Raw genomic sequence first — 969,068 nt, forward strand, 5'->3', positions numbered from 1 at the left:
GGCTGGGGAGGGTGGGATCTGACTGACTCTGCTCTCCAGGGGTGGAAAAAAAAAGGATGCTCGGAGTTTAAACTTCAGGAGAATGAGGCGAACTACGGACAGGCTTCCTAAGGAAACGAAATCACTTCTAAGTAATGCCTGTTGTGGGGCAGATCATTGTACTAAGCAGCGCTTGATAATCTTATATTGGCTTACGTTCAAAACAGCCCTGAAGGGAGGTTGTTATTTTTATATTATAAATGAGGGAACACAGACTTAGAATTTTGGTGCTGATCCAAAATAGCACATCTGGCAGATGGGCAGGGTCGGCACTGAAACAGGGTTGGCATGTACTAGTAGAATATGGCCAAGTTGATGATGTGTGACTTCCAGGGGTGGATCATAAAAGGTATTGCTAGTGTCTTGGGCTCTTGGACGGCTCCCTATGGGGAAAGCCAGCGGTCATGTCCTGCAGACACTCAAACAGCCCTGTGGAGAGGAACCAATTTTCCAGCTAGGAGTGAACCACCTAGGAAGGGGATCCTCCGGTCCCAGGCAACCTTTCAGATGATTGCAATTCATGAAAGACTTTGAGCCTGAACCACCCAGCTAAGGAACTCATGGGTTCCTGACCAGAAGAAACTGCCACAGAGAATAAACGATTACTCTCATTTTGAGTCACTAAACAGATACCTAATACACCTTAGGTGCAAATAAACCTAATCACCATGGATGTATCTTGGGCATTAATTCTGTTACTTCAAAAGTTTGTTTCCTTCTTTGTCAAATGGGTATTTGTAGAAATTCAGAAATAAAAACTTAAAAGTTTAGCTATTTCAAGACCCTCTTTTATTCAAGATCTGGCTACCCTAGCTTAAAAAGTCCAGGCAATGGTCAATTCCTGGTAACTACTTGGACTGTTCTCTAAAAATAAAAATTAGAAAACAAAGCACAGTCTCTAAATGTTTGCTTTGTTTTCTCATCTTAGCCTGGCTTCCCAGTTATTTGAGAATAGCCCTTTATTGAACAAGCATGTCTTGAGGTGGGCTGTATGCAAGAAGTTGGGAATAAAAAGACTTGCCTACTAGTGCCAGTGGCTAGCATTTCTTGTGCATATAGTATGCTATTATATGTGCTGAGTATTGTGGAAGCCCATCAGTCAGAGACCACCAGGGGCACACCCAAACTCAAACAAGGTTAAGTTTAATTAGCTTGCTGCAGCAAGAGAGAGTATACAGCTGAGGATGTCTCTATACAAACGAGTTATAAGATTTGAACTTATGCTGGGTGGCATCAGGAAAACAGGGACTTGTTTTGGAATGGATGCTATCAAGGACAATTCAGCATTTGGGCATCTCAATAATTTTGTTCTGGAGGAACGAAAGACAAAGTGAGACTAAGGATGATGATGGTGAGGGAGCAGAAATCACTCAGATGAAGGAACTGTTAGTCATTTTGTAGCTGGGTTGTGACCTTGGGTGTGTTCTGTTAGAAGTATTGTGTTGACATTCCATTATAAATTAAACACCGAAGTCTGATTCCTAACAGGATTCATGTTCACTCTTTCAGTGTATTTCCTCACTTGATCTTTATGATAACCCCATGTGATACTATAATTATCTCCATTTTACAATTGAGAAAATAAACACAGAGAGATTACACAACACAAGTTCACTTGACTAGTAAGGGCCAAAATTTAAATCTCAGCAGTGTGCCCACAGAGTATGTGCTCTCAGCCATTCTATTTCTTTGATTCTGTGAGACAAATGTGTTATTACTCTTGTGTTGGAATTCCTCTATCGTTAAGAAGAAAATTGGTAAGTGATCCTATCACACACTGTGGTCTGTGAGGCCTGAGGAGTCAGCCATTCAGTCTAACTTTGCCCCTAGTGCCAAAACTCTCCTAGTCCATAATGGCAACCTTGAGTCAATGAAATCCTTAGCAGACGCTACTGTTGAACCGAATCAAAGCAAAACATGCTTTGTCTGCTGTCACACAGCACACATCTCCTGATTGCCAGCTGGGTCTGGGAGGTATCATCTTACTTGATTTAGTCACTACGGAGTGCTGCTAATTCACGAGGACCAGTCCAGTTCTCAAGCAACCCAGCCAGGTCTCCTTTAGGGAGCTGAGCTCAAGCTTCCCAGCATTTCTAATGTCATCCTTCAGAGACCACCCTGGACCCTGGGACCCTGATATCAGCCTCTCTGGGACTTCCGTTTCTCACTGGAACAAAGATAGACCCATTATCTCCCTTTAATGCTACCATTCTGTAATCCTTGCTCCTCTAATTCAGACCAAAGCTGATGTAATAAATATTCTTCATATTAAATAAAACATGAGGAATAGTTTCACTTCTGAATTTCTAAAGCCATGGGCAACAAAAGAGAACCGTCTTAGAAGGAGTAGGTTTCAAACCAAGGATTTATTGGAAACTATCTTTTTCATGTGTTCCTGCCTTTAGGCCCTTCAGTTAGTTCTTACAGTGTTTGTGATATGTCCTGTTTGGTTGGCTGCTTGCAGAATGATACATTTTTCATTGCTGATTAGTTTATATTTTACATTCCTTTATGCTATCTCTTAGCTTATAACATGACTTATATTTGAAATTAAAAGTTGTTTTGAGTTTAAACTTCTAATTAAATTATCCTTGGCTTTCTTCCATTTTTCTAAAGTTGTGAGAATTTAGCATATTTTAAAATTGGTAGAGATTTTATGAAAGTTCATTGAGTATTAGATGGGGAATAGATAAAATGAACTTTAGGAAATTTTGAACTTTGAGATCCCATTGCTAATTAGAATAGAAAACTTAAACAGCCATATTGCAGAATCTGTAAGAAGACGATTTCTGCCTCAATGTCCTCCAGTAAGACTAAATTACAATTTTCAATTTCAGTATAAAGCTTTTAAAAACATAGTTTTTTATTTATAAATCCTAATTCTCCCACAGATTTTAGGGTTCCAAGAGCTGATCAGCATGGAAACACATTTGTCTTGAAGCCTAAAAAAGAAGAAGAAGAAGAGGAGGAGGAGGAGGGGGAAGAAGAAGCAGCACCAGCAGCAGTGTGGCCATGTGGTGATGTGGGTTACAGTTTCCCAGCAGTCTGTCCTTATACTCAGAATGGTTCTGAAACTTAATGTAATTAAACCCATATACATTTCTTTACAGTTCTCTGATGGCTGAGTAAAAATGTTGGCGGCAGACAGTGGAGCATCACACACCCAAGGACCAGATGCTTTCAGTCAAGGGCGGCTCCTTCCCCCTGGTCTTCTCCAGATGCTGTGTAGTTCTGATGGCTGAAGTGTAGCTCTAGACCAGTGAATACTCTTGTTATCTGGAGCCATGGTCGTGGTCCTGTCTGAGCCCAGAAGATACAGAGTCTTGAGAAATTCTAGAGAATGAGTTCATTTGGGATTTTGATTATACTTGGAAAGGGTCCCAGAAGAATGAGACATAACCAACACTTAAATTGTGCTAAGTGGCAAGAACTGTTCTAAGTGCTTTCCAACTCACTCCTCACCTATGAAGTATGTACTATTATTTTCATCCTCATTTAAAGATATGGAAATTGAGGCACAGGGGAGATAAGCAGCTCATCCAAGGTCACAAACCATAAGTTTATCAAGTAAGTCATGGAGCCAGGAGTTGAACCCAGGCAGGCTGACTCCAGAGTCCAAGTGCTTCACTGCTCTGTTGCACTGCCTCTCACCCAAGAGAAGAAAAATGTGCATCTGAAGGGTAACAGTTGAATTATTCCTTGAGGGGAGAATAAGAGTCCCCAGGAGCAGAATAGAGAAAGGACAGCCTAGGAAGAAAATGTAGTTCCAGTTACTATTGCTGAGTAATAAATCACCGCAAACTTTTTGGCATAGAACAACCACTATTTAATTTTTTGTATGCCTCCCGTTGGTTGAGAATTCAGAAAGGGCACTGTGGGGACAGCTTGTTTCTGCTTCATGTTCCACTGAGATGACTCAAAGACCAGGGGTGATGTCAGCTGTGGGGCTAAAATCATTTGAAGGTGCCTTCACTTCATGTCTGGTGTTCGATGCTGCCTGTCAGTCAGGACCTCAACTAGGCTGTTCTCTGGAACACCTATATGTGGTCCCTCCATGTGGCTGTTTGGGGTTCCTCACAACATGAGGGTTGGATCCCAAGAGCAAGCATCCCAAGAGAACCAGATATAAGCTGTGTTACCTTTTATGACCTAACCTCAGAAATCACATGTCATTCCTTCGCTTCAGACACAGCCGGCCCAGGTTCAAGGAATAGAGACCCATGCCTCAATGTGAGCATTGAGTCACATTGTCACATGGGATGGGAGACATGGTCACCACTATCTTTAGAAAGTATAGTCTGCCACAAACACCATGAGTGTGTCCATGTGAAAGGATAGAATTGCATCTAGGCAGTTGCAGGGATTGATCAATTGCTCATTGACCAATACTGTGACAGGTCTCCTCTGTGAAAATGTTTCAGACTATGTCTGGCTGGAAAGAAAATAAGATTTATTCCAGATTTTATTCTGCTTCCTAGTGCAACTTTTTGGTAAATATCTAGTATTTCCTCTATTTGGAGAGACAAAGGCGAGGCTTGAAGGATTGTGGGTGTCCAGGAAGACTTGAATATGACCCAGCATGAACAGCACATTCTGGGACAGAAGAGGAGATTGACCATCAAACAAGTTGAGCCACTGACCCTAAATGCACTTCCAGTGGTGCCTGTGCCCCCTAGGTGCAAGGACTGGGCAGCTGAGGTGGGTCCAGGAGGGGTGGCCGGCTGCAGGGGCAGGGAGGGCACTGCCAAGCTGCTCAGGGGTCAGATAGTGACAGCGGTTCCTCCCTCTGTGGTATTTAGACTCCAACCAGGCCTAGCAGGATTGTCATGGCAACTCGCCTGTCTGCACCGCTGAGCTGAGACAGGATTCCCTTAGTAACCAAGGAGCCCAGAAGATGATGCTTAAAATAATCTTTTATGCCCAGGCAGAAATGCCTTTGCAGTTTTATTAACCATGAAGCATCATGGGGCATGACTTTCACTCCCACTTTATTTCAAAATGGAACAAAATGGCTTTTAAATGCAGGAATTTCCACCATGGGCCAAATGCTGTCTTTGCTCCGCAAAGCATGCATCCCGCTGAAACCAATGAGCATCACACCCAAGTTACTGAGAGGAGCCACTGGTCACTATTATATAAATTACCTTCAAATAGAGCAGGCCATCTCTGGCTGAAATCACTGGGCTTCATCTAATCTCTTTTGTATTTCCTATTGAAGTCCCAGCAAGTCTCTCAGTAGGGCAAATAGTTATGCTTGGCAAGAATTTAACACTTGGGCCATTTAGCCTGACAGCTTCTTGCATCTGATGCCCTCCCCACTCACACCACCTCTCCAATTTTTCCTCATCTCCAAGGCCTACCTCCCCACTGAGGACTCCCTCATCATCACTAGACCTGCCTGTTAATTCCTCTCTCTTAGCACTTACTGCATATATTACGTTCTTGTACGGTATTATTCTCTTTTATTGTAAGTAGTGAGGAGCCTTAAGTTTATAAGCCATGCGTTCTTGACAAGATTGCAAACTCTTTCAAGGCAGAGTAATATTAATGTATTTCCTCAGTTCTCCCAGAAATCCTACATTTATAATAAGAGCTCCAGGGGAATTCCCTGGTGGTCCAGTGGTTAGGACTCCGCACTTTCACTGCCAAGGGCATGGGTTCAATCCCTGGTCAGGGAACTAAGGATCCTGCAAGCCATGTGGTACCCACCCCCAGGAAAAAAAAAATATATTATATATATATGTTATATATATATATATATAATAAGAGCTCCAGAAACACTTGAAAATTTTAGTGGTGATGGTGGCACAACTTTGTGAATATACTAAAAACCACTGAGATATACACTTTGAAAGGGAGGATTTGAGGTATGTGAATTATACCTCAGTAAAAAATATATGAATCTGATGTGAAATATCAAGAGTAGTCAGAATTATCACACCGACAGGAGTCGAGGCAACCCCAGAACCATAGCTTGGGTGAAAGGGTCTGAACTTGGGTTACCAAATGACTAACAAGAGCAAAAGACTCTGTTTTGCTCACCAACATGCTCCTTTTGCCTCATCCACCAACATCAGAAGCAAAGGACTTGATCTACTCATATAATAGCTAGGAGCAGACTTTTTTTAGAAGTGGGAAAGTCTAGGTTCAGATCCTGTGTCTGCTACTATTTCCATGCACCTGGGGGGAATCACTTAGTTTCCCTGAGCTTCCTCATCTAGAAAAGTCATTAAAAAAAAAAAAACCCTCTTAAGGCAACAGTACAGAGGAAATGAAATGATGCATGCAAAGTGCTTAACACAGTAGTTGGCACATAGTAAGAACTAAAAAAAATGTCGACTACTATTACTATTAATATTTACATTCACTTTCTGTTAGATATTGCAATAATTGTGAAAAATCTTGACTTATCCTTTTCTAACTTTCTCATTGGTATTTTGTACATGAACAAATTCATCTTGATGCAGTCGTGCAAGATTCCTAACAGGTGTTAGGACATCTCTTTGTCATTGTTTTGCCTCTAGTGTCCTTTATCTCCATGTTTTCTCATCTCCTTCCAATACTACAGAAATACAGCATATGAAAGAGTAGTGTTTTCATTGTTTAAAAACATCACCATTATCATCACCATCATCATCATCATTGTCACCATCATCTTATCATCACCATCACCACCACCTTCATCATCAGCTTTATCATCACCATCGCCATCATCACCATCATCATCTTTATCATCATCATCATCATCACACTACCATCAAGGAGACTGGGATCCTTTCTGGACAAGGTATAATATGCTAAGCCTACTCTTCTCTCTTCCTTCTGTTTCTTTCTTTACCCTTGGAATCCACACTCTCCAGTCCAGGAGGAGTGCAGAGAATGCCAGGTGTGGGTAGGCAAACTTTGCCTTAAAGTTTCCTGCAAGTGAATAGTCATTATGGGAACAGTAATTTGTCTGAGAGAACATGAGTTTTCTGGAAAAAGAACTGCTGCTATATCATAGCAGTAGTAATAGTAGTAATGAAAAGACTCATAATAATTTTTTGAGCCACTTATATAGTGTTGGGTGTAATGGTAAATGTTTTGCAAATATTATTATTTAATCCCCACAGCAATCTATGAGGAAAGTATTGTGGCTGGAAAGTTTAGATAAATTTTGCAAGATGGATATTTAGTAAACATCCGTAGGAAAGCCATGTACCTAGTCCAGCCTGCTTTAGAACCCAGGTCTCCTAATTCCCGTTCTATTTTTCCACTTTACATGATGCTGAGCCCTTGGGTTTGCTGTTTTGGGTGACTGAAAGCAGAAGTTATTTATAAAACATCTCCTTGCTTAAGTTATGACCAGTAGAAAAGGGGGGAAATGATCTTTAAAGTGAAATATCAGCTAGATTGGAACTGTCTAAATGTAAAATGTCATTCTGAGGCAAAGCCTTCTGCGAAAGGGAGTTTGGGACTTGGTCAGACAACAAAATAAAATATATAAGAAATTGATCCTTGGGGAAATTGACTTTGCCACTGAAATCTGGCTCTTCCTCCCATGAGCACAGGGAAGCATCCCAGGACTGGAAATTTGGAGGTCTCAGGCAGCAGAAAGATGCTGGTCCTGATGGATGCTTTCTTGGACTCTAAAGCAGAGTGGATTTTCTTCAGGAGGAAAAAGACGCTACCCATGGACAAGGAGCCATTCTCCCTGAAACTTCTCTCAGTTTTTCCCCTTAAACTTCTAGCAAATTTAGAAAACACCTTAATTAAAATGTCCTTCCTGCTTCCAAGAATGTGAGAAAGATTTGATTTTAATCTCTCCTTTGTTTTTGAATTATTCCAAATCCTGAAATGAAAAATGTAATGGGTCATCACATAGGAAACAGTAAGAAGTGGTAGATATAGAATATTAAGAAGGAACAGGGTGGGTTTCCCTCAGGCAGAAGAGAGGAGGACTTTCCTTTTGCCCTTTCCCTGCAATGGCAACTCAGATGATTTGATCCATTCCAGAAACAAATTGTCTGTATCTCCTCTGTCTCTTTTCCATCTCACACAAGGAAAAATTGGTGACTGGGCAACATGTTTGTTTCATTCAATGAATATGCAAGGACTTTCTACGTTCCAAATCCCACCTGCTATCTCTACCCTAAATCCTACAGGGAAATCAAAGACGAGCCTGTCCTCCAAAGTCCTGAGGCGGAAGACTTACAACCAAATATTAATAGATGAGTAATTTATATTAATTTAGATAGTTCTCAGCCCCACAAGTGTTCAGTGACCAGAAAGAAGTGAGGGGAACGGGTTCCCTTCATAGCTGGTGAGGGAAGGAACAGCACGCAGCACCACCTCCCTCCACCCCTGGCCTGCCATCTTTCCTCTCTGCCCAAGGTCAAGTCAAAAATCTCTGGCTGTGAGCAACAGAAGTCCAACTTCAACTGGATTAGGTGAAAGGACAACTACAGGCTTTGGTGGTGGTGAATTCCAGGGGCGAGCCTGGATCCAGAGCCTGGCTGAGGTCATCAGGATGCTGCCTTCCCTTTTCCCTTTTTACCTCTTCGTTCTGCACTGACCTCATTCCCATGAGGCGCCAGCGAAGTCTTCCCCCACCTGCAGGTTCATGTCCTCACAGGGCAGCAATGTCAGGGCACAGTTACTCTCTCCTGGGAGCTCCAGCAAAAGTCCTGGGTTTGGATTTTCTGGCCTGGCTCAGGTCACATGTTTATCCGTGAGCCAGCCACTGTGACAAGGGTCATCAAATGCTACAGTTTTGTGCATTTTTAATCGTACTTATTATTTTTTTAGCCATCTTTTTGTCTTCCAGGCTATACACCTTGCCCATTATGCTACAAATGATGACTTAGAGACTGCTTATTATATGCCATGCAATTGAGCGCAACATTTTAAAGATATTATCTCCTGAAGTCCTCAAAAGGACTCTCAGAGGCAGATAGTATCATTTCCATTTTGCAGATGAGAAATCTGAGGGTCAGAGAAGGCAACAAAATTTATATTGTCCAGGAAACATATTTGTGCCTGACACCAAAACTCTTGCTCATAACCATCTTGAGTCAGCCTTCTTCAAGAGTGTAGGACCACCTTGTTAACTACTCTCGCTAGAATGGATAAATGCACATTCTAGAATGAACTGAGACCTGCAGGATGGCAGCTCAGCTAAGTTCATTCTGATCCTGAGGCTATTAAATAAAGAGACATAAACAGAACATGATGGTAATTTCTCGACTGTAGCTGTATTTAATGATATTTTTAATCACTTTCAATTCATTTGATTCATATTTAACTCTAAATGAATTAGTTTAGATTATGAAATTATTTTCTTAGCCTAATCCAGTCCCTGTGGGTGTACATATTTTTCATATCCCACACTCCAGTCCACCTGGGTTTGACATTTGGTGCTCTGATTGCTTTCCATAAGGCAGGGATTTTGGTCCCAGTGGATCCCAGCTGGTTGCCAAGGATTTACCTGTGGATTGTTAATGAATGCAGGAGGTACTCTTTAGCATTTTATGTCATTTAGAAAAATCATTCAATATGCAAAAGGGAAGAAAAGGGAAGAAAAGATCTTTCTTTTGAAATACACCATGCCTTTTAATCACCTGCGAAAGAAATTCCTTTCTTAGAAATCTCACCTGGCCATCAGGATGGGGCAATAATGAGGGAAATACTGTCTGTTCATCTTATAGGGAACCCTGCCAACCTTCAGCTCTGCTTTCAACTTTACAAAGTGAAAGCTAATGAATATATGTGCATGTATGTACATAGATGTATAAAAGAACAGGGCACTCCATATACTATAAGAAACCAATGTATGTTTGAATCTATTTTATTTTTCTTTCAGAAGTTTCTGGGCAAGACTAGAGAAATGATTCATAATGCCCGAACTTGAAGCTGTATTTACGTTCTGGAGAAAAGTATTCTTTGTTCCATAAGCAAGGCTGCAAGGTTCCATTAGCAAGGCTCCCTTTTATGTTCTCAGGAGCCACAGAAACAGTCAGGAATGGAATGGCCTACTGGTGTTCCTTTGTGAATCCACACTGGGCTTTTAAAATTAGAAACCACTGTAAGTTTCAACAAATTGGAAACACATACAAAACCTCAGTGTTCTTGGGTAAACGTCAGAATTATATTATCTGCCCTAAAAATCCCAAAAGGTCAAGGTCCCAAGCAGTTACAAATCCCAACATTTATTTGTAATGCTCTGCTTATGTGTAAATGGTAGAAGCACGTTTAAAGTCACAACATGAAGAAGGCTTAGATGCATTTTGACTCTAAAGAAGAAAGAAGAATGGGATTTTGGGGATAAATGTGTGCTTTATTGGCAAATGTGAAATTCCTGTAAATACTTTATGGTGTTTCTTTTTCTCTTAGGAGTTATGATATGAATGGTGCATCTTATAATCCACAAGTTCTTAGAGCAAATACGGCATCCCCTTTTAAATGCATCTCCATCACATTAAAAATGTTCTTTATTCAGTTCAAACATTCAGGAAAGCTTTGTTGAGCGCTACTGTCTGTTCTTGGCTGTACTTTGGGGAATTAAGCATGGGGACTGTGCCCATGGTGGTGGGGTGGGGGGAGGTAGGGGTGGAGTATGATTGAGAGAAGATGCAGCAGCCCAGAAATGTGCTAATGTGGAAGGAGGGTGATTAGCAGTAGAACCTGGAGCCACATCCAAGGTGAGAAGTGAGGGTGGGTCCAGGAGGAAACCTGGTGAATGACTGGGCTGTCTGCTCATCAAATAAGCTGGGGTATTTACTGTTTTCGTTTTTCTAAAATTGAGGTGAAATTCATGTAGGATAACATACATAAGATAAAATTAGTCATTTTGAAGTGAGCAATTCAATGACAGTTTGGACATTCACAATGTTGTGAACCTCTGTTTCTAGTTCCCAAACATTTTTTTTTTTTAACATCTTTATTGGAGTATAATTGCTTTACAATGGCGTGTCAGCTTCCGCTTTATAACAAAGTGAATCAGTTATATGTATACATATGATCCTATATCTCTTCCCTCTTCCATCTCCCTCCCTTCCACCCTCCCTATCCCACCCCTCTAGGTGGTCACAAAGCACCAAGCTGATCTCCCTGTGCTATGCGGCTGCTTCCCACTAGCTATCTATTTTACATTTGGTACTGTATATAAGTCCATGCCACTCTCTCACTTTGTCACAGCTTACCCTTCCCCCTCCCCATATCCTCAAGTCCATTCTCTAGTAGGTCTGTGTCTTTATTCCCAAACATTTTCATCCCTCTATTCTGTTGATGTTTTTAATGAAAGGCAGGAGAAGTTTTGGAAACATCTGGATTATGTAATTGTATCACATCAACCTTAAGATACTGGTCACATTCTCTTATAAGTTTGTTGTACTTCATCCTGTTGGTCTGGAAATCTGTGTTAAACTGTGACTTTTGGTGGAATGGAAGTTAATGCACCAGAATCTGATTTGTGTGTGGCAGCTACATTTCTCAGAAGACTGTGGGGAGGTCTGTCATTGACCAGAAGGGCACCTCCTCTTACTGGTTTAGCCCTGCATGCTCTGATATTGTATCTGTGCTGATTGTACAATAGGACCTGAGGACTCCACTCTCTAGGAGTAACTCAGGTCCTAGTTGAAGGGACTTCTGACATAAGTATGCGCAGATGAAAAGGGAACTGGTAAGAGGAATACCAATACTTGACCATGTCTTGGTTCGGGGGGGCTTCTGAGAGCAGTTGTCACCTGAGCTGAGACCTCAAAGATAAGCAGAAACCAACAGAGTGAAGAGGTGGATTGGGGGAAGCTTCAACAAATGCAGTGTGAAGAGGTTGTCAAATAGCAGTGGGGTGGTCGAGGGGGGCGGTGAAAGTGGGCAAGGATCAGAAGGGAAAGTCAGGTATATGTTATGTTCAAGGTCACTTTAAAGTGACCTTTTTTTATCCTGAAGTTTGTGGGGAGCCACTGGAGGATTTTAAGCAGGGCAGTGAGAGGCTTAGATTATAACCATCACCCTGGCAACAGTATGGAGAACAGATCTGAGGAAGACAATGTAGATTAGGAAAACCAGTTAGGAGGCTCTTTCATATCCCAGACAAGAGATGATGAAGACTTAAACTAAGTCAGGGCAATGGCTATAAAAAGAAGGATAAAAATGATGCTGATAATTATAATAGAAAGTGTTACAATGTGTTAAGTACTTGCCATATGCCAGGGGTCATGGGTGTTGTGCTGTGAAACTCAGATCTCCCCTTCAGGACTGAAGGACTTATTCACTCCAAACCACCCTTCTTCTTGAGGCAGCTTACATCACTGGCTGGTTGGTCTATGAGGGGGTATAAAGGCGTGGTCACCTTACCCCAACTCGGGGTAACTTGGAAGGACTATGTTGCAACCCATCATCTCCTCTGCCCAGTAGTACCTCCTTCCCTTTCCTTCCACAGCTCATAATCCCAAGAATATTTCCTTAATAATGTTCTCTTAATAATCTACCTGCACAATAATCTCAGTCTCAGAGTTTGCTTCTTGGGAAACCCAACCTGCAACCCTAGACAGGGTTACACACATTATCTCACATCCTCAAGGAAACCTGTCAAAGTAGAAATTATTCTCCCCATTCCATAGATGGGAAAGTTGAGGATCAGGGATATCATACAACTCTGAAGTAGCAAAGATTGGATTTGGATCCAGGTTGTTCTGGCTGGAAAATACTAGGTATTTCCACTGAACTGTGCTCAGTAGGAGGGCAGAGTGTCTAGAGGTATTGAGAAAGTAGAATTTTTTCTGGACTGATTTGAAGGTCAGTCTCATGTAGGGGGCAGGGAGGAGGAGGAGGATGAGAATGGTAGGCAGGCTTGCTGTTTCTTCTCACGTGTCCCCACCTCTTTCCCTGCAACACTCTTTTCCTTTCAATATTTAAGAGCATCTTCATGAGAAAGTCCTTAAATCTTGTGTGTCTTAATGTTAAGGCATGCATGGTATGTCTAACAGGATTCCAAAGTCCTAGAATCAGAGAGCAGCTCTGGGCTGGGAGCTCCTCTGGATGCAGAGACCATGTATCCTCTGCTTCCTTCACTCCTAACTCCCCCCTACATCCTCATCCCCACCCCCAAGCTTAGTGCAGGTGGGTATTTAGCAAGTGCTGGAAAGACTGAAGAAACAAGGTATTCAAACAGATTTAGAGGATGCTCTCCTGGGCAGCAATTTGGAATCAGCAGGTATTTTTACCATCACTCCTTGGCCTTGTCTGTATTCTCCTTCTGTCTCCATGGGCAACCTTTTTACACTTCTTGAACACTCCATGTTTCCTTTTAGAATCATCTGGCAATATCCTGCATTCCCTCTGGGGTAGGCAGAATGGCCACTCAAACATGTCCAAGCCCTAATCCCTGGAAGCTATAAACATGTTATATTCCATGACATCAGGGATGTTGCAGATGTCATTAAGGTTACAGATCTTTGTATAGTAAGTCCTGGATCACCTGGGTGGTTCAATGTGGTCACATGAACCTTGAAGGCAGAGAACTTTCTGTTGCTGGAGTCTGAGAGATGCTGCAGAAGAAGGAAGGGAGAGTCAATGTCTGAGAGGTGCTTGACCCACCAGTACTGGAGGGGCCATATGGAAAGCAGGGAAGGGAGGCTGGAGGCCTCTAGGAGTAAAGACCACTCCCCCCCCACCCCCCGACCTCCCAGCTGACAGCCAATGAGGAAACAGGACCTCAACCTGAAGGAGCTGGGAAGCAGATTCTTTCCCAGGGCATTCCTCAGGAATGCAGTCCCGCTGACATCTTGATTTCAGCCTTATGAGGTTGAGAGAACCCAGCTGAGTCTCCCTAGACTTCTGACTTCAGGGAACTGTGCAGTACTGAATGTGTGCTGTTTTTTGTTTTTTGTTTTTTGTTTTTTAAACATCTTTATTGAAGTATAATTGCCTTACAATGGTGTGTTAGCTTCTGTTTTATAACAAAGTGAATCAGTTATACATATACAATATGTTCCCATTTCTCTTCCCTCTTGCATCTCCCTCCCTCCCACCCTCCCCATCCCACCCCTCTAGGTGGTCACAAAGCACCGAGCTGATCTCCCTGTGCTATGCGGCTGCTTCCCACTAGCGATCTATTTTACATTTGGTAGTGTATATATGTCCATGACACTCTCTTACCCTGTCACATCTCACCCCACCCCCTCCCCATATCCTCAAGTCCATTCTCTAGTAGGTCTGTGTCTTTATTCCCGTCTTGCCACTAGGTTCTTCATGGCCTTTTTTTTTTTTTTTTTTCCCTTAGATTCCGTATATATGTGTTAGCATACTGTATTTGTTTTTCTCTTTCTGACTTACTTCACTCTGTATGACAGACTCTAACTCCATCCACCTCATTACAAATACCTCCATTTCATTTCTTTTTATGGCTGAGTAATATTCCATTGTATATATGTGCCACATCTTCTTTATCCATTCATCTGTCGATGGACATTTAGGTTGCTTCCATGTCCTGGCTATTGTAAAAAAAGCTGCAACGAACATTTTGGTACATGACTCTTTGAACTATGGTTTTCTCAGGGTATATGCCCAGTATTGGGATTGCTGGGTCGTATGGTAGTTCTATTTGTAGTTTTTTAAGGAACCTCCATACTGTTCTACAAAGTGGCTGTATCAATTTACATTCCCACCAACAGTGCAAGAGTGTTCCCTTTCCTCCACACCCTCTCCAGCATTTATTGTTTCTAGATTTTTTGATGATGGCCATTCTGACCGGTGTGAGATGATATCTCATTGTAGTTTTTAATTTTCATTTCTCTAATGATTAATGATGTTGAGCATTCTTTCATGTGTCTGTAGGCCACCTGTATATCTTCTTTGGAGAAATGTCTATTTAGGTCTTCTGCCCATTTTTGGATTGGGTTTTTCGTTTTTTTGTTATTGAGCTGCATGAGCTGCTTGTAAATCCTGGAGATTAATCCTTTGTCAGTTGTTTCCTTTGCAAATATTTTCTCCCATTCTGAGGGTTGTCTTTTGGTCTGGTTTATGGTTTCCTTTGCTGTGCAAAAGCTTTTAAGTTTCATTAGGTCCCATTTGTTTATTTGTGTTCTTATTTCCATTTCTCTGGGAGCTGGGTCAAAAAGAATCTTGCTGTGATGTATGTCATAGAGTGTTCTGCCTATGTTTTCCTCTAAGAGTTTGATAGTGTCTGCCCTTACACTTAGGTCTTTAATCCATTTTGAGTTTATTTTTGTGCATGGTGTCAGGGAGTGTTCTAATTTCATACTTTTACATGTACCTGTCCAATTTTCCCAGCACCACTTATTGAAGAGGCTGTCTTTTCTCCACTGTATATGCTTGCCTCCTTTATCAAAGATAAGGTGACCATATGTGTGTGGGTTTATCTCTGGGCTTTCTATCCTGTTCCATTGATCTATATTTCTGTTTTTGTGCCAGTACCAAACTGTCTTGATTACTGAAGCTTTGTAATATAGTCTGAAGTCAGGAAGCCTGATTCCCCCAGCTCCATTTTTCGTTCTCAAGATTGCTTTGGCTATTCGGGGTCTTTGTGTTTCCATACAAATTGTGAAATTTTTTGTTCTAGTTCTGTGAAAAATGCCAGTGGTAGTTTGATAGGGATTGCATTGAATCTGTAGATTGCTTTGGGTAGTAGAGTCATTTTCACAATGTTGATTCTTCCAATCCAAGAACATGGTATATCTCTCCATCTATTTGTATCATCTTTAATTTCTTTCATCAGTGTCTTATAATTTTCTGCATACAGGTCTTTTGTCTCCTTAGGTAGGTTTATTCCTAGATATTTTATTCTTTTTGTTGCAATGGTAAATGGGAGTGTTTTCTTAATTTCACTTTCAGATTTTTCGTCATTAGTGTATAGAAATGCAAGAGATTTCTGTGCATTAATTTTGTATCCTGCTACTTTACCAAATTCATTGATTAGCTCTAGGAGTTTTCTGGTAGCATCTTTAGGATTCTCTATGTATAGTATCATGTCATCTGCAAATAGTGACAGCTTTACTTCTTCTTTTCCAATTTGGATTCCTTTTATTTCTTTGTCTTCTCTGATTGCTGTGGCTAACACTTCCAAAACTATGTTGAATAATAGTGGTGAGAGTGGGCAACCTTGTCTTGTTCCTGATCTTAGTGGAAATGGTTTCAGTTTTTCACCATTGAGGACAATGTTGGCTGTGGGTTTGTCATATATGGCCTTTATTATGTTGAGGAAAGTTCCCTCTATGCCTACTTTCTGCAGGGCTTTTATCATAAATGGGTGTTGAATTTTGTCGAAAGCTTTCTCTGCATCTATTGAGATGATCATATGGTTTTTCTCCTTCCATTTGTTAATATGGTGTATCACATTGATTGATTTGCATATGTTGAAGAATCCTTGCATTCCTGGGATAAACCCCACTTGATCATGGTGTATGATCCTTTTAATGTGCTGTTGGATTCTGTTTGCTAGTATTTTGTTGAGGATTTTTGCATCTATGTCCATCAGTGATATTGGCCTGTAGTTTTCTTTCTTTGTGACATCTTTGTCTGGTTTTGGTATCAGGGTTATGGTGGCCTCGTAGAATGAGTTGGGGAGTGTTCCTCCCTCTGCTGCATTTTGGAAGAGTTTGAGAAGGATAGGTGTTAGCTCTTCTCTAAATGTTTGATAGAAATCGCCTGTGAAGCCATCTGGTCCTGGGCTTTTGTTTGTTGGAAGGTTTTTAATCACAGTTTCAATTTCAGTGCTTGTTATTGGTCTGTTCATATTTTGTATTTCTTCCTGGTTCAGTGTCGGAAGCTTGTGCATTTCTAAGAATCTGTCCATTTCTTCCAGGTTGTCCATTTTATTGGCATAGAGTTACTTGTAGTAATCTCTCATGATCTTTTGTATTCCTGCAGTGTCAGTGGTTACTTCTCCTTTTTCATTTCTAATTCTATTGATTTGAGTCTTCTCCCTTTTTCTCTTGATGAGTCTGGCTAATGGTTTATCAATTTTGTTTATCTTCTCAAAGAACCAGCTTTTAGTTTCATTGATTTTTGCTATTGTTTCCTTCATTTCTTTTTCATTTATTTCTGACCTAATCTTTATGATTTCTTTCCTTCTGCTGGCTTTGGGGTTTTTTTTGTTCTTCTTTCTCTAATTGCTTTAGGTGCAAGGTTAGGTTGTTTATTCGAGATGTTTCCTGTTTCTTGAGGTAGGCTTGTATTGCTATAAACTTCCCTCCTAGCACTGCTTTTGCTGCGTCCCATAGGTTTTGGGTCGTCATATCTCCATTGTCATTTGTTTCTAGGTATTTTTTGATTTCCCCTTTGATTTCTTCAGTGATCACTTCGTTATTAAGTAGTGTATTGTGTAGCCTCCATGTGTTTGTATTTTTTACAGATCTTTTCCTGTAATTGATATCTAGTCTCATAGCGTTGTGGTCGGAAAAGATACTTGATACGATTTCAATTTTCTTAAATTGACCAAGGCTTGATTTGTGACCCAAGATATGATCTATCCTGGAGGATGTTCCATGAGCAGTTGAGAAAAATGTGTATTCTGTTGTTTTTGGGTGGAATGTCCTATAAATATCAATTAAGTCCATCTTGTTTAATGTATCATTTAAAGCTTGTGTTTCCTTATTTATTTTCATTTTGGATGATCTGTCCATTGGTGAAAGTGGGGTGTTAAAGTCCCCTACTATGATCGTGTTGCTGTCGATTTCCCCCTTTATGGCTGTTAGTATTTGCCTTATGTATTGAGGTGCTCCTATGTTGGGTGCATAAATATTTACAATTGTTATACCTTCCTCTTGGATCGATCCCTTGATCATTATATAGTGTCCTTCTTTGTCTCTTGTAATAGTCTTTATTTTAAAGTCTATTTTGTCTGATATGAGAATTGCTACTCCAGCTTTCTTTTGATTTCCATTTGCATGGAATATCTTTTTCCATCCCCTCACTTTCAGTCTGTATGTGTCTCTAGGTCTGAAGTGGGTCTCTTGTAGACAGCATATATATGGGTCTTGTTTTTGTATCCATTCAGCCAGCCTGTGTCTTTTGGTGGGAGCATTTAATCCATTTACATTCAAGGTAATTATCGATATGTATGTTCCTATTCCCATTTTCTTAAATGTTTTGGGTTTGTTATTGTAGGTGTTTTCCTTCTCTTGTGTTTCTTGCCTAGAGAAGTTCCTTTAGCATTTGTTGTAAAGCTGGTTTGGTGGTGCTGAACTCTCTCAGCTTTTGCTTGTCTGTAAAGGTTTTAATTTCTCCCTCACGTCTGAATGAGATCCTTGCTGGGTAGAGTAATCTTGGTTGTAGGTTTTTCTCCTTCATCACTTTAAGTATATCCTGCCACTCCCTTCTGGCTTGCAGAGTTTCTGCTGAAAGATCAGATGTTAACCTTATGGGGATTTCCTTGTGTGTTATTTGTTGTTTTTCCCTTGCTGCTTTTAATATGTTTTCCTTATATTTAATTTTTGACAGTTTGATTAATATGTGTCTTGGCGTGTTTCTCCTTGGGTTTATCATGTATGGGACTCTCTGTGCTTCCAGGACTTGATTAACTATTTCCTTTCCCATATTAGGGAAGTTTTCAATTATAATCTCTTCAAATATTTTCTCAGTCCCTTTCTTTTTCTCTTCTTCTTCTGGGACCCCTATAATTCGAATGTTGGTGATTTTAATGTTGTCCCAGAGGTCTCTGAGACTGTCCTCAGTTCTTTTCATTCTTTTTTCTTTATCCTGCTCTGCAGTAGTTATTTCCACCATTTTATCTTCCAGGTCACTTATCCTTTCTTCTGCCTCAGTTATTCTGCTATTGATCCCATCTAGAGTATTTTTAATTTCATTTATTGTGTTTTTCATTGTTGCTTGGTTCCTCTTTAGTTCTTCTACGTCATTGTTAAATGTTTCTTGCATTTTGTCTATTCTATTTCCCAGATTTTGGATCATCCTTACTATCATTATTCTGAATTCTTTTTCAGGTAGACTACCTATTTCCTCTTCATTTGTTAAGTCTGGTGTGTTTTGACCCTGCTCCTTCATCTGCTGTGTGTTTTTCTGTCGTCTCATTTTGCTTATCTTACTGTGTTTGGGGTCTCCTTTTCACAGGCTGCAGGTTCGTAGTTTCCGTTGTTTTTGGTATCTGTTCCTAGTGGCTAAGGTTGGTTCAGTGGGTAGTGTAGGCTTCCTGGTGGAGGAGACTAGTGCCTGTGTTCTGGTGGATGAGGCTGGATCTTGTCTTTCTGGTGGGCACGTCCACGTCTGGTGGTGTATTTTGGGGTGTCTGTGGCCTTATGATTTTAGGCAGCCTCTCTGCTAATGGATGGGGCTGTGTTCCTGTCTTGCTAGTTGTTTGGCATAGGGTGTTTAGCACTGTAGCTTGCTTGTCATTGAGTGATGCTGGGTCTTGATGTTGAGATGGAGATCTCTGTGAGATTTTTGCCATTTGGTATTACGTGGAGCTGGGAGGTCTCTTGTGGACCAGTGTACTGAAGTTGGCTCTCCCACCTCAGAGGTACGGCCCTGATGCCTGGCTGGAGCACCAAGAGCCTTTCGTCCACACGGCTCTTGCCTTTATCTGTTGTGTCTATTAGAGTTCCATGTAGGATGGGATAACCATGCATATTTCTCCCTAGCCCTTCTTTCTTCTCCAAGTCTCGTTTTCCCTTCTTCTCAGGAACCAGTTGTGTCAACTTATGCTCGAATGGACCCCCAAGTCCCAAGATGGCAGTCGGTCAGCGCCGCCCGTCCCTTCACCGAGGGCCTCCACCCTCCCTTTCGCAGCCGGAGCCGGAACCGGAGCCATGTGTGCTGTTTTAAGCCACGGAGCTTGTGGTAATTTATTACAGAGAAATAGCGAACCAACAGCCCTCTTGTCAGGAGGTCTAGAGAAAGCAGTTCTCAAAGTGTGGTTCCCGAAGGTCCCTGAGACCCTTTCAGGAAGCCTGTGAGGTGAAAACTTTTTTTTACAATGCCACTAAGATGTTATTTGCCTTTTTCACGTTGTCGACATTTGCACCAATAGTGCAAAAGCATCAGTGGGGAAAACTGCTCGTGTCTTGGCTCACGTCAAGGTGGCATCACTTTACCAGTGGTCATTCTATTTTCACCAGCACAACCTTGCAGGAAAGAACATGCAGTTTCACTTAAGGATGGTCTTAAGGAGCAGATAAATGATTAGTTTTATTAAATCTCGACCCTTGAGCCCATGTCTTTTTCATATGGTGGGTGATCAAATCAAAGCACCAGAAAGCCCCTCTACCTCGAAGAAAAGCACGTGGGCCTTTTTGCTTCATGGAACACCATTTTAACTCAACAAAAGGCTGATACAGAAATTGGAATTATTCAGACATGGGTATTCGGGAGATATTTTCTTGTAAATGAATGAAGTGAGCCTGCCACTTCAATAAAAACAACTGACAGTACATGTTTCCAATGATAGCATTTGAGCTTTCTAGCAAAGAATAGAATTTTGGAAAACCTGAGTCTGCCACTGGAATTTGACAGATTCTCAATACTTAGACTGTCTGTTGAGATCAGCTGTGATATTATACAGCAGAAGAATGTGATTTTATTTATGCTATAAACTGTGGAAGTATTTGGAACATGTGAATTACTGAGTGGGTCATCATTTTCTGAATGACCAATGCATGATGTTGCAGAATCATGCATGGGTAAAGGAACCATGGAAAATGCCAGGAAGCATTTATTGATATGCTTCCATATTCAAAATTGCAACTAACCTTCAAGAAACGACCATTGGTTGAATTTTGTCGTGGTAAAAAGAAGAACTAGCACAATTATCTTAAAAATATTCCTCCCCTTACCAACTACATAGCCACGTAAGACTAGAGTTTCTTCATTGTACTTCAACCAAGACATCGTTTCACAACAGGTTGAATGCAGAAGCAGATGTAAGAATCCAGCTGGCTTTTGTTAAGCAAGACACAATGCAGCTTGTCTCACTGTTTTTTGGTTTTGAAAATACAGGTTTTTCTAAAAACATTCTTATGTTAATATATAATTTGATATAAATGAATTAATAAATATATTATAGTTTCAGTTTCAATTTAAAATACAGCAAATATCAATAGATGTAAACCACATAAATAAAATCTCTTTGGGGTCCTCAGGAGTTATCTACTGAGGCCTGTTGGAGGGCAGGCCACACATGCATATAACTCAGTAGTTCCGAATTTGCACTCCAGAACCAACGGGAACCCAGAGGTATTTTTCATTTGACGCAGACACTTTAGCCCTTTTAGTATTTAAAACGATTGCTGAATTTTGAATGAGGTTTTTCTATTTACAAATTGGCAGGTTTTATGTGAAATATCACATTTTTCAATGGTCTTGAAAAACTGAACGGCCTGGCTGCACTGGGTCCATGGTCCTGCCTGGCCCCTGGAGCTGGGTGGAGCAGCCCTCCTCTGCACACTTGCCTTCCAGTTTTCCTCCATCCTCACCACACCCCTTACTTTACATCCCTCCCTTTAAACCTGTTCCTCCTCAGTTGTTCACATGGTGTCTTGGCTCCTGGAAGCATCTGTGTTTGAAATGTCTCATCTACATGGTCTCCTTGGTAGCAAGAAGCTGGGAAGACCTGGGTGTGTCTCGAGACTCTTCCACTGCTCCCAGTGGGATGTTATACATCATGAGATGCCAAAAGCCCACGAAAAGAAGATGAGATCACCAGATGAGACAGAGATTTCTGAAATGGAGGCAAAGGTCATATTTTAAGGCTCATTCTTTCAAATATCTTAATAATCTGCTGCTGAATATGGCAAGTAGATGGGTAAGGTGCCAGGAGGGTAGCTGAAATGGGGATTATAAAATGAGTTTGTGCTCAAGAGCTAGAGTATCTGGTTCGAATCCTGGCTATGCCTTTTGATAGCTGTATGACCTTGGGTTAGTCACCCAAACTCTGTGTATTCAAGTTCCTTATCTGCAAAATGAGACTCATAATACTATCTACCTTCTGGGGCTGTTGGGAGAATTAAATGAGGTAGCCTGTGACAAGCACTTAGAACAGTGGCTGGTACAATGACTGTTAGTTATTATTTTTATTATTCTTTTGAGCTGGGCTTGAGTGGCCATGAAAAGGGAAGTTGACTGCCTTAAGGTTCTGCCAGAAAACCTGGACTCTATCCTTAGCACCCTATCTCCCAGACCCCAGGCATCCTGACATGAATGTAGTGGATCCCAAGAGATATTTGAGAATGACATGGTGTCTCATTTTGATTGACAGCCACATCCACTCAGTCTACACCTGTTAAATCTACAGTGGATTTGGCAGGAGACCTAAATAGACATTTCTACAAGGAAGACATGCAGATGGCCAACAGGCACATGAAAAAATGCACAACATCACTAATCATTAGAGAAATGCAAATCAAAACTACAATGAGGTATCACCTCACTCCGGTCAGAATGGCCATCATCAAAAAGTCTACAAACAATAAATGCTGGAGAGGGTGTGGAGAAAAGATGAACCCTCCTACACTGTTGGTGGGAATGGAAATTGGTGCAGCCACTATGGAGAACAGTGTGGAGGTTCCTCAATAAACTAAAAATAGAGCTACCATATGATCCAGCAATCCCACTCCTGGGCATATATCCAGAGAAAACCATTAAAACCATTAAAAGATACATACACACCAATTTCATTGCAGCACTATTTATGATAGCCAAGTCACAGAAGCAACCTAAGTGTCCATTAACAGACGAATGGATAAAGAAGATGTGGTACATATATACACAATGGAATATTACTCAGCCATAGAAAGGAATGAAATAATGCCATTTGCAGCAACACGGATGGACCTAGGGATTATCATATTAAGTAAAGTAAGCCAGACAAAGAGAAATATCATATGATATCACTTATATGTGGAATCTAAAATATGATACAAATGAACTTATTTAAAAAACACAAATAGACTCACAGACATAGAAAGCAAACTTCTGGTCACCAAAGGGGAAAGGGGGGCATGGAGGGATAAATTAGGAGGTTGGGATTAACAGATACACACTATTATATATAAAATAGATAACCAACAAGTACCTACTGTACAGCACAGGTGACTATATTCAATTTCCTGTAATAAACCATAATGGAAAAGAACATGAAAAAGGATATGTGTATATATATATATATATATATATATATATATATATATATATATATCTCAAACACTTTGCTGTACACCTAAAGCTAACACAACATTGTAAATCAACTATACTTCAATAAAAATTTTAAAAAATGAAAAAAAATCTACAGTGGATTTGATGTTGATCATGAGGCACATTAACAAGTCCATTCATTCGTTCTTTCATGCATTCACTCATTTGAGTAGTATTCCATTTATTCATTAAGCATCTATCTATTGAATAGTTATCTATTCATTAAACATATTGCTTACTATGTTCCTGGCACATAGGCATTGAAGCTCATGTCCTTGTTTTGGGTTAGAAACAACCACCAGATATTTCTGGTGAACAGGGTCTAAGTATTTTAATTCCTTGCCTGTTAAAAACCATGATCCACATGTTTCTATGGGACTGTGAAAGAGCTATTCCTAACCTGAGGCCAAGTCACTTACATGAACACTGTTCAGAAATTGCCTTGAAAAGAGAAACAAGACTATAAGTCTTAGAAAAAATTCCGTAAGTACCCAATTTATTCATAAAATAATACAGTTTAAATATTTATGATTTTTTTTCAGTCATACATTTTACCATCATTCCCAAATGTGCTTTTGGCCAACATGTATTTGCAAGGTTAAGATCTATAGTTATACCATTGGAAATCGTACAAGGCATTTAGTTTGCTTGTTAAATACTTCCCCCATCACGGAACAACAAACAGATCTATTTTGCCTTGTGATTTACTTTCCCATATCTCTGACCAAAAGTGGGCTCCACCTAGGGCCTTTTATGCTTGCAGAACACTTGTCCATTTCTCTTCAAGAAGACTATACAAGTGAAACATTCTTTTGGTTCAAGACTGGCTTGTTTATATCAAAACAAAACACCTCCACCCAAAACAATGATTCCAGGCATTTGTGTTGATGACTGAGTTCGCTCTCAGGAGCAATAAAAAGAGGCACAAAGAAGCCCTAGACTAAGCTTAAACATCAACCTGGCAGGCCACCTCTCTGGAAAGCCATACCACATGGCTATTTGCTGTGGACAAGTTTCCACTGTCAGGGGTCTATTGAAGACTCTTTGAGGTCATTCCTAGGGAGTGACATAAACATGGAGCCTGAATTGGCATCATCTGGGACTCAGAGCTGTAGGATCTTGGGCCCATGCAGACCTATTGCATCACAGTCAAAATTTAAACAAGATCCTCTGGTGATTTGTATACATGGGGAGGTCTGAGAGGTGCTGGATTGGGTACCCCAGACCCACTTCAGGAAGACCACCTCTAGGTGGATAAGCCCCTTTTTCAGTGGAGAGACCATTCTCAGCAGGGAGGAATTATGGACGACAACTGCAAAAACAGCATGTTTTTTTTTTTTTTATTTTAAACATGCAAAATACAGTCCATGCATCTGCCATTTTAAAAAGTCTCTCATCCTGTAGCAGATAAAACCAAATATGTTTTGGCTATCAACATTCAAGAAATGTTTCAAAATGCTTTACAGTGTAAAGATAATAAGAAATTTAGCAAAATTTCAACAAACCTGTATAAAAAACAGATACAGATAACATTTTATATCAAGGCGACATGCTGTAATGTAAAGAGTAAGTTATAATTATCCGTGTTTCTTTGTAAAAAGTCTTTAACAATACAAGGGCTTAGCAGATCCAGGCCTCAGGGCTACACATGCAAAAAAAATTGTTAGTTAGTTAAAAATCACCAAAACGTGCTATTTTTAAATGTGTACCTGTGTGTCTTTTTAAGTACAGGATAATAGAAGTATTAAGTATCAGCAGGAATAGTATTTGAGGACTCTGTAAAAGTGTGTAGACTTCATGGAGCCAGTGTCCGGGAAGAGTCATACATTTCTGATGAACATTTTGGCTTAATCCCTTTGCCATTGTAATAGTCCACGACTTGGTTTGGGACTTCAGCCAACACGCTCTTTGCCAGGGCAGCTGGAGATGCCTGCAGGGAAGAAGAAATCACAGTGACTTTGGCACCGGGCCAAGAGAATCTGACCCAAATCAGCCTAAAAGACTTGAGTCCTGCTCTAAGCAGCTGGTCCCATTCATTCATTCATTCATTCATTCATTCACCATTCATTCTGTACTTGTCAGCATCTACTCCAAGCAAGAGTTGTCAGACTGTTGGAAAATGAACCTTTAATTTCATAATTATATTTTTTCATGTCTGTCTCAAAATATAAAACTATTCACATCTGAGGATGGGTGAACACTGGATGGCAGAAAGAATTGCCTTGCAGTTTTGTATCTGATTTACATTCAAATCCAGACACCTATTTATGTTCCAGGCACGATGCAAGGGTTTATAGGGTCTATGATTCTTGCCATTAGGAAGTTACAGTCATGTGAGGGGAACCTGGTGGGGCAGAAATTAACCCTCCTATGAGGCAGAACATGATACATCCCACAGACCAGCAGATCACATCAATGGGAGCTTGTTAGAAATGTAAAATCTTAGACCCATCCCAGAGCTAATGAATCAGAATCTGCATTTTAACTTGATGCCTAGGTGATTCCTGTGCATATTGAAATTTGAGAAGCACTGCTCTAGGGAGTCACAGACACTGTGTGACCAGAGCACAAAAAAAACAAGACTAAGGCATCTTGGAGGAAATCACAGCAGGCTTCCAAGAAGAGATGGCATTTACATTGGGTATATTTTAAAACAGGGAGAAGGAGAGGATTGGCATTTGATCATTCTAGGGACAGTGAGTCATCTGATGGGGCTCTAAAGGAAGTGCATGCATGTGTGTGTGTGTGTGTGTGTGTGTGTGTGTGTGTGTGTGTGTGTGTGTTGGGGATGCAGGATTGGTGGGGCATTCAGTTGGAAAATGAGCTTGTGGCCCGGTAATGGAGAGTCTTGAATACTGTGCTAATTTATGTAGCTTTTCTTATATCAGCATTATGGACTCACTGCAGGCCTTGGGGCAGAGGAAGGTAGAGGTTGATATTCTGCATGGACTCTGGACTCATGCAGAGCTGGGCCGGACCTCTGACCCTGGCACTCACTACTAACTCCCCAGCCGCTGGGCAAGTAAGATTGCCTGAACCTCATTGTTAGCAATTACTGAAGAGGCTGAAAATTTGAAGCAGAGAGAAATGTTTGAGGTCCCTCTGGAAAAGTCCTGAAGGAAAGGGGGCTGGCCTAAATGCCAGATGACCAGGTTTCTAGCTCTTTCCTTCCTATGTGGCTTGTCACTCAGCCATTCAACCTTGCTATGCCCCGATATTCTGAGACAAGAAAGGAAAGAACAGGAATTCATTCTATCTCAGAGTATTTAGGAGGCTCAAAATGTAAAAGACACATACCTTAAAAACAATCTGAAAACACTGTGAGGAGTGTTTCTAAAGCGACTGCTCACATTTTGAAGATTCCATAGTATGTTGGACATTGGTATCCATGAACGCTCTTTTATTTTATAAATAACTGCTCAGGGTCGTGTGTTAGATCATGGCCCACTTTTACTCTGGGGAAGACACAATAGTCCTTTCCTCCCTTTTCTCTCTGATCATTGCTCACACAAAGTTTAGAAAGATAAAGACTTGACTTCCCAGTCTCCCTGGCATCCAGGGACAGCCATGTGACCCAATTTCATTGTTTGAGACCCAAGTGGGAGTTTCCTGGGGGGTGTTTCTTGGAGCTCTTTAACAGACATCACTGGCTCTATTTCTCTTTCTTCTTCCTTTTTTCCTTGAACTAGAATATGATTCCTAGAGCTATGGCAACCATTTTATTATTGTGAGAGAATAACAAAAAGAATCTCTAAGTGCTGGTCCTGACACTATTGAATCATTGAAAAAACTAATGTCAGCAGCCACCAGCCCCTAACATCTAGCTACACGAGAAAAGTATATTTGTACTTATATAATCCAGGATTTCTCAATTTTGGCACTATTGCTATTTTGATATATTGGATATATTTTATAATTCTTTGTGTGGGGACTGTCCTCTGCATCGTAGGATGCTTACCAGCATCCCTGGCCTTTACCCACTGGATGCAAGTAACCATCAAAAATGTCTCCAGACATTGCCAAATGTCCCCTGGGGAGAAAAATCATCCTTGGTTAAGAACTACTCATGTAATCCACTGTGAGATGGATTTGCTGTTATTTGAAGACAAAAATATTCCTGAACAGTATGTCAAGCAGAACTTGCTCGGATGATAAAAGTATTCTGTATTTACACTGTCCAACGTGGTAGTCACCAGACACGTGCTGTCACTGAGCCCTTGCAATGTGGTTAGTGTGACTAAAAACTGATTTTTAAATTTAATTTTAATGAATTTAAATTTAAATAACAACATGTGGCTCTTTGCTACTGTGTTGGACAGCACAGTTCCCAATGATTCTCCTGCCCTTTGCATATCTGTGCTGGTGGTTCTGGGGAGCAAGGAGGGCCTGGAGGTCCATTAACTTGGGATAAAGCAAGAAAATATGAAAGTAGCTGGCAAGAACAGTAATAAAAGCCACATTTATTAACCACCTACATGCACCAGGCGCTGTGCTGAGCGTTATATAAGCCCCACCTCTAATCTTCCAATGTGTGTGTTATTTGCCCCGTTTTACAGATGAAAGTCTGTGACACAGAGAGGTTAAGTAACTTGCCCCAAGCCACACAGCTCAGAGCCTCTGCCCTATCCAAAGCTCTGAGTTACCATGCAGAGCAGAAAGAGGCGATTCATGGGTTCCTGGCTGTATGAAATATCAGTGCCTCACTCTGTGTTTTATTTATGGTTTATTGAATTCAGAATAGATTAGTTTGGATAATGAAACGGTTCTCAGAATCTAATTTGAAATTCAGGAAGCTAAGGCGGGTGCTAAACTCCTGGTGCTCTGCTCTAGTGGACCACAGGGAGCTGGGACCCTGGAGCAGAGGGACAGTGAGCGCGCCCCCTTCCTCGCGCCGATCAGGCACTTCCTTGTTGCGGGTGCCCCTCACCTCCCTGCCCCCCCCCCCGCCAAGGTCTGTCCTCCTCATGTCCCAGCTCCAGCTGCTTCTCTGAAGTTTTGTAGCGACAGGGTGGCCCATCTCCACGATCTATCTATCGCCCATAGATCTCTTAGTGTGAGAGTTTTCTGCGGACACCTGTGTTCCAACTGGGCAGTTCTCCAGTAAATTCCTGGAGGCTGGGCCCCATGGCTCCTCATCTCACCGTGGTGCCAGTGCTAGCACACAGCAGGCATTCTGCGAGTGTGTGAGGGAGAGCAGGGGCTGGGTGGAGGCTGCAACAGTGCACGGCCCTGTGGCGCGTGTGTGTGTGTGTGTGTGTGTGTGTGTGTGTGTGTCTGTAGGGGGCGGGGAGAGGGTGGTTTGGAGAAGCTCTTGGACCCCTCTTCACTCAGGCAATGCTGTGGGTGGTGGTCATTCCTGTGGTACTTCTGTCCAGCTGACAAGACAGGGCGGGACATCACAGTCTGGAAGAACACACCTCGGGCACCATGCAAGCAAGTGGTTTCACTGATGAACACAACTGTGGGCGATTCAGCTCCAGAGCACCCCAACTTGAAGAGGAAGCCTCACCTTGCTGTCCTGTGCAGACAGCTTGGGGGCTTGGAAACCTCCCCTTGGGCAAGTGGAAGATGGGCTACGGTAGCAGAGTTGCCCGCTGTGAGTCACCCAGGCTCACTGCCCACACACTTGTGGGAGCTTTCACTGGGGCACGGAACGGAACAACACAGGGGGCTGTCTGTGACACAGTGGGGGAGGCTCTGCAGGGCTCTTCAGGGCCACCGCCATCCCAGAGGGAAACTTTGTATGAATCAGAAAAGTTTTTTTTTTTTTTTTAAAACCCTGTCAGTCATGAACCAGTTTTGCTTCTGCCTTAGCAAACTTTTTCCAGCATTTTCCCCTATTGACCACAAACAACTGTTTAATATCATCCTTTAAACTAACTTTGTTATCTTGCTGGTTCCGTCATTAATGAATTAAATAAATCTTTGATGCTGCTTACTATATATTTATACAGGATTTAAGTTTCTATCATTTTGAAAACATACTTTGCCAAGGCAAACACAGACCTCTGCCTGGGCACGTGGCTTGACAAGGAGAACCAAGGCCGAATTTCAGCTCCTCTTTGCTACTTCAGCCAGGCAACTTTGAGCAGGGAACAACCTGCCCAACTGTATATGGCAGTCCTGGGTACACTGGAGACCCTAAATTCTGTGGATGAGGCCAAGCTCCAATGAAATGTTGGCTACATAGTTAGCATGACTCCTCATCAATGACTCAGGTTACACTTCTTTCTCCAGCAAGCCAAGCTCTACATGTCCTGGGTGGGAGTCAGCCTGGCCCAAGCAGGGACAGCTGGCATTGCTTCACTACGAACACTGGTGGAAAAATGGGGAGGGGGGCTTCTGCTCTCCTAGGGGAAGCTCCCGAGATATGCGTACGTGTTTGAAGTTCCTGAAGGGCACGAACTGGACGATGTCGCGAAGGACGGGCTCTCCCTTGGGCGACCTCAGAATCCCATCGTCGCCATCCAGCATCTGCATGTCACTGAAGTCTGCGTTGCCCACTCCCACGATGATGACCGACATGGGGAGGTGGGAGGCATGGACGATGGCCTCCCTCGTGTCGGCCATGTCTGTGATGACCCCGTCAGTCAGGATCAGCAGGATGAAGTATTGCTGCCATCAGTGGGACACCAGGAGATGATGGGGATGGAGAGGTGGGAGACACAAGGACAAAGCCAGTTACACACTCCAGCGGCTCCAGTGCATACTGACCACAGCAAGTGACAACTGACTTTTCCTGAGTGCCCGTGTTGACAACCTTAAACAATGAAGACTTAGGATGAATGGAGCTTAAAGGCAGGCACAGTAATTGCAGGTTAATTCTAATAATCACCTTAGTGATGGTTACAAAGCACAGGGTGTAGACAGAGTAGCAGAAGAGTCAGGGAGCTGGCTTCAAAGCCTCTTGCTCTGAGATGCTGGGAATTTTCCCTTAACTCCTCTGGGTCTCAGCCTCTTCATCTCTCAAATGAGGGGTGGGACTAGATCATTCATATGGTCCTCTTCATCTTGGAGATTTGCAAGAGTCTAAAGTCAAGCTGCCTAATATTTACAATAGCCACCAGCTCCATGTAACTATTGTGCCCTTGAAATGTGGCGAAAGCAATGGAGAAACAGAATTTTTAATTTTATTTCATTTGAATGAATTTAAATTTAACTTTAAAAAGTGGATACCCAATTGAGTTATTGGAAATCTTTTAAGTACGTTTGGAACAACTATAAATATGTGAATCCACTTTCTCAGTTATCAATTTATAAAATCTATATAATCTATATAATCTATAAAATACACACTGGATTTTGAAGACTTAGTACAAAAAAAAGAATGTATATTATTTTATTAATAATTTTTTATATGGAATACCTCTTAAGATGATAATGTTTTAGTTATACTGGGTTAAATAAAATATATTGTTAAAATTAATTTCCCTGCTTCTATTCACTTTTTTAAATGTGGCTACTGGAGAATTTAAAATCGCTGCACGCCTCCCACTGTATTTCTAGTGGATGGCGCTGCACTAAAGCCCTGCTAGAAGAGGCAAGGGTCACAGTCTCTGCCTCTGAAGGCTGTGTGCCCTGGGCTAGTGTGTGGCCTGCAGGTGGCTGCCCTTCTCCAAGGATGTGGGCAGAAGACTCTTCCTGCTCTAAGTCCTGGTTGGACAGGCTGGTGGGTGACTCATCTGAGACGGAGATCGGAGAGAAGGCTCCATGCTCATCAGCACAGGAAGGGCTTGGGAAGGGCTATGGGGTCTGGAGAGGTAAGGCCCAGTGGAGGACATCACTGTCCTTAGTCGTTAGAGGCATCATGACAGCCTCTCAAGTGAGAGGGGAGGGAAGGAGGTCACTGAGATGTTGCTCATGCCAAACCCAAAATAATTTCTAATGTAATCTTTGCAATATGTTCAACATCTACAGGGAGTAAATGTGGGATGATGAAACCATTCCAAGTTGTCACATTTCAAAGGAGAAAGGCTAGGTAGAATAATCACATGTTGAAAACATCTGGTTTTGAGAATCACACTTAGAAAGCTGCATATAGGCTGGCAGTGCTAAAGAGTTCCCATTTTTCTCTGCGAGTCTGAAAAAAATGTTTTTAAACAAAACAACTCAGTCAAAACTACAATTGGAGAGAAGAGAAATTCACACTATGATGAAGATAGTCACATGTCCTGAATGCTTTCCATACAGTTTAATATAAAGACTAATTCTGGGGCTTCCCTGGTGGTGCAGTGGTTAAGAATTTGCCTGCCAATGCAGGGGACACAGGTTCGAGCCCTGACCGGGGAAGATCCCACATGCCGCAGAGAAACTAAGCCCGTGCACCACAACTACTGAGCCTGAGCTCTAGAGTCTGCAAGCCACAGCTATGGAGCCCACATGCCACAACTACTGAAACCTATGCGCCTAGAGCCTGTGCTCTGCAACAAGAGAAGCCACGACAATGAGAAGCCTGTGGACCTCAACGAAGAGTAGCCCCCGCTCACCGCAACTAGAGAAAGCCCGCACACAGCAACGAAGACCCAATGCAGCCAAAAATAAATAAATAAATAAATAAATAAATACATAAATAAATAAATAAATATATATATATATATATAGAGAGAGAGAGAGAGAGAGAGAGAGAGAGAGAGAGAGACTAATTCTGTTCCATGTCCACTAACTACCCACCCCTAGTTCTAGTTGATCAATTTTCAAATTCATTCGAGTTGTCAATTTTCATCCATACCTATGCTTTTTAAGTCTTATACATTCACAGAGAAGGTGGCCTGGGAGTTTGGAGGAAGGTTTCAGTTGGGTGAAGTGATGAAGGAGCTAGGGAGTTGCAAGGAGAAGGCACAGAAGAAGGCAGCTTGGTGGCCTGGGGATGGAGGGAAGCAGTGTAGGAAATACCAGAACCAGAAATGACTCCTCCTAGTGTGTGCCTTGGAGGCCATGGCAGGTGCCACACCTGGATGGAGACTCATCCTGATTCCCGAGCAGGTGGGCTCGTGAGTGAATCGCACTTCTGTGCCCTCATCGTCCACTCCCCACCCTCCCGTAACTCCTGTCTGATCCGGTCTTCATGGTCCAGGGCACGGATCTCCCCTACCTGCCCCCTACAATACCCCCCAGGAGCAAACAACCTGACAGTCACACGACCACATCAAGAAAGTTTAGAGTTGTTGTGGTCTAGAGCGGGCGTTGGCAAAATATTTTCTGTAAAGGGGCTATAATAAATACTTTAGGCTCTGCGGGCCATAATGATGTCTGTGGCAATGACATAACTCTGCCTGTTAGAATGAAAACAGCCATAGACAGTGCTTGATAGGAATGTGCATGGCTGTGTTCCGATAAAACTTTATTGATGGACACAAGTTTGAATGTCATATAACTTTTGTGTGCCATGAAATATTATTCTCCTTTTGATTTTTTTCAACCATTTAAAAATGTAAAAGCCATTCTTAGCTAGCAAGCCACTGAAAAACAGGTTGCAGAATGTGGCTGTCTTTTCATTTAGAGCAGGGGTTCTTAACCTAGGCTTGCGGACTGTTGAGTTGAAAGGATTCAGGCAGTCTGTGCAGCTGGGGTAAATTAAAGTTTTATTTTCACTGACCTCTAACTAAAGCTTATCATTTTTTTCAATTCTAAATATAATCAACAAATAAAATTAGTTTTAACTGTACTTGTGACTGAGTCACTAATAGAAATCACAGAATACGTTCCTGTTATCTTACAGTGTCTGCAAATATCTCAACGTGTCATTTACATTCAACACTACTTAGAAATTACAGTATTAGGCCAGCCACAAATTCTCATAATTTAATTTTATTACTATATTTATGATGCTTCTATGTCACATTTAAAGATATTTGTTAACTGCATTTCAATATAATTGGTTTATTTTATAACATATTTTATTTTGTGCATTTAAAGGCCCTTCTGAGGAGGGGTCCATGGGCTTCACCAGCTGCTAATGGTATCCATGGAACAAAAATGGTTAAGAAGCTCTGGTCTGAAGAGACTGTCAAGATTCTAGAACCTGATCCTTCCAGGTTTAATCTAGCTAAAGGTAATAGGCTGCAGACTGTTGGATCAAAACCCTGATGGAAATTTCCAATAAAGGTCGCAGTAACAGTTGCTTCCAAAGTCAGGCTAGGAAAGTGCTCACGGATGAAATATTATAGTCTTTGAATGTACTTGAGGTCCTGCTTACATAAGGAGAGGACTTTTTTTCTTTCTAGAAGAGTTCCACAAAACTGAGGAGAAAATCCTACAGCCACAGACTTCCTGGCAGCACTTGCCTACAAGGTTCAAGGTTAGGACCCTTAGCAGTCAGTGATAACAAGGGGCCCTGGACCATACACTGTTCAAAAGGTAATGGAAACCTCTGGGGGAAAGCATCAGTGTTCCTGGCCTATAGGAGTGAGTTATTTGGGGACATGTGGATTAGATGCTTTCAGTACTGTTTCCTGACCTGTCCTTTCAGAGCAGACCCATCGGTCCCTGAAGGAGTGAGTAATAGCCAGAGCCTCATGCTGGTTTGTGTTAGTCCAGAACTCAGACCTATGTCAGATTCTCTTTACTCCTGTGAGTCCTGGTACCCCAGGGAGGCTGAGATGATTCAAACTGGGCTCCGGGGAGCCCTAGGGATGCCTTGGATGCTCTTGGGGATAAAGGAGAATAGACAAGTTTGGACCTCATCCTTCAGCCCAGATTTAGCAAAAATAGTCTGTTTTCTTAAAATCTATTTTATGTGTTTGGTTTCTGAGCAAGGTATTATTTGAAGTATTTGAATTTGAAGTCCTGATGATTAAAAAAAAAGGTTAAAAATAAAATGAAATACTGATCCTGTCCAACCCTATGCCTAAATCTTGCATCTGAGAGGATTCAGATTTGCTTCAAGGCCTCTGTGGGTTTGGCAAGATGGAGATGCTACTGACTTTAACAAATGTGGTCTTCACAGGGGTGTCGGGGAGCAAAGTTTGGGTGGTATAGGTGGAAGAGCCAATGGGAGGAGAGATGAAGGCAGTGAATATGGACAGTTCTTTCAATGAATTTTGCTGTAAAAGAGAGTAAAATAAGGGACAGTTAAGTGGTGTTGAGAGAGAGTTTTGAACCTAAACAAGAGATATTGTAACATGCTTTATTTGCTAATAGGAATGAGTCTTCAGTAGAAAGGGAAAAATATGTGATGAGGAGAGAAAGGGAATATAAGTATGAGGTCAGTGTCCCTAATGGTTGGGAGGTGTGTGCTGCAGTGCACAGAGCAGAGGTCGCCATGAGATGGGAGTGTGGTCCAGCCCATCCTAACACAAGGGAAGCTGAGAACACAGGCACAGGGCAAGGGGGTCAGATGAGCTCACATAAGAAGGTGAGGGAGCAGCATATCATGTTCTTCATGCAAATTCAGTGTCTTGGAACCCAGGATAAAACCCAGAGAAAATCTCAGACATTAACAATATTCTGCTAAATCTGAGAAAAAGTCATAAAGCTAAAAAAGGACATAGGACATAATGACAGTATTGAAAAATGATGCATAGAAAAGCTATTACGGCAATATATTTAAGTCTAATATATTAGGGGAAAAAAACAAACTCTATTTGGCCTTGTAACCTTGGTTTGCATTTTTCTTAAGAAAACCACTAATAGGACCTGAAATAAACCTTCAGTGTGATATTGTGTGTTACTTCACTTGACTACCAGGCGGAAGAATAACCCATTGTTTAACTTCACTTCCATCTGTAGTCTGGGTACACTGGAAAGCAAGCTTAGTTTTGGACAGTTGTTTTTTTTCCTTCCCAGGAACTGAAGGTGAGTATGAGTATTATGAGGATGACCTACACTCCAGTGAATATAGTGGCTTCCCCTGTTGAAGGCCTCCTGTGTTCAGGTAACATTGCAGACATTTGAGTTGTGTCATCTTTAAACCTCATGTTAATCCAGCAGAGATAGACATGATTATCCCCATTTTTCAGGTGAGGAGACTGAGGACAGGGGGAAGGTTAAGTCACTTCTTCAAACTCACACAGGTAGAAATGCAAATTTATTGTCAGATTGGGATGGGTGCTATGGCCAGTATCCAGGTGAGGATGGGTAAATGCCCATTAGCAGGCAGACCACCCCTCTCCTTACCGATGCCTCCTTGGTGTTGGTCTCCTCTGATGCTGACTTGGCGACCTTCTGGATGATGGGAGCGATGTTGGTGGGCCCATAGAGCTGGAGTTTGGGAAGGCAGCTCTGGTAGGCTTCCACAACTCCTTGAATCCCTGAGGTGGAATTGGCAAAGATCAATAGCTAAATAGTCTCCCTAAATATATTTATAATCAAACACACACACACACACAAACACACACACACACACACACACACACACACAAATGAAGCATTAACTTCCCCCAAATAGTCCTTATCAATAGCACATTTATATTCTTAAGATAAAAAAGAAAATACCACATCTGGGCTGGTATTTCTGCCTCCACTCCCACTAAAATCATTTTCTTTATTCATTTTACTTACTTATTTATTTATTTATTTTTGGAAATTGACTTGGGAAGAATTTATTAATGAATGATTGTGTTTGCTACAGAATACAAACAAGCTTTTTATGACAAAGAGAATATTCTAGACCCATTAAAAAAATGTCAGTTACAAACCAATGTATTCCCAAATCTTTTTCTACACTTTCAAAAATAAGGGATTCATATTGGGAATATTTTGCAACCCTACAACTTAAAACTCAGAGAGAAATCACTTTGGTCTGAAATCATTCTCTTTAAAGGTTCAAGTCAAAAGCGATCATTTCCACCAATGTCTCCCTTCTGTCTCACCTTACACAATAGATTTCATTAGATCCTTCTATTGTAATGAAGCCAACATTGTACCCATTTTACAGGTAAGAAACTGAGGCTCAGAGAGGTTTGCTGCAGACTCAGGATTCACACCCAGGTGTGTCTGGCTCTAAGGGCTATGCTCACAGCTTTAACATCCCTCTCATTTTCACACCGTCCTGTTGACTCTAGTATAACCACCCTGGGCCACCTATGTGAGTGATGCGTACCCACAACCGTTTCTCCAGATGTTAAGGTTCTTGTGGTTAGGAATTGTGACTTTCTTTCTCATGAGCTCAAGGCAGGTCGGGCACATGGTAGCTGCTCCCCAAATGTGTGATGAATGAGCAAAATGACGGTCACAGTAGTCTGCCGGGGACTGTAGTACAGGTGAGTGACGTCCATCACCATGGGCACCCCTCATTTAAGGGGGGATTCCACCCAAGAGATCATGACGGGTGGGCTCTGCTGGAAGAGGCAGCCCTGCTAGTGTAGCTCCTCCCAGCATAAGTCTTGGCTGCACACTGAATGTTCTAACCGTGATCCCACAGAGACAGTCCCATTACCAATGATTTTTGTTCAAAGGGTCCTCTCCATGTCTGTGCCTGTGTTACCTCTCTCTTCCCCTGTTTCCTCTCATCCTCCTACACCCCTTTCTACCCTGAAACGGCACACTGGTCCTGTTTGAAGCCAGAGAGACCCACAAAGCCCCTGCTGTGATTGTTTTCCCTCCACATCCTGCCAACCAGATTTTGGGCATCTTGGATGAGCAAGTTGTATTCTGTTCTGCCTTTATACACATGCATGTAACAAAATGTGTATGAAAATGACTGAAAATGCTGCATTCTCTTTGTCCTGCCCCAAAGTCTGCCATTCTAAAGACAGGTGCCAAATCATTACATAGCCTGGTTTTGAAGTTAAGTGATGCTGAACAGAATCTCTTTTTCTGTTTTGGTTTTTGAGGTTTTGCCTAAGATAAGCAAGTCTGAGTTCTCTTCCAAAAATACCAGGCAGGTGAATTCTAAGATGTGAAATGGGTTAACACTGGATATGTCCTTCATTCTGCTTTGATGGAAAACCATTCTTACAGTTGAAGAGAGGGCATGGTTTGAGATGAGGGAAGCCTAAACTGTAATAAACTTGGCATGAGGGATGGTGAGAGGGAATAAGGGCAGAATGGAGATCTGGCCTCAGAGGTTGTCACGTGCAGACCCGGGGATATTGATGTCATGTTCTTGTACAGTTAGTGCCAAATTTGTGAAAGAAACTATGGGATGTTCTACATCCCCCACAGGATCTGAATTAACCCTGTTCAGCCCCTTCCTCCTCTACAGGAAGGAGGAGAGACATGGACATTTCCACCAGCCCACTGCAAAAATGTCTTACCATTTTCATAGCAACAGGTGTACTTGGCTCTATTTATTATTTAGAAATCAGGAAAAATGATTCTAGGATACAATTTATCATCATAGTCATCATCATTATTTTGTGGAATGGCTTGGGGAATTTCTAGCTGGAAATAACGTAATACAGACCAAAGTCTTTGAGAAGGCTCTTTCTGGCACAAAACCATGAAGTGACTTGCTTGAAGTTGCTGAGGGCATATCCTTTGCCAACATGCTGAAAGTGTCACATGATCTCCACGCTTCCCCTTTTCCTTATTACTTCACCGAGAGGACGTTGTGCAAAATAAATACTTGATGACAACTTGGAAAGCAGAAAGAGGGGTACCTCATCACTGCCCATCAGGTGACCCTTCCCTCAAATTTTTTGTTTTTTTGTTTTTTTGGCCAGAAGAATCCAGAATTGGAATCAATATTCTTGCTCTAAGCTCAAGACCTCTTCTGCATTCTGTCTTTTCCAGCTCTTACGTCTCTGCTCTGTTGTGGCCTTCAGAGTAGCGTGTTTATTTGGGTCCAGCGAGCCTACTTCTCTGCTGTGGACAATCATCACTGACATACTGCATCAGGAGTGAGAAACTAAAATGGGAAAAGTATGAAAAGGGCTGTGAAACACTGACTTCCTTTCACGTTGTGATTTACCTGCACATTCTGGGTTGTCTTCATTAAAGTTGATTGCGAAGTCGTGAGATACCTGGACACCAATTAAAATTTACAAAAGGAAGAAAGGAGAATGACAGCATTAATCCAGTAAGGAGGCACTGGGGCTTGGAGTTTGCCAACAGATGCTCATTACATTCATTATGTGTCAAGCAGCGGGAACCATTTTAAGCCTTTACACAATCACTCTGAGATGGAGGGTGGATTCTAAGCTCCCTGTGGAGTTGAGGTGACAGGGAGATTTTCTAGAATCAGATAAATGCTGGCGGGAGGGGGAGAATAGGCATATGAAAAAAAATCTAAGAAAATATTTCATAAAAATGTAACTCCAAATAGCTTCCGGATAGAAGTGGCCGCAGACCAGAGGCTTAGATCTGGTTGAGTTCTATTTGGACCCAGTGATTAAAAAATGATAACTCAATAACCTAAGCTGTCTGCTTGACATGGCCATGGTTACAAAGGCTCCAGCAAAGCTGTTGACATTTAAGGCTCATTCTAACATAATATACAGAGCTGCCAGGCAGGAGGATTTTCACATACATACAGGTAAAAATAGACTCTTGCTTTTGGAAAAGTAATACTTCCAACACAAATTCCTCTACCTGGCAGGACATATGTACAAGGTCAAATAATATGTGGTTTACTTTTTTTCTTTCTAAAACCTGATAAAATAAGAAGGGTGTCCTGGCATCTAGACATTTTTATTGGGTCACTTGGAATTTTACTGAGACTTCCATTTCAAAGGCTATTTCCCACAGGACTGACTCTCTGGGGCCTAGAAAATAGGTCATTGTGCTAAAAGACCCCTCTTTTCTCAGTGGGGGTCAGAGCTGATGCTGTTGGTGCCTCGCTCACATTCCCTTGCCCTTGGCTTTTCCAGGCAACTCAGCCGACTGCCAACCATCCTGCCTGCTTTATTTACCTTAAGTTTTTCTTGGGCTTCCAGAGCCTGCTTTGCCTGCCCAAGTGACAGGCTAAAAACGGTGGGGAATTAATGTCCCCTGGGAGTAATGTGCCCATGGAGTAGCTCTTCATCATGGGCTGATGGGAGGTGGTGTGTCAATATCCCAGCTCTCTTATCCCTTGGGGTCTGTGTGTGCTCTGCATTGTCTCCTGGGATTCAGCTCTGGCTGTCCATGCTGGTAATGGCTTGTTAGTAAACCCTATGTTGACTTCTCCCCATTTCCTCACTCTCTACTGAGGTTTCCTCCAACTCTCAAATAAACTGCTTGCCTCCAAATCCCTGTTGCAAGGTCCCAGGAGAGCACAAACTAAGGCGGAGGTGCATGTGGCTCAGTTTCAATGCAAACTGAGATTTTATCCTCAAGAAGTAAGCCATGGTAACTTTATAAACACTCTGGGGGTCACCTGAGTTGCTGAGACCATCAGGGCCTGTTTGGGGCAGAGGGGAGATGAGGCATGGAAAAGGGTATCTGAATGGCTTTAGGGGAGCTGACTGAGAATATGTAAGGGGTGCCAGTTAGGGCAGCAGGAATAAGTTAGCTGCCAGTCAGAGTGGAGCCAGGGGATCAGGACTTTAGCAAATAGCAAGAAGAAGAAGTTGCTTCAGGAGGGTGACCAGACAGATGTCAGGGATGAGGACAGGAAGGCCTAGAGACAGGTATGCTGTACACCTTTGTCCTCAGCCCTGCTGGGCCAAGCTGAGACTGGAAGGCTGTCTGGGGGGATGTGAGGAGGACACTCAAGCATCTCAGGGCAGCTGGACTGGTGGTTGTCCAGGTGCATTCCAGGCTCAAGGCTCAGCACCTCTGTGAGGAAGGTGGGCACCCACCTGCCCACATTCTGGAACTGATACTCCATCTGAAGAGGACTGCATCTCCTGAGCTCTGGCTAATACTTTTAGGTGTAATCTTTTAAATTTTAGTGTTATGAGGCCTTTCAGTTTTTCCAGAGAAGCCAGAAATCTGACATTTTATATGAAATTGTCTAATTCTTAAAAAAAACTGTGTGTCAAATAGAATATGGCCTGACTAATGTCTACAGGCCACCAGTTGACAGCTCTTGTTCTATATTCTTCCCCCACCATGTACTCATTTCCAACAAATGCTTCTAGAATTCTGTAGCATGGTCAGCAGGAAGGCCAGTGTGGGCTACAAAGCAAACAAGGAGGAGGACAGGTCAGGGAGACAGGCTACTCCATCATCTCTCACTCCAGCAGGAAAAGGGAGGTGGACTCCCTCTTTCACTGAAGGCCCTTGGTCTGACAGCTCTGGGGTGGAAGCAAAAGTTGGCATCTGCCTCCTGCTGTGCAGCTCAGACAAGGTCAGTAAAAGAGAAATTGATGACTGGGCGGTATTGCTTGCACTTAGCTGGGACCTCAGAGGCTTCCTGAGGCTGCAGCAGGAGCCCTGCTCCTCTCCAAGGTTCTCCCACCTGGGAAGGTGAGTCCCCTGTGGAAAGTGTCCCACATGGTCATCTGGTATACCATGGGAGAGTGCCTCAGCCCCACTGTAGCACAAATCTCTCCACGTACAGTCTCTGCCTTCTTTGTGAGAAATTGGCATCGAGACCAAATAGGATTCCAGTGTCTTTACATGATCCTTTCAGCTCCAGATTCTCTGAGCCTGAGCAGCGCTTTCTTCAGGATTTTTCTGTGTCTCCCACACAAGACTGGTGCTTAGGGACTTGGGATGAGGGAGTCTGTAGATCTCCCTGTCACGGACTTTCACTGTCAACATAGTCAATAGGGTCTTTCTCCAGGGGAGATCTGAATACATGGTTTCTGAGCCACTGGAGATCAACTTCTGAGTGTTTCCACAGTCTCTGACTATGTCTATAACAAGCTAAACAATGGAATACTTCATTTGGAAATGGCTCTGAGAAGGCCAATCCAGAATACCAGGAGATTGGCTGTCATCAAAACAGAGGCTCCGAGGAGCTAATCTCACTGGTTCTGAAGACCACTTCTGCCTCTTTGGGCCCTTACATAATTATATCAAAGGTCGAAAGAGTGAGACTCCAGTGAGGGAAACCCAAGTCATCCTTTGTTTATAGCAAAACACTCACTCACCGTGTACTCTGGGGGTATCCTGGCACCGAACCCAAAGGCTGGGAACATTTTGTCACTGAAATTAAAAAAAAGAAGTTGCTACATTTGTCCATCTAATGAGGAAGAAAAACACGAACTTGCATTACCTTGCTAGAATAGGTCACTATGCCAAATGCTGACTCATGCTTCTTGATTACCTGTGGTAACAGGGGATAGCAATAGTGTGAGCAACTAAAATCAAGAAATTATCCCCAAAGTTCATCACTTTACTGCTTTCCTATACTATAGGTGAGACAATGGGCAGGAGAAGAATAAACATTGATTGGCACTACAACATGCCAGATATGATGCTAGGCCATGTACATACTTAGTTAATTTTCACACAATGTTTGAAGGTCCACCTACTTATTATTCTTGTTTTACTGATGAATAAGCTGAGTCTCAGAAAGGCTAAGAAAGTGACCCAAGGTGTTTACCAGCGAGCACTGTGCGATTCCAAAGCCCATGCCTTTTCTATTATACCATCATAACTTACTGATTATGTACAGCATTAAATGTGATTTCCTCTTGCACTTCCCATAACTGGGCCTCCTGACCAGATCACAAATAAGACTCTTCTTAAGCAAAATTTGTGCTGTCAGGGGATTGTTGCAGTTGGGCTCTGGAGTATTGCTCTTGGAAGAAGGCATGCCCCCCTCAGGCTATCTACCTTTTACTTTCTCTCCCATTAAAAACACAACTGAGATTTTTTCTTGGAACAGTTCCTCCATTTCGCAGTTCTTGCAGAGCCAGTCAAGGAGAAAAGGAAATTCAGATAAGGGCTCACTGTCCCAGAATGTCTCTGGATGCAAAAGGGGAGCCCCAAGCTGAGAAGTCAAAGGATCAAAGCCAGACCATCACCCATCACTACCTAACTGATTTAGAGGTCATCAGTAGCCAATGATGGCTTTGATAGAACTTCACCAAAATACAGCCCATTTGATCAAATTTGGGGCAGGGGTTGGGAGGTACAGGGAAACCAGAATTCTCTGAAATCAACGTCTAAATTTGCCAGAAAATCACCAGTTCCCTCTTTCCCTTTCTGTTGTGTAGATATGGGCTTCGTGGGGCATTGCATCTAGCAGGTATTAGAAAAGGTATTAATGATGATAAATAGAAAATCATAAAATCTTATAAAGGATTAGCCACAGCTCTGAGAAAAAAATACTTCTGGTCCTTGGAAATATTGAAATACTTTGACTCAGAAATTCCTTCTTAACTAAGACAAGGGTGAGCAGATGTGGGGAGGAATCAGCAAAGGAGATTTTAGAGGTATTTTCTAGTTAAGTCTGGAAGAAAACTGTTCTGGGTGGAGGATGGGTCCTGCTTCTTCCAACTCGGATGGCTCAGAAGTCAAAACAGAGAAACCTAGAAGGCTCCACACTTTTTAATTTCTTTGATAAGTTTAGGAGGGGTGAGATTTAATATTCCACCCATTTCTAATCACAAAACCAGTGTTCCAGACATAATTATATTCCTTTTAACCCTCAAGACACCCTTGTGGATTTGAAGTTTGCTGTGCATGATGCACTGTTATACAACCGAGTTTCAAGAGTAGGGAGGTAGGGAAAATGCCTCACCTACAAGGGGAATAATTAATGAGTCAGGAGGGCGTCAGTTCTCTGAAGTCACAAAGACTCTAATAAACATACTAAAGAAAAAAATTCAAGCCTAAGCACAATAGATTTAAGCATTCATTTCCCTGATTAGAAATAAAACTAGGCAAAGAGGAGTCTTATTATGCAAGAGGCAAGGGAAGGCAAGCTGAGCACACAAGCAAGCATCGGCATGCCAACCCATCAGGGAACTTAAGATAGGATCCACCAGCACTGAGTAAAGGGGTCATTTAGCAATTATTGAGGACTTGATTGGTAGAAACTTCCAACCTGGAAAATTCAGGGCAGATCACCACATTGCTGAAGGCAGTATTTCTTACTATTGGAATAAAACACTATAAAATACTATCTAAGAGCCCAGGGTCTTCAGTGGCAATGAGCTTGCTGTCTTGAACTTCTTAGGGAAAGACCTTGATCAGATGACCTGCAGTTGGAAGATGCATTTTTACCCTCCCTGGTAAGGAAAAGTGGGCTAAAGCAAGAGATTAATAAAAGAAAAGACAAATGACTGCGTCCATAAGGAAATGGAGATGAACTGAGAGCAAAATAGCATTTCAGAACAACTAGATATTTAATAAAGGCTGTTCTCTAAAGCAGTGGTCTTAAAGCTAGGGTACATGGAAATGCAAAGTCCTTCTAGGGATATGAGAGCATGGCTTCTTTGTTTTAAACGAAATCAGTATTCAGTTCCTCTACCTCCCCACGTATTCTTTACTGAAATTCATCTTCTGGGAACATCTCTGATGGAAATACCTGCTCCTCATTCACACCTCCCCTCTCCCAATTAACCTCCGCTCATGCACTAGGAATCTCAGCCACCGTGGTGCATTGCTACTGAGCGTAAAAGCTTCACAGCAGAAAATAAAGAGACACTTCCTGATGTGAATGACTCACTGGCAAACAAATCCTTTTGTAAGTCAGGTAGTTGCTCATTTTTGCTTTAAAAAAATTGTAGGAAGTGCTGATGTCAGGTGGTAGATGATTAAAAATACCTTTTGATGATAGATATGTAATTTTTTGATATAAAACTTAGAATTGAAAGAATTACATAATACTCGTAGGCAAACTCTTTCCATTACCATGGACTTATAAAAACAAGCTTTCTTAGTATTTACATTGATAAAAACAAAAAATTGGATTAGAATTGATGCTAGATTTTCCCATTCTGGTCATAGGTAGCAGTCATCCACAGATATGTAAACTAATTGGGAAAATAACCTACTATCTGTTTCATTAAGATTTTTTCATTTCTATTTTTTATAGGTAATAATCAGGTGTTGAAATTTCACAAATATTTATGATCAATTACACACTAATAAGGATTATAATAAAAACTAAACCAGAAGATATTTTTTAAATACTTTGAATCTTTTCATTACAGTAAATTTTAGAGATTGGAAACAAAAATTTATATTCATATTTTAGTTAAAGACATGAATGATACAGTGATCAATAAAGGAATTTCAAACCAAATTTTTAAAGATACATTGGAATGAAGTTCTATGGGGGAAGGGAATGTAAATATGAGTTCATGAAAAAGAAGAAACAAAATTCTCAGCTCAAACTGATGAAACTGTTCGTGCATTTTTTAAATGGACGATGGTGGGTATCAAATAGCTATGACATTTAGATTCTGCTGGATGCATTTGCAAGAGTTAGGTAAGAGTTTTATTTTTAAATGTCCATATTTACATTACACTAGAATTTTCATTCTTTGTCACTATTTAAACTCTTGATGGAAAATGTTAGATTTCAATGCAAAAGTGTGTGAGGGCTATATGTTTTAACACTCTTTTTAGGGGTATGTGAGCCAAAAAATTTTAAAGGTCATTGGTCCAAAATGACTTTTAAGTCTGACACTATAGTCCTTTTCCCTTTTGTGTAAGAGTGTTAAAGAAAATAGCCTCTATCATTTATCAAGTATGTACAAAAGGCAAAACTTTTGTATCTAATCCTTACAACCACCCTGCAGGGGAAGTTAGATAAATCTTTCATTTGCAGTCAAGGAAACCAAGGCCCAGTACAACCTCAGGAGAATAAAGGGAGCTGAGCTGGGATCTGAACCCAGGACCCCTGACACCAGGACCCTGTTGACTCTGCCCTTCATAGGAGTTTGGTCTGGTCTAATGATTCAGAATAATGTGCTAATAACAACAAAGAACAGAATTAGCAGAACTCACCACCTCCAGGAGGCCCTCCTCAACTGTCAATCTCTCTTCCACAAAGGATAGAGTTAATCCTTCCTTCCTCATGCATCCCCATCCTTACATAGGCCATGTAGGGCTGTGATTCATTTATGTGCCTTTCTCCCCCATGAGACTGTGACCCACTTGAGGGGAAACTGTGCTTATTAATCTCTCTGTGTCTTTACAGCACTGTGTGAGGGGCCTGGCACCCAGTAGGTCCTCAGCTGCTTCATCTCACCTATCTCTCCCAATTTAACTCTGGGTCTCAACCCTGGATGCCCATTGGAATTAAAAACCCTGATCCTCAGGATGTGCACCAGACTAATTAAATCAGGGTGTCTGGGGGTAGGGCCCAGGTACCGCTTGTTTTAAGGCTTCCTGAGTGGTTCCAATGTGGAGCCAAGGTTGAGAACAATGGATTGGTATCGGCAGAGTGGAAAAGGTAGCACTGTGATGTAACCCTGCCTTCTGACTTCTAACCCAACCCTCTGCACTCGAACATGCCTGTGTCAGTTCTAACCTTGCCTCCGCACTGCTCTGAGCACACCTCAGAGGAGACGCCTGCCTCTGGTTTCCAGTACCCCTGCCTTATTCTGGGGTGGCCAAGCCTATCAAACATCAGTCTGTATTTGCGAGCAATGTACCGTATTTATACTCTCTTGGTAGCAGCTAGACCAACCTTTCTATGAGGGACATGGCAGGTGGTCAGAGACTCACATCTCTGCTGAGCCCAAGGAATGGATACCATTTTTGCCTTGAGCAGCCTAAAGAGACCAGGTTGTTCGTAGGAGCTGGGGAAGGGCTACAACCAACCGGGAACAGATGAGTTCGTTTGTGAGCGCACGTTCTTGGGGAGCTGGAGGGGAGAGAGGGCAGGGGTCTCCCTCTCAGAGGTGCAGAGAAAATGGGCTGGCTGGGCTGCCTTCCGGGCTCAGGACCTGAGTCTGGGGGGAGCCTCCCCTCAAGGCCACCCTGAGAACTCCGAACTTCACGCATCTCTCAAGCTGTTCAGCTTCACGGATCAGCTCATCATGACCCGTGAACAGTGACTGTACTAGGCAGGAAGAAAACCCTTGGCTGTCAGAGGCTGGGAGGAATTTCCAAGCCTCCTGGGGATTAAAAACCTCCGTGTCGCTGCAGGAGGGGGAACGGTGCCTTCTGTCAGTTTTTACTGAAGTGTTTCTTTCTGAGCAACAACCTCACTGACTTTGATGCAAGAATAAATTAATTCCAAAACCCCGACTTGAAATGTCCTGACTTCCTGTCTATTGTCTTTCCACCCACACAGAGGAGAAGCAGTGGAACCTTGTCAGTTTTCAAGAAGCGATTAGTGTGCCCATTTCAATGCTGAGGTGCCTTCTTTATATGAAAAATAAAAAAGCTCCACTGAGCTGAAGGAACCTGATTTTCTTGGCCAGTTGGGGCCGACAACTTTGGTATTTTATTTTTAAATTTTTAGAAGAATCATTTGCGATGATTCTTCATGTAACCCCGAAAGTGTCATCTCTTACTTTTAGAATGAATCTTTATTTTTGAGGGAATACAAAATCCTCCCCAGGCTTTGTCTGGCTCACGTTATAAAGGGATAACAGCTCTAAAAGATGTGCGGGTCCCTCTGACTGTTGTATCTGCATCTTTCATGCAAGGTAATCAGGAAACAGAAGTTCTGCAACTTGTCCGGTAAATCTGCTGCACAACCGCAGCAAGGGCTCAGGGTGTCAGCATCTTAATTTCTGGCCAGCCCACCAAATCTCCTCTTTGGAATTCATTATTACACTGCCTTGTGCCTTGCAGAGTCAGTTAGAGTCAACTTTATTACTAAGCAGCTATTGTGTTGTATTAAGTGCTTTTACCTATTTTATCTCTTTTATGAGAATTTCAACATTTAAAAGTTATTAAGAATCCAGAAGATGTTCCCTCTCTTCCTTCTTCTCTCATATGGGCACACTTGTGTGTGTATGTGTGTGTGTGTGTGTGTGTGAGTGTATGTGAGAGTGAGAGAGAGAGAAAGGAGAGAATTACTGTGTTGTTGTTTTGGGGATGTTTGGAGAAGTTTCTGACAGTGAGGATGCAATATGTTCCATCTTTTTCTCTCCTTGGTAGAAATCTCCATATGACACGAGCCCCTCTAAGAACCTCCCCGAATTGGGGTCTAAAGAAATTAGAGCTGAGATTCAAGTTGTCTTCACAGACAATATTTCAAGGTTAAGTACAAGTATCATTTCAACAAGGTAATTAAAAATGTTATTATTGCCCTCTGTTCCAAATGTGGAAAAGAGGAAATGTTAGCAGGGGCCTTGTGTTTAGAGCTGTCTGATTTGACTGTACCTGTTCATTCATCCCCAACTGACCTCACACCCATCTGAGTTATTGGTGATGAACAATATGAATCCAGAGACTCGCCAGTGGGAAGTCCACTGCTGGAAGCTTTCCTATTACCTGTCCTTTTGGTTTCTCTGCACTTTCTGGTCACTAGGTTGTGTCACTCCCTGTGGTGCTTGGGTATCAGGTTATCATGGTTTATAACCAATTATGAGACTAGAAAGAACAGAAATCAGGCTATTCCATGAAATCTCCCTGAAACCAGAGGACAGAGTCACTTTCTTTATTTTCCTGGTTTAATAGGTCAATTAGTTGCTGCTCATTACTGACTAGCCCTATATTACAATCAGACCAGGCTGTCAACTGAGATTTACCCATATTTATATTTATACTCATTCTACTTCAAAGAGCCTTCTTGATCAAACATGTGAACAACTTCACCTCAATCTGGAAATACTGGAAAGGCAGAATAAATTCAGTTCAGTGTAATTTATGTAAATCGCTTCTTACAGGGAATTCTCTTGGTGGGCAAGGTCAATATTTATTATCAAGTAAAAATAAATGTAATACTGATCTGGTCTCAAAATTGTGTTTTCTATACAGACTTACAAACACATACACACACTGTCGTGGGCACACACACACCTTCTGTTAAAGTTACCAGCAGCTTTTGAGGTCCATGAAACCCCACTATTATGAGCTTACACTGTGGAATGAGCTGAATCTGGGTTTAAATCCTGCCCCTGGGTGTGGAGCAGAGCACAGATCACTTCACCTCCCTGCACAGTTTTCCTCTTCTGTTAAACAACACCCATGACAGAACGTTTAATGTGAGGATCAGATAGAATAGTGCCCAATAAATCAGTGCTTCTCAAACTCCAAAGTGCACACGAATCATCTGGGAATCTTGTTACAATGCAGATGTTGATTCAGATTCTCAAGTGGGACTTGATGAAGTTCTTAGGTGAAGTTATGCTGCTGGTCCATGCACCAAACTTTGAGTAGCAAGGCACATAATGAAACTACAAAAGGGAAACCAAAATCGCTATCCAGTGGTCCTGCCAGCCAAGTAAGAGAAGAAAAGCTAAGAAAGGATTGTTTTGGTGGTCAATGTGAGCTTGGCATGAACTCAGTTTCTCTAGGTGTGGAGAGGATAACACATTTGGGACAAAGCTTTAGTCTGTCCCCTCATGAGCCTCAGCATAACTTCATTTCCATTCTTTGGCCCAGGGTCAGGCAAGGGCCGAAGGAACCCACAGAGATGGGGAGTCTCATACCTGTCATAGTCTTGGCAAATCTCCCCCACGGCCACCAAGGCCTTCAGGTACTCATTGGGCTGGTAGGGGTGGATGTAGTGCAGGGAACAGCTGTTCCTGGGGTCCCCATTCGAGGCTGTGAAATCTATAGCTACCTGGAAGAGAAGATAGGCAAATGGGTGGATTTAAAATGAATGCATTTTGTAGGAATTGTGATTAGCCCTGAGAGAGACACAGCCAGAGGAGGGGGGAAAGCAGTATGTTACACACCTGCCAATAGGCAGAGTTAGAGAAGAAATTCATCAGCTTTAAAAACTAGTTATTCAAATAATGGAGAGGATGTGGAGAAAAGGGAACACTCCTGCACTGTTGGTGAGAATGTAAATTGGTGCAGCCAGTATGGAAAACAGTATGGAGGTTCCTCAAAAAACTAAAAATGGAATTACCATATGACCTAGCAGTCCCACTCCTGGACATATATCCAGACAAACTCTATTCTAAAAAGATACATGCACCCCTATGTTCATAGCAGCACTATTCACAATAGCCAAGACGTGGAAACAACCTAAATGTCCATCCACAGATGAATGGATAAAGAAGATGTGGTACATATATACAATGGAATACTATTCAGCGATAAAAAAGAATGAAATAATGCCATTTGCAGCAACATGGATGCAACTAGAGATGATCATACTAAGTGAAGTAAGTCAGAAAGAGAAAGACAAATACCATAGGATATCACTTACATGTGGAATCTAAAATATGACACAAATGAACTTATCTATGAAACAGACTCACAGACATAGAGAACAGACCTGTGGTTGCCAAGAGTGAGGGGGTGTCGGGGAGGGATGGAGTGGGAGTTTGGGATTAGCAGATGCAAACTATTATATATAGGATGGATCAACAACAAGGTCCTACCGTATAGCACAGGGAACTATATTCAATATCTTGTGATAAATCACAATGGAAAAGAATATAAAAAAAGAATGTATATATATGTATAACTGAGTCACTTTGCTGTACAGCAGAAATTAACACAACATTGTGAATCAACTATACTTCAATAAAAAAACTAGTTATTAATTTGGTTGAGGACATTTCTATAGTCTTCAACCTCCCTCTCCCCCATGCCCTCTCTTCTCCTTGTCCAAAACAGAACTTGAGATTGACGTCCAGGGCAGAAAACCCAGCATCTGACCCATGACGTCACCAGGCAACAAGGGGAAGGGTGGAATGTTGTAATTCACTAAGAAGTGTCCTTAGTGCTCTCCGGGCAGGACGATTCCATCTCTGAGGCCTAGCTAAACTCCCTCAAAACTAAATTCTGTGTTAAAGATGCAGTCTGTATAACAAAGCCACTGTTATTTTCATGAGTGAACAGTTGTAGAGAGAGGTGTTGAAGTGGTTATAATAAAATTTCTGCAGAAGCAGCTCTGTGTAAGGCTCATTCATGTAAAAACTCCCACCCACAACAGAGAAGATGCCTGAAGTCTACAGCATTGTCAGTGGCAAGAGGAGAAGAGAAACCTCTGTCTGGCCACCTAGTCGGCATTATCTTTGAACTTAAGTTTTTTCTGACCCCCTACATCATCATCATCTAAATAAAAGTTGACTCACAGGACACTTTTTTTTTTTTTTTAATTTTGGCTCTGTTGTGTCTTCGTTGCAGTGCACGGACTTCTCTCTAGTTGTGGCGTGTGGGCTCCAGAGCGCATGAGCTAGTAGTTGTGGTGCACAGACTTGGTTGCCCCGAGGCATGTGGGATCTTAGTTCCCCATCAGGGATCGAACCTGTATCCCTTGCATTGGAAGGTGGATTCTTAACCACTTGACTACCAGGGAAGTCCCACACAGGACACTTCTTAACAATAACAACGACAAAATTCTTTAGCCTGGGGGTGGTGCTAAAACGGGAAGGTGTATTTCTTCTGATTTCTAATATCATCACCAATTCAATGAAAGTTAACCTAGCAAACACCTCTCCAAAGAAATGCTTTATCTTGGAGGTGGAGAGTGGGGAGAGAGGGATTAAAATGAAAGGAGTTGTAGGGAAAGAAAGGAATGTTCATGGTGCATCCAGCTCAACAGAATCCATTCACTGGCTGACTGATGATAGAAAGGCTCTATTTTCTCTTATGATCTTGTGAATGACAAATGCTATTTGCATAACATTTGGCAAAATTCCATTATAACAAACCACTGGAATATCTCATTGGATTTAAGGTGGGATGCTAGTTCTGGAAGGACAGAGAAAAGGGGCTATGTGCTCTGTGTCTGCTTCTGAAAGACCAGACTCAGAGTAACGTTGATGGAAAAAAATGTCACCTCCTCTTATACTGTAAGCCTGCAATCAAACCAAAGTAACTAGAAGAGAAAAAGCATTGACTAACAGTAATTCACTAACAACCTCTCTTTTTTTCCTTCGTAAAGTTATTCTTTCATCACTGAATTTCCCCTTTTCTTCCTCACCTCTCCACAGGACTATGTTGAAAATAACTTTAAGCAGGATTCAAATTCTATTTTCAGAACCTCCAGATGTTTTCAATAAGGGAGTACAAACTGATAAAACGCTAATATAATACTAAGTGTTTCAAAAGAAAAGGTCATATGAGTATTCCTCCAACCCTTAGATGCCCTTACTTTGGACACAAAGGGAAGAAGGGAGGGGTAACCTCTGTTGAAACCCTACTATGTGTCAGACACCTGCACTGGCAGCTTTACAGGCATTGTGTTATTTCATTCTCATAAAAACTCTGGGAGGTAGAGATTATTATTCCTTTTTATTAATGAATCTGATGCCCAAATGTGATGAAGGTCACAAAGTCATAGGGGATGGAGCTGGGTTTAAACCCAAGTCTATATGGTTCCAAAGACTCTGCTCCTTCATCATATCATTATATACCCAAGAGAATGAGTAAGTCTGTGACCGGCATGTCCAGACATCTCGTGGGCATGTTTTATTCTTATGAAGGATTAGGAGATTTGGCCTGGAGGTAGGGATATTAACCAGGAGGCAACTACAGTAATTTAGGAGAGAAGAAATACCTTGAATGAACAACACTTTATGACCAAAGCAACTGTAAAAGGTAGGAAAACGGCAACTAAGTTGTGTGTATGTGTGTGTGTGTGTGTGTGTGTGTGTTTGTGTATAAAGAACAGTGGGAGTTAATTTCTTCTGTACAGCAAAGTGACTCAGTTATACATATATATATATATTTTCCATTATGGTTTGTCACAGGATATTGAAAATATAGTTCTCTGTGCTATACAGTAGGACCTTGTTGTTTATCCATTCTATATATAATAATAGTTTGCCTCTGCTAATCCCAGACTCCCATTCCTCCCTTCCCTTACCCCCCAACCTATGTCTGTGAGTGTTTTTGTTTTGCAGATATGTTGATTTGTATCGTATTTTAGATTCCACATATAACTGATATCATACAGTATAATTAAGTATATTTCAATAAAATAAAAAAATAGAATGGATAAACAACAAAGTCCTATAGAACACAGGGAACTATATTCAATATCCTGTGATAAACCGTAATGGAAAAAAATACAAAAAAGAAAGTATGTATATGTATAACTGAATCACTTTGCTATACAGCAAAAATTAATACAACATTGCAAATCAACTACACTTCACTAAAAACATTAAAATTAAAAAAAAAAATTAATGAATAAAAACCAAAACAGCGGGAGAATGGGTTACTGAAGATGACTGGGGGTGACCTAAAAGGACCAGTGAAATCCAGTATCTTCTGAGATAGATTTCATCCTGAAGGTGAAAGCCAAGCCACTGAAGAAAAGAGAGGAAGACAACATGAACTGTGGTGAAAAGCTAGTTGAGGCGGCAGGGGTGGTGTTGGGGAGCCTACATGCAATGGGGCCCCAACCAGACAGAGGTCCAGATGCATGCAGACAATCCCTGGAAAACTTCTCCAAGGAGGACACTTGAGAGGTACCTGAGAGACAGTGTTTGGAGAAATCAAACATCTCAGGGACTCTTGGAGGTACTAAGCTTCAACACACACGCACCATTCTCTGCCTTTTTGTCCTGACGAGACACGCTTAAGAGATCATGGCACCTCACATGTGTACATAGTGTTTAGAAGGTAAAAATAGCGCTGGGAAGGCTAGAAGTAAAGCCACCTCTTTCTCTTCTACTGAGAAAAGCACTTTAGAGCTGTAGAAAATTCTAGAGGATGCAAGGATGTTATTATGGAGACAACCTTGATTCTGCTCTGATTTATTAATATCATTGCAAGTATTACAAATCACTGGCAGGTTTGATATTTTATTATTAATAACGAGTACCTGTGGCTCCCCTCACTTGTGTTTATGATGCCCCTCTTCGTGGAGCATCCCAATCTACCTGTGTTTCTTAACACTGCAACTGACAACCTGTACCATGTGTTGATTACCTGATTGTCAAGGGTATCCTGTGATGACAAAAAATACGCTGGTGTCTTGATGTAAAACCAGAGAATGAAATCAGATAATATAAAGAACAGAGGGAAAAACCTCCATAAAGGAAAATGGCAACTAAAGAAACATAATTGAACATCTTATCTTCCCAGGCATAGGCAAGATCCTCCAAGCATGCAGGCACGAAGTAGCAGCATCTGAGCCCAGGTGTATCACCTGGATGAGTACCTGTGGTATGGGGAGAAGTGGATGTAACATCTGGATGAGCTTAACAGATTTTGGCAACAATCTATACTAAAATTTTAAAAAAATCATAGGGCTGGGATTAGGGTAAAATAAGAGAGGTGACTAGGGCATAAGCTCAGGAAGGCACTCATCTGAGCTGACTCTACACTTGCCTGATCTGAGAGTGATGCCTCCTTAAATTTTGCATCCTAGATGCCTCTCTTTCTTCACTCTGGTCCCAGTGCTGCTATATCTTTTCATTTCTATCAACTCTTCCTCCTCAGGCTTGGAATAATTCCCTTACGCTTAACAAACTAGGGTGGGGCAGAGATGGTGGTGAGAAGAGGATTGTGATTGAAGATATTAAGCATAGAAAACAAATAGGATTCGGTGACTGATTGTGAAGTTGGATGCCAGTTAGGGAAAGGGAGCGGCCAGATCTCCTTGGGGATGGAGGAGATTATGTAGTGGGACAACCTGAAGTTCAAGGTTAGAAGGCGGTATTGTGCTGCCTGTTCCTGGTGGTCCTGTAGGGACATACAAACATGCCCAACGGAAACTGCTTTTTTTCTGCAGGCAGGCCTCTGGGGTTTCCACTCTTCCCATGGGGATGGTCCCCATGTTTGTGACAACCACAGAGGCTATTCCAGCTCAGGAGATGCTGATGTAACTTTGGGGAAGGGTGTGAACTTAAAAATTACCTGATGAAAAAGGAAATAAACCAATGACCTTTATCACCTACTACTTTCTGTAATTCCCACCGCTCATAAAAATATTTTATCATTTGACTAGACAGTAAATGGACAGTCTCAGGTACAAGGCAGCTAAAAGATATTTTTTCTTTCCTGGCAACTGATGGTTTCTGAAGTCTCCTTTATGAGGCTGGAGATAAAATCTCTGTCTTCAGGAGGTGGCCTTCTACCAAGAATTCTCTGCGCTCTTTAAGTTAGCATGAGTGCAAAGAGAACAGAGAGAAAGGTTAGGTTTATTTTAAAAAGCAACAGGGAGGCTGTGAAAGATGGGATTAAGTTGAGAAATAAAAGCAAGAAAATGACCGAAAAATGCCAGTTTGTGGAGAAGGCTCCCGACTCCTGGCTTCCTTAATGTGGCGGGCTTGCAGAGCTGCCGTTTTCATCTTCTGCTATGAAGCATTCAGGAAAGCCTGCGGTTCCGATGTGCGCTCCCATCTTCCCAGCGGGCAGCCCAGGAACAGGCCTCCTTTGTTTCCCCTTCTGCCCAGGAGGTCTCGCTCTTCATTAAGCAGAGCCATGGAGCAGTTTTGCAAAACCTTGTAAAGTAAGAAAGCAAAATGCTTGCTTCCTCCATGCTGCCAAGTCCCCAGTGTGGGGAACTGCTTCCAGAAAAGGCTGGACGCTAACGATGAGTATCCTTCCTTGGACATTTTTAGCTTCTTACCTGAAACGAGCCCAGGCCTCATATCCCTTCCCTGCCGGTGAAAAAATACGCTGTTTGAGAACCTCCCAGATGTTGTCTGGGGAAAGCTGCTGTGAACCTATCTCTGGTTAGCTGCCTGATCTCTCTGCAACCTTTGTGATATCACCTGCTATAGGGCAGCTTTTATTGTTTGTTTGTTTTTTAGATTTGTATACAATTTGGACCTATAAAACAAGACTTGTAGGTGGAGATACTCTTTAGTCTGGACTATTTCTTAAATAATAGGTTTAATTATTGTGCTTTTCTGTTTCCTCAAAACCCTATAGCAGGCAAAGGAATAGGAACCTAGGCCAGATGGGAGAAACCCCAGAGGTCGCCTGGTTCATTTCCTGGAAAGTGCAAAGCATTCTCCTCTTCATCCCAGGACTCATTCTTATTTCTTAGGGTTCTACACCAGAATCCGTCAGTGTTTAGTCTGGGATATAAAATCAGGATTTAAAACTTAAACTGAGACACAGCTTGGGCATAGGATGTCTCAAGTGTGTTAGGGTCAGAAAAGATGACGTGAGAGGACCTTTAAGAGGTGATCTTTTCCTAGGTTTCAAGGTTAATCTGGGAGAAGCCACATTCAGCTTATTATATCATATTATATTATTAAAATGTAGACTATAAAATCAGAGATAAAGGAAAGCAATACCCTCTTTAATTTTTTTAAAATTTATTTTATTTATTTATTTATTTTTGGCTGTGTTTGGTCTTTGTTGCTGCACGCGGGCTTTCTCTAGTTGCCGCGAGCAGGGGCTACTCTTCCTTGCGGTGCGCAGGCTTTTCATTGTGGTGGCCTCTCTTATTGCAGAGCATGGGCTCCAGGTGTGCGGGCTTCAGCAGTTGTGGCATGTGGGCTCAGGAGCTGTGGCTTGAGGGCTCTAGAGTGCAGGCTCAGTAGTTGTGGCGCATGGGCCCAGTTGCTCCGCGGTCTGTGGGATCTTCCCGGACCAGGGCTCAAACCCATGTCCCCTGCATTGGCAGGCGGATTCCCAACCACTGCGCCACCAGGGAACCCTCTTTAATTTAAAAAAATTACAAATAATAAAAAGGGCCATCTGAATATAATAAGAAAAAAAATCACTCAGGATTCTACTAGTCTGGTAAGTCATATTTTTTCTTTTTAGTTATATACAATATATATATCCAAAATATTTTTAAAATTTATATATAAAACATACAATATAATTATGTATAAACATTTAACATAGTTGTAATCATAGGGTAGCTTTGCTTTATGTTCTTTTTTTCTTCACTTAACACTATGACATAAACATATCCTCATGTTATTACGAATCATTATAATTATCACTTAAAATGGCTTTATCATAGTCCACCTAAATGAGGACCTGCAATTTATATAGCTATTACCTTATTGCTGGACATTTGTGTTGCTTACAGCCTGTCTTTGTGAAAATCCGTTTTACAATGAACATTTTTTTGCATCTGGAAAGGCAATAACTTTCAAAAGAAACATTGAGTTCTTCTACCATTTTCTCTTCAAATATCTTATGGAGTCGGCCTCGTCTATGTTGTCTGTAGTTGTGTATTTTGTATATGAAATTCTAGTATCTGGTTTTCCTTTTAGCTGCTGTGCCATGTGCCAAACACAAGGAACCCAATCTCTCTCCCTCAAGTCTCTGCTTCACCTCTGCCCAGCTCCTCCAAGACCACAACACGACTGTTGCCCCGGAGTCCTTACGACTCAAAGATTCACACGAGGAACAAAGGTTGTCCTCAGGGGTGCCCTTGACATCCTGAAATGGTGTGCAGAATTGGGTGTGTGCACTTTCCAGTGAGAGGATATAGATCTTGTATCAGATTTCAAATGGTCCATGTGACCAAAAAAGAGGAAGAATCATAGACTGGGGCTTTTTTTTAGCATCCTTTATGTCCTTCCCTCCCCGGGGCCTTCTCTGCTTATTTTATAGCCTAAAACTCCCCTCTTCTCATCCTCAGGTTGCCACCCTCCTTTCCACCTCTTGCCTTCTCTTCATTGTCGGCCTTCTTGAACGAGTAGTTACACCCACTGTGTTCACTTCCTCACTGTCTGTTACACCCCACCTCCTGGGTCTCCAGTCTCATTCTGCTGAAGTTGATCTTCTGAAGATGATTTGGGCCTACTCATCACATGGCCCAGTCACCGTTTTTCATTATTCACCTTCTATCTTCCGTTTAGCATATGAGATTATTGCCCCTGATCCTGTAACATTTCCTCCTGATCATCTGAGTTACTGACTCCTCTGGGACCTCCCCCTCTGGCATCTCTTTATTGTTTGCCCCTCTTTCCCCTGCTGACAAATGCAGATCTTCCACAATATTCTGTCACCAGGTCCCCTGTCTTTCTGTATTTTTCTCTTTAGCCATCTCCTCCAGACCCATGTATGTGCAGTTTCCACCTCTCTCCTGAAACTGAGGTCCATACTTATAAATGTTATCTCCACTGGGATACCTGAAAATACTTCCACCACATCCATGAGGAAGTTCATCTTGTTGTCTGGCAGCTCCTCTTGATTTCCATATTTCTGTGAGTGGGACTGCCATGCTTTGTCTTCAGGCACAAAAGATTTGAGTCATCCTGGACTCATCATTCTCCCGTGCCTTCCGTCTCCTCCTGTATCATAAGTCAAGGCTAGTAGACTCTCTTTCCACAGTGCCCTTTCCTACTGCTGCCCCTCTAGTTACCTCTTACTACCCATCACCAGGATGGCTACAGTGGGTTTTAATGTCTTCTTTCAGAGTCCCTTTCATGAAGCCCTCCCAGATTTACTTCCCTAAAGCATGTGCCTGATTGCTCCGGAGTCCTGCCCAAGAGTCTTCTGAACATTCCCACATCCACCTAATTACCTCAAAATTCAAAACCCTTCAAATTCTCAATCCAAACCATTTCCCCAACAATCTCCTAAATATATCCTGTATATTCACATTAACCCAAGTAAGGTTTCAGCATTTATCATTAGAATATATGGATGCATAAATATTTAAGTTCACAGGGGTGCTTTTTAAAGCAAAAACATAGTATCACATTTATTTATCCAATTTCTTCTTTTCCCTAAACCTTATCTCTTCTTGAAGATTTAGGCTTTGATCCACCACCATTCAACAGAAGTATTCTGAGCAACTTATACGAGCCTACTACCTGAAGGGAAAGATGCTCTACTCTTGATATTCTTAAGGTGGAACCAGGAGCTCCAGGCATCAGTGGAAGATGCAAAAGCTTTCTTCTCACCCCTGTTTGTAGTGTGTATTGGTCAGAGTCTTGACAGGAAGCAAATGGTCCACTCAAAAGGGATGATTGAGAAGAATTTAATAAAAGGACAATTCTAAAATGTTAAGGGAGGCTGAGTAGAAAGGGTCAAGAGGGGCAGTTAGTAGAACCGAGTAAGAGTAGTGTTTGCAAGGCAGGACACCTGAAGGGAACTGTGTCCTTCTGTAGAGGAATGTGGTCACTGCCAAACAGCAGCCTGGTGGGTAGAGAGTGGGGAAGAAGTGCCCCAACTTCATTCTCCTCCTATTGTTTGACCTCTGGCTGCTGCCTACCATTGGTCAAATCCAACCAAAATCCATGAGCAGGAGAGCCTAGCTGATGCACCCGAAGAGGAAGGCCTCCTGGGAACAGGGGAAGGGCCGAGAAGGGTGAGGAGGGGAGGAAACATGCAGAACTGTATTCCACTGCTGGTTCCTGAAGGTCTGTCTCCAGGGAGACGGAGGCTTATCCTGGCTGAAGCTCCGGGGCCTGCTTAGGAATCTCGGGCCATCCTCTGCGCCAGTGGGAGATTTCAACTCTGGAGAGCTCAGGGGTGGGGTGACTGCAACGGAACCTCGTTCCTCCCTCCCTCTGCTCTGCCTGTCTCTAAGCCAGGAAGCCCTCATCTCATTTCTCATCCCTCTGCCACATTCCCTTCATTTTTCCAGATGGCCTCAATAAAATGATTGGGCATATAATAAATACCAAATTTATTAAGACATGTTAATTTGTTATTAATAGTTTGTATTACAGCTTATCATTTACATTAGATGGCACTGCTTGAGTAATAAGAAATTAATAATGGGAAAGCTGACTTAATTTTGGAGGAAAATGACAATGAGGTGACTGGTATGTTTTCTTTAATAGAAAGCTCAAAATAGAACACCTAGCAACCTTCTCCTGCGTCCTCGGCCCGGAGTCCTCCAGGAGGAAGAGCTTTGTTGCAGGTACTGCTGATGGTCTGGTCTCCTCGGCATTTATTTGCACATGCTCCCCCTGTTCACATGCCTTGCTCCAGACTCACTCCAGACCTCCCGCAGGTCGATCCATGGACCCTGGATGGCTGAGAAGCCGGGGCTGGGAAGGTGGTAGTGAGAACCACCTGAGGTGGTCCCTTCCAGCTGGGGAGCATCAGCAAAAGTGAGAAGGAGGGGATAACAAAGCCAGGAGAGCAATCCTCCTGTCAGGTGGGCCACACGATCTCCCTTCCCCTCCCCTTCATGAGTCAGGGTGTAGAGCTGGAAACATTCTGGGGTCAAACTTCAGTTTTCCCTGGGGCCAATTCTTTGTAGCCCAACTCCAAGGGCAAAGCAAGCCCCTGAAGGTTGAATAAAGAGTTGTTCAAAAGCATGGGATCTATAGAATCTAAATCAGACCCAAACCGATAGAGCTTTCCCTTGAAAAATCTATAAATAGTTTTCTGCATCAATCCTTTGCCTAAGAGCATGGGACACTATCTCCTCTGTGACACTGCTGGCTCCTCCACCTCCATTTGCCCAGGACACCTGGAGGTAGGGGTGTGTTCCCACAATGCACATGTTTGCTACCTTCTAAACATGCCAGTGTGTATATGGTGGGGGAGTGGGGGTGGGTGGGTGCTGCGTGGGTGTGTCTTTAGAGAAACTTAGACTTCAAAGAAATGACCAAAATCTATAATTAACTCCTGTAAGTATTCAGGGGCAAATGAACAATGGCCTGAGCTTAGGCAGGACATAGGTGGACCCCTCTGAGGTTATAGCAGAGGACAAGCCTCTATCTAGGGAGATGCCTTATCTCAACCCCTCGGGGAACCCCCTTCTAGTCCTTTAGGTACCACTATCCCTAGTCTCAGGAATACATTGCTCCTGTCTACTTTCTTGAGCTCAAACCAATTTCCTTGCCTTCCTCACATGACTGAGCCTGTCTAGGGAGCTAAACAGGGCTGAGTTTCACGAGTACACTTTTGTAAGATGAGGAACAAATGCTGCACAGATTGGATTCCTCTTGTTTACATCCACGTTGATTTCCCATAGGTTTTAGCAGATCTATTCCTTGTCATCTGGGTATTCTCTTTCTGCAGGTCATGTCTGCCTAAACCTAGTAGGATTTTGAATATGAAGCCACTGAAAGTAAATTGTTCCAGGGCAGATGGACTCACAACCCTGGCCCACCTGAGCACTTAAAAAAGACCCAGTCCACCCCAACCCTCCAATATGTATTAGGAGTGTGCAAATCCCATGGGCTCACAGATTCCATGTAGGCGATGATCCTCAATCCACTCACTCATTCTATTTTTCAACCTTGCAAGACTGGTTCTCCAGTCTTTTGGAATTCGCTTTCTCATTGACTGATGAACCATTTGGATGGCTTACTCTTGGCACTGACCATTGGGCATGACATGGATGCTCGTGGTTTGGCCACACGAACACAACCAAGACGTCTGCAGTTGTCCAGTGGGATGCGCAAGTGCGGCTCACTTCCTTCCCACCCTTTTCACGCAGTGATGGGACCTGGCAACCCACCCACTGCCTCCTGCCTCACGTAGTCATGGAAAGAATGGAAAGCATTAGGCTGGTTACCCGAACCACTTGAGGCTGAATGGCAGGAATTTCCTGACATGACACTGAAAACCATACTCACTGAGGAAAACAGAAGTATGGCCTCCTTGTAAAAACATGTTACTGTATGATATTTCAGCGGTGAGATGTGAGCAAAGCTGACCCAGGGTCTTAACAGACTTGTCTCCTCGTGCCCCACACCCAGCACCACTCCCCAACCTTACTCCTGAATAAGGACAAATATGGAAACAACTCACTGTAAACTGGATTTGGCAGCCACCCATGATGTAGTCCAAGAAAGAATGCATCTTGTGGATCTGCACGGGAGGAGGAGAGGAAACTGTATTAGGAACAGTATGATCTGTGTACCTATAGATTAGAGGCCTAGACTTTGGGGTTATGCTGACGTAGAGAAAAAAGCAGAGAAAGATCTGTGGGAAAAAGATGGGTCAGCTGATTTTGTTCCATGAAAGGGGAAAAAGAAAGCAATGCTGAATTTAGATGGGCCTGTGAGGGCTGCAGCATCCATCCCCTGCTACCCTCTCTTTTGGTTTACACATGATTTTAATCAGCCTCTGCCTCTGGGGTGAGACTAATACTGTATTTTCAAGGGTCACCACTGGTTTGAAATGAATGAAGTCTCACACTTGGCTTCAGTCTTGCTGCCCGTGTCTAAGTCCCAGTTCTGGTAACATTCTTAACACCACAGTAATCAAGATGGGCAGCTTCAAGATCACAATTACCTGAGAAGATCTTTGCTGTCAGCTGCCAGCTAGTGAGATTTCTCCCATGCCATGAGCAACAAGGATTAACATTTATTGAGCACTTACTGTACGCCAAGCACTTAACATACATTACCTCATTTAATTCTTAGAACAAACCTGTGAAGGTGATGCTATTGTTATTATTGTGCCCATTTTATAGATGAGGAAACTGAGGCTAAGATGATGGAGGTGGAACTCAAATGATGGCAGTCTTGACTGCACAGTCCATCCTTTCAACCTCTAGGCTGGAAGTCAGCAGGGTCCCTTCTTTCTTCCCAACCCCTGGCATCTGTGTTCTCACACACCTTACTGATTTCTAGTCTTAATTTCTGCTTCATTATGATTCTGATGCTTGAGTCTTGGTGACATTCATCTACTTATTTATTCAACAAGGATTTATTAAGCCCCCACCATGCACTGGATGCTAGGGATACAGGGATGAGAGAAACAGGCATGGTACATGCAGCCACTGAGCTCACAATTTGGATCCTTTTACCAGGACAACTACTAGCTGATTTTTGACCCTCACTTCTCAGACTCCATCTGACACTCAGGGCAGCTTCTCAGAGACTGACCCATAAAACCCTATGGTAGAGTTTCCAGGCACCACCTCCAGGTGGCACACATCTATTGGCAGACTTGTCTCAGGGCTGATATTTACTGGGCTCCCTGAATAGTGCCTGCTCCTGGCTTCCTTATGGCAATGTTTCACCTGATAGTTGGGATACCCTACTACTGTCTGTACACCAAAAAAATGAGTTCGATCACCATGGCCTCTGAGTGCCGAACTCTTAGATCAAAACAGATATGTGCACAATCACCTTACAGAGATGGACAGTTGAACTGGCTCATCTGGATCTTCTTTTCTCCTGCTGCTATGGGCACAGGGATGGTCACAGGTCTATTCTGAATGTACTAGGATTTGGTCTGTACAAGGAGGTAAGATGACCAGAGACAACTGCCTTTGAAAGAAGAGTTTATTACTCACAGCTCCCCAAGGGACAGGAGGCATGTCCTGCCACACAAGGGGGCCACACAGGGAAGCACTAGGGTCAGTCAGGAGGCAAGAGGAATGAGGGGAAAGCACAGGCAAAAATCTTTATCATGGTTTTTGTGGGAAGGAATGCATGAAGCAAGGTAAGCAGTTAAACAGGTTTAGAATTCAATAGTTTGAGTAACTTACAAGGCTCTGGGCGATAGGGATGGTCTCTAATTGTCTGAAACTTGGCTCTGGGGTGATACAGGGCAGGCGGAATATTGGCTTGGTGTGTGAGAGTTCAGGAAAGGGGGTGGCTGGGGGTATAGGCTCTGGATGGATTGGTCTGCATGTCAAAGACAGGCTCACAGGCAAGTTGATTGCTACCTTTAGGAATTAGGTAACCCTGGGAGGGGCAGTTCCTCCCCAGTATGCAAGGCCCCAAGATGTCAAAGCATCATAAAATACAGAAAAAAAGCCATTATTAAAACAGTGATCCCGGTGGCCAATCATAAACATTATCTCCTAGTTCCAGTGATTGGTTCAAGGGGTGGGCATGTGACCTAAGCCAGACCCCTCAGTCTTTTCCTTTACTCTCTTGTTATGTAAGGATGAGCTCCTGTAACTCCTGGCAGCCAGGAAAGGCCAACTCTGAGTGAAGGAACCTGATATATATAGAGAGAAACTGGATGGCACGTAAGTCTTATGTCGTGGAGTCAGACAGACGGAGACTAAAATCTCAGCTCTTAAACTTACCATGTGTGTGATGAACTGGTTACACAATCTCATTTGAAAGTAGAAATCTCAGGGTTGTGATAAGAGTAAACAGAACGTATTATAGTTATTTTCACATAGTAAGTACTCAATCAGTGGCAAAATTATTCCCAGATGGGATTTTCTGCGAAGTTAGAGCCCCCTCTGGGAGGAATTTTTAGGCCCTTTAATTTTCCCCCACTGTCTTATTTTCATGGTACCCTCTTGGCATGGGGGAGGTGCCGCGTATAAAGCACCGAACCCTGGGATAAGCACAGAGTAGGTGCTTTAGAAATGTTGATGACCCCCTCTGGGGACCTCCCTCTGGTGCTGCCCTGGGCAGACCAGGACTCTCCTATCTTTGGGGGCAGGACTGTCCTTGTGGAGGGGATGGTGGCATTGGCCTACCACAGCTCCAAGACCACCCATGCTTACAGTGTATGTCCATTAATACCTTGACTTTCTGATTTTTGTTTAAAATAGATCATATCTCTTTGACACTCTCTCCTTCTGTCCACATAACCTGTAGAATTCCTCCCAGACAGCCCTAGCTTCATACCCCTGGAAGACAGGGGCTATGTATATACCTTGCACTGGTTCAAAATCACAATGCCTGAGTTCTTATAATTCTTCTTCTTGGCTTTGTACTTGGGGTTGATGCACTCCCACTGCACCTGAAACAAGAAAGGTTATAGCATGATTGCCAGCTCAGGAAGAAGTAGAGTCATTCGTGATGAGGCCCCTGGGCACTGTTGCAGATGGACCTGAGGGCTGACCCATGGTCTCTAGCTGATCCCCTCACATCTGGAGGGGCAGTAAGGAGGAGTGGTGGAGAGGGAGACTCTGACATTACTCTGCTTGGTTTAAATCCCAGCTCCTCCATTTTCCAGCTGTGTGACCTTTGGCAAATTACTTGATTCCTCTATGCCATGCATGTCTCCTCTGTAAAATGGAGCTTATAATTGTAGCTATCTCATAGGGTTACTGTGAGGATTGAATGATTAACCCCTGTAATACATTTAGAACAGTGCCTGACACTTATAAATGTTTGCTATTAATGGGATCAAATTAAGCAGCAGAGGGAAGGAGAGATTTGGGGAAACACAGCTGAGTAACCCAAATGCTGAGTCTTAGTGTCTGGGAATTGACTTAAGAGGTAGAAAAACTGAGGGACATTGAATACTGGCTACAGGAAGCTGGTGGGGATGATGGTAAGTTTGCTTAACTTCACAGAAAACTAAAATAATGGATTGACACAGTCACAATGGTGGCACATTAGATCGCCAGAGAGCCTTCTGTGAAGGGTAGAATCAGAACTGAGGAGGTAGCTGGGAGCGAAAGGGTGAACAGATCTCAACCCTTCCAGCCTACAGAAGGCTTCAGGGGACAAAGCCAACTGCACCTTGACCACTGACAAAGTCAAACATCCAAGAGTCATTGAATGCTCCTGCCCACTATCCTATGGAAGTAGATCCTTGGATTTCTACTCAGAAGACAAATTTTCACTCTCTGACAATTGGAAGTATCTGAAAATGAAGCAATTTCTGAGGCAGATGTGAGTGGGTAGACTGATACAGCATTGGCGCCAATGACCCATTCCTCCCAGCGCACAATGACTCTGAGCTTAGTCAGGTGACTTGTTTTGACCGATGGGACGTTAGCAAAAGTGATATGAGCAGAGGCTTGACAAGCCTCTGTGCACTGGGGCTTGCCCTCCTCTTGCTGCTGGGACATTTTCACCATGTATTAACTTAAGCTGGTGTCCTGGAGGATGAAAGAGCACATGGAGAAACATCTCAGCTACCCCAGATGTGTAGGCACAAGTGCAGGAGTGAGTCCCATTTGGAACAGAGAGGAGTTTCCCAGGGGAACTCAGCCCAGATTGCCGACCTCCTGTCCTGCCCATGGTAGTTGCCTCCTGACAGATCTCCCTGCCTCACTCTCTTGTCTCTCTCTGTAACTGATTATCTACACACTAGTCAGAGTAATCTTTAAAAAATCAACATCATTCTCCAGCCTAGACCCCTTTGCAGCATTGCCCAATAGAACTTTCTACAATGATGGGAATATTCCAAGTCTGCACCAATCAATGTGGAAGACACTAGTCACATGAGCACTTGGTGTGTGTGTGTGTGTGTGTGAGAGAGAGAGAGAGAGAGAGAGAGAGAGAGAGAAAGAGAGAGAAAGAGGTGGAGGAATTGAAATTTTAACTTAATTTAACTTAAACTTACTAAAGTTGAAATTGAAATAGGTGTATGTAGCCAGTGGCTACTAAATTGGAGACTGTGGCTTGAGTGTGCTCTCAACATATTTATAGGAAAATCTAAACTCTTTTCTCCGAGCTATCAGAATCTGCTTTTCCTGGCCTCGGCCTCTGTCCTTGACCACATCTCATGCATGGCTCCCTCACCTTCTCTGATCCGGATACACTGGTCTCTTTCCAGATCCTTAATCACACCAAGCTCTTTCCTGACTCAGTACTTTGCAATGTTGTTCCCTCGGGCTGAAATACTGTTCCCTTGCTTGTTACATGGTTGGCTTCACTTCATCTTTAAGGGCCCTCAAGTTAAATGTCACCTTTTCAGGTGATCTCTTCTATGTTATATCTTTATAAAACTGGCTCAGGTTTTTATAGCATTTGTTACAATGTATAATTACATATTTTGTTTACTTGATTCATATTTATATTTTACTCTGATGCACAGTCATGTCACACCTAGAGCCTGACACTTAGCAGGTGCTCCTCAGTAAATATTAGTGGAGTCAATAAATAATAGAACAGTTCCCTGGGTGCAAAGGTGCCAGAATAGGGACTGAGGGGTTGCACCAAAACCTTTCTGGTGTCTCAGTGATACAGAAAGGTACAGTAGCATCACATCCATTTCCTCAGAAGGACTTCAAGATTCACTTCTGTTTGTTTGAAAGCATCAGACTTCAGTGTGATTCAGTTGTGATGTATGCTATAATATCCTCCTAGGATTCTAAAGATGAAGTGTTTCCCATGTTTATTGGTTTGGCTATTTCTACTTGTAAAGCAGAACAAGGCAAAACTTCGTAAAACTCTTTAGAACTCTAGTGGGTGGTATGGATAACTGCCATTGATTTATTAGCTCAACAGAGCCTGGTCTTGTACATTCAAACAAGCAACAACGTCTCTGGATAAATTCCTAGTTATTTGGGTAGTGACTTTATTTATAGTTTAGTGTTGGCTTTCATTGTACCCCTGAAACTCTGCAAGCCTGCTCGTGGGTGAAGGTCTCTGTGTGTCTGACAAGTTTCCTGCAGTGCTGGGTATGTAACAGCATATATAGCAGGTTGTGGGAGCTATGCAGAAAGCTGCCCTTGACTTTTCAGGCCAAAGGGAGGTAGTCAACAAATGGCCTGATTCAGATTAAGCCTCTCATTCTAAAGAACGTTAGTTTATTTCCATCCAGTCTGGTTACATCTTGACTTACATCTGAAAGGGGAAACTTGAACAGTGAATTGGGACAATCTTCCCCAAGCAGCATTTCTGAGCAGGCCAGGCACAGGGTCTTTAGGGGAAAAAGTCTCTCTCTGCTGTCACTCCTTTTTGTTCTATGGGGACAGTGGCTCCCAGAGTAAGGATGGCAGGTAGACTGGTTTGACTTCCTCCAGAAGCTAACGCTGAGGCAAGGATTTAAGTCCAAGTAATTCATCTGGGAGGTAATAACAGGAAGGAACAATAGAAGAGTGGGGAATTGAAATAGGAAAGCAGCCAAAAAGGGGTATGTGATCCATTCAGGTACCCCTATGGGCAACCAGGGCTGCTTCCTGCTGGGGAACTCTGGGCAACTTCACAGAGCATGCCTCAGAGTCTTGCCACTTGAAGGGCAAGAAAGCTGGGGTATTTATATTCCATCTCCCACTAGCAATTTGTTGAGGGCTGCTCCCTGAAATGTGTACGACTCCCCCAACATGTCCAGCCTGCGGTAGACATGGGCAGGGCAGGCTCCAGCAGCCACAGAAAGCCCTCAGGCAAAGAGATTCAGGTTCTGCAGCTGACGCTGGGCAGGTGAATCCTGAACAGATCAGAGAAGAAGTTATATGGTCAGGGTCCAGATGACAGCAACTGACCAATAGATGTATGTATGTATCCATCAAAGTATGGGTGTCTGAGAGATACACAGAGGAGGTGTAGGTTTCTGTGTGATGCAATGAAATCCCTATGTGCCCCTGTGGTATGTGGTAGTGTTTGGGTTTATGTCTTGGTATCAAGAGTGTAAGAGTGAAATGGTGAAACTAGATGAAAATCTGGTGCCCAAAATAAAAATTTGGAGTAATGAAATAATTTGCCCAAAGCATTAAATGTGTAATTAATGCCACCAGGTCATGGAAATGTAGATCTAGAAAGAATACTGCAACATGATAATAACACCAGCACATATTTTGTAAGTTCCAGACACCCTGCCAAGTGCGTATCATGAATTATCTCATTTAATCTTCACTGAATGCTACCGGGTAAGTACCATTATCACCTTCATTTTTTTTTAGGTGAGAAAGCTGAGGCGCACAGAGATTAAGTCACTTGTCCAAGGCTACACAGCTAAAGGAAATTAGGAACTTTCTCATCTGACTTCTCCATTTTGCCAGTGGAGAAACTGTACCACCTTGGAGCAGGGTCCTGTCCAAGGTCACAACCAATTGCTATGAGCTGGGTTGGCACTAGAACCCAGATTTCAGTTCCCACCATGCTCCCTCCTGGCCATGTTTAATCATGTATTAATGTCTCACCTCTAGCTGCTCTGTGTATAGCTGGGTGCTAAGGAGGCATTGTGAGAGGCGAGTCTGGGGGAAATGCCATGAGGGGCTTACCACGTACCTGTTTTCCTTCCATTACTCCTCTCATCTCCTTGAATGTTGAGGTGAATTCTCCAATGAAGTCATGTTTGCCATTGGAGTCCCAGTCCCATACTATGCACTGCAAGAGAAAATAAGTATTTTTTTTTAACTTAAGAATTTTTTTTTAAACTTAAGAATTCATCCACAGCAGCTGAAGGCAATGCAAACTTTATGAGGAAGACTTGATGAAGTACAGTTGGTCTGGATCAAAAGTCTAGGATGACAGCATGTGGGAAGAGGTATCCCTTTGGTTTCCATTGGTTTTACTTAGCCTTTTTGTCATGATCTTCAAGCAGCCCTGTGATGCAGCAGTGACTAATAATTTGCCCATTTTTCAGATAAGGCCAGTAAGACCAAAAGGAGATAAGTCACTTGCCAAAGGGACCATCCAGTGAATGAAAAACCTGGGATTTGAAGGCAGGTATCCTGACTAATTCCAGTGCTGTTTTTCCCACAGCAGAGAGCCTCTGTGGTTTACAGCTGGAATCAGGTGCCTGAGTCCATGCCTGTAGCTTCCACAGTGGCAGCTTATGTTTAATGATTTGATCATATGAGTCACATTTTCTTTTTTTTTTCTGAAGGCAAAATAGCGATGCTAACAAAAACAAGTAAGAGGGCAAAAAGTGAGATCTTTAATTGTACCCACACGAAAAATGGGTGAAAAACAGTGAGAGGTGAGTTACACTGGTAAAAAGCAGGCATCCATCACACCTAGGATGCAACCTTCCAACAAGAGAGCTCCATCTAACAGCACTAAGGCTAACTTCTGGACTTGCAAGTAACACTTTGCAGAGTGATGCAGATTAAATCAGTAGCCATCCCTCTGCTTGGTCTCACATCTTTAGATGAAGAGGGAGTCCCCATTTTTTCTAGGGTGGAGGTTGGACTAGGGTTTCAAGCACATCAGATATCACTTCTACATCTTAAACCAGGGATCTGCAGCCAGGAACCCCAGAACTCAGATAAGATCGAGGCAGCAAGGAGACATTTACTCAGAGGTTTTCCCTGGAATATTGGGGTTCAAGGGGCAGCCTTGTTCTTTCTTGGGATGAAGACCCCACTGGCCAGTCCCTCCTGGAAAACCTGGTTTATAAATCTATTTTCTGACCTGTGGGATACTGCACAGGCCTAAAATGAAATATGCCCCAAATGAAACATAATCCCCCCCCCCAAACTTATTCCTACTCATTTATATTCTGTCACAGTGGATTGTATCAACATCCACCCAGTGGGAAACATCACTCAGGATGTGCACTGTGAACATCACACTGTCAAACACTTGTCTACTGATCTCAGTTACTCACAACAGGGGTTTTTCTCTCTATTTGCCAGCCCCTCCTTACTGACCCTGACACTCACACAGTCATTACCTGGAGCCAGAAGCAAAAGAAAGCTTGCCCAGCCTGGGCACAGAAAGAGAAGGAAGTGTGTTTCTGGGACCTTGCCTCTCAGGCTCTTAACTGTGCCCAGTAGTGAACACAGCCCTGGGACACCTGAGTCTGACACTTAGATACTCAGTCTTCTATCTTGGGGGGAAGCAGATAAAAAGGCAAAGGGGCCAAAGCAGTCTTTTCAACACTCCCTTGTGTTTTACTGTGTTTCTTTTAATCTCTTCGTTAGAATATAGGAAAAGCAAGAGGGAATGTATGTAGTACTTTGGTTTGTCACCAAACCTCAAGCAAAACCACCTATCTGCCATCTCTGGCTTCTCTTAGATTTCCCATCACACTTCAGTTAGTTACTGCCCTCCTACCACCTGCCACCATAACACTCAGGACGTTTGCTCTCTCTGGGACAGAAACCCCCTGGGCTGGATGATGAGTCAGGCCCAACAGGGCTCCAGGCCTGGCCTCCTGGGGGGTGGGCACCGCTGTTTACATGGGCCCTGCTTCTTCAATCAGTGGCATTTCTCATCATGGCAGTTGCAGAATTCTGTTTCGACCTTTCTCAGAGGGGTCCCAGAGGAAAGAAGACACAGTGAGGCAGAAAAATAAAACCACAGTCTTTCTCTCCCTGCCATGAAGCTGGCTTATGACAGCTCTGATACAGCTGACAGAGGAACATGTTATGGTGAAAAGTAAACAGATCAACTGCCCTGCAGAAAAGCTGAGACAGAGGCAGGTTCTTGGTGTGAATCAATAAGGAAACTTTGACAGATTGGTGACAGAGCGGCAGCTCAAAACCATCTACAAGTCAGGAGGCCTTCCTCATTCCTACAGCTCACAGTGTAGTTTAGGTATATCATCTTAAAATGTCTGAGCTCGACAGATGGTCTTGTCAACTCCCTCATTTTACAGAGAAGGAAATTAATGGAAGAGAAAGGAAGTGACTCCTGCAAGTTCACCCAGTGCAGGGCTGAGACGAAAGTCCAGGCTTCCTGCCTACCTAATTCCCCCCGCCAACCACAAAACAGCAAATTATAATAATTACAACATATATAGTACTTACTATGTACCAGAAACTGTTCTGAACACTTTACATATGTAAATTCACTTAATACCCAGAACAATTTTTCATTATGCTCATTTTACAGATGAGGAAACTGAGACACAGAGAGGTAAAGTAAGTTTTCCAACACCACACAGTTAACAATAGGTAATCTTTGAACTAAAAGAAGTTAAACTTTGGAGCTTGTCCTAAATGATCATCTCTTATGAACCCAGGCCATTTGTGTTTATGGTCTCTAATCCTGTATGATAACCCTGAAATGACAATATTATTATCACCATTCACAGGTATCAGTCACAGGCTTAGAGAGGTCAAGTGACTTGACTAGACATCTAGAAAGTGACAAAGATGGATTTTATTTCTTTTCCTTGTCTAATTGCTCTGACTAGGACTTTCAGCACTATGTTGAAAAGAAGTGGCAAGAGAGGGCATTCTTGTCTATTCCTAATCTTAGAGAAAAAGCTTTAACATTTTCACCATTGAGTAATATATTAGCTGTGGACTTGTCATATATGGCCTTTATTATGTTGAGGTAATTCCTAGTTTGTTGAGCATTTTTATCATGAAAAAGTGTTGAATTTTGTCAACACAGAATTGCTAAAGCAATCTTGAGAAAAAGAACAAAGCTGAAGACATCACTTCAAAATATATTACAAAGCCACAGGAATTAAAACATCATGGTACTCCCATAAAGACAGATCTATAGGTCAATGGAACAGAATAGATAGCCCAGAAATAACCATACATATATGGTCAATTGATATTTGACAAGGGTGCCAAGAATACACAATGGGGAAAAGGGAGTCTCTTCAACAAATGATGTTGGGAAAATTGAATACCCACACGCAAAAAAATGAAATTGGATCCCTACCTTACACCATACACAAAAATCTACTCAAAATGGATAGAAGACTTAAACATAAGACTTGAAACTGTAAAACTGTTAGAAAAAAAACACAGGGGAAAATATTCTTGACATTCATCTTGGCGATGATTTCTTGGATATGATACTAAAAACACAAGCAACAAAAGCAAAAATAGACAGGTGGGACTATATCAAACTCCTACAGGAGCTATAAAAATCTGCTGCACAGCAAAGGAAACCATCAATAAAGTGAAAAGGCATCCTACAGAATGGGAGAAAATATTTGCAAACTGTATATCTGATAAGGGATTAATTTTCAAAATGTATAAGGAACTCTTACAACTCAATAGCAAAAAACCCCCCAATAACCTGATTAAAAAATGGTCAAAGGACTTGAACAGATGTTTCTCCAAAAAAGATATACAAATGGCCAACAGGTATATGAAAAGATGCTCAACATCATTAATTATCAGGAAATGCAAATCAGAATGACAATGAGATATCACCTCATATCTATTAGGATGACAATTATTAAAAAAACACAAAAGATAACAATTGTTGGCAAAGATATGGAGAAATTGGAGCCCTTGTAACTGTTGGTGGGAATATAAAACAGTGCAGCAGCTATGGAAAACAGTATAGTGGTTTCTCAAAAAATTAAAAATAGAACTACTATATGATCCAGCAATCTCATTTTTGGGTATACATCCAAAGAACTGAAGTCAGGATATTGAAGAGATATCTTCATTCCCATGCTAACCTCAGCAGCATTATTCACGGTAGCCAAGATATGAAAATAACCCAAGTGTATGACTAAAGAAAATGTGGTATATACATACAATAGAATATTATTCAGCCTTAAAGAAGAAAATCTTGCCATTTGTGACTTGGATGGACATTATGCTAACTGAAATAAGCCAGTCACTGATGGACAACTAGTGCCTGATTCCACTTTTATGAGGCATGTATAACAGTCAAACTCATAGAGGCAGAGAATACAATAGAGGTTTGCTGAGGGGTGGGGGCATTGGGGTCTTATTGTTCAATGGGTGTAAGGTTTCAGTCACGCAAGATGAGTAAGTTCTAGAGACCTGGTGTACAACATTGTGCCTATAGTTTGTAATATGGTGTTGTGCACTTCAAAACTTGTTAAGAGTGTAGATCTCATGTTATGTGTTTTTATCGCAAAACAAGTCAAAAGGACATAAGGAAATGTTGGGACGTGTGGGATCTGTCTGTTACCTTGATTCTGGTGATGGTTTCACAGGTTCAAACTCATATGCATATGAGTCTGCATATGTTTGCATATGTCCAAACTCATCAAATTATATGCATTAAATATGTACAATTCTTTATGTATCAATTAAATAAAGCTGTTAAGGAATCTCAAAGTAAAGGAGATTTCCTTAATAATCTGGGTAGGTCTGACACAATCCTTTGAAAGCCTTAAGAGCAGAATGAGGCTTCCCTGAGGAAGGAGAAATTTTGCCTTTGTGCCATAACTTAACTTCAGTTAGCCTGAGAGTTCCAGCCTGCCTTTCCTGAGTGTATGCTCTAGGGATTTCAGACTTGTCCAGCCAGCCCGCACAACAGCATAAGCCAATTCCTTGCAATAAATCTCTTAATGTCTATCTTCCACTGGTTCTGTTTCTCTGGTTAACCCTGGCTGACGCACCTTCCCTCATCTTCTCCCTTGGCATTCATACCTTCATATTAAGAAGTGAGTTTTCAGTGACAATCGGTCTTCTCATACTGATATGCCAAAGTTTATTGAACACTTACTTTGTCCCGGGCATTGTTCTAAGCCCTTGACATGCTCTGATAGTTAATCTTCACAGCAACCCCATCAGTGGGACACTATTATTGTCATCTCCACTTTACAGATGAGGAAACTGAGACACAGAGAGGTGAATGATCTCCTGCTATTATGGAATATTTGGGGTTTTAAAGTACAATTGGCTTTAACATCAGAGTTCTTGGGATCTGAATGTGATCCAGGTCCTGGAAGGCCACGGTGAGCTACCCAAACTGTGGTTATAAAATTACATAACTGCGGCTCATCACTGCAGAATTCTCATATTTAAAGGAAATCTGTTCTTCCCTTGCCTTTTAAATTTTTATATATGTTTTAACATTGTAACCTGTCATTTGTCCAGGTGAAGTAGGGTTCACTGTCCACTTTCTCTTGGCTCCTTGGTTACACCATCCCCAAAGCTTCCATTGCAATCTGTTTACATCTGCTTTAATGTGTCTCCAGCTACATGGTCACCACTGGTCTTTATCCACTACTTGAAGGAAACTTCTGAGTACTCAGCTTTCTATCAGGGTTTAGCACAGTTCTTGGGCACAAGTAAGAACACAGATAAATCTGTGATGAGTCTTTCTCTTATCTGTGAAAAAGGTCTTTCTCCTTAAGTTGAGTGGATGGTAGTCCTCAGATTGGACCTGTTTCCACAGTGCAAAGGGAAGGTACTGCAATCAACTGGTTAATTTTTATTAAAGGAGATGATCAAACTGGGTAATATGTTTTGGTGGTGGTAGACATAGGCACAGGCAAAGGATTGTATGCATGGGATTATGGACACGGTTTAATGGTTGTAGACACAGGGGCCAGGGCCTGGGAAGCAGCAGGTTGAGTTCTGTCCTCGCTCTGTGGATAGCACTGTGAGACCTTAGGGTGTCTTCTCAGTATCTCTGTGCCTCAGTTTCCTTCTCTATGAAATGGGTGTCTGGGGAATGGGAGCTGGAGTGAGTGCTCTCTGAGGTCCTTTCAGATCCAGAATTCCCTAGTTACATGGCATTGCGTCTTTATTCCTTTTTCAACTTTCTGTTCCAAAGTCTGAGATAATTATATTAAAGCCATAAAATTCTTAATTATTTATCAATACCTGATTAATGTAACACTACTCCCTTTATTTTCTTTTTCTTTTTTTAAATTAATTTTCATTGGAGTATAGTTGCTTTAAAATGTTGTGTTAGTTTCTACTGTACAGCAAAGTGAATCAGCTATACATATACATATATCTCCTCTTTTTTTGGATTTCCTTCCCATTTAGGTCATCACAGAGCATTGAGTAGAGTTCCCTGAGTTATACATAGGTTCTAATTAGTTATCTATTTTATACACAGTATCAATAATGCATATATGTCAATCCCAATATCCCAATTCATCCCACCCACCCCTTCCCTCCTTGGTGTCCATACATTTGTTTTCTGTGTCTGTGTCTCTATTTCTGCTTTGCCAATAAGATCACCTATACCATTTTTCTAGATTCCACATATATGTGTTAATAAATGATATTTGGTTTTCTCTTTCTGACTTACTTCACTCCCCTGTATGACAGTCTCTAGGTCCATCCATGTCTCTACAAATGACCCAGTTTCATCCCTTTTTATGGCTGAGTAATATTCCATTGTATATATGTACCATATCCTCTTTATCCATTCCTCTGTTGATGGACATTTAGGTTGCTTCTGTGTCCTGGCTATTGTAAATAGTGCTGCAATGAACATTGGGATGCATGTGTCTTTTTGAACTATGGTTTTCTCAGGGTATATGCCCAGTAGTGCAATTGCTGGGTCATATGGTAGTTGTATTTTTAGTTTTTTAAGGAACCTCCATACTGTTCTCCATAGTGGCTGTATCAGTTTACATTCCCACCAACAGTGCAAGAGGGTTCCCTTTTCTTTACACCCTCTCCAGCATTTATTGTTCGTAGATTTTTTTAATGATGGCCATTTTGACTGGTGTGAGGTGATACCTCATTGTAGTTTTGATTTGCATTTCTCTAATAATTAATGATGTTGCATTTCTATTCACTACTCTCCCTATTAAAGGAGATAATAATAGTGATTTGCATTTCTCTAACAAGTAGTGATGTTGTTTAATCTTTTCATGTGTTTGTTGGCCATCTGTATGTCTTCTTTGGAGAAATGTCTATTTAGGTCTTCTGCCCATTTTTTGATTAGATTGTTTGTTTTTTGATATGGAGCTACATGAGCTGTTTGTATATTTTGGAGATTAATCCTTTGTCAGTTGTTTCATTTGCAAATATTTTCTCCCATTCTGAGGGTTGTCTTTTCTATGGTCACCTAATCTATGACAAAGGAGGCAAGACTATACAATGGAGACAAGACAGCCTCTTCAATAAGTGATGCTGGGAAACCTGTTCAGCTACATGTAAAAGAATGGAATTAGAACACTCCCTAACACCATACACGAAAAATAAACTCAAAATGGATTAAAGACCTGAATGTCAGGCCAGACACTATAAAACTCTTAGAAGAAAATATAGACAAAACACTCTTTGACATAAAATGCTGTGAGATCTTTTTTGACCCACCTCCTAGAGTAACGAAAATAAAAGCAAAAATAAACAAATGGGACCTAATTAAGCTTAAAGGCTTTTGCACAGCAAAGGAAACCATAAGCAAGACAAAAAGACAATTTCCTTTGTTTTCTTTCACTAGGTATATTTATACCCTTTGGACAACTGAAAGTCAATTGTTCATCTTCTCATGGTGATTCTCACAAGAGCACCATGAGATGGCAGGTCCATTTTCACAGATGGTGATCCTAAAATTCAATAGAGCAACTGAAGGTGGCTTATTCCCAAGCACAGAGCTATAAAGAGTTGAATTAGGCTGTGGACCTGGATTTATTTCTCCATACTCAGGACCCTTTTCATTATACCACATAGCTTCATAACATACTCATGCCATGTGCCTTTTCAATGGCAGACCTTTTTTCTTTTTCTTTTTTTTTAACTAACCAACTAAATCATGGATATCTGACCTCTCTCAGGGAAGAATATACTTATATACATCTTTAATGTTCTTTTTGATAATAAGCACTGTAAGATTGCCCAGAATGATTAATCTAGGTGGGGCCTTACTGGGCTCATTTAAAGGTAGAATTTTAAATTGAGACCATCAAAATTAAATGCTAACAGAATCAGTAATGTAGGAACCAAACTGTGTTCTCACGTCACTTAGTCTAGACCAGTCTCCTAACTGCAGCTTTTGGGAAATCAGGCAATGTTCTATCATTTTAAGGAGTTTTAGGCAAATACATAAAATTATATTTCAGGATAGCTATGATTAGGGATTTGGGACAATTTCATTCATAATTTAGTACTTGGAATGGCTTCTTTTTTGTTAAAATTTAATGACAACCCTTAACACAAAATCGGTTTAATGGTTTACACAGGACTGTAAACATCTAAAAAAGAGGATTAAATGTATATTTGCTTATCTGGTGGTTGTGACTTGAGCACAGGCAGACCTTGGTAGGGTGTGTCCATGGGAAGAGGGTCCACGCCCCTTTGATTATTTTCTCATCACTTGATTGCTTTTACTCACTGCAGACTTGGCAATAACCTTTGGACATCAACGCAGCTACTTGGATGGGAATTAAAAGTAGCTCCCCCATTTGTAACATGAACACTCTGATTTGGACCCCTGAGGTTTGGCAGAGCAGGATGTCACAGGGAGTGAAGACAGAAATCTTCACAGTAGAGCAGGGACGAAGCTGGACCCTGAGAGATGGGCATATGCAGCATCCAGATGGAGGGGAGAGTTTCTCAAATAAACAAAATGTAGGTACAGCTCCAGAAATGGTGGGCAGGGCTGGGGCCTCAGCCATGTGCATCTCTGGCAGTCATCTTTGCTGGGCTGGTGGGCAGGACTAGCGGACGTCTTTCTGTATGACAGTCTGAGTATCTTCTGGGGACTCAACCTAAGGTGAGGAGAGAGTGGGACAACAAGATGGGCCCAAGAACAAAGAACTGCATCTTAGAGGAGTGGGGCAAGGCTGAGTAGAGTCTGGTGACAATCGCTCAGAATTTTCTACAGGTCTGACCCCTATGGATTCATGTCTGAGTTCTGAGGAGTGAGCTGTAAGTAGAAAAGTAGCTTGAAAGAGAAGTTTTCACAAAATAGCAGGGTCTTATGTAGGTCAGGAGAACAGAGGGGTTAGATGCACTAAGAGGCCCAGATTTGAGCATCCCGAGGGCTCAGTGTTTCTCCATGCAGGGAGGTGTTGCTGGGGGCTGAGGGCAGAAGGATGGCAGCGGTGGCAGCAGCAGCAGCAGCAGACATGTCTGGAAGCTTAGAGGGCACAGCCTTGACATCCATACACTCAGGCGCCCATTCACCAAGGCAGCAGCAGCAGTGGAGAGAAAATGGTGCTGAAATCTTTTGTATCTGTGGAAGGTGACTCCCCTTGGCCTGGGGGTTAATACTTCACATGAGCTTCTGATACAATGAGAGTGGGGAAGGGTCTTCAGTGGACTTCAGGGGAGGCAGAAGCAGGAGGCGATGCACAGGAAGAGGATGGGGGCATGGCCCACGCCAGAGGTATAGCTGAAATGACATGTGGGTGAGCATGTGCAAGAACCTGCTTGATATTTTCAAAGAAATAATTGAAAAGTGAACTTTAAAGTGGAGGGGAGGTCAGAGGTCCTGCTTTAGTTGATGGAGCAAGACCAAGTGAAATGTAGGCTCTACCACCAGTCTTTATTTTCAAATCCATACTAAACATTGGGTGCACCAGTTTGCCTTAACTCCAGGTGCAGACCCCTACCTGAGTCTGTGCATAGTCCTCCACCACCTGTTTTCCCTGCCCGTCCTGCCCTCACTCGCTGACTCCACCTCAAGAGGAAACATTGAGCGTCTGGGACATGCAGTCCAGCAGCAGTGAGGGGTGGGTGCTCTGTGCTCATCCTGGTGGTGCACCACCTTCATCATCAGCGCCCTATGTCCAGACTGATGGGGCTCCTTCTAATCCTGAAACTCAGACCAGGTGCTCAGTGGGAGAAGCATCCCAAAGCACGAGTTCCCCTTGCAGACTTGGGTCAGCGCCATTTACCTCAATCTGCTCCTTACATCTTTTTTTTTTCTAAATCATGGGGACTTTTTATTGTAAAAGGCAAACTGAAGTTTATTGAACATTTGTTCCTATATGCCTAATAATATGTTTTTTTTCATTTAATCAACTTTATTGAAGTATAAATCATATACACAATAAAATTTCATGATATTACCCACAAGCTTCTGGCTTGGGTGATGCAGTGTACCATTCACCTGGGTAGGAATCACAGGAAGAATAGGCTTGAGGCCCAAGGGATAGTTTAGTATTTGGTCATGTCGAATGTTGAATCCCACATTCTTGACCTCTAATAAACACCATGAATCTCCGGACTCATGACAGGTAATCATTGTTTCTTCTAGAAGAATGCCTGTGTCTTTATTCCTAAATGAGCCATGCTGCTCGTGGTTTATTGATTGCTGTAATTTGATGCCTGGAGGCAACCTCCATTGGTCCCTGAGGAGGAAAAGGCGCTTGAAGACCGGAAAAGAACAGATGACTTGATTCGTATGGCTTAATCAGTCTGAAAACCACAAACTGGCAACGTGGGGCTCGCAGCAGCCAGGAGGGAGCCCTGGTGCAGCCAGGCAGCTTGATTACAGTGTGTTTCTGACATAAGCTCATTTACTTGCTTCTCTTGTTTAATTATTGCCTATGGAACCATCATAGGTGTTCAAGACTTGGAGATTTTAAAACAAGGGAACAAAACAGATCCCAAAAGCATGGAGAAACGAGCCATTCCTAACCAATCGAATGAAATGATTTATGGAAAACAGATTTGTTGCTGCCACGCCCAAGCCAATTCTGGGAGTTTAAACTGGACTAACCCTCTATCCACAGACAGTATAAAATAACTGAGGCATCCCAGTCAGAGTCACAAACATTGTTCTGTATCCTCCTGCCTCATCACCACCACTGACTGGTCCCTGCTCCGTTCCCGCATTTACAATGTTTCTTTGGCTGGCTGGGGCATCCAGCTTATCCTTTGGGCACCAGGGGACCTTGCATGCTCATGCTCTTCAGGGCCTGGCTACTCCTTGGGACCCTCTCACCCATGTCTCTTGTGGGCAGACATCACCTCTGACCCTGGTCTGGATCCTGAGTCTTCATCCAGGAACCGGCTTCTGACTGAAGTCTTGTGTGGATTTACCCCAGCCACCCTTGAAACCAAGCTTCTGGTAGTCCAATACTTTTTATTAATTTCATTTAGTTCCTTGTGATGGGGTCCTTCTGTCACTCAGCTTTTCTACATAGAACCAGCCCTTCCTGGTCAATCTATATCTCCTTGAGCTATGCTGCCTACTTAGCGAGTGTGAGGAAGAGTCTGCAGTTCCTACATGAAACAAGAAAACTGAACAATGGTACTAAGTTGTTAGCCTAAAATTGCTACTGGCGAAACTCTCCTTGTCAGAGAGAATCATTTCTCCTCTTCTAAACAATAATTATTATAGACAGACTTTTGAGTCGAACACTTTCCTGCGAGATAGGAGGGCTTGGTTCTGAGTCATCCAGGAAGATATCCTATTCTTTTCATCCAGATGGAGTCAGACACACTTTTGCAAGATGGACAAGCAGAGAGCTGAGATTTTGACAGTATAAAGCAGGGGCACTGACCTAGCTTATCAGGCTTATTACCCAAGTAATTGAACCGTTCTTCTCATTCCATTTCTATCACTGTACAGAGCAATAGCTTGATTTGTCTCTGGGGAGATGACACAGACCTTCTTTACCCATGGATGGTGTAAACCCATCCATTCACTGATAGGAAGGCCCTCCTAGTAACAGGTTCATCAATAACTATTTTAAAAGCCAGCAAAAGTAGTGGAAAATAATTAGAATTTTTTTTCTGGCTTTCATAATAGTCAATGTATTTTCAATGGTGGTTTATGACAAATGGACCCAAGTTTCCATCTAAATTGCATTCTCCACATCAAGGTTATCGTTTTAAAGAGCAGAAATAAAAATCCATATGGTAGCAAAGCATTTTAAAAGTTCATTTCATAGAGCACCAGGTTTATCGGAGGTTAATAGAGTATTAATAAAAAATAAAAAAGGGCTGAATTCTCACATAAGCTTGGGTTACCCTGAGATAACAGAAGTTAAACGGTTTTCTCTATTGCAGACTTTGAAATGTCAACGTGAGGCCAACCAGCCATCAAGGGCACAAAATTTAAAGAGGCACTTTTTCTTAGGGCACCACAAGCACAGGGTTGCCACTTGCGTAAAGCTGAGAGTGACAGCTTCCTTAAATTTTGCGCCAATACTCCTTTTGCCTTCCCCTACTCCAGGTCCTGCTAATGTGTATTGTGAATAATTTCCAAGATTAGGGCATAATACACAGTATATAATACACAGCTTACTTGGGCAAGGAATTTGGCTGTATATTTGTAGAGTGAGTGGAAAAGAAGGATGTCCTAGGCAGGTGGACAGTACATTCTGGAGAAGCTGTGCTTGGATGCAAATTCTTTCGCCTGAATCCATCTTATTTTTCTGTTTTGGCAAGTTTTATGGTGAGCTCACATTTTCCTTAAGCTCTGTGTCAGCGATACAAAAATCCCTGTTTCCTTATGATCAGCATTTATCAGGGGAGTTTTTTAAAAACTACAAAACAAAATATGTTTGTTCCTCCTTTATTGATGGATTCATTGCCTGTATCAGTATGAATGATGCCTTGGCAAAAATGGGAGCAGAATGGCCCATTATGCTAAGGGATATAAATTATCTTTGATGGAGAAGATCCCTGTTCATCAATACTGATGTAGCTGTGTCATCAATTTAATAGCTGAACACTAAGGACCATTAAACCTAGCACTGTTTGCCATACCATTATTTATAATAGTGCCCAAGAGTAACATGTAATTAACTCCATGACTGACTGACAAAGCAAACTGCAGGGTGATCAATCATATTGTACAAACACTTGTCACCAGGCTACATGTGGGATGAGAAGGTTGACTTGTGATGTTTCAGTGCTACTCTTTCTAGACTGTTGCTCTGGGCTGGTGTGAGGTCCACCACTGATGGGGACTTTATTCTCAGATCCAGATTTAAAGTTGGTGGCTGTACCTTGATATTCAGTCTCATCTTGCCATCTAGCTTGATCTTTGGGAGGGTGACCAGTATGAAGAATCTGTCAGTTCCTCTTTATCTAGAATGGCTTCCTCTTTTTAGTTCCCCCCAGACTCATGATTTTTTCCTTTGCCTAGTCCCTGCTTTCACTAAGTTTTCCTACTGCCACTTGCCTTTAAAGCAATCAATTTCCCCTCTTCTTCAGGTTTCCCCTCACTGCAGCTATTTTGTAACTTGTCCTCCTCTTTGAGCTGATCAGGAATGACTTCACCACAAGCAAGGGGAGATGAGGCACGGTCAGATTTTCCCTCTCATGCAGGGACTGTTTTGTAAAGTTTACGGTCACCCCACAGGGTTAGCCTTCTGCCTGTGACAGCTACTTGTAACTTCAGAAACTCCAGGTCCCGTGTGGCCAAAAGGAAGACTGAGACTGTTATGGAGATTCATTCCAGAGAGAAAAATGGCTGATGGAAAGATATGTCTCCCCCATCAGCATGAGTTTCTTCTGTGTGAATACTGAGACAAATATGCAAGAGTCTAACATGGCTGCCTGTAGAAATTGGACCCTGTTCTTAGGTGGGGTCTTCCCTGAAATGGGGAGGCATTATTTCAAGTATTAATCATAGAGGAAGAGTAAGGTCCTTAGGGTGGAGAAAGAGAGAATTGTGTACCTCTGTCTTGGTATCTCTTTCTTAGGTCTAGACCAGGATGCCAAATACCTGGCACATGCATAATCATTCCCCCACTACTTCTAAAATTAGAAATGAAAAAGGAGAAGTTACAACAGACACCACAGAAATACAAAGCGTCCTAAAAGACTATTACAAGCAACTCTATGCCAATAAAATGGACAACCCGGAAGAAATGTTCAAATTCTTAGAAACGTATAACCTCCCAAGACTGAACCAGGAAGAAACAGAAAATATGAACAGACTAATCACAATTAATGAAATTGAAACTGTGATTAAAAATCTTCCAACAAACAGAAGTCCAGGACCAGATGGTGTCCAGGTGAATTATATCAAACTCTTAGAGAAGAGCTAACATCCAACCTTCTGAAACTCTTACAAAAACTTGCAGATGAAGGAACACTCCCAAACACATTCTATGAGGCCACCATCACCCTGATGCCAAAACCAGACAAAGATACTACAAAAAAAGAAAATTACAGACCAATATCACTGATGAATATAGATGCATAAATCCTCAACAAAATACTAGCAAACAGAATCCAACAACACATTAAAAGGATCATACACCATGATCAAGTGGGATTTATCCCAGGGATGCAAGGATTCTTCAATATATGGAAATCAAACAATGTGATACACCATTTTAAAACATTGAAGAATAAAAACCATATGATCATCTCAATAGATGCCGAGAAAGCTTTTGACAAAATTCAACACTCATTTATGATAAAAGCCCTGCAGAAAGTAGGCATAGAGGGAAATTTACTCAACATAATAAAGGCCATATATGACAAACCCACAGCCAACATTGTCCTCAATGGTGAAAAAGTGAAACCATTTCCACTAAGATCAGGAACAAAACAAGGTTGCCCACTCTCACCACTATTATTCAACATAGTTTTGGAAGTGTTAGCCACAGCAATCAGAGAAGAAAAAGAAATAAAAGGAATCCAAATCGGAAAAGAAGAAGTAAAGCTGTCACTGTTTTCAGATGACATGATACTATACATAGATAATCCTAAAGATGCTGCCAGAAAACTACTAGAGGTAATCAGTGAATTTGGTAAAGTTGAAGGATACAAAATTAATGCACAGAAATCTCTTGCATTCCTGTACATTAATCATGAAAATTCTGAAAGAGAAATGAAGGAAACACTCCCATTTACCACTGAAACAAAAAGAATAAAATACCTAGGAATAAACCTACCTAGGGAGACAAAAGACCTGTATGCAAAAAAGTATAAGACACTGATGAAAGGAACTAAAGATGATACCAACAGATGGAGAGATATACCATGTTCTTGGATTGGAAGAATCAATATTGTGAAAATGACAATACTACCCAAAGCAATCTACAGATTCAATGCAATCCCTATCAAATTACCAATGGCATTTTTTACAGAACTAGAACAAAAAATCATAAAATTTGTATGGAGACACAAAAGACCCCAAATAGCCAAAGCAGTCTTGAGGGAAAAAAACGGAGCTGGAGGAATCAGACTCCCTGACTTCAGACTATACTACAAAGCTACAGTAATCAAGACAGTATGATAGTGGCACAAGAACAGATATATACATCAATGGATCAGGATAGAAAGCCCAGAGATAAACAGATGCACCTGTGGTCAACTAATCTATGACAAAGGAGACAAGGATATACAATGGAGAAAAGACAGTCTCTTCAATAAGAGGTGCTGGGAAAACTGGATAGCTACATGTAAAAGAATGAATTTAGAACACTCACTAACACCATACACAAAAATAAACTCAAAATGGATTAAAGACCTAAATGTAAGACCAGACACTATAAAACTCTTAGAGGAAAACATAGGAAGAACTCTCTTTGACACAAATCACAGCATAATTTTTTTTGATCCATGTCCTAGAGTAAATGGAAATGAAAACAAAAATAAACAAATGAGACATAATGAAAGTTAAAAGCTTTTGTGAAGCAAAGAAAACTACAAACATGACGAGAAGACAACCCTCAGAATGGGAGAGAATATTTGCAAATGAATCAATGGACAAAGGATTAATCTCCAAAATATATAAACAGTTCATGCAGCTCAATATTAAAAAAACAAACAACCCAATCCAAAAATGGGCAGAAGACCTAAATAGACATTTCTCCAAATAAGACATAGAGATGGCCAAGAAGCACATGAAAAGCTGCTCAACATCACTACTTATTAGAGAAATGCAAGTCAAAACTACAATGAGGTATCACCTCACACCGGTTAGAATGGGCATCATCAGAAAATCTACAAACAACAAATGCTGGAGGGGGTGTGGAGAAAAGGGAACCCTCTTGCACTGTTGGTGAGAATGTAAATTGATACAGCCACTATGGAGAACAGTATAGAGGTTCCTTAAAAAACTAAAAATAGAAATACCATATCACCTAGCAATCCCACTACTGGGCATACACCCAGAGAAAACCATAATTCAAAAAGACACATGCAGGGAGGAGCTTCAAGATGTCGGAGGAGAAGTCGTGGAAATCACCTTTTCCCCCCAAAATACATCAGAAATACATCTACATGTGGAACAACTCCTACAAAACACCTACTGAATGCTGGCAGAAGACCTCATACTTCCCAAAAGGCAAGAAACTCCCCACGTACCTGGGTAGGGCAAAAGAAAAAACAAAAAACAGACACAAAAGAATAGGGACAGGACCTGCACCAGTGGGAGGGAGCTGTGAAGGAGGAAAGGTTTCCACACACTAGGAATGCCCTTCATGGGCGGAGACTGCGGGTGGCAGAGGGGGGAAGCTTTGGAGCCACAGAGGAGATCGCAGCAACAGGGGTATAGAAGGCAAAGCAGAGAGATTCCTGCACAGAGGATTAGTGCCTACCAGCACTCACCAGCCCAAGAGGCTTCTCTGCTCACCCACCGGGATGGTTGGGGGCTGGGGGTGAGGCTCGGGCTTCGGTTGGATCGCAGGGAGAGGACTGGTGTTGGCTGTGTGAACACAGCCTGAAGGGACTAGTGCACCACAGCTAACCGGGAGGGAGTCCAGGAAAGTCTGGAGCTGCCGAAGAGGCAAGAGACTTTTTCTTGCCTCTTTGTTTCCGGGTGCGCGAGAGGAGGGCATTAAGAGCACCACTTAAAGGAGCTCCAGAGACGGGTGCGAACCGCAGCTATCAGCACGGACCCCAGAGACGAGCATGAGATGCTAAGGGTGCTGCTGCAGCCACCAAGAAACCTGTGTGCAATCACAGGTCACTATCCACACCTCTCCTCCCGGGAGCCTGTGCAGCCCACTACTGCCAGGGTCCCGAAGTGCAGGGACAACTTCCCTGGGAGAATGTACAGTGCGCCTCACGCTGGTGCAATGTCACGCAGGCCTCTGCCGCTGCAGGCTCGCCCCGCATCGGTACCCCTTCCTTCCCCCGGCCTGAAAGAGCCAGAGCCCCTGAATAAGCTGCTCCTTTAACACCATCCTGTCTGAGCAAAGAACTGACGCCCTCAGGCAACCTACACGCAGAGGTGGATCCAAATCGAAAGCTGAACCCCGGGAGCTGTGCGAACAAAGAAGAGAAAGAGAAATTTCTCCCAGCAGCCTCAGGAGCAGCGGATTAAATCTCTACAAGCAACGTGATGTACCATGCATCTGTGGAATACCTGAATAGACAACAAATCATCTCAAGCAGAGGAGGTGGATTTTGGGAGCAACGATATATATATATATATTTTTTCCCTTTTTCTCTTTTTGTGAGTGTGTATGTGTATGCTTCTGTGTGTGATTTTGCCAGTATAGCTTTGTTTTTACCATTTGCCCTAGGGTTCTGTCTGTCCATTGTTTGTTTGTTTTTTTTTTTTTACTTAAAATTTTTTTTACCTTAATAATTACTTTTTATTTTTATAACTATATTTTATTTTATTTTACTTTATTTTATTTCATCTTCTTCTTTCTTTCTTTCTTTCTTTCCTCTCTTTTATTCTGAGCCCTGTGGAGGACAGGCTCTTGGTGCTATGGCCAGGCATCAGGGCTGTGCCACTGAGGTGGAAGAGCCAGTTTCAGGACACTGGTCCACAAGTGACCCCCCCAACTCCATGTAGTATCAAATGGTGAAAATCTCCAAGAGATCTCCACCTCAACACCAAAACCCAGCTCCTCTCAATGACCAGCAAGCTACAGTGCAGAACATCCTATGCCAAACAACTAGCAAGACAGGAACACAACACCATCCATTAGCACAGAGTCTGCTTAAAATCATAATAAGGCCACAGACACCTCAAAACACACCACCAGACGTGGACCTGCCCACCAGAAAGACAAGATCCAGCCTTATCCACCAGAACACAGGCACTAGTCCCCTTCTCCAGGAAGCCTACACAACCCAGTGAACCAACCTTAGCCACTGGGGACAGACACCAAAAACAATGGAAAGTATGAACCTGCAGCCTGCAAAAATGAGAACCCAAACACAGTAAGTTAAGCAAAATGAGAAGACAGAGAAACACACAGCAGATGAAGGAGCAAGGCAAAAACCCACCACACCTAAAAAATGAAGAGGAAATAGGCAGTCGACCTGAAAAAGAATTCAGAATAATGATAGTACAGATGATCCAAAATCTTGGAAGTAAAATGGAGAAAATACAAGAAACGTTTAAAAAGGACCTAGAAGAACTAAAGAGCAAACAAACAGTGATGAACAACACAATAAATGCAATTAAAAATTCTCTAGAAGGGAGCAATAGCAGAATAACTGAGGGAGAAGAATGGATAAGTGACCTGGAAGATAAAATAGTGGAAATAACTATTGCACAGCAGAATAAAGAAAAAAGAATGAAAATAATTGAGGACAGTCTCAGAGACCTCTGGGAAAACATTAAAAGCACCAACATTTGAATTTTAGGGGTCCCAGTAGAAGAGAAAAAGAAAGGGACTGAGAAACTATTTGAAGAGATTATAGTTGAAAATTTCCCTAATATGGGAAAGGAAATAGTTAATCAAGTCCAGGAAGCACAGAGAGTCCCATACAAGATAAACGCAGGGAGAAACACGCCAAGACACATATTAATCAAACTATCAAAAATTAAATACAAAGAACAAATATTAAAAGCAGCAAGAGAAAAACAACAAATAACACATAAAGGAATCTCCATAAGGTTAACAGCTGAACTTTCAGCAGAAACTCTGCAAGCCAGAAGGGAGTGGCAGGACATATTTAAAGTGATGAAGGAGAAAAACCTACAACCAAGATTACTCTACCCAGCAAGGATCTCATTCAGATGTGAGGGAGAAATTAAAAGCTTTACAGACAAGCAAAAGCTAAGAGAATTCAACACCAGCAAACCAGCTTTACAGCAAATGTTAAAGGAACTTCTCTAGGCAGGAAACACAAGAGAAGGAAAAGACCTACAATAACAAACCCAAAACAATTAAGAAAATGGGAATAGGAACATACATATCGATAATTACCTTAAACGTGAATGGATTAAATGCTCCAACCAAAAGACACAGACTGGCTGAATGGATACAAAAACAAGATCTGTATATATGTTGTCTACAAGATACCTACTTCAGACCTAGGGACACATACAGACTGAAAGTGAGGGGATACTAAAAGATATTCCATGCAAATGGAAATCAAAAGAAAGCTGGAGTAGCAATTCTCACATCAGACAAAATAAACTTTAAAACAAAGACTATTACAAGAGACAAAGAAGGACACTACATAACGATCAAGGGATCAATCTAAGAAGAAGATATAACAATTGTAAATATTTAGGCACCCAACAGAAGAGCACCTCAATACATAAGGCAAATACTAACAGCCATAAAAGGGGAAATCAACAGTAACACAATCATAGTAGGTGACTGTAACACCCCACTTTCACCAATGGACAGATCATCCAAAATGAAAATAAATAAGGAAACACAAGCTTTAAATGATACATTAAACAAGATGGACTTAATTGATATTTATAGGACATTCCATCCAAAAACAACAGAATACACATTTGTCTCAAGTGCCCATGGAATGTTCTCCAGGATAGATCATATCTTGGGTCACAAATCAAGCCTTGGTCAATTTAAGAAAATTGAAATCGTATCAAGTATCTTTTCCGACCACAATGCTATGAGAATAGATATCAATTACAGGAAAAAATCTGTAAGAAATACAAACACATGGAGGCTAAACAACACACTACTTAATAACAAAGAGATCACTGAAGAAATCAAAGAGGAAATCAAAAAATACCTAGAAACAAATGACAATAAAAACACAATGACCAAAAACCTATGGGATGCAGGAAAAGCACTTCTAACAAGGAAGTTTATGGCTATACAAGCCTACATTAAGAAACAAGAAACATCTCAAATAAACAACCAAACCTTACACCTAAAGCAATTAGAGAAAGAAGAACAAAAAACCCCCCAAAGTTAGCAGAAGGAAAGAAATCATAAAGATCAGATCAAAAGTAAATGAAAAAGAAATGAGGGAAATGATAGCAAAGATTAATAAAACGAAAAGCTGGTTCTTTGAGGAGATAAACAAAATTGATAAACCATTGGCCAGACTTATCAAGAAAAAAAGGGAGAAGACTCAAATCAATAGAATTAGAAATGAAAAAGGAGAAGTACCAACTGACACTTCAGAAATACAAGGGATCATGAGAGATTACTACAAGCAACTCTATGCCAATAAAATGGACAACCTGGAAGAAATGGACAAATTCTTAGAACGCACAACCTTCCGACACTGAACCAGGAAGAAATAGAAAATATGAACAGACCAATCACAAACCCTGAAATTGAAAGTGTGATTTAAAATCTTCCAACAAACAAAAGCCCAGGACCAGATGGCTTCACAGGCGAATTCTATCCGACATTTAGAGAAGAGCTAACACCTATCCTTCTCAAACTCTTCCAAAATATACCAGAGGAAGAAACACTCCCAAACACATTCTCTGAGGCCACCATCACTCTGATACCAAAACCAGAGAAAGATGTCGCAAAGAAAGAGAACTACAGGCCAATATCACTGATGAACATAGATGCAAAAATCCTCAACAAAATACTAGCACACAGAATCCAACAGAACATTGAAAGGATCATCCACTATGATCAAGTGGGGTTTATCTCAGGAATGCAAGGATTCTTCAATATATGCAAATTAATCAACGTGATACACCATATTAACAAATTGAAGGAGAAAAAACATATGATCATCTCAATAGATGCAGAGAAAGCTTTTGACAGTATTCAACACTCACTTATGATAAAAATCCTCCAGAAAGTAGTCATAGAGGGAACGTTCCTCAACATAGTGAAGGCCATATATGACAAACCCACACCCAACATCATCCTCAATGGTGAAAAACTGAAACCATTTCCACTAAGATCAGGAACAAGACAAGGTTGCCCACTCTCACCACTATTATTCAACATAGTTTTGGAAGTTTTAGCCATAGCAAACAGAGAAGAAAAAGAAATAAAAGGAATCCACATTGGAAAAGAAGAAGCAGAGCTGTCACTGCTTGCAGATGACATGATACTATACATAGAGAATCCTGAAGATGCCACCAGAAAACTACTAGAGCTAATCAATGAATTTGGTAAAGTAGCAGGATACAAAATTAATACACAGAAATCTCTTGCATTCCTATACACTAATGATGAAAAATATGAAAGTGAAATTAAGAAAACACTCCCATTTACCATTGAAACAAAAAGAATAAAATATCGAGGAATAAACCTACCTAAGGAGACAAAAGACCTGTATGCAGAAAATTATGACACTGATGAAAGAAATTAAAGATGATACAATTAGATGGAGAGATATACCATGTTCTTGGATAGGAAGAATCAACATTGTGAAAATGATTCTACTTCCCAAAGCAATCTACAGAGTCAATGCAATCCCTATCAAACTACCACTGGCATTTTTCACAGAACTAGAACAAAAAATTTCACATTTTGTATGGAAACACAAAAGACCCTGAATAGCTGAAGAATCTTGAGAAAGACAAACGGAGCTGGAGGAATCAGGCTCCCTGACTTCAGAATATACTAAAAAGCCACAGGAATCAAGACAGTATGGTACCAGCACAAACACAGAAATATAGATCAATGGAACAGGATAGAAAGCCCAGAGATAAACCCACACACATATGGTCACCTTATCTTTGATAAAGGTGGCAAGAATACACAGTGGAGAAAAGACAGCCTCTTCAATAAGTGGTGCTGGGAAAACTGGACAGATACATGTAAAAGAATGAAATTAGAACACTCCTTAACATCATACACAAAAATAAACTCAAAATGGACTAAAGACCTAAATGTAAGGCCAGACACCATCAAATTCTTAGAGGAAAACATAGGCAGAACAGTGTATGACATACATCACAGCAAGATCCTTTTTGACCCAACTCCTAGAGAAATAGAGATAAAAACACAAATAAACAAATGGGGCCTAATGAAACTTAAAAGCTTCTGCACAGCAAAGGAAACCATAAACAAGACCAAAAGACAACGCTCAGAATGGGAGAAAATATTTGCAAATGAAGCAGCTGACAAAGGATGAATCTCCTTACAAGCAGCACATGCAGCTCAATAACAAAAAAACAAACAACCCAATCCAAAAATGGGCAGAAGACCTAAATAGACATTTCTCCGAAGAAGGTATACAGATTGCCAACAGACACATGAAAGAATGCTCAACATCATTAATCATTAGAGAAATGCAAATCAAAACTACAATGAGATATCATCTCGCACCAGTCAGAATGGCCATCATCAAAAAATCTAGAAACAATAAATGCTGGAGAGGGTGTGGAGAAAAGGGAACCCTCTTGCACTGTTGGTGGGAATGTAAATTGATACAATCACTATGGAGAACAGTATGGAGGTTCCTTAAAAAACTACAAATAGAACTACCATACGACCCAGCAATCCCACTACTGGGCATATACCCTGAGAAAACCATAATTCAAGAAGAGTCAGGTACCAAAATGTTCATTGCAGCTCTATTTACAATATCCAGGACATGGAAGCAACCTAAGTGTCCATCAACATATGAATGGATTAAGAAGATGTGGCACATATATACAATGGAATATTACTCAGCCATAAAAAGGATCGAAACTGAGTTATTTGTGGTGAGGTGGATGGACCTAGAGTCTGTCATACAGAGTGAAGTAAGTCAGAAAGAGAAAAACAAATACAGTATGCTAACACGTATATATGGAATCTAAAAAAAGAAAAAAAAATGGTCAGAAGAACCTAGGGGCAAGACGGGAATAAAGATGCAGACCTACTAGAGAATGGACTTGAGGATATGGGGAGGGGGAAGGGTAAGCTGCAACACAGTGAGAGAGTGGCATGGACATATATACACTAGCAAATATAAAATAGATAGCTATTGGGAAGCATCCACATAGCACAGGGAGATTAGCTCGGTGCTTTGTGACCACCTAGAGGTGTGGGATAGGGAGGGTGGGAGGGAGGGAGATGCAAGAGGGAAGAGATATGGGGACATATATATATATATATATATATATATATATATATATATATATATATGTATGTATAACTGATTCACTTTGTTATAAAGCAGAAACTAACACACCATTGTAAAGCATTATACTCTAATAAAGATGTTAAAAAAAAAGCCACATGCACTGCAATGTTCATTGCAGCACTATTTACAATAGTCAAGTCATGGAAGCAACTTAAATCCCATCAATAGACCCATGGATAAAGAAGATGTGGTACATATAGACAATGGAATATTACTCAGCCATAAAAAGGAATGAAATTGGGTCATTTGGAGAGATGTGGATGGATCTAGAGATTGTCATACAGAGTGAGGTAAGTCGGAAAGAGAAACACAAATATCGTATGTTAACGCATATATATAAAACCTAGAAAAATGGTACAGATGAACTGGTTTGCAGGGCAGAAATAGACATAGATGTAGAGAACAAACGTATGGACACCAAGGGGGGAAAGTGGAGGGGTGGTGGTGGTGGTGTGATGAATTGGGAGGTTGGGATTGACATATATACACTAATGTGTATAAAATGGATAACTAATAAGACCCTGCAGTATAAAAAATAAATAAAATAAAATTCTAATATTCAAAAAAAAAAAGATGGCTTCAGATGGCAGAGAATGCTCCTTTCTCTTTCTATATTCTGCTATCCCAAATGAGTGGAACTTCTATGGCAAAAGGGAAATATCAAGAAGGAATAATAATGAAACCTTGCTGATATCTAAGCCTAAAGTTATATTAAGCTAGGGCACAGACTTTCTTTTTTTTTTTTTTTTTAACATCTTTATTGGAGTATAATTGCTTTACAATGGTGTGTTAGTTTCTGCTTTATAACAAAGTTAATCAGTTATACATATACATATGTTCCCATATCTCTTCCCTCTTGGATCTCCCTCCCTCCCACCCTCCTTATCCCACACCTCTAGATGGTCACAAAGCACCGAGCTGATCTCTCTGTGCTATGTGACTGCTTCCCACTAGCTATCTATTTTACATTTAGTAGTGTATATATGTCCATGTCACTCTCTCACCCTGTCACATCTCACCCCTCCCCCTCCCCATATCCTCAAGTCCATTCTCTAGTAGGTCTGTGTCCTTATTCCCATCTTGCCACTAGGTTCTTCATGACCTTTTTTTTTTTCCTTAGATTCCATATATATGTGTTAGCATACTGTATTTGTTTTTCTCTTTCTGACTTACTTCACTCTGTATGAAAGACTCTAACTCCATCCACCTCACCACAAATAACTGCATTTCGTTTCTTTTTATGGCTGAGTAATATTCCATTGTATATATGTGCCATATCTTCTTTATCCATTCATCTGATGATGGACACTTACGTTGCTTCCATGTCCTGGCTACTGTAAATAGAGCTGCAATGAACATCTTGGTACCTGACTCTTTTTGAATTATGGTTTTCTCAGGGTATATGCCCAGTAGTGGGATTGCTGGGTTGTATGGTAGTTCTATTTGTAGTTTTTTAAGGAACCTCCATACTGTTCTCCACAGTGGCTGTATCAATTTACATTCCCACCAACAGTGCAAGAGTGCTCCCTTTTCTCTACACCCTCTCCAGCATTTATAGTTTCAAGATTTTTTGATGATGGCCATTCTGACTGGTGTGAGATGAGATCTCATTGTAGTTTTGATTTGCATTTCTCTAATGATTAATGATGTTGAGCATTCTTTCATGTGTCTGTTGGCAATCTGTATACCTTCTTTGGAGAAATGTCTATTTAGGTCTTCTGCCCATTTTTGGATTGGGTTGTTTGTTTTTTTGTTATTGAGCTGCATGTGCTGCTTGTAAGGAGATTCATCCTTTGTCAGCTGCTTCATTTGCAAATATTTTCTCCCATTCTGAGCGTTGTCTTTTGGTCTTGTTTATGGTTTCCTTTGCTGTGCAGAAGCTTTTAAGTTTCATTAGGCCCCATTTGTTTATTTGTGTTTTTATTTCCATTTCTCTAGGAGGGAGGTCAAAAAGGATCTTGCTGTGATGTATGTCATAGAGTGTTCTGCCTATGTTTTCCTCTAAGAGTTTGATAGTGTCTGGCCTTATATTTAGGTCTTTAATCCATTTTGAGTTTATTTTTGTGTATGGTGTTAGGGAGTGTTCTAATTTCATACTTTTACATGTACCTGTCCCGTTTTTCCAGCACCACTTATTGAAGAGACTGTCTTTTCTCCACTGTATATGCTTGCCTCCTTTATCAAAGATAAGGTGACCATATGTGTGTGGGTTTATCTCTGGGCTTTCTATCCTGTTCCATTGATCTATGTTTCTGTTTTTGTGCCAGTACCAAACTGTCTTGATTACTGTAGCTTTTTAATGTAGTCTGAAGTCAGGGAGCCTGATTCCTCCAGCTCCATTTTTCGTTCTCAAGACTGCTTTGACTATTCGGGGCCTTTTGTGTTTCCATACAAATTGTGAAATATTTTGTTCTAGTTCTGTGAAAAATGCCAGTGGTAGTTTGATAGGGATTGCATTGAATCTGTAGATTGCTTTGGGTAGTAGAGTCATTTTCACAATGTTGATTCTTCCAATCCAAGAACATGGTATATCTCTCCATCTATTTGTATCATCTTTAATTTCTTTCATCAGTGTCCTATAATTTTCTGCATACAGGTCTTTTGTTTCCTTAGGTAGGTTTATTCCTAGATATTTTATTCTTTTTGTTGTAATGGTAAATGGGAGTGTTTTCTTAATTTCACTTTCAGTATTTTCATCATTAGTATATAGGAATGCAAGCGATTTCTGTGCATTAATTTTGTATCCTGCTACTGTACCAAATTCATTGATTGGCTCTAGCAGTTTTCTGGTAGCATCTTTAGGATTCTCTATGTATAGTATCATGTCATCTGCAAACAGTGACAGCTTTACTTATTCTTTTCCAATTTGGATGCCTTTTATTTCTTTTTCTTCTTTGATTGCTGTGGCTAACACTTCCAAAACTATGTTGAATAATAGTGGTGAGAGTGGGCAACCTTGTCTTGTTCCTGATCTTAGTGGAAATGGTTTCACTTTTTCACCATTGAGGACAATGTTGACTGTGGGTTTGTCATATATGGCCTTTATTATGTTGAGTAAATTTCCCTCTATGCCTACTTTCTGCAGGGCTTTTATCATAAATGGGTGTTGAATTTTGTCAAAAGCTTTCTCGGCATCTATTGAGATGATCATATGGTTTTTCTCCTTCAATTTGTTAATATGATGTATCATGTTGTTTGATGTGCGTATATTGAAGAATCCTTGCATTCCTGGAATAAACCCCACTTGATCATGGTGTATGATCCTTTTAATGTGCTGTTGGATTCTGTTTGCTAGTATTTTGTTGAGGATTTTTGCATCTATGTTCATGAGTGATATTGGCCTGTAGTTTTCTTTCTTTGCGACATCTTTCTCTGGTTTTGGTATCAGGGTGATGGTGGCCTCGTAGAATGAGTTGGGGAGTGTTCCTCCTTCTGTAATATTTTGGAAGATTTTGAGAAGGATAGGTGTTAGCTCTTCTCTAAATGTTTGATAGAATTCGCCTGTGAAGCCATCTGGTCCTGGGCTTTTGTTTGTTGGAAGATTTTTAATCACAGTTTCAGTTTCAGTGCTTGTGATTGGTCTGTTCATATTTTCTATTTCTTCCTGGTTCAGTCTCGGCAGTTTGTGCATTTCTAAGAATCTGTCCATTTCTTCCAGGTTGTCCATTTTATTGGCATACTATTGCTTGTAGTAATCTCTCATGATCGTTTGTATTTCTGCAGTGTCAGTGGTTACTTCTCCTTTTTCATTTCTAGTTCTATTGATTTGAGTCTTCTCCCTTTTCCTCTTGATGAGTCTGGCTGATGGTTTATCAATTTTCTTTATCTTCTCAAAGAACCAGCTTTTAGTTTTATTGATCTTTGCTATGTCTCCTTCATTTCTTTTTCATTTATTTTTGATCTGATCTTTATGATTTCTTTCCTTCTGCTAGCTTTGGGGTTTTTTTGTTCTTCTTTCTCTAATTGCTTTAAGTGCAAGGTTAGGTTGTTTATTCGAGATGTTTCCTGTTTCTTGATGTAGGCTTGTATTGCTATAAACTTCCCTCTTAGAACTGCTTTTGCTGCATACCATAGGTTTTGGGTCGTCGTGTCTCCATTGTCATTTGTTTCTAGGTATTTTTTGATTTCCCCTTTGATTTCTCCAGTGATCACTTCGTTATTAAGTAGTGTATTGTGTAGCCTCCATGTGTTTGTATTTTTTACAGATCTTTTCCTGTAATTGATATCTAGTCTCATAGCATTGTGGTCGGAAAAGATACCTGATACGATTTCAATTTTCTTAAATTTACCAAGGCTTGATTTGTGACCCAAGATATGATCTATCCTGGAGAATGTTCTATGAGCACTTGAGAAAAATGTGTATTCTGTTGTTTTTGGATGGAATGTCCTATAAATATCAATTAAGTCCATCTTGTTTAATGTATCATTTAAAGCTTGTGTTTCCTTATTTATTTTCATTTTGGATGATCTGTCCATTGGTGAAAGTGGGGTGTTAAAATCCCCTACTATGATTGTGTTACTGTCGATTTCTCCTTTTATGGCTGTTAGTATTTGCCTTATGTACTGAGGTCCTCCTATGTTGGGTGCATACATATTTACAATTGTTATACCTGATTCTTGGATCGATCCCTTGATCATTATATAGTGTCCTTCTTTGCCTCTTATAATAGTTTTTATTTTAAAGTCTATTTTGTCTGATATGAGAATTGCTACTCCAGCTTTCTTTTGATTTCCATTTGCATGGAATATCCTTTTCCATCCCCTCAGTTTCAGTCTGTATGTTTCCCTAGGTCTGATGTGGGTCTCTTGTAGACAGCATATATATGCATCTTGTTTTTGTATCCATTCAGCCAGTCTGTGTCTTTTGGTTGGAGCATTTAATACATTTATATGTAAGGTAATTATCGATATGTATATTCCTATTCCCATTTTCTTAAATGTTTTGGGTTTGTTATTGTAGGCCTTTTCCTTCTCTTGTGTTTCTTGCCTTTAGAAGTTCCTTTAGCATTTGTTGTAAAGCTGGTTTGGTGGTGCAGAACTCTCTCAGCTTTTGCTTGTCTGTAAAGGTTTTAATTTCTCCATCAAATCTGAATGAGATCCTTGCTGGGTAGAGTAAGCTTGGTTGTAGGTTTTTCTCCTTCATCACTTTAAGTATATCCTGCCACTCCCTTCTGGCTTGCAGAGTTTCTGCTGAACGATCAGCTGTTAACCTTATGGGGATTCCCTTGTGTGTTATTTGTTATATTTCCCTTGTTGCTTTTAATATGTTTTCTTTATATTTAATTTTTGATAGTTTGATTAATGTGTCTTGTCATGTTTCTCCTTGGATTTATCCTGTTTGGGACTCTCTGTGCTTCCAGTACTTGATTAACTATTTCCTTTCCCATATTAGGGAAGTTTTCAACTATAATCTCTTCAAATATTTTCTCAGTCCCTTTCTTTTTCTCTTCTTCTTCTGGGACCCCTATAATTCGAATGTTGGTGTGTTTAATGTTGTCCCAGAGGTCTCTGAGACTGTCCTCAATTGTTTTCATTCTTTTTTCTTTATTCTGCTCTGCAGTAGTTATTTCCAGTATTTTATCTTCCAGGTCACTTATCTGTTCTTCTGCCTTAGTTATTCTGCTATTGATCCCATCTAGAGTATTTTTAATTTCATTTATTGTGTTTTTATTGTTGCTTGGTTCCTCTTTAGTTCTTCTACGTCCTTGTTAAATGTTTCTTGCATTTTGTCTATTCTATTTCCAAGATTTTGGATCATCCTTACTATCATTATTCTGAATTCTTTTTCAGGTAGACTACCTATTTCCTCTTCATTTGTTAGGTCTGGTGTGTTTTGGCCCTGCTCCTTCATCTACTGTGTGTTTTTCTGTCATCTCCTTTTGCTTATCTTACTGTGTTTGGGGTCTCCTTTTCACAGGCTGCAGGTTTGTAGTTCCCGTTGTTTTTGGTATCTGTCCCCAGTGGCTAAGGTTGGTTCAGTGGGTTGTGTAGGCTTCCTGGTGGAGGGGAGTAGTGCCTGTGTTCTGGTGGATGAGGCTGGATCTTGTCTTTCTCGTGGGCACATCCATGTCTGGTGGTGTGTTTTGGGCTGTCTGTGGCCTTATTATCATTTTAAGCAGCCTCTCTGCTACTGGATCAGGCTGTGTTCTTGTCTTGCCAGTTGTTTGGCATAGGGTGTCCAGCACTGTAGCTTGCTGGTCGTTGAGTGAAGCTGGGTCTTGATGTTGAGATGGAGATGTCTGAGAGATTTTTGCCGTTTGGTATTACGTGGAGCTGGGAGGTCTCTTGTGGACCAGTGTCCTGAAGTTGGCTCTCCCACCTCAGAGGCACAGCCCTGATGCCTGGCTGGAGCACCAAGAGCCTTTCATCCACACGGCTCAGAATAAAAGGGAGAAAAAATAGAAAGAAAGAGGATAAAATAAAATAAAATAAAATAAAATAAATTAAAGCTATTATAATAAAAAATAAGAAAAAAAGTATTAAGAAAAAATTTATTAAGAAAAATTTTTTTAATTTTTAAAAATAAATTTATTAATTTTTTATAATAAAAATAAGAAAAAAGTTATTGAGAAAAAAATTTAAGAAAAATTTTTTTTAAATTTTTTTAAAATAAAAAATAAAAATCTTATTAAGAAAAATTTTTTTAATTTTTTAAAATAAAAATAAGGGAAAATTATTAAGAAAAAATGTATTAAGAAAAAAAATTTTTTAAGTAAAAAAAAAACCCAAAAAACGGACGGACTGAACCCTAGGACAAATGGTGAAAGCAAAGCTATACAGACAAAATCTCACCCAGAAGCATATACATATACACTCACAAAAAAAGGAAAAGGGGAAAAATTAATATTTCCTGCTCCCAAAGTCCACCTCCTGAATTTGGGATGATTCGTTGTCTATTCAGGTATTCAACAGATGCAGGTACATCAAGTTGTTTGTGGAGCTTTAATCCTCTGCTTCTGAGGCTGCTGGGAGATATTTCCCTTTCTATTCTTTTTTCGTACAGCTCCTGGTTTTCAGCTTTGGATTTGGACCCGCCTCTGCTTGTAGGTCGCCTGAGGGTGTCTGTTCTTCGCTCACACAGGACGGGGTTAAAGGAGCAGCTGCTTCGGGGGCTCTGGCTCACTCAGGCGGGGGAGATGGAAGGGTACTGATGCGGGGCGAGGCTGTGGCGGCAGAGGCCGGCATGACGTTGCACCAGCCCGAGGCGCGCCGTGCGTTCTCTCGGGGAATTTGGCCCTGGATCACGGGAGCCTAACAGTGGCGGGCTGCACAGGCTCCCGGGAGGGGCAGTGTGGATACTGACCTGTGCTTGCACACAGGCTTCTTGATGGCGGCAGCAGCAGTCTTAGTGTCTCATGCCCATCTCTGGGGTCCGCGCTGATAGCCGCGGCTCGTGCCCATCTCCAGAGCTCATTTAGGCGGCGCTCTGAATCCCCTCTCCTTGCGCACCACGAAAGAAAGAGTCAAGAAAAAGTCTCTTGCCTCTTCGGCAGCTGCAGACTTTTTCCCGGACTCCCTCCCGCCTAGCTGTGGTGCGCTAACCCCTTCAGGCTGTGTTCACGCAGCCAACCCCAGTCCTCTCCCTGCGATTCGACTGAAGCCCGAGCCTCAGCTCCCAGCCCCCGCCTGCCCCGGCGGGTGAGCAGACAAGCCTCTCAGGCTCGTGAGTGCTGCTGGGCACCAAGCCTCTGTGCGGCAATCTCTCCGCTTTGCCCTCTGCACCCCTGTGGCTGAGCTCTCCTCCATGGCTCCGAGGCTTCCCCCCTCTGCCACCTGCAGTGTCCGCCCGCGAAGGGGCTTCCTAGTATGCGGAAATCTTTCCTCCTTCACAGCTCCCTCCCACTGGTGCAGGTCCCATCCCTAATCTTTTGTCTCTGTTATTTCTTTTTTCTTTTGCCCTACCCAGGTACGTGGGGAGTTTCTTGCCTTTTGGGAGGTCTGACGTCTTCTGCCAGCGTTCAGTGGGTGTTCTGTAGGAGCAGTTCCACGTGTAGATGTATTTCTAATGTATCTGTGGCAAGGAAGGTGATCTCCGCGTCTTACTCTTCTGCCATCTTGCCCAGACCCCCCTCGGGCACAGACTTTCTTAAAAGTGTCTTATCCAAGGATCCACTTTACAAATAAGCAGAGACAGTGAAATTAAGTGAGTATTCCAAAGACAAGCAGTCATTGCCTGGGATAACTGAAACCCAAGTCTCCTGAGCACAGCTGCCCCCTCCTTCAATATGTTTCCCTTTAAATTAGAAATAGGCTCTTTTTTCTTTGTTTTCTGTGTGCACTGACAGGTCAAAAGGAATAAGGCTGGGCTTTGTACAGTCCTGAGCTGTTTAGTTGCACAGTAATTTGAGAGGATAAGGATATTTATTGTCTTACATAAATATAGAGAAGGCCTGTCTAATAGGATTTGAAGGAGCATGCCCCAAAGATCCCCCTGCCCCTAAAATATTTATCTCTCAGGGGCCAGAGTGTCCATCATAAGTGGGGCAAAGCTGGATGGCAGAGACTTCTGGGAAGAAAGCACAGTCTATCATCGCAACCTTAGAGTTCATTACTTTATCAACTATGAGCAGCTTTGTCACCACCAAAACTGTGAGGGAACTGAGACATCACTTTGGAGTTGGGTATAGTCCCAAGTGCCTGCAATGGAAAACAGGACCCTACACAACGTGTCCCACCATCAGTCCTTAGTGACATCTCCCAGCACCTTCCCCCTGGCTCATTCTGCCCCATATATGGTGTCCTCCTATCCCTCCCCAAATTTCTCTTGTATGTGCTTGTCTCATGGACTTTGTGCTCGTGTTTGCTCGCCTTAACACACTTTTCTCACAGATTGTGACATGGTGTGCTCCCTTCCCTCCTGGTTTGTGCTAACCTGTCACCTCCTTTGAGGCCTTCTCTGACCATCCTAATGACAACTGTTTTCTTCTCTGCTCCTCATATTTCTCTTGCTTATTTAATTTTTCTCCGTAAGACTTATCACCGTCTGACATGCCATATATTCTGTCATTTATTATTTGTTTTCTGTCTATCTTCCTTACTAGAATTCAAGGACTATGAGGGCAGGATTTTTTGGGTCTGTTAACTGCTGTATCCTCAGAGCTTATAAAAATGCCTGGATTTAGTATGCACCCAGCAAAAATAAGTTGATGGAAGGAAGCAAAAAGGAGAGAAAGAAGGAAAGAAAAAGGAAGAAAGGCATGTTCACTTTCACGTGGTAAGAGAGATTGATGAGGGAGACCTGCAGCATATTTTATGGAGCCATTGGTTTTCACCTGCCTCTCTCCAAGACTCCTCAGTAAAAAGGAGCTCAGTTTGTTGATTTACCCCCCCCCTCCCATTTCCTTTACTCGTTTGTGGTAGTCATGTTAATGATGAGCAGAAAGTCTACAAGGGTGATGGAGAGTCAAGAGAAGGAGAAATGGAGAAAAGGCGGGAGAGCAAAGGGAAAGAACATGAGTCTTGTGAGAAGAGTATTGAATATAATTTATGGTTTCAAGAAGCATCTCCACCACTCACTAGCTGTGTGACTTTACACAAGTCACTTCCTTTCCCCAGGCCTCATGGTAAAACTTGTGCAGGGCACTTTGCTGCTACTTCCCATTTCAGCACCTGTCAGCTTTTACTCATTGAACTTGGACATGACCTCAGAATACCACTCAACATGACAGTCCAGGTCTCACAACTGAGATAACACCACTACCACATTTGGCTTAGACTATCTCTCAGGTGATTTCCAGTTTAGCTTATTATGCTTTAAATTTTGGAAAGGGGGGGTGTGGAGAATGAGATAGTGGCTCCATGTTCATGGAGTGGGGGAAGGAAATCTGAGGGAAAAGAGAATTAAAATGAGGTCAGTTGGGATGGTGGGGAGGACTTCTAAGCATTCTATGGACAGGTTGGTGGTATTCCAAGCTACTAACAATTAGATGTATTGTGAGTGTGTTTTCAGGAGATGGCTGATAGACAGGAAGTCGCTATAGCATGATGAACCTCAAACTAGAGTACATCTGAATCACCTAAGGCTTTTAAAGCACAGATCTCTGGACCTCATTCTCAGAATTGCTGACTCAGCAGATCTGGGGTGGAGCCCAAGAATTTCCATTTCTTACAAGTGCTCAGGTGATGCTGCTGGTCTAGAAGCCACACTTTGACACTTTGCTATAGTGTCAGGAGTGGGAAGTATAGAGAGAAAGAGATGTAAATGGTTTGGGCAAGAATTCCTCAAAAAGCTAAAAACAGAACTACCATATGACCCAGCAATTCCACTCCTGGGTATATATTGAGAAAAAACAAAAACACTATTTCAAAAACATACATGCACCTCAATGTACAATAGCCAAGGTATGGAAGCAACCTAAGTGTCCATCAGCAGATGAATGGATAAAGAACATATGGTATATATATACAATGGAATCCTACTCAGCCATAAAAAAAAATTAAATTTTACCATTTGTAACAACATGGATGGACTTGGAGGGTATTATGCTAACTGAAATAAGTCAGACAGAGAAAGACAAATACTGTATGATATCACTTATATGTGGAATCTAAAAAAATACAACAAACTAGTGAATATAACAAAAAAGAAGCAGACTCACAGTTACGGAGAACAAACTAGTGGTTACCAGTCGGGAGAAGGGAGGGGCAACATAGGGGTAGGGGATTAAGAGGTATAAACTACTATAAGAGCATGATCATCACTCTGCACCCACTGCCATCACCTTAAGAAGAAAAAGAGGATTGAGAATTGAGACAAGTGGTAAAGAGAGAGAATAAAATAGGGCATCAGTCATAATATACTCCCAAGATTCTTTGGAAGGCTAAAATATCAAGCCTAAAATTGCCAAAAATAAAATGGGGATGGTACTTAAAATCAAGCTGATTCCACAGCACGTGTTAAACGTATATATCGCAATAGCATGTAGCCTGTGGTACGTGGCATGCATTCCTGCTGCAGGGAGACATGAGACTTTGAGACTGGTGAAGAAACTCTCTAGCCAGCAGGGGGCCCTGTCTAGGGTAGTAAAACTGCCATGATTCTTTCTCTTGTAGAATAAAAGTCAAGCACTTCCTGGAGGCACTTCCTAGAACTATGAAGTTGGTTGACACAGCTGTGGGGGAACATTAGCTTTCTTTGGGTGCTGTGAAGAAAGGAGAACCTTTGTGGACATTTCCTTGTGGACGAGAGGAAGCTGTGTGGCAGGGAGGCCTCTGAAAGCCCATGTAATTACACAATAAAGTTGATGACTGGGTAGGTAGGGAAGGTCCTGGCAGAAAGATTAACCAAGTGCTGCTGGTTGTCATTTTATGGCATGTGCAGTCAGTCAACACCCGCCAGGTATGAAAACCACAATATGGCAGGTACTATGGGGAGAGGCATGAAGGGCAGGGAGAGAAGATAATTCATGATCTGTGTACAGTGAAAAGTGCAGACAATCCTATTAAATTCTCCAAACAACCTATGAACTCTTCATTGTACAGGTTCCGGGAAGCTAAATAACTTGTTCAAGTTCACCAGCTTGAAAAATATTGAAAAAGTGTGAAAAAGTGTGCATTATTTCTCGGCCCAGCTTGGAAATGTGTCTTGCTCATCCTTGCCAGATAACAGAATTGCTTGGCCCCTTCAAATTCCAAGGTCCCTGCAAGGCTTAGAATCAGAATTTCTAAGTGGGGTGCCTGGGATGTTTTATACACATCCTAGGTGGTTCGTAGGATCAGGTCATTTTGGGGAAGTCTTGCAATGTAAATATCACACTGTCTTGACGAGTAGCATGAGATTGGAGAGGAAGGGGGTGGCATAGAGAGAGAGTAAGGAGGTAGAATTGTCCGACTTGACAGTGACTGTAGGAAAATAAAGTCTCCAGTCCCTGATCAGCACTTTCTGTCCAGAGTTCTGTGGGCTTTAAACCCCTGCCTCACAATCACATCCTCCTCTAACCAGGACAAAAGCAGCGATTGGCCCTGCTGCCACATTCCCTTGGGTGTGAGCCCCCCAAGAGAGCTTCAGCCAGAGCATACCAGCATGCAGCTCTACTCATCTGGAGATGATTTTCATAATACTCATATGTGGAAAGAAATGTAAAAGGTTTTCTGGGAGAGCAGCCAACTATCATGTCTCTGTTTTCAGAACACAAAAATTACTGTAATTGGTTGATTTAAAAAATAATGATGATGATGTATTGTAATGAGATGACTTAAAGAGAGAGTTTCTTGGAGCAAGAAATTATGTTAGTTTTAAAAGGTTTTAAATTGACCAAATTGTACCAGGATAAATCCTTTTCCTTTTAGCACAGCAGGCCATTTTCCCTGAGCCCTTGGGTCCAGAGTTACCGGCTACCTGAAGGTCAGATTAACATTTGCTAATTTTTTGGCCTTCAGTGAAGATACCACCTATGATAGACAAAATAATGGTTCTTCAAAGATGTCCACATCCTAATCTCTAGAACCTGTGAATATGTTACTTTATAAGGCAATAGGGACTTTGCAGATGTGATTAAATTAAGAATCTTGAGATAGGAAGATCACCCTGGATTATCCAGGTAGGACCAATGTAACCTAAAGGGTCCTTATAAAAGGTAGGCAAGAAGGTCAGAACCAAAGAAGAAGTGGTGATGGAAGCAGAGGTTAGAGTGATTGATTGCTGGAAAGAGGTCATGAGCCAAGGAATGCAGGCAGCCTCCAGAAGCTTGAAAACGCAAGGAAGTTGATTGTCCCCTTGAGCATCCGTAAGGAATGCAGCTCTCCTGACACTTATTGTAGCCTAGAGAGAGACTCATTTTGGATTTCAGATTCCCAGAACTGTAAGATAATAAATTTGTGTTGTGTTAAGCCACCAAGTTGGTAGGAATTTGTTACAGAAGAAATAGGAAATTAATACACCATCATTGAGTAACTTTTGTCTGTTATTTCCATGTTGACTAGGAAGGATCTTGGAGCCAAGAGGGACCCTTAGGAAAAGCCAGCATAGGGGTCAAATTAAGACCTAAGTTCAAAGTCTATGGTGTTGACTCCGACTTGGAACCACCATTGGGCAAAAAATCCTAATTTCCTCCCTTGACTACAAGATCCATGGAGTATTTATTCATTATGAATACCAGTAACAGTGCCCCATCTCAATGTTTTTCCTATGGCCATCTGCTATTACTTCTCCTGATGCTGCCACTTCAGGTGTCCCCTAGGCCATTATCCCTTATAATTGTAGTGCTCATGGCCAGCTTCAGAGAATCTTCCCCTTTGACCATTTCAGCCTGCAAATCTCATTCTGAGGAAATTAAAATAAGTATTTGCTAGAAAAGAGGCCATTTGTGTCTGGGTATCTCATTCCAATGTGTCCTTTCCTAATTATAATCAACTGGCTCCCTTGGCTGAGACCTATGCTTCATGACTCTCTGTAACTCAGAGAAAGTTTCTTATATGTAGTCATCAGCCCTGATTTTGGTTTTTGTCTTCTGCCTGGTTTCACCCCTCTCAGGAACCTTCTTTAACTTTATTTCCTTACTACAATTTTGGTCTTAGGGTGTGCAGTTAATCCCCTACTGCAAAGGGGATGTCACATGCTATACTATACTAGGAAGAGTGGCAGCTTGATTTTGTTCAGCTTGTCAATAACTTAGAATATCTGAGTACCCCACACATGACCTTAAGATTGTTGTGCTATGACATGTATCGTTGATTCTTGTCATAAAGTGTGCCTCATGTAAAAGTTTTGAAGATCACCTCCTACTCCAGTGTGCATGAGGAGATGTCATCTGACAGCCAATAGCTGAGAGAGACACACCAAAGCAGAGTAGACAATCAGTATGAAACAGTCTAGGAGCTAACAATGCTTCCTGGAGAACTTGTTTGATATATGGGTGCCTAGTTCCAGTAATGAAAATGGCAGAGCCTTCCCATGGGAAAAGGAGTATGTTGTCCTGTATGCATAAGCACAGCAGGAAACAGTCCTGTAATATAAAGGATGGGGGCATAATTGGCAGGAAAGGTGGGCACGTCACAAGTGACTGTCCTGTGCACAGTGGTGAGAGGGGGGGAGATGCCCGGCAAGGCTCATATTGAAACCAGAGTTGTGTGTCCACAGGGATTTGCCTCTGTCCCCGGTGCTGAAGTTGCTGATCTCAGAACACAGAATGTCATCATGGTAAAGGTGGGGTTGATTCTGCATCACTGCTTGAGACTGTTGCTTGGTAGCCATATCTAGGGTCATCTATAAGAGATGAAGGCATTTTCCAAGTTCTCTTTAAACCCAGACCACATGCTATAGTTCATAGAGGACAATAGGTACAAGGTGAAGGAGGGGTCAGTAAATGGGAGACTACAAAGGGTTCATGTGATAATTCTCTGTCTGCAATGTCTACAGTTTCCTATTTCTACCCTTTTGTGACACATAACTCTATTTTTATATCAGCTTTCTATGTCACTAAGCTCCACTGTAGTGATACACTCAAAGTAAAAAAATAAACCTGAAGTTTTATTTTTATGCAATAAGATAGATGGGGCATGCTGAAATGAAGTCCATCATTGGATGATGAGTTTTGTTCAAGATATGAAAAATTGTAACGGCTCCGGTGGATAAACCATTTTACAAATGTTGCTCTCCCCCAGTTCTGCATGTATAATTCTGGGCCACCGTGGTCTCCTCTTTCTGGGCACAGGGCTGTTGGCAGCCACTGTCCCAGGAAAGTTCCCCAAATCATTCTTCCCAAGAACTGTCATTCTTGCCCAAGCTTGACTTCCTTACTCCTGAAAGATACTTTCCTTATTTCCACTCGCAGTCCTTCTTCTAATAGATTTCTGCCTTAACAAAAAGCTAATACAAGCTGCTGAGTTGAGTCAAGGCCCTTATTACTCAAATTATGGGGTGAATCAGTGTATCTGTGGTAGTCACAGGCACGTTAGAAATGCATACTCTCAGGTCCCATCCCAGACCTACTGAACTAAAACCTGCATTTAAACAAGATCCCCGCGTGATTTGTATGCACATTAAAGTTTGAGAAGGATTGGTTTAGGGTATCAGTTGGCTGAATTAGAAGAGTCAGTTTTCAATATCCTAAATCTGTTTGCTGGGTTTATGTATTCATTAAATAGTTACTCTATATTAGTCATGTCCCTAGGTTCTGTGGATAAAAGGTAAAGAGGATACAGTTCCTTTTCTTTCTATTTGCCATGACATTTGTCCACCACGTTGCCATGCCATTTAGCTCTGACAGGTCTTCCCCTTTCTCACCATTCTTCTTAATTTTGAGTGCCTGACTTGGCTCTATTCTCTGCTACATGTGTTTTTCTAAACTTTTCCTGATAATGTGGCTGTTTTCTTTTGTGCTGCCATGAATCCATCTGGATTTTCTGATTATAATTTGAGACATCTTTCTGACCATCAATTTCTGGCTTATTTACCAAGTTTCCTGAGACTCTCTCCCCTGTGGCCATGTCCCCTTGTTACATCTGCCTTTGGAACATAGCTTTCTCATTTTAACTATGGAAAACATACTATCCTAGCTGCTGCTGAGATCTGTGTACAGGTTCTAGGAATTTTGGCTGTCCCTAGAGACTTCCAGCAACATACCATAGGGAGAAGTAACCTGCCCTTGACAGGAAAAAAAAAAGGCCTTATTTTCCAACTACACAAGGTAGATCCTTCCTCTAGAAGCTTCCTTTTGTCTCTTCCTCAATTTAAGTGTTTATTTTCAATATCAGAGTAATGAGCCACAGTTGGAATAGCAAATGGGTCTAGGTTTTAGACAGCCTGTTAACTTTCCGTATTCTTTTCATTCCCTTTTATCACTGACAGAACTTACTATACATTCAATTCAACCCCAAATACAAGTAGATTCAATTAAGTTGAGAGAGCTGGACTGGTACCTACAGATCTTAATTTGGAGTAATTTTTTTAGGTGAGCATCATTTGTGCTTTTTACTCTCTTCAACGGAATAACATTTCACTGTAGATTGGCCCTATTTAAACATGCTCTTTCCCCCTACATTCATATAGCACTTTCCTGGGCTTCTATTATCTCATTTGATGATACAAAAACTCTGTGAGGTCTCATGGGGGTGTATCATATCTTATTTTCAGATAAAGATCTCATAGTTGGCAAGTTAAGTGAATTCACTGTACCTTTGGCAGAATTGACTCAAACACAAGTTAACCCAAGGCTGGTGCTCTCTGTCTACAGTGCCTGATGCACCCCTAGTGGGGAGAGAGGATGGCCATTTTGATGCCCAACAACCCAGAGGCCAAAAGTGGACTCTGCACAAATCCCAGCCTTATGTCTTGGGCCCAATATGCTTATGACTTTCCAGAAATCCTCAAACGGGTTTCCCAGTTTTTGCATCTTCTGGATAAAATCTGAATGGATCAGACAAAAAGGAATATAAAAAATGTTTCATCTGCAATTTCACTTTCAGCCTCGGGAATAACTAACTACACTTCTTCCTTTATTTTTCTTCTTCTCTCATGATCTGACTATCCCAGTTCTCACCCTGTCCTCAACTGAAGTAAGGTTCCAGAAATGTTATTAATTAAAATCTTTCTAGCAATGAGCCACATGTGTTCAAGCAGAAATGATGGTCATTTGCAGAGTTTCATAGTCACCCTCTTACCCCAAGTACCTTAGGGAATCTCCAGTTAGACCCAGAAACCAACCTGTCTAGCTGCATCCCCATGGGGCATGGTCATGTTTCTTCCTTTTCTGCTCAGCCTCTTCCTTAGCCTCTTAATGTTGCCTTATTACTGCAGGTGCCATTGGCATCCAGAATGATGCCTCCATTAAGGAAAGTGGCCCTCAAAGTTCTCAAAGCTCTAAGATGTGGGAGGCCCAGCACCCAGAGGGCTGGGTTTTGCAGAAGTGAAGAGAGGGACCCTCTGCTTGCACCCTGCATCATTACCTGGACCCTAAAACTGCACTTCTTGTACACAGAAGCTCATAAAGATGCTCATGAAACAGTGTCTTTAGCTTTCAGTCTCCCCCTGTGCAAACAGAGTTACATCCTAGCAATAAAAAGAAACGAAATTGAGTTATTTGTAGTGAGGTGGATGGATCTAGAGTCTGTCATACAGAGTGAAGTAAGTCAGAAAGAGAAAAACAAATACCGTATGCTAACACATATATATGGAATCTAAAAAAAAAAAAAAAGGTTCTGAAGAACCTAGGGGCAAGACAGGAATAAAGACACAGATGTAGAGAATGGACTTGAGGACACAGGGAGGGGGAAGGGTAAGCTGGGACGAAGTGAGAGAGTGGCATGGCCTTATATATACTACCAAATGTAAAATAGATAGCTAGTGGGAAGCAACCGCATAGCACAGGGAGATCAGCTCAGTGCTTTGTGACTACCTAGAGGGGCGGGATAGGGAGGGTGGGAGGGAGGGAGATGCAAGAGGGAAGAGATATGGGGACATGTATATATATGTATAACTGATTCACTTTGTTATAAAGCAGAAACTAACACACCATTGTAAAGCAATTATACTCCAATAAAGATGTTAAAAAAAAAAAAAAAAAAAAAGCCAGACCAGGGTTATGCTGTCCCATCCATTTTAGTTATTACTGGTTGAAGGAAGCATCATTATTTTTGGTTTCAATATGAAACTAAAAAACATCCATGACGAGGAGTTTAATAGGAAATTATTTCTGCATGTTGGAACTCAAGGGCCACCCTCTGAGAGTAAGAGAAGGTGAGGAAAAAAAAAATGTCTACCATGCAGGAAGGGATGGCAGGAAATTTTACATATCTCAATATTGACACTGGTTAAAGGGAGGAAAAGAAAAATCTCTTCTGAGAATTTGAGCCAAAGCTGGTATTCATTCAGGGCCATGATCTGAAATCACACTACCGGGGCAGTGCAAAAAAGCCTCAAACAGAGAATTTAATTTAAAGGAGTCTCAAGTTGATCATTCCTCAAGTGTGTGGAAGGAACAAATGAAAATACTTTCTGAAAGCATTCAACTTGTACTTGTGTTGTCCAATATGGTGGCCACTAGCCACATGTGGCTATTTAAATTTAAAACAGTGAAAATTAAATGAAATTTAAAATTCACTTATTCGATTGCATGAGCTGCATTTCAAGTGTTCAAAAGCCACAGGTGGCTAATGGAGACCATATTGGACAGAACAGACCAACAGCATTTCAACATTTCCAACATAACACAGTGTTCTTTTGAACGACACTGACCAACAGCAACAGTAACAAGCCATTGATTGTATGATGTGGTCTGATTTCTGAGACAAGAATTTGAGAAAAATGTGTGTGTTAAGACTCAGTGAAATACAGTAGATGCAGAAGTAGAGAGATGAATGAAAGCTTCGCTTTAAGGAATTGGCAGATGTGAAAATCAGGTTGCCTCAGAATCACTTGGAACTGAGTCACGACATGAAGTTCCAAATCATGCAGAATTCCTCTTCAGCCTTCTGAGTTTCTAGAGCAGTCAGGAGCCACTTGGGCTGAGAGCTCATAGTGTGTGACTGACGGGAATTAGCACAAAATCTCATTACTTGGATGACCTTCCAGGGCCCTTAGTTCTGTGAAAATTAGAGTTGAATGCCTAATGACATATTTTCAGGTAGCTTTTCCCCACAATATAGCTACCTTTGACCTTTTGAAACTCAATTAATTTTATAAGGTTACTGTGCAATCATTAGAGTAATATAATCATTTTCTGAGTCCCAAGAGAAAACATCAGTGGGAGACTCCAGAGTAAAAGGTTTTAAGAAGTGAATGTCCACCTCTCTAGATTTTTCCCAATCTCCATCCTTTGACATCTCTTTGAAGATTTTTGATTTTGATTGAGAGGTTGAAATAGAGGAGTTTTATGTGAAGAAAATATGTGGAGCAACAATAGATCTAGTACATGGGACCATTGTTTCAGGCTTGCACAATTCCAAAACTGTAGAAAGACTTCATACATAATGCAGCTTAATAAGAGAATGCTTAAATTAATGAGAAATTACTTTGTGATTCTGTATATTTTTAAATTGCTACCTGGTTCTCTCCCAGTACACTTTATCACCTCATACAGAAAAACTCAAGTTATTAACACATTTCTTTTTCTTCAGTTCATAATAAGGGATAATTGAAATATGGTTCCCATCTTAAAGTGTGTTTAAATGAAAGAACTGCCTCATCTGATACTAAAGAGTACCTAGAGTGTGGTAAGGCACTGAAGCAGCAGGTTTGTATATGAATGTAGGGTGGGCAGGAGGAGAGAAGTTGGAAATGATGGAAAAGTTGTGGAGGGAGATCTTACATTTATTGAGTGCCTAATATGTGCCAGTTCTGAGCTGGTGCTCTACATACCTTGTTTACATTATCTCATGCAACTCTATGATATAGGTAATTATCTTCATCTTATGAGTGAGGAAACTAAAACTCAGAGAGGCTAAGCAGCTTGCCCAAGGTCATTCAATGACCTTTTGCCAACACCACTCTTCTAAAACTGCTCTTGTCAAAGTGGGGGTCTTTTCAGTGACCCCACGATGAAAAATCCAATGGTCAATTTTCACTCCTCATCTTTCTTGACCTATCATCAGTATTTGACATAGCTGATCACTTCTGCTACTTAACAGACTTTCTAGACTTGGCTTCTAGTGTATGATACTCTCTTGGTTTCCTTTCAGTGTCACTGGACATACACCCTACAATTCCTTTCATTGTTTCTCATCTCCTTGAACTCCTAGGAAGGAGTGCCCAGAGCTGAGTCTCTGAGTAGCTTCTCTTCTCCAGCTACACTCATGCCCTCAGGCCACAGGGTCAGGTTTTATCAACCTTGGCACTGTTGACATCTGGGCCAGATAATTCCTTGTTAGGATGGGATGATCCTGTGCATTACAGGATGTTTAGCAGCATCCCTGACCTCTAATCATTACATGCCAGTAGCAACCACCCCAGTCACTCCCAGTTGAGAACCATTAACCTAGGTATTCTCGTCTACTTTTATGGCTTTAAAAACCACCAGCAAGCCAAAAATACCCAAGTTTATATCCCAAGTTTGTATCTTCAGTTCAGACTTTTCCTCTGCCTCCTTGACCTCTGCATTTGGGTGTCTAACACAAACTCTCCATTTGAGTCTTTGCTCCCAAGCCTGCTCCACCTATAGTCCCACCCATCTCAGCTGCTTAGGCAAGACTTCTCTCTCTCCCACATTCAATCCTTTAGGAAATCCTGTTGGCTTTACTTTGAAAATACATCCATAATCCAATTGTATCTCATCACTTCCACTACTACCTTCCTGGTCCCAGCCACCATCTCTTGCCTAAATCGTCACAATAGCCTCCTAACTGGTCTCTTTGTCCCCACTCTTGCCCCTTTCTAACTCCATTCACCTCCCCACCCTCATTCCCACCCTGTCACAGGAATCCCTTCCATGTAGAGGAAACATACTCTTCTCAAGCGTACATGAAATCTTTATGAAATTGACCTCAGGCTCAAAAAAGTCAAAGAATCAGTATAAGACAGACCATGTTCTGTGATTACTACTAAGTTAAAAATCGATTTTAAAACACAACTACATCTCCATATATCTAGTTTTTAAAAAAACACAATGGAATATTACTCAGCCATAAAAAGGGATGAAATTAGGTCATTTGTAGAGACATGGAGAGAACTAGAGACTGTCAAAAAGAGTGAAGTAAGTCACAAATATCGTATATTAACGAATATATGTGGAATCTGAAAAAGTTGGTAGAGACGATCTCAATTACAAAGCAGAAACAGAGACACAGACGTAGAGAACAAACGTATGGATACTAAGGGGGAAAGGGGGGTGGTGGGATGAATTGGGAGATTGGGATTGACATATATACACTATTGATGCTATGTATAAAATAGGTAACTAATGAGAACCTACTGTATAGCACAGGGAACTCTACTCAGTGCTCTGTGGTGACCTAAATGAGAAGGAAATTTAAAAAAAGAAGGGATATATGTATACTTATAGCTGATTCACTTTGCTGTACAGTATAAACTAACACAATATTGTAAAGCAACTATACTCCAATAAAAAAATAACTAATGAGAAAAGAAATAATAATGGAAACTGAAAATAACTTGAAACTAGATAACAGTGAAGATACTAAATATCAGGATTTGTATAATGTGGTTAAAGTGATACTTCAATTAAAATTTAAAACCTTAAATATTTATATTAGTGATGAAGAAAGGTTAAAAATTGATAAGCCAAATGTTCAACTTAAATAAATTTTAAAAAGAACAGAATAAACCAAAAGAAAGTAGAAAGAAGGAAAAAAATTTGCAGATGATTTTGGCTACTCCACCACATGTCATATTTTTTTGGTAACATTATTTGTAAAGGATGCAGAAAATTCTGTTATGCAGATTGTTCTATTGTAAATACTACCATTCATCTTATGCTGACCATTTCATTTTTAAATATAAAATCCATAATGATTTCCATAGAATAAGCTTTTAAAAATAGAACTGTGAGGCTAAAAAATATGTACATGCTTAAAATCTTAGATATATTTGGGGATTGTTATGGTTAGCCATATTCATCTCAATTAATGTTGGAGATTATACCACAACTCTTGGTACATTTAATAACAACCTACTTCCCCTGTTCTTAATCTTGCACTTTGTGTGATGTAACAATGCATCTCCAGAGGGCAGACAGCAGAAGCAAGAAGAACTACAATCCTGCAGCCTGTGGAACAAAAACCACATTCATAGAAAGATAGACAAGATGAAAAGGCAGAGGGCTATGTACCAGATGAAGGAACAAGATAAAACCCCAGAAAAACAACGAAATGAAGTGGAGACAGGCAACCTTCCAGAAAAAGAATTCAGAATAATGTTAGTGAAGATGATCCAAGACCTCGGAAAAAGAATGAAGGCAAAGATCGAGAAGATGCAAGAAATGTTTAACAAAGATCTAGAAGAATTAAAGAACAAACAAACAGAGATGAAGAATACAATAACTGAAATGAAAAATACACTAGAAGGAAACAATAGCAGAATAACTGAGGCAGAAGAACAGATAAATGACCTGGAAGACAGAATGGTGGAATTCACTGCTGTGGAACACAATAAAGACAAAGAATAATAAGAAATGAAGACAGCCTAAGAGACCTCTGGGACAACATTAAATGCAACAACATTTGCATTATAGGGGTCCCAGAAGGAGAAGAGAGAGAGAAAGGACTCAAGAAAATATTTGAAGAGATTATAGTTGAAAATTTCCCTAACATGGGAAAGGAAATAGCCACCCAAGTCTAGGAAGTGCAGAGAGTCCCATAAAGGATAAACCCAAGGAGAAACACGCTGAGACACATAGTATTCGAATTGGCAAAAATTAAAGACTAAGAAAAATTATTGAAAGCAGCAAGGGAAAAACAACAAATAACATACAAGGGAACGCCAATAAGGTTAACAGCTGATTTCTTAGCAGAAACTCTACAAGCCAGAAGGGAGAGGCATGATATACTTAAAGTGATGAAAGGGAAGAACCTACAACCAAGATTACTCTACCTGGCAAGGATCTCATTCATATTCGATGGAGAAATTCATAGCTTTACAGGCAAGCAAAAGCTAAGAGACTTCAGCACCACCAAACCAGCTAAACAACAAATGCTAAAGGAATTTCCCTAAGTGGGAAACACAAGAGAAGAAAAGGGCCTACAAAAACAAACACAAAACAATTAAGAAAATGGTAATAGGAACATACATATCGATAATTACCTTAAACGTGAATGGACTAAATGCTCTAACCAAAAGACACAGGCTTGCTGAATGGATACAAAAACAAGACCCATATATACACTCTCCTCAAGAGACCCACGTCAGACCTAGGGACAGACACAGACTGAAAGTGAGGGGATGGAAAAAGATATTCCATGCAAATGGAAATCCAAAGAAAGCTGGAGCACCAATACTGATATCACATAAAATGGACGTTAAAATAAAGACTGTTACAAGAGACAAGGAAGGACACTACATAATGATCAAGGGATCAATCCAAGAAGAAGATATAACAATTATAAATATATATGCACCCAGCATAGGAGCACCTCAATAGATAAGGCAACTGCTAACAGTTATAAAAGGGGAAATCGACAGCAACACAATAATACTGGGGGACTTTAACACCTCACTTACACCAATGGACAGATCATTGAAACAGAAACTTAATAAGGAAACACAAGCTTTAAAAGACACAATAGACCAGGTAGATTTAAATGATATATATAGGACATTCCATCCAAAAACAGCAGATTACAGTTTCTCCTCACGTGCGCACAGAACTTTCTCCAGGATAGATCACATCTTGGGTCACAAATCAAGCCTCAGTAAATTTAAGAAAATTGAAATCATATCAAGCATCTTTTCTGACCACAACGCTATGAGATTAGAAATCAATTACAGGGGAAAAAACGTAAAAAACACAAACAGATGGAGGCTAAACAATACGTAATAAATAACCAAGAGGTCACTGAAGAAATCAAAGAGGAAATCAAAACATACCTAGAGACAAATGACAATGAAAACACGACGATCCAAAACTTATGGGGTATGGCAAAAGCAGTTTTAAGAGGGAAGTTTATAGCTATACAAGCCTACCTCAAGAAACAAGAAAAATCTCAGATAAACAATATCACCTTACACCTAAAGTAATTAGGGACAGAAGAACAAACAAACAAAACCCAAAGTTAGCAGAAGGAAAGAAATCATAAAGATCAGAGCAGAAATAAATGAAATAGAAACAAAGAAAACAATAGCAGAGATCAATAAAACTAAAAGCTGGTTCTTTGAGAAGATAAACAAAATTGATAAACCATTAGCCAGACTCATCAAGAAAAAGAGGGCAAGGACTCAAATCAATAAAATTAGAAATGAAAAAGGAGAACTTACAATGGACACCACAGAAATACAAAGCATCCTAAGAGACTACTACAAGCAACTGTATGCCAAAAAAATGGACAACCTGGAAGAAATGGCCAAATTCTTAGAAAGGTATAACTTCCAAGACTGAACCAGGAAGAAATAGAAAATATGAACAGACTAATCACAAGTAATGAAATTGAAACTGTGATTAAAATTCTTCCAACAAACAGAAGTCCAGGACCAGATGGATTCACAGGTGAGTTGTATCAAACATTTAAAGAAGAGCTAACACCAATGCTTCTCAAACTCTTCCAAAAAATTGCAGAAGAAGGAACACTCCCAAACTCATTCTATGAGGCCACCATCACCCTGATACCAAAACCAGACAAAGACACTACAAAAAAAGAAAATTACAGACCAATATCACTGATGAATATAGATGCAAAAATCCTCAACAAAATACTAGCAAACAGAATCCAACAACACATTAAAAGGATCATACACCATGATCAAGTGGGATTTATCCCAGGGATGCTAGGATTCTTCAATATATGGAAATCAAACAATGTGAGACACCATTTTAACACATTGAAGAATAAAAACCATATGATCATCTCAATAGATGCAGAAAAAGCTTTTGACAAAATTCAACACCCATTTATGATAAAAACTCTCCAGAAAGTGGGCATAGAGGGAAACTACCTCAACATAATAAAGGCCATATATGACAAAACCACAGCAAACATCATTCTCATTGGTGAAAAACTGAAAGCATTTCCTCTAAGATGAGGAACAAGACAAGGATATTCACTCTCGCCACTATTATTCAACGTAGTTTTGGAAGTCCTAGCCATGGCAGTCAGAGAAGAAAAAGAAATAAAAGGAATACAATTGGAAAAGAAGAAGTAAAACTGTCACTCTTTGCAGATGACATGATACTCTACATAGATAATCCTAAAGATGCTGCCAGAAACCTATTAGAGGTAATCAGTGAATTTGGTAAAGTTGAAGGATACAAAATTAATGCACAGAAATCTCTTGCATTCCTATAGACTAATCATGAAAAATCTGAAAGAGAAATTAAGGAAACACTCCCATTTACGATTGCAACAAAAAGAATAAAATACCTAGGAATAAACCTACGTAAGGAGACAAAAGACCTGTATGCAGAAAACTATAAGACACTGATGAAAGAAATTAAAGATGATACCAAGAGATGGAGAGATGTACCATGTTCTTGGATTGGAAGAATCAATATTGTGAAAATGTCTATACTACCCAAAGCAATCTACAGATTCAATGCAATCCCTATCAAATTACCAACAGCATTTTGTACAAAACTAGAACAAAAATTCTTAAAATTTGTATGGAAACACAAAAGATCCCGAATAGCCAAAGCTGTCTTGAGGGAAAAAAACTGGAGTTGGAGGAATCAGACTCACTGACTTCAGACTATACTACAAAGCCATGGTAATCAAGGCAATATGGTACTGGCACAAAAACAGAAATATAGATCAATGGAACAAGATAGAAAGCCCAGAGATAAAGCTGCACACCTATGGTCAACTAATATATGACAAAGGAGGCAAAGATATACAATGGAGAAAAGACAGTCTCTTCAATACGTGGTGCTGGGAAAACTGCAGTTACATGTAAAAGAATGAAATTAGAACACTCCCTAACACCATACACAAAAATAAACTCAAAATGGATTAAAGACCTAAATATAAGACTGGACACTATAAAGCTTTTAGAGGAAAACATAGGAAGAACACACTTTGACATAAATCACAGCAACATCTTTTTTGATCCACCTCCTAGAGTAATGGAAATAAAAACAAAAATAAAGAAGTGGAACCTAATGCAAGTTTAAAGCTTTTGCACAGCAAAGGAGATGAGACGAAAAGACAACCTTCAAAATGGGAGAAAATATTTGCAAACAAATCAACGGACAAAGGATTAATCTCCAAAATATATAAACAGCTCATGCAGCTCAATATTAAAAAAACAAACAACCCAATCCAAAAATGGGAAGAAGACCTAAATAGACATTTCTCCAAAGAAGATATACAGATTGCCAACAAACACATGAAAGGATGCTCAACATCACTAATCATTAGAGAAATGCAGATCAAAACTACAATGAGGTATAACCGCACACCAGTTAGAATGGGCATCATCAGAAAATCTACAAACAACAAATGCTGGAGGGGGTGTGGAGGAAAGGGAACCCTCTTGCACTGTTGGTGGGAATGTAAATTGATACAGTCACTATGGAGAACAGTATGGAGGTTCCTTAAAAAACTAAAAATAGAATTATCATATGACCCAGCAGTCCCACTACTGGGCATATACCCAGAGAAAACTATAATTCAAAAAGACACATGCACCCCAATGTTCATTGCAGCACTATTTACAACAGCCAGATCATGGAAGCAACCGAAATGTCCATCGACAGATGAATGGACAAAGAAGATGTGATACATATATACAGTGGAATATTACTTAGCCATAAAAAGGAACAAAATTGGGTCATTTGTAAAGACGTGGATGGCTCTAGAGACTGTTATACAGAGTGAAGTAAGTTAGAAAGAGAAAAAAAATATCGTATATTAATGCATATATGTGGAACCTAGAAAAATGGTGCAGATGAACCTGTTTGCAGGGCAGAAATTGAGACACAGTTGTAGAGATCAAACATATGGACACCAAGGGGGGAAAGTGGTGGGGGTGGGGAGTGGTAATGCAGAAGAAAAAAAAAAAAAACAAATAAAGAAAAATACCAGCAATGCATCCTCCCTACCAACAGGCATGTTTATCCCTCAGATACTGAAAACACATCCGATAGTCTCCTGAACTTCCCATACTCCGAACACCCATTAACTCAATAAGTTTAGAAGACACGAATGCCAAGGTTAGCAAATGTTTTGCCAAAGCCTTATCCATAGGAAATGTAGATGAGAAAGAGTGATTCACTTTGGATCATTTCCCCAGGTAGAGCTGTCAGAAACAATGAAGAAAGTAAATAATCAAACTCACCTATTATCACAATGCAATTTGGCTGAACTTCAGCCAGCAAAGCAATTCTAGGGACAATTAAACCTGGGTCTCCAATGAAGGGGCCAGGTCAATAATTATAGTCAATTTCATAGTCAGTCTTTTTTTGCTCATCTCCATTCTTGAGGTGAATGTTTCAGATTGGGTAAATATGATTACTTCTACCTGAAACCTACTCTGACCTTCAGGATTGTTGTTCTTGAGCCTGACAGTATCTTATAACTGGAAGGGAGATGGGAGGATAGGAAGACAACATGGAAGCAATGTCCTTTCTGAACAGATGTGAGAAACTCAAGTTTAAAGAATCTCTAGCTATGTTTTAAGAGAGACTATTCCTTGGTTTTTTTAATCATTATTTCATAAACTGAAATCGTCCTAAGTGTAAAATGAAGGGAGTGGGCATTGTTCCTCTTGGCCAAGAAAATTACTGGACACTTAAAAACATCTGGCAACATCAGCTTGACAATACATCAAATATTACTCAGATGCAGTCACATATGAACTTCTAAACTTCAAATTCTTTTATTGAGAGCTTATTCTTTTGCAAAACCTGATAATCACAACTTTTTAATGGTTGACATCACTCAGGATCAAAAGTGAATTCAGATTTTTGGAACAATTTTTGTATGGTTTCTGTTGAAGAACTGTTATTGCACATTCTATGATTTCTTTCAAAGTTGGATCCAGCAACCTTTTGCCATTTAAAATATACATCAAAGAACTGAAGTTATAAAAAGTCTCAGAAAACCCGCTGGTCCTAGAATTATTCAACCCCATCATGAATGGAAGGCTCCTAACTTTGTCTAACTATACTAATAAATGATTAGACATAATCACTTTTGGATTGACCCTAAAAGCTGTCCACTTATTTAAGAAAAGACTGTCTTAGATTATCAATTTGTCAGTTTTCTAAATAATCTAATTATACATGTCTACTCGCTACCTTACTGGACAACACTGATACTGAACACAGAATAGAACAGCCCAGAAAGTCCTACTGGACAGTGTTAGCTGAGACACATTTATCTGATATCCTGCATAAAGAGTAAATAGGAAAACCATAATTCGAAAAGATACATGTATTCCAATGTTCATTGCAGCACTATTTACGAAAGCCAAGATATGGAAGCAACCTAAGTGTCCATTGACAGATGAACGGATAAAGAAGATATAATATAATGGAATATTACTCAGCCATAAAAAGAATGAAACAATGCCATTTGCAGCAACATGGATGGACCTAGAGATTATCATAATAAGTGAAGTAAGCCAGATAGAGAAAGATAAATATCATATGATATTGCTTATATATGGAATCTAAAAAAAATGATACAATGAACTTATTTCCAAAACAGAAAAAGATGCACAGACATGAAAACAAACTTATCATTACCAAGGGGAAAAGGGGGTGGTGGGAGGGAAAAATTAGGAGGTTGAGATTAACATATACACACTACTATATATAAAATAGACAACCAACAAGGACCTACAGTGTAGTACAGGGAACTATACTCGATATTTTGTAATAACCTATAAGGGAAAGGAATCTGAAGAATATATACATGTGTGTATGTAAAACTGAATCGCTGTGCTGTATATCTGAAACTAACAAGATATTTTAAATCAACTATACTTCAATTTAAAAAAAAAAAGAGTAAATAGCGCTTAGACTGAGTAGTAAACTCAAATGTCTTCAGAGACCAGGAAGGTAAAATATGTGGGTAGAGCAACATAGTGTAAGACTAGAGAGAGATTTAATATCTCTGTTGAATTGGACAGTGCAGAGTATATGCTCTATTCAGAGAAATAACTGCTTGCATCTAGCAGTGTTTACCCTGGATCCTGATTTTTTTCAGCCACGTCTGTGATCCCACAGCGCCCTGAAAACACTTCCGCTAATTTCAGTAAAACTTTGGACCTTGAAATGTATTAGTTTATCTTGTCTTTCAGGTAAAATAACAGACTTGAAATTCAAACATACCTCTGAAATCCAAACACAATTTCATGCATCAGTGGCCATTTAATGGCCTTATGTAATCAAGGTATACGAGTTTTACATAGCCTGTACCATAGGTTCTCAAACTTCAGCATGCATCAGAATCACCTGCAGGGCCTGAATTTCTGCTTCTGTAGGTCTTGGGTGGAGCCTGAGATTCTGAATTTCTAACAAGTTCCCCCAGTGATGCTGGTGCTACTGGTTATAGGATCACACTTTGAGAAATACTAGTTTAAGTATTTGCTAATCATTCTTTTCAGCTTAGGCCATTTTCCACGTCCAGTTTGTAGTTCTGAGTCACATTTATGTTTATGGGAGAAGATCTCATCCGTAGAGAAAGTAAAACGATTCTAGAATGAAGAGTTAGGAGACCTTGCCTCTTGTCTCAGCCTGTGGATTGAATCTGCAACTTCAAGCAAGTCATACAACCCTCTGGGTCTTAGGAGAATGGGAAAGGTCTAAGGATGATATGGACTACAGATAAAATTAGCAGGAATATAAGAGGGGCATAATCAAGGAAAGTCAAGAAAAGTTGGGCACAATTTAAAGTTTAAATGGCTTTCTAGTAGTGGACAGAAGCAAAGAAACAGCAAACAATTTATTCTAGTTTTAGATAATCCAACAGCAACTCAATAAAAAAAACAGTTTTCAGATAAGGAGGGAAGAGATGGAGAGTGATATTGCACTAAGAATTTGCCTCTGATGAACCAGGCCTGGGAATCTATTGCCAAGAGAGATGCTCGAGATACCAAACCATCATCACCACCCAGAAGAGGAAACAAGTAAAAGCTGGAAGGCTGAAATCACCTTGGGGAAAAGTTCTCCAAACCGAAAGAACAAAGATGTCTTAAATCACACTGCTGTGTTGCTATCCATCCACTGTTCATCTGTGATGTCCAAACCAATACTGCACATACCTTGAGATGAAACGAGGCCTTACCACTAATAGCTGCAGTTATCTACGCAAACACCCTCTTGGTTACCAATTACAGATAGTATCTCCACATCTTTCAGGTTTAGCCATTTTTTCCTGGAAATCCTGACACTGTATATCACGGTGGCTGGTGCCTCAGGGAACATATGTACATTTGATTTCATTTGGTCCCTGGCCAATAAAACATCTTAATGAATGATCTATTATAACCTCTAATACAGATAACGTAGCCCATGCTTTCTGAGCACTTATTATATGCTGAACGTGTTGTTTGCACTTCTTCCTTTAATCCTGACAACAGCTCTATAAAGCAGGTACTATTTATGCCCATGATGGAGGTCGAACGAGGTATCTCACCTAGTCATAAATTGAAACAAGTCCAAAGTTTCAAGTATAGAGTCAGGATAAAGTGAACTATGATCTGGGTTTTCATTCTTTGAAGTCTCAGCATTCAGAGCCTTTGTGGCATCTGTCTGGCTGCCCTGACTGCTAAGAAGGCATTTCTAAAATAACAGGTCCCATAGAGCAATCCAAGTGCTTTTCAGACACTCTCATTGACTCAAAAATTGTCACTGGGAAGTCGGTGGGGGCAGACATTACCATCTTTGTTTTGTAGGTGATGCAATTTAAGAACAAGAAGGTTATTTATCTGAAGTCAGTAAGGAGAGTTTCAGAATCGTGAGAGGAACTCAGACCTTGACTTTGGAGAGGACTCAGGAAGCTGAAGAACCTGCCCATAAAAGACCTCTCTTCAACAGCTGCAGAATATCCAATTTCTAATGTAGGAGGTTGCTTTGTGCAGAAAGCAGTCAGAATCTCACTCTTTGTGATTGACTAAGAACACAAACTCTGCTGCAAAAAGGTGACAAAGTATATACAGATAGAAGGAAAATAACAGAAAATCGTTCATTGCATATCAGGCTAAGATACTGAAGAGTTCTGGTTATATTCCTCTTAAAACATACAATGCCCCAAGAATTGAGTCAGGCCAAAGTGTTTTTCCCCCACCCACAGCAACATATTTCTTATTATAAAATGTAATGAAATTATCTAAATGCTTTAGATAATTTTATTTATAACTTTCACTGAAACCACCTATTCTGTGAAACAAGGAAAATTCTTCCCCTACATATTATGATAGCGGAACTCACGAGGCAGAATTCTGTATTCAGGAAATCTCATAAAACCTCTCCCAGGTCTCCAAGGCCCAACAAATGTCACAGGGTAAATTCGGAGGGTGAGTCCTGCTGAGGACAGCTACAGTGTATAGTATTAGGAAACCATCTCAACTCTGGGCTATTAGCATTCTTTGACATTCTCTTTGGCAATCTGGAGCAGCAGTAAATAGTCAAGTTGAAGAAGAAGAGAAATGCAAGCATGTCAGGATGAGGAAAAGGGCTGGGCAGCCAGTGATGCAGCTAGGTATCATCTCTGGGCTCCGCTGCTGCTAGGTAACATCTTTGCTCCCTTGGAGATCATTGATGATGCAGAACTTTGGTCCACAGATGGCACCATTCTGTCATTGGAACCACTAGCCTCCAGTCTTTGGGAGCAGAGCCTCAAGGAAAAGATGGGGGAAGAGGGGCTTTCTACTCCACCCCCAGCTGTCTTAAGACTGCTGTGCAGATCCAGAGGAAACTCTGAATGGTAAAGTAGCTCCCACCCACTGTCAAGTTACTGCTTTGGCCAGAAGGAAAGTTCTGCCTTGCAAACGACAGCTGGAGTGAGGATGCAGCCTGAGAATGCTGGTAGGCAAACAGCAAGTCAAATTGTCCTGATTCTCATCTCTTAAACGATTCCCTTTGGAGCACATTAGATATATCCCCAAACCTGGAGATGTTGTGAGAAATCCCAGCAAATCTGACTGCCATGAGCCACTGCAGAGACTGCCTGTGCTAATTCCTATAGACAGGACCAGGTTATGAGGAGGGCCCTGAGCCCCCAGAACCATGCACCTGCTGGTGGAGAAGAGAGGTGGGGAAGGGATGCAGATGATGGAAGAGAGAGAAGACTGGTTAGCACACTCACCCTTTTCCTGCCCTCCATCATCTCCAATCCTGCCATACCCTTTCTTTTCCCTCGTCCCATCTGATGGTCCAGGAAGCAGATTTTTGAATCTAAGAAGAGGAGTTTAGGACTTCCCTGGTGGCACAGTGGTTAAGAATCCGCCTGCCAATTCAGGGGACATGGGTTCGATCCCTGGTCCAGGAGGATCCCACATGCCGCGGAGCAACTAAGCCCGTGCACCACAACTACTGAGCCTGCACTGTAGAGGCCGTGTGCCACAACTACTGAGCCCGTGTGCCACAACCACGGAAGCCCGTGTGCCCTAGAGCCTGTGCACCACAACTACTAAGCCCATGGGCCACAACTATTGAAGTCTGCATGGTCTAGGGCCCGTGTTATGCAACTATTGAACCCCGTGCACCTAGAGCCCATGCTCTGCAACAAGAGAAGCCACCACAGTGAGAAGCCTGTGTACTGCAACGAAGAGTAGTCCCCACTCACAGCAACTAGAGAAAGCCCATGCTCAGCAACAAAGACCCAATGCAGCCAAAAAGAAAAACAAAAAAGAAGAGGGGTTCATAGAAAGACTAATATGAAGATCCTGGAGGGGGCTGTGTTTGTAGTAGAAAAGCATGGGCTTTGGAATCAGGCTGTGGGTGTGAATCTTGGCCTTGACCTTACTAGCTACTTGATCTTGAGGCTCTGAGTAAAATGTCAATAACAATACCTACCCTGCAGGGCTGACGAGGGGAATTAAGATTACTCAAGCGAGAAATTGGAGAGGAATATTAATCCCCCGTTCCTTTCTCCTCTTCTCCATCTTCTCACTATGTCCTGTAAAACGTACTGCCTAAATAGTCTCCAAACGACTCCTTTGCTCTCTTACACTCAACGTCACTGCACTTCAGGACGTCATTATCTCTTGTCTGGACCACAGAAGCACCTTAACTGCTTTTATTCTTGTTCAAGTTCAGAGAGTCAGATTAACTATCAGAAATACAAGTCTGACCATAGCTTTCTTGTCTCATAGCCCAGGATGGGTGTCCTATAGATTTTTCTTTCCCTGGTATTTCTGCACTTTAAAAAATATCTGTCTGCTTATACATTGAGATCAGGTTTCGTCATCACACTTTGAATGCCCTGATGGTGGAGACATTCATCTCTGTACCTCCAGAAACTAACATGATGCTTCACAGAGAGTAGGCCTTTTTTTTTTTTTAATTGAAGTATAATTAATTTGCAATGTTGTGTTAGTTTCAGGTTTACAGCAAAGTGATTCAGTTATAGTACATATATATATATATATATATATTCTTTTTCAGATTATTTTCCTTTATAGGTTATTACAAAATATTGAGTATAGTTCCCTGTGCTATACAGTAGGTCCTTGTTGGTTATCTATTTTATATATAGTAGCATGTATATGTTAATCCCAAACCCCTAATTTATCCCTCCCTCCACCCTTTCCCTTTGGTAACCATAAGTTTGTTTTCTGTGTCTCTGGGTCTATTTCTGTTTTGTATATAAGTTCATTTGTATAATGTTCTTTTAGATTCCACATATAAATAATATAATATGATATTTGTCTTTATTTGGTTTACTTCACTTATGATAATCTGTAGGTCCATCCATGTTGCTGAAAATGGCAACATTTCATTCTTTTTATGGCTGAGTAATATTCCATTGTGTGTGTGTGTGTGTGTGTGTGTGTGGTGTATATATACACCACATCTTCTTTATAGGTCTTGAATGGAGATTTATATATAATTGAATGAATGATTACATATTTAATGTAATAAGGAAGCTGGCACTTAAAAGATATTCAGCAAATGATTATCAGTTCAAGGAATAAATGGTTTAAATATTTGAAATTGAGATGGTTCTGAAAATTCTGGTTTTGCTCCTTGATGACATGTTTTTTGGTGTGGATTGTTAAGGCTGTCTTGGTATATAGTAGGTGATCCAAGATTTGTTGACCAAATGAATGAATAGATGAATGAATGAATCCTATAGAATAAGGGCTGGTACTATTATCTGCATTTGACTAAGGAAGAAAATAAGGCTTAGAGAAGTTGCTACTAAGCTCTGGGATATGCCCAAGGAGGTCCAATCACCTGGAAGTAGGTGGCAGGGTCAGAAGTAAGTGCTGGTGGTTTGCCTGCCATATCAGTTCTGCAAAAGTCCTTCCTCGCCAGAACACAGTGCAACCAGCTGGGCAAGTGTGGAAACCAAGAATTTTTCCTACTTTGCTCTATTTTCTTGGGGTTGATTAGTGATGGATTTGCAAGGCCGGGAACATGGAAATGCAGGAACAGCAGCTGCTAGAATAGCTGTTGCCAGGTGAAAAACTGATTTGCAAAAAGCAGCAGTTGGGGGCACATTGTTCTACTTTATTAGCACATCACAGTAGAATGAAAGGAAGGTCATATCAAATTGCTTCCAAGAGCTCCAAGCTCCACTGATACTGAATCATTCAACTATTTGAACTCTCCAGCCCAATACACAATATATTTTTTGGTCCTGTTAGATGCTTCTCACATAGACTACTTCTCATGTGTAACTACAGAACCCACTGTTGTCACTTAAGAGATACAGGCCATAAGATGCATCAGCGCTATTCTGACCGGTGTGAGATGATATCTCATTGTAGTTTTGATTTGCATTTCTCTAATGATTAATGATGTTGAGCATTCTTTCATGTGTCTGTAGGCCATCTGTATATCTTCTTTGGAGAAATGTCTATTTAGGTCTTCTGCCCATTTTTGGATTGGGTTGTTCGTTTTTTTGTTATTGAGCTGCATGAGCTGCTTGTAAATCTTGGAGATTAATCCTTTGTCAGTTGCTTCATTTGCAAATATTTTCTCCCATTCTGATGGTTGTCTTTTGGTCTTGTTTATGGTTTCCTTTGCTGTGCAAAAGCTTTTAAGTTTCATTAGGTCCCATTTGTTTATTTGTGTTCTTATTTCCATTTCTCTGGGAGCAGCGCTAAAGTAAATGCATTCAGGACAGTGTGAATAGCATAAATGGAAACCCAGTGGAAAGGCTAGTTAAGGGCTGACTTCCTTCCTATTATAGGAAACACCAGCAGGAGAGGGGAGTATCAGGGTATCTACCTCTGCTCCCTCCCTGCCATGCTGAGGTTCTGGCAGTACCTGTGTTCCTTTGTCACCACAGCTCCTGGGGGAAAGAGATGGGTTCTACAGCTTTACTCTCTGGTAACATAATTCCTTGTCTTGTCCCTTTCGACCTGGGTGGTAAAAGCTTCCTGCTATTGTTATTCCTGGGCACTTAACCATCTCTCATTTTACATCTGTAAAACACTCCTTCATTAAATGTCCTGCCAGGATCCTGACTGGTATAGAGGAGAAAATAATTTCTCAGCTTTCTCCTTAAGACAGCAGGTTGTTAGCTGTCCTAGAAAAATGTGGGAAGAAAACACACTGCCAGAGACTTAGTATTAAAACATGGTGTGGACTAGATTCCCTTAAACAAAGGATATTTGCTGTCATTCTCTTAGCCAAATTGTTTGCAAGAGTAGGGCAGCCTGATATGTGTTACTTTTTAAGACTTATCAGAATACATTGTACATAGTCAGTAAGCATTTCATGAGTAGACAAAGGCATGGGGAATGTTTCCTGTTGTCTTCTGTAAGGTCATCTGGATCCAACAGAGGAAGTGAAGAGAGTAACTGGCTTTATTCTCAGCTCCAAGCTGAGGGTCAAGACCCTTGCCTTTCATTTCTGACTGTGGGGACTGCGGAAAGTTGCTTAATCTTGCTGATCTCAGTTTTATTACCACCAAATAGGTACAAAAATACCAACTCCATAAGGTAGGGATGATTAAATGACATATTACAGGTAAAGTGCTGAGCAGAGTGCCTAGAGCTTGGTGCTCAGATTTTTGACTAGAAAATGAGGTCTGCAAAACCCAGGGGGTGCAGAGACCACCCTCTGGTATATTCATTTTATTTAATTTAATTAATTAATTTATTTATTTATAAATTTATTTATTTATTTTTGGCTGCATTGGGTCTTCGTTGTTCAATGAGGGCTTTCTCTAGTTGCTGTGAGTGGGGGCTACTCTTCATTGTGGTGGGCAGGCTTATTGTGGTGGCTTCTCTTGTGGCAGAGCACGGGCTCTAGGCATGCACGCTTCAATAGTTGTGGCACGTGGGCTCAGTAGTTGTGGCTCGTGGGCTCTTGAGCACAGGCTCAGTAGTTGTGGCATACGGGTTTAGTTGCTCCAAAGCCTGTGGGATCTTCCAGGACCAGGGTTTAAACCCGTGTCCCCTGCATTGGCAGGTGGGTTCTTAACCACTGTGCCACCAAGGAAGTCCCTGGTGTATTCATTTTATGTTGTTGTGTAACAAGTTACTACAACACAGTGGCTTAGAAGAACACACACTTGTTATCTCACAGTTTCCATGGGTCAGGAATCCAGACACACCTTAGCTATGTCCTTGCTCAGGCTCTCACAGGCTGAGATCTAGGTGTGGGCTGGGCTGCATTATCATCTGGATGCTGGATTAAGGAAGGATCTGCTTCCAACCTCCCTCTGGTTGTTGGCAGAATTTGTGGCTGTAGAATTCATGGCAGCTTTTTTCTTGAAAGCCAGAAACAGAGAGACAGTGTCTCTGCTCCTTGAAGTCTCTGACTTCAGGGAAAGCATAGGTCCTCTCTTAAAGGGTCTATAGTTAGGTCAGGTCCACCAGGATAATCTCCCTTTGAGCAATTACATATCAACTGATTAGGGCTCTTAATGACATCTTCACCTTTGTCATATAATGTAACATAACCACAAGAATATGTGCCACCACTTTTCATGTATCTACTGGTTAAAAGGTCACAGGTCCTGCCCACACTAAAGGGGAGGAAAATACAGAAAGACATGGATACTAGGGGGTGGGAATCACCATACCCTGGGTGTGTGAACAACTGGAGTGAAAGGGGAATATTAGCACTTGCATTTATATTCATTTTTATCACAGTCTTTAAATTTTTATTATTGTATAAAATTTAAAATATACATACTATATTAGTACAAGATTAAAGGTGTATAATTAATAAAATATGTATATATTGAAAGTGCTTTTATTGATAGAAATGCATCATAAAAATTGTGATTTCAAGCAACAGCTCTTTCCCCTACTTTCTCTTCTCACTTTTGCTAATTATCTGTGATATCCTGTGCAAATTATTTAATCTATGACTCAGCTTTTTTATCTGCAAAAATGGGAATAATAATTCCTGCCCTGTCTACCTCCTACATGAGGTTCTAAAGAGAAAATGTTGGGAAGCATTTGGAAATAGACACAATACATACAAAGTAGGCAGAAAAGCAAAGGAGAGTTTATCATCTCTTATTTTACACTAAGAAAAGTGAGAAAGAATTGTTCAAGGTGCCATCTCCTTTCTGCCTATACTTGATTTCTCCAACATATATGCAAGATCCTCCCAAGAGATTTAAAATACTATAGGGCTCTCTGAGATTTTACAAGCTTACAATAACCCTTGAGGTTCTTATTTCCTGGCTGTTCACTGCAAGGGCACTTCACCTGAAATGTGATGGGTGATATTAAGTTTCAGGAAAGTCCTTGGTATTTCTCCTCTTCCCTCATCCTTCAATCATTGACAATGATGGATAAACAAACCTGCTATTTTGTTTTTTCTCCTACCTTGGAGACAGCAATTGAACCCATTCCCCCATTTCCCCCAGGCATCAGAATTTGAGACATAAAGAAGGGCCTCCAGAAACCTTCAGGAGGTATCAGATGGACTTTGGAGTCAACCAGACCTGGACTCAGGTTCTGTCCTTAAGAGGTCTGTGAATTTTTAGGGGTTTAGTCAAATCTCTAAGCTTCAGTTTCCTTCTTTGTTAGCCTTGCAATTTTGTTGTGTGGATTAGAGGGGACGGAAGATGGGAAAGTACCTGGCATACAGTAGGTGAACAGTAGGGGCTTAATGCTCTTTTCCTGTCTGTAAGTCCAGGTTCAAGTCATGATTTGGTTTCTAATGAGCCATGTTGTCCAGGGCCAGTCTTTTCTCCTCTCTGGGCCTCTATTCCACGATTCTAAGGACCCCTAGGTTCAAACCCCAGCACTGCTGCACAAGATCCCATGTGACCTGGGACAAGTCACAGAAGTGTCCTCCATGTTGTCCTCCTCATTCCAGTGTCGTCATTCTCAGCCCACTGATTTATAAGAACAGTTGATGAAACCTGTGGTCACATGTTTTGTAAAGAAGTTAGATGCTGCAGCTACAGTCTCAAATATACACTCAGCTCTGTGTATAATAGGTTGTGATCAAGAATGAACAATGCAGAAATGGGGTAAAAGACAAACCCATTTCAGAAAACTAACACAAGTATAGAAGGACAGTACTTCTACTTGTGTAAGTTTGTTATCACCAGATAGTCACTCTATTGCCAGGTTACTTTAAACCTAAAGTTACTTTAAGCCTTTAAGACATTGGAATTTAAGAGGAGGCAAGCCAAATTGATCTATAGTCTATTTCCTAATTTTGTATAAGGTATACAAAATTATACCAAAATAAGGTATGTATCCAAAAATAATTTTTGTGTACAAAAATAAGGTATATTTGCCTATCACCAGGAAAACCCACAGGGACTTTTAAAAATAATTACTTCAATTTTTACTTTTTCAATAGGAACTAAAAAGGACTAAGCAAATAGAGAATGTTGGCATGGATACTACAAATTGTTTGTGTATTTTAAACTGGTCTTTTCTTTTTTCTTGTTGCAAAAGTAACACATTCTTAAGGTAGAACATTTTTTTTAAATTCTTAAAAAATAGTTTTATTGCTTAGCCACTGAGAAATGTGTACTGATAACATCATTTTGGTGTGTTTCCTTCTAATCTCATGCACATGTGCACTTGCACACATGTTCAAACACACACACACACACTCACACCATCTATTCATTGACAACACTTACATTCATGCTCCAGCCCAGCTCTCTCTTCTGAGAGCCAGACTAGTGTACTGGTTTGCCCAAGACTGATGGTTTCCTGGGATGCAGTACTTTCTGTGCTAAAACTGAGACAACCCTGGGCCAACTGTCACTGAATGACCCACACACCTTCAACTTAGCAGGTACAAAACTGAACTCATCATTCTTGCCCCAAAACTCCTGTTCCTTTGATGGTCTGATCTTAAGGAATTGTACCATTTTCCACCCATGTGACCAAGTCAGGAGTTAGGGACTGATGCTTGAGGCATTCCTCTTCCTGTCTCTCCGTGCAACAGCCAATCTGGTAAAAAGTCTAATCATCCCTGTCTGGTAAGTAACCCTTACCTGGATGATGACCCTGACTTCTAACCAGATCTCCCGCTTCAAGCCTTGCCCTCCTTCAATCCAAATTCCACAAATAGGCAGAGTATCGATCCCAAGAATTCAAGTATGACCATGTCACTCTCCTACATAGAAACTCCAGTGCCTCCCATTGTTCTCAGGATCAAAATCAAAATTCCTTAACGTGGCCCAAGGGTTCTCTTTACCCACCTCTAATCCACCGCTGGGGCCTCTTCCCCAGCACATTAAAAGCCTGCAGCACTGGGCCTATTAATCATGAACTTCTGGGCTTTTTACATATCTCCAAAGTCCTGACTTAGATGCTGTATTTTCACAGGAAGGCTGCTCCAAAGGCTGAAAATATTTTATGTTCTTTATAATAAATTTAAGTTACATGTCAGCCGAATTTTGAAGATAGTTGACTGAAAAAGACTTACAAAACTTCCTGAGAGATCTTGTATAAGACTGTTGTCTCCTCAGTACCTTTAAGAAATATCCAACCAGGGACTAAATTTCCTTTGACTATTTGGTTAAAGTAGAGGTTCTCCACCTTGGGTGCACATTAGAATCACTTCAGCAGCTTTTCAAAATTTCTGATGTTTTGGACTCATACCCAGAAATTATTTAATTGGTCTGAAGTGGGATCAATACTTTTTAAAGGTCTCCAGGTGATTCCAGTATGTATCCAAAGTTGAGAACCACTGCCTTAGTCATGCCACTGCAGTGCCCCCTGGTGTTGCCACACAATTATTTTCTGCTCATCCTGAGTTTAACTATGGGCTTCCTCGCCTATTGTTACTTACAAACTTCTCTAGCAGGAGTCAGTTTTAGCAGCAATGAAGTGATATTTTGATCTCCATGTTTCTGAAATCTGTCTTAATTTCTCAATTGGAACAAACTCAGGAAGGGATGCAATGCATTTTCACCCTTAAACCCCAACAGAGAGGAAGATAGTAAAGAAACAATTGACTAGAGAAGTGGTTCTCAACCGGGATAATTTTGTTCATCAGGGGACATTTAGCAATGTCTGGAGATGGTTTTGGTTGTCACAATGGCAAGTATATTATTGACATCTAGTTGATACAGGCTAGGGATGCTGCTAAATATACAATGCACAGGTCAGCCCCCTACAGTGAAGATTTATTTGGCCCCAAATGTCAGTAGTGTTAAAGTTGAGAATCCCTGATTGATAGATGAGATGACTCCAAAGCTTCTTTCTAGCTTTAAAATATCTGTATCAAATTGGTGAAGCCACTATGGAAAACCGTATGGAGGTCCCTCAAAAAACTGAAAATAGAGTTGCCATATGATCCAGTAATCCCATTACTGGGCATATATCTAGAAAAAATTATAATTCAGAAAGATCAGCTCTGTGCTTTGTGACCACATAGAGGGGTGGGATGGGGAGGGTGGAAGGGAGACGTAAGAGGGAGGAGATATAGGGATATATGTATATGTATAATTGAATCACTTTGTTATAAAGCAGAAACTAACACACCATTGTAAAGCTATTATACTCCAATAAAGATGTTAAAAAAAAATACACGCACCCCTATATTCATAGCAGAACTATTTAAAATAGCCAAGACATGGAATCAACCTAAATGTCCATCAACAGATGAAAGGATAAAGAAGATGTGATATATATAGATAGATAGATAGATAGATAGATAGATAGATAGACAGATGGTAGAATATTACTCAGCCATAAAAAAGAATGAAATAATGCCATTTGCAGCAACATGAATGGACCTAGAGATTTTCATACTAAGTGAAGTCAGACAGAGAAAGACCATATGATATCATTTATATGTGAATCTAAAATATGACACAAATGGACTTATCTACGAAACAGAAACAGACTCACAGACATAGAGAACAGACTTGTGGTGGCCAAAGGGGAGGGGGGTGGGGGAGGGGTGGATTGGGAGCTTGGGGTTAGCAGATACAAACTACTATATAGAATGGATAAACAACAAGGTCCTACTGTAGAGCACAGGGAACTATATTCAATAGCCTGTGATAAACCATAATGGAAAAGAATATGAAAAATAATGTATATATTTGTATAACTGAATCACTTCACTGTACAGCAGAAATTAACAGAATATTGTAAATCAACTGTACTTCAGTAAAATAAATTTAAAAAGTACTTGTGGAGGAGCTTCAAGATGGCAGAAGACTAAGAAGTGGAGATCAACTTCCCCCCCACAAATACATCAGAAATACATCTACTTGTGGAACAACCCCTACAGAACACCTACTGAAGACTTGCAGAAGACGTCAGACCTCCCAAAAGGCAAGAAACTCCCTACGTACCTGGACGCCCTCAGGCTACCTACACGCAGAGGTGGGGCCAAATCCAAAGCTGAACCCCAGGAGCTGTGTGAACAAAGAAGAAAAAGGGAAATCTCTCCCAGCAGCCTCAGGAGCAGCGGATTAAATCTCCACAATCAACTTGATGTACCCTGCATCTGTGGAATACCTGAATAGACAACGAATCATCCAAAATTGAGGCAGTGGACTTTGGTAGCAACAATATATATATATTTTTCCCTTTTTATCTTTTTGTGAGTGTGTATGTGTATGCTTCTGTGTGTGATTTTGTCTGTATAATTTTGCTTTTACCATTTGTTCTAGGGTTCTGTCTGTCCGTATTTTTTTTTTTTTTTTAGGATAGTTTTTAGTGCTTGTTATCATTGGTGGATTTGTTTTTTGGCTTGGTTGCTCTCTTCTTTCTTTGTTTCTTTTTTTCTTTATTACTTTTTAAATGTTTTATTTTACTTTTAATAATTATTTTTTATTTTAATAGCTTTATTATATTTTACTTTATTTATTTATTTTTCTTTCTTTCTTTCTTTTTATCTCCTTTTTATTCTGAGCCGTGTGGATGACAGACTCTTGGTGCTCCAGCTGGGCGTCAGGGCTGTGCCTCTGAGGTGGGAGAGTCAAGTTCAGGATATTGGTCCACCAGAGACCTCCCAGAACCATGCAATATCAAAGGGCAAAAATCTCCCAGAGATCTCCATCTCAATGCCAAGATGCAGCTGCACTGAACGACCAGCAAGGTACAGTGCTGGACACCCTATGCCAAACAATTAGCAAGACAGGAACACAACACCATCCATTAGCAGAGAAGCTTCCTAAAATCATAATAAAGTCACAGACACCCCAAAACACAACACCAGATGCAGACCTGCCCATCAGAAAGACAAGATCCAACCTTATCTACCAGAACACAGGCACTAGTCCCCTCCACCAGGAAGCCTACAAAACCCACTAAACCAACCTTAGCCACTGGGGGCAGACACCAAAAACAAGAGAAACTGCGAACCTGCAGCCTGCGAAAAGGAGACCCGAAACACAGTAAGTTAAGCAAAATGAGAAGACAGAGAAACATTCAACAGGTGAAGGAGCAAGGTAAAAACCCACCAGACCTAAATAATGAAGAGGAAATAGGCAGTTTACCTAAAAAGAATTCAGAATATTGATAGTAAAGATGATCCAAAATCGTGGAAATAGAATGGAGAAAATACAAGAAACATTTAACAACGACCTAGAAGAACTAAACAGCAAACAAACAATGATGGACAACAAAATAAATGAAAGTAAAAATTCTCTAGAAGGAATCAATAGCAGAATAACTGAGGCAGAAGAACGGATAAGTGACCTAGAAGATACAATAGTGGAAATAACTACTGCAGAGCAGAATAAAGAAAAAAAGAATGAAAACAATTGAGGACAGTCTCAGAGACCTCTGGGAGACAATTAAATGAACCAATATTTGAATTATAGGGATCGCAGAAGAAGAAGAGAAAAAGAAAGGGACAGAGAAAATATTTGAAGAGATTATAGGTGAAAATTTCCCAAAGGAGTTAATCAAGTCCAGGGAGCGCAGAAAGTCCCATACAGGATAAATCCAAGGAGAAACACGCCAAGACACATATTAATCAAACCATCAAAAATTAAATACAAAGAAAAAATATAAAAAGCAGCAAGGGAAAAACAAAAGAATAACATACAGGGGAATCCCCATAAGGTTAACAGCTGATTTTTAAGCAGAAACTCTGCAAACCAGAAGGGAGTGGCAGGACATATTTAAAGTGATGAAAGGGAAAAACTTACAACCAAGATTACTCTACACAGCAAGGATCTCATTCAGATTTGATGAATAAATTAAAACCTTTACAGACAAGCAAAAGCTAAAAGAATTCAGCACCACTGAACCAGTTTTACAACAAAAGCTAAAGGAACTTCTCTAGGCAGGAAACACAAGAGAAAGAAAAGACCTACAATAATAAACCCAAAACAATTAAGAAAATGGTAATAGGAACATACATATTGATAATTACTTTAAACGTAAATGGATAAATGCTCCAATCAAAAGACACAGATTGGCTGAAGGGATACAAAAACAAGACCCATATATATGCTATCTACAAGAGACTCACTTCAGACATAGGGACACATACAGACTGAAAGTGAAGGGATGGAAAAAGATATTCCATGCAAATGGAAATCAAAAGAAAGCTGGAGTAGCAATTCTCATATCAGACAAAATAGACTTTAAAACAAAGACTATTACAAGAGACAAAGAAGGACACTATATAATGATCAAGGGATCAATCCAAGAAGAAGATATAACAATTGTAAATATTTATGCACCCAACATAGGAGCACCTCAATACATAAGCCAAATGCTAACAGCCGTAAAAGGGGAAATCAACAGTAACACAATCATAGTAGGGGACTTTAACACCCCACTTTCACCAAAGGACAGATCAACCAAAATGAAAATAAATAAGGAAACACAAGCTTTAAATGATACATCAAATAAGACTTAACTGATATTTATAGGACATTCCATCCAAAAACAACAGAATACAATTTCATCTCAAGTACCCATGGAACATTCTCCAGGATAGATCATATCTTAGGTCACAAATCAAGCCTTGGTAAATTTAAGAAAATTGAAATTGTATCACGTATCTTTTCCGACCACAACACTATGAGACTAGATATCAATTACAGGAAAAAAATCTGTAAAAAATACAAACACATGGAGGCTAAACAATACACCACTTAATACTCAGGAGATCACTGAGGAAATCAAAGAGGAGATCAAAAATACCTAGACACAAATGACAATGAAAACACGATTACCCAAAACCTATGGGATGCAGCAAAAGCAGTTCTAAGAGGGAACTTTATAGCGATACAATCCTACCTTAAGAAACAAGAAACATCTCAAATAAACAACCTAACCTTACACCTAAAGCAATTAGAGAAAGAAAAACAAAAAACCCCTCAACATTAGCAGAAAAAGAAAGAAATGATAAAGATCAGATCAGAAATAAATGAAAAAGAAATGAAGGAGACAATAGCAAAGATCAATAAAACTAAAAGCTGGTTCTTTGAGAAGGTAAACAAAATTGATAAACCATTAGGCAGACTCATCATGATAAAAAGGAAGAAGACCCAAATCAATAGAATTAGAAATGAAAAAGGAGAAATAACAACTGACACTGCAGAAATACAAAGGATCATGAGAGATTACTACAAGCAACTATATGCCAATAAAATGGACAACCTGGAAGAAATGGACAAATTCTTAGAAATGCACAATCTGCCGAGACTGAACCAGGAAGAAATAGAAAATATGAACAGACTAATCACAAGCACTGAAATTGAAACTGTGATTAAAAATCTTCCAACAAACAAAAGCTCAGGACCAGATGCCTTCACAGGCAAATTCTATCAAATATTTAGAGAAAAGCTAACATCTATCTTTCTAAAACTCTTCCAACATATAGCAGAGGGAGGAACACTCCCAAACTCATTCTACGAAGTCACCATCACCGTGATTCTAAAACAGACAAAGATGTCACAAAGAAAGAAAACTACAGGCCAATATCACTGATGAACATTGATGCAAAAATCCTCAACAAAATACTAGCAAACAGAATCCAACAGCACATTAAAAGGATCATACACCATGATGAAGTGGGGTTTATCCCAGCAATGCAAGGATTCTTCAATATATGCAAATCAATCAATGTGATACATCATACTAGCAAACTGAACAATAAAAACCATATGATCATCTTAATAGATGCAGAAAAAGCTTTTGACAAAATTCAACACCTATTTACGATAAAAACCCTCCAGAAACTAGGCATAGAGGGAACTTACCTCAACATAATACAGGCAATATATGACAAACCCTCAGCCAACATCGTCCTCAATGGTGAAAAACTGAAACCATTTCCACTAAGATCAGGAATAAGACAAGGTTGCCCACTCTCACCACTATTATTCAACATTGTTTTGGAAGTTTTAGCCACAGCGATCAGAGAAGAAAAAGAAAGAAAAGCAATGCAAATCATAAAGAAGAACTAAAGCTGTCACTGTTTGCAGATGACATGATACTAGACATAGAGAATCCTAAAGATGCTACCAGAAAACTACTAGAGCTAATCAATGAATTTGGTAAAGTAGCAGGATACAAAATTAATGCACAGAAATCTCCTGCATTCCTATACACTAATGATGAAAAATCTGAAAGTGAAATTAAGGAAACACTCCCATTTACCATTGCAATAAAAAGAATTAAATACCTAGGAATTAACCTACCTAAGGAGACAAAAAGCCTGTATGCAGAAAACTATATGACACTGATGAAAGAAATTAAAGATGATACAAATAGATGGAGAGATATACCATGTTTTTGGATTGGAAGAGTCAACATTGTGCAAATGACTCTACTACCAAAAGCAATTTACAAAGTCAATGCAATCCCTATCAAATTACCAATGGCATTTTTCACAGAACTAGAACAAAAAATTTCACAAGTTGTATGGAAACACAAAAGACCCCGAATAGCCAAAGCAATCTTGAGAAAGAAAAACGGAGCTGGAGGAATCAGGCTCCCTGTCTGCAGACTATACTACAAAGCTACAGTAATCAAGACAGTATGGTACTGGCACAAAAACAGAAATAGAGATCAATGGAACAGGATAGAAAGCCCAGAGATAAACCCACGCACATATGGTCACCGTATCTTTGATAAAGGAGGCAAAAATATACAATGGAGAAAAGACAGCCTGTTAAGTAAGCGGTGCTGGGAAAACTGGACAGCTACCTGTAAAAGAATGAAATTATAACACTCTCTAACACCATACACAAAAATAAACTTAAAATGGATTACAGACCTAAATGTAAGGCCAGATAATATAAAACTCTTCAAGGAAAACATAGGCAGAAAACTCTATGACATAAGTCACAACAAGATCCTTTTTGACCCACCTCCTAGAGAAATGGAAATGAAAACAAAAATAAACAAATGGGACCTAATGAAACTTAAAAGCTTTTGCACAGCAAAGGAAACCATAAACAAGACGAAAAGACAACCCTCAGAATAGGAGAAATTACTTGCAAATGAAGCAACTGACAAAGGATTAATCTTCAAAATTTACAAGCAGCTCATGCAGCTCAACATCAAAAAAACGAACAACCCAATGCAAAAATGTGCAGAAGACCTAAATAGACATTTCTCCAAAGAAGATATACAGATTGCCAACAGACACATGAAAGAATGCTCAACATCATTAATCATTAGAGAAATGCAAATCAAAACTACCATGATATCATCTCACACCGGTCAGAATGGCCATCATTAAAAAATCTACAAACAGTAAATGCTGGAGAGGGTGTGGAGAAAAGGGAACCCTCTTGCACTGTTGGTGGGAATGTAAATTGATAGAGCCACTATGGAGAACAGTATGGAGGTTCTTTAAAAAACTAAAAATAGAACTACCATACAACCCAGCAATCCCACCACTGGGCATATACCCTGAGAAAACCATAATTCAAAAAGAATCATGAACCACAATGTTCATTGCAGCTCTATTGACAATAGCCAGGACATGGAAGCAACCTAAGTGTCCATCAACAGATGAATGGATAAAGAAGATGTGGCACATATATACAATGGAATATTACTCAGCCATAAAAAGAAATGAAATTGAGTTATCTGTAGTGAGGTGGATGGACCTAGAGTCTGTCATACAGAGTGCTGTAAGTCAGAAAGAGAAAAACAAATACCGTATGCTAACACATATGTTGGAATCTAAATTTAAAAAAAAATGATCATGAAGAACCTAGTGGCAAGACGGGAATAAAGACGCAGACCTGTTAGAGAATGGACTTGAGGAGACAGTGACGGGGAAGGGTAAGCTGGGGCAAAGTGAGAGAGTTGCATGGACATATATACACTACCAAATGTAAAGTAGATAGCTAGTGTTAAGAAGCCGCATAGCACAGGGAGATCAGCTTGGTGCTTTGTTACCACCTAGAGGGGTGGGATAGGGAGGGTGGGAGGGTGAGAGCCACCAGAGGGAAGAGTTATAGGGATATATATACATGTATATGTATAGCTGATTCAGTTTTTTATAAAGCAGAAACTAACACACCATTGTAAAGCAATTATACTCCAATAAAGATGTTAAAAAAAAAAAGTACTTGTATCAGTGACTAGCCATGGAAGAGTCTGAGTATTATGAGGAACTGGAGTGAATGAATAAATAAGTTAGTTTTGGCAAGAAGGAAACAATGGATTCCGATACTGAGAAATTTTAAGGTGGAGATGGGTGAATTGAAGGTTAAGATGTCTTTGAGGTCGTCTCTTGACTGCTTCTTCGGTATCAGTGATTCTCTGCCTGTGAACTCTGGACCAGCAGCATCAGCATCCCGTGGCAACTGTGAGAAATGGAAATTCTCCGGCTGTGCCCCATACCGACTGAATCAGAAACTCTGGGGTTAGAGCCCATATATGTGTGTTTTAACAAGCCCTCCAGGAGATTCTGATGCATGCTCAAGTTTGACAACATTGTTCTAGATATGTTCACCTGTGAAAAGGTCTGTTGAGGTTTGGTACATTGTACACCTCCAAGAGTTGGTTTCATTATTGGGAGCAGCAGGGATGAGTGAATTTTAAGAGAGCGTATGAAAAGGGCTAGCTGGTCTCCAGGGGAGATGAGCTGAAGGTAATACTTCCTGACAAGTCCATTTAGTGATTTTACTCTTTCGTGAGATAGCTGTCATAACATATTTTAAATGAGAGTGCAACCAGGCATGCTGGATGGTCAACAACAATAAAATTTGGGTAGATGTTTAATTGCCAAGGGAAAGACAAGAAAAAAAAAGAAAGGAAGTTATAGAAAACGTTCTGAGGATCAGAATATAGAAGATGGTCCTTCTTTTTCTCACCCACTCTGGGACTTAATTGAATCCTACTTGTCTTACTCACCCTACCTCCATCTCCTGATTTTTTCCATTGAAAATCTCACAGCTTACAGGTGAGCTAGAATTTATCATTCTTAGTCCTAGACTTGGTCCTAGCTATTTCAGAGATTGTCTGAAGGAAGTAAATACCTGACCAGGAAATATGCTGTGAAATGAGATCCTTGACATTTGGAAAATCCTCAAGGCTGCTTTCCTTCCCTTTCCTTTTCTGAGAGGAATTTAGGTCCCTTTGGCCTCCAAAAGCTATGCTGTGACAGCCAGGTGAGGCCAAGATCTTGTTTATCATCTTTGTGGCTTTCATTCCAGGCCCTCATCCTGAAGAAGTGTCTTTCTCTATTGGTTTCTCCCTCATCCAGACTCCTCCCTTCCTTTTTTTCCTTCTTGCAACACTACAGGACTGTTAGAATGTGCTTAAATTCAAGGGAGAAAACTATTAGGAGAGAGTATGATTGTAAATGGGCTGTAGTGGGGTGTTCTCCAAGACACTGACAATGAGGAAGGGACATTTCTATAATGCATTTACCCTTGCCTTACATAAAGGTAGTACCCTAGGTCAAAAGTGATGAGATGGCAATAATAAGTTAATCAGCAGTGTCAATATATATGAGGGTAAGAATAAGTAGATGAGAGGAGTGTTTTTCTTGGAGACTTTAAAAGGGCAGACCAAATAGCAAAAACTTGGCAGGAAGTCTTCCAAAAGATGTCGCTAATGTAACTAAGCATGCATACATACCATGCATCCATGCATCCATGCAGGCATTCATCCAACCATCCATGCACCCATCCATGCATGCATGCATCCATCTATCAATTAGGTAGATATTTATCAAGCATTCACTATACGCCCAGCACTGTTTTAGGAGCTGAGGATATAGAGGTGAATTATATAGGCCAGTTCCTTTCCCTAGGACCTTGGTACTTGCATTTCAGTATAGCAGACAGACAATAAACATGTAAACAAATAAACATGATGATGACAGATGAGGGTAAGTGCCATCAGAGAGATTAATGGGATGATGAGATAGAGAGTACTTGGAGGAAGGTATGTATGAACGACGAGCTCTGGGAAGGCATCTCTGAGCAGTTGGGTTCCGAGCTGACATCTGAAAGTTAACAATGTGCCAGCCATTCAGAGATGGAGAGGGAACAAAGGAGGACAGATAGGAATTTCAGGCATGTATCACTTTATAGAAATGTGAACTAGGGGACCAATGAGTTTAAGAAAAATTATCCATAACCTGGAAACAAGTCAAGCGTGTGACTGCAATTTCTTTCAATGGCATACTGAAGCATTGTTTAACAGGCCCAAGGATGATTGATTTTCCTACAAGAATGTACCATTGCATGATTTTGCTCTTTATTATTTATTAATTAAGAGCTCAGACTCTGTGAAGTTATATATGTTAAACTTACATATGATGCAATGATTTCTATCTAGTAGCAAAGATAACCCTGAAGTTTATGATTTATTGCTGTGAAGGACACTGATCAATTTTGTGTTTAGAAATCTTAGTCATGTTTAAAGAAAAAGACTGTGTAAACCCTATTCCTCTTGGAAAATAGTTTATCATCGTATTGGTTTCCTCATTCATGAATGAGTTGATTAAAATCTTTGACACATGATCATTGACAGTTGGATGGGTTATGCTTTTAACTTTTTGGAAATTATACTTCGACAAGACTCACCATGGCTCATCCCAGGGCTCTGGAGTCCAGAGATCAGCCTTAATGAGTTCATGTATTCTGCCTTTTAAAAGGCAAATATCCTATTTGCCTAACTTAATCAGACTCTCCAAAGGGTCTTTGTGTCCAATTGCTGACCACAGTAGAATCTCTCAAGACTCCTCATATGCCCTGGCCTTGATTTTTCCATGCTCACCAAGCAATGTTCTGATGGCTAACTCTGCTTCACAAAGGTTTAGACATCAGGGAAGGAGTATGGTGGAGCATGCTTATAATTTTTATTAAATAAATAATAAATTATATTAAAATTTTTATAAATTCATATATTGGCCTCCTGATGTATGCATCTGACTCTTACATGAGTCACTTTTTCCAGGACCCATCAAGTGTGAGTGGCTGTCTAAGCAAAGAAGCTGGAGACCACAGCTGGTGGACAGGGCCTGACCTGGAGCTGTCTAGCTGAGCAGCCACACTAGGCAACACGAAGAGGCATCTCACTTGTTTCTAACTCATTGGGTAGAGGCCGGGGTAATGATCATTCTAGCTTTCTTCTCCTTATTGGGATGGTTCAAAGGCATCTGCATCCTCTGTCGTGAGTTTAAGGTCACAGGAAGGAAGGTCCTCACATGCTCCCAGGGGACAAATACTTTATTTCTTATAATGTCAGTCAGTATGTTCTCCCCTGACAATGGTTTCATGTGGTCCCCAGAGAAAAAATCTTGGCCTTTCCCAACCCTTTTTGGAAGTCTGAGCACCTTATAGCAGATGGGATTTCATGAGCACCGTGGCCATGAAAAGATGCTGACACCTCCTCCAGCTCCTGAGGAGGAGGGCCTGTGGGACTGTTTTACCCAGCACCTAAGAAAGGGTCATTTCTCTTGGCCTCAAGAACTCTATAAAAGCTATCCTTCTTCCTAAGAGAGAGCTCTCTTAATGTTTTATTTGAAAATTCTATTGAAAAGACTTTCCACAATAAATGCCCAGGTGGTTGCAGATTACAATACTTTTTTCAAAAAACCTACATTCCTCTTTAATGTTTAAAATGTGGGAGAGTAACTGAATGCCCTACAGAAACGGACTCAGTACAATGGCCTCTCGGGATGTCAACCCAATTTGTGAAAACCTTCCTATTGACAAGGCTACATTTCAAAACATTTCCAAAAGCGCAAAAATGAAAATTGAGATCTTGAGGCAACATTTTCAGCTTCAACGTTAACAAAGTGGTGCAATGAACGATGAAAAGTGGCCTAAATAAACACAAACACACAAGCAAACAAGAGCAACCGGCATAAGAGAATGTCCATGTTGCCCACACACAGCATTATTCAGACAGGACAGGGAGCCCCATCAGGTTGAATTACACCTCAAGGATGCACAGAGCATCCTCATACTTTCCTTAGAACATTCCCTCCCCATCATCATTCAGCAACTCGGTCCAGCTGCCTAGTTCTCCCCAAGCATCTTCCCAGGAGCTGGTTAGCTATCTTAATTTTCAGTGCAGATGTAGGCATAGAAGGGTTAAATAATGTGAGGAAATTGCTTCTCCTCACAGCAATAAATCACGATTTATTGGAATAGATGTTCTCTCTAGCAGGAAAATGTCCACCTTGGAAGACAACACGGCTCCCTCTTCACTTTACATGAGAGATCTCACCAGGGCACTGATTAGTGTTTATTTGGTTCTCTTAGTTCAGAATTTCAAAGTATTTTCCAAAGGTAATTTCCTCAAAAATCTTTTTTGAGTTAATCAGACATAGCTTGACCAGACAGAGATTGACCATTTTCCCCACAAAACAGTTGTACCAGGTCATGCCAACCCTTCTATACTTTTCACTCATAACGGTGCAATGAAGGACCACCCCTGTACCCCACAAGGGTTTCTGAGAGGGAGGGGGAGGAGTCTGGGCATCTGCAGAGCTGCCAGACCCTCATCCCAGGCTGCAGTGAGAGCAAGAGCCATCCTAGGTGAGGTTTGCCAGGTATGGGCAGGACTCAAACGCTCCTTAGTACAGTAACGCCAAGCAGGTGTTCCATGAGGAGCAAGTTCAAAGTCACATCAACAGGAAGAAGATTCTTTTATCACACACATTTTTTTTTTTTTGTGGAAAACGATACATAACATAAAATCTACTTTTAACCGTTTTAAGTGCACAGCTCTGTGGCATTAAGTACATTGACATTGCTGTGCACCCATCACCACCATCCACATCTGGAACTTTCCCATCTTCCCCACTGAAAATGTGTACCCATCAAACACTAACTTGCAAAGTTCTTTTTTTATGTAAGACCAGATTATATAGTTTCCTGGGGAGAAAAAACATAGCACTTGCTTTGACAAGGTGTTCTCTCTTCTTAGATACTGAGGAAATCAGACTTGATTCTCACTGATGAAAAGATTATCTTTGCATGGCAGTACCTACTTTTGGCCTCATTTTCAGGACACCCATTCCCCCCCCCCTTTGGAACTTGGCAGGGGAGCACTCCCATGAGCAGTGGAGGCTTGACACATGAAGGGGTGAAATTTTCTCCTGGGATGGTGTTTATTGGAGAAGAAAGAATGTGTTCCCAGCCTGGGATGAGTGAAAATAGGAAGGCTTCCTGAAGAGAAAGAGGAGAGTGTGGGCAAGGATGACTTTGGCCACATATGTGCAGTGGGTTACTCTCTTGAACATCACAGGTACAGAATATTCCATCATCACAGAGAGTTTTACTGGACAGAGTCAGACAGACCTGAATCTGGTTATGTCACTTGCAAGTTCCATGAATTTATTCAAGTGATTTCAGTTTTCGCAGTTTTCTCATCTGCAAAATGGGATATTACCAGTGTCTCCCCATGGAAGAGCCAGCTCGATAGTCACCAAAAACCACCCAAAATTCAACTAGACCACATTTCTCAGCTGCTCTTGCAGTTCAGTGTGGCTGTATGACTGAGTTCTAGTCATTAGAATATAGGCAGCAATGTCAAGTGCTGCTTTCAGCAGAAACCTCTAGAGAGAGCACTCTCCACATTTTTTTTAAACGTCTTTATTGGAGTATAATTGCTTTACATTGTTGTGTTAGTTGCCGCTGTATAACAGAGTGAATCAGCTATACGTATACATATATCCCCATATCCCCTCCCTCTTGTGTCTCCCTCCCACTCTCCCTATCCCACCCCTCTAGGTGGTCACAAAGCACTGAGCTGACCTACCTGTGCTATGCAGCTGCTTCCCACTAGCTACCTATTTTACATTTGGTAGTGTATATAGGTCAATGCCACTCTCTCACTTCGTCTCAGCTTACCCTTTCCCCTCCCCATGTCCTCAAGTCCATTCTCTACGTCTGCGTCTTTATTCTTGCCCTGCCCCTAGATTCTTCAGAACCATTTTTTTTTAGATCGCATATACATGTGTTAGCATACGGTATTTATTTTTCTCTTTATGACTTACTTCACTCTGTATGACACATTCTAGGTCCATCCACCTCACTACAAAAAACTCAATTTTGTTTCTTTTTATGGCTGAGTAATATTCTATTGTATATATGTGTCACAACTTCTTTACCCATTCACCTCTTGATGGACACTTAGGTTGGTTCCATGTCCTAGCTATTGTAAATAGTGCTGCAAAGAACATTGTGGTACATGACTCTTTTTGAATTATGGTTTTCTCAGGGTATATGCCCAGTGGTGGGATTGCTGGGTTGTATGGTAGCTCTATTTTTAGTGTTTTAAGGAACGTCCATACTGCTCTACAGAGGGGCTGTATCAATTTACATTCCCACCAACAGTGCAAGAGGGTTCCCTTTTCTCCACACCCTCTCCAGCATTTATTGTTTCTAGATTTTTGGATGATGGACATTCTGACCAGGGTGAGGTGATACCACATTGCAGTTTTGATTTGCATTTCTCTAATGATTAGTGATGTTGAGCATTCTTTCATGTGTTTGTTGGCAATCTGTATATCTTCTTTGGAGAAATGTCTATTTAGGTTTTCTGCCCATTTTTGGATTGGGTTGTTTGTTTTTTTTGATATGGAGATGCATGAGCTCCTTGTATATTCTGGAGATTAATCCTTTGTCCGTTGCTTCATTGGCAAATATTTTCTCCCATTCTGAGGGTTGTCTTTTCGTCGTGTTTATGGTTTCCTTTGCTGTGCAAAAGCTTTTAAGTTTCATTAGGTCCCGTTTGTTTATTCTTGTTTTTATTTCCATTTCTCTAGGAGGTAGGTCAAAAAGGATCTTGCTGTGATTTATGTCACAGAGTGTTCTGCCTATGTTTTCCTCTAAGAGTTTTATAGTGTCTGACCTTACATTTAAGTCTTTAATCAATTTTGAGTTTATTTTTGTGTATGGTGTTAGGGAGTGTTCTAATTTCATTCTTTTACATGTAGCTGTCCAGTTTTCCCAGCACCACTTATTGAAGAGGCTGTCTTTTCTCCATTGTATATTCATGCCTCCTTTATCAAAGATAAGGTGACCATATGTGCGTGGGTTTATCTCTGGGCTTTCTATCCTGCTCCATTGATCTATATTTCTGTTTTTGTGCCAGTACCATACTGTCCTGATTACTGTAGCTTTGTAGTATAGACTGAAGTCCAGGAGCCTGATTCCTCCAGCTCCATTTTTCTTTCTCAAGATTGCTTTGGCTCTTCGGGGTCTTTTGTGTTTCCATACAAATTATGAAATTTTTTGTTCTAGTTCTGTGAAAAATGCCATTGGTAATTTGATAGGGATTGCATTGAATCTGTAGATTGCTTTGGGTAGTAGAGTCATTTGCACAATATTGATTCTTCCAATCCAAGAACATGGTATATCTCTCCATCTGTTTGTATCATCTTTAATTTCTTTCATCAGTGTCTTATACTTTTCTGCATACAGGTGTTTTGTCTTCTTAGGTAGGTTTATTCCTAGGTATTTAATTCTTTTTGTTGCAATGGTAAATGGGAGTGCTTCCTTAATTTCTCTTTCAGGATTTTCATCATTAGTGTATAGGAATGCAAGAGATTTCTGTGCATTAATTTTGTATCCTGCTACTTTACCAGATTCATTGAATAGCTCTAGTAGTTTCCTGGTAGCATGCTTAGGATTCTCTATGTATAGTATCATGTCATCTGCAAACAGTGACAGTTTTACTTCTCCTTTTCCAATTTGGATTCCTTTTATTTCTTTTTTTTCTCTGATTGCTGTGGCTAAAACTTTCAAAACTGTGTTGAATAATAGTAGTGAGAGTGACTTTGTCTTGTTTCTGATCTTAGCGGAAATGGTTTGTTTTTCACCATTGAGAGCGATGTTGGCTGTGGGTCTGTCATATATGGCCATTTTTATGTTGAGGTAAGGTCCCTCTATTCCTAATTTCTGGAGAGTTGTTATCAGAAATTGGTGTTGAATTTTGTCGAAAGCTTTTTCTGCATCTATTGAGATGATCACATGATTTTCACACTTCAATTTGTTAATATGGTGTATCACATTGATTGATTTCCGTATATTGAAGAATCCTTGCATTCCTGGGATAAATCCCACTTGATCATAGTGTATGAACCTTTTAATGTGCTTTTGGATTCTGTTTGCCAGTATTTTGTTGAGGATTTTTGCACCTATGTTCATCAGTGATATTGGCCTGTAGTTTTCCTTTTTTGTAACATCTTTGTCTGATTTTGGTATCACGATGATGGTGGCATCATAGAATGTGTTTGGGAGTGTTCCTCCGTCTGCTGTATTTTGGAAGAGTTTGAAAAGGATAGGTGTTAGCTCTTCTTTAAATGGTTGATAGAATTCACCTGTGAAGCCATCTTGTCCTGAGATTTTGTTTGTTGGAAGATTTTTAATCACAGTCTCAATTTTAGTGCTTGTGATTGGTCTGTTTATATTTTCTATTTCTTCCTGGTTCAGTCTTATAAGGTTGTGCTTTTCTAAGAATATGTCCACTTCCTCCAGGTTGTCCATTTTATTGGCATATGGTTGCTTGTAGTAATCTCTCGTGATCCTTTGTATTTCTGCAGTGTCAGGTGTTATTTCTCCTTTTTCATTTCTAATTCTATTGATTTGAGTCTTCTCCCTTTTTTCTTGATGAGTCTGGCTAATGGTTTATCAATTTTGTTTATCTTCTCAAAAAATCAGCTTTTAGTTTTTTTGTCTTTGTTATTGTTTACTTCATTTCTTTTTCATTTATTTCTGATCTGATCTTTATGATTTCTTTCCTTCTGCTAATTTTGGGATTTTTTTGTTTTGCATTCTCTAATTGCTTTAGGTGTAAGGTTAGGTTGTTTATTTGAGATTTTTCTTGTTTCTTGAGGTAGGATTGTATTGCTATAAAGTTCCCTCTTAGAACTGCTTTTGCTGCACCCCACAGGTTTTGAGCCATCGTGTTTTCATTGTAATTTGTTTCTAGGTATTTTTTGATTTTCTCTCTGATTTCTGCAGTGATCTCTTGGTTATTTACTAGCATATGTTTTAGCCTCCATGTGTTTTGATTTTTTACATTTTTTCCCTGTAATTAATATCTAGTCTCAATGCATTGTTGTTGGAAAAGATACTTGATACGATTTCAATTTTCTTAAATTTGCCAAGGATTGAGTTGTGACCCAAGATATGATCTATCCTGGAGAATGTTCCATGAGCACTTGAGAAGACAGTGCATTCTGTTGTTTTTGGATGGAATGTCCTATAAGTATCAACTAAGTCCATCTTGTTTAATGTATCATTTAAAGCTTGTGTTTCCTTATTTATTTTCATTTTGGTTGATCTGTCCTTTGGTGAAAGTGGGGTGTTAAAGTCCCTACTATGATTTTGTTACTGTTGATTTCTCCTTTTATGGCTGTTAGTATTTGCCTTATGTATTGAGGTCCTCCTATGTTGGGTGCATAAATATTTACAATTGTTAGATTTTCTTCTTGGATTGACAGCTTGATCATTATGTAGTGTCCTTCTTTGTCTCTTGTAATAGTTTTATTTTAAAGTCTATTTTGTGTGATATGAGAATTGCTACTCCAGCTTTCTTTTGATTTCCATTTGCATGGAATATCTTTTTCCATCCCCTCACTTTAAGTCTGTATGTGTCCCTAGGTCTGAAGTGGGTCTCTTGTAGACAGCATATATACAGGGCTTGTGTTTGTATCCATTCAGCCAGTGTATCGCTTTTGGTTGGAGCATTTAATCCATTTATATTTAAGGTAATTATCGATATGTATGTTCCTATTACCATTTTCTTAATTGTTTTGGGTTTGTTGTCTTAGGGCTTTTTCTTCTCTTGTGTTTCCTGCCTAGAGTAATCTTTTAGCATTTGTTGTAAAGCTGGTTTGGTGGTTCTGAATTCTCTTAGCTTTTGCTTGTCTGTAAAGTTTTTAATTTCTCCGTCGAATCTGAATGAGATCCTTGCTGGATAGAGTATTCCTGGTTGTAGGTTTTTCCCTTTCATCAGTTTAAATATGTCCTGCCACTCCCTTCTGGCTTGCAGAGTTTCTGCTGAAAGATAATCTCTTAACCTTATCGGGATTCCCTTGTATGTCATTTGTTGCTTTTCCTTTGCTGCTTTCAATATTTTTTCTTTGTATTTAATTTTTTGTTTTTTTGTTTGTTTTTTTATACTGTAGGTTTTTAATAGTCATCAATTTAATACACATCAGTGTATACATGTCAATCCCAATCACCGAATTCAGCACACCACCATCTCCACCCCACCGTGGTTTTCCCCCCTTGGTGTTCATACGTTTGTTCTCTACATCTGTGTCTCAACTTCTGCCCTGCAAACTGGTTAATCCGTACCATTTTACTATGTTCCACATACATGCGTTAATATATGATATTTGTTTTTTTCTTTCTGACTTACCTCACTCTGTATGAGAGTCTCTAGATCCATCCACGTCTCTACAAATGACTCAGTTTCGTTCCTTTTTATGGCTGAGTAATGTTCCATTGTATATATGAACCACACCTTCTTTATCCATTCAGCTGTCGATGGGCATTTAGGTTGCTTCCATGACCTGGTTATTGTAAATAGTGCTGCAATGAACATTGGGGTGCATGTGTCTTTTTGAATTATGGTTTTCTCTGGGTATATGCCCAGTAGTGGGATTGCTGGATAATATGGTAATTCTATTTTTACTTTTTTAAGGAATGTCCATACTGTTCTCCATAGTGGCTGTATCAATTTACATTCCCACCAACAGTGCAAGAGGGTTCCCTTTTCTCCACACCCTCTCCAGAATTTATTGTTTCTAGATTTTCTGATGATGCCTATTCTAACTGGTGTGAGGTGATACCTCATTGTAGTTTTGATTTGCATTTCTCTAATAATTAGTGATGTTGGCAGCTTTTCATGTGCTTCCTGGCCATCTGTATGTCTTCATTGGAGAAATGTCTATTTAGGTCTTCTGCCCATTTTTGGATTGGGTTTTTTCTTTAATATTGAGCTGCATGAGCTGTTTATATATTTTGGAGATTAATCCTTTGTCCGTTGATTCATTTGCAAATATTTTCTCCCATTTTGAGGGTTGTCTTTTCGTCTTCTTTATGGTTTCCTTTGCTGTGCAAAAGCTTTGAACTTTCATTAGGTCCCATTTGTTTATTTTTCTTTCTATTTCCATTACTCTAGGAGCTGGATCAAAAAAGATCTTGCTGTGATTTATGCCAACGTGTGTTCTTCCTATGTTTTCCTCAAAGAGTTTTATAGTGTGTGGTCTTACATTTAGGTATTGAATCCATTTTGAGTTTATTTTTGTGTATGGTGTTAGGGAGTGTTCTAATTTCATTCTTTTACATGTAGCTGTCCAGTTTTCTCAGCACCACTTATTGAAGAGACTGTCTTTTCTCCATTTGCCACCTTTGTCATAGATTAGTTGACCATAGGTGCGTGGCTTTATCTCTGGGCTTTCTATCTTGTTCCATTGATCCATGTTTCTATTTTTGTGCAAGTACCATATTGTCTTGATTACTGTAGCTTTGTAGTATAGTCTGAAGTCAGGGAGTCTGATTCCTCCAGCTCTGTTTTTTTCCCTCAAGACTGCTTTGGCTAGAGAGATTAACCAAGATGGCGGAGTAAAAGGACGTGCACTCACTCCCTCTTGCGAGAGCTCCAGAATCACAACTGGCTGCTGGACAATCATTGACAGGAAGACCCTGGACTTCACCAAGGGGGATACCCCATGTCCAAGGACAGAGGAGAAGCCACAGTGAGACGGTAGGAGGGGCGCAATCAGAGTAAAATCAAATCCCATAACTGCTGGGTGGGTGACTCACAGACTGGCGAACACTTATACCACAGAAGTCCACCCACTGGAGTGAAGGTTCTGAGCCCCACGTCAGGCTTCCCAACCTGGGGGTCTGGCAACGGGAGGAGGAATTACTAGAGAATCAGACTTTGAAGTCTAGTGGGAATTGATTGCAGGACTGTGACAGGACTGGGGGAAACAGAGACCCCACTCTTGGAGGGCACACACAAAGTAATGTGTGCATCAGGACCCAGGGGAAGGAGCAGTGACCCTGGGGGAGACTGAACCAGACGTACCTGCTGGTGTTGGGGGGGTCTCCTGCCGAGGCAAGTGGTGGCCCTGTTTCACCGTGGGGATAAGGACACTGGCAGCAGAGGTCCTGGGAAGTACTCCTTGGTGTGAGCCCTCCCAGAGTCTGCCATTAACCCCACCAAAGAGCACGGGTAGGCTCCAGTGTTGGGTTGCCTCAGGCAAAACTACCAACAGGGAGGGAAGCCAGCCCCACCCATCAACAGTCAAGTGGATTAAGGTTTTACTGAGCTCTGACCGCCACAGTAACAGGGAGGGAACCCAGCCCCACCCATCAACAGTCAAGTGGATTAAGGTTTTACTGAGCTCTGACCGCCACAGCAACAGTCAGCTCTACCCACCACCAGAGCCTCCCATCAAGCCTCTTAGATAGCCTCAACCACCAGAGGGCAGACAACAGAAGTAAGAAAAACTACAATCCTGCAGCCTGTGGACCAAAAACCACAGTTACAGAAAGACAGAGAAGATGAAAAGGCAGAGGGCTATGTACCAGATGAAGGAACAAGAAAAAACCCCAGAAAAACAACTAAATGAAGTGGAGATAGGCAACCTTCCAGAAAAAGAATTCAGAATAATGATAGTGAAGATGATCCAGGACCTCGGAATAAGAATGGAGGCAAAGATTGAGAAGATGCAAGAAATGATTAACAAAGACCTAGAAGAATTAACGAACAAACAAACAGAGATGACCAATACAATAACTGAAATGAAAACTACACTAGAAGGAATCAATAGCAGAATAACTGAGGCAGAAGAACAGATAAATGACCTGGAAGACAGAATGGTGGAATTCACTGCTGCAGAACAGACTAAAGAAAAAAGAATGAAAAGAAATGAAGACAGCCTAAGAGACCTCTGGGACAACATTAAACGCAAAAACATTCGCATTATAGGGGTCCCAGAAGGAGAAGAGAGAGAGAAAGGACCAGAGAAAATATTTGAAGAGATTATAGTCGAAAACTTCCCTAACATGGGAAAGGAAATAGCCACCCAAGTCCAGGAAGCGCAGAGAGTCACATACAGAATAAACCCAAGGAGAAACACGCCGAGACACATAGTAATCAAAGTGGCAAAAATTAAAGACAAAGAAAAATTACTGAAAGCAGCAAGGGAAAAACGACAAATAACATACAAGGGAACTCCCATAAGGTTAACAGCTGATTTCTCAGCAGAAACTCTGCAAGCCAGAAGGGAGTGGCATGATATACTTAAAGTGATGAAAGGGAAGAACCTACAACCAAGATTACTCTACCTGGCAAGGATCTCATTCAGATTCGATGGAGAAATCAAAAGCTTTACAGACAAGCAAAAGCTAAGAGAATTCAGCACCACCAAACCAGCTCTACAACAAATGCTAAAGGAACTTCTCTAAGTGGGAAACACAAGAGAAGAAAAGGACCTACAAAAACAAACCCAAAACAATTAAGAAAATGGTCATAGGAACATACATATCGATAATTACCTTAAACGTGAATGGATTAAATGCCCCAACCAAAAGACATAGACTGGCTGAATGGATACAAAAACAAGACCCATATATATGCTGTCTACAAGAGACCCACTTCAGACCTAGGGACACATACAGACTGAAAGTGAGGGGATGGAAAAAGATATTCCATGCAAATGGAAATCAAAAGAAAGCTGGAGTAGCTATACTCATATCAGATAAAATAGACTTTAAAATAAAGAATGTTACAAGAGACAAGGAAGGACACTACATAATGATCCAGGGATCAATCCAAGAAGAAGATATAACAATTATAAATATATATGCACCCAACATAGGAGCACCTCAATACATAAGGCAACTGCTAACAGCTCTAAAAGAGGAAATCGACAGTAACACAATAATAGTGCGGGACTTTAACACCTCACTTACACCAATGGACAGATCATCCAAAATGAAAATAAATAAGGAAACAGAAGCTTTAAATGACACAATAGACCAGATAGATTTAATTGATATATATAGGACATTCCATCCAAAAACGGCAGATTACACGTTCTTCTCAAGTGCGCACGGAACATTCTCCAGGATAGATCACATCTTGGGTCACAAATCAAGCCTCAGTAAATTTAAGAAAATTGAAATCATATCAAGCATCTTTTCTGACCACAACGCTATGAGATTAGAAATGAATTACAGGGAAAAAAACGTAAAAAAGACAAACACATGGAGGCTAAACAATACGTTACTAAATAACTAAGAGATCACTGAAGAAATCAAACAGGAAATAAAAAAATACCTAGAGACAAATGACAATGAAAACACGACGACCCTAAACCTATGGGATGCAGCAAAAGCGGTTCTAAGAAGGAAGTTTATAGCTATACAAGCCTACCTAAAGAAACAAGAAAAATCTCAAGTAAACAATCTAACCTTACACCTAAAGAAACTAGAGAAAGAAGAACAAACAAAACCCAAAGTTAGCAGAAGGAAAGAAATCATAAAGATCAGAGCAGAAATAAATGAAATAGAAACAAAGAAAACAATAGCAAAGATCAATAAAACTAAAACTTGGTTCTTTGAGAAGATAAACAAAATTGATAAGCCATTAGCCAGACTCATCAAGAAAAAGAGGGAGAGGACTCAAATCAATAAAATCAGAAACGAAAAAGCAGAAGTTACAACAGACACCGCAGAAATACAAAACATCCTAAGAGACTACTACAAGCAACTTTATGCCAATAAAATGGACAACCTGGAAGAAATGGACAAATTCTTAGAAAGGTATAACCTTCCAAGACTGAATCAGGAAGAAACAGAAAATATGAACAGACCAATCACAAGTAATGAAATTGAAACTGTGATTAAAAATCTTCCAACAAACAAAAGTCCAGGACCAGATGGTTTCACAGGTGAATTCTATCAAACATTTAGAGAAGAGCTAACACCCATCCTTCTCAAACTCTTCCAAAAAATTGCAGAAGAAGGAACACTCCCAAACTCATTCTATGTGGCCACCATCGCCCTGATACCAAAACCAGACAAAGACACTACAAAAAAAGAAAATTACAGACCAATATCACTGATGAATATAGATGCAAAAATCCTCAACAAAATACTAGCAAACAGAATCCAACAACACATTAAAAGGATCATACGCCACGATCAAGTGGGATTTATCCCAGGGATGCAAGGATTCTTCAATATACGCAAATCAATCAATGTGATACACCATATTAACAAATTGAAGAATAAAAACCATATGATCATCTCAATAGATGCAGAAAAAGCTTTTGACAAAATTCAACACCCATTTCTGATAAAAACTCTCCAGAAAGTGGGCATAGAGGGAACCTACCTCAACATAATAAAGGCCATATATGACAAACCCACAGCAAACATCATTCTCAATGGTGAAAAACTGAAAGCATTTCCTCTAAGATCAGGAACGAGACAAGGATGTCCACTCTCACCACTATTATTCAACATAGTTCTGGAAGTCCTAGCCACGGCAATCAGAGAAGAAAAAGAAATAAAAGGAATACAAATTGGAAAAGAAAAAGTAAAACTGTCACTGTTTGCGGATGACATGATACTATACATAGAGAATCCTAAAACTGCCACCAGGAAACTGCTAGAGCTAATTAATGAATATGGTAAAGTTGCAGGTTACAAAATTAATGCACAGAAATCTCTTGCATTCCTATACACTAATGATGAAAAATCTGAAAGAGAAATTATGGAAACACTCCCATTTACCATTGCAACAAAAAAAATAAAATACCTAGGAATAAACCTACCTAGGGAGACAAAAGACCTGTATGCAGAAAACTATAAGACACTGATGAAAGAAATTAAAGATGATACAAATAGATGGAGAGATATACCATGTTCTTGGATTGGAAGAATCAACATTGTGAAAATGAGTATACTACCCAAAGCAATCTACAGATTCAATGCAATCCCTATCAAATTACCAATGGCATTTTTTACGGAGCTAGAATCTTAAAATTTGTATGGAGACACAAAAGACCCCGAATAGACAAAGCAGTCTTGAGGCAAAAAAATGGAGCTGGAGGAATCAGACTCCCTGACTTCAGACTATACTACAAAGCTACAGTAATCAAGACAATATGGTACTGGCACAAAAACAGAAACATAGATCAATGGAACAAGATAGAAAGCCCAGAGATTAACCCACGCACCTATGGTCAACTAATCTATGACAAAGGAGGCAAAGATATACAATGGAGAAAAGACAGTCTTTTCAATAAGTGGTGCTGGGAAAACTGGACAGCTACATGTAAAAGAATGAAATTAGAATACTCCCTAACACCATACACAAAAATAAACTCAAAATGGATTAGAGACCTAAATATAAGACTGGACACTATAAAACTCTTAGAGGAAAACATAGGAAGAACACTCTTTGACATAAATCACAGCAAGATCTTTTTTGATCCACCTCCTAGAGTAATGGAAATAAAAACAAAAATAAACAAGTGGGACCTAATGAAACTTCAAAGCTTTTGCACAGCAAAGGAAACCATAAACAAGACAAAAAGACAACCCTCAGAATGGGAGAAAATATTTGCAAATAAATCAACTGACAAAGGATTAATCTCCAAAATATATAAACAGCTCATTCAGCTCAATATCAAAGAAACAAATACCCCAATCCAAAAATGGGCAGAAGACCTAAATAGACATTTCTCCAAAGAAGACATACAGACGGCCACGAAGCACATGAAAAGATGCTCAACATCACTAAGTATTAGAGAAATGCAAATCAAAACTACAATGAGGTATCACCTCACTCCTGTTAGAATGGGCATCATCAGAAAATCTACAAACAACAAATGCTGGAGAGGGTGTCGAGAAAAGGGAACCCTCTTGCACTGTTGGTGGGAATGTAAATTGATACAGCCACTATGGAGAACAATATGGAGGTTCCTTAAAAAACTAAAAATAGAATTACCATATGACCCAGCAATCCCACTACTGGGCATATACCCAGAGAAAACCGTAATTCAAAAGGACACATGCACCCGAATGTTCATTGCAGCACTATTTACAATAGCCAGGTCATGGAAGCAACCTAAATGCCCATCGACAGACGAATGGATAAAGAAGTTGTGGTACATATATACAATGGAATATTACTCAGCCATAAAAAGGAACGAAATTGAGTCATTTGTTGAGACGTGGATGGATCTAGAGACTGTCATACAGAGTGAAGTAAGTCAGAAAGAGAAAAACAAATATCGTATATTAATGCATGTATGTGGAACCTAGAAAAATGGTACAGATGAGCCAGTTTGCAGGGCAGAAGTTGAGACACAGATGTAGAGAATGGACATATGGACACCAAGGGGGGAAAACTGCAGTGAGGTGGGGATGGTGGTGTGCTGAATTGGGCGATTGGGATTGACATGTATACACTGATGTGTATAAAACTGATGCCTAATAAGAACCTGCAGTATAAAAAAACAAACAAAACAACTAATACTAAACTTTCATTGGGTTATTTGTATGGAAATATGTTAATATAAATGTTTCAGACATTACATGAAATTTCTAAAAATCTTATATTTGTATTTGTATGGAAATATGTATGGAAATATGTTAATATAAGTGTTTCAGACATTACATGAAATTTCTAAAAATCTTATATTTGTATTTGTATGGAAATATGTATGGAAATATGTTAATATAAACGTTTCAGACATTACATGAAATTTCTAAAAATCTTATATTTGTATTTGTATGGAAATATGTTAATATAAATGTTTCAGACATTACAGGAAACTTCTAAAAATCTTATATGTTCTGGTATAAGGTTATAAGTAATAATCCTAGTTATTACTTTAAAATGTATATCTCAGAAATAACTAATTTGCTTGTCAACTGCATTATTATGAACTTTCATCAAATCTTTAACCATGGTCATTTTTAAGTCTTCTGTCATTTACAGACAGTTCTGGGTGTACTCTGATGATTTTGCAAATATGTTCCTATAAAAGGGTTTCATCTTCAAGAAATTCATGGAAAAGACTCTGACAAGTACAGGTTTCTGGTAACTGACTGTACTGCTGAACTGAATGAATAAGCATTTTCAGAACTCTAATGAAAAACTGATGAACTCATAAAAGTGCTAACAAAAGATCAAGATGAAAAAAAAAATTAATTACATGGGACTGAGTGAACTGATGAGGATGAGTATAATTTTTGTGACTTTCTGTCTGAATTAAAAAAAAAAAATCCCACAAGGACTCAGAGGCAAAGAATATACAAATCAATTTTCACTGCAAAGTAAAGGAGCTGTTACAGTGGAGGATTACTGGACTGAATGTCAATATTATGACATAGTATGAGTGTGTTTCATGTTTGGTAATTGCAATCATTGTTGCTTTTGTTGTGGTCATCCATGTACAATGCTTGGTGTCAGTCTATTTATCTCTTGTAAAAATAAAATACAGTGTGTGTGTGTGGAAAAAAAAAAAAAGACTGCTTTGGCTATTCGGGGTCTCTTGTGTCTCCATACAAATTTTAAGATGATTTGTTCTAGTTCTGTAAAAAATACCATTGGTACTTGGATAGGGATTGCATTGAATCTGTAGATTGCTTTGTGCAGTATAGTCATTTTCACAATATTGATTCTTCCAATCCAAGAACATGGTATATCTCTCCATCTGTTGGTATCATATTTAATTTCTTTCATTAGTGTCTTATACTTTTCTGCATACAGGTCTTTTGTCTCCTTAGGTAGGTTTATTCCTAGGTATTTTATTCTTTTTGTTGCAATGGTAGATGGGAGTGTTTCCATAATTTCTCTTTCAGATTTTTCATCATTAGTGTATAGGAATGCAAGAGATTTCTGTGCATTAATTTTGTATCCTGCAACTTTACCAGATTCATTCATTAGCTCTAGTAGTTTTCTGGTGACATTTTAGGATTCTCTCTATATAGTATCATGTCATCTGCAAACAGTGACAGTTTAACTGCTTCTTTTCCAATTTGTATTCTTTTATTTCTTTTTCTTCTCTGATTGCTGTGGCTAGGACTTCCAAAACTATGTTGAATAATAGTGGTGAGAGTGGACATCCTTTTCTCATTCCTGATCTTTGAGGAAATGCTTTCAGTTTTTCACCATTGAGAATGATGTTTGCTGTGGGTTTTTGTTTTCTTTTCTTTTTTTAATTTTATAGCTACTTTATTTATTTATTTATTTATTTTTGGCTGTGTTGGGTCTTCGGTTCGTGCGAGGGCTTTCTCTAGTTGCGGCAAGTGGGGGCCCGTCTTCATCGCGGTGCAGGGACCGCTCTTCATCGCGGTGCGCGGGCCTTTCACTATCGCGGCCCCTCCCGTTGCGGGGCACAGGCTCCAGACGTGCAGGCTCAGTAGTTGTGGCTCACGGGCCCAGCCGCTCCGTGGCATGTGGGATCTTCCCAGACCAGGGCTCAAACCCGTGTCCCCTGCATTGGCAGGCAGATTCTCAACCACTGCGCCACCAGGGAAGCCCGGGTTTTTCTTATATGGCCTTTATTATGTTGAGGTAGGTTCCCTCTGTGCCCACTTTCTGGAGAGTTTTTATCATAAATTGGTGTTGAATTTTGTCAAAAGCTTTTTCTGCATCTATTGAGATGATCATATGGCTTTTATTCTTCAATTTGTTAATATGGTGTATCACATTGATTGATTTGCGTATATTGAAGAATCCTTGCATCCCTGGGATAAATCCCACTTGATCGTGGTGTATGATCCTTTTAATGTGTTGTTGGATTCTGTTTGCTAGTATTTTGTTGAGGATTTTTGCATCATATTCATCAGTGATATTGGTCTGTAATTTTCTTTTTTTGTAGTATCTTTGTCTGGTTTTGGTATCAGGGTGATAGTGGCGTCATAGATTTACTTTGGGAGTGTTCCTTGCTCTGCAACTTTTTGGAAGAGTTTGAGAAGGATGGGTGTTAGCTCTTCTCTAAATGTTTGATACAACTCACCTGTGAATCCATCTGGTTCTAGACTTTTGTTTGTTGGAAGATTTTAATCACAGTTTCAATTTCATTACTTGTGATTGGTCTGTTCATATTCTCTGTTTTTTCCTGGTTCAGTCTTGGAAGGTTATACCTTTCTAAGAATTTGTCCATTTCTTCCAGGTTGTCCATTTTATTGGCCTAGAGTTGCTTGTCGCAGTCCCTTAGGTTGCTTTGTATTTCTGCGGTGTCTGTTGTAACTTCTCCTTTTTCATTTCTAATTTTATGGATTTGAGTCCTCTCCCTCTTTTTCTTGATGAGTCTGGCTAATGGTTTATCAATTTTGTTTATCTTCTCAAAGAACCAGCTTTTAGCTTTATTGATCTTTGCTATTGTTTTCTTTGTTTCTATTTCATTTTTTTCTGCTCTGATCTTTATGATTTCTTTCCTTCTGCTAACTTTGGGTTTTGTTTGTTCTTCTTTCTCTAGCTCCTTTAGGCGTCAGATTAGAATGTTTACTTGAGCTTTTTCTTATTTCTTGAGGTAGGCTTGTATAGCTATAAACTTCTCTCTTAGGACTCCTTTTGCTGTATCCCGTAGGTTTTGGATCGTCATGTTTTCATTGTCATTTGTCTCTAGGTATTTTTTGATTTCCTCTTTGATTTCTTCAGTGATCTCTTGGTTATTTAGTAACGTATTGTTTAGACTCCATGTGTTTGTGTTTTTTACGTTTTTTTCCCCTGTAATTCATTTCTAATCTCATAGCATTGTGGTCAGAAAAGATGCTTGATATGATTTCAATTTTCTTAAATTTACTGAGGCTTGATTTGTGACCCAAGATGTGATCTATCCTGGAGAATGTTCCATGCGCACTTGAGAAGAAATTGTAATCTGCAGTTTTTGGATGGAATGTCCTATAAATATCAATTAAATCTATCTGGTCTATTGTGTCATTTAAAGCTTCTGTTTCCTTCTTTATTTTCATTTTGGCTGATCTGTCCATTGGTGTAAGTGAGGTGTTAAAATCCCTCACTCTTATTGTGTTACTGTCGATTTCCTCTTTATAGCTGTTAGCAGTTGCCTTATATATTGAGGTGCTCCTATGTTGGGTGCATATATATTTATAATTGTTATATCTTCTTCTTGGATTGATCCCTTGATCATTATGTAGTGTCCTTCCTTGTGTCTTGTAACATTCTTTATTTTAAAGTCTAATTTTTCTGTTATGAGTATAGCTACTCCAGCTTTCTTTTGATTTCCATTTGCATGGAATATCTTTCTCCATCCCCTCACTTTCAGTCTGTATGTGTCCCTAGGTCTGAAGTGGTCTCTTCTAGACAGCATATACATGGGTCTTTTTTTTGTATCCATTCAGCAAGCCTGTGTCTTTTGGTTGGAGTTTTTAATCCATTTACGTTTAAGGTAATTATCAATATGTTTGTTCCTATGACCATTTTCTTAATTGTTTTGGGTATGTTTTTGTAGGCCCTTTTCTTCTCTTGTGTTTCTCACTTAGAGAAGTTCCTTTAGCATTTGTTGTACAGCTGGTTGGTGGTGCTGAATTCTCTTAGCTTTTGCTTGTCTGTAAAGCTTTTGATTTCTCCATCGAATCTGAATGAGATCCTTGCTGGGTAGAGTAATCTTGGTTGTAGGTTCTTCCCTTTCATCACTTTAAGTATATCATGCCACTCCGTTCTGGCTTGTAGAGTTTCTGCTGAAAAATCAGCTGTTAACCTTATGGGGGTTCCCTTGTAATTTATTTGTCATTTTTCCCTTGCTGCTTTCAACAATTTTTCTTTGTCTTCAATTTTTGCCACTTTGATTACTATGTGTCTCGGCATGTTTCTCCTTGGGTTTATCCTGTATGGGACTCACTGCACTTCCTGGACTTGGGTGGCTATTTCCTTTCCCATGTTAGGGAAGTTTTCGGCTATAATCTCTTCAAATATTTTCTCAGTCCCGTTGTTTTTCTCTTCTTCTTCTGGGACCCCTATAATTTGTATGTTGGTGCGTTTAATGTTGTCCCAGAGGTCTCTGAGACTCTCCTCAATTTTTTTTCATTCCTTTTTCTTTATTCTGCTCTGTGTTAGTTATTTCCAGTGTTTTATCTTCCAGGTCTCTTATCCTTTCCTCTACCTCAGTTATTCTGCTACTGATTCCTTCTAGAGAAATTTTAATTTCATTTTTTTTCATCATTGCTTGTTTGCTCTTTAGTTCTTCTAGGTCCTTGCTAAACGTTTCTTGTATTTTCTCCATTCTATTTCCAAAGTTTTGGATCATCTTTACTATCATTACTGTGAATTCTTTTCCAGGTAGACTGCCTATTTCCTCTTCATTTGTTTGGGCTGGTGGTTTTTTACTGTGCTCTATCATCTGCTGCATATTTCTGTCTTCTCACTTTGCTTAACTTACTGTGTTTGGGGTCTTCTTTTTGCAGGCTGCAGGTTCATAGTTCCTGTTGTTTATTGTGTCTACCCCCAGTGGGTAAGGTTAGTTCAGTGGGTTGTGTAGGCTTCCTAGTGGAGGGAACTAATGCCTGTGTTCTGGTGGCTGAGGCTGGATTTTGTCTTTCTGGTGGGCTGGACCACATGTGGTGGTGTGTTTTGGGGTGTCTGTGAACTTAGTATGATTTTAGGCAGCTTCTCTGCTAATGGGTGGGGTTGCTTTCCTCTCTTGCTAGTTATTTGGCATGGGGTGTCTATCACTGGAGCTTGCTGGTTGTTGAGTGGATCTGGGTCTTAGTGTTGAGATGGAGATATGTGGGAGAGCTCTCGCCAATTGATATTATGTGGGGCCAGGAGGTCTCTGGTGAACCAATGTCCTGAACTTGGCTCTCCCACTTTAGAGGCTCAGGTCTGACACCCAGCTGGAGCACAAAGACCCTGTCAGCCACACGGCTGCTAGTGTTGGAGTGTCCTGCAGAAGTGGGTGGGGGCGCTGTGACTTACCACAGGGACAAGGACACTGGCAGTGGAAGTCTGGGAAGTACTCCTTGGCATGAGCCCTCCCAGAGTCTGCCATTAGCCTCACTCAAACTTCTATGTAATATTGGATGTCAGACAACATTGAAGAAAAGCCTACAGTTAAATCCATTGCCTTTTACCTGTAGAGCCTTCAGTAGATATTCTTTGATTATACAGGGCCTCAGCAAACACACCTCCAATGTACCCTAAGTCGAGGCATCAAATGAGCCTTCTTAGGGTGGTAAGAACAGGTGGAATCTTGAAGGACAAGCCATGATTGGCCATGGTGCATCAAGCCAGACCCTGTGATGCCAAAGTTTGCATCAGAGAAAGGCTTTATTCATGAGGCAGCCAGGTGAGGAGATGGGTGAACGAATCTCAAATCCGTGTTGGCAAAGTTGAAGGTCTCGGGATGTTTATGGGATAAAGCTTGGGTGTGGGGAAAGTGGGGAAAGGTGATTGGAGATAAGAAAAAGCTGAGACACTCTTAGTTCTGCACAGGTGCAACTAAGCAACCGGGTTCTTCATGGGCAGCTCATCCCTCTCCACATTTTTTACCCTTCTTTGTGTGGATACAAATAACAGTGAGGCTCTAAGGTATGGAGGAGCCACAAGATAGAAGCAACTTGGGTTCTGAATCACTGTACGCAGGAGAGGCAGACACTGGTTAGAAAGCTTTAGTTCTGATTGTTATGTGAGTGAGAAACATATTTCATGGGGGCACTTTGTTACCACAGCATTGTATAACCTAGGATAATTATAGGGTTAAATGAAGTCACTTAAGCAGTGTCCAGCGAAGCAACTGGGAGCTGGTGGGTGAATGCTTGGTGAATGTTAGCTGTCCTTCAATAGTTAAGAACAAGAACGATGGAGCAAGAGAGAGCTGGGTTTAAACTAAGGCTGCACTACTTCACTGTATAATCTTCAACAATTTCCTTAAACAAAGAGTTTTGAATTCCTCATCTGTAAAAAGGGAGATAATATTAATGAAAAGGAAAAATATTATTAAAATTAAGAGACTATGTAGTTTTTGTCTCATTCAGAAGTTTCTTTATTCCTGCACGATTTAACACTATTTAAGCTGGCTGTTGCTTTTCCTTGCTGCAGTACTGTATAGATTACAGATCTCAGTAGAGACAGCCTGCTGGGCTCATGTGCCATTTACTTAAGTGGCATTGAGAATTCCTGTGCCAGGGCTGATCCAACACAGAGACACCTTGGTGAGTCTGCAGTCCTCTGGTAATTGCAGGGCATCTAGGCTGAGTGGGCTATAGACAGGCATAAAACCAGCAACCCTTGAGTCCAGAGGCCATCAAGAAAGCACTTAAATTTTAACAGATCTCAAGAAAGCTTCATAGGACCATGAGCCACCTTCAAATTTTTCCCTTTCCATTATAAGGTAGGTAGAGAAGGAAGTAAACTTGCTTCCACCCACCTGGGAATGTCAGGTTCTTTACTACAGGTTTTTCCAACCACACTGAACATAGCAATGAACCCCTCAATTCCAAATTCCCATGTTTTGTAGCAAGAATCAGGAAATGCTGGTGTAAGCCATGGGCTATCTAATGATTGAAGCCCCTTCCATGAACTTGGTGGAACTATGGGGCTGAATTGGGGCCACTGTCAAGGATTGAGATCTGGGGGTTGGAACTGGGGTGGGGTTTCTTCCTTCCTAAGCAGTAAGAGCCAGAGGTTTGTTAGAGAAAATCAGGATGAAACAAGTATGGAACTAAGTCCAAAGGACCAGAGGCCAAATAAGAGGTATTTAGGGGTCCAGGAGTTAGGAGTCATATGGGGTTGGGAATAAAGGGGGAATGTCCAGGGCAAACTCCAAGAACACACTCCAGGAGTCCAATCCATTTGGCAGTTGTGAACCAGTCTGGCTCAGAGCCTAAGCAAAGACAGTGAATTTGTGGAGAAGGTGGCTTGGTCACACCTGAGAAGGGAGGATGGGAATAGCTGGATAGAAGCCAAGGACAAATGTTAGGATTTCATACAGGAGGAAGAGCAAATATATACACACATTAGCTTTGCAGTGAGGTGGCAGGAAAAACACTGAGCTAACTAAGAGAGGTGTCAGGAAGTCAGCTAGGTTTGGAGAATCAGTAGGAAGACACTGTTTCTCCATGTGCGCTTGGCAAATGGCGGGCACAAGCATTGTTTAGGAAAACCATTAAACTGAAGATTCCAGGACCACTGGGATTCTGATTCAACAGAACACTTTTCTGACTGGCCAGGAATCCAACTTTGGGGTGTCAGGAGGGAGCTTGTTAACATGCTGTTTTAAATCACCCAGGCACTGCTGCAGAGGAAGGGAGGGCATGAAGAATGAGCAAGATATTAGGTGGGTTAAAATGCCATTTATGGTTGCTTTAGACTTGTGTCCGGGCCTCCTCTCAACCCTCATGGCCTTCTGAGTTTCATCACCTCTGCTTTTATTTTGGGGACTTGCTTCTCCTTCTTTTCTGCTACTTCCTTCTCCTGGTTCTGTCTTGCTTGTGTCCACCCCACTAAGACCTCAGTTAATAACCTGGACCTCTCTCCAGAATAAGGCCTGGGGGCAAGTTGATATAGAAACAACTGGTCCTCATCACCCTAGATCCCTCTTCAAGGCAAGTGGCTTCTATCCTCAGAGAATGTCCGATAAACTCTAGGGGAAAGTTTCCAAGTTACCTGTGCAGTTTGAGCACCAGAAAAAGGGACAGGAAATGACCAGGGTGCTTACATGGTATTTGTCTGGATTGTTCTGGCATGACCTTTCCCCCAATACTAGGCACAGTTAGGGTGTTAATAATACTTGCTGGTGGTCCCTTCTCCTTCTCTTTCTCTCTAAGACCCCCATCTGGAAGAATCTATTCTGAATACCAGCACTGTCTCCTAACAAATACGTACTGGGTATTAATAATGTGTTGATAAAATCAAAGGAAATGATTAATATCATATTTCATAGAATCAAAGAGGCACATATTTATTTTCTTAACAACCACAAATTGATAGAAAAGCACTGTGTTATAGTTTCATTGAGAGTGTTTTTTCCCTTTTAGTAATATGGTGAATAGTTGATAGTTTCTCAGACTTTATGAAATATGTTACATAGAGACAAGTCTTCTTTCTGTTAAATGTTTGAATGATGATAAGCATTTTGGTTGAGTGAGAGTAATGGGATAAATCATCCTTTATCAGGATGATTTATTTTCTAAGAATACAACAAAATAGAGGCAGCACGATTCAACAAAAAGCATGAAATTTGGCATTTGACTGCATGGGGTTTTGAGCCTCAGTTTCTTCATCTGTAAAATGAACACAATGGAATCTACCTCACAGTATGGTTAGAAGTAAATGAAGTTGTGATTTTGATAAGGACTCTAATATATCATAGAAATCATGGATAATTTCATTCAATAGCTAAATATTAAATATATTTCATTAAGTAGCTAGTATTAAATATTAAATATATGTTTCATTAAATAGCTAATATTAAATATATATGTCATTAAACAGCTAATATTAAATATTAAATATATATGTCATTAAACAGCTAGTATTAAATATTAAATACATATATTTCTTTAAATAGTTAATATTAAATGTAACCCTACATCTACTCAGTAAGTAGTGCAATGTCTTTTACATCGTTCAGAAGACATTTCAGCTTGTTGCAGGGTTGTCTCTTGAGTTACCAAGAGAGAATCCTCTCTGAATCATACCGTAGGTATTTAAGGCTGAGTAGACGTGGTTGAGAAAACTCTAAGCCTCTGACACCTTCATAATTTCTTTAAAAAATTAACCTCTGTCAGAATTGATGGGGAAACACCAGAGCATTTTCCACCATACTGGTGAATAAGACCAGAGGATGGCCTCCATCTCTACTACTATTTAACACTGTGTTGGGAGCACTGGTACACACAAATAAAGAAAAGAAATAAGGAGAACGACTAGTTAAGTAAGTATGGGCAAAACTATCTCTATTTCCATATTATCTATATTTTAAAAACTCCAAAAAATTAACAGAAAATTAGTATAAACAACAATAAAACTTAATAAAATAGTTATTTAAGAAAACAATTCAATAGCTTTTATGTATACAAACAATATTCAGTTAGAAGGTGTAATGGAAGAGAAAGAAAGAAACAAACAAACTAGGCATAAACTTAAAAACTAACATTCCAAACCTCTAAGAGGAACAGTAAGTGCTCCTGCAAACACAAAAGGAGACTTGAATGAACTGAAAACGAGTCATGTTCTGGGCTGGGAAGACAACATTAAAAGAGATTTCCTTTGCAATCTCAATAAAAATACTATCACTTTTAAAAAAAAATTCTGGTACTAGTTGCTTATAAAGCTTAATGGAAAGAACAACAAGCAAAATATCCAAGCAGACCTGAAGACCCTTAAAAAGACAAAGAATACAGAAGTGAGAGAGGCTGGCTCTATCAGGTATTAAAATGTGCTACAAAATGATTACCCATAAGGGAAGAGAGTAAAAACTAGAGAAACAGGAATGAGAGCTAAACTTTTCTGAATATACTTTGTTTTGTAGTTTTGACTTTAGAATCATGTAAACATTTTATATAATTATAAAACAAAATTAAACTTGAAAAAATATATTCTAAAAGCTGAAAGCAACATGAAACAAAGGAACCCAACCATTTTATGGGTTAGAGCTTCAACTATAGAGAGGAATTGTCTCTAGACTTTAAAGTATGAGTTAGCATCTATAGAGGGATATATATCTTACAGAAGAAAAGAATTTCAAAATTTCAAAATTCATGAATTAAAAAAATTCATACCAGAAAGCAAGGAAACTATTAAGAACTCAAGAGCCAACTTGAAGGGGTTTTAACTGGTTAAACAAGGGACGATACAAGATTTCAAAGGAATAATTATAACTGAAATAGATTGAAACACTGGAGTATATTTTAAAACTCCATGAATTCTTAATAATAGTGAGGGAGCCCATTAGTCACCTATGAAGAATGCTAGAGAAGTAACTTGTTATTCTGAAAATTGTTTGAAAAAAAGAAAGAATAAAGCATTTTCCGGCCTTTCTTGTACAAATCACACCTCAGGGAACTAAACAGCTGTTGAAGGGAGCTCTTCTTTACAGAAGAACTCTAAATAATAGATAAAGAAGGAATAATAGAATTAGAAAATTACCATTTTGGAAATTCTAATGGAATAATGAATCTAAGCAATGCTCCTCAATGACTGTTAAGACCATAAAAGAGCACCATCCCTTGTAAAACATTCTTTCTACAAAACAGCCCCTGAACCTGATCAAGTCCCAACTAGCTGTTTACAGGGAACACAGAGTGGGGGAAATGTGACAGAACAAACCAGCCTGGTTTCTTCAAGTAAAAGAAGAAAGTTTCTTCAAGTTTCTTTAAGTAAATTGCAAGAAAAAAAAAAAAAAAAGAGGGAGACAGAACTAACAGATTGAAAGAGACTTCAGAGACATTTCAGTCAAATGCAATGCTTGGACCTTGTTTAGATTCCAATTAAAAAAAAAAACTATTAAATAAATTAGACGGTCACGTATGAATAGTGGCAGAACATTTGCTGGCATTAAGGAAGATTAGATAATCTAGGTATAAAAAAAGGTTTGTGGTTATGTTTATAGAAAGATTCCTTGTCCTTTAGAGATACATATTGCAGTATTTTCAGATGGAATGGCATGGTGTTTGGGAGAGGACCCCATAGTGACTTACATTGGCCCCAGGCCCTTTTGCCTTCATGGACCCCCTTTCACCATAATAGATTTTGGGGATCCTAAAAATGTTATTGTTTTCTGATGTGAGAAAAAAATGGAAACACTTTATTCAACCTTACAAGTTCATTTTTCCTTCTGACTTTAAAAGAAATTAAAACGTTCTTGTAGGTTCTTAAAAGTATCATGGGTTCTGGCACTACGCTTGCTTTACCTAATGAATGAGTGACCCCTGGTCTGGGATTGGCTTCAAAACGATCTAGTGGTGGTTGGGGGGGGGTGGGGTGATAGAAAATGGGTATTGGGAGTATGGATGAAATAAAATTGACCACAAGTTAATAATGGTTGAGGATGTGGGGGGGGGTGTGGGTTATCATAACCCACTACTTTTATGGGTGTTTAAAATTTTTCATAATAAATAAATTATAGCATCAATTTCTGAAAAATACTTATTTGAATGCTTTTTAAAATTTTTCCCATAGAAGAGGAATAGGAAAAAAATAAATAAAACCAAAAGAAAAACCTGTTTTGATTTAAACTTGGTGTTAGTGTAAACCCTGAATAAATGAGATTTAAAGATATCAAGTCTCATTTGGGACAAAGACCTCATTATTAGAGTTTTGCTAAGACTGAGAATCTAAATGGACAGAGGGTTTTAAATTTTTTTCTTTTTTGGTCTTTTTTTTAGATTTCTTTTTTCTTTTCTTTTTTTTTTTTTGATGTGGACCATTTTTAAAGTCTTTATTGAATTTGTTACAATATTGCTTTTGTTTTATGTTTTGGTTTTTTGGCCGCGAGGCATGTGGGATCTTAGCTCCCTGACCAGGGATTGAACCCGCACCCCCTGCATTGGAAGGCAGATTCTTAACCACTGGACCACCAGGGAAGTCCGCAAATTTTTAATTTGAAAGTTCACTTTCTGGTTTTTTTTTTTTTGGTGGTGAGGAGATGCTGCCTGCCAATATGGTACCATTTTATTTCAGAGAAAGCTGAATGGGAACAACATTATGAGCATTTCTCAGTGGCTTTTGTGATGAAATAATCAATACAATTAAGGGCAATACGGGAAGTCTCTCAAGCTTTTCAGAAAAGCTGCATTTGGTGATTATGAACAGGTGAGTGATGATATTGGATTTGTCACCTAGTGAGCTCAGCACACCTGTGTGGGCGGATTCCCTCCCCCCAAGCCCCCCGCCAGTGAGGTGCTGCTGACCTCTTAGCACCTCCCTGCTCCTCTGTCCATTCACTCCAGGAACAGTTACTGAGTATCTGCTCCGTGTCGAGCGCTGGGCTGGATGCCTGGATGCCTGGATACACAGGGAAAAAAACATGGTTCTCACCCTGAAGGGGCAAACTGGGAAGAAAGAGTCACCTGCTGGGGAAAGAGATGGAAACGGAAATGTTCCAAACAAGTGGAGAAGTATCTCCATGAGTTGGGTGCAGAGGGCTAGAGGGCACCCATAGAAGCTAAAGAGATCAGGGAAGGTTTCTGGAAGTGGAGGGATATTGGAGAGACCCGAAGGAAAGTAGCAGATGACGATAATCCAAGAAAAGCAGAAGAATGAAGAAGGCATCAGGCAGAGAGAGGCATGTGCCAAGCCCTGAAGGCTTGGAGAGGGCAGGGTGGGTACGAGTGCTGGGCAGAGAAAAGGTGGTGGAGGGGAGGCTGGGTGGTGGAAAGTGGTGGGGGGCACTGAGCCGCGGAAGGACTGTAATGAAGGAGCAAATGTCTGTACCAGGGGTTCTCAGTGTGGGCTGGGACCAGCAGCATTAGCATCACTCAGGAATTGTAGAATGCAAATTCTCAGGCTCACTCCAGACCTACCTAATCAGAAACCCTGATAACACCTAACAATCTGTGTTTTAACAGCCTTCTAGGTGATTCTGATGCATTGGTCTAAATGATTTTACCCTCCAGGGAACATTTAGTAATGTCTGAATACACTTTTGGCTGTAAGACTGATGGGGGTGAAGTATTACTACGAGTGTTTAGTAGCCTGGGATGCTGCTAAACATCTTACAATGCACAGGACAGGCCCCACAACAAAGTCCAAATGTCAATGGTGCAGCTGTTGAGAAATCCTGATCCTCCCTTTCTCTGTCTATCTCTCTTTCCTTCCTTCATTCCTTTCCTTTTCCTTCCTCCCTCTCTCCCTCCCTCTCTTTCTCTCGCTCTCCTTTATTCCTACTTGTCCTCTACAGACAGCAGAGCACTTGAAAGGCCACAAAATGCTCCTTTTCTGCATCTTTATTTATTCAATTATAGATAACCCTCCCCTTTTATCTAATAACTCACCATGACTAAGTTGACCTATGGCTAATGTAGGCATTATCTTATTTCTGCCCCAAAGGGTCCATTTATCTCCCTGGGAATGGGATGGGGTGGCTCAGAGTATAGGTGACAATCTCCAACCCAGGCCTGAAGCTGTAGGTCTTGGCCACTGTGCATATGAGCTTATACATGAGGCCCAAACAGCCAGGAGAGCTGATTTTGGCATGAAAGACAATTCCAGTGGAAGTGGAGGCTCCCACAGGAGATATTAGGGACAACTCTGAGCTGCTCCTCCAGACCACAGAAGTAAGCATGTCCACAGATAGTACAAAGTCCGAACAGAATGGTTTTAAACAAAGATGTAAAGTCACATTAAGAGTTTGGGACTAACCAATGGATAGGATTCTAAACTGATGGATGACATTGACAAATGCAAATAATTATATCCATTAGAAGAAGGATTACAGGGCAAAAAGAGTGAGTAAAGTGTAAAGTTACAAAGACAAACATTAGCAGTGCCCATCTAACACTTTCCAGGGGAGTCAGTGCCCCCAACATGAATGTTTAGTCTGCCTAACAGACCTATAATCCCATTGGGGTGGTAGGTGCCCCAGGCTTTTAAAGTCTGAAGCCATTAACCACCTCCATTATCCAGCTTCCCTGGCTCTGCTTTTAGGCTGTCACACAACCTTATGAAAACTGTCTTCCCCATGGTTTGCCCACATGGAGAAAATGCCCTGGTAAAGCTGATATGAATGTTGAGTCTGCTTGAGGGTCATGTTTCTCACTGAACATGAACCTGTCGGCCTTTTGATTTATAGCTCTGGCCTCTATTGAATTTACTCAGTCATCCTGAGTTGGTAGAGTCACCTCTGGGACACTGACAACATGGAGCTTCTGGACTTCCAAGGTAGAGAGAGGGCCAGACCAGGGACCATAAGGAATGACTCTGGGAGTCTGGTTCAGGCACTTAGCCTATTGTCCTCCTTTGGTCATCCTGACTCTTATAATGAGTCTTTTCTTCCAACTTCTACATTCCCATGATACTCAAAAAGCATGTGTGGTAGACTGAAGAAAGTGGCCACCATACTCTGCAGCTCCTCCCGCCAAGAGGTGGAGTCCATGTCCTATTTCCTCATCCCTGAATCTGGGATGACTGTGTGACTGGCCAATAGCACGCAGAGGAAGTGACCTCATGTGAGTCTGAGACTGGGCCTCGAGACGTGCATCTTTTGTCCTGGCTCTTTTGGACCCTAAGGTTGCTGAGTGTACAAGTCAAGCTAGCCTGCTGATCGATGAGAGACAAATGGCTCCACCACCCTGATCATTCCAGATGACAGCCAGACAAACCCCAGAAGCAAGGGTGTCCTGCTCAGGTACAGCTGACTGCAAATACATAAGGAAGTCCATGCAAGACCAAGAAAAGAGCCTCCTAGATGAACTCAACTTGACAATGTACAGAATCATAAGCTAAATAAATGGCTATTGTTTTAAGTATTAAATTTTGGAGTAGTCTGTCATGCAGCGGTAGATAACTGATAACAACAGTATTTGTGTTTTTAATAACTCCCAATTATACCCTGAACTTATTGCCACAGTTTCTCTCCTAGAGGCCATGGGATTTGCCACTTAACATAACATGATTGAGATTTATCTCATGTTATCTCAGGAGCCTCAATGGCTCCAGCAGAAAGGAGAGCCCTTGTTTCTTCCATCAAGATGCTAAGAGATTTGGGTAAATGCTACAGAAAATTTTGGGTTTGCCAACATTCACTTGAAGAGAAAGAGGAGGGGTAAATATGTAAAATTACATTTCTCAGATATAGACAGATTTCTGACCTTCAGCTGGCGGTCGGGATCTCCACTGCATAGAGAATTTACTGATACTTTGAATGATTTCCAGGCTGGGCTTAAGTTATTCATCACAACCTGAGGAAAAAAAGAGAGGAGTGGTGGGTTGGAGAGGTAGTGCTTGACATTTTCACATTTCAACATAAAAACTGCTTGAGAAACACTGCGGTGCTTATGAAAAGGACAATTGTCTGGAACAGGTGCCTTAATGAAAACGTGGAGTAGTAAACCTTTAAAGGGTGCCCACTAGGTGGATCGTATTGGGCAGAACTCTTGCGGTCACTGGCCTGGCTGTTATTTCATGAATAATGACAATAATATTGTCCAGTATGTGGATGCTGGAGATGACCCCTTCTATATCAAAAGAGGTTGGGATTAAGGAGATGGGCTTCCTCTGCCTCTGATAAAGGATCTCCAGTTCTGTAGGACTATCAGTCCTATGGCATAAATTCTCTTCTACTGAGGTCAGCATACGTAAAGCCTATTGGTGTGTGGGGGAGTGTGGCAGAACAATTCTGCTGCTGAAGAACTGAGCGGTCTTTGGTGACCTGTGACCTTGGTTAGATCAGATTGCAAGTCAGAAGAAAAGTTTCTGGAAGAAAAATCCCAGGAGTACATTTATACTATGTATGCTTGGGAGGCATAACAGGGCAGATCTTCAGAACTTCAGGATCACAAACTAAGACTGTAATGTCGTGAAACCCTTTTAAAAGCAGTTTACTAATCATGAACTTGGCTAAATCCTGCCTGAGAGTCTATTCGAGTCAAGTCTTATTCTGCCATCAGATGATTCAGTAATTCAATTTGGTTTAGTGTATTAGTATTTGCTCTGTGCCTAAGATTATAATGTGTACTCTAGGTCAGGGGCTCCCAAAGTGTGGTTCCTGGACCAGCAGGAACTTGTTAAAAATACAAATGTCTAGATTCCACCCAGACCTACTGACAGAAACTCTCGAGGTGGGCCACTAGGTGATTCTGATGCATGATATTTGAGAACCACTGCTCTAGGGTACATACAAATGAAGTTAAATGGAGTTCTGTCATATTGACTTTTCTTCCTATGAAGTTTTTAGTTAGCAGAGTCTTAGAATTGTAAAAATATTAATTCTCTATCTACATAACATTATTTTATAAGTGATTCCCTCTTCTCCTGAATTCCTTAATATAATGATGAATTATTGATTATACTGTAGGCTCATTATTAAATTTCCTTTAATGCATTAAAAAGTAGAAAAATAATGTTCCTGTGTGACTGCTTTTTGCTCTCATTCCCTGAATGAGCAAAGTGATAGTGAGAAGAAAAGTTAGATACAATTGTTTTGGTTAATTTAAATTTCTCACCTTTGTATAGATATACTAAAAAGTGAAGATGTTTCATTACAACAGCTTCGTAAAACTCAATAGCAGATCAAAATTTCAACTAGAAATGTCCTCTGAAATTAAAATCTGTGTGTGTGTGTGTATGCACACACACACACACACACATGTGCTTACCCAGAGAGAACGGTATTGCCTGGTATTTATTTTGTATCTATTGAGTAATAAAGAGGAAAAATCAATGTATGTTGATTGACTCATTGGAAAACTTTACAATCACATTTCTTATGAGATTCCAGGAGCCCCTTGCAATGGGGTATGGGGAAGAGTTAGAGGTTCTGGGAACAGGGGAATTTACCAAGAAGAGGGATGCCATCAGGAGTGAAGAAGTCTAACAATATGCCACCCCTCTTCTTTCTCCCTGCACATTCAAGTCCCCATGCATTGGCTGGAGCAAAGGCATGAACGGGTACTACTTCTGATTCTCCCCAACATTTAGTTACTTCTCCTGAAAGAACTTTGTTCCACCAAAGGAATCCTTATGTGGGAAAAAGTTCTATTTGGTGATGGTGATGGGGTGCCACTCAGGGAAACCATCCCAGTTGCATTTGAAACTATTCCCCAGTGAATAGTTTGTGACTGTCCAAAGAATCACATTGTACTATCACAGGGAGTGGACATACTATCAATATTCAACTCCATTCATATATTCATTCTTTTAGTAAACACACTTTATTAAATGCTAACCATGCACCAGATGACATACACAGAACTAGCCCGTCCAAGACTATTCGATTCTTGTTTACCTTAAATATGACATGAAAATTTCCCCTAATGCTACCTGCAACTCTGCTACTTCAGGAAAAAGGAAATGGATTTCCAGTGTGTGGTATGGGAACACAGCACCCCACTATCATCCTGAGAGAGTCATGAGAGTTCCTTCTTCCTTTACCCAACACTAGAAGCACCTTTCTCTCTCAGCTCCAAGCCATTCCTCCTTATCAATGCACTTCTCACCCCCACACAGTCTCTCTTGAACTGGCTTGTATATAAAATAAAATAAAAAGTGGAGACTAGGGTTGGTTGTTAAGTGGGTGTGTGGTGGTGGGTAGCGGGGGGTAAGATAGTGAAGGATAAGGCTCGGAGTCACGTGGAGAGAAGGTAGGAGGGTGAGAGGGAGATGCAGCCAGACCAAGTGACTGCTGATACAGGACAGCCGTTTGTACGACAGATCTGACATCAGTCCTGTGTATGGACTTTCCCTGGGGAGGCAGATTGGCTTCTCAAATCACAGCAAAGCTCAGGGTCAAACTCAATTCAAACCTCAGCTCTATCCCTTGCTCACTGGGAAGGTGACTTGACCTCCTCAAAGTTCAGTTTCTTCAACTGTAAAATAGGGTAATAATAATCATGTCAATGCATAGTTGTGAGAAGTAAATAAAATGATGCATATGAGGTCACTCAGTCAAATGCTTGGTACCTAGTCACATTTATTAAATATTAGCTAGTATTCATCTTTTTATTATTAATAAGTTGCTGGCTTTCTGCATTAAAGGTCAATAATGGAAAATCTGGGTGAGAAAGTGTCTCCTCTTATAACACCCACATTGAGAATAAAGAGCCCTCTTAAGGACTGGGAAGACTTCAGGTCTTGGGGGATAGCTACAGACATTAAGAAAGGGAAGGGGTTTCTCAAAACAGGTCAGTGTATCATCTTAAAGAGACGAGATGGCACAGCTGAAGACGGCTCTTCTCACCTCAGTTCGGTGCACAAGCTGCTGAGTTGCATCATCATTCATTCGAAAAATTTCCAGAAATGGGTCAGACTTACTGAAGAAATCCTACAATAGATAAGCAGAAATGAGTTGTTTCCCTACTCCCTGCACAAACACATTTGATCCAGCCCTGGATAAAATACCCATGAATTTGACCCTTCCTTGCTTTATTCTTCATCCCTGAGACCCACCTTTGGCTAGAATGAGCTGTATCTTAACCCCGAGTCCTTTGAGAAGTAAGGATTGGTTGACTGAAATCCCAAGTAGTCTTCAAAGATCCATCCAAATGCTGGTTCTCTAAGAAGCAGTGTATCTGCTGTCTTAAACATGTTAATTCTAGTTATTGTAAAGCCTATGTCTGATGACTACAGTATCTGGATCACTGTGGATCTGTTTTTATTATCTGTTTCTTCATTCTGCCTCGTGTTACGCTTGTTAATTTTTGATTAAATACTAGACACTGTGTAAAAAAAATTATAAAGGCTATAGATGAGTCTTCAGCTTCTGGCAAGCAATTAGAATGGAGGCAGTCACCTGAATCCAAATAGGACTGAGCGCTTTAGAAGCTGGTTTCTTCAAAAGTCTTTAAAGGCCCGACCTATTTCTGATTCCTTTATTCCTTGGGTATAATACTTAAAGGGCTCTCACTCAAAGACTCACTGTTTATGAGGGCTGTTCCTTCTTGACAAGCCCTCAAGGCTCATTTCTGTTTGTGAGACTCTGAAAGACTCTGTTTACTTCTATAATCTCTTGGCTCTATAGTTATTGGTTCAGTTTCTCTCTATGCTGCTATTTGCTAATTAGTGAATGCCTTGAAGGGATAAGTCACTCCAACCGTTGGGCTGCTTCCCTTCTCTGAAGCCTCTACAAATAACCCAAGCTCTCCCTGAAGTCCTGAACTCCAGTTTTACTTCCCCAATTCCATAAGACTATTAAAAGCACTGCTCAGTTTCTCTGTTTCTTAGTAGCTATTTTCTGCTAGGCTTCCCAGCTTCTCTATCCCTGGGTTTTATGAATCAGCCTTATGGAATTGTCTTGAGTGGAAAATCTGCATAGAATGTCTGAATCACCTCAATGGATTTCTCTTCTCTTCAGCTTCTCTGACCCTGAATCTTGACTGCCTTAAGACCCTCAAACAGATGTCTCTTGTATCTTGTCCAGTGTTTATAGTTGTTTTCAGCGGTAGAGTAATGTAAAACAAACAGGCACTTTAATACTGGAAGCAGACCTGTCCATATCTTTCTTTTAAACTTGGCTTTTTACCCTGATAGATTATAAACTCTCAGATGGGAGGAATTACGTCTTATTTTCCTTTATATTTCTACCATAGCATCTTCCATAGCATCTAGCTTTCAGTGGTACACAGTGTTTACTGAATGTATGAATGAATACATAAACGAATGAGCGAGGGACAAGAAAACCAGGTACAGAATAGGAGGCTATCTGAGCAACAGCTTTAATCATCACATTCTTACTATGTATTTCACTAGGTAATTCCCCGCCCCAGAAATCTAGACAGCAGCAAAGCAGAATAAAGCCTACAGCCATCCTAGTCTTTAGCTCGACAAAATACTCTCAGGGGATATACTGATCATGGAGCCCTTGTGCTTGATATTAAGATACAAGGAAGGATAAAACCTTTTCTCATCCCTCCAAAGGGCCATCTAGTTTTGTGCTAAGTACACACATAAACATAACCAAGGGCTAAGTATTAATGAATGAATGAATGAATGAATAACAGAAGAGGGAAAGTCAATGGATTTTGACTGCAAAATATGGTTGTGAGGAGGATGTTTCTAGGGAGGGAATGGAGTGAGTGAAGGTGTAAAAGAGTAAACATAGAAAGGACACACCAAGTAGCTGAATTACCCTGAAGCCTCAGGATGTGTAGGGGAGGAATCGGAGGCAGTACTGGTGGAGGTGGCTGCATGAGGTGAAGGGCCTTAAATGTGCATCCAGTGTTTGCACTTACCTGAGAGGCAGTGGGGAGCCACTGAAGGATTTTGAGCAGGAAAAAATAACATGGTTGGCTCTGTAGTGAAAACTTTGTAGAATACCTTAGAAGGAGGAGGGAGATGGGGATATCTGTCTTCCCTTTGGCTGTCCTCCCTACCCAACCAGGATCAAACACCCAGAGTCTGGAAAATACCGTTCCGCCCTATTTCTGAAGGTGCCTGATTGACAACACAGAGTTCATCAGTAAGTCTGCCCTGCAAAACTTGTCTCTCCACAAAAATGGCCCCTGCTTTCCTCCCAGACACACTTCTATCTGATTGTTACCACTATGTGTAACTGAACAGGACCCTATGGGGCCTTCCCGGGACAGGCACTTCCCCCATATCCTCTGCTTTAGCTTCTCTCTGAAGTACCCGGATAACAGTATTTGATGCACATTTCCTGAGTTGTTTTACAGGTGTGAAAACCTCCCACTAAATGGAAGATGTTAACTACTTGATGACCTGGAGCCTCCTGGAGCCTAAGGACTCATAATGTTAACCCCTGTGACACCATCCTGTTACCTCTCCATCAGCCAGTCAGAGAATTGTGCATGAGCTGATCACATACCCTGCGACCCCCTTCCCTCCCCGGGCATTTTAAAAATGCTTTGCCAAGAGAATTCCCTGGCGGTGCAGTGGTTAGGGTTCTGAACTTTCACTGCCTTTCACTGGAGGGGGTGTGGGTTCAATCCCTGGTCAGGGAACTAAGATCCTGAAAGCCAAGTGGTGTGGCCAAAAGAAAAAAAAAAAAGCTTTGCTGAATTTTAGAGCATAAGCCACCCATCTCCTTGTATGACGCTGCAATAAATCTTTCTCTGCTCCAAACTCTGATGTTTTAGTTTGTTTGGCCTCACTGTGCATCGGGCACACATACTTGCACTAACATACATATCTGCTCAAGACATTCGCCCTCGAGCCTATTTCTGTTTCAACACTCATGTTAGAGAACCAGAGCTTCCCTCCCCAATTCCTAGTGTGGGCACTTTAGCTTGTTCTGCGTGCCCTTGGGGCCCTTCTCCAGGAGCCGCAGGCTTCGACCCCTGAGATAGATTGTTGGTCCCTCAGGGAATGTGTATGTCAATTGTACTTAAGAATTGCTCAACACACTGGAGGAACGCTATCAGTTATTTTTCTTTTTCCTTTTATTCATAATTTTAAATGTTTGCTATCGTTTTTTTAAAAAATAGAAAATATAGAAAAAATAGAAAGAAGGAAAAAATAGCCCATAATCTCACCCATAATACCACAACTATCAATAACATTTGGATAAATTTTTTTCTAGAATCTAGACATAATTTTCTTTCTTTCTTTTAAAAAATATTTGTAATCATACACTATATACACTTTGGTACCCTATTTTTTTCTCTTGGAAGTATATTGCAATGTTTTTTTCTGCTTTTTTTCACATGCTTTTAAGCTACTATTAAGGATAGGCATGGAGTTGTTGTCAGGAGGACGTACTGTAACAGGGAAGAGCAAAATCTGACTCCATGTTGGATCTGTTTCTTTGACTTTAACCTTTGCTTTTCATTGCTTTTGTTACTATAATCATACATAATGGTCTGCCTCAGGGGACCCTGCCTCTCTGCCTGAATGTTAAACTAAAGGGCCTTTGTTCAGCTCACAGGGAGACAATCTGACCCTGCCCACCTATGAATGGCTGTAGAAAGGAAGAAATTCTCACATACCCTCCCCGATGCTGGCCAAGCCAGGCAAAAATAACGGCCCTTTTACTTTATTTCCTCACCTCCTCCCACTCTCTGTTCTATAAAAGAAACTGGCATCCAGACCCTGGTAAGATGGTTTTGGGGACACTAGTCTGCCATCTTCTTGGTCTTCCAGCTTTCCGAATAAAGTCACTGTTCCTTGCCTCAACATCTCATCTCCTGATTTATTGGTCTGTTGTGTGGTGAGCAGAGTGAGCTTGGACTTGGTAACAGTACTACAAATCAAGAAAAGAAAGATCAGGATATAATCTTCATCTTCAAGTAAATAAAAAGTCTTACATGTAGCACACTGGCTTTCAAATACTGATTCCACCATATACAGTCTGGGTGATGTAGGACAGGATATTTAATTTTTCCACATCTCAGTTTCTTTATCCATAATGGAGAAGGTATCAGCTTTTCCTCAAAGCAATGCAGAAAGATTATAGTTGCTGATGCACCTAAGTGTTGAGTCCAGTGCCTGGCACATGGTCAGCACTCAGAAAGCACTACTGCTATTTATTATTACCAATAAAAGAGAGAATGCTTGAGGACACTTATTAAAGCACTATACAAATATCAGGGATGATTACTTTTTTTTTTTTAGTTTTTTTTTTTTAAACATCTTTATTGGAATATAATTGCTTTACAATGGTGTGTTAGTTTCTGCTTTATAACAAAGTGAATCAGTTATACATATACATATGTTCCCATATCTCTTCCCTCTTGCATCTCCCTCCCACCCTCCCTATCCCACCCCTCTAGGTGGTCACAAAGCACAGAGTTGATCTCCCTGTGCTATGTGGTTACTTCCCACTAGCTATCTATTTTACGTTTGGTGGTGTATATATGTCCATGCCACTCTCTCACTTTGTCACATCTTACCCTTCCCCTTCCCCATATCCTCAAGTCCATTCTCTAGTAGGTCTGTGTCTTTATTCTCGTCTTGCCACTAGGTTCTTAAAGATATTTTTTTCCCCTTAGATTCCATATATATGTGTTAGCATACTGTATTTGTTTTTCTCTTTCTGACTTACTTCACTCTGTATGACAGACTCTAATTCCATCCACCTCACTACAAATAACTCCATTTCGTTTCTTTTGATGGCTGAGTAATATTCCATTGTATATATGTGCCACATCATCTTTATCCACTCATCCGATGATGGACATTTAGGTTGCTTCCATGTCCTGGCTATTGTCAATACAGCTGCAATGAATATTGTGGTACATGACTCTTTTTGAATTATGGTTTTCTCAGGTCATATGCTCAGAAGTGGGATTGCTGGGTCGTATGATAGTTCTATTTTTAGTTTTCAAAGGAACCTCCAAACTGCTCTCCATAGTGGCTGTATCAATTTACATTCCCACCAACAGTGCAGGAGTGTTCCCTTTTCTCCACACCCTCTCCAGCATTTATTGTTTCTAGAGTTTTTGATGATGGCCATTCTGACTGGTGTGAGATGATATCTCATTGTAGTTTTGATTTGCATTTCTCTAATGATTAATGATGTTGAGCATTCTTTCATGTGTTTGTTGGCAATCTGTATATCTTCATTGGAAAAATGTCTATTTAGGTCTTCTGCCCATTTTTGGATTGGGTTGTTTGTTTTTTTGTTATTGAGCTGCATGTGTTGCTTGTAAATTTTGGAGATTAATCCTTTGTCAGTTGCTTCATTTGCAAATATTTTCTCCCATTCTGAGGGTTGTCTTTTGATCTTGTTTATGGTTTCCTTCGCTGTGCAAAAGCTTTTACGTTTATTTTTGTTTTTTTAATTTGTTTATTTTTGTTTTTGTTTATTTTTGTTTTCTTTTTCCATTTCCCTAGGAGCTGGGTCAAAAAGGATCTTGCTGTGATTTATGTCATAGAGTGTTCTGCCTATGTTTCCCTCTAAGAGTTTGATAGTTTCTGGCCTTACATTTAGGTCTTTAATCCATTTTGAGTTTATTTTTGTGTATGGTGTTAGGGAGTGAACTAATTTCATACTTTTACATGTACCTGTCCAGTTTTCCCACCACCACTTATTGAAGAGGCTGTCTTTTCTCCACTGTATATGCTTCCCTCCTTTATCAAAGATAAGGTGACCATATGTGCGTGGGTCTATCTCTGGGCTTTCTATCCTGTTCCATTGATCTGTTTCTGTTTTTGTGCCAGTACCATACTGTCTTGATTACTGTAGCTTTGTAGTATAGTCTGAAGTCAGAGAGCATGATTCCTCCAGCTCCGTTTTTCATTCTCAAGATTCCTTTGGCTATTTGGGGTCTTTTGTGTTTCCATACAAATTGTGAAATTTTTTGTTCTACTTCTGTGAAAAATGCCAGTGGTAGTTTGATAGGGATTGCATTGAATCTGTAGATTGCTTTGGGTAGTAGAGTCATTTTCACAAAGTTGATTCTTCCAATCCGAGAACATGGTATATCTCTCCATCTATTTGTATCATCTTTAATTTCTTTCATCAGTGTCTTATAATTTTCTGCATACAGGTTTTTTGTCTCCTTAGGTAGGTTTATTCCTAGATATTTTACTCTTTTTGTTGCAATGGTAAATCGGAGGGTTTTCTTAATTTCACTTTCAGATTTTTCATCATTAGTGTATAGAAATGCAAGAGATTTCTGTGCATTAATTTTGTATCCTGCTACTTTACCAAATTCATTGATTAGCTCTAGTATTTTCCTGGTAGCATCTTTAGGATTCTCTATGTATAGTATCATGTCATCTGCAAAGAGTGACAGCTTTAATTCTTCTTTTCCAATTTGGATTCCTTTTATTTCTTTTTCTTCTCTGATTGCTGTGGCTAACACTTCCAAAACTATGTTGAATAATAGTGGTGAGAGTGGGCAACCTTGTCTTGATCCTGATCTTAGTGGAAATGGTTTCAGTTTTTCACCATTGAGAACGATGTTGGCTGTGGGTTTGTCATATATGGCTTTTATTATGTTGAGGAAATTTCTCTCTATGCCTACTTTCTGCAGGGCTCTTACCATAAATGGGTGTTGAATTTTGTTGAAAGATTTCTCTGCATCTATTGAGATGATCATATGTTTTTTTCTCCTTCAATTTGTTAATATGATGTATCACGTTGATTGATGTGCGTATATTGAAGAATCCTTGCATTCCTGGGATAAACCCCACTTCATCATGGTGTATGATCCTTTTAGTGTGCTGTTGGATTCTGTTTGCTAGTATTTTGTTGAGGATTTTTGCATCTATGTTCATCAGTGATATTGGCCTGTAGTTTTCTTTCTTTGTGACATCTTTATCTGGTTTTGGTATCAGGGCGATGGTGGCCTCCTAGAGGAGTTGGGGAGTGTTCCTCCCTCTGCAATATTTTGGAAGAGTTTGAGAAGGATAGGTGTTAGCTCTTCTCTAAATGTTTGATAGAATTCACCTGTGAAGCCATCTGGTCCTGGGCTTTTGTTTGTTGGAAGATTTTTAATCACAGTTTCAATTTCAGTGCTTGTGATTGGTCTGTTCATATTTTCTATTTCTTCCTGGTCCAGTCTCGGCAGGTTGTGCATTTCTAAGAATTTGTCCATTTCTTCCAGGTTGTCCATTTTATTGGCATAGAGTTGCTTGTAGTAATCTCTCATGATCCTTTGTATTTCTGCAGTGTCAGTTGTTACTTCTCCTTTTTCATTTCTAATTCTATTGATTTGAGTCGTCTCCCTTTTTTTCTTGATGAGTCTGGCTAATGGTTTATCAATTTTGTTTATCTTCTCAAGAACCAGCTTTTAGTTTTATTGATCTTTGCTATTGTTTCCTTCATTTCTTTTTCATTTATTTCTGATCTGATCTTTATGATTTCTTTCCTTCTGCTAACTTTGGAGTTTCTTTGTTCTTCTTTCTGTAATTGCTTTAGGTGCAAGGTTAGGTTGTTTATTCGAGATGTCTCCTGTTTCTTGAGGTAGGCTTGTATTGCTATAACCTTCCCTCTTAGAACTGCTTTTGCTGCATCCCATAGGTTTTGGGTTGTTGTGTCTCCATTGTCATTTGTTTTTAGGTATTTTTAGATTTCCCCTTTGATTTCTTCAGTGATCACTTCGTTATTAAGTAGTGTATTGTGTAGCCTCCATGTGTTTGTATTTTTTACAGATCTTTTCCTGTAAATGATATCTAGTCTCATAGCGTTGTGGTCGGAAAAGATACTTGATATGATTTCAATTTTCTTAAATTTACCAAGGCTTGATTTGTGACCCAAGATATGATCTATCCTGGAGAATGTTCCATGAGCACTTGAGAAAAAGTGTATTCTGTTGTTTTTGGATGGAATGTTCTATAAATATCAATTAAGTCCATCTTGTTTAATGTATCATTTAAAGCTTGTGTTTCCTTATTTATTTTCATTTTGGATGATCTGTCCATTGCTGAAAGTGGGGTGTTAAAATCCCCTACTGTGATTGTGTTACTGTCGATTTCCCTTTTTATGGCTGTTAGTATTTGCCTTATGTATTGAGGTGCTCCTATGTTGGGTGCATAAATATTTACAATTGTTATACCTTATTCTTGAATCGATCCGTTGATCATTATATAGTGTCCTTCTTTGTCTCTTATAATAGTCTTTATTTTAAAGTCTATTTTGTCTGATATGAGAATTGCTACTCCAGCTTTCTTTTGATTTCCATTTGCATGGAATATCTTTTTCCATCCCCTCAATTTTAGTCTGTATGTGTCCCTAGGTCTGAAGTGAGTCTCTTGTAGACAGCATATATACAGGTCTTATTTTTGTACCCATTCAGCCAGTCTGTGACTTTTTGTGGGAGCATTTAATCCATTTACATTTAAGGTAATTATCAATATGTATGTTCCTATTCCCATTTTCTTAAATGTTTTGGGTTTGTTATTGTAGGTGTTTTCCTTCTCTTGTGTTTCTTGCCTAGAGAAGTTCCTTTAGCATTTGTTGTAAAGCTGGTTTGGTGGTGCTGAACTCTCTCAGCTTTTGCTTGTCTGTAAAAGATTTTAATTTCTCCATCAAATCTGAATGAGATCCTTGCTGGGTAGAGTAATCTTGGTTGCAGGATTTTTCTCCTTCATCACTTTAAATATGTCCTGCCACTTCCTTGTGGCTTGCAGAGTTTCTCCTGAAAGATCAGCTGTTAACCTTATGGGGATTCCCTTGTGTGTTATTTGGTTTTTTTCCCTTGCTGCTTTTAATATGTTTTCTTTATATTTAATTTTTGATAGCTTGATTAATATGTGTCTTGGCGTATTTGTCCTTGGATTTATCCTGTATGGGACTCTCTGTGATTCCAGGAGTTGATTAACTTTTCCTTTCCAATATAAGGGAGGTTTTTAACTATAATGTCTTCAAATATTTTCTCAGTCCCTTTCTTTTTCTCTTCTTCTTCTGGGACCCCTAGAATTCGAATGTTGGTGCATTTAATGTTGTCCCAGAGGTCTCTGAGACTGTCCTCAGTTCTTTTCATTCTTTTTTCTTTATTCTGCTCTGCAGTACTTATTTCCACTATTTTATCTTCCAGGTCACTTACCCGTTCTTCTGCCTCAGTTATTCTGCTATTGATCCTGTCTAGAGTATTTTGAACTTCATTTATTGTTTTTCATCATTGCTTGTTTACTCTTTAGTTGTTCTAAGTCCTTGTTAAATGTTTCTTGCATTTTGTCTATTCTATTTCCAAGATTTTGGATCATCTTTACTATCAGTATTCTGAATTCTTTTTCAGGTAGACTGCCTACTTCCTCTTCATTTGTTAGGTCTGGTGTGTTTTTGCCTTGCTCCTTCATCTGCTGTGTGTTTTTCTTTCTTCTCATTTTGTTTATCTTACTGTGTTTGGGGTCTCCTTTTCGCAGGCTGCAGGTTCGTAATTCCCGTTGTTTTTGGTATCTGTTCCCAGTGGCTAAGGTTGTTTCAGTTCGTTGTGTAGGCTTCCTGGTGGAGGGGACTAGTGCCTGTGTTCTGCTGGATGATGCTGGATCTTGTCTTTTTGGTGAGCAGGTTCACGTCTGGTGGCGTGTTTTGGGGTGTCTGTGGCCTTATTATGATGTTAAGCAGCCTCTCTGTTAATGGATGGGGCTGTGTTCCTGTCTTGCTAGTTGTTTGGCATAGGGTGTCCAGCACTAAACTTGCTGGTCGTTGAGTGAAGCTGGGTCTTCGTGTTGAGATGGAGATCCCTGGGAGATTTTCGTCATTTGGTATTACGTGTAGTTGGGAGGTGTCTTGTGGTCCAGTGTCCTGAAGTTGGCTCTCCCACCTCTGAGGCACAGCCCTGATGCCTGGCTGGAGCACCAAGAATCTTTCTTCCACACAGCTCAGAATAAAAGGGAGAAAAAATAGAAAGAAAAAAAAGAAAGAGGATAAAATAAAATAAAGATAAAATAAAGTTATTAAAATAAAAAATAATTATTAAGAAAAAAAGAAAAAAAAATTTTAAGTAAAAAAAAAAATAAAAAACAATGCACGGACAGAACCCTAGGACAAATGGTGAAAGCAAAGCTATACAGACACAATCTCACCCAGAAGCATACACATACACACTCACAAAAAGAGGAAAAGGTGAAAAAATAATATATCTTGCTCCCAAAGTCCACCTCCTCAATTTGGGATGGTTCAATGTCTATTCAGGTATTCCTCAGATACAGGTACATCAAGTTGTTTGTGGAGCTTTAATCCGCTGCTTCTGAGGCTGCTGGGAGAAATTTCCCTTTCTCTTGTTTGTTCGCACAGCTCCCGGGTTTCAGCTTTGGATTTGGACCCGCCTCTGCTTGTAGGTCGCCTGAGGGTGTCTGTTCTTCGCTCACACAGGACGGGGTTAAAGGAGCAGCTGCTTCGGGGGCTCTGGCTCACTCAGGCCAGGGTGAGGGAAGGGTATGGATATGGGGCGAGCCTGCGGCAGCAAGAGGCCAGCGTGACATTGCAGCAGCCTGAGGAGCACCGTGCATTCTCCCGGGGAAGTTGTCCCTGGATCACGGGACCCTGGCAGTGGTGGGCTGCACAGGCTCCCAGGAGGGGTGGTGTGGATAGTGACCTGTGCTTGCATACAGGCTTCTTGGTGGCTGCAGCAGCAGCCTTAGCATTTCATGCCCATCTCTGGGGTCCGCACTGATAGCCGCGGCTCGCGCCCATCTCTGGAGCTCGTTTAGGCGGTGCTCTGAGTCCCCTCTCCTCGCGCACCAGGAAACAAAGAGGCACGAAAAAATCTCTTGCCTGTTCGGCAGCTCCAGACCTTTTCCTGGACTCCCTCCTGGCTAGCTGTGGTGCACTAACCCCTTCAGGCTGTGTTCACGCGGCCAACCTCAGTCCTCTCCCTGCGATCCGACCGAAGCCGGAGCCTCAGCTCCCAGCCCCGTCCGCCCTGGCGGGTGAGCAGACAAGCCTCTTGGGCTGGTGAGTGCTGGTCGGCACCGCTCCTCTGTGCGGGTATCTCTCCGCTTTGCTCTCCGCCCCCTTGTTGCTGCCGCTCTCCTCCGTGGCTCTGAAGCTTCCCCCTCTGCCACTTGCAGTCTCCACCCGCAAAGGGGCTTCCTAGTGTGTGGAAACGTTTCCTCCTTCACAGCTCCCTCCCACTGGTGCAGGTACCATCCCTATTCTTTTGTCTCTGTTGTTTCTTTTTTCTTTTGCCCTACCCAGGTACGTGGGGAGTTTCTTGCCTTTTGGGAGGTCTGACGTCTTCTGCCAGCGTTCAGTGGGTGTTCTGTAGGAGCAGTTCCACGTGTAGATGTATTTCTGATGTATCTGTGTTGAGGAAGGTGATCTCCGCGTCTTACTCTTCCACCATCTTCTCCTCCTATTTTTTTTTTTAATGTTAGTAAGAGCTCTTTTTTTAAAAAAATAAATTTATTTATTTATTTATTTTTGGCTGAGTTGGGTCTTCGTTGCTGTGTGTGGGCTTTCTCTGGTTGCAGCGAGCAGGGGCTACTCTTCATTATGGTGCACAGGCTTCTCATTGTGGTGGATTCTCTTGTTGTGGAGTACAGGCTCTAGGCACGTGGGTTTCAGTAGTTGTGGCATGTGGGCTCAGTAGTTGTGGCTTGTGGGCTCTAGAGCACAGGCTCAGGAGTTGTAGTGCAAGGGCTTATTTGGTCCACGTCATGTGGGATCTTCCTGGACCAGGGCTTGAACCTGTGTCCCCTGCATTGGCAGGTGGATTCTTAACCACTGCACCACCAGGAAAGCCTCAGGGGTGATTACTATTAAGAAGACATCTGATTTCTGAAAATAAAACAACTCATAAGCAGCTCAAATGCATCTAAAATGTACACTCAGAGATTCATAGTTAAAAACAACAAATCTGTGTCTAATTGTGTAGTTACTTGACCTCAATCTGGAATTTTCAGTTTCCTTTGCTTGACCATCAACATTAAGATGGCCCTTGGGGGCTTCCCTGGTGGCGCAGTGGTTGAGAATCTGCCTGCTAATGCAGGGGACACGGGTTCGAGCCCTGGTCTGGGAAGATCCCACATGCCACGGAGCAGCTGGGCCCGTGAGCCACAATTGCTGAGCCTGCGCGTCTGGAGCCTGTGCCCCGCGACGGGAGGGGCCGCGATAGAGAAAGGCCCGCGCACCGCGATGAAGAGCGGTCCCCGCACCGCGATGAAGAGTGGCCCCCGCTTGCCGCAACTGGAGAAAGCCCTCGCACGAACCGAAGACCCAACACAGCCAAAAATAAAATAAATAAATAAATAAAAAATCAAGTAAAAAAAAAAAAAAAAAGATGGCCCTTGGGACAGTTCAGTACAATGAAAATTAATGATATAGGCATTTTACTGAAGTTTTGCTATGGTAAAATGTTTTAATAACTTGGAGGCTATGCCCCTGCTCTTTTAGTCCAATATGAAAGAAATTTAGTCAAGTGAGAGGTCAGTAAGCAATCAGCTGAGGTTTGAAAGAGAAAAGGAAGCAGTGCATAGCCATGACAATGATCATGAGAACAGAATGTTGGAACTAGAAGAGATTGTTTGAATGATATGGGGTCATATCCCGACTCTATAGCTTCCTCGCCTTGTGACTTTGGGCAAATTCTTTGACCTCACTATGCATCATCTGTAGACTGGAAATAATAAGACCCATTTTTAAGAATATGGTGAGCTTTGGGGGTAATGTAGTTAGACACCTGACACCTGGTACATTGTAGATACTCCTGAATGATAATTTGCTTTCATTAATGCAGGCTGGATTAGTTTTCAGGCAGGCATACTTGAACATAGTAAAATCACAGCGCAACATGAGAGAGTTAATGTTGCTATAGAACAGCGGTCGGTAAAGTATGGTGGGTGGCCCAAATTCAGCCCACTGCCTGTTCATTAGGGTTTTTTTTTTAGTTTTTTCTTTTTTTTTAATTTATTTATTTACTTTTTGGCTGCGTTGTGTCTTTGTTGCTGCATGTGGGCTTTCTCTAGTTGCAGGGAGTGGGGGTTACTCTTTATTGCAGTGCATGGGCTCCTCATTGTGGTGGCTCCTCTTGTTGCAAAGTGTGGGCCCTAGAGCATGCAGAGTTCAGTAGTTGCGGTGTGTGGGCTCAGTAGTTGTGGCTTGCAGGCTCTAGAGCACATGCTCGGTAGTTGTAGTGCATGGGCTTAGTTGCTCTGTGGCATGTGGTATCTTCCTGAACCAGGGCTTGAACCTGTGTCCCCTGTATTAGCAGGCAGATTCTTAACCACTGTTCCAGCAGGGAAGTCCCCCACTGCCTGTTTTTGTGAATAAAGTTTTATTGGAACATTGCCATGCTCATTCATTTACGTATTGTCTATGGCTGTTTTCATGCTGCAAAGGCAAATGTGCATAGTTGGGACAGAGACCATACAACATGCAAGTCTAAACTATTCACCATCTGACCTTTATAGGAAATGTTTACCAACCTCTCCTTCAGAGAGAGATTCAACTGCTTATACAGCACCCCATCAAACTAGCATCATGGCAATATTAAAAAATACAGCTTATAATGATCATGATTACATATATGAAGAGCACCAGTGTGAGAATCAGTTCCAACACACCGTCATGAATACTTTCTCAGGAAAGGGAGGAGAAAGAACACTTTGTCAGTTTGAAAGTTCCAAAGTGATTACATTCATATCTCTACTTGTTAGATTAATCACCAACTAGCTGCTAATGTAATAAATGTGATTTAGGAGTTAAAAAGCCTATCTCTCCACAAAGTGAATTGCATTAACAGTAGACAAATAAGTTATTTCTTGCAAACCTCATCTATTTTATATGCGGCTCTCATGAAGCCTACTTCTCAGATTTCAAGGACTCTGGATTTCCGTCCTGAATAGATAGCTGCTGGTTTCCTGGACAGCATTGGAAAGGGGAGTTAAAAATGACAGAAAATGACAGAAAAGGGACATTATCTGTCATTGTGGTTTGCAAAAGTACTATTATATTCCACAGTAGCAGTTCTCAAACTTTTTGGTCTCAGGACCCTTTTACACTCTTAAAAATTATTGAGGACACCAAGGAGCTTTTGTTTATGTGGATTATATCTGTCAATATTTTACCATATTATAAATTAAAACTGAGAATTTTAAAAAATATTCATTTGTTATATCATTTTAAAAGTAATAAAGATAAACCTATGACATCATAATAAAAAATAACATCTTAATGGGATATAATTATATTTTCCAAATGTATAAAATTGTCAGGAGAATGATATTATTTTACATCTTTGTAAATCAATTTAATGACTAGATCAATAGAAAGCAGCAGGATTCTCATATCTGCTGTTGCATTCAATCTGTTGTGATACTAGGCATCATGTAGCTTCTGGAAAACCACCGTACACATGTGACAGAATGAGAGTGAAGGAAGAAAATAATGTCCTAGTATTACCATGAAAATGGTTTTGACCTCATGCATTCTTCCGAAAGGGTCTTGGGAACTGGGACCACACCTTGAGGACTGCTGCCTTGTAGCATACGTACCCTCACCTTCCTCTTCTCTGGCTCCCCACTTCCCCGAAATACACGGGAACATAACCAAGTTCTCCACAGCCCAAGACCAATCCAACTTGTATTCATTAACCCTCTGCCCTGAAGAAGATTTAGATTGTAGTTAGGCAAACTGATTGAGTCCCTCTCTGTTACTGATTATCTGTGAGTGTGTGTGTGTGTGTCCTTTGGTAAGTCATTTCACATCTCTGAACCTCGATGTCCTCATACGTAAAAGAGGGCAATTGTATTAGGCAGAGCTTTCTACCAGAGGTATGTGGATACCTGGAGGTTACCAGAGTTACTGCAAGGGCACTGGGGTTCCAGATCTCCATAACTATTGTCTGAATTGGATATAGTGTATATTCCCCACATATTCATACTGCAATTTTTCAAATGTATATAGAAATTAGTTGCTCTCATGATACTAATTAGCAAAATGTTTTAAATTGAAAGATTTGTTTATTTCAGTGGCTTTTAGTCATGGTCTATTTTCTCAATTAATATAAGATTAACTGTTAACATGCAGGTAGCTACACCCTCATTTAGTGCTAAAGGCTAGAAGGAGGTCGTCCTTGAGAACCTCTGGGAACGCTTTTACCAGCTATGACGTGAAATAATTGTCCTCTATTATTCTGATTCTATCACAAAAATACTGTGGCGGGTTGCATTTTCCACTACAATGTCCACTGTCCACACGCTTTTCTACATTATGACTCCCCAATCAAGGCATGGAGTCGCTCTCCTCCCCTCGACTCTGGGCTGCCTTATGACTCACTTGCATGACTTTGAAGCCTAGGTCAGAAAAGGTCACACAGCTTTTGCCTGCTTCTCTTGGGGTGTTCTCTTGGGAAAAGCCAGCCACAATGTAGAAAGTGTGACAAACCTAAGACCACCATGAAGGCAGTCTAGCTGACTGAGCTGGTGGAGCCCAGCCTTCCAGCCGTCCCATGTGCCAGGCATGTGAGTAAAGCTCCTCCACCAGCTGAGTATAACTGAAGAATTGCCCAGTTGAAACCTGCCTGAATTTCTAACCTCAAAATTATGACATATAATAAAGTAGTTGTTAGTATAAGTTGTCCAGTTTTGAGGTGGTTTGTGATGCAGAAATAGATAACCGGGCAGCAGTGTCTTTGTGTAAGTCATCCGGCCTTGCTGAGCCTCTGTTTCCTGAAGAGGTTGTGTGAGATGATCTTCATGGTACCATCTTGCTCCTCAACTCTACAACTTTACTGTCTCTCCACTTGAGACCATTCACTCCCCAGTCCACTGGAGCAATGGCCTCTGCTTTTGTCTGAACAGGGCCTGCTCCCCTCTGGGTGACTGAGTCTGGGAAAGATACCACCATATTATGGAGGACCTGGCATCTCCAGCTCTGTGGTATTGGGGTCTCAGCAATGAGCAATTGAGGGCCCTGGACAATCAGCACAGCTGAGGGTGGGAACGGCCATCAAGAACCACGGTAAGTGCTGCATGGGGCTCTTTCAGTTCTGTTAGCAAGCAAGCGCTCATTTGAATGAAGGGAAACTGCTCAAACACCTTAGAGCCAATGGACCCACTAACAAACCCCCATGGCCCCTTGCATTATAACATAAGTCAGCTAGAGGACATGACTAAGTGGAAAGAAGCCATTATAAGCCATTAAGTGAGTAACTTAAAACTGCAACACACTGACCCAATGGCTTATAATTGTCACCAGGAAAGATGCTACAAAGCAGTCTGGTGAGTTATTCTGAAACTTGAAGATGACGGGAGAGAAAGAGCACGATGATCACAGGAAGTGAGGGATAAGAGCTTACACCCCACAGACATCAACGCACTCTACAGTTCCCAGCACCTCGCTCATCTAATGTCAAAAGGTAGCAGTTTGTGAAAGTGTTACACAATCTACTCAGGACAAAAAAATCCAAATATAATTCCTTCTTAAGAACAAAGTCTTTCCTAATGTCCCCAGGCAGAATGGATTACCCTTTTCAGGATTTTCTGATTGTGTATCATCCTCTTATGGCTCTAGTATCATTATAGCACTTGTGATTTAAATTGATGTGTCACTTAGATGGTGAATTCCAGGTTGTGGGTGTAAGGGTAGTTCAGAGTGTGCCCTTTTCCCGCCAACTGATGCATAACAAGCATACAACAAAGGTTTGGTAAATGAATGATGAACGAGTGGATAAATGAACAAATAAGAGAGTGAATTAATGAATGCATAGATGGACTGAGTACTTTTTGTAGGTGAAAATGAACTATGCCAGGATATAAACTGCTGCTTAAGACTATGGGGAATTGCTTGAGTGCTTTACCCTTTCCAGCCTAATGCCTGTAAGCGATTGTTTGAAAAAGCAGTCCCACATCCCCGTATCGCCTCTTCCTTAGTTGTACCCTTGGAAAATGGAGTCCTTTGTGAATACATTTATGGATATGATGTGCTTTTTGACTCAAGGATATGGTTGGAGGGAAATAATAAATATATGGTGAAGTTGGAGAGGAAACTTTTTTTTAAAGGGATGGTGACTGTAGAACTTTTTCTGTATACACAAGACTAATACGGCCTGTGATGGGGAGGAAGTTGTGAGATATAACAGAAAGAGTACAGATGGGAGTCAGACTGACATGGGACTGAGTCCTCAGTTTTACCACCAACTAGCAGGGTATGGTGGCTATGAGCATGTGCTTTGCAGACCTCCTACTCCAGGGAGTGTAACCTACCATGGGCCCCAGCTGCTGTGCTCGGAAATCCAACCCTGCCCTCACTCTGAGGCCAGGCTGCCTGTGGGCTGCTCCCAGCCAGTGCTGTGTGTGTAGGGGCTATAAAGGCACTCATGGGAGACACAGGACTCTCTTGCTGGCCAATTTTGGCTCTAGGACTCCTTGATGGCTTTGTGGAACCTTCCTTAGACTACATGGCATTGCAGGAGCTGCCACTTCTCTCCTGCTCTCCTTTACTTATATTCAGACTTACTTTGTGGTCTGTCAGCTCTCCCAGTTTTCCTACCAATGTTCCCTACACAGGCATTTCTTCTAATAAAATTCTTGCATTGTTAACCCTGTCTTGTTGTCTGTTTCTTGGACTATCTGGATAACACATGGACTGACCTTAGACAATTACTTCATCTTTGAATCTGTTTCTTCATCAAGGTCCAAACAGGGTTAGTAATACCTGTTACAAGGGTGCTATACGAATGATTAACTGTGATCATACTTGAAAGGTTCTTAACCACGTACCTGGCAAATATAGATGCTTAATAAATGTAACTTTTCTTCCCTTTCACATCTCTTTTCCTTTGAAAAGTTCCCAGAACTGGGGTTAAATTGCATTTACTTATGCACATATGACCTGTGGCATTTGGGAAGAAATGAAGTCTTAGTGTAATAAAATGGTGGTCCTGTTTTAATTATAGTCCCTCCCACTTCTCATTAACTGCTTCTCAATTTGGGGGAAGCCTAACTTTGCAGACCTCTCTGAAATCTTTGATGTGTTTAATAATGTGAGTTGAAAGGGAAAAAATAGCTGTGAGGGAGAATCTTATTAAGCTTTGTGTGCTAGTTTTATTACTACCTTCAATAAAGCGGATGCCAAACACTTTACCTTGTCATCCAGTTTCCGTGCGTTGAAGGCAAGTTCAACGTAGTCATCATTGCCAGATAATTCCTCAGCAATCACCTAAAGGAAAAAGGAGACATCAGGTGCAGTGGCAGTTCGACAACTAAGCCCAGGAATTCATGAACAATTTAGCTCATGTCTGATCCAAAAAATCAACAAAGACTGACATTTGGCATGGAGTTTCCCACAACCCAGTGAAGATGGCACAGCATCTCCAGGTGTACAGGGAACTCCCTAGAACAGACCACAGAAGATAACTAGATCTCATCTGTGCTGAGCATGAAAACATGAGATATGGGGTGTAAGCTAAGGGAAGAGGTTTTGGGGGAGCAATTAGGAAGAGCTTCTTCCTTCAAAGGTCACACAGCACTGAATGGCACGTCTATAAATAATTATATACATTTTCTTCTTTGGGAACTGACAAAAAAGGAGGAGCAGGCAGCAATATTTCTTCACTGTTTTGAATTACACCAACAAGGGGTGGGGAATAAACTGGTCTCTACATCCCTTCCAGACCAATGGTTAAAAGGTCACCAAAGAAATGTTTTAATTCCAATGTTTCAAAAAAGACTGTCCCTGGGCTTTGAGAGAGAGTGAGCGAGAGAGAGAGAGACAGAGAGAGAATAAGGAAATAAACCCTTAAATCGCAAGAAGACAGAATTCCTGACAAAGACTTTGACATAAGTGAAGAGATAATAACCTAACACCCTTTTTCATAAAAGATCACTTCCCAATATTGAATAGTGACTCTCAAAACTTTGAAACAAAAACTGGTGGAAAAAGAAGCAAGGAGACCGGCCTGAGGAGCAGGGGTGGGAGCTTCGAGACTAAGGCAGCGTGAAAGCCGTGTGGAGGACAGGCTCTTGGTGCTCCAGCCAGGCGTCAGGGCTGTGCCACTGAGGTGGGAGAGCCAAGTTCAGGACACTGGTCCACAAGAGACCTCCCAGCTCCACGAAATATCAAACGGTGAAAATCTCCCAGAGATCTCCATCTCAGTGCCAAGACCAGCTCCACTCAATAACCAGCAAACTACAGTGCAGGACACCCTATGCCAAACAACTAGCAAGACAGGAACACAACCCCATCCATTAGCACAGACGCTGCCTAAAATCATAATAAGGCCACAGACACCCCAAACACCCTACCACACGTGAACTTGCCCACCAGAAAGACAAGATCCAGCCTCATCCAGCAGAACACAGGCACTAGTCCCCTCCACCAGGAAGCATACACAACCCAAAGAACCAAACTTAGCCACTGGGTACAGACACCAAAAACAACGGAAACTACGAACATGCAGCCTGCAAATAGGAGACCCACAAAACAGTAAGTTAAGAAAAATGAGAAGACAGAGAAACAAACAGCAGATGAAGGAGCAAGGCAAAAACCCACCAGACCTAACAAATGAAGAGGAAATAGGCAGTCTACCTGAAGAAAAATACAGAATAATGATAATAAAGATGATCCAAAATCTTGAAAATAGAATGGAGAAAATAAAAGAAATGTTTAACAAGGACCTAGAAGAACTAAAGAGCAAACAAAAAGTGATGAACAACACAATAAATGAAATTAAAATTCTCTAGAAGGGATCAATAAAAGAATAACTGAGGCAGAAGAACGGAAAACTGACCTGGAAGATAGAATAGTGGAAATAACTACTGCAGAACAGAATAAAGAAAAAAGAATGAAAAGAATTGAGGACAGTCTCACAGACCACTGGGACAACATTAAATGCACCAGCATTCGAATTATAGGGGTCACAGAAGAAGAAGAGAAAAACAAAGGGACTGAGAAAATATTTGAAGATATTATAGTTGAAAACTTCCTTAATATGGGAAAGGAAATAGTTAATCAAGTCCTAGAAGCACAGAGAGTCCCATACAGGATAAATCCAAGGAGAAACACACGAACACACATATTAATCAAACTATCAAAAATTAAATACAAAGAACAAATATTAAAAGCAGCAAGGGAAAAACAAGTAACACATAAGGGAATCCCCATAAGGTTAACAGCTGATCTTTCAGCAGCAACTCTGCAAGCCAGAAGGGAGTGGCAGGACATATTTAAAGTGATGAAAGGGAAAAAACTACAACCAAGATTACTCTACCCAGCAAGGATCTCATTCAGATTCAATGGAGAAATTAAAAGATTTACAGACAAGCAAAAGCTAAGAGAATTCATCACCACTAAACTAGCTTTACAACAAACTCTAAAGGAACTTCTCTAGGCAGGAAACACAAGCGAAGGAAAAGACCTATAATTACCTTAAATATAAATGGATTAAATGCTCCAACCAAAGGAGATAGACTGCCTGAATGGATACAAAAAGAAGACCCTTATATATGCTGTCTACAAGAGACCCACTTCAGACCTAGGGACATATACAGACTGAAAGTGAGGGGATGGAAAAAGATATTCAATGCAAATGGAAATCAAAAGAAAGCTGGAGCAGCAATTCTCATATCAGAAAAATAGACGTTAAAACAGAGACTATTACAAGAGACAAAGAAGGACACTACAGAATGACCAAGGGATAATACAAGAAGAAGATATAACAATTGTAAATATTTATGCACACAACATGGGAACACCTCAATACATAAGGCAAATACTAACAGCCATAAAAGAGGAAATCGACAGTAACACAATCATATTAGGGGACTTTAACACCCCACTTTCACCAATGGACAGATCATCCAAAATGAAAAGAAATAAGGAAACACAAGCTTTAAATGATACATTAAAGAAGATGGACTTAACTGATATTTAAAGGACATTCCACCCAAAAACAACAGAATACACATTTTTCTCAAGTTCTCATGGAACATTCTCCAGGATAGATCATATCTTGGGTAACAAATCAAGCCTTGGTAAATTTAAGAAAATTGAAATCATATCAAGTATCTTTTCCGACCACAACGCTATGAGAATAGATATCAATTACAGGAAAAAATCTGTAAGAAATACAAACACATGGAGGCTAAACAACACACTACTTAATAACAAAGAGATCACTGAGAAATCAAAGAGGAAATCAAAAAATACCTAGAAACAAATGACAAGGAAAACACAACGACCGAAAACCTATGGGATACAGCAAGCAGTTCTAAGAGGGAAGTTTACAGCAATACAATCCTACCTTAAGAAACAAGAAACATCTCAAATAAACAATCTAACCTTACAGCTAAAGCAATTAGGAGAGAAGAACAAAAAATCCCCAGGGTAACAGAAGGAAAGAAATCATAAAGATCAGACCAGAAATAAATGAAAAAGCAATGAAGGGAATGATAGCAAAGATCAATAAAACTAAAAGCTGGTTCTTTGAGAAGATAAAAAAAATTGATAAACCATTAGCCAGACTTATCAAGAAAAAAAGGGAGAAGACTCAAATCAATAGAATTAGGAATGAAAAAGGAGAAGTAACAACTGACACTGCAGAAATACAAAGGATCATGAGAGATTACTACAAGCAACTCTATGCCAATAAAATGGACAACCTGGAAGAAATGGACAAATTCTTAGAAATGCACAACCTGCCGAGACTGAACCAGGAAGAAATAGAAAATATGAACAGACCAATCACAAGCACTGAAATTGAAACTGTGATTAAAAATCTTCCAACAAACAAAAGCCCAGGACCAGATGGCTTTATAGGTGAATTTTATCAAACATTTAGAGAAGAACTATCATCTATCCTTCTCAAACTCTTCCAAAATATTGCAGAGGGAGGAACACTCCCCCACTCATTTTACGTGGCCACCATCACCCTGATACCAAAACCAGATAAAGATGTCACAAAGAAAGAAAACTACAGGCCAATATCACTGATGAACATACATGAAAAATCCTCCACAAAATACTAGCAAACAGAATCCAACAGCAAATTAAAAAGATCATACACTATGATCAAATGGGGTTTATCCCAGAAATGCAAGGATTCTTCAATATATGCAAATCAATCAACATGATACACCATATTAACAAATTGAAGGAGAAAAACCATATGATCATCTCAATAGATGCAGAGAAAGCTTTCGACAAAATTCAACACCCATTTATGATAAAAACCCTGCAGAAAGTAGGCATAGAGGGAACTTTCCTCAACATAATAAAGGCCATATATGACAAACCCACAGCCAATATCGTTCTCAATGGTGAAAAACTGAAACCATTTCCACTAAGATCAGGAACAAGACAAGGTTGTGCATTCTCACCACTATTATTCAACATAGTTTTCAAAGTTTTAGCCACAGCAATCAGAGAGGATAAAGAAATAAAAGGAATCCAAATTGGAAAAGAAGAAGTAAAGCTGTCACTGTTTGCAGATGACATGATACTATACATAGAGAATCCTAAAGATGCTACCAGAAAACTACTAGAGCTAATCAATGAATTTGGTAAAGTAGAAGGATACAAAATTGATGCACAGAAATCTCCTGCATTCCTATACACTAATGATGAAAAATCTGAAAGTGAAATTAAGAAAACCCTCCGATTTACCATTGCAACAAAAAGAATAAAATATCTAGGAATAAACCTACCTAAGGAGACAAAAGACCTGTATGCAGAAAATTATAAGACACTGATGAAAGAAATTAAAGATGATACAAATAGATGGAGAGATGTACCATGTTCTTGGATTGGAAGAATCAACATTGTGAAAATGACGCTATTACACAAGGCAATCCACAGATTCAGTGCAATCCCTATCAAACTACCACTGCCATTTTTCACAGAACTAGAACAAAAAATGTCAAATTTGTATGGAAACACAAAAGACCCTGAATAGCCAGAGCAATCTTGAGAAAGAAAAACGGAGCTGGAGGAATCATGCTCCCTGACTTCAGACTATATTACAAAGCTACAGTTATCAAGACAGTATGGTACTGGCACAAAAACAGAAATATAGATCAATGGAACAGGATAGAAAGCCCAGAGGTAAACCCCCGCACATATGGTAACCTTATCTTTGATAAAGGAGGCCAGAATATACAGTGAAGAAAAGACAACCTCTTCAATAAGTGGTGCTGAGAAAACTGGACAGCTACATGTAAAAGAATGAATGCAGAGCTCTCCCTAACACCATACACAAAAATAAACTCAAAATGGATTAAAGAGTTAAATGTAAGGTCAGACACTATAAAACTCTTAGGAAAACATAGGCAGAACACTCTATGACATAAATCACAGCAAGATCCTTTTTGACCCACCTCCTAGAGAAATGGAAATAAAAACAAAAATAAACAAATGGGACCTAATGAAACTTAAAAGCTTTTGCACAGCAAAGGAAACCATAAACAAGACCAAAAGACAACCCTCAGAATGGGAGAAAATATTTGCAAATGAATCAATGGACAAAGGATTAATCTCCAAGATTTACAAGCAGCTCATGCAGCTCAATAACAAAAAAACAAACAACCCAATACAAAAATGGGCAGAAGACCTAAATAGATATTTCTCCAAAGAAGATATAGAGATGGCCAACAGACACATGAAAGAATGCTCAACATCATTAATCATTAGAGAAATGCAAATCAAAACTATAATGAGATATCATCTCACACCGGTCAGAATGGCCATCATCAAAAAATCTACAAACAATAAATGCTGGAGAGGATGTGGAGAAAAGGGAACCCTGTTGCACTGTTAGTGGGAATGTAAATTGATACAGCCACTATGGATAACATTATGGAGGTTCCTTAAAAAACTAAAAATAGAACTACCATATGACCCAGCAATCCCACTACTGGGCATATACCCTGAGAAAACCATAATTCAAAAAGAGTCATGTACCACAATATTCATTACAGCTGTATTGACAATAGCCAGGACATGGAAGCAACCTAAGTGTCCATCAACAGATGAATGGGTAAAGAAGATGTGGCACATATATAGAATGGAATATTACTCATACATTAAAAGGAATGAAACTGAGTTATTTGTAGTGAGGTGGATGGACCTAGAGACTGTCATACAGAGTGAAGTAAGTCAGAAAGAGAAAAGCAAATACTATATGCTAACACATATATATGGAATCTAAAAAAAAAAAAAAAGAAAAAAAATGGTCAGAAGAAACTAGGGGCAAGACAGTAATAGAGATGCAGACCTACTAGAGGATGGACTTGAGGATACGGGGAGCGGGAGTGGTAAGCTGGGATGGAGTGGGAGAGTGGCATGGACATATGTACACTACCAAGCATAAGATGGATGGCTGGTGGGAAGCAGCTGCATAGCACAGGGAGATCAGCTCGGTGCTTTGTGACTACCTAGAGGAGTGGGATAGGGAGGGTGGGAGGGACAGAGATGCAAGAGGGAGCAGATATGGGGACGTATGTGTATGTATAGCTGATTCACTTTGTTATAGAGCGGAAACTGGCACACCATCGTAAAGCAGTTATACTCCAATAAAGATGTTAAAAAAAAAAAAAGTCGGGAGAAAAACAATAATAACAACAACAAAAATATAGGGACCAATGTAGCTGCATATAGGTTAAACCACTTCTAAATCAAGTTAGGACTTCACCATGCATTCAGAGGCCATAATGTGTGGACACCCTTATCACATTTGTTATGTGGAGATACTGAGCTTTAATTCAATTTTATCTCCATTCTATCTGAGCTCAACTTTTCCATTATGAGTTGGGTTCATCTGTTCTGAGTACACATTGGTAGCCTCTGGAAATTTTTATTTTACACATAATATTAAAGCTAAAAGAGTTGTCTAAAGAGGGAAGGATCCCTCCAAACGTGTGAGCACCTGAAGAGTAGGGAACATGGGTCCAGATACATAGTGAAAACTGAAGAACTGCTTGATAAACCAGAAATCATCATATTTAGATTTTTCATGCAATTATCTTTTGTCCCGTATCATCTTAATGCCTCTTACACTCCACTTGAGCCTCTTACACTCCACTTTAACTATTTTTTGGTTACAGACACCTTTGGAAAGATGATGAAAGTTATGACCTCCATTTGCAAAGCCTAGAAAATTTTGCACATATTTTCAAGTGTTTTCCGGATGCTATGGAAGCCATTGTTCTGATCCAAGGACACAGGATTAAGAGGAGTATTTAAATATTTAAAATTAGGAAGGAGATTAAGTTTTTCTGGGCTGTGTAGAGAAAGGAAATTCCCAAGATGCCTTAGAGAAAAGTGACAAGATGAGCTTTTGTTCACCTGGGAAAGAACCGTGGCAGATCTCACAACTGGGTTCACCATCCCAAGTCTTATCTAGGATTGTGGGCTTTGGCAGTGAGCCCGTGGGTCCACGGATTTTTAGAGTACAAATGGCGTCTTTAAAGACCGTTTGAACCATTTGTTCATGATTGAACGTGGCAGTGAAGAATAAGCTCTGACATGACCGTGTCATTTTAATATTTAATATTCAAGCCAACAAACTCAGCTAAGCACTTGTGAGAATGGTCCTAACTTTCACCAGTGGAAATAAAATATTTTTGGATTTTTCCTTTAAAAAATGGCTTAACATTTTTAAAATGAATCAGTCACTTTCAAGTTAAAAAGGAATGTTGAGAGGAACTTAGGAGGTTTTCCTCCCGAGACAATCTGCCTTGCAATCAATTCAGATTCTCCTGGTACTTTTTTCTACCTATTATTATTATTATTTGTCCACACAGCTAAATGGTTAGACTATCTTTCTCAAGGGCGTTAATACAAGATGCCAAAGTTTCAAATACTGGAGTTCTACTTGAACATTTAATATTTTATTTAGAAATACTTCCAGTATTGCCTTATAGAACATTCTGCAATGACAGAAATGTTCTGTAATATGCACCGTTCAATATAGCATCGGCCAGCCGCTTGGAACTACTGAGCACTTGATACGTGGATAGCGGAAGGAATGACTATTTGCTTTTATTTAATTTTAAATAATTTTAAGCTCAAATAATCACATGGCTGCCAAATAGAACAGTACGGTTCCAGACTATTATATTAAAGAGGAGAGTTAAATGCTGGGCTCTCTCGTCCTTAGGCAACAGACCAAACCTTGGACTAAATGCTATTAGAGCATTTTTTTTTTTTTTTCCTCAAGAAACTGAGAAACAGGGACAGGTAGCTTTTTTTCACCGGGGGTGGGGGCGGGGGGGTGATAGGTAGCTCTGATGATTTGAAAACTCCAGACAATTCTGTATTCTTACTGTGCTCAATAACTCCATCTTTGTCCCCTGCTAAAACCTACATTTAATTACAGAAGTGGTTAGTTGAAGTGAACGGCCTTACTTTCAAATCCTTTTTCCTACAATGGAAAGGTCAAAATTGTATTTTCAGGAAGGATAAAGATGGAAAAAAGAAAGGGCAACTGGGACAGTTGAGCAGTTGTGGGTTCAACTCCCAACATCCAGAGGGTCAGCTTCCCACGTGGCTGGGTCGGACCAGCCAGCTCCATCTGGGATCCTGGGCAGGTGGCTGCTTAGGGAGGGCTCACCGTGATGGAGGATTTCCCTGCCGTGTTCCCGTGCTTCAGCAAGGATTTGGACAGCTTTCTCTGGGAAACAATCTGTACAAAAGGAAACACAAGGTGGAGATACTAGTCATATACTTGCAGATATACTCTTTAGTATTTCCCTTACAAAATTTTGCACTTACAACTCTCCTTGAAATTATGACATCAATGTTCATTTATTTTCCAATGTTCTTCCACAAACCTCTCCTAAATACATATCATTCCCTTCTTTCCTCTTATGGCTTGTGCTGTAAGTGTGAGTGTGTAAAGGATTACAGATAATTCAGTAATAATGGAGGTGGCTTAATCATTGTTGAGACATTTATATTAAAAGTAGACAAAACATGTTGGATATGTACATTAGCATAAAGGAGATGAAGTTTCAGAATGATCTCAAATTAACACTAAAACCTCTGTGCCGAGTGGAGGATGGGGTGAAGGGAGGAAAGAAACTCAAGGTCTAAATATACACCTCCTGTATCGATAAGCTCAAGGGTTCTATTTTTAATATATTCAATAGGAAGCAATAAAGTAAGTCATGAGGAGACTGATGCTCAGACAAGCCAAAAGGAGTAACTGAAGTCCTCTCCACTGGGAGCTATTCTCAGCAGAACCTGCCCCATCCCCTCTTGTTTTCTTTTCTGAAAGGGAAAGGTGGCAAGGCAGTGTGGCCCTGATGGGCCTGAACCCCAGGATTCCCCAGGATTCCCAGAGGAGACAAGGCTTAAAAGCCTCGAGTGAAAGCCATGCTCTGCTCTCGGCAGAGGGAGAGCCTAGTCCCCTGCTGTGGGCGGCAGCTTCTATCTGGATGGCCCCAGTGATCCCCACTTCCTGGTGTTCTTGCCATTGTGTAATTCCCTCCCCTTGAGTGTTGGGTGGATCCAGTGATTTGCTTCCAATGAACAGAATACTACAAAAGTGATGGGATATCACTTCAGGGATTAGGTTCCAAAATCACTGACTTCCTTCTTGCTCATCATCTCTCATTCTCTCTCTTAGAGCCTTTGCTCTGGGGAAAGCAGGCTGCTAGGTTGTGAACAGCCCTGTAGGAGCAGCCCACATGGCCAGGAATTGATGTCCCCACTCAACAGCCAGTGAGAACCAGAGGCCAGCCAGCAGCCACACAACAGCCTGGAGCAGGTCCTCCCACAAGGTGAGCCTTGAGATAACTGCACCTCGACAGCAGCCTTGTGAGAGACCCTGGTCCAGAGGACCCAGCCACGCTTCCCCAACTCCTGACACACAGAAGTTGTGAGACAATAAGTGTTTGTTTTCAAGCTTTCAACTTTTGCAGTAACTTTTAATGCAGCGATCGGTAAAAGTACACGTAAGAAGGGGAAGGAGATCACTGTGAAAAGTGGGGACATAAACCCATTCTATGAAATCCTTATATATTTTGTCTCTGTGTTAGAGCAATAAAAATATTAGGAGTGTGTTAATATCAAATGCAAAAAGTTCAGAGACCTTCCTTAGGCCAAGCAGATTTAAAGATCCTAATGTTCAGTCTGCAGTCATCTGAAGAAGGAGTGTTTCTATAAAGAATCACCAGGTGATGATGATGATGTTGATGATATCAATGAGAGCAATGGGAACTCCCATGTAAGTATACAGATTATGTGGGAGATGCCTTATTCATTCCAAAAATCATTATCTAGTCCCCAAAATACGACAAACTTGGTGCTAGGCACTAAGAATAGAGTGGTAAGCAAAGTCAGATGCAATAGCTGACCTCATGGAGCTTACATTTTAGTGGGGGAGATAGTAATAAACCAAATGGTCAAACAAATATAACTCATCACAAAGGAGAGATGCACTGGCCATGGTGGAGATGATGAATGGGGTGAATGAGGTGGACCACTTATGAATCTCTGGCAGCAGTACAGGTGAGAGGTAATAGTGGCTATGGAGATGGAGAGAAAAGACCGGATTTATAAGATAGTTAGGTGTAAAATAGTCAGAATTTGGAAATGGATTGAATACGGAAAGAGTGGGAGGCATCCTAAATGTATCACTGGATCAGAGAGTTATGCCCTTCAGTGAGTTAAGAGTCACAAGAAGGGGACATTAAATTGGAAGGCAAAGAACAAAGTTTGGGGCAGAAAACAGACTGGAGTAGGTTGAAGAGGAGAGAAAGAGGAAGAAAATGGACAAGAAGAAAATTCTTTCAATAAGTTTGGCTATATAGTGGGGAAGAGAGAATAGACCCTGAGGGGAAGGAGAAATTCAGTAAGGTTTTTGTCTTAGTGGTCATTTTGCTGCTAACTTTACAGCCCCACAAATTTGGTATTATTAATTTCCTTTTATAGCAGAGCAAAGTTGGACACAGAGAGTTTAAGTAACTTTCCTAAGGCCATAGAGCTAGGAGGGAATGTGGCTGGGATTTGAACATAGGTCTGACTCCAGAAACTGATCTCCAGTTACATTATGACTGGTAAGCGAACTCCTAAAACAGGTTCAGAAAATGTTCACAGCTGGATTTGTACTACATGTGTTTGCTTTTAAGCCCTAGATCTCATGTTAGTGCTTAAGCCTCAATGTGTAAGCATGGAGAAGATGGTAAAGAAATAATCAAGTTAAACCTTAAGAATGAAGTAATCTGGAGACACTGGCTTTGGTTAAGTGCAGTGTAGCATAATGATTAAGAACATAGGTTTTTTATTTATAGTTGACTATCAATAAAATGACATGAAAAAATTCAGGTGATAAAGGAATTGGCTTTCCTTTCCATAGTTAATTCTGAATCCAAACTCACCTTTCCCACCCTACTCATTAAGAATGTTCCAGTGTTTTTAGTACGATCGGCAAAATCATTATTTCCCCCACCCCAATTCTCAGATTGTCACTTGTTCTAGAAAAGCTACCATTTCCTAGAATAATGTAGACATTATTTTTTAAGTTGAGATAAACCAAAACACAGAGGAAACACAGAAGACAAACAGCAAAAGGACATTAGAAGACTTTGTGGTTTCTCTCTAGGGGTTTTTCAGTGGAGAGTGGAAGGGAAGACACATGAATAGATGACAAAACAAGGGTCACTGATAAGCAGTAGCCAGGTCAGTATCTCTCTAAAGAAAGGTAACAGATTTATTTGGGAACATTATACCCTGTTCCCAAATAAATCTGGTCTCAGAAATACTTTGGTCCACTGTCACTGCGTTTCATCCACATTGGTTACCTACCCCAATAACTCCAAGTGACCCCAACAACCTTGTCAGCCCTGAGATGATCCATGCATTGGGTTACCAGGTATTGGTAGACTGTCTTTACAGACTGTGTCTTCCAAGATCCACATTCTCTTTCTTCAAGGAAGACCAAGGATGGTACCAGGTCTCTCTTCTCACTCTTCTTTAGAAATGCCAACATTTCCATTTGTAGGGTCTGAAGAGAATGCTACCACATATCACCTCCTGCCTTTTACAAATGCTAGGAAGACAAGCAATTTCCCAGGAAATATTCCTTCTTAAGAAATGGTCATATGGGTAAACAAGTGGCTAATCAAGCAGGCATTCAAACAAACATTCTACAGCCCCAGGCCTCCAACTCAGCTCCAAAGAATGAGTAATAACTAAGGTTTCAAACCTTTCATTGTAATAATGATTGACAGTGAGTTGCCATTGGCATTGCCATTCTTAGAACTTCGGGCAAAAATAGTAGGATGCCCAGCTGAAGCAGCGATCTATAGAGAAAAGTCTATTTGTTGCCAATTCCCTTCTCACGCAGGCTTTGTTGCAGCTGAAGCAACTGCATCATACTCAAAAACAGCCTTAGGTCTTGTCAGAGGATGAGGGGTTTAGAGTGACAAGGACTTACACTTGTCCCAGCTGATACTGAGGCCAACAAATAGGCAGCATTTAGCACTGGGCTAAAGGGGATGCACTTGTCAGAAGTCCTCTAATTTGATTCTTCTCACCCTATAGTGGGGTCACAGTTGCAATCCTTAGACTTCAATAGAAGGATGAAATATTGGGGGAGGAAACACTCTTATTAGCAAAGTTGAATCAGAGGGACATTAGCACCATCAAGTCCCTGATCTGCATTCACACATGGATCTGGGGAGGAAGTGCTTCTCTCCCTGTGAAGTGGGTGGTATTCTAACAGCAGGGATCCTCATTTTCAGGGAAGTCCACTGTTTCATTTAGATAAATGGGAACAAAACCAGGAGAATAAAAAACATTTTGGTCAATATTTCAACAAGTGTATGTTCATCTGGATTTGCTTACAAAGACTTTCAAAGCAGTCATTTTGGGGACTAGACAGTCGTCTTTCATGAGATCTCTTTTACTGAGAATATCTTCAGATTATTTCTGGAAATTGCTTTAAGACTCTATTGCAAAAACAAACATTTATTGAACACCTTTTCTGTGCCAGGCACTGTTCTGAGGTAACAGTGGTGGACAGGTGAAAACATATTTACAATACTTGACATTCGCACCTCTGTTAGCCAGAATTCATAATGCCCAAAGCAAGTGTCAGAGAACTTTCATTTCTTAAAAAGTAAGTAAATATTGTATGAAAAAGTCTTTGTGTAGATAAGTCTGGAAATCGCACGATTAGAAAAAGTTTGACATCTTTAACTGCAGGATATTAACAGAGCTTTAGTTGTGAATCACCCTGAGCACAGCCATGGAAGGAGCATTCTTTACACTTTTTTGACCCCAGAACCTTTTGTCAAGGAGCATCCCTGGTGTTCTGCAAACTAGCAATTACTACTCCCGTCACTACAGGGTACAACCAAGGGTTCCTGATGGCTCCTGTAGCAACAGAGGGGGACTGGTCCAGATCCTCTCAGGCCTGGCTCTTGCAGAGCTGGCTGGGCTCCCAACAGCCAGCATTGGCATCTCTTTGCCTACAGGTTCTTCTGGAGTCTGTGCCTACTGTCCACAGGAACAGTAAGCTGAAAGTGGGGGGGATTAACACCCTTGAGAGCAGAGTCAACCAACTGATGGGCTTTGGCACAGAAACCCCGCAGCTCCTTTGGCCCAGGGATGGGGGTAACTCTGCAGTGTTTGTTCTGCACAGAAGCTGAGTTTTCCCAGTGGATGGAGTTCCAGTTACTCCCAGTGGTGATTCCTTAGACATCACAGCCTTTGCTTTATTGACCACTCCCCCTTTCCTGCCACTTCTCCACTCGCTTTCTAGTGTTTCCTTCACTTTCCAAATAATCTACTTTCCAATCCTTGTCTGCTTCTGGGAGACACTACCAAAATTCAACTCTGTGTCAGATAATGTATTGAGCATTTCACATACATTATCTCATTTACTGTCATTTAATGAGCAAAACTCTCTTGCCCCAAGCAACTGGGATGAGAGAAGCAAGGCTTTGAGAAATTGAGTTTATCTAAGGTCACATAGCATTATGGACTGAATTGTGAACCTTCCCACCCCTCCTCCCCTTCATATCTTGAAGCTCTGACCCACAATGTGACTGTATTTGGAGACAGGGTCTATAATGGAGATAACTGAGGTTAAATGAAGTCGTAAGGGTGGGACCCTAATCCAACAGGACTAGTGTTCTTATAAAAAAAGGAAGATCCATCAGAAGTCTCTCTCTCTCTTTCTGCATATGTACACCGAGGAAAGAGTATGTGAGGACACCATGAGAAGGTAGCTGTCTGCAAGCCAGCAGGAGAGATCTCACCACAAACTAACCATGCTGTCACCTTGATCTTGGAATTCCAGCTTCCAGAACTATGATAAAATTGCCATTGTTTAAGCCACTAGTGTGTGATATTTTGTTATGGCAGCCCTAACAGGTTAATACACATAGCTTATAAGAGTTGAAGCCAGGATTCATTCCTTCACTGAGTATCATATTTATTGAGCATCTATTATGTGCTGGGTATTGAGAATAAAATGATGTCACAAGACAGGCACACAATTGCCCTTCCAGCGGTAGCCACACAAAACCCATGTCAATTCCAACTCTGCAAGGAGAAGTAATGTCATGCCATGAGAGGGGGACTCATCAGATCCAGGAGGTCAGGTAAGGCATTTCTGAAGAAACTGCTCCTGACCTGAAGGCTCAGGGATGATAAGTGAGTAGTGAAAAGGAGAGGGATTAGTAGGTACCAAGGGTATATATGAGTATGAGGAGCAGGCTGAATATGAGGGACAGAAAAGAAGACTTTTAATTTATCCCCAGAGACCAGGTTCTTGGCCATGTTGTCCTCTGATTGACACTAGGTACTTTAGCAACATTGGCTATGGTAGGTAAAAAATGACTCCCTAAAGATATCCATACCCTAAATTGATGAAACCTGTGTGTATTACCTTAAATGGCAAAAAAAAGTGTTTACAGTATAATTAAGTTAAGGATCTTAAAATAGGGAATTTATCCTGGGTTATTTGGGTAGACCCTAAATGTAATCTCGTGTCCTTATAAGAGGGAATCAGAGGGAGATATAATGACATACACTCAGAAAGGATGAAAATATGAAGACAGAGCAGAGAAATACTTGAAGATGTTGGACATGGCAAGGAATGGATTCTCCCCTAGAGCCTCCAGAGGCAGCACGGCCCTGCTGACACCTTGGTTTCAGACTTCTGCCCCCAGGACTATGAGAGAATAAATCTGTGTTATTTCAAGCCACTAAGTTTGTGATAATTTGTAACAGTAAACACAGGAAACTAATAGACTGACTTAGCCCATGACCAGGTTTAAAGTTCCAGGAAAAGATGCCATGATGGCTTCAGTGATGACTGATTTTAAGGAAATCCCTACCTTCCCATTTCCCTCCCAAGACTGCTGGCCAATATTACTTCACCTGATAGAAGTCAGACCCTCTCAAGATAAATATGCCTGAAGACCCTGGCCTTGACACTCTTCCTCCCTCTCCTGGTCATCTTGCTCCCACCACTGACCCAAAGAAGCCAAAAATCCTATCTGAGCACATAATAACCGCTGAGAACCTCGGCATCTTGTGTGTACTACCAATAAAGGGAAGCCTTAAAACGGTTTTAAAGATCATTAAAAAATAGCCTTTAAGAGCTATGCTTTTTCTTATGCTGTTCCCTCTGCCTAGGATGACTCATACCTTCTCCCCTCAATTGGCAAATTTATTCATTTTTAAGATCTTCATTAGAAGTTTGGGATGGTTGCTGTGGTAGGAGGGATGTGAAGTCACCCGTGGGATGGAGAGCTATTCATTCTCCCCTCACGCGTGTCCTCCCCTCCTCATCCTAGCTGGTTCCCTGCAGCAGCAGCAGCAGCAGCATGGCCTGGGTTGCTAGAAACTCAGACTTTCAGGGCCCACCGCAGACCTGCTGAATCAGAATCTGCATTTTGCTGAGGTCCCCAGGTGACCTGCATGTACATTAAAACTGAGAAGCACTGAGCTACAAAGTAAGAATTGCACATTGACAATTTCAGTACAATATGATCAGATTTAAAGGATTTCTAGAAAAGGGCTTTAAAATGAATCTGTTCTGCTGATTTTGACTTTCACTAAAGGTAAAGCTGTAGGAGCTAAGAAGCTTTCTCAGCCATTCGGGAGAGAGAACGGTGACACGCGTGTGTACGTATGTTTTATGTAAACTCAGTCTGGTCCTCAGCTCCCCAGTGGAGACCTACAGAAGGACCAGCCTAGAGAGAATGATTCCAAGTGACAGGAGTGATAGGTAATCTGTTTGCTTGGGCTTCCTGTCTTGAGATTTCTATTAAGCAGGGTTCTAATTACCTCAAGTGTAATTACAGGCTTTTACCCTTTCTCTGACTTCATTAGTAAGGGACGGAAAGAGTTTTGGAGAGGGATTTAAGGACTGCCTGTGTATTAATTATGCACCTTTGCCTCCTCATCACAAATGACCTGGTCCAAAGGCCACCTCCCCACCCCAAGCTAAGCTGTACCACATGGCGATCAGGAGAAAGAGAAAGAGCTGTGTCTCCAAGCAGCTGCTGCCTAGGGTAGGGCACTGTGTCAGGTCAAGGGCACAAGGCAGCTTTTCAACCATTGCCTTGGCAGGCGGTGACTTGTCTTCAGTGAGGCTGGCAACCAAACACTAGTAGTCCACAGGACAGAAGAGGATGGGAGAAAGCCCTTGACCATTTTTACGTGAAGGATGCAAATTCCAGCTTTCAGGTTGTTAGACTAGGTTAACTAGGTTGTCAACAGGTGAAGAGACCAGAAGCTCAAAGATAACTAAGGTAATAAAGCTATTGAAGAGTCATGATACTACTGCAGGAAGAGCACTTACTGTGTGCCAGCCACTCCTCTGAAGTGCCTTATGTGTACTGATTTATTTAATTCTCATGACAGCCCTGTGGAGTAAGTATTATGCCCATTTACAGATAAGAAAATGAAGTATAGAGAGTGTATTGGTTTACTAGGGCTGCCATAACAAATTACCACAAATTTACATAAAAGAACAGAACCATATTCTTTCATGGCTGCAGAGGGCAGAGTTTGAAATTAAGGCATCTGTGGGGGTCGTGCTCCCTCTGGAGGCTCTAAGGGCGATTTCCATATCTAGTCTCTTCAGTGTCTGGTGCCTGCCACTGTCCCCTGGCCTGTGGCTGTATCACTCCACCTCCTTCATGAGGCCCTCTTCTGTATGCGTCCCTGCTCTGTGGTTCCTTTATAAGGACAGTTGTCGCTGGATTTATCCCACCTGGATAATCCAGGATGAGATCTTCATCTTGAGATCCTTAATTAGATCTGCAGAGACTTTTTGTCCAAATAAGGTCACATTCACAGATTGTGGGGCTGAGGATGTAGACATATTTTGGGCGGCCACCATTAGGTCCACTACAGAGAGGCTAGGTGACTTGCTCAAGGTTCCACAGCCAGGAAGTAGCAGAGTTGAGATTTGAACCCAGTCAGTCCAGCCCAGAATCCATCCCCTCTCTGCTGCCTCCCATAAATGACAGAGGCTGGACTTGATCTTGCGCTAAACCCTGCCAGATGTGTGCAGTGATTCACACTCTCCTTGCCCTGGGGGAGCTGACCTCAGAGGGGCATTCCCTCTCCCTCAGACCACTGCAGGGGCCACTTAACTGGTCCCCTAGATTCACTCTTGTTACATAATGTAGAGTAAGAGCCACACATGATGATAAAGAAGACGTGGTGTGTGTGTGTGTGTGTGTGTGTGTGTGTGTGTGTGTGTGTGTGTATGTATATATATATATAATGGATTATCACTCAGCCATGAAAAAAAAAATGAAATAGTGTAATTTGCAGCAACATGGAGGGACCTAGAGATTATCATACTAACTGAAGCAAGTCAGACAGAGAAAGGCAAATACCATATGATATCACTCATATGTGGAATCTAAAAAAATGATACAAAGGAACTTATTTACAAAACAGAAATAGACTTACAGACATAGAAAACAAACTTATGGGAGACTTCCCTGGTGGTCCAGTGGTTAAGAATCTGCCTTCCAATGCAGGGGATGCAGATTTGATCCCTGGTTGGGGAACTAAGATCCCACGTGCCATGGGGCAACTAAGCCCATGTGCTCTGGAGCCCGCATGCTACAACTAGAGAGAAGCCCATGCACCGCAACGAAGAGCCCACTCGCCTCAATAAAAGATCCCACATGCCGCAATGAAGATCCCGTGTGCCGCAACTAAGACCTGACACAGCCAATTTAAAAACACTTACGTTACCAAAGGGGAAAGGGAGGGGAGGGATAAATTAGGAGTTTGAGATTAACATATACACACTACTATATATAAAATAGATAATCAACAAGGTCCTACTGTATAGCACAGGGAACTATATTCAATATCCTGCAATAATCTATAAGGGAAAAGAATCTGAAAAAGAATAGATATATAATGAATCACTTTGCTGTATAACTGAAGCTAACACAACAGTCTTAATCAACTATATTTCAATAAAAAAATTAAAATAAATAAATTAGTAAAAAGAAAAAGGTCACGCATGAGGGTCCAAATGCTGAGCGTGATGTGGGACCAGGCAGGGTAACCTCTCCAAGCCTCAGTTTTGTCTTCTGTGAAATGGTGATGATACTATCCACCCCACTGGTTTATCATGTGCATAATGAGTAGCAACAAAATCCCAGCATCAGGCCCATAGAGATGCTTAGGAAATGCTCCTTCCTCTTCTTTTCTTTCCTGTCTAATCAATTCCCACAAAGAGATGATTATAGTCATTGATTTGCTTGGACTGGGGTTCTGGCAGTGGAGTGTAAAGAGAGGTAGAGAGTAAAGATATTTAAGACACTGAGTTGATGGGGCTTTGGGAAAGGCTGATGGGTGGGCTGTGGGGCAGAGGGAGTGAGTGAGTGGTGCAAGGGAAGACTCCTCGGTTTTGGGTCTCTGTATCTGGGAGGACAGAGGTGTCATTCCCTGAATGGGGCAGATGGAGGCTGTGGGCAGGGAGAGCAAGAGGACATGGTGAGCTTGATGTGGGGTTGTTGAGTCTGAGGTACCTGTGGTCATCCGAGTGGAGTCAGTATCTAGATACTGTTGGATACATAAATCTGGGGCATATAGGAGAGGCCTGAGCTGGGAGTCTCCAACATGGGGATGATGAATGGAAGGGCAGGAGCTGAGGAGGAAATATATGAAGGAAAGAAAGGAGCGGTCTGAGAATGAGGCAACTTTCCCAGACTGAGAACAACAGCAATGTCTTCTCACTACCTGCAGCCTCTGAACACACCCTGTGGGGGCCCAGCCTCCTCCCTCCCATGGGTGAGGGCCTGAGAGATCACAGGCTGTGTCCTCCCTGCTCAGGCTGGGGCTATGCTCCGTGGGGGACAGCCAATTCAGGGCAGGGGCTGTCTTCTTTTCTGTGTGTTGATGGAGGCTTCAAAAGGAAGAATATTAAAAGTGCAAGGCATACACTAGCAATGAAATATCAGAAAGAGAAATTAAGGAAACAACCCCATTTACCATTGCATAAAAAGAATAAAATGTCTAGGAATAAACTTACCTAAGGGGGCAAAAGACCTGTACTCTGAAAACTATAAGACGCTGATGAAAGAAATTGAACATGACACAGTTGGAAAGATATGCCATGTTCTTGGATTGGAAGAATCAATATTGTTAAAATGACTATACCACCCAAGGCAATCTACAGATTCAATGCACTCCCTATCAAATTACCAATCACATTTTTTTCACAGAAGTGGAAAAAAAAATTTAATTTGTATGGGAATACAAAAAACACTGAATAGCCAAAACAATCTTGAGAAAAAAGAATGGAGCTTGAGGAATCACTCTCCTTGACTTCAGACTATACTACAAAGTTACAGTAATCAAAATACTATGGTATTGTCATGAAAACACGGAGATCAATGGAACAGGATAGAAAGCCCAGAGATAAACCCATGCACTTATGGTCAATTAATCTACAATAAGGGAGGCGAAAATATACAGTGGAGAAAAAATAGCCTCTTCAATAAGTGGTGCTGGGAAAACTGGACAGCTACATGTAAAAGAATGAAATTAGAACATTCTCTAACACCATATACAAAAATAAGCTCAAAATGGACTAAAGATCTAAATGTAAGACAGGATACAATAAAACTCCTAGAGGAAAACATAGGCAGGACACTTGTTGACATAACTCGCAGCAATACTTTTTTGAATCCGTCTCCCAGAGTAATGGAAACAAAAGTAAAAATAAACAAATGGGACCTAAATAAACTTAAAAGCTTTTGCACAGCAGAAGAAACTATAAACAAGTGAAGTAAGTCAGAAAGAGAAAAAGAAATACCATATGCTAACACATATATATGGAATCTAAAAAAAAAAAACAGGTTCTGAAGAACCTAGGGGCAGGACAGGAATACAGACACAGACGTAGAGAATAGACTTGAGGACATGGGGAGGGGAAAGGTAAGCTGGGACGAAGTGAGAGAGTGACGTGGACATATATACATTAACAAATGTAAAATAGATACCTAGTGGGAAGCAGCCGCATAGCACAGGGAGGTCAGCTCCATGCTTTGTGACCACCTAAAGGGATGGGATAGGTAGGATGGGAGGGAGACGCAAGAGGAAGGGGATATGGGGATATATGTATATGTATAGCTGATTCACCTTGTTATAAAGCAGAAACTAACACACCGTTGTAAAGCAATTATGCTCCAATCAAGAAGTTAAAAAAAAAAAAAAAAGAAACCATAAACAAAATGAAAAGACAACCTATGGAATGGAAGAGAATATTTACAAATGATGCAAGCAACAAGGGATTAATTTCCAAAATATACAAACAGCTCATAACGCTCAATATCAAAAAACAAAACAAAACACTAAGCAACCCAATAGAATAAATGGGCAGAAGACCTAAACAAATAGATATTTCTCCAAAGAAGACATACAGATGGCTAACAGGCACATGAAAAGATGCTCAACATTGCTAATCACTAGAGAAATGCAAATCAAAACTACCATGAGGTATCACCTCACACCAGTCAGAATGGCCATCATTAAAAAGTCTACAAATAAATGTTGGAGAGGGTTGCATTAACATGGGAAGATATATTTTTTATGTGAAAAAAGCAAGTTACAAAAAGCATGTATAAGTCACCAGATGGTTGTTTTTTAAAAAGGAACTGTATGTATATGCATACATCAAAAAAAAATCTAGAATAACATGCACCAGAATATTTAAAAGCTATCTGTCAATGTTGGATGTGGGCCTCACGGTCCTCCAGCAGAACAGAGGGAGGGTCTGGGGGTCAAAGACCTCCAGCAGTTGTCAGAGCCCAATATCCGCTGAGTGGTCCCATTTCCACGGGGCTGTTGTCTTGTTCTCCACGTGTGCTGTCTCAGAACCCACTCACCCGATTGTGGTGTGCTCCTTCCTATCCCACTTACTCCAGGCCTGGGCCCAGATCAAGGATCCCTGCTTGCCTGTGGCATGATTGGTGAACTCTGGGACACAGAGATTTAAACTTCCCATCCTCATGGGCCCGTGAGGGTTCTTAACTTATTCATTAGTAGCGCTCCAAGCCCTCTCAGGTCTCTTCTGTAATCAAAAATAATGTTACAAGATGTCAGAACCAGATGCAGAATAGGATGGGTGATGCAGGCTTTATAGAGGTCGTTTCCTAGTCATCCTCTAAATCTTGTGTTGAAAGTGCTGGTTCGTGTTACCCACAGGCCAAGGCACAGAAGTGCCCAGGAGCTGCAGTGGGGACATCATCTGGGAGTCGGGAGGCCTGGGTTTTACTCCCCGACTTGCAAATGGCTTGCACTTAGGCAAGTCACTTCAAGGTTCAGGTGCTTAGCAGGAAATGTGGAAATATGGTACGTTCCCCTCAGGGGTTCTGTGAGAATGAAATGAGATGTTTGGTGCAGTTTTCAGCATAAGGTCTGGCAGTATATAAGAGCAGTCACTCTGCCCTCTGCCTAGGCTGCTTTCCTGGATTTCTCTGCGTGGCTCATGCCCACACTTTTTTCTGGTCTCTGCTCAGAAAGGGCCTCCCAGACACTCCTATCTAAATGAGCACCTACCCCCTTCCCATCACTCTCTATCCCTTACCCCATTGGAATTTTCCTTCATAGGACTATCACTGTCATTATTTTATGTAGGAACAGGTAAGCTCCACGACAACAGGGGTTTGTCCCCTTTTATCACAGCTGACGTCCCAGGGACTAGAAGAGTGTCTGGCATACAGTAAGTGCTCAATAAATGAATGAATACATACATATTTATTTGAATGAGTGAATAAATGTATATTAGCTTTTTATTATCATTGTTGGCATTGATGTGTTATTCACTGAATGAATGAATAAATGAATGAGTACATGTCAGTTATTTTTATCTGATTGTTATCCTTAACTGGTACATAAGCAATAGGTCTGTGCCCATGGAAGGGTGAGGCCTGAATACTGTAAGTTTCTCAGACTCTGTGGTCCAGGAGTATTGCAGATAAACACTCATAAATGAGGTGTCCATTTGCAGATGTCTGTCACAGGTCTTCCTGAGCTGGGAGAAAGATACAGGAGTCAATTTATCAACGTGTGGAGAAGGTCACTTCCTTCTTGACCTCATTGAGCAGTTTACAGTGATAGCTTTTAGGGAGAATTACTCTCCAATTTTTCCAATCTGCAAAGGGTTGTAGAAGTGGGGGTGATACTGGCCTCAGGTAACTCAGCACCTGGGATACAACAAGGCCCCCAAATATCAGTCTCCTCCCTTCAACTGAGCACTTATAAGAAAGTCAGTGAGGGGAGATTTGTAAAGGGATATGGATCTTTTTCTTATTAGGTATATGAAACAGAAGCCCAGAGATAGTGCAGCTTGGGGGTGAGGGAGGAAGAGCTTAGTGCTCTGACTCTGAATCCAAATGCCTGTTGTTGCATCTTGGCTCTGCCACTTAGGAGGCGTGGATCTTGGTCTGGTGTTGATGATGATGATAATTGTCATGATGATGTTGATAGCACCAAGCTCACAAATGTCTGGCATATGATCAGCACTTGGTAAATGTCAGCTATGAAAATGATTTATTATCATGAAGGGACTGTAAAAAATATTGTCCTAATTGGGACACTTGAAAATGAAAGGGAACAGTGTTAATAATTAAACCATGACAACATGTGTGAAGTGGGGCAAGTGGAGTCTAGGTTATGGTATCTTTATGAGGGTACCTCACATGCAAGGATGAATTCCCCCTGCTTGGAAGTATTTAAGCAGAGGCCAGGAGCACCAAAGGCTGACGCCTACGCTGTGCTGGCTGAACTCAACTGGATTTTTTTTTTTTTTAATTGTGTTCCGCATTCCTCCCACCTTTTAAAGGGAACGCTATTTATTTATTTATTTATTTATTTATTTTTGGCTGTGTTGGGTCTTCGTTTCTGTGTGAGGGCTTTCTCTAGTTGCAGCGAGCGGGGGCCACTCTTCATCACGATGCGCGGGCCTCTCACTGTTGCGGCCTCTCTTGTTGCGGAGCACGGGCTCCAGACAGGCAGGCTCAGTAGTTGTGGCTCATGGGCCTAGTTGCTCTGCGGCATGTGGGATCTTCCCAGACCAGGGCTCGAACCCGTGTCCCCTGCATTGGCAGGCAGATTCTCAACCACTGCGCCACCAGGGAAGCCCCCATCAGCTGGACTTTTGTCTTCCTCTCTGTTTCAAGCTCTTCTGATTCCACTGGAACCCTGTCTGCAGGTTCTCTGTAATATTAATTTTCCTGGTTCAAGTCTTATTGTGGGGAGAGAGGTCTGGAGGACTTCCTTTCCTTTGTTGCTGATAACTGCGTTGGGGAGTGTGTGCTGACCTCAGCCCCCTGGTGGGCAGATGTCAGGGAAGAGTGGGTGAGCACTATAATCAGCTCACTCGGGGCCTTGACCGACCTGCCCAGGTGGACAGAGGAGCCTCAAAGGCTCACCTTCCATCCAAAACAAAGTTAATGAATTCACACTCGGCCTCATTTTGCCCTTGAATCTGAAACCAAGACTCTTGGGAATGATTTTGTAACCCAAGCAGTTATTGTTTTTTCTCCTTTTAAACTTCATTAGTTTAATTCAAAATAAAAATATTTTCTTTCTCAAATTAAGCTTGAACTGGAGATTCTGGACTTTGGGGGAATGTCAGAACCTCTTTGCAGTTCCAGTGAAGTTTCCTTAACTTATTCGTTATTAGTGCTCCAAGCTCTCCAGGGTATCTTCTGTAATCAAAAGCAGTATAACAAAACATCAGAATCAGATTACCCAAGGAAAACCTCCTTCCTGTGGGCAGTGAGGTGGGAATCAAGGCTTTACCTGCAGCATCTACAAAGTTCTTTCTCAAAAACCTAACAGAAAGCACAGCCTCATCATCAAAAAGTTGACAAATAATAAATGCTGGGGGGCGGGTGTGGAGAAAAAGGAACCCTCTTATACTGTTTGTGGGAGTCTAAATTGGTGCAGTCACTATGGAGAACTGTATGGAGGTCCCCCTAAAAACTAAAAATAGAATTACCATATGATCCTGCAATTGCACTCCTGGGTATATATCTGGAGAAAACTCTAATTTGAAAAGATACATGCACCTAAATGTTCATAGCAGCACTATTTACAATAACCAAGACATGGAAGCAACCTAAATGTCCATTGAGAGGTGGATGGATAAAGAAGATGTGGTACATATATACAAATGGAATACTACTCAGCCATAAAAAAGAATGAAATAATGCCATTTACAGCAACATGGATGGACCTAAAGATTATCATACTAAGTGAAGTAAACCAGAGAAAGACAAATATCATATGATATTGTTTATATGTGGAATCTAAATAAAAAAGGCACAAATGAACTTATTTGCAAAACAGAAATAGAGGGCTTCCCTGGTGGCGCAGTGGTTAAGAATCCGCCTGCCAATGCAGGGGACACAGGTTAGAGCCCGGGTCTGGGAAGATCCCACATGCCGCGGAGCAACTAAGGCCATGCGCCACAACTATTGAGCCTGCGCTCTAGAGCCCGTGAGCCACAACTACTGAAGGCTGTGCACCTAGAGCCTGTGCTCTACAAGAAGAGAAGCCACCACGATAAGAAGCCCGTGCACCACAACAAAAAGTAGCCCCCACTCACTGCAACTAGAGAAAGCCCACGGGCAGCAATGAAGACCCAACACAGCCAAAAATAAAAATAAACAAACAAACAAACAAACAAAAAAATATATATATATAAACAGAAATGGACCCTCAGACATAGAAAACAACTTATGGTTACCAAAGGGGAAAGGGGTGAGGGAAGGATAAATTAGGAGATTGGGATTAACATATACACACTACTATATATAAAATAGATAACTAACAAGGACCTAGTATAGCACAGGGCACTATACTCAATATTTTATAATAACTTATAAGGGAAAAGAATCTGAAAAAGATTATATATATATGTGTGTGTGTGTGTGTGTGTGTATACACTGAATCGTGCTATATACCTGAAGTTAATGCAACATTGTAAACCAACTATACTTCAATAAAAAATATATATCTGATATATATCTATATATCTATATATAGATATATATATAAAAAGAAAGCACAGCCACAGCAGATACCTCACTCAAAAGCATTTCTCACTAATTCCCAAATTAGACATCTTTACATGTTTTAAAGTTTTTCAAAAGTTTAAGACCTGTACAATACTAGGTATCATATTCTTCTATGTGAATATGAGTTCTTCTAAGTCAGGATACAGGCTTGATTCTTTTAAAAAATTATGATGTTTTTACTAACATTCATACTAACTTTTTCCTGATTATAGAGGTGATATATGTTCCTTTTAGAAAATATAGAAAAACATGGAGGTGACATGAAAAATCACCTATAACCCCACACTCTACATGCCTTCATTCTTGTCATTTAAAAATATTTCCTCCTAGTCCTTTGGCCTACTAAGAAATGAGTACTTGAAGAGCTAGTAATATTTTTTCCCCACCTTCAGGAGAGAAGACCAAGAAGAGGTTAGTCTTCTGATGGCTACATGTGATGTTCAGAAAATTGTATGGTAATTGGTAACTAAATTTCATAAGTTGCCAAGCTAAAAAAATGCAGTAATCTTCTCAGGTTTTAAAATAATGGCAGTAAAACATAAATATATTTTAAAAAATTATTTTTGGTAAATAAAAATATTTGGTAGAGAATTAATTTGGGGCTACTATATTATTTGGTGAATTGACTTTCTGGTTATTTGACTTCAGCAAATTGGCCATTTGGCATATTGAGTATTTGGTTCACAGTGTTGTAGTGTCTCATGCTTAAGGGCTGAGACAAGCCTAGGACATTTTTATTTAAGGCACTCAGAATGCTGATAATTGAGAAGGTATAACCAGATGAGGCTGGGAATAGACCAGGACCAGATGGTGGAGACAGCCTGTGTGAACCCCAAGAAGACAGGATTAGGGTGGGTTTTTACAGCCAGTAGTTCTTTGTTGGGTGGAAGAGCGATTGGAATGAAGGCTGGCTGGCAACAAGCAAAAGTGGTAGGTCTGGTAGAGGTACCAGTAGCTGCCTTCAAACCCAGGTGGCACATGTGTCTCTCCGTATGGGTAGACAGGTCTAGGGTGCCCTGGCCGGGTAAGCTGAAGGCTGAGTGCCTGCACCAGCCTGCCTTAAAGAGTTGACCAGGTCAAACACCTAGAGCTGCTTTTCAGTAGTAACATGTCAGTGCTTGCAAATTCTCACCCAGTTTCAGGTCACTTGCCCTCCTCCCTTGTACACATATGGAGCTAAGAGAGGTACCATATTCCTGTGAATGTATGTGGAACAGGGCCTGTAAACACATGCCCATTTTAATTGCCACTAAATATATCTTTTGAAAACTATCTTTGAAATTAAGTAGACACAAGGAGCTGCTTTTCCAGGGGGCACCTCAGGCGGGAGGTACAATCTGTGGCTGAATGACATCTATGATTGGCAGGCTCAGTCCTGGATGAGAAGAGAAGCGGTGGGGTGGGGGAGTTGAGGGGAGGTGGGCAGAGAACATCCTGCAAAGGGGTGAGGATGCAGGGAGGGATGCTTTACTTTCAGAGACAAGGGGAAGGAAAGAGATGAGTGAGAATCATTGACTATTAGAATTGGAAGGAACTTGGAGATTTATCAATACAAAACCTTCCCTCTACAGATGAGGTTACTACATCACCAAGATCCCACAGGGACTTGGTGGCAGATCCAGGCCCCAGGGCTCTTGACACCAGTCTAGGACACCATAGAGGAGATTTAAAGGTACAAAAGGAGACACTAGAGGAAGCAGAGGGGTTTCCCTAGTACCCAAATGTAAGAAGATTACTTGCTGGACAAAGATAGCAAAGAAAAAGGGAAGAATTAATTTTCTTCTCATTGGAGAGCTAGGTGTGCTCACCCACAATTGCCCTGTGTGAATCCCACCTTCCTATGAGCAGAACAGTCAACATGGAAGCAGCACTGCTTCCCAGGATTTCTCAGCTGGTCCATGACAGCTGAGATAACACTTATTGATGACATCATTCATCAGTCATGTGGCTTCTGCCTGCAGTAATTCTGCAAAGTTAGGGAAAGCTTTTCATGTGAGCAGCAGAAGGAAAATGAGTTGCCTGCTATAATGTGTAAATTTGACTCCCCTGGGCCATCAATTTTATGCCATGAGGATACTGGATGTTATGCAACAAAAAACCAACCTTGGGAATCTCACTGTGGGCTTTATATTGAGTTTGGATAGCACCCTTTGCACCATCAAAACCCCAGTCCCCACTGATTGGGTCCATCCCAGCCTGAGACCAAATGCACGTAGATCACTGAAAGCTTGTGGTCAGCAATCCTTTCAGGGGTCACTGTGGCTTATCTAATGCTAACATTCACCTGTGTCAGGAGAAGAACCAACATTCTAGGTAATAGGTCCATTCAACTATATTGAGTGGATAGGAGAAACAAACTTTGGAAATCAAGATCCTCACCGAGAATATAAACTCAAAGCCATGTGCATGGTCCTTTGTGGGACTGTAAACTTTATGAAGCAATTTTTTTTTCCTGTCTCCAGATATTTTCGTTGTCCTCCTTAATTTCTCTAGATAATTACCCCAAACATTAGTTCTTTTGTTATTAAAACTAGTGATACACTGTCCAAGATTCATTGGCATTCCTCCCCCAAGACTCTGTGACAGTGGTTCTCAAAGTGTGGCCAGCAGCATCTCCATCACCTGGGAACTTAGGAAGGCAAATTATCTGTGTTCTCACTAAATCTTCTGAATCAGAAACTCTGGGGGTGGGGTCTGTACTACATGTTTTAATGAGCCTCCACCTGGCTTTGTTAAGTTCAAGTTTGAGAACCTCTGCTCTGTGGGAAGATGGCACATGATTCTTCTCTCATGAATGAGAGTCAGAGCCCCCCAGAGAGCCTTGAAATCCTTTGAGGTGTTAAAGATTTCCCTGCTCACTTATGATGACAGGAAGCAGGAGGTTCTTGGTTATAATAGATATCTTCTGACCTTTGGGGGAAGAAATACACTGAAGAGCAGCCACATGACAGAGAGAGGAAGACTTCACACAGTGTAACTGTCCTCCAAGCCAAGGAGGAGAGAAAATGCCTGCAAGGGAAGCAATGATGAAACCCAGGGCAACCATGAATTTGGATAATGGGTTTATGCAGCATGGTTTAGGGTGAAAAGACCAGGAGGGAACACCTTCTGGATGGTGAATTTGTAAGGTTCTTTTTTGGGAGGTTAACCACTATTTAAGAAGCTGTGTTATATTTAAAGCGGATTCAGTGTGCAAACCTTGAGGAGAGATAATCAAAGCTATTTTTTTTTCCCCAAGAGAATTCCTATGTTGCCTCTATCAGCTTTGTATAAGACAAACTTAAAAAAAACAAACTAGCAAGGTAAACTCCAACCCAGATTTGCATTAATAGCTGCTACATCATAATTTACACTAGTTAGTGATAAACTATTAGAGCAAGTGGAAAAGAGTATGATTGTGTTCAATTAAGTTGAGGTCTAGTGGGTGCCCAGCCCAGTGGCTGGTAAATAAAAGTGCCTAGAGAAAGGTAGCTGCTATATTTATTATTTTTATTATTTCAGACTCACTGTCCACTGGATTGGTGCATGATGGAGTGGAAAAATATGGGGATGAATGAATGAGTTAATAAGCAGTGACAGAAAATGAAGGCATCACATTAAAGAAGGTCTGCTTGCTGTTTGAGATAGTAAGGGGTCGCATTTCTCCCTGGCATGCCCTCTGTTGGGTGCAGCAGGAACGGGGTTTAGTTCCTGGTCTTCTTTCAGCCAACAGAAACCCAAGGATGGTCTCCACGGTCATCCAGAAGGCATACACAGCTTTTCGAGCACCTGCATCTCTGTGATTCGCCCCCCTCATCCATCTGCCCAGAACACACAGTTCTGCCTTGAGTGCTCTTGGAGGATGTGAACCTTCATCTGGCATCACCATTCAGTGGTAAGTCACTTGCTGTGCTGGTACCCAACGTCAAGGTCAATGTCAGTTTCTAGCTTGCTGAGGGCTGCTATTTTCCCTTCCGAAAGGCCATGAGTCCTGCTGGTTCACATGGCAGAATGAGAATGTGACAAACTCAGACGGGTAGAGCAAGTACCTGTACACAGCCTTGAGGAGAGAGGCTCTGAATGTGTGACTTTCTGGATGGGTTTTGGGAAGTCTTTTATCTTTCCCTTTGGGCTTCAGTTGTGGAAGATAAGAATGGGAACATCTGTCCCAAATTACTTCAGAGATCTTACTTGAAACCATTTTTACTAAAAATAGCCCTATAAGAGTAAATATTATACACAAACTGAATCTTTGACTGTATAAAGCATGCAAAAAAACCTAAGGCAAAATTATAAGTTCAGTTTCACTAATTGCCCAGGACATGGGTTCTATCATAAGGTTTTCACCTGTTTTCCTTCCACATTCACTTCTGAAACAATGTTGGTCCCTACAAGTGTCTGTAGTGGTATCTCCTTAATAACAGGTTCTAGACCCTGAGTGCTCTTTCTGTGCCAGGGACCTGCTAAGCACCTTGTAAGTATTTCCTCACTTGATCGTCACACTATTTCTTTCTTTCTTTCTTTTTTTTTTAACATCTTTATTGGAGTATAATTGCTTTAAAATGGTGTGTTAGTTTCTGCTTTATAACAAAGTGAATCAGTTATTCATATACATATGTCCCCGTATCTCTTCCATCTTGCGTCTCCCTCCCTCCCACCATCCCTATCCTACCCCTCTAGGAGGTCACAAAGCACCGAGCTAATCTCCCTGGGCTATGCGGCTGCTTCCCACTAGCTGTCTATTTTACATTTGGTAGTGTATATATGTCCATGCCACTCTCTCACTTTGTCCCAGCTTATCCTTCCCCCTACCCGTATCCTCAAGTCCATTCCATAGTAGGTCTGCCTCTTTATTCCCGTCTTGCCCCTGGGTTCTTCTGACCAATTTTTTTTTCTTTTTTCTTTTTTTTAGATTCCATATATATGTGTTAGCATACGGTATTTGTTTTTCACTTTCTGACTTACTTCACTCTGTATGACAGTCTCTAGGTCCAGCCACCTCACTACAAATAATTCAGTTGCATTCCTATTTATGGCTGAGTAATATTCCGTTGTATATATGTGCCACACCTTCTTTGTCCATTCAACTGTTGATGGACACTTAGGTTGCTTCCATGTCCTGGCTTTTGTAAATAGAGCTGCAATGGACATTGTGGTACATGACTCTTTTTGAATGATGGTTTTCTCAGGGTATATGCCCAGTAGTGGGATTGCTGGATCGTATGGTAGTTCTATTTTTAGTTGTTTAAGGAACCTCCATACTGTTCTCCATAGTGATTATATCAATTTGCATTCCCACCAACAGTGCAAGAGGGTTCCCTTTTCTCCACACCCTCTCCAGCATTTATTGTTTGTAGATTTTTTGATGATGGCCATTCAAACCGGTGTGAGATGATATCTCATTGTAGTTCTGATTTGCATTTCTCTAATGATTAATGATGTTGAGCATTCTTTCATGTGTCTGTTGGCAATCTGTATATCTTCTTTGGAGAGATGTCTATTTAGGTCTTCTGCCCATTTTGGGATTGGGTTTTTTTTGATTTTTGATATTGAGCTGCATGAGTTGCTTGTATGTTTTGGAGATTAATCCTTTGCCAGTTGCTTCATTTGCAAATAATTTCTCCCATTCTGAGAGTTGTCTTTTCGTCTTGTTTATGGTTTCCTTTGCTGTGCAAAAGCTTATAAGTTTCATTAGGTACCATTTGTTTATTTTTGTTTTTCTTTCCATTTCTCTAGGAGTTGGGTCAAAAAGGATTTGTTGTGATTTATGTCATAGAGTGTTCTGCCTATGTTTTCCTCTAACAGTTTGATGGTGTCTGGCCTTACATTTAGGTCTTTAATCCATTTTGAGTTTATTTTTATGTATGTTGTTAGGGAGTGTTCTACATTCATTCTTTTACATGTAGCTGTCCAGTTTTCTCAGCACCACTTATTGAAGAGGCTGTCTTTTCTCCACTGTATATTCTTTCCTCCTTTATCAAAAATAAGGTGACCATATGTGCATGGGTTTATCTCTGGACTTTCTATCCTATTCCATTGATCTATATTTCTGTTTTTGTGCCAGTACTGTACTGTCTTGATTACTGTACCTTTGTAGTATAGTCTGAAGTCAGGGAGCCTGATTCGTCCAGCTCCATTTTTCTTTCTCAAGATTGCTTTGGCTATTCAGGGTCTTTTGTGTTTCCATACAAATTGTGAAATTTTTTGTTCTAGTTCTGTGAAAAATGCCAGTGGTAGTTTGATAGGGATTGCATTGAATCTGTAGATTGCTTTGGGTAGTAGAGTCATTTTCACAATGTTGATTCTTCCAATCTAAGAACATGGTATATCTCTCCATCCATTTGTATCATCTTTAATTTCTTTCATCAGTGTCTTATAATTTTCTGCATACAGGTCTTTTGTCTCCTTAGGTAGGTTTATTCCTAGATATTTTATTCTTTTTGTTGCAATGGTAAATAGGAGTGTTTTCTTAATTTCACTTTCAGATTTTTCATCATTAGTGTATAGGCATGTAAGAGATTTCTGGGCATTAATTTTGTATCCTGCTACTATACCAAATTCATTGATTAGCTCTAATAGTTTTCTGGTAACATCTTCAAGATTCTCTATGTATAGTATCATGTCATCTGCAAACAGTGACAGCTTTACTTCTTCTTTTCCAATTTGGATTTCTTTTATTTCTTTTTCTTCTCTGATTGCTGTGGCTAAAACTTTGAAAACTATGTTGAATAATAGTGGTGAGAATGGGCAACCTTGTCTTGTTCCTGATCTTAGTGGAAATGGTTTCAGTTTTTCACCATTGAGAACGATATTGGCTGTGGGTTTGTCATATATGGCCTTTATTATGTTGAGGAAAGTTCCCTCTATACCTACGTTCTGGAGGGTTTTTACCCTAAGAAGTGGGTGTTGAATTTTGTCAAAAGCTTTCTCTGCATCTATTGAGATGATCATATGGCTTTTCTCCTTCAATTTATTAATATGGTGTATCACGTTGATTGATTTGCATATATTGAAGAATCCTTGCATTCCTGGGATAAACCCCACTTGATCATAGTGCATGATCCTTTTAATGTGCTGTTGGATTCTGTTTGCTAGTAATTTGTTGAGGAATTTTGCATCTATGTTCATCAGTGATATTGGCCTGTAGTTTTCTTTCTTTGTGACATCTTTGTCTGGTTTTGGTATCAGGGTGATGGTGGCCTCGTAGAATGAGTTTGGGAGTGTTCCTCCCTCTGCTATATTTTGGAAGAGTTTGAGAAAGACAGGTGTTAGCTCTTCTCTAAATGTTTGATAGAATTCGCCTGTGAAGCCATCTGATCCTGGGCTTTTGTTTCTTGGAAGATTTTTTAATCACAGTTTCAATTTCAGTGCTTGTGATTGGTCTGTTCATTTTTTCTATTTCTTCCTGGTTCAGTCTCGGCAGGTTGTGCGTTTCTAAGATTTTGTCCATTTCTTCCAGGTTGTCCATTTTATTGACATAGACTTGCTTGTAGTAATCTCTCATGATCCTTTGTATTTCTGCAGGGTCAGTGGTTACTTCTCCTTTTTCATTTCTAATTCTATTGATTTGAGTCTTCTCCCTTTTTTTCTTGATGAGCCTGGCTAATGGTTTATTAATTTTGTTTATCTTCTCAAGAACCAGCTTTTAGTTTTATTGATCTGTGCTATCGTTTCCTTCATTTCTTTTTCATTTATTTCTGATCTGATCTTTATGATTTCTTTCCTTCTGCTAACTTTGGGGTTTTTTTGTGTTCTTCTTTCTCTAATTGCTCTAGGTGTAAGGTTAGGTTGTTTATTTGAGATGTTTCTTGTTTCTTGAGGTAAGATTGTGTTGCTATAAACTTCCTTCTTAGAAATGCTTTTGCTGCATCCCATAGGTTTTGGGTGGTTGAGTTTTCATTGTCATTTGTTTTTAGGTATTTTTTGATTTCCTCTTTGATTTCTTCAGTGATCTCTTGGTTATTAAGTAGTGTGTTGTTTAGCCTACATGTGTTTGTATTTCTTACAGATTTTTTCCTGTAATTGATATCTAGTCTCATAGCATTGTGGTCGGAAAAGATACTTGACACGATTTCAATTTTCCTAAATTTACCAAGGCTTGATTTGTTACCCAAGATATGATCTATCCTGGAGAATGTCCCATGAACACTTGAGAAGAATGTGTATTCTGATGTTTTTAGATGGAATGTCCTATAAATATCAATTAAGTCCATCTTGTTTAATGTATCATTTAAAGCTTGTGTTTCCTTATTTATTTTCATTTTGGATGATCTGTCCATTGGTGATAGTAGGGTGTTAAAGTCCCCTACTTTGATTGTGTTACTGTCGATTTCCCCTTTTATGGCTTTTAGTATTTGCCTTATGTATTGAGGTGTTCCTGTGTTGGGTGCATAAATATTTACAATTGTTAGATCTTCTTCTTGGATTGATCCCTTGATCATTCTGTAGTGTCCTTCTTTGTCTCTTGTAATAGTCTTTGTTTTAACATCTATTTTGTCTGATATGAGAATTGCTGCTCCAGCTTTCTTTTGATTTCCATTTGCATGGAATATCTTTTTCCATCCTTTCACTTTCAATCTGTATGTGTCCCTAGGTCTGAAGTGAGTCTCTTGTAGACAGCATATATATTGGTCTTGTTTTTGTATCCATTCAGCCCGTCTATGTCTTTTGGTTGGAGCATTTAATCCATTTACATTTAAGGCAATTATCTATATGTATATTCCTATTACCATTTTCTTAATTGTTTTGCGTTTATTATTGTAGGTCTTTTCCTTCTCTTGTGTTTCCTGCCTAGAGAAGTTCCTTAAGAATTTGTTGTAAAGCTGGTTTGGTGGTACTGAATTTTCTTAGCTTTTGTTCTTCTGTAAAGCTTTTAATTTCTCCATGAAATCTGAACGAGATCCTTGCTGGGTAGAGTAATCTTGGTTGTAGGTTTTTCTCCTTCATCACTTTAAGTATATCCTGCCACTCCCTTCTGGCTTGCAGAGTTGCTGCTGAAAGATCAGCTGTTAACCTTATGGGGATTCCCTTATGTGTTATTTGTTGTTTTTCCCTTGCTGCTTTTAACATTTGTTCTTTGTATTTAATTTTTGGTAGTTTAATTAATATGTGTTTTGGCATGTTTGTCCTTGGATTTATCCTGTATGGGACTCTCTGTGCTTCCTGGACTTGATTAACCATTTTCTTTCCCATATTAGGGAAATTTTCAACTATAATCTCTTCAAATAGTTTCTCAGTCCCTTTGTTTTTCTCTTCTTCTTCTGGGAACCCTATAATTCGAATGTTGGTGTGTTTAATGTTGTCCCAGAGGTCTCTGAGAATGTCCTCAATTCTTTACATTCTTTTTTCTTTATTCTGCTCTGCAGTACTTATTTCCACTATTTTATCTTCCAGGTCACTTATCCATTCTTCTGCCTCAGTTATTCTTTTATTGATCCCTTCTAGAGAATTTTAAGTTTCATTTATTGTGTTGTTCATCACTGTTTACTTGCTCTTTAGTTCTTCTAGGTCCTTGTTAAACGTTTCTTTATTTTCTCCATTCTATATCCAAGATTTTGGGTCATCTTTACTGTCATTATTCTGAATTCATTTTCAGGGAGACTGTCTATTTCCTCTTCATTTTTTAGGTCTGGTGGGTTTTTGCCTTGCTCCTTCATATGTTGTGTTTCTCTGTCTTCTCATTTTGCTTAACTTACTGTGTTTGGGGTCTCCTTTATGCAGGCTGCAGGTTCATAGTTTCCATTGTTTTTGTTGTCTGTCCCCAGTGGCTAAGGTTGGTTCAGTGGGTTGTGTAGGCTTCCTGGTGGAGGAGACTAGTGCCTGTGTTCTGGTGGGTGAGGCTGGATCTTGTGTTTCTGGTGGGCAGGTCCACGTCTGCTCATGTGTTTTGTGGTGTCTGTGGCATTATTATAATTTTAGGCACCCTCTGTGCTAATGGATGGGATTGTGTTCCTGTCTTGCTAATTGTTTGCAATAGGGTGTCCTGCACTGTAGCTTGCTGTTCATTGAGTGGAGCTGGGTCTTGGGGTTGAGATGGAGATCTCTGGGACATTTTCACCGTTTGATATTTCGTGGAGCTGGGAGGTCTGTTGTGGACCAGTGTCCTGAACTTGGCTCTCCCACCTCAGTGGCACCACCCTGATACCTGGCAGGAGCACCAGGAGCCTGTCCTCCACACAGCTCATAATAAAAGGGAGAAAATAAAGAAAGAAAGAAAGAAAGAAAGAAAGAAAGAAAGAAAGAAAGAAAGAAAGAAGAAGATAAAATAAAATAAAATAAAGTTATTAAAATAAAGATAATTATTAAGAAAAAAAAATGTTTTAAGTAATAATAATAAAAAAAAAACGGACAGAGAGAACCCTGGGACAAATGCCAAAAGCAAAGCTATACAGAGAAAATCACATACAGAAGCATACGCATACACACTCACAAAAAGAGAAAAAGGGAAAAAATTTATATATATCATTGCTCCCAAAGTCCACCTCCTCAGTTTGGGATGATTCTTTGTCTATTCAGGTATTCCACAGATGCAGGGTACATGAAGTTGATTGTGGAGATTTAATCCGCTGCTCCGGAGGCTGCTGGGAGAAATTTCCCTTTCTCTTCTTTGTTCACACAGCTCCTGGCGTTCAGCTTTGGATTTGGACTCGCTCTGCATATAGGTCGCCTGAGGGCCTCTGTTCTTCGCTCAGACAGGACGGGGTTAAAGGAGCAGCTGATTAGGGGGCTCTGGCTCACTCAGGCCGGGGGGATGGAGGAGTACAGAGTGCGCGGCGAGCCTGCGGTGGCAGAGGCCGGCGTGACGTTGCACCAACCTGATGTATGCTGTGCGTTCTCCCGGGGAAGTTGTCCCTGGATCACGGGACCCTGGCAGTGGTGGGCTGCACAGGCTCCCGGGAGAGCAGGTGTGGACATTGACCTGTGCTTGCTCACAAGCTTCTTGGTGGCTGCAGCAGCAGCCTCAGCGTCCCATGCCCGTCTCTGGGGTCCGTACTGATAGCCACGGCTCACGCCCGTCTCTGGAGCTCCTTTAAGCATCACTCTTAATCCCCTCCTCTCGTGCACCAGGAAACAAAGAGGCAAGAAAAAGTCTCTTGTCTGTTCGGCAGCTCCAGACTTTTTTTTTTTCTTTTTTCTTCATGCATTTTTTTCCTGATCCAGTGTGTTTATTTTGTATTGTAAGTGTATTGTGTGATACATACTACAAATGGAAAAAAAGTCAATAGATTTAATTATATTTATCTGAATATTTGATTAAATGAAGCAAAACAAAAAACCTTCAAGATTATCTTTTAAGAAATTTCAAAATTGATTGGAACTATACCTTATTAATATTTTCCCTCATGTGAGAGTTATACAATTTATACAGTTTTGCCACTTTGAAATGTATATTTCAATATCTGATTTTTATTTATTTTATTTATTTATTTATTTATTTTTTAAACATCTTTATTGGAGTATAATTGCTTTACGATGGTGTGTTAGTTTCTGCTTTATAACAAAGTGAATCAGTTATACATATACATATGTTCCCATATCTCTTCCCTCTTGCATCTCCCTCCCTCCCACCCTCCCTATCCCACCCCTCTAGGTGGTTACAAATCACCAAGCTGATCTCCCTGTGCTATGCGGCTGCTTCCCATTAGCTATCTATTTTACGTTTGGTAGTGTATATATGTCCATGCCACTCTCTCACCCTGTCACATCTCACCCCTCCCCCTCCCCATATCCTCAAGTCCATTCTCTAGTAGGTATGTGTCTTTATTCCCGTCTTGCCACTAGGTTCTTCATGACCTTTTTTTTTTCCTTAGATTCCATATATATGTGTTAGCATACTGTATTTGTTTTTCTCTTTCTGACTTACTTCACTCTGTATGACAGACTCTAACTCCATCCACCTCACTACAAATACCTCCATTTCATTTCTTTTTATGGCTGAGTAATATTCCATTGTATATATGTGCCACATCTTCTTTATCCATTCATCTGATGATGGACACTTAGGTTGCTTCCATTTCCTGGCTATTGTAAATAGAGCTGCAATGAACGTTTTGGTACATGACTCTTTTTGAATTATGGTTTTCTCAGGGTATATGCCCAGTAGTGGGATTGCTGGATTGTATTGTAGTTCTATTTTTAGTTTTTTAAGGAACCTTCCTACTGTTCTCCATAGTGGCTGTATCAATTTACATTCCCACCAACAGTGCAAGAGTGTTCCCTTTTCTCCACACCCTCTCCAGCATTTATTGTTTCTAGATTTTTTTTGATGATGGCCATTCTGACCGGTGTGAGATGATATCTCATTGTAGTTCTGATTTGCATTTCTCTAATGATTAATGATGTTGAGCATTCTTTCATGTGTCTGTTGGCAATCTGTATATCTTCTTTGGAGAAATGTCTATTTAGGTCTTCCGCCCATTTTTGGATTGGGTTGTTTGTTTTCTTGTTATTGAGCTGCATGAGCTGCTTGTAAATCTTGGAGATTAATCCTTTGTCCGTTGATTCATTTGCAAATGTTTTCTCCATTTCTGAGGGTTGTCTTTTGGTCTTGTTTATGGTTTCCTTTGCTGTGCAAAAGCTTTTAAGTTTCATTAGGTCCCATTTGTTTATTTGTGTTTTTATTTCCATTTCTCTTGGTAAAGTAGCAGGATACAAAATTAATGCACAGAAATCTCTTGCATTCCTATATGCTAATGTTGAAAAATGTGATAGGAAATTAAGAAAACACTCCCGTTTACCATTGCAACAAAAAGAATGAAATATCTAGGAATAAACCTACCTAAGGAGACAAAAGACATGTATGCAGAAAATTATAGGACACTGATGAAAGAAATTAAAGATGATACAAATAGATGGAGAGATATACCATATTCTTAGATTGGAAGAATCAACATTGTGAAAATGACTCTACTACCCAAAGCAATCTACAGATTCAATGCAATCCCTATCAAACTACCACTGGCATTTTTCACAGAACTAGAACAAAAAATTTCACAATTTGTATGGAAACACAAAAGACACCGAATAGCCAAAGCAATCTTGAGAACAAAAAATGGAGCTGGAGGAATCAGGCTCCCTGACGTCAGACTATATTACAAAGCTACATTAATCAAGACAGTTTGGTATTGGCACAAAAACAGAAACATAGATCAATGGAACAGGATAGAAAGCCCAGAGATAAACCCACACACATATGGTCACCTTATCTTTGATAAAGGAGGCAAGCATATACAGTGGAGAAAAGACAGCCTCTTCAATAAGTGGTGCTGGGAAAATTGGACAGGTACATGTAAAAGTATGAAATTAGAACACTCCCTGACACCATACACAAAAATAAACTCAAAATGGATTAAAGACCTAAGTGTAAGGGCAGACACTATCAAACTCTTAGAGGAAAACATAAGCAGAACACTCTATGACATAAATCACAGCTCCAGACTTTTTCCTGGACTCCCTCCTGGCTAGCCGTGGTGCACTAGCCCCCTTCAGGCTGTGTTCATGCCGCCAACCCCAGTCCTCTCCCTGGGATCCGACGTCCGAAGCCAGAGCCTTAGCTCCCAGCCCCGACCCCTCCCAGAGGGTGAGCAGACAAGCTTCTCGGGCTGGCGAGTGCTGGTCGGCAGCGATCCTCTGTGCGGGAATTTCTCCGCTTTGCCCTCCGCACCCCTGTGGCTGCGCTGTCCTCCATGGCTCCAAAGCTTCCCCCCTCTGCCACCCACAGTCTCGGCCCACGAAGGGGCTTCCTAGTGTGTGGAAACCTTTCCTCCTTCACAGCTCCCTCCCACTGGTGCAGGTCCCGTCCCTATTCTTTTGTCTCTGTTTTTTTTTTTTTTTTTTTCCCTACCCAGGTACGTCGGGAAGTTTCTTGCCTTTTGGGAAGTCTGAGGTCTGGTGCCAGTGTTCAGTAGGTGTTTTGTAGGAGTTGTTCCACATGTAGATGTATTTCTGATGTATTTGTGGGGAGGAAGGTGATCTCCACATCTTACTCTTCCGCCATCCTGAAGCTCCTCCCCCGTCACACTATTTTTTGAGGCCAGCATTATTATATCCATTTTACAAATGAAGAGACTGAGGTTTAAGTAGCTGCAGGAATTTGCCTCTGGACATACACCTGAGCACGGCTGAGCTAGGATATGACCCTAGTCCACCCAGCTTCATGGTGTAGCATCATGAAACAGCGCCTCAGACCTGACCATGCCATTCCTACAGCTCCCATGTCCACCAACCCCTGCCCAACTGAACAGTGCAAGGAAAAGGGATCTTCTCTCATTGCTGAAGTTATGAAGAAGAAAAATGATTTTTTTTTGCTTGATCATAGTAGAGAGAAAAATTTGAAAAAAACTAGAAAAACTTCCATCGTCACCAAAGGTTCACAACTTGTCAAACTATGAAGAGTGAAGAAGTCTGCCCCCCTTCACAGAGCTCTCATGACAACCGCATTTGTCTGTGTGTTACTCTACACATAGAAAAGGATTTTGATTTCAAGACATCAAGCTCACACTTTCACCTAAGAAAATGAAATGTTCTTACATACTCAATGATTTTTTTAAAAACCCTTTATGAGTTGTTCATATGTGGCATGTTCAATGAATTTTCTTCCAAAAGTAAAAATAAAGCAGCCTCTTTGAGAAATCTCATCACTTTCCTGCTACCAACTACCATCTATAGGGGGCCAGCTTCCAAATCTGTGTCATCTTCAGATCCACATGGTCAAGCCACCAAGTGGCAATCTCCTCTGGGCTCTTCACAGACATCCTGAGCTTAAGGCATCAGCATTACATCCTACTCCCCATCCCACTCCTCCATCCAATTCCCCTCAAAGACAGCCAAGTCACTCCTCCAGTAACCTAAGCCAGATGCCAGTGGACCACTCATCCCGCACCCAGTCTCTAAGACTTGCTGGTTGTGCTCTTGAACAAACTCCCCTCTGCGTCTCCTCTTCTCAACTTTCATCACCACTGCTCTCCTCAGCTCTTTTCTATTATTATAACAACTTCCTAACTGGTTTCCCTGCCTCCACATCCATCCTCACCCATCCACCATTTACAGGAATACCCAAGTGACCTTTTTAATACACACATCCAGTCTTGGCCCTGCCCTTCTTAAAGCCCCTCAGGGCCTTCAGTGCATCAAGTCCGAGCTCTCCAAACTTTAGTGAAGGCCTCATAAAATCACATGGTCAGCTCCTCCTCTCCTGTCTAGCCTCGTTTATCCCTTTCCCAACTCACTTGCCCATCCCTCCATGCTGGGTTACTTAGAGTTCTCTAAGGTTCTCATGCTGCTGTGCCTTGGTGTGTACCAGTCATTTTGCCTGGAGAGTCATTTCTTTTCTCTGCTGTTGAATCCCTACCCACTCTTTGAGATTCCGGTCTAGAGTGAGACACTTTTCGTATGAGACCTCCTCAGTGCTTAACTCTAGGCAGAGGCAAGTCTTTCCACCATAGACTTTGGAACACAACTCATTATAGCACTTAGTAATATGCATTTTGATGATTTATTTACTGGTCTGTGTCTCTCAGCTAATTATAAGCTCTTCTGGTGCAGGGCCCCTTTCTTTTTCATCTTTGTGCCTCTAGCACCTAGCACAGTATTTGGTGTACCCAGGGCACTCTCTAAATGCTTGTTGAAAAAAATGAATAAATGAAAGAATGAAACTTATCCTGTCAAAATAAAAGTTCATACTGATCTGAAACTTTCAAAATTAACTAATCAATAAATTTGACTTGAGCACGTGTGATATATAAAGCATGACGTTGCCTTAGGCACAAATAAGTGCTGAATGTGGCCTCTGGTTTCAGAAACTTGTAATCTGGGGACCAGATAAATATAAAAATAAGTGCTAATTATAGAGAGAAATTATTTTAATGAGCTGATAAAAAGAACCTTCTCAAGGCAATGTAGAATGAGCTGCATGAATGAAATGGAGATGGGTTACAGGAGCTTGGAATTTAAAGAGGTCTCTATGGTTTGGGAAAGGGGTTCTATGGAGTATGGTTCAATCAGTTAGACTTCACATTATAAGTAGCAAAAAGAATTAGCCTATAGCAAAGGGAAGTTATTTTTTTTAAATTAATTAATTTGTTTATTTTTGGCTGTGTCATGTCTTAGTTGTGACATGCGGACTCAGTAGTTGCGGCACACAGGCTTAGTTGCCCCAAGGCATGTGGGATCTTAGTTCCCTGACCAGGGATCAAACTGGCATCCCCTGCATTGCAAGACAGATTCTTAACCATTGGACCACCAAGGAAGTCCAAAGGGAAGCTATTGGCTGAAATTCCCGGGGCAGGCTGGCTTCAGACAAGACTCTATCTAGAGTGTAAAGAACATTACTCAGTTTCTCTCTTTTTCCCCAGTAGCTCCACATTCTTCTCTTGCAGGGTCCATTTCCACCTCACAGCCCTACCTTTTCTTTCCCAGAAGGCTCCAGGAAATATACATTTACATCTCGTTACACCCGATTAGTTACATACCTTCCTTGAATCAATCACTGTTGCCACAAAATTAAGACATCCTTATTGATTTAAGCCAATGAGTGGCTCCCCAAAGTGTGGGAAAGGTCAATGGCACCAGTCACGTGGCCTATACTATGAGAGGGTGCGTTGTTTAAGTATATGCAGGATACCCAGTAAGGCCAGCAAGTCACCCTGGGGTGAAGTAGTGTGACTCAGGAAGCATTGCTGACTTTCTGCTCATGTCCTTTTCCCCCCTTAAGCCACAATGTCAAAAAAATTTCTCACAACAGGGGGCCTCCCCACATTATCTTTTCCTAAATAATGGCAGAAGAAAGAGCTCTGAATTAAAGATCAAGAACTCTTGATTTCTGTCTTGGCTCTGTCAAGGCATTGAATCTTTCTGTTTCTCAGTTTGTTTACTATGAAATGTGGATGATGACACCTGTCCTCCCAGTGTCGTCGGGAAAGTCAAGTGAAATGGGAGTTTGAAATTAACAGATGCAAACTAACATATGTGAGATGGATAAACAACAAGGTCCTACTGTATATCACAGGGAACTATACTCAATATCCTGTGATAAACTGTAATGGAATATGAAAAAAATGTATATATGTATAACTGAGTCACTTTGCTGTACAGCAGAAATTAACACAACATTATAAATCAACTATACTTCAAAAAAATAAATTAAAAATAAAAGCCAGGTGAAATGATCAGTTTGAAAGCCCTTTCAAAAGCATCAAAATATACTTAGGAAGGACTATTGGTAATTCACCCTCAGTGCTCATGTCTACATATTCCTCATCTTGAGAGATTAAGACGATTATGCCAATGCACCCCTCAGTTTCTCTGTTCCCTCCACTCCAGGCCGTCTGGCCATCTCTCAGTTCCTCATTACTCCGTATCAACCCTGATGCTTTACACTCAAGTAATGGGAAACCTCACCCCAAAGGGCTTTGACGGCAGGACAGCTTACTCCCTCCTAATGAGGAGTCCACAGGTAGGTGGGCTCCAGGTACGGGGTGTCAGGCCTGTCCTGCCATATCTCTTGGCTCTGACCTCCCCAAGGGCTGCTCTTATCCACAGTCTCCTGCAAGACGACTGCAGTGGTTCCAGGACTCTTCATGTGTATCTCTTTTGCTAAGGCTAGGAAACCTTTCCAAGAAAAATTCTTATGTCTTATTGGTTAGAACTGCTCACAAGCCCACCCCTAAACCAATGTCTGGAAAAGGGGGATGGGATTCATATGATTGGTGGAGATTCCTCAGGATTCACTTTTTGAGCTAGGGATAGAGCCATTTTCTGCATGGCCGCATGGTGGAAAATCGTCTGAAAATGATCAGGGTCTGACAGCTGAAAGAGGGAGGAGATTGGCTACTGGGTGGGGGACAACCAGAGTCGATATAGCAGATGCTGTCAGGGACCTGCTCTTATCCCCAGGTCCTATGACCTGAGTGCACAGCACTGACTTCTGACCACTAGCACTTGTGTTTCTTTGCTTGAAAACTTCTTCTGGTCTTTCCCACCCATGCAATAAGCCATAAATGCTAGGGGATTACTATTTCCACGCTGGGAACAGCCCTCAATGACTGTTGAGAGTATATACACCCCCACATGTATAAAAGCTCCAGTTCCCTCATCCTGAGGGTGAGATCACTCTTTGGTGTTTGCTCTGCACTGGCCTCTAGAATGTCGTAGCCCCATTACATTCCAGCTACCCATGTCCAGTAGCTGGCTGGACAACACACCCTCCCAGGCTGCCCTCCTCTTCCTGCCTCACTTCTCCACTCCACCATGGTGCTTCCTACACCTCCTTTGACTTCCTATCTCAGAGTCGGCTTCTTGGGAAGTCCAAATGAAGATACCATATGCCAAACTCCTTCCTGAATCCAGAGACTCTGTACACAGTGTTCCCATCTGCTCAGAATGTGTTTCCTCTCCCTGCTCCCGCTCCCACTCCCTTCCAGTTTCAGTGGAAATGTCACTTCCCTCTGGAAGCCTTGTTTGAGCCCTTGTCCACCTGAGGCCATCCTTTCATTGTTTGTTCTCCTCTTCTGTACTTCTCCTTAAGAATGGTTGTGATATAATTAATTGTGTGTGTAATTAATTTTTTTACATCTTTATCCCCAACTAGATTGTGAGCTGCTTGAGGGCAAGGACAATGCTTCTGGCCTCCCACTCTATTGTTGGCTCCTGGCACACTGCCTGGCACAAAGTAGAGGGTCAAGGACTGGCTGGATATGGGAAAATGAACCTTATGAAAGATGTAAGTTTGAGGGTCATTCACACAGAAAAAATTATGAAAGCTTTAGATAAAATATATTTTATTTACATGATTCTTAATGGATCTACATTTATTTCTTGGGACAGAATATAACTTATTTTTTAATATAACTTTTATACATAGAAGGGATGCCCATTGTCTAAGGGAGAATCTTAGAATGGTTCCTTTATATCTATAAAACTGCCATTTTAGTCACCTTTTAATTTTATTTATACATTGCAGAATTCCATCTCAAATCCACTATTCTTTCATTCATTCATTCATTCAATGCCTACTTATAGGACACTGTACCTGGCAAGACTCTAGAACTATCTGCTCTCGACTCTTTCCAAAAGCCATGAGAGAGACATATAATGACCATCATATAATATATGAGGGAGAACATCCCAGGTTCCCTGTGTGCCTCCCCTCAGCTCTACTTCCACAGTAGGCTTTTGGCTTTTACTGAAGAAGCAAGGAACAATCTTATGAAATCAATCACTATATTTGCCAGAAAAGGGTAACTGAGGGCTTGTCTATTTTGTCAGTGCTCACATGGGAGAAATTTCCTTTAGTGACAAGTGGCATGAGGCAGGGTGAAAACAGCAAACAAACATGCATGCTTGCCATCTCTCTGCCAGGCAGACTCTTTCTTACTAATCCCTAAACAAGACCCTTACCTCTGCATGGGATTAATTCAGATTTTGTGAGGTTTATATAATTTGGAATCCTTCTTTGTGAAAAAAGTACAAAACTACAAATAAAAACGTGACACAGAGCTTTGGAAGGGTCCACACAAGTGAGGGGCTCTGAATTTTAAGCTGCACTGGTTTCCTAGTGAATCAGCATCTGACCCTGATTAAGACTGGCTGGTCCTCCCGCCCCTTAGCCCTGCATGGTTACTCTGACCTCTATGCTTTATGCTTTGCCTGAAAGGCTTCCCTCCTCTTTCTTCTTCAATCCCCGGACCATATTTCTTCAAAGTTTGGCTCCGCAATGCTTTCTCTGATTCTCCCCAGCAGAAAGCTCTCCCTTCCCTGCAGGCCCACAATCCTATGTACAGAGCCCAGGATATGTTGTCTCATGATGGCTTAGAGGGCATCATGAATGGCTCTATTTGAGGGGCATATACTGTGCCTTCTCCAATTAGTCTTGGGCACAGGGACTATTTCTTCATTTAGGTTTCTCCTCAGCACCTACTCAAGTTCTGGGTACAGCAGTAAGGGAAGGGGAAAAGGAAAGGCGTAAGAAAGGCAAGATGATGGGGTGTGGAGTGAGGCTCACCTGGTTGTAACTCTGCCCTCGTTAGTGCAGGACCTCAGGCAAGTCACTTACCTCTCTAAGTCTTCATTTCTCACTGACAAATGGATATAATAATGATGTTTATTTCCCATCATTGTTGTGAGGATTAAGTAAAGCATTTATTCATTCACCAAATATCTATTTAGCCCTCTCTTGGGCTATTTTTGGCACCAGAGGCTTGGAATACACGTGACTCAGGGATACTCCCTGTGTGGCGGTTCCCATAGTTGAGTTGGGAGATAGAAGATTATGATGTATCAGGATAAGGCTATAGCAGACACTCAACTGGAGCAGAGCAGGTGCTCCATAAATAGTCGTTAAATAAATGACTGACAGAATGAAGGAATTCAGAAAGCAAAAATGATTATCTTTGCAAGATAACACTTGATATATTTGCAGCATCATCCAGATGTAAGTATAATGTTGAATATAATGGACATGGCAGTGCATGGAACATCATGAAATGCTGCATGTTAAAGGAAATAAAATCAGCAGAAAGAAAACAAGGGTTGAATGAGAGGAGAGAAGACAAAAGGAAGGAGAAAGGCCCTCAGAAGGCAAAAAGGGAGGAAGGGCACCGTGGACTCACCTGGCCAAGTGTGCACTCCATGCCGCCCAAGAAGTCAGCCTCCTTAAGCTCATCGTGGTTGCTGCTGATGTCGTGGACCTCAAACCGCAAGCGCTGCACCTCCTCAAAATAAAAGTCCACGGTAAACAGTTTTGAATACACTGGGTTGATGCAGGTGCGAATCACCTCTGTTCTGTCAACCTGCAGAAGAGAGAAAGAGAAAACTCATCAGGGATCAGGGCTTTGTATCATTATCCTTCATGAGGATTCATCTTACGGTGCTCTGTCTCATTCCAAACTGTCAATGCCCTCCACCAAGTCACCAGGGTGAGCAATTTGGATGTCTTCAAGGATGCATCTTCAGAGAATAAGCCATGTTTCAAGGAGGAAAATCATAGAATAATCTGAGCTTTGTATTTAAGGGTTTAGAGCACCTTGTATTGTTAAATAACAGGGCAACGAGATGGATTGATTATTAGGGGCTGCCTGGAGCCTCAGGATGAGAAAGAGTCTGAGGGCACGTTTGGGTTCAGGAGAAAAGAAATCTATATTCAATTCCTGAAGTCTGAGGGGCACAGTCAGGGCAAAAGACCATGTAGAAGCCCCATTTTAGCCAACTCTACTCTAGTATGAGTGTCATAGTTCATGAATCCCAGCATACTGAAGGGGAAGGACATGAAAAGGGATATGAAGATAACTGCCTGTGGTCTCAAGTGTACCTTTTGTTGGGTTTACACATGTTGAATCGGTCATTTCAGTCCCCGGGACCTCAGTTTCCTCATCAACCAGTGAGGGTTAGAGGATTAGAGGATGAAAAGTCTCTTTGTGCTCTAATGTTCCAGGAGAGAAGACTTCCCAGGCCTTCTCTGGTAATAACTTTCCATTTCTCTCTCACTTTCTGCTATACTCTGTGCCCCTGGAGGCTGACTTCTATGGACTGACTTTCCTGGGCTCCCTTGACCTCTGGGTTCTGGGTGGAGGCAGCCAGAGGGGAGACTTGGCAGGAGATCAGAAGGACATAGGCAGTGTCTCCGTCCCTCTACACACAAGTCTGCTAGGGACTCCCATCCAAGAGGGAGCTGCCGCCAGGATCTGGTGACACAGTCCTGACCCTCAGACAGAGGGGTGGTAATGGCTTTCGCTGCTGCCACGCTGTCCTTTTTCAGCTCCCTTACGCCTGCCCAGGCACATGCAAAGAGTCTCTGTGTGAAGAGTTTAGCCCTTTGAGTGAAACTCTGGGTATGCCACCTGCTTTCTGCTAGTACCCCCACCACTAAAGTTCTTCTCTTCCACGTCTGTCCCAAGTAAGAATACTCAACACCATTTATATTCTGTGAAGCCTTACAGGACCAAGTTACAGATAACCCAAGATCCTACAGTATCTCTCAAAGGGAGATATCCATCACTCATATTTTATGGGTCAGTTGGAGCCTACATGAACTGTCAGCTTTCAAATAGAAACATCGTTTTGTGAATGAAAAATATTGCCTGCCATATCAGTAAACAAAGGATGTTGCAGCCACCAAGCCATCACATTATAGCCACACTGATGGTGAGCCCTGAGGGAACTCAGGATGGAGAGCCGGCTGCCAAGCCCTCAGCCACTGCAGCCACCACCACGGGGCACCATGAGGGGATCAGGATGGAGAGAAGAAGGATACTGGCCCCAGGTATCTGAGATGCATATGAAAGGAATGATTTCAGTGAGCCCAGACTCTTGCATCTTCCCATACATAGAAAAGCACTAAATTTCATTAACTTGAGATATATGGTTTTCTTTAATTAAGAGTAATCTTTTGATGTTCCCACTACCTGGTCTTTGTTGCAAAAACTCCTATATATCCTGGCTCCCCACCTTGTTTCTTGGGAGAAGTCTCTCAGGGTTATTTGAGATGCTGTCTCCCAGGCTTGAAGTGCTCAGAATGTCCTCTGAATAAAACATAATTCTCAACTTTTAGTCTGTGCAATTTTTTTCAGTCGACAGTTTATTGGATACGTCCCAAGAGTCATTCATTAGCACAAACTGTAAAAAACATCTCCCCACTTTCATTAGAGTACAAGGAAAGTTTCTCAATAAAATCAGGGAAACCATTTTTGATCATATCATGTGTGTACACGATATCCAGCAAAGAAAATTGGATACACTCTTGAGTTTAGGGCTTGGTCCCTGTCCCTGTCCCTTCCTATGCAGGGCCCTGTGTGAGAGAGGGTTACCCTGTAAGGAACACCATCTGCTATTCCTGGTGGGATGAATGATCCAGGTTATGAGGAGGAGAATATGGTCCTTTTATGTCCCTGTGCAAGAGACAGAAAAACCAAACCCCAACCCACTGCTGATTAGCAGTTGAAAACAAGCTATTGTACAGACCAATGGTTATTTGACTCTTCCCGTGAAGACTCAGCTTCTATTTGAGCTGAATTTTATATCTTTTAAAATGTTCATTCTGGGGCGGGGGGGGGGGCAGGATTGCATATGTTATTGGTTAACTGTGTGGGTACAAGGATTTACTGTATTGGCATAGTTCTTTTCAGTTTATTAAGAGATTATGGTTTTGAGTAATAGTAAAATTCAGAGATCACAAACTGGTAGTCTGCAAGTTCACACTTACCTTGAGGTGTTTTATTCATCCTACTTAAACGTAGTTTTCTCTTAATTTGTCAACAGAAAACAGCCTCTATTTCTTTTTTTTTTTAATTTTTATTTATTTATTTATTTATGTATTTATTTATGTATTTATTTATGGCTGTGTTGGGTCTTCGTTTCTGTGCGAGGGCTTTCTCTAGTTGCGGTAAGCGGGGGCCACTCTTCATCGCGGTGCGGGGGCCACTCTTCATCGCGGTGCGCGGGCCACTCACTATCACGGCCTCTCCTGTTGCGGAGCACAGGCTCCAGACGCGCAGGCTCAGTAGTTGTGTCTCACGGGCCTAGTTGCTCCGCGGCATGTGGGATCTTCCCAGACCAGGGTTCGAACCCGTGTCCCCTGCATTGGCAGGCAGACTCTCAACCACTGCGCCACCAGGGAAGCCCCAGCCTCTATTTCTATTGCCCTCCCTTTGGAAAAAAATCATATTATCTGGCAACCTGGGACTACATTCATACATGGCAACCACTGCGGGCTGCCCCATTCAGATGGGCATTTATTCTCCATTCTCCAAGCTCTTCACCCTCAATGAATTGCCCCGCCTGACTTCTAGAGGCATTTTTGCAACACTTGGTCCAAATTCATAGCATCATGAGCCATATGATAAGAGATTTAATTATATTCATGTGGTGCCTTTTGGTAGAAGATTTTGAAATAATCTCCAAGAAGTAACTTATAGGTGGATTCTCAAGACACAGAAAAGGTTCTTTCCTCAGGGCTAGAAGAACAGAGTCCTAGCCAGGTTTAGATGATAAGAGACAGAAGATGGAAACTCTAGTCTTTGTTTCTCTGCTTTAACCACCCCAAAGGGCGCAAATGGCTGATGTGCACCAATCCTGCTGATTTTCTTCTCACTTCTTGATTTTCAAATGCTCATCCCACATAGACATCACACCACACCTCAGATGGACCATCCAAGGCAACACTGAATGGCTTGGTTTTGTGAGGGAGAGGATTGGCTTGGAAAGAAGTTAAGTAACAAACATTTGTATTACCAAGATAGATAATTCCAAGGATAATCTCAGGGCCATTGAGACCCTTGAGTATGGATGCTCAGGACTAGGAGGAGAATGGTGATGGGGAAATGCTCGTAACACTCACAGATGTTTCAAAACATTCTGCATTTCCAGTCAGTATGGGAGATGCATTCTTTTCTGGAGACTGAAGACAGGTTTAACCTGAGCAATAGAGCCTAGGATGGCTGATGTTTCTCATTGAAAGGTGTCAAGGTCAAGGCAGTTGTTTCCAAAGGACCAGCCATTGACTGGTGCTGCTGGTTGCATCAGAATCATGGGGCAATAGTAATATTCCACTGTATATATGTACCACATCTTCTTTATCCATTCATCTGTTGATGGACATTTAGGTTGCATCCATGACTTGGCTACTGTAAATAGTGCTGCTATGAAGATTAGGGTGCATGTGTTTTTTTGAACTATGGTTTTCTCTGGGTATATGCCCAGTAGTGGGATTGCTGGCTCACAGCCATAAAAAGGAATGAAATCGGGTCATTTGTAGAGACGTGGATGGACCTAAAGAGTGTCATACAGAGAGAAGTAAGTCAGAAAGAGGAAAGCAAATATCGTATAATAACGCATATATGTGGAATCTAGAAAATGGTATAGGTGATCTTATTTGCAAAGCAGAAATAGAGACACAGATGTAGACAGCAAATGTATGGATACCAAGGCGGAAAGGGGTGGGGTGTGAAGAATTGGGAGACTAGGATTGACACATGTACAATATTTCTTTCTTTATTTATTTGTGTAGCCATGTTTTTTCATTCTTTTTTTTTTTGCATTTTTTAAAAACATCTTTATTGGAGTATAATTGCTTTACAATGGTGTGTTAGTTTCTGCTTTATAACAAAGTGAATCAACTATACATATACATATATCCCCATATCTCCTCCCTCTTGGGTCTCCCTCCCACCTTCCCTATCCCACCCTTCTAGATGGTCACAAAGCACTGAGCTGATCTCCCTGTGCTATGCGGCTGCTTCCCACTAGCTATCTATTTTACATTTGGTAGTATATATAAGTCCATGCCACTCTCTCACTTCGTCCCAGCTTACCCTTCCCTCTCCCCATGTCCTCAAGCCCATTCTCTACGTCTGCATCTTTATTCCTGTCCTGCCCCTAGGTTCTTCAGAACCTTTTTTTTTTTTTTTGATTCCATATATATGTGTTAGCATATGGTATTTGTTTTTCTCTTTCTGACTTACTTCACTCTGTATGACAGACTGTAGGTCCATCCACCTCACTACAAATAACTCAATTTCATTTCTTTTTATGGCTGAGTAATATTCCATTGACACATATACATTATTGATACTATGTATAAAATAGACAACTAATGGGAACATACTGTATAGCACAGGGAACTCTATTTAATGCACTGTGGTAACCTAAATGGGAGGGAAGTCTAAAAGGGAGGGGATTATCTGTATGTGTATGGCTGATTCATTTTGTTGTGCAGTGGAAGCTAACACAACATTGTAAAGCAACCATACTCCAATAAAAATTAATAACAATAAAAAAAGAATCAATGGGGCAGCTTTCCTTAACACTGAGATTCCTGATCCCTATACTCCAGGTTCTGATTCAATAGGAGTAAGGGAATCCCCAAAATCTGTATTTTTAAAGGTGTTCTTAGGCAATTTGAATGTTGGAATATCAGAGTAAAGGAACTGAAGAGACAGAGGGTCTAGCTCTTGCTCTTGTGTGAGGTTTTTTTTTGTCAAGGTTTTAAAAAATCTTGCTTTCTTTCTGTTACCCAGTCTGCAAAACTGTCAACACTTCTCTCCTCTGCAGTTGTAATGACTGATACCCCAGTGTTGCTTATGGTTTGCAGAACATACTCACACACATTTTTTTTATTTGGTTCTTATAGCAATCATGTGATGTAGCTTTATGCTATTTTATATATGAGTAAAATCAAGGTCAGATGTCAGTACAAAGTACTGGATGACAGAATGGGCAGTGAGCTCAGGCTTTTTGACCTCAAAGTCTGGACTATTTTTCTTAATTCATGTTTCTTCATGAGCATCCCTAGACAGAAGGAAAAAATGCAGCTGGGTTATGATATGATGATGATAGAATCAATCATTAGATATTGCTTTGGATGAGATGCTCTTTTAAAGAATTTCATCTAAAACATTTTTCAGTAGAACAGTAAAGTTCATAATAGTTAATGCTTATGGAAGGCCTGGTGTGTCACAGGCACTCACTTTTAAAAATACATTATTGAAGTATAATTTACATAAAATAAACCACATCTATTTAAAGTGTACCATTCAGTAAGTTTTGGTATGTGTATAGACTTGTGAAACCATCCCCACAATCAGGTAAAGGCACCCATTAACCCCTACGGTTTCCTTATGCTTCCTTTTAATTCTTCCTCTTACCCCTTCCTGCCTTTGTTTCCAAGCAACTACTGGCCTGTTCTCTGTCACCATAATCAGTTTGTATCCTCTATAATGACATATAAATTAATTGTACACACTATGTAGTCTTTTTGTCTTTTTCTTTCATTCAGTGTAATTATTTTGAGATTTATTCATTGTGCATTAACAGTTCATCTTTTTTATTTCTGAGTAATATTTCATTGATGGACTGTTTCCAGTTTGACTGTTACACATAAAGCTGCCATGAATATTCATGTACAAGCATTTGTATGAACATATATTTCTTCTCTCCAGGAGTGAAATAGGTATATGTTTAACTTTTAAAATTCTAATAAGTGTGTAGTGGTATCTCATTGTGATTTTAATTTGTGTTTTCCTAATAACTAATGATGTGGAGCATCTTTGCACTTCCTTATTTGCCATCTGTCTTCTTTGGTAAAGTGTATGGTCAAATCTCCTGACAGGCACTCTCTTTTCATCCTTATGACAACACTGTGAGGTAGGTACTATTATTACCCCCTTTACTGGGAGGTAGAGAGACCCTATAACTTTCCCAGTATCATACCGCTTGCAAGAGGTAGGATTTTTCATCTTTATGCTATATAGTCATGCAAATTTGAAGCTTTTTCACCTAAATCCTCTTGCTCAAAGTAATGTACAAACCAGATAACAGGCATAAGATATGGAACTTTTGGGGAAAGTCAGTGAATGAGGCTGTAGTTGTGTCTCTGGAGATCTGGTTTGTCCACTGGGCATACTGGAGATACAATGGGGGCCTTGAACACTGCCCACGGAGATTGAACTGTGTAGGGGACAAGGTCAGTGTGTCATCAAAAAGAGTTCAAGACTATGCACAGAATGGCCATCTGTTCCCAGAGGCTCCCAAGGGCTGGGACTGACATAGGCAAAGGAGGTGAGGTGATTGGGAGGTGAGCGCTAAACAATGTGCTGGAGAAGTGGGGAGAAGGTAAAGTCAGGAGCCAAAACTGATGTCAGTCACTGAATGCTCTAAGGTTTCCTAGAGAAGTACAGGTCCCTATCCCAAGGATAACAGGGCTGGTGAAGAGTGACATCATGTGCCAGAGAGAGACATGAAGGCCCCCAGGGCAGGCGTATAATTAGATATTATTTCAAACTGATATTCTTTAAATATTTCTGCAATATTTATTTAGTGAGGGTGAGGAGAAACTAATTTTCTCTGAATAAATAATGGATAACGTTATGATCAAAAATAAAGGATGGATTACAGACAATTTTTCAAACCATGTAACTTCCAAAGGGACATATTAAACCACATAAAATTTAGATAATAAGTCACTGAGTCACCAGAATTAGCATTATTCAATTTCAGCTGCTTGTGGCTGCTGATTTCAAGTGCCTGGCCAAGGAGTTGGCAGGTTTGTCCTACCACTGCAACAAACAAGTCTCTGGTCTTAAAATCACTCAACAGGAGGAGAGAGGTTGGTGCTAGTGAAATATGGCTTTTATTTTCATTGTAAGTGGATTCTCTACTTGAATAGGACTAACACTGTAACATTTTGCTGGTTATGTAAAAAGAAGTCACCCGTGGGAACCTGAATTTCCTGATGCCATTTTTGTGCTATGTCTTCATGCTTGCATCATTTCTGGCTGCCTGACTGGTGTGCCTCACAGTCGGTTCCTGCTCACCAGGTCCTATGAGTGAAAATATGCCTGAGTATTCAGCAACCTTTGCTTCTCCTTCTCTTATCATAACATCCTGGGCTGAAGCTGATCTCTCACCTGGACACATGTGGTCCTCAATGGGGGCAATACTCACTTTCCCAGGGGACATGTGGAAATGTGTAGGGGTGTCTGGGGTTGTCACAATGATGGGGTGACATCCCTAGATGCTAAATATCCTACAATGTGGAGGTTAGTCTTAATCAACACAGAACTGAACACTCTTCAAAGCTAGTGGTGTCTCCTATTTGTCCAATCCACATTCAATCCCAGCTAAACAAATAAAGAAACTTCTCCAAGGGTCTTTTGGTCTCGGACCATGCATATGAGTGGACTTACTAGCCAAGATATGAATAGTGGGATCCTTAAGAGAGAAACTCCAGAAGACATCCCTACTTGAAGCAATCATAGTAGTTGTGTTATGAATAACACACTTCACAGAAGTCACCTCCTTAGGAATTTTTACCCTTGCTTAGTAAATTATTTAAATTTATCCTGGAAATGAATGGCAACTTGAGTGGTGACCAATGATGATGGTAACTTTTCTGCACAGGCAAAGAAAGGGGTGAGAGAAAAAATGATGTACCTTTATCATTCACCTTCTTACGTTCCTGTAGAAGGTGTTTTACATGTTATTTTCAGTCCTTATCTTCATTAACTTTAAAACAAACTTTCTTTCACAATGTAACGTTTTTAAAATTGGGATGCGTGTTATAATCGATGACATGCCATTGTTTAACTGAAAGTATATTTTTGTTAACTGGTGATACATAAAATAGTACTTCAGTGTACCAATGACTTATCATTTTACCAATAAGTCTATTAAATATATCATCCTTATTTTGCAAATGATAAAATAAAACTGCATCAGAAAAGCAGTGGCAAAAGAAAGGATCAAACTCAGTATCTCCAATTTCAAAATATATGCTCTTCCTACTTTATGATTTATTATGGGTTGAATTATGTCCCTCAAAGTTCATATGTTGAGTGTATCAGAATGTGATATTATTTGGAGATACAGCTGTTACAGAAGTTAGAAGTAAGGATGAAGTCATACTAGAGTGAGGTGGATCCCTGATCTGATATGACTGGTGTCTTATAAATAGGGGATATTGGACACAGACATTGGACACACAGGGAGATGCCATTTGGACATGAAGGAAGAGATTGGAGTGACACACTTACAACCCATGAGACACCAAAGATGACCAGCAAACCACCAGAAGCCAGAAGAGAGGTGTGGAACAGATTCTCCCTAGTGCCCTCAGAAGGAGCAATACCTGGCAACACCTTGATCTTGGACTTCTAGCCTCCAGAACTGTGAGACAATAAATTTCTGTCATCTAAGCCACCAGTCTGTGGTAGTTTCTTATGGCAGTCCTAGTAAACTACACATCACTCTACCTCTCTCAAGAAGCATCCAGATTCATCTCTGAAAAGGCACTCCTCACCCACCCCATGGCAAAATCTTCAAATGCTCTACAGATTAAATTGAACGAGTGATCCAGGGTTACAAAAGTCAATCCATTGACCACCCTCCACCCCCACCCCCACCCACCCCCGCCTTATCTTTCTGCTATGCCCTTCACCTGGCTCTCAAGGAACAGGGCCTCTTGTGCGAGCTGGGTTCTGTTTACAGAGCCCTGGGAATTAACCTGCTGGAGGACCTGGAATGAGACAGTCCTTTAACCACTGGACTCAGCCCAGGCTTGTGCTGTTGAGTAAACAGCAGAGCCACATCACCTCGCCCAAGAGTGGGGCTCAGAAGTGAATGAAATGAGCATCACCTAGAGGTACCTTCAGAGAGTTCTCAAGGGCCACAGGGATTGGTCCTGGGTCTTCTTCTTCCTTTGTTGCCCTCCTCAGTCCCTGTTGACAGGGGTCTCAAGTATGCACTGCTGCATCCTCCTCAGGTGTTCCTCTTCCCCAACATGAGTGTCCAGTGTGTGTGGCTTAGTTCCCATGGTCCAAAATTCCTATGTTGAAACCTAAGCCCCAGTGTGATAGTATTAGGAGGTGGGGCTTTGGGAAGGTGATTAAGTCATGAGGGTGGAGTGCTCATGAATGGGATTAGTGCCCTTATAAAAGAGACCCCGAGAGCTCTCTTGCCCCTTCTGCCATGTGAGGACACAGCAAGAAGACGGCTAAGTGTTTATTAACCAGGAAGCAGGCTCTCACTAGACACCGAATCGGTCGATGCCTTGATCTTGGACTTGCAGCTTCCAGAACTGTGAGGAATACATTTCTTCTGTTTATAAACCACCCAGTCTATAGTATTTTGTTATAGCAGCCTTAACAGACTAAGGTTTTTAAACTATGTGGTTTAGAAATCTTAATGAATACACAGTTCAATTTGAGGACCAGTAATATTATATTACCAGCTGCTGTGGCTCAGCCCCAAGGTGCATGGCGACCAGAAGGACCGTGTGATCTACTCTGAGCACCCCCACCTCCTGGTAAGACTGTGTGTTGGCAAGTTTCTTCTTCATTGGGAGCTGCCATTTTGACTGCTGCCCATCTTGTTACAGGATAAGAAGACTGAAGGAAATAACTAAGTTGTGAGCTGATTTACTTGATGGATTATCCAACTGAGCACTCCATTAACTGCCACATTCCCAATATGTGAAATGAGAGTTAGTGAATGTGGTGATTAGTCTCCTTTGCATCTGCAGATCTTTCTGTTCTGCTCTGTTCCCCAGGAGACTGGCTGCATGAATTGCTTTATTATGGTTACTTTGTCAACTTGCCTCTTCAGCCAATAGGAGACATCAGTAGGATATCAGAAAGTGGGAAGAAAGAGAGGTCAGTGTGTTTTGCTTGCCCCCTTCCTGCCCCATGCTTCAGTTTTAGGTAGTGACTATGTCCCCCCACCCCCACAGTCCCCTCCTAGTAACCCTTCCTGCAAGCCTCCAGCTCTCACTGGGTTCCAGTAACACTGCCATCTCCACCTACCCATCAAGCCCAGTGGTACCTTCCCACTGTTGCTACTCCCAGAGCATCTCATCATCCCTTGCTGATCCCTTGAACTTTGCCCATACATCTCTACGTGTGTCATTAACATTTCTTCTGGAAGAGACTTCAGAATCCCAAGGGCAGGCAAAATTGTGTCCGGCCTGGTGGCTCATGATGAATGAATTATATGGTCTTTTAAGAGTCTGAAAACTGTTGATCCATATATTATTCATGTGGTAACTTCCTCTTAGCCTCAACATCTATTCACCAACCGTGTTCAGTAATAGATCATAAGGAACATTTACTGAACACTTAAAATGCCCCAGGCATTATTCTAACCAATTCACATGTACTGTCCCACTCAATCATCCCAACAAACCATCCCATTATCACTATTTTATACATGAGAAAACGTAGGGTCAAAGGAGTTAATGTGCCCAAGGTCACTCAGCTGTAGTGATGGGGCCACTTGAGATTCCCCTTAAAACTCTTTCCTGGGACATGACCATATCTCTTGAAGAGGACATATCTCTTCAGGTACCCTCTCAATATAATGGTTTCAAGCAGAGCCCTTCCCAACGCTCAAGACTCCAAATGTTCTTTGACAGGAAAACAATCTTTAACGTCTTCAGCTGGGAGACAGACCCTGAAAAGGCTTTTTGATGTGACTGTGAGGGTCCAGCATGTCTCTCCCTGTCTTCACACCTTCTTTCCCCCTTCCTTTATATTTTTCTCTTCAAGTTTCTTCCAGTTAGCTCATTCCCTTTTGGGATAGATCAGGAGAAATATGGATGCTCTAAGCAGAGAGGACATAAGAAGAGTCTAAAACATAAATGGTGTTTTCAATCCTAAATCAACGTCCTTCTACCAGACTCCAGCTGTAAGCTGGCACATGAACATCAAATGATCAGAAACTGCCTGACAAAACTCATGCCTGTCTGCTGAAGGAAATCAGAGCCTGCCAAGGTGGGGGTGGGAAGGGACTGCATGACAGATCACTCCGAGTTGTAGCTCCTGTCAGATCCTCCTCATGAGGGAGCTTGGAGGCTAATCCCACACAAGTGTAAAGCAGTTTGCACTTCACTCAGATGCTGGTTATTAACAAGATGGTCCCACCGCCTCATCTCTCTGTCACAGCTGTAGAGTCCTCGGGAAAGGTCGTCCAAGACTGGAGAGCCTTGACAGTTTCACTCCCTCTCGTGAGAGCACTGGAATCACAACTAACTGCTGAATAATCATCGACAGGAAGACACTGGAACTCACCAAAAAAGATACCACACATTTAAAGACAAAGGAGAAGCTGCAAGCAGACAGTAGGATGGGCACAAACACAATAAAATCAAATCCCATAACCGCTGGGTGGGTGACTCACAAACTGGAGAGCACTTATACCACAGAAGACCACCCACTGGAGTGAAGGTTCTGAGCCCCACGTCAGTCTTCCCAACCAAGGGGTCTGGCAATGGGAGGAAGAATTCTTAAAGAATCAGACTTTTCAGGCTATCAGGATTTGATTGCAGGAATTCGACAGGACTGGGGGAAACAGAGACTCCACTCTTGGAGGGCACACACAAAGTAGTGTGTGCACAGGACTCAGGGGGAAGGAGCAGTGACCCCATAGGAGACTGAACCAGACCTACCAGCTAGTGTTGGAGGGTGTCCCGCAGAGGCAGGGGTGGCCGTGGCTCACTGCAGGGACAAGGTCACTGGCAGCAGAAGTTCTGGGAAGTACTCCTAGGCATGAGTCCTCCAGAAGTCCACCATTAGCCCCACCAAAGAGCCTGTAGCCTCCAGTGTTGGGTTTACTCAGGCCAAACAACCAACAGGGAGGGAACCCAGCCCCACCCATCAGCAGATAAGCAGATTAAAGATTAATTGGGTTCTGACCACCAGAGGAACACCCAGCTCTACCCACCACCAGTCCCTCCCATCAGGAAGCTTGCACAAGCCTCTTAGATAGCCTCATACACCAGAGGACAGAAAACAGAAGCAAGGAAAACTACAATCCTGCAGCCTGTGGAACAAAAACCACATTCAGAGAAAGATAGACAAAATGAAAAGGCAGAGGACTATGTACCAGATGAAGGAACAGGATAAAACCCCAGAGAAACAACTAAATGAAGTGGAGATAGGCAAGCTTCCAGAAAAATAATTTGGAATAATGATAGTGAAGATGATCCAGAACCATGGAAAAAGAATGGAGGCAAAGATCAAGAAGATGCAAGAAATGTTTAACAAAGACCTAGAAGAATTAAAGAACAAACATCTAGAAGAATTAAAGAACAAACAGAGATGAATACAATAATGGAAATGAAAAATACACTAGAAGGAATCAATACCAAAAAAACTGAGGCAGAAGAATGGATAAGTGACCTGGAAGACAGGATGGTGGAATTCACTGCCGCAGAACAGAATAAAGAGAAAAGAATGAAAAGAAATGAAGACAGCCTAAGAGACCTCTGGGACAATATCAAACACACCAACATTCGCATTATAGGGGTCCCAGAAGGAGAAGAGAGAGAGAAAGGACTCAAGAAAATATTTGAAGAGATTATAGTTGAAAACTTCCCTAATATGGGAAAGGAAATAGCTACCCAAGTCTAGGAAGCACAGAGAGTTCCAGGCAGGATAAACTGAAGGAGAAACACGCTGAGACACAGAGTAATCAAACTGAAAAAAATTAAAGACAAAGAAAATTTATTAAAGGCAACAAGGGAATAATGACAAATAGCATACAAGGGAATTTCCATAAGGTTAACAGCTGATTTCTCAACAGAAACTCTACAAGCCAGAAGGGAGTGGCACAATATATCTAAAGTGATGAAAGGGAAGAACCTACAACCAAGATTACTCTACCCGGCAAGGATCTCATTCAGAGTCGATTGAGAAGTCAAAAGTTTACAGACAAGCAAAAGCTAAGAGAATTCAGCACCATCAAACTAACTCTACAACAAATGCTAAAGGCACTTCTCTAAGTGGGAAATACAAGAGGACCTATAAAAACAAACAAAAAACAATTAAGAAAATGGTATTAGGAACATACATATCAATAATTACCTTAAACGTGAATGGATTAAATGCTCCAACCAAAAGACACAGGCTCGCTGAATGGATACAAAAACAAGAACCATAGATATGCTGTCTACAAGAGACCCACTTCAGACCTAGGGACACATACAGACTGAGAGTGATGGGATGGAGAAAGATATTTCATGCAAATGGAAATCAAAGCTGGAGCAGCAATACACATATAAGATACAATAGACTTTAAAATAAAGAATGTTACAAGAGACAAGGAAAGACACTACATAATGATCAAGGGATCAATCCAAGAAGACGATATAACAATTATAAATATATATGCACCCACATAGGAGCACCTCAATACATAAGGCAAATGCTAACAGCTATAAAAGAGGAAGATGACAGTAACACAATAATAGTGGGGGACTTTAACACCTAACTTATACCAATGGACAGATCATCCAGACAGAAAATTAATAAGGAAACACAAGCTTTAAATGACACAATACACCAGATAGATTTAATTGATATTTATAGGACATTCCATCCAAAAACAGCAGATTACACTTTCTTCTCAAGTGCACATGGAACATTCTCCAGGGTAGAGCACATCTTGGGTCACAAATCAAGCCATGGTAAATTTAAGAAAATTGAAATCATATCAAGCATCTTATCTGACCACAATGCTATGAGATTAGAAATCAATTATAGGGGAAAAAACGTAAAAAACACAAACACATGGAGGCTAAACAATACACTACTTAATAACCAAGAGATCACTGAAGAAACCAAAGAGGAAATCAAAAAATACCTAGAGACAACTGACAACGAAAACACCACAATCCAAAAACTATGGGATTCAGCAAAAGCAGTTCTAAGAGGGAAGTTTATAGCAATACAATCATACCTCAAGAAACAAGAAAAATCTCAATCTCAAATAAACAATTTAACCTTACACCTAAAAGAAATAGAGAAAGAAGAACAAACAAAACCCAAAGTTAGTAGAAGGAAAGACATCATAAAGATCAGAGCAGAAATAAATGAAATAGAAACAAAGAAAATAATAGCAGAGATCAATAAAACTAAAAGCTGGTTCTTTGAGAAGATAAACAAAATTGATAAACCATTAGCCAGACTCACCAAGAAAAAGAGGGAGAGGACTGAAATCAATAAAATTAGAAGTGAAAAAGGAGAAGTTACAACAGACACTGCAGAAATACAAAGCACCATAAGAGATGACTACAAGCAACTCTGTGCCAGTAAAATGGACAACCTGGAAGAAATGGACAAATTCTTAGAAAGGTGGAACTTTCCAAGACTGAACTAGGAAGAAATAGAAATTATGAACAGACCAATCACAAGTAATGAAATTGAAACTGTGATAAAAATCTTCCAACAAACAAAAGTCCAGGACCAGATGGCTTCACAGGTGAATTCTATCAAATATTATAGAAGAGCTAATACTCATCCTTCTCAAACTCTTCCAAAAAATTGCAGAGGAAGGGACACTCCCAAACTCATTCTACGAGGCCACCATAACCCTGCTACCAAAACCAGACAAAGATACTACAAAAAAGAAAATTACAGACCAACATCACTGATGAATATAGATGAAAAAATCCTCAAAAAAATACTAGCAATCTGAAACCAACAATACATTAAAAGGATCATGCACCATGATCAAGTGGGATTTATTCCAGGGATTCAAGGATTCTTCAATATACACAAATCAATCAATGTGATACACCTTATTAACAAATTGAAGAATAAAAACCATATGATCATCTCAATAGATGCAGAAAAAGCTTTTGACAAAATTCAACATTCATTGATGATAAAAACTCTCCAGAAAGTGGGCATAGAGGGAACCTACTTCAACGTAATAAAGGCCATATACGACAAACCCACAGCAAATATCATTCTCAATGGTGAAAAACTGAAAGGATTTCCTCTAAGATCAGGAACAAGACAATGTTGCCCACTCTCACCACTATTATTCAACATAGTTTTGGAAGTCCTAACCACGGCAATCAGAGAAGAAAAAGAAATAAAAGGAATCCAAATTGGAAAAGAAGAAGTAAAACTGTCACTGTTTGCAGATGACATAGATAATGCTAAAGATGCCACCAGAAAACTACTAGAGCTAATCAATGAATTTGGTAAAGTTGCAGGATCCAAAATTAATGCACAGAAATTTCTTGCATTCCCATACACTAACAACAAAAGATCAGAAAGAGAAATTAAGGAAACGATCCCATTCACCATTGCAACAAAAAGAATAAAATACCTAGGAATAAACCTACCTAAGGACATAAAAGACCTGTACTCAGAAAACTATGACACTGATGAAAGAAATCAAAGATGACAGAAACAGATGGAGAGATATACCATGTTCTAGGATTGGAAGAATCAATATTGTAAAATGAATATTCTACCCAAAGCAATCTACAGATTCAATGTAATCCCTATCAAATTACCAATGGCATTGTTTACAGTACTAGAACAAAAAATTTCACAATTTGTATGGAAACACAATAGACCCCAAACAGCCACAGCAATCTTGAGGGAAAAAAACGGAGATAGAGGAATCATACTCCCTGACTTCAGACTATACTACAAAGCTACAGTAATCAAGACAATATGGTACTGGTACAAAAACAGAAATAAAGATCAATGGAGCGGGATATAAAGCCAAGCACCTATTGTCAACTCATTTATGACAAAGGAGGCAAGGATATACAATGTAGAAAAGACAGTCTCTTCAATAAGTGGTGCTGCGAAAACTGGACAGCTCCATGTAAAAGAATGAAATTAGAACACTCCCTAACACCATACACAAAAATAAACTCAAAATGGATTAAAGACGTAAATGTAAGACCGGACACTATAAAAGTCGTAGAGGAAAGCATAGGAAGAAAACTCTTTGACATAAATCACAGCAAGATCTTTGACCCACCTCTTAGAGAAATGGATATAAAAACAAAAATGAACAAACGGGACTTAATGAAACTTAAAAGCTTTTGCACAGCAAAGGAAACTATAAAGACGAAAAGACAACCCTCAGAATGAGAGAAAATATTTGCAAATGAATCAATGGACAAAGGATTAATCTCCACAATATATAAACAGCTCTTGCAGCTCAATATTAAAAAAAAAAACCCAATCAAAAAATGGGCAGTAGGGGCTTCCCTGGTGGCACAGTGGTTGAGAATCTGCCTGCCAATGAAGGGGACACGGGTTCGAGCCCTGGTCTGGGAAGATCCCACATGCCGTGGAGCAACTAGGCCCATGAGCCACAACTACTGAGCCTGCGTGTCTGGAGCCTGTGCTCCGCAACAGGAGAGGCCGCGATAGTGAGAGGCCTGCACACCGCGATGAAGAGTGGCCCCCCCTTGCCACAACTAGAGAAAGCCCTTGCACAGAAACGAAAACCCAACACAGCCAAAAATAAAAATAAATAAATAAATAAAATAAAATTAAAAAAATGGGCAGAAGACCTAAATAGACATTTCTCCAAAGAAGACATACAGGTGGCCAACAGGCACATGAAAAACTGCTCAACATTACTAATAATTAGAGAACTGGAAATCAAAACTACAATGAGATATCACCTCACACTGGTTAGAATGAGCATCATCAGAAAATCTACAAACAACAAATGCTGGAGAGGGTGTGGAGAAAAGGGAACCCTCTTGCACTGTTGGTGGGAATGTAAATTGATACAGCTACTATGGAGAACAGTATGGATGTTCCTTAAAAGACTAAAAATACAACTACCATATGACCCAGCAATACCACTACTGGGCATATACTGAGAGAAAAGCATAATTCAAAAAGACACATGTACCCCAATGTCCATTGCAACACTATTTACAATAGCCAGGTCATGGAAGCAACCTAAATGCCCATCGACAGACCAATGGATAAAGATGTGGTACATATATATAATGGAATATTACTCAGCCATAAAAAGGAACGAAATTGGGTCATTTGTAGAGATGTGGATGGACCCAGAGACTGTCATACAGAGTGAAGTAAGCCAGAAAGAGAAAAACAAATATTGTACATTAACGCATATATGTGGAATCTAGAAAAATGGTACAGACGAACTGGTTTGCAAGGCAGAAAGAGAGAGACAGATGTAGAGAACAAAAGTATGGACACCAAGGGGGGAAAGTGGTGGGGGGGTTGGTGATGGTGGGATGAATTGGGAGATTGGGATTGACATATATACACTAATATGTATAAAACAGATAACTAATAATAACCTGCTGTATAAAAAAAATAAGTAAAATACAATTAAAAAAAAAAGACTGGAGAACCTAAGTTTTCTTATTAGTTGACGTTTGAAATAGTGAAAAGAAACTCATCTGCAGGATGCTCCATACACATCCCAAGTCCAACCCAGCGCACCAGCCAGCTGAGTATGAAGGTGGGCTCGCGAGGCTGCCTCACCCTCCTCACAACAGGAGCCCACGTGCATGGATGAAGCCATGGGGATGGTCCTGTAGCTTGGGGTCAACCTCTCAGCTTCCAGTTCCCCCTCCCCTGACTCCTTTAGAATAACCAACATCCAGTCTGCTTATAAATCAATTCGCAACTGCCCAGATTGTGAATTAGTCACACGATCCAAGTGGATCTTCTCCAAATGCCATTGGACAGGGAGGAGCACAGCAGCCTATGCCTGGGGCTCTTCCCCACAGTGCTCCCTCATTCAGTGGGGGGGCTCACCTCTCCTTGACACTTGGCTTTTCCCAGAAAGTAGATGTTGTTTATGGCAATAAGCTCAGATCTTAGCGTTCATTCAGTCTGGGAATGGCGGCAACCTCCATGTTGCCTCTCGGTTAAGAGTGGTTGGTGGGAACAGGGTATCGCAAAGGTGCCTGACGCCATCTCTGTATTTATGGGGAAAATGATCACTTAGCAATGTCTGCCCCGGGTGTAGGAGGGGCAGGACTGGCTCAGGTGTCACTTGTGTCATTCTTCTTCTCCTCTGGTGATTCAACTCGTAACATAGGAAACTGAGGCCCACAGATATTAAAATGACATTCTCAAACTCCTGAAGCTACAGACTGACAGTAGAGATGTGGATAAGCTAAGTTCTCTGCCTTCTGGTTTAGTGCTCGGACTCCCCATACCAAACTGCATATTCCACAACCACCAACACAGCTACACAGGTGCTTACAGGACCCAGGGCCCAGCATTTCAGCTTCAAAGTTCAAAACAAGCATCCACATAGTCAGCCTTTTTGTTGTGTGGTTTTGTTAATGCGGGCTAATCCCCCACAACACTGGAAACAAAATTCTAAAAACCAAGTTCCCTAAAGGGGGCAATACTATGGAATCAGGCCATGCCAGGAAATGGGATCTTAGGAAATGGGCTAGCCCAGGTGCCTCCCAACACAAGCATCAGTCAGAGGGGACCTCACAGCGGGGCAGATCCGGATGCTCGGCTAACAGAGCAGTGCAGTCAGACATCCTGCCTGTCCCCCGAAAGGGATGATCAGTGCTTTACAGCAGCATCCCTGAAGCATGCTCTGCAACATGCTAGCTCAACAAGCAGCTCCTGGAAATAAAGCATATGTAGTCAAAGGAGTTTTGGAAGCCCTGCCCACTCTACCCTTTTCTTAGAAAGCTGTCATGCATGGGATAGTACATTACAGACCCCTGAGGGGTTCTGCAGCAATAAGTGTGTTAGCTTGTCTAAAATTTTCCAAATGTATTTAAGTCTCCTTTTCCCCCCTCACAAAATACATATATTAATATCCAACAAAACACACTTGAAGGAGTTTGTACTAAAGTGTTAAAAAAATAGATATCTTTTATTTTCTCTAAGAGCAAAGAAGTTAAAACACAAGTGGGGTGCATTGATTTACATACTCCACACCTGGCACAGTGCCAAACACAAACTGCTTGTTCAGTGTTTATTTACTAAATGAATGACACATGATAAATCTCTGAGTGTGTTCAATATTTTGCACAATTTCCATGGGCCCTCCGTCTCATTTTCCCTGATTTTTCTCTTGACCAGCTTTTCTCCCAGATCTCCTCATTAAAATGTTGAGCTTCTACGTGAAGCCAAACCCAAGTTACCATAAATTCTTATCACCATGAAACTCTAGCTCAGATGCTAGAAGACAGTGAGAGAGAGAGAGAGAGAGCTGAGTTTCTTCTCAGCCTGGGGTGGATCCAGACATGTGCCACAGGCCCCCTGCCTTCTCACCACAGTCAATTTAGACCAAACAGCTTTGTTTAGCCACAGACCACAGGCCTAGCCCAGTGACAGGTCTGGGGGTTGCCCGTCTGTCAGTCCAGCCACACACCTGTGCTCTCCTTCCACTGGGGCCCAACAACCAGCACCCCTTACTTTTGCCCCATGTCCACATATTTCACTTTCCATTTTACCACTCCCTGAAAGACTTCCTTTAGAAACCAAGGAATTGAAAACTTTTCACTATATTTGCTAATTAAAAAGTTGAAGCTGCTTACACGGGGCTGAGAGAGAACACGGTGGATGGACACTCCAAGTGTAGGAAGCCCATTCTCCTCACTGGGCCCTGATTGTCTGGGCCCAAGTCTAGCCCGCAGCAGGCTGAGCTCTGGAATGTTTTAGGCTACTGTAGATGATGACCACTCTGGCATCACCCCAAAAGTTTCCAGCTACTCCACATACCAAAAAGCTCTCCAAATGTATATATATTTTTCCTCCTATTCCTCTTTATTTCCTTGTAAACAACAGAGACAGTTTCTGATAAGTGAAAAGGACTGGTAATCAGAAAAGTAATCTCAACGGATTTTTCAATTTATTTCCAACCACTTGGGAAGACGGATTCTTTATGGCAATTACCCTAAGACTGTCACAAGATAACGTCTTTATTAGAAGAGGTAAAAATCCTTCTCTGTCTTTCTTTTTATCTTTCCCATTCTCAAACTTCTACTTCCTCTGTCTTTTTTTTTTTTTTAGGGATTTTTTATTGGAGTATAATTGCTTTAAAAAGGTGTGTTAGTTTCTGCTTTATAACACAGTGAATCAGCTATACATATACATATGTCCTCATATCTCTTCCCTCTTGTGTCTCCCTCCCTCCCACCCTCCCTATCCCACCCCTCTAGGTGGTCACAAAGCACCGAGCTGATCTCCCTGTGCTATTCGGCTGCTTCCCACTAGCTATCTATTTTATGTTTGGTAGTGTATATATGTCCGTGCCACTCTCTCACTTTGTCCCAGCTTACCCTTCCCCCTCCCCGTATCCTCACTTCCTCTGTCTTTAAATAAGCATGTACATACAGCACACAAGGCTTCTTTACGAAGCATATGTCTCTTTTAGAGGCATCTCCCACTGATGCTGTGATGCTCCTCTTACTCATTTGTGAGTTAATTCTGTTGACACTGAAGAGCTTACATTGCTGGGTCCTTCATTAGGTACAAGCATTATTAGGACTGGGGCCAAATTTCTAAGTGGTGAAATTTCCCACCACACTCTTATCATCATCAGCATCATTCAAATGATCATCAGTGATTACAATTTATTGAAGGCCTACTTATAAGCATGGGGTTAGATACTCTCATGATTACAGTTGGCCCTTTTTGAACTGCATGGGTCCACTTATATGTGGAAATTTTCAACAAATATATTGGAAAATGTCTTGGAGATCTGTGACAATTTGAAAAACTTGCAAACTGTATAGCCTAGAAATATCGACAAATATACGTAAACGTTAGGTATGTCCTTAATGCATAAAATATATGTAGATTTTAGTCTATTTTATCATTTACCACCATAAAACATACACAAATCTAGTCTAAAAAGTTAAAGTTTATCAAAACAAGCACATAAACACTTACAGACCATACACGGTGCCATTTGCAGTTGAGAGAAATGTAAACAAATGTATTAAATCACACCTGCAGAAAATTAACTGTAGTACATTCTGTGCTACTGTAATAATTTGTAGTCGTCTCCTGTTGCTATTGTGATGAGCTTAAGTGTTGTGAGTATCCACTTAAGGTGCCATGTTATGCTAATCATCTCTAAGTGAGCAGTTTGTTTCAAGTAAACAGCATATGGCAGTAAAAAGTGATCTCTTGCAGTTCTTGAGTATTTTTCATCATGTTTAAGTTCAATGCCATAAACCTTGACACCTATGGGACCCACACGAAGTGCTACTGGTGATGCTTGCCGTGCTCCCAAGAAACAGAGAAAGTCATGACGTTACAAGAAAAAGTTCAGTTGCTTGATATGTACCCTAGATTGAGGTCTGTAGCTGTGGTTACCACCACTTCAAGATGAAAGAATCCAGCATAAGGACCATTGTAAAAAAAGAAAAGGAAATTTGTGAAGCCATTGCTTCAGCTATACCAGCAGCTGCAAAAACCTTGCACTTTTTGTGAAATGCCTTTTATTTTGACTTGGAAAAGCAGCTTTTGTGTTGGTGCAGGACTGCTGTAAGAAAGGCATATCTATAGACTCTGATATGATTCGAGATAAAGCAAAATCATTATATGACAACTTAAAGCAAAAGGAAGGTGGAGGATCTACAGCTGGAGAATTTAAAGCCAGCAAACGATGGTTTGATAATTTTAGAAAGAGGCTTGGCTTAAAAAATGTCAACATGACAGGAGGAGATTCTGCCGACCGAGAAGTAGCAGATAAGTTCCCAGATACCGTTAAGAAAATCACTGAGGAGAAAGATATCTGAAGATGCCATCATTGTTATTAAAAAGCCATGAAAGCCATCAGGCCCAAAACAGTAAATTCCTTCTGGAGAAAACCGTGTCCAGATGCTGTGCATGACTTCAGAAGATTTATGACAGAGCCAATCAAAGGAAATCATGAAAGAGAATGTGGATATGGCCAAAAAAGAGGGGTGGTGAAGGGTTTCAAGTTATGGATCTTCAAGGGCTAATGAACACCACACCAGAGGGATCAACAGAGGACAACTTGTTGGAGATGAGTGCTTCTGAGTCAGGGCCAGAGGATGAGGAAGACATAGAAGAAACAGTGCCAGGAAACAAACTGACATCAGACTATCCAGCAGAAGGGTTCCAATCATTCAAGACTGCTTTTGATTACTTTTACAACATGGGTCCTTCTATAATATGGGTGCTGAAACTAAAGCAAATGATGGAAAAATTACGGTATACAAACATTTTCAGAGAAATGAAAAAGTAGAAAAGTCAGAAACTATGATGTATTTCCATAAGTTTACACTCAGTGTGACTGCTTCTCCTGCCTTCCCTCCACCTCCTCCACCTCTGACACCCAAGACAGCAAGACCAATCCTCCTCCTCTTCCTCAGTTCACTCAGTGTGGAGACATGAGTTGAAGAACTTTATGATGATCCACTTCCACTTAATGAATACTAAATAATAATCATGCCATACGGTTAATAAACTTATCTGCTGGGAGTATGTATGTGTCTTCATGTGAAAATCTAATAACTGTACAGCAAGAACTGTGTAAACATTTTTGTATCATCATCATCATTGCCTAAGTGTTTACTGTGTAGAACATTGTGTGCAAGACTTGTATTGAAGTGGATAGCCTATCCTTACGTAGGCATAACATGAGTAATATGGAATATAAAGTTAATAATGTGTTAGTTTTCTTATTGTTTTATAACTTTGCTTTCAGAGAATTACATTACTGTGCAGTATGCTTGTCTCTCTCTCTCTTTCTCTCTCATAGTTGGAGAAACTGCATATCAGCCTATCATCACAGGTAGGCAATTTTTTAAAAAGTAATAATGTTGCCAGTGCTGTATTATGAATATGACTGCAATACTTTATGCCACAGACATTTTACAACAATTCATTCCTTAATGTATAGGCTAGGTTACCATGAACCAATCATACTGCTGCTTCTCTGTTATCAATGAATGATTCGTTATACCTGTAAAAAAATATGAATTTCTTTTTCACATTATCTTTTCATTTTTGATGTCTAGTGTTAGTAATACATACAACAGCTACAGTCTTTTATATTGTATAAGACAATATACATATAGGTACTAACAGATGATTCATCTTGCAAATAGATGACATAAGATTACAGTATTGATAAATACAGTACTTTAAATGTATTTTCTCTTCTTTATAATTTTCTTAATAACATTTTCTTTTCTCTAGCTTACTTTATTATAACAATACAGTATATAATACAATACAAACAGTGTTAATTGACTGTTTATGTTATTGGTAAGGCTTTTGGTCAACAGCAGGCTATTAACAGTTAAGTTTTGGTCAAAAGTTATATGTGAATTTTTGACGGCATGAGCGGGTCAGCACCCCTAACCCCCAAGTTGTTCAAGGGTCAACTGTATAAAGAAGCAGCAAATCAACAATAGCTGGAGTGCTTTGACTGCTCATCATGGGTTCTGTGCTAAGTTCCTAATGCTCATTTTCTCTTTAAAGCTACACAACACCCTTCTATGTCGGCCCCTTGCTCAACAGGTGAGAAAACCTAATTCAGAATATATTGCTTTCTTGTAACAGCATCAGTGATTTCTACTAGCAACCCAAACCTTCTTTTCTTGTGTCTCACTTATTTGCAGACGCTTCCAATTAGCACTTCATATTCATTTCCATGCATCCTCTCATTCACTCGGTGAAGATTTAATGAGTGCCTGTGATTTTTTCAGCACGGAGCTAGGCCCTAGGGATTCAGCATTAAACGAGTTACATACCATACCTCCCAAAGTCAAGACTTCAATTTATAATACAGATGTCCTACTCATAGTCCCATCCATTCTGTGGGAAGGACATTTTGTGTGGCAGTGGCTATTGGCAACACTCTGGGGTGCCCTGAAGTGGAGGCTTTCCTACCCCAGCTCAGAGAAAGAGATAGAAAACAAATTCTCATAAGTGACATCTTTAAGTGTGCAATAGGTGTGACAAATACAAGTGTCTCTTTGTCAGTTCTGTAGGCCCATTTTACATAGTTTATCTGATCTGGCAGCTATTCTGGGAGCTTGGCTGAGTGTTTTTTGTATTTGTACATCAAGACAGCAGGCTTTCAGGAATTAACAGGCCAAGGACAAAATGAAGCAGATCTTGGTTCCATAAAGAGAGGACCTTTACTTACAATCAGAAAAACCTGAAGGAGAAGTAAGACGCCACCTTAGCAGGAATAAGGAAGAGATTTAAGCAACAGATGTGAGGGGTTGGGGGGGAGGAATAGACTAATTCTTAAGGTTTCTTCCAGCTCTGGAATTCTTTTTTTTTTTTTTTTTTTAATAAATTTATTTATTTATTTATTTATGGCTGCATTGGGACTTTGTCTCTGTGCATGGGCTTTCTCTAGTTGTGGTGAGCGGGGGCTACTCTTCGTTGCAGTGCGTGGGCTACTCATTGCCGTGGTTTCTCTTGTTGCAGAGCACGGGCTCTAGGTGTGCGGGCTTCCGTAGTTGTGGCATGCAGGCACAGTAATTGTGGCTTGTGGGCTCTGGAGCGCAGGCTCAGTAGCTGTGGTGCATGGGCTTAGTTGCTCCGTGGCATGTGGGATCTTCCCAGACCAGGGCTCAAACCCGTGTCCCCTGCCTTGGCAGATGGATTCTCAACTACTGTGCCACCAGGGAAGCCCCCAGCTCTGGAATTCCAATTCTACCCCTGAATCCAAATATGGATTTTTAAAAAACTGGCTTTGATAGCCAGAGAATGGATAGTTTTTATTACCTAGTGGATAATTTAGTGATTATGGGTTCTCCATGGCTCATTTCCAGCTCCCTGATTTTGCTTGATCCAATGTGAGTCCTCTTTTTCTTGATCTAGCAAATATGCACAAACATAAAACAGAATATGTGTATTAATCATGACTTTTTGTTTTCTATATATTTTATGCTTTGACATCTTGGTCCTTGCTGACCCTGGAGGGACCGTCCTTCTCAGGGCTGGCCAAGTCTGAGAGAGTAAGAAACCTGGAGGGCGCCCTTTCATATGCAAACCAACCAAGCCAGAGGCACCCCCCTACCCCCATCACTTCCTGTATCCAGCTCTTTCACTCTCTGCCATGACTCTCCTGCCCTGATCATCCCAGAGCCAGGTATCAGACAACTAAGGACATCCCTTATTCACTGGAGCTCACTGAAATTATTCAAACCAACCAATCCTAAACCTGCTTGCCCTGCCTAGCCCATTCTTTCCCATGAAAACCACAATAAAGGCTGTTGCTCGTGTTTCCTTTGCTCCCTCTGCCTTCTGACTGACCCCTGTGCTGCCCCCTGTGCCCCTGTGTGTCACAAGGTGTCTCCTGTTTCTAGGGAAATGTGAGTACAGACTCTCTCCTTTATAGCAATCATTCTGTATCTGCGTGTCTTACCATGCATGATTGAAATAATTCCTTAAAGTACCATTCAGGTATCCTTAAAACAATGTAGCTATAGGAAGGTAGACAGTTTGATAAAGAAGGAACAACTAAAATGGAAATTTAGAGATTACTTCATGGGTTTAAGTAGCTTTTCTCTGGCCTCTGTGGTCAATAAAGGAAACAATCTGACATTTATTGAGCACCTACTGCATGTTACTGTACTTACATTATATTACTTAGGTCTCAGAACATGATAGCATTGCAAGGAAGAGAAGATGAATATTGGGGAAACTGACACCGGAGGAAGTTAAGTAACTTGCCCATGGTGGTCTCACCCTTAGTTTCTGGCCGTGATGAGTGTGAAACCAGGCTTTCTGCTCCAGATTTTACTTATTTATTTTTATCATATTCCAGTTACTTTTTTCTACACCAAATATGAATGTCACAGCAGCCTGCCTTGATTCTTTTCAAGGTCTCAGACACAGAATGGGAAAGGATTCTGCTCATCTCCTACCTGTAGAGCCAGTTGGATTCTTGAGACAACAGCATAAGCTAGACTTGGTGGATGGAAAAGCATGTTTATAACCAAGTGATACGGGTACAGGATGAGACATACAAGGTATGAAACTCAGTCTGTCTCCTGTGGTTTGAGATGGAGCTGGCCTGTGACTGATGGAACAAGTGTTTCCTGGCCCTGGTCTGAGGCAGAAACTCCTCATCTATTCATAGCTAAATGCTCAGCCCTACAAGTGGCTTAAGTCTTTGATTGCTTTTATTTTCTCTCTACATAGGTCTCTAGATCATCTAATCTAACCTCATGGTTTTAAATAAAATTAGTAAACTGATGACTCCCAAACTGGTATCTCAAGCCTAGATGTCCTTCTTCCCTGACCATCACACATCGAAATGCATTGTCCCCAGCCCACCTCAGCACAGTGGCACAGAGGTTCTGCCCAAGTGAGGAGGAGAACCTTAAGGAAGAGAGCTCTGCCTGAGGGGGCTGACTTTACTGGAAACAAAGCCTGGAGAAGTTGTGTCTAAATGCCTTGACGTCAAAAACCATGGAGATCTTGGTAGAGAGCAATTAAGAGAGGGCTAGTAGTCATACTAGTAGCAACAAGCTATCTGGCAGGACAGCCAGAAATTTAACAGTGAGAACCAGGGAAAAGGACAGACAAGAAAAATCCTTCTGGGGGTCAGGAAGGCTATGGGCATTCCCTAGGCTGCACCTACTCAGGAACAGTCAGAGCAGAACACGGGGCAGACTCTAAAGCATCTCCCCAGCCACACCTGATCCATCAGCAAAAGACAGGGGCCTTAGTAGCTCCAGGGGATTAAGCACAAATTTAGACCTACGCTAGCTGAATGTTAAGCTCCTCTGACCCAGGATGACTCTGAGGAAGCCAGGCTTTCAAAATAAAATCACATTTACCCCTGATGGTCTGAGAAACTGTGCATACCCAAGGCTGAGCCCTCTCAGGACACACTGGAGAGATGGCCTCAGAGCTACTGCCCTGTTGTTGAATAGGAGGCAAAACTGAAGCTTCTTGAACTCTATGGACAGTCTCCAAGCCCCACTTAACCTTTCACAGGCATCTCAAACTTTGCGTGTCAAAACTGAGTTCCTGATAACCACTCCTGATTTTTCTAAGAAAAATAAGGAAACAATTTTACCAAATTGATGAGGGGAAAAGAATAGCAACTTTATCATAAAATGTGAGCAAAAATAAGGAAAGTGAACAAAAGGAAATAAAAATGTAAAACAAATAATAAACAAAATAAGATGGAAGAAACAAAATACAGCACAATAGTCAATGAATAAATGTAAATAGACTGATTTCTCCCATTAAAATACAAAGACTATCTTACTGGCTTAAAAAGAAACCCAGTTGAATGCAGTTTACAAGAAGCACAGCTAGAGAAAATAATAAAGATTAAACATAAGGAATGAATTCAGTAAAATAAAAATCTAAAGAAAGCAGGATTTGTGCTGTTAATAGCAAATAAGATGGACAGGGTAAACAGGTGCCGTGTAATTATAAGTTGCACAATTTGTGAAAAATGTATGTGTCATAAACCTGAATGCACACACACACATAAAGATCATCTATATATGAAACAAAACCTATGCAAGAGAATGCTGAAAAGAATGCAATTACTATTGGACATTTCAATACACATATCTCAGAAAGGACTGATTTATTAGATAAACAATAAATAAGGCCATAGAGGTATTGGCTGGTACAAAAATACACACACTTGGTACTCATCTTAAGAAACTAGAAGAACAATAAAATAAATCAGAAGAAACTAGGAGAAGGAATTAATAAAGATAGTAGCTTATAACAACAAAATAAAAGATAAGGAAATACAAATATTAGAAAGGATAAACAAATTTGGGAGGTGGTTCTTTGAAAATTAGTGTAGAATAAAACAGACCAACATCTAGCAGTCTGATTATAGATAAAAAAGAAAGAACAATCACAGATGCAGGAAGGACTAAAAGAATATTTAATATTAAATATTTCCAGGGGGAAATTATTTTACAGCAAAATATAAATTACCCAAACCTATCCAAGAAGATATGGAAAACTTGAATAGACCAACAACTGTAGACAAGCTCATGAGGGTGATTAGAGATCTGACATTGAAAAGGGCACTACGACCAGATGGGTTCACAGCTGAGATTTAGCTAATTTTACAGAATAATTACGAAGTTACTTCAATTTTTCCAGGCCATAGAAAAAGCTAGACAGCTCCCCAATTAATTTCGTGGAACAAGCATAAATTTCATACCAAAACCTGGTAAGGAATAGTAGAAAAATAGAAAAGTATATACCAACCTCATTTGGAATATAGATATGAAAATTCTAAACAAAACATTGACAAAAGAATCCAGCAGTGTATACAAAACTACATTATGACCATATAGTTTATTCCTGTGATGCAAATGAAGTACTGGGAATTTTATCAACATAATTAATTATATCAATACATTAAAGGGGGGAAACCTTGTGATCAGATCTATAGACGCTGAAAACAATGCTACTAAGTGAAACAGGAATGGCTGGAAACTACTTAAAAAACCAGAAGCAAATCAAATCTAGATAGAATAAATAAATAATAAAAGCTATTTAGCAACACCTATTTTTTAAAAATTTAATTTGAATATGCCCTTCAGCACAGCAATTCTATACCTGAGAATGTAACCCTTAGAAATAAAACCACTGGGTATGTGAGAAAATATGAACAAAATTGTGGATTGTAGAGCTGTTTTGGGGCCAGATAAACTGGAAACATGATGAATGCTCATTAACAAGAGCATGGGTGGATAAACCACACCCATGGGTGTGGTTCATCCACACCATGGGATATCGTGCAGCCATTTGAAAGAATGAATTGTCAACTGACTTGGTACTTTTTATTTAAAAATGCAAGACACAAGAAACAATATATAATGTGTCTCCATCATGTAAATCGATGACTAGTATCCATATCAGTGTGTTTATCAATATGGCATTTAAGATTACATGAACAAAGAGAAAAATCTAAAAGGTTATATTCTAAGTTGTTTACATTAGCGTGAGAATATACATTGAAAGACTGAGGAAGATGATGGTGAAATCAAGCAAAAAAGTACAAGAAAAAGAGAGACTGCTCTTAAAAGGTGAAGATAGGCTCATGTATTTATATAAAATTATATATACATTTTTGTGTATGAGTATTCTGTATTTGAAAAAAGTTTAAAAATTTTAAAAATACCTAAATCACCTGCAAAATACAGACGTAATATCTTTCAGTATATCCAAAACAATTAACTTTTCTGCCTATGTTGGAATAGATTCTGATTCTTTGTATGAGGGTAAGTCGTATTAGTTGACTTACATTTGCAGGCATGTTACGTTAAAAATATGGAACTTTGGGACTTCCCTGGTGGTGCAGTGGTTGGGACTCCATGCTCCCAGTGCAGGGGGCCCGGGTTCAATCCCTGGTCAGGGTACTGGATCCCACATGCATGCCGTAACTGAGAGTATGCATGCCACAACTAAGGAGCTGGCAAGCTGCAACTGAGGAGCCTGCTGGCCACAGCTAAGACCCAGCACAACCAAATAAATAATAAAATAAATAAAATTTTAAAAATATGGAACTTTGAACACAAGAATAACTTTTAGCAGCAAAAGAGTGTGCAGTAGTCCCCTCTTACATGTGGCTTTGCTTTCCACAATTTCAGTTACCCACTGTCAGCTGTGGTCCAAAAATATTAAATGGAAAATTCCAGAAATGAACAATTCATCAGTTTTAAGTTGCATGCCTTATGCCATTCTGAGCAGGGTGATGAAATCTCATGCCATCCCGCTCCATCCCACTTGGGATCCCCAAACATTGACATCATCCGCTCCTGACATCCAGCCATCAACTCATGGCTCCATAATGTAGGATCACCCTAAGCTTGTGATCCTCCTTGGACATACTGGCAGAAATTCAATAGTAGTCTAAAGCTATGTCACAATGCCTATGCCATTCACCTTACTTCAGCTCATGAAGTAGGCATTTTATCATCTCACATCAACACAAGAGGAAGGGTGAGTACAGTACAGTAAGATATTTTGAGAAAGAGAAAGAGCACATTCACATAACTGATTACAGTATATTGTTATAACTTCTATTTTATTATCAGTTACTGTTGTTAATCTCTTAAATCTCTATAAATCTCTAATTTATAAATTAAATTTTATCATAGGTATGTATGTATAGGAAAAAGCATAGTATATATTGGGTTCAGTACTATCTGTGGTTTCAGGCATCCACTGGGGGTCCTGGAACATATGCCCCATGGATAAGAGGGGGCTACTATAGTTGAATTTGTATAAGCTAGACACTCCTGTGACATGAAGCTATGAGCTCTGGCTATAAACTGTGTACACCATGTCACCGAGGGCATTACAGTGAGCTCATGGGCAACACTGGATATCTTCCAGAGAAGTACAGGGATATTTGATATCTGTTGGATATCTTGCAAACTTGAAGTAGTTTACATTTACAACATTACATTGTGATATCCTTGTGAAACCAGGCTTTTGGCAGTTGCCAAAATGTGGAACAGGAAATGAGAATGGCGTGGTCCAATAGCATTTCAAGTTCTGAAAATATGTGCAGTGCGCAACAGGCACATATATTCCATTATCGAGTAACTATGATTACTAAAGGGTACAATTTTGAATATTTTTTCTTTCGATTCATGTGTATTATTTTTCAAATGCCTTGTTCTGTTGTTTGGACCTAACTACTTAATAAATGGAACTGGTAAATATTTCTTTCAGCCTAGATACACTGTAAGAAAATTACTGAGCCACTAAAAGAACTGTTGAGAGCATCACCTGCTACAGGATGATACAGATGAAGCTACGGCAACTCAAACCTCCACAGGGAGGGGATAATGGTTGCAACTACTACGGAAATCACTCTATGGGCCTGGGACGGATGACCATTACATGAATGCAATAAAGCCTTTCCTCCTTTTGTAAGTTTGCAAAAAAAAATTTTTAATGCTAAATGTGCTGCCACTGACTTTACTCATATTTACCCCAAAGAGTTAATTGCTATTCCATCCACTGCCTCCATTACAACCTGCAGGGAGGAAAGAATACAAAACAATTACAAATTGATTACTGTTACATTGGGTTTTCACAGTCATAAATCTGAGCACTGCCTTGCTAGGAGACAGAGTAAGTTTGACAAGTTTCTTAATATTCAGAAACCAGGTGTCAGATCTCTTCCAAGTTTGCACATTCTAGTGTTTGATTACTTCCTTTGTGTGTTTTGTAATGGGATTTGTTAAATACAAAGGCTGCATGTCTACCTTATTATATATCATTATTAAATAAATCATATTGGGATCATTTGTCCCCTTACATTAGGCATTCTTATTCTGGAGATTGTCAGGTTGTTAGTATTGTGAAGCGTTTTCTGAGGGACTCCGCAAACCAATTTCCAAAAGCAAAACTTCCCTGGCACGACCCAAAGGAATCTTGACAGTGTGCTTCCATAAATTCTCTATTCCCTCCTGAGAGAAGGTGAGTAAACTCATCTAAGTCCTCCTGATCCAATAATCATCCTACCACCAAGAACACATCCAAGGACCAAGTATGTGCCAAGTGTCATGCTAGGGCTTTCTGTCATGCTAAGGCTTTCTCTCTTTATAGAGACAGTGGGCAAAAAATGCCAAGAAGCTTTGGTGTCCAAAACATTTTGATATCTCTTTGGCCAAACACAAGAAGTGTTGACACATGTTGGTAATTAGACCCGCAAATATTCATTAGTGCTAAAGTAAAAACGACCTCATAAAATTAACAGCTGCATATTTCCCTTGCTCGGTCTTCCCTTATCAGATGCTGACAAAAAGCTAGGTTTTTCTCAAGGGTATTTATTCTTAGCTAAGGTTTCAATTTTCACCTCATAAATTCTAAACCCTCGTGTCCACCAGACCCACACAGGAACCCAGGACGAAGATTTCACTATCCAGAGCCAAACACTGGGAGTACCATTATAGGGCAGAGCTTATGCTACTGTGCTGCTACCCTGTTATCCCAAAGTGCCTTCACCTAGAAGGTTAAATTCCATTATCATCCATCCATGCTGTGCCTTGGGGTGGAAATGATGAGTGGAGGACGGCAGCTGGACAGCTCACCTTTGACCAGGAGATGGCAGGAGTGGGTCATCTCAGGGAAAAGGCAAATCCTTAAGGGGCCCTTTTTGGGACTGGGCCCTCAGTTACAGTTCTTGGGGATTTAGCAATTTAATAACAAGGGCTTGAGTTGGAGGCCCAGAATTGAGGGCTGAAGTGTGTCTAACTCAGAGAGAGAACCAAGCAGGTTGGGACACCAGTGAGATTGTAGTCAGATGACAGGAACAGCAGAAAGTGGACGGAGCCAAACAAGAAGGAAGGAACAAGTCAGGAAACAGAGTCAGCGCAGGTCACTGGGCGGTAAGCAACAGCTCAGATGGATGCTAAAAACCGCTGAGCTTGGCAGGGCATGGAGCAACAAGTTGGCTTGGAGCCACAGGCTGAGGCTCCCATTTCTAGATCAGGGAAGGTGTGACATCCCATGTTCCTCTGTCAGGGCTCTCACCAGAATCCTCACTAGAAAGACAGCTGACTTAAGGGAGTTGTCACCAAAAGCCAAGAAATCTGAGTTCTTGAAAACTTCTTCCATTATCTTATTTGCTGTGGCCAAGCCAAGGTTTACCAATTCCTTCTCTTTTTCAAAAGCTCAACCTCTAATTTATAAAGTGAGGGTCCTAATATTTATCTAATGGTAGCACCAACCTGCCATTCAAACTAGTGATTGGAAAGAGAGCTACTGGCCCAAGTGAGAAAGAAACTGGATTCGAATGCAAAGAAGTCATCTTACAAGAAAAAAATAAGAGAGGTGGGGGAGAAAAATACAGAGCTACGATCAGGTACAGACAAGCTATGTTAGCTGCTTTATCATTGCTAAAATAATGGATTGAAGATTGCATAAGGGTTTAAGGAATGTTTGTAGGTTTTTAAAGACATCTGCAGGGCTTTTCTTTAAGGAATGATTAGCATTAATGAGAAATGAGAAAACTTCAGCACCATCCCTCCTACAAATGGGAATAAATCTATAAGGCACCTTGCTAGCTATTCTGAAGGCTGCACTCTAATGTACCTTAGGTGCTGTGGCTTGCAGATTGTTGTCAATATTATGGCTTTGTCAGGTGTCCATTTTACAGGAACGACCTCAAGCAGCTTTGCCACTTCTGAAATAGTACTTCCTTCATTACAAAGAACACGCCCTGGTCACTGTGACCTGCTACAATATCCATGAATGAAATGTATGACAATGAAGCCCATCTAAGTTATGACTGTAGGATTTTGTCTGACTTAAGGGAGGAAATTATGAGCCTGACATTTTTTCAGACCTTCTTGTGTGTTTCTAGAACTTATTCCTCATAACTTCCCTGTAAAGTGGGAATCCTCTCCACTATTGTACAAATGAGGGAAAAGAGGCTCAAGGAGGGTTTATAACTGGCTCAAGGATGCCTAGCTGTTAAGTTGCAGATTTGAATCTAACCCTTTTCTTAAAGTGAATTGTTTGTTAAAAAACACAAATAAAACCCAAAAAACTGTTGTCTGTTCCCTTTCACTAATCAAACCCAGGTTCCCATGTGATATGTGTCTAAATTCCACGTTAGGTGGCCTAAATCTTAGCCCCAAATGTAGCAGAAAGCCTGCACTTTTCCCCATTTCCATCCCCCAAATCACTGAGTCACCCTCGAGGGGCAGGGTGCATGCCCATTTGCATATTTCGTGGGAAGGGACAAATCCTTTTGCCCTTGAGGATGATTTACCAACCAAAGCTTTGGAAGTTCACATTTTTACTCCATGAGCAACCAGATACTTCATTCCCAGGGAACTTGAACTCTGTGAGAATTTTTATTTTAAAAAGGGCAATTTGGAAACGTGGTTAACAGCAGCCCTTCTTCATCAAATGAGGCTACCAGTCCTGTCCATTCTTATGTTTTTGGGTGGTGACTGGGCCAAAGGGACAGGAAATCATATGGGGATACGAGCTTGGTCAAAGTAAAAGAAGGAGATTCAGGGTGACTACTTCATTTTCTTGGAAGTTAGTCCAAGAACTCCCTGTGGGAAGAGACACACTTCCCTTGTGGAGTAGGTGCTCAGGTAAGTCCATTTTGGGGTAGAATCTGAGCCTTCAGGACCAGAATGAGGATAAAACTGTTTAGCTTGAGACTTGGAGTAGGATTTGCTTTTTCCTCCAAAGAGGGAGGAGCCAGTAAGGGAGACGGAAACAGGGAAATGGGTGTAGGGCCGAGAAAATGAGGCAAGGGCTCATTTTCCACATCATTTCCCAGCCGCATTTCTAATCATGTTACCAAAGTAACCAAACACTTGAAAAAAGGACAAAAAATCATGAAATGCCTGGGCATATTGTCTCTAGTGACAGATTGGTGCTACAGGAAAAAACTGGTGGTAATGGAGGCAGAGTCCACAAGGAAGTAGGCTTCTGAGAGGATTATCCACTGGTGGGGGCAGCGGGTGGCTTCCACAGGCCATGAAAATCTCGGGTCAAGTTCACCCAGATGCCCAAGGCAGCTAACAGCTGCATTAGCACCTGTACAACTCTGTGTTCTTGCTTTCTCATTCCATTTGCCTCTCTGAGGACCCTGGGACTCTCACCACCCCACAATAATATCTTGAGTTAACTTTCATCACTTTGAAGAAGAGGAAGCAAAAAGAGATGTAGAAATGGAAGCAGGTAGGATGTCTGGACACTTCTCAAAAAACAAAACAAAGCAAAAAAACAAATGAAAATAGCAAAAAAACAAAACCCACCAAACCATGATTCTCCAGCTGAGAGGAGATGAAACTCTGCATTAGCATTGCTTTAATGCTCAAATGAACAAATTAGGAGGTCTTTTCTGCGTGGAAATAAATGACTGAATTACTATTTATAGACAATTAGGGAGAAAATGATAGCACTCAAATGAGGTTTCCCTCCTCGGTGAAATATACATGGTGACCCATCCTGATGTCAATTTTATAAAGGGTCTTTCTAGCAACTTTGATGTTCACTTCAAAAGGAACCCCATTTTAAAAATAAATGACTCCTGTCCCTTCCATTAAATCCTCACTTTCCTTTTGTGGTTAAGCTCAATTATCAGAGCAAAGCTTTTAGTTGGCTTGAAGTTGCCTGTTTCTTCCATATGTCAGAAGATTATGTGGTGCCCAAGAAGACAGTGTCTAAATCTATTTTATGGTCTTTCTGAAATCCATTTAAGTGTACACAGTGGCCACTCAAATTAATATCTACTAATTATTCACCAGGCTCTCTACTAAATACTTTATATACCTGAACTCATTTAATCCTTAAAAGAGCTCTAGAATGAAGGTAGTGTTATTCCCATTTTGTAGATGAGGAAACTTAGGGTCACAGTAGTTAACTTACCTCAGGTTTATTCCCCTCCCTCCCCCCACCTCTTTCCTTCTTTCTTCCCTCATTCCTACCTTCCTTCCTTCCTTCCTTCCTTCCTCCCTTCCTCCCTCCCTCCCTCCCTTCCTTCCTTTCTATAACTATTTATAGAGTCCCTACTATGTGTCACACACTATTCTAGTTGATGAAGATACAACAGGGAGCACAACAGAAAAAGTCCCTGGACACATGGAATTTATACCCAAGTGGGGGTTACAGACAACAAGCTAAATACATAAGATATAAAATATATTAAGTGATTATGCTGTCATAGAGAGAAATAAAGCAAGAATGGGTGTAGAAAGCATTGGGGGATTGCAGTTTTAAATAAGATAGACTGAGAAGGACTTACTGAGATGTGGTGGTTAAAGAGGGCACGGATTCTTTGCTGCTCCTCTTATTAAAAGAAGGAAACTATGCTATTTACAACCTTCCTCTAGAATCTGGGCTGTTCAGTGTCTACTTTAACAGCATTTGGTAGAAGTTATGCTGTGCCTAGTTGCTGGATCAGCTTCAAGAGGACTGGCAGCCTCCACTTTGGTCCCTTTTTCGCTCTGAGCTGCTATGCAAGATCTTCTACTACTTTAAGGGTGCCATTCTGTGAGGAAGCCCAAGCTATGCACAGCAAGAAACATGTCGTGGGAGAGAGACAGTGAGAGAGAGGGAGAGCCAGCTATCCCCAAGCTGTTCCTATCTTCACCTGTACAAGTCATCCCACCTGAGGCCTCAGACTCTGGGGTTCAGAAACAAGTTTCCTCTCTGTGTTTTGTCTTGTTTCCTGACCCATAGAATCATATTATGTAACAGTAATTAATCATTGTTATTTAAACCACTAATTTGGGGGGCTGTTTCTTACATAGTGATTGATAACCAGAACAAAGGTGACTTTTGGATAATGACACAAAGAGGGTTAAGGAGCAAGCTCTTTTAGAAAGAGCATTCTAGGCAGAGGGAACAGACTTTCAAAGGCCCTGAATGGACCTGGAGGGCTCAACAAATGGCAAGGAGACCACTGTGGTTGCAGCAGACTGAGTGAAGGGGAGAGTAAAATTACATCAAGTTAGAGAGATGTATGACTCTGTAGGTCAGTCACTGTAAACACTTTGACTCTGAGTGAGATGGGCAAAGACATTGGAGGGTTGGAATGGGGTAAAGATATATATATACATGCTTAACTATTATTCCTTAATAGTCTGTAAGCCAAAAGTGGGTATACACTATTGAGCAAAACCAACATAGACACTGCCCTCGTTGACTTAAAAATCCCAGCAGTCAAGTGACAGAGCCAGATATGATCAGGGCTGCATGTCTCAACCAAAGGCTGTGTCTTTCATCACTGCACCATGTCTGGTCAAATCAAAGACTGATAGGCTTCTCCACAACATCTCATTCTCAGCTAAGGTTCAGTATCTTAGGATTTTTGCTTAGGACAAAGAAGGAATGACTTACTTTTGTTACTCAAGTTGATAATTAATATTGAATAATATTAATATGTAGGAAAAAAAGAAATCAGAGGAGAAACTATCAGCTAGAGTTCAACCAGTTTTTACCACCATGTGAGGCATCATTGTTAAAACTACGACTGCTCAGGGTTAAGATTTGCAATGGCTGGGGCTGAGTGCCAATTCTACTTCAAAATCTCTGTGTGAACTTGAGAGATTTGCTTAGCTACTCTGGGTCTCTCATATCTCACCAGTACAATGAAGAGTATTTTCCAAATGTGCTTTATGAAACATTAGCTGAAAAGATATTTTTTAAAAGAAATTATGCCTGTTTGTGTGTTATCTGCTTGTATGTGTGTGGGGGTTGGAGGGCATGCCAAGTCAGCTGGAAAATTCTGTATATTATATCCCCTTCTTGAAGATCCACAATACTAACCAGCAAATTGAAGACCCTGATAAGTTCTGCAGTATAGCTGGGGACTGACTGCAATTAACTAAATCACCTGTGGCCTTTATGGACCTCGATGATGCATTTCACATCTGCCAGGCTAGGATATGTACCTACCTTATCTCACTGCTGTGGGCTGAGGTTAAATCATTTGTGATGTATTAGCATGTCTAGTCTGTAATTGATGTTCGATGTATGTCAGTTACAGTCTTGCCTCATCCCTTCTCTTTCTGATCTTATTTAAAACACACAATTTTCTAGGTCTTTGCTTCTTGAATAACAAATAAGAGTGAATAATATACTCTCTGAACACTGTAAATGACAGGCACTCATTAACAGTCACTCTACCTCTGTGGTTTGGGGGAAGAAGTGTGTCAGGGATGGAGATTAGTCAATCACCTCATATGGCCCAAGAGCTTCAACCCCCCTCTTCAAACTTCTTTCCAGAGCAACTTAAGAAGGACAGTATGATGACATGCATGTTCTAACTTTTTTTCTCATGGATTAAGTTAATAGTCAGGCATGTGACCTGAAGCGGGTAACCAGCAATGAAGAGAGCTGACATCCAAACAATCTTAAACAAGAATTAGATAACCACTCCTTGGAATACAAAGATGTGATAAGCATAGTTTAATTCCTTTTGGTGGGAAAACTCAGGTAATAACATAAAAAATACCAACTGTTTTCCCCCTATTTTAGGTATACATTATTTTTTTCCTTGACAAAGTTACAGTGGGCAAAAGCTTATGGTCTTTTTGATATTACAATTCAACTTGTACATGTCAAGGCAGGAAGAAAAGTCACACACAGAAGTGACTGGACAAGTCTCATTGAAAATCCAATGGAGAAGGAGGTAAGGCAGGAAAGAATGTATATACCACAAAATGTTTTTTTGTTTTTTTTTTCAGAAAATAAAACTATCTTTTCTACCCAGGACATGGCCATCTAGAATCTCCTTAAATTCAATAATGTATGTTCCCTAAAGAAATTCTCAGCTGTGCATGTGTCCTTAATTAGGATAAAGCAGCCAATGTTTGATTCTCTTGCACAATGAGTTTTTCCTCTTTAATCTGGACAAGAAATAAAGTATCATGGTAAATCTGATTTAGCAACTGACTTAATACCTGAGATAACACAAACCACAGCTGCTATGTCAAGCAGGCTTTGTCGGACTCGGCTGATCTGAAGCCCACTCTCTGAAGTCCCCACTGTGATAAGCCTGCCCAGTGCTCACTGTGGGCGTACAGAGATGTAATAAATTGGGTTGTTATTCCTCCAATTCTTCCACTTATTTCTGGAGCTGTCTCTTTGTAATTTAGCTCAAGTTAATGATAACCGTAAATGCAATATTACCAGTTATCATTTCTCACTTTAAAATAGCACCTAAATGGTGAATGTTCCCTGCTTTAGATAGAGTCCTAGGCCAGCTAATGAGGAGATTATGATGGGCAGAACAGAGAGGCCACAGGAAACTGTGCCCTTGGCTCTCTGGTCAGCTCATGTTTACCTTCCAGATTTCACCTGTCTCAGGCAGGCAAAGAATCTAAAGGACATTGATTGCTAATATCAGGGAAGAAATCACACTCTCCTATACTGCTCATGGGATATACTTTTTGGAGGAAAAGTTAGCAATACATAACAAAAGTTAGCAATACATAACAAAAATACTTAACTAGGTAGGTGTTCTTCGATCAAGCAATGTAATATTCAGGAATTTATCTTAAGAAATGTTCATCACAGCATTTTCTGTATCAGAAGAAAAAAGAAAACAACTGAAATGTCCAATGATATAGTTTGGTGAATTAATTATGGCACACCCAACACTGTTTCCAGCAAACAAACACATAGTGTGCCAGACTCTTTAAGTATTACAAGTTTTAATGTATTTAATTTCTGAAACAACCCTATAAGGGTTGTTGTATCATGATCTCTTTTTCACAAGTGAGTAAACTGACTCACAAGGATGTAAATAACCTACTCAAGGTTACATGGATCCCAAATGGCTAACCTGGCACTTGAAACCAGCATCTGGGCACCATGGTCTGCATCCTTAATCTCCATTTGCACTGCCTCACAACAATGAGATAATGCTCCATCAGCACAATTGGTGTTAGGGAGACATTATTTCATGGAAAAGTGTAAGAATATGTGAGTGAGTGAAAAAAAAAAAGAACAGGTTACAAAATATGTTGAACAGTGTGACCCAGTTTTCACAGAAAAAAAGAAGAGTATATGTATAGAAAGAAAGAAACCTAAAGGTCTTTTATTGACAGCGGTTACTTTGGGGTGGCAATTTTAGATGCTTCTGAAATTTTCTTTTTGCCTATCTCTTAGTTCTAATCATTGTTACACAGACCATGTATTTAAATGTTAAGCCTCCTTAGAAATCAAAGAAATTGAAATTTAAGTACAAGAAATAATAGTATAATTAAACTATAGTATGCATATTTTGAATCATAAAACAATGTCAGCCATATTGTGGTGAAAACAGTACAATCATATTGCTGCTCGCAATATAAATTGTTACAACCCTCTATAGAAAGTAAGCTGGCAATGAAAATCAAGAGCCATGAAAATGTTCACTTCCTGTTAACCCTGTGGTCCCACTTGTGGAAATTACCTTATGATCACAATTCAGAAGAAGAAAACTGCTATATGCACATAATAAGAAATACAAAACTGAAATATTTGATTTATAAGTCCACTGATAGAACCCTGAAAGGCTGGCAGGCTACCAGGGCTCCTATTTGCACATCTTCCCAGGGGGCTTATGAGGGAGGACATTGCCCAGACATATTGAAGAGCTCTGTGTGGTTGAACAAAATCTCCTGTCAAAGTCCTGGTGTCACTAAAGCCAGGAAACCCACCTGGAAAAAGCACAGACTAGACTTAAATCCAGGAATGCCACTGGGTTGTGGGAGAGATGGCCTTTGGAGTATGGCGCCCTGTGCTATCACCAGTCTGGGCTTCAGGGACACGGTCAGGCTTCTGTCACGAGGGCCCATTTGGGATCCCAAAACCACTGATGCAGAAAGGGCCTCTTCTGCCTGAGAACTAAGATATCACACTTTTCTCTCTCTGATAAACAATACTGGGAGCAAGTGTTTTTCCTTTTTCTGTGCTAAACACAGTACTGGGAACCCACACAAGTGACTTGGTTAATTGCTCTGGGAAGTACTTGCATTGGGAAGATGACAACATGAACAATACGAGAGTTTGTTGATGAAGATTAGCAGCTGGCTTATTCGGAGTTGTTTTAGGTGATCCCCTGACTGTGCCCACCAACCAGAAGCCCATAAAGTCTCTCCAACCCTGACCAGTTCCCCGTCTTTCAGGACCTGCCTTGAATCAGGGAGATGAGACCCTAAAACCTTTTAAACATCCTCCCCTCACCTCCCCCCACCTGAGAAGCTCCTAAGATTATCCAGGTGGCCTTGTCCTTCACTGCAGGAAGTCTAACAAACTCCGCTTTCCTGACCAGCAGGTTTTCATGGATTTTTGCAGACTCCTGTCATGTCACTCCTCTCAGGTCCACTCAGGTCAAGGAACAGGAGGAGAAACTGGAAGAAAGAGGGATGGATGAGATGGAGGCAAGCCCTGGAGCCCTGAGAAGGATGAGCTACAACATCAGGAAGGAAGAAAAAGAAGAGGAACTATGAAGAAAAGCATTGAAGACCCTAGGATGGAGAAACTGCATCAATTCAGAGACTGCTGGAGCTAAATGGTGCAAGGAAGAGAGAAGAGAATGGAGCAGACCTGGCACCAGCAGCTCGGGGCAGCCACAGAAAGTGTGAACCCTTGTGTGGGCTTGTGACAGGGGAGGGAGGGACCTGGCAGGCTTGGGCTTCAGAGTTGGTTTGTTGGGGATCACAGTTAGACTCCCAGGAATGCTACTGACCTCACTGTGGTTTGGGGGTGACCTCTGGCTCCAGACTGCCTGCATCCAGACCCTGGCCCTGCCACTTGCCAGCTGTGTGATGTTGGGTTAGTTGCTTGACTGTCATCCAATTGTTCTAAGCCTCAATCTTCTCACCTGTAAAGTGAAATTACAAATAATACCTAACTTGATGGGGTTGCTTTGAGGATAAGTAAGGGGGCTGGCACAGTATCTTATTTGGTAAGCACTGAAGAAGTGTTAGCGTTTACTTATTAGTACTTCATTATCATTATCCCCTTAGTGGAATTCTTCCAAATTTGGAATAAGAAAAAAATTGGGACACTTAGTCAATCGTTAAGGTATTATATATAATAGGAACAATATTAGAAATAAGTAGTGGGGTGCTGGTAAATTGGTCATATCTGCCAGTTTTCATGGTGTAAAGATTCCCACCATGGCCAATTCCAAGCCACCAATTTGATGTCTCTGAAGCCAGGGTAGAGATGAGATATGCAGGATGGGCCCCCAAGGGCTGGCTCAAGCACACCTCACCACTGGAGAGAGGCTTAAATATCTGCCAAAGAAGAATGGTCAGAAGGATGTCCCTTAATAACATAATATAATGCTGTAAAAATTAGAATTATAATGCCTAGATACAGCCCTACAAAATGATTATTATAATAAAAAGTCTAGATTCAAAATTGTATCTGTAATGAAATGGTACCTCACAGGCTTCCTTGATTCAAAGATGCACAGTTTTCAGAGTTTTGCTGATTTTCTGTGCTCACGACACATCTTACAATCCCCATTTAATGTTGTTTCATTTATTTGGTGTTGTTCTGAAATGCAGTTAATACATCAATTGATGCACTTCATAAGCTATGTTGCTCTAGAATCAACAGTAAATGGCAGATAAATTGATGCCAACATTGGGATGGGGACAGGAAAAGAGTAAAGCAAAGTGAACACGGTTTGATTTGTTGTTGAAGCAATGCTCTAAGGGAATTTTTCCTTTCATTTTGATGACTGTTAATATTGTATACATAATAAATCATAACAAAACTTTAAAATAGAGTCTGAACCTGGGCATAAACACATGTGTGCAAGAAAGGGGAAAAGTCCATCCTCCTTCCCTCCCTCCCTCCCTCCCTCCCTCCCTTAATTCCTTCCTTCCTTCCTTCCTTCCTCCCTCCCTTCCTTCCTTCCATCTTTGGTCTGTAGCTTATCTAAGACATCTGATTATGGGATAATAAAGGCACAAAGTGTGGAAAGTGCTAGGTGTGTGTATGTGTGTGTGTGTGTGTGTGTGGTGTGCATGTGTATTGTATTTAGATATTTATTTAAAAACCTCCATCACTTCTCAGCATGGTTTACCCTCTACCCAGGAGTGATAAACCACATTGAGACATATATTTAGAGTTGGCTCTTTAAAGAAAGTTGAAGAAAACCGGTTCAGATTGTTTAAAAAAAAAAAAAAAAGCAGGGCTCAGTAATGAAGGGCTGGACCCATCTGAGTCCAGTGAGTGGCAATTTTTTTTTTTTTTTTTTTTTTTTTTTTTTTTACAAAGAACCCAGTTGGCTCCCTTCAGCTTGGCTGGGACACTAATGGGGGCTGGGGGGTAGCTGTGACCCCTTTCTCCTTTAGGCAAGAAGAGAACACTGTTCATACTCTGCCGGACTTGAGAGGAAAAAAAAAAATCACAGCTACAATTTCCCCCTCTGCTACCTCAGTGAATATTTCTTCAGAACAAGAGCTTCAGATCCAATCTGCCTATCAAAAGGATAACTTTGACCTAGAAGGATTTCTTTTCAATTCCCCAAATCCCCTCTCCCAAACACCCACACTCAGATTTCACAGGTTTTAGGAGAAACATGTTTTGAGTGTTTGTATCCAGAAAGTCACATACCCTTACCAAACCGAGCCTACACCCTATTATTTTATTTAGAAACCAAGTCTCCGGTTTGTGGATGTTTTGGGTCTTAGGCTTTTCTGTTCTTTTGCTTTATTTGTCCTACCAGGTCTGGTTAAGGGAAAGACAGGGAAAGAAAGGTATTTTACTGCAGCTACTGGTGAGGATATCTGGAATTCCAAAGCTCGGTGGAAGAGGAGGCTATGACTTGTGATTGTCATCAAGCTTAAGCCAGTTTGCATGTATTGGAAGTTTCAGTGTTTCTGCAGAAAACTAAAGGCTGGCTTTGAGGATGTTTGTATCCACTTATTCTAGAACCCAGTCCTGCCTTCTGGTGGCTTGTACAGGTCACTAAGGATGCCCAGAAAGAGAGATTCCATAAGAATCCAGGAGTTTCAATTCCTAGTTTTGCAAGGAGAGGTGGAAATGAAGACAGACCACTAGACAGGCTAAGCTGGATTCAGGAGAGACTTGAAAAAAAAAAAAAAAATACTACCACATATCCTGAGCCCAGAATGAGTCCATCCATCGGGATAGAAATTGAATCAGAAATCTTCCTTTGTGTAAATGCCCTTCATGGTGATCTGTACTTTCCACTCAGTGCTGTGGAATCTCTCATTAGAATCTCTCAATTTTAAGAAATTGAAACACTTTTAGGACCTTGAACTTGCTGAGACTCAGCTAACACTATGTGTAAAACCCACTTTAATCAGAAGGGTCCAGAGGGAAGTTAGCTGAACAACTTCGTCTTAAGCAGAGTGGGGAATAGCTCTCTCTGATCAGCTGTTGAAAGGCCTGGGAAAAACAGAATTGCTTTCCTTCTGCTGTCGAGGATGATTTTGCCTTGTTTTTTTATCCTCTGCATCATGAATTCAATGTCACACTTCCCTGTAGTGTAGCCAGATTGGACATGAATACTGAATAAATCTCCTGAAAAGCAACTAGAGCCCCAAACTAGACCAGTAAGAAAAAAAAGGCTACCTGTACCCCTCTCAAAGCAATTTGTTTATTCGAGGGAAATTCTAAGTTCCTTATAGCTTGAATATGCTACCAAAAGACGTTCTGAGTATTTCATAGCCCAGAGGACTGGCACAGCAAATCGTTATTATATTTAGGTATATGCTGGTGTGAGTGTGTGGATTTTCATCAAATATCTACAAAGCTTGACCTCACCCAATCTGTGTTCACCCATTGGTGTTGGAAGAGATTCCCACATTCTGTTGCCCATGGAATTTTCCAGCGCTCATGGAATCCCTAGAGTTAGATGAGGTGAAGTTTGGCTCAGTGGCCCTCTTCTGGAAGGTGGCAAACTGAGGGATAGGTTTCGGGGTGCTCTACAATCAATTTGCTACACAGTGAAAACAGAGAAACATGACTGGTGGGTATCTCCCTCAGGGTTGTGGGAAGATGTGAAGAAAACTTAAGCACCAGGTTCCTTTTGTCTGACAAACCACAAGACGTGGCTGTCTGTAAATGAGGATGCACACTTGTGTGAAGAATATATACATATTAAATCTAACATTTACTTTTGTAGATGATATAGCTGACGATTGGTCGGTGTTGAAAAAGAAACATTCAAGTTTTTCTTACAATAAATTAGTAAGAAGCCTAGATGTGAATTATGTCCAGAAAGGAATGGTTACCTGAGACAACTCCCCCCAAGCCACAATGATGATGACCCCTGTTTGGGAGCGGGGGATAATAGACTGTTGTCAACAAGTGGTTATGATACAGCTGGCAGGAAACACAGGGTAGACAAGTCTGTTTAAGAAGCCTTTTTCTTCATTCTTATCTGCTCCCTTCCTCCTGCTCTTCCTTCCTGAATGACCAGTCTGGCTTGTCTAGGATTTAGAGTCAGCAGGGGCCATCGATTGGCCACTAATAATGGGAGGAAGGGAGTTCTCCCTCTTCTTTAGTAACTAGACTATGAATAATGATTTTTGTTCCTTATCTTTTAAACAGACCTCTGTAAAAGTTGAATAATTAAAACTGCATTATGAGGTGAGCTTTGCTTATTTCCCCTTACCTACATTTTTTTTTTTCCCAAATAGGGCCAAAGATAACCTACAATTTATTCTCAGAGCTTAGTTATTCTTGGTCTGGGCCCCGAAACAATCAGTTTGCATAGTTCATGATGCATTTACTCCTAACAACAAAGCATGAACCTCGAGCCTTTGAATGATTTCAAGATACTCATTTCTAAAGATGTTTAAAAAAAAAAAGATACTCCATTTCTAAATGTATGTGGGGTTTTTTTTGTTTGTTTATTTTCATGGCACAAAACATGTTCTGAGCACTGACCCAGCTACCATGTGGATTCACAAGCTGTTGTTGGGTTTTAGGTTTGTGTTAGTGTATTACACATGTGAAGGGATTTTAAATGGGGCTTCTCCTGTTACCCTGGAATTACTTCCATCTAAGGACACAAATGTCAAATACCTCATATTTTAAAGTGAGGAATAAATTGAAGGCCAAACACCCCTCTGAGATGACCAAACCCATAACCATCAGTGCCTCCGATCGAAGCTTATGATTAGAGAGGAAAGAAGGGAGGGTCAAGAAGGGCTGGATTTGTTCTGATTGGCTGATGGAGTGTGTGATGACTGCCCTCTTCCCCCTCAAGAGGAGGTAAAGCTTCATTCTGCAAATTCAGGGGAGCAGAGTCCTTGCAGGAGAACTATCCTCAGAGACTGGTAGGGCTGGCAAGAAGGGGATCCTTGGTTGGGCACCTGTTTATGCAGTGGGCTTGCTAATATTTCCTTGGTGTCTACCTGAGCAGTAAAAGAAGTGTTGGCGAGGAAGGTAGGAGCATTAATGAATCTGCCATTTGGCGTGGCAAAGATGGGTGATCTTTCTGTTGGTCAAGTGACCATCCTGGAAGGCAGGCAGCATTGAGCTGTCTTGCATGTATCCCACTCTTGAGGGTCAACACCTGGAGGAGGCTCCAGGAGTCCCAGGAAACTATGGGATAACACCCTAGATGCAAGAGTGAAGAGAGATAGGGTCCTCTGCCCAGTGCTGTGACCACCTGCTGGTATTTAGGCCTAGAAGAGCAATTTATGAAGCTGATATCCTGAGATTTCTGCCACCTTGGAACCAACTTAGGCTGTGTCCCTTTTACCAAAGTTCTCACCTTGCAAAACCTCCCTGACCTACTTATCTGAATTATATGTCATGGTTGGACCCCTGAATCTAAACTGCTGAAGACTTCACACCACTCACAAGCCATTTACTGGAGTTGTATGCCCACAAAATATGGAGAAATCACATATTTTTTCAGAAATTAGATATTTCATTTTATTCACTAAATTGGAACACGTGAAAATCTATTTATGAAAGTAATGGTTAACCCACACACCTACGGTCAATTAATCTTCAACAAAAGAGGCAAGAATTTACAATGGGAAAAAGACAGTCTCTTCCGCAAGTGCTGCTGGGAAAGTTGGACAGCTTCATGTAAATCAGTGAAGTTAGAACATACCCTCACACCATGCACAAAAATAAACTCAAAATGGCTTAAAGGCTTAAACATCAGACATGACACCATGAAAGTCCTAGAAGAGAGCATAGGCAAAACATTCTCTGACATAAATCGTACCAATATTTTCTTAGGTGAGTCTCCTAAGGCAATAGAAATAAAAACAAAAATAAACAAATGGGACCTAATCAAACTTACAAGCTTTTGCACAGCAAAGGAAACCATTAAAAAAAATGAAAAATCCTACAGAATGGGAGAAAATATTTGCAAATGATGTGACAGACAAGGGTTTAATCTCCAAAATATACAAACAGCTCATTCAACTCAACAACAAAAAAACAAACAACCCAATCAAAAAATGGACAGAAAACCTTAATAGACATTTCTCCAAAGAAGGCATACAGATGGCCAGTAGGCACATGAAAAGGTGCTCAACATCACTAATTACTAGAGAAATGCAAATCAAAACTACAATGAGGTATCACTTCATACTGGTCAGAATGGCCGTCATTAAAAAGTCTACAAATAAAAATGCTGGAGAGGGTGTGGAGAAAAGGGAGCCCTCCTACACTGTTGGTAGGAATGTAAGTTAGTAGAGCCACTGTGCAAAACAGCATGGAGGCTCCTCAGAAAACTAAAAATAGAATTACCATATGATCCAGCAATCCCACTACTGGGCATATACCCTGAGAAAACCGTAATTCAAAAAGAGCCATGTACCAAAATGTTCATTGCAGCTCTATTTACAATAGCCAGGACATGGAAGCAACCTAAGTGTCCATCATTGGATGAATGGATAAAGAAGATGTGGCACATATATACAATGGAATATTACTCAGCCATAAAAAGAAACGAAATTGAGTTATTTGTAGTGAGGTGGATGGAGTTAGAGTCTGTCATACAGAGTGAAGTAAGTCAGAAAGAGAAAAACAAATACAGTATGCTAACACATATATATGGAATCTAAGGGGAAAAAAAAAGGTCATGAAGAACCTAGTGGCAAGACGGGAATAAAGATGCAGACCTACTAGAGAATGGACTTGGGGATATGGGGAGGGGGAAGGGTAAGATGTGACAAAGTGAGAGAGTGGCATGGACATATATACACTACCAAACGTAAAATAGATAGCTAGTGGGAAGCAACCGCATAGCACAGGGAGATCAGCTCTGTGCTTTGTGACCACCTAGAGGGGTGGGATAGGGAGGGTGGGAGGGAGGGAGATGCAAGAGGGAAAAGATATGGGAACATATGTATATGTATAACTGATTCACTTTGTTATAAAGCAGAAACTAACACACCATTGTAAAGCAATTATACTCCAATAAAGATGTTAAAAAGAAAAAAAAAAAAAAAAAAGATGCATGCACTCCTATGTTCAGAGCAGCACTGTTCAAAATAGCCAAAACTTGGAAACAACTGAAACGTCCAATGACAGATGAATGGATAAATAAGAAGTGGTATATATATACAATGGAATACTCCTCAGCCATAAAAAAAGAATGAAATAATGCTATTTGCAGCAACATGGATGCAACTAGAGATTATCATACTAATGAAGTCAGAAAGAGAAAGACAAATACCATATGATATCACTTACATGTGGAATCTAAAATATGGCACAAATGAACTATGTACAAAACAGAAATAGACATAGAGAACAGACTTGTGGTCATCACAGGAGAGGGATGGACTGGGAGTTTGGTGTTGGTAGATGCGAACTATTATGTTTAAAATGGATAAACAACAATGTCCTAATGTAGAGCACAGTGAACTATACTCAATATCCTGTGATAAACCATAACAAAAGAATATAAAAAAAGAATGTCTGTCTGTGTATAACTGAGTCACTTTGCTGTACAGCAGAGATTGGCACAACACTGTAAATCAATTCAAAAGAAAAAAAAAAGGTGAAAGTAATGCCTAAATGTAATGTCTGGTGACCATCATAGTCTTCATCTTGACTATAATTCCTTATTTCTATATGTTTATTTGTTAAAGTTTTGCCCCTACCAAGTTGTAAGCCCCATGAAAACAAGAAACATTTCTGATCCTTTAATGCTATGTCCTCAGTGTCTAGTGCAGAATCTGCCACATAATAGATGTTCAATAAATATTTGTTGAAGAAACAATAGACTTTTAAAATGCCACAAATGAACATATCCAAATTATAAGGCATTTATTTATTTATTTATTTATACCATAAAGACATCTGGGTTTGGAATCCTTATTGATTTTTCAAAATTCCCATTCTGAAGAGGTTGATGCTATCTGAAAATGGTTTCATGTGCTCCTGACTCCCTCTTAGATGCCTGCTGCACAGTTCGGGGTTAGCGTCAGGTTTAACTTTTTTTCCAGCACACACATTTCCAGATACAATCATTCCTGCCCCTGAGTCTACATTTAGTTCAACTAGTTTTAAGGGTGTTATGATCCTTTCCTGAACTGTCACCAGCATCCCTCACAATCAGTAAGCAAATGACCGAAAAACAGATGGAGCGAGACCACAAGGAAGCTCCTGAAAGGAGGTGTCCCAGGAGTTTATCACATTTCTTGTCCCAGAGCAGGCTCCTCATTCTACCACAGGAGTTGGACCACGAGGGGTGGCAACATCACAGGATTGGTGGAACCATCTTCACTGTAATGTAGAGGAAGGGATTGATGGAGCAAACAAGGCTGAGTGGCCCGTACCTACATCACACTAAGAACAGTGCCCGGTGCAGAGCAGGTGCCCAACAAAGGTATGCTACATGAACAGATGGGATACATGTTATTATATGTGCTAATTGGCATTTGCAAGGAACTACAGAGTGAGACCTCAAGAGTTTTACCACACTCTCACTACGAGGTATATATCCTGACAAAAAACTCTACATGCACCCCTATGTTCATAGCAGCACTATTCACAATAGCCAAGACATGGAAGCACTCTAAATGCCCATCGATAGATGCATGGATAAAGAAGATGTGGTACATATATATAATGGAATACTATGCAGCCATAAAAAGATTGATATAATGCCATTTGCAGCAACATGGATGGACCTAGAGATGATCATACTAAGTGTATTAAGTCAGAAAGAGAAAGACAAATATCATATAATATCACTTATATGTAGAATCTAAAATATGACACAAATGAACTTATTTACAAAACAGAAACAGACTCACAGTCATAGAAAACAGACTTATGGTTACCAACGGGGAAAGGGGAGGAGGAATAAATTAGGAGTTTGGGATTAGCAGATATAAATTATTATATATAGAATGGGTAAACAACAAAGTCCTATTGTATAGCACAGGGAACTATATTCAACATCTTGTAATAACCTATAATAGAAAAGAATCTGAAAAATAATATATATATGTATAACTGAATCACTTTGTTGTACAGCAGAAACTAACATAACTTTGTAAATCAACTATACTTCAATTAAAACAAAATTTCTTAAAAGAAAAAAAGAGTCTTGCCACTAAGTGTGGTTACAGAAGCTCTGTTGGAGAGTGTCCACTGGGTGTGTGAGCTATGAGGTGGCATCACCATGCTAGTCATGTGCATAGGAATTCCCTGACAGCATCAGAATCACTACATGAATCTCCTCCCCTAGCAGGCTTATCAGACAGTCGCAGATGCAAGAAGCCATAATTTTCCCCTTGAAACAAATTATTGATGTGAAGTCACCTAGTCTTTCTATTCAGATTTGTGAAACAGATGGCTTGGTAACACCCTGTCAGTGGAAAGGAATGAGCGCAGTGGGAAGGGACGCTGAACAACCCTAGACCTTACTACATGTGATTCAATATCAGCACAGTTCTTCCACTGTATTCCTGTGGAATTTTGCTTCTTTTGAGAACATGTGATTTGTAGGCTCATTGTGAATATGTTTGGGGGCACCAGTGAGCTCTGTTTACTGAAGGCCGGCCGCCCCTCGTGTGTGCTATCTTATACACCACTAACAGACACACCTGGGAGACAGACGGCCACCCTGAGGTGGAACATAATTGGTCAAAACCCCAAATGGTAACCTCATTTTCTTTGATCAGTGATTAATCTAGAGGGGAGTCTCTATCTAGTTTCAGCCAAAAATACAGCAAGAGAAGTCTGCTGAGTAGCCTCTGCTCTATGCTTTTACCCTTAAAAAAAGAGAAAGAAGCAGAGAGAAAGAACCTCTTTTCTTCTTGTGGACACAGAAGAGTGAGGGCATAATGTCTGAGCTATGGCCACCATCTTACCATCATGCAGAACCAGCCTGAATGTTCTGGATGGAGCAGAAAAAGAAGGAAAGATCCTGGGTTTGTAGGACATTAATTATTAATAATAATTAATAAATAGCTGAGTATTCTGTTGTAGTCAAAGAGTATTCTAGCTGGAAGAGTGACAGAGATGAGATTTAAACTCAGGCCGGACTGAGCACAAAGCTCAAAATCACTGAGGAGTGGGATCTGGAGACCCCTGGGAAGGCTTCTCTTTGTGCCTCAGGGGCTGCTGGCAAGAACAAGGGGGGCTACACTAGAGAGACCACCCCCCGCTGCCACTCCTCCCACCTCACCCTTTAACACCTAGAGGTTCAGAGTTAGACATTGTTCTTAAAAGTTTCTCCTGATTAAAAATCATGGAAAACCATGGCACCACCCTATGCGGCCTCTTTGAAGACAGATGTTTTCCTTCAAGCCAACTCTAAACTGGTGGTTTTCTTTTGCTTAAGAGGACTGCTCTTAAAATCACAGTCTAAAGTTTGCTTCAGTGATTTTGGCTGAGAAGGGATGGGGCAGAAAGGAAGGAAAGATGAAATCCGAAGGCAATTCAGAAATCATCCCTTAACTGACTTGGTCTAACTTCTTTCTTATCTAGATCTCTCTTCCTCTGGGCTATTTCATAGCTAAAGTTAGCTTGTTTTCTATTCTAGCTGTCCCCCCTTTTTCTTTTCCCATTTTTATTTTTCACCTGTTAGGGAATGTCGTGATGAGGAGTGAAAAGGCCATGGGTCCTACAGGAGAGAGAAGAGAGAAGGGAAGATACTCAGGGTCGTGAAGCAGTAAATTCTTTCTGTACTGTGGAAACAGCTCAGAGCACAAGTTCTTTAAAACCTCTGATTGATCCTGAGACAGATTTTAGTGATCATTTTCTTTTGTTCCAGAAGGTCAACCATCTTTGGTGGGGGAGAATTTTAATTCATACACAATAAATATCTAAAGAATGCTAGAGAAAGAGATGGGTGGGGGGGGAGGGGCAAAGTGAGGCAGTGTTCCAATCACCTCTTCCATCAGTTTAAATGCCACTGGATACACACTTCTTTGGAAGGCTCGAACCTGAATTCTCTAGGTTCGGACCTAGATGCAGGTAAAAGTGAGAGATTGGCATGATGCCTAAAGCCCTGACTCTCCAGGTTCTGTCTTCTCTGGATCAGGGTTCCTGATGGCAACTTGAACAGGGCCAGAGAGCAATTTGGAAAAAAAATCTAAAAATGTTCCACGTGGAAAACAATGAGAGTTCAGGGCTCTCCATTTTCTTTTTCTTCTTTATTTGTCTCAAACCATAATCTCAGATTTCAGAACTATAAGGTAAGGGAAACAGTGCAAATGCCATGGCTTCACTGTGCTTGGGAGAAGGTCAGAATGTGCTGATGAGGGGCCTTTGTGGGCAACCTGCATCATGAAAGTAAGTGTGTAATAAACGCACCAGCCCAGACCAGCTGCGGGGCTCCCTCGGCCTCCATGCACAATGTGACCCAGAAATAGATAACCGTGAGGCAGCAGACAAATGCTGGCCACACTTCTCAGCTCTGGTCCCAGCAGCCTCCTACAGGGTGGAGTATCCTTCTTCCTGCTTGACTTTTCTCTCCTCCTTAGCTTACTCTGGAGCACCTTTCTGACCTGGTCACTGCCTCAGTCCCAACCCAACTTCTCACTAGCTCTCCAATAAGCTTCCCAAACCAACCAAGCATCTTAGGTGATCAGATGGCAGCCTCTTCATGTATTTGTCATGGCCTGATACCAACGTAGGTGATTCCACCTCCTCCAATAAAACTGTTTCCCTTCTCATAAGTCAGGAAGGCAAGGCTCAGAGATTTTAAGACATTTTCCTATGTTCACTTATAGCTGGTTGGCAGGCCAGTATTCCAACTGGGGGACTCTGTTCTTTTCACTGCCTCAGGACCTTCCAAAGCCCTGGTCAGAGGATTCCAGAAACCAGAGCCTGCAAAAGGAGAGGGAGGAGGCTGATAGCTCATGGCCGAACATTTTTCAACTCAACATCCTGCTGCCTCCCACCAGAGATGAGGAGAGAGTGTAATGCTGGGAACTTTATTTCAGACAAAACCATTCCAGTCAGCTTCAAATTGAGGCACTGAAGCCAAGCAAGGGAGATAGCCCCAGAGATAAAGCAGATGCCAATTTAGGGAAAGCGCTGCACAAAAGCACTCAGACTGGAAGCAATCAGCATCTCCAAAAGCCAACTCAGTTTACACAAAACACTGAAAATGGGGCCACTGCTTTATCGCATCTTGCTGGACAATGGCCTTTCATTTATCAGGAGCTGACAGCTGATTAAAGGAACTATCTTTAGGGAGAAAGCAACTCCCCTCCTCATCCTCCACCTGCTACACACAGATTTAAGGAGAAGTACATTGTACTTAATAGAAGTACATTGAAGTAAGTGCATAGATTGAATTAAAGAGTGACAGGGTAATTCTTTGAGTTTTATATCAGTTACTGATACACCTGTCCCCTGGTACACAGGAAGGTTGGTCAGAGGCTGCTGAGTTTTTATACTTTCTAGCTGGAAAGGCCATGTTCCCCCATCCTCAGAGCACAGCCATTGGACCACACCTCACCTGCAGACTTGCCTCGTCCAACATGCGTTCTAAAATATATACATTAATCTTCCTGAAAGAGGGGCTCATCTTACAGTAAATGTGTCTCTTTAATGAGGAAGTGCTTCTTTTTATCCCCTGGGAGGTTGTGTGGTGAGGTGCTTTCCCCTGCAAGAACTTGAGCCCGACCTCTCTCAGTACTCACAAAGCAGGAGGAGCTTTCAGCATACCCTGCTCTTGGGTACATCCAAAACTGTAGAAATGAAGACAGAAAAAAATATGAGGTGTGTTCACCTTTGAGTTTTTAACCACAGTTTGGACCAGAGATGACAGCACTTCAAGATTTTTTTTTTTTTTTTTTTTTTTTAGTTTCAAGAGCCCAATAATTTCAAATAACAAAAGCAAATCTCATTATAAATAGTAGAATTGGAAGAAACAGCTGAAGAGCAGGAAGACCTCCCCAGAGGGTAGATGAGGACTGTTTCATGGGAGGATGGATCACACTGGAGACAGAGGTTGAGAGGGATGCAGGAGTAGACTCCTGGGCTCACTGCTCATGAGGAGGCATGGGGACTGCCCTCCCTGGCTGTCTTACTGATAGCAGCCATCGAGACTCAATATGCACCCCAGGACTTTATGCAATCCCATTGGTCCCACCCTTTATGGGCCACACTCTTCCACATTCCTGGAGAATCTTAAGCTCCCCCAAGACCAAGAGTGGTGAATGGGCATGTGGAGAGGAGGTGAGGGTATAGAATGGAAAGCACCTGGCATCCATCCTTGGGCAAGATTGAAGGAACCATGCAGAAACCTTCTCCTGAGCAGGCCTGGAGGCAAAATGCACCCCTTTATTGAGGCTGCAATGTAATGATGATGTGTTGGGGGAATTTCATAGCTCTGCCTTCAGGAAGGGGATTCACACTGGTTCTGTATGACTCTGGCCCAGTGTCAAAACCAAGTCTCCCAGCAGGACTGGGTTTTGCTCTCCAGTGACTGCGTTCCTTCATGCACAGGGTCCTGCCTTGCCCTCTGGATTAGAGTGTGGCTGACCTCCAATATCAGGCTTATCCTGGGGACCAAAGACAGATCTCACAAGTCTCCCTCTGCTCCTACACCCTTCCTTTAGGGAATATGCACTGCTTTGTGCTAGAGCTCCCTGGGGACAGCTGCTTGCCTGATGCACTGCCTGAACACCCACTGACCCACTCCCCATCACACACCCCTCTCAGAGGCGTATGTCTAGTTCAGATCTTGTGAGATGCAGCCTGTTCTATATAGAGTATGGGTTTGGAGTAAGGCTCAAATCCTGTCACTTACAGCGATGTGACATTGGCAAGTCATATAACCGCCTTGAAACTCAGTTTCCTTACCTGGAAAGTGGGGATTATAATCACTGCCACCAGGAAGTACATGTAAAGTGCTGTTTGCATGCATAATAGAGAACACAGAATAGAGGATACATAAGTGGCAGATATACCTTCTCCCTCCACAGTCAGCCTCCCTGTTCCAATTCTAAGTGTGATGGATCAGAAGGCACCTGTGACACAGCATGCTGGGAAAATCTTCAGCATGGCCAGACCCTATGGATAGCAACTACAGATAGTTTCCCTACCTGTCTTATCTCCCCTCTTGGGAGCTGGGGAGGATGGGCTGGCAGCTTATTGAGCTGGAGGGGCATACAAAACCAGGGCCCAGAGATGAGCACCAAGGAGAGAAGATAAGTCTGCCATCAGGTCCGAGGGGGGTGTGTGAACCAGGACTGAGAGGCACAACCTGAGGTCAAACAGATGAACGGAGGCTGGGAGAGTGGGAGAGGAGAGGCCATGACTTTTGCCGTGGTGAGAACCAGTTTGATCAGCGACCCCCTGACAGTTGCATGAGTGAGACCAACTGAATGTTTCTCTGAGGTAGGGGACAGGAGGGAACAAATTTCCCTCTGAATCAATCTGTCCCTCCCTGTTGGTAAACTCAGGTGGGGATAAAATGAAATTGGGTCTAACTTTGGCCCCACTCCTACCAAGAAGTCAAACAAAGTTCCTGAGTAAGCAGCAAAGACAAGGAACATTTCCCCCAGTTGTTACATCAATTGCCTGGATAAGGCTGGACACAGACAATTTTCAGGAACAAATAGGCTAAAAGAGCAGAAAACCTGTTGGAAGAGACATTTCTGTCCTACCTTCCATAAAGATGAGGACATCATAAATCTGGACCCCCTCTTTTGTTTATTGGAGTTAAAGCTTCCAGCTGTAGCCTAGTCATTTGAATATCTCAAATGAAGAAAGCAATGCATAATAAATATGCAGGGCCCATTCAGAGTCTTAATGGCAGAGCAAAGTACAGTGTCCTTCTAAATAAAAGACTGAAAAATTAAATTTAAAATGTATGTAGCTAAGATATGCAGAGGAGTCCAAAGTCAAGTTGAAGTCAAAGAAGAACACTTCCTGAAGTGAGGACACACAAGTGGAAATTCATGCATGTTCTCTTCTAATATTTCCCTACTGGGTCACAGCTGGCTAAAAAATCAACATTCTAGGTCTATATGCCAAGTGAAACTGTTATTAAATGCACCATCTTAAAAACATGTCCAGGCTACCTACTTAAGCCAGGAGACCTGGTTAAAAATTTAGCCCTTTCAAACGTTAACAACCTGTTCCATTGGGTAAATGGCTTCATCTTTTTAGTCTCATTCTCTCATCACAAAGAAGGATCTGACCATGCATGCCGGAACACAGCTCCCAGAGTTTCGTGAAGCAGAGATAGGTTTTTCTGTTTTTTTAAATTAATTTTTATTGGAGTATAGTTGCTTTACAACGTTGTGTTAGTTTCTACTGTACAGCAAAATGAATCAGCTATACATATATTCCAACATTTTTGGATTTCCTTCCCATTTAGGTTACCACAGAGCACTGAGTAGAGTTCCCTGTGCTATACAGTATGTTCTAATTTGTTTTCTATTTTATACATAGTGTCAATAGTGTATGTGTCAATCCCACTATCCCAATTCCCCCATCCCCCAGCTTAGTATCCATATGTTTGTTCTCTACATCTGTGTCTCTATTTCTGCTTTGCAAAGAAGATCATCTATACCATTTTCTAGATTCCACATATATGCGTTAATATACGATATTTGTTTTTCTCTTTCTGACTTACTTAACTCTGTATGACAGACTCTAGGTTCATCCATCTCACTAAAAATAACTCAATTTCCTTTCTTTTTATGGCTGAGTTTTTTTTTTGTGGATTATTTTCTGAGTTTATTTTCTTTTTACGTCTGAGTTTTGAGTTTATTTTTGTGTATGGTGTTAGGGAGTGTTCTTAGTTTCATTCTTTTACAGGTAGCTGTCCAGTTTTCCCAGCACCACGTATTGAAGAGACTCTTTTTTCTCCATTGTATTGATATATTCTTGCCTCCTTTGTCAAAGATTAGGTGACCATAGGCATATGGGTTTATCTCTGGGCTTTCCATCCTATTCCATTGATCTATATTCCTATTTTTGAGCCAGGGCCATACTGTCAATTACTGTGCTTTGTAGTATAGTGTGAAGTTAGGGAGCCTGATTCCTCCAGCTCCGTTTTTCTTTCTCAAGATTGCTTTGGCTATATGGGGTCTTTTGTGTTTCCATACAAATTGTAATTTTTTTGGTTCTAATTCTGTGAAAAAATGCCATTGGTAATTTGATAGGGATTGCACTGAATCTGTAGATTGCTTTGGGTAGTATAGTCATTTTCACAATATTGATTCTTCCAATCCAAGGACATGGTACATCTTTCCATCTGTTTGTATCGTCTTTGATGTCTTTCATCAGTATCTTATAGATTTCTTCATACAGGTCTTTTGCCTCCTTAGGTAGGTTTATTCCTAGACATTTTATGTTTTTTCTTGCAATGATAAATAGGATTGTTTCTTTAATTTCTCTTTCTGATCTTTCGTTGTTAGTGTATAGGAATGCAAGAGATTTCTGTGTATTAATTTTGTATCCTGCAACTTTCCTAAATTCACTGATTTGCTCTAGTAGTTTTCTGGTAACATCTTTATGGCCTTCTATGTATAGTATCATGTCATCTGCAAACAGTGACAGTTTTACTTCTTCTTTTCCAATTTGGATTCCTTTTATTTCTTTTTCTTCTCTGACTGCTGTGGCTAGGACTTCCAAAACTATGTTTAATAGTAGTGGCGAGAGTGGGCAACCTTGTCTTGTTCCTGATCTTAGAGGAAATGCTTTCAGTTTTTCAGCATTGAGAATAATGTTTGCTGTGGATTTGTCACATATGGCCTTTATTATATTGAAGTAGGTTCTCTCTATGCCCACTTTCTGGAGAGTGTTGAATAAATGGGTGTTGAATTTTGTTGAAAGCTTTTTCTGCATCTATTTTGTTGAAAGCATTTTCTGCACCTATTGAGATGATCATATGATTTTTATTCTTCAATTTGTTAATATGGTGTATCATACTGATTTGTGGATATTGAAGAATCCTTGCATCCCTGGGATAAATCCCACTTAATCATGGTGTATGATCCTTTTAATGTGTTGTTGGATTCAGTTTGTTAGTATTTTGTTGAGGATTTTTGTGTCTATGTTCATCAGTGATATTGGCCTGTAATTTTCTTTTCTGTGATATCTTTGTCTGGTTTTGGTATCAGGGTGATGGTGGCCTCATAGAATGAGTTTGGAAGTTTTCCACACTCTGCATTTTTTTGGAAGGGTTTGAGAAGGATAGGTGTTAGCGCTTCTCTAAATGTTTGATAGAATTTGCCTGTGAAGCCATCTGGTCCTGGACTTTTCTTGGTTGGAAGATTTTTAATCACAGTTTCAATTTCATTATTTGTGTTTTAAATTCATTATTTCATTCATTATTTTCATCATTCATTATTTCATTATTTCACAGTTTCAAATTCATTATTATTTCAATTTCATTATTATTCATATATAAAATCACAAATAATTTTCCATTTCTTCCTGGTTCAGTCTTGGAAGGTTGTACTTTTCTAAGATATTGTCCATTTCTTCGTGGTTGTCCATTTTATTGGCATACAGTTGCTTGTAGTAGTCTCTTATGATCCTTTGTATTTCTGTGGTGTCAGTTGTAACTTCTCCTCTTTCATTTCTAATTTTATTGAGTCCTCTCCCTTTTTTTCTTGATGAGTCTGGCTAAAGGTTTATCAATTTTATTTACCTTCTCAGAGAACCAGATTTTAGTTTCATTGATCTTTGCTATTGTTTTCTTCATTTCTATTTCATTTATTCCTGCTCTGATCTTTATGATTTCTTTCCTTCTACTAAATTTGAGTTTTGTTTGTTCTTCTTTCTCTAGTTACTTTAGGTGTAAGGTTAGGTTGTTTATTTGAGATTTTTCTTGTTTCTTGAGGTCAGATTGTATTGCTATAAACTTCCATCTCAGAACTGCTTTTGCTGAATCCCAAAGGTTTGGGTCATCATGTTTTTGTTGTCATTTGTTTGTAGGTATTTTTTTATTTCCTCTTTAATTTCTTCAGTGATCTCATGGTTTTTGAGTAACATATTGTTTAGCCTTCATGTGTTTGTATTTTTTACAGTTTTCTTTCCTGTAATTGATTTCTAATCTCATAACGTTGTGGTTGGAAAAAATGTGTGATACGATTTTAATTTTCTTAAATTTACCCAGGCTTGATTTGTGATACAAGATGTGATCCATCCTGGAGAATGTTCCGTGAGCACTGGAGAAAAATGTATTCTGCTGCTTTTGGGTGGAATGTCCTATAAATATCAAATAAGTCTATTTGGTCTATGGTGTCATTTTAAGCTTGTGTTTCCTTATTTATTTTCTGTCTGGATGATCTGTTCATTGGTGAAAGAGAGTTGTTAAAAGTCCCCCACTATTATAATGTCACTGTCGATTTCCCCTTTTATGGCTGTTAGCATTTGCCTTATGTATTGAGGTGCTCCTATGTTGGGTGCATAAATATTTACAATTGTTATATCTTCTTCTTGGATTGATCCCTTGATCATTATGTAGTGTCCTTCCTTTCTCTTGTAATAGTCTTTATTTTAAACTCTATCTTGTCTGATATGAGTATTGCTACTCCAGCTTTCTTTGGATTTCCATTTGCATGGAATATCTTTTTCCATCCCCTCAATTTCAGTCTGTATGTTTCTCTAGGTCTGAAGCGGGTCTCTTGTAGACAGCATATATATGGGTCTTCTTTTTGTATCCATTCAGCTAGTCTGTGTCTTTTGGTTGGAGCATTTAATCCATTTATATTTAAGGTAATTATTGATATGTATGTTCCTATTACCATTTTCTTAGTTGTTTTGGGTTTGTTCTTGTAGGTCTTTTCCTTCTCTTGTGTTTCATGCCTAGAAAATTTCCTTTAGCGTTTGTTGTAAAGCTGTTTAGGTGGTGCTGAATTCTCTTAGCTTTTGCTTGTCTGTAAAGCTTTCGATTTCTGCATTGAATCTGAATGAGATCCTTGCTGGGTAGAGTAATCTTGTTTGTACGGTTTTCCCTTTAATCACCTTAAATATGTCCTGCCACTCTCTTCTGGCCTCAGAGTTTCTGCTGAAGAATCAGCTGATAACCTTATGAGAGTTCCCTTGTACATTATTTGTTGCTTTTCCCTTGCTGCTTTTAATATGTTTTCTATGTATTTACGTTTTGTTAGTTTGATTAATATGTGTCTTGGCATGTTTCTCCTTGGGTTTATTCTGTATGGGACTCTCTGTGCTTCCTGGACTTGGTTGACTATTTCTTTTCCCTTGTTAGGGAAGCTTTCAACTATAATCTCTTCAAATATTTTCTCAAGCCCTTTCCCTTTCTCTTCTTCTTCTGGGACCCCTATAATTTGAATGTTGGTGCATTTAATGTTGTCCCAGAGGTCGCTGAGACCGTCCTCATTTCTTTTCATTCTTTTATCTTTATGTCCAACAGCCTATCTTCCAGGTCGCTTATCCATTCTTCTGCCTCAGTTTTTCTGCTATTGATTCCTTCTAGTGTATTTTTCATTTTGGTTATTGTGTTGGTCCTTACTGATTGTTTGTTCTTTAGCTCTTCTAGGTCCTTATTAAATATTTCTTGTATCTTCTCAATCCCTGCCTTCATTCTATTTCTGAGATCTTGGATCATCTTTATTATCATTATTCTGAATTCTTTGTGAGGTAGCTTGTCTATTTCCTCTTCATGTATTTGCTCTTGTGGGATTTTACCTTTTTCTGCAACATATTTCTCTGTTGTCTCATTTTTTCTATCCTACTGTGTTTATGCTCTCCTTTCTGCAGGCTGCAGGGTCGTAGTTCCTCTTGCTTCCGTTGTCTGCCCCCTGGTGAATGAGGTTGGTCCAGGGGCTTGTGCAGGCTTCCTAGTGGGAGGGACTGGTGCCTGCACTCTGGTGGGTGAAGTTGAGTCTTTTCCCTCTGAAGGGCGGGGCCATGTCAGGTGGTGTGTTTTGGGGTGTCTGTGAGTTTAGTATGATTCCAGGCAGCCTGTCGGCTGATGGGTGGGGCTGTGTTCCTGTCTTGCTGCTAGTTTGGCATGAGGTGCCCAGCACTGGGGCCTGCAGGCAGTTGTGTGGGGCCTGGTCTTGGTGATATGGATGCCTCCAGGAGCACGCATGCCAATTAATATTCCCTGGGCCAGGGAATTCTCTGGTGAACCAGCATCCTGGACTTGGCACACCCACCCTGGAGGCCCAGGCCTGACCCTGGCCAGGGAACCAAGTGCTCACAAGTCACACAGTGTACCAGAGAATAAAGAAAGAAAAGAAACAAACAAAACCCAAGACAAATAGTAAAAACCATAGCAAACAAACAGCAGCAACAACACAACACACACACACACAGAAAAAAGAAAAAAAAAAAACAAGAGAACAAATAAACAAAAGAATTTAAAAAATAAGAACAGTCAATAAGGACCAAACTAACAGAAACAAAAAAATGAAAAATAAAACAAAAACAGAAAGCAAACAACAAAAATGCAAAGAAAACAAAATATACACAAAAAACCACAAAAAAGAACATAAAAAACAAAGAACAAAAACAGAAAAAACCACAAAACAACAAAAATGTAAAGTAAAAATAGAAAGATAAAAAAATATTTTAAAAAAATTAAAAAATTAAAATTAAACTTAAAAATAAAAGATAAAAAAATAAAAGCAACAACACCAACAACTGAACAAAATGAAACAAACAAAGAAAGACCAACAGTAATAAGAATATTTTCCTGTGGTCTCCTCTGTCAGTGTCCTTGCCCCCACAGTGAGCCAGAGCCAATCCCTGACTCCTCAGAGGCCCTCCAATACCTCTAGATAGGTCTCTGGACCTGCTGTGGGCACTGTGGGAGCAGCTCAGACTCTGACCTGGCCCAACTCCTGTACACACTTGCCCCCAAAGTCCACTGCTGCAAAGGCTAGACTGGTCTCAATTATGGGAACATTTATTGCCTATTCAGGTATTCCACAGATGCAGGGTTTACCAAGCTGATCTTGGGGATTTAATCCACAGCTTATGCAGCTGCAAGGAAAGATTTCCATTCCTCTTCCATAGTCGCACTGTCCCTGGGGCTCAGCTTTGGTTTTGACCCCATCTGTGTGTGCGCATCACCCTCAGGCGTCTGTTCCTTGCCCAGGCAAGAGAGGGTGAAAGCAGCAGCTGCTTGGGGCACACTTACTCATACAGGCCGAGGGGTGGTAGGGTGGCCACAACTGTGGTGTGTGCAAGTTGCCTGTGGTGGCGGGACCAGCGCACAGTTGGAACGGACTGTGATGCACTTGCTCTGGTGGTCATCCCTCCCAGTGCCCACAGAGGCAGGAGTTGGCATGTGGGGACAGTGGCGGCCCCACCACCTGCATGCCTCTCAACAATGGTGCCTCGCTTTCCAGGCAGACCACACTTCCTCTAGGGGTATTCCCGGCCATGCATCTCCTCACTCCCATCCCCTCTGCTGTATCTGCACAGCCAACAGTGCTGTCTCCCCTGATCCGTTCTCCCAACCTCACGTTTTAGCACTCAGCCCCTGCCAGTATCAGTGGGCTCTTGTCCCAGTCAGGGGCACCCAGGGGTGATTCTCAAGGAGGCTTTTGGATGGGCGGTACCCCGGAGCTCACGTGGGCAGAGGAGACCCCAGCCCAAGGGGCAGGTGGGCCCACTCAGATGGGAGCCCCTCCCAGTGCCTGCAGAGGCTGAAGAAGCTGGCGGTAGGGGAAAGGGGTTCTAATGGCGGCTCCACCCCTTGCACACCACTCAACAATGACACCTTGCTTCTTATGGTTTTTTCTGTAGACCTTCCTGATTGTGGAGCTCCTTACTCCTGTCCCTTCAGGCTGTCTTTTCACAGCCAACAGTTGTCCTCTCCCTAGGTCCGTGCTTCAAACCCCACTTTCCAGCACCCAACCCTCCTTTGCAACAGGCGACTCACAACTCAGGCTGGAATGCACAGGGCTGTGATTTTGACCATACAAACAGCTCTTACACTGTCTTGTCTTCCACAGACCATCTGCTGCATTCTCCTTTGATTCCCCAAAGGTCCTTTTCTGTCCCAGTTGATTTCCCTCTTGTGAGGGAGTTTCTCTGAGTGCAGGGGCCTCCGCTCACCTTCAGCTTCCTGCCAGCATTGCTGGTCCATTTTTTGATTCCTCTTTACTTTTTTTCTTCTTTCTGTTGTCCTAACCGGTTGTGAGAGGATTTTTATTGTCCTTTTAGGTGTCTGAAGTCTTCTGCTAATGTTCAGCAGGTGCTCTAGGAGAACTATTCCATTTGTAGATGTATTCTTTTTTTGTTTGTTTGTTTATACTGCAGGTTCTTATTAGTCATCACTTTTATACACATCAGTGTATACATGTCAATCCCAATCACCCAATTCAGCACACCACCATCCCCACCCCACCGCAGTTTTCCCCCCTTGGTGTCCATATGTTTCTTCTCTACATCTGTGTCTCAACTTCTGCCCTGCAAACCGGCCTATCTGTACCATTTTTCTAGGTTCCACATACATGCGTTAATATATGATATTTGTTTTTCTCTTTCTGACTTACTTCACGCTGTATGACAATCTCTAGATCCATCCACATCTCTACAAATGACCCAGTTTCGTTCCTTTTTATGGCTGAGTAATACTCCACTGTATATATGTACCACATCTTCTTTATCCATTCGTCTTTCGATGGGCATTTAGGTTGCTTCCATGACCTGGCTATTGTAAATAGTGCTGCAATGAACACTGGGGTGCATGTGTCTTTTTGAATTATGGTTTTCTCTGGGTATACGCCCAGTAGTGGGATTGCTGGATCACATGGTAAATCTATTTTTAGTTTTTTAAGGAACCTCCATACTGTTCTCCATAGTGGCTGTATCAATTTACATTCCCACCAACAGTGCAAGAGGGTTCCCTTTTCTCCACACCCTCTCCAGCATTTGTTGTTGGTAGATTTTCTGATAATGCCCATTCTAACTGGTGTGAGGTGATACCTCATTGTAGTTTTGATTTGCATTTCTCTAATAATTAGTGATATTGAGCATCTTTCCATGTGCTTCTTCGCCATCTGTATGTCTTCTTTGGAGAAATGTCTATTTAGGTTTTCTGTGCTTTTTTTTTAAATTTATTTTATTTATTTATTTATTTTTGGCTGAGTTGGATCTTTGTTGCTGCCTGTGGGCTTTCTCTAGTTGCGGTGAGCGGGGGCTACTCTCCGTTGCGGTGCACAGGCTTCTCACTGCAGTGGCTTCTCTTGTTGTGGAGCATGGGCTCTAGGCGTTTGGGCTTCAGTAGTTGTGGCACTTGGGCTCAGTAGTTATGGCTCATGGGCTCCAGAAGGTAGGCTCATTAGTTGTGGTGCACGGGCTTAGTTGCTCTGCAGCACGTGGGATCTTCCCAAACCAGGGAGCGAACCTGTGTCCCCTGCATTGGCAGGTGGATTATTAACCACAGTGCCACCAGGGAAGCCCCCTTTCTGCCCATTTTTGGATTGGATTGTATGTTTCTTTAATATTGAGCTGAATGAGCTGTTTATATATTTTGGATATTAAACCTTTTTCCGTTGATTCATTTGCAAATATTTTCTCCCATTCTGAGTGTTGTCTTTTCATCTTGTTAATGGTTTCCTTTGCTGTGCAAAAGCTTTGAAGTTTCATTAGGTCCCATTTGTTTATTTTTGTTTTTATTTCCATTACTCTAGGAGGTGGATGAAAAAGATCTTGCTGTGATTTATGTTGAAGAGTGTTCTTCCTATGTTTTCCTCTAAGAGTTTTATAGTGTCTGGTCTTATATTTAGGTCTTGAATCCATTTTGAGTTTATTTTTGTGTATGGTGTTAGGGAGTGTTCTAATTTCATTCTTTTACATGTAGCTGTCCAGTTTTCCCAGCACCACTTATTGAAGAGACTGTCTTTTCTCCTTTGAATATCTTTGCCTCCTTTGTCATAGATTAGTTGACCATAGGTGCGTGGGTTTATCTCTGGGCTTTCTATCTTGTTCCATTGATCTATGTTTCTGTTTTTGTGCCAGTACCATATTGTCTTGATTACTGTAGCTTTGTAGTATAGTCTGAAGTCAGGGAGTATGATTCCTACAGCTCCGTTTGTTTCCATCAAGACTGCTTTGGCTATTCGGGGTCTTTTGTGTCTCCATACAAATTTTAAGATGATTTGTTCTAGTTCTGTAAAAAATGCCATTGGTAATTGGATAGGGATTGCATTGAAACTGTAGATTACTTTGGGTAGTATAGTCATTTTCACAATATTGATTCTTCCAATCCAAGAACATGGTATATCTCTCCATCTGTTGGTATCACCTTTAATTTCTTTCATCAGTGTCTTATAGTTTTCTGCATACAGGTCTTTTGTCTCCCTAGGTAGGTTTATTCCTAGGTATTTTATTCTTTTTGTTGCTATGGTAAACGGGAGTGTTCCCATAATTTCTCTTTCAGATTTTTCATCATTAGTGTATAGGAATGTAAGAGATTTCTGTGCATTAATTTTGTATCCTGCAACTTTACCAAATTCATTGATTAGCTCTAGTAGTTTTCTGCTGGCATCTTTAGGATTCTCTATGTATAGTATCATGTCATCTGCAAACAGTGATAGTTTTACTTCTTCTTTTCCAATTTGTATTCCTTCTATTTCTTTTTCTCCTCTGATTGCTGTGGCTAACACTTCCAAAACTATGTTGAATAATAGTGGTGAGAGTGGACATCCTTGTCTCGTTCCTGATCTTAGAGGAAATCCTTTCAGTTTTTCACCATTGAGAATTATGTTTGCTGTGGGTTTGTCGTATATGGCCTTTATTATGTTGAGGTAAGTTCCCTCTATGCCCACTTTCTGGAGAGTTTTTATCATAAATGGGTGTTGAATTTTGTCAAAAGCTTTTTCTGCATCTATTGAGATGATCATATGGTTTTTATTCTTCAATTTGTTAATATGGTGTATCACATTGATTGATTTTCGTATATTGAAGAATCTTTGCATCCCTGGGATAAATCCCACTTGATCGTGGTGTATGATCCTTTTAATGTGTTGTTGGATTCTGTTTGCTAGTATTTTGTTGAAGATTTTTGCATCAATATTCATCAGTGATATTGGTCTGTAATTTTCTTTTTTTGTAGTATATTTGTCTGGTTTTGGTATCAGGGTGATGGTAGCCTCATAGAATTAGTTTGGGAGTGTTCCTTCCTCTGCAATTTTTTGGAAGAGTTTGAGAAGGATAGGTGTTAGCTCTTCTCTATATGTTTGATAGAATTCACCTGTGAAGCTATCTGGTCCTGGACTTTTGTTTGTTGGAAGATTTTTAATCACAGTTTCAATTTCATTACTTGTGATTGGTCTGTTCATATTTTCTGTTTCTTCCTGATTCAGTCTTGGAAGGTTATACCTTTCTAAGAATTTGTCCATTTCTTCCAGGTTGTCCATTTTATTGGCATAGAGTTGCCTGTAGTAGTCTCTTAGGATGCTTTGTATTTCTGCAGTGTCTGTTGTAACTTCTCCTTTTTCATTTCTAATTTTATTGATTTGAGTTCTCTCCCTCTTTTTCTTGATGAGTCTGGCTAACGGTTTATCAATTTTGTTTATCTTCCCAAAGAACCAGCTTTTAGTTTTATTGATCTTTGCTATCATTTTCTTTGTTTCTATTTCATTTATTTCCGCTCTGATCTTTATGATTTCTTTCCTTCTGCTAACTCTGGGTTTTGTTTGTTCTTCTTTCTCTAGTTCCTTTAGGTGTAAGGTTATATTGTTTACTTGAGATTTTTCTTGTTTCTTTAGGTAGGTTTGTATAGCTATAAGCCTCCCTCTTAGAACTGCTTTTGCTGCATCCCATAGGTTTTGGATCGTTGTGTTTTCATTGTCATTTGTCTCTAGGTATTTTTTGATTTCCTCTTTGATTTCTTCAGTGATCTCTTGGTTATTTAGTAACGTATTGTTTAGCCTCCATGTGTTTGTGTTTTTTACGTTTTTTTTCCCTGTAATTCATTTCTAATCTCATAGCATTGTGGTCAGAAAAGATGCTTGATATGATTTCAATTTTCTTAAATTTCCTGAGGCTTGATTTGTGACCCAAGATGTGATCTATCCTGGAGAATGTTCCGTGCGCACTTGAGAAGAAAGTGTAATCTGCAGTTTTTGGATGGAATGTCCTATAAATATCAATTAAATCTATCTGGTCTACTGTGTCATTTAAAGCTTCTGTTTCATTATTTATTTTCATTTTGGATGATCTGTCCATTGGTGTAAGTGAGGTGTTAAAGTCCCCCATTATTATTGTGTTACTGTTGATATCCTCTTTTATAACTGTTAGCAGTTGCCTTATGTATTGAGGTGCTCCTATGTTGGGTGCATATATATTTATAATTGTTATATCTTCCTCTTGGATTGATCCCTTGATCATTATGTAGGGTCCTTCCTTGTCTCTTGTAACATTCTTTATTTTAAAGTCTATTTTATCTGATATGAGTATAGCTACTCCAGCTTTCTTTTGATTTCCATTTGCATGGAATATCTTTTTCCATCCCCTCGCTTTCAGTCATATGTTTCCCTAGGTTTGAAGTGGGTCTCTTGTAGACAGCATATATATGGGTCTTGTTTTTGTATCCATTCAGCAAGCCTGTGTCTTTTGGTTGGAGCGTTTAATCCATTCACGTTTAAGGTAATTATCGATATGTATGTTCCTATGACCATTTTCTTAATTGTTTTGGGTTTGTTTTTGTAGGTCATTTTCTTCTCTTGTGTTTCTCCATTAGAGAAGTTCCTTTAGCATTTGTTGTAGAGCTGGTTTGGTGGTGCTGAATTCTCTTAGCTTTTGCTTGTCTGTAAAGCTTTTGATTTCTCCATCAAATCTAAATGAGATCCTTGCTGGGTAGAGTAATCTTGGTTGTAGGTTTTTCCCTTTCATCACTTTAAGTATGTCATGCCACTCCCTTCTGGCTTGTAGAGTTTCTGCTGAGAAATCAGCTGTTAACCTTATGGGAGTTCCCTTGTATGTTATTTGTCATTTTTCCCTTGCTGCTTTCAATAATTTTTCTTTGCCTTTAATTTTTGCCAATTTGATTACTATGTGTCTCGGTGTGTTTCTCCTTGGGTTTATCCTGTATGGGACTAGCCACACTTCCTGGAGTTGGGTGGCTATTTCTTTTCCCATGTTATGGATGTTTTTGGCTATAATCTCTTCAAATATTTTCTCTTGTCATTTCTCTCTCTCTTCTCCTTCTGGGACCCCTATAATGCGAATGTTGTTGCCTTTAATGTTGTCCCAGAGGTCTCTTAGGCTGTCTTCATTTCTTTTCATTCTTTTTTCTTTAGTCTGTTCCGCAGCAGTGAATTCCACCATTCTGTCTTCCAGGTCACTTATCCGTTCTTCTGCCTCAGTTATTCTGCTATTGATTCCTTCTAGTGTAGTTTTCATTTCAGTTATTCTATTGTTCATCTCTGTTTGTTTGTTCTTTAATTCTTCTAGGTTTTTGTTAAACATTTCTTGCATCTTCTCAATCTTTGCCTCCATTCTTATTCCGAGGTCCTGGATCATCTTCACTATCATTATTCTGAATTCTTTTTCTGGAAGGTTGCCTATCTCCACTTCATTTAGTTGTTTTTCTGGGTTTTTTTCTTGTTCGTTCATCTGGTATATAGCCCTCTGCCTTTTCATCTTGTCTATCTTTCTGTGAATGTGGTTTTTGTTCCACAGGCTGCAGGATTATAGTTTTTCTTGCTTCTGCTGTTTGCTCTCTGGTTGCTGAGGCTATCTAAGAGGCTTGATGTGAGGCTCTGGTGGTGGGTAGAGCTGGCTGTTGCTGTGATGGTCAGAGCTCAGTAAAACTTTAATCCACTTGACTGTTGATGGGTGGGGCTGGGTTCCCTCCCTGTTGGCTGTTTTGCCTGAGGCAACCCAACCCTGGAGCCTACCTGGGCTCTTTGGTGGGGCTAATGACAGACTCTGGGAGGGCTCATGCCAAGGAGTACTTCCCAGAACTTCTGCTGCCAGTGTCCTTGTCCCCATGGTGAAACAGAGCCACCCCTTGCCTCTGCAGGAGACCTTCCAACACTAGCAGGTAGGTCTGGTTCAGTCTCCTCCGGGGTCACTGCTCCTTCCCTTGGGTCCTGATGCGCACACTATTTTGTGTGCACCCTCCAAGAGTGGGGTCTCTGTTTCCCCCAGTCCTGTGAAGTCCTGCAATCAATTCCCACTAGGCTTCAAAGTCTGATTCTCTATGAATTCCTCCTCCCGTTACCAGACCCCCAGGTTGGGAAGCCTGACGTGGGGCTCAGAACCTTCACTCCAGTGGGTGGACTTCTGTGGTATAAGTGTTCTCCAGTCTGTGAGTCACCCACCCACCAGTTATGGGATTTGATTTTACTCTGATTGCGCCCCTCCTACTGTCTCATTGTGGCTTCTCCTTTGTCTTTGGATGTGGGGTATCATTTTTTGGTGAATTCCAGTGTATTCCTGTCGATGATTCTGTAGATGTATTCTTGATGTACTTGTGAGGAGTGACGAATTCCACGTCCTCCTATTCCGCCATCTTGACTCCTCCCACAAGCAATTTCAGAGATTTTTTTCGAATCTTTACCTCCAAGTGCCTGCCACTGATCCTGGCACAGAGTGGGTGTCAGTAGTTACTGTCTGTTAAATGACTGAGTAAATGAATAAATGAGGATATGAGATAATTGACATGGAAGTACTTTGAAATAGTTAAATGACTTAAAAATACCCTGTTTCTCTCCGGGATAAAGACAGTGGGAGGGAGATGCAAGAGGGAGGGGATATGAGGATATAAGTATGCATATAGCTGATTCACTTTGTTATGCAGCAGAAACTAACACATCATTTTAAAGCAATTATAGTTCAATAAAGATGTTAAAAAAAGACACTGTTTCTGCAATTCTTCATTTCTCCCTTTCAGTAATCAGGCCTCCTCTGATTACCCTATTTATTATGCTCTTAAGCATCTTCAAAATCGTAAGTAGATTAGTACATCAAACCAAGGAGATCAAACTTTGTAGTACGCAAAGGGAAGTATCAATTTGGTCAATTCTGAAGATAACAGTTTCTAAAATTCAAAATAAAAATATAATATCTTAGTGAAAAGAGACATCCATCACAAAAGATTTTCATACACTATTACTGTCTCATCTCTTTTCAAACAGATTTAATGTTCCCTAACATGTCATATTTTGCAAATACTTTATAATTATATTGAAACATTTAATAATTTAATCTACACCCTACCAATATTTGATGCACTTTGAACACATCTGAATAATTTCAGTTTGGTTTATCTCATTTAGTTAAAATACACACATACATGCACACACACAGTTCATGGTTCCTAGTTATTTTGAAAAGATTAATTTTACTCCAAAAAGGCCATACATGGTTTTTGAAATTGGGCAACTAGATTTAAGATATTTCAAAAGAGCATATGATATATTGTGAAAGAGCTGGCAGCTTGGGAACCAGAGATTCTAGGTCTCCTTGGTAGGGAATAAAGAATGGAAATGTAGATCTCTTAGTATTTCATGCACTGCTGACATTTTCTCTAGAAAGAAAGAGTAAAGCCTCTGGATTTTATCTGAAGCTGTGCGGGCCCACCTGAAGGAAGTCTGGAGATGTGGTGAGTTATCACTCCCCAGGGTGACCTTAACCAGCCTCCCACCCTTTGGAGGGACAATTCTGAGATGCATGCTACACAATTCCTCATAAAATCATTAGTATGAGTGGGCCCCAGCTGCCCATCCTAGAAGCGCCTTTATTGTCTTTTCTTTCTTCCCTGTCTCCTTCTCCCCATTCCTTCATGCCTGCTTCCTGGCATCTCTTCCCAAATAAAATACCTATGTTCGAATCTCTGTCTTAGGTTTTATTTTGTGGGGGAACCCAAACTACGACGAAATTAATTACTGATGTATCTGGTCCTGGGTAATAAAAACATGAAACTATAATTACTAACCACCTACTCTATACCCATCACTGCATTTGGCCATTCCATATGAAGATAATGTAAAGAGCTTGGGCTTTGGAGACAAAAGGACCTGTGTTTAAATCCTGGTTTTATCTCTCACATCTTTGTGCTTTCTTGCAGTCTGAGTGCTTGCATGTGTAAAATGGAGATAATAAGAGGCTTCTTTGAGGATTAAATAGCGGATATAAAGGATCTAAAGTGGCCTTGTTCCATAAACCCGGATCCTTTGCTTAAGTTATTTAAACTTTCCAACTCTGGGAAGTAGATATTCCTCATTTTACAGTAGAGTAAACTGAGGCTCAGGTAGATTAACTAACTTAACTCTCCCCCTCAGACACTCCCTTCCAGGTCTACCCACCTCTTTGCTGGCCTTAGACATACCAGCTGCAGTTCTGTCTCCAAGGCTTTCTTTGTTCTCACAACCTAGAACTTCTTCTCTCTGATACTGCTTGGCTAACTCCCTCACCTCCTTCATGTCTCTGATTACTTTTCACCATCCCCACCCCCAGGCCTCCTTAGTTACTCTATTTATCACAGTCCTCCTGCCCATAGCTCCTTCAGTCTCCAGGGCTTTTGTTTCCACTCTTATTTTTGCCTTATTGCTTCTCTCCTTTTAGCTCCCTGCATATTTTTAAACTACTTCTTTTAAAGTTTCTTTCAGACTGCGCTATTATCTCCAGTTCTTTGAGTACAGAATTGACAGTTTGTTACATCTGCCAACTCTCTCTCATGGTGGTTTATTTCCTTGCATGTGATTTGTAATTTTTACTGTGAGCTCATCTTCCCAGGAGCTGTGTTCCTTGAGAGTCTGGGTTCTCTGGGTTTAGAGTTGTCCTTAAGGGTTGGATTTTATGCTTGCATCTGCCAAGACCCTAAGAGAGCCACAAGGTATAGAATCCTTGTGCACTGATGGGTTTTTACATATTCAGGACTGTGGTAATACTCCCAGGTGACTCTATTACTATCTGTGACTTAAGGTAAAGGACCAGCTTTCTTGATGCTTCTCCAGGTTTCTTTTATCCATTCTCCAATCTGAGTAATTCCCATGTCTGTACAGGGGCTTAGGTGCAAGGCCCCAGGGCACATATGGGAGATTAAACACCAGCTTTCCAGGACTTAGGGCTGATGGTCAGGTCCTACAGCTTTATGAGCAGGTCATCAGCAATTGTGCCAAACGCTCTGGTTTTGTTTCCCTTCATTTCTGCCACCAGGGATTGCCTTGTCTTACTTTCAAGCTTAGCTGTGTTTATTTTAAACTTCTGTAATTTCGCCTAGCATTTCTTTGTGTTTCTATGTCAGGTCAGTTTGCCAGGGTGACCAGAAGTCTTCCCATATGTAGTCCCTTATCAAAAATAAAACATCCTTCAGACAATGTGGAAATTCATGTCAGAAACCTAGAAGATAACAACACTGATAGTAACAACTGACATGTGTAAAGTTTTTACTTTGTGACATACAATGCCTGGGACTTTATACTGCATTACCTCATTGAGTCACCCAAACAACTCTATGAGATAAACACCATTATGCCCATTTTAGAGGAGAAACTGAGGTTAGAGTAACTTTCCAAGAAGATCACACAGCTCATTAGTGGCTGACATGCCTACAACAAAGTAGTGCTTAGGCTGCTCAGGTTCCTGCACTGAGTCCACCGCTTAAAATGTGCATGACTTTGGGCAGGTACTTACACTTTCTAAGGAAAATGAGGGTGATAATAATGTTCGATGTGAAGATTACGTGAGACTATCCTTAGAAATTGCCTAGTGCACTGCCTGGCACATGGGATACTCTGTAAATGTTAGTGCTATCACACAGTGCCCATTTAGAAATCGTATTTGCATTGTGCAGGGAAAGTGAATATCCTCTCTGTGGACATGAGGTGATGATGCTATGCTTCTTTCATCAGATACTAAGAACTTAGCACCAGCACACGCTTCTGATTGGCAGGTGGTTCCCTGTACACCTTCTGTGAACACATCAGTTATTACCAGCTCGAACTTCTACCTCTCTCTTTGTATCTTCACACATTTTAAGTTTATATTACTTGCTAACTGATGCACTCATTTCCTGGCACACTGAATTCATTTGTAAGGTTTCTCCTGCATCTCCAGAACTAAGTTTCTGTGGGTGCCTTGGAAGTGTTGTTTAGCCCTCCTTGGTCCAGGGCAATACTCGAGGGAAGGAGGGGACATCTCAGGTTAGGTTCTCCAGAAGCAGATGTTGAAGTGGGTTTGGGGGTACAAGAGGTTTATTAGGGATTAATACCTGTGAGAGGAAAGGGAGGAAGCAGGATTTGGCAGAGGGAGAAGATGAACAGCAATGCAGGGCTGATAAAGTCTTGACCAACGCGTGGGGAGCCTTGGAGCAAATACTCCTTGTCAGGATCTCCCTGCATTAGGCCCACATAGTGAGGCATTTACACCCGGCCTCACTTAGGCACCAGATGCCTTGGAAAGGGCATGTCCTTGGATGAGGTGTTCTTCTGCACCCAGGCGACCCTGAAGGCTTTGACAGTTGGAGGTTCTCTGATGACCATCCTTCCCCACCACTGGGCATGAAGCTTCCTTGAAGGAGGTGTGGGTGGTGAATCTCTGCATCTTCCACAGGGGATATTGAAACTAGACCCGAGATTTCACCAATATCCTAAAGAAAACCTTGAGGCCTTGACCAAAATGATCACCCATATTCTTCCTTCTGTCTTGTGCAGGAGTTAATTTAACAGCTTGAACTTCCCCACTTAGTTACAAGTTCTTGGAGGGCAGAAGCTGGGAATTATGCATCTGAAGACCCCACAACACATAGCCTCCCCCTTTTATATAATGAGAGGGGAGTGGATGTTGTTAAATAAAAAACTAGGGGAGGATTGTACCAAGGACCACCAGAGAAAGGACTGCTCAGTAGATCACTTTTGAACAATTCTTTAATTGAGAAAAAGAAAAGATTAATTAACACCTACATCATACCATGTACCAAAATGAATGGCAAATGTATTAAAGTCTTAACTATAAAAACTGAAACCATAAGTGTAAGAAAACATAGGTAAATATGATTCTGATTTTGAGGTATTCAAATTTTAGAAGCAAAGACACCACAAAGTAAATTCAGAGTTTGTTTATATAATTTTTAAACTTCCATATGTAAAAAAAAAGAAAAACATTTTAAAGACAAATTAACAGGACTTCCCTGGTGGTGCAGTGGTTAAGAATCCGCCTGCCAATGCAGGGGACACGGATTCGAGCCCTGGTCTGGGAAGATCCCACATGCCACAGAGCAACTAAGTCCGTGTGCCACAACTACTGAGCCCGCACACCACAACTACTGAAGCCCGCACGCCTAGAGCCTGTGCTCGGTAACAAGAGAAGCCACCGCAATGAGAAACCCACGCACCACAACGAAGAGTAGCGCCCGCTCTCTGCAACTAGAGAAAGCCCACACACAGCATCGAAGACCCAACACAGACAAAAATTAATTAATTAATTAATTAATTAATTAATTAAAAAGACAAATTAACAATTTGGAAAATATCTGTAACAGATGAAGTCTTCTTTTTAATAATAGTTCAGACAAGTTGATTAGAATATTAAAAATATCCTAATGGATAAAGCAAATGATATGAAAGTACTTTTCCAAAAAGAAGAAAAACAAATGACCAAGAATATATAGAAAACATCTAGCCACACTTTAATAATCAAACGATTGTAATTTTAAACCTGAAGAGAAAGTTTTTCATCTATCCAACTGACAAATTTTGAAAAGATAATACTGTAGACAAAGATTGGGGAGATGAGATTTACATATAGATTTGGAGGAAAAATAAATTTATACCACCTTTGTTGAGGACATTTTCTCCATGTGCATAAAAAGTCTGTGATCCAACCACTCTATTTTTAAGAATTTTCTGTAAAATTATCTAAGATGTAAACACTGATAAATATCCAACAATAGAGGAATCAGGATTAAATAAATTATGGTTTATCCACTTACTGTGAAGTTATTAAAAAGCACATAATTGAAGAATATTTAATGAAATTAGAAAGTGCTTAGGTTATAATGTTAAGCTGAAAAAAGTCACAGACAACAATGTGAGTCTAAATTCACTTATAAATATATTTATTTATACACATACACATACATACTAGATGCACAGAAATTAGCGATGATTATGCCAGGAAGGTAGAATGATAATGATGATTTCTTATTCATTTTTTCCTCTGTTTTCAAAATTTTTACACTGTGCACATTTCAGAGAACTCAACCAAATGCACACATGCACACACATACACTTTTAAATAAGAAGCTAATAACAGAGGATGTTCGGTCTGCTTCTGCTCTTTCACCAGCCACCCATCTTCAGCTACTCACCCTACATTCTTGAAGAAATGATACCTTAAGTCTCTCAGCGTCCTCAGTCAAAACACTTGAGATGATTGTCCAGTTCTGAGAGTGTGCAAATTGCTGTGGAGTGTAATAGACATGAGCTTTGGAGTTGCACATGTTTGAATCTGAATCTCAGGCCAGCCAATTACCAGCTGTGTGTCTTGGGCAACTCCCTTATACTCTCTGAGACTTAATTACCTTCTTTGCAAAACTGGGTTACATGGTTATAAATATCCACCCAATATTAATGTGGCAAGAACAGGATGGGAATAATGGTTCAAAGTGCAAACTCAGGAGTCAGACTGCCTTGGTTCAAATCCCAGCTCTGTTACCTGCTAGCTGTGGGACCAGGCCAAGTTATTTAACCTTTATGAGATGTGGTAACTGCCTATATAATGGGAGATAATGAGTGTCCACTTTACAAGGTTTTAGGAGAAGAATATGGGTTAGAGCCTTCCTGTTACACAGCCCACACTAAGCCAGTGCTTTCTGCAATTATTCAATGAGGCATCGAACATAAAACGCCATTAAAGAGATGCAATTCACTTAATTCAGAAACTGAGTATCTACTATGTGCCAAATCCTTCTAAGGAATCTATGATATCAGAATATATAACCTTTGCTTTGGGGAAAATCATGATTTTGAGAAGGAGGCATGTACAGAAAGAAAAAAAAATTCCCCAATAGAATAAAGTAAATTGGTCTGTCATACAGAGTGAAGTAAGTCAGAAAGAGAAAAACAAATACAGTATGCTAACACATATATATGGAATCTAAGGGAAAAAAAAAAAAAAAAAGGCCATGAAGAACCTAGTGGCAAGACAGGAATAAAGACACAGACCTACTGGAGAATGGACTTGGGGATGTGGGGAGGGGGTGGGGTGGGATGTGACGGGGTAGGAGAGTGTCATGGACATGTATACACTGCCAAATGTGGAATGGATGGCTGGTGGGAGGCGGCCGCATGGCACGGGGAGATCAGCTCGGTGCTTTGTGACCACCTGGAGGGGTGGGATGGGGAGGGTGGGAGGGAGGGAGATGCAAGAGGGAAGAGAAATGGGAACATATTTTATATGTATAACTGATTCACTTTGTTATAAAGCAGATGCTAACACACACACACACACACACAAAAAAAAAAAAAAAAAAAAGAACCAGCCCTTTCTTTGGAACGTGCAGGGTTTCAGCACGCCTAGCCTGCTAAGCTAACCCTTTATTGCAGACTTCACTTTGGAGATACCCAAGCTGAAATGCTGTTTTATGGTTGCATTTTATTTAAGAAAGACAGTGTGGTCCACCAATCAGAATAGGTGTCGTTAAAGAAAAGGCTTTGTTTCAGCCTCAGAAGATTGGCACATACGTATGTATGTCTGTATTTTCAGTTAAAATAAAATGTTTAAAGCAAAAAAAACAAAAACAAAAACAAAAAAAAAAAGAAAGAGAAAAACAAATACTGTATATTAAAACATATATATGGAATCTAGAAAAATGGTACTGATGAACCTAGTGGCAGGGCAGGAATAGAGACGCAGATGTAGAGAATGGACTTGTGGACATGGGGGGAAGGGGAGGCTGGGATAAACTGAGGGAGTAGCACTGACATATATACACTACCACGTGTACAATAGATAGCTAGTGGGAAGCTGCTGTATAGCACAGGGAGAACAGCTCGGTGCTTTGTGATGACCTGGGTTGGGGAGGGTGGGAGGGAGGCTCAAGAGGGAGGGAATATGGGGATATATGTATACTTATAGCTGATTCACTTTGTTGTACAGCAGAAACTAACACAACATTGTAAAACAATTATAATCCAACAGAAATGTAAAAAAAAAACCCAAAGTAAATCAGGTTGGAGTTCTGAATAGGGCACCCTAGGAGCACAAAAAGGGGCCTTTCATCTTTCTAGTCCAGGAGTTCAGAGAAGGAGTTGATACTGAGCTGAAGCTTGATGCACACAGTAGACACCCAACCCATGTCCATTTCTTCCTCTATTCCATTCTCCTTCTAATCACCTCCCCTTGTCAAATCCTTAAGGGGAGACTGGGTGACAAGAAACAGGAGAGGGAATAAGGGAGAGCCATGCTTGCTTTTCTTCCAGCTTAGTTTCCTATGCCCACGCCCACTGCAGGCAGCCAGCAGTACACTATGAACTTGCACTCATGTCTGACATGCTTTTGCCATTTCCAGGTCCTTTCTCCTACTCTTGCCAGATGTGGGAGTTCTGTACTTCCCCTCCATGGGTTGGTTTGACCTTCAGTGAAAGGCTATGCTAACCCCTCTGCTCACAAAACAATAAATGCCCATGTCTTGCTGTCACAGAGTTTTAAGAACACAGGACATCTGAAAATTAACTAAGCCACTTAGCCAACACCCACCCTCCCCAGGGGTACTTCTTTGTTCTGCAGGCCAAGTGGTACCTGTCTAGATACCCCCTACCCCAACACAGCCGATTTTGTTTGCCAGTCACTCCATGCTTTCTTCTAATTGGCACCTTTCTTAGGAATCTAATTTAGAATTTCAAATCTCTCCAATGCAGGTCAAGAATGGGCCGAGTCTGGGGAAAGCTAGTTGGGAAGACCAGCTGCTACGTCTGGCTAGAAATTCTGTCCTTCTTCTCTCCACCTTGCTGATTCCTGCTTGTCTTCTGAGGCTCAGCTATGGCATCATCCCTTCTGAAACCCATTCTCTGACTCTGCTTCCTGGCTCAGTTAGGTGTCACCAGCAACAGCGCCAACCCCACTGGTAACATTTAGAATAATTCTCTTTCCCACTTTAAACCATGTATTGTTCTGAGGGTGGTTATTATACATTTTACCTCTAGCCCAGTGCCAGCATGGTGGTGACCTGGCATATAATAGGTGTCCAATCAATGTCTGATGAGTGAATATGAATGAGTGAATGAAAAAATGAACTTCCCAGACAAATCAGATATATAACTTAATGTAAAGATAACAGAGCAAATCCTGGTTAGAAATACATCCTTTCAGACCCCCTCTTGGACTGTGTCTCCCAGGGCTTCACAGAGGACCACATTAGTCATGTAGAGCTGAGCATACAGCTCACTGCCCTCAGTAAAAGACCTCCAAACTCTCTTCTTGTTTCATATTTCTACCACATAAGGAATACATAATTGTCACAGGTTTTTAAATGCAGATAAATAAAGAGCCCAGCCACTGACAATATTTTTAAAATGAAATTCTTTCCAAGACCTGAATGCTAGGAGGTATTTCTCATGGGACTTATATGGCAGCACAGAGGAAACAAAATTCTCAATCAGAATTATACAGAAAATAAGGTACAATGTTTCACATGCCTAGTTCTCTCTCAGCAAACACCAATAAAATACAACTCACTGATGGTAAATATTTGAGGTGCTAGAGGTTTTTTAAAATACATATTTTCATGGTGGTGATGGGCACACAAGTGTGAATGTACTTAATGTCACAGAATCATACACTTGAAGACAGTTGAAATGGTAAATTTTACGTTATGTACATCTATCTATCTATCTATCTATCTATCTATCTACCTACCTACCTACCTACCTATCTATATCCTCCCAATGGTCACTTTGAAATTATCCTGAACTAAAACTGCAACACCCCAGGGCTCAATGGCCCAAGAGTGGCCATTTAGAATGAGGATTTTTGTCCTTGGCCTACGAGGAACCTAAAGAGCCCATAAGAAGATCCATCACACGCTCTAAAAGTCATCTTCTAGCTTTGTGCTTAGATGCCCCCTGAAAGAATTTTGAAAAGCTGTGAATCCATTTAAACACTTCTAAGCTGGCATCTGAAATATTTCATCCCCAGCTTTAATAGCATATAACATTCAGCATATTTTAATTCTGCCATCTTAAAACTGCTTGAACTCTAAAGAGTGGAAATTTGATGCCATAGTGATTTAATGCTATTATCTATTGAAAAAATACTTAGACAAACTCTTCATTAATAAATTTTATAAACTTCCTTTTCTCCCTTCAAACTGGATTTCCATTTTATTTTCCTCATAGAATTTTATCCCAAAGAAATATAATTTTATACTTTAAAATGTTTTATTCATTGGTCTCTCATACCTCTTTGTGACAAAAATATGTCTATAAATGTAAATCGTTTTTAAAAGTTTTCTGTAATGCTGTTAAAGATTTTAATTTGGATTGAGTTATCATTACAGTTATGAGTATAGGATTGATCAAAACAATGAAATATTCTCTAAATTTTGATAATTATTAGAGTTAAAGTTATAATTCAAAATGCATCTCTTAATGAGATGAATGGCTATTTCTCCTATAATTACTACATGTATTAAAGAATAAATATAACAAATCTCAAGAATAAATCAGATTCAGCCTCCATTGCATTCCTGTTTTTCATTTTTATAAATGCTTAGAACTGAGAAACTTTTTCTTGTAAATAAATAGACATGAACGGAAGTTTTGTAATAGAGGTGCCATTCAATTTTTGTACCCCTTCCAAGTTGTATGTCAAAATCGTAGTGATTTATCATCAAAGTTATTTTTAATGATCTAGCAACTGACATGTCAATTAGTCCACCTTCAATTTTGTAGAAAGCAAAGAATCGGAAAACCTGACTTGCAGAAAGATTTGTTGATTACCCAGTCAGGACGGTCATCTGTTTTCTCAATACCTACACTAATATTCAAATTGCCCCTTGTTTAGAACTTAGGAGGCTTTTGTAAACCACAGGGCAATGCACCATAGACAGAGCCCAGCAACAGTTTCTTTATTTGATAGAGTAGGAGAAGGGTGAGTTCCTAGGCAGTTCAATTCTTAAGAAACAGTACAGATGGAACTGGAAGATCTGTAATTAAGCCCTTATACTCTTTGGAAAATCTTCATGTTTCCCTAGGGGGTGTGCCTCTCCAGGTATGAAGAATGTTGCTCTAAGTCAAAATATCAACAGACCATACAAGATCGGGAAAGGAAGCGAGTTACTGATGTGCTTGTGGAATGGAGAAATTCATAAAGAGTGTCTGGGAAGGTACCATGCCCCATCCCCCATGGCCACTGGGTGCTCTGAAACCATGCTGGAGGCAGGTTTCGCCCCTCCAGGCTGCCTGCCATCACCAAGCCAAGTTTCCCCAGTGATTTCAGTTGTTTTCTCTAACAAAAGGACTGATTGTCACCATTAAGTGAACCACTTCACTGGTGTTAAGGTTGTCAGAAGGCATCATTAAGTTATTAAAGATATTGCACTATAGTCACAAAACTGGCAGCTTTCTCCTTGAATCAGAATTAAAGGGAACTAGGAACTGAAAGTACCCCCCTCTCTCTTGGCAGGAGAACCAGCCTGGGATGAGGGGCAGGATAGGAACAGGACACAGTGATTCATCTTCAGAGTTGCCTCTGGGCCAAGGTTGTTGTCACTGAAAAGTTTATTCCTGCCCTCACCCGCATACCATCTCATATGAGATGAGAAACACCATCGACATACCATACAAACTCAATTTTCTATGCACATCCTGTATCTCACCCCTAAATTCCTATTGTGAATAAACGGCTGCTAACCAGACATCTACACTTGGAAATCAACATGTAGCCTCAACACAACTCGCCAGGATGGAAGTTTTTATTCCGCTCCCTCATCCTCAAAAAAAAAATGCTTCTCCTCAGGGTGTCCTATTTCTGTAAATGACACCACAATACACTGAATTCCTCAAATAAAAAATCTGTTGGTCATTCATCTTTTCCTATACCCCCAAATCCAATCCATCAGAAAATAAATACTGTAGGAAATGTGCAGGACTACACCTCCACACTTCCCCTCTCCATCCACTTTTCCCTCCAGTAGACCAAGGCTCCACGGATATTGGTCATGGACTTCCAAGAGTTTCCCTCATACTTACCCCTTTTAATTCATTCTCTACACAGGAGCAAGAATGACATTTAGACATGGAAATCATATCATGTCATTTCCCTGCTTAAAATCGTTTGTGGTTTTTTACTCTTCTTAAAATAAAATCCAAATTTCTAGAAGACCCTATAAGGCTCCACATCAGAGCCTTTTCACCTCTGACTGGAACCACCTGGAGACCTAAAATAACCACAGGAGCAACAACAGTCACAACAACGACAACAAAAATCAAACACTAATGCTCCACCCTAGACTAACTGAATACGAATTGCTGCTGGTAGAGCGCCTGCATTTTTGATACGCGGTGGGAGTTGACAACAATTGCCCAACATGATATGACTTCTGTCTACTGCTCTGACCATTTCTTCCATTGTGATCTCCCTCACTCACTAAAATCCAAATTGATCCAGTTCTCTTTCTGAACACACCAAATTTATGCCTGCCCCAGGATCTTTGCACTTGCTATTTTCTCTCTCTGGAAGGCTTTACTCCAAGATTTTCACATTGGCTGGCTCCCTCTCACCATTCAGAAATCTGCTCAAATATCACCTCTTCAAAAGGAGTCACAGAGAACTGGGCAACAGACTTGTAAACCTCCGTGTCTGTGTACCTGAGATCAAAGTCCTCATATCAGGAGTTACCACCGTGCATTTCCCCCATCACTCCCATATCGTGTGCCCTGTTTCTATGAGCTCATTGCCACTGGCTGCCCTCCTGTTTCCTTGCCTGTGGTGCACAACCACCCTGAGATGGCTGTCAACATGCCAAGGATTATCAGGCTCTCAACATACCAAGCAATCAGGGGCCACCTCTGAGGAATGACACTTCTCACCAGGGACGTATCCTGACACACAGACCCTTATAATCATCCTTTAGTGACATTTCCCAAGAAAATACTTATGGAAAATCCAGTTCAATTTCGGAAACTACTTTTTCAGAGATGCAGCTGACTTGGATGTAAAGCTCTCAGGAGTAGAATGAGTTTCAACTTAGATGCCCAAGCACAATTTGGCTATAAAGGGATCTCCCTGTAGTCCACCAATTTCAGTATCTTAATAGGACTTACACCAATAAAGAGCACGACATCTTTCAAAGAACTTGTACAGATGTTCTTTTTATGGTATCACAAAAACCTGAAAGTAAGTCTGGTAGCAGAGTTCCTGCATCCAAATGTGTAGTCTGCATCCTGCTAAGGCATGCCTGGTCAAGGGGGTGAATAGGGAATGAAATCCAGCCCCTCTCCAAGCCCATCCTGGAAAGTCAGTGCAGGGGAAAGGGTGTTTTTCTCAAATTCAACCACCGGGGGCAGGGGGCATCTTTCTCATATCTGCAAAGGTGCCATACGTGGCAGAAGTAGACATGGCAGTACTACTATTTTTGCTTGCTGCTTATTGTTTTATTTTGCATATGGCAACTCTATTATTCAGCAGTGAAGTACCCTGTCCCAGTGGAAATTCTCTCAGTGAATCAAAAATCTGCTAGTGAGTTGCCAAAAAGTCTAGAGCTCTTTCCAGGATCACTTGGAAATGTGTTTACTATTACTTTGGGATGGTCCCTGGTTTGTAGCCAATGCCTAAAGGGAAGCATCAGGGTCCAAGATTCCAGAGTGAGAGGCATAATCATCAAAGCTCAGAGCAGTACACTGATGATAGCCTCCAATTCCACGGGAATCATTTAAATTCTCATGGTTCCTCCTCCTCCCTAGGAGATTGAGGGGGTGAACTCAGTACCAAATTAAGTTCCTTTGGACTCTAACAACTTTGGCTTGAGGAAGCAGCAGAGCTTTTTCTGTCTAGAGAACTTTCTTTATTCTTGCACCACAGTTGTCCAAGGTTACTTGAATCAAAACCATTTTGTGAGAAAAATTCTGCCACATTAAGCCATTTTGGAATCATCTTCAACCTCATTAACTATTTAAGGGGGTTAGTTTGGTCACTACCAATCTCCCTGTTTATCAAACTTGTTGAATTGAATCCCTAACTCGGATGAAGTCAGGTGTCCCATCCCTGACTATTCAGACACATTCATCTATTCTGGATCTGCTCCCTCAGGTCAAGAGCACAAACCACCCCACAGCTTTCTACTGAGACACATGTTTCCCAAGCTTCGTCCCTGCAGTCTTTGAAGGAATGATGCAAGATACATTTTCTCTAAGTCAGTTCAAACTAGAGTAACCCATTGCCACACATCTATCCGCCCCTTCCTCCCCCGCTCCCCCACCCTTCTCTCCAGACACTCCATCAGTACATGGATTTAACCTCATTTGCTGCTCTCTAGGGAGAATGCATTCACCCACAAGCTTCCCAAGGTGCTTCCTGGCACAAAAAGCTGAAAATGTCATCGCATTTGCAAATGAACATAAACCTCCCACTCAAAGAGCATCAGTGCCACTGCAGTTCACAGAAGCAGACCGCGGGAGCCTTCCTCTCCATGCCACTGCTTTGTTGTTAGAATAATACACATATACTCTTTTCCTCTAATGGTGTTGGGCAAGTTTCACTTTCTTTGCGAATGTAACAGCTCTGTTCTTCCAACCAGAAGACTGACCAGTCTTTCTTTGGAACGGGGCCGAATGGTTCCTATTCACTCCAGATGGCATTGGTCAGCCCTAGACTCTGACAGGTATTTACTTAAACTTCATTCACTCCACACTGTATGATTACACTCTGCAGGTCACAGTGGCTCTGGTTTTCTTAAGCTGCAGAAATCTGAATTCTGGATTGAAACGCTGACAACATCAACGCCATCTTCTCGTCATTCTCATTTGTCAAGGAGAGTTGGGCTGAAAGCAGGATACTTTATAGCCCTCATCATTTGCAATGACCTGTTTTCTTGGATTTAGTATTTCCTGAGCAAGTAGCCCAAAACTGGCAAGGGGAGGGTTCTGAGGAAGGCAGCACAGAACACATCCAACTCACTGGAGATCTATCTGCCCGTGATTTCACGAGCATGAATGAATCATGATGTGGCTGGCTTCATGCCGGTGGCTAATCAAGACTACTGGTTTATTCCATCACAGAGATTCCTCCCAAAGTTCAGCTAAAGGTTAGACTGTATTACAAACTTACCAAACGATCACCCTAGAAGGGTCCAACTCTCAGGACAACTATTATATGTTTTTGTTCTATTCTGTAGGAACCAGGAACATGGAAACGAGTGGGCTCTATTACAAACCTTATTAATACCTCAGAGTCAATGGCTATAGAAAGTGGGGTAAGTATTTTACTTGCATTAGGAATGGCAATATTTGTGTCAGTGATGTTCTGAGATAGATTGACTGCCCTGTTCAGATACAGCACATCAATGCCTCTTACATCAAAACTCCCTGAATGAGCCATGTCAAGGCTTACCCAGAAGTGCACTGGTTGAGCAAAACTGCCCAGTGAATGGACATGAGACCTCAGATGTTCTGCCATTGAACCAATGACATAATTATGAGAAGAGCACTCCTCAAAGGCCTCAGTCACAGGCTTCTGCCAACTAAGATGGATCTATGGACATGTACACAATAATGCACTGAATCACCACCAAAGACCTACTCTGTTCCATGACTTGTGTAAGATAATGGGACGATAACTAGGGTACAGTTTCCACCCTCAGGAACATCACAATGTAAGAGAGTTAGACACATAAACAGATACTTAGTAAATACAGTAAACAGATACAGATTAAATAGTCTAAGTGTGAAGTTAAGGATATCCACAGAGTGATATAAATTCACACCTAATAGCATCATCTAACCTGACCTATGAAGGGTGGTAGGAAGATCCCTCCTAGAAGAGATGACCCTTCAGCTGAGTGTGAGGTGGGAGTTTTGTGAGGTAGTTGGGAGTCCAAGGAAGAAGTTTTTCAACCTTCCAATTTTCTTTCAACTAGGCAAGAGTTTGGAAGAAAGAAAGCAGTTACCTCTTACTCTCTTCTCAGCCTACCAAATAATTAGCTGAATTGGGACATTTATTTACTTTTTATTTTTTTAAAGATTTATTTATTTATTTATTTAGGCTGTGCTGGGTCTTAGTTGTGGCATGCGGGATCTTCGTTGCAGCTTGCAAGATCTTTTAGTTGCGGCCTGTGGACCTCTTAGTTGTTGCATGCGGGCTCCCTGGTTGCGGCATGCAAAGTCATAGTTGCAGTGTGCATGTGGGATCTAGTTCCCTGACCAGGGATCAAACCTGGCTCCCCTGCGTTGGGAGCATGTAGTCCTACCCACTGGACCACCAGGGAAGTCCCAGAATTCGGACATGTAAATAGGCATTAGGTGGTAGAAAATTGGTAATACTTTCTTTTTTGGTTTTTGGTTTTTGTTTTTTTAAACATCTTTATTGGAGTATAATTGCTTTACAATTGTGTGTTAGTGTCTGCTTTATAACAAAGTGAATCAGTTATACATATACATATGTTCCCATATCTCTTCCCTCTTGCGTCTCCCTCCCTCCCATCCTCCCTGTCCTACCCCTCTAGGTGGTCACAAACCACCTAGCTGATCTCCCTGTGCTATGCGGCTGCTTCCCACTAGCTATCTATTTTACATTTGGTAGTGTATATATGTCCATGCCACTCTCTCACCCTGTCACATCTTACCCTTCCCCCTCCCCATATCCTCAAGTCCATTCTCTAGTAGGTCTGTGTCTTTATTCCCATCTTGCCACTAGGTTCTTCATGACCTTTTTTTTTTATTCCTTAGATTCCATATATATGTGTTAGCATACTGTATTTGTTTTTGTCTTTCTGACTTACTTCACTCTGTATGACAGACTCTAACTCCATCCACCTCACTACAAATACCTCCATTTCATATCTTTTTATGGCTGAGTAATATTCAATTGTATATATGTGCCACATCTTCTTTATCCATTCATCCGATGATGGACACTTAGGTTGCTTCCATGTCCTGGCTATTGTAAATAGAGCTGCAATGAACATTTTGGTACATGACTCTTTTGGAATTATGGTTTTCTCAGGGTAATATGCCCAGTAGTGGGATTGCTGGGTCGTATGATAGTTCTATTTTTAGTGTTTTAAGGAACCGCCATACTGTTCTCTATAGTGGCTGTATCAATTTACATTCCCACCAACAGTGCAAGAGGGTTCCCTTTTCTCCACACCCTCTCCAGCATTTATTGTTTCTAGATTTTTTGATGATGGCCATTCCGACTGGTGTGAGATGATATCTCATTGTAGTTTTGATTTGCATTTCTCTAATGATTAATGATGTTGACCATTCTTTCATGTGTCTGTTGGTAATCTGTATATCTTCTTTGGAGAAATGTCTATTTAGGTCTTCTGCCATTTTTGGATTGGGTTGTTTGTTTTTTTGTTATCGAGCTTCATGAGCGGCTTGTAAATCTTGGAGATTAATCCTTTGTCCATTGATTCATTTGCAAATATTTTCTCTCATTCTGAGCATTGTCTTTTGGTCTTGTTTATGGTTTCCTTTGCTGTGCAAAAGCTTTTAAGTTTCATTAGGTCCCATTTGTTTATTTGTGTTCTTATTTCCATTTCTCTAGGAGCTAGATCAAAAAGGATCTTGCTGTGATTTATGTCATAGAGTGTTCTGCCTATGTTTTCCTCTAAGAGTTTGATAGTGTCTGGCCTTACACTTAGGTCTTTAATCCATTTTGAGTTTATTTTTGTGTATGGTGTCAGAGAGTGTTCTAATTTCATGCTTTTACATGTACCTGTCCAGTTTTCCCAGCACCACTTATTGAAGAGGCTGTCTTTTCTCCACTGTATATGCTTGCCTCCTTTATCAAAGATAAGGTGACCATATGTGCATGGGTTTATCTCTGGGCTTTCTATCCTGTTCCATTGATCTATGTTTCTGTTTTTGTGCCAGTACAATACATTTTTAATATGGCATTAATACTACTGACAACATAGCTTGACTTTCACAAAAGAAAAGTGATTGCTTGGAAGTTTTTATTTCTTTTTTAACCAAAAACACAGAAGAAAATCAATAAGATAAAATTGTGCAAAGTTTAACTCCATCACACTTTGGAATATATTTATTTTTATCTTTATTTTATAAACTTTTTATTTATTTATTTATTTATTTATTTATGGCTGTGTTGGGTCTTCATTGCTGCATGTGGGTTTTCTCTAGTTGCAGCGAGCAAGAGCTACTCTTCGTTGAGGTGCACAGGCTCCTCATTGCAGTGGCTTTTCTTGTTGTGGAGCACGGGCTCTAGGTATGACGGCTTCAGTAGTTGTGGCACATGGGCTCAGTAGTTGTGACTTGTGGGCTCTAGAGCACAGGCTTAGTAGTTGTGGCACACGGACTTAGTTGCTCCACAGCATGTGGGATCTTCCCGGACCAGGGTTCGAACCCATGTCCCCTGCATTGGCAGGCAGATTCTTAACCATTGCGCCACCAGGGAAGCCCACACTTTGGAATTTAAATTGAACTTGTATGCCCCATATTCAATTAAAGACTCTTTTCTCCAAACTCTCCTGACAAGACATTTCCAAAGAGCTTAAGATATATTTATTCACTTTGTGGAGTTTTGAAAACTGGCTCTGAAAGAGAAAAAATATTATGAACGCTACTGTGGATATGTTTCTAACTTTTAGAGTTATCCCATGACAGACTGGGCATAATTGAATTAGAAAAGACACAGACAGCTGGGCCAGGACTTGTTCCTGAAGTAAACATAAACTCATTAAAGGTTAAACTCTGTGCAATGTGTTTAAGACCAAGGCATGAAGCGGAGCTGCAATACCGAATGGGACCATCATAATAATCTCATCTGAGGTCCTGAGCTGGGCTCAAAATTCTCCCACAAGAGCCTTCAGGGGTATATTCAGACCCCGCATCTCACTGAATCCACTCTACGGGCAAGAGTGAGTCACAGAATTGTTATGTATCCTGAAAGTAGATCATTATTTTCTACCTGCTCTTGGGGTTTTTTTTGTTTTTGTTTTTATTTTCTGATATTTTGCTGCTACTCCTCAGTCTCCAAATTGAGTTATGAAAAAAACTGGAATAATCTTCTTCCACAATCCCCTCCCTTTCTCCCATCTCTTAGCTCCCACGAATGATTCTCCAGCACTGACACAAGGGCCACATACAATCACCATTTTCAGTGGCAGCCTATACCCCCTTTCCCTAATGTAACCACTGGTGAAACACACCAGAATAATAATTCAGTGGCCTCCAAATCATCCTAGGGTTAGTGAAAAAGTGGTCAGTGCTAGCAGCTGGGGTTACTGCCTTCTTTCTATTCTTGAAGAACAAATGTAAAGTCTAGGAATGGAGCAGGCTTTGGTCTCCAAGAGCCTTAGACATCAGGTCTCAGTCTTCATATGGATTGTTCATTTTGTGTGTGTGTGTTTGTGTGTGTGTATGTATTTCAAACATCTCCTTCCAGAAGCCTTTCCTAACCTCTCCAGGAGTTTGTGCTCCCTCTGTAACCATTAAGAGTGCTTTTGCAGCTCTCATAACACCTAATAATACAGCTCTGCTTACAGGTCTCTACCACTATTACATGGCAAGCTGCTTGAAGACAGGGTCCATTTATCTTAAAAATTTATATATTCTCATCTCCTGGCAAGTGCCAAGCACCTAATGGTTACTATATGGGTAGATAAATGGTGGAATGGCTTTGGGGTTGTCGCCTCATGATAAAAATGACAGAAGAAATGGTTTTGCACAAATCTTGCTAGTTTTGTCACATTCCATCAATCCATTACTGGCAAAAAAGGAAAAAAAATATTTAGGATTTTGATCCTAAACGTACCAATATTTTAATTTTATGGACGCTTAAAATGTCAGGGTTAGAATGGATGAGACGTTATTTGCTGAAATATTTGATGGGTAAGAAAAGGAGGGCCTCTTTCAATTCTGTTGAGGCCCTCCCACCATGTGCCTCTCACTAGTGTGGCCCATGTGTGAGTTGGGAAGGGCTGGGTGAAGAAAATCCAAAAAAGAAATACTGGCATTACAGTTGGCAAGGGTTTGATTGTTAGCCTAAGGGTGTGGTCTTAATTTCATGATAAAAGTTCTGAAGAAATGAGAGGCATGATTGGATGTATATTTGGAATAAATGACACAATTGATATATATTAGGGAAACCACTCTGGCAACAGGAGAAGACCAAGCACAAAGATGAACATGCCTAACAGGCAGCTAGTCCATCTTCTATGAGAGAAGTGAAAAAGCCCTCCGTGAGGGTGGAAGAAAAGGAGTGTGGGATTGAGAGCTACTTTAGGGGTGAACTCACAATATCACCACAGAAAGGGATCATCTAGAAAGATTTCCAAGGGGTTCACACTGATTATAAAGAAGGAAGTAGAGATAAGAAAAAGGACAGAGAGGTTTATATATCAAGTGGAGTCAGTATCCAGACATCACAGCATGGTGCATGGACATGTGTTTCCCCAGTGGCACCTGCAGGCAGCCTCCATCATTTGTCCTGGGGGCCTGAGAGGAGTGACCTGCTTCTATCAGCAATGCCCACAGCAGGCCAATCAGTCAGTATGTAGGTGGTGCCTGGAGTTTTCTAAAGAGCTCATGCTGCTTTCCTGATTGAAATGGGGTCAGGTTTATTTTTGTACTTTACTGTATTTCACAATAACTTCCTGTCCAATCACTCCAAACCATGTATACCACTGCAAAAGAGATAAAGCTATACAATTCAGGCAAAAAAAGTTGCCTTGTGACCCTAAACAGAGACAGAAGTGGAATAAAACCCAGATGCTCCATCTGCTCAGGTGTCTGCCAAAGTTATATGTCAACAGAGGAGAAACGAGGGAGACTCTGGGCTATTAGCTCTTACCAAAGACAGGACTCAACCATGGGCTCTGTCTTCAAAGAGAGGGCATCACTGTGCAAAAAAATTCTGGGATATAAAATGTAGTATACTTCATGAGTGTTTTCTCAGGCTTGGGAGGGCTGATAGGTGCTTAGTAAATACTCAGTGTCAGGACCTAGTCTGGGTACATTGACTAGTGGCCCCGAGCTCAAGCCATGCTAGGATTCAAAAGAAACCAAGCCAGAAGCCAACAGGACTGGAGAGAAAGTGAGAGAGCCCCATTGCTAGGATCCCCAGATGAGACAGCAATAGTCAGATGGGCCTACCCACCAGGTTGAGGAAATAGGGAGGGGAAGTTCCAGGAAAACATAGAAGGAGGGTCACTTTCACGCCAAATCAGACTATGCATCCAAAGTGAGAAAGGAAAAGAGTAACATAGAAAACGTCCCAGAAGGACTTGGGTGAGAATCAGATTCCACCCATCCAGTCTAAGTAGAGTGCAAGTCTTCCTTTCTAACAGGTAACAGAGACTCAGGACCATGGAAACATCAAGTCCCAGGGCACAGAACAACCAAGAATATTAAGGAATATTATTCAAGTGCCTCAGACCTCTAGTCTCAGGTGTAGAACAGGAGACTATTACAAACTCTTCTGGTGTGCACAGCAAAAAATGTTGACAAATTGCCCAGCTGTTCCTTCTGGGTTCCAGAATTGAAGTTGGGTGAGGCAGTGAGCAGATGCACTGAATGTAGCTGGGATGTGGCCAGAACAGTGCTGGCAGCACTAGTAAACAGAGACACCTAAGTCACACTGCACTGATCTCACAGCAAGCCTGCGAATGATGTCAAAGGACAGACATTTAAGCAGAGCCTCATAGCAGGGTCTCCAAAGATCAATGTTCACAGAGGGAAACCCTAGAATCTCCCCCAAACCTGCTAACGTATCTGAAAGCTCAGAACTAAACCAACCGTTAAGACAGAATATTTGGCTTTATAGACACTGAAAAAGATGTCCCTGCTTTGCCCCTGATGATCTGCAAAGAGACCAGGTTATGATAACACAGACCCACAGCAGAACAAGTCAGCAACCCACAGAGAAAACCATCTCTGAAAGAGTACTTCAAGCCTTGGGTCTTAGCATCCTGGCCTCAGTCTGAAAACTTCAATGAACACAGGACTGGAATTAGAAGTTTCTGAGATTGACTTGGAGCATTTTCTACTTTATATATCAAACTTGGTTTCCAGAGGGGTAGTGAAAGGTAAAATTCGACAGTACTTTTAAGTCAGACAAATCTGAATTCAAATCCTGGTTCTGCTGTTAGCCAACTGGGTGGCCTTGGAATTGAGCAAGTTGCATGATCTCCTGGAGGTTTGGATACGGGTATGACTTTACCCATGTCTTGGGTGTCATGAAGATAACATGAGCTGATGCAGCACCATGCTTAGGACAGTGCCTGGCATGTGGCAGGTGACAGGAAACACGAATTCTCTCCCCCTGTCTCTGTACACTCAGCCCCACTCAAATTTAGTCCCTTTTTTCCAGAAAACAAAAGTACAAGGAGGTTTGGCTGATAATTGCTTCTATAAAGATTTTCAATGAAAGAAAAACTGTGCATGTGATTTGTTCTTCTCCTTAAAGGAAATATTTGGATAAGAACACTTTGAAAGCATAGGCATCTGATAATCTTTCCCAAATAAAGAATTTAAAATGTGAGGAAACATATTAAAAAATATATCGTTAGGTACCTACTTTGTGCCAGGCACTGTTCTAGCCACTGGAGACACAAAGATGAACACCTTTTAGCCCTCCTGACACATACACAAGTTGGGGAGAACATACTCTGCTCAGAAATGTTTATTGCAGCACTATTTGTAATGATAAGAAACTAAACACAATATAAATGTTTAACAACAGGGAAATGGCTAAGTAAATTATGTACTTCTAATTGCTGGAGCATTATGCAGTGATCAAATGATAGTTGTGAAAAGAATGGACAACTATGAATAAGAACCAGCTTCTTACTGAATAAGAAATTCAGGTTCTTCAAACGTATGGACACCAAGGGGGAAAGTGGCGGCAGGGGTGGTGGTGGGATGAACTGGGAGATTGAGATTGACATGTATACACTAATATGTATAAAACGGATAACTAATAAGAACCTGCTGTATAAAAAATAAAATAAAATAAAATTCAAAACTTCAAAACAAAACAAAAAAAAAGAAATTCAGGTTCTGATTAAGGTTGGACTCCATCTCTGAGCATCTGAGTTTGTAAGATAGACTTCGTGACACAATACGCGTTAGTTCTTTTTTCTTACCTTGTTTTATCTTTTGCAGTACCTAGAGTCAACGTCTATCTCTGTCTCTCTCTCTGTCTCTCTCTGTCTCTCTCTCTCACACACACACACACACACACACACCATTATTAATTAATCTACCCCAACAGGGTTGAAGAGGTTGGTTGAAATTTCCTCCTAGCACTGACAGTTTGAGACTCTTGTGATTCAACCATCGGGTAGAAGTTCTGAGAGTTGTTATTACTTCTGCTTTCCCTATCCATTCACATTTTATCATCATCAGTATTTACACCTCTGTGGAACCCAGTTGCTGGCCCTAAGAAGAATCCACATGATTTAACCAAATGCAATCAGGCAAATGTTAATGTCAGGGAGTGGGCAAGTATTACCAAAACACAAATTGTAAATATCTGTTGAATATGTGATTTGAAAACTCCTTTCAAACAGGGAGGTATATCTTTCCTGAGTATGACTGCAGCCTTGGGAATAAATGGCTAGCAACTGGTCCTTTTGAATCTTTAGATTGCCCTCCATAGCCTGATCCATAGAACTAGCACAAAGGTTTGTACTACTGGTCAACCAAGGCCAGGACTAAGTGATTGTGAAATGGATTTTTTTTTTTTTTACCCCTCCCCGTGTCCCACATCCTTTACAATGTGACTTTTCAACTCATCTTTCAAAATATACAGTGTATTTCCCCACCCGCTGCATCTGGCCTGGCCTTGTGACTTGCTTTAGAAATGTGGCAGAAGTGGCTGTGTGCCAATTCTAAGCCAAGGCTGTAAGAAGCTTGCATGTTTCTGCTCTTTCTCTTAGAGCTATACCACTGCCATGTGACTGATCCCAGCCTGTGCTGCAGAAGAGCAAGGGAACATGTGGCCCATTATCCTTGCCATTAGCCAGGTTTTACTGCAGTTGAAGACAGACATATGAGAAAGTTCATCTGAGACCAGAAGAATGCTCAGCTAAGCACAGCACAAACTGCTGCCCACAAACTGAGTTAAATAAATGGTGGTTGTTTTAAGCCACTATATTTTGGATGCTTTATTACTTAAGGAAAATAGAAGCAAACTAGATTCCAAAATGAGCAGAATTCTGAGCACTTCCCATATTCATGTGCCTTGAGTCCAGCCAGAATTTTAGTTGCCCATTTGTGGGCAACTCTCTCCTCATTCCCATCTCATCAGCCCATGAATGAATCACACAGTACCTGCTGCAAAACTGAGAGATATGCATTCTCTTACTTTCCTTGTGCCTTGGGGAGATATATTATTCTGGATACATGATCTGAAGAATAATTTTTCAGAGATGTATATGACAGGGCACGCTCATGCTTTCCAAGTATTTATGGTAAGATAAAGAGCTGAATGGAAGATTAGCATCTAGAGCTACAGTGAAACCACAAGCGGGTGATTCCAGCAACTTTGACACCTTTCGTTCAGGCTGTTTTTGTCCCTGGGCCAGTGTGCTGTTCTAGTTTCCTGTGACTATCTGAAAAAAACAAAACAAAACCTAAATTTAATAGTATAGGGGAAAAAATCACCATTTATTATTGTTATCTCTCACAGTTCTGGGTTCAACTATGTGATTCTTACTCAGGATCTCTCATGAAGCTGCAGCCCAATTATGAGTGGAGATGAAGTCACCTTGAAGATTCTTTACTTGCCTGGCTGGTGGTTGGTCCCAGCTGCCAGCTGGACCACTTACAACTGGTCTCTTTACATGGCTTGGAATTCTTCACAGCAAGATGACTGGGTACCAAGAACAAGTGTCCTGAGAGAGAGTTAGGCAGGAGTTGCAGTTCCTTTAATGCCTAAGGAGTCACAGAGAGTAACTTCCACTGTGAGATTGACTCTAAGATCTGTTCCACTGTACTCAGTCAAAAAAGGTATGCTGGAGGAGACCTTCAAGCTGGCGGAGGAGTAAGACGTGGAGATCACCTTCCTCCCCACAAATACATCAGAAATACATCTACATGTGGAACAACTCCTACAGAACACCTAGAACGCTGGCAGAAGACCTCAGACTTCCTTCCCAAAAGGCAAGAAACTCCCCAAGTACCTGCGTAGGGCAACAGAAAAAAAAAAAAAGACAGAGACAAAAGAATAGGGATGGGACCTGCTCCTTGGGGAGGGAGCGTGACGGAGGAAAAGTTTCAAAATAGTAGAAAGCCGCTTCACTGGCAGAGATGGGGGTAGGTGGGGGGGGGGAAGCTTCAGAGCCACGGAGGAGAGCACAGCAACAGGGGTGCAGAGGGCAAAGCGGAGGGATTCCCACACAGAGGATTGGTTCTGACCAGCACTCACCAGCCAGAGAGGTTTGTCTGCTCACCCACTGGGGTAGGTGGGCACTGGGAGCTGAGGCTCGGGCTCTGGAGGTCAGATTCCAGGGAGAGGATGGGGGTTGTCAGGCTGAACACAGCCTGAAGGGGACTAGTATGCCAGAAATAGCAGGAGGGAGTCCAGGAAATAGTCTGGACCTGCCTAAGAGTCAAGAGACCACTGTTTCAGGTGCACGAGGAGAGGGGGTTCATAGCACCACCTAAATGAACTCCAGAGACGAACGTGAGCCACGGCTATCAGGGCAGACCCCAGAGATGGACATGAAATGCTAAGGCTGCTTCTGCAGCCACCAAGAAACCTGTGTGCCAGCACAGGTCACTATCCACACCTCCCCTCTGGGGAGGCTGTGCAGCCCGCCACTGCCAGGGTCCCGTGATCCAGGGACAACTTCCCCGGGAGAACACACAGCACACCTCAGGCTGGTGCAACATCACGCTGGCCTCTGTAGCTGCAGGCTCACCCCACATTCCGTACCCCTCCCTCCCCCCAGCCTGAATGAGCCAGAGACCCCTAATCAGATGCTACTTTAACCCCATCCTGTCTGAGCAAAGAACAGACACCCTCAGGTGACCTATACACAAAGGCAAGGCCAAATCCAAAGCTGAACCCCAGGAGCGGTGTGAACAAAGAAGAGAAAGGGAAATCTCTCCCACCAGCCTCAGGAGCAGCGGATTAAATCTCCACAATCAACTTGATGCACCCTGAATCTGTGGAAAACCTGAAAAGACAATGAATCATCCCAAATTGAGGTGGTGGATTTTGGGAGCAATGGTATATATATATATATATATATATATATTTTTTTTTTTTTTTTTTTTCATTTTTTCTCTTTTTGTGAGTGCGTATGTGTATGCTTCTGTGTGTGATTTTGTCTCTACAGCTTTGCTTTTAACATTTATCCTAGGGTTCTTTCTGTCTTTTTTTTTTTTTTTTTTTTTTAGTATAGTTTTTAGCACTTGTTGTCATTGGTAGATTTGTTTTTTGGTTTGGCTGCTCTCGTCTTTCTTTCTTTTTTTTATTACTTTTTAAGTTTTTAAAATTATTAATAATGATTTTTTTATTTTAATAACTTTATTTTATTTTATTTATTTTTTTCTTTCTATCTCTTTTTCTCCTTTTTCTTCTGAGCCGTGTGGCTAACAGGGTCTTGGTGCTCTGACCAGGTGTCAGGCCTGTGCCTCTGAGATGGGAGAGCTGAGTTCAGGACATTGGTCCACCAGAGACCTCCCAGCTCCATGTAATATGAAACAGCAAAAGCACTGTCAGAGATCTCCATCTCAATGCTAAGACCCAGCTCCACTCAACGACCAGCAAGCTACAGTGCTAGACACCTTATGCAAAACAACTAGCAAGACAGGAACACAACCACACCCATTAGCAGAGAGGCTGCCTAAAATCATACTAAGGTCACAGACAACCCAAAACACACCACCAGACGTGGTCCTGCCCACCAGAAAGACAAGATCCTGCCTCATCCACCAGAACACAGGCACTAGTCCCCTCCACCAGGAAGCCTACACAACCCACTGAAACAACCTTAGCCACTGGGGACAGACACCAAAAACAATGGGAACTACGAAATTGCAACCCATGAAAAGGAGACCCCAAACACAGTAAGTCAAGAAAAATGAGAAGACAGAGAAACACACAGCAGATGAAGGAGCAAGTTAAAAACCCACCAGACCAAAAGAAAGAAGAGGAAATAGGCAGTCTACCTGAAAAAGAATTGAGAGTAATGATAGTAAAGATGATCCAAAATCTTGGAAATAGAATGGAGAAAATACAAGAAACATTTAACAAGAACCCAGAAGAACTAAAGAGCAAACACACAACGATGAACAACACAATAAATGAAATTAAAAATTCTCTAGAAGGAATCAATAGCTGAATAACTCAGGCAGAAGAACAGATAAGTGACCTGGAAGATAAAATAGCAGAAATAACTACTGCAGAGCAGAATAAAGAAAAAGGAATGAAAAGAATTGAGGACAGTCTCAGAGACCTCTGGGACAACATTAAATGAATCAACATTTCAATTATAGATATCCCAGATGAAGAAGAGAAATAGAAAGGGACTGAGAAAATATTTTAAGAGATTATAGTTGAAAACTTCCCAAATATGGGAAATGAAATAGTTAAGTCCAGGAATCATGCAGAGAGTCCCATACAGGATAAATCCAAGGAGAAACATGCCAAAACACATATTAATTAAACTACCAAAAATTCAATACAAAGAAAAAATATTAAAAGCAGCAGGGGGAAAACAACAAATAACATACAAGGGAATCCCTATAAGGTTAACAGTTGATCTTTCAGTATAAACTCTGCAAGCCAGAAGGGAGAGGCAGGACTTATTTAAAGTGATGAAAGGGAAAAAGCTACAACCAAGATTACTCTATCCAGCAAGGATCTCATTCAGATTCGACACAGAAATTAAAAACTTTACAGACAAGCAAAAACTAAGAGAATTCAACACCACCAAACCAGCTTTACAACAAATGTTAAAGGAACTTCTCTAGGCAGGAAACACAAGAGAAGGAAAAGACCAACAATAACAATCCCAAAACAATTAAGAAAATGGTAATAGAAATATATGTATTGATAATTACCTTAACTGTAAATGGATTAAATGCTCCAACCAAAAAACACAGACTGGTTGAATGGATACAAAAACAAGACCTGTATATACGCTGTCTACAAGAGACCCATTTCAGTCATAGGGACACATACAGACTGAAAGTGAGGGGATGGAAAAAGATATTCCATGCAAATGGAAATCAAAAGAAAGCTGGAGTAGCAATTCTCATATCACACAAAATAGACTTTAAAATAAAGACTATTACAAGAGACAAAGAAGGACACTGTATAATGGTCAAGGGATCAATCCAAGAAGGAGATACAACAATTGTAAATATTTATGCACCCAACAGAGGAGCACCTCAATACATAAGGCAAATACTAACAGCCATAAAAAGGGAAATTGACAGTAACACAATCATAGTGGAGGACTTTAACACCCCACTTTCACCAATGGACAGATCATCAAAAATGAAAATAAAAAAAGAAACACAAGCTTTAAATGATACATTAATCAAGATGGACTTAATTGATATTTATAGGACATTCCATCCAAAAACAACAGAATATACTTTCTTCTCAAGTGCTCATGGAACATCCTTCAGGTTAGATCATATCTTGGGTCACAAATCAAGCCTTGGTTAACTTAAGACACTTGAAATTGTATCAAGTATCTTTTCTGACCACAGCACTATGACACTAGATATCAATTACAGGAAAAAATCTGTAAAATATACCAACACATTGAGGCTAAACAATACACTACTTAATAACCAAGAGATCACTGAAGAAATCAAAGAAGAAATAAAAAAATACCTAGAAACAAATGACAATGAAAACATGATGACCCAAAACCTATGGGATGCAGCAAAAGCAGTTCTAAGAGGGAAGTTTATAGCAATACAATTCTACCACAAGAAACAAGAAACATCTCAAATAAACAACCTAACCTTACACCTAAAGCAGTTAGAGAAAGAAGAACAAAAAAACCCCAAAGTTAGCAGAAGGAAAGAAATCATAAAGGTCAGATCAGAAATAAATGAAAAAGAAGTGAAGGAAACAGTAGCAAAGATTAGTAAAACTAAAAGCTGGTTCTTTGAGAAGATAAACAAAATTTATAAATCATTAGCCAGACTCATCAAGAAAAAAAGGGAGAAGACTCAAATCAATAAATTAGAAATGAAAAAGGGGAAGAAACAACTGACACCACAGAAATACAAAGGCTCATGAGAGATTAATACAAGCAACTCTATGCCAATAAAATAGACAACCTGGAAGAAATGGACAAATTCTTAGAAAAGCACAACCTTCCAAGACTGAAACAGGAAGAAATAGAAAATATAACCAGGCGAATCACAAGCACTGAAATTGAGACTGTGATTAAAAATCTTCCAACAAACAAAAGCTCAGGCCCAGATGTCTTCTCAGGCAAATTCTATCAAACATTTACAGAAGAGCTAACACCTAACTGTCTCAAACTCTTCCAAAATATAGCAGAGGGAGGAACACTCCCAAACTCATTCTTTGAGACCACCATCACTCTGATACCAAAAGCAGACAAAGATGTCACAAAGAAAGAGAACTACAGGCCAATATCACTGATGCACATAGATGCAAAAATCCTCAACAAAATACTAGCAAGCAGAATCCAACAGCACATTAAAAGGATCATACACCATGATGAAGTGGGGTTTATCCCAGGAATGCAAGGATTCTTCAATATATGCAAATCAATAAATGTGATACATCATATTAGCAAATTGAAGGATAAAAACAATATGATCATCTTAATAGATGCAGAAAAAGCATTCAACAAAAATCGACAGCCATTTAAGATAAATAAACCTCCAGAAAGTAAGCATAGAGGGAATTTACCTCAACATAATAAAGGCCATATATGACAAACCCACAGCCAACATCATCCTCAATGGTGAAAAACTGAAACCATTTCCACTAAGATCAGGAACAAGACAAGGTTGTCCACTGTCACCACTATTATTCAACATAGTTTTGGAAGTTTTAGCCACAGCAATCAGAGAAGAAAAAGAAATAAAAGGAATCCAAATCGGAAAAGAAGAAGTAAAACTGTCACTGTTTGCAGATGACATGATACTATACATAGAGAATCCTAAAGATGCTACCAGAAAACTCCTAGAGCTAATCAATGAATTTGGTAAAGTAGCAGGATACAAAACTAATGCACAGAAATCTCTTGCATTCCTATAAACTAATGATGAAAAATCTGAAAGAGACATTAAGGAAACACTCCCATTTACTGCTGCAACAAAAAGAATAAAATACCTAGGAATAAACCTATCTAATGAGACAAAAGACCTGTATGCCGAAAACTATAAGATACTGATGAAAGTAATTAAAGGGGATACAAACAGATGGAGAGATATACCATGTTCTTGGATTGAAAGAATCAAAATTGTGCAAATGACTATACCACCCAATGCAATCTACAGAGTCAATGCAATCCCTATCAAACTACCAATGGCATTTTTCACAGAATTAGAACCAAAAAATTCACAATTTGTATGGAAACACAAAAGACCCCGAATAGCCAAGGCAATCTTGAGAAAGAAAAACGGAGCTGGAGGATTCAGGCTATCTGACTTCAAACTATACTACAAAGCTACAGTAATCAAGATAGTATGGTACTGGCACAAAAACAGAAATATAGATCAATGGAACAGGATAGAAAGCCCAGAGGTAAACCCACAAACATATGGTCACCTTATTTTTGATAATGGAAGCAAGAATATACAATGGGGAAAAGACAGCCTCTTCAGTAAGTGGTGCTGGGAAAACTGGACAGCTCCATGTAAAACAATGAAATTAGAACACTCCCTCACACCATGCAGAAAAATAAACTCAAAATGGATTAAAGGCCTAAATGTAAGGCCAGACACTATAAAACTCTTACAGGAAAAGATAGGCAGAACACTCTATGGTATAAATTACAGCAAGATCCTTTTGACCCACCTCCTAGAGTAATGGAAGTAAAAACAAAAATAAACAAATGGGACCTAATGAAACTTAAAAGTTTTTGCACAGCAAAGGAAACCATAAACAAGTCGAAAAGACAACCCTCAGAATGGGGGGAAATATTTGCAAATGAAGAAACTGACAAAGGATTAAGTTCCAAAATTTACAAGTAGCTCATGCAGCTCAATATCAAAAAAGCAAACAACCCAATCCAAAAATGGGCAGAAGACCTGAATAGACATTTCTCCAAAGAAGATATACAGATTGCCAACAAACACATGAAAGAATGCCCAACATCACTAATCATTAGAGAAATCCAAATCAAAACTACAGTGAGGTATCACATCACACCAGTCAGAATGGCCATCATCAAAAAATCTACAAACAATAAATGCTGGAGAGGGTGTGGAGAAAAGGGAACCCTCTTGCACTGTTGGTGGGAATGCAAATTGATACAGCCATTATGGAGAACAGTATGGAAGTTCCTTAGAAAACTAAAAATAGTACTACCATACAACACAGCAATCCCACTACTGGATATATACCCTGAAAAATGGTATGCTTAGGTGCAAGAAAAAGCGACATAGATTCTACCTCTAATACCCATGGATTTGGAAAGGTCACATTTAAAGAAAAGCATGTAGGGTGGAAGATACTATTACATCCTTTGATGGAAAATAAAACTTTCCAGATGTGTGGATAAATAATAGGAAATCAGGAAATTCCTGAGTCACTTTTCTTTGCCCTAAGCCAGACATTTTATTAACAGGCAGTTAGAATCGTACTAACTAATGACTTAGACATTAAATACTATGTGGCCATATTCAGCCAGGTCTTGATTAGAACATGAAACTTTCCCTATCTGAGTCTTCCTAAAAGTATCTTGAAAGTTAATGAGAACGTTTCTGTTGGCTGGGTACTATCCTTCCACGTACAACTAAATGATATTTAATTTAAAATATGAACTTCGCTTTAAAGTATTAATTTCAGAACACAGTAATTTTACAGTTGTCAGCCTCTGCCTGGAGCAAAAAACAAACAAAAAACACCCTAAAAACCAAACCACAGCCAAATTGGTCAGCTGATGTTAAGTCCCAGGTGCTGGGAAAACGTGAAAATTCAAAAAAATCTCTTAGACACTTTATGAGGCTACAAACTACAACAGTTATTCCTGCGTTTTCTTGCTCTGGTTTCTTGTAGGTGGTCTACTCCAGGTCCCCTACCTCTGAAGGAGGATGTGGTCAGGGTAAAGGAGAGTGAATGATTTTTCAAGTCTTCCTGGATTTGTTTTCAAAAACCTAATGTCCATCCAGGGGAATGGATAAGGAAGGGGGAAGTTTGCAATTTTCACAAAAAATTCTTAAGTGAAGCAGGAGGTGAAGGGGCTCTCCTTACAATCACAGATTTCTCAAGGTTAGGAGGAAGAGAGAAGAGAAAAAGAAACGTATGCATAACAGGAGAGCATAGGGACATGCATCCTGGCAAGACCATGGACTGTCAGCACATTCAGAGAGGTGTGGGGAAGCTTAGAGATCAGGAACAGGTCATCTAAGCTGCCAGTGCTTTTGGGGTGCTGGAGGGAGAGGGGCACACAAATCCATAGAGGAGAAATGGCTGTGGTAGGCATAGGTAGGGGGAGGTGCCATTTGAACAAAAGTCCCCTTTCCCCACACCAGACATGGAAGCCTCATACAATCACAAGACCTCAAGGCCATGAGGCAAAGGAGATCTCAGGGACCTTTGTGGGTCACATGGTCCCTGTTCTTTGCCCAACTCTGACACCATATAGAAAGGGAATAAGGAGGGTTCAGGAGCCACAGAAAAGATAGATGTTAAAGCTTCCTATTAGCTTCCTATGGTAATAAATATTAACTAGTATTACAGAAAATAAAGCAAGTTATATTTCTTACTCAGCAATTTGTAGACTGAGCTTCATAACCATTGCATTGTTTTCAGAGAAATAAATATTTTTGAGTCATTATTTTCTTAAGTTCAAGAAAATTAATTTCATATTAGTAGATCGAAAATTAGAGAAATAAGGAGAAAATACTTTTCATCCCAGTTTAGTGGAAAGAACACCTGGAGACAGGTAGTCTGGGGTTCAAATCCCGATGATACTACTGACTGGGTGTGTAATTATGAGCATTTCATTTATCCTCAATTTTGTCATCCATGATATGAAACAAATTATACTTATGTACAGGATTCTTGAATAGCTTAAAAATGACAAACTTGTGCAAAGCCTGCTGTGAAGTAGCAGACATGACTCCAGATGTGTTAGTCTTCACCTCCTATCTGCATATTATAGGCAATCATGAAATAGTTGACGATTTGAATATAATTAACTTGAAGTAAAAATAATGGAAAAAATCCCATTCTTATTTACTGAACATGTCATTAAAAAGTGATGGAATTAGAAATTATTTTCATTGTCTGGACTAGTCTGCCCATCACTTGCTTTAGAAATGTGGTTAAAAAGCACTGGGTTGGAACATAACCCTGTGACAGTAGACATCCAAGATAGTTTCCAGTGATTCCCAGCTCCTATACAGCTCCCTCCCACACTGAATAGGGCCAACCTGCACAATCAATAGGAGGTGTGGCTTCTGAGGCTAGGTCATAAAGGATGTTCCAGATTCCACCTTCCTCTCTCTTGGGTCACTTGCTCTAGAGGAAACCACCTGCTAAGCATGAGGCAACCAGATATTCCTATGGGAAGGTCCCTGTGGTGAGAAACTGAGACCTCCTGCCTACAATCAGCACCGACTCACCATCCACATAAATGGACCATCTTAGAAGCAATTGCTTCAAACCTGGTCAAGCTTCCAGAAGGTTGCAGCTCTGGCCAATATCTGACTGTAATCTCATGAGAGACCTTGAGCCAGAACCACCTAGCAACACCGCTCTCAAATTCCTGACCTACTGAAACAGTACGAGACCAAAAACCCTTATTCTTTTATGCCACTAAGTTTGGGGATAAGCTGCTAAAATAAAGCTCCATGAAACCGTTTGTCCACCTCACAGCCCATATTATATTTTTCTCAGTCATTTCCCTTCAGCCATAACATTTCCTGCTAGAGCTTAAGTTGTACTCATGTATCGGGGCTCCATGGCACATTTGCTTACTTGAGTATTAAGGTTAGAAATACAAGTTCAAGTTTGCTTTCACTTTTGTCTTTTAATAGGCTTGTATAACTCCAGATTTGGAAAAGAACTTCAAGTTATATGGTATAATTATCTATCTGCTCAATTTAGGAATTCATGTGGACATCCAGTTTCTTAGTGAATATCTGAATAGTGGGTTTATGAGGAACTCCTCCTCCTCCTCCTCCTCCCAGCATTATTAAAATTTATCTGTTATGTCTCTAAGTAGTTATTTCAACTATTCATCACTCAACATCATTTAACAAGCTTGGGTTTTTAAAAATTGTTTCTTAAAAGGTATATTACATATATCATTTCATACCTTTTAAAAAATATTTTGGCCGGGCGCGGTGGCACGCGCCTGTAGTCCCAGCTACTCGGGAGGCTGAGGCAGGAGGATCGCTTGAGCCCAGGAGTTCTGGGCTGTAGTGCGCTATGCCGATCGGGTGTCCGCACTAAGTTCGGCATCAATATGGTGACCTCCCGGGAGCGGGGGACCACCAGGTTGCCTAAGGAGGGGTGAACCGGCCCAGGTCGGAAACGGAGCAGGTTAAAAAATATTTTGTCTGGGAGATACTTAGGTCACTACCTATAGATCTACCCTATTGTATCTGTTTGCATATTATTTCATAGTATGGACACAAAATAGAATACATTCTCCTATTGACAGATATTTATTTTCTTCCCCAATTTTTCTCTAAAACAATGTGGCAGTGAAAGCCCTTATGACAATGTCTTTGTGAACAAGTTCATGTATATCCCTAGGGTAGATAAAAAGAAATCCTTGGGTCATAGAGGATGCATTTTTTTTTTAAGGTATATAATTTAAGTCTTGACTACTTATCTTCTGAAGTGGGTATGGTAATTTATATCTTAATCTGCAAAATATGAAATGACTTGTTTCCCCACATTTTCACATATCTATATATTATTTTACAAATATTTTAAAATTTATGATGAATTTTAACAACAAAAGAAATAGTAGAAAATGTCCAAATGTATCCTCCATGAAAGCAAGAACACTGCCTGTCTTTAATTTTATATATGTAGAAATTAGAACATGATAGAAGACATGGGGATTTCTGCCTACAATGTTGAAAGCTAGAAAGATCATTACTTCTATTCTAACAACCAGAAAAAGCCAAATACTCTAAATATTCACAAGTTTTCTTAAACCAATCAGAGAATTGAGGTCACAGGGTACAAGCCAGCCTGAAATCTAAGGAAAGTGTCTGTGAGGGGAAATGGTGTACAGAGCATGGGAGGAAGACAAGGGCACCATAAATGTGGGTAAGAAGAATTCAGTTAGCATGGTATGGGTGTAAAAAACAGACACATAGATCAATGGAACAGAATCACGAGCACAGAAATAAATTGACACATATATGGCTAATTGATTTACGACAAAGAAGCCAAGAACGTACAATGGGGAAAGGACCATCTCATCAATAAATGGTTCTGGAAAATTGGACAGCCACATGCTAAAGAATGAGATTAGACCACTATCTTATACTATACACAAAAATTAACTCAAAATGAATTAAAGACTTAAACGTAAGACCTGAAACCATAAAATTCTTAGAAGAAAACGTAGTTGATAAGTTCCTTGACATCAGTCTTGGCAATAATTTGTTGGATCTGACTCCAAAAGCAAAGGCAGCAAAGGCAAAAATAAACAAATGGGACTAAATCAAACTAAAAAGTTTCTGCACAGCTAAGGAAATCAGCAAAAAAATGAAAAGGCAACCTACCGAACGGAAGAAAATATTTTCAAATCGTATATCTGAAAAGGGGTTAATATCCAAAATATATAAAGAACCCATGCAATGGATAGCAAAAAACCAAACAGGCCAATTAAGAAATAGGCAGAGAATCTGAATAGCCATTTTTCCAAAAGAAGGCACATACATGGCCAACAGGTACATGAAAAGTTGCTCAAAATCATTAATCATCAGGAAAATTCAAATTAAAACAATGAGATATCACCTCATACATGTTAGAAAGGCTGTTAACAAAATAAAAACAAAAAATAACAAGTGTTGGTGAGTATGTGGAGACAAAAATAGGCAGATTACCCGGGAGTATTCTGGTGGGCCCAATGTAATCACAATGGTCTTTAAAAGCAGAAGAGGGAGGCCAAACAGCAGGTCAGAGTGATGCAATATGAGAATGATTCAACCTGTCATTACCGGTTTGAAGATGGAGGAAGGGGCCACAAGTCATGAAATGTAGGTGGCCTCTAGAAGCTGAAGAAGAAAGGAAATGGAATCTCCTTTAAAGTCTCCAGAAGGGAACACAGCTCTCCCCTCATCTTAGTTTTAATCATTAAGACTCATGTCAGACGTATATAGACTGTAAGATAATATATTTGTGTTGTTTCAAGCCACAACGTTTGTGGTAATTTGTTACAATAGCAAATGAATATGCACACTCCCCTCATCCACAAAGCTTCAATAAATACCTAGGAAAATGTGCAGGGTCAGCCCACAACTGTGTGGTAGTAAAAGTCGGATAAGATTGACAATAAATATGCCAAGGTTAATGAGAAACCAGTGGAACATGTGCAAACAAGTAACCAAATGTGGACAAACACATCATAAGCTACAACATTCACTTATAAGAGTGTGAATAGGTCATAATTATCTGATAGATTTTTGTAGAAATTTGCAAATTTAATACAAAGAGGGAGTAAATATCTTCAAGTAGACTATAAAAGGTAAACAGTGCTTCTTAAGAGTCATCGAATATCTTTGGCTGGTTCAAGTAAGCAGGTGACATCCCTGCATGGGGATAAATGAGAGGAAAAAATTGAAAAGGAGTCAAAGGAAGAGGAGGAAAAGGGGAAGGAGGAGAAGAAAGAAGTAGAAGAGATATAAAAGTATAAAGATGTTAATCCTAGAAATAACCTAAATATGATGTGCTGGAACTGGGGCCTGGAGAGAGAAATGATGGAAAGACAGTTCGGTGACTGGCTTTCACATCCAGGAGGACAGTTGCCTGGTATGAAGTGGAGTCTCTGCTGTACATTCAAAGCTCCCTCATGAGAGTCCACCCCTCCATGTTTCTTTTCTGCCCCAACCTTGCCTCTAATTCTTTCTCTGAGAATGTTATTCAAATTAACCCTTATATAAAAGTTCTTAGTCTGCTGAGTGTCCCAGTCTGTAACATGCTGCTTGGTGTGTATATGTGGAGCACCTCAGGGCATCTATTAGAGTTGTATTAGTCAGCAGAGACTAGGTCATTCTACAGTGACAAATAGCCCTCCCACCTCAGAGACTTAAAACAACAAAAGTGTACTCTTTGTTCTTGTTGCATGGACAGCGTAGCTTGGCAGGAGGGTCTCAGCTCATTGTAGTAACTCAAGGGATCAGGCTAGCAGAGCAGCCGCTATTTTTTTTTTTAATCCAAGCATAGTTGATTTACAGTGTTGTGTTAATTGCTGCTGTACAGCAAATTGATTCATTTATACACAATATACATTCTTTTTCATATTCTTTTCCATTATGGTTTATCACAGGATATTGAATATAGTTTGCTGTGCTACACAGTAGGACCTTATTGTTTATCCAGTCTATATATAATGGTTTGCATTGAGCAGCCACTATCCTGAACATTGGCAGCCACTGTTCCTGAAAGAAAAAAGCACTCGAGGGTCTCACTGGTCTGGAAGTGTTTCATTACTCATAATTCACTTGCAGAATTGGTCACAAGTTTCTACCAATGACAAGGGCCCAGGAATTGCAATCCTACTGTGTGTTCAGAAGGCAGAGAACTGGACAAAAGTTGATAATGGCTGCCACAAGAATCCTCCTGTCTCCTCTGTTTTTTTAAAAAATTATTATTATTATTATTATTATTATTATTTTTTTTTTTAGTGAAAGAAGTATTTATTACTTGCAGCAAGTAAGGAGAACACTTGCTTTCCCAAAGCAGTATCTCCACTGTTTATTTTTCACAGAGGCGGGAGACGCTGAGATGTGCCTTCACTCGCCGTGTCTGAGAGAAAGTCTGTGGGGTCACAGGGCAGCTACAATCAGGAGGCGGTCTTAAAATGAACAAAACAATTTTAAGAGACTGGTGGGTCTGGTGGATAAAGGAAGATTAGAAGAATTAAATATGTATAGTTTGGCTGAACAGCCTCAGTGGGGAGCAACAGTGGGTGGTGGAGGTGGACGGATAACAATCTAAAAATATCCACCACATATAAAGGACCAGAGGGAGAATTACTGAGCATGGAAATCAGAAAGTATCACTAGACATTCTAGAGAGAGATATAAGGAAATAGGCTCTGGGATCATGAAAGTGGACAATGCTAACAGTATAAATAAAGTGAAAGAGACAGAAGCATCTTGAATACTTTTTCCTTGAGAAGACAGGAAAAAGAAAATCAAATGGATAAGAACTGAAGAGGGCTAGAGCCATCCAGGATGAAGATGGAGGGCCCCTGGGGTAAGCTGCCCTCCCCAATTCATGTGAGAGGTTCCTGACTGCTAGCCAGATTCCAGCTTGAGGGGGCGGGAGGGAAGCAGATACATCCTCTTGGTAACACTTCTGAGAGTTCAACTGAGGTTTAAGTAAACTACGATGCACTTTACAAAGAGCCCTCCCTCTACTCCAGTATGGGAAGATTCCAGAACCTGCCTGTATATAATACTTGGAGCATGTTTGGAAAAAAGTCCTAATATCCACTTTAATTATAGTTACTTAAGATGCATCTATAAGTATTTTAATACTTTTCAAAGTCTAGAAGCATAGTTTTTAATATGTCCAGGACTAACATTGATACTCAGGTTCTGATAGTTTTTTTCAAACCTTCCATTCTGTAATGGCAGGTGTTTCAGAAGTGGCAGAATTTAGATTTATATCTTCCCTTTACTTCCTTGCATCCTCACATCAGAGATTTGTCTGATTCTTTTTGAAAAGTTGAAAACTGAAATTGGGCTGAGAAGGAGGAGTGGACACTTCTAGATATCTGAGTGTGTACATTCTAGGAGTTTGCTAGCTGTTTTCCTGTTAGTTGTTTCCTGTATTAACATGAGAAGAGTTCAAGGAAAGATGAGAGGTTTTGTTTGTTTCTGGTTTTGTTTATCCAAATGAAAACTATGTTTTCAGAGTGAAGAGATTCTAATCCACACTCCTTTATAGGATTGAAATAGGGATCAACTCACTTTAGAAAACCATAAAACTAAACCAACCCGAAATTTTCTAATCTTTGGGTTTCTGAGAGTCACTCTGCAAATGAAAGAAGAGCCAGCAGGGACAATGTGAATCATTAACACCGAATATTTGCTCTCATCGTTCAAAGCCAGAGGGAGTGACTCCCAGGATACCAATTTGTACTGATTTCTTTATCCACATTATTTCCGAGGAAGAAATTTTTCTTCCTAAATGTCAACTACTACCTCACCCTATAATATCAGCCCATCTCACACCCACCCCATGCACCCAGAGGAACAGTTATATCCTCTTTTATTTAAATCAACTTTATTGAGGTATGATTCAGTTTCAGTAAACTATATCCATTTAAACTGTACAGTTGGATGAGCTTTGACAAATTTGTACACTTGTGTAGCCACCACCAAAATCAAGATACATAACAGTCTGAACTTTTCCTTAGGAAAAATTATTTCTGCTGTTTCTGAAGATTTAGATTTGCCTTCTGTGGGAGGAAAGGAATTTTCAATCCAAATCAATAATGTTGGGAAGAGGAAAGGCAGTGAGGAATGCTCTCTACTGGAACTGTAGTTCACTGCATAGGAACAGAAGGTTATAAGCGCTATGGAAAAAGGAAAAAGTAGGGCAGGGTGAGGGGGATCAGGAATGGTGGAGTGGGGGTGGCCTGGATTTGCAGTTTGTAATTTAAAGGAGTAGGGGGCAAGGCTTCATTGAGAAGGTAAGCCTTGAAGGAAGGGAGAGAGTTAATTGGGCTACTCTCAGGGGAAAAAGAATTCCGGGCAAAGGGGGCAGCTATGGCACAGGGCCTAATGTTGGAATATACCTCGTACTTTCAGGGAACACGAAGGAGGCCGACGTGGCTGGAGTGTGAGAAATGAGGAGTGATTAGGAGGATAGATGGTCAGAGAGGTTATGGAGGAATCAAAACACGTTGGCTCCAGGTGGTCACTGGAGGACTCTGGTTATTACTGTCATTTTACCATGTGGTATGGTGGTGTGGAAGGGCAGCCTGAGGCCAGCAGGGTCATCAGCCAAGGGAATAGTGGTACATATGTTTTAGTCCTGGTCCAAGATCCAAAAGGATGGAGCAACAAAGGCCAGCAAGGTATACGTGATTCAAAAGGGCAGGCCAGAAAGACACAGAAGTTCTAGGAAGTAAGTCAGGAAGCACGCAGAAAAGTCCTTTCCCAATCTTCTCAAAGAAGAAGCATTTTACCACCTCCCCTAAATGAAGAGTATAAATAAAAGAAATGCCGCCTACCCACATCTGAAAGGTTGCCAACTCCTGTTTTGTAAGAATCCAAGGATCTTTTCAGCAAGGGTCTGCCTTCAAATCTTAATATGCTCAGTGCTGTGTTGCACAATCTCAACCACTTAGGTCCCCTAAGCCTTTGAGCCACAATCCCATTTTCAAATGAACACCCCAAATCCAATTTTAAAAACTAGTTATTTGATGAGCCAATTGAAAGGCGTAAATTTCTAAACATCTTACTGTCAGTGTCAAGAAACCGGTTTCTTTTCATCAAAATACAAAATTGCTTTATTAGCTGAGTACATAAAAACACCACAGGATTTATGTTCTTTCCTCCACACATGCCTGGGTAACTCCCATTAGTAGCAGTAGGAGTTGCAACAGCCCGCACAAGGTAAAAATAGAAGCTTTGCAGGGGAAGGCAACACGTGGCAGAGACACCCCATGGCGTCCTCTTGGTGACAGTGCATGATCTGCTTGCCCGTGCCTCTGTTTCTCCACCTGGCCAGTGGGTGTGAATTTTGTGCTTTTCTATCCAAAATGTGTAGGGTAACAAATTAAGGGTTTGTACTAATAGCTACAAATGCACTGACTTCATGTACGTTCTTACTACTCACAGTGTGGTCCATGGACCAGCAGCATCGGCATCAAATGGGAGCCAGTTAGAAATGTATAAGCTCGGTCCCCAAGCCTAACCAGCTGAATCGGAATCTACATTTTAACAAGAGCTCCATCTTGCACATTAAAGTTTGAGAAGTATGGTGTTAAGTTTGTTTAAAACTTAATTTATCTTTGCAACAGCTCCAAGTGGTAGATAAAATCATTTCCATTAAGGAGTTGAAGTTCAGTCCTGACATGACTTGGCTCCAAGTTAATTAAGTTACAAAACCAGGATTCAGACTCAGTTATATCTGATCCTAACAGATAACATGCTGTCTCCAGTAATACTTCACCACCTCATGATACATGTGTCCAAGAGAACAAGACGGGGGGAGGAAATGAAAGGAAATCTTCATGCTTTACCTCACCATGATGTTTAAAATAAAATAAAAAGCCCACCATTTGCATGTAGGAAAATCCATCCAGGTGTGTAAGGAGAAATATGATCTCAATATAGGTCAGATCTAGTAGGAAAAACTGTAATTAAGAAGGAAAGAGAAGTCTTCTAGAAGACCACAAACCAAGACCCTTCCCCCATGTATCTTGTAGGGTAAAAGGACACACACACACACACCCCACACCACACCACAGTTTCCTTAAGAAAACCAAATCTTGCTTGGCATGAATATGTATAATTAGATGTTCCCTGCGAGTGAGAAGTAGTAATTAATTCAGTGTTAAACATCACAATCTTTTACTTGAACTCCATAGCAACTGTGGTTGCCAACAGAGAGAAAACAAAATTTCAGAGTCTATTTTTAAATGATGATGTTGAAATTTTTGAAAATGTGTAGAAGCTGACACTTGTTATTTTTAGGCTAAAACAATAGCCATTAACTCAGGGAATAAAGAAGGATGCAAATGGATCAAGGCAAAAGGAAAGGGAATCTCATTGGAACCAACCTAGACAGTTATGTGGACAGAATGATTCTGACCAAGCACTGAGCCTAGCTGCTCACTCCGGGAGAGAAAGTTGTTCTTTCAGTCCAAGAAAAGATACGTTTATAATTTCTCAAAACAGTTCTTGGAATCAAACTGAACTAGATTTGAATACCAGCTTTGTCACATAACGTGTTTCCTGAGACAAGCTGCTGAGTTCACTGAGCTTCAATTCCTTCATCTGTTACAGTAGGAAAATTAGAGATGTTTCATAAGGTTTCTTGCAAAAATTCAGTGTAAAATGCCCAACACAGGATGTTGTACATTGAGTTCCTTCAGAAGCAGGTTCTGAGTTTAGCTTCCAGTCTGTGTGTTAGGGAATGCCCTTGGGGCCAAAACGTCTGTGGAAGGAAAGGGAAGGGAGCAGAATGGGCAGAAGGAGATGCTGCAATGAACCCCAATAACAGACTTGGCTCATGAGAACTCTGGAGCTTACATGACCTGACAGAGCTGTCTGACAGTGGGCTGAAATGGCCAGACATTTTTCCCACACCCATCAGTCAGTCAATAGAGCTGGGCAGCTCAGGGAAGGACATGACCTTGGGTGAGGGGGTTCTTTGCAGCTGAGTCAGTCCCTGAAGGGACAGACAGCATTTTTGGCAGCTGGCAACAAATCCTTTAATGGGGGATCTGGGTGCTACATCTCTGCATCCAACACATACTATGCAAGTCATGTTTGCTTCACTTCCTTTGCTTATGTAATCCTTATAAACATCTCTTACTAATAGATATTCTGGTGTCCAGAAAGACCCAGTTATGATTAACATCTTATCAATTTCTGTTTTCTGTTTTAAAAATAGCTTTTAGTACTTTGTTAGGTCCTGGGATTTGGAGCTCTGAAGCCCACACTCATCTCATTTAAACTTCTCAATAACTCTATGAGATAATGTTTATCTCCATCTTACAGTTGAAGAAACAAGTGCAGACAGTGAGTAGAAATAATTCTGACGAGCGGTTCAGAGTGAAAGGACGTGATATTGGACAGGTTTTTAATGGCACTTCTTGCTACACCACTGATGTGCCTGCCAACATCAACTCAACCCATCAACAACTGAACAACAGAGATGTCAAGGGAGCTGTGTTCCCTTTCTTCCCATTTGTTGAGAAATGTGACTCACGTATCTTGCGAACTCACTTAACCTTTATGCCATAATGTTCCCACATTGTAAAGGGTAATCAGCCTATGTCTCAGCTCCCTACCGCCCCCAAGAAATGCAGAAGGTGGTTGGATTACAGGACCTCTAGAGCCCCTTTCAGCTTGAGAATTCTCCACTGATAATCCAGCATATTAATTGGTGGAGTGCAATGTACTTTGAGACAAGCTTAGAATACAGGTCTAGATCAGTTATGGTTCCTTGGTTGCATGCTATAAAAACTAGATTTGGCTAATTTATCCAAAAGAACATTTTTTGGAGAATACTAGGAGTTTAGGGAGTCAGTGGAACTGGCAGGGCTACACAGCCCCTGGGGGGCTAACAACTTGGAAGCCAGCTGTCTCCTCATTGCAAGAAGACTGGACAGCTGTCCAGCTGTCTGGCCAGCTGTCCATGGTGCTGGTGTAGCCACTGTGATGAATGACTCCCAAGCACTCCTTCCACCCTTTATCACTCACCCAGGATGGAAGGTCTGGAGAGAAACCATCTGCTTGGCTGCACCATGGCTATATCAGGAGACGACAGAGAGGGCGTGAGCCCTTTGGTTTCCATTATAGGTGAGGACACATGGAATTTTTCTCCCACCAAGGCTTTATGAACTGGGGGAGATTTCACTTCACAAAAGGAAACCGGGGTATATTTGGAAGGGGGAATGTAGCCGTGCACTGAATCCCCACACTTAGTGCAAGTTTGCTCACTCAGCCTTATGTCCAAGAAGCAAATCAACTTTTTCTTTGTATTCTGATGCTGTCCAAATCCTTTCAGGATCCTGCTCCCCAGGCCCCTAGGTCTCTCCAGGGATTCTTATGCCTTGCATTTATATCTGATAGACTCCTTTGGAAAATAGGAAAACTTGACAAATCAACCCTGAGTAGTTCTTCAAGGGATTGCTTATTCCCTCATTACCAAGGTAAGTGTAATGTTAAATAACATTTCCAGAAGTAAGAAGGACTTGGTAAACATACCAATTATCTGGGGAAATTGCTATTTTATATATACTCTGGATAACTGAGGTAGAATGAAGCCATTTAATTCCAAAATTCTGTAAATTCAGTGAAATTGGATTTACAAAAAAAAAGTAAAAGCCAATGGAGCTCATGAACCAGCTAATTACGTGAATAGAACTTTTTTTTTTTTTTTCCAGGTTGTAAGTGAACTACTTAAAATTTTAACCTCCAGTCAGGCTACAACAAAACATATTTGGTCATACCTCTGTAGGAAGATGTGGAATTTTGTTCTTTGTCATGAAATCCTAAAGAGGGATTTTTATGTGTTCCATATACTGGCTGCCCTGATCCTTATACCAGCACAGACCAATGACCGTAATTCCAACCTTAGCACAAATGGATCATTTTCTGAAAGAATGAACTAACAAGGGTTAGAAAATAATCAATGTATTCTTTTTCTCCTAAAATATCCACCCTACTCCTACATCCCTATGTAATTCAGGATTCACTAATTTAACAGGTGGCGAGAATTTGGCCATGAGTTTGTCGTTCAGCCATCAAATTGATGTCCTTGTCTGCCTTGGGGAGTGAACTGGCTTTTCTATCTGTACAGGGAACCAAACGCCTGACCAGACATAGTCTTACAGAGTCAGGAAGTACCTTGTTCACATAAATATAACACATATCCAGGTCATCGCCTCACTCCTGCAGCCCCAGAACAATCTATCTACCTAAACGATCATTTGGGAAGTACTCCTGTTTCATATACTTCAACTTGTTATTTTCATCCAGTATTGGATCTCTAAAATAATTTCCCCACTTCTCAGCAAGGAGGCAGAAATAAGTGGCAGCTCACACATCATGGCGAGTCTTGTGTGTATGTGTGTGTGTTTGTGCACACAGGTGAAAATAGTAAAAGCACACGCGCATGTGCACACAGGTAAAAAGGAAAGGAAACTAACATTTATTGAAAGCTTTCTACATGCCAGGTATTGTTAGATGCCTCTCCTATCACTCCGTCCTCACCACAACCCTGCAGAATTCTGGGTTACATTCACCGAATGGACATTTGGAAATGTTAGCAACTTGTTCGAGATCCCACAGCCCGTAACTGGCAGGTCTGCATTTGACTCTAACACCAGCGCTTGTGAGCTTTCCACTATGGCACTGCCAGCAAGACATAAGTGTGATGGTGCCACAGTTCAGAAACCAGCCTCTTGGAGACTGTCACATCAATACAGACACCACCACGGTGAGTTGTTGGAATTGAAATGTACCACGTGCTCTGAATATAGGGTCAAGACTTTCATTTTCACTGAGCGCATGGTAATTAAATACCTTCCTGAAAGCAAATGGAAGGTGAGCTTTGGAGCACCACTGAAGCACTTTCTAGTGAATGCAAAAATAACCAGAGTTGCAAAATCATGTTGCAATCACACCCTCCTTAAAGGTTGGGCATGAAGGCCAAGTTACTTTCATCAGCCACATTGCATATTATGTAAAGATAAGCACATGTTGTGGGATTTACATAAAACCATACATCAAATCTATATTTTGTTTCCAGTCTGATATCAAAGGTAGCAAGCCAGATATTTCTTCTCTTCAATAATTTAAATGAAAAAAGAAATAGAGGCACTGGTGTACATACTGGAACTTAGAACGAGATTGTAAGATATATAGGAACTGTTTCATGATTCTTAGGAACCCTTTCATCACCTAGCACAGAGAGGATCTACAACAAAGTCTTGTTGAATGAATGAATGAATAAATGAATGAGAGTCTGGTTCCTTATTCTTAAGACTAAGAATCTTTAATATGCTGAACTCTCTGAGAATTAAAAACACTAGTCTGGAAGACAGAAAACCTGACTTCTACAGCTAACTACTTGGGTAAGTCATTTAAACTCTCTTTAGTACTTTGTCAAATGAGACATTTGAAAGGCCCCAGCTAACACTGTGACTCTATGATTCTATAAGTCAAAACCCAGTTATTCAGATCATACGTACTCTGATATCTTTCTGGTTATCCAGTAACATAGGAATTTGACATAAATGTGGCTTAGAAAGAAATGTAGAACTCAGAGTTTAGAAAAAGAACTACCCATCTCTCAGGAGGCAGCTTACTCTGAGGGTTTCTGAGTATGCTGTCAAAAGATGCTGGATGCCAGCGACCTTTGTAAATGTGATGTGACTTAGTGCCCAGCCTTATCCTTTAGTTGGGTTGGTGGCGAAGAGGGCAGAACTGCTGAAGTTAATAATACCAGTCAGGGGTCTGCTTAGGTCTTTCAATGTCCCTGGGTCCGAGTTTTATCAGTACTTAAATAGGTAAGCCTGTGTAAACTTCTCCCACTGGAAAAAACAACAGCTTGTTTGAGTGAAAGCAGACTAAGCATAGGGACCTACTCAGGAGGAAAACATTCCCCAGTTTTTTGGTGTGTCTGCCTCTTTCTCCTCTGGAGCAGAACAAGAGAAGAGATAACTAGAGATGGAGACAACGTGTCCTTGCTCTCATTTCTAAGGCACCTTGGATTTGAAGAGCATCTTTGGCGAGGGGCCTGGAGAGGACAGTACATTAGGGAGTAGGAAGTAAGACAGGCTGATATTACTGAAAATTCTTCATAGCAGCACAGAAACTTGAAGTCTTAGAGGGACCACACAAGTGGACCTTTAGTCTTCTTCTCATGGGATGTGACCTGAACTTCCACCATCAATGGAATAGTTGAAGCAGCACCCTGTGAGGGTCCCAAGAGTTTCAGGAACCACAGGGATCTGTCATGAGATTCCTTGGCAGCTTTTGGTGTCATAGTAATGATTTATTTCAAATGTAATTTCTACTGAGAAATAGGAACCACGTGAGTGGTTCTTGTAACATATACTTAAAAGTAATCCTCAGAAATGGCAGTTAAAATTTGGCAAAACCATTTTCACTGTTTGAGGCCCAATCAACAAATAAAAATGTGGTAATTTTTGTGAGTAGTCATTTCTAAGATAGAGCTGTGTCCTAAGAAGGATGTCAGAATGAAGAAACATACAAGAAGTCATTCTTTTCCTACCAGTGTCAGCTTCTTCTTGATCATGTCCTGATGGGCCCTGAATATAGTAGATTGGGTATTCGCACAAAGTTCAGGTAGGCAAGAATACATCTACTCTGTGCAGGTTTAGATTGAGAGTGGTCATAAAATCCTTCCCCAGGCTGATGACTGTGATTGAGGTCACTAGAAAGAGGTCCAACCAAGGTGCCTAGGCTTCATAAAGCCTAGAACACATGATGAACTCTCGGTCATCTCATTCAGCATTGCTGTCTCCAATGGCAGACCCAATGGCACAGGCCATCTGTTCCTAGCATGTCAGTTAATAACCAAAGCATGACCCAGAGCCCAGACCCTATGCCCCGGTCTTAGATGGTCATTGTGTGAAGCCAGAGATAAACAAAATGAAAAAGAAAAGGGCACAGAAAAGCTTGTGATAAAAACAGAGAACTCTAGAAAAGTTTTGGTGGAATCTATGTTGGACTATTTTCACTCCTGAAGGAAAAAAAATTCCTGAATTAATATTTTTGTAGACACTAGCGGCATCTCAAATCCCAGTATAGAGACAAGCATAGATTAAGCGTTCAATAAAGTTCTGGATTTGCATGAATAAGTTAGTGAAATTAGTGAGTATTTTCAGGAGTTGGAGCAATATAGAGGGGAGATTATGTGTCCTGGAGTCCAGTCCTGACTTACATAAGCTAAATCTTGGGTAAATTGCTTAATTGCTGTACATCTCCATTCCCTCACCCACCCGAAAATGGGGTAAATAATGACTATTTAACAGGGTTGTGTGTGAGGAAAAGGTAAAATTGTGTGTATGTGTGTGTGTGCATGTGTGTGTGTACATGTGGGTGCACGCACATGTGCCTGGTAGAGTGGTCTATAGTAAGTACACAGTCAAAAAGTATGTTCGGGCTCTTCATGGTCTAAGGGTATTCTCGTGGATCTGGGGATCTTCTGGTTAAGAGTAACACAAATGGTTAAAGAATACAAACTAAACCACATGAGGACAGTTGGGTGGATTGGAAAAGAGAAGGTTTAAGGATCATTTCATACCTGAGAAAGGTTTGAACCAGAGTCACAGAAAGTCAGAGTGGACTAAAAGGAAATTTAGAGAATCCTTATTTTTTCTATTACAGATAAGGGCTTGGGGACTATGACGTACCTGCCTAAGACCCTGTGGGACTGAGCTCAGTTCTTCTGACTCTGTTCTGTGACTTTTACCACCCTAAGTGGCCTCCCCACTGCAGAGTTTTACAAAGGCCACTCTTCATTCAATCTCTTACACCATAAAGGTCAGACAAAAGGAAAACAGCAAGATGGACCTGAGAGGAGAAAAATAATTTCTCAGGGAAAATTCCCATCCAGGTTTTGGGTTCAATGTATCTTGGTTCTTCTAGCTCCCCTGTGGGATGGTCTCCCTTGTACCCGGTCACTCAGACTGAGGGAGACAAAGTACATGAAAAAATTTACGTCACTCAGTCTTTAAGCTAACATCCTTCCCTAAACCTCATCCTAAACACTGCTTTTATTCAACAGGGCCATCCGCTGAGGTCTTCACAGCCACCCTACCCTGTGAATGTAAACACAGAGATGTACTATACACTCTATCACATCAGGTGTCTTTTTCTTAGTCACCAAAATCCAATGAGCTCTGTGTCTCCATAGAGACATTTGAAGTTACAAAGTACATTATATCTCACTTTCAAAAGGAAGAATTTGAATTATCTTGAGGAATTCTTATGGGATTCAAAAAAGATGTATCTAAAACTTTAGCATCAAAGATATATATTTGGGAGGAAAAGGAAAACGTCTCAGGATGACCACTTAAATAAAAAATACCATCAAGCCTGGTCAACCCAGTTCCCAATTGCTTCTATGCCCAACCACAGATACTGAATTGCTTAAAATGTGTTCTAGAAAGAAATCAGACTTTGCATTGTGAAAATGATCTATTTATTCCAAGGTGTCTTAGCTTTGCCAGTAATGGAAACCTGATTTACTACACACATGACTTTAATGTGCATATACTCAAGGGTGAAGCAAGACACAGTAATTTGTGACTGCTGTGACAGTCTTATGGGCTCATCACAGCAGCAGTCTCTAACCTTATTATATTTGTAGGAAACAGCAGCAATGGACAAATAGGATACAACTGATAGCATAGCAAGACATAAAACATTTTATGATTTAAACAAAATAGCCATAAATTTAAAAATGCAAAATAAAGAAGAGTGAATCAAATCTACTAGTGTATTCCTACATTTCCGCCACAATAAATGTCATGTTTTAGAGTATTTAATTTCAGTTTTTACCCTTATTTCATTATATCATAAGGAAGAGTGTTGAGTTGGGACTGAAGTGTAAGAAAGTGGTAGCTCTTTAGGTTGTATTTGTAGTAGAAACAAACAAGAAGTTAATGAGATAAAACGAGAAGATTAAACATGGAGCTGATCTGGATGAGGCAAAGCACAAGTACATAGTAGTTTTACCAGAACAAACCCTGGTATCTTGTATGGTTTTCCTTGGCTGAGGATATGACAGATTCCAAGGAAATACTTTGTGACATGCATCATGCTTTCTATCACAATAAATTAGAGACTAATGAGCTCATATTTCAATGAGGGAGAAAGAAGTAGAAGCCACAGTTAAAAATAGCCCAGTATAGTAAGTCATACGTATGGTGACAGTATCCCTGTAAGTCTAGGACAAGCCAATATAACACTGTATTGCTCAGATTTTAAATTTGCTTGATATAATTTTTTAATTGTTTCATGCTCAAATTTTATCCCCCTCCAGTCTTTTTTTTTTATTGAGGTATAATTTGCCAGCATTAAAACGCACAGATTTTAAGAGCACAGTTCAATGAGTTTTGGCATCTGTGTATACTAATGTAACAAGTACCATAATCAAGATATTTCCATAATACAAGCAAGTTTCTTCCTGTACTGATTTCTATCATCCTAGCTAATATTTCCTTATTTTGGGTTCATATATATGGAATCATACAGTATGTACTCTTTGGTTGCCTTCAGTATAAAAAAAAATGTGAGATTTATCCATGTTATCATAGGCATTGCAATTTTTTTCTTTTTTATTGCTGAGTAGTGTTCCATTGTATGGTTATATCACAGTTTATTTATTCATTCTCAGATTGAAGGAAATTTGACTATTATAAATAAAGCTGTTATGAACATTCTTATATAAGTCTTTGTATGTATATACCTTTCTTCTTGGGTGAATGCGAAGGTGGTAGTGGGGATCACTGAGTTCACACATTTTATTCTTGAACTTTTGTTTTGATTAATCCCTTTGTAATCTGGATCACATATTTGAATGCTTTTTGCTTAAAAGTTTGGTAAGCATTATGTTTCTTAAGAAACGGTGTATTTCTTGAGAACTTATATAAAATATCCTTGTTTTTTATGTACATAGATGACACACTTTTGAAATCCATCTCCTCTCTCATCTACTATCAATGTCATTGCTCTAAACCAGGCCTTATCATCATCCACCTGAGGTAGGGACAGTACTTTTCATCATTATGATCCCAGTGCCTGGCACATGGCCAGAAGTTAGTATTTTTCAAATGAAATGCATGTTTCTTTTGAGTCACTCAAACTTAATTTCACTGGTGCAGTTTAGTTATGCCCTCTTCTCCACAACCCCACCTCATCAGCACAATGTGAAAAGTTACAAGAGCAAGAAATTAACATTCAAATCCCAGGTGGAGCTGATGAGGCAGTATATACAAAAAGGGTGTCCAGAACATTAACCAAATGATCCTATAAAACAATACTGTAACTACACTATAAAAAAACAACAAATTAAGGAGTAAAGAGCCCAAATGAAACATTGCTTGACAAATGTTGAAGATGCTAAGATTGACTAAATCAGAAGTGACACCCCTTCACAAGAGGATAGGGAGAAATTGGTTGGATTTATATGTCATCTGTTGCTGAAATAAATATACACATTACTGCCACCAGGACTGTTCACCAGTAGAACTTGATGTTCATTTCAATCAAGCCACTAGGTGATAGGTTTTAGGTGGGAATTAGCAAGATCCTATGTGCATGCAAACACATCTCTAAAAGTCAACACTGGAAGATTCTGGCAAGAAGTGGTAGTCATCATTTAGATTTACATAGCTATACAGGCAAAAACCAAGTATTTTATGGATCTCTTCTCTTAAATTAACTAAAGGTTTGGAGCTTATAAAATTCCATTACAATCTGGCTGCTCAAAGACCATATTCTCCTCCAAATATATGCCTTTGCTACAGAGATTCCTTCCCAGATATTCCACCCCTTGCTGCCCTGTTGTTGACAAGTTCTTTCACACTCTACATCTAACTCCATCTACCTTCAACATATATCCAGAATATGACTAGTTTTCTCCACCTCTTCCCTGGTCCAAGTTACCATAATCTCTCACCTGCATGACTACAATACTCTTCTGTCTGAGTCCCTGATTTCATTCTTGTTCTTCAATAGATTATTCTCAACCCAGCTGACAGCATGATTCTTCTAAAAGATAAACTAGATCATTGTTACTCTGTTTCCCTCCATACTGTTCACCTCCTTCCATTCCACTTCTTTACATCCCCTACTATTGTTACTCAGGCATCCTTAATATTCCTTAAACATTCCTGGGGTGTACTTGTTCTGTATAACTGTGATGGTATTTCCTCCTCCTTACTCTTATTTACCACCTTCAAGTCTTTGCTCAAATGTCCAATAAAGCCTGCTCAGACCCCTCTAAACAAATTCCAACACCCTGCTGCCTTCCCAATCCTTACACCGTAGCACTTACCACATTCTTTTTATATACTCACTTATTATATATGTTATCTATTGTCTCTCTTCCTTTTCTTCACAAAGGCAGGATCCACAAATTCTTACCTATTTTGTTCACTGAGATATCCCAAGTGTATGCTTAGTGTATAGTAGGTATTCAATAAACATTTGTTGAACAAATGAAAAACTTTGCATTAGATGCCTCTAGTAATGAAGGTCTCCCTTGAAGTTGACTTCACTATGGAAAATTTAGAAAATATATTGAAAGATACTGTTAGAATCATTGTTGTAGGTCAAATTTTTATTTTTTTAATAAATTTACTTATTTATTTATTTTTGGCTGTGTAGGGTCTTCATTGCTGCATGCGGGCTTTCTCTAGTTGCGGCTAGCAGGGGCTACTCTTCGTTGCAGTGCATGGGCTTCTCATTGTCGTGGCTTCTCTTGTTGCAGAGCATGGGCTCTAGGCACACAGGCTTCAGTAATTGTGGCACATGGGCTCAGTAGTTGTGGTTTGCAGGCTCTAGAGCTCACACTCAGTAGTTGTGGCACACGGGCTTAGTTACTCCGTGGCATGTAGGATCTTCCCAGACCAGGGCTCGAACCCGTGTCTCTTGCATTGGCAGGCGGATTCTTAACCACTGTGCCACCAGGGAAGCCCTGTTGTAGGTCAAATTTTAAATTATATGTAGAATCTTAGGTAAAAGTTATTCTACCCAGAAGTAGAGGGTAGAATCTTTAGGAAGAAAAATCTATAGTTTTCTATGCAGTTCGTCTAGTATATAACATTGTTAGAAATCTCTCAAAGTTGAGAATAAGTTCTTCTTTACCCTGCAAGAAAAATGCTATCATGTTCTGGTACTGATATATCTCATATCCAGTGGCCCATGGCACATGGGATAACTGTGGCCCCTAGAGGAAGGGAGCATGCATCATATTGTTCAAGCATTGATATTGTTCTAAGAATTTATAGCATCATATCTAAAACAAAATATGTGCTTCTCACATATATCTTTCGTATATTACTAATACCTGCATTTAGATACTAATTTTTCTTTAAATCGACACATTAAAAAATTAAGTATATCTAGCTAAACAACTGAAACTTTACATCACTACCATAAATGGAAAATTAGTATAACTTGCCATAAATAAGAGATATAAAAATATACATAATGAAAACAAATAAATAAATAAATTCTAGGTAGATACTTTTGCTGGCCCAATACTTTGAGTCTGAGATCTTTGTCCTCTTTATTGAAAATGGAGGACATAAAATGTTAAAAAGACATGAAAGTATACAACACCAAAACAAAACTTTCTTTTTGCTATCATCAGAAGAATAGAAAGAGAATTTAGAAGGTCTAACTGCCTCACTGTGTGATTCAGGATTACTTAACTCTGTGTCCAGATTTCCCCTAAAATCATCTCTGTGTCCCTAGAGCCTTAGAGTGACTAGCATGGACTCTGGAGTCCAAAATCCAGATTTAAATGCCAACTCCATCACTTACCAAGTCTGAAACCTTGAGCTAGAGACAATCTCACCAAGTTTCATTTTCCCTCATCTGTGAAATGGGGCCATTAGTGCCTGTTTTGCAGACTGAGGTGACAATGAGATGGGAGAATATGTGAAACCACCGAGCAGGTGCTTTTACTTTTTTTTTCCATTCATATCGGTTACTATTTATTTACAGTCACTGTTTCAGGCACAGCACTTCACTTATATCTCCCTTAATCCACCAACAATCTTGAGGGGGAGGTATTATTAGCCCCATTTATAAATGAGGAAACTGAGGCTTATTGAAATTAAACTATTTAAAATAATTAGGAAGTAACAGATCAGGGCTCAAACTCAAGCCTGTTTTCAAACCTATACTCTCTTAACCACTGGATTTGCTGCCTCAGTATCAAGTGTGAAAACAGTTACAGGGAAACCAGACTATACCCAAAATATGAGCAGGTGCTTTTAAATATTAGTTCTTTTCTGGTCAAAAAAAGATTCTGGGCCTTTAATTTCAATGACTAAAATCCTTTCTGTTCAGGCCACCCTGAGTCCTCACTGCCAAGGGCTCAAGGTTCTATTTGATCGGTATATTTTATATTGTATAATTGACATTTATATCAATATGTTGGTGGTTTGAGTGGAGAGTGACAGTAAATTCTAGGTCAAGTGAGCCTGCTTTGGGAACAAAGATGATCTCTCAGCCTCTAGAGTTAAAAATTCTATCTGTGCCAGAAGAGTATCAAGATATAAAACTTGGCTAGGCTGACTTGCTCAAGAATAATTCATTGAAATTGGGAAAATTTGCAAAGGTTACCACTGACTCATCAAGAACATCCACCATTTCCTCTCCTTTACCCTACATTTCATCATGATTCCTTCCTCTACTGAGTCACGTACATACCAGCAAGAGGAAACTGGCATTTGGGGTATATTTTCCCCATCTGTATAAAAGTGATGGCAATTGAGGTCTGTGGTATATCTTTAAATTCATATAGTTATTAAAATGGCCAATTAAAATTATTTGAATAATTCAAAGAATTAAACATTAAGCAGGAAAAGCATAAATGTCTGTGAACTAAGATACAATTATTTTACTTCTCTATGAAACACTAATTTTAATTCCACATTTTGAAAAGATAAGATGACAATAAATATTCATATGTTTTTCATTTTTTAAAAGACAAAAGCTAGGGAGAAAAATGCAGACTACAGTGAAAGCCTGTGGCTTAAATTCCCTTTTTAGATTTTATAATAACCTTTATCTTCTGCATTTTCTCCCTTTATTAGTTTCATAGGACAGCCAAATTTAATTATCTCCTTTTAAATTTCTCTTATTTCTTTGTTTGGCTCATTTACTTGTTTATCCCTTTAGATGTGGACTGACGAGTGGGGAGTAGAAAAGTGAAGACAAGGAGATTTTTTTGTCACCTTTTATGATAGAAGTTAGATTTTATTTTCTTATTTTGATTCAAAGAGAGGGTTTGTTGGGCTTGAAGGTGTGGGTGGCAAAGAAATTCTTCTTTGAAGGAAAAAAGGCTTATTCATTCAATAATTATATCTGTTAGTAGAGAAAGAAAGGATCGCTAAATAAACAAAGATGCTGAGACAATTAACTATTTGGAAGAAAAAAGATCAAGTTACATCACTTCTCACAAAAGAATAAAAATAAATTCGTTGGTGATCAAGATGGTGGAGTAGCAACACGTGAAGCTCATCTCCTCCCACAAATACATCAAAAATACATCTACATGTGGAACAATTCTCAAAGAATATCTATGGAACACTGGCAGAAGACCTCAGACTTCTGAAAAGGCAAGAAAATCTCCATGTAACTGGTAGGACAAAAGAAAAAAAGGAAGGAAGTGGGAAGGTAATCAGGACTAGACCTGTGCCCCTGGGAAGAAGCTGTGAAAGAGGAAAGGTTCCCAATCTCTGGGAAGTCCCCTCACCAGGAGGGAGAACAGCCGGGACAGAGAGGAGCTTCAGAACCTCAGAGGAGAACACAGCAACTGGTTTGTGGCAGCCAGAATGGAAAGTGGCCTGCACAGATGGTTAGTACCACCACCCCACACTCTCCAGCCTGAGATGTGCATCCACTGGTGCAGGTAGGGGCGGGGGCACTCAGGCTTCGGAGATCAGACCTGGAGGAGAGGACTGGGGTTGGCTGTGCAGAAAGAGACTGAAGGGGCTGGAGTGTGGTGTGATAGCAACTGAGGGTGTACGTGGAGGAAGCCTGGGCCTCCTTAGAGGCCAGGCGCCATTGTCTGGCAGGTGTGTCAGGGGAGATCTGGGACCTGCCACTGCAGCCTTTTTCCCGATGTGTGCTCTCAGGTGGCAGGACACCACCTATAGAAGTTCCAGGAGCGGTCACAAGCTGCTGCTGCCATCCTCCTGGAATTCAGAAGTGGTCAAGAGCTGCTTCTGCTCCCATTGTGTGCTTCAGGGGTGCATGTGACCTGCCACCACCACTGAGAACTCCAGGAACAGGCACCAGACACCACATCTGCACATCCCCTATCAAGGGGATAATGGCCAGCACAAGCTGAGGAAAGAGGCAACAGACATCCATACTAAAAACAGCCCTTCCACTAAAAATATTAAAACCAAAGAAGCTACACAGGGATACTCTCACATATAAATAGCCCTCCAAGACCACAGTAGATAATTATTTCTCCTAAACTCTCAGAGTAAGGAAAATATAAGTAAAATGAAGAAGCAGAGGAACTACTCCCAGTTAAAAGACCAAAAGAATTCCCCTGAAAGAATAAACAATGAAACAGATCTCTTCAGTCTAATGACACTGAATTGAAAAAGGAGATAATGAAAATACTGAAGGAATTAAGAAAGGCTATTGACAGATATGCAGAGTACTGTAAAAAGGAACTAGAAACTATAAAGGGGAACCAAGAAAAATGAGAAAACTCATTTGCTGAGACAAAAGCTGAGCTAAAGACAATGAATAGCAGAATGAATAATTCAGAAGAACGAATAAGTGACCTGGTAGATAGAATAATGAAATCACCCAATCAGAACAGCAGACAGAAAACCAAATTAAAAAATTGAAAGCAATATAAGAGACCTATGAGATAATATAAAGTGTGCCAATCTACACATAATACGGATTCTAGAAGGGGAAGAAAGAGAAAAGGGGATTCAAAATGTATTTGAAGAAATTATGCAGAAAACTTCCCAAACCCAATGAAGAAAACAGATATCCAGGTACAGGAAGCATAGAGGGTCCCAAAGAAGATAAACACAAACAGACCTACACCAAGACATATTATAGTAAAAATAGCAAAACTTAAAGATAAAGAGCGGATACTAAAGGCAGCAAGAGAAAAACAAAGAGTTAATTACAAGGGAACCCCCATAAGGCTATCAGCTGATTTCTCTACCTAAGCACTGTAGGCCAGAAGGGAGTGGCAAAATAAATTCAAAGTCCTGAAAGGGAAAAATCTGCAACCTAGGATACTCTACCCAACAAGAGTATCCTTTAGATGCCATATGACACAGAAATCCCAGTACTGGGCATATATCCTGAGAAAACCATAATTCAAAACGAGTCATGTACCACAATGATCATTGCAGCTCATTTACAATAGCCAGGACATGGAAGCAACCTAAGTGTCTTTCGAAAGATGAATGGATAAACAAGATGTGGCACATATATACAATGGAATATTACTTAGCCATAAAAAGAAACAAAATCGAGTTATTTGTCGTGATGTGGATGGACCTAGAGTCTGTCATACAGAGTGAAGTAAGTCAGAAAGAGAAAAACAAATACAGTATGCTAACACATACATATGGAATCTAAAAAAAAAAAAAAGGTTCTGAAGAACCTAGGGGCAGGATAGGGATAAAGATGCAGACATAGAGAATGGACTTGAGGACACGGGGAGGCAGAAGGGTAAGCTGGGACGAAGTGAGAGAGTGGCATGTACTTATAAATACTACCAAATGTAAAATAGGTAGCTTGTGGGAAGCAGCCACATAGCACAGGGAGATCAGCTCAGTGCTTTGTGACCACCTAGAGGGGTGAGATAGGGAAGGTGGGAGGGAGACACAAGAGGGAGGAGATATGGGGATATATTTATATATATAGCTGCTTCACTTTGTTATAAAGCAGAAACTCACACACCATTGTAAAGCAATTATACTCCAATAAAGATGTTAGAAAAAAAAAAGTGATGTTTTAAGATGTTAATGTTGTAGTAATGTGTAAAACAAACAAATGAACAAACAAAAGATTATCCTTTAGAATAGAAAATGAAAGAATTTCTGAAACAAGGAAAAACTAAAAGAATACAGCAATACTAAACTTATCTTAAAGGAAGTATTGAAAGGTCTTCTCTAAATAGAAAAAAAAATAAGAATCTGTAGGAAAGAGAAAATCACAGTTGGAAAGTAAATCACTTAAATAAGCCAGTACACAGATTAAAAAAAAAAAAAATCAAAGAATATCTGTGAAAGTGATGATAATCGGAATGAACAGCAAAAGGATGAACATGAAGACATAAAAGAGGACATCAAAATCATGAAATGTGGGGGAGGAGAGTAGTAAGAAAATGTAGATTTTTTTTTTTCCCTAGAATGTGTTTGGGCCTATATAATTACCTGTCTAAGGCAATTAGATATAAGTAGGGGTTAACATACTTGAAAAACAGGGTAAGCGGAAATCAAAAACATACAATAGAACCACAAAAGCCAAAAAAGAAGAGAACATAAGTATAATACAAAAGAAAATAATCAAACCACAAAAAGAAAAACAAAGAGAAAAAGAAAGGGACAAAGAAGTAATATAAAATCAATGGGAAAACAAGGTTTAAAAAGTCAATAAATACATATCTATCAATAATTACCTTACATGTCAATGGGAGAAATGCTCCAATCAAAAGACACAGAGTGGCAGATTGGATAAAAAAAAAAACAAGAGCCTACAATATGCTGCCTACAAGAGACCCACGTTGGGGCAAAGGACACACATAGATTGAAAATGAGGGGATGGAAAAAGATATCTCATTCAAACAGAAATGACACAAAAGCGGGGGTCAAAATACTCATATCACAGTATGACTTCAAAACAGAGACCATAAAGAAAGATAAAAGAAGACAGTATATAATGATAATAGGATCAATACAAGAAGAGGATTTTATACTCATCAACATATATGCACCTAATATAGGAGCACCCAAATACATAAAACAAATACTAACAGACATAGGAGATTTTAAAACACTCCACTCACATCAATGGACAGATCTTTGAGACAAAAAATCAATAAGCAACAGAGATCCTAAATGATACAATAGAGCAGTTAGACCTAATTGATATTTTCAGTCTCCTACACACAAACCTTCAAGTTGTGAACTTTCAAAGATGCGAATGTGCGTTCACATGTCCAATTATGTAAGTTAGTTCACATGTCTGGTGTACATTGTCATGTGTGTGCATCCTTTACAAGTGGTTGTGCTTTTGTTTACTTTACTGTACAGTACTGTATAGAGTACAGTAGTACAGTATCTTTATTTCAAGCCCAGGATTTCCAGAAACAAGAGAAAGGACAAAGAGAGACAAGAGGTTGAAGAAGAAACTGAAGAACCAAAGAGATTCACGATGCAGGAAATGGCAAGGGGATTTTCTTTATTTGAGGAGACACTATTAGTTTTTGACGCACAGGACCCAAATGTAGAATGGTACTTGAAGGTTGCAGCAGCCATTCAGAATGCGATACAGTGCTACCGTGTCATCTATGATGAGAAAAAAAGAGCTATTACCCAGACATCACTGGATTGTTTTTTCAAGAGGGTAGATGGAATTGAATCCAGCAAGGAACCAGAACCTGTACCATCAACGTCAGGCATGAGTGAAATTGCAGCTTGCCCTCCATCTCCTATTGCTGATGATCCTTCAGCCCTACCATCTCCCACCTCCTCTCCCTCCTCCAGTCAGTAACTCTTCTTGCCTGTTCACTCGATGCCAGCCCCTGTATGCCAGCTGTTTTACTGTACTACTGTACTTTTCAAGGTACTGTACTGTAAGATTAAAAATGTTTTATTTTTTGTGTTTGTTTATATGTATTATTTGTGTGAAAAGTATTATAAACCTATTACAGTACAGTACTATATAATTGATTGTGTTAGTTGTGTACCTAGGCTAACTTTGCTGGACTTATGAACAAACTGGACTTACAAATGCACTCTTGGAACAGAACTCATTTGTATGTAGGGGACTTACTGTACATCCAAAAAAAACCCCAGAATACACATTCTTTTCAAGTGCACATCACGGAACATTCTCTAGGCTTGACCACATACTAGGGCACAAAACAAGCCTCAACAAATTTAAAAGTATAGAAATTATCTCAAGCATCTTTTCTGACCACAATGGCATGAAACTAGAAATCAACCACAGAAAAAGAAATGAGAAAAAAACAATTACATGGAGACTAAACAACATGCTACTAAAAAACAAATTGGTCAACAATGAAATCAAAGAGAAAATTTAAAAAATACCTGGAGGCAAATGACAATGAAAACACAACCATACTAAAGCTATGGGATGCAGCAAAAGCAGTTCTTAGAGGGGAGTTCATAGTGATACAGGCCTTTCTCAAAAAACAAGAAAAATCTCAAATAAACAACCTAACCTACCACCTAAAAGAATTAGAAAAAGAAGAACAAACAAAACCTAAAATCAGCATAAGGAAGGAAATAATAAAGATCAGAGAGGAAATAAATAAAATAGAGATTTAAAAAACAATAGGAAAAATCAATGAAACCAAGAGCTGGTTCTTTGACAAACCTCTGGCCTGGTTCCCCAAGAAGAAAAGAGAGAGAACCCAAATAAACAAAATAAGAAATGAAAAAGGAGACATAACAACCGATACCACAGAAATACAAAAAAAAAATCATAAGGGAATACTATGAACAACTGTATGCCAACAAATTCAAGTACCTAGAAGAAACGGACAAGATTCTAGAAACATACAGCCCAGCAAAATTCAATCAAGAAGAAATAGATAATTTGAACAGATCAATCACTTGAAGTGAAATAGAATCTTTGATTTAATAACTCCCTACACAAAAAAGTCCAGGACCAGCTGGCTTCACAGGTGAATTCTACCAAATATACAAAGAAGAAGTTAAACTGATCCTTCTCAAACTCTTCCAAAAAATTGAAGAGAAGGGTACAGTCCCAAAGAGATTCTATGAAGCCAACATCACCCTGATACCAAAAGCAGACAAAGATACTACCAAAAAAGAAAATTATAGGCCAATATCTTTGATGAATACTGATGCAAAAATTATCAACAAAATATTAGCAAACCAAGTCCAACAACCCATAAAAAAGATCATACACCAGGACCAAGTGGGATTCATCCCAAATTCACAGGGATGGTTCAACATATGCAAATCAATCCATGCGATATACCACATAAACAAAAGAAGAGACAAAACTACATGCAGAAAAAGCATTTGACAAAGTTCAACATCCATTCATGATAAAAACTCTTACCAAAATGGGTATAGAGGGAACATATCTGAACATGATAAAAGCTATTTATGACAAACCCACAGCCAATATAATACTCAATGGTGAAAAGTTGGAAGACATCCTGCTAAAATCTGGAACAAGACAAGGATGCCCACTCTCAACTCTTCTATTCAACATAGTATTGGAAGTCCAAGCCACAGCAATCAGACCAAATTGGAAAGGAAGAGGTAAAATTGTCATTATATGCAGATGACATAATGCTATATATAGAAAACCCTAAAGACTCCACACAAAAACTACTAGAACTGATAAACAAATTCAGCAAGGTAGCAGGATATAAGACTAACATACAGAAATAAGTTGCATTTCTTTACACTAACAATGAAATATCAGAAGGGAATGTAAAAAACAAAAAAACAAACAAACAAAAAAAACGCCTTTTAAAACCAAAACCCCAAAATAAAATACTTAGGAATAAACCTGACCAAAGAGGTGAAAGGCTTTTACACTGAGAACTATAAAACATTAATAAAGGAAATTGAAGATGATTCGAAGAAATGGAAACATATCCCATGGTCTTGGGTTGGAAGAATTAATATTGTTAAAATGGCCATACTACCCAAAGCAATCTACAGATTGTGATCCCTATCAAATTATCTATGGCATTTTTCACAGAACTAGAACAAATAGTCCTAAAATTTATATGAAACCATAAAAGACCCAGAATTGCCAAAGCAATCCTGAAGAAAAAGAACAAAGTAGGAGGCATAACCCTCCCAGACTTCAGTCAATACTACAAAGCAACAGTAATCAAAACAGTGTGGTATTGGCACAAAAACTGACATACGGGTCAATGGAACAGAATAGAGGACCCAGAGATAAACCCATACACCTACTGTCAGTTTATTTTCAACAAAGGAGGCAAGCATATACAATGGGAAAAAGACAGTTTTTCAACAAGTGGTGTTGGGAAAGTTGGACAGCCTCATATAAATCAATGAAGTTAGAACACATCCTCTCACCATACACACACATAAAAACCTCAAAATGGCTTAAAGACTTAAACATAAGACATGACACCATAAAACTCCTAGAAGAGGTCATAGGAAAAACATTCTTTGACATAAATCATACCAATATTTTCTTAGATCAGTCTCCCAAGGCAAGAGAAATAAAAACAAAAATAAACAAATGGGATCTAATCAAACTTACAAGTTTTTGCACAGCAAAAGAAACCATATACAAAACAAAAAGACAACCCAAAGACTGAGAGAAAATATTTGCAAATGATGTGATGAACAAGGGTTTAACTTCCAAAATATACAAACAGCTCATAAAACTCAACAACAGAAAAACAAATAACCCATACTACACAGCCATGAAAAGAATGGAATAAGGTTATTTGCAGCAACATGGATGCAACTAGAGATTATCATACTAAGTGAAGTCAGAAAGAAAAAGACAAATATCATATGATATCACATATGTAGAATCTAAAATATAAGTTCACAAATGAACCTATCTATGAAACAGAAACAGACTCAGGGACATAGAGAATAGACTTATGGTTGCCAAAGGGGAGGGGGTTGGAGACGGGATGGAGTGGGAGTTTGGGGTTAGCAGATGTAAGCTATTATATAGAATGGATAAACAACAAGGTCCTACTATATAGCACAGAGAACTATATTCAATATCATATGATAAACCATGATGGAAAAGAATATTAAAAAAGAATGTATATATGTATAACTGAATCACTTTGCTGTACAGCAGAAATTAACACAACATTGTAAATCAACTATACTTTAAAAAAAATTTTTAAATAAGAAAGAGAAAAACAAATACAGTATGCTAACACATATATATGGAATCTAAGGAAAAAAAAAAAAAAAGGCCATGAAGAACCTAGTGGCAAGACGGGAATAAAGACACTGAACTACTAGAGAATGGACTTGAGGATATGGGGAGGGGGTGGGGTGAGATGTGACAGGGTGAGAGAGTGGCATGGACATATATACACTACCAAATGTAAAATAGATAGCTAGTGGGAAGCAGCCGCATAGCACAGGGAGATCAGCTGGGTGCTTCGTGACCACCTAGAGGGGTGGGATGGGGAGGGTGGGAGGGAGGGAGGTGCAAGAGGGAAGAGATATGGGAACATATGTATATGTATAACTGATTCACTTTGTTATAAAGCAGAAACTAACACACCATTGTAAAGCAATTATACTTCAATAAAGATGTTTAAAAAAAAAAAAGGTATGGATAAAAGAAAAAAAAAAGAAAATATTACTGCCATTTATCTGATCTTAGAATGTAAAAAGAAGAAATCACAATGGAAAAAAACTATAGATTTGTCAAAAATAATACATATAAAAAGAAAAAATTTGGAGAAATTATATAGCAAATAAAAATATTATAAACAAGTAATACATATAAAGTATTCATATTAAATAATTAGAAAAACATTTAAATCTCATTTGAAATTGGCCAAGAAATGAACAAGTAATTCAAAGAAGAATAAATAAAAATTAATAATAAATTTAATTAATTAATTAATTATTTTTGGCTGTGTTGGGTCTTCGTTTCTGTGCGAGGGCTTTCTCTAGTTGCGGCAAGTGGGGGCCACTCTTCATCATGGTGTGTGGGCCTCTCACTATCGCGGCCTCTCTTGTTGCGGAGCACAGGCTCCAGACGCGCAGGCTCAGTAATTGTGGCTCACGGGCCTAGTTGCTCTGCGGCATGTGTGATCTTCCCAGACCATGGCTTGAACCCGTGTCCCCTGCATTGGCAGGCAGATTCTCAACCACTGCGCCACTAGGGAAGCCCAATAATAAATTTAGAAAAATTCAATGTCACTACTAATGAAAATAAAATGATAGCTTCTGGTTCTGGTCAAGATGGAATAAATACATTTCACCCTACTACTGTTAATTATAACTAAAACCCTGGACCTGCACAAAGTAAGTATCAGAAGATTTTAAAGGGTGTAATTAAGAGGATGGTCAGGCTAAGAAAGAAGGAAGACTTCGCAGTGAGTTCCCTGGGCTTTATTTATTTATTTCTCATATATATCTTAGTCTGGGTGCTAGAGCTGCCTGCAACTCAGAACCACCACAGCGCACAATAAAAATAAATTATTCCCAGGAAAAGCCTGCTCCTTATATCCAGAGGTTTGAAAGGAGGAAGCCCTTTAGACTGATTCCCTGTTACCCCACCCTGCCCTACTAACACCACAGAAGTGGCAGCTCTGGGCAGAGCCAATTTCTTGGCCTCTCCTTAAAAAGTCTTGGAGTGGAGGTCTGGGCAAGATGGCGGAAGAGTAAGACGGGGAGATCACCTTCCTTCCCACAGATACATTAGAAATACATCTACACGTGGAACTGCTCCTACAGAACACCCACTGAATGCTGGCAGAAGACGTCAGACCTCCCAAAAGGCAAGAAACTCCCCACGTACTTGGGTAGGGCAAAAGAAAAAAGAAATAGCAGACACAAAAGAATAGGGACGGGACCTGCACTAGTGGGAGGGAGCTGTGAAGGAGGAAAGGTTTCCACACACTAGGAAGCCCCTTCAAGGGCAGAGACTGTGGGTGGCAGAGGGGGGAAGCTTCGGAGCCACAGAGGAGAGCGCAGCCTCAGGGGTGCGGAGGGGAAAGCGGAGAGATTCCTGCACAGAGGAGCGGTGCCAACCAGCACTCACCATCCCGAGAGGCTTGTCGGCTCACCCGCGGGGGCGGGTGGGGGCTGGGAGCTGAGGCTCGGGTTTCCGGAGGTCGGATCCCAAGGAAAGAACTGGGGTTGGCGACGTGAACACAGCCTGAAGGGGGCTAGTGCGCCACAGCTAGCCGGGAGGGAGTCCGGGAAAAAGTCTGCAGCTGCCGAAGAGGCAAGAGACTTTTTCTTGCCTCTTAGTTTCACGGTGCGCAAGTAGAGGGGATTCAGAGCACTGCCTAAACGAGCTCCAGAAACAGGTGTGAGCCGCAGCTATCAGCGAGGACCTCAGAGACGGGCATGAGACGCTAAGGCTGCTGCTGCCATCACCAAGAAGTCTGTGTGCAAGCACAGCTCACTATCCACACCGCCCCTCCCGGGAGCCTGTGCAGCCCGCCACTGCAAGGCTCCCGTGATCCAGGGACAACTTCCCCAGGAGAAAACACAGCGCGCCTCAGGCTGCTGCAATGTCACGCCGGCCTCTGCCGCCGCAGGCTCGCCCCACATCCATACCCTTCCCTCCCCACTGCCTGAGTGAGCCAGAGCCCCCGAAACAGCTGCTCCTTTAACCCCATCCTGTGTGAGCGAAGAACAGACGCCCTCAGGCGACCTACATACAGAGGTGGGTCCAAATCCAAAGCTGAACCCCGGGAGCTGTACGAACAAAGAAGAGAAAGGGAAATTTCTCCCAGCAGCCTCAGAAGAAGCAGATTAAAGCTCCACAAACAACTTGATGTACCTGCATCTGTTGAATACCTGAATAGACAAAGAATCATCCCAAATTCAAGAGGTGGACTTTGGGAGCAGGATATATTAGTTTTTCCCCTTTTCCTTTTTTTGTGAGTGTATGTGTGTATGTTTCTGGGTGAGATTTTGTCTGTATAGCTTTGCTTTCACCGTTTATCCTAGGGTTCGGTCCATGCGTTTTTTTTTTACTTAAAAAATTTTTTTACTTAATAATTTTTCCTTATTTTTTATTTCAAAAATAAAAAACATTTTCTTTCTTAATATATATTTTTATTTTTTATTTTAAAAAATTTTAAAAAATTTTCTTAATAAATTTTTTCTTACATTTTATTTTAAAAAATTAAAAAAAATTTTCTTAATAAATTTTCTTAATAATTTTTTAATTTTTATTATAAAAAATTAATACATTTATTTTAAAAAATTAAAAAAAAATTCTTAATAAATTTTTCTTATTTTATTCTATGCTTTTTCTTTCTTTCTTTCTTTCTATTTTTTCTCCCTTTTATTCTGAGCCATGTGGGTGAAAGGCTCTTCGTGCTCCAGCCAGGCATCAGGGCTGTGCCTCTGGGGTGGGAAAGCCAACTTCAGGACACTGGTCCACAACAGACCTCCCAGCTCCATGTAATACCAAATGGCAAAAATCCCTCAGAGATCTTCATCTCAACATCAAGATCCAACTTCACTCAACGACCAGCAAGCTACAGTGCTGGACACCCTACCCAAAAAATAGCAAGACAGGAACACAGCCCCATTCATTAGCAGAGAGGCTGCCTAAAATCATAATAAGGCCACAGACACCCCAAAATACACCACCAGACGTGGACGTGCCACATAGAAAGACAAGATCGAGCCTCATCCACCAGAACACAGGCACTAGTTCCCTCCACCAGGAAGCCTACACAACCCACTGAACCAACCTAAGCCACTGGGGGCAGACACCAAAAACAATGGGAACTACGAACCTGCAGCCTGTGAAAAGGAGACCCCAAACACAGTAAGTTAAGCAAAATGAGAAGACAAAAGAACACACAGCAGGTGAAGGAGCAGGGTCAAAACACACCAGACCTAACAAATGAAGAGGAAATAGGTAGTCTACCTGAAAAAGAATTCATAATAATGATAGTAAAGATGATCCAAAATCTTGGAAATAGAATAGACAAAATGCAAGAAACGTTTAACAAGGATGTAGAAGAACTAAAGAGGAACCAAGCAATGATGAAAAACACAATAAATGAAATTAAAAATACTCTAGAAGGGATTAATAGCAGAATAACTGAGGCAGAAAAACGGGTAAGTGACCTGGAAGATAAAATAGTGGAAATAACTACTGAAGAGCAGAATAAAGAAAAAAAGAATGAAAAGAAATGAGGACAGTCTCAGAGACCTCTGGGACAAAATTAAATGCACCAACATTCGAATTATAGGGGTCCCAGAAGAAGAAGAGAAAAAGAAAGGGACTGAGAAAATATTTGAAGAGATTATAGTTGAAAACTTCCCAAATATGGGAAAGGAAATAGTTAATCAAGTCCTGGAAGCACAGAGAAACCCATACAGGATAAATCCAAGGAGAAACATGCCAAGACACATATTAATCAAACTATCCAAAATTAAATATAAAGAAAACATATTAAAAGCAGAAAGGGAAAACAACAAATAACACACAAGGGAATCCCCATAAGGTTAACAGCTGATCTTTCAGCAGAAACTCTGCAAGCCAGAAGGGAGTGGCAGGATATACTTAAAGTGAAGAAGGAGAAAAACCTACAACAAAGATTACTCTACCCCGCAAGGATCTCATTCAGATTTGATGGAGAAATTAAAATCTTTACAAACAAGCAAAAGCTGAGAGAGTTCACCACCACCAAACCAGCTTTACAACAAATTCTAAAGGAACTTCTCTAGGCAAGAAACACAAGAGAAGGAGAACACCTACAATAACAAACCCAAAACATTTAAGAAAATGGGAATAGGAACATACATATCAATAATTTCCTTAAATGTAAATGGATTAAATGCTCCCACCAAAAGACACAGACTGGCTGAATGGATACAAAAACAAGACCCGTATATATGCTGTCTACAAGAGACCCACTTCAGACCTAGGGAAACATACTAATTGAAAGTGAGGGGATGGAAAAAGATATTCCATGCAAATGGAAATCAAAAGAAAGCTGGAGTAGCAATTCTCATATCAGACAAAATAGACTTTAAAGACTATTACAAGAGACAAAGAAGGACACTATATAATGATCAAGGGATCGATCCAAGAACAAGGTATAACAATTGTAAATATTTATGCACCCAACATAGGAGCACCTCAATACATAAGGCAAATACTAACAGCCATAAAAGGGGAAATCGACAGTAACACAATCATAGTAAGGGACTTTAACACCCCACTTTCACCAATGGACAGATCATCCAAAATGAAAAGAAATAAGGAAACACAAGCTTTAAATGACACATTAACCAAGATGGACTTAATTGATATTTATAGGACATTCTACCCAAAAACAAGAGAATACACATTTTTCTCAAGTGCTCATGGAACATTCTCCAAGATAGATCATATCTTGGGTCACAAATCAAGCCTTGGTAAATTTAAGAAAATTGAAATCTTGTCAGGTATCTTTTCTGACTACAACGCTATGAGACAAGATATCAATTACAGGAAAAGATCTGTAAAAAATACAAACATATGGAGGCTACACAATACACTACTTAATAACGAAGTGATCACTGAAGAAATCAAAGGGGAAATCAAAAAATACCTAGAAACAAATGGCAATGGAGATACGACAACCCAAAACCTATGGGATGCAGCAAAAGCAGTTCTAAGAGGGACGTTTATAGCAATACAAGCCTACATCAAGAAACAGGAAACATCTCGAATAAACAACCTAACCTTGCACCTAAAGCAATTAGAGAAAGAAGAACAAAAAAAACCCCAAAGCCAGCAGAAGGAAAGAAATCATAAAGATTAGGTCAGAAATAAATGAAAAAGAAATGAAGGAAACAATAGCAAAAATCAATGAAACTAAAAGCTGGTTCTTTGAGAATATAAACAAAATTGATAAACCATTAGCCAGACTCATCAAGAGAAAAAGGGAGAAGACTCAAATCAATAGAATTAGAAATGAAAAAGGTGAAGTAACAACTGACACTGCAGAAATACAAACGGTCATGAGAGATTACTACAAGCAACTCTATGCCAATAAAATGGACAACCTGGAAGAAATGGACAAATTCTTAGAAATGCACAACGTGCCGATACTGAACCAGGAAGAAATAGAAAATATGATCAGACCAATCACAAGCACTGAAATTGAAAATGCGATTAAAAATCTTCCAACAAACAAAAGCCCAGGACCAGATGGCTTCACAGGCGAATTCTATCAAACATTTAGAGAAGAGCTAACACATATCCTTCTCAAACTCTTCCAAAATATTGCAGAGGGAGGAACACTCCCCAACTCATTCTACGAGGCCAGCATCACCCTGATACCAAAACCAGAAAAAGATGTCACAAAGAAAGAAAACTACAGGCCAATATCACTGATGAACATAGATGCAAAACTCCTCAACAAAATACTAGCAAACAGAATCCAACAGCACATTAAAAGGATCATACACCATGATCAAGTGGGGTTTATTCCAGGACTGCAAGGATTCTTCAATATACACAAATCAGTCAACGTGATACATCATATTAACAAAATGAAGGAGAAAAACCATATGATCATCTCAATAGATGCAGAGAAAGCTTTCGACAAAATTCAACACCCATTTATGATAATAGCCCTGCAGAAATTAGGCATAGAGGGAACTTTCCTAAACATAATAAAGGCCATATATGACAAACCCACAGCCAACATTGTCCTCAATGGTGAAAAAGTGAAAACATTTCCACTAAGATCAGGAACAAGACAAGGTTGCCCACTCTCACCACTATTATTCAACATAGTTTTGGAAGTGTTAGCCACAGCAATCAGAGAAGAAAAAGAAATAAATGGAATCCAAATCGGAAAAGAAGAAGTAAAGCTGTCACTGTTTGCAGATGACATGATACTATACATAGAGAATCCTAAAGATGCTATTAGAAAACTACTAGAGTAAATCAATGAATTAGGTAAAGTAGCAGGATACAAAGTTAACACACAGAAATCTCTTTCATTCCTATACAGTAATGATGAAAAATCTAAAAGTGAAATTAAGTAAACACTCCCGTTTACCATTGCAACAAAAAGAATAAAATATCTAGGAATAAACCTACCTAAGGAGACAAAAGACCTGTATGCAGAAAATTATAAGACTGATGAAAGAAATTAAAGATGATACAAGTAGATGGAGAGATATACCATGTTCTTGGATTGGAAGAATCAACATTGTGAAAATGACTCTACTACCCAAAGCAATCTACAGATTCAATGCAATCCCTATCAAACTACCACTGGCATTTTTCACAGAACTAGAACAAAAAATTTCACAATTTGTATGGAAACACAAAAGACCCCGAATAGCCAAAGCAATCTTGAGAACAAAAAATGGAACTGGGGGAATCAGGCTCCCTGACTTCAGACTATATTACAAAGCTACATTAATCAAAACAGTTTGGTATTGGCACAAAAACAGAAACATAGATCAATGGAACAGGATAGAAAGCTCAGAGATAAACCCACGCACATATGGTCACCTTATCTTTGATAAAGGAGGCAAGCATATACAGTGGAGAAAAGACAGTCTCTTCAATAAGTGTTGCTGGGAAAACTGGACAGGTACATGTAAAAGCATGAAATTAGAACACTCCCTAACACCATACACAAAAATAAACTCAAAATGGATTAAAGACCTAAGTGTAAGGCCAGACACTATCAAACTCTTAGAGGAAAACATAGGCAGAACACTCTATGACATAAATCACAGCAAGATCCTTTTTGACCCAACTCGTAGAGAAATGGAAATAAAAACACAAATGGGACCTAATGAAACTTAAAAGCTTTTGCACAGCAAAGGAAACCATAAACAAGATCAAAAGACAACCCTCAGAATGGGAGAAAATATTTGCAAATGAAGCAACTGACAAAGGATTAATCTCCAACATTTACAAGGGACTCATGCAGCTCAATAACCAAAAAACAAACAACCCAATCCAAAAATGGGCAGACGATCTAAATAGACATTTCTCCACAGAAGATATACAGATTGCCAACAGACACATGAAAGAATGCTCAGCATCATTAATCATTAGAGAAATGCAAATCAAAACTACAATGAGATATCATCTCACACCGGTCAGAATGGCCATCATCAAAAAATCTAGAAACAATAAATGCTGGAGAGGGTGTGGAGAAAAGGGAACCCTCTTGCACTGTTGGTGGGAATGTAAATTGATACAGCCACTGTGGAGAACAGTATGGAGGTTCCTTTAAAAACTAAAAATAGAAGTATCATACGACCCAGCAATCCCACTACTGGGCATATACCCTGCGAAAACTATAATTCAAAAAGAGTCATGTACCAAAATGTTCATTGCAGCTCTATTTACAATAGCCAGGACATGGAAGCAACCTAAGTGTCCATCATCGGATGAATGGATAAAGAAGATGTGGCACATATGTACAATGGAATATTACTCAGCCATAAAAAGAAACGAAATGGAGGTATTTGTAATGAGGTGGATGGAGTTAGAGTCTGTCATACAGAGTGAAGTACGTCAGAAAGAGAAAAACAAATACCGTATGCTAACACATATGTATGGAATCTGAGGGGGAAAAAAAAAGGTCATGTAGAACCTAGTGGCAAGACGGGAATAAAGACACAGACCTACTCGAGAATGGACTTGAGGATATGGGGCGGGGGAGGGGTAAGGTGTGACAGGGTGAGAGAGTGGCATGGATATATATACACTACCAAATGTAAAATAGATAGCTAGTAGGAAGCAGCCTCATAGCACAGGGAGATCAGCTCGGTGCTTTGTGACCACCTAGAGTGGTGGGATAGGGAGGGTGGGAGGGAGGGAGGTGCAAGAGGGAAGAGATATGGGAACATATGTATATGTATAACTGATTCACTTTGTTACAAAGCAGAAACTAACACACCATTGTAAAGCAAATATACTCCAATAAATATGTTTAAAAAAAAAAAAGTCTTGGAGTGGAGCCCCATCAACTCACTCCTTCATACACTGAGCAAATGACAGCAAAGAGGTGGTGACATGCACCCCTCCCCGCTCCCTGCCCCCTCCTGGCATTACTGCTGCATATACAGTGGAGTGGAGCTCTAAAGGGCTACCCACACCTTTCACTAAGCAAATGCAGGAGAGACAGCATTCCCCGTAACTAGAGAGTGGGGATCACTGAGAAGACAAGTCAGAGAAAGGGACCCTTTACATCTGTGTCTGCAGTCCCAGGCTCACCCTGAAGAGGCCCATGCATAAAACTAACCAAGAGTGAACACAGCAAATGCTTTGAGAACTGAATTATGATATAAAATATCACCCAGGTTTCAGGTTGGCCTCTGGGTAGTACACAACAAGCGGGGCAGACCAGAATAGCACTTCAAAGGGTTTAAAATATAATTGGCATTTGAACCACAGGTCTCCTGTTCATAGATATAAAAAATTTTAACAAAATATTAGGAAATATGTAAAAGGAATAATACATCATGACCAAGTGGATACAAAGTTGGTTCAAAACTCAAAAATGAATTAATGCAACCTTCCATGTTTACAGTCTAAAGGAGAAAACCCACATGATCATATTGATTGTGGCATAAAAGTCTTTTGATAAAATTTAACAACCACTCATGCTAAAAACTCTCAGCAAAGTAGGAATAGAAGGAAACTTCAACATGATAAAAAGCATCTACAAAACAACCAATAGCTCACATTCAATAGCTCATATTCAATGTAGCAGACTGAATGCTTCTCCATAAGATTAAGGCAAGTGTGTCTACTTTCACCAGTCTTATCCAACACAAGGTGTTCCAGTTTGTACAATTGGGCAAGCAAAAGAAATAGAGTTTGGAAAAGAAAATACATAATTTCCCTTCATGACCAAGAGTTAGGCAAAGAGTTCTTAGATATGACGTCAAAAGCATAATCCATTATAGAGCTGATCAATTAGAGTTTATAAAAACAAACCATAAAAAACAAAACAAAACAAAACCACTCTTGCTAGGCTAAATGCACTGTTAAGAGAATAAAAAGACGTGCTATAAACTGGAAGAAAACTTTGTATATCACTTGTCTAACAAAGGACTGGTATCTGGAATATATAAAGAACTCTCTAAACTCAACAGTAAGAAATTAAGCAATCCAGTTTAAAAATGGATAATATATTTGAATATACAACTTCACCACAGATATACTGATGGCAAGCAAGTAAATGAAAAGATGTTCAACATCACTAGGCATTAGGAATATGCAAATTAAAGCCATAATGAGATACCACTACACACCTACTAGAATGGCTAAAATAACAAAATGCTGGAAGTAACAGGCGTTCACTGGAGGACAGAGCAACTGGATCACTCACACATTGCTGGTGGGAATGTAAAATGGTGCCACCATTCTAGGAAACAGTTTGGTAGTTTCCTGAGTGTTTACCCTACAGAATGAAAACTTAAATTTACACAAACACTTGTACATAAATGTTCATAGCCTAAAATTGGAAACAACCCAAATGTCCTGCATGAGGTGAATGGATAAACAAACTGTTGGTTATTTATACCATGAAATACTACACAGCACTAAAGAAGGACACACTATATGTACACACAACAACTTGAATGGCTTTCAAGAGCATTATCCTGAGGGAAAAAGGTAAATCTCAAATGATTACATAGTGTGTGATTTTACTTTATATAAAATTGCCAAATGACAAGATCATAGTGATGGCGAACAGATTAGTGATTGCCATTGGGGTTATGGATGGGGAGGGAGTGACTTGAAGGGACAGCACAATGCAGTGTTTGTGGGAGGTGATGGAACAGCTCTGTATTGTAACTGCAGCAGTGGTGACACAAATCTACACATGTAATAAAATTAATAGAACTCTCCGCACCCCCCCCTAAAATAACAAAGGGAAAGTGCATTAAAAAAAAACTGATGAAACCCACATAATACCTGTCATTTAGGTAATACTGTTGTATCAATGTAAAACTGCTGGTCTTGACAATTGCACTAAGGTTATTTATACATTATGTTATCTTTGAAGGAAGTTGGGTAAAAGGTACATGGGAACCCTGTACTATATTTTTAATAGGGTCTTTTAAAAGAAATGTAATTATATATATTTTTTTTATTGAGTTATAATTGATATATAACATTATCTTAGTTTCAGGTGTACAATGTGATGATTTGTTATTTAAGAGTTTTTTGAGGTATCATATACACACCATAAAATTCACTCATTTTAAGTATACAATTGAATGGTTTTTAGTAAATCTATGGAGTTGTAAAACCATCACCACTAACTATTTTTAGAACATTTTCATCACCCTAAAATAAACCTCACACTTATCTCCACTCACTCCCTGCCCCGGCTCCAGGCTACTTTCTGTCTCCATGGACATGACTTTTCTGGTATACATGCTAGTTTTGCAACACATGTGTTAGTCTAAAATTATTTCAAAATAAAATGTTAAAAATAATTTGAAAACCCTATGACCTTCAGATTTGTTTTCCTATAATTCTGGCAAAATTATCAGATTTTCATATTAATTCTCTCTAGGCACATGGATTTTTAATGATTTCATATATACTAAGTCCCCTACATATGAACGAGTTCCATTCTGAGAGTGTGTTCGTAAGTCCAATTTGTTCGTAAGTCCAACAAAGTGAGCCTAGGTACCCAACTAACACAATCGGCCATATAGTATTGTACTGCAATAGGTTTATAATACTTTTCACACAAATAATACATTAAAAACAAACACAAAAAATAAAGAAAACATTTTTAATCTTACAGTACAGTACCTTGAAAAGTACCGTAGTACAGTACAACAGCTGGCATACAGGGGCTGGCATAAAGTGAACAGGCAAGAAGAGCTACTGGCTGGAGGAGGGAGTGGAAGTGGGAGATGATAGAGCTGAAGGATCATCAGCAATAGGAGATATCAGCTACATCAGCACTGCTACATCTTAAGCAGTACCAGCTATATCTTTGCTGCTTTTATGTTTGCTTCCAGACATCTGGTCTTCAAATAAAGATACTGTACTACCGTACCTCTATACAGTACTGTACAGTAAAGTACACAAAAGCACAACCACTTGTAAAGGATGCACACACATGACAATGTACGCCAGACACATGAACCTACATGATTGGACATGCGGATGCACGTTCGCAGCTTTAAAAGTTTGCAACTCGAAGTTTCGTATGTAGGGGACTTACATATAATGTAAGTCAGAAAAAATACAAATGACAACATTATGGTGTAGTTCTGTTATCCATGTTTAGAAGCAGTAGTCTCATTAGAATACCCAAGATAATTCCACATAGGACAGAGAAAATTCAGCTATTATTGGTGACAAACTCATTCCACGGGGACCAGTAAAAAGTAAACAAGGCTTGTAAGGCATTTAACAAACTTATTTCTGTAGGTGATATAATATGACATTTAAAAATAGCTCCTATGAGTTTTGAAAAGTCAATGGTGAATTAAAGAAACATTATAATTTTAGATTAAAATTATAAGAATAAGCATGTTGATGAACATTAAAGTATTTCTTAAAGTCTTTTACCAAAATAACATTTTCATCAGAGAAAAAAAAATGTAAGAATTTCATAGAACAGAAAAAATAATCTCAAGTGAAATGATATTATTATGAAAGTATACTTCAAATTTTTCTGTAAATTCTAAAATTACTATATATATGTTTAAATGCATGCATATGTGTACATATAAGTATAATATACATACACATATGTCTGTATATATTTAGTAAATATATATGATTTGCAGTGACAATGAATGTGATTCAAAATATAAAAATTCTGAGCTATTATTTTACTCAGACCAAAAAAATACAATATATTCTTAGTTTTCAGGTAATAAAAAATAATGCCTTTTAAAATAAAGCAATTTTGACTTAACACCTTAATCAAGAAAGTCAAATAATGATACACCAGTATGTACTGGTACAAATTTTTTAGAAAACAGTCTTGTAATATTTATCATACGCCTTGAAATAGTTCATTACTTGGTTTCAGAAATTACCCTTGTGAAGAAATGTGAGGTGTGGACAAGAATAATGTGCAGAGATGACCTCCATATCTTTCCATTTTAACGGTGAAAGATTTTTTGAAAGAAAATATTTGCATTGTAATGGTGAAAATTTTGAAAAATTTCTAAATCTACATTATAAAGATGAGTTAAATAATAATGGGATTTTCAAGGTAGTCTTGAAAGAACATATTTATGGAGACAATATAATACCATGGGAAGATGCTTATAATATAATGTAAAATTAATTTAAAAATCAGGGTAACATAATAAAGGCCATATATGACAAACCCACAGCCAACATCGTCCTCAATGGTGAAAATCTGAAGCCATTTCCACTAAGATCAGGAACAAGACAAGGTTGCCCACTCTCACCACTATTATTCAACATAGTATTGGAAGTTTTGCCACAGCAATCAGAGAAGAAAAAGGAATAAAAGGAATCCAGATCGGAAAAGAAGAAATAAAGCTGTCACTGTTTGCAGATGACATGATATTATACATAGAGAATCCTAAAGATGCTACCAGAAAACTACTAGAGCTAATCAATGAATTTGGTAAAGTAGCAGGATACAAAATTAATGCACAGAAATCTCTTGCATTCCTATATACTAATGATGAAAAATCTGAAAGAGACATTAAGAAAACACTCCCATTTACCATTGCAAGAAAAAGAATAAAATATCTAGGAATAAACCTACCTAAGGAGACAAAAGACCTGTATGCAGAAAATCATAAGACACTGATAAAACAAATTAAAGATGATACAAATAGATGGAGAGATATACCATGTTCTTGGATTGGAAGAATCAACATTGTGAAAATGACTATACTACCCAAAGCAATCTACAGATTCAATGCAATCCCTATCAAACTACCAATGGCATTTTTCACAGAATTAGAACAAAAAATTTCACAATTTGTGTGGAAACACAAAAGACCCCGAATAGCCAAAGCAATCTTGAGAAAGAAAAACGGAGCTGGAGGAATCAGGCTATCTGACTTCAAACTATACTACAAAGCTACAGTAATCAAGACAGTATGGTACTGGCACAAAAACAGAAATATAGATCAATGGAACAGGATAGAAAGCCCAGAGATAAGCCCACACACATATAGTCACCTCATCTTTGATAAAGGAGGCATGAATATACAATGGAGAAAAGACAGCCTCTTCAATAAGTTGTGCTGGGAAAACTGAACAGCTACATGTAAAAGAATGAAATTAGAACACTCCCTAACACCATACACAAAAATAAACTCAAAATGCATTAAAGATCTAAATGTAAGGCCAGACACCATCAAACTCTTAGAGGAAAACATAGGCAGAACACTCTGTGACATAAATCACAGCAAGATCCTTTTGACCCACCTCCTAGAGAAATGGAAATAAAAACACAAATAAACAAATGGGACCTAATGAAACTTAAAAGTTTTTGCACAGCAAAGGAAACCATAAACAAGATGAAAAGACAACCCTCAGAATGGGAGAAAATGTTTGCAAATGAAGCAACTGACAAAGGATTTATCTCCAAAACATACAAGCAACTCATGCAGCTCAATATCAAAAAGCAAACAACCCAATCCAAAAATGGGCAGAAGACCTAAATAGACATATCTCCAAAGAAGATATACAGATTGAAAACAAACACATGAAAGAATGCTCAACATCATTAATCATTAGAGAAATGCAAATCAAAAGTACAATGGAAAAAAAAAAAAAAGTACAATGAGATATCATCTCACACCGGTCAGAATGGCCATCATCAAAAAATCTAGAAACAATAAATGCTGGAGAGGGTGTGGAGAAAAGGGAACCCTCTTGCACTGTTGGTGGGAATGTAAATTGATACAGCCACTATGGAGGACATCATGGAGGTTCCTTAAAGAACTAAAAATAGAACTACCATATGACCCAGCAATCCCAGTACTTGGCATATACCCTGAGAAAACCATAATTCAAAAAGAGTCATGTACCAAAATGTTCATTGCAGCTCTGTTTACAATAGCCAGGACATGGAAGCAACCTAAGTGTCCATTGACAGATGAATGGATAAAGAAGATGTGCACATATATACAGTGGAATATTACTCAGCCATAAAAAGAAACGAAATTGAGTTATTTGTAGTGAGGTGGAAGGACCTAGAGTCTGTCATGCAGAGTGAAGTAAGTCAGAAAGAGAATAACAAATACCGTATGCTAACACATATATATGGAATCTAAAAAAAAAAAAAAAAAAAAGGTCATGAAGAACCTAGGGGCAAGATGGGAATAAAGACACAGGCCTACTAGAGAATGGACTTGAGGACACGGGGAAGGGGAAGGGGAAGCTGGGATGAAGTGAGAGAATGGCATGGACATGTATACACTACCAAACGTAAAGTAGATAGCTAGTGGGAAGCAGCCGCATAGCACAGGGAGACAGCTCAGTGCTTTGTGACCAGCTAGCAGGGTGGGATAGGGAGGGTGGGAGGGTGGGAGACGCAAGAGGGAAGAGATATGGAGACATATGTATATGTATAACTGATTCACTTTGTTATAAAGCAGAAACTAACACACCATTGTAAAGCAATTATACTCCAATGAAGGTGTTAAAATTTTTTTTTTTTAAATAAAATAAAAATCAGGGTATAAAATTATATATATATAGATGCATAGATATATTCATACTTTAATTTGCTATTTAATATATATTTAATAAAATGTTGATAAACATACATTTATTCAATTTACATAGATTATATATTATTTTATACATTTTATTTTGTCAATGTATTTTGTATTTTATACATTTATATATTTATTTATGCATATATTTAATATGATATTGATAGTGATTATTCTGAGTGGTGGAGTTTATTTTGTACTTTATATTTTTCTCACATATGGAAATGGAAGCATGCTTATGTGCAACATATGTAAACATGTAATAATATTATAATCAGAAAAATACATGCCTTGAAGGTGAGGAGACCTGGTGTCTAGTTGCTGTGTTGCCACTAACCAAGTAACCACAGGCAGGTTGTTAAAACATCCCAATCCTGTTAAAGGAGGAATGAGTATGTCATCTCAGAGTTCCTGGTAGCTCTATTATTTTACAGCTCAATTACCTAGAATATATGAGGCACTACACAAGGCAATGCAAGCTGGAAAAGGTGAACGGAACCTCAAAGACCTTAATATCTAGTTAGGGGAAACAATCATGTACACGTATAAATCCATCCATCACGAGGGAGAATTTGCTGGGAGCCATGAGGGGTTAGCAGAGGAGAAGCCACATCTGGCAGGGTGACCAGAAATATTTTCACGAAGGAGTTCGCAAAATCAGCCTTATCCATTCCTCTCCCAGATCAGCTGATGTTCACCTCTATAATTTTCTCAATTGGCTTCCAATTTTATTCCATTAGTTTTTATTTCAATTTCCTCTGCAGTGAACCCCAAAGAGCCAAAGAGTGACACAGAACTGGAATCCAAAAGAACAAATCAAAGCTCAGTTAACAAATATGTTGGCCAAATGCCGGGCTCACTAGGAAACAGTCAGCCAAAATAGTTATCAACAGGATTTTAATTCTAGAGTTTGATTTAAATTTCTGCTCAGCTGAGTGTGTGGTATATCTAGCTGGTTCACTCTAGAATTCTAATCAAAGGACTTTCAAAGCAGCAAGACAAATATTTGTGTGAGCATTTCGTTGCCAACCTCAGATGGTATGGCTTTTAACACATTCAGACACCACTCTGAGTCCTCGGCAGCCTTTTAAGAAGTCCTTTAGGGTGTTCATTATCTGGCTTTTTACGTCATGTCAGTTGAAGGTCCCCGCATCACCAGAGTGGGCTTGTAGAACACAGATTCTGGCTTGTCAAGGACCTGACCTTGGTAGGAAATGCTCTTGGAGTAGTTTTTCCAATAGTAATAATACAAACAGGCATTCACACCATAGGGGGTGAGAGCCTGGGTATGACCATTCATCTGGGTGAGGCCACCTACTGTGTTATACCCTTGGGGGAACTTCTCCAGGAGTGAGGTAGCTTCCTTTCAATCTTTCTGCTGTCTCCCTCCTGCCTGCACTCACACTCTGTTTCTGAACAGAGTTCTTTCCCAACCCATTACCACCTCCAAAGGAGGAGAAATGCCGTCCTTTCAGTTCCCGAAACGAGTGCAGCACCTCCAACGCAGTAAGCCTGGAATGGCTAAAAAGGAACCATTGAGCTTCTGCAGCCAGAGGAGAAATTAAATGGTGTTACATAAGGAAGTACAAGGGGAGAAGAGAGTACAGGAAATCAATTTTTGGTTCATATTCCCATTAGAAAGTGACTAGGCCTCCCAAAGGAGCATAAACTGCTCCTCCTTTCACTGCCATGAGGCAAAGATATTCCTACATGAGAAAAGAACTTAAGGTATTCAGATGAGCACAGAAAGAAAGACAACATTACATCACTTAGCAAGCAGAGAAGTCACCATCAGTGTGATGGACGTGGAGATGCACCACCCAGATCCTCCTCCATGGGAGGAGCTGCTGCCCCAGCCTCAGTACCAGCTTCCTTGGGGATCACCTCAGCTGCGCAGCCAGCTATCATGGAGTACAGGACATCATGATATAAACTTGAAGGTGGTTTCCTGCTACACTGGGAGGAAATAAAAACTCTCCCTGTGTTAGAGAAACCTAGAGGGAGATTGAGAGATAGAGATAGAGACAGAGACAGAGATGTGGGTAGTAAGCAATGGAGATTGAGAGGGTGTGGGGGAAGAGAGAGAGAGGAGGCTGCCCCCTGCCCCTCCCTTCAGGAATAGATAGGATGAAAACCTAGATGGTCTTGGGGCCTTCTTAGCATGCCCCTGGCCAACTTAGGGCTACCACAATAGAATAAAAACGGTGGAATAGCATTTTGAAGAAAAGGAGAAGGTTGAGAAAGTATGTTTCAGTTTTCTAGTACCTATATGTAGTTTGCAGAAATTTCTGCAGAAAATGGGAATGGGCCAAAAGGCTCAATAGGGTGAAAGAAACCTATAATTGGGATGGAGAGGGCACAGAGAGGAAGTCAACAGGGACCCTAGACATGAGCAGGTGCTGGAGCTCCATCAATGTCCAAGTGAATCCATTTCCAAAAGCACTCAGTACACCCACTTCACAGGTGGCCAGCAGAAGCCCGATGACTCAGCAAGAACCATACACCCATCCCCTGATGCCATGTAGCTACTTATGTAGGCCCCTCTGAAGCTGGGCTCCATACTGGAAAGAGGAGACTCCATGAGAGGGGAATACTACCCAGATAGGAGGTTTGAATTTGGGAGTGACGATTTAAATTCTCATTTGACTATTTACATGAAAATGATTGTGTTAACCTGAATGAGACTACTGTAAATGAGAGATGACAAAACTGCCTCCAGCAGGCAGGTTTAGGGTCAATCCCACCACCATCAAGTAGAAATGAGGGTTCCACTATAGAGAAATAGTCATATCATTTCACACATGATTTGTCCCTGAAAATTTTAAGCCACTGACATATTTTTCAAAGTAACATGAAACATGATTCCATCAGCTGCACATCTGAAAAGTGCTCCATGATGAAAAGAACCAGAGACAATGCACAATATTTGCCCAGTGGGCAAATTAGGCATGTAAGAACAAAGTACACACTCAGATCTTAGTCCCAATCTTACCCCTTCCTCCAATATGCAATGGTACCTTGGGCTGCCTTTAACCATCTCTGCATCTCAATTTGCCTGTTAGTAAAAATAAGTAAAATCCAATAATATTAATTATAAAACATATTGAAAAAAGTGAAATAATAATTACATTCAGAGAAAAATCTTATTTCTACCAACCCCATCTCCCTATACCATGCCCGATATGACTCAGAGATTTATGGAATGGGGGTGGGCAGTGGAGAGTTGCTGGCAGAAGTCCAGAATATCTGCAAATTATTTATGCAGAAACTGAGTGGGACAGGGCTTGCTATTTGAATTACCCATGCTTCTGTTTCCTCAAATCCAATCCTCCCTCACACACATGTAGGAGCTGTCATTTCTTATTTACACACCAGGGTACATTGCTCAAATAAAGAGGGCAAAGAGATATGGTGCATACAGAACCGAGTGTTTGCATAAAGAGTAATGTAATTCAACACATCTTAGATACAATTTTTAAAGATGGAGTAATGTGTGTTGACAATGTCCAGGATGAAAGAAGTTATTTCCTCGCCTGCTCTTCAGCAGGCTATTTGGACAAGCAGACCATTTCTAAACCGTAGTTTGAAATTTTGCACCAGTTCCAGCTTTTTGATCACTCTGAGCCTCAGTCTCCTCCTGTGCAAAATGGGGGTGAGGCCTCCCTTCCAAGGTTGCAGATGAAATGTACATGCAGCACTTGGTATGCTAGCACATTGCAAAGACCTTTCCTCTCCATCCTTGGGTCACCAATGGTGACCCTCTGTCCTGGTTTCCCCAGCCTTGTATTGTTCAGTAAGACTGGGAGGAAGTTTTGCCATGGAGCCTTTACAATAGCATGGGCTCTTTTTCCCTGACCTGGTCTGAGTATGGCCTTAACACACACACAGATAAATATCCCTTGAATAGAGCAGTGGGAAGACATGCAAAGCAAGGAGAAGGGAGCAGCAAGGATGCAATATAGAAATGTAGGCAGAAAATTAATTAAAATTAAGTTTATCTCTGGTTACCACCTCTGCACATGTACACCCATCTTCATCCCCTATCTTGGCTCCAGGCTGTGTTCTAGTTACAACATATACAAATGTCTGCTCGCACCCTAAGATCTCTGTTTTTAACTTGAGTCTCTTAGATAAAAACAACCCTTTCATCAATAAATGATCCCAAGAATTTCTGTATGTTCCGTATATGCTATGTTTTCATTACTTATTTTAAATCCATTGTAGCCACCAAACTGTTGCTCCTTGAAGTTGTTATTGTAACAAAAATAATTATTAACATGCTATTATTGTTTATTCTATGCCAGGCAAATAATTTTAATAGATATGATCTCATGAAATATTCACAACAGTCATTGGTTTAGGTACTAACAATTATTATCCTCTTTTTACCAATAACTCAGTAGAGGCTCAAGGAGGATAGTGGATTGAAGGTCAGAGATCCATGAAACAACATAATAGGTATTTACATCCAGGCTGTCAGCTTGGGAGGCAAGCTCTTGGGAACTAAGCTGTGATGTCCATACCTCACGGCTCTTCCACACCAGAATCCCTCATGAGGCCTGGCATAGAGGAGATACTCAATTCATGATTGTGGTCTGATTCCAACCTTGGGATTGTGGAACAAGATAGAATGTGGAAAATACATCACTTCCTCTCCCATTTTTAAGTTTTTGATTGAAGAACTTATATAAATAACCATGTTGAATTTTCTCTAGCCACAAACTTGCTCTTTCTCTTTTAAATTTCTTCAGAATGGCTCCCACATGACAATAATGCATATTCTGTACACTGTACAAGTCACCACACTTGGCAAAGTGAAATTACTATGAGCTATAAGTTTTATTGCATCTGCTACTCCTGGTTTATACCTTCATTATTTACGAAAAATCACTTTCCCTATTAGTTCTTTCATACTACATTTCAACATAAAGTGAGATAAAAAGATGATTTGGGGTAACAGCTAACAGAAAAAGAGACTCATTCAATGTTTGATTCCATTTATGTATTTTTACTGGATTTGAGACTTGCTGCTGGGACTTCCCTGGTGGCACAGTGGTTAAGAATCCGCCTGCCAATGCAGGGGACACGGGTTGGATCCCTGGTCTGGGAAGATCCCACATGCCGCGGAGCAACTAAGCCTATGCGCCACAACCACTGAGCCTGCACTCTAGAGTCCATGAGGCACAAGTACTGAGCCCGTGTGCCACAACTACTGAAGCCTGTGCGCTTAGAGCCCGTGCTCCGCCACAAGAGAAGACACCTCAGTGGGAAACCCACGCAATGCAATGAAGAGTAGCCCCTGCTTGAAGCAACTAGAGAAAGCCCGTGTGCAGCAACGAAGACCCAATGCAGCCAAAAGTAAATAAATAAATAAAATTGGGGGAAAATGCTGCCTATTTACAATAGCTAAGGCATGGAAGCAACCGAAGTGTCCATTGACAGATAAATGGATAAAGAAGATGTGGTATGTATGTATGTGTGTGTGTGTGTGTGTGTGTGTGTATACACACACACACACACACACACACACACACACATACACACACACATATACACACACAATGGAATACTACTCAGCCATAAAAAAGAGTGAAATAATGCCATCTGCAGCAACATGGATGGACCTAAAGATTATCATACTAAGTGAAGTAAGTCAGAAAAAGAAAGACAGATATCATATGATATTGCTTATATGTGGAATCTAAAAAAATGATACAAATGAACTTATATACAAAACAGACATAAAGTCACATAGAAAACAAACTTATGGTTACCAAAGGGGAAAAGGGGAGAGGGATAAATTACGAATTTGGAATTAATGGATACACGCTACTACATATAAAATAGATAACCAACAAGGACCTACTGTATAGCACAGGGAACTATATTCAGTATCTTGTAATTACCTATAAGAGAAAAGAATCTGAAAAAGAATATATATATATATATATATATATATATATATGCATCACTTTGCTGTATACCTGAAACTAATACAACATTGTAAATCAACTATATTTCAATTTTAAAAAAATCTCAAAAAAAGACTTGTTGAAAAGCTTTAGCAGATTAACTTAAATACTGACTCCTCACTGTATACAAATATGACATTCTCATAATCATCACCATCATCATTAACTTATATTGAATATTAATTCTATGCCAGGTACCAGGCTCAACCATTTAAATATATTACCCAACTTAATTTTCACAACAACCCTATGACATATTAACTCCATTTCACAATGAGGAAACTGAGGTTTAAAAGAGATAATTATCTTACTTGAGGTCACATCCAAGTAGCAGACACAGCACTCAAACCCAGCATTCTCTGACATCAAAGTTTTTGCTCTTTACCATGCAATCTGCCTTCCAAGGTTATACTGCCTACCCACTTAACTGTAGTTAAATCTTCTGAAAGCTAAAGTTAACTGTAACACGATTCCATTAATCTACTTAACTTTGTCATAAGAAACATGCTATACCTTTAAGAATCCATGCAACAAGAGGTACAAAGATGGAACATAGGTCATGTGTAGTTAAAATATGTCTAAGAATATTTTTCTGCTACTTTCATGTAATCCCTTTAATATAATAGATGCTGAATAAGTATGTTGATTGAATGAATAAATGAATGAAGAGTGATTGATGAAATAGTAACTAGGCATGAAATTATTGGTCCATATCTTTCCTGCTCAATGACTGTGTAGATATTATTGGGTTTTTCTTCTGGTATTTAATGCAGCAGAAATTGGAAACTAGCTTGATTTGGGTTCCCTTTGGGATATTTAAAAAATTCCTGGATGTTTATAGGCTTTGTATTTTTGCTTTGTGAGAAAAATTTAGCCACAGTGAGTTGAGGGCTGAGTCTTATTTTTTAATTTTTATTTTATATTGGGCTATAGTTGATTTACAATGTTGTATTAGTTTCAGGTGTACAGCAAAGTGATTCAGTTATATATATATATATATATATATATATATATATATATATATATATATATATATATATTCTTTTTCAAATTATTTTCCCATTTAGGTTATTACAGAATATTGAGCACAGGACTGAGTCTTCCTTCATTATTTTTTATTGAAACGGGATAAACCTTTTCAGTTTGCCTCCTTGATTCTATTCTCAGTTCTGGAAAGTTAACTGGGATTAAATCAAACATTTGAAGCCTGATAGCACAGAGGTCAACAGCACAGGGATTAGAGCCAGACTGCCTAAATTTTCATTTTCACAAGCCATGCAATTTTGGGCAAGGCACTTAACCTTTTTGTGCCCATTTCCTACATGTAAAATGGGGTAAATAATATACTTAACTAATGGAGTTATTATGAGTTAACACATGTAAATCACTCTGAAGTGCTTGACATTAAGTAATTATATATTCTTCAAGAACATCTAGTATAATTTCCAGGATCCAAGGGGCATTTGTTTAGCACAGATCCTCTGGAATGAGCTGATGTCTTCCCTCCTTACTGCCTAGACTTTCAACTCTCTTGATGGAATAAAATAACAAAAATCCACTACTCATGTCCAGCTACCTGAGTTCTTCTTTCACCTTCTAGTTACTATGTTTTATTGTCAGAACTCTACCTCTAAAAGTCCTCTGTGTCACTCTCTAGTTTCCCCAACACAGCCCGCTTCCCCTTAGCTGCATTCTTTGTTGACAGGGAAAATCTGTCTAAGAATAGATGTAGTAAAAGAGGTCTAAGGGCTTGGCCTTATTCAGGAGGTGGGTAAAAGTAATGAATCAGATTGGAATTTACTAGGTACATTTATAGAAGGTGTGGCAAGGATAGAATAAACTGGCTTCTTCCTGAACTCACGCACACAGTAAAAAGTTGTTCAGTTTTCTGCGTGGTTCACTCTGGTAAGGAAGTGAGAAAGTATTATATTTCCTTGCTTCTTTCACACAGGGGAATGGCTTCAGAAGGTAGGCTGCCTATTGCGATTCTCAATTCAGCTCCAAGAGATTTGAAGTGTGTGAAAACTCTAGCAGCAATAGTCCTTCTCCATATTTGGAGGTGCTGTAGATTTTCTTGTGTGTTTTTAGTGATACTGCAGCATAGAGTTACTACAAGCTAAATGTCTTTTTATTTTAGATGACTTACTTTGTTTTTATCCTTCTTTAGCAACTTGCTTCTAGCCTTTGTGGTCCAGCCTTACCTCTGTACCAAATCCCAAGATTGTGACCCATTTATGTTCACATCTCCCCTATTCCAGTTACTATGCTGTGTAACAAACATCCCAAACCCAGTGGTGTAGAGCAACAATTTCAACATACTCATGGATTGTGTGAGTTCTTCACAGCATGGCAGCTGGGTTTCAAGAGCAAGTGTTGCCCCAAACCAGGCAGAAGTTGTATTTCCTCCTATGATCCAGCCTCAGAGTTACACCAAATCTGCAGTAGTCACAAGTCTACCCAGATCTCACACTTTGAAGGGAGGATGCCAAAGTCTTATTAGGAAGAGCATGAGGAAGGGTCCTATTTTTGTGGCCACCTTTGGAAGACACAATCTGCTAACCAGTCCTCCCTCCCCGCCCGCCAAGACTCTAGCCAATTTGGTATAGTGTTCTCTCTCAGGCATGATGTCATCTCATCACTGGCCCCTCACAGGTGTGTTCCTGCCACTCCTCTTCTGGACACTGATACTTCCCCTCATGGCTGTGCCCTAGGTCCAGGCTTGGTTTTGCTCATCACCACTACATCCACTCAGGGTCAGTTTTGTCTGATGTAAACTTTATGCATATGCCCTTCACCTCTCTGTCTCTCTTCTAACAAAGAAGCAAATTCCATTTATTTCATCATTAGTCATAACTAGTATTACTAGTTCCAGAAAACAATGTTCTTAATGATTAATTTTCTCACAATCCTGAGTGTATAGGATTAAGTACAACTGAATGCATTGCTGACCTTGTATATTCAGAGAGAATATCTGGCTATTTTCTGACTTGGGGCAGAACTGGAATAGAATCATAGATGAGCAGAGATTGAATTAAAGCCCACTGTTAATTGTGTTAAAATGCCAAAGCAATAGGATTTCACTCAAATCCCACATACTGGAGTTTGTCCAGGGGAGTACAATGAGTGTTAAGAGCCAGCACAGAAATATGGAGATTACACATCCACTTTCAGGACCCAATTGTTTAAAAAATCCACTATTTCAATTGTGTACCAAAATTTCAAATGGAGAAAACAGAAGTTAACTGCAGCAGATGGCCTATTAAATAAGTGGTAAGGGAGAAAATGATAACTATGATTTTAAATGTTTTTACTTGATTATTGAAGACTATTTGGAATAGAGAATAGAGAAAAAAAATTAAAACCTCCTATTTGTTCATAACTCAGAGATAAAAGTATGTACATTTTGGTGAATTTTTTTCCTGGTCATTTTGTGTATATGATAACACAAATTCTTTCATAATTTTAACAGATATGGGATCATATTACCCATACATATAATTATCCTTCTTTTTAAAGTGTTATTTCATTATCTACATCATTAGATATTGCTTCAAAATCTCATTGTTAATAGCGGAACACTACTGACTTGTATTAACATAATATATGTAATCACTTTCCTATTGTTGCACATATAAGCTGTTTTCATGTTTCCACTATTATAACCACCACTGTGAGGAGAAACCTTCTCTATACATAAGGTTTACATATTTATTAGATTCTATTTCCACCGGCAATCATAGGGGGTTTAGAATATCTCCCCCTGTACCCTCAACAATGCTGGATATTATCATTTTTTAAAACCTAAGGAATTATAATAATTGAAAAATTGTATCTTATTTTATATTCACACTTATTTGATTATTAACAGAGTAGAATATTTTTATGTGTTTATTAGCCATTTAAGAGTCTGCTTTAGGAATTCTGCCCATAGTCTGTGCACGTGTCTATTGGGAGAGAGAGAGAGAGAGAAGAAGGAGGAGGAGGAAGGAAAGAAAGAACGAAAGCCGGCAGGTAAGAAGGAAAGAAGAAAAAGGCTATGTTAAAAGGATTTGAGGTAGTTCATGGTGTCTTTAGGAAGGCTTGAAAACTAACCTTAAGGCTAAGCAACCAGGAAATATGACTAACACCTCCTTTTTCAACTGATTCTGGAGAAGAAACTACTGCCCCTATGCAAAGGCCACCAGAGAGAGAGAACTCCTTGTCCCTTGTGTCTCATTTCACTAGCTTTTGAGTCGAAGTCTGGCAATGGGCATGGCCAATTTACTGAGCCTGAGACTCCACAGGAGGGAGAAGGTTTGCATGCCCTACCCACACTTCTGAGATGGAGATTTCCCAAATGTAGAAAGAGGTGGTAGGTGGGCAGCTGAAAGAAATGTGAAGCATCTGTTATACTTTATAGTGGGGGCCTCTTCTCTCTTTGCCCTTGGCCTGACATGCAGTGTTAAGACGAAGCAGAAAACAGTTATGACATGAGCACACCCGGGGAACACCCTAAGATAAAATCACTTCTCAATGACATCTGCAAGGAGGATGTCAGTTATGCCTCCTTATAGCTCATTAAATGATGAGAAGCTCCTTGTGGACAGCCCTCCCTGTCTGTATTCCCCACAGTGTGCAGGATGGTGTCTTGTATGCACTCCTTGCACCATGTGTGAAGACTCCCAAGTCCAAAGGAAGACACGATATCTGAACACTTTCTTTAGAAAGGGTATTAACTTTTTTGGCCATGCAGCCGGCAGGTCTGGCTAAGTGAGTCAGCAGGAGGGCAGATGTGCAAGGCTGGGAGCGTCTAGTGAGGCAGGAGACCCACTGGAAACAAAAGCCTATAGCGTGATCAATCAACCACATGGTTTTCTTGCCCTCTCCTTCCCACACAGTTGCCTCTACCACCCAAAAGCCTTTCTGCTACTATACTGATGGGTTTTCCAGGATTTCATCACCTTAAATTAAGCTTTTCACAACTCTGATATTAATTTAACTGATATTTCCTGGACACCTACCATGTATGTATCCACTTGAGCTACACCAAGGATTTCAAAATCCAGGTTATTGCTGAACGTGCTATGTTCTACCTAGAATTTATGTCACTTAGATAGTCCTCTCCGGATCCACTCTCTACCTTTCTCCACCGTGCTCTCTGCTCCGAAGGCTAAACTTGCCCTCTGGCTTCTGGCTGGGTTTGGGTAATGGGAGCACCAGCAGGAGGCTAAAGGGAGAGAGGAGGGTGGCTATTCTCCCAGGCCTCCACCCCCTGCATTTCTCCTGTTAAGCAGCCCCCTCCACACAGCTCTGTCCCTAGTTCTAGTGAGTTCCCTCTTTACCTTCCCCTCCAGGCCCCAGGGTGGCATTGGTGCCCCACTGCCCCAGGATGGCACCATTCCCATTTTTGTGAACAGTCCTCAAATTGCCCAATTTGACATACCATCTCTTTCCTGCCATGAACCCCAGATATGTCAACTAATAATACTAAAACTATTACACTGCTCAAAGAGATTTAAACTTTTTTTTTTTCATTTTAAAATCCTATCATTATGTCTGCAATGTACTTTGGAGTTCATTAAAAAAAAGATGCAGTGATGGACAGAAATGTGATAAAGCAAATATAGTAAAATGTTAGCGGTAGAATCTTGTTGGTGAGTCTATGGGTGCTCATTGCATACTCTTTCCAACATTTCTGAATGTTTGAAAGGTTTCACAATAAAATGTTGGGGGAAATCCTATCACCACAGACATGGAGAAGACAAGAAACTATAAAGGAACGTGATAAGTTTGATGAAATGGACTATTGGTGAGAAAATCTGAACTACCAAGATCGACACAAGAAAAAACAATTGGAATTGTCTAATAACTATAAAAGAAATTGGAAAAGTTCTTGAAGTATTTCCGCCTAAAGCATGCTAGGTCATTATGGTCTTACAGGTAAGTTCTATAAAGTATTCAATGAATTAATAAATCCCATACTATCTAATCAGTGCAGTTTTTGTCTGCATTTTTCATTACTTCTTTAGGAAAGATTCCCAAAAATGGAATGACTAGTTCAAAAAGCATGAAAATGTTTATGCATCTTGGCTCTCTTGACTGATTTATAGTGAGGATAACTAGCTCTGTATTTTCATTTGCACAGCTCATCCCTGTCCTGTGGCCAATCTGTTTTTATGTCTTACATAGCCTCTCGGTTCACAGGCAGTGCCATGCCATCCCCTCTCAATGTCCTTTTGCAAAGCAAGACAATCACATATATTTTGACATCTGTTGTGACATCCATTGCTAATCTGAGAGAAAAGTGGACAGTAAAAAAGGATAACTCATGAAGAATCAGAATGCAGGTAGCAGTATGACCTTACAAAACAGTGGTACAGGACTGCTTTGTAGACCAGCTTCCTAAAATAAAGAGATTATTAGAGAAACAACAACAAATCTGCCTCTTGATTTGTCTGTTCTTCTTTAAAACTTCTGATTTTACAGCCTGAATAAGCAGCATTTTCAAATTATCCCAGGTCTCATCACTCTAGGGGGGCTTCATAATAACTGTACACAATATTTTACTGAATCCATGAATCCTTAGATTTTAATTCTGTGTGAAATTCTGGGAAAGAAGTGGGGCAGGGGAAGGTATGTTCAGGGATTAAGTGACCCAGTGAGAGGGGAAGTTCTACAGCTTTCATGTAATAGAAGAACCTGCCAGACCACTGCTGTCATAAAGAAGAGCAACAAGAGTCCAGCAGGGATTTGGAGCTCCTGGCACTTAGAGAAAACATGCCCTACCAAAGTTAATATCAGCTAACACGAGGGTGGCTCCCTGGCTGAGGCACCATGGCCATTTTCCAGAATGTAAATGGAAGGCCCTGGTGCTGGAACCATGACAGATGTTGGGCCACACTGTGTGTCTCCAGGGTGATCTGCATGGACACTGGGATACATGCGTCTCTCCTCTTCATGGCTGAGGACCACTAAGAAAGGTCCAGGCAGACCACAGGACTCAGCCCAGGGGAGTACATGTGACAGCAAATGCTAGTTCTCGTGCTAATGCCCAGAGAGAAATAGTCACCATGCGACTACAAAAGGAGCAAGCAAAGGGAGGGAAAATACAGATGCAGAACCTAGAAGGAGGGTGGAATAGGGAAGGGTCTTATGATGCAAGCAGACATTTGGGAGAGTATCAAATATAGAATGTGAGCTCACATAAACTCTGGATTTAAGTCTGGGGTGGGGTCCCAATGTGGTCACTTATTGGCCATGTTACATTGGGCAAGTTACCTATAAGCCAGCCTTTCTGAGCCTCTGGTTTCCCATCTGTAAACTGTAACACCACCACCTAAATCACAGGCTTTTCTGTAAACGTTATTTTAAATAACATATTAAGTATCAAGACAATACCTGGCACATAAAAGATGCTCGTATACTTGACACTTACTGTCACTCGGATATCAGCTGGGGTCTCAGTGCCCATGAAGATTGAAGGTTCCAACTTCATATACTGTGGAACAATTAAAGACCCCTCCATATCTTTTTAAAAAACTCTCAGGAACGTGCATGCCACACCTGTGTGTGCGTTTTTGTATGTGTGTTTGTGTATCTGTGTTTTGGGGTAAATGGGCAGGGAGGAGATTTAACATGTCAGATTACAAAAATGTAGCTTCCTCTATTTTCTATTAATTCATCTCATCTTTTTCTCAGTTTTGGAAGAAAACATGCACATATGAATTAAAAGTAACACTCTTCACATTAAAATATATTTCTAGTTATTTCCACTTCTTTGGGTAAGTACTCTGTCAATTTAAATGTCAAATTCCCCATCATCAAGGGTGTTCCTCTCTTTTCTTAAAGGATCTCCCCACCCCTCCCACCTTTCTATAAGTCTATCTGGGAGCAGGGGGGGAAGCTCATATCTTCCTGGCAGCAGGGGAGGGGGTGTCTGGTCTTGTGTTGTCCTTCCTTGTAGCCCCTGATAAACTCAAGGTTGAGGACAGCTCACCTCACCCAGGATTTAGGCAGCGGCCTCTATCCTCAGTGTAACCATTGCTCTCTATAGCTGGGTTCTCCTCCCACCCTCAGCAGCTCTTGTAGGCTCAGCAAATCTTCTGAGCTCTGACCATGACTCCAATTTAATTGCCAGCTTGGCCAGCCCTCCTTGAAGCCCTTGGCCACAGTGTCACTTTGTCCAGAGCTTGCCAGAGTGCCCTTCAGATATATACCATATTTTCACTGGGCATGGAGGTACAGTCTGGTCCTTTCCCTGTTATCCACAGTCTATGAGAACAGTGTGGTGGGTGTTAGGGAGAAATAGTGTCGAGTCCTCACTCTATGTTTTACAATGCCATGTCAGTCCTGCTGTGGTTACCATATGTCACCATGAGGCATTGTAGCCACGTCTCTTCCCAGAGTCATAAAGAGGAAGAAGGCAGAAGCCCTCTCACTTTTGGCTTTTTCTTCAACCTAACTAGAGTTTCTTCATTCTCAGCTCCCTCAAGCAATGCCAATGCAATGGAGAAACTGTATTCCTGCGGAGGCCAGAGTCCCCACCTGAGATGCATTTCCTAAACCCTTTCCTTCCTCGCCCTGCAGAAGACCTTCCGTGTCCACTTCTTGTCACATGTTCCCTTCAGGAACATAGTCTGGATCTTCTCTACAACAGAGTTTAGAATAAAATGCTATGATTAGAGTCAGATAAGTCTGAGTCTTGATATATAATGGGGAGCATCTGTAATTTAGGAAATTCTTGGAACCTTTAAGACACCCAGAAGTTGCACACTGACCATCTCTGATTGCCCTGCAGCTTTAATAATCCCAACATTCCTTGAGGCAAAGGTTTCCTTTAGTTGAATGTGGGGGTCACAAGCAAATGCAAAAGGGGAAAATAGATTAAATTCTAAAACATTCTCATCATATCAACATCACCTTCGTGGTCTCTTATCCCAGACTCCCAATTCCAATAGATCCGCTCAGGTCCTGAGTCACTCTGCCTCATTGAACCTGCTGGCTCTAGTCCTTCCCACCTAGACTCAGGTAGAAACTCAGATAGTCCTGGGATTTATATACACACAGAAGCAGAAAGCAGACACCGCCACAAGCTGTTAGGATACATAGAACAGATTTATTAAAGGATAGGAAGGATACAGATGAAGGATTTATATTTCAGAAAGGCAAACTACTAAAATTGGACAATTTTGTTCTTAAAAGTCCATTGGCCTGCCCACCACTGGTGATTTTTCACTGGCAGCTTGTTACTCCTTAGCCCAAACCATCGCCTTCCTACCTCCCTTTTCTCTTTTTGTCTTTCCTCTTAACCTGTTCCACCCTTGCTGTTCTAAGGCAGTTCTTCTCCAGCTCCAATACAAAACACCGGGGGAGCTTGGTGCAATGTAGATTCTGATCCAATAGGTTGGTTGGGCCCAAGATTCTCCATTTCTAACAAGCTCCTGGGTGTGGTCCATGCTGGTCCCAGGACAATACTTTGAGTAGAAGGCTTTGTGGAATTCCACCTTTTTCTTTTTTACAAATCAGTTCTGCTCTTCCAGGCTCCTATTGCCAAGCTACATTTCCACACCCACCTTTTTGCCTTTCCAAACCCAATGTTTTGCACAACAAATGGAACTAGTATTTGGTACAACCCACCCTCTTTGGAAGACAGCTTCATTTTAAAATCTCAGATGTTGTTGTTTCCTCTGCATCATAGCCATAATCTCTAGGTTATCTGTCTATCGTTAAGCAGATATCACCAGTGGCTAATCTTGTTTGTGGCTCCCACCTCATTCACACCCCCACTCTTCTTCTCTGCCTACTTCATCTCACCTCACTAGTCCCTATCCCAGAATAATCTCATTTAAGAGAGCAATACTTTTAAGCTGACTTCCTTCAAGACTGCACCATGTGGGCAAAAATAATAAACACAGAGAGAGGCAAGGACTTCTTGTTGATAAAAATAAAAAAGGAAAGGGGAGAAAATACCAAGCCAATGAGGTAGAGTTTGCCAGGAAGGCTTCTAAATTTGTTCTGCTGTGAATTCAAACTGGAACACCAGGAACTTCATATCTTCACTACTTTATTAGGTGATTAGTAATTAAAAGTGTCTCAAAAAAATAGCACTGAAGAAGATTTGCATCCAACCTGTATTTGGCTCATCTGAACACAGAAGCACTTGAGAAATGTAAAATTCTTTAATCGCTCTAAATTGCCCAAGCATAAGCCAGGCCAAGAGCGTCAATTGCTTCTAAAATAAGATACAGGTGTTCTGAAAAATCTAAAGCAGCCTGTTCATTTTAAATTACTCTTCACTCCATGTGCCCACAGGGGAGGGAGGATTGAAGAAGGCATTTTCCATCACTAGTGGAATGACAGTGGTGATTCAAAAAAAAGCAAAGAAAAGAAACAAACCTCTTCTTTCTGTTTTAGCTGCCCAACCAAGGCAGGAGCAAATACATAGCCTCAAGGGGACTTTCTGACTAATCCTCATGGTAAATTGCATCACCGGTCTCAATTTTTCACTCTGCCTGAACCCATGCCCTTTGCCAAGTGATTTTGAAGTTCCTCCCCCTAAAGGTACAGAGTATGTTCCTCCACACCTCGACTTTGGTTTGTCCATGTTACTTTCTTTGGCCATAGAATGAAGCGGCAGGAACAGTGTGTTAGCTCTGAGCCCAGGACTTAAGAGGCCTTGTGTGATGCTTCTTGCTCTTTGGGACTTTTGCCATCACCACAATAGAACATCCCCGTCTAACCCTCTGGTCCCAGGAGGAGGATGAAAAATTCATAGAACAGAGGTGTCCCAACCAAAAAGAATGTGAAGGAGCCTAGCCCAAACCATATGGCTCTCAGCCAACCCACAGACACACCTAAGTCATTTCTGTGCCACTGAATTTCTGTTTATTTGTTCCACGGAATGATCATAGCAATAGCAAACTGGTGTAGTACTATCAGTTAACATTGAGAGCTAGGAGTACCCTATTTTTGGTCTGGTGCTGTAAATCTATCTTTCAGTGTGAGTACAATATTCATGACTGGCATCTCCTTAATATTGAGAGTATCTCTTTTGGTTGCAGCAGTCTGCACAATTCATCACTTCCATTTTTCTGAATTTTAAAACACTTTTTAGTTTTTGGCTAAGGTCCAGAACTCCTCTGGAGCTTAATGTTAACTATATCTTAAAACAGGGTCTGCTTTTGAAAAAAAATGCTTTCTAAGGGTTCTTGGTATAGGCTTATAACACCTCCAGGAAAAGTGTACCTTCCCTCAATGGGACTGTGCCTGTAGGAATTGAAGGCATCCCACTGTTTGTCCTGGAAGGATACTCATTAGATAAGGAAGCAGACAACACTGAATTTGAATTCAAAATTGTTGGCTGTGTGGCCTTGAACAAGTTACTTAATCTCTCTGAGCCTCAATTATTTGATCTATAAAATGAAACCTCATGGGACATTAAATTAGGTAAGAAATGTAGAACACCCAGCCTGACACCTGACATATGCCAGTAGCAGAATAAGTATTCACTTCTTTCTCACTCTGACTCCCCTCTCATCTTATGCAAGGAGCTACTATGGCTACGTGAAAAAAAAATAGCCATTTTGGGGTTGAACTACGATTGTTCAATAGGATTTCCTGAGTTCCTAATATGTGCCAAATACAGTGCTTTACTGAGGATACCACATGAGTAAGACATGGTCCCCAGCTTTAGTGAACTAGAGTGTAGCTGACGACACTCTGGGGTAGGTACTATTTTCTCTATTATCTCATTTAATCGCCTTAACAATCCTGTGAGATCTTATCCCCATTTTGCAGAGCAGCCCCAAATCATACAGCTAGGAAGCAACAGAGCAGGGATTCAAACCTGGGTAGTCTGGGTCCAGGGTCCATGCTCTTAACCCCTCTGCTATGATGGTATCTATTAAAGTTAAATATGCACAAGCTCCATGACACAGAAATCCTTCTTCCTGCCAGCTCTCCCTGCAACTGTGTGCAAGACAACGTATATAAGAACCTTCACTGCTGAACCATTTACAATATTGATAAACTGAAACAACACAATGAGGGAAGGTACTGGAAAATGGGCGTTGCATGATGCCATTTATGTTACAATTTTAGATTTTTTTAGGTACATGTATGTATGCATGTAAATATATGAGAAAAGTCACCACATGGATAACCTCTTGGGAAGTGACCAGTAAAGAAGGTGGGTGGTTTTAAAGTGAGACTGTATTTGTATATTACTCATTCAATTAAAAATTAATATTTCTAATCCCTCCTTAACAAAACACTCACTGAGAAACTCCAAAGGCTGACTGGAAGAGTATTCTATGAGCTTAACACCAGCTGTGTAACAGTTGGATGGAGGAAATATAACAAGCTGAAAAAATTAGAACTAGAAAATCATAAAACGTAGATAGGACCATTACTCCCCAAATGAATCATACATACAGAAAGGCTCCAAGGTACTAAGGGATTAATATGGCAGTAAGTAAGTGTTTGAGGACTCTTTAAATATCTTATAATTTTATTTGCCAATTATACCTCTATAAAGCTGAAAAAAAATAAGGGTTTGACTACTGCCCTCATATTAATAGAGAGTGGGCATAAAAAAATTTTACACAGTCATTTCCTGGGAATTGGTGACGGAAGAGAGAAGGGTACCCATTCCCTGCACTGAAAATTTTTAGTATAAGCCTTCAAACAAACAGCATGAAACAGTAAGCATTAGAAGAGGAAGATAGAACATTCCAGGGGAGAAGACAGCTGACTCGGCCTGAGGAGACCTGGATCCTAATCCTGGTCTTCTTGTAATTCACTTGCCATCTCCAGACACAGAACATTTCATACCCAGAGGAGGTCTTAGAGACCTTAGATCCTTCTCACTTTACAGATGAGGAACTGAAGACAAAGGCAGGAGGTGGGTTGCTCAACTCTCCTGGTAGCAGTGGAGCCAAGGCTGGAACCCAGCAGAACCCTCCCCGATCACCATACACTCATGGCTGAGCCTCCATTCGCAGGTGAGAACGGAGCCAGTGCGATGCCTGTCCGCACCATGGACAGCTACAGCGTTCAAATATGTATGAGGCACTCGGACCTGTGCAAAGGGGAAGGTGTTGAGCATGAGATTTCTTTTTTCCTTCCCATTTTATTGAGATATAATTGATGTACAGCACTGTGTAAGCTTAATGTGTACAGCATAATGATTTGACTGACATACATCAAGAAATGATGACCACAGTGCATTTAGTGAACAACTTACATAGGTATAACATGAAAGAAATAGAAAAAAAAAATTTTCCTTTTGATGAGAACGCTTAGCATTTACTCTCATATACAACAGTGTTAATTATATTTATCATGTTGCACATTACAGGGACGTTATATGTCTCAAGTTTTTTATTAAGTAAAGCCTACTCTTGAAAGAGACATGGGAGAACCAAGGCATATACATTTATTTGTTTATTCATGAATTCATTTATTTCTAAAATAAAACATATTCTATGCACTTATTGGGCATTATGAGTATGATACAGTAAGGGACAGTTTCACAGATTAGAAATAAATTCCCTTCTCAAGAATTAAATCTAGTAGGAGAGTATGATGACTGTGTGCCCCCTGTAATATTAGCAATATATAAACAATATATAAAATCCAGCAATGTATAAGAAGGGTAATAGATCATGTGGGATTCATCCCAGGAATATAAGGTTGGTTTAACATTTGAAAGTGAATCGTTATAATTCACCACATTAACAGAATAAAAGAGAAAAAAACATATCATAACAAGAGATGCAGAAAAAGTATTTGACAAAATTCAAAAGCCTATTGATGTTAAAACCTCTCAGAAAACTAGAAATAGAATGGAGTTTTCCTGAGTGTGATAACGGGCACCTACGAAAAACCTAGAGCTAACATATTTAATGGCAAAATACTAAACATTTTTACCCAAGATTAGGAATAAGGTAAAGATTTCCACTTTCCCTACATGTATTCAACAGTGTACTAGAAGTTCTAGACAGTTCTAGACAAGAAGAAAAAAGATTAAAAAGGAGAATGATCATTACTCACAGACAATATTATTGTATACTCAGAAAGTCTTATGGAATCTAAACAATAAACTAATAAAACTAATAAACAAATTAGGAAAGTCATAGGATACAAAGTCATGTACAAAAATCAACTGTATTTCCATTTACTAACAATAAGTAATTAGAAAATAAGATAATATAGTTTAAAATAGCATGAAAACAAAGTACATAGAAATAAAATGAGCAAAACATGTACAGACTTATACAGTAAAAATTATTAAACTTTTTTGAGAAATTTTTTAAAAAAATTAAAGAGAGACATATCATGTTAAGATAGACATGTTGAGATGTCAATTATCCCCAAATTGATGTAAAATTCAAAGCAATCTCAACCAAATACAAGCAAAATCTTTTGAAGAAATTGTCAAGCTGATATTAAATTTTTCTGAAAATGCACATGATCTAGAATAGCCAAAACAATCTTGAAAACTAAGAATGTTAGAGGACTCCCAGCATCTGAATTCAAGATATACTATAAAGATATACTAACCAAGAAAGTCTAATACTGTTGTAAGGATAGAAAAGTGGTAAACAGAAGAGAGTCTAGAAATGAACCTACACAAACACATTCAACTGATTTTCTTTCTTTTTTTTTTTTCAACAAAGTTAATTCAGTGTGGAACAAAAAAAGTTTAAAAACTCTTAACAAGTGGCACCGAAACAACTGGATATCTGTATAAAAAAATAGTTTCAAATCCTCTGTCAGTCTATAAACAAAAATTAATCTGAGATGGGTGCATAAATATTTACAATTGCTATATCTTCTTCTTGGATTGATCCCTTGAACATTATGTAGTGTCCTTCCTTTCTCTTGTAATAGTCTTTATTTTAAAGTCTATCTTGTCTGATATGAGAATTGCTACTCCAGCTTTCTTTTGATTCCCATTTGCATGGAATATCTTTTTCCATCCCCTCACTTTCAGTCTGTATGTGTCCCTAGGTCTGAGGTGGGTCTCTTGTAGACAGCATATATACAGGTCTTGTTTTTGTATCCATTCAGCCAGTCTGTGTCTTTTGGTTGGAGCATTTAATCCATTACATTTAAGGTAGTTATCGATATGTATGATCCTATTACCATATTCTTAATTGTTTGGGGTTTGTTTTTGTAGGTCTTTTCCTTCTCTTGTGTTTCCTGCCTAGAGAAGTTCCTTTAGCATTTGTTATAAAGCTCGTTTTGTGATGCTGAATTCTCTTAACTTTTGCTTGTCTGTAAAGGGGATCTCAAAAGCCGTGACTATAAAGCTTCTAGAAGAAAATACAGCAGGATATTTCTGTGACTTTGAAAAAGCCAAATATTACTTAGTTAAGACACAAAATGCAATAACTATAAAAGAAAAAAGGACTGGATTTTATTAAAAAATTTTTTAAAAACTTAAAAAATACACTAGAAGAAAATGAAAAGGCAGGCCATAGAGGATGATATTTGCAATATGACTATTCAGAGTATACAAAGAAGTCCTACAAATCAACAATAAAAATATAAACAACCAATTTATAAAAATATGGGCAAAGATATGCACAGACACTTCACAAAAGAAAATACACAATGGCCAATATGCACATGAAAAGAGGCCCCACATAATTTAGTCATTAGGAAGTACAACTTAAACCACAGTAAGATAATATTTCATGCTCACTGGAATGGTTAAAATAACAAAGACCTACAATGTCAAATGTTGCCATGGATGTGGAGTGATTGAAACTTTCATCAGTCCCCTCTAGGAGTGCAAAATGGTGTGACCACTTTGAAGGACAGTTCAGAGCTTCGTATAAATTTAAACAAAAATATATGCTCACTAAAACACTGTATAAGAATCTTCATAGAAGTTTTATTCATAATAGCTGAAAACTGAAACTAGTCCAAATGCCCATAAAAAGGGGAATGAATAAAAAAAAATTTTGGTATATTTAAATAATGGATAAACTACTGATACATAAAACAACACAGATGAATCTCCAAACCATTATGTTGAAACAGAAAAGCCAGACACAAAAGAGTACATTTATACAGACTAAAACAAATCTATGAGAATAGAAATCTGAATAGTGGCTGTCTTCTTGGGAGGCAAGAGCTTGGGAGGGGAGGGGCATGAGATGACTTTCTACATTCTACACATTGTGTGGAATATGGGTGGTTGTTACATAAGTGTACTTGATTGTCAAAATGATATGCACTTAAATGGAACTGAATAGACCTGGGAATTTTATATGCAATTTTATACTTCAATTTTAAGAAAAAGGGCAAAAAAATGGTTCCCCAAATCCCACTGGGGAAAGATATTTGTGTATTCCATTTCAGGATGAAGAACTAACCTGTACACTCCAATCCAAGCTAAAACATCAATATTTTCCATTCCAATACCAAAATAAGAAACATTCAACCCCATTAAAGAGAGACTCTGTGTGTTTCTTTCTTTTATTCTTCTCTCTCTATTCCTCTCTCCCTCCTACCCTCCCTCTGTTGCTCCTTCTGGCTCTCCTCCTCCCCCTCTTGGTTTTCTTCTTCTTCTTTTGAGGGTCCCTAGAAAACTGGAAAAAGATTTATACACAGAATATAATTTCACTCAACCCAAGAATTTAAATTTTGTGAGCCCAAAGCCTGACCAACATACACAAATGCTGTCTCTCAAGCTTTCTCCACAGGTCTGGACAAGCCAACAACAAGGGCCAGGTATTCCTACTGTTCCCTTAGATCAGGAATCCAAGGAAAGGGCAGGTTCAAGAGATTTTGTTTTAGGTCAGTGTATTTCTTATAAATCTCTTTCTGAGTTTGAATTTCCAATGTTAAAGAGGGGCCTTCTGTGGGCCTGACCTCACCTTGATTTTTTTGCAGTGATGTCTTTTTCTTCCCTCGTCCCTAAGATACAAACTCCTGTGTTTTTGGACAAGGTCTCACGGTTTCCTAGTTGGGCAGAGATTGGCCTGTGTGAAGACAAGGAGACATGGTCCTGGAACTGGTCCTTTATCTCCACAGCAGTAATGGGTTTGTGTCCACTGAGGCTGGACCCAATGAGCTGACATAAAGAGGAGAAACACCTAAGACTCCCCATCTGCAGCTTCTAGGCACAAGCAGATATTTTTGGCTCTTGACTTGCCAGTAATTGCATCATCTTTGATAGCTCTCTGATTGTAAAGTTGATTCTGCCTCCATTTCAGGAAGGTTTCTTCAAGTCTGTGAAAAGGATCTTCTCCCCTGCAGCTCTATGTCCTTTTTCAAGACTTAGATTGGTTTCAAAATCATCAGTTTCACTGTCCATCTTACACTTGTTAGTAGCACAGTTAGGTAAAGCATTAGTTCCTGAGCATCTGTTTTGATCTGAGTAGTCATTTGCTTTCCCATTTGTGCCGAGAGAGAGAGAGAGAGAAAGAGAGAGAAAGACGGAGAGAATGTGTGTGACAAATATTGCAACCATTTAGTTTTGAAGAATTTCTTTGGGCCTCTGTTTATAAAGCCCTCCACTTCCAGACTCTGCTTAGTTGAATCTATCATCATATATCTAGCAATATTTGTCATCATTATCCCTGCAGCCAAGCCTGATCCTTTCTAATACACAGATATTGAGTTCATATAAAATAAAATTTATCATATGTTTCTTCCTGCACTTGATCTCATATATCTGTCCTTCTCTGAGTCTTACTCTGGTTGAAAAGCCACTGAAACCAGTAATATGTTCGCGATTCAAGCCAAGAGATATTTTGTTGAGACTAGTCCTTCTAGTTGCCAACACAATGTGCTTTCCTCCAACAGGCCAGGGAACTTGGATAACATAATCTGACATAGAGAAAAGGAAAATGACCAACCATGTGGTTCTATCTATAAAGTGTATTCAAGTCAGTAAATATCTCTGGGGCACTCACTTATATGCAGAATCTTGGAAGACATAAATAGTATCCTTTACATGGTTTCTATATAATTTTCTCTCTCATGATGATCATGCACTCATTCTAACCAGGTCAAGATGTTTTACAAAAGGCAAACTATTCCAAAATGCTATTAAAATGAGCCAGGAGATCAAAGGCTTTATACATTCTAAACATTCCACAGAGTTTTAACAGCTCTAACACTCTATAGTTGTAGAGGATATGACAAATCCAGGCAATAGCAAGATGGGATGTTCACATGTAGTTTCTGCACTAAGGTATTGGAAGAGGAAAATAACACAGATGTGAATGAGAAACATGGGGGGTGGAAAGGAGAACCTACTGAGAAATTATGGAACCTTAGAGAAGTTCACAAATACCACAAAAGAATTTCCTGGTATTATTTTTCTTGGCTAATAACAACATTGTTAATATTAATTTTTAATAATTAATAACAACAATGCTTATATGTGCCAGGTACTGTTCTAAAGCTTTACATGCCTTAAAATATTTCACCTTCCCATGAGGTAGATGTTATTGTCCCCATTTTAGAGATGAGCAAAATAAAGTACAGAAAACTTCCACAATTTCACATAGTTAATAAATGGTAAAGTTGGGATTTAAACACAGTCAGGTTCCAGAGCCCATGCTCTCCCTCACGATGGTATCTGATTTCATTCACTCAGTGGAATAAGAGAGTATGCCTTTTGTCAATTATTTCTGTTTACAAGACATGGTGGCTTCCCCTGACTTAGGTCATGTGTACATTCTACCTGGAAGCATATGTCAAACCTTTGCATCAAGGATTATGCAATGAAAGAAACAAAGTTCACAAGTCATTTTCTTTCATTTTTGTGTTCCTTACATACTCTTTATTTTGTTTTTTTGTTTGTTTTTACTTTTTTAAAAAAATGAAGTATAGTTGATTTACAATGTTGTGATAGTTTCAAATATACTGAAAAGTGATTCAGTTATACATACATATATAAAATATTCTTTTTCAAATTCTTTTCCATTATAGGTTATTACAAGATGTTGAATATAGTTCCCTGCACTATACAGTCAGACCTTGCTGTTTATCTATTTTATATATAGTAGTTTGAATCTGCTAATCCCAAACTTCTAAGTTATCCCTCCCCACCCTTTCCCCTTTGGTAACCATAAATTTGTTTTCTATGTCTCCGAGTCTATTTCTGCTTTGTAAATAAATTCATTTGTATCATATTTTAGATTCCACACATAAGTGATATCATATAGTATTTGTCTTTCTCTGTCTGACTTACTTCACTTAATATGATCATCCCTAGGTCCATTCATGTTGCTGCAAATGGCATTATTTCATTCTTTTTTTGGATTAGTAATATTCCATTGTGTGTATATATATATATATATATATATATATATATATATATATATATATATATATATATATCTTTTTGTCCATTCTGTCGATGGACATTTAGGTTGCTTCCATGTCCTGGCTATTGTAAATAGTGCTGTTATGAACACTAGGGTGAATATATCTTTTCAAGTTACAGTATTCTCCATATATATGCCCTGGAATGGAATTGCTGCATCGTATGGTAGTTCTATTTTTAGTTTTTTAAAGGAAACTCCATACTGTTAATCCATAGCGGTTGCACCAGTTTACATTCCCACCAATAGTGTAGGAGGGTTCCCTTTTCTCCACAGCCTCTCAGCACTTATCATTTGTAGACTTTTTTATGATGGCCATTCTGACCTGTGTGAAATGACACCTCATTGTATTGTAGTTTCAATTTGCATTTCTCTAATAATTAGTGATGTTGAACATCTTTTCATGTGTCTGTTGGTCATCTGTATATCTTCTTCCTTCCATACTCTTTCAACAAGAAGTTACTGAGAAATATTTTGTTTCAATCTCAGTGCCAGATTATAGTGTTTCAAAACTGTATCCAAAGAACCTACCCTTTAGGCACATGGGTATTTTATATCTATATTAGCAAAACTGACTGGTTTCTTTTCCTCCCCTAAAAATCTGACATAGAACTTGCAACACAAATCAGGTAAAAGTGAGGAGCGGGTCTTCCAGCTGCAGTCAATCACTGCCTGTTTGACAGGAAATGTTCCCTTGTTTACAGAGTTCCCAAAACAAGCAGGGAAGCTCTAGGGTTGGTGAACATCTGGCTGGACTTTTCACTGGATGCAGTGAAAAGTACAGTGAACTAGGAACTAGAAAAGTAAATTAGCTTGACTTTTGGAACATTTCTGTTTCCCTGAACCTTACTTTCTTCATTTTACAGAAAAGAGTTGGGTGACTAGAAATTCTCTAAGGCCTTTAGATACAACATTCTACAGTTGTACAGATTTGGGGCTGTTTGGCTTCAGGACAGAATGTTCTTTTTGGTCCCTACTTTCTGGGGAAAAGGTAAGTGGAAAAAATCCTCTCTGGGCTGGCAGAGGGAAACCCTGTTACAGCCCTCGTTGCCTCTCCATCTCCCAACCTCTCTGTTGCTCAATCAGTTACACTCTTGCACTAATTATGTTACAGAATCCACTGAGGAATCTAATACAGCCTTCATTTCTCCTAACAACAGAGCAATTTCAAGCAGGTTCTAGGTGGTTAAGAAAAGGGAAGAGTGAAAAAACTCACACCAGATGTAGTCCATATAAATACTACCACGCAGGTGTTTGGAGGGGAATAAGTTCTTCCACATAAATACTACCACGCAGGTGTTTAGAGGGGAATAAGTTCTCCAAATTATGCAAATAAGTCTCTTTTCTTGACAACTCAACTTTTCAAAACAGCTATACACATTTCTTCAGGGATTTTAAAATTAATTGTAAAATATCAATTGTTCACATTTGTGAGTTAATTCACACAATTATTGATATATCTTCAAACTTAATTTCTTAAAGCCAAGAGAATTAAAGGTTTGACCATGATTTTTCCTCCGAGAACAAAAGGAGTGAAAAAGGATGAATTAATTTCATCACACAGACAGTGTAAGAGCATCATTTCAACCCCAGCTTCAGACTCTTCTCATTCAATCCTATCACCAGATCCATTAATGAAAATAGCAGGTGAGTTTGGTTTCTCCTTCTTTATGATGTTCTCACCTTTGATGGACTCTAATGAGCTACTGATCAAAAAATGAGCAGCCCAAGGGTAAGAGATAAGAGAAGAGAGAAGCACTGATTGTCTACACAGAGCCTTGGATAGAAGAGTTGGCTATGTTCACAAAGAGGCAGTGTTTGATATTTGCTGAAACCACAATGAGAGATGGTTTTACTCCCTTTACTTGTCATCCACGGAGACCTTTTTACAAGTGGGCATCCTAGGGTAATATGATGATATTCTAAAAGTTTTATGAAAGGAATTTTAAACATATTCTCCTTTGAATGTCATCACAACAGTGAAACATTTGGGAAAAAATCACTGCCAAAGTCTTCACAAGCCCACAGCAACTTGAAGACCATGAGTCCAAAAACCATCACATAATGGTCTCATAATTTCAAGAGGAAATGAGACAAAGCACATCTAGGAGGTGTAGCTATAGAGCAACAAGACTCATTACACAAACCACCACAATCAAGCTTTGTAACAGTGCCAGTTGTCTTCAGCCAGCCCTCCACAAAGGAATGCAAATGCTTTGAGGTTGAGAAACCCCTTCCTTCTTAAGCAGTGCTTCTCAACCACGGCAACAAATTGAATCACTTAGAAAGCTTTAAAAGAATAATAGTAATGTCTGGACTCTACCCACCAAAATATGAGTTCCTTAAGGATGGGGAACAGGTATTAGCATTTGTTTTCTGAAGTCCTAGGTGACTCTAATGTGCAGCTCAGGTTGAAAACCACTGTCTAGAGAAGCTGATGGAGCTGTGGGATGATATTATCAAAGATCAAAAGCATTAACTACTTTCAACTGTACTTATAAAGGAGAAGTTTATACTGCTCACATGATCTTAACATCAGAAGTCACGAATGAGATGCACGCTAGGTGTGACCATACCTCCCAATTTGCCCAAGATAATCTTGTTGGTTTATTCCTGTTGTTTCAGTATAATAATTAATGTCACTCCTTTTCATTTTCAAAAATGTGTGGTTTGGATGATAATTTATCTGTTAACCTATCCCAGAAGAACCCCAAGAAAGCCAGTCACAAATCTCAGCTTGGCTCCTTACCTTGCCTGCCCCTCACTGGCTGGCACCTCAGTGGTCTTCAAGACGCTCTTCTTTACCTAACACCCATAACTGGAAACCACCTGCAGTTGACCTCTTTTTGGCTAATTTTGCAACTCAAGCCAATCTTTGCTTTTGACCCTCTTCCATACTATTTTCCCCCAAATTTAGCATTGATCTTAGTGATTCTCAACCTCTATCTGAGTGGTTCTCAAGCTGCATGTTAGATTAAATTTTCAAACACCCAGGCCATATCCCAGGCATATAAAAGTAGAATCTCTGAGGGTTAAACTCAGGCATCAGTACTTTTTAAAGGTGATTTGAATGTGTAGCCAAGATTGAGACCCAGTACTGTCCAAGAGATTACAATAAGAAGGTGGTGTTGCCAACTAGTGAACTCTGTGCAATTCAGATTACTCTCTGTGATTCTGCTGATGCCCAAACTTCTTTTGTTTCTAAGGAGCCTTGCATAGAATGGCAAAACTTGTGTCAGATGGGAAAAGATGCACAGAGAAGCACTGGTACTGCTAAAAGAAATTATAATGATTCTGATCCAACAGAACCTAGGCTATAAACTAACTAAAATAGAAAACATCAATGCAAATCCATCCACAGAATGACCCGCCATTTCATACTTTCTCACTCAGCAATTATTTCCTCATTCCTTTCCTTTATCTCAAACAAATCACCTTCTCCTGGGTTCCAATTCTCACATACACAAAATTATAACAACCCCAAAGTCATTATTTAGACAAGCTAAGGCACTTGGGTCTTTAACTGTTTGTTATCAGTCATCCCTTTGTCTATATAGTTATGTTGTCACATCACCCAAAAAAGCATGACAACAAATGCCTCAGAAGTTAAGTTTGGGAGATAAAGATGGCCATAATAAAGACTCAGTCCACCAGAGTTAGATGTTTCTAAGGCTAAAGACTTACAAAAGTAAAAATGTTACTAAGTTACCATGATAACATTTGAAAGCAGATTAGATATTAACTGAGGATTACTGGTCGTACAGAACATAAGGAGAGGAGGGCTAACATATAAAAAAGTCAAAGATGGACTGAGTTCATTTAAATGACTGCTATAAAACACTAAAAGAAATGGCAGAATCTATAATGGGAAACAGTCGAGACAAAGTCTGCACATTCCCCAGCAGTTCCTGTCCCTGGGATGGATGATACACTAAGGTAATAAAGACATCTGAAAATTGTGTTTACTTCCCTTTATTGAGGCTCTGCATACATTTTTAATGAAGGATTTAATGGAAACAGTGTGGACATGTTTTAAAGAGTATAGGAATTTGAGTCAGAGATCTAGATTGTAATGACTAATTCAGTCAAACTCAAAGAGTCTTGGTTCCCTCATTTGTAAATGGAGATTATATTGTTTATGTCACAGAAGATGTTGAAAGGATAAAATAAGGTAACTTGTATATTCTGTGTGCTAAGCAATGCAAAACAACAATAACAACAAAAATAAACCACAGTGCTTAGCACACAGTATATACTCACAAGTGACAGGTGAGTCTGTCTTTGAATGAATAACACCTGTTTCATGAGTATGTCTTTAATAACTGAGGAAAAAGAACCCTGTATGATTTCTGGACATCAGTGCAAATGCTACTTTCCTAAGCAGTTTCAGTATATGAATCCCATGTCCAGTATGTCCGGCTGCCTCTGTCATCACTGACTTTGAGAATTTCTACTTATCTGCTATTAACTGAATGTTTGTGTCCCCCCCAACCCAAATTCTTATATTGAAACCTAATCCCCAGTGTGATGGTATTAGGAGGTAAGGGCTTTCAGACGTGATTAGGTCATGAGGGTGGAGGCCTCATGAATGGGATTAGTGCCTTTGTCAAGGAGACCTCAAAGAACTACTATGTCCCTTCTGCCATGTAAGGATACAGAGAGAAGACAGCTGTCTATGAACTGGGAAAAGAACCTTCACCAGACACCAAATCTGCTGGTGCCTTAACCTTGGACTTCCCAGCCTCCAGGACTGTGAAAAACACATTTATGCTGTTTGTAACGCATCCAGTCTATGATATTGTTATGGCAGCCTGAAGAGACTCAGGCACCATCTCTATAAAAGTGTGTTTGGGTGTCATTGTTGAGTACAATCATAAATATATTGACATTGGTGTGGCCAAGATGGTAGAGTAGGAAAACACTGAGCTTATCTCCTCTCACAGACACAGCAAAACTACAACTATTTACAGAGCAACTATCTATGGGAATGACCTGGAGACCAGCAGAAAATATTTTCTACAACTAAAGATATAAGGAAGGAGCAGCAGTGAGATGATTAGGAAGGGCAGAGACACAGTACAGTCAGACCTCACAATTCTGGGTGGGCAACCAACAAACAGAAAGATAATCAGAGAGGTTCTCCCCAAGCAGTGAGGGGTCTGAGCCCCACATCAGACTCTGCAGCCCAAGGGTCCTTCACCAGGAAGATGAGCCCCCAGAATATTTAGCTTTGAAGGGCAGCAGGACACCCCTATGGGAGAGCCAGAGGGCTGAAGGAGACAGAGACTCTGCTCTTAGAGGACACACAAAAAATCTTACATACTCCCAGTCCCAGCATAGAGGCAGTAGTTTGAAAGGACCCTGGGTCAGACCACCTGCTGATCTTGAAGAGCCTCCCGGAAAGGCAAGAGACAACTGGGACTCCCCCAGGGACATACACACTGGTGGTGGACATTTGGGGGAGTTCATTCTACCACGAAGACACTTTGCTGGCATGCACCATTTTGGAGTCCTTCCCCCAGCCTATTAGAGCCAGGGGCTTATCTGCCCACCAGCTGGCAAGCATCAGCACCAGGCTCCAGGGCTGCACAGCCAGCAGTTCAGTGACCCAGCCCCACCCAACAGTGGGCTGGCACCAACCTGGGACTCCAGAGCTAAGCAGCCAGCCATGTGGAGACCAGCCATACCCAAAAGCAGGCTGACAGCTACCACATGAGGCAGGCCTGGCAACCAACCAGGCTAGGGGCCAGCCCTGCTTACCAACACACCCACAGTAATCAGTCCCATCACAAGAGAAGGGCCTGGGCAGCCTACATAGGGGGCACCCCTAGAGCTTATAGCTCATGTGACCAGAGGTGAGTGTGTTGCTGGGCCCCAGAGGACGTCTCCTACATAATACCACTTCTCCAGATTGGGAAACATAATAGACCTATCTAATACATAGGAGAAAAAAAAAAAAAAAACACAGAGAAATTAGGTAAAATAAGGAGACAGAGGAATATGTTCCAAATGAAGAAACAAGCAAAACCCCAGGAGAAGAACTTAGCGAAGGGGAGATAAGCACTCTACTCAATAAAGAGTTCAAGGAAATGATCATAAAGATGCTCAACAAACTCAGGAGAAGAATAGATAAACACAGTGAGGAGCTTAAAAAAGAGTTAAGAAAATATAAAGAAGAAACAGAGCAAAATAATACAATAATGGAAATAAAAAATACACTACAAGGAATCAATACTAGATTAGATGATACAGATGAATGATTCAATGAAGTGGAAGACAAAGGAGTGGAAATCACCACAGCTGAAAAGAAAAAAAGAATTTTTAAGAATAAGGATAGTTTTCTTAAACTATTGACCTCTGGGACAATGTCAAGCATACTAGCATCTGCATTAGAGGGATCCAAGAAGAAGAATAAAGAAAGGGGCAGAGAATTTATCTGAAAAAATAATAGCTGAAAAGTTCCCTAAACTGGGGAAGAAAACAGAAATCTAGGTCCAGGAATCACAGAGAGTCCCAAACAAGATGAACCCAAAGAGGTCCACACCAAGACATATTGCAATTAAAATAGCAAAAATTTAAGATAGAAGATCTTAAAAGCAGCAAGAAAAAAGCAAGCAGTTACATACAAGGAAACTCCCATAAGGTTATCACCTGAATTTTCAGCAGACACTTTGCAGGCCAGAAGACAACGGCATGATATATTCAAAGTGATGAAATGAAAAAAGCCTACAACTGAGAATGCTCTACCTAGCAAGGTTATTATTCAAATCTGAAGGAGAGATCAAGAGTTTTACAGACAAGTAAAAGATAAAAGAATTTAGCACCATTAAATAGGTCTTGCAAGAAATGTTAAAGGAATTTCTCTAAGCAGAAAGGTCACAAGTAGAAATATGAAAATTATGAAAGAAAAAATCTCACTGGTAAAGGCAAGCAAGGAGTAAAGGTGGTGGATCAATCACTTATAAAGCTAGTAAGGAAGACTAAAAGATAACAGTAGTAAAATCATCTATATCCACAGTAAGTAGTTAAGGGATACACAAAACAAAAAGTTATATAATACAACATCAAAAACATTAAACGTGGGTGAGGGGAGTAAAAATATAGGGTTCTTAGAATGCATTTGAACTAAAGAGATTATCAATTTAAAATAATCATATATACATGCAAACAAACAGTGTTATATATAAACCCCATGGTAACTACAAACCAAAAACCCATAATAGATACACACACAAAAAGAGAAAGAAATCCAAACATAGCACTAAAGGCAGGCATCAAATCACAAGGGAAGAGAGGAAAACAATGAGAAAGGAACAAAAAAGAACCACAAAAACAACCAGAAAACAATAAAAATGGAAATAAGTATATATGCATCAATAATTACTTTAAATGTAAATGGACTAAATGCTCCAATCAAAAAACATAGAATGGTGAATGCATTTAAAAAAAATAAGACCCATATATATGCTGTCAACAAGAGACACACTTCAGATCTAGAGACACATAAAGACTGAAAATGAGGGGTTGGAGAAGGTATTCAATTCAAATGGAAATGAAAAGAAAGCTGGGGTAATAATACTTATATCAGACAGAAAGCTGGGGCAGCAATACTTATATCAGACAAAATAGACTTTAAAAGAAAAACAAAGAAGGACATTACATAATGAGATCAATCCAATAAGAAAATATAGCAATTATAAATATATATGCAGCCTAAATATGATTGGGTGTATAAATACATGAAGGAAATATTAAGAAACATAAAAGAAAAATTGACAGTAACACAATAATACTAGATGACTTTAACACCCCACTTATATCAATGGACAGAAAATAAAATAAAATAAAAATAAAACACTTGCCTTAAAAGACACTTTTTTATTAAGTACATTTATTAAGATGTACTTAATAAATATATAGAGAACAGCCATCCAAAAACAGCAGAATACACATTCTTTTCAAGTGCAAATGGAACATTCTCCAGGATAGATCACATGCTGGGCCACAAAACAAGTCTCAGTAAAATTAAGAAGACTGAAATCATATCAAGCATCTTTTCTGACTGCAATGTTAAGATACTGGAAGTAAACTATAAGAAAAAAAAACAGCAAAAAATACAAATACATGGAGGCTAAACAATATACTACTAAATAACCAATGGTCACTGAAGATATAAAGGGCAAATCAAAAAATACCATGAAACAAATGAAAATGGAAATACAATGATCCAAAATCTCTGGGGTGCAGTAAAACAAGTTCTAAGAGGAAAGTGTATAGTGACACAAGCCTACACCAGGAAATAAGTAAAATCTCAATCTAACCTTACACCTACAGAAAGAAGAAAAAAGAAAAACAAAGAAAACCCAAAGTTAGTAGAAAAAAAAGAAATCATAAATATCAGACCAGAAATAAATGAAATAGAGACTAAAATGTAAATCAATAAAAAGATCAATGAAACTAAGCTGGTTCTTTGAAAAGATAAACAAAATTGATAAACCTTTAGCCAGACTTATCAGGAAAAAGGGAAAAGAGCCCAAATAAATAGAATCAGAAATGAAAGAGAAGTTACATCTGACACCAAAGAAATACAAAGGATCATAAGAGATTACTATGAACAATTATACACCAATAAAATGTATAACCTAGAAGAAATGAATAAATTCCTAGAAATATACAATCTGCCAAGACTGAATCAGAAGGAAATAGAAAGTATGAACAGACTGATTACCAGTACGAAATTGAATCAGTAATTAAACAAAACAACAGCAACAACAAAAAACTCCACCAAACAAAAGTCCAGGACCAGGCAGCTTCACAGGTGAATTCTACCAAACAATTAAGGAAGAGTTAATACCTATCCTTCTCAAACTATTCCAAAAAATTTAAGAGGAAGGGGTACTTCTGAACTCATTCTACAAGGCCAGCATCACCCTGACACCACAAAACCAAAGACACTATAAAAAAAGAAAGTTACAGGCCAATATTACTGATGAACATAGATACAAAAATCATCAACAAAATATTAGCAAACTGAATTCAACAATACACTAAAAGGATAATACAGCATGATTTATCCCAGGGATGAAAGAATGGTTCAATATTTGCAAATTAATCAATGTGATGGACCACATTAACAACTGAAAATTCAAAATTATATAATCATCTCAACAGATGCAGAAAAAGCTTTTGACAAATTTCAGCATCCATTTATGATAAAAAACCTCTTCAGAAAGTGGGTATAGAAGAAACATAAATCAACAAAGTAAAGGCCACATATGACAAACCTGGAGCCAACATCATAGTCAACAGTGAAAAGCTGAAAGCATTTCTTCTAAGATCAGAAACAAGACATGGGTGCCCAGGAGAGGACCTTCAAGATGGCGGAGGAGTAAGATGTGCAGATCACCTTCCTCCCCACAAATACATCAAAATTACATCTACATGTGGAACAACTCCTACAGAACACCTATTGAAAGCTGGCAGAAGACCTCAAACTTCCCAAAAGGCAAGAAACTCCCCACGTACCTGGGTAGGGCAAAAGAAAAAAGAAAAAAGAGACAAAAGAATAGGGACGGGACCTGCACCCCTGAGAGATAGCTGTGAAGGAGGAAAAGTTTCCACACACTAGGAAACCCCTTCACTGGTGGAGACGGGGGTGGGGTGTGGGGGTGGGGGAAGCTTCAGAGGCATGGAGGAGAGTGCAGCAACAGGGGTGCAGAGGGCAAAGAGGAGAGATTCCTGCACAGAGGCTCATTGCCAACCAGCACTCACCAGCCTGAGAGGCTCATCTGCTCACCCGCTGGGGTGGGTAGGGGCTGGGAGCTGAGGCTTAGGCTTTGGAGGTCAAATCCCAGGGAGAGGACTGGGGTTGGCTCCGTGAAGACAGCCTAAAGGGGGCTAGTGTCCCACAGCTAGCTGGGAGGGAACCCGGGAAAAAGTCTGGACATGCCTAAGAGTCAAGAGACCATTTTTGGGGGGTGCACGAGGAGAGGAGATTCAGAGCACTGCCTAAACGAGCTCCAGAGATGGGCACAAGCCACAGCTATCAGCGTGGACCCCAGAGACGGGCATGAAACATTAAGGCTGCTACTGCAGCCAACAAGAATCCTCTGTGCAAGCACAGGTCACTATCCACACCTTCCCTCCCGGGAGCTTGTACAGCCTGCCACTGCAAGGGTCCCGTGATCCAGGGACAACTTCCCCGGGAGAACACACGGCATGCCTCAGGCCGTTGCAATGTCACGCCGGTCTCTGCCGCCGCAGGCTCACCCGCATTCTGTACCCCTCCCTCCCCCCAGCCTGAGTGAGCCAGAGCCACCTAATCAGCCACTTCTTTTTTTTTTTTTTAACATCTTTATTGGAGTATAATTGCTTTACAATGGTGTGTTAATTTCTGCTTTATAACAAAGTGAATCAGTTATACATATACATATGTTCCCATATCTCTTCCCTCTTGCGTCTCCCGCCCTCCCACCCTCCCTATCTCACCCCTCTAGGTGGTCACAAACCACCTAGCTGATTTCCCTGTGCTATGCGGCTACTTCCCACTAGCTATCTATTTTACGTTTGGTAGTGTATATATGTCCATGCCACTCTCTCACTTTGTCACAGCTTACCCTTCCCACTCCCCATATCCTCAAGTCCATTCTCTAGTAGGTCTGTGTCTTTATTCCAGTCTTGCCACTAGGTTCTTCATGACCTTTTTCTTTATTTTTTTATTTTTTTCTTAGATTCCATATATATGTGTTAGCATACGGTATTTGTTTTTCTCTTTCTGACCTACTTTGCTCTGTATGACAGACTCTAGGTCCATCCACCTCATTACAAATAACTCAATTTCGTTTCCTTTTATGGCTGAGTAATATTCCATTGTATATATGTGCCACATCTTCTTTATTCATTCGTCTGTTGATGGACACTTAGGTTGCTTCCATGTCCTGTCTATTATAAATAGAGTTGCAATGAATATTTTGGTACATGACTCTTTTTGAATTACGGTTTTCTCAGGGTATATGCCCAGTAGTGGGATTGCTGGGTCGTATGATAGTTCTATTTGTAGTTTATTAAGGAACCTCCATACTGTTCTCCATAGTGGCTGTACCAATTTACATTCCCACCAACAGTACAAGAGTGTTCCCTTTTCTCCACACCCTCTCCAGCATTTACTGTTTGTAGATTTTTTGATGATGGCCATTCTGACGGGTGTGAGATGATATCTCATTGTAGTTTGATTTGCATTTCTCTAATGATTAATGATGTTGAGCATTCTTTCATGTGTTTGTTGGCAATCTGTATATCTTCTTTGGAGAAATGTCTATTTAGGTCTTCTGCCCATTTTTGGATTGGGTTGTTTGTTTACTTGTTATTGAGCTGCATGAGCTACTTGTAAATTTTGGAGATTAATCCTTTGTCAGTTGCTTCATTTGCAAATATTTTCTCCCATTCTGAGGGTTGTTTTTTGGTCTTGTTTATGGTTTCCTTTGCTGTGCAAAAGCTTTTAAGTTTCATTAGGTCCCGTTTGTTTATTTTTGTTTTTGTTTCCATTTCTCTAGGAGGTAGGTCAAAAAGGATCTTGCTGTACTTTATGTCATAGAGTGTTCTGCCTATGTTTTCCTCTAAGAGTTTGATAGTGTCTGGCCTTACATTTAGGTCTTTAATCCATTTTGAGTTTATTTTTTTGTATGGTGTTAGGGAGTGTTCTAATTTCATACTTTTACATGTAGCTGCCCAGTTTTCCCAGCACAACTTATTGAAGAGGCTGTCTTTTCTCCACTGTATATTCTTGCCTCCTTTATCAAAGATAAGGTGACCATATGTGCGTGGGTTTAACCCTGGGCTTTCTATCCTGTTCCATTGATCTTTATTTCTGTTTTTGTGCCAATACCATACTGCCTTGATTACTGTAGCTTGGTAGTATAGTCTGAAGTCAGGGAGCCTGATTCCTCCAGCTCCATTTTTCGTTCTCAAGATTGCTTTGGCTATTCAGGGTCTTTTGTGTTTCCATACAAATTGTGAAATTTTTTGTTGCAGTTCTGTGTAAAATGGCAGTGGTAGTTTGATAGGGATTGCATTGAATCTGTAGATTGCTATGGGTAGTAGAGTCATTTTCACAATGTTGATTCTTCCAATCCAAGAACATGGTATATCTCTCCACCTATTTGTATCATCTTTAATTTCTTTCATCAGTGTCTTATAATTTTCTGCATACAGGTCTTTTATTTCCTTAGGTAGATTTATTCCTAGATATTTTATTCTTTTTGTTGCAATGGTAAATGGGAGTATTTTCTTAATTTCACTTTCAGATTTTTCATCACTAGTGTATAAGAATGCCACAGGTTTCTGAACATTAATTTTACATCCTGCTCCTTTACCAAATTCATTGATTAGCTCTAGTAGTTTTCTCGTAGCACCTTTAGGATTCTCTATGTATAGTATCATGTCACCTGAAAACAGTGACAGCTTTACTTCTTCTTTTCTGATTTGGACTCCTTTTATTTCTTTTTCTTCTCTGATTGTTGTGGCTAAAACTTCCAAAACTATGTTGAATAATAGTGGTGAGAGTGGGCAACCTTGTCTTGTTCCTGATCTTAGTGGAAATGGTTTCAGTTTTTCACCATTCAGGACAATGTTGGCTGTGAGTTTGTCATATATGGCCTTTATTATGGTGAGGAAAGTTACCTCTATGCCTACTTTCTGCAGGGTTTTTATTATAAATGGGTGTTGAATTTTGTCAAAAGCTTTCTCTGCATCTATTGAGATGATCATATGGTTTTTCTCCTTCAATTTGTTAATATGGTGTATCACGTTGATTGATTTGTGTATATTGAAGAATCCTTGCATTCCTGGGATAAATCCCACTTGATCATGGTGTTTGATCTTTTTAATGTGCTGTTGGATTCTGTTTGCCAGTATTTTGTTGAGGATTTTTGTATCTATGTTCATCAGTGATATTGGCCTGTAGTTTTCTTTCTTTGTGACATTTTTGTCTGGTTTTGGTATCAGGGTGATGGTGTCAGCCGCTTTTTTAATCCCTTCCTGTCTGAGTGAAGAACAATGCCAGGGGCGACCTACATGTAGAGGCGGTGACAAAACCAAAGCTGAACTCCAGAAGCTGTGTGGACAAAGAAGAGAAAGGGAAATTTCTCCATACAGCCTCAGAAGCAGCGGATTAAATCTCCATAATCAACTTGATGTACCCTGCATCCATGGAATACCTGAATAGACAACGAATCATCCAAAAATTGAGGTGTTGGAATTTGGGAGCGATTGAAGATTCAGATTTATATGTTTGTCTTAGTTTAGTTTATAGCACTTGCTATCATTGGTGGATTTGGTTACTGGTTTCGTTGCTCTTTTCTTTTTTTATTACTTTTTTTTTTTATATTAATAATATTTTTTAAATTTTTTTGTTTTAATAACTTTATATATTTTTTTCTTTCTTTTCTCCCTTTTCTTGTCAGCCGTGTGGCTGACAAGGCTCTCAGTGCTCCGGCCGGATGTCAGGTCTGAGCCTCTGAGGTGGGAGAGCTGAGTTTAGGATATTGGACTACCAGAGACCTCCCAGCCACATGTAATATCAATCGACAAGAGCTCTCCCAGAGATCTCCATCTCAATGTTAAGATCCAGCTCCACTCAAGGACCAGCAAGATACAGTGCTGGACACCCCATCCCAAACACTAGCAAGACAGGAACACACCACACCCATTAGCAGAGAGGCTGCCTAAATTCACAATAAGTTCACAGACACCCTGAAACACATGAGTGGACATGGTCCTTCTCACCAGGAAGACAAGATCCAGCCTCATCCACCAGAACACAGGCACCAGTCCCCTCCACTGGGAAGTCTACCCAACTCACTGAGCCAAGCTTACGCACTGGGAGCAGACACCAAAATCAATGGGAACTATGAACTTGCAGCCTGCAAAAAGGAGACCCCAAACACAGTATGTCAAGCAAAATAAGAAGACAGAGCAATACTCAGCAGTTGAAGGAGCAAGGTGAAAACCCACCAGACCAAACAAATGAAGAGGAAATAGGCAGCCTACCTGAAAAAGAATTCAATGATAGTAAAGATGATCCAAAATCTTGGAAATAGAATGGAGAAAATACAAGAAACGTTTAACAAGGACCTAGAAGAACTAAAATTAAAGATGATACAAACAGATGGAAAGATATACCATGTTCTTGGATTGGAAGAATCAACATTGTGAAAATGAATATACTACTGAAAGCAATCTACAGATTCAATGCAATCCCAATCAAACTATCAATGGCATTTTTCACAGAACTAGAACAAAAAATTTAACAATTTGTGTGGAAGCACAAAAGATCCCGAATAGCCAAAGCAATCTTAAGAAAGAAAAATGGAGCTAGAGGAATCAGGCTCTCTGACTTCAGACTATATTACACAGCTACAGTAAACAAGACAGTATGGTGCTGGCATGAAAACAGAGATATAGATCAATGGAACAGGATAGAAAGCCCAGAGATAAACCCACGCACAGATGGTCACCTTATTTTTGATAAAGGAGGCAAGAATATACAATGGAGAAAAGAGAGCCTCTTCAATAAGTGGTGCTGGGAAAACTGGACAGTACATGTAAAAGAATGAAATTAGAACACTCCCTAACACCATACACAAAAGTAAACTCAGATAGATTAAAGACCTAAATGTAATGCCAGACCCTATAAAACTCTTAGAGGAAAACATAGGCAGAACACTCTATGACATCCATCACAGCAAGATCCTTTTTGACCCACCACCTAGAGAAATGGAAATACAAGCAAAAATAAACAAATGGGACCTAATGAAATTTAAAAGCTTTTGCACAGCAAAGGAAACCATAAACAAGATGAAACGACAACCCTCAGAATGGGAGAAAATATTTGCAAATGAAGCAACTGACAAAGGATTAATCTCCAAAATTTAGAAGCAACTCAGGCAGCTCAATATCAAAAAAACAAAAAACCCAATCCAAAAATGGGCAGAAGACCTAAATAGACATTTCTCCAAAGAAGATATACAGATTGCCAACAAACACATGGAAGGATGCTCAACATCACTAATCATTAGAGAAATGCAAATGAAAACTACAATGAGGTATCACCTCACATCAGTCAGATTGGCCATCATCAAAAAATCTACAAACAATAAATGCTGGAGTAGGTGTGGAGAAAAGGTAACCCTCTTGAACTGTTGGTGGGAATGTAAATTGATACAGCCCCTATGGAAAACAGTATGGAGGTTCTTTAAAAAAATAAAAATAGAAGTACCATACTTCCCAGCCATCCCACTACTGGGCATATACCCTGAGAAAACCATAATTCAAAAAGAGTCATGTACCACAATGTTCATTGCAGCTCTATTGACAATAGCCAGGACATGGAAGCAACCTAAGTGTCCATTAACAGACGAATGGATAAAGAAGATGTGGCACATGTATACAATGGAATATTACTCAGCCATAAAAAGAAACGAAATGTAGTTATTTGTAGTGAGGTGGATGGACCTAAAGTCTGTCATACAGAGTGAAGTAAGTCAGAAAGAGTAGAACAAATACCGTATGCTAACACATATATATGGAATCTAAAAAAAAAAAAAAAAGTTTCTGAAGAACCTAGGAGCAGGAGAGGAATAAAGATGCAGACATAGAGAATGGACTTGAAGACACGGGGAGGAGAAAGTGTAAGCTGGGACGAAGTGAGAGAGTGGCATTGACATATATATGCTACCAAATGTAAAATAGGTAGGTAGTGGGAAGCAGCCACATAGCATAGGGAAATCAGCTTGGTGCTTTGTGACCACCTTGAGGGGTGGGATAGGGAGGGTAGGAGGGAGATGCAAGAGGGAGTGGATATGGGGATATATGTATACGTATAGCTGATTCACCTTGTTATACGGCAGCAACTAACATAACAATGTAAAGCAATTATCCTCCAATAATACTACATATGGAAAATCCTAAGGACACTATGAAAAAATTGTTAGAACTAATAAATGAATTCAGTAAGTTGCAGGATACAAAATTTACATACAGAAATCTGTTGTGTTTCTATACACTAACAATAAACTATCAGAAAAGAAATCAAGAAAACAACCCATTTACAACTGTATCAAAAAGAATAAAATACCTAGGAATAAATCTAAGTAAGGAGGGGCTTCCCTGGTGGCGCAGTGGTTGAGAATCTGCCTGCCAATGCAGGGGACACAGGTTCGAGCCCTGGTCTGGGAGGATCCCACATGCCGTGGAGCAACTGGGCCTGTGAGCCACAATTACTGAGCCTGCGCGTCTGGAGCCTGTGCTCCGCAACAAGAGAGGCCGTGATAGTTAGAGGCCCGCACACCGCAATGAAGAGTAGTCCACACTTGCCACAACTAGAGAAAGCCTTCACACAGAAACGAAGACCCAACACAGCCATAAATAAATAAATAATAATTTTTTTAAAAAGTTTTTAAAATCTAAGTAAGGAGATAAAAGCTGTGTTCTAGGAAAGCTATAAGACACAGATGAAAGAAACTGAAGACAACACAAACAAATGGAAAGACATATGATGCTCATGGATTGCAAGAATTAATATTGTTAAAATGACTGTATTCCCCAAGGTAATCTATAGAAATTCAGTGCAATCCCTATGAAATTACCAGTGGCATTTTAAACACAACTAGAACAAATAAATCAAAATTTGTATGGAAACACAAAAGATTCCACATAGCCAACACAGTCTAGAGAAAGAATAACAAAGAGTGAAGTATCATGCTCCCTGATTTCAAACTATACTACAAAACTATAATAATCAAACCAGATTGGTTCTAACACAAAAACCGACACATAAATCCATGGAATGGAATAGAGAGCCCAGGAATAAATCCATGTTTATATGGTCAATTAATCTACGACAAGGATACAAGACATACAATGGAGAAAAGACAGTCTCTTCAATAAGTAGTGCTGGGAAAACTGGACAGCTACACACAAAGGAATCAAACTGGACTACTTTCTCACACTGTATATGAAAATAAGCTCCAAATGTATTTAGGACTTAAATATAAGACCTGAAACCATAAAACTTCTAGAAGAAAACATAGACAATATGCTCTTTCACATAGTCTTAGCAAATTTTTTTTTGGATATGTCTCCTTAGGGAGGAGAAACAATAGCAAAGACAAACTGGTAGTACTACATCAAACTTAAAAGTGTTTGCACAGCAAAGGAAACTATCAACAAAATGAAAAGGCAGCCTATTGAATGGGAGAAGATATTTGCAAATGATATATCTGATAAGGGGTTACTAGACAAAATATACAAAGAACTCATAAAACTCAACATCAAAGAAACAACTCAAAAGATAGGCAGGGGACCTGAATAGACCTTTTTTCAAAGAAGACATACAGATGGCCAACAGACATATGAACAGGTGCTTAACATCACTAATCATCAGGGAAATGCAAGTCAAAACCACAATGAGACGTTACCTCAGACCTGTCAGAATGGCTATTATCAAAAAGACACCAAATAACAAGGGTTGATGAGGATGTGGAGAAAAGAATCCTTACGCACTATTGGTGGGAATATAAATTGGTGCAGCCACTATGGGAAATAGTATGAAGGTTCTCCCCAAAATTAGACAGAACTACCATAGGATCCAGACATTCCACTTCTGGGTATTTTTCCAAAGAAAACAAAAACACTAATTTGGAAAGATATAAGCACCCCTGCATTCACTGTAGCATTATTCACAGTAGCCAAGATATTACTCAGCTATAAAAAAAGAGTGAAATCTTGTCATTTGTGACAACATAGATGAACCTCGAGGTATTATGCTAAGTGAAATAAGTCATAGAAGGACAAATACCCTATGATTTCACTTAAATGTGATCTCTAAAACTCAAAACAAATGAACAAACAGAACAAAACAGAAAGGCTCATAGGTACAAGGAAAAAAACTGGTGGTTGCCAGAGGAAGGGTGGGGAGGGGTGTAAGTGTAAAAAGGTGAGGGAGATTAAATGGTACAAACTTCCAGTTATAAAACAAGCCATGAGGATGTAATGTATAGCATAGGGAACATAGTCTATAATAATGTAATATCAATAATTTTGTATGGTTTTAGATGGGAACTAGACTCATCATGGTGATCACTTTGTACATTTACCTGTATTTTAGTCTTTCTGAAACCCGACATATATTTCCATCTTTGCAGAAAACTTTTCATTTGGAGTCAGGTAATGACTGTAAAATATCACTTATTGGAAAGATTCTGAAAGGCTTGGCTCAGTTCCATTTGAACTCAGTTCAACACAGAGCTAATGTTTAGTCCCCACCAAGCCTTTCAAAGACCAACAAGACCATTCTTGTTTTCAAAGACTTTAGAATAAGTGCTCAGGACTGAGTTTGATTTCACTGCAGAAAACTCTCCTAATTGAATGATGCAATATTTCACACTGCAAGATGCTCCCTGCTTTCTGTGAAAGCCAGTCAACTTATAATTCTGAGTTTGGGATATCCCATCTTGTTAAAAGGGATGTAAGAAGATGTTAGAACTGAGAAGAATGATACTTTCCCTTCAGAATGATAAAGAGGGACTTCCCTGGTGGTCCAGTTGTTAAGACTCTGTGCTTCCAATACAGGGGGCATGGGTTCGATCCCTGGTCAGGGAACTAAGATCCTACATGCCATATGGTGTGACCAAAAAATTAAAAAGGAATAGTATGTCAACAGAATGATAAAGAGAGTTCAAGGGCATTGAAAATGGGCAAGATTTGGCCAATGAGTACACAAAGGGATAGAAAGCCTTAGGAGTAACCTAGAGTTTTCTAGAACAGTGAAAGGAGTTATACTGCACGTTAATGAGGGGAAGTGGGGACACAAATGTTTAGTCATCATCACTCTGCTCAGGATTCAGCAGTACTTATTCGGGTCCTACTAGACATAATGGCTGTTTCCCAGGGACTCTGTTCTTTGCCATTTTTTCTTTTATTCTACATCCTCTTTTTGAACAATATCACTCAAATGTATGGCTTCAAGTAACACAAATATTTCAGTGTATGAGAAACCTATATTTGCTGCCCAGGGAAGGTTCTGTGTGCTAGAAATCTATTTCAAGTTGTTTTTCTAGATATCTTCGAGACCTCAAGTCTCTTATAATCTCTCTTCTGGCTCTTGAGAGTACCATGACTACATCTCATTAGCCAAAATTCTCAGTCATCTTTGACTTCCTTACTGCCTACATCAATTTAGACTCCAAGCCCTCTTAATTCCTCCACCAAAATTTCCTAAATCTATCACACCCTCTCTGTACCCACAGTCCCTGTCTTAGTTCAGTCTCCCATCATCTGTTGCCTGGATACCCTACCAAAGAGCACTTACTGGTTTGCTTACTTCTCATTTCTTCCTACTTAATCTACCTTTCACATGGCCAATACTTGGTCTTTCGTTAACCCTCAAATTTTCATATAACTTTGACTCTGATACAAACAAATACCAGTGAATTCCCAAAGACTTATATAATGTCTTCCACTGTCTGGCTTCAATTCACCTGTCTCCCCACCTGCCAGAAAATCATTTTTCTTTTTCAATCACATCAAGAGCCCTTTCAAGCTCTTGCATTTTTAATGGATACTCTTCCTTTTTTGATGCCCTTTACCTCCACTTTATATGGTAACACCTCCATATCCTTCAAGTCTCCTCTCAAACCTCACATTCTCTGTGAGGTCTTCTCTGGCCTTCAGGTAGTTGTTCAATCTGTCCCATATATTCCCAGGGGAAGTGGGGACACAAATGTTTAGTCATCATCACTCTACTCAGGATTCAGCAGTACTTATTCAGGTCCTACTAGACACAACGGCTGTTTCCCAGGGGCTCTGTTCTTTGCCATTTTTTCTTTTATTCTACATCCTCTTTTTGAACAATATCACTCAAATGTATGAGTGATATAATCATACTATAATTGGACTCATTGCCCCAAATGAAAAGCATTTGTTTACCTATCTGACTCCTTTACTAGACTAGGGCTACTTTTGAATAAGGACTGTATCTTACTCATCTTTGTGTTCCTGACCCACCACCCCCACCCCTCACCACCAAGTAAGGCATAGCACAGAGCGTGGTACTGGGTAGGATGTCAATAAACATCTGTGGACTGAAAATCAATTGTAGGTATCACAGGTTGGGTCCTTCCAGCAGTCCCCAGCCTTTTTGGCACCAGGGACCAGTTTCATGGAAGACAATTTTTCCACAGACGGTGGGGTGTGGGTGATGGTTCAGGTGGTAATGCGAGTGATGGGGAGCGGCAGATGAAGCTTCACTTGCTCGCCCACCACTCACCTCCTGCTCTGCAGCCCGGTTCCTAACAGACCACTACTGGTCCACGGCCTGGGAGTTGGGGACCCTCACTCTAAGCAACAGACCCGGAGACAGAGCCTAGTACAGAGGAGCACTCTTGGGACCAGTACCCGTGAAAGGAAGGGAAGGAAAGCAGGGGTGAACAGAGGGAGAAGTCAAACTCATGTGGACTCAATGACAGCTACTGACACCCCTATAGGAGCTCTAAATGACCCTGTGGAATTGTCCCAAGTTGGATCAAATGGCCAGGACTTTATGTGCCCAACTGATCATTTATTGAATGTGAGCCACTCCAGAAAGGGAGTAACCTTGGATGAAGAGGTTGCCTGAAACTGAATAATCCCCCAAAAGGGCTGACAGTACTGACAGTGACCAGGCGACAGGTTCTTCCTTGCATGGGATCTGGGTGGCACATCACAGTGTTCACCAGAGACTCAATCTATTGGTTATAAATGGATCACTTAGAAACTGCATTTAGCGGAGAGTAAAAGAGTCCCCCACAACAGTGATATCAACCCACCAGAGGCTTTATTTTTCTTTTAACAAGAACTCTGGAGGTAGGAACTACTGACTTTTGTTTAGTGGTGCAGAGTACTAGAGCTGAGGTCGCCTCAACCCTCTGGGCCTGCCTCTCACAGTCGAGGGAATGGCTGTGGCAGCCACGTACATGCAAGAAGCAGGAATGAAAACGGACAAAGAAGAAAGAGGTGGCATCGATGGGGAGCCAAGCTTTCTCAGAATCCCCAGCTAGACTTCTATTAATATTTTATTTGTGGGAACACTATCATATGGCTCCTCTTGGATGAAAGGGAGGCTGGAAATTGTGTTTTTTTCATCATACTTATATTTATTAATCTTTTCCAATTTTTATTACCATATTGGTCACTACACAATGGACACTGCATTTAAGACATTACACTTAAGAGTATAATGAGATTTATAAGTAAGGGACATACTTCCTGGGTTTAGAGTCTTGGTGAGGAAGCAAAACACAGACACATAAAAATAATTTCAGAACAAAAGAAATGTGAGCTAATGTAAGTTGAAACTTTTACTGAGGTAAAAAATGTGTAACACGGAAATCATAATTTTTATGCTTGGGAGCAATTGCCCCTTTCTCACACACCCCTAAAGCAGAGTTCTTTGAGTGAAAAAGGAATCATGGATATTAGGCAAATAAGAATTTCTGCCATATAGACTCAGGTTTAAAAACCCAGGTTCAAAGGAGAAACAAGTGACATGTAATAAGATTGGATAACATAGAGACAGGGTAGATTCATAAGGTAATTGTTGTTTTGTAAAGTGACTGTTCCCCACTTAGCATACAAAATTATATGAATTAATTAAGCCTGCCAGAGGAAATTAGGGGAAGAGTGGCATCCAGCTCCTGACACAGCAGAAAACAGATTGCTGGGACAGAGAATCAAAGTCATCTTCAATGAGAGAGGGCAAAGAAGAGAATACAAAGAAAAGGGCAAAACAGGAAAAAGACACCACCAAGCATTAAAACAAAACAGCAAGCATAAAACACAAAGCACAGACATCTCAGCAACTAGTCAGCAATACTCCTTAGAAATTCAGGTGAGAATTCAGAGAGGCAGCTGGTGCTGCTGGGGGAGTGGTAAGAGTTTGTTGCCAGTGTTCATACAAGAAGCTAAAGGTCACCCTTTGAGAGAGAAATAGGTTTCCCCGATGCGAGGGAAGAGATGGAAAAAGGGCTGTGACGCTCAGGGGGAACTGACACCCTCCGCCCCCCACAGCCCTTGGGGAATGGCTGCTGGAGAACTGGGTAAGAAAAGCTGTAAGGACAAAAAGCATCAGGACCTGATAAACTGAGAGTCCTTGAATTCAGAATGTAAAAACTAAAGGACAAACAAAACATTAAACAAATTTCAAGAAGGAGAAAAGAATGGACCCCATAGTGTAGCCATAGGGGGGCCAAAATCAACTCTGCAACTAAGAAACAAAAGGACACAGAGACAATGTTGAATGAGCCACTCTGAATTTTAACTCCAATTACAAGGAAAGCCTGGGGCTGAGGTCACCTGAAGAGGTCCCCTCAGCCAGCCTCTGTGCAAATGCAGGTCCCTGCCAGTCTCAGAAAATTTTAGCAACTCCTCACAACTTCCCTTGACAGCTTAATCAACCCTCATTTTACAGTTGATTGTCAATTTGGGAAGGTAGGAATGTCCAGTGGATAAGATATTAAATATTCTTCCAGGGATCTTGGGTTTTAATTCTGGCTCTACCACTAACTTCTAGCTTTGTAACCTTAGAAAAATAACATCTCCTCTCTGGACGTCGTTTCTTTATCTGTAAAATGAAAGAGATACACCATCTAGCTTCCAGTTCCCTCTATCATCTATGTAGCTGGGTAATGAATGATAAGTGCTTTCCTTATAATAATCCTTCAAAAACAGATCTCAATAATCACTGTCCAGAATAAAATTTTACCTAGCAATTGCCCGTTTAAGAACTTCCTTTAACTTCTCTTTAGTTTTCTGAATTCCTACCCATAAAAATAGCACTAATAATATCTTAAAAATAAAATCTGTCAAGGATACAGTATTTAACAATTTATGAAATGCATTTGTATTACTTGATCCTCACAATATTCAGGTGAGGAGGAGGTGGCAAAGGCTTGTAATTGTCCCCCCATATCCATCCTTCTTATCCTCAGAGGAATCAGCTCCTCGTTTTTGTTGTAACCCATGACCACATGGAATAAAGAATGCCTTTCCCAGCCTTCCCCCAAAGCTAGGCATGATACCCTTCTAAGTTCTGGCAGAAGCAGCGTTATAATTTCCAGAAAACATCCTTAAAAAGAGGTGCCCATGTTCTTCTTTCCCCCTGTCTCCTTCTAGTCGGCTGAGATGCAGACTGATGGGTAGAATTCAAGCAACATCTTGGACCACAAGGTAGAAGCTCCAGGTGGAGGATGGCAAAGCAACAGGATAAAATGCCTTGATTCCTAATGACCCCATGAATTTGCTTTAGCAGGCTCTGTATGTCTTTGATGCGTGAGCAAAATAAACTTGTGTTTTGTGTAAATAACTATTCCGCTATTTGCTTCACTTGCAGCCCAAATAATTCCTAACTGATACAAGTACAGGAATTATTAGTTTTATTTTACAGATTTAATAAGTTACTGAAAATTTCAATAGGGCTAACATTGGGATACAGGACAATTTTGACACCTAAGCCCAGTGAACTTCCTACTTCTCTCTAAATAGATACAAGCAACCATTAGTAGATGTAAGCTGAAATACACTCTTTAAAATGGAATTCATCGAAGACCAGAACATCTTAGAAGAAACTCATGTTGCCCTCGATGTGGAAAACTTTCCCATGAGAAGTTAACGGGGGCAATCACCTCTCTAAAGTTGAGGGGACGTTGGATACCCCCTCTATGAAGGACTCTTACTCTTGTCAAAGTATCAAAGTGAGGAATAGGATATCATTCCAGAGCAGATTATATTATGACCACTAATTTTTGTCATTTTTTAGATAAAATCCACAATGTTTCTTGCAGTAATCATATTCTCCTCTAAGAAGTAGATGGATGGTACCTCTGATGCTCACAGCAGCTGGAGCATCCTGTTCACAAGGAGCAGAAGAGATGCCAAAGCTCACTGTGAGCTCAGCTTTTCAATTTAAGGAAAACTTGTGGGCCATGTATCCTCCACTTCTGCATATTTTACAATAATGGAATATGTTTAGACAAAAGCATAAATAAAAGACGTTACTGTTTTTTTGTACAAGACGTTGTATATATCTTATTGTGGTTTTATTTTTTCCATAGCACAATTTTAGCTATATAGATGGTACAGTTCTATGTTGGGAGAAGGAAAGGGGAGAGAACATTATTCCAAGACCCCCAAAAGGGTCCTGATTTTATTAATCATTCCTACATACTTGTATTCTTATTTATCAAGAGCCTGCACTATGCCAGACACTCTCTTTGGTGTCGGGAATATGATGAATAAAAGATATATATGGACCTTTGTCTTGTGGGGCACACAGTTTGAAGCTGAATGTAGATAATTAATAGGTAAACAGTAAAATATGCATTTCCTATAACATGAAAAGTATAAGGAAGAATATACAGGAGTCCCTCACTTGGTAAGGAAGGAAGGGAGAGTGAAGTTTGGCAGGAGGGTGTTAGGGAAGGTTTCGCAAAGAAATGACAACTAAGCTAAGATCTACCCATGATGAGTAGGAGATGACCTGGACGATGAGAAGAGTGTCCTCAGCAGAATGAACAGCATGGGCAACTGTCCAGGATCATCTCAGTGGGATCAGGACAAGATACTATCCTAGGTCCCATTTGGCTGTCTTACCCAAAGTGGGCAAAATAACACTTCTTATTAGTAATTTGTTCATTTAGTCATTAAATATTCAACTACGTGTCACACATTGTGCTATAATTACAGAGTTTAGAGGGACACATAAGACATGGTCACTACCTTTGGGGAGAAACCAACTTTGTCAACAGAGGCAGTCTGGGCTTAAATTGATGGTATGAGGGTTGCAGCTGCTAATAATCAATCAGGTATGAACAGGACACAGTGTGATCTTTAAAAGACAAGTAGTCATAATTCTGAAGGGAGAGGACAAGAAGGCAGTGGGTGAGAGGATCAAGGGACAAAAATGGGAAGGCAAGAAGAGGGACGTTTGATAAACTCTGCATACGCAGTTAACCAGCAAGGGCTGCACTTACTTATTTATTTTTTAATGTAACCAATTTCCAAGTTTCATTAGTTTTGTTGGGAGCACATTGTTCTCCCAACTAATTTCTTTTAAATGTTCTGAGAATGGATGCTAATTAATGATGGTGCCAGAAACCAGAAGGTTTCTATTTAGAAATCATTTGACTCAGCAGCAGACATCACACTAAGCCATGTTAGAGATGCACAGGAGGGGGCACCTCTGGGGACATGGAGTCATCCAGCCTGGAGGAGAGAAGGTGGAGGGGCAATTCAATTAATGCCGCCCAGGAAAATCCAACCAAGCTTAACGACCTCTGTGAAGAGGTCCTAGTGATGCTAAGTGTGGTTGGGAGTGGGAAAAGACAAAAGGTTGGGAGACCAATTATTAAACCACTTTAATAGTCCAGGAAGAAAATTCTAAATCTCTAGAGTAAGGGCAAAAGAGATGTAAAGGAACAAAAGAATAAAGAAATATTGCAGAGATTGAAACTGGTCCCTGGATAAAGTAGGGAGGATAAGGGGGAAAGAACCAGCAACAAGAAGATATTTGTAAGGGGCACTTTCAAGCTGATGGTGGCTAACTGCTGTACAACTTTGCCGAGTTAAGACAGAACAGGAGGGCGTGCTCCCAGGAGGTGATCTTGGTTAGAAAATAAGGATAAGTTGGGATATTTCCTAATCAGAAGAGTTGAGGGGATTGCAATAAGATATACTAATAAGGACTGAAGAGATCTTCAGAAGAGGACTGTATTCGTGGTTGTCAGCATCGAGAACATTCTTCAGAATGCTGCAAAGGGCCAGGTGAACAGGTCTGGAGCAGGGCTGCTGATATACTGACATTTCCTTCCCTACCATTTCACTCTCAGACCCTGGAAACATGTACGGTCCTGTGACAATAGGAAACTGACTACCCAGAGCATCTTAACAATTTCTGTGGGTCCAGACAGAGAAAAAGTGAGGAGGAGAGTTGGGAGACTAACCTCACAATGCCAGACTCCATTCCTCTCAGGAGTAACATCATCAGCCTGACAGTTGAAACCACGTCTCTCTTCTGAGAGAGAAAGACTTGGTAAGCTCAGTCCCTACCATTCAAAGAAAACTAAACACAATGAACTACAGGAAATTTTCTAGACATAAATCTACCTCATACCTCTGGGATTTTGACTTTACCTTTTATCTGAAATAACCATCCTCTCTTCTTCATTGGAAAAATCCTTCTGGGCATTCAGAATCCAGCAGGAATGCCATCACCTCTAAGAATGTTTTCTGGCTACCTTGTACCCTAACCATGGGCTGAGTTAGATCTTGTGGGAGATGACATTTTCCAAAATGACTGCACTGATATATATCCTGCCCCACATGCCCTTCCTTATATCATGACATTGACATTTCTCCATAGAGAGGTGAGAAATTGGTTCCCCTACCTTGACCTGGGTAGATCTTTGTAATATTTCAGAAAAAAACATTGTGATGGAAGTGCATGACATGTGAGACTAGGTCATAAAAGGCAATGTAGCGTCTGCCCGGCTCTCTCTTGGGATAATTACCTTGGGAACCCAGACACGATGTTTCGAGGAAGCTCAGACCATATGAAGAGTCCACATGTAGGTGTTCTGAGCAACAGCCCTAGATAGGCTCCCAACCAACACATGTGAGTGAAAGAGGTTTCAAATGATTTCAGCCCTTAGCCTTCAAATTTTCTAGCAAAGACTCCAGATATTGTGGAGTAGGGACAAACTACCTCTGAGGTGCCCTGCCTTAATCCTTTACCCACAGAAAATGTGAGATAATAAATGATTTTTGTTGCTTTAAGCCACTAAGGCTTAGGGTAAAGTCCTGCACAGCAATAAAAAATGAATAGAGATGCCATCTTTCATGACTCTACAGCACTCATTTTAATGAAATCATTGCTCTTATCACACTATGGTATAATTCGTTTACTTTATCTATCACAAGATTGGGAACTCTCAGATGTCTGGAACCACGTCTTTTCACTTGTATGTCTCCAAGACCTAGAGCAGGGCAATAAATAAACATTTGTTGGGCAGATGAATTTTCAGAAGACCCATCTCATTTTGCTCTATCCACCCCTGAAAACTACCTAGGACCACTAGGATGAAACTTGATTAGGTATTAGCAGTGGCCAATGTAGGAACTTAGCTGTCTTGTGGAATAATTGCAGACACTCATACTCTGTGGCTGACAGCTTGGGGAAGGTAGGTGGGTTTGCCGATTATTAAACTCTTGCCTCTCACTTTCAAACCCACCCTTCTACATGACTTTGTGATGTCGAATCTGGGAACTCTGAAAACCACTGTCTGCTTTGGCAGCTGGATCCCTGTTAATCTCTGCCAAGCAGGGTCCCTAGAGGTAATGAGGAGTCTGGAGGTGGAAGAGGAAGGGACTGGCTCCCACAACCCAGGAGCATCAGCAATCTTCCCCCACCAACACTTCTCACTCCAACAAAGACACTTCTTCCCTTGGGAGCTGCTGAATCTGCTTTGCAGTTTTTCCAACACACACAGAACCAGCTTGTCACACCCTTCAGGGACATGACAGCATCTCCTCAGAGATCTGGGTTTTAGTCCATTTTTCCTCTCCATTCTCCCAACCCTAAGAGCATAGTCTGCTTATTTCAGTTGCTATCGTTTTGATGCCGTAGTGTCTCCTATTTGCCCTTTCATATCTTCAATTCCTACTAAACCATTCCTTATATTAAATTCTATCTCTTAAAATAACATGTAGTTTATTTCTTCTGACTGGACCCTGATTGACACAATGGAGGATGAAAATAATGACTCTGGCAAAGCTGAGTTCTGAGATTTGGCCAGAGGAACCTGCCTTTACAACACGCTACTATTTCTACCCCTCTTCTTGATATCCTGATCTTTTAGATCAAGCTCTACTTCCCTGACTATGTAACTAGACCTTTAGACCACTCTGAGGTACCTGGTAGTCATGGAACTTCACTTACACAGGATAAAATTTTTTGCATGAAAAACGTTTCTTTTAGTACATTGGTGTGCCTCATTTGTGTTCACAAATATCTATGAAAAACTGACTTTTAAAACATCATGTTGTAAAACCTAAATATATACAATTCTTATTTGTTAATCAGACCTTAATAAAGCTGGGGGCGAAAAGCAACACTGACTTTTGCAGCAGTGCTGGGAATTCAGTAATGGCAAATGCCCAATCTCTGTCCCTGAGGAGCTCACACTCTAGAAGAGGGACTACCCCTAAATGGACCTCTCAATTCAGCAAGTGAGAGTTATGGGTAAGGTATGTATTGGACACTGGGGGCAGGTGGAAGGTACAGGGAGAGCTCTGTACCTTCTCTCTGACTCCTCAGCTTCCTTGTTTGCTGCTTGTCTCTCGCTTCCCCCTCCTCTCCCTCACCAAGGCCACCTTGAGGAAATAGCTGGCCCATAAGACTATGGAAAGAGTGGGGGATGATGCCCATCCCCACAATCTCTGTCTGGCTAGTCCTCGACCTCCATAGGACAGTAGCTGTCCAGTGTAGAATGCACCATTTGACCACTTCACCTTAATTTTAAAACTACTTTAGTTTTAAAACCATTTATTCATTCCATTGTTTATTTGATGAATGTTTGTTGAGCACCTACAGCATTCCAGGCACTGGCCCAAACACTGGGAATAAGACAGGGAATGGACAGAGTCCCAGGCCTCAAGATATTATGGTACATTTTAAATGGATTATTTTGAGAAATTCCACTTCCTTTCCTCTCCTAAATTCTTAAAGTGCTCAGAGGCTGCTGCAGAGTTGGACGTAAGAAGACCCCTTTTGTTGGCTGTGTGACCTTGGCAAAATCATAAGGTCTCTGAGCTCTGATTTCTTCAGTTATAAATTAAGATAACACCACTGACTTGGCAGAGTTGCTGTAGAAATTAAATGGACTGATATATATGAAAGTACTATGTACATATTGGATTTAATCTAAAAGAAAATGATACTACTTCATTTTTTTGTTATATTTAATATGCTCATTTCATTTGCAAAGATGTTTCATTGAAAACAGTTAACTACAACTTTATGGTATAGAATTAAACTTAAAAATTCACATCTGGGGCTTCCCTGGTGGCGCAGTGGTTGGGAATCTGCCTGCCAATGCAGGGGACACGGGTTCGAGCCCTGGTCTGGGAGGATCCCACGTGCCACGGAGCAACTAGGCCCGTGAGCCACAATTGCTGAGCCTGCGCGTCTGGAGCCTGTGCTCCGCAGCAGGAGAGGCCGTGGTAGTGAGAGGCCCGCGCACCGCGATGAAGAGTGGCCCCCACTTGCCATAACTAGAGAAAGCCCTCGCACAGAAACGAAGACCCAACACAACCATAAATAAATAAATAAATAAATAAAATTTAAAAAAAAATTCACATCTGTAGTTCCTTGTAACAATGGGAAAAGTTGGAAAGATTCTGGCTTAAAACAAATCAAGCAAAAAAGGGAAATTACATATATACTATTGATGAATATTTCCCACATACCTATCTCTACTGTCAGACCCAAACTCTCTACAGAATATAAGATCTTGTATTTCTACATACTAACAACAAACTATTCAAAAAGGAAATTAAGAAAAAAAATCCCATTTACAATAGCATCAAAATGAAAAGAATATTTAGGAAAAATTTAACCCAGGAGGTGAAAGACCAGTAAACTAAAAACTATAAGACCTTTAAGAAAGAAATTGAGGAAGACACAAATAAATAGAAAAAGATCTCATGTTAATGGATTGGAAGAATTAATATTGTTAAAATGCCTGTACTATCCAAAGCAATCTACAGATTCAATGTAATGCCTAATAAAATCCCAATGGCATTTTTCACAAAAACAGAAAACAATCCTAAATTTTGCATGGAACCACAGAAGACACCAAAAAGCTAAAGCAATCTTGAGGAGGAAGAACAAAGCTGGAGACATACTTCCTGATTTCAAATTGATACAAAGCTATAATAGTGAAGACAGTACAGTACTGCCATAAAAACAGACACATAACTCAATGGAACAGAATAGAGATCCCAGATTAAAAAAAAAAACACGTGTATAAAGTTAACTATTTTCTGACAAGGGTGCCAAGAATACTCAATGGAAAAAGGATAGTCTCTTCAATAAGTGATGATGAGAAAACTGCACACCTACATGCAAGAAAATGATATTGGACCTTTGTCTCCCACCATACACAAAAATTAACTTGGAATGGATTAAAGACTTAAATATAAGACCTGAAACCATAAAGCTTCTAGAAGAAAACATAGGGGGTGAGCTCCTTGACACTGGTCTTGACAATGATTTTTTTGGATTTGACACCACAAGCAAAGGCAACAAAAGTAAAAACTAAACAAGTGAGACTATATCAAACTAAAAAGCTCTGTACAACAAAGAAAGTAATCCACAAAATGAAAAGTCAACTGATGGAATGGGATAAAATATTTGTAAACCATATATCTGATAAGAGGTTAATATCCAAAATACATAAGTAATTCATACAACTCAATAGCAAACAAAACAAGTAACCTAATTTAAAAAATGAGCAAAGGACATGAACAGACATTTTTTCAAAGAAGACATACAAATGGCCAGCAGGTTTATAAAAAACTTCTCAACATAATTAATCATCAGAAAAATGCAAATCAAAACCACAGTGAGATATCACCTCACACCTGTTAGAATGGCTATTATCAAAAAGACAGGAAATAGTAAGTGTTGGCAAGGATGTGGAGAAAAAGGAACCCTGATGCTTATTGGTGGGAATTTAAATTGGTACAGCCACTATGGAAAACAGTATGGAGGTTTCTCAAAAAATTAAAAATAGAACTACTATATACGGTCGTGCGAGCCCACTTCTGGGTATACATCCAGAAGAAATGAAATCAGTATCTTGAAGAGATATCTGCACTCCTATGTTTACTGCAGCATTATTCACAGTATCCAAGATATGGAAGCAACCTGAGTCTCTATAAATGAATGAATGAATAAAGAAAATTGATATATATATGTCACTGTGTATATGTATGTATGTGTATATATACATATATATGAACATATCTATATATATGAACATTTATATATACATATATATGTGGACTCACACACACGAGTCATAGAAAAGAAGGAAATCTTGCTATTATGACAACATGGATAAACCCGGAGGACATTATGCTAAGTGAAATAAGCCAGACACAGAAAAATAAATACTTTATGATCTCACTTATATGTGGCATCTAAAAGAGTCAAACTCATAGAACCAGAGAGTAGACCAACAGTGGACATGTTGGTCAATGGGTGCAAACTTTCAGTTATAAGATGAATAATTTCTGGGGATCTAATGTACAGCATGGTGATCATAGTTAATAATACTTTATTGTATACTTGAAATTTTCTAAAAGAGCATATCTTAAGTGTTCTCACCAAACACACGAATTAAAGTAACTACATGAGGTGATGGATGTGTTAATTGACTTGATTGTGGTATCACTTCACAATGTATACATGTATTAAATCATCACATCATACACCTTAAAAAATTACATTGTACTATATATATATATAACTTTTATTTGTCAATCATACCTCAATAAAGGTGGAAAACAATTTTAAAATAATAACCATTTTGCCTCATCATGAGAAATTTCACCGTGCTTTAAAAAACTTTAAACAGCCTGTTGGATTTTTGTTGATTGGTATTTTCATTTTATTTTCTCACTAGTACAGTTTTAAAAAAAGTTCTACTTTTCCACAGACAAACCGGGTCCCATATTTACCAGTAAAAGGCAAAAGCAAATAATATTTATCTAATTTATACAAAATTCCAACTACAACCAAATGGAAGGCAAGACTTTCATTTTTTGTGAGAATTGTTTATTGCAATGAGGTGTTCTTTCCCCCCTTTTCATAGAAAGTGTGTGTCTGTGTGTGTTTTATCATCAATTTTATTAACGGTTAATCTGTGTGGTAACTGACAGAAGGTGGCAGAGTCTAATGAACCATGTGTGGGACATCACTAATCAGAAGGAACAGCTAGGGACAACATGGCAAGTGCTCCCTAAATCAAGCTCTGAGCACCAGGTATAAAGTGCACGAGCATCAGGAAAGAACATTATCTACCTTGTTAAAAGCCATTCTAGTTATATTTTCTTCAAGGCTAAAGAGGAGTTGATTGTATCAACTCCTCTTTAGCCTCTGTTTGTGCCTTCCTTTTTCTAACAGTCTACAGCAGACACTGTATTTTGTTTCCTTGACACCAAACCAACACCCTTCTCTCTTGTCTTCTGCTTTACGGGCTACAAAGCCAACCACTAATCTCCCAGCTTCCCTTGCATCTAGTAGTAACCAGTGACATTGTTACCATCAAGTGATCCCTAAAATGTATGCAGATCAGGATTCTGGGGACAAAACTATGCCCACTAGAAAAGGGTTTTAGACATGGATGGCATAGCCTTCCGTCCACCCCCATTTTTCCTGTCTAGAATGTAGGCATCATATTTGGCAATTCAACAACTGTCTTGTGTGCAGGAGGCAACAACTACAGGAAAGAAAACCCAATAAACTTACTAAGAGTGGCAGAAAGAAAATGCAGAAAAATCTCAACCCCTGACAGTGATGTGGAGTAGCTGACCCAACACCAAAAACTTCTTATTATATGAGAAAAATGAACCCCTATTTGTTCAAAACCCTCTAGCCTCCTTTTCTCACAGCTGAAAGCATTCGTAGCTGGTACAGAGATGTAATGTGGTTTACTATAAAGCCTAATGATGTAATGTGGATGATGATTACAACAATTATGAATCAGGAATAGCACTCTGAATAGAATGATATATCAATAATATAAATAGTAATCAATAATATAAGCAATAATTTTAAGAGTGTGAAGTTCCACAATAAGAGTGATGGCAAAAATGACTGTGATAGCTAAGAATTACCCTGTTTATTATTGTAACAACTACTGTGGGAGTGAATTAAAAATAGGTTGAAAAGAGAGTGACTGTTGGGTCTGGGAATGTATTTGCACAATAGAGATACAACTAAAAAAAAACAAACCTTTGAGATTGGAGAAGATGGCGGAAGAGTAAGACGCGGAGATCACATTCCTTCCCACAGATACAGTAGAAATACATCTACACGTGGAACTGCTCCTACAGAACACCCACTGAACGCTGGCAGAAAACGTCCGACCTCCAAAAAGGCAAGAAACTCCCCCCGTACTTGGGTAGGGCAAAAGAAAAAAGAAATAACAGAGACAAAAGAATACGGACGGCACCTGCACCAGTGGGAGGGAGCTGTGAAGGAGGAAAGGTTTCCACGCACTAGGAGCCCCTTCACGGGCAGAGACTGCGGGTGGCGGAGGGGGAAGCTTTGGAGCCACGGAGGAGAGCGCAGCCACAAGGGTGTGGAGGGCAAAGCGGAGAGACTCCAGCACGGAGGAGCAGTGCCAACCAGCACTCACCAGCCCGAGAGGCTTGTCTGCTCCCCCGCCGGGGCGGGCGGGGCTGGGAGCTGAGGCTCGGCTTCGGTCGGATCGCAGGGAGAGGACTGGGGTTGGCGGCGTGAACACAGCCTGAAGGGGTTAGCGCACCACAGCTAGCCGGGAGGGAGTCCGGGGAAACAGTCTGCAGCTGCCGAAGAGGCAAGAGACTTTTTCTTGCCTCTGTTTCGCTGCGCGCAAGGAGAGGGGATTCAGAGCGCCGCCTAAACGAACTCCAGAGAAGGGCGCGAGCCGCGGCGATCAGCGCGGACCCCAGAGACGGGCGTGAGACGCTGGGGCTGCTGCTGCCGCCTCCAAAAAGCCTGTGTGTGAGCACAGGTCACTCTCCACACCGCCCCTCCCGGTAGCCTGTGCAGCCCGCCACTGCCAGGGTCCCGGGATCCGGGGACAACATCCCCGAGAGAACGCACTGCGCGCCTCAGGCTGGTGCAACGTCACGCCGGCCTCTGACTCTGCAGGCTCGCCCCGCCTCCTCTGTACCCCTCCCTCCCCGCGGCCTGGGTGAGCCAGAGCCCCCGAAGCAGCTGCTCCTTTAACCCTGTCCTGTCTGGGCAGAGAACAGACGCCCTCAGGCGACCTACACGCAGAGGCGGGTCCAAATCCAAAGCTGAACCCCAGGAGCTGTGCGAACAGGGAAGAGAAGGGGAAATCGCTCCCAGCAGCCTCAGAAGCAGCGGATTAAAACTCCACAAACAACTTGATGTGCCTGCATCTGTTGAACACCTGAATAGACAACGAATCATCCCAAATTCAGGAGGGGGACTCTGGGAGCAGGAGATATTAATTTTTTCCCCTTTTCCTTTTTTTGTGAGTGTATATGTATATGCTTCTGGGTGAGATTTTGTCTGTATAGCTTTGCTTTACAATAGCTTTATTTTACTTCACTATATTATAGCCTCTTTCTTTCTTTCTATTTTTTCTCCCTTTTACTCTGAGCCGTGTGGACGAAAGGCTCTTGGTGCTCCAGCCAGGCATCAGGGCTGTGCCTCTGAGGTGGGAGAGCCAACTTCAGAACACTGGTCCACAAGAGACCTCCCAGCTCCACGTAATACCAAATGGCAAAAATCTCTCAGAGATCTCCATCTCAACATCAAGACCCAGCTTCACTCAACGACCAGCAAGCTACAGTGCTGGACACCCTATGCCAAACAACTAGCTAGACAGGAACACAACCCCATCCATTAGCAGAGAGGCTGCCTAAAATCATAATAAGGCCACAGACACCCCAAAATATACCACCAGACGTGGACGTGCCCACCAGAAAGACAAGATCTAGCCTCATCCACCAGAACTCAGGCACTAGTTCCCTCCACCAGGAAGCCTACACAACCCACTGAACCAACCTTAGCCACTGGGGACAGATACCAAAAACAACGGGAACTACGAACCTGCAGCCTGTGAAAAGGAGACCCCAAACACAGTAAGATAGGCAAAATGAGACGACAGAAAAACACACAGCAGATGAAGGAGCAGGGTCAAAACACACTGGACTTAACAAATGAAGAGGAAATAGGTAGTCTACCTGAAAAAGAATTCAGAATAATGATAGTAAGGATGATCCAAAATCTTGGAAATAGAATAGACAAAATGCAAGAAACATTTAACAAGGATGTAGAAGAACTAAAGAGGAACCAAGCAATGATGAAAAACACAATAAATGAAATTAAAAATACTCTAGATGGGATCAATAGTAGAATAACTGAGGCAGAAGAAAGGATAAGTGACCTGGAAGATAAAATGGTGAAAATAACTACTACAGAGCAGGATAAAGAAAAAAGAATGAAAAGAACTGAGGACAGTCTCAGGGACCTCTGGGACAACATTAAACGTGCCAACATTCGAATTATATGGGGTCCCAGAGGAAGAAGAGAAAAAGAAAGGGACTGAGAAAATATTTGAAGAGATTATAATTGAAAACTTCCCTTATATAGGAAAGGAAATAGTTAATCAAGTCCTGGAAGCACAGAGAGTCCCATACAGGATAAACCCAAGGAGGAACACGCCAAGACACATATTAATCAAACTGTCAAAAATTAAATATAAGGAAAACATATTAAAGGCAGCAAGGGAAAAAAAAAACAAATAACACACAAGGGAATTCCCATAAGGTTAACATCTGATCTATCAGCAGAAACTCTGCAAGCCAGAAGGGAGTGGCAGGATATACTTAAAGTGATGAAGGAGAAAAACCTACAACCAAGATTATTCTACCCAGCAAGGATCTCATTCAGATTCGATGGAGAAATTAAAACCTTTACAGACAAGCAAAAGCTGAGAGAGTTCAGCACCACCAAACCAGCTTTACAACAAATGCTAAAGGAAATTCTCTAGGCAAGAAACACAAGAGAAGGAAAACACCTACAATAACAAACCCAATACATTTAAGAAAATGGGAATAGGAACATACATATCGATAATTACCTTGAATGTAAATGGATTAAATGCTCCCACCAAAAGACACAGGCTGGCTGAATGGATACAAAAACAAGACCCATATATATGCTGTCTACAAGAGACCCACTTCAGACCTAGAGACACATACAGACTGAAAGTGAGGGGATGGAAAAAGATATTCCATGCAAATGGAAATCAAAAGAAAGCTGGAGTAGCAATTCTCATATCAGAAAAAATAGACTTTAAAATAAAGACTATTACAAGAGACAAAGAAGGACACTATATAATGATCAAGGGATCGATCCAAGAGGAAGGTATAACAATTGTAAATATTTATGCACCCAACATAGGAGCACCTCAATACATAAGGCAAATACTAACAGCCATAAAAGGGGAAATTGACAGCAACACAATCATAGTAGGGGACTTTAACACCCCACTTTCACCAATGGACAGATCATCCAAAATGAAAATAAATAAGGAAACACAAGCTTTAAATGATACATTAAACAAGATGGACTTAATTGATATTTATAGGACATTCCACCCAAAAACAACAGAATACACATTTTTCTCAAGTGCTCATGGAACATTCTCCAGGATAGATCATATCTTGGGTCACAATCAAGCCTTGGTAAATTTAAGAAAATTGAAATCGTATCAAGTATCTTTTCCGACCACAACGGTATGAAACTAGATATCAATTACAGGAAAAGATCTGTAAAAAATACAAACACATGGAGGCTACACAATACATTACTTAATAACGAAGTGATTACTGAAGAAATCAAAGGGGAAATCAAAAAATACCTAGAAACAAATGACAATGGAGACACGACGACCCAAAACCTATGGGACGCAGCAAAAGCAGTGCTAAGAGGGAAGTTTATAGCAATACAAGCCTACCTCAAGAAACAGGAAACATCTCAAATAAACAACCTAACCTTGCACCTAAAGCAATTAGAGAAAGAAGAACAAAAAAACCCCAAAGCCAGCAGAAGGAAAGAAATTATAAAGATCAGGTCAGAAATAAATGAGAAAGAAATGAAGGAAACAATAGCAAAAATCAATGAAACTAAAAGCTGGTTCTTTGAGAAGATAAACAAAATTGATAAACCATTAGCCAGACTCATCAAGAGAAAAAGGGAGAAGACTCAGATCAATAGAATTAGAAATGAAAAAGGAGCAGTAACGACTGACACTGCAGAAATACAAAAGATCATGAGAGATTACTACAAGCAACTGTATGCCAATAAAATGGACAACCTGGAAGAAATGGACAGATTCTTAGAAATGCACAAACTGCCGAGACTGAACCAGGAAGAAATAGAAAATATGAACAGACCAATCACAAGCACTGAAATTGAAACTGTGATTAAAAACCTTCCAACAAACAAAAGCCCAGGACCAGATGGCTTCACAGGTGAATTCTATCAAACATTTAGAGAAGAGCTAACACCTATCCTTCTCAAACTCTTCCAAAATATTGCAGAGGGAGGAACACTCCCAAACTCATTCTACGAGGCCACCATCACCCTGATACCAAAACCAGACAAAGATGTCACAAAGAAAGAAAACTACAGGCCAATATCACTGATGAACATAGATGCAAAAATCCTCAACAAAATACTAGCAAACAGAATCCAACAGCACATTAAAAGGATCATACACCATGATCAAGTGGGGTTTATCCCAGGAATGCAAGGATTCTTCAATATACGCAAATCAATCAATGTGATACACCATATTAACAAATTGAAGGAGAAAAACCATATGATCATCTCAATAGATGCAGAGAAAGCTTTCGACAAAATTCAACACCCATTTATGATAAAAGCCCTGCAGAAAGTAGGCATAGAGGGAACTTTCCTCAACATAATAAAGGCCATATATGACAAACCCAGAGCCAACATTGTCCTCAATGGTGAAAAACTGAAACCATTTCCACTAAGATCAGGAACAAGACAACTATTATTCAACATAGTTTTGGAAGTGTTAGCCACAGCAATCAGAGAAGACAAAGAAATAAAAGAATCCAAATCGGAAAAGAAGAAGTAAAGCTGTCACTATTTGCAGATGACATGATACTATACATAGAGAATCCTAAAGATGCTACCAGAAAACTCCTAGAGCTAATCAATGAATTTGGTAAAGTAGCAGGATACAAAATTAATGCACAGAAATCTCTTGCATTTCTATACACTAATGATGAAAAATCTGAAAGTGAAATTAAGAAAACACTCCCATTTACCATTGCAACAAAAAGAATAAAATATCTAGGAATAAACCTACCTAAGGAGACAAAAGACCTGTATGCAGAAAATTATAAGACACTGATGAAAGAAATTAAAGAGGATACAAATAGATGGAGAGATATACCATGTTCCTGGATTGGAAGAATCAACATTGTGAAAATGACTCTACTACCCAAAGCAATCTACAGATTCAATGCAATCCCTATCAAACTACCACTGGCATTTTTCACAGAACTAGAACAAAAAATTTCACAATTTGTATGGAAACACAAAAGACCCCGAATAGCCAAAGCAATCTTGAGAACGAAAAATGGAGCTGGGGGAATCAGGCTCCCTGACTTCAGACTATATTACAAAGCTTCAGTAATCAAGACAGTTTGGTACTGGCACAAAAACAGAAATATAGATCAATGGAACAGGATAGAAAGCCCAGAGATAAACCCACACACATATGGTCACCTTATCTTTGATAAAGGAGGCAAGCATATACAGTGGAGAAAAGACAGCCTCTTCAATAAGTGGTGCTGGGAAAATTGGACAGGAACATGTAAAAGTATGAAATTAGAACACTCCCTGACACCATGCACAAAAATAAACTCAAAATGGATTAAAGACCTAAGTGTAAGGCCAGACACTATCAAACTCTTAGAGGAAAACATAGGCAGAACACTCTATGACATACATCACAGCAAGATTGTTTTTGACCCAGCTCCCAGAGAAATGGAAATAAGAACACAAATAAACAAATGGGACCTAATGAAACTTAAAAGCTTTTGCACAGCAAAGGAAACCATAAACAAGACCAAAAGACAACCCTCAGAATGGGAGAAAATATTTGCAAATGAAGCAACTGACAAAGGATTAATCTCCAAGATTTACAAGCAGCTCACGCAGCTCAATAACAAAAAAACGAACAACCCAATCCAAAAATGGGCAGAAGATCTAAATAGACATTTCTCCAAAGGAGATATACAGATGGCCTACAGACACATGAAAGAATGCTCAACATCATTAATCATTAGAGAAATGCAAATCAAAACTACAATGAGATATCATCTCACACCGGTCAGAATGGCCATCATCAAAAAATCTAGAAACAATAAATGCTGGAGAGGGTGTGGAGGAAAGGGAACACTCTTGTACTGCTGGTGGGAATGTAAATTGATACAGCCACTATGGAGAACAGTATGGAGGTTCCTTAAAAAACTACAAATAGAACTACCATACGACCCAGCAATCCCACTACTGGGCATATACCCTGAGAAAACCATAGGTCAAAAAGAGTCATGTACCAAAATGTTCATTGCAGCTCTATTTACAATAGCCAGGACATGGAAGCAACCTAAATGTCCATCGACAGATGAATGGATAAAGAAGATGTGGCACATATATACAATGGAATATTACTCAGCCATAAAAAGAAATGAAATGGAGGTATTTGTAATGAGGTGGATGGAGTTAGAGTCTGTCATACAGAGTGAAGTAAGTCAGAAAGAGAAAAACAAATACAGTATGCTAACACATATATACGGAATCTAAGGGGAAAAAAAAAAAAAGGCCATGAAGAACCTAGTGGCAAGACGGGAAGAAAGACACAGACCTACTAGAGAATGGACTTGAGGATATGGGGAGGGGCTAGGGTGAGATGTGACTGGGTAAGAGAGTGTCATGGACATATATACACTACCAAATGTAAAATAGATAACTAGTGGGAAGCAGCCGCATAGCACAGGGAGATCAACTCGGTGCTTTGTGACCACCTAGAGGGGTGGGATGGGGAGGGTGGGAGGGAGGGAGATGCAAGAGGGAAGAGAAATGGGAACATATTGTATATGTATAACTGATTCACTTTGTTATAAAGCAGAAGCTAACACAGTATTGTAAGGCAATTATACTTCAATAAAGATGTTTAAAAAAAAAAGCAATTTCACATTGATTTAAGAATAGTAGAAAATATAGAAAGTAGAAGAAGGATAGAAAGTCCTCATTGTTTACACCCTAAACAAAACTACTATCAACATTTAATTTATTTACTTGCAGGGTTTTTACTACATGCATTGTTTGGGTCTGTGTACTTAGATTGGACCATGTATAGGGCATTCATTTTGTAAGCTTCATATCAGGCCATGTCTAAAAGCTGACCTCAAATAGCAGGACAGTTAAATTGTTCGTCATGGTACACTATAAGGAGGCCATTTAGTCTATCTGGAGAGAAGTTATAATCTTTGGAAATCTACATCTTATGTTAGATTGGGCCAGGGATAGATGGTACAGAGACAAGAATTTGAAATATCATCAGTGGGAGAGAAAATGGTACAAACATTGAAAAACTAATATGGTATCATATATCAAGAGCCTCAGAAGCAGACAAAGACTTATAAATAAATCAATTGCAACATCCTCTATAAAAGTGAAAACTGAGAGTCTACCTAAATTTTCAGTAAAGGTATAATATAGTTAAGTAAATTGTGGTGTAATTAGATGATAAAATATTATTCAACTAGAAAAAATCATGAAGAGTTTTGATGACATAGAAAAATGAGTAAGATACTAAAATATGTAATGTGTGGAAAATATAAAAACCTGGAATGAGATTCACCCCAACTTTTTTTTTTTAATATTAATTTATTTATTTTATTTATTTTGGTTGTGTTGGGTCTTCATTTCTGTGCGAGGGCTTTCTCTAGTTGCGGCAAGTGGGGGCCACTCTTCATCGCGGTGCGCGGGCCTCTCACCACCGCGGCCTCTCTCGCTGCGGAGCACAGGCTCCAGATGCGCAGGCTCAGCCGTTGTGGCTCACGGGCCCAGCCGCTCCGCGGCACGTGGGATCTTCCCAGACGGGGGCACGAACCCGTGTCCCCTGCATTGGCAGGCAGACTCTCAACCACTGCGCCACCAGGGAAGCCCTCACCCCAATTTTGACAGTGATAATGACATTGATTACTTCTAGGTAGTAGAGAGAATTTTCTATAATAAATACGTTTTATTTTTACCAGAAAAAAAAAAAAACCTTTAAATAAAATGTTTATGCCCAACAAATATATGAAAGTGCTCATCTTCTTATTCATTTAATCTTATTCAATTAAAATCCCAGTGATCTAGGACTACACATTACCTGAATAGCTAAGATGAAAAAGAGAGGAAATAATATCAAATGCTGAAGAAGATGTGGAGCAATTAGAACTCTCATACACTAATGATGGGAGTGTACTTTTGTACAACCATTTTGCAAAACTGTTTGGAAATATCTACTAAAGCTAATCCTTTACTCACCTTATGACCCAGTAATCATACTCCTAGGTATTTATCCAAAAGCAACACATCAATATACTCATCAAAAATCATCCCTAAGAATGTTCATAGCAGCATTATTCGTAAGAGCCCTAAACTGTATATAACCCAAATGTCTATCAGCAGCTGAATGGATAAATCGATTGGGGTATATCCATACAACAGAATGGTATACAGCAATGAGAATGAACCAGACTACATGCAATATCAAGAATCTCACAAATATAATGCTCAATGGGAGAAGCTCGACACTAAAAAGTACACACTGCACGCTCTATTTGTGTAAAAGTTGAAGATCGGCAAAAGCTATCAGTGCTGTTAGAAGTCAGCATAGTGGTTACTCATGACACAGGTGGAGGGGTAGTAAATAGAAGAAGGCACAAGAGGGGCTCTGTGGTTCTGCTGATGTTCTGTTTATTAATCTAAGTGCTGGTTCTACAGTTGGATTCATTTTCTGAAAATATCTTGATCTGTACACTTATGACTTGTAAAATTAAAAGTTTACCTAAAATAATTATCAGAGGCTGTTTCCCCAAAGACAGACTGAAACAAAATTTCACACCAGCTAGATGATTCAAACAATTCAACCCATATGCTATCAAGAAATAAGATATTCCCATTAAGAACAAACATGCCACAACTAGATAGGGTACACTGATCTCTACAGAAGAACTTCTAAATGATCAAATTCAGCAGTGATGAAACACCAACAATCTCTACAAGCAAGAGGAAACCCCATTCAACTATACATTCAAACATCCGTTTAGTGCCTACTAAGTACCAGACATTATTTTAGGAGCTGGAAATTCAGTGATGAGTAAGATAGATCAAAGTCTCGCCCTTATGGATCTTACCTTGCCTCACCCTAGGTTCCAGAATAAAGAACACCTAGAAAAGTCATTTTTTTATTCTGGAAGATTCCATGAAAAGTATGACTGAGACTGTCTCCTACTGTTTGACTTTTTGGCTCAGTTTCATTTGGTAATAAGCTCACTAACAAGAGTTAACTATGAATTGGATCTAAAAGTGTGTAAGTGTATGTGTGTGTGTTTGTAGAAAACACAGACAGACTCAGAGTTTGAGTTTGTCAGTGAGTGCAAACCATACAAAGCATGTGAGATTGTCTGAGAGACAAAAATATGATTAAGTGAAGTGAAGAAAGGGAGTGTGGAACACTATAGGAGAATACATGAATAAGAGTGCGTGTAACTCAGGCTGAAATCTTGTGACTAACAGAAATCTACTTCCACTAATGAGTTTTTTTCTTAAGCTCCCCCATTGTTCCCCAGGATCTCATGAGGTAAAAGAAGTTAGCTGTTTCATCTGACATTACCATATCCAGTCTCCTGTTTTATATTCATGGGAAAATCCTGGCACATAAGCAATTTAAACTCCAGCTCACGGCTGCATCAGGGTTATTTCCTGTTCAAAGTATTAAACCCTCAAAACTAGCCCCTGATCCCTCCTGGAACATCCCTTCCTCCTCCCACTGAGAGCTGTTGAACACCATCTGTGCTAATAAGGTTCTGTGACTCAAAGCCATTGACCTCCCAGGATGACTGTGGACTCCCTTCTCAAAAGGTCTTTAAAAATAGAAGAGATATTCTCTTCTTGGAGTATGGCTTAGGAAGAGCTCTAGCCAAGAAGATGATGGTCCTTTCATAAAGTCCTATCAAGAACAATTTATCAGAATTATCCAGGCTTGGTGATTGGTAGGGGTTGCCTGATCCTATTGAAGTCAGTCTTTTGCACATAGCATAATTTTTCCCTTTTTAAGCAATGTTATTCCTTATTTTATCTACCTGGCAGACTCATCACCTAAGATCTAGTTAAGTCACATCTCCTTTATAAAACCCTCCCTGGCTCCTTTTCCCAATCTAGAGTCAAATATACTTTCCTCTGACTCCTCTAAGCTTTGAAAGAATATTTTGGTTCACACATTTTCCTGTCCTTTGAGAAATATGAGTTTTATGAAGACAGGGACCATAATTGTCAATTCTGCTATCCAGTGGCAAGGAGGGCACATGGAAAATGGCAGATATTCATTAGTCATTTGTTGAATGAATGTCAGTGACCAGGTGATGTTTATAAAATGGAGCTTTTGGAAAATAACTTTCCCCCTAGAGCTGGCTTAATAAATGGGATAGAAATTAAGCCATCTATCTCATCTTCAAAAAAAAAAAGAATTCTCCTGCCCAGATCTCTTGTGAAAATGCATGCTTTGTCTGATGGACTTAGGATATTTCTTAAAGAGATTTCTATAGAAAGGATGAGCAGAAACTTGAATGTTTTCAAAAGAGCTCCTGGGAATTTTACATCTAATAAGGGAGCTAGAGAAAAAATATATATAAGGGAGATTTGAGGTTAAATTGAAGAAGTAAAATTAACTTATAGAATCTACATACATTGGACATCATTCTTTGGATAATAATCATTATCATTCTTAATTATCATTTAAGAATGATAAATATCCTAATTATCATTCTTTGGATAATAAGGACAGCTGAGAAATAAAAGGTCGTTTTGTTTGGATTCAAGACATGTTATGATTGATACTTTGCTTAGTCAATAAGTTGGTCCATTGTTAAGAATATGTTTTTTAAATAGAACAGCTTAACTCCTGGTTTTCACTCTGAGCCAGAGGAAAGCATCCCCTGACATCTGGGAGCTGGCTTGGTGAGCAGACTTGGTGCTATCAGCTTGACCTTGGTGTTGCTAGGAGCTGGCGTGGCACTCACAGATAGCTTTTAGTGTCCTGTGGAACAAAACACTTTCACAGAACATCAATATAACACAAGGCCATGATGGAGCAAGACAAAAAATAGACTGCTCCATAATCATGCTGGAGCCAGAGAAAAACATAAACACTGTCCAAACCACAAAAATGACCAAACATCTCCCACCCTGGTTAAATGATCGACTGATGTTTCTTTATTGATTATAGCTTCAACCTTGGTCTATTCTTCCCTCCTAGATAAGGTCTATTAGGGTACTCAATTACAGAATTGTCCTGGCTTCCATCCAATCCAGAGTAAAGTTGTCCTTCCTTAAATTCTCCCCAAATCACCTAAAGATAGCCCAAATTCAATTAAGTCCTTTCTTAAACTCTCTTACTAAGATGCCTCGGAGTTCCCCAAGGAGAGTGTTCTTACTTGTGACAAAGAGCAACAAACCCAACTTATTCAACAATAGGTGTCTTCCTGGTGGCTGGAAGGTATTATTCCCTCACATATATCTGTTCACTAACATACAAACTGACTTCTCCCAAATGCCAGCATTTACACTAAGATATTAAATTCTCTTGATTAAATTTTACAATTTTATCATATTGTTATCATAATTTGTTGTTATTCTGTCCCACCTCAGTTAAATAGAATATTTCAGAAACCCCAGAGGAAATGATGATGGAATAAATTATTTTAAGGAATTAGAAAAAGAGAAGGAACAATCGAAGTTTCTATTTTCTTACTCCCCTTACATAAGAGAGGGAAATAGTCTTCTATAATGTAAAGCTCTGTGGTGTAGTGGTCACATTTATTCCATGGAAGCAGTATATTTTCCTAAGATCCTCAACTCACCACCATAATTTCTACCAGTTTTCTCTGCACAAAGATTCCTCCATGGAGCTGTCACAATATTTTTCTTCCCACTAAGAATACCAGAGTGCTTTTTCTTCCCTAGTATTCTTCTTGTGTTGTATAATGTGACAGGTTATTAAATCAATTTCTCTCTCTCTCTTTAAATAAAACACAGCATCAAGCACAGTGATCGTTCAGAATTAGAGATGACAACCTAGAGATGTTTGGATTCAGTCTCCAGTCCTAACACACACACACAACCCACATCTCCCTTGTTCAAGCTCTCACTCTTACAAACCCACACACACACACACACACACACTGTATACTAGTAAAAACGTATTAACAGTTATGTTTTAATTTATTAGTATTTTATTATTATATCAGGCATATTATATTATATTAATAATTAATACACATATTAATATAAAGATAATTTTGGGAGAAGAAGGACAGAAATATGATTAGAATCCCTTAAGTGACTTCGAGTCACGCCAAACCAAAGAAAGCCTCCCTCTGTGACTAGGGCAGTTGGCGACAACAAAGGTCTGGGGAGTCTATATATTAAATGCTAAATATCTAAAACATTTTTGTTAAATAATGTTTAACAAAACATTACCCAGGAGTTAACCTGGGTAAACCCAGGAGTTAAGCTGTTCTATTTAAAAAACATATTCTTAACAATGGACCTCCTTTTCATTTCACAGTTTGCTGGTAGGAGCATATGGGTATGATCACTCCAGATAGGGAATTAGGTAATTTTAAAAGCTTAACATGTGTGTATATCATTTGATCCAACACTTCCCCTAAGACAACAATCTAAATGTTAACAGAATTATGTTTATAATGATACTGATGGCTGGCAGTTAAGTGCTAGGTACTGTTGTGTATTAAATCCTCCAAACAACCCTACAATGTAGGTAATTTTATCATCTCCATTATACAGGTAAGAAAATGGAAGTAACTGACTTGGGTAAGACCTTACAGCTGATAAATAATAGAGCTGGGATTCAAACAGAGATGGTCTTTAGCCACACTGTCCCTGCCTCTCACTGCTAGAAGCACGTTCACTGTAGAATTATTATCACACCCGCTCTTCCCCAAGCATTGTCATCGTTGACTTAGGTGCTTAGACCTCTGGAATCGGGCTTGATTCCTCCCTTTTTCTCATACCCTATATCCTATCCATCAGCAAATTTTATAGTCTATTTTTTAAATACAGCTCATTTCCAACCACTTCTCCTCTTCTCCATGGTTACCACCTGCTCCAAACTATCATATCTCTCCCTTGGACAAACGTAGTCTCTGTACACTGTCTGGCCCAACAACAAAGAGCGTTATCTCTTAAAATGCCAATCACTTCCCTGCTCCAAGAATTCCATTGCCCTCCACGTTTGGAATAAAATCTAGAAGCCCCCCAGGATCTCTACTGTGGCCTGTAAGTCCCTACACAACCTGGCCCCTAGCTGCCTCCTCACACCATTTCCTCTCAACCATACATTTTTAACCCCATTGTTTTATTTATTTATTTATTTATTAACATCTTTATTGGAGTATAATTGCTTTACAATGGTGTGTTAGTTTCTGCTTTATAACAAAGTGAATCAGTTATACATATACATATGTTCCCATATCTCTTCCCTCTTGCATCTCCCTTCCTCCCACCCTCCCTATCCCACCCCTCTAGGTGGTCACAAAGCACAGAGCTGATCTCCCTGTGCTATGCGGTTGCTTCCCACTAGCTATCTATTTTACGTTTGGTAGTGTATATATGTCCATGCCACTTTCTCACTTTGTCACATCTTACCCTTCCCCCTCCCCATATCCTCAAGTCCATTCTCTAGTAGGTCTGTGTCTTTATTCCCATCTTGCCACTAGGTTCTTCATGACCTTTTTTCTTTTTTCCTTAGATTCCATATATATGTGTTAGCATACTGTATTTATTTTTCTCTTTCTGACTTACTTCACTCTATATGACAGACTCTAACTCCAACCACCTCACTACAAATAACTCAATTTCTTTTCTTTTATTCTATCCATCCTGCTTCCCTGCTATTCCTTAAATAGGTCAGCAAACCTGTGTCATTGTGTCATGGCCTCTGCTCATCCTTCTTTAGAACACTCTTTCCCTGTAACCAGATGGCTCACTCCATTACTGGCTCAATTTCCTGTGCAAATGTTGATACCTCAGAGAAGCCTTCCCTAACCATAATTTTTAAACTGGTGCCCTCAGCATTCTCCACCCTCTTCCCTGCTTCATTCTTCTCCAAAGCACTCACCACTACCTGACAACAGATTATACATTCATTGTTTATTTTCTATTCTGTTCACTTGCACAAAAGCACAAAAGTAACCATGTGTTACTCCCTGCTATTCTCCCAGCCCATGGAAGGCAGAGTGCCTTGCACATAGTAGGAACTCAATAAGTGTTTGCTAAATGAATCAAAAAATGAACCACTTACATGTGCACCATTAGTGGGCTGGTAGGTGAATCATGGCTCACCCATAGAATAAACTCACCTATGGATCTCTTGCCAGCAAATTATTGTGGAAAATACTTATTAGGATTGGAAAATGTGGTTGGGCAAATTTCAAGGCAGCAGGTAGGGAGTGGGCAAGAAAGGGATCAAGTAGCAAAGGGATGGAGAGAGTTGTGTGTGGGCTCAACTGGTTCCCACAGCCATAGGTGTACTGGTTTCTCAGAAAGGGGCAGGGTTAGAATCACGAACATCAGTGGGAGAGGATTCATGATGCAACCAAAGGATCCCAAACTTGGAAGTCAGAGGATTTTAGAGAGCAGGTACCACATATATTGACCAAATGACCTTGGAAATGTTATTATGACATCTCTGAATCTCAGGTTCTCATCTGCAGATTGGCAGTAAAAATAATAGTACTGACTTTCATAAGTTGTTGTGAGGAAGCTATGAAAAGAATTGTGGAAGGGCTATGCAGATACAAGTTGCTCTTATTTATTCCTTTTCTTCTTCTTCTTATCTAGTCATGGTAGCATTTATGCATTATTCTTTTTTTTTAATAAATTTATTTATTTATTTATTTTTGGCTGTGTTGGGTCTTCGTTTCTGTGCGAAGGCTTTCTCTAGTTGCGGCGAGCGGGGGCCACTCTTCATCGCGGTGCGCGGACCTCTCGCTATCGCGGCCTCTCTTGTTGCGGAGCACAGGCTCCAGACACGCAGGCTCAGTAGTTGTGGCTCACGGGCCTAGTTGCTCCGCGGCATGTGGGATCCTCCCAGACCTGGGCTCGAACCCGTGTCCCCTGCATTGGCAGGCAGATTTTCAACCACTGCACCACCAGGGAAGCCCCTATGCATTATTCTTAAAACGGTGTCTAGAACCAGAAGAGAGACTTCAACTTTTATCGCCCATGGCTTAACTGGATGGCAAACATTCGACACTCTTCTTATTGCCCTGAGACCACCATGCATGGAAGGCCACATGCAGATGCTCTAGTCGGAAGTCCCAGCCTGACATGAGAGTGAAGGACCTTCAGATGATTTGAACCCAAGCCTCAAATCCTGCCAGCCCTCTAGTCTTCCCAGCTGAGGCCCTGGACGCTGTGAATCAGGGGTAAGCCAGACCCACTGTGCCCTGTCTGAAGTCACAGAATCCATGAGATTAATAAAATGGTTGTTTTAAGCTGCTAAATTTTAGGGTGATTGTTATGCAATGGTAGTAATTGGAGCTGGAAAAGCAAATCTTCAAGATGGACAGGCTTACATAGGCTATCCTACCAAAAACCCCAGTTCCTCAGAAGTTGTTCTGAAAAGGTTGGAATTCAAAGGGGGTGTTTAAAAGGTACCAAATTTTCTTGCTTCCACACACAGTTCCCAAACTGTAATCTTTTAACAAGAAGAACTAGTCTTCACACTCAAGAAGAAAATATCTAAGACTGAATTCTCAGGTGGGAAGAGGTTCTTGAAATATCAAGTATTTGAAAACAGACTAACCAAGATAGGCAGTTGAACTTTTCTGAGCTTGAATCAAGATAAAATATTTAATTAGCCTATAAACTGACCCCAAGAACATCTGGAGCTTCCAGAAGGAGGGATTTTCTTGTCACTTCTCTTCTAAGACTGCCAAACAGTGCTGGCTGATGTTGGTACAGAAGCAAAGATGGAAAGGCAAGGTTATCAGCACGGCCTCTCTTATTCCCATCCACAGATTAGAGAACATGGACAAGTGAAATGAAATTGCTCCAAGCCTATTTGTCTTCTTCAAAATTCAGGGAGTGCAGGGGAGGAAGAGGCTTGGATAATTCCCTACCAGGAGAGCCAAAACAGATCAATCAAAGTGGCTAGTCAGAGGCTTGGGGGAAACTTAGAGACCTTCCAAAATTTTTGACTGAAAGTTCTCTTATTTTAACACAGACAAATGGGACCAAGAATACTTGGGCTGGGCAGCAGACCAAAAGCTTGTTGCTGGCATTAAACACACATCATGTAAGTGTTACCTGATAACATCTTCTGCATACGAGGTCCTAGGTAATGTGCTAACCACATTAGTTTTGCACACATTATATGCTTTAAGCATAATAACATTTAATGTCTATTAAGCACTCACTATGCCCCAGGTACTCTGTTAAGGAATTCTTAGGTATCATCTCATTTTACCCTTATAGTAAATCCATGGAGCAGGTTTCATTGATACCTCCATGTAGCAGATGGAGAGAATGCAGGGCCAGGGAAGGTGAGGCTTCTGTGTAAGGTCATAGATGACCCAAGTGGTCCAATTCCAGAGTCTATAGCATCAGCATGCTCACTATCCTGCCAGCCAATCATTCAATCCTAACGACAACCGTTTAGAAAGGAGGTGGTGTGAGAGGCTTGGAGGGGTTAGGAGGCTTTCCAAGGTCACGCCATTGACGTGTGGTGCACCTCATGACTGTCCTAACCACTCTACCTGAGCTGATTCATTTAATCTCATAATCATCTCCATATGAAAGGTACCAATATGATACCCATCTTATAGATGAGGAAACTGAGGCACAGAAAGGGCTGGGTAATTTGCCTATTAGCACAGCTAATAATGACTGTGTTAGGACTTAAATCTGGGCAGCCTGGCTCCACAGTCTGAGCTCTGAACCACTCTGCCACGCACCATCATGAACCACTAGGAGGTCAGGCTGAAACCATATAAACTGGGGTTGAGGTGGATGTTTTAAATATCAGCCCCCAAACAAATTTAATTTCTATTAAAAATAAATGCAATCAGTTTTAAATGAATTCTTGCCTTTTCTAAGGAGGAAAAACATGTTCATTTTAAAGGCTAGTGGCCTTATGGGTGTTACTCTACCTCCACGGGCACTGGAGACATGAAGATCTGAGTTCAAATCCCAAGACCACTTCTCACTAGTCTTGTGAGCTTCGACATGTACATTTCCTATGTGAGTGTCAGTTTTCTCACCTATAAAATGGGTAATCACAGTTCCTATCTGCTAACACTGTCATGAGAATTCTATGAATATGCATGTAAAAACTCGGCACACGGCACACAGCACTCAGGGACTGGGACACATTATTCTTAGAGATGGGCAGTGATGGATTCTGGCAGCACCGTCTGCAGTCAGACAGACTGGGTTCAATTTGTCACAGCTCCTTCACTTATGACTGACTTGTGTGACCCTTGAGTAAGTTGCTTAATTCTTCTGTGCCTCTTTATAAAATATCTACATAGGACAATTTGTAGGGCTGTTTTGATAATTACATATGATGACACATGTAAAGTGCTTAAGAGAGTGCCTGATACACTGCATGCCTACTCTCAATATATTTAAGGTATCATTATTAATAAACCACAACTACACTTAATAAAAAAAGATAAAATTGATTGAAATTACAAAGGAAAGGTAATTTTAAGATGATGATTATCAATAGTGACTAGAAAAACATTAAAAAGTGGGGCCCAGATAAGGTGTTGAAAATATCTCCTTTGTAATGTTGCAGGTGGTTTGAGCTAGAGGCAGAGAGCTCTAAATCACAGATGCCTCCTCACATTCTATCCCTGGCCTGTATTCCATCTTCCAAACACTCAACATGGGACTCAAGACACATTACAAAAACCCATGGCAACCACTGTTGAGTCTGAGTGTCCAGAGTGTGTCTTGCCAGTTCTTCAAGCTAAGGAGGCAGTGAAGCCCACATCACAGTGCTCTCTTCTTTGTAGGAGACCTGACATTATCCTTCCAGCTGATAAATCATCTTCTGGGCCCCCAAGAGAATAAGCAGTGAAAACAGGATTTCAGTTCAAATTGTTTCTTTTTCTCATTTGTAGCCCCAAATTTCCCATCTTGTGTGATTCTGCTCTCAGACATTATAACATTGACAACTTGGAGATTTCAATGATAAGAAAGCTACTTAGTCACATATTACACAATCCAGTAATCTTTCCTTTCATCCAAGTGCATCATTTTTGGAGTGAGCATCATAGCACCACAGTCTCTGGTCACAGGGATGTAACTTCCAGCAGCAGGAAGGAAACATTTTCTGGTTTTAATATTTCATTTTGTTTTCTTTTCTATTCAGTGCTCAGGATAAGATTTCTAATATCACCAAAATCAACTTCTTTTTTTTTTTTTTTTTTTTTAAGAAAAGAAATTATTCTCATTAGGGCGTGTTAAGGGGGAGGTGGAAAGCAACATCAAAGTTTTCCCAAATGGGAGTTTGATGTGAAACCACAGTGGAAACTTTGTGAACAACTGAAGAAAACTGTTGTTTTTTATCATCCGTCATGCTTGGTGTTAGCCACTCAAACACTGCCAGTCAGCAAAGTGTGAACAGAAAATCTTTCGAGAAAGGAACTTGTTTGTGATACCCAGAGGGAATGCTTTAATTGACTTAATTTTCATTTTTCAGCTCTTGTCTGAGTCCACAGCTGGGCGGTTAGCTATGTTTCAGAGGCCCAGCCCAGGGACTGCAGGAGCGTGGTCTGAACTCAAACACCTCCAGGGGCCATTGGAGCCATCCCAGTGAGTGAAGGAGGCTGGCTAGGAGTGAGCACAAGGATACACTTGGATTCTGGGTAGGGGCAGATGCTGACCATCACTGTACAAGAACTAAAGGCTCCATGTTGCCAGATTTCCTGGCAAAAGAAAAAATCTGGAGTTTTATGAAAAATCCCCTGATCTTTAAGTTTTGTTAACCAGTACAAAACTTGTTTAAACACATGACGGCCAGATAAACTATATCTGGAGATTAGATAGAGGCCTTTAGCTTTAAATTTGTGACCCCTGGTAAAATAGAGATAATATGGGTTTTAGAATCAACCAGATTCCAGCTTTACTATTGACTAGTTGTACGACCTGGTGACTTATTAATTCTGCCCAAGCCTCAGTTTCCTTACCTGGTTAATAAAGTCTGCATTGCAGGGTAGTTGTGAGGATTAGAAGGAAAATGTGTAAAATGACGAATACATAGCTGGTATCAACAATTAGAGATGGCTACTTTATTTTGTTATCACCTAAATGTTCATATTGTCTGACCCATTTTCATAAAATTCTAGCATTTTGGAGCAATAGGAAATTGAAAATCTCAGGTATAGGTGAAACTGCTATTTTGGACTCTATCCTCCTGGCTCCATACACAAAAGGATGCTGCCTCACTATTTACCCAAGCATGAAAGAAACTTGTTCCACAGAACTCCTCCATGAGCCCTCTAGCCAACAAAGAATTGCTGAAAAAAGTTCATAGCCCACTTATTTGGGAGTGGGCAAGGCCACCACCGTGGACCCATATTTCTCCTCTGTACTGCCAGTAGGGATGTTGGGTCAGATGGTATCCAGACCCTACATCTGGGTAGATGGGGAGTGGGGAGAGAACATGGGGAATAGTGGAGGGATGAAGGAATGATTGATTTTTAGTTCCACCCCATATAAAGGTAACCAAGGCACACTTGAAATGGTCTATCCACCACACATTGAAGGAAAGGAAAAGGTTTAAGTTAGGACCTTGTCTTGAGCCCCCTTTCTCAAGTTCACATGACCATCTAAGGCTCCAGGCCTCTGGCTCTGAGATGGGCTGCATTCTACTAGACTCTGAGGTCTTTGAGGACACAAAAGATGTCTTTTTCATAGTACTCAGTACGTGCTAGGGTTAATTTCAATGTCTGTGCCACCTTTTTACAGGGCTATTATGAGAAGTAAATGAAATAATTTAAGTAGATGGGCTTTGTGAATGTAAAGTATTATATGGATATATTATTATTATAAACAATAATAATCTTGCATTAACATCCACTGATAATTAATGTGTTAGATATAACCACACTAATTATTACTAACAATTATTATTACCAACAATCCACCAAAGCATATGATTCATCATAACATGCTTTCATATGGAATTGATCCAAGGGTAATTCATCCTGAGAATTACTTAGAGCTTCCTATGGAGGAACTCAATAACTATGTATTAAGATTAAATGGAAAACTGGAATTAAAGGTGATTGGCAACATCCTAGCAGTGTGGGCAATCATTTGGCTTTTTCCAATGAGAACAATTACTCTGCCATCTACAAGATCTCTGCCAAGGGCCACAGTATCAGGAGTGTAGCTCTGCTTCATGGAGAGCATCCAGGTGCCCAGGGAACTAAATAAAAGCCTCCAGTTCATAAGGGCTCTTGCCTTGTGAATCCCTGAGAAGTGTTAATTTATTCCATTTGCATATGAAGTTTAGTGCCTGGGAGTTAGTGAATATCAGCACTCACTAGAAGCCAGGAGGAAATATTTCCACCCTTCACTGGAAGACAAAATGTGTTTTAAATTATCAGCACACTGAGCTGTACCACATACTCTCACCATTAAATGGCCAGGAGCAGGTACAGGGGGATTTAAAAAATGAGTATGAATTAAATTAGGGAAATTAAATGATAGGTCTGAAACTCTCCACTGGGAATGTATTTCCAAGCTACAAGTTTTCCTTTCCTTGCTTTTGACAGTTACAATCATGGTCATTAAAGATTTACCAGAAGGTTTACCATCTCATCTTTATACTCTGAGAGGAAACAAAAATAGCATCCTCTCCATCTCCTCAGCCCTCAAACATACACTTCAAACCCTGCTGGTATGCAAAGAGCAACAATCTGTTCTACATTTCAGAACAATTGATTCCCAGTATTTCAGAGACACAGATTTATCCTCATCGACTCTTTTTTTGAAGTACAGTTGATTTACAATATTAGATTAGTTTCAGGGTTACAGCAAAGAGATTGAGTATTTTGATAGGTTATACTCCATTTAAAGTTACTAAAAAATAATAATTATAATTCCCTGTGCTATACATATATCCTTAATGGATAAAAAAGATGTGGTGTATATATATACAAAGAAATACTACTCTACCATAAAAAAGAATGAAATTCTGCCATTTACAATAACATGGATGGACCTAGTGAGAATTATGCTTAGTGAAATAAGTCAGAGAAAGATAAATACTGTATGTTATCACTTACATGTGGCATCTAAAAAATAAAACAAAGGAATGTATATAGCAAGACAAAAACAGACTCACAGATACAGAGAACAAGCTAGTGGTTACCAGTGGGGAGATGGAAGGGGGGAGGGGAAACATCGGGGAAGGGGAATAAGAGACACAAACTACTATGTATTCTTACTGACTCTTAATACCATTGACAGCACAGAAGGTCGGATTGTAGGTCCTTTTGAGTCTAACTATCAGGCTTACATTTTTATGATACACTTTAGGAATCAAATGTTCTCTTCCACTGCAAACATGCTACAGCCAATTTAAAAAGCAAGCAGTTCCCCTGCATATGAGCTGGGCATCAGAAGGTAGTTATAATTATTGCAGTAGTAACCTGAGCTGTAAACTAGAGCATAACAGGGTCTTTTCCCAGCTGGAATGCTATTACAAAAAGCACAGGGGGACCTTCAAGATGGCAGAAGTAAGACGTGGAGATCACCTTCCCCTCCAAAGATACATCAGAAATACATCTACATGTGGAACAACTCCTACAGAACACATACTGAATGCTGGCAGAAGACCTCAGACTTCCCAAAAGGGCTGTGCTGGAACTTCTCTGCTGGACTCCTGGACTTCCACAAAGACTGCTTTGGCAGGGACCTTCAAGGTGGTGGAGGAGTAAGATGTGGAAATCACCGTCTATCCCACAAATACGTCAAAAATACATCTACAGGTGTAACAGCTCCTACAGAACACCTACTGAATGCTACCAGAAGGCCTCAGACTTCCCAAAAGAGGCTTGGTGCTCCAGCCGGGTGTCAGGCCTGAGCCTCTGAAATGGGAGAGTCGAGTTCAGGACATTGGTCCATGAGAGACCCCTGGCCCCACGTAATATCAAAAAGCGAAAGCTCTCACAGAGATCTCCATCTCAACACTAAGACCTAGCTCCACTCAACAACCAGCAAGTACAGTGCTGGACACCCTTTGCCAACAACTACCAAGACAGGAACACAAACCCACCCATTAGCAGAGAGGCTGCCAAAAATCATAATAAGTTCAAAGACACCCCAAAACACACCACCAAATGCAGTCCTGCCCACCAGAAAGACAAGATCCAGTTTCAACCACCAGAACACAGGCACCAGTCCCCTCCAACAGGAAGCATACAAACACACTAAATCAACCTTAGCCACTCGGGGCAGACACCAAAACCAATGGGAACTATGAACCTGCAGCCTGCGAAAAGCAGACCCCAAACACAGTAAGTTAAGCAAAATGAGGAGACAGAGAAATACAGAGCAGATGAAGGAGCAAGGTAAAAACACACCAGAGCAAACAAATGAAGAGGAAATTCAGAGCAATGATAGTAAAGATGATCAAAAATCTTGGAAACAGAATGGGGAAAATACAAGATATGTTTAACAAGGACCTAGAAGAACTAAAGAGCAAACAAGCAATGATGACCAAAACAATATATGAAATTAAAAATTCCCTAGAAGGAGTCAATAGCAGAATAACTGAGGCAGAAAAACGGATAAGTGACCTGGAAGATAAAATAGTAGAAATAACTACCACAGAGCAGAATAAAGAAAAAAAAATGAAAAGAATTGAGGACAGTCTCAGGGACCTCTGGGACAACATTAAACATACCAACTTTCGAATTATAAGGGTCCCAGAAGAAGAAGAGAAAAAAAAAGGGACTGAGAAAATATTTGAAGAGATTTTAGTTGAAAACTTCCCTAACATGAGAAAGGAAATAGCCACCCAAGTCCAGGAAGTATAGAGAGTCCCATACAGGATAAATCCAAAGAAACACGCCAAGACACATATTATAAAACTATCAAAAATTAAATACAAAGGAAAAATATTAAAAGCAGCAAGGGAAACACAACAAATAACATACAAGGGAATCCCTATAAGGTTAACAGCTGATCTTTCAGCAGAAACTCTGCAAGCCAGAAGGGAGTGGCAGGACATATTTAAAGTGATGAAAAGGAAAAACCTACAACCAAGATTACTCTACCCAGCAAGGATCTCATTCAGATTCGATGGAGAAATTAAAACCTTTACAGACAAGCAAAAGTTAAGAGAATTCAGCACCAACAAACCAGCTCTACAACAAATGCTAAAGGAACTTCTCTAGGCAAGAAACACAAGAGAAGGAAAACACCTACAATAACAAACCCAAAACATTTAAGAAAATGGGAATAGGAACATACATATCGATAATTACCTTGAATGTAAATGGATTAAATGCTCCCACCAAAAGACACAGGCTGGCTGAATGGATACAAAAACAAGACCCATATATATGCTGTCTACAAGAGACCCACTTCAAACCTAGGGACACATACAGAGTGAAAGTGAGGGGATGGAAAAAGATATTCCATGCAAATGGAAATCAAAAGAAAGCTGGAGTAGCAATTCTCATATCAGATAAAATAGACTTTAAAATAAAGACCATTACAACAGACAAAGAAGGACACTATATAATGATCAAGGGATCAATCCAAGAAGAAGATATAATAATTGTAAATATTTATGCAACCAACATAGGAGCACCTCAATACATAAGACAAATGCTAACAACCATAAAAGGGGAAATCGACAGTAACACAAGAGTAGGGGACTTTAACACCTCACTTTCACCAATGGACAGATCATCCAAAATGAAAATAAACAAGGAAACACAAGCCTTAAATGATACATTAAAAAAGATGGACTTAATTGATATTTATAGAACATTGCATCCAAAAACAACAGAATATACTTTTTTCACAAATGCTCATGGAACATTCTCCAGGATAGATCATATCTTGGGTCACAAATCAAGCCATGGTAAATTTAAGAAAATTGAAATCATATCAAGTATCTCTTCTGACCACAACGTTATCAGACTAGATATCTATTATGGGGAAAAAATCTGTAAAAAATACAAACACATGGAGGCTAAACAATCCACTACTAAATAACAAAGAGATCACTGAAGAAATCAAAGAGGAAATCAAAAAATATCTAGAAACAAATGACAATGAAAACACTATGACCCAAAACGTATGGGATGCAGCAAAGCAGTTCTAAGAGGGAAGTTTATAGCAATACATTCCTACCTCAAGAAACAGCAAACATCTCAAATAAACAACCTAACTTTGAACCTAAAACAATTAGAGGAAAAAGAACAAAAAAACACCTCAACGTTAGCAGAACCAAAGAAATCATAAAGATCAGATCAGAAATAAATGAAAAAGCAATGAAGGAAATGATAACAAAGATCACTAAAACTAAAACCTGGTTCTTTGAGTTGATAAGCAAAATTGATAAAACATTAGCCCAATCCATCAAGAAAAAAAGGGAGAGGACTCACATCAATAGAATTAGAAACAAAAAAGGAGAAGTAACAACTAACACTGCAGAAATACAAAGGATCATGAGAGATTACTACAAGCAACTATATGCCAATAAAATGGACAACCTGGAAGAAATGCACAAATTCTTAGAAAAGCACAACCTTCCAAAACTGCACCAGGAAGAAATAGAAAATATAAACAGACAAATCACAAGCAATGAAATTGAAACTGTGATTAAAATCTTCCAACAAACAAAAGTCCAGGACCAGATGGCTTCACAGGCGAATTCTATCAAACGTTTAGAGAAGAGCTAACACCTATCTTTCTCAAACTCTTCCAAAATATAGCAGAGGGAGGAACACCCCCAAACTCATTCTACGAGGCCACAATCACCCTGATACCAAAACCAGACCAAAATGTCACAAGAAAAGAAACTATAGGCCTATATCACTGATGAACATAGATGCAAAAATCCTCAACTAAATACTAGCAAACAGAATCCAACAGCATATTAAAGGGATCATACACCAGTATTAAGTGGGGTTTATCCCAGGAATGCAAGTATTCTTCAATATACGCAAACCAATCAATGTGATACACCATATTAACAACCTGAAGGATAAAAACCATATGATCACCTCAATAGATGCAGAAAAAGATTTGACAAAATTCAACACCCATTTATGATAAAAACCCTGCAGAAAGTAGGCATAGAGGGAACTTACCTCAACATAATAAAGGTCAGATATGACAACCCCACAGCCAACATCATCCTCAATGGTGAAAAACTGAAACCATTTCCACTAAGATCAGGAACAAGACAAGCTTGCCCACTCTCACCACTATTATTCAACATAGTTTTGACAGTTTTAGCCACAGTAACCAGAGAAGGAAAAGAAATAAAAGGAATCCAAATCGGAAAAGAAGATGTAAAACTGCATCACTGCTTGCAGACAACATGATACAATGCATAGAGAATCCTAAAGATGCTACTAGAAACGACTAGAGCTAACCAATGAATTTGGTAAAGCAGCAGGATACAAAATTAATTCACAGAAATCTCTTGCCTTCCTATACACTAATGATGAAAAATCTAAAGGAGAAATTAAGGGAACACTCCCATTTACCATTGCGACAAAAAGAATAAAATACCTAGGAACAAACCTACCTAAGGAGACAAAAGACCTGTATGCAGAACACTATAAGACACTGATGAAAGAAATTAAAGATGATACAAACAGATGGAGAGATATATCATGTTCGTGCATTAGAAGAATCAACAATGTGCAAATGACTATACTATCCAAAGCAATCTACAGATTCAGTGCAATCCCTATCATACTACCAATGGCATTTTCCACAGAACTAGAACAAAAAATTTCACAATTTGTATGGAAACACAAAAGACCTCAAATAGCCAAAGCAATCTTGAGAAAGAAAAACAAAGCTGGAGGAAGCAGGCTCCCAGACTTCAGACTATACTACAAAGTTACAGAAATCAAGACAGTATGGTACTGGCACAAAAACAGAAATATAGATCAATGGAACAGGATAGAAAGCCCAGAGATAAGCCCATGCACATATGGTCACCTTATCTTTGATGAAGGAGGGAGGAATATACAATGGAGAAAATGACAGACTCTTCAATAAGTGGTGCTGGGAAAACTGGACAGGTACATGTAAAAGAAAGAAATTAGAACACTCCCTAACACCATACAGAAAAATAAACTCAAAATCGATTAAAGACCTAAGTGTAAGGCCAGACACTATCAAACTCTTAGAGGGAAACATAGGCAGAACACTCCATGACATAAATCACAGCAAGATCCTTTTTGACCCAGCTCCTAGAGAAATGGAAATAAGAACACAAATAAACAAATGGGACCTAATGAAACTTAAGAGCTTTTGCACAGCAAAGGAAACCATAAACAAGATGAAAAGACAACCCTCAGAATGGGAGAAAATATTTGCCAATGAAGCAACTGACAGAGGATTAATCGCCAAAATATACAAGCAGCTCATGAAGCTCAATATCAAAAAAGCAAACAACCCAATCCGAAAATGGGCAGAAGACCTAAAGAGACATTTCTCCAAAGAAGATATACAGATTGCCAACAAACACATGAAAGGATGCTCAGTATCACTAATCATTAGAGAAATGCAAATCAAAACTACAACAAGGTATCACTTCACACCAGTCAGATTGGCCATCATGAAAAAATCTACAAACAATAAATGCTGGAGAAGGTGTGGAGAAAAGGGGACCCTCTTTAACTGTTGGTGGGAATGTAAATTGATACAGCACCTATGGAGAACAGTATGGAGGTTCTATAAAAAACTAAAAATAGAACTAACATATGACCCAGTAATCCCACTACTGGGCATATACCCTGAGAAAACCATAATTCAAAAATTGTCATGTACCACAATGTTCATTGCAGCTGTATTTACAATAGCCAGGACATGGAAGCAACCTAAGTGTCCATCAACAGACAAATGGATAAAGAAGAGGTGGCACATATATACAATGGAATAGTACTTGGCCATAAAAGAAAATGAAATTGAGTTATTTGCAGTGAGGTGGATGGACCTAGAGACTGTCATACAGAGTGAAGTTAATCAGAGAGAGTAAACCAAATACCGTATGCTAACACAAGTATATGGAATCTAAAAAAAAAAAAAAAGTTTCTGAAGAACCTAGGGCCAGGACAGGAATAAAAACTCCAACGTAGAGAATGGACTTGAGGACATGGGGAGGGGGAAGTGTAAGCTGGGATGAAGTGAGAGAGTAGCATTGACATATATACACTACCAAATGTAAAATAGCTAGCTAGTGGGAAGTAACTGCATAGCACGGGGAGATTAGCTCAATGCTTTGTGACCACTTAGAGGGGTGGGATAGAGAAGGTGGGAGGGAGATGCAAGAGGGAGGGGATATGGGGACATAGGTATACATATAGCTGATTCACTTTGTTATACAGCAGAAACTAACACACCATTGTAAAGCTATTATATGCCAATAAAGATGTTAAAAAAAAGATGAAACAGATAAAAACAAACAAAAAAACAAACAACAAGAACAACAACAAAAACAAAATGTACAGGGCAGAAATCACAAGTAATAACAAGGAAATATCAATCTCTAGGTATGTCTTCCCCAAAAGAGGTTCAGCTGTAAAAACAACAGCCTATGGTAGTAACGTGTTAACAAACTCCCTTTCCTCTTCTCCCTACCCAGCCAAATTCTCTACCACCCAAGGAGACTCCAAAATCACACCAGCTACTTATTTACCCTCTAATTAATTAAAATTAAATAATTAACCTTTTCCATTCCTCAGTTATACAGTCTACCTTTCAACTGCTCAGGGGCCACCTGTGGCCGGCGACTACCTACTGGCCAGCACAGGCAGAGAACATGCCCATCACTGTAGGGAGTTCTAGTGGACAGTGCTGATCTCCAGAGAGGCTCTTTTGCCAAACTTCAAAACTCTGAAAAAGAAGCTCACCTTGTTTTTCTCTCTCTCATCCTTACACCCTCAACAATCTCTTTATTATGCAAATCAGTTTAGCCTCTCAGGTTTTTCTTTTTTCTTCACTTAGTCATTTACCAGATTTCACATAACAAAGACACTCAGGAACTGACACAGCTGGCATGAATCCTCTTCTGCATTGCTTTCTCTGAATTCTGTAATTCTGCACATAGAAATCTCTCTGTAATTCCAGACATGTTCTAAGGGACAGATACAGGAAAATGTGCATCAGTCATGTACCAGGGCAATGGCCATGCTTGCCAGCTTTCACTAAACATAGAAGGTAGTAGGTGTGTGGTTTAAATAGACTGTCAGGTGCTTCTCACTTTGAGCACATGACCACACACTGAACTTGCACCAAAAAGTAGGTGTTAGCACTAAATAAATATGCACTACTTCATGACTGAGTGCCTGATTCTCCCAGTTACTGTGAGTTGTCAGAAGGTCTATGTGCTAGTCAGTTACCTCTGTGCTTTCAAGTGTTTTCTGGACTCTTCCCTGGAAACTTGTCAACTGGCTTCCACCAGGGGTGTGGTCACTGGAAGGCATGGATGGGAGACCTGAGATGACATCCCTTCCTCATCTCCCTTTCAGGTAACATTTTCAGCATTACCTGCATCTCCTCTACCTTGCTGGCTACCATTAGGTAGGCCCTCCTTCCACAGATCCAGCTTCTGCTCGATGGTCCAGCTGGTACTAACACCTCCTTTTGTCCCTCTCTCCCAGTGGTGTGCTGGTAAATGTTTAGCAACCGGTTCTCTTGGTGGGGAGAAAGTTCTGATTTGAAATGTTTGTCAATGTCTGTGGTGTAAATACTTATACCAGGCTAGCAAAATTCCTGAAGATTTAACAATTGTCTCTCTCAAGCCTCTACAAGATAGCTTCAGTACATCACTGTTCTACCCTAAGTCAAGTAGCAGCTTCCCGTTGTTAATCTCTGGGTTTCCTCACAGTTCCTACTTAGTTTCTCAAGATTCCCAACTCCTTTGTTATTTGTTATTGAATTAAATCTTTTCTATTAGCTACCTGGTGTGGGCTCTGTTTTCTCAACTATATCCTAAATGTATATTCTTAAGATTAAAATCTATTAGAGAAGTGCTTCTCAAAGTTCCAAAGTATAAATCAGTCATATCACTAAGCATGCTGGAAGTTCAGCTGACACTACTTTTAAAGAGTAAGACTTTCTAGATGAAGGAAGCAGTGAATCAGTTTACAATGTGGCACAAGCTTCTTATCTCATTGTGCACTGGTAACAAAATGTTTGCAGGCTGGTAGCTGTGGGCAAACACACTTTAAGTGACTCTGTAGAAAAGCACTTTGGAAAAGCAATTTGGCAAATGTATCAAAAGCCCCCAATGTGTCCTATCCTTTGTTCCACTTTGACAGACTATCTCCTAGGAACTCATCCAAAAAGAAGGGAAAAGCCTTATGCTCAAAGATGTTTACTGCAGCATTATTTAAAATAGGGTAGTTTTGAAAGCAACTTCAAAGTGAAAAAAATAGGAAAATGATTAAATAAATCTACTTGATGGGATATTATGCAGTCTTAAAAATTATAATTATGAATATTATAACAATATGGACAAAAACATATACTATTAAGTAATAAAATCAGGAAAGAAAATTTTATGTGCATGATAAGTATCATGTAAGAATATGAATGCCAGAAGGAAAAGACTGAAAAGAAATATATACAAATAATAAATAAATTATGTAAGGGGGTGGGGTCTCAGGAGACGAAGTCTTTTCCTCTAATTATCCGAGAGAGTCCTAATATCCTAATGTAGATATTCCATTTAGTTTTGTTAAACAAAAAATAAAAGACAGTAAAGCCCACCAACAAAGTCATGGAGAATATTTAGACGGGATAAAAAAGACATTACACATTAAGATGCCTGTGAATGCTGTTTTATATGTATAATATAAGACCTGGATGAGCTGGAAGTTAAATGAAGATCCCCTATCTTCCATCTGTCATTCATCCCCTCATGTGTGTTATGTTGCCTTCTCACCTGAATTTCATCAGCTTACCAAATTCTATCAAACCACCCTTTCAGAGAAGTGGCTTTTATCGCATACGTACAGGTAAGTAAACATGCTACCTGTGAGGTTTTCTGAGCCTTCTTCCTGCTGTGGAGTGAAGACCTTGGCCCCTAGAGGAGCACCTGTCAGCTCCTTGCAAGCAGATTGGAAGAAGGACTGAAGTCTGTCCTCAGGGATCCAAACAAGGTATTTGTCTACACTTGATCTACTCAGTATGGATTCAAACCCCTCACCCAAATTCCACTGGGCATCTGGTTCCCTTAGAGACAATAACAACTGCTTCCTTGGCTGCACCCCCTGTTCCTCCCTCTCCTGCCTTCCACCTGAGACCAGATATTTAAAAACATTGCAAACTTAGACCAGGTACCAAGAACAAAAATTAAAAAGAAAACAACAACAACACAACAACACAAAAAACCCCAAACTTAAAAACAGTCCTCATCCAATTTGTTTCAACTTTTAAATAAACAAACAAAACCCAACTGCAGAATTCAACATGCAATATTGCCACACAAACCACCAAAGACCACACCAATGGCCACCATAAGTATAAAATAGCAATAAAGAGCTCAGGCCCTGGAGCTTGACTGGTAAATATTAGATTTTCCACTTACCTAATCTTTCTGTTTCCTCACCTGTCTGTTTCCTCATAGGATTGTTGTATGGACAAAATTAGTTATTTTACATAAAGCACTTAGAACAGCACCTGACACTTGATAAGCACCCAATAAAGTTTAGCTAATATTAAGTTCTCACTCCAAAAAATAAATGTGTGATGTGGCCCCTGTAAGGCAGTCCCTGTTGCCCATCCCCAGGGGCTACTATGTCTAAAATGAGCACACAAATTAAGGGTAAATGTCAAAATATCCACAGTATTAAAACATCACAATATGGATGTTGATTTCCATCGACAGATGAATGGATAAAGATGTGGTACATACATACAATGGAATATTACTCAGCCATTAAAAAGAATTAATTAATGCCATTTGCAGCAATATGGATGGACCTGGAGATTATTATACTAAGTGAAGTAAGTCAGACAGAGAAAGAGAAATATCACGTGATATCACTCATATGTGGAATCAAAAAAAATTATATAAATGAACTTATTTACAAACAGAAACAGACTCACAGATTTAGAGAATAAACTTATGATTACCATGGGAGAAGGGTATGGGGGCAGGATAGACTGGTAGTTTGAGATTGATATGTACACACTGCTATATTTGAAACAGATAACCAACAAGGACCTACTGTATAGCACAGGGACCTCTGCTCAATATTCTGTAATAACATAAATGGGAAAAGAATTTGGAAAAGAATAGATACGTGTATATGTATAACTGAATCACTTTGCTGTACACCTGAAACTATCACATTGTTAATCAATTATACTCCAATATAAAATAAAAACTTTTTTAAATAAATAAAAATCATGATATAAACAGAAATGTGATCATATTCATTTCTAGAATTTTCCATCTCACCAAAATAAACCACCTGAAGACAGGAAATGCCAAAACATTTTCAAATCACTCCTCCCGCCATGCTTCTGTCCATTTCACTGGACATGCCTACCTCGAACCACTGCCCGTGGGACTGCATCTTGAGGATGACACAGGGGTCTGGTTTGGAAAGAGCATCTCTGTCGGAAATGCCTTTGCATGCCACACGCAGCTCAACTTTGGTCAGGCAGGGGCTGTTAAAGATTCCCAGTGTATTGGCAGCTGACTCATAAATGTTGCTCATCTTCTTCATTCTGTTTTAGGCAAGAAAAAGAGGAAAAAAATACATGCCAATCACCACAGTATTTGTCAAAGGAGAAAGCCTCCCAGTCACCCTTCAGGAAAATGTTCAACACACACTATCGAGTACTGAATATATTAATTATCTAGCTTTCCACAGCAGGGTCAGAGTTCCAGTGAAACAAACAAACAAACAAAACCAAAAGAAAAAACAACCAAAATACCCAATAGGTGCTAATGCACTTGGCTAAGAACACTATTTTCTTATATGATTTGCACACATTTGCATAGTAAAATTTTTAGTCTGTGAAATAATATTAACGAATTAGTGCAACAGACTGCAAACTGTAATCCAGTTCTATACTAAGTGCATGGCTTGTGTGAAATTTTACAGAGTTGTTGGTTAATCAGTTTAGTCACATTCCAAGTTGTTCAGATTCCTCCCAAATCCAGCTCTTCTTTTCCTTCTGTGTGATGGCACAGAGAAGGACAATGTCTGACCTGAAGAAACAGTCCAAATTTCCCTTCCCCAAACCCTGGCTCCCTTTCTCAAGATGCTTTCAGCAAACCAAGTCCAAGAGAGACCCAGCATCTGATCTCCTGCCTCAAGTGCATTAGTCCATTCTCTCCTTTCCCTTCTCTGCTCCTGCTACCATGTCAGAAATGTGACTGTGACCATTTGAAGGAGAGCACAAAGCCTAACCCATGGAAACAGTAGACACAAGTAAGTACTGCAGGCCTCCTTCCTGTCCTCACATGGTCACCTTTCAATGACACTTTGCATCACCAAGGCCCAGGGCTACAGGGAACCCCCAGAACCCTCCAACACTCTCCTTCTCAGAGGAGGGCTGGGCCTGTAAGGACATCGACAGAGCCTCTCAGGGGCAAAATCAATATCCTTCTCATGAAATTCTGTTTCCCTGTAGATTCCCTATGAGAAACGGCATTGGTGTCCCACAGTGGAATTTCTTCATCTGTAAAATGAAGATAATCCATCCTTCTTCCTTCCCTTCTTCCACAAATATTCAGTGAGTCCCCTTGGTACCTGGCACCATGCTAGGTTTGCGTACACCATAACCTCTTACACACACACACACACACACACAAACACACACACACACACACACACACACACACACCAGCTGGTCTCTCCAAACTTAGCAGCTAGCTCCATGCCAAAGCCAACCTTTTCCAACCTGACAATGCCCCTCTCTCATGGCAGATGTCACTGGAATTTTCTCTCCCAATGCTCCATCACAAGGCTCTCTGCCCTGCCTCCCTTCCACATTCCAACTCTCTAGTTCCCTATTTATCTAATTATTATGAACACATGTTTTTCCCTATATATGCTGAAGGGAAGTTGCACTGAATGCCAGAAAGTTATGTCCTAGAACAGAAGTGGACAAACTATGACCTGTGTGCCCAATCTGGCTTGCCACTTGCTTTGATACATAAAGTTTTGTTGGAACACAGGCCTGGTCATGCATTTACATATTTTGTGTGGTTGCCTTAATAGACTGCAGCTCAGAGTATTTGTAACAGAGGCTGCATGGCCTGCAAAGCCTGAAATACCTACTCTCTGGCCTCTTCAGAAAATGTTTCCCAGTCTCTGCTCTAAAATATCAGGTAAGGGGAGTTTGCAGTTGGAAGGAGTTGGGATTCTGTTTCAATATGTGCTGTGGGATTAGTTTGAGGGTGAGAGTTGCTCTGTCCTCTATCATACTGAATATTAATAGGGATTTTGGGACATTTGTTTTTTACATACAAGAAAATCCAAGCTCAGAGGAGATTGGAACCTTGCCTGTGTTACACAGTTATTCTAATGGAAGAGCTAATACTGAAATGCCAGTTTTCTATCTTTTAGCCCATGCTATTTTTTACCATATGTAGAATCTACAAAGTAACAGTGGATATGACAATATCCTTGATTTATTTCAACCTCCACACAGAATCATTCTTTCTATTTTTAAACAAATTTTATTCATATATAGAAAATGCACAAATCATAAGTGCACAGCTTAATAAATGATGGTTCCTCTATTTTTACAGACTGTGAGCAGACCAATTATTAGAGCAACATAGAAGGCAGAGCATATGTGAACTTCAGTTTATAAAAAAGTGCACAGAGAAGGAATAGACTAGTAGGAGGATGGTTTTGTATCAGGCAGTGTTGGAAAAAATGTTGTGAACTCTCTGTCAACTTTTTGATAAGAACAGCTTATCCTTCCTGAGTTCTGCTTTCCCAAAGCATTAGCTGGCTCCTTGGATCCACACTGCTCTTCTGAGTTCTGAGTGGCCTCTCCTATCTCTGGGAGGCATTGCTACCCCTTCCAACTGGCCCTCTCCTTACAGGCTCATGGCCAGGTCCATCCCCTTTCTCTCTCTCTCTCTCTCTTTTTCTTAAGGACTATTTTCTATTTTAGGTTCATAGCAAAATTCAGAGGAATGTTCAGAGATATCCCATATGCCACCTTCCTCTTCCATTACCTTTGTTACAATAGTGAACCTCCACTGACTCATCATAATCACCCAAAGTCCATAGTTCACATCAGGGTTCGCTCCTGGGGATGCACATTCCATGTGTTTGAACAAATGTATAATAACATGTACCCCCCATTACAGTACCATACAGAGTAGTTTCACCATCCTAACAATCCTCTGTGCTCCACTTATTCATCCCTACCTAACTCCTGGCAACCACTGATCTTTTTACTGTCAGCATAGCCTTTTCCAGAATGTCACAGAGATGGGAGCCTTTTCAGGCTGGCTCCTTTCATCCAGGACCCACTGACTCCTTTCTGTATAACACAAGCTTTCCTATAGAATGGAACACCTGCTCTAATGCCAAGTATTAATTGTGGGATGTGATGGAAAAAAGACTGTCAAGGAGACACACAGTTCCTTCCAAGGTCAAATCCTGGCTCCTTCACTCACTATGTAACCTTGAGCAGGGTTCTTAACCTCTCCTGTAGTAATACCTACCTTGAAGAGTTGCTATGAAGGGCAGATGAAATAATACATGTAAAGTAATTAGCACAATGCCAGGTATACAGTAGATGCTTCAAAAGTAGAGCTATTATTATTGTAATCTGACTGCTCTCAAGATTAAATCACTCATTCTCCCATTGCCAACTGGAACTCTCTTAGATTTTCTTGCTATTACTCCAGGATTAAGGTTCTACTTGACCCCTTAAATACATTCTGTCATTGCAGCCCACACAGTCTGGGCATAACACTCTCCACCTAAGAGCACACAACCACCTCTCAAATCAGTAGTTTGTCTGAGGATTCATACACATTAGCCGATCAGAAGGCAAATAGTAAAATATAAGTGACAATCTGATCACATAGGCCAAAAGCTGTCTAAAATAATTTAAAACTATTAGGAAAGCTTCTTGAAATATGGATTTATGCCATACCATGAATAATATATCCTAAACTGTAAGTGTACATAGTACTCTGAGATATTAGTTGGTAGTAAATTTAAATCGTTTATAAATGAATAAACAAATGAAATTGGGGCACATGTTCAGAGACTTCTTTTTTTAACCAGTGGGGTATATGATCTAAAAATATTTATGAATCATTCTTTTAGGCAAACACTTGGAGGATTTAGAGCTGGGAAAATAGACATGATGAAATAATCATTTGATAAAAATTAATCTAGTGCCAATATGATGGTTGAACTAGAGGAGAGAAGAAAGTTTATGACTGTCAAAGGGTGGTCATTATTTACTCCTCCTTTTTTCATTGATTTCACCCCCCCCTTCTTCTTCTGCTCAAGGACCTAAGAGGCTGACCTCCACTGAATGACAGCTCACTGTTGGCTAGCCTCCTGTTGCTGTGGTCTGAATGTCTGTGTCCCCCCACAAAATTCATATGTTGAAATCCTAACCCCTGAAGGTGGTGAGATTAGGAGGTGGAGACTTAGGGAAACGATTAGGTCTGAGGGTGGAACCCTCATGAATGTCATTAGTGTTCTTACAAAAGAGACCACAGAGCTCCCCGGGCCCTTCTGCCATGTGAGAACACAGTGAGAAGAGAGCCCTCACCCAACCATGCTGTCACTCTGATTGGGATGTCCAGCCTCCAGAACTGTGAGCCAAACCCCTATATGACCCAGGTCCTGAAAGGCAACTCCATCTCCAAGGTTCTCACTGCACTTTGGGAGTACTGTTTCTTCCCTTGGCTCCTTCAGGCTTACATTCATTCTAGGGTTGGGCAGGCATAAGTCCTCAGGTTTGGCCCCTGCCACCCACTGGCTGAGAACAATCAGCCAAGTCTCCAGAAAAAGGGCAGCTGTGAAACATTCACAGCCAACACTCACATCCACTGGGCACTGGGGGATGGATACACTAACCTGATAAAGGGGAACTGGGCAGAGCATCAACAGGGTCTATTTCACCACAGTGGTTAGTCTCCTTTAGGTCAGGGACTACTTCTTATACTTTACCCCAGTAGTGTTCGCCTTGATAATATTTGTAGACTGGTGATGAAACCACTACAAATACTCACTTTTGGGGGGACAGGATATAGGCCATGTCCGTGCACAAATGAAAGCCACACTTAGATGGGCATTTTGGAGATCATGAGTTCCTCTGGCTGTCCCGAGGTAGCAGCAGTCCTGACCTTGACTTTGGAGGTGGTATATAGGTCAGTGAATTCAGACTGTTTGGCCTTGGCCCAGCTGAAGCTCACTGCTGAAAGGTGATCACAAACTATGGCTCTGTCAACCAGTGATCAGCTACCTCCAGCCCCAGATAAGTGGAGTAAACAAGTAATTTCACACTCTGTTAGAGGACAGGATTAATATGGCCAGATTATCAATACATTTTCCATGGCCTATTTAAATCCTTTTGTTGCCTTTCATACAATAGCCTGGTTTTACAGAGACTAATGTCTGCTGAGAATTATTTTGGTGCAAGCTGACTTTTGGCCAATTTTAGAAGCAAATTATAATTGTCCTTTCACTTGGATAATTTAAGTTATAAAAAACCACTCCTTTAGCATATCCGCAGTCTCTAACAGGACAAACTGATCCTGAAACTTAATTAGTTTCTGAATGAGCTGAAAACAACGCCAAGACAATAGAGAGCTCAAGAGGAAAGAGAATCAGTTCGGTTTCACAGGGGACCAGCTTGTCTTAAAGCTATGTTAAGAATAAGTGCATACTGTATTTGTTTTTCTCTTTCTGACTTACTTCACTCTGTATGACAGACTCTAACTAACACATATATATGGAATCTAAGAGAAAAAAAGAAAAGGTCATGAAGAACCTAGTGGCAAGACGGGAATAAAGACACAGACCTACTAGAGAATGGACTTGAGGATATGGGGAGGGGGAGGGGTGAGATGTGACAGGGTGAGAGAGTGGCATGGACATATATACACGACCAAATGTAAAATAGATAGCTAGTGGGAAGCAGCCACACAGCACAGGCAGATCAGCTCGGTGCTTTGTGACCACCTAGAGGGGTGGGATAGGGAGGGTGGGAGGGAGGGAGATGCAAGAGGGAAGAGATATGGGGACATACGTATATGTATAACTGATTCACTTTGTTATAAAGCAGAAACTAACACACCATTGTAAAGCAATTATACCCCAATAAAGATGTTTAAAAAAAAAAAAGAAGAAGTGCATACAGGGAGATCAGCTCCTCGGTGCCTTGTGACCACCTAGAAGGGTGGGAGACGGACGGGATGTGGGGATATGTGTGTGCGTAAGGCTGATTTGCTTTGTTGTGCAGCGGAAGCTGGCGTGACAGTGTGAAGCAATTGTACTTCAATAAACATGTAAAAAAAAAAAAAGAATAACTGCATAATCTCTGTTCTGCTTGCTCTGGCATTATTTGGTCTTTTTAAACGTCACTGCACATCCGGGAAGGCTGCTATGCTGGATGTCTCTATCACACAACATTTCCATATCAATGCAAGAAATATGACAGGGTGTCTGCTATGTGCCTGGTGCTGCAGTGGACCCAGAGGCCCCGAGCATCATTCACTCAGCTGAGGAGAAACCAGGTATTGTTCCCTCGACTTCTGAATTTATTTCCTATTTAAAGTTTCCTGATCTACTGTTAGATCAAAAGTAAATTTATTCTTAGGCGGCAAGCGCGCGTGCTGGACACTAATGAGACAGCCCATCTCCTACATGTTCACATCCTGGAGCAGCTTCTCAGGCTGTACACGATCACGGATCATGCGGGGAGCTTGTTAAGACATAGTTCCTGTTACAAGAGTCTGGAGTGGAGCCTGAGACTCTGCTCCCAGGTGTCACTGATCCTGCTGCCTATGGCCCACATGTTGAGAGGCAAGGTTGTTGAATACAAACCAAGCATTTATAAAACAAGGCAAACTGCCCTAGAAGTTGTTCATCTGAAGACCAGATGCTCACGTATGAGATGTAGATGGTATAGAAGAAAAGAGTAGGGATCCAGCGTCAGAATATTTGATGCTAACCCGAACTCTGCTACTCCCTGTGTATGAGTTGGGGCGAGTTACTTGACTCCTCTGAGCCTCAGTTTTATCACGTGTGAAATGGTAATAATAATAGCTCCTGCCTTGTAGAGTTTTCCTGAGAATTAAATGAATTAAGCCTCATAATGTCTTCAGAAGAATAATGAAAACGATTATTGTCCTTCTTAAAAAGGATACCACTGAGTTCATGTAACATTTATCAAGCTCTTATATATCTGCCAAGCACTCAACATTAAGTCATGAGATCCCAGGAGAATCGTTTCACAGGCAGGAAACTGCAGCTTAGAGAAGTAAAACAACTATTCAGCCAAGTGTGATGAATAAGGATTTGAACCTAGAACTCCAGGTCCAGAATTTAGGCTCTTAACCACTCTGCTCCACTCTCCTCCCTGTGGGATAACTACTTAAGAAGACTCTCAATAGAAAAGGGAACCCTTCTGCACTGTTGGTGGGAATGTAAATTGGTGCAGCCACTATGGAGAACAGTATGGAGGTTCCTCAAAAAACTAAAAATAAAGCTGCTATATGATCCAGCAGTCCCACTCCTGGGCATATATCTGGACAAACCGATAATTCAAAATTATACATGCACCCCAATGTTCATAGCAGCACTATTCACAATAGCCAAGATGTGGAAATCCATCAGTAGATGAATGGATAAAGAAGATGTGATGTGTGTGTGTGTGTGTGTTCACACACACACAATGGAATACTACTCAGCCATAAAAAAGAATGAAATAATGTCATTTGCAGCAACATGGACGGATCTAGAGATTATCATACTAAATGAAGTAAGTCAGAATGTGAAAGACAAATACCATATGATATCACTTATATGTAGAATCTAAAGTATGACACAAATGAACTTACCTACAAAAGAGAAACAGACTCACAGACACAGAGAACCGACTTGTGGTTGCCAAGGGGGAGGGGGTGGGGGAGGGATGGATTGGGAGTTTGGGATTAGCAGATGCAAACTCATATATAGGATGGATAGACAACAAGGTCCTACTATATATAGCACAAGGAACTGTATTCAATATCCTGTGATAAACCATTATGGAAAAGGATATAAAAAAGTATACATGTATAACTGAATCACTCTGCTGTATAGTAGAAATTAAGACAACATTGTAAACCAACTATACTTCAATTATTAAAAATTTTTTAAAAAGAAGACTCTCAATAAAAGGGGCAACTGGGGACTTACACCACACAACACTTGCCCAAATGTTCCTGACTTACCTGGTTCCCCTGAGTGTCACATTGTACTGCCCCTCCCTCTTTCGGTCTATCCCCCAAAACTTCTGGCGCCCTTCTCTCTCAGTCCTTGAAACTTTTAAATTCCTTATTATTTTTTCCTTCATAGAGAGCTCCTTTTTTTTATAAATTAACCTGTCCTCTAGGTTCCCTTCCTCTCACAGCTTTAATCATAATGCATCCTGCTCAGGCTCCCTCGGCTCCTGGTTTGCCAGCACAAACACTGAATCTTCCCATGAGGGCTGAAAAGGGAGAAAAGCCTATAGTGCTCTATAAATCTCTTTTAAAAATAGCTTATTTTCCTAGCCACTAATACTAACGGCACCAGTAACAAACTGCACAGACAGTGTTTCACTGAATTCTTGAGACAGTCTCTTGAGATAAGTATTGCCAGCCCCACTTCACAGATGTAAAAGTAAGACTCATGGTGGTTAAATCACAGCTGCCAAGTGACAGAGTCAGGAATCAAGCCTGGGTCTAATGGACTCCACAATCTGTGTTTTTGACCATTTCTTATAAAATGATTTACACTCTTAATTAGATTAACAATTATTTTCCTTCTAGATCATGCAAAGGCAAACTTAAAACCCGCTCCAATCTTAATAAAATCTCTAAGGTGTACTATGTACATTAATGAGATTGTGCTCTAGCAGCCTTTAAAAATTCACTTTTCTTTCTTCCCCTTACTCTCAAAGCAGCCCAAGTCACTTTTGGAACTGTTTGTAACGGTAGCCTCACCAACAAGTTGAGGGGTCTGGGAACTCAGTGCCCCTACCCGGATGATTTCATCAGTGAGCATCAGTGAGTTATCATTGGTGGGGCTACACCACCAGAAAACCCAGAAATAAAACCACATGAACCACAAAAGGCCATGGTGCTAATGAATAAGATTCAACATTGACAATATGTAGACATGAATGTTTTTCTTGAAACATTCAAGAAACATATGTCAAATCACTCAAGTGCAGTAAATTATTATTTCAGTCATTTCCTGACTTTCTAATTTGAGACAACCGAGAGACCAAAAGAAAAAAATCCAGCAGAGATCCTATTTACTGAAAAAGAGCTTTCTTGGGAAAATGTACATAAGGAATCAGATATATCGATGTTCTAGGAACTTCCGGGCTCACATTTGTGTCTCTGACAATGAGTCATAAACATGAGATTTTTCTAGAAAGCAATTATGTCCATTGCATCACATTCCTATTAATTTTATAGCACTCAAATGTCACCCATTTTTAGGAGAAGAACTGGATATACAAATTTAACTGGACGATTACAAAGGCTGACAAAATTTTAAAAGTGAAACATGAACAAAATGTCAAAGGAAATCGTATGAATAACTGTCTCCTCCCTGTAACAGCCACTCCTTTTCTTACCACACCAAAGGCAACTATAGATCCTGAATGAGAGAGAAAAAGCAAGTTCAGATGATGTTTTATTATTTTGGCACTGAAATAATTTCCTCCTGTTTCTCAGGCAACTAAATTTACCCAGTAAAAAGATCAAATCCCAGTCTTCTTTTGTTCAGTTATTTTCCCTTTTTAATATAATCACAGGGTGGATTCTTCCATTAATGTCATGCTAAAAGGAAGCTGGGGGCTCACAAAGTGGATTTTGTGCTTCTGGTCTCATATATGTGGCTAAATTTAAAAGCAAACAGGAGCAACATTATTTTTATGTTCAACAGGAGAAACTATAGACAGTATATGAAGCCAGAAGCCAATTTCCTTGAAAAAGCATGGTAATGGATCTACTGATGGGTCTTGTTCTGCTCCTACATCTCGTTTAAGACTTGCTTCTGCTTTGAACGACATCCTAGCATTAACAGGCTTTTGTTTAATTGGCATAGGACAGCATCGTGTGTTTTGGGAAAGAAGAGGGGGGTTAAGTAGATGACAAAGTGAAAAGGAACTACCTCTTAGGATACAGAACACAACGTCTAGTTCAGTGCTGCCAAGTAGAAATACGTGTGTTGATGGACATTTTCTTTACCTACGTTGTCCAATATAGTGGCCAAAAGCACTTGAGCTGGGGCTAGTGCAATTGAGGAAATGAATGTTTAACTTTATTTAGTTTTAACTTAAATTTAAATAGCCACCTGTGGCTGGTGGCTACCATAACTGACATGTGCTGGACATATTGTATTAAACTACTGTTCATAGCATTCTTTCTTTTTTCCCTTTGTTTCTCCTGAAGACTAAAACTGAATGTTATTGCTCAAAAGAACCTTCCAACATGAATGTGATGTCAAGGACCTCAACTCAAAGCAAGTCATGGAAACAGGGCTCTTTTATTTTTATTTTTAAAATAAATTTATTTATTTATTTATTTTTGGCTCTGTTAGGTCTTTGTTGCTGTGCGCGGGCTTTCTCTAGTTGCGGTGAGTGGGGGCTATTCTTCGTTGCAGTGAGCGGGCTCCTCATTGTCATGGCTTCTCTTGTTGCAGAGCACAGGCTCTAGGCGTGCGGGCCTCAGTAGCTGTGGCACGTGGGCTCAACAGTTGTGGCTTGTGGGCTCTAGAGCTCAGGCTCAGTAGTTGTGGAGCACGAGCTCAGTTGCTCCGCAGCATGTGGGATCTTCCCCGGCCAGGGCTCGAACCTGTGTCCCCTGCATTGGCAGGCAGATTCCTAACCATTGCGCCACCAGGGAAGCCCAGGACTCTTTTATAAGAGAAATCTATTTCCCACTCTTTAGTGGAGACTGGACACAGAGGTGCTAAAAGGACTTAGCAAGTCCAGGTTTGGCCCATAGGCTTTTCCTCATTTGCCAGGGCCAGTTGCTCAGTGGTGAATGCTTGCAGTACTGCACAGAGACAGACTGCATGAGAAAGAGTGTGGTTAATTAACAATGTCTGCCATCCACACTCTTGGGGTGGGGGAACGTGGCAGCCTAAGGAAGATATTGGAGTGAGGTTCTCCTTAGAACATTTTTTTAAAACTTTTAATTTTGTATTGGAGTATAGTTGATTAACAATGTGTTAGTTTCAGGTGTACAACAAAGTGATTCAGTTATACGTATACATGTATTTATTCTTTTTCAAATCCTTTTCCCAGTTAGGTTGTCACAAAATGTTAAGAAGAGTTCCCTGTGCTATACAGTAGGTCCTTGTTGGTTATTTTAAATATAGCAGTGCATACATGTCAATCCTAAACTCCCTAATGATCCCTCCCCCCTCTCCAAAATTTACAAATAGCTCATGTGGCTTAATATCATCAAAACAAACAACCCATCAAAAAATGGGCAGGAGACCTAAATAGACATTTCTCCAAAGAAGACATACAGATGGCAAAGAGGCACATGAAAAGATGTTCAAAATCACTAATTATTAGAGAAATGCAAGTCAAAACTACAATGAGATATCACCTCACACCAGTCAGAATGGCTGTCATCAAAAAATCCACAAACAATAAATGCTGGAGTGTGGAGAGAAGGGAACCCTCCTACAGTGTTGGTGGTAATGTAAATTGGTGCAGCCACTGTGGAGAACAGTATGGATGTTCTTTAAGAAACTAGAACTTCTTTCTAATGTGGCATTGCCTTTATGTCTGATGTGTAATAATGTTTCTACAGAAAGTTTCAAAATGGCAAAACATAAGCTTTGTGGCAATGGCCTTGCTGAAGTAGCAATGGATGAAAACAAATGAGAGATGAGAATTGAGGTAGAAGTACTATGTAAAGTGGGTGTGATTTGGGGAGTGGAGAGAGGACTGCTGAAAAGGGAGGCTGTTCTAGAGGATAACAACATATCCATCTCAGATATCAGTCGTCAGGATACTTCAGTGAAGAGGAAAGCCGCAGCCAATGTGGAAGTTATGGTATCTGCATGTCAGTATTCACACATGGACACAAACACACATTCATTCTCTCCCTCTCTCTCTTCCTTCCTCTCCTGTTGAATTTCCATAGTACCAGAGTACAGGGTGGGACTGCTGTTGTGTAACAATGTGAGAAATTTATATTCAGTGGAGGAGTCTGGAAAGGAAAGAAACAGTCTCCCCATGAGCACTGAGAAACTTCAGGGGTCCTCTGACAGCATGAAGACATACTGACTGAATGGCTCAAGTTTAGGCACCTGGGCAAGGTATGTGTAAGACATGATTAGATGATGAGGAAACCTGACAGATGCCATGCATGTGGGGGCTGGGAGTTCTATAGATGTCCATCCGCACTGCCTGTGAAGAGAATATGAACACAGGAAAACCTGCAGGTTCCAGTGTAGGCAGAGACCAGAGAAATAAGTGCCACAGGAAAACCATAACAGCAACAATGAAACCAACCACAACAACTGTTTTTGCATACTTGGGTGACCAGCACTGTGCTCAGTGCTGCCAGCTACACCATCACATTCAATCCTTTCAATACTTATTAAGGGTAACTCAGTATTATTTCAGTTCTACAGATGAGAAAACTGAGATTCAGAAAATCTAAGTAAATTCCTAGATCACATAATCAAAAAAAACGAAGGGGGCAGGATTCAATTGTATTCTTTTTAACTCCAAAGTTACAGGATTCTGTCTGTAATATTATTCAGCCTCCTTTGCATACCTTAACATCTCAGTTCAGTTTCTAGTTCTATTTGTGTCCCTTCACACTAACAGTCCCAGAGTGTTATATCTCTTTCATTCATTTATTCATTCATAAAATATTTATTTAACATTTCAGATGTGTGCTGGGAACCATGCTGGGTACTGGGAATTACAAAGAGGAAAAGACAGGGCCACTAACTCCAAGGAGCTTGCAGGCAAATGGGAAATAAACAGATTAAGTTTTTTTTTAAATTTTTACTGGAGTATAGTTGATTTACAATGTTGTGTTAGTTTCTTGAGTTACAGAAAGGTGAATCAGTTATACATATAAATCCACTCTTTTTTAAGTTCTTTTCTCATATAAGTCATTACAAAGTATTGAGTAGAGTTCCCTGTGCTACATGTTAGGTCCTTACTAGTTATTTAATTTATATATAGTAGTGTGTATATGTCAATCCCAATCTCCCATTTTATCCCTCCCCCCCTTTCCCCCTTGGTAACCATAAGTTTGTTTTCTACATCTGTGACTCTTTTTCTGTTTTGTAAATAAGTTCATTTGTACCATTTTTTTTAAGATTCCACATATAAATGATATCAAATGATATTTGTCTATCTCTTACTTACTTAACTCAGTATGACAATCTCTAGGTCCATCCATGTTGCTGCAAATAGCATTATTTTTTATTCTTTTTTATGGCTGAGTAATATTCCATTGTGTGTGTGTGTGTGTGTGTGTGTGTGTGTGTGTGTGTGTGTGTGTGTATATATATACACCACATCTTCTTTATCCATTCCTCTGTCATGGTCATTTAGGTTGCTTCATGTCCTGGCTATTGTAAATAATGCTGCAATGAACACTGGGGTACATGTATCATTTCAAATTAAGGTTTTCTCCAGATATAAGCCCAGGAGTGGGATTGCTGGATCATATGGTAGTTCTACTCTTAGTTTTTAAAGGAACCTCCATACTCTTTCCAGAGTGGCTGTACCAATTTACATTCCCACCAACAGTGTAGGAGGGTTTCCTTTTCTCCACACCTGCTCTAGCATTTATTGTTTGTAGATTTTTTGATGATGGCCATTCTGACTGGTGTTGAGGTGATATTGCATTGTAGTTTTGATTTGCATAATAATTAGTGATGTTGAGCATATTTCCATGTACTTTTTAGCTATCTGTGTGTCTTCTTTGGAGAAATGTCTATTTAGGTCTTCTGCCCATTTTTCGATTGGGTTGTTTGGTTTTTTGATATTGAGCTGCATGAGCTGTTCGTATATTTTGGAGATTAATCCCTTGTCTGTCACTTCATTTGCAAATATTTTCTCCATACTGTGGGTAGTCTTTTTGTTTGGTTTATGGTTTCCTTTGCTATGCAAATGCTTTAAAGTTTAATTAGGTCCCATTTCTTTCTTTTTGCTTTTATTTTCATTACTGTAGGAGGTGGGGGTCAAAAAAGATCTTGCTGTGATTTATGACAGAGAGTATTCTGCCACTGTTTTCCTCTAAGAATTTTACAGTATCCAGTCTTACATTTAGGTCTTTAATCCAGTTTGAGTTTATTTTTGTGTATGGTGTTAGGGAGTGTTCTAATTTCATTCTTTTACATGTAGCCTCCAGTTTTCCCAGCACCGCTTATTGAAGAGGCTGCCTTTTCTCCATTGTATATTCTTGCCTCCCTTGTCATAGATTAGGTGACCATAGGTGCGTGGCACTATGGACTTCCTATCCTGTTCCATTGATCTATTTCTGTTTTTGTGCCAGTACCATACTGTTTTGATTACTGTAGCTTTGTAGTATAATCTGAAGCCATGGAGCCTGATTCCTCCAGACCATTTGTCTTTCTCAAGATTGCTTTGGCTATTTGGGGTCTTTTGTGTTTCCATACAAATTGTAAAATTTTTTGTTCTAATTCTGTGAAAAATGCTATTGGTAATTTGATAAAGGATTGCATTGAATCTGTAGATTGTTTTGGGTTGTATAGTCATTTTGACAATATTTATTCTTCCAAACCAAGAACATGGTATATGTCTCCATCTGTTTGTGTCACCTTTGATTTGTTTCATCAGTATCTTATAGTTTTCTGAGTAGAGGTCTTCTGCCTTCTTAGGTAGGTTTATTCCTAGGTATTTTACTCTTTTTGATGTGATGGTAAATGGAATTGTTTCCTTAATTTATCTTTCTGATCTTTCATTCTTTCTTATCATCACTGTGATAAAGCCCACTTGATCATGGTGTATGATCCTTTTAATGTGATGTTGGATTTTCTTTGCTAGTAACTTGTTAAGGACTTTTGTGTCTGTGGTCATCAGTATTATTGGCCTGTAATTTTCATTTTTTGTGGTATCTTTGTCTGGTTTTGGTATCAAGGTGATGGTAGCCTTATAGAATGAGCTTGGCAGTATTCCTTCCTCTGCAATTTTTTGGAATAGTTTGAGAAGCATAAGTGTTAACTCTTCCCTAAATGTTTGATAGAATTCACCCGTGAAGCCATCTGGTCAGACTTTTGTTTGTTTTGGAAGTTTTAAAATCAGTTTCAATTTTAGTACTTGTGATTGGTCTGTTCATATTTTCTATTTCTTCCTGGTTCAGTCTTGGAAGGTTGTAACTTTAGAAGAATTTGTCCATTTCTTCTAGGTCGTCCATTTTATTGGCATATAGTTGCTTTTAGTAGTCTCTTATGATCTGTGGTGTCAGCTGTAACTTCTCCTTTTTCATTTCTAATTTTATTGATTTGAGTAATCGCCCTCTTTTTCTTGATGAGTCTGGCTAAAGGTTTATCAATTTTGTTATGTTCTCAAAGAAGCAGCTTTTAGTTTCATTGATCCTTGCTATTTTCTTCATTTTTATTTCATTTATCATCTCTGCTCTGATTTTTATGATTTCTTTCCTTCTACTAACTTTGGTTTTTTTTTGGTTCTTCTTTCTCTAGTTGCTTTAGGTGTAAGGTTAGACGGTTTATTTGAGGTTTTTCTTGTTTCCTGAGTTAGGATTGAATTGCTATAAACTTCCCTCTTAGAACTGCTTTTGCTGCATCCCATAGGTTTTAGATTGTCGTGTTTTTGTTGTCATTTGTCTCCGGGTATTTTTTGATTTCTTCAGTGATCCATTGGTTGTTTAGTAACATATTGTTTAGCCTCCATGTGTTTGTGTTTTATACAGTTTTTTTTTTTCCTGTAATTGATTTCTAATCTTATAGCATTGTGGTTGGAAAAGATGCTTGATATGATTTCAATTTTCCTAGATTTACTGAGGCTTGATTTGTGGCCCAAGATGTGATCTGTCCTGGAGAATGTTCCATGTGCACTTGAGAAGAAAGTGTATTCCGCTGCTTTTGGATAGACTGTCCTATAGATATCATTTAAGTCTATCTGGTCTAATATTTCATTTATTAATTTTCTGTCTGGATGATCTGTCCATTGTTGTAATTGGGGTGTTAAAGTCTTCCACTATTATTGTGTTACTGTCACTTTCCCCTTTTATGGCTATGAGTATTCACCTTACATATTGAGGTGCTCCTATGTTGGGTGCACATATATTTACAATTGTTATATCTTTTTCTTGGATTGATCCCTTGATTATTATGTAGTGTCCTTCTTTGTACCTTGTAACAGTCTTTATTTTAAAGTCTATTTTGTCTGATATGAGTATTGCTACTTCAGCTTTCTTTTGATTTCCATTTGCATGGAATATCTTTTTCCATCCCCTCACTTTCAGTCTCTATGTTTCCCTAGGTCCGAAGTGAGTCTCTTGTAGACAGCATGTATACAGGTCTTGCTTTTGTATCCATTCAGCCACTCTATGTCTTTTGGTTGCAGCATTTAATACATTTGCATTTAAGGTAATTAACAATATGTATGTTCCTATTGCCATTTTCTCAATTGTTTTGGGTTTGTTTTTGTAGGTATTTTTTTTTCCCTTACTCTTTTCTTCTCTTCTCTTGTGGTTTGATGACCATCTTTAGGGTTGTTTTTGGTTGCTTTTTCTTTTTTGTGTGTGTATGTATTGTAGATTTTTGGTTTGTGGTTACCATTAGGTTTCAATATAGCAGGTTTTATATGTACAAGTTTGTTTTAAGTTGCTGGTCTGTTTCCCACCTACAGAAGCTCCATTTGTTGTAAAGCTGGTTTGGTGGTGATGAATTTTCTTAGCTTTTGCTTGTCTATAAAGCTTTTGATTTCTCTTTTGAATCTGAATGAGAGCTTTGCTGGGTAGAGTATTCTTGGTTGTAGGTTTTTCCTTTCATCACTTTAAACATGTCATGCCACTCCCTTCTGGCCTGCAGAGTTTCTGCTGAAAAATCGGCTGATAACCTCATGGGGATTCTCTTGTATGTTATTTGTTGCTTTACCATTGTTGCTTTTAATGTTTTTTCTTTGTCTTCAATTTTTGTCAGTTTGATTAATATGTGTCTTGGCATGTTCCTCCTTGGTACATGGGACTCTGCACTTCCTGGACTTGAGTAAGTGTTTCCTTTCTTATGTTAGCAAGTTTTTTGCTATAATACCTTCAAATATTTTCTCAGGCCCTTTCTCTTTCTCTTCTCCTTCTGGGACCAATATAATGTGAATGTGGGTATGTTTAATATTGTCCAAGAGGTCCCTGAGACTGTCCTAATTTCTTTTCATTCTTTTTTCTTTATGCTGTTCTGTGGCAGTAATATCCATCACTCTGTCTTCTAGCTCACGTATTCGTTCTTCTTCCTCAGTTATTCTGCTCTTGAGTCTTCTTAGTGTTTTTTTCATTTCAGATATTGTATTGTTCACCTCTATTTGTTCTTTAAATCATCTAGTTCCTTATTAAACATTTCTTGTATCTTCTCAATCTGTGCCTCAATTCTTTTTCAAGATTTTGGATCATCTTTACTATCATTACTCTGGATTCTTTTTTCAAAAGATTACCTATCTCTTCTTCATTTAGTTGTTCTTGTAACTTTTTATCTCATTGCCTCATCTCTAACATATTTCTCTGTTGTCTCATTTTGTTCTGGTGTTGTGGTCTCCTTTCTGCAGCCTGTGGGACTGTAGTTCCTCTTGCTTCTGGTGTCTGCCCCCTGGTGGGTGAGGTTGGTCTAGTGGCTTGTGTAGGAGGGACTGGCAGGAGGGACTGGTGCCTGCCCTCTGGTGGGTGGAGCTAGGTCTTGTCCCTCTGATGGGCAGGGCCATGTCAAGGGGTATGTTTTGAGGTGGCTGTGAGCTTAGTACAACTTTAGACAGCCTGCCTTCTGATGGGTGAAGGCAGTGTTCCTATCTTGTTGGTTGTTTCACCTGAGACTTTCTAGCACTGGAGCCTGCAGGTTGTTGTGTGAGGTCAGGTCTTGGTACCAAAGTGTGGAACTCTGGGAGATCTCACTCTGATCAATATTCCCTGATGCTTCTGCTACCAGTGTCCTTGCCCCCACAGTGAGCTACAGTCAACCTTTGCCTCTTCAGGACACCCTCCAAGATCCCTAGGTAGGTCCAGCCCAGGTTCCTATGGAGGTACTTCTTTGTGCTGGGTTCTAGTGCATGTGAGACCTTGTGTGCACCCTCCAAGAGTGGAGTCTCTGTTTCCCCCAGCCCTGTGGAGCTCCTGCACTCAAGCCCCACTGGCCTTCAAGGCTAAATGCTCTGGGGGTTCTTCCTCCAGATACCAGACCCTCAGACTGTCTTGGAGGGCTATTTTTACATGGGAACATCCCTGTGTAACCTGCATGGGTTTAATAATTTTTGTTGTGAGGGCTGTTTTTAATATAGATGTCTGCCACCTCTTTCTTCAGTGCATGCTGCTCATTATCCCCTTGATAAGAGGTGTGACTGAAGTTGTGGTGACCAGAGTCTGCCCTGGATACTGAATGGGGCTTCCCCTTTGCTCTGTGGTTGTCACTGCCCCGTCAGAGTTGGGGTCTCCTCCCTAGTTGTTGGAGTAGAGGTCCCCAGAGCTGTTTCTTAGCTGTGTTTCTGATTTGTGGTGCAAGGTAGGTGGGATTGGAGCACTCCCACTGGGAGAGAAGCCACTGAGTATTCCTCCTCTGGAGCTGTTCACCTGTGGGTGTGCTCTGTTGTGTCACCTTTCACCTGTTGTGCGAGCTCTCAGATTACACTGTTTTTGGCACTGCTCTTGGCCCCACCTTAACCATAGGTATGCTGGCAATTGGCCCTGGTGTCTCTCTGAAATTGTTTTCACCAGGCCACCAGCATAGATCCACTGAAGTCAGGTCCCAAGATTGCAGTAATTATGGATCTGGACCCACTGTGGGCACTATGGGGGCAGCTCAGACTCTGGCCTGGTCCAACACCCACATGTATGTGCCCACAGAGTCTACAGCTGCTAAAGATAGACCCATCTTGGCTGCAGGAGGACTTGTTGTCTGTTTAGATGTTCTGCAGGAGCTGAGTTTACAAAGCTGGTCATAGGGGTGTCAATCCACAGTCTGTGCAGCTGGAAGGAGAGATTTCAGCTTTTCTTCCTTAGTTGCATGGCCCCTGGGGTTCAGCTGTGGTTTCAGCCCCACTTCTGAGTGTGGGCCACCCACAGGTGTCTGCTCCTGAGATTCCTCTGGAGCACACAAGAGTGCCTCAGCAAAGAGGGGGCATGGAGGTAGCAGTGGTCAGGGTCACAAGAGTGCCCGTCACAGTAGGGATGAGGTGCAGAGGAAGAGGTGGCAGCCACTGGGGTTGCAGGAGTCCTGGCCCTGGTGGGAGCCCTTCCTACTTTCCAGGGAGGCAGGAGCCAGCGTGTGAGGAGAGAGGCCACAATGGTGGCCCCACCCCTTATGCATCACTCAACAATGCCACTTCACTTCAATGGCAGTCCAGGTTTTTGCCACAAGCATTACGGTTGCGGATTTCCTCATTCCCATCCCCTCAGGCTGTCTCCTCGCAGCAACAGCAGTCCTCTCCCCAGATCTGTTCTCTAAACCCCACGTTCCAGCACCCAGCCCCTGTCCACACTGGCAGACACAAATCTCAGGCTGGGGCACACAGCGTTGTGGCATGGACCATCTGTGTAGGTCTCACCCTGTCCTGCCTGACACACCGGTTGCTGCACTCTCCTCCGATAAGCTGCACTCTCCTCCGATAACCCCTAAAGACCCCTTTCTCTACCAACTGATCTTCTCACTGGTGAGGGGGCTTCCCCGGATGCAGGAACCCCTCCTGTCCTTCAGCTCCCCTCCAGGGGCACAGGTCTCTCCCGCTTCCTTTCCTCTTCCTTTTCCCTTCTTCTTTCTTTCATCCTGCTTGGTTATGCAAGGATATTTCTTGTCATTTTAGGTGTCCAAGGTCCTCTGCTAGTGTTCAGCAGGTGCTCTGTGAGAATCGTTCCATTTGTAGATTTGTGGGGAGAGATGAACTCCACATCCTTGTACTCCTCCACCATCTTGACTCTCACAGGTAAGTATTTATAATAGATTAATTTTGCCTGTTATTCCTTCTGCCACATTTCTATTAAAATAGCCATGGAGAACCTCAGAAACTAGCAATAGCACTAAAAGGAAAAAACATCCAAGTGGAAATCCCGCTGACTGTTTTCTACATAACAATGTGCTATGGAACCATTGTTCTATTTTGTGAGGTACTAACAGATACTCTCAAAAGTAGAAAATGGTAGGTTTTATAACATAAAGCAGGTTCTTTTACAGTAGAGAGTTTCTGCTGTATGTGAATATTCTCTGTAACCAAAAAGGAGATATGGTATATAATGTTTTCTAAACTTATTTACTCACAGAAAAATTTCATGGCTGCACCAACTTACATTCCCACCAACAGTGTAGGAGGGTTCCCTTTTCTTCACACCCTCTCCAGAATTTATTATTTGTAGATTTTTTGATGATAGCCATTCTGACTGGTGTGAGGTGATACCTCATTGTAGTTCTGATTTGCATTTCTCTAACAATTAGCGATGTTGAATATCTTTCAATATGCATGTTGGCCATCTGTATGTTGGTGCAGCCACTATGGAAAACAGTATGGTTATTCCTTTAAAAACTAAAAATATAGGTACCGTATGACCCAGGAATCCACTCCTGGGCATATATCTGGAAAAGATTAAAACTCTAATTTGAAAAAATACATGCACTCCTATGTTCAATGCAGCACTATTTATAATAGCCAAGACATGGAAACAACCCAAGTGCCCATCAACAGACATTTGGTTTAAGAAGATGTGAAAAAAGTCAGACATAGTAAGATAAATATTATATGATATCACTTATATGTGGAATCTAAAAAATAATAGAAATGAATCTATATGTAAAACAGAAACAGATTTATAGACATAGAAAACAAACTTGTGGTTACCAAAGAAGAAAGTGTGTGTGTGTGGGGGGGGGGGGAACAGGCGTATGGGATTAACAGATACAAACTACTATACATAAAATAAATAAACAACAAGGATTTACTATATAGCACAAAAAACTATATTCAATACCTTATAATAACCTATACTGGAAAAGAATCTGAAGAAATATATATGTATATAACTTTGCTGTACACCTGAAATTATCACAGTATCGTAAATCCACTATACTTCAATAAAAAAAATGTCATGGGACACAACAGAAGATAAATGATTAGCAAAAAGGAAAAGCAAAAACAAACTCTGGAAAAATGGCAGAGTTTGGGCACCAAGCAGAAGCATACTGTAGTTGGGAATATTTTGTTTCCCATTGAAAATACTGTAATTGGGGGCTGAGACATGACTACACCAGGAAGCAGGGCGGTGTGGGAAGCACTGTCTCTCAGGTACCACACGGCATAGAGGAATGTGTTCAGAGCTTCTGAGTCGGAGCTCCAGTCACAGTTTGGCCAAACTACTCTAGATGAATACCTGTGGGCCTTACCAGTTTGGGCCAGGTACTAGATGTCATGGTGACCCTCAAATACTCAGTTTAGAGGCAGGAGAAGCTAGCATCCAGCGGATAGTGGGGAAGATTAATGACACTCCACTTAGCCTGTACACTGGTAAATGCCAGGCTGAACAGAGTGTTCCCATCCTTGAATGAGTAAATAGAAAATAACAAGAGCTGTAACACATGACCTAAGAAATGGACGGGGATAACGACAGTGTTACCTAGTCACATGATAGATGCCATACAGCAATGAGCATAAAGGGCCTCCTGATGCACACACAAGCATGAATGAACCTCCTAGACATGGAGGTTCTTTTATATCTGAACCATGTCAGATATAAAAGAGTACTTACCATGTGATCCCAATTATATCAAGTTCAAAAACAAGTCAAAATTAATTATAATGATGGAAGTCAGAATAATGATAACCTTTTGTGGAGGCAATGATGGGAGGGATACAAAAGAGGCTTTGAAGTGCAGGACTATTCTATATCTTGATTTGGAGTGTTTGTTTCATAAAAATTTGTGAAGCTATACACTTATGATGTAAACTCTTCTGTATGTTTGTTGCACTTGGATAAAATTTTACTTAAAAAATAAATAATAGATGGCATAAATAAGACCAACATATCTAATATATTAGTAATCATAAAAATGTTAAAATTCCCTCCCAAAGGACCAAGAACCTTAGGTCTTTAAAATCTAACTATGGGATACTTACAAAGCAAACGGTAATAAGTAAGTAAATGGATGAGCCAATGAATGAGTGAATATCTGGATAAATAAAAAGAGACTCCAATTAAAAGAAAGTAGAGATGATAATAGTAATATGAGGCAAAGTAGAATCTCAGGAAACAAACCTTAAATGAGACAAAGAGAATCATTTCTCTCATTTCCCCCAACTTGGATCCATCATAAATTATTCCTCATTGCAATCAGTAGGTACAAGGTTCTCAAGGGGTGTCTGCCAAATTTTTCAACTCAAATTTTATCAGGTCACTCCCTGCCCCACATCCTTCTGTAGTACCTAAATTCTACAGGCCAAAGTCCACACTTCCCAGGCTAGAATCACTAGCTGACTTTTCCGACCTTTGTCCACTGGGCATACTAGTCTCCAGCCAATTATTTTATTTATTTCTTATTTATTTATTTAGCTAGTTAGTTACTTAGTTAAATTGAAGTATAATTGATTCACAATGTTGTGTTAGTTTTAGGTGTACAGCAACGTGATTCAATTATACATACATATCTATCTTTTTTTTCAGATGCTTTTCCCTCATTGGTTATTACAAACTATTGAGCATATTTCTCTCTGCTATACGGTACGTCCAGCCACATTAAACTGCTTCATTCGTATGACTCTTTTTCTCACTTTCAAGTCTTTCTTGTCCCTCCACTGGAATTCCCATGGAATTATATTACTTTTTTTCACATGAAAAATTCCTCCTCATTTATGCCTCCTTCATGGCCCCATTTTAATACTGAACAAGTTTCCACGACCACCCCATACCCACTAGTCACTCCTTAGTTTGTGTTCCTATGGTCCCCTGATGTCAACGATCACACACATGTTATAACTATCAGCTTCCATGTCTACAAAATCCTGGTGGGTAGGGACCAGGGACTGTTCAACAAAGGTTCAAAGCAGGACAGACTGGGCATGGAGCCTCCTAAACTGCAGGATGACAGGTCAGAACCCCATGGTGTGGGGTCCTGGAAAAATCTGTGACTCTAGCTGCTGATACAAAATAGATCTCCAGACCAGAAACAGGGACTGGAGTGGCCAGACAGACCTTCAAAATGCCAGGTGACCTAGAAATATGACGATTATGATCTATGCCATCACCTTAGAACCAAACATTACATCAGTGTGAGACTCCAAGCATTCTATCCCAGAGAGCATTTCTCTCCAATCTTCTTCCTTCCCTCTCCCTGCATTAATCTTCTCAATGATACTGCATCAAACACAGATTACTTCCATGGTAAATGGCTAAAGGAAAAGAACAGGGTCTGGAATTCTCACTGTGGGGATGGATAACCAGGAGTTAACACAACAGTCAGAACACAGGCTTCCTGCTCACTCCTGATGTGCTGACAGCACTGTTCCCACCCACTTGGCACTGACTGGCTGCAACAAAGGGCAATGATTTGCCTCTGTGTCTCAGAAATCCAATTCTCCCAGAAGAAATGATGTCACTTATGGGTATAGAGCACCAATTCATTCCTATCTCTGCCACCAGCTGGTCTAGAACATTTAGACATATTCCTTAACCCTCAAGTCCCTCTGACTCTGTGTTTGTCTATTTCACTGGAGGCTAAAAGTCTAGGAAGCAAACATGGCTAATTCTCATAATCACAGACCACTGGCAAGAGATGCTCATGGTCAAGGATACTCTCCTTTCACACTTAAGATCCCTAAAATTCAACTTGATAAATGATTATTGAGCAACTATCCAGTGCCTAATATTCTATCACATGCTAGGAGGGGCACCAAAATATTAAGTTGTGGTCACTGCCTTTCAAGGACTTTCAGTGGGATGAAGTAGATGAAATATTTTATTCATAGAAGGCAATATAGCATTATATTTAAATGTATAAGCCTTTGAGTCAGATAGTCAGGTTCACACCCTGGATCCATAATTTACTGTTATAACTGTAGGCAAGATGTACTTTGGTTTCCTCACCTGCAAAAGGGAACTAACAGTAGGATCTAACTTAGCATTGTTGTGAGGATTCAGGGAGTAACAAGGCAGATATACAGCATAGAGTGCTAAATAATTGTTATGTTAACCAGTGCTCATGTGAAAAAGATTTCTGCAAGAAGGTATATGATGAATTGCTAAAGTAATTAGCAAAGACAAGCTAAGTAATGATAAAGCCCAGAAAAGATAAAGATACTTTGGTCCAAAGTGAAGGGAAAAGATGAATTGGAAGAATTAATATTGCTAAAATGTCCATACTCCCCAAAGCGGATTCAATGCAATGCCTTTCAAGATACTAGTGACATTCTTCACAGACTAGAAAAACAATGCTAAAATTTGTATGGAAACCCAAAAGACCCCACATAGCAAAAGCAATCTTGATAAAAAGAACAAAGCTGGAGGGATCATGCATCCTGATTTCAAACTATACTACAAAGCTACAGTAATCAAAACAGTATGGTACAAAAACCAAAGAGATCAATGGAACAGAATAGAGAGCCAAGAAATAAACCTACACTCTAAGATCAACTAATCTATGACAAAGGAGTAAAGAATACACAATGGGGAAAAGACAGCCTCTTCAATAAATGGTGTTGGAAAAACTGGACAGATACATGAAAAGAATCAAACTGAACCACTTTCTCACACCATATACAAAAATAAACTCCAAATGGATTTACCTAAATGTAAAACCTGAAACCATAAAAGTCCTAGGAGAAAACATAGGCAGTACATTCTTTAACATCAGTCTTAGCAGTATCATTTTGGGTATGTCTCCTCAGGTAAGGGCAACTAAAGCAAAAATAAACAAATGGAACTACATCAAATTAAAAAGCTTTTTCACAGTGAAAACAAAATCCCAACATGAAAAGGCAACCTATTGAGTGGGAAAATATATTTGCAAATGATATATCTGATAAGGGGTTGATATCCAAAATATACAAAGAACTCCTACAACCCCATATCCAAAAAATAAGCAATCCAATTTAAAAATGGACAGAGACATTTTTCCAAAGAAGACATACAGATGACAACAGACACATGAAAAGATGCTCAACATCACTAATTATTAAAGAAATGCAAATCAAAACCACATAGAGATACCATCTCACACACATCAGAATGGCTGTTATCAAAAAGATAACCAATAACAAATGTTGGTGAGGTTGTGGAGGAAAAGGAACACTTGTGCACTGTTTGTACGAGTGTAAATTGGTGCAGTCACTATGGAAAACATAAAATTAATAATAAAACTACCATATGCTCCAGCAATTCCACTTCTGGATATCTATCTGAAGAAAACTAAAACACTAATTCAAAGAAATATGTGCACCCCTATGTTCACTGCAGCACTATTTACAATAGCTAAGATGTGGAAGCAAGCTAAGTGTCCATTAATAGATTAATGGAATATATATATATATATATATATATATATATATATATATATATGTATGTATGTATGTATATATATATGTTAGAATATTAGCCATAAAAAAGAATACAATCTTCCCAGTTGTGACAGCATGGATGAACCTAGAGCAAATTATGCTAAGTGAAGTAAGTCAGACAGAGAAAGACAAATACTATATGATTTCATTTATATGTGTAATTTAAGAAAAAAACAAATGAACAAACAAAACAGAAACAGACTCATAGATACAGAGAACAAACTGGTGGCTGCCAGAGGGGAGGGGAGTGGGGAAATGGATGAAATAGGTGAAGGGGATTAAGAGATACAAACTTCCAGTCATAAAATAAGTAGGTCATGGGGATGTAATGTACAGCATAGGGAATACTAGACTTATCATGGTGATCATTTTGTAATATTACATAACTTTCAAACCACTATGTTGTACAACTGAAACTAATATAATATTGTGTGTCAACTATACTTCAATATAAAATAAATAAATTTTTAAAAGAAATTTCGAAATTAGTATCATGAATTTTAAAAATGAAAGCAATGGTAATTTTTGGAGAAAAAACTGAAGTGTAGTGAAGAGAGAAGAAAGGCAGTATTTGTCACAAAGACTTCTTTATGCTAGAATTGGTATTAGGTGCTTTAAAATGAACCATTACTATGTTATTTGTAAAATGGAAGAGAAAGGTTTTAAGCTAAGCTCACAACACTGGTCTGAATGGAAGAGACTAGGAAAAGAAGAAAGGATATGCCAATCTGTATGTCCCATCATCAAAAAAAGGCAAAAACACAGAGGCAGCATTCTGTTTCTGGAGGTCATGAGATGCTTGGATGGATGAGAGTATCACCCAAGTGGTGCATAACAGAGTCAAAAGTGTGTTGGAGACACAAGGACTTGAATTTGTGTCCTGGCTCTGACATTTCCTAGTTGTGACATAACTTAGAGAAGTTAGAGAACACAGAGAGCCTTAGTGGTCTCATTCTGAAGAAAAAAAAAAAAAAGCTTTCTCCCAGGGCTATTGTGAGGATTAGCGAGATCACAGACATAAAAGAACCAAACATAATAATTAATACAATAGAGTCTCTGGAAAATGTTATTTCTATTTCTCCTGTCCTATGGTCTATAATATAGCAAATGCCCAAATGTTCCCACACTCAAATTTCAGATCATTTGAGAGAGCTCTGATTTAAAGATAAATCATTATTAAATAACAAGACTCCAAATTAAAAATCAATTCATGTTAGGTTATTCATATATTTTGGTTTGGGTCAACAATTTTAGAACAAATATGTTCAATTATAATTTAGACTGGTTCATTGGACACATGGAATTTTGGGGCTAGTTCTGTAAAGAAATTAGCTTTTGGGTGGGTTTAAAAACTTAGTTAACTTCATTCTTACTGGAAAATCAGAGTTTAGTTCAATTAAAAAGCTTGCTATAAATAACTTTTGCTTTATCATTTTCCTCTTCCATGCCAATAGTAGGACCAAAGAAGCAGAGGTAAAATTGTGTGTGTGTGTGTGTGTGTGTGTGTGTGTGTGTGTGTGTGTGTGTCAAATCTTCTCAGCAAACATTGTCTGTTCCCCTAGCACTCCTGCAGTTAGGCAGTATTTCTTTGGTTTCTTCAGTGATCTATTCATTGTTTAGTAGCATATTGTTTAGCCTCCACATGTTTCTGTGTTTGTTTTTTTTTTTTTTTTTTTCTTGTAGTTGATTTCTAATCTCATAGGGTTGCGGTCTAAAATAACGCTTGGTATGATTTCAATTTTCTTAAGTTTACTGAGTTTTGCTTTGTGGCTCAGCATGTGGTCAATCCTGGAGAATGTTCCATGTGCACTTGAGAAGGATGTTTATCCTGCTGCTTTTGGATGGAATGCTCCATAAATATCAAGTAAGTCCATCTGGTCTAATGTGTCATTTAAGACCTGTGTTTCCTTATTGAATTTCTGTCTGGATATCTTTCAGTTGATTAAAATGGAGTGTTAAAGTCCCCCACTATTATTGTGTTACTGTTGATTTCTCCTTTTACGGCTGTTAGTATTTGCCTTATATATTGAGGTGCTCCTATGTTGGATACATATATATTTACAATTGTTATATCTTCTTCTTGGATTGAGCCCTTGATCATTGTGTAGTGTCTTCTTTGTCTCTTGCAACAGTCTTTATTTTAAAGTCTATTTTCTCTGATATGAGTATTGCTACTCCAGCTTCCTTTTGACTTCCATTTGCATGGAATACCTTTTTCCATCCCCTCACTTTCAATCTGTATGTGTCTGTAGATCTGAAATGGGTCTCTTGTAGACAACATATATAAGGGTCTTGTTTTTGTATCCATTCAGCCAGTCTATGTCTTTTGGTTGGAGCATTTAATCTGTTTCCATTTAAGGTAATTGTCGATATGCATGTTCTAACTGCCATTTTGTTAATTGTGTTGGATTTGTTTTTGTAGGTGTTTTTTTCTTCCCTTCCTCTTTTGTTGTCTCCTCTTGTGATTTGATGACTAACCTTAGTGTTGTGTTTAGATTCCTTTTTGTGTGTGTGTGTATCTTTTGTAGATTTTCAGTTTATGGTTAATATGAGGTTTTGATATAGTAGTCTATACATAAACAATACTGTTGTAAGTTGCTGGTCTTTTAATTTCAGATGTATTCCCAATATGCTGCATTTGTACTCTCCTCTTCTCATGATTGCTGGTTTTGATATCATATTTGTGTACAGATGATTTCCTACCTTTTCTGTATGTTTACCTTTACCAGTGAGCTTTCCATTTGTAATTTTCTTCTTTCTAGTTTAGGCTTTTCTTTTTTGCCTAGAGAAGTTCCTTTAGCATTTGTTGCAAAGCTCGTCTGGTGGTGCTGAATTCTCTTAGCTTTTGCTTGTCTGTAAAGCTTTTGATTCCTCTGTCAAACCTGAATAAGAGCCTTGCTGTGTAGAGTATTCTTGTTTGTAGGTTCTTCCCTTTCATCACTTTAAATATATTGTGCCACTCCATTGTGGCTTGCAGAGTTTTTGCTGAGAAATCAGCTGATATACTTATGGGAGTTCCCTTGTACGTTATATGTTGCTTTTCCCTTGTTGTTTTAAATATTTTTTTTTCTTTAATTTTTGTCAATTTGATTACTATGTATCTCAGTGTGTTCCTCATTGGGTTATCCTGCCTGGGACTCTCTGCACTTCCTGGACTTAGGTGGCTGTTTCCTTTCCCATGGTAGGACATCTTTCAGCTATTATCTCTTCAAATATTTTCCCAGGTCCTTTCTCTTTCTCTTCTCCTTCTGGGACCCCTATAATGTGAATGTTGGTGTGTTTAATGTTGTCCCAGAGGTCTCTTAGACTGTCCTCATTTCTTTTCATCCTTTTCTTTTTTTTATTCTGTTCTGTTGCATGATAGCTATCATTCTGTCTTCCAGCTCACTTATCCGTTCTTCTGCCTCAGTTATTCTGCTATTGCTTCCTTCGAGTGTGTTTTTCATTTCAGTTACTGTATAGTTCATCTCTGTTTGTTTGTTCTTTAGTTCTCCTAGGTCTTTTTAAACATTTCTTGTATCTTTATCTGTGCCTCCATTCTTTTTCTGAGATCTTTAAAATCAACTTTACTATCATTACTCTGAATTCTTTTTCAGGTAGATTGTCTATCTCCACTTCACTTAGTTGTTCTTCTGGGGTTTTATCTTGTTCCTTCATCTGGGACATATTCCTCTGCTGTCTCATTTGTCTAACCTTTTGTGATTGCGGTTTCTGTTCTGCCGGCTGCAGTGTTGAATTTCTTCTTGCTTCTGCTCTCTGCCCTCTTTTGGGTGAGACTGTCTAAGAACTTGTGCAGGCTTCCTGGTGGGAGGGACTGATGCCTGCACACTGGTGGGTGTACATGTGTCTTGTTCCTCTGGTGGGCAGGGCCGTGTCAGGGGGTGTGTTTATCAACCAGCTGTGTGCTGAGGAAGACTTTAAGCAGCCTGTCTGCTGATGGGTGAGGCTGTGTTCCTGCCACATTTGTTGTTTGGTCTGAGGAGACCCAGCACTGGAGCCTACTGGCTGTTGGGTTGGGCCAGGTCTCGGTGAGAAAATGGGGGCCTCCAGGAGAGCTCACGCAGATGAGTTCTCCACAGAATTACTGCCACCAGTGTCCTTGTCCCCACAGTGAGCCACAGCCTCCCCCCGCCTCCACAGGAGACCCTCCAATACCAGCAGGTAGGTCTGGCCCAACCTCTTATGAGGTCACCACTTTTTTCTCTGTGTCCTGGTGCACACGAGACCCGTGTGCCCCCTCCAAGAGTGGAGTTTCTGTTTCCCCCAGTCCTGTGGGATTCTTCAGATCAAACCCCGCTGGTCTTCAAAGCCAGATTCTCTAGGGGCTCCTCCTCCCATTGCCAGGCCCCCATGCTGGAGAGTCTGACATGGGGCTCAGAACTTTCACTCCTGTGGGTCAACTTCTGTGGTAAAATTATTTTCCAGTTTGTGGGTCACCCATCCAGTGTGTACGGAATTTGATTTTATCATGATTGTGTCCCTCTTACTGTCTGGTTGTGGCTTCTTCTTTGTCTTTGGATATAGGGTATCTTTTTGGTAGGTTCCAGAGGGTTTTTGTCAATGGTTGTTCAGCAGTTAGTTGTAATTTTGGTGTTTCCATAAGAAGAGGTGAGGTCACATCCTTCTACTATGCCATATTGTCTCCTGTCTCACAACAACCTTACAGGCAGTTATTATTCCCATTTTACAGATGGGCAGACTGACTCTTGGAGAATCTTGTTTGTTTATTTTCTTGTGTTTCAGTTGTTTTGTTTTGTTTGCTTTTCAGAGAATCATAGAGCTGTCTGATGTCAAAATTTTGTTTGTTTCCCAATGTGCTGGCCAAAATACAAAAGTGATAATTTAACTCTCCTCTCTACAGTCCTTCAGTGGACTCCAGGTGCTTTCACAATTAAGAACAAACTACCCAGTATGTACACAGAGCTCTTCTCCCACCCCATCTCCTCAAGTACCTTTCCCAATCCACTGCAAATGGCTTGTTATTTTCTAGACATTCAAAACGCAACCATTTCATTGTCATTGCTGAATTATTCATCTGGACCCACCCCAGCCTGGGTGCTCTCAGAGGTCAAGGCTGGGTCTTATTTGTATTTTTACTCTATTGCCAAGTACAATGCCTGGTTCAAAATGAGGGCTCAATCAAAGTTGAATGGATGAATGAATGAGTCAGTCAATCAAATCATTTTTGGTTCCCATGTAAAACAATCCTCCAAATACATTCTGCAGGATAGTTTACCCTCTGCTTTGGATATTAACCAGAGTTTCATTTTTCTCTGCCTGTCCCCACACTCCACCTCCCCACCATAGTTTTCTGCCTTTGTCTTTGTAGCAGGAGGTACAGGTGGCTGGGTTATGTTTGAAAGAACACTCATTCAAGGACAATCTTGCAAAGAGGCAAGAAAAGCAATTCTGCTTTCTTTTCTGCCTGCATTCTTGATGCAAGCATTATGCGTAAAAATCATTCAAAAACATATTAGATGCATGTGTAGGATAAAAGCCCAGAAGAAAATACACTACAATGTTAATATTAATTTATTTCAGAGTCATGGGATTATAGGTGATTTTAATTTTCAGTGTTGTGCATTTTGGTATTTTCTAAATTATAGGTAATAAACATGCATATATTACTTTTGTAACAGAAATACAATAAGAATTATGTTTTAAAGCATTAAGCAAACTCTGTAGATGTATTAATTATACATACCATATCAGTGAATTAAAGTATAAATAATTCAAAATTTAAAACAGTCTGCTTTTCTTAAAAAAATAGTTTGCACATAAAATCGGGATTGTATTTAACACAAAAGCTTTGTAATTCATGCTTTAAATCTACCCTGCTATGAAATCCTAAGGGAATTTCATTGTGAAAACAACCCAAGCCTATCCAAAGGAATAAGCCTTTTGAGCCGGTGGCCACCACTGACCCTTCTCCTTTGCCACTCAGCAACACAAGGTGCCCATCTGTTACAGAGAGGGGTCCAAGAGGGCAACAGTGCCCTGGCAGTGATTGCTTACAGCCTGTCCCAAAGCCCACCTCAAGACTTGAAGCTGTGTCCAACTGGTCATGCCTGAGGTGTGATTACCACAAGGAAACAGAGCCTGTGTCCTTTCACACCTGCACCTGGCCACGCTTGTTAAGGCAACATCCTGGAGGGACCACCTGCTGTCCACACTCCCTCCAGGCCTGATCGGAATGGATGGAAGTGTCAGGCCTCCCAGACCTAAGCCAGAGGAGGCTGTCCTGTGAGAAGTTGTGTTTCTTGACACCTTTGTCAAGATACAGAAAAATTGAAGGGAACTTGCAGCAGCTGGCTGCTACTGCATCGAAGCCCAACTTCTGGTATTGACAGTGAGTGATGAGGCTCTGGACACAGTCCAGTGGAGAGGATGGAGAGGACACAGTCCCAGGATCAGCTGAGGTGAAGCAGAGCTGAAGCATCTTCCAAACAATGGCTGCAATGATGATCACTCAGCTTTCTAGTGTCCATCAAATAAGCCTTTGCCTCTGGATGGTTAAGATTTTTCAGTTCAGCCAGATTTATATGTCACACATTCTGCCATCTTCTTCTTTCTTCACCAATCACCAGTCCCCAACTTGTCCCCAACAAGGAAAGACATGCTGTGTTTGGATGATACCATTGAGTTGAAAGGCTGCATTTACTTGCTGTGCATTCATTTGTGCGAGAAAAGAAGCCCAGATATCACCTTATTATAAACACCAAGCCCACAGGAACCAGAGACCCCCAGGAAGGACCAAGATTCAAATGATCCTTGGTACCATCTGGGTCTCTTGAATTTCTCAGTCCACGGACACTGACTGAGAAGTGAGTAAAAGAGATAAATTTTCTGCCTTCATGGAGTTTTAAAGCACCTTGTTCAGTGGCTGCCAGGGAGGTGTGTTCAATAAACACTTATTGAATTAATCAGTAAAGTAACTTGGACCACAAGAATGTTGTTCAGTGCACAATACAGGCAGACCTCAGAGATATTTCGGGTTTGATCCAGACCACCACAATAAAATGGGTATCATAATACAGTGAGTCACATGAAGTTTTTGGTTTCCCAGTACATATAAAAGTTATGTTTACACTATACTGTAGTTCATTAAGCATGCAATAGCATTATGTATAAAAAAAAAGTACATACTTTAACTTAAAAGTACTTTATTGCTAAAAAAAGCTAATCATCATCTGAGTCTTCAGCAAATCATAATCTTTTTGCTGGTGGAGGGTCTGACCTTGATGTTGATGGCTGCTGGCTGACTAGGGTGGAGTCTGCTGCAGGCTGAGGTTGCTGTGGCAATTTTGAAAGCTAAGACAATGAAGTTTGCTACCTCAATTGCCTCTTCCTTTCAGGAATGATTTATCTGTAACATGAAATGCTGTTTGATAGCATTTTACCCACAGCAGAACTTCCTTCAAAAGAGAGTCAATCCTCTCAAACCCTGTGACTGCTTTATCAACTAAGTTTAATATTCTAAACCCTTTGTCATTTCAACAATCTTCACAGCACCTTCATCAGGAGAAAGAAACCACTTTGCCTCATCCATAAGAAGCAATTCTTCATCCATTAAAGTTCTATCATGAAAGTACAACAATTCAGTCCCATCTTCAGGCTCCACTTCTAATTCTAGTTTTCTTGCTATTTCCGCATCTGCAGTTATTTCCTCCACTGAAATCTTGAACCCCTCAAAGTCAAACATGAGGGTGGAATCAACTTCTTCCAAATTCCTGATAATGTTGATATTTTGACCTCTTCTCATGAATCACATTTGTGAATACTTCCCAGAAGGTTTTCAATTTATTCTTCCAAGATCCATCAGAGGAATCATCATCTATGACAGCTATGGCCTTATGAAATGTATTTCTTAAGTAATAAGACTTGAAAGTCAAAATGATTCCTGGAACCATGGTCTGCAGAACCCATGGATGTTGTGTTAGCAGGCATGAAAACAACATAAATCTTATTGTACATCTCCACCAGACCTCTTGGGTGCCAGGTGCATTGTCAATGAGCAGTCATATTTCAAAAGGTATCTTTTTTTTTTTTTTTTTTGAGCAATATGTCTCAACAGTGGGCTTAAAATATTCAGTAAACCATGTTGTAAATACATGTGCTGTCATCCGGGCATTGTTTTTCCACTTACAGAGCACAGGCAGAGGAGATTTAGCATAATTCTTATGGGCCCTAGGATTTTAGAAATGATAAATGAGCACTGGCTTCAACTTAGTCACCAGATGCGTTAGCCCCTAACAAGAGAGTCAGCCTGTACTCTGAAGCTTGGAAGACAGGCACTGACTTCTCCTCTCCAGCTATGAAAGTCCTAGATGGCATCTTCTTCCAATAGAAGGCTGTTTCTTCTACATTGAAAATCTGTTGTTTAATGTGGCCACCTTCATTAATGACTTTAGCTAGAGCTTCTGGATAACTTTCTGCAGCTTCTTCATCAGCACTTGCTGCTTCACCTTGCACTTTTATGTATGGAGACGGCTTCTTTCCTTAAACCTCATGAATCAACCTCTGCTAGGCTTCAAACGTTTCTTCTGGAGCTTCCTCATCTCTCTCAGTCTTCATAGACTTGAAGAGAGATAGGTCCTTACTCTAGATCAGGCTTTAGCTTAAGGGAATGTGATGGCTGGTTGGATATTCTATCCAGACCACTCAGACTTTCTCCATATCTGCAGTAAGCCTCTTTCACTTTCTTATCATTGGTGTATTCACTGGGGCAGCACTTTTAATTTCCTTCAAGAACTTTTCCTTTGCATTCACAACTTGGTTAACTGTTTAGAGCAAGAGGTCTAGCTTTCAGCCTATCTGGGCTTTCAACATGACTTGCTCACTAAGCTTAATCATTTCTAGCTTTTGATTTAAAGTGGAAGACATGCAACTCTTCCTTTCACTTGAATACTTAGAGGCCATTTTAGAATTGTTAATTGGTCTACTTGCAATATTCTTGTGTCTCAGGGAAGAAGGAGGCCCGAGGAAAGGGAGAAAGAGTGATCAGAACACACAACATTTATTAAGTTCACCATTTATATGGGCACAATTTGTGATGCCGCCGAACAATTACAATAGTAACATCAAATATCCTAATCGCAGATCACCATAACAAGTATAATAATAATGTAAAAGTTTGAAATATTGTGAGAATTACCAAAATGTGACACAGAGACACCAAGTAAACAAATGCTGTTGGAAAAATGATGCCAATAGACTTGCTTGCCATGGGGTTGCCACAAACCTTCAGTTTGTAAAAAATGCACCATCTGTGGAGCCTAATAAAACAAGGTCTGCCTGTATCTGTTTTCTTCAACTAAGGGTTTAGTCAGCATCAGTGAGAAGCCAACCTGGACACAATTCCAAGCCAACTTAAATTGCCCACCTCCTTCTCCTGTCTTCCTTCTCCATATACACTTAACATGCTACCTCTATCCCTAACACAGCACATGCCCTCCTGTATGTAATAATCTCCTCTCCAAGCTCTCCTTCACTCTCAGGTGAGCTGTATGAGAGACTACGAACGTTCCCCATTGTGGAGCCAATCCCTCATTCAGTGTCTGGCATGTTGTAGACACTCAAGAAATATTTGTTGAATGGGTGAATGAATCGCAAATGGGATCCAAAAGGTGGTTCTGAGTTACACAACATGGACTAGTTCCAGCCAAACTCAAGTTGGGAAGGTTTTTCTGGCAACCTCTCACCAACTGTTAATAGTCCTCCTTCCTTCCCTTTATGCATAACAGTAACAGTAACTATGATGGCTAACATAGCATGAGCCCTTAGTGTGTGCCAGGAATTGTGCTAAGCACTTTATTTCTTTAATTCTCACAGCAAACCTGAGAGGTATATAGTAGTAATAGCAGCAGCAGTAGCAGTAGCAGTACTAGTAATACTAGTAGTAATAGTAGTAGTAGTACTAGTAGTACAGTAGCAGTACTAGCAGTAATAGCAGTAGTGATATCAGAGTCTGCTATCAGAGCCTGTGCCTAGTCACTGCCTTCCTTCCATGGCCCTTCCCCCCCACTGCACATCACCTCTCTCCTTCCATTCCATCCATGGTCTCCCTATCAAAACCATGGCTGCAGGAGTTGGGACAGAGATAGCACTTATATAGGCTCCATGGTTTCTGGGTAGCTCCTTACCACAACTCTGGACCTAATTTAAGGGATAAACAACTAAAGAACAGATGCACTCCCTCTAAAAGTGCACCAGTCTCTCCTGTTCTTGGGATCTCTTTCGTGGAGATGCCCTCCAGTCTGTTGACTCACTCATGATAAACTGTCTGCTTTGAACTCCACTTCTGCTGGAAGGAAATAGGAAATCAGAGTAACTTTCATGATGAGGTGGAAGGACTAAACTCTAAGCCAGGAAGATATTTTGCCAGAGATCTATACTGACATCATCTGGGGCCTGCAAAAGAAGAACCTGTAAGGGAGGTGGAGATTCCACTTTGTCCCATGTCTCTTTTCTACCTCATGTCTTCACGTCCCCTCCATCAGGTGTGCCCTTGGCCTCCCAGTACCCCCTTACCATTGCATACAACTGCACAGACCTGCCACCCTGACAGAGCTGTTCTGCACATTCTCTCCCCCTTATCGAAGTCGACCCTCTCTGCATCCCATTCTCTCCACCTACCTATCTTGTTGGAAAGCTTGCCAACAAATTAGCCATTCTGTCACAAGTGTGTACTCCTCCTGACAGGGCTTTTAAAATCTTTAACTGAACACTCCTAGAGATGCAAACCTTAGAGCTGTTGAATGAGTCTGCATTAACAGCACTGGCTGCCTAACAAGCTGCTGGGAGCAGGGGATCCTTTCCACAGGAAGGACTATTGCAGTGTACCTTAATGGGCAATCACTTGAGCACCATCTATGACATGTACATGCAGAGCAGGTCTTTTTGGCTGTAAGTGCTACTGTAAGTGAGCCGTGGAGATTTTGCAAGTAAGCACCTAACATGCAACACCCTGGAGGTCCTTGCCAGAGACTCCACTTAACTCAGACAGTCCCATGAAAATACTGGCACTTTTCAATGGGTGTTACCAAGAGGTAGTGGTAAGGACATTAACTTTCTAGTGAGATAGATTCATCTTGATATCTAGCCTGTATTAGTCAGGGTCCTTACAGGGAAAAGAAGGGCACACTCAAATTAGGGTAAGTGTGATGCAGGGGAAATTCAAGGGATAATGCAATATGGAGACAAGAGTAGGATCTAAAACCCAGGGGGAGAAAGTTAGGTAGGAAAAAACTGTCTTGAGAAGATCAGGGACACAGCCAGCACACAGTGACCCTGCAACGAAGGAGCAAGGGGAATACATGCCCTGACCTCATCCTTTCTTCTGATCTCATACTAGGGTTCCCAATTAAAAAAACAAATGGAAGCCAAAGGACTTTTTTTGGGTGTGATTATATATGAGCAGTTGTAGTAACTGATAATAGATGTAAAGATACCTCATTGCACAACTTTCGGTGGTCTACTTCACATGGACTACAATGTGAATGCTGCTCCCTGAGTCATGCAATGTGGCAGTCCTACTAAGCCCCTGGTACAGTGCCTGGCAGATAATAGGTGCTTAGTGAATATTAACTCCCTTACCTCCTTCAGTTGGGGCAGAGCAAGTTAAAAGCTTCCCGTTGTATGTAGGTCTCTTTGGGTCCTCACATACAGAAACCTAAGGGGCAAAGCTGCCACTCTTCCAATGACTTCTTTCCCTCAGGTAGTAAAGAACTTACTGAACGGTGAGGAGCTCTCAAGCCTGACTCCTCTAATCACAGAATGTTCAGAAACAGATGTTTTCAAAATTCCTGCTTCCCATCTTGTGCCTCTGCCTCTCTCACAAGGTTAGGTGAGGCAGATGAACGGTTGGGAGGTGAGAAAGAATGAGCTCACACACAGGAAACTAAAAGTGTTGATTAGAAATATTTCCAATGAACGCACAGGCCAATACTTCATACAGGAAATATCATTACCTGATACTTTAACAAAGGTAACTTACCCTTACTCATTTCCCATAAATTTCAGGGCAGTTTCAATCATGGTAGGAAGTACAGCCAATGAAAACACTCTACCAGTTGGACTGGTGACAGCTTTTGCAATATGCTCCTGAAATGCAACTACCACTGAACAAAATCCAACCTTCAGCATGTGAATAGTCAAAAATGTTTCAGGAAAGTAAATGAAGAGCATTTCAGTGAAGAAGAAATTGGTGAACCCGTTTAATAAAAAGGTTAGGGAGAAACTGATGTCTCCTTAAGTAGGAGAAGAGAACCTTACCTTGACCAACAACAGTCTTTTGCAAAGGGAACTATCATTCATCAGAGAGTAAGCTATCCCTAATTGTCTCAATATTGAGCTTCATACCTATGGGTTTGTAGGACCTGCCTCACTACTTTGGTTTATATGACTTCTGAGGTCCCCTTCAACACTGAGAGATGAAGAACTCGAGTCTTTCCCTCTAAGCACAAAGATTGTTTATGTCCCCATCCCCATTTCATCCCCATCTTCATTTTGCTCTAAGCTTTTTACAACTGAAAAAAAAATTCTATGAAAAATTGATCTAAAGCTGGCATGCACATTTTTGGTTACTAAGATAAATGAAGGGTATAGTGGACAAAGGGGTCACATAACTGTGTGACCTTGGTGAAATCACTTTACTTCTCTGGGCTTCAAATTTCTTATCTGTACAATTGGGGGTTAGGTTAGAGCTGTAAGGTACTTCCCAATTCTGGCATTCTATGAAACTAGGAGAGCGGAAACAGTCCCTTTTGTTCTTATGTGTCATAGTTAATTGTCTTTCAAAATACTACTTCTCTTCTCTGCCTCTAGTTTGACATCATGATACAAGTGAGTTCTATTCAGGTAAGGTTACAGCTACCACAGTGAAAAGGCAATGTTCCCAATGCCCACAGCAGTCAGAGGACTGGAAGGTTCAAGAAACTTCCTGAAGAATGTGGCTATGGATATCAGAGAGATCTCACATGTCTGCTAATGGATTTGGACAAGAGGACAGAAAGTCTTGTAACCAAAGGTCAACAATTTAAACAGAAGTATACATGTGCTGACATTTTGAAAGGCCTTATTACCATAAAATTGCTGGTTCAGTTACCAGGTCACTGTATAGAACCCTGACAGAAACCTGGCTATCTGATATATGACAGATCAGACCGTCAAATACCTCTGTCTCAAAGCAAAGCCTAGCCTAGATTCCCTTTCAATCATTGGGTAAACAAATATCTATTGAGCTCCTGCTTTGTGTCATGTTCTGTGCTGGGTGCTAGTGATTAAATGGAGAATGAGATTGATGTAGACCCCACCCTCATGGAAAAGACAAACATTAAACAAATAAGTGTACAAATATATACATACACAATTGGATAAAGGCCATGAAGAAAGACCAAACAGTGTGATGAGATATGAAAGGGGTACCTTTTGGGGTCAGAGAAGGATTTTCTGAGGAAGGGACATGTAATTTGTGCCTGGTGGATGAGTAAGACTCGGCCAAGTAAAGAGTTGATGGAAGAACATTCCAGCATATGCAAGGTCTCCAAGTTTGCCCAAATTTAAAGTCAGCCCTGTGGCTCAGACATTGAGGGTAGGAGGAAACTGAGGGTTGAGAGACAGTTAAGGGTTAACTCATGCTTTGTAGATGACACTGAAGATTTCAGATTTTAAATGCAGTGGTGAGTGACATGACACTTGTAAGTTCCTTAAGGACCACTCTGGAACAATGTGAAGAATGGACTGGGGAAGATCAAGAACGAAAGGGAGTAGAGTAGTGAGATGGTCATTACGGCCATGAAGTCAGGAAAGGATGGAGGCTCGGACTGAAGCAGTAGTAGAGGAGACGGAAAGAAACAGACAGATTTGAGGAGAATCTTGGGAGAAAAATGACAGGTCCTATGCAAAGTGGATATGTAAATGGAAGATGAAGGGAATGACAAAATGATGGCTGCCCACATTCATGGTGTGACCAACTGATATATAGAGGTCATACCATTTCCTGAGAAGAGAGACACCAGAAAGGAAGAAATATAGGGGCCAGAGATGGAAATTGAGTCATGTTTTCATAGCACTATGTTAAATGCTGTTTTAAATGTGAAGTCACTGAAGATAAGAACTTAAAGTGATCCTTTGGATTTAGGAAGACCATTGTTGGCTTTAACAGGTGGAGAATCCAGATTGGGATGAACCGAAAAATGAATGACAGAAAAGGAAGAGAAAGCAGCATGTGTACAAAGGTTTCTCAAGAAGTTTGTTGTAAAATGTCATAGAGAGAGATGCAATATCCAGGGAAAGTGTTTTAAAGATGAACTATGTACCATGATATAGATGCAGGCTGCTGGGGAAAATCCAGTTAGAGAGCAGAGAGTAAGGTTATAGCCACTAGAGGGGATACCCAGTAATGTAAGTCCTGTGAGAAAGTGAGAAGGGATGCGGTCTGGAATATCTGTGCTTCTTCTATTGAACAGAAAGGAAGGAAATGCAGTAAGTCTGTGGGGATGGTGGGGGGGACAAGAAAGAGTTCCCATTTCATGGCTTCTATATTTTTTCTGTGAATAGAAATATGTCATTTGATTACGGTTGTGGGAAAGGACTTTAGAGTTACAAGAGGTATGGAGGAGATGTAAAATGAGTTTAATGATGAAGAAAAAACTCAATAAGGAAATGTAAATAAGCTATTTTGACATTACTGAGGGCTCAGTTGGAGGTTGATGGTCATGGATTTCCAATGATACCAGCCTTTCCCAAAGTGTGGTATTCTCAAGAGACCTTGACCTAGCTCTTTGGGTGTTGGCACATAGTTTGGTTTACCTGGGCTGAGATCAAGCAGTTATAATGATGGAGAGGTCAAGGAAGTTGAGAGTATTTGCAAAAGAGACATTAAAATGAAAGCCAATAAAATATAATCTGGATAGGACGGAAATGAAACAGGAAGAGGTCAACAGAAAAATTGGAGACATCAATAGACTGGACATCTTGATGAGGTCATAAAATCATTGTGCAGAGATAATTGAACAAATAAGCTGGAAAGTGGGATGGTTGAATTAACAATATTGGAGGTGGGACATTGTGAATTAATGACCAAAGTCAACAGTATAAAGGACAGATGGGATAAATGGAGTAGAGGAGAGCAAAGAATCATTGGAGATAGAAATAAATCAAGGAAATGAGAGGTCTGAGTCCTTTGGGGAATGTTCAAGCAGATGTCAATTTTCTAGGATGATAGCAGAAGGCAGGCAGCTCAGGAAGATTGAGCTAAGCCTTCAGTGATAGAAAGGGCATGACAAGGTAGGAGGAGATGACAGCATGGCTTTGAAAAATAGACTTTGCTTGAAAAGGCCACAGAAAAAGTGGTGTCCTAGGGTTCAAACATATATGAACCTAGGCAAAGTAGAGGATGGGGGGTCTGCATTAAAAGTATAAAATTTAGAGAACTTCATTATTTGGAGAATTCTAGGAAACACCAACTAGAAGTGGGGTTGGGAGAGGAGGGGTAGTGTTTGGGGTCTGTATGGATTGGTGGAGGGGTATGAATTTCCTTTTATACATTAAGAAAACCAAGGATAAAATAAAGACTGGGACAACCAACATACAGTCCAGGATTATGGGCCTCCTACTGTGTTTTATATTTCTTTTGTTTTGGCAGAAACATTATTCAGGAATTCTGGTATGATAATAACTATTAAGTCAACACTTACTCTTTTCCTCATGAAAATCATATAAAAGTGATAAACAGAGTAAAAATAAAACTTTCAAACTCCATTTTTAGTGAGATCAAGAGATAGATTTAATCCACAGAGACCCAAAACACATTAAAGGGCTGCAAAAAGCATCTGAGAAGAAGCAGAAACATTCTGGGAGGTGAGAAATGAATAAACAGAAGAGAGAACTCGGCTTTGAAAGGATAAGCAACATTCACTTGAAGATGAGGGCTTTGAAGTGTACAAGGTGTGTCTCAGTTCTTCAATAATCAATGTGGGTTGGGTGAATAGGGCTGGTAGTAGAAGCCCTGGTGTACTAAGTCTGGTTCAGAGAAAATAAGAGGGTATTACACAAGAAACACTAGGATGGGTCTGTGTAGCAGCGGAAAAAGAGAGAATCTTTGGGCTGGGATGCTTATAAATTTACCCTGGACCCTTACTACCTCAAAGAGAAACTTCCTACATATAAATAGTTAATAAAAATCCAACCTGCTCACTGAAGAGCAATGAAAGGTTAACTGGGCCAAAGCACTCTTGAGAAAAAAGAACAAAGCTGGAGGCATCATGCTCTCTGACTTCAGATTATACTACAAACCTACAGTAATCAAAACAGCATGGTACTGGCACAAAAACAGACACATAGATCAATGTAACAGAGTAGAGAGCCCAGAAATAAATCCACTCATTTATGGTCAAATAATCTATGACAAAGGAGGCAAGAATATACAAATGGAGAAACGACAGTCCCTTCAGTAAGTAGTGCTGGGAAAACTGGACAGCTACATGTAAAAGAATGAAATTAGAACAGTTCCTCACACCATATACAAAAATAAACTCAAAATGGATTAAAGACTTAATGTAAGACTAGAAGCCATAAAACTCCTAGAAGAGAACACAGGCAGAACACTCTTTGACATAAATCACAGCAATATTTTTTTTGGATCTGTCTCCTAAGACAAAAGAAGCAAAAGCAAAAATAGACCAATGGGACCTAATTAAATTTAAAAGCTTTTACACAGCAAAAGAAACCATAAACAAAATGAAAAGACAACCTACAGAATGGGAGAAAATATTTGCAAATGTGACTAACAAGGAATTAATATCCAAAATATATAAATAGCTCATACAATTCAATATCAAAAAAAAAAAACAAACACATTTTTAAAATGGGCAGAAGACCTAAATACATATTTTTCCAAAGAAGATATACAGATGGCCAACAGGCATATGAAAAAAAATGTTTATCACTAATTATCAGAGAAAAACAAATCAAAAACACAATGAGATATCACCTTATACCTCTCAAAATGGCTATCATCAAAAAGACCACAACAAACAAATGTTGGTAAAGATGTGGAGAAAAGGGAACCCTAGTACACTGTTGGTGGGAATGTAAATTGGTGCAGCCACCATGGAGAACAGTATGGAGGTTCCTCAAAAAAATTAAAAATAGAACTACCATATGATCCAGTAATTCCACTGCTGGGTATATATCCAGAGAAAATGAAAACAAAAATGTGAAAAGATTACATGTACTCCAATGTTCATAGGAGCATTTTTTATAATAGCCAAGAAAGGGAAGCAACCTAAGTGTCCATCAACAGATGAATGGATAAAGATTGCATAAATATACAATGGAATACTACTCAGCCATAAAAAGAATGAAATTTTGTCATTTGCAACAACATGGATGAACCTAGAGCTTAATGAAATAAGTCACACAGAGAAACAAATACTGTATGTTATTACTTATATGTGGAATCTAAAAAGTAAAACAAAATAATGTATATAGCAAAACAGAAACAGACTCCAAAGATATAGAGAATAAACTAGTGGGTACCAGAGGGGGAAAGTAAGGAGGGAGGGGCAAGATAGGGGTAGAGGATTAAGAGACACCAACTACTATGTATAAAATAAATGAAAAATGAGGATATATTGTAGAGCACAGGGAAATATAGTCATCATTTTGCAATAACTTTAAATGGAGTATAATCTATAAAAATACTGAATCACTATGTTGTACATCCGAAACTAACAAAATATTGTAAATCAACTATACTTCAATTTTTTAAAAGTGAATTGGCGCAGACAAGATGCAAAGAAAATATAAGAAAATGTGGAGAAGAGCAGAAAAAAACTTACTATTAGAGAATAGATATTAGAAAATGTCAAGAGCACATGAAAATTGTGATAAAAATATTTTACAACAAATTATAAAAATTTAATGAAATAATCCCCTCTATGAAGGAATAGCACAGAATAGAAATATAAGAACTCATAAAAGAGATGGAAAAACAAGAAGAGAAGAAATGAGTTGGCAGAACCTAGGAAATAAGCAGAAGAAAAAATAATCACAGACATAAAGATGAAATCTGAAAGGACATGAGCAAAGCAGACATCGCAGATAACACATTAAGGGAACAGATACCAGAAACAAGAAAACAAGGATCAAAAAAGAAAAAAAAAAAAAAAAAAGGCACAGAAATGAGTTAGGGATTAGACAGACAATGAAAGTTATGTGAAAAGCAAAGAACCAACTGTGAATATTCAGTTCCCCATTTATAAAACTAAATGAAAACTAAACAAAACAATGAAACAGAAAAACTAATTAAAATATGATCAAGAAAACTTACCTGAAGTAAAAGGTTTGAACATATTATTAAAAGGGTATTACATGCACCAGGAAATTTATACAAAAATAGATAATACTAAGACATATCCCAGTAAATTTATCACACTTTGAATAACTATTTGGACAACTATGCAAAACCATGGAGGATAAATCAAACTGGCATAAGATTTCTCTGCAGAGAAATTCTACACCAAACACAATGCAGTAGCACTTACAAGTTTTTCAAAGAATGAAATATTAAGCCAAGGATTTCAAATACAGACAAACTATACTTCAGATATAAAGGCCATTGACTAGCATTTTTGAACTTATAGGTTTTAAGGGTATGCTGTACTTATGAGACTTTCTTGGGAAAATACTAGAAGACAAACTTAAACCAGTTACAAAATGCCTAAGGAAACTATGACAAAGAAATAGTGCATTGAATATATTTAACTCTCCAACTAAGACAAAAGCAAAGTGAAAATTAAGATGCCAACACAAAATGTATATATTAACATCTTGACCACATAGATGTAGGCAAATAACAGAAATATGGGGGAGAAAAGAGGAAAGAAATTGTGAGATAAAGAAAAAGTGGTGTCCACTCTATGGAGCATCTGACAGAAATAAACATATCATTTAAAACCAATATAACAAATAACAAAAATAAGTGCATATTTAATAGTAAAAAGTTAATCAATAAGAAAGACAATATTATTGATTAAAATTAAGGGATAAAAGAGAGAAGCCAGAAAGAGGGGAAAGAGTCAATATATTTACTCATCACTACTAATTGCGTCTGGTAAAGGAAATGAAGGACTGACCAAGATGGTGACCTAGGAGCCTCCTGACTTACCCTCCTCCCACAGATGCACTAAACATACAGCTGTGCATGGATCAATTCCCTCTGAGAAAAATCCAGAAATTAGTTGAGTGACTCCTGTGCATCAGGCAACTGAGAAAATGCCCATATCAAAATGAATAGGAAAGGCTGAGACACATTCTCACCATGATCCCTGCCCTAAGCACAGCACCTTACACTTGAGAGGGAACCCCTAGCTGCCAGCTTCTCCCTGAGGAGCAAAGGGTTTGGGCCACACATGTAGTGTCCTAACTTTTAAAGCTGTCACTTGAGGGATGGACCACCAAACCACCTAGTTCTGAGAGCCAGTGAGGTTTGAATTCAAAAGTCTCACAGGACTATAGTGAACAAAGAAGCAGCTCTTAAATGGGTTCACAAGCACTCCCTGTGGACATCCCCTCCAGGCTCAGTGCAGAAGGAGCAAACAAAAACACATATCTCCCAGTTTTTTTCTTGGAAGGGATTTCATTGCAATACTCTCCCAGCTGCTGTCTGAAGGTTCAGCTTCTAATCAGCCTGAATTTTAGGGCTGACTTGGATTCTCCTGGGAGCCTGAAAGAGTTGGTGAGCACTTCCTCCACCTTCTACCCCCACCTAGCTTCAACAGCAAAACCAAATCTCCAAGGAGCTTGTCTATACTTTGCAGCTGCCATACAAGAGATGGACCTTCAAATCATCTGGCTCTGATAACCAATGAGCTCAGCATTCATGCGTCCCATAGAAACATATTAAACAGAGAAAACAGCCACCTAGTTTTCAAACAGCTGCACAAGCACTTCCTGAAGCTACCCCCTCCAGGTTCACTGCAGAGGGAGACAGCAAAAATACCCATCTCCCAGTCTCTCCCTGGAATGGATTTGCTGCATGCTCTCCCAACTGCTGCCAGAGGTTCTGGCTTCTAATCAGCCTGAATGTGGGAACAGACTGGATCCTCCCAGGAGTCTGAAAGAGCTCTTGGGCACATCCCCCACTAACTCTCCTGGTTCATGGCAACTAAAATCATCTTGAGCTTCTCCCTGGAAGGAGCCTGTCCATATTTCTAGCACCCCAACTGTTATGGTTGCCTCTGAGGGACTGGCTCCCAAATCACCTAGCTCTGGGAGCTGATAGGCCTCAGAATTCATGAGCTACCCACCACATAAAACAAGGAGGGAATTCTGTTGGGGTACACAAGCACTCTCAGTGACTGTTTTCCCTGGCTCAACAATAGAGAGAGTAGGCAAAACACTCAGCTTTCAGTTTCTCCCTGAAAGGGGCTAGACTGCATATATAACATCCTGGCTTTCCCAGCTGCTGCCTGAAGGTCAGGCTTTCAATTAACCTGAATCAGGGGCTCAAGAGGCAGGTAATTAATAGTTCTCCAGGAGCCTGAAGAGGGGTATGGACATTTCCTACACCTTTAGGACACTGATAGGTCTTGCCACACCATCATTTATTGGGAGCCACTAAAAAAAAAAAAAGTCCACAGCTTAAACAATCACAAAGGTTTAAGAGGAAGCCAGGAGCTCAGACTGAGCTGATTGACAAAGTTCATCTCCTGCACAAGGGCAGGTTGTCAAAATTGGAAAAGGTAGCTGTTTTATCTAATAAACAGAAACCAACTCAGAGTGTTAAGAAAAACGAAGAAAGAGGGAATATGTCCCAAACAAAAGAACAAGATAAATCTCCAGAAACCAATCTTAATGAAGTGGAAATAAGTGATTTACCTGATAGAGAGGTCAAATTAACTGTCATAAAGATGCTCACCAAGTTTAAGAGAGCAATTCATGAACAAAGTAAAAACTTCAGCAAAGAGGTAGAAAATATTTAAAAGTACCAAACAGAAATCACAGAGCTGAAGAATACAATAACTGAACTGAAAATCCAATGGAGGGTTTCAACATCAGCTGAAATCAAGCAGAAGAAAGGATCAGTGAACTTGAAAACAGGGCAGTGGAAATCATCCAATCAGAGGAGCAAAAAGAAAAAAAGGAATGAAAAAGAGTGAAGATAGCTTAAGGGATTTATGGGACATCATCAGAAGAACCAGTACATGCATTATAGAAGTCCCAGAAGGAGAAGAGAGAAAGAGAGAGAAAGGGGCAGGAAGTTTACTTGAAATCATAGCTGAAAACTTCCCTAACCTGGGGAAAGAAACAGACGTACAGATCCAGAAAGTGTAAAGAAAATATCAAATAATATGAATCCAGAAAGACCCCCAGGGAAACACACCATAATCAAATTATCAAAAGTTAAGGACAAAGAGTGACTCTTAAAAGCAACAAGAGAAAAGCAACTTGTTACATACAAGGGAACCCCTGTAAACCTGTAAGCAGATTTTTCAGCAGAAATCTTGCATGACAGAAGGGAGTGGGGTGATACATTCAAAGGGCTGAAAGGAAAAAAACTACTATCAACAAAGAATACTGTATGCAGCAAAGCTGTCCTTCAGAATGGAAGGAGAAATAGAGTTTCCAAGACAAAAAAAAAGCCAAAGAAGTTAATCATTACTACTAGACTGGCCTTACAAGAAATAAAATGGGAGTTCTTCAAGCTGAAATAAAAGTACATAATTAGTAACAGAAAAACATATGAAAGTATAAAGTTGCTGGCAAAATACTCAATATTGTAATAGTGGTGGGTAAATCACTTATAACTCTAGTATTGAGGTTAAAAGGTAAACATAATAAAAATAATGGTAACTACAATAATTTTTCAATGGCTACACAATATAAAAAGATGTAAATTGTGACATCAAAAATATAAAAGGAGGGAGTGTAAAAATGTAGAGCTTTTGTATGTATCTGAAGTTGTTATCAGCTTAAAATAGATTGTTATTACTAAAAGATGTTAATGTAAGTTTCATGGTAACTAAAGAACAAAAACCTATAGTATACACAAAAGGTAAAGAGAAAGGAATCAAAGTATACAACTACAGAAAATCATCAAGAAACTAAAAGAGGAAGAAAGGAACAAAGGAACTACAAAACAGCCAGAAAACAATGAACAAAATGGCAATAGTAAGGCCATACCTATCAATAATTACTTTAAATGTAAATGGACTAAATTCTCCAATCAAAGGACACAGAGTGGCTGAATGGATGAAGAAACAACTGAACTCTATGTTGTCTACAAGAGACTTCCTTCAGCTTTAATGATACATATGGACTGAATGTAAAGAGATGGAAAAAGATATTCCATGCAAGTGGAAACCAAAAGAAAGCTGGGATAGATATACTTATTTCAGACGAAATAGACTTTAAGCCAAAAACTCTAATAAGAGACAAAGATGGCTATTATATAATGATAAAGAGGTCAATTCATCAAGAGAATCTAACTCTAAATATCTATGCACCCAACACTGGAGTACTTAAGTATATAAAGCAAATACTAACAGATCTGAAGAGAGAAATAGACAGCAATACAATAACAGTAAGGGACTTCAATACCCTACTTTGAACAACAGGTAAATTATCCAGACAGAAACCAGTAAAGAAACATTGGATTTAACTACATGTTATAACAAATGGACCTAACAGATATTTATAGACCATTCCATCTAACAGCAGAAGAATACACATTCTTCTCAAAAGCACATATTCTCAAGGATAGATCATATGTCAGACCACAAGTCTTAACTAAATTTAGAAGGATAAAATAATGACAAGTATCTTTTCAGACCACAGTGATATGAAACTAGAAATCAATTACAAGAAGAAAACTCAAAAAGTTCACAAATATGTGGAATTTAAATAGCATGCTTGTGAACAAGCAATGGATCAAAGAAGAAATCAAAAAGGAAATGAAAAACTCTTCAGACAATGAAAATGGAAACACAATATACCAAAACTTATGTGATGCAACAAAAGCAGTACTAAGACGGAAGTTTACAATGATAAATGCCTACATTATGAAAAAAGAAAGATCTCAAATAAACAACCTAATTTTACACTCAAGAAACTAGAGAAAGAAGAAAACACTAAGCTTAAACTTACTAAAAGAAAGAAAATAACAGAAATCAGAACGAAAATAAATGAAACAGATTAGAAAGACAGAAGAAAAGGTCAATAAAACTAAGAACTGGTTTTTGAAAAGATAAACAAAATTGACAAACCTTTAGCTAAACTAAGAAAAGTAGAAGACTCAAAGATTCAGATAAATATAATCAGAAATGAAAGAGAAGACATTACCATTGATAACACAGAAATACTAAGGAACACAAGAAACCACTATGAAAAACTAAACACCAATAAATTAGATAACCTAGAAGAAATGGATTTCCAGAAACATACAACTTACCAAGACTGAATCACGAAATAGAAAATATCAATATATTAATTACTAGTAAGGAGATTTCATCAGTAGTAACAAAATTCCCAATAAAGAAAAGTCTAGGACCAAATGGCTTCATTGTTGAATTCTACCAAACATTTAAAGAAGAATTAATACAAATCCTTCTCCAAATCTTCCCCAAAAGTGAAGAGGAAACACTTCCAAACTCATTTTACAAGGCCATTATCCTACTACCAAAGCCAAACCAGGGTACTACAAGAAAAGGAAAAAAAAAAATAAAGGCCAATATCCCTGAGGAACATAGAGGCAAAAATCCTCAACAAACTATTAGCAACGTGAGTTCAACAGTACATTAAAAGAATCATACATCATGATCAAACGGGATCTATTCCTGGGATGTAAGGATGGTTCAACAACAGCAAATCAATGTGATACACCGAATTAACAACGTGAAGGATAGACTCATATGATCATCTCACATTTGATGAAATCTGACATCCTTTTATAAAAAAAAAAAAAACCTCTCAACAATAGAAATACGAGGAATGTACCACAACATAATAAAGGCCATATATGAAAAGCCCACAGCTAGCATCATCCTCAACAATGAAAAGCTGAACGCTTTTCCTCTAGGACCAGGAATAAGACAAGGCTGTCTACTCTCAGAACTTCTATACCACATACTACTAGAATTCCTCGCCAGAGCAATTAGTCCAGAAAAACAAATAAAAGCCATCTAAGTCAGAAAGGAACAAGGAAAACTGTCTATTTGCAGATGACATAATCTTATATATAAAAGTCCCTAAAAACTCCACCAAAAAAACTGTTAGAACTAATAAACAAATTCAGTAAAGTTGCAAAATAAAAAATCAATATACAAAACTCAGTTGTGTTTCTAGACACTAACAATGAACTGTAAGAAAGAAATTAAGAAAACAATCCATCTACAATAGGATCAAAAAAGAAATAAAATAAATTATTAGGAATTTATAAATAAATAAATTTTAGGAATAAATTTAACCAAGGAGGTGAAAGACCTGTATACTGAAAAACTGTAAGACACTGATGAAAGAAATTGAAGAATACAGAAATGAAAGGAAAGATATTCAGTGTTCATTGAATGGAAAAATCATTATTGTTTATATGACCACACTACCCAACACACTCTAGAGATTCAATGCAATCCCTATCAAAATTCCAATGATATTTTTTCACAGAAATAGAAAAAACAATCCTGAAATTAGCATGGAACTGCAAAAGACCCCAGAGAGAAAAAGTAATCTTGAGAAAGAAGAGCAAAGCTAGAAGCATCACACTTACTGATTTCAAACTATTTTACAAAGCTATGGTAATCAAAACAGTATGGTATTGTCATAAAGACACACATAAATCAATGGACAAAAATAGAGATCCCAGCTATAAACCCATGCATTTATGGTCAATTAATTTTCGACAAAGGTGCCAAGAATACAAGGATAGTCTCTTCAATAAATTATATTGAGAACACTGGATTTCCACATGTGAAGATTAAAAGTGGACTATCTTACACCATACATAAAAATCAACTCAAAATGGATTAAACACTTGAACACCATAAACTCCTAAAAGAAAACACAGGAGGTAAGCTCTTTGACATTGGTCTTTGCAATGTTTTTTCAGAATTAACACCAAAAGTACAGGCAACGAAAGCAAAAATAAACATGTGGAACTACATCAAACTGAAAAACTTCTGCACAGCAAGGAAACAATCAACAAAATTAAAAGGCAACCTATGGGGCAGGAGAAAATATTTGCAAGCCACACATCTGATGAGGGGTTAATATTAAAAAAATATATAAGAAACTCATACAATAGAAGAAAAAATAATCCAGTTTTAAAATGGGCAAAGGACCTGGATAGACAGTTTTCCAAAGAAGACATACAAATGGCCTACAGGTACATGAAAGGGTGTTCAACATCAGGGAAATGCAAATCAAAACCACAGGGAGATATCACCTCATACCTGCTAGGATATCTATTATCAAAAAGACAAGAGATAACAAATGCTGGTAAGGATGTGAAGAAAAGGGAACCCTTTTACACTGTTGGTGGGAATGGAAGCTGGAAAACCACTATGGAAAATAATTTGGAGGTTCCGCCACACTAAAAATTGAAAATAGAACTAATATATGATCCAGCAATCCTACTTCTTGTTATATATCCAAGGGAAATAAAATAACTATCTTGAAGAGATATCTGTACTCCCATGTTCATTGCAGAATAATTCACAAGAGCCAAGGTATGGAAACAACCTAAGAGTGTGTTGACAGATGAGTGTTGATGGAATGATATATTTATATCACCATATCCCATATATATAGATAGATAGATAGATAGATAGATAGATAGATAGATAGATAGATAGATCATGGATCATTATTCAACTTTTAAACAGACGGAAATCCTGCCATTTGCAACAGCATGAATAAACCTGGAAGGTGTTATGCTAAGTGGAGAAAACCGTATAGAAAAAGATAAACACTGCATGATTTCACTTATACGTGGAATCCAAAAAAAAAAGGAACGGAAAAGAAGAACTGAAGGACTGAGCATACTACATAAGTTTATAATTACCAAGGTAATATTAGAATAGAAACACAGATCTTCCGAAATACCAAACTATAAGAAAAGAAAGGAAAATGTGACATTGTAAAAGATTTTTAAAACCTTGATAAAGCCTGGTACAAGTATGTGGATACTTAACATTAAAAAAAATCAACTCAGGGCTTCCCTGGTGGCGCAGTGGTTGAGAATCTGCCTGCTAATGCAGGGGACACGGGTTCAAGCCCTGGTCTGGGAAGATCCCACATGCCGCAGAGCATCTGGGCCCATGAGCCACAACTACTGAGCCTGCGCGTCTGGAGCCTGTGCTCCACAACAAGAGAGGCCACGATAGTGAGAGGCCCGTGCACCGTGATGAAGAGTGGCCCCTGCTTGCCGCAGCTGGAGGAAGCCATCGCACAGAAACGAAGATCCAACACAGCCCAAAAAATAATTAATTAATTAATTAATTAATTAAAGGTGCTAAAAAATAAAAAAATAAATGTATTAATCTTAAATGAATTAAAAAAAATATTCAACTCAAAAGACAGAATTAGGTTTAATGGGCAAGCTCAAAAGGCATCTCACTAAAGTCTGGAATAAGACAGGGATATTCACTATCATGACTACTGCTCAGCATATTACTAAATTCAAACTACACTAAAATACCTATCAAATTGACAAAGGCAAAAATAAAAGGTTACCACTATACTCTGCAGTCAACACCTTGGGGAAATGTGTGCTTTCATACACCAGTAATGCAAATTGGTACACAGCTTATCCTGGGAGACTTAACAATACTGTTCAAAATTATAAAGTCATACGCCCTTTGACCCAGCCACCCCACTTTTCCATACTTATATACACAGTTATTTATTGCAGCATTATTTGAAATAGCTAAATATTGTAAACAACCTAAAAGTTCAACAATAGAGAATTGGTTAAATAAGCTGTTGGTATATCCAAACAATTGAATACCATATAGCTGTTTAAAAAATAAAAGGAATGGCTGTTTTTGTGGATACAGAGTGATCTCAGGATATAGTATTGTTAGGTGAAAAATGAAGCTGCAAACAGTGTGTAGAAAATGCTCTCTTTTGTGTGAAAAGGAGGAAAATAAGAAAAATTATATACGTACATTTGCTTGTATATTATAAAGAAACTCTGGAAGAATTTTAGAGAAATTATTAACAGTGTATAAGTTTGGGTAAGGATTTGGGAGAGCTGGGTGGATATGTCTTGGTTTGTCTAGGATTGTCCCAATTTGCCTCAGGCAGTCCTGGTTTACACCTATTGTTCCAGTCTAATTATTACTAATGCACCCTTTCACTCTCAAAACTGTCTCAACCTAGATGGTAAGTTATAGGTTAATCATTAATGCACACTGGCACCAAACATTCATGTGGCACTTCCTGTGTCAGGCACAGGTCTAAACACTTTATATATACTTAATCCCACAGCCTATCCTCTGCCCACTGCTAACATAGTCAGTGGCTCATTCTATCCTGGTCTCAAGCTGGCAGGGCTGGGCCACTCAGTAATGACAGTAACAGTAGCTGTCTTTCATAGGGACTTACTGCATCCTAAGTAAGCACTTTATATGTACCACCTCATCATCAAATCTGGTTAACAGCCCTTCCAGGTAGGTATTAACATTACTCCCATTTTACATGGGAAGAAACTGAGTAATCTGCCCAAAGTCACACAGCAAGACAGTAACACAGCTGGAGTTTGCACCCAGGTTTGCCTGTTCCCTAAGACATGTATGTATGTGTTATATTTGTATGCCTGTGTGTGTGTGTTTGTGGCTATGTGTTCTAACCCCATCCTTGAAGTTTAACATAAGTAATCATATTGTTTTGATTGGCAAGCTTAATTCCTCATAACTAAATCATGAAATTAAGGCATTATGATGGTTTACAGATAAAAGGAAAACAGGTAAGTTTATGTTTTTAATGAAACTGTTTCCAACAATGCTCATACATAATGTATGAATCTTCTAGAGTCATACATCAAAAAGTATCCATGCTAAATACTAAACTTCATATACTGTATGATCCCAATTATGTAACTTACACAAACAAAAATAATAAGGAAAAAATAAGAAATCCACTAAAAGATAATAGTGGCTCTCTCTGAGTTGTAGAATTATGAGTAATGTTGTTTTCATCTTTTTATATTTCTCAGTATTATTTCATGGTTTTTACACTGAGCATGGTTAACCTTTATATTTTGAAAGCACAATAAAATTTATATTTCCTTTATAAGGAAAATATACGGGCTCAGATACACATGGATTTCTAATCATGTGTCTTAGTTGAAAATAAATAAAACAAAAAAATGACTATATCAGAATCAGTGGGGTGTATATTTTTCCAATATACAGTGGAAACATCTCCCAGAACTCTCATCTGAAGTTGAATAAAGCCACAGATTTGATTCTCTAATGAGATCATGCTTTCTTCTTGGTCAGCTCTAGGATAAGAAAGCATGAGGAACTACTGATCCAGGGAAAAGGGGCAGTGAATTCCAGGCGTGCAGAACAAGTGTTTGCAAAGAGAGATGAAGACACCAAGGCCCTTTTTCTTCATATTCAAGCTGACCCTTCTCACAAGACTGAGAGCAAGTGAATCGTGCTCACCAAGTTTTCCTGAATATTCTGAATAATTCATCAAGCTAATTTGTCTTTGGAGATGGTATTAAAACTAGAGATGTTGTCATGGACTCTGAGGAGGAGGATGGGGCTTAATAAAACACAAGAGAAAAGAGAAGAAAATGGAGATTTATAGAGGAACTATTAGGCAGTTTTAAAATTTATGATTTCCTTTTAATCTTCATAACACCTAGTGAGTGGTATGCTGGAGCTGGCATGCACTGGCTTCAAGAGTCAACTGTTAAATTTTCAGGAATTTTTGCAAACTGGCTGTCAAACATAGCCATTTTAGACACTAAATTATATAAACTTTATATTTAAAACAAAGGTAATAAATACTCAAACCTCATTACTTCCTAATTATTTTTACCACATTTTACTATTTCCTATGCTCTTAAGGTGGTTTACACCTATTTTCTATGTAGTAGTAAGGAAGGAAATAATGTATAATGGTGCTTTGATGTTACCATGGTGGCCTGAAATCAGATGTGATGGGAATATTTACACCACAGAAATTAGGAAACACGACAAATCAGAGATTTATCCCCCTTTTCTTTCTTCTTTTTGAAGGCTGTTTGTTAAACATTTATCAGCACACCACTAGCCACATCTCTATGAAACAGATCTTGTTTATCCCCAGTGACAGATGAGAAAACTAAGGCCCAAAGAGACGCTATTTTTGAAAAGAATCATGCAATATATCTGATGCTATTTACTGTCCTTTATGGCAAAATATTATAAAGGCAATTTGACGAAAGGTTAAAGAAAGTTAAAACTCCTGGTTCAGAAGATACACATTTTAAAACACAAGATGGGGACTACCTTTCTTAGACTCTCCTGATCATCTTGGCACAAATCAGGTGCTCAATAAAAAATGGGCTCCTGTGGTTTACCAACATTTTATTGTTTATTCCTAATATGTATAAAATGTCATAATAATACCTTGTGTGACAAGGAAAGACTGTCCTCTTATTACAACTTAATATTAGTAAAATTAGGTTTTATTAAGCTTCAAAAGACTGACTAATTTCTCTAATGTTACTGGAATGTTTATCACATTAGGTATTGTTTTATTTTTTTACCAAACAATTCATTATGACTTCAAAATCTTTTTATTCCTTTAAAAAATTTTTATTGTAATTAAGTGGACTTGGATAGCTTTTTTAAAAAAAATTGAGAAACATCACTTATATGTGGACTCTAAAAAATACAACAAGCTAGTGAATATAACAAAAAAGAAGTAGATTCATAGATATAGAGAACAAACTAGTGGTTACCAGTGGGGAGAGGGGAGGGGGGAGGGGCAATATAGGGGCAGGGGATAAAGAGGTACAAAATATTAGGTATAAAATAAGCTACAAGGTTATATTGTACAACACGCGGAATATAGCTAATATTTTATAACAACTGTAAATGGAGAATAACCTTTAAAAATTGTGAATCACTATATCGTACACCTGTAACATATAATATTGTACAGCAATACATTAGTTCAATTTAAGAGAAAGAAAAACATTTTGTAAAACATGAATAATAATTAACAAAATTTCTACTTTAAACTTTTCAGTATTCGAGGGCAGTTAGCAAGTGGGATAAGAAAGTAATATGTTGAGTGAACATATCAACAAATAGTTACTGAATGCCTCTTATTTATAAGGCACTTATTGCTTTAACTCTCCCCAAAATAAGTCATTTGTCACAAAGAAATTAAAAGCCAATTTTCTAACTATAAAAGTAAATTGTGACAGTTGTGAAAAACCTGGAAAGCTTTAAGAATCAAAACCAAAATCATCTATAATCTTGCCAAAGATTCACCACTTTTTTCCTTCAATCTGGAGCCCATGACATTAGGCAGCTATTATCTTTCACTTCCATCTGATGAATCTTCCCAAACTGGCAACCAGTCCCCATCCCCCGAAACCTCCTTCATCACCCTGGAGTCCTTTTTTCTGTCCAAAAGATTCATTTGAGTAACCTTGGTAAGGAAATGCTTCCATTCTTCTAAAACCTAGAAAGCAAGATATTACCATTCACAGAAGCTAGTTGAAAAGAAATGTAGGTTGCCTCATCTGTAAAATAATCTTTTCCTGCCAACCTAAGCAGACAGTGCAGCAACAGGTTTCAGAGTGCAGGCTCTGGAGTCCAGAGAAGCTGGGTTCCCATCCCAGCTCTGCCACCACCTAGTTGCATACTTCTGGGCAAATTACTTAACCTCCCTGTGCCTCTGTTTCCACAGCTAAAATATAGGTAGGCCCACAGTCCCTTATCTGAAACCCTTGGGGAAAGGTTAAAAGGTACAAAGTGGATGTGAAATATAATTTGTAACACAGGCAGAGGGCATTACACCATCTATAGTCTATTTGGTAATGTCTCCAGAAGGGTCTGGGGCCCATGCTCCATAATCAAACACATTTATATTCCTGCAGCAAAACGTGTGGGTGTCCACACTAAATAAATAAAACCTGTAAGTAGCCTTCCATCATTTCCAGTCAAATTTTTCCACCAAGCGAGTTCAAAAGTCTACTGAAGTTTTACTGCAAATGAATCTGGAAAAACTTTTTGTTTGAAGGATTTTAGGAATTTTAGAATCCTGGATAGGCGATGATAGCCTTTTAATATCTCATAGGGTTGCTGTAAATGAAGAGAGTGCTTATCTATCATAGGGCCTGGTGCAGAGATGAATATTTAATAAGTGTTATTACAGCAACAACTAATTGTTATTACTACTATTGTTACTGCTTTTACCTTTATTATTTCTTATTCAGAAGTTCTCTCACGTCCACCCCCTTCTCTCCATTGCCTCTGCCATTTGCATAAATTCTGATCTTCACCCTTTCTCACCTGGACTCCTCTATCAGCCTCCTAACTGATCTCCCAGCCTCCAGTCTCTCCCAGTACATCCATCGTCCCCTGTACACACCAATGTGACCTCGTATCTCCCCGACTTAACTCTCCTCGCTGGCTTCCTGTCACTGACTCCGTTAGGTCTAATCGTTTAGTAGGATCTATAAGACCTAGTCTTGTTCTGACCCACACCCCTGGTTCCTGCTTCACCTCTCACCACACCCCCGGTTTCTGCTTTGACTATCTTTTTCAACTCCAAATTTCTAGTACCTAACCATGGTGAGCACTAAAAATGTCCACAGAACTGAATCCTGGATCTGACACTGTATTATAAGGTTAACCGGGCACCAAATATTTATCTCCTAAACAGCAAAGCCAAACTTCTTTCTCTCTTTTTGCCAGCAAATAATCTGTGCAGGGAAAGCCCAGAAGAGACCATTTGGTGTCATCCCTTCTGCAATGAAAGCTGACAAATGACTTTACGATGGAGCAATTTGAGATGGGGAGGGGCTGCTATGCTCTTGAATAATATCTATAAAAGTATGTGAAGTGAGAGACGGCAGGGCTGCGTGTGTCTGCCCTGCCCACAGGCTGCTTCTGGCTGTTAGTGTTGTCAATATTCCACTTTCCACAGCAGCAGTAGCAACAGGGGAAATGCAATGGCTGGGGCTCACCTCAGTCCCTCAGCTGGCCACCTCCCATGACTCCAGAGCCCCAGAGGAGGAGCCGCTGCTATCGTCCACTTCTCAACAGATGACAGGAGAAGGCACAGCCATGCCAGTCTGACTATGTCAACTTGGTGTTGTGTGGTGGAAGTGGTGAGATTTAAATGAAACCAATTTACATCTTAATTTTTTCTCCTATGATAGTGTTTATCAAAGATGAATATTTCAGTGTTGGATGTTATCATCTTTCCAAAAGTTCCAAATGTCAATACACAACTAATGATAAGAGAAGAAGATGCTTGGCACTTCTCTGTGATGTGCCAATGGAAAATAAGGCACAAGGAAATTAAGTAAAAGTACATATTGCACACGCAGAGCTGGCAGATGTGTCTCCACAGACAACTTTACAGAACACGGAGAGTGTTCATGCAGTCCCCAGTTCCAGATACTGGGAAGAAAATCTCAGATAAGTATGTGATTAAATGGAATACGTGTAGGACATGAAGTTAGGCTGGGTTTTAATCTTGCATCTGCTACTTGCTAGCTATGTGGCCTTCAGAAATGTCGTTTTCTCTCTCTGAGCCACAGTTTGCTCACATGTATGCTGGGAAAAAGAATAATGGTCAATCACTTATATTCATTCCAGATACCTTGCCTGGTACTTTTACTTATCTAATTTTGTCTTCCTATAACTGCTTGATGGAGATGACATGAACTGCATTTTGCAAATAAGGTTCAGACAGATTACAGGACTTGTCCAATATCACACTGTTGGTGGCGGTTGAGATGTTGTGCTCAGATCTTTCAAGAGAACCTGCTGCAAGAAGGCTGGTTGGTGGACATCCTCCAGGTGCCATATACTCAAATCCTCAGCAGCATCCATCCCTGAGGCCACACCCTTCCAGGGCTGTTCCTGGCCAATGAGAGGGAATGATTCAGGTACAAGAGGTAGGCCATTCCAGCCCAAAGGAGGACTCCTCTGATGGGCAATCTGCTCTGGGGATCTCATTCCCTGGATAAGCTTTTCTCAGGGCTGCACTGAAGTCTGAGGCTTTTCTTCCCCAAGCCTCCTTCCTTCTCGTTCCCCTTTCACAGATATCAGACTTGCATCACACTCTGAAAGCCTTTCCCACCAAATGTTTTATCCCCCTTTATTCTTTGCAGTTATTTCCCACAAATAAGTCTCTTCCATATCTAATTCCATCTTGGCGTCTTCTTATTAGAGGACCAAAACTGACACACATATAGTGAATATGACCCACAGAGTCAGGACCTAAGAGGGTTAAATGAGGACAGGAATGGGATAATGAGATAATGTTGTGAAAGTTCCCAGGACACTGATGGCATGGAGGCCAACAGTTCACAACCCTTGGTACACATCTGAACCACTAGTGTTATCTTTTCAAAACAGACAGAGTTGGTACTCATCTGAGACCTACTGGAATCTCCAAGATTGGTCATAATATTTTTTAAGTACTTTATTGGGGTGAAATTCACATTCAATGAAATTAACCATTTTAAAGAGAATAATTCAGTGTCATTTAGTATCTTCAGAGTGTTATTGAAATCACCTTCTCTATCTAGTTCCAAAATATTTCCATCACTTATAAGTAAAACCTCTTACCCATTAAATGGTTTCTCCCTACCCCCAACTCTCCCCAGCCCCTGGCAACCACCAGTGTGCATTCTATCTCTATGGATTTCTCAATTCTAAATATTTCATATTAATGGAATCATACAGTATTTGTCATTTTGTATCTGCTTTCTTGCACTCAGCTTGATGTTTTGGAGGTTCATCCATTTTGTAGCATGTTTCAGTACTTCATTCCTCTTTTTGACTGAATAATATTCCACTGCATGAATATACCATAATTTGGTTATCCATTCATCTGTTGATAGACATTTGAGCTGTTTCCACCTTTTGACTATTGTAAATAGTGCAGCTGTGAACATGTGTGTACACATACTTGTTTGAGTGACTGTTTTCAATTATTCTGGATATATACCTAGAAATAGAATTGAAGGGTCATATGGTAATTGAATGTTTAACTCTTTGAGGAACTGCCAAACTTCTTCCATGGTGGCTGAACCATTTTACATTCCCACCAGCAACGTACAAACTCTCTAATTTCTCCATAGCCTCATCAAAACCTATTTTCCATTTTTTTAATTATAGCCATCCTACTGGGTGTGAAGTGGTACCTCATTGTGGCTTTGATTTGCATTTTCTTAATGACTAATGATGTTGAGCACCTTTTTGTGTGCTTGTTGACTCTTTGCATATAATCTTTGGAGAAATACATATTCAAGTCCTTTGTACATTTTAAAATTTGGTGATTTATCTTTTTGTTGTTGAGTTGTAAGTGTTCTTTACATATTCTGACCTTTACCAGATAAATGATTTACAAATACTTTCTTCCATTCTGTAGGTTCTTTTTCACTTTCTTGATAATGTCCTATGATAAACAAAAGTTTTTAATTTTGATAAAGCCTAATTTTTTTTAAGTTGGTCAGCTTTTGGTATCATGTCTAAGAATCCATGGCCAAAGTCATGAAGACTTACCCTTACGTTCTCTCTTAAGAGTTTTAAGGCTTTAGCTCTTGTAATTAGGTCTTTGATCCATTTTGAGTTAATGTTTCTATATGATGTGAGGTAGGGGTCCAACTTCACTGTTTTGCATATAGATATCCAGTTGTCTCAGTACCATTTGTTGAAGAGACTATTCTTTCCCCTGTTGAAAGGTCTTGGCATCCTTATCAAAAATCAACTGGCCATAGATGTATATATGTATATATCTGAACTCTCAATTCTATTCCACTGGTCTACAAGTTTATCTTTGTGCCAGTACCACACCATTTTAATTACTGAAGCTTTGTAGTAAATTTTGAAATCAAGAAGTTGTTCATCTTTTTCAAGGTTTTGGGGTCTATTCGAGGGACATTACAATTCCATGTGAATTTGAGGATCAGCTTTTCCATTTCTGCAAAAAATGACCATTGGAGTTTTGATAGGGACCACACTGAATCTGTAGATTACTGTGAATAGTATTGACATCTTAATGAGTCTTCCAATCCATAAACGTAGGATGTCTTTACATTTATATAGATTTTCTTTAATTACATTCAGCAGTGTTTTGTAGTGCACAAGTCCTTAACATTTTTGGTTAAATTTATTCCTGGGTATTTTACTCTTTTGGGTGATATTTAAATGAAATTGTTTTCTTAATTTCCTTTTCAGATTGTTCATTGTTAGTATTTAAAAATGCCACTGATTTTTCTGTGTTGATCTTATATACTGCAACTTTGCTGAATTTGTTTATTAGCTATAATAGCTTTTTTATAGATTCTTTGAGATTTTCCATATACAGGATCATGGCATCTGCAAATGGAGATAATTTTACTTCTTCCTTTCCAGTTTCAATGCCTTTTATTTTTATTTTTCTTGCCTAATTTTCCTGGCTATAACTTCCAGTACAATGTTGGATATCAGTGGTAAAAGTAAACATACTTGTCTTTTCCTGACCTTAAGGGGAAAACTTTCTAGCTGTGGGTTTTTTATAAATGCCTTTTATCATGTTGAGAAGGTCATATTTTCTATAAAGTATTGAAAATAACCAATGTAGGAACTCAATAAGTTTTTATTAAATTGAAAACCAGAAGTGATTTTTCCCTATGTGCTGATATGCTTTGGCATGATTATGTTGAGTATAAAATGCAATGGAGGAAAAAGCAAACAAAAATACATAGACTGAACACACTGATTATGATTCTGGGAACTAGCATCAGTATGTGAAGAAAAGAGCACAGGTTTTGGTGTCAGATCAACTAGGCTGGAATGCCAGCTGTGCTATGATTCAGGATGTATGATGTTGAGAAATTTGCATAACCTCTTTGAAACTATTTTCTTTTCTGTAAAGTAGAGATAATATCAGCCTTGCTGGGTTTTGTAATGATTACATGCAAAGGAATGAACTCTGCACTCTGTACCTAGAACATAATCGTTGCTGAACAAACACTAGTTCCCTTGGCTAAGCCCACCCCTACCATTTGCAGGGCCAATGGCAAAAGAAGAAAAAGAAGCCTACTTACCAAATACATGATTATTTGAAAATTACAAATCAAGGTAAACATTGTATTTCCTTCCCCCTCTCAGTTTCTTCATTAATTCACTTAAAAAACATTGATTCAATGATAATTCATGCCAGGCTCAGTGCTTCACCTATATTAAAATGTCAATCATGGAACTCCAGGTCACAGTGGAGGAAAGCCAGGAAAATCTAAAACACTTCTTTCAATCTTCCAAATGAAATAATAAAACACACAAAAAATATGCAAAGTTCCTAGAGCACTGAAATGTGGATGTATTGGACATTAGCCAAAATCATATTTAAAGGTGAAACATCAGAGGCATTCATTATGTAAACATTTATTCATCCCCCACTATTTGCTAGATTCTGAGTCAGGAATTTAAAAAAATCTCCTATTACTATTATTATTTAATAAATTCTAGAAGTTCTACCTTATGAAATAAGAAGAGAATATCAAATTTTAATTATTTACACCTTTGCAGGGAGGCATTCCTTGGCCACATTATTTAAAATTTCAAAGCACCCTACAGGGCAGAGTCAAGATGACGGAGTAGGAAGATGCAGAGTTCGCATCTCCTCACAACTAGGGCACCTACCAGGCGCTGATGGGGGACATCAGACACCTAAAGGGATGGGAGGAATCCCCAAGCGACTGTGTAGGACGAGGGTGGGAAAGACATTGGGGGGGAAGGATGAGGGGAGGAAAAGAGGAGGTGGGATGGGACTGGCACCACTGATGGGTGGCTGGGGGAGGAAAGGGGTTCGCATGATCGGAGGGGCCCACCCACTGAGCAGGGATCAGCAACGATGGGGAGAGACCTTGGAGGGATTGGGGGGATCAGAGGGGAATGTGGCTAGCATCTCCCCCAACAACTCGAGCCCCAGGGAGCCTGCTGGGGTCCTGGGTCTAAAGCTCAGCCCTTCAGGGACCCCTTTGGCCAAGCAGGAACGGGAGCATGGGAAAGAGGGAGGGGGAAGGAAAAGGGGAGGTGGGAGGGCACTGGCACCCATCAGGGGCAGGGTGGGTAGGAAAGAGGTTCCCACACTTGGAGGGGCCCACCCACAGAGCAGGGATCAGCAGCAATGGGGAGAGGCTTCCGGGTATCATGGGATTGGAGGGAAACAAGGCTAGTGTCTTCCCCGCCCCCTCAAGCTCCAGTGAGTCTGCAGGGGTCCCGGGCCTCCAGGGCCCCAAACATCTGTGCTGAGCCTAAGCCCCACCCCCCATGGCCCTACAATGCCTCCCCCAGGGCCTTTTCTGGCCAAGTGGGTCCTAATACTAGGTCCAGCCCCTAACTAATCCCCACCCCACATAAGCCCACACCCCCAAGGCCTTTCCCCCTCTTTTTTTTTGCTGTTGTGTTTCTGTTTTACCTTGTTGTTGTTTCATTTATATTTTTATTTTTTCTAATATATTTTTTTATTTTTCTAATTTTATTTTATTTTTTGTTCTTTGTTATTGTTCTGCTTTTTTTTTAACCACACTGCTCAGCTTGCAGGATCTTGATTCCCAGGTCGCGGGCTGGGTCTGAGCTCCTGTGGTGGGAGCACCGAGTACAAACCACTGGACTAACAGAAAACCTTAGACCCCAGAGAATATTAATTGGTGTGAGGTCTACTGGAGGTCCTCTTCTCGGCACCAAGATAGCTCTGCCCAACTGCCTGCAAACTCCAGTACTTGATACCTCAGGCCAAACGACCAGTAAGACAGGAACACAGCCCCATCCATCAACAATAAAAAGGAGATGACAAAAAAAAATATGGTACAAACGAAGGAGCAAGGTAAAAACATACAAGACCAAAAAAATGGAGAGGAAATAGGCAACCTACCTGAAAAAGAATTCAGAATAATGAGAGTAAAGATGACCCAAAATTGCAGAAATAGAATGGAGGTATGGATCAAGAAAATAAAAGAAATGTTTAACAAGGAACTAGAAGAACTAAAGAACAAACAAACAGTGATGGATAACACAATAAATGAAATGAAAAATACACTAGGAGGAATCATCAATAGCAGAATAATTGAATGAAAAGAACGAATAATTGAACTGGAAGACAGAATGGTGGAAATAACTGCCAAGGGGCAGAATAAAGAAAAAAGAAGGAAAAGAAATGAGGACAGTCTCAGAGACCTCTGGGACAACATTAAATGCACCAACATTCGAATTATAGGGGTCCCAGAAGAAGAAGAGAAAGAGAAAGTGTCTGACAACATATTTGAAGAAATCATAGTTGAAAACTTGGGAAAGGAAATAGCCACCTACGTCCAAGAAATGCAGAGAGTCCCATACAGGATAAACTTAAGGAGAAACACGCCAAGACACATATTAATCAAACTAACAAAAATTAAATACAAAGACAAAATATTAAAAGCAGCCAGGGAAAAGCAACAAATAACATACAAGTGAATCCCCAAAAGGTTATCAGCTGATTTTTCAGAAACTCTGCAGGCCAGAAGGGAATGGCAGGATATATTTAAAGTGATGAAAGGGAAAAACCTACAACCAAGATTACTCTACCCAGCAAGGATATCATTCAGATTCAATGGAGAAATCAAAAGCTTTACAGACAAGCAAAAGCTAAGAGAATTCAGCACCAGGAGACCAGCTTTACAGCAAATTGTAAAGCAATTTCTCTAGGAGGGAAACACAGGAGAAGAAAAAGTCCCACAAAAACAAAGCCAAAGCAATTAAGAAAATGGTAATAGCAACATACATATCAATAATTACCTTGAATGTAAATGGATTAAACACTCCACCCAAAATACACAGACTGGCTGAATGGAAACAGAAACAAGATCCATATATATGCTGTCTACAAGAGACCCACTTGAGACCTAGGGACACATACAGACTGAAAGTGAAGGGATGGGAAAAGATATTCCATGCAAACGGAAATCAAAAGAAAGCTAGGGTAGCAATACTCATATCAGATAAAATAGACTTTAAAATAAAGACTGTTACAAGAGATAAGGAATGATCAAGTGATCAATCCAAGAAGAAGATATAACAATTTATAAATATTTATGCACCCAACATAGGAGCACCTCAATACATAAGACAAATGCTAACAGCCATAAAAGGGGAAATCGACATCACACAATTATAGTGGGGGACTTTAACACCTCACTTACACCGATGGACAGATCATCCAGGCAGAAAATAAAAAGGAAACACAAGCTTTAAATGACACAACAGAACAGATAGATTTAATTCATATTTATAGGACATTCCATCTGAAAGCAGCAGAATACACTTTCTTCTCAAGTGCACATAGAACATTCTCCAAGATAGATCACATCTTGGGTCACAAATCAAGCCTTGAAAAATTTAAGAAAATTGAAATTGCATCAAGCATCTTTTCCGACAACAATGCTATGAGATTAGAAATCAATTACAAGAAAAAACGTGTAAAAAACACAAACACATGGAAACTAAACATACAATACTAAATAACCAAGAAATCACTGAAGAAATCAAAGAGGAAATAAAAAAATACATAGAAACAAATGACAATGAAAACATGACAACCCAAAACCTATGGGATGCAGCAAAAGCAATTCCAAGAGGAAGTTTAGAGCAATTCAATCTCACCTCAGGAAACAAGAAAAAATCTCAAATAAACAATGTAACCTTACACCTAAAGCAACTGGAGAAAGAAGAAAAAGAACAACAACAAAAAAAAAACCCCAAAGTTACTAGAAAGAAATCATAAAGATCAGAGCATAAATAAATGAAATAGAAATGAAGAAAACAATAGCAAAGATCAATAAAACTAAAAGTTGGTTCTTCATGAAGACAAAAAAAATTGATAATCCTTTAGCCAGACTCAAGAAAAATGAGGAAGAGGATTAAAATCAATAAAATTAGAAATGAAAAAGATGAAGTTACAAGTGACATCGCAGAAGTACAAAGGATCATAAGAACTACTTAACTACTACTATAGTTACTATGGTTACTATAACTACTAAAAGAAACTATATGCCAATAAAATGGACAACCTGGAAGAAATGGACAAATTCTTGGAAAGGTACAACTTCCCAAGACTGAAACAGGAAGAATTAGAAAATATAAACAGACCAATCAGAAGTAACGAAATTGAAACTGTAATTAAAACTCTTCCAACAAGTAAAAGTCCATAATCAGATGGCGTCACAGGCGAATTCTCTCAAACATTTAGAAAAGAGCTAACACCTATCCTTCTCAAACTCTATCAAAAAATTGCAGATGGAGGAACACTCCCAAACTCGTTCTACGGGGTCACCATTACCCTGTTACCAAAATCAGACAAAGACATCACAAGAAAAAAATTACAGGGCAATATCACTTATGAATACAGATGCAAAAATCCTCAACAAAATTCTAGCAAACAGAATCCAACAACACATTAAAAGGATGATACACCATAATCAAGTAGGATTTATCCCAGGGATGCAAAGATTCTTCAACATATGCAAATCAATCAATGTGAAACGCCCTGAACCAAGATGGCAGAGCAGAAGGACATGCTCTCACTCCCTCCTGTGAGAACACCAAAATCACAACTAGCTGCTGGACAATCATTGACAGGAAGACACTGGAACTCACCAAAAAAGATACCCCACATCCAAAGACAAAGGAGAAGCCACAATGAGACGGTAGGAGGGGCGCAATGACAGTAAAATCGAATCCCATAACTGTTGGTGGGTGACTCACAGACTGGAGAACACTTATACCACAGAAGTCCACCCACTGGAGTGAAGGTTCTGAGCCCCACATCAGGCTTCGAACCTGGGGGTCTGGCAACGGGAGGAGGAATTCATAGACAATCAGATTTTGAAGGCCAGTGGGATTTGATGGCAGGACTGGGGAAAACCGAGACTCCACCCTTGGAGGGCACACACAAAGTAGTGTGTGCATAGGGATCCAGGGGAAGGAGCAGTGACTCCAGGGGAGACTGAACCAGACCTACCTGCTAGTGTTGGAGGGTTTCCTGCAGAGGCAGGGGGGTGGCTGTGGCTCACCATGGGGACAACACTGGCAGCAGAAGTTCTGGGAAGTACTCCTTGAGATGAGCCCTCCCAGAGTCTGCCATTAGCCCCACCAAAGAGCCCAGGTAGGCTTCAGTGTTGGGTTGCCTCAGGCCAAACAACCAACAGGGAGGGAACCCAGCCTCACCCATCAGCAGTCAAGTGGATTAAAGTTTCACTGAGCTCTGCCCAACAGAGCAACAGTCAGCTCTACCCTCCACCAGTCCCTCCCATCAGGAAACTTGCACAAGCCTCGTAGATAGCCTCATCCACCAGAGGACAAACAGCAGAAGCAAGAAGAACTACAATCCTACAACCTGTGAAACAAAAACCACATTCACAGAAAGATAGACAAGATGAAAAGACAGAGTGCTATGTACCAGATGAAGGAACAAGATAAAACCCTAGAAAAGCAACTAAATGAAGGGGAGATAGACAACCTTCCAGAAAAAGAATTCAGAATAATGATAGTGAAGATGATCCAGGACCTCGGAAAATGAAAGGAGGCAAAGATCGAGAAGATGCAAGAAATGTTTAACAAAGACCTAGAAGAATTAAAGAACAAAAAAACCAGAGATGAACAATACAATAACTGAAATGAAAAATACCCTAGAAGGAATCAATAGCATAATAACTGAGGCAGAAGAACGGATAAGTGACCTGGAAGACAGAATGGTGGAATTCACTGCTATGGAACAGAATAAAGAAAAAAGAATGAAAAGAAATGAAAACAGCCTAAGGGACCTCTGGGACAACATTACATGAAACAACATTCGCATTATAGGGGTCCAAGAAGGAGGAGAGAGAGAGAAAGGACAGGAGAAAACATTTGAAGAGATTATAGTGGAAAACCCCCCTAACATGGGAAAGGAAATAGCCACCCAAGTCCAGGAAGCGAAGAGAGTCCCATACAGGATAAACCCAAGGAGAAACACGCCAAGACACATAGTAATCAAATTGGCAAAAATTAAAGACAAAGAAAAATTATTGAAAGTAGCAAGGGAAAAATGACAAATAACATACAAGGGAACTCCCATAAGGTTAACAGCTGATTTCTCAGCAGAAACTCTACAAGCCAGAAGGGAGTGGCATGACACACTTAAAGTGATGAAACGGAAGAATGGACAACCAAGATTCCTCTACCCGGCAAGGATCTCATTCAGAGTCAATGGAGAAATCAAAAACTTTACAGACAAGCAAAAGCTAAGAGAATTCAGCACCACCAAACCAGCTCTACAACAAATGCTAAAGGAACTTCTCTAAGTGGGAAACACAAGAGAAGAAAAGGGCCTACAAAAACAAACCCAAAACCCTTAAGAAAATGGTCATAGGAACATATTTATCAATAATTACCTTAAACGTGAATGGATTAAATGCTCCAACCAAAAGACACAGGCTTGCTGAATGGATACAAAAACAAGACCCATATATATGCTGTCTACAATAGACCTACTTCAGACCTAGGGAAACATACAGACTGAAAGTGAGGGGATGGAAAAAGATATTCCATACCAATGGAAATCGAAAGAAAGCTGTAGTAGCAATACTCATATCAGTTAAAATAGACTTTAAAATAAAGAATGTTACAAGAGACAAGGAAGGGCACTACCTAATGATCAAGGGATCAATCCAAGAAGATATAACAATTATAAATATATATGCACCCGACATAGGAGCACCTCAATACGTAAGGCAACTAACAGCTATAAAAGAGGAAATCAACAGTAACACAATAATAGTGGGGGACTTTAACACCTCACTTACACCAATGGACAGATCATCAAATATGAAAATAAATAAGGAAACACAAGCTTTAAATGACACAATAGACCAGATAGATTTAATTGATATTTATAGGACATTCCATCCAAAAACAGCAGATTACACTTTCTTCTCAAGTGCGCAAGGAACATTCGGCAGGATAGATCACATCTTGGGTCACAAATCAAGCCTCAGCAAATTTAAGAAAATTGAAATCATATCAAGCATCTTTTCTGACCACAATGCTATGAGATTAGAAATGAATTACAGGGGAAAAAAAGTAAACAATACAAACACATGGAGGCTAAACAATATGTTACTAAATAACCAAGAGATCACTGAAGAAATCAAAGAGGAAATCAAAAACTACCTAGAGACAAATGACAATGAAAACACGACGATCCAAAACCTATGGGATGCAGCAAAAGGAGTTCTAAGAGGGAAGTTTATCGCTATACAAGCCTACCTTAAGAAACAAGAAAAATCTCAAATAAACAATCTAACCTTACACCTAAAGGAACTAGAGAAAGAAGAACAAACAAAACCCAGAGTTAGCAGAAGGAAAGAAATCATAAAGATCACAGCAGAAATAAATGAAATAGAAACAAAGAAAACAATAGCAAAGATCAATAAAACTAAAAGCTGGTTCTTTGAGAAGATAAACAAAATTGATAAACCATCAGGCAGACTCATCAAGAAAATGAGGGAGAGGACTCAAATCAATAAAATTAGAAATGAAAAAGGAGAAGGTACAACAGACACCACAGAAATACAAAGCATCCTAGGAGACTACTACAAGCAACTCTATGCCAATAAAATGGACAACCTGGAAGAAATGGACAAATTCGTAGAAAGGTATAAACTTCCAAGACTGAACCAGGGAGAAATAGAAAATATGAACAGACCAATCACAAGTAATGAAATTGAAACTGTGATTAAAAATCTTCCAACAAACAAAAGTCCAGGACCAGATGGCTTCACAGGTGAATTCTCTCAAACATTTAGAGAAGACATAACACCCATCCTTCTCAAACTCTTCCAAAAAATTCTGGAGGAAGGAACTCTCCCAAACTCATTCTCTGAGGCCACCATCACCCTGACACCAAAAGCAGACAAAGACACTACAAAAAAAGAAAATTACAGACCAATATCACTGATGAATATAGATGCAAAAATACTCAACAAAATACTAGCAAACAGAATCCAGAAAACACATTAAAAGGATCATACAACATGATCAAGTGGGATTTATCCCAGGGATGCAAGGATTCTTCAATATATGCAAATCAATGAATGTGATACACCATATAAACAAATTGAAGAATAAAGACCATATTATCATCTCAATAGATGCAGAAAAAGCTTTTGAGAAAATTCAACACCGATTTATGATAAAAGCTCTACAGAAAGTGGGCATAGAGGGAACCTACCTCAACATAATAAAGGCCATATATGACAAACCCACAGCAAACATCATTCTCAATGGTGAAAACCTGAAAGCATTTCCTCTAAGATTAGGAAGAAGAAAAGGATGTCCACTCTCAACACTATTATTCAACATAATTTTGGATGTCCTAGCCATGGCAATCAGAGAAGAAAAAGAAATAAAAGGAATACAAATTGGAAAAGAAGTAAAACTGTCACTGTTTGCAGATGACATGATACTATACATAGAGAATTCTAAAGATGCCACCAGGAAACTATTAGAGCTAATCAATGAATTTGGTAAAGTTGCAGGATACAAAATTAATGCACAGAAATCTCTTGCATTCCTATACACTAATGATGAAAAATCTCAAAGAGAATTTAAGGAAACATTCCCATTTACCATTGCGACACAAAGAATAAAATACCTAGGAATAAACCTACCTAGGGTGACAAAAGACCTGTATGCAGAAAACTATAAGACACTGATGAAAGAAATTAAAGATGATACCAACAGATGGAGAGATATACAATGTTCTTGGATTGGAAGAATCAATATTGTGAAAATGACTATACTACCCAAAGCAATCTACTGATTCAATGCAATCCCTATCAAATTACCAATGGCATTTTTTACAGAACTACAACAAAAAATCTTAAAATTTATATGGAGACACAAAAGACCCCGAATAGCCAAAGCAGTCTTGAGGGAAAAAAACGGAGCTGGAGGAATCAGACTCCCTGACTTCAAACTATACTACAAAGCTACAGAAATCAAGACAATATGGTACTGGTACAAAAACAGAAACATAGATCAATGGAACAAGATAGAAAGCCCAGAGATAAACCCACACACCTCTGGTCAACTAATCTATGACAATGGAGGCAAGGATATACAATGAAGGAAAGACAGCCTCTTCAATAAGTGGTTCTGGGAAAACTGAACAGCTACATGTAAAAGAATGAAATTAGAACACTCCCTAACACCATACACAAAAATAAACTCAAAATGGATTTGATACCTAAATGTAAGACTGGACACTATAAAACTCTTAGAGGAAAACATAGGAAGAACACTCTATGACATAAATCACAGCAAGATCTTTTTTGACCCACCTCCTAGAGTTATGGAAATAAAAATGAAAATAAACAAATGGGACCTAATGAAACTTCAAAGCTTTTGCACAGCAAAGGAAACCATAAACAAGACGAAAAGACAACCCTCCGAATGGGAGAAAATATTTGCAAACAAATCAACAGACAAAGGATTAATCTCCAAAATATATAAACAGCTCATGCAGCTCAGTATGAAAAAAAAACAAACAACCCAATCCAAAAATGGGCAGAACACCTAAATAGACATTTCTCCAAAGAAGACATACAGATGGCCAAGAAGCACATGAAAAGCTGCTCAACATCACAAATTATTAGAGAAATGCAAATCAAAACTACAATGAGGTATCACCTCACACCAGTCAGAATGGGCATCATCAGAAAATCTACAAACAACAAATGCTGGAGAGGGTGTGGAGAAAAGGGAATCCTCTTGCACTGTTGGTGGGAATGTAAATTGATACAGCCACTATGGAGAACAGTATGGAGGTTCCTTAAAAACTAAAAATAGAATTACCATATGACCCAGCAATCCCACTACTGGGCATATACCCAGAGAAAACCATAATTCAAAAAGACACATGCACCCCAATGTTCATTGCAGCACTATTTACAATAGCCAGGTCATGGAAGCAACCTAAATGCCCATCAACAGACGAATGGATAAAGAAGATGTGGTACATGTATACAATGGAATATTACTCAGCCATTAAAAGGAACGAAACTGGGTCATTTGTTGAGATGTGGAAGGATCTAGAGACTGTCATACAAAGTGAAGTAAGTCAGAAAGAGAAAAACAAATATCATATATTAACGCATATATGTGGAACCTAGAAAAATGGTACAGATGAACCAGTTTGCAGGGTAGAAATTGAGACACAGATGTAGAGAACAAACGTATGGACACCAAGGGGGAAAGCCGTGGTGGGTGGGGGTGGTGGTGTGATGAATTGGGCGATTGGGGTTGACACGTATACACTGATGTGTATAAAATTGATGACTAATAAGAACTTGCTGTTTAAAAAAATAAATTAAATTAAATTAAAAAATTTTAAAAAAACAAAATTAATGTGATACACCATATTAACAAATTAAAGAATAAAGACCATATGATCATCTCAATTCATGCAGAAAAAGCTTTTGACAAAATTCAACACCCATTTATGATAAAAACTCTCCAGAAAGTGAGCATAGAGGGAACCGACCTCAATATAATAAAGGCCATATATGACAAACCCACAGCAAACATCATTCTCAATGGTGAAAAACTGAAAGTATTTCCTCTAAGATCAGGAACAAAACAAGGATGTCCACTCTTGCCACTATTATTCAACATAGTTTTGGAAGTTCCAGCCATGGTAATCAGGGAAGAAAAGAAATAAAAGTCATCCAAATTGGAAAAGAAGAAGTAAAATTGTCACTGTTTAGATGACATGATACTATACATAGAGAATCCTAAAGAGGCCACCAGAAAACTACTAGATCTAATCAATGAATTTGGTAAAGTTGCAGGATATAAAATTAATGAACAGAAATCATTTGCATTTACATATGCTAACAACAAAAGCTAAGAAAGACAAATTAAGGAAACAATCCCATTTACCATTGCCACATAAAGAATAAAATACCTAGGAATAAACCTACCTGAGGATGCAAAAACCTGTACTCAGAAAACTACAAAACACTGATGAAAGAAATCAAAGGTGATACAAACAGATGGAGAGATATACCACGTTCTTGGACTGGAAGAATCAATATTCTGAAAATGACCATACTCCCCAAAGCAATCTACAGATTCAATGCAATCCCTATCAAATTACCAGTGGCACTCTTCACAGAATTAGAGCAAAAAATTTTACAATTTGTATGGAAACACAAAAGACCCTGAATAGCCAAAGCAATCTTGAGAAAGAAAAACAGAGCTGGAGGAATCAGGGTCCCCAACTTCAGACTATACTACAAAGCTACAGCAATCAAGACAGTATGGTACTGGCACAAAAACTGAAATATAGATCAATGGTACAGCATAGAAAGCCTAGAGATAAACCCACACAGCTATGGTCACTTAGTCTATGATGAAGGAGGCAAGAATATACAATGGAGAAAAGACAGACTCTTCAATAAGTGGTGCTGGGAAAACTGGACAGCTACATGTAAAAGAATGAAATTAGAACACTCCCTAACACCATACACAAAAGTAAACTCAAAATGAATCAAAGACCTAAATGTAGGACCGGACACTATAAAACTCCTAGAGGAAAGATTAGGAAAAACACTTTTGACATAAATCACAGCAAGATCTTCTCTGACCCACCTCCTAGAGTAATGAAAATAAGAACAATAATAAACAAATGGGACTTAATGAAACTTAAAAGCATTTGCACAGGAAAGGAAACCCTACACAAGATGAAAAGAGAACTCTCAGAATGGTAGAAAATATTTGCAAATGAAGCAATGGACAAATCATTAATCTCCAAAATATACATGAGCTCATGCCGTTCAGTATCAAAAAAAAAAAAAAAAATCAAAAAATGGGCAGAAAACCTAAATAGACATTTCTCCAAAGAAGATATACACTTGGCCAAGAGGCATAAGAAAAGCTGCTCAACAGCAGCTAATTATTAGAGAAATGCAAATCAAATCCACAATGAGGTATCACCTCACACTAGTCAGCATGACCATCATCAAAAAATCTAGAAACAATAAATGCTGGAGAGGGTGTAGAGAAAAGCGAACCCTCTTGCATTGTTGGTGGGTATGTAAATTGATACAGCCACTATGGAGAACAGTATGGACGTTCACTAAAAAACTAAAAATAAAACTACCATACGACCCAGCAATCCCACTACTAGGCATATACCCAGAGAAAACCATAATTCAAAAAGACACCTGCACCCAAATGTTCATTGCCGCACTATTTACAATAGCTAGGACATGGAAACAACCTAAATGTCCATCAACAGATGAATGGATAAAGACAATGTGGTACATATATACAATGGAATATTACTCAGCTATAAAAAGGAACGAAATTGGGTAATTTGTAGAGATTTGGATGGACCTAGAGTCTGTCATACAGAGTGAAGTAAGTCAGAAAGAGAAAAACAAATATATTATATTAACGCATATATGTGGAATCTAGAAAAATGGTACAGATGAACCTATTTGCAGGGCAGGAATAGAGACACAGGCATAGAGAATGGATATGTGGACACGGGGTGGGGAAGGGGAGGGTGGGACGAAATGGGAGATTAGGATTGACATATATACACTACCATGTGTAAAACAGCTAGTGGAAACCTGCCATATAGCACAGGGAGCTCAGCTTGGTGCTCTGTGATGACCTAGACAGGTGGGATGGTGGGTGGGAGTGGAAGGGAGGCCCAGGAGGAAGGGGATATATGCATACATATAGCTGATTCACTTCTTTGTGCAGCAGAAAATAACACAACATTGTAAAGCAGCTGTACTCCAATAAAAAAAAAAAAAAAACAAACACCCCACACTCCAGGACTTGATATTACCCTTCTCTACTTAATTTTCCTCCACAGCACTCACTACCTTTTAACAGATTATATACTTTATGTAGTTATTTTGCTTATTGTATGAGTCTCAACCAAAATGCTAGCACTATGAAAGTGTTCCATTGTATGTATATAACACAATGTATTCATCCATTCTCTGCATGAAATACATTAGGGTTGTATCTACATTTTCACCATTACAAACAATGACCACTCTTTATGTCTTTTTGTGAACATGTGCAAGTTTCTCTGTGGTTTATAGTTGATTTCTGTTATTTGCAGTAGTTGTGTTTTATAAAGTCACTGTGAACACTGAATTAGCAGATACTGTACAATTGTTCCTAGAGGAAACACAGGGTTAAGGTCCCTGCAAGCCTCTGGTCACAATATTTTTGTCAACCAATCAATTAATAACCTTGTTTTATGTGTGTTTCTGCTTAAAGGCACCTTATTTAATATATATGTTGTTGATTCACTAACACTGAACTCACAGTCAACAGTACTATGACTCATGCCTGAACAAAGTGTATCTAACATACGCTTTCTCCATAAGGCACATCATAGCCTTCTTGAATTTAGGAACAGGAGACAGCACTTCAGCATATACTTGGGGGCCATTTTAAACAATGAAATCAGCAACAAAAAGCACAAAACGCAAATTGAAAAAAATGGCACTAAATCGACCATGCAAAGGACACTTGTTTGCAAACAAAACAAGAAGGCAGAGTGTCGCCTTGTTTGACCTCAGCTGTGACTGTGCACATCAAGGGATGCAAACTTTTGCCACTCTCTGTCTACAAGTGACTGTGAAAGCACTGTGGATACTGATTTGAGGATTACAAATAAATTTTAGCAAGTAGGCAAATTTGCAAATATGGGATCTGTGAGTAATGAGGATCAACTACACTTAAAAGTAGTATTCCTAGATATTAACATAGCCATCTTCAGATTTATTAGGTGTTGGCATATTATTGCTCAAAATGGTTGTACCTATTTCACTTCATTCCTAAATTTCACTCCATCAAATGTCCCCACATCATTTCCAACCCTTGATATTGTTACTATTTTTAACTTCTGTCAATCCAAGGCACATAAAAGGGCAATTTGTGGTTGGTTACTTCAATTTGGATTTATCACATTACTAGTGAGACTGAGAACCCCTTTATATGTTTTGTCCTTTATGAACTGCCCAGATGCTCTTTTCCCATTTTCCTATTGTTTGCCAATTAGTTGGTTTTGGCTATCCTCGGGTACCTATCTCAACATATAAATTTTAGAATAAGTTTGCCCAGCTTTATAAAAAATTCTGTTGGAAAATTTATTAGAATTGCATCAGTTTTTTAGGTCAATCTGAGGAGAATTAACATGGTTAAAAGATTTATTACTATCTTCTTTTATGTGTTTCAGAGATGTTTTGTGATTTTTCTCTTTTAGAATATTGTACATTTGGGGATTAAATTTATTTCTACTCATTAGGTAGTTTTTGTTATTATAATTTATATATCTATCCATACCATTTTCTAATTGATTACTGTTGCTATAGGGCTCATTACTGAAAAATTTTCCAGTTTTATTGAGAAGTAATTGACATATTGTATTCATTTAAAGTGTACAACATAATGATTCGATATATGTATATACTGCCAAATGATTACCACAATAAGTTTAGTTAATATCCATCACTTCACATAGTTATAATTTTTTTTTTGTGATGAAAACATTTAAGATCTACTCTCTTAGCAACTTTCAAATATACTATTAGTACTGTTAACTATAGTCACCATGCTGTACATTACATCCCAGAATTTATTTATCTTATAACTGGAAGTTTGTAACTTTTGACCACTTTCACTGATTCCCCCACCCCACCCCCAACACCCACCTCTGGCAATCTGTCCTCTGTTTCTAGGAGTTTGTTTTTTTAAGACTCCACATATAACTGAGATTATACAGTATCTTTCTCTGTTCACTTGGCATAATGCCCTCAGGGTACATCCATATTATCATACATGCAGGATTTCCTTCTTTTTTGTGGCTGAATAATAGTCCATTTTATATATATATATATATATATATATTATATATATATATATATATAATATATAATATATATATATAATATATATATATATATATAATATATAATATATATATATAATATATATATATATATATCATATTTTCTTTATCCAATCATCTGCTGATGGACACAGACCATGGTTTGTTTTCCATGTCTTATCTACTGTAAATAATTCTACAATGAACATGGGGGTGCAGCTATCTCAAGATAATGATTTTGTTTCCTTTGGATATGTAATGTACTCTGAAGTGGAATTGCTGGACTATATAGTAGCTTTAACTATAATTCATTGAGGAACCTCCATACTGTTTTTCATGACTGCACCAATTTACATTCCCATACTACTAAAGTTTTTATGTTAATGTTTTATCTGGAAACACTGAGCTCTCTTTTTTATTTTTGATTATTGTCTGTAGATACTGTTGGGTTTTTCCCCACATAGATGTGGCAGAAATGACTAATTATGGTCCCAGCACCCATTCACCATATTTTCATTATGGTAAAAGACCTTTCCCCAGTACACACACCTGTTTTAGCTAAGCACATGGCCGGCAGCTAGAAATTACATATTTTAGTCTCCCTTGCAAGTATGTGATTAAGTTCTGGGTTTTCTGTTTTTGTTTTTGATTTTGGTTTTTTAAGTGGTAAGGCTAGAATATCCAGTAAAAAGTGGAATAGTAGCAGAAAAGTGGGCATCCTTGTTTTGTATCTGACTTAATGGAACTATCTCTGAACTTTTAAAATATGAAATTTACCAGAGCTTTTGGATAGATATATTGACCATGTTGATTATGAGATTTTCCTTTTGTTTTATTTATTTTTATCATAAGTGTTATGTCACATCCAGTGCTTTTTCTGAATTGTATTGCATCTAAATTTTTTGTGTGCCTCCTGTTTCCCTCAGCTACCTCCTTCTTTTCTCTCTTGGTTGGTGCTCCAACCAACTGAATCTCCTCTCTGCTTCTGGACTTGGATGAAATGCCACATGACAGGGCTTAGAATTGGCTTCTTTAGCAGTCACAATCTTACCAGGTGTACAAAAGTATCAGGTCTCTGTGGGATAGACCATGACCAATGCAAAACAAAAGTGAAGAGGGAAACAGGCAGATAAACTTACCCTCCCTTTGCCCCTCTATAGAACTGCTCAACGGGGCACTTTCCTTTTGTAAACTTTTTGTGTAAATCCCCATAAGCTGAGGTAACATGCTTGAATGTCTTTGCAATGTATTTGGAAGTTGTGGCTAATACAGCAACACAACTGCTTCACATCTTTCCTTGCCTGATATTACCTATTTTCCTCACTCTCCCTGCTGATATCTGTACCCCTCAAAGTGTCAACTTTGTAATCTGCACCCCAGGCTCTGCTTTCTAGCAGATCCAGCCTAGGGTACTCAGGCTAAAAGCTATCACATTTACTAAGACAATGGTAACATTTTTCTCTTTTAATCTCTGATATTAATATAGTGATATATACTGATATACAGACTGATGCCGACCCATCCTTCACCCTCAGGATAAATTCTTCTTGGACGTGATATATTTTTAAAATACTGGATTTCATATGTTAGTATTTCATTTAGGAATTATTTATTTATGATTCTAAGTGAGATTAGTCTATAGTAGCCTTTTCTTTAAACTCTGAGTATTGGTTGTGGTATCAAGGTAATATAGCTAAAAAAAGTCTATAGCTTTTCTTTCTTTTTATGTTCTCTGAAATATGCATAAGACAGGGATTACCAGTTCATTGATGTTTGATGAAACTTGTGTTCAAATTTTACTGGCCTGATGTATTTCTTATACTTGAGAGGTACAGAATTGATGGAGGCATCTTTTTAACTACCAAGTCTATTTCTTTAATGGATATTGGCTCACTGTAGTTTACTATGTCACCTTCAGCCAATAAAATCTTAAGTATTAAAATGGCTTGCATAAAAAATGCAGTTTGAAATCTATGGAACAGCAAAGCAGATTCATGCCCTATGATCCAGTAAAATTCCACTTCAGTGTAGTTTTTTGACTGAAATTATCATAAATATACACAAAATTTATACATAGGGATGGAAGTTCAATAGAGCATTTATTGTAATACCAATAATTTTGGAAACAATATAAATATTAAAAAACTGAGATTGTTTTTAGCAAGGTATTTATATACATTCAGTTGAATACCATATAGCCAAGAAAATTTATATTCTTGAAGAATATTTAGAGAGTGTAAGAAAATACTGTGGGTTGGAAGGTGAGAAAAAATTATATATTCTGTCACTTAATTTTGTTTGCAAATGGTAAGAGAGAGGGAGGGAGGAAGGAAGCAGGGGGAGAGAGAGAGAGAGAGAGAGAGAAAGAGAATAAAAGACTCATAGTATGTATACCAAAGTTTTAACCTTGCTATATTTTTCATTAAAATTTTACATATATATTTTATCATGAACATGATGATACTTTTGTCATCAGGAAGAAAACATGTTATAACATATTTTTAAAAGTTCATTCCTGTTTTCTATAGCCACACTGATCTAGCATGGGGTGTTAGCTCATCCTGCATGAAAGGCATTCTCTCCTAGTTCAATGCCATGTCCTACTTACTGAGTAGGGATACAAAATAATCCAACACTGGAACTCGGTGAGAAAACTGTTGACACTTATAACTGTTAGCAGAGCACATCCTCACTAGAGCCTTAATCTTGTCGGAATACATCTAGGGCATCCTCTAAACTGAAACAAAACAAACCTTACCAAAGGAAAATGATGTCCCCATGCCTGTCAGCTTGATCCTGGGACAAATATAATAGCTTCTTGAATTGAATCATGGGGATTTTGAAAAAGAAAAGTCACCACAGTGGTCACTAGCGTGTCCTGCCTTCCATTCAGCACCAGGTACACAAGAAGAAGACTCTTATAGTAAAATAAGCTAAGAGGAGCATGCACAGAGCCTTTGGTTATCAGCATTATTATTAAACTACTGAACAGAAAATCATTTGACCTGGTAAGTATGCAGCTGTAATAGAAAAGGCATGTATTTAAATTTTTTAAAATTCTAATTCAAGCCTTTCATTGAGGAAAGCAAAACCTATAATGGGAAAATAATCCACCCCAGGTAGCAAAGCTCTTTTTGACCTCATGCCTTCCAACTCCTTCACTTAGTTATTCACTCACCAGATATTTGTTAGGGTCCTGCTAATGGTGGGAGACATTGCAGAGGATGAAACATTTGTTGCACACAACCCCTCTTCTCCAGGAGCTTATTCTAGCAGAAGAGTTCTGAAATCAAGTGATTCTACTGCATATTCGGTGTCCCCTCCCCAGACCCGCTGATTAAGAACTGGGACTATGGTCCAGGACGCTATTTTTAGCAAGCCCTTCAGGGATTCTGACACATGTGATGCTTAAGAACCACTGCTCTATCCTAAACTCTTTGAAGTCAGATATTTGGAATGAAATTCTAGCTCTCCTATGTGCCAGCTATGTGACCTTTGACAATCTACGTACCTTCCTAAGCTTCAATTCTTCTGTATAAAAAAATAGAGTTAATAATAGGTATTCCTGCATTCCCCAATCCTGGTGGGTTTTATAATGAATGAAATGAGATAAATGCAAGTATCTAGAGCAGTGAGGCTCCATAAATGATATCTGGATGCAAACTGGCCATAAGCTGTGAATCAGGCAACAGTTCTCTGACCAAAACCAATGAGTTAGCAAAGAAGACTGGAGAGACTGGGGTTAACACATCCAGAGGTCCATAGGAGCCAGTCATCCCTGGGCACCAAAGATCAAAAACATCAAACAATAGGGAAATGACTCAGTGCAATATTTCAACATCTAGGCAGCAGGGGGACCTGAAGGGTGAGAGAGAAAAGGCAGGCTGTTTCTAATCAAAACCCATGAAAGAAAAATCACAAACTCAAACACTGCCCTTTCAGAACAGACTACCAGTCACAGCCACCAGCTTCCTAAACATTTCCAACTACAAACTGGCACTTGCCATCTACCTCATCTGCAGCTCATTATTTCAACACCCCCTGAAAGGAGTTCAAGGTGGAGATCAGGAATGAGGCACTCTGTGCTGTAGGAAAAACTGGCAGAACAGGTCTTCAGATAGTTAGATATTTTCAGGAGAAGATTTTATGAGCCCAATTCTTGCATCTCCTCGTATCTAGAAAAGCACTGAAATAATTAACAGTGACACCTGCTCTTCGTGACTAGCAGCCAGCCTCTGCCAACATGTGTGGTCCACTGCACATCCTCCTTTCACTAAAATCATATGTAACACTGATCTTCCCCCCACCTCTCTGGAGCAGTTTCTCAGAGATATCTGAAATGCTGTCTCCCACGCTATAGTCCTCATTTTGCCCCAGATAAAACTTAACTCACAATTCTCATGTTGTGCCTTTTTTTTTCGGTCGACAACATTCTCATCCAAAGACCACTATGATATGGGGAAAGTGAAATTCCCGATTAAAAAAAGTCTCTCCTCCACCCAGTCTAACTTGCTTGTGTAACTGCCTGTAACACCAAAGTGTGATGGCGCCTCTCAAAAACAGTGGAAGGCGCAAAGAATGTTTTCCACTCTCAGATGCAATTTAGGGCAAAATCCTTTTGCTCCCCTTCACCGCCCCACCTACTCTAGTATAAAACCACCTAAATTAAAATGTCATACATTGCCCTGAATTACAGTGACAGTGAGCTATGAATATAAATGCCTAAAAGAAACTTCTTCTTTTGAATGACTAACCCCATTATTTTAAGAAATATATCTTCTGAATACTAAAACCCAACAGCAAATTCAAGTAATATGTCATACTTTGTGGTGCTTCTAAAGATTCAGGTCATTCAAATGATTCAGCATTGAAAAGAAAAGAATTGTGAGTCTGACAATATACTGTGTGAGGAGAGGGAGAGAGAGAGAGAGATAGAGATGGAGAGAGAGAACACACTATTGTTAGGGGAAACACTGACTGAAACCGCCCACCCTGGCCAGGAAAGATAGTAGCCACTTGCACGGGTTATCTTACAACAGGAGGTCCTGGTAATGAACTCGGAACTAATAAGCTACCACCAACTGGAAGAATCCGGGAAAGGTCAAACGGAGAGAGGAGACTCCAGTCCATATGTCCTACCAACCTCCCAGAATCTTTTTGCTGGAATCCATCTCGGCTGAGTGATGCTCGCGCCATCAGGAATGACCCTGAGTCAGAATGATTGACCAGAGACAACCCGGAAACTAACCCCACTACCATAAAACCCAAGACTGTGAGCCACATGGCAGAGCAGTTCTCCTGGGTTCCCTTACCCTGCTGCTCTCCACCCACGTCCCCTTCCCAATAATGTCTCTTGCTTTGTTTGCACGTGTGTCTCCTCAGACAATTCATTTCCGAGTGTTAGACAAGGGCCTACTCTCGGGCCCTGGAAGGGGTCCCCCTTACTGTAACACTCACTGTCAATGCTGAATAGCACAATATATAATCATATTAGTTTAGAAAACATTATTGCTTTGAAAAAATGCTGATAATATCTTCTGACAATGTTTTCATGTGATATTGGGTTTACCTTGAAATCAACTCTGTGGATTGGAAATATCCATTACCATAATTTTTATCAGAACAAGAAATGTTGATTATAGCTAGTCAAAACTTTAGAGATGAACAAGACAAACTCAGAGATCTCACAAGACACAAAAGCCCAGAAATGTTCAATGGCTGCTCTAAGGCCACAGGGGTGGGTGGTTAGAAGCAGAGCTAGGACTAATATCTTGATCACCTGGATCTTCATCAGGGACATTTTGTTCCATGTGAACATGCTTTTGCAGAGAGAGAGAACTACAAAAAAACTCTTTAGAGTAATTATGACTTGTAGAATGATTTTTTTCCTTAAAGAATCATTTCACAGTACTGTATTAGAATCTGAACATACTTATATCCTAAAGGATTGAATTTCAGTAGCTCCTCTGTGACTCTAGGCAGGCAACTTCATCACTCTGAGCCTTAGTTTCATCACTGGTGAATAATCAGTAATTCTGGTTAACTCCCAGTTTTGCTGTGAGGAACAAACATGTGTGATATTGCCTGACCCAGGAATCCATCCAAAGTAGCACTCAGCCAATATGAATTATCATAAGGCCAAAAGAAATGGAGTTGAGCCACTTACACACTGAGTGGGCTAAGTTATAGCCTTTCCAATGACCTGAGTGGTCAGCTAGGACCTCTGGCTGAAAGGAAACAGTCATTAGAATATGCATTCACGGCATTACCCCATTACAAGCAAGCAGGTCATGCTTCTCCAAAAGTATCCTCCTCTCCCTTCTCTGTTGTCTATTCCTGACTCTCAAGATCCAAACCTAGTAGACTGAAGGCAGATAATGTAGGATTGAAGGGAGCTTATGGTCCCTAATCACAATCCACAAAACATGGCCTTAAAGAAAGATCAAAAAAAAAAAGAAAAAGAATATGTATGTGTGTATAACTGAATCACTTTGCTGTACACCAGAAACTATAACTGAGCAGGACCCTATGGAGCCTTCCTGGGATGGACCTCTCCCTCATATCCTCTGCTTTAACTCCTCTCTGAAGTACCTAGATAATGGTATCTGATGTATATTTCCTGAGTTTTTCAGATGCTGAAAACTACCACCAAATTGAAGAAATGAACTACTAGATGATCATGAGCACATAGCCCCCAGACATTCTGGTGTCTTAAGGATTGATCACCATCAACCAATCCGAGAATTGTGCACGAGCTGATCCCATATCCTTGGACACCCCTCCCTCACCTGGCTCTTAAAGATGTTTTGCAGAAACCATTTGGGGAGCTCAGTTTGGGGGACATGAGCCTCCTATCTACTTGCTAGCCCCTGCAATAAACCTTTCTCTGCTCCAAACTCCGACATTTTGGTAGTGTTTGGCCTCACTGTGCTTCCAGCATACGAACTTGCGTTAAGTAGCAAAGCTAACACAACATTGTAAATCAACTATACTTCAATTTAAAAAAAAAAAGAAAGAAAGAAAAACCAGGAGGTGAAGGAGTAGCATCACCAAGAGTCACACAAACTAAATATCTCAAAACAATTTTCCATTTCTCTCTCTCCCTTCTCCCTTTTCCCTTCCCAAACCCAGGTCTGCCATGGCACACACCTCTCCAAGCACATACCTCACCAAGTCCTGCTACACATTCTACTTCCAAATGTTTCTTATTCCATTAACCTATCTCATCCAACTGGCCAAATCTAGATTCTCATTCATTAGTTATTCATTCATTTGCCCAGCAAATACACCTCTTATATGCTAAGCATGGTAGGGAGTATTAACCTGGGGGAAGATAGTTCATTAAAGAATGTCCTCGACCTCTGGAGACAACCTCAGTTTGATCACCACCACCTAACAGGTCTCCTGGCTTCCCTTCTCACCACTGTAAACCATCTTCTATGAAAGATTATTATCTTCCTACTCAAATAATAATACAAAAAAGCACTAGACTTCTTGAAGTTCTCAGAATTCCATGCATATGCAAATATCCATGCCTTTGCTGTTCTCTCTTGATTAGACTCCCCTTCTAACCTGGAAAACTTGAGATTTAAAAAAAATAGATAGATAGATAGATAGATAGATAGATAGATAGATAGATACATAGATAGATAGATAGATAGATAGATAGATAGATAGATAGATAGATAGATAGATAGATAGATTGATTGATTTGGTCATTCAGATGACTAAAGTATATTTCTCATACATGTTTGGTCTTCCTCCAAGTTTTCTGTGTCACAGCTCCCCAAACCCTTGGAACACCCTCAGTGTTAGGAGTGATAAAGGTATCGTTTTTTTTATGTTAATGAGGTGAATTTTGGAAAGCACATAAGGGTGGGGGCTGGTTGCCAGTAGAGCCAACCCTGTGATTAGAGGTTTGGAACTCTCAGTTCCACCTGGGATTACCAGGGAGGGGAGAGGGGCTGGAGTGGAGTTTAGTCACCAACAGTCAATGGTTTAATCAATCATGCCTATGTAATGAAGTCTCCATAAAACCCCAAAAGGACAGGGTTTGGACAGTTTCTGGGCTGGTGAACATGGAGATATCTATGGGAGAGTGGCCTTGAGTGCTTTCGCTATACCTTGCCCAATGCATCTCTTCCATGTGGCTGTTCCTGAGTTATATCCTTTCATAATAAACTGGTGATCCAGTAAGTAACATTTTTCTCTGAGTTCTGTGAGCTGCTCTAGCAAATTAATGAAACTCAAGGAAGGAGGCGGTCATGGAAACCTCTGATTTACAGCCAGGCAGTTAAAAGTACAGGTAAACAACCTGGACTTGTGTCTGGCATCTGAAGTCCAAGGAGGGGGTTGTTGGAACCTCCAGTCTATAGCTAGTTGGTGAGAAGCACAGGTGATAACCTGGGCTTGCGAGTGGTATCTGAAGTGGGGAAAGGGGGCAGTCTTGTGGAATTGAGCCCTCAACCTCTGGAATTTGATGCCACCTCCAGGCAGAGAGTGTCAAAATTGAGTTGAATTATCAGACACCAGCCAGGTGTCCTTGTTGATATGGGGAAGGCCCCTGCCCCGCCCCCCACACCCCCACCGCCACACACACACATGGGAACTGGACCCAGGAACACCATTTACTTCAAGTCACTCTTCAAGGCCCTGCCTTAGTCTTAGCTCCCATAGCAAGTTGTTCACGCTTCCATTATGACTGTTCTCACAATGCATTGTGGGTAGTTGTTTCCTTCTGTTTCATCCATTAGACTAAGGGCCTCTCAAGATCAGAATTTTACCTTTAATTTTATTTCCCAGTGCCCACCCAACAAGTGCTTGGTGCTTAGCAGATGCTCAGTCAAGGGTAGATGATGAGATATATTACCCTTTCCCTCAGAATTTGTTACATGTTTCAACAACTACTCTAACAGCCAACTCTCTGAGGGTTACAATCAATCCATTGCTTTATTTTCCATTCAGTATTTGATCTTCGCTCAGTTCCTCAGGGCCCAATTCTCATGCTATGAACAACAACAACAAAAATGTGCTAAGATGCCCCAGAGCAAAGTACATACCATCCTTCTGAGTGACAGCCACATAAGGATGAACATATATTAGAAGTACATCCCAAATAGTCCCTCCTTCTCTTTCCATTCATTCACTTTGCTGTACACCTGAAACACTGTAAATCAATTATACTTCAATTTAAAGAAACAATATTTATTGAGCACGTAATATAGGGAAGGTACAGTTCTAGTGTGTAAATACACTTTCCTAAGAGAGAGAATAGCTTTCAGTAGATTCAAAAATTTTAAGAACCACTGTTCTAAAATCTGCTTGGAACAATATATATTTATACCTGAACAAATTCCAAGACTTTGCTGTTTGTATGTAAAAGGAACCCTTATTCTTTTAAAGATGTTTCCTTTTACTAGAGTATAATAAACTCTACAAGGATACTGTGTTCTCATTTTTTTCTTTCTCTCACAGACCAAGAACAGTGCCCTGAACACGGTGAGGCCTCCATAACTTACCATTCATATCAGTGAACTTCAGAGCACAAGTCAAAAGAGAAGCAAAGTACCTTATTAAGATGAAAGTTGCTACAAAATACAAATAGTTATCAAATTCTCCTCACTTCCTTTTGTCTGTTCTTGTTCCTCAATGATATGAATATGCTTGGTAAGCACCATGTCAAAAAGAGTCTGCCCTTTGGAATCTGACCCAAGGACCTGGGTCCCAGGCCCTCCTCTACAAGTATCGGCTGTGACCATGGGCAACTTGCTTTACCTCCATAGGCCTGTTTTCAACCTATAAAATGGATTTTTGTTAGATTTCAGTGAAACATGCCTGGCAGAGTGCCTGCCCCAAAACACATGCTTGTGGTCATAACCAGTGCTCCTCAGCAAGGGTTACCCATTCTTCCTTCTCCCAGGAGAACTCCCTGCCCTCTTCAAACTGGGTGCAGCCACATAACTTGCTTTGGCTAATGAAGTGGGAATGGAAGGCCTCTCTTTCACACTGAATGAAGTTTTAAGAACCAGATGTGAGCTGCCATTTCTCTTTCCTGAAGCTCTGGAGATGGTGGGAGCACAAGCTGTGTAAAGCTCCAGCTATTGTGTGTCTCTGAGTAACTTCAGTGAGTGGAGACACCCCACACACACATAGAATAGCAGGAAAAAAAGCTTTTGCTATGTGAAGTCACTGAGATTTGGGGTTTGCTACAGCAGCATAATCCAGTGTATTCTGACCAGTACTATGTTTACTAATATTTGTTCCTTTTCTGATTGTCTCATTACCTGTACATCTCCTTGCTGCATTTTTTTCCTTAGAAATTAGTGTAATCACTCTGACATGAATAAAATGTTTATGTTTGTTTTCTAATGGAACATCTGGGCAAGGAGCATATAATTTATTATAGTTTCTTAAAATTAAACTTTTATTTAAAAACAACTTGAGGTGATGAAGATGATCATGTTTCCCCAGGCTGAACCTTCCCCAGGCTGCATCTTTCCCCAGACTGTATCTTTCCAGGCTGTACAGTCCTCAGGCTGTACCTTCTCCAGGCTGCATCTTTCCCCAGGCTGCACCTTTCCCCAGACTGCATCTTTCCCCAGGCTGCACAGGTTAACTGGTGATGCTGCTCTTTACTGCTTTCTCCATTTCCAGAATTCAAAATTCATCCAGAATCAACAGTTTCACATTAGACTCAATTATCTGGCTAGATCACTTACAACAGAACTGTAAAGTTAAAGTGGTATGTGTTAGTATATGTGTGTATGGGGTTTGATGGAGGGTTGTTGTTACCTCCCGTTATTAATGTGGACATAGAGGGTAAGGGCGTTTCCTAAATATCTATTCCAGCTTAACAAACTGCCTCAAAACTCAGTGGGTTAAAACAATAACCATTCATTGTATACCACTGGTTTTGTGAGTTGGAAATTTGGGAAGGGCTCTGCTCAGTGATTCTTCTGTTCCATGTGGCATAGATGAGGCCACTCACTGGTGTTTATCTGGTGAAGAGGCTGGTCTAGAGAGTCCAAGGTGACTTCCCTTACATGTCTGGCACCTTGGTGGGGATGGCTGGAAGAGGGAGGCTCATCTGGATATGTTAAATGCAGGGCCTAGTCCAATATGGTCATAACAAGGTAGCTGGACTTCTTAGGTGGTGAATCAAAGTTCTCAGAGCATTCCAAGGCAGAATCTGCAAGGCTTCTTAGGACCTAGCCTTAGAAGTCCCAGAGCTTCACTTCTGCTGAGATTTACTGGTGAAAAAAGACCATGTCCAGCTGATATGGAATTAGATTCTGTGACTCAGTGGAAGGACAAACAAAGAATTTGTAATTATACTTATTATACCATGAAACAGCAACCTCTTGACTGTTTCTCTGATTCCCTAAGATTTCATTAGATTCAAAACCCCAGTAATGACATTAAGCTTTGATGAGCAAATAGTAATTTCCTTATATGAATTTAAATGCTTTCCTTTTGGCCCCAGAGGGTCATCTGGATTCACTTACAAAAGTCGTACTATGCTAGATTTGTCCTTGCCCCTGAAGATGCATCTCCATGCTTTACACGCTGCCATTTTTCCTGGGAGTCTGACCTGTGTGGGCTACATGAGCAGCTCCCTGGCCCTCTGGTTTCACATCAGATGCAGTCAACAGGAGACACTGGCAGGGGAGGGGGAGCAAGGGTGTTATTCCCAGCTTCCTCCCTTCTGGAGCACTGTGGTTGGTCCTGTTCTCTAGCTGAGCTAAAGTCATAGCTCCTATAAGCATCCCCTCTAGAATGACAGGTGGTTTCTCTAGTCCCAATACCCACTTCCCCCATTCCTCATCCCTTCAGGCCTCAGAGTGACAACAGCTTCAAGATCAATAAAAATAAATGCAACTCAAAACTAAGTCTATTTGAGGTCTCTTTGGGGTAGTATTGAGTAAAAAGTATATTCTTAGATTAATCTTTTTAATTGAACGTTAAAATATTTCTAATGAAATATCAATGAGAAAATTACTGTTGAATTTGCTTCTTGAATTGACCCTACGTCCCAAAGCAATGGCAACAAAAAGTTGAACAACAGACTAGAAGACTGGAAATATTTTCTCACTTGGACTAGATGATATGAAATATTCCCTCAGACGACAGACCTGAAATATCTTGCCAAGTAATCCCAAATTTCAGTTTTGACTGTTGGAATCAATTTAACTTACCAAATATTTATGAAGCAGTATTTGCTGAGCACACAATGGAATCACTTACTTGCCTGTCTCCCTCTAGCCTGTGGACTCCTCATGGCCCAGGATGGGCTCTTGTTTGCCTTAGTGCCCCCTTCATTCAGCTCCATGCCTGCCACTCTGTAGATGTTTAATGAATATTGTGGATTGAATGGACAGATGTTTGTGGAGTGAAAGGGATGAGAGGCCAGCAAAGCACATTTACTTAAGAGAAGAAAATGCACATGACAACCAAAGTCAGAATTGGGAGTAATGAAATTTCTTATTTTTCTATCCTAGGGAGATAAAAAATGAAAGTACAAAAAGAAATGCCTATCCTACCAGAGGACAGTAAACACTGTTCTCAGAGACTCTGAAGTCAATAAAAAGACTAAGGGCCATACATCAAACCTCCCTTGGCAAACAAATGTCTTGCTGCCACTAACAAGTACACACTCCAGTAGGACAGAAAAGTCTACAGCTCTCTGCCTAGTGAATCCCCCAGGTTCAGCTAGTCCACTCAGAACCTCATCAGAGCATTCAGAACCACAGTTTCTTTGTCTGAGGTCAAGTAAGTGCACATAGCTAGAATAGATGTCAGTCCCCAGTGACATCTGGTTCCCTTTTAAATAAAGAGATGGCATTACTGGGAACAAAGAAGACTAGCCTTCCCTGTGAGAATGCCATGAGAGAAGCACTTCACCCCACAGGAGGCTGCTGCTGTCATGGAACAAAGGATGTCCCAGGCCTCTGAGAAGAATCCTCTAACAGTGTCAAAGGACCAGGACGTAGAAGAGGTGACCGTGGGGAGGAGTCCAGATGGTACTGAAGACTCAAACCATAAACAGTCCTACTTCTGAAGGTAGCTCTGGATTCAGCCAGTGGTGCTCTGGGTTCTCGCCCTGCCTTTGTCCCTCCCTGCCCAGGCCATCATTTCTAGGGTTCCACTTCCTCCTCCATAAAGGGGAGTGTGGAAGCAAATATTCCCAATGGACTCTTTCCAGCTCTGCCATTACTAGATCACAGGTTCCAAAGAAAGCCTGGCAAAAAGCACTAATACAATGAATTTTACTCTTAATCTTTCCCTTAACTCAGCTTTCTAATATACTTTATTTTTTTTCCTCATATACTTTTTTTAGAAAGGGAGTTAGAAAATAACAAACGTCCACAACTCAACTCAGGTTTGGTCCCATCTTCTCCCTCTCACATGTACATACCCTCCCTGACTCATCTCCTGGCTCCAAAACTCCAGCTGGTTGTAGTAGCAGAGTGTGACTGAGCACAAACTCTCAGCACATCCAGTGGCTTGGAGAAAAGCCACTTCATGTAACTGATTAGTGGTATGATGGCCACTTCAAAAGCTACCAAAACCTGAATTTAGGAGAAGGAAGAAAGGCTGGAAGTTCTCAAATGTGTTCAGGAAGATTTTCAGGTTATCTCAAAGAATTCCTGTGACTTCAAGCTTCCACTCAGACTCTGTTCTATGGACTTTATTATCTTTTTTCTTCTCCCCAGAGCCCATCTAAATGTAGGATGGAAAAAAATGTCAATTCTTCCCAATAAAAATTAAAGGTAATAACAGAAATATGATGATGATGATGATGATGATGATGATGATGATGATGATGGTGGTGGCGGTGGCGGTGGTGATGATGGTGGCGAAGACATCTGACATTTATGTAGCCCTTAGTGTGGACCAGGCACAATTCTAAGTGCTGTACATATATCAATAAATTTCTTCTTCAGTACAACCCTAAATGGTAGAGACTATTATCATCCCCAATGGCAGATAAGAAAGCTGAGGATCAAAATGTTTAAGCAATTTTCTCAAGGTCTCCCAGCCAGTAAGTGGCAGAGCTGGGATTCAAACCCAGGTAATTGGACACCAGAGTCAATGCCTGCAACCCAAAGAACTACTTCTCCCCACATGGGAATCTAGTCCAGAGAAATCTGGAAGGTGTATTTTGAACAGTTATCACCATGGAGGAATGAGTGTGACTGTTTATTTCTAAGGTCAATTTAATCTGCAGATCTATTTAACAATTACCTGAGAAGAGCAGACATGTCACAAGCACTTATCTTGTCAAAAGAAATTGGTTCACAGAGCACAGCATTGATTTTTTTTTTTTACCCTAAGAATTCAGCACAGATTAGCAAGGTGCCAGGCCACAAATGTGCATTCTCTGGGCTCTTTACCCTGCCTATTCGAAATATATTATCTTAAACTACAGGGCCAGACCAGTTGCTTTGAATTACCATGGCAACCAGTGTCAGTGGAGATGCCCCCATGTAAACAGACAGAAGAAGGATAAATACTGCTTGTGATAGAAAATGGGTATTTGGAGATAATCTGTCCTGTGGGAGATCTTTCACTTTAGGAAGAAAAACATCCTTGCTTTTGTCAGAACTTTCTGTTCTCAAATCTTCTTAATATAGTTGTTTCTTTTTTTCCTGCATGGAAGAGGTTTGAGAGAGTCCTTATCTTCTGCTTCCCTTCACAGCCATACATTGTAAAATCTATGAGTGTGCATATATAGGTGTGTATATGCTCCCATTTGTACACACATATACATATATGTACATGGTGTGCATATACATATACAGTAAATGCATATGTATATACATTCATAACATGCCCATTCAAGTGCAGACGCATATATCATGACTTCCCACTTTCCTTTCACCACAGCACTCTCAGCTCATGATTCTGACAGATGTCTGTCCACCTGGAGGCAGACTCAGCTGAGAAAGGACACCAAGCAGCATTTTCTCTTCCCTGACCACCATGAGAGAAGGGCCACATGGATGTGATCTGATTCATTAAGGTCACCGCTGGCTCTTCCCCTCCCCCACACTATGTCAATAGGACCAGGCCTGGCTGCCCACTATTCCTCTATCACGTAAGCATCTTCAAAAGCAATACAGGAGAGAGAAAGACAGAGAACCATCGTTTTTCCCCCAAAGTTATATCATTATTTTTTAGTAATGATTTTGAAATCATCATCAAATTGAGATGGGGGCCTCAGCGAAGTTGGCAAAAATCTCTCCTGCAAGACAGAACTGCCTGTCAAATTTTAACTAGGCTCCAGAGGTTGAGTGGGATGGTGTCTAAATGCCCCTTTCAACTGGGTCAAGAGAACCCAGTCAAGGTCATGAGGAGAAATAATAAACAATAGGAGAGTCAGCCTACAAGAAACAGAGAGACAAACATGGGAGTTTCCATGGGGTAGTAGAAAAAGCCCTTGGTGGTGAGCTGGGAGGTTCTGCCCCTCACTGGATAAGTGACACAGGCATGAGACTGACTTTGCCTGGATGTCCAGTCCCTCCACACAGAGAATGAGGGCTTGGGCTCCACTGCCCCTTCGTCTATCCCACGGCCAAAAGCCCAGGCTTCTGAACTATAACAAGCCTGCCTGCCACTGGCTCCAACCTCTTCAGCCCATTTGTCTCACATCCAGGGGCATCTACTCACACTATTTCTGTGGGCCCTGAATGTCTTCACTGTAGAAATAACACCCTGACATCTACATCTATGAAGGGAAAGGCAAGGAAACCTGAAGAATGAGGTGGCTCTGTACCTGTCGCCATCCCAAAGTACTTTGTAAAGTGAGGAAACCAGGGTGGTGGAGAACTGTATTTCTTAATGATTCTGTTTGAGTATACAAATAGTTACACACATATCTGCATGCGAAGACATTTATGTCTAGTATGCATAGAATTTTATCTGACAAGTATATACATGGTTATGAGGCATACAAATAGGGACAATCACTACAGCATGACTTTAACCGTCAAAATGAATGAATAAATGAAATAACTGAAATGACCACTGACAAAGGACAGGCAAAATAGATTACAGGGACTTCCCTAGTGGTCCAGTGGCTAAGACTCTGTGCTCCCAATGCAGGGGGCCCAGGTTCGATCCCTGGTCAGGGAACTAGATCCCACATGCCACAACCAAAAGATCCCGCAGGTGACAACAAAGATCCTGCATGCCGAAACTAAGATCCGACGCAGACAAGTTAATTAATTAATTAATTAATTAATTAATTAAAAAAATAAAAAATAGATTATAACTTATCCATACTATGCATCTCTGACAAAGGATAAAGTAGACTTATGGATGTTGATATAGAAAGACCTCTAAAATATATTGTTGGGTGAAAAAAAACTTAATAAGCTGTCACTATTAGTCTTTTTAAAAAAGAGAATGCTAAAAAAAAAAAGAGAATGCTCTCTCTTCCTTTCACTCTTCCCTTTCCCTTTCCTATGTAACATTCAATCCTTGAAGTATTTGTAGAAGGATCACAAGTAATCCTAATTTGGGAGTGGGGGGGGAAGCTCTTAAAAGTTCAAAATATGCAGTAAATTCTTGCTAAGTCTACCACCTAAATATTTACCTAGTTACAATTTGTTCAGTAAGTGAAAAACAATACCTTGTATACGTGTAGAATTTAATTCATAAAGTGGTGGACATGTTGAGGGCAAAGAAGCTTCCATCCAAATCCAACATGATCATTCCTCGGATTTGAAAACAAGGAAGAAAAAAGTTATTTAAGTATTTGCCCTGGATTCTTCTCCTTCATGTCTGATGAGACAAGGAAATATTCCAGTATGTCCGAGAGACTGATATCAATACTGTCTTCCAGGAGGAAACTGAACAAGGTAGTTGCAGCCACACTCTCCACTGAAGCCAAGAGCTGCACAGAATCCTCGGAACCAGCTGATTTACATCAACGTGTCTTACATGTCGCTCGAGAGTCACTATGTATTCAGGACACAAATCACTGAATTTGGAAAATCACTGATTTGGAGGATAAAACCAATGAGGCAGTTAAAGATATTACAAAATAACTGTCTCATCTTTCTGTCCTTGTTTGTTGAAATCAGCATATCTATCACTTCAACAGAAGCATCTGGGGTCAGTAGTCTGGGTTGGAAGGGAGATTTACTGTTATAGGGTTTAATTTTTTTATATTATGACTATGGTTTACTTTTCCAATTAAAAAATGGTTCATATAAAAACAATCAAACAAATGAAAACCCAACATTGACAACAAAAACTTTGATAAAGTTCACCTAAGCTATTTTCGCTTTTAGAGATCAGCCTATGTGTGGCCATTGGGGTCTGAGACACTCTAAGAAAAATAAGTTTTTTGGTTCTTTGTTTTTTGTTTTGTTTTGGTTTTTTTTTTTAAGAAAGTGCAGGAGGAGAGTAGGAGAAGAAAAAAGAAAAAAGAAATCTGTCCCCCTGAAATAGTCTCCTGAAATGAACGTCACAATTGTATCCAGCATCCCAGGCTGCACAATATCCAAGAGGAAGAGTAATTAAGGGAAGCTCAAGGGGGGAAAAAATCATATAAATGATCAAGGAAATTACTTCTGAGTTAGAGCCAAAGGAAATGACCTGGTTGTGTAATGGCTGTTGAAGGATTTGGCAATTGGCTTTAAATGTCTGAAAGGAATAAACATCCAACACTAAAAAATTAATAGGTAATAAAGGAAAAACATTATCATTTCTGATAAACCTACTTTAGGTGAAACTTACTTCATTCTTTCCCACAAAAGTCTTTGTAAAGTTAAAAATCAGCTATGAACTAATTCTATCCAGTATTCAAGGATCCTGGACTTCAAGCGAAGGAACCACAGTGAGAGGAGTATAGAGACAACAGTCTCCTGTTACTTACAAGAGCAAGACAGCAGCAGAGACTGGATGATAAGCTCTACTGTCCCCAGAATTTCAGTTTAATTGTTTAATAAGTTGATAAGTCCTGGGAAGTAATCTTCACCACATGGGCTGATGATTAATTCAAGCAAGATACCATTTTGTTGTAACAGCAATAACTAGACAGAGTAATAATTAGCCACCACAACACCCTCTCCTTTCAGGGCTGTGAAAAGTAGCACAAGTTAAGAGAAGCTCACACCTCAGTGAGGACCTGCAATTAAGGTGACATCCTGTGCTGAATAGCCAGTCAATCCATATTTGACAATAAATCACCCAAGGAAGAAAACACCTCCTCCCTGATCTGCCACACGGAAACCACAGCGATGCCATTTAGTTTCAGGCATCTCCTCTAGACGGTTCTTTAAAATGTCCATCGTTTGATCACTGAAAGCTCTAGAAACTTTCTACATAAACATCCCTATGCTTCATTTACCAATGGAACCTATGAGATAAATTCTCTTATCACTAAGACTCATCCATTCAGATCTCTTAACAATTAGCCATTTTAAACGAGTGAAAAGTCTTACATGTATAATGTGATTTAATAAAAACACTTGCAAAGATATAAATAAAGTGTCACAGAGATAAGTGAGTGAAAATACCAGAATTCAAAAGGGTCCATTCAGAAAAGGGAACTTTCCTACATTGTTGGTGGGAATGTAAATTGGTGCAGCCACAATGGAAAACAGTATGGAGGTTCCTTAAAAAACTAAAAATAGAGTTGCCATATGGTCCAACAATCCCACTCCTGGGCATATACCCAGAGAAAACTCTAACTCAAAAAGATACATGCACTTCATGTTCATAGCAGCACTATTTACAATAGCCAAGACACGGAAGCAACCTAAACGTCCATATATAAAGAAGATGTACATATTTTCATATATATATACGCACACACACACACCCACACCCTGGAGTATTACTCAGCCATAAAAAAGAATGAAATAATGTCATTTGCAGCAACATGGATGGACCTAGAGATTATCATACTAACTGAAGTCAAACAGTAAGACAAATATCATATGATATTACTTGTAACTGGAATCTGAAAAAAATGATACAAATGAACTTATATATAAAACAGAAACAGACTGACAGACATAGAAAACAAATTTATAGTTACCAAAGGGGAAAGCAGAGGTAGGGATAAGTTAGAAGTTGAGGATTAGCAAATACAAATTACTATACATAAAACAGATAAACAACAAGGTCCTACTGTATAGCACAAGGAACTATATTTAATATCTTATAATAACATAATGGAAAATTATCTGAAAAAGAATATATATATGTAAAGCAATTATACTCCAATATAGATGTTTTAAAAAAAAAGAATATATATATGTCTAAATCACTGTGCTGTACACCAAAACCTAACACAACAATGTAAAAACAATGCATTGTTTTTACATTGTAAAATACAATACATTGTAAAAACAATGTACTTCAATATTTTAAAAATGCTAAAAAGTCAAAGGAGTCCAATCAATCTGCAGTTATTCATTGCACATATTCTATGTACTGGATGCAAACATATGCAGGTCCTTCTACTCACAAAGTGAAGTGTCAGCTTTAGAAAGTGAAGTCACATAAAAGGAGTAATTGGTTTATCAAATATAATTATTACAAACAATTATTATAAATAACTTTTTATCCCCTTTGCCATGATTGAAGTTTATGGTTAAAGGAAGATTGTAACTTCCACTTTGTGTACTTTGTTGCCAGGATCATTGGTGGTCTATTATTAGTATTTGCTCATGTGAGTTGTTTGTTTGTTTTGTTTATGTATAAAAAATTCTATTGATAGAAAAAAGAGGAAAGACCCAGATTTATTTTCATATATATATGCAATATTCAATAAACTTCAAATTGGCTTATAATAAAACTATTATATATGTACTATATATGAAACTATCTAGAAATATTCTGCATACATTATCTTTATGGATACGCTGAAATTTATGCTTATGCTGAAGTTATAGATATGCTGATTTGAGCAAACCGTCTTAAAGAAGAAAAAGATGATATAATTATTTCCTAGTATCTTTAATTTGTGTCATCATTTTTGCTTTCTAAAGAATCTCTCCAAATTTTTTTTTTATTGAAACTAAAAATATTGTAACCACATTAATATTGAATAATATTTTTGGTGAGCATTAGATTTTCTAATTAAAAACCACTAACCTATAAATATCTAAATTTTAAGGTACTTAAGTTTAGAGTCTTGGGAATTAACTCTAGTTAACTCTAGATTACTCCATATTTGTCTAAATTTATTTTTTAAAAAATAAAGAGATATAGTATTTTTTTCTCTAACAGTAAGTCCATCCTTAAAATGTATATAGTTTTGCACTGCAATTCAAAACACAGAATCTGATGTGATTACATTTACATCATACTGAGATTGTTTAATTGCTAGAATGCCACACTGCATCTTTAAAATATATACATATTATAAGTTCCTTGCTCCCATGTGGAGCTGCAAGAAAAAACTTACATTGGACAAGCCAATTTATAGAAAAGGAGCTCTTTAAAGTTCAAAGCATGTAGTAAATTCTTGCAATTCCAAAGTCTTCCACCTAAATATTTACCTGGTTAAAATTTGTTCAGTAATTGAAAACCATCACCTTATATACCTGTAGAACTTAATTCATAAAGTGATGGACATGTTGAGGGCAAAGAAGCTTCCATCCAAATCCAACATGATCATTCCTTGGATTTGAGAACAAGGGGGAATAAAGTTATATAAACATTTGCCCTGGTTTCTTCTCCTTCATGTTTGAGGAGCCAAGGAAATATTCCAGGATGTCAGAGAGACTGATATCAACACTGTTTTCTAGGAGAAACTGAACAAAGCAGTTGCAGCCACACTTTTCACTGAAGACAAGAACTGCACAGAATCCTTGGAACCAGCTGATTTACATCAATGTGTCTAACGTGCCTCCAGAGAGTCACTATGTCTTCAGGTCACAAACTACTGCAATGCTGTGGATACAGGAAAAATACAAGGTAACTCCGAAGCCCTACAGGGAATTCAGGAATCCTGCCAAAAGAAACCAGAAGCACCTTGCTCTGGTGGCTAATGGAGACTTGGTCCCTCCAATACAGACCTCAGCATCCGAGACAACCCCTTTTCAAAGCACTATTCCCTGTGCTCCTCACCACAAGGAATTAACTAGGCAGGTAATTCTTCCCCTTCAGCAGAGATTCAGGGAAATTTTGCTCCTTTCAAGGCTACAAAAATAGTTTAAGTGACTGAGTCAAGACTCCACAAAAGTCTCCTAACTCCTCATCCTATGGTCTTTCTACTGAGCCATGCTGCCCCTAGACGAATCTATGCTTCAGCATATTAGAGCTGAATGGCTATATAGTACTGTTTCCCATCACTACAGGATGAAAAGTAAAACTGTACAAGGGTTTTCTTTGTGTGTGTGTATGTGAGTGTGATTTTAATTCACACCAGCAGTAATGTTTGTGCCTACAAAAAGAAATTAAGCCATGAGACTATTTGTGACTAATACAGCTAAAACAAACCTTAGGAGATGAATCAATGCATCTCTGACTATACTATCCTGCCTTTCTCAGAGTAATGGATCAGAAAAACAACATTCTGCTATAGGAAGCTTTCCCATACACGGCTACTACTATTGGGTTGATGGATTAATACCACAGCTTCCTCTACCTTCTAATGGGACAAACCTGAGTTATACCTTCTACATTGTTTCTCAGATTCCCCAGTAAAATTAAGTTCCAATTGCTAACATGTAAATTTGCTTCACAATTGCACCTTTATTGGTTTCCAGCTCTTCCCTGTCTCCCTTTCCCACTCCTCACCCACCAATATTTCCTAAGATCACCTCTCAAACTACTTCCACCCAAATCCTTGTCTCAGGGTCTGTTCCTGGGGATCCAGCCCATGAGAATGAGTAAAGTTTGACTATGTGTCAGGTTTGAAGCCTAGTGCATTGCCTGTTTTTCCTTAATTAATCCTCACAACAATTCCACAAAGGATTTTTCATTCATTTTACAGATGAGGAACACAAAACTTAGAGATGTTATAATTGGCCCACAGTCACCCAGTTAGGAGTAGAAGAGCCAAGATTAAAGCACAGATCTATCTGACTTAAAAAGTCTTGTTTTTAACCACTAAGAATCATAAATCCTTTATCAGTGTTACCCCACAGGTTTACTTACAAAATATCTGCAAAATATCTTGAATCACTTTGTAATCAGTGGCATTCAATGATCAATAGAAACCAGATAAGTCAAATGTTGGACAACCCCAAGAGAATACTAGATGCAACGAAAGACCTTAAGTGAGGTACAGTAATGAATGTTCTCACTGACTTCTGCTCTGTTATTCATGTACTGATGGCCTAAATAAGACCAGACAGTAGTGACCCTGGAAGCAGGCATCTAAGGATTTCCAATTAAGCTGGATGGAAGAAACACGATAATCATGCCCATCTTTTTATACTCCCAAAGCAGTGGATGCGCTGCCAATATTTCTTAAACATATGATTAATTGCCAAATGGTAAGTTAGGTGTTGGCAGAAGTGAAAGCTTGAGTGGATGACGGGAACCACTTCCTAACTACTTTGCCTATATTAAGGGAATATGTGATGCAAACCAACTCTCCAGGAGGAGACTGGGGAGGAAACAGAACCTGACTGGTAGTGTTTGCCCATTTCTGTGGTATAAAGACTCCCATCATGGCCAATTTCAAATTACCAACATGTCGTCCTTGAATGCATAGTTGGAAAGAGAAGCACAAAGTCTGCCTTCACAAGCCACTATGAGCCAGCTCCAGCATACCACTGCTCCCGTGGGATGATGAAAACACAAGCCAAAGGCTTAAGTGTGTCTTCTCTAGGTTCTAGAGAAGGTGGGACATGAGAAAAGCAGTTAACTGAGAAAGCAGACAAAATCTGCTCTGGGTGATATCTGCTTCATTCTGAGAGGTAATGACTGTTCTTTCCCAGCATGGATTAAAGAGGCAGGGAGCTCTGGTTGATATAGGATTTAAGGACATACAGAGCGGTGTTCAATTTTGGCTGCAAGTTAGAATCCCTTGAGGGTTTTTTTTAAAAATTCTGCTGCCTAGGCCTCATCCAAGGCCAATTACATCAGCATCCATGGGGGTGGTACCCAGGCACCAGTGGTCATCAATGTGCCATCAGGGGTGAGAACAAAGGCTCCCTAGAAATGCTTCTCAAACTTGAACATGCAAGTTTTGTGGGTGGGTGTTTTGTGAAAATGCAGATTCTGAAAATGTTAAGTGAAAAAGAGTGGTACTTTATAAGTCCAAGAATGTGAAAAGCTAATAAGCTAATTAATAGAAAGAAGTAAGACTAGTGGTTACTTCTGAGAGAGTACTGACTGAAAACAGGAAGAAAGAAACGCTCTTGGGTGCTGGGAATGTTCTACCTCTGATCAGAAGTGGTAACACAGTTAATACATTAGGTTGTGCAGTTAAGTTTAGTACACTTTACATATTTTACTGTATATATGCTATACCTCAAAAATTAAACAGTGGGCCTGGTGGGTAAATGCAGAATCTGATTTAGTAAGTCTGGGTGAAGTCTTGAGATTCTGGATCTAATAAGCTCCCAAGCAATGTTGATGCTACTTGTCTGATTCTCAAGGCTCTCAGCTAGAGTCAGAGTGACTTAAAGTCAATGTGCTACAAATGTTTACCCAGTGCCCATGTGTGCCAGGCACAGGGCTGGGCCGAGTTGGTATGAACGACAGGCCCATGGATGTGTCTCTGGCATATGCTGTCCTTGAAGACGTCACAGTCTACTGAGGTCCAACAACTCATACAAAAAAATCACTCACTGAAAAAAATATCTCAGTGAGTCTCTGCCATGTGCTATAAGCAAGCACCTGTTCCCCCTCCCCAGAGTTTATAGATATTAGACCAGAAAATGCTCATCCTAAATATTTACTCATCCTAACTGGCAAAAGTGTTATAAGACCAGGGTGAAACTGAGCTGCAGAAAGAAGGCCAGTATGGTTGTAGAGTGAGGAGTGATGGTCAGCAGTAAGCAGTGGGTTTGCTGACGCATGCAGAGGCCAGAGAAAACAGGGCTTGTGAGCCACAAGGATTCTGGTCTTTATCTGAGGAGCAATGGGAAGCCTTTGAAAGGTTCTAAGCTGGGGGATGGCATAATCAGATTTGCATTTTTAAAAAGATCACTCTAACCAGTGTGGAGAACTGTTAGAGGGCAGCCAGAGAGAAGGCTAGTCTAGTAGACCAAAGGAGAGGTGATTTTAGCTTGGACAGTGGTGACAACTGTTGAAACAGAGATGGTTTACAGATATTTATGTTGGAACATGAGCAGGTCTTCATGACAGATTGACTATGAGGGTGTCAAAGATGAGTCTGAGTCTTCTCATTTGCACAACTCTAAAAATTGGGGTGTCATTTGCAAAGGTGGGGAACACTCTCCCTTTTATTTTCATATTTTCAAGGCTTTCCAGGATAATCCCAATTTCAGGCAAATTTACTCTTTTCCAGTAAACATAGTTTACCAATATAAGACTTTTCCTAGAAATAAGTCCACAAAATTAAAAAAGAGCTTGACAACAATGGCATCTCTTTTCCATTGGTCACCATAGTTCTTTCCCTATGTGACTGGCTTCACACAATCATGGATCACTCTAATGCCAGGTCCACTTATGTTTCATTGTGAATATAAAGTCCCCAAAACTCAAAAACTGGATCCAAATACTCCTTCTCTTTGTGTCTCCCTTCCTTCTTCCCTTTAGCACTCATAAACCAATAGCTGACTACTGTATATGGAGACACATGCTTAGGAAATTGTTTATAATTGTGTGCTCTGCTGGCTTGCAATGTGTTGAATTTACTTGCCAGAGTAATGTATTTTTTTACATGTAAAACAGTGCAGTTTTTCTCCAGCTTCATTGAGGTACACTTGACAAATAAAAATTGTACATATTTAAAGCACACAGCATGCATTTTTAAAGTACATTCGGAGCCCACTTCCTGGATGAAAACAGGTACCTTGCAAAGGTGATAATGACCATGACTTCTAGGAGACAAGCTGCAGACCGGAGTACATTACTGTGCATCCACTTTTGGTGGCTATTGAGATCAGATTCAACACAAAAACATGGGAGTTTAGAGTTGACTGGGGTCGCTATAGGTCAACTAAATGGCCCTAAAAGCACACAGGCTTGTTTCAGTCACAAAATGCTGCTCTGGAATATAAAATGTTGTTTCCATCAATCATTGTGGGTGCAGCACCAGAGGCTTTGGTTACAAATACACTTACTTTAAAAATACTTCTTGAGCACCAACAATGGCTAAAACACAGCACAAATTTGGGGACCCATAAACCAAGAGTCCTATCCTCATTAGAAATGTAATTTGCCAGGTAGACAGACACGGCAAGAAGAACAGATAATCCAAACAGAATGAAAGTAGTGCTAAGAAGAGAGGGAGGCAATTTTTGTGAAAGGCAGAGGAATGATACATTTTCTCTTACAGGAAAAGTATTATAAAGACAATGAAATTTGACATAGTGGTGGCTGAGAAATAAAACTTCAACAGGCAGAGAAAGCCTGTCCAGCCTAAGATAATACCATGTCAAAAGCATCGAGAAGCAAAACTGCACTTAGATTTTGGGAAACAGGTGGTAGTCTGTTGTGAAGTTCGGTTGCCCTGGAGTGGGTAGGATTAGACTAAGCATGGAAGGTGCAGAATCCTGGGCAAAAGAGGCTGACATGAAATGCATGGGGCTCTAGGAAGACACTGAATGTTCTGGAGCACAAGGGCTGTTGGATAATGGGAACAACACAAATATTGAATTATTGTGAATTTTTAGTCAAAGTCCATATTCTCTCCAGTTGAACTGTGATGCTCATGGTTTCACTGATAACTTTGTATACAAAAGAGACATTTAAAAATCACACATCTTCATTTATCATTTTCTGCTTATCATACAAGCCTCTAGAGACATATGACTAAATCTCCAAGAGAAAAAATTTATCTATATTCACGTTTCTTAAAGAAAAGACAAGCATCCATAGGACTTTTTTGTAAAAGAAGAATTTCAATATCTAAATTGTGATTGTACATGCCATAGAAAGGTTTTGTTTTTTGTTTTTCCCTAAATACTTCTCAGTTTGAGGGCTGAGGTGAGTTTTGAGTTTTACCCAATTTTTTAGTGGCTAAGTCCAAATCGTCATTATTGAACAGAGGGAGAATAAATGTTATACATGTGGAGCAAATGTAGTTTTAAGTTTTTTCCCTTTAAAATCCCCCAGCAAATACAATAACAATTATTCAAAGCTTTTCAAGGACATATCCAATGAAATATGTAACAGAAATGTTACTTGACGTTATAACATGATGCCAATACAGAATGAAATATGAAAAGAGTTGAGCTTATTTTCTTTGATCTCATAATAAATATCTGATTTGGAAACTTATATTTCAAAAATGGATTCAAAAAATCACTAGTGACCCTTTCTCTTTTGCCCCCAGTGTAATTTATTTGTCTGGGATATTCATTGATAAAGATAGAAAAGAAGTATATGGGAGGCTGACAAGCTGATGGAGGATAAAGCACATGGCAGGGCTGGAAGAAGTTCCTGACAATGGCTCTGCAGAGCTGTAAGGGACTGCATGGCCGTGTATTAAGAGGTGGTGGGTCCACACAAAAATGTCTGCTCTCTTCCACCTCAGTGATGTGAAAGTATCACAGGTGGTGCTACAGTTCTGAAGGGAGAATACATTTGCTCTTTCCTTTGCTATGTGAAGCTAAGTAGATTGCCACACGACACCCAGGTTCAGGACCATTTTAAAACTAGAGCCCAGGAAACCTGTGATTTTTATTTCATGTTCAGCAACCTTTTGAAAAGGCAAAAGACAGTCACAAGAAATGCTGTTAATTAGAGCTATTCAAGCGTGGGTTGCCTGGGCAGAAGACACCCCTGTTTTGTGGCAGGAGTGGTAAGAGATGGCATAGTTCAGAGAGTGGTGAGCCAGAGGTCTGGCTGTCACTGGCATGACTTTATCTGAAGTGGGGGTGTCTGGGTAAATGCTGACATCTCAAGTGCCTCAGAAGTAGAAACAAAACCCTTGGGTAGAGGATGAGCCCTAGAAAGTTTCTAATCCACAGAGGAGAGTCTCTTTTTTTCAGTAACTGAAAAAAATCACTTGAAGATATGTTAATAGGGCGCTCAATTTAAGACACCACTCTTAGATCTGCTTTAATTATTGCTTGAAATAACATTCCTAGCTTTAAAAGAACCAGTAAGGCACTCTTATTCAACAATCATACTAGCGATCTTTGCTAGTGCAAAAATTCCAGAAAGGAGAAATAAAATGCATACAGATTAGAAAGAAAGAAATAATGCTGTCTCTATCCTTGGACAAAATGACTGACTATGTAGGAAATCCCAAATGTCTACAAAAAAGCTATTGGTACTAATAGTGAGCTTAGCAAATTGCCGATACAAAGACAATATACAAAAAACAATAGCATGTCTATGTACTAGCCATGGAATGGAAAATTAACATTTTTTAAAAAGTACTATTTACAGTGGCACCAAAAACATGAAATTTAAATCTAGCTCCTTGCTTCTCAAAGTGTGGTTTCAGACCAGCAGCAGTGGCACTATCTGGTAGCCCTGTCCAACCAGAATCTGCATTAACAAGATGCGCTAGCAATTCAATCCACGTACACACTAAAGTTTAAGAAGCACTGCGTTCGTGTGACTTTCACCTTCAGCACTTCCCCAAACAAATCACCCTTATCCAAAGTCTTTCCCCTTATTTAGCAGCAAAGTGCATGCAAAGGAAACAATTAAATTATTTCAAAGGTGTGTTTATTTCTTTGGGAGAGCCCTGTGTAATGGGCCCTAAAGCCATCTCTAAGGTCTGAATAAACTAAAGGAAGTAATTAGCTTAATTAACACCTACTCCTCCCAAAGGACCTAAACTTTGAGAGAGTAGCATATGGGGACAGGGAGATAAACAGATGAAAACATTTTTTTCTATAATGAAACTCATTTTAGAGAAAAGCAGCTAATCAATGTTAAAAGAGAAGAAGGGATTTAACCAAAAGCACATGCTGCCAAATGATTTTTTAATAAAAAGGTAAGTCTACTGCCCTCCTTACTGTTCAGCTTTTAAGATGCCACTCACTCTTCCCTCCTACCTCACTGAGTAATTTCCTCTAAGGTAGTTTTTAATTTATTTTATCTGTTCCCAAAGCAGAATTTACACACACACACACAGCTGTTCTTTTGAGGGAGTTCCAACACATGACTATTTCCCGGGTTGAGCCAGGTCTGAGATATTTCTGTAAAATTACCAATAGTTTCCTTAGGTTTGTGTGTGTGTTTTATTTCTAAATCCAGTACCCAGGCCTTTTCTCCTCATGGATCTCTGAATGATACCTCCCCCTTCAAGGTTCTGTAGAGGCCCTTGGCCTCCCATAAAAGGCTCTGTAGACTTCATCCAGGTTGAAAATCCTCCTTGACTTTCCTTCAGAAAGTCTATTTACAAAGCAACAGAGCAGGGTGTGGCATAATGGATCCTAATGCCCGCGCTTTCTTGACGACATCAGCAAGATGTTTCAGGGTAAGAGAAGATACCATAAAATTAGACCATTCTGGAAGGAACCCAGTCTCTGGAAAGCTGAAGAAGAACTTGTACAATGAGGGGAGCCAGTGAGAACCATTCAGCTCAGCGACTGCCAACCTCCTTTGTGGACCCATTCCTGAGACATCACCTGAGCTTTCTGAGCACTTACTATTAAATAGTCCCATAAGCCGTCACCTCAACAATATCTCTAAGAGAATTGCAATTCCCCACTTCACCATATTTAATAAGCAAGGACTCAAAATTTGTGATATTTGATAATGTAAATGAAATATTACAGAGAAACATTCTACAAACCACTGGTCAGTAAACTCTGTCACTTCCACATGTGTTACAGTTGGAACTCCAGGGCTCATGTCGCAGAATGTGGGAGAAGTGTCGTTCCCGTCCAACATCTGACATTCATTAGCATGCTCCATTTTTTAATACACTGCTGACCAAATCAAACAGCTTTCTCCCCTCTGAAAGAAATTGACTGTGACTCATCCATTTGTACAGGACACCACAAAATGCTCTCTGTGTTTTGAAGGAATTAAGTGCCTGATTTAATCCACGTGTCTTCCTCTGGAGTTTTAATTATTCATTTCTCCATGAGAGCAAAAGGTTGGACGCCTCAGGTTATTTATAGCTGGGCGACTGTGGAAGAACACAGAGTAGGAGGAGAGAGAAGAGAACCAGAGGAGGAATTCCATTAAAAATAAAGTGAACTCAGGCAGGAAGGCAGGAGGGCTCGAGACGAGAAAGTCAACAAGCAGGAGGGAAAGGAATCGGTGCACGAGGTGAAGGCAGAAGAAGATGAACTAGAAGGAGAAGCCCAATGACATCATTGTGAAATGGGGAGGGTAATAAGGAGAGGAGGGGAGCAAGCCCCACAAAAGGCACACAAGCAAACCTCATACCAACACGGGGAGTGTTTAATGCTCCCTACAATTCAGTCATCACCTCTCAGCTCAGCCAGCACCTGCCTGCAGAGCCCAGGTGTGATCTGATCAGATCTGTCAGGTGGGTTATGTATGAAAGAAGATCTCATCAGTTCATAATGACTGGAGCATCCCCAGCCTCCTGGGAGTGCACTCTTACAGCTGTACAAGGCATGATCTGGTTTCTGAGTTAGGAGGTGGGATAATGAAGCCAAGGCCACATCTCTTTGGAAAAGTGTCTTCCTGTCCAGAAATGGAACAGCCTGAATTTCAGGAGACCTGGAGAGTTTGCACTAGCATTCTTGAAATATTCTAAAATGTACAAAGCACCTGCTTCAAGAATGATGGGGATCTACATGCTGGTGATGAGAATGACTGGGTTACACCAAGAACCCTTAAATGGAAATAATATACAGGGAGAACTCTGGGGTGAGGGGGGTCATCATCAGTGCAGACACTGGCATTATGACCAGAAACACCTCCAACTCAAGTATGGTTAAGAGTCCCACTCTCCACCGTGGTTCCAATGTAACCTATTTTCACATCAAGGTCTCTGGATTCTAGCATGCCTCCAACTATCTAATTTGCCTGCCTGAAAAAAATTTCCCTGGACATTAAGTCTGTTTTTAACCAACAGTGGAAAGGGCAGGCCACTCATGAATAAAATTTTCAGACATTCTAACAGCTACTGTTAGCCTAAAGACTGAAACAAATTTTACAGATCAGATTCTGCCCAAAGAGTTCCCCTCCCCCACCCAGTCCCCAATGCACAGAGGGGTCTTCACATCTGAATATGCTTAAGGCTACAAGCAGGAGACCGCAGGGGACTCCTGAGAAACAATCCACTTGAGGATGTAGCATCTCATATTCATTTAGTTTTCCTTTATCTGGAAGTGATCTGACCTTGATAAAGTCCCTAAAATTCTCTGTGCCTTATTTTTCTTTATTTATATGAATAAAAATGAAAGATCTGGCCTAGAAGAGAGAAAATGTGCATATTTATAGATAAAAATAACCAAAGCTTCAAGGACCCATAGCCAGGATTAGTGGAACTAACATACAGCCCAGTATCTTTGATTTTAAGCACAGAGCCAGAGCTTATTTTTTTAATTGAAGTATAGTTGCTGTACAACATTAGCCAGAGCTTCTTTTATTACATGCAATATGGAGAACATTTCTACAGGTAGGGAAATCCTTTTTAGGTGGAATGTCCAGTATGGTCACAGGTATGAATATAAAAAAGTTAGGTTATGTGGCTGCTTCCCACTAGTTATCTATTTTACATTTGGTAGTGTATATATGTCCATGACACTCTCTTACCCTGTCACATAGCACAGGGAGATCAGCTCGGTGCTTTGTGACCACCTAGAGGGGTGGGATGGGGAGGGTGGGAGGGAGGGAGATGCAAGAGGGAAGAGAAATGGGAACATATTGTATATGTATAACTGATTCACTTTGTTATAAAGCAGAAGCTAACACACTATTGTAAGGCAATTATACTTCAATAAAGATGTTTGAAAAAAAAAAAAAGTTAGGTTAATGACAATAAAGTGGAGAGATTTGACAGGACCTTGAATGCTAAGCCAAGGTGTTAACATACATGATCTTGCAAGCAGCAGAGAAGGGCAGAAGTTTCTGAGGAAGAGAGTGACTTAATGAGAATGTGTTTCATGAAAAGCGATTTAAATTTCTCGAGTAACGGTGATATCAGTGACAGAAGTAGGAACATTAAGAAAACAGCCATTTTTGAAATGACATTTTGAGTTTCATTCGTTGCCTGTTGAATCTGAAAAATGAGTAAGCTCTACAGAGGGAAACTTCGGAAATTTGAGATATTGAAAACAGAGGAAAAGGTCATGCCTAGAAATATCAATTTAGTAATCACATGAGTATATGTCATTATTGAAACTGAGAGAATAGCTAGACTTTTCATCAGTTCGGGACCTTCAGTTGCAAGCAACAGGAACCCATTCAAGGCTATTTAAGAAAGAAATGTATTAGAAGGATATGAAATAGATCACAGAAGTAAAGGACTTCCTCTCCTCAACTAAATTGGAAGGATGATTAGACTGGAAAGCAGACCTGTGTTCTTGTCCTGACTTTTGCACTCATTCCCTATGAAGCCTTGGTTAACTTTCTTGATACTCCTTAGTTTCCTGGTCTCTGTAAAGTAGTAGGTAGGACCGGATGATACAGAAGAGCCATTTTCAGTATGGAATTCTCAAATATTTCTATTTACAAGAATTGTCTTCAGTGATACTGGGAAAGAATTTCCCAGGAAGGAATGGTAAGGTTTGGGAGAAAATGCAATCAAAAGACTTTTTCTATAGTGAGAATATCAGTGGGAGTGCCCACTAGTCTTTTAAGTTCTGACTCAGTAGATCAGTTAGCATTTCTATATCATGTAGTCTCAAGCTAGGAATAATCTCTTTTCAGAGAGTTCAACATCAGATATAAAAATCCAGATTGTCCATAGATGTTATTTCTACCATGTTCTAGATTCTAGAGTTGCAGATGACAAGTCTGATGCTAGTCTTGCTGTTTGGAATGTTTTGATTTTAGAAATCCAGATATATATTTTTTTTAATTAATCCTGCTCAGAACTCAGTGAGGACCTTCAATTTATAGACTCAAGTTTTTTTTCAAAATAAGGAAATTTTCTTTTATCATTTTTGAAAATAACTGCCTCTCTACCACCTGTTCTTTTGTGGACCTTCTGGAATGCCTAGTGAGGATCTCAGACTGTCTTCTGGGTCTTTTGGCATCCCTCCTTATTTTCATATTTGTATATCCTTACCCTCTACTTTGAAATATTTCTTCTCAATCAGCTTCCAAGCCACTCTTTTAGTTCTTAACAGTAATTATTCGCTCTTTCAGTTGAACTACTACATTTTTAATTAAAACAAATAATTTTAAACCCAATAACTTTTCTATGCAGTAAGAAAATCTTCCTAAATACTCTTATTATTATCATTGTCATTGGTCAGCTTGTATCTCTAGTGGCTCAGTTTCACTACGCAACATCTGCTGTCCTCCTCCCTATGGTTGCACTACTATTTCCTCTGGCAAATCATGACTTACAATCTTTCCACACTCATTCCACCTTCCAGCAATCAAGTAAGCATCACCCTAGATGGTAGGAAACTTGCAAATAGTGGGAAGTGCAGCAGTCACTGGGGGCCAGTGAAGCACTGGTCCGTTTTCTATTCCTTCTCCCTGAGGAAGCCTCTGCATACAGACCTCCTGAGTTGCAAGACTTGGTTGTCTCCTAGACTTGAGGATTTGAGGATTTCATCCCATCCAATTAACTCCCTGGCAGTTACTCAGGGTCCAGGAAGATCCATCAGGCCCATCATCAAAGACCACACTTGGACTCCCTCCTTAAGGAGATCCTTTCATCTCTCCTATGCCCATCCCTAACCACTCTTTTCCCCTGGCCTCTCAGCCTCTGTATTTCCTAGAACCTATCGGGCCCAAAGGGGAATAAATAAGTCCAGAGCTTGCTCTCTTACCCAGAAATCCCAGGAAAAGTGGCCTCAATAATACCTCCAGTGTCAATCCCATCTGCAACTTGGCGCAGTAGAAGTAGATGATTTGGAGTCAAGAGGGATTGACATGAAGGATACACCTTCAGGCTGCATCTTCCCAGAATCCCTTACCTCAAAGTGTCTCTTGAACTCAAATGCTATTTAAGTACAACTAAAAAGATCAAAGTCCAAGTTTCTAAAGCATATAACATAGGGTGATTATTCATATTACAGAAAAACTCTGTTTTGCAAAATATTACATTACAGAGTAGCTAGCACCTCCTTAGAATTACAATAGCCTGATGTTTTAAAAAAAATAACGTGATGAATGCTTGGTCTTTCGTGGTTATGCCTAGTGCAGAAAGAGAAGCCCACATATGATTCCCCTCATCCTTCATCAAGCTGCTCTAGATTGTCTTGATGCTATCATTTTCCTTTCCCTCAAACCAAGGAATTTACCAGACATGGTTAGGTTCAACTTGGTCACTGAGCAAGGCCTTAATACATGGATACCGTTCTTTCTGAGAGAGGAGTAAACAGTGAAAGGCACAGTGGAAGTTGGCTGCTTGAGTTTGGTCTCCAAATAAGCAGATTCTTTGCTGGGCACTGTGATAGGGCCAGGGCTGAGGGGGTAGCATTGTTGTGTGGGCTATACACAACTTCAACCATAACTTCCACCTCGCCTCTTTTCATGCCTCTGCCTATACTACTCAGGACACAAGCACACCAGTGGCCAAGGCAGAGAGAAGCCGATCCTGGGAAGATTCTCCTCCAATGTCCACACTGGTTGTCCATTTCTTTTGTGGAGTATTGGAAGATATGAGGACCCCTTCTCAACTCACAGGATGGGCAGGTCCAGTTCTTTGTTCCCAGATAGTACAAGGTCAGCTGGACTGAGAAAGGAAGAATCTGGAGGTAGATGTCACCAGGAATTCTTCCTTTCTTGTCCCTCTCTATCACTCCAGGACTCTAAGAGCATAAAATGCTGACTTTTCCTTCCCTTGAACTTCAGAGATCTCCTATTTCTGTGGCTGCAGGTGTCCAAGATGACAATTCCTGAGCAAGACAAGAAATCCATGTCCAGTTGCCAACCCCACCCAACTAACTGCCCTGTAAGGTAAGTGCTTCCTCTTTCACCCTTACCCCCGAATCAGGATAAGTACTAGTAACTAAATTTGGAGAAATACATTTTAGCACCATTAAACATCAGGTTAATGAGCCAATCTGTTCACAACAGCTTACAAGTGTGTTTTCCACTTTGCCACCAGCAACTTCCCACTGGATATCAAGGCAGAGGGGAGATGCCTCACATCTGCAGCTGTGACACACTTTTACCCAGGTTTTGAACATGTTTAAGGAATTGAATTAACTGCCTTCATATGACAAGGCAGGAAAGAAGACATTTTCCAGAGTGGCATTTTCTTAAGAGTTTCTGATCTACCAAGGAACTGTTATCATCTGCTCATCCCTCAAATAGATAGTGTGCACTTGTTATATGTTGAGTACTGAGGATACAACAATGAATAAGGTGGATGGGCCTAGCAATTAGGAATTTAATGTATTCATTCCTGTATTCACTTCTTCATCAAATGTTTATTGACTATCTACTACATACAATGTCATTTTTGACTGCAGAATTATCTAAAACTATTAAAGCTTAAACTGTCATTGAGCACTTTATAGAATGAGAAAAGTAAAGCAAAGAGACCCTATCCCTAGCTTACATTAGGCAAAAACAAAATTATCAGAGGACGAGAACTTCTATGCAGAAAATTATGAAAGAGTCATGTGCTGAAGAAGGACTAGGTGATTACTTTAGAACAGGCGGTCGGGCAAGGCTATGATTTGAGTGATACAAAAGAGGCAGTTACATATAATAAGGGGCAAAAGTATTTCATACACAGAGAACAGCATTCCAAACACAGGAAAGAGCTGGTGCCAGGCTATAAGGCAGGGAAAAGCTTGGTATGTCTGAGGACAAAAAAGGATTTCTATGACCCAGAAATCTCATCCGAGGTGTTTGTCCAAGGGGAAGAAGATAGCTTTGTACACAAACATAGGTGGATAGCAGCCACATATGTCACAACATCCAGCAGCTAGGGCAAGACAAAGTGTGGAATTCTACTCAGCAATGAAAAGGAATGAGTTTGTAAGAGCATGGATAAATCTTAGGAACACTGTGTTTAGTGAGCAAGCCTTATGCAAAGGACAGTACATGCAGCATTCCATTTATATGGTGAACTCTAGTTCAATATATGTTGAGTAATTAGGGGGAAATGTACTGATGTCTTCATTTTACTTTTTTTTTTTTTTTTTTTTTTGGCTGCCACGCAGCTTGTGGGATCTTAGTTCCCCGGGCCCTTGGCAGCGAAAGCATGGAGTTCTAACCATTGGACCACCACAGAGTTCCTTATCACTGTTTTATTTATTTACTTACTTATTTATTTAGCTATGCTGCGTGGCATGCAGGATCTTAGTTCCCCAACCAGAGATCAAACCTATGCCCCTGCAGTGGAAGCACGGAGTCTTAACCACTGGACCACCAGAGAAGTCCCTTCATTTACTTTTAAATGCACCAAAATATAAGATGGATTAATAGACAGATAGAAGAGTGAACAAATGAATAGATTATGTGATAATGCAATTAAACTAAAATTTTTAACAGTAGAACCAAATTGGTGGGTACACAGGTATTTACTGTAAAATTCTTTCAATGTTGCTGATATTTAAAATTTTTCATAATAAAAGCTTGGGAAAGAAAAGAAGGCCAGTGCAGCTAGAGTACCCTAATGTGATGGAGACAAGTATTGATCAAATAATTCACACAAATAAATGTATTTCACTAATGTGATTTTTGCTTGAAAATGATACTTCTCTCCCTCCATTCAATTGGTTTCATGGTTTCTAGTTAGTAAACAATAAATTCTGTAGTCACATATCATTTGCTCAATGCAGATTGATACAGAAACAATATTCAGTGAACACTCACTACATCTTGGGCACTATGCTGAAGGAAATAGGGCAGAAGTATGAGTTATTTATTCCCAACAAGAAATTTGCAAAGATAGTTGGGATGGTTGGACCAACTCATATGAAATAATCAGAGAACAAGATAGGGCAGATAAAAAGATAATGCTATCATTAAAAAAAAATGGGATTTAAAGAAGAAGGCAGCTGGCAAGAGGGGTTAGCTGAGTGGACCCAGAAAGAAAGATGATGAAATTTGGTTCAGCTGTAGAATCTAGATAAGCAGTGGAGAGAAGGCAGTGTGAGGTGTCCTGGTCACAATGTGATGTTTATTAAGTACCCACTATGCTGTAAGCATAGTACATTACATTAATTTAACAAATATTTACTTTATCCTCAAGTGCTAGAAGTAAAACAGGGCACAATTTTTTCTTTACTTAATAGATCTTACATTCTAATGGGTTGGGAAAGAGGGAGTAACAGTCAATAAACAAGATAAATAAATGTCCAGTTTAATGGCAGTGATAAGAGCTAAGACAAAGAATAAACAGGGAAGAAGGATGCAGTGTTAAGGGGAGCAGTAACATTTTAGATATGGTAAACTCACTGAGGAGGGAATTCTTGAGTAAAAACATAAAAGAATTAGAGAGCTGATGATTAGGGTTTTGGGAGGAAAACAAGTCCAGGCAGACAGAACACACAAGGGCAAAAGTCCTAAGGCAGTAGCATTTCAAATATCTTATACAAATGTCAGAAAAAGGAGAAGACACTATTATCTCACTTAATCCCACAGCCATCAACCCTATGAGCTAGTTGTGTTCTATAATCATCCACATTTGACAGATGAGAAAACTAAGGTACAGAAATGTTAAGATAGCCTCAATCCACTCAGAACAAACCCTCAGTAGAATTAGTCATGACCATGTCAGAACAAAGTTGCTTTACACAACTAACTGGTGAACAACCATTGATAGGAAGATGCTGGAACCCACCAAAAAATAATCCACATCCAAAGACAAAGGAGAAGTCACAGTGAAATGGTAACAGGGATACAATCACAATAAAATCAAATCCCATACCCATCGGGTGGGTGACCCACAAACTGGAGAACAATTATACCACAGAAGTTCTCTCACTGTAGTAAAGGTTCTGAGCCCCACGTCAGGCTTCCCAGCCTGGGGGTCTGGCAATGGGACTAGGAATCCCAAGGGAATCTGAATTTGAAGGCCAGTGGGATTTGATTGCAGGACTTCCACAGGACTGGGGGACACAGAGATTCCATTCTTGGAGGGCACACACAAAGTCTTGTCTGCACCAGGACCCAGGGAAAGGAGCAGTGACCTCATAGAAGACTGAACCAAACCTACTTGCTAGTGTAGAGGGTCTCCTGCAGAGGTGGGGTGTGGCTGTGGCTCACTGCAGGGACAAGGGCACTGGCAGCAGCAGTTCTGGGAAGTACCCATTGGAGTGAGCCCTACTGGAGGCCACCACTAACCCCCACCCATATAGACTGTAGACTCCAGTGCTGGGTCACCTCAGGCCAAACAACTAACAGGGAGGGAACACAACATCACCCATCAGCAGACAGGCAGATTAAACTTTTACTGAGCACAGCCCAGCAATCAGAGCAATATCTAGTTCTACCCATCACCAGTCCCTCCCATCAGGAAGCTTGCACAAGCCTCTTGGATAGTTTCATCCACCAGAGGATGGACAGCAGAAGGAAGAAGAACTACAATCATGCAGCCTGAAGAAAGAAAACCACAATCACAGAAAGTTAGATAAAATGAAAAGGTAAAGGATTATGTCCCAGATGAAGGAACAAGATAAAACCCCAGGAAAACAACTAAATGAAGTGGAGATAGTCAACCTTCCAGAAAAAGAAGTCAGAATAATAATAATGAACATGATCCAGGACCTCAGAAAAAGAATGGAGGCAAAGATTGAGAAGATGTAAGAAATGTTTAACAAAGACCCAGAAGAACTAAAGAACAAACAAACAGAGATGAATGATACAATAACTGAAATGAAAAATACACTAGAAGGAATCAATAGCAGAATAATGAGGCAGAAGAATGGATAAGTGACCTGTAAGACAGAATGGTGGAAATCACTGCCATGGAACAGAATAAAGAAAAAAGAATGAAGAGAAATGAAGACAACCTAAGAGACCTTTGGGACAACATTAAATGAACCAACATTCGCATTATAGGGGTCCCAGAAAGAGAGGAGAAAGTGAAAGGACCCGAGAAAATATTTGAAGTGATAATAGCTGAAAAATTCCCTAACATGGGAAAGGAAACAGTCAACTGAGTCCAGGAAGCAAAGAGAGTCCCAGGCAGGATAAACCCAAGGAGGAACACACCAAGACACATAGTAATCAAATTGACAAAAATTAAAGACAAAGAAAAAATATTAAAAGCAACAAGAGAAAAATGACAAATAACATACAAGGGAACTCCAATAAGGTTATCAGCTGATTTCTTAGCAGAAACTCTGCAAGCCAGAAGGGAGTGGCACTATATATTTAAAGTGAAGAAAGGGAAGAACCTACAAACAAGAATACTCTAACCAGCAAGGATCTCATTCAGATTTGATGGAGAAATCAAAAGCTTTATAGACAAGCAAAAGCTAAGAGAATTCAGCACCACCAGAGCAGCTTTGCACCAAATGCTAAAGGAACTTCTCTAGGCAGGAAAGAGACTAGCAACTTAAACACACACACACACACACACACACACACACACACACACAAACAAACAGAACTTGTACATATATAGACTGTTATATCAAAACCTCATGGGAACAGCAAACCCAAAAAGTACAATAGATACACACACAAAAAGAAAAAGCAACCCAAACACAAAACTAAATATGTTCATCAAACCACAAGAGAAGAAAACAAAAGAGGAAGGGAAGAAGGAAGACCTACAAAACAAACCCAAAACAATTAAGAAAATGGTAATAGGAATACACATATTAATAATTACCTTAAATGTAAATGGATTAAATGTGCCAACCAAAACACACAGACTGGCTGAGTGGATACAAAAACAAGACTGGTATATATGCTGTCTGCAAGAGACCCACCAGAGACCTAGGGACACATACAGACTGAAAGTGAGGGGAAGGAAGAAGGTATTCCATGGAAATGGGAATCAAAAGAAAGCTGGAGTAGCAATATACACATCAGAGAAAATAGACTTTAAAATAAAGACTGTTGCAAGAGACAAAGAAGGACACTACACAATGATCAAGGGATCAATCCAAGAAGAAGATATAACAATTGTAAATATATATGCACCAACAGAGGATCACCTCAATATATAAGGCAAGTACTATCAGCCATAAAGGGAGAAATTGACAGTAACGCAATAATACCAGCGAATTTTAACACCCCACTTTCATCAATGGACAGATCATCCAGACAGAAAATCAATAAGGAAACACAGGCCTTAAATGACACATTCGATCAGATAGAATTAATTGATATTTATAGAACATTCCATCCAAAAGCAGGAGAATATACATTCTTCTCAGGGGCACTCGGAACATTCTCCAGGATTGATACATGCTGGGACACAAGGCAAGTCTCAGTAAATTTAAGAAAACTAAAATCATATCAAGCAACTTTCCAATCATAACACTATGATACTGGAAGTAAACTAGAAGAAAAAATCTATAAAAAACACAAACACATGGAGGTTAAATGATAGGCTACTAAACAACCAATGGATCACTGAAGAAATTAAAGAGGAAATCAAAAAATACCTAGAGACAAATGAAAATGAAAGCACAATGACCCAAAACCTATGGGAAGCAGCAAAACCAGTTCTAAGAGAGAAGTTTATAGCAATACAATCTTACCTCAGGAAAAAAGAAAAATCTCAAATAAACAACCTAACCTTACACCTAAAGCAACTAGAGAAAGAAGAACAAACAAAACCTAAAGTTAGTAGAAAGAAAGAAATCATAAAGATTGGAGCAGAAATAAATTAAATAGAGACAAAGAAAACAATAGCAAAGGTCAATGAAACTAAAAGCTGGTTCTTTGAAGAGGTAAACAAAATTGATAAACTTTTATCCAGAATCATCAAGAAAAAGAGGGAAGGTCTCATATCACTAAAATTAGAAATGAAAAAGGAGAAGTTACAACTGACACCACAGAAATACAAAGGATCATAAGAGACTACTACAAGCAACCCTATGCCAATAAAATGGACAACCTGGAAGAAATGGACAAATTCTTAGAAAGGTACAATCTCCCAAGACTGAACCAGGAAGAAATAGAAAATATGAACAGACCAATCACAAGCACTGAAATTGAAAGTGTAATTTAAAAACTCCCAACAAACAAAAGTCCAGGACCTGATGGATTCACACATTGATTGTGATTCACACAGTTGATCGACTCACATCAAACATTTGAAGAAGAGCTAACACCTGTCCTTCTGAAACTGTTCCTAAAAATTGCAGAGGAAGGAAAACTCCCAAACTCATTTTATGAGGTCACTATCACCCTGATACAAAAACCAGACAAAGATACCACACAAAAAAAGAAAATTATAGGTCAATATCACTGATGAATATAGATGCAAAAAATCCTCAACAAAATACTAGCAATCTGAACCAGCCGAGGTGACTGGGTCATGGGGGAGAGTCCCTAAGGCCTTTCCCCGCCAGTGTCCTAGCTTTTTTGCTCCCAAAGTCATCAGGGTCATTTGTCATTGCCGAGGCCACGTCTGTGAAAGGAGGGACTCGCTCCGTGCCTGCTGGTTCCTCTACGTTATCCGTTGGTGTGGCCCTGATGCTGTGGCAGGCTCCGGATTCCTAGAACGCTGGAGCGAATTTAGAAGATTTTGTTCATGTGTATGGCATAGAAGATGAATTCGTCCTCCTCCACCATGAATGAAGAACCTGATGCTCTCTCAGTAGTTAACCAGCTCCGGGATCTAGCAGCAGATCCATTAAACCATAGAGCCATTGTCCAGGATCAGGGATGTCTGCCCGGCCTTATTTTATTTATGGAACATCCCAACCCCCCTGTCGTCCACTAGGCTTTGCTCGACTACAACTCCAGGAGAAACAAAACTGCTGGCCTCTGAAATCTATGAAATTCTTCAGTCTTCCAATATGGCAGATGGTGATAGTTTCAATGAAATGAATTCACGTTGAAGGAAAGCTCAGTTTTTTTTCTGGGAACCACAAACAAACGTGCCAAAACAGTGGTTTTGCATATAGATGGTCTTGATGATACGTCTCGGAGAAACGTGTGTGAAGAGGCTTTGTTAAAAATTAAAGGCGTTATTAGCTTTACTTTTCAAATGGCTGTTCAAAGATGTGTGGTGCGAATCCATTCAGATCTGAAAGCAGAGGCTTTGGCATCAGCAATAGCATCAACCAAGGTTATGAAGGCTCAGCAAGTTGTGAAAAGCGGAAATGGAGAAGAGATGCTGGTCCCGTCCAAGACACGCCTGTGGAAGTAGAACAGAACACAGAGCTGCCCGACTACCTGCCTGAGGACGAGAGTCCCACAAAGGAGCAGGACAAAGCAGTGTCCCAGGTGGGCTCACACCCAGAGGGTGGAGCTAGCTGGCTGAGCACAGCTGCAAACTTTTTATCCAGATCATTTAACTGGTGACTTCAGTTTGGGGCTCAAGGACTGTGTAAACGAACAAGGGGCCAGTTTTCCATTGTTGTGGTGAACTGTCAAGTGCAATTTGCAATAAGTTATCATGAAAAGTTTCTAGATTACATGATTTAGAATGCTGCATTTTACATTTTACTGGACATTTTACCCCACTAAGTGGTAAAAAGGACAGAGGCTACAGGTGGAATTGCTTTGTTTATGAAGGTGTTTTGGTTTTGTTTTCCTTTGTTTAAATTGCCTCACTTTTTAAAAAACATGGGTCCACTGTTAAACCAAACATGTATTTGTGCAGCTTTACATTTTATTTTACACAAAGCACGTGATTAGGAAAACTTGTTTTCTCAAGCCTCAGGACCCATTTGAAGAGAATTTTTTTGGTTTTTTTTAGCTCAAGTTGTGCATGAATTACTGAACACTTTTCTCTGCCTTTTCTAGTGAAAGATACTTGCTTTGGTACTCTTTCTTTCTCGTGAAATATACTTGCTTTGAAAGCATTTCTCATAATTCCCCTTTTGTGCCTTTTTTATTTTGCCAACCATGTTTATAGAAAGGACGTTACTAGTGACATTTTGTGAACTAAAACATATTCCTTGCAATGTAACAAACCCCTAAAAATACAACATCTACAAAAACTTGGCAGTCTTATTTGTTATAATTTTTAAAAGATTAACACAAAATCAGTCGAGAAGGAAACATGTATATCAGCAAAATGTTATTGGAGACTATTTGAATGTGACCAAATGTGGTCCTAGTTGACTACTGTTCAGTTTGGTTTATATCAGCTCTTGAGAATTATGTCCACCCTAATATTGGGAGTGACTGTAAATGGTCTCTAGGCCTTACTCTGTGATTACACACTATCCCCTGCTAAGAAAACAACAAAAAAAAAATAGTAAAGAACTGACAAACTTGAAAAAAGTAAACAAAAATGGAATGCCTATAATGCCGTAGTGCTATTTGATAGAGTCTAACCTTAAAACATGAATTGCTTGGCAGATGCCTATTCAGTAGTTGTTTTCTTGTATTGCCTTTTGTGAATTTATTATGAACATGCAGTCATATTGAATGAAAAAAAAAAAGACTCAAGTTATTGCTTCTAAAGAAATAAAGCCAGCATTTGTCCGTCCACTTAAACTTTTTGCCAGAAAAAAACAGGACTTCAGCAAAGGTAAGATAAATAAATATAAATATATATATATATAAATTTTTTGGTATAGATTTAAGAGCTAATTACATATATGTAATGTTTTATTAAATTTCTGAAATATTTGGCACCAAAAATTTTCTTTTGGAAATCCAACTAACTCCAGATAAAGTTTAATGCTAATATGATTAAAAACTAATAGGAGGAAATCAAAAACTTTTTTCATCAACATGTAGAGCTGCTATTTTACTCCTTGGAGAATGTGAAGTGAAAATTGGACCCTGGAGGGTTTCCTTGCATTTTCATTGCTTCTCTTTTAGAGAAAACTAAAAGCATCCAGTGTCACTGGAGAAGAATTATTGTAAAATATTTCACCAACAAGAATCTTGAGTTCAAGAACATTGTGACCTTATGGAGGGAGGGGTGTTGAGGGTATGGAGAGTAATATTTTTTCACCTGGGCTCTGATTCAGGTGATGCACACAACTGAAAATATAAGCTTTCAGGGCATGTATTGCTTTAAATGCATAGTACAACTTGCTGCCAGACCAGATGTGTTGAAAAACAAAAAACAAAAAACAAAACCACCTCCTTTCTATAGCCATTGAAACAAAGTTTACTGTTCTGTTTTAACAGGTTTGTATTTTATTTTGCATTGCCACACATCTGCTTATTTAAAAAATGACATCCTTTTGATAGTAATTGTTCAGCACAAGTAGGTATTACAGCTTGATGTTTGTGTGTTCTAATTCTCAGTGTTCTTTGATTCCAGGTCTTATATATAGAGCAGTTAAGGCAACTGTAACAGCATTTTTTGAAATATATTGTAAAATAATAAAAGGTAACATAATTTAAAAAAATAAAAAATACTAGCAATCTGAATCCAACAAAACATTAAAAGGATCATACACCATGATCAAGTGGGATTTATTCCAGGGATGCAAGGATTTTTCAGTATCTGCAAATCAATCAGTGTGATACACCACACCAACAAATTGAAGGATAAAACCAATATGATCATCCAATAGATGCCAAAAATTTTTTTTGACAAAATTCAGCACCCATTTGTGGTAAAAACTCTCCAGAAAGTGGGCATAGAGGGAACATACCTCAACATAATAAATGCCATATACAACAAACCTACGGCTAACATCATACTCAATGATGAAAAGCTGCAAGCATTTCTTCTACGATCAGGAACAAGACAGGGATGTCCACTCTCACCAGTTTTATTCAACATAGTTTTGGAAGTCCTAGCTATGGCAATCAGAGAAGAAAAAGAAATAAAAGGAATACAAATTGGAAAAGAAGAAGTTAAACTGTCACTGTTTGTATAGAAGATCCTAAAGATGTTACCAGAAAACTACTAGAGCTCATCAATGAATTTGGTAATGTCACATGTTACAAAATTAATACACAGAAATCTGTTGCATTTCTATACACTAACAATGAAAGATCAGAAAGAGAAATTTGAGAAAAAAATTCCATTTACCATTGCATCAAAAAGAATAAAATACCTAGGAATAAACCTACCTAAGGAGACAGAAGACCTGTACTCTGAAAACTATAAGACACTGATGAAAGAAAGCAAAGAAGACACTAACAGATGGACAGATATACCATGTTCATGGATTGGAAGAATCAATATTTTCAAAATGACTATACTATCCAAGGCAATCTACAGATTGAATGCAATCCCTGTCAAATTAACAATGGCATTTTTCACAGAACTAGAACAAAAAAATCTTAAAATTTGTATGGAGACACAAAAGACCCCAAATAGCCAAAGCAATCTTGAGAAAGAAATATGGTGCTGGAGGAATCAGATTCCCTGACTTCAGACTATACTACAAAGCTATAGTCATCAAAACAGTATGGTACTGGCACAAAAAATAAATATAGATCAGTGCAACAGGACAGAAAGCCCAGAAATAAACCCAGGCATCTATGTTCGATTAATCTACAACAAAAGAGGCAAGACTACACAATGGTGGAGGTAGTCTCTTCAACAAATGGTGCTGGGAAAACTGGACAGCTACATGTAAGAAAATGAAATTAGATCATTCTTTAGCACCATATACAAAAATAAGCTCAAAATGGATTAGAGACCTAAATGTGAGACTGGACACTATAAAACTCCTAGAGGAAAACATAGACAGAACGCTCTCTGATATAAATCACAGCAATATCTTTTTCAATGCATCTCCGAGAATAATGGAAATAAAAACAAAAATAAACAAATGGGACCTAATTAAGCTCAAAAGCTTTTGTGCAGCAAAGGAAACCATAAACAAAACAAAAAGACAACCCACAGATTGGGAGAAAATATTTGCAAATGATGTGATCAACAAGGGATTAGTCTCCAAAATTTACAAACAGCTCATGAGGTTTAATATCATCAAAACAAACAATCCAATCAAAAAAGGGCAGAAGACCAAAGTAGACATTCCTCAAAGAAGACTTACAGATGGCCAAGAGGCACCTGAAATGATGTTCAACATCGCTAATTATTAGATAAATGCAAATCAAAACTACAATGAGATATTACCTCCAGTCAGAATGGCCATCATCAAAAAATCCACAAACAATAAATGCTGGAGTGGGTGTGGAGAGAAGGGAACCCTCCAACACTGTTGGTGGGAATGTAAATTGGTGCAGCCACTATGAAGAACAGTATGGAGGTCCCTTAAAAAACTACAAATAGAGCTACTGTAGGACCCTGCAATCTCACTCCTGGGCATATATCTGGAGGAAAACATGATCCGAAATGATACATGCACCCCAATGTTCATTGCAGTACTGTTTACAATAGCCAAGACATAGAAGCAACCTAAATGTCCATTGACAGAGGAACGGATAAAGAAGATGTGGTTTATATACACAATTGAATATTACTCAGCCATTTAAAAGAATGAAATAATGTCATTTGCAGCAACATGGATGGACCTAGAGATTGTCATACTGAGTGAAGTCAGTCAGGCAGAGAAAGAGAAATTTCGTATGATATCCCTTATATGCGGATTCTAAAAAGAAATGATACAAATGATCTTATTTACAAAACAGAAACAGACTCACAGACTTAGAGAAGGAACTTATGGTTACCAGGGGAGGAAGGATGGGGGGAAAGGAGCGTTTGGGATCGACATGTACACACTGGTATATGTTAAATGGATAACCAAAAAGGACCTACTATATAGCACAGAAAACTCTGCTCAATGTTATGTAGCAGGCTGGATGGGATGGGAGTTTTGGGGGAGAATTGATATATGTATACGTAGGGCTGAGTCCCTTTGCTGTGCACCTGAAACTAGCACAACATTGTTAATCAGCTATACTCCAACATAAAATTAGAAGTTAAAAAAAAAAAAGAACAAAGTTGCTTTCATGTACAATTATAGTACCTGTTCTTCACTTTGTAGATGCAAGTGTTATAGGGAGAAAAAAGTCTAAGCTTCCAAATAGTATAACCTGATCAAGAAAGCAAAGCAAATTCAACTAAATACTGATACCAAATGATTTATTTTGCTGGCTAGAGAACAAGACAGTTAACTAAGTCGACCAAAAGATTACTCAATTTGACCAGATGAAGATTTTGATTGATCTTGATTCAGAAAAAGCAGCATAAGACACTTCCATGAAGGGGCAGAGGGGGAATCGCACCCAAGTACGGTGAGTAGATAATATCAGCAATGTGGTTGGTTGCTTTAATCAACAGACCACAGATGATATGACAAAGGCAACATGTCTGCAAATAAAAACTATAAATACATAACAAATACAATGGAGCAACTGTTAACAAACAGAAATTCCAAGCCTGCTGGCCCGGACCATATAATACCTGGTGCCCTGTAGTTCTCAGCATTTAGAAAAAATTCCATCCATACTGAGTATGGACACAAAGCAACAATTCCTAAAAACAGTTCCACACCTGGATGAAGTGGATGGAAGACCAGTTCACACCTTCCTCCTTCCATGAACTCCACAAATAAGGAGGACATCCAGAGACTTGGGGGCTACATCAAGGCTAAAACCCATATCCATCAGTCACATCACCGCCCTCCAAGTCACAGACATTATTTAAGGCTTGCCCAGTGCAAGAAATTATTGTATGTTAACTCTGGTAACCCATGTGCAACTGAATTCATTTTTCTAACTTCCCTAGGTCAGCCTCTGCTGAATAGTTTTTCCCATGTGTGATCCTTTCCAAACAATTTTATTTTCCTTAAACAGGTTATGTTTTTCCCAGTGAGTCCTGGGCTCTGACATCACTGCAGACACGGCAGCACCAGCTAATAAAACCCAATCTCGTCATCACCTCTGCCACACCCCCGTGGCAACAGCCTCCCAGAGCTTTCTCAACTTCCCTTATTTGTCCCATTCGTCATCTCAATAACACACCATGGTGTTCAGAACAGAATCTGGACGGGCCAAAGACCAATTGCTGTAGAGATGGGGATATTAAATTAAACCCATACCTCAGCAGAAAACCTCAGAGGGACCCAGGAAGAAGAGGTTAGAGACAGGGACCAAAGCTCTCATTAATGTGTAGCTGACTTGTCACTTTCATGGGAGTCTTGCAAGGAGTTGGACTCTGATTTAAGCAGGAAGATAAGGCATGACATTCCAGAGAAACTGCTTCAATTTTTCTTGTCACATTTAACTCAAATGCCTAAGCCTTTTTTATTCTTTTTATTTTTTGCCAAGTTAGATCACATCATAAACTGTACGTAGACTATGACAAGAAAATCTTTATTAAGCACCAGTCTACATGAAGTATTGGCCTTTGTCCTGCAGAAGCTTACAACTTAGGAAATTAGGGCTGCAGCATTTAGGTGAGGATGTGTGTTTCTGATAAGCCTGCAGAAAATGAGCCCACAGTGCCCATTTGGGCACTTCTGTTCCCGACTTAAACAAAAAAACAGAAAGAAACTCAACGATGAATCAATCCCTTTGTTATTGTACATCAAAGGCTATATTAAAAAAAAAATCCTTTGCAATAAAAATCTAAATATCAATAGAAGAATGTATCAAGAAGCCAAGTTTTGTCAATATCCTTCTTTTTTTTTCCCCAATATCCTTTTGATAGCCTGATGACCCCAGTGAAGACAACTCAAAAGTGAGGTCCTGCAATCAGCAGTCTCAGCATCTACTGAAAACTTGCTGAAATGCAGACTCTCAGGCCCCACTCCAGACCTACCAAGACAGAATCTGCATTTTTTCAAGATTCCCAGGTGATCTGTATGCACTTTGGGGCTCAAGAAGCTCTGAGTTCAATGAGAGAGCTCTTGGGTTTTGAATGGAATTCATCATCACCAACTCACCCTGCTGGTCTGCCCAGCACTGGCACCTGTACTTGGTAAACACACACACTTCGCTGTAAGCCACACAGCCACACAGGTTGTGCAGATGACATCACAGGTGCCCCTTGAGGGACTCCATGCAGTTAAGGAGATAAGTAAAGGAGGACAGGGGAGGGGGGCATCTGTCACAGAGAGCAACTCCTCAGTCTACTGTGATGACTGTCTCTGGTTGGAAGGCTTTGAGCTGTCAGTCTGATCAGCCTCTTCAGGAAGCCCTCATCAGTCAGCTCATCCTCTGCTGACCCCATACCTTGCCTAGGTCATTTGTTCCTGGGGATTAAGCAAGTGGAGCCCAGATCCCCTTCCTCTCATGACTCAGACAGCTGGGATTATGATGACCTTGACAGACATGGGCTCCCTTTCCCTCCTGCTTCCAAGGGAAGCCATCCTCACCTCCTGCTCCCAGGTGGCAGGCCTTCTGCTCACCCTCAGTGCTCTGTACCCAGGTGATGAGTCAGTAGGAATCAGACCCCAGCAGGTGCGTTATCCTGTCCTTGTGTGAACCATCCTTTTTTAGCACATTTCCCGAGAGGCAAGTGATTAAATTAAAATTCAACTAATGTCTCTCTTCTCCATCCAGATTCATTGGGATCTGGGAAAGTAAAAAGTTACTTGAATAAAAAGAGCCATAGAGGTCCTGATTAAAAAGACAAGGCTGCTGACAGCTAGGGGACATGGCAGCTGAGATGCTGAAACTCGCCAGCACCAGCATTTTAACTGCAAGATGACATTCATCAGAAGATATCAAATTAACTATCCAGGAAGAGCAGACGGGGACAGTGATACAGGGACTGGCTGACCCTAATTAAACTGGATTTCATGATGGAAATGATGGTTCCCTCATCTCTGGATGGCATCTCTCTCCCTTCCTGCTCTCCATACCCTTTTCTCAACATTGCCTCCAAGTTCTAAATGACTTGAAAAAGGAAACAGAGGGAATAATCTATAATAAGCACCATTTAATTCTGTGCTGTGAGACGGAAATACAAGAAACACATAAGCACTTTTAAATATCCATCCTATATTTATAACTATATCTAAGATGTATTTTTCTGATTATAACATATCTGAGCAAAAAATTATGTTAATCTTTAAAAAGATATTTTGGTATAAAATTATTTGTAAAATTCAAAAAAGTATAGAGAAGAAAATCAAAATAATCATTAGGCTCAGAGACTATGGCTGTCAAGATTTTGATGTATTGATTTGCAATATGGAGTGTGTGTCTGTGTATGTGTGTGTGTGTGTGTGTGTGTGTGTAGAACAGAGACAGAGTGACACAGACAGCAATTATCAGAGAGACAGAGAAATTTGGAATCATAATATATATAGTTTTATATTTTGTTAGGTTCACTTAGCATTGTTTTATGAAGGATTTTAACAATCTGTTGGAAAATATTTTTACACTGACGTTTAAAAAAATTGCGAACTCCAGTTAAGGCATCCTTTGAGACAGTATCAAGAAAATAGAACAATTTCCTGAGCTAAAACATCCTTGATGGTTTAGAAGAAATACCTTATCCTTTAAAAAAACTGCAGTTACTGGTATAGCCAACATATAGAAACTTAAAATAGCCAGAGTTGGACATGAGTCACTGTGGTTAAACATATGGAATTGAAATTAGTATAATTTGCCAAATGGAACTGCAAGTCCATGAAAGTGTTCTGAAGAAATATCATAGTATTGTAACTGTTACCTTTAACCTTTTCTGTAATTCAGTAGACGAAATAAAACAAAGGACCACCAGTGGACTAGAGTCTTCGAGATCAATTACATCTAAATTTCCTCTTCTGTGCACAGGGCAGAATTCCTCTTCTCCACCTTCTTTGCTGTCTGGGAGCATATGACTAATTCCAGCTGGTAGGGTGTGACCAGTATGATGTGTGTCTCTTCAATGACCAGGGCAGGACAGTCCCAGCACCCAGCTGCCCCCACTGTGGTGACTATTAAAGGACCTTGTATTGAAATGGCAGAGCCAAAGGTCAAGGCATTTCTTGCACCACTGGTGATGGGGGGCAGCAGCCCTAGAGAGCTGCTTGGAGGTTCAAAGCCTTTGGGTTATTTGTCAAGTTAGCACAACCTGTATTACCCGGACTAATACAGTCACCAAAACAAAACAAAACAATAAAATGAATGAATGTTCCATTCCTATCATACGTACATAAGAGCTTTAGGCCTCTATGCTTCACAGAAGGAAGGAAACACTCTGCTAACACACCCTTTCCCCCATCTGCCCACTTGATAAAACAGTCAGAATGTGTGATGAGATCAGAGAGGACAGACTCCAGGATCAGTTACATTCTCTGACATTCGAATATCTAGTAGGCACTTGCTATGGGAAACCACTTTGCAAGGGCTTCTAGGAATAAAGAAATTGATTAGGGACAGTCCCTGCCTTCTAGAAGTTTAAAGCCTAACAGAGAAGAAAGCCATGAGTACAAAGATAGAGCACTTCTAACAGCTGTGTGACTCTGGAGAGTCATTTGCCTCTAAGCCTCAGCTCCATCATCTGTCAAATGGGCAGAAGACAGTGCCTTCCTCACCAGAGCGCTAAGAGAACAGAACACCTGGCACAGCGCCTAACACAGTAATCACTCATTAAATACTTATTATTGTTGTTTTTATTTACCTGTAGGGGATATTATTTAACACAGAATTGTTCCTCCTTCTATTTAAGAAAAGTAGCCCCTCCCTGAGTGTCAAAATATATGTTATTATACAAAGAGTGTGGGCTACACAGCAGACAGTCCAGAGATGAAAAGATTGAACACATACCCTGGGTTCTGGGACTTCTAAAGACCTCAGTTTCATCAACAATAAAATTGAGATAATAATATCTCATTTTCAGGACCCTTGGAAGGAATTAAGGAAATCAAGCACATAACTCAGAAATATAATTCTCTTCCTCACCCCTCCCCTTCTTTCTTTAAGATAACCAAAACAAAAGATGTAAAGCCTGTTTACAACTGTAAGTAGATAATCTCTAAGACTCCTACAGGCTCTGGAATTCAGAAAGAAGTACAGCATAAGAAGCGGGATGTTTCCAAAGCAGGAAGACTGCATTCCCCTTCCAAAGCCATACAACTCGTAATCCTTCCAAAGCCATACAATTCATAATCCTCTGTTTCCTGAAACTTTAAAATTGTATTCACTGTTAGCCACAATTCTTTTTAACCTGACATAAAGTTTTCTTTCACCTTTTGTAGTTCTCTAGATTGAACTGTTATATTAAAAACTTGATTGAGAAATAAACTGTCTTTAAGAGCAACCAGCAATCAGGAGCAGTCAGTCGACCCCCTCTCCTGCTGATTTCCTGGATCACACAGGAGTGTGAAGTGCCAAGACTTCAGGGGGCAGTGTGGGGAAGGCCCTGTTAGTTCACAGTCTTGACATGACACCAACATGGCATTGCATTATCCAGCTAATTGCTGGGTCAGGAATGGAGAGAGATTAAACTTAGTTATAAAAGAAACAGCACATCTGAGCTGGATGTCATCTCCCGGCCAAGAGGCTGACTGTCTGCTGCAATAACAGCTCCTCACTCCAATGCTGTTATCTTTTCTCGTTATTAATTTTGTAAATAATACATATGGTGTATTCACCACTTGTACCAGATGGGTTTTTCTGGTATCTTGGATCCAAGCTTCTCTTGAAGAGAGGAGAATGGAGAGCTAAGAGTGTGATGTGAGACAGGGCAAGGGTCTCACCGAGCATGTGACTTGAAGCTCAAAATCTGGAAAAGCAATCATTTCAGCGTCTCCACTTCTCCTTTTGACCCCAGAGACCTAAGCATTTGGTTCAAAGAAAAGACAAGACCTAAACCATCAAGTTTCATTTCAAGCTACTCTTTTCTTCTATTCTCCAAGCAGGAACTCTGTGGAGTCAGAGGGGTCTGCATTCCAATTGCGAGTCCCCTCCACTTCCACTGACTCCTTCTGTGAACCTGGGCAGGTAACAACCACATTGAGTCCCCAAGTCCATGTCTGCATAACGGAGAAAACACCACTTAAATGGTGGAGTGTTGGGAGGATTGAATGAGGTTACATGTGAAATTCTTGGCACATGAGCACAGAGGCTGAACATCACTGCCACAGTTTGAATGGCATGCCTTGGAGTGCAGTACGAAACCTGCACAACTGTACATGGCAGGCCTTCCGTTCATGCAACAATTCATCCATTCAAACATTCATATACTATGTTCCAGGCACTATGCTCTCAACTTCCCTTAATAAGCCTTAATGAATTATTCATCCATAAATTTATTCTAAATCAATTCTTGGATTTCCATGACACTTGTCATGGTTTTGTATTTTCTGTCTCAGTCAGTTGCTCATGTGTCAGTTACCCAACAAACCCATCACGTTGCCATATTTCACTGTTTCTTTTCATCACTACATGCTGCTCCCCTAATCACCCAACACAGAGCGTGACACGAAGTCAGTTCACAGTGGGTATCTCTGCCACAGGATGGCACATCTTTCCCGGAGGCAAGGCTGCAGCAGACTTGGCATGTAGACAATCAGCAAGCAGCTTCGTCTGTTTTCATTGCTGGATCCCCAGCCCTTGGATCTGTGTCTGGCACACAGTACATGCTTCATAAATGTTTATAGGAATGAATGGAAAACAGGAGCCCTTATGTGAAAATAATTAGATTCCTGAAAGATCACGTATTATTCCTTATTGAATGAGGATTAAGAGAGAGTATTTCGAAATGGAAAACATCCACATCCAGTCCCAAGAGTGAAATGGAGGAAGTATGAGGTATAACAACTTAATTATTGAAGAGTAATCTAAGAAAATCAGCTCTATCCCAGATTTGGTATCTTTTTTGTAACTATTCACAAGAGAACATTGTGATAATAACAACAACATCACTTATCAAGTGTCTTCTATTCTTTGTAACTTCAAACACATTATCTCTGACCTTCACAACAATGCCATGGATGTCAGTGTGATTATTCCTATTTTAAGGATAAGGAAACAGGCTCAGAGATCATAAGTAAGTCATCCATGCCGTACATGCAGGAAGTGACTTGACCTGGAATTTGAAACAGGCTCATCTGGCTTAAAGCCCCTCATCCTTCACGTGGAGACAAGAGTATGCTTGCATGTGTACACATGCGCATAACGGTATAGGCACATCTACACACTACACCGTCAGCCATGGTTCAGGATATACCCATAAACCCTGTGGACTAAACTTCTAAAGATTTTTCCTAATGATTTTATTTAGCTCCAAAAATTTATGCTCTGAAAAAAGGAGACTATTTTAAAACCCACTGTCAGATCCCATAGTGACATCACCCAGGAGGCAGGATGATGAAAACTCACAGGCATCATCTTCCAGCACACTAAGCCCCTGACCTCGTTAAGCTTTTACACCTGGTGCTATTAAACTGGGTGACTGAGCAGCTCAGACCCCCTGCTCTGAGACCAATACTCCAGGCTGTTTATTGGCCTAGAAGTCTCCAAGTGATGTCCTGCCCTTGGGAGGCTGTGTGGGCAGAAAGCAGCGGGTCCCTGCTGAGATGCCTAGACCCCTCACCTAATAGACGCCTGCCTGGAACCAGAAGTGAGGACTGGCGCTGGGCCACTGGGCTGCTCTAGGCCTTTCTCTGTGGCAGATGTCAAGGTCTGCAGGGTGTTTAATTAAAGGAGCAAAATGCAATGGCTTCAAGGCCTGCAAACCTTGGCCTGTGTGGAGTTTCAAGATCCCCGAGGAACCCCAGCCCAGCTGCTCCTGGGGGAGGGGAGGTCCCGTCCAAAAACTTCTGGAGCTCATACAGCCTGTCCCCTTCCCTCCACGCTTGTTGGATGCCCTGCATGGTTTTTAGAGGTCCTGTTGATGCCATATGCTAACACCACTGAAGCATTTTACCGCCAGAGCAGAGGCGCTTAGCACAAGGAAGAACACATTGTTTTCATAGCTGGTTGGTTCTTAATACTTCCCCCAGGAGGCTCCAGGCTCAAAGAGAGAGTGTCTGGGACGTGTGGGAAGATGCCAGCAAGGTAAAGCGTTCCCAGTGACACAGTTCAGGATGTCAGCCAGGCAGGAAGAAGGGCTCAAGCCTTTAATAGCAGAATTTTGGTGCAAAGGAAAGAAAAGTAGACAATAAAGAAATTACATGTGCAGAGATTTTTTTTCCTTTATTGGTAAATTAACACTAGTTCATGTCAGTGATTCTCACTCGACCAAAGTCAATTTTGTCTCCCAGGGGATATTTAGCAAAGTCTGGAGATATTTTGGGTTGTCACAACTGGGCAGAGATAAAGAACTTACTGGCAACGAGTGGGTAGAGACCAGGGATGCTGCTAAACATCCTACAATGCACAGGAAGTTCCCCCCAACAAGGAATTCTCTGGCTCCAATGTCAGTAGTGCCAAGGCTGAGAAACCCTGAGTTGTGTTGTCTGCACAGGTAAGAAAGCTCCCCCTGCCCCTGCAACCTCATTGCACTAGCAACACCATTAGCCACGTTTGAGGCAGCGTGGACAGGCCCTGGGACATAGCATTTAAAGGCAGTATCATCTGGGTGTAGGGTCTGGGTTAGAATTTTAGCTGAAGAACTTTCTAGCTCTGTGTCTTTGGGCAGGTGATCTAACTCCAGCGAGCCTCGGTTTATCTCTTCTGCCAAATGTAGAGAGAACTGGTCACAGCTAGCCTTGTAACGTTTAAATTACATGAGATGATACGAAAGCATTTAGCACCATGTTCACACCCAGCATTATCAAGGCCCAACAAAGTGGGGGCAAAACAGAACAAAACAAGGTTTTTAAGAGAAATACACCAAAAAATTTAGTAACCTGAGGGAACTGGAGTGTGGGTTTGACAAGATCTCAAGGAAGCTCACAAGGTGCCTCTTCCCTAGAGGGTCCATGGCCCCAGCGAGCCTCACCTCTGTGTACTCACACCCACAGTGTTCCTCATTGTCCTCCCTATTACTATCCCTTGGCTCAGCCCAGGCATCTGGTCACTCTGGTGTCCAGGTCTGTACTGTAAGAGGCCAAGCGATGGTCTGGTCAGGGAGAGAAGATACATGGGTGCACGCCGCTGTTCTCCCTTTGCATGGAGCCAGAGGGGCTCCGGCTTCTCTCCCCTGCTCTGATGCTGAGAAAATCAGGCCAGACTTGGCGACACCTGCCTTTGGTCTGACACCCCGCCCCCCCCCCCCACCATGGTCTCTCAGAACCGATACTTGCCTCGACACTGTCAAGTCCAGTCTTCAGAGCCCTGTCCTCAGAGCAACCCAGGAGCCCTTCTCTTCTCAAGCCCTTGGATTTCCTGGCACACAGCTTTCCCCGCTGGCTTCAAAGGCACTCCAGGCAGGGAAGCAGCACAGAGCATGAATGGGACTTAGCCAGCCAAGCAGATTGCCTCAAAAGGTCTTCAAATCAAAGAGCTAAGAGATGCTTTGGAAACCATCTAGCTCAGTTTCCCCGAGCAGGCAAGACTGAAGCTCAGAGAGAGGAAGGGACAGGACTGCTGCCAGCCCACAGGGCACCTTTGTGCAAGTTAGAAATGATGTCCTTCTGGATGGAGGCAGTGCTGGGCCAGGGTGAACAGCCAGCAAGCAACCAGCTCTCAGGCCAGCAGACAGCCCTGTGCAGAAGCTCTGGGAAGGGGTTGTCACAAAGTGGAGATCAGACTGACGACCTCTTAGAGATGGAGTCAGTTATACATGGAAAATACTGGCTCCTAAGCTCTTTGCTGTCCTTGAAAAGCAAGATATGTTGGGCAACAAGCCGAGATTTCACACTCTGTCTTACTTGTGTCCCCTTTAATGACAGAAAGGGGAAAGGCAGACACTTGGAGTGGTGTGGGTACCTTGGGGATACTTCACACATAGCTAGTGGCCCAGAAAAACTCAATAATTTCAAAGGAGTGAGGGGGCTATGGTAGCTGAAAAATGGGAACCTCATTACCCAGCTCAGAGTCAACACAGAAATGTAAGGTCAAACCTCAAAGGACAGTTTTGTTAGGAAATTGTAACAAGCCATCACGGCAGAGCTGTGGGAGGACAGGGTATCATTTCACAGAATCCATGATATTTTCCATCACTGGAGGATTTCACATGACTCCTGTGATGAGGAAAACACGGCATATGATTAGGGGTAACTTCCATTGGAATTAGACAAGTTGTTATACACTACAGCCTAGGCAACAGCAGGAGCCTGTATGCAAACAGTTCAGCTACTACTTCATCCCCTTGGTTCTACAGGCAACTTTCTTACTCTCATCTTATCCTTTCTTGTCCTGAATTTCCCTACCTGTAGAACAGTTGTGATCTCTGGCTCCCTATGTGGCCTTGGGAGGACTCCCTCTCTCTACGTCTAATCTTTAGGTCAAGGATCAGCAGACTTTTTCTATTATGGGCTGGACAGGACATTTTCTAGGTTTTGTGGACCATATGGTCTCTCACAAATACTACTCAACTCTGCATCTGCAGCACAAAAGCAGCCATAGGCAATATGTCAATTCATGGGTGTGGCTGCATCCCAATAAAGTTTTATTTATAAAGACTGGTGGCAGGCTAGATTGGACTTCTTGTCTGCAGTTTGCTGACCTCTGCTTGAGGTGGTGCTGGGCATGAAGTGGGCAGAACCTGAGCCCCAGTTCATTGACATAAGCCATGAAAGCCACCAAGAGTTGACCCTCCTAGACAAATAGAAGTTAGTAGCCAAGATGGCAATGGTGCAAAATCCTTCCTTCCATCCTACCCTTGAGTGCCATCAGGTTGGGGAGAGGGTTAAACTGAGAAGACTGGCATCACACAGTAAGAGGAGGAACTTACTCAGAGCATGGAGGCTTCATTTTAAGAGATGCATCTTTTTGGGCATGATGAGATTGATAAATTCATATAAGATTCCGAAAATCAGACTGGTCTCTCCTCTGCATTTTCCCAGGATACCAAAGGGACACAACCAAAAAGTTAGCCTCGAGAGTAGCTGCATATATAAGAATTCACGTGTATTCTATTTCTTTATGCAATTACATGTAGTTATGCCTATGTAACCAGGAGCTTTTTTTTTTTTTTTTTAAAGAGTGACTGAAACCCAGACAGGACTTCTCAGAAGCCTAAGATCTGGAAAAACTAACATTACTAGAGGGCTTAGCTCTTCTTGGTAAACAAGGAGGCTCTGCTCCATCCATGCTAGAGGGAGGGGGAGGGATGGTGATCCATCTTCAGACATAACAACTGATCCTTTGCTAGATGCACAAGATCACAAGACCAACTTCCAACGCACCAATATTCGAATTATAGGGGTCCCAGAAGAAGAAGAGAAAGAGAAAGCATCTGAGAAAATATTTGAAGAGATTATAGTCCAAAACTTCCCTAACATGGGAAAGGAAATAATCACCCACATCCAGGAAGAGCAAAGCGTCCCATACAGGATACACCCAAGGAGAAACACACTGAGACACTTATTAACCAAACTAACAAAAACTAAATGCAAAGAAAAAATATTAAAAGCAGCAAGGGAAAATCAACAAATACCCTACAAGGGAATCCCCATAAGGTTATCAGCTGATTTTTCAGCAGAAACTCTGCAGGCCAGAAGGGAGTGTCAATATATTTAAAGTGGTGAAAGGGAAAAACCTACAACCAAGAACACTCTACCCAGATTCTGAATCTACTCATTCAGATCCAATGGAGAAATCAAAAGCTTTACAGTCAAGCAAAAGCTCAGAGAATTCAGCATCACCAAACCAGCTTTACAAAACCAACTTCCTTCTTCATGACTGAAAAACGTTCAGCTTCCCAGATTACAGCATAATCCCTCTGGGGCAGGTACGGTAATTTTACACCCTTACCCAGTGTCCCTACAGGTTAAAGTAATAATCATTGCTAACATTTGAGGAGTCATTATTCTGTGCCAGGCACTATCAAAGTGTTTTAAGGCCCTTCTCATGTAACAACCTCACAACCCATGCCTTGGGACCCACTATCATTATTATTCCATTGACAGACAATGGAATTGGGGCACAAAGAGATTGAATAACTTGCCCAAAATCATGCAGCTACAAGTGTGGAGTCCTGAATTGGACCCAGGGATCCCAGCTCCAGAGCCAGTGCTCTTCACTTCTATTTATACCATAGCTTCTAATAATGCAACCAATACAGGTGATCAGTAAATGTTTGGGGTGGATGACAGTAGTGACTCTGAGAGGTGGATGGCAAAGGAGGAGATCTGGGTTGAAGCTAAGCCAAACTGTGTATGACTGCCAGTGAGCTCACTCTGCACATTCTCCTGAGTGGGGAACACAGGACCTTCTTGAGGGCTCTGCACTGGAGCTCGGCTCTAAGTGGGCGGCTGCTACTGGAGGAGCTGCAAGAAGGCATGTCTGCAGCTTGTAAAGAAGGTCCTTCTTCAACCGCCTCCCTGCTCTAGAAATGTGCCTACAGCTGGGAACAGTGCTCTCTCTGATCCTCCGAGAGCCTTCCCTAAGGGGACAGGGTAGAAAAAATAGCCCCAAGGCAGCCCCTAACCCCTCTCCACATCTCCCCAAGATCCTGACTCTGGGGAGTGTAGGGGCCAGGCATTCCAAATTTCTCAGTGACTGAGGTAAGGACGAGCGGCATCTGAGAAGGAGGAGGAAGAGGAGGCACTATCAAGCTGGGGCTAGAAATGGTAACTTTGTTCATTAGACCACTTGGTTTTTCCTTCCTCGATGACATCCAGATTATTTTGATTTTTCTTTCTTTTTTCCTTCTTTTTTTTCTTAAAATGTTTTTGATTCAGAAACTATTTTAATCTCTTTTTTTTCTTGTCTAACACTGGCATTTGGGAGTAGGAAATGTAGTCTAATTACAGTTTTGATTGCATTCCATGGTATATGGAGAAGACTGCACTTCCATTGTCTTTTAATATATTGTGTACTTGGCTTCTGTCTTTCACAAAACAGTTATTTAATCGTTTTCAAGCAACTGAGTAGCTTTTAATTACCTTAGTATTCTACACCTCCAAAGTCATTATACTGTGTTATGAGAATGTTGTGGGCAATAAGTCTGATTGCTTTTTTTACTGAGAATATTTTTCGAACAGACCTTATATATCTTTGTAAAAGATCTCTGTATTCTTGAAATATATTTTATCCCCCATTTTAAAATTTTTTCTTATAAATTCTGTCAAACCACTCCTAATGAAACGTGGAACAAAGCTGTTTCCTTTATTCTGCTGATCAAATATTTATTTATCATTGCTTTCTTTGTCTAACATATTTTGATAACAGGGTGCAAAGATTCTGTACATGTAATTATTTCCCAGAGTCAGAGAACCTGTACTCAGATCCTGGTTTATCTTTAATCTATTGCATCACTTCGGCCCAAATCACTTCACATCTCTGGACCTAGGTTTCCCTTTTTTATAACATGGGAAGCTGAATTAAAACTTTCAAAATTGTCCTTTGACAATATCATTCTAGGGCAGCTTTCAGTGAGGCTTACATTTACCGCCAGGGCCATCATCCCCCTTCCTTTCTGCTCCAAGGTAACCCTTTTAACCAGATTTCATCTGATGAAAGAAGGGAAGAAGATCAACTAGATCCTGAGAATCATCACAATGTCCTTGGAAGGAAAAGGAATTATTTTTACACACATACACACACACACACCCACACATACACACACACACACATGACATATACAATGCCTGAATGTGAACTTTTCAATAATCAAGTGTAATGTACCAGTGAGAAAATTTCTATTCTGAGCAACCAGCAAGTATTCGGTAAAGAGATTATTTCTTTTACTTAAGGGCAAATATCAAAAGTCCACAAGCCTAGGGGGACCCCAGCAACCCTGTATCTCCCTAGCAATGTTGCCGAAGAGGCTAAGCCTTGGAAAGGATCCAATGGAACAATCGCAGAGAAATGCCAGCCTCAGAGGGAAAAAACATGGACTGAGAATGTTGAAACCAAATAATATGGATTGGCTTCAGCTGATAACACCCATCTACTACGAAAACATCCAAGAACAACAGCTAAATGTACATACAATGTGCAAGAAAAGTGGGAGTGTTTCCTGAATTGGACTCAGTCACACTGGACAAGCCACACCAGGAATTCCAGCCCAAAACCTTGACTTCAGGCACTCTGAGACCTCCAGCATGTCAGACCATGAGCCCTAAAAGCAATGCTCTGGCTCACCCAAGGGCTGACAAAAATTACTGTTGGAATTTCAACCATGAAGCTGGAAATGATATTTCAAAGCCCTCTCTTCAGTTTAAACGTCCCCTCTGAGGAGCTCTTTATGTGCAACAGGAAGTGACTAGTCTGCTGATCGTGGCAGGGGCTGAGAGAAACTGGGTGTTTCCCTTGAGCCCATCAACAGTTGAATTTAAAATGTGGGGAAAGATAAAGAACTGGAGACGAGATGGCCATGACCAGGAGAGGAAGAGAGGTTCCCTGGACTGGAACTTTCCCTTGGAAAATGTAGGCAACAAAAGAAAAAGACCAACACTATTGAGCTTTTACCCACATCATTCCCCTTTCCTGGACTGAAATTTTCTCTCTTTTCCAAATATGAAAATTCTATTTGGAACACCAGCTTATGTTCCTTCTCTATAAGACTCTCCCAAACCCATCCACCCCACAAAAACTGCTCCATTCTCTAAACTCAAACATGTCTCAATCCACTCATCTAACAATAATGTTCAGGCTGTCTTCCGGCATCTCACCTTCTTGTTTCAAGACATCATGTAATTATTCCACTATTATTTGGCTTTTCACATACTTGTACCTTGATTCCTAAATTTGATTTTCATCTTCCTTCCTGAAACTGAAGTCCATAATCATTTTAGCTTTTTTCTCTAAGGCAGCTGTTTGATATATGCTAGCTGATGAAGGAAGGAAGGAGCAGGGGAAGTTAACAAAGTACAAAAATGTTCCCTGGTAGCACGAGGGTGGACCCGTCATGACAGAAAGGGCACCAAAATTCCACACCAGCTAAGAACCAACAGCACCCGGCAGACACCTGAACATGTCTGTTGAATGGAAGGAAGGAGGTAAGGAAAGGAAGAAAAGATTAAAGGAAATGATAAAGGGAAGAAAGTGAGGAGTGGAGAGAAAAATAGGGAAGGATGAAGGAAAAAGGAAGGGAAGGAGGAGAGAAGAATGGAAGAAAGGAAAGAAAGAAAGATGGATGGAAAGATGGAGGAAGAGGCAGGAGGAAGGGGAGGGAGGGTGAAAAAAGGGGGAAAGAAAGGGATGAAGGACAAGTCTTACCCTTGACCTTCTGGGTCTTCCATGTTTATTCTTGTTACCTCTCTATTTCCAAAATATCTCTTGGGACCTTACAGAGCACCAAGCACTGAGTTCCAGGCTGCCTGATGCACCTGCATAAAGGTGTGTGTGAACCACTTCCAAGGCCAATTTGCTTTACTGGTCAGCACCCACCATCTCCTGTGAGCACAGCACCCCTAGTCCAGAGAAGCCAGCCCCAGAAAGGCTGTGTCTCACGGCCCAGGGCTTGGAGCTCTGGAGGACTTCTGGGGAAAAGCCTGGGCACTACTGGCCCTCCACCAGGAGTGCGACAGGAGGCCTTCTCCTCTTATTTGTGCCAAGGCATCACATGACACACCCCGCCCACCAGCTTCCTGGGCAGCCCATCAGGGAATCGGGGCTCCTGGGCTCCACAGGGTGGGGGTGGGGAGTGCCCCTGAGGACACTCACTGGCATGCAGCCATGCCTCCCTCACAGCCAACCCCCAGGCACTGCCCTCGCCCCTCTTGCACTCCCTTCCTCCAAGCACCCCCAAGGAGCCAGACACTCAATTTAGAGCGTCCCCCAGACAGTACAATGCACAGCTCTTTATGGTAACAAAGTATCCCCAGCTCTACTGCTCCCTTTCCCTCTAACAGAAATGCTACCATGTCATGAGTTTAATGTAGGTATTTTTTAAAAGAAATTTACCATAGAGAACACATCCATTGAAGAAACAATGAAGGGGTTCTTGATGGGAAAAGGAAAAGGTCTCTGCTTCAGGGAGGTCCATAAACCCCTGAAGTTGGTTGCAGACTTCTGTGTACAAATAGGTGTGTTCACTTTTCAGGTGAAAGAATCCATAGCTTTCAGTACATTCTCCAAGGGAACTGTGATCCAAACAAGAGGAAAACTACCACCTATACAAGGCAAGTGATCAGGGGTTTCTCAATCAGAGAAAATGGGCTTGGTTATTTGCCAAAGACAACTGAATTCCATGAAGATGCATGTCCTAGAATTAACCGATCTCGCTAAGATGACAACTCAATTTTGAAACAGGAGCTTTCTTTCCCTTCCACCCCCCCATCTCAGAGGCAATCGGTCTTTGGGCCTGTCTGTCTGTCCCCACCACGCCCGCAGCGGATCTGCTGGGGATGGCAGGGGAAGACCATCGAAACGTGTGATACTTCATTAAGCGCATGTCCACTCTCATCATTGCTCTAAATTAAACCAATTTGAAACGAGCAAGCCTCGGAAATATTCTGCCCTCTGTCCATCCAATTGCACTCTCCAGAAATAAGAAGTGTAGGTTATGGTTTTAATACACCATATCATTGTCTTGAAACTTAAAATATCACTGGAAGAATAACCAGGGAGCTATGTGAAATAGTTAAGTAAGCCCTAACACAGCACTGCTGGGGCATGAACAGTGATTCGATTTCTACAGAATAAAATGAAGCTTAGAAAAATCAGGGCATGCACTTGAGCAAGCAACAAAACACAAAATATCAATAATAGGAAAATCTGCTTTATCACTTTGCTTTTAAAAAGCCGTTAGCAGACTCTGCAGCTGTTAATCACTGCTCACATATGGCATAGCTGTCACCTTTATGAATCATGTTTTATCTTGAAAATATTGTCCTTTATTACCTTTCCTTTTGCACATGCCTTAGGAGTTGTGAAATAAGAAAATAGGAAAAGCTCTGAGATTCTCAGTGCCAGGATCAACATTTACAAATAAAGCAAGCAGAAAAGTGTGTTACAGTTTTAAATTATGTCCAATTCCGTGAAGCCAAGTACTAGCATCTTCATTTCTAAGATTGCAGAAAGGGTGTCTTCTCTTACTGAAAGGACCTTCTACTGTGAGACTTTGCCTTGATTGCACATGAAATCTTCTAAGCCCTAGGTAGTGGGTAGCAGAAATACTCAGATAGCTGCTGTTTTAGATGAAGGACTTAATTAAATACTTGATTCAAAGTAATAGGCATGGCATTGCATCAGTCTGTAATACAATACATCTGAAAAATAAGTTTGATGAATAAAGGTAAATATACATTCAATGGGACATATGAAGATACACATATAAAGGAATAAGGAAAGTTTGTGATCAGATGCATATGATTTGTCCACTTATTTTTAAAAATGAACAATAGAGGCAACCAATATAAGATGTCCAGGAAAATGTGTTTTATGTTCTCACTTGACATAATGATGCACTTTACTGAACTGCAACATTAGCCATGCTTCAGCAGATCAAAAAGCATCCCTCTACCTCCAGTCCTAAGACTAAGGCCTTCAGAAGTTCTAAGAACTAGGAGCTCTCAGAAACAAAATGTCTAGAAAGGAACAAATTCTGCTTCTCCAGCAGGACCAGTCAGTCTGTCCCTGCAACATGCCTTCTAGCCATGGAGCTTAAAGGTACAAGAGTCAGAACACGGCACAAACTGCATCATGTCACTCGGCCCTGTCCTGGTCCTGTCCTTTCTACCCTTCTCTTCCCAAAGGGGAGAGGGTGGTCTGGATCCTGCACATAGAAGCCAAGGGTTAGTGAGCAGGCCTCCCCTTCCTTAGCCCCGGGCTGCTCACATCCTGCTTGTCCTTAGCCTTCCGACCTGCCATGGTCAGTCACTTACCAGGATGTGAGGAGGCAGGGCTGCTCAGCAGAACCCCAGCACTCTGGGGGCTGGAATTCCTGAAAGGAAAACCTGGGTGCAGCCTGGGATGCAAATGCAGAGGCTGAGGCTCTGCTTACATCTCAGCAGAGGCAGTGTGTCACCCTCCCAAATTAATGAATAAATGATAACCCTATGTCAAATCTGTGGAGCTGAGCAGATGGAAACCCTGGCTATCTCCTCGGGAAAGGTGACCATGGGAACTCCGGGTCCTAAAGGGAGGTACAGCATAAGCTTTGAATCAGTAGTCGGCTACCAAATCACACCACAGAGCATGAGCCTTCCTTCACAATGGCACAGCTCATATTTCTCCCTGGGTGGAAGACAGTAATGCCATCACCTCTCCTTCCCTCAGTCCCCCACCACATCATCCATCTACTGCTCACCACCCCCTGCACTGTGACTTGGGACCTCAGGCACATCCAGCCTTGGTGTGTCCAAGATCACACCACGAACAACAAATGTCCCACAAAGCAACTCAGAACAGGCATTAAGCATTATTTAGATGCTCTCAACTCTTAACCCTCCTTGTTTCTCTCCATGTGGATAGTCATGCTTTTTGACCCTGCCTAATAACTCCAGCTGATGCTAAATGAATATGAATGATGGGAACTCAAGAGGCTTGGCAGACTGGGGTACAAGGCATGAACGTTCAGTCGTGCAAGAAGGATTCTTAGAGATCACACCAGATACTTTGATTTTATACATGGGGGAATGTAACCCAGGCCATAAATCACTCATCTAGGAATACACAATGATTCATCCCACAAGCACCTACTATGTACAAGATCCTCACAAGGCATAGCAACAAAATTCTATCATTTAGGGCTCAGAGTCCATATTTAAGAATAATATTCCCTTGGATTTTTCTGAAATCTATGTATGTTTCCTATCAGGAGATGGTCAAAGAGAAATATGTCCCCAAGTGTAGGAGTTGGCAAACTTCTTCCACAAAGAGCAAGACAGCAGACTTTGAGGGCCACAGCTACCCATCCCTGCCATTGTCATGTGAGAACAGCAAAAGTAACAACAGGTGTGACTGGGTTCCAACTAAGCTTCATTTACAAAAAATCTGCATGCTGGATTTGGCCCATGGGCTCTATTTGGCTGACCCCTGCCTTAGCGGATCTCAATTTGACACTGAACTTTTTGACCTGCAGATCTCAAGCTGGCCTTAATTATGTCTTATTTCACCTCAAACCTCCCTTAAATATTAAAATACATACCTATAAAAGGAAAATCACAGAACAAGATGCTTAGAGAGTAAACTTATATAATCACTCATAAAACACAGGGAAGGAATGGGAATCTTAAATAGAACATTTCCTGGCCACCCAAGCAAAGAGGGACAGGGTTTCCACCTAAGTAACCACATTGCACCTCCCCAACTGAATGTTGTCTTTTCTCCCCTGTTTAGGGAAGACGATGTCCCCATGACGTCAGGCAGATTCCCATCATCCCATCCCTGCGGAAAATAACTCCCATCCCTTTCTTCCAGAGGTCTAAGCTGGGCTAAAGTCTAAGCTGGGATAAAGCTGAGGTTGACTGTTGGCAAGGCAGACACAGGGCAGACACAAAGGGTCGGTGAGCAGGTCTGGTCTTCCCCGAGCCCCATCCCTGGGCAGGGAGGGTGGGTGAGGAGCAGGGGCCTAGCTACCTTCCATGTTTGTGCTTGCTTTATTTTTATTTTTTTATATTTTTTTTGGCCGCATGTCTTGCAGGATCTTAGTTCTCCAACCAGGGATCGAACCCGCGCCCTCAGCAATGAAAGTGCAGAGTCCTAACCACTGGACTGCCAGGGCATTCCCTGTGCCTGCTTTAGAAAAACAGGTTCTTGAAAGCAGCTGTAGCAATCTGCAAAACCAACAGGGTTCATCACTGAGAGTTGCTCATATGAGCCCATGGAATCAGAAAATGAGAATTCTGGGCAAGAAGCTCACGACTTACACACAGCACAAGAAACTTGGCTAAAAGGATTCCCAGGAGATGGCCCCCCAGGGTATGTATCACCGTTTCCCATTTGATGTGACGGTGAAAAGGAGATTCAAGTTGCCAGTATAATTCCTTATGCCTTAGACCTTCATACAAGTGCTTATTTCCAGAAAAAAACATTTCCTCTAAAATGTTACAATCACCTGGCAAAATGTGCCCTGTGCAGAGATGCTGTGTGAAGGACTCCGTGCTGCCTCAGGTCAACCAACAGAGATGCTTGGTGTCAAAATTCAGCTTTTAAGGAAGATGACAAATGATCATCTCTCATCACACATTTCTGATTTGTTTGTTTTGGCTATGGGATATGCATATGTGAATGAAACATCTGGATAAACATTTTAAAAGTTTCCCCATGGAGATCGGCTCAGTGCTTTGTGACCACCTAGAGGAGTGGGATGAGGAGGGTGGGAGGGAGACGTAAGAGGGAGGGGATATGGGAATATAAGTATACGTATAGCTGATTCACTTTGTTATAGAGCAGAAACTAACACAACACTGTAAAGCAATTATACTCCAATAAAGATGTTAAAAAAAAAAAGTTTCCCCATGAACCAGTGACCCAGATGTTTGGTGTCAAGAAGACCACACAGTCAGATGACTGGAGGCTTCTCTCTTTCCTACTTCTCATCCAAGGGTCTGCTACATCTAAATAACTGCTCAAACCTTGCTGCAGCACCCACCCCCCTCTCTCCAGTTCACTGGTCTCTATAAAAATAAAAGGAGATCTGATCTCATTGATCATCCACTGAGAATCACATTGAGTTATGGCAACTCTCATTTGGTGACTTTACTCAGTAAAACTAAACGAGGTCATAAAGCGTTCAGAGTCAGCCAGAGCGTCCGTGTCTGAACAACCACAGACCATTACACACCAGGAAAGTATCTACTAGGCTGTCTCATGCTCACTAGGTAATGAATACAAATGATAGGAAAGGGCAGTATATTGGTCGTTAGCCCACAATTAAGCATGATTCAGCTGCCAACGTTACATAAAAACCGCCTGACCTGAGTCCAGTCATTCTTCTACTTCTCTTACTGTTAACGAGACAGCAAGAGGGATCCCTCGGCTTCCCTGGCCATGGCGTTTGCCCTGAGGAGCCCTGAAGACAACGCACATCACTGACTTTTGTGAACTGTAACTTTTTAAATGCCCTCCTCTGGGATAGAGACCCTTCAGTGAATAATAAAGTTACCACATCTTAGTTTGTTCTGCAATTGGCCGTTTAATTGGCTTTTCCTTATCATAAACACACACACACACACACACACACACACACACACACACACACACACATATTTAAAAGGGCTATTCCAAAGCAGGTCAGCCTTGTCTTTAGGAAGCCATCAGCACTAGAAGTATAGGCTGAGGCTCAAAAGAGGCCCTCATGTTTAAAATAAAAAATAGTTTAGGAGAAGTTTCTCATCTTTGATGGCTTACAGAAGTCATTAAAACAAGTCAGGGGGGCTTCCCTGGTGGTGCAGTGGTTAAGAATCTGCCTGCCAATGAAGGGGACACAGGTTCGAGCCCTGGTCCGGGAAGATCCCATATGCCGTGGGGCAACCAAGCCCGTGTGCCACAACTACTGAGCCTGTGCTCTAAAGCCCGCGTGCTACAACTACTGAGCCTACGTGCCACAACTACTGAAGCCCGTGTGCCTAGAGCCTGTGCTCTGCAAGAAGAGAAGCCACCACAATGAGAAGCCTAAGCACTGCAACTAAGAGTAGACCACGCTCGCCGCAACTAGAGAAAACCTGTTCACAGCAACGAAGACCCAACACAGCCAAAAATAAAATAAATAAAAAATTAATTAATTAAAAAAAAAAAAACAAGTCAGGGTTCAGAACCTAAGAAAGATGGTACTATTTGCAGCCTGGTTTAGTGCAGCGGTTCTCAAACTGTGAACCACTTTGTTTTATTTTCTAATACAGTAAATGTTGATAGATTTAACCCAAATAAACAAAAAATCTTTGAGGTCTTTAATAATTTTTGAGAGTGTAAAGACACCCTGAGACCAAAAATCTAAGAACCTCCGCTTTAGTGGAAGGACGGTACATTTTGGAGTAAAATGGTTTTTAAGTTTGTTTTGTCCCCTTTGTCTCCCACTAGCTGTGTAACCTTAGCCCAGTTACTTAACCTCTCTGGTCTTCTATTTTCTATGGATCACACTAATCGCCCTTATAATTATCTGCTCAAGCATGTTTCCCTGATTATGTCTGTGGCGTTGGTTCCACACCCCCAGAACCTAGCACAGCACATGGCATGATACACGACAGGGTCTCATAAATAATTATGAATTGATTGGTGGGGCAGTTGTGAGGATTAAATAGGATAATACGTGTAAAGTGTTGCTGAGGTACCTGGCACATGGCAAATGTCACAGGTGCTCAGTAAATGTCAGGTCCCTTTCCTCACCACCAATGCTGTTCTCAGTCATACCCCACAGGAGAGAAAATGCAGTTTGTCTAAATAAAGGGAGTATCTAAGGCATTGGTTCTCAAAGTGTGGTTCCCAAGCCAGCAGCATCAACATCACCTGGGAAACCGTCAGAGATACAAATTATTTGACTCTAACACTAGATCCACCAAATCAGAAACTCTGGTTGTGAGGCCCATTGATCTGTGTAGTAACAAAAGACCTCCAGGAGATTTCTGATTCGTGCTCCAGTGTGAGAACCATGGCTTTACAATATGAATGGGGGTCTCCCTGAAAAAAAAGAATATTTTGTGCTAGTAGCATTTTGGACTTTGACAGTAGAATGTACCCAATATGTTGTCTATTGCTGGCTACCCAGAATCTTTTTCAGACAAAGATAGGAGATATATAAATACAATAAATGTCTGTTGCTCCACTTGCAGAGCAGAGTGATTGATTTTGTATTCTGACTGTGTATCTGGGGGCCAGTGCTAAACATACTTTGCATCTGAAATAAATCTGGAATCAGCAGGAACAGAGGAAATTTTATCTTAGAAAAATCCCAGAATAACCCTTGAGTCATCTTTGCAACTAGGCATAAAACTTGTGGGTGGGAACAGGGGAGAGGGGGAAGGACGGTAAATGATTTATTGCTAGTCTTTATCATACCTTCATAAACACACTCCTTCTAGTTTTCACAACTCCCTTGCAACACAGCAAACTACTACCATTAGGGGAATTACTCCTAAGCACTAAACCTTGAGGCATGCCACCAGCCAACAACAGTGACAACCTGAGGACTTTCCATGTGCCCACAATACGATGGGCACTTAGGGTGCATGTATCTTCTGAGGCTCACAGCCATCCCCGGGCACAGGCTCTCAAGTTATTCTCATTTTACATCTGTGGAAATTGAGCTTCAAGAGATTAAGTAGAGCTGGAATTCAGACCCAGGAATGCCTGACTCAAAATGTATGCCTCTCACTAATAATTCTACCTAACCACACACAACACAAAGCATGGCCTTACAATTATAATGGAGCACATTGTAGGTAAGGAATATGATTCAAAGTTAATGCATAAAGTAAAACTCACACATAGTCAAAATGATCTTTGAAAAAAATCCCATAAATTGTTCGCCAAGTGCAATACATATTACATTACATATACAACATCATACTGTAATATATCTGTAAACGTCACACATTAATTTAGATTATATAATAGAAAGCAAACCATCCAAATGTAATATGAGTATTTTTAACAAGTGATCAAGGGTGCAGAGTTGATTTTGAGGAAGTTAAATGTACACTGTAGTCACCCACAAACCTGACTCAGGTGCAGGATGTAAGATAAGGGGATGGGTACACACACGGGGGACAGAGGGAGCACCCTATGTACCAGAAAGTTCTAATCACTCTGGGGTTACAGCAAGCAGTGTATGATACAGCCACTACCTGGCAAAACTTGTGATCCACCAGGGAATCAGAAACACCCATGCACGTCAATGTTACACAGCAGGAGCTAAAGCACAGTCAGCCAGGAGGGTGTGAAAACGGAGGATCTGAGCCTTCTTGAGAGAGGCAGACATGGAAGGATGGATGAGAAACAAAGGCCATATGAAACACGGATTTGAACAAAGTGCCCAAGCTGAACCCTCCTACACTGTTGGTGGGAATATAAATTGGTGAAGCCACTATGGAGAGCAGTATGGAGGTTCCTTAAAAAACTAAAAATAGAGTTGACATATGATCCAGCGATCCCACTCCTGGGTATATATCCAGAGAAAACTCTAATTTGAAAAGTTACATGCACCCCAATGTTCATAGCAGCACTATTCACAATAGTCAAGATATGGAAACAACCTAAATGTCCATTGACAGATGAATGGATAAAGAAGATGTGAAAAAGATGGAAATAATGCCATTTGCAGCAACATGAATGGACCTAGGAATTATCATATCAAGTGAAGTAAGAAAAAGAAAGACAAATATCATATGATATCACTTATATGTGGAATCTGAAATACGATACAAGTGAACTTATCTATGAGACAGAAACAGACTCACAAACATAGAGAACAGACTTGTGGTTGCCAAGGGGGAGGGTGTGTGGAGGGATAGATTGAGAGTTTGGGATTAGCAGATGGAAACGATTATATATAGGATGGATAGACAACAAGGTCCTACTGTATAGCACAGGGAAATATATTCAATATCTTACGATAAACCATAATGAAAAGGAATATAAAAAAAAAAGAAAAACATCCCGTGGTCTTGAAACTGGGGTGGGGGCACCCTAGGTTTGAGTCCTCTTCCTATCCAGTTGCCAGTACTTTGGCATGCTCAATTATTTATAAAGTGGAACTAATAATATCTAACCCATAAAATATGTATTTGTAGTGATTTCATGTGTTTACATTTCTATAGAGGAATAATCTTTTCTGCAGGAAGTGTATTATCTGAAATAAATTAAACCCCCTATTTAAAAAGTACTATACCCCCTTTAACATCTTCTCTAGGAAGAACGGAGAGCAGAAGTGGAAGAGTGAGAAAGACCAACACTTAATGCAGGTCCTCTGCTGTCTTAAACAGTTTTTTTTTCAAAATCTTTACTGGAGTATAATTGCTTTACAATGGTGTGTTAGTTTCTGCTTTAAACAAAATGAATCAGCTATACATACACATATATCCCCATATCTCCTCTCTCTTGCCTCTCCCTCCCAACTTCCTTATCCCATCCCTCTAGGTAGTCACAAAGCACCGAGCTGATCTCCCTGTGCTATGTGGCTGCTTCCCACTAGCTATCTATTTTAAATTTGGTAGTGTATATACGTAGATGTCACTCTCTCACTTCGTCCCATCTTACCCTTCCTCCTCCCCGTGTCCTCAAGTCCATTCTCTACGTCTGCGTCTTTATTCATGTCCTGCCCTTAGGTTGTTCAGAATTTTTTTTTTTTTTAGATTCCATACATATGTGTTAGCATATGGTATTTGTTTTTCTCTTTCTGACTTACTTCACTCTGTATGACAGATTCTAGGCCCATCCACCTAACTACAAATAATTCAATTTCGTTTCTTCTTATAGCGGAGTAATATTCCATTGTATATATGTGCCACATCTTCTTTATCCATTCATCTGTTGATGGACACTTAGGTTGCTTCCATGTCCTCACTATTGTAAATAGAGCTGCAATGAACATTGTGGTACATGACTCTTTTTGAATTATGGTTTTCTCCAGGTATATGTCAAGCAGTGGGATGGTGGGGTCGTATGGTAGTTCTATTTTTAGTTTTTTAAGGAACTTCCATACTATTCTCCAGAGTGACTGTCCCAATTTACATTCCCACCAACAGTGCAAGAGGGTTCCCTTTTCTCCACACCCATTCCAACATCTATTGTTTGCAGATTTTTTGATGTTGGCCATTCTGATTGGTGTGAGGTGATACCTCATTGTAGATTTGATTTGCATTGCTCTAATGATTAATGATGTTGAGCATTCTTTCAAGTGTTTGTTGGCTACCTGTATATCTTTTTTGGACAACTGTCTCTTTAGTTCTTCGGCCCATTTTGGGATTGGGTTGTTTTTCTGATATTGAGCTGCTTATAAATTTTGGAGATTAATCCTTTGTCAGTTGCTTCATTTGCAAATATTTTATCCCATACTGAGGGTTGTCTTTTTGTCTTGTTTATGTTTTCCTTTGCTGTGCAAACTTTTAAGTTTCCTTAAGTCCCATTTGTTTATTTTTGTTTTTATTTCCATTTCCCTAGGAAGTGGGTCAAAAAGGATCTTGCTGTAATTTATGTCATAGAGTGTTCTGTCTATGTTTTCCTCTAAGAGTTTTATAGTGCCTGGCCTTACATTTAGGTCTTTAATCCATTTTGAATTTATTTTTGTGTATGGTGTTAGAGAGTGTTCTAACTTCATTCTTTTACATGTAGCTGTCCAGTTTTCCCAGCACCACTTATTGAAGAGGCTGTCACTTCTCCATTGTATATTTTTGCCTCCTTTATCAAAAATAAGGTGACCATACATGCATGGGTTTATCTCTGGGCTTTCTATCCTGTTCCATTGATCTATATTGCTGTTTTTGTACCAGTACTATACTGTCTTGATTACTGTAGCTTTATAGTATAGTCTTAAGTCTGGGAGCCTGATTCCTCCAGATCCGTTTTTCTTTCTAAGATTGCTTTGGCTATTTGGGGTCTTTTGTGTTTCCATACAAATTGTGAATTTTTTTGTTCTAGTTCTATGGAGAATGCCAGTGGTAGTTTGCTAGGGATTGCATTGAATCTGTAGATTGCTTTGGGTAATATAGTCATTTTCACAATGTTGATTCTTCCAATCCAAGAACATGGTATATCTCTCCATCTGTTTGCATCATCTTCAATTTCTTTCATCAGTGTCTTATAATTTTCTGCATACAGGTCTTTTGTCTACTTAGGTAGTTTATTTCTAGGTATTTTATTCTTTTTGTTGCAATGGTAAATGGGAGTGTTTCCTTAATTTCTCTTTCAGATTTTTCATAATTAGTGTATAAGAATGTAAGACATTTCTGTGCATTAAATTTTTATCCTGCTACTTTACCAAGTTCATTGATTAGCTCTAGTAGTTTTCTGGTAGCATCTTTAGGATTCTCTATGCATAGTATCATGTCATCTGCAAACAGTGACGGCTTTACTTCTTCTTTTCCGATTTGGATTCCTTTTATTTCTTTTTCTTCTCTGATTGCTGTGGCTAAAGCTTCCAAAACTATGTTGAATAATAGTGGTGAGATTAAGCAAACTTGTCTTCTTCCTGAAATGATTTCAGTTTTTCACCACTGATAATGATGTTGGCCATTGAGAATGATGTTGGCTGTGGGCTTCTTCCAGGAAATGATTTCACTTTTTTACCATTGAGAATGATGTTGGCTGTGGGCTTGTCATATATGGCCTTTATTATGTTGAGGTAAGTATCCTCTATGTCTACTTTCTGGAGGGTTTTTATCAAAAATCTGTGTTGAATTTTGTTGAAAGCTTTTTCTGCATCTATTCATCTACTGAGATGATCATATGTTTTTTCTCCTTCAATTTGTTAATGTCATTTCTCACATTAATTGATTTGTGTATATTGAAGAATCCTTGCATTCCTGGGATAAACCTCACTTGATCATGGTGTATGATCGTTTTAATGTGCTGTGGGATTCTGTTTGCTAGTATTCTGTTGAGGATTTTTGCATCTATGTTCATCAGTGATATTGGCCGGTAGTTTTTTTCTTTGTGACATTTTTGTCTGGTTTTGGTATCAGGGTGATTGTGGCCTCATAGAATGAGTTTGGGAGTGTGCCTCCCTCTGCTATATTTTGGAAGAGTTTGAGAAGGACAGATGTTAGCTCTTCTCTAAATGTTGGATAGAATTCACCTGTGAAACCATCTGGTCCTGGGCTTTTCAGTGCTTGTGATTGGTCTGCTTATATTTTCTATTTCTTCCTTGTTCAGTCTCAGAAGGTTGTGCTTTTCTAAGAATTTGTCCATTTCTTCGAGGTTGTTCATTTTATTGGCATAGAATTTCTTGTAGTAATCTCTCATGATCCTTTGGAGTTCTGCAGTGTCAGGTGTTACTTCTCCTTTTTCATTTCTAATTCTACTGATTTGAGTCTTCTCCCTTTTTTTGTTGATGACTCTGGCTAATGGTTTATCAATTTTGTTTATCTGCTCAGAGAACCAGCTTTTAGTTTTATTGATCTTTGCTATCATTTCCTTCATTTCTTTTTCATTTACTTCTGGTCTGATCTTTATGATTTCTTTCCTTCTGCTAACTTTGGGGGTTTTTTTGTTCTTCTTTCTCTAACTGTTTTAAGTGTAAGGTTAGGTTGTTTATTTGAAATGTTTCTTGTTTCTTGAGGTAGGATTGCATTGCTATAAACGTACCCTTAGAACTGCTTTTGATGCATCCCATGGGATTTGGGTTGTCATGTTTTCATTGTCATTTCTTTCTAGGTATTTTTTGATTTCCTCTTTGATTTCTTCAGTGATCTCTTGGTTATTTAGTAGTGTATTGTTGAGCCTCCATGTGTTTGTACTTTTTACAGATTTTTTCCTGTAATTGATATCTAGTCTCATAGCACTGTGCTCGGAAAAGATGCTTGATATGATTTCAATTTTCTTAAATTTACCAAGGCTTGATTTGTGACCCAAGATAGGATCTATCCTGGAGAATGTTCCATGACCACGTGAGAAGAAAGTGTATTCTGTTGTTTCTGGGTGGAATGTCCCATAAATATCAATTAAGTCTATCTTGTTTAATGTATCATTTAAAGCTTGTGTTTCCTTATTTCTTTTCATTTTGGATTATCTGTCCATTGGTGAAAGTGAGGTGTTAAAGTCCCCTACTATGATTGTGTTACTGTCGATTTCCCCTTTTATGGTTGTTAGCATTTGCCTTATGTATTGAGGTGCTCCTATGTTGGGTGCATAAATATTTACAATTGTTATATCTTCTTCTTGTATGATCCCTTGATCATTATGTACTGTCCTTCCTTGTCTCTTGAAATAGTCTTCATTTTAAAGTCTATTTTGTCTGATATGAGAATTGCTACTCCAGCTTTCTTTTGATTTCCATTTGCATAGAATATCTTTTTCTGTCCCCTCACTTTCAGTCTGTATGTGTCCCTAGGTCTGAAGTGGGTCTCTTGTAGACAGCATATATACGGGGCTTGTTTTTGTATCCATTCAGCCAGTCTATGTCTTTTGGTTGGAGCATTTAATCCATTTACATTCAAGGTAGTTATTGATATGTATGTTCCTATTACCATTTTCTTGATTTTGGGGGGTTTGTTATTGTAGGTCTTTTCCTTCTCTTGTGTTTCCTGCCTAGAGAAGTTCCTTTAGCATTTGTTGTAAACCTGGTTTGGTGGTGCTGAATTCTTTTGGCTTTTGCTTGTCTGTAAAGGTTTTAATTTCTCCATTGAATCTGAATAAGATCCTTGCTGGGTAGAGTAATCTTGGTTGTAGGTTTTTGCCTTTCATCACTTTAAATATAACCTGCTACTCCCTTCTGGCTTGCAGAGTTTCTGCTGAAAGGTCAGATGTTAACCTTATGGGAATTCCCTTTTATGTTATTTGTCGTTTTGCCCTTGCTGCTTTTAATATTTTTGTTTGTATTTAATTTTTGATAGTTTGATTAATATGTGTCTTGGTGAGTTTCTCCTTGGATTTATCCTGTATGGGACTCTCTGCACTTCCTGGACTTGATTGACTATTTCCTTTCCCATATTAAGCAAGTTTTCAACTATAGTTTTCAACTATAATCTCTTCAAATATTTTCTCAGTCTCTTTCTTTTACTCTTCTTCTTCTGGGACCCCTATAATTTGAATATTGCTGCATTTGATGTTGCCCCAGTGGTCTCTGAGACTGTCCTCAATTCTTTTCATTCTCTTTTATTTATTCTGCTCTGCAGTAGTTATTTGTACTATTTTATCTTCCATGTCACTTATCCGTTCTTCTGCCTCAGTTATTCTGCTATTGATTCCTTCTAGAGAATTTTTAACTTCATTTATTGTGTTGTTCATCATTGTTTGTTTACTCTTTAGTTCTTCTAGGTCCTTGTTAAGTGTTTCTTGTATTTTCTCTGTTCTATTTCCAAGATTTTGGATCATGTTTACTCTCATTACTCTGAATTGTTTTTCAGGTAGACTGCCTATGTCCTCTTCATTTCTTTGGTCTGGTGGGTTTTCGCCTTGCTCTGTCACCAGCTGTGTGTTTCTCTGTCTTCTCAGTTTGCTTAACTTACTGTGTTTGGGGTCTCCTTTTTGCAGGCCACAGGTTCATAGTACCAGTTGTTTTTGGTGTCTGCCCACAGGCTAAGGTTGAGTAGGCTTCCTGGTGGAGGAGACTGGTGCCTGTGCTCTGGTGGATGAGGCTGGATCTACTCTTTCTGGTGGGCAGGACCGTGTCCAGTGGTGTGTATTGGGGTGTCTTTGAACTCAGTATGATTTTAGGCAGCCTCTCTGGTAATGGGTGGGGTTGTGCTCCTGTCTTGCTAGTTGTTTGGCATAGGGTGCCCAGCACTCCACCTGGCTGGTCATTGAATGGAGCTGGGTTTTCACGTTGAGATGGAGATCTCTGGGAGAGCTTTCCCTGTTTGATATTACATGGAGCTGGGAGGTCTCTGGTAGACCAATGTCCTGAACTCGGCTCTCGCACCTCAGAGGCACAGGCCTGACACTCACCCGGAGCACCAAAACCCTGTCAACCACACAGCTCAGAAGAAAAGGGAGGGAATGGGGGTCTGTGCAAGATGGCGGAAAAGTAAGACACGGAGATCACCTTCCTTCCCACAGATACTTTAGAAATACATCTACAAGTGGAACAGCTCCTACAGAACACCCACTGAACACTGGCAGAAGACGTCACACCTCCCAAAAAGCAAGAAACTCCCCATGTACTTGGGTAGGGCAAAATAAAAAAGAAATAATAGAGACAAAAGAATAGGGACGGGACCTGCACCAGTGGGAGGGAGCTGTGAAGGAGTAAAGGTTTCCACACACGAGGAAGCCCCTTCGTGGGCGGAGACTGTGGGTGGTGGAGGGGGGAAGCTTCGGAGCCACAGAGGAGAGCGCAGCACAGGGTTGCGGAGGGCAAAACGGAGAGATTCCCGCACAGAGGAGCAGTGCCAACCAGCACTCACCAGCCCGAGAGGCTTGTCTGCTCACCCGCCGGGGCGGGTGGGGGCTGGGAGCTGAGGCTTGGGCTTCAGTCGGATCGCGGGGAGAGGACTGGGATTGGCTACGTGAACACAGCCTGAAGGGGTTAGCGCACCACAGCTAGCCGGGAGGGAGTCCAGGAAAAAGTCTGCAGCTGCTGAAGAGGCAAGAGACTTTTTCTTCCCTGTTTGTTTCCCAGTGCGCAAGGAGAGGGGATTCAGAGCGCCGCCTAAACGAGCTCCAGAGACGGGCGCAAGCCACGGCTATCAGCACAGACCCCAGAGATGGGCATGAGACACTAAGGCTGCTTCTGCCACCACCAAGAAGCCTGTGTGCGAACACAGGTCACTATCCACACCACACCTCCTGGGAGCCTGTGCAGTCCGCCACTGCCAGGGTCCCATGACCCAGGGACAACTTCCCCGGGAGAACGCACTGTGCACCTCAGGCTGCTGCAACATCACAGCGGCCTCTGCCGCCACAGGCTCATACCACATCTGTACCCCTCCCTCCCTCTGGCCTGAGTAAGCCAGAGCCCCCGAAGCAGCTGCTCCTTTAACCCCATCCTGTGTGAGCGAAGAACAGACGCCCTCAGGCAACCAACACGCAGAGGCGGGTCCAAATCCAAAGCTGAACCCTGGGAGCTGTACGAACAAGGAAGAGAAAAGGAAATCTCTCCCAGCAGCCTCAGAAGCAGTGGATTAAAGCTCAACAAACAACTTGATGTACGTGCATCTGTGGAATACCTGAATAGACAACGAATCATCCAAAATTGAGGAGGTGGACTTTGGGAGCAGGATATATTAATTTTTCCCCTTTTCCATTTTTTGTGAGTGTATATGTGTATGCTTCTGGGTGAGATTTTGTCTGTATAGCTTTGCTTTCACCATTTGTCCTAGGGTTCGGTCCTTCCTTTTCTTTTTTTTTTTTTATTTAAAAAATTTTTTTTCTTAATAATTTTTTTCCTTATTTTTTATATAAAAAATTAAACATTGTTTTTCTCAATAATTTATTTTTTATTTTAAAAAATTTAAAAAATTTTTTCTTAATAAACTTTTTCTTAATTTTTTTCTTATTTTTTATTTTTAAAAATTAAAAAAAATTTAATAAATTTTTTTCAACATATTTTTTTCTTATTATAACAGCTTTATTTTATTTTATTTTATTTTATTTTATCCTCTTTCTTTCTTTCTTTCTATTTTTTCTCCCATTTATTCTGAGCCGTGTGGATGAAAGACTCTTGGTGCTCCAGCGAGGCATCAGGGCTGTGCCTCTGAGGTGGGAGAGCCAACTTCAGGACACTGGTCCACAAGAGACCTCCCAGCTCCATGTAATACCAAATGGCGAAAATCTCTCAGAGATCTCCATCTCAGCATCAAGACCCAGCTTCATTCAACGACCAGCAAGCTACAGTGCTGGACACCCTATGCCAAACAACTAGCAAGACAGGAACACAGCCCCATCCATTAGCAGAGAGGCTGCCTAAAATCATAATAAGGCCACAGACACCACAAAACACACCACCAGACATGGACGTGCCACCCAGAAAGACAACATCCAGCCTCATCCACCAGAACACAGGCACTAGTCCCCTCCACCAGGAAGCCTACACAACCCACTGAACCAACCTTAACCACCGGGAACAGATACCAAAAACAAGGGGAACTACGAACCTGCAGCCTGTGAAAAGGAAACCCCAAACACAGTAAGATAAGCAAAATGAGAAGACAGAAAAACACACAGCAGATGAAGCAGGGTCAAAACACAGCAGACCTAAAAAATGAAGAGGAAATAGGCAGTCCACCTGAAACAGAATTCAGAATAATGATAGTAAGGATGATCCAAAATCTTGGAAATAGACTAGACCAAATGCATTTAACATTTGCAAGAAACAAATGCAAGAAACATTTAACAAGGATGTAGAAGAATTAAAGAGGAACCAAGCAATGATGAAAAACACAATGAATGAAATTAAAAATACTCTAGAAGGGATCAATAGCAGAATAACTGAGGCAGAAGAACGGGTAAGTGACCTGGAAGATAAAATAGTGGAAATAATTACTGCAGAGTAGAATAAAGAAAAAAGAATGAAAAGAACTGAGGACACTCTCTGAGACCTCTGGGACAACATTAAATGCACCAACATTCGAATTACCGGGGTCCCAGAAGAAGAGGAGAAAAAGAAAGGGACTGAGAAAATTTTTGAAGAGATTATAGTTGAAAACTTCCCTAGTATGGGAAAGGAAATAGGTAATCAAGTCCTGGAAGCACAGAGAGTCCCATACAGGATAAATCCAAGGAGAAACACGCCAAGACACATATTAATCAAACTATCAAAAATTAAATATAAAGAAAACATATTAAAAGCAGCAAGGGAAAAATAACAAATAACACACAAGGGAATCCCCATAATGTTAACAGCTGATCTTTCAGGAGAAACTCTGCAAGCCAGAAGGGAGTGGAAGGATATACTTAAAGTGATAAAGGAGAAAAAGCTACAACCAAGATTACTCTACCCAGCAAGGATCTCATTCAGATTTGATGGAGAAATTAAAACCTTTACAGACAAGCAAAAGCTGAGAGAGTTCAGCACGACCAAACCAGCTTTACAACAAATACAAAAGGAAGTTCTCTAGGCAAGAAACACAAGAGAAGGAAAACACCTACAATAACAAACCCAAAACATTTAAGAAAATGGGAATAGGAACATACATATCAATAATTTCCTTAAATGTAAATGGATTAAATGCTCCCACCAAAAGACAAAGACTGGCTGAATGGATATAAAAACAAGACCCATATATATGCTGTCTACAAGAGACCCACTTCAGACCTAGAGACACATACAGACTGAAAGTGAGGGGATGGAAAAAGATATTCCATGCAAATGGAAATCAAAAGAAAGCTGGAGTAGCAATTCTCATATCAGAAAAAATAGACTTTAAAATAAAGACTATTACAAGAGACAAAGAAGGACACTATATAATGATCAAGGGATCGATCCAAGAAGAAGGTATAACAATTGTAAATATTTATGCACCCAACATAGGAGCACCTCAATACATAAGGCAAATACTAACAGCCATAAAAGGGGAAATCGACAGCAACACAATCATAGTAGGGAACTTTAACACCCCACTTTCACCAATGGACAGATCATCCAAAATGAAAAGAAATAAGGAAACACAAGCTTTAAATGATACATTAAACAAGATGGACTTAATTCATATTTATAGGACATTCCACCCAAAAACAACAGAATACACATTTTTCTCAAGTGCTCATGGAACATTCTCCAGGATAGATCATATCTTAGGTCACAAATCAAGCCTTGGTAAATTGAAGAAAATTGAAATTCTATCAAGTATCTTTTCCAACCACAACGCTATGAGACTAGATATCAATTACAAGAAAAGATCTGTAAAAAATACAAACACATGGAGGCTACACAATACACTACTTAATAACGAAGTGATCACCGAAGAAATCAAAGGGGAACTCACAAAATACCTAAAAACAAATGACAATGGAGACACGATGACCCAAAACCTATGGGATGCAGCAAAAGCAGTTCTAAGAGGGAAGTTTATAGCAATACAAGTCTACCTCAAGAAACAGGAAACATCTCGACTGAACAATCTAAACTTGCACCTAAAGCAATTAGAGAAAGAAGAACAAAAAAACCCCACGGCTAGCAAAAGGAAAGAAATCATAAAGATCAGATCAGAAATAAATGAAAAAGAAATGTAGGAGACAATAGCAAAGATCAGTAAAACTAAAAGCTGGTTCTTTGAGAAGATAAACAAAATTAATAAACCATTAGCCAGACTCATCAAGAGAAAAACGGAGAAGACTCAAATCAATAGAACTAGAAATGAAAAAGGAGAAGTAACAACTGACACTGCAGAAACACAAATGATCATGAGAGATTACTACAAGCAACCCTATGCCAATAAAATGGACAACCTGGAAGAAATGGACAAATTCTTAGAGATGCACAACCTTCTGAGACTGAACAAGGAAGAAATAGAAAATATGAACAGACCAATCACAAGCACTGGAATTGAGACTGTGATTAAAAATTTTCCAACAAACAAAAGCCCAGGACCAGATGGCTTTACAGGCGAATTCTATCAAAAATTTAGAGAAGAGCTAATACCTATCCTTCTCAAGCTCTTCCAAAATATACCAGAGGGAGGAACACTCCCCAACTCATTCTATGAGGCCACCATCACCCTGATACCAAAACCAGACAAAGATGTCACAAAGAAAGAACACTACAGGCCAATATCACTGACCATTGATGCAAAAATACTCAACAAAATACTAGCAAACAGGATCCAACTGCACATTGAAAGGATCATACACCATGATCAAGTGGGGTTTATTCCAGGAATGCAAGGATTCTTCAATATATGCAAGTCAATCAACGTGATACATCATATTAACAAATTGAAGGAGAAAAACCATATGATCATCTCAATAAGTGCAGAAAAACTTTCGACAAAATTCAACACCCATTTATGATAAAAGCCCTGCAGAAAGTAGGCATAGAGGGAACTTTCCTCAACATAATAAACGCCATATATGACAAACCCACAGCCAACATCATACTCAATGGTGAAAAACTGAAACCATTTCCACTGAGATCAGGAACAAGACAAGGTTGCCCACTCTCACCACTATTATTCAACATAGTTTTGGACGTGTTAGCCACAGCAATCAGAGAAGAAAAAGAAATAAACGGAATCCAAAGCAGAAAAGAAGAAGTAAAGCTGTCACTGTTTGCAGATGACATGATACTATACATAGAGAATCCTAAAGATGCTACCAGAAAACTCCTAGAGCTAATCAATGAATTTGGTAAAGTAGCAGGATACAAAATTAATGCACAGAAATCTCTTGCATTCCTATACACTAATGATGAAAAATCTGAAAGTGAAATTAAGAAAACACTCCCGTTTACCATTGCAACAAAAAGAATAAAATATCTAGGAATAAACCTACCTAAGGAGACAAAAGACCTGTATGCAGAAAATTATAAGACACTGATGAAAGAAATTAAAGATGATACAAATAGATGGAGAGATATACCATGTTCTTGGATTGGAAGAATTAATATTGTGAAAATGACTCTACTACCCAAAGCAATCTACAGATTCAATGCAATCCCTAGCAAAATACCACTGGCATTTTTCACAGAATTAGAATAAAAAATTTCACAATTTGTATGGAAATAAAAAAGACCCCAAATAGCCAAAGCAATCTTGAGAATGAAAAATGGAGCTGGAGGAATCAGGCTCCCTGACTTCAGACTATATTACAAAGCTACAGTAATCAAGACAGTTTGGTACTGGCACAAAAACAGAAACATAGATCAATGGAACAGGATAGAAAGCCCAGAGATAAACCCACACACATATGGTCACCTTATCTTTGATAAAGGAGGCAAGCATATACAGTGGAGAAAAGACAGCCTCTTCAATAAGTGGTGCTGGGAAAACTGGACTGGTATATGTAAAAGAATGAAATTAGAACACTCCCTAACCCCATACACAAAAGTAAACTCAAAATGGATTAACGACCTAAATGTAAGGCCAGACACTATCAAACTCTTAGAGGAAAACAGACAGAACACTCTATGACATAAATCACAGCAAGATCCTTTTTGACCCAACTCCTAGAGAAATGGAAATAAAAACACAAATAAACAGAAAGTACCTAATGAAACTTAAAAGCTTTTGCACAGCAAAGGAAACCATAAACAAGACCAAAAGACAACCCTCAGAATGGCAGAAAATATTTGCAAATGAAGCAACTGACAAAGGATTAATCTCCAAGATTTACAAGCAACTCCTGCAGCTCAATAACAAAAAAACAAACAACCCAATCCAAAATGGGCAGAAGACCTAAATAGACATTTCTCCAAAGAAGATATACAGATGGCCAACAGACACATGAAAGAATCCTCAACATCATTAATCATTAGAGAAATGCAAATCAAAACTACAATGAGATATCATCTCACACCAGTCAGAATGGCCATCATCAAAAAATCTAGAAACAATAAATGCTGGAGAGGGTGTGGAGAAAAGGGAACACTCCTGCACTGTTGGTGGGAATGTAAATTGATACAGCCACTATGGAGAACAGTTCCTTAAAAAACTAAAAATAGAACTACCATACAACCCAGCAATCCCACTACTGGGCATATATACTGAGAAAACCATAATTCAAAAAGAGTCATGTACTAAAATGTTCATTGCATCTCTATTTACAATAGCCAGGACATGGAAGCAACCTAAGTGTCCATCACTGGATGAATGGATAAAGAAGATGTGGCACATATATACAATGGAATATTACCCAGCCATAAAAAGAAACGAAATGGAGGTGTTTGTAGTGAGGTGGATGGAGTTAGAGTCTGTCATACAGAGTGAAGTAAGTCAGAAAGAGAGAAACAAATACAGTATGCTAACACATATATATGGAATCTAAGGGGAAAAAAAAAAAAAAGGTCATGAAGAACCTAGTGGCAAGACGGGAGTAAAGACACAGACCTACTAGTGAATGGACTTGAGGATATGGGGAGGGGGAGGGGTAAGATGTGACAGGGTGAGAGAGTGGCATGGACATATATACACTACCAAATGTAAAATAGATAGCTAGTGGGAAGCAGCCGCATAGCACAGGAAGATCAGCTCCGTGCTTTGTGACCACTTAGAGGGGTGGGATAGGGAGGGTGGGAGGGAGAGAGACACAAGAGGGAAGAGGTATGGGAATATATGTATATGTATAACTGATTCACTTTGTTATAAAGCAGAAACTAACACACCATTGTAAAGCAATTATACTCCAATAAAGATGTTAAAAAAAAATCAACGAAAAAAAAAAAAAAAGAAATTGGAGAATTACTACAATTCAATTTCTATTCCGAGGCATCATTTTACCAGACTGGCAAAAATTTTGTCTTGGTCAATTCAGTATCTTCCCCTCTTTTCCCCTAATATTTGCATAAAGCCAAGATATTGAGATGAAGCTCATTTCTCTTCAATGTCATCTGGACCCTCGATCACTTGAGATATCAATTCCCCACCTGGACCTTTCGGATTAGACCAAGCAGGTTCCCCTGGAGACTGCCTTTTTCCTATCCCACGACTCTTTTGAGTTAGGATTGCTCTTCTCTGCCTCCGTCCTTGGGTCTCATTCCCAAGGATGAGTGGGACTCATTCCGCTGCTTGGTGCTCCAGGCAGCTGCTCCCTCTGAGTCCCGCTAATGCCCAGCGGTCTGCCCCAGAGCTGAAGCTTGGAGCTGCTGGCTCTGGGAAATCCACCCCACCTGGGATGTGCTGACTCTTCACTCGGCAGGGAGAGTGCTCTCCTCTGGGACCCTCCCAGGGTCCTCTCATCTGGACACTCAGGACCCCTCTCAGCCTTGGGGATTCTTGTTTGAGGCTGTCAAGAGACTGTGGAAGGAGGAGGGGAAGCTGTAATCGTTTTGATGCTCCCTCCCCAGCCTTTTGTCTATTAATTCATTAGTTTTTATCCTTAAAACTCAAAGGCCAGCACGCCCCACGCCCCCACCCCGCCCCATAGCTACATTCCTTCCCTGAGTACAAGCAGAAGTGCCTAGGTGCTGCTTTAAAATGGATAAAGGACCAAGAAGACAAAAGGTAATGTTGAGACTGGACAATTTATAACAAGGGTCGACTTGGGAGTATTAACCTTTCTGAAATCATGACATCTGATTCCAGATGTTAAAGCCTTCTTGAAATTCTTCTTGAATTCTGCTTCTTTACCCCTACAACGGCTTCCCTCAAATGAAAACAGTTCTTTTTAATTGTTCAAATAAAGGCCTCAATGATAAAAAAAAAAGGAAGGGAAAAAAAAAGAAAGAATAAAATAAAATTATTAAAATAAAAAATATTAAAAATAAAAAAGAATTAAAAAGTAATAAAAAAGAAAGAAAGAGGGGATTGGAGAAGATGGCGGAAGAGTAAGACGCGGAGATCACCTTCCTTCCCACAGATACAGTAGAAATACATCTACACGTGGAACTGCTCCTACAGAACACCCACTGAACGCTGGCAGAAAACGCCCGACCTCCAAAAAGGCAAGAAACTCCCCCCGTACTTGGGTAGGGCAAAAGAAAAAAGAAATAACAGAGACAAAAGAATAGGGACGGCACCTGCACCAGTGGGAGGGAGCCGTGAAGGAGGAAAGGTTTCCACGCACTAGGAAGCCCCTTCGCGGGCGGAGACTGCGGGGGGCGGAGGGGGGAAGCTTCAGAGCCACGGAGGAGAGCGCAGCCACAGAGGTGCGGAGGGCAAAGCGGAGAGGTTCCCTCACAGAGGCTCGGCGCCGAGCAGCACTCACCAGCCCGAGAGGCTTGTCTGCTTAGCCGCCGGGGCGGGCGGGGCTGGGAGCTGAGGCTCGGGCTTTGGTCGGATCGCAGGGAGAGGACTGGGGCTGGCAGCGTGAACACAGCCTGAAGGGGTTAGCGCACCACAGCTAGCCGGGAGGGAGTCCGGGGGAAAAAGTCTGCAGCTGCCGAAGAGGCAAGAGACTTTTTCTTCCCTCTGTGTTTCCTGGTGCGCAAGGAGAGGGGATTCAGAGCGCCGCCTAAACGAACTTCAGAGACTGGCGCGAGCCGCAGCTATCAGCGCGGACCCCACAGCAACAGGGGCGCAGAGGAAAAAAAGGAGAGATTCCTGCACAGAGGCTCGGCGCCGAGTAGCACTCAGCAGCCCGAGAGGCTTGTCTGCTCACCCGCCTGGGCGGGCGGGGCTGGGAGCTGAGGCTCGGCTTCGGTCGGATCGCAGGGAGAGGACTGGGGTTGGCGGCGTGAACACAGCCTGAAGGGGTTAGCGCACCACAGCTAGCCCGGAGGGAGTCCGGAAAAAGTCTGCAGCTGCCGAAGAGGCAAGAGACTTTTTCTTGCCTCTTTGTTTCGCGGCGGGCGAGGAGAGGGGATTCAGAGCGCCGCCTAAACGAACTCCAGAGAAGGGCGCGAGCCGCGGCGATCAGCACGGACCCCAGAGACGGGCGTGAGACGCTGGGGCTGCTGCTGCCGCCTCCAAAAAGCCTGTGTGTGAGCACAGGTCACTCTCCACACCTCCCCTCCCGGGAGCCTGTGCAGCCCGCCACTGCCAGGGTCCCGGGATCCGGGGACAACATCCCCGGGAGAACACACTGCGCGCCTCGAGCTGGTGCAACGTCACGCCGGCCTCGGCCGCCGCAGGCTCACCCCGCCTCCTCTGTACCCCTCCCTCCCCGCGGCCTGGGTGAGCCAGAGCCCCCGAAGCAGCTGCTCCTTTAACCCCGTCCGGTCTGGGCGGGGAACAGACGCCCTCAGGCGACCTACACGCAGAGGCGGGTCCAAATCCAAAGCTGAACCCCAGGAGCTGTGCGAACAGGGAAAAGAAGGAGAAATCTCTCCCAGCAGCCTCAGAAGCAGCGGATTAAAGCTCCACAAACAACTTGATGTGCCTGCATCTGTTGAATACCTGAATAGACAACGAATCATCCCAAATGCAGGAGGTGGACTCTGGGAGCAGGAGATATTAATTTTTCCCCTTTTCCTTTTTTTTGTGAGTGTATATGTATATGCTTCTGGGTGAGATTTTGTCTGTATAGCTTTGCTTTACAATAGCTTTATTTTACTTCACTATATTATAGCCTCTTTCTTTCTTTCTTTCTATTTTTTCTCCCTTTTACTCTGAGCCGTGTGGATGAAAGGCTCTTGGTGCTCCAGCCAGGCATCAGGGCCGTGCCTCTGAGGTGGGAGAGCCAACTTCAGAACACTGGTCCACAAGAGACCTCCCAGCTCCACGTAATACCAAATGGCAAAAATCTCCCAGAGATCTCCATCTCAACATCAAGACCCAGCTTCACTCAACGACCAGCAAGCTACAGTGCTGGACACCCTATGCCAAACAACTAGCTAGACAGGAACACAACCCCATCCATTAGCAGAGAGGCTACCTAAAATCATAATAAGGCCACAGACACCCCAAAATACACCACCAGACGTGGACGTGCCCACCAGAAAGACAAGATCTAGCCTCATCCACCAGAACTCAGGCATTAGTTCCCTCCACCAGGAAGCCTACACAACCCACTGAACCAACCTTAGCCACTGGGGACAGATACCAAAAACAACGGGAACTACGAACCTGCAGCCTGTGAAAAGGAGACCCCAAACACAGTAAGATAGGCAAAATGAGACGACAGAAAAACACACAGCAGATGAAGGAGCAGGGTCAAAACACACTGGACTTAACAAATGAAGAGGAAATAGGTAGTCTACCTGAAAAAGAATTCAGAATAATGATAGTAAGGATGATCCAAAATCTTGGAAACAGAATAGACAAAATGCAAGAAACATTTAACAAGGATGTAGAGGAACTAAAGAGGAACCAAGCAATGATGAAAAACACAATAAATGAAATTAAAAATACTCTAGATGGGATCAATAGTAGAATACCTGAGGCAGAAGAAAGGATAAGTGACCTGGAAGATAAAATGGTGGAAATAACTACTACAGAGCAGGATAAAGAAAAAAGAATGAAAAGAACTGAGGACAGTCTCAGGGACCTCTGGGACAACAGTAAACGTGCCAACATTCGAATTATAGGGGTACCAGAAGAAGAAGAGAAAAAGAAAGGGACTGAGAAAATTTTTGAAGAGATTATAGTTGAAAACTTCCCTAATATGGGAAAGGAAATAGTTAATCAAGTCCTGGAAGCACAGAGAGTCCCATACAGGATAAACCCAAGGAGGAACACGCCAAGAAACATATTAATCAAACTGTCAAAAATTAAATATAAGGAAAACATATTAAAGGCAGCAAGGGAAAAAAAACAAATAACACACAAGGGAATCCCCATAAGGTTAACATCTGATCTCTCAGCAGAAACTCTGCAAGCCACAAGGGAGTGGCAGGATATACTTAAAGTGATGAAGGAGAAAAACCTACAACCAAGATTACTCTACCCAGCAAGGATCTCATTCAGATTCGATGGAGAAATTAAAACCTTTACAGACAAGCAAAAGCTGAGAGAGTTCAGCACCACCAAACCAGCTTTACAACAAATGTTAAAGGAAATTCTCTAGGCAAGAAACACAAGAGAAGGAAAACACCTACAATAACAAACCCAATACATTTAAGAAAATGGGAATAGGAACATACATATCGATAATTACCATGAATGTAAATGGATTAAATGCTCCCACCAAAAGACACAGGCTGGCTGAATGGATACAAAAACAAGACCCATATATATGCTGTCTACAAGAGACCCACTTCAGACCTAGGGACACATACAGACTGAAAGTGAGGGGATGGAAAAAGATATTCCATGCAAATGGAAATCAAAAGAAAGCTGGAGTAGCAATTCTCATATCAGAAAAAATAGACTTTAAAATAAAGACTATTACAAGAGACAAAGAAGGACACTATATAATGATCAAGGGATCGATCCAAGAAGAAGGTATAACAATTGTAAATATTTATGTACCCAACATAGGAGCACCTCAATACATAAGGCAAATACTAACAGCCATAAAAGGGGAAATTGACAGCAACACAATCATAGTAGGGGACTTTAACACCCCACTTTCACCAATGGACAGATCATCCAAAATGAAAATAAATAAGGAAACACAAGCTTTAAATGATACATTAAACAAGATGGACTTAATTGATATTTATAGGACATTCCACCCAAAAACAACAGAATACACATTTTTCTCAAGTGCTCATGGAACATTCTCCAGGATAGATCATATCTTGGGTCACAAATCAAGCCTTGGTCAATTGAAGAAAATTGAAATCGTATCAAGTATCTTTTCCGACCACAACGCTATGATACTAGATATCAATTACAGGAAAAGATCTGTAAAAAATACAAACACATGGAGGCTACACAATACATTACTTAATAACGAAGTGATTACTGAAGAAATCAAAGGGGAAATCAAAAAATACCTAGAAACCAATGACAATGGAGACACGATGACCCAAAACCTATGGGACGCAGCAAAAGCAGTGCTAAGAGGGAAGTTTATAGCAATACAAGCCTACCTCAAGAAACAGGAACATCTCGAATAAACAACCTAACCTTGCACCTAAAGCAATTAGAGAAAGAAGAACAAAAAAACCCCAAAGCCAGCAGAAGGAAAGAAATTATAAAGATCAGGTCAGAAATAAATGAAAAAGAAATGAAGGAAACAATAGCAAAAATCAATGAAACTAAAAGCTGGTTCTTTGAGAAGATAAACAAAATTGATAAACCATTAGCCAGACTCATCAAGAGAAAAAGGGAGAAGACTCAGATCAATAGAATTAGAAATGAAAAAGGAGAAGTAACGACTGACACTGCAGAAATACAAAAGATCATGAGAGATTACTACAAGCAACTATATGCCAATAAAATGGACAACCTGGAAGAAATGGACAGATTCTTAGAAATGCACAAACTGCCGAGACTGAACCAGGAAGAAATAGAAAATATGAACAGACCAATCACAAGCACTGAAATTGAAACTGTGATTAAAAACCTTCCAACAAACAAAAGCCCAGGACCAGATGGCTTCACAGGTGAATTCTATCAAACATTTAGAGAAGAGCTAACACCTATCCTTCTCAAACTCTTCCAAAATATTGCAGAGGGAGGAACACTCCCCAACTCATTCTATGAGGCCACCATCACCCTGATACCAAAACCAGACAAAGATGTTACAAAGAAAGAAAACTACAGGCCAATATCACTGATGAACATAGATGCAAAAATCCTCAACAAAATACTAGCAAACAGAATCCAACAGCACATTAAAAGGATCATACACCATGATCAAGTGGGGTTTATCCCAGGAATGCAAGGACTCTTCAATATACGCAAATCAATCAACGTGATACACCATATTAACAAATTGAAGGAGAAAAACCATATGATCATCTCAATAGATGCAGAGAAAGCTTTCGACAAAATTCAACACCCATTTATGATAAAAGCCCTGCAGAAAGTAGGCATAGAGGGAACTTTCCTCAACATAATAAAGGCCATATATGACAAACCCACAGCCAACATTGTCCTCAATGGTGAAAAACTGAAACCATTTCCACTAAGATCAGGAACAAGACAAGGTTGCCCACTCTCACCACTATTATTCAACATAGTTTTGGAAGTGTTAGCCACAGCAATCAGAGAAGACAAAGAAATAAAAGGAATCCAAATCGGAAAAGAAGAAGTAAAGCTGTCACTATTTGCAGATGACATGATACTATACATAGAGAATCCTAAAGATGCTACCAGAAAACTCCTAGAGCTAATCAATGAATTTGGTAAAGTAGCAGGATACAAAATTAATGCACAGAAATCTCTTGCATTTCTATACACTAATGACGAAAAATCTGAAAGTGAAATTAAGAAAACACTCCCATTTACCATTGCAACAAAAAGAATAAAATATCTAGGAATAAACCTACCTAAGGAGGCAAAAGACCTGTATGCAGAAAATTATAAGACACTGATGAAAGAAATTAAAGATGATACAAATAGATGGAGCGATATACCATGTTCCTGGATTGGAAGAATCAACATTGTGAAAATGACTCTACTACCCAAAGCAATCTACAGATTCAATGCAATCCCTAGCAAAATACCACTGGCATTTTTCACAGAATTAGAATAAAAAATTTCACAATTTGTATGGAAACACAAAAGACCCCGAATAGCCAAAGCAATCTTGAGAACGAAAAATGGAGCTGGGGGAATCAGGCTCCCTGACTTCAGACTATATTACAAAGCTTCAGTAATCAAGACAGTTTGGTACTGGCACAAAAACAGAAATATAGATCAATGGAACAGGATAGAAAGCCCAGAGATAAACCCACACACATATGGTCAACTTATCTTTGATAAAGGAGGCAAGCATATACAGTGGAGAAAAGACAGCCTCTTCAATAAGTGGTGCTGGGAAAATTGGACAGGAACATGTAAAAGTATGAAATTAGAACACTCCCTGACACCATGCACAAAAATAAACTCAAAATGGATTAAAGACCTAAGTGTAAGGGCAGACACTATCAAACTCTTAGAGGAAAACATAGGCAGAACACTCTATGACATACATCACAGCAAGATTGTTTTTGACCCAGCTCCCAGAGAAATGGAAATAAGAACACAAATAAACAAATGGGACCTAATGAAACTTAAAAGCTTTTGCACAGCAAAGGAAACCATAAACAAGACCAAAAGACAACCCTCAGAATGGGAGAAAATATTTGCAAATGAAGCAACTGACAAAGGATTAATCTCCAAGATTTACAAGCAGCTCATGCAGCTCAATAACAAAAAACCGAACAACCCAATCCAAAAATGGGCAGAAGATCTAAATAGACATTTCTCCAAAGAAGATATACAGATGGCCTACAGACACATGAAAGAATGCTCAACATCATTAATCATTAGAGAAATGCAAATCAAAACTACAATGAGATATTATCTCACACCGGTCAGAATGGCCATCATCAAAAAATCTAGAAACAATAAATGCTGGAGAGGGTGTGGAGGAAAGGGAACACTCTTGCACTGTTGGTGGGAATGTAAATTGATACAGCCACTATGGAGAACAGTATGGAGGTTCCTTAAAAAACTACAAATAGAACTACCATACGACCCAGCAATCCCACTACTGGGCATATACCCTGAGAAAACCATAGGTCAAAAAGAGTCATGTACCAAAATGTTCATTGCAGCTCTATTTACAATAGCCAGGACATGGAAGCAACCTAAATGTCCATCGACAGATGAATGGATAAAGAAGATGTGGCACATATATACAATGGAATATTACTCAGCCATAAAAAGAAATGAAATGGAGGTATTTGTAATGAGGTGGATGGAGTTAGAGTCTGTCATACAGAGTGAAGTAAGTCAGAAAGAGAAAAACAAATACAGTATGCTAACACATATATACGGAATCTAAGGGAAAAAAAAAAAAAGGCCATGAAGAACCTAGTGGCAAGACGGGAATAAAGACACAGACCTACTAGAGAATGGACTTGAAGATATGGGGAGGGGGTGGGGTGAGATGTGACAGGGTAAGAGAGGGTCATGGACATATATACACTACCAAATGTAAAATAGATAACTAGTGGGAAGCAGCCGCATAGCACAGGGAGATCAGCTCGGTGCTTTGTGACCACCTAGAGGGGTGGGATGGGGAGGGTGGGAGGGAGGGAGATGCAAGAGGGAAGAGAAATGGGAACATATTGTATATGTATAACTGATTCACTTTGTTATAAAGCAGAAGCTAACACACTATTGTAAGGCAATTATACTTCAATAAAGATGTTTGAAAAAAAAAAAAAAAAAGAAAGAAAGAAGAGAGCAACCAAACCAAAAAACAAATCCACCAATGATAACAAGCGCTAAAAACTATACTAAAAACAAACCAAAAAAAAAGGACAGACTGAACCATAGGACAAATGGTGAAAGCAAAGCTATACAGACAAAATCACACAAAGAAGCATACACATACAGACTCACAAAAAGTGAAAAAGGAAAAAATATATATCTATATATATAAAAAAAGGAAGAGAATAATCAAATCAATAAACAAATCTACCAATGATAATAAACTCTAAATACTAAACTAAGATAAACACAGAACTAGAAACAAATCAGATGCAGAAAGTAAACCCCAAGTCTACAGTTGCTCCCAAAGTCCACTGCCTCAACTTTGGGATGATTCATTGTCTATTCAGGTATTCCAAAGATGCAGGGTACATCAAGTTGATTGTGGAGATTTAATCCACTGCTCCTGAGGCTGCTGGGAGAAATTTCCCTTTCTCTTCTTTGTTCACACAGCTCCTAGGGTTCAGCTTTGGATTTGGCCTTGCCTCTGCGTGTAGGTCACCTGAGGGCATCTCTTCTTTGTTCAGACAGGACGGGGTTAAAGAAGCAGCTGATTAGGGGGCTCTGGCTCACTCAGGCAGGGGGTACAGAGGTGTACGGAATGTGAGGCGAGTCTTCAGTGGCAGAGGCCAGCATGACGTTGCAACAGCCTGAGGCATGCCGTGTGTTCTCCCGGGGAAGTTGTCCCTGGATCACGGGACCCTGGCAGTGGTGGGCTGCATAGGCTCCTGGGAGGGGATAGTGACCTGTGCTTAACAACAGGCTTCTTGGTGGCTGCTGCAGCAGCCTTAGCATTTCATGCCCATCTCTGGTGTCTGTGCTGATAGCCGCGGCTCACACCCATCTCTGTAGCTCGTTTAGGCAGTGCTCTGAATCCCTTCTCCTCCTGCACCCCAAAACAATGGTCTCTTGCCTCTTAGGCCATTCCAGGCTTTTTTGCAGACTCCCTCCTGTTTAGCTGTGGTGTAGTAGCCCCCTTCAGGCTGTGTTCATGCAGCCAACCCGTCTTCTCCCTGGGATCTGACCTCCGAAGCCAGAGCCCCAGCTCACAGCCCCCACCCACTCCAGTGGGTGGGCAGACAAGCCTCGGGCTGGTGAGTGCTGGTCGGCACTGATCCTCTGTGTGGGAATCTCTCCACTTTGCCCTCTGCACCCCTGTTGCTGCGCTATCCTCTGTGTCTCCGAAGCTTCCCCCCCGTCCACCCCCCGTCTCCACTAGTGAAGGGGTTTCCTAGTGTGTGGCAACTTTTCCTCCTTCACAGCTCCCTCCCAGAGGTGAAGGTTCTGTCCCTATTCTTTTGTCTCTGTTTTTTCTTTTTTCTTTTGTCCTACCCAAGTACGTGGGGAGTTTCTTGCCTTTTGGGAAGTCTGAGGTCTTCTGCCAGTGCTCAGTAGGTGTTCTGTAGGAGTTGTTCCACATGTAGATGTATTTCTGATGTATTTGGGGGGAGGACGGTGATCTCCACATCTTACTCCTCCACCATCTTGAAGGTCTCTGCCTTCTACAGTTTTACCCCCATTTTTACAAACAAGGAAATAAAACTCAGAGAGTTTCAGTAATTTTCCCAAAGCCAAACAGCTATTGAGTGGCAGAACCAATATGTAAACCTAGTCTGTTTACCTTCAAAGGCTAAGCCCTTATCATAACAAAACTCAATAAATACTTACCTTTATCAAATTATATTGCAGCCTAGTGGTTTATTGGCACAATCCCGACTAAGAGTGAGAAAGAAAGAAATAGCATTTTTCATGGAGTCAACCAAAATTTTTGGAGCAGCTGCCAGATGCCTGGCCCTATTTGGGGTTCAGCAGTGAACAAGACAGGAAGAGTCCTGCTCTTGTAAAGCACGTAGTGGGGACTAGAGATGGGTGCAGCTTGGGTGAGGGATTTCAGCTTGCTGGGCCTCTGTTTCCTCATCCGGAAAATGGGAAGGGGTGTTCCTAATTTTATGGGATTGTTCAGCCCTCACATTCTCTGATTCCATAGGAAGTATCTGTTTTCCTGTCTCTTTAAAATTCAATCAGGCCATGAGCTGTGATGAATGTTGTTAGCTCCTCCCCAAATCAACTGTTTCCACCCTTTTCCTCTGTTCAGGCCTTTCCCCCAACATGATTCACAATCAATCAAGTCACAGAACCTAAGGGGGTACCCAGCAGAAGAATTACAACACTGGCTTCTCAGGAGGTCTGCGATCTACCTGGCCAGGTAAACTTAACTCACCTGGCCCAGAGTGGCCATCTCAGGCACAAACTTCCTTGTTTTTCCACTTTGTCTTTAAGTTACTTGTTGAAACAACTGCACAAATATAACAAAGACATAAAATTAGGCATCCTCTGTCCCCAGTGCCTACAAATAAATTAAGCACTTTCCTGCCACTTTAATGATAAAGATAAAGCATTTCTTTTAACCATTCTGCTGCCCTTATTATTTTTCATTTTTGTTGATATCTGTATTGACTACATCTTTCAATATTTTAAAAACAGACTCTCGATTTAGGTTCTTCCAGACCCAACCTTTAGAGGTAAGGGTTTTGTTGTTATATTTCTATTATGTTTCCTTTAAAAATCATTTTCCCGTTAAAATGGAATTAAGTCAATTATATAGGCATTTATCTTATGATATTGATGAAATTAACACATAGAGGGAAGTAGTACAAGTTGATTTGACTTGAGAACCTCTAATAGCACAGTTAAATATACATATAAACCAAAGTACATGCTGAGTGAGACCCCTCCCCTTTTTCCTCCCTCCATAGACCCGATTCCTTGAAATACAGGGAGATGAAAGAACATGAGTGTAAAGAACTTGAGAGACCATTTCCCAGGGTCTCTGAGACAGTATCTCTGTATCTCTCAGCCCACATGGTTTGTTCATCTCTCTCTCATATTCTCCATCTGCCCCTCAAGCTGCAACTTCGAAACATGGGAACTCCACATTGATTGATCCCAGTGCCTAACTCAGCTTTGGGCATAAAGACTGTGATCAGTGATTGCTCAACAAATGAATAAGTGAGGCCCTTCTGCTGAGGGGAGGGGTGTGGGGCCAGGAGGAAGAGGCTCAAATGGAAAGGGAAGAAGGAAGTTTAGGTAGAACTCTTGAGAGAAAGGGCACAGGGATGAGCACAGCCTGCCCACCAAAATACCACTTTTACACTTCCCCCATTCACCACCACAAGCCTCATCTTCCAGAGGCCAACACTCACACAGGCCTGCACCTTTCAAACTTCAAGCCCAAGATTCAAGCCAGGTATTTCTGGGTCCAGAGTCCTGCCTCCGGAGAAACAAAGGGCTGTGAGACTGCAGACAGCATGTCAGGTGTCCAGTCACGGGGCCACCCGACCAGGTTGGAAGTGCCCCATCCGATGCTGAAGGCGGATCTCTGTCCCCTCTCTGAAGCAAGGCAATTTGAGTCAGAGGCGTTCGGTAACCAACCCCTCCTCTCTGGGCACCTCCTTGGGGTTCTGCCAATCCCATCTACAAGCCTGGAGGTCTGGCCTGGGAGCTGCACGAGGGGTCCGCTGGTGCTCCGGCGCCCTCTAGCGGCAGTCCTCTCTAACGCCAACTCTCAGCCCTTCCTGCCTCCCTACCCAGTTCGGGGAGGGGGAGCGAGGGGCTGCACTTGCCTTGGGCACCCGCCAGCCTGATTTCGTTCCTCCTTTAAGTGCCCTACAGAGGTTTAGGATCTCCTGCATAAGGAACGTCTTTTAGTCAGTACACCTTAAACCTGATAAGGTTGCTTCTAGAATTAACCTGAAATACTGTATTTCTCTCCTGATGTTTCTAAGGAGAAGCAGTTCTAGTTTTCAAAGTCAGAAGAAAGTTATCAATATGATATTCTGAGCCAGAGATGGAAAAGAAACATTTTAGAAAGTTTGTGCTTTTTGAATGGACCTTTAATTTAAGACAGAATAAAGGAATTCCCCTGTGGATTCCTTAACTGGATACACATAAAATCTGTTTCCTTTATTGACTCAATTGTGACATTTAAAATAGAAAGCTAGGACTGTGCATGAGAAATTCTTCTCACAAAACATGCACATTAACAGGGATGGCTGCAGACAATGACTTTGTACAAATTTAATCACATCTATCGGGTAAATATTGCACTGGCTCCGAGAAAGCAAAATAATAAGACTCAAGCCTGCTCCTCCCAGGGAAAGTAGGAGCTCCCCTCCCCACCATCATCCCCAACTCAGTCAAGATCATCAGTGCCCATGGTGCCACCATAGTAATTATCTCCAGGGAACCTGAGTTTCTTAGTGACAGGAGTAATCAGGAGGGCTGTGGTTCTGAGCGTCTAAGAGTCAAAGTGATAAAACTGTTGTTCACAGTTTAGAGATGAGCCCACCACAGGCCAGCTTAGATGGGTTCCCCCACACCTAGGAGTGCACCAAAATCATAGGACAAGGATAAACCTTCCCAAATAAGTCATCCTTATCACCTTCCACTTTCCAAGACTTGTCTTCAGGCCTTAAATGTTTACTGAGTTAAAAGCTAGTGGTTCTCAAGATGCTTTCCCAAGAATACAGCAGCCAAAGAAAGGACTTCCCAGCATTTGCTAACTTAGGGAAAATATATACTATATGTCATATATATTGAATATTTAGTAGTTCATAGACTAAACAGAAAGCTCCCACATAAATGAGATTTCTAGTACAGAAAAGACTGAAAGTATACGTAGGCATTACTATGTTTTTACCCTGCAGTCACAAGTTTTAGTAGACTGGCTGAATTTAATGCTGATTGAGGTTCTACTCTATATTGTCCATTTCAAATAGCATAGAAAAGACAGCACATCTTGCCTGACTCATTGATTGAGCTTGATTTTGGACTTATCACCAACCTCCACAAGAACACCTCACTCAAAGAAAGGATGTGTCACTCCAACCCCCTTAATTTTAATAACATGCTTCCCTCAAAAGAAAAACCATTCTAGAATTTTTAGGACATCCTAAAACTAATTAAAGTTCTGTAATCTGTCTTTACCATCTACATTCAATCAAGAGAAAGGCAAAGTTAAAGGGAACTTTATTATCATATGCTGGCAGGTCAGTTCTAATGCACTATAGGATGGTCTTGAACCATTTGACATTTTATTTTAAGTGCATTTAAAATTTTCTGGCTTGATATTTTGTGATTCCAGTGTACTAGCTCCTGTTGCCAAGGAAATACGACTTTGAGTTACTGCAGGGATCCAAAGGGGCTTTTGTTTGTTTGTTTTTTTAAATATTAACATGACCAAAAAAAGTAAATATAGAGAACAAATTCAGCCCCTTTCTTCTTCAAAATGCATGAAATACAGATCCTCTGGTCACATCTCTGATGAAAAACTACAAAGATTCATGAAGTGACTTTCCCAACTGGTATAGAGACTTTCTCCCAATCAATGGGTCTGGTACCATCAGAGTCCTCTTCTCCTTCTTTGTTCTGGGTTGAGACCCCTCTGACAGTGTGGGACGTTGATTATGCACAATACTAACTACTCATCTCCAACGTGTTTACCTCCATGGAAAAATCCTTTCTTCACGTGAATAAAGGTGGCAATAAAGGTCCAGGCCTTTATTATATTTCAGAAATTTTGTAACGAGAAGACAGATAAATGCATGGTACAAACTATATAAATACATTCAGCTGGGTTCCAAAAGATTCAAATGCAGATGAGAATAAAGATTCCACCATTAACTCATTTTTTCCCTCTGTGATTATTCCTTCTGGTTAGTATAATCTAAAGGTTTTCAGTCATGATGGTGGACTCAAATCATCTGATGATGGGAAGAATCAAAGCCTCTATTTTTTGGAATACTACATAAAACTTCTCTGGAAACAGATAACATCTTTGCTTCCTACTTACTGAAATGCAGTATTTTAAAATCAGAAGTCCACGTGCAGATCAAGAAACCCTGTAGTACAAGGCACTTTTTAATCAAAAACAGGGTCTCCTTAAGACAAACCATGGATTCAAGCAAAATGCCATGCTGCTACCAGAGACCTGAAGATAAACAGAAGTCTTTTAAGTACAATTAAAAAAACAACTCACAAATCTCAGAGCAACTATTTTTAAAGAAATATTCAGAAGCTGTAGCAAAGTGCTTGTCTCATGCTGGGAAGGTCACTGCTCCCAATAAATTATGCTGGGATGAGCACTCACAGGAATGGTATAGGTTTGATGTCCATGAGCATTTTCACACGGTAACACATTAGGAGACCTTTGGTTCTATCATAGGCAAGCTCTCTCATTGAACCATTAAAAACAACCCAGAATTCAACAGCCACTCCTACTATGGAGGGATACTTCCTTTCATGTAACACTCAGGGGAAATCACCTAGTTTTGATGTGGTTTGAGTTTGATCCTGTGAAACCATCAGAACTTCCCACCAGAGATAAATGAGAAGATTCTGGCCTTTATTAGTATACAGGATTAACACAGGTGTCCTGGCTGTATCGCCAACCCTCCTTCTATTTTTATCTACCTCCCTACATGTGAGTACTTATGACCTACTCTGAGCTCAGACCCCTGATCTATTAGAGTGACTTTGTCAGTCTTTCTTTAAAAATGGACCGGCAATAAAATGAATTTAACCTAGAAGCAGGAGCTCAGTAAGGGAAATGAAAACATCAGAAGTTATCTAATCACAGCCACAGCCATCCAGAGCTCTGTCTTATCTGCTGGGTAATAAAAATGGGACCTTCCTAAACTTGAAGGGCATCAAATGAAGTAAGTGAAGTTGTTGCTTGTCTCTGGCTTTTGGGGGGATTGCTATGCAGCTTAACCAGCGTATACTAACTACAAAACATTGGCATGGATTTGAAACACCTGTGTACTAGGAAAGTTTATTGGGGGAGGGGGGAGTGCGTTTTGACATAAAGCAAAAAATAAAAACAAACGTCTTTGAGAACAGGGATTGTTAAGAGGGCAGTAGCAGGAAGGAATGGGGAAAAAAGAATATCTCCTCTGAAGTGAAAGCAGCTTTCCAAAAGAGTAGCGTTTAGTATCAGTTTAAGGAGAGCACTTCTAAATACTTGGACAGCTCAAAACTGCTGTTTAGGAAACCTAAAACCAAGTGAGCCAAGAACAACCACAGCAGTGCTTTAAAACTCCTGGCAAAGCAGCCAGAGGATGAAGAGTTGGTTTTGCATAGTTTTGAACACAGGAGTAAAGAAGCAGAGGCAGCTCCTCCCAAAGGCACTGAAATCCTATGGCATCAGTGGGTCAGTTGCAGGGGGCAGGGGGTGGGGATGCAGGGTGTTTCTCTCTCAAAATCTCCCTACCCCACCCCACTACTCCGTTCACCCTTCCTCCCTCCACCTCCGGAACCCCAGGGGCAGCACTTCTTAAGCTCGAGCCCCCAGGGACCATCTCTGCAGCCAGGATTCTTCCCAGAGCCTGGCAAGTTCTGGGACTGGAAGCCAGGACTGCAAGGCCGCCGGAGGCGCGGTGGGACCTGCAGTGGGGGGCAGGGGGGACCGGAGCCTTAAAGCCCACCCACGTCCTTCAAGGCGAAGGATAAACGGATCTTCCTAACTGTACCTCTCAGGGCTCAGCTTGCTCCCCACCCGACGGTGGTCAATACTCACTTGACTCCGCAAGGACCACCTCCTAACTGTCCCCCTCAATTCCACCCTAAGGGTCCTTGGGCATCTGTGATAGCGGGGTCCTGACCACTTTAGTCGGCTGTGGCCAGCGATTCAGGGGTCCCTCCAGTCCCATCCCCGTCCCCTCCCCTACTTTATCTAATAGAGGAAGGAGCGCAGAGGGACTTCGCTGAATCAAGGAACCTGCGAGCCTATGGATGAGTTTTAAGCTAGAGAGCCCGAGATGCAGTTAAATAGTATTGGAACCTACGTGGGGAGGGGGGGAGGAGGGGAGGTTAGTAGGCTGAGAGGTTGAGTCTCACCGCGGCGGTCCAGCCCCGGGACCCCGCACAGCACCCCCCTTCCCTCCTCGCTTCCCCGCCGTCAGGAGGAGGGATGCTGCGACCCCGGCCGGGACTCTGGGCCTCCCCCTCCCCATTCAGCTCAGGACTGGCAGGTCGGCCCCCTCTCCATCCCCGCCAGGCCGAGCTAGCTGGGCGGAGGGCAGGGGCGAGAGGAGGGACCAAAGTTCCCCTGGACTAAGACGCTGCGCGCAGCTCTTCCTAAACAGCAGCGCCGGGTCGAAGCGAGCCCCTGCACCTCAAAAGTTGGTCTTCGGCCGCAGCCCGGGTACGCGGTGCAGGGTCCGGACCAACTTACCTGGCGCGGGGACCCGAGGGCGGACTGGGCTTCGGCCGTCGGGGTCCAACCAGAGCGCAGCGGCGGTGCGGCCGTGGGCGGGGCCGCGGACGGCCTAGGGGGTCGTGCCGCCCTCCGCTCGGGCTCCGGGGCAGCTCAGTGACCGTGGAGGGAAGAGACGCCGAGCGGGGAGTGAGGGCTGAGCGGGGACCCGGACTCCATGCCGGGTGGCGAGGGCGGGGCCGCTCGTCTCTCAGTCACTCGGGGAGAGAAGTGGGGGCGCCGGAGAGAGGGTCGGAGCGGGAGGGAGGAAACGGGGCGCGACCGGGCAGCTGGGGACCGCGGCTCCGCCGAGAGCCTCCACCTTCTGACGAAACCCGCGCGCCCCGCCGCCCGCGCGCTGCCGGTTCCGAGGTCTGGGCGCGAGCGCCCCCTGGGGGCCCCGGCGGAGGAGGCGGCGGGGAGCGGAGCGCGCCGCCCCGCCCCGCCGGGAGGGGGTCCTAGACAGGGGTGAGTCCCGGATGCGGGGTCCCGCCGGCGGCGGCCGCAGCCCAGGCTCCCCGCCCGGCCCGGTCGCTCACCCCAGGCTCCTGGGGATACGTCACCTGGGGACCTCCTCTTCAGGGGAAAGCGAGAATATCTGAAAAGGGGTGGGAGTGATGCTACTTTTTGCGCACATTTCAGGAAACTTATTGGATCTATGCTCAAAAACGGCGACGAGATTGCTCATCTCTGCATCCTCTGTGTCTACAAGAGAGCCTGGCATAAGGAGCCTGGTAATTATTTTTTAGTAAATAAGTGCATGAATAAATAAATGGACATTGTGGCTTTTTTCATCCCACAATGTCTTCCCGAATACCTCCACTTCACAAATAAATGTAAGATAAAGAAATGCTTGGGGAGCACCAATGTTTAAAAATAAATACAAACACACTGTCTTATGTAAGGAGTAACCACGGCCCCATGTTATGAAGCACTTTAGAAAGGAAGTGTGACTTTACTCTTCCAAACTTATTAAAAGTCGAATTCAAACAAATGAGTGCTGTAGGTGTATACTGTGAATTGCTCCTGATTGTTTCTGCAACAGTAGATAAACTAGACAGCTGCATTCTCTCAGCATAGAACCACACATTTGTCAGAACCACAAATTGGACTTCAGAATCCATAAGGTTCAGAAAAGGCAGTCTCTGACATTGGAATGACATGGAGGATATTACCTACAGTGTGGACAGGGAGACAGGGACATAGGCGGGTCTTCCTCCCCATCTTCTTAAGGCACATCTAACAAGACCTCTCTTCATGTAAAGAGGTTATCAGCCAAGGGCTTTTCTCCAACCAGAGTTCTCAATTTCAAAGGCCAGAGAAGAAGTAATAGGATGAGGAACAGGTACACCACTAATGGTTCTGTAGAGGCAATTAGGAAGATCTTTGAGAGGCAGAGGAAGAGCCTTCAGAAAGAAAAAAAAATACTAACACTTTTCTTCCCCCAGCTTTCCTCTCAAGACCTTCTGAAGTAGGATAACATGAAATGTGGACCCTAGAAAGAATCTTAGGCAGCTTAGGCAGTGAAGCTCCTTTGATTCACTTTGATTGGAGAAATTTGGGTCACGTGGTTAAGCACAAGCCAATCGTTGTGGCCTTAGGATACAGGATTCCCCTAATGCTCCAGGCCTTCCACAGAGTTTGGGAGCGTTCACTGTGCTCTGCAGCACTTGTGGAGCCCAGGTGGAGCCCCACCTGATCCAGAGCAACTGAGCATGAGACACAGGATGTTCCCCCAAAGGAAATTCAGTGTCTTCCTACAAGAAAAGAGGAGATAGATGCTGGGCAGGCAAAGTTAGCATATGTTTACTGAATATGGACATATTAAGTCAGAGAATGTTCCTTTCCAGTTTAATTAAGAAGTAGCCTTGGAGATGAACTTGAAGTTTGAGCTGGATTGAACTTGCAAAGATGAAGAGAAGAAAAAGGAAAGTGATCGTGTATTTCTTTGCATGTTGATTGTGTCCTCTGAAATGTAGGTCCCATGAAGGCAGGTGGTAGTCTGTTTTGTTGTCTTGTGATTTTAACCCTTATGCCATTGCAATGTCACTTAGCAGGTAGTCAATAAACATTTATTAAATTTTCAAAAATGCCTTAGAGCTTATTGAACGCACGCCTCTTATTTTATGGGTGAGAGAAAAAGAATTAAGGTGTGCTGATCATGTACTATTTCCAGACAATCTGTAAGCTACTCTATTGACCACCAACAACTGCCAACATAGGTTTTATTATCTCTACAAAAAGCCCAGGGTTTGGGTCATCAGAATACCCAGACCAGGGAACATAGTTAGTTAATGGGAGGACAGGAGTGTTGATGGAAGCAGGCTCTGAAAGCACAATTAAAATGACATAACCAGGAACCACAGAGCAGATAATGGAGTCAGAACCACAGGGAGAGTCCAATACAACCATCGTTAGCTCCCTGTGTTAAAGACACAGACACACAAACTGAAGACAGCACCACAACTTGTGTCAAATATGGTTTCCTCTGCCAGCAGGCTTCCGCTCCCTAATTAGAAACAAACAGTCGCCTGCAAGCCAGTGTGCAGAACACAGATGCAGCCTTATGCCAGAAACTTGGGATTTTTTCCTCAAGGTATGACACTGAAGGTAAATTCAAAGATGCTCTCTGCCAGGCACAGAAAGCAGAATTTCCTCCCACCTCTCCCATGGAACCAACAGCCCATATCTACAAAAGAAGATCTATAACCAGCTCATGAACTCGGGTAGCAGACGCTGCCCCCACAGCAAGTTGCTCACCAGCCAGACTCCCTTTAACACCTGTGACCTCAGAACCCCCTGATCTGTATCACTTACCTCCTTCCAACTCTGCTCTTCATGGATTCTGAGCCGCTGGGCTCTACAGCCATGGTCAAAATGATCCAAAGTCAAGCTACAGGGTCACGGCGCCACTGGCATTCCCAAGCCGCAAAGGAGCCTCCAGCTCTGGGCAGATCCACTTGCCGGGTGTCTGTTTGATAACATAAGGGGAGGCATCCGCTCACTGTCCTATGCCAATATGAAAGACACCCCTCCCATCAGTGTGACAAGTGCAATACTGGAATGGAGCCAGGGAACGAACGGGAAGAAATGTGGATTCTTACCAATGCAGTTGCTACCGTTTTTTAAGGGTGACAGATGATGAAGGGGAAAAACAAGCAGAGAATCAGTGCCCTGTATTGAAAACCTTGGATCCTTCCCTGAATGAGTCAGGGTGAGCATTTTGTTTTGAAATTGAATTTCTGTTTTCCTTTTTTTTTTTTTTTTCCTTTTGGGCTGTAGGATGGTTACATCCTCAACTACTCGAGGGGACTGCTGTAAATAACAGAACTTATTTTTGAGGCTTCGGATGTAAAAAGAAACTTGCATTTCCCTCCCCCCCAGCACACTTATTTATAGATTAAAATGTGTTTTTTTTTTTTTCTGTTTCATGTGATTTTGAGAATTGACTGATACGTCTCTGCTGTTTCTATATATGCCTGAGATGAGTTGTATTACTGGAAAGCAGAGGAATTCTCTGAGAAAGCCCTTCTAAGATGCTAAGAGTCAAGAGAGAACTGATACACACATTCCAACCTGATGTAGGGATATCATCTTCTACTGTCTGTCATTCTTCTATTTGAAGACCCTGTGTGACCTCTGGCACCTCTAACATCACAAGCCAGCCATGAAGGGGTGCCCTATTCTTTTGTCTGCCAATAGGTGGCATCAAAATCTCTTTAGCTCTTCATCGCATTTTAAAAACCATTGGCAGAGAGCATTTTCTTTCTGAGATTTTATATTTTACCATGGGTGATGCTTTAAAAAACACTAAATCATCTCTCTATTATTTCAGAGCAGATTATCCCATTTACCTCTTTTTAAAACTTTTATTTTATTGAAGTTTAGTTGATTTACAATGTTGTGTTAGTTTCTGATGTACAGCAAAGTGATTCATATATATACGTTCTTTTTCATATTCTTTTCCATTATGGTTTATCACAGGATATTGACTTTAGTTCCCTGTGCTATACAGTAGGAACTTGTTGTTTATCCATTCTATATATAATACTTTGCATTTGCCATTTACCTCTTAATTAGGCCTCTCAGTCACCCCTCAGTTTCCTCATTGTGAAAAGAAGATATTTGAATTGAACTTCAGTTCTGGGATTCTGCTTTTCGGGTACATCATGTCTGCTGTGCTACACCATTCCTCATGTTTGTGATGAACCAATCAAGATTCCATTCCTTTGGGTTTAAGGAGTGTCAGCATGCAACTATCACTCTGTTGTAGAGACAGCTATTTGCCTAGCCTGTAATTGTTTTTATTTGTTTGTTTTTCCTTATTAAGAAAAGCACAATTTGAGGGAGGTGGCCATGTGTCAGCCCCAAACCCACATGTCCCAGCCTTTCTTACAGACGGGATAGTCATGTGCCAAAGGTCTAGCCCTGCACTGTCAAATATGATAGCCACTAGCACATGTAGCTGCTTAAATTCAAATTTATTAAAATTAAGTAAAATTAAAAATTAATTTCCTCAGTTACACGAGCCACATTTTAGATGCTAATAGTCACAAGTAGCTAGTAGCTACCATCTTGGGCAGTTCAGATACAGAACATTTCCATCATTGCAGATAGTTCTGTTTTGCAACGCTGGTCTAGCTGTTGAGATGTCAGTGGAAGTTACAGAGCAGTTTCTGTGATAGTCTTAAAAAGGAGGGAGATACCTTTGGGTACTGGCCTGTACCTTTGTCTCCTAACCCCTATAGCCCTCCCTTTTTTCTACCTGAAGTTGAAGGTGGATCAGCCATCATGTGACTAGAAAGAAGCAAGCATTTGCCAAGGCAGGCTAAGCAGAAAGATAAAAGGAACCTGGGTCTTTGATATCATGAAGGCAACCACATTGTCACCAATTTTATTATGAGAAAAATAAAACCACTAGTTGATACAAGCCACTATTTTCAGCTTTTTATTACTAACAACCAAATAGTATTTCTAACTGATATACCCTCAGAAAGTTACCTGGACAATTTTCTATTAATAGCTTTGGATAAGTAAGCTTCTTTCCAGTTTTCTTTACTTCAGACAGAGTTGAGAACAAGATCCTGGCTAAAAGAAACAAAACAATGTATATACCCACAAAGAGATAATTATTAATCATTCCTTTCAATATGCCAAATGGGCCAAAATGGGGGAGATGGGGCATCAATGGTGCCCCAAATAATTATCCCTTATTTTATAGTTTGGCTGAAGAGCACATTTGCATTATCGTAGAGGAAACGTTGGTGTGTAGGGAGAGAAAAGGACAATAATATTTGAGCCTATTCTATCCGCTAGAAACTTGGCTGAATGATTTTACAACATAATCATAATTAAGTCTCATGACAATCCAATAAGGTAATATGTATAGCTCTCCATTTTGTGTAGATAACAAATTGAGGCTGAGAGATATTAAGTATCTTGTCAAAATCTACATAGCTAGTTAATTATAGAGATGAGTTTTGAATCCAGGTCTGCTTGGCTTGACACAACTGCATAATGAAATTCCCCTAGTGAGTGAGTACCATCAGATTCTTCTCCATACATGCTTACTTCAAGACTCTGGACCACTCTGGACCATTCCATCCTCTGGACCACTTTTTTGATGGCCTTGATTCTTTCCTACCATAGAAAAGACCGATAACACTTATCTTCATCTTCATAAGCTGTAGAAATTGACCAGGCGGTTTAGAACAAAAGGCTTTCCAAACAAGAAAACAACATAAACAAAAGCTCCAAGTCAAGAGCAGGCATGGCCAAAAAGGCCTCTCTAGGGAAGAAGCTTATGAGATGAGGACTGAAGGTCAGAAGGAGCTGGCATGCAGCCACCAGGGGGAAGAGCATGCCAGGCATGGGAAACAGCAAGTATGAAGGCCCAGAGGTGGGAAAATTTCTTTGAGTTCCTAATGGTCAGTTTTAAGAGTTTGGAGAAGAGAGGATGAGGCAGTTAGATCACACTAAACTTCCTAAAGGGGAAAAGAGGAAAGAAGGTGAAAAAGATGTGAGGAGCCTTCAACATTACAGAAGACTTGTCTTGCTAGTTTTATTAATTAAACACATTTTGAGCATCTAGTCTGTACCAAACACCATCTTAGGCACTGAGGTTGACAAAACATTGCCCTTGTTCTTCAGAACTGTATAATAAAGTGCAAAGCATAGAACAGAAAAGAAACCCCAGAAGGGTCATCCACAGGACCCCCTGGTTGGGAATTTACTTCCACCTCCTGGACTAATGACACCATCAGCCCCCATTGACACCAGTGGAAAGGAAGGCTTCTGGGCTGTGGGCTCAGGCAACCAACATGCAGAGGGTTATTTCTGAAAAAATGAGTCCATGTGTCCACAAAAGAGATTTAAAGGAAGAACAGGAATTGCCTTGGCAGAATTCCCTCCCCCATACGACCCACTCTTCCCATGGCCACAATCCATAATTACCTTTTGGGTCAAATACTTTCATACATGTTACCTTGTTTACTCTTTGCAATAAATCTAGGAGACATCATTAGCCCCATCATGTAGCTCATACCGTTGAAAAACACCTACTCCTTCTGGTGGAGGTGTCTTTCTGCTTCCCAGGTCACAGTATCAACCTCCATGTGGCCATGGACACTGGCTCCTGGGGAGGAAAGTACACTGCTATTATAGTCATGGGCAGACCTCAGGGCCCTCAAGGGCAGATTCTGGTTTGACAGTGTCTTCCTTGTAGGGTTGTTGTGAGGCAGTGTGCAGAGTTTTTAAAACACATATACATAAAGATATTTTTTAATTACTAAATGAAATCTTACTGTATCTCCTGCTTTGCAACCTGCTTTTTATGTCTAAAAATATTAACCTACATCATAATTTATAAGGACTATGAGATATCCTTATATATGGACATGACAAAAGATAATAAATGAATTCCCTGTTTTGAGCATTTTTTTTCCAGTTCCTCACTATTGTACACAATGCTTCCACAGCATGCTTTTATATCACGTACTCCTGAGATGATGTGACAGGAATACCAAGATGGTCACTTCTGTGGTATTCTTTCCAAAAATTCATGACGTCAGTCTAATCATGAGAAAAACATTAAACCAACACAATGGAGGGAAGTTCTATAAAATAGTTCACCAGTACAGCTCAAAACTATCAACATCATAAAAAAAGGGGGAAAAAAAGGAAAGACTGAGAAACTGTCACAGACCAGAAGATATTGAGACAACAATAAGTGCAATGTGGCATCCTAGACTGGATCCTGGGACAGAAAGAGGACACTAATGGAAAAGCTGGTGAAATCCAAATAAACCTGGAGTCTACTTAATAGTAATACACCAATGTTGATTGTTTAGTTATGACAAATATCCCTGGGAATATACATAATCTCTTTACATTAGGGGAAAATGGATGAGAAGTATATGGAAATTCTCTGAACTGTCTTTATAAATTTTCCATAAATCTAAAATTAACCCCAATTAAAGGCTATTTTTAAAAAACACACAACTCAGGATCCAACAGCACATTAAAAGGATCATACACCATGATCAAGTGGGGTTTATCCCAGGAATGCAAGGATTCTTCAATATATGCAAATCAATAAATGTGATACACCATATTAACAGCTGAAGGAGAAACACCATATAATCATCTCAATAGATGCAGAAAAAGCTTTTGACACAATTCAGCACCCATTTATGATAAAAACCCTCCACAGAGTAGGCATAGAGGGAACTTACCTCAACATAATAAAGACCATATATGACAAACCCACAGCCAACATCATCCTCAATGGTGAAAAACTGAAACCATTTCCACTAAGACCAAGAACAAGACAAGGTTGCCCACTCTCATCAATATTATTCAACATAGCTTTGGAAGTTCTAACCACAGCAATCAGAGAAGAAAAAGAAATAAAAGGAATCCAAATCGGAAAAGAAGAAGTAAAGCTGTCACTGTTTTCACATGACATGATACTATACATAGAGAATCCTAAAAATGCTACCAGAAAACTACTAGAGCTAATCAATGAATTTGGTAAAGTAGCAGGATACAAAATTAATGCGCAGAAATCTCTTGCATTCCTATACACTAATGATGAAAAATCTGAAAGTAAAATTAAGAAAACACTCCCATTTACCACTGCAACAAAAAGAATAAAATATCTAGGAATAAACCTACCTAAGGAGACAACAGACCTGTATGCAGAAAATTATAAGACATTGATTAAAGAAATTAAAGATGAACAAACAGATGAAGAGATATACCATGTTCTTGGATTGGAAGACTCAATATTGTGAAAATGCCTCTACTACCCAAAGCAATCTACAGATTCAATGCAATCCCTAGCAAACTACCACTGGCATTCTCCACAGAACTAGAACAAAAAATTTCACAATTTGTATGGAAACACAAAAGACCCCAAATAGCCAAAGCAATCTTAGAAAGAAAAACGGAGCTGGAGGAATCAGGCTCCCAGACTTCAAACTATACTACAAAACTACAGTAATCAAGACAGTATGGTACTGGCACAAAAACAGAAACATAGATCAATGGAACAGGATAGAAAGCCCAGAGATAAACCCACACACATATGGTCACCTTATCTTTGATAAAGGAGGCAAGAATTTACAGTGGAGAAAAGACAGCCTCTTCAGTAAGTGGTGCTGGGAAAACTGGACAGCTCCATGTAAAAGAATGAAATTAGAACACTCCCTAACACCATACACAAAAATAAACTCAAAATGGATTAAAGACCTAAATGTAAGGCCAGACACTATCAAACTCTTAGAGGAAAACATAGGCAGAACACTCTATGACATAAATCACAGCAAGATCCTTTTTGACCCACCTCCTATAGAAATGGAAATAAAAACAAAAATAAACAAATCGGACCTAATGAAGCTTAAAAGCTTTTGCACAGCAAAGGAAACCAAAAACAAGACAAAAAGACAACCCTCAGAATGGGAGAAAATATTTGCAAATGAAGCAACTGACAAAGGATAAATCTCCAAGATTTACAAGCAGCTCATGAAACTCAATATCATAAAAACAAACAACTGAATCCCCAAATGGGCAGAAGACCTAAATAGACATTTCTCCAAAGAAGATATACAGATTGCCAACAAACACATGAAAAGATGCTCAACATCACTCACTAATCATTAGAGAAATGCAAATCAAAACCACAATGAGGTATCACCTCATATCACCTCGGTCAGAATGGCCATCATCAAAAAATCTAGAAACAATAAATGCTGGAGAGGGTGTGGAGAAAAGGGAACCCTCTTGCACTGTTGGTGGGAATGTAAATTGATACAGCCACTATGGAGAACAGTATGGAGGTTCCTTAAAAAACTAAAAATAGAACTACCATACAACCCAGCAATCCCAGTAGTGGGCATATACTCTGAGAAAATCATAATTCCAAAAGAGTCATGTACCACAATGTTCATTGTAGTTCTATTTACAATAGCCAGGACATGGAAGCAACCTAAGTGTCCATCGACAGATGAATGGATAAAGATGTGGCACATATATACAAGGGAATGTTACTCAGCCATAAAAAGAAACGAAATTGAGTTATTTGTAGTGAGGTAGATGGACCTAGAGTCTGTCATACAGAGTGAAGTAAGTCAGAAAGAGAAAAACAAATACCATATGCTGACACATATATATGGAATCTAAAACCAAACAAAAGAAATTGGTCATGAAGAACCTAGTGGCAAGATGGGAATAAAGACACAGACCTACTAGAGAATGGACTTGAGGATACGGGGAGGGGGAGGGTAAGCTGGCACAAAGTGAGAGAGTGGCATGGACATATATACACTACCAAATGTAAAATAGCTAGTGGGAAGCAGCCGCATAGCACAGGGAGATCAGCTCGGTGTTTTGTGACCACCTAGAGGGGTGGAATAGGGAGGGTGGGAGGGAGGCAGATGCAAGAGGGAAGAGATATGGGGATATATGTATATGTATAACTGATTCACTTTGTTATAAAGCAGAAGCTAACACACCATTGTAAAGTAATTATACTCCAATAAAGATGTTAAAAATAATAATAATAAAATAAATAAATAAATAACACACAACTTTTCCACTTGTTTCCTTAGGATAAAGTTATACTAGTTGAAGTGAAGCCTCTACAAAATTTTCAGGCTCTTGGTACATTTTGTGAAATTAATGGTAATCTAACTTAGCGCATCATTTTTGCCTACTTTGTCAGCAAAAGCCTCATTTAATCTGCTTGGCATCTTTAAGTCAAATGTCTCCTTGGCAAATTCCACAGGAAGACATTTCCCAGTTAACTCCACAGAACTCAGATGTGAACAGCCAAAGAATTAGGACCCAGCCCTCATTTCCCAGCCTGGTTGGTTCTCATAGAGCAAAGGGATTAAGAAAAAAACAAAATATTCCTGGGAAACAAGGACAGAAAGTCAGAGGATGCCATTTGTACATAGTCATTTTTCTGATTGCAACTCTGCTTTCTGCATTTTTCCAGCAGGGCTGCCTTTAAAGTGAATCACCGGTGATCAAAGGCAGACCAAAATAACACATTGTTCCTCCAGAGAAGAGAAGGTAAAGTCCTATCATTCTGAGGGTATTCTTGGGGGGAAAAGGAAAGATGAGCCAGAGAAAGACAACATTACCTCCTTTTTCTAAAAGTAAGGCCTGTAATTTTGCTCTTTTGAAAATCTTTTTTAAAAACACTTGCCTATTGGCAAAGGCATAAGTAATGCTGAGGCATGTATAAAAAGTTTATCTGTTTTGCTTCTGTCACCTCCTCCTGCAGCAGCGTGCAGGGGGTGATCTCCATTGTGTCTGATCTTGCTGTTGGTATTTATAGGAAGGGAGACGTTAACAGGTACTGAGCATCTGTGTACCAGGCACTGTACTAGGCCTCTTCAGGAGTGTTCTCATTGATTTTTCCCAACAGTGCAGGGTAAGAGTGTGGGAGATTCCAAAAAATTGATCACTATTCTTCTCCTTCATATATATATGAAAAAATATATATGGAAATATATACATATGGATATATGTGGATGTATCCCTTGCCGTGTGCCTCTACAACTCCTCCCATCGAGTAGAGGAATCTGTTTGTCCACCCTCTTAAATCTAGGCCAGCCTTGGGGCTTGCTTTGGCCAATAGAAAGCAGCAAAAGTTTGGTGCCAGCTCTAAACCTAGATTTCTAAGAGGACTGGCACATTTTCACCCAGTCACCAGGAGAAGTCCAGGCCATCCTGTTGGAAGGTGAGTAAGAGATGAGTGGAGATGAGCTGCTGCAGTTGAAACCCAGATATGTGAGACAACCTGGGCAAGATTAGCATACCAGCCCCCAGCCAGCCCTCGATTGGCCATAGACACGTGAATGAGCTCTGCCCAAAACAGCCAAGCCTGCACAAAAGTATGAGCTCATAAATGCTTCACATTTTAAGCCGCTGAGTTTTGGAAGTGGTTCGTTATATATCAAAAGTGAATTGATACAAGTAGATAGTCATATTTCTTTTTAAGATATAAGAAAACTGAGGCATAGAGAGAATGAATAAGGTCCCAAGGTCACACATTTAGTAAGTGGAGAGAGTCAGGAGTCAACCCAAAGACTAAATAAATCCAAGGCCTCTACTGCTTCCACTGAACCCCTGCCCATAGAATGAAAACAAGAATAAAACCAACACAACTGAGTGTCACAGTTACTTAAATGTGGTAAAACTAGAGTTCCTTTCCTAGCTGTCTCCCAGGTAGTGAGCAGCGTGGGTGCATGTATGTGCCTTTGTAGAAAATGATCTAGTCAATGGAGAGAATAGTGAGAGACAGCTATTTTTTAACTTCAATAACATAGTCTAAAACAAATGCATTCACCTTGGTGTAAATGTGTAATCACCTCATGATGACAAATGACTTGCTTTTGACAAACTGACTTGTTTCTCCCTTAAAAGCAAGGCCACTCTGGGCATAACCATTCAGCACTCCTTTTCTCCTCCTTGTGGGGCTCTGCCCGCTCTTCCATCCCTCCTTGTGCTGAAACCATGTACAAGCCCCTGTGTCCTTGTGTTTTGAAGTAAAATGCTGACTCAAGAATTAATGATGGGGAAACGTGAAGATGGAGAAACAGAATAGCTGTTTGGTTGGGAAACTAGTAACAATTTAGGCTGTAATTCTGCCACATCACAGGATCACTGAACTCTCAGTTTCCTGAAAGATACAGATAAATGCCCGACACATATTTCTAAGTTGTTTTTTCAAGAAGCAGACCCCCACCAGATGAAAACTGCTGACCACAGGAACATAGACCCTAGACTGATTGAAACCAGAAGGTTAATTATGCTTAAAACTTCACCTTAATGCCAACCAATCCAAGAATTGTCCACGAGCTGATCATGCCCTGCTCCTTGAGCACTATAAAACTCCTCACTACACCCTCAAGGGTGGGCACAGTTTCTGAGGCACTAGCCTGCTGAGTTCCCTCTTTGCCTGGCAAAGAAATAAAGTTACTCTTTCTCTTTCCTCCAAAACTCTGTCTCCGTATTTCTTTTTGACATCAGTACACAGAGGGCCAATACTGTGGCAACAGTGCCATGTCTCTCTCCAAAGCTTTCCCCTTTTGTCTCCTGTGCATATCCTCTAACTTTCTCTGTCACAACCTGTATAAAAGTGGTTTAATTAATCCTTAATAGCCCCATTCCCCTAACTCCTGCATTTTTGACAACTTCCTTGTCTGGCCTTGAATTTGTCACTCCTCTAGTTCATTATTTCTTTCTTTGGATCCACAAGACAGTGAATTAGATCATGACATTCCTCTGTTTAACACCCTGCAGCCCTTTTCTATTGCTCTCAGGAGAGTCTGAACTCCTTAACATGGCCAAGTAGTTCCTGCATGGCCCAGTTTTTTCTACTTTTCTGGCTTGTCTCACACTATGACCCTGTCCATCTCCTGACATCTGTGCTTTAGCCAGACTGAATTTCTTTCACTTTTCGCTCCTATTTCTGAGCCCTCCCACATGCTATTTTCTCTGCTGGGAATTCCCTTGAAGTGCATGAGCACATGTGCATGCGCGCATGCACAAGCACACACACACACACACACACACACACACACACACACACACAAGTCTTAGAAAAAATTTCCCTCCTCCTGAGAATCCTGCCCTGAATGTCCTAAACCAGATAACATGGTCTTATTATGTGCCCACAAGTAACCTGTACTTACCCTACTATAACATTTACCACTCAATACTGTATTTGCTGGTTTAACTATCTGTATCCCTTAACATACTGTCTATTTCATCTGCCATTGTATACCCAAGACTGTCATGGAGCTATTTACATAGTAGACTCTCAGTAAATATTTATTGAATACACGAATCATATGTTGTTATTCTTTCTTATGTATGGTTTAGCCTCAAAAGAATTCTCATAGTTTTTAAGACTCAGTATACAAGGAAACAAAGTTGGAATATTTTTGGTAATAAGTAACAAAAAAATGAACATAAACTAGGGTAAATAATCATGAATTGATTGGCTCATGTATATGGAGGACTCCAGAAGCAGGATAATAATCAGGTGGGTTTTATCCAGAAATTCTGGCTGTGTCTTACTGCTGTAAGACAGAGTAAGGTAGTTGTAACTGCTCAGACTACACATTCACAGATCCGGAGGATGGGAGAAAACACTTTTGTCCAGAAACCCTAAGCAAAATTTACAAGGTTTGTTCTGATTGGATCACTTAGGCCATATGGCCATCAAAGAGTCAATACTGGGGCCAGGATAATGTGACATGATGATGGCTTAAGCTTCCCACTCCCCAAATAAGTAGGTTGTGTGGAGAAGTAGTGGCCAATTAAATGAACATCGGGGTACCATTGAGAAGAGAGTCATGTGCTCATAGACATAGAGAACAGACTTGTGGTAGCCAAGGGGGAGGGGTGTAGGGGACAGATGGATTGGGAATTGGAGATCTGCAGATGCAAACTATTATACATAGAATGGATAAACAACAAGGTCCTACTGTATAGTGCAGGGAAGTGTATTCAATATCCTGTGATAAACCATGGTGGAAAAGAATATGAAAATAAATTTATATACATGTATAACTGAAGCACTTTGCTGTACAGCAGAAATTAACACAACACTGTAAAAGCAGAAATTAACACAACACTGTAAATCAAGTATACTCAATAAAATAATTTTTTTTAAAAAAGAAAGTCTTTCCTCATAACAAGTCTTAAAAAAGAGAGAGAGTCATGGGTACCAGCTACAGCTAACAATGACTCTGCATTTGTCACCACATCATTTTCCATGACTGAATTCATGATGATTCACAGGAGGACATACGTTCTGTGTGTGGTCTGCTCTCAATATGTAGTCTTCTCACATTATACAGATTCTGATGAGCCTCTTCTCAACATCATTCTGTGATGGAACAGCCCTCAGAGTAGGGCTACTTTAACATAACTGGCAGAAACTTTGCAGCCTTTTGATGAATAATCACTCAAAGTTAACATTTTAAATGCAGAGCCTTCATCAACTATTTCTAAAGAGCAGTTCTTCAAACGTGTTCTACCAGCTCCAGCTGCTGGTTGCTCCTGGCCTTGGGAATGGCTTCTCTCTCTTTGGTCTTGTTTTTTGTTTCTGTATTATTCTCACTGGAAGCCTCTGTATTTCACTTATTCTGCATCAGTGGTAAAGCATTTGACATTCTGCTCTTTGGGGACAAAAAGAGTAGCTTTCAGATGAGGCCCAAACTGAAAACCTCAAGCAGAAACATCATTCTTTGTGTACTGAAACAAAACATTCTTTTTGGATTTAGCATGTCAGAGATTTTACTATTCAGCTCCGTCCTGCCAATATTAACCAGTTTTACAATGAAAATCAGCACAAGTAGGATAAAGAAAGATGTCAATCAGATCATTTAAGGGGGTGATTCAGGCCATCAAATTTGTAGAAAGTGATTCAACACATCATAATATCTCTGCTTTTTATAGATATCAAGTCAACTAGACTTCAAACCCACCTTTATTTTGTAAATATTTTTCCATCCATCAGAAATGAGAACAAGGATGACACAGACACTACGTTTCACAGCCTCTTATTAGAGTCGCCACAAGAACATGGCAATCTATTCATGATTCATTTTTTTTTTTTCCTGAATCCTTCCTTCAGGGAATACAGAAGCACAGAATCAAAGGCAAGTGTTAATCATCATTCATTCATTCAATATTTGCTGAGCACTTGCTATATGCCAGGTACTCTTCCTGTCACTGTAGAGATAAGGGGGGAAGAAAATAGACTTGATATTGTAAGGGCGTGATGGTCATGATCAGATTGCTCTAATAAAGCATGGTGAGATTATGATAGACAATTTGCAGGGTTGTATGGAAACATCAGGCTGGGAGAGTTAACATGGTCTAAAGAAAAAGAAATGGAAAAGTTTCTTGAAGAGGTAATATTTAGGCTCAGACTCGAAGGGTCAGTACACGTTGGCCAGGAAAATGGAAGTGAGGGAGGAGGAAAAGGCAGAGAAATGGTTGTATCAGGAGATAAAAGTGGCTGGGGAGAGAGTTGGAAGAGAGAGACAGTGGGCAGGGTGAGGGAGGGGCAGGAGACGGAAAAGGGTTCAATGAGAATCAAGAGGGGGAAGGGGCTGATAATTGAAGATCTTATAAGGCCATTGAAGAGTGGACTTTAAGGAATCATTGAAAAAATTTTAAAAGGGGACTAGCATGATTTTATTTCTATCTTAGAAAGCTCCTTCTAGAAGTTGGGTCGAGAACTGATTAAAGGTGAGGAGACAGGATGTAGGGAGACTATTTACTTACGATGGTGGCAGTGATCTCGGTGAAAGATGATGGTGGCCTAAACACAGGTGGTGACAGTGAGGATGGAAGGGCTGTGGGATTCCAGAGATATCCATAAGACAAAAATTCATGTGACTTGGGTCCATTTAGTGTGGATCCACAATACCTCTGCTCACATCTGAGATCACCTGCAGACAGTTCATACACACAGAGGGCTGCCTGCATTTGTGTCTGGCTTACTCCGGCCACTGGCATGGGGTGGCAAGAATATAAGTAAGTCAATGCTCCAAGAGTGACCCTTTACCAAAGAGGGATGGAAATTTGTAGATAAATATCCCAGTTTCCTTGTCTTTGTGTGAGATGATTCTTGGTATCTTCTCCATAGTCTCTTAGGGGCCCTCACTGAAACCGAGCCCCAGTGACCCACAGTGGTGACCCTTCATAAATGCATCTTTATCGGCTTTCTGACACTCTAAGTCTACTGTCTTCTGCTTCCTAGGAAGCTTCTGCTTCCTAGGATCACCTCCCAAAAAACCTACCTGCACCAAAATCCTTGTCTCAGGGCTAGCTTTTGGAGAAACTCAAATTAAGCATTACACTGATGTTAGATTTATTAACTAAAAGATACTTTTAAAAAGCTCATCTATACCTCTTTGAGCCTTTCAAATTATCCTTCTCACTCAACAGAGGAAAATGGCCAGATCCCACTCAGGACTACTCCTCTGGAGGGCAGATAAGTAGAATATTAGATTCTAATCAAGTCACATCCCTGCCTTCCTTGCCAGGGCCTCTATCAGCCAGTTCTCTGCCTGAGGTTTCCTTTTCTAAACCAGTGACTGGGGGCAAGCAGAGAGGATTATGCCCACTGCAAATCATCTAAAATCAAATACCTCAGCCTTTTACACCTATGTTATATTAATATGTATTCAACATTGCTGGAGCCTTGTCAAGAGCTGGGAGAACAAGTAGTTTAGTATATAATCACTTTTTAATGACTTTCTGGATTTTACACAAATTGAATTTTAAAGGAAAATATACACACTATCTAGGGATAGATCAGAAAGCAAATACCTTCCCACCTGCCCACAACTTGATCTCACCTCATACTCTTTATGTTAAACGAGATCATGATATAAGGCAAGAAATCATCTCCCTGTCAGGCTCCCTGTCTTCCCTCCTCATTTCCTGTTGGCCGGGTCTGCAGATCAGAAAGAATAGAGGAGGGCAACAGGGACAGGGGAGAAGTAGGAACCACATTTCCCAGAACCAGGGTTGTGTCAGGTGCAGACCCAATGCTTTGAAAGTGCCGTCCCATTGAATCCTCCCCATAAGTCTACACAACAAGGAACATTATTCCCATTTAAAAATGAGGAATCTGAAGTTAAGTTAGTTAAATGCCACATACGTGTGTATGGTAAAGGCTGGGTTTAACCTAAGCCTGTTTGGCTTCAGAGCTCATATTTCTTCACTACACCATTTGATTTCAAGCCATTTTTACTGTTTCATGTGGATATTCCCCAAAGGTAGAGAAAGTTTTCCTGGTGGAACCTTCAGTAAGAGTATTTTCTAGCATCTGGGCAATGCCACATGGGACTATTTCAAGTGCACTAGTGTTAATCCCTCGACTTTCTCCAACCTCAGACTTATGCAATGTATCAATAAATGATCACTGTTGCTGTAAACAGCCAGCTCGGGGCACCTCTAAGTTTAATAAAAACCTAATAATCCATAATAAAAAGTGCTCTGGCAGATAAAGACAGCAGGTAATAGAATATCCTTCCCCCCAATACATAACAATAATTATAACAACAATGACACATTATTTAAAAAGTAAAAAGAACCACCACAACCAACATTATGATATGAACTTATAAAAATGGCAGCTGAGCCAGGGGTGTCGGGGAGGAGATTCTGGTGCAGCTTGGCAGAACCAGAGCTGGATAAAGAAAATGAATCAGTGGATCTGGGAATAATCACTAACAAATTGGTACAGTCAGAAGTTGGGGGAGGTTGTAAAAACTCTCCCAACCCCTATGCTTATCACCACAGGAATTGCCAGGGATGGAGGAATTCCTAGCAATCCATTTGGCATCCCCTGGCTGAGAGAAATAAGAAGGAAGGGAAAATGGTAAGGACTACCCAGATCTAACCATCTTCAACAATAACAGAGACTTAGCAGAACAAGACAAAAAGTGTGCTCTTAGGATGCAGAAAGGGTGCTCTGAGAGCCCCTGATGAAGACTCAATTCTCTGCTCAGAACTATAAAGGAGGACCCAAATCTCAAGAAGATTTGTTTTTTATTTTATTGATGTATAGTTGATTTACAATGTTGTGTTAATTTCTGCTGTACAGCAAAGTGATTCAGTTACATATATACATACATTCTTTTTCAAATTCTTTTCCATTATGGTTTATCATAGGATATTGAATATAGTTCCCTGTGCTATATATGCAGTAAGACCTTGTTGTTTATCCATCCTATATATACTAGTTTCCATCTGCCAATCTCAAACTCCCAATCCTTTCCTCCCCCACCCCTCCTGCCCCTTGGGAACCACAGGTCTGTTCTCTATGTCTGTTAGTCTCTTGCTGCTTTGTAGATAAGTTCACTTGTATCATATTTCAGATTCCACATAGAAGTGATATCATATGGTATTCATCAAGAGACTTGACATTTTGTATTTCTTCTTCTATTGGCAGGAATGGAAATAAATATTGAGAAAAGAAGGTGAGTGGAAATAGAGATATGAAACAACCAGGATGATCTCTCTGATGTAAGCAGTGGTCCAAATTGACTTGGAGGAAAGACCAAAGAAAGATGCCATCCCTGTCCTCTCTCCCCTCTGCATGAATAGACACTAGCCCCAACCAGGTGCAAAGAGTCCTGAAACAGGACAATTGACAAAGTTTTGGAAGGAAGAAAGGTCCCAGATTCTCTGAAGGCTGCACACAAGCTTCTGTTTCCAATATCCCTCCCATGGCTCCAGGTTATTTTGGAAAATGGGGAGCACTCACAAGGTGCAAACTTCAAAGTAGCTCAGGAGAGGAAGACAAACAAGTCACTGATAGAGTGAGAAAAGGGTCAAGGAGAATATATCCACATTGTTAGAACGAATAGAAACTCTAGGTAAGGTTGCACACATCAAGAACTGAAGGTGAAAAGAAATGGTGTGGCCTTAAGAGACTGCACTACAGGCAAATGAGGGAGCAAGGCAGGGTAGGGGGGAGGGAGAAGGAGAGAGACAGAGAAAGAGAGAGAGAGAGAGAGAGAGAGAGAGAGGAGACAGAATATACCAAAACTGTTCCCAAAGCTAACATGGGAGAAATTCTCTAGAAGTACTTCATGCTACTACACTCTTTCTATGGGTTCTATAGAAAATAAAATCAATAAAATAAGACCACAAACCAAAGATAATAAAACAACAGGATGAGATGAAAATTGAGACTGTAAAGACAAGGAGACAAGACAAAACCAAAACAACACATTATGGAACAAGGAATATAATAGACACACCTGAAAACAATTACTAAGATATAAGGAAGACAATCACAGGGAACATAGAGAGGAAACAACAATAACAAACAAAACAAAACAAAACAAAGTGACAAGCCTCATCCACCAGAGGGCAGACAGCAGAAGCTAGAAGAAATAATATCCTGCAGCCTGTGGAACAAAAACCACATTCACAGAAAGATACACAAGATGAAAAGGCAGAGGGCTATGTACCAGATGAAAGAACAAGATAAAACCCCAGTAAAACAACTAAATGAAGTGGAGATAGACAACCTTCCAGAAAAAGAATTCAGAATAATGATAGTGAAGAGGATCCAGGACCTCGGAATAAGAATGGAGGGAAAGATCGAGAAGATGCAAGAAATTTTTAACAAAGACCTAGAAGAATTAAAGAACAAACAAACAGAGATGAACAATACAATAACTGAAATAACTGAAATGAAAACTACACTAGAAGGAATCAATAGCAGAATAACTGAGGCAGAAGAACTGATAAGTGACCTGGAAGACAGAATGGTGGAATTCACTGCTGCAGAACAGAATAAAGACAAAAGAATGAAAAGAAATGAAGACAGCCTGGGACAACATTAATCGCAACAACATTCGCATTATAGGGGTCCCAGAAGGAGAAGAGAGAGAGAAAGGGCCCAAGAAAATATTTGAAGAGATTATAGTCAAAAACTTCCCTAACATGGGAAAGGAAATAGCCACCCAAGTCCAGGAAGCACAGAGAGTCCCATACAGGATAAACCCAAGGAGAAACAAGCCAAGACACATAGTAATCAAACTGGCAAAAATTAAAGACAAAGAAAAATTATTGAAAGAAGCAAAGGAAAAATGACAAATAACATACAAGGGAACTCCCATAAGGATAACAGCTGATTTCTCAGCAGAAACTCTACAAGCCAGAAGGGAGTGGCATGATATACCTAAAGTAATGAGAGGGAAGAACCTACAAGCAAGATTACTCTACCTGGCAAGGATCTCATTCAGATTCGATGGAGAAATTAAAAGCTTTACAAACAAGCAACAGCTAAGAGAATTCAGCACCACCAAACCAGCTCTACAACAAATGCTAAAGGAACTTCTCTAAGTGGGAAACACAAGAGAAGAAAACGACCTAAAAAAACAAACCCAAAACAATTAAGAAAATGGTCATAGGAATATAAGTATTGATAATTACCTTAAACGTGAATGGATTAAATACTCCAACCAAAAGACACAGACTTGCTGAATGGATACAAAAACTAGACCCATCTATATGCTGTCTATAAGAGACACACGTCAGACCTAGGGACACATACAGACTGAAAGTGAGGGATGGAAAAAGATATTCCATGCCAATGGAAATCAAAAGAAAGCTGGAATAGCAATACTCATATCAGATAAAATAGACATTCAAATAAAGAATGTTACAAGGGACAAGGAAAGACACTACATAATGATCCAGGGATCAATACAAGAAGAAGATATAACAATTATAAATATATATGCACCCAACATAGGAGCACCACAATACATAAGGCAACTGCTGACAGCTATAAAAGAGGAAATCGAAAGTAACACAATAATTGTGGGGAACTTTAACACCTCACTTACACCAATGGACAGATCATCCAAACAGAAAATAAATAAGGAAACAGAAGCTTTAAATGACCCAATAGACCAGACAGATTTAACTGATATTTATAGGACATTCCATCCAGAAAGAGCAGATTACACTTTCTTCTCAAGTGTGCACGGAACATTCTCCAGGATAGATCATATCTTGGGTCACAAATCAAGCTTTGATAAATTTAAGAAAATTGAAATCATTTCAAGCGTCTTTTCTGACCACAACGCTATGAGATTACAAATGAATTACAGGGGAAAAAACGTAAAAAACACAAACACATGAAGGCTAAACAATACGCTACTAAATAACCAAGAGATCACTGAAGAAATCAAAGAGCAAATTAAACAATACCGAGAGAAAAGTGACAATGAAAACACGACAATCCAAAACCTATGGGATGCAACAAAAGCAGTTCTAAGAGGGAAGTTTATAGCTATACAAGCCTACCTAAAGAAACAAGAAACGTCTCAAATAAACAATCTAACCTTACACCTAAAGGAACTAGAGAAATAAGAACAAACAAACCCTGAAGTTAGCAGAAGGAAAGAAATCATAAAGATCACAGCAGAAATAAATGAACTAGAAACAAAGAAAACAATAGCAAGGATCAATAAAACTAAAAGCTGGTTCTTTGAGAAGATAAACAAAATTGATAAACCATTAGCCAGACTCATCAAGAAAAAGAGGGAGAGGACTCAAATCAATAAAACTAGAAATGAAAAAGAAGTTACAGCAGACACCACAGAAATGCAAAGCATCCTAGGAGACGACTACAAGTAACCCTATGCCAATAAAATGGACAACCTGGAAGAAATGGACAAATTCTTACAATGGTATAACCTTCTAAGACTGAACCAGGAAGAAATAAAAAGTATGAACAGACCAATCACAAGTAATGAAATTGAAACTGTCATTAAAAATCTTCCAACAAACAAAAGTCCAGGACCAGATGCCTTCACAGGTGAATTCTATCAAACATTTACAGAAGAGCTAACACCCATCCTTCTCAAACTCTTCCAAAAAATTGCAGAGGAAGGAACACTCACAAACTCATTCTATGAGGCCACGATCACCCTGATAACAAAACCAGACAAAGATACTACAAAAAAAGAAAATTGCAGACCAATATCACTGATGAATATAGATGCAAATATCCTCAACAAAATACTAGCAAACGGAATCCAACAACATGTTAAAAGGCTCATACACAATGATCAAGTGGGATTTATCCCAGGGAGGCAAGGATTCTTCAATATACGCAAATCAATCAATGTGATACACCATATTAACAAATTGAAGAATAAAAACCATATGATCATCTCAATAGATGCAGAAAAAGCTTTTGACAAACTTCAACACCCATTTATGATAAAAAACTCTCCAGAAAGTGGCCATAGTGGGAACCTAACGCAAAATAATAAAGGCCATATACGACAAACCCACAGCAAACATCATTCTCAATGGTGAAAATCTGTAAGCATTTCCTCTAAATCAGGAACGAGACAAGGATGTCCACTCTCACCACTATCATTCAACATAGTTTTGGAAGTCCTAACCACGGCAATCAGAGAAGAAAAAGAAATAAAAGGAATACAAATTGGAAAAGAAGAAGTAAAACTGTTACTGTTTGCAGATGACATGATACTATAAATAGAGAATCCTAAAGATGCCACCAGAAAACTACTAGAGCTAATCAATGAATTTGGTAAAGTTGCAGGATACAAAATTAATGCAGAGACATCTCTTGCATTCCTATACACTAATGATGAAAAATCTGAAAGAGAAATTAAGGAAACACTCCCATTTACCACTGCAACATAAAGAACAAAATACCTAGGAATAAACCTACCTAAGGAGCTAAAAGGCCTGTATGCACAAAAGTATAAGACACTAATGACAGAAATTAAATATGATACCAAAGGATGGAGAGACATACCATGTTCTTGGATTGGAAAAATCAATATAGTGAAAATGACTATACTACCCAAAGCAATCTACAGATTCAATGCAATCCCTATCAAATTACCAATGTCATTTTTACAGAACTAGCACAAAAATTCTTAAAATTTGTATGGAGACACAAAAGACCCCGAATAACAAAAGCAGTCTTGAGGGAAAAAACCGGAGCTGGAGGAATCAGACTCCCTGACTTCAGACTATACTAAAAAGCTACAGTAATCGAGATAATATGGTACTGGCACAAAAACAGAAACATAGATCAATGGAACAGGGTAGAAAGCCCAGAGATAAACCCACGCACCTATGGTCAACTAATCAATGACAGAGGAGGCAAGGATATGCAATGGAGAATAGACAGTCTCTTCAATAAGTGGTGCTGGGAAAAATGGACAGCTATGTGTACAAGAATGAAATTAGAACACTCCCTAACACCATACACAAAAATAAACTCAAAATGGATTAGAGACCTAAATGTAAGACTGGACACTATAAAACTCTTACAGGAAAACATAGGAAGAGCACACTTTGACATAAATCACAGCAAGATCTTTTTTGATCCACCTCCTAGAGTAATGGAAATAAAAATGAAAATAAACACATGGGACCTAATGAAACTTAAAGCTTTTGCACAGCAAAGGAAACCATAAACAACACGAAAAGACAACCCTCAGAATGGGAGAAAATATTTGCAAATGAATCAACGGACAAAGGATTAATCTCCAAAGTATATAAACAGCTCATGCAGCTCAATATTCAAAAAACATACAACCCAATCCAAAAATGGGCAGAAGACCTAAATAGACATTGCTCCAAAGAAGACATACAGATGACCAAGCAGCACATGAAAAGCTGCTCAACATCACTAATTATTAGAGAAATGCAAATCAAAACTACAATGAGAAATGCTCAACATCACTAATTGAGAAACTGCTCAACATCACTAATTATTAGAGAAATGCAAATCAAAACTACTCTAACCTCACAGCAGTTAGAGTGAGCATCACCAGAAAATCTACAAACAACAAATGCTGGAGAGAGTGTAGAGAAAAGGGAACACTTTTGCACTACTTGTGGGAATGTAAATTGATACAGCCACTATGGAGAACAGTATGGAGGTTCCTTAAAAACTAAAAATTGAATTACCATATGATCCAGCAATCCCACTACTGGGCATATACCCAGAGAAAAACATAGTTCAAAAAGACACATGTACCCCAATGTTCATTGCAGCACTATTTACAATAGCCAGGTCATGGAAGCAACCTACATGCCCATCGACAGACGAATGGATAAAGAAGGTGTGGTACATATATATAATGGAGTATTACTCAACCATAAAAAGGAACGAAATTTGGTCATTTGTTGAGACGTGGATGGATCTAGTCACTGTCATACAGAGTGAAGTCAGAAAGAGAAAAACAAATATCATATATTAACGTATATATGTGGAACCTAGAAAAATGGTACAGATGAACTGGTTTGCAGGGCGAAAATTGAGACACATATGTAGAGAACAAATGTATGGACACCAAGGGGGGAAAGCGGTGGGGTGTGGGGGGTCAGGGTGGTGGTGTGATGTATTGGGCGATTGGGATTGACATGTATACACTGATGTGTATAAAATTGATGACTAATTAGGAACTGCTGTATAAAAAAATAAATAAAAGAAAAGAAAAGAAAACAAAGCAGAAAACCCCAAGAACCTAAGACAATAAGAAAAAAGATAATAGATGCAGAAAATAGAAAGAAAGAAAAAAAAACCCGTCACCTCCCAAAAGACATATTACTGTTCCAGAATAGAAAATTCAAATAAATGGGACAAAAATGTATTCAAAAGTTTTTGAAGAGATTTTCCTTGAAATTAGGAAAAGTAATATACAGACTGAAAGGACACAAAATGTTCCAGGAAAACTTAATGTTTGTGAGAGGATTACTGAATTCATCATTAAATTATTGAACTCTAAGTCTAAAAGAAAATTCTTCATGTATTTAGTAGACAAAAAAAAGCAAGTCACAAGGAGAAAATGTAGTCTGGCATTAGAATCTCCACAGCAAAATTTAATGACAGAAGTCAATGACCAATGGCTACAAAGTTCTGAATTCAAGAAATTCTGAACCAAGACTATCTTGCAAAATCAAGATGTCGTTCTAATATGGAGGAAACAAAAAATTGCTTTCACCATGAAAGAGTTAAGGGATTAAAATGCCTGAGAAACCTTGGGGAAAAAAAGAAAACTCCCAGATGGTTAAATCAAACCAACAAAGAGTTAAATTGAAATGCAAAATCCAAGAATACAGAAACCATGTAAAAGGGACTAATTTTTTTCAATAAAACAGGATTAAACAATTATGGGAATTGTACAAAGTAGAAGTAAAGGTTATAGATCTTGACAACTTAAAAGTAAAATATAGCTAAAGGAAATTAGGTTGTAAGGGAAAGGAAAATGGGAGAAAATGCAAATGTGAAAGTTTTTCATTTTTCATAATAGAGAAACAATCAGTATTGCACAAACATGGAACATAGTTAAAAACCATATGGCAAGGGGAGACCTTCAAGATGGCAGAAGAGTAAGACATGGAGATCACTTTCCTCCCCACAGATACATCAGAAATACATCTACATGGGGAACAACTCCTACAGAACACTTGCTGAACGATGGCAAAAACCTCAGACTTCCCCAAAGGGTCTTGGTGCTCTGGCCAGGTGTCAGGCCTGTGCCTCTGAGGTGGGAGAGCCGAGTTCAGGATATTGGTCCACCAGAGACCTCCAAGCTCCACATAATATCACATGGCGAAAATCTCCCAGAGATCTCCATCTCAACACCAAGACACAGCTCAACTCAACAACCAGCAAGCTACAGTTCTGGACACCCCAAACAAAACAGCTAGCAAGACAGGAACACAAGCCCACCCACTGGTGAAAAGGCTGCCTGAAATCATTATAAGGTCACAGACACCCCAAAACACACCACCGGACGTGGACCTGCCCACCACAAAGACAAGATCCAGCCTCATCCACCAGAACACAGGCACTACTCCCCTCCACCAGGAAGCCTACACAACCAAATAAACCAACTTTAGCCAGGGGGCATACAAAAAAACCAAAGGAACTGCGAACCTGCAGCCTGCAAAACGGAGACCACAAACACAGGGAGTTAAGCAAAATGAAAAGAAAGAGAAACGCACAGCAGATGAAGGAGGAAGGTAAAAACCCACCAGTCCAAAGAAATGAAGAGGAAATAGGTAGTCTACTGAGAAAGAATTCAGAGTAATGATAGTAAAGATGATCCAAAATCTTGGAAATAGAATGGAGAAAATACAAGAAACGTTTAACAAGGACCTAGAATAACAAAAGAGCAAAGAAACAATGATGAACAACAGAATAAATGAAATTAAAAATTCTCTAGAAGGAATCAATAACAGAATAACTGAGATAGAAAAACGGATAAGTGACCTGGAAAAGAAAATAGTGGAAATAACGACTGCAGAGCAGAATAAAGATAAAGAATGAAGAGAATTGAGGACATCCTCAGAGACATCTGAGACAACATTAAATGCACCAACATTTGAATTATAGGGGTCCCAGAAGAAGAAGAGAAAAAGAAAGGGACTGAGAAAATATTTGAAGAGATTATAGTTGAAAACTTCCTTAATGTGGGAAAGAAAATAGTCAATCAAGTCCAGGAAGTGCAGAGAGTCCCATACAGGATAAATCCAAGGAGAAACACACCAAGACACATAATCAAACTATCAAAATTAAATACAAAGAAAAAATATTAAAAGCAGCAAGGGAAAAACAACAAATAAAATACAAGCAAATCCCCATAAGGATAACAGCTGATCTTTCAGCAGAAACTCTGCAAACCAGAAGGGACTGGCAGGACATATTTAAAGTGATGAAAGGGAAAAACCTACAACCAAGATTACTCTACCCACCAAGGATCTCATTCAGATTCAACAGAGAAGTTAAAACCTTTACAGACAAGCAAAAGCTAAGAGAATTCAGCATCACCAAACCAGCTTTACAACAAATGCTAAAGGAACTTATCTAGGCATGAAACACAAGAAAAGGAAAAGACCTACCATAACAAACCCAGAACAATTAAGAAAATGGTAATAGGAACATACATATCAATAATTACCTTAAAGGTAAATGGATTAAATGCTCCAACCAAAAGACATAGACAGGCTGAATGGATACAGAAACAAGACCCATGTATACACTGTCTACAAGAGACGCACTTCAGACCTAGGGACACATACAGACTGAAAGTGAGGGGATGGAAAAAGATAGTCCATGCAATTGGAAATCAAAAGAAAGTTGGAATAGCAATTCCCATATCAGACAAAATAGACTTTAAAATAAACTATTACAAGTGATAAAGAAGGACACTACATAATGATCAGGGGATCAATCCAAGAAGAAGATATAGCAACTGTAAATATTTATGCACCCAACATAGGAGCACCACAATACATAAGGCAAATGCTAACAACCATAAAAGGGGAAATCGACAGTAACACAATCATAGTAGTGGACTTTAACACTCCACTTTCACCAATGGACAGATCATCCAAAATGAAAATAAATAAGAAAACACAAGATTCAAATGATACATTAGTTAAGATGGTCTTAATTGACATTTATAGGACATTCCATCCAAAAACAAAAGAATACACTTTCTTCTCAAATGCTCATGGAACATTCTCCAGGATAGATCATATCTTAGGTCACAAATCAAGCCTTGGTAAATTTAAGAAAATTGAAATCGTATCAAGTATCCTTTCTGACCACAATGCTGTGAGACTAGATATAAATTACAGGCAAAAATCTGTAAAAAATACAGGACATGGAAGCTAAACAATACACGACTTCATAACCAAGAGATCACTGAAGAAATCAAAGAGGAAATCAAAAAATACCTAGAAACAAATGACAATGAAAACACGATGACCCAAAACCTATGGGATGCAGCAAAAACAGTTCTAAGAGGGAAGTTTATAGCAATACAATCCTACCTTAAGAAAAAAGAAACATCTGAAATAAATAACCTAATCTTACACCTAAAGCAATTAGAGAAAGAAGAACAAAAAACCCCAAAGTTCACTGAAGGAAAGAAATCATATAGATCAGATCAGAAATAAATGAAAAACAAATGAAGGCAACAATAGCGAAGGTCAATAAAACTAAAAGCTGGTTCTCTGAGCAGATAAACAAAACTGATGAACTGTTAGCCAGACTCATAAAGAAAAAATGGAGAAGACTCAAAACAATAGAATTAGAAATGAAAAAGGAGAAGTAACAACTGACACTACAGAAAAACAAGGATCATGAGAGATTACTACAAGCAACCCTATGCCAATAAAATGGACAACCTGGAAGAAATGGACAAATTCTTAGAAAAGCCCAACCTTGTCAAAGTGAACAAGGAAGAAATAGAAAATATAAACAGACAAATCACAAGCACTGAAATTGAAACTGTGATTAAAAATCTTCAAACAAACAAAGCCCAGGACCAGATGGCTTCACAGGCGAATTCTATCAAACATTTAGAGAAGAGCTAACACCTATCCTTCTCAAACTCTTCCAAAATATAACAGAGGGAGGAACACTCCCAATCTCATTCTAAGAGACCCCCATCACCCTGATACCAAAACCATACAAAGATGTTCACAAAAAAAGAACTACAGGCCAATATCACTGATGAACATAGATGCAAAAATCCTCAACAAAATACTAGCAAACAGAATCCAACAGCACATTAAAACGATCATACACCATGATTAAGTGGCGTTTATCCAAGGAATGCAAGGATTCTTCAATATAAGGAAATCAATCAATGTGATACACCATATTAACAATCTGAAGGAGAAAAAGCATATGATCATCTCAATAGATGCAGAAAAAAAAAAAGTTTTCAACAAAATTCAACACCCATTTATGATAAAAACCCTCCAGAAAATAGGCATAGAGGGAACTTACCTCAACATAATAAAGGCCATAAATGACAAATCCACAGCCAACATCATACTCAATGGTGAAAAACTGAAACCATTTCCACTAAAATCAGGAAGAAGACAAGGTTGCCCAGTCTCACCATTATTATTCAATATAGTTTTGGAAGTTTAGCCACATCAATTAGAGAAGAAAAAGAAATAAAAGGAATCCAAATGGGAAAGGAGAATTAAAGCTGTCAGTGTTTGCAGATGATATGATACTATACATAGAGAGTCCTAAAGATGTTACCAGAAAACTACTAGAGCTAATCAATGAATGTGCTAAAGTAGTAGGATACAAAATTAATGCACAGAAATCTCTTACATTCCCCTACACTAATGATGAAAAATCTGAAAGAGAAGTTAAGGAAACAGTCCCATTTACCATTGCAGCAAAAAGAATAAAATACCTAGGAATAAACTTACCTAAGGAGACAAAGACCAATATGCAGAAAACTCTAAGACACTGATGCAAGAAATTAACGATGATACAAATAGATGGAGAGATATACCATGTTCTTGAATTGGAAGAATCAATATTGTGAAAATGACTATAGTACCCAAAGCAATCTACAGATTCAATGTAATCTCTATCAAACTACCACGGGCATTTTTCACAGAACTACAACAAAAAATTTCACACTTTGTATGGAAACACAAAGGACCCCGAATAGCCAAAGCAATCTTGAGAAAGAAAAACGGAGCTGGAGGAATCAGGTTCCCTGACTTCAGACTATACTACAAAGTTACAATAATCAAGAGAGTATGGTACTGGCACAAAAACAGGAATATAGATCAATGGAAGAGGATAGAAAGCCCAGAGATAAACCCATGTACTTATGGTCAACTTATTTTTGATAAAGGAGGCAAGAATATACAATGGAGAAATGACAGCCTCATCAATAAGTGGTGCTGGGATAACTGGACAGCTACATGTAAAAGCAATGAAATTAGAACACTCCCTAAAACCATACAAGAGACCCACTTCAGATCTAGGGACACATAGAGACTGAAAGTGAGGGGATGGAAAAAGATATTCCATGCAAATGGAAATCAAAAGAAAGCTGGACTAGCAATACTCATATCAGATATATTAGACTTTAAAATCAAGACTCTTACAAGATATAAAGAAGGACACTACATAATGATCAAGGGATCAATCCAAGAAGAAGATATAACAATTGTAAATATTTATGCACCAAACATAGGAGCAGCTCAGTATATAAGGCAAATGTTAACAGCCATAAAAGGGGAAATTGACAGTAACACAAAAATAGTAGGGGCTTTAACACCCCACTTTCACCAATGGAAAAATCATCCAAAATGAAAATAAATGAGGAACCACAAGCTTCAAATGACATATCAGACAAGATGGACTTAATTGATATATATAGGTCATTCCATCCAAAAACAACAGAATACACTTTCTTCTCAAATGCTCATGGAACATTATCACAGATAGATCATATCTTGGGTCACAAATCAAGCATTGGTAAAGTTAAGAAAATTGAAATAGTAACAAGTATCTTTTCCGACCACAACACTATGAGACTAGATATCAACTAGAGGAAAAAATATGTAAAAGATACAAGCACATGGAGGCTAAACAATACACTACTAAATAACCAAGAGATCACTGAATACATCAAAGAGGAAATTAAAAAATAGTTAGAAAAAAAGGCAATGAAAACACAATGACCCAAAACCTATGGGATGCAACAAAAGGAGTTCTAAGAGGGAAGTTTATAGCAATACAATATTACCTCAAGAAACAGGAAAAATCTCAAATAAACAACCTAATCTTACACCTAAAGCAATTAGAGAAAGAAGGACAAAAATCCCCAGAGTTAGCAGAAGGAAAGAAATAATAAAGATCACAGCAGAAATAATGAAATAGAAACAAAGAAAACAACAGCAAAGATCAATAAAACTAAATGCTGGTTCTTTGAGAAGATAAACAAAATTGATAAACCATTAGCCAGCCTCACCATCAAGAAAAAAAGGGTGAAGACTCAAATCAACAGAGTTAGAAATGAAAAAGAAGTAACAACTGACACTGCAGAAATAGAAAGGATCATGAGAGATTACTACAAGCTATTACATGCCACTAAAATGGACAACCTGGAAGAAATGGACAAATTCTTAGAAAAGCACAACCTCCCAAGACTGAACCAGGAAGAAATAGGAAATATAAACAGACCAATCACAAGCACTGAAATTGAAACTGTGATTAAAAATCTTCCAACACACAAAAGCCCAGGACCAGATGGCTTCACAGGCGAATTCTATCCAACATTTAGAGAAGAGTTAACACCTATCCTTCTCAAACTCTTCCAAAATATAGCAGAGGGAGGCAAACTCCCAAACTCATTCTATGAGGCCACCATCACCCTGATACCAAAACCAGACAAAGATGTTAGAAAAAAAGAAAACTACCGGCCAATATCACTGATGAGCATAGATACAAAAATCCTCAACAACATACTAGCAAACAGAATCCAACAGCACATTAAAAGGACCATACACCATGATCAAGTGGGGTTTATCCCAGGAATGCAAAGATTCTTCAATTAATGCAAATCAATCCATGTGATACACCATATTAACAAACTGAAAGATAAAAACCATATGATCATCTCAGTAGATACAGAAAAAGCTTTCAACAAAATTCAACACTGATTTATGATAAAATCTCTCCAGAAAGTAGGCATAGAGGGAACCTACCTCAACATAATAAAGGCCATGTTGGCTGTGGGTTTGTGGGACCAACCCACAGCCAACATCATTCTCAATGGTGAAAAACTGAAAGCATATCCTCTAAGATAAGGAACAAGACAAGGTTGCCCACTCTCACCAATTTTATTCAACATAGTTTTGGAAGTTTTAGCCACAGCAATCAGAGAAGAAGAAGAAGAAAGAAAAGGAATCCAAATTGGAAAAGAAGAAGTAAAACTGTCACTGTTTGCAGATGACATGGTACAATACATAGAGAATCCTAAAGATGTTACCAAAACCTCCTAGAGCTAATCAATGAATTTCGTAAAGTAGCAGGATACAAAATTAATGCACAGAAATCTCTTGCATTCCTATACACTAATGATGAAAAATCTGAAAGAGAAACTTAGGAACATTCCCATTTACCATTGCAACAAAAAGAATAAAATACCTAGGAATAAACCTACCTAAGGACACAAAAGACCTGTATGCAGAAAACTATAAGACACTGATGAAAGAAATTAAAGATGATACAAACAGATGGAGAGATATACCATGTTCGTTAATTGGAAGAATCAATATTGTGAAAATGACTATACTACCCAAAGCAATCTACAGATTCAATGCAATCTCTATCAAACTACCAATTGCATTTTTCACAGAACTAGAACAAAAAATTTCACAATTTGTATGGAAACACAAAAGACCCAAATAGCCAAAGCAATCTTGAGAAAGAAAAATGGAGCTGGAGGAATCAGGCTCCCAGACTTCAAACTATGCTACAAAGCTACAGTAATCAAGACAGTATGGTACTGGCACAAAAACAGAAATATAGATCAATGGAACAGGGTAGAAAGTCCAGAGATAAGCCCATGCACATATGGTCACCTTATCTTTGATAAAGAAGGCAAGAATATACAATGGAGAAAAGACAGCCTCTTCAATAAGTAGTACTGGGAAAACTGGACAGCTCCATGTAAAAGAATGAAATTAGAACACTCCCTAACACCATACACAAAAATAAACTCAAAATGGATTAAAGACCTAAATGTAAGGCCAGACACTATAAAACTGTTACAGAAAAACATAAGCAGAACAGTCTATGACATAAATCACCGCAAGATACTTTTTGACCCACCTTCTAGAGAAATGGAAATAAAAACAAAAATAAACAAATGGAACCTAATGAAACTTAAAAGCTTTTGCACAGCAAAGGAAACCATAAACAAGACCAAAAGACAACTCTCAGAATGGGAGAACATATTTGCAAATGAAGCAACTGACAAAGGATTAATCTCCAAAATATACAAGCAGCCCATGCAGGTCAATATCAAAAAAAATCAAACAACCCAATCCCAAAATGGCAGAAGACCTAAATAGACATTTCTCCAAAGAAGGTATACAGATTGCCAACAAACACATGAGAAGATGCTCAACATCACTAATCATTGGAGAAATGCAAAACAAAACTACTATGAGGTATCACCTCACAGCGGTCAGAATGGCCATCATCAAAAAAATCTACAGGTCTTCCCTGGTGGCGCAGTGCTTAAGAATCCTCCTGCCAGTGCAGGGGACACGGGTTCAGGCCCTGGTTCAGGAGGATCCCAACTAAGCCTGTGCACCACAACTACTGAGCCTGTGCTCTAGAGCTCACGAGCCACAACTACTGAAGCCCTCTTGCCTAGAGCCCATGCTCTGCACAAGAGAAGCCACCACAATGAGAGACCCACACACTGCAATGAAGAGTAGCTCCTGCTCGCTGTAACTAGAGAAAACCTGCACACAGCAACAAAGACCCAATGCAGCCACAAAAAAAAAAAAAAAAAGAAGAGTGAAATAATAAATAAATCAACAAACAGTAAATGCTGCAGAGGGTGTGGAGAAAAGGGAACCCTCTTGCACTGTTGGTGAATGGAAATTGATACAGCCACTATGGAGAACATTATGGTGGTTCATTAAAAAAATAAAAATAGAACTACCATATGACCCAACAATCCCACTACTGGGCATATACTCTGAGAAAACCATAATTCCAAAAAAGTCATGGGCCATAATGTTAATTGCAGCACTATTTACAATAGCCAGGACATGGAAGCAACCTAAGTGTCCATCAACAGATGAATGGGTAAAGAAGAAGTAGCACATATATGCAGTGGACTATTAGCCATAAAAAGAAACGAAACTGAGTCATTTGTAGTGAGGTGGATGGACCTAGAGTCTGTCTTACAGAGGGAAGTAAGTCAGAAAGATAAAAACAAATACTGTATGCTAACACATATATATGGAATCTAAAAATAAAAAATAAAAAAATGGTTCTGAAGAACCTTAGGGCAGGACAGGAATAAAGATGCAGATGTAGAGAATGGACTTGAGGACACGGGGAGGGGGAAGGGTAAGCTGGGACGAAGTGAGAGCGTGGCATGGACTAATACACACTACCAAATGTAAAATAGATAGCTAGTGGGAAGCAGCTGCACAGGGAGATCAGCTCAGTGCTTTGTGTCCACCTAGAGGGGTGGGATAGGGAGGGTGGGAGTGAGATGCATGAGGGAGGAGATATGGGGATATATGTATATGTATAGCTGGTTCACTTTGTTATAAAGCAGAAACTAACACACCATTGTAAAGCAATTATACTTCAATAAAGATGTTGAAAAAATAAAAAATAAAAAAAATTTTATAAAGAGTGTACCCATTTGAATAATGAATCATATGGTTTTGGGTATACACCTTCTTGTCTTATACAGAGAGAAGTTGGGTAGTGTGAGAATTCCAGCATTCCTTTTGTAGTAATACTTTTTGTTTTAATGTATGAAACAAAGCAAGGTTTTATCCAGTACCTATTCTGTCCAATGTTATAAAAAGGACATAGAACCCCACTCTTTCATATCCACAGCAGTCACCACTAATGGCTTGTAGCTGTCCCATCCTGAACCAGCTTGAATAAAGCCCCATCATCTTTTCAACACACTGATCAAGGCAGTTACTACCAATCATACCAAAATGCAATCTCCTTGTTATTCCAACCTTAGATTGCAAGCATGGCTTCTTTCCACCAAAACTCATACCCCAGCTGGGAAGGTCAAGTTGCAATATATACAATTCTAACGTCTGACTATGATAAGCCATGCAAGCCATAGATATGATGAGTCCTTATTGGAAATTTTCATTTTCCAAGTCTCCCATGAAATAATGGTTTTATTTCTCTTAAGAAAACACAAGAATTTGCCAAGTGGATATATTGTGTAATATTTCATTGTCTCTTTTTTTAGAAGTTGAGAAGATTGAAACATGTCACCTCAGAGAGGACAAAATGATTGAGTTTAAAGGTTTGGCCCATCAATAAGAATATTCTTAAGACACATTGTACAAAGAACCATTGAACTAAGAATTACAAAAAGACACAAAAGACGTAAAATAAAAAGAATGATGACAATGAGCTCATGTTTTTACCTTCAAGTCTCTGGGCCCCACTAGCTGATAGACACACAACTCAAGATGAGTGAAGGCTGGTGTTAGCTCCCCACTCCCACTTAGGCCAGGTGCCTTTTTGTCATACACAAAAAGCACCTGTGTACACAGCAGCCCTGCCAAGGAAGATATAGCACAGTTGTAGGATGAAAAAGCATGATGTAATTTACCCTCTTTTATAAAAGGATACTAAGTTTATATATAAAATGAGTTTACCCCTGACCTGACCTATCTGTGTAGCTCACCTAGATTGCCTGCCGTGTGCCAAGGTGGGATAGTTTGCTGCCAAGAACAAGAACCACATATCAAGGCTTTCAGGCTCCTTTTTTTAGCCCCATGATTTACACAAAGTAGCTTTCTCAGGTACAAAGTGATGTCTGTAAAAGGTATCAGCATTTGTTAATTGCCTCACCCAAGGATTTCCCCACCCCCACCACATACACACAAATCAGCTGCCTCTGGGGGACACCCATCTTCAAGTTTTCAGGGAATCACCTGCCCTTTAATTTTCCAAGAGGACTGCTAGAGTGTCTCTGCTACCTTTAGAAAGTCCAGCACCCACACTCTTCCCTTCTCACCGCCCCCACCCCCTGCAATGTTTCTGTGGATTCCCATAGGGCTTAACCTGTCCCTTGGTCATCTCATCTTATAGCCAGTGTCTTGCTTCTGCATCCCTCCTCCTGCAAGTTCTCTGTCCTTCCTGTACATCATAAGCCTCTTGGGAATCCATGCTGGTCCTTCCTTCCACACAAAACACTGAAGACCTAGTGTAGGTCGGTATAACCAAGCATCACTCAAGATCTAAAGCAACGGAATGGGGACCACAATAATTTAAGACATTGTCTTAAAATTGAAAAGTACGGCATTTTACTCCAAAATGCATCCTTCCCTCTCACAATCTCTTCCTGGCTGTGTTTCTTCCTTTAGGCTTCCTGCCAACTTAGGGACATCTGGTTGCCTGAACCTCCTTTTGCCTGTCCCCCCTCTCCTAGTTCCCTTGCCTCTCACATACCTTATCCCTTCCTGGGTGGCCCTTCCAAATCCAAAATCCCCCACTCCAGATTTATTAGGTTTGTTGTGAAGAGCAATCCTGCTATCCCCCTCTCCCTTAAGTTGATGCCTTGAGAGGAAGTGCTCTCAAGTGTCACCCTCAAAGAAACAGTCAAGGTAGATTCTTAATTCCCCATCTTAATTCTCCACCTCTTTTTTTTTTTTAACATCTTTATTGGAGTATAATTGCTTTACAATGGTGTGTTAGTTTCTGCTTTATAACAAAGTGAATCAGTTATACATATACATATGTTCCCATATCTCTTCCCTCTTGCATCTCCCTCCCTCCCACCCTCCCTATCCCACCTCTCTAGGCAGTCACAAAGCACCGAGCTGATCTCCCTGTGTTATGCGGTTGCTTCCCACTAGCTATCTATTTTACGTTTGGTAGTGTATATATGTCCATGCCACTCTCTCACTTTGTCACAGCTCCACCTCTTTTGATGTAAAATAAAACCCTCCTCAGCAGAAGTAGCTACTTTCAATTTTTCTGCTCTTTAAAATGGTAATTTTTCTTTTTTTTTCATGGTTAATAGGGTACCTGCCATTCTCTACACATTGAGATTTAGAGAAGCATTTTTTTTTTAAATCCTGTAGTCCAATGGACCAGTTCTATACATACCTGAAAATAGCTGCACGTTTCTGATGCCACAAATATGCATTTCTAGGTAGGAATCTTTTTATACCTTTCTTTATCAGTGTTATTATGTATTCTATTAAGATTAGAAAAAACTGAGTCCCAATAATGTCAGTATCGAAAGAAAGCAGGGTTTTTGAGAAATTGGCACCCAGAAGTTATAATTTGGAACTAGGTGCCATCCCTAGATTGTTGTAGGTACGTTGGGGGAGGTGGATTTGGCTTTGCATGGTGATCTGAAGCTAGAACCAGAAAAGGATAAAATTAAGAAGTGTTTCCTCCCTTGTAAAATGGAGGATTTCCAGACCCTCCCATCTCACCCTCACTCCGCAAGCCTGGCAAAACAGAAAAATGCCCTGCACAGAATTTTGGGGAACATTTCATTGTCCACTCTTTGGGAATGGTCTCAACAACTCCAATTGCAATAACCAAACAATGAAGGTGTACAGGAAAAATAGAACAGAGACAAGGCTCTAGTTAATTTGAGAATTTTCTTTAGTGTCAGGTCACTGGGAATAGGTACAATATTTTGAGGACTTCCTGATTCAAACTCAGGATTACTGACTTGTGGAGATGTCGCTAAGGGAACAATTAAAGATGGGGTTGACTGGGGGCTCAAGGACTGTCTTTTCCCCTCTTCCTCCCTCATCAGAAGGATAATACATTTTGCTAATCTGTATCCACCTACTATTTGCCAAGCTCAGTGCTTTTATTTGTAATATATCATTTATCCTTTAAACAGACCTATGAGATAGGTACTCTTAGGTCCTTTTATTATCTCTATTAGCTTGAAAACAATTGGACAAATAACCAAATGAGTTTTAAACAATCTAAATCTAAAGAGCTGTTGTGGGTGGAGGGAGTTGTCCAAGGGAAACCCAACAAGGGGTCCTGAAGTAGGAAGGGGGTCCTGGAGGAGGACTAACATTTAGTAAGTATCTACTCCAAATCCGGCAACAGTTGTGTGATTTTATTATTATCCACATTTTACAAAACTGCCTGCAGAGAGCTTAACCTTCTTGCCCATGGTCTCAAAACTAGTTAGTGGGATTTGAACCCAAGTCTGTTTAATTCCATTGTACCAAGTAACTAGGAAAAGCTGAAGGGCAACCATAATTCAACAGCTAGTTTTTCTAAGTCCTATTTTGGACAAAGAACGAAGATTTGCCTGATGAAAATTGAAAGAATTATGCAGCTACTCCAGATGCACATACCTGGTTTAAACCACAAAGATCTAAGATAACGAATAAATATCCTGGTCATGACCTTGTAAATCAGAGTAACCTGACTCCAATGTCCTTGATCACCAGAGGTCATGCTGAGCCTGTCCTGCTCTCTGGTTCCATCATAAGAGCTCAGTGGATGGGGCAGGCCTCACTTTCTTCCCAGCCATCCCCATGAGAATAACAGCAGGAGGTCCCAGAGGTGGGGATGGAGCTAAGGGCCAAGTCCCCAGAATGTCTATGCCAGGATGACAACAGAGCCTTGGCATTTTGAGTTCTAACCCTGGTTTCTGATCCCAAGGTGACCCTTCCTGTGGGGGTGTCCTGTTTCTCCCCCACTTCAGACCTCACAGTCACCATGAATTCCCAACCCGGCATGGAGGCTCCAGCTCAAAAGGCGCTGATGCTGCTTTCCCTGATGGCATTATAAATAGCTGTGGGAGAAACAATCAGATTTTTTTTTCATCACATGATTTAAAGAAATTATAGCTCTGAGATTCGGGGGGAAGTGGTGTCTGTGTGTATGTGTGTGTGGGTGTGTGTGTGGGTGTGCGTGCTCATCTGTGTGTATGTGTACTTTAGTCCCTTGAATTTCTGCTCCCTTTTGAACAGATCTCTGGATTCATTTAGCAGATGGTCTGCCAAGAGGCTGATAGAGCCTAACCTCCCACGTTAAATGTTTATGGAACTGCCGATCAGGGGTGGGAGGAGGGGTAATAAAGATAACTCAGGAAGCCCCAGAAAACAATCAAGCCCTTTTATTTAAAATACCAAATCAGAATATTTCTTTGTAGTTTACAAAATGCCTTCACACTCACCATCACATTTGACCGTCTCAACCACCATTTGATGTATATGTTGATTTCAATTTTATACATAAGGAAAATGAGACTCAGAAAGGAGAAAGGATGGGTCCGAGGCCACACAGGTTCACTCCACAACCTGGTGGCTTTATGCTTCCTGTCCTTTTACCATCTCACTACACTGCCTAGCCCCATCCTCTAAGAGGCACAAGGAGAATGATGAAAAGGACACAGAGTCATCCCAGATAGGACTCCTCATCCTCCAAAGCTTTCAATACGTGCTTTAAAAAATCAGAATCAGATGGTATTCTTCCCATGTAGCAACATTTTTTTCCCCTCTCAAACTGATTTTTAAATACAAAGGACTCCTAGTCTAATAGGACGAATCCATAGAGGCAGGAAAGTACAGAACATGCTCATTTGTCAAAGGTTCTAGGAAAGCCATCTCTCCCCAATCAGGGTACAGCAGGAAGTTAATTATTTGTGGATGAGAAGCTCTAAGGCAGTTCTTCTACCAATGTATGAAACTTTATTCTTTTTCTTTTTAACATTTTTATTGGAATATAATTGCTTTACAATGCTGTGTTACTTTCTACTGTATAACAAAGTGAATCAGCTATACATATACATATATCCCCATATCTACTCCCTCTTGCTTCTCCCTCCTACCCTCCATATCCCACCCCTCTATGTGGACACAAAACACCAAGCTGATCTCCCTGTACTATGCAGCTGCTTCCCACTAGCTATCTATTTTACATTAGGTAGTGTATATATGTCCATGCCACTCTCTCACTTCGTGCCAGCTTACCCTTCCCCCTCCCATGTCCTCAAGTCCATTCTCTACATCTGCGTCTTTATTCCTGTCCTTCCCCTAAGTTCCTCAGAACCATTTTTTCTTTTTTTTAGATTCCATATATATGTGCTACATACGGTATTTATTTTTCTCTTTCTGCCTTACTTCACTCTGTATGACAGTCTCTAGGTCCATCCACCTCACTACAAATAACTCAATTTAGTTTCTTTTTATGGCTGAGTAATATTCCACTGTATATTGTGCCACATCTTCTTTCTCCATTCATCTGTCGATGGACACTTAGGCTGCTTCCATGTCCTGGCTATTGTAAATAGAGCTGCAATGAACATTGTGATACATGACTCTTTTTGAATTACACTTTTTCTCAGGGTATATGCCCAGCAGTGGGGTTGTGGGGTCATAAGGTAGTTCTATTTTTAGTTTCTTAAGGAACCTCCATACTGTTCTCCATAGTGGCTGTACCAATTTACATTACCACCAACAGTGCAAGAGGGTTCCCTTTTCTACTCACCCTCTCCAGCGTTTATTGTTTGTAGATTTTTTGATGATGGCTATTCTGACTAGTGTGAGGTGATACCTCCTTGTAGTTTTGATTTGCATTTCTCTAATGATTAGTGATGTTGAGCATTCTTTCATGTGTTTGCTGGTTATCTGTATATCTTCTTTGGAAAAATGTCTCTTTAGATCTTCTGCCCATTTTTGGATTGGATTGTTTGTTTGTTTGATATTGAGCTTCATGAGCTGCTTATAAATTTTGAAGATTAATCCTTTGTCAGTTGCTTCATTTGCAAATATTTTCTCCCCTTCTGAGGGTTGTCTTTTCGTCTTGTTTATGGTTTCCTTTGTTGTGCAAAAGCTTTTAAGTTTTCTTAAGTCCCATTTGTTTATTTTTGTTTTTATTTCCATTTCATTAGGAAGTGGGTCAAAAAGGATCTTGCTGTGATTTATGTTATAGAGTGTTCTGCCTATGTTCTCCTCTAAGAGTTTTATGGTGTCTGGCTTTACATTTAGGCCTTTAATCCATTTTGAGTTTACTTCTATGTATGGTGTTAGGGAGTGTTCTAATTTCATTCTTTTACATGGAGCTGTCCAGTTTTCCCAGAACCACTTATTGAAGAAGCTGTGTTTTCTCCATTGTATATTCTTGCCTTCTTTGTCAAAGATAAGGTGAACATATGTGCATGGGTTTATCTCTGGACTTTCTATCCTGTTCCATTGATCTATATTTTTGTTTTTGTGCCAGTACCATGCTGTCTTGATTACTGTAGCTTTGTAAGATAGTCTGAACTCAGGGAGTCTGATTCCTCCAGCTCCGTTTTTCTTTCTCAAGATTGCTTTGGCTATTTGGGGTCTTTTGTGTTTCCATACAAATTCTGAATTTTTTTGTTCTAGTTCTGTGAAAAATGCCAGTGGTAGTTTCATAGGGATTGCATTGAATCTGTAGATTGCTTTGGGTAGTATAATCATTTTCACAATATTGATTCTTCCAATTCAAGAACATGGTATATCTCTCCATCTGTTTGTATCCTTTATTTTCTTTTATCAGTGTCTTATAGTTTTCTGCATACAGGTTTTTTCTACTTAGGTAGGGTTATCCCTGGGTATTTATTTTTTTGTTGTTGCAATGGTAAATGGGAGTGTTTCCTTAATTTCTCTTTCAGATTTTTCATCATTAGTGTATAGGAATGCAAAAGATTTCTGTGCATTAATTTTGTATCCTGCTATTTTACCAAATTCATTGATTAGCTCTAGTAGTTTTCCGGCAGCATCTTTAGGAACTCTATGCATAGTATCATGTCATCAGCAAACAGTGGCAGTTTTACTTCTTTTCCAATTTGGATTCCTTTTATCTCCTTTTCTTCTTGGATTGCTCTGGCTAAAACTTCCAAAACTATGTTGAATAATAGTGGTGAGAGTGGGCAACCTTGTCTTCTTCCTGATCTTAGAGGAAATGGTTTCAGTTTTTCACCATTGAGAATGATGTTGGCTGTGGGTATGCCATATATGACCTTTATTATGTTGAGGTAGGTTTCCTCTATGCCTACTTTCTGGAGAGTTTTTATCATAAATCAGTGTTGAATTTGTCAAAAGCTTTTTCTGCGACTATTGAGATGATCATATGGTTTTTGTCCTTCAATTTGCTAATATGGTGTATCACATGGATTGATTTGCATATATTGAAGAATCTTTGCATTCCTGGGATAAACCCCACTTGATCATGGTGTATGGTCCTTTTCATGTGCTATTGGATTCTGTTTGTTAGTATTTTGTTGAGGATTTTTGCATCTATGTTCATCAGTGATATTGGCCTGTTGTTTTCTTTTTTTGTGACATCTTTGTCTGGTTTTGGTGTCAGGGTGATGGTGGCCTCATAGAATGAATTTGGAAGTTTGCCTCCCTCTGCTATGTTTTGGAAGAGTTTGAGAAGGATAGGTGTTAGTTCTTCTGTAAATGTTTGTTAGAATTCACCTGTGAAGCCATCTGGTCCTGGACTTTTGTTTTTTGGAAGATTTTTAATCACAGTATTAATTTCAGTGCTTGTCATTGGTCAGCTTATATTTTCTGTTTCTTCCTGGTTCAGTCTCGGAAGGTTGTGCTTTTCTAAGAATTTGTCCATTTCTTCCAGGTTGTCCATTTTATTGGTATATAATTGCTTGTAGTAATCACTAATGATCCTTTGTATTTCTGCAGTGTCAGTTCTTACTTCTCCTCTTTCATTTCTAATTCTGTTGATTTGAGTCTTCTCCCTTTTTTTCTTGATGAGTCTGGCTAATGATTTATCAATTTTGTTTATCTTCTCAGAGAAAAAGCTTTTAGTTTTATTGATCTTGCTATTGTTTCCTTCATTTCTTTTTCATTTATTTCGTATCTTATCTTTATGATTTCCTTCCTTCTGCTAACTTTGGGATTTTTTTGTTCTTTCTCTAATTGCTTTAGGTGCAAGATTAGGTTGTTTATTTGAGATTTTTCTTGTTTCTTGAGGGAGTATTATAGTGCTGTAAACTTCCCTCTTTGAACTGCTTTTGCTGCATCCCATAGGTTTTGGGTCATTGTGTTTTCATTGTCATTTGTTTCTAGGTATTTTTTTGATTTCTTCTTTGATTTCTTCAGTGATCTCTTTATTTAGTAGTGTGTTGTTTAGCCTCCATGTGTTTGTATTTTCTACAGATTTTTTACTGTAATTGATATCTAGTCTCATAGTGTTGTGGTTGGAGAAGATACTTGATATGCTTTCAATTTTCTTAAATTTACCAAGGCTTGATTTGTGACCCATGATAGGATCTATCCTGGAGGATGTTCCATGAGCACTTGAGAAGAAAGTGTATTCTGTTGTTTTTGAATGGAATGTCCTATAAATATCAATTAAGTCCATTTTGTTTTATGTATCATTTAATGCTTGTGTTTCCTTATTTATTTTCTTTTTGGATGATCTGTCCATTGGTGAAAGTGAGGTGTTAAAGTCCCCTACTATTATTTTATTACTGTTGATTTCCCCTTTTTTAGCTGTTAGCATTTCCCTTATGATTGAGTTGCTAATCTATTGGGTGCATAAATATTTACAATTGTTGTATCTTCGTCTTGGATTGATCCCTTGATCATTATGTAGTGTCATTCTTTGTCTCTGGTGATAGTCTTTATTTTAAAGTCTATTTTCTCTGATAAGAGAATTGCTACTCCAGCTTTCTTTTGATTTCCGTTTGCATGGAATATCTTTTTCTGTCCCCTCACTTTCAGGTGTAAAGTGGGTCTCTTGTAGACAACATATATATGGGTCTTGTTTTTGTATCCATTCCGCCAGTCTATATCTTTTGATTGGAGCATTTAATCCATTTATATTTAAGGTAGTTATCGATATGTATGTTCCTATTACCATTTCTAAATTGCTTTGTGTTTGTTATTGTAAGTCTTTTCTTTCTCTTGTGTTTCCTGCCTAGAGGCGTTCATTTAGCATTTGTTGTAATGCCGGTGTGGTGGTGCTCTTAGCTTTTGCTTGTCTGTAAAGGTTTTAAGCTCTCCGTTGAATCTGAATTATATCCTTGCTGGGTAGAGTAATGTTTGTTGTAGGTTTTTCCTTTTCATCACTTTAAATATGTCCTGCCACTCCCTTCTGGTTTGCAGAGTTTCTGCTGAAAGATCAGCCGTTAACCTTATGGGGATTCCTTTGTATATTATTTGTTGTTTTTCCCTTGCTGCTTTTAATATTTTTTCTTTGTATTTAATTTTTTGATAGTTTGATTAATATGTGCCTTGGCGTGTTTCTCCTTGGATTTTTCCTGTATGGGACTCTCTGTTCTCCCTGGACTTGCTTGACTATTTCCTTTCCCATATTAAGGAAATTTTCAAGTATAATCTCTTCAAATATTTTCTCAGCCCCCTTTTTTTTTTTCTCTTCTTCTTCTTGGACCCTTATAATTTGAATTTTGGTGCATTTAATGTTGTCCCAGAGGTCTCTGAGAATGTCTTCAATTCTTTTCATCTTTTTTCTTTATTCTGTTCTGCAGTAGTCATTTCCTCTATTTTATCTTCCAGGTCACTTATCTGTTCTTCTGCCTCAGTTATTCTGTTATTGATTCCTTCTAGAGAATTTTTAATTTCATTTATTGTTCTGTTCATCATTGTTTGTTTGCTCTTTAGTTCTTTTATGTCCTTGTTAAACATTTCTTGTATTTTCCCCATTCTATTTCCCAGATTTTGGATCATCTTTACTATCATTACTCTGAATTCTTTTTCAGGTAGACTGCCTATGTCATCTTCATTTGTTTGGTCTGGTGGATTTTTACCTTGCTCCTTCATCGGCTGTGTATTTCTCTGTCTTGTCATTTTGGTTAACTTACTGTGTTTGGGGTCCCCTTTTCACAGGCTGCAGGTTCCTAGTTCCCGTAGTTCCAGTGGGTAAGGTTGGTTCAGTGGGTTGTGTAGGCTTCCTGGTGGAGGGGACTGGTGCCTGTGTTGTGGTGGATGAGCTTGGATCTTTTCCTTCTGGCTGCAGGATCACGTCCAGTGATGTGTTTTAGTGTGTCTTTGACCTTAGTATGATTTTAGGCAGCATCTCTGCTAATGGGTCAGGTTGTGTTCCTGTCTTGCTAGTCGTTTGGCCTAGGGTGTCCAGCACTGTAGCTTGCTGGTCGTTGAGTGGAGCTGGGTCTTAGCGTTGGGATGGAGATCTCTTGGAGACCTTTCACCATTTGATATTATGTGGAGACGGGAGGTCTCTGGTGGACCAATGTCCTGAACTTGGCTCTCCCTCTGAGATGTTCAGGTCTGACACCTGGCCAGATCACCAAGACCCTGTCAGCCACACAGTAGTTCTCTGATCTTGGACCAGGTAGTTAACTTCTCTGTGCCTCAGATTTACTTTTGTGCAGCACCTCCTCACCCCAGAGGCCTAGTCAGGTGCAAGGGAAGTGCTGTTGCTCACAGGTTGTGCAGGGAGGAGGCCTGTGGGGCTAGCGCAGGATGCTGGCCAAAACTTTATTCTGACGCTTGCATGTGATCAGTGAAGTTCGGGAAATAGTATGGATGTGCAGAGAGTATTATTGGGTCTATAGTGTCTGTGAGTGAACTTCAGCTGTACGGTTCTCAACCCATGTAGTGAAAGGAGGGAGAGACAGGAACCTCAGAATTCCTGTGGCCTTTGAGCAGCCATTCCCGGAAGAGGACGAAGAATCTACATGAAGGTCACATATTCAATAGACCCAGATGGAAACTCCAATATGGTTGATTAGACAGTGTCTAAGAGACAGTGTCTCTCTCGGGATAGCTAGAGGACCCTAATAATCTCTATGCTAATGAGGCCCATAGAAGTGATAGTAAACTGAGACAGATCAGGACCTGATATTTGTGGTTCTGGGAGGGAGATGTCAGGGAGGAGACAAAGGCAGAGAAAGGACAAGGGAAAAAAGAATCAGCATGACCAAATTGATCAATATCAGTTTTGTTGGACACAAAATTCCCTACTGGGTCACTGAGTCATGAACAGGTTACACCTGTCTTTGTGTCCATGAAAACAAACACTCTGAATGGAATAACAAGCAGGTAATTCCTGTTGGAGGGCTTCAGCTCATTTTTATGGAAGGTATCTGAGATAACACAAAAGATCAGATTGTCAACAAAAGCACCTGCAGTGTCATGCAGTGGATAGAGCATGAACTTAGGGGTCAAATAGACCTTAAATCACCAGTTATTAGTTGAAACTGATCATCAGTTTCCTCATTTATAAACCATTCTCTTCTTTGCCTGCCTTCTAGGATTTTTTGGCATTTCCGTGCAAAACAATCAAACTTTTCTAATAATTTCAAAGATACAGGTAACCACAAGGCACAGACAAAGCAAGGAGAGGCCTGAGAACTTCTAACACTCACCTCCCATCCACCTCACTCTAGGCCCAGACTAACCTATGAGTCTCTGAGCGAAGTGTACAATTTACATCACTTAGAACAGTGAGAAACACAGCTTACCTCCCATTTCCCCAGGAGCCATGACCTATAAACACATAGATTCAGGTTGGTTTAGGATAAGTTCCTCGAATCCCTCCAAAAGCATTCTATAGACAAAGACTGAGATTATTTTCTAAGCAGTCTGTCATTAGCTTGTTGACTGGGAAATTTGACTGAGTCTCTTGCCTTCTTTCTTTTCCAAGAATATCACCCCCAATAAAGAGAGAGTGGACAACAGGCCTCCTCCTGCTGGCCCTTCCCTTCCTGGCATAAGACTGTGTGTGGGATGCCCCTGTATGGTCCTCCAGGCTGACCTTAACTCTGCTGATTTGGAACCTGAAAGCACTGCCCTACTTGTCTCCAGGTTCTGGCCAGGGTTAGAATGGGAGGTGAAGAGACAACTTGGAGGACAGATGATTCATTATTTCAATTGTTCTTTTCACTTAGAAACTGTAATTTTTATTTGTATAGCACTTTTCACTATGCAGAGCGTTTCTTCCAACTGAAATGCAAAATAATCCTAGAAGGCAGACAAAGAGAATGGTTTATAAATGAGGAAACTGAGGATCAGTTTCAGCTAATAAGTGGTGCTTTAAGGTTTATTTGACCCCTAAGTTCATGCTCTATCCACCACATGACACTGCAGGTGCTTTGAAGAGTAGACAGATGGTTTGACTAAGGTGGGGAGAAAAATAACAGTATCCATGTTCCTCTTAAACTCAGAGCATTTTCCCCCAAATTCTGCTTGCACAAAACTTTTCTAACTTAGTCACGGTCGTGGTAAGGGCTGTGTCCTATGATGGAGGACTGCTCTGGCCCCACTATTGTAAGAACACTCCAATGAGAGAAGATGGATGTGCTGTCCCCGCAGCCCTCATCTACCTTCTGACAGGTGCAACATTGGCAAGGGGCATTTGATGCACTTTCTTCTCAGGCCTCTCTTTTCATCCTCTTCAACAGGACATTGATGATTGTCTTCTGGCAGATAAATGAGAAAAAGGAAGATAAGAGGGATGGATGTAAAATTGTCTTCATAATCCATGTATACATTCAAAAGAGAGGACACTGTGCAGATGCCAAACAGGGGTGTTTGGCATGAAATGCATTATCCGTGCTGTCTTCCTGGTCTAGAGTCAGGCCTGCCTGGCTCTCAATCCCAGCACAACTGCTTCACCCTGACAACAGGGCCCCCATAGCCCTCCATTGCCAGCCTGTACTAAGACCAAGCCAGTTTCAGGCTGAGAGGTTATCGAAAGCTTTTGCCCGAAAGCTCTTGCTTTGCACCTGGATTGTGAAGTAGCTCTGGCCTTAAACTCTGTTCAGGGTTTAGAACTCCTTTTTTCTAAATCAAGTTGATAACATTATGTCCTAGTCTGGTTACCTGGCCTTCTGCCTGGGGTCCCAATCTCTGCAGGTCCTTCAACCATCTTACTCTTCCTGGTAGATGGAAACTAGTGTCCAGGCCCTATATTCATAATGTCCAGACACAGACAATCTTCTGAAAGTCTTCCTGGAAATGCTGACCACAGTGGCTGAATCAACAGCCATCTATTTTCACACTGTGTTGCACCCATCTGTTGGGACATTCCCATTATTTCCTGTTGAAACCCACCTCTTGTATCACCCATTACCATATTATTTAGTGTTTGTTACCATATTATTTAGATACCATTTTATATACCTAGGCTACATTTTTTTTCCAGCTTCCACAGTTAGCTCTGTTCCCTAAACTGTTAGTTGATCCCAGTAAGCTGGTAATCCCAGCTCTGGTCTCATCCCAGTCAACCTTACCTCACTGTTTTCAGGAAAAAAAACAACAATGACAAAAAAAGAACCCCAAAACAAACAAAAAACACCACATGCCTGCCTGTGTAAAAATATCTCACACAGAAGAAGGTCCTTTGCTGTTAGGGAAATGTTTGCCAATCTTCAGGGAGCTGAGAAACCCTACGTTATTGGTTTGGTTTTACTATATTTTCTTTTCCTCCTAAAAAGTTTTTTTTTTTGAGTTAATTTTCAAATTAAATATATTTAATTACCTTTGGGAAAAAGAGATCTTGGGGCAATCCTGGGTAAAACTGAAAACATCTGGAGGTATTACAAAACCAAATCTAGGACTGTGTCCTTGAAGTAAAATTTTAAGTCAGGGTCAAAATGCTGAGTGGGTAAAAAGGTCTTAATAACCTTTCCATTCCCAGATCCCAATCAGCAGCTCCAAGTTATATCATATCCCAAGTACGTTCTGGCTTCTTTATCAGCCAGAATAAGAGGAGAGACATCATCATCATTCAGACAAGTGTTCTGAGGGGGAGGGGGTGAATAAGAACATGAATCGTTTACAATGTCTCTTGGCAGCAGGATGAAGGCACATCAGAGAATGCAGAAAGTAATGATGACTTTCTGGACACCTGTTCACTTTCTTCATCCTTCTCAGGGAAAGAGTCAGAAAAGGGTAATAAACACTGAATATAACAAGAGACCCTTTTTAGCCTTCAACAGATAATTCAACAACTAATTCAATCATAGAAGAATTTTTTAAATAATACACAATATTGGAGAGAGTGTAGTGTTTCAATCACTCATACATTGCTGATGGGATGTATATGGGGACTTTCAGTCTGAAGAAAAGAAAGCCTTACTTTTTGTAGTATGGCTCAAAAGCCTTTAGAAGTTAAAATCCCTAAACTCAGTACTTCTAAGAATCTATCTAAAAGAATAATCAGAGATGCAGACAAAAAACATTCATAAAAGCACTATTTATAATAAAGAAAAATCAATAATATGGTTAAATAAATTAAGACACACTCAAATAATGGATGTATGTAGCCATTATATCCTAATGTAAATTGTGGAGGCCACTATGGACAACAGTATGGAGGTTCCTTTAAAAACTAAAAATAGAACCACCATATGATCCTGCAATCCCACCCATAGGCATATACCTGGACAAAACCATAATTCAAAAAGATATGTGCATTTCAATGTTCACAGCATCACTATTTAATAGCCAGGACATGGAAGCAACCTAAATTTCCATAGACAGATGAATGGATAAAGAAAATGTGGTACATATAGACAATGGAATATTACTCAGGGAAGTGAGTATTACTCAGCCATAAAAAACAATGAAATAATGCCATTTGCAGCAAAATGGATGGACCTAGAAATTATCATACTAAGTGAAGTTAGTCAGAAAGAGAAAGACAAATACCATATGATATCACTTATATGTGGAATCTAAAATAGGACACAAGTGAACTTATCTACAAAAAAAAAACAGACTCACAGACATAGAGAACAGACTTGTGGTTGCCCAGGGGGAGGGGCTGAGGGAGGGGTGAATTGGGAGTTTGGGATTAGCAAATGCAAACCACTATGTATAGAATGGATAAACAACATGGTCCTTGTCCTGGATAAACAATGTATAGCACAGGGAACTATATTCAATATCCTGTAATAAACTATAATGAAAAAGAATATAAAGAAGAATGTATATATATATTTGTAATTGAAGCACTTTTTTGTACAGTAGAAATTAACACAACATTGTAAATGTTCAATACTTCAGTACTACAATACAACAATACTTCAATAAAATAAATTTAAAAAATTATATCCTAAAAATATTTAATGATATGGGAAATTTTTCAAGACATAATGTTAGTGGGAAAAGCCTAATATAAGCAGCATATATCTTGTAATCTTATTTGTACACAAAATTGTGTCTGGAAGGTTAAGGTTATAGACAATAAAAATTCTTATGTAGACTTTTCTGTGTTTTCTGTATCCAGAGAGCGACTCATGCACTGGCCAAGTCCAGGATTAGAGTCCATGCTCCATAACTGTCTTGTCCATTCAGCAGGGCATTCCTTCCACACAGACTCTACAGCAAAGGGTTTTTGCTCCTTTCATAGGAGCTCAGATTGCACCATGCAGCTAGCTGTTGTGAAAAGAAAGCAAGTGCAATTGTCCTGGTAATTTCCTAGTCACAGCACAGCTTGAAAATGGAGCCCTCCTGTTCACACCCTTGGTCTCACATCTGGCCAAGTTTACAATGCTTATTTTTGGAAATCCAGTGGCCAAAGTATTTCGTGGAAGCAGAAAAGATTTGTTGTTAAGCTGGGTTCCAGGTACATGGCAGATACTTAATAAATAAAGTGTGATAAACAAGAGAATGAATGGCCAAACCAAGCCATCAATCAATTTATCAACAATGCTGGATTCTTGCCATATATTTCAGTTATTCAGGGCACCAGGATAAACCTCACACTTGCCAGATTCCTCTCTGTATCCTGTTGAAGTCTCCAGTGACAGACAGGAATTCACCAGCCATCAAGAACCTCAGGATCCTGACTTCATCTCAATTCTGCCCCCTGCTTTCCATCCCAGCCCTTTCAGACATGGACTCACATACAGACTACTCAGTGGGTGACTAAATCCCACCAGAGCAGATGTTGAAAAATGTACTTTGGGAGGATGCCTGAATGCTCCCACTTTGTCTTGTGAGGGACAATGAATGGCCCAGATACTAGCCAGGGGCCGTCAGCCAGCATGATGAACAGTAGGGGTATTACAACAAATTCTGAAGGGGAAAGTCAAGGTTGAAACACTAGATAGCCCTGCTATGGAGCCCTAGATCTGAAGACCAGAAATGAGGACAAGTTCATGGTTGGAGATGAACTGGGAGATCAGAGGATGAGGATCAGAGATTAGACAAGACAAGGAATAGGCAAATGGTCAGGGAAAGGGGTGGGAAGAAGTTCCAGGTGGTGGCTACAAGCACACACAGTTGTTTTATTTTGCTTTTTAAGTATTTGGGGAAACTGGCCTGGTGTAAAGGGCAAGAGGCAGAGAGAACCATACACAATGTGGGAGGAGTTGATCAGGTCCTAATAACTCCCTGCTGTGGTCCTGGATAGAGTGTATAGTTCCATGTGATTAGGAACCCCGTTCATTCATTCATTCTCATTGGCCAGGAAAAGCCCTGAAGTGAAGAGCCAGCTGTGAAGAAGTGAGAAAATATGCAGATAGAAACTTTGAAGAAAAACCCAAGTTTATCTCTGTGGCCACGATTGCTTCCTTGGTCTGTATGCACAATGCCTGGCTCATAGGTAACACTCAGGAGAGGCTTGCTGGGGATTGTATGTGTTTTCATGATATTATGATGTTAACTAGGAACTCGGAGAACAGCCCAAATGATTCATCTTTGAATGAGGGTACACAAGGTTGAGGATTAGGTGAAGATACATTTGACTTGAAACTGCAGGATTGACAGAACCTTGGGCAGGTATGGAGACTGGGTAGTACCCTCCAATTCTCATGAACTGTATTCTCCCTCTCCCCTCCCTCTCCCCCTTTCACTTTCTCTCCCTCTCTCTCTGCTCCCTCCCTTTCTCTCCCTATTTCACTTTCCCTCTCCCTCTCTGTTTCCTGATTCCTAGGAACAAGGATGGGTCCAGCTCATCTTTGAAATCAAGGCCATATTACATACAGGTCTCTGGCAAGCCTATGGTTCAGTTGAAAAAGGAACAAACTAATATCTACTTTATAGGATAATTGTAAGGATTTAAACAAGGTGAAAATGAGTAAATGTACCTAGTGTGTACATACACACACACACACACACACACACATTGGGCATATAGACACTCAAAAAGATGCTTTATATTCCCTTTTCCTCTTTCTATAGTCAGCCAAATTAAATTTTAAGTCTTTGAATTTTCCTCAGAACATAATTCCTAGTCCCTAGCTATTTAGTGATGTTTATAATTGCCTGTTTCTCCCACACCACTTTTTAAAATTGCCCATCTAAAAGCCCATGACATCTCCCTCCCCATTTTCATAGCTGTTCAGAATATTAGTATCTGTTCCTTTTACAGATGAGGAAATTTAGACACAGAGAGGTTAGATGAATGTTTCCACGCAGTCAGTAAGTGGCAAAAGTGGGATCCAACTAAGCCAAGATCTTTGCTATTTTAATTGTACCATGAAAAATTGTCTCAAACTGTGGTGAAAGGCTAATATTAGAGAGAAATTTCATCTATGCTGGCACAAAAGAGCCAAACCAAAATAATCGGAATCCCTTGTTAGTAGTGTTTAAACTTTGTATACAGGGGTAGCTTCAGACAGGATGACTGCAGATCCTGAAGCACACAAGGAGAAAATATAAAATCATGGGTGTGATATCAGAAACTGGTTCAAACTGTTGGTGTGGCTTGTTAAATCACATCTAGTTCAGCTTGTGGAATTCCTAAGCTTACAAAGCATTAGTTTTTGAGGGGCAGAGTGGTTTAGTGAAGGGATGAAATAATTTATAAGAAAAGTATTTGACTTAATAAGGTTCAAATGTTCTATTTTACTTATTATTATGAAGGTAGATAAAACCTTAGAGAACAATCAAATTAATCATTGCCTCACAATTGTTCCATCAAATCAATATAGATAATTATCAATTCAGCTTCTTTCTTCCCTTTCTGAGGTTTTTCCTATAACAGGAAGAACACTGCCATGCTAATTTTGGATTATCTGTAATCTTCTGTAGTGAGTTTTTAAAAATTATTACAATTTAAGATTATCTTGATCTAATAATCTGATCATTGTGGCTAGAAAAAGCCAGCTACTGTGGCCCAATAGATCACAAAGATTATGTAAGTACATCCACGGACCCTCTGCCACTACTTACTGCCTGAGAAGTCAGACCTGCAATGATACAGACTGAATTTACAAGAATGAGGCTTCAACAAAAGAAAAGATGACCCTTGTCATTCAGAAGAAAAGACAGCTGTAGCATATGCCTAGTAAATCTGATGACTCTCAGGAGTGCAGAGTTTATTGCTAGCAAACAGGACATTATCCTAGCTAAGTGATGTAAGAGGAAATCCTGGCCATTCCATTATTTTCATCTATTTGGTGTTTATCCAATGTTTGACCTTGAAGGAATCAGAAGCCATGCATTGTTATCATATTGAAACAGTGATGTAATTGACAAGAAAGCTGTAAACAGATATAAGTAAAGAAAATAATTTGTGGTAGAGGAGGGGATGACCATTAATTGAGGCCTTCTGGATAATGCATATCACATGAGAGACTTTACAACAGAGTTTCTCAACCTCATTATTATTTTTTTAAAACATCTTTATTGTAGTATAATTGCTTTACAATGGTCTGTTAGTTTCTGCTGTATAACAAAGTGAATCAGCTATACGTATACATATATCCCCATATCTCCTCCCTCTTGTGTCTCCCTCCCACCCTCCCTATCCCACCCCTCTAGGTGGACACAAAGCACTGAGCTATGTGGCTACTTCCCACTAGCTATCTATTTTACATTTGGTGGTGTATATATGTCCATTCCACTCTCTCACTTGGTCCCAGCTTACCCTTCCCCCTCCCAGTGTCCTCAAGTCCATTCTCTACGTCTGTGTCTTTATTCCTGTCCTGCCCCTAGGTTCTTCAGAACCTTTTTTTTTTTTTTTTTTTTTTTAGATTCCATATATATATGTTAGCATACGGTATTTGTTTTTCTCTTTCTGCCTTACTTCACTCTGTATGACAGACTCTAGGTCCACCCACCTCACTACAAATAACTCAATTTCCTTTCTTTTTATGGAATCTCAGCATTATTTATTGACATTTTGGGCCAGATAATTCTTTGCTATAGGGAGTTGTCCTGTACACTGTAGGATGTTAACAGGATCCCTGGCCTTCACCCAATAGATGCAGTAGCACCATTCCTCTTTCCCAGCTGAAACAACCAAAAATGTCTCTAGACATTGCCAAATGTCCCCTGAGTAGGGAAGTTTCCACTAGTTGAAAACTGCTGATTTAACAGTAATACTAATGGCTAACATTTACTGAAGGTGTACTGCAGATTAAGTGTTGGTTTAAACTCTTATTTTCATACTTTTTATGGTCAAATATATTATCCACACATAGTAGTGCAGAAAAAAAAATGTATCGTTTAATAGCTTAACAAATAGGAAACATCCAGCCAGGTTAGGAAAAAAAGAAGAACATTACCATATTTAGAAACTTTCATTGGACCTCTTCTCAATCTCTACCACTGCTTTCCCCCCCAAGGTAACAGTTATCCTAAACTTTCTTGTTCTACTTTATAGTTTTACTACCTAAACATGTAACTCTAAAGCTATAGTTGAGTTTTTATGCAACATTTCTCAGTATTCTCTGGTGGATATGTGCCATTTTTTTTTAAAGTAAACCAAAAAGAAAAAGATTTGGGTTCAGGAAACAGGGAAAACGACACCAGAATCCCCAAGATGATGGGGAAGGGTAATCTCAGAATAGCAGCTGCTGCCCAGGATAGAAAGGAATTGGTCCGTATTGGAGCAAGTAGGACAGTTCCAGAATGAATTTCTTCAAGAAAATGAAATCAATACAATGCCTGATGTATATGAATATATATTGAGAGGTGAATTGGATAGCCTGTGAAACTGAACTGAACTTAGGGAAAGGTACATAGAAAGCAAGCAAGCAAAGACAACTTCACACTGGAAAACAAAAAGCAGTGCAAAATAGTTATTCTAGTACTCTACAATTATTCAGGTGTAAACACTTTATACTGCCGTAGTGTAAATCCTGAGTATTGATCTAATTTATATTATGATATAACTATAGTATGACAGGAGAATGGGAAGTGTAAGGGTGGGGTTTACAGCGATTGAGAGAGAGTTAAATCCTCGTTCAGAAGTCAATAGATAATGCCTAATAGAAAAATGTTATTTTAAAATATGGCGGTAAATATCAAAAGAATTCACTAAAGAAATGAAATGGCTCCCTCTTAAGAGGGAGAAATGGGGGTAGATAAGTGTTACTGTTTTTCATATCAAACCTTATAACCCAGTTTGACTCACTAAATCATGTGCATGTAAACCTTTGATGAAAATGAATACTTTAAAAACTGATCTAAAAAGAGTTACTTATGATGGAGATGAATCTGTAAGCAGTGCTTGAAGGAAAATGAATAGGAAATAGGTTGGCATGTTCATAAACCCAGATCTAATGCAACTTTTCCTGAATGACCACTTGCAAATAAGTAATGAGTGCTCTGAGATGCTCCAGGGATGAAATGAAATGACAATCAACTCATGTCATTCCAGTCAAGTAAATATTTTATAAGGGATGTGTCTTCAAGATCCAGAGCACCGAAGTACAGGGAAATTAAAGTGCTGGAGAAGAAAGTTCTTCCCAGTGAGATATTCACTCACTTTCTGTATTTTAATATAACCCTTGCTTTCTAGGTCAGGCCAGTCAGAAGGAGAATCATCAAGAACTTGGTAACTATTTCATTTATCTCAACCCTGAGAATCCCTGGCACTCCAAACCCGGAAATCCTTTATTTTCTAAAGGAGGGGTCTGAGATTTCCCAGTGGCCACTGAAAGTTTCCTAAGAAGGACACAGGTTGCAGCAGAGTGAGCACAGACTTTTGGATTAGCTCTACTTTGGTTTGAATCCCAGTTCTGCTCTTAATAAGTGTGTGTTCTTGGTACAATTACTTAATCTTTCTTAATCACAGCTTTGACATCTAAAAATATAAGGATAATAGTGCCTACCTTGCTCGATGGTTTTCAAGATCACAGAGATTATTTTTCTAAAACCCTTGGCACATAGATGGTTCTCTAGTAAATTTAGCTAATGGATAATTATTGTCACTGTTATAATTATAACAATAATAACCATTATTATTACTGCTGCTGTTGCCAATGGTGTTATATCCAATCCACTGCACAGTGGCTTTACACAGCAGCTGTTGCTTTCTTTGGCTCCTTCTCCATGGACTCTGACCTTGCTGAGGCCACCGGGGTTATGCATGTCATTTCTGCCAGCTGCGGTCAGGGTCTGTAACCACAGTCACCAGCAGCTTTATAATGCTTCTTGTAAAGTCACATGCTTCTTAGTTTTCTTGGTCCCCTCTCTTCATGAACTTGGAACAATTGTTCTTGAGGGTTGGGTCAGATGGAATTTAAATGACACCATTCTTTTATACAATAAACATTTATTGAGCAACTAATATGAATCCAACACTGTTCTCTGTGCAAAGCATCCAAAAACAGATAGCCATGGTCTATGATGTTCAGAGGCTCAGCTCTGGTGGAGGTTAGTCATGACCTACACCAGCATTCAGAAGCATCCCTTTCTAACATTGCCCATGGTTTTTAAGTTTCCCAGTGGGGCAGATTATGTTTGCCAAGATGACCACAAGAAGCTCTCTCATCCTACAAGCTCTTCTTACAACATGACATTGGCATTCCTGCCATAGGAGTTTGGGTCTGTGTTCCCTTCTCTCAAATCTGGGTGGGTCTGTAACTTTAGTGAAAGTGTTTCTTTATGACTTCCAAAGCCAGGTTGTAAAAGGTGACACGCCTTCTATATGTAAACACACACACACACACACCTCACTAATTTAAAACAAAAATAATCATTTTGCACATGCATCTACAATGTGAACAGGGTTCAACGGAACAACACACCTTGACTCCAAGAGGAATGGCATCAGATGGGGAGGCGAGGCTGGGCTGGAGGATCCACTTCCAAGCCGGCTCACTCACATGGCTGTCAGTTGGATACTGGCTGCCAGTTCCTCTCCACATTGGCCTCTTAATGGAGAAAATAGGGTTCCTCACAGCACGCTGGCCTCAGAGGTTTTACATGGCCATTCAAGACTCCAAAGGCAATCTCACAAGAGAACAAGGAAGAATATGCATGGTCTTTCCTTCTCAGCTAGCCTTCCCAGCATTATTCCTGCTGCATTTTACCTTCAGCGGCAGTAGCAGGGACCTGTGCATGTTCAAGGGAAAGAACTGCAGCCCCATCTCTCAATAGGAACAGTGTCACAGTTATATTGTGAGGAGAGCATGTGGAATGGAAGAGAGCATTGTGTCATTTCTGGAAAATTCAATCTGCCACACTCACAAGATCTCATACCTTCATCCATTTGTCAGAGGGCTCCCCTCAGGCTGCAGGAAACAATTTCACCTATGTTCCTGGAGAGACCTCCCAGTGCCTGGAAATTGACATTCCCCCATAGCCCTTAACCAGTTACTGACAGGTGCAGGGGCACATATATTCCACCTTGCTTGCCTCCCGATTGGGGGAACTTTGAACTCCACTGTCTCTGGATTTCCTCTGTGGGTAAAGTCAAAGATCTCTTTGGGGGACTTTCCTCAACACAAACCTCTTTCTTGGACACTTCCTACCTGATCCCAGTTCCCCACTACTCCAATGACTGTTCCTCAAAATACTTCCACGTAAATCCTCATCCCAGAATCTCCTTCTTGGAAGACCCTAGGAAAAGCCTACTTAAGACACATACCACTCCATCTTAAGATATTTTGGAGATTTTTCAAAAGAAGCCTTTAAGGAAATTTCACACCATAATAGTGGTCATTATTTTCTTCAAGTGTCAAGAGAAGTTACACATGCAGATGTTAACAAAAATACACATGGCACAATGATTGGCATATTATTTTACTTTTGTCTCTGAATTTTTACCTCCTCTCTTATTTCTATTTCAAGAAAGTAGCCAAGCTCTTTGTAATTCCTTGTAAATGGTGGGGGTGAGGGGGTTTATAGGGCAGAAAGCTGAAGTTTCTGGTGATGCATATTATGACCCATATTCCTGTCACTGTGAAAGCCCAAACTCCTTGAAGTTAAGTTATATGTCTCAGAGGAGAAGGAAGAAAGAAGAGAGAGGGTTCCCTTGAAGGCCCTAAAAGAAAGAGGTTGTCTCAGCTGAGAAGGGGATGGAGGTTGTCAAGACCCCAAAATGCGGGACACTAGAACTATTCTCAGGGAAGGCCTTGAGGGATCAGCTGTGCCAGGGGGAGGCAAACATCTGCCAGAGTAGGATCAGTAATGAGAGGTGGCTCTGCCAGAGAACCCCTAGAAAGATCTGATTCTCCTGTGTTTTTCCCTTGAACATTGCCAAAAGTCAAATTTAACCTACAGTTTAACATTCCCTCTTTGAAAAGGGAACCTTCCTACACTGTGGGTAGGAATGTAAATTGGTGCAGCCACTGTGGAAAATAGTATGAAGGTTCTTTAAAAAACAAAAATAGAGCTACCATATGATCCTGCAATTCTAATCCTGGGCGTGTATCTGGACAAAACTCTAATTCAAAAAGATACATGCACCCCAATGTTCATTGCAACACTATTTACAATAGCCAAGACATGGAGGCAACCTAAATGCCCATCTACAGATGAAAAAGATGTGGTGTATATATATACAATGGAATATTACTCAACTGTAAAAAAGAATGAAATAATGGCATTTGCAGCAACATGGATGGACCTAGAGATTATCACACTAAGTGAAGCAAGTCAGAAAGAGAAAGACAAATACCATATGACATCACTTATATGTAGAATATAAAATAGGACACAAATGAGCTTATCTACAAAACAAAAACAGACTCACAGACATAGAGGACAGACTTGTGGTTGCCCAGTGGGAGGGGCTGAGGGAGGGGTGGATTGGACGTTTAGGATTAGCAAATGCGAACTACTATATCAGAATGGATAAACAACAAGGTCCTACTGTATAGCACAGGGAACTATATTCAATATCCTGTGATAAACCATAATGGAAAAGAATATAAAAAAGAATGTATATATATATGTATAACTGAATCACTTTGCTGTACAGCAGAAATTAACACAACATTGTAAATCAACTATACTTCAATAAAATAAAATTTTTTAAATCTCCCTCTCTGAACTCTTCAGTAAAGAGCATCATCCCCATGCCACTTGGAGTAGAATATGTTGTGGGTAGCATAATTGGGGGTGGGCAGGAAGGATGTGTTGCCTGTTCCACATCCACCCTTCGGATGGATCCACAGTGAGGAAGCCTTGTCCCTCCAAGAGGACTGTCCCAGGGAGTTCCACAAGTGACCAACAGCAAAGCAAGAGAGGACCCACCAGTTAATCATGATGCTGTGTCAGATGGGTGGCTAGTATGTGGAGGAACCCAGACTTGAATTCAGTACAGATTCAACAGTGAACACAACCACAAGCCACTCTATGATTTGCTGGCAAATGGGATGATGATGCCATGGCATCATCTTTATTGTAGATATGATCTTAGCTCATTAAAATAAAAAATTATCTCCACTAGAAATACAAGTACTTCCCAGACAATATGGAGAAAAGTATGGAGGTTCCTTGAAAAACTAAAAGTAGAGCTACCATATGATCCAACAATCCCACTCCTGGGCATACATCTGGAGAAAATTCTAATTCAAAATATACATGCACCCCAATGTTCATAGCAGCAATATTCACAATAGTCAAGACATGGAAGCAACCTAAATGTCCATTGACAGATGAATGGATAAAGAAGATGTGGTAAATATATAACATGGAATACTACTCAGCCATAAAAAAGAATGAAATAATGCCATTTGCAGCAAAATGGATGGACCTAGAGATGATCCTACTAAGTGAAGTAAACCAGACAAAGAAAGACCAATATCATATATTGCTTACATGTGAAATCTAAAAAAAAAAAAAGATACAAATGAACTTATACACAAAACAGAAATAGACCCACAGACATAGAAAACAAACTTATGGTTACCAAGGGAGGGACCAATAAATTAAGATTTTGGGGATTAACATATACACACTACTATATATAAAATAGATAACCAACAAGGACCTACTATACTCAATATTCTGTAATAACCTATAAGGGAAAATAATCTGAAAAAGAATTATATATATTCTTATATAAGAATATATATATATAACTGAATCACTTTTCTGTACACCTGAAACTAACACAACATTGTAAATCAACTATACTTCAATTTAAAAAAATACATTGCGATTGAAATGTGGGGAAAAAAAGAAAGAAATGCAATTACTTCCTAATCAAACCTCTAAAATGCATTTCTAGTTAGAACCATGGATGTATCTTCAGTCAAACTTAACTATCCTGACCAACTTCAGGCCACTCAGTCATTGGAAGTATGTTAACACACTAACAGAAGAGGCAAGGCAGAGACCAACAGAATGAAAATTAGAGTCAAAATGATGTGCCGGGAAAGATTAAAAACAACCAAGCTCGTATTGTTGGAAATAACTTTCAGAATTTTGAGAAAGGAGAAAAGCTATTTAGAATGGAATGCCTAGCCATTCTGTTTTCCTGTGAAGGCTTTAACTTCCCACTTGAAATTCAAACAATCTATAAATACTATATTGTTCTGTCATAGGTCCCTATGAATAAAGACAATATCCAATCCCTTACAGGCTCCAAGCACCCATAAGATGTTGAGAAACCTGATGGTCCTTGAAAAAGAAATATTGACCAATAATCTTTAGCTGATTCAAATGATGGATTTCCTTGGCTTGGATATATTCTGAAAACACTACATTATAACAAAATGTTTTTCATCTGGCTCTGAGAAATAACCCAAATCAAATTTCTAGTCAACTGACTTATGAGAACAGCCTCCTTCAAAAATGAAATTTGAAAACCTGTGTGTGGAAGGGAGGCAAATTTAGTTTCACTGCTGGAGTTTGGATTTCCACTCTCTTGTAAAACTCAGCTGACATTTTGACTGCCCATTTCTAACCATCCATTGTTGCCTGCCAGGATCAGCTCTGAAGATTGTAGGATGGGTGGGCCTGACACCTGGCTATTTCATTTACGATACTGACTTGGAACAGGGCTGCCTCTACGTCTAGAATTCACTGAGAAAAATGTTTGTCCCTCCGCTTACAAATATCCAAAATATCCAGTGTTTGGTGTGTTAAAGACACAAAAGAGAAAGCTGGATTAAAGGAAGGAAGGAAACAAGGAAGGAAGGGAGGGAGGAAGGGGAGAAAGCAGGAAGGGGGAGAAAGGAGGGAAGGAGAAAGAGATTGTGCTCTACTTTTCTAGTCCATTCACTTCCTACTCTTTGAAAGGACTTTTTCACACCTCCTCTCCTCAAACCTCCAAGACCCGTCCCACATTCTTACTCTTAGCCAATTCTCACTTGCTTCTTCCTGGAGAAATCTGAAAAAATAGAATAGAAGTTGGGCAAACTCTGCCACCACTTCTACCCACCTACCATCTCCAAGGCCACATTACCCATCTTCTCATCTGCTAACATGTGAACTAACCACACTCCTGTCTAAAAACCCTCCTCAGGACTTCCCTGGTGGTGCAGTGGTTGGGAATCCACCTGCCAGTGCAGGGGACGCAGGTTCGATCCCTGGTCCGGGAAGATCACACATGACGCGGAGCAACTAAGCCTGTGCACCACAACTACTAAGCCTGTGCTCTAGAGCCCCCATGCCACAACTACTGAGCCTGCATGCCACAGCTACTGAAGCCCATGCGCCTAGAGCCCATGTTTCGCAACAAGAGAAGCCACCGCAATGAGAAGCCCACGCACCAAAACGAAGAGTAGCTCCCGCTCTCCACAACTAGAGAAATCCTGTAAGCAGCGACGAAGACCCAACACAGCCAAAAATAAATAAATAAAGTTATTTATTTATTTATTTATAAACAAAAATAAAAACCCTCCTCTCTGCACTTGGTCACATCCCCTCTTATACTGAAAGATATTTTCCTAGCAATTCTCCATCATCTCTCTTACATCAGCAAATTTTCACCTTCTATGAAATCATCTATGTCAGTTTACAAACATTTTATTTCTTCCATCTTACGAAATGATCTCTGGATAGACCTAGAGATTATCATAAGTGAAGTAAGTCAGAAAGAGAAAGATAAATACCATATGATATCACTTATATGTGGAATCTAAAATATGACACAAATGAACTTATCTACAAAGAGAAACAGACTCACAGACACAGAGATCAGACTTGTGGTTGCCAAAGGGGAGGGGATGGATTGGGAGTTTGGAATTAGCAGATGCAAACAATTATATATAGAATGGATAGACAACAAGGTCCTACTGTATAGCACTGGGAACTATATTCAATATCCTGTGATAAAACATGATGGAAAAGTATATGAAAAAGAATATATATATATGAATCACTTTGCTGTACAGCAGAAAGCAGAAATTAACACAACACTGTAAATCAACTATACTTCAATAAAAAAATCCTGTCCACTAGTTCCTACTTTCCCTCTAGCTGCCTTTCCTTGCAGCAAAACCCTTTGAACGTGTTGTTCATACACAGTATCCAAAATTCTTCTGTTTTCACCTAAATCCACTCCAACTTCACTTTTTCTATGGCTGCTCCACCAAGACTGCTCTCATGACGGTGTCCTCTGTGTCCAAGTCCAAATGGCAGTGTCCAGTCCTCATCTTTCTTGATCTATCAGCAGCATTTAACACGGTTCCTCGCTCCCTCCTTCTTAATTACATTTTCTTCACTAGGATCCCAGGACACCACATGCTCCTGGTTTTCCTTCTACCTCCCTGGCTGCACCTTCTTAGTCTCCTGGTTTCTCTTTTCTCTGACTTCTTTTTTTTTTTTTTTTTTTTTTAATGTCTTTTTTTTTTTTTTTTAAACATCTTTATTGAACTATAATTGCCTTACAATAGTGTGTTAGCTTCTGCTTTATAACAAAGTGAATCAGTTATACATATACAATATGTTCCCATTTCTCTTCCCTCTTGCATCTCCCTCCCTCCCACCCTCCCCATCCCACCCCTCTAGGTGGTCACAAAGCACCGAGCTGATCTCCCTGTGCTGTGCGGCTGCTTCCCACTAGTTATCTATTTTACATTTGGTAGTGTATATATGTCCATGACACTCTCTTACCCTGTCACATCTCACCCCACCCCCTCCCCATATCTTCAAGTCCATTCTCTAGTAGGTCTGTGTCTTTATTCCCATCTTGCCACTAGGTTCTTCATGGCCTTTTTTTTTTTTCCCCTTAGATTCCGTATATATGTGTTAGCATACTGTATTTGTTTTTCTCTTTCTGACTTACTTCACTCTGTATGACAGACTCTAACTCCATCCACCTCATTACAAACACCTCCATTTCATTTCTTTTTATGGCTGAGTAATATTCCATTGTATATATGTGCCACATCTTCTTCATCCATTCATCTGTCGATGGACATTTAGGTTGCTTCCATGTCCTGGCTATTGTAAATAGAGCTGCAATGAACATTTTGGTACATGACTCTTTTTGACCTATGGTTTTCTCAGGGTATATGCCCAGTAGTGGGATTGCTGGGTCATATGGTAGTTCTATTTGTAGTTTTTTAAGGAACCTCCATACTGTTCTCCATAGTGGCTGTATCAATTTACATTCCCACCAACAGTGCAAGAGGGTTCCCTTTCCTCCACACCCTCTCCAGCATTTATTGTTTCTAGATTTTTTGATGATGGCCATTCTGACCGGTGTGAGATGATATCTCATTGTAGTTTTGATTTGCATTTCTCTAATGATTAATGATGTTGAGCATTCTTTCATGTGTTTGTTGGCAACCTGTATATCTTCTTTGGAGAAATGTCTATTTAGATCTTCTGCCCATTTTTGGATTGGGTTGTTCGTTTTTTTATTATTGAGCTGCATGAGCTGCTTGTAAATCTTGGAGATTAATCCTTTGTCAGTTGCTTCATTTGCAAATATTTTCTCCCATTCTGAGGGTTGTCTTTTGGTCTTGTTTATGGTTTCCTTTGCTGTGCAAAAGCTTTTAAGTTTCATTAGGTCCCATTTGTTTATTTGTGTTCTTATTTCCATTTCTCTGGGAGCTGGGTCAAAAAGAATCTTGCTGTGATGTATGTCATAGAGTGTTCTGCCTATGTTTTCCTCTAAGAGTTTGATAGTGTCTGCCCTTACACTTAGGTCTTTAATCCATTTTGAGTTTATTTTTGAGCATGGTGTCAGGGAGTGTTCTAATTTCATACTTTTACATGTTCCTGTCCAATTTTCCCAGCACCACTTATTGAAGAGGCTGTCTTTTCTCCACTGTATATGCTTGCCTCCTTTATCAAAGATAAGTTGACCATATGTGAGTGGGTTTATCTCTGGGCTTTCTATCCTGTTCCATTGATCTATATTTCTGTTTTTGTGCCAGTACCAAACTGTCTTGATTACTGAAGCTTTGTAATATAGTCTGAAGTCAGGGAGCCTGATTCCCCCAGCTCCATTTTTCGTTCTCAAGATGGCTTTGGCTATTCGGGGTCTTTTGTGTTTCCATACAAATTGTGAAATTTTTTGTTCTAGTTCTGTGAAAATTGCCAGTGGTAGTTTGATAGGGATTGCATTGAATCTGTAGATTGCTTTGGGAAGTAGAGTCATTGTCACAATGTTGATTCTTCCAATCCAGGAACATGGAATATCTCTCCATCTATTTGTATCATCTTTAATTTCTTTCATCAGTGTCTTATAATTTTCTGCATACAGGTCTTTTGTCTCCTTAGGTAGGTTTATTCCTAGATATTTTATTCTTTTTGTTGCAATGGTAAATGGGAGTGTTTTCTTAATTTCACTTTCAGATTTTTCGTCATTAGTGTATAGAAATGCAAGAGATTTCTGTGCATTAATTTTGTATCCTGCTACTTTACCAAATTCATTGATTAGCTCTAGGAGTTTTCTGGTAGCATCTTTAGGATTCTCTATGTATAGTATCATGTCATCTGCAAATAGTGACAGCTTTACTTCTTCTTTTCCGATTTGGATTCCTTTTATTTCTTTGTCTTCTCTGATTGCTGTGGCTAGGACTTCCAGAACTATGTTGAATAATAGTGGTGAGAGTGGGCAACCTTGTCTTGTTCCTGATCTTAGTGGAAATGGTTTCAGTTTTTCACCATTGAGGACAATGTTGGCTGTGGGTTTGTCATATATGGCCTTTATTATGTTGAGGAAAGTTCCCTCTATGCCTACTTTCTGCAGGGCTTTTATCATAAATGGGTGTTGAATTTTGTCGAAAGCTTTCTCTGCATCTATTGAGATGATCATATGGTTTTTCTCCTTCAATTTGTTAATATGGTGTATCACATTGATTGATTTGCGTATATTGAAGAATCCTTGCATTCCTGGGATAAACCCCACTTGATCATGGTGTATGATCCTTTTAATGTGCTGTTGAATTCTGTTTGCTAGTATTTTGTTGAGGATTTTTGCATCTATGTTCATCAGTGATAGTGGCCTGTAGTTTTCTTTCTTTGTGAAATCTTTGTCTGGTTTTGGTATCAGGGTGATGGTGGCCTCGTAGAATGAGTTTGGGAGTGTTCCTGCCTCTGCAATATTTTGGAAGAGTTTGAGAAGGATAGGTGTTAGCTCTTCTCTAAATGTTTGATAGAATTCACCTGTGAAGCCATCTGGTCCTGGGCTATTGTTTGTTGGAAGGTTTTTAATCACAGTTTCAATTTCAGTGCTTGTGATTGGTCTGTTCATATTTTCTATTTCTTCCTGGTTCAGTCTCGGCAGTTTGTGCATTTCTAAGAATCTGTCCATTTCTTCCAGGTTGTCCATTTTATTGGCATAGAGTTGCTTGTAGTAATCTCTCATGATCTTTTGTATTTCTGCTGTGTCAGTGGTTACTTCTCCTTTTTCATTTCTAATTCTATTGATCTGAGTCTTCTCCCTTTTTCTCTTGATGAGTCTGGCTAATGGTTTATCAATTTTGTTTATCTTCTCAAAGAACCAGCTTTTAGTTTCATTGATTTTTGCTATTGTTTCCTTCATTTCTTTTTCATTTATTTCTGACCTGATCTTTATAATTTCTTTCCTTCTGCTGGCTTTGGGGTTTTTTTGTTCTTCTTTCTCTAATTGCTTTAGGTGCAAGGTTAGGTTGTTTATTCGAGATGTTTCCTGTTTCTTGAGGTAGGCTTGTATTGCTATAAACTTCCCTCTTAGAACTGCTTTTGCTGCGTCCCATAGGTTTTGGGTCGTCGTGTCTCCGTTGTCATTTGTTTCTAGGTATTTTTTGATTTCCCCTTTGATTTCTTCAGTAATCACTTCGTTGTTAAGTAATGTATTGTGTAGCCTCCATGTGTTTGTATTTTTTACAGATCTTTTCCTGTAATTGATATCTAGTGTCATAGCGTTGTGGTCAGAAAAGATACTTGATACGATTTCAATTTTCTTAAATTTACCAAGGCTTGATTTGTGACCCAAGATATGATCTATCCTGGAGAATGTTCCATGAGCACTTGAGAAAAATGTGTATTCTGTTGTTTTTGGGTGGAATGTCGTATAAATATCAATTAAGTCCATCTTGTTTAATGTATCATTTAAGGCTTGTGTTTCCTTATTTATTTTCATTTTGGATGATCTGTCCATTGGTGAAAGTGGGGTGTTAAAGTCCCCTACTATGATTGTGTTGCTGTCAATTTCCCCTTTTATGGCTGTTAGTATTTGCCTTATGTATTGAGGTGCTCCTATGTTGGGTGCATAAATATTTACAATTGTTATACCTTCCTCTTGGATCGATCCCTTGATCATTATATAGTGTCCTTCTTTGTCTCTTGTAATAGTCTTTATTTTAAAGTCTATTTTGTCTGATATGAGAATTGCTAAGCTTTCTTTTGATTTCCATTTGCATGGAATATCTTTTCCATCCCCTCACTTTCAATCTGTATGTGTCTGTAGGTCTGAAGTGGGTCTCTTGTAGACAGCATATATATGGGTCTTGTTTTTGTATCCATTCAGCCAGCCTGTGTCTTTTGGTGGGAGCATTTAATCCATTTACATTCAAGGTAATTATCGATATTTATGTTCCTATTCCCATTTTCTTAAATGTTTTGGGTTTGTTATTGTAGGTGTTTTCCTTCTCTTGTGTTTCTTGCCTAGAGAAGTTCCTTTAGCATTTGTTGTAAAGCTGGTTTGGTGGTGCTGAACTCTCTCAGCTTTTGCTTGTCTGTAAAGGTTTTAATTTCTCCATCGAATCTGAATGAGATCCTTGCTGGGTAGAGTAATCTTGGTTGTAGGTTTTTCTCCTTCATCACTTTAAGTATATCCTGCCACTCCCTTCTGGCTTGCAGAGTTTCTGCTGATAGATCAGATGTTAACCTTATGGGGATTCCCTTGTGTGTTATTTGTTTTTTTTCCCTTGCTGCCTTTAATATGTTTTCCTTATATTTAATTTTTGACAGTTTGATTAATATGTGTCTTGGCGTGTTCCTCCTTGGGTTTATCCTGTATGGGACTCTCTGTGCTTCCAGGACTTGATTAACTATTTCCTTTCCCATATTAGGGAAGTTTTCAACTATAATCTCTTCAAAAATTTTCTCAGTCCCTTTCTTTTTCTCTTCTTCTTCTGGTACCCCTATAGTTCGAATGTTGGAGCGTTTAATGTTGTCCCAGAGGTCCCTGAGACTGTCCTCAGTTCTTTTCATTCTTTTTTCTTTATCCTGCTCTCTAGTAGTTATTTCCACCATTTTATCTTCCAGGTCACTTATCCTTTCTTCTGCCTCAGTTATTCTACTATTGATCCCATCTAGAGTATTTTTAATTTCATTTATTGTGTTCTTCATCATTGCTTGGTTCCTCTTTAGTTCTTCTACATCCTTGTTAAATGTTTCTTGCACTTTGTCTATTCTATTTCCAAGATTTTGGATCATCCTTACTATCATTATTCTGAGTTCTTTTTCAGGTAGACTACCTATTTCCTCTTCATTTGTTAAGTCCAGTGTGTTTTGAGCCTGCTCCTTCATCTGCTGTGTGTTTTTCTGTCGTCTCATTTTGCCTATCTTACTGTGTTTGGGGTCTCCTTTTCACAGGCTGCAGGTTCGTAGTTCCCGTTCTTTTTGGTATCTGTCCCCAGTGGCTAAGGTTGGTTCAGTGGGTTGTGTAGGCTTCCTGGTGGAGGGAACTAGTGCCTGAGTTCTGGTGGATGAGGCTAGATCTTGTCTTTCTGGTGGGCACGTCCATGTCTGGTGGTGTATTTTGGGGTGTCTGTGGCCTTATTATGATTTTAGGCAGCCTCTCTGCTAATGGATGGGGTTGTGTTCCTGTCTAGCTAGTTGTTTGGCATAGGGTGTCCAGCACTGTAGCTTGCTGGTCGTTGGGTGAAGCTGGGTCTTGATGTTGAGATGGAGATCTCTGGGAGATTTTTGCCGTTTGGTATTACGTGGAGCTGGGAGGTCTCTTGTGGTCCAGTGTTCTGAAGTTGGCTCTCCCACCTCAGAGGCACGGCCCTGATGCCTGGCTGGAGCACCAAGAGCCTTTCGTCCACACAGCTCAGAGTAAAAGGGAGAAAAAATAGAAAGAAAGAAAGAAAGAAAGAAAGAGGCTATAATATAGTGAAGTAAAATAAAGCTATTGTAAAGCAAAGCTATACAGACAAAATCTCACCCAGAAGCATATACATATACACTCACAAAAAAAAGGAAAAGGGGAAAAAATTAATATCTCCTGCTCCCAGAGTCCACCTCCTGAATTTGGGATGATTCGTTGTCTATTCAGGTATTCAACAGATGCAGGCACATCAAGTTGTTTGTGGAGTTTTAATCCGCTGCTTCTGAGGCTGCTGGGAGAGATTTCCCCTTCTCTTCCCTGTTCGCACAGCTCCTGGGGTTCAGCTTTGGATTTGGACCCTCCTCTGCGTGTAGGTCACCTGAGGGCGTCTGTTCCCCTCCCAGACAGGACGGGGTTAAAGGAGCAGCTGCTTCGGGGGCTCTGGTTCACCCAGGCCGCGGGGAGGGAGGGGTACAGAGGAGGCAGGGCGAGCCTGCAGCGTCAGAGGCCGGCGTGACGTTGCACCAGCCTGAGGCGCGCAGTGCGTTCTCCCGGGGATGTTGTCCCCGGATCCCGGGACCCTGGCAGTGGCGGGCTGCACAGGCTACCGGGAGGGGCGGTGTGGAGAGTGACCTGTGCTCACACACAGGCTTTTTGGAGGCGGCAGCAGCAGCCCCAGCGTCTCATGCCCGTCTCTGGGGTCCGCGCTGATCGCCGCGGCTCGCGCCCTTCTCTGGAGTTCGTTTAGGCGGCGCTCTGAATCCCCTCTCCTTGCGCGCAGCGAAACTAAGAGGCAAGAAAAAGTCTCTTGCCTCTTCGGCAGCTGCAGACCTTTTCCCGGTCTCCCTCCCGGCTAGCTGTGGTGCGCCAACCCCTTCAGGCTGTGTTCACGCTGCCAGCCCCAGTCCTCTCCCTGCGATCCGACCGAAGCCGAGCCTCAGCTCCCAGCCCCGCCCGCCCCGGCGGGTGAGCAGACAAGCCTCTCGGGCTGGTGAGTGCTGCTCGGCGCCGAGCCTCTGTGCGGGAACCTCTCCGCTTTGCCCTCCGCACCTCTGTGGCTGCGCTCTCCTCCGTGGCTCTGAAGCTTCCCCCCTCCGCCCCCTGCAGTCTCCGCCCGCGAAGGGGCTCCTAGTGCGTGGAAACCTTTCCTCCTTCACGGCTCCCTCCCACTGGTGCAGGTGCCGTCCCTATTCTTTTGTCTCTGTTATTTCTTTTTTATTTTGCCCTACCCAAGTACGGGGGGAGTTTCTTGCCTTTTTGGAGGTCGGACGTTTTCTGCCAGCGTTCAGTGGGTGTTCTGTAGGAGCATTCCCACGTGTAGATGTATTTCTACTGTATCTGTGGGAAGGAAGGTGATCTCCGCGTCTTACTCTTCCGCCATCTTCTCCCTCCTCCCCCTTTTCTCTGACTTCTTAATGTTGAGGTGCCTCGAGGTTGAGTCCTTGTTCATCTCTTCTTCTCTATATATACACACTATCCTGACAATTTCATCTAATTATTTAATACCACATATACAATGGCTACTTCCATATGTTCATCTTCAGTCCAGAGCTTTCATCTAAATTCTTATGTCTAGCCACCATCTAACAACAATGCTTGGATTCTAATAGGCATTTCAGATTCAACATGTCCAAAACTAAACTCCTGATTTTCCCTCTCAAACTTGCTCCACCTGAGACTTAATCATCTCAGTTGATGGCATCTGCATCTTTCTCATCATTCAGGTTAAAACTCTGGAGTTAACCATGACTTTCTTTCTCTCACACCACTATTCAATCCAACAGCAAACACTGCTGGCTCTACCTGAAAAATATAACATAATATCTCATCATCTCTTTGTCTGAACAAAGAGCCCTAACTGGGTTCCCTGCTTCTCCCCTGGCCTTCTTCCAGTCTATACCAAACAACAGACAGAATTATCCTTTGTAAATAGAAATCAAATCATGTTACTTCTCTGCTTCAAAATCTTCCAATGATTTCTTCTCCTATTCAGAATTAAAAGCCAAAGTCCTTTATAATCATTTACAAAATAATTATAAACCTGCCAGCTGTTCTGATCTCATTTCCTACTATCCAGTCTTCATTTACTCCACTCCAGTCTCTCTGGACCCTGTGTCATTCCTTGAGCACAGCAGACATAGTCCTGCATCGGAGATTTGCAGGTAGAGAATATTCTAGATGATACTCTAAAATACTCGCCCGCCCCCCAATATCCACACAGCAGACTCTCACTGCCTTTAAGCCTTTGCTCAAATGTCACCTTCTCAACAAATTCTGTTCTGACCACTCTATTTGAAACTGCATTTCCCCTCTTCCCACCCCCAGTAATCCTGCCATAGTTTTTTTTTTCCATTGTTCTTATCATATTGTGTAACTTACTTATTATGTATGTTATTGAATGTCTGGCTCCTCAATAGCAAGTAGGACCTATGAAAACAGAGATTCTTTACTGTTTTGTTCACTGACACGTCCAAACTGCCTAGAAGAGGACCTGGAACATAGTGTGTGTTTAATACATATTTAAGAAAGGAAGGTAGAAAGGGAGGAAGGGAAGGAGGGAGGGAGAGAGCAGGATTTGGACATTTCTTGGACAATTCAGTTCAGCTGCCCTCTATAGGCTTCAGTTTTCATCTTGAAATAAAACAAAGGAGCTGAAGCAGGTGAACTATAAGACACCTTCCATTTCTATATCCAACTAGCCAATAATTCTATGAACTCTGTGAATCCAAGGGGTTTCACAAAAGATATAAAGAGCATTTAAACCTTGTTATGATGCAGAATCTCAGGACAAGCAGGAGGACTGGGCTGAGCCTCCTTTCCTCTTATTCCCAGCCTGTCATGAGGCTTCCCTGGCTGAGTCACTTCAGCCGTCTCCAGATGACACTGATTCTGGAAAAGCTGGGATGTCTAACCCACGCCACCCCTGGTGTACAGGCTACACTACCAAAGCCTTCTTCATGAGATCCCAACATGTCTCTGTCAAATTTAAGTCACTAGAAATTATCACTTGATGTTAGATTAGACATCAATATTGTGAAAGCTACACTTCTGCCTTTGACTGGTCCCTGTTACCCCTTGGTTTGCAGCAACACGTCAGAGTTGCTGTGAGCAAAGCCCCTGTCCTCTCTGTGGACCATAGACTGCTCCAGGGCCTCCGTCAGCAAAGGGCCCTATGAATCCTCCTGCTCTTGAGCACAGAGCTCCTGGAATAGAAGCTGCCACACTTGCTTTTCACCCACAGGATAAATGTTGTTTCCTAACAGAAGGATAAAGCCTGAGCTGTAGGAAACGTGGGATCCTGGCCCTCTGGGACACTGGCTGATGCAGAAAGACAAGATCAGCAACTGATGTCTGATTCCATTCCCACTGCAGGGGCCAGTGGAGAACTGGCAGGGAGAGCCCACTCCAAGGAGAAGTCAGCAAGATACTGGGTCATGGTGTGAGGGGCAGATGGATTAGGGAGGCTTCTTAGTGTCACTCCAGAGTCACCCTGAGAAAGAAATCTTTCACCAACAGTAAGGCTGGGGGTTGGGTCTCAGCTCTCTTCTCAAACCTGAACCCCCAGAGTCCATGTGGTTTGCCAAGCCAGGCCAGAGCATCAAGAACTCAGGGATTCTCTACCCAAAGACAAGGAAGCATCTTTTTCCTGAGAACAAGTGGCTTATTCACAAAAGACCCATGAAGCCAACCCAGAAAATGGCCTGTTCCTAAAGGCTTGTCAATGGTCAAACTTGCAGTGGACAATGAAGATGCGATAATGCATCTTCTTATAAAGTCACCACCACTAACTTCTATAAGAGGTAGGCTGATCCTTCTCCCTGAAATGTCTTCCACCTGCTTCTCAACCTAGAAAACTCCTACTCATCCTTCCAGATGCAAATGATATGTCCTCCTGAAAACTTTGCCAATTCTTCCCCATCCCAAACACACACACACACACACACACACACACACACACACACAATAAATCAGTCTTCTCTGTAATATCTCAACACTTTGTTTACAATTTGGTTAGCCAATCCACAAACACCTTGAAGAAATAAGCCTATACCAAAAATGCTTAATTGTGACACCTCCTCATTTCATTAATTGGATATATATTATATATTTTAATGCTATTATCCAATGATGAACTATAGTAATAAGAGTAATAAAAACATATTTCAGAGCAAGCAATAGTTAATATACATACACATGGCCATTTCTCTTTGATCCTCAAAATTAGCAATTCTCTTTTGCTTTCATGTAAGAATTTTTGGTCCCTTCCACAAGAAACAACCAAGAAAAAAAATGCCAGTGTAATGTAAAGTGACACAGCCTCGCAATCTTCTATTTTACCTGATGAAGATTACTTTCCTGCTTAACCTCAAACAGAAGCTGCCTACACTTGCTAGGAATGTAGATATCAGAGCTAGAGATGACAGTTCCATCAATGGTGAATTCTTATTCAAAGTCAGTTTTCCAGCTTGAAATCCCATCTTATGTCACGGCCATTTTGAAGATTGGAGAGAAGAAAAGTGCAGGAAGGTTCATCCCAGCTGGTTGGCAGATAATGAGACAGCTAGTTCCTGTAACAAATTGACATTTTGTGGAGATCTATCAATAGACCTTTATTAGACACTATGGGTTCAGCCTATGCTTAAGTGAATTTTCCGTAGCCTGGTCCTCACAGAATGTGGAACAGGCTCCTCTTGAAACCGAGCAGGACCCTGTGGGGCTCCTGGGTACAAATTCTTTCTGTGTCCCCCATTTCTCATTTGCAGGACATAGGCTTCATTCAGCCTCCTTGACCTTCTCTGAGTTCCAAAGGGCAGATTCAAACAGTTGCTAATCAGGGAAGGGAGGGGGATGCAGAAACAAGGGAGGAGCAGTCAAGAAACAATAGTGCAGCCTTGGGTCAGGGTCCTGGTTCCCCCTCAAGGAATATACATAACAATAACTTTGAATTCTTCTGCAGGAAATAAGACCCCCACCCAGGTGGAGGATGTCAACTTCAGGTTGAGCACAAGGTCCCTGGAAAACCACCCTGTTACCTCTGATTGGTTACCAACCAATCAGAAGAAAGTGACACACCCTGCAACCCTCACCCCAAATTTTGCCTATGAAAAGTTTTCCCCCAAAACCACCAGGGAGTTCGGAGTGTTTTAGCATGAGCCACCATTCTCCTTTCTTGGCCCTTCAGTAAACATTTCTTTGCTCCAAACTCTGACCTTACAATTTATTTGGCCTCATTGTGCATTGGACACACAACTTTGGTAACACTGTCATGAAAGACATGTCTACAGATAAGGGAATTGGATTATGATTGGGACCCAGGGCATCCATGGGAATGGGCAAAACCCAACTGGGGAGTGTTCCTCTCAGCCAAGGGCTAGCAAACTCTTCTGCCAAGAGCCATATACTAAATATTTTCAGTTTTTCAAGACTTGTGTTCTCTGTAGCAAGTACTCAACTCTGCCATTGTAGCACAACAGCCGCCATAGAAAATACAAAACTGTGTTCCAATAAAACTTTATTTTCACAAGCAGGCAACTAGCCAAAGGTTTTTGACCCCTGCTCTAGGCCAGTATTTCCCAAAGTATTGTGTACATACCACCGTGGAACATGGGTATACTGAGTGATTTTAGGTAGCTCTCAAATAAATATTTTAAATTTTACATTATGTTTGTGATTTAAGGTTTACTAGAAACAAATACATAATTATCAAACTCTCAATTTCAAGGATAGTATTGCTTAGGATAAGGCTAAATTTATTTTTAAGTTTAAAAAACTAGTTGATTAGTGACAAGACCCAGGACCACTTTTCACGGGAGCAGTTCAGGCTGGATGTCAAGTGCATGAGCGGGAGCGCCATGGCATTGCTGGCCTGCGTGCTCGAGCTGAAGGCGGCGGGCGCCCAGCGAGCACTCTTCAGTAGGCCCCTAGTACAAGCGGTCAGCGTCCTGGTGGGCTTTGCCACTGAGCCGCAGTTCCTGGGTCATGCAGCAGCTGTGAGCACCGAGGGCAAGGAGGTTCAGACTGCCATCTTGGGCAGTGTCATGAGTGTGGTGTTGGCCTGCATGCTCCTAACCCAGTGCCTCAGGGATCTGGCTCAGCACCTTGCCGAGGACTCCAAGATGTGGGACCACAGGGAGAGGCTGAGAAACTCAGGCTGTGCCATGTCTGAAACCTGCACCCTGCTATCTCAGACCTTAAGGGAGAGGTCCTCACCAAGGACCTTACTACCAGTGAATTCCAATTCTGGGAATTAGCATTCCCCACCTCCCCCCCATCTCCTTCTTCCACTCCCAGGCTAAAGGAAGATACTTATTCTCTTTCTCTCTCCGTTTATACCAAAGAAATCAAAGGTGAAACTCTCCCCCACCCCCCAACCCATGTTAAGTGCTCGAGAGAAATCTTCCAGAGGGCAGGACAATGCATAGCATTTACACACACACTCAGAGGGCCCCCGGGGCCCACCAGCCCATACACAGTAGGGACAGGAGATGGAAGATGTGTCATCTGCTGGTTGTGGTATTACCCCCCACCCCCTACCCCAGGTCCTCTTTCGGAATTCCTCAACTAAATTTTATTATTACTTGGGCAGGAAGGAGGTCATGGGTTCATTTCTTTTTTGGTCTTTATTTTTCCCTAATTAAAAGAAAGGTTACCTCACTTTTCACTCCTTAGACATGGATGTGAGGCAGAAGGTAGATGGGACACAGGCTGAATAGCTGAAGTTTCTTCCCTGTGGACAGAAATTACATAACAGCAGGAGTGAGAGAGAAGGCTGGGCCCTGCCCACATAAGAGATAAAAAACCACATATTCCTCACACTCGAAGTCAAGGAGACCTTCCCGACTACATAGAAAGGCTCCTTGGAGATCAAAAAGGGAGGGGGCACCACCCCACAGTAAGTGATGTTAACTACCCCAGGCCTCTTCGCTAGAATTCATCTTGGCTAAGAGATGCGCACGCACACAGGGGAGGACCCTTAGATATACCAGATATACCAAATACGGACTCAGAACCAGGCAAAGCAAGATGATTGGTCAAAAGAAACCTGGAAGAAATGCCCCGTAAAAGTGATTCAAACTACCAAAAGGGCACGACTCTCTCTGTCTGAGCCGGCCTGTGTGTCTATCCACAAGTACATTTTCCCTCCTAATAAACACTTTACTTGCTTCACTACTTTCCATCTCTATGTGGAAATTCATTTCTACACAGCTGATGGGCCAAGGCCTTGTCACTGGCCACTGGTCCCTGGTGGTCTAGTGGCTAGGATTCAGTGCTCTCACTGCTGTGGCCTGATCTCAATCTCTGGCCGGGAACCAAAACTCTGCTTCAAGCCACTGCAGGCTTAGGCCACCCGAGATCAGATGTAGCTACCTTTTTGTATGTTGTTATTTTGTAAGCAATCATGATGGATTAGGCATATACTCGGTGTGGAAAGAGTATGACTTTGCCATGTGATTTGCAAATAGGGGGAAAAGCTACTGTGAGGGTGTGTTTTATTTTTTAATTTACACTACAGAGTGACTCCATCACCACCACCACCCCCCACCCAATGTAAAGTTTTTACCTTGCATGTACTGGAGGATTTATTTCATCTATTAAAATGTTATGCTTCTCAAAAAAAATAGTTAATTAAAAAAATAATACATTAGTAACAGGAGGATATTGAAATTGAAAAAATCTTGGAGGTGATCTATGAATGGCCAAAGCCTTCAAACACTGCTTTAAGCTTCACTTTCATCCTCCCCACTGGGACACTATGATCTCACTTCATCTGTATGATCACTATTCTTATTATACTGGGTCCATGGAAGGGCCCCTAAGAGGCCACTTCAGACTTCTGGACTGGGTTTCCCCTCTGGGAAATGAATACTACTCACAGATTTGTTCACAGAAGTGAATTATGGTTTGTCTTAAAGTCTTTCAACTATTATATGACCATACCTATAATTTTCTTTGGAATAAAATTTTGATGTTTTTAAAGTTAAAGAAAAATAGACATTCATTCCTTTTTGTAATTTGAAAAGAAAAAAATTATTCACTTTATTAAATAAAAGAACCTTTGCTGAAAGGGAAATCAGAGATTATTATGTAAATAACTACTAAGGGATTTGTGGGGGTGGGGTGGGGATACAGGAATAGCTTTCTGTTTATATTTTTAGCTCCTATGAAAATCATGTTTCAGAACATTATATGTCTCAAACTATAGAGAATAAAAATTAAAAGGGCAAAGAATGTAAGATTTTTCTCACTTCTCTTCTGAGAGTGAAGCCTTTTGACACAATTTCCTCACAAGTCCCCTTTGACTTCTGAATAGAGACTTAATTCCCAGATGAGATGAGTCACCTTCTTCCTAGAAGAGAAAATCAGCCAAGCATAGGTATCAATCCCACTGTGTATTCTCATCAGCCTTTATTATGTGTAACAGGAATAAGCAGAACAGAAGTCCAGACTCAGGAACAAGACACAGATGAATTCAAGCCCAGCTTGGCCATTTTTTGTCCTACTTTATAGAATTGTGATAAATATTCAAGATAACTATGTAAAGTCTTTAAAATGGTTTCTGACTAGGCTTGCTAGATTTAGCAAATAAATATAGAGGCCATCTGTATTTTATCTGGCAAGTCTAATCTGGTATGGCATACACTTGCAATACATTTTAGAAATTATCTTTATTGAAAACATGTGACCTTCTGTCTCTTCATGGTGTCAGTTTAGGAAAAATAAGAACATGTCTTGCAGTGGGCATGTAATTAACTTATTTCTTTACTCAGCAACAGAAACTTTGTTTTAGATATAGAAAGAGGAGGGAAAGGCCAACTCTGTGTTAAACAAAATGGATTTTGGAAAAGAGAAAGTAAACTGAGAGGAAAAAGTCTTATTAGCAAAGTAGCCTCAGGGAAGGAAATATAGCTATATCTCCTGATTGCAATTTCCTTGAAATTTTGCATTGAGTCCACACTTGAATCCAGTTCTTGATAGCCTTCTGTGGCTTATTTAAGATGAGGCAGAGTTATTTTGGTATAAGAGGGATGAGATTAAAGTCTGGGAGGAATATGAAATATTTCATCCATTTTCAGGTTGACACCCATGCTCATCTCTTAGTGAAGCTATGACCACGGACGTCATAAGTGCTTCTAACTATGAGACAGCATGGGTCAGTGAAGTTGGTGTTTTACAGCATGTTTTTCTTTTTCTCAAGATGACTGAGTAAAAATTATTGTTCTCCATCCCAAGGGAGCCTAAAGAACCAGTGATACTCTGAATTGGCTTGCTTTCTAAGATGTTTCTCTTACAGGTTTTCTGAAGATGAATGGCTAAATGTGTGTCTACACTCAGTTGTCAAAACAAGATGGCTTTGAAAAGTAGGGGAGAAAGGCTGCTCTACAACCTACTTGGATTGTGATCCTGAAATAGTGAGTTTCTTGTGTTAAACATAACAAAAATATTCAGAGTGGTTTTTGTGACCATTTTCAGACAGTATTAAAAAAAAAAAGGAATAAAATAGATCCATGCCTCCTGGAGTATGGATAATAAATATTCTGAAAAGTACACTCATTAAAATATAACTAGATTCTGCATGAATTACAAAATCAATCTTTTCAAAGTAGTGCTGAGATTACAAGAAAGTAAGAGATAGGTCATGTTAGGTGGAGGGAGGGTGGGAAAAGAGACAGTAAATTATAATAAAAAAACATGAACAATGAGGAAGTGCAAAACCCAGAGTTTCCTTGAATGCAAACACTAAAACCCACATTAGAAAAGGGACACTAGACGTAGGGCAAAGTGGGAACCTAAGCTAAATCCTCTGTATGTGGCTTAAATTCCTTTGGAGGAGGTTAAAGTGGTCCCAGACTAGTAGCCCAACTGGCTCCCAGTAGAAACAAACAAATCTTCTTTGGTGACAGCAACTCCAACTTAGGCTCTTAATAATCTCATAGAATATGAGCAATTAAATATGATCTCACAAACAAAATTATCAATACACAGGGAAACAAATCACCATGAATAAAAGTTACAGAAAAATACACTGCATTATTAGATGTAGAATATAAAATATGAATGAAATGTTTAAAAGAAAGTTAAAACTAAAAATGAATTTTAAAAAAAGAACATATCAAAATGACCTAGTGGAATTTAAAATAAGCAAATAGAAGTTTTAGGAATGAAAAATATAATAGCTGAAAATGGAAACTCAATGGAGGAAAAATTGCTTACTATAACTGAAGAGATATTAGTGAACTGAACAATAGATGATATTGGAACAATTGGATATTCATATTAAAAAAAAAAGAACCTTGACCCTTATCTCACATATCATACAAAAATTAACTCAAAATGGATAATACCTAAAGGTAAAACCTAACCTTACAAAACTTCTAGAAAAAAATATAAAAGAAACAAATTTGTGGCATTGAGTTAGGCAAAGGTTTCTTAAATACAACACCAAAAGATAAGAGATAAAATGACAAATTGGACTTCATCAAAATTTATAGCTTCTGCTCTATCTTTTGAAAGACTCTGTTAAGAGAATGAAAAGATAAGCCATACATTTGGAAAAAATATTTGCAATTTACATTTCTGATGTAAGAATTGTATTCCAAATACATAAATAATTCTCAAAACACAATAATAAGAACACAAACAACCTTCTCCCCCCAAAATGGACAAAAGACCTGAACATACTTCACCAAAGAAGATATAGATAGTCATTAAAAATCATTAGTCTAAGTTATTAGCCATTAGAAAATAGACAAAAGTACAATGAAATACTACTTTACACACAGTAAAATGGATAAAATAAAAAATATTAGCAATACTAAGTGCGGATGACAATGCAGAGCAATTAGAAGTATCAGACATTGCTTATGGGAATTCAACATGACACAACCATTTTGGGAAACTGTTTATCAGTCTCTTACAAAGCTAAACGTACACTCACCACATGATCTAACAACCCCACTCCTAGGTATTTACCTAAAGAAATGAAAATTTACATTTACACAAAAGCCAAAACATAACTGTTTATACAGCTTTATTTATTACCATCAAAAACAACCCAGATGTCCTTCAGCTGATAACTGAATAAATAAAATGTGGTACATCCATTCAATGGAATAATAGTCAAAAATAAAAAATAAAGAACTAGTGAATACACAACAGTGTGGCTGGATTCCAAATGCATTATGCACCATTTATTTAAAAGACTATAATTTCTCCATTGAAATTTTCTCGCACCTTTGTCAAAAATAAATTGGCCCAGCATCCAGACAGAAAGCCATATGGAAACATCAAACTTTACATGATAAACCAGATGGACTTTAGCAGACATACAGAACATCCCTTTCAAACAGCAGCAGAATACACATTTTTCTGAAGCACACATGGAGCATTCTCCAGGATAGGTCATATGTTGGGCCATAAAACAAGCCTTAATAAATTTAAGAGGATTAAAATCATATCAGACATCTTTTCTGACCACAATGGTATGAAACTAGAAATGAATTACAAGAAGAAAAATGGAAAATTCACAAATATGTGGAGATTAACCAACATGCTACTGAAAAACCAATGAGTCAAAGAAGAAACATTTTTGAGACAAAAGAAAATGGAAATACAACATATCAAAACTGATGGGATGCAGCAAAAGCAATTCTGAAGTGGAAGTTTATGTGATAAATGCCTACATTAAGAAACAAGAAAGATCTCAAATAAACAGCCTAATTTTACACCTCAAGGAACTAGAAAGCAAGAACAAACTAAGCCCAAGTTAACAGAAGGAAAGAAATAACAAAGATCACAGGGGAAATAAATGAAATAGAGACTAAAAAGATAATAGTAAAGATCAATGAAACTGAGAGCTGTTTTTTTGAAAACAAACAAGACAAAGCTCTAGCTGGACTTACTGAGAGAGAGAGAGAGAGAGAGAGAAGGAGGAATCAAATAAAATTACAAGTGAAAAAGGAGACATTACAACTGATACCACACAAATACAAAGGATCATAAGAGACTTCTATGAACAATTATACACTGACAAATTGGACAACCTAAAGGAAATTGATAAATTTCTAGTAACACAACCTACCAAGATTGAATCATGAAGAAATAAACAATAGACCAGTTACTAGTAAGGAGACTGAATCAAAAACTTCCCAAAACACAAAAGTCAGGGACCAGATGGCTTCACTGGTGAATTCTACCAAACATTTAAAGGAGAATTAATACAAATCCTCAAATCTTCCAAAACACTGAAGCAGACAGAACACTTCCAAATTCATTTTATGAGGCCAGCATTATCCTGATACCAAAACCAAACAAGGATACTATCAAAAAAGAAAATTGCAGGCCAGTATCACTGAAGAACATAGATGCAAAAATCCTCAATGAAATATTAGCCAAAAAATTCAACAGTATGTAGAAATAATCATAAACCATGATCAAGTGGTATTTATTCCAGGGGTGCAAGAGTGGTTCAACATCTGCAAATCAATCAATGTGACACACCACATTAACAAAATGAAGAATAAAAATTATATAATCATGGCATTAGATGCAGAAAAAGCATTTGACAGAATTCAATGTCTTTTCATTATAAAATCTCTTCACAAACTGCAACTAGAGGGAATTTACCTCAACATAATAAAGGCCACATATGACAAAACCACAGATAATATCATACTTAACAGTGAAAAGCTGAAAGCTTTTCCTCTAACATCAGGAAATACAAGAATGTCCACTCTCACAGCTTTTATTCAACATAGTACTGGAAGTTCTAGCCAGAGCTATTAGGCAAGAAAAACAAATTTTCTGAAAAGAAGAAATAAGAACATTTCTATTTGCAGATGACATATATATATATACATATATATATATGTAAACTCTAAAGACTCCACTAAAAACTGTTAGAACTAATAAATTCAGTAAAGTTGCAGGATACAAAATCTATATACAAAAATTATTTACATTTCTCTACATTAGTAACAAACTATCAGAAAGAACAATTAAGAAAATAATCACATTTACAATTACATCAAAAAGAATAAAATACCTGGAATAAATTTAACCAAGAAGGTGAATGTACACTGAAAACTTTAAGACTTTGATGAAAGCAGTTGAAGAAGACACAAATAAATGGGAAGATATTCCATGCTCATGGATTGGAAGAATTAATAGTTAAAATGCCCATACAACCCAAAGCAATCTGCAGATTTAATGCAATCTCTATCAAAATTCCAATGACATCTTTCACAGAAACTGAACAAATAATCCTAAAATTTGTATGGAATCACAAAGACCCTGAATAGCCAAACCAATCTTGAGAAAGAAGAACTAAGCTGGAGGCATCACACTTCCTGATTTCAAATTATATATCAAAGCTATAGTGATCAAAACAATATGGTATTGGCAGCAAAACACACAAAAATCAAAGAAACAGAATAGAAAACCTAGAAATAAATCTATGCATATAGATTAATTTACCACAAAAGAGACAAGAATACACAGTAGGGAGAAGATAGTCTCTTTGATAAATGGTGTTGGGAAAATTGGATAGTCACATGTAAAAGAATGAAACTGGACTCCTGTCTTACACCTTACACAAAAGTCAACTCAAAATGACTAAAGACCTAAATGTAAGACCTGAAACCATAAAATTCACAGAAGAAAACATAGGCAGTAAGCAACTTGACATTGGTTTTGGCAATGATATTTTGGATTTAACACCAAAAGCAAAGGCAACAAAGACAAAAATAAACAAGTGGGACTACACCAAACTAAAAAGCATCTGCATAGCAAAGGAAATCATCAACAAAATGAAAAGGCCCCCTATGAAATCAGAGAAAGTATTTGCAAATCATATGTTGATAAACAGTTAATGTAAAAAATATACAAGGAACACATAGAACCCAATAGCAAAAAGCAAACAATCCAATTTAAAAATGGGCAGAGGAACTGAATAGACAGTTTTACAAAGAAGGCATACAAATGACCATCAGGTACATAAAAAGGAGCTCAACATCACTAATCATCAGGGAAATGAAAATCAAAACCACAATGAGATATCACCTCACACCTATTAGAATGGCTATCATCAAAAAGACAAGAAGCAAGAAGTATTGGTGAGGATGAGGAGAAAAAGGAATCCTCTGTTGGTGAGAATGTAAATTAGTACAGCCACTAAGGAAAGCAGTATGGAGGTTCCTCAAAAAATTAAAAATAGTGTTACCATATGATCCTGCAATCCCACTTCTGGGTATTTATCCAAAGGAAATGGAAATAGGATCTTGAAGAGATATCTGCGCTGCCATGTTTATTATTGCCAAGATATGGAAACAACCTAATGTCCATCAATTAATGGATAAAGAAAATATATATAATGTAATTATATATAATTGCATTACATATATAATGTAATATTATTCAGCCATAAAAAAGAAGGAAATTCTACCATCTTCAATAACATGAATGAAACTTGAGGACATTACGCTAAGTGAAATAAGTCAGACAAAGACAAACGTTGTATCATCTCACTTGTATGTGAAATCTAAAATACTAAACTCATAGAAACAGAACAAATTGTTGGTTACCAGAGATGGGGCAAGTGGGGATGGGAAAACTGGATAAATTGTTCAAAAGTTACAAACTTTCAGTTATAAGTAAGTTGTGAGGATGTAGTATACAGCATGGTGATTATAGTTAATATTTTATCATATATATGAAAGTTGCTAAAAGAGTAACTTAATAGTTCTCATGACACAAAAACTGTAAACATTTTAGGTGATGGGTGTCAACTAAACATTGGGATAATCATTTCACAATATATACAAATATTAAATCATCATGCTGTACACCTTAAACTAATACAATTATATGTCAATTATATCTCAATAACAATGGTGGGGAAGCAATTCAACAGAGGAAGAATAGCTTTTCAACTAATGGTCCTGGAGCAATTGGACATGCGTAAGCAAAAAAGGAACCTTGACCTAAACCACACCTCCTACAAAAAATTAACTCAAATCGATCATGGACTGAACTGTGAAATGTAAAATTATATAATTTTTTAGAAATAGGGGGAAATATTCAGGTCTAAGGGCTAAGTGAAGTGTTTTAGACATGACATCACAAGCATGGTCCATGAAACGGCAATTTGATAAACTGTAACTCATCAATATTAAAAAATTTTGGCTTTGTGAAATACTGTGAAGATGAAAATACAAGCTCTAGGTTGGGAGAAAATATTTGTAAACCATTTGTATACAACATTGTTGAAATGACAAAGTTATAGACCTAGGAAACAGATTAGTGGTAACTGGGGAGGAGGGAGGGGAAGGCAAGAAGGAAGGTAGTTACGGTCATAAAAGGGTAGCTTTGATGGAATCTTAGCTTCATTGTGGTGGTAACATGAACTAAATATCCCCACCACAACACACACACACACACACACACACACACACACACACACATACATACGAGGGCTTGTGAAATTCGTACATCTAATTAAGGTCAGCGGGTTATATTAATGCCAATATCCTGCTTGTAATATACTCTACCTTTGCATGATCACCATTGGGAGAATGTAGCTAAGGGAATATGGTGAGATCTTGCTGTATTATTCTTTACAACTGCATGTAAATCTACAATTATCTCAAACGAAAAAGGTTTTAAAATATATTTTAAAACATTTTTACTCCTGGGCCATACAAAAATGGGCTGGGGGCCAGATTTGACCCATAAGCTATAATTACATTTAATGTAATTATTGTTATGTTAGGATTTGTCTGACATTTTGTTGTTTTCTCTTTGTCTCTGTTTTCCATTAATGTTTCCCCTTTCCTGTCTTCCTGTGGCAGGAGGAACATTTTTAATATTCCACTTTTAATGTATTTTAGTAATTTTGGGTATATGTATGTGTGTCTGGTGTATTAAATTTACTGATTGCTATAGGGATTACAATATCTTTTTTTTTTCCTGGTAGATTTGCATCACATATTTTTAAAATTTAGTTTATTCAAGTATAGTAGATTTACAATGTTGTGTTAATTTCTGCTGTACAACAAAGTGATTCAGGTATATACATATATACTTTTTCATATTCTTTTCCATTATGGTTTATCACAGGGTATTGAATATAATTCCTTGTGCTATATAGTAGGACCTTGTTGTTTATCCATTCTGTATATAACAGTTTGCATCTGCTAATCCCAAACTCCCAGTCTTTCCCTCCCTCTTGACAACTACAAGTCTGTTCTCTATGTCTGTGAGTCTGTTTCTGTTTGGTAGATAAGTTCATTTGTGTCATACTTTAGATTCCACATATAAGTGATGTCATATGGTATTTGTCTTTCATGTTCTGACTTACTTTACTTAGTATGATAATCTTTAGGTCCATCCATGTTGCTGTAAATGGCATTATTTCATTCATTTTTATGACTGAGTAGTATCCCATTGTATATATGTACCATGTCTTCTTTCATTCATCTGTCGATGGACATTTAGGTTGTTTCCATGTCTTGACTATAATGCTGCCATGAACATAGGGGTGCATGTACCTTTTTGAATTAAAGTTTTGTCTAGATATATGCCCAGGAGTGGGATTGCTGGATCATATGGCAGCTCTATTTTTAGTTTTTTGAGAAACTTCTATACTGTTCTTCATAGTGGCTGCACCAATTTACATTCCTACCAACAGTGTAGGACGGTTCCTTTTTTTCTGCACCCTCTCCAGTATTTATTATTTGTAGACTTTTTAATGATGGCCATTCTGACCAGTGTTAGGTGACACCTCATTGAAGTTTTGATTTGCATTTGTATTTCTCTATACAATATCTATTCTTAATTATCAGTCTACTAATATCAACATTTTATCACTCCCTGTGAAATCTAGAAACTTTACACCTTTATGTCCCTTTATCCTCCTTCCATTATGATGCAGCTGCCTTAAGTATTACTTCTATATACATTGATAACTGCTTCAGAAAATGTTTTCATTTTACTTTCAGCCATCAAACATCGTTTTTATAAGTCAAGAAGAGAAGAATAATCCATTATATTCACACTTTACATTGCTCTTACTTCATCCTGATGTTCCAGGTTTCCTTCTGTTAGCACTACTTTCTACCTGAAGAACTCCCTTTAGCAATTCTTTCATAGCAGTTCTGCTACAGACAGATTCCCTTAATCTCATCAATTACCTTCATTCCTGGAGGAACCTTAACACTGGATAAAGTATTCTGGGTTTACATTTCTTTTCTTTCAGTTCTTGAAAAATGCTGGTTCACTTTTGACTGGCCTCCATAGTTTCTGAAGAGAAATCTATTATCAGTTAAGTCATTGATCCCTTATAACTGTTGTGTCATTCTGACTGCTTTTAAGAATTTTTTCCTTGTCCTTAGTTTTGAGAAATTTGATTATGATGTGCCTGGGTATGGATTTCTTTAGGTTCATTTTGTTTGGAGGTTGCTTACCTTTTTTAATCTCTGGGTTTACATCTTCTGCAAAATTTTGGAAGATTTCAGCATTATTTCTTCAAATAAATTTTCAGCCCTGAACTCTTTCACCTTTCCCTTTGGAACACCTATGACAAAAATGGAGCATCTTTTGTTATTGTCTCAGAGGTCCTCAAGGCTCTGTTTAATTTTTTTCAATTCAATTTCTATCTGATGTCCATATTTGATCCTTTATGTTGATCTCTTTTTAAAAAAAAAACTTTTAATTTTATATTAGAGTATAGATGATTAACAAAGTTGTGTTAATTTCATGTGTACAGCAAAGTGATTCACTTATACATATATATGTATCTGTTCTTTTTCAAATTCTTTTCCCATTTAGGTTGTTACATAATATTGAGCAGAGTTCCCTGTGCTATACAGTAGTTCCTTGTTGGTTATCCATTTTAAATATAGCAGTGTGTACAAGTCAATGCCAAACTCTTTAACTATCCCTTCCCCCACCTCCTGCCTTGGGAACCATGAGTTCATTCCATAAGTCTGTGAGTCTGTTTCTGTTTTGTAAATAAGTTCATTTGCCTGATTTTTTAAGATTCTGCATATAAGCAATGACATACGATATTTCTATTTCTCTGTCTGACTTACTTCACTCAGTATGATAATTTCTAGGTCCATCCATGTTGCTGCAAATGGCATTATTTCGTTCTTTTTAATGGCCGAGTAATATTCCATAGTATATATGTACCACATCTTCCTCATCCATTCCTCTGTTGGTGGAATGCTTCTATGTCTTGGCTATTGTAAACAGTGCTGCAATGAACATTGGGGTGCATGTATGCTTTCAGACCATGTTTTTCTCCTGATATATGCACAGCAGTGGGGTTGCTGGATCATATGGTAGCTCTTTTTTTAAGTTTTTTAACGAACCTCCATACTGTTCTCCATAGTGGCTGTACCATTTTACCTTCCCACTAACAGTGTAAGAGAGTTCCCTTCTCTCCACAGCCTCTCCAGCATTTATTTTTCGTGGATTTTTTAAAGATAGCCATTCTGACTGGTGTGAGGTGATATCTCATTGTAGTTTTGATTTGCATTTCTCTAATAATTAGTGATGTTGAACATCTTTTCATGTGTCTCTTGGTCATCTGTATGTCTTCTTTAGAGAAATGTCTATTTAGTCTTCTGCCCATTTTTTGATTGGGTTGTTTGTTTTGATGATATTAAGCCATGTGAGTTGTTTGTAAATTTTGGAGACTAATCCCTTGTTGGTCACATCATTTGCAAATATTTTCTCCCATTCTGTGGGTTGTCTTTTCATTTTGTTTATGGTTTCCTTTGCCGTGCAAAACTTTTGAGTTTAATTAGGTCCCACTGTTTATTTTTGTTTTTATTTCCATTACTGTGGGAGATAGATTGAAAAAGATATTGCTGTGATTTATGTCAGAGAGTGTTCTGCCTAAGTTTTCCTCTAAGAGTTTTATAGTGTCTGGCCTTACATTCAGGTCTTTAATCCATTTTGAGTTTATTTTTGTGTATGGTATTAGGGAGTGTTCTAATTTCATTCTTTTAAATGTAGCTGTCCTGTTTTCCCAGCACCATTTACTGAAGACACTGTCTTTCCTCCATTGTATAGTCTCACCTCCTTTGTCATAAATTAGTTGACCATGGTGCATGAGTTTATTTCTGGGCTTTCTATCCTGTTTCATTGATCAATATTTTTGTGCCAGTACCACGCTGTCTTGATTACTGTAGATTTGTAGTATAGTCTGAAGTCAGGGAGCCTGATTCCTCCAGCTCTGTTTTTCTTTCTCAAGATTGCTTTGGCTATTCAGGGTCTTCCGTTGTTTCCATTCAAACTGTAAAATTTTTTCTTCTAATTCTGTGAAAAATACCATTGGTAATTTGATACGGATTGCACTGAAACTGTAGCTTGCCTTGGGCACTATAGTCATTTTGAAAATGTTGATTCTTCCAATCCAAGAACACGGTATATCTTTCCATCTGTTTGTGTCATTTTTGATTTTTTTCATCAGGGCCTTATAGTTTTCAGAGTACAAGTTTTTGTCTCCTTACATAAGTGTATTCTTAGATATTTTATTCTTTTTGATGTGATGGTAAATGGGATTGTTTCTTGAATTTCTCTTTCTGATTTTCCATTGTCAGTGTATAGGAATGAAACAGATTTCTGTATATTAATTTTGTAACCTGCAACTTTACCAAATTCATTGATGAGTTGTAGTAGTTTTGTGGTAGTGTCTTTAAGGCTTTCTATGTATAGTCTCATGTCACCTGCAAAGAGTGACAGTTTAACTTCTTTTCCAATTTGGATTGCTTTTGTTTCTCTTTCTTCTCTGATTGCCATAGCTAGGACTTCCAAAACTATGTTGAATAAAAGTGGCAAGAGTGGAAAACCTTTTCTTGTTCCTGATCATAAGGGAAATGCTTTCAGCTTTTCACCATTCAGTATGATGTTAGCTGTAGGTTTGTCATATATGGCTTTTATTATGTTGAGGTAAGTTCCCTCTATGCCCACTTTCTGGAGAGTTTTTATCATAAATGGGTGTTGAATTTTGTCAAAAGCATTTCTGCATCTATTGAAATGATCATATGGTTTTTATTCTTCAGTTTGTTGATGTGGTGTATCACACTCACTGATTTGCAGATATTGAAATATCTTTGCATCCCTGGGATAAATCTTACTTGATCATCGTGTATGATCCTATTAATGTATTGTTGGATTTGGATTGCTAGTATTTTGTTGAGTATTTTTACATCTGTGTTTATCAGTAATATTGGCCTGTAATTTTCTTTTTTTGTGGTATTTTTGTCTGTTTTTGGTATTAGGGTGACTGTGGCCTCATGGAATGAGATTGGGAGTTTTTCTTCCTCTGCAATTTTTTGGAACAGTTTCAGAAGGATAGGTGTTAGCTCTTCTCTAAATGTTTGATAGAATTTGCCTGTGAAACCATCTGGTCCTGGACTTTTTCTTGTTGGGTGTTTTTTAATCACAGTTTCAATTTCAGTACTTATGATTGGTTTGTTCATATTTTCTATTTCTGCCTTGTTCAGTCTTGGAATATTGTACATTTCTAAGAATTTGTCCATTTCTTCCAGGTTGTCCATTTTATTGGCATACAGTTGCTTGTAGTTCCTCTTATGATCCTTTGTATTTCTGTGGTGTCTGTTGTAACTTCTCCTTTTTCACTTCTAATTTTATTGATTTGTGTCCTCTCCCTTTTTTTCTTGATGAGTCTGGCTAAAAGTTTATCAATTTTGTTTACCTTTTCAAAGAACCAGCTTTTAGTGTCATTGATCTTTGCTATTGTTTTTTTTTTCATCTCTATTTCATTTATTTCTGCTCTAATCTTTATGATTTCTTTCCTTCTACTAACTTTAGCTTTTGTTTGTTCTTCTTTCTCTAGTTGCTTTAGGTGTAAGATTAGGTTGTTTATTTGGGACTTTTCTTGTTTCCTGAGGTGGCATTGTATTGCTATAAATTTCCCTCTTAGAACTGATTTTGCTGCATCCTATGGTTTTTTCATCATTGTGCTTCCATTTTCATTTGTCTCTAGGTATTTTTTTTTCCTTTTAGTAGTTCACGATTTTATTGCCAAAGTAATTTTGTAGATTTTATGCTTAAAGTAAGGCCAGTGTATTGCACAGTATAAATTATTCTAAGTAATTGATCAGTTATTTTATAGCTTAGTCTAGTCACATGATTTTTTCATTATTTTTTGGTAGTTCAATCAATATTTTAAAATTTTTTAAATTGGTTTTTATTGGAGTATAGTTGCTTTACAATGTTGTGTTAGTTTCTGCTGTATAGCAAAGTGAATCAGCTATACATATACATATATCCCCCTTTTTTTGGATTTCCTTTCCATGTAGGTCACCACAGAGCATTGAGGAGAGTTCCCTCTGCTATACAGTAGGTTCTCATTATATGTAGTATATATATATATATATATATATATATATATATATATATATATATATATATATATATATATGTCAATCCCAATCTCCCAATTCATCCCACTCCCCCTTCCCTCCTTGGTATCCATACATTTCTTCTCTATGTCTGTGTCTCTCTTTCTGGTTTGCAAATAAGTTCATCTGCATCATTTTTCTAGATTCTACATATAAGTGATATTATATGATATTTGTTTTTCTCTTTCTGACTTACTTCACTCTGTATGACAGTCTCTAGGTTTATCCACGTCTCTGCAAATGACACAGTTTCATTCTTTTTTAAGGCTGAGTAATATTCTATTGTATACATGTACCATCCTGTCCTGCCCATAGGTTCTTCAGAACCTTTTTTTTTTTTTTTAGATTACATACATATGTGTTAGCATATGATATTTGTTTTTCTCTTTTTGACTTATTTCCCTCTGTTGACAGAGTCTAGGTCCATCCACCTCACTACAAATAACTCAATTTCGTTTCTTTTTATGGCTGAGTAATATTCCATTGTATATATGTGCCACATCTTCTTTATCTATTCATCTGTTGATGGACACTTAGGTTGCTTACATGTCCTGGTTATTGTAAATAGAGCTGCAATGAACATTGTGGTACATGACTCTTTTTGAATTACGGTTTTCTCAGGGTATATGCCTAGTAGTGGGATTGCTGGGTCGCATGGTAGTTCTATTTTTAGTTTCTTAAGGAACCTCCATACTGTTCTCCATAGTGGCTGTATCAATTTACATTCCCACCAGTAGTGCAAGAGGGTTCCCTTTTCTCTACACCCTCTCCAGCATTTGTTGTTTGTAGATTTTCTGATGATGCTCACTCTAACTGCTGTGAGGTGATACCTCATTGTAGTTTTGATCTGCATTTCTCTAGTGATTAGTGATGTTGAGCATTCTTTCATGAGTTTGTTGACTATCTGTATATCCTCTTTGGGGAAACGTCTATTTAGGTCTTCTGCCCATTTTTGGATTGAGTTGTTTGAGTTTTTTTGATATTGAGTTGTATGAGTTGCTTGTAAATTTTGGAGATAAATCCTTTATCAGTTACTTCATTTGCAAATATTTTATCCCATTCTGAGGGTTGTCTTTTCATCTTGTTTATGGTTCCCTTTGCTGTGCAAAAGCTTTTAAGTTTCATTAGGTTCCATTTGTTTATTTTTGTTTTTATGTCCATTTCTCTAGGAGGTGGGTCAAAAAGGATCTTGCTGTGATTTATGTCATAGAGTGTTCTGCCTGTGTTTTCCTCTAAGAGTTTTATAGTGTCTGGCCTTACATTTAGGTCTTTAATCCACATTGAGTTTATTTTTGTGTATGGTGTTAGGGAGTGCTTTAATTTCATTCTGTTACATGTAGCTGTTCAGTTTTCCAAGCACCACTTATTGAAGAGACTGTCTTTTCTCCATTGTATATTCTTGCCTCTTTTATCAGAAATAAGGTGACCATATGTGCGTGGGTTTACCTCTGGACTTTATATCCTGTTCCATTGATCTATATTTCTGGTTTTGTGCCAGTACCATACTGTCTTGATTACTGTAGATTTGTAGTATAGTCTGAAGTCAGGGAGCCTGATTTCTCCAACTCCATTTTCTTTCTTAAGATTGCTTGGCTATTCAGGGTCTTTTGTTTGTTTCCATACAAATTGTAAAATTTTTTGTTTTAATTCTGTAAAAAATGCCTTTGGTAATTCGATAGGGATTGCATTGAATCTGTAAATTGCTTTGGGAAGTATAATCATTTTGACAATATTGATTCTTCCAATCCAAGAACATGGTATATGTTTCCATCTCTTTGTGTTAGCTTTGATTTCTTCCATCCGTATATTATAGTTTTCTGAGTCCAGGTCTTTTGCCTCCTTAGGTAGGTTTATTCCTAGGTATTTTATTCTTTTTGTTGTCATGGTAAATGGGAGTGTTTCCTGAAGTTCTCTTTCTGATCTTTCATTTTTAGTGTATAGGAATGGAAGAGATTTCTGTGAATTAATTTTGTAATCTGCAACTTTACCAAATCCATTGATTAGCTCTAGTAGTTTTCTGGTGACACCTTTATGAATTTCTATGTATAATATATCTCTAGGTATTTATTCATTTCCTCTTTGATTTCCTCAGTAATCCATTGGTTGTTTAGTAGCATATTGTTTATCCTCCATGTGTTTGTATTTTTACATTTTTTTTCTTGTGGTTTATTTCTTTTTTTTTAACATCTTTATTGGAGTATAATTGCTTTACAATGGTGTGTTAGTTTCTACTTTATAACAAAGTGAATCAGTTATACATATACATATGTTCCCATATCTCTTCCCTCTTGCATCTCCCTCCCTCCCACCCTCCCTATCCCACACCTCTAGGTGGTCACACAACACAGAGCTGACCTCCCTGTGCTATGTGGTTGCTTCCCACTAGCTATCTATTTTATGTTTGGTAGTGTATATATGTCCATGCCACTCTCTCTCTTTGTCACATCTTACCCTTCCCCCTCCCCATATCCTCAAGTCCATTCTCTAGTAGGTCAGTGTCTTTATTCCCGTCTTGCCACTAGGTTCTTCATGACCTTTTTTTTTTTTTTTAGATTCCATATATATGTGTTAGCATACTGTATTTGTTTTTCTCTTTTGTGGTTTATTTCTAATATCATAGTATTGTGGTCAGAAAAAAATGCTTGATATGATTTCAATTTTCTTAAATTTACTGTGGTTCACTTTGTGGCCCAGCTTATGATCAATCCTGGAGAATGTTCCACGTGCACATGAGAAGAATGTGTATCCTGATGCTTTTGGATGGAATGCTCTGTAAATATCAATTACGTCCATCTGGTCTAATGTGCCATTTAAGGTCTGTGTTTCCTTATTGATCTTCTGTCTGGATGATCTGTCCATTGATGAAAGTGGGGTGTTAAAGTCCCCCTCTGTTGATCTATCTTTAAGTCCACTGATTCTTTCCTCATCACCTCTTTTCTTTTAGTGAACCCATCCAGCTTCTTAAAAATTCCAGTTATTATATTTTTCATTTCTAAATTTCATTTTGGTTCTTCTTTGCATCTTCTATTTCTGTTCTCAGACTTTCAATTTTTCCATGTGTTTCAAGAACACTTGTACTTGCAATTGTAATTTTTTGATAACTGCTTTAACTTCTTTTTTTTTTTTCAGTGTGCATTAGTATTTTATTTTTTATTGTTCACTTTCTCAAACCATTTCATTCTTTATGTTACTTGGCCTTTTTTTTTTTTTAAACATCTTTATTGGAGTATAATTGCTTTACAATGGTGTGTTAGTTTCTGCTTTATAACAAAGTGAATCAGTTATACATATACATATGTTCCCATATCTCTTCCCTCTTGCATCTCCCTCCCTCCCACCCTCCCTATCCCACCCCTCTAGGTGGTCACAAAGCACTGAGCTGATCTCCCTGTGCTATGCAGCTGCTTCCCACTAGCTATCTATTTTACGTTTGGTAGTGTATATATGTCCATGCCACTCTCTCACCCTGTCACATCTTACCCCTCCCCCTCCCCATATCCTCAAGTCCATTCTCTAGTAGGTCTGTGTCTTTATTCCCATCTTGCCACTAGGTTCTTCATGACCTTTTTTTCTTTTTTTTTTCCCTTAGATTCCATATATATGTGTTAGCATACTGTATTTGTTTTTCTCTTTCTGACTTACTTCACTCTGTATGACAGACTCTAATTCCATCCACCTCACTACAAATACCTCTGTTTCGTTTCTTTTTATGGCTGAGTAACATTCCATTGTATATATGTGCCACATCTTCTTTATCCATTCATCCAATCTGCTTTAACTTCTTATCCAATTATTCTAACATCTATGTCAACTCAGTGTTGGCACCTGTTGATTGTTTTTTTTCTAATCCAAGTTGATATTTTCTTGCATGTTGTTTGACTACTAATTTTGGACCCTATCCTGGACCTTTGAGTATTACGTTAGAAAACTCTTGTCCATGTTTACATCTTCTATTTAGCAGTTGAGGCTAGAATGCAATTCTAGCCTTTTTTGTGAGCTGTAACTTGTGTATCCATTTAGATTTAAAGCCTTTGCAGTGGTAATCTGACCTGTCTTTCTTGTGTGATACCCAGAGGTCAGTTTGAAACCTGAGAGTACTCTATGCCACAGTTCAGATTCTCAATGTTCTTGCTGAGTAGACTCTGGTCAGTTCCACACATGGGTCACTCAACAGTGTGCCCAGGACTTCATAACAGATTTAAAGAGTCCCTTTCTCCTGCTTCCTCCTGTCTTTACTCTTTCTCCCACTCTAATTGAGAAGAAAGGGAGTGCTACCTCTTTGCTGTCATTTGCTTAATGTAGAGCAATGATGGTCAGCAGGGATCCAGCTCCCCTTCTCCACAGCACCTGGGTTTGTGTATGGGGTGGGTGGGGGGGCAGGAATGCCTCTTCTCTTCAGAATTGCATTAGTCATAATAGCAAACACTGGAAACAAACAAAATATTCTTGACTAGGAAAATGGATAAATTTTCAGGTGGAACTGCCTAATAGAACATTATACAGTATTAAAACCAAATGAACTATGACTATGCACATACACACACGTATACACATTGTTGAGTGAAAAAAAGCAATTCACAAAACCTACATAGAGCAGAACCCATTTTCATGAAGCACAAAACTAAACTATGTATCATTTATAAAAACATACATGTATATTAGAAAACTATTTTGTGAAAAGAAAGGGAAATCATAAAATTTAGGATAGTAATTCTCTCTATTTAGGATAAATACAGGGGGATGCAATGAAGGAGGGGCACACAGGACACTTCATGGTACTGGTAATATTTTATTTCTCAACTTTGGTGGTAGACTCACCAAATTTTTCACTATGCTCAATAATTACATATATGTTCCATGTTTTTATTTATCAAATATTATGTACATATCTTAATTAGATAGATTCTATATATGCTGATATGAAAATATCTGTAAGAATAGTATATAAAAGTGTAGACTTAAAAAAATGCACAATGTGAGAGTTGTGAGTTAAGTTTTATTTGGGGTCAAAATGAGGACTGCAGCCCAGGACACAGCATTTCAGATAGCTTTGAGAAACTGCTCCAAAGAGGCAGGGGGGAAGGTCAGTATATATGTGATTTTAGTGAAGGGGGAATACAAGCAATCAAGCACATATTTTTCACAGAAGGTTTCTGCTAGTCTCGTGCAGGTTACTGCTAGTCACAAGGAGCAGACGTCACCATGAAGGATTTTAGTGCTTTTCTAGATATGAGAAGATCTAAGAATTGGGCTCATAAAATTGGCTCCTGAAAATTTAACTATTTGAAGACTTGTTCTGCCAGTTTTTCCCAGAGCAGAGTGCCTCATTTCAGCTCTCCACCCTGAATTCCTTTCAGGGGTTCTTGAAAGTCAGCAGCTGCAGCAGCACGTGATTTAATTCTTGTAGAGGTAGATGGCAAGTGCCAATAGAAAATGCCAATTTGTAGTTGACAGGGCCCCCTCATGGTCATAAACTCGACCATGATTTGGGAGGCATTTCATGACCACTTCGTCCCACGGTTCTAGGAAGTCTTACTCCTATGTCTGGCAAAGATTTCACCTATAGGCCATTCAGTGTGCTATTACTGGACTAAGTCTTAAAAACAACAGCTAAATGTAGCTGTGGACCACCTGTCTTACTAATCTGTTATGGTCCAGGAAAAACTCCCTCTTGTTTTACCTTCCCATATCCAGAGTTACACTATTGCAATCATTGATCTCATATAAAACTATGTATTTGTTCAATTGCTTTAAGTTGCCTAGTCATCATTATTTTTGTTGGCAGCTCAGTCACACATCTGGTAATACAAGAAACAATAATCTTGTAAAACAGGCAAAATATAAATAATATAGCTAATAACATTAATAGAGTTATAAGTAAATATTTAAGCCAAAACTTCCATTAGGTACAGTCCCATATATCTTCAGGTCATCTTAGTCTGTTCTGTACCAATCCTTATCTTTCAGGGAAAGGGTATATTGGCACTGTCCATAAGGCTCCCAGCCCAACTTCCTAGTTACTAGGTTGGTTATCCTTAGTATAATTTAATTGTTCCCAAGATAAAGGGGTGCCTTAAAACTTAAATGACCATAGCCTGGTGTTGTGGGAGGTTTTATTCCTTGGCTGAAATTTTGCTTGTTGCTCTGATTAAGCTTGAGTAACTTTCTTATTTTTTTTTATGTTTATATGTCATTTCATTCTTATGCCAGAGATATGAGATATTCCATGAGATAGTTATTATGAAATAGTTATGCAATAGCATTTCGTTGAATAGATGAGGAAACTGAGAGGTTGTGTACCTTGCTTAAGGTCACTTGGACAGAAAATGGTGGAACCAGAACTGGAACCCAGACCTTCTGCCCAGATTCTGTGCTTGTTCCCGTGTACCCTCCACTGCCTTTCCAGGAACCTGCTCCACTTTAGAGGAAAATTCATTTTTTATGGCTAGGGTCAGAGCAGGTATTATTAATTGGCTAGGTGAGGGGATCCCCTGAACAGGACTATAATTTCTTTCTTCTAAAATAAATTTCTTAAGGGCCATCTAATTAAAGCCTTGGAGTAGAGAAATCCACCAAGGTAATCCAGAAGTATTAGACACAGGTAATTGGCCACAAAGCCAGCAATTGGATTGATTTTTAAAACTAGCATAGGATCGTGTCCATAATAGAAAAACATTTGACTGATATGCAAAGGTCCAAGAAGTCAAGAAAACATTATAAAGGATCATACGAGTCAGGACCAGCATCTTGGGTCAGCTGTCTACTTCTGATGTCATCTTCTTCTCATCCTGGTGTGAGTGTAGTTTCCTCTGTTTGAGTGTTATTTTAAGGTGAGTTTGAGCTCAGCAGTCCTCTCTATAGACCAGTACGGTGCAGGGGCCCTTTTTAATTGGGCAATATGAATCCAAGGGTGAATTCCCTTTAGTTTTTTTTTTTTTTTTAAACATCTTTATTGAAGTATAATTGCCTTACAATAGTGTGTTAGCTTCTGCTTTATAACAAAGTGAATCAGTTATACATATACAATATGTTCCCATTTCTCTTCCCTCTTGCATCTCCCTCCCTCCCACCCTCCCCATCTCACCCCTCTAGGTGGTCACAAAGCACCGAGCTGATCTCCCTGTGCTGTGCGGCTGCTTCCCACTAGTTATCTATTTTACATTTGGTAGTGTATATATGTCCATGACACTCTCTTACCCTGTCACACCTCACCCCACCCCCTCCCCATATCCTCAAGTCCATTCTCTAGTAGGCCTGTGTCTTTATTCCCGTCTTGCCACTAGGTTCTTCATGGCCTTTTTTTTTTTTTTCCCTTAGAGTCCGTATATATGTGTTAGCATACTGTATTTGTTTTTCTCTTTCTGACTTACTTCACTCTGTATGACAGACTCTAACTCCATCCACCTCATTACAAATACCTCCATTTCATTTCTTTTTATGGCTGAGTAATATTCCATTGTATATATGTGCCACATCTTCTTCATCCATTCATCTGTCGATGGACATTTAGGTTGCTTCCATGTCCTGGCTATTGTAAATAGAGCTGCAATGAACATTTTGGTACATGACTCTTTTTGACCTATGGTTTTCTCAGGGTATATGCCCAGTAGTGGGATTGTTGGGTCATATGGTAGTTCTATTTGTAGTTTTTTAAGGAACCTCCATACTGTTCTCCATAGTGGCTGTATCAATTTACATTCCCACCAACAGTGCAAGAGTGTTCCCTTTCCTCCACACCCTCTCCAGCATTTATTGTTTCTAGATTTTTTGATGATGGCCATTCTGACCGGTGTGAGATGATATCTCATTGTATTTTTGATTTGCATTTCTCTAATGATTAATGATGTTGAGCATTCTTTCATGTGTCTGTAGGCCATCTGTATATCTTCTTTGGAGAAATGTCTATTTAGATCTTCTGCCCATTTTTGGATTGGGTTGTTCGTTTTTTTGTTATTGAGCTGCATGAGCTGCTTGTAAATCTTGGAGATTAATCCTTTGTCAGTTGCTTCATTTGCAAATATTTTCTCCCATTCTGAGAGTTGTCTTTTGGTCTTGTTTATGGTTTCCTTTGCTGTGCAAAAGCTTTTAAGTTTCATTAGGTCCCATTTTTTTATTTGTGTTCTTATTTCCATTTCTCTGGGAGCTGGGTCAAAAAGAATCTTGCTGTGATGTATGTCATAGAGTGTTCTGCCTATGTTTTCCTCTAAGAGTTTGATAGTGTCTGCCCTTACACTTAGGTCTTTAATCCATTTTGAGTTTATTTTTGAGCATGGTGTCAGGGAGTGTTCTAATTTCATACTTTTACATGTTCCTGTCCAATTTTCCCAGCACCACTTATTGAAGAGGCTGTCTTTTCTCCACTGTATATGCTTGCCTCCTTTATCAAAGATAAGTTGACCATATGTGTGTGGGTTTATCTCTGGGCTTTCTATTCTGTTCCATTGATCTATATTTCTGTTTTTGTGCCAGTACCAAACTGTCTTGATTACTGAAGCTTTGTAATATAGTCTGAAGTCAGGGAGCCTGATTCCCCCAGCTCCATTTTTCGTTCTCAAGATTGCTTTGGCTATTCGGGGTCTTTTGTGTTTCCATACAAATTGTGAAATTTTTTGTTCTAGTTCTGTGAAAAATGCCAGTGGTAGTTTGATAGGGATTGCATTGAATCTGTAGATTGCTTTGGGAAGTAGAGTCATTTTCACAATGTTGATTCTTCCAATCCAGGAACATGGTATATCTCTCCATCTATCTGTATCATCTTTAATTTCTTTCATCAGTGTCTTATAATTTTCTGCATACAGGTCTTTTGCCTCCTTAGGTAGGTTTATTCCTAGATATTTTATTCTTTTTGTTGCAATGGTAAATGGGATTGTTTTCTTAATTTCACTTTTAGATTTTTCGTCATTAGTGTATAGAAATGCAAGAGATTTCTGTGCATTAATTTTGTATCCTGCTACTTTACCAAATTCATTGATTAGCTCTAGGAGTTTTCTGGTAGCATCTTTAGGATTCTCTATGTATAGTATCATGTCATCTGCAAATAGTGACAGCTTTACTTCTTCTTTTCCGATTTGGATTCCTTTTATTTCTTTGTCTTCTCTGATTGCTGTGGCTAGGACTTCCAGAACTATGTTGAATAATAGTGGTGAGAGTGGGCAACCTTGTCTTGTTCCTGATCTTAGTGGAAATGGTTTCAGTTTTTCACCTTTGAGGACAATGTTGGCTGTGAGTTTGTCATATATGGCCTTTATTATGTTGAGGAAAGTTCCCTCTATGCCTACTTTCTGCAGGGCTTTTATCATAAATGGGTGTTGAATTTTGTCGAAAGCTTTCTCTGCATCTATTGAGATGATCATATGGTTTTTCTCCTTCAATTTGTTAATATGGTGTATCACATTGATTGATTTGCGTATATTGAAGAATCCTTGCATTCCTGGGATAAACCCCACTTGATCATGGTGTATGATCCTTTTAATGTGCTGTTGAATTCTGTTTGCTAGTATTTTGTTGAGGATTTTTGCATCTATGTTCATCAGTGATATTGGCCTGTAGTTTTCTTTCTTTGTGACATCTTTGTCTGGTTTTGGTATCAGGGTGATGGTGGCCTCGTAGAATGAGTTTGGGAGTGTTCCTCCCTCTGCAATATTTTGGAAGAGTTTGAGAAGGATAGGTGTTAGCTCTTCTCTAAATGTTTGATAGAATTCACCTGTGAAGCCATCTGGTCCTGGGCTTTTGTTTGTTGGAAGATTTTTAATCACAGTTTCAATTTCAGTGCTTGTGATTGGTCTGTTCATATTTTCTATTTCTTCCTGGTTCAGTCTTGGCAGTTTGTGCATTTCTAAGAATCTGTCCATTTCTTCCAGGTTGTCCATTTTATTGGCATAGTGTTGCTTGTAGTAATCTCTCATGATCTTTTGTATTTCTGCAGTGTCAGTGGTTACTTCTCCTTTTTCATTTCTAATTCTATTGATCTGGGTCTTCTCCCTTTTTTCTTGATGAGTCTGGCTAATGGTTTATCAATTTTGTTTATCTTTTCAAAGAACCAGCTTTTAGTTTCATTGATTTTTGCTATTGTTTCCTTCATTTCTTTTTCATTTATTTCTGACCTGATCTTTATAATTTCTTTCCTTCTGCTGGCTTTGGGGTTTTTTTGTTCTTCTTTCTCTAATTGCTTTAGGTGCAAGGTTAGGTTGTTTATTCGAGATGTTTCCTGTTTCTTGAGGTAGGCTTGTATTGCTATAAACTTCCCTCTTAGAACTGCTTTTGCTGCGTCCCATAGGTTTTGGGTCGTCGTGTCTCCGTTGTCATTTGTTTCTAGGTATTTTTTGATTTCCCCTTTGATTTCTTCAGTAATCACTTCGTTATTAAGTAATGTATTGTGTAGCCTCCATGTGTTTGTATTTTTTACAGATCTTTTCCTGTAATTGATATCTAGTCTCATAGCTTTGTGGTCGGAAAAGATACTTGATACGATTACAATTTTCTTAAATGTACCAAGGCTTGATTTGTGACCCAAGATATGATCTATCCTGGAGAATGTTCCATGAGCACTTGAGAAAAATGTGTATTCTGTTGTTTTTGGGTGGAATGTCGTATAAATATCAATTAAGTCCATATTGTTTAATGTATCATTTAAAGCTTGTGTTTCCTTATTTATTTTCATTTTGGATGATCTGTCCATTGGTGAAAGTGGGGTGTTAAAGTCCCCTACTATGATTGTGTTGCTGTCAATTTCCCCTTTTATGGCTGTTAGTATTTGCCTTATGTATTGAGGTGCTCCTATGTTGGGTGCATAAATATTTACAATTGTTATACCTTCCTCTTGGATCGATCCCTTGATCATTATATAGTGTCCTTCTTTGTCTCTTGTAATAGTCTTTATTTTAAAGTCTATTTTGTCTGATATGAGAATTGCTACTCCAGCTTTCTTTTGATTTCCATTTGCATGGAATATCTTTTTCCATCCCCTCACTTTCAATCTGTATGTGTCTCTAGGTCTGAAGTGGGTCTCTTGTAGACAGCATATATATGGGTCTTGTTTTTGTATCCATTCAGCCAGCCTGTGTCTTTTGGTGGGAGCATTTAATCCATTTACATTCAAGGTAATTATCGATATGTATGTTCCTATTCCCATTTTCTTAAATGTTTTGGGTTTGTTATTGTAGGTGTTTTCCTTCTCTTGTGTTTCTTGCCTAGAGAAGTTCCTTTAGCATTTGTTGTAAAGCTGGTTTGGTGGTGCTGAACTCTCTCAGCTTTTGCTTGTCTGTAAAGGTTTTAATTTCTCCATCGAATCTGAATGAGATCCTTGCTGGGTAGAGTAATCTTGGTTGTAGGTTTTTCTCCTTCATCACTTTAAGTATATCCTGCCACTCCCTTCTCGCTTGCAGAGTTTCTGCTGAGAGATCAGATGTTAACCTTATGGGGATTCCCTTGTGTGTTATTTGTTTTTTTTCCCTTGCTGCCTTTAATATGTTTTCCTTATATTTAATTTTTGACAGTTTGATTAATATGTGTCTTGGCGTGTTCCTCCTTGGGTTTATCCTGTATGGGACTCTCTGTGCTTCCAGGACTTGATTAACTATTTCCTTTCCCATATTAGGGAAGTTTTCAACTATAATCTCTTCAAAAATTTTCTCAGTCCCTTTCTTTTTCTCTTCTTCTTCTGGTACCCCTATAGTTCGAATGTTGGAGCGTTTAATGTTGTCCCAGAGGTCCCTGAGACTGTCCTCAGTTCTTTTCATTCTTTTTTCTTTATCCTGCTCTCTAGTAGTTATTTCCACCATTTTATCTTCCAGGTCACTTATCCTTTCTTCTGCCTCAGTTATTCTACTATTGATCCCATCTAGAGTATTTTTAATTTCATTTATTGTGTTCTTCATCATTGCTTGGTTCCTCTTTAGTTCTTCTACATCCTTGTTAAATGTTTCTTGCACTTTGTCTATTCTATTTCCAAGATTTTGGATCATCCTTACTATCATTATTCTGAGTTCTTTTTCAGGTAGACTACCTATTTCCTCTTCATTTGTTAAGTCCAGTGTGTTTTGAGCCTGCTCCTTCATCTGCTGTGTGTTTTTCTGTCGTCTCATTTTGCCTATCTTACTGTGTTTGGGGTCTCCTTTTCACAGGCTGCAGGTTCGTAGTTCCCGTTCTTTTTGGTATCTGTCCCCAGTGGCTAAGGTTGGTTCAGTGGGTTGTGTAGGCTTCCTGGTGGAGGGAACTAGTGCCTGAGTTCTGGTGGATGAGGCTAGATCTTGTCTTTCTGGTGGGCACGTCCATGTCTGGTGGTGTATTTTGGGGTGTCTGTGGCCTTATTATGATTTTAGGCAGCCTCTCTGCTAATGGATGGGGTTGTGTTCCTGTCTAGCTAGTTGTTTGGCATAGGGTGTCCAGCACTGTAGCTTGCTGGTCGTTGGGTGAAGCTGGGTCTTGATGTTGAGATGGAGATCTCTGGGAGATTTTTGCCGTTTGGTATTACGTGGAGCTGGGAGGTCTCTTGTGGACCAGTGTTCTGAAGTTGGCTCTCCCACCTCAGAGGCACGGCCCTGATGCCTGGCTGGAGCACCAAGAGCCTTTCGTCCACACAGCTCAGAGTAAAAGGGAGAAAAAATAGAAAGAAAGAAAGAAAGAAAGAAAGAGGCTATAATATAGTGAAGTAAAATAAAGCTATTGTAAAGCAAAGCTATACAGACAAAATCTCACCCAGAAGCATATACATATACACTCACAAAAAAAAGGAAAAGGGGAAAAAATTAATATCTCCTGCTCCCAGAGTCCACCTCCTGAATCTGGGATGATTCGTTGTCTATTCAGGTATTCAGCAGATGCAGGCACATCAAGTTGTTTGTGGAGCTTTAATCCGCTGCTTCTGAGGCTGCTGGGAGAGATTTCCCCTTCTCTTCCCTGTTCGCACAGCTCCTGGGGTTCAGCTTTGGATTTGGACCCTCCTCTGCGTGTAGGTCGCCTGAGGGCGTCTGTTCCCCGCCCAGACAGGGCGGGGTTAAAGGAGCAGCTGCTTCGGGGGCTCTGGCTCACCCAGGCCGCGGGGAGGGAGGGGTACAGAGGAGGCGGGGCGAGCCTGCAGCGTCAGAGGCCGGCGTGACGTTGCACCAGCCTGAGGCGCGCAGTGCGTTCTCCCGGGGATGTTGTCCCCGGATCCCGGGACCCTGGCAGTGGCGGGCTGCACAGGCTACCGGGAGGGGCGGTGTGGAGAGTGACCTGTGCTCACACACAGGCTTTTTGGAGGCGGCAGCAGCAGCCCCAGCGTCTCACGCCCGTCTCTGGGGTCCGCGCTGATCGCCGCGGCTCGCGCCCTTCTCTGGAGTTCGTTTAGGCGGCGCTCTGAATCCCCTCTCCTTGCGCGCAGCGAAACTAAGAGGCAAGAAAAAGTCTCTTGCCTCTTCAGCAGCTGCAGACCTTTTCCCAGTCTCCCTCCCGGCTAGCTGTGGTGCGCCAACCCCTTCAGGCTGTGTTCACGCTGCCAGCCCCAGTCCTCTCCCTGCGATCCGACCGAAGCCGAGCCTCAGCTCCCAGCCCCGCCCGCCCCGGCGGGTGAACAGACAAGCCTCTCGGGCTGCTGAGTGCTGCTCGGCGCCGAGCCTCTGTGCGGGAGTCTCTCCCTTTTTCCCTCTGCGCCCCTGTTGCTGTGGGATCCGCGCTGATAGCCGCGGCTTGCGCCCTTCTCTGGAGTTCGTTTAGACGGCGCTCTGAATCCCCTCTCCTTGCCCGCCGCGAAACAAAGAGGCAAGAAAAAGTCTCTTGCCTCTTCGGCAGCTGCAGACTTTTTCCCGGACTCACTTCCGGCTACCTGTGGTGCACTAAACCCTTCAGGCTGTGTTCACGCTGCCAGCCCCAGTCCTCTCCCTGCGATCCAACTGAAGCCGAGCCTCAGCTCCCAGCCCCGCCCGCCCCGGCGGGGAAGCAGACAAGCCTCTCGGGCTGGTGAGTGCTGCTCGGCGCCGAGCCTCTGTGCGGGAACCTCTCCGCTTTGCCCTCCACACCCCTGTGGCTGCGCTCTCCTCCGTGGCTCCAAAGCTTCCCCCCTCCGCCACCCGCAGTCTCCGCCCGCGAAGGGGCTTCCTAGTGCGTGGAAACCTTTCCTCCTTCACAGCTCCCTCCCACTGGTGCAGGTGCCGTCCGTATTCTTTTGTCTCTGTTATTTCTTTTTTCTTTTGCTCTACCCAAGTACGGGGGGAGTTTCTTGCCTTTTTGGAGGTCGGACGTTTTCTGCCAGCGTTCAGTGGGTGTTCTGTAGGAGCAGTTCCACGTGTAGATGTATTTCTACTGTATCTGTGGGAAGGAAGGTGATCTCCGCGTCTTACTCTTCCGCCATCTTCTCCCTCCTCTCCCCTTTAGTTTTGCTACACATGAGCTAGTTAAGAGTATCTGCTGCGGGCTTTCCCATCTGGGTTGTAATGAATCCTTTAAATGATATCTTTTCCAATATACATAGTCCCCTGGTTACAGGTCGTGGAGCATCTGATCTTCATCCAAAGATAGATTACTGAGATAAGCTTCGAGAACAAACTTAGAGCGTCCTTTTAATAATTCAATTTAACTTTACATTAATATAATGTAACAGCAAGGAACTACACGGGAAGTTAGTAAATACAGACCTCCGTTAACAAAACATTCATTGAAGCATCTTTTTCTCTCTAAATTTACCCTAATTTCTACCAAATATAACCAAATTAAGACTAATTTGTTTGCAAAATAAGTCTGGCCTCAATAAACTTGGCCTGATTATTTATATAACTATAATTGATCATATAGGCTTCTTGCTTGCTGAAGTCCTCAGATTGGACTTTTTTTTTTTTTAAGATTGATTGATTGATTGATTGATTGATTGCTATGTTGGGTCTTCGTTTCTGTGCTAGGGCTTTCTCTAGTTGTGGCAAGAGGGGGCCACTCTTCATCGCGGTGCGCGGGCCTCTCACTATCGCGGCCTCTCTTGTTGCAGAGCACAGGCTCCAGATGCGCAGGCTCAGTAGTTGTGGCTCACAGGCCTAGTTGCTCCGCAGCATGTGGGATCTTCCCAGACCAGGGCTCGAACCCGTGTCCCCTGCATTAGCAGGCAGATTCTCAACCACTGTGCCACCAGGCAAGCCCCAGACTGGACTTTTAAAAGACCTCTCAGGACTAGGAAAGTCACACAATGGGCTTATCACAGATTTCACCTAACAGATCCAGGTGAATTCCTCCTTTTTCAAGGTTCCCAAAATACCTTGAGATTTCTGTACCTGTTAGTGAGTGGCCTTCCTAATTTATCTGATAAAGCTGTTGGGAACCAAAGAGTTTGTAGTCTCTGGGGGGAGCAGATAGAGAGAAAAAATAAATGTTTCAATCCTGCTTACAAAGGTATATTTACCAAATTACTGTAAGTCATAATTAGTTTGAGGGGAAGGTTTTCCTTACACCTGGAAAACACAGATTTAAACCAGTAATTTTTCAGGTAGAAACCATAAAAAGTATAACCATATTCACCAGTTCACTCAGCCTTATGTAACTAACTGTTTTTGTTAACAGTTTATGAAGCCATCAGGTTTCTCATTAGGATTCTTTAATTTCTTACCCAATTCAGCATTATGGTCTGAAAGTCAGAAACTTGCATTTATCCAAAAGTGCTTTTTATAAATCTTCTTGAAGAGGAAGCATTTTTGCAAAAGCATTGGAATGAAACCGTTAAGTGTCTATAATGACAAAAACTTAAGAAGGCACATTCAAAGTCTGATTACAGTGTAATCAACAAAGAAGTTTGGTTACTGCTGTGACATAGAGCACTTTAATATAATAACTAGAATTATGACTGATAACATTTTACCAGGACATATCAGAATTTTAGGAACTCCATATAATTTCTAGAATATTTATACTAATAACATTTACCATACAATAAAACCTAAGAAGATTTATTACTCATTTGACAATACTTCCCATCTAACTTAATGTATCAAATGAACCTAGTTTATATCTCTCTTTGGGATATTTCAGGGGCCCTTTGAAGCATGAAGCATTCCAAAGTTAGCTAGAGGTCAAAAGGACTTCATTAGAATTTGATTTAGGAAGTTTTGTCAAAAAATATCAAAAGGAAAAATATATATATATCAAAAGGGTTTATAACAGTCAGTCAGATAGGATCACAGGTTACTGTGAAACAACAGTTATCCGTCATGGAACTGATTGATAACAGATTTCAAGTTTCTTTACCTTTTAAGTGATCTGTTCTGTATTCGCCTTTGAAATCTTTTATTGTTACTTAGTCTTTGGCTAAGACCCCGAGCCGGGAGTTCCAGTTCTGCGGAAACGTGGGCTCCGTTCTGGGCCTCCAACATTATTTTTGTTACTCTTTCTAATGCCAGATAAAAAGCCAGGTCAAGATAATCAGCCTTATCATTTAACACAGGCATTTATAGGACATCTACCAAATACCAGATTTGTGTTGGGTGGGAGGAAAATACCAAGGGATATGAGACCTTTGTGTAACTTAATGTTTCATCCCCAACATCTGGAACATTTCCTGGCTCATGTTAGGTATTCAAGAAGTATTTTACAAATTAATAAGTGAATGAACAATGGACTGACTGTTATAAACCCTTTTGATATATATATTTTAAACTTTTAAAGTTTTGTCAGTTTCATATAAATTGATTGAGTTAGGGTGGCATTTGGAGATTTTTGACTTAACTGCATAGGTGAGTTTTTCTCTAAATATTTCTTCAGCAATTCCCTAGAGAAATGCAGATATTTACATTTGACACATGCAAAAAATGTGATTAGAAAGCTTCCCTTTTAACTTATGGGCACCTATCGTGAAGCAGTTTATTTCTTGGTTAAAAACACCCATTTGGAGAGAGCTCATGCATACTTTATGAGCTGACTCTGCAAGAATCCACTGCAGATCTTCTTGGAATGAAAAGGAAAAGTAGCTGCTCTGAATTCTGATGAGACATCCTGGAAAGAGCTCTCACATCTACAATCTACAAAGGCCCTATAAAAAAGAAAATGAGAAAGAAAAATCATTTGATAATATATGTCAGGCGACTTAGAAAACATGATCTCATTTTAATTCTCATTGCAATTTTATGAAGCAGTGTAGCCCCATTTTACAGAGTGAGAAGCCGAGATTGAGGTTAAGATTTAATCCAAGTCATCCAGCTGGTAAACAAGGAATTCAAATCCACGTTCCTTCTACTGTATTACTGTCCCATTATTCTTATTGAAACTCATCCTCCACCATCTACTGTCCTTGCTGGGGTGACTCTATTGCTGCCTTTTTATATGAAAACTTTTTTATTGGAGCCAAATTTTCTACTTACTACAGAAGAACACCCCAGGGATCAATCACATTATAAAGGTTTTATGAGGAAAACAGAAGTGATAGTGCAAACTCTTCCGTACCACACAGACAGAAGATGCTCTTGTTCTAGAAACCCAGAGATGGAATTTTGTTTACTTCACAGGACTGTGGCATGTTTAGTCAGCAGATCCAAACAGAATGTAATTGATTAAGAATTTGAGAGTTCAGCCATTGTGGTTTCCCATACACACATGTGTATTATTTTATTAGCCAGACAGTGACAGTCATTGGCAAGTGGAGGACTTAATTCAGACTTCATATTCTGATCCTGTATTGTCAACAGAGGAGAAAAGAATTTCGAGGGCAATCTGATATTCAGAGGATTGAATCTTTCTTTCTAGTCACCTGAAGGCAGTGAGAGGCGGGGGTGGGTTGCTTGGACAGTTTCCCCTCCCTGTTAGATTCTAGCCCTAAGCCCTAGCCCCCTTATAGAGATGTTCTGGGGCCTTTCTTTATTTCGTAAGGGCTCATTTTGCATCTTTCCCTCTGGGAATTAACCCTTAACTCTATCCCACAGCATAGGCAAAAGTCCAAGACAAGATTTCCAAGTGAACCCAGAAGACCGTCTGGGTTCCCAGGAGTTTTCTTTTATATGCCAAGAGGGTCTTGTGCAAAATGAGTCCTGAAAGTGCATTGAAATTTTTTCACAACAGCTTGGGAAGTTCCCAGTAGATTGCTCTCATCAGCAACTTTCCAGCAAAGGCACACTGAACTTTTTACAAAAGTACTGCAAAAAGCTTTTATCTAAGTTTAGAATCTTTTGCAGGACTAGAGTTTTGTAAAAGATACATTTTCCCTCATTTCCTGATTCACAGTCCATTCTTTCAGATATCAGAATTCAAATGGCAGTAGGGAATGTTGCTCTTAGTTTATTAAGTTAATTTCTTTAGTTTATAAAATTTTTGTTAACTTCAATATCTTCCATGGCTCAGAGGAAAAAATAAAAATAAAAACTATTAGATAATGATACTTCTCCATCTACTCCCATTTTGTCTTCTTTCCCGCTTAGAGGATCTGAATGTTCCTGCTCCCCTCTCTGAACACATTGTGCCCCAGAGATTTGGTTTTGTGTTTTTTAAATTTATTTTGTTGAAATATAGTTGATTTACAATGTTGTGTTAATTTCAGCTGTACAGCAAAGTGATTCAATTATATATATGTATATATATATTCTTTTTCATATTCTTTTCCATTACGTTTTATCACAGGATGTTAAATATAGTTCCTTGTGCTATACAATAGGACCTTGTTCTTATTCTATCCTATATATACTAGTTTGCATCTGCTAACCCTAAACTCCCTATCTCTCCCCGACCCCTCCCCTCCCCCTTGGCAACCACAAGTCTGTTCTCTATGCCTGTGAGTCTGTTTCTATTTTGTAGATAAGTTCATTTGTGTCATACTTTAGGTTCCACATATAAGTGGTATCATATGGTATTTGTCTTTCTCTTTCTTAGTATGATAATCTCAAGATTGAGCCCCAGAGCGTTTTTTGTTTTTTTGTTTTGTTTGTTTGATTTCTGTTGCCACCATGCAGCTTGTGGGATCTTAGTTCCCCAACCAGGGGTTGAACCCCAGGCCACGGCAGTGAAAGCACCAAGTCCTAATCAACGGACTGTCAGGGAACTCCCCCCAGAGGTTTTTATTTAGAGATCATTCGCTTACAACTCAAAGTGCCCTTCTTCTTGAAACAGGTATTTTTAGAAATGGTGGTAAGGTGCTTATAAATGCCTTCTCAACTTTCTTGTGCCCGGAGGTCAGAGTCTCAGTATGATTTTAATAAAATCTAGGCAGTGTGTGCACCATTGTTTTTGAAAATGGATTCTGAAATACTTTCCATTGAGTGGAGCCTCAGGGGCTGAAAGAGTTCTTCTGGCACCAGTAGTTTGCTGATTTTTTATAAGGGGTTACAGAGGGGAACCTCAGGAGCTCTTACATTTTTCTGTTAATCTTAAATGGGCAAAGATGGGCAGTTCCCCTTCTAGGGGCAGACCTGAGCTTCCTGTGGGAATCTATTATTCTTCCAACCAGAAGATGCTTTTCCCTCAAAATCAAGTCTCCAATTGTTTTCAGTAACTGAGTAATTCTATCTTTGTCAGGTACTTCCCCACAATACATTAATCCATTATAAAGGATAACTGAGGAAAAAATTGAAGTAGAAAATGCTTAAAATGCAGTTCAGGGTGTAGCAGAATCAAAGGAAAACTTTGATGATGAGTAATTCACTAAAAATCTCGTTTTAGAAACTGTGGTCACTTTTATCATTGCTAATGGGACACCACTTCCTTCTATATTCAGGCCCTGTCTGGTCTAAGAAGAGATGGGGTCCATAGGTTGAGTCTTAAGTGTTTCCCAAGATTTTACGGTCCAGCTGATCAGTCTGATCTTAATACAAAGTATATTCTCAGCTCTTTGCTAAGTCTCAGAAGGACAGAAATATTAAATTTTAGTGTTAAGTACATGAGACAATAAGGCTCTGCTAATAATACGCTATTGTATGCTCAACATTGCTAATTATTAGAGAAATGCAAATCAAAACTACAATGAGGTATCATCTCACTCCGGTCAGAATGGTCATCATCAAAAATGTCTACAAATAATAAATGCTGGAGAAGGTGTGGAGAAAAGGGAACACTCCTACACTGTTGGGGGGAATGTAAATTGGTGCAGCCACTATGGAGAACAGTGTGGAGATTCCTCAAAAAACTAAACATAGAGCCACCATATGATCCAACAATCCCACTCCTGGGACAAAACTGTAATTCAAAAAGAGACATGCACCCCAGTGTTCATTGCAGCACTATTTACAATAGCCAAGACATGAAAGCAACCAAACTGTCCATCAACAGATGAATGGATAAGGAAGATGTGGTACATATATACAGTGGAATATTAGCCATAAAAAAGAATGGAATAATGTTATTTGCAGCAACATGGACGGACCTAGAGATTATCATACTAAGTGAACTAGGTCAGACAAGGACAAATATCACATGGTATGGCTTATAAAGTAAGTCTTCTACATACAAACCTTCAAGTTGCAAACGTTCAAAAGTGCGAAGGTGCATTCCATCAACATCAGGTGTGAGTGAAATTGCACCTTGCCCTCTGTCTCCTATTGCTGATGACCCTTCAGCTCTACGATCTCCCACCTCCTCTCCCTCCTCCAGTCAGTAACTATTCTTGCCTCTTCACTCAATGCCAGCCCCTGTATGCCAGCTGTTGTACTGTACTACTGTACTTTTCAAAGTACTGTACTGTAAAGTTTAAAATGTTTTCTTCATTTTTTTGTGTTTTTAAATGTATTATTTGTGTGAAAAGTATTATAAACCTATTACAGTACAGTACTATATAGCCGATTCTGTTGGGTACCTAAGCTAATTTTGTTGGACTTATGAACAAATTGGACTTATGAAGGTGTTCTTGGAACTGAACTCACTCTTATGTAGGAGACTTACTGTATGTGGAATCTAAAAAAAAAAAAAAAAGGTACAAATGAACTTATATACAAAACAGAAATAGACCCATAGACATAGAAAATAAATTTATGTTTACCAAAGGGGAAGCAGGGGGGAATTAGAAGTTTTGGATTGACATATACACACTACTATATGCAAAAGAGATAACCAATAAGGACCTAATATATAGCACAGGGAGATATACTCAATATTTTATAATAACCTATAAGGGAAAAAATCTGAAAAAGAACATATATGTATAACTGAATCACTGTGCTGTACACCTGAAACTAACACAACAGTGTAAATCAACTATACTTCAATAAAATTAAAAAAGTAATAGTACTTAATATGCTATTGCCAGATGTATACAGAACCATCCTGCTTAGTGTTATTTTCTCTTTGTTTACCATTTCCTCCCAGAGAGTGTTCTGTTTAAATCTCTCATTCATTTATGTATCTGATAAATATTGACTGAGCATCATCTACATGCCAAGTGCTCATCTACTTAAGAAGTCGGCACACTGTGGTCCTTGGGCAAAATCCAGTCCACCACCAGTTTTTGTAAATGAAGTTTTACTGGAACACAGCCATGCTTGTCTGTTAACATATCATCTCTGGCTGCTTTTGTGCTACTGTGGCAGATCTGAGTAGTTGCAACAGAGACTCTTTCACCCACAAAGCCTTTTGAAGGAAGAGGATGGGCCCTGTTCTCAATAATGATGATACAGGGCTCGTGAGCTTAAAGAGTTAACATTGTGGGGAGGAGCGTGGTGCTGGAAAGAGACCCTAAGCAAGTGAAAAGATAAAAAATATACTGCTGTTACCAAGCAGATAGAGAGACGTGTTGGAGAACGGGCAGGGGAGGCCTTCCTGAGGGGGATCCACATGATCAGATCTGAGTAATGGAGGGGGAATAAGGAGATCTGGGGTAGAGCCCTGAGTGAGGGAAGGGCACAAGCAAAGTCCTCATCTGGAACTAGGTTGGCATGTTCAAGGTGCAGAGAAAAGGAATAATAGGAGATGAAGTCAAATAGCAGTCAGGGGCTGGGTTAGTGGGGCCTCCTAGGCTGTGCTTAGTCATTGGATTTGTTCAAAAACCCTGGGGTACCTTTGGACGCTTTGAATCAGGGTGGGGACGTGAACTGACATGTGTGTTCAGAGATCATTCTGGGTGTTAAGAAATGGATTGGAGGGGACAAGAGTAGAAACCAGGAGACTGACTAGGAGAAATCTAAGCAAGAGAAGATGGAGGCAATAGTGATGAGAAGTGGATTGATCTGGGACATCTTCTGGAATTATGGCCAGTGGGACATGCTAATGGATGATTGGATGTGAGTATGAGGGAAAATGAGGATTCGAGGTGAGTTAAGTGTTTGGATAGAGTAACGAAGGGAAGGGTGGTATTTTTATCTACCTGGAGAAGACTAAAGGTGGAACAAATTTGGATAGAGATGTGAATGAAAAGTTTTGTTTTGGGAAAATTAAGATGCCTGTTAGGTATCCAAATGGAGATGTCAGATCAGCTATTGGATGTATTCTCTTGATGTGCTATCAAAATTTCAGTGATATCAGAATTGGAAATAAGAATTTTAGAGTCGTGTCATATGGATGCTTGCCATAGCCATGAGAATGAAAGAGATCTCCTAGGGATATAATACTGATAGAAAAGAGATGGCTACCAATTAGGTATAAACATTGCAAAGATATGCTCACAGAATGGGAAACATGAATTAGATCCAGATTCTAATTCTTCTCAGCCCCTTACCAGCCATGTAACCTTGGCCCTTTTACATCTTTGGTCCTCAGTTTTCTTGTGTTAAATTTTTTAAATTTATGACTTTTAGCTTCTGATTTAAATGATGATCACTTACCAAATCATGCTTCTTATCAAATCATGAGTCAGTTCTACTCGGAGGAACAAAGTTCCTTGATCTTCATGGGTTCTCACTTGAAATCATTTCCCAGATTGGTGTATCAAGGAGCAAAAATGTTGGGGATCCAATGTTTGGAAACTCTTGCTTGACCAGATATGATCACAGAGCACTGATAGAGACTCTAACTTCCTCACACCCTCCCCACCTTGTGCTGACCATGTTGAACCAGCAATAAAACTCACTTTGTATAGTCATCTGAGTTGGTGTTGTGAGGGCAGCCATATCTCCATGCAGGGGAAAGGTATCTGCAGTCTTGAGTCCAGACTTTCAAGACCCCAGGACTCTGAACTCGGCTGAAGTCTGTCCAGGAGGCTTAGAACTTGGTAGTTCTCCAGTAACTACTGCCAGTGTTTTCAAAAAGGCTCAGACAATGGACCTCTGTCCCAACACCATTACCCTAAACTGCAGAAATGGAGATTGCTGGCCTCACTGACTATTCCCCAACCGAGCCAGCCAAGGAGGGTTTGATCTCAGAGAGACAGCATCGAGCGGTGGCTTGAAGTGAGATCTTAGTTCCCTGCCCAGGAATTGAACCAGGGTAGCCTGGATAAAAACCAGGGATCCTAGCCACTAGTCCACCAGGGGCTAGAGGTTAGAAGTGAAATTCATTTGGCCCTTGCCCCCGTTGAAAAATGCATTTCTCAAGAGGCAAAAACTGTAAAAACAGGTACAAAGTTTATTATTAGAGACACAGCACAACAAGCGGGAGAGCGCACAGAGAAACTATTAAGATAGAAGCAAGGCAGAAATACACACCCAGAGAGAGAAAGGGTGTGGGCATCCTCCCTAATGAGGAGGAGCACAGTAAAGAGGCGGTTGAATCATTTATATAGGGCTATTCTTCCGGGTCTTTGGCCAATTATCTGTTTTCTTTTTCTGCAGGTGACCTGCCTTAGGACCGTACACAACATGCGTGTGCAACTTTTTTCCAAGATGGATTCCAGCCCAGAGGCCTATGGGGGTGCTTGGCATCACCTATTCTAGGGTGGTGCCCCCTCCTGTTTGAACCCTGTGGAGACTTTCTGCACATGTGCAGTGTCTCCCTTGCCCAAGGATGGGAAATATGTGACCTCTGGACCCTTTACTCCAACAGGGTTTAGCCCCTCTCTGTTCCTGCCGTGACTGTTAACTTAAAGGGCCCTCAGGAATCAAAGCCTGGTTATTTACCCTGTTTTTGTTGTTATTTCTATTTCAAAGTGCAAACACGAGTTTATAAATGCCTAACCTGGAGCCCACCTATCTCCTGCCTCAGGTTGATCTCAGGCCACTTTAGACTCTGTGACCAAAGGTTCTGTGTTTATAGAGTCACTGAAGCAAGTTACTTACCTTCTTTGAGCTTAGTTTCCCCTCTCTGTGAAATGCATGTAATATCAGCTTCACTGGGTAAAATTTAGGTTAATAGAGATCACCTCTGTGAGAATTCTAAGAGAGTCAGTGTTGATTTTCTTCTCCTGTGGAGTACACTCCTGAGCTGTCCTTAGCATGCTCTGCCCTGATAATTTCATGCAGTGATGGTGAGAAGTGAGAACTAGGGTCAGACTTGGGATGGATATCTCGGAGGATGAAAGGGGACACTAGAGCTGGGAGAAAGGAAGGAAAAAGAGGTAGAGGACACAAATCAATAAAATTAGAAATGAAAAAGGAGAAATCACAACTGACACTGCAGAAATACAAAGGAGTAAAAGAGACTACTAAAAACAACTCTATGCCAATAAAATGGACAACCACGAAAAAATGGACAAGTTCTTGGAAAGGTACAATTTTCCAAGATTAAGCCAAGAAGAAATAGAAAATATAAACAGACCAATCACAAGTAATGAAATTGAAACTGTAATTTAAAATCTTCCAACAGGGCTTCCCTGGTGGCGCAGTGGTTGAGAGTCTGCCTGCCAATGCAGGGGACATGGGTTTGAGCCCTGGTCTGGGAAAGTCCCACATGCCGTGGAGCAACTAGGCCCGTGAGCCACAACTACTGAGCCTGCGTGTCTGGAGCCTGTGCTCCACAACAAGAGAGGCCGGGACAGTGAGAGGCCCGCACACCGCAATGAAGAGTGGCCCCCGCTCACCGCAACTAGAGAAAGTCCTTGCACAGAAATGAAGACCCAACACAGCCAAAAATAAATTAATTAATTAATTAATTTTAAATAATCTTCCAACAAACAAAAGTCCAGGACCAGATGACCTCACAGGTGAATTCTATCAAATATTTAGAGAAGAGGTAACACCAATCCTTCGCAAACTATGCCAAAAAATTGCAGAGAAAAGAACACTCCCAAACTTGTTCCACAAAGCCACCATCAGCCTGATACCAAAACCAGAAAAAGATATCACAAAATAGAAAATTATAGACCAATATCAAGGATGAACATAGATGTAAAAATCCTGAACAAAATCCTAGCAAACAGAATCCAACAACATATTAAAAGTATCGTACACCATGATCAAGTGGGATTCATGCCAGGAATACAAGGATTCTTCAATATATGCAAATCAATCAGTGTGATACACTCTATTAAAAAATTAAGGAATAGGGGCTTCCCTGGTGGCGCAGTGGTTGAGAGTCTGCCTGCTAATGCAGGGGACACGGGTTCGAGCCCTGGTCTGGGAAGATCCCACATGCCACGGAGCAGCTGGGCCCGTGAGCCACAATTGCTGAGCCTGCGCGTCTGGAGCCTGTGCCCCGCGACGGGAGGGGCCGCGATAGAGAAAGGCCCGCGCACCGCGATGAAGAGCGGTCCCCGCACCGCGATGAAGAGTGGCCCCCGCTTGCCGCAACTGGAGAAAGCCCTCGCACGAACCGAAGACCCAACACAGCCAAAAATAAATAAATAAATAAATAAATAAATAAGAAAATCCTTTAAAAAAAAAAAAAAAAAAAAATTAAGGAATAAAAACCATATAATCATCTCAATAGATGCAGAAAAAGCTTTTGACAAAATTCAAAACCCATTTATGAAAAAAACTCTCCAGAGAATGGGCAAAGTGGGAACCTACCTCAATATAATAAAGGCCATATATGAGAAACCCACGGCAAACGTCATACTCAATGGTGAAAAAGTGTAAGCATTTCACTAAGATCAGGAACAAGACAAGGATGTCCACTCTTACTACTCTTATTCAACATAGTTTTGGAAGTCTTAGCCATGGCAATCAGAGAAGAAAAAGAAATAAAAGGAATACAAACTGGAAAAGAAGTAAAACTGTCACTGTTTGCAGATGACATGATACTATACATACAAAATCCTACAGATGCCAACAGAAAACTACTAGAACTAAACAATGAATTTGGTAAGGTTGCAGGATACAAAATTAATGCATAGAAATATCTGGCATTCCTATACACTAACAACGAAAAATCAGAATGAGAAATTAAGGAAACAATCCCATTTACCATTGCAACAAAAAGAATAAAATACTTAGGAATAAACCTACTTAAAAAGGCAGAAGAATTGTACTCAGAAAAGTATAAAACACTGATGAAAGAAATCAAATATGACATAAACAGATGGAGGGAGAATTATACCATGTCCTTGGATTGGAAGAATCAATATTGTGAAAATGACTATACTACCCAAAGCAATCTACAGATTCAGTGCAATCCCTATCAAACTACCAATGGCATTCTTCACAGAATTAGAACAAAAAATTTTACAATTTGTATGGAAACACAAAGGACCCCGAATAGCCAAAGCAATCTTGAGAAAGAAAAACAGAGCTGGAGGAATTAGGGTCCCCAACTTCAGACTATCCTACAAAGCTACAGCAATCAAGACAGTATGGTACTGGCACAAAAAACAGAAATATAGATCAATGGTAGGGCATAGAAAGCCTAGGGATAAACCCACGCAACTATGGTCACTTAGTCTATGATGAAGGAGACAAGAATATACAATTGAGAAAAAGTCTCTTCAATAAGTGGTGCTGGGAAAACTGGACAGCTACATGTAAAAGAATGAAATCAGAACACTACTAAACACCATAGACAAAAATAAAGTCCAAATGGATTAAAGACCTCAATGTAAGACCAGACACTATGAAACTCTTAGAGGAAAACATAGGAAAAACGCTCTTTGACATAAACCACAGCAAGATCTTTTTTGATCCACCTCCTAGAGTAATGGAAATAAAAACAAAAATAAACAAATGGGACCTAATGAAACTTAAAATCTTTTGCACAACAAGGGAAACCATAAACAAAATGAAAAGACAGCCCTCAGAATGGGAGAAAATATTTGCAACTGAAACAACAGACAAAGAATTAATCTCCAAAATATACAAACAGCTCATGGAGCTCAGTTTCAAGAAAACAACCCAATTAAAAAATGGGCAGAAGACTTAAATAGGCATTTCACCAAAGAAGACATACAGATGGCCAAGAGGCACATGAAAAGATGCTCAACATCACTAATTATTAGAGAAATGCAAATCAAAAGTACAATGAGGTATCACCTCACACTGGTCAGAATGGCCATTAGCAAAAACTCTGGAAACAATAAATGCCGGAGAGGGTGTGGTGAAAATGGAACCCTCCTGTAATGTTGGTGGGAATATAAATTGATACAGCCACTATGGAGAACAGTATGGAGGTTCCTTAAAAAACTAAAAATAGAACTACCCTATTACCCAGCAATCCCACTACTGGGCATATACTCTGAGAAAACCATAATTCAAAAAGAGACATGTACCCCAATGTTCACTGCAACACTATTTACAATAACCAGGACATGGAAGCAACCTAAATGTCCATCAACAGATGAATAGATAAAGAAGATGTGGTACATATATACAGTGGAATATTCCTCAGCCATAAAAAGAAAAGAAATTGCATTATTTGTAATGAGGTGGATGGACCTAGAGCCTGTCATACAGAGTGAAGTACGTCAGAAAGAGAAAAACAAATACCATATGTTAACACATATATATGGACTCTAAAAAAAAAAAAGATAGTTCTGAAGAACCTAGGGGCAGGACAGGAATAAAGACGCAGACATAGAAAATGGACTTGAGGACACGGGGGTAGGGGGAAGGGTAAGCTGGGCCGAAGTGAGAGTAGCACTTACATATATACATTACCAAATGTAAAATAGATAGCCAGTGGGAAGCAGCTGCATAGCACAGGGAGATTATCTCAGTGCTTTGAGATGACCTAGAGGGGTGGGATAGGGAGGGTGGGAGAGAGTCTCGAGAGGGAGGGGATATGGGGATATATGTATGCATATGGCTGATTCACTTTGTTGTACAACAGAAACTAACACAGCATTGTGAAGAAATTATACTCCAATAAAGATGTATAAGAAAAAAAGAATCGTATTATTAAAGATCACCTTACCTCCGCCAACCCCGCCTAGGGACTAAATGTATTGAATTTAAACAAACTCCGTTTATCGTGCATTTATTTTGAGAAGAGGGTATAGTGTAAAAAGCATCAAATCAGTGAGGTCAGAGGGGTGAGACTGTACTTCCAGCTTGGCTTATGCGTGAGGTTTGGGCACCTGCAGAATTTCTCTATCTAAACAACAGAAATGCTTACTCAAGTCCAGGCATTTGAGTTAACTCAAACTTTGTTTTTTTGTTTGTTTGTTTCAATTTATTTTATTGAAGTAGAGTTGATTTACCATGTTGTGTCAATTTCTGCTGTACAGCAAAATGATTCAGTTATACATATATATATACATTGTTTTTCATATTATTTTCCATTATGGTTTATCCCAGGATACTGAATATAGTTCCCTGTGCTTTACAGTAGGAGACTGTTGTTTATCCATTCTATATATAATAGTTTGCATCTGCTAACCCCAAACTCCCAAGCTTCCCCTCCCCCACCAGTCCTCCCCCTTGGCAAGAACAAGTTTGAGTTAACTCAAACTTTAAAGTACTTATGATTCATCTTGAGATCTTGTTAAAATGAAAGTTCTGTTTCAGTACATCTGGAGTGGGGTCTCAGATTCTTTGTTTCTAACGAGTTCCCAGCATCCTGATGTTGCTGCTTCAGGGACTGCATTTGAGGAACCAGGGTCTAGATTTCCTCAAGGTTGAAAATGTTATGATTTTATGGTAGGGGATATAGAAGGTGTATCTTTGTCACCATTCATTCGTTCACTCAATAAATATTTGTCTGGTGCTCATCATGCATCAAGACCTGTGCCAGACATTGCGATTGTAGAGGTGGATGTGGCCGAATCCCGTTTAGAAAGTCACACTCTAGTCAAGGAGATAGATGAGCAAACAAAGATTTTTCAGAATCACTCTGACCCAGATTCCTGAAACAGCTATTTCTTTCATTTCCTTAAAATCCTTATTTATTCTCTGGCTAAGTTTCTTTTATTCATCCATCCTGAGGCCATCTTAAAAAAGATGATGTAGGGCGGATGCTGATTGTCATGTCTCTAATGAAAGGATGAACTCACAGAGTTCATCCTTTCATTACAGCCATGAGACCTTGATCAACCATGAGACCTTGGTCAACATTCTCGAGGCCTCAATTTTCCTCTTGGAAAATGAGGGGCATTGTACCTCACTCTCTTATCATGTGGGGTTCTCATGTAGGTTAGACTGAGATAATGGATGTGAAATGTGTTTGAAACTGTAAAGTGATGTCTAAATGGAAAGGGATTTTCAGCTTATCACATGCACATGCAGGATGGTGTTATCTATCCATAATGATAAAAAATAATATAAATTCAAATGTCTCAAAAGTGGGACTGCAGTAAGGTTAAGGCCATATGACTACTTCCAGCCAATGGAACTAGTTGTCAGTTCTAGGCCATGGCAGTTTAGAGCCAATGTGCCTCCCTGTTCCCTCCCTTCCCCTGGTGCAGACACCCTGAAGGCCACATGTACAAGATTATGTAACTACATGATGGAAGCAGCACCGATTTCCAAGTCACTGTTTGGAGGAGAACCACATAGGAGGGCCACCTTAATCTTGGAGTTATTTATTATCACAGAATAGCTTATCTTATCCTGACTAAGAGTACAGTTAACTCCTTCAGGCTTTCTATGCATTTTGATATATAAGCAATCACAAATATATAGTATTTACCTTGTGTATTTTTGCCATAAATGTTGTCTTACTGTATATATTGTAGTGCAACTTATTTTCACTCAATAATATATTGGAGATATGTTTTAAGTTGTTTCATAATGTTCTACCTTATTCTTTCAGCAGATACAAAATATTTGTATTAGACATGTAGCCATTCCTACATTGATGGATATTCCATTTTTCACTCATTTTTTTTTCTCAAACAATATTGAAATAACTATATTTGTTCCTTGGTGTACATGTGGGTGATGTTTTAGAATAGATCCTGAGTGCCTGTGTTAATAAATGCTAATAAATACTGCCAAATTGCCCTCCAAATTAACTGTTTTTGTATAAAGTATTTGTGTACTTTTTTTGCTTTTGCATTCAGTATAAACTGAATTCATATTCCCACCAGCAGTTATGTGAGAGTGTCCATTCCCCATATCTTCCTATTACTTCCTATTACTTCTATTACTTCTTAAGTAAGAATATCTAAAATTCATTGTTTTTATCTATTGCTATGTAACAAACCACCCCCAAACTTAGGAGCTTGAAACAACAGCCATTTTATTATTTCTCATGACTCTGTAGCTTTACTGGATTCCTTTGGGCAGTTCTGCTGCTGTCTATGTCACAGGCAGGGGCTGCAGTTATCTGGGGACTCAGCTGCCCTAGAATGTCTGAGATGGCTCATTCTTGTGGCTGCTGTTTTTTGTCTTCTCCGTGTGGCTTGAACATCTCATAGAAAAGCAGCTGGATTTCTGGAAAGGAAGCAGAAGCTGCCAGTTTTCTTAAGGCCTGGACTCTGAAGTCCCTAGCATCATTTCCCTCACATCGGTCAAAGCACTCATGGGCCAGCCCAGGTTCAAGGGCAAAAGAACTCAGAAATTTTTGGTGGCCATCTTTAGAGGCTATTTACATAGTTATTGTACTATCAAAACAATATTTGTTTCTTTGAGTTTGAACAAAGTTGAAGAAATGGTATCTGCAAAACTTCCAATAAACTAGTGGAACTTAAAGTGTTGGATTCTTGATTATGAAGTGAATGTGCTTTGTTCTGATCAAGCTGGAGAAATATGTAGTTTTGCTAGGAATTCTCTCAGCTTGAAGGTCAGTCACCTGACCAGTGACTCTGTAAGTCAAAGTGTGAACAAGCCATAATTTCTTCACCTTCTAACACTGTCTAAATATACCAGTAGAAAATAAAATGAAGACACAGGTTCAGGTTGTTTCCAGCTATCTATCATGTATCTGGGAGCTTCAAGGTTAGATATGATGGAAAGAATTCAAAATAAATGATTCAGATGTGTGCAAGTCTACATCATTCAGAGTGACAGCTCATTAGTTAATCTTCTGCTCCAGAGATGGGTTAGGAGGTGAGGCAGATGAAGGGGTTCTGGCGGTAGGGTGGCGCAGAGGCTCAGGGGCAAGTCCACTGATGCCCCAAGTATAACACATGGATCAGGAAGGCTTTCCTGACTTGTGGTCTTGATTTAGCTCCACCATTGCAGTGTGGTCCCTGGAAAGATGGGAGGAAATAGGAACCAGAATCAAGGAATCAGAGTTTGGGCTAAAGGGGGAAGAAGGAGGTATTTATCATCTCCATCTGCTTATGGTTCTGAGAAAGGACATTTTCTTTCTGCCTATTCTAGAGAAGATGTCTATGAAAATACTCATGTATTACATTAAATTTGCTGGAAGAAGGCCATTAAGCACCAAATTGATGGCTTCCTAAAATGTTGGGACACTGAGTTTAGAAATACAAAAAGTTTATTAAGAAGTAACATCTCTGAAAGGGAAAAGGAGAGAGTGGGATTGGGCAAAGAGAGTTTAGATTGTGATGCTGAATTGGCAAAGTGTCTGCTAGCCCAATGGGGAGTTTGGGGTGTGGTGGAAATTGTCCACTAGAGAAGTCCTGCATTGGTTGGAAATGGCTAGTTCTTATACCACGTGTCTTGCTTAGTTATTAGCTGGGGGCTACCCCCAGGATAACAAGACCTCCACTACCATTGCTTTAGTCAGTCATTGGCTGGGGACTGTCCCCAGAATAGTATGCCCTTGCCTTGAAAGTGTAGGTAGCCCATGAGAGTGCTTACAGCTGGAAGGTGTCAGCCAATCATAATCCTTCCAGATGGACCATGAGTTCTATCTTGAAGGAGGATCTGAGTAGTGCTTCTCTGTGTCTGCCACAAGTAACTTATCTTTCTCCATTTAAAAAAAAATTCTTCAAAGCAGCGTTGCAAAATCAAGATGTTCTCTGCTGTTGATTTTATCATCAGACTCTTGGTTGCAAGTGTTTAAGAGCAACTTGAACTTGCATAGGTGAAAAGGGGAGTTTATTGCTCATGTCATCAAACCATGGCAAGGCCAGAAATACCTGAAGCCAGAAACTCAGATGCTCCCAATGTGGTCACTGCCTTTTTTCTCAACTTCTCTTAGTATAGTGGGTTTTTCTTTGAAAGTGCTAGAAAATATATCTGCCTGGCATTCTCTATTCTCATTCCTGCCAACAGAGAGGAAGGGTTTATTCCTCTTGGTTCTAGTTTTAAAAATCTCAAGAAAGGGGCCTTCCCTGTGGTCCAGTGGGTAAGACTCTGTGTTCCCAATGCAGGGAGCCCAGGTTCAATCCCTGGTCGGGGAACTAGATCCCGCACGCATGCCGCAACTGAGAGTCTGCGTGCCACAACTAAGAGCCCACATGCCACAACTAAGAAGTTTGCATGTCACAACTGAGAAGTCTGCATGCCACAACTAAAGATCCCACAGGCCACAACTAAGACCCGGCACAGGCAAAATAATTAATTAATTAATTAATTAATTTTTAAAAATTCTCAAGAAAGTATTCTATGGGGCCTGCTGGGGTTGTATGCCTATTTCTGGATCAACCAGTGATGCCAAGGAGGCAATGTAGAAAGCTGGCAACTATCTGATCCAAAGGAGTACATCCTAGAAATAGGAATGGGGTTGGGAAGGTGATGCAAATAGTTGCCTACATTAACCCCTCCACACACTTTTCCCTAGTCCCAGCTTCATTTTCTAATTATTTCCAACAGACAGTCAGCTTAAAGGTGGATGAATGCTCAGGCTCTTTGAACAGCATTTAGGTTGCTTGAGGCTTCATAACTTGAGATCAGTGTTTCTCAGCCTGTTTTAGTTGGTGTCTCCTTGGAAAGAAAATAGAATGTCAAACCTCATTCTTCCAGCCAGAAGAGATACAGACTCTCTTACCTCATCCACTGCTTTGAGAAACTCCACAGCTAAGATTTGTTCCGTTTTATTTTTCTATAGTTTTTGTATCAGGGGCATTGTAGCAAAACAAACACCTCAAAACTCAGTGGCTTCAAGTAACAGCATTTATTTTTGCTCACAGGTCTATGGGCTGGTTGGTGTTTCAACAGGACTCACACATGCATCTGTGCTCAGCTATGGGGTGGGTGGCCACTTTGATCGAGACTGGGTTTGCTCACATGTCTGGGTGGTGGCTGGTTATGGGCTGGTCTAGGTTGGCCTCATCTGAGACAGCTGAGCCCTGCTCCTCTGGGTGGGCTCTTGTCCTCCAGCAGGGTAGCCCAGGCTTTTTCATATGGTGGTGACAGAATTCCAAGAGAATGGAAAGAAGTGTGCAAAACCTCTTGACCTGGACCTGGAACTGGAAAAACATCAAAACAGTCCAGATTCAAGGGGTGAGAAAATAAACTCCACCTCTTGATGGAAGGAGCTGCAAAGCCACATTGCAAAAGATGCAGATGCAGGGAAACATGAAGAATTATGGCCAATTTTGCAAGAAACGTACCACAGGAATAAAAAAACAAAAAACAAAAACTAAACACACCTTACATTTTTTTCCAAAATATGGTCTTTTATTATAAAATTTAAAAATTACACTATACCTGCATTCTCCCTTTATGTATAACTTCTTCACCTCCTACTACCCTCCCTCCCTTGATGCATCATCCACCTATACATCCCAGATGAGAAGGACTCAGAAGTTGGAGAGATTTCAGAGAAGAGAAATTCTCCACTTGACTAAAAAAGCAACACAGATGCTGGATTTACTGTGAGTGGGAGGAGGACTCTTAGATATATCAATGAAAGGGAAAAGGAGATGAAGTTATCTTTGCAAAATGAGGGGGTATGGCTGGATGACTCTTCACACATTGCCAGAATGGCCCATGTTGATTCACTCTACCATTTCCCCTTTTCACAGATTCCCCCCAAATAAGAGAGGGGGGCAGTCAGAGGAATGGGTCTAAAAAGCACTCAAATTGTAAAACAAAATAGATTTGTGAAATAGTAGCATAGAGTTAGAGAGAGCAGAAGAGAAAAACAGCATTTATTAAGTTCCTCTGATATGCTAGACTTTGAACTCTGCATCTGCTGATGTATTTCACCTTTCCTACAACCCGTGTACCAAGTAATATCACCCCTATTTTGCAGATGAAATGGAGACTCAGGAATATTAAGAAATATGCCCAAGTCTCACAGTTAGTTAGCGGCAACTCTGCTGTTGTTTATTTATGGAAGGGTGAGGAATAGCATGGGGTTGGCAACAGAGTTTTGCAGGCACTGGTCAGGGAGGGGTTGCCAAGTTCTGTGGTGATGATTGTGAGCTTCTTGAAGACCTGTCCTGCAACACCTTCACCTTCGTATCCCACTGCTCAACACAGTTCCTGGAAGTATAATCATGTATTGTTCTGCAAATAATAACATGAGGGCTCTGTTGATGTGTAATGGTCAGAGCACAATTGAAGTGCTGGGGAACAGTCATGAATATGAGGCATGGGGAGGACCATGGGAAAATAGAAATGAAAGCCAGAGCCAGGAGTCCACGGTTGCAGAAGGGGGCCAGGCCTGAGTGAGGAGGGAAGCTACTGGAGTCCAGCTCTCTCCACCCAATGGAATTGGACACTAAAGCCCCCTGGAGTTGTTAGAACCAGTACCGAAGCTTCTCTCATGGCCCAAGAGAAGGAAGCATCAGCTTTGCCACAGCTGGGGGAGAACAGTCAGTAATAATGGAAAAGAGAGTATTCTAAGAGTGGAATGAAGTACAGGAAATCGAGACTAACTTTGGACTGCTTCTGTGGGTCATGAGGGAATTCTGTCTTATCACAAACCGACAGGCACCCGGCACTAATCAGTAACTGCAGCAGGGGATGGAACAAGTGTCCACAGACTCCAGTGGGTTTAATTTGTGTGTCTTATTTTTAAAGTAAGCAACCAGTAGTAGTACAATGGAAAACTTTCTTCTAAAAATGATAGAAAGTATAAAAATACCCAGGAAAAATTGTCTGTAAGACCTGAAGTTTTGCTAGTAGATGATTTATCAGTGTGATTCCAGTTATCATAACAAACCAGCCCAAGACTCAATGGCATAAAATAACTTTCTTCTCAGGCTCACAGATTCTGTGGGTCAGGAATACAAACAGGCACAGGATTCTCTGATGCTCCTTGAGGTCTGGGTCCTCAGATTCAAACTCTGGGGTCTCTCAATGGCTTGGGGGGCTTGAATCACCTGGAGGCTTCTTGACTCCATGGTGACAGTCGATCCTGGCTGTTAGCTGGAACTTCAGCTGGGCTCTCAGCTTGAACACCTACATGTGGCCTCTCCATGTGGTCTAGTTTGGGCTTCCTTATATATGGTGCCTAGATTCCAAGAGAAGTGTCCCAGAAGAGGATGGTAAATGTGAATGGCATTTTTACAATGTAGCCTCAGAAGCTGCATAGCATTCTCCTGCCCTATTGGTTGAGGAAGCCACAAGAATTTGCCAGAGTTTAAGTGGACGGAACACAGACCTCACCACTCACTGGAGGAGTATCAAGGCACAGCGTAAGAAGGGCATGAAGGTTAAGGGAGAATGTTGTGGTCATTTTGGGAAAACACAGTCCTTCTCAAATGCCCATTCCCTTTTTATGATTTAATGGCAGTGCTTGTCATAACCAACATCCTTCCTGGCACTTAATACATCAGCACCATCCTGGATGTGAGGAGAGCTTCTGGCAGAACTCATCCTAAGAGAGCACCCTCGGTTGGAAATCAAGTGGTCAGAATTCCAGATCCAGCTCTGCCACGACTAACTGGATCTTGGCCCCTCATCTGTAAAGTTCAAGAGGTCTAAGAAATTAAGAACTCTGTTCTTATTAGGGAAGGAAACTTGCTCCCTGGGCATTAAGTTGGATTCTCAAACCTTATCAAAGGTGGTCTTTATACCAATTATCTCATACCTCCTTCTAAAAGAACCTCCCCTCGCCCTATCCCCAAAGACATGACCCAGCTCCGCACCCCCAACCAGGTCGGCAGTTTGTACCCGGGAACCACCTCCCTTAAGCTGGTTCCACTGGAGTTCCCCTCTTGGGAATCTGTAATTCCCAAGACTAGTTAGGTGGTGCTGGGCATTGGAGTGAGAAGTCATGCTGAACTGTTATTAGCCATTTCCCACCATAGGCCACTGAAATACAGAATATTGCTTTGCAGAAAGCAATATTTTGTGGAGGCAGAGTCAGAAGAGAGAGAGAGTGAGTGATGGGATGAGTAACACTGTGGTTTTATGGGCCCTGGTTTCAGTCTCTCATAATATCTAGCTGTGCTTTATCCATTTCAGTTCTAAGAAATCCCTGCAGTTTCTGGAAATTACCCATTTGCTTGAGAAGTACAAATGGGATTCTATTCTTTTCAACAAACTGTGCCTGACCAAGATGCATATTCCAACTTCAGTGTAATGAACTTGACAGTATAACCCAAATGAGATCCATCCATTTCAGACACTCTTCCTTCCCAGCTCTCACCATTCACATCTTGGATGAGTCTCACCCTGAAGTTTATTATTCGGTGAAGATATAGAACAGAGAAGAGAACATTTGTAAGTATCAGTCCTGGAAGAGACCTTGTAGACAGTCTAGACACCAAACCTCTCACATTGGAGGGAACCGAGTGCAGAGAGGGGAAGTGACTTGCCCAAGGTTGTGGATTATTATCAGTGGAGGTGGCATGAAAAACAACATCTGATTGTTATTTCAGCACCTGTTTGACTTTAAATCAGCCAGAGCTACCTAGGAGAGAGACAGCCGCAGACTGAACAATCAAACACATATTCTGCATCGCTTTTCTCTGCTCCTCTGTTTCCTGGGAGTCAGGCTCTGTAGGGAAATCTTTACTGCTCGAAATGACAGACGTTTCGTTATTACCCTGATGCAGGGGCAGTGAGGGTAGGGGGGAATAAATGAGGCTCATCTAGGGGTCAAACTAAATTTGTGCAAGCCCAGCATGTTTCTGAAAACTCTAGCCACATAACTGAGGCTATAACATGCATAAACATTGAAAGCGCTTGTTGACCTCCCAGTGGGGGAGGGGAATCGATATGCTGTCATTTCAAGGCCACTTCTAGTTCTGTGACTCTCATTATGCTGTACCAAAAAAGACAAAGGTGCTTCTTTTAAAATTTTTATTCTGGACTATTTTAAACATATACAAATAGTGAAATGGATCTCCAGACAACAAAGATTTTTTTAAAAGCTTTATTGATGTAATTAGCATAAAATAACTTGCATATATTTTAGGTGTACAATTTGAAAAGTTTTGATATAATACACAGAGTTGTGAACCCATCAACACAATCCAAGATAATGAACATATTTTTTACACTCCCCCCAAAGTTTTCTCAAGTCTCTTTGTAATCTCTCCCTGTGGCAACTCCCCACGATTTCTTCCCCGTCTCTCTTTTCCCTGTCCACAGGCAGCCACTATCTGCTTTCTGTCACTATAAATTTGCTTACGTTTTCTAGAGGTTTATATAAATACATTCATTATGTACTCTTTTTAGCGTCTAATTTCTTTGACTCAGCATAATTATTTTGAGATTCATCTATGCTGTGTGTCTCAATGGTTCATTCCTTTTTTATTGATGAGTAGTATTCCCTGTATGGCTATGTTCCTGGTGAATTTAAGGTTCTTTCTTCATCACGAAAGAATTCGGAGATGAAGCAGGGCGGCTAAGAAAGTAAAGTAAGAATTTAAGCAAGAATATGTTCTCAGAGGGAGAGCAGGCAAACAGGTGAGGAGCTGCCGCCCTGGGTTTCTTTGGCAAGCCAGTTATGAGGGGCATACAAATGAAGGGGCAGAATATTCACTGGGGAAGGAGGAGTTTGGGAGTCGTATTCCCTGATTTTCATCCCAGCTCCATCTTCCCAAGGGGAGGAGGGATTTTTGTCCTTATTTAACTTAAATCAGAAGTGTCATGGCATCAGTTCATGATGGGAACTTCTTATCCGTAAGACTAATTTTATTGTAATGAGAGCAGAATGAGCAATAGGTTACATTTGGACGCAGGAGATTCCCACCTTTCCCCACATTTCTTTGTCTGCTTCCAGGACACTTATCACCCAAAATGTGTGGTTTCCTGTCAGTCTGGAGGTTCCTGCTTTTCTTTGTCTGCCCATGGACCCCCGCTGTTTACAAGATGCATGATTTCCTGCCACCTGGCCCCTGCCCCATTTCTCTGCTTGTACCTAGCTACCTGCCTGCTGTAACTGATACACCAAAGTTTGTTTATCTATTCACCTGTTGATGAGCATTTGCATTATTTCTACCTTTTGGCTATTGCAAATAAAGGTGAACATTTGTGTACAAACCTCTGTGGGGACATATGTTTTCTTTTCTTTTGAGTAAATCCTGGAGTAAAATGACTAGATCATATCTTAGGTGCATGTTTAACCTGTTAAGAAATTGCCAAACTATCTTCCAAAATATTTGTAGCATTTTGCATTCCCACCCGCACTACAAAAGTGTTCCTCTATGTCCTTTCCAACATTTGCTATGGTCAGTTTTAAAAGTTTCAGCCACTCTAATAGATATTAGTGGTATTAGATTGAGATTTTATTTTTTAATTTTCTAATTGAAATTTAATTATGTTGAGCATCTTTTTGTGTGTTTATTTGACATCTACATACCTTTCTTGATGAGTTGTATATTCAAACCTCACTCTCAAGTTCGGTGGTTTGTCTTCTTGGTATTTATTTTTTGTAGGTCTTTATATACTTGGATTTATGTTCTTTATCACATATATACTTTGCAAATATTTCTCCCAATCTGTGGTTTGTCTTTTCATTCTCTTAACAGTGGTTTTAGAAGAGCAAACATTTTTAATTTTAGTAAAATCTAATTTATCAACTGTTTCTTTTATGGATCATGCTTTCAGTATCCTAAGACATCTTTACCTAATTCAAGATCACAAAGATTTTCTCTTATGTCTTCTTTTAGAATTTTTAGCTTCAAGTTTTATATTTAAGGCTGTGATCCATTTCAATTAATTTTTATGTATGATGCAAGGTTGGATTAAAGTTTATTTTCTTTGCATATCCAATAATTCTGGTACCATTTGTTGGCGAGACTATTATTTCTCCAGTAAATTGCCTTTGCACTTGTTAAAATGATCCTGGAAGAGTCAAGGAGGAGATGGCATTTGATCTGGATTTTGAAGGATAGATAGCTTTGAGGAAGACAGTCCTTTCAACTCCCATTCAGACCCATAAGAATGGGCCTTGGGCCTTCGCAACAGTTAAAAGAGCCCACACAGCCTGTGCTGGGCTTATCCCCCTATCTTTCCTGGTTTCAGGTGCAATGAGTAGTTTTGTCTGTGCCTAAAATGTGAGTAACATGACACCTGGCCAGACCTACTGTTATATCTGTCCTCCATGAGGAAGGATAGGTTTCCTTCCACTGCAGCACAAGAGGGGCAAACTGTCCTCTACTGGCTGCTAGGAGAGACCCGTTGGCCATGAAGGAATGACACCCACTACTGAGGCTGATCTTGCTTTGTCTCTTATCTATGTAAGGAAGGTGTTGTTCCACCCAGTGTTTGACTGTGTTGTGTTTTCCTTGGCAACTCTGATACCAAAATACCATAGCTTAGAGTCCTCCCCTGGGATTGGTAACTAGTGCATGGCATTCTGCTCCCTTGGGATTGACAACTGGTACATGGTACTCTGCTTGACAACTAGGACTGTAATGTTTGGGTGAAAGGAAAGTCAATGCCAGGAGGTTAGACAGTGTGGAACTCACAGCAGAGGAACAGCAGCACAGTGCTCTGGGCATCAGACCCTTAGAATCAAATGTGGTCCTAAAGATCTTTCTAGATGAATCTCCTCCTGTAACACTGTTTAAGAACTCTCCATTGGCTTCCCATCACCTACATACCAGCACCCTCATGATCTGGCCTGATTCATCTCTTGCCAGATCCTGCAACCCTACTGTCCCAACTCAAGATTCAGATAAACCAAATGGTTTCCAGTTTTCTGCAGCAGCCAAGCTCTCTCTAGACTATAGGACTTAGTACATCCTATTCCCTCTGCCTGGAACCTCTTCCTCCTTTTCCCTCGACTCTCTTTCCCCAACTATTTCCAATAGTCTCTGAGGATTCAGCTTTTGAGCTTTCCTCAAACCCCAACTGTATGCACCTATAAGTTATGTTGCTAATCAGTGTTGGTTACATGATTTGCAGAGCCTAGTAGAAAACAAAACTTTGGGGTCCCTTTTAAAAAAAGTAGAGGCCATTAAAAGTACAACAATATAAAGCCTTTTCTTTCAGAGTCTCTTTCTATTTGTTTGCTATTTGCTATTGATGTGCTATTTAATATCATTCTAAGTAAAGGAAATTTAAATTTTACAGTGTTAACATGAATTTTGTCATTCATCTCTATAGTGTGCAATGCCAGTTTTATATAAGAACATTTACCTCATATGTAGGATCACCAAAATCACAGAATACATGTTTCAGTGTGTACATGCATATGTATTTTGTTCCTATCAGACAGTGGGAAATATGCACAAAACTAACTCAACACTTTAAATTTCATTTCTTGATAAACACACATTTATCAGCACTCTCTACTTTCAGCTACTGATGAATAAGAAAGGACTAAGGATAAATAGTTGGCTGATACACGGAAGTAATATGGATTAAAAAGAATATAATAGTGTTTCTTGGCCATACATATTTGTTAGAATGCGATTGCCTTCTTTCTGTTGTTTGCTGTGACTTTTGGTTAGAAGTGTAAGTGTGGCCTCTTGGAGCTGTCAGCTGTCCTTCCTCCCCTACTCATGTAATCAAAGACATAACAACCTTATCCTGCACTCATTCTGAGTCTCACTGAGCTCCCATGCATTGTGAGCCCACTGGGATTACTGGGTCAGAGTATATGCTGTATATGAATGAGTACATATACAGAGTGGATGCTGTATGTGAATGAGGCGGCAAGGAGCAGTGAACATGAATATTACACGTCTCCTTCTGCTCACACATGCTCTATTGTCCCATAAAATTTCACTGAAAAAATACAAATTTGAAGATAAAGCTACCAAGATTTTCAAGATGGTGTTAGTAGAGCTTAGTTCTTCTGAGCGTGAGGCCCGGTGTGGCTGCACAGGTCATCCGCCTGTGAAGACAGCTCTAGTGCTAATGATCATTAATCATTGTATCATAAATGCCTGATATTGTAGTAGAGTTCCAGGAAGGGTTCTCCAGAGAAACAGAATTTATCTATCTATCGATCGATCGATCTATCATCTACCTACCCACCTATCTGTCTATCTATCTGCTAGGGACTCAGGAAGAGTTGATGTTGCAACTCGAGTCTTAAGGCAGTCTGGAAGCAGAATTCCTTCTTCCTTGGGAGACCTCAGTCTTAAGGTCTTCAACTGATTAGATGAGGCTCACCCATATTATGGAAGACTCAAAGTCTACTGATTTTGTTAAGCACATCTCAAAAATACCTTCATAACAACATTTCATCTGTGTTTGAGCAAAAGCTTGTGCCATTAACCTAGCCAAGTTGACACAGACAACCAATTGCCACAGAAATAGAGCCTGAGAAGGGTATCAATCAGAGTGCAGGAGGTTTTATTAAAGAACTCTCTGGGATCAATACTTGTGGAAAGGAAGGGAAGGAAGCAAGATTGGTCAGAGGAAGAAGGTGAGCTGTAATACAGTCCCAATGTCAGCCAACCCATGGGAAAATCTGAAGAGGAGTGACCCTTCGGAAGTGACACAGTTTGGAGCAAGGGGACTGTGCCTTTAGATACTTAAGCTGATCATATTGGCTGTGAACTCTCAGGAAGAGGGCATGACATTGGGCGAGGGGATTCTCTTTGGTCTAGGCGTTCCCTCTAAGGGACTGCCCGTACTTCTGGCAGCTGGGGGATAAGTCTTTTGACACCAAAGGGAGATCTGGGTGCCACATCAAAACATCTACTATGCTTAACCTCCTTTTCCTGTTGTCTCCTCACCCCCACGCTCCCCACCCCACCCCACAGACTATATAGTCTTTGAGAATCAGGATCTCCTTCTATATCTTCTGTATTTCCAACACAGAGCCCATTGTCTGGCACATATCAGGCACTCAACAAATATTTATTAAATGAATCAACAAAGATCTTGAGCAAAAAATAATTTCCTCTAATAAAGAGTATATAGCTAGGAGAGTGACTGAATATCTATACTGCTTTTCCCAATTTCCACAGCTCTTTCACATTTGTCTCATTTAAACTTCACCTCAACTTGGTGAGGTAGGGAATGATTGTTCTCATTTTCTAGACGAAGAAACTGAAGCTCAGAGAAACAAAATGGTTTGCCTATGATCACAGAGTTAATGAGTGGCTTTAGCAAGATTTCTTTTGCTGCAGCTTGTAGGGATTGTGTTATGTGAACTAAATGCATCCCAACTTTCTTATCTCCTGAGACCTGGCTCTCATAGTCGTGCTCTAAGAACAGAGTGAACAGTCAATGCCCTACCTTCTTTTAGCTGCTCAAAAGATGCTACTGACATGTGTTTCCAGAAGCAGCAGGAGTTAAGGGAGCTCTACCTTTCTGGACTTTACTGTGACTACTGGTGTCAACAGTGGTTTACGTGGCCTCCTCAGGGATGGAACTAATACCTCGTCCTCTTTATATCACCACACTCTAACTACCAAGGTAACTGGCTACTGATAAGACAAGGTCAGGCTTGAGGCTATTGGGAGGACAGAGATTTGTGAGAGCTCTTCCAAAACAGTTTCTCCTTTTACTTCCATAGTGCTGACCTTTAAAAATCCTGCAGACCATCAGATGAAAATAAAAATAGCCTTTCTTGGTATTGAATAATCTGATTTCCCTTGACAAAGAGGTCATAGATTTCCCTCTTTGGTATCTTCTTTTTTATTAAGTAGCCAAATCTGTTGAGGAAAGAGCATTCAACTCTTTGGAGGAAGAAAAATGGAAGTATTTAGGTAAAGGACATCTTTTTTTAAAGCTCTTAAAAGGTGACTTCCATTTGATCTTATAGAACTCATAAAGTATAGATCTGTGGGTTGGAATGATATCAGCAGAACTAAACTTTATTTTTTGAAAGCAAATAACTTGTACCAAATATGTCTTCTAGTGCTTGCTAACAAGGAAATTAAAACCAAAAGTCAAGAGCTGTAATGGGAAAACAATAGATTCAGATACAGGTGGATTTTAGTACATTTACTAGCTCTGTGACTCTAAACATTAGTTCCTCAACTGTAAAAGATGAATAAAAATATATGCTTTATTGAACCATTGCTCAGGTCAGATAAAATGTAAGTGAAAGTTCTCTTCAAAGAGTAAAGTGATCTTTATTAAAGTACTTCATTGGTTTTAGTATAAGGATGAAAACAGAATTCTAAAGGCCTGTACTAATTGGAATTATTGAGTACCAGGTCTTATGTTTAATTGTACACCATGCTTAATCTAATCATGAGTAACATGACAGCCTCCTGGATTATTATACCAATCGTTTGGATTCTAGGAAGTCTTTTGATATTATTTTAGTCTAAAAAATTTGAGTAATAAAGGCGTGTTTTTCCAAAATTAAATTACTCATTTTAAATATACAGTTCCATGAGTTTTGACAAATGTAGATGCCCATGTAACCACCACCATAAACAAGATATAGAATATTTTCATCATCCCCTGAAATTCCCTTGTGCCCCTTGGTGGTCAGTCTTCTCTAGATCCCAGGCACCACTGGTATATATATATATATATATATATATATATATATAGTCATTAAGAACAGATTTATATAGAATTTTACATAAACAGAATCATACAATATATATTATTTCCTTCACTCAGAATAGTCCGTGAGGTTCATCCACATTGTGTGTATCAACAGTTCTTTTTGTTGTGGAGTAGTATTTCTTTGTCAGGATATACCACAATTTGTTTACCCATTCATTTATTGCTGGTGACTGTTGTTTCCTTTTTTGAGGGGCATTATGAATAAAGCTGCTATAAATATTCATGTGCAAGTCTTTGTGAGAAAATGTGTTTTTATTTCTCTTGGATGTATGCTATTAATTGCTGGGTCTTATGGTAAGTGACTATTTAACTTAAGGAAAAACTGCAAAACTGTTTTCCAAAGTGTACTATTTTACATTCTCATTAGCAACATGATCATGAGTCCCAATTACTTCACCTTCTCTCCAACACTTAACATTGTCAGTCTTTTAAATTTTAGGCATTCTGGTGTGTGTTTGTTAGTGGTGTCTTACTGCTGATTTTATTTGCATTTCTCTGATGACTATCTTCTGAAGAGTATCTGTTCATGTGCTTATTGGACATTTGTGTATCTTCTGTTGTAAAGTGTCTGTTCAAATATTTCGCCCATTTTTTAAATTGAGTTGTTTGTCATGATAGCTTTGTGACAAGCTATCAGTGACAAACAACTAAATAAAACTAAATAAAACAGAATAAAAAGTATCAGAGTACATTGCATGTAGTATGTTTTGTTTCATTAAACTTTTACTTCAGAATATATACACATAACCACATGCATGTGTGTATATACATATACACACATACATATACACAGTATTGCAATGTTAAATGCATCTATTATCACTTAATACAAGATTTCTAATCAAGTGACAAAAATACCCTCTTTGATATTTTCAGCCCATTGAAGGTTGAGTTTTCTGTTTCTTGCAGCTGAAAGCATGTCTGTCTGGCTTATACTTCCACAGTTCTCCCCTAAGATAACTCCTTTACAGCCCATTTCTTACATTATGCATGGATTTGGAGTCGTGCATTTGAATAAATATACAGGAGATTGTTCATTTTGCTTGATTGATTGCTAAGTGTGTGATTGCTGAAAAGTGTAAGTCATTGCTAGCTATTGACATTTGGATTCATAAGCTTAGATGGAAAAGTTTGGTAAGAAAAACTGGGGATGCACATGATATAAAAGACCTTAGGGCAGGAATGTAGGTGATATTATGCACTTTTCAAACAATGTTTTGTGTCCTTCAATTGATTTTTAACCAATTAATGTTCAATTTGGTAGTAGTGGTGGTAGTTTTCCAGAAGTTTTGGAGTTTCTTAGCTATACCACATTCGTTTTCAGAAATCTTTGTTGTTCTGGGATTTTCTTCTTTGATTGGTTAAAGTGTTAAAATGTTCACAAAATAAATTTTCTACATGATATTTTGAAAAGAGAGAGGACTTTCCTGCTCATTTTCAGTATATTCTCCACATCAAAAGTTTAAGGCTAAAACTATCCCTTTTATGATTCTGAGTTGTCCAGGAGTTTGCTGTTCCCTGAATGTTCCACAGCTGCCTAATCAGGCTGGAGAATGTTTTACTTTTTTGCACTACGTGGTTGGCCAGGGGAAATGTGTCTCCCCTATCAAGAGACAGCTATTTCCCAAGATGTTGCTTCTATTTTTTAGGATAATGCAAACTTCTGTAACATACTTCCAAATTTCAGGGGCTTAACACAATAGAAGTTTACTTGTGTGCTCTGTAACAGTCCACTGTGGCTGTTCCTGACCAGAAGGTTGGTGGGTGAATGGCTGTCTGCTTCATGCAGTCCCTGCAGACACTGAAGGACTTAGACCAATAGAGGAGCTGCCATCTTCAGTATGTTCTTCCCATAATTACCCTTGACACTGACAACTCACCCAGAGGAGAGAGATAGGCAAGGAAGGTCATGCATGGTGGTATCTTATAGGCAGGACTTAGAAGTAGTGCCCACCACTTCTGCTCACATCCCATTGGCCAGAACTCAGCTGTATGGGGAAGCTGGCTGCTATGGTCTGAATGTTTGTGTACCCCAAAAACTCATGTTGAAATCCTAACCTCCAAGGTGATGGTATTAGGAGGTTGGGGTCTTTGGGAGGTGATTAGGTCATGAGGGAATGGGATTAGTTCTCCCATAAAAGAAGCCCCAAAGAGCTCCCTCACCCCTCCTGCCATGTGAGATTACAAGAAAAAGAGAGCCGTCTCTGTGAAAAAGGACACAACCTCTCACCAGATACGTGGTATGCTAGGGCCTTGATCTTGGACTTCCAGCCTCCAAAAGTGAGAGAAAAAAATTTCTGTTGTTTATAAGCCACCCAGTCTATGGTATTTTGTTATAGCAGCTCAAATTGACTAGGACACAGGTACGTTTAGTTTGGCTGTTTGCTCAGGAAGAAGAGGACTTGGATGTGGATGTGGAAACTGCCCCTTCAGCTTCATACTCTGTAATTCCTTGTTGTTGAGATGGTGAAGAACGGAGGCCAAGCAAAGACAAGAATGGATGTTTGCAGATGGCAAGTGATTGGAGCCACAGCAGAACCCAGGTGCCTTTTTTTTTTTCCTTTAACATCTTTATTGGAGTATAATTGCTTTACAATGTTGTGTTAGTTTCTGCTGTATAACAAAGTGAATCAGCTATATGCATACGTGTATCCCCATAGCCCCTCCCTCTTGCATCTCCCTCCCACCCTCCTTATCCCACTCCTCTAGGTGGTAGCAAAGCACTGAGCTGATCTCCCTGTGCTGTGCAGCTGCTTCCCACTAGCTATATAGTTTACATTTGGTAGTGTATATATGTCAGTGTTACTCCCTCACTTCGTCCCAGCTTACCCTTCCCCCTCCCCGTGTCCTCAAGTCCATTCTCTACATCTGTGTCTTTATTCCTGTCTTGCCCTTAGGTTCATCAGAACCTTTTTTTTTAGTTTCCATATATATGCGTTACATACAATATTTGTTTTTCTCTTTCTGACTTACTTCACTCTGTATGACAGACTCTAGGTCAATCCACCTCACTACAAATAACTCAATTTCATTTCTTTTTATGGCTGAGTAATATTCCCTTGTATATATGTGCCACATCTTCTTTATCCATTCATCTGTCAATGGATACTTAGGTTGCTTCCATGTCCTGGCTATTGTAAATAGAGTTGCAATGAAAATTGTGATACACGACTGTTTTTGAATTATGGTTTTCTCAGGGTATATGCCCAGTAGTGGGATTGCTGGGTCGTATGGTAGTTCTATTTTTAGTTTTTTAAGGAACCGCCATACTGTTCTCCATAGTGGCTGTATCAATTTACATTCCCACCAACAGTGTAAGTGGGTTCCCTTTTCTCCACACCCTCTCCAGCATTTATTGTTTGTAGATTTTTGATGGTCATTCTGACTGGTGTGAGGTGATACCTCATTGTAGTTTTGATTTGCATTTCTCCAATGATTAGTGATGTTGAGCATCTTTTCATGTGTTTGTTGGCAATCTGTATATCTTCTTTGGAGAAATGTCTATTTAGGTCTTCTGCCCATTTTTGGATTGGGTTTTTTTTTTTTTTTTTGATATTGAGCTTCATGAGCTACTTGTATATTTTGGAAATTAATCCTTTGTCTGTTGCTTCATTTGCAAATGTTTTCTCCCATTCTGAGGGTTGTTTTTTTGTCTTGTTTATGTTTTCCTTTGCTGTGCAAAAGTAAGTTTCCTTAGGTCACATTTGGGTTTTGTTTTTTGGGTTTTTTTTTTTTTTCCATTTCTCTAGGAGGTGGGTCAAAAAGGATCTTGCTGTGATTTATGTCATAGAGTCGAACCCAGGTGTCTTAACAGTCCTCCTATTTTACAGACCCTAGGAACGGCCTTTCTTCTCCCACCTCATTCCTACACTGTGCTCCAGCCACACTGGACTTCTGTTTCCTATGAACTCCAAGCTCAGGGCTATTACACAGGCTCTGACCAGCCTGAATACTCCTCCTCCCTTATTGCCAAGGTACATCCTGACCACTTTGGGGTCTCAGGTTCAGGACCCTCTCCCCAAACATGCTTTTTCTTAATTTGTCACCAAAATTTTGTCCCCTTATTCAGCTGTCTCAGAGAATCCTATTCTTTGTTTTCCTTTTCCTTTATAGCAGAGGCTCTCAATGTGGAGTGGAGATGGGGAATTCCACCCCTCCCCAAGACATTTGGCAATGTCTAAAGATGTCTTTTGTGTCCAGGTTTACAGGTCTCTGAGAAGCTCCTGGCTTCTAGTGGGTAGAGGCAAGAGATGCTGCTAAACATCCTCCAATGCCCAGGACGGTTCCCCAAAGAATTATCCCATTATAAAAGTCAATGGTGCCAACATTGGGAAACCCTCCTCCACCAATTATCACTACTTGTAAATATAGTTTATTTGTATGTTTGTTTAATATCTATCTCCTTCACTAGACTGAAAAGGATGGTAGCTGGTTTATCACTGTGCTCTCGGGTTGTAAAATATGGCATGCCATGTAGAAACTGCTCACAAAGTTTTGTTCAGTGAATAAAATAATTCCAAATGTAATTTGCTCACATTTACTCATTTAAAAATAGTTTTTAGATGTCTACTAAGTGTCAGACACTGGAAAACCAAGATGAATAAACTTTAGACCTAGCTTCTATATGTCTTTTTTGCCATATTCATTGTATTTACTATGCACAGGTATTGAACAGTTTCTTACATAATTCTCTCATTTATGCTTCACAAGGACCCTCTGAGGTGGGTATACTATTATGATCATTGTTTTCCTATAGATAACACTCAGAGAGTTTAGTCAATTTGCCCAATATCACACAGTAAGCACATGGAAGAGCCAGAATGCTACTTCAGTTGCACTGAATTAGCTCTTTCCAAGCTACATCTCACTGTTCATTGCTTTTGAATTTGCTTTCAACCAAGACTTGGCGTTTTAGTTTTATCAGTTGCTGTTATTGGCACCAAAATGCAAAAACCCTGAGAGGTAAGAGGTATAGGGTTTATTGTAACCATTTTAAAAATGAGGAAAAGTGTGTGCAGTAAAGGCAATTGACCTGCCCCAGGACACATGTCCAGTAAGTGGCAGAACCAAGAGAGGAAATGAGATGTTGACGTTCACAAGCCAAAAACCAGAAGGAATAAACGTGTGTGTGATGGAACAAGTTGGGCTTACTGGTATTCGTTTCAGCAAGGGAGAGCATACACCCTGGGGAACAAGGGGCATTTCTGTATGAGAAGCTTGTTATAGAATTAAGCTTGGATTAGGAGCATTGGTGGAGGCTTCAAGGAAGCATGGCTTTATTCTGGATTGAGTGTTGTTAGGAAGAAATTTTTGATAGCTACAATTGGATATCCTAATAACTTTTATTCAGGAGGTGGGAGTAGTGGAGTAGGGATAAAGCTGTAATTGATAAAGAGGCAGCAGTCACTCATTTTAGCCACTATATCAGGATATCTTTGTGGTTTGCACACTATTCTAGAGAGGTTTTTTTTTTTTGTCTTTGACAAGAGTCATCTTGTAGAGTGTTAATGTCTTGTGAAATTGTTAACTGGAGAATACAAGGCTCTTCTTGTGAGTGCCGGCCAGCTAGCACGTGGCAGCTGTCAGCAGCTGCTTTTTTTCTTTCTGAAAGGTTTTGGTACTTCTAATTCAGTGATTTCACTATGCCACACTACCTGCTTATAAGCAGTCTTCTCAATACTGTGTCCAGGTTTACAGGTCTCTGAGAAGGAGCAATATGATTAGGGGCAGGAAGTGATGTGTTATGATTCCGTCCACACACACCTCACTGCCAGGCCAACTCCTCCTTTCCTCCCTACATTCAACACTCAGTGCTGTAAGTCTTCCCTCCTCCCAGTCAACACTTGCTCCCCTAGAAGATTTGAAACTGACACTCCTTGGAGTATAAGTGATTGATGACATTCCCAGAGACCCTATGCAAAAACAAGATATCAAAGTTCTATCTTCTCTGGAGGATTGAGGAATTTTCACCAGTTTGTTTTTTAAAGTCTTTTATTTTCATCAGAAAAGTAACATATGCTCACTAAATGAGAAATAGAACTGTAGAAATTAAAAAAGAGTCGCTTAGAATCTCACCACCTGAAGGAAAACACTGTCAATATTTTTGAGCTTTTTCTACCAGAATTTTCTCTATGCATAATATTGTGTGGGATGTGTGTGATGTGTATTGTTTTGATCAGACTCACTCTATAATTTTTGTCCTGTTATTTTTATTAACTGTTAGTAAATACATTGCAATCATGATTTTTAATGTTTTGTTGATACTCTATCATATGGCTATGCCAAATTTGTTTCATATTTTAATTTGGGGGCATTTACTTTGGTTTCATTTTTTAAAATATACAGCTGTTCTTCAGTAACCATGGGGAATTGGCTCCAGGACCAGCCCCCTCCTCCCCCACCAAATCTGCAGATACTCAAGTCCCTTATATAAAGTAGTGTAGTATTTGCATATACATCCTCCCACGCACTTTAAATCATCTCTAGATAACTTATAATACCTAGTGTAATGTGAATGCTATGTAAATAGTTGTAAATACAGTGTAAATACTACGTAAATTGTTGCCAGCATGGCAGATTCAAGTTTTGCTTTTTGGAAATTTCTGGATTTTTCTCCACATATTTTTTTAAAATTTCATTTATTTATTTTTTTGGCTGCATTGGGTCTTCATTGCTGTGTGCGGGCTTTCTGTAGTTGTGGCGAGTGGGGGCTACTCTTTGTTGGGGTGCATGGGCTTCTCATTACAGAGGCTTCTCTTGTTGCAGAGTGTGGGCTCCAGGCATGCAGGCTCAGTAGTTGTGGCTCTCAGGCTCTAGAGCGCAGGTTCAGTAGTTGTGGAGTTTAGTTGCTCCACGGCATGTGAGATCTTCCTGGGCCAGGGATCGAACCCGTGTCCCCTGCATTGGCAGGCAGATTCCCAGCAACTGCGCCACCGGGGAAATCCCTTTCCACATATTTTTGATCTGCTGTTGGTTGAGTCCCTGAATGCAGATACAGAGAGCTGACTGTAATAAGCAATCCTGTGATAAACATCCCTTGCAGAAATCTTGCTTCATGTCTCTGTTTTGTCAGACTAAATTCCTATACTGGGGTTGATAAATTGAAGGATATAAACATTTGAAAGACTATTAACATATATTATTAAATTTGGATACATATTTTGAGAATGAAAGCCTTGGCTAAAGGGATGACAATTTTCTGTGGAATTCCAGGTGTTAGCAGCTGGTTGGTGGGGGGATAATTGATGTGAGACATGAGTTTTTCTGAAAAGCACATCATTCTTTCTCTTCCACATGAGGTTGACCCAGGTGTTCAGAAGTTGGCTGGAGGAAACCTAACAGACCAAGAGGGCAAAGGGACTGCAGACCTAGAAGGTAAAACAGAAGAAACCCAAAATTTATCCTGAAAGTAGTGGCCTTAATTTAATCACCCCCCTCCCCCAAGGGAACATTGCTTTGAGCTGCTCACAGAGCTGAGGGCTGCAGCGAGGATCCCAGGCCTTCACTGAATGCTGTAGAGATGAAGAGAGTGACTCGTACTCGTTAACATTTGCCTTAAATGAGTCATGGGAGAAGAGAAACACACATTGGCATGTCAGGTCTAAGTTGTAATTGGCATCAGGGCCAAAGCTTCCCATTCTCAGCTGCTTCTCATTCAAGATGTCTTAATTCCGCCTTGTTCCCTGGTGAGGCATTAATTGTACAGCCCAAGGGAGCTGGTGAGCTCTGCGTGCCAGCAGAGGAGAAGCACATTAACTGATTCTTTCTTTTCTGGGTGGCAATTCTCTCTCTCTCGTGACCTCACTGTTAATAATCCTGGAAGCTCTTTTGAAAGCCTGCTGTTGCTTGGTATAAGCTTTAGTATCTTAAATGAAAGGTGCAAACCAAGATGGTATCACTTTCAGAAGGCCACTGGCAAGACTTGGCACTTCCCCAGAGTTGGGAGCCAAAGGGTAGGCAGGTTATAGACTGGAGAGGTGGAGGCATGCATTCTGAAGAAACTGTGGGGAAAAGTCACTGCTGTGGAATACTAATAGCTTCTTCGGCAGGGATACAAATCCCCTGGTAGAAGGGGTGTCAGAGTTGCAATGTGCAAATTAGTTATGAAGTGTTATACTTCAAGAAAGAGAAGGAAGAATAATATTTATGAAGCTTCTATTAATTATTAGAACCCTGATTGGCACTGATCTTGTAATTTCCCATTTATTCCCCAACGTGTTCTATGAGACAGGTGTGTAAATAATACTAAAATTCACCGTTAATGTGAGAAAATTGAGTTTCAGAGGGGTTTACTGCTTGCTGAGTTCACAGAGCTGGTTCAGGTGGGAACCAGGATGCAGAAGGCTGATGCTGTTATAACATAAATAATGCATATAGAAATTCATTAAAAATGCATTGAAAGATGCATTAATTAATATATAAATTTTAAAAGTTCGACGTTTAGGGGGCTTTACTGAGTTATAATTTACACTCCTTAAAAATTATTGATTGTAAGGGTAAATACAATGGTTTTACTAAATTTATGGAATTGTGCAACTACCATCACAACTCAGGTTTTGAATATTTCTATCCAGGTGTACTTCTTTTTATGCAATAAGGCTGTGTCGAAGATGTATGTAGAGAAAAATACTATAATTTCTATTGATTGCCTACATTATCTTTTCTAGATTCCAGAAGAAAAAAGAGGATGTTGACCCAGGGTGCAAGGAACCACGACAGCTTCTTAGAGCAAACCAAAGATGGGTAAGATTTCCAGCATGATGACTCTAAAAATCAGTGATGCCCCACATGGCATCACTTGATGTGCTATAAAATAAACTGTGTAGAGCTATCCTGGTATTAGTTAAATAGACATTCAACATTAGCACTTTTAAGTTATTGGCCTGTTGTTATAAAGTTCTGCCGCAGACCAGCTGCAGAAAGCTAGAAGTTCCTGGCGGTGAGGGGTAAGGAACTGAAAAGCACCAGTATGGATGGGATCAGAAGGGCCAAGACAACTGATGGTTGCAAGGCAAGTTTATTCAAAGAGCATGAATGTATATATAGGTTTAGTACGGAACGAGTAGCAGACAATAAATCAGTAAACCTTGTTTTCCACATAATTTTGTCGCCATTGTCTATGCGTCAGCATGCTTTATGGGCCATTCTCTGGAGATACAGACTTCCCCCTTAGGGCAGCACGTCCTTCTTCTGGGGAACAACCAGGGGCTCTTAAATCCAGAGCAGGCACCTGGAACGAAACTGGCCGCAAGCCATTTTCCTTTTTTACGCTCAATACCGCAACGTCAGGAGTGCATACCAAGAAAGAGACAAGCAGTTCTCCGGAAAGCAGAAAGCTGAATAAGCTTACAGCTTGGGGGCCACCACAAAGTTCCATTTATATTCCATGTTGATTTTAAACATTCTAAGTTATTAAAGCATGTGGATATAGAAAGCTGAGATGATGACTCAGTCTATATTGTTCTTTCCTCACCCCTCTGATCTGTTTTGCTGGTTTTTGCTTGGTCATCACGTCCTCTAGGCATCTAGCTCTGATCTTCTTTCTCCCCTTCCCAAGTACGGTTTATATTCCCCCATAAAATCCTGTAATTATTGCTACCATATTATTTATCACACTGTATGCTTTTATCCCCCTACTTTTATATCTTCCCCATTAGATTCTAAGCTACCTGAAGGTACAGGAATGATTTTTTTCCCTTTCAGTAGTAAAAAATTCACTTAGATTTCATTTTAATTCTAGTTCACCTTGAGAATTGAAAAGATATAAGGACCATATATGGCTTGAAATTTTTCTAGAAGGGGGCTAGAGAAGACTGATTGAAAAGTGTTAGGGGGGAATTCCCTGGCGGTCCAGTGTTTAGGACTTGGCTTTCACTGCCAGGGCCGGGGTTCAATACCTGGTCGGGGAACTACGATCTGGCAAGTCCCTCGGTGTGGCCAAAAAAAAAGTGTTAGGGGCCGTCGCCATCTGAAGGATGAAAGTTCATTGGAAAAGAATATAAAATACCCCTAAATTTTTAATGTCATTAAATGGGATCAGATGACGGTGTTTGGGAATAAGAATTGTTTAAGAAGAAGATTTCCAGTTATAAAAAAATGTATTTCATGAAGTCACATATGGAGTAAAGGGTCCCCTAAACTTCTAAATTATTTGGAAATTATTTCTTTCCCGATCCCCTTAATCCTAGAAATCTCGAAATTTTCCTAGAATTGTTTAACATTTGACAACTTTAAACACAGATCTTGAATTTTCGTTTGATTCAATTTTGTGTAACTCCAGTCCTCACTTTTAAAAAATATTTAAGAATGTATAATATGTTTCCTGAAAAATGACTTTTCACATGATATTTGCAAATGTTCTATCCACAGCAATTTGATTTTCTTTTGGCTACCATATGACTGTATGCATTAACTAAATGAATGTCTGGGACTTTATCTTAAGCATAAACTTGGATGCTAGTAATTATTCAATCTGTGAAGTTCTTGTTGGAATGTATTTTTTAACTTCCTTGTACTCTCTATACTCTATATGACAGACTCTTCCACTGATTCATATTTAAACAACTGTTTGCATACCTCAACAGAATTCCTCCCATTTTTGTTTTGCCTTGTGCTCCATGCTCTAGAAAATATTGCTTACTTGTTGAGGCTATTTTTTTTTTCCTTATTGCTCCCTGGCAACAAATATAACTGCTTATTTGCTTTATTTCCTTGCTTATTTGCTTGTTTATTAAGAGCCAGGGAACCTGCAGTCTAGATGGCAATTTAGGAAGTTAATTGTCTCCAATTATCTTTGTGAGGGCCGCCAACTATCTTTTCCTGATTTGGTATTTCCTGGAATTTCTTCACCTAATGAGGGATAACTGGGAAGCCACAGCAGAGCCATTGCTAAACAGGTTTCAACTTTGGTAACAAAGGTAGAGGAATGGGTTAGCATTGGTGGCCAATGAGAGATGCTGTGTTTTTCTCCCAAGCTATTGTTTACCTTTCTCCTTTCTGTCTATGGCAAAGCCATTTATGTTATACTAAGCTGGCTCAGATGTAACCGCAACAGTTATTTGTATTGATCTTTTCTCCTGGGAGCTAGAGATGGGACTGGGCTTTTACTGGACAGCTTGTGTGCCTTAGAGCTCTTCGGAATTACAGAGGAAGAATTGGGACTGAATGATAGAAACTGTCAATCTTCCCTGTGACCCTGAGGGTTTCATCCAATGATTAATGGCAGAATCTCGACTGAAAAAACCTGACAATCATTATCAATCTCAGTGTTTTCCCATTACCCTATTTACTATGCTCACTGTCCCTCTTCATGCAGTCCATACTTTGTTTGGACCTCAGATGCATGGAGTTAAGATTGGCATTCTTTTCAGTTCATGGAGCACTATTACCAGAGTTCCCGCTCTCCTTTTATTTTCTCTTTTATGCCTTAGCCTCCCTCCATTCTTTATCCATGGCCTGCTGCTCACTAGGCACCTTCTTTAATGTGTCAGATGCATATCCTTAAGTATGTGTGGATTCTTAGAAAATATAACGTGTGTGTGCTTTTGGATTGTATTACACTGTAGACTTTATTCTGATTTTTACTTTTGTCACTTGACACTAAGTTTCTGAGACTCAGTCATTTTTTTGTTTTGTTGTTGTTGTTAATATTTATTTATTTATTTATTTATTTATTTTGGCTGCACTGGATCTTAGTTGCAGCATGTGGGATCTTCGCTGTGGTATGTTTAGTTGTGGACTTCTTAGTTGCGGCTTGCGGACTTCTTAGTTGCAGCATGCGAACCTCTAGTTGCAGCATGCATGCGGGATCTAGTTCCCCGACCAGGGATTGAACCTGGGCCCCCAGGCTTGGGAACATGAAGTCTTATCCACTGGACCACCAGGGAAGTCCCCAGTCATGTTGTTTTATCATGTTGAACATCTAGTTTGTTTCTTCTAATTCCAACAGAGTACTCCACAGTTTGGGTCTTCATTTCCCTAATGAATAAACCAAGCAGCCTCCAATTTCCTGCTTCCACAAACAGGACTCAAATGAACATCCTTGACTCCTTTTGGACTTAGACAAGGATTTCTTTAGGGAATATGCCTTGGATTGGGGGTGCTGGGATTTCAAGGACACACATACTTATTTTCACAATCTACAACCAGATTTATTAATATTTCCAAAATGGCTGCACAGGCTTATAATTCCAGTAGCAGTATATGAAGTTTCCCATTTCTGCGTGTTCTTGCCAACAGTTGGTATCATCTAACTTTTTTTTTTTTTTTTTTTGGCTGCGTTGGGTCTTCGTTGCTGTGCACAGTCTTTCTCTAGTTGTGGGGAAGTGGGGGCTACTCTTCGTTGTGGCACGTGGGCCTCTCATTGCAGTGGTTCTCTCTTGTTGCTGAGCAGGGGCTCTGGGCATGCGGGCCTCAGCAGTTGCAGCATGCAGCCTCAGCGGTTGCAGCATGCAGGCTCAGCAGTTGCACCACACGGGCCCTACAGTGTGTGGGCTTCAGCAGTTGTGGCACACAGGCTCAGTTGCTCCATGGCATGTGGGATCCTCCCAGACCAGGGATTGAACCCGTGTCCTCTGCACTGGCAGACAAATTCCTAACCACTTAGCCACCAGGGAAGTCCCTAACTTTCTTACTTTTACTAATGTGATGAGCAAAAAGTAGCATCTTATTTTGATTTGCATTTCTCTGATGATTAGTAATGTTAGCTTTAGGGGTTTCTCTTTCTGTGAATTATCTACTCATATTATTTTGCTCAAGTTTTGTTTTTATTAGTATTTTCATCTTTTATTTCAAACTGTATTTTGTTGGAAATTTTATAGTTGTTGGAAATTAATGAGTAATAATGAATCATTTTCCTATTTCAGTGTGCTTATATCTCTACCTATCTTTTCATCTGCTGACCATGGCTTCCTACCAGCCCTTCTAATCAATGAATTGATATAATTCCAGGTAAAATAAGCCTGGTTTATCTGTTGGTCTATAAGACCATATGCTAGTATAAACAGAGCATTTCCACTAACCTTTTTGAATGCTTGTGGATAGAATGTTGATGACACACCTCTGAGAACTGCTAGGAATCTCCTAGAAACCCATCTGGTAATCATGGATCTAACTCCCTAAAAGGAATTAAAACAAAATCTTCCTAAAACCTAGAGTATTTTTTTTCTGGATTTAGGGATCTTTAGGGCTGACCATTTGACTAATCAGTGAAGTGGTATTGCTCCATAAAGGAAAGCCATTATAAATCCACACTGGGTGCCTATAGCATAAGTGATGCTGTTAGAACTAGATGTGTAAGCCCTGGTTTGGGTTTCTTTCAAGAAGCATTCATTTAAGAATATTTATTAAGAGTCAGATGTGAATTCTACCCTCATGTACAGTCTAGTTATCATTCAAGTTTCCACCTTTGGAGGTAGCATCTTTTTTTCCAGTGATGCTATACTTGTTCAAATATTGTGGGATTCTTACTATTTTATAATTATTGAAAAATCCAAGTGATTACAAACAGGCCACCACTGTTTGTAGCTAGGAGTTCTGAAGTACTCTTCAAGAGAGCTGAGTTGACATGAATCTTTATTGCTCTTAGTTGTGAGGCACTGTGCATGGTATGTATGTAACATGAGTGGATCTCAGTTTTCTCAGGCAATAGTTTCCTCACTCACAGGGCTGGTGAGGAAGATAAACAAGACAACCCAGGTGAAAGTCCTAGCACAGTGATGGGCACATAATTAATACTTGCAAATATTACTTACATTGGAATCTGAATTTGTGTCAAAATCATAATGAGCTTCATAGCTTGGCCCTTGTCTAAGTTCTGAAATGTACTGAGGTAGAATGCAGATGAATATCTCAAAGTTTTGTTCTTGGTGTTCAGATGTGTCTAGGTGAGACTCCCCATTTGCCATCCTTTTTCTGTGATGGAAACGGGTCTGTCCTGTTTACCCTCAAAGTATCCTGACAGTGCCATCTGCTATGAGGTAACAATAGTACTAAGTTTGGGTTGTTATAGAGTGATCTTAGGGTGTCCAGAAACCTACCAGAGAGAGGACTCTCTGTGTCTACCTGAAGTGAGTTCATCCAATACAGCATTCTCTGACAATGGCTGATGGAGACTGAAAGTCCAGCTTGGATTCTAGGGGCAGATGTCTACCCTGTCATTCAGATAAGGCAGTTGTAGACTTTCGAAAAATACTTGTCATTGGTAGTTTTCTTATCGAAGTTCTTCTGTGGTCACATTTATCATTTGGGTTCTAAGAACACAGTGGAATAGAGCCAGGTTCCAATTTCCATTCTCATTTTTACCAGCCACATGAATTGAATGAGTCTAATCTCTTTGAGCCCCAATTTTTTCATTTACAAAAGGAATAAACAGACCTTTCAGGGCTGTTATGAGGATTAAATAAGATAATACATGCAAATCCTAAGCACTCTACCAGGCCTATTGTAGGTCTTTAGTAAATTTTACTTCCTTTCTGATTCACTTAGCCACAAGAAAAAGTCGGTTGCTTTGTGAGTGGAAAGCCACGCGCTCTGCTACCTCATGTCTGATTCCAGATTGGGCTTCTTTCTCAGATCCCTACCAGGTGCTCTAAATGCCATTCTTATTCTGACAGAGGCTGGATTCTGGATTTACGTCTCATTCTGCGGCCCGCTGAGTATGCAAATGAAGCCTCCTCAGGAGCTGCTGAATGTCAGGAAGGAAGCACTTCTGCCAAAGACAATTGATGTGCTCTCTTTTGCCTTCACTGCTCAAGATCTCAGGAGTGCCTTTAAAAATTTTAAAACCAATGAACTCCAAGGGCTTGCCAAGGCAGGAGTTACTCTTTCTCACTGCATCTTGAGAGGAATGGCTGGAGATAAGGTCTGGTGAGAGGCTCAGAGACATACTCACAGGCTCTGGGATGCAGACCTGAACTGGGGTTCCAGTACCATGGGATCAGAGCACATAGTTTTGATTGCTGATAAATAGCAATCTGGGGTGAGGAAGGTGTTAACTCACTCATTAGGCATGATCGGGGAAAGTGGCCTCCTTTGCCAGTAGGGAAGGGCTCTTTCTGCTCAGTTTGCTTGGGATCCACTTGCCAAGCCAGAGTATCCACAGCAAGGGCATGACTCAAAGGTGAAGATGAGGAAGGTGAAGCCCATTTCAAGTAATATGGTCCATAAGCCTTCACTAGACAGTAGAAGTCTTTACTCAGGACTGCAGAAGGCAGAAATTTGTAAATAGACCACAAAGCCAGAAGCTAAGAAAGTCAGGAACTCTATGTTCTATTTACAAATTGCCTGTGCATCTCTTACCTGACATCCAACACTGTTCTATAGCTTTGACCTGGGCTTGCCCTTGGCTACTCTAAAACTGTAAAATATGCATGAATGTCAGAAGCCTGACATCATCATCATAATCATCATCATCATCATTATCACCACCACCACAACAACCATAATGATAACATTTCAAGATCTGGTACAGGCTATGTTGTGTGTGAGTAGGTCTTATGGCTTCAAGGACTCAGGCAGAACTTTACAACATGCTTCAATCACATATTTCTGGCTCTTGGCTAGTGTAGTGGTTAGCTACTTCTGTGTAACAAACAACTAAAATATCTCAGTTGTTTATGATAAGCATTTACTTAGCTCACATGTCTGCTGGTTTGTCGGGCTGCTGCAAGTTGAGGCTCCAGCTGTCTCAGGTTTGATGCATGTGTTTCATTCTGAGGTTCAGGATAGAGGGACAGCAACTTTTAAAGGCAATGGCAGAGACACAAAAGAGGAAATAGAAATACATGAGGCCTCTGAAGGTTGAGTCTTGGAACTGGCACTCCTGCCCATTTATAATTGGCTAAAGAAAATCACATGATCAAGCCCAAAGGTAAAGATTAAGGAAATGTACAACATCAATGGAGACAGGAGGAAATTTCTTTTTTCAAAAGCTCATAACATAGTGCATGGATACAGGGAAGAGTGAAGAATTGGGGCCAGCAATCCCAACCAGGAATTAACAGGAAGACCTTCTATTTACTTTGCAGATCACTTTGTGATTTGTGGTACTGCATTGAGGGCTAATGTTTCCCTCAAACACACACATGCCAGCTACAGTGGTATATGCAATATATGTGTTATTTCTCTGTTCCAAGTTACATTCATGATGATAAACCAAGAACTGAAATTAAAGTGTGAAGTTCCTAGAGTTTTTCTTTTTAAAGTGTTTTGTTGTTCAAGATTAATATACAATCCTGGGACTTCCCTGGTAGTGCAGTGGTAAAGAATCTGACTGCCAATGCAGGGGACAGTTGTTCAATCACTGGTCTGGGAAAATCCCACATGCCACAGAGCAACAAAGCCCGTGTGCCAAAACTACTGAAGCCCGTGTGCCCTAGAGCCTGCGTGCTGCAACTACTGAAGTACATGTGCCTCAAGCCTGTGTTCTGTGACAAGAGAAGCCACCACAATCAGAAGCCCGCCTGCCACAATGAAGAGTAGCTCCAGCACACCACAACTAAATGAAGCCCGCACTCAGAAACAGAGACCAACACAGCCAAAAATAAATAAAATTAAGACCTAAATGTAAGGCCAGACACTATAAAACTCTTAGAGGAAAACATAGGAAGAACACTCTTTGACATAAATCACAGCAAGATCTTTTTTGACCCATCTCCTAAAGTAATGGAAATAAAAACAAAAATAAACTAATGGAACCTAACAAAACTTCAAAGCTTTTGCACAGCAAAGGAAACTACAAACAAGACAAAAAGACAACCCTCAGAATGGGAGAAAATATTTGCAAATGAATCAACGGACAAAGGATTAATCTCCACAATATATAAACAGCTCATGCAGCTCAAAGAAACAAACAACCCAATCAAAAACTGGCCAGAAGACCTAAATAGACATCTCTCCAAAGAACACATATAGATGGCCAAGAAGCACATGAAAAGCTACTCAACATCACTAATTATTAGAGAAATGCAAATCAAAACTACAATGAGATATCACCTCACACTGGTTAGAATGGGCATCATCAGAAAATCTACAAACAACAAATGCTGGAGAGGGTGTGGAGAAAAGAGAACCCACTTGCACTGTTGGTGGGAATGTAAATTGATACAGCCACTATGGAGAACAGTATGGAGCTTCCTTAGAAAACTAAAAATAGAATTACCATATGACCCAGCAATGCCACTACTGGGCATATACCCAGAGAAAACCATAATTCAAAAACACACATGCACCCCAATGTTCATTGAAGCACTATTTACAATAGCCAGGTCATGGAAGCAACCTAAATGCCCATTGACAGACAAATGGACAAAGAAGATGTGGTACTTATATACAATGGAATATTACTCAGCCATAAAAACAAACGAAATTGGGTCATTTGTAGAGACGTGGATGGATCTAGAGACTGTCATACAGAATGAAGTAAGTCAGAAAGAGAAAAACAAATATTGTATATTAATGCATATGTGTGGAATCTAGGAAAAATGGTACAGGTGAACCAGTTTGCAAGGCAGAAATAGAGACAGAGATGTAGAGAACAAGCATATGGATACCAAGGGGGGAATGTGGTGGAGGGGTGGTGGTGGTAGGATGAACTGGGAGATTGGGATTCACATATATACACTAATATGTATACAATAGATAACTAATAAGAACCTGCTCTATAAAAAATAAATAAATAAAATTAAATTTAAAAAAAAAATTAACAAAACTAAAAAAGAAAAAAAGATGAATAGCGTACATATCATGAGGGTATAGCTTAAGGAGGTTTTACAAATTGAACACAGCAGTATAACCAGCATGTAGATCGATTGACAAAATCTAATCAGTATCCTGGGAGTCCACTTTATGTCATCTTCCAGTTACTATGCCCCAAGAGTAACCACTATCTTGACTTCGAACATCATGGATGAAATTTAGCACTATACATAAATGGATTGAATCATAGCCACATTCTGTCTTTTGAGCCTCCAGCCACTCTTTTATGTGGCTTTTCGTAAGTTCCCCCTTTATATGCCTTTTCAACTTTCAAGAGCCCTTTGCTTTTCATATCCTCCTTGTTAAGGGATTCTATAGTTCATTGGCACTTAGCTTGATCGACAGTATCACCAGTGTGCTAGTATTTAAAATTATTATATTTTATCTCTAAATACCAATAGAAGATGTGTCCCCTGATACAGATATGGTTGGTAATGGTGTGAAGACAGGGGCAACTGTTCAGATTTTCTATATTTTTATTGATATTTTATCTAGTTATCCTACCATTTTTGAGAGAGCTATGTTAAAATCTTTGGCTAGAATGGGCTTTATCTATCTGTCTTTAGTTTTGTCAATTTTTTGTTGCATACATTTTGAATTTTTGCTATTAGATGTGTAACATTTATAATTGCTGTATCTTCTTGACATATTGACCCTTTTATTATTTTAAAAAACTCTCTTTGTCTATTAAACTATTTTGAAGAACTGAGATGATCCTAGGGATATGGAGCCAAGTGTCACACAAGTGTGTCCCATCCTGAGACCAAGAAGGGGTCTCTGTCATAGGAAACTTTGTATAGGTCAGGTCATGGAGTAAAATGGATGACATGATTGAAAGTTTTAGTTGAAGAGAGGTTAACAAATGTGGACAGAGATAAGGCAAACCCTGAAAGATGGGGAAACACCCAGAGATTGGCTGTGAGAAGGGCTGTGAACTACCCCAGGGCTAGATAGAGGAGGGAGTGGACAAAATGACCAGAGTTGCTGCCCAGCAGAAGCTGCTGAGGAAGTAGCCTTGGTTGACACTGTGAAGAGGAGGAGGGAATGGGGAAGGAGTGGAATGGGGAATAAATATCCTCTTCCCTTCCTCTCATCTCCTGTCAGCCCTTCACACTGGCCAAATACAACCGGAAGCCAGAGGCCGACGGAGCCTGGGTAATACAGACAGGGTTCAGTTTGCAGGACACAGAGGAAGGCAGAGAAGGGTGCAAACTGGGTCAGAGGTTGAGGGGAGATAGAGGATAACCAGTGAAGGTCTCATTCTGAGGTCCAACAGGGTTCCTACCATGCCCTGGGAGGGAGAGTGTAGAGCAAAGCATTTAGGAGCCCAGATTCTGGAGCCAGACTGCCTATGTTCAAACCATGCCTCTGTCACTTGTCCTATACTTTAAAATACTTATCCTATCACTTCCTTACCCTATACTATCATGTACTATACTATAGTATAGTATCCTATACTATAACATACTTGTCCTATACCATAATGCCCTTGTCATGTCTTAGAATGTACTATATTCTAGAGAGACCTTCAAGATGGTGAAGAAGTAAGACATGGAGACCACCTTCCTCCCCACAAGTACATCAGAAATACATCCACATGTGGAATAACTCCTACAGAGCACCTACTGAAAGCTGGCAGAAGACCTCAGACTTCTCCAAAGGCAAGAAACTCCCCACATACGTGGGAAGGGCAAAAGAAAAAAAAAAAAAAAACAGAGACAAAAGAATAGGGACAGGACCTGCACATTTGGGAGGGAGCTGTGAAGGAGGAAAGGTTTCCACACACTAGGAAACTCCTTCACTGGTGGAGACGGAGGGTGGCAGAGGGGGGAAGCTTCGGAGCCATGGAGGAGAGCGCAGCAACAGTGGTGCAGAAGGTAAAGTGGAGAGATTCCCATACAGAGGATCAGTGCCGACCAGCACTCACCAGCCTGAGAGGCTTCTCTGCTCATCTGCTGGGGTGGGTGGGGGCTGGGAGCTGAGGCTCGTGCTTCGGAGGTCAGATCCCAGGGAGAGGACTGGGGTTGGCTGCATGAACATAGCCTGAAGGGGGCTAGTGTGCCATAGCTAGCCGGGAGAGAGTCCAGGAAAACGTCTGGAACTGCCTAAGAGGAAAGAGACCATTGTTTCAGGGTGCGTGAGGAGAGGGGATTCAGAGCACTGCCTAAACGAGCTCCAGAGACAGGCACGAGCCACGGATATCAGTGCAGACCCCAGAGACAGGCATGAAACGCTAAAGCTGCTGCTGCAGCCACCAAAAAGCCTGTGTGCAAGCACAGGTCACTATCCACATCTCCCCTCCTGGGAGGCTGTGCAACCCACCACTGCCAGGGTCCCGTGATCCAGGGACAACTTCCCTGGGAGGACACACGGCATGCCTCAGGCTGTTGCAATGTCACACCAGCCTCCGCCACCACAGGCTCGCCCTGCATTCGGTACCCCCCTCCCCCCGGCCTGAGTAAGCCAAACCCCCCTAATCAGGAGCTATATTAACCCCATCCTGTATGGGCGGGGAAGAGATGCCCTCAGGCGACCTACACACAGAAGTGGGGCCAAATCCAAAGCTGAACCCCAGGAGCTGAGTGAACAAAGAAGAGAAAGGGAAATTTCTCCCAGCAGCCTCAGGAACAGTGGATTAAATCTCCACAATCACCTTGATGCACCCTGCATCTCTGGAATACCTGAATAGACAGTGAAACATCCCAAAACCGAGGCAATGGACTTTGGGAGCAACTGTAGGTTTGGGGTTTACTTTCTGCTCTAATTTGTTTCTGGTTTTATGTTTACCTTAGTCTAGTATTTAGAGTTTATTATCATTGGTAGATTTGTTTACTGATTTGGTTGCTTTCTTCCTTTTTTTAAAAATATATAAATATTTTTTCGTTTTTCTCTTTTTGTGAGTGTGTATGTGTATGCTTCTTTGTGTGATTTTGTCTGTATAGCTTTGTTTTTACCTTTTGTCCTAGGGTTTGGTCTGTCCATTTTTTTGTTGTTGTTTTTGTTTGTTTGTTTGTTTGTATAGTTTTTAGCACTTGTTATCTTTGATGGATTTGTTTTTTGTTGGTTGCTCTCCTCTTTCTTTCTTTTTAATTTTTTTTTTTATTTTTTTTATTTATGGCTGTGTTGGGTCTTCATTTCTGTGCAAGGGCTTTTACCAGTTGCAGCAAGTAGGGGCCACTCTTCATCGCGGTGCACGGGCCTCTCACTATCGCGGCCCCTCCCATTGTAGAGCACAGGCTCCAGACACACAGGCTCAGCAATTGTGGCTCATGGGCTTAGTCACTCCGCGGCATGTGGGATCTTCCCAGACCAGGGCTCGAACCCATGTCCCCTGCATTGGCAGGCAGATTCTCAACCACTGCGCCACCAGGGAAGCCCTAAAATTATATTTAATTTATTTTTATTTTAAAAAATTCTTTATTTTAATAAAATTTTTATTTTATTTTATTTGTTTCTTCTTTTTCTCTTTCTTTTTTTCTCCCTTTCCTTCTGACCCATGCGGATGACAGGGTCTTGGTGCTCTGCTGGAGTGTCAGGCCTGTGATTCTGAGGTGGGAGAACCAAGTTCAGGACGTTGGTCCACGAGAGACCTCCTGGCTCCACATAATATCAAATGGTGAAAGGTCTCCCAGAGATTGCCATCTCAATGCAAAGATCCAGCTGCACTCAATGACCAGCAAGCTACAGTGCTGGACACCCTATGCCAAACAACTAGCAAGACAGGAACACAACACCACCCATTAGAAGATAGGCTGCCTAAAATCATAATAAGGTCACAGACACCTGAAATCACACCACTGGACATGGTCCTGCTGACCAGAAAGACAATATCCAGCCTTATACACCAGAACACATGCACCAGTCGCCTCCACTAGGAAGCCTACACAACCCAGTGAAGCAACCTTAGCCACTGTGGGCAGACACCAAAAACAACAGGAACTATGAAACTGCAGCCTGCGAAAATGAGACACCAAAGACAGTAGGTTAAGCAAAATGAGAAGACAGGGGAAAAACACGGCAGGTGAAGGAACAAGGCAAAAACCCACCAGACCAAACAAATGCATAGGAAATAGGAAGCCTACCTGAAAAAGAATTCAGAGTAATGATAGTAAAGATGATCCAAAATCTTGGAAACAGAATGAAGAAAATACAACAAAGGTTTAACAAAAACCTAGAAGAACTGAAGTGCAAACAAACAGTGATGAACAACACAATAAATGAAATTTAAAATTCTATAGAAGGAATCAATAGCAGAATAATTGAGGCAGAAGAAAGGATAAATGGAAGATAAAAGAGTGGAAATAACTACCGTAGAGCAGAATAAAGAAAAAACAGTGAAAAGGATTGAGGACAGCCTCAGAGACCTCTGGGACACATTAAACACACCAATATTCGAATTATAGGGGTCACAGAAGAGGAAGAGAAAAAGAAAGGGACTGAGAAAATATTTGAAGAGATTATAGTTGAAAAATTCCCTAATATAGGAAAGGAAATAGTTAATCAAGTCCAGGAAGCACAGAGTCCCATACAGGATAAGTCCAAGGAGAAATACGCCAAGACACATATTAATCAAACTACCAAAAATTAAATACAAAGAAAAAATATTAAAGGCAGCAAGGAAAAAAAACAAATAACATGCAAGGGAATCCACATTAAGGTTAATAGCTGATCTTTCAGCAGAAACTCTGCAAGCCAGAAGGGAGTGTCAGGACATATTTAAAGTGAGGAAAAGGAAAAACCTACAACCAAGGTAACTCTACCCAGCAAGGATCTCATTCAGATTTGACAGAGAAATTAAAAACTTTACAGACAAGCAAAAGGTAAGAGAATTCAGCACCACTAAACGAGCTTTGCAACAAATGCTAAAGGAACTTCTCTAGGCAGGAAACACAAGAGAAGGAAAAGACCTACAATAACAAACCCAAAACAATTAGGAAAATGGTAATAGGAACATACATAATGATAACTACCTTAAATATAAATGGATTAAATGCTCCAACCAAAGACAAAGATTGGCTGAATGGATACAAAAACAAGACCTGCATATATGCTTTTACAAGAGACCCACTACAGACTTAGGAACACATACAGACTGAAAGTGAGGGGATGGAAAAAGATAGTCCATGCAAATGGAAATCAAAGGACAGCTGGAGTAGCAATTCTCATATCAGACAAAATAAACTTTAAAATAAAGACTATTACAAGGGAAAACGACACTACATAATGAGCAAAGGATCAATCCAAGAAGAAGATACAACAATTGTAAATATTTATGCACCCAACATAGGAACACCTCCATACATAAGGCAAATGCTACAAACCATAAAAAGGAATATTGACAGTAACACAATTATAGTAGGGGACTTTAACACCCCACTTTCACCAATAGACAGATCATCCAAAAGGAAAATACATACGGAAACACAAGCTTTAAATTATACACTAAACAAGATGGACTTAATTGATATTTATAGGGCATTCCATCGAAAACAACAAAATACACTTTCTTCTCACATGCTCATAGAACATTCTCCAGGATAGATGATATCATGGGTCACAAGTCAAGCCTTGGTAAATTTAAGAAAATTGAAATCATATCAAGTATCTTTTCCGACCACTACCCAATAGACTAGATATCAATTAGGGGAAAAACTCTGTAAAAAAAACAAACACATGGAGGCTAAACACTACACTACTAAATAACCAAGAGATCACTGAAGAAATCAAACTGGAAATAAAAAGGTACCTAGAAACAAATGACAATGAAAAAACGACGACCCAAAACCAATGGGATGCAGCAAAAGCAGTTCTAAGAGGGAAGTTTATAGCAATACAATCCTTCATCAAGAAACAAGAAACATCGCAAATAAAAAAAACTAAACTTATACCTAAAGCAATTAGAGAAAGAAGAACAAAAAAAGCCAAAGGTAGCAGAAGGAAAGAAATCATAAAGATCAGATCAGAAATAAATGAAAGAGCTAGCCTCAATCACCAGAGGGCAGACAGCAAAAGCAAGAAAAACGACAATCCTGCAGCCTGTGGACAAAAACCACATTCACAGAAAGATAGACAAGATGAAAAGGCAGAGGGCTATATACCAGATGAAGGAACAAGATAAAACCCCAGAAAAACAGCTAAATGAAGTGGAGATAGGCAACCTTCCAGAAAAAGAATTCAGAATAATGATAGTGAAGATGATCCAGGACCTCAGAATAAGAATGGAGGCAAAGATCGAGAAGATGCAAGAAATGTTTAACAAAGACCTGGAAGAATTAAAGAACAAACAGAGATGAACAATACAATAACTGAAATGAAAACTACACTAGAAGGAATCAATAGCAGAATAAGTGAGGCAGAAGAACGGATAAGTGACCTGGAAGACAGAATGGTGGAATTCATTGCTGTGGAACAGACTAAAGAAAAAAGAATTAAGAGAAATGAAGAAAGCCTAAGAGACATATGGGACAACATTAAACGCAACAACATTCGCATTATAGGGGTCCCAGAAGGAGAAGAGAGAGAGAAAGGACCAGAGAAAGTATTTGAAGAGATTATAGTCGAAAACTTCCCTAACATGGGAAAGGAAATAGCCACCCAAGTCCAGGAAGCACAGAGAGTCCCATACAGGATAAACCCAAGGAGAAACACACCGAGACACATAGTAATAAAATTGGCAAAAATTAAAGACAAAGAAAAATTATTGAAAGCAGCAAGGGAAAAATGACAAATAACATACAAGGGAACTCCCATAAGGTTAACAGCTAATTTGTCAGCAGAAACTCTACAAGCCAGAAGGGAGTGGCATGATATACTTAAAGTGATGAAAGGGAAGAACCTGCAACCAAGATTACTCTACCTGGAAAGGATCTCATTTAGATTCGATGGAGATATCAAAAGGATTACAGATGAGCAAAAGCTAAGAGAATTCAGCACCACCAAACCAGCTCTACAATAAATGCTAAAGGAACTTCTCTAAGTGGGAAACTCAAGAGAAGGAAAGGACCTACAAAAACAAACACAAAACAATTAAGGAAATGTTTATAGGAATATACATATCAATAATTACCTTATATGTGAATGGACTAAATGCTCCAACCAAAAGACACAGGCTGACTGAATGGATACAAAAACAAGACCCATATATATGTGGTCTACAAGAGACCCACTTCAGACCTAGGGACACATACAGACTGAAAGTGAGGGGATGGAAAAAGATATTCCATGAAAACGGAAATCAAAAGAAAGCTGGAGTAGCTATACTCATATCAGATAAAATAGACTTTAAAACAAAGAATATTACAAGAGATAAGGAAGGACACTACATAATGATCAAGGGTTCAATCCAAGAAGAAGATATAACAATTATAAATATATATGCACCCAACATAGGAGCACCTCAATACATAAGGCAACTGCTAACAGCTATAAAAGAGGAAATCGACAGTAACACAATAATAGTGGGGTACTTTAACACCTCACTTACACCAATGGACAGATCATCCAAAATGAAAATGAATAAGGAAACAAAAGCTTTAAATGACACAATAGACCAGATAGATTTAATTGATATTTATATGACATTCCATCCAAAAACAGCAGATTACACTTTCTTCTCAAGTGTGCATGGAACATTCTCCAGGATATATCACATCTTGGGTCACAAATCAAGCCTCAGTAAACTTAAGAAAATTGAAATCATATAAAGCATCTTTTCTGAACACAACGCTATGAGATTAGAAATGAATTACAGGGGGAAAAAACATAAAAAACACAAACACATGGAGGCTAAACAATACGTCACTAAATAACCAAGAGATCACTGAAGAAACCAAGAGGAAATCAAAAAATACCTACAGACAAATGAAAATGAAAACAAAATGATCCAAAACCAATGGGATGCAGCAAAAGCAGTTCTAAGAGGGAAGCTTATAGCTATACAAACCTACCTAAAGAAACAAGAAAAAGCTCAAGTAAATAATCTAATCTTACACCTAAAGGAACTAGAGAAAGAAGAACAAACAAAACCCAAAGTTAGCAGAAGGAAAGAAATCACAAAGATCAGAGCTGAAATAAATGAAATAGAAACAAAGAAAACAATAGCAAAGATCAATAAAACTAAAAGCTGGTTCTTTGAGAAGATAAACAAAATTGATAAGCCATTAGCCAGACTCATCAAGAAAAAGAGGAAGAGGACTCAAATCAATAAAATTAGAAATGAAAAAGGAGAAGTTACAACAGACACCACAGAAATACAAAGCATCCTAAGAGACTACTACAAGCAACTCTATGCCAATAAAATGGACAACCTGGAAGAAATGGACAAATTCTTAGAAAGGTATAACCTTCCAAGACTGAACCGGGAAGAAAGAGAAAATATGAACAGAGCAATCACAAGTAATGAAATTGAAACTGTGATTAAAAATCTTCCAACAAACAAAAGTCCAGGACCAGATACCTTCACAGGTGAATTCTATCAAACATTTAGAGAAGAGCTAACACCCATCCTTCTCAAACTCTTCCAAAAAATTGCAGAGGAAGGAACACTCCCAAACTCATTCTATGAGGCCACCATCACCCTGGTTCCAAAACCAGACAAAGATACTACAAAAAAAGAAAATTACAGACCAATATCACTGATGAATATAGATGCAAAAATCCTCAACAAAATACTAGCAAACAGAATCTAACAACACATTAAAAGGATCATACACAACGATCAAGTGGGATTTATCCCAGGTTTGCAAGGATTCTTCAATATATGCAAATCAATGAATGTGATACACCCTATTTACAAATTGAAGAATAAAAACCATATGATTATCTCAATAAATACAGAAAAAGCTTTTGACAAAATTCAACACCCATTTATGATAAAAACTCTCCGGAAAGTGGGCATAGAGGGAACCTACCTCAACATAATAAAGGCCATATACAACAAACGCACAGCAAACATCATTCTTAACGGTGAAAATCTGAAAGCATTTCCTCTAAGATGAGGAACGAGGCAAGGATGTCCACTCTCACCACTATTATTCAACATAGTTTTGGAAGTCCTAACCACGGCAATCAGAGAAGAAAAAGAAATAAAAGGAATACAAATTGGAAAAGAAGAAGTAAAACTGTCACTGTTTGCAGATGACATGATACTATACATAGAGAATCCTAAAAATGCTACTAGAAAACTACTAGAGCTAATCAATGAATTTGGTAAAGTTGCAGGATATAAAATTAATGCACAGAAATCTCTTGCATTCCTATACAGTAATGATGAAAAATCTGAAAGAGAAATTATGGAAACACTCCCATTTACCATTGCAACAAAAATAATAAAATACCTAGGAATAAACCTACCTAGGGAGACAAAAGACCTGTATGCAGAAAACTATAAGACACTGATGAAAGAAATTAAAGATGATACCAACGGATGGAGAAATATACCATGTTCTTGGATTGGAAAAATCAATATTGTGAAAATGACTATACTACCCAAAGCAATCTACAGAGTCAATGCAATCCCTATCAAATTACCAATGGCATTTTTTACGGAACCAGAACAAATCATCTTAAAATTTGTACGGAGACACAAAAGACCCCGAATAGCCAAAGCAGTCTTGAGGGGGAAAAAAAAGGAGCTGGAGGAATCATACTCCCTGACTTCAGACTATACTACAAAGCTACAGTAATCAACACAATATGGTACTGGCACAAAAACAGAAACATAGATCAATGGAACAAGATAGAAAGCCCAGAGATAAACCCACACACCTATGGTCAACTAATCTATGACAAAGGAGGCAAAGATATACAATGGAGAAAAGATAGTCTCTTCAATAAGTGGTGCTGGGAAAACTGGACAGCTACATGTAAAAGAATGAAATTAGAATACTCCCTAACACCATATACAAAAATAAACTCAAAATGGATTCGAGACCTAAATGTAAGACCGGACACTATAAAACTCTTAGAGGAAAACATATGAAGAAAACCCTTTGACATAAATCACAGCAAGATCTTTTTTGATCCACCTCTTAGAGTAATGGAAATAAAAACAAAAATAAACAAATGTAACCTAATGAAACTTCAAAGCTTTTGCACAGCAAAGGAAACCATAAACAAGACCAAAAGACAACCCTCAGAATGGGAGAAAATATTTGCAAACGAATCAACGGACAAAGGATTAATCTCCAAAATATATAAACAGCTCATTCAGCTCAATATTAAAGAAACAAACAACCCAATCTAAAAATGGGCAGAAGACCTAAAAAGACATTTCTCCAAAGAAGACATACAGATGGCCAAGAAGCACATGAAAAGCTGCTCAACATCACAAATTATTAGAGAAATGCAAATCAAAACTACAATGAGGTATCACCTCACACCAGTTAGAATGGGCATCATCAGAAAATCTACAAACAACAAATGCTGGAGAGGGTGTGGAGAAAAGGACACCCTCTTGCACTGTTGGTAGGAATGTAAATTGATACAGCCACTATGGAGAACAGTATGGAGCTTCCTTAGAAAACTAAAAATAGAATTACCATATGACCCAGCAATGCCACTACTGGGTATATACCCAAAGAAAACCATAATTCAAAAAGACACATGCACCCCAATGTTGATTGTAGCACTATTTACAATAGCCAGGTTATGGAAGCAACCTAAATGCCCATCAAAAGACGAATGGATAAAGAAGGTGTGGTACATATATACAGTGGAATATTACTCATCCATAAAAAGGAACGAAATTGAGTCATTTGTAGAGACGTGGATGGATCTAGAGACTGTCATACAGAATGAAGTAAGTAAGTCAGAAAGAGAAAAACAAATATCGTATATTAACGCATGTATGTGGAACCTAGAAAAATGGTACAGATGAACCAGTTTGCCAGGTAGAAGTTGAGACAGATGTAGAGAACAAACGTATGGACACCAAGGGGGGAGAACCGTGGTGGGGTGGGGATGGTGGTGTGCTGAATTGGGTGATTGGGATTGACATGTATACATTGATGTGTATGAAATTGATGAATGATAAGAACCTGCAGTACAAACAAACAAACAAACAAAACAACTAATACTAAAAAAAAAAAAAAAAGGAATGAAATACTGACACACACTACAGCATGGCTGAACCTTGTAAGCATGGTCTCACTGAAAGAAGCCAGACACGACAGGCCACATATTGAATGATTCCATTTCTATGAAATGACACAAAGAGGTAAATCCATGGAGATGGAAAGCAGAGCAGTGGTGACCAGGGACTGGGGTGACAGGAATGAGGAATGACTGCTTATGGGGGGCTTGGATTATCTCTTATGTTGATGAAAATATTCTAAAATTGTTTCTGGTATTGGTTGCACAAGTCTGTGAATATACTAAAAACCACTGAATTGTGTACTTAAAAAAAAGTCTGTCCTTGGACCATGCGAACAATTAAGTTCTGTGGACACATTAATTTTGGTTGACAAGAGTTAAGAAAGAGAGTTTGGGAAACTGTGGAGATGTTGTCACTGACATCAAAATACCGTGTGAAATTTCACATAACCCCTTATTCCACTTACTGGGAAATAGTTAAGATTTTGTGTACACAGTAGTAATTATTCCTCATGACTTCCCTTAAACTCACACCTTACTCAAATGTCTCATCTCTATTTCTCACTGTAAAACCATTTTCACTTCTGACTCTATATTTATTAACCTTACCCTGAAGAGAGAACACAGAGAGAAAATTGACTAAACAAATGATTGACCTATTTATTGCCTGAATAAATGAAAACAGAAAGAGAAATCAGAAACTCCCAAATTATGCCTTTCCTGAAAAATAGAATAAGTTATAATATTGCTCTTTGTGAAATTGATAATTGAGAAATGAAGAACTTTTTTGGTTTACCATAAGAGATATATAATAAAAAAAAAAGAAAGAAATGAAAAAGAAATGAAAGAAACAATAGTAAAGATCAATAAAACTAAAAGCTGGTTCTTTGAGAAGATAAACAAAATTGATAAAACATTAGGCAGCCTCATCATCAAGAAAAAAAGGGTGAAGACTCAAATCAATAGAATTAGAAATGAAAAAGGAGAAGTGACAACTGACACTGCAGAAATACAAGGGATCATGAGGGATTACTACAAGCAACTGTATGCCAATAAAATGGACAACCTGGAAGAAATGGACAAATTCTTAGAAAAGCACAGCCTTCCGAGACTGAACTAGGAAGAAATAGAAAATATAAACAGACCAATCACAAGCACTGAAATTGAAACTGTGATTAAAATTCTTCCAACAAACAAAAGCCCAGGACCAGATGGCTTCACAGGCGAATTCTATCAAACATTTAGAGAAGAGCTAACACCTATCCTTCTCAAACTCTTCCAAAATATACCAGAGGGAGGAACACTCCCAAACTCATTCTACAAGGCCACCATCACCCTGATACCAAAACCAGACAAAGATGTCAAAAAATAGAAAACTACCGGCCAATATCACTGATGAACATAGATGCAAAAATCCTCAGCAAAATACTAGTAAACAGAATCCAACAGCACATTACAAGGACCATACTCCATGATCAAGTGGGGTTTATCCCAGGAATGCAAGGATTCTTTAATATACTCAAATTAATCAATATGATAAACCATATTAACAAATTGATGGAGAAAAACCATATGATCATCTCAATAGATGCAGAGAAAGCTTTCAACAAAATTCAACAACAATTTATGATAAAAACCGTCCAGAAAGTAGGCATAGAGCGAACTTACCTCAACATAATAAAAGCCATATATGACAAACCCACAGCCAACATCGTTCTCAATGGTGAAAAACTGAAACCATTTCCTCTAAGATCAGGAAGAAGACAAGGTTGTCCACTCTCACCACTGTTATTTAACATAGTTTTGGAAGTCTTGGCCACAGCAATCAGAGAAGACAAAGAAATAAAAGGAATCCAAATTGGAAAAGAAGTAAAGCTGTCACTGTTTGCAGATAAGATGGTACTATACATAGAGAATCCTAAATATGTTACCAGAAAACTACTAGAGCTAATCAATGAATTTGGTAAAGTAGCAGGATACAAACAATGCACAGAAATCTCTTGCATTCCTCTACAATAATGATGGAAAATCTAAAAGAGAAATTATGGAAACACTCCCATTTACCATTGCAAAAACAAGAATAAAATACCTAGGAATAAACCTACCTAAGGACACAAAAGACCTGTATGCAGAAAACTATAAGACAATGATGAAAGAAATTAAAGATGATACAAACAGATGGAGAGATATACCATGTTCTTGGATTGTAAGAATCAACATTGTGGAAATGACTCTACTACCTAAAGCAGTCTACAGATTCAATGCAATCCCTATCAAACTACCAATGGCATTTTCCACAGAACTAGAACATATAACTTCACAATTTGTATGGAAACACAAGAGCCCCTGAATAGCCAAAGCAATGTTGAGAAAGAAAAATGGAGTTTAAGGAATCAGGCTCCCAGACTTCAGACTATACTACAAAGCTACAGTAATCAAGACAATATGGTACTGGTACAAAAACAGAAACATAGATTAATGGAACAGGATAGAAAGCCCAGAGATAAACCCATGCACATATGGTCACCTTATTTTTGATAAACTAGGCAATAATATACAATGGAAAAATAACAGCCTCTTCAATAATTGGTGCTAGGAATACTGGACAGCTACATGTAAAAGAATGAAATTAAAAGACTCCTGAACACCATATACAAAAATAAACTCAAAATGGATTAAATACCTAAATGTAAGATGAGACACTATCAAACTCTTAGAGGAAAACATAGGCAGAACACTTTATGACATAAATCACAGCAAGATCTTTTTTGACCCACTCCTAGAGAAATGGAAATAAAAACAAAAATAAACAAATGGGACCTAAGGAAACTTAAAAGCTTTTGCACAGCAAAGGAAAACATAAAGAAGACAAAAAGACAACTCCCAGAATGGGAGAAAATATTTGCAAACGAAGTAACTGACAAAGGATTAATCTCCAAAATTTATAAGCAACTAATGCACGTCAATATCAAAAAAAAAAAAAATCAAACAACCCAATCCAAAAATGGGCAGAGAACTAAAGAGACATTTCTCCAAAGAACATATACAGATTGTCAACAAACAAATGAAAGAATGCTCAACATCACTAATCATTAGAGAAATGCAAATCAAAAGTACAGTGAAGTATCACCTCACACCATTCAGAATGGCCATCATCCAAAAATCTACAAACAGTAAATGCTGGAGAGGGTGTGGAGAAAAGGGATCCCTCTTTCACTGTTGGTGGGAATGTAAATTGATACAGCCACTATGGAGAACAGTATGGTGGTTCCTTAAAATACTGAAAATAGAACTACCATACGACCCAGCAATCTCACTACTGGGCATGTACCCTGAGAAAACCATAATTCAAAAAGAGTCATGTACCACAATGTTCATTGCAGCTCTATTTACAATAGCCAGGACTTGAAAGCAACCTAAATGTCCATCAGCAGATGAATGGATAAAGGAGATGTGACACATATATACAATGGAATATTACTCAGCCGTAAAAAGAAACGCAATTGAGTTATTTGTATTGAGGTAGATGGACCTAGTCTGTCATACAGAGTGAAGTAAGGCAGAAAGCGAAAAACAAATACCGTATTCTAACACATATGTATGGAATCTTAAAAAAAAAAAAAAAGGTTCTGAAGAACCTAGGAGCAACACAGGAATAAAGACTCAGATGTAGACAGTGGACTTGAGGACATGGGGAGGGGGAAGTGTAAGCTGGGACAAAGTGAGAGAGTGGCATGGACATATATATGCTATCAAATGTAAAATACATAGCTAGTGGGAAGCAGCCGCATAGCACAGGGAGATCAGCTCTGTGCTTTGTGACCACCTAGAGGGGTGGGGTAGGCAGTGTGGGAGGGAGATGCAAGAGGGAGGAGATATGGGGATATATGTTTATGTATAGCTGATTCACTTTGTTATAAAGCAGAAACTAACACACCTTTGTAAACAATTATACTCCATTAAAGATGGTTAAAAAAAAAAAGAGGGTGTGCAGGTATATGCACATCATGTAGAATTTTCATGAATTCCTCACCAAAATTCAAATTGTAGATTTTTGTAAAAGTGGTATGTTTAATTACAAAATGCATTTCAAAAAAAAAGTTTTCATAAACAATATGCCACTGTGGAAGAAAAAAAAGTATGTACTACATTCTATACTATAATGTCCTTATCCTATACTATAATACATTATACATTATTCTATAACATACTTGTCCTATACTATAATGTCCTTATCCTATACTATAATGTACTATATGTTATACTATAATGTCCTTATTCTATACTATAACATACTTGTCATATACTATCACATACTATATCCTAACGTACTTAACCTCTCTTCACTGCCCTTCCACTCCTCCTCCCCTGTAAGATGAGTATAATAATAGTATCTGCCTCATGGGGTTGTTTTGTGAATATTAAATGAGGGAATGTATTAAAGCACTTAGAAGAGTCCTGGATACATAACATTACAGAGACAGTGCTTTTATTTTTATAACCCAATGGCTGGGATGTCTTGCTTGTTTAAGTTTCCTTGCCTCTGGGACATAGTGCTTTGCTGTGTCAGTAACTTTGAAGTGAGGATAGAGGGGAGCATGGGTTGATAGGATTCTCGTGAAGAAGATGCTGTGTGCAGAACAGAGCTCAGTAAATTTTCATAGGTTAATAGATTGAGTAACCCTGCAAGAGCCATGTCCACAGTTTGCTGCCTTTAAAGTGCTGTTATTTTTTTCTACTTATGTCAAAATGATGATGTATCAGTAAACCCCAGTCCCTGTGTGTCATCTCTCCAGAATTTCCTTATCATTCTTACTTGCCTTCACTATCTTCCCATTAAATGGCTCAGATGAACTGATGTGGCACATAGTCCCAATATCCCTTAGAAAGTTTCTCTTTTTAATTAGGAATATGTTCATCTGAAAATAAAAGAAAGACCAGCTGAGAGAAGTTTAAAGAAAGGATTTGTTTTTCTCACTTAATAAAAAGCACCAAGGCAGTGGTACAGCTGCCCAGTCCCAGAGATGGCCCTGGGGATTCAGGCTGTGTCTCCACCCTTCCTGGGTCAGCCTTCATCCTCCTGCTTGTCACCTCCTGGTTGAAGATGGCGAGGCAGCTATGTCTCCAGGCCTCACGACTGAAGGAAGTAAAGTGAATGGTGGAGGGGTGTCTTTTTAGCAAGGCTTAGCTATTTTATCCAGGGATGTTTGCCTATATTTCATTGGTCAGACACATGCCATAGGACTACTATTATCAACAAAGAAGGCTGGGAAGTTACAAATTTTAGATGGCCACATTGCTACCCTGAACAAATCAGGTTAGTGAGGAGGAAGCATGTGTGTGAGTTGAGGGGGAAGATGGAAGGAGTGGGTGATGTGAGGGGGGAATGGCCGTTGGATAGATAATTAGCAGTGTCTATGCCAAGAATTCACCGGTCACATGGTTTTGGCAATAGGTTCTCTATTCTGGCTTACGCAAACCCTAGAGACTGCCCTGCTTTATGCTCATACAGACATGGGTAAGGCAGAGTTTATAACCCAGTGGGTAGGTTCAGCAGGGGGTCCTGGAGGTAAGCTAGACTATCTGGTTTGCTTTTATCTGTATTAAAGAATAACAGAGCCCCTAAGTATGAGATAGTCGCTCATTTTGTAGTAAGTTTCAGAGACAGTAATTGGGGTGCACACTACATCTGGCAAGTGAAAAAATCAACCCTCCTGTTGTTGCAGTGGGAAACAATAAAGAGAATCACTAGTCTAACAACTGGGGGGCTTTAAAAATTGGAGTATAAATCCCTGCCAGATAAAGGAACTTCCACTGCACTGTTTGCTTGGACTTACCTTCTGTCTTAAGAGTATCATTCTTGAGTTTTTCTCCCTGCAGCCTAACAGCTCACAAACAGACCACCCCTCTCACTGAACCAAGAGGCCAGAGTCACATTAGAGAAATGATGACATCATTTGCATTTAAAGAGCTCCTTGCATTTCATAGCCTTTTCTGTATACATCACTTTTAATTAGATTTTCACAATCACTTGGTAGGAGTTGGGGTATGGTAGTAGGAAAGAAAAAACTCTCAATCATTCTCTTTGTAGATAAGCAGACTGAGGCTGAAAGAGAACTTAGTTAAATCCACCTAACTGGTACTTGCCCAACTTCTGACCCTCACCCCACTGAACCAGGAGCTCACTTATGGAACCAGCTCTTGCTTAATTTAAAAAGCCAAAAATGCTAGCTGACATTTTTGGTGATTTGATGCTCACCTTCTGCTTTATTATCTTTTCTCCCTGAATGTCTATTTTTGATTCTGTACATCTTCCTAACTTGATTTCTGTACATCTTCAATTCTCTTTTTTTTTTTTTTTTTAATTTTATTTATTTATTTTTGGCTGTGTTGGGTCTTTGCTTCTGTGCGAGGGCTTTCTCCAGCTGCGGCAAGTGGGGGCCACTCTTCATCGCAGTGCGGGGGCCACTCTTCATCGTGATGCGCGGGCTCCCCACCACCGCAGCCTCTCCCGCTGCGGAGCACAGGCTCCAGACGCGCAGGCTCAGCAATTGTGGCTCACGGGCCCAGTCGCTCCGCGGCACGTGGGATCCCCCCAGACCAGGGCCCGAACCCGGGTCCCCTGCATTGGCAGGCGGACTCTCAACCACTGCGCCACCAGGGAAGCCCCCTTCAATTCTCTTCTTGATCTTGAACCTGGGTTCCAACACAGTTGCTGGTTTGATGTGCCCCCAGTCGTTGTCCTAGTGAGCCAAGGCCTCCTTGGGCCACTCCTTATGGGGAAGCAAACCATGCTGGGTCCTTTGTATCAACTTGCCTCCTCATGTTTATACCATCTTACAAGTCACAATGCAGTTGTGTGGAATAAAAACATAACCAGAATAATACTGCTCTTCAAACTTTTAATTATCTATAACAAACACTAGCTTTTCAAACTGGCATTGCATTTTACGTTCTGCTTATCATTGGTCCCCCTGAAGCACCTCTCCCAACCCCAGATCAGGAAGTCTAATCATTCTCTTGCTTTTGCTTGGCAGTGGCCCAAACAGTTTTCTCCCCTTTTCACATCCACCTTGCAGTTCTCAGGATTTGCATGGATTCTGTTCCCTGTTCTCCATATCTTTCTTAACTGGAAAACCTGTGTAGCAATTTGAATTCTGTTCTCCCACCCTCCTCTGCCAGGGGCTTACCCAACCAGGGTTTTAGTAAATTCTTTACTGCTACCTTGAATCTATTTTCTGTCCGTGACCTCTATTTTCTTGTCACTGGCAACAATGTTCCTGGTGCTTCATATCTAATTTTCAATTTCCCCATCATGCATCTTCCAACAAAGTGCACTTACAGTGCAGTGGGAAACCTAGGAAGGAAAAAAGTTCTAGATGACAGCAGGCATTTGCTGTGTCTTCATTCTTGATTACATCTCTGCCTGCCAGCTGTCCTCACAATTTCCTTGCCGACGGCAGCTTCCTTAGCAGGGGGCCCTGTGCCCCATTTCTGGATGAAGTTACTGCTGGCATTTCTCCCTCAGTTATTCTCCAGCTGATAAAAATGGATTAAGAACTGGTGGCCAGCTTCCTTGGCCCAGAGCCAGGAAGTAGAAGGGTTGAATAAAAAATTGAAATTCTTTTCAGAATCTGGAAGTTAAAATCGTCTCAGATTCCTCATCTTGGCTTGGAAGAGGAAAAGACAGCAGTTCTATATCTAATGGTTCATGTGAAGTGCAGCAAAGGAATTGGAGGCCAATAGAATGAGAACAACTAGATACTGGGGAACCTGTTTATTGCAGGCTCTGTGCTAACCAACTAGTTGTGTGACTTGGAGGAAATCGGTTCACCTTTCTGAGTCTTATAAATGGACTACTTATCAGTATGTTTCCAGCTTTAAAATGTTAACAAAGGAAGAGCTAAATGAGTTTATCTCCCTTTATGGCATTAGCTATTCCTGCTTATTCCTCTAAGTTTCATGATCAAAATGTATACATCAATAGAAGTAGGAACTGGGCTCTAAGCTAGAGGCCATCCAGGATCTGCACTCTTTTTATGAAGAGTCTGCCCCACTCAACACCTTTTTCATTTTACACAGTAGGCCTGTGTCCTCCCTTGTTGTGAATCAGTCTGGCACAGGGCAGGGGTTCTCAAATTTGAGTATGCATCAGATTTACCCAGAAACCTATTAAAATATAAATTGTGGGGCTTCCCTGGTGGCGCAGTGGTTGAGAATCTGCCTGCCAATGCAGGGGACACGGGTTTGAGCCCTGGTCTGGGAAGATCCCACATGCCATGGAGCAACTAGGCCCGTGAGCCACAGCTACTGAGCCTGCGCGTCTGGAGCCTGTGCTCCGCAACGAGAGACCGCAACAGTGAGAGGCCCCGCGCAACGCGATGAAGAGAGGCCCCCGCTTGCCACAACTAGAGAAAGCCCTCGCACAGAAACAAAGACCCAACACAGCCATAAATAAATAAATAAATAAATAAATAAATAAAAATAATAATTGCGTCCCTTGAAACAAATTTAAAATATATATATATATATATATATATATATATATATATATATATATATATATATATATATATATATATATACTGTATGTCCCACTCCCAAGAGTTGCTTTTCAGAAGGTCTGAGATGAGGCCTCCAAATTTGCATTTGTGACAAGTTCCCAGGTAATGCTGATACTGATGGTGTGGGGCTCACACTTCCAGAACTTGACAGTGGAGTGAGCCAAGGTTTTGCACACAGATAGGAGTTCAAATGTTGACTCTTGTCATTTACTGTTTGTGTGACTTTGGGCACGTTATTTCATCTGTCTAAGCCTTGGTTTCCTCACCCATAAGTAGGACAAAAAATATTTTCTAGGTTGCTGTAAGAGTTAACTGTTGCCATATACTAGTGTCTGGTATTTTTCCAAAATTCATTTCCTATTCCCTTGTTCTTTTTCCCCTCCATTTGAAATCTTCCAGGAAAATAATCAAATCATGAATTATTTTTGTAGTGACCATAATCTCACAAGCAGAATTAAGGGAAACAACTTCTATTCTAAAAGCCTTCTGAAAGGACATAATTTTAGCGAGTTTAATAAAAAACCTTTTTGAACACTCAAGAAAGTATTTCATGGGAATCTTCCCATCTAAAACTCTCAAATATTTTTCAGTTACAGCATATACGGCCAATACATTAGCCTTTGTTATCCATCCAGATTCTTAAGAGAACCAGACCAGGACTAAAATGAGGCATAAAATCTTGAGGAAATAGGTAATTGTCATTCATTTTCATTTTCTCTTAACCTAAACATGTGGGACTTATGTATCTGAGTGGAAGACTAAGAATGTTTGGTACTTATTAGATAAATTACCTGTTCTCTTAGCCCAGTCATACAACGAGTCATAGTAGGAATGAGATAGCAGGGATTTCTGGATTAGGCAAATGCAGAAATCATTAGTAAAGAGAGTTGAAAACTATTATAGATATAATAATAGGGGAAAGTATTCAAATATTCCTTTAATCCAGAGTCACAAACTCAAATATCTGAAGTTGTTCAGATATGAATCCTTGTTATGATTTGTTTCATTAGACCACCTTAACTTACATTTATTTAACTCAGATTCACTTTTATTACTTTTTAAATATTGAACCCAGAGGGAGAGAAATGACTCTAACACAGAAATAAGTTTTCTCTTAATCTCTTAAAAGGCATGGCCTTCTAGGTTTTTTTTTGTTTTGTTTTGTTTTGTTTTTTTCTCTTCCAACTTATTTTAGACATGTGAAGACAAATTTGATCTTACATTTAACTTCTTTAATAAAAATGGCAGCACAAGTATGGTGATAAATGGAAACCGTTGCTCAGTCCCAGGGTAAAGGAGACGAAAGGGAAAGGGAGGGATGGTGAGTAACTAAAACCTCATGCCCTGCCTTCAGGGGCAGCTGCTACATGCCCAGAGTAGATCTCTGCCAGGTGAGAAGGTAGGCCCGGTGCTGTAATATTTTGATATTTTTAAAGATATGTAGGAAATGAAGGTTTTTATGTGAAGATGATTAATTTTTAATGTTAATAACAAATTAAGAGAAAAATACCATGCATGTTCTTACTGTTTATGAAACAGAATATGCGGGCTGGCTCTGCTGCATGCTGCCAGGTATCACCCTCTGCTTAACCCACCTGACGGTCCTCTGAAAAGGCAAGTGATCCTCCAGTACCACCATGGTTCAGGAGGCTAGAAGTGGGCCTAGGCTGAGAGGATATGCGTTTCAGTCTTGGCTTTAGTAGTTAGACCCCCTGCAGCTACTCCCAGGCTGGGAAGTAATGTTGAAATATTTCCAATGAAAGGAAAACCATGTGGATGAAATGAATTGATGTCACCTTTTAATATCTTGAACTCACATGATGTAACAAAGAGTCTTTTGTGACAGGGGATGACATGACATTCCTCTCCTTCCCTTTAAAAAAGTTAAATAAAAACATTAACATATTGGGCTTCCCAGGTGGCGCAGTGGTTGAGAGTCTGCCTGCCAATGCGGGGGACACGGGTTCGAGCCCTAGTCTGGGAGGATCCCACATGCCGCGGAGCGGCTGGGCCCGTGAGCCACAATTACTGAGCCTGCACGTCTGGAGCCTGTGCTCCGCAACAAGAGAGGCCGCGATAGTGAGAGGCCCGCGCACCGCGATGAAGAGTGGCCCCCGCTTGCCGCAACTGGAGAGAGCCCTCGCACAGAGGCGAGGACCCAACACAGCCATAAATAAATAAATAATAAAAAATTTTAAAAAACCCAAAACATTAACATATCATTACAAAACTAAAAATAAAGTGGTACATAAAATTATTAGGGAGAGTCGACCTCCACCTGGTCCCACTCCCTAAACTTAGCTACTCTGAATACTGTAATAGATCCTCCCAAACTTCCTCTATGCTTTTCTCTGTTAACTATATAAATGTAAATATATATCGTATATGTTAAATGTAGGACTATGCTATATGTAATTGTCTGTCCCTTGTTTTGCTTTTGTCAGCTACAAATTGGCACTTTCCATTGGTACTTGCCATCTACCTCTACAAGGATTAAATCATGTGCTGCTGCCGCTGCTGACTTTCAATACCCCCTGAAAGGAGTTCAGGGTGGAGAGCTGAAATGAGGTACTCTGTGTTCTGGGAAAACCCGGCAGAACAAGTCTTCAAATAGTTAGATATTTTCAAGAACCAATTTTATGAGCCCAATTCTTAGATCTCCTCATATCTAGAAAAGCACTAAAATCCTTCATGGTGACGTCTGCTCCCCGTGACTAGCAGTAACCTGCACGAGACTAGCAGAAACCTTCTGTAAAAAATATGTGCTTGATTGCATGTATTCCGCCATCACCAAAATCACATATATACCGAACTTCCACCCTGCCTCTTTGGAGCAGTTTCTCAGAGCTATCTGAAATGCTGTCTCCTGGGCTGCAGTCCTCATTTTGCCCCCAAATAAAATTTAACTTGCAACTCTCACATTGTGCATTTTTTAAAAGTCAACAGTTATGGCGACCACGAATAAAGGACCCAGAGTGGACTTCTCTCTTTCTCCTGAACTCTGTGAAGAACTGGAGCTTTGGTACCAGCAGAGGCCCTTTGCACCCATCCATCTCCTCAGAGAGTCCAGACGAATTTGGATAAGTCTCTCCTGGTTCTCGGATCTCCCATATTGGTTGATGATCCTGAGTTTCATTTGGTGGTGTAGCAGGTACCTGCCTCCTCCCAGTTGAAAGATACTGGGGGGGGGGGGCACCTGGTTGAAAGATACCAGGGAAATACCCACCCAGTGGAAAGACACTAGGTGGGGCTCAGTTGAAAGATACCAGGGTTTGCTCAGTTGAGGAGACTGAGTGGTCTGCATTGAGGGGTTAGGTAAGAGGCTGATCAGACGCTTTTCCTCAATTCAGCTGCATTAGTAGAATTTGTCAGGATAAAAGTGAAGATACTACATGAGAGCTTTGCTCTGAAGAAAAGGGATAAGATTCCTCTTGGCTGGTTAACAGCTTTCTCAGGCGACTGAGAAATTTATAAGAGTGGTGGAGGCAGAGTCCTCATACTGCACAGTGGTCCCATAGGGAAGCCCACTCATTAATTAAAACACTTGCTCATCCAGGGGTCACGGATAAGAATTGGCCGTTCAGAGATCCAAGCACCAGCAGTGGTCTTAGACCGCCAAAGGGAGAAAATGAGACAAGTAAGAGGGCTGAAAGGACTCCAGAGTGATGCCTAGAGGAGTTAAGCTCACAAGTAGCACTCTGGCCACCATACAATTTCATTAGTGTTTATATCCCTGACAAATTCAACTTTAAAATGGGAAATAGAGCCTCTCAAACACAGAAACAAGGGGCATCAGAAAGCCAATCTCTGACTAATACTCCAGCCAGGTTTATGTATGTACAAAAACTCATACTGGCAACTATCTACTTAATTGGGGCACTCATACTAAAGGAGATCTCAACCTAAAATGACCAAATTGGGGTCCTTTTGATATTCCAAAATTAATATTTTTGCAAGCACAGTTAGAAAAAAGACAAACTGAATGGAATGCTTACTTTGATTGGTATCTAGAAGCTTCTAAAAGAAGAAATGATAGAGTTACTTCTTTGCAGGAAACCAACAATTAATTACTTGAAACTGTATCAGACCAACTTTTCAAAACAATTAAAAAGAAAGAAAAGGGGGTATCTATGAAAATTATAAACCTTCAGTTGCATCAATTAAGTACACAATGCCAGTCGAAGGTTAACCAACCGCTGTTCAATTCCCAACCAGTAGAGAAAGCTAGCTTGAAGGAAAAAAATTCTCTTCAGAATTCTGACCCTAAGGGAATAAGTCCTACTAGGAGAACCTGATTTTTCTCTCCTTGAGAAAAGAGCTTGAGATCAGAGCTCTCAGTAACACTTATCTTATCTAGACCACCTCTAATTCCTGAGATTAAGAATTTAAAAAAACTGGAAAAAGACTTTTAAAATTGTTTCTTATTCCAACTGTTATTTATAAACTAGTGAGTTTATATTATGATATCTGATTCATGACTAAGTTTAGAAAATGCAGCTAGATCTCTTGTTGTGTCTCTGGATATATGTATGTCTCAGTATGTGTCTTTGTCTTTGGATAATATTGCTGTGGTTAATTTGTAAATGAGCTCTATTTAATTGGCTTAAAGAAAAGTAAGCACTTACAAGTTAAACAATTCTAAATACAAGAGAAATTAAGCTAAATAAATTTCAGGTTCACATGAACTGGGAAATATTCAGAATTAAATGAATATCTGGTATAATGTTTGTTGATCTTGTTAATATAGACATGTCTTTAGAGTCATCAACATTAAATGTAATACTTTATTGTTCCTGGGTTTAATACAAGCTACATAAAATCTTTTTATATCTGCTACAAATTTGTCAACAAGTGAAGTAACTTGATGTGAAGAAACTTTTAAGGAGAGAAAATGTAAATGAGATAAGAGCTTTCAGATAAATTATATTAAGAAAAATTATGCTCTAGGAATGTCTATCTAAAATAGTCTCTCCAGATTCTGGTAACTTGAGATTCTAGAGCGGTGCTAAATTGTTAAGTAATGGAAGCTTGTTGAATAGCTAAGTCATTCCCAAATAAAATAAGATACTGAAACATTAATTACTGAACATCGGCTTCCTTTTACAGAGAAACAAAAGGTATTTAGGCTATTAATGAATATGTTTGGTGCCACATTCTCTAAAGAAAGCAAATGTTTTTAAAAAATATCTCTGGTATTTATGGTCACCAATCTACAGAATGCTAATGTGAAGGACAGTTCATAATTGCTTATTTCTTAGTTTTCACACAAAAAAAATAGGGTTTTAAGAGCTGAGGATTCTAACTTAAACACGTAACTAAAGCTAATAGAAATAGTAAAGGAAATATTTCAGTATACAGTAGGAAAGTAGGATGTATGTTTTCAGTAAAGAAAGCATGAGGAATGGAATTACATTTTATTAAGAGAAAAGGAAGTAGGTCTGCCTTATAGCTGGCTGCTTCTGGATGGGAAAATAAAGTAACAGATAAAGAAAGTGATAAAAATCTTTGTGGAAAGTGGACCCTGAGAAAAGAGTTTTGTGCAAGGTTAGGATTGACTAAGCTTAGAATAAATTTAGTTGAATAAATGAATTTCATAGTAAGCTGCAAAATTTGAATTTGGCTTCTCTCTCTCAAAAGGACAAGATTTCTTAAAATGTTGAATTCCTTTGATAACAGATTGATAACTGTTGTTATCTGTTATCTGTTATCAATCAGTTCCATCACGGAACTGCTCCGGAGCCCTAGGGGAGGGCGGCATCACTGAGGCTGCCAGCACTGGAGGAGCCCTGGCAGCCAAAGCCGTGACAGTCCTGGGGACGGTGGGCCAGGTGGACTGAAGTCAAAGTTCTTGTAAACAGAGCAGCCCTGAGAGAGAGGAGAAGATGGCGGAAGAGTAAGACACGGAGATCACCTTCCTCCCCACAGATACATCAGAAATACATCTACATGTGGAACTGCTCCTATAAAACACCCACTGAACGCTGGCAGAAGACGTCAGAACCCCCAAAAGGAGAGGAGATTCAGAGCGCCACCTAAACGAGCTCCAGAGATGGGCACGAACCACGGCTATCGGCGCGGACCCCAGAGACGGGCATGAAACGCTAAGGCTGCTGCTGCCACCACCAAGAAGCCTGTGTGGAAGCACAGGTCACTATCCACACTGCCCCTCCCAGGAGCCTGCGCAACCCAACACTGCCAGCATCCCATGATCCAGGGACAACTTCCCCGGGAGAACGTGCGGCGCGCCTCAGGCTGCTGCAACATCACGCCGGCCGCAGCCGCTGAAGGCTCGCCCCCCATCCGCACCCCTCCCTCCCCCCAGCCTGAGTGAACCAGAGCCCCCAAATCAGCTGCTCCTTTAACCCTGTCCTGTCTGAGCGAAGAACAGACGGCCTCAGGTGACCTACATGCAGAGGCGGGTCCAAATCCAAGGCTGAAACCCGGGAGCTGTGCGAACAAAGAACAGAAAGGGAAATTTCTCCCAGCAGCCTCAGATGCAGCGGATTAAAGCTCCACAAAAAACTTGATGTACCTGCATCTGTGGAATACCTGAATAGACAATGAATCATCCCAAATTGAGGAGGTGGACTCTGGGAGCAAGATATATTATTTTACCCCTTTTCCTCTTTCTGTGAGTGTGTATGTGTATGCTTCTGTGTGAGATTTTCTCTGTATAGCTTTGCTTTCACCATTCATCCTAGGGTTCTGACCGTCCATTTTTTTGTTTTTTGTTTTTTTTTAAGACTTTTTTTCTTTCTTCATAATTACTTTTTATTTTAATAACTTCATTTTATTTTATCTTACTTTATTTTATTTTACCCTCTTTCTTTTTTTCTTTTTATTTTTCTCCCTTTTATTCTGAGCCATGTGGATGAAAGGCTCTTGGTGCTCCAGCTAGGCACCAGGGCTGCGACTCTGAGGTGGGAAAGCCAACTTCAGGACACTGGTCCACAAGAGACTTTCCAGCTCCATGTAATACAAAACAGCAAAAATCTCCCAAAGATCTCCATCTCAACACCAAGACCCAGCTTCACTCAACGACCAGCAAGCTACAGTGCTGGACACCCTATGCCAAACCACTAGCAAGACAGGAACACAGCCCCATCCATTAGCAGACAGGCTGCCTAAAATCATAATAAGGCCACAGACACCCCCAAAACACACCACCAGACGTGGACATGCCCACCAGAAAGACAAGATCCAGCCTCATCCACCAGAACACAGGCCCTAGGCCCCTCCACCAGGAAGCCTACACAACCCACTGAACCAACCTTAGCCACTGGGGACATATACCAAAAACGACAGGAACTACGAACTGGTAGCCTGCAAAAAGGAGACCCCAAACAGAGTAAGATAAGCAAAATGAGAAGATAGAAAAACACACAGCAGATGAAGAACAAGGTAAAAACACATCAGACCTAACAAATGAAGAGGAAATAGGCAGTCTACCTGAAAAAGAATTCAGAATAATGATAGTAAAAATGATCCAAAATCTTGGAAATAGAATAGACAAAATGCAAGAAACATTTAACAAGGACCTAGAAGAACTAAAGAGGAACCAAGCAATGGTGAAAAACACAATAAATGATATTAAAAATACTCTAGACGGGATCAATAGCAGAATAACTGAGGCAGAAGAATGGATAAGTGACCTGGAAGATAAAATAGGGGAAATAACTACTGCAGAGCAGAATAAAGAAAAAAGAATGAAAAGAACTGAGGACAGTCTCAGAGACCTCTGGGACAATATTAAACGCACCAACATTTGAATTATCGGGGTCCCAGAAGAAGAAGAGAAAAAGAAAGGGACTGAGAAAATATTTGAAGAGATTATAGTTGAAAACTTCCCTATTATGGGAAAGGAAATAGTTAATCAAGTTCTGGAAACACAGAGAGTCCCATACAGGATAAATCCAAGGAGAAACATGCCAAGACACATATTAATCAAACTATCAAAAATTAAATATAAAAAAAAATATTAAAAGCAGCAAGGGAAAAACAACAAATAACACACAAGGGAATCCCCATAAGGTTAACAGCTGATCTTTCAGCAGAAACTCTGCAAGCCAGAAGGGAGTAGCAGGTTATATTTAAAGTGATGAAAGGCAAAAACCTACAACCAAGATTACTCTAGCCAGCAAGGACCTTATTCAGATTCGACAAAGAAATTAAAACCTTTACACACAAGCAAAAGCCAAAAGAATTCAGCACCACCAAATCAGCTTTACAACAAGTGCTAAAGGAACTTCTCTAGGCAAGAAACACAGGAGAAGGAAAAGACCTACAATTACAAACCTCCCAAAATTAAGAAAATGGTAATAGAAACATACATATCAATAACTGCCTTGAATGTAAATGGATTAAATGCTCCAACAAAAGACATAGACAGGCTAAATGGATACAAAAACAAGCCCCATATATATGCTGTCTACAAGAGACCCAATTCAGACCTAGAGACACATACAGACTGAAAGTGAGGGGATGGAAAAAGATATTCCATGCAAATGGAAATCAAAAGAAAGCTTAGCAATTCTCATATCAGACAAAATAGACTTTAAAATAAAGACTATTACAAGAGACAAAGAAGGACACTATATAATGATCAAGGGATCGATCCAAGAGGAAGGTATAACAATTGTAAATATTTATGCACCCAACATAGGAGCACCTCAATACATAAGGCAAATACTAACAGCCATAAAAGGGGAAATTGACAGCAACACAATCATAGTAGGGGACTTTAACACCCCACTTTCACCAATGGACAGATCATCCAAAATGAAAATAAATAAGGAAACACAAGCTTTAAATGATACATTAAACAATATGGACTTAATTGATATTTATAGGACATTCCACCCAAAAACAACAGAATACACATTTTTCTCAAGTGCTCATGGAACATTCTCCAGGATAGATTATATCTTGGGTCACAAATCAAGCCTTGGTAAATTTAAGAAAATTGAAATCGTATCAAGTATCTTTTCCGACCACAACGCTATGAGACTAGATATCAATTACAGGAAAAGATCTGTAAAAAATACAAACACATGGAGGCTACACAATACATTACTTAATAACGAAGTGATTACTGAAGAAATCAAAGGGGAAATCAAAAAATACCTAGAAACAAATGACAATGGAGACACGACGACCCAAAACCTATGGGACGCAGCAAAAGCAGTGCTAAGAGGGAAGTTTATAGCAATACAAGCCTACCTCAAGAAACAGGAAACATCTCGAATAAACAACCTAACCTTGCACCTAAAGCAATTAGAGAAAGAAGAACAAAAAAACCCCAAAGCCAGCAGAAGGAAAGAAATTATAAAGATCAGGTCAGAAATAAATGAAAAAGAAATGAAGGAAACAATAGCAAAAATCAATGAAACTAAAAGCTGGTTCTTTGAGAAGATAAACAAAATTGATAAACCATTAGCCAGACTCATCAAGAGAAAAAGGGAGAAGACTCAGATCAATAGAATTAGAAATGAAAAAGGAGAAGTAACCACTGACACTGCAGAAATACAAAAGATCATGAGAGATTACTACAAGCAACTCTATGCCAATAAAATGGACAACCTGGAAGAAATGGCAGATTCTTAGAAATGCACAAACTGCCGAGACTGAACCAGGAAGAAATAGAAAATATGAACAGACCAATCACAAGCACTGAAATTGAAACTGTGATTAAAAATCTTCCAACAAACAAAAGCCCAGGACCAGATGGCTTCACAGGCGAATTCTATCAAACATTTAGAGAAGAGCTAACACCTATCCTTCTCAAACTCTTCCAAAATATTGCAGAGGGAGGAACACTCCCAAACTCATTCTACGAGGCCACCATCACCCTGATACCAAAACCAGACAAAGATGTCAGAAAGAAAGAAAACTACAGGCCAATATTACTGATGAACATAGATGCAAAAATCCTCAACAAAATACTAGCAAACAGAATCCAACAGCACATTAAAAGGATCATACACCATGATCAAGTGGGGTTTATCCCAGGAATGCAAGGATTCTTCAATATACGCAAATCAATCAATGTGATACACCATATTAACAAATTGAAGGAGAAAAACCATATGATCATCTCAATAGATGCAGAGAAAGCTTTCGACAAAATTCAACACCCATTTATGATAAAAGCCCTGCAGAAAGTAGGCATAGAGGGAACTTTCCTCAACATAATAAAGGCCATATATGACAAACCCACAGCCAACATTGTCCTCAATGGTGAAAAACTGAAACCATTTCCACTAAGATCAGGAACAAGACAAGGTTGCCCACTCTCACCACTATTATTCAACATAGTTTTGGAAGTGTTAGCCACAGCAATCAGAGAAGACAAAGAAATAAAAGGAATCCAAATCGGAAAAGAAGAAGTAAAGCTGTCACTATTTGCAGATGACATGATACTATACATAGAGAATCCTAAAGATGCTACCAGAAAACTCCTAGAGCTAATCAATGAATTTGGTAAAGTAGCAGGATACAAAATTAATGCACAGAAATCTCTTGCATTTCTATACACTAATGATGAAAAATCTGAAAGTGAAATTAAGAAAACACTCCCATTTACCATTGCAACAAAAAGAATAAAATATCTAGGAATAAACCTACCTAAGGAGACAAAAGACCTGTATGCAGAAAATTATAAGACACTGATGAAAGAAATTAAAGAGGATACAAATAGATAGAGAGATATACCATGTTCCTGGATTGGAAGAATCAACATTGTGAAAATGACTCTACTACCCAAAGCAATCTACAAATTCAATGCAATCCCTATCAAACTACCACTGGCATTTTTCACAGAACTAGAACAAAAAATTTCACAATTTGTATGGAAACACAAAAGACCCCGAATAGCCAAAGCAACCTTGAGAACGAAAAATGGAGCTGGGGGAATCAGGCTCCCTGACTTCAGACTATATTACAAAGCTTCATTAATCAAGACAGTTTGGTACTGGCACAAAAACAGAAATATAGATCAATGGAACAGGATAGAAAGCCCAGAGATAAACCCACACACATATGGTCACCTTATCTTTGATAAAGGAGGCAAGCATATACAGTGGAGAAAAGACAGCCTCTTCAATAAGTGGTGCTGGGAAAATTGGACAGGAACATGTAAAAGTATGAAATTAGAACACTCCCTGACACCATGCACAAAAATAAACTCAAAATGGATTAAAGACCTAAGTGTAAGGCCAGACACTATCAAACTCTTAGAGGAAAACATAGGCAGAACACTCTATGACATACATCACAGCAAGATTCTTTTTGACCCAGCTCCCAGAGAAATGGAAATAAGAACACAAATAAACAAATGGGACCTAATGAAACTTAAAAGCTTTTGCACAGCAAAGGAAACCATAAACAAGACCAAAAGACAACCCTCAGAATGGGAGAAAATATTTGCAAATGAAGCAACTGACAAAGGATTAATCTCCAAGATTTACAAGCAGCTCACGCAGCTCAATAACAAAAAAACGAACAACCCAATCCAAAAATGGGCAGAAGATCTAAATAGACATTTCTCCAAAGGAGATATACAGATGGCCTACAGACACATGAAAGAATGCTCAACATCATTAATCATTAGAGAAATGCAAATCAAAACTACAATGAGATATCATCTCACACCGGTCAGAATGGCCATCATCAAAAAATCTAGAAACAATAAATGCTGGAGAGGGTGTGGAGGAAAGGGAACACTCTTGCACTGCTGGTGGGAATGTAAATTGATACAGCCACTATGGAGAACAGTATGGAGGTTCCTTAAAAAACTACAAATAGAACTACCATATGACCCAGCAATCCCACTACTGGGCATATACCCTGAGAAAACCATAGGTCAAAAAGAGTCATGTACCAAAATGTTCATTGCAGCTCTATTTACAATAGCCAGGACATGGAAGCAACCTAAATGTCCATCGACAGATGAATGGATGAAGAAGATGTGGCACATATATACAATGGAATATTACTCAGCCATGAAAAGAAATGAAATGGAGGTATTTGTAATGAGGTGGATGGAGTTAGAGTCTGTCATACAGAGTGAAGTAAGTCAGAAAGAGAAAAACAAATACAGTATGCTAACACATATATACGGAATCTAAGGGGAAAAAAAAAAAAAAAAGGCCATGAAGAACCTAGTGGCAAGACGGGAAGAAAGACACAGACCTACTAGAGAATGGACTTGAGGATATGGGGAGGGGGTGGGGTGAGTTGTGACAGGGTAAGAGAGTGTCATGGACATATATACACTACCAAATGTAAAATAGATAACTAGTGGGAAGCAGCCGCATAGCACAGGGAGATCAACTCGGTGCTTTGTGACCACCCAGAGGGGTGGGATGGGGAGGGTGGGAGGGAGGGAGATGCAAGAGGGAAGAGAAATGGGAACATATTGTATATGTATAACTGATTCACTTTGTTAAAAAGCAGAAGCTAACACACTATTGTAAGGCAATTATACTTCAATAAAGATGTTTAAAAAAAAATAAAAATAAAATAAAATAAAGACTATTACAAGAGACAAAGAAGGACACTATATAATGATCAAGGGATCGATCCAAGAAGAAGGTATAACAATTGTAAATATGTATGCACCCAACATAGGAGCACCTCAACACATAAGGCAAATACTAACAGCCATAAAAGGGGGAATCAACAGTAACACAATCATAGTAGGGGACTTTAACACCCCACTTTCACCAATGGACAGACCATCCAAAATGAAAATAAATAAGGAAACACAAGCTTTAAATGATACATTAAACAAGATGGACTTAATTGATATTTATAGGACATTCCATCCAAAAACAACAGAATTCACATTTTTCTCAAGTGCTCATGGAACATTCTCCAGGATAGATCATATCTTGGGTCACAAATCAAGCCTTGGTAAATATAAGAAAATTGAAATCGTATCAAGTATCTTTTCCGACCACAATGTTATGAGACTAGATATCAATTACAGGAAAAGATCTGTAAAAAATACAAACACATGGAGGCTACACAATACACTACTTAAAAACGAAGTGATCACTGAAGAAATCAAAGGGGAACTCAAAAAATACCTGGAAACAAATGACAATGGAGACACAACGACCCAAAACCTATGGGATGCAGCAAAAGCAGTTTTAAGAGGGAAGTTTAAAGCAATACAAGCCTACCTCAAGAAACAGGAAACATCTCGAATAAACAACCTAACCTTGCACCTAAAGAAATTAGAGAAAGAAGAAAAAAAAAAAAACCCCAAAGTTATCAGAAGGAAAGAAATCATAAAGATCAGATCAGAAATAAATGAAAAAGAAATGAAGAAAACAATAGCAAAGATCAATAAAACTAAAAGCTGGTTCTTTGAGAAGATAAATAAAATTGATAAACCATTAGCCAGACTCATCAAGAGAAAAAGGGAGAAGACTCAAATCAATAGAATTAGAAATGAAAAAGAAGTAACAACTGACACTGCAGAAATATAAACAATCATGAGAGATTACTACAAGCAACTCTATGCCAATAAAATGGACAACCTGGACGAAATGGACAAATTCTTGGAAATGCACAACCTACCGAGCCTGAAGCAGGAAGAAACAGAAAATATGAACAGACCAATCACAAGCACTGAAATTGAAACTGTGATTAAAAATCTTCCAACAAACAAAAGCCCAGGACCAGATGGCTTCACAGGTGAATTCTATCAAACATTTAGTGAAGAGCTAACACTTATCCTTCGCAAACTCTTCCAAAATATTGCAGAGGGAGGAACACTCCCCAACTCATTCTATGAGGCCACCATCACCCTGATACCAAAACCTGACAAAGATGTCACAGATAAGGAATACTACAGGCCAATATCACTGACGAACATAGATGCAAAAATCCTCAACAAAATACTAGCAAACAGAATCCAACAGCACATTAAAAGGATCATACACCATGATCAAGTGGGGTTTATTCCAGGAATGCAAGGACTCTTCAATATATGCAAATCAATCAACGTGATACACCATATTAACAAATTGAAGGAGAAAAACCATATGATCATCTCAATAGATGCAGAGAAAGCTTTTGACAAAATTCAACACCCATTTATGATAAAAGCCCTGCAGAAAGTAGGCATAGAGGGAACTTTCCTCAACATAATAAAGGCCATATATGAAAAACCCACAGCCAATATCGTCCTCAATGGTGAAGAACTGAAACCATTTCCACTAAGATCAGGAACAAGACAAGGTTGCCCACTCTCACCACTATTATTCAACATAGTTTTGGAAGTGTTAGCCACAGCAATCAGAGAAGAAAAAGAAATAAAAGGAATACAAATTGGAAAAGAAGAAGTAAAGCTGTCACTGTTTGCAGATGACATGATATTATACATAAGGAATCCTAAAGATGGTACCAGAAAACTACTAGAGCTAATCAATGAATTTGGTAATGTAGCAGGATACAAATTTAATGCACAGAAATCTCTTGCATACCTATACACTAATGATGAAAAATCTGAAAGTGCAATTAAGAAAACACTCCCATTTACCATTGCAACAAAAAGAATAAAATATCTAGGAATAAATCTACCTAAGGAGACAAAACACCTGTATGGAGAAAATTATAAGACACTGATGAAAGAATTTAAAGATGCTACCAACAGATGGAGAGATATACCATGTTCTTGGAGTGGAAGAATCAACATTCTTTACTCTAAGACTCTACTACCCAAAGCAATCTACAGATTCAATGCAATCCCTATAAAACTACCACTGGCATTTTTCACAGAATTAGAACAAAAAATCTCAAAATTTGTATGGAAACACAAAAGACCCAGAATAGCCAAAGCAATCTTGAGAACGAAAAATGGAGCTGGAGGAATCAGGCTCCCTGACTTCAGACTATACTACAAAGCTACAGTAACCAAGATAGTATGGTACTGGCACAAAAACAGAAACATAGATCAATGGAACAGAATAGAAAGCCCAGAGATAAACCCACGCACATATGGTCACCTTATCTTTGATAAAGGAGGCAAGCATATACAGTGGAGAAAAGACAGCCTCTTACAATAAGTGGTGCTGGGAAAATTGGACAGCTACGTGTAAAAGTATGAAATTAGAACACTCCCTAACACCATACACAAAAATAAACTCAAAATCGATTAAAGACCTAAATGTAAAGCCAGACACTATCAAACTCTTAGAGGAAAACATAGGCAGAACACTCTATGACATAAATCACAGCAAGATCCTTTTTGACCCAGCTCCTAGAGATATGGAAATAAAAACACAAATAAACAAATGGGACCTAATGAAACTTAAAAGCTTTTGCACAGCAAAGGAAACCATAAACAAGACCAAAAGACAACCCTCAGAATGGGAGAAAATATTTGCAAATGAAGCAACGGACAAAGGATTAATCTCCAAGATTTACAAGCAGCTCATGCAGCTCAATAACAAAAAAACAAACAACCCAATCCAAAAATGGCCAGAAGACCTAAATAGACATTTCTCCAAAGAAGATATACAGATTGCCAACAAACACGTGAAAGAATGCTCAACATCATTAATCATTAGAGAAATGCAAATCAAAACTACAATGAGATATCATCTCACACCGGTCAGAATGGCCATCATCAAAAAATCTAGAAACAATAAATGCTGGAGAGGGTGTGGTGAAAAGGGAACACTCTTGCACTGTTGGTGGGAATGTAAATTGATACAGCCACTATGGAGAACAGTATGGAGGTTCCTTAAAAAACTAAAAATAGAACAACCATGTGACCCAGCAATCCCACTACTGGGAATATACCCTGAGAAAACCATAATTCAAAAATAGTCATGTACCAAAATATTCATTGCAGCTCTATTTACAATAGCCAGGACATGGAAGCAACCTAAATGTCCATCATCGGATGAGTGGATAAAGAAGATGTGGCACATATATACAATGGAATATTACTCATCCCTAAAAAGAAACGAAATGGTGTTATTTGTAGTGAGGTGGATGGAGTTAAAGTCTGTCATACAGAGTGAAGTAAATCAGAAAGAGAAAAACAAATACAGTATGCTAACACATATATGGAATCTAAGGGGAAAAAAAAAGGTCATGAAGAACCTAGTGGCAAGACGGGAATAAAGACACAGACCTACTAGAGAATGGACTTGAGGATATGGGGAGGGGGAAGTGTAAGCTGTGACAAAGTGAGAGAGTGGCATGGACATATATACACTACCAAATGTAAAATAGCTAGTGGGAAGCAGCCTCATAGCACAGGGAGATCAGCTCTGTGCTTTGTGACCACCTAGAGGGGTGGGAGGGAGGGAGATGCTAGAGGGAAGAGATATGGGAACATATGTATATGTATAACTGATTCACTCGGTTATAAATCAGAAACTAACACACCATTGTAAAGCAATTATACTCCAATAAAGATGTTAAAAAAATAATAATAATGTTGGAATGGGTGAAATAATGATAGTGAATAGAAAAATTATAAATGGACTTGGAATTGTATATTTATGGGTTCAAATCCTACACTAACGGCTGAAAGATCTTGGGGAAAATGCTCAACTTCTCTGAGTCTAGATTTTCTCATTTGTTAACTAGGAATAATATCCATTTCACTGGAGAGACATGACATTTACAAGCAATAGTAAATTGGAAATGCCTTGTGATAGTACGTGCTCAATACACATTCACTCTCTTCTCCTTCCCCAATTCCACTTGAAAGTCAATACCATGGTGTTTGTATCAAAGCATCATAATCTGCAAATTTTGTAGAGCAAAGCTGATTTACAAATTTAGTACTCAAGGCCCACACCCACGTAAAGTAACTGATTACGGTCCCATAACATTTGCTTATTGCTGCTTTGAAGAGAATCAGGTGTGCATTCTATTACTAACTTACCTGACGATCTTTGGGAAATCCCTTGACCATCTGTGGGCCTCTGTGAAATGAAAGACTGAAGTAGATGTTCCCCCTACTCTGTCATATTCTGACCAATTACCCTGGTGAAAGTTCTGAGGGAGTGACCTTGCCTCCCAAGGCATGTTTGGCCGAAGCCTTGGAGCTGAGATGTTTGGCTGATGAGATCCAAATTAGTCAAAAAGACAAGTGAAAGCCTTGTTCATTAGCCTTGGCCAACAAAGAACCTCACTCCTTTTTCTCCAATCCCATTATTCCAGGAACTAAAGTGCCAGAAGTGTTATCTCATCTTCATTATATCTTTAATACTTTTGAAAGCAACTGACATCACAGGGAAAACTCTAGAACTAGATTTAATGAAGTCATATAGTATGCACTTCTCTGCTTTTGGCTTTTTTTTTTTTTTCTTGTCACACAGTAATGTTATAACACTTTATTTCTAAAAATATCTTTGAGATGAAAAGAAATCTATAAAAGTACTAGTATTTGAAACACTTGAAAAAATGTAAGGAAGATGCTTAAAGGTTTCTATCTATTCTGGTATGCACTACCTCCATGCCTTCCTCACCCGAGTTTGGGATTTTTACTGGCTTTTTAAAATTTCTCTGCTTGTTCTTTTTTGTTTTTTTGTTTTTACAATTAGGCACGATAAAAATTAAAACTCCAGCAGGAAATCCCTCTGACACAAGAGAATTACAACTGCTGTGAGAGGCTTAGGCTGAAAAAGGAAGGTATGCATCTCCTCCAAAGGTGTATCTTTCAGGGAAATGGTTTTTCAATGCAGGCTTTGAAATGAGCAGAGATTATTTCTTAAAAGGTCAGATGCTTTATCCTAACAGAATATTTTCCCATGTCTTTCAGAGGAGACCAGTTACTTATAGATATGTCAACAAAAGTGCTCCTTCCCTCAGACCCAGGCAAAATGAAGAATTTCTTTTTAGCCTTATTTACCCTGTGCTTTAGCCAGTTTCACTGTTTACACCCTTATCCTGAAGTTTTAAGGACTCTGAATGCTGAGAAAATAGAGCAAAGACCTAAGAACAAGGTAATGGTGACACAGGGTGTAATTTCAGAGAGCTCGTGGCAGCCGCAGATCATAACATGTTGAATAGATTGAATTATATGTACCAAAGGTCCTAAATCCTACACATTACACGTGTTTCCCAGACCCATGGATCTATAGAACAGGCAAAGGAGCAGGTGCTGCTTACCCTCAACATTGGCCCCCTTAGTATCATCTCTGCTCTTTCCTGGCCAAGGGCACCCATAATTACCTCCGTAAACTGAACCGGCAACCCCATCACCCTCCACACACCCCCTCTGTAGAAAATTGTATTGGCAATTAATTTGTCAGGAAAATGCTAGGGAATGTGAACACTGGTAATTTTATACCATAGATATTCAAATTAAACCTCGAGCCTGAGTGGTTTTAGTGTCAAATTGTAGAATAGTCACAGAGGAATAGAGAAACACAAGCTTCTTCCTGCTATCTCCTGAGGAGGGGCAGAAAAGGAGGTTCCAAGTGGATGTAATAACCTTGGCTCCATCTGTAGGCTTGACTTGGGAACATTAAGACAAAAACACACTAATTATGGGTGATGTTCCTGTGTTCCTCTCCAAGTGAAAGGAGATGGGGTAGTTGTTTGTTCTGTATCATTCCTCGAGTGGTGAGAATCTTTTTAATGAAGAATAATAGTGTCAGATACGCATAACTTGCAGGAGCCCACTTCAATTCTGCACCTTATTTTCCCAGGATTACTGTGGTTTATAGATTTGTGGTCAACTGACAGGCACTAAATAAGCACAGGACAATACAGCATCAGTATAGCACCAAGTGGAAAGTCCCTTAAACTGTCTCCTGTAGAGAAGGACAGCTTCTGGGTCATTCAAGCTGAATCTAAGGGAAAAGCATAAAGCCTCAGATTCTCCTGTGGCTATGTCCTAAAGAGTCACTTCATTAATTCTTATGAAGAGAGAAAGAAAACCAATGTTAATTGTCTATTTCAGGCCAAGAAGCGTACATACATTACATAGTTCAATCTTTACATTAAACCCATTAAGAATATGTTAACCATCATTATTTTACAGATGAAGAAACTAAGGCTTATGGGTAAAGTCTCTACATAACTAAGGCAGTGTGTGTCCTTTGTGGAGTTCAAACTCAAGTACCCCGGTCTTTTCCATATCCCAAATGACTCAAACTTCTGTGTCAAGGAACACAGAATGGGGGACATATGGGTTAGCTGATGGAATTCTTTCACAGGGTTTCCTAATCTGTTGTATGTAGATTAAATAAACAGTAACTTCATGCACCCGAATTTTCATAGGAGCACTATTCACAGTAGCCAAGACATGGAAGCAACCTAAATAACCATCTACAGATGAAATGGATAAAGAAGATCTGGTATATATATATATATATATATATATATATATATATTATATATTATATATTTATATATATATTATATATATATATATAAAATATATATATGGTAGAATATTACTCAGCCATAAAAAAGAATGAAATAATGTCCATATTTGCAGAAATATGGACAAAGCTACAGATGATCATACTAAGTGAAGTAAGGCAGACAGAGAAAGACAAATACCATATGATATCACTTATATGTGGAAGCTAAAGTATGACACAAATGAACATATGTACAAAAGAGAAACAGACTCACAGACATAGAGAACAGACTCATGGTTGCCAAGGGGGAGGGGAGTGGGGAGAGATGGACTGTGAATTTGGGATTTGCAAATACAAACTACTATATACAGAATGGATAAACAACAAGGTCCTACTGTATTGCACAGAGAACTATATTCAATATCCTGTGATAAACCATAATGGAAAATAATATGAAAAAGTATATATATGTATATGTGTGTGTGTGTGTGTATATATATATATATGTGTGTGTGTGTGTGTGTGTGTGTGTGTATAACTGAATCACGTTGCTCTACAGAAGAAATTATCACAACATGATAAAGCAACTATACTTCATTAAAATAAAAAAATAAATAAACCATATCTTTCACACATATATGCAACTGATACTTTTTTTTTTAGAAAGTAAACTCTACAAAATATTTTATTGCTTACATGTGTGAGATAAATTTAGGAGGCAGAAGAATAAATACTGGCTCTCAAATTTCTTTGTTAGTGATACACAGAATACAAAAAGAATAGTTTGACAAGTTACAATCAGTTCAGTTTGGGATACATTGGTTGAGTATGAGTCTGAAACTCCAAGAAGAGTCCTAGATATAGAATTAAGTTGATTTTTTTTCATACAAAATTATCTAGCACAATATATTGATTAATCAATATGTCAATTTATAATAACACCAAGTTCTCATTATATGTGGGTCATTTCTGGAGCACTCTGAACTGTTACATTGAAATACAGTACTTGCCCACTCCCATGCCATCATTACACTAGTTTTATTTTAAAAGTCTTGTTATTGCATAAATAAGTCTCCACACTTTATCACTACCACATCTTCTTCTTCCTCTTCAAAATTGTCTTGGCTGTTTTGGTTCTTTTTTTTTTTTATACAGCAGGTTCTTATTAGTCATCAATTTTATACACATCAGTGTATACATGTCAATCCCAATCACCCAATTCATCACACCACCACCCCCACCCCCCCACGGCTTTCCCTCTTTGGTGTCCATACGTTTGTTCTCTACATCTGTGTCTCAATTTCGGCGCTGCAAACCGGTTCATCTGTACCATTTTTCTAGGTTCCACATATATGCATTAATATACGATATTTGTTTTTCTCTTTCTGACTTACTTCACTCTGTATGACAGTCTCCTTTTTATGGCTGAGTAATATTCCATTGTATATATGTACCACAACTTCTTTATCCATTCATCTGTTGATGGGCATGTAGGTTGCTTCCATGACCTGCCTATTGTAAATAGTGCTGCAATGAACTTTGGGGTGCATGTGTCTTTTTGAATTATGGTTTTTTCTGGGTATATGCCCAGTAGTGGGATTGCTGGGTCATATGGTAGTTCTATTTTTAGTTTTTTAAGGAACCTCCATACTGTTTTGCATAGCGGCTGTATCAATTTACATTCACACCAATAGTGCAAGAGGGTGCCTTTTGTCCACACCCTCTACAGCATTTGTTGTTTGTAGATTTTCTGATGATGTCCATTCTAACTGGTATGAGGTGATACCTCATTGTAGTTTTTTTTTTTTTTTGCATTTGCTTTTTTTTTTATTTTTATTTTTTTTTATTTTTTATTTTTTATTTTTTATTTTTATTTTTTTAAACATCTTTATTGAAGTATAATTGCCTTACAATAGTGTGTTAGCTTCTGCTTTATCTCATTGTAGTTTTGATTTGCATTTCTCTAATAATTAGTGACGTTGAGCAGCTTTTCATGTGCTTCTTGGCCATCTGTGTGTCTTCTTTGGTGAAATGTCTATTTAGGTCTTCTGCCCATTTTTGGATTGGGTTGTTTGTTTTTTTAATATTGAGCTGAATGAGCTGTTTATATATTTTGGAGATTAATCCTTTGTCCATTGATTCACTTGCAAATATTTTCTCCCATTCTGAGCGTTGTCTTTTTGTCTTGTTTATGGTTTCCTTTGCTGTGCAAAAGCTTTGAAGTTTCATTAAGTCCCATTTGTTTATTTTTGTTTTTATTTCCATTACTCAAGGAGGTGGATCAAAATAGATCTTGCTGTGATTTGTGTCAAAAGGTGTTCTTCCTATGTTTTCCTCTAAGAGTTTTATAGTGTCTGGTCTTACATTTAGGTCTCTAATCCATTTTGAGTTTATTTTTGTGTATGGTGTTAGGGAGTGTTCTAAGTTCATTCTTTTACATGTAGCTGTCCAGTTCTCCCAGCATCATTTATTGAAGAGACTGTCTTTTCTCCATTGTATATCCTTGCCTCCTTTGTCATAGATTAGTTGACCATAGGTGCAAGGGTTTATCTCCGGGCTTTCTATCTTGTTCCATTGATCTATGTTTCTGTTTTTGTGCCAGTACCATATTGTCTTGATTACTGTCGCTTTGTAGTATAGTCTGAAGTCAGGGAGTCTGATTCCTCCAGCTCCGTTTTTTTCCCTCAAGACTGCTTTGGCTATTCGGGGTCTTCTGCATCTCCGTACAAATTTTAAGATTTTTTATTCTAGTTCCATAAAAAATGCCATTGTATGTGCATAGATGCAGGTGATGAAATATAAATGCCTTTAAAAATGTTAATGAGCTCATAGCATCTTCTTATTATTGCATATGTTTTCCATCAGTAGATACTAAAAGTACAATATTATCACATGGATATATGAGTATTTTTGCCATTCAGGGTTTTCATACTCAAGAACTACTCTGTTCTCCATATAGCTTCTGGAATTTATTCTTCAAGATATGATGCAAACTGGGCACCACAGACTTAAATGATGGTACCATGTGGCTCATTGACATGAAAAATGGGAAACATCAATATCCAGTTTTAAACTCAGGAAAGAACTCCTTCACTATACAATAGACAACTTTTTAGCAAACTATGATCTAAGGACTATCTGGGACTTGATAAAAACCATACTCCTCAGACCTGTTAAGCCAGACTTTCTGGAGATAGGGCCCAAGAAATTGCATTGTGTGCAAACTCCCTATGAAATTCTGTTAACTATAAAGTCTGAGAACCACTAGTAAATACTGATATCATGAAAAAAATTCTGTTCCAGCTGTACAATACTGCATCTAAATGAGATGCCAAGGATTAACATTAAAGAACAGAGGATGTAAGGCCTTGGATGTGGTGGTTCTTGTCCCTGGAGAACATACACAATAAGCTCTACTGTCCATTAGTTTATACTAAGGCAAAGAAAAAGCCTTCAGTGTTCAAGTCAGCAGCACAGAATTGTTAAATATCATCAGCCAAAGGGATTTTCCCCCTATTTGGAGATGTGAGGATACTTTGCCAAACTAGATTTGGAATCTTTTTTAAAAAAATTCTCTATTGCTCCTACTTAATATAGCACAAATCAAATGTTATTCACTTATATTGATATATATAGCCTCTGTCTTTACTGGTTGCTGTTCATTTCATTTATTTTCACATTCAGACATTCTTTCCTTGATGTATGCCAAAGATTGGGAATGTGAGTTTATCTTGGTGAGTCAGTTGAGACCCCTGTTGTCATGAGCAACTAACTAGCTTTAGGAGCTGTTAGGGAAATGGAAATTCCAGCGTGATGAGAGAGGCAGACCTTGAATTCTCACAGTCTGGTATGGCAAGAAGATTCTATCTTGAAAGTCAACTTCAGTTAATTGGTAGTGGTCTCCTGGGCACTGTGTTGTGAGAGATTCTGAGACCACATTCTGGCTCAAGAGGAAATGATAGTGCAATTGATTTTGGGCAATGTGGCAGCCGTGCCAGGCACTTGCCATTCTTGCTCTTAATGATTCAGAATTTCCACTGGAAATGCCTGCCAGGTTTACAATACCCAAAGTCAGAGAATTCTGGGAACTTTCCCTCTTTCAAATTTGCATTTAATGTAAGAGAAGCAGTATTCAGAAAGGATGAATTTCCTGAAGCTAAATATCTACTTGAGACAGGACCAAAGTTAGACCTCAGTTTTCTTTTCTGCCCATCCAATTCTCTTTATTACCCTCAGTGATGTTTCACAATGAAACATCTTTAATCTTAGCCATATCTGTTACATAGCTTCTAGAAAGAAAGCTGAGAAGATCTCCACTATGCCAGGTCAGTGGGCAGTTGTCCCAAGCAGTTGGTGTTGGCCTTTTGTCACCAATATCAAACTGGCCTACAAACCACCAAGAAATAATCAGGAATATTCCAACCCTAGAAGAACCAAACCACATAATGACTGGTTCTGCTCTCCTAAGCAGGAATACATTCCCAGGGGAGTTGGGGACAAGGGGATTCCCAGGGATGAAGCTGGCTCCTGAAACAGGACAGAACTGACCACATGCTTCATGTTGCGATGTGTTCTCCTCCTTGGAGCCCACTGGGTGGGGGCATGGAATCTAGCCCTGCAGGGTCTAGATTCTCCTTCCCGAATGCATTCTGAAATGCATCATGAGAGTCAATAATCAGAGGGCTGAGTTCCGCCTGATGGACTCACACACAGAGATGCTCACAGCTTTATGGATCTGTCACAGTTAAATGTGACTCCACAGTCCCAAGGATTAGGCCTAAAAGGAAAATTAGCATCACAAGCATTTGGGCACCTTCCTTCTCTTGGAACCATTAAATAGTTCCCTTTCATCTCTTTGTATTTTCCTTTTGATGGTTTTATTTATTTTTTTAAATTGAAGTATAGGTGATTTACAATGTTGTGTTAGTTTCAGGTGTACAGTGAAGGGATTCAGTTATATGTATGTGTGTATCTATCTATCTATCTATCTATCAACTATCTATATTCTTTTTCAGATATTTTTCCATTATAGGTTATTACAAACTATTGAGTAGAGTCCCCTGTGCTATACAGTAGGTTCTTGTTGGTTATCTATTTTATATATAGTAGTGTGTGTGTGTTAATCCCAAACTCCTAATTTATCCCTACCCCCCCCCCTTCCCCTTTGGTAATTATAAATTTGTTTTCTATGTCTGTAAGTCTATTTCTGTTTTATATATAAGTTCATTTGTATCATTATATTTCCACATATAAGTGATATCATACAATATTTGTCTTTCTTAGTATGAAAATCTCTAGGTCCATCCATGTTGCTGCAAATGGCATTCTTTCCTATTGATGGTTTTAAAAAGCTTTCTCTTAAAAACAATTCTGCATAGGATGTTCCAACATCTCCAGGGCCATGTTCCACTGGTGCCCATACTGATGTTCCATATAAGGACTCTTAATCAGACTTGTGATAGAACACGTGTTGTCCACAGATGAATTATAGGAATTGAGGGAATGAGACAAGAGTGCCAGGATCAAGGCAGGGCTATGCAGGGTCCATGCTGTGCTACTTGTGACACATGGTAACAGGAAATCGTCCTAAGGAAATATGTCTCATTCTCCAAGCATGAGGCTTTTCCTATTTATTACATCTTCTTTATACCTGGCCAAGTACAATTAATTACCAGGATAAGAGGAAGAGGAGACAGACAGGAGCCACAACTAGAAGCTTCTGCTAGACGTGCAGACAGACCCCACTGGCAGCCCAGATCCTGGCTTGTTTGAGGGCCTTGTGCAAACTAGAAAAAAGGCACCCTTTGCTCAAAAGGCTTTACTGCCATCTGCTGGAATGTTGTCAAAATAACTGCTTATATCTAGGGTGAATGAATGTTACCCCCTGGAGGTTTGTCCTGTCACTGCACAACCCAAACAACTAAAGTGAGGTGGACTTTGGAAGAAATCTAGTCTGGTAGTGGAAAAGGAAATCTCAAGACATGTAAGCATGGCTATGGGCCAGAAATCAGTCTACACCAAGACACCACAGCATGTAAATCAAAGGAAGGCATAATCCAAGACAAAGCACTCCAAAGGGAGAATGGGCTCAGAAAGCCAGGAGGGCCATTGACTTTAATCATGCAGAGGATGATGGAGGCAGAGGGAGCCTGACAAGCCCAAGACAGGCCCCAGCACCAATCAGACTGAGGAAGCAGGATAGACTCAAACTCAGAGGGTCAGACGCAAGTCTTCATAAAGTGATTCGAAGTTTCAAAGCCTGAAGGAGAAGCTGAGGCTGCAGGCAGAACCAGCCAGCCACAGGTGTAAGGACAGAAGGGCTGCAAAGCCTGGGGTTGTGGCAGGGTTCAGTAGTCATTCAACAAACATTTATTGAGTGCCTACTATGTGCTAAGCTTTATGCTAGGTAAAGAGACTACAGAGATGAATGTCATGATCCCTATCTTCAAGGAACTCTTATTCTGATAAAAGCTCCCAAAACAACATTTTTGGTGAATTTAACAATTCATCAATAAAAGCAGTAAATATATGATGAGTGTCTATGATATGCCTGGCCCTGTACTAAGCACAGGACATATAACTGTAACCTAGAAACAGTCCTTGCCTAGAGAGTGTGGAGAAAGGAAACCTTCCTACACTGTTGGTGGCAATGTAAATTGGTGCAGCCACTATGGAGAACTGTGTGGAGGTCCCTCAAAAAACTAAAAATAGAGCTACCATATGATCCAGCAATCCCACTCCTGGGCATATATCTGGATGAAACTATAATTCGGATAGATACATGCACCCTTATATTCATAGCAGCACTATTTACAATAGCCAGGTCATGGAAGCAACCTAAATGCTCACCAACAGATGAATGGATAAAGAAGATGTGGTACAAATATACAATGGAATATTACTTAGCCTAAAACAAAAAGAAATAATGCCATTTGCAGCAACATGCATGGGCCTAGAGATGATCATACTAAGAGAAGTAAGTCAGAAAGACAAATACCGTATGATATCACTTATATGTGGAATCTAAAGTATGACACAAATGAACTTACCTACGAAACATAAACAGACTCACAGACATAGAGGACAGACTTGTGGTTGTAAAGGGAGAGGGGATGGGAGAGGGATGGATTGGGAGTTTGGGACTAGTAGATGCAAACTATTATATACTGAATGGATAAACAACAAGGTTCTATTGTATAGCACAGTATTCAATATCCTGTAGCAAACCATGATGGAAAAGAATTTTAAAAAGGAGTCTTGAATATGAAAGAAAGAAAGAAAGAAAGAAAGAAAGAAAGAAAGAAAGAAAGAAAGAAAGAAAAAGGAAAGAAAGAAAGGAGGAAGGAAAGAAAAAAAGAAAGAAACAGTCCTTGCCTGTAAGGAGCCTGCAGACAGTTAAATAAGTAATTGCAATGCAGGAGGCAAGCACTGCCTGAGAAGTTAGTGCAGAGGGCTGTAGGAGCACATAAGAGAGGCACTTAACCCAGTCTTGGGGGACCTGAGAAGGGTTCCAGGAAGAAGCAACAACTAAAGGGTGATCTGCATAGAACACAGTTCTTGCCTTCAAGAAGTTTAAAGCCTGGTCCTGAGCTACCCAATAGAGTAATCACACATGGCTACTTGAGCACTTGAAATGTGGCTAGTGCAATAAACTAATTTTAATTAATTTCAATTTTAAAACTGAAACAATGCAAAATATTTCTTTTCTGTTCAACACACTGTATTGTTTTGCTAGGATTACATTTCACTCTAACCATTGCATTTTATAGGATATTATTGTATTGTAATCTGCATGTGCTTCCTCCTTTCAGAAAATTTTGAATTACACATGGGACTCTTGTTATATTTCTATTGGGTAGTACTGGCCTAGAAGAAAAAGATAGTTATACAATCAGAAAACTAAAGCAAAGTATTCATTATAATTGCTGGGATAGGTTTACTTACTACCTGCCATTGTCTGGAAATGTTAAGACAAAAAGCTGAGAAGATCCTAGATGGCACAGAAAAGAATACAGATTAAATGCAAATTAATGCAAGCTGAATTTATAAAGAAATGGATGGCACATACTTAGCCAGAGGGAAAAAAAGCAACATTTTTAGAGGAGCACCTCATAATCTGGGCAGAGACAAGGTCCCTGAAAAGGAGTAGAGTCCCTGACTGCTAAAGATGTGGAAATACAATACTCACTGTACTCCATCTGTCATTGGCATCAGATTGCAAGTAATGAAAAGTCTCACAGTGACTTAAACTTTCAAGATATTTGTAGTTTACTTAACACACCCAGGGGTGAGGAGTGCATGGATGGTTCAGAAGCTCAAAAGTGTCCTCAAGGGTTCAGCAACTGCTATGCTTTCCTCCATCCACCTAGGGATTTGGTTCTTAACCTTAGGCTTGTCACCTCAAGGTCTCAAGACAAGAAGTGATAGGAATGGAAGCAGCCTCGTTAAAGAACCTTCCCTTTAGCTTACTGACACTCAAAATCCTACCCTTAGATTTCAGGGAGGCAGAGAAAGGAATTATCTGGCAAAGGAGAGCCAGAAAGCCATGATACACTTACACTAATCACAAGGGTCCTGTTGAGGCCAGAAATTAAATTGAGGTTCTGTTAACCCTCCCACACTATTGGTGGGAATGTAAATTGGTGCAGCCTCTATGGAAAACAATATGGAAGTTCCTCAAAAAACTAAAAATAGAGCTATCATATGATCCAGGAATCCCACTCCTGGGCATATATCTGGGCAAAACTATAATTGGGAAATAGAGATACACCCCTATGTTCATGGCAGCACTATTTACAGTAGCCAAGACATGGAAACAAGCTAAATGTCCACCAACAGATGAATGGATAAAGAAGATGTGGTATATGTCTACTATGGAATACTACTCAGCCATAAGAAAGAAAGAAAGAATGCCATTTGCAGCAACATGGATGGACCTAGAGACGATCATACTAAGTGAAGTAAGTCAGAAAGACAAATACCATATGATATCACTTATATGTGGAATCTAAAATAGGACACAAATGAACTTATCTACAAAACATAAACAGACTCACAGACATAGAGGACAGACTCGTGGTTGCCAAGGGGGAGGGGGATTGGGGAAGGGACGGATTCTGAGTTTGGGATTAGCAGATGCTAAGTATTATATACAGAATGGATAAACAACAAGGTCCTACTGTATAGCACAGGGAACTATATTCAATATCCTGTGATAAACCATAATGGAAAAGAATATGAAAAAGAATGTATATATTTTAAAAATTGGGGTTCTGTTAGCTGGGACTAAGGGAAAGTAACTCATAGTGTCTCCCACATATACCAATACTGATACTTCTCTGATGATATGTAAGCACCCCATAGTCTAATTCTTAGCAGCTAATTTTCTAAAAGATACTCCTTTAATTGAAAACGCAGGAAAATTTTATCACCATATATGAGGGAATAGAGCTATGAAAGCTCCGGGCAAAACAAAGCTGTAGGAACCCGATGGGAACCTGCTTACGATTCTATTATTCTCGTTTAGGAAAAGTAGCGCCATCTCAGACGATTATCTTCAGTGAGAAGGACAAGTATGGGCTTCACAACAACCGAGAAATTGTGCTTACTGAGAAAATAAATGTTTTTAGCACTGCTCTAAAGAGATGAGAAAACTGCAAAGTGTCCAGCCTTCCTGAGCTTAGAACAAGTCATTTTTCAAATTTCTTCAAGTAATGAGAGCTGTAAATTGGACCTCAGTAACTGTTAAGACAAAGATAAACTGTAATCGAAGAGATATGAAAAAGAATATATATATATATATATGTATAAGTGAATCACTTTTCTGTACAACAGAGGTTAACACAACATTGTAAATCAACTATACTTCAGTAAAATAATAAAATTTAAAAGGAAGGAATACATGTGGGCCTATCATTTCAAAAGGGATTTATTACGTTTCTATCCAGTTTTGGACACTGAGGTAGGTCCTGGCAATACAGAAACAAAGAGCACCAGGCTCTACCCTCAGTCGTTGACAGCCTAGGGGAGAGACAAATGGGAAAAGTGATAAAGGCCGTTCCTTAGAACAACAGGTCTTTTTCAACAAAGAAGAGAGGTTCAAAGAGTACCTCAGGGAGGAGGTGATGCTTTATCTGAGTTCTAAAGATGAGTAGACACTTTCCAGGGGAGTCAGAAGCTAAAGAAGATTCCTGAAGGAGAAACAAAGGCAGTAATTGGAGAAGCAGAATGGTGTTCAGAGACCAGGCACACAGTTCCCCACAAATATAACAGAGCAGGTTAGGATGACTCTGGAGGAGTAGCAAGAAAAAAGGCTGGGAAGACACACAAGAGGTTGTGCTCAGTGCAGTGGAGTAGCAAGCATACAGTTTTGAAACTGAAAAGACCTGTCTTTTGTCCCAGCCCCTTCACTACCATTTTCCTGATTTGAATAAGATGTTTCCATTTTCGGAGGCTCATTCTCTTCCTTATCTGTAAAACGGATAATAAATACATCCCAGGATTCATGTGTGGAGGAAATATAATGATTATAATAAGTACTCAGTGAACTGCAAAGCAGTACACTGACATCCATGATTATTTTTACCATCACGCACATATTATTGTTAAGCTGGATATAAACACAGAGCAACCTGCATTTATATGTCATCCAGAAAAAAAAATGGTGCTACTGTTTCCCAGCGAATGAGTGGAGGCAAAAGGGGAAGTAAACTAGCTTAAGTTATGAAAACTCACCTGAGAGTCAGAACAATGCTACTTCATTTAACTGCACTGTGACGATATGGCTGAGAGCTGTTAAACAGAGCACTGAACGCTTATTAGTGAGCTGATCAGTGTAATTCAGTGGTGATCTTATAGGAAACTTTATGAAGCTATTTGATTTCCATTGGAAACATATTTGCTGCTGGGCATGCCCTAGTCCTCTCCCCGGGAACAGCGGGGCAGACTTGTTATTGGAAGCAATGATGAAATATACTGGCTACAGCTTCACCACCACCACCACCACCACCATCGTAATTGTGTCTGGTTACCATGGAACCTAGTTACCATGGCAACTGTTAACACATCCTCCAGAAGGACCCTTCTAAGGCAGCGGTCCCCAACCTTTTTGGCACCAGGGACCAGTTTCGTGGAAGACAATTTTTCCACAGATGGGAGGAGAGGGGATGGTTTAGGCAGTAATGCGAGCAATGGGGAATGATGGGGAGTGGTAGATAAAGCTTCACTCGCTTGCCCGCTGCTCACCTCCTGCTGTGCTGCCCGGTTCCTAATAGGCCCTGGACCGGTACTGGCCTGAAGCCTGGGGGTTGGGGACCCCTGTTCTAAGGGACTCTGCTGGGGTATGAGGTGGTGACCAAAGCCAGGGCTGGCCCAGATACATAAATCTGAGCTCTGGCCTCAGCTATGCCATTAAATATTCGATGTTCCTAAACATTGAGAAGTGACCTCAGTTTTTCAGGCTCTGATTGCTCTGCACACAGAGAAAGAAGGTTAGTCTGCTCTGTTCCACATTTGTAAGGCTATGTGAGCTCAGTCATTGAAATGAACACTTACTGAAGGCCTACTGCATGCCAGGGACTTTACTAAATGCTCTACCAGGGGTCCGCAGGGCTATGAGTTTTGGTTCTCCAAGGTGTTTGTAATGGTTTCCTTCAGTCTCTTGTCTTTCTTCTCAGCTATCCAAGTAAGTTTCTCAACCAAAGTTAAAGCTTTTTAGAAAGATACAGTTACTCTTTCAAAAATTTACATCTTTATAAATAAATGGCAATCTTTTTGTAATATTTCTGAAAGAGTGAATCTGGCTGTCAAAGTTGTGTCAGACTTTCCAAGGAGCTCTGGTACAGAAACTCATGAAACCAAACCCCCAGGGCTAATGTGCCAATAAGTATAAAGACCCAAACATCATGTATTAGTGTACTTAAAGTGGGGAAAAGATGGACTTTGCAGGACAGTCTAGGTTTAAAGTTCTAATTATTTTATTCATCATGCATACAACCTTAGATAAGTCGCTTAATTTCTTGTCTGCAATTATCACAATATCTGAAAACATTAAGGCTACCTCTCAAGATTGTTGTGAAACTCAAGATGAGTATATTAAAAATTCTTTTTTTAAGAGCTATATGTTGTTATTTTATCATATATCCTTCTTTTAATTCTAAAATGTAAGCATGACCAACACCTGGCTAAGGTGTGAGGGACAGGACTAGCTCGACAGCCAAAAACAGAGGAGGAAAATTAGAAGAAAATAAAAGTGATCAGTCTGAAAAAAATTGAATTAGGCCATGGATGAGGTGACTGCTTTCTTCAAACTCTTGAAAGACTACCCTATGAAAGCAGGAAGAGATTTGTGAAGCAAAGTCGGAAGAGAATATGAAGTTCAGAATGCAGAATTAACTAATTGCAAAACACCATAGCAATGTGTTTAGTGGTTTAGGCTTTGGAATTAGACTAAACTTGAGTCAAATTCCAGTCCCGCCATTCTTTATGGATGACCTTTGGCAGGTTATTTAACTTCTCTAAGGTTTAGTTCTTTCATCAATATAGATGGAATTAATAATACTACCTGAACAACAAGGTCCTACTGTATAGCACAGGAATAATACTACCTGAACAACAAGGTCCTACTGTATAGCACTGTATATATATATATATATATATATATATATATATATATATATATATATATATGCATGCATAACTGAATCACTTTGCTGTACAGCAGAAATTAACACAACATTGTAAATCAGCAAAAAAAAAAAAACAAAAAGACTACCTGTCTCATAGGGCAATTTTGAGAATTAAAGATAAGGGGTGTAAAAGACTTAGCAGAGCCAATGGCTTATGGAATTTTTCTATAAATATTAGCTATTTTTATTAAATGATGAAGAGGTGGAGGAGGAAGAAGAGAAAGATAGACTAATGGGTGGAAACTTCTAGGAGACAGATTCAGTTCCCTAAGAGGGAGGCTTTCCCCTGGAAAAACACCTCCAGCAATGGAACTGCTACCGTCCTAGTTCCCCTGTCTGAGCAGCATGAGATCTGGATGGTGTCCTAAGCCAGTGGTCTTTACCTACAAAAATCATTTGAGGGTGAACCTGAGCCTTTTCCTTGTTTGAGAGCTGGGATGCGTGAAGCTGAGGGAGAAACTAAGGAGGCAGTTCTGCCTGGGAAAATGTTCATTCAAAATCCCAGAAGACACGCAAGTACATCACCAAACCAACCAGAGCTTGACAAAGGGGAAGGACCCCAGAAAGAGGCCAACAGTGGAGCCAACAAGGAAGAGGGAGAGAATTAGAACCTGGAGTCACTCTCACCAACGAGGCAGCTTCTGGAACTTATGGGTGTGTGTGTCCAAGGCTATGTAGTGGGTATCCTTGGAGCAAATAAAGGCCCCGCCAGGGGCAGATGCCCTCTTGAGGCACTAGGTTCTCAGTCACCAAACATTTTCCTAAAGATGCAGGTGCCCTCCACCAGGAATCCCAAGAGGGTGTTCTGTCCCTAGCAGAGAACTGGGTCTATGTATATGACTTCTCATCCCTTCCAACTCTAACGGTTGTGCAGGTCTATGGATGATAAGATCCCACCCCATCATCCTGTAGAGCTATCCTCTTTGCTTACCTTCTTCCACGCATTCAGTCAACATACATTTATTAAGCACCTGCTGTGTAGCAGACACTACTATTTATGAGGAAACATGGCTTCCATCCTCAAGGAGCTTACAGTCTGGCAATGCCGCCCAGCACATATATATTTTGAGCCATGCATGTCCTGTTACATTTTCTAGTAGCCACAGTAACAGAAGCAAAACATAAAGGGTGAACTTCATGTTGATGATATAGTCTATTAAACCAAACATATCCAAGATATCATTTCAACATGTAGTCAATAGTTTTAAAATTATTAATGAGATATCTTATATATTTTTTCATATTAAATCTTGAAAGCCTCGTGTATATTTTACACTTACAGGACATCTCACTTCAAACTAGTCACACTTCAGGACTTCCCTGGTGGTCCAGGGGTTAAGACTCCGTGCTCTCAATGCAGGGGGCCTGGGTTTGATCCCTGGTCAGGGAACTAGATCCTGCATGCCACAGCTAAGAGCTCACATGCCACAACTAAAAAATACTGCATGCCACAACTAAAGATCCCGCACGCTGCAACTAAAGATCCTGCACACGGCAATGAAGATCCTGCATGCAGCATCTAAGACCCAGTACAGCCAAATAAATAAATAAAACTATTTAAAAAAAAAAAACTAGCTACACTTCAAGTGCTCAGTAAACACACACGCCTAGTGCTTCCATGCTAGACAATGCAGTTGTAGTAGAGAAAACAGTTATTTTAGAAAATAATGACTATATAAACCGACAGAGGAGAGAAGCCATGTCTTGTACAGTTAGCAATGGTGTACTGGTAATTGTTTAATAACTGATTAGGGAGAGGTGGACAATTTGTAATATTTTCTGACTTCTATGGTGCTTTAAATGAAATTTTGGGCCAAGTGGGAATGATACCTTCTTCTGGGACCATGAAATTTTTCTTCAAGTGCTAATGAAATAAACTTTCCTCTCCTAGAAGGTGATCACAAAAGGAAGTCAGATAGAATGTGCCCTTGTCAATGGTCAGGTGACCTGGATTCTAATCCTAGAAATTTAACTACCTTAAGGAAGCCCTAGTACTTGTTCATCTGTGAAATGGGGATTACAGCAATTGCTATGAAAGAACAAAGGGATAAAATGCATGAAGGAATCTTTCAAGAATCCCTACAAATGTCAAGTTTTATTATTGATTTTGCAAACTTCAATGAGTTTTTATTAATAATTCCAGCTTCCCCACTAAGTCAGGAGAGACTGTTACTAAGGGAAGGAAGGCAGGTAGCCACTAAAAGGCCCTAAGGAAGCTCCAGACTATTGTGTTCATTCTGGAAAAATGAGGAGCAGCTGCCATCACTGAGCCTGTGGAGTCCCCAAACACATTCCAGCTGCCTGGGAAAAGGAGCTTCCTAGAGAGATCATTGAAAATTACCATTGCAATTTCTACATGTCCTTGTGGCTCTAATTACCAATGCAAAGGAGGGGAGGAAGCATGATTTACTCGTGGTTCTATAATTATCACAGAGTAATGCAGCTTCTCAAATAAATATTGTCAACAAATTGCCATCAATCCTACTCCCCAAAGCCCCACCTGTTATTGACAGGCATTCCCATCAAGACTCATCACACAGTGGAGCTAGAGCAGATGGTTCCAGGTGATCAGCAAATCCAGTGATATGGGGACAAATATCAATAACTACTATTATTTATCAAATATTTTGGGGGGCTAGCTTCAGCCACAAAGGCAGGTATATCCTGAGCTGCCTATTTAAGGCCGATGTATTAGGATAATGCTCAAGGTATGAGCCAGGCAGAAACCCTCCATCCAGCATCTCCTCACTGATTAAACAGAGCAGCCTTGTTATAACCCACACTCCAGACTTTAGTATTAGGAGATTTTGCTTTCTTGTCTTGATGTATGAACTCTGTAATTCAGGGTAACTGATGATCTTCTGACACAGACATGGGAGACAATCACATCACCAAGATGTCTGGTAAAATGTCCAGAGCAGAAAGTCCTATGGTGCCAGGATCTCACGAGAAGAGGTAGAAGGGTTAGGATTGCCAGACAAAATACAGGATGCCCATGCAACATTTGGGGACTACTTACATTAACAAATTATTTGTTCTTTATCTGAAATGTAAACTTCACTTGGTGTCCTGTATTTTTCTTTGCTACATATGGCAACCCTAAGAGTACCTCCCAGAGAAAAGGGGCAGAAATTAGCTAATTTGTCCCACCTCAACTAGTGATGTCTCCCTTCGATCATCCTTTGCACAAGGAAAAGAGATTTCTTGTTATAAATATTAATATTCTTATTATTGAATGTTAATTTCAGGACAAAATTTTACACTTTGAGGCAGGCCTGAGGTATCTCATCTTGTCTTTCCTTTGAATTCACAAAAATATTAAAATTCTCCCTTGTTACTATAAAGCAAAATAATCTTTGTCTTCTTTCAAGTTATTTCAAGACCCAAGGGTCATGATGACTACAGATTGGTCTTGGCACTATAATGTTCACTATGGGCTACATTCTCTATTAAAAAAACCTTATAAATACCAATTCATGCTCATAAGCAGCTCATAAAAAATAATAAGTGTTGGAGAGGATATGAAGAAAAAGGAACCCTCCTACACTGTTTGTGGGAATGTAAATTGGTACAGCCACTATGGAGAACAGTATGGAGGTTCTATAAAAAACTAAAAGCAGAGCTACCATATGATCCTGCAACCCCACTCCTGGGCATATATCTGGAAAAAAACATAATTCTAAAAGATACATGCACTCCTATGTTCATTGCAGCACAATTTACTATAGCCAAGACATGGAAGCAACCTAAATGTCCATCGACAGATGAATGGATAAACAAGATGTGAGATATATATATATATATATATATATATATATATATATATATATATATATATATGGTGGAATATTACTCAGCCATAAAAAAGAATGAAATAATGCTATTTCCAGCAACATGGGCACACCTAGAGATTATCATAGTAAGTGAGTAAATGAAGTAAGCCAGACAGAGAAAGACAAATGTCTTATGATATCACTTATATGTGGAATCTAAAAAAAAAAAAAAGATACAAATGAACTTACTTACAAAACAGAAATGGACCCATAGACATAGAAAACAAACTTATGGTTACCAAGGGGGAAAGGGGTGTAGGGATAAATTAGAAGTTTGGGATTAACATAACACACTACTATATATAAAATATATAGCACAGGGAACTATACTCAATATTTTGTAATAACCTGTAAGGGAAAGAACCTGAAAAAACATATATATATATATATGTGTGTGTGTGTATGTATGTAACTGAATCACCCTGCTGTATACCTGAAACTAATAAAACATTGTAGATCAACTATACTTCAATTTTTTTAAATAAGGAAATTGACTCTTAAAGAAAGTTATTTTTATCCTTATTTTTAAAGATGAATAAATCAAATTTCATAGAACTTAAGCATCTTGCCCAGGTCATACAGCTAATCAAATGTCAGAGATATGATTCAAACCCACAGGTGACTTCAGGACCCATGTCTGGTGTAACACCAACCCACGGAGTAGTTTGGTAGCCTTTCTGTTAGCAAACTGTAAGGATTTCTGGAAATAGGAACTACATCGCCTTCTTTGTAAGGTACTTCCCTCTTCAAATAAAAAGATCTGCTTGATTTTTTAAATTATTGGATTTCATTAGTGGTAGCCAGTCTGAGAATTGTCCCAAGCTCTGTTTGCCATGGGATTTTGGCTGCCTGGGCACCTGAAGTGTGCTATGACCCAGGAGAGAGAGGCCAGGAGGAGGGGTAGTGTTGTTCAAGGGCAGGGCTCAGGCTGTGAGCATTGGAGGTGTTCCACTCCTGAGAAGAGCAAGTCATTCCTGGGATTGTTCCAAAACCTCTGTAGACTCATATTTGAATCATGGGAGGGAGGGCTGCAATAAACAAGTGAGTAAGTGCAGATTTTTTTGTTTGTGATCTCCTTGGGTCATTAAGAGGACATGAATAGCAGCAGTTTCTATGGTGGCAGGACGCACTGAGTTAGTGTCAGTGACTTTGGATGGGGATTGGCACCACTGAGGCAGCAATAGCTCCTGGGGAGGAGGGCAGGGCTTAGAGGCAATCACCACACCAGATCAGAGCATGAGAGGAAAAGACTAAAGGCAGATTTGGTGGGGGGCCTGAGATCACGTGTGAGACCTGAGCCAGAGATTTCAAGAACACTTGAGAGGAAACTAAGATCCCACAAGACAGGTGGGGGCAGAGGTGAGAGAGAACAAACTGATTTAGGGTTATTTTTATAAAATATTCTTCACCCCTGGCTGATTCTCCCTGGAGTAATTAGGGTACATTAAAAACAATGGGAACCTCACTCTTTTTACATGGCTTTCAAGTTCAAACGTAGTCTTCTAAATTCTAACAAGATATTGAGAAAGAAAATGTAAGGAATAATGAGTGTGAATTGTCTCAAAATGTACATCCTAGAATGTCTACCAACATATGATAAATCTGTGCTTATATAGACATGTTAAGTTTTCCTTGTCATTAAAAATCCTTAATTGCCCAGCAGGGTTAAGGTCAGCTTCCACTAACGGGATTGTGTTATCTAACCCTGCTAAGCATTTCATAACATTTTGTAGCAATCAGTTAGTCAAAATACTTTCATGCATGTCTTCTATTTTTTCTCATACTTCTTTGAAAATCATGCATGCAGCTATTCCCAGGAATTTTTCCCCTTGCATTTGTTTCATGCCTTGCAGATTACCAAGAGCCTAATAGTACTAATCATGTACTAATTGTACTAATCATGTTGTACTAATCATGTTCCCTCCTCTTCTATTTCTTGGAAGAGTTTACAAAAAGTTAGTATTAATTTAAATGTTCAGTAGAATTCACCAGTAAAGCCATGTGGGTCTGAGATTTTTCTTTGTATTTTTTTAAACTACTAATTCCATCACTTTACCTATTATAGGCCTATTCAGACATTCTACTTCTTGACTTAGTTTTGATAAGTTGTGTCTTTCTAGAGATTTGTGCATTTTATCTAAGTTATCTAACTTATTGGCATACAACTGTTCATAGTATTCCGTTAACAATTTTTATTTTAATTTCTGTAAGGTTGGTGGTAAAAGATGAATGTTGTGTCCCACCAAAATTCATGTTGAAATCCAATCCTCAGTGTGATGGTATTTGGAAGTAGGGTCTTTGGTAATTAGGTAAGGAGGGTAGCACCCTCATGAATGGGATTAGTGTCCTTATAAGAAAGGCCAGAGAGCTAGCACACTCTCTTTCCATCATGTGAGGATATAAGAAGTCAGCTGTCTGCAGACCAGAAGAGAGCTCTCAGCAGAACCTGGTTACACTGGTCCCTGACCTCAGACTTCCCAGCCTCTAGAACAGTGAAAAATAAATTTTGATTTTTGATAAGCCACCCAGTGCATGGTATTTTGTTATTATAGCAGCCTAGGCTAAGAAAGTCAGTCAGTAATAATGTTGCCTCTTTCATTTCTGATATTAGTATTAATTTGAGTCTTCCCCTTTTTTTCTTGGTCAGTCTAGTTAATGGGTTGTCAATATTGTTGATATTTTCAAAAAAATAACTTTTGGTTTTGTCGATTTTTCTCTACTGTATTTCAGTTTTTCATTTCATTAATTTCCACTCTAATCATTATTACTCCCTTTCTTTTGCTTGTTTAGGTTTAGTTTGCTCTTTTTTTCTCAGTGCCTTAAAATGAAAAGTTAAATTGTTGAATTTAGATCTTTATTCTTTTCTAATACAGGCATTTTTACAGCTATAAATTTCCCTCTAAGTACTACTTTAGCTGCATCTCAATTTTTGATATTTACATCTTTGTTTTCATTCATCTCAAACTTTTTAAAAATTTTCCCTGTGACTTCTTCTTTGACTCATTGGTTACTTAGGTATGCTGCTCAATTTCCACATGTTTGTGAGTTTCCCATACTTCTTTCTGTTATTATTTCCAATTTAATTCCATTGTGATCAAGAACATACTTTGTACAAAGTTAATTTTAATTTTGTATTTTATGAAAGTCGACTGCTTTCCTATATATCAAATGAACAAGAGGAATTTGAAATTAAAAACACAATATCATTAGCACCTCCCAAAATGAAGTAGGTATAAATCTAACATGTACAAGATCTGTATGAAGAAAACTACAAATCTCTGATGAACAGAATCAAAGAAAAACTATAAATAGGGATGTGTTCTATGTTCATGAGTAGAAAGATAACATTATTAAGATGTCAGTTCTTCCCAACTTGATCTGTAGATTCAATGCAATCCTGATCAAAATCCTACCAAGTTATTTTATGCACACTGACAAACTAATTCCAAAGTTTATATAGAGAGGCAAAGACTCAGAATAGCCAACATAATATTGAAGGAGAGAACAAAGTTGTATGACTGACACTATCCAACTTCAAGACTTACTATAAAGATACAACAATCAAGTCAGGGTGGTATTGGCAAAAGAATAGACAAATAGATTAATGAACAGAATAAAGAGCCCAGAGATAGACTCCCATAAATATAGTCAACTGATCTTTGACAACAAAGCAAAAGCAATACAATAGAGTAAAGGTAGTCTCTTTATAAATGGTGCTGAAACAACTGGACATCCACATGCAAAAAAATGAGTTTACACAAGATCTTAGATCCTTCATAAAAAGCAACTAAAAGTGGATCTCAAACCTGAATGTAAAATTCAAAAATATAAAACACCTAGAAGATAGCATAGGAGAAAACCTAGATGTTCTTGGGTTTGGTAAAACCTTTTTTAGATACAATACCAAGGAGACAATCCCTGAAAGAAATCATTGTGAATCTGGACTTCATTAAAATTAAAAACTTCTGCTCTGTGAAAGACAATATCAAGAGAATTGGAAGACAAAACCACAGACTGGGATAAAATATTTGCAAAAGACATACATGATAAAGGGCTGTTATCCAAAATGTACAAAGAATACTTAAAATTCAACAATAAGAAAACAAACAACCCAATTATAAAAGGGGTCAAAGACCATAACAGACACCTCACCACAGAAGATATACAGATGGCAAATAAGCATATGAAAAGATGTTCCACTTCAAATGTCATCAGGGAAATGCAACTTAAAATGACAATGAGATACCACTACATACCTATTAGAATGGCCAAAATCCAGATGAATAGGCAAAGCTCAGAGGATTTTTAGGTCAGTGAAAATAGTCTGCATGATGCTAAAATGATGGATACAGGTCATTATATATTTGTCCAAACCCACAGAATGTACAACACCAAGAGTGAATCCTAAGGTAATCTATGGACTTTGGGGGATTATGATGTGTCAATGTAGGTTTTCCTTTGTAAATTAGATAGATAGATAGATAGATAGATAGATAGATAGATGATAGATAGATAGATAGATAGATAGATAGATAGATAGATAAATAGATAGATACTGGTTCCTGCTAATATTTAGTCTTTGACCCCAGTTCCTGACACAGAGCTCCTGAATCCCTTGTAATTTCCTGGGTGGTATGAACATCTTGCATTCTAATAAGGCAACTCTTGATGGGTTCTTGAGTAGGGGCTGGGCACCAGAAAGACCAAGCCATAATTAGCAGCTTGGGACTTTCAGCCCTACCTGCCATTTTCCAGGAAGAGAACTGGAAATTGAGTTAATAATCAGTCATGCCCTATATGATAAACTCTTTGTAAAAATCTCTAGACTATATGGTTTGGATAACTTCTGGGTTGGAGAACACATTCACATGCCAGGAGGGTGACTCACCCTATTGCCACAGAAGTATTTGTGCTCAGGACCCTTCCAGACCTTGACCTGTGTATCTCCTCATTGGACTATTGATCTGTATCCCTTATCATATCATTTACTATATAATAAACCAAGATATGTGAGTAAGTGTTTCCTTGAGTCCTGGGAACTGTTCTAGCAAAGGGTTGGGAGAACACTGATTTATGCTGCTTGGTCAGAAGAACAGGTGGCAACTTGGGACTTGTGATTTGCATCTGAAGTGGGGGCAATCTTGTGGGACTTCACCCTTAACTTGTGAAATCTGATACAAACTCCAGGAAAAGTGTCAGAACTGAATTGAATTATAGGACATTCAGAGGATTGGTCAGTGTGAGAAAAACCCATATATCTGGTATCAGAAGTGTTGTGAGTGTGGGTAGAAAAATAACAGAAGAGTTTTTCCCTTTCCATATATGTAATTACTTGGAAGCATCCTCATGTCCACACTTTCTAAGCTACATTCAGGGGAAATCATGTTATAACAAGATTCAACCCCCAAATCAAATCTCAAGTGTTACATCTACAGTAACAGTGTTACATCTACATCTTTCAATGGATGAATTTGTCTATTTACTTTATGCTGCCATAACTATTCCCACTCCAATCCCACCTGACAACCACCAAATACCACAAGAGCAGTGTTGGGGTATATCAGACACAAGGGAGTTCTAGGGATGAAATGGGGTATCCCAAGGCAGACTCCAAACAGCACTTATCCAGCTGACCCCAATCCCTTCCATAACGTCATAGGAGGAAATACCTGGAATTCTAGAATCCTGCTGACCCCAGCCAAAGACCCCAATCATCCTTTAATTGTATTGATAGTATGACTTTCAACCACATTAACTCCTGGAATTTCATTATACTTAACTGTAAAATGGAGATAAAAACACCTTCATTATAGGCTGTTGTGAGCACTGAATGAGATATGGGTACAAACAAGCTTCAATAACTGTAAGGTGATGTGTTAATGTTAATAGTTGTTGTCTTATGCCTCACAGATCTCCTACCTTGACCTCAGCCAGTGAGGAGAGGCTACACTCCACTTGAGAACTAAACAATAATTCACAAAGAGTGAGAAGAAAAGGGTTTCCAATCAACTCTACTTCTATGGGGAAAAAAATAAATCAAACCTGTCCTGAGCTTCCAACTTCTTATTATGTTCAAAAAGTAAAAAGTATGCTTCAGAAGGCCCTGAACCAAGACGGCAGAGTAGAAGGACGTGCTCTCACTCCCTCTTGTGAGAACACCAGAATCACAACTAGCTGCTGGACAATCATCAACAGGAAGACACTGGAACTCACCAAAAAAGATACCCCACATCCAAAGACAAAGGAGAAGCCACAATGAGATGGTAGGAGGGGCGTCATCACAATAAAATCAAATCCCATAACTGCTGGGAGGGTGACTCACAAACTGGAGAACACTTATATCACAGAAGTCCACCCACTGGAGTGAAGGTTCTGAGCCCCACGTCAGGCTTCCCAACCTGGGGACCCAGCAATGGGAGGAAAAATTCTTAGAGAATCAGACTTTGAAGGCTAGCGGGGTTTGATTGCAGGACTTCAACAGGACTGGGGGAAACAGAGACTCCACTCTTGGAGGGCACACACAAAGTAGTGTGCGCATTGGGACCCACAGGAAGGAGCAGTGACCCCACAGGAGACGGAACCAGACGTACCTGCTAGTGTTCGAGAGTCTGCTGCAGAGGCGGCGTTTGGCTGTGGCTCACCTTGGGGACAAGGACACTGGCAGCAGAACTTCTGGAAGTACTCCTTGGTGTGAGCACACCCAGAGTCTGCCATTAGCACCAACAAAGAGCACAGGTAGGCTCCAGTGTTGGGTTGCCTCAGGCCAAACAACCAACAGGGAGGGAACCCAGCCCCACCCATCAACAGTCAAGCGGATTAAAGTTTTACTGAGCTCTGCCCAACAGAGCAACAGGCAGCTCTAACCCCCACCAGTACCTCCCACCAAGAAACTTGCACAAGCCTCTTAGATAGCCTCATGTACCAGAGGGCAGACAGCAGAAGCAAGAACTACAATCCTGCAGCCTGTGCCACAAAAACCACATCCACAGAAAGACAGACAAGATGAAAAGGCAGAGAGCTATCTACCAGACGAAGGAACAAGATAAAACCCAGGAAAAACAACCAAAAGAAGTGAAGATAGGCAATCTTCCAGAAAAAGAATTGAGAATAATGATAGTGAAGATGATCCAAGACCTTGGAAAAAGAATGGAGGCAAAGATTGAGAAGATGCAAGAAATGTTTAACAAGACCTGGGAGAATTAAAGAACAAAGAAACAGAGATGAACAATACAATAACTGAAATGAAAACTACACTAGAAGGAATCAAAAGCAGAAAAACTGAGACAGAAAAACGGATAAGTGACCTGGAAGACAGAATGGTGGAATTCACTGCTATGGAACAGAATAAAGAAAAAAGAATGAAAAGAAATGAAGACAGCCTAAAGACCACTAGGACAACATTAAACACAACAACATTTGCATTATAGGGGTCCCAGAAGGAGAAGAGAGAGAGAAAGGACCAGAGAAAGTATTTGAAGAGATTATAGTTGAAAACTTCCCTAACATGGGAAAGGAAATAGCCACCCAAGTCCAGGAAGCACAGAGAGTCCATACAGGATAAAACCAAGAGGAAACATGCCGAGACACATAGTAATAAAATTGGCAAAAATTAAAGAAAAAGAAAAATTATTAAAAGCAGCAAGGGAAAAATGACAAATAATATACAAGGGAACTCCCATAAGGTTAACAGCTGATTTCTCAGCAGAAACTCTACAAGCCAGAAGGGAGTGGCATGATATACTTAAAGTGATGCAAGGGAAGAACCTACAACCAAGATTACTCTACCAGCAATGATCTCATTCAGATTCAACAGAGAAATCAAAAGCTTTACAAACAAGCAAAAGCTAAGAGAATTCATCACCACCAAACCAGCTCTACAACAACTGGTAAAGGAACTTCTCTAAGTGGGAAACACAAGAGAAGAAAAGAACCTAACAAAACAAACCCAAAACAATTAAGAAAATGGTCATAGGAACATACATATCGATAATTACCTTAAATGTGAATGGATTAAATGCTCCAACCAAAAGACAGAGGCTCACTGAACAGATACAAAAGCAAGACCCATATATATGCTGTCTACAAGAGACCCACTTCAGACCTAGGGACACATACAGACTGAAAGTGAGGGGATGGAAAAAGATATTCCATGCAAATGGAAATCAAAAGAAAACTGGAGTAGCAGTTCTCATATCAGACAAAATAGACTTTAAAATAAAGACTATTACAAGAGACAAAGAAGGACACTACGTAATGATCAAGGGATCAATCCAGGAAGAAGATATAACAATTATAAATATATATGCACCCAACATAGTACCACCTCAATACATAAGGCAACTGCTAACAGCTATGACAGAGGAAATCGACCGCAACACAATAATAGTGGGGAACTTTAACACCTCTCTTACACCAATGGACAGATCATCCAAACAGAAAATTAATAAGGCAACACAAGCTTTAAATGACACAACAGACCAGATAGATTTAATTGATATTTATAGGACATTCCATCTGAAAACAGCAGATTACACTTTCTTCTCAAGTGCACACAGAACATTCTCCAGGATAGATCACATCTTGGGTCACAAATCAAGCCTCATTAAATTTAAGAAAATTGAAGTCATATCAAGAAACTTTCCTGACCACAACGTTATGAGATTAGAAATGAATTACAGGGAAAAGAACGTAAAAAACACAAACACATGGAGGCTAAACAATACGTTACTAAATAACCAAGAGATCACTGAAGAAATCAAACAAGAAATCACAAAATACCTAGATACAAATGACAATGAAACACGATAATCCAAAACCTATGGGATGCAGCAAAAGCAGTTCTAAGAGGGACGTTTATAGCTATAAAAGCCTACCTCAAGAAACAAGTAAAGTCTCAAATAAACAATATAACTTTACACCTAAAAGAACTAGAGAAATAAGAACAAACAAAACCCAAAGTTAGCAGAAGGAAAGAAATCATAAAGATCAGAGCAGAAATAAATGAAATAGAAACAAAGAAAACAATAACAAAGATCAATAAAACTAAAAGTTGGTTCTTTGAGAAGATAAACAAAATTGATAAACCATTAGCCAGACTCATCAAGAAAAAGAGGGAGAGGACTCAAATCAATAAAATTAGAAATGAAAAAGGAGAAGTTACAACAGACAACACAGAAATACAAAGCATCCTAAGAGACGACTACAATCAACTCTATGCCAATAAAATGGACAACCTGGTAGAAATGGACAAATTCTTAGAAAGGTATAACTTGCAAGATTGAACCAGGAAGAAATAGAAAATATGAACAGACCAATCACAAGTAATGAAATTGAAACTGTGATTAAAAATCTTCCAACAAACAAAAGTACAGGACCAGATGCCTTCACAGGTGTATTCTATCAAACATTTACAGTAGAGCTAGCACCCATCCGGCTCAAACTCTTCCAAAAAATTACAGAGGAAGGAACAATCGCAAACTCATTCTATGAGGCCACCATCACCCTGATATCGAAACCAGACAAAGATATGACAAAAAAGAAAATTACAGACCAATATCACTGATGAATATAGATGCAAAAATCCTCAACAAAATACTAACAAACAGAATCCAAAAACACATTAAAAGGATCATACACTGTGATCAAGTGGGATTTATCCCAGGTTTGCAAGGATTCTTCAATATATGCAAATAAATCAATGTAATACACCATATTAACAAATTGAAGAAGAAAAACCATGTGATCATCTCAATAGATGCAGAAAAAGCTTTTGACAAAATTCAACACTCATTTATGATAAAAACTCTCCAGAAAGTGGGCATAGAGGGAACCTACCTCAACATAATAAAGGCCATATACCACAAACAAACAGCAAACATCATTCTCAATGGTGAAAAACTGAAAGCATTTCCTCTAAAATCAGGAACAAGCCAAGGATGTCCACTCTCACCACTATCATTCCACATAGTTTTGGAAGTCCTAGCCACAGCAATCAGAGAAGAAAAAGAAATAAGAGGAATACAAATTGGAAAAGAAGAAGTAAAACTGTCACTGTTTGCAGATGACATGATACAATACATAGAGAATCCTAAAGATGCCACCAGAAAACTACTAGAGCTAATCAATGAATTTGGTAAAGTAGCAGGATACAAAATTAATGCACAGAAATCTCTTGCATTCCTACACACTAATGATGAAAAATCTGAAAGAGAAATTAAGGAAACACTCCCATTTACGATTGCAACAAAAAGAATAAAACACCTAGGAATAAACCTACCTAGGGAGACAAAAGACCTTTATGCAGAAAAGTATAAGACACTGATGAAAGAAATTAAAGATGATACCAACAGATGGAGAGATATACCATGTTCTTGGGTTGGAAAAATCAATATTGTGAAAATGACTATACTACCCAAAACAATCTACAGATTCAATGCAATCCCTATGAAATTACCAATGGCATTTTTTACAGAACTAGAACAAAAAATCTTAAAATTTGTATGGAGACACAAAAGACCCCGAATAGCCAAAGCAGTCTTGAAGGAAAAAAACAGCTTGAGGAATTAGACTCCCTGACTTCAGACTATACTAGAAAGCTACAGTAATCAAGACAATATGGTACTGGCATAAAAACAGAAACATAGATCAATGGAACAAGATAGAAAGCCCAGAAATAAACCCACACACTTATGGTCAACTAATCTATGACAAAGGAGGCAAGAATATACAATGGAGAAAAGACAGTCTCTCCAATAAGTGGTGCTGGGAGAACTGGACAGCTACATGTAAAAGAATGAAATTAGAATACTCCCTAACACCATATACAAAAATAAACTCAAAATGGATTAGAGACCTAAATGTAAGACCAGACACTATAAAACTCTTAGAGGAAAATATAGGAAGAACACTCTTTGATACAAATCACAGCAAATCCTTTTTGATCCACCTCCTAGAGTAATGGAAATAAGAACACAAATAAACAAATGGGACCTAATGAAACTTCAAAGCTTTTGCACAGCAAAGGAAACCATAAACAAGACGAAAAGACATCCCTCAGAATGGGAGAAAATATTTGCAAACAAATCAACGGACAAAGGATTAATTTCCAAAATATATAAACAGCTCAATATTAAAAAAACAAACAACCCAATCCAAAAATGGGCAGAACACCTAAATAGACATTTCTCCAAAGAAGACATACAGATGACTAAGAAGCACATGGAAAGCTGCTCAACATCACTAATTATTAGAGAAATGCAAATCAAAACTATAATGAGGTATCACCTCACACCAGTTAGAATGGGCATCATCAGAAAATCTACAAACAACAAATGCTGGAGAGGGTCTGGAGAAAAGGACACCCACTTGCACTGTTGGTGGGAATGTAAATTGATACAGCCACTATGGAAAACAGTATGGAGGTTCCTTAAAAAACTAAAAATTGTATTACCATATGATCCAGCAATCCCACTACTGGGCATATACCCAGAGAAAACCATAATTCAAAAAGACACATGCACCCCAATGTTCATTGCAGTACTATTTACAATATCCCGGTCATGGAAGCAATCTAAATGCCCATCAACAGACGAATGGATAAAGAATATGTGGTACATATATACAGTGGAATATTGCTCAGCCATAAAAAGGAACGAAATTGGGTTATCTATTGAGACGTGGATGGATCTAGAGACTGTCATACAGAGTGAAGTAAGTCAGAAAGAGAAAAACAAATATCGTATATTAACACATATATGTGGAACCTAGAAAAATGGTACAGATGAACTAGTTTGCAGGGCAGAAATTGAGACACAGATGTAGAGAACAAACGTATGGACACCAAGGGGTTAAAGCTGCGGGAGGGTGGGGATGGTGGTGTGATGAGTTAGGCGATTGGGATTGACGTATATAAACTGATGTGTATAAAATTGATGACTAATAAGAACCTGCTGTATAAAAAAATAAATTAAATTAAATTAAAAAATTAAAAGTATGCTTCAAAGCCTACCCCTCCCATTTCAGAATGAACCATGTTGCTAATCACAAATAGTAAAATCAAACTCAAAGGGAGGAATGGGGCTTCCCTGGTGGCGCAGTGGTTGAGAATCTGCCGGCTAATGCAGGAAACACGGGTTCGAGCCCTGGTCTGGGAAGATCCCACATGCCGTGGAGCAACTAGGCCCGTGAGCCACAACTACTGAGCCTGCGCGTCTGGAGCCTGTGCTCCGCAACAAGAGAGGCCACAATAGTGAGAGGCCCGCGCACCGCGATGAAGAGTGGCCCCCACTTGCCACAACTGGAGAAAGCCCTAGCACAGAAACGAAGACCCAACATAGCAATCAATCAATCAATCAATAAAAGAAAATCTTAAATTAAAAAAAAAAAAAGGGGAGGAATGCTTGGTAATTTTTTCCAGCATTTGAAAGACGAAGCACTTAATTATGCTTTCTGTAATTAGTTTGTAATTCTTACAAAAGACACATGAGGAACGTTAATGGTGGTTGCGTGCTGTGTGGAGATGGTGCAGCATATTTGATATTCAAGGGCCATTCCATAGAAGGGGTTCACCGCATACATTGGAGCTGTCACCAGCTTTGTTCAACTACAAAGAAGTCCTAAAGGCAGCTCCCATTGGCACAGTGAGGGTGGAGAAGGAAGGAAAGATTCTTTACAGAGTAAGGTTGGCCAAGGTCATCACCTAGGGAGTTTACTGCTTAATTATATCAGCTTTGTGGTACTGTTGGTCATCTCCTGAGATGGAGATCAGGGATTGTGTTAAGATGACATTTTTGTGTTGGACATTCCCAGAAGTCATGGGTCTCGATTGCCACTTTTGTATTGTTCATTTCTGCTAGTGTTATGCATTCCTCACAGAACTGGTTCCCTTGGGTAGAAAGCCATTACCAAAAGCATTTCAAATTCAAAGAAATACAGAGTATGTTGAAGGTAATCAGGACCAAGAAGCCTGCTCCATAGACCAAAGACCAAGCCATGGGGGTGTCATCACTGTGCTGCCACTGATTCACTCAGTGGGTGCCTGGACAGACCTTGCTCTCAAGAAGAGGAGTTGGTTTTATGTGCAAACTATAAAGTGTGACTTAAATTCAAATATGGTAGGCTCTGCCAGCTCACAGAAGGATATTGGGTAGATTGTTTGCAAATGTGTCCCCAGTTATTCCCCTCCCTGCATCCACATCTGTTTGCAAGGTGACTTTGCAGTTCTTCCCATCAAATATCTATTTCGTAACCTTTTGAGTCTGAGCTGGACTTGTACTTGTTTTGGCCAAGAATACACAGAAGAACTGACATTGTGCCAGTTTCGAGCTTACGTCTCAGTTGACCTTACACACGTTTTTTTGGAACCCTGCCAAGCCACCAAGTGAACAATCTCAGGCCAGCCTTCTGGATAATGAGAGATCCATGGCCCAGCCAACAGCCAGCAAACCCCAGAAGCAGAGCATCCTAGTTGACCAGCAACTGATCACAGGCACACACATGAGCCTGACTGTACCCATCCAACCCATAGAATTGCAAGCTAAATAAATAGTGGCTCTTTTAAACCACAAAATTTCAGGGTAGTTTGCTGTACAACAAAAGCTCCATAATGAGATGTATTCCATACATAGCCCATCCTGGTGGAAATTGCTCTGGGCAAGATGATACCAGAGAAACAAAAGCAGATGGTTTCGGAGGGACAGGTGCAAATGCTAGTCAAGTGTCAGTTCTAGAATGAGATTCCACATCTGAGCCATCTATGGAGCCCCACCCCCTGTCACAAGGCTTGGTCTGCCCACCTGAGTGAGTGTAAGCACCAGCCTCTGGGTGCTGCTCTGCATGTCCGGAAATAGCCCAACTCCAGCTGTGACCCACCACTCCTGTGCTCAATTTCCCTGTTTCTTTGACCAAACGTTGCTCCCTACCTCAGTCCCTACCACCCACCTTCTCCCATTTATCTTGATAACCTGATTGAGCTCAGTATGATTCTTCTGCTCCTCCCTCATTCACAGTTTCTGGCTCTGTCCACACCACTAGACAGGAACTGCTCACCCCAAGGTCATTAATGACCTCCTAATGGCTTTGTCTCCATTTCCCTCTTATTCAACATCACTGCAGTACTTGACCTTGTTCTCTGTGACCTCCTTTCAAGAGAGCTGACTTAGGATAGTCTCGAAAAACATTATGTTAAAGAATCCTTTCATTCAAGAAAGTCTTAAGGCTTGAACATGATTATAGTGAGAGACTTGTCTAGTCAGAATCCTTTCCAAATGATAGCAGTATTTCTGACTCCAAAGGGAAGACTGTGACATTAAAAAGGTGGTACAGGTATAAATAACAGACTTGTAGTTGCCAAGGGGGAGGGGGCTGGAGGAGGGACGGATTGGGAGTTTGGGATTAGCAGATGCAAACTCTTATTTGTAGAATGGATAAACAACAAGTTCCTATTATATAGCACAGGGAACTATAGTCAATATCCTGTGATAAACCATAATGGAAAAGAATATGAAAAAGTGTATATATGTATATATATGTATATGTATAACTGAATCACTTTGCTGTACAGCAGAAATCAATACAACATTGTAAATCAACTATACTTTGATAAAATAAATTTTTTAAAATAAATAAATAATTTAAAAGGTGGTAAAGACATGCCGTGTGATTCTTCATGTTCTTAGCATGTTTCAAGCCAAGTCTAATTTTTTAAAGGGCATGATTACATCTAAAAGGGTAGAAGGTAGAATCAAAAGAACACTAAACTAGGATCCAGGGGTTCAGAAATGAGTCTCAGTTCTGCACTTAGCATAAGTCCATCTTTGTAAGCTGCTTAATATCTTTGAATGACATCAATATTATCAGATCGTGCACTCCTTGAGGGTAAGGATTCTTTTTATACTTCTTGGTACCCACAGAGCCTAGCACAATGCCTGCAACATAGTAGATGGTCAATACGTGTTTAAATGTTTACTGACTGAATTTTGAAAGAAAGAATGAAAGACCTGCAGTTTATATACATAAAATTATAAACTCTAATGGTATCACCACCACATCCCTAAATGCCAAAACTGCCAGCATACAAGTCCCCCATTTTGATCTTATCCTCTCACAGATTTGTTCTTGATGGTCATGTAAACACTTCCCCCTGAATGCGGGAGACAGCAATGGTGCAAAAAATGAACCAAAGTCAGAGTCACCTGAAAAGCTTATTTTTCAAAGTCTGTATTCCAGGGTTCCACGCTCATAGAATCTGATTTGGAAATATTAAGTTGGGACCCAGGAGACTTTTTTTAAAATAGATCTTTATTGAAGTATAATTGCTTCACAATACCATGTTAGTTTCTGTTGCACAGCAAAACGAATCAGCCATATGCATACACATGTCCCCATATCCCCTCCCTCTTGAGCCTCCCTCCCATCCTCCTTCTCCCACCCCTCTAGGTCATCACAAAGCACCAAGCCAATCTCCCTGTGCTATGCTGCTGCTTCCCACCAGCCAACTATTTTACATTCGGTAGTGTATATATGTCGATGTTACTCTCACTACGCCCCAGCTTTGCCCCCCCACCTCATGTCATCAAGTCCATTCTCTATGTCTATCTCTTTATTAGGAGACCTTTTCTTAAATCAAGCTCTCCAAGTGATCCTGATGCCAATGGTCTTTTGTCACAATTTGAGAAACACTGCTCTCACCCTTCAAAACCTTACATTTCATCCTGAACCTTCCCTCATACCTGCCCTGCTGAAGGGCTCCTGGACGTCATCCACACACTGAGGGTCTTGCATTTTTAACCCTCTCAGCTCAGACCCAAGACTTCAAGTGCATCTAACTCTCTGCCACACAGAGAGAAATGGGTATCTGGTCTCCGCAGGTGGCTGGGTTCTGCCGCCAAACAGTAATTCAGAGCTCATGGTTACGACTTACTGAGACAGGCTCAGTCCCCTAGGAAGTTATGAGTCAGAACATCCTTTTCAGTCTTGAAAGTGATTAGCAAAGCAGAACAGTCTTTGAAACATTGTTTTCCTCCATAACAAAGAGATGAACATGCATCTATTAAAGTTAGGACCGTTGTTATAGAAACTACCTATTTTAAGTGAATGATAAAGAAGCACCACACACTCCATTGAAACGAACAAGCTCTTACTAGAGCTTGGGAGGCCTTATTTGTTCTAAATGCACATCTTGGCTGACTGACCGGACATTCAGATGTGTTCGTGGCTCCTCTGGAGTTCTCCCCTCCCTTCAAACAAAGGCCATAGGGCTCCAGAATACCCCAAATCCTTTAAAATCCCAGACCCTACTTAAACACAAGAGAGATTGATTTGACCACCCTCTTTTCCTGTAGCAAATGAGTTTTAAAATATAAAATATATAATTCTCCGGTGAATTGCAACACCTTGGTGAAAACAATTGTGGACCTCCTTCTTTGACCCCATCGTGTAAAAGAAGAAGAAAACCTTGAACCAGGCTGCAGGTCAGCTCAGTGGGATCCTAGAGAGGTTACCTCCTTGTACCTAAAAAGCCTTAGGCAAATTTTTAAATGAGGCCTCCTGTCTAAGCCAGAAGGTTCCCCCTCTCCTGTCTTCCCCTCCTTCCACCCTGCCCCCTACTATCCCAGTACTTGGAAAGTGTCACAAAGACCTTCTGTTGAAGAAGACACTTTGAACTGGACTGCTTCCACCTCAGTATTTGCAGCAAACTCCTTCTGAAAGGGCCAGATAGAAAATATTTTAGGCACAACTCTTCCACTCTGCCATTGCAGCAGGGAACCAGCCATAGACAATATGTAGGTGAATGAGCACAGCTGTGTTCCTATAAAAGCTTATTTACTAAAACACGTGGCAGGCTGCATTTGGTCCATGGGCCACAGATTGCCAAGCCCAGATGTAATAGATGCTGTCGTGTGCTGCCTGCATTGCCCCCTCCAGGACTAAAGTACTCACAGTTCTAGATGCTGGGAATTGTAGCGGCTGAAAGCCCCCAGCTGAGTCCCTGCATGGGACCTGTTCTCACCTTACAAAAGGTACGGTCTGTCTCCTCAGGAGCAGCCCACATCCCATGGCTGGTGATGGGGAATGCAGAGGTGGCATCCACGTGGCCCAATCCAGGACACAGCTCTGAAAGGCCCTCCCAGCTCCAGAGTCCCTGTAGCACCGACTGAGGCCCTTTGTGTGAATGCATTGCAGTTCAGCTTCTGTCTCTCCCCAATCTTGTTTTCCACACTCCCAACAGGAGTCAGTCCTGAGAGCACCACCCAATAAAATTATGCTCTCAAATCTCCAAAGCAGAGTCAGCCTCCCAGAAAACCCAAATGGAGAAAAGCACTGAGCCTCTCCTTCTGGCCTCGCTCTCCATCCCTAGCCCACACTGGTGGGCTTACTTACCTCCTGACTGGCCCCATCATGCTGACTGCGCTTCTGTGCACACTGTTGACCGAGAGAACTTTGGGAACACATCTCATCCCTCTGCTCAGGCCACCACCACCGCCCCCCACTCAGAACAGCTGCTCACAAGTGAGTCTCAAACTGTGCCTTGTAGAAAATGCAAATTCCAGATCCCCACACCTGGATAATGTTACAGTAGATCTGAGGTGGGGCTTAGGAATCTATATACTTAACAAGCATAAACAAGCACCACAGGTGATTCTAAACTTTGTGGTTTATGAACCATTCACTAAAAGTACACTATATTTGTGCATAGTAGCTGCTTCACAAATATTGATTCAAGACACATTTCTAAGCACCTCCTGTACTGAGAGTTATAATCCAAGACATATTGTTACATATGTACAGGATATGCAAGCAACAGGCTAAGAACAACCAAATGAATATATTCACAATCAGAATTGCATATAGAACTTCAAAAGCATATCTTCCTTATAAGCCAGACAGAAAAAGACAAATATCATATGATATTGCTTATATATGGAATCTAACAAAAACAAACAAAAAAGATACAAATGAATTTATTTACAAAACAGAAATAGACCCACAGACATAAAAAAGAAACTTATGGTTACCAAAGAGGAAAGGGGGGGGGAGGGATAAATTAGGAGTTTAAGATTAACAAATACACACTGTTATATATAAAATAAATAACCAAGAAGGACCTAAACTGTATAGTACAGGGAATTATATTTAATATTTTATAATAACCTTATAAGGGAAAAGAATCTGAAAAAGAATAAAAAGAATATATATTTATATATATGTGTGTGTGTGTATATGTATAACTGATTCACTGTGCTGTACACCTGAAACTAACACAACATTGTAAATCAACTATACTTCAATAAAAATGCATATCTTCCTTGAGAATAAGAGACACTCACTATATATAATTGTGATGAGAGCAGAATTAGAAGGGTTGAACTTGGGAAGAGGTTCCAAACTCAAATAGGAATACTGGACAGGCAGGAAAGCTAAGGCCGTGATAGAGCTGGAAGCAATATAATAGGGATGCTAGGGACTGTGGCATACCCTCTCCAATAGTTGTGAAATGTGAAAATGGGGAAATGTTGTTGCCAGATCATCTAATTTTTCTAAGAATAGTCTAGAACTGCATACTGCTGACATAAAACCTACAGGTTTTAAAATACTGGCTCATAATTACTTTTTCTTAAGTCTGTAAATTCAGTTAGGCCCTCAGGACCTCAGTACTAGCTGAAATCTTCTGAGAGTAACAAATAGGGTATTTGGTCTATTTCTGAAAAAGAAATATTCCAATGTTCCCAAGGAGCATAGTCAGAGGAGTCCCAGGGACCATCTGAGTAGAAAAACACCACAGATGTTCTTTAATGAGGCAGAAGAGATCAGAAGTTGAGGTTATGAGATACACAGAGTCCAGGCCACATGTAAAAAGTCCCAGGAAGAGAGTTCAGTGAGGGGCAGATGGGATGGGTGACTGGAGATACACTTAGCATCAACCCTGGGGAGGAGCAGTGGCTTGGCCATGTGGGGAAGAAGCCTGCCTGAACAGAGGCTGACTCCAGGAGAGACAGGATGGGGCTCTGTCCCCAGATCCCAGAGGTTGGGCAGGTTAGAACTCATGCAGGAATTGGGGTCAAAGTCAAGTTATCTGATGCTGATGGGCAGGATGCACCCATTTACCAGGTAATAGAGGCCATGGTTATCCCAGGCCCACCACACAGCCACAGGGGATGTTATAGTGTCAACTCAGATTGACAAGCCAAGAACATGTTACGGTAACTCTTATTTTTCTTTCTTTGTTTGTTTTAGTTGGAAAGCCAGTTGTGGTTTTATTTTAGAAGACAAAAGAACTGACATCAGACCTGGCATATTTGAATGAGAATAAATTCAAAAGATTAAGCAAGTTTCTTGAATGTGTCTTATCTTGGATATAGTTCTTAATTTAAAGGCAGGAAAGGAAAGAGACCCAGATGCTAGACATACTTCTACCACCAGTGGACTCGGTACCAAGTCAGTGCCCCACCTCCCTGGTTTATGTGTTCTAGAAATAACATGTGGAGAGCATTATCCCTCAGTCCTTTTCAGCATAAATGGTGGTCATCTCGATCTATACATTTAGGCCTTGTTGGCTTACAAGTAACAGAAAACATAACCCAAAGAGGCTTAAGCAAGAAAAGAGTTATTATCTTATACAATTGAAAAATCCATAGGGAAATCAGGCGTGAATTGATCAGGGCTCCAATGATGTTCCCAGAAGTCTTTCTTCCTCTTTATTTCTTGGCTCTATCGTCTAGATGTTGAACCCATGCTTAGCACTCACATGAGAGCAACATGGCTACAACAGCACACAAAACTACATTGCTTTTTTGTTCTAATCCAGTGGAAAGAACATTTGCCCCATCCCATATGCCTCAGCAAGTGTCTAAAGATGTCTTATGGGCTTAATAATGAACCTCTGACCCACGTAAAACTCATCTTCATTGCCAGAAGGCATGTAATGATTTGATTGGCTTAGGTAACATGGAGTTGGGTAACTTTGGAGTTGGAGAGTGGAATTTTACCAGTGAAAAGGGGAAGGTGGACCCCCCCTCCAAGGAGTCGGTAGTAAAACTGAGATAGACAGACAATGGATGCCAAAACAAAGGCAAATGTAATCTGACCTTGTGATTTCATTACACGTCATCTGCGTTACTCAAACTGTCTTTTCAAGCGCATCCCTTCTAATAGGCTCATTAGGTCATGCTCATAAAAATACAAGAGAAGAAATAATTATAATAATCTACTTTGTGCTGGTGTTTTGGTCATTTCCAAAGCTTTTAGCATGCTGGACAGACTACATCTTGGTTTTTCGGATTTTTTTAAAATTGCTGTTGTTTTTGTTGTTGTTTATCAGAAGGCATCCCTGTCTTAGGTACTGAAAACAAGAACTAGCCCAAAGCAAATGTAACCCACGGTACTGTTTTTTTGTTTTGTTTTTGTTTTTTAAACATCTTTATTGGAGTATAATTGCTTTACAATGGTGTTATTTTCTGCTTTATAACAAAGTGAATCAGCTATACATGTACATATGTATATGGATACATATACATATATCCCCATATCTCCTCCCTCTTGTGTCTCCATCCCACCCTCCCTCTAGGTGGTCATAAAGCACCGAGCTGATCTCCCTGTGCTGTGTGGTTGCTTCCCACTAGCTATCTATTTTACATTTGGTAGTATATATAAGTCCATGCCACTCTCTCACTTCATCCCAGCTGACCCTTCCCCCTCCCTGTGTCCTCAAGTCCATTCTCTACATCTGCATCTTTATTCCTGTCCTGCCCCTAGGTACTGTTTTTGGTTCTTTTAGAAGAAAGTTACTCACATTCTCCTAACTGGAACTGTTACCTGCGATTTTCACCCTGGTGTTGGCTTTGCAGACCTCAAGAATACCAGCTGATAAGCATGAGCCCAATCCCACTCATTAGGCATCAAAATGAGAAGATACAAAGGCACATAAGGTTTGGGGAGAATATCAGATGGAAAATTGTCTAATTAGATTTTACAGAGTTCAGGACAGCCAATAGGACAGAATTTAAGATAGAGATTTATAAATTAGCAGCTAGAATTCTCTGCTTGCATTCTCTGTACTCCTAGAGTGTCTAAAGAATCTGCCCTCTATGAAACTAAGGGAAGGTAAGACCCACTTGCCTTTGCAGCCTGAAGATGAATTCATTGGCCCCCAAATGCAGCTACAGGCTGGCAACCATTAAATCTCTCTCCTTGATTTTGGTTCTGTTTCTTTGGAAAAGTTTTGGGGTGACATCATGGGTGATCTAGTAATTAAGTGGATCACAAACAGCAGGGAACACTGCTTGTGGAACTCTATTCCAGCTTGCTTAAATGAACTACCTGCATGTATCCTGTAAGACATAGTGATGGCACAAAACTTAGGCAATTCATAAAAGGGAAGAAATCTAGGCCATGTGGGTCACTAAAGTTTCAAGTACACAGAAATGCAGGAAAGCTACCGTGCAGATGGTATGGGTCCTCATTAGTGTGGAGTTGAATTCACAGTTATCTCTACTGACTTACCACAATGCTAAATGTGCCAACCACCCTTCTAACCCACAAGAAATACACAAGAGCCTTATGTCTCATGATGGCTATCTTGTAAATTTCACTTGCCTCTTTGCAAATAATCAAGTTGTAAAATTTAATTTGCTGCAATTAATTTTGCTGTTGAGTTTTTTTCCCAGCCTAGGCTTTCTCAAGGCAGGAGGCTCCTCTCAATGAAGGTGCAACTCCAATCAGCCCTCACAAGAGAAAAGGATGCACTAGAAAAACTTGGGAAGAAAACATACCCCCAGTGAACTAGCAGGTGTAGGTAACTAGTTGGAATCTTTTACTGTCACACCTCATATTTCCCTTCTTAATTCCTCATAGCTGGGTATCTTCCCTCCCTCAAACAGAGCATGTATTTTCCCCGTTTCATATTCTCTTTTGTATCCATCTCCCAAAGCATGAATATTTGCTATAGGTATATTAGCAGCTATGTGCCTAAAGATAAGGTATGGAGCAATCTCAAAAATTTCTCCTTTGTCCTCTGCACACCCAAAACTATTCTTCATAAACCATGTGTCTGTAACTCATCATATTAGCAATCCTTCTTATGGGCATGGACTTCTGTGTGTGTGTTGCGCTAGGGGGTAGAGAAGAGGAGGGTTAATTACCCTTTCCCTATAGGTCAGCTCTGGTCTCTACCTGCCTTGGTATCATAAATTGTTCTGAAAAATAAAGGTCCAGTGGGAAATGCCACTCATTCTATGGCTGTCTTAAAGACACAATAGTGCCACAATAGTCCTGCATAACAAACAACCCCAAAAACTCTGGCTTACAGCAAACAATTATTCTGACACTCACAAGTCGGCAGGTTGACAATAACTTGGCTGATCTATGTTGGGCTCAGTTGGGCACCTCTGCTTCAGGCTGAAGATTGGCTGGTGTGGCTCTGGGCTATACTGTTGGGTTCAGGCCAGCCTCTGGAGTGCTCTCTCTGAGACCCAGACTGAAGGAGCAGTAGCTGCCTAGGGGACACTCTTGCACAAGCATACTTCAAGCTTCTGCTCATATCAGGTCTGTAAACATCCCATTGGCCACAGCAAGACACATGGCCAAAGGCTAGTCAAGGGGAGCCAACTATAAGGCCACAGCTTGAGCATGCATGTGTAATTCTACTACTTCCAACACTCTATTAGCTTTCTGGAGTTCCTTCCATCCCTCTCTCACCCCACCAACATTTCATCTACCACCCCAGAAGTTCCCAACTTTGTTTTGAGCACAGGACTCTCTTCTGACTCATATATACCAAAATTAGTTCCATGGAAGACACTTCAAGCTAATCTATACACAGTTGACTAGATGCATGACCACAGAACGTGGCTTGATTTTCAAGCACAGTGCACACCAGTAAGAGAAAAAGAGGAGAGGCTCTTGGAAACCCCATTCTTTATAAACACGCATGTGCTGTATCTACACAAATTTACCAGAAAAAATCTGAAACTGCAAGGCTAGCCTCACACAGAATTTGAAAATTTTCTAAGACTATGCGAGGAAATGACACAAAAATCCTTTGCAAATTATGTGTCCTCCCTTTGGGTTCACAAAGCCATGTCTTTGCCTCTTGCAGCTGTTGTCAGGTGATCAGTGCTGACTCTTCAGAGTAGATTTACTGCAGTAATTGCTGCAGTAATTGTCTAGCTCTCCTCCACATCAGCAAGAGTCTTGGGAATCTGGCCCAGGAGTCTGAGCTGGGATGTGAGAGGTCAATGTCAGCTTCTTTAGCATCTGCTTGGTTCTCGATTTCAGGAAGATCTAAGGGGTATAACATCTGAGGGAAAACTGAATTGAGAGGCAAGTAGACAATCCGTGATGTCAACTGAATTGGCTGATTAGAAAGGCAGAAAACAAGGACTAGATTAAAAAAACAGGCATCTGGAGCAGAGCAGCTGGGTCCAGGAAAGAGGGGCAGGGGCACTGCTGAGAGAATCCTGTAGATTCTGGGGCCCTTGACCTTGAGGTGAGTGAAGAAAATCTGCCTCAGTTTGGACCCATTATGAGCCACCAGGTGGAGCTTGGGGACACCAAAAATTAGATTTAGCAATCATTGCATATTTAATATAAAGGGTTTGTTTGAGATTAGAAGAGTCTAAAACGTGGTCCAGAGAACACAAGTTTTGTGGTTTGCCAATGGATATTACATGAAACAGAGTTCTGTGGACAACTGTGGTTTAGAAATCCCTGTTAGATAAAGTCAGAGGGATTTCTTGGCAGGACTTTGCAACACCTTTATAATAATAATGTTTATCAGAAGTCTCCAAGAATAATATATAGTTCATAGCATTTGGCAAACTGATTGATTATGAAACACCTCTTTGGAGCATTTTGTCAAAACACTTTAGGAAGCATGGATATAGTGACACAGATCAATTAAATTTGCGTTCTACTTACAAACTGCACACTACCAGAGTAAGGTTATAAGAGAAAAACTTAAGTATAACAAATTATATTGTCACCAACTTAACTGCCTTACTCACCTCATCTCTCATGATTTTCTTTTCTTTTTTCAAAATCTATAAGGGCTAATATTTTAATTTGATTAAATAGCTTTCTCTTCTGCATTTCCTCATACTGAAATTCCCATATCAGAAACATCTATTTCCCTTGAGTAGGTTAGTGATTAGTATACACTTGTTCTTCTCAAACCTTAATGTGCACATAAGTCACCAGGGAATCTTGTTAAAAATGAAGAATCTGAGCTGTTAGGTCTGAGTGGGGCATAAGATTCTGCATTTTAATAAGCTCCTTATGATGCTGCTGCTGTTCCATGGACCACAGCACTCCCTCCACCACAAGGAGGAGACTCTGTGCATGTCTGATGGTCACCATGAGGCTTGCTGTCCTCAGGGAGAAAGAAGATAAGGTGTAGAGGAAGTAGGAAGCCCAAAGGTCTCCTTTCCAACCTGAGGGACGGTAGAAGGAACACAGGAGGCAGAGGAAGGTAAGATGTACCTTAATCTACCCTATTTGGACCCGAGTCCCAGAGAACAGAGGTATATTAGGAAGGAGTTAAGGTAATTTCCCAAAAGGAAAAGATTCCTGTCCATCTTGTAGTTTCCAATTCTGGCATGAAAACACTCTAGTGTGGGCCCCCTGCCTCAAGCAAAATTTCATGATGAGAAATGACTAAACAGAGGAAAGGCCTCAGTTAACTCTTCAAAGCTGCCTTCTTGTCCCATGGATGGTACCCTAAACTCCCCAAAGCCCCTGAGAATTAGTCTGGGGAGTTTCACAGAGGTAATCACAATAGGGAGTCCCAGCCAGACTTTTGGGGTACCCACAGCACAGCAAAAACCAGGGCAAGGGCTAAGTTAACAGGGAAACCAGGTGCAATGAGAGAGGCCAGACCATTGGGATTCTTCAGCAGACATCAACTGAATGCCCCTCTGATGATGCTGGTTGACCTTGGAGTTTTCCAAGCCTGGGAGAAGCCCAATTCAGCCTTTACCACAGAGATCAGAGCAGAGCCAGAAAACGTTATGGTCAAGAATCCCATGCCCTATAATCTGGACGAAACTCTAATTCAGAAAGATACATGCATCCCTATGTTCACAATAGGCAGAACATGGAAACAACTTAAATGTCCACACAAGAATGGATAAAGACATTGTGAGATTATATATATATATATATATATATATATTTATATTTATATTTATATTTATATTTATATTTATATTTATATTTATATTTATATTTATATTTATATTTATATATATCACAATGGAATATTATTCAGACATAAAAAGGAATGAAATAATGCCATTTGCAGCAACATGGCTGGACCTAGAGATTATCATACTAAGTGAAGTAAGTCAGAAAGAGAAACACAAATACCATACGATATCACTTACATGTGGAATCTAAAATAGGACACAAATCAGCTTATCTTCAAAACAGAAACAGACTCACAGACCGAGAGAACAGACTTGTGGTTGCCAAAGGGGAGGGATGGATTGGGAGTTTGGGATTAGCAAATGCAAACTATTATATATACAATGGATAAACAACAAGGTCCTATTGTATAGCACAGGGAACAATATTCAATATCCTGAGATAAACCATAATGGAAAAGAATACGAAAAAGAATGTATATATGTATAACTGAATCACTTTGCTGTACAGCAAAAATTAACACAACATTGTAAATCAACGATACTTCAATTTAAAAAAGGGGGGAAAAAAAAGAATCCCATGCCAATGCCACCAGCCAGTCACATAAGCCACAACCCTAACGTCCCCATTATAACTTTGAAGAGGCACAAAGAGTGAAGATAGGAAGACGGTGTTTATGCAAAGAAAATAAGCATAAACTCATAGAGATGGCTTACATTACTGGGTTGGACTAAAATAATTCCATTGGACTAAACTTTAGGATCCAGAAGTGTGGATCAGATCAGTCAATTTGGAAATAAAGTACACATTCTCCACACATATAGTCCCAGCTACAGACATAGGCAACTCTAGTCTGTTTTCATATGGCCTGCACACACTAAAGCTGAGTTCAACTGTGATTTCAGATTTGTTAGTTACTTCTAAAAACTCTCAATCATTGAGAGGTATTAAATGCCTCCAAGTGGCTAATTTCCTCTCATCTAAAGCATCCTTCTTAAAAAGGAAACCTTCTACACTGTTGGTGGGAATGTAAATTTGTGTAGCCACTATGGAGAACAGTATAGAGGCTCCTTAAGAAACTAAAACTAGAACTACCATATGATCCTGCAATCTCACTCCTGGGCATATATCTGGAGAAAACCATAATTCGAAAAGACACATGCACCCCATTGTTCATAGCAGCACTATTCACAATAGCCAAGGCATGGAAGCAACTTGTGTCTATCGACAGATGAATAGATAAAGAAGATATGGTACATATATACACAATGGAATATTGCTCAGCCATAAAAAAGAATGAAAAATGCCATTTGCAGCAACATGGATAGACCTAGAGATTATCATCCTAAGCGAAGTAAGCCAGGCAGTAAAAGACAAATATCATATGATATTGCTTATATGTAGAATCTTAAAAAAACGATACCAATGAACTTATTTACAAAACAGAAATAGATCCACAGACATAGAAAACAAACTTATCGTTACCAAAGGGGAAAGGGGAGGAGGGATAAATTAGGAGTTTGGGATTAACATGTATACACAACTATATATAAAATAGATAACCGACAAGGACCTACTGTATAGCACAGGGAACTCTACTTAATATTCTGTAATAACCTATAAAGAATCTGAAAAAAATAAAGTATCCTTCTTGTTATGTGGAACTTCAAACAAATGACCTCAACTTTATCTCTTTTCCTCAAATAATTTTTTATGAATTGCTTGACACCTTGAGGGATGTCCTAAAGGGAAATGCCTTCTTGAAAGAATGCATATCCTGACATTGGGCAGTAAGTGATTAAATAGTTCTGTCTCTGAGCTCCCTCTAAACTTATACTGCCAGGAAGAAATGCAGTGGTGCTGTCCAAGAACCGTCCCAGCATCCTTGGTGCTGCCCAATGAGGATGTGCTTTCCCTCGGATCCTGAGTAGGGAGTGATTTGACCCACCAAAGGGATTCACCCAAAGAACTTAAATGCCCCTCCCAAACCAACAGCAGATGGAGAACACTGATTTCTGCACACATACACCCACAACCCACAGTGTCCTGATCCTAAAGCTATAGCAATGTCCCTTAGCTAAAAGCCCTGCAGGGGGTGAAGAAGAGGATTTCTCAGGATCTCTGTAATGTTCCTCTTGGTGATGGGGGACATGTTTTCTATTTCACCCCTAACCCATCTCCATCCCCATAAGAATCACTGCCCAAGGGAGTTACTGTAACTGATGGGAAAGAGTTTTATCTTCCAACTTGCTCAGATAAATAGATAAATAAGAAGTTGAGAAACAACGATCTGTATCAGAGAAACAAGAGCTGCTGTGTCAACAATTCAAATACAGACTAGTCCTTTCCAGAATGTGTTGGAGGGACAAGAAGCCCTCTAGAAAAATTAATTGAAAAGGAGAGAGTATTTTAAATGTGTATAAGCAAAGACATAAAGACCTGTCAGTGATTAGTAATAAAAAGCAAGACACTAACATCCCAGGAGAGAGGGAACATACAAAAAAAGTCTACACAATGTAATGTGTAGTCCCCTCCTGGTGGAGGGGACTAGTGCCTGTGTTCTGGTGGATGAGGCTGGATCTTGTCTTTCTGGTGGGCAGGTCCACATCTGGTGGTGTATTTGGGGGGGGTCTGTGGCCTTATTATGATTTTAGGCCGCCTCTCTGCTAATGGATGGGGTTGTGTTCCTGTCTTGCTAGTTGTTTGGCATAGGGTGTCCAGCACTATAGCTTGCTGGTCGTTGAGTGGAACTGGGTCTTGGCATTGAGATGGAGATCTCTGGGAGATTTTCACCATTTGATATTACGTGGAGCTGGGTGGTCTCCTGTGGACCAGTGTCCTGAACTTGACTCTCCCACCTCAGAGGCACAGCCCTGATGCCTGGCTGGTGCACCAAGAGCCTGTCATCCACACGGCTCAGGATAAAAGGGAGAAAAAAAAGAAAGAAAGAAAACACAAGATAAAATAAAATAAAGTAAAATTTTAAAAAGTTATTAAAATAAAAAATAATTATTAAAAAAATTTTTAAGTAATAAAAAAAAAAGAAAGAAGAGAGCAACCAAACCAAAAAACAAATCCACCAATGATAAGTGCTAAAAACTATACCAAAAAAAAAAAAAAAAAAACAGACAGAACCCTAGGACAAATGGTAAAAGCAAAACTATACAGACAAAATCACACAGAGAAGCATACACATACACACTCAGAAAAAGAGAAAAAGGAAAAAAATATATATATATCGTTGCCCCCAAAGTCCACCTCCTGAATTTGGGATGATTCGTTGTCTATTCATATATTCTACAGTTGCAGGGTACATCAAGTTGATTGTGGAGATTTAATCCGCTGCTCCTGAGGCTGCTGGGAGAAATTTCGCTTTCTCTTATTTGTTCGCACAGCTCCTGGGGTTCAGCTTTGGATTTGGCCCCGCCTCTGCCTGTAGGTCGCTGAGGGCGTCTGTTCTTCGCTCAGACAGGACGGGGTTAAAGGAGCAGCTCATTCGAGGGCTCTGGCTCCCTCAGGCCGGGGGGAGGGAGGGGTACGGAGTGCGGGGCTTGTCTGTGGCGGCAGAGGCCAGCATGACGTTGCACCAGCCTGAGGCACGCCATGTGTTCTCCCGGGGAAGTTGTCCCTGGATCACGGGACCCTGGCAGTGGTAGGATGCATACCCAATTACACTGTAATTACTGTCTGGACTACAATTGTAAGGGGTAATTGCCAGCCTGTTAGCGGGTGAAAGATGGCCCTCTTGTGTCCTTTACTCTGTAAGTGTATAGTTAACTGTACCTGGTTCTCAGCACAGAATATGGAATTCTCAGTAAAACCTTTTATCATCTTTATAAAATTCTGGGCATAATCTTCTATATCCAGACATGTACTGAGCATATCCTACCTGTTCACAGAGTCATGATCATGGTGTCCCAACTGGGAGAAATCAGGCAGCCTGTCCTCCTGAGCAAACTCTCATCATGAGCTCCGTGTTTCAGATACACGTGGCATCAATGTTTATTTCCTCTTGGTAAATGATACACTCCCATTGCTTAAAGAAGCTGGACCCTATTCCTTCAGAACATACTGGAGACCATCAAACAAAACGAAGTCTAACAAAGATCAAACAGATGTCTTGATGCCCCAGCACATTGTGAGCTCCAGGGAGCCTGATACAGACGGGTGGCCTCCCCCAGGTCTGCAAACAGACTGAAGTTTTCTCCCTTGGCTCACCTTCTAAATCCATTAAGGCTCAGATCAACTTTTACTTCCTTAATGAAGCTTCCTTTGCCACTCAAACCTTCACTGATCTCCCCTTTCACTGAAGCTTCTTGAGCAAGAATTGATTGTACCGTACTTGCAGTATTTAATCATGCACTGTCTTATATTCCTTAAGTTTTTTCAAATATAGGGCATTTTCCAAAAAAGAATTTGATGATCTCACTACCAAAGGGTTTCCTAAAGAAGGGATTAGGTTCCAGGTTTTTTTAGCGATCTGGTTAGAAGATGTTCTCCATCCGGAGCGCTTTTGTTTCCTGATCTTACCAGGGCAGTGGCCCCTAAAATACTGGGAATCAGGATAACTACCTCAGGACAAGCTGGGGCTTCCTGACTGTCTCACTGTGACACACCCACCACTCACCCCACTCCTGACTCAGCCCCACTTGCCTTTCTGACTTCATCTCCTCTCCTCCACCCAGTAGCCTGGGCATTGTCTATTTTCATGAGAGGTAACTGCTCTGCTTGGACTCGGATCTCTTTGTTAGGAGCGAAGCTTCAGCCTGTCCAGACTAGATGTATCCTCAGCAGACTCTGCTGGAGGAGACAGCTTTGGGATGCTGTGCTAACAACCTCCTCTGGTTAACATTGGTTCACCCGGCCTCTACAGGCCCTCCAGCAGCTCTCTGCTGCCCCCTTCCGGCAGTTAGTGGCATTATGTCAGGTCTTTCAAGGAACTCAGCCAGGTGCTTAACTTTTTAAATTCTAGTAAAATCCTACGGATTGGGTAGGCCTGATGACAAACGGTCACATCACATGAGAGATGTTCCTAATTTAACTACTGTTTCCTTAGCACTTAGTTGCCTACCTCCAATGCAGCCACTCAAAATCAGCTAGCCCTGCCTTTATTAGATACTATGGATCTAAAAGTCTCTCCTAAAAAGCCAGCCATCAGGTTTTCTTCTGAAAACAAATATATATATATATATATATATATATATATATATATTCATAAATATATATATATTTTGTATATTTATATATATTCATATATATTCATTTCCATTATAAAAATAATCATATATATACATGGAAATGAAAAATGTTATTATGTGGGACAGTGAAATTTTAGGCAAATTATTATATTGTTCTCTTTTTCTGACTCCCCATCCATACAATAACAGGGTTAGTCTGATGGTAAACAATGGTAATTCTCAATTATTACTTTATGTAAGAATTGCCTGTTAAGCTTGTTAGAAATTTAAATATCTGAATAGCACCCATAGAGACGCTAATTTTCCAGGTGAGGCCCAAAGACCTGTATTTTTAACTAGCACCCAATAATTTTAATGCAAGTGGTCCATGAGAAACACTAGTCTACAGGGCATTTTCTAATTCTATTTCTATTTTCTATTTTCTATTTATTCCTGATTTAGGCAAAACTACACACTCTGAGGCTTAGATAGAGTACCAGCCTAAAAAGGACCTAGGGTAAAAACAGGCTTCTGTGAATAAGCATCTTTTATAAACACAATAATCATGATACTCTCTATTTGCTGTGTGACAATTGCAGTGCCCGAAATATGCCTAACACTAACATCTGATATGAGTGTTGTAATTTGGCCACCATCACCCTGATACCAAAACCAGACAAAGATGTCACAAAGAAAGAAAACTACAGGCCAATATCACTGATGAACATAGGTGCAAAAATCCTCAAAAAAATACTAGCAAACAGAATCCAACAGTACATTAAAAGGATCATACACCATAATCAACTGGGGTTTATCCCAGGAATGCAAGGATTCTTCAATATACACAAATCAAACCATGTGATACACCATATTAACAAATTGAAGAATAAAACCCATATGATCATCTCAATAGATGCAGAGAAAGCTTTTGACAAAATTCAACACCCATTTATGATAAAAAAAACCCTCCAGAAACTAGGCATAGAGGGAACTTACCCCAACAAAATGAAGGCCATATATGACAAACCCACAGCTAACATCGTCCTCAATGGTGAAAAGTTGAAACCGTTTCCACTAAAATCAGGATCAAGACAAGGTTGCCCACTCTCACCATTATCAAAATGGTTTTGGAAGTTTAGCCACAGCAATCAGAGAAGAAAAAGAAATAAAAGGAATCCAAATCGGAAAAGAAGAAGTAAAGCTGTCACTGTTTGCAGATGACATGATATTATGTACAGAGAATTCTAAAGACTCTACCAGAAAACTACTAGAGCTAATCAATGAATTTGGTAAAGTAGCAGGATACAAAATTAATGTACAGAAATCTCTTGCATTCCTATATACCAATGATGAAAAATCTGAAAGTGAAATTAAGAAAACACTCCCGTTTCCCATTGCAACAAAAAGAATAAAATATCTAGGAATAAACCTACCTAAGGAGACAAAAGACCTGTATGCAGAAAATTATAGGACACTGATGAAAGAAAGTAAAGATGATACAAATAGATGGAGAGATATACCATGTTCTTGGATTGGAAGAATCAACATTGTGAAAATGACTCTACTACCCAAAGCAATCTACAGATTCAATGCAATCCCTATCAAACTACCACTGGCATTTTTCACAGAACTAGAACAAAAAATTTCACAATTTGTATGGAAACACAGAAGACCCCGCATAGCCAAAGCAATCTTGAGAACGAAAAATGGAGCTGGAGGAATCAGGCTCCCTGACTTCAGACTATACTACAAAGCTACAGTAATCAAGACAGTTTGGTACTCGCACAAAAACAGAAATATAGATCAATGGAACAGGATAGAAAGCCCAGAGATAAACCCACGCACATATGGTCACCTTATCTTCGATAAAGGAGGCAAGCATATACAGTGGAGAAAAGACAGCCTCTTCAATAAGTGGTGCTGGGAAAATTGGACAGGTATATGTAAAAGTATGAAATTAGAACACTCCCTGACACCATACACAAAAATAAACTCAAAATGGATTAAAGACCTAAGTGTAAGGCCAGACACTATCAAACTCTTAGAGGAAAACATAGGCAGAACACTCTATGACATACATCACAGCAAGATCCTTTTTGACCCAGCTCCTAGAGAAATGGAAATAAAAACAAAAATAAACAAATGGGACCTAGTGAAAGTTAAAAGCTTTTGCACAGCAAAGGAAACCATAAAGAAGACCAAAAGACAACCCTCAGAATGGGAGAAAATATTTGCAAATCAAGCAACTGACAAAGGATTAATCCCAAGATTTACAAGCAGCTCATGCAGCTCAATAACAAAAAAACAAACAACCCAATTCAAAAATGGGCAGAAGACCTAAATAGACATTTCTCCAAAGAAGATATACAGATTGCCAACAGACACATGAAAGAATGCTCAACATCATTAATCATTAGAGAAATGCAAATCAAAACTACAATGAAGTGTCATCTCACACCGGTCAGAATGGCCATCATCAAAAAATCTAGAAACAATAAATGCTGGAGAGGGTGTGGAGAAAAGGGAACCCTCTTGCACTGTTGGTAGGAATGTAAATTGATACACCCACTATGGAGAACAGTATGGAGGTTCCTTAAAAAACTAAAAATAGAACTACCATACGACCCAGCAATCCCACTACTGGGCATATACCCTGAGAAAACCATAATTCAAAAAGAGTCATGTACCACAATGTTCGTTGCAGCTCTATTTACAACAGCCAGGACATGGAAGCAACCTAAATGTCCATCATCAGATGAATGGATAAAGAAGATGTGGCACATATATACAATGGAATATTACTCAGCCATAAAAAGAAATGAAATGGAGGTATTTGTAATGAGGTGGATGGAGTTAGAGTCTGTCATACAGAGTGAAGTAAGTCAGAAAGAGAAAAACAAATACAGTATGCTAACACATATATATGGAATCTAAGGGGGAAAAAAAAGGCCATGAAGAACCTAGTGGCAAGACGGGAATAAAGACACAGACCTACTAGAGAATGGACTTGAGGATATGGGGAGGGGCAGGGGTGAGATGTGACAGGGTGAGAGAGTGTCATGGACATATATACACTACCAAATGTAAAATAGATAGCTAGTGGGAAGCAGCCGCATAGCACAGGGAGATCAGCTCGGTGCTTTGTGACCACCTAGAGGGGTGGGATAGGGAGTGTGGGAGGGAGGGAGATGCGAGAGGGAAGAGATATGGGAACATATGTATATGTATAACTGATTCACTTTATTATGAAGCAGAAACTAACACACCATTGTAAAGCAATTATACTTCAATAAAGATGTTTAAAAAAAAAAACCACTCAGGCAAAATAAAAGGAATGGAAGAGAATAGATGAAAGAAGATTGACAAAGTATCAATAAGTCTTCAAATAGGGACATGGAAGTTCATGACGATTCTCTCCACGTTTGTATTGGAAGAATTTCCAAAATAAAAGGGTATTGTCATAGTGCTCAGAGGAGAGGTAAGAAAGAATATGTGAATATTTCAGCCTGCTGAAGCATCTGTTGAAACAAGGAAGAGGCCAGAAGTTCCAGGAACTTAAAGTACAGCTCCTCCATAGTTTCATCTCAAGGTATGAGCTGAAGTCAGTGTCACCTGTAGGACCCAGATGCCACAAGATAACACATTCACCCTAGAAGAGAAAAATCTCCATACTCTTACATTTAAGGATGGCCACGCAATATTTAAATGTGACATAATTATACTAAAAAAATCTTACTTATCTAAAATTCAAATTCAACCAGGTGTCCTATATTTCTATTTGCTAAATCTGGCAAACCTACCAATATTCTACTATCTAACCAAAATTTGACCCCATGATCAAAGGTTGATCCAAGTATATATTCTACCTCAATCCATGTTGCCTTCCTCCGCTTTCTGCTCATGCTCTGTCTTTCCTCCTCCTTCCCAATAGTTTTCAGCTGCCTTCTCTTTCCCAGTGTCTGTATCATGTGGATAATTTCCTCCTTATTAAATCTATTTTACTCACACAAATCAATGCAAAATGAGACCAGTTGGTGATAAACCTAGATTTAAAACAAAGTCAAGTTAAAATCTCATTGGCTGTGCCTGGGTTGTGACTCCATTCCTTAACCTTTTACTGTAGAGAGAGAAATGTAATTGTCTGATAGGCTTAGGGCCCCAAACCAAGAATGGGTCAACCCAAACGTATGACCTGAAACAGGATAACCTCCTCAAATGACTATTTCCTGCCTTTTTTTTTTTTTAACATCTTTATTGGAGTATAATTGCTTTACAATGGTGTGTTAGTTTCTGCTTTACAACAAAGTGAATCAGCTGTACATATACATATATCCCCATATCTCCTCCCTCTTGTGTCTACCTCCCACACTCCCTATCCCTCCCCTCTAGGTGGTCACAAAGCACCAAGCTGATCTTCCTGTGCTATGTCGTTGCTTCCCACTAGCTATCTATTTTACATTTGGTAGTGTATATATGTCCATGCCCCTCTCTTACTTCGTCCCAGCTTACCCTTCCCCATTCCCATGTCCTCAAGTCCATTCTCTATGTCTGAGTCTTTATTCCTGTCCTGCCCCTAGGTTCTTCAGAACCTTTTTTTTTTTTTTTTGGATTCCATATATCTGCATTAGCATAAGGTATTTGTTTTTCTTTCTGACTTACTTCACTCTGTATGACAGACTCTAGGTCCATCCACCTCACTACAAATAACTCAATTTCGTTTCTTTTTATGACTGAGTAATATTCCATTGTATATATTTGCCACATCTTCTTTATCCATTCATCTGTCAATGGACATTTAGGTTGCTTCCATGTCCTGGCTATTGTCAATAGAGCTGCAATGAACATTGCGGTACATGACTTGTTTGAATTATGGTTTTCTCAGGGTATATGCCCAGTAGTGGGATTGCTGGGTCGTATGGTAGTTCGATTTTTAGTTTTTTAAGGAACCTTCATACTGTTCTCCATAGTGGGTGTATCAATTTACATTCCCACCAACAGTGCAACAGGGTTCCCATTTCTCCACACCCTCTGCAGCATTTACAGTTTGTAGATTTATTTATTTATTTATTTATTTCATTTTATTTTTGGCTGCATTGGGTATTCATTGCTGTGCATGAGTTTTCTCTAGTTGCAGCGAGCAGGAGCTACTCTTCATTACAGTGTGCAGGCCTCTCATTGTGGAGGCTTCTCTTGTGCCGAGCATGGGTTCTAGGCAAGAAGGCTTCAGTAGCTGTGGCTCGTGAGCTCTAAAGTGCAGGCTCAGTAGTTGTGGCACACAGGCTTATTTGCTCCATGGCATGTGGGGTCTTCTGGGACCAGGGCTCACACCCATGTCCCTGCATTGGCAAGCGGATTCTTAACCACTGCACCACCAGGGAAAGCATGTAGATTTTTCTGATGATGACCATTCTGACTGGTGTGAGGTGATACCTCATTGTAGTTTTGATGTGCATTTCTCCAATGATTAGTGACGTTAAGCATCCTTTCATGTGTTTTGGCAATCTGTATATCTTCTTTGGAGAAATGTCTATTTAGGTCTTCTGCCCATTTTTGAATTGGGTTGTTTGTTTGTTTGATATTGAGCTGCATGAGCGGCTTGTATATTTTGGAGATTAATCCTTTGTCAGTTGCTTCGTTTGCAAGTATTTTCTCCCATTCTGAGGGTTGTCTTTTTCTCTTGTTTATGGTTTCCTTTGCTGTGCAAAACCTTTTAGTTTCATTAGGTCACATTTTGTTTGTTTGTTTTTATTTCCATTTCTCTAGGAGATGGGTCAAAAAGGATCTTCTTGTGATTTATGTCATAGAGCATTCTGCCTATGTTTTCCTCTAAGAGTTTGATAGTGTCTGGCCTTACATTTAGGTCTTTAAACCATTTTGAGTTTATTTTTGTGTATGGTGTTAGGGAGTGTTCTAATTTCATTCTTTTACATGTAGCTGTCCAGTTTTCCCAGCACCACTTATTGAAGAGGCTGTTTTTTCTCCATTGTATATTTTTGCCTCCTTTGTCAAAAATAAGGTGACCGTGTGTGGGGGGGTTTATCTCTGTGCTTTCTATCCTGTTCTATTGACCTTTATTTCTGTTTTTGTGCCAGTACCAAACTGTCTTAATTACTGTAGCTTTGTAGTATAGTCTGAAGTCAGGGAGCCTGATTCCTCCAGCTCCATTTTTCTTTCTCAAGACCGCTTTGCTTATTCAGGGCCTTTGTGTTTCCATACAAATTGTGAAATTTTTTGTTCTAGTTCTGTGAAAAATGCCATTGGTATTTTAATAGGGATTGCATTGAATCTGTAAATTGCTTTGGGTAGTAGAGTCATTTTCACAATGTTGATTCTTCCAATCCAAGAACATGGTATATCTATCCATCTATTTGTATCATCTTTAATTTCTTTCATCAGTGTCTTATAGTTTTCTGCACGCAGGTCTTTTGTCTCCTTAGGTAGATTTATTCCTAGGTATTTTATTCTTTTTGTTGCAATGGTAAATGGGAGTGTTTTCTTAATTTCTCTTTCAGATTCTTCATCATTAGTGTATGAGAATGCAAGAGATTTCTGTGCATAAATTTTGCATCCTGCAACTTTACCAAATTCATTGATTAGCTCTAGTAGTTTTCTGGTAGCATCTTTAGGATTCTCTATATATAGTATCATGTCATCTGCAAACAGTGACAGCTTTACTTCTTCTTTTCCAATTTGGATTCCTTTTATTTCTTTTTCTTCTCTGATAGCTGTAGCTAAAACTTCCAAAACTATGTTGAATAATAGTGGTGAGAGTGGACAAACTTGTCTTGCTCCTGATCTTAGAGGAAATGATTTCAGTTTTTCACCACTGAGAATGATGATGGCTATGGGTTTGTCATATATGGCCTTTATTATGTTGAGGAAAGTTCCCTCTATGCCTACTTTCTGGAGGGTTTTTTCATAAACAGGTGTTGAATTTTGTGGAAAACTTTTTCCGCATCTATTGAGATGATCATATGGTTTTTATCCTCCAATTTGTTAATATGGTTTATCACATTGATTGATTTGCGTATACTGAAGAATCCTTGCATTCCTGGGATAAACCTCACTGGATCATGGTGTATGATCCTTTTAATGTGCTGTTGGATTCTGTTTGCTAGTATTTTGTTGAGGATTTTTGCATCTATGCTCATCAGTGATATTGGCCTGTAGTTTTCTTTCTTTGTGACATCTGTGTCTGTTTTGGTATCAGGGTGATGGTGGCCTTGTAGAATGAGTTTGGGAGTGTCCCTCCCTCTGCTCTATTTTGAAAGAGTTTGAGAAGGATAGGTGTTAGCTCTTCTCTAAATATTTGATAGAATTCTCCTGTGAAGCCATCTTGTCCTGGGCTTTTGTTTGTTAGAAGGTTTTTAATCACAGTCTTAATTTCATTGCTTCTGATTGGTCTGTTTATGTTTTCTATTTCTTCCTGGTTCGGTATCAAAAGATTGTGCTTTTCTATGAACTTGTCCATTTCTTCCAGGTTGTCCATTTGATTGACATATAGTTGCTTGTAGTAATCTGTCATGATCGTTTGTATTTCTTCAGTGTCAGTTGTTACTTCTCCCTTTTCATTTCTAATTCTGTTGATTAGAGTCTTCTCCCTTTTTTTCTTGATGAGTCTGGCTAATCGTTTACCAATTTTGTTTATCTTCCCAAAGAACCAGCTTTTATTTTTATTGATCTTTGGTATCATTTCCTTCATTTCTTTTTCATTTATTTCTGATCTGATCTTTATGATTTCTTTCCTTCTGCTAACTTTGGGGGTTTTTTTGTTCTTCTTTCTCTTATTGCTTTAGGTGTAAGGTTAGGTTGTTTATTTGAGATGTTTCTTGTTTCTTGAAGTAGGATTGTATTGCTATAAACTTCCCACTTAGAACTGCTTTTTCTGCATCCTATAGGTTTTGGGTCATCATGTTTTCATTGTCATTTGTTTCTAGGTATTTTTTGATTTCCTCTGATTTCTTCAGTGATTTTTTTGGTTATTTAGTAGTGTATTATTTAGCCTCCATGTGTTTGTATTTTTTACAGATTTTTTCCTGTAATTGATATCTAGTCTCATAGCGTTGTGGTCAGAAAAGATACTTGATACAATTTCAATTTTGTTAAATTTACCAAGGCTTGATTTGTTACCCAAGATATGATCTATCCTTGAGAATGTTCCATGAGCACTTGAGAAAAATGTGTATTATGTTGTTTTGGGGTGGAATGTCCTATAAATATCAATCAAGTCCATCTTGTTTAATGTATCATTTAAAGCTTGTGTTTCCTTATTTAATTTCCTTTTGGATGGTGTGTCCATTGGTGAAAGTGAGGTGTTAAAGTCCCCTACTATGATTGTGTTACTGTCAATTTCCCCTTTTATGGCTGTTAGTATTTGCCTTATGTATTGAGGTGCTCCTATGTTGGCTGCATAAATATTTACAAGTGTTATATCTTCTTCTTGAATTTATCCCTTGATCATTATATAGTGTCCTTCTTTGTCTCTTGTAATAGTCTTTATTTTAAAATCTATTTTGTCTGATATGAGAATTGCTACTCCAGCTTTCTTTTGATTTCCATTTGCATGGAATATCTTTTTCCATCCCCTCACTTTCAGTCTCTATGTGTCCCTAAGTCTGAAGTGGGTCTCTTGTAGACAGCATATATATGTGTCTTGTTTTTGTATCCATTCAGTCAGTCTATGTCTTTTGGTTGTAGCATTTAATCCATTTACATTTAAGGTAGTTATCATTATGTATGTTCCTATTCCCATTTTCTTAAATGTTTTGGGTTTGTTATTGTAGGTCTTTTCCTTCTCTTGTGTTTCCTGCCTAGAGCAGTTCCTTTAGCATTTGTTGTAAAGCTGGTTTGGTGGTGCTGAATTCTCTTAGCTTTTGCTTGTCTGTAAAGGTTTTAGTTTCTCCATCAAATCTGAATGAGATCCTTGCCGGGTAGAGTAATGTTGATTGTAAGTTCTTCCCTTTCATCACTTTAAATATGTCCTGCCCCTCCCTTCTGGCTTACAGAGTTTCTGCTGAAAGATCAGCTCTTAACCTTATGGGGTTTCCCTTATATGTTATTTGTTGTTTTTCCCTTGCTGCTTTTAATATTTTTTTCTTTGTATTTAATTTTTGATAGTTTGATTAATATGTGTCCTGGCATGTTTCTCCTTCTATTTATCCTGTATGGGACTCTCTGCACTTCCTAGACTTGGGTGACTACTTCCTTTCCCATGTTAGGGAATTTTTCAACTATAATCTCTTCAAATATTTTCTCAGTCCCTTTCCTTTTCTCTTCTTCTTCTGGAGCCCCTATAACTCTAATGTTGGTGCATTTAATGTTGTCCCAGAGGTCTCTGAGACTGTCCTTAATTCTTTTCATTCTTTTTTGTTATTCTGCTCTGCAGTAGTTATTTCCACTATTTTATCTTCCAGGTCACTTATCCGTTCTTCTGCCTCAGTTATTCTGCTATTGATTCTTTCTAGAGACTTTTTAATTTCATTTATTGTGTTGTTCATCATTGTTTGATTGCTTTGTATTTCTTCTAGGTCCTTGTTAAATATTTCTTGTATTTTCTCCTTCCTGTTTCCAAGATCTTGGATCATCTTTACTAACTAACATTACTCTGAATTTTTTTCAGGTAGACTGCCTATTTCCTCTTCATTTGTTTGGTCTGGTGGGTTTTTACCTGCTCCTTTATCTGCTGTGTGTTTCTGTGTCTTCTCATTTAGCTTAAATTACTGTATTTGGGTCTTCTTTTTGTAGGCTGCAGGTTTGTGAATATCAGCTCCTGCTCCTCAGAATAGAAGCTCAGAAATGAGACAGTATGAGAGCAAGAAAGGAAAAGGCTGGCGACATCAAGGAACCCTGAGCAAGAACTGGATGGGAAATGAAATGGAATTAGATAAGATTCAGATGCTTTGTGAGAGAGCCATTTACACTGCTGACACGAGGAGGCCACACTGAGCTGCGCAATCAGCTCTTCAGTTCCCTGAGAGGGAGCCTGCAGGGAACCTGTGGCCGCCACAGGATAATGGGCAAAACCCAAGCTTTGGTTTCATCACCTTCTCAGCCCCCTCCTGCTGCTCCACCCCGTGATGACACTTTGGTGAATGGATGCAGCTGCAATGCCTTGTTCTCAATCTACCCTCTGTTTTCTGATAAAGACGTCCAACTTTTTGTTTAGATAACCACCGACTCCCAATCTTAGTGTGGTCTGAATGGGCAGAACAAACTCCCCAGCTCTAGAAATAGGCAAAGAATGAAGACACAGTGAAATCACAAAATTCCATGGCCATCGCTACATGACTGGTTCAGAAACAGGCCAGTGAGACTTAATCACAGGACTTGTGCTGGAAGTATCCAGAAGACAAACTTCCTTTTGTCCTCAGATGGCTAAGAGGAAAGGAGGTCAACTTGGTCAACTGGCCACAACTTGGGAAGAATCTTCCTGAGAATAATGTAAACAACACAGAGAAAAGCAGATCCAAGAAAGGGAGAAAAAACAGATTCCTGGTAACATGACTTGGGTACAGCCATGTTTGAAGCCAAATATGAAACCTAGATTTTTCACTTAAATTCCTGTTTTGCAAACACCAATTTGAGTTGGGCTTCTGTTGTGTGCAACAAAAAGAGACCCAACCAGGGCCACTCCTAGTTCATACACACGTTTGTGAGAATTAGAAAAGATATCCACACTGGGTGGGCACAGCCCTGAGGGTTTAATGCTCAGCAAATTAATGGCACATTCATGTGCATTAGAAAAGGGCTCCCTTCAAACTGTTCTACACTGTTGGTGGGAATGTAAATTGGTGCAGCTACTGTGGAAAACAGTATGGAGGTTCCTCAAAAAACTAAAAATAAAATTACCATATGATCCAGCAATCCCATTGTGGGCATATATCCAGATGAAACTATAATTCAAAAAGATACATGCATCTCTATGTTCACAGCAGCACTATTTACAATAGCCAAGACATGGAAACAAGCTAAATGTCCATTGACAGATGAATGGATAAAAAAGATGTGAGATAGATATATATAGATGGAATATTACTCAGCCATAAAAAAGAAAAAATAATGCCATTTGCACAAACATGGATGGACCTAGATATGATCATACTAAGTGAAGTAAGTCAGAAAAAGACAAATACCATATGATATCACTTATATGTGGAATCTAAAATAGGACACAAACGAACTTATCTACAAAACAGAAACAGACTCACAGGCACAGAGAACAGACTTTTGGTTGTCAAGGGGGAGGGGGATGGGAGAGGGATGGAATGGGAGGTTGGGGTTAGCAGATGTAAGCTTTTATATATAGAATGGATAAATAACAAAGTCTTACTGTATAGCACAGGGAAATATATTCAAAATCCTGTGATAAAACATAATGGAAAATAATATGAAAAAGAATGTATATTTATGTATAAGTGAATCATTTTGCTGTACAGCAGAAATTAACACAACATTGTAAATCAACTATACTTCAATAAAATACATTTAAAAATAAATAAATAAAAACAAAGAAAAAGTCTCCCTTCCCTGTAGGCACATGCAGCCCAGACTAGCTCAGTTAATGGAGTGTGGCCTGGATTTCAGCTACTACTCTCCTGCTCAGATGGGCAGCTTTGCATGATGTTCTAACTGCATATATTTGTGTGGCAGCCCTGAGCCTGGTTAACATACAAAATAATTATTAACTCAATCTCTTATTGACAAAGGCTTTGATTGTGTTTGTTAGGGCATGTCTGATGCACCAAGTTAGAAACAGGCAACAATAAACCAGTTATCAATTCACACAGCAGGTGCTCAATTATGACTGAATCTTATCATTATAAAGAGATAAGACCCCTTGGATATCAATACCAACTTGGGTTGAATACTGAAAATAGGTAAGAGGGGCTCTCTGTCTGGTGGGAGGTGCAGTTACCTGGCCCAAAATAAAAGTCAGCAACTAGAATCTGCCAGAATAGGCCAGCAGAGCAGAGCATCTTAAAAATTGGGTGGTATGTGGAAGGAAGTTTTTCCCCAAAGACTGACTCCAGTGGTTTTAAAATAAGCCCACAAATTCTTTGACACGTCTTTTTTCAGAAGGTACAGACTCATTCTCCTCCCCTGAGTGTGGAGTGCCCTTAATGACTGGCTTCTAACAAATAAAATGTGACAGAAATGTTGGTTTATGCAGGGGAAGGTAGCTGCCACATCCTAAGAATATTCAGACACTCCTGTGGAGAAGTCTGGACGGCAAAAAGCTTAGGCCTCTTGCCAACAGCCAGCATTAGTTTGCTGACTGTGTGAGCGAGTGAGCCCCTTTGAAAGCAGCACGGCCAGTGGCAGCCAAGGCTTCCTCCATGAATAGCTTGATGACAACCTCATGAACGACCCCGAGCCACAATCACCTAGCGAAGCTGCCTCTGAATTCTTGCCCCTCAGAAACTGTGTATGGTAACAAATGTTCATCATTGTTTTAAGTCAGTAAGTGATGGGGTAAATTTTTATGCAGCAGTAGGTAACTAATATACTGAGAGCAATAAGACTCCAGCCACTAAGACTAACGAGAGGGAAGCAGGGCTCCAGCCCAAGAGGAAAGGGGACACTGAGCTGAGAATGAAGACAGGGACTCAGGTGGAATTTGGGGGCAGTCAAAGCAACAGGAACCACATGTTGGACTGAGTCCTGGAGACAGAGCTATGAATCCAGAGGTTCTTTTATTTCCCTGATGTGGTGTCCCATTGCTTCAGAGCCTGGGGCAGGACTGAGCTTGGAAGTTGGGCTAGTAATGGGCCAGTCCTCCCACAGGGGCCAAAACCTGGTAGAAATATTGGCTTCCTGGTCTGGCTTCAGGCAGACTGAGGTCCCAGTGGCTAAATGGCCCAAGGATGAATTGTCTGGAGCCACCAGATACAGGGACCAACAGACAAGTAGAAATCACATCCCATGGCAGATCAAAGGTCTTATTACAACTCGAAAGTTGAGGAGTCAAAATCAGAGCTGGAAAGGAATACATAATTGAGACAGAGCAAATAGTAACATCTCAGGATGAAGGCTGTAAGAGGGGGTACCTGAATCAGACAGGAACCCCAGGGCAGGCCAGATACAAAGGCCCAAGCCTTAATGTTCACCAGCAGATTTTTTTAAACAGAGATTACTGCCCTCCCGCAGAGATTCTGAGCCTAAAAATCAAAGGGGAGCCTGGCAATCTGCATTTCTAATCAGTTCCCAGGTGTTACTGATGCTCCTGGGGCACTTTGAGAAGCACTGAGCAAGGTAAGAAGGCTGGGATTATGCAGGACTATGGGACCTGGACTGTCACAGCAGGAAGAATCTGTACAGAAGATCGCTTTGAGCAGAGAACCATTCATGTTCCCTGAATCTAATTAGACATCTGCATGTCCCACCCTTATGCCCCTCCATATTTCTTAAGCCCCAACCTCTGCTCTACACTATTCCCTTCACCATTGAAAAGGAAGTAACTGGAAAATAATTACTCTCATTTATTGAGCAGTTACTATGTACTCTATTGACATTATATTATACAATTCTGACATCAAACTTAGTAAGGGAAATATTATTATTATCCCCAATGTACAAAGGAAAAGAATCCAGAGCTTACAGTGGGTGGTTAACTGGTCCCAAATCATTCAGGAAACCAGAATAAACTGTTAGAAGTTATCCTAACTGTAAAACAGTGACAGAGATATGTCCCTTTGGAAGAAGGAAGCCAAAGTTTCCCCACAGAAAAACAAAATCCATCAGATAGCAAAGTACCACATGATCAGCTTTTAGCTGTCATTTCTTTTCAAAGAGAAATGAGAGAGAGATGGTACCTTGTTTGATGAAAGCTTGGATGCAACTCATTTCCTTTTAAAGTATTATAGAATATAATTGAGATTCCTTTGATTTTTCTCTAAAGAACCCCTGTTATATGGCAACCTTCAAAAAACATCAAATAGAAGTCAGGGCAAATCTCTACATTGATTATTTCTTTCCCATCACATGCACAAATGACCTTTCTGTGGCTTGTGTATTTGTAACTGTGCCCTAGAGACAAAGCCTGTCCAGCTCCATTTAGTGCTGGTTAATTATAGTTGTATAGGAAACTTGGAAACAACTGAAATGCCCAACATATTATTTGTGTAATCCATATGTTAAACACCATGTGGCACTTAAAACTCATATATTTTAGAAAAGTTTTAGAATATCTAACATCATGTACAAGATATATTATTAAACGGAAAAAATCAGTTTTATCAACTTAACAAAATATGTCTTAGGGACTTCCCTGGTGGTCCAGTGGTTAAGAATCCGCCTTCCAGTGCAGGGGACACAGGTTTGATCCCTGGTTGGGGAACTAAGATCCCACATGCTGCATGACAACTAAGCCTGTGTACCGTGCTGCAACTACTGAACCCACATGCTCTGGAGCCCGTGTGCCACAACTTGAGAGAAGCCTGCACACAGCAACTAGAAAAGCCTGCATACCACAACTAAGAGGAAGATTCCACATACCACAACAAAGATCCCATGTGCTGCAACTAAGGCCTGATGCAGCCTAATTAATTAATTAATTAATTACAAAATGTATCTTAGGTTGATATTTTGGTTTGGGTTCCCACAGCAGCAGACTCTTGAGTCAAGAATTCAAGTTCAAGTAACTTATTTGAGAGATGACCACAAGGCACACTGGTGAGGAGAGGAGGAGTGGGACAGGAAAGGGAAAGCCAGTAAAGACTGTACCGTCATGCAAGTTACCTCCTTGGACAACCCAACTCAATTCCACTGGGAACTCTGGAGCCCAGGCAGACGGCATCATGGCTCAGAGTGATCCCGTGGAAGGTGTAAGAAATCAGGGGTATTTAAACAACAGCTTCTGTCAGTCATTGTTTGAGGGCTGTTCCCAAGGGCCATTAATTCTCTGGCACCTCCACCTTACCATGAACATATGCAAAGTAGGCTCTTGGTAAAAAAAAAAAAAAAAATCCCTCAGGAGAAGAGATACAGATGCTGGCAGTTGGAATCAGGCCAGGGTGAACTGTGTGGGAAGGGCTGAAGGGAAAGTTGGCAAAGCATCCAGAGTGTCTGCTGTACCCGTGTACCCCAGAACCTTGAGCTTGAGAAAAGCTTGTGTGCTATTAGTTTTTCAGAAAGTGCCATCCCAGGGAGCAGGAGTGAGGGGAAAGGGAGGGAGGAAGAGAAAGAAGGTTCAATAAGTTCAAAGGTGAATTTCCAAGATGGCCTCCATGTGGTAACAAATGCACTAGTTGCTTGATCTCATAAAACTGTCTCTTGAGAGGATGTGTGAAGAACTGCATCCCCAGACAATCTGTCCTAAGAAACGAGGAGAAGATTTTAGCCTCAGCTTCTGCATCTCATTGGTGAAAGGTTTCCCCATGGTGCATGAGCTCCTTAACACTTCCAAGTTCTGTATGTAGGAGCACCAACTGGGCCCGTGACCTCTCACACTTCAAAAGCATGAAGGAAGCCAAGAATGGGAGGCCCTAGCATCCAGCATGGACAGGAGGGAAGGCTGCAGGGCATGCCTAGTTGGAGCTGACAGGTCCTTTCATACTCAGTTACCCCCGTGGCAGCCAGGGCAGAAAAGGTGGTCAAGGGCCTCAGAAATTGTCAAGGCCAAGAGGATCTGAGATGCTGCCTAAGATATGCCTGATGCATTTTTGTTTAATAAATATTTACATACATTCACACAAAAAAACACACACATGTACAAACACAATCACATATAAAAAAGACAACAGTTTTAAAGACAGTGGTGAAGAACCAACCGATTTTTATTCCTTCCTATATTCTTTGATATATGTTTAAAATTGTATATAATAAAGGTGCTTTGATTTTACAATGGCTGAAGGTCATGTGGACACTTTTAGAAAGGGAGGCAGAGTATGAAACATTTCTCAGAGTAAAACAAACTGGTAAAAACAATTATTATTCTGTATTTTACATGATGGGCACAGACAACATTTTCTTCTTCAATAAAAGGTTGACTCTTTTAAGCAGCAATAAGTAGTTTTTTAATGTGAGAGGTATAACTCTTGCCTTATAGTAAAATTAGTTTCCAAATAATTTAGAAATATACTTTCTATGTATACCTTGCTTCATTTATTTATTCATTCACGGAATTAGCCAGTAGCTGTTATTCACCAAATCCTTTCTGAGCCCCTACTGTGTGCAAAGACCTTGCCAGTCACTTGACAAGAAGAATCAGAAAGAATTACCACCAACTAAGTGTCCATATTGGAATGGGTAAGATGGGTTATGGCAAAGAAAATTCATACTCACCAAGTACCCAAATGCTTTCCTAACCTTTCCTAACCTCCAGTGCATGAAGTTGGGGCCACATGACTAGTTCTGTCCTGCAAACTGTAAGCAGAAGTGATGTATGTCACTCCTGGGCTAAGGCAGCTATGAACTGGAACGGTGACCCTAGGGCCACATTTTGCTAGATGACATAGCTACAAGAGGGACAGGGGCCACCTTACCTGCATCAGACCTTGCAGGAAAAGGATACCAATCTTTACTGTTCACCACAGCCTATGTGCAGACCCTTTTCTTGCCTTGGGGTCCACACACAAAAAAACTGACAATCTTATGGGTTATTGTTATCTAGTAAACATACCAGAGAAACACATTGCCAGCAAAACCCAAAGAGGCTCACTGAGTGATGCGCCTTGTTCTGTGTTGTGTCTCTCACTGTAGAAGGCATATCCTGATGTGCCTCAGACACTGGACACCTAAACATTTTACCAATGTGGCAGTAAATTGCTACGGTGTTTTTCTTCTGCCCCTAATAAGATGTGACTAAAAAGGACACAGCACATTTATGATCTTCTTCCACAAAGTGCATAACCCCAAGCTAATCATGAGAAAACACCAGACAAACCCAAAGTGAGGAGTGTTCTACAAAATATCTGACCCAAAGTTTTAAAAAGTGTTAAGTATACAAAAAAAAAAAAAAAAAAAACCCACAAGGAGAGAAAAGGGAACACTCTTACATTGTTGGTGAGAATGTAAGCTGGTGCAGCCACTATGGAAAACAGTACAGAAGTTCCTCAAAAAGCTAAAAACAGAATTATTGTGAAGAGTATACACATGTTCACCAAAAGACATGAAACAAAATATACACAGCAACAACAATGATAATCATCCAAAACTTAGAACAACACTGATGTTCATCTACAGAAGCATGGAAACATACATTGTAATATAGTCAATGAAAATACTCAATTCAGCTATGAAAATGATTAAACTACAACTACACACATAACATATATGACTCGCACAAAAAATTTTGAGTGAAAGAATCTAGGTACAAAAGAGCACAGACTGTCAGACTGTATGATTCCAAATATATATTGTTCAAAAACGAGCAGAACTACTCTATGCTGTTAGAAGTCAAGATGGTAATTATTCTTGGGAGACATACTGATTTTAAAGGAGGAAGAAGGGATCTTCTGAGGTGCTAGTCACCTCAGAATAGTCTCAGCCATGGTCTCAGCCATCCCATGATCACCCGCTAGATTGGGGATTCACTGGAAGGACTAACATGACCCAATGTAGTTTTAGTCATGGCTAAGATTTATTACTGCGAAGGATACAGGGCAGAAATAACAGAAAAAAGACATATACAGGCAAATGTTAGAGAGGTAAAAAGCAGGCTTTCTTGTCCTCCCTATGCAGGGGATGCATCTTCTTCTCCAGGTGGGAAGTACAAGAATATGTGTGAGATGACCATGCTCAGGAAACTTGGCTTGAGTCTTGGGGTCCAAAGTTCCTAAATGGAATTGGTCACTTCCTAGCCATGGGTGTGAACCCCAAACCAGGCCCTGGGTACACATCATGAAACTTGACGTTTACTTTAACATGCTTGCTCATCTTGACTCACTACTTTGGGCATATAGAGTAATATCTTTACCCAGCCACTATGTGAACATTCCAGTAGTTTAGTTCTCAGAGTTGACCAAGGGTCATTACGATGGCTATAGATTTAAACAAGAACTGAGTAAAACATATCTGCTTCATCAACTCCCTCTGCTCACTAGTAATGTTATCATTCTTGCTCTGGGGACTGATTAGATGGATAGGTTTTGTTTGTGCTTATGTATGCATATTATACTTCAAACATTTTTAAAAATTAGGTAGAAATCCAGACCCATTAATTAGAGCCCCACATTCTTGTAAGTCTACTGAAACCCTGGGAAGTTATCAAAGTAACATTAGGGAATATAAAAAGCAGGGGTAACTCTAAATCTAAGTAGATGTCAAGAGAACAAGAAAGTGAATTAAATTCATGATGATGAGTTTCAGAGTATGTTAAGTAGGCAGGTAACAGTGAATTTTGTAAAAAAAAAAATTTGCATTTGGATGTTTTGGCTATTCTTTAATGTGTCTGAAGTGATCAAAAACCAAATTACAAACAAATTTGTAATTCAGATATAATTTTATGGGAATTTAATTGATAGTACAATCTGTTAAAAGTTACCAAAAACAGGTTTTCAAAAGTTTATCTATTATGTTTTTAATTTTAAAATTGAGCATTAAAATATATGTGCAATAAAAAAAAAGAATTACCTATGATCCAGCAATCCCACTCCTGGGCATATATCCAGACAAAACTCTAATTCAAAAAGGTACATGCACCACTCTGTTCACAGCAGCACTATTCACAATAGCCACGACATGGAAACAACCTAAATATCCATTGACAGATGAATGGATAAAGAAGATGTAGTACATATATATAATGGAATAAAAAGAACAAAATAATGCAGCAACATGGATGGAACTAGACATAAGTGAAGTAAGCCAAAGACAAATATCATATGATATCACTTATATGTGGAATCTAAAATATGACACAAATTAACTTATCTACAAAACAGAAACAGACTTACAGACATAGAGAACAGACGTGTGGTTGCCAAGGGGGGAAGGGGTTAGGAGAATGATGCACTGGGAGTTTGGGGTTAGCAGATGCAAACTATTATATAGAATAGATATATAGAATAGATATAGAGAGAGAGAGAATGGATAAACAACAAGGTCCTACTGTATAGCACAGGGAACTATAGTTAATATCCTGAGATAAACCATAATAGAAAAGAATATGAAAAAGAATTATACATATATGTATAACTGAATCACTTTGATATACATCAGAAATTAACACAACATTGTAACTCAACTGCATTTCAATTTAAAAAAACCCACAAGGAAAGGCTGAGCAACTGTCAGAAGTTGATGGACACTAAGAAGACATTATGACTAAATGCAACATGGTACACTGTATTGAATCCTGGAACAGAAAAAAGACACTGGTGGAAAAACTGGTGAAATCTGAATGATGTCTTTGGTTTGGTTAATAGTGCTGCACTGATGTTTCATAGTTTTGAGAAATATGTCACAGTTATGTAAGTTTGTCAACATTAGGGGAAGCTGAGTGAAAGTTATAGGGGACCTCTCTGTACTATCGTTACAACTCTTCTGTAACTCTAAAATTACTAAAAGATAAAAAGTTTGTAGAAAGGAAGCTGGAAATTTCTGGTTGATAAGACTTGAATATACAGGACTGGAGAAATAAAGGTACATGTGAGAAAGTGCATGTGTGTGTGTATTTTTGTCTATTGGTGTGTCTGTGTGTGACTGTGTGTGGATCTGTGTGTGTGTGTGGTTGGGGGACATCTGGTGTGGGGGTGTCTTTGGGTGTCTCTGGGTGTGTGGCTGTGTTTGTGTGTGTCTGGCGCAGGCAGGGTAGGTTTACATGAGCACACAGTTCTACTGTGAGGGAATTAATAAGCCAAGGCACATCCATGAACCTGAGAGTGAGTGCCTCCTTAAATTTTGAGCTCTAGGCACCTTGCTTACCTCACCCTAGATCCAGTCTTTTAATGAAACTGCCAGGAAGAACAAAAGAAAAAAAAAACAGGGGGCACCTGGATTTGAACCAGGGACCTCTTGATCTGCAGTCAAATGCTCTACCACTGAGCTATACCCCCTGATGCTATTATGCCCCCTATAAGCACTTATTCCACTTTTATGAGTTTCATCATACTTCATAAATATCTGTGTGGCTGAGATTCCTCCTAGATTTAATTTCAGACCTGATTCCCTTCACCTCCTACTTTTCCCAGAGCATGTATGTTCATTCTCAGAAATTAAAGCTCAGTGCTATATTCTCAGTCTAGCTCTCCAGTGTTTAAAATACCCACCAACTGCCCATAAATCTCCAAGCACATCAGTGAATGTTGTAAATATCATAGGCTGCCATCAAGTATTGGACATGAAGGGGGTCTTAACTGGGTATCCACAACTGGACTACAGAGGTTCATGTTCAACTCTGAATTACAGGAAAATATTGTATGTGTGCATGAATTGTATATTGTACATGATTTCATCAGATTTTCAAGGGGATCTCATCCAGGTGAACTGCCTCATTTTACAGCTGGAAAAAAAAAAAACAGTTAAGAAGTCCAAAATTCACCTTTGAACACCACAGATTCCTAGTTCCTTGAGTTCCAGTCTGAAAAGTTTCAATCTTGTGTATCTCCAAGATGGAGAAGAAAGGTCAAGGAAATCTCTGTCACTGCAGTAAGTTCTCCCTGATGAAGCCTGGCAGCTGCTGTGAAGCTAAGTAACCCACAGCCCCCAGAGGTCCAGCTCACAGCTCTCTGAGGGCCGTAGACGACCCTTCCCAGCTGCTCCACTCTGAGGTTCTACAGAAACCTCAGATTGCAAACCCAGTGTGCCCCAAACTACACTTGCTGTCTTCCTGCTCAAACCTGCATCTCCTCTTATTTTGCTTTGTTGTAATAATAATAGTCCATATTTACTAAACACTTGCTATGTGCCAGGCTCAGTACTAAAAGTTCTAGCCATAACTTCCTGCTGAATCATCACCAAAAAATCCAACAGAACAGGTATTATTGTTAGCATACTGATTTTGCAAGTAAGGAAACTGAGGCACAGAGTGGCCATGCAGCTGGGAGGTGGTGGGGCCAGGATTTCTGTGTGGGCTCAGAGCTGGGTGCCAGGCCTGCCTATATAACCATCTGATCAGCCTCCTCCCTGTCTTGGTTGGTGACACCACTGTGTACTCAGTCATTTGGTCAAAGCATGTAACATGACTCTGGGTTTCTTCCAACCTCTCCTCCCCAGTACAAAACCACTGGGTACTGCTGATTTTAGCTTTGACATCACTTACACCCACCCCCACCCCTGCACCGCCGTGCCACCACCTCCTAAATTGTTTCCCAGCCTCCACCCCTCACATCCATCCCCTACTGCTCCCACAGCAGTCGTTTTAAAATCAGGTGCATCTAGGCCACCCCTCTTACATACCTCCATGATAAACTGCAAGCCTCTCAGCACAACAAGAGTTCTTACATTTTGATCCCTGTCTGCCTCCTCAGCTTCAGCCTCCTCTGCTGACACTCCCCATAGCACATTTTGTGCTCCAGCTGCCTCCAACTGCATCCATCTGGCTCCAGCCTTTGCCCATGCAGTTCTCTTACCTGGGACCCAACCCTCACTCACCGCACCCCTGCCTCTCCTCCACCTTCCCTCTGGTGAGATACTGTTCTTCTGTGAGACCCTGACTTGCCATCAGCTCCTCTTGGAAGCCTCCTGTAACCTCCCTCCTCTGGACAGAGGTAATAGCTGTCTCCTCTGCATTCCTGAAGCTGGCCCAGCTCGGTCCAGCCCACAGCTGTCTGACTTCTTATTTTACAGGCCTGCTTCCTGGCTGAGAGCACACTGAGTCCAGGGGCTGTGTCTTATTCACTTCTGGGTTCACACTTTGCACAATTCTGGCACATAATAGGTGCTCAGTGTATGTCGTTCAAGCTAATTTAAAAATGCAGCAGTACCTGAGTTGTAGGCAGGAGTTAAACCTAGACTAAGGCCTGACCTCTGGCCCCAGCCTGGGTCCGGAATGCAGGCACCCAAGGTGGGGTGCTTGCTGCAGGAAATGAACTGGGGGTGGAAAGGTAATAGAAAGTCCTCAAGCTTTAGAGCAGGAAAGGAGTGCAGTTCCCTAAACTTTAGGCCAGTTCATGTTTATCCACAGCAGTGTTCTGTGAACAAGGACTCTATTCCCTGACTGCCCCCAGGACACTGTAAAGTGTGGACTCCATCACTAAGTTACTGCGTTTGCCCTGCAGCCAAATGTTCTAAAACTCTATGGACAGTTCTAACACCTTGGGAGCATTACTAAGTGGAATTTTGTGACAAAGATTTTAACAGAAGGAGAACAGAATGAGTAGTATAATGAAGTCATTGAGAACCATGCTCTGAGTTCAAATCCTGGACCTGAGCTTTGTAGTATCTCCAAGTCTCAGACTCCTCATGCAAAATGGAGATAATATGTCTTGTAAAATTTTGATGAGAAATGAAGGAGGTAATTAACATAAAGAACATAGTCTGCCACCTGGCATATACAAAAGGGAAATTAGTGATTATTCAAAGAGCCATGAGCCACAGAAGGTAAAAGTCAAAATCAATACGTATTTTTCTAAAGCATGAAGAATATGCAGGGGGCACCTGGATTTGAACCAGGGACCTCTTGATCTGCAGTCAAATGCTCTACCCCTGAGCTATACCCCCACTGACATGGACTTGTTTTCATAATCTCTCTCTCTCTCAACATTATGGTTCTAAACACCTGCAGTAACTCAGAGGAACTATAATTAGAGAGAATGCTGCCTGGAAGAAATCTGGGCATCACAAGTTTTAGAATTTCATTATGAAAAAAGACCGGACTCCTGAGAATTAAGTTCTCTGAGCCTAGAAATTTAGACTTTCCATACCCAAAGCCTCTGCTGTCTGCCATATCTCATACAAAGTGAACCTTGGTTCCAGATTAAAATCCTCAGGTTTTCCACAAATAGCACCATCAGTATAATGTGATGATTGGATTCCTGTCATGCTTCCTTAGCCACGGCTCCCAGCAACTGAGATCCTCATTGCTCTTCTGACTTCACAGAACTGAGCTCATAACTGGCATTAATTGACATTTGTTACATTAAACTGATTCTGGAAAAAATATGTATAAATAATGATTTGTGTGAGATAGCTTTTCCAAGACATAACTGTAAGATGATTTTACACAAAGACAGATGGTCAAGGAGATACACTCTTATGTAACATAACTTGCCTGAAACTTGGAATACTGCCAACTCCAAAAGGTCATTTGATGAAGAGAAATAAGGCTCCAAACAAGAGCCTCTTAACTGATTAAATCACCTATCCTATTCTTACCACCAAAGATTCCTTTTCACTTCCAAACACAACCACAGTTGTAGCACCCTGTATCCCTGAGCATCATAAACATCTCTTCTCCCCCTGATGAACGCTTCAGGTGCTTCTCATGGAAACTTACTTGCTTAAACCTGTAAGGAAGGCTCTCTTCTGCCAATTTCCTGACAACATGCATTATTGAGATCTTTTCAAAGGATCCTAGTGTGTCAGGGTGGTGGTTGGTTGGGACCCCAGGAGAGGGGAGAGTCTCAATTACATTCATTTTCTCCCCTACCTCAGGCTGGAATTGAGAGCTAAGAAAAGAATCACATGCATTCTTTGCTCATTGTTCTTTTCTCACCCTGGACATTAGTGGGAGTAGAGATTTTAGCAATAACAGACGTCCTGTGTGCTTCATATTGAAGAACCCCAGTGTTGGAAGGGATTAGAGATCATTTATTCCAACCACTTCCTTTGCAGACTAATAAACAGATGGAGTGAAAATGAAGAGTTTTGCTTAAAGTCAGACATAACAGTAGCAAGAGCAGAACCAAGGGTCCATTCCACTGCCAACTCCTTAGAGGCTCTTTGGAAGCCTCCAGTGCCTGGAACGATGCAGGTGCTCAATAAATGTTTGTGGGATAAATACCAAACTGTAGTTATATAGATAGACCAAATGTCCTGGTTTGCTGGGGATTCTCCTGGTTTTAGCACTGAGTGCCCTGTGTCCCAGAAAATCCCTCAGAAAACCAGGCTGTGGTTGTTTGGTCACCGTAGATATGACCTTATTTTTTCTCATTCATAGTATTTCCAAAACCTAATCATTCACTTTCCACTTTCTCATTTTTTTTAACCATTTCGCGTACATCCTATACTAGTATTTACTTAATATTTGACTTTAAATCAACCTAATGTTTTTTATTTAGCCTCATCCTAAGCAAAAATATCCCTGAAATCATGCCAATTATATTTCTTTGTACTGCACATCAAAACAAATACAGAGCTTTGGGTATTTGTTAAAATTGCATTTAGCACATGTTACACTTACAACTTGCCATGCACCCTTCTAAGTGTTTTACAAATACTGATTCATTTAATCCTTAAGACAACTCAATGAGAGAGGGACAATTATCATCTTTAGTTTCTGATGAGGAAACTGAGGCACAGAGAGGTTAAACAACTTGTCTAAGGTCACACAGCTGTTAAATTTGTCCACAGTCCCCAAAGTCATCTTGGAAACACTCAGTGTTAACCGCAGTGTGATGATTAATTTTATGTGTCCATCTGAATGAGCCACAAGGTGCCCAGACATTTGGTGTCATTATTCAGGATGTGTCTATGCGGGTGTTTCTGGACGAGATCAACATGTGAATTGGTAAAGGAGTAAAGCAGATGGATCCTCTCTTTTTAGGTGGGCCTCTTCCAATCCACTGAAGAACTGAATAGAAAGATCAAGTAAATAAAAAAGACCACAAATAACAAGTGTTGGAAATGATGTGGAGAAAAGGGAACCCTTATGCACTGTTGGTGGTGATGTAAATTTGTGGAAGAGTATGGAGGTTCCTCAAAACACTAAAAATAGAACTACCATATGATCCTGCAATCCCACTCCTGGGCATATATCCAGACAAAACTATAATTCAAAAAGATACATGCACCCCTATGTTCATACCAGCACTATTCACAATAGCCAAGACATGGAAACAACCTAAGTGTCAATCAACAGATGAATGGATAAAGAAGACATGATACACACACACACATGTGTGCATGTGCACAATGGAATACTACTCAGCCATAAAAAAGAAGGAAATTATGCCATTTGTAACAAGATGGATAGACCTGTAAGGTATTATGCTAAGTAAAATAAGTCAGACAAAGACAAAAGCTATATGTTATCACTTATAATTGGAATCTAAAAAGTAAAACAAATGAAGGAATATAACAAAACAGAAACAGACTCAGATACAGAGAACAAACTAGTGGTTACCAGTGGGGAGAGGGAAGAGGGAGGGGCAAGAGAGGAGAAGGGGATAAAGAGACACAAACTACTACTACTAAATAAGCTACAAAGATATATTGTACAGCACAAGGAATATAGCCAATATTTTATAATAACTTTAAATGGAATACAATGTATAAAAATTTTGAATCACTATGTTGTACACCAGAAAATAATGTAACATTGTACATCAACTATACTTCAATAATAATAAATAAAAAAGAACAAGAGGGACCTCCTCCTGCCTGACTACTTTGAGCTGAGACATCAGTCTTTTCCTGCCTTTAGAATAAAACTGAAACATCAGCTCATCTGGATCTCCAGTTTGCTGACTACAGATCTTGGGACTTTTCAGCCTCCATAATCATGTGAGTCAATTACTTATCATCGGTATTTTTATATACATATACACATATTATTGGTTCTTTTTCTTAGGAGACCCCTAATACACAGGACATGCTCTGGGAAGAATTGTTGGGCCTGTACTGGCCTTGAGGCTCCTGTCCATACTGTTGAGATTTCATATACTTCACTAGGCTCAGAACAGCACCTGCCAGAAGATTGGGGTCCAGTAACGATGGTTAAGCTGACCTGATGTTGTATTCCTAACTCCCTTCTCTCTTCACACACATGTGAATTTGCTCTCATTGTCAAAACATAAACAAAAGTAAAAGTTCATGTTTTTAAACTATAAGTTACAGGAGCCAAATAATCTGGCTTGAGTTCCAAAGATTTACGTTGCAAGAAAAAAACTTCCAGACATCCGTTGCACAACAATGTGATTATACTTAACACTAATGAACTGTACACTTAAAAATGATTACCATGATAGGGTTGAGGAGAAGATGGTGAAAGAGTAAGATGCAGAGATCACCTTCCTCCCCACGTAAACATCAGAAATACATCTACACGTGGAACTGCTCCTATAGAACACCCACTGAAGGCTGGCAGAAGACCTCAGACCTCCCAAAAGGCAAGAAACTCCCCACGTACCTGAGTAGGGAAAAAGAAAAAAGAAAAAACAGAGACAAAAGAATAGGGACAGGACCTGCACCAGTGGGAGGGAGCTGTGAAGGAGGAAAGGTCTCCACACACTAGGAAGCCCCTTCATGGGCGAAGACTGCGGATGGTGGAGGGGGGAAGCTTCGGAGCCACGGAGGAGAGTGCAGCAACAGGGGTGCGGAGGGCAAAGCAGAGAGATTCCCACACAGAGGATCAGTGCCAACCATCACTCACCAGACCAAGACGCTTGTCTGCACACCCGCCAGGGCGGGCGGGGGCTGGGAGCTGAGGCTCGGGCTTTGGTCGTATCGCAGGGAGAGGACTGGTGTTGGCGGTGTGAACACAGCCTGAAGGGGTTAGTGCAGCACAGCTAACGGGGAGGGAGTCCGGGGAAAAGTCTGGACCTGCCAAAGAGACAAGAGACTTTTTCTTCTCTCTTTGTTTCCTGGTGCGCAAGGAGAGGGGATTAAGAGCGCCGCTTAAAGGAGTTCCAGAGACGGGCACGAGCCGTGGCTATCAGCGCAGACCCAAGATGGGCATGAGATGCTAAGGCTGCTGCTGCCACCACCTAAAAGCCTGTGTGTGAGCACAGGTCACTATCCACACCCCGCCTCCCAGGAGCCTGTGCAACCCGCCACTGCCAGGGTCCCATGATCCAGGGACAACTTCCCCGGGAGAACACACAGCGCACCTCAGGCTGCTGCAACGTCACGCTGGCCTCTGCTACCGCAGGCTCACCCCGCATTCCGTATCCCTCCCTCCCCCTGGCCTGAGCGAGCCAGAGCCCCCAAATGAGCTGCTCATTTAACCCCGTCCTGTCTGAGAGAAGAACAGACGCCCTCAGGCGACCTATACGCAGAGGCGGGTCCAAATCCAAAGCGGAACCCCGGGAGCTGTACGAACAAAGAAGAGAAAGGGAAATTTTTCCCAGCAGCCTCAGGAGCAGCGGATTAAATCTCCACAATCAACTTGATGTACCCTGCATCTGTGGAATACCTGAATAGACAATGAATCATCCCAAATTGAGGAGGTGGACTTTGGGAGCAACGATATATATATATTTTCCCCTTTTCCTCTTTTTGTGAGTGTATATGTGTATTCTTCTGTGTGAGATTTTGTCTGTATAGCTTTGCTTTCACCATTTGTCCTAGGGTTCTGTCCGTCTGTTATTTTTTGTTTGTTTGTTTGTTGTATACTTAAAAATTTTTTTTTTCTTAATAATTATTTTTTATTTTAGTAACTTTATTTTATTTTATTTTATCCTCTTTCTTTCTTTCTTTCTATATTTTTCTCCCTTTTATTCTGAGCCATGTGGATGAAAGGCTCTTGGTGCTCCAGCCAGGCATCAGGTCTGTGCCTCTGAGGTGGGAGAGCCAACTTCAGGACACTAGCCCACAAGAGACCTCCCAGCTAAATGTAATACCAAATGGCAAAAACCTCCCAGAGATCTCCATCTCAACACCAAGATCCAACTTCACTCAATGACCAGCAAGCTACAGTACTGGACACCTTATGCCAAACAACTAGCAAGACAGGAACACAACCCCATCCATTAGCAGAGAGGCTGCCTAAAATCATAATAAGGCAACAGACACCCCAAACACACCACCAGACATGGACCTGCCCACCAGAAAGACAAGATCCAGCCTCATCCACCAGAACACAGGCACTAGTCCCCTCAACCAGGAAGCCTATACAACCCACTGAACCAACCTTAGCCACTGGGGACAAACATCAAAAACAACAGGAACTATGAACCTGCAGCCTGCAAAAAGGAGACCCCAAACACAGTAAGATAAGCAAAATGAGAAGACAAAAAAACACACAGCAGATGAAGGAGCAAGTTAAAAACACACCACACCTAACAAATGAAGAGGAAATAGGCAGTCTACCTGAAAAAGAATTCAGAATAATGATAGTAAAGATGATCCAAAATCTTGGAAATAGAATAGACAAAATGCAAGAAACATTTAACAAGGACCTAGAAGAAATAAAGAGGAAACAAGCAACGATAAACAACACAATAAATGAAACTAAAAATACTCTAGAAGGGATCAATAGCAGAATAACTGAGGCAGAAGAAAGGATAAGTGACCTGGAAGATAAAATAGTGGAAATAACTACTGCAGAGCAGAATAAAGAAAAAAGAATGAAAAGAACTGAGGACAGTCTCAGAGACATCTGGGACAACATTAAACGCACCAACATTCGAATTCTAGGGGTTCCAGAAGAAGAAGAGAAAAAGAAAGGGACTGAGAAAATATTTGAAGAGATTATAGTTGAAAACTTCCCTAATAAGGGAAAGGAAATAGTTAATCAACTCCTGGAAACACAGAGAGTCCCATACAGGATAAATCCAAGGAGAAACATGCCAAGACACGTATTAATCAAACGATCAAAAATTCAATATAAAGAAAACATATTAAAAGCAGCAAGGGGAAAACAACAAATAACACACAAGGGAATCCCCATAAGGTTAACAGCTGATCTTTCAGCAGAAACTCTGCAAGGCAGAAGGGAGTGGCAGGACATATTTAAAGTGATGAAGGAGAAAAACCTACAACGAAGATTACTCTACCCAGCAAGGATCACATTCAGATTCGATGGAGAAATTAAAACCTTTACAGACAAGCAAAAGCTGAGAGAGTTCAGCACCACCAAACCAGTTTTACAACAAATGCTAAAGGAACTTATCTAGGCAAGATACACAGCAGAAGGAAAACACCTACAATAACAAACCCAAAACATTTAAGAAAATGGGAATAGGAACATACATATCGATAATTACCTTAAATGTAAATGGATGAAATGCTCCCACCAAAAGACACAGACTAGCTGAATGGATACAAAAACAAGACCCATATAAATGCTGTCTACAAGAGACCCACTTCAGACCTAGAGACACATAGAGACTGAAAGTGAGGGGATGGAAAAAGATATTCTGTGCAAATGGAAATCAAAAGAAAGCTGGAGTAGCAATTCTCATATCAGACAAAATAGACTTTAAAATAAAGACTATTACAAGAGACAAAGAAGGACACTATATAATGATCAAGGGATCTATCTAAGAGGAAGATATAACAATTGTAAATATTTATGCACCCAACATAGGAACACCTCAATACATAAGGCAAATACTAACAGCCGTAAAAGGGGAAATTGACAGTAACACAATCATAGCAGGGGACTTTAACACCCTACTTTCACCAATGGACAGATCATCCAAAATGAAAATAAATAAGGGCACACAAGCTTTAAATGATATATTAAAAAAGAGAGGCTTAATTGATATTTATAGGACATTCAACCCGAAAACAAAAGAGTTCAGATTTTTCTCAAATGCTCATGGAACATTCTCCAGGATAGATCATATCTTGGGTCACAAATCAAGCCTTGGTAAATTTAAGAAAATTGATATCGTATCAAGTATCTTTTCCAACCACAATGCTATGAGACTAGATATCAATTACAGGAAAAGATCTGTAAAAAATACAAACACATGGAGGCTAAAGAATACACGACTTAATAACCAAGTGATCACTGAAGAAATCAAAGGGGAAATCAAAAAATACCTAGAAACAAATGACAATGGAGACACGATGACCCAAAACCTATGGGATGCAGCAAAAGCAGTTCTAACAGGGAAGTTTATAGCAATACAATCCTACCTTAAGAAACAGGAAACATCTCAAATAAACAACCTAAACTTACACCTAAAGCAATTAGAGAAAGAAGAACAAAAAAACCCCAAAGTTAGCGGAAGGAAAGAAGTCATAAAGATCAGATCAGAAAGAAATGAAAAAGAAATGAAGGAAATGATACCAAAGATCAATAAAAAATAAAAGCTGGTTCTTTGAGAAGATAAACAAAATTGATAAACCATTAACCAGACTCATCAAGATAAAAAGGGAGAAGACTCAAATCAATAGAATTAGAAATGAAAAAGGAGAAGTACCCACTGACACTGCAGAAATACAAACAATCATGAGAGATCACTACAAGCAACTCTATGCCAATAAAATGGACAACCTGGAAGAAATGGACAAATTCTTAGAAATGCACAACCTACCAAGCCTGAAGCAGGAAGAAACAGAAAATATGAACAAACCAATCACAAGCACTGAAATTGAAACTGTGATTAAAAATCTTCCAACAAACAAAAAGCCAGGACCAGATGGTTTCACTGGAGAATTCTATCAAACATTTAGAGAAGAGCTAACACCTATCCTTCTCAAACTCTTGCAAAATATTGCAGAGGGAGGAACACTCCCAAACTCATTCTATGAGGCCACCATCACCCTGATACCAAAACCCGACAAAGATGTCACAGAGAAGGAATACTACAGGCCAATACCACTGATGAACATAGATGCAAAAGTCTTCAACAAAATACTAGCAAACAGAATACAACAGCACATTAAAAGGATCATACACCATGATCAAGTGGAGTTTATTCCAAGAATGCAAGGATTCTTCAATATATGCAAATCAATCAACATGATACACCATATTAACAAATTGAAGGAGAAAAACCATATGATCATCTCAATAGATGCAGAGAAAGCTTTCGACAAAATTCAACACCCATTTATGATAAAAGCCCTGCAGAAAGTAGGCATAGAGGGAACTTTCCTCAACATAATAAAGGCCATATATGAAAAACCCACAGCCAACATCGTTCTCAATGGTGAAAAACTGAAACCATTTCCACTAAGATCAGGAACAAGACAAGGTTGCCCACTCTCACCACTATTATTCAACATAGTTTTGGAAGTTTTAGCCACAGCAACCAGAGAAGAAAAAGAAATAAAAGGAATACAAATCAGAAAAGAAGAAGTAAAGCTGTCACTGTTTGCAGATGAAATGATACTATACATAGAGAATCCTAAAGATGCTACCAGAAAACTCCTAGAGCTAATCAATGGATTTGGTAAAGTAGCAGGATACAAAATTAATGCACAGAAATCTCTTGCATTCCTATACACTAATGATGAAAAATCTGAAAGTGAAATTAAGAAAACACTCCCGGGCTTCCCCGGTGGCGCAGTGGTTAAGAACCTGCCTGCCAATGCAGAGGACACGGGTTCGAGCCCTGGTCTGGGAAGATCCCACATGCCGCGGAGCAACTAAGCCCGTGAGCCACAACTACTGAGCCTGCGCATGTAGAGCCCGCGAGCCACAACAAGAGAAGCCACGACAATGAGAAGCCCGCGCACCGCGATGAAGAGTAGCCCCCGCTCGCCGCAACTAGAGAAAGCCTGCGCACAGAAACAAAGACACAAAACAGCCAAAAATAAATAAATAAATAAATTTAAAAAGAAAAAAAAAGAAAACACTCCCATTTACCATTGCAACAAAAAGAATAAAATATCTAGGAATAAACCTACCTAAGGAGACAAAAGACCTGTATGCAGAAAATTATGACACTGATGAAAGAAATTAAACATGATACACATAGATAGAGAGATATTCCATGTTCTTGAATTGGAAGGATCAACACTGTGAAAATGGCTCTACTATGCAAAGCAATCTACAGATTCAATGCAATCCCTATCAAACTACCACTGGCATTTTTCACAGAACTAGAACAAAAACTTTCACAATTTGTATGGAAACACAAAAGACCCAGAATAGCCAAAGCAATCTTGAGAACGAAAAATGGAGCTGGAGGAATCAGGCTCCCTGACTTCAGACTATACTACAAAGCTACAGTAATCAAGACATTATGGTACTGGCACAAAAACAGAAATATACATCAATGGAACAGCATGAAAGCCCAGAGATAACCCGTACACATATGGTCACCTTATCTTTGATAAGGGAGGCAAACATGTACAGTGGAGGAAAGACAGCCTCATCAATAAGTGGTGCTGGGAAAACTGGGCAGGTACATGTAAAAGTATGAAATTAGAACACTCCCTAACACCATACACAAAAATAAACTCAAAATGGATTAAAGACCTAAATGTATGGCCAGACACTATCAAACTCTTAGAGGAAAACATAGGCAGAACACTCTATGACATAAATCACAGCAAGATCCTTTTTGACCCAGCTCCTAGAGAAATGGAAATAAAAACAAAAATAAACAAATGGGACCTAGTGAAACTTAAAAGCTTTTGCACAGCAAAGGAAACCATAAACAAGACCAAAAGACAACCCTCAGAATGGGAGAAAATATTTGCAAATGAAGCAACTGACAAAGGATTAATCTCCAAAATTACAAGCAGCACATGCAGCTCACTAACAAAAAAACAAACAACCCAATCCAAAAATGGGCAGAAGACCTAAACAGACATTTATCCAAAGAAGATATACAGATTGCCAACAAACACATGACCAAATGCTCAAAATCATTAATCATTAGAGAAATGCAAATCAAAACTACAATGAGATATCATCTCACACTGGTCAGAATGGCCATCATCAAAAAATCTAGAAACAATAAATGCTGAAGAGGGTGTGGAGAAAAGGGAACACTCTTGCACTGTTGGTGGGAATGTAAATTGATACAGCCACTATGGAGAACAGTATGGAGGTTCCTTAAAAAACTAAAAATAGAACTACCATACGACCCAGCAATCCCACTACTGGGCATATACCCTGAGAAAACCATAATTCAAAAAGAGTCATGTACCGAAATGTTCATTGCAGCTCTATTGACAATAGCCAGGACATGGAAGCAACCTAAGTGTCCATCATCAGATGAATGGATAAAGAAGATGTGGCACATATATACAATGGAATATTACTCAGCCATATAAAGAAACGAAACTGAGTTATTTGTAGTGAGGTGGATGGAGTTAGAGTCTGTCATACAGAGTGAAGTAAGTCAGAAAGAGAAAAACAAATACAATATGCTAACACATATATATGGTATCTAAGGAAGAAGAAAAAAAAAGGTCATGAAGAACCTAGTGGTAAGACGGGAATAAAGACACAGACCTACTAGAGAATGGACTTGAAGATATGGGGAAGGGGAAGGGTAAGCTGTGACAAAGTGAGAGAGTGGCATGGACATATATACACTACCAAACGTAAAATAGATAGCTAGTGGGAAGCAACCACATAGCACAGGGAGATCAGCTCGGTGCTTTGTGACTACCTAGGTGGGTGGGATAGGGAGGGTGGGAGGGAGGGAGACGCAAGAGGGAAGAGATATGGGAACATATGTATATGTATAACTGATTCACTTTGTTATAAAGCAGAAACTAACACACCATTGTAAAGCAATTATACTCCTAATAAAGATTTCTAAAGAAAAACTATGCTCTAATATTAGAAAGAACTTGATTAATAAAGCACCCCACCTCAAAAAACCAAACACATGTGCACTGCAGAAACGGCAGGAACACGTAAGCTCTTGTCTCACTGGATGGTAAGCTCCTAAAGTCTGTTAGCGAACAGACTTTGACTGATTCACAGACTGAGACAAACTCTTCCTCAAAATTTATAGCAAATCCAATGCCTCTCATTGCTCCCAACAGGGCACAGCACCACGTGACGCTCTTCATTCCCTAGATTGTCACTGTGTCATTGATTTTAGCCCATTTTTGTTGTACTCACTTAACAACAAAGCAAAGTAAAGCTAGTATTATCCTCTATTTTTCTGCTCTTGGAGACGCAGCCTCTGGATTGAGACCTGTGTACAAACCTGCAAATACATCTGTCCTGTGTCCGGGTTTTCCCTTCTGTTGGCATGTGGTCCAAGAAAGCCTTGCAAGTTTTGTTCAGCCTTCAGACAGATAAGAAATTTGGTGGGTGTGCATGTTAATTTTATTAAAGAGGAGGGAGAAAGAACGTCCCAATCAAAGGGCATCCAAATGAATTGTCAAGGGAAAGATTGGCCAAAAGGTATGTTTAATAATTGCTTTGTAGTTTATATCTGAAGATGTAATAAGGAAGAACAAATTTGACTTGATATTAGATCTGTTTCTTTTACTTTAACCTTGGTATTCTATTACTTTTGCTTCAAGTTAAGAATGTTGCCTATAGCCTGAAATATACAGGATAGCCCGTTCTCAAGGCTCTGACATTTAAGGGTATAACACTTTTCTACTCATATAGAGGTAAAAAGTTGCAGAATAGAGAATAACATTTGCCTTATTGGAGATTTACAGGAACATGGTGACCTGACCTATGTGGACAGCTGCAAGAACAAAGGATTTCTACACCAAAAAGTTTGCAACAACCAACCACATCCTCCCTCACCTTGCCTTTAAAAATGCTTTGCTGTCTACAACTAACAAATGTTGGAGAGGGTGTGGAGAAAAGGGAATCCTCCTACTCTGTTGGTGGGAATGTAAGTTGGTGCAGCCACTATGGAAAACAGTATGGAGGTTCCTCAAAAAAATAAAAATAGAATTACCATATGATCCAGCAATCCCACTGCTGGGCATATATCCAGCTGAAATGAAATTATAACACTACCTAACACCATACACAAAATAAACTCAAAATGGATTAAATACTTAAATGTAAGACTGGATACTATAAAACTCTTAGAGGAAAACAGAGGAAAAACACTCTTTGACATAAACCACAGCAAAATCTTTTTTGACCCACCTCTTAGAGTAATGAAAATAAAAATAAAAATAAACAAATGGGACCTAATTAAACTTACAAGCTTTTGCATAGCAAAGGAAACCATAAACAAACGTAAAAGACAACCCTCAGAATGGGAGAAAATATTTGCAAACGAATCAACGGACAAAGGATTAATCTCCAAAATATATAAACAGCCCATGGAGCTCAATATCAAAAAAGCAAACAAGCCAATCAAAAAATGGGTGGAAGACATAAATAGACATTTCTCCAAGGAGGACATACAGATGGCCAAGGGGCACATGAAAGGATGCTCAACATCACTAATTATTAGAGAAATGCAAATCAAAACTACAATGAGGTATCACCTCACACAAGTAGGAATAGCAATCATCAAAAAATTTACAAACAATAAATGCTGGAGAGGATGTGGAGAAAAGGGAACCCTCTTACACTGTTGGTGCGAATGTAAATTGATACAGCCACTATGGAGAACAGTATGGAGGTTCCTTAAAAAACTAAAAATAGAATTACCATATGACCCAGCAATCCCACTACTGGGCATATACCCAGAGAAAACCATAATTCAAAAGGACACTATGTTCATTGCAGCACTATTTACAATAGCCAGGACATGGAAACAACCTAAATGTCCAATGACAGATCAATGCACAAAGGAGATGAGGTACATATATACAATGGAATGTAACTCAGCCATAAAAAGGAACGAAATTTGGTCATTTGTAGAGATGTGGATGGACCTAGTGTCTGTCATACACAGTGAAGTAAGCCAGAAAAACATCACATATTAACACATATATGTGGAATCTAGAAAAATGGTACAGACGAACTTATTAACAGGGCAGGAATAGAGACATAGCTATAGAGAATGGACATGTGGACACAGAGGGGGATGGAGAGGGTGGGACAAACTGGGAGATTAGGATTGACATATATATACTACTTGCGTAAAATAGATGACTAGTGGGAACATGCTATAAAGCACAAGAAGCTCAGCTCAGTGCTCTGTGATGACCTAGATGGGTGGGATGGGGGATAGGGTGGGAGGGAGGTCCAAGAGGGTGGGGATATAGGTATACACATAGCTGATTCACTTCATTGTACAGCAGAAACTAACACAATATTGTAAAGCAATTATACTCCAATTAAAAAAAGATACATGCATCCCTATGTTCACAGCAATAGTATTCACAATAGCCAAGACATGGAAACAACCTAAATGTCCATTGACAGATGAATGGATAAAGAAGATGTGGTACAAATATACAATGGGATACTACTCAGCCATAAAAAGGAATGAAATAATGCCATTTGCAGCAACATGAATGCAACTAGAGATTATCACACTAAGTGAAGTAAGTCAGAAAGAGAAAGACAAATACCATATGATATCACTTATATGTGGAATCTGAAATAGGACACAAATGAACATATCTATGAAACAGAAACAGAATCACGGACATAGATGGTGGTTGCCAAGAGGGAGGGCATTGGAGTGGGAGGTTGGTGTTAGCAGATGTAAGCTTTTATATTTAGAATGGATAAACAACAAGGTCCTATGGTATAGCACAGGGAACTATATTCAATATCCTATGACAAACCATAATGGGAGAGAATATTTTTTAAAAATGTATAACTGAATCACTTTATTTCACAGTAGTAATTAACACATTGTAAACAAATTATACTTCAATTAAAAAAAAATGTTTTGCTGAAGCCCTTCAGGGAGTTTGGGGTTTTGGGGACACAAGCCACCTGTTCTCCTTGCATGGCCCTGCAATAAACATTTCTCTGCTCCAAACTCCAATATGTCGGTTTGTTTGGCCTCATTGTGCATTGGGCACATGAACTTGCGTTCCATAACAAAGAAACTTCAAGGGAAAACCATCTGCTCTATGTTGCCCTGAGGTCATGATGACTGCTGTTTTTTACTCTCAAACTCACTCTCTCTTTCTCTCTGTCTCTCTTCTCTTTCCTCTTTCTGTCTCTCAAATCAATCAAGGTTCTCCCAGGGTTCAATTTATTCTCTAAATGAAACAAAAGCTCTTTTACAAAGTACATTCAAGCTATTCTGACTGCACTGTTCTGGTTTAGAAGTTATAATTTCAGGTAAAAATGTGCCTCATTTATGGAAAAGTTTGTTCCTTAAAAGTTATTGTGTAACACCCTCATCAGTGTGCCCTTCCATGAATGCTTCTGCTAATTTGCTTCATGAAATATTGTCCTTGCTGACATACACACCTCCTTTCTAAGCTTTCCTAAAAATCTCCAAAAAAACAACTAACCCGCCAACCCGTTGGCTAGCACACTGAATATGTGGTTATTGGGAGGATAAAGAGGATAATTTAATTCATAGATGTGGTAGTGGGTATGAAGTCTCTTTAGCTAAAGTGGAACTACATTTCCCAGAATTCCCTTCCCTTCATGGTCCTGGGTTAGGGCTGCACCCACAGGAAAGTGTGCAGGAGATATGAGTGTGGAAGTGATGTGTTTCAGGGAAGGTGCAGCTGCAGTCCATTCACACTCACCAATCTCATGGCCCACCTTGGCTTTGGGCAGCCTCAGGCTCACAGCTCTGTCCACTTCCCACTGGACCTCCTCCTTAGCTCTCTGAATCCTGGGCCAGGTTCATGAGCAGCATTGGAGTGAAGTGTGCCAGCAGGTCACCCACATCGTTAAGGTTGGAGGTTTGGAGGCATTGAGAGACTGCTGTGGGTTCCAGTTTGTCTTTGTGGTTCTACTTTGTTCTTTCTTGCCCCTGCTTCACCTTCATCTTCCCTTCTGGACTGCTGACCTCAGGCCCAGCACAGACACAGGGTAGCAAACTCACATACACTGCTCAACCAGCTCCCACAATTGCATGACTTCTCATCCCTGTAATAAATCCTTTATACCGCTTACATGGTCCTACTTTTCTGCTTGAATCTTAACTAGTTACTGGAGGAGGCAAGCCAGCAAACAACATGTGGAGGCTGAAATTCTTTGATCTGCTCAAATCCTGCTTTGTAAAGCCCTTCACAACTCTGGCCTAGAGTGGAAGCCAAGTCAGGGAAACCTGATGACCATCAGGCCAGGTGCCAGGTGCCAGCCTGCACAGAAGGAGTTAGATTCTCCTCATTAGAAGCTTGTGTGGCTGAAATGGTTGGGGGTGTACAGAATCTCATTTTCTCTGGAGCCTCCCTGTAAGGCAGTGACTGGAAGAACGACTTCTGGCTTCACTGGGGTCTCTCTCTACAATCTCACCCTTCTCTCTCTCTCTCTATTCTGCTTCTTCAGTCCCCTCGTACTCACCACTGTCCAGCCATGCTGGTTCATGTCTCTTTAGAGTCCCTTTATATCTGAAATAAGACCAGTGTATATCAAATCATAATTCCTTACTTCAAATATTTATAGCTTTTTATTTCTCACTGAGCTTTATTTAGCAATAACTCTGAAAACTTAGGACCTGAGAATCTCTCCTCTATGGTATAAGCAGAATATGGGGCTAGCAGTCAACCCTAGCTCTGCTCAATCTGTCTGACCTTTGAGTAAACCTCTGAATCTCTTTAAATCCTCCAACCTTCATCTGCAGAAAAAAAGAACTGGAATTAATGACCTCTCAAGACCCCTCCAACTTCAAACATTCCATTCAAAATCAACTTCTAAACAATGCTCTAAATACACTAAGAGAAGCTTCATCTTTAAAGAAGCTGGAAGTAAATATTTCCAGAAGCAAATACTTAGACTTTTGTACCCTGTCAAAGATATGTCGAACACACAAAGCTGCATGAAACCTTTTTGTGGAATGAAGCTCAGAGCAAATTTAATACCAATTACTGTTACTAAAGTAACTCTCATTTTTAGCATACTATTTACACAGTTTTTGATCCTTTATTTTTATGTTGATAGTCTTGTTTTTTTTAAACGTATATTGCCTCAATCCTATTTGGAAGTACGTGACATATAAACTGTAAGGAGATAATTAAAATGTCCTAGTAGCTCTGAAGGAAAACTAATTCAGGTTAAATTCCTTTACTGTGCCACCTGGAAACAGCACGTTAGTGCATTATTTTAATATTGCTGTGAAGAATACTCACAAATGGCTCTGATAGATTTCTAGGAAGTGAATTAAGCTTGGGGAAAAAACAAGCATGAAGATTTTGCTGGTTTGACCTTCACAGGGAGTGAAATAGCTTCACTCTTTGTATATAATAAAATTCCCTCATCTATCTGGATCCTCCACTCTACCTCACTTTGTGTGAGGGATATTGGACACTAACTTCTGTCTAGTCCCCTCAACAAGGACCAGGGCTGTATGTCTCACTGTATCACCAGTTTCTATGCCCAGGAACGGCCAGATCCCTGCTCCAAAACCAAACCCAGGCGTCAAAGCTCTGCTCCCTATGGACAGGTAGCCCAGGTGTTGGCTGCCTCCCTTCCCCAAACTCCTTGCATTACCTGTGAATCTATTTCTTGTGGACACGGAAGAGTAACTCTGAGGATAAAACTAAGATCCTGGAGAGCAGAGTCAAGAGCCATGGAATTAATATTCCCAGATAGTGGCACTGAGCCCTAATAAGAAATTAGTCACATGTGCCTTGCTGGATTGCAGAATTGCGAAGGCTCAGTGGCTGCTGTGTGCATCCTGTTTTCCATCTTTTTGAATGGGAGTGTCTGTTGCAGTTACCTCATGCCTGTCCCACCACAGTGGGACAGATAATCTCTTCTGTTCACATGTCTTCAGATTGAGAAAAATAGTACCCAAGGACCCGGATTTGAGGAACCCAGGGAGCCTCATTTGCACCTAGACATTGAGGCTGAACCTGATTTCATAATGGAGTGAGACTTTTGTAGGGGCTGGCAAGGATTAAATTTTTTTTGGCATATAGGAGGAATGTAAACAACTGTGGTCAGAGGATAGATTTTGTTTCAAAACATGACCCCAAATTTCTTTATCACTTCTCCCATTGAAAAGTGGTGTCTATGTCCCCTTCACTTGATTCTAATCAGGGGCTTGGACTTCTACAACTAGGAGAGTATGACAGAAATAATGCTGTGTTACACCCAAGGTTAGGTCAGAAAGGGATATGTAGCTTCCACTTACTTCTCTTGGGATTCTTGCTCTTGGATCCCAGCCACCATGCAAGGAGGAAGCCCAAGCTGCCATATTGAAAGGTCATGTGTAGGTATTCAGGCCAGCAGCCCAAGCTAAAGTCCAACAAAACAGGTGAGTGAACAAGTATTTAGGTCATTCTAGCCCTAGCTGTCAAGTCATCTTCAGCCTTTAAATCCTCTCAACTGAGGCCCCAGACAATGTGGACCAGAGACAAGCCATCTCACACAGAATTCGTGAGCATAATAAAAACTTTTGTTTTACACCATTAACTTTGGGATGGTTTATTTTGCTGCAGTACATAACTGGAACCACCTACCTATATTCGCCATCACTGTTGTAGCTGCTGGGGCATTCCACCACTTCATGCTTCAACCAGGACTGGAGTTTGCAGTGCCCTTGGGTCCTGTTCCTTTCCTGTCTTGCTGCCTATCTCCAACCACCATCACAACATATGAAGCTAAGATCCAGACTCTGTCCCTCCCCTTACTGGCTCTGATTTTACGTGTTAAACTGCACTGTCTTATGGATGAAACCCAAGGTAGAACAAACACAGTGGTGAGTAACATGATTATGAGTAGGCAGTAAATAAGGCAAAGGGAGACAGAGTCTAATAGTTGACACTTGGCAATATGGTGTGATGGGCTGAGCCTGAGACTTCTGAATTTTTTGTTTTGTTTTTATTTGTCCTGGCACCTATACCTAGAAAGTTACATTACATCTCCAGTTTCCATTTCATCCAGGACAAGGACCAGTGACCAGTAGATGGTGAGTTTCTGGCAAATCTCCAGCTTCATTTGACAGAACTCCAAGCCAGATACAATTGCCTCAGACTCCTCTAGACAAGCCAGGATTCCCCATGAGGGAAAGAGTGCAGCTAGTAGCAATACTTTCTCACACTTTCAAATTTCCTGGTCAGCACCCACCACCCCTTCTACACACTCAGTCTCAGTCTCTTTTGGGTCTGAGATCTCAAGGCTTCAAGGAAAGTGAGATGTTCTCCTTCTCCCAAAATGGAATCTGGCACACAGCCCTGTGTCTCATTCTGCAAGTCTATTACTGAATCAGCTCTTCTTACTGAAAAGCCATGTGTCACATGTGTACTACAGTAGTCCTCAAATTAATAACAACAATGCCAAAAAGAAGACCTCATGTAGGGGGAAGGCTGTGGATTAATGAAATAACCACTAGATTCACTAGATTGCCAGTTGATAAGGCATGTGGCAGCAACTCCTTCCCACTGGCCTGACATCTTGGACATCGTATCCTAGAAGGCATCTATGGGGGGCAATGAGGCAACCCAGGCAGAGAGTAATGAGACCAGGGAGGAAAAGTGGAAATGGCGAGATAGTGGATCCTGCAGCCGAGAGCTGATTCTTCAGGTTGATATGGTTGGCATAGAGATTTTAAATGAAACTTTGTAAAGGCCAGGTTATTTGACCATAGACTGAGCCCTTGGCCTCCACAAGGTCTTGAGTTTTTGTTTCTTTGCTTTCACTAATGTTCCCTTACTTCCCAAGAACTTCAAAAGAAGCTTAGGCAGTTGGGGGAGGAAGAGAGTGGGAGATCAAGGAGAATTTAAGTCCTAGATCTAAACTTTGAAACCCTAAAATATTGTCCGTTATAAAAAGATGCCCCACTTCCAAGAACCCAGTTCTGTAAATAGTTTTCAGAAGTCAGGAGACTCACAGAGATTGAACTTGGCTGACAAAGCTTTCATTTGCCTCTTCCATATTTCATAGTGCCACCCTCTATGGTTTTCAATCTCTAAAATTCTAAATTAATGTGGACATCTGCTTCTAGCAAATATAGTCAGAGCTGTCCTGCCACCAACAATGTGCAACCATAAAAGCAAAGAAAGAAAAAGAAGGAGTAAACAAGAACAACTCAGCACAGCTTCCAGGAACCAGAACCTTTCCCAGCTAACCGTCTTGCATCAGCCCCATCCTGCCTCCTCCCACTGTGTCTCAGTCAAATGTCATAATTCAACTGCAAATATACTTACTAGGAAACATCAGTCTGTCTCAATCCTATTTGTTCTGTAATCACTCAAAAACCACCAAGGTTTGGTCAGAATAGAAAAGAAAAACAATGAAAACTTTGTGAACACACACTACACTCAAGGATTCTGTACACCCCCAACCATTTCAGCCACACAAGCTTCTAATGAGGAGAATCTAACTCCTTCTGTGCAGGCTGGCACCTGGCTCTTGGCCTGATGGTCATCAGGTCTCCCTGACTTGGCTTCCACTCTAGGCCAGAGTTGTCCATTGGAAATGTAATGCAGGCTGCAAATGCAAGTAAAATTTTTAATTTCTAGTAGCCACATTTAAAAAGTAAAAAGAAACAAGTGAAATTAATATTCATAATACATTTTAATCTGATATATGAAAATATTATCATTTCAATATGTAATCAGTATGTAGCAACACGTGGCTGGTATACAGATAAGCTTGTCCTTATCTTTATGACTAAATATGTTCCTTTCTAAGAGAAATTGCCTGTCCTGGGTTAGGCTGCTGAAACGGGAACTGAAATTGGAAGTTCCCTGGAAGTGAGCTTGCCATGTAAAATACAAGACACCTAGTTATATTTGAATTTCAGATAAACAACAAATAATTTTTTAGTATAATTGCATCCCAAGTATTGCATAGGACATACTTGTTTTTTTAAATTGTGGTATAGTTGCTTTACAATGTTGTACTAGCCCCTGCTGAACAGCGAAGCGAACCAGCCATATGTATACACATATCCCCTCCCATTTGCATTGACCTCCCATCCAGGTCACCACAGAGTACCGAGTAGAGTTCCCTATGCTATACAGCAGGGCATAGGACATACTTATCTGCATTTCTATTTGGTAAATCTAGCAACCTGTAAAGCAATATTAGAATTGAGTCCTTCTTTAGCTAAAAGGGAGTATGTACGTGTTGAATAAACATAGCTCTCTCCCATCAAGGCCACAATTCAGGTAATGGGAGGGGGACATGTCATCTGGTGGCCAGTAGAAGTAGGAAGGGCCAAGATGTGTTCTACCTTGGCCCAGAATAGACAGGAAGGTACTGGCAATCTCACAAAAGAAAGAAGGAGGAAATGGAGGCACAGGGAGAAAATATGGCTGGTACTTGAGGCAGCAGAAGGTGAAGATGCCACAGGTAGTCAGAGCAGGCCTGCTGGGGGAGCATTGCTTTCAGGGTGAGAAACACCCTTTTCAAGGATAAGTAATGAGGACACCTGCAGGAAGGTGCACAGGCTGAGCAGCAGGGGTCACTGATGCCTCTGCAGCCCACTCCTCTCCACCCTGCTTTCTTCTTCCCTTTCCATGAATTTTACAAAATATCTGTATATCCCATAAGAATAAGCATTTTGCAAGATCTTGATCTTAATGTGGCATCTGCAGCTTTCCAATTTGCTATGGATTTCCTTTACTAATAAAGTTGTCTTTTTATTTTATGTGCTAAGAGTACTCGCAATGGGTGAGGAGAGAGAAGCATTGAGTTTTTTCAATTTATTAGGTATTCCTTTGTGTGCTCCAAGTGAGAAGGATGAAACGTGCCCCCCAATTTTTAAAATTCCTAACAATTCCAAAGCAGTAACCTGGTTAAAGCTAAGGGACACGGGGATTACAGAACTTTGGGGGAGATGTGTTTTCAGTTGGCTAGTTGTTGAAGACCTGTAAGGCCCAAAGGTAAGATCCAGAGTGTCTGATAGAGTAGGTGACAGTGGGACTTGAGAATCTGCATTTTTAACCATTTCCCAGGTGATGCTAACACTGCTGGTCCAGAGACCACACTTTGAGAACTACTGCTTTAGACAATGAGAGAGTTCCCATGGGGATTTAAACAGCACCTGTTGAGACTTTTTATTCTGTTCTATAGTTACAGTTTCCTCAAATTGGAAACCCAGAGAATATAAACTGCATCAGCAGTGGTCCTGCAGAGCCAGTGGCCTCTGTTAATGGTACAGTTGAATGATGTGGGTTTTCACATCATGAGTCAGATAGTTTATTTGGAGCTCTGGAGGTTGGAGGAGGAAGTGTCTCAAAGGTCATTCTTGGAGAACAGATATCCCGAGCTAGACACTTGTCACTTCTTGCTTCACTACTGCCCCTTCCACTCTCCATCATCCATTGTGCTTCCTTCTAATCAGCCCTTAAATTCCCTAGTCTGTCCCTCTGCCTCAGCTTACACCCAATCCTAGTCTGTGTCACAGAAGAGGTATTTTCCCTAGCCTTCCTCTAAATGATTGGCATCCAAAAATTCATATTCAGATGTAGGAAACCTTTCATGCTCTTTTCCTGAGCATGGTGGTGGGGAGACCCACTTGGTAGTGATATCTTCTGTTCCCTGGGCTAAGTAGTTACATTCCTGTCCAGAAGGAGAGAGCATCACTCATATCCACCCCAGACAAATGAGGAAGATGGAACTCTGCATAAGGGCAATAACAGTAAGACGCGGTGAGATTTTTCAGCACTGAAAAAAAGGCATTTCCATTTTCTAACCTCTCCTGAGGCTATACCTTTTTCTCCATCAGCTTATCCACATCCACCCAGCAGGCTTCTGCAAGGCCAGCCTATTCTCCATTCTGCTCCAGCAACTTCGTCCCCTTAGAACTCTCTCCAAGATGTCCTGTCTACCCAGGTCCCCCTTGCCCTTCCTCCTAAAAGGAACAAACACTTTTCATTTAAGAACGTAATAACTAAATTAAATGGAGTTATAAGGGAAGTCCAGGATCAAACAAAAAGAAGCCACGGAGGTTCAAAACACCTCACCACACTCTCCCAGCCTTTGTTCCTGTTCTGTTCCAAGGAACACAAATACGCTCTCTGATCTTTTAATCCCCAGGGATACAGAACATCAAACCACACCAGCCATGTCATGCCTTTCCCTTGTCCAGAGGAGCCGGTTTTCCATGAAAATCACTTGATGCAGAGCCCTTCATTTTGATCAGAAAGGAAGTCTAGGGCAGACCAATAATGGTGAGCTACAGTGACAGTGAGCTGCCTCCTTATCCCAAGTGGGAACATTGCTCAGGGGAACCTAAAAGGGGTCTTTGAGAGCCATGGAGAGCAGCATACTGGCTGCCACAGAGGCCTTGATTTCCACTCAGTCTCTGCTTGGCGTTTTGCCCAAAGCTGTGGATAGACAAGCCCTATACTTGTGCCCAATTATAGAACTAAACAAATTATTGCTAATAAATGTGTGTTGCAATCAAAAAAAATCTTAAAGTGCAAGCAGTTATTTTCCTCTCAGCCAGTACTTTTCATGAGGTCAGCCCATTTCCACATGTAATGACTAATTTCTGGAACCTTTTGCCATTTGCTTTAGATGTAATTTTCTCTGGATATAGAAAATCAAAACTAATATTATCTTTGCATATCCTTTTTCTTCTTTTGAAAGGGAAAAACTTTGTGAGCTGAACTCTTCCTCCTCCATTTCACTGTTCTGATAAACTAGTACATATTTCTTAAACTGTGGTCAATGGGATCACCTGCATCAGAAATAACTGAGACGAAAAATAATAATAATAACTGGGACTTTCAGTAAAAATGCAAACTCTTTACCTCATGCCAAACCTACAGGGGTGGGGAAGGGACTTGCCCAGGGAATCTTTATTTCTAATAAGCTTCTTAGAAGATTCTTCTGCTTGCTGAATTTTGAGATCCACCACAATAGGTACAGATTATATTTATCCTGCAAGTATTTAATAGGCACCAATGTACCTGGAAGGCAGTTGTGGGGTGGAGGGTATGTGACAAAACTACCTGGCCTCTGGGGCTCCACTTCCTCTGCTGGTGTAATTATGGTGAAAAGCACAACGTTATCTAGATTGGATTCAACACTGGGTCAGAGAAGACCCTTTTGTTTTTTCCCAATACAGTTTACCCTCTCTTGCCTCTTCCCCACTTCCCTAGCTTAGTGTGCCATTATCCCCAATTCATTCAACATCTCATTCTCTTTCATGTCTTGATTCAGTAGTCATGTTACTATTTTCTTGTTACCAAACTTACATCTTCTCTAAACAATTGCTTCCCAGTTAATACACAGAGTCTGTGACATTAACTCAGCTGGTGTTACTAATCCCACCAACCTAACCCGTCTTCCAATTTAGCAATAGCAAAGCTTGAATTATTGATACTTAGGGACGCAGCTCACCATTTGCCCTTTAGACCAGAAACCAGTTTGTTTATTCCTTTTTACAATGGCCTGGGATGAACTGAAAATCATCCTAGATCTTTATTTCTCCAATTAGATTAACATATTGCCTGTTCTCTCACGTACTCCAAATACCAATTTTCTCCCACCTTCAAGGTAGAGATAGTTTATTAAACCTTCCTTTGTGCTGACTCTATACTTCAAACACACTTCAATGGTAACACCTATCATACTGCAATATAATATTTGTTTACCTGTATGTTTCCCCTTTTAGACGATGAACTCCTTCTAGGCAGGAATCTGATTCATGACTTTGCTATCTCTAGTGCTTAACACAGTTCTGACACATAGTGGGTACTCAGTAATGTTTATGTGGAACTCAACTAGTCTCAAACTTTTATAGGTAGAGACATATCTCATTTAATGCTTCCTCATAAAATGCTGATTCATTACGCCACAGTTCATTTCAGAAATATTATTATATATATATAATATGTATGAATAGTATGAAGTTAATTTCTGTTTTAATTTGGTCAGACAGCTGGTGGAGTCTAGAGCAACACTGTCTAGCAGGACTTTCTATAATGATGGATATATTCTATGTCTATATTGTCCTGGATTCCAGATACCTAGAACACCACCCTGTTACCTCACTACCAACCAATCAGAAGAAAGTCACACACCCTGTAGCCCTCACTGTAAAAGTTGCCTTTAAAAATTCTTCCCTGATTAGTGTACCCATGTGAGTCCCAATCTCCCAATTCATCACACCCCCCCACCCCCCACCACTTTCCCCCCTTGGTGTCCATACGTTTGTTCTCTACATTTGTGTCTCAATTTCTGCCCTGCAAACCGGTTCATCTGTACCATTTTTCTAGGTTCCACATATATGCGTTAATATACAATATTTGTTTTTCTCTTTCAGACTTACTTCACTCTGTATGACAGTCTCTAGATCCATCCACATCTCTACAAATAACCCAGTTTCATTCCTTTTTATGGCTGAGTAATAATCCATTGTATATATGTACCACACCTTCTTTATCCAGTCATCTGTCAATGGGCATGTAGGTTGCTTCCATGACCTGGCTATTATAAACAGTGCTGCAATGAACATTGGGGTGCATGTGTCTTTTTGAATTATGCTTTTCTCAGGGTATATGCCCAGTAGTGGGATTGCTGGGTCGTATGGTAGTTCTATTTTTAGTTTTTTAAGGAATCTCCATACTGTTCTCCATAGTGGCTGTATCAATTTACATTCTCACCAACAGTGCAAGAGGGTTCCCTTTTCTCCACACACTCTCCAGCATTTGTTGTTTGTAGATTTTCTGATGATGCCCATTCTAACTGGTGTGAGGTGATACCTCATTGTAGTTTTGACTTGCATTTCTCTAATAATTAGTGATGTTGAGCAGCTTTTCATGTGTCTCTTGGCCATCTGTATGTCTTCTTTGGAGAAATGTCTATTTAGGTCTTCTGCCCATTTTTGGATTGGGTTGTTTGTTTTTTTAATATTGAGCTGCATGAGCTGTTTATATATTTTGGAGATTAATCCTTTGTCCGTTGATTCATTTGCAAATATTTTCCCCCATTCTGATGGTTGTCTTTTCATCTTGTTAATGGTTTCCTTTGCTGTGCAAAAGCTTTTAAGTTTCATTAGGTCCCATTTGTTTATTTTTGTTTTTATTTCTATTACTTTAGGAGGTGGATCAAAAAAGATCTTGCTGTGATTTATGTCAAGTGTTCTTCCTATGTTTTCCCCTAAGAGTTTTATAATGTCCAGTCTTACATTTAGGTCTCTAATCCATTTTGAGCTTATTTTTGTGTATGGTGTTAGGGAGTGTTCTAATTTCATTCTTTTACATGTACCTGTCCAGTTTTCCCAGCACCACTTATTGAACAGACTTTTTTCCATTGTATATTCTTGCCTCCTTTATCAAAATTAAGGTGACCATATATGCATGAGTTTACCTCTGGACTTTCTATCCTGTTCCATTGATCTATATTTCTGTTTTTGCACCAGTACTATACTGTGTTGATTACTGTAGCTTTGTACTATAGTCTGAAGTCAGGGAGTCTGATTCCTCCAGCTCCATTTTTGTTTCTCAAGATTACTTTGGCTAATAAGAACCTGCTGTATAAAAAAATAAATAAAATAAAATTCAAAAATTCCAAAAACGAAAAAAAAAAAAAAAAAAAAAAAAATTCCAAAAACGAATCTTCCCTGAAAATCATCAGGGACTTCAAGTATTTTGAGCATGAGCCTCCTGTTTGCTTTGCCTGGTCCTTCAATAGACCTTTCTCTGATCCAAACTCCAATGTTTTGGTTTGTTTGGCCTCACTGTGCTTTGGGCACATGAACTTGAGTTCAATGACATAGCCACTAGCTACAGTGTGTGTGCATGCATGTGTGTGTATGCACATGTCATACACACAGTACATGTTAGTAAGTATGTGTATGTCTATACACATTGAAAAAAGAGAAATAGAATGGTACAGAAAGTGATTAAAAAGTAGCAGTGATTATGTCCATATGTAAAATCACAGGTAGTGTTATTCACCAATTCTATAAGAACTTTAAGCAAATAAATTTTCCACAAAAAGCACACACTAAATAAGCAAAATCATTGTTTTTAAATGTCAGCATATTCCTAGTCTTCAAGTATTGGGTACATCTTGTAGGATATGAACTACAAGATAGATATGTATTTATTGCCATATTGTTAATTATTTTCTGGATGCTTTTGTATTTCTTCCCTGTTCCTTTCTTCATCTCTTGGTTTCTCCCCATGTGGTTTGATGATTTTCTTTAGTGTTATTTTTAGGTTCCTTTCTCTTTATTTTTTTTTGTGTCTATTATATGTTTTTTATTTGTGGTTACCATGAGGTTCATTTATAACAACCTATGCATATAGCATTCTATTTTAAGTTTATGGTCAGTTCAATTTGAATGCATTCTAAAAACACTACATTTTTACTACACCACCTCACTCCCTGTTTCACTTTTTTGACATCATATTTTTAAACTTTTAATTTTGTATATCCCTTAACTACTTATTGTAGTTATAGTTGATCTTACTACTTTTGTGAGGACACAGCAAGGAGGCAGCCATCTGCACCCCAAGGAGAGAGGCCTCAGAAGAAACTAACTCTGCAGACAAGTTGATCTTGGACTTCCAGCCTCCAGGCCTGTGAGGAAATAAATGTCTGTTGGTTAAGCCACCCAGTCTGTGGTATTGGTCTGGCAAACTAATACAAATACCAACATGACAGTGTGTTTGTGAGGACTGAATGAGAAAAGTAAAGAGACAGGAGAAAATAGATATCTAAATGGTTGTCTTCCCATTCCTTTCCTGATTAGAAATGATGCTTAACCTGCAAGTAGGATATTTGGGCAGAAGAGAATCAGTTCAATGAGAGGAAAGTATACACACTGACCCTGAGCCACTGAACTCTGGAAAAATATTGCTGTTACAGATCTTGAATAACCTAAGAAAGATTAAGAAAAAGAAGTGTGGAGATGATTTCAGAAAAAATATTTTCTAATGTCAAAATTATTTATAATAGAATTTGTGTGACCCTCCAATCTGTTGATTTGCTAAGGTCTGTTAAAAAAGGAAAGAAGGAAGGAGGGAAGGAAGGAAGGGAGGGAGGGAAGGAGGAAGGGAGGGAAGAAAGAAAGACAAGAAAATAAAATGTGCAAGTATGCTATTTTTTTCCTGCAGATGAAGCAATCATAACTTTCAAATTAACTGGTGTGTCTGAATCAACACTCTGGACCCCTATTCCCATGAATTTTTCAATATGACCCATTCCATTTCTGCAAAAATTGCTTTGTTGTCAATAAATGAATCACACATTCATTTATCCATGAACATTCAGTGAGTACTAACAGCCGACCAGATTTTGTGTTAAGTTCTGTACCTGTGATTTAGGCATGGAAAGTTTATATTTCATTCTCTTCCCAACCCTCTGACTCCAAAATTAGAATCAGGCCCATCAGCTGCCCACTGCTTAGTTCTTTGAGGTAACTGAGTGGACAAGTGTTTCATTTCTTAAGTCACTGTAGATTTTAGCCTTTCCGGTTTTCCTCCCCTATAGGACCGTTTCCATGGATCACCCATAGATGGCATTAGCTGGCTATGGTGAAAGAGTTTCTTAAAAATTTAAAACTTTTTACCATGGAATTTGTTAAACACACACAAAAGTAGAGATGATATAATGAACTCCCATGTACCCATCACCAATATCAACAATTATCAACAAGTGGCCAATCTTGTTTACCTACCTCATCCATTTACCCCACCTTCTGGATGATTCAGAATGAAATCTCAGACATATAATTTCATCTATAAATGTTTTAGTATGTATCAATAAAAGGTAAAGGCGAGATGAGCACCTTGACTGAAATCTATCAGGATTTTTATTTTTGTTTTTAAACCTCTAAAGTTTAATTCACAAAGAGTTTTTTTTTAATGCAGTCATTCAGACTACTGCTCCATTTCAGATGCTCATAGCTGGTTGCTTTCTCTTCCTCACTGCACGCTGCCGCCCACCCCCCATCTCCCTTGTTTCTCTCACTTCTACATATGCGTTCACTCTCTGACCATAAAGTAAAAACTGACTGATTCTATTAGGCAACTTTCGGTTTTGTTACAGTTTTATTGCATCAAGTTTGTTAACACAAGGAGGAGCACTAAGGAGCAGGTCAGCAATACAATTGTATTTCAGACTAAAACTCTAGGTTTTGTTTATGGGAAGTTTTCCATTCTAAGGGACTTACCATGTACTCTTCCTAATTAATTGGGTTCTGACTCAATTTCATGCTCCCCCTGACCACACCTTCAGCCTAGAGAAGCAGCAGAGGCTGGAAAAGAGCAGTTTTCTGAGAGAAGCAGTGGGAGACAATCCAGACTTGGAGACACATGGGTCTCAGCCTTGATCCTGTCACTTGCCCTTGGGACCTTGAGCAAGTCACTCAGCCTCTCTGTGTCTCAGTTTCCTCCTCTGCAGCAGGAGAGTCATAGAACCTTGTACCCTGCCCCACACCATCACAACAGCAATTAGGAGATGAAAGTAAAAAAGTATTTCCACTCACAAAACACCATATGCACACGCAGTTAGGCAGCATGCATAGTGGTTCAGAGCAGGGGTTCTGGTGTCAGACAGATCTGGGTGTGAGTCCAAGCTATGTGTGACTTTGAGCAGGCAGCTTTACCTTTCTGATCCTCAGTTTCAACATCTACAAAATAAAGATAATTACAGAACCCACATCATAAGGTGATTTAACAGCTTAAAAGACAGTGAGCATAAAGCACTTAGCTGGGTGCTTGACACATAGTAGGCAATCTATGGCAGTTGTTCCTACACTTATCACTTCATTTCTAAGCTGAAGGACCCTAGAATTGCAGAAACCAAGTGGTCTCCAGAGAATCCTTCCTAAGAGAACCGTTTAAGTGTGTCCACACAAGTTCACATCTCTTTCCTGGACCAAATTCACCCCAGAGATTCCCTAGACCTCTCAGCTGGCCCCTTGAATCCTGGCTTTCCCAGGGTCCTTTAGGCCAGGCCTCATCTCCTCAGAGGGATATACTGGTCAGAACCGTAATTCTGGACCTAAAACAAAGGAAAACTGAGCTCCCAAGCTGAAGGCCAGGGAATTCACATTTTTTCCTCAGCCTTCTTTTTATCCCATGGATCATCTCAAGCAGTCATGTCCAGGTATTGCTTAAGGGGAGTGAGTATTTCTGGTGTGTCACAGATGGTGATGAGTTGATGTCAATATGCAATGTTTCCCTTGCTCCCTAATTGTACTCACCAAAATGTTGATCTTCCATCTCCAAGAAGACTATAGCTGCCTGACTGGGGGTTTCCCCAAGCAATTCATCTCGTTACGCTTAAGTGGGAGGAATGTAGGAAGGAGCAGATGCTATAGAATGTCTGCTTTCATTTCTCACAAAACCTGTGACATTAGCCTTAAGGGAATTAATAGCAATCAAATTTTATCCTCTCATCTGTCATTTTAAAATCAACCACCCATTCAGGAGTGAAATTTTATACTGCTGATGCTCTTAAAATTGGGATCTTAACAAAGAAAAGCCTGCAACAGATGCATGACTACCATGCACATCATCGCTGAGACACATAAAGACCCAGAAAAGATCTTGTGTGTTGGGCTCACAGTTTCTAAGAAAAGTGGAGTGAAGGAGGCTTTCTTTACAAATTTCCTGTAATGTTCCTTGTAAACAAACTTATACCAATAAATACAAACACCAACTCTCATGACAGCAGCCGAAACTATGAACCACAGCCAGGGCATTTGCCATTCATACAAAACCTAAATGTGACAGGTCTAAGCACTGATGAAATGTAAATCGGAAGAGGGAGCCCTATTATAAGGAGAAGAAAGACAGAAAGGAAGTCACCAGGGAGAGCATCTCTCTCCCACACACGGAAGCAACCCAAGCCAGCATTTACCAAACCTATCTGATCAAATGATACAGTACATTAGTAAATTATTATGCAAAAATTAAGGGATTCCTTGGTTAAAATAATTTCAAGAAATACTGAATTCAAAAAAATGATTGGTCACATCACCCCAAGATTTCTCAGGGTCCTTAACATGTCCCTGTGGCTTGTAACTCTAAGAGGGTGAAGAGTGTCTACAGCGTTTCCCAAACGTGTTTTACTATGAAATCTTTTATTCACACATTATGTAAGAAATTGGGAAAAACTTCCCTAGATCTATATTTCATTTTTATTTTATTTTATTTTTTAAAGATTTTTTTGATGTGGACCATTTTTAAAGTCTTTATTATTACAATATTGCAATATTGTTACAATATTGCTTCTGTTTTATGTTTTGGTTTTTTTGGCTGCGAGGCATGTGGGATCCTAGCTCCCTGACCAGGGTTTGAACCTGCACCCCCTGCATTGTAAGGCAAAGTCTTAACCATTGGACCACCAGGGAAGTCCTTATTTTTAAATCCCATGTGTTCCAAGTGTTATCCCACAAAAGCAAAAAGTAAATATCCAGATATAAAATGAAGCACACCTCTTTTAGGTGGAAGAGTTTGTATTCTGGACCTACCTCTTGCTCACTGGGTCTCTCCCTACTCTGTTCCTTTAAAACATATTCCCTATATATATATATATACCTACATACATCATGAACTTGCTATACCTCTCAGCCTCAAACTCCATTGTCCAGGAAAGGAAGTAGCCTATAAGCATGTGTTATGGGTTGAACTGCGTCCCCACCCCACACCAAGTTCATGTGTTGGGATCCTAATCCCAAACACCTCAGAATGTGGCTTTATTTGGAGATAGGGTCTTTCAGAGGTAATCAAGTTGAAATGAAGTCATTCGGGGAGCCTATGACCAATGTTCTTATAAAAAGGGGAAATTGGGACATAGATATATGCATGGAGGAAAGACCATGTGAAGAGACATACAGAGAAAATGACCATCAACAAGCCAAGGAGTGAGGCCTGGAACAGAACCTCCCCTCATAGCCCTCAAAGGAACCAACACTGCTGACACCATAACCTTGGACTTATAGCCTCCAGAACTGTGAGGGAATAAATGTCTGTTGTTTAAGCCACCCAGTTTGTGGTACTTTGTTACAACAGCCTTAACAAACGATTACACCACTTTTACAACCAGCTTTCACTTCACATACTTATTCATCACATTCTTAGTGAGAACTTACTGATTTCCAAAATTTGTAGGTGCTGGAAACACATGGTGAACAAAGGCAGACACCATCCCTGCCATCATAGACCTTACAGTCTACTGAGGGACACAGGTGTAAAATCAAATAGTCAAATGTAGAATTACAGACCATGAAAATAACTGAACAGAGACAAAGAAGATGCGAAATCCTTCACATAAACAGAAGCCTGACTTAGTCTGTGGTGTGGAGAAAGTTTTCTTGAGAGAAGCTTGAGACTTGAAGGATGAGCAGGAAAGGTGAAAGGTGGATGTGAAAGCCGTTCCCACCAGAGGGAGCAACACATACAAAACAGACTTTTAGACAAAAAGGAACAGATGATGAAGATGGTCAGTACATATTACAAAGAGTGGGATTCTCCAGGAAGAAATAATGAGTCTAAATTCTATCTTTCTAATATAATGTTTTTCAGATGTATTAAAATTGACAGAAAGAAAAGAGAAATAGAAAAAAATCTACCATCATAATGACAGATTTTAATACACTGCTCTCAGTAATTGATAGATCAAGGAGACAAAAATCAGTAAGGACATAGAAGATTTGAATAAAGAAGACACTTGATCTAATGAGGACTAATAGGCATACAGTTATCCTTTGGTATCTGTGGGGGATTGGTTCCAGGGCCCTCAAGCATACCAAAATCCATGAATGTGTTATCGAGCCCAAGCCCACTCTGCTCGCCACACAACAGACCAATAAATCAGGAGATGAGGTATTGAGGCAAGGAATAATGACTTTATTTGGAAAACCAGCAGACTGAGAAGAAGTCGCACTAGGGTCCCCAAAAACCCATCTTATTGGGGTCTGGATGCCAGTTTCTTTTATAGAATCAGAGAGTGAAGTAAAGTAAAAAAGCAGACTAGAGAAGGAGAGGTAGGGAGGAATTAAAGTTAAAAAGAGCCATCAGTCTTGCAAAACATCTCCTGGAATGGTCAGCCTTGGGGAGGGGATGTGTTAATTTCTTCTTTCTTGTAGCCATTCACAGGAGTGTAGGGTTTCCTGAGGCAGGCCATTATGTATGATTATAATAACAAAAGCAATGAAAAGAAAAGGCTAAAATCAAAGAAAAAGATCAAATATGGAGTCAAAATTTGCTCTTCCCTGTTACAGATCCATTGGTTGCCCTTCTCTTCCTTATTCTGTGCCCCCAAGAGGCTCATCCTTAGGGACGAGAGAGATCAGGTTATTTATTCTCTTCTCCCTCCTTACTGAACCATGGTTTTGGCAGAAGCTACATTGCTCTGCCTAAGGCCATAGCTCTCCTTGGGCAACCCCTCTCCCAAGGCTACAGGTCTCATCAGGGGGTCTGAAAGCACTCCATCTTCCCCTCAGGCTGAGGAGTAATACTGGCTTCCTACTGCTGTGAATTCTGGCTGCTTCATCTCTAGTTGGTTTCCACACCATTGTCAAATCTATGTAATCTCTCCATTGAACTTTCTTCAATTAACTCTTTCTTTGAGTATGCCATCTATTCCCTGTCAGGACCCTGGCTGACAGAGCATCCAACAAGATGTTAAGAAAAAAGTAACAGAATAAATCCAAAGAAAGTAGATGGAAGGAAAAATAAAGATAAGTTAGAAATTAATACAACATAAAACAAATATAAAGAGGACAAAAACAAAAGTTGACAAATATTAGCATGATTGATCAAGAAAAAAGGCCCCCAACATATTATTAAGAATAAAAATACATAGTTAAATATAATGTAGAGATTTAAAAGATACCCAGAGAATATTATGAGCAATTTTAAGCTAATATACTTGAAAATAGATGAAATGCACAAATTTCTAGAAAAAATATAATGCAATTCCAACAAAAATCACAAAAGATAATAGTGTCTTTATCTATAAATGAGTGTCCTGGAGTCATCTCACACTTAAATCCAGGAGCCTATTATTAAGTATTAAGGAATTTTGTGAGGTGATTGTTAACTGTTGATAACTTGATAACAGCCACAGTGGGAGAATTTACACAGCCAAAATCAGTGAACAGTATAATTGTTAGAGAATTTGTCATTAGTTAAAAATCTACAAAAACCAAAAACCAAAAACCCAGGCTCCAATGGCTTAACCATCAAACTTATCAAACACTCAAGAAACAAATACTTCCAGTCTTATAGAAACTCTTTTAGGGAATAGAGAATTATTTAATGAATTTAGCAAAATCTGAATGTCCAAACTGACAAAGTACAAATAAGAAAAGTAACAGGACAATCTCACTCATTACTATATAAAAATGTTATTTTTGCAAAAATGGTAAACAAAATTCTATCAAAGCAAATCCAATGATGTGTAATAAAGATAATATATACAAAATTGATTTTTCCCAGGAATGCAAGAGTAGTTTAACATTAGAAAATCCTTTAATGTAATTCTCCACCTTAATAAACTTAATGAGAAAAGTGTGTCACCTCTCAATAGATAAAAAAGAACTTTTGGGCTTCCCTGGTGGCGCAGTGGTTGAGAATCTGCCTGCCAATAATGCAGGGGACACGGGTTCGAGCCCTGGTCTGGGAAGATCCCACATGCCGCAGAGCGGCTGGGCCCGTGAGCCACAATTACTGAGCCTGCGCGTCTGGAGCCTGTGCCCCGCAACGGGAGGGGCCGCGATAGTGAAAGGCCCGCGCACCGCGATGAAGAGCGGTCCCCGCACCGCGATGAAGAGTGGCCCCCACTTGCCACAACTAGAGAAAGCCCTAGCACAGAAACGAAGACCCAACATAGCAATCAATCAATCAATTAATCAATAAAAAAATAAATCTTTAAAAAAAAAAAAAAAAAAAAGAACTTTTGATGAACATCAATAATATTCATAATTTTAAGAAAAGAAAAATTCCTAACTCTATCAAGAATAGAAGGAAGTTTCTTTAACCTAATAAAGAAATTTCCTCCTCCCATCCAGAAATAAGAGGAAATGTGGTAACACATTGAAATAATTTCTTACAAAGTCAGGAAAAACTCAAGGGTGATCAATCATTTTTACCACTTCTATGCAACATTGTACTGGGACTCCTTGCTAGCACTTTAAAGCATGGGAAATAAATAACCTGCGTGGAATAACAAGGCTTGTTGCAGTACAGAGCGTGGGAGTAGGTAGCCGGTGTGGCTCTCGAGGAGGAGGTTTAAAGTTGGTATCTATCACAAGCCATGAAGATGGGGAGAGAAGAGTTAAGGGGAAGAGCCAAGAAGCTAGGAAAACGGTTTCCCCCCTTGCTCTTACGAAACAATTTAGCTGACCAGTGAAACCACCACTACCAGGCAATGATTATGGATCCGTGGGATCTCCCCACCCTCCCAGGGACCACGGTTTCGGGAAGCACAATGAGCAGGGAAGTAGCGTCCCATTACAGCCCACTCCAGCCTACAGCAGCCAGCACAAGCCCAGGTGAAGCAATCACTCCTTCCCTCCCAGGACACTGAATCCACTCACTGCCAATCCCGCGTGGTTGGTGGTTCCAGATTCCTGAATCCTCTAGTAAAATTTAAAAAATAAACCAACCAAACAAACCTGGTCCTTCACCTGGGACACTTTTTAAATTCTCATTGCTCAGGCTACACCCTACATCTATTAAACCAGAATCTCATGGGTGGGGCCAGACATGGTTTTTTGTGTTTTTTTTTTAAACCCAGGTTGTTCCAGTGTTGAAGCAAGTTGGAGTTTTCTCCCCAAAGTGTGTCTATGGATTGGTGGAATTGGAATCACTGGGGAACTCTTTAGAACTGCAGAAACTTGGACTCCACTCAGAACCACTGAATCAGAATTTGCATTTCAATGTGCTTTGCATGCCCATTCAAGCCTGAAAAGGTTAAAATTAGAGATACAGACCACAGGCAGAAACCCCTGTGGATTTCCCAGGACATGGAGATTTCTCTGGAGGGGCAGAGTGAACTGGGTGTAAATCACCAGCACTAATGGTAGCACAAAATCTCCCTCCTCCCAGCTCCCTTTCCCATGGCTGCCAGAGTGACCTTTCCTAAGCTCAGATCTCATACTGCTCTCCTATTGTTACTGAGTCCAAGGTCACTCTGCTCACCGCACAATAGGCCAATAAATCGGGATATGACGTTTTGAGGCAAGAAATCGCGACTTTATTCGGAAAGCTGGCACACCGAGAAAATGGCAGACTAGTGTCTCAAAAGAAGCATCTTATGGGGGCTGGATGCCAGTTTCTTTTATAGAACAGAAAGGGGGAAGAGTTGAGAAAATAAAGTAAAAAGGCCGTTAGTTTTGCCTGGCTTGGCCAGCATTGGGGAGGGGATGTGTTAATTTCTTCTTGTCTACAGCCACTCACAGGTGGGCAGGGTTAGATAGTCTCCCAGTGAGCTGAACAAAGGCACTTAGTTTAACATTCAGGCAGAGGGGCAGGTTTCCCTGAGGCAGGCCATTATGTATGATTATAATAACAAAAGCAATGAAAAGCAAGGTTAAAGTCAAAGAAACAGATCCAACATGGAGTCAAAATTGGCTCTTCCCTGTTACACTATGGCCTACAGTGCAAGATCCAAACCCCTGATCATGCGGTCCACTCACCAGTCCTCCCCATCCCCAACATTCTATCCCCCCTTGTCTGCCATGATTACAGGGTGGGAATTGTTTACCTGTCTGTCTTGCTCATGGGTTTGTGCTCTCAAGGGCAGAGACCATGGCTTCTCACATCCATGCTGTTGCTAAAGGAACTATGAGTTTTGCAAGGACCATTGGCCCAAAGTCTGTCTCTCTAGCCCTCCTGACAGTTCCATCATTGGCTCATGGGGTTCCCCCTTAAGACTCACAATCAATTAACCATATGCAGGAAACTGTAAATGCTGCCTTGGATCAGGCCAGAGGGAGGGCTTAGGTTGTCTGCCCACCCCTTGTTGGTGCTGTGTGCAGGGATCATATGCAAAGATGCAGAAATACACACCGCCTTTCAGAAAATTTCCCTCTGCAGCACTTACTATTCCATCCTCCATTCCCACCCAGCTAGTATAATGCTTTGAAACTCACAATCCAGAGAGAAGGTAAGGTGATTACACTCTTTACATGTTCAGAAAAGCTAGTAAGAGTCAAGAGTTAGATTAAACATAAGCCACACTCCTGAAGTGATATTCTAAATCCAGTTGATTCTCATGCTCACAGCAGTTATGTTGTATACATTTACCACAAACACTGAATTACTGAATCCTGAACCACAGCTTCTAGGAGAAACATAGGGTTAGGTTCCTGGGAGCCTATGATCACAACATTTTCATCACCTGGTCAATACATAACCTTGTTTTGAGACAGGCTGAGACCTGGGACCTGGGACCCTTTGCTGCAGTGCTTGCAGCTGGACAAATGTCTTCTTGAGCAACAGATACAAAGAAGCTATAAGGGACTAAAAATAACTGTGTGCATGCACAGTTAAGGCAAAGTATGATACAAAAAGGGCAAAAACCCAGCTGCAACTTCTCAGGTGCCAGAGCAAAAACAGGATACCACGCATGATCCCTGCACAGCACCACCAAGAGTTGGGCAGATCACCTAAACCACCTCAGGCCCAACCCACTGATATGCCCACCTTCACCCCATTTAAGGAACCAGCTTGCTCCCCACCCTTGTGGAGCAAGCAAGGGTACATGTTACTTGTTCTTGCTCCCTCGTGCTGCAGCATGAGCCCCAATAAAGCCTTGCCTGAATTTGGCCTCATCAATTTCTATTGATTAAAGAGTCCAAGAACCCAGATTGGTAACAATATGGGCCCTGACCCCAGGAACTTTATCATTAGAGTGATATCTTTCATGGGAATCTTAAGCTCTTTGCCAGCATGATGAAAGGCTAGTAATATTATGTCTATAAAAAAGCTGGAGGAAACAAGATTCAAGAGTCTGACTTGTTTAGTCTAGACCAGTAATTCTTGAAGTGTGATCTCCAGATTAGCAGCATTATTGTCATTTTGGAACTTGTTAAAAAGGCAAAATTTTAGGCCCTCACCCCAGGCTGCTGAGTCTGAAACTCTGAGGGTGAGGGTGGGGCAGCAATACAAGTTTTAACAGACTCTTTATGTGATTCTGATGCATGCTCAGGTGTGATTGAGAATCACTGCTCCAGCACAGACCCTTGATATTCAGTATGATTCATGGACCAGCAGCATCAGCGTCCCTTGGGAACTTATTCGACATGTAGAGTGTTGGGCTCCACTTCAGACCTACTGAATCTGGATTTGCAGTTTAGCAAGATTCCCAGGTGATCTGCATGCAAATAACATTTGTGAAGCACTGTCAAGACAGATTGTACCTTGGAGGGCTTGGAGCCAGGGCCAGGCTATGACTCCTTTCATCTCTGACATCAAATCTCTGAAGCACCCTGAGGGGCTGCTCCTTTCCACTGCCCTATGCACTTGTGTGATACTATTATGAACTGGCATTTTGCAAACTTGAACAGTACTAAGATTTCTTGCAAAGCAGGCTCAGCTCCTGGCCACAAAGATTGAGGGTGGTGCCACTTTAAACATAATCATTTTTCCAGTAGCCAACAGATTGTTATTAAAATTGTTTGTCAGGAGATTTCCCCCTTCTTCAAATATCAGTACAATTAAGTTTTTTGGTCTGAAACAAGGGTAATAAAATTTCCAGTGTAGGTGGGCCAAACTGACTTACAAAATAGTGAGTAATGGGGAAAATTTGGGATTTCTCAGCCTGGTATTACCCTGGTATCAGGAAGGTCCAGAACATCCAAATATTAGTAAGATACTGGAATTCTTCTGTAAAAGGTTGGTAAGTGGCTGTTGTCTCCATGCCATCCCTGGCCTCCCAGCTCTTCCTTTGGGCTCTCCCTACACTCCATGATCCAGCACCCAACAATCCAAGTATTCCTTCCTGGCACATCCAGAGCTCCCAGGGCCTTAAATGATGTGATTTGAATCTCTTCTGATTTGTTAGTGCTCCTACCTTACCAATTGTTAGGTACACTCAAACCTCACTGTTCGAAGAGTCTACATTTGTTAATATGTTTACTTGCTAAAATATATTTGTAACCCCACATCAATACTCATGGTGCTTTAGCAGTTATTGGTGGATGTGTGCAGAGTGGTGGAAATACAACCTGCTGGGCATGCGGATTACCTGCTGATGTTGACCAAAGCCATGCTCTACCTTCTTGTTTCAGCTCTCATACTATAAACTGTCCTTTTCACAGTTTATTTAGTGGCACATGTTTTACATTTTTAAATGCTTTTTGTTGGCGTCTCCACTCTTTAAAATGGCCCCAAGTGCTGAAGTGCTATCTAGGGCTCCTAAGTGCAGAGGCAGTGAGGTGCCTTAAAGAGAAAATGCTGTGTTAGATAAGTTTCCTTCAGGAAACAATTATGTTATTGGCCACGAATTGAATGTTAATCAACACTGTATATTAAATAAGGTGTCTTCAATCAGAAACACACATGAAACTTTTACCTATCTGGGTTCTTGGACTCTTTAACCATTAGAAGTTGATAAGAGGCAAACAGAAATTCAGGCAAGGCTTTATTAAGACTTGTGCTGCAGCATGAGCGAGCAAGAACAAGTAACAGGTGCCCTTGCTCGCTCCCCAAAGGTGGAGAGCAAGCTGGTTCCTTAAATGGGGTGAGGGTGGGCATATCAGTGGGTTGGGCCTGAGGTGGCTTAGGTGATCTGCCCAACTCTTCGTGGTGCTGTGCAGGGATCATGCGTGGTATCCTGTTTTTGCTCTGGCACCTGAGAAGTAGCAGTTGGATTTTTGCCTTTTGGTATCTTATTGTTCATACTTTGCCCCAACCTGTGCATGCACACAGTTATTTTTAGTCCCTTATAGCTTCTTTGTATCTGTTGCTCAAGGAGACATTTGTCCAGGTGGAAGCACCACAGTAAAGGGTCCCAGGTCCCAGCCTATCTCAATATTGTATATTCATTTGATACAATATGAATATAGTAAGGATGAATTAATACAATCTGGAATTATGGCAATTAAATAATGAATTTTACTACCTGAGGGGAAATTTCACCATTCTAAATGCTTTCCTTTCAACTGGCACAAAACTAATCACCAGCTGCCAACTCTTCCCCTCAATTGATTTTTACAAATTACACATTATAATTTTTACAAATTTCTTCTAGAAAGAAAAGCACTGGGAGTAGGGGCTGTGGCTTTGTATCCCCTATGCCTAAAACAGGACCTGTCAAATGTAAATGTTCAATAAATATTTGAGGAAGGAAGGGAGGGAAGGGAGGGGGGAGAGGAGGGAAGGGGAGGGGAGGGGGGAGAAGGAGAAACCTATACCCTTAGTTCAAAGTGTAATTTACTGTTGGCCTGCCTTCCAAATGACTTAACTGAATACCTTTCTAAAGGCAGAATTGTATGTTTATTTTTAGTTGAGTCTTTATTCTGAATAAAGTCTTTCTGGCAATAAACATGCAAATGATTTTTCAATAATGATAATAAATTTTAAAAGTTGGTGTGCTACAATGCCTATCATTCTTAATTCCCTCTGCTTCAATCCACAACACAATATGAAAATTTGAGGAACCTCTTCTGGGAGAACTTTATTTAAATTTCAGAGGAAAATGTCTTCCTGGTTAATATGACTGAAACTCCCTGCCAATTTGTGAGTGGAAATTCATAGGCTTTGGAATAACAATGACCTGGGTTTCAAGTTCTGGTTCTGCTGCTTACTATCCTTGTGATCTTGGACAAACTATTTAACCTCTCTGAGCCTTCTTTCCTCATTTGTAAAATGAGGACATAAATCCTCTCTCTTGGGATTACTGTCAGGATTCAATGAGACACATAAACTAAGTACCTAAAACATGAAAGGAACTTAATCAATATTAACTTTTAAAATCACAAAGACCCATGATAAAAAGGAATAAAAAATGTCTGCCTATGATACATCATTACATACTGTTTGGAAGTTGTTTTTACGCAGCACATTTTTATCACCTCTAAGATGTGGCTCAGTCTTGGCAACTACTTGCCATGTAAAATGGAGATCTTTCTCATCCACCACATAGCTCAGCTGATTTATTACACAGGTTCTGAGCTCCCAAGCTTGGCAGAGCCCTCTGGAGTGAGTGACAGCTACACTAACACCAGGAGAGTTGAGATCAAATTTCCCATTCTTTGGTCACACAAACCAGTCAGCTCATCAAGTCATGTGAAAGAAGTTCACCTGACATCCAATCTAAAACCACAGCTGTACTCAAAGAAATAAAGTTCAGCAGGAAACATAAAATGGAAGAATCAAATATTTCCCTCTCTTCTCTTGATCATCTCCCCTCCACAACTACTCACAAGCCACACTCAGAAGCTCAGCTTCTGCTCTCAGAAGCCACATGTTCACTCCCTTACTTTATTCAGTCTCTGCTCAGTGTCACCTCTTCAGAGAGACCTCCCTCATGTCTTCATCTGATATCATCTCCTGTTTCTTTCCCTTTATCCTGCTTAATTTTTTCATAGAACTTATTACTATCTGAAGTCATGTCATAGGTTTATGTTTATCTGAGTACTATCTGCTTCTTCCACTCCCATGTAAGCTCGAGGAAGACCAGGTCTTTCCTTGTTATGTTGTTATTATAATTCACTGCTGTATCCCTAGCATTTAAAACGTATCTGATTTGCAGCAACATGGATGGACCTAGAGATTATCCTACTAAGTGAAGTAAGTCAGAAAGAGAAAAACAAATACCATATGGTATCGTTTATATGTGGAATCTAAAATATGACACAAATGAACTTATCTATGAAACAGAAACAGACTCACAGACATGGAGAACAGACTTGTGGTTGCCAAGGGGGATGGGAGTGGGGGAGCGATGGATTGGGAGTTTGCAATTAGCAGATGCAAACTATTATATATAGAAAAGATAAACAACAAGGTCCTATTGTATAGCACAGATAACTATATTCACTATCCTGCGATAAGCCATAATACAACAGAATATGAAAAAGAATGTATATATATGTATAACTGAATCATTTTGCTGTACAGCAGAAATTAACACAACATTGTAAATCAGCTATATACTTCAATAAAATAAATTTTAAAAAACTTATCTGGGCACATAGCAGATGCTCAATAAATATTTGTTAACTGAATGTCAAAAGATCTGTTGCTAAGATAATATTACATACTATTTATATTATTTATTGTCAGGTCCCCCCAAATTCTATTAGTTAAGCACTATTATTATTATCCCCATTTTGTAGGGGAAGAAGCTAAGTTTTAACAAGCTCAAGGAGCTTGAGGAGACACAGAGATTGCTTGTGGAGTCAAATCTACACCTATGCCTTTAATTCCTACACCTCATGGCTCTCTGGAGAGTTGGAGAGTGGGCAAGTGATTAGATTAATGGATCTTTAAATTCACTCCCAAGTCTGTGACAATGGGAAAACACTCAGAAGTCTATACAATGTTGTCAAAAAGTGAAACATTTTACTAGGAAGTAAATTTGTCCATCCCTCTCAGTAGGAACTGGATATGTAACTCAAGTAAGTCAAGTAGTGGGACAAGCAAAGAACATATTCTAAAAAGGACAGTGCTCTTTAACTGTACCATTGGAGCCAGCACAGATTGACCTTATAAAGGTCCTTTTGGGAACACAAGAAATGTCCTCTACCCCAAATCACCTGTTCTGTTCCTGTTCAAAAGACACACAGCAGAAAAGTAGTTGGTATTGAGAACAGAGGAAATGGGGAGCAAACAATAGTCCAAGTGAATATAAGAAGCACATAGCTGGGGTCATACAAAACCTTGTGGCCACTGGAAGAAGGCAACTCCAAGTTCTGGGGGAGGTTTGCTTAAGAATGACCATGGAGGGCTTCCCTGGTGGCGCAGTGGTTGAGAATCTGCCTGCCAATGCAGTGGACACGGGTTCGAGCCCTGGTCTGGGAAGATCCCACATGCCACAGAGCAACTGGGCCCGTGAGCCACAATTACTGAGCCTGCGCGTCTGGAGCCTGTGCTCCGCAACAAGAGAGGCCGCGATAGTGAGAGGCCCGCACACCACGATGAAGAGTGGCCCCCGCTTGCCACCAACTAGAGAAAGCCCTCGCAGCCAACACAGCCATAAATAAAATAAATTAAGAAAAAAAAAAAAAGAATGACCATGGATTTTTAGAGAATAAGGGAAGATTGTTGCACACACAGGGAGCTAACTCCTCTCTTTTCTGAGCACTTCTTACCCACCACGTGTTAGTCAGTTATTCGTTTTGTGGACTGAAAAAAAAAATGCACAACGTGAAAGTTGTGAGTTGAGTTTTATTTGGGGCAAAATGAGGACTGTAGCCCACGAGACAGCATTTCAGATAATTCTGAGAAACTGCTCCAAAGAGGTAGGAGGAGAGGTCAGTGCTATATATGATTTTAGGTAAGGCGGGTAAGTGCAGTCAAGCACACTTTTTGGCAGAGGCTTGCTGCTAGTCATGAGGAGAAAATGTCACAGTTAATGATTTTAGTGCTTTTCTAGATATGAGGAGAGGCAAGAGCTGGGCTCATAAAGTCTTCTGAAAATATCTAACTATCTGAAGATCTGTTCTGCCAGTTTTTCCCAGAGCACAGAGTGCCTCATTCCTGATCTCCACCCTGAACTCCTTGCAGGGGGTGTTGAAGGTCAGCAGCTGCTGTGGCTCATGGTTTAATCCTTGTAGAGGTAGATGGTAAGTGCCAATTTTGTAGTTGGCAGGGTCCCCTCATGGTCATAAATTTGACCATTGTTTGGGAGGCATTTCATGACCATTTATTCACATGGTGTTAGGAATGCTCATTCCCAGGTCTGGCGAAGATTTTTATTGATAGGCCACTCAATGTGCTATTATTGGACTAGGCCTTATTAAGAGTAGCCAAAAGCCTCTGGACCACCTGTGTTACTAGTCTGTTATGGTCCAGGAAAAAATTCTCTCATTGCATCTTCCCATAGCTAGAGTTATACTATTACAATCATTGATCTCATATAGAACTATGTATTTTTGTCAGAGGCTGAGTAACACATTTGGTAATGCAAGAAACAACAATCTTGTAAAATAAGCAAAATACAAATAACATAGCTAGCTGTATTAGTAAAGTCATAAGTAAGAATTTAAGCTAAGAACTTCCATTAGGTGCAGCCCAGTGTATCCCCAGGACATCTGACTTAATCTGTACTGTACCTGTCCTTATCTTTAAGGGAAATTATATATTGGCACTATCCATAAGTCTCCCAGCCCAATTTCCTAGTGTTACTAGGCTGGTTATGTTAGTATAATTTGTTTCCAACATAAAGGGTGTCTTAAATGATCATAACTTGATGTTAACCACATAAATCCATCCCATAATTGTGGGACATTTTATTCCTTGGCTGAAATTTTGCTGTTGCTCAGATTGAGCTTGAGTAAATTTAGAGGAAAATTTATATTTATGGCCAGGGTCAGAACATGTATTATTAATTGGTTAGGTGAGGGGACCCCACCTAGTAATATCAATAGTGGCCTGAACAGGACTATAATATCTTTCTTCTAGAATAAATTTCCTAAGGGCCAATCAATTAGATCCTTGGAGTGGAGAAATCCACCAAGGTAACCTAGAAGTACTAGACACAGGTAGGTAGCCACAAACCCAACAGTTGGATTGATTTTTAAAACTAGCATAGCATTGTGCCTATGATAGAAAAACATTTGGTTCATATTCAAAGGTCCTGGAAGTCAAGAAAACATTATAAATGACTGTACGGGTCAGGTCAAGGATTTCGGTCCAGCTGTCTGCTTCTGATGTCCTCTTCTTGTCCTGGTATAAGTGTAGTTTCTCCTTTGTTTGAATGTTGTTTTAAGGTGAGTTTGAGGTCAGCAGTACTCCCTATAGACCAGTCTGATGCAGGGGCCCTTTGAAAGTGGAGATTAATCCAAGAGTCAATTCCCTTCAGTTTCACTGTGCATGAGCTAGTTAAGAGCACCTGACAAGGGTCCTTTCACCTAGGTTGGAGATAGTCCTTTAAGTTATGTCTTTTACAGTATGCATAATCCCCTGTTTGCAGGTCATGGGGCAGCTGATCTCCATCCAAAGACAGCTTACTGAGATAAGCTTAAGAAACAAACAGTGTTCTTTTAATAATTCAATTAAACTTTACATTAATATAACATAACAACAAGGAACTATGTGGGAAGTGAGTCTTAGTAAATACAGAATTCAGTTAACAAAACTGAAATTTAATATTCATTGAAACATAATCTTTTTCTCTCTAAAATTACCCTCATGTCTACCAAATATAGCCAAATTAAGACTAATTTGTTTGCAAAATAAGTCTGGTCTCAATAAACTTGGCCTGATGATTTATATAAGTGTAATTGATAATATACGATTTTCTTTTTGGTTTTGCTAAAACTTTTATGAGTCTCAGGCTGAACTTTTAAAAGACCTGTCAGGGCTAGGAAAGTCACACCAATGGCTTGTCACAGATTTCGCCTAACAGATTTAGGTGAATTCCTCCCTTTTCAAGGTCCTCCAAGTACCTTGAGATTCCTCTACCTGTTAAAAGTTGGCCTTCCTAATTTATCTGATAAACTTTCTGGGAACCTAAGAGTTTCCAATCTCTGGAGGGATCAGATAAAGAAAAAAGATAAATGTTTCAATTCTGTTTACAAATGTATAATTTACCAAATTACTGTAAGTCATAATTAGCTTGAGAAGAAGAGTTTCTTTATACCTGGAAAACACAGATTAAAAGACAGTAATATTCCATACAAATCAATTTTCACTGCAAAGTAAAGGAGCTCTTACAGTGGAGGATTACTGGACTGAATGTCAATATTATGACATAGTATGAGTGTGTTTCATGTTTGGTAATTGCAATCATTGTTGCTTTTGTTGTGGTCATCCATGTACAATTCTTGGTGTCAGTCTATTTATCTCTTGTAAAAATAAAATACAGTGTGTGTGAAAAAAAAAAGACAGTAATATTCCAGATAGAAACCAGAAAATTATAATCATATTCACCAGTTCACTCAGTCCTATGTAACTAATCCATTTTGGTAACAGTTTATGAAGCCATCAGATTTCCCATTAGAATTCTTTAATTTCTTACCCAGTTCAGCATTATGATCTGAAAGTCAGAAACTTATATATATCCAAAAGTTCTTTCTATAAATCTTCTTGAAGAGGAAGTATTGTTGCAAAGGCATCAGAGTAAAACCATAACTGTCTATTATGACAACAAACTTAAGAAGGCATGGTTTAAAAAACCTGATTACAACACAATTGACAAAGAAACTTCATTACTGCTGTGACATACAACACTTTAAGACAATAACTAGAACTATGATTGATAACATTTTTCCAAGACATATCAGAATTTTAGGAATTCCATATAATTTCTAGAATATCTAATTAATAACATTTACCATACAATATAACCTAAGAAGATTTATTACTCATTTGACAATACTTCTCATGTAATTTAACGTACCAAATGAACCTAGTTAGTCTAATATCTCTCTTTGGGGTGTATCAGGGGCCCTTTGAAGCATCCCAAAGTTAGCTAGAGTTCAAATATATATCATTACAATTTAATTTGATTTGGGAAGTTTTGTCAACAAAATATCAAAAAACATTTAAAACAGTCAGATAGGGTCACAGGTCACTGTGAAACAATAGTTATTCACTTAGTCAAAGTGGCAATAAAAAATTTCAGAGTCAAATACAGAACAGATCACTTAAAATGTAAATAAACTTAAAATCTGTTAACAAAGGCAGTTCAACATTTTAAGAAAATGTGTCCTATTTAACAGAGAGAAAAGTCCAATTCAATTTTTGCACCAGCTTAGTTTTAAGTTTTATTTGCTCAATTAAATTTATTCTAAACTTAGTCAGTCTTGACCATGCACAAACTCTTTTCTCAGGGTCCACTTCCCGCAAGGCTTCCATCACTTTCTGTATCCATGTGAGATTGTCCCTTATTTTTTTTCCATCCAGAAACAACCAGTTCTAAGACAACTTACTTTCTTTTCCTTTAATAAGATGCAATTCCATTCCTCGTACCTTCTTTACTGAAAACATACAACTTACTTTCCTACTGTATACCAAAATATTTCCGTTATTATTTCAAGTAGCTTTAATTACATATTTAAGTTAGAATCCTCAATTCTTAAAAACCTTAATTTCTAGTGAAAACTAAGAAGTAAGCAATTATGATCTTTTACATTAGCATTCTGCAGATTGGTGAACAAAAATACCAGTAATAATTTCTTTAAAAATGGGCTTTTTTATAGAAAATATCTCAGTGTGGCACCAAACATATTTATTAATAGTTCTAAATCTTTACTTTCTCTGTAAAAGGAAGCCAATGTTCAGTAATTAATGTTTCAGTATCTTATTTTATTTGGAAATGACTTAGATATTCAATAAACTTTCATCATGTAACTTCATTTAAAAAAACTCTAAAATTTCAAGTTACCAAATATACAGACAAATTATTTTTAAATAGACATTCCAAAAACAATATTCCTAAAGTGTTCACCCAAAGCTCTCATCTCATTTACATCTAATTTACTTATAAAAAATTTCATCATACCATGATATTTATTTATTCATTTATTTGCTGACAAATTTGCAACAGATATAAGAGGATCATAGGTCACTGTGAAACAACAGTTATTCACTTAGCCAAAGTAACTTATACAGTAAAATATTTCAAAGGCAAACACAGAACAGATCACTTAAAGTTAAATAAAGATCTTATTTGACTTCTATTAAACCTAGGTACAATAAAGGTATTATACTTAATGTTGATGACTCTAAAGATATACCTATATGTTTCTTTTTAACTTTATTTTATTTATTCTTTTATACAGCAGGTTCTCATTTGTTATCCATTTTATACATATTAGTGTATATATGTCAATTCCAATCTCCCAATTCATCACACCACCACCACCACTCACCACCACTTTCCCCCCTTGGTGTCCATATGTTTGTTCTCTACATCTGTGTCTCAATTTCTGCCCTGAAAACTGGTTCATCTGTACGATTTTTCTAGGTTCCACATATATGTGTTAATATATGATATTTGTTTTTCTCTTTCTGACTTACTTCACTCTGTATGACAGTCTCTGGGTACATCCACGTCTCTACAAATGACCCAATTTCGTTCCTTTTTATGGCTGATTAATATTCCATTGTATATATGTACCACTTCTTCTTTATCCATTCATCTGTCGATAGGCATTTAGGTTGCTTCCATGACCTGGCTGTTGTAAATAGTGCTGCAATGAACATTGGGGTGCATGTGTCTTTTTGAATTATGGTATTCTCTGGGTATAGGCCCAGTAATGGGATTGTTGGGTCATATGGTAATTCTATTTTTAGTTTTATAAGGAACCTCCATACTGTTCTCCATAGTGGCTGTATCAATTTACATTCTCACCAACAGTGCAAGAGTGTTCCGTTTTCTCCACACCCTCTCCAGCATTTGTCATTTGTAGATTTTCTGATGATGCTCAATCTAACTAGTGTGAGGTGATACTTCATTGTAGTTTTTATTTGCATTTCTGTAATAATTAGTGATGTTGAGCAGCTTTTCATGTGCTTCTTGGCCATCTGTATATGTTCTTTGGGAAAATGTCTATTTAGGTCTTCTACCCATTTTTGGATTGAGTTGTTTGTTTTTTTAATATTGAGCTGCATGAGCTGTTTATATATTTTGGAGATTAATCCTTTGTCCGTTGATTCATTTGCAAATATTTTCTCCCTTTTTGAGGGTTGTCTTTTCGTCTTGTTTGTAGTTTCCTTTGCTTTGCAAAGGCTTTTAAGTTTCATTAGGTCCCATTTGTTTATTTTTGTTTTTATTTCCATTACTCTAGGAAGTGGATCAAAAAAAGATCTTGCTATGATTTATGTCAAAGAATGTTCTTCCTATGTTTTCCTCTAAGAGTTCTATACTGTTCTGTCTTATACTTAGGTCTTTAATCCATTTTGAGTTTATTTTTGTGTATGGTGTTAGGGAGTGTTCTAATTTCATTGTTTTACATGTAGCTGTCCAGTTTTCCCAGAACCACATATCGAAGAGACTGTCTTTCTCCATTGTATATCCTTGCCTCCTTTGTCATAGATTAGTTGACCATAGGTGAGTGGGTTTATCTCTGGGCTTTCTATTCTGTTCCATTGATCTATATTTCTGTTTTTGTGCCTGTACCATATTGTCTTGATTACTGTAGCTTTGTAGTATAGTCTGAAGTCAGGGAGCCTGCTTCCCCCAGCTCCATTTTTCGTTCTCAAGATTGCTTTGGCTCTTCGGGGTCTTTTGTGTTTCCATACAAATTGTGAAATTATTTGTTCTAGTTCTGTAAAAAATGCCATTGGTAATTTGATAGGGATTGCATTGAATCTGTAGATTGCTTTGGGTAGTAGGGTCATTTTCACAATGTTGATTCTTCCAATCCAAGAACATGGTATATCTCTCCATCTTTTTCTATCATCTCTAATTTATTTCAGCAGTATCTTATAGTTTTCTGCATACAGGTTTTTGTCTCCCTAGGTAGGATTATTCCTAGGTATTTTATTCTTTTTCTTGCAATCGTAAATGGGAGTGTTTCCTTAATTTCTCTTTCAGATTTTTCATCATTAGTGTATAGGAATGCAAGAGATTTCTGTGCTTTCCGTCTTTTTCTTAACTTTGTATACTGCAACTTTACCAAATTCATTGATTAGCTCTAGTAGTTTTCTGGGGGCATCTTTAGAATTCTCTATGTATAGTATCATGTTATCTGCAAACAGTGATAGTTTTCCTTCTTCCTTTACCATTTGAATTCATTTTATTTCTTTTTGTTCTCTGATTGCTGTGGCTAGGACTTCCAAAACTATGTTGAATAATGGTGGTGAGAGTGGACATCCTTGCCTTGTTCCTGATCTTAGAGGAAATGCTTTCAGTTTTTCACCATTGAGAATTATGTTTGCTGTGGGTTTGTCATATATGGCCTTTATTATGTTGAGGTAGGTTCCCTCTATTCCCACTTTCTGGAGAGTTTTTATCATAAATGGGTGTTGAATTTTGTCAAAAGCTTTTTCTGCATCTATTGAGATGATCATATGGTTTTTATTCTTCAGTTTGTTAATATGGTGTATCACATTGATTGATTTGCATATATTGAAGAATCCTTACATCCCTTGGATAAAGCCCACTTGATCATTGTGTATGATCCTTTTAATGTGCTGTTGGACTCTGTTTGCTAGTGTTTTGTTGAGGATTTTTGCATCTATATTCATGAGTGATATTGGTCTGTAATTTTCTTTTTTTGTAGTATCTTTGTCTGGTTTTGTTATCAGGGGGATGGTGGCCTCATAGAATGAGTTTGGAAGAGTTGCTCCCTCTGCAATTTTTTGGAAGAGTTTGAGAAGGATGGGTGTTAGCTCTTCTCTAAATGTTTGATAGATTTCACCTTTGAAGCCATCTGGTCCTGGACTTTTGCTTGTTGAAAGATTTTTAATCACAGTTTCAATTTCATTACTTGTGATTGGTCTGTTCATATATTCTATTTCTTCCTGGTTCAGTCTTTGAAGGTTAAACCTTTCTAAGAATTTGTCCATTTCTTCCATGTTGTCCATTTTATTGGAAAGAGTTGCTTGTAGTAGTCTCTTAGGATGATTTGTATTTCTGTGTTGTCTGTTGTAACTTCTCGTTTTTCATTTCTAATTTTATTGATTTGAGTCCCCTCTCTCTTTTTCTTGATGAGTCTGGCTAATGGCTTATCAATTTTGTTTATCTTCTCAAAGAACCAGCATTTAGTTTTATTGATCTTTGCTATTGTTTTCTTTGTTTCTATTTCATTTATTTCTGCTCTGATCTTTATGATTTCTTTCCTTCTGCTAACTTTGGGTTTTGTTTGTTCTTCTTTCTCTAGTTCCTTTAGGTGTAATGTTATATTGTTTATTTGAGATTTTTCTTGTTTCTTAAGGTAAGCTTGTATAGATTTAAGTTCCCTCTTAGAACTGCTTTTGCTGCATCCCATAGGTTTTGGATTGTTGTGTTTCCATTGTCATTTGTCTCTAGGTATTTTTTTATTTCCTCTGATTTCTTCAGTGATGTCTTGGTTTTTTAGTAACGTATTGTTTAGCCTCCATGTGTTTGTGTTTTTTACGTTTTTTTCCCTGTAATTCATTTCTAATCTCATAATGTTGTGGTCAGGAAAGTTTCTTGATATGATTTCAATTTTCTTAATTTTACTGAGGCTTGATTTGTGACCCAAGATGTGATATATCCTGGAGAATGATCTGTGCGCACTTGAGAAGAAAGTGTAATCTACTGTTTTTGGATGGAATGTCCTATAAATATCAATTAAATCTATCTGGTCTATTGTGTCATTTAAAGCTTGTGTTTCCTTATTAATTTTCTGTTTGGATGATCTGTCCATTGGTGTAAGTGAGGTGTTAAAGTCCCCCACTATTATTGTGTTACTGTCAATTTCCTCTTTTATAGCTGTTAGCAGTTGCCTTATGTATTGAGGTGCTCCTATGTTGGGTGCATATATATTTATAATTGTTATATCTTCTTCTTGGATTGATCCCTGGATCATTATGTAGTGTCCTTCCTTGTCTCTTGTAACATTCTTTATTTTAAAGTCTATTTTATCTGATATGAGTATTGCTACTCCAGCTTTCTTTTGATTTCCATTGGCATGGAGTATCTTTTTCCATCCCCTCACTTTCAGTCTGTATGTGTCCCCAGGTTTGAAGTGGGTCTCTTGTAGACAGCACAAGGGTCTTGTTTTTGTATCCATTCAGCAAGACTGTGTCTTTTGGTTGGAGCATTTAATCCATTCGTTTAAGGTAATTATCAATATGTATGTTCCTATGACCATTTTCTTAATTGTTTTGGGTTTGTTTTTTGTAGGTCGTTTTCTTCTCTTGTGTTTCCCACTTAGAGACGTTCCTTTAGCATTTGTTGTAGAGCTGGTTTGGTGGTGCTGAATTCTCTTAGCTTTTGCTTGTCTGTAAAGCTTTTGATTTCTCCATCAAATCTGAATGAGATCCTTGCCGTGTAGAGTAATCTTGGGTGTAGGTTCTTCCCTTTCATCACTTTAAATATGTCATGCCACTCCCTTCTGGCTTGTAGAGTTTCTGTTGAGAAATCAGCTGTTAACCTTATGGGAGTCCCCTTGTATGTTATTTGTCGTTTTTCACTTGCTGCTTTCAATAATTTTTCTTTGTCTTTGTTTTTTGGCAGTTTGATTACTATGTGTCTCGGTGTGTTTCTCCATCGGTTTATCCTGTATGGGACTCTCTGCGCTTCCTAGACTTGGGTGGCTATTTCCTTTCCCATGTTAGGGAAGTTTTCGACTATCATCTCTTCAAATATTTTCTCGGGTCTTTTCTCTCTCTCTTCTCCTTCTGGGACCTCTATAATGCGAATGTTCTTGCGTTTAATGTTGTCCCAGTGGTCTCTTGGGCTGTCTTCATTTCTTTTCTTTTTTTTTTCTTTATTCTGTTCCACAGCAGTGAATTCCACCATTCTGTCTTCCAGGTCACTTATCCGTTCTTCTGCCTCAGTAATTCTGCTATTGATTCCTTCTAGTGTAGTTTTCATTTCAGTTATTTTATTGTCCATCTCGGTTTCTTTGTTCTTTAATTCTTCTAGTTCTTTTTTAAACATTTCTTGCATCTTCTCGATCTTTGCCTCCATTCTTTTTCCGAGGTCCTGGATCATCTTCACTATCATTATTCTGAATTCTTTTTCTGGAAGGTTGCCTATCTCCACTTCATTTAGTTGTTTTTCTGGGGGTTTTTCTTGTTCCTTCATCTGGTACATAGCCCTCTGCCTTTTCCTCTCATCTATCTTTCTGTGAATGTGATTTTAGTTCCACAGGCTGCAGGACTCTAGTTCTTCTTGCTTCTGCTGTCTGCCCTCTGGTGGATGAGACTATCTAAGAAGCTTGGTGCAAGTTTCCTGATGGTAGAGCTGACTGTTGCTCTGGTGGGCATTGCTCAGTAAAACTTTAATCTGCTTGACTGCTGATGGGTGGGGCTATGTTCCCTCCCTGTTGGTTGTTTGCCCTGAGGTGACCCAACACTGGAGCCGACCTGGTCTCTTTGGTGGGGCTAATGGCAGACTCTGGGAGGGCTCATGCCAAAGAGTGCTTCCCAGAACTTCTGTTGCCAGTGTCCTTGTCCTCACAGTGAGAGACAGCCATCACCTGCCTCTGCAGGAGACCCTCCAACACCAGCAGGTAGGTCTGATTCAGTCTCCTATGGGGTCACTGCTCCTTCCCCTGGATCCCAATGCACACACTACTTGTGTGTGCCCTCCTAGAGTGGAGTCTCTGTTTCCCCCAGTCCTGCAATCAAATCCCACTAGGCTTCAAAGTCTGATTCTCTAGGAAATCCTCCTCCCATTGCCAGACCCCGAGGTTGGGAAGCCTGACGTGGGGCTCAGAACCTTCACTCCAGTGGGTGGATTTCTGTGGTATAATTGTTCTCCAGTTTGTGAATCACCCACTCAGCAGTTATGGGATTTGATTTTATTGTGATTGTGCCCCTCCTACCATTTCATTGTGGCTTCTCCTTTGTCTTTGGATGTGGGGTATGATTTCTGGTGAGTTCCAGTGTCTTCCTGTAGATGATTGTTCAGCAGTTAGTTGTGATTCCAGTGCTCTCGCAAGAGGGAGTGAGGGCACGTCCTTCTACTCCACCTTCTAGAACCCATGCCAAGTTATATCTATATTAATTAGATTGACAAACAAACCTGAAATTGATTCTGGCCAGTTACCTTCTGTATTTCTGAGAATTTATATAAGTGCTTAATTTCCTTTAAGCCAATTAAGTAGAGCTCACTTACAAATTAATTTTTGTAATACTATCCATATGTAAATATGTAAAGACATATAGACTGGCACAAACAGAGCTCTCATAGTTCTGTTTTCTAATCTTAGTCATGAATCAGGTATTACAATATAAAACTCAGTAATTTATAAATAACTTTTGTAATAAGTTAAATTAAAATGGCTTCTTTTCCTGTTTTTTCTCCCCCTCACACCCAGGAATTAGAGATGACCTAAATAAGATAAGTGTTCCTGAGAGCCTGGTCTCGAGGCACAGGGAGAAAATCAAATTTTCCTAGTAGGACTTATTCCTTCAGGGTCAGAATTCTGAAAAGAGTTTTTCTCTCTCAGGCTAACTTTCTCCAACAACTGCATACGCAATAAAAGAGTCCATTTTTGGCTATCTTTTAGAGCAAACTTTTCTTTTAATTCCCGATTAAGTAGGTACTTGCAAGTATAAGTTTTGGATGTTCATACACCTGGCTGGGGTGTTAGTTGGAGGCTAGCTTCCCAATGCCCATTGTTTCTGTGTTTGAGAGGCTCTATTTCCCATTTTAAAGTTGAATTTGTCAGGGATAAAATTTACTAGTGAATTTGTGTGGTGGGCCAGTGTGTTGCTTGTGAGCTTAACTCCTCTAGGCATCACCCAAGAGTTGTTTCAGCTCTTTTTACATAGCTTGGTTTCTCTCTTCGGTGGTCTAAGGTCACCGTGGGTGCTCAGATCACTGAATGGTCAGTTCTTATGTGAGCAAGCCTTTTAATTAATGAGTGGGTTTCCATATGAGACCATTGCACTGTATGAGGACTCTGCCTCCACTACTTCCATAAATTTCTCAGTTGCCTGAGAAAGCTGTAACCGACCAGGAAGGGTTGTTCCTTTTCTTTTGAGCAAATGCTCTCATGTAATATCCTCACTTTTATCCCAACAAACCTATTAAGAAGGCTGAATTGAGGAAAAGCCTCAGATAAACCTCTTACCTAACCACTCAGACAGACTACTCAGCCTTTTTCAACTGAGCAGACCCCAGTATCTTTCAACCAGCTCCCACCTAGTATATTTCACCTGGGTGGGTATTTCCCTGATATCTTTCAACCAGTCCCCCCTCCCCAGTATCTTTCAACTGGGGGTGGGGCTGTTACACGCCACCAAATAAAACTCAGGGTCATCAGCCAATACAGGAGATCTGAGAACCAGGAGAAACTCACTCAAATTCCTCTGGATTCTCTGAGGAGGTGGATGGGCTTAAGAGGCCTCTACTGGTACCAAGCATCTGGTTCCTCATAGAGTTCAGGTGAAGGAGAGAATTGTGTTTATGGCCTATTAAACATACATTGTACATCTGCTTTAGCAATTAAGGGAAAATATATTTTAAAAAATCAGAATGTAGTAACTGTGATTCAGACATCCAAAATGGAGTTAGGTGGCCATTGTGGATGTGGGTTCAGACATATTTCTATATTACTGAGAACTTGAGTTTTCTAAACTTTATCAGACTTAAGGATACCACCAACTGTTTTCAAAACAATATCTACTAGCAGTTGTCAACTGCAACGTTATGGTCTCAAGGTCTCCTTGTAACTATGAAACATCTCTCTTACTTTAAAAATAATAGTGACAAATAAGACAGCTAAGCTATAGCCTCCCAGAAAAAACCTACTTGATTACTGAATATATGTAAAAAGGAAACACTCCAAAACTTATTTTTCTAGTTGCCATCTAAAATAAGAGGACTCTTTTGAGAAACACTACAAGAGTGTATTTTGATCATTATCCTTATTGTAACATGTCTAATAATTTCAAATGTTTGTCCAGGTGCTATGACAAAACAATCAGAGAGAGGTAATATTTTCATAATATAATATATTGATGCTAAGCTTGTAACTCGAGATTATTTCCAACTCTCTGTCCATTCCTCAAATTAGGCAGAACTATGTCCCATTTTAGCAGGAAGTAGCCGGAGCAGTCAACACCCCATTCCCTCAAAGAGTTGGGG

At 39.9% G+C, this 969,068-nt stretch overlaps 2 protein-coding genes, 2 non-coding genes and 1 pseudogene across 6 annotated transcripts in view; 1 reads left to right on the top strand and 4 right to left on the bottom strand.

Annotated features, from left to right (window-relative positions):
* MRPL3 (mitochondrial ribosomal protein L3) overlaps window positions 1-6,975 on the bottom strand; it is a 48,746-nt gene extending 41,771 nt beyond the window's left edge. Inside the window, exon 1 of the mRNA XM_057545677.1 lies at window positions 6,878-6,975. Within this exon, the coding sequence (XP_057401660.1) occupies window positions 6,878-6,975 (98 nt within the window). The remainder of the gene's footprint in view (window positions 1-6,877) is intronic.
* A 17,604-nt stretch (window positions 6,976-24,579) lies between these two features.
* On the bottom strand, window positions 24,580-654,867 carry CPNE4 (copine 4). Of its 3 annotated transcripts, XM_057546088.1 has the most exons (17): window positions 654,509-654,867; window positions 648,497-648,571; window positions 477,178-477,358; window positions 238,811-238,990; window positions 201,251-201,322; window positions 192,790-192,864; window positions 174,598-174,681; window positions 171,512-171,601; window positions 67,695-67,793; window positions 63,442-63,528; window positions 60,619-60,678; window positions 48,501-48,634; window positions 41,082-41,136; window positions 38,033-38,084; window positions 35,296-35,429; window positions 29,560-29,796; window positions 24,580-25,111 (listed from the first exon to the last, which is right to left on the bottom strand). In XM_057546088.1, exons 3-17 carry the CDS (start codon window positions 477,355-477,357, stop codon window positions 24,977-24,979), a joined length of 1,674 nt encoding a protein of 557 aa, XP_057402071.1. In that variant the 5' UTR covers window position 477,358; window positions 648,497-648,571; window positions 654,509-654,867; the 3' UTR covers window positions 24,580-24,976. The 3 variants fall into 3 exon arrangements, with proteins under 3 accessions (XP_057402071.1, XP_057402070.1, XP_057402072.1); XM_057546087.1 differs by lacking the exon at window positions 648,497-648,571; XM_057546089.1 differs by lacking the exons at window positions 29,560-29,796; window positions 648,497-648,571.
* LOC103005461 (armadillo repeat-containing protein 1-like) lies at window positions 594,457-595,375 on the top strand (annotated as a pseudogene).
* Window positions 654,868-911,472: 256,605 nt separating the features above from the next.
* TRNAC-GCA (transfer RNA cysteine (anticodon GCA)) lies at window positions 911,473-911,544 on the bottom strand. Its single transcript has one exon. It is a non-coding gene; the product is annotated as a tRNA-Cys (tRNA).
* A 2,533-nt stretch (window positions 911,545-914,077) lies between these two features.
* Window positions 914,078-914,149, bottom strand: TRNAC-GCA (transfer RNA cysteine (anticodon GCA)). Its single transcript has one exon. It is a non-coding gene; the product is annotated as a tRNA-Cys (tRNA).
* Window positions 914,150-969,068: the final 54,919 nt, after the last annotated feature.

This window comes from Balaenoptera acutorostrata, chromosome 4, assembly GCF_949987535.1.
Source record: "Balaenoptera acutorostrata chromosome 4, mBalAcu1.1, whole genome shotgun sequence".
NCBI lineage: Eukaryota > Metazoa > Chordata > Mammalia > Artiodactyla > Balaenopteridae > Balaenoptera > Balaenoptera acutorostrata.

Excerpts from the sequence above, each read along its gene's own strand:
- CPNE4 (XM_057546087.1), bottom strand. The coding sequence starts at position 477,357 with ATGAAGAAGATGAGCAACATTTATGAGTCAGCTGCCAATACACTGGGA. Across the intron at positions 171,602-174,597 it reads AGCTTGTGCACCGAACTGAG|GTTGTGATGAATAACTTAAG; the intron begins GTGAGAAGAGCC and ends TTTTTTCCTCAG. Across the intron at positions 29,797-35,295 it reads CCAACACCAAGGAGGCATCG|CAATACTTCATCCTGCTGAT; the intron begins GTAAGGAGAGGG and ends CACTGATGGCAG.